This window comes from Giraffa tippelskirchi, chromosome 8 (genome assembly GCF_054371585.1).
Source record: "Giraffa tippelskirchi isolate mGirTip1 chromosome 8, T2T-mGirTip1v1.2.pri, whole genome shotgun sequence".
Classification (NCBI taxonomy): domain Eukaryota; kingdom Metazoa; phylum Chordata; class Mammalia; order Artiodactyla; family Giraffidae; genus Giraffa; species Giraffa tippelskirchi.
This window is the reverse complement of record NC_137282.1, coordinates 115,786,460-116,939,892: the sequence shown is the minus strand read 5'-3', so window position 1 is coordinate 116,939,892 and position 1,153,433 is coordinate 115,786,460. Positions and strand designations below refer to the sequence as shown.

At 43.9% G+C, this 1,153,433-nt stretch overlaps 7 protein-coding genes, 6 long non-coding RNA genes, 2 other non-coding genes and 1 pseudogene across 74 annotated transcripts in view; 8 read left to right on the top strand and 8 right to left on the bottom strand.

Moving 5' to 3' along the window:
- The window catches only part of SLIT3 (slit guidance ligand 3), a 703,024-nt gene extending 541,423 nt beyond the window's left edge, over positions 1–161,601 (bottom strand). For 3 of the 4 annotated variants that reach the window (XM_081520700.1, XM_081520701.1, XM_081520699.1), the window contains exons 1-4: positions 160,960–161,601; positions 104,500–104,571; positions 96,432–96,503; positions 21,530–21,601 (exon numbers count right to left, since the gene is read on the bottom strand). In XM_081520700.1, coding sequence (XP_081376826.1) covers positions 21,530–21,601; positions 96,432–96,503; positions 104,500–104,571; positions 160,960–161,156 — 413 coding nt within the window. In that variant the 5' untranslated portion in view covers positions 161,157–161,601. The remainder of the gene's footprint in view (positions 1–21,529; positions 21,602–96,431; positions 96,504–104,499; positions 104,572–160,959) is intronic. The other variant, XM_081520702.1, reaches the window with a different exon arrangement.
- LOC145517673 (uncharacterized) lies at positions 2,442–8,480 on the bottom strand. Its single transcript, XR_014062256.1, has 2 exons — positions 8,390–8,480; positions 2,442–3,610 (listed from the first exon to the last, which is right to left on the bottom strand). It is a non-coding gene; the product is annotated as an uncharacterized LOC145517673 (long non-coding RNA).
- Positions 161,602–382,904: 221,303 nt separating the features above from the next.
- LOC145517666 (uncharacterized) lies at positions 382,905–453,625 on the bottom strand. Its single transcript, XR_014062250.1, has 3 exons — positions 453,521–453,625; positions 451,841–451,887; positions 382,905–383,103 (listed from the first exon to the last, which is right to left on the bottom strand). It is a non-coding gene; the product is annotated as an uncharacterized LOC145517666 (long non-coding RNA).
- On the top strand, positions 453,009–485,125 carry SPDL1 (spindle apparatus coiled-coil protein 1). 19 transcript variants are annotated; one of them, XR_014062237.1, is made up of 13 exons: positions 453,679–453,803; positions 459,378–459,553; positions 461,079–461,255; positions 465,254–465,448; positions 467,756–467,905; positions 468,006–468,104; positions 468,182–468,292; positions 471,700–471,840; positions 477,519–477,622; positions 478,443–478,465; positions 478,551–478,630; positions 481,701–482,043; positions 484,451–485,125. XR_014062237.1 is itself a non-coding variant. In XM_081520677.1 (12 exons), the coding sequence occupies exons 2-12, from the start codon at positions 459,395–459,397 to the stop codon at positions 484,596–484,598; spliced, it is 1,815 nt and encodes a 604-aa protein (XP_081376803.1). In that variant the 5' UTR covers positions 453,009–453,150; positions 459,381–459,394; the 3' UTR covers positions 484,599–485,125. The 19 variants fall into 19 exon arrangements, 17 of the variants coding, with proteins under 17 accessions (XP_081376803.1, XP_081376808.1, XP_081376799.1 ...); XM_081520677.1 differs by lacking the exon at positions 453,679–453,803 and adding an exon at positions 453,009–453,150 and having other exon boundaries at positions 459,381–459,553; positions 478,443–478,630; XR_014062236.1 differs by lacking the exon at positions 484,451–485,125 and adding an exon at positions 482,797–483,758 and having other exon boundaries at positions 478,443–478,630; positions 481,701–482,655.
- A 9,883-nt stretch (positions 485,126–495,008) lies between these two features.
- On the top strand, positions 495,009–495,080 carry TRNAC-ACA (transfer RNA cysteine (anticodon ACA)). The gene has a single exon. It is a non-coding gene; the product is annotated as a tRNA-Cys (tRNA).
- Positions 495,081–496,607: 1,527 nt separating this feature from the next.
- On the top strand, positions 496,608–974,190 carry DOCK2 (dedicator of cytokinesis 2). Of its 17 annotated transcripts, XM_081520653.1 has the most exons (56): positions 496,608–496,779; positions 509,325–509,415; positions 510,710–510,850; positions 519,150–519,302; positions 519,507–519,583; positions 539,123–539,206; positions 549,113–549,153; positions 550,269–550,324; positions 550,759–550,855; positions 553,417–553,565; positions 559,176–559,311; positions 561,330–561,484; positions 568,746–568,827; positions 577,950–578,085; positions 580,342–580,417; positions 581,368–581,444; positions 582,027–582,152; positions 583,364–583,488; positions 590,542–590,640; positions 592,394–592,466; positions 592,571–592,674; positions 594,634–594,817; positions 595,269–595,366; positions 598,213–598,302; positions 600,528–600,628; positions 601,433–601,567; positions 629,631–629,739; positions 644,698–644,768; positions 647,822–647,928; positions 692,516–692,664; positions 723,147–723,242; positions 865,935–866,033; positions 868,981–869,075; positions 885,059–885,137; positions 897,100–897,200; positions 897,297–897,355; positions 908,489–908,637; positions 918,563–918,648; positions 925,903–926,059; positions 928,460–928,500; positions 932,488–932,578; positions 933,231–933,350; positions 937,955–938,044; positions 939,801–939,905; positions 941,796–941,937; positions 948,190–948,271; positions 949,612–949,696; positions 950,409–950,495; positions 955,956–956,132; positions 957,482–957,565; positions 966,079–966,216; positions 968,735–968,862; positions 969,791–969,962; positions 971,000–971,120; positions 972,620–972,762; positions 973,647–974,190. In XM_081520653.1, exons 5-56 carry the CDS (start codon positions 519,541–519,543, stop codon positions 973,707–973,709), a joined length of 5,493 nt encoding a protein of 1,830 aa, XP_081376779.1. In that variant the 5' UTR covers positions 496,608–496,779; positions 509,325–509,415; positions 510,710–510,850; positions 519,150–519,302; positions 519,507–519,540; the 3' UTR covers positions 973,710–974,190. The 17 variants fall into 17 exon arrangements, with proteins under 17 accessions (XP_081376779.1, XP_081376782.1, XP_081376783.1 ...); XM_081520656.1 differs by lacking the exons at positions 509,325–509,415; positions 519,150–519,302 and adding an exon at positions 518,680–518,798; XM_081520657.1 differs by lacking the exon at positions 519,150–519,302 and having other exon boundaries at positions 510,710–510,853.
- LOC145517663 (forkhead box protein K2 pseudogene) lies at positions 638,925–641,427 on the top strand (annotated as a pseudogene). The gene has a single exon (XR_014062248.1). The product of XR_014062248.1 is annotated as a forkhead box protein K2 pseudogene (transcript).
- INSYN2B (inhibitory synaptic factor family member 2B) lies at positions 698,168–769,197 on the bottom strand. Of its 18 annotated transcripts, none has more exons than XR_014062243.1 (7): positions 767,944–768,458; positions 764,491–766,719; positions 763,292–763,366; positions 744,538–744,758; positions 742,434–742,568; positions 739,683–739,750; positions 698,168–699,045 (listed from the first exon to the last, which is right to left on the bottom strand). XR_014062243.1 is itself a non-coding variant. In XM_081520695.1 (5 exons), exons 2-5 carry the CDS (start codon positions 765,828–765,830, stop codon positions 742,542–742,544), a joined length of 1,599 nt encoding a protein of 532 aa, XP_081376821.1. In that variant the 5' UTR covers positions 765,831–766,719; positions 767,944–768,458; the 3' UTR covers positions 741,764–742,541. The 18 variants fall into 18 exon arrangements, 8 of the variants coding, with proteins under 8 accessions (XP_081376821.1, XP_081376818.1, XP_081376817.1 ...); XR_014062242.1 differs by lacking the exon at positions 698,168–699,045 and adding exons at positions 701,508–701,779; positions 702,218–702,549 and having other exon boundaries at positions 742,434–742,626; positions 764,491–769,197; XR_014062238.1 differs by lacking the exon at positions 698,168–699,045 and adding exons at positions 701,508–701,779; positions 702,218–702,549 and having other exon boundaries at positions 764,491–769,197.
- LOC145517668 (uncharacterized) lies at positions 814,010–823,124 on the top strand. The gene is made up of 2 exons (XR_014062252.1): positions 814,010–818,238; positions 820,412–823,124. It is a non-coding gene; the product is annotated as an uncharacterized LOC145517668 (long non-coding RNA).
- LOC145517667 (uncharacterized) lies at positions 914,054–920,045 on the bottom strand. The gene is made up of 2 exons (XR_014062251.1): positions 919,897–920,045; positions 914,054–918,997 (listed from the first exon to the last, which is right to left on the bottom strand). It is a non-coding gene; the product is annotated as an uncharacterized LOC145517667 (long non-coding RNA).
- On the bottom strand, positions 926,783–933,231 carry LOC145517665 (uncharacterized). Its single transcript, XR_014062249.1, has 8 exons — positions 932,492–933,231; positions 931,987–932,226; positions 930,094–930,262; positions 929,643–929,741; positions 928,530–928,787; positions 928,356–928,415; positions 928,098–928,273; positions 926,783–927,578 (listed from the first exon to the last, which is right to left on the bottom strand). It is a non-coding gene; the product is annotated as an uncharacterized LOC145517665 (long non-coding RNA).
- A 3,549-nt stretch (positions 974,191–977,739) lies between the features above and the next one.
- Positions 977,740–983,469, top strand: LOC145516641 (uncharacterized). Of its 2 annotated transcripts, XR_014061575.1 has the most exons (4): positions 977,740–978,449; positions 979,575–979,625; positions 982,275–982,449; positions 982,792–983,469. It is a non-coding gene; the product is annotated as an uncharacterized LOC145516641 (long non-coding RNA). The 2 variants fall into 2 exon arrangements; XR_014061576.1 differs by lacking the exon at positions 979,575–979,625.
- Positions 983,470–984,827: 1,358 nt separating this feature from the next.
- FOXI1 (forkhead box I1) lies at positions 984,828–988,750 on the top strand. 2 transcript variants are annotated; one of them, XM_081521487.1, is made up of 2 exons: positions 984,828–985,468; positions 987,119–988,750. In XM_081521487.1, exons 1-2 carry the CDS (start codon positions 984,889–984,891, stop codon positions 987,679–987,681), a joined length of 1,143 nt encoding a protein of 380 aa, XP_081377613.1. In that variant the 5' UTR covers positions 984,828–984,888; the 3' UTR covers positions 987,682–988,750. The 2 variants fall into 2 exon arrangements, with proteins under 2 accessions (XP_081377613.1, XP_081377614.1); XM_081521488.1 differs by having other exon boundaries at positions 984,889–985,468; positions 987,401–988,744.
- A 16,268-nt stretch (positions 988,751–1,005,018) lies between these two features.
- LOC145519268 (U6 spliceosomal RNA) lies at positions 1,005,019–1,005,128 on the bottom strand. Its single transcript, XR_014063683.1, has one exon. It is a non-coding gene; the product is annotated as a U6 spliceosomal RNA (small nuclear RNA).
- An 86,852-nt stretch (positions 1,005,129–1,091,980) lies between these two features.
- C8H5orf58 (chromosome 8 C5orf58 homolog) lies at positions 1,091,981–1,100,236 on the top strand. Of its 2 annotated transcripts, XM_081520801.1 has the most exons (5): positions 1,091,981–1,092,067; positions 1,092,156–1,092,242; positions 1,093,090–1,093,163; positions 1,094,416–1,094,509; positions 1,099,966–1,100,236. In XM_081520801.1, exons 4-5 carry the CDS (start codon positions 1,094,416–1,094,418, stop codon positions 1,100,115–1,100,117), a joined length of 246 nt encoding a protein of 81 aa, XP_081376927.1. In that variant the 5' UTR covers positions 1,091,981–1,092,067; positions 1,092,156–1,092,242; positions 1,093,090–1,093,163; the 3' UTR covers positions 1,100,118–1,100,236. The 2 variants fall into 2 exon arrangements, with proteins under 2 accessions (XP_081376927.1, XP_081376926.1); XM_081520800.1 differs by lacking the exons at positions 1,091,981–1,092,067; positions 1,092,156–1,092,242; positions 1,093,090–1,093,163 and adding an exon at positions 1,092,500–1,092,563.
- Positions 1,100,237–1,102,205: 1,969 nt separating this feature from the next.
- On the bottom strand, positions 1,102,206–1,149,359 carry LCP2 (lymphocyte cytosolic protein 2). Of its 2 annotated transcripts, none has more exons than XM_081520797.1 (21): positions 1,149,098–1,149,359; positions 1,144,564–1,144,626; positions 1,139,567–1,139,613; positions 1,130,813–1,130,878; positions 1,130,388–1,130,419; positions 1,129,754–1,129,791; positions 1,126,065–1,126,263; positions 1,123,916–1,124,013; positions 1,121,497–1,121,566; positions 1,121,319–1,121,402; positions 1,117,580–1,117,605; positions 1,117,450–1,117,469; positions 1,117,210–1,117,317; positions 1,115,810–1,115,840; positions 1,113,392–1,113,404; positions 1,112,567–1,112,696; positions 1,111,049–1,111,098; positions 1,107,754–1,107,845; positions 1,107,077–1,107,154; positions 1,104,639–1,104,794; positions 1,102,206–1,102,957 (listed from the first exon to the last, which is right to left on the bottom strand). In XM_081520797.1, exons 1-21 carry the CDS (start codon positions 1,149,173–1,149,175, stop codon positions 1,102,835–1,102,837), a joined length of 1,602 nt encoding a protein of 533 aa, XP_081376923.1. In that variant the 5' UTR covers positions 1,149,176–1,149,359; the 3' UTR covers positions 1,102,206–1,102,834. The 2 variants fall into 2 exon arrangements, with proteins under 2 accessions (XP_081376923.1, XP_081376925.1); XM_081520799.1 differs by having other exon boundaries at positions 1,121,497–1,121,563.
- Between the last annotated feature and the right edge of the window lie 4,074 nt (positions 1,149,360–1,153,433).

The following is a 1,153,433-nucleotide window of genomic DNA, read 5'->3' as shown; positions in this document are numbered from 1 at the left end:
GGGTTTAATGTTTGTGTTTCCCTCAAAATTCATGTGTTGAAGTCCTAATCTTCAGTGTATGTGGAGGTGGGACCTTTGGGAGGTAGTTAGGTTTAAATAAGGTCATGGTGGGTGGTCCTCAAGTTGGGATTAGTGCCCTTATTAGAAAAGAACAGAGCTCTCTCTCTCCTCCTCTCTCTTCCTGCCTCTCTCTCTCCCTCCCTCTCTCCTTCTCTCCTTCCCTCCCTCCCCTGCTCTCTCTCCCATTCTCCCTCTTTTTCTCTCCCTCCCTCTCTCTCTCCTATTCTCCCTCTTTTTCTCTCTCTCCTATTCCCCTTCTATTTCTCTCCCCCCCTCCTATTCTCCCTCTTTTTCTCTCTCTCCCTCCCTCTCTCTCTCTCCCATTCTCCCTCTTTTTCTCTCCCTCCCTCTCTCTCTCCTATTCTCCCTCTTTTTCTCTCTCTCCTATTCCCCTTCTATTTCTCTCCCCCCCTCCTATTCTCCCTCTTTTTCTCTCTCTCCCTCCCTCTCTCTCTCTCCTATTCTCCCTGTTTTTCTCTGTCCCCCTCTCCCTCCCTCTCTCTCTCTCCTATTCTCCCTCTTTTTCTCTCTCTCCCTCCCTCCCTTTCTCCTATTCTCCCTCCATCTCTCTCTTGATCTCTCTTTCTCATGCAAGGACACCTCATGGAGATGGCCTTTTGCAAGCCAGCCAGAGTTCTCACCAGAACCCAACTGTGCTGGAACCTTGATCTCATACTTACCAGTCTCCAGAACTGTAAGAAATAAATGTTTGTTATTTAAGCCACCAATCCACAGGGTTTTGTTATAGCAGCTTCCACTAAGACACCATTTATTCAGTTTTTCCATTAAAAACTATTATAGCCCTGCACTAAACCCTGCTAATAAAAAATAAAAAACATAATTCCCAACTCACAAGCAGATCACAGTCTGGTGGGAAAGGCAGACAAAACATCAGCCTTGGAGTCAGCATGGTTAGTGCTCAAATGGCAGGGGGCAGTCTTCCTAATAAATAAGCCTAGCATCAGCAGGGAGGGCTTCCTGGAGGAGGATAAACAACAGCTGACTTTTAGACATCAGGATGTGAGAAAAGCCTTCCAGGTACGACTAAGAAGGCACAAAGATGCAGAGAAAACAAATCATGGTGAATTTCTGAACTGCCAAAGGCTAGCTGTGGCAAGAGTGAGCAAAGACGTGGGCGGAGTCCGAGCCGGGGAGGGGGTCAGAGGTGAAGTCAGGAATCCCCTCAAGCCCGCTCTGTTCTCCTAATATCCTGCCGAGTCTCTAGGATGCTGCCTCTTAGAACTGGAAACAAAGGCATGGCCATCCTAAGTTTGCATCCCTTCTCCCCATTATTTTCCCAGCCTACGAATTCTAATGTTCACCCTTCATCAGCCTTGATGTCACCTCAATCTGGCTTTTTTTCTTTTTTGAGCTCCCTTGGGTCATTCCTGGGGATAGCTGCAGGTGACTTTTCCCTGTTTTAGGGAGGACCCGGGAATGAAATTGCAAGGCATTCTAGGCATGGCTGCTGTCTTGAAGCAGCCTAGCTAGTATCTGGAACAGGAGGCTGGCTGCGATCTTCAGCATGCATCCTAATCGGAACTCCTCCTGGCTGAGGCATGCTGGCTCTCGTCTCTGGATGCCTAGAATCCGCTCTGCTTTTTTCCAGTATGTGACCCAGACTGGGTTCATCATAGCTCCTAGGATCTGGCCACAACGGTCAGTCCAAAGAAGGGCACACGGCTCTAGCCTGACCCAACAGGAGTCCTGCCCTGAGAATCTTCTGGAACGAACAACAGGGGAGACTCCTGGTTCTCTGACCACAAAGCGATAGGGACACTGTGCCAGTCTGCCAGAGCTCCATCCACAGGTGACATGAGGGGTGAAGATGCCAGGCAGAGAGGCCTGAGATGACATCTGGAAGAGCGGCAGCCAGCAGGGGGCTCTGGTCCTGGTGACCTTTAGCACCAGCCCTATGGCAGGACTCTGTGTTCTCATCACTGAGGCTTGTTTGGTTTCTCGTTATTCCACTTTGCTTCACGTTTCTGTCTGTGGCAACCTTGAGAGTCCCCCAAAGCCAGGTTCCTCGAGGGAGGAAGTGGTCAGATCCCAAGAAACCACACACGGCCCCTGGCGTGATTTCTAGAATTCTTTGGAGACAGTTGGGATGTCATCAGAAAGAAATGAAGACAGTATCTCTTCTTCACAGTGTGCTGACAGATCCTCTGGGGTGGAGTGTATAATAAGCTCCAGAATTGGAAAGAAGAGGGTTCTGATCTCGTTTCCATCTTTTCTTAACTCTGAGACCTTCAGTTCTTTAAATCCTTTCCCTCAGTGCAAACGCAGATGACTAACACCCCCCTCACAGGGTTGGGAGGGAAACATAAAGATGCTGGAGAGAGACCTTGCTCAGCACCGAGTACACCACCAAACAACGTGGATTTTCTTTTCTTTTTCTTTCTTTCCTGCTCTCTGTTTTTAAAATCACCTTCCTGCTCTCCTGTTCAGTCAATGCCTCTTGCTCTATTTGGGCTGTTTGCGGTCCTCAGAGTGTGGGTTTATTCTTTGGTTTGGTTGTGCCTCGCATAGCATGCGGGATCTCAGTTTCCAACCAGGGTTGGAAACTACGTCCCCTGCAGTAGAGTGCAGAGTCTTAACCATTGGACCACGAGGGAAATCCCTGTTAATTTTCTTGTGTTTCTAATTCTTGGAAGCCCAACGCATCAGCACATCACAGTCCATGCCAGCTCCAGGAGAGGAGGAGCCAGAACCAAGAGCCTTTACAGCCTGAACAAAAGAGAAGCGACAGCTGGCCCTCACTTGTCCTACCTGCCTATTTCCACCTCTTTCTGCTTTCTATTGGCTCAGCAAAGAAAAATGAATAGCAAAAAACAAAACCGTCTTCCTCTAAAATGCAACTTTCCCTGTCATCCACGTGGTGCTAATACCTTTTGTTCTTTCTATACCTTTTGATGGTCCTTTCTCCCTGGTTGGGTTCATAATGGTACAATTACTGATACATGGATAGATGTATATCCATCTTAGATGGAAAATGCCTCCAAGGGAGAGGTTGGGTCTGCGTATTCCACTCCCTGCAGAGCTCAGCAGGACATCAGAGACAATGATGGTAGTGATAGTAAAGCTTGAGTTTGTGTCTTATCAGCTATGGGAAGAATTAAGAAAATGGAGAGACACTGAGCTCTTACTGTGAGTCAGAAAATAGGTTCATGCTGAAAATATATCATCACCCTCAACTATCTCTACAACCCTGGCTGTTATATCCTTTCAAATATTGGACATTGAAGGTCAGAAAATAAAAATGATGTATGCACGGTTGATCTATGATACTTTGACCATGTGTGTGGCTGCCTCACTTCCCACCTCTAGTACATGGACTGATTAAGGGGTCAGGCAGATGGGGTTCTCAGCTCCACCACTGACACATTAGCTTGAGCAAATTATTTATCATCACTGAGTTTATTTCCTCTTCAATAAATGGAATAGTTATACCCACCTCACAAGATAATGCTGAAGATCAAATGAGATCATAAAGATGATCTTTTCTGGTCATCTGATGTGAAGAGCCAACTCATTGGAAAAGAGCCTGATGCTGGGAAAGATTGAAGGCAGGAGGAGAAGGGAGCAACAGAGGATGAGATGGTTGGATGGCATCATCGATTCAATGGACGTGAGTTTGAGCAAACCCTGTGAGATAGGGAAGGACAGGGAAGCCTGGTGTGCTGCAGTCTACAGGGTTGAAAAGAGTCAGACACAACTTGGAGACTGAGCAAAAACAACAATAAAGGTTATAGGGTTTAGGGCAATGCCTGATATTTTCTAAACACCTAACAAATGGTAGCTGCTGTGATGTGGCTGTGTTATTTGCCATTATTCCACTATACCTTCTTGCCTTTTTAGGTTCAGAGAGTAAACACTATTTTGGAAGAGGTGCTTTTGCTTCTGTTTTCAACCTGAGATTTCTACAGCTACACTGGTGATGTCTGTGGACCCATCACTTTGCCCACATTCACAGTAGAAGTTCAGGGTGTCTGGATCTGGCTTGAGGCTGCCCCAAAGCCAAGAGAACTGCTCCCAGAGAGTGCAAGAGCTAAGGCTTCCCTTCTACCCTGCCTGCTGCAGAGCTGGTGGCATCCACCTCCCCCATGAGGATGCCATATGGACCCTGTTTTCCCTCTGGCAATCGGCATTGCACAGGCAACGCAGACCATGAAATAAGCTTTTTATCATCCAGGCCTTTTTCTCTTGGGCTTTCTCTTGCTGTCTGACAAACAACTGTTAGGTTTCCCAACACAACAAAGCACTCCTGGGTCCACTCCAACAGCCACCCCACAGCAAGTGAGGATGCAAGAAAACAAGACCCCCCTCATTTCTGGAGCTTTCCACATTTCTTGTGACTTGGGTGCTCACATGTTCCCTTTCAACAGCCCTTCTGCAGAGAGAAGCAAAGCCGAGAAAAACCCTCTCCCAGTGCCAACACCTTCATCCTTCTTTTTTGCTGAGAGGCAACAAGGCTTAGCTGAAAGAAGACAGAATTTGGAGCCAGATAGGCAAGGTATGAATCCTAGTCCTGCAACTTCCTTACCGAATGACCTTGGGCAAAACGCTTCACCTTCCAGAGTCTCAGTGTCTTCTTCAGCCAGATGGGTTCATAATCCCTATGAAGCCACACAACTGTTGAGAGAAGCCACATGCATAGATGTAGAAGCACTACAGGGCAAGTGATAACCTTACTGCTGGCATCACATTTCCTTACCATGGCGTTGAATTGTCTGAAAAAAGAAAGCTAAGGGGAGCGATCTAAATCAGTCTCTCCATCTCCATATAAAATATTTGTCGGAAGGTTCCTCTTTTGGCAAAGCAAGGACCAGCAAGCTTTTTCTGTGAAGGGCCACATTGAAAATATTTTTGGCTTTGAGGGCCATACAGTTTCCTGCCAAGAACTAAGGACCTCCGCCACTGGAGCACAGATAAGGCCACAGACAGTATGGAAGTGAGCGGCTGTGGCTGTGTGCCAATAAAACTTTACTCACAATAGCAGGTGGCAGCAGGCTGAGGGGCGCTGCAGGCTGTAGTCTGCCCATCTTGGCCTTAGCCGTTTAGAATTGGGAGCTGGGGAAAAGCATCTGCTTTGCCAAGCAAACCGGAATGCGTTAAGAGAGTCAGAGCCCATGCCAGCCACCAGAATTCCCTCTCTGCCTCTGAGACACTGGAGGTTTAGATTTATGAGCATGGCAATTTGTTTCACATAATTCTGTCCATAATTACACCAGCAGCCATTAGGTAAATGATTTGGCCCTTTCCCCTGAGTAATATTTCCCCCACTGAAATAAATGGAGGGTGTACTTCTCTCCCATAAGTTAAGCATATTATTTGCCTCATCACACAAGGCAAATGCAGCAGCTCTGAGCTATTAGTCTATCACTGCAGTGATCAGACGGCCAGGAGCCAGAAGTAATTTACAACAGGGAAGTAAACAGGGCCCCAGATAAATAAATAAGAGGCCAGGGCTGGTCTGGGGCCTGAAAAGATTAAGTAAGGAGAAGATCTAGCGAGAGATTTAGTGCTAAGTGAGCTAGGACCAGAGCAGCCTCCTATAGAGGAATCAAATTATATCACTGAAAAGAGATATTACTGAAGCCCCTCATGCTGAGATGGGAAATCACTTCTTGGGAGGGGAGGGTTGCCATCATTAGCATAGCAACTGGGGATTCCACACTGAAGTCTGGCTAATTAACTGCAGGTAAACACTTATAGGTGACAGGTAAGCAGGGTGCAGTGTTCATGCCCAACAGGAAAATCTGGTCAGTTCCTCAGCAGCTGCTGGCTTGTAAGTAACAGGCTGGGGTCTTTTTTCTTAAATGAACAGCCTCCTTATAAAGGATGTATCCTCAGAGGTAACTAGCTGGAATGGGGAAAAAGTGATGCTGAAGTGGATGCCAAGCTGACTCTTGGGTTTTTAACTTCTGAAATTCTTAAAAGGAGATGGAGATTCAGACGCACTGTGCTGGGTGCCCCTGGGAGGGCTGCAAGGTCTGAGAAGCAGCCCTCATCCATCATCCCCCACCCTCCAAGAGGACTTCCTCTTTACTTCCTTTCGATGGTACCCTTCCAACACCAGGATGGAAACCTTAGGGGATCAGCCTCTACATCTTCCTCTTGTTTGCCTATTTTGCTGATTCATTTCTTGCAGTGACTCTCAAGTGAGGTTGATTCTTCGGATTCCCTTCCTCAAGTATGTCATGACAATAACCACATACTCACAACAACCCTTTCACAGGTAAGAACTGCTCATCCTGAGTTGGATGAGCAAATCTATCACCAAGATCATCTCTCTCAAGTGAATATCTTTGCTCTTAAAAGAGAAACTGCTACCCCAGGCAGGCTGACCCCTGGAAACCCCAGTCCTTAATTCTTTGTAAGTCGATCCTTCTTCCACGATTTCTCTTCTCTGCCACTTACTGACAAATCATGGCAAAGGTAAGAATGTATCTTGCTCGGGCTGTGCCCACAGCCCCGGACTAGGAAGCCCAGGGCTGGGGTTTGTGAGTTCCCTACTGCACGGTGCCCAGTTTCTCCAGCTGCAAAAACAAAGGCCTATTTCTAGAAATTCTAGAAAAGCCATCCAGCCCTGGGATTCTGTGAAGATGATGCTCTTGCCTCCTGAGGGGTTGCTGTAGAGACAAGGGTTGACACAGAGCTTGGTACAGAACTGAGAGGCACGTGTGTGATCAGAAATTCTTCCATCTGCCTTGGGGAGCAACCAGAAAAAGACAAAAACAAACCAGAGACAAATTTTCCCCCAAAGGCTCCTACTCTCGCTCTTTCTTTACCTTGCCCCTTCACTGAGTCTTTACCTTTACCGTCTCTGTTCCATATTCACTATTTGGTGATTGCTGCTCTTTTTTCTCCCTCCCTCTCTTTCTCATTCTTGGGGTTCTTCCTTCCTCTCCATCCTATGATTCCATCCCCCCATTCATCTAAGGGAAAGACACCTCCTCTTTTCCCCATGACATGGAATTAAGGGTAGTAGGTGGGTCTCTCTTCTCATCAAGGCAGCAGTACAGTGAGTCTGGAAGGTCTGCCTTCCCAGGGCAGCACTGGTGAATGCCCATTGCTAATTGATGACAGGTTTGCAGAAAGGAGAAGTGACAGGGGCAGAGGCCTGGGTGAGGGAAAAGGGGAACAAACAGTAGGTTGGTGCTATAGCTATGCCAGTCAGAGACCCAGAGAGAGTCCGTTTGGAAAACATTAATATTTTGATGTTTCAGTGTGGTCCTGGTTTAATTATTTCAGAAGACATGGTTGACTTCAGGTTTGGACTAATTCACCAGATGTCTTTCAAACAACCTCTGGTTTAGATCTCAGATCAAGAAAAAAATAATAATTGGAGGTTTAGGTCAATGCTCAGTAAATGAGTATGATCTATTCTTTTTCATACTAAGATTCGGGTTTGCTTTGAGTCCCCACAGGTCTCTTTTCTGGAAAGCCTCCACTGAGCCGAGGCTTCCAATAGCTAGACGATTCCTTTCAATGCCCATTAGAAGCAAAAAAAAAAAAAAAATCAGTGAGGCCTGAAGATGAAGCAAACGCAATTTATCTTTTCATTTCATTGTATCACAGAATATTATTTCCAGGTCTTTGAAATAAGCATCAAAAAATAACATTCCCTCCCCAGCTCTCAGTCCTGGACACTGGCTCACATCTGCCAGCAGAGGAGCCCAGCACGAGCTCTTTCTCTCTCTCTGGTGGGAGTCTGAGATCCCACCCTAGTGGCCCTTGAAGTCAGCTCACACCTGTGCTGCAAGGTGTATCTGTGTGTGGATGGGCTCGTCCCATGACCCCAGGATAGAGTCCTTCTACTTCTTAAACCCAAGTAATTTGTCTTGCAAAGAGTGAAATAAACAGAGTCTAGAAACTAGGGGAAGAAGTCCAGTGTGTTAGTCTTATCCTCACTCTTGCGTATGTGCAATATTATCGAGTGTGTTTCTATGTCCATGAGTGCATCTATGTAGCTCAGTCATGTCCAACTCTTTGCAACCCTGTGGACTGTAGCCCACCAGGCTCTTTTGTCCATGAGATTCTCCAGGCAAGAATACTGGAGAGGGTTGTCATTCCCTTCTCCAGGGGATCTTCCTGACCCAGGGATCAAACCCAGGTCTCCTCCTTGGCAGGCGGGGTCTTTAAAGCTACCAGGGAAACCATATATGTACACACATGCTATTAAATATTATTTGGGACTTTTTCAGAGCAATGAGCAGACAGTGCTGGTCTGGAGCAGAAGGTGCCTTTGATCATGTACTGAGAGCAAAAAGCAGATTGTGGAAAGTCCAAGTTCCTTCTCTCATTCACTCTTTTAGAGAATACTTACCCAGTACCCACTCCGTGTTAGGTGCAGTGGTAGCCAGTTACAGAGTCAACAAGACAGACAAAATCCCAGCTCTCAGGAAGCTTACAATCTCCTGGGGGATGCGCAAGCAGAAAGTAAACAAATAAATGGACAAAAGAATTTTGGGTAGTGATAAGCGTTATGAAGAAAATAAAACCCGGTCATGTTACAGACAGTGACTAGTAAGGAAGGGATGCTCCTGTGGGTAGGGTGACCAGGAAAGGGTCTCTAAGGGAGTGAACAGGCCAAGGCCACATGCTGAGACAGGGCTGGGAGTGTGGGAGCACCAGGAAGAAGGCCCCGGAGGCCGCAGTGTGGTGGAAGCAGGAAGCGTGTCCTAGGATGGCTCTGAGAAGAATCGCGGGGCCAGACTGTGCAGTGTGGGAGCTTGGGGTTCTTCTTAGGATGATATGAAGTCATCGAAGGTTTTATTGGGGAAATGAAATCTGATTTGACTGAAAACAGTCATGGTAACTGTCGAATGGGTGATGGATAGTGAGGAGACATGAGTAGAAGCCCGAAGATTCAGTGGGGAGGTCCTTGCAGTCATCTCATGGAGACAGGATGGTGGCACATACTAGGCTGATGACAACAGATGATGCATAGTGACGAACGCTACCCGGTTGTCTCGCCACTCCTATCAGTGACTCTCCACTCAGGGAAAACCTGGCAAGTACGGAACTTCCTGGGCAACGAGTCTTTCACCGCTGCTGCTTTTCCAACCTCATTAGGCCTAATGATCGCCCCTCCTTCACTCTCACTTACACAAAGGAAGTGCCATGCATAGGGCAAGAGGATCTGCAGAGAACGCCATTAGCAGAGAAAGCCACAACAACTATTTCCTAAGATAATTCTGTCCAGTGGCTGAGCCCTCGGGAACTAGTGGTCGACAAAGCTCTGCCTTGTGTTGTAACGTGGAGTGACCATCCCTGCAGGTCAGCCTGGCCCAGGCACCTCTCTTCCAGGGAACAGAGGAGCTCTCTCTGGAGGCCAGAAAACATTTACACTAATAATTTATTGTCTCTGACACAGATCTGCCACTACCATCTCTGTGCACCAAAAACACCAATTACGTGAGCCAAGGAGACAAAGTGTCTCCTGTTCCACCACCGCGGCTGCTGTCCTGACCTCTGGTATCTCCTCACAGCGTTGCTCAATAACGTGAGCTCATTCAAAAGTCAGTATCGTGCACTCAAGTGGAATTATATCTATGCTCTGATTCTGCAGTCTGTAAGGGATCTTCATTTATCTGTCTGAGATTCTTATACGGAGAGAAGGTTTTACTGTGTCTGTGTGTGGTATGTGATGGGTATGTGTGTTTGCTTTTGAAATAAAAGGGGGAGTGGGAGAGGAGATAGAAAGACACAGGAAGGAGATGATTAGGGCCGTGATATTAATACCATGGATGACCCAGCCTTTCTTTCTCTATTGCTACCATTGATTTTCATTTTTAAAAAATTATTGAAGTTAGGTCTCTCTGAGCATCCTGATCTATGGCTCAGAGTTTCCTAAATTCCAAATTCAATGAAATTGAGATGGAGGGGATCAGTCCTTGGCTACCCTTTTACTCTCTTAGAAATGCAGTTTTCTCCCTTAGACAGAGCATCCTGACCTCTCAAAGTCAAGATGCTGCCTCCCCACTGAAAGAAATGTTGGCATGATTCTATGTATATTTTAATCAAAAGCTGACTCATTGATGAGAAATTTGAGTCCAGAGCCCTAGACATGCCAACGAGAGGCCAAACTATCAGCTCCCTAGCTGAATCCTCCAATTAACCAACCATGGGGAGGACTTTTGGCTACACAACAGGCAGTGCCAATCAAGACAAATCCAGACTTTCAAGCAGGCTACATCACCACAAGCAGGGTGAGGAGAATTAGAGAAGGAATGATGGAAAGAAAGGAACATCATGAATAAAACATTAAAATATTATTCTAAACCATGAATCAAAAACTCAGGCCCAGCACACCACATTCAGGCAAGGAGCATGAAATTTACTTAAACTTCTCCATTTCTGTTTGGTTTGGACAGTACTGTGTTATCATAGTTTTGCTGTTGTTAATACTGTGTCAACACTCTCATTACAAGCTTTAGGCTCCAGGATTTGTAAACGGACGGCAAACCTCACAAATGGAAACTGATGCTCGAAATCCAGGATCCTGAGCCCCTAGGACAGTCAGAAGAAAGTCACCATCACAGGCTTCTGAGTATGTGTGTGTGGTTCAAAATTAGGCTAGAATTTGGGACATCAAATTAAAATGCTATTTGTCCCCTGGAGGGATTCCCAAGTGGTGGTTGAAAATGAGAGATGATTAGGCCCTTTAGAAAGGTTTCTGTTGATACTGAATGTGATTCGAGAACAAACAGGTCAAGATTATGAGATGCGGGTACAGTAGCGTCACTTATGCAACTGAAGAATGTGTGCCTGGGGTCTTCTCGTGTCAACAAGGCTGATATATTTGTATATGCAGTGTGGTATTTCCCTGACATGTTCAAGCCCCCTGAGAGTTTCTAACCCTAGACAGGGAGGAGGAGGTCCAAAGGTATGGGTGAAGGTTGGCCTCTGATTGTCGTGTTCAGCAAAGGGCTGTATGGCCACCAGACATCATGATCTCTACTTGAGCACCCTTGGTGATGTCCACACAGCCTAGCCAAGCCTGGCCAACTCCACTGCATGCCACAGGGTGCTGAGAACAGCACATGTTCTTCTGCAGAAAGTTTCCAACTGTGCAGGTGGGTCCCGGCCAAGGAAGCCTGAGAAGGAGCCAGGTGGCGAAAGGGCCGTGCTCATACCCTCTGGGATGAGATTAGACATGTCTGTATTCTGGACCCAGCACCCAACTGCCAGCTCGTGGTTGTGACGCACCCACGCAGTAGGTGTTCAACGGAGGCCGGAACTGCCCCGGTCACACAGTTTTTTCTCCACCTGGGAACTGGGCAAGAATGTCCCCAGTAGGGAACTGATCATGTGCCAGGGACCAGCCTGGGAGTTTGTTTGATTTTTCCATTTTCCCACAGATGGACCAAGGCTTTTGGCTTTGCAAGAACTCAACTCCTTGTTGCTATCAGCTGTTTCATGCTCACCAGCTTACCAGCTGAGAGAAGATTCACGAGGTTTCCTAAGCCCTTACACATGTAGCCCTCTCTCCCTCCATTCTTCCTTTTCCTGTAGCAATTCAGTTGGCCCCCAGGCCTCTAACCATCACCAGGGTCCAGTGCTTTTCATCAAAGGTTGATCTGACTTCCTCCAAGGGTGGCTTTTCCCATTCTGACCCATGGCCTCACTCTCAAATCTTAACCCTTTCCATACATCCTTGGAAAATCATCTTGGAACCCCCACTAAGTAGACCAGCAAAAACCTTTACCTTCGAACCAAATAAAATACTAAATCCATGAAGTCACTTAAGCCATGCTTCCAAAGAGAGGGAGACTCAAAATGTTTTATACAGCAACCTATAAGAAACTCATTTTGTGGGATGTTTCACATTCCAGCCCATGCTTATTCCCCCATATATCCCTGCCAGTAATATCAACCAGATGTGGCAAAGAAGTCTGTGCAGAATTGTAAAAATTACAAGCATATTCTGTAATTCCAAAGCATTGTAAAGTCACAGCTTGGTTTTCTTTCTTAAAAAAAGAAATGTAAAAACTTTCCAAGCTGGCAGAATGTTCTCAAGTACGAGTATTGCCTGATCACTTTAGAAGATTCTCCTGCTGGCCCAAAGGGCTAAAGAATTGGAAAACGTAAAACCTCACTCTATCTCTGATAAATTGTAGGGAACTTAGAAAGGTACTTGCAAACGTGCATTTAAGTCTATAAATTCTTCTCTTTTAATGTTTCAAGTCTTAATATCCTAGATCTCAGATACGAGCATAGGTTCATATATACTCATATGCGCATAAAAGTACAAACCCTGAATCTTGAAAGCTTCAGAGTTCCATGACTGCTCTTATTCTCCCCTCCCCCTACCAGCCACCTATTGTCTTTTTCAAGATGTCTTTCAGCACCAGCAGCACATTATAAAACAAAAATATATAGAACTGGGGGTCAGAACAACCTGGGTTTATTCCTGGTGAGTCACTTAAACTCATGCCTCAGTTTCATCATCTGTGTGGTGGGCACAAACACGCCTACCTTGAAGGAGGACCAAAGATGGCAAATACATGAGGCGTGTAGCACACAGTGGGTGCTTATGAAATGTTTGGTGCCTTCTCTACTCCCCAGTCTATAAAATATCAGGATTGTACTAGATCAGTGTTTCCCAAAACATGCCCCACGGGTGGGTGACCTACACCAAAATTGTCTACTTACAGAGTCAAATCCTTAGGTTCATTCCAGATCTAATGAACTAGAGTCCTTGGGGACATGGACCGGGAATCAACATTTTAACTAGAACCTCAAAGGATTTTTTTCCTATGGGCCAGTCTAAGAACCACTGAAGTCTGGATCCTTGCTCTGCCAAGTGTGGTCAAGTAGAAATGCAGATTCCCAGGCCCCAGACTTGCAGAACCAGGGTCCACACTTTAACCAGATTCCCAGGCATTCAGATGCGCAGTCAAGGTTGAAAAATGCTGGTCCAGATAACTTTTACTTCTAGCTCTGTTATTCGATAGGATGAGTCTATAAGCAATTCAAAGATTTATCCTTACAATCAACTGTGTGAACAAGGCCACAGGCTTCTGTGCTCAGTTGGATAAAGTCTCAGTGAAGGGAGAACAGAAACCTTGCCTGACTTCTTTCCCTCGCTCTAGCTTCAGGCACTACAGTGAGTGCAACTCACACAACTCAGAAACCCCAAGAGTGCCAGGGTACCCACTGCAATCCATTATCTGTCCACACGCAGACTAAAGCTAAACCCGTCTTCAAGCACGTGATGAAGCCTGTCGTAAAGCAAAAGGGAGGCTGGTCTTGCCACAGTGCTCGGGGATTGGGGGGATGTTGGAGGAGGAAGCAGAGTTCCAGTGAGTGAGGATTCTTTCCCTGAGATTGAGGTAGCCGTGCCCCTGGAAAAAGTGACCCCATGTCTGCGATGGTGAGGCTGGTCTCACCGTCTGTCCCCTGGTCTCCGAAGGCTGGGCCGGCCCAGAAGCGGGACAAGTCTCCAGCTCCAGGAAGGCAGTCTCTGAAGCCCCCACCACCCTGATGGATTGGCTTTCCCCTCATCCTATTACCATTTTACCACATCAGATAACAACTCTGCTGGAAAACTGAGTAGTATGGTTTTTGTTTTCTCCGCTGGTTTTTCACTTTTATAGCACCATTTCACATCAATGCAGAGTTTTATGGAGACACACATTGCATGTACTTATGTTTTAAAGGTTAGTGCAGAATTGGAAGACTCAGGTGGCTGCAAAAGGAGCTCTGAGAAGCAGAAGGTAGAGGTACAGGGTTCCAATCATCCAACAAATGTGGGCTCACATAGGGCTTCAAAGATATAAAAGAACTGCAGCACTAATTGAGCTTCTATAAGGTGGTGCTGGCACTTTAGCTACTAACATCTCATACCTCTAGGATGGAAATTGTGGTGAGGATGTGGGCTCTGGACTCGGGCAAGCCTGAGTTTGAAATTTAGCTTTGCCAGTGACCTTGAGCAAGCTGTCTAAATCTCTAGGACTCCGGGTGTTTATGTCTAAACTGGGGATAATGTAGTATCTAACCTCCTAAACCTGAGAATGGTGGTGGTGGTTTAATGGCTAAGTTGTGTCTGTGAGACCGCAAGGACTGTACCCCGGCAGGCTCCTCTGTCCATTCTCTAGGCAAGAGTACTGGAGTGGGTTGCCATTGCCTTCTCCAGGGATCTTCCAGATAGAAGGATTGAATCCTGCATTGCAACCAGATTCTTTACTGACTGAGCCACCCAGGAAGACAAGCTACCTGAAAGCAGATCGCAGAGCATCTGATTCACAGTAAATATGCAGTAAATGCAGTAAACACTTGGGATCTATTATGTGCTAATGTGTTCATTCATTTGTTCAAGTTCCTGCCCCCAGTACTTCAAAATGTCACTCTGCTTGGAGATTGGGTCTTCCATGAGTTCACTAAGTTAAATGTGGCCATCAGGGTGGTGTCCTTATGAGAAAAGGTCGGACATCATGGGTGAGCATGAACAGGACAACCATAGCAGAAGGACCAGAAGACCATCAACCGCAAGACAAGGAGAGAGGCCTCAGGAAACCAGCCCTGCCAGCACTGAGATCGGAAACTTCCAGGCTGTAAGCTGTGAGGAAGCAAACTTCTGTTATTTCAGCCATCTGGTCTGAGGTACTTCATTGCCACAGCCCCAGCAAACTAAGACAGGGGCTCTGATTAGTATCCCTGTTGTCTAGCTGATCAACCAGAGGCTGAGAGAGTTGAGGTCACTTGCCCAGGGTCAGTCAGCAGAGGGTGGGATCCCAACCCAGGTCTGGGCAGTTCCCTGGCTTTTTCCTCCACTACTGGACTGCTTCAAAGAAACCCCACATGCCACAGCTAAGACCCCAAGCAGTCAAATAAACAAATATTTAAAGAAAAAAAAAAAAAGAAACATTAGATCGCTTAGCAAAGCACAGATGCAGAAATGCAGCTTCTGGTTTGTTTGGGGATATGGGGCATGGAGCTTCCCAGGAGGTTCAGTGGCACACACCTGTCAATGCAGGAGACACAAGACATGCAGGTTCGATCCCTGGGTGGGGAAGATCCCCTGGAGGAGAGCTGGGCAACCCACTCCAGTATTCTTGCCTGGAGAATCCCATGGTCAGAGGAGCCTGGTGGAATGCAGTCCATAGGGTTACAAAGAGCTGGACATGACTGAGCATGCACACAGCATGGATACTCATGGCTGTGTGATTGGGGCAGAAAATGATAGTATGAAGGGGAGGTACAAGTGAGCAGAAAATGGCAGTTGAGGGGATGGCTCGCTCACTGCAAGTAAGTTCCGTGAAAACTGAGGTCCCACAACTCTTTGGGAGGGGGGCAGCAGCCCCAGTAACCTGGGGCTAAGTGGGTTGGCCACGTTTCATATTGTTTTCAGCTGCCTGGCGATCAGCTTCCCGAGTCTCTTGCAACTCCGCTGACCCAAGTGAGTGACAGAAGTTTAACACCAGCGGCATTTTTTTTTAAATTCGCCAAATACCTCGCAGGACTGTGTGGAGAATAACTGAGGGCCTCTGTCCTGTTGCTAGTAAAGCTGCTTCTTCAGTCAGGCTTTAAACCACTATCAACTATCTAATGAACTCTTCTGCCATGAATCCAGGAGACATGGACCAGAAGGACCTCGAGGTCTGCTCAGCCTCAGCTGGCAAAGTCAAACTCTTAAAAAGCAGTTGCGAAACTCCGTGTCCCTCTCATCCCCTTCAAAGCTCCCTAATCTGGGGAAAGGCAGACAGCTTTTAATTACTGTTTTCATCTTGTCTTTTGCTTCTTTGAAGGAATTTCTGGCAACATGAACCACTTAACTTCCAAATAACCAGAAACTTTTCACTCCTTCCCCCAGTGTATTGGTAAAAGAGAAAGCTGGAAGGAGAGGCACAAAAGGAGAAATCAGTAACCTACAGACCATGTGACAGGCCGTACTCCATCCCAACCTCTCTGAATCAGGCCCAGAGCGGTGAAGTAACATGCCTAAGGTCACACAGCTTGTGGGTGGCAGAGCCAGTGCGAGGGTCGGGATCATCCCACTCCTGGTACCTCCCTCAACCCTCCTCTATTTCCGAGCCTAAACTCTTTGCCAGGTTCTCAAATGCTGACATCAGAGATGCCAAAGCCCCAGCATATGCACCGCTCCTATCAGTCAGCCGGCAGAAGCTAACCATGGCCATTTTCACTGAGCGCTTTCTGTGCGCTATCTTCAATCCTAAAGGTTGTCCCTGGGCTGTTTCCAAGTATATTACAAAAAGCTAGAGAAGGAGGTTCTATTATAGTCTCTTTTACTGATCAAGAACATGAGACCAGAGAGGTTAAGGATTAATAATTTGCCCATGGTCTCATAACAAGTAATTGGCAGTTCTTTAACACTTGTACTTCCCTGCCATCCTCTAAGATCAGCTCTGGGTCAGGAAGGAGAGAAAACCTAGAAAGAGCAGAAATACAGCTCTGACACCTGAAAATCTTATAATCTACCTCAGGATTCAGTCAGTTCAGTTGCTTAGTCATGTCCGACTCTTTGCGACCCCATGGACTGCAGCATGCCAGGCTTCCCTGTAAATCATCAACTCCCAGAGTTTACTCAAACTCATGCCCATTGAGTCAGTGATGACATCCAATCATCTCATCCTCTGCCATCCCCTTCTGCTCCCGCCTTTGATCTTTCCCAGCATCAGGGTCTTTTCCAATGAGTCAGTTCTTCGCATCAGGTGGCCAAAGTTTTGGAGTTTCAGCTTCAGCATCAGTCCTTCCAATGACTATTCAGGACTGATTTCCTTTAGGATGGACTGGTTGGATCTCCTTGCAGCCCAAGAGACTCTCAAGATGCAGTTTCCCCCTCAGTCAGTCTCTCCCATCAGGAAGCTTCCATAAGCCTCTTATCCTCCTCTATCAGAGGGCAGACAGACTGAAAACTTCAGGATTGGAGTGAGCTAATATTTATTGAGTGCCCAACGTGGGACAGAGACCTTGCTGGGTGTTCTACAGACCACAATGGTATTATCTAAGCCTCGGGGCACTTCTGCACTCTAGGATGCTATGGCGCATGCTCCGTGTACTGAAGGAGAGAGTAAGAGCGTACATACATCACTACTATACACATGCACCAAGAAATCCGATGGCGCTACATCTGAGGGGTGTGGGTAACCAGCCACGGTCTGATAAAAACTCTCCTTTGTAGCATGACTTCAGCTCCCCACAAGAGTTGGCACAGCAATGTAGCATGACAGAAAACGGAAATACTCTGCAGCATACATGCGCTCTGTTCCCCATTCCAGGGTGTCCTGGTTGTACAACTAAACAGAGAATACTTAGGTAGGTCAGATAATTCTTCTGAGCTTTAGAAGTAGATTTAATAATGATTCTCTTTGCAGAATTGCTGTGAAGGCTGAAATCTGAGCACTGAGGCAGAATCCAAAGAGCTGCTGCTGCTTAGAAATATGAGATATACAGACAAGTAGTTTAAAATCCAAGCCTTAGTTTCCTCATCTATAAAATGGGCGTATTGAGGCAGAGAGCTAATTGTAGGAGAATGAACACACAGTCTTTGGAGTCAGATTACCCTCATTTGGTTCCTGGCTCAGTCACTGAGTAACTGTATGATGCTGGGCAAGTCCTTGGACCTCTCTGAGCCTCAGTTTCCCGTCTGTGGAAAAGTAATCCCAGTCCTGACCCCCACACCGTCATTAGGTGCATAAGCGAGTTACATGTAAAGCACTCGGAAGAGCATCTGGGATGCACTGTGTTTGCTATCGTTATTACCTTGAAGTGTTATTGTGAAGATCCAAGCCATTCAGTGGAAGCACAGGGAACAGCACAGACTAGATGCTCAATAAACTTGCAGACGTCAGATGTGTTTAAGTTTGGGGTCTCTTGCTCTGTCTTCTGATAACAGAATTATTATTTTCTTTGGGAAATCCATTCCCAGGACCCACACACCTTCATCACCAAACAACTAGTTAATCAGAGGCCATCGTCTCACCAGCCACAGTCATCTGCTCAGAGTTGGAAGTGTGACCAAGTTAAGCAACTGACTCTCAGTTCTTTTTTGCATGACTGTCGTCAATGACACCTTCTCCACCCTGGTTGCTAGGTTACTTCTCTCTGAGTCTTCTGCTGTTGTCTGCCATCCTGTGCACACTTCCAAGGGCTGGAGGGAGTGAGATGAAGTCCTGATGACACCACCATGTCCCTGGATCCAGCTGTTTTTAAACTCAATCATAGGGGCTTCCCTGGTAGCTCAGTGGTAAAGAGTCTGCCTGCCAATGCAGAAGACACGGGTTCAAACCCTGATTGGGAAGATCCCACATGACCCAGAGCAACTCAGCCTGTGTGCCACAACTATTGAGCCTGTACTCTAGAGACTGCAAGCCAAAATGACTGAAGCCCGCATGCCCTAGAGGCTGTGCTCCACAAGGAAAACATCCACTGCAACGAAGAGCCTGAATACTGCAGCAAAGAGTAGCCCCTAGCTGCCGCAGCTAAAGAAAAGCCTGTTCAGCAAGGAAGATCCAGCACAACCAAAAATAAACATATAGAATTATTCAAGGAAATAAAAATAATAAAGCCAACCATAACAACCACTGGCCTTCTCATGCATATGAACTAACGTATTTCCCCTTTAGGTTAAACCACTTTTAGTCACATTTCTGTCACTAGTTACTAGCAATATTATAATAACATAGGTTCCCAATGAGTATCATTTCCCTTTCCCATCACTACCTGTCTTATAATATGACCATAGCTTTTCCAAAAGGTATTTTTCAGATAATCATTGAATATGAAGCAGTTTTTGTCTACACATCTAGTAAGAGAAGGTCTGTCAGAATTGCTGCTTAAACCTCATGGCAGATTGTGGAGGAGACAGCCACCCAGCAGCCCCATTTAGCATTCCTTGGAAAATGGCTCGCTGCATCTATTGAGATTCAGTGCTCTTTTAAAACAGAGCCGGTGGCATATGTATACACACTCATGATTGCACATTTATTGATTTCTAATTTGCACCCTGCTTACTTCCAAAAAGGGCCTGGAGTGGCTGACAAAATAAGACAAAGACACAAGAGGGTCATTAAGAGAAATCAAAGACCAAGCCCCGAGGGAAAAAAGGGATTGCTGATTATAGCCGAAACCCAGGTTAATAAAGTTGCTTCAATGAAAAAAAGATATATTTAGCTCTCAGCTCTTTGGCAGCTATTCAGAGTGTGTCCTGACGGGGCACACAGAGAACTGGGCATCCTTCATATCTGCACCTCAACATCCAGCACAGAGGCCAGGCACCTGGGAGAAGCTTCCTGAATGAATGACGGATAAAAGATTCAAAGCTCCCTGAGCGCACTGCTCATAACCTGAGGCCTGTATCATTTATCCACCCATTCCTGAGTGCCTATGTGTGTCACACTGGGCCTGGCCAGGAACCTGGAGAGGAATGGACCTTTCCAACCGCTGCTCTCTGGCTTGAAGCAAAAGCTCCATGTAACAGATCACAGTTCTCATGGCAGCTCCTCGTCTCTTCAAGCCTCCCATGAAAGGAGATTAGAAACAGGTTGTGAAAATGGGACTTGCAGGAGTAACAATAGTTATCTATGCTGATTATGTGTACAGAGCACTTTAAGCCCTAGAAAATGCAGGCACAACATCATCTCTTTGGGTACAGATAGCTCCTTGGTGAGGTGGATGCATGGAAGAGCGGGCCTCTCTCATTTACTGGTGAGGACACTTAGGCACAGAAGACAAAGTGGCTCTCCTGACCTCCCTCAGTTAGAAAGTGGCCATGAGGACACCACACTGGACTCCCCCACGGCTCTGTGCTGCCTGCCTGGGCCTGGCACCCTCCATCTCAGAGACCTGTTATCGCAGCCTGAAATGCCTCCTCTGCCCAGATCAAGATGGGCATCCCCTGATGTCTGCGGGGAGCAGGAACTAGACCCCTCCTCCAACCTCCTGCAGCAGCTAGACCCCTCAGACCCCACCCGCTCAAAGCTGCCCAGCAGCCCCGGCCCCACAGGCACCTCCCGTCTGCCTGGAAAGTGGTGCTGAGAGTCCAGATGAACGGCACACAGTCTGTGTGCTTTAGTTAAAAGCAGGCTGAAAGGCACAAGGTACTGCTGGGTGGAGAGACAGCTATTAAGTGAGTGTTTAAGGAAAGGACTCTCCAGGGAAGAGGAAGGGAAAAACCAGAGTGGTTTCCCCATCTGCCCATTCGGTATTGCTTATTCCGCTCTGCCAGATACACAGTGCACTTCATCCCCCTCACATCCATCAAGGTGGATAAAGAGTGGAAGAGTGGAAAGGGAGGCGTACTCTTTCCCACTTTCTCCCAGAGAAGACTGTGACAAAGTCCAGGTGCATCCAAGAGAAGGCAAGCAAGACCACCGTAGCACAGAAATACCGGCCAACCCCAGCCTGCTCTTATTCCAACAAAGTGCCTTAAAGTACGTTTATGTGTATAGTCTCTCGCTGTGTGTACAGACAGAGATACAATTTCCTAATTCAGAACTCATTCTTAAGTGCACATGCAAACATGTGTTTTATATTTCCCAATTTATCCTGGAGCCTACACGCATCAGTGGACCGCATACGCAGGTATTAAACACGGCCATTGGAAATGGGAATGGTGGCCACCATGCAGAAACCTCTCCAGTAATGTCAGAGTCCTCCCAGCCAGGTTGTAAATCTCGCTGCCTGATTGCTAAGCAGCCAGACACTTTTTGCTCCAACCAGAAAGTTAAGCCTTGGGCAAGCAATTCACCCCGTGACATACACTAGTCACCGCCAGTAGGACTTCCAGATGCAGTCATGAAGCTGTTCACTGCCGACAGTCAGCATTTGCCTAACACCCCCAGGACATGCATCACACTCTCCATCCGGATGTGTTTCTCCAGCTCTGGAGTATCCAAACTCTCATGCTGAATAAATACCCAAAGACATCTCCAAGTCTCCCCGCTTCATTAGATCCTGGACCATTCAGAAGAGAAAGCAAAGTTCATGGTGTTTCTTTCTTTTCCCACACAAATCACAGACCTCCAGACCCAGAGTTCCCGGACTGCCAGTGGGAGGAGGCAGGCACAGGGCAGGGACCCTTCTAGCCAGCAAGGAGGTAAGGTTGAAAGGTTTAATCCAAACCACTGCCTGCTGAGACTGTCTTGTGAGAATCAACTCACCTCCAAGCCCCCACTTAGGGCGTTTCCCTGAGGTACATTCAGACCCAAGGTAAAAGGATGGATGTCCTCCCTCTGGGTAAAGGAGAGACGCACTAGCGTAAGTCCACAGCGCTCACCAGCCACTTCAGTGGCTCTCTGAAGGAAGGGAGCAGAAAAGGTGGGCTGGAGGAGAGGGACCCACAGGGACCCACACGCTGAAGCCGGGCTCCAGATGTCCACATGTGCGGACTCACTGCCAAGCTCCACGTGGTCAGGGCTCCCCGCACTAAGGCAACCACATTCTCTGCATCAACAAATGCAGGCAAGACACAAGGTAGAGAAAGCAAGTTCACTCTACTCACAGTCTGGTGAGCTTCAGGTTGCTCTGGAAAAGCAGTTCTGGGAGGACCTGGAGCTTATTCTTGTTCAGGCGCCTGAAAGGCGAAAAGGAAAAGAAAGTGAAGAGATGTCGAGAGGACGTGAAACCGGATCAAGGGTATTCACAGACCCCCCTCAATCAATCCATCAGTAGGTCTTACAGGCTTCTAGATCGTTCATCATGGGATGCTTAGCACCTGGAAGGCATATTCTATCTTGCAGAATGTGGAGTCAGGTTGGGGATAAAAGGCAAAGGTAGGTGGAAAGCAGGAACACGACACGCTTGCTCTCTCTCCCCCGTCATGAGCCTCAGAGAGACGTCACTCAGTGATGACAACGTTCTTTCCCAGGAACCTCAGATAGGCTTTTGAACTCGTCTCACCACTTGCTTGCTTAGCTATTGCCAACGGATGGGACTGGCATGTGAAATGGGTCCCTAAAAATAAATAAAATGCCAGAGAGAATATTCCAGATCCTAAGTGGGTAGTGGGGGCGGGGAGGACAGACAGCAGCCATTATAGGAGCAGAGAAGAGAGTGGGCACATCACCATGGGTTCAAGGGCCAAAATGGGCCCTTGGTACTTTCGCCTTTGTGGGCACCTTCCTCTATTTAAAAAATTAAATATTGTATTGTATAACTATGAAAGTGAAAGTCGCTCAGTTGTGTCCGACTCTTTGCAACCCCGTGGACTATACAGTCCATGGAATTCTCCAGGCCAGAATACTGGAATGTGCACCCATTCCCTTCTCCAGGGGATCTTCCCAACCCAGGAATCAAACCAGTGTCTCCTACATTGCAGGCAGATTCTTTACCAGCTGAGCTATCAGGGAAGCCCATTGTATAACTATGCTGGTATAAAAACAAATACATTAAGATTATATAACATTTACTTGACCTAAACACTCACTTTTTTTCTTCTAATTTTCAAAGAAATTAAACCATTTTCACAGGTCCCTTAAAAGCGCTGCTGGCCCTGGGTGCCTAACAGGGGAGTCGACCACCATCTAGGTGCGCAGTGGGGCTGGAGGCCAGTCCAGGAGGCACAGCCCACGCTGGATGGCAGCAGCAGAGCCAGACTCTGTCCTGAGAATGGTCCACGCTAATACCCACGGTAAAGAAGGCCACCTGAGCTTCCGAGGGATGGTGAGTCATTGCTGCTGCCCCCATGAAGGCTGCTTTCCCGGGAGTGTGAGGCCAAAAGGGAAAGCCTGCCCCATGCTTGGGGCTTCCCAGATAGCATGAATGCAGGAGACTTAGGAGACGCGGGTTCGATCCCTGGGTCAGCAAGATCCTCTGGAGGATCCTCTGGAGGAAGGCATGGCAACCCACTCCAGTATTCTTGCCTGGAGAATCTCATGGACAGAGGAGCCTGGCAGTTTATAGTCCATCGGGTCACAAAGAGTCAGACATGACTGAAGCGACTTGGCATGCAAGCATGCTCCATGCTCAACCCCAGGCCTCTCTATCCAAATATCATTCAGTTCAATTCAGTCACTCATCCGTGTCTGACTCTTTGTGACCCCATGGGCTGCAGCACGCCAGGCTTCCCTGTCCATCACCAACTCCTGGAGCTTGCTCAAACTCATATCCATCAAGGTAGTGATGCCATCCAACCATCTCATCCTCTGTTGTCCCCTTCTCCTCCTGCCTTCAATCTTTCCCAGCATCAGGGTCTTTTCTAATGAGTCAGTTCTTCGCATGAGGTGGCCAAAGTATTGGAGTTTTAGCTTCAGCATCAGTCCTACCAATGAATATTCGGGACTGTTTTCCTTTAGGATTGATTGGTTTGATCTCCTTGCAGTCCAAGGGACTCTCAAGAGTCTTCTCTAACACCACAGTTCAAAAGCATCAATTCTTCTTCACTCGACTTTCTTTATGGTCCAGCTCTCACATCGATACATGACTACTGGAAAAATCATACCATTGACTAGATGGACCTTTGTCAGCAAATGTCATTATGCAGCCTAATCACTGAAGGCCAAACCAGTGTCCCCAAATCTCCTCAGAATCCTCAGATTCTTACTCCCCAGAGTCTCCCAGCACAAAGACCAGTTTACAGATGGCTGAATTTCTCTGCTTAAACTATGCATGTTTGGCTATATGGAATAATCATGTTATTCCATCTTAGAGCTAAGCGAACTGAAGAGAAGAGACGGTGACCTTCTTCCCAGCTTCGGGCCCCAAAGCACACACTCTCATTGTGCTCCAAGCAGCTGTGATTCCAGGGGGTGGGGTGGGGGGGGTTGGATATTGTTATTTGCCCTTTTTTATTCCAGGTCAACAGATAAAACCTTGAGAGGGACAGGACACCAGAAGGGAGTTTACAAGGGCAAAGCATGTGGGAGAGAAGCATTTACGACCTCAAGGAATGAGGCTTTGGTCAGAAGCCAGTGGCTCAGCCCTGAAGGGCTTCACACTGAGTGTGGGCAAGTGTGGACCAGCCACACTCTGTTGGTGACACTCCTGACTGGCAGGAGGCCAGAGAAAAGGCTGGCAAGTTGGACAAGGGAGCTCAAATTCCCTGCCCCACCTAACTCCCCGTGCTCTTTTCCATTTTTAAAAATAGTGGTTAAAAAAAAAAGCCTTAACATAGAATTGACCATCTTAACCATTTTTAAGTGAAGTACATTCACATCGTTGTGTGACAGATCTCCAGAGCTTTGCCATCATGCAAAATCGAAACCTGTACCAGGGAAATTACGCCCCCTCCCCTTGTTTCTGGCAGCCGCCACACTGCTGTACTTACTGTCTCTGTGCATCTCACCAGGGCTCTGCTCATCACTCCCAGTATCTGCCCTTTGTGCATTCCTGCCACTAGAGTGGGATGAATGGGGGTAGCCCAGAGGACAGGAAGGTGAGAGGGAGTCTAGCCCCTTGTTCATAGCAGTTCCCATATAGCCAGTGATAAACGGGCATGTGTGTGTGTATGCTCATGTGACCCCAAGGACTGTAGCCTGTCAGACCTCTCAGTCTATGATAAGCCACTAATATGGATTCTTATGGGAAAGAATCCCTTAGAAGAAGTGGAGTAGCCCTCATAGTCACCAAAAGAGTCTGAAATGCAGTACTTGGATAAAATCTCAAAAACGACACAATGATCTCTGTTTGTTTCCAAGACAAACCATTCAATATCACAATAATCCAAGTCTATGCCCCGACCAGTAATGCTGAAGAAGCTAAAGGTGAACGGTTCTCTGAAGACCTACAAGACCTTCTAGAAGTACACCGCAAAAAGATGTCCTTTTCATTATAGGGGACTGGAGTGCAAAAGCAGGAAGTCAGGAGATACCTAGAGTAAAGGCAAATTTGGCCTTGGAGCACAGAATGAAGCAGGGCAAAGACTAACAGGGTTTTGCCAAGAGAACACACTGGTCATAGCAAGCACCCTCTTCCAACAACACAAGAGAAGACTCTACACATGGACATCACCAGATGGTCAATACCCAAATCAGATTGATTATATGCTTTGCTGCCAAATATGGAGAAGCTCTATACAGTCAGCAAAAACAAGAATGGGAGCTGACTGTGGCTCAGATCATGGACTCCTTATTGCCAAATTCAGACTTAAATTGAAGAAAGTAGGGAAACCAAAGACCATTCAGTTCAGTTCACTTCAGTTCAATCACTCAGTCATGTCCGACTCTTTGCAACCCCAAAACTGCAGCATGCCAGGCCTCCCTGTCCGTCATCAACTCCCGGAGTCTATCCAAACTCGTGTCCATCAAGTCAGAGATGCCATGCAACCATTTCACCCTCTGTCGTCCCCTTCTCCTCCTCCCCTCAATCCTTCCCAGCATCAGGGTCTTTTCCAATGAGTCAGTTCTTCACATCAGGTAGCCAAAGTATTGGAGTTTCAGCTTCAACATCAGTCCTTCCAATGAACACCCAGGACTGATCTCCTTTAGGATGGACTGGTTGGATCTCCTTGCAGTCTAAGGGACTCTCAAGAGTCTTCTCCAACACCACAGTTCGAAAGAATCGATTCTCCCGCACTCAGCTTTCTTTATAGTCCAACTCTCACATCACATGACTACTGGAAAAACCATAGCCTTGACTAGACGGACCTTTGTTGACAAAGTAATGTCTCTGCTTTTTGATATGCTATCTAGGTTGGTCATAACTTTGCTTCCAAGGAGTAAGCGTCTTTTAATTTCATGGCTGTGATCACCATCTGCAGTGATTTTAAAGCCCAGAAAAAGAAAGTCTGACACTGTTTCCACTGTTTCCCCATCTATTTGCCATGAAGTGATGGGACCAGATGCCATGATCTTAGTTTTCTGAATGTTGAGCTTTAAGCCAACTTTTTCACTCTCTTCTCTCACTGTCATCAAGAGGCTCTTTAGTTCTTCTTCACTTTCTACCATAAGGGTGGTGTCATCTGCATATCTGAGGTTATTGACATTTCTCCTGGGAATCTTGATTCCAGCTTGTACTTCATCCTGCCCAGCATTTCTCATTATGTACTCTGCATATAAGTTAAATAAGCAGGGTGACAATACACAGCCTTGATGTATGTCCTAAATCAAATCCCTTATGTTTATACAGTGGAAGTGACAAAAAGATTCAAGGGATTAGATCTGATATACAGAGTGCCTGAAGAACTATGGATGGAGGTTTGTGACACTGTACAGGAGGCAGGGATCAAGACCATCCCCGAGAAAAAGAAATGCAAAAAGGCAAAATGGTTGTCTGAGGAGGCCTTACAAACACCTGAGAGAAGAACAGAAGCTAAAGGCAAAGGAAAAAAGGAAAGATATTCCCATTTGAATGCAGAGTTCCAAAGAATAGCAAGGAGAGATAAGAAAGGCCTAATCAAAGACCAATGCAAAGAAATAGAGGAAAACATTAGAATGGGAAAGACTAGAGATCTCTTCAAGAAAATTAGAGATACCAAGGGAATATTTCATGCAAAGATGGGCACAATAAAGGACAGAAATGGTATGGACCTAACAAAAGCAGAAGATATTAAGAAGAGGTGGCAAGAATACACAGAAAAATTACACATAAAAGATCTTCATGACCCAGATAACCACAATGGTGTGATCACTCACCTAAAGCCAGGCATCCTGGAAAGCGAAGTCAAGTGGGCCTTAGGAAGCATCACTATGAACAAAGCTAGGGGAGGTGATGGAATTCCAGTTGAGCTATTTCAAATCCTAAAAGATCATGCTGTGAAAGTGCTGCACTCAGTATGCCAGCAAATTTGGAAAACTCAGCAGTGGCCACAGGACTGGGAAAGGTCTGTTTCATTCCAATCCCAAAGGAAGGCAATGCCAAAGAATGTTCAAACTACCGCACAACTGCACTCATCTCACATGCTAGCAAAGTCATGCTCAAAATTCTCCAAGCCAGGCTTCAACAGTACGTGAACTGTGAACTTCCAGATGCTCAAGCTGGATTCAGAAAAGGCAGAGGAACCAGAGATCAAACTGCCAACATCCACTGGATCATTGAAAAAGCAAGAGAGTTCCAGGAAAACATCTGTTTCTACTTTATTGACTACACCAGAGCCTTTGACTGTGTGGATCACAACACACTGTGGAAAATTCTTCAAGAGATGGGGATACCAGACCACCTGACCTGCCTCCTGACAAATCTGTATGTAGGTCAATAAGCAACAGTTAGAACTACACATGGAACAACAGACTGGTTCCAAATTGGGAAAGGAGTACTTCAATGCTATATATTGTCACTCTGCTTATTTAACTTATATGCAGAGTACATCATATGAAATGCTGGGCTGGATGAAGTACAAGCTGGAATCAAGACTGCTGGGAGAAATATCAATAAGCTCAGATATGCAGATGACACCAGCCTTATGGCAGAAAGTGAAGAAGAACTAAAGAGCCTCTTGATGAAAGTGAAAGAGGAGAGTGAAAAAGTTAGCTTAAAGCTCAACATTCAGAAAACTAAGATCATGGCATCCAGTCCCATCACTTCATGGCAAATAGATGGGAAACAATGGAAACAGTGACAGACTTTATTTTGGGGGGCTCCAAAATCACTACAGATGGTGACTGCAGCCATGAAATTAAAAGACGCTTACTCCCTGGGAGAAAAGCTATGGCCAAACTAGATAGCATATTAAAAAGCAGAGACACTACTTTGCTAACAAAGGTCCATCTAATCAAAGCTATGGTTTTTCCAGTAGTCAGGTATGGATGTGAAAGCTGGACTATAAAAAAATCTGAGTGCAGGAGAATTGATGCTTTTGAACTGTGGTGTTGGAGAAAACTCTTAAGAGTCCCTTGGACTGCAAGGAGATCCAACACCAGTCAATCCTAAAGGAAAACAGTTCTGAATATTCACTAGAAGGTCTGATGCAAAGCTGAAACTCCAATACTTTCACCACCTGATGCGAAGAGCTGACTCATTGGAAAAGACCCTGATGCTGGGAAAGGTTGAAGGCAGAAGGAGAAGGGGACAACAGAGGATGAGATGGTTGGATGGCATCACTGACTCAATGGACATGAGTTTGAATAAGCTCTGGGAGTTGGTGACGGACAGGGAAGCCTGGCACGCTGCAGTCCATGGGGGTGGCAAAGTGTCAGACATGACAGAGCCACTGAACTGAACTGAACATGGAAAAGCACTGGTCCCAGAGAAGGTGAGGTGCTTTGACTCTGGAATTGGCCAGACTAGGTTCAGGTCTGGCTCCATCATGTTCTCGCCATAGGACCTTGGGGAAGTTACCTAGCTACTGAAGCCTCAGTTTTCCACCTGCAAAATAACTCTACTCAGTGGGTTACAGTAAATCTTGACACAGTGCATGTAAAAGCATCTAGCACTGCAGTGAGCACATGGCATTATCGAAATGAGCAGCTTTATAACTATGCGTCAGACACTACGCTACATTCTGGAAGGGTACGATCTCGGGTAGTGCAGCTCAGAGACTGGGGTCATTATTACCAGCATCTTACGGATAAAGTATGTCAAGGGACTTCCCCAGTGGCCCAGTGGTTAAGAATCCACCTGCCAATCAATGCACAGGACACAGGTTTGATCCCTGATATAGGAAGACTCCACATGCTACAAGGCACCTAAGCCCATGAGCTGCAAAAAGAAAAGCCACTGCAATGAGAAGCCCACCCACTGCAACTTGAGAGTAGCCCCCACTTTAAGCACCTAGAGTAAGCCTGCATGCAGTCAACAATAAATAAATAAACAGACACATTCTGTGGAATTCTCCAGCCCAGAATACTGGAGTGGGTAGCCCTCCCCTTCTCCAGGGGATCTTCCCAATCCAGGGTTCAAACCCAGGTCTCCCGCATTGCAGGCGGATTCTTTACCATCTGAGCCACCAGGGAAGCCCAAGAATACTGGAATGGGTAGCTTATCCCTTTTCCAGCAAATCTTTCCAACCCAGCAATCGAACTGAAGACTCCTGCATTGCAGGTGGATTCTTTACCAGCTGAGCTACCAGGGAAGCCAGATAGTTAGATAGATAAAGGATGTCAACACGTGGAGAGGTGAAGCCCATTCTGCAAGGCCACTGTGATAGGAAATGGCGGAGGCAGGATGTTGACCCCGGCGGTCTGCCTCCAGAGCCTGGTTCTAAACCACTGGGGTTACTGGAAGCCTCTCTATCAGTGACAGCTCCCTTCCCCCCATGCCCACCCTTTTCTCCCCTTCTCTCTTTTTGGCTCTGCTTCCTTTCATCCAGGGTGGCCACCTCCTCTGCCCCTGCCCAGACCACCATCCGCCCTGAGTACACTTCCCTCCCTGAAAAGGATGCTCTTGGGGTCCCCGAGGCCAGCAGAGGGTCTCCAGGTAGGTCTGTCTGGAACCCTCCTAGGCAGCCACAGCTGCACAAAGTCTGGTGAGAGTTACACCCAGACAGTCAATGCTCCCATCCATGCAAAACTCCTGAAATCTGGCCCACCGCGGCCTTCAGTGGGGAGGGTATTGAGTGTGCTCAATGCTCAAAACCAGAGTTGAGCTAAAAATAAAACGAGCTTGGCTCTGAGGCTCCAGGAAGGGAAGGGATCATTTTCAGTTCTTTGCCGGTATTTGCAGCTGGACAAAAATAAAAACACAACCAAATTTAGCCAATTGTGCGCTGCCTCCTGCTTCGTAAACACTGAATGAGGATTCCAGGGTGTCTGGGCTGGGCTCTCCTTCCTTTAAAAGCCTCAGGGTCTTTCTGCTTCGGCTTGGGCGGGCCGCACGCTGGTTCTCTGTTATTGGCGGGAGCTTGATACATTTCTAGTTCATCCCATCCTGGGATTTATTCATTCTTATTTAGTGAGCCGAGTTGGTCTGAAAGGAATTACTCGAAGAGCTGATGAAGGCTCCAGACTGCAAAAGGTGCACTTCTCATGTGGCTGCTCTAAGGGCAGCTCCTGAACAGGAAAATGAACAGAGGGAAACAGGTCGTTCTCCTGCCAGAGGGACAGGTAAGTGCTGGGCTGCAGACAGCCGCTATCGGCCTCCGTATCTTCCATCCCTCACGCCATCTGCTGCTCTGTCACCTGGGTCCAGAGGTAGAAATCTGCCACAGTTCAAATTGGATATAAACCTGTGATGCCTGGATGGAGAAAAGGACTGAATGGGACTCGTAGGAGGGCAGACCTGAGGAGGTCAGCAAACAAGATATAGGCCCGGTCAGTGACACGTTAAGTCCACCTGGATGTCTTCTCTTCCTCTAAGATCAACACTCCTTTTCAGCTTTCCTGCTGGCACAATGGAGAGCATCAGGGTCAAGAAGTCCAGGGGCTGCCAGCTGCAAGGTCATTCTGTTTTTTGGCCTGAACTGTGAAGCCCCAAGAAACAGAGTCTTGGCTTTGTGGTACCACTGATGGCCTTCTTGGAGGAACCTGGGTGTAAGATCTAATTAGAGATTTTTTTCCACCTTATTGAATTCTTTCATTTGTCTGTCCATTAAACCCATGCAACCACTAATTTATCCATTCATAAAACCACCCTCTACCTCTATGTCTGCCCATCCGTCCATCCATCCATCTATCCATCCATTCCTCTTCCCAGTCATTTTTCAATATGAACATACAAAGATGATTAAGATATGGTCCCTTCCTGTATCTGCATGAATAAGAGGTAGATAAAGAAGGATGTCAGATGTTAGTGAAGGAGACTGACATGGAAACAAAAATCTGTAGCACGATCTTGTGAGCAAAGCTATTGTGGGGGCACAAGGTGAGGAGCGGCTAACCCAGACCTGGGACAGGAAGGCTTCCCAAAGAAACTGGTTTGGAGTTTTTGTTTATTTGTTTGCTTGTTTGAAGCATAATTTCGACTCTTCAGGAGACAGGAACAATGGGTTCTAGGCTTTGAGAGCAGTATGTGCATGGAGGACCAGGAGACTGAGAAGCAATTTTGGGGAAACAGGGCTGCACTGCGGGGACTAGATGGCTTGAGAAACATAAGTGATGAAGCTCTAGAGCTAAGCAGAAGTCATATTAATGAGGGTCCTTGTGGGTCATGATAAAGGCTTGGCTGTGTACTGACAGTCAGGGGAAGCCAAAGATGGAGTCTGAGCAAGGGAATGACCATCTATTTTGGATTTTAACAAGTTCTCTTGAGTAGCAGTTAAGCCTGGTTTGAAAGAGGGTAGAATCAGAAGCAAGGTGAGCTTCTGAGTAAGCTCAAGTAAGTACTCAAGAGGGCTCCTGAGTAATCGCTGTGGCTGTGTGAGGCCCTGGGGAAGGGTAGGAGTCATATTGGAGGAGAGGAGTGAGATCTGAAGTCTCAACCATGGGGTTTTGTGGGTGAATGCATATGAGGGTTACAGAAGTGAAGGGGTTAAAAGTGGCCCCAGGGGCTCCCACTTGGGTAACTGATTAATCAAAATGACCAGTTAATGCTGAAAAAAATAGAGATGAGAGGACCATCACACAGAAGGGACTGTGTTCAGATTCAGGATTTCTAAGCTACTGGGATCCCTCAAATACATTTTGACAGCTCGTTGCAGTAGCTGGTAATAACACTAAGACCACGAGTCAGGCACTGTACAAGGGCTTCCCATGTCCCGTTCATTTAACTCCCCACAGAATAACTTCAAGAGTAGTACTAGTAGTCACCCTATAACAATGAAACAAAGGCCTAAGAAGGTTAAGCCACCTTCCTGGAGCCAAACTCAGCCAAAATGATGGTGATGGACTTGAACATAGATGTGTGTACTTGTGTGTCCAACTCTTTTTGATCCTTTGGACTGTAGCCTGCCAGGCTCCTATGTCCATGGGATTTTCCAAACAAGAATACTGGAGTGGGTTGCCACTGCCTCCTCCAGAGGATCGTCCTGAGCCAGGGATTAAACCCACATTTACCTAATGCCAAACCTGTGCTCTTAACTACCATGGATAACGATGGTATTTAATTTAGCCCTCATTATAGATTGTCATAACTTATCACCTCGTGTGTGGGTCTCATCCTCCCATTAAGTTCTAAAGGTCCTTAAGTGGGAAATATGTCTAATATCTGCTCAGTGACCCACTGTGAGCCAACACAATCCCAGAGATACAAGGGGGCTTTTAGCAAGGGCCTCTTGAATTTCATGAGTAAATCATAAACTGGGAATGGTCAATTCAGGGAACCTGAAAAATCAATGGCTTTTCTGGGCTGGGTGAAGGGAGTCATCCTGTTTGCAGGTGAACAAGACTCCCAGAAGGTCCAATTGCTTGAATCTGTCTGCTTCCAGAATCTTCCTGGAGACTCAGCTTCCAGAGTCACCTGCCTCACTACTGAGCTACTGGGCAGAAAAGGCAGGAGAGGATGGGGCCAGTGCGGCCTCTTAGTGGGTGCAGGATAGCTGAGAGGCCTCCAGGCCAGAAGGAAGTGCACTCATCAGCAGCAGGCCCCAGCACCCATGGGATGCCTCCCCTTTCTTAGGGAGGTGTGGGATATTCAGCTGCTCAGCTAAGGCCCGAGGGAGGAAGGAAGTCAGTGTGCTAATTCCCAAAGGTCACAGGACTGTTGGCTTTAGTAATGAAATCAATTGAATCCTCTTCTCCAGGCACTTTCTTAGGCAGCCTGGATGGCTTCCAGGTCTTCTGGTGTTTTCAGAAACACCAACAAGGGCCAAAGTGGCTTTGCTATTTGGAACAGAAGCTCCAGGCCTCCCCCAGTGGAGGGGAAGACGCCCTGGCAGAACCTACAAGAAGGGCAGAACCTGCAGGGGGTGGTCCTAAGATGGCGGAGGAATAGGACAGAGAGACGACTTTCTCTCCCACAAATTCACCGAAAGAACATTTAGACGCCGAGCAAATTCCACATAGCAACTTCTGAATGCTGGCAGAGGACATTAGACACACAGAAAGGCAGCCCATAGTTTTCGAAAGGATGTAGGACAAAAACATAAATGATAAAAAGAGAGACAGAAGAGGTAGGGATGGAGATCCATCCTGGGAAGAGAGTCTTAAAAAAGAGAGAAGTTTCCAAACACCAGGAAACACTCTCTCTGGCGGGTCTGTGGTGAGCCTTGGAGTCGCAGAGGGCAAAATAACCGGGAGGAAAAATAAATAAATAATTAAAACCCGCAGTTTACGTACCTAACAGCAAATCCCAGTGGGCGCATAACCCAGATGCGCGCATCCCCAACTAGCAAGCTGGGGCTGGGCAGGGAGCGGTGGGTTGTATTGCTTTGGGTAAGGACTGGGCCTGAATGCCCTGAGAGCAATCTGAGGGAACCAGATTGAGACAGCAACCTAGACCATGGGATAGCTTTCCTGCAAAAAGCCTTAACCTAAGACACTGCCAGGCCCACTTACAGAACAAAGGACTGAGCAGAGCAAGCCTGCTGCAGACTGGCCCATCCCCCGCAGGAGACAGGCAGGCGAGGGCAGCCAGAGCCAGAAGGGTGGAATCGCGGCCCCAGAGAGGCATCCTATACTAAACTGCAAGCAGACCTCGCTGCTAACCAGGACTTCTTGGGACTCTGGAGGGTCAACACCCGCCAAGAGGGTCGCAGCCAGAGATCATCTCCCAAGGGGAGAGCACAGCACACCTGGGAAGCTGCGCCCATTGTACACCCAGAAAGCCGAGTGGCTGGGACGGGGGAAGGGAAAAAGGCACAGACCCTGACCGCGCTAGCCAAAAACCTGGTCACCGGAGCTGCTCAGACTTGGGAAGGGCACAAAATCCAGGCTCAACCAAGTCTGTGCCTTTGTGAAGTACCCAGGAACCAGAACCTGAGCGGCTTAGACCTGGGAAGTACAGGCAACCCCAGGGGCCGCTTCAGACAGTTCCTGGCAGTGCAACCTAGAGCCTGGGCAGTGTAGACTGGGAAAGCACACACGCCGTGAGCGGGGCAAACCCGGTGTGGCCGAAACGTTGTCAGCACACGCCAGTGAGATTTGTTTGCAGTGTTCCTCCCTCCCCACAGCACGACTGAACAAGTGAGACTAAAAAAAAGTGACCACCACCCCCCTCCTTGTGTCAGGGTGGAAATTAGACACTGAAGAGACCAACAAACAGAAGAAGCTAAAAGAAACAGAGGGAATCGCTTTGGAAGTGAAAAATGCAACAGATTAAAACCCTGTAGTTAGCACCGACTACATAGGAAGGGGCCTAAAGACCCTGAGAAGTACAAGCTGGACCAAGGAACTATCTGAAAATGAACTGACCCCATACTGTCCATAAGAGCTCCAGAGAAAGTCCTAGATATATTTTTACTATTATCATTTTTCTTTAAATTTTTAAAATTTTTATTATTTTTTTTTATTTTTTTAAATTTTATTTTATTTTCTTCTCTTATTTTTATTTTTAAGTCCCCTATTACTCCTTCAATTTTCATTTTTATAACCTACTATTACCTTTCAAAAACAAACAAAAAGACCCTATTTTTATTTCTATTTTTAAGATCTTATTTTTAAAGCAAACTTCATATACATATACATATATATATATATAGTAATTTTTGTGACTCTCATGGTTTTTCTTCTTTTTTCTCTTTTTTTCTCTTTTTCAGTATGATATTTCTGAGAACCTAACCTCTACTCTAGATTTTTAATCTTTGCTTTTTAGTATTTGTTATCAACTTTGTATCTTCAAGAACCCAATCTTCAGCACCCATTTTTACTTGGGAGTGAGATCACTGGCTTGATTGCTCTCTCCTCTTTTTAACTCTCCTTTTTCTCCACCAGGTCGTCTCCATCTCCCCACTCCCTTTTCTTCTCAACCCAACTCTGTGAATCTCTTTGTGTGTTCCAGGTTGTGGAAAACACTTAGAGAACTGATTACTGGCTGGATCTGTCTCTCCCCTTCTGATTCCCCCTATTCTCCTCCTGGCCACCTCTGTCTCCTTCCTCCCTCTTCTCTTCCCTGTGTAACTCTGTGAACATCTCTGAGAGATCCAGACGGTGGAGAGCACATAGGGAAGTGATTACTGGCTAGCTTGCTCTCTCCCCTTTTGATTCCCCTCTTCTCCTCCTGGCCACTTCTATCTCCTTCCTACCTCTTCTCTTCTCCATGTAACTCTGTGAACCTCTCTGGGTGTCCCTCACTGTGGAGAAACTTTTCATCATTAATCTAGATGTTTTATCATCAGTGCTGTATAGATGGAGAAGTCTTGAGGCTACTGTAAGAATAAGACTGAAAACCAGAGACAGGAGACTTAAGTCCAAATCTTGAGAACACCAGAGAACTCCTGAATCCAGGAAGCATTAAACCATAGGAGCTCATCAAACGCCTCCATACTTACACTGAAACCAAGTACCACCCAAGGGCCAACAAGTTCCAGAGTAAGATATACCACGCAAATTCTCCAGCAACACAGGTACATAGCCCTGAGCTTCAATATACAGGCTGCCCAAAGTCACACCAAACCCACTGACATCTCAAAACTCACTATTGGACACTTCATTGCATTCCAGAGAGAAGAAATCAAGCTCCACCCACCAGAACACCAACACAAGCTTCCCCAACCAGGAAACCTTGACAAGCCACCTGTATAACCCCACCCACAGCGAGGAACCTTCACAATAAAGAGGAACCACAAACTGCCAGAAAACAGAAAGGCCACCCCAAACATAGCAATATAAACAAGATGAAAAGGCAGAGAAATACCCAGCAGGTAAAGGAACAGGATAAATGCCCTCCAAATCAAACAAAAGAGGAAGAGATAGGGAATCTATCTGATAAAGAATTCTGAATAATGATAGTGAAAATGATCCAAAATCTGGAAAACAAATTGGAGTTACAGATAAATAACCTGGAGACAAGGATCGAGAAGATGCAAGAAAGGTTTAACAAGGACTTAGAAGAAATAAAAAAGAGTCAATATATAATGAATAATGCAATAAATGCAATCAAAAACACTCTGGAGGGAACCAACAGTAGAATAACAGAGGCAGAAGATAGAATAAGTGAGGTAGAAGATAGAATGATAGAAATAAATGAAACAGAGAGGAAAAAAGAGAAAAGAATTAAAAGAAATGAGGACAACCTCAGAGACCTCTGGGACAATGTTAAACACACCAACATACGAATCATAGGAGTCCCAGAAGAAGAAGACAAAAAGAAAGACCATGAGAAAATACTCGAGGAGATAATAGTTGAAAACTTCCCTAAAGTGGGGAAGGAAATAATCACCCAAGTCCAAGAAACCCAGAGAGTCCCAAACAGGATAAATCCAAGGCGAAACACCCTAAGACACGTAATAATCAAATTAACAAAGATCAAACACAAAGAACAAATATTAAAAGCAGCAAGGGAAAAACAACAAATAACACACAAGGGGATTCCCATAAGGATAACAGCTGATCTTTCAATAGAAACTCAACAGGCCAGAAGGGAATGGCAGGACATACTTAAAGTGATGAAAGAAAATAATCTACAGCCTAGATTACTGTATCCTGCAAGAATCTCATTGAAATACGAAGGAGAAATAAAAAGCTTTACAGACAAGCAAAAGCTCAGAGAATTCAGGACCACCAAACCAGCTCTCCAACAAATGCTAAAGGATATTCTCTAGACAAGAAACACAGAAAGGGTGTATAATCTCGAACTCATAACAGTAAAGTAAATGGCAATGGGATCATACTTATCAATAATTACCTTAAATGTAAATGGGTTCAATGCCCCAACTAAAAGACAAAGACTGGCTGAATGGATACAAAAACAAGACCCCTATATATGTTGTCTACAAGAGACTCACCTCGAAAAAAGGGACACATACAGACTGAAAGTGAAGGGCTGGAAAAAGATATTTCATGCAAATAGAGACCAAAAGAAAGCAGGGGTAGCAATACTCATATCAGATAAAATAGACTTTAAAACAAAGGCAGTGAAAAGAGACAAAGATGGACACTACATAATGATCAATGGATCAATCCAAGAAGAAGATATAACAATTATAAATATATATGCACCCAACATAGGAGCACCACAATATGTAAGGCAAATGCTAACAAGTATGAAAGGGGAAATAAACAATAACACAATAATAGTGGGAGACTTTAATACCCCACTCACACCTATGGACAGATCAACTAAACAGAAAATTAACAAGGAAACACAAACTTTAAATGCTACAATAGAGCAGTTAGACTTAATTGATATCTATAGGTCATTTTATCCCAAAACAATTCCCTGGTGGCTCAGACGGTAAAGCGTCCGTCTACAATGTGGGAGACCTGGGTAAGATCCCTTGGTGGGGAAGATCTCCTGGAGAAGGAAATGGCAACCCACTCCAGTATTCTTGCCTGGAAAATCCCATGGACAGAGGAGCCTGGTAGGCTACAGTCCATGGGGTCGCAAAGAGTCAGACACGACTGAGCGACTTCACTCACTCATAGGTCATTTCACCCCAAAACAATGAATTTCACCTTTTTCTCAAGTGCACACGGAAACTTCTCCAGAATAGCTCACATCCTGGGCCATAAATCTAGTCTTGGTAAATTCAAAAAATTGAAATCATTCCAAGCACCTTTTCTGACCACAATGCAGTAAGATTAGATGTCAATTACAGGAGAAAAACTATTAAAAACTCCAACATATGGAGGCTGAACAATACACTGCTGAATAACCAACAAATCACAGAAGAAATCAAAAAAGAAATAAAAATATGCATAGAAATGAATGAAAATGAAAATATAACAACCCAAAACCTATGGGACATCGTAAAAGCAGTGCTAAGGGGAAGATTCATAGCAATATAGGCTCACCTCAAGAAGCAAGAAAAAAGCCAAATAAATAACCTAACTTTACACCTAAAGCAACTAGAAGAGGAAGAAATGAAGAACCCCAGGGTTAGTAGAAGAAAAGAAATCATAAAAATTAGGGCAGAAATAAATGCAAAAGAAACAAAAGAGACCATAGCAAAAATCAACAAAGCCAAAAGCTGGTTCATTGAGAAGAGAAATGAAATTGACAAGGCATTAGCCAGACTCATCAAGAAACAAAGGGATAAGAATCAAATCAACAAAATTAGAAATGAAAACAGAGAGATCACAACAGACAACACAGAAATACAAAGGATCATAAGAGACTATTATCAGCAACTATATGCAAATAAAATGGACAACTTGGAAGAAACGGATAAATTCTTAGAAAAGCACGACTTCCCAAAACTGAACCAGGAAGAAATAGAAAATCTCAACAGACCCATCACAAGCATGGAAATTGAAACTGTAATCAGAAATCTTCCAGCAAACAGAAGCCCAGAACCAGATGGATTCACAGCTAAATTCTACCAAAAATTTAGAGAAGAGCTAACACCTATCCTACTCAAATTCTTCCAGAAAATTGCAGAGGAAGGTAAACTTCCAAACTCATTCTATGAGGCCACCATCACCCTAATACCAAAACCTGACAAAGATGCCACAAAGAAAGAAAACTACAGGCCAATATCACTGATGAACATAGATGTAAAAATCCTTAACAAAATCCTAGCAAACAGAATCCAATGACATATTAAAAAGATCATACATCATGACCAAGTGGGCTTTATCCCAGGGATGCAAGGATTCTTCAATATCTGCAAATCAATCAATGTGATACACCACATTAACAAATTGAAAGATAAAAACCATATGATTATTTCAATAGATGTAGGGAAAGCCTTTGACAAAATTCAACATTCATTTATGATAAAAACCCTCCAGAAAGCAGGAATAGAAGGAACATACCTCAACATAATAAAAGCTATACATGACAAACCCACAGCAAACATTATCCTAAATGGTGAAAAACTGAAAGCATTTCCCCTAACGTCAGGAACAAGACAAGGGTGCCCACTCTCACCACTAATATTCAACGTAGTTTTGGAAGTTTTGGCCACAGCAATCAGAGAAGAAAAAGAAATGAATCAGATTGGAAAAGTAGAAGTAAAACTCTCACTGTTTGCAGATGACATGATCTTCTACAGAGAAAACCCTAAAGACTCCACCAGCAAATTACTAGAGCTAATCAATGAATATAGTAAAGTTGCAGGATATAAAATTAACACACAGAAATCCCTTGCATACACTAACAAGGAGAAAACAGAAAGAGAAATTAAGGAAACAATTCCATTCACCATCACAACGAAAAGAATAAAATACTTAGGAATATATCTACCTAAAGAAATGAAAGACCTCTATATAGAAAACTATAAAACATTGGTGAAAGAAATCAAAGAGGACACAAATAGATGGAGAAATATACCGTGTTCATGGATTGGAAGAATCAATATAGTGAAAATGAGTATACTAACCAAAGCAATCTATAGATTCAATGCAATCCCTATCAAGCTACCAATGGTATTCTTCAGAGAACTAGAACAAATAATTTCACAATTTGTATGGAAATACAAAAAACCTTGAATAGCCAAAGCAATATTGAGAAAGAAGAATGAAACTGGAGGAATCAACCTGCCTGACTTCAGGCTCTACTACAAAGCCACAGTCATCAAGACAGTATGGTACTGGCACAAGGAAAGAAATATAGATCAATGGAACAAAATAGAAAGCCCAGAGATAAATCCACACACCTATGGACACCTTATCTTTGACAAAGGAGGCAAGAATATACAATGGGGAAAAGACAATCTCTTTAACAAGTGGTGCTGGGAAAACTGGTCAACCACTTGTAAAAGAATGAAACTAGAACACTTCCTAACACCATACACAAAAATAAACTCAAAATGGATTAAAGATCTAAACGTAAGACCAGAAACTATAAAACTCCTAGAAGAAAACATAGGCAAAACACTCTTCGACATAAACCACAGCAGGATCCTCTATGACCCACCTCCCAGAATATTGGAAATAAAAGCAAAAATAAGCAAATGGGGCCTAATTTAATTAAAAGCTTTTGCACAACAAAGGAAACTTAAGCAAGGTGAAAAGACAGCCTTCAGAATGGGAGAAAATAATAGCAAATGAAGCAATGGACAAACAAGTAATCTCAAAAATATAAAAGCAACTCCTGCAGCTCAATTCCAGAAAAATAAACGACCCAATCAAAAAGTGGGCCAAAGAACTAAGCAGACACTCCTCCAAAGAAGACATACAGATGGCTAACAAACACATGAAAAGATGCTCAATATCACTCATTATCAGAGAAATGCAAATCAAAATCACAATGAGGTACCATTTCACGCCCATCAGAATGGCTGCTATGCAAAAGACTACAAGCAATAAATGCTGGAGAGGGTGTGGAGAAAAGGGAACCCTCTTACACGGTTGGTGGGAATGCAAACTAGTACAGCCACTATAGAGAACAGTGTGGAGAGTCCTGAAAAATCTGGAAATAGAACTGCCATATGACCCAGCAATCCCACTGCTGGGCATACACACTGAGGAAACCAGAATTGAAAGAGACAAGTGTGCCCCAATGTTCATCACAGCACTGTTTATAATAGGCAGGACATGGAAGCAGCCTAGATGCCCATCAGCAGACGAATGGATAAGGAAGCTGTGGTACATATACACAATGGAATATTACTCAGCCATTAAAAAGAAACATTTGAATCAGTTCTAATGAGGTGGATGAAACTGGAGCCTATTATACAGAGTGAAGTAAGCCAGAAAGAAAAACACCAATACAGTATACTAACACATATATATGGTATTTAGTTAATCGGTAAAGATAACCCTGTATGTGAGACATCAAAAGAGACACAGATAAATAGAACAGTATTATGGACTCTATGGGAGAGGGCAATGGTGGGGTGATATGGGAGAATGGCATGGAAGCATGTAAATTATCATATGTGAAACGAATTGCCAGTCTAGGTTCAATGCATGATACAATGTGCTCGAGGCTGGTGCACCAGGATGACCTGGAGGGATGGGATGGGGAGGGAGGTGGAAGGGGGGTTCTGGAGGGGGATAACATGTACATCCATGGTGGATTCATGTCAATGTATGGCAAAACAAATACGATATTGTAAAGTTAAAAAATAGATAAATAAACTAATTTAAAAAAAAGAAAAAAGAAAGGCAGAACCTATGAGAAGGGCAGAATCAAATTCAGAGACCTCAAACCCCAACTTGAAGGTGGCAGTTTCAGCCATGAGGATGTACAGATGTCACTCTATATCAGGGGAACTCCTCAGCAGAGCAGAGTCAAGAGCAGAGAGGCCTGAATAGGCCTTGTTTCCACAGATATTTACTGTAGCCACTGATGGCCTCCTATTTCCTTGGTTTCCTCACCTGCCCACCATATCAAATTCAGGTTTTTTTTCTTGCTATGCAAATTTCATAATGCAAATTGGATGTAACCTGACGCAGTTCAGCAAGAAACCTGATCTGTGCTGACTGCTGGCTTACAGCACTGTCATGATCAGGGAGGGTCCCTGCACGCATCAGAGGAAAGCCTGTTGGCCACCAGTTTCAACACCCACAAGCCACTTTGGTTAGTGACCGGCTGTTTGCTGCCACTGGAATTGCCCCCCTTTTTAATAATGTCTTTTCAGAGGTTTTATTTGGAGGGGGGGCAGGTGTGTAGCAGCTTTATTGAGCTCTAACGGGGCTTCCTTTTTAATAGCACTCCTGGACCAAGCCACAATTTAATTTTATGGTTTGGAAGCCAGTTGACCTGAGTCTTGTCTTCCATGGAATTCAGCATTTGCTCAATGACATTTAGGTTGACTTCTGTCAGTTCTGAAAATCTGTTATTTTTAGTTGGTAACTTCAAAATGTCCTAATAGCAATTAAAAACCTTTACTTTTGACATTTCTGTAAGAGAAACAACTTTGTCATCCTAGTCTAAAACTCTTGCCCTAAGCAGTTTTTTCCCCACTGAGTTGTTTAAGGGAATCTTTAAAAAAAAAAAAATTGCTTAAAGTTTGTTTTAAGAACACAATTATTATGTAATAGCAAAGCTTGAACCTCGTGAGATACCCAGGAGGGCTGAAGGGTTTAACATCTGTGATGGGCTTTGTAGTGTCCCTCAAAGGCTCACCAAATGGTAAGCTGTTACGGCCACTGTTGTTTTCATTATCATCATCCCTAGATACCCCCGGAGGTCAGAAATAGAGGAGATTTATTTCTCCTTCATAGATGACTGTATTGGTCAGCAAGGCTATTAACAGTAACAAATGAACTCCAAAATCTCATTGCATTAACACAGCGGACATGGATTTCACATTCACAGAAAGACTTGCTTCATTTCGCAGAGAACACAGTATGTTGGGGAAGAGTGGGAGGGAGGAGCCACAACAGGTCTTCAGTTCCTTGACCTCATTGTGACTAATATCACTTCTCTCAGTCTATTGGCCAGAACTAGTCACATGGCCAAACCTAACTGCAAAAGAAGATAGGAAATCTACAAGGACACTTGGATATTTGGTGAGAACTATCACGATAACCAATTCATCTTGGAATCAAAGCAACAATAATGATCTCTTTGATCTTGTTCTTCCTTTTTTACTTTTTTCCTATCAATGCCAGGCCCTTACACTGTGCTAAGTACAGTGGGAGGTGCTTAAATGCATTATCTTCCTTCATCCTTAAAGCGACATTGTTATTGTCAGTATCTTACACAAGGAAACTGAGGCGCAGAGAGGTTATCGAACTTGTCTAAAGTCACACAGCTCATAAGGTTTGGACAGAAGTCTCTCTGACACCAAAACCTGTGTCAGAATCCCATCACCATTCTGCTTCCTTAACTCTTTGGTGCTTGGTTGACCAGAAGGCCTCCCAACAATCCTAGGAAGGAACCAATAAGAAGGAGTTGTTGTTGCTTGGTCACTAAGTCATATCCAACTATTTGAGACTTTATGGTCTGCAGCATGCCAGGCTCCCCTGTCCTCCACTATCTCCTAGTTTGCTCAAACTGATGTTCATTGTGTTGATGATGCCATCCAACTATCTCAGCCCCTGTCGTCCCCTTTTCCTCCTGTCCTCAATCCTTCCCAGTATCAGAGTCTTTTCCAATGAGTTGGCTATTCACATTAGGTGGCCAAAATATTGGAGCTTCAACTTCAGTGGTACCCCACTCCAGTACTCTTGCCTGGAAAATCCCATGGACAGAAGAGCCTGGTAGGCTGCAGTCCGTGGGGTCGCGAAGAGTCGGACACGACTGAGCGACTTCACTTTCACTTTTCACTTTCACGCATTGGAGAAGGAAATGGCAACCCACTCCAGTGTTCTTGCCTGGAGAATCCCAGGGACGGGAGACCTGGTGGGCTGCTGTCTATGGGGTCGCACAGAGTCGGACACGACTGAAGCGACTTAGCAGCAGCAGCAGCAGCAGCAACTTCAGCATCAGTCCTTCCAGTGAATACACAGAGTATTCACTCATTTTGCATTTGCCAGAGAAACTGGGTCAAAGCAGACTGGGAAACTAACCCTGTGGTCCTTGGCCTTATTGTCCAAGGCCTCTGGTTTCAGAAGAAGGCTCTAAGGGTCCCAGCAAATCACTGCCCCCAGGCCAGGGAGGGCCGAGAATCCTGAGCTGTTCCGTAAGAGCATTTATGCTTATTTCTGTTTCAGACCTAAAGAGTCTGTCGCTTCTGAAATCCCCTAAGGGCATTCTCAGCCCCCGGCCTGTCCTTGTAGGTGACTCTGTCCTGAGACATCTGTCCAGCTCTAGACAACTCTGGGGCTTGTCCAGGATCTCACCTTCTGGGGTCCAACTCAACACTCCAGTGTGAAAAGGAAACAGGCACAAAGACTCTAAAACACCCCTTTTTGAACTTTCTGGCAATTCACACTGGACCAATTTTCCTCCAATAACACAGTTGTTAAGGACAAAGCAGAACACATCAGTGGCCTGAGTCTGACTTGCCTTTGACCCCTGTCCCAGCTGCTGCCATGTGCCCAAATACCCCTGTCTCCAGAAGACTCTGATTTCAGGAGGAAATGGGGAAGGTGCGGGCGGGGGAGATGGGGGCGGGGACTGGAGGTGGGAGTGGGAAAGAAGGTCAGGAGTCCTGGATTGGCAGCAGTGGATACTCTGGGCTCTGCAGAGAAGTGGCCAAGGGCTCAGAAGGTTGTCTTCTTCCAGGGTGACAGCCCACAAGGCCTAAGTCATATTTGACTAGAACAACGCAGGGAGCTCTAAGGGTCTGTGAACAGAAAGGATGCTTCATCTAGGATTAAAGTCATAAACAGAAGTTTCTGGGGGTCCACCAGCAGCAGACTGGACGTGGAACTACATCAATAAAATGGAGGGCTCAGACATTAGGAAAAGATGTCAAGAGTGAGAGAAAATGCATACTTATGCATACGTATGAGCACTCACACACACACACACACACACACACACACACACACACACACACACACCACTGCAGACGTAACGCACATGCAATGAACTGAGTCATGCACATCCCTCAGAGCTGGCCAGATCCATTCCAGACAGCCAGACCCCTCGGCAGTGGCCAAAGCTCAGATCCCCTTAGCAATCTCTTAAACCCCATTTTATAACGGGGCCCACAGGGCAGGCAGCTCCCAAGACACTAGAATCGCTCCTTCATCCCTTCTGAGAAACTCCAGTCTTGCATCTTCCCCTGCCTCGGGGTTTCTGCACATGCTCCTCTCTTCTCTGGGAACTCTCTTTACCCTTCTACCAAGCAGGTAGCTGCAGAAGTGTTAAGATGAAAATATTTGAAGGTGGAACTGACAGGCTTTGCTGATGGATTGGAGGTAAAGCTTAGGAGAAGAGAATGAAGGATGACACCAAGGTTTTGGCCTATGCATCTGAAAGTTTGATCTGTTGTTACCTGAGAGGGAGGAAGACTGTGGGTAGGGCAGGTGTGGCGAGGGGCCAGATTTGGACATGTTAAATTTGATATGCCTATAAATATCCATGTGGCGAAACCCAATGGCCAATTGGATTTGCAAATATGGGCTTCAGGGATAATAATACCAAAGTGGAGATGTATTAATAGATTGTATTTAAGTGAAGGAACCAAGGCCACCATGAAAGATGAAAAAAAGAAGGGAAGAGGATCTCGGACTGAGTCCTGGGCTGCACCATCCACCAGAGGGAGGAGGAAGCAGTGCAGGGTGGTAGGAGGAGAAGGGGGAACTGCAGAAGCCACGTGAAAAAGCCTTCCAAGGAGGGAGGCGGGGAGGGAGGGACTGGTTCATCAAATGTGGCCAAGAGGCAGAGACAGAGGACAACACAAACCTAGCAAGATGGTGACTTGGAAAGGGCAGTTTGGTATGGAGTTAGGCATGAACTATAAACTGGACTGGTTCAAGAAAGAGTGGGAGGAGAAAAAAATCAAGGGAAAACAATAATTTGCTACAAAGGGGCACAGAAAATGGGTTGAGGGGAAAGGAAGTCAAAAAAGGTTTCCTTTTTATTTTTTAAGACGGGACAAATTGCAACATGCCCCTATGCTGAAGAGAATGATTTGATAACTTAAAGGTGCAGGGGATAAGGGGAAAATTTTTAGTGTGAGGCTCCTGAATAGACAACAGAGAAGATTCCAGTGCACACATAATGGCAATGGCAGAGGCAAAGACCTGACGTCTGTGGCAAGAACAGAGAAGGCAGAGGTTAGAGGACCGTGGAGGGCAGGTGTGGTGCTAAGGGTCTGTGGAAGGTGAGACCGGGAAGGCAGGTGAGGAGGTGTGCTTACAGTACTTAAGAAAATGGGCCATGAAGTCTCTAGTGGTTAAGGAAGTAAGGGAGGTCTCTGCAGCCTGAATGCCTGTGTCCCCTCCTCACCCAGCTTTGTATGCTGAGATCCCAACCCCCAAGATGACAGCATTACCAGGAGGGGTCTTGGAAATCTGACAGGGATATGATAGTAGAGGCTTCATGAAGGGGATCAGTGCATTTATAAAAGAGGCTCCAGGAACTTCCCTGGTGTCCAGCGGCTAAGACTCCACGCTCCCACTGCAGGGGGCCTGGATTCGATCCCTGGTCAGGGAACTAGGTCCCACATGCTGCAAATAAGCATTCCCATGCCACAACTAAAGATGCTGCAAACTGCAGTGAACATGCACAATATCAGACTTCCAGAACTGTGAGAAATAAAACTGTTGCTAATAAGCTACCCAGTCTCTGAGATTTTATTACAGCTGTCTGAACAGACTAGGACAGTGGGACAGTGACAAGATGAGGGGCCCAGTGAATTTTAGGCCACCAGTATCCACGCACTCATGGACAGGGCCCCAGGAACTGGGACCTAGGGAAGCCAGGCTCTGGTCTGAGCTCTGCCCCCATGAGCTGTGTGACTGCGTGAACCACAGCCCTGCTCTGAGGCTGGTTTTCTATATCAACACAATTGGTGGGTTGGAGGTGATGATTCCTAAGATCCTCATTCTATTCTCCTTATTCTGAGAGCTGGTTGAGGATACTTGGATTCTAAATCCAGCTTTCAATAAGCTGTGTATCCTTTGGGGTTGAACCTCTGTCTTTTTCTTGGTTTCTTCCTGTGAAAACGGGAATAACAACCTTGATCAGAATATCCATTTGAAGATGAAATGCCCCTAAGAAGAGGGTCTTGGTCTGTTTTGTTGAAACCAGGTAATTGGAGGGTTGGAATCACAATAGCACAAATGAAACACTTTTGCCACAGTGCTTGTAAGAGGGTCCTGAAACTTATCTGGTGGTCCAGTGGCTAAGACTCTGTGCTCCCAATGCAGGGGGCATGGGTTCAATCCCTGGTCAGGGAACTAGATCTTGCATGCCACAACTAAGAGTTCATATGCCACCCTAACCATCCCATGTGCCTCAGCGAAGACTGAAGATGGTCCTGCATGCCGCAACTAAGACCTGGGGCAGCCAAACAAATAACTAAGATAAATATTAAAGAAAGAAAGAAAGGGAGAGGATCCTGAGAGGAAGGAGCAGAGGCCCAGCCCCTCTGAGCCGCACAGTGGGGTGAGGGGCCTGCAAGGGCAGTTTCAGAACCAAGTGAAGGTGAGGGTCCCCATACCACACAGGGCAGCAGAGAGAGGTTTCTACAGCAATAAAAAAAGGGTGCTAAAAACAACAACAACAAAGACGGCAGAAGGTCCTCAAAGACTAACTCTCCCTTGTCTGTGCTGCCTGGGAATGAATATGAGAGAGCTGTGATGGGCAGCCTAGGACGGCTGAGAATGCCTGAGAAGTGAGTGTTGTTCTGGAAAAACACTCCACAAAGACATTCAGCCTGCCTTGAGCAGCTGACAGTTACTGTTGAGCCATTTCTACTAGGAATGAAGAGGCAGCTATGGGATTCCCTCCCACGCTGAAAATCCCCAAAACAAGGTAGCAAAGCTGGTTCTAAATAGGATAGCAGGAGCACCACTCACCGCAGATTTTCCATGTTCTCTCTGGATTATTCTAGGCCCTTCACCAGGGTCTCCAACCCCTTCAACCCACAGGTAGGAAAATGACAGATGCAAATTGAAGGAGAAATACTCAAGCCGCTAGATGTCACCAAGGGCAGGTACAACTCAGCACAAATTTTCTAGAAGGGCACTGTTTAAAATGATCCTGTTTGAATACGCTGACCTTTTCTTTTGTTTTAGAAAAGTTCAAAGTAAAAAAAACAAGGAAAGAAAGAAAAAGAAAAAACAGGCCTGACAGCAAATGATGCACACATTCCTAGCTTGTGAATGACAAATTTCCCTTTCATTTCTGTTCTAAACACTTGCAATCGGCAAGATCTGTTAATGACGGTGAGTTTCTCTGTGTGTTTATCTAGGTATCTAGATATATGTTTACATATCTAGCAACAAAAAAAGATCTTTTAAGCCCTTCCAGGCATGAGTCAAGGAATGTTGAGTAATTATCTGTGACCAATTCTCATCTATAACTAATTAGAATTTTACTTTCTCATAGCATTTCCTTTCTGGTTAAAGTCCAAGTTTTTTTTTTTTCTTTTTTTTCCCTAGAAAAGGAAGAAACCTGGACATTTTAAAAACTATGGGATAGAAAGGGAACAGGGTGAAACGGGAAAGGGGGTACTTTGAAGATTGCATTATTGCTTTGATCGGATTGAATCTCCTTTGATTATTACCCCCGCCCCCCGCCTTTCTGAAAATGCTTTTTCAGCCTGGGAAGGGTTTCTCAACCCTCTGGCTATTGCATTTGAACTGACGTCTGCAGAATAGTTTAAGAGCCCCTGATCACCTCTCTCACTCCCACCTCGGGTGAGCAGTCCCCCTTCCCAACCACAGCTTTGAGATCCCATCCAAACTTGTTGGCGTCTCAAACTGAATCCCAGATGTTCACTTAGCGAGAAATAAATGAATGGTCCAAGCTGTGGACTGAACCAGCGATCCTCACAAATAGACTCCAGGTGTGTTGGCATCTGGACTGCTATCTCTCTTTTTCTCTTACACACACACACACAAAACTCATCTAACTTCAAACTTAATAAGCACCTACTGTTATCTACCTGGGGCAAGCAATTATGGGGAAGGAAAAAGAGAGAAGTCAAGATCTCTGCCCTCAAAGAACATATAGTGCTGCTAAAACAGCAAAGTTCCAAGTTACTTTAATTCAAAAATTGATTGAGAAATTCAATGTTTACTAAGTGCCTATTCTATGTCATGCTCTGAGAAACAAAATCCAGCCAGATCCACTTCTTAAGGAGCTTACAGTCAGTCCAGGGGGCAAGGGAGATAAGGACACTGATGCCCACGGGCATGTGACATGTGCTGAGAAAGGACACACAGCAAACTGTGGGAGGAGTCTTCACAGCCTCATAGAGGAGCCAATATTTGATTAGCATCTTGAAAGAAAGAAGAAATGGACCAGGGGATGAAAGACAGAGAAAGGGCAGAGAATCAACCTAGTCAAAGACACTACAATGGAACAGCATGGAAACAGCACTTGTTTTAACATGCAGAGTGAAGGATGAAGAATCCCTGCAGGGTGAATGATTGAGAGAGACTGGGCAGGAACAAGCCGTGCGAGGTTTGGGGGCACTGGTGAGCCAAGTTGGTGAGATCAGTACCTGTGAAATGACGAGAAAATCGTGAGCTGGGACTCTGAGCGATGGGTTCTAAGCGAAGCAGGAAGTGAGAGCCAGCTAACTAGGAGAAAGGGGATTTATGGAGGAGGCACGGATCTTGAGGGATAGACAGGCAGAGAGAAAGGGGTAGAGTCTTCTAGGCTCCGAGGGTGGTCTAAGCAAGGCTAAGGGCAAACGCTCCGCCATGACAGGTGCACAGAGAGGAGACCATCATGGTCCCTGCAATGGAAATATGTAGAGATGAGACTGAAGGTTAGACAGGTGGGATGAAATGGCAGGGGCTATGAGAGGCTAGTGGGTCCCTGAGAGCAGTCATCATATCTCTAGTGACTTTAGAGGGTAAACACACAAGCATGTTTATATTAATCAGCATACATTTTTATGTTTTCAGAAAAATGTACAATTTTCTCATGGTCACTACCATTTAAGATGAGGCTAGGGGAAAAAAAGTAAGTTGACTTAAAGTGAAGTGAAAGAAATATTAAATAATACAGGTGTTATACAGATTGACCAAAACCATGAGAAGGTACAGAAATTACTGGCACGTGAGGAATCCTGTTGCTAAATGACTGGGCATTGAAGTTTTTTGAGCAGGATCGGTGTAAAGAAATCTTGCAGGAAGAACACTCAGGCAGGGGCATGAAGAATGTGATGTGGGGGAGAAATGAGTTGGCTGGGGAAAAACATGAAGGAGACTATTGTGTGAGGCAGTATGTGAGTCAAAGGGGATCTGAGTTAGGAATAGATGAGAAAAACAGAAAGATGACAAGCAAAACTTGATGACACTGGATGATGGTACTGGAATAGAGAGGACGTGGTAAACTGGTTTATTGTCTAGTGTCCCTCCTCCATTCTAGAATCTTCCACCCCAGACTTTGGCCGAGTGTCTCTGTAGGATCTCCCATTCAAGTGGGCAGTATGTATTTCCTCACTCCCCTGATGTCGGGCTTGGCCAGGTACCTTGATTTGGCCAATAGAAGGTTGGTGGGTGTGGTGTTAGCAGAGGCTTCAAATGTGCTTCTGTGACTTGGCTGGACCTCATCTCTTCTTCCTTCTGCCATGAGAGAAATGTGTCTCTGGGAGCCACAAAGCCAAGAAGAACGATAAATCACAGGAAAGACTGAACCTAATCTACAGCCCGAGTCCAAGCCCTGCTGAGATCAGCTGCAATCAGCCAAACCCAGCCAAACCATGACCTGTTAGTGAGGAAAATATTTATTTTTGGTGAGCCTCTGGGGTTGTTAGGACAGAGGGAAAAACTGACAAATACAGATGGGGTTGGGGGGGAGTTGCATGCAGATTGGCAGTAGTTTCCCGCCTGGACTCCTGGTTCTACCCTGGCTCCCCGACAGCCTGCTCTCCACTGGCAACTACAGTGACCCTTTCACAGTCCTCACTAATCAAGGCAATCCTTGCTCAAGCCCTTCAATGGCTCCAGAGTGAAGGTTAATATCCTTGCGATGAGTCACTGCCCATGCCTGTTCTGTCCACCCCCCTTTCCCTTCACCCCTCAGTCTTGACCTCCTTCCATCTCTTACTTGCTGCCTCTGCTCCAGCCACAAGGCCTCCCTTGCTACTCCTGGGACTTCTCATGGTACACTCTCCCTTGAGGCTTTTCTTGCTTTCCTCTTCCTAGAAAACACTTCCTTCAGATATCCAAGTGGATAACATCTTCACCTCTTAGTCTTAAAGCAGTGGAATGAATGATATGAATCACTCTGAAAAGACTCAACATACACACACACGCACGCGCGCACGCTCAATTAACCATAATACAGCATTAGTACAAAAAACACATGTAAAATACCATGGAACCGAAAAGTTGAGAGCAATTATTTCTTTGGTGACCTGCCTCTTGAGAAACCTGTATGCAGGTCAGGAAGCAACAGTCAGAACTGGACATGGAACAACAGACTGGTTCCAAATAGGAAAAGGAGTATGTCAAGGCTGTATATTGTCACCCTGCTTACTTAACTTATATGCAGAGTACATCATGAGAAACACTGGGCTGGAAGAAACACAAGCTGGAATCAAGATTGCTGGGAGAAATATCAATAACCTCAGATATGCATATGACACCACCCTTATGGCAGAAAGCGAAGAGGAACTAAAAAGCCTCTTGAGGAAAGTGAGAGAAGAGAGTGAAAAAGTTGGCTTAAAGCTCAACATTCAGAAAACTAAGATCATGGCATCTGGTCCCATCACTTCATGGCAGATAGATGGGGAAACAGTGGAAACAGTGTCAGACTTTATTTTGGGGGGTTCCAAAATCACTGCAGATGGTGATTGCAGCCATGAAATTAAAAGATGCTTACTCCTTGGAAAGAAAGTTATGACCAACCTAGATGGCATATTTAAAAGCAGAGACATTACTTTGCCAATAAAGGTCCATCTAGTCAAGGCTATGGTTTTTCCAGTGGTCATGTCATGTATGGATGTGAGAGTTAGACTGTGAAGAAAGCTGAGCCCCAAAGAATTGATGCTTTTGAACTGTGGTGTTGGAGAAGACTCTTGAGAGTCCCTTGGACTGCAAGAAGATCCAACCAGTCCATCCTAAAGGAGATCAGTCCTGGGTGTTCATTGGAAGGACTGATGTTGAAGCTGAAACTCCAATACTTTGGCCACCTGATGCGAAGAGTTGACTCACTGGAAAAGACCCTGATGCTGGGAAGGCTTGGGGGCAGGAGAAGAAGGGGACGACAGAGGGTGCGATGGCTGGATGGCATCACCAACTCAATGGACATGGGTCTGGGTTAACTCTGGGAGTTGGTGATGGACAGGGAGGCCTGGTGAGCTGCGATTCATGGGTTTGCAGAGTTGGACACGACTGAGTGACAGAACTGAACTGAACTGAAGTGAAGAGTTTCTGGTGAGGGAAAACTGCACTGAGAGGTTAATACTTGAGTGGAGTCTTGAAGGGGTTTCTTTAAAGGACCAAATGGGGGATGTCTGCAGGCGGAGCAGGACACAGGCACCTGCTGTGTGGACTCCATGACTGTCGAGGACCCCCGCACTACGGCACGCCCAGCAGTGTTCCACGTGCTTTCTATGCATCGTCTCGTCTAATCCGCACAGCGCCTCTGTAGAGAAAGCACTGCTCGTTCATTCACAGATGTGGGAACCAACGCACAAGGAGGTAAAATAGCCTGCCCAAGGTCACACTGGACTTCCCCAGGGGCTCAGTGGTAAAGAATCCGCCTGAAATGCAGGAGACACAGGAGATTCGGGTTAGATCCCTGGGTCGGGAAGATCCCCTGGAGGAGGACACGGTGGCTACCCACTCCAGTACGCTTGCCTGGAGTATCCCATTGACTAAGGAGCCTGGTGGGCTACAGTCCATAGGGTCACAAAGAGTCAGATGTGACTAAACGACTTAAGCACACACAAGGTCACACTGTTACTAACAGCAGGTAGCAGAGCCAGACTTCTGGCTCCAAAGCCCATGCTCTTCACCTTGCCCGTGTGCCTATTTCAGGACACTGGGATGGCCAGGTCCCAGGATACACCCAGAAGAGGATGAACCACAGCCAAATATGCTGGGAACACCACTCAGGCTTGGTCAAGGGCTCTGCAAGGGCCATTTAGGGAGCATGAAGCTTGCGTTTTGGTCATGAGAAAAACCACTGTGGGTTTTTAAGCTGATAAGAGCTATAATGAGAATTGCGTTCTGACAGTGACACTAGAATTGATGTGTAGGATACAATGGAGGAGAAACCACTAAAGTTTTCCATGGTGAGGAAGAGAAGAGAGAGAGAAGGCAAGATCCAGGACCTCTGGTTCATCACAGTGCCTGGCGTACAATACATATCCAAAAATGTTTGGTTAAATAAACATCTCATAGTTGTCTTCGTTGGCTTCCGCTGGAAGTAGACTCTGAAATAAGGGTTCCACTATGAGAGGTTTATTTAGGAACCTATGTCCAGGGGCATCTGGAGCTCAGTCTCTCGGGGGCAGTTGTGCAGGTCAATGCAAAACACATCCTCAGAGTCATCCCTAGAGGACAGCGAGGGACTCGGATGTCCACAGACCAGCTCAGTTGGTGGCTCAGGGTCATTGCTGGGGAATGTTAATTTCCTGGCACCAGGGCATCAGAAACATGTCCCTTGGAGAAGGAGAGGTGGGCACAGGGGTGTGGATGGAAAGCCCCAGGGCACACTGACCATCAGGCACGTACAGATGGAGATGAATAGGGTCTGCTATAAGATCAATCTGGGGCCAAAATGGGAAGAGTGGAAACTGGATTGTGAAACTTATCTCCCCACGGGCATCCCAGGGGCACGTCCAACATGGGTATAGTCATCTTCCTGCACCCCAGACTTGCTCCTGCCCACGTGGTCCCCATCTCAGGGAGTGACCCTCTTCCACACTTTCTTCCTTTTCACCTGACACCATGGCAATCAATCTCTATGTGCTTTGAGCACTGTCTCTTAAATATACCTCCAAAGCATTCTCTTCTCCTGACTCCACTACTACCTGTCACTCAGGCTCCCCTGCTTGCCCCCTGCATTACTGAAATGGGCTCCCCACTAGCCTTCTTGCCTCCAGTCTTGATCCCCACTTCCACTCAGCTCTTACATTCAGCCTCCATGTTCCAGGTGGACTGATCTCCTTATAATACGAGGCTAATTATGTTGTTCCCCAGCTGAAAATTCTTTAATAATGCTCTGTGTGTTTGTGCTAAGTCTTCAGGTGTGTCCAACTCTTTGTGACCCTAAGGACTGCCAGGCTCCTCTGTCCATGGGATTCTCCAGGCAAGGATACTGGAGTAGGTTACCATGCCATTCTCCAGGTTATCTTCCTGGCCCAGGGATCGAACCAGCGTCTCTTATGTCTTCTACATCGGCAGGCAGGTTCTTCACTGCTAGCGCCACTTGGGAACCCCAACTGCCCTCAGAAAACCATCAAAATTTCTTCCTATCTGTGAAGCTCCATGTTACCTGCCCTCTGTTCCTCCAGTTATGATAAATTTTATTCAGTTTCTGAACATACCCTGCTCTCTCTTACCTCTGAGCCTTTGCTTATTTTGTTCCCTCAACCTGGAACACTTTTCCCTTCTCTTCTATTTCATTAACTCCTCCTCAGCCTCCAGGTCTCAGCAGAGTGGGCATCTCTTCTAAGAAGCCTGTCCAATCCTATTTTCTAATGTATATAATCCTCTGATTATTTTACTACATTACAATTTCCTACTGACTTGCCTCTTTCAATAGAAAGTGAGAGCCACACTGAAAGGTCTCTCCAAATTAGGTTCAGCAAATGTTTTCTATAAAGAGCTAGATGATAATCACTTTGGGCTTTACAGACTCTTTGCTGTCTGTCACAGCTCCACAGTTTTACCAGTATAGCATGAATGCAGCCATACACAATACATAAATGAATGAGCATGGCTGTGTTCCGATAAAACTTAATTTACAAAAACAAGCACTGGGCCAGATTTGTCCCAGGGGGCCCCAGTTTGCCATTTTCTACTCTAGATCTTCACTGTATCTCTGGGCCTCGAACAGTGCCTCACACAGTGCCTCACACATCAGAAAAGTGAAACTTAAAAGTGTTAGTTACTCAGTCGTGTCTGGCTCTTTGCCACCCCATGGACTGTAGCCCACCAGGCTCCTCTTCCCATGGGATTCTCCAGACCAGAATACCGGAGTGGGTGGCCATTCCCTTCTTCAGGGGATCTTCGTGACCTAGGGATCAAACCCTGGTCTCCCACATGGCAGGCAGACTCTTTACCACCTGAGCCACCAGGGAAGCCTCACACATCAGAGGGGCTCAAGAAAAATTTCTTGGATAAAGAAGAAATGATTGAAGGAATGTGAATAAATAAATAGTACATTTCAAGGGACAAACTAATTGAACTTAAAAAACTCCTTTGCTGTGATCAACTCATGTGTTAGGAACGGAATTTTCTTGTTCCTTCATATCTAAATCTTTACCTGGAAAGTTATAACCAAATTTATTGAGTACCACTCAAACACTTAACAGTTAATCTATTTATTTTATTCTCACAATAACTCTAGGAACTGTGAACTATTATCTTCAACTTACATAGGAGGAAACCTCAGAGAGGTTCCTCTAAGACGGAGCCCTGTTTTGCCTTTGGCAGACCCTTCCTTCCCTAAAGATCCTCACTGATCTAGCCCCTTCGTTGGGCTTCTTCCCCAAGTCTTTGTGGTTTGCCTGAATCCATATCTCTCTTTCGCTTGTTCTGCCATGGACTCAGCCTGAGGTTGATGCTGGTTTAGTCACTCATTTGTGTCTGACTCTTTGTGACCCCACGGACTGTAGCCCACAAGGCTCCTCTGTCCGTGGGATTCTCCAGGCAAGAATACTGGAGTGGGTTGCCATTCCCTTCTCCAGGGGTTGGACATCCCTAATTCTGACCACCTGCCGGCCTGACCCTCTAATTCCCTTGCCCATGATCTCTAGTCTGACACCTCTTCCCTCCTTCCCAAGGGTTTACCTCTGCTCTGGGCCCCACTGACCCGCTGAGCTCCATTCTATCATTTTGTTCCCTCTCTCACCTTTTTTCTGCTCTCCAAGGACATTCTAACACTAGCACAACACACTTCAAAGGCCAGTGCACAACTGATTGTATCTAGAACTTGAAAAGTATGAGAAAAACCCAAGCAATGAGAAATGCTCTGATAGAAGCAGTAGCAAGCTCAGCGGTCCTCCTACCGAGATGTGGCCAATTATCGAACACACTTCCCTTGGCCGAAAAGCTCATCATTGAATCAGACTCGAGAAGAACACACTGCAACGTTAAACCCCAAAGGGTCGCTCTTCGCTCCAAGGCCCTGATCTCATCTGTAATCCCTCAAAGGTTATCTGAAGTATGTTCCCCGTGAGCATTTAAGGGCTCCCAACAAAAGCAGATCCCAGGTTGAGAAGCAGAAGGAAGAAGTCCTTTGAGTCTGAATTTGTCTTTTCTCCCCTTTTCTGGACATGGGGCTCTGCCTCTCACCCTGCACTCAGCAGCCCACAGCGCTGGTCTGAATCTGCATTATGAGCCGATGGGTAGCACCATGGCAGTATGCGCAGTTCGGATGTTAATTGCTCGTTAGCCATCTATGTGTGCTGCGCCCGGGATGGGACAAGAGAAAGACTGTGTGCTGCCGATACCTGGGAGTCCAGCTACCGACACACGTGGAAGCCATCCAGGGGGACCTCAGGTTCAATCCACAGCTCAGCCACATATTTATTTCTCACTAAAATAACATCTGGCTTTCATTTTTTGGTGACAACTCATTTGGACAAGACCTTGAGTAGGTTAAAAAAAAATTTAGACTTTCCACCCCTCCCCCAGCCTTGAAGAGCTAAACTTTGTTTAAGCTCTTTCGTGAGCCACAAGTGTGAATAAAAAACTGGTGTGGGGGCCGAGAGCTGGGCTGTAAACAAGGGGCTATTTGTTTCTTCCTATGAAAAGATGATGACGCTGAGGATTTCACACACTCCCCACTTGGGTGCGGGGCAGTTCCTGGCGAGAATATACAGCAATTACATGAAAGTCCCAGCTAAAGTCCCAGCCCACAGCAGAAGGACTTGGCAGCTTTAGGGCTTGACTCCAGGGCCAGGGCATTTGGGACCCCAGTGGAGCATGGGTGGGTTTGGGGAGCATGTTTGAGTTGTGCAGGGACCCTGGAGAATGTGACCCACAGCCTCAAACACTCTGTGGGTCCTGTGAAGAGCTGGTGGCCCTGGCTGCTCCAGCCTGTGGGACTTGGGGTCCCTACCACAATGTAAGTTCCACGAGGTCAGGGCATGACCTCTCTGGTTCTCACCTGCATCCTCGACACCAAGAGTATCTGCTTGGAGTAGGTACTTACAAGTGTCTGTTGAACGAAAGAACAAATGACATAATACACAGGTCCTGTTGTGATTCCAGCTCCTACCTATGGCCACATCTCTTTCAAACTACAAGTGTTTCCTCCTGAGAGATGGGAGGTGGCCAGCCATATATATGGTAAAGAAGCTTCCTTGAAAGAAGACAAGGCCCCTAATGACTGTAACCTGCAGAGCAGAGATGGGATGGTAGCTCCTGCTTCGTGGCTCTCCAGCTGGGCCATTTCTGAGGAAGAAATGGCTGAGACTGCATAGGAACTGAGGCACTGGCACGGCACATCCAAAGCTGAAGTTCAGTGTAGCGCCCGCCATGTGCAGAACAGGGTGCTCGGTGCTTTGGAGACTTCAAAGAAGAAGACATGATAGTGTTTGCCCTTGGCCTCTCAGAGATCTTCTCATAGGCCCATGTTCTTCTCTACTACAGACCATTTGCACATGCGGCTTGTATATCCGCAAGTGTGCCCTCCATGCCTCCCATATTCTTTCAAGTAGCTCCAGATTTTGCTCAGTGGTGACTACCTCTGGAAAGTACTCCTTGATCACCAGACCCACAAGACTAGTTCAGATCCCCCCACTATGCCTGTATGCAACCATGCCTGGTACTTCCTAGAACTGTAGTTCCCCACTGATTTTTTCGTGATTTTCATTAACAGCTCTCTCCTACTGCCTGCACTGTCGAATCCAGGGTCCACTAGCCCCATGTGGCTTTTTACATTAAAGAAACAAAAATGAATATAAAAAAAGATACAAATGAACTTATTTACAAAATAGAAATAGACCACAGACATAGAAAACAAATGTATACCCAGACAAAACTACAATTCAAAAAGATAAAGAGCTGCTATGTTCATAGCAACGCTATTTTCAGTAAGTAAGACATGGGAACAACCTAAATGTTCATCAACAGATGAAAAGATAAAGAAGATGTGGTACATATATACAATGGAATATTACTCAGCCATAAAAAGGGATGGAACTGGGTCATTTGTAGTGATGTGGATGAACCTAGAGCCTGTCATACAGAGTGAAATAAGTCAGACAGAGAAAGATAAATACCATATGATATCACTTATATGTGTAATCTAAAAAATGATACAAATGAAGTTATTTAAAAACAGAAATAGACTCACAGACTTTGAAACCAAACTTATGGTTACCAAAGGGAAAAGGGGTGGAGGGATAAATTAGGAGTTTGGGATTAACATATATACACTACTATATATAAAACAGATAACCAACAAGGACCTACTGTTTAGCACAGGGAACTATACTCAATATTTTGTAATAACTTACAAGGGAAAAGAACCTGAAAAAGAATATATATATATATATATATACACATGCTGTTGCTGCTGCTGCTGCTAAGTTGCTTCATATATATATATATATATATAAATCACTGTGCTGTACACCTAATACAACATGCTGTAAATAAACTATATTTTAATAAAAAAATTCAATCACTCAGCTACATTAGTGACATTTTAAGTGCTCAATAGCACTGACATAATAGCAGCTAATGGCTATCATATTTGACAGTAAAGGGAACATCTCCATGACCACAGAATGTTGTACTGGACACTGCTGCGCTAGCCTGTACACTGTGTGAAGACAGTTATTACCTCCCTCATACACACCATGGGGAGCACAGTGCCTACCACGAGTGCTCAGGAAGGATTTGCCGAATGAGTGAGGAATCTTACAATTGAGCAAAGGAGGTAGACTTATAAACAAAAACAGAAGGCAGCATGATTCAGTGCTACACGGGAGCCCAGAAGACAAGGGTATTGTGGACCAGCTGTTCTTACAGGTAAAAACTTAGCAGAAGAGGCAACATTTGCATTGGGCTTTGAAGAGTGGGTAGGAGTTTGACACTGGAGAAGAGGCAGGCACAAGAAAACAGCACTTACATAGGATCATGGAATCGGAAAAAGCATGTCATGCCTGGGAAAAGCAATGATCCATGACTGTTTGGAATGAAAGTGTTGGATAACCTTCATTCAAGGTTTTGGATGCCTAGGAACCTGGATTTAATCCTCATGCAATTTCAGGTAAGATTATTTTCCATCTACTATGTGCCAGGGCCTAGTGCTACATACATGACCTGTCCAGTATTTGCAGCAACCTTGCGGGGGTTGGTACAATAATGATCCTTGTTTACAGATGAGAAAACTAAGGGTCATACAGGTCATATGGTTTAAATAACCTGCTAAAGGTCACGAGGCTAACAAGTGGCAATAGTGTGACTACTGAAATGATGTTCCAAACAAGGAGGGAATGTGGCTGTCTCACTCTCCACTGTGTTACCAGCACTTAGTATCATGCTGGATGACTCAGTTGGTAAAGAATCTGCCTGCAACATAGGAGACGAGGGTTTGATTCCTAGGTTGGATCAGGGATCCCCTGGAGCAGGAAATGGCAACCAATTCCAGTATTCTTGCCTGGGAAATCCCATGGACAGAAGAGCCTGATGGGCTCTTCTGTCCATGGGGTTGCAAAGAGTCAGACACAACTGAGCGTAGCAGCACACAGCACAGTGCTGGAACACACTAGAGATCTAACAGGTAGTTTTGAATCAATAAATGATCAAACCTGTTTGTTGGCAATGCCTCTCACTGTAGTGGAGGCTGAGAGAAAGGAGAGCATTGCAATACTGCAGTATCACAGAGGGGTTAGGAGTGAGATTGTTAGGTTAGATTCTTTGGGTTCAGTCCTGGAGCCAAAACTTACTCTCTGGGTGACCTGGAGCGAGTCTCTGAACCCTTTGGACAGCCATCAGACTAAAGGCAATAATAAAACCCGTTCAGTGGACAGCGGTGAGAGCTTAATGAGGTAGATCCTTCATATATCAACTATCAAATAAATAATGGCCTATGTTATGAAGAGGTGACTTTGTCCTTTTCCCTCAGTTTTGGAGGGCATGGATGTCAGCAGTATTACACAGATTGAATCAATTTTGGACTTGACAACCAAAGGAAAGCTGGGGCTAAGGAAGAAGTCAAAGATGCTTGAAAGGATTTATCCTGGGAAGAATGAAAGGCTCAATGAGACCACGATCAGAGATGGGAAGCACGAGAAGAGGAAGAGGCTCAGGTTCAAAATAAAAGTCAGGTGGCATCTCTTTGACCCGAAACCCAGGAAACCAGCAGAGACTAGGAAGACAGACACCTCCAGGGGTGCAGAGGGGCCCTCTCTCTTAGTCGAGTAGTATGGATTCAAAACAGAAGGGCTACCCTGCCTGATTTCTAAGAACAGGACAAACGCCTCATCAAGCGCATCCCCTACAGCAGCAGCCCCCAACCTTTTTGGCACCAGGGACCGGGTTCATGAAAGACAATTTTTCCATGGACCAGGGTGGGGGGATGGTTTCAGGATGGGTCAAGTGCATTACATTTATTGTGCACTTTATTTCTATTATTATTACATCAGCTCCACCTCAAATCATCACGCATTAGATCCTGAAGGTGGAAGACCTCTGGCCTAAAGCCTCGCAGGACTTAATGCCTCACCTGCTGAGATCCACACATAACCCCACCTTTGCCATGAGTGGTGAGACGATGGCTGCCAGGCGACCATGCAATAGGTCAACCCTTAGGCCCAGCAAAACAAGACAGATAACACACCAAGCTGAGGCTGTGCAGCTTCCTGGTTTGATGCCTTGTCACTCAAAGCACAGCTTCCCAGGTAGCTCAGCTGGAAAAGAATCTGCCTGCAATGCAGGAGACCCTGGTTCAATTTCTGGGTCGGGAAGTTCCCCTAGAGAAGGGATAGGTTACCCACTTCAGTGTTCTTGGGTTTCCCTGGTGGCTCAAATGGTAAAGAATCCGCTTGCAATGAGGGAGACCTGTGTTCAATCCCTGGGTTAGGAAGATCCTCTGGAGGAGGGTATGGCAACCCACTCCAGTATTCTTGCCTGGAGAATCCCCATGGAGAGAAGAGCCTGGCAGGCTACAGTCCATGGGGTTGCAAAGAGTCAAGATATAACTAAGTGACTAAGCACAGCACTCAAAGAACCAGCAAGCATCAGCATCACCTAGGAACTTGTGAAAAATGCAGCATCTCAGGCCAGGCCCCAGATGTGCAGATCCCACCCCCACCCCACCCCTGCCTGTCAGCCACACCTCCAGTACCTCGTGAGATCACTAAGGTCTGAGGGCTTAGAGCTCTGCAGACTGATGCCTACGTTCTGGTTCTGCACTCACTAGATCTGAGACCTTAAGGAGAGTGATTTAATATCCAGGCCTCCATGTCCTCATCTAGGCAAAGGGGAAAACAATCAAGCTGACTCATCAAGTGGTTCTGAGGCTGACCCAAGAATACGCATATGGAAGTGGTTAGCACAGAGCTTGTAACTGGTTAGTGCCCAATTAATGCCAGGAGTGGTTATTAAAACCCCAGCGCCCAAGACAGAAGGCAGAATGACGATCCAGTTGGCCACTCTTTAGGTAACAAGATGTTCTCCGAGGAATGAATTGGGAAAGCTAAGATGACCTTACCCACAACCCAGCCACCCTCCCCAGATGCATTTATTTACCACTCACCCTACAGAGCAGTTGAACTAGATCAGGCCCATCTTCTTGGACTTAGAGTTCAAGACAGACAAGATTAGGCCCCAAGCCAACATAAATATTGGAATGGGCCCTGAATCCCTCTCCTGATTAGATCAGCAAACACGCTGAGGCTGCTAAAGGACACATTCCTCAGGGACACAGGCAGACAGGGATCAGGTCAACCTCAGGCCCTGCCCAGCAGAGGATTATGGGCAGAGGAGCAGAAAGACCATAGGGGTTGGCCTAATCCACTTCAGCCCAGACCACCAGTTGACAACAGAGGCAGAATAAGGTTTCAGAAGAATACAGCAACACTACCCGACCTTTCTGGAGTGTTTACCAGCAGTGAGATGAAAGCTTTATAGGTTTTAACTAATCAGATCCTCTGGATAACCCTGTTAGGTACAGACCATTATTAATCTCATTTTATAGATGACAAAACTGAGGATTAGGTTGGTAGATACAAATTATTACATGTAGAATGGATAAACAATAAGGTCCTACTGTATAGCACAGGAAACTATCCAATCTCCTGGAATAAACCACAATGGAAAAGAATATTTTTAAAAATGTCTATATGTATATAGCTGAGTCACTTTGCTATACAGCAGAGATTTGCCAACAAAGGTCTGTATAGTCAAAGCTATGTTTTTTTCCAGTAGTCATATACTGGATGTCAGAGTTGGATCATAAAGAAGGCTGAGTGACAAAGAATTGGTGCTTTCCAACTGCAGTGCTGGAGAAGACTCTTGAGAGTCCCTTGGACAACAAGGAGATCAACCCAGTCAATCAAGTAAATCAACCCTGAATATTTATTGGAAGGACTGATGCTGAGGCTGAAGCTCCAACACTTTGGCCACCTGATGCGAAGAGCTGACTCATTGGAAAAGACTCTGATGCTGGGAAAGATTGAGGGCAGGAGAAGGGGGCAGCAGACAATGAGATGGTTGGATAGCATCACCAACTGAATGGACATGAGTTTGAGCAAACTCCGGGAAGTGGTGGAGGACAAGGAAGCCTGACGGGCTACAGTCCATGGGGTCAAAAAGAGTCAGACACGACTTAGAGTAGTGTTGTTCACAAATGAACAACAAAGAGACTGGCAAAACATTGTACATCAGCTGGACTTCAATAAAAATTAAAAAATTTAAAATATTAAAAAACAACTGAGGCTCAGAGAACTTCAGTTACTTGTTATATAACTTAACACACCACTAGTATATGGCAGGACCAGGATTCTGGTTGGGGTGCAGAATGCACCTCTCACCTCAACTGTGACTTAACTGATCATCCTTTGTTCTCCTGCTGTCTGTTCATCCTGTGTGGCCAGGAGTGGTCTACACTGCCCAGAGGAGGGTAGGCTGGCTGAGACATGCATCAAGGGGCTACCCTACTGGGGTGGGATGGATTCTAGACCCGCCTGGGGGAGGGCTTCTCAGCTTAGCCTCAGCTACAAGCAAGTGGTGACACTTTCTGGGACACTTTACTGCAATATGGAGATTCAAATATGGAATCACAGAAGCAGCACAAAGACAGGCATTTATCACAAAGCCACACGATTACAGGTGAGCAATCATTAAGTAGTTCTTCCTCCGTTGCTCTCTGGAGTCTTTTGAGGCCTCAAGTTGTCAAGAAGTCTCTAGCGGAGCGGCGGAGTCTCACTATCTCTGTGTGCAGACAAATGCCGAGGCAAACACGGAGGCTGTGGTCTCTGTGCCGGGCCCACCTCTTTGACCACAATCTGCTCGCTCACAGCTCACACAGCAGACAGCCAATCAGGACGAGCCTGGGCTCCTGTCCCAGCCCCCGGGGCCCCTGCCATCTCCCAGCTGCCCTCCTTAAAACTGGCAGCATTTAGACTGCAGGGTCTGCTGCTTCATGGCTTTCTCGTTCGGCTCTGGCCCTGTCCTTGGAGCCCCATGCTGCTCCCCAGGGATGCTGATAACAGGAGAGGCTAGACACGCATGGGGCAGAGAGCAGATGGAAATCTCTGGACCCCACCTCAATTTTGCTGTGACCCTAGAACTACTCTAAAAATAGCCTTAGCTATTGTTTTAAATCTAAAGAATGATTTTCAAATGGTTAAAAAAAGATCTTGGACATATGGCAGGCCTGGGGATGATAATTTTTTGGCTATGGGACCTTCTGGCTTCCTTCAACCACACCAAATAAATGATTATCTTCTCCATCTACAGATAAAGCTCTGACTGGTGCAGGGGATCTCTCTCTTTCTCTCTCCTTTACATACACACATTTTTACAAGTTTGTATAAGAATAATGTCTGGAAGCATATAAAGAAACAAGACCATGACTACATTTGGGAAGGGGAATCAGCAACCAGGAAAAGTAGTGACAGTTGGGCTTTATTGACTTCTCATTCTTAATAATCTTATACCACGACGATGCCAGTAGCTGATACTTTCAATTCCAACAGCAGTCAATAACAACAATAAAACACATGGGTTCGGTGAGAGAAAGATGGTCATGTCCTGTGCCCACTCTCTAAACTGCCTCTTCAGACCAGCCCTTCTTCCAAATCGCAGCGCACATAAAGCAGTGTCAACAGTGGGGACCCGCCAGGGCCCCGCAGGCCAGACCCCCTGCGCCCACCTCAGCCCGCCACCCACAGACCGCTCTCTCTGGCACCAGGCCTCCACTTCCTGCTCCCAGTCTGTGTATTGATCAACAGATCTGACTCACTTGAAAAGACTCTGATGCTGGAAAAGACCGAAGGCAAAAGGAAAAGGGGAAGGACAAAGATAAGATGGTTAGATAGCATCTCCAACTCAATGGACGTGAACTTGAGCAAACTCCAGGAGACAGTGAAGGACAGAGGAGCCTGGCGTGCTGCAGTCCACGGGGTCGCAAAGAGTTGGACACAGCTTAGCAACTGAACAACAACTGGTTTCTTGGGACAAAGGACTTTGCCCATGATACGCCCTCAGGCTTTGCCTCTTATGCTGACTCCTGAGATCCCAGGCCCAAGGGGGCCCACCCCAGTGGGGTCAGGACACGAGAACTCACTTTCTCTATCAGACAAAGATGCCTCAGTGCTGGGGCCAGACTTTCTTGTGAAACCGGACATGAACGTTTTGTAACCGCAAGCGCAAAAGTGAACCTGTGTGGTATCAGGGTTCACCATCCTGGCTCTCAGCGACCAAAGAGGGCTGCATGACCGGCTCAGAGCACACAGGGCTCACAGCATGAGCCCTTCCCCTCCGGCTCAGCTGCTTTGCTTACACATTACTTCTTCTCATTCAAGAGGCTGTCATTACGTGCGCGCCAATAAACAGGAGGGCCCGCGGACACAGTATATCACTGTTCAGTGCCGCCAGAACTATGATAGGAAGACCACTTAGCTCGGCAAAAAATCAAGGAGCCCACAGATCAGTCATCGCAGAGATGCCAAGACAATGTGAGTCTAGTCACTGTACTCATCAGCCTTACACATCTGAATGGGTTTTTTCAAAGCTCCTCCGAGGGGCATGTGACGGGGTGGGGGCAGGTCTTTGCTCCGTCAGTGGCAGGGCATGGGCTGTCACTAGCCCATCACACCAGCGGCCCCAAGCCTCAAGGCATCCTTCTCCCTCTGTCCCTCCCTCCTCTGATGTCTTTTAGCCAGCAGGTCATGGTGCTGCATGTGACTTCTGCCACGTGCCCAGCATCCCCTCTCAACACCAAGGCAGAGTGATCTGGATGTGCAGAATCCAACAGGCAGCTTGTTTCTTCCCACCGAAGGGCCTCTGCATCCTGACTGTCAAGGTTGCGGGGAGGTGGTCTCCATGTCAGTGTGACTCTTGCCTGGACAGGGGGCAGGGCATGAGGACATGTGTGAGAGCAGTTTCATTAAAAGCCCATCAGGGCATACTACCCAAAGCAATCTATAGATTCAATGCAATCCCTATCAAGCTACCAATGGTATTTTTCACAGAACTAGAACAAATCATCTCACAATTTGTATGGAAATAAAAGAAACCTCAAATAGCCAAAGCAATCTTGAGGAAGAAGAATGGAACTGGAGGAATCAACCTGCCTGACTTCAGGCGCTACTACAAAGCCACAGTCATCAAGACAGTACGGTACTGGCACAAAGATAGAAATATAGATCAATGGAACAAAATAGAAAGCCCAGAGATAAACCCACGCACCTATGGACACCTTATCTTCGACAAAGGAGGCAAGAATATACAATGGAGAAAAGACAATCTCTTTAACAAGTGGTGCTGGGAAAACTGGTCAACCACTTGTAAAAGAATGAAACTAGAACACTTCCTAACACCATACACAAAAATAAACTCAAAATGCATTAAAGATCTAAATGTAAGACCAGAAACTATAAAACTCCTAGAGGAGAACATAGGCAAAACACTCTCCGACATAAATCACAGCAGGATCCTCCATGACCCACCTCCCAGAATATTGGAAATAAAAGCAAAAATAAACAAATGGGACCTAATTAAAATTAAAAGCTTTTGCACAACAAAGGAAACTATAAGCAAGGTGAAAAGACAGCCTTCAGAATGGGAGAAAATAATAGCAAACGAAGCAACAGACAAACAATTAATCTCAAAAATATACAAGCAACTTCTGCAGCTGAATTCCAGAAAAATAAACGACCCAATCAAAAAATGGGCCAAAGAACTAAACAGACATTTCTCCAAAGAAGACATACAGATGGCTAACAAACACATGAAAAGATGCTCAACATCACTCATTATTAGAGAAATGCAAATCAATACCACAATGAGGTATCATTTCACACCAGTCAGAATGGCTGCTATCCAAAAGTCAACAAGCAATAAATGCTGGAGAGGGTGTGGAGAAAAGGGAACCCTCTTACACTGTTGGTGGGAATGCAAACTAGTACAGCCACTATGGAGAACAGTGTGGAGATTCCTTAAAAAACTGGGAATAGAACTGCCATATGACCCAGCAATCCCACTGCTGGGCATACACACCGAGGAAACCAGAATTGAAAGAGACGCGTGTACCCCAATGTTCATCGCAGCACTGTTTACAATAGCCAGGACATGGAAGCAACCTAGATGTCCATCGGCAGACGAATGGATAAGGAAGCTGTGGTACATATACACAATGGAATATTACTCAGCCATTAAAAAAATACATTTGAATCGGTTCTACTGAGATGGATGAAATTGGAGCCCATTATACAGAGTGAAGTAAGCCAGAAAGAAAAACACCAATACAGTATACTAATGGATATATATGGAATTTGAAAGATGGTAACGATAACCCTATATGCGAGACAGAATAAGAGACACAGATGTATAGAACAATCTTATGGACTCTGAGGGAGAAGGTGAGGGTGGGACGTTCTGGGAGAATAGCATTGAAACATGTATATTGTCATGTGTGAAACAGAACACCATTCCATGTTCGATGCATGGGACAGGTGCTCAGGGCCGGGGCGGTGGGATGGCCCGGAGGGATGGGATGGGGAGGGAGGTGGGTGGGAGGTCCAGGAGGGGGAACACATGTGGGCCCATGGCTGATTCATGTCAATGTATGGCAGAAACTATTACAATATTGTAAAGTAATTAGCCCCCAACTAAAATAAATAAATTTATAAAAAAAAAAAAAAGCCCATCAGGGCTTGGCTGCACAGTGAGCCGTGCAAGCTAATGACCAGGTATTGTCAAACACTCAAAAGCCCTTGGCTTACCTCCTTGAATAGTAAACTGACTTGCTTCCTTGGAGATGCATATTTAAGTTCATCTAGGACATCAGCTTTTGAGATTCTAATCACTCATGGACTACCTAGTTATCATTTCTAGGTATCATCTCCATTATTATTTAATTAATATATCAATATTTCTATAAGTTAACTTACCTTTTCAATTTTACTTAACTGCTTGCTTCTTTATCCTTCCAAGCAAAACTACCCATAAGGCCGTGGATTTGAAGAGGTATTTATCTATCACACATCACAAGAAAATCCATGAAAATGAAAATTAAAATGTTATGTCTGTCACACCTTGGCACTCGTGGAAGGAAAATAATCATTAAGAAATCAAAAGACTCCACTGTGTCTTGAACTCTATTTCCCATCATTGTAGCAGAGACTCTGGCACACAGTAAGTGCTCAATAGTGATTTGCTTATTGGAATTGATCTCAGATGCCACTTAACCAGACTTGTCAGGATTGTGAAAAAAATACATATGTGTGTGTATGTGTGTATATGTATATTTCAGAACCTCAGCAAATTATTTCCCTGATTTCTAGGTCTTGAGACTAGAAAAGGAAAAAAAAAAACAAAAAAACACTTTAGCCCTGAACTTCTTGGTTCAATTAGAAGAGTCTAGGGAAACTGACAAATTTATGCCATAATTTATTCTTAGCAAAACAAGAAAGCACTCAGGGAAGTGGAGCTTGCAAAAAAATGATGCAGAACTTTAAGTGTCTTTAGGAGAAAGAATAAGGATGTCTACAGATCCAGGCCCCGAAAGAGAAGGGGGTGGCAGAGGATGAGATAGTTGGATGGCATTACCCACTTAATGGACATGAAAATTTGAGCAAACTCCAAGAGAGAGGGAAGGATAAGGAAGCCTGGCATGCTGCAGTTCATAGATACTTAGTAACTGAACAACAATAACTACATGTAGAGTTGGTATATGCATGGCAATCCACATGGGTGGATGTCAGCGCTTCAGTCTTTCTCATCCATAAGCATCAAGGGCCACAGAGAAGCCCCCAGCCCATCCTTGATCAAAGCTGGCTCTTAACCAAAATGGCCAAGGCATGGGTGTTCATGCAACAAACCTGCATGGGAAGGTCTGCTTCTCACCAGAGAAACAGAATTGTGCATGGAAAATTCCAGACCATAAAGTTCAAAGGGGCATGGTGACCTAATAAATTTAGTTGAATGGGTTATTAAAGGCAACTGTAAATTGAGCCTGAGGTTCCCCACCCCACCCTCTGTGCTTTCCCCACAGCTGAAACACATGTTAAAGTGGAGAAAGTTCCCAGGGAGGCCTGGTGCCTGCTCTGATTCTATCTGACATGAGATGCGCCAGGATGAAGGATGCCTCTGTAAATGGTCTTGCTGCTGATGTGGTGACCCCAGGAACCCTGGCCTGGAATCCCTGCTGAAAGCCATGGAGTGGGGCCTCTTGGACCGCCAGGTAAAGAACCCAACAGTAATTGAATCTGCAGCCAGCTGGAACTGGGAACATTTCCTTTCACTGGCTGGTCGTCACACCTAATCTCAGCAGAGAAGCCCCACTGGAGAGTGACTAATTCCTGCGCTTTTCCTCTGTGGGGTTTAGCAACGTAGGTGTCCTGCCAAGTCAAACAACAGTGATAGAGACGTGTCTTTGGGGATTAGTGCAAATCGGACTCCTACCTGCAGAAGAGGCTCAGGGATTTAGCTCTGCTCAGCCCTATTCTGCAACCTGTGTGATCTCAGGGTCAGAAAATAAAGTAAAAAGGCCGAGCTCAGCGTTTAGAAAGCATTGCACAGGGAGTAGCATACACAGTTTCTCTTTTATTTCTTCTTTGGCTTTTCAAGAGAGACCTTTGGAGATAAAAAAAGATTTTGAAATTCCAAAATGATGTACAGAGCGGGTCCTTGTCAAATAAATCAACCAAGAAAAATAAAACCAGCAGAGAGGTTTCTTTTTTTCCAGGGCTGACTCAGAGATCCATTTCTGTAGCAATGCCTGTGTATGCATCTCCGAGGCAGGGATATCTGGGAGGAAAGGGGGCGGTTGCAGAGGACAGGGGGAAGCTAAGAGATTAAGAGCCCGTTTACCAGGTTCAAAGAACAAGCAGGCTTTGGACTTTGTAACTACATCTTATCTTTACTACTTAGGATTTTAAGAAGATGCACAAGATCAGGTGATATTTGCTTTGGAGGCCATGAGAGCTGCTTTCTAATCCTGCCTCTGCTTCTCATGTATTGAGACTTTGGTCAAATCACTTAACCTCTCTGGACCCCTGTTTCTTTGCTAGTAAAATGGGAGGTCAGTATTACTTCGTAGAGTTACAGTAAACATTAAATAAAGCAATGTATGGGAATTATCTGGCAGGCCAGTGGTTAGGACTCCCTGCTTCCGCTGCAGAGTCATGGGTTCAATCCCTGGTCAGGGAACTAAGATTCTGCATGCCATACAGTGAGGCCAAAAAGAGAAGATGACGACGACACATAAGAGGATATCACTACAGAAATTAGAGTATATAAAAAATTTACTATGATTGAAAATTACCCAGCTTACCAATGTATTATAATTATTACTACTTCACCTGGCTTCAATTTTTTAAATGAAAGGCACCATCATTCTAACACGTATTATATCACTCAAAATGTATGTTTTATTTTATTTTATATATAACTTGAATCTCAATTTTAAAAATCGCTGCTAAGCACAATGGATATTCAATGAAACATGCTGCTGAGCATTCAACACGTGTTCTCAGAATACCTACTACATTAGGTTTTCCATCCCTGCCAGGGGAGAGGCAAAAGTAGTTCCAGACTCTTCCAGGCGCTTCGTAAATGGGCTTCTCACTGGGACAAGTATGGCCTCAAAAGACAAAGACTATGCCAAGTAAATCAAGGAAGTTCTAGATATATGGCACCCCCACTGATGGTGGGGTAGAAGGGAGCCCAGCAGAACCTATGTAGCTGGAGGGGGAAGGGAAGTGGTTGAGGTAACCTGAGCAGCCTCACTCTGGCCACACTTCTATATCGTCCTACCTGGGTTTTCAAAGCAGAGGCCACCAGTGACTCACAGGCGACTCACTCACACGACCACGGTTCCCAGTGCAGACTCTGCCCGGACACGAAGGCGGGGCCAGTAAGACCGAGTGGAGCACAGCCCCGAGCTTTCCATCTCGGGTGTGCAGAGTCTAGTGAGGAGGACAGCGTCAACACAGCATCACTAACAAAAGCATAGGGTCAGAGTCCTGGAAGAATGTGTGGGAGAAAAACGTAACAGCCTGGGGGAGAAGGGAGCACACAGAAGGCTTCCTTGGGGAAGGGACCTCACTGCTGGAGCTGCAGGGCGAACGGTGGCCACTTGGTAAGGAGGGGAGAGGAGGAGCGGCCAGGGAGGTGGGCGGGGCCAGCCCTTACGGTCCTGAGGACCACGGTGAGGAGCCAAGGCTGGAAAGGAAGCTGAGGAAGGACTTTCAGCATGGTCTGTATCTCAGAAGTTCCCTCTGGCTTGCCCTAGTGTGGATACTTCCCCAGGGCCTGAGTGGAAACAGAGAGGTAAAAATGGAGGGCTGCGGTTCTCCAAGTAAAAGATGCTGACGGCCAAGGCGAGTTCTGGGACAGTGGGGATGGAACAAGGCAGGGAACAGAGGCCTCAGGCAGAGGCAGCTCCCACCCGTACCCCTTCCAGGCCCTGTCACCCCCTGGTACAGAGGTGTGCATGTGGAAGCCCCACACCCACCTGCTAACCCCTCACAGCTGGGCTGGGGTGCTCCAGAGGTACAGAGCCGGGTAAACCCCCAAGTTCCTACAGGGCGGGCTCTATGGGAGACACTTTCCCACCAGATACGCCTTTGGGAGGCAGGACGGACTCCTCTTCAGCCTCTGTCTTCTTCCTGCCCTCTCCCCACCCCTCCCCATCCACCATGGGATGGAAAAGGAAGTGGCCTTATCACCACTTCTCACCTATTCAGTCTGCAGTACCAAACCCCAAACCCACGGAGACCTGGAACACTTGCTTCGGTTGAAGCTTTGGTTCAGGCACCAGTCTCTGCTCTGTGGGACAGAAAGCAAGTGATTCACCTTCCTGGAACTCCCTGTTCTCATCTGTAAAACACTGATAATAACCCTTGCCCTGCAGGCTAGCTTGGAGGATGCAGTCAGACAATATCTGTAAAGCACCAAGTGCTGGGTCTGCTGAGTAGGTGTTTAATAAATGTTATTGCTATTCATTATTCTGAGGGTTAGGTTAAGGCCCAAAATCAAAAATGCCAGTCATTCTCCTCAGTCCCTTTTTTCACTTTGTCACAACCTATTGAGGTGGTAATGGTGCGTCTCGAGATACTCAAAGCTTCAGGCAAGATTCATCTTCATCTTTTGCTAAGATCCAAGCCTAAATTCTCTCTGGTATCACATAAAGTGGAGGCTGGAAGGGGCATTTTTAACATGAGATGGATACTGAGACTGCAGGAGTGGCAGGGACTTTATCTGAACTCATGTCCCGAGGCTTTGCATTGTTAGTCCTGTCACTACAGCGTCCACCCTGTAGAAAGTAGGGACCAGCTTGGGAAAGGGTGGGGCCCGGGCAAGCAATAGCAAGTCTATGAGATCACAGGTAAATGAGAGACATGGAGACCACTGAGGAGACGGGGTATCTGCACAGGTGATGGGGGTGGGTGCCAGCATGCATGGGACCAAGACCTGAGCACTCGTGAGTGAGGGGAGAGCTGAACCATCCATCCTGAACATCCAAGCAAGTTTCCATCCAACTTGCTTTCATTCTTAAAAGACTCTATAACTAAATGTTGCCACTTAAATCTGATCATAATGATGCTGATGTAATTAGCAATTCACGTAGAGTAAGCACTTACTTTGAGTCAGATGCTTTGTTAGACACAAGGCTGCCATTATTTCATTTAATCCTCTCAATAACTCAGGCAGGTAATTCTATTACCCTCTTTTCCAGATGAGAGATTCAGGCACTTGCCTCAGGCTACACAGCTGGCCAGTGGAGAACCTGAAATTCCCAGCGAGTAGCCCAAGGACACAGCCTGTGCTCCTAATTGCTAAACCAATCTCAAATGAAAAAGGGCATTTTAGCAATCCAACTTGGGTAGCACTCTGCAGTTCTACAGAGGGCTGCAGTCTCAACTTCATCTCATTTGATCCCGTAGAAACAATGTCATGGTATGTGCCCAGATTCCCAATGAGGAATCTGATGATACACTTTCCCAGAAATGACCACAATTGCCCTACTTAATCAATTACAAATGGTATAATTGTACACTGGACGTTAGAAAGTTCTCTAGTGTGTACATAGATCAAATAAATACAGCAGTATTTGAGGTGCTTTGAGGAAACAGCTGGGAGAACCCTGGGGAGAAGGTCTGAAGCTAAGAGCCAGGGAGAGCCCCCAAGACAGGGGAGTAGCCACTTAAGAGAGATTTCCTAAATGGCAGGAGCAGGAGAATGTGCTCTGAAAACACAAAAGCTGTCAGGGAGTGAAATTACTCAGTAACAGGCAGTAAGACGGCCAAACAGAAATTCTCTAAGTAATGACATGGGTGTAGCTGCAGAAACTTCTAACCATTTGAAACACCATAAAGCAAAGGTATCTTGGGACTATTCTATTTTTTTTTTTTAATACATTTGTTTAGCCTATCAATCTCCTTCCAGTACTCACATCTCAAAGATAAATTCTTTAACTCAAAGATAAATTCTTACATATATTTATGTGTGCCTGTTCTGTGCTGTTTGGTCTTTGGGCCACAAGAAATAAACTAGAACACTCAAAGTATAACTTTTTTTCAAAAAGGAAAGCATCCTGGAATGCCATTCTTCATTTCACCATTCAAAAGCTCCTAGGGATCTTCCTAGTTAGAACCTTAATTATAGAAATTCTCATTTGTATTACAGGATTTATATAACCCCGTCTTTCCAAGAGAATAAAATCCAGGTTTTGAAGCACCTCTCAAAACAATTTATTCTTCTCCTCTGACTAACTGCTTTGGCCAGCAATCGCAAATTTATACCACATTATGCCAAAGCAAAAACACTCTAATAACTTAATCAAACATTTAAAATCCAGCTCACAGCCATATAATATACAGAAGCTGCTCTCTCAGCTTTCTCGTTAAAGGTCAATTACCATTTTTATCCTGAAACTCCACATCTTGGAGAAGCCACATACACGCACATACACACACAAAGACAGAGGAAGACATAAGCATTTTGAGATTCAAAACGAGGCTTAACATATTTCCAGACTTAGAGACATTTTGAAACGAGAAAATTGATCCTTCAGATATGTTTTTAAAATTCTAGTCAAACAATATGATGTCAAGAAAGAGAATACAACAAATGAAACTGAAGTATTGGTTCTTTTGATTCTCAAAGCATTCAGGGAAAGAGTTGGGCACAATGTTAAGCTGGTGATGTGGCTGTGCCCCTACAAGATCGGTGCAATAGAACAAAAGGGTAGTAATTGGCATTGTTTTGTCTGTTTGCGTTTTTAGAGTGCTTGACAACGTCCTCACTCCTACCAGACCGAAAATACTATTAAACTCACTTTTCAGATGAAAAAAAAAAGACACACTTTGACAACTTTTGAGGACAGACCAAGGACAGGAAGGAGATGTGGTGTTTTTGGCTTGGGGTATGTGACCTCAGGGTGTCAAAAAGCCAGTGAGTGAAACTGCAGCCACTTGGTTCACTTGGTCAAATGGTTCTCTTTCTTAATTCACGACTCTTGGCCTCTGAGGATGATGAAGAGAAGAAAGAGAAGGAAGGTCCAGGAGGATGACTGAAGATGGCCAAACACCATGTGAAACATTTCACCTAGAGAATGTCACAAGACCCTGGTGAAGTGGGTGAATGGAGTCATGCCACTTATGCATTTAACCTGTGAGTGAACCAAAGTGTAAAGTGAAAGTCGCTCAGTCCTGTCCGACTCTTTGCAACCCCATGGACTATACAGCTCATGGAATTCTTCAGGCCAGAATACAGGAGTGAGTAGCCGTTCCCTTCTCCAGAGGATCTTCCCAACTCAGGGATCAAACCCAGGTCTCCCGCATTGCAGGTGGATTCTTTACCAGCTGAGCCACCAGGGAAGCCCAACCAAAGTGCAGGCACTCAGCAAAAATTAAAGAAGAAGGTGAAAAATATAAGGTGCAGAAGGTCCATTCTTCTCAATGAACCCATGCTACCAAATGACCCTGAATGAGAGATGTGAACAACCTCTCAGTCCTCATGGGTTGCTCCCAGTCAGCCCATTTTTGTTGATGAGGATTCCAGAAGTCAATCATATTTCTCAGTACAAAACGGTCTCTAAGTACATTGTTTTTGAGTGAGAGGACCATAAATACTTCTGAATATTTTCCATTTTGATCTTTCACACCAACTTAAGCTTCTGTTTAAAATGCAGCTCTAATCAACAATGATGATCTCCAATTCACAGATGGTATTAGAGCTATTAAGAAATGTTCTCAAGGCCCATAGCTGGTAAGTGAAATGAAAAGACCGACCCAGGTTCAAATCCAGATCTATCCTAACTCTAGAGTCCATGCTCTTCAGCTCATAATCATTAGCCCAAGTGTCTACCACACATTCACTCTAACTAAATTAGCGGATGAAGGGCCTGTGTAAACTTGCAGAGAGCAGATAATTCATCCTGACTGACCCCAGATGCTTCACTCTTTGCCAAACTGGTGGTCATGATGTATTGTTGCTGTTTAATCACCAAGTCGTGTTCGACACCTTGTGACCCCATGGACTGTATGTAGCCTGTCAGGCTCCTCTGTCCATGGGATATCCCAGGCAAGAATGCTGGAGTAGGTTGCCTTTTCCTTCTTCAGGAGATCTTCCTGACCCAGGGATCAAACCTATGTCTCCTGCACTGGCAGGCAAATTCTTTACCACTAAGCCACCAGGGAAACCATTCATGTTGTATACTCCTATGTGATTTTTAAGTCTTGGTTCAGTTGATGCCTCCTTGGTAAAGCTTTCCCTGACCTCTCCAATAATGGGTCACTTCTGTTATACTCCTGAACCTTCAATATTTGCCAAGTTCAAAGACACAAGTGTAAACATTTGCCTTCCTAGCAGACTGTAAGCTCCTTGAGGACAAAGATTTCTTTGTATTCTTCTCAAAAACTCTAGTATTAACAAACTAGCACATGAAAGAAGCTCAGGAAATGCTTGTTGCATGAAACTGTCTAATAACAAGATGAAAAATATGCCTGTAGGCTCCCTCTGGAAGTGGGTGGGCTGCAGTGGGGTAGGTGGTAGAGGAAGTTGCTGAAAGGAAGTTTGAAAATCTTTGTTTTAGAGATTCCGCAGGACCACATAAGAAGTCTTTTTCTTTTTTTCAGTCCTGTCTAGAGACTGAAGTGAAATGCTTATGAGCACTTATGACAAGTCAGATACTATCCTAAATTCTTTGCGTGTGTGCTATTTAGTTTTCTGCAACAGCCCTATGAGGCACATATACAGATGTTTTATAAATGAGGCACCTGAGGCTCAAAGAGGTTCATTAATTTGTCCAAGGTCAAACACTGTGTACATATGAGCCAGCAGGCAAGGGCTCAGCTTCCTTCCTGCTTGGCTATACTTTCTTCCTATGTAGCTACTGAAACTCCTGCCATCACTAGCTCTATATTCCTAAGTCTTGTTCTCCATGGAGCCAGCCCCATCCTTCACTATATGACAATCTGAAAGGTTTAGGTCTAGGTCTTCCAACAACCGTCTCCTCTTCTGCCTTAGACCTTTTAATGCATACTCAGTCACTCAGTCATGTCTGACTCTGCCACCCCATAGACTGTAGCCCACCAGGCTCCTCTGTCCATAGGATTTCCCAGGCAAGAATGCTGGAGTGGGTTGCCATTTCCTCCTCCAGGGGATCTTCCTGACCCAAGGATCGAACCCATGATTCCTGCATCAGCAAGTGGATTCTTTAACACAGAGCCACCTGAGAAACCCCAGACCTTTTAATGCAACTAGAGAAAACGGAGCTTGGTGGAGGGAGTCAAGCTGGGCTGGGTGACAAAGGCAGGCCAACTGTCTTGCCTGGGCCTTCTGACAGCTCTGAAAACTTTCACTAGTTTTTTTCTGCCCCCCTACTTCCTTAGTCTTACAGCTTCCCCCAAGTCTGTCTTGTAATTCTTAAGGAGACAATGGAGAAAATATTCCGAGATGAAGTTCTGGGTTGTTTTTTTTTAAATAAGGAATAACAACATAAACCAATCAAAAATCTGTCAGCAGTGGTCTTTCTGTTGTTGGCAGCTTATACCCACACAGACACTGTTTTGTTTTTTTTTTTCTTCTTTTGAAGGACTTGGTGTGATTTAAGTGTTGACACTGCAGGCGATACATTTCACAAAGAAAATTGCCCATAATTCTGAGTTAATAACAATGCTCAGGTTTTGATGCTGATATAAATGAGGTCAAATGAAGAAAAAGCCATATTCATGGGCAGTTTGAGGGTCTGGCCTATAAATGATAAGCTCAAGGGACATAACATGTTAGTAATGGTGGGAAAAGCAGGAGTCTATCTACAAGGAACAAAATAGTTCTTGCAGTAATTTCTTTGTATATTTTTTCTACACCTATGCATTTAAAAATATAATCTAATTATTTAATTCATATCTGATTAAATGTGAAATCTAGGTTAGAGCTAAGGGCACCATTTCTGTGTTACTCTTTGGAAAAACCGAACTAATACCAAGGCAACTCAAGCCCTCAAACACTGCATGCTGCATTAACATTTCATGGAAGTCAAATTGTTCTCTGGTCTGTTTTCCTTGTCTGCAAAATGAGAAAACTGAATAATACAATATCTCAATCTCCTTCCAGTTTGTGACTGTGATTTTTTTTTTTTTTTTCCTAGCTCCTGAATTCAGAATAGTCCTGGATTCAAATCTCAAGTATGGCAAGTTACTTTAACTTTCTGAGGTTCAGATTTTTTTCCTTTGTGAAAAGGGCATGATTATTAAAAAAAAAAAAAAAATACATTAAAACTTTTCCTTATCAATAAAATGTTAAAAATATAGAAAAGGAGAAATGTGTTTTGAGCATTCATATGCCTATCACTTAAATTCAACAGTTGTTTTCAATTTGCTATATTTGATTTTGTCTGTCTTCTTCACCAAACCATTTTAAATTATCAACATCAGGGCACTGGATCCCTAAATACTTCAGCATGCATCCCGCCCCTCCAAATTAAGGAGATCCTCTTATTTAACTGGAGTACCATTATCATGCTTAGTAAGATTAATAATTCCCTAACATTAACTGATACCCAGTCCACTTTCAGATTTCTCCATTTGTCCCCAAATTTTATTTTCTACATTCTTTTCTTCAAGCCAGATTTCAATTAAGAGCCATGTATTTAAAGTTCGATCTTACACACCTGTCTCCAAATTCTCTTTTTAAAATAATTTTTGAAGTGAAATATATTCATAGGGAAGTGCACAAATCAAAACTGTGTGGCCTGAAGCATGTTCACCACGTGAAGCAATCCATAAAACCTCTACCCAGATCTAGAAACAGAGGATGAGATACCTCAGAAACCCCTACAGTCTCCTCTATTTACAACCCTTCAAGGATAAATACTACCCCAGCTTTTAACGGAGCCTGGTGGGCTGCCGTCTATGGGGTCGCACAGAGTCGGACACGACTGAAGCGACTTAGCAGTAGCAGCAGCAGTAGCAGCTTTTAACACCACAGATTGTTTTCGCCTGTCTTGAAGATTACATAAATGGGATCAAGTAATATCTACTACGCTCTGCTCTGGTCACCCATTGCGTTTCTGGGATTTTTCATGCTGTCCCGTGTAGCAGTAGTTTTCCTGTGCTGTTTCCATTCTCCATCAGTCTATCCCACGGTATGCCTATATCTCGGTTGATTTTTTTTCTTTTTTTTTTCTCATGTGGGTGAGCATTTGGTTTGTTTCCAGTCTGGGGCTATTACAAATAGTGCTGCTATGAGTATTCTTATTTATGTCTTTTTGTGGGATGTAAATCCAGGAGTGGGATCACTGGGTCATGGGGTATGTGTATCTTCTGCTGGAGCTGCCAAAGAGTTTTCTGGAGTAATTGTATTGAGTCCCACAGCAGTATATGATGGGTGTAGTTTGTTTCACATCATTCTAAGTGCTCCTACACCATTCTGATGAGTGTGTCATGTATGACATCGTGGTTTTATGTCCCATTTCTCTGGAGATTGATGATATACTGAGCATCTTTTCATAGGACCACTGGCCATTCAGACATCATTTTTTTTTGAAGTACCTGTTTGAAACTCTTAACCACTTTTCTACAGTCATTTTTCCTTTTCTAACCGGTTTGCAGAAATTCTTTGTATATTCTCAATATAAGTTTTGTCAGTTTCATGCACTGTCAATATCTTTAACCACTCTGACATGTCTTTTTCACTCAATTAGTGAGGTGTTTTGATGAACAAAAGTTATGTATATAATGTAGTCCAAGTTACCTACTTTTTTCCTGTAAATTTAGTGCCTTCTATATCCTGCTTAAGAAGTGGCAAAGCCATGAAGACATCCTACGTTGTATCCTACAAGTGTTATTATATTATTTTACCTTACATGTATAACTGATTTTTGTGAATGTTATGAGCCAGAGGGAAAGATAATTTGCTTTCCATATCCAACTACTCTATCACGATTTATTAGATCATCCATTCCAAGCTGCTCCACAGTTCCATCTTTGTTACAAATCAAGTACCTTCTGTTACCTGGGTCTTCATTCTGTCTTGGCTCTTCTTGGCCAACTGCATTTTCATATAAACTTTACAATCATTTTCACAATTTCCACAACAACATGTTAGCATTGGAACTGCCCTAAATCTATATATCAATTGGGAGAGAACTGTCATCCCTGAGATATTGAGTTTTCCAATCTATGAACATAATGTATTGCTCTATAAATTTGAGTCATCTTTCATTTTTTCCAGTAATGTTTGCTGTTTTCAGTGTTAAGGCCTCACACATCTTCCATTAGACTTATTCCTGGGCAGTTGATATTTTTTGATGCTGCTACACACATTATTTTAAAAATTTCCTCATTATTTGTTGTTGGTACATAGAAGTTACACTGATTTTTGGTACACTGATATTGCGTCTAGTGACCTGAGGCATTCACTTAGGAATCCTGATAGTTTATCTGTAGATTATTTTGCATTTTCTATGTATTTAATCATGTCATTGATATTTTTTCTATTCTAATCCTTATACCTATTCTTTCTCTTTTCTTCCATCCTTCCTTCTCTTTTTTTTTTTTTTTTAAAGTCATGGCCAGGACCAGGATTTCCAATACAATGTTGAATGGGAGTCATGACACAAGATGTCTCTCAGAAGGAATGCTTTAAATATTTCACAATTAACTATGATGCTTGATTTAGGATTTTTTTTTATAAAGAAATTCCATTTTATTCTTATTATTCTAAATACTTTAAAATCATGAATTAGTGTTGAATTTCATTAAATACTTCTTTCTGCATCTACGGGAGATGAAATGACTTTTTTCATCTACTCTGTTAATGGGATGAAATACATTGCTATTTTTGAACTAATAGAAATTTACGTCTTGTTCATGTTATAGCCACATGCATGTCAACAGGGACTCTGAATCCTTTCACTTTGTGTCTCTATTTCCTTCACGTTCTTGGAGTCCTGTCAATTTAGCCAGAATAGAGAAAGAGGGCCAGGATGGAGGATCATGGAGAGCAAAGCACTTCCACTCTGATTCCATGGAATCCCAAGCTTCAGGGACAAGTCTCCACTTAACTCCCAGGAGTTTGGGAAGTGTAGATGTATTTGTCCTTATGCCAACACCTCTCCAGTCTTTCGGTTGTATGAAACCTGCTCTCTGGGAGATTTCTTAAGAAGGGCTCCATGAAAAACACAATGCCTGAATTTCTAAATGATCATAATAGTTTTCCTGTAGTCATTACTTTTGAATATATGTAGGGCTATGGAGAAGGCAATGGCACCCCACTCCAGTACTCTTGCCTGGAAAATCCCATGGATGGAGGAGCCTGGTAGGCTACAGTCCATGGGGTCGCTAAGAGTCAGACACGACTGAACGACTCCACTTTCACTTTTCCCTTTCATGCACTGGAGAAGGCAATGGCACCCCACTCCAGTATTCTTGCCTGGAAAGTCCCATGGACGGAGGAGCCTGGTGGGCTACAGTCCATGGGGTCGCTAAGAGTCAGACACGACTGAAGCGTCTTAGCAGCAGCAGCAGCAGCAGGGCTATGGTTCACATTTTACAAAATTTCTGCTTCACAGTTTATTTCCTTAAAAATTATTCAACTGCATTCTGGCTTTGGTGTCAAAAACATACTAGCAATCTGATTTTCATTTCCATTATAAGTGTCTAATCAATTGAATGCTTAAAGATTTTTTTCCTACATACCCTGAGATAACCATGATTCAAAAAGACACACATACCCCAATGTTCATTGCAGCACTATTTACAATAGCTAGGACATGGAAGCAACCTAGATGTCCATTGACAGATGAATGGATAAAAAAGATGTGGCGCATATGTACAATGGAATATTACTCACTCATAAAAAGGAAAAAAATTGAGTCAGTTGAAGTGAGGTGGATGAACCTAGAGCTTGTTCTAGAGAGTGAAATAAGTCAGAAAGAGAAAAACAACTATCATATATTAACACATATATGGAGCTTAGAAAAAACAGCACTGATAAATCCATTTACAGGCAGGAATAGAGACACAGACATAGAGAGCAGACTTATAGGTCCAGTGGTGGAAGGAGAGGGTGGGATGAATTGAGAGGGTAGTATTGACATGTATACACTACCATGTGTGAGACAGAGAGCTAGTGACAACCACTGTATGACACAGTGAGCTCAGCACTGTGACCGCCTAGAGGGATGGGCCGGGGGTGGAGGTGGGAAGGAGCCTCAGGAGGGAGAGGATACATGTATACTTATGGTTGACTCAAGGTGTTGTATGGCAGAAACCAACACAACATTGTAAAGCAATTATCCTCCAACCAAAAATATATTTTTAAAAAAATAAAATATAATGACTGCAGAAAGTACAAAATAGTTTTACTAGTTTTAAACTATATTTACTTTATATTTAAAGTATACTTAGTTTTAAACCTGCAGGGACTGTTTTCCAGGCATTTGGTTTCCTTTCAGTATGTATCTTCAAATCATCTTTTATTTCAAAAACATGTTCATTACTCTTAGTTTAGTTTTGTTTTGTTCCATTGCTTTAGTTTTCTGCCTCAGAGGTTCATATTGTAAGTGTATTAGAACTTCTTTGACTGACTTATGTATCTATCACTGTTACTTAAATCCTTTTTACCTCCCTATTTGTTTCTTATTGATTTTAAAAAATACTTCTTTACATTTTCCTTTTCTCTTAAAGTATTATCCATTACATGTATCTTCTCTTGAATTCCATGTAGGGGAGTATTGTTGTTGTTCAGTTGCTCAGTTGTGTCCGACTCTTTGCGACCCCATGGACTGCAGCACGCCAGGCTTCTCTATCCTTCAACATCTGCATGAATGTGGTTTTGGTGTAAAACAGTAAGATTTTTTTTCCTCATGAATCTGTAATTCAAGCAGGGTTTGGCATGCTGCTGCTGCTGCTGCTAAGTCGCTTCAGTCGTGTCCGACTCTGTGCGACCGCATAGACGGCAGCCCACCAGGCTCTGCCGTCCCTGGGATTCTCCAGGCAAGAATACTGGAGTGGGTTGCCGTTTCCTTCTCCAGTGCATTAAAGGGAAAAGTGAAAGTGAAGTCGCTCAGTCGTCCGACTCTTAGCGACCCCGTGGACTGTAGCCTACCAGGCTCCTCCGTCCATGGGATTTTCCAGGCAAGAGTACTGGAGTGGGGTGCCAGGGTTTGGCATAGTCAACTTTAAAAAAAAAATAAATGTTTTATATTAGAACAGATTTAGGTTTACCTGGTGGCTCAGACGGTAAAGAACCTGCCTCCAGTACAAGAGACCTGGGTTCAATCCCTGGATCAGGAAGATCCCCTGGAGAAGGGTATGGTTACCCACTCCAGTATTCTTGCCTGGAGAACTCTATGAACAGAGGAGTCTGGCAGGCTACAGTCCATGGGGTCAGACACGACTGAGTGACTAACATCTTCACCTTTTTCAAAAGTTGAGAAGGTAGTACAGAGCAATTTCATATACCTCATTATTATTGACATCTTACATTCATATAGTACATTTGACAAAATAACTTATACCGATACATTATTATTAACTAAAGTCAATACTTTATTAAGAGTCTCTTAGTTTTCACTTCTGTCATTTTTGTTTACGATACCATCCAGGATGCCCCCATTACATTTGGTTTTCATGTATTCATAAGTGCCTTTTGGCTGTGAAATTTCTGACTTCTTTTTGATGACCTTGACAGCATTGTAGACTATTCACATGTGTTTTAGAATAGCCCTCAAGTGAGATTTGTCTGATGTTTTTCTCATTAGATTGGAGTGATGGGTTTCTGAGATGAAAATCACAGATGTAAACTGCTATTTTTATTATATCATATCAAAGATACATACTATCAACATGACATCACTTTTGATATGGATCTCAATCACCTTGCTAAGGGAGTATGTCATATTTCTCCACTGTAAAATTACTATCCCCCACCCTTCTCTTCTCATACTCTTTTGAAGGAAGTCACTGTGGAAAGCCCACACTTCAGAAGTGAAGAGTTACACTCCACCTCCTTGAGGGCAGAAAATCTACAAAAATTACTTAGAATTCTTCTGTGTGGGCAATCTCTCCTCATATGTTTATTTACCCAATCATTTATTTATATTAGTATGAACTCATGGATACTTATTTTATACCTTGGTTATAATCTAATGCTAATTTATTTTATTGGTCAAATTACCCATACTTCCTGTCCATCTGTATCAGCTGGAAGTATCTATCAACATATGAGGTTAAGCATTCGTTCACACTGATGTCTCCAATTCCAATCCATTATTACATGGATCATTCCAGCTTTCCCCATTGCTTGTCTATAAGCACTCATTTCAACAGTGAGAAACCTGCCCCGCCATCCACTGTTTAATTCCAATATACATATGTCAACAGCAAATTGGCACTTGCCCTGGGTGCTTACCACCTACCTCTACAAGGATTAAATCATGTGCTGCTGCAGCTGCTGACCTTCAACACCCCAAGAAGGAGTTCAGGGCGGACAGCAGAAATGAGGCACTCTGTGCTCAGGGAAAAACTGGCAAAACAGGTCTTCAGATAGGTATTCTCAGGAGCTGATTTTATGAGCCCAATTCTTGTTTCTCCTCATATCTAGAAAAGCACTAAAATCCTTCATGGTGATCACTGTTTCTCATGACTAGTAGAAGCTTCATGAGACCAGGAGAAACTTTCTAAAAAATAAATGTGCTTGATTGCACGTATTCCCCCTTTATCAAAATCACATATATACTGTCCTTCCCCTTTGTCTCTTCGGAGTAATTTCTCAGAGCCATCTGAGGTGCTGTCCCCTGGACTGCAGTCCTCATATTGCCCCAAATAAAACTTAACTCACGACTCTCACATTATGCATTTTTAAAGTCAATATATTTTTTTGTAGTGATTCCAGAATTGTTCACCCATACTCCTGTGGGAAATAACTCTGTTGACTAGGGTACAGTTCTTGTGTGCTATTTTTATTTTTTTGACTGTCGTCTCACAGAGTCCACTCATTTCCAATCTACTTGTTGTTGTTCAGTGCTGAGCCATGGCCAACTGTGAGCCCATGAACTGCAGCACATCAGGCTTCCCTGTCCTTCTCTGTCTCCCAGAGTTTGTTCAAACTCATGTCCATTGAGTCAGTGACGTTTTTCAACCATCTCATCTTCTGTTGCCCCCTTTTCCTGCCTTCAGTCTTTCCCAGCATCAGAGTATTTTCCAGTAAGTCAGCTCTTCCCATGAGGTGGCCAAAATATTGGAGCTTCAGCAATAGTTCAGGATTTATTTCCTTTAGAATTGACTGGAACCACAGATCAAACTGCCAACATCTGTTGGATCATAGAAAAAGTAAGGGAATTCAAAAAAAAAAAAAAGTCTACTTCTGCTTCATTGACTATGTGAAAGCCTTTGTGTAGATCACAATAAACTGAGGAAAATCTATTTGTGTCAGCACCTTTCCCCCCATCACCTTCAGTGAGGTTGATTCACACATTCATCACAGTGTGTATTCTATCGTGGGATCCTCCAATTTCCTAAATGATATTTTTAATTTGCATTCATTAAGGTTCACTCATTTGTTTACACTTATCTGTCTCTGCTCGGTCTTAGCTGTGACATGGTATGCACGATCTTCGATCTTCATTGCAGCACGTAAGATCTTTAATTAGAGCGTGTGAACTCTCAGTTGCAGCATGTGGAATCTAGTTCCCCGACTAGGGATTGAACCGAGGCCCCCTGCATTGGGAAGAGTAGTCTTAGCCACTGGACCACTAGGGAAGTCCCATGGTTCACTCTTTGCGCTCTCAAATTCTATGGGTTTTGATCGATGCCTATGTCGTGCATCCACCATCTCAGGATCACACAGCATAGGTTCACCATCCTCAGTCCCCACTCTCCCATGTTTCACCTATTCAACCCTCCACTCTCTCCTTAAGCCCCTAGCAACCACTGATATGGATTACCAGCTACAATTATGTGTAACTTTTTAAGAAACTGCTAAACTGTTCTCCAAAGTGACTGTACCATTTCGCATTACCACCAGTAATAAACAAAAGTTCCAGTACTGTCTCTTGTGCAGTAATTAGTAGTGTCAGTTTTCAGTATTGTGGCCATTCTAGTAGAGGTGCAGTGGTACCTTATTGTCTAATTTGCATTACCCTAATGAAAAATGAATGTTCAGGATGTTTTTACTGCCTATTTTCCATCCGCATATCTTTGGTATAGTGGCTCTTCAAATCTTTTGCTCATTTCTTTCTTTTTGGTGGGTAGGAGTGTGTTTTCTTACTGCTGAGTTTTGAAAGTTCTTTGTATATTCTATATGTTGTTGTTGTTGTTGAATTGTTAAGTCATATCCAACTCTTTGGGAGCCAATGGACTGTAGCCCACCAGGCTCCTCTGTCCACGGAATTCTCCAGGCAATAATATTGGAGTGGGTTGCCATGTCCTCCTCCAGAGGATTTGCCTGACCCAGGGATCAAACCTGCATCTCCTGTGGCTCTTGCATTGGCAGGAGGAATTCTACCACTGAGCCCCCAGGGAAGCTCTTTGTATTCTGTATACAAGTCCTTTATTAGGTACATGCTTTGCAAAACTTTTCTCCCAGTCTGTGATTTGTCTCTTCATTTTTGTAATAATTCCTTTCTCAGAGCAGAAATTTTTAATCTTAAAAATGTTCAACTGATCAATCTTTTTCTTAACATGTATCATATTGAAAAATTCATCCTCAAACCCAAGTCATGTAGATGATTTCTCTTAGGTCTTCTTCTAGAAGTTATATGACTTTACATTTAGGTCTATGATCCATTTTGAATTAAATGTTGCATAAGATATAAGGTTTGTGTCTATGTTCAGTTTTCTGCATATAAACATCCAACTGTCCCAGCACCATTTGCTGAAAAGACTATTTTTTCCTCCTCTGTCTTTGCACCTTTGTCAAAAATCATCTATTTTTGAATGGGTCTATTTCTGGGCTGTGTATTCTGTTCCATTAATTTTTGCATCTAATATTTCACAAGTACCATGCTGTCTTGATTACTGCAGCTTTATAGTAAGTCTTGAAATTGGATAGTGTAATTCTTCCAAGTTTGTTCTCCTTCAGTACTGGCAGTATTTACTTTGAAAGACTTATTTTATTTCTAAATTGTTTCTTGAGTTCACTGCCCTTTGTTTCAAATCCTACTCTAATCATCTAAGTTTTACAAATTCAGATTTATGTTGTTCTTTTACAGTTTATAAGATCCTAAATGTGTGTAGCTAGTTCTGAACTATTTCCTATTGTAGTTTTCATCTGTTTGTGGGTACCTCTTTGTCGCATGTTTTCACTGTTTCTAAAGAGATTATTATTTTCTTATTCTTCATTTTTCTTATAAAAATTTTTGTATGAGCTTCAATCATAATCCTCTTGGTTGCTTACTTCTTACATGAAAGAAATTCCCTGTAGTTTTATGAGGGAGGGGTGAGAAGTGATATCTTTTTAGCTTTAAGAGTCTAGAGTTTCGGGGTTTTTTTTGTTTGTTTGTTTTGTGTGTGTGTGTGTTTGGTTTTTGTTTGTTTTTGTTTTGTTAAACTATGAACAGCATGGCCTTGTGTTTCCTAAGATCTGCCTCTTCTGCTGATTTCTAACACTTTCATCACAAAGGTCTCTTTTCATTTGTGCTATTGTTCCTGTTCTGATTGACTACTCCCAAAAGTTTCTTATCAATGTTAGGCCCTTCTTTGGAAAAGAGCCTTGTTTTTATTAGTTTAAAGAGTTTTCAGGACCCAGAATACTCCAAGTACTATCAGTCATTATCGCATAATGATTCCTTTGTACTTATCATGAATTGGATTTAATCAAACTTCCTTCTAAATTGGCAGCTTTTCTCAGTTTGATCTGGAAAAGGTCAGTTTTCATTCCAATCCCTAAGAAAGGCAATGTCAAAGAATGCTCAAACTACCACACAATTGCACTCATCTCACATGCTAGTAAAGTAAGGCTCAAAATTCTCCAACCCAGGTTTCAGCAATACGTGAACTGTGAACTTCCAGATGTTCAAGCTGGTTTAAGAAAAGGCAGAGGAACCAGAGATCAAATTGCCAACATCTGCAGGATCATCAAAAAAGCAAGAGAGTTCCAGAAAAACATCTATTTCTGCTTTATTGACTATGCCAAAGCCTTTGACTGTGTGGATCACAACACACTGTGGAAAATTCTGAAAGAGATGGGAATACCAGATCATCTGACCTGCTTCTTGAGAAACCTGTATGCAGGTCAGGAAGCAACAGTTAGAACTGGACATGGAACAATGCACTGGTTCCAAACAGGGATAGGAGTAGGTCAAGGCTGTATGTTGTCACCCTGCTTATTTAACTTATATGCAGAGTACATCATGAGAACTGCTGGGCTGGATGAAGCACAAGCTGGAATCAAGATTGCTGGGAGAAATATCAACGACCTCAGATATGCAGATGACACCAGCCATATGGCAGAAAGGGAAGAACTAAAGAGCCTCTTGATGAAAGTGAAAGAGAATGAAAAAGTTGGCTTAAAGCTCAACATTCAGAAAACAAAGATCATGGCATCTGGTCCCATCATTTCATGGCAAATAGATGGGGAAACAGTGGAAATAGTGGCTGACTTTATTTTGGGGGGCTCTAAAATCACTAGATGGTGACTGCAGCCATGAAATTAAAGGACACTTACTCCTTGGAAGAAAAGTTATGACCAAGCCAGACAGCTTATTAAAAAGCAGAGATATTACTTTGCCAACAAAGGTTCATCTAGTCAAGGCTATGGTTTTTCCAGTGGTCATGTATGGATGTGAGAGTTGGATGGTGAAGAAAGCTGAGTGCCGAAGAATTGATGCTTTTGAACTGTGGTGTTGGAGAAGACTCTTGAGAGTCCCTTGGACTGCAAGGAGATCCAACCAGTCCATCTTAAAGGAGATCAGCCCTGAGTGTTCATTGGAAGGACTGATGTTGAAGCTGAAACTCCAAATCTTTGGCCACCTGACACGAAGAGCTTACTCATTTGAAAAGACCCTGATACTGGGAAAGATTGAAGATGAGAGGAAAAGGGGACAACAGAGGATGAGAGGGTTGGATGCATCACCGACTCAATGGACATGAGTTTGAGTAAACTCCAGGAGTTGGTGATGGACAGGAAGGCCTGGAGTGCTGCAGTCCATGGGGTCGCAAAGAGTCGGACATGACTGAGCAACTGAACTGAACTGAACTGTTTGATCACTGTGTTTTCCAGTGAGTATGTGTTGGTAATTTTAGCAGTCTCCTGTTCTCAAGTTCTTCTTTCTACTTTCTCCCACACAGATGAGACAACACAGCAGTATTATAGCCATCAGCTGTGCCACCACCCCCCAACTTTGACTAGGGAGGTGGGTGTTTACTGGGATATTTTGTCAACAAGTTTTATTGTAGATGTTGTCTATGTGTCTTTGCTTTTGCCATCCTAGTTGTTCAGCATGTTTTGAGGGGAGGAATGTTCAAATGTTTAACTAACCTTGCCTTCCTTGAATAAGCCAAACTTGGCTATAATATATCCTTTTTGCTGCTGCTAAGTCGCTTCAGTCGTGTCCAATTCTATGTGACCCCATAGACGGCAGCCCACCAGGCTCCACCGTCCTTGGGATTCTCCAGGGAAGAACACTGGAGTGGGTTGCCATTTCCTTCTCCAATGCATGAAAGTGAATAGTGAAAGTGAAGTTGCTCAGTCGTGTCTGACTCCTAGCGACCCCATGGACTGCAGCCCTCCAGGCTCCTGTGTCCATGGGATTTTCCAGGCGAGAGTTGCCAAATTCATTTTGCTAGTATTTTGTTAGGAAATTCAGATAAATATTCATGAAATATGCTGTATGCAATCCATACCTTCATATTTTCTCTTGAAATGCCTTTTTGGGTTTTGCTATAAAGGTTATGCTCTCCAAATGACTAAAGTTGATTTTCTTTATAGAATGGGCTTATGTTAAATTGATACTATTTATTTCTTAAAACTTTGGTACAATTTACTGATGAAGCCATCTGAGCTTAGACAGTTCTTAAGGAAATATTTAGATTAAATTAAAGGCTTATTTCATCTAATTTAAATTAAAGGTTTAACTAGATTTAGGATTATATATATTTTCTACTTCTTGTTTCAGTTTTTCATTTCACTTAATCTTTAAAATCATTGAAATAAAGTTCTTCAAAATTTGCTCTTACTATCATTTTAATCTTTGAAAAGCCATACTTATGTCCCTCGTTTTATCCTGCATATCAGTAATTTAGTCTTCCTTCTTTTTTGCTTTCTAATAAGTCTTGTCAGTTTTTATAGTTTTTTCAAGAATGAGAGGTTGACTTTTTTAAAGTTTTTCTATCTCACATACTTCCGCTGTGACTGGTTTTCTTTCTTCTGCTTTCCCTAGTTCCTCGTGCGGGTTCACAGTTGCTCAGTCATGTCCGACTCTTTGCGACCCCATGGACTGTAGCCCACTAGGCTTCTCTGTCCATGGAATTTCCTAAGCAAGAATACTGGAGTGGTTTGCCATTTCTTGTTCCAGGGCATCTTCTCAACCCAGGGATCAAACCTGTGTCTCTCTGCATTTCCTGCACTGGCGGGCTTTAGTGGGAAGGGAAATGCTCCTTACAGGTATTTTAATAAAGATTTTACTCTTACTTCTTTTTAAATAGGTACTATACATAGATCAAATAATATGCTTAAAGGCTGTACATTTTCCTCTAGGCATGACTTTGGCTGCAATCCATACTTTGTGATATACTGGATGTTTATTAACATTCTAAAAAATATATCTTTCAATTTTCATCATCAAATGTTTTTTGGCTCACAGATTATTTACAGGAATATCATTCAGTTTCCAAATATTTTGAAATTTTCTATTTACTGTTTTTTTTCGTTGATTTCTGTATTTCTACTGTGGTCAGAGAAAATGCTCCTTACGAATTCAATACTTTGATAATTGTTGAGACCTGCTTTCCAGACCAGTATTTCATAAAAGTTCTACACGAACCTGAAAAAATGGTTATTCTATACTTCCTGGTTGCATTGTTCTCTTTGTTTCAATTAGGTCAGGTTTGTGAACCTTGTCATTAAAATATTCTATACTGTTACTAACAATTTTCTCTGCCTGTTCATCAACTAAAGGACCTTAAATGATCAGGAACTTGTCTCTTTATCCATTTAGTTTTGTCAATATTTGTTTTCTGTATTTTCAGAATATGGTTTTAATATACACTATACATGAAACAACAGACTGGTTCAAAATTGGGAAAGGAGTACATCAAGGCTGTATATTGTCACCCTGCTTATTTAACTTATATGCAGAGTACATTATACGAAACGCCAGGCTGGATGAAGCACAGTTAGAATCAAGATTGCCAGGATAAATATCAACAACTTCAGACAAGGCAGAAAGCAAAGAGAAACTAAAGAGCCTCTTGATGAAGGTGAAAGAGGAGAGTGAAAAAGCTGGCTTAAAACTCAACATTCATAAAACTAACATCATGGCATCCAGTCCCATCACTTCATGGCAAATAGATAGGGGAAAAAGTGGAAACAGTGACAGATGTTATTTTCCTGGATTCCAAAATCACTGTGGATGGTGACTGCAGTCACAAAATTAAAAGACGCTTGCTCCTTAGAAGAAAAGTTATGACCAACCTAGACAGCATATTAAAAAGCAGAGACATTACTTTGCCTACCAACGTCTATATAGTCAAAGATATGGTTTTTCTAGTAGTCAGGTATGGATGTGAGAGTTGGACCACAAAGAAGGCTGAGCACCAAAGAATGGATGCTTTCGAACTGTGGTGCTGGAGAAGACTCTTAAGAGTCTCTTGGATAGCAAGGAGATCAAACCAGTCCATCCTAAAGGAAATCAATCCTGAATATTCATTGGAAGAACTGATGCTGGAGCTGCAACACTTTGGCCACCTGATGCAAAGAGCCGACTGATTGGAAAAGATCCTGATGCTGGGAAAGATTGAGGGCAAGAGGAGAACAAGGCGACAGATGACGAGGTGGTTGGATGGCCCCACTGACTCAATGGGCGTGAGTTTGAGCAAACTCCCGGAGATAGTAAAGGACAGGGAAGTCTCGCTTGCTATAGTTGATGGGGTCGCAAAGAGTCAAACACAACTTAGAGGCTGACAACAACTAATACATACATACATGCATACTACACAGAGTTCAGTTCAGTTCAGTCGCTCAGTCATGTCCGACTCTTTGCGACCCCATGAATCGCAGCACGCCAGGCCTCCCTGTCCATCACCAACTCCCTGAGTCTACCCAAACCCATCTCCATCAAGTTGGTGATGCCATCCAACCATCTCATTCTCTGTCGTCCCCTTCTCCTCCCGCCCCCAATCCTACCCAGCATCAGGGTCTTTTCCAATGAGTCAACTCTTCGCATGAGGTGGTCAAAGTACTGGAGTTTCAGCTTCAACATCAGTCCTTCCCTTGAACACCCAGGACTGATCTCCTTTAGGATGGACTGGTTGGATCTTCTTGCAGTTCAAGGGACTCTCAAGAGTCTTCTCCAACACCACAGTCCAAAAGCACCAATTCTTCAGCGCTCAGCTTTCTTCACCGTCCAACTCTCACATCCATACATGACCACTGGAAAAACCATAGGCTTGACTAGATGGACCTTTGTTGGCAAAGTAATGTCTCTGCTTTTAAATATACTATCTAGGTTGGTCATAATTTTCCTTCCAAGGAGTAAGCGTCTTTTAATTTCATGGCTGCAATCCCATCTGCAGTGATTTTGGAGCCCAAAAAAATCAAGTCTGACACCGTTTCCCCATCTATTTCCCATGAAGTGATGAGACCGGATGCCATGATCTTAGTTTTCTGAATGTTGAGCTTTAAGCCAATGTTTTCACTCTCCTCTTTCACTTTCATCAAAAGGCTCTTTAGTTCTTCTTCGCCTTCTGCCATAAGGGGGGTGTCATCTGCACATCTGAGGTTATTGATATTTCTCCTCGCAATCTTGATTCCAGCTTGTGTTTCTTCCAGCCCAGCGTTTCTCATGATGTACTCTGCATATAAGTTAAATAAGCAAGGTGACAATATACAGCCTTGACATACTCCTTTTTCTATTTGGAACCAGTCTGTTGTTCCATGTCCAGTTCTAACTGTTGCTTCCTGATCTGCATACAGGTTTCTCAAGAGACAGGTCAGATGGTCTAGCATTCCCATCTCTTTAAGAAGTTTCCACAGTTTATTGTGATCCACACAGTCAAAGGCTTTGGCATAGTCATAATAGTATGTCAAATGCAGATTTGCTGTACTTTCCTGATTTATTTACTCCTTTATCATTACGAAACATCCCTCTTTATCTCCATTACTGTTTCTTGTTTTGAAGTTCATTTCATCTGTGTTAACTTAGCGACATCAACCTTCTACTGGTTAGTGTCTTCACGGTGTCATTCTCTATCCTTTTACTTTCAACTTTTCTCTCTCTTTTTGCCTAATGTTCCTCTTTTGTAAGAATCATATAATTATTGTTTTCTTTTAATCCACCCTGACAATCTTTGTCTTTTAAAGTATTAATCATTGTCATACAAAATAATCATGATATATTTGTATTTAAATACATCATCTTAATATTTGTTTTCTTTGTCTCATTTTATTCTGTGTTCCTTTTTCTTTCCCTTTATCCCTTATTTGAATTAGTCACATTTTTTTGGTATCATTTCTCCCCCTACTAAGTTATATTTTTTTAACTATCCTTTTTAATAGCTATCTTACAGATTATAATATGCATCCTTGATCTAATAAAGCAATAAACATCAGCACTACTATCACTTTATGCATAATTCAAAGGTCTTCAAACACTTAAACTCCACTGACCTTCCCAATTTTTGTACTACTTTTTCTACCCTAAGCTTCTTTTAAGTAGAACAGTCAAATCCCATATCCTTCATAACACTGACTTTTTGAACAGATCAGGGCAGTTATCTTGTAGAATGTTCACAGGATTTACTTGTTTTCTCCTGCGTTTATTTAAAAACCTGCTCCCCTATCCTGTTTACTTCCTCAAAATCAGAAGCAAGCTCTAGCTGTTAGATTTAGAGTAAGCGTATTTAGTCAATGCTTTGAAATTTATATTTTGTCACATCAGGAATGTGATCATTCTAACCTCATAATGTTATATGGATTAAATGAGATGGCCTATATCATTACTAAAATGGCATCTGATGCATAATAGGGAAAGAAGAGAGATTCTCAACCTCAGCACTAACATTTTGGACTGGGTAATTCTTTGTTCTGGGAACTGTTCTATACATTGTGGGATGTTCAGCAGAACTCCTGACTTCTACTCATTATATGTCATCAGCATCCTGCAGTTGTAATAAGGAAAGATGTCTCCAGATAGCGGCAAGGGTCTTCTGGTGGGAAAAAGTGGTGCCAGTTCAAAACCACTGTATTTGATAAATATTCTACAAGTGTTTACTATTAGCATCATGCTTTGCACAAGGCTTTGAGAGCAACAGTTAGATGGAATGCAATTCCTCATTCAACATACTCATAGTTCTGGGGATAGACAATGAGGCAAATAAGAAATTAAAATATGGCATAAAGGCTATGATACGGACCATCATGTGTAGTCATGAGGGAAGGAGCACCTCACTCAGTCTGGGGCAAGGGTCCTTTCACGGAGAAACAGACAATTTCTCTCAGCAGAGACCTGAAGGATAGAATTCTCTCCCTTTTCCCTGTAATCCCTGAAGAGATTACACCAATAATGACCATCTCAAATGAAAAGAAACATTACAAAAATGTTACAATTTTCAGCCTCTTTTTTAGAGTATGATCAATAAAGATTAATCTACTATGAAATACAGAGACAGAGGTAAATTAAGCCAGCAGTTGGGAAGATCCCTTGGAGAAGGGAATGGAAATCCACTTCAGTGGATTCCAGGTATTCTTGCCCAGAGAATCCCATGGACAGAGGAGCCTGGTGGGCTACAGTCGGTTGGGTCCAAAGAGTTGGACATGACTGGGCGATCAACACTTCACTCTCACTTTCTTTCAGTGACTAGGGATTCAATGCACAAGCAGCCATCTACCTCTTCCGTTGTTAACAGCAAATACTCTGGGGGCAGACTGGACATCCCAATCCAGATACTGACTTTCAAGACACACTAGTCATCTCTCTCTCTCTCTCTCTCTCTCTCTCTCTCTCTCACACACACACACCGATGCTGAAAGGCCTTAAATGAGGGAGCCTGTCCATCTGTACACACTAGTCCAGCTGCCTAGACTGCCACTCTTCTTCCTGACCAAGTGTTTTCCCACTCACTTGCAACGAAAGTCAGAGATGATCTGGCTGTTCGCTAAGCCCGTTTCCTCTACTCACAGCGCATATAGCTCAACAGTTTTCTCAGCCTCCCCTGTGGCCATGTGACTGAGTTTCAACCCCAGGCATCTAACAGTAGAAGTAACATGTGGTCCTTCCAGTTCTTTTCCATGTAACCTCCCACTCGCAGCCCTTCCTACTGTTTTCCCATCCAGCGGCTTGATGCAGACAAATAATGGTACCCTGGAAGCCAAGATTTAAAGATGGCAGAGTGGAGAAGCAGAAGGAGTCCTTGTCTCGAAGTCTCCCCTTGGAGGAGAAAAGCCCAGCAACCAGGAATGCCCACACTGGGTTTTCTATGAATAAGAAGTAAACTTCCACCCTGTAAAGCCATGAAATTTGAGTGTTTATCTAGTACAACAGCTAGATGACCTTCCTAATATACCAGAGGAGAGAAACAGCCAGGTTTACCCTACAACTGTAATCCTCTCAGTACCCCAGACATGCAAGATATTTCAGCCATATATACCAAGCCAAAGAAAAGCGCCTTTTTCTAGACTATTCCACTGATATTCCCCAGAGTTCAGTGGGTATGTGAGAGGCTATTTGCAGGGCCATTGCTAAAGATCACACTTCATCTCATGTCTGCAGCACAGAAATATGAAAGGAGGTGGGCTTTGATGTCAGACAGATGTGGCTTTGGATCTTGGCTCCCTCTCGACAATCCTTTGGCTTCATCTCCCTCAGCCTCTGTTTCTTCATCTACAAAATGAGGGCAATCACACCTCACAGGAATTTTGTGGGGATAAAATAACAGATAGTATGTAATATACTGGCACAATTCCCAGCATGTCCAAAGTACTCAATTAGTTCCTTCCCAGCAACCATGAAATTAATGAATTGGGAATTTATTTACACTTGTAATCAGAAGAATGAGCAAGAAGTGGCCTCATGACAAAGGATTTTGTATTTATTCATCCACATAAATGTTGAGTACTTCATACAAAGGAAGCAAGTTCAACAAATATCTTATTGTTTTCCTTGATCTAAATAAGGAGAAGAGTTAAAATTTTAAGAAGTGAGGCCCTGGTGGCTCAGACAGTAGAGAATTTGCCTGAAATGCAGGAGACCTGTGTTCAGTCCCTGTGTTGGGAAGATGCCCTGGAGAAGGGAATGGCAACTCACTCCAGTATTCTTGCCTGGAGAATTCTATGGACAGAAGAGGTGGTGAACTATAGTCCATGGGGTCACAAAAACTTCGACACGACTGAGCGACTAACACTGTCACTGTCAAAGGTATAAAAAGTGGCAACATTCTTTTTTTTTTTAATCTATTTTCCCTTGTAGAAAATTAATGTCCTATTTTCAAACCAAAAACAATGGAACATATGTTGACCTTTGACCTGGAAGGAAAGCAATGAATGAGACAGTTCATCCCACAGAGTGGGGAGTAAGGATTTTGCTGGGTAATATCCCTTCCCTTTCTCAGGTCACCCCAGACAGAATGACTCCAAGGGAAAAGAAGGCAAATCACAAAGCTAACCAGTTGTTGGCAGGCCCACTGCTATAGATAAGACAGGTAAATCTGGGAAGATCCTTCTAGGTAAGTTGGAGGAGCAGTCAGCTGCTACAGCCTCGCCCCCGGAATGAAGAAGGAGGCTGAAATATCAGGTCAACCGGGATACAGAAGGAAGCATGGAAAGAGCCGCCCACCAGCATGACTAAGTGCTCTTGGGGACAATCCCCTCTCCAACAGCACAAAGCAAATATCCAGATGCTGTGAGCTGCCAGATGTGATTAACCGAGGAAAGGTGAAGCTGCCCACTCAACTATCTGAGAGCCCCCTCATCATGGTGACCCAAGAGTTTTCTGCAAAAGCATTAATCAACAGAACAAATGGAGGCTCCGTCCATCTTCCATCTTCACTCCCTTTCATTCTCTCCCTCTGACAGAGTCAGAACAGTGGGCTATTTTTAAACCACTGGCAACACAATCTCTCCTGGAAGTATGGGGGCTTCCTGACATGGGCTGATGCTCCCTCAGAGGAGATGCAGGCCCACTGTCTGTCCGTCTTCTCCCGGAACAGTGGGACAGAAGGGCCTGAAGGAGAGGGCCTGAGGAGGGACCCTGCTCCCCCTGCACAGGAATAGGGAGCATCTGATGCTGGTTTCCACGGCAGGGATAACCAACTGTGGTCCTTCTTCACCCACAAGAGCGAGGGCTGAGGCTTGGGCAGGAACCAGCCCCACGCACAGCTACCCAGAGAGAGCTCAAGGCTGGGAGGCAGAAAAACAAGCTCCAGATGCCAATTCTAGCATCTTTTAAAGAAAAAAAAGATTAAGTGGATCTCAGTGTCTCTTTAACAGGCATCCAATGTGCTTTAAATATAATAGCAAACATTTTATTAAACAATTGGAGCTTCTTTTTTTCCCCCCCTTATGCCACAATGAGGCCAATTTACAAATAAATAAGGCTTTTCAAGAAAGGGGGTTGTGTGTACTTACAATCGCTCCAGCTGCTTCAGATCCTGGAAGGCACCTCTCTCGATGACACTGACCTGGTTGTCTTCCAGATGCCTGGAACCAAAGAGGTAGCAATAGTCAAGGAAGAACGAGGCTCAAGGATTCTCATACAAGGCTTAGGGCCATGCGGGCATGGTCACTCAGCCCCTCCCGTGACCCTCTGATGCCCACCCCCTCCCCCGCAGCCGGGATCAGTCTGGTGGGACAAGATACTTCACATCCCAGCTTGGTGCCACGGTAACCAGGGTTTCGCCGCCTGCACACTTCTACCTGACAGATTGGTTTCCATGCCTCTATTTTAAGAATGTTCTCAGCAAATGTCCTCCCCCCTCTAAGCACTGCAGGATGTTGCACAGAAAAAGAAGAGGTAAAAGCTGCTTCTTATAAAAAAAAAAAACACACACACATATATTCAGCATCTCTTCCCTTGGAGCTCCCTCCTCTGAAGATTCAAAAATACTTCATTGAAAAGGGCTTTCTCTGCTCACTCTGTCTCTGGGTCACCTCGTAGAAAGGCTGAAGCGACCGTCCAGGGTGCCTGCCTGCCTCAGGAAGTCCACGTGCCCCGGTCCTGTCTGGTCCCAACATGAAGGTGATGGTCACAAAAGCTAGGTCTCCCCACTCATGAACTCTACGCATCTCCAAAGTCCTTCAAGCAGATGATTAAAAGTTTGATTCATGCATGTGGCATATCCTGAGAACTGAATGTACAATGAAACATTTGTTCCCTTAAGCTTAAAAAAAAAAAAAAAAAAGGCACCTTAAAATGAATTAGCTGAACAGTACGAAAGAGAAGAGATGAGGGTGCACAGTTTCCATCCAGGGCTGACTCTGGTGGTTGAATGGGACTTAGCGGGGATGCAGCTGTGACTGAAGATGTTTCTCTGGAAGGTGGAGTTTTCAAAGGGCTGTATGTTCCTCTGGATGAGGCAGAAGGAGAAGTGCCCTGAGGCATGTGAAGGAAAAGCAGAAGGAAGGAAGAGTAGCCTCGGAGAAGCTTGGTTTTCACCTCAAAAATGACTTCATGCATGCCAGCCCTCCAGCTCTGAGATATTTCATAATCCCCTGCACCTCTCAGGCTTAACACTCAGGGCTTTGTGCTTATTTCCAAGTCCCTCTTCCTCACAATGCCTAAGAACAAAGAAGGTAAGGTCTGCTGTTCATCATCACAGTCCCAGCCCTAACACAGGTTCCTAGCACAGCAGTCACTTCACAGACTTAGTGTATGAATAAAACACTCGAGAGGACCTCGGGCACACACTGATTTTACATCAAAGAGAAGGCTAGTCCAGGACACACGAAGTTTCCAACTACCAGAGTGATGGAGGTATTTGCTTTGGGTTCGATAATATTTTACATGTTTGTGAAATTGTTGCAAACAATTAAAATTCAGGATAGTATACACACATATACACACCCTACAAAAGAAACCCCTTTAGGAAAATCAGCTTATATTTTCAAATGTGAACAGCTGGGGCTTCCCTTGTAGCTCAGCTGGTAAAGCATCTGTCTGCAATGCAGGAGACCCCAGTTTGATTCCTGGGTTGGGGAAGATCCCCTGGAGAAGGGATCAGCTACCCACTCTAGTATTCCTAGGCTTCCCTGGTGGTTCAGATTGTAAAGAATCTGCCTGCAATGCAGGAGACCTAGGTTCGATCCCTGGGTTGGGAAGATCCCCTGGCAGTGGGCATGGCAACCCACTCCAGTATTCTTGCATGGAGAATCCCCAAGGACAGAGGAGCCTGGCAAGCTACCGACCATGAGGTCACAAACAGTTGGACACAACCAAGTGACTAAGCACAGCACAGCACATGAACAGCTGGCCAGAATCCTCATCCACTGTGATTCACACACTGCTGTTACTCCTGACCCTGTAGGCTGGCTCATATAGGCTCCTCACTTAAAATGTCTGGGCTCCAAGGAGTAGAAAGGCTAAGATTAGACTTGTCCAAGGAGAAATTATGCATATAATGCCACACGGTAGGCTCTCACTCCCAGTCTGGTGTGCTTATTAAATTTGGTTGAGAATCCCTTTCCAGCTTTCTCACTAACTGATGGTGTGATACTGGACTATCTAGTCAACCTCTCAGAGGCTCAGGTTCCTCGTCTGTAAAATCACACACACACACACACACACAAACCTAAGTCCTTGTGAGATTAAAAGTGGAATAAGTTGTATAAATGATCTTGCCCAGGATCTAGAGTACAATCAGAGGCTTAATAAATGTTCTTTTCCTTCGGTTCACTTTCTTTGCCATCCTGCCATATGGCAAGGGGGGTCTTGGAATACTAACAGACTCGCACTAGTGCCTCTTGCTAAACGGGACCAGTGCAGTATGAGTTCCCTAGGGTTTGTTCAGCTGGGTTTACTATCAATCAATCCATCACAGAGTTTGCTGTCATTACTTCTCAGTTGCTACGAGGAGCGACACTAAGGTGGTTGAGTGTCACACTCTTTCAGGGTTTCTAAAGGAATCTAACTCTAACCTCCCATGATGAGTCTCTTAGTTCTGTCCTAATTAATCTAACACTATCCGTTTATTTCAGAAAGGGAACTAGAAGAGATGGTTGGATACCTACCCCTTCTCCTCCCTGGTCAAGCCCTGGCAGGCTAAGTTTTATAGGAAGTTCCCCACACACAAACCTTCAAGTTGTGAACTTTCAAACATGCAGACATGTGTTCGTAAGGCGTGAGTGAAATGTTGGTGTGCGCTAGGTCACTTCAGTCGTGTCCGACTCTGCCATCCTGTGGACTGCAGCCCGCCGGGCTCCTCTGTCCATGGGATTCTCCAGGCAAGAATACTGGAGTGGGTTGCCATGCCCTCCTCCAGGGGCTCTTCCCGACCCACAGATTGAACCTGAGTCTCTACATCTCCTGCACTGGCAGGCGGGTCCTTTTTCTTTTCATTTATTTGGTTGTGCTGGGTCTTAGTTATGGCACGTGGTGTGTGGGATCTAGTTCCCTGACCAGAGCGCCGAGTCTTAGCCACTGGACCAGCAGGGCAGTCCCAGCAGGCAGGTTCTTTATCACCAGCAGCACCTGGGGAGCACAAGCTGGGCTTACAAATGTGCTCTCAGAACAGAATTTGTTCTTATGTAGGGGAGTAGACTATGTACCATACTGTCTTCATCGAGAAGCTTCCTTGACTCTGGGTTCCCTATGGGGCTCAGCCAAAGGGAGGGGACGAGTGGCTGGGAGAGGAGTGAGTGAGGTGGGGAGATTGACTGCAGCTGCCCCCCTGCCAGATGACTCCACGGGGACTGTGTTTCTCTACCTAAGACCCAGGTGCCGACCTGCAGTCCTTCCTCTGCGGGCTCAGGTAGCCACTTCCTTCCTCTGCGGGCTCAGGTAGCCACTTCCTCCCACTGTTCCTGAGGCTCAAAGGATGCTAGTGACTGCGGCTAGCCCCAGGGAGCTGCACCAACTCATCCTGGTGTCCCTCAACCTCACCCGTAGTTTTGCAAATAAATCTTTATTTCTCTCTCCTCATGTGTCCTCCTGGGATCCTGAGTGGTAAGGTAGTTTGGGTCTCTTCTGGACCTTCTTCCTAGACCTTTCAGGATCCAGCCTACTACCTAGTTTTTAAAGGCTCAATAAATGAACCAACGTGTGATGAATAAATGAATCACTGACGGAGTGTGCTGTGAACCTCCCATCTAGACTTCAAGGCAGTTTAGGAGAGTGCACTAACCACTGCTGTCACTCTCATGTCACTGACCAGTTACAGGAGGCCAGGGGATCCACGAAAGGCTGGACACCCAGAAGGGCTGACTGCCGCTTGAATCTGTTCTAAGTAAGAGGGACACAGGCTGTGTTCATTTTCAGCTCTTTCGGCATCGTTATTTTCTTAGTTTTAACATTGGATCAGAATCGGAAATCGCCCCCATGTGATGATGGCTGGGGTGGAGTTTAACTCTTTTATTAACCTCATTTGGGATAAAGCTGGTTCCCACATTGTGGGCATAGCAGAGCCCTTGCAATAGACTACTAAGAAAGAGAATATAATTGATAACACCAGAAGAGACCTTTGCCTATTCCCGCCCCTTGGAGGAAAGAACTGTTATAAGCAATTCTTGTATCTTCTCCTTGAATGTACTTTATTTGGGGAAAATTGCCTCTGGATGAAGCCAAAGTTCCCCAATCTCCATTTTATCTGCTTTCATCCATTCACCTGCACTGTATTAACAGTTCTGCCTGGAAACGGATGGTAGGCTCAAATTATTCAAGACGATTGAGTCTTTTCTGGCTCTACAATAAACCGTAAATAAGAAACACATACAGGGAATATGCCAAGGTGTGATGAAAGTTTTTCAAAAAAGATAGTTGTCTAGGTTACTCAGCTAAAAAGAGCAGATTGAGAGAAAATATGGTTTAAACGTCGGGATATTTTATTGGTGTGACTTAGAAAACATTTCAGCTATTCCACGTAGCAGATTCTTTCACACTAATAAAGAGCCATTTGAATGGATTGTCTTTGAGCTGCTAAGGAAGATAATGAAACACAGCATATTAACAGAGTCTAGGAGGTGTGGGGAGGGGGAGGGTTTTGGCACAGCTTATCAAAGTAAGAAGAATGTACCAATTAACTGCAAAGATAAACTGTAGTCAAAGGAAAGTTGTAGACCATCTAGAGGATATTAATATGATCTTTTGTGATTATTTTAAACTTTCTATTTGCAGAGAGCAGATATGGAAATTGGAATTTTTATTAGGCATCTAATTTTTATTACATCTTTCTGATGTAATGGTAAGAAAATCAAAAGGTTATTTTTGACTTTTTTAGAAAAATGAAGCATTAGGTGCAATTTCTGACTTGCATGAAAGGAAATCTCTCACAGATGCAAGAGAAAGAAATTGAAAAAATAGAGGAGTGTCTCTTCTTTACGCTGGTAAATGATCTGGAATCAGGAGTTTACTGCCCATATCTCTTTAGTAACAATCACCATAACGCTGAGCCATGAAACTCCCCCACCTTTATCCCAATCTCAATTCTGATCCACACACTTGTCGGAGCTGCCGGTCATCTGACAGACACGTGACTGCTTGGGGCAAAAGAAAGACTTGGCGGAGGGTAGGGGCTTCCCTCCAGGGATGGTGGGAGGAGGGTGTACCGGCCCAAGACCAGCGACCACACGGAGGGAGCAGCGTCTGCTAGCTGGAGGCCCAGCCCCTGTGCTTGGGGGGCTCAGGTCAGCCACCCACATGTCTGTGCTGCATCGATAAAGTGGCCGGACTATTACCTTCCTGGTTTCCCACACTTTCCATAACACACACGAACAGAGGCACTGCACGGAGGTCAGAAAGCACCCAGGAGGTCAGAAAGCACCCAGTCTGGCTTCTGAGTCCAGCTTCTGAGTCTGCCTCCTCCACTTCCCTGCTATGCAGAGCTGGGACCACTTACGCTACCTGTGCCTCTGTTTCCTCTGGGCAGATAAGCATCAGTAACCATGTAACAGAGCTTAGTCTGTGGAAGGCATCATAGATACATCAGTAATTATCATCATCATATTTACTTCTCAATCAGGAAAACAACACGATGCAAGTGATGTTCCACAGGCTTCAGTGAGAATAAACAGACTGTTTACGAATACATCAAAACCATAAGGCATTACGAGGGTTAGAAGGACTTCTAACTACTTGTTATGAATCAAATTGTATGTCCCCCAAATTCATATGTTGAAGACTTAATTTCCAACAAATCAGAATGTGGCCTTATTTGGATACAGGGTCTTTATTGAGTAGTCAAGTTAAAATGAGGTCGTTACATGATTCCCCTGGCGGTCCAGTGGTTAGGACTCTGAGCTTCCAAGGCAGGGGGTGTGGGTTCAATCCCTGTTCAAAGAATTAAGATCCCACAGGCTGCATGGTGTGGCCAATTAAAACAAAAAATTAGGTCATTAGGATGAACCCTAATCCAATCTGACTAGTATCCTTATACAAAGGAGAAATTTGGCCACAGAGGTAGACATGCATAAAGGGAAGACAATGTGGAGAAACCCAGAGACAACTATCTCAAAGCCAGAAAATTCCTGAAGCCACCAGACGCTGGAAGAGAGGCCTACACTAGACCCTTCACAGTCTATGACAGAAACTAACTCTGCCAACACCTTGATCTTGGACTTCCGATCTCCAGAAATGTGAGACCATAAATTTCTGTTGTTTAAGTCACCTAGCATATGGTGCTTCCCTGGTGGCTCAGACAGTAAAGAATCTGCTTGCAATGCAGGAGACATGGATTTGATCCCCGGGTTGGGAAGATCCCCTGGAGAAAGGAATGGCAACCCACCCCAGTATTCTTGCCTGGAGAACTCCGTGGACAGAGGAGACTGGAGGGCTACAGTCCATGGAGTTGCAAAGAGCTGGGCATGATTGAGAGACTTTGTAACAGCAGCCCTCAAAAACTAATCCACTATTCACTCCCTAGTTTACAGATAAGAAAACTGAGGCCCAGAAGCATACAGTGATCGGCTCGAGGTCATGTGGGTAGTAAATTCCAAGTCAGGACCAGAACTTACTATTTCTGGACTGCAGAATAAAATGCATTGTATTATAAAGGACTGTTAGTAAAAAGAAGGAGGTGGCTTTAGATACCAAGACTTTAGCCTCGACTTCTAGTAAAAATCTGCCAGTGAGGATCCCAGGACATAACAAACCCCAGGCTGCACTCTCAGTCTGGGACCACACTTACAGGTCAAAATCACCTTCTGAGTGAGGAAGAAAAGAGGTTCAATTGCTCTTCTCTGGTACTTCTGAATGTCTGAGATCCATCAGTGGACAAGCATTTAGGTAGCTTCTTATCACTCATATTTAGGGGTGGGTGACAGTGTTCAACATTTAGCAATGAAACCTAATATTTCTTGCTCCCCCGCTGCACCAATGCCCATCTCAAATTTCCCTACCTGTCTGTGCAGCTGCAGCTGTTCAGTAAGTGCCCTGACCCTGTCTGACTCTCTCCCTCCTTCCTCCCCTTCTCTCCATTAAGCAACAAGATAAATAACTTTTGTCCAGATTGATCTTTTTTTTTTTTCAGAATGAAAAATTTACAAATTTATTTTAGGAAAGCGCAGAAAGCGTTTAATAAAACAGAAAGCTTTGTTGCATTATCCTAACAAAATGTCCAATTTAAAATTAGTATATTACTCTTACATAAAATAATCAATTGGGCTTATATCAAGTAACAGGACAGTAAAAAATGTCCACTTGAATAAGATGATGATAAAAGACATGACACGGTGAGGTTAATATATGGTCAGCTTTCTTCTGTTTATCACTTGACAATGTATTCAACGGAACGGAAGTCCTAGAATAAGTTTTGAGAGTCTATTCTTCTATATGGAGATATTTTCAGTTGTTAAAATTCATGCAGTAAGTTGAAGTTTTATGGCTACGTTATAGCTATTTTTGGATCAACCATATTCTGGTTACATTGTATTAATTATTTTAAAAATATCAAAATAATAACAGTTGTTGATTAATTCTAATTTACTCACAATTTCCTTAAATCTACTTAAAATTCAATGAATTCTTACTTTTTCCATTCTCTATGCACGTGTTAAATTTTTTTTTTCCTGTTTTTGGGAAGAGCTTATGTTTCTTTTTAGTACTTTCCTTTTTCCAGGTGTTGTGCTAAAGAGGTATGTGCTGTTCCACTTAGTCCTCTCACCTTCAGAACATAGATAATGGTTTGCTCTTGTAATGCACAGTCTGGAGAAGACATCATAACCTCTACGGAAGGGAAGCATGGTGAGCCAACATGACCCTGCTGCCATCCTAAAAGCCGGGCACAGTGATTTATTCATGGATCGCCTTCTGTTTTCCCTGTCACTAGAGCAGACTTCTTTCATCAGTCTAGTCCAGCCCACAGCACAGAGACACAGAACGAGACAGCTGCAGAAGGAAACCTGGCTGTACTAACGAAGGGCTTTCTGCTGCAGAAAGGTGAATTCTAGTCGCCCAGCACTTGAAGGTGTGATGTCAGGGCAGTGGGACATTTTCACAAGGCTGAAGAGCTGAGGGTGAAAATGCACTGGAGAGCCTCATGCTACTTACAAGACTCGGAGGTTCTTAAGTCCAGCAAAATCCGACTTGGTGATCCTAGTGATATTATTTCTGTCCAGGTCACTGCAATAGAGAACAAATTTGGGTCAGAGTTTTGCAGGTTACAATTATGGTCTATTTAACCCAGACTGGCTCAGGCTGCAGGGATGTTGCTTGTTACAGGAGAAGGTGATTTCAATGATTAATGATACTCCCTAGAGCATGCCCAACCAGGCTAAAGGACACTGTATGGAGTAAGCTGCTGCTGCTGCTGCTAAGTCGCGTCAGTCGTGTCCGACTCTGTGCAACCCCATAGATGGCAGCCCACCAGGCTCCTCTGTCCCCAGGATTCTCCAGGCAAGAATACTGGAGTGGTTTGCCATTTCCTTCTCCAGTGCATGAAAGTGAAAAGTGAAAGTGAAGTCGCTCAGTCGTGTCCGACTCTTCGCAACCCCATGGACTGTAGCCTACCAGGCTCCTCCGTCCAAGGGGGTTTCCAGGCAAGAGTACTGGAGTGGGGTGCCATCGCCTTCTCCAACGGAGTAAGCTAGCCATTATGTAAGTAGTAGAGCCTGGTATGTTTAGCTGCCTGGCTTCTGTTGCCCCTTCTTCAGATAACAAATTTTTCTTTGGAAGCTCCCCTCCCCCAATATAATACAAGTGGGGCTGATCCCTCTTCCCAACTCTAAGGATGGGCACCTGATCCAGGCCAGGCTTATAAGCATATTAACTCCCTGTGACCACAGTAACTGTTTCAGGAGTACATACAGTGACTCAAATTCCCAATAGCTTTCTCTCCACTGTAGCTGCCAGAAGCCATCTAGCTATACCATGAAGTGAGAACTTTCCAGATGCAGATGAAAAGAACCTGGTTCCTGGTGCTTATCCTGTGAGTAGCTGGATCCACCCATGCCTGATACCAGATTCCTCTGTATTTTGAGATTATGTGAGCCAATCTATCCTTTCTCCCTTATATTTTGTCCTAAATCAGTTTGAGTTGAATTTTCATCACCTGAAACCAAAAGAATCTTGACTACCTTTGTACCCATCCAGGTACTTGCCGATTTGCCAGCTAATCTGCAGACTCTCTGAGGGCAAAGACCATATCTCATTTAACTCCATAACCCAATTAGCAGAACATATGCCTGGCAAAAGTAATCTCATACAACAGGTAAAGACAGCTACATGGACTACTCTGGCCCCAACTTGTAGGCTGAAGCTCCTGAAAATGGTCCCAAAGAGAAGAATGTGCCATGGAAGAGCTCCAAGCATTATGGTTGTAGTGGTGTCAGGGAGAAGGAGGCCCCTTAGGTGGTAGAAAACCAGGATTAGGGAAAAATCAAAGTCAAGAATGAACCTGTCTACAATCATATAAATATCATGTCCACTAAAATTAAGAAGACAGGATTTTTTCTTTAAAAGACCATGGATAATATGTTACAGTTCTTAATAATGAAGCCTGAGCAATTAATTCTTATTTACCATGCCTTACTGATGAGAAACTTTTCAGGGTTTTGGCCAAGTTGGAACCTCAACAAGGTATCTATAAATTGGCTTTGCATCCCTCCAGAACATTCAGGTACTGAGAAGCCATTTTCCCAGTGACAGATCCCACCCATACATTCATGAATTCTTTGGTTCTCCTAGTCAGGTTCTAAATCTTGCTATTATGCCTCAGAAAGACCAGTGAGTGCTCAAGTTGCATAAAATGACAAGGGAAACAACTTTCAGATTCTAGCACCTTGTATAAGGAAAAATCAAGTTTGAGGAGGGATCACTCTTCTAATTTAAAGAATCATGTGCTGTGTTGTGCTTAGTCACTCAATCATGTCCGACTCTTTGTGACTGTAGCCCGCCAGGCTCCTCTGTCCGTGGAATTCTCCAGGCGAGAATACTGGAGTGTGTTGCCATGCCCTCCTCCAGGGGATCTTCCCAACCCAAGGATCGAACCCAGGTCTCCCACGTTGCAGATTCTTTACCATCTGAGCCACCAGGGAAGCCCACTGAAATAAAAATGAAATGAGTCCTTAAGCCATCTCCCTGGGGAACGACCTCCCTCCCTCATCCAGCTTTCCACTATCTAAAGTAACAATCATTTAGGTTATTACAGAATATTCAGCAGAGTGCCCTGTGCTATACAGAAGGTCTTTGCTGGGTATCTATCTTACTTTACTTTTTTATGGTTATCTATTTTCAGTTCAGTTCAGTCGCTCAGTCGTGTCCAATTCTTTGCAACCCCAGGGACTGCAGGACGCCAGGCTTCCCTGTCCTTCACTATCTCCCGGAACTTGCTCAAACTCATGTCCATTGAGTCGGTGATGCCATCCAGCCAGCTCATCCTCTGTCGTCTCCTTCTCCTCCTGCCTTCAATCTTTCCCAGCATCAGGGTTTTTTTTCCAATGAGTCAGTTCTTCACATCATGTAGCCAAAGTATTGGAGCTTCAGCTTCAGCATCAGTCCTTCCAAGGAATAATCCGGATTGATTTCCTTTATGATTGACTGGTTTAAATATCCTGAATATTCCTTGGAAGGACTGAAGCTAAAGCTGAAGCATCAATACTTTGACCACCTGATGTGAAGAGCTGACTCACTGGAAAAGACTCTGATGCTGGGAAAGATTGAGGGCAGGAGGAGAAGGAGGATGACAGAGGATGAGATGGTTGGATGGCATCACTGACTCGATGGACATGGGTTTGAGCAAACTCCAGGAGATAGTGAAGGACAGGGAAGCCTGGTGTGCTGCAGTTCATGGGGTCACAAAGAGTCAGACAAGACTGAATGACAACAAATTTTAAATACAGTAATGTGTATATGTTAATTCCAACCCCTCCTCTGAGAAAAGTAAAGTAACAAAGTTTGTTCTTAAATAGCATGTGATGGAGAAAGGCTGTATTTAGACTTCTCAGACTAAGCTGAGGCTTGTAAAGGAAGAGCAGAAGTTACACAGGGAAATAAAGAATAGCTGTTCATGCAAGGATTGGACGCCAGCACACAGACAGGCATGTGTGTGTGCTCATCATCGCCCAGAGTTCCTTCTTCCCTCCCATCTCAACTGGAATGGATGCCTGGGGACCGTGACCACTGTGAATATGACAATGCAGCTAAGGGTTTAATTACCAGGACACAGCATGGCATTTCAGCAGCTTGCGTTGCTGGCTGTGGCACTGATATTTTCAATTCACATTTATTTATGAAGGGGCACGAAGTGTGCGGCTGAAATACTGAGGACTTGAGGACAAGAGTTCGGGTGGGGACTGTGGGGTTGGCTCAGGCACAGAAGCAGCGTCTGGGAGGCTGAGCTTCAGAGGGAAGCAGCCGTGAGTTTGAAAGCCTGTCCTGCCATGTACTAAGTGACTTATAGGCAGTTCATGTCATTTCCAAGGCTCAGTTTCTCCATCAACAAAATGAGGGGGACAGTCTCGACCTCAAGAGTTTGCATGAGGGTTAAATGAGATGATGCATACACAGTGCTTATGAGGCACGTGTTAAATACTCAATCATGAAACCTATCGGTTCTATGATTAGTTGAATTACATCCCCCAACCTCCCATCCTCTCAGCCTCCCCTGACAAACTTCCACTCTGAAATCTCAGCACACCAAGAGCAGAGGACCGTCCCAGCCCAAATTGTGTGCCTTAGAGATGAATCCTGGGATTGCCCAAGAGACTCTACTGATGTGCTCTTTTCCTGTAGGGGAAAAGTGGGGAGCATTTTGTGGCTAATAAATATTAACAGAATGACAGCACCCACAGTGGTCCCCTCCAGCGGCCCCTCCCTTGCAGCCTGTCTATGGCACCTAATTCTCTGGTATCTGGCTGCAAACAGAGGGTAGGGAGAGAGCTGTGTTGTTCATCTGCCCCCAGCGCCCTCCCCTGCCTAATGCACACACTGCCACAGGTCAGACAGCACACAGGTTGAGGAGGCACAGGTCAGGGTTCAAGTCTCTCTCCCACTCCCCACTCCGATGTGAGTTGAGTACCTTACTTAAACTCTCTAAGCCTCCATGCTTTATGTAACCCTCTCCTACTTGCAACTTCTCCAGTAGCTCAGTGGTAAAGAATGCACCTGTAATGTAGGAGCCTCAAGAGACACGGATTCGATCCCTGGATAGGGAAGAGCCCCTGGAGGAGGGCATGGCAACCCACCCCAGTATTCTTGCCTGGAGAATCCCATGGACAGAGGAGCCTGGCGGGCTACAGTCCATGGGCTCACAAAGAGCTGGACACGACTGAAGCAATTTATCACGCAAGCAGGCTCCTACTTGAAGATCTCGAAACTGTGAGCAGGACAGAGTCTGGACTACCAGCTGCTTGGCTGAAAATGGGATCGGAGGAAACTGACTGAGAAAAGGCTGCCCCACCTCACATGCTCATCCCTGCCTCAGCCCAGCCATCCCAGGCCAGGCTCCTCTGGACCTTTAGCCATATGTCTCAGCCTTCAGCTTTGTTCTTTGAGGAAATCAGTCTACTCTAGCCCAGTATGAGTACTGGACCATGTGCAGGATGAATGATCCCATCTGGGATGATGCTAGATGGGGAAGCCATTACAGTGTCTAGATGGAGATGGGGAAGTGGGGACTTTTCAAAACACGTTTACAAAAAGTTTCCTTGATACACTTGCCTTCAAGAGGTGAAGTCTATGCCTCTTTCCCTTGAACCTGAGCAAGGCTTTGTGACTGTGTAGGCAAACAGGAATATGGCAGGAGCGATGCTGCAGAGCTTCTGAGCTAGATCAGAAGAGGCAGTAAGTGACTGGCTGGCTCCTTCTTTGAGCACTTGCATTAGGAGATGCCATGTGAGATCAGAAGACCTGGAGTCCCCACTGGTGAGATCACGTGAGGGGACCAGAGAGACAGAGAGACCTCTGAGGAGCCCCAGCTGGTCCAGGCCTGGCTGTTTGAGTCTTTCCTGCTTAAAGGTCAGATGTGTTTAGTGCAGACACCTCTGAGATTCCAGCCCAGCTATCACCTGACTGTAACTTATGAGAAACTCAGATCACCCAGCCGAACCATTCCTGAGCTCCTAGTCACAGAAACCATGAGAGACAATGCTAAAGCAAGTGTGTATCGTAAGCTATTAAGTTTTAGGGTGACTCATTTTGCAATAATAGAGAGATGAAAGAGAAATATTTAATGTATGAATACTTAATTGACCATAGAAAATGGAACTCCATTTACATGACTGTCAATGACATGTCCTTTTGGAGACTTGCCTGCCATTCTTGAGACCCTTGGTCCTGTCATCGTGGCCAGCGATGGCTTAGAAGGGCCAAAGGCACATGCTGTTCTAGGGATGAGGTAAGAACTGGCCCTTCTCTCAGGCTCTGAGAAGTAAAGGCTGCATGATTAGGGTTGCCCATCTCTCTAAGTGGGGCTTAGGATGCCATGGGAATCATCATGGTATTATATTAGCAATCACAAAATATCATTGCCACTCATTGAACGCTGGGGCACAGACTGGAAAGTCATTCACCAGGCCATTTTCCTGCATCTGATGCATACAGACAGGCCACATTTCCCAGCTTCCCGTGCATGTAGGTGTAACCACGTGACTGCGATTTCCTCACTATTACATGAGTGAAAGTGTTAATTGCTCAGTTGTGTCTGACTCTTTGTGACCCCATGGACTGTAGCCCACCAGGCTCCTCAGTCCATGGAGTTCTCCAGGCAATAATACTGGAGTGAGTGCCACATGAACAGAAGTAATATATGCCACTTTTAGGCCTGATCCATAAAACTTCCCACCTACATATCCTTTATTTTTCCTCACCTTGGGCTAGATTCAATCAATCCAGTGGCGAACTCCATGTATGGCAGACAGAAAAAGCCCAAGACCCTGAAAAACTGTGGAACACAGACTTTTCTCCCATCCCTCCATTTACCCACATTAGACTCAGACATGTTCAAGAAATAATTCTTCAGCAACTGAAATTTGGGGACTATTTGTACAGCACCTCGACACCAAAGAAAGCCATATCTTAGAGTCAGGAGCTTCATATTCCTTATCTTTCCTTCCCTTTGCAACAGTCTGGAAGGTAAGAACTACTCCCTTCCTTCAGTAGATAAAATACTAAAGATTAGCTTTAAAAAGAGCTGATTATTTGTTGAGTCAAACAATGCACCAGATACTGTACCCAAAACTTTATATTTATTCTCTCTAATCCAGTCAGCAATCATACGTAGTAGGTACTTTTATTATCCCACTTTTCACATGATAAAGTACCCTAGCTTAGAAGATTTTATCAATAAATCAACTAGCCACGAGGTCAAAAAAGCAGTAAGTGGCAAGGCTGGGATTTGAACCCAGGCTCCTTGAACGCAGAGGTCATGTTTTTAACCATCACATCATGCTGCCCAACTCCAGCTAGGGTCTCAGCATTTTCTACTGCATCAGGGTGTGTGTGTGCTCAGTCGCATCCAACTCTTTGAAATCCTATGGACTGTAGTCTGCCAGGCTCTTCTGTCCATGGGACTATCCAGGCAAGAATACTGGAGTGGGCTGCCATTTCCTTCTCCAGGGGATCTTCCCGACCCAGAGATTGAACCTGCATCTCTTGCATCTCCTGGGTTGGCAGGTGGATTCTTTACCAACTGCACCACCAAGAAAAACTAATGAACAAATAAACAGAACAGAATAGAATAGAATTTATCGTCGTATGTCTTAAGGAAAGTGAAGGGATACTCCTAGTGGCTTTGCTGCTCCCCACCCCAGCCAAGAGGGTGCACATTTTTTATCCCATCTTCCTATGAGACCTGAGCCAGTGGGAGTGCTAACCCTCCACTGCAAACTACAGGGGGAAATGCTTTCTTGCTGTTTTTGCCCATGCCTGGCTTCTACTACGTCCCTCATCATCTACCACATTGCTTTCATAAACAGGCATCACCATGGTAAATGCCTGCATTGTTTTTCTCCATCCCCATCAGTGACTCATTAAGCAGTGCTGTGACTTGGAGCTCTGTGGTATTCTCACATCTGTTTGACACCTTGGGTGGGGTGGAGAGGAAGTGCAATTCAGAACAACACTGGAAAAAATGAAACAGAAATGTTCTAGGGCAGACCACTGTCCTTATCTTGGCACGTGTATATTCATCCTTCTCTTGATTAACTCTGTGGCATTCTTGCAACATTTTCTTTTTGTCATTCGGGGATGAAGTGGTGGAGAAACAGGGCTTCACCCGTAAATTCAGGAGATGAGCATTCGAGTCCCCGCTTTCTCACTTCTGGGCTGTGTGACTTTGAGAAAGTCACTTAAACCTACTGGGCCTCTGTTGTTGGTACTGTTGTTGAGACTTTTATAAAGTATGATCAAAAGTGCCAGCTCTACAGGATTACTATGAGATTCAAGAGATAATGTATGTGAGGAGGTGCTTTCTACACAGCATTTGGAGTGGTTAAGTTTTCATCCACAGCCATCAACGGGTAGGGAGAGGATGCAGAGGTATAGGTTAGGACTGGCTTCACAAAAGATGTTCATCTGTGATGGTGAAACATACAGAGTGAGCTCAGATCAGACTTGAAGACTACCAGCCCTCTGGATGGGCTTCCCAGGTGGTTCAGTGGTAAAGAACTTGCCTGACAGTGCAGGAGATGTGGTTCAATCCCTGGGTTGGAAAGATCCCCTGGAGGAGGAAATAGCAACCCACTCCAGGATCCTTGCCTGGGAAATCCCGTGGACAGAGAAGCTTGGTGGGCTACAGTTCATGGGGTCACAAAGAGCTGGACACAGCTGAGTGATGGAGCATGCGGACATGCAAGCGTGCTGTCTGTGTGATCAGTATATACACAGTGCCACCTTCTAAGTTTCAGGAAAGAAAGTAAGGTCTCAACACAGGGCAAACTTGTAAGTGCCACCCTACAACATAGTGGTTTTCTATTACAGGGGTATACAAGTGGAGATTAGTCATTGACTCATGTTGGAAATGATGCCTAGAGGATATCTGTGATAGGTAGGAAGTAAGACTCAAGATCTAGAATGTCCTGACAATTTTGAGACCTATAATTCTATTTGGCAGTCCAGAACCAAGTGGGCTTATAAGTTACGCCTTGGTCCTTGTCATTAGAGAGCTTGCAGTCTAGCTTAGGAGATGGAGTAAGACTTATGAGATACATAGAGAATGATGTAACAATGTGAAAAATTAAATGTTAAGAGATGTAGTCTGTTAATAGATTCTGTGGAGAGTGGGCAATCAGAGATCTGCGGGAACTGTTAGAGCAGGGACTCAGAGAGAAGACCCCTGGGGCAGACGGGGAAGAAGTGTGCTGGGGCCGGGGGCACACGGTGACAGCAGGGACCACGACAGGGGTCACAGAGAAGTGGAAGGTCTGAGGACAAAGAGGGCCCATAAGCTCACAAGCCTTCAGATGGGGTGATGCGCTCACATCAAGACCCCATGGCCCAGACTTCCCTGGTGGTCCAGTGGTTGAAAATCCACCTGCCGATGCTAGGGACACGGGCTCCACCCCTGGCCCAGGAAAATGCCACAGGCAAGGGCACAGCTATGCCAGTGTGCCACAAGTACTGAGGCCCACGCTCTAGAGCCCGCGAGCTGCAGCTACCGAGGCCCACTCGCTCTAGAGCAATGCTCTGCAACAAGAGACGTCCCCACAGTGAGAAGGCCACACGCTGCAACTAGAGAAAGCCTGTGTGTAATAACAGAGACCCAGGGCAGCCAAAAATTAAAAAAAAAAAAAAAAGGACCCCACAGTCTGATCTGGGGACTCCTGCTCAGGACAGGGTAGGAGGGGCTAGAATGAAGGTGTTCCTTACCTAGCCTGAACCCCTGTTTCCAACCAGCAAAGAAGAGGGTCTAACCAGGCCAGAAGAAGCTGGCAAGGGAGCTTTGGCCTCAGTTTGTGATTCACCTCTCTCTGCACTGGGAGGCTGACCTAAATGGTCCACACTGCAGGGCTGGCCCCTGGGCTCTTATCTCTCTCAGAGTTGAGCTGAGCAGGAGCTGGGAGAAAGGGAGCAGAGGGAAGGAGGGCATTCATCCTCCTGGTGGGCACCCTGAGAGGTCATCCAGGTTAGCTAGCATCACCAAAGGTCACAGCTCCTCCTCACGACCGACCACTTCCTGCCCCAGAACAGGCTGCCTTTGTTCCTCTCCTCTGAGAGGCTCCATCACCTCTAGTCTTGCTTCCCTGACCCGCAGCCACACCTCTGAAATAGTCGCTTGTGATGCTTTCGAACTGTGGTTCTGGAGAAGACTCTTGAGTGTCCCTTGGACTACAAGGAGATCAAACCAGTCAGTCCTAAAGGAAATCAGTCATGAATATTCATTGGAAGGACTGAAGCTGAAGCTGAAGCTTCAGTACCTTGGCCTCCTGATGTGAAGAGCTGACTCATTGGAAAAGATTTGAGCTTTTCCACCAGTTTTGTGTTTCTGACAGATACTTCATTCATTCATTCAACAAACATATCTTGACCATTAACTTTCAGATCCTGGACTAAATGCTGGGAAATGGTTAAGCTGGCATGATCCCCATCCTTAGGCAGTTAGGGGTTAATGGGGAAGAGACAAATAAAGGGTCAAATATCACAGGCTGTGGTAGGCATTCTATACGGAAAAGTGAAAGTTACTCATTCATGTCCGACTCTTTCCAACTCCATGCATTACATAATCCATGGAATTCTCCAGGCTAGAACAGTGGAGTGGGTAGCCATTCCCTTCTCCAGGGGCTCTTCCCAACCCAGGGATCGGACCCAGGTCTCCCACATTGCAGGCAGATTCTTTACTAGCTGAGCCACCAGGGAAGCCCAAGGGGTTAGCAAACATTTTCTTTAAAAGGTGAGATGATAAGTCAGTTTGATTCTGCCGGCCGTATTTTCTATGGCAACAATTCAGCTTTGTTTCCTAGCATGAAAGCGCTGTAAAATACACAAACTAATGGATGTGGCTGTGCTCCAATAAAACTTTATTTACAAAAACAGGGTGAAGGCTGGATTTGGCCTAGAGGTTGTAGTGTACAGACTCCTGCTCCAGACGGTGCCAGAGGTATAAGTAAAGGCTTATGGGAGAGTATAGTGGAAGGAGGACTGAGTAATCAGGTTTTCAGGGTCAAGAGAGGTTTCCATGAAAAAGTAACATTTTAATTGAGACCTCAAGAATGACTTGGTCATGGCCAGTTTGGTTGGCATGGGAATATGTCAGAAGGAGAAAAGAGGATTCCAATAAAAGAAACAGCATATAAAAACCCCAAGGCATTGCCTCAGGATAACTGCAAGCAGATCTGTTTAGCTGTTACTTTTGGCATGCTGCAGGGGAAAGTGGGACATTCCTTCTTTTCCCTCCTTTCTTCATTACTTACTTCCCCCCTCTGTCTCTCTCCTTCTCCTTCCTCTCTTCCTCCAGGATGCCTTTATTAAACACCTACTCTGGCTCTGTGTTTGTGGAGAGGGAGAGAGTATTGAACAACAAAGAAGTTCCTCTCAGGATCTCTCTGATTCTGAAACTGTGCACCTCGGACTGGGGCTTGAACCCACATGGCCAAGATGAGAACCCAGCCAAAACCCACAGCCTTCCAACTAGGATCACACACTTGGTCTCAGGATTTAATGAAGCCCAGGTTCTTGATGTCTCATCCCAGAAAGAATTCAGTGCGAGACAAAGTGATAGGTAAGAAGTGAATTTATTTAGAGAGAAACAATCCATAGACAGAGTATTGTTGTTATTATTGTTGTTTAGTGACTAAGTCGTGTGCGACTCTGCGACCCCATGGACTTCAGCACACCAGCTTCCCTGTCCTTCACTATCTCTCGGAGTTTGCTCAGACTCATGCCCGTTGATTCAGTGATGCCATCCAACCACCTCATTCTCTACCACTCCCTTCAGAGACAGCAGTGCCAAGATAGGGGATGGTTAGTTTTTCTGGACTAAGTAATTTCATAGGCTAATGAGTGAGAGGATTATTCCAGCTATTTTGGGGAACAGGGAGGGGACTTCTAGGAATTGTCCACTTTTTGGTCTTTAGTGGTTGGCCTTAGAACTGTCATGGGGCTGGTGGGTGTGTCATTTTAGCTGGCTGATGTGTTACAATGAGCATATACTGAGGCTCAAGGTCTAGTGCATGTCAATTTGACCAGCTTGTCTACCATCTTGGACCTATTTGGTTTTAATCAGTTTATGTCACAAGGGCTTCCCTGGTGGCTCAGTGGTAAAGAATCCACTTGCCAATGCAGGAAAAGTGGGTCCGATCCCTGGGTTGGGAAGATCCCCCTGGAGAAGGAAATGGCAACCCACTCCAACACTCTTGCCTGGGAAATCCCACAGACAGAGGAGCCTGGCGGGCTATGGTATATGGAGTCACAAAGAGTCAGGCACGATCTAGGGACCAAACAATAGCAACAACGGTTTCTGTCCTGTCCTTGGGCTGTGCCATTCTTTTAAAAGTTTGTGCCCTGCTCCCCTCTCTCCTGTTTCAGTTCCTGCCGTGACCCCTGCTGTCACTTTTATTCTCTTGGAGAGTGTGGCAGACAACTTCTAGGGCAGCCTCCATGGTCAGTGCCCCTTGGTGTTAGCACCTTTGTGTAATCCCTTCCTGGTGAGCTTGGACAGGAGCTGATGGCTTGCTTCTCACCAATACAATGCTGCAAAATGGACGGAGGTAATGCTGTGATTACCTTACATATGCTGTAGTGCCTATGTTGCTCGGGGACCCATTCTCTCACTATCTGTGATGAAGCAAGCAGCACGTTATGGAGGTCGACCAGGTGAGGGACAGAAGACAGCCCCTACAACATCCAATGAGGAACTGAGAGCAACCAGCAAGAGCTCAGAGACCCCTGTCTAACAGGATGCAAGGGACTGAGTTCTGTCACCAACCTCAAGAGTCTGGAAGTGGGTCCGTCCCCAGATGAGCCTTCAGATGAGATGACAACCCCAACCAACAGCTGAATTGCAGCTTTGTGAGACCCTGAAGCAGAGACCCCCAGCTAATGCTAGGTAATAAATGGGAGCTGTTAAAGCTGTGGATTTGTGCAGTATTAGAAAACTAACACAGTGCAACACAGGCAACCACAAATAAACAACAGAACCATAGGCTATGGGGAAATAACCAGGAAATCATGCCAGGGTAAGGTGGAGAGAGGGGAGGCGGCAGGAAGCAGGAGCACCAGCTAAGGTGACCAGGAGGGGTCTCTCTTACAGGCAGAGATTTGGTCCAAGAAAAACAAAAAGCAGCAGCCAGATGACGGCACGATTTCCAAGAGGAGGGACAGAAGCCCAACACATTGTGACTACAGAAAGCTCTGAAGAGTCTGGGTGACAGACAGGAGGTTCAGGTAACGGGAGCAGGACGCCCCACACGGGATATCGAGGGAGGGGCCACCTAGACAGTGGAACACCCATGGGACAGACCTCAGGCCCTCAGCAATCAGAACCACAGAGGGGTCAGGCAGGGAGATGACCTGATGTAACAGCCCTCATCCTTTCCCTGATATCAGACCTGCTCCCTGCAGCCAGATTAGTCTCCCCAAAATTCCAGCTTCTTTCCCGATGCAAGAGCATGGCAGCCAGGTGGGTCTCATTGCTCTTTTCAGCCTACCTCATTTAGTCCTGTTTCTTTTTTAAAAATGTTTATTGGAGTATAGTTGACCTACAACGCTCTGTCAGTTTCTGCTATACAGTGAAGTGAATCAGTTACACATGTACCCTTATCCACTCTTTTTTAAATCCTTTCCCATATCAGCCATTACAGAGTATTTTTTTTTTTTTAATTTATTTATTTGACTATGGAAGTCTTAGCTGCAGCATGTGGGACCTACTTCCCTGACCAGATATCGAACCCAGGCCCCTCTATATTGGCAGTGTGGAGTCTTAGCCACTGGACCACAGGGAAGTCCCCATCTGTAATGAGGAGTATTTAGAAGAGTTCCCTGTGCTATACAATAGGTCCTTGGTTAGTTATCTATTTTATATATGTGGTAGTGGTTTAGTCGCTAGGTCGTGTCTGACTCCATAGTGACCCCATGGAATGTAGCCCACCAGGCTCCTCTGTCCATCGGATTTCCCAGGCAAGAAATACCAGAGTAGGGTGCCATTTCTTTCTCCATTTTATTAATATATATAATGATGTGCATGTGTCAATTCCAATCTCCCAGTTTCTCCCTCCAGCTACCTCCCATGTCCACCTGGTAACTGTAAGTTTGTTACTTCTTTCAGTCCATAGACACTGATCGAGCACCCATCAGATCAGGAATCACGCTAGGTGTTCCATCGACACCTACGTCCCTGTTATTTGCTGGCCTCGGAAGCCCTCTCCTTATCAAAACCCTATTATTCTGTTACGGGTTGAACTGTGGTCCCCATGAGATACGTTGAAGTCCTATGTCCCGGCACTTGTGAACGTGGTTTTATTTGGAAATCGGCTTTTGGTTGATGTAGTGAGATTAAAGAGAATTAAATCAAGTTAAATTAAAGAAGAACTAAAGAGCCTCTTGATGAAAGTGAAAGAGGAGAGTGAAAAAGCTGGCTTAAAGCTCAACATTCAGAAAACTAAGATCATGGCATCCGGCCCCATCACTTCATGGGAAATAGATGGGGAAACAGTGGAAACACTGTCTGACTTTATTTTCCTGGGCTCCAAAATCACTGCAGATGGTGACTGCAGCCATGAAATTAAAAGACGCTTACTCCTTGGAAGGAAAGTTATGACCAACCTAGATAGCATATTAAAAAGCAGAGACATTAGTAATGCCAGCAAAGGTCCATCTAGTCAAGGCTATGGTTTTTCCAGTGGTCATGTATGGATGTGAGAGTTGGGCTATAAAGAAAGCTGAGTGCCGAAGAATTGATTCTTTTGAACTGTGGTGTTGGAGAAGACTCTTGAGAGTCCCTTGGACTGCAAGGAGATCCAACCAGTCCATCCTAAAGGAGATCAGTCCTGGGTGTTCATGGGAAGGACTGATGTTGAAGCTGAAACTCCAATACTTTGGCCACCTCATGCGAACAGCTGACTCATTGGAAAAGACCCTGATGCTGGGAAAGATTGAGGGCAGGAGAAGAAGGGGACAACAGAGGATGAGATGGCTGGATGGCATCATCGACTCAATGGACATGGGTTTGGGTGGACTCGGGGAGTTGGTGATGGACAGGGAGGCCTGGCGTGCTGTGGTTCATGGGGTCCCAAAGAGTGGGACACGACTGAGCGACTGAACTGAACTGAACTGATGAGATTAAAAGAGGCCATGAGGGTGGGACTTCATCCAATATGACTGGAGTCCTTATAGGATGAAGAGACAGAGACACACAGGGATGACATGTGATGACAGAGGCAGAGCCTGGAGTAACGCAGCTGCGAGCCAAGGACCACCAAGGAGGGCCAGCCACCACTAGAGCTGGGAAGAGGCAAGGAGGGCCTCTCTGCACAGACATGACGGCAACAAAGGATTCTCCCTACAGACTGCAGCGCAAGCACAGCCCTACTGATCCCTTGCTTTCAGACTTTAGCCCGCACAACCGTGACAGAATATATTTCTGTTGTGTGAAGCCACCCAGGCTGTGGCATTTTGTTACAGCAATTCCAGGACACCAAAACACCCTCATTGCAGGCTTGGAGAAGCCTCCCATCCCTGCTCTCTGCAGGGCTCCCAGCCTCTCCATCCCATATTGATCTGTCCTTGCTCTGGACTTCTGCATCATTTATCCTCTGCTCAACTCATTTTGGTCTTTCCTCACATTCCCTTCCACCTCATGTGTTGCTGGCTGATTCCTGTATGTTTGCCTCTTCTCCCAAAGGAGTGTGAAGTTCTGTGGGAGCCAAGACCACAGACTCTATCCTCCTACCCCCTTCTTCCCAGACACCTCAAGTGAAGTGAGGCCTCTGGGAGACGTTCAGAGAAATGTACGCTAGTTTTCCTTGGATCCTGGGGTGAAGAGTTTTTTTGTTTTTTAAACATTTCACATTTTGTTTATTAGTACTGTCAATGTTTTCCACAGTAAATATGTATTACTAATATACTGTCTCTTCCCTCAAAAAAAAAAAATTGCAAAAAGTGATCCAGTTGAAATAAGACTCTCCCCAGAGCTAAAGGGACCAGTTGGTGTTAGTTTTTCAGTTGTGTCTGACTCTTCGCAAACCCATGGACTGTAGCCCACCGGGCTCCTCTGTCCATGGAATTCTCCGGGCAAGGATACTGGAGTGGGTAGCCATTCTCTTCTCCAGAGGATTTTTTGAACCAGGAATTGAACCTGGGTCTCCTGCATTGCAGGCACATTCTCAGTAAAGCTAAAGCTGTTCGAGACTCTGGAAAACTGGCCAAAGGAAAATGTCCCTTGAAGACCCCAGGGGCATTTCTTGGGAGTTGCTCAGACTGCCCTGCCTTAATGAGTATCTCTCTTTCTTTGCTTTCTACCCCAGTCTAAAGGACCTAATGCTATCCATCCTTCAACAATGGAAGAGAAAAAACAGCATGTGTTCCAGAACTGTCAAATTACCATCCCACCAGGCCACAGACAGCCGTGTTCCCCCACAGAACACCCATCACAGAGCTCTACCTCCTGCCTTACCTCTCCCGTCTTGCACAACAGGAGGCATCATTCAATTATTCTCCAACTTTTTGCACTACATTCTCATCAGTTATAACCACATACAAGTTTAAAAACACATACGCGCATTCAGGAGAGAAATGGCTGAATTTGATTTAGAAAACTGGCTTCACGCTACCTCAGTTGTTTGGGAACTAAGCCTCCCTGGGCTAAATGTCTGGCTTGGCAACACTCTTGCATATATAATTTTACACCTGCAGAAGTTTTCAGCCAGCGCCGTACAGACAGCTACCTGCAGGGAGGAGAGCGGGCCAGACAGAGGGGCAGCCTGGATGCTCAGATGTGGTGGAGGATACGGTGGCAGATGTAGTGGTGGTGAGGGGCTGTGGTGAGGTGGGGGCAGCATAGGGGCTCCACTGTCCTCTCCCTGCAGCAGGAGGGCTCCCTGCGACCCCTGTTTGCTCTGCCCAGCTTCACCTCCAGCATACTTGGGGCGTCGCCAGCTCTTTGTTGGAGGCAGTCGAGTAGAAGCTGCAAACAGGTAGCCCACAGGCCTAACTGACCCATAGACATGTTTAGTCTGGTCCTCAATATGACTGTAACATTTGTCACTCAAATGCCAACTGGAGATCATTTCATATACAGATCTAGAATTCTGGCTTGTCTCCCCCAACTCAGATGATGTGACAACCCTAGGTTTCGTGGCCCCTGGAAACTGGAGCTAAAAGACAACTGCCCATTTTGAACAAGGACAAGTGCTCCGATATTCTTCAGGCCCATTCATCTGCTTCCCTCATCTATGCCACCTACCTGGTCCCTACCGGCACGTGAGTTTGAGATCCCTGCTCCACAGGCTAATGCTTAAGAAAGCAGGCCCTGGCATCAGTCTGGACTCAGATCTTACCAGAGAGCAACGTGATTTCAGGCAAGCTACTGAACCCACTCTTAAGCTTCTGCTGCCTCATCTGTAAAATGGGTATAACAGTACCCAGCTCCAAGGATGTTGTGAGGATTTAATGAGATGATAAAGTGATTCTAGTATAGGATTGGTGAAATAGTAAGTACTCAATAACTAACTATTACCATCAATTTGATGATTATTATTCATGTAAAATGTGAGCGCAAGTAAGATGCAGAAAGGGAAGGGGGGTGGGACCTGGTGCTTAATTAACCTCAAAGAGGCACTTGATCTAATCCATAGCTCTTCCCCTGGTTTTCCTAGTCCACCCAGACACATCACCCTTCCACAAAGCATCCACAGACATATCTCTCCATCCACAACACACACCCAGACACTCCAAACCTCACTCTCAAAAAATAAATCCTTCCTGAATTATTCCAGTGATGACTTAAGGCAACTTGATCCAGTCTGAGCAATAACCTCCAGGAGTTGACTATCAACCCAAAGGGTTACTTATGTCCCACTTTATCATGCCCAGAATTCTCAAACTCTTCCCAGAAGATCTGTTCTCAAATCCCTTCCCCACATCGTATAGGAAAGCGTATGAAAAAAAATGACTCTGCGACTCCCTGGGAGAAACAGACATCTCAGAAGAGACTGAGGTCAGCCTTGGAAAATGTGGCAGAAAATGGTGGGTATGTAGGATGTCAGGGACAGTGTTATGTGTTAATGAAACAATTTCATTTTCTTCCCAGGGAAACACAGGATGAAATTTCCCAGCACCCTCTGTACTATGTGGGGACCACGTGACTGATTTCTGATTAAAGGAATGTGGATGGAAGTGAGAGATGTCAATTGTGGGCAAGTATGTAAAACATTCTGCACAACATCACACTCACTTCCCTTCTCATGTCTTCCTGACACGTGTAAGCCACATGTCAAAATGCTGGTGTTCCAAGATGGAAGGAGCCTAGGCTCCTAAGTGACTGGAATACAGGCCACCCAGCCACTACCCAGATATGAAGAAGTGATAGCATTTTCTTTTGTTTTACCACTGATATATCTGGACGTTTTGTTCCTGCAGCACAGCCTTGTCTGTGCTGGCTGATGGTGACAGGGTAGAGTGGAGAAGAGCATCTAGAAGCTAAGCACCTATGACCTGCCTCCACGCTCTGTTTCTGACTCTGAGTAAGACCTGGGAAAAGCTACTTTCTCCAATTTTGTTCTTGTTGTTCAGTCACTCAGTCCTGTCCAACTCTTTGCAGTCCCATGGACTGCAGCATACCAGGCTTCCCTGTCCTACACTATCTCCTGGATTTTGTCCAAACTCATGTCCATTGAGTTGATGACGCCATCTAACCATCTCATGCTCTGTCATCCCCTTCTCCTTCTGCCCTCAATCTTTCCTAGCATCAGAGTCTTTTCTAATGAGTTGGCTTTTCACACCAGGTGGCCAAAGTATTAGAGCTTCAGCATCCATCCTTCCAATGAGTATTCATTGATTTCCTTTAGGATTGACTGGTTTGATCTCTTTGCTGTCTAAGGGACTCTCAAGAGTCTTCTCCAACACCACAGTTCAAAACCATCAATTCTTCAGTGCTCAGCCTTCTTTATGGTCCAACTCTCACATCCATACATGACTACTGGAAAAATCACAGCTTTGACTATACAGACCTTTGTTGGCAAAGTAATGTCTCTGCTTTTTAATACACTGTCTAGGTTTGTCATAGCTTTTATTCCAAGGAGCAAGCGCCTTTTAATTTTGTGGTTGCAGTCACTGTCTGCAGTGACTTTGGAACCCAAGAAAATAAAGTCTGTCACTGTTTCCATTGTTTCCCCATCTATCTGCCATGAAGCAATGGATGCCATGATCTTAGTTTTTTGAATCTTGAGTTTTAAGTTTTAAAAGGGGGTAAATAAACTGGTTGATCTCCCCAGGGTCAGACTCTCACAGACCCCGAATTAGCCCCCAGGATAATTTTCACAGGCTTTGAACTTCATTAACACATATTATCTTAAATGATGCTTTTCTTTTTTTTTCTTTTTAAAGAAGGCAGCCTAAGTTTCAGGCAACAGAAGTACAAAAGCTGCAGCCAGCCCCTAGTTGAGTCTAAATAAATATCTGAAGCATGAGTAATTATTATGCAAGAGCCAGCATGTATTGGATGTTCAGCACGTGCCAAGCATTCATATTCAGTGCCTTTTGTAATCCTCATAACCAGCCTACAAAATCAATATCATTATTAGTTCCATTTTATGGATGAATAAATGGAGGGACAGGAATACTGAAACCCTCCTCTATGGTTACAAGCTGATAAATACCAAGTGCCAAATGGATATTTACATATAGGCAGTCAGGTGTCAGTGTCTGAGAAGTTAGCAATCAATTTACAATAAATAAATTCTGTGTGTCCTGAAGAGCGGAAGACAAATTAAAATGATCTTGTCAGAGAATTTTCATAATGAATCCCTTCATTTTAGCTAAAACAATAAACTCCAACTCCATGAGAGTCAGGGTCATATTTTATTTATGTCTGAATCCCCAGGGTTCAGCACAATGTCTGGCAGATAAAAGGCACAGATAGACCTCTGCCGCATGACTGAATGATCAGAACTTAAGCTCTTTATCGGCAGTTTTGATTGAGCTGCATTTGCCCTTCATTGACAATGGCTTGAGATTGAAAGTGGATGTCCATATTTCATTTATAGCAGTGAATGTAGACATGAGTTAGAATGACCCCATAAGTTTATCACCCAAACTTGAATGCTTTTGTGAGTCAGTGGGGATGACATTAATAATAATATCAAGAAAACATGTAAAAAAGTTGGGACGATCCTGAGCAAATCAACATAATACTCATACTTGCTAGAGCCAAAAACTACCCATGAAAGAGGTGAAAGACAAAGGAAGTGCTCGTAAGGGGGCCTGGCTGCCCACGTGTTTCTGTTCTGAAGGGGCCCCACTGCCGATCCACGGGGGCCACGGTACACTTCAGAATCTATGCCATTTGCAAGATGCAGCTAAATGTCATTCTCTGAATGATCCACCTCTCCAAGCCTGATCAGCCACAGAATACACACATGATTCACTTTTAAAAGAGGTGCAATAATCGCTTTAAGAAGACAAGAAGGAACAACCCAAGGAATGCAATGATTGCTCCACGAATATAAACATGGATTGCACTGGAACAGACTACATACTTTGTATAAACACTAATAAAGTGAGTTCAGGCTGAGCTGTGACTTTAAAGGAAATTCTTCCCCATAAACATGTCCTGGCATGCCCTAATAACTCTTTAATTTGATGCACATTTGGGAAGGATGATGCAAAGTAATCATAGAATAATGTTAAGGTCTGTTGCGAAGGAGGGGTGGGAGGGACTGTGATGCAACCTGGAGCTAACGCCATCCACCAGAGAGCTGGCTCCATTGCTCACTTCACACATGGAGGGAATCTGCTGAGTGACACACAGGAAATCAGAGACAGGCCTTTGCAGGGTCAGCACAAGAAAATTCTGGGCGTCACCTGACGGTGCCATGTAAGACCTTATAAGATGCCTAGCTTGTGGATTTCTGGCCTGCCCTCTCTTGCTGGAGACAAGTGATTTCCACTTGTCTGTGGACTCCCCATTTTCTAGACAAGTCTCTTCAAATTTCAACTAGACTCTCAGTTCCTTAAGAGCAGAGAACACTGGCTCCACATCTGGGCACCACCCACAGGGCTGACACCGCCCCTGTGTGAAGACAGAATAGTCATTGACAACAACCAGACCCGGAGCTGCAGCTTTGGGGCTCATAACCTGGTTCCATAATGATTAATTGTGCAGTTTGGGCAAGATAGTCTTCTCATCTGCAAAATGGGTTAATAGCACTTGATCAACCTCAGGGGCTTCCAAGATGATTAAATGATGTATTGTAAGAGAGACATGTTTGTTTTAGTCCCTCAGTCATCCAACTCTTTTTGCAACCCTATGGACGGAAGCCCACCAGTCTCCTCTGTCCATGAGATTCTCCAGGCAAGAATACTGGAGTGGGTTGCCATTCCCCTGCTCCAGGGTATCTTCCTGACCCAGGGATCAAACCCACATCTCCTGAATTGACAGACGGATTCTTTACCACTGAGCCACTGGGGAAGCCCATTGTAAGAGAAAGGGCTTTATAAATTAAAAAGTTGTACAAATGTAGGAAATAGATAGTGCTGGGAAATAATAACAATAATAATGAATACAGTTCCGTCATTTATTGAGTTCTCATGATGTATCAGGCACTGTTCATTCCTCTAAGTCCTCACAGCAGTCCTACGAGGTAGACACTTTCATTATCCTCATTTCACAGGAAGCTGAGGTCCTGAGAGGCTGAGTAACTTGCCCCCATTAACATCTCCTAAATATTACCTACTGGATCTCCAGGTGGTGCGGTGGTAAAGAATCTGCCTACCAATGCAGGAGACGTGGGTTCAATCCACATCTTCCCTGAGTAGGGAAGATCCCCTGAAGAAGGAAATGCAACCCGTTCCAGTATTTTTGCCTGGAGAATTCCATGGACAGAGGAGGCTGGCAGGCTACAGTGCAGGGAGTTGCAAAGAGTCGGACAGGGCTGAGCAACTGAGCACACACACACACAAGTACTACCTACAGGACAAGAAAACTGGAGGATAGAGTTGGATTACTGGGGCTCCACACTCTTTGTTTCTGCATCTCGTGAAAAACTGGAGGAACTAAATCTGTCTACTTTACTACAAGCAACAAGAAGGCAAAGGCTGGGTGGTAGTCCCATCCACATCTCCAGAATCCAGCAAAGAACTAGGGAGTTAAGGTTTTTCAATCAAATGACTGCAATCTCTCCCTCTCCCAGCTAATTCTGTGCTAAGTCACTTCAGTCATGTCCGACTCTTTGCGACCCTATGAACTATAGCCCACCAGGCTCTTTTGTCCAGGGGAGTCTCCAGCCAAGAATACTGGAATGGGTTGCCATTTCCTCCTCCAGGGGATCTTCCTGACCCAGGCTTCGAACCTGCATCTCTTACATCTTTGCTGCCTGCTTTGGCAGGCAAGTTCTTTACCACCAGCACCACCTGGGAAGCCCAATTTTATGTATATACCAACTCTCAGTGCCCATACCCAGCAGTATTTGGCCAAACACACAGCTGATTTTTCATCCAGACATGTGGTACACGTCCCTCAATCCATCAAGGTTCTCCACCTCCACCAAGATGAGAGGCCTCAGCCTTATCGCTGGCTGCCTGGGATTGTAGCCCAAATAGCCAGTCCACCCATGGTGCTCCCCCTCTACCCACCAGGCACATTCCTAGCACCACGCCTTTGCTCAGGGAAGTCTCCCATCCATAATCCTCTCTCCCACAGGCCAGAATGAACTGCCGCTGACGGAAGCTGGGCTGGGGAGCGGGGACCTACTTTAGATGCGCATGGAAGAGGAGCTGGAGGAAGAGGATGTCTTTATAGTGAGTCACTGGGTCCAGGGTGGGCCCCCCAATCTTTTTCGGGCAGGAGCCACTCTCCCCCATCTGGTGCTGATAAAGTGCCAAGGAGGGAGAGAAAAGGGCCCTGCACATCCAGACCCAAGGAAGGCAAACCTCCCTTTCATCATTCATGAAACCATATCTTGCTTATTATGACAATTTTTAAAACTTCTCTGATTATTCCTTTGAGAATCCAATTTGTTTCCTTTGTAAAGAGGAAACAATTCTCTTCTCTGTTAGGGAGGTGGGGACATTCCATTTATCTTCGGGGGAAATCTGTTTCCTATTACAAATCACGTTCTGTAGGTCTATTTGCGAAGAATAAATCCCTCCACTTAATGTAGAAAAAAAAACTTCTCTCTTCACTCTCCTACAAACATTCGGGAAGGGAGCCCTTGTGACAATGACTGCATTTCCATCCCGTGCTTTCAGAAAGGGAAACTTTTTACTCATGCTCTGAAAACCAGCAGTATCCCTGAGTCATCCATCGTACCTGGGAGAGCTTACCTTGGAGTCATTCAATTAGCATTCATGGATGGAGACAGAGTTAGGACTGAGAGTGACCCTGGGGAGGCACAGATTAAAAGTCAATCTGTAACTCCCCACAGCCCTGCCCTCTAGGACATACGTCCCACAGGCCAAAGTGAGCCCTCAACTTATTTTTGTTATGGCCCATGAGCTAAGAATGGCTTTTGCATTTTTAAATAGCTGAAAAAATTCAAAAGAAGAGTAATATTTCACGACACATAAAAATATATATGAAATTCAAATTTCAGAACCCATAAATACAGTTTTCTTGGAACACAGCCATGCTCATCTATTTATAGATGGTCATGGCAGCTCCCACGCCATAAGGGCAGTTGAGTAGTTGCAAACAGGACTATATCGTTCCCAGAACCTAGATGGTTACTATGTGGTCCTCTGCAGAAAAGGGCTTCCCTGGTAGAGCAGTGGTGAAGAATCACCTGTTAAGCAGAAGATACGGGTCAGTCCCCGGGTTGGGAAGATCCCCTGGAGAAGGAAATGGCAACCCACTCCAGTATTCTTGCCAGGGAAATCCCATGGACAGAGGAGCCTGGTGGGCATAGTCCCTGGGGTCGCAAAGAATCAGACACAACTTAGCAACTAAACAACAACAACAAAGAAAGGGTTGAAAACAAGGAAATGGAATGTTAAGACAGAATGTTTGCGCCCCTCAAAAAAATTCATATGCTGAAGCCCAACCCCCACGTGATGGTACTTGGAGGCAGGGCATTTGGAGGGCAGCTTGGCTTAGAAGAGGTCACACGGGTGGAGCCCCCACGATGGGACATGTGCCCTTAGAAGAAGACAAAGAGACAGCAGGGCATGCTGTCCACCGTGGGAGGACACAGAGAGAAGGTGGCCGCTGCAGGCCAGGAAGAGAGCCCTCGGCGTAATTCAACCACGCTGTCACCAGAGTCTTGGATTTCTAGCCTCCACAACTACGAGAAATAAATGTTGTTTAAACCACCCAGCCAGGTATTTTGTTACAGCAACCTGACCTAAGACGGACAGTAATCACAACAACAAGAAGAATGAAAACCACACAACACTGACATGGAAGGTAACGCATCAGGGTTAAGTGTGGGCACTGGGGTCATACTGACGCTTACTCTGTACTTGGCACACTGACCTAGTGGCATAACTGGGGAATTTACTTCAGCCGTCTGTGCCTCCACTTTCCTGTCTGTAAAATGGGGATAATCTGTGTCCTCCTTCTTGGGTTGGGTTGGGAATTAAGCAAGTTTATTCACATCAAGAGGACAGAACAATGTCTAGCCCAGAAGCAGTCAACATCTCTTTGCTCTTATTATGACCAGTTCTGTGACTCACACAACAGGGGGCACTGTTCTAAACAGTGAGAAACGCACCCCCTGAGACATACAATGACCCAAGAGTTCAGTAACAGGATTGCCCTGATTATAGTCAATATTACAACGATGCCAAAACAGAGCTTTGAGGAAAGAAGGGGAGCAGATACTCCATTCCAGATGGAGTGGGCAGGCTGGCACGTCATTCACTCTTCCATTTTGAAAGAGACCCAAGAAGGTGAAGTTAAATAAGCAGTGGGGCCTCCAGCCCGGACCCTCAACCTCTGGTCCGTCTCTCTCCCAGCCCACAGCCCCTGCTCCGTCATCCTGGGGCGGGTCCCCCACACCCATTCCTGCAACTACACCTTGCTCCCAGTCCCTCAAACTCTCAGGCTGTGGGCTATTTTAGGCCCAAATTAAAGACTCCTCTCTCCTGAACGGCTGCAATTTCAGTCTGTGGTTTGTTCCCTGACGTGGCTTGGGGCCATGGAGGCACTGCAAGGGGGTAAGTTGTTTTAGGAAGGAGGCAAGAGACTTCTCAAGAACCGCTGACTACAATGTACTCTGCATGGAAAACACGGGCACATAAATGGACAAAGAAAAACAACAATGAAAGAGTCCTATAAAACTGTATAAGGATGCTAAAAACAGCACTCCATGAGAAGAAATGAAGCCTTGGAAGCCACATAGGCCTTCGGATCCCAGAGAAAGGGATCTGCCACTCTAAAACCATGAGCTCAGGTCTGTGTGTTTCTTCGTCATCTCTTGCAGGAAAGACCCCTGAGCCCGATACAGACCTCTCACTCTAGACACCTGTCAGATTCAGTGGCACAGGGGGCACAGCTGGGGAAGCTGAGAGCACAGGCGAAGCCTTCAGGGCCACCCCCACCTGCCCCAGTGGATCTGGATCCCAGTCTAGCGGTGTGTACAAAGGAGCACAGTGCTGGTGAAAGTGGGCAGGTGAGGGCAGAGGGAGACCCCAAGGAGACCGGGTGGGGGCAGGACAGAAGCCCACCAAGCTGCCAGGTCAACATTACCCAAGATGGAGGAAGCAGAGACGAGAGCGGTCGGGACCCGGATTCTGTCCCCTGCCCCTGCTGTTCCTAAAGGGACAGAGGTGCCTTCCAGTCATACCCGGAGGGCAGAGTCACAGTGCTGCTTCCCCGGTCCCACCGACAGCCTCGTCAGACACCTCCAAGCTAACCTGCCGGTCCGCGTCAAGTCCCAGTTTGGCGAGCTGTACTCTGCAGGTTCTCCCAGACGCTGCAGATGAAGCTGGCTCCACAAGAGGACCTCTCCAGAACCATGAGTCTGTCCTGGGCTCTGGGTTTCCAGACCCCTCACACAGCCCGTGGCCCCTCAGCTAAGTGCTCACCACCTCCAGTGGCGGAAAGAGGCTGTGACACTGGCTGCCCACCAGAGTCCCATTGCACAGACCCTGTTCTGTTTGCTTGGCAAAGAGTTTTTAAAAAGCGCCTTTTGGCTGGGTATGAGTCCCCCAGTTCACTCATGGCCCCTGTCAGCCCCCTTCATTCCCTATGGCTTTACAGGCAGCCCAACTCACCTATTTCTATGACCTCCCTGGCCCAAGGAGTACACTGGATTTGATTCCAGACTCCAGAATGACTAAACGCTTTGCTCCCTGATGTAAAAACTCCCAAGTCCAACGCCGCTGGCCTGGCTCTGGTGTCCAGCACAGTGTATTACTCAGCGCTACCTCTCAAACAACAGTGGGTGAACTGGCTGTAGTGACGTGATGGCGTCTCCAACACACAGCTGCTGAGGCCACACGAGAAGAGAAAAAGAAAGGGAATAAGAATTACTCTCCCAACCATCTCTCCGGGAGACAGGATCCTGCTGGTCTCCTGAAGCACACAGGGACAAATCGACGCAAATGACTGTAGGTGAGCCAAACCTTGGCTCCAGTGAAATTGAGAACAGCTGGCATTTCTGAATCCCCTGGTCCCCGGGGGCCCAGGCTGAGTGCACACCAGTAAGCACCAGCCCTTTCCCCTCTCCCTCCCTGTCATGGCTGATCACATCATAGGTGTGTGAGTCAAGCGACCTGCTGGGGTGGGGGCTCAGGCATGACCGTTCCCATCGTTCTCAGCCAGCGCCTAGGGCTCAGGTAGCTATGCACACCTCAGTCAGGAAACCCAAGAATACACTCAGCGCTGAGGCGCACGATGCCAGATGCTAAGCCACACACCTAGGCCCCTGGGAGGACAGCCCCTTCTGAACCGAGGGGAACAAAAGGGCCTTGCGACCGCCACACCACCCGCTTTCAGCCTTGAGACCGAGCCCCTCAGCCTCGGAACATGGCGACCAGCAGTCGGCCGAAGGTGGCCCGGGGAAAGGGAGGCAGGCATGCTGCTCAGGGCTCTCAAGTGCCCCTGGCTCGGCCAAGCTTTGACCCAAGGCTTGGTTTCCAATCCTGGCACCCTCCTCCTAGAGTCGGAGATGCACATCCTGTACCACTCAATAGGGCCTGCCTAGCCCTGCCCTTCACCGCACAGGTGTGAGCCCATAAGCGTGCAGGTGACGTGGGTGCACCGTGCTCTGAATGGCCCCACAGAAAAGCGTGCAGCCAACAGCTCAGGCTGCACATTAGAATCACGGGGAGCATTACAAGTCTTGCCACCCAGGCCACGCTTCAGAACAATGAAATCAGAATCTCCAGGGATAGGTATCAGGCATACACATTATCTTAAAGCACCCCCACTGGTTCCATTGTGCAGCCAGGATTGAGAATCATTGCTGCTGGTGAACTGAAAGCCCTGGAAAATTCCATCCACCAACCTATGCTTTGAGGTTGGGCTTCCATGCTAGAACTGGGCGCAAGATATCAGGCAGACCCTCAGTCTGTTGGCCATAAAGCCAACAGAAACTGGCTATATTCATTCAACAAACACTACTCAGCATCAACTACATACCAGTCCCTCCTCTCGGGATCTAGAGATTGTTTCAAGAGTTACACTCCCAGATCAACTGGCTTGGAGTTTGAGTCTTACAAATGTTGGTCTCTGAATCACTAACCAACCAGCTAATATTTACCTAACACTCCATGTATGCAAGGGTCTGCAAAAGGTGCTAAGAAGTATAAGGTGAATTCCTGATCCCTGTGAGTTTAAATCCTAAATGGCAAAGCCTAATAATTTGTACATTTAGAAAGAAAAACAGAACAAGGTATATAAAGGAAAAATTAATGTGTGATTGAGCAATTTAAAATAACACATACCAAGAAATGACTTTGTGCCAGGCACTGTATAATTATAGAGGAAAAACAAAGACAGAATCCCTGTCCTGAAAGGATTTGGCCTAGAGCAGTGGTTCCCAAAGTGGGGGTCCCCCAGTTGGGAGCATCAGCCTCACCTGGGTATTTGTTAGAAATACACATTCTTGGGCTTCATCCCAACCTACTGAATAAGCAACTCTGAGGCGAGGCCCATCAATCTGTGTTTTAACAAGCCTTCTAGGTGATTCTGATGCATATTCACCTAGAAGACTAATTAATGTTATATGAGTTGGAAAAGGAAAGACATCTTCTTGGGTCTAGAATTGGTGAAGTGCTTGAAGGATCTGGCATAATCTGGACACCTTAAGCAACAGCTTTAACCTCCTTAGGGCCTCTGCTTCATCAACTGTGAAGCAGTAATAAGCAAGTGGTAATGAGGTCTACCATATAGAGTTGTATGAAGAGGACTCTGGACAGTGTGTAAATGTCACCAGGATGTGCCTGGGGCCTAATAAATACTCAATAAATGATCTCCAGCCCTAGTAGTCATGATACAAAGGAGCTGGTCAGCAAAATGAATGTTGATGGAACAAATGAAAGGATGAACTAATTAAAGAATGACTGATGGAGAATGAGCTTGGCAAACTTAGAAAAGCAACAAAGAATGGGGACTCCATTCATTGGGCAAACGGGGAGATGTCCAAGACAGGACAACAGCTTCTGAGACTGAGTGGTCAGAACACATGGTAGATCTTGAGACAGGCATCTCGTGGCTCAGCCTCCAACATGACCCCAAGGAAGGGATGTGTTACAACAGCCCGAACATTGGTTATGCGCGTGAGCTCTGGCATCAGATGTCTGGGATCCAGTGCTTACTAGGTGAGTAGCCCTCGGTATGTCATTTAACCTCAGTAAGCCTCAATTTGGGCTTCCCAGGTGGTGCAGTGGTAAAGAATCCACCTGCCAAGGAGACGCAAGAGACATGGGTTTGATCCCTGGGTGGGGAAGATCCCCTGGAGAAGGAAGTGGCAACTCACTTCAGTATTCTTACCTGGAAAACTCCATGGACAGAGGAGCCTGGCTGGCTACAGTCCATGGGGAATGCAAAGAGTCAGACAGGACTGAGCACACACACAAGCCTCAGTCTGCATATGTGTGGCACAATGGTAAAGAATCCACCTGCTGATGAAGGAGGCAAAAGAGACCCAGGTTCGATTCCTGGGTCAGGAAGATTCCCTGGAGGAGAAAATGGCAACCCACCCCAATATTCTTGCCTGGAGATTCCCATGGCAGAGGAGTCTGAAGGACACGACTGAGCACACACATGCACACACGTCTCAGTTTTCTCTTCTAAAAATGGGTATAATATCAGCATCACAGAGTTGGGATGAGACTTGAACATGATCATGTATGTAAAGCAGCTTGGTGCATAAATACAGCAACTGATCTCTACACATTAGCTCTTTGTATCACGGCACGGAGCTGGGTGCTGTCGTGACCCCTGAGAAACTAAGGCTGTCAGGGATTTGTCAAGCAGACCAGCATGGGTACACTCCAGCACCAGATCCCAGTTACGCAAAGTGGCTGTTGGTTTCTTCATCAAAGCAACAGCTGCCATGGAGTGGGCAGCTGCCTACCTACAGGCTGTGTGCAAATGTTTCTCATATATAGGTGCCCAAAACGTGAACCCTGGGGCAGAGGTATCAATCACTCTGCCCATTTTGCAGATCGGGGGACTGATGTTTAGTGACTCACCAAAGTGAAACGACTATCAAGTGTCAAAGCCTGGGTTCAAATTTAGCCCTGATGCCAACCGCCTGGTCATCATATTACCGAGAAATAATAACCCCCAGATTTCCCCCAGAGGCTGTCTATGGGGGAAGACTCTTCCCAATGGGATTCCGCCAGTGGCCGTGGCAGTGCGCCAGGCTCCTTCATGGCACCCCTGTGTCACACTACACATCAGAGGGGATGGGGCTGAGAACTCTGAGCCTGGAAAAGGGAAGTCACAGGCGGGCTGGAGACAGGCTCGCCACACTGTGGACTCTGCAGGAGATCGGGCTCGTGGATTCCCAGACTGCTCCTCACTTGCTAATGATTAAGCGGGTATATTGCATGTCTGTGTGTCTACTTGTGTATTGGTGGGGGGAGAGGGGTCAGAGGGGAGGCGGGGGCAGGAGACTTTCCTTCCCCATCCCAAAAGGGTTACCTAAGCCTGAAAACAGAGGGAGAACAACTGAATGCAATGCACAGTTCATGTCGGCTTTCAGAAATCATTTTCTTTTAAAAGAAGCATTTTGGCCCATGAAACAACACAGCAAGACGAATCTCTTTTATCTGCTCCCAGGTCTATTTCCTTAAATGCCAAATTGTGATCTTCTTTCTTCTTTCTCCCAGATACCAGCTGTGACTCTGCTAATGGTCAAGGAGATCCTTAGACTCACAAACACCCTTCCTGAGGATTCGAACTGTGTCATGAATGATTGGAGCGGAGAGTGGATGGCCTCTTGTCTTCCCGTGAGAGCTTCTAGCCAAGATTCCTCGAGTTCAATACCAACTTCATCCTCTCACCCTTTGTGGTTCAACTGGTCCAAAGAGCTGCCTGGACGCTCTCAACCAGAACAAACAGGGCATAGGCTGGTGAGGATTCTGAGTTTTTATAACAATTACTAATAATTCACGCTCCCTCAAACCTTATGTTTACCTGCCACGGGCCATGTTACCTTCAGCTGACCTCACCTGCCAAAAATATCACTGCATTTTCACATGCATCATCTCAGTGTTCCACAGTTGCCATGGCAGTAAAATATACACTCAGCAGCCTCACTGCCATTTCCGACTACAAATGGAATTAGTCTGTTTCCAGTTTGGTTCAGAAAAGAAAAAAAAAAGAAAGAAATACGCATCTACTATGTGCCAGGCTCTGTGCTAGGCATAAGGCCTGGGTGCTGAGGGGAATAAGAAAGGGATTTCTGTAAGATGTCGTTCCTTTACAAAGCAGATTTTTTCTTTCTCTTGTGATAAGACCATTTTCATTACACTGCAGTAAAGTATATATAAAACTTCCCATTTTAACCATTCAGTAGCATAAGTACATTTACAATGCCACACAACCATCTTATCACCACTATTTCCAAAAATTTTTCATCAACCCAAACAGACACTCTGTACACATTTAGCACTAATTTCTATTCTCCACTCCCATCAGCCTCTGATAACCTCAATCTACTTGCTGTTTATGAATTTGCCTATTCTGGACATTTCATATAAGTGGAATCACGTGATATTTGTCTTTTTGTGTCTGACTTATTTTGCTTAACATAATGTTTTCAAGGTTCATCCTGGTCATAGCATGTATCAGAACTCCATTCCTTTTTAAGGCTGAATAACTTTTCATTGTATGTATGTATCTCATCTGTTGATAAACACAAGTTATTTCCACCTTTTGGATACTGTGAATAATGCTGCAATACTGACATACAAGAACCTGTTTCAGTCCCTGCTTTCATTTCTTTTGAGTATGCATGCACGCATGCTAAGTCTTCAGTCTTGTCTGACTCTGTGTGACCCCCTGGACTGTAGCTTACCAGGCTGCTCTGTCCATGGGATTCTCCAGGCAAGAATACTGGAGTGGGCTGCCATGCCCTCCTTCAGGGGATCTTCCCGACACAGGGATCAAACCCACATCTGCAGCTTCTGCACCGCAGGTGGATTCTTCACCACTGAGCCACTGGAGAAGAACACTGGAATGGACAGCCTACCCCTTCTCCAGGGGAGTCTTCTTGACCCAGGAATCAAACCGGGGTCTCCTGCATTGCAAGCGGATTCTTTACTGCTGAGTCACCAGGGAAGCCCTCTTTTGTGTAAACTGCTCAAAACTAGGCTAGATCATATGGCAAATCTTTGTTTCACTTTCTGAGGAACTGCCATATTGCTTTACACAGAAAGTGTATCATTTTGCATCATATTCTCATTTCTTCACATCCTCACTGGTACTTGTTATTTTCTGAGTTCTTGGTTTTTGTTTAATTGTTTTGACTATAGCCATTATAGTAGGTTACCTTTTGGGAAGAGAAAACTGGTGAGACAAGAAGTGGTTTGTTCAGCAGGGCATCACAGGAGCACATGGGTACACTCAGAGCAGTTGTGTTGAATGAATGAATGAATGAATGTCTCTCCTGGTAATAGCACCGTCTTACTCCCTCGGACCTGATGTCCAGTACAACTCTCCCACTGACGGAATCTGGAACTGGCACAAAGAAGTACAGCTTCACAAAGAAGATTCAGGCAGCAACTGAGAACACCAGTATCCCAGGGCTTTAATTCAGGGACCACCTGAACCATCTTTCTGAAATTTTTTTCACATCTAGGAATCAGTAAAACATGCTGCTTTAGAATCGGGGAAGCCTACTAAGTGGAAACTCAAAAGTAAGAAGTCTATAGGCTGTAGAGAAGGGTGGCTAAGAAGTCAAAACTGTGAGTCAAACTGACTGGCCTGAATTACGGCTCTACCACTAACACACATTAACATGGCAAACTATTTATCCTCTGTGCCTCAGTTCGGACCTAATCCTAGTCTTGTGAGGATTAAGTGAATAAGAAATCAACGTATGAAACAGGGGACTCAAAGCTAGTGCACTGGGACAACCCAGAGGGATGGGGTGGGGAGGGAGGTGGGGAGTGTTTCAGGACGAGGGGGACTCATGTACACCCGTGGCTGACTCATGTCAATGTATGGCCAACACCACCACAATATCGTAAAGTAATTAGCCTCCAATTAAAATAAACTAATTAATTTTAAAAAAAAGAAAAGAAACACTCTGCACAGCGCCTGACACACCTGAGGTCTCAATAAAGGTTAGCTTTTGTTGTTACTATGAAGCTCCAGTATCAGTGCACAGACCCCCAAAACCCCACCTCCTTCAGGTACTTCCTCTGATCCCCAAGATCCCTGGGGAGACAGAAGGGCTTCCTCCAGGATGAGGGCCAACTTAGTCTCCTAATGATTCTCCAGGCTGAGTGAAAAGTGAAAGTGTTAGTTGCTCAGTCATGTCCAACTCTATAGCGTCAGGCTCCTCTGTCCATGGAATTCGCCAGGCAAGACTACTAGAGTGGGTTGCCATTCCCTCTTCCAGGGGATCTTCCCAACTCAGGGATCCAACCTGGAAGAACAACCAGTGCCCACCCAGAAGCACTGCCAGGATGGCAGACGAGGGGTTCCGCCTGTGTCTTCTCTGCTGGGGCCACCAGCTCCTCTGAGCTCCTTTTGGCAAGGGGCTTTGAGAGAGAGCAGGGTCATGAACTCAGCTCTCCTGCAAAGACCTAGAGCCCACAGCTCAAGAGGTCAGAAAGAACACTCCTTGTATTAAAACCCATAGTTAGGACTGGAGTTGGGTAGAGTTTCCAAAGACAAGGTTGACAGGCAAGCCGAAAATTCAGTAAGAACAGCAAGGGGGCTGTTCCATGAGGACCCAAGAGCAAACCCAGAATAAAGGAGCTCCAAGGCCGGGCAGCGTGGTCTTCATGCTGACAAGCCTGTAACTCTCACATGTCTGAAAGGCCACAGCACTCAGCCTGGCTTGACAGGAGGCTTTGTATTACACTGAAGCATACCAAAAATATCAAAGTCCTGTGGAATAAAATATAGCTCCTGGCTCCAATACCTCACCTGTATGTACCCTAAAAGTTTTATTGTATATGAAGACTCTCAAGTCAAAAGCCAAGTCCCTTGGGGGTGGGGTGGAGCGTGGGGAGCCATGCCCATCACCAGGTAACAACAGTGGATACGACTTACTAAGCACTGGGCTGGATGCTTTCCATACATGTGTGTGACTGATACTGGGTACAGCAGCACCCTCTGTGAGGAGGAAAGTGAGGTCCACAGATAGGAACTTCCTGAGGAAGGTGAGAGAAGGGGAAATTTCTGTGACTGGTGTAGCATATATTAGGATGAATTCTATAAAATTCGGAGAAGGCAATGGCACCCCACTCCAGTCCTCTTGCCTGGAAAATCCCACGGACGGAGGAGCCTGGTGGGCTGCCATCTATGGGGTCGCAAAGAGTCGGACACGACTGGAGCGACTTCACTTTCACTTTTCACTTTCCTGCATTGGAGAAGGAAATGGCAGCCCACTCCAGTGTTCTTGCCTGGAGAATCCCAGGGACGGCGGAGCCTGCTGGGCTGCCATCTATGGGGTCGCACAGAGTCGGACACGACTGAGGTGACTTAGCAGCAGCAGCTATAAAATTACTACTATTCAACCTTCCCTAGAACAAAAATAACAACTCCATAGGGTTTGACCTAATAGAATATATTTATGTTCTTGTTGTTCAGTAGCTCTGCTGCTGCTAAGTCGCTTCAGTCGTGTCCGACTCTGTGCGACCCCAGAGACGGCAGCCCAGCAGGCTCCCCCGTCTCTGGGATTCTCCAGGCAAGAACACTGGAGTGAGTTGCCATTTCCTTCTCTAATGCATGAAAGTGAAAAGTGAAAGTGAAGTTGCTCAGTCGTAACTGACTCTCAGTGACCCCATGGACTGCAGCCTACCAGGCTCCTCCGTCCATGGGATTTTCTAGGCAAGAGTACTGGAGTGGGGTGCCATTGCCTTCTCTAATGCATGAAAGTGAAAAGTGAAAGTGAAGTTGCTCAGTCGTAACTGACTCTCAGTGACCCCATGGACTGCAGCCTACCAGGCTCCTCCGTCCACGGGATTTTCTAGGCAAGAGTACTGGAGTGGGCTGCCATTGCTCAGTTGTGTCCAATTCTTTGCAACCCCATGGACTGCAGCATGCCAGGCTTCCCTGTCTTTCACCATCACCCAGAGCTTGCTCAAACTCATGTCCATTGAGTCTGTGATGCCATCCAACCATCTCATCCTCTGTTGCCCCCTTCTCCTCCTGCCTTCAATCTTTCCCAGCATCAGGGTCTTTTCTAATCAGTGGCTCTTGGCATCAGGTGGCCAAAGTATTGGAGCTTTTGCTTCAGCATGAGTCCTTCCAATAAATATTTAGGATTGATTTCCTTTAGGACTGAGTGGTTTCAGCTCCTTGCATTCCATTATATATATATAATTATTATATTATATATACTTATTATATTATATATAATTTGTATATTAATCATATCATACATAAATGTCCTATTTTATTCACTGAGTATATAATGTTATCTACACATTACATCAGATGCATAAGACAGAGTGCTTAGTGATTGAGTACGTGGACTCTTGGCTCAGGCTGCATGGGAAACTTGGCTGTACCACATACTAGCTTTGGGACATAGATTAAATAATGTATCCTCTCAGTGCCTTTGTTCTTCACCTACAAAATGAGCTCATGATAGTACGGGCTCCATAGGACTGTTGTAAAAAGTAAGAAAACACAAGTCACGCGCTAGAATGGTGCCTGGCACTCATTACTTATTAGCAGTCATTGTGCCTGCTTTTGTTCGCTAATCCCTTTCTACAACCCCTGGCAACAGGCAATGCCACCTTGATTTCACAATGAGAAAACCAAGACTCAGACACTTGCTGAGATTACACATCCTGCAAGAATGTATCAACAATTCAAACTCAGGTCTTTCTTCTGAGTCCCAAGCCCTGCTGTTCTTGTTAAGCTGCCAGCTTCTCCTGGTAGTCTCTCTGAGCTTTCATTTGGTGAAAGGAGAGGTTGGATCAGCTGATTTCATGATTTTTTCCAGCATCCTTATATATCAAAGTAACAGCAGGGGGAAAAAAAAACAGGATCATATACTTTCAATTCCACTGAATTCAGTATCCTTAGCCATGTGGCCAGACGCTTTCTCTATTTAGGGTTCCATTTTTTCCCTTTTTTTCTATTTCTTTCCTTAGTCCTCAGTACATTTCCTAATTAATCACTCACACTTAATTTCCTAAAGCAATCACATCCTCCCCGCAGGCAAGCGGCCTTGTCTCAGGCAGCAGCACACACAGCTGCTGGCCCCACACTACGTGGGAGCGTGCAAGCAGCTTTTGGACACGGACCAGAGTGGCAGAGACACAGGAACGACGCAGCTCAGGAGCTACACTCAGAGGACACTCTTCCATCTCAGGGACATGTGGGTTTCCTGGTGAGCAAAAGGACGCGGAGATGTGGTCCTCCAAGGAAACCCTGAGATGCAGATGATCCGGCCGGCGTGTCCCAGGATGCAGGGAGACTCTGCCGGTGGCTACTTTGTGATGCCAGGCAGGGCGATGCGGGCGAGGTAGGAAGGCTTAGGTTCCACTCCCAGCTTTGCTGCTTATCTGTTGTATGAATTTGGACAAGAGCTTTCCTTTGGGTGAGCCTCAGCTTTCCCATCTTTAAAATGAAAACAGTAATATATGCCAACTCTGTGGAGTGTAAGGAAGGAGCCACAGATATGACAGCCTAGAGAAGCCTGGCAGATGACGTCAATGAGGGGAGTTGGGCTGAGCAAAAGAAGAGTAACATGATGCCAAATGACAGCTGACACACCATCTCAGCACTGGGGTCACAATCGGGAGCGGTGAGACTCTGGGGAGATCCAGACACGCCCCATCTAAACGCTAGTCAACCACTGCCCTGGAGGCAAGCTGACCCCCCGATACCAACATTTCCAATTTTTTTTTTTTAAGAAAGAAGGCAGAGATAGATTTTTCTATGAATTCACTCAATCTTGAAATGTTGATAAGCAATTGACACTAGGGCTTCTCTAGTGTCAATTGGTGGGGCTCAGGGGAAAAGAATTAGCCTGCCAATGCAGGGGACATGGGTTCAATCCCTGGTCCAGGAAAACCCCACATGTCACGGAGCAACTAAGCCCACACACCACAACTACTGACCCACACACCTAGAGCCCGTGCTCTGCAACAAGAGAGACCGCCGCAACGAGCAGCCCGATAAATAAATCAATCTTAAAAAAAGGAAACAGAAATGGACATGAAGGAACCCCAATACATGAGTCAATATCACCCGGGCCAAGCACAACACTTTGGATGACTGGTTCTGGTCCACTGGCCATTCGCTTGCAAATTCTGTCGATGCCAAATTTTAAGGGAGATAATGTAATACATCACGCACCTAGCTATGCATGTAACACATAACAAACTCTCAATAAACGGTAGGCGTGGGTATTATTATTATTACTGCTAACTTCTCTGTAACTCAGAACCCCCATTTGTGACAATGAAACACAAGGCTCAGGGACATCTCAGAAAACCCCCAAGTGTGCTACGGAGGTTGGCCACGTGCACACACACTGATGCCTTATTAACTGAAACATACCTCATTGAGAGGGGAGAGCAGTAGTTCTCCACCAGAGGGGATTCCGTCCCCCAGGGGACATCCGGCAGTGTCTGGAGACACGTTTTGGTTGTCAGACTAGGGAGAGGTGCTTCTGTAGTCCAGCCGGTAGAGCTCAGGGATGATACTAAACACTATAAAATGAACAGGACAGCCCACAATGACAAGATATCCCACTCAAAATGTCAACAGTACCGAGGTAGAAAAGCCCTGGGTAGATGGAAGTTTTCCCTTTGCATCCTCTTTGCAGAAAAGACTTTACGAAGATAGTGAAAGTGTTAGTCGCTCAGTCATGTCCGACTCTTTGCGACCCCGTGGACTGTTGTAGCCTGCCAGGCTTCTCTGTCTGTGGAATTCTCCAGGCAAGAATACTGGAGTGAGCAGCCATTCCCTTCTCCAGGGGATCTTCTTGACCCAGGGATCAAACCTGGGTCTCCTGCATTGCAAACAGATTCTTCTACCATCTGAGCCACCAGAGAAGCCTCTTATAAAGACAGAGGTTTGGGTAAGTTTCTACAAGGCAAGACATGGGAGAGGCTGTGGGGTAGGAGCTAAGGGGGTGGCACATGGGAGAAACAGCGTACAGATACATAGACAGTATCTCCTCTAAGAGTTTCAAGGCCCTGCTTTCACTCTGCTTCCTACAGATTCTTTTCATCCTTGTCTGAATAACAGTCACATTGACACGTTTCCTTAAAACATGCTGTTGAAGCTGCACCGGCTAGATAATAGGATCTGGGGAAACTGAGAACTTGAGAGTGAACCTGCTGGAGGCAAGGCCATGCTGCAGGTTGCAGGGCAGACCTGGGAAAGAACCCTCTTGGGGTCTTAATCCAGGTCCCTCGGGAAGACATCATTCCATTCTGCTGTTGCCATGGTAATTATAAATCAATTTCATCTATCCATTAAAGCAGTTAGTCCACAGAATGTTCTCACAAAGCATTGTTGAACTCGCCCTAGTTATTCCATGTATGTGAAAGTAATCACACTTTTGTATATTCTATAATTCTGGCTACACTGATGATTGGCCTTCACCTCAAGTGGTATAAATAATCAGGGTTATATTGCACCGTGGTTGTCATCCACTGCTATGACTACTCCAAACAAAGACAACTGTGCTATAAGCAAAAGCAAGTGATTCGAGCTCACCTTAAGAAGGAAAAGGAAAGGAGAGTGACTTTTATCAATCCCTATATAATAACTATATAACTATAATATAATATATATATTATATATATATATTATTATTATATATATATATAATCCCTATATAACTAACTCGGGGAGATAGTGAAGGACAGGGAAGACTGGCATGCTGCAGTCCACGAGGTTGCAAAGAGTCAGACACAACTTAGCGACTGAATAACAGCAACATAATGCTAAGTGTTTTACATAACTTATCTCATTTAATATTCTCTATAGTTGGGAACTTTTCTTTAGGTCAGTTTCCCAAACACTGCTGCACATCAGAAATACCTGGGAACTTTACAAAAATCACAACATCCGGGAAGCACCTCAAAATCATTAAAACAGAATCGCTAGAGATGGAATCTAAGGATCGGTAATTTTTAAATCTCCTCAGGTGATTCCAACACACAACCAAGTTTGAGAATCTGAATTTCAGGACTCATTACCGCTATTTTACAATGATGCTGACATCCTAAGAGCAAAGTGAACTTGCCTAAGGGCACCCAGCTGGTGAATCGTAATACTGTGATTCAAACCGGGGTCTGCCTTTCTCTAAATGCCAGGCATAATCTTTCTCATTATGCCACTTTCTCCCCAAAGTTTGCTGTCTGTGGCTTTCTCAGTTAGAGTTATTTGGTTGTAAGTTTGTAATCTTCAGCAGAATGGAATTCACTCGAAGGCATAAGGGTCTTCTGGAGCCAATGGGAGTCTTAAAATCAGGTCTGGGGAAGGGAAAGCAGGGATGTCTGGTCCCTGCACAAGTACTTAGATGATACGACAAAACATTGTGTCCAACTTCTTTGTCCCTCTGGTTCAGATTCCAATTCCAGGACAGACCTGACTTGGGTTATGAGCTGATCCCTTGACTCAGAGAAGGCAAGGTCCCTGATTACAAATCTACCAGACTGTACCCAGTGGGGGTAAAAGACAATATTCTTCTAGGAAGCAAGGCTGAATCCTCGGCAGCCACAACACAACAAGTCTCCTCTGATAGAGGGGATGGAGGGACTTACAAAATCATGAAGACGTAAGACCGTCTCATAGGTACACTATGAACCTTAAGAGCATGCGTGTGTGCCTGCTCAGTCCCTCAGTCGTGTCTGACTCTGTGACCCCATGGACTGTAGCCTGCCAGGCTCCTCTGTCCATGGGATTCTCCAGCCAAGAATATTGGAATGGTTTACCATTTCCTCCTCCAGGGGACCTTCCTGACCCAGGGATCCAACCCACGTCTTCTGCATTGGCAGGCGGATTCTTTACCACTGAGCCACCTGCGAAGTCCATGAACCTCAACTAGGACTCAGCAAAAACCCAGAAGTCCATGTAATCGTTGAAACAGATAGGGTCATTCAGAACAAAATTGCCACCCAGAAAAATGACTGTGAATAGCTTCAAAATCATTTGCAAAATATTGTGAGTTTGTGCATTTTTCTAAGAACAAGGTCAATTTATTTGATCAGATTATCTAGAATTATTTTAAAAAGGCTTTTAGGAGATCTTAGGGAAGAAAAGGAGAAGCTCCTAACTGAGCTCAGACCCCAGAAACTACCTGGAAAAATTCAGCTTAATGTCCTTGCTTGGCACCACACAGACAGGGCTGGCAGAATCCACAGATCTTGGGGCAGGAAAGCAATGCTTTTTAAAATGCAGAAACAAAGACAGACGCAGGTCAGAGGTAGCATGTTTGCCCGTAGTTACACAGCAGTGGGCTTCCCTGGTGGCTCAGACAGTAAAGAATCTGCCTGCAATGCGGGAGACCTGGGTTTGATCCCTGGGTTGGGAAGATCCCCTGGAGAAGGGAATGGCCATCCACTCCAGTATTCTTGCCTGGAGAACTCCATGGACAGAGGAGCCTGGTCCTGCAGTCTATGGGGTCTCAGGAGTCGGACATGACTGAGTGACTGACATTACTATTCTACACAGTAGTAAGAAAGAGTACAGATCAAAAAGGAAAAAGAACTATGTGGCTGTTCCAGAAAAATGGTTATCATTGGAGGAAGCCAGGGGGCGCTCTGGGGTCAAAAGCAAAAGGTCAGTTGCAGAAGTATTCAAACAGAGCACTGTCCCTCAGTTCAGTTCAGTTCAGTTGCTCAGTGGTATCCAACTCTTTGCGACCCCATGGACTGCAGTAAACCAGGCTTCCCTGTCCATCACCAACTCCTGGAGCCTACTTAAAGTCATGTCCATCGCGTCAGTGATGCCATCCAACCATCTCATCCTCTGTCACCCCCTTCTCCTCCTAGCTGGCACTGTCCCTAGCTGGCTCCTTACCAAAAGAGAACCATCTCTCTATCCCATGAGGGCATCCTCCCAGATCTAGACATCAAAAGATCCTAGAATGCAGGGACTTGGAAAACGAGGCTATTGTGTAATTAAATATATAATTGTTCAGTGCATAAATTCGTGGATGATTCAATATACAAACAAGAGAACTACAATTGTTAGCTGAAGCTACCCAATTTATATGTACTATGTATTAAGCCTCTACCAAGTGTCAGGGACTGAGCTAAAAGCTTTAGCTGATGAATTTCTCATCCTCACAATAACCCTAAAAGGTATTTACCATTATACCCATTTTACAGATGAGGCTCCTAGGACTCCACATAATAGAAGGACTTGTCTATTGTTACAGGACAGTAAGCAGTGGACTTGAAACCAGCGCTGCCAGCTTGAGCATCCGTGTGCTTGCCACAGTGCCAGGCTGCCTCACAATGCCCATTAGCATCAACTACGTGTTGGGCATTTTGCTAATTCTTATAACAGTCCATGAAATAGGTATTATTGTCTTCTTTTTTTTTGTCTTTTTGATAAGAAAACTGAGTCTAGAAAGACCATTATTGATAATTTGACAAAGGGCACAATTTTAGCCCAGATTTTTTTAAATCCAAATCTCTTTGGCTTTAAAGCTCAGGGACTTTTCACAAAACCTCCTGGCTATCTAATTCAATTTGATTTTTTTAAATGCATTGAGTTGGTTTTATTTTCACGAGCATTGTACTTAACCCATAGAGAAACACAGCTCCTGCCCTCAAGAAGCTTTTAATCTTGTTAGGATATTAGTTACACGGTATGGAAAATAAACGTGATAACTATACGGCTATTAGGTTTTATAAACATGGCCACAAGATCTTTGGGAGGTCTTCATTCCACAAGTGGTTCCTCCCCTTTAATCTGGGCTAGTATGTGTTGTTTACAGCAATAGAATACACCAAAGGGATACTATGTTACTTCTAAGGCTAGTTTATAGAAAGTCAGGTAGCTCCTGGGTTATTTACTGACCCAAGGGTTCTTAGAGTTCTGAGCCTCCATACAAGAAGTTAGATCACTCTAAGGCCCCCCATGCTTCAAGGAAGCTCAAGCCACATAGAGGGGTTGCACATGGGCACTTTGGTCAACCATCCCCGCAGAGCCCAGTCTTCAAGCTAAACCACCTGGGTGCCAGACGTGTGAGTGAACAGCCTGAAGATGATTCTAGTATCCACCCATTCAAGTCTCCCCTAGTCATTCCGTTCTCTCTATGACATGTCACACATCCGGGAGCAGAGACAAGCCATTCTACAGAAACATGACCCAAAGAATCATGAACCATAATAAAATGGCCATGGTTTTACAACACTAAGTTTTGGCAGTGGTTTGTAAATCAACCTTGCATGCATGTTTAGTTGCTCAGTCATGTCCGACTCTGGGACCCCATGGACTGAGGCCCACTAGGCTCCTCTATCCGTGAGATTCTCCAGGCAAAAAATACTGGAGTGGGTTGCCATTCCCTTCTCCAGGGGATCTTCCCGACCCAGTGATCAAACCTGAGTCTCCTGCACAGCAGGCAGATTCTTTACCTTCTGAGCCACCAGGGAAGTTCAAATCAGCCATAAATAATCAGAATAATGGCTTTTAAAGTAGTTATTTAAGACCAGGCTTGTCCTCTAAGCTTGACACATAACACCTCATTTGATCCTCCAGCAGCCCAAGGACACAGGTGACTATTAAAGAACATGCCCAAGATTGCTTAGCTAGTTCAAGCCCTGGTCACACTAACTCCAGCATCAGTACTGTGAATTGGTCTGCTACAGAGGGAGGGACATTCTGCCTGTGCACGGAGTCTACAAAGCCCAGAGCCAATCAGTTTTCAGAAACACCGACTGCTATTTTTGACACTAAACATCTTTTTCTTTCTTAATTTCAGAAGGCTTACTGGGGAACTGAGCTAATTATTTGAGCCTTAATCAAGGACCAGCCACTCCCTGATGCAGCTGTCCTGGCCTCTCGATTGCCTCTAGAAAGTCCCTGGGGTGGGTTACTTGTTGGCTCAGGTCTAAACCCCAAATCCCAGCCCGAGAAGTGAAGACATATAGGGTTGAAATGATCCTTGGAGATCTGCCAGCCTCCTCCCTTTAATCCCCTTAAAAGACAAGGAAACTGAGGCCCAGAGAGGTCAAGTGACTTGTCCAAGGTCACACAGGATGCCAGAGGTACAGCCAGGTCTCCAAATTCCCAGGCAAACCTTCTTTCCACCACACCATGCTGCAGTTGCTAAAAATTCCCCAGAGCTGCCTCCCTCAGCCCTCCACTTGACAAAGCTGTTTCCCCCCCACACCCCCACACAACTACACACAGTCACATTTGGCAAGAGGTGCTATCAGCCCCACTCTGCTCATGAAACGCCGTTTTGCAATGGGGCCTCCTTGTTCATTAGCAACACAGACAAAGGAAACTGTAGCGCAGTCTTCTCAGAAGGAGATGTCTCTTGTTTTAAAGACGGGAAGAGGGCTTCCTGGCTGAATATGGCTCGAATCAGCATGCAGCTCCAGTCGGGAAAAACCTAGAGGAGATTTCCATCTTTGCAAAATTTCTAGAACATATAAGGAAGGCACATGGCAGGAAGAAGCCTAAGGGAAGTGTCTCAGAATTAAAATGCACCCTGAACACAGTAAACAAAGCAGACTGGTTACCATCCTGTGGCGTGAAGCAACTAGAAGGGGGGCAGGGGGAGCATTAGAGACATTAAAACCTCCCCTGAAGTAACTGGCCTTCCCATTTTGGATTTTTTCCCTAGTCCTGGTTCCCAGCTGTTTTTTTTTTTTTTTCCTTCAATCTGGGATCTTCCCTTTCTATACCTTAATCAAGCTCCTTTGGTGCCTCTCCCCTTGGGTTCCACCATATTATTTATTTATTTATTTATTTTCGACTAGATTTGGTCCCTTCTTCTGTCTCCCTGGTTTCTCAGATTGGCAGAGGCTTCCTATGGCTCTAAGTGATCATTATCGAGGACCAAATGCTGTGATTGAGGCTGAAATGAAAGCAGGACAGACTTCTCATGAGGGCAGCTCACACCACAAAGCTGGGGTCCCCTCCGGTTACAGTTCTGAGACTCGTATCTGTCCGGGTGGGTTGAGATCAGTGGGAAGCGGGTAGACCAGATGATCTCCAGAGCTACTTGCAAAGCTTGAAAGCCTCCTGGCTAGACAAGGGAATGAGGGGGAGGGACAGAACCAAGTTCCATGGCAGAAATTCAGGACTTGTAAGCTGGCAGCAGATGGAGAGGAAAGTGCCAGTTTCTAGCAGGAGGAGATGTACTGCATACATTTCTTAGGGCTACTGCAAGCCCCAGGTCTTCCCTTCCAAAGGATCAGCTGAACAGCGGCCAGGAACCACACGGTCAGCCACATGTACAGGCACAAACTGAGTTCTCCGAAAAGGAAACTGGCCCAAAGGGAGGTTCTCAGACCCTTCCCCTCAAAGCTGTCTTCCCCATTGCCTACCCCACTCTCAGGCAAACCTGTCCAAAGAGCAAACTGTGGTCCAAAGCCCCTTCCTCCTTCTCCTCTGGGGAAACTCCTGCCTGCTTTGTTAAGCCTCAGAGAGAAGACTAGGGGGGGATCAGCACCAGGGAAACCAAGTCCAGCAGTCTAGTTACAGCTGGGGAGGCCCAGGAGAGGAAGCTGGCCTCCCAAAGGAGGCCCTGTATCTCCTCATGGCCTCAAATGCTGCCGAGCTGTGTGTCACTGTTTATGAAATGCTTCTCAAATAAGGTCAGTGTTCCACGCAGAGTCAGGACTCTAATAAAATGCAGAACTTGTGCTGTTTGCCAGCTAGCTGCGGAGGCATACTTGAATTCTTTCTCGGATACAATTGTTCTCATATTAATATTTTCCCCATGCGTTTTTTGTTTTTTTTTTTTTTCAAATTCTACTTGTACTATTTTTTTTATGATGTGTGAGTTTTTCTACATATTGTACCCACTAACAGGGATGAGTGGGGCTTGCTTTCACCAGTGGTTCCTGAGGGCTTGCTGTCTCATCCTTCATTTTGCCCATCACCCCATAAATCTCCTCCTCTTTGAACCTAGCATGGTGGCTTTCACCTTGTCAGTCACCTGGTGGGAATGCTCAGCCTAGACTGAGTTCCATATTATTTTGAGCTGTTCCGGTTAGGAGGACATTTCACTTGCTTTAGTCATCATTCTATGCTGCGGAGCTGGGCTATGCTCAGTTATGTCCAACTCTCTGTGACCCCCTGGACTGCAGCCTGCCAGCTCCATGGGATTCTCCAGGCAACAGTACCGGAATGGGCTGCCACTTCCCTCTCCAGAGGATCTTTCCAACCCAGGGATTGAACGCACATCTCTTGCATCTCCAGCATCTCAGGCAGATTCTTTACCACCTTGCCACCTTGGAAGCCCAAGTCATCATTGTTCAGTTCAGTTCAGTCGCTCAATCGTGTCCGACTCTTTGCGACCCCATGGACTGCAGCACGCAGGCCTCCCTGTCCATCACCAACTCCGGGAGCTTACTCAAACTCATGTCCATTGAGTCAGCGATGCCATCCAACCATCTCATCCTCTGTCGTCCCCTTCTCCTCCCTCCTTCAATCTTTCCCAGCATCAGCATTGTAGGCACTCAACAAATAGCTCCCTTAAATGACTCCATCTTTCAAGGAGCCCCTTATGTGGTTCTACTTTCTTGACACTGACGGTTAGTAATTACTCAGGTGAAAAGTTCTCTCAACTCCACCTGGCTGGTGTTGGTGTGAGGCTCTATTTGCATTTGTAAAAGATGAATCTTGATAAATGAAAAGGAAAAGCCCAGTCAAAATTCAAAAACATGGATGACCCTGAGCAAGTCCTTTGAATTCACTGTTTCCTCACCTATAAATATAAGATGTTAAGATGAATCCTGATCATCTTTTAGATGCAGGATTTAGCTGATAAAGCTCTTGTGGGTGGCATCAGTAAGTCATTGCCACGGCACTAGATTTAGGAGACATTTGCAGACATTTGATCTCATTTAAACTCTGCATCAGTGCCATGAGAGAAGTGTTATTCCCACCATTCTAAAGGTTACAGATGAGACAATTAAGACTCCGAAAGACACTCCTGTAAGTTTCTGCAGTTAAAAAAATGGATGGAAACTAGGTTTCTCCCTAGGTCTTTTTCCTCATTAAAGGTTATATCAAACTGTACTCTCCACTGGTTTCACATTAACACCTCCTCGAAACCTCACATATAAAACACTTTCTACCTACATTACAGAGCTTGGCAGAGGTGCAGGGGAGCAATAGAATATCAGGAAAGGACTAGATGATCCAGAAACTTTCATAACACATTTCTGAGCAGGACAGCTCGCCAATGAAATCATCATTGCTGAGCTTTCCAATCGCAGAAGAAGCCGCTCTGTTCTCTGTTTGGGTTGCATGGAGTCTCTATTCTCTGTTTGGGTTGCATGGAGTCTCTATTCTCTGTTTGGGTTGCATGGAGTTGAGGAGCATGTTGTATTTATCATTCACAGGAGCCAGCCCCAGAGGACCTCTCCCCACCACCCTGGGAATTATAAAAGACTTCAGATGGCCTTAAAGATGAAGTCTCAGGCTGTCTTCAGGACACAGCCATGGACTGGCAGTCTCCAGTCTCCAACTAAGGTCTAGGCCACAAAGATCCTCCTGAAATACAATCTCAGGTGGTCAAAGTCCAAATTCAGTACTAGGCAATGGAGAGCTACCTGCAGGGCAGGATTGGGTAAGAAGCCAAGCTTGGAAGGGTCCAGGCGGGGGCCAGGAGAGACACACAAGATGCACACCTCCATGGCCAAGCCCACAAGCCTCAGATTAGAAGAGACCACAGACACACTATGCAGACGGACCTGAGCTGGGGTATCTACAATTGAGGGCAGGGGAGCAAGGAGGGGGTACGCCGGGAGCAGACAGAAACTAGGGAGGCTGAGAAACCCAAGAGGGAGTCAAGGTGGGTGGTTCAATGTGCTGGCAGCCTTTCAGGAACCACACTGCATGCTGTTGCCAAAGTGCAGAATGAATCAGGGGTCAGGAACTCAGACTGGCATTTCGGACAAGAGAAGAGGAATCTGAGCCCACACAAGCAGTGATAAGACCATGAAAAGTGAAGTCACGCTCATTCCAGCTAGGCTGCATCTTATACACATCCTGTACCAGCAGGACCCAACCTCAGGGTGGCAGGAGTCCAGAGATCACGGCTGAAAGAAGGCGAGTGGTACTGCCAGCTAGACGGGAAGACAATCCCTGGCAAGAGCTAGGCAGATACTCATGGGGGAAAACCCGCCAAGAAGGCTCATCAGGGGGCTCCCCTGGCGTTCCAGTGGTTAAGACTTCGCCTTGCAGTGCAGGGGTACAGGTTCAGACGCTGGTCAGAGAGCTAATAGCTCACATGCCTTGCAGTCAAAAATCCAAAACAAAGCAAACAAACAAACAAAGCAAAAGCAATATCGTAACAAATTCAATAAAGACTTTAAAAAAAAATGGCCCTCGTTAAAAAAAAAAAATGAAGCCACATTAGAATGTTCTTGGAGGGTTGTTTCCCTCAAATCTAAAATAAAAAATCATAGTAATTAGCCACATAACCATGGTGATATTTTCCCTAAGACTGGGTTTAGTCCTAAACACCCTAAATGCCCCCGTTAGATAAGACCTTTTTAAGAGTGGCCCCGATCATTTCAAAGGGGCTCAGGCCCTCCTAGGTTTTTTACAACTGGGAACTCTGTGCATCTAAACTACACTCCTACTTCTATCCTACTTCTAGCCATGGGAACCCACTTCTCCAATTCAAACGTCACCTATTAATACGTCCCCAAGCCAGACAGCCTAGCTCTTTTGCCAGGAGGCCAGAACACAGCATCGGTATCCCTCTCAGGATACCTTGCATCAGTAGGTTCTCACTGACTCAATAGGATCTTGCTTTTTTCCCTTCTGGTCATTCTTTGAGAACTAGGTTTAGAAGACAGGAAAAGGGTATGCTAACTTAACTTGGGGAAGGCTAATGTGACCAGTGGTGGGAGCGCAGCCCAGAGACCAGCCTGCCTGGATCAACCCTGGCTCCACACCTCCCACCGGGGGAAGTAACCTCGCCGACTCTGTTTCCTTATCTGTAAAATGGGACACAATGAGTTGCTGTTTGGCATCACTGTTTGAAGATTGTGTCTATACATGTCAAGAGTGAGAGCAGCACCAGGCCTAAACAAGGGCCCCATAAATGGACGCTGTGGCGGTGATGGAGAGTACCATCGTCACTGCGTCAGTGTTTACAGAGGCTTCAGGAGCACCTGGACACTTCAGTCCTCTCTGCCTCGTCCTGCATCACATTCATTCACCCACTTTCCAAGCAAATGAGCTCCATACCAGTGGGCACCCCAGACAGTAAAAGAAATCAGTTTGAGAAACAGAGGTTCTCAGATGGGGCACGCTGCTGAAAAGAAGGGCCTGACTCCTCAGGCTAGAATATTTCACAGGAGAGAATAACACACATACACACATCTACACACACACACAGACACACACTCATCCACCCCACATCGTAGGCTGATGGGGCTTCTGGCACCAAACTTGACAGGATAAGGATGAAGCAAAAGTCATGAAGGAAAAGGCTACCAAGAGTATAGAGAAAATTCAACACACAGGGGAATTAAACATTAATAGGAAATCATTCCAGAGAAAATACGAACAATAGAACTCCAGGGAAAGAAGATGCTAGAGGCCAATAAGAACTCAGGATTTGTATCTACCCCAGCCAGGAAGAACAGGACAATGTATTCATGTAATTTACACCCCAGACCATAGAAAGATGTGGGAAAAAACTGAGAGAACGATGCTGACTATATTGACAACCTGGATAAAGATCTATACGGCAAGCTCACTAATACTGCAGAAGAAATGAGGAGAGGAGTGGGTAATATGCTGGAAGGAAAATCATCAGAGAAATGTTCCTGAAAAGCTGATGAAATGAAACTATTTCCCAAAATTTAATTAGGATAAATGCAAAGGGTAGCACTTAGATGCCAAAGGTCAAGTGCACAAATTGAGGATGGGAGAAAACAAGGTCAACAGCACGGAGGCCTGGGGAGACACTGGGAGACACTGGGAGACACTGGGAGACACTGGGGGGACACTGAGGAGACACTGGGGAGACACTGGGAGACACTGGGAGACACTGGGAGACACTGAGGAGACACTGGGGAGACTCTGGGAGACACTGGGGAGACCCTGGGGAGACACTGGGAGACACTGGGGAGACCCTGGGGAGACACTGGGGAGACCCTGGGGAGACACTGGGGAGACACTGGGAGACACTGGGGAGACCCTGGGGAGACACTGAGGAGACACTGGGAGACAGTGGGGAGACACTGGGGGGACCCTGGGGAGACACTGAGGAGACACTGGAAGACGCTGGGAGACACTGGGAGACACTGGGGAGACAGTGAGGAGACACTGGGGAGACACTGGGAGACACTGGGAGACACGGGGAGACACTGGGAGACACTGGGGAGACACTGGGAGACACTGGGGGGACACTGAGGAGACACTGGGGAGACACTGAGGAGACACTGGGGAGACACTGAGGAGACACTGGGAGACACTGGGGAGACACTGAGGAGACACTGGGGAGACACTGAGGAGACACTGGGGAGACACTGAGGAGACACTGGGAGACACTGAGGAGACACTGGGAGACCCTGGGGAGACACTGGGGAGACCCTGGGGAGACACTGGGGAGACGCTGGGAGACACTGGGAGACACTGGGAGACACTGGGGAGACCCTGGGGAGACACTGGGAGACACTGGGAGACACGGGGAGACACGGGGAGACACTGGGGAGACACTGGGGAGACACTGAGGAGACACTGGGAGACACTGGGGAGACACTGGGGAGACACTGGGAGACACTGGGAGACACTGAGGAGACACTGGGAGACACTGGAAGACACTGGGGAGACACTGGGGAGACACTGGGAGACACTGGGGAGACCCTGGGGAGACACTGAGGAGACACTGGGAGACAGTGGGGAGACACTGGGGGGACCCTGGGGAGACACTGAGGAGACACTGGAAGACGCTGGGAGACACTGGGAGACACTGGGGAGACAGTGAGGAGACACTGGGGAGACACTGGGAGACACTGGGAGACACGGGGAGACACTGGGAGACACTGGGGAGACACTGGGAGACACTGGGGGGACACTGAGGAGACACTGGGGAGACACTGAGGAGACACTGGGGAGACACTGAGGAGACACTGGGAGACACTGGGGAGACACTGAGGAGACACTGGGGAGACACTGAGGAGACACTGGGGAGACACTGAGGAGACACTGGGAGACACTGAGGAGACACTGGGAGACCCTGGGGAGACACTGGGGAGACCCTGGGGAGACACTGGGGAGACGCTGGGAGACACTGGGAGACACTGGGAGACACTGGGGAGACCCTGGGGAGACACTGGGAGACACTGGGAGACACGGGGAGACACTGGGAGACACTGGGGAGACACTGGGGAGACACTGAGGAGACACTGGGAGACACTGGGGAGACACTGGGGAGACACTGGGAGACACTGGGAGACACTGAGGAGACACTGGGAGACACTGGAAGACACTGGGGAGACACTGGGGAGACACTGAGGAGACACTGGGAGACACTGGGAGACACTGGGGAGACACTGGGAGACACTGGGAGACGGCGAACAGCAGGATCAGCTTGAGCCAGCCTCCGGCAGGGACCGGACAGCGTGGAGAGGCCCCTCAGCATATGCAGTGACAGGAGGCAAGACGGCGAGGGGCTGGAAGGGCCCATTCAAACCAGTGAAAGGCAGAGAGGACGAGGATCTACTTAAAGGAAGAAAACTATGAAAGGAGCGAGTGGTTGTCTCGAAGTCTAACACGCACAGAATAGCTGAGGTCATTATAGAAGTTTATGGAAGAAAAGAGAAGGTTCGGGTAAGTGGGTGAGAAACACAACAGCCGTAAGGTGTCTGAAATCCTATCATTTGGGAAAAGGATTCGGCTTGCTCTGTGTAATAACAAGTGATGGGGGATAAGTCCAACCCCCAAACAAAGAAAATGTCTTTCTTAGAACTGCTTTTAAAAATGGAATAAATTGCCTTAGGAAGAACTGAGGGCCTCGCCACTAAATGTAATCAAACAAAGGAGAAGGACCACTTTCCCCCAAATTATGCTGGTGGAAGACCAACCTGCAAATGGTCGAAACTTGGACAACAGGACCCCTTTCAACCTCGACAATCTATATTTTTCCAAATCAGGCTTTATCTTGAGTGTGCTCCAGAATGAAGACTACAGTCAATAAGAATTCTGATAGGCATGATAATAGGTGTATTTATGGAGGATGCACTGGGATTCAGGCAGTCTCTATATCTGATACAGCGTCCTGTTTAAGGGGATGATTATCATTCCCATTTTATAAACGAAGACGCTGAGGTGACCCAGATAGTTAAACAGTGAACCAGGACTGGAGCCCCAGCTGGCTCTGAAATCCACACCTTTACTCACAAAAGTACTCCTTTCCCACTTCCCAGACTGCTCAGTATGGAGGCCCTTTCAGCACACACACTTGACAGTGTTTCTGGGGGAATGGCTATACCAAGTATGGTGCCAGGAACACAACCACCAAGCCCACAGAGTAGGAAGGAAAGCGCAGCCTCTGGCAGAGCGGAGCTAGCAGTAGCTTCAAACACAGTCTAGGTCTTCCAGCAGAGTTCTCCCCATCTGAGTAAGATGGATTTAAATTTAAGTCTGGAGAATAATGAATAATCGGGAGCCTGGAAAAACTCAACACCAGAAACCACAGCAGGGCACCCTCGGATCTACCCTATTCAGAATTAGCAGTGCTTCAGAAAATCTCTCAGGAAAAAAAATCTGCCTTGTTTTTGTTTGTTTTTTGTTTTTCCAGCAGTTATAAAAAGGGTTAAGACCACCTTACATAACAAGGGTGGAGCATGCTAGTAAATACAGCTGTTTCAAGTAAAAGCAGTAACAGAGGCAGACAAGGGAAGTCAGTAAAAGTAGGTATTTAGGCAAAGACAGAAGGAATGAGCATTGAAAAAATAAAGTCAGGGCCAAAAATTCCGCATGAAAATCCAACCTCCTCAAAATAAATAAATAAATGCATTCCTTATTTAAATATTCCACAGAGCAGCATGCCCATGGAAAAGATATGAACCACTTCAACCGTAATCTCATTTTTACGGAACAGAGGCCAACCTGGGCTTAGCTGGGGAGGAGAGAGAGGGAACCGGGCACGAAGGGATTGGGCATGGCCTATGTGCAGGCAGGGAACTTGCCCCGACAGGCACGCTTCAAATGGGCATCTCAAAACTTCCAGCTGGATGAGGCCTGAGATGAAGAAATGGAAATAACCGCTGTGGTCACAATCATTAAGAGTTTGTGGAGGCCCGTGTGCCAGGTACTGTGTTAAGCAGTTCCGGTACATTATTTCATTTACTTGTCTCCCAAAGGGACACTGACTCTGCGCCCTGTACAGATAAAGAATGGTAGCACGCTGGGCACTGCGCTGAGTGCTTCACATGGACGCCTTGGGCCACACGCATAGCGTTCCCACAGGGGCCAGTGTGAGTGCCATCCCTCTAACCAGGTGTGGAAATACGGCACAAAGGGGTGAAACAGAGGGCAGCCCAGAGCAGTGGGGTGACCTGTCCCAAGTGCAACTGCAAAGATGGAACAGAGCCAGAACTCAAACCAGAGCTGCCTGTCTCCAGAGACCAGGCCTGAACCAGGAGGCCCGGGGCTCTGAAATCATCCTGCATCAACCACTCAGTGCCAGAGACTCCCCAGCGCTCAGACCTGTTGCTCTCGCTTTCCAGGGGAAAAACAACTCAGTACAACAAAGGGGACTGGAGAGAAACAAACTAACAATCAAAGTAGCAAATATGCAGAAATAAACAAGGCCCAGCTCTTGAGCAAAAGCAAAACTTAATAGCGAACCTACACATACATGGATTAATAGAAGCAGAGCAGCAATCAAAAGCCACAGAGTGGAGGATAATGCTGATGAGCTTCTGATTAGAAAGTCCTATGGTTTAAGTGATCGGGATTTCTAGCTCTTTTCATGGGCATGTACACAGTAGGAGTTTTGCAAGGTTGCTTAGCAACGCCTGGCAACCAGACTCCAGAATGGATCACTCCTTGGTAACTCTAGTAAGGCAATAATTTTAGCTCATGAAAGCTAAATTTTAGAAACCCTTAATAACTCACATAATAGGTTACTAGTAAGTAGCCTGCAGCCATACATAAAAATGTAAATCTATAACCACTTAGCTTTCACTTGTATGAACCATAGAAAGATGTGTACGTTTGAGATTCATCATTAATTTATTTAATACATACTTGCTGAAAACATACTATGTGCCAGACACTGTTCTATGCTGTGGGAAAGAGGCCCTTGACAGTTCACCAGTGAACAACAGACTATACATGAAAAACCATGGGCTGGACCAGAATCCTACTTTTAGAAAGATGAGGCCCAGAGAAGGAAAGCAATCCGTTCTAAGTGGCCCAGCACCCTGCAGGATATTTTCAGCTGCTGTGTCCCACCCAGTAGACGCAGCAGGAGAACACTGCTCCCCTGAAAAGGGCACATCCCCATGGTTGGTCCAGAGAGGCCCCAGGATCCACCAGTTTGCCTCTTGGCCCTCTGAACTGGCCTGGAGGGCTGGGAGTACCAGGATGCAGGGCCTGGCTGTTGAGCATCTTGGAAAGTCTCCCACTTGACCTCAGGACCTCTGTGGTCAAGTAAGGGAAAGCCTATGACACGGTGTCGGTTTTTATTGGACCCAACCACCGGCGAAGCTTGCCGTCATCTGGAGTGATGGAGAAAATTAAGTTACCACATTCTCACGTTTCAGCCTTTAGCCCGTATTCCTTCGCAAACAGGAAATGTTTATTTAAATAGAGCAGTCTCTAGCATGTTCCAGAGCCAAGTGAAAAACCAAAGATGTCCACTCTTGCCCCACTCCACTGTTCAGGCCACCACCTCACTGTGGGTGAGAAGCGGGCCTCCGCCTGCCTTTAGGCAGGACGGGGCGAAGGGGCCCTGCATGAGAGTTCATTTTCATCTGTCTCCTCTTTTCCTAGGCCGAGACTGTGGCTGGAGAAGAGTTCCATCTGTGGGCTCCTTTTGTACTCAGAGGGTAAATGCAGCATCTGTTTACTCTGAGCTCCCTGGTAAATGTTTTGTTTCAGGCACCACCATTCACTTCCTCTCCCCTCGTCCTCTATCTCTGCTCCGTGGATAATAAATTACACTGAATTCTCCTCTGCGTTTATTTTGCTTTCTTGTGGGTGTCACCTCCCCACTGAAGGGAAAAAAAAATTTTGTCAGTAGTTTATAAACGGCGGAGAGTTTCTCCGTGTGATGTGCTGACATTATGGAGAATATGCTAGAACACAGACCCCTAGCTCACAGATACCAGCTTAATTATGAACAATTTAACAGGCCCTATTCCAGGCCTGGAGCAAAGTTCAAATGGTGACTACATTATCCTCATGCACGTTTCCCTTAAAGGTGCGCCGTGGGTGGACACGGTCACAACACCACCAGAGCAACAACCATACACACACACACACACACACACACACACCCCTTCATAAAAGGCTCTTTAGGAGACAGAATAGCAGGAACGCAGAAGGGAGAAAACGCTTCCTCTTTGTTATAAAATGCAACGTAAACATGTGAGATCAGAAAATGGATTTTAGGAAGGTCCCGAGCATCTAAAGGCAGTGCTGACGAAAGTTGTTGTTGTTCCTGTTTAGTCATTCAGTTGTGTTTGACTCTTTGTGATCCTGTGAACTGTAGCCCACCAGGCTCCTCTGTCTGTGGGATTTTCCAGGCAAGAATACTGGAGTGGGTTGCCATTTCCTTCTCCAGGGGATCTTTCGGACCCAGGGATCAAACCCCAGTCTCCCGTGGCTCCCACATTGCAAGCGGCTTCTTTACCACTGAGCCACCGAGGAAGCCCCGCTGACAAAACTGAGCCACATGAAAAAATGAGCCTTGAGAAGCTGAAAGGGCTCTCTAAAGGAAAGTTCCTTCTTCCATCCTTTGATTACATTCTTGAAGTTGGATTACTGGTTTTCCTCTGTATATGCCATGATTTTATATACAGTTACTGGAATGCAGTGGACGCTCAAGTTATGTTTGTTGAATGAATAAAGGGAAGAATGAATGAAAAATTCCTCCCTAAAGAAATCCTTAGCATAACTCAGAAATTCCACCCCTCCCCCAAGAGTATGCAGAATTGAAATGTTACATGTGAGCTGACTGAGAGAGGGTGTAGGATGATGAAGGACTATAGGAACTGTTGTTGGGAGGCTGTGCCTAATCCCTGCAGTAACTCTGACCCAGCCTGCTTGTAAAACCTGCCCCCAACCCTACCCCGAGGAGGAAAGAGACTAGATGAAAAGCCAGCCTTGGCAACCACCTCACCCTAATGCAAGCCCACCAAAAGAGACATCAGTGACCAGAACCAAGGGAGATGAGATTCACACATTCCAAAGCACCTCCTACTCTGCCAATGCCTGCTGGTGCCATGATGGCAGAGGCCCATGGGAATGCCCAGGACTCCAGTCTCTACCCAGTTTCTCCAATTACAGAGCAGATGGGCAGCCCCCAATTGCCTGGGTCTCCTGGGGGAGGCAGTGCAGTGGTGTGCTGGCTGCAGAGCTGTGCCTGCAGCTTTTGAGGACTTCCTACATGCCAGAAGTCGAGGGGCCTACTCTCCTTGCTGTCTCAAACATGCCACATGATTTTAAATATCAAAGAGACCCCAAACAGGAGAGCTAATGTCACAGCAAGTGAATGTTTGCAGAGTGCACCCGAAGCAGCAGCTAACAGTTGCCCATTCTAAGACCCCGGCCCAAGGAGAACCCTCCCAGGACCACCTATTTACAGATCTTGGTCCAAGTTGACCCTTGTTCCAAGGATGTCCAGCAGAGGGGTAAGGGGTGTGCACTTGGGAGCCAGATACACTCGAATTCAAACACTTAACTAGATACTACATGACCTTGAGCCAATGACAAAAAGGCTTAACAGTAAAGTGGAATAATAAGCATTACCTTTGTAACTAATAAGGGGGTTGTAGAGATTCAGTAAGATAACACATGTAAACAAACTGAGGCACACAAAGCATTTGTTAAACATTAGCTACAGTTATTATTTCACTCACTCATGTGGTTGGCCCTGGTGTGAAGAGGGAGGTGAATTTAGTTTATCAGTTATAGGTTTCCAAAAACACCACTAAAAAAAGTGATGTTTTCACTGGCATGGTAGAATATAATATCTGAATTCAGTTGTGGAAGCCTGGATTCTGGCCCTTTTATTGCCATCAATTTGCTGTGTGACCTTAGGCGAGTCATTTCACATTTCCAAGCCACATTTTCCACGTGTATGCATGAAGGTTCAGCTCTACCCGTCTCTAGAACTGCATGGTTCACCCCCACAGAATAATCACTGCACTTGGGGAAAAAAAATGTTTTGAGCCAAAGGAAAGCAGGAAAAAGAAAGGCAATTCTATTGAGTTTCTGCTCAGGGACACATAAAGAGTAAGCAATAGAGAATGAAGGGACAGGAGGTGATTGACAGGAATAACACTCTAAGACAATCCATCTTAGTCTCTTGCAACTCTCCTCCAGACTAAAGCTGAGAAGGCAGAATCTCAAAGACCCTTGCACCTACTCTAAGACATGTGAGGAAGGGGCAGTGGGAGAACCAAGACCAGCAGGAAGCTACCAGCTAGAGCAAACCCTCACCCACTTCTGGGCTGTGTTCCCAGTCCCTTCCAACCCCCCTCCACCATTTCTCCTTCCTTCTTCACTCCCCGACTGCAGGCTAGAAAGAGCCCACCCCAGTCCAAGTTTTGAAATTGGTCCGAGGATCAAAATGATAAATGTTTCCAAAACGTTGACATATGAAAAGTAAATATTTGGTTGCACAATTGGGGTTAAAACGAGGGTCAATCCACCCCACTCTCCAAGCGCCTCTCCTCCTGCTGCCAAGCCCAAGATCCGAGGTTGAGTGCGGTTTGTAAGATTATAGCGCTCGCTCTCATTTAAAGGGCTGTCAGCATTTCCATTCTCCGGCCCCGTTCGGAGAGGCATTTATAACCGAGCCATAAAAAATTCACCCGGGCTGCAACTTGGCATCTCCGAGGCTGCGCTCCAGGCAGGGCGGGTTTTGCAAGCACCCACTCTGAACTGGTTTGGTTCCTCAGAAGTTAGACCTTCAGACACACTCTCAACTTTCCTCGCAAGGGCAGAAAGCGGCTGGCCCATGCTGATCCCCGAGCCGGTCACAGTCTCTCAGCCCTCTCTCCTAGTACCCGTGCCTTGCAGCCCCATCACCCTTCAGCTTTCTTCTCCCCTCCCTCTTTAAATAGCGCGGACCCCTTCCTCTCTCCCTAAGATCTCACCGTAAGACCTCCCTGGCTGCAGTGTCATCTCCTCCCTTGCCTTCTGCCAGCATTCTCCTTGGAAACTGTCATTTGGCCCTGCGTCTGGAACCCTTCACCCCTGGAGAGACGCTGCTCTTCGCTCATCACAGGGGGCCTCAAGCCCTCTCTCCCTAGACCTGTCCAAAGCCACAGACCCCCAACTCAGAGGGTGGAGGATCCGATCCAGGAGATGGGGAAGGCAGAGACTGCAACCAACGCGACCAAGGGGAAAGGCAGGATCTGGAGCGCCTGGGGGCCCTTCTGTGGGACCCAGGTGGGTGGCCCGGGTGGGTAGGGCGGGGCGGGGGTACTCACAGGCGCTCGGCGTTGCGGGGGATGCCCCGGGGAACCGCCCGGAGGCCCAGCCCGTGGCAGTCCACGCTGGCGGCGGAGCAGGTACACTTGGTGGGGCAGGCGGCCGCGGGGGGCCCGCTCAGAACACTCGCCAACGCCAAGGCCAGCATCAGGCGGGCGCGCACGGCGGCGCCGGCCCCCGTCCGCCCGGGGGCCATAGTGTGCAGGGGCCCGCGCCCGGAGGAGGCTGCCTCGGCAGTGCAAGACGCGTGGAGCCCGCGGAGATGCGCTAACAGCACGGACGGCCTGGGGAGCGGGCAGCGGAGTTAGCGCGGAGGAGGAGCGAGCTCGGCGCTCAGGCGCACGGGGCGCGGGCGGAGCGGGGCGCGCCGGGCGGCGGCGGCGGCGGCAGCAGCAGCTCCATCGGCGGGGCCGGCGCTGCCCCGCTGCGCATCGCTCGGAGTGCCCAGGTGCCGAGCGCCCCCTGGCCCCACCGGACTGCGGCCCGGGGCGCGGGCCGGGTCGGAAACCCGGGGAGAGCGCAGTGGGGCACGGCGCCCGGGGCGGTCCGGCTTGGGGCCGGGCTCGGGAGCGCGGCGGCGACGGCGGCTGGGGCACGGGGCGGCTGGGTGAGCTGGCCGGCGCTCGCTCTCTCCATTCACTGAGCAGGGCAGACACCGGAGACGCGGGGCCCACCCCTCCCGCCCCACCAAAAACGCCAGCTCCGCCTCCCATTGGCTGCGCCGCGCGTCATGTCGACTAAGTTGGGAACTTTGCTGGAGCGAACGCGAGCACGAAGGGAGGAGGCCACCGAGGAGTGAGAAGGAACGGACGGGAAGAGGGACTCGCTCGGCCAGCAGGGCCCCAGAATTGAGGCTTATTCACTCTAGGGAGCCAAGGACTGAACAGGCTGGTGATCCATTTTCTTTATTCCTGCACTGAGCTAGGCATGCTACTTCCAGTTTTACCTTCTGTCCCAACATCGTCCCGCAAGGGGGCATTTGAGTACCCCTATTTTATAGATTAAAAACTCAGAGCTCAGGGAAGTGAAGTGACTTGCCTGAAGTCACACAGCTACTGGGGACCCCAAACCACGGCCCTCTCATTCACTATGTTTTTACTTCACAGTCCATCAAAGCTGCAGCCCTGCTTCATCTGCAAAGATCCTCAAAGACCCTGCCTGATCTTGGCCAAGATCCACTTCTTCCTGAAGGGCCTGTTGCATTGTCACGACTGCTCCCCACGGTCACAAGTGTCGGAAAATGGCCACCTGAGTTGTTCAGGTCACTGTCGGTAAACCCTACTTGGAAGCATTGCTTCTTTGCCCAGTCCCAACACTGGCTGTGCTGCTAAGAGTAGTGATGGCTGGGCCGTGGACCCCTGGGTTGACAGTGCTGGGTTCCTAGGCCTTGAGCTTCTGCTTCCTGACCAGGTGACACTGGGTCAGCCGTGTCACCTGAACCTTGGTTTCCTCAAAGCAAGGAGGCCACATCACTGTCTGGGCCCGCCTCCCTGGGTTGTCTGGAGCATCAAAGAAGAGAAAGTGTGTTTTTCAAGACACTCATTGCACGCAAGGCACCCCTTTGGCCTCTAGTGCCTTCCTCTCCCAGTGCCCGCTCTAAACTGGCCAGGTCTGAGCTTTTCCAGATGCCCTGGGGAGGGGCATGTGTTAGGGGCTCCATAAATACTGGTAGGAATGATTTTGTTTGTTTGTTTGGAGGGAGAGGGCAGGAACTGGAGGAAGTATTGCCCAGACTTCCTTGAGGTCTGCTCACAGTGAAAACATCTGAATGAGCCTTTGCATATATACACATTCATATACACACACACACACACACTCATACCAGAAATACACCGATGCCTACACACACCATCACACATACCATCACACACACCCACTTGTATACAAACATGGTTCCACATACTCTCATACACATTCACACTCAGTCATATAACACATGTGTGCATGCGTGTTCCCACACACACTGTGCCAACAACAACTACTCTCCTGACAGTTCTTCCATTTTCTTTCACATAAATGCTACTCTGATACCTTCTAATGCATTTTCCTTCAAGGGAACTTTCAACTACTTGGACTACATCCTGTGAATATATAGTAGAGATGCAGATTTGATTTTATTGTATTTAGCAGATTTTCAAAGTTTTAGCCCCAGGCACCCCATTGTATGTACATATACACACACATGCACTCACGCATGCACTTCAGTCCCTCCATCATTCATATACACATTAGGTGCAATTTACTGCTGTTATTCTTGGGAGCAGCTTTCAGCACAGATGCTGGTGTCATCGCCCTCTGGTGGCCATAGAGGGTCGACGGGTGACTTCAGCATTTGAGAACGCTAAACATCCTTTCCTCTGAAGCTTTCCTCCAAACCTTGAACCAATTTAGTACCAGGACTGAGGCAGATGAGAGAACTGGGCAAAGGCCCAAGGGCACACAAGTGTCTCAGACTGTCTGGAACAGAAAGGAGTAGGGCTTTCTTTGTTTTCTCAAATGCATACTAGAGCATGTTTTGCAATCCCTTCAGGCTGGGCTCTAAGCACAGTGTATGTGTGTATGAGTGCGCGCGCGTGTGTGTGTGTGTGTGTGTGTGTGTGTGTGTGTGTTGGGGTGGGTGGGATGTTTTCCATTTAAGCTGCTGGGAGGGGAATTCATGAGCCTGACTAGATCTTTAAGTGACTTTATAGGCATTCAAGTTTGCCCTTCCCTGGGAGAGCCAACTTAGAACAGAGCCCAGAGTCAATCAACCCCAAGAAAGGGGAATGGGAGAAATAGGAGGTACACAGGACACTGGCTACCCAGAATCATGGGGTGTGTAGGCTGGAACAACCTTAGACATCACCGAATCCACCATCTCTGCAGTGTGTTCTGATGATTGCTGCTTCCATGTGTTTTTTCATGGGCGGAAGTTTCCTTGGGCTAAAATAAAGTAAGGAATGCTGCTCACCTTCACCTCTCCTGGTGATGGCATCACAGATAAGTGTATTAAAGAGCATTTAAGAGTCCTAAAATAAAATGGTTTAAAGTTTATTCAATTCAAGGGACTTCTCCAGTGATTCAGTGGCTAAGACTCCGTTCTCTGCAAACAGGGCCCAGGTTCAATCCCTGGTCAGGGAAGTAGATCCTGCCTGCCACAACTGAGAGTCTGCATGCCGCAGTGAGGACGAGCCCACACGCTGCAACCAAGACCCGGCGCAGCCACTTCGATATAAATACATAAACATTGTTTAAGGAGTATTTAGTCCAGTCTCCCAGTAGCACTGGCCCTTTTGCGTGCAAACTTAATATTCTTTTGAAAGTTTTGGAGAACCCCCAATAAAATTCAACCCTTATATCTAATAACATGGAAATTAAGTCTCAGAGAGGGAAAGGCACCAGTACAAGGTCACGCAGTACATCAATAAGCCAGCCAGAGCCACATCCCAGGGCTCCGCATGCCTAGTATGGGGCTCCACCCACTCCCCCACTCCACTGATTCCAAGGAATCTGCAGAATGTGTCAGCCTCCTCACGGAAGAATTACTCTGGGTAGAGAAGTCTAAGTCCTTATGAGGTCAAGCTATTGGGTAGGCCTTTATGTCTAAGTTCCAGAGATGACTTTTATACTCTGTAGAATGATTTTCAGAGTGCTACACAAGTCTCTGGGGATTTTTGGATCTTTTTTCAAATCAAAAAAATGTTCCCTTTACTTTTCCATAGCCTTCTCAAAAGCAAACTACTCACCCATTCCCCCAGGAAAAGCCACCTCAGACTTTCTCTTCTAACCTGTTTTCTGTCCCAATGTAAGGCCAGTTTAATCATAGCAGGTTTTCTGGTTTCAGCAATAACTAACTAACTGAAGTAAAGAAATGAATTTTTAAGAAGGTTTTGGGGTAATGTAAAAATGTAAGGAACAAATTAAAGAGGGGGTTTTCAAAAAAGACAAGAACCAAGGCAAGAACTAGATGGCAAGCACCTAAGATTTCCAAACAGCCAGGAGGAAGAGACTGCTTGGCCTGCTGACATCACGTGATCACCCTCTTGGTCAAAGAAGACAAGAACCCATGGGTGAGGGTTCTTTGCAAACTAAACTCAGCTAGGCAGGTAGAAGTGGTGCTGTCAAAGGAGACTCATGGACCTGTTAGCTAAAAATGTAGGGGGAGGCAAAACAGAACCAAAGCATCTTGTTTCTGCCTCGCAGCACAGCCATTCAGCTCCTGAGCCCTGTTAATCCTCCCCGTGATTGTTGTCTGAGTCTGTCCCCTCTTCCTCTTTGGCCCTCCTGTCATTGTTCCCGGCTATGGAACCAGCTTTCACTGTGGCCCTTGTTCACAGTGGCCCTGTATCAGTCCTCTAATTTTCTTTGTTCCTCCCACTCCCAATCCATCTTTTGCTCTGATGATCAGGGGCCCTTTCTAGCAAATCTGACAGTGCAATCTTGAACTTTGAAATAGACTTCTGTCTCTACCACCTCATCTCCCACCACTCCCCCACACCCTCCCAACACCCCTCCTGGAACATCCTACCCTGCTCTTTCCTATCTGGGTCTCCCAGAGTCGGTTTAACTGTTGATTTCTCTAGGAGATCTTGCTGAGCCAGCCTATTAGATTCCCTAGGGCAGTCACCATATATAATCCATTAGTTCCAACATTTTATTATAAAAATTTTCAAACATTCAGAGATGGCTAATCCATTTTTGCATGCTTGATGCCTACAGGTACAAATAAATCTTTGATGACTGATGAATGAATAAATGAATGGATCCATGAATGAATGATCTTCCCAATCTTCCTATTCTCCTGTCATAGTTTTACTTATTTTAATTAACACTGCTTAATCTTTGGGGGAGGAAGAGGTTACATTCTTCTAGAATTCCTGGGAGGTTTCTTTGCTAACTATATATATTCTCTCTCATTCTGATACATTTTCTCCTGCTCCATTAAAACTTAACATTTATGCTGGTCATTGTCTAATGGATTGTCCACATCATTCCCTGCCCACTGTCACCCAATTCTGTTACCAAGGAAGCTGACCTTGACGGACTGCGTCACCTGCATACTCTTGGGTCTGGTCGTGTGGGGAACTAGCAGGATACGAGAGCGCTGGAGGAAAGCGGGCAGGACTCCCCCACAAGGGCTTCAGTTTGGCAGTGGCTGCCTTCCTCTGTCAAAGGTCACAATTCATGTCTTCTGACCGGTCTTCTAATTTCTAGTCCCATCCCCTTGCCTCTTTCGGGGTGGGAGTAAGAACAGCTTCCTGTTACCCTAAACCTGACAGTTCCCATGCCTTGTTGATTGCTTAACCCTTGCCTTGCTTTTCTAAATAATCCCCTCGTTAAACATTCTTCAGTTACTCCTTTGAGTTATGTCATCCATTTTCTACTAGGGACCCTGAAAAGAACACACTATTCACTGAGCCACCAAAGCGGATCTCTGAAGAGCAGTTGAACAGGGAGGAGAGAGAGAGATGATGAAACTTCCACTTTGACGTTAAGACTATTATCCCCATTAAATCCCCCTAGGAGAGACAGCAATGCATGAGTTTGAATTTGAGAACAGGGTTAGGGGAAGATACCTTTTTTTTTCAATGCAAAGTCTTCTTTCTCTCTTCTCTGAGAAAGCATGAACAGTCAAGGTTTATTGACAGTTAATCTACTGTCTCCCCAAGAAGCAGGATCCATTCTGACAAGATAAATACTAAATGATGAATACCTAATTTTAAAATAATATGTTTTGGAGAAGAAGATAAACAGAATCTTCCAAAATCCAGGTACACCCATAGTGGACAACTGTTACTCTTTACCCCAGCTATTGTGATTGTGGCTCAGAACTTTCTTGTTCTTACATAATCTTATTTCCCTCGAGACTGATTTTTTAGGGGTTCAGCAAATGACTGAAACTAGCAAATCAGAGTCTTTCCTAGGATTTTTGTAACTAGAACTAGAGAAAGAGATCTAGTCCCTCTGTGATTACAAAGCTGGAACATGTGATGAACATGAGTAAGTGGTCATGCTTTCAGTTGTGTGTGGCTCAAGTTAGTATAATGGAATGGATATGAACCATTTTCTAGAAGAGTGAGTGGCATCTAGCTTAATTTAAGCAATCAAACAACCGATTATTGGGACCTTCATACATGCCTAAGAGAAGACATAGACCACAGTTGTCAACAATCCAATTAGGAAGACAAAATTAAGATATGTGAAAGAAAAGATATGGCATATAATTAAATGCTGATTGATATGGGCCTTATAGTAAGTGCTATGAAAACTCTAAAGAGGAAGAAAGCACTTAAAGCTGAATCAGGAGAGCTGAGGAATACCATTTGGCTTTTGAAGGATGCATAGGTTTGATGAAATCAATGACAGGGAAAAGAGTCTTTGCATTGAGGGAAGCAAAGGCAAGAAGGCAGAAATAGAATGGTGTGTGGGGTTGGTGAGAAGGCTCTTGGAATGTGGTGTATGGGGGTTGGGGACATATTTCTATTGATCTGAGACAAAATTTGAGAGAAAGAACTTGGATGCCTTATTTGCCTTTGGAGGGGGATTGGTCACCATGCCAGAGAAGTTGGAGAACTCTGTGTAGAGACAATGACTCTGACTTTGAGCAATGATACAGATTGGAATCCCCAGAAGGGAACCTTTAATGTGACTCCAGGTCAACTTTGCCCTGGTCTGAGAGGAGGCCAGATGATCGGGGTGCTTTTGTTTCCCTGAATCGGTGCATTTAGATGGTGACTCAGCCAGCTGTTGGGGTTGGCCAAAGTGATGACCTGAGAGGCCTGGAAGGTTGGTGAGTTCAGTCAGTTGCCTCTTCAAACTATCAATGAAGATTTGTCTCATATTTGAGCAAAGCAACAACTGTCACTGGGGAAATGGCTCTCCGATTTGAGGAGTATTAATCACCTAATTAACCAGAACACCTGCTCATAAAACTCATCCCACCCAGGGAACCAAATTAAACAAAGCATGAGGATGTGCCACACAGACTTGACGGTGACATCTGCATCTTTGGCTGGCCTCCTTGGGCACTGGGGCTCACGAAACTCTCCAGCCAGCTGTTGGGTTTGACAGAAACTTTTAGAATACTAGCTTTGTTTAGCAAACAGTAATTAGTGCAAACAGAGAAACTCCTCTTGCAACTTACCTGGAATCATGGATGTCCCTAATGCGCAAGGTACTATTCTGAGTATTTTGCATATATTAACTATATAATCCTCATGGTAACCAACTGAAGTCTCCTGCTGTAGCAGAGGCTGGCTCCATGCTCACAGATCCAGTTTCTTTTTCCTGGACACACAGGAAGACTACATTTCCCAGCTTCCTTTGCAGTTACATGGGGGCCATGTGCTTCATTCTGACCAAACAGAATGTGTGCAAAAGTGATGCATACCACTTGCAGAGTTGGTCTTTGGAATCTCTTATATAACCAGGTAAGACTTCCTTCTGACTGTTAGCTGGGTATAATAGAGCGGATTCAATGAAGGATCCCAAAGTATCACTGAGAGAGTAGTAGAGCCACAAAAAAGAAGACACTGGAGTCCCTAAATGACCACATAGAAAACAGTGATCAAACACTCTGTAACATGAGAAAAACCTAAACTCTTCCTGAGATCTTGGGGCTGTTTATTCCATCCATTAGCATTAATTACCCAGGCTGAAACACCAATGCAATCTTGGCAGTTATGTTTGCACAATCACACAGGACCAATCTTAGGGAAAGCTACTACCTGTGTGTGTGACGGTTTCAAAAACAACAGGGAATTCCTCCCATCCTGAAATCATATTTTCTTCTATTAGCTCATACATAAAATGCTTTTTAATAATAACCTTCATTATCTGCATTTTATTTCTTATTCATAAAACATATCTTTACTGAGTATGTTCAAGGTACAGGTAATATTAATCATCTTATAGTGAAGACAAAGTAAACATGATTGCCACTCATAAAGTCTTGTATGGGCAACAGATATAAAATAATCAATTAAACAAGAAAGTAGATAACTAAAAATTACAAGATGTTAGGAAGAGAAGTGATAATGTGACATGATAAAGGCCAATTGAAGTTAACAGATATTCCAAAAAGTGGTTAGGGAAAGAGACTCAAAAGACAAGAAGAGTCTTGCTATGATATAATAAGTTATGGAGTAGGGCAGGTCACTATCCCAAGAGACAAAACAGAACATGTAAAGGCCCTGCAGTATGGCATGACTGGTTGGAGGAACATAAAGAAGGGCACCATGGTTAGATCCTGGAGCATGAAGGAGGCCTGTTCTGGGAAGATCAGAGTTATTTCTCCCTCACTGTTGCATTGACACCAGTCTATGCAAAGTACAACAATGAGTGATCTTACCTCTGTCACTTGTATGTATGATGAGAAACATAAGCTCTTAGATTAACCTGATCTGATACAGAATCTATTGCAGTTTCAGGGGTATTTATATACAACTGTTAGTCGCTCAGTTCTGTCCAACTCTTTGAGACCCCATAGACTGTAGCCCACCAGGCTCCTCTGTCCATGGAGTTCTCCAGGCAAGAATACTGGAGTAGGTTGCCATTTCCTTCGCCAGGGAATCTTCTTCATACAGGGATTGAACCCTGGTCTGCATTGCAGGCATATTTTTTACCGTCTGAACCACCAGGGAAGCCCCAGGGGCTGATAAAAGGCAAAGTAGTTAAGGGAACTGTATTAAAGCTATCTGTATAGGCACATCATATTTTCCCACAGTCTTTAGGCTTTTTGATGCTGCTGGTGGGCAGGGAGGAGACATGATGAAGACCACCAGGGTAGGAGATTAAAGCCCTTCTAACCTACCGTTTGAGTCAGCACTCATTGACTGAATTCTCAGTCCTGGGGAAGGCATGTAAAATATCTTATTGTACAAATATCTGTATTCCCCAGTTTAGCTAGTAGCACCATCATCTTCTCAAATGGCCAGGCCAAAAAGCTATATGTCATCTTCAACTCCTTCCTCTTTTCCCTCTTAATTCACTCCATCCATCAGCTCACCAAAACCTCTCGATTCCTCAACTAAAGTCTTGGTGAGATTCTACCCCCAACACTATCTCCTTGGCTTCGTTCAAGCCTCAATGGCTTCTTACTCAGGTCCTTTAACCAGCTTTCCTATTCAGTTCCTCCAGTCACATTCCAGAGTTTAGAGGCATTTCTGTTACTTACAGAATAAAGTCTAAGCTATATACATGGTAAAGAAGCGTCTTTATCAACTAACCTTTTCACTGTCTTTTTATCTTGTTCAGTTCAAGTTTATCTTTTTATCAGTTCAGTTCAATTGCTCAGTCGTGTCTGACTCTTTGCGACCCCATAGACTACAGCATGCCAGGCTTCCCTCTCCATCACCAACCCCCAGAGCCTGCTCAAACTCATGTCCATCGAGTCAGTGATGCCATCCAACCATCTCATCCTCTGTCGTCCCCTTCTCCTCCCACCTTCTGTCTTTCCCAGCATCAGGGTCTTTTCCAATCAGTCAGTTCTTCGCATCAGGTGGCCAAAGTATTGGAGTTTCAGCACCAGTCCTTCCAATAAATATTCAAGACTGATTTCCTTTAGGATGGACTGATTGGATCTCCTTGCAGTCCAAGGGACTCTCAAGAGTCTTCTCCAACACCACAGTTCAAAAGCATCAATTCTTTGGTGCTCAGCTTTCTTTATAGTCCAACTCTCACATCCATACATGACCACTGGAAAAACCACAGCTTTGACTAGACAGACCTTTGTTGGCAAAGTAATGTCTCTGCTTTTAAATATGCTGTCTAGGTTGGTCATAGCTTTTCTTCCAAGGAGCAATCATCTTTTAATTTCATGGCTGCACTCACCATCTGCAGTGATTTGGGAGCCCAAGAAAATAAAGCCTCTCACTGTTTCCACTGTTTCCCCATCTATTTGCCATGAAGTGATGGGACCGGATGCCATGAACTTAGTTTTCTGAATGTTGAGTTTTAAGCCAACTTTTTCACTTTCCTCTTTCCCTTTCATCAAGAGGATCTTCAGTTCTTCTTCACTTTCTGCCATAAGGGTGGTGTCATCTGCATATCTGAGGGTATTGATATTTCTCCCTGCAATCTTGATTCCAGCTTGTGCTTTATCCAGCCCAGCATTTCATATGATGTACTCTGCATATAAATTAAATAAGCAGAGTGACAATATACAGCCTTGATGTACTCATTGCCTGATTTGGAATCAATCTTTTGTTCCATGTCCAGTTCTAACTGTTGCTTCTTGACCTGCAGGAGGCAGGTCAGGTGGTCTGGTATTCCCATCTCTTTCAGAATTTTCCACAGTTTATTGTGATCCACACAGTCAAAGGCTTTGGCATAGTCAATAAAGCAGAAGTAGATGTTTTTCTGAAACTCTCTTGCTTTTTCTATGATCCAACAGATGTTGGCAATTTGATCTCTGGTTCGTCTGCCTTTTCCAAATCCAACTTGAACATCTGGGAGTTCACAGTTCATGTCCTGTTGAAGCCTTGCTTGGAGAATTTTGAGCATCACATTGCTAGCTTGTGAGATGAGTGCAGTTGTGCTGTAGTCTGAACGTTGTTCGGCATTGCCTTCCTTCACACATCCCCACTCCCACCCTAGGCGAGCCATAGGAAATCAATGTCCCCTGACTGCACTGAAGTGTTTGCCACTTGTCATCTTTTCTCATACTCTTCCCTCTTTCTGCAATGCCCTTGCCCACCTCTTCCCTTTGGTGAAATTTTCCTGGTCCTTCTTCATGCAACTCAAGCCTCACCATCTCTGTGAAATATTTTGTACTGGCAGGAGGAGAAGGGGGCAGCAGAGGATGAGATGGTTGGATGGCATCAGCGACTCAATGGACATGAGTTAGAACAAACTCTGGGAAATAGTGAACAACGGGGAAGCCTGGCGTGCTGCAGTCCATGCAGTCACAGAGTCGGACACGATTTAGTGACCGAACAACAACAACAAATATTAGACCCTTCTTCATTTGATCTCTGGCTATTGAAATTTCTATTACTGTACACCTAACTCTAATGTAATTTTCTCTTTACGCTTCTCCCTTCCTCCCCAGTTAGACTGTGAGTCCCTTGAGAGATGGAATGTGATTGACTAAACTCCTTGAGAGAGTTACATATCCTCAGTGGTGTGTCTGAATCCTCTTTACCATTCTTTCTTCATCCATCTCTTTCAGAATTTCTGCCCAACATTCTACTGAAACTGACCTCCCCATTCTTCTAGTTAGTTAAGCCAAAATTCTTTGAGTCATCCTTCACTGCTCTCTTCCTTTTATACTCAACATCCAAACAATCAGCAAATCCTGTTCATTGTTTCTTCAAGTCCAGAATTCTACCATTTTGTTTCATGTCTACTGTTCCCACAAGGGACTGTCACGTCTGGCCTGGATTATAGTAATAGCCTCCTACATCCTTGCTTCCATCATTCTCTACTTTCTGTAATCAACTTCTAACCCATCAGTCTCATAATGTTAAAATACATGTAAGATCATATCCTTCTTCTCATCCAAAGCTTCTAGCAATGATGCAGTAACAGGAACTGGATTTATCCTCCCTTCTTAAACACATAGAAAACTGGGCACAATGTATGAAAAAGATGGATTTTAAACACTGGAAAATTAGAAGTGCATGACTGTGCTCCCTGAAATGAGAAACAAATGAGATGAGTTGTACAAGTTTGCTGTTACTGCCTAGAGACATTTTCCAAGCTGAAGTACAGGGAGGAGAACTAAGCATTCTCTCTAAGTTGAAGAGACAAAGATTAGAGAGGCCAGTGAGTCTAGAGTTGTGAGACTGTACACTTGACAAGTAGTTGCTGAACAGAAGAGAGTTTCAGATTCTGAGAATCTACAGAGAGGCCCCTTTGAGTTTCTGGCTGAGTGTTTGTAAGAGAGGACTACATGAGGCCGAGGCAAGAACCACCAGAGAGCAGTAGAATAACCCTCATTCCTAGAGCTCACACTGGAATTAAGTGTTTCCACTGGCCACCGTGAAAGTCCCTCAGAACACACAGGCCACTGGGTAAAAACCTCAGAAGAGCATTGCTTTCATAATAGAGCTAACAACACTACAAAGAGGATGTGCCTAAGAAAAGCTTAAAACAAATCTCAAAAGAATTCAACTGAGTTCATGTAACTTAACTGTGAGATGGGACAACGTTCCATACTCCTGAAAAAAAATATATAACATGAGCACTCGACGATGTCCGTTTCACAAAGACTGGCACTGTGTGTGCGCTCAGGTGTGTCTGGCTCTCTGTGACCCCATGGACTGTAGCCCACAGGCTCCTCTATCTGTGGGACTGTCCAGGTAAGAATACTAGAGTGGATTGCCATTTTCTCTTCCAGGGGATCTTCCTTACCCAGGAATTGAACTTGAGTCTCCTCCATTGCAGGCAGATTTTTTTTTTTTTTTTTAACCACTGTGCCACCTAGGAACCCCTTCAGAATGATTGTCATCTAATAAAAAGTCATCAGGAACACAAAAAAAGCCTGAAAATATGATTTATAAAATAGAAAAAAGCAAAATCAATAGAAACAGACCCAGAAATGGTAGAGATGATAAAATTAACAGACAATGATGTTAAAATACCTATTATAAACATACTTGAAATTTAAAGGAGGTAAAAAAAAATTAAGATACAGAGAGAATCAAATGGAATCTCTAGGGCTATAAAATACAATATCTAAAATGAAAGGCATTGGAGGGATTAACAACTGGTAAAATCCAGAGAAAGAACTTGCATCCAGGATTTTTTTTTAAACTGTATCGCTTCATAATTAAAAGACAAACAGCCAAATTAAAGATAAGCAAAAGAGATACTTCATCAAAGAAGATATAGAAAGAGATACAAATAATAAGCAGACACATGGAAAGATGCAAAAAATCATTAGTGATAAATAAATGGCAGTTTAAATCAAAAGCTACCACTATATAGCCACTAGAATGGCCCAAGCCAAAAAGTATGAAATTACTAAGCTTTGATGAGGATATAGACAAACTGGACCCCTGTTCATTGCTAGTAGGGATAAAAATGGTATATCTGCTTTGGAAAACAGTCTGGCAGTTTCTTAAAAATTAAACATATACTTATCATATATAGGACTCAGTAATTTTACTTCTAAGTGCTTGTCCAAGAAAAAAGAAAAGATATATCTCTAAGAAAACCTGTATAGTGATATTATTCAAAACAGCCAAAAATTGAAACTATATGTATATCCACCAGTTGATTACTGGATAAAAAACTAAAAATAATACATTCATACAATGGAATACTTCTCACCAATTAAAATAAATTAAAGCAAATTGCTGATATATGCAATCATACATACAAAACTCAAAAACACATAAGGGATTTGATTTAGGTCATACCTGAATGGCTGAGTGATTTTCCCTACTTTCTTCGATTTAAGCCTGAATTTTGCAATAAGGAGCTCATGATCTGAGCAACAGTCAGCTCCGGGTCTCGTTTTTGCTGACTTATACTTCTCCATCTTTGGCTGCAAAGAATATAATCAATATGATTTCTATATTTATCATCTGGTCATGTCCATGTGTAAAGTCATCTCTTCGGTTGTTGGAAAAGGGTGTTGGTCATGACCAGTGAGTTCTCTTGACAAAACCGTTAGCCTTTGTCCTGCTCATTTTGTACCCCAAGGCCAAACTTGCCTGTTATTTCAGGTATCTCTTGACTTCCTACTTTTGCATTCTAATCCCCTATGATGAAAAGGACATCTTTTTTTGATATTAGTTCTAGAAGGTGTTGTAGGTCTTCATAGAACTAGTAAACTTCAGCTTCTTTGCAATCAGTGGTTGGGGCATAGACTTTGATTACTGTGATGTTGAATGGTTTGCCTTGGAAATGAATTGAGATCATTCTCTCACTTTTGAGATTGCACCCAAGTACTGCATTTCAGACTCTTTAGTATAATAGCATTAAAAACATGAACTATTAAGATGCAAAAGATTTAAATGCTCACAATGACAAAATGTTGATGAGAGAAACCAAGACGATCTTATAAATGGATAGATACAACTGTGCTCATGGATTGGAAAATTTAGATATCAATTTATCTCAAATTTATTTACACATTCAATGCAATCCCAATCAATATCCTAGCATGATTTCTTTGTGTAGAAATTGACAGGGAAATTCTAAAATTTATATCGAAAAGCAAAGGAACTAAAGTCATTGAAATAGGTAATTCTGAATAAGAAGAATATAGTTGGAGTAGCCACATTAACCACTTGAAGACTTACTATAAAGATACAGTAATCAAGATGGTGTAGTATTGACTAAAAGAGAGACATAGATCAAGGGAATAGAATCAAGAGTTCAGAAATAGACCACACATATATATGGTTATTGATTTTCAACCGAAGTGCCAGAGTAAGTGAGTATGTAAAAGATAATCTTTTCAGCAATGGGTGCTGGAACAACTGGCCATTTATATGCTAAATAAGCAAATAACCTCAACCTTTTTTTGTACCATATATAATATTAACTTGAAATGGTCTGTATCTAAATGTCAGCATTACACATATAAGAACTTCTAGAAGATGTAGGAGAAAATCTTTTTGATTTTGAGTTAGGCAAAGATTTCTTAGATAAGCCACAGAGAGAACAGACCATAACAGGAGAGAATTGATAACTGAACTGAATCAAAATTAAAAGCCATCTCTTCTTTGAAAGATATTAAGAAAATTAAAGATAAGTGACATATATCTGATAATGGCTTTGTGTTCAGAATATTAAAAAAACCTCTCAAAATTCAGTAAGACAAAGAAACTAATAAAAAATGGATAAAAGCTTGAACTGACCCTTTACCAAAGAAGACATATAAATGGTAAATAAACATGTGAAAAGAAACTAAACATCACTAGTCATCAGAGAAACTGCAACACATGTAAACTCATGGCTGATTCATGTCAATGTATGGCAAAAACTATTACAATATTGTAAAGTAATTAGCCCCCAACTAAAATAAATAAATTTATTAAAAAAAAAAATCATAGTGAGAAACCACTACACACTCACTGACTAAAATTAAAAAGTGCCATTGAGAATGCAGGGCACCCGGAGGCCTCATACACATTAGTGATGGGAATGTGAAAGGGTGAAGTCTTTGGCAGTCTCTAGTAATGTTATCAGTTCACTTACTATGTGACCCAGAACCCCCACTTCTGGTATTTTAACCAAGAAAATTGATAACCCATGTACACAAAAAAACCTATTTACAGATGTTTGTAGAAGTTTTATTTATGATAATCATATAATAGGAGCAACCCAAATGTTCATTAACTGCTGAATGGATAACCAAAGCTGGGAAAGATTGAAGGCAGGAGGAGGACAAGTGGATGACAGAGGACAAGATGGTTGGATGGCATCACTGAAGCAATGGACATGAGTCTGAGCAAGCTCTGGGAGATGGTGAGGGCCAGGGAAGCCAGATATGCTGCAGTCCATGGGGTCACAAAGAGTCAGACACAACTGAGCGACTGAACAGTGACAAATGTAACGGAATACAACTTAGTACAGAAACAAAGCATCAATATAAGCAACAAAGATGAATTTTAGAAACATTATATTAGTGAAAGAAAGTATAAAACATACATACTCTATATTACATTTATATAACTTTATATAAAAAGGCAAAAAACATATCTAAAAACAGATTGATCATTGGTTGCTAGGCACTGGCTGTGGGAGGAGTTGATTAACTACAAAAAGACACAAGGAAACATTTTGCATATGGAAATGTTCTATATCTTAATTATGGTTTTGGTTATAAAACTAAATACATTTTTCAAAACTCATCATACTACACTCAGGGAAAATTGTATCATCTATAAATATTAATATCTCAGTAAACTGACCCCCCCCCTCATTTCACCTAAGACTCAGTTTCTTCATCTATAAAATTGTGGCCACTATTATTTTTTCCTTAAAAATGATCTTTTTTCCATGGAAATACTATTGCAGCCCTGATTTCTAAGTCATTCCTTTGATTATCATTTGCCATTTTATATCACTGATTAATAAAGACAAAATACATTTATGACAAACATCTATTATTACATTCCATAGATACTTCTAACTTGTACAATGTTTGAGGTGAATCCATTTTTGCAGATTCCAAGCAAACACTTGAGACTCTAGACCTCTGTGAGAACAATTTGCTTTTCAAATACACATCCTGTCCTCTTTTCTCAGTTTGCAATGGAATGTTGAATGGGTTGAAGAAAGAATTCTCAAAAATGTTTCTAGTTATTTCTCAGAGCCTAGGAGGGAGCACAGTGGTAAAGAACCTGCCTGACAAATGCAGGAAACGCAAGACATGTGGTTCAATCCCTGGGTTGAGAAGATCTTCTGGAGTAGGAAATGGCAACCCACACCAGTATTCTTGCCTGGAAAATTCCGTGGATAGAATCTGGCAGGCTACAGTCCATGAGATTGCAGGCTCGGACATGACTGAGGCTGTGCGCACACACATACACACACACAGGAGGTATCAGGGTTCTGACATAAAGCAGTGGGACTTGTATTTTCATAGCTGACATAATTATACCCAGAGCAATTGGATCCATTTTGTGTTTCTTCCCTTTTTTTTTCCCATGGAAGTTGGGTTATTCCTTCACTTGGCCTCAGAGCTCAGCCTGCAGCTGACCTCCTATTACAACTCTAACAGCGATTCTTGCTGCTTACCCTTAGTGTCTACTGCCTTCACAGACATCTTCAATTGTCCTGATGTATCAGTTGCTAGTCTATTATCTCAGTTGGAGACATATTCTCTAAACCTACCTAGAGCTGTATTTCCTCAACCAGACCCATCTGTAAACTGTAGCACTGTTATCATTATTTTGCTTTTTAATAATAATCATGACAGTAATAATAATGATGGTAATGTAGCAACATTACCATTAATTGGCAATTGTGCCTAAGACAGTGCTAAATACTTATAACAATCCTCATGATTTTCAGTAACACAGGTTTGGCCATCATTTTACAATGAGGAATTAGGACACAGGCATCTTAGTGGCTTTGCCTTGGCCTTAAAGCCTCTGAATGGCAGATCTGAACTCCAGCACAGGTTTGACTCCAAAACCTACATTTTCTCCCCCAGCTAAGAAGGCTCAAGAGCTCACCTTGTCTGTCAGCCAGGACATATTGGCACAGAAAATAATTTAGGTCAAGTTTTTGGAAAGAGTGAAAGAAGTTAAGACTTCCAAAAAATACTTTGCAAAGTTTTCCTCTTAATCAGTCCACTGACAACATTTAGATATTCTCTTTAATTACAACAGGGCCACTCACCAGACAACTGCTTTTCCTGGATGACTGCTGATGGGCAAATCCTGGTGGCAGGTTGGCGATTATGCACCTCATCTCTTTGACCACTTACTTGTATCTGACGCATGGCAGGCATCACTGATCAGTCATAGAGGTCTTAGGTGTCTTCACCACAGAGGTCTTAGGTGTCTTCACAATCCTTCTCATTGCTCTGCTGAGAACAATGAAAAGGATTCTAGCAACTGATTACCAGTGATAGGTAAGTTAAGAATCATTTGCCTTCCCAGTCCTGGCTGAGCTTGTTCGGCATGTGTATTGATTCTTCCCTTCCATGGGAAAAAAACACATATAGGGTAACAGATGAATTGCAAAGGTATCATCTAGCAACAAGTCTGCTTTGAAGTCTCCCTCCTGAGAGGTCATATTCATAGATATCTACAGCTGGTCTTAAGATCTGTCAGCCCTAGAACACCGAGGCAGCAACCTCAGAAATCAGGATTTTTATACATCTGGTTCAACATTTATAACGCGAAGAAGTGGGCGATAATTTAAGCATCCCTGAAAAGGATAAAATCTAGAGCAGTGGTTCTTAGCCCCAACTACACACCAAAAAACCCCAGGGAGCCTTTAAATGATACAGATTCCCAAACACTATTTAGGCTAATTAATTTCACATCTAGACACACATGCTAAAGAAATGAGCAATTCCAGACCTAAGAGCATACATGGGAAAAGACACCAATTACAACATTGCTTAAAAGTTCAGATTATTGGGCAAACCTAAAGGCCTACCAACATAATGGATAATAAATTGTGATTATACATACAGCGCAAAAGATGCAACTAAGTCAATGAAAGCATTGTGTATGTATCAACATAAATATACCCTACTAAAACACAAGTGGAAAATGAAGTTCAGAAATACATGAAGTATTATGTCATTTATATGAAACTTGAAACAAGCAAATTCAATACTGCAGTTCAAATGTCATATGTTTCTTATGGATACATTCATGTGAAAAAACTAACTAGAAAATCAATAGTTACATAAACACTAAATTCTGGATAGTAGTCACCTATGGAGAATAAGGGAAGGCAATGGGATAAGGCACCTTGACTCTATCTGTACATTATTTCTTTAGAAAGTTTTAAAACAAATATGGCTAAATATTAAGAACTAGCAAGGGTGAAGAGTCAGTTGAAGAATGTTTTGTATACAACTTTGTAAAGCAACTAGATTCCAAATAAAATTAATTTTAAAAGAGTGTTTTGTATAATTTTTAAACGTTTATATATGCTTAAGTATATAAATAGAAAAATTAAGATCTAAATAGACATTTCTCCAACGAAAACATACAGACGGCCAAGAGGCACATGAAAAGATGCTCAACATCACTAATTATTAGAGAAATGCAAATCAAAACTACAATGAGGTATTACCTCACACCAGTCAGAATGGCCATCATCAAAAAATCTACAATAAATACTGGAGAGGAAGTGGAGAAAAGGGAACCCTCTTTCACTGTTGGTAGGAATGTAAATTGGTAGAGTCACTATGGAGAACAGTATAGTTTAGTTTAGTCGCTTAGTCGTGTCCGACTCTTTGCGACCCCATGGACTGTAGCCTACCAGGCTCCTCTGTCCATAGGATTTTCCAGGTAAGCTTACTGGAATGGGTTGCCATTTCCTTCTCCAGAGGATCTTCCCAACCCGGGGATCGAACCTGGGCCTCCCACATTGTAGGCAGATGCTTTACTGCCTGAGCCACCAGGGAAGTCCTGGAGAACAGTATAGAGGTTCCTTAAAAAACTAAAATGAGAGCTACCATATGACCCAGCAGGTCTTCCCAGGTGGTGCTAATGGTCAAGAACCCATCTGCCAATGCAAGAGACATGAGAGATGTGGGTTCAGTAGCTGGGTCAAGATGATTCCCCTGGAGGAAGGCACGGCAGCTCACTCCAGTATTCTTGCCTTGAGAATCTCACTGACAGAGGAGACGGGAGGCTTACAGCCCATAGAGTCATGCATGACTGAAGCAACTGAATATGCGTGCATACATGATCCAGCAATCCCACTCCTGGGCATATATTCAGAGAAAATCATAATTCAAAAAGATGCAAGTTTTCCAATGTTCACTGCAGCACTATCTACAACAAACAGGACACGGAAGCAACCTAAATGTCCATCAAGGGAGGAAAGAATAAAGAAGATGTGATACATATATAAAATGAAATATTATTCAGCCATAAATGAACAATAATGCCATTTGAAGTGACATGGGTGGACCTAGAGATTGTCATACCAAGTAAGTCGGACAGAGAAAGACAAATATATGATATTGTTTATATGTCGATTCTTAAAAAAATGGTACAAATGCACCTACTTACAAAACAGAAATAGAGTCACAGATATAGAAAATAAACTTACGGTTACCAGGAGACAAGGGAGGAGGGATAAACTGGAAGATTGAGTTGACATATACATACTACTATGTGTAAAATAGATGACTAATAAGAACCTACTATAGCACAGGGAACTCTGTTGAATACTCTGTAAGGACCTATATGGGAAAAGAATCTAAAAAAGATATATGTATACATATAACTGATCCACTTTGCAGTTCAGCAGAAACTAACACAATATTGTAAACTAACTATACTCCAATAAAAATTAATCTAAAAAATAAATAATAAAATTATTTTTCTGCCATTAAGATCATCAAATGAAATGTATGAAAAATCATTAGCATGGAGCTTTATAACTGGTACTCAGTAATCAGTCATTAAATGATACATTTATAAGCTCATCAATCATGCTTAAATACACATAAAGACATTCAAAATAATAAATTTTAATAACATAGTTGAAGCAATTAACATATCCAATTAAAACTGTTGTGTAAAATATAATAGTTTAATTTACATGAGTGGACACATGAAAAAATATTCACCCACTGAAATGATGGCTTTGAAGATTAACCTTATGGAAAATGCTTAATATATAATGTTTAAATGAAAAAAAAACTATGTAATACTGGTTATATATGTTATATCTAATTATGAGGAGACTGGAGCAAAAGTCAGCATAAAAAAAGCAAAACAACAAGGAGAATGGTAGAATGATGAGAGATTTACTTCCCTTCTCTATTTGCAACTTTTTTCTAATTTCTTATGATTACAAAAGATATCAAAGTGAGTTCATACTTTCTTAGGCAGATTCCAAAGAAAAAGGCACCACATGATTCCTATTGTCAGAATCTTAGAGAGAAGTAGATACACACGCTTCTGTGTAGATCTGATGATGGCAACTATGAGCTTTTGAACACTGGCTTTTGATTCAATATGGCCAACCCTTTTAAAATCTGTGCAATTTCTAAATTATTGTCCCCAATATAACTGAGGCTCAAAGATATATGTGACTTTCCATCCTCTCTCTCCCACTCCCTTTCTTCCTGCTCCTTCTCCTCCTCCCCCTCTCCCCTAGTCTCTGTCTCTGTACTGGGCTCCTAGGTCACTGAGAAAACTGCAGCAATCACAAGAACTCTGCTCCTTCCCTGGGTGCTATCACCACAGCTAGCCACCTGCTACCAGTTCATCCATAGACTTCTCTTTGCCTTCTCACCTGTGTGTGAACCACCCACGTTCCCATCTAAAGCTAAACCCTTCCATCTGTGCACCAGATCCCACTCCCCTCTCTTCCACGATCATTCTAGCAATCTCTCCTCTCTCTTCTATGTAAATAAATTTCTCTACTGGGCTTTCTTTTCATCATAAACATGTGCTGTATTCTCTCCCATTAAGAAGAGAACATTCTTCTTGATCTCACTTCCACATCCATCACTAATCTTGCTCCACTTTGAACAGAAGTTTTCTCAGTAGGCAGTCACCAGTGCTCCCCATCCACCACTCCACTAAAAAACCCAACCGAGGTTGACAATGACATCGATGTGTTGCTGAATCAACGGCCAATTCTAAGTCCTTGCCTTGACCTATTTCACACAGCTGCTCACTCTCTTTTAATACTTTCTTCCACTACACTCTGTTGCTTTTCTACCTTCCTAGATGAATAAACCAAGTCTATGCCCGACCAGTAACGCTGAAGAAGCTGAACTTGAACGGTTCTATGAAGACCTACAAGACCTTTTAGAACTAACACCCAAAAAAGATGTCCTTTTCATTATAGGGGACTGGAATGCAAAAGTAGGAAGTCAGGAAACACTTGGCGTAACACGCAAATTTGGCCTTGGAGTACAGAATGAAGCAGGGCAAAGGCTAATAGAGTTTTGCCAAGAGAACACACTGGTCATAGCAAACACCCTCTTCCAACAACACAAGAGAAGACTCTACACATGGATATCACCAGATGGTCAACACCGAAATCAGATTGATTATATTCTTTGCAGCCAAAGATGGAGAAGCTCTATACAGTCAGCAAAAGCAAGACCGGGAGCAGACTGTGACTCAGATCATGAACTCCTTATTGCCAAATTCAGACTTAAATTGAAGAAAGCAGGGGAAACCACTAGACCATTCAGGTATGACCTAAATCAAATCCCTTATGATTATACAGTGGAAGTGAAAAATAGATTTAAGGGACTAGATCTGATAGACAGAGTGCCTGATGAACTATGGACAGAGGTTCGTGACATTGTACAGGAGACAGGGATCAAGACCATCTCCATGGAAAAGAAATGCAAAAAAGCAAAATGGCTGTCTGAGGAGGCCTTACAAATAGCTGGGAAAAGAAGAGAAGCGAAAAGCAAAGGAGAAAAGGAAAGATATTCCCATCTGAATGCAGAGTTCCAAAGAATAGCAAGGAGAGATAAGAAAGCCTTCCTCAGCGATCAATGCAAAGAAATAGAAGAAAAAAAACAGAATGGGAAAGACTAGAGATCTCTTCAAGAAAATTAGAGATACCAAGGGAACATTTCATGCAAAGATGGGCTCGATAAAGGACAGAAATGGTATGGACCTAACAGAAGCAGAAGATATTAAGAAGAGGTGGTGAGAATACACAGAAGTACTGTACAAAAAAGATCTTCACGACCCAGATAATCACGATGGTGTGATCACTCACCTAGAGCCAGACATCCTGGAATGTGAAGTCAAGTGGGCCTTAGAAAGCATCACTGTGAACAAAGCTAGTGGAGGTGATGGAATTTCAGTTGAGCTATTTCAAATCCTCAAAGATGATGCTGTGAAAATGCTGCACTCAGTATGCCAGCAAATCTGGAAAACTCAGCCGTGGCCACAGGACTGGAAAAGGTCAGTTTTCATTCCAATCCCAAAGAAAGGCAATGCCAAAGAATGCTCAAACTACCACACAATTGCTCTCATCTCACATGCTAGTAAAGTAATGCTCAAAATTCTCCAAGCCAGGCTTTAGCAATATGTGAACCATGAACTTCCAGATGTTCAAGCTGGTTTTAGAAAAGGCAGAGGAACCAGAGATCAAATTGCTAACATCCACTGGATCATCGAAAAAGCAAGAGAGTTCCAGAAAAACATCTATTTCTGCTTTATTAACTATGCCAAAGCCTTTGACTGTGGGAATCACAATAAACTGTGGAAAATTCTTCAAGAGATGGGAATACCAGACCACCTAACCTGCCTCTTGAGATATCTGTATGCAGGTCAGGAAGCAATTGTTAGAATTGGACATGGAACAACAGTTTGGTTCCAAATAGGAAAAGGAGTATGTCAAGTCTGTATATTGTCACCCTGCTTATTTAACTTATATGCAGAGTACATCATGAGAAACACTAGGCTGGATGAAGCACTAGCTGGAGTCAAGATTGCTGGGAGGAATATCAACAAACTCAGATATGCAGATGACACTACCCTTATGGCAGAAAGCGAAGAAGAACTAAAGAGCCTCTTGATGAAAGTGAAAGAGGAGAGTGAAAAAGTTGGCTTAAAACTCAACATTCAGAAAGCTAAGATCATGGCATCTGGTCCCATCACTTCATGGCAAATAGATGGGGAAACAGTGGAAACAGTGTCAGACTTTATTTTGGGGGGCTCCAAAATCACTGCTGATGGTGATTGCAGCCATGAAATTAAAGGATGCTTACTCCTTGGAAGGAAGGTTATGACCAACCTAGATAGCATATTTAAAAGTAGAGACATTACTTTGCCAACAAAGGTCCATCTAGTCAAGGCTATGGTTTTTCCAGTAGTCATGTATGGATGTGAGAGTTGGATGGTGAAGAAAGATGAGTGCCAAAGAATTGATGCTTTTGAACTGTGTGGTGTTGGAGAAGACTCTTGAGAGTCCCTTGGACTGCAAGGAGATCCAACAAGTCCATCCTAAAGGAGATCAGTCCTGGGTGTTCATTGGAAGGACTGATGTTGAAGCTGAAACTGCAATACTTTGGCTACCTCATGCGAAGAGTTAACTCATTTGAAAAGACCCTAATGCTGGGAAGGATTCGGGGCAGGAGGAGAAGGGGATGACAGAGGATGAGATGGTTGGATGGCATCACTGACTTGATAGACATGGGTTTGGGTGGATTCAGGGAGTTGGTGATGGACAGGGAGGCCTGGTGTGCTGAGATTCATGGGGTCGCAAAGAGTCGGACACAAATGAGCGACTGAACGGAACTGAACTGAGATGAATAAACTGCTTCAGTGTTCTTTGCTTATTCCTATTCTCCCCAATCTCTTCATGTTTAAATGCTTCAGAATTCCATATTTGGATCTCTTCCCTTCTTTATCTTTACTAATTCTTCAGTGATCTTGTCTGGTTTCAAGACTTTAAACACCATCTGTATACTGATGGCTCTTAAATTTATATCTTTATGCCAGACTCCGGATTTATACATATGATTGCCTATCCAACATTTCCACTTGGCTGTTTAATGGAAATCTCAAACTTAACACATTCAAAACTGAATTCCTTGTCTTTCCCCTAAAACTTTCTGTTTGCTGCTTTGCTCATCTCAGCAGATGGAAACCACATCCTTGCAGTCTCTCAGCCCCCAAACTTTGGAATCATCCCTGGCTCCTTTTCTCTTTACCCTCCACATTCAGTATTTCAGGAAATCCTGTCAGTAGTGTTTTCAAAATATCTTCAGGTTCTGGCCACTTCTCACCACTCTGCAACCTTTCTCCAAGCCATGAAGATACTTGTCTTTGACTACTGCAACCATCCCTTAATTGGGCTGTTTCTGTTGTTCCTTCCTACAAGATTCCAGTGACGCCCTGTTCCACTCAAAGCCAAAGTCCTTACAATGTCTTAAGCTCTACATGATCTGCAGGCACCCCATGACATCCAGATCTCCTTCCTTTTTATTGTCCCCCTCACTTATTCCACTCCCCCTCTACTGACTTCTTTTCTGTTTTTCTGTTCATTGAATATGCTAGGCACCCTTCTGCCTTGCCTTTCTCCAGATTTTCCCTTGGCCTGGGGCAAACTTCCTTAGATATCTACTTGTGTCACACTCTCATCTCCTTCAAGTCTTTGCTCATATATGACTAATCAATGATCGTGTTACTAATGTAGCAATCTCCACCTCCACCCCAACACTAGCTCCTCCTTACCCTGCTTTATTTTTCCCTCTTTTGCTGAGCATTTATCTACTTTTGTGTAAGTCATTTGCTTTTCTTGTTATTATTTATTGACTATCTCCTGTGCTAGAATGTGCGCTTCTTAAAGAATGGTCCCTTTATTTTGCTTAGTGATATGTCCCATTGCTGCGAACAGAACCTATACCAATGGAAAATAAGCACATGGAAGGATACAAATTAAAACGATAACAAAATATCATTACACACAGATTAGAAGGGGAATGGGGGATAGTATGAAGTGCTGGTGAGGGTGTGGAGCAACTAGAACTCTCACACGTTGCTAATATTAATGCAAAATTGTACAACCACTTTAGAAAACCATCAGTTAACTCATATAGTTAAATATACACTCACCATATATGATCCAGCAGTTCCATTACCCTAAAGAAATGAAAGCATGTATTCATACAAAACTTTGTATGCAGATGTTTATAGCAACTTCATTCATAAATGCCAAACACTAAAAACAACCCAAATGCCTTTCAACTGGTGGTTAGGAAAATAAGTGGTACTGCATTTATTCAATGGAATACTACTCAGCAATAATAAATGAACTATACTCACATACAACAGCTTAGATGAATCTCAAAACACATTATATTGAGCAAAGTTAGAAAAGGCTACATTCTGTATAATGCCATTTATATGATATTCTGGAAAATAAAAAATACAGGGATGGAAGACATATCAGTGATTTCCATAGACTGGGGTGGAAGCAGGGTTGACCATGAAGGGGAATGAGGGAATTTTTTGTGTGGGAATCATTCTATATTTTGACTATAGTAAAGATTTCTTGACTGTATACATCTGTCAAATCTCATAGAACTATACAGTAAAAGAATTTTGCCCAGTGTAAACTATACTTAATACACCTGAGTGAAAAAAGAAAAATCTAGATTGACTGTTATTCCTTCTTCAGCACTTTGAAATTATGATTTTACTGCCTTTCATCCCTTGTTGTTGGTATGATAAATAGTATTTTTTGGCTTAACTACAATATATCAAGAGATGTGTTTATTTTCATTTCTGTTTACCCATTGCTTTCTAAATCTGAGAAGTCACATCTTTTATTAAGTCTGGAAATTTTTAAGTATTATCTCTTTGAATGTTTTATCTCCTATGCTCTATACTCTTTCTTTATGTAATATCTATTACAAATAAATTTGACCCTTTTGATTCTCACATTCCTTTTTATTAATATGTTCTTCATCTTATTATCCTCTAGTGGCATTCTGGAGAAGTTATTCAGATTTGTTTCTCAACTTTCAATTCTCACCTCAGTTTTGTCTGATCTGTATTTTTTTTAACCAATCCATTGCCTTCTAAACAGTTTATTGTAATATAACATATATACACAATTATGCATAATTCATAAATGTCAACTCAAATAATTTTCACAAACCAAATACACTACAAAACCACCTCCCACAACAAGAAGTTAAGAGTTGCTAGCGCCCCAAAGACCCCTTTCACATTGCTTCTCAGCCACCAGATCCCCAGCCAAGGCAACCACAATTCTAACACCATGGATTAGTTTTACTCATCTTGAACTTAATTATAAGTGGAATTTTCAATCTGAAATCTCTTGGCTTCTTGTATTCAACATTATGTTTGTGAGAGTCATCAGACTGTTGTGTGTAGCATTCATTTCTCACTGTGGTTTAGTATCAGTTGTCTTAAGATATTATATGTGGTCTATTTATGTACATGTGGGTAGTTTCCTAGTTGCAGTTATGAATAAGACTGTATGTACATTCTTGTACATATTTCTGCCTTTCTGTTGAGTATACATGTAGGAGTAGAATTACTGTGTCACAGGATAGATAAGTTTTCTCTTGATGCTGTGACAAACTGCCACAAACCTAATGGCTTAAGACAACAGAAATTTAATAACTTACAGTTCTGTATATCAGAAATCTCACATGAATCTCACTGAGCTAAGATGAAGGTTTAACTTTAGAAGGCAATGGATTGGCAGGACTGTCTTTCTTTCTGAAGGCTCTGGGAAATAATCCATTTCCTTGTCTTTTCCAGCTTCTAGAGACCACCTGCTTTCTTTGGCTCACGTGCCTCCACCAGTAACTTTGATTCAAATCCTTCTCACTCTTTCATTTGGTTCTCTCTTATGATTTCCTCTTCCACTTTTAAGGACCCTTGTGATTACATTGGGAACACCCAGGTATTCTCCCTATTTTAAGGTCAGGTGATTTGTAACCTTAATTCTGTCTACAAATTTAATTCCTCTTTGCCATATAACCTAACATATTCACAAGTCCTTGAGAGTAAGACATGGACATCTTTGGGGAGCCATATTTTGCCTACCACATAGTGTATGCATATTTTACTATGTAATAAGTTTTTTAAAGAAGCTATTAACTTACACTCCCACAGCAGTGGAGGAAATTTCTAGTTGTTTGATATATTTGCAAACGCATTATTTTTTATTTTATTCATTTTGGTGGCATTGTACTGGTATCACACTTAAGTTTTAATTTGTATTTCCCTAATGGCTAATGATGTTGAGCATCTTTTTCAGTGGTAACTGGCTTTTGGAAGCTTCTTTTCTGAAGTTCTTATTTGAGTCTTTTGCTCATCTTTTTATTGGGATCACATATTTATTGCTAATCTGTCTATCAAAGTTCTAGCAGTAGATTTCCTTAGGTGTTACGGATGTTTTGGTGTTATGGATGTGCTATGTGCTCAGATGCTCAGTTGTGTCCGACTCTTTGCGACCCCATAGACTGCAAACTGCCAGGCTCCTCTGTCCATGTGATTCTCCCAGCAAGACTACTGGCAATCCTTTGTCAGATATATATACTATAAATACCTTTTCCCACTCTACAGCTTGTCTTATCACTTTCATAGTGGTATCTTTTGACAAACAAAAGTTCCTAATTCTAACACAGTCCAACTATTTTCTACTGTTATTATATGGTTATTCCATATAAGAAATTTTGCCTGAAAATATTCTTCAGTGTTCTTACTTATAAACTTTATTTTCATACTTATTTATAATATATCTGGAATTTTTCTATAATGTGAGATATAAATAAAAATTCAATTTTCTCATATGGATATCCAATTGATAAAAAATTAATCTATTAAAAAGATTTCACTTCCTACTGCAATTCAGTTTCACCTTTGTCATAAAATGAGTAAATATATGTAAGGTGTGTATGTCTTTTACTGATTTTTCAATTTGAAATGCAATTTTCATTTTTAAAAGATTTGCCCATTTATTTTTCAAAAATATTTTAAAAAATTTCCCAGTGGTACCCTTTATTTCTATAAATGATACTTCAAATATTCAAAATGCACTTTTTAATATTATCTCTAACATATAGTTTCATTATTTCCAACTTTAGGACCATTAATTCTTGAGTTATTTCTGCTGTTTCCCTCATAGTGGGCTGCCTCCCTGTGTAATTTTAATTTCTGTATGAGAACTTCTTTTCAATGAGCTGTCTGTGTCTGTATTTGTATATAAGAGACACACAACATGAATTTTGGCTTAACACATAAAAGCTTATTTTTCTTCTCACGCAAAGTCTGCAGCTGCCTTCCAAGAAGTGTGATCCAGCAATCCAGCTGTTTCCATCTAGTGGCAAAACTATCTCAAGATGCAGCTGCCACCGTCACAGAGAAACGAAAAGTCAGAGCAGGAGACCTCATGCCTTCTCTTCCATGCTTCAGTTCAGAGGTGACCCGTGTCACTTCCATTTAGTGGAATTGCCTAGAAATAATCCATTGATCCTAACTAACTGCAAGTGCCCTGTAAATGATAAGGGAGCGCACGAATATCTGGTGAGCAATAAATGCCTCTGCTTTTAAATAACCACATATTACTTTTCTCTATTCATCCCAGTTGTAGAACATGTTCAAGCCACCCCCCTCCCCGGCCCCCACCAAGGGAAACAACTCAAAAGGCCCATTCAGTCATTTTCTCCAGTTCAAACCCCCAGATCCAGACACAGTTCCTTTGTCTTGAGGTCTGTGAACCAAAGGGATAATAACACAATGGTAGAACGGCAGCAGGATAACTTCAGTGAAAGCATTCATTTAGGGAGGGGTGGGGAGGGCTTCAGCAGTCAATGGTCTGAACTGGCACTGTGTAAATGTTGTAAGGGTCCACTTCAATGAGAATGGGAACTTATTATTTTGTATCCTTGGGAATGTTCTGTAGTATCCAGTTCTTGGAAGCCTCAGTTTCTAGTTAATGGTGTCTGCTGACTCTCTGTCATGATGGACTACTTTCTACTGTGTTTTGTAATTTTTGTTTGTGAGCTGATCAACAGTAGGGATTTATGAGTGTGGTAGTCAGTCATGTGTACTCCAAGTTATGAAAGTGTTTCTGCCAAGTGCCTCAGGGGATTACTCAGTCCAGGACTGTTTTCTTAGAACTGCAATTTCTCAGTTGGAGTTTTATCATGAAATTAGTGTAAACTTAGACTCATGCTCACCCAAGCACAGGTCTGGGGATTTTTCATGAAAAATTTCTGACTGCTCTGAACCACAAAGCATTTGATTGAAGCTTTTCTTGTCCCCTTCCCAAGATCATTTCCCATCTCTTTTCCTCAGAGGTAACTGGTATTCTGAAAATGGTTTGTATCCTTCTCATTCATGTATTTATACTTTTGTTCTTGTTGTTTAGTCACTAAGTTGTGTCCAACTCTTTTTTGACCCTGTGGATTGTAGTCCACCAGGCTCCTCTGTCCATCAGATTTCCCAGCCAAGAATACTGGAGTGGGTTGCCATTTTCTTCTTCAGCCGATCTTCCTGACCCGGGGATAGAACCTGTGTCTCCTGCATTGGCAGGCGGATACTTTACCACTGAGACATCAGGGGAGCCATTTATACTTTTACTGTGTGTCTAAAAATAGTCTATAGTATTGATCTGTAGTTTAAAATTTATAATAATGGAATCATATTGTGGTTATTCACTGCAACTTATTTTTCTCTCAGTAAACATATTTTCAAGATTTAAATATGCCGAATAGGGCTTCGCTGGTGGCTCAGTGGTGAAGACTTCCACCAATGCAGAAGACAGGTTTGACCCCTGGTCCAGGAGGATCCCACGTGCTGCAGAGCAAATAAGCCCATGTACCACAATTGTACCCGTACGCTGCATCTAGATACTAGGCCCCCATCGCCACAGCTAGAGAAAAGCCCACACAGCAATGAAGACCTGAGACAGCCAAAAATAAATAGACAAATAAAGTTAAAAATTAAATTGAAAATTTAAAAAGTTGCTGATAAAAATCAAGTTTGTTTGTTTTAATTGCTGTATAGTATTCTACTTTAAATAATATCTCAAAAACTCAACACTTTTCCATTTTTCTATGAATGAAAAAAATTAAGGTTGTTTCCAATTCAATTATTGTTGCATGAATATTCTTTGTTCATTTTCATGGAAGTGTACTTGGGCTATATATTTAATATGGAATTATTGGGTCATAGGATCTGGCTATCTTTATTAAGTACTAATAAATTGCTCTCCTAAATGGTTAAGCCAATTTTAAGTCATAACCATTTTGATAGAAAATATGATGTTGGCTTTTCAATATCTAAGTCAAAACTTGATTTTGTTAGATCTTTTATTTTTTTCCGTATGATAGATATAAAATGTTATCTCATTGCAGTTTTAATTTGCTGTTAGAAGATTATCATGAGGTTGACCTTTATTTCACAATTAGCAGCTTCTCAGGTTTCTCCTGTGAAGTATTCCATTTTCTACTATGATTTAATCTGTCCTCTGTTGATTTATAAGGAAGTTTTATATTTTCTGGATGTAATCCTTTGTCAGCTCTGTGAATTTTAAGTGTTTTCTTCCAGTCTGTGGCTTGGAAATCTTCCTTAGAGTCCTAAGAAAACTTTACTCAGTTGAGATGTCTGGAGTCTGTATGTTCAAACATCTTGTTCATGTTTTTTCACCTTACTGCAGTGAGTCATGGACACCATATGAGTAGGTGACATCTCCATGTTCCCTGGGACCTGTGTAGACACTGCTCTTGAAGCTGAATTGATTTTTCTCGCTGACTTACAGCGAGAGTCTGACTTACTTAAAATGCGTTTGTGGGACTCTTGGCTGCCAGCAGGACCCAGGTCACCCTAGACTGGTCACTGTACACTGCTGGAGCCATTTCACCTGATGCCACCTGAGTGAGAGCTTAAAAGACTAGCGACCTAAAGGAAATCATAATCTGGGCAATGATTTACTAGCCGTCAGGAAAAGACTTCCTATAAGCCTTCAACAGACAAGAAGCGGTGCTGACAGTCAGGATCACTGAAGAGGAAGCTTTTAATCTGACCTGAAAATCTTATAGGCTATCAGAACCACTGCACAAGTTTTCTGCTACAGCTTTTAACTTTTAACTTAGAGAGAGCATCACAGAAGCAGGGGAACAATTTGTGTTACAGCTACCCCACATGCGAGCTATCTCTTGTGTGTGTAAGCTCAGTCACTCAGTCGTGTCCAACTCTTTGTGACCCCACGGACTGCAGTATGCCAGGCCTCCCTGTCCATCACCAACCCCCAGAGCTTGCACAAACTCATGTCTATTGAGTCGGTGATGCCATCTAACCATCTCACCCTATGTCATCCCCTTCTTCTCCTGCCTTCAATCTTTCCCAGCATCAGGGTCTTTTCCAGTGAGTCAGTTCTTCGCATCGGGTGGCCAAAGTATTGGAATTTCAGCTTCAGCATCAGTCCTTCCAATGAATATTCAGGACCGATTTCCTTTAGGATGGACTGGTTGGATCTCCTTGCAGTCCAAGGGACTCTCAAGAGTCTTCTCCAATACCACAGTTCAAAAGCATCAATTCTTTGGCACTCAGCTTTCTTTATAGTCCAACTCTCATATCCATATATGACTACTGGAGAAACCAGAGCTTTGACTAGATGGACCTTTGTTGGCAAAGTAATGTCTCTGCTTTTTAATATGCTGTCTAGGTTGATTATAGCTTTCCTTCCAAGGAGCAAGTGTGTTTTAATTTCATGGCTGCAGTCACCATCTGCAGTGATTTGGGAGCCCCCAAATTAAAGTCTCTCACTGTTTCCATTGTTTCCCCATCTATTTGCCATGAAGTGATGGGACCAGATGCCATGAACTTAGTTTTCTGAATGTTGAGTTTTAAGCCAACTTTTTTCACTCTCCTCTTTCCCTTTCATCAAGAGGCTCTTTATTTCTTCTTCACTTTCTGTCATAAGGGTGGTGTCATCTGCATATCTGAGGTTATTGATGTTTCTCCTGGAAATCTTGATTCCAGCTTGTGCTTTTAGAAGGCATCCCTATGAACTCCCTGATGGTGGCCCTTAAGTTCTCAACTACTAAGGAGAAAGAAAATGGGAACAAAGGCCAGATCAGTTTAACATGGGTTGGGGTGATTTGTGAAAGTAGCGATACAAGCTGTGACCCAGGTTCAGGAGTGGGAGCCAGTGTTCTTTCTAGTAGAAGAAACTGGTACTTTCTAGCAGAAAGTAGGTGATTTCTTCTAGAATTGTCCTACTGAGGTCCAGGAGAGACAGAGAGATCTGAGGCTCAGACTTGATCTTGAGAAGCATGCAGTCGAGTTAGGGACACACGTGAAGAAAAAAATAAAACTAACAATATAGGATGATGTTCCAGGCTCAAATGGGCATTGCTGAGTGGCAAGAAGACCCCCGGCATTGGGAGGAGGGAGAGGAAACAGCACTGAGAACATAAATTCCTGGAGAACCTATTTCTTTTCTTCTAGTTGACCCCTCACAGAAACCAAACCCTCGCCCAGCCTGTCAGTCTGATACCACGCCTGGCCACAGCAATCATGCCTGCTCAGCATTCCCACAGATGGATATCATTTTCCAGAATAGAGTGTGGAAAGCGATATTTTTCTTCGTTCATGATAACATCCCCACAATTGGGGCGGGGGGGGAGCCAGAAACTGATATTTTACAAGGTCACGCTTCATTTTCCCTGGCTTGGTGCAGCTTCATTTCTAAGAAGCCAGTGGGAACTCTGGGGGCTGAGTATCTGGTGGAGTATGTGCCCTCAGAGTCTGGTGAGTCTTTCACAGCATCTCCTTAAGTGGAAGAATATAAAATTGTGCAGAGAAATGCTTTAACATGCAACCAGTCAGCGAGGATTTGTCAGATCAGCGAAGGCCAATTCTGAGTGTTCCCTGCTGGGTTTCCTTACACCCTGGGACACTCATATGAACTATCTATTAAGAATATTTTCCCAAGTCATTTGTGTTAGATTATAGGCTATAAACTGCTTATTGTTGCCCTTCTGCCATAAATATAAAGCAATCATTTTTAATGCAAACAGCTGTTGGGCTGGCCTCTCCAAGATGCTTTGCCCAGGGACTCATGTTCGGCTGTTTTCTCCTTCATCAAGCTCATTTCTTATTGTTTTTCTGCTCTGCGGCATACCACACATGTGGTAGTATTAGGGGTGGGTATGAATTTTCCTTGCAGAGCTCTGTTTGGGCACAGAGTTTCTAAAAATATCCAAAGGGAATTGAAGGTGAAGAGGGGCAATTTAAGTTGTACAAAATCTGGTGACTCAAACCCTTATTACAGCCTCTAATTTCTTAAAATGATCTTGGAAGCACAAACCCATTTTTCCTAACCTCCAGCAATAAGATTTGGGGTTTTGGATTATACATATTGAATCAAAAATTCTTTATAGAGGGTCTGCAATGTACCAGGGCATCATGCTAGATATTGAAGATACAAATGTGAACCAAAATTGACATGGTGCCTGATCCCCTGCCTCTTCCTCTTCCCCTAGCTTTACTGAGGTATAGTGAACAAACAAAACTAGATATTTAAAGTCTATAATGTGATGTTATGATATATTGGGTTGGCCAAAAGTTATGTTTTGTTTTTTCTGTAAGATGGCTCTAGTAGTGCTTAGTTGTCTTTAACTCCACTTGAAATAATTTTGTTAGATTGTACTGTGACAGCTGTCATACCAGTGTGCCTTAAAAAAAAAAACTTATCAAAACTGGTGAATTTTTGTGTAACCATTTTAATATTGAAGATGGAAGAAAAAAAGCATTTTCAGCATATTATGCTTTATATTCAAGAAAGGTAAAAACGTAACTGAAATGCAAAAAGAATTTGTGCAATGTATGGAGAAGGTGCTGTGACACGTTGAACACGTCAAGAGTGGTACAAACTTTCATGCTGGCTGATGCTCCACAGTCAGGGAGACCAGTTGAAGTTGATAGCGATAAAATCAAGACATTAATTGAGAACACTCAATGTTACACCGTGCAGGAGATAGCTGACATACTCAAAATATCCAAATGAAGTGCTGAAAATCATTTGTAACAGCTTGGTTACTTTAATCACTTTGATGTTTGGGTTCCACATAAGTTAAGTGAAAAAAACCTTCTTGATCATATTTCTGCATGTGATTCTCTATTTAAATGTAATGAAAATGTTCTACTTTTAAAATAAACTGTAATGGGTATTGAAAAGGGCATTGTACAATAATGTGGAATGGAAGAGATGGTGGGGTAAATGAAATGAACAGCCACCAACCACACCAAAGGCTCTTCATCCAAAGAGGGTAATACCGTATATATGGTGGGATTGGAAGGGAGTCCTCTATTATGAGCCTTCCGGAAAACCAAACAATTCATTCCAACAAGTACTGCTCCCAATTAGACTGACTGAAAGCAGCACTCTATGAAAAGCTTCCAGTATTAGTCAACAGAAAATGCTCAGTCTTCCATCGGGATAACAGGACTGCATGTTTCTTTGATGACCAGGCAGAAACTGTTACAGCTTGGCTGGAAAGTTCTGATTCACCACCATCTTCACCAGATATTGCACAATCAGATGTCTATTTATTTCAGTCTTAACCAAATTCTCTCAATGGAAAAAATTCCAGTTCCCTGGAAAGCACCTGGAACAGTTTTTGCTCAAAAAGATAAAAAGTTTTGGGAAGATGGAATTATGAAGTTGCCTGAAAAATGGCAGGAGGTAGTGGAACAAAATGGTGAATATGTTATTCATAAAGTTCTCAGTGAAAATGAAAAACAGGTATTTTATTTTTACTTAAAAACTGAGGGAATTTTTGGGCCAATCCAATACATATACCTTGTGAAAGGGTTTCCCCCATCACGTTAATTAACACATCCATCACCTCACATATTTATCCCCCACCTTTTTGAAGGGGATGAGAACATTCAGTTCTACTCTCTTAGCAAATTCCAACTATACCAAATGGTGTTATCAACTAGAGTCACCATGTGATACATTAGCTCTTCAGACTTTATTCATCTTATAGGTAAAAGTTTGTACCCTTTTACCAATTCAATTTCCTCCACCACCTTCTGAAAACCACTTTCAACTTTCTATGTCAATCTCCTTCCTCTTATAGCCTAGTAGGGGAGACAGACTATCAAATTACTGTATAAATTGTGATCTGAAGTATGAAGGAAATTTAAAGAACTAATAAAATGCCGAATCTAGTGATTCATGGCAATTCTTCTAAGAAAGCAGTGCTTGAGTTGATGGTAAAGTGGTGTCAACTCTGCTAGGGAAGGGAGGAATGAGGACAAGATTTCCAGGAAGACATCAGCTCAGCTCAGTCACTCAGTCGTGTCTGACTCTTTGCGACCCCATGGACTGCAGTACGCCAGGCCTCCCTGTCCATCACCAACTCCAGGAGTTTACTCAAACTCATATCCATTCAGTTGGTGATGCCATCCAACCATCTCCTCCTCTGTTGTCCCCTTCTCCTCCCACCTTCAATCTTTCCCAGCATCAGGGTCTTTTCAAATGAGTCAGCTCTTCACATCAGGTAGCCAAAGTATTGGAGTTTCTGCTTCAACATCAGTCCTTCCAATGAACACCCAGGACTGATCTCCTTTAGGATGGACTGGTTGGATCTCCTTGCAGTCCAAGGGACTCTCAAGAGTATTCTCCAGCACCACAGTTCAAAAGCATCAATTCTTCAGCGCTCAGCTTTCTTTATAGTCCAACTCTCACATCCATACATGACTACTGGAAAAACCATAGCCTTGACTAGATGGACCTTTGTCGGCAAAGGAGTGTCTCTGCATTTTAATATGCTGTCTAGGTTTGTCATAGTTTTTCTCCTAAGGAGCAAGAGTCCTTTAATTTTGTGGCTGCAGTAATTTTGGAAACCAAGAAAATAAAGTCTGCCACTGTTTCCACTGTTTCCCCATCTATTTGCCATGAAGTGATGGGACTTGATGTCTTGATATTAGTTTTTTGAATGTTGAGTTTTAAGCCAGCTTTTTACTCTCCTCTCTCACTTTCATCAAGAGGCTCTTTGGTTCATCTTTACTTTCTTCCATTAGAGTGGTATCATCTGCACATCTGAGGTTGTTTATATTTTTCCCAGCAATCTTGATTCCAGCTTGTGACTCATCCAGCCTGGCATTTTGCATGGTATAATTACAGAAGGAATACTTTAATGGGTGTGGGTGGAGTAAAGGAACCAAGGAAGGGTGTTGAGGTACTCAAGTAAAGCAACATGGAGAGGCCATGATCACTTCCAGCTCTGAGGAGGTAGGGGGAGGGAAGTCATGAGAGCCAGAGCCACGAAGGAGAGTCACTATGTAGGATGACATGGAAGGTCACAGGAAACAACAGGAACTGCAGCACTCCAGGGGGAACACATACTTCAAATGCCCCCATTTCTTGCTCTCCAGTCCCCTGCTGGATCCTTCACTGGCTGAACCCCAATAGGATACAGAAAGTCAAAGGAATCCATCGAGATATAGCAACCCTCTGAAACCGGGTACAAAAAATGGCAGAGAGAGGGGAAAATGGAGAATAACCAGCCCTGAAGGCTTTTAGCCTGTGAGTACATGATCAGATTTGTGTTACAAAATAGATTATTCTTATTGTCCTGCAAAGGACCAATGGGCACAGATTAACAGCAAGAGGACCTGTAAAGAGCCATCAGTAGTAATTAAGAGAATAGCAACAACAGTGGCCCAAGCCAGAGTACTGACCAAACAGATGGGGAGGAGTGGGCACATTTGGAGATTCCTAACTTGAAAGAGCTTGGCCATTACTAGAAGGAACTTCTGCAGCCTTCAGATCACACTCATCCACGGTAGTGAGATCGCTGAGGCTCTAAAAATATTAATAGAAGGAACATGAGCCAGAGGCAGAGTTTTTCCCCACCCCTCCACCACACTGCTCCATCAACATGTTCTGTTTGGATCAGACCCTGATCCTTCACTTTTAATCTCCAGGACAAATTCCTTCCTTCTCTGGGGCCCCTAAGGGTCACTGTGGCAATATCCATTCTCAGAACCTTGACTTCACCTTCCTGACTATAGTCTCTTGACTCCATGTCCTTCTTGCTGGGGAGACCTGAACATTAGTGGTGCTGTAGAGCTGAGTTCACCTTGATGCTGGGTCAGAGTAAACAAGGGGTGCTAGAGAAGCAAAGCACAGCCTCTTTTCACCTTTATTTCTAACAGCGAACAATTACTGAATGTGTACTCTATGCTGGGCAACATTTAAATACCACAACCATACATGGAGATGTGGCTCACACAGATTAAACAACTTGCCCAAGATCCACAGCTGGTAGGTGGAAAAACCCAGATTCAAAGCCAGGTCTCCCTGCCTCTAGGCATCTAGGGTCTTAACCATTTACCTCTCACCTACCTAAGACTTCGCTGGTGGCTCAGACGGTAAAACATCTGCCTACAATGTGGCAGACCTGGGTTCGATCCCTGGGTGGGGAAGATCCTCTGGAGAAGGAAATGGCAACCCACTCCAGTACGCTTGCTTGAAAAATCCCATGGGAGGAGCCTGGTAGGCTACAGTCCATGGGGTCGCAAAGAGTCGGACACGACTGAGCGACTTCACTTCACTTCACTTCTCACCTACCTAGCACACCACTCTACTAGGCTCTCTTGTTTAGGGTATTGGGGTTGATAGATTTCAAGGCATCAAAGAGTAGGAACTGGCAAACAGTGATAGATGACAACCTTCAATCCTGTTCTCTCTGTGCATACATGCTATTCTTCACATCAAGAGGAGTCACCCCATTTCCCTCACCTTGAATTTGGGCTGGGCCCAGTGCATTTGTTTTAACCAGCTGAGATCTGGAGTTTCTGTGGCTATATCACAAAAAGTCTTGCAGTTTTCTCTTCAGATGCTCCCTCTTAGGAGCTGGCTGCTATGCTTTAAGAAGTCCAAGCCACATGGAGAGGCCATGTATAGACACTTCAGGTGCAGCCTCAGCTGAGCTCTAAGCAGAAAGCCAAAAACAAATGCAACCCAGGTGAGTGTGCTTAGATATCAAGACCAGCTGAGTCTTCAGATGACTGTAGCTCAAGACACCATCTGACTATACCCACCCATGAGAAACCCAAGCAAAAACCACCAGATAAGCCCAGGTACAGTCAAGAACTATGAGATACAATTCATGCACTATATTAATAAAGTGCTTGAAGGCACTTAATTTAGGGGTGATTTATTATGTATTCATGGATAGTTGGAACAAAGGGTAAGGTCTCTGACCTCATGAAAATAGTATTTAGACAAATGGAACATAAGCATGCCGCATGAATTCCCTCTCCCACGAAGCTGTTAATGAGGAGCATCCCCCCACCTCTTTCCTGGAAGCTTTCCCTTCTCTGCCAAAATTTGGACCCGCCGGTTCTTGAGCCCAGCCTCCCTCTTAGTCTGAAGGGGTTTCCCTGCCTGTGAGTGCCTCGGTGTAAAGTGAGAGACCCAGCAGGGCAAGATGGGGTGTGTCTTGGCTCACAGTTCTCTGCCTTCCACTCCCTCCCAGCTTATGGCCATGCAGGTTCTCCACCAATATGAAGTGCGAAGGTGGAACAGACTCTAGGAGCCGCAGGACTCAGACAAGAAGGAGGCAAACCACAGGTGAAGTGGAGGACAATGGGGGCCTTGCAGGAAAGCCTTCACCCTAGAAAGGAAAACACAAAATCCGTAAATTATTTTAACCCAGGACTAGATTTAAGTCAGGTTCTAACAAGTTTTCTCAGTTTCAGCACTACTGACATTTTGAATTAGATAATTCTCTGTTGTGGGGGCTGTTATGTGCATTCTAGGATATTTAACAGCATCTCTGGCTTCTATGGGCTTCCCAGCAGGTGGTAGTGGTAAAGAACATGCCTACCAATGCAGGAGACATAGAGATGAAGGTTTGATCCCTGGGTTGGGAAGATCCCCTGGAGGAGGGCGTGGCAACCCACTCCAGTATTCTTCCCTGGAGAATTCCACGGACAGAGGAGCCTGGGGGGCTACAGTCCACAGGGTTGCAAAGAGTCAGACACAACTGAAACAACTTAGCAGGCATACACACTGGCCTCTACCAACCAGATGCTGGTAGTATTCGTCCCCTCCCCAAGGATGTGACAACCAAAATGTCTCTAGACATTGCCACATGTCTTGGGGGTAGGAGTGGTGGGAAATGGCAAAACTGCCCCTAATTGAAAACTACCGCTCTTCCCTTCCTTCTCTACTGTGCTGAGTTTTTCCTCTTGGATCTGAGAAAACCCCATGACTTCCTGCCACAGCTGTCCTTCACCCTGCCAGGTGCCTGATCATTGCAGCACCCCCTCATCCATCTCCCCCAGGCTCCCCACTCCCTGGTCTTCCCCTCCACCCCGGCCAGATGGCCCTCAAGCTCTATGGAGGGCATCTTATAGACATGCTGTGGTACTGCAGGCTGAGTCCATCCCATACTCCAGGCTAAGGATGATACAACCCTAAGCCACTAGGCAGCTGTCCCACCAGTCAATAGGGGACACTAAAATGACACTGGAAGAAAACTACAGCAGGGAGCTGGTTAACTCAGCTCTCCACACATGACTGCTGACAAAACTGGTGAGACCTAAATTAGTTTGGTTGCAATTAAACACTGGGTACTGTTGCCAGTCTATCTCTGCTGATATTTTTGTGGCAAGTACATGCAATTTACATGGTTATACAAGGCCTCACCACTAACTTTGAGACTGGCCCCCTGACAGTTACCTTTAACAATCCAGCCTATTGAAATTCTAAAACTGAAAAATTCACGATGCTGCGTGTACTCTTTCCTGGAAATGATTTATTAGAATAATGTCATTTTAAAACTTCAATATGCCTCTCAAGAAACTGTCTAGTTCAGAAAATCCCATGCAATATGTACATGGAATATAAATCTTTATTTTCAACATAAAAAAGCATTTAATTTTTATTTTTTTCATTCCTACTAAATGTTGAACAGACATGTAAAAACAGATAGTGTTAAAAGGCTCCCAAGTTACTCACCGGGCATGTTCATGTTTCTGTCTAACCAGTGTGTGGATGGAAGGTGAAGAGGCAGAAACCCTGAGAAATTATGCTGGAAAATTTTTTAACAATAATGGTACTCGCATTTATTTCCATGTAAAATCAGATATATATAAATCCTCAAAATTACTTTGAAGTGAAAATAAAGTAAAAACAAAACAAGAAACCCTCTGAAATATAAGTCAGGAAATGAGGAGGAACCTATCATCTTCTATTTGACCCTAGGGTTTTGAAAACGACTAAGTGCTAATCTTTTTAGCGCCATCAGGTAGGTCCAGCTCCTCCTGCTCCAACTGATTCTTCCTGGATTCACTGGTCAACTACCCTCTTCTGCACCTGAAGCAAGAAAGTACTCACCAGTTGTCGGGTTGGAGAAGACTCCTTGCTGCTGGTGGCCTGTGTGTAGTCGCATGTGTTATTACTCCTGGTCCTGTAAGAAGTAGAGGCCAAGATGGGACTAGACGTCTAAAAGACCTGCTGGGGAAAGGCCTGCAGGAGAAACAGAGGAGGAATCCTAGAAGGCAAGGGGAGCCATCAGATCCCAGAACAGGTCTGATCCTGGGAAGGACAGAGGGAAGGGAGGGAGCAAGGTGGGCAGTCTCAGATTGCAGCATGCTGCTAGGAGAATTTCAGCCAGGCTGATGGGAATCCAAGAGTCAACTTATCCAATATCTTGCAGGAATGGTCCTGCTTTAGCATTACACCTGTGTTCAATCAGTGACTGAGATCAGCTCAAGGGAAGCAAAGCCTCGGTAGATGACATGGTGGATTTGGAACACAGTATCTGGGCCTGTTTATCATTTATGGCCCCTGTGACAAAACATGAGTTCTGAGTGGTGTATTTTCAAAGCCACTGCAGCCATGGAAGCTCAGTTAAGTAGAAGTTCAGAGAGGAACAGAGAGAAGAGGAAGGAAGAGGGATACTAGCAAGCAAGAGAGATTAAAGGCCAATTGGACCCAGTTCTACCCAGGCCCCGACTCATACTTCAAATGAGCACTGGGGCTATTTCCAGGCTTCTGAGTTTCTGAGTCCCAGGCTAGCACAATGCCCATCAGGTCAGCTAGAGCATGCTAGCCTGGAAAGCAAGCACCACTGATCACATTTTATCTAAAATAAAATGTAATTTAGGTTCCTAACAACCACTTTTCATTTAGAGTTTGGAGATCGAGGCATGACAACACAGGGGACTGTCAACAAGAAAGTATTTTCTCTCCTATGATGATGTAGCACATTGGGCACCTACCGACCTGGGGAGTTCACCTTTCAGTGTCCTATCCTTTTGCCTTTTCATACTGTTCATGGAGTTTTCAAGGCAAGAATACTGAAGTGTCTTGCCTTTCCCTTCTCCAGTGGACCACATTTTGTCAGACCTCTCCACCATGACCCGTCCGTCTTGGGTGGCCCCACACGGCATAGCTTAGTTTCAGTGAGTTAGAGAAGGCTGTGGTACATCTGATTAGATTGGTTAGTTTTCTGTGATTGTGGTTTCAGTCTGTCTTCCCTCTGATGTCCTCTCTCAGTGTCTACCATCTTACTGGGGTTTCTCTGACCTTGGATGTGGTGTATCGCCTTACGACTGCAGCTACTGACCTTGGACATGGGGTATCTCCTCTAGGCCGCTAGCGGCTCCAGTGCTGAAAGATGAACTCCCCAGGTTGGTGGGTGCCCAATATGCTACTGGAGATCAGTGGAGAAATAATTCTAGAAAGAAGGAAGAGATGGAGCCAAAGGAAAAACAACACCCAGTTGTGGATGGGACTGGTGATAGAAGCAAGGTCTGATGCTATAAAGAGCAATATTGCATAGGGACATGGAATGTTAGGTCCATGAACCAAGGCAAATTGAAAGTGGTCAAAAAGGAGATGGCAAGAGTGAATGTCGACATTTTAGGGATCAGCAAACTAAAATGGACTGAAATGGGTGAATTTAACTCAGATGACCTTTATATATACTACTGTAGGCAAGAATCCCTTAGAAGAAATGGAGTAGCCATCAGAGTCAACAAAAGAGTCCAAAATGCAGTACTTGGATGCAATCTCAGAAATGATAGAATGATCTCTGTTCATTTCCAGGGCAAACCATTCAATATCATGGTAATCCAAGTCTATGCCTCGACCAGTAACGCTGAAGAAACTTAAGCTGAATGGTTCTCTGAAGACCTACAAGACTTTTTAGAACTAACACTCTAAAAGGATGTCCTTTTCATTATAGGGGACTGGAATGCAAAAGTAGGAAGTCAAGAAACACCTGGAGTAACAGGCAAATTTGGCCTTGGAGTACAGAATGAAGCAGGGCAAAGGCTAATAGAATTTTGTCAAGAGAACGCACTGGTCATAGCAAACACCCCTTCCAGCAACACAAGAGAAGACTCTACACATGGACATCACCAGATGGCCAACACCAAAATCAGATTGATCATATTCTTTGCAACCAAAGATGGAGAAGCTCTATACAGTCAGCAAAAGCAAGACCGGGAGCTGACTGTGGTTCAGATCATGAACTCCTTATTGCCAAATTCAGGCTTAAATTGAAGAAAGAAGGGAAAACCACTAGACCATTCATGTATGACCTAAATCAAATCCCTTATGATTGTACAGTGGAAGTGAGAAATAGATTTAAGGGACCAGATCTGATAGACAGAGTGCCTGATGAACTATGGACAGAGGTTCATAACATTGTACAGGAGACAGGGATCAAGACCATACCCATGGAAAAGAAATGCAAAAAAGCAAAATGGCTGTCTGAGGAGGCCTTACAAAGAGCTGTGAAAAGAAGAGAAGTGAAAGGCAGAGAAAAGGAAAGATATACCAATTTGAATGCAGAGTTCCAAAGAATATCAAGGAGAGATAAGAAAGGCTTCCTCAGTGATCAGTGCAAACAAACAGAGGAAAACAATAGAATGGGAAAGACTAGAGATCTTTTCAAGAAAATTAGAGATACCAAGGGAACATTTCATGCAAAGATGGGCTCAATAAAGGACAGAAATGGTATGGACCTAACAGAAGCAGAAGATATTAAGAAGAGGTGGCAAGAATACACAGAAGTACTGTACAAAAAAGATCTTCATGACCCAGATAATCACAATGGTGTGATCACTCACCTACAGCCAGACATCCTGGAATGTGAAGTCAAGTGGGCCTTAGGTAGCATCACTATGAACAACGCTAGTGGAGGTGATGGAGTTCCAGTTGCGCTATTTCAAATTCTAGAAGATGATGCTGTGAAAGTGCTGCACTCAATATGCCAGCAAATTTGGAAAACTCAGCAATGGCCACAGGACAGTTTTCATTTCAATCCCAAAGAAAATGAATGACAAAGAATGCTCAAACTACCACACAAGTGCACTCATCTAACATGCTAGTAAAGTAATGCTCAAAATTCTTCAAGCCAGGCTTCAGCAATACATGAACTGTGAAATTCCAGATGTTCAAGATGGATTCAGAAAAGGCAGAGGAACCAGAGATCAAATTGCTAACATCCGCTGGATCATCGAAAAAGCAAGAGAGTTCCAGAAAAACATCTATTTCTGCTTTACTGACTATGTCAAAGCCTTTGACTGTGGGGATCACAATAAACTGGAAAATTCTTTAAGAGATGGGAATACCAGACCAACTGATCTGCCTCTTGAGAAATCTGTATGCAGGTCAGGAAGCAATTGTTAGAACTGGACATGGAACAACAGATTGGTTCCAAATAGGAAAAGGAGTAAGTCAAGACTGTATATTGTCACCCTGCTTATTTAACTTATATGTAGAGTACATCATGAGAAATGCTGGGCTGGATGAAGCACAAGCTGGAATCAAGGGTGCTGGGAGAAATATCAACAAACTCAGATATGCAGATGACACTACCCTTATGGCAGAAAGCGAAGAAGAACTAAAGAGCCTCTTGATGAAAGTGAAAGAGGAGAGTGAAAAAGTTGGCTTAAAACTCAACGTTCAGAAAATTAAGATCATGGCATCCGGTCCCATCACTTCATGGCAAATAGATGGGGAAACTGGAAACAGTGTCAGACTTTATTTTGGGGGGTCTAAAATCACTGCAGATGATGACTGCAGCCATGAAATTAAAAGACACTTATTCCTTGGAAGGAAAGTTATGACTAACATAGACAGCATATTTAAAAGCAGAGACATTCCTTTGCCAACAAAAGTCTGTCTAGTCAAGGGTATGGTTTTTCCAGTAGTCATGTATGGATGTGAGAGTTGGACTGTGAAGAAAGCTGAGTGCCAAAGAATGGATGCTTTTGAACTGTGGTGTTGGAGAAGACTCTTCAGAGTCCCTTGGACTGCAAGGAGATACAACCAGTCCATCCTAAAGGAGATCAGTCCTGAGTGTCCATTGGAAGGACTGATGTTGAAGCTGAAACACCAATAGTTTGGCCACCTGATGTGAAGAGCTGACTCATTTGAAAAGTCCCTGATGCTGGGAAAGATTGAAGGCAAGAGGAGAAAGGGATGACAGAGGATGGGATGGTTGGATAGCATCACCGACTCAATGGACATGAATTTGAGTAAACTCCGGGAGTTGGTGATGGACAGGAAGGCCTGGAGTACTGCAGTCCATGGGGTCGCGAAGAGTCGGACATGACTGACCAACTGAACTGAACTGATGATGATGTAACCATCAGCACAGCAGGGAAATCTAAGAGCAGGGAAAGATGCCTACCCGTCTACAACTGATACTGTGATATAGCTGAGACAATGCAATTAATTTTTTTTCAGCAATACTGATTGAGGGACTTCCCTGGTGGTCCAACAGTTATGAATCCAGCTTCCAATGCAGGAGCCGTGGATTTGATTCCTGATCCAGGAACTAGGATCCCACCTGCCATGAGGCAGCTAAGTCCACACACCACTGTGTGCTCTGGAACCTGCATGCCACGTGCCACAACAAAGACCACGTTGTTGTGTGCATGACACAACTAAGAGGTGACACAGCAAAGAAATAAATATAAAAAAAATAAAAATGGAATGTCTCTTTCCTGCCCAGTTTCCTCCCTGAAAACGTTTAATATAGAAAAAGAAAGAAATATTGATTGAGTACTTTATATGTTTTCAGAAATTGTTCCAGAGGTTAGAACAATAAGTAGACATATTTGGAGCTGTTCAAGAATGAAGAACTACGGGGCTGGTGCACTGGGATGACCCAGAGGGATGGGATGGGGAGGGAGGTTGGAGGGTGGTTCAGGATGGGGAACATATGTACTTACCCATGGCGAATTCAGGTCAACGTATGGCAAAACCAATACAATATTGTAAAGTAAAATAAGTAAATAAAACTGGAAAAAAATTTAAAAAATAAAAACAAAACAAAAGAATGAAGAACTACAAATATGCAGGTATACACCGCAGGGAGATAGATTTAGATTTGAAATAACAGAGCATATCTAAAACATTTTCAATAATTCTGCTACATATCACCTTCTGCTGTGTTTCCCAATGCTTTGCTCACATGGCTGTTGTCCCATGAATCACGTTGTATTCCAGTGAGTTATTTATGGATTTATTTCCCCCCGGTAGTTTGCAAAAGCCTCAAGGACTAGGAACGTGTGTGTTAATTCACTAGTTAAAAAATTTTTAATCACTCATATGTTTATTCATCACTCATCACTCACATATTTATTCAACAAAGGCTTTCTGAGTACTTTGTCTGTGCCTGCCACTGGTATCTGGGGAGGCCAAGATAAGTAAGACACAGTATCTGTCCTTCAGGAGCTCAAAGAAAATTAGGGAGAACGATGAGGAGACATCAGTACAGGCTTTGAATGGTGTATGCTATTGTTGAGGTATTTACTGAGAAGAGCAGAAGCATCAGCAGGGAATACCCAACTCCGCTGAGGCAATGGGGGTGAAGGAATTCATCACAGAATGGAAGACAAGGAGAACTTGTCCAGGATTTGATCCTTTGTTTCCAGCACACAACAGTTCCTCTATGCAAAATGAATGAATGAATAAATGAAGATGCATAAACAGAATGTCACTGAGAATATTTTGCCCTGATCAGCATCTACTGCCCTTCATTTTGGTAACAGCATCTCACTCCTCACTCCAGAAATGCATCCATGGCCCAGGCCTTGGCAATTAAGGAACAGGTTCTGGACAGTGAATGGTTCAGGAGTGTGGACACAATTGAACTTGGTCCTGCGAGCCTCATCTTAGGACTTGGTTGAGCAGTGGGAGGATAGAATCTCTCTGCTGACCTGGAGCTGTAAGAATGACAGTCTGGGGACTCTGTGGCATCTTGGTTGAGAGAAATATCCTGGAGAATGAAGCTGCATAGAGGAAAAAGTACTGAGAAATTGAATCCTGATAGCACTGTTTTTACCTCCTGGATCCAGAAATACAATAAGTGGGTCTATCCTTTTCTGTTCTTTGGGTAATCACTAAACTACCCTTTTTGGGAGGAGGTAAGGTCAGGTTTAAACCAGTTTGAGTTGGCTTTTGTATTACTTGCAACCAAATGTGCCTTGACTAACAGAAACAAACATCCATAGTATGAATTGCTTCAAAAAGTGTTGAGTTTCCCACTTCCAAAATGGCTTATGAAAAAAATCAAGGTAAGTCTATCAGAACAGGAAATGCTTTATTATTAGAGACTCCTAAGCCACATTTAGCCTTGCTGATCGAAATTTGTGTCTGTTACTTTAAGCAGAGAATGTGTGCGAACAAAAGAAAGGCAGGAGTGGACACCGAGAATCTGCACCATACTATCAATCAGATTGCTCAGCAGGCTTTTCATAAAGGCTTGCTATGTTTAACTGAAAGGATCACTTTATGACTACTTATTTTCTCCATTTTTGGTGAGTGACAAGACTGACCTAAACAAGAGAGAACAGGTATCAAAAATTTTGTTAAAAAGAATTAACAAGTGTGCAGGTGGGTTCAGAGAAAATGATGTGGCCACGGAGACATGGCAGCTGAGAAAGGTATTTCTCTTTTTCCTCTTGTCCCTACATGCACCATCTAAGAGAGGAATTATTATCAAAGTCCGAAGTCCTTCCAGCTCCTCAAAAAACACAAACATCCTCACCACAGCACCAACCTTGGCAGGAACCAGAGGAGAAAGTGCCCACTGCTGCCACTCCCTGAGGTTTGAGTCAAGAGGTCAAGAAATCTGTGTAACATGTCTGGGGCAGACACGTAATGAGGCAAAGCCTAGAAATGGAGAAGATGTGTTTTATGAAACAGAAGTACAAATAAATAGCTGACACCAGAAGACAGACTGTCTCCTGACTGTTTAGAAACCACTGGACTCTGGTTCTGTTTATAAAGATGACATGTTCCACAGAACCAGTTTTCCCTGTGACTAATCGAGGCCAAAGAACCAACATATTCCAGACACATGTGGAAAGGGATTGAGATATGGGTTCAGGGTTTCGACCTCTTTAATGAACTCATTCTGGCTCTGGGTCAGGACACGTGCAGAGAGTTTTTGAATGTTCTGCTCTCAATAACTGGGGGAGACATGGATGCCTAGCCTTCCGCTAGAGTTCCAACCCTTCTCACCTGCCTGTCAGTTTCATCTTTCCACTTTCTTGCTTGCCTGCCTCCACTATCCACTTTTCATTCCCTCTAAGTGTAAGAACACTCCTGACTAGTCAAGAAGCATGGATTTTGGTTTCAGACTTTGTTAATAACTGGCTATTCAACATCAGGCATCTTATTTAATCCCTCTGAACCCCAGTTTCTTCATCTGCAAAATGAGCTTAGACAAGCATTTACCCAGTTCCTGTTCTCAAAGTATGAAGAACTCGGGTACCTGTTTGGATATTAACAACCCTGAAATATATTGCAACAAAGAATCATATTTAGGGGACTTCCCTGATGGTCCAGTGGTTAAGAATCTGCCTTGCAATGCAGGGGACGTGGAGCACCTAAGTCTGCACATTGCAACTGGGAGCCTGCATGTCACAACTAGAGATTCTGCACTCGACAAAGATCCTGAACGATGAACCAAAGATCCCTCATGCCACAGTTAAGACCCCATGCAGCCAAATAAATAAACGTTTTTTTAAAAGAATCATGTTTAACTTTGTTTTACCAAGCATGCCTTCAATTCATTTGAGAACAAAATCTTTTAAAAACTAACGTTTAGCTATATCTTGCTATTCTATGGTGTACACATTGAAAAATTCTGGTTGTGGTCAATGCTCTGGTTCTCTAAATCTTCTTTCTACTATCTTTCTCTTAAGAAAGACTGGGAACAAAAACTATACTTCCCAGACTTCCTTGCAGCTCAGGTTCTACTTTAGGATTATATCCTACCAATCAGATATACTCAGGTTAGATGGGAAAGATATTTTCATTTCCTGCCCAAACTCTTTCTTAAAGCCGGGCTCAACTCTAAGGGGCTTTTATGTTTTCTCTCATGGCTATACCTTCTCTTAGGCAAAGAGCTTGGATGTCATGCAGCAATTCCAGAGAGAGAGATACTTATTAAAAAGTTGGAATGGTAACCATGATACCCTATGGATCCTCCGGCAGCCATTATGAGGCCCGGCAGCCATTATGAGGTTGGATTGAGCTGCACACACACTGTCCCCCTTCAACATACCCTGATGTTAATTTCATAGGGATGACTATGCTTCCCATAACATTCCAGAAGCACCTTAAATGCTGCTCCAGTTAAAGAAGACAGCTCTGACTCCCTAATTACTTAGTAAGCAACCTTGGGAAGGATAAATAACAACCCTATCTCTTTGATTCTCTAGTCTAAAATCAACAAAGCACCATTTTCCCTGAATGCCGGTACTTTGGACAAATAGCAGACACTGCAGTGTCTTATAACTTAGAACTGAATTTTTAAAGTGGGTGTCAGATACTACAAAAGTTAATCCTGACCTTGACTCCATGAAGGTTAGACACTAGAAGTTAGATTCACTAGAGCATGGGCTAAAGGGAACCTCTGGGTCACTGGCCCTCTGGCAAAACTGTGAAGTGACTAAAACTTGTCTCTTTCTCCTTCCAAATGAGAAAAATTCACTTTTCCAAACTTAGCACCAGAAACCTTTTCCCACTTTCCTCTGCCCTCTAGAATTGTGCAGGGTTTTGACTCTGTTCTCCTTCTCAGGGAATGGAAAAATAGTAAGCTCATGTATCCTGGGGCTGTGGTTTCAACCCTGGCTGCTCATCAACCCTGGATAGCTTTGGGGAACATAGATGCCAGGGCCCCACAGGTAGAAACCCAACTCAGTTGGTCTTGGACGGGGCCCAGGTAGACGGACTACACCAAAGCTCCCACAGGTTGAGAACCACCAGGGCATTGTTACCTAGAAACACTTCTTCAAAGAGAATCATGGAAGAGGTTCCAGGGATGAACTAATCTTGCTTCACTCCTACTCAAAAATATCATAAAGTAGGTCGCTGCCACTCACTTTTACTTGCAAAATTCAAGCTAGCTAAATGGGAAGTGGGCTCTTGCCATAAATAAGCTCATAAAATCTTGCATTAATGCCAAGGTTAGTTTAATATGGAGCTTCTCTAGTGCCCTATTCTGGAAATCCTGTGCCCCCTTCATTGTGATCAATTATCCCACCCATGAAAACCCCCAGAAGCTGGTTTTCATCCTCCATCTGGTGTCCTGTTCCTTGTCCACCAGGATCAAATAGTGACAAGCCCATGGACTTAGAGTCAGACCTTATTCAAGTCTGGACCCCACCACACTATTTTTCAGGATACCTTGAGAAAGATATTCTGAGTCTTGATTTCTTCATCTCTTCATCTGTAGAGTAGGGAGGACATCACCTACTTTCTCAGTTTAGGGTTTGACACATAGTACTTCCCTGATGGCTCAGTGGTTAAGAATCGACCTGCCAATGCAGGAGACGCAGATTCGATCCCTGGGTCGGGGAGATCCCCTGGAGGAGGAAACGGCAACCCAGTCCAATATTCTTACCTGAGAAATCCCATGGACAGAGGAGCCTGATGGGCTGCAGTCCCTGGGGTCGTCAAGGGTTGGACAGGACTGAGCGACTGAGCACAGCACAGGCATACACACACAGTCATGAAGTCCCTTTCCCCTCGGTCTCACTGTTTACCTTGCTTACTTCCACCTCTACTGTTGATGTAAGCAGTAATCCAAAGGCAGGATTTGAGGTATTAGTGGGAAGATGTTTTAGGAATAACAAAACCTTTGTGTTGCACTTGAGATTACAGCCTACTGGTCTCCACTTACTCCATCTTAGCCCTGTCATAAGAGGTCCTACCAAGGCATTCAGGTCAGTGATGTGATGAGGAAAACTAATGAACTTGGTGGACAGAGTGATCTGAAGAAGCTCTCTGACAGTCACTTGTGGAAGACTGAAAAATAAACCCCGAGAAGACCTGGAAAGGGTAAACTACCAGATGTCCAACTAGGAAGCAGAAATCCTGGTTAGAGTCTGTTTCAAACCACAGAATCTGAATTTTTGGAAGAAAGCATTAAAAACAATAAATTACTCCAAATGGCAAATTTAGGATTCAACTGCCTCAAACTGCAACAACTTAGGCACTTGTAAAAGAGAAATATTCCAGATGGCAAAGTGGAAGGATGAATTATAGAGAAGGAAGTGGCTAATATCCTGTTTAAGACTTTGAAGCAAGGCAAAGAGAGAGCCTTTCTTAAAGGAGCAGGCTGGTGTTTCTAAGAGACAAAAATGGGGTACCACTCTCTCAGGGTCAACTGGCCCCACTGGCCAGCCCCGAATAGTCAGGGCTCAGGTTTAATTTCAAAATGTCTTCCGTCTTCCAGGAGATTCTGGAACTAATAGCCCTGGTGGCCTCAGGGAGGCATCCGGAGTGACTGCTTAACATATACAGAACTTTGACTGACATGATCCATCTGGTGTCACTGCTTAATTCAGGGTTCCACGAGCCTAGGTAGGGTGTCAGATTATTTCTCGTCCCTTTTCATCTTGTCTCTCTCTTTATACAAGGTCACACCAGCCCTGGAATCAAGGGGATTGAATCTGAACAGGTGAGCTGAAGACAGCTGAAGGAATTTAGCTGCATCCTGGTCAAAAGGGTTTTAGTTCTGGCTTCTCAAAATGTAGCCTTTAGGCTACAGGATCTGACTACATGATGCTTCTGTGTTACCTGGGAGATTACTGGAATTATTATTGGAAATACTGGAAATTTTGAATCTACCAAATAAGAACCCTCATTTTAATGTGATTCAGAGGTGTTCAAAATGCATGTTAAAATTTGAGAAGCAATGTTCTATGAGATTTTATAGGCAGAAGAGGTATGTAGTCCCAAAAAGATCCCTTTATTCATCAGAAAGGACATTTCCCGTTGAAGTTGTTTAATGTTTTCAACAACAGTGCACTTCATCGAGTCTCTAAGATCCTAATAGCACTGTTGGCGTGCTAAGTTGCTTCAGTTGTGTCTGACTCTGCGGCCCTGTGGACTACCAAGGCCTTAACCTCAATGGTACTAAAAGGGCTTTCCATCTGAAGTTGGGTCCTCAATTTCAGCCTCAGTTACTCCATTCTATTGTTTCTCTCCTTTTTTTCCACAGGACAATCCATCCCCAGCATAAAAGTCAGATAAAACTCTCTATCACTTTCCTATCAAAATTTTAAAAGTTCAGATTCCTTATTGCAGTCTTCAAGACCCCTCATGGCCTGGCACCTGACTATATCTTAGATTTTATTTCTTGCCCTTTCTTCTCAAGCCACTCTTGTCTTCTTTATTCCTGGAACACACCAAGCTCATTTCCAGCTCCAGGCATTTCCAGTCATTGTTTCTTCTGTGAGAATTGTTCCTTCCTTATATGTTGTCATTGTTGACTCCTCATTATTTAGGTTTCAGCACGAATACTCTTTTGCTAGAAGGACCAATCCTGCCCCTCTGAAATGTCACACCCTTCGTTCATCTCTATCACATTATCCTATGTTATTTTCTTCACTGTAGTTCATGTTACCCGGTATTCTCTTGTTTATATTTACTACCCCTGTAGCTCAAACAGTAAAGAATCTGCCTGCAATGCAGGAGACCAGGGTTCCATCCCTGAGTCGGGAAGATCCTCTGGAGATGGGAAAGGCAAGCCACTCCAGTATTCTTTCCTAAAGAATCCCATGGACAGAGAAGCCTGTCGGGCTACAGTCTGTGAGGCTGCAAAAAGTCGGACACGACTGAGCGACTAACACACACCACACACACAACACACCAGCTTTAGAAGAGCAAGAAACAAGCTCTTCTTACTGATTGCTATGTCCCGAGTGCTTGACAGGGTATTTACTCAATGAACTTTCAGTGGCTTTGAGTGAGTGACAGTGCTAGCACGAAATCACTGACGTTTCAATTACCCATGTGTTACTACTCTTCCTGCCCTGACCTCTCCATTCATGCCCACAGATAACTCAGAAGGGCTCAAATGGCAGAGGCTGACTTAATGATGCTTCAGATCTGGGCCATAGAATTGAGATAGGTCATGCTGTGGTCACTTCAGAGATGTATAGTATTTCAACTCAATATAGTTCTGTAAACCCTTATTAACTGCCTGTCCATGTACAAGACACTGTGAAATATAACAGGGAATATAAGTTCCTGACCTGAAAAGCCTCTCCTTAATCAGACAGACAAATGGGTAAGCTAGTAATTTTCGTACAATATGAAAAGCGCCATAGCCCTTGTAAGTTCAGGTTATAGACATACAAGGAAAAAGCAAGAGTTTAACTCCATATGAGGAGAATCAGTAAGAATTTAAAATAAATGATGTCTGATTTGGGTTTTAAGGCACAACTAGGATTTTGCCCGAGGCACATCAAGGCAAAAGGCATTCCAGGGAGGCAAAATGGCATGTACAAAGGTAAAGAAACGAGAAAGGGAATTGGAGAGACTGCAAATAGTTTGGTGATGCTGAAGTTCCAGGTGCACAGCTTGGGCAGGCAGAGGGAAGAGGCTGGGGAAGGAGTCAGGAGTTTGTAATAATACATCTCTTTAAGGTGCCGGCCCTCCTTTACCTCTGAGGTCAGATGCAAATATCTCAAATTGATTTTAGTCCAAAAGAGTCAGCGGTGAATTTAGCTGAGCACGTGTTGCCACCTCCAGCCCTCCTCCATGCTCCCCTTGGGCACCAGGAGTGCCATACCCGGCAGTCTCAAAAGCTCCCACATGCTGGACCCATTAGGCACTGCATGCTCTGCTGTCTGACTCATTTCCCCCTCTGCCAATCGTGGCAGAGCCCAGAGGAACTCTCCGCTAATTGAATTTGAGATGACTCACTTCAAACCAAGGACTTGAAACTTGAAAACCTCAGCAACAATATCTTGGCAATAAGACGCTTGGTTCATATTGTCCAGCCTGTGTGAGGAGCCAGGGGAAGAGAGGGGCTAGAGCAGGGGTATGTGGGGGGAGGGCGTTACAGGCAGGGACTTTGGGTTCTCAGAGAGCTGCAAAGACAAGAGCACCCACTGCATGTCGTTCCTGGAGATCCAACCATTTCCCAAGAGCCAAAAAATGACATTCAAACATGTTTTGTTTGGTATACTGCATTTTGTTTACAATATTTCATGCAATGTTTACAAATAAGGATATTGTACATTAAATTCTAGATTTCTGGATTCTCTCAATGGTTGGAAAGACCTGCAGTAACACACTGCACATGGAGGGTGGGTGCCCTTTATATGGACTGTGTGCTCCTCAGGTTTATGGCCCTCACCCCACTGTTTACATTCTGGTTCTCCTGTGCTCATACACGGAATGCTTCAGTAAACTGGTTTACTGAAGCTTTTTAGACCCTCTGGACATTTGAGTTTGCAACCCCTCTTCTGAAGCCATCACCGAGAGGACAAACTCTCATGACATTTTTGGTAACAGAGGAATGGACCTCAAAATATTAACACTGGAAAATTTTACCTGCTCAAGCCTCAGGAGTTTTTAGAAAATAATACAATAACAGGGCATGAAGATGACCAAGCTCTGCCTTGCACTTCTCTCCTAGCAGATTCATGGTATTCACATTTGAGGCTGGGGTTATATATTTTTATTGTCTTATCGTTCTCAACATAATTACATCATGGTTTGTATTTAACTTGTGCCCAATAGATGAGTAAGGAATGCAACAGCATTATTGCTCTAGATCTTGCGTGTCTGGTATCCTCCCCCAGGAAACTTGACACACAGGATATGGCATCTTTTGCTCTTTCTCCCATCTATTTATGTTTTAACGCTCTCCTTCCTTCCATCCATATTCATCTGCCTGCTCTTTCAAGAAGCATTTCATGATGACCCAAGGAACATTAGTTTTCTACTCTCTATTCAAAATTAGTACTTATTTATTTTAAAATTTTTATTTACTTACTTATTTGGGCTGTGTTGGGTCTCTGTTGCTGCTCGGGCTGTTCTCTAGTTGCAGTGAGCAGCGGCTACTGTGAAGCTGCCGTGCGTGGGCTTCTCATTGCAACGGCTTCTCTTGTGGAGCACAGGCTCTAGGGCACGTGTGCTTCATTAGTTGGAGCACTCAGGCTTCAGTAGTTGTGACTTACAGGCTCTAGAGCACAGGCTCAATAGTTTTGGTGTGCATGCTCAGTTGTGTCTGACTCTTTGAGACCCTATAGACTGTAGCCTGCCAGACTCCTCTGTCCATGGAATTTTCCAGGCAAGAATACTGGAATGAGTTGCCGTTTCCTTCTCCAGAGGATCTTCCTGACCCAGGGATCAAACTCATGTCTCTTGTACCTCCTGCAGGGGAATTCTTTACCCCTGCACCACCTGGTAAGCCCAGTACTTATTTCTGTTATGTAACTGAGCTTTTGTTTCCTTCATGGAAAAAAAGAATATCTACTTCTTAAGATCACTATGTACATTATGTCTGGACAGGGTGAAAATGACAATTGCACATACTTATATATCAATTGCTCTATGCCAGAAGGATTTCTCTGGTGGCTTAGACAATAAAGAATTCCCCTGCAATGCAGGAGACCAGGATTTGATCCCTGAATCAGGAAGATCCTCTGGAGAAGGGAATGGCTACACACTCCTGTATTTTTGCCTAGAGAATTCCATGGACAGAGGAGCCTGGTGGGCTACAGTCCACTGGGTCACAAAGAGTTGGACACGACTGAGTAACTAACACTAACTATATGCCAGGAACTCTTCCAAGTGCTTTGTATATGTTGATTTATTTAATCATCACTACATTGTTACTAATATAAAGTAGGCACTCATATAAACCCCATTTTACAGATTAAGAAGCTCAAGCACAAATAGGTTAAGTAACTTGCTCAAGGTCACTCAGCTAACAAGTGCTGAAGATAAGCTTCAAACCTCAGAATCTATGGCCCTAAACCCAGCATCTATGGCCCTAAGCACTAGGTAACACTGCCTTCCTTCTGAAGTGAGGTCTACAATACACAGTAGAGTCCTTTGTGTTCGAGACTGTAAATTGTCCTCCATCATATATTCTTACCAGAGATATTTTGTATTTTTGGTCATTTGTAGCCAGATTGAATCCTACCAGCCTTCAAATAATGATTTGACTGGCTGAAGAGAGATTTGGAGGGAAGAGTCTCAAATAACATAAGCAAAACTGGAGAGGTGGGATGCTTCTCTTTCTTTAGGCAGGAAAATCTTCAGGCAGAGAAATCTTTTGAAAAATAGCTTATCAATAAATCCCCTTAAAAGCTCTTTGCCTTCTAGAAGAAGCAAACAGCCAGCATAGATGCAAACTGTCCCTGAGACCAAGAAAAAACGTGGAACTATCAGAATGCAAATGGCATTGGTTTTCCTTTCATTGCTTTTGGATATGGTTCCATCCTCCAGTATTCTTCCCTGGAGAATCCCAGGGATGGAGGAGCCTGGTTGGCTGCCATCTATGGAGTTGCACGGAGTCAGACACGACTGAAGCAACTTAGCAGCAGCAGCAGCCATTCCCAATTCTACCACTATCTTACTTGTACAATTTGATAGTTTTGGTTTTTCCATCTGTAAAATGAAGGGTTGGAAAATGGAAAACAGATTTGCTTTTGTAGGCCATATCCAATTGATTCGTTGTTCTTGCCTGGAGTTTTACAAGCCATTAGCCGTATTTGACCAGCACTGTCTGCCTTTGGGGACTTCCCAGGTGGCACTGTTAGGGGAAGCACAATGATTGAAACCGCCCACCCTGGCCAGGCACCATAGTAATCATCTGCATGAGTTGTTTTAAGACAGGAGGTCCTGGTAAGGAACATGGAACTAACAAGTCTCCACCAACCGGAAGAATTCGGGAAAGGTCAAAAGGAGACACCACATGTCCAACCACCTCCCAGAATCCTTCTCTCTGGCATCCATCTTGGCTGAACAAGGCATGCACCACCAGGGAAGGACTCTGAGTCAGAATGATTGGCTAAAAATAACCCGGAAACTAAGCCCATCACCATAAAACCTGAGACTGCAAGCCATGTGACAGAGCTGTTCTCCTGGGTTCCCTTACCCTCCTGCTCTCCACCCGGGTGCCCTTTCCCAATAAAATCTCTTACTTGGTCAGCACATGTGTCTCCTCGGACAATTCATTTCTGAGTGTTAGACAAGAGCCCATTTTCGGGCCCTAGAAGGGGTCCCCCTTCCTGCAACAGCACTAGTGGTAAAAAACCTGCCTGCTAATGCAGGAGACATAAGAGATGCAGGTTCAATCCCTGGGTCAGGAAGATTCGCTGGAGAAGGAAATGGCAATCCATTCCAGTATTCTTGCCTGGAGAATCCCGATGACAGAGAAGCCTGGCAGGCTACAGTCCATACGGTTGCAAAGAGTCAGACACAACTAAAGTGACTTAGCAGTCACGCACGCATGTATGCCTTTGGAGAGAAGTATGTGTCAGTATGCTGACCAAGAATTTGCCTCCTGGCTTAGACAATTCTTTAGGCTCCTACACAATTTTATGTTCATGTGAAAATGGAAAGCCCTACAAGGAGGAAAGAGTATAACAAAGCAAGAGATACGAATAATATTTTTAAAAGTGGATTGTGAGGAAACAAAGTATAAATATTGAATTACCAATTAATTCAGAGGCAGTAAAGAGCAGGATTAATATTATGGGAAATCAAATCAGTAATGCGATAGACAAACGTAAAATTAATGCTGAGAAAAAAAACCAAAGTAAGAAGTGGGACAGAAAGGGCCACATGAGGGATCTTTGTGGTGATGAACCGGTCTTGTGTTGTGACTGTGATAGTGGAAAATAGACCAACACACTTAATAAAATTACATAAAATTAAGTACACCCACACCCACATGTACACAAAGACATCCACAAATGAGTACAACTAAAACTGAGGATATCTGAATAAGATTGGTGAGTTGTATAAGTGTCAATATTCTATTTATAATGTCATATTGTATTTTTATAAGATATTACCATGGGAGAAAATGGAATAAAAAGTACACGAGATCTCTCTGTTATTTCTTACAATTGCATGTGAACCTACAATGATCTCAACATAAAAGTTAATTCAAAGAAAAGATCAAAGCTGTAAAGACATAAAAGGAGAATTAGAGATAAGGGAATAAATAGACAAATAGTGTTATAAAATAGAACTATGCGCAATGATCAAAGTAAAAATAGATTAAAATGTTTTATGCTGAAAAAAAATGCCAATTTTCACAGATTTAAAAGTCTCACCAAAATCTAGACATAATGAAAGAAAGGAGACTGAGTCTTAAACATGTGTCAAACTCCCCACATTATAGTTGCAGCTGAAAATGAAAGCCAGATGAAGTAGCTAGGAATAGAGAGCTTGTAAACAGCCCTTGGACAATAGAGAAAGCTCACAGGAGAGGGGTGTTGATAAGCCGCTGTCCCGGTGACTTATTTTGGGGATTCCATTTCAGCTGAAAGCCATGGGCTGGTGACAAACCTGGAAACACTGCTGAATCACACCTGCCATGGGAGGAGCACCAGCACTGAGAGGAGGATTAGCACTCCCTACCATCCTGAATGACTCCCTGCCATTCATAAGCAATTTCTTGAAAGACAAGAGGATAACTTTCACCGTTACTATTTAGATGCAGATCTAGGTACAAATCAAACTTAATGATCCCTATACTTGCCCTTGGAAACATTTCTTTAACCTTAATGCTGTGCATTCAGTCAATGGACAGTTACGGACACAGGGCAGGTAGAAGGCAGTGAGAATGTACAAAAATACCGAATCAGACACGACACTTACCCCAAGCAGCCCATTAGAGATGAGCGTGTAATACTAACAATAATGACTATGATTTATTAAGTGTTATCTACATTCCAGACTGTACAAGTGCTTTATATATTATTTAATTTAACGATCTCAATAATTTCGTTGAAGGTAGAACTGGGATTTTATGTTTGTGTCACCCAAAGACTGTGCTATTTTCTAAGCTTACTGCCCACCGTTTTTCAAGATGAAGGTCAAATCATAAAGCCACTATTAAATAGATCTTCTATAAACATGTACAGATTCATCATTTGTTCATTCATTTGTTCATCAACAAATAATTATTAGCATCATCTTTGTACCAGGATCTATGCTAGGTCTTGGGATACAACGATGAGAAACACAGACAAGAATCCATCTTTAAGGAGCTTCAAGTTTAATGCAGAAAACTGGTATTACTCAAATACTGAAATGAATGGAGATGTTTCCGTGTCTATGGCAAGGCTATAGGGAAATACACTCGTTGCTTTGAGAGCATATAAGGAAACAATTTGACCTGATAAGGAAATTAGGAGGGTTTCTCCAAAGAAGTCACCCTCTAAGGAGATTAGAAGAGGGATTAAGAGTTATCTGGTTGAAGAATGGAAGGAAGGCAGTCCAAGAAGAGGAAACAGCATGGGGAAAAACAATGTGTTGGGAAGAGGCATGACAATATGATCGATTAAAAGAGGGCCACTGTGGAGACAGTGAAGCAGTGTGGTACAAGATAAGGATGGAAATTTAGGAAGGTCCAGGACATGCTAAACTTTAGGGCCTGTGAAAGTAGTTTTACCTTTATCCTAAAAACAAGAGAAAGTCATTGGAAGAGTTTAGAAAGGGAGTGATAGGGACATGATGAGTTTTGAATTTTCAATCAATTCATGTTTTTCTTTTATCTTCTGTAGCCAAAGCTGTTAGTGTGAACATCTCAATTATATTCTGCCTTACACTGCTTTCTGTAACATCAAATAATAAAATATCATCTCCCCAGCTAGAAGGGAGATACCCAGAAGGTTGGGGTCATTTCTTAAACCATATTTAATGGATTTAAGACATTCAAGGTGTATGTTTATCAGTGCACTCCACTAAAAAAAGAGAAAACATGCCCATTAAACATGCTAGTAATTAAAAACAGCATCTCTATTCCAAAGATGTAAAAATGTAGAAAAAAATGTGCATCTTTAACTTGATGAAATATTGTACTTCCTTTGACTCTCTCATAGTGCCTAGTACAAGACTGAGTTGGTCATAAGTAGAGTGGGCAGAGTGCTAGACTTCAAATGAGGAATCTGAGTTTGCAACTGTTTCTGCTATGTATCTGAACAAGAAGGATTTTTTTGCCCACTCCTCTACAAAATGACTGTGTGATCCCTGAGGTTCTTCTCAGACCCACATCTTCTCTGTGCAACAACTGCCTGTCAACAGTCCTAGGAAGGTGACTTAGAGGCTTTCCTCTGCTTGAAAGAGGGCCTGGCAGTGAGCTGTAGGATCCCCTACACCTCTCCATGTGGAAGGTGGTAGGGAAAGTGCCTAGAAGCCACACAACTCTGATTAGAAACAGAAAACTGAAGGCTGGAGATGTCTAGTGATCAAGGAAACTTTCTGTAGGTCACATGTTAACCAGAGGTGGGAGCTACTTATTGATTGTGTTATGGATTGAATTGTGTTATCCCCCCACCCACCCAAACATAAAGTCCTAACCTGCAGTATTTGCTGATGGGACCTTATTTGGAAATAAGGTCTTTGAAGATGATTGAGTTGAGATGAGGTTATTAGGCTGGGTCCCCTAATCCTATATGACTGAGTCCTTATGAAAAAGAGATATTTAGACATAGAGACAGACATGTGCAAAGGGAAGCGATATGAAGACAGATGAGGAACATCATCTCCAAACCAAGGAACACCTGAGGCTGCCAGAGGAGATATGAAACAGCCCTCGAAAGGTACCAACCCTGCTGACACCTTGATTTTCTATTTCTGGTCCCCAAATTTTGCTTCAGCAGCCCCAGAAAACTACTATAGGATTGCATTACTGCAGGGATGCAGGGTCTTTCATTTCCTATCCTCCTCTGCTTCTGAGAGAGTAGTAGATGATCACAGACCAGGGGGGAAGCAATACGTGAAATCCTTTAAAGTGTACACTGTTCCCAACATGCTCCCATCTCTGCCTTCCACACCAGACAACTCCTCTGGCCTCAGGTACCAACACCTCATTCTGCCTTCTCATAGCCAAGAATACTATGAAGCCCTGTGACTATTACTCTCTCAACCTGAATTCCATTCTGCATCCTCCTCTCTCATTTGCCTTCATCTCATATGTGTTTTAAAATTTAGCATTTGGTACAAGAAAGGGATGAGGGATTTTGTAGCAGAGGTGATGAAGCTTGTGGGTCTCGACATATAAATTTCTAATGGGTGAAATACCTGTCAGTGTGCAAGACATTACTTTCAGGAGCCATTCTGCTGAGCTGAGAGGACATATAACATTTGGTTTTGACAGTTGAAATGATCAGATTTCCTCCATCCAAAATCCACCCTCCTACATTCTGAATCAATAGTCTCTTTGTAAGTTGAAGCCTTCTAGGGGACCCAACCCCAGTCCCAACCATTTACAGAACCGTATCCATTAATGCTTAATAAATGGCTGCCCCCAAGACTTTGCCCCAAACTGACCCCTATCCCCAGCTCTACAGGGATAAAAGGCTGACCTGGAAGATGGTTAAGATCCTTGTCCCTACTAGCTCTAAGGTGTAGTGATGCTAGAACTTCATTCTTATTATGTAATCTTCGCTAATAGCCCCTTGTCCTTTACAGCCATTTTCTCTTCAACTTTCCCAAGCTTTCTCTTTTCATACCTGCCCTTAAATCCTAGAAATAGGAATGAGATTGAAATTCAAATTTATTGCAATATCCAGTGTAGAAAAATGGTACTAATAATTATTATTTAGAGTTTTCACTTCTTGAGAGCTCACTGTGTGCCTGAGTTGATGATTTGTTTCATAAGCACTTTTTTTAACCTTTCCTATCCCTGGGTTGGGATGATCCCCTGGAGAAGAAAATGGCAACCCACTCCAGTATTCCTGCCTGGAGAATCCCATGGACAGAGGAGCCTGGCCAGCTACGGTTCATGGGGTCTCAGAATTGGACATGACTGAAATGACTTAGTATGCATGCACATAAGCCTAACAAGTAGGTATGAATATGAATCCAATTTTATAATGAAGACTGAGGCCCACATAGATTAAAAAACTTTTCTAAAATCAGATAGGAAGAGATAGAAGTGGGAATTAAACTTAGGTATAGCCAGGAGTCCATGCTTTTAATCACTTTGCTATATTGACTTCTCATGTCTGGAAATTAAAATGCCTTTGTTTACGGTTTAGTAAAACCTTCCATCATGGAACTTGAATTAGTTCTGAAAATTAGGATAGAACTATGAAAATGCAGTTTTAACATTTGAAGACACCTTAGAGATTTTCTTGTCTTTCCCTCACTTAACAAATAAAGAATCTGAGGATTTCATGGGCGAAAATACTTGCCAACAGATAAACATTTACAAAGCTTTGCACTAAATCCAGATCTCCAGACTCTTAAGCCATGGCACAAGGGAAGAAGAGAAACATGTCCTAATCCTTGTATTAGTGTTTTCAAACCCACGCACACATCAGCATTATCTTGTAGGGTAGTTAAAACACAGATGGCTGGGTCTCATCCAAGGGTTTCTGTTTGATCCAAGGTCTGAACCCAGGCCTGAGAATTTTCATTTTTAAGTTCTTATTTGATGTTTCTGGGGAAAAATAAATTATTTAAACTCAGAAGATGCTGCTTGATTAGGTAAGCAGGTGTCTTACCGTGGTCATTGAATAAGAACTACACCCTAATATGATGGTTCTTGGGACTTCCCTGGTGGCTCAGCAGTAAAGAATCCCTCTTCAATGCAGGAGACTGCCTTCAATGCAGAAGATACAGGCTCAATCCCTGGGTCAGGAAGATCCTCTGGAGAAGGAAATGGCAACCCACTACAGTATTTTTGCCTGGGAAATCCCATGGACAGAGAAGCCTGGTGGGATACAGTCCATGTGGTCACAAAGAGTTGGACATGATTTAGTGACTAAACCACTACCACCATGATGGTTCTTATCCTTGACTAAACATTGGAATCACCTGGGGAGATTTAAAAACCCACCACAGAGTCTGATTTAATTGGTCTTATGGATGGGCTGTGCACTGAATATTTTATAAGCCCTGAGATAATTCTTGAGTGCAATCAGAACTGAGAACCTCTGTCTTAATACTCACTGATTGTGGGTTTATATGAACTCTTGGTACTTTGGTTTTCTCATCTATTTAAAGAGAATAATAATGGTACTGTGTTTTTATGAGTATTATATCAATTAATAAATTTTTAAAAATTTAGAAATACTCCCGGCATTTAGTAAATATTTTATAAATGTTGGCTGTTGCCATGATCATTGTAGTTGTAACTAGTGTCTTCTTTCCTCTTTCCCTTCCTACTACATGTTGTAATTTTCACGGACTATTTTACGTGTGGGCAAGACTTTAAGTCTTTTCTAGAACAGGCTATATTAAAGTCATGAAAATTAAATGGGGCCACTTGGCCCCCATCAGCTTCATCTTACACATTCTTACCATCCTCCCTGTTCAAGAAAAGCAAAACAAAACCAGAAGCTGCTCCATTGTCTCAGTTTTGTGTAGTGGAATCAGGAGGTAAAGATTTTTCTTTAGATCAAAATTCCAAAGCCTTTGTTGAAAATCAATTAATCGTAAATGTGGCAGTTTTATTTTATGACTCTCAATTCTATTCCACATAGTTATATGTCTCTCCTTATGTGGTGCCTCAATATGTTGTTGATCAAGATGTCAATGTATGGCAAAACCACTATAATATTGTAAAGTAAGTAGCCTCCAATTAAAATAAATAAAATTTTTAAAAAAGATATCTTGTAGTTTTGTACTAAGTTTTTAATTAGAAAATGTGAGTCCACTAAGATTCTTTTTCAAGATTGTTCTGGCTATTCTTATTCTCTTGAACTTCCATATGAATTTTACAATCAGCCTGTCAATTTCTGAAAAGATGCAAATCGGGATTTTAATAGTGATTGCATTGAATCTATCAATCAAGTTGGGGCATATTGCTATTGTAAAAATTGTTAAGTAAACCTTCTGATTCATGAACATGGTATGTCTTTCCATTTACCTCTTTGATTTCTTCCATCAACAATTCATAGTTTTCAGACTACAGGTTTTGCATCTTTGGTTAAATTAATTCTTAAGTATCTTATTTTTTATTCTTTTTGATGCCAATATCAATGTAAAGGCAAAGGAGAAAAGGAAAGATATACCAATTTGAATGCAGAGTTCCAAAGAATAGCAAGGAGAGATGAGAAAGCACTCCTAAGTAATCAGTGCAAGGAAATAGAGGAAAACAATAGAATGGGAAAGACTAGAGATCTCCTCAAGAAAATTAGAGATAACAAAGGAACATTTCATGCAAAGATGGGCTCAATAAAGGACAGAAATATCATGGACCTAACAGAAGCAGAAGATATTAAGAAGAGGTGGCAAGAATACACCAAAGAACTATACAGAAAAGATCTTAATGACCCAGATAACCACGATAGTGTGATCACTCACCTAGAGCCAGACATCCTGGAGTGTGAAGTCAACTTAGCCTTAGGGAGCATCACTACAAACAAGGCTAGTGAAGCTGATGTAATTCCAGCTGAGCTATTTCAAATTCAGAAGATGATGCTGTGAAAGTGCTGCACTCAATACACCAGCAAATTCGGAAAACTCAGCAGTGGCTACATGACTGTAAAAGGTCAGTTTTCATTCCAATCCCAAAGAAAGGCAATGCCAAAGAAAATTCAAACTACTGCACAGCTGTACTCATCTCACATACGAATAAAGTAATGCTCAAAATTCTCCAAGCCAGGCTTCAGTACTACGTGACCCGAGAACTTCCAGATGTTCAAGGTGGATTAGAAAAGGCAGACAAACCAAAGATCACATTGCCAACATTCTCTGGATTGCAGAAAAAGCAAGAGAGTTCCAGAAAAACATCGACTTCTGCTTTATTGACTACACCAAGCATTTGACTGTATGGATCACAACAGACTGTGGAAAATTCTTCAAGGGATGGGAATACCAACCACCTTACCTGCCTCCTGAGAAATCTGTATGCAGGTCAAGAAGCAACAGTTTGAATGGGACATGGAACAACAGACTTGTCCCAAATTGGGAAAGGAGTACCATCAAGACTGTATGTTGTCACCCTGCTTATTTAACTTATATGCAGAGTACATCATGCAACATGCCAGGCTGGATGAAGCACAAGCTGGAATCAAGATTGCTGGGAGAAATATCAATGACATCAGATAGGTAGATGACACTACCCTTATGGCAGAAAGTGAAGGGGAACTAAAGAATCTCTTGATGAAAGTGAAAGAGGAGAGTCAAAAAGCTGGCTTAAAACTCAGCATTCAAAAACTAAGATCATGGCATCGGTCCCATCACTTTATGGCACATAAATGAGGAAACAATGGAAACAGTAACAGATTTTATTTTCTTGGACTCCAAAATCACTGCAGATGGTGACTGCAGCCATGAAATTAAAAGACGCTTGCTCCTTGGAAGAAAAGCTATGACCAACCTAGCCAGTGTATTAAAAAGCAGAGACATTACTTTGCCAATGAAGGTCCATATAGTCAAGGCTATGGTTTTCCAATAGTCAGGTATGGATGTAAGAGTTGGACCATAAAGAAGGCTGAGCACCAAGAATTGATGCTTTTGAATAGTGGTGTTGGAGAAGACTCTTGAGAGCCCATTGGACTGCAAGGAGATCTAACAAGTCTACCCAAAAGGAAATCAGCCCTGAATATTTATTGGAACTACTGATGCTGAATCTCCAATATTTTGGCCACCTGATACGAAAGGTCAACTCATTAGAAAAGACTCTGATGCTGAGAATGATTGAAGGCAGGAGGAGAAGGGGATGACAGAGGATGAGTTAGTTGAATGGCATCACTAACTCAATGGACATGAGTTTGAGCAAGGTCTGCGAGATGGTGAAGGACAGGGAGGCCTGGCATGCTTCAGTCCATGGGGTCACAAAGAGTCAGACACGACTGAGTGACTGAACGACAACAATATCAGTGGATTGTTTTCTTAATTTCATTTTCAGATTGTTTATTACTAGTGTATAGAAATACAGTTTATTTTTATATACTGATCATGTGTCCTACACACTTACTGAATTCCTTTATTATTCAAATAGGCTTTTAGTGAATTCTATACATTTTTCTATATAGAAAATCATACCATTTGCAAATAGAGATAGCTTTATTTCTTCCTTCATAGCTTAAATGTCTTTAATTTTCTTGACTAATTGTGTTAACTAAAACTTCTAGTTCAATTTGAGTAGAAGTGACAAAAGCAGACTTTCTGTTCTTATTCTTGATCTTATGGGGAAAGCATTGATCCTTTCACAACTAAGTATTAATATCAAATTAACTACATGTTTTTCACAGAAGGCATCTATCAGGTTGATAAGGTCCCCTTCTTTTTTCTATTTTGTTGAGTGCTTTAGAAGGGGTATTGGACTTTGTCAAATGATTTTTCTGCATCTTTTGAAATAACTATGTGAGTTTTATTACTTATTGTGATATTGTGTGCTACATTGATATTCAGAGGTTAAACTAACTTCATATTCTTGAGTATATTGAGGCCCTTACTAAAAACAAAACAAAACAAAACTTGTTGTCATAAAAAATTTTAAACACATAAAAAGTGGAGACAATAATATACTGGGTCCTCAACTTTATTATCAACTCCAGAACCAATTTAATTCATCTATATTCCTTACCTCACTCTGCCACATTCTATTAATTTTGAAGGAAATCTCAGCAATTATATTTTTCATCTGTTAGTATTAGTGTATGTACCTCAAAAGTGTAAGACTTCAAAAAAGGCAGTCATTATATCATATTTAAAAGCAATAGTTCTTTAATATCATAAAATATCCAGTTAGTGAACAAATTTCTCTAGTTATCTTATTATCTTTTTTTTTTAATTTTTATAAATTTATTTATTTTAGTTGGGGGCTAATTACTTTACAATATTGTAATAGTTTTTGCCATACATTGACATGAATCAGCCATGGGTTTACATGTGTCCCCCCTTCTGGACCCCCCATCCACCTCCCTCCCCATCCCATCACCCCGGGCTTATTATCTTTTAAAATACTCAAGACTCATGACTAAAAAGTTTGTATTTTAAAATCAATTCATGTATCCCTTAAATCTCATTTAACTTAATGGATCACTCCTCCATCTCCCCCCATCTATTTTTTTTTTTTGCATGAAGAAATTATATAATTTATTGATAATGCTTGCCACAGTCTGGATATCGTCAATTTCATGCCCATGGCATAGTTTCACATGTTCCTCTGTACCTTGTATTTATTTCCCATAAATTTCCAGTTAGGTTTAGAGACTTGATCATACTCAAGTTTGATTTTCTGGCAGTAATACATCACAGGTAATGCTGTGGGTCTCCAGTAGGAGACATACAGCTGATTGCCTTAGTTTTTGTTATGTTGGTAGCTATTATTATTTAGTTTGTAATTTCATTAAGAGTTTCAAAATAGTATTCCAATTCTTCCTCTGATTCTAAGCAACATTTTCACTTCCTTCAAGATTAAGGAAGAAAATAAGGGTGTTTGAGGGGGTGGAATGAGACTTATTAGAAGGAACTCTGGAGGTGTTTCTAGGAACCAAGGCTTCATGAAGGACTGTCACAGTCTTAGAGTCTATCGGGCAATATGGAGCTTCTCTCTCTCATCTCTCTCCTCAGGATTGACCCATTCCTCTTCACTTAATTTATTTAGCTTTTTCATAAGCAAATATGGTTCCTAACTATATTTCTATAATTTACAGAGATATTATTTCAATGTCAGATTTCCTGGCTGGTACCCCAGGCAGTCCATGGGGTGGCAGAATCGGATACGACTGAGCGACTGAACAACAACAAATCTTCTGATTAGTCCAAACTGGGCCAATTAGCTACGATCATTCAGACAGTAAGACAAAGCCACACAGTACAAACATGACCACCTGTGGGTCAGGTGAAGTACAGTTCTTAGAGAAGAAGTGCATGCATGTATATTCAAAAATATTGGTTATTGGTATCTCCTGGTCTCATGTCTACCCATGACTTCAAACCACAATTTTTATATATTGGCGAATCTCCCTCTCCTTTCTTCCATCAAATGAACTTCAGACTCTAATATAAATTTACCAACTAAAATATCCCCTTAGAAATCCCAGATTTTAACATGTCAAAGACAGAACTCATCATCTTACCTCCAAAAACTTGATCCTTCCTCTTTATGCCCTACCTTCATGAAAGGAACCGTAATCAATGCAGTGAATCATGTAAAAAAAAAAAAAAAAAGTGAGAATCTCTCTACACTTTTCCCTACAATCCTTTCTTTCCATCTTATTCATCTAGTCACCAAGGACTCTAATTCAGTCTGCTTTACTAATGGTCACTGCTTTAGTCACTATCCATTGCTTCTAACTTTGATTATTGCCTTAGTTTCTTAACAGGGCTCTCTGGGTTTCAGATGGTTCTTTCCCCATTTGTCTTCCACACTCTCATAATATCCATCTTCCTAAAACACAGTTTTAGTCATTTCACTTTGCTGATCAAATTCTTTCAATAGGCCACTGTAGCTTACAGGGTAAAGAATTCAAACACCTTATCTTAGCAACCAAAATTGGTCACCATCTGGCTTCTGACCACTTCTCCAGCTTTGTTCCCCATCACTCCCTCACAGTAAAAATATTGTCTAGTCATCCCTGGATTTGCAGTTTCCCAAATTTGACAAGTTATTTCATGCTTCTCTTCTTGCCTTCCCTCAGCTATTTCCTCTGTCTGGTGTCCTTTTACCTTTTCAACCAACTAATAGCTAGTGGCTCTTCAAAACTCAACTAAGAAGTTGACTTTTCATCTTTGATGAGAAACATCCTTGGGTACATGTTTAGCTGGATTTTTCATTGGCAGCACTTTAGCCCAGTGCCCAGCATAGAGGAAGTATTTAAACACATTTGTAATATAAGTAAATTGAAAAACTGTAGCTAAGTCCTTGGGCAAAAGTGCCTGGGCTTAACAGAAGCTTCATTTTTCAGACATTCTGGGCAATGACTATTCCCCTGCACTTTAGTTGCCACAGGAGTCCCTCCTCTGATGGGTTCTCTTGGTTCAGTGTATCTCAGTGCATGGACCACAACCCAGCAGGCGTGAACCAGACAGCTCTGAGAGTCAGCACTGCTCCTGGGTGCCAGCGCGTGCATGAGGAGACCAGGCAGGCACTGGACAGTGAGAAGATTCTCTGGGAATCTTCAAGGAGCACAACGAGGGTCCCCTCGTTTGATTATGAAAAATTACAAAATCAAGGACCAGTCTTTTGGAATTTAAAGGGCTACATCTTTACCAGGAATGAGGCCTTTGCTGATTACCTGTAGCCCACATTAATCACTTTTTGATCACCTAGGACATTTCTCTGTTTCTGTCATTCATTTTAATTACCTGACTACATTTTGTGTGATTTGTTACCTATTGTCTAGTTGCTTTGAGTTTCATGTAGCATTTAAGGCAGAATAAAAAAGCCTCACACACAAAAGAACATGATATCCATGAAGTTTCTCAGTGGGAGAAGTGCCAAAAACCTGGAAGAGGATACATGTCTTGATGTTTTTAAGAAAGAACGGATGATTCTAGAATTTATGAACTTACTGTCCCTAAAGTTTAAGAAACTAGCAAAAAGAAAAGTTCAAAGGTGGTTTGTGACTACTGTATACATAAAAAGGTGACTCTGTAATCACCTAGAGGCCACTAGAGTTTACTGAGGACAAATTATGCCAAATGAATCTACTGTTTTCCCAGTAGAATTTCTAATTGGTAAACAAAATTATAATAACAATTCAAAGCAGGGTTTTATAATACAAAACACTTTTCACATGTTATCTCAGTGAAGTACCACGGAATTAAGGAAAGATGATGGATGTTTTTTAGCACAGCAAATACGAGTTTGAATCTTGGTGCTGCTTCTCTGAGTGCTTTTTTTTTTTTTCCCCATCTGTGTAGTATCTATAAAATATATACAATAGGACTTCCCTGGCGGTACAGTGGATGGGAATCCACCTGCCAATGCAAGGGGCACGGGTTTGATCCCTGGTCTGGGAAGATTCCACATGCCATGAAGCAACTAAGCCCATGCACCACAACTACTGAGCCCATGTGCTGCAACTACTGAGCCTGTGCGCCTAGAGCCTGCATTCTGCAACAAGAGAAACCACCACAATGAGAAGCCCTCACACCACAATGAGGAGCAACCCCTGCTTGCTGCAACTAGAGAAAGCCTGTGGGCAGCAATGAAGACCCAATACAACCAAAAAGTAAGAATCTTCTGTGATGCAGGAGCCACAGGAGATGTGGGTTCCATCCCTGGGTCAGGAAGATCCCCTGAAGGAGAGTATGGCAACCCACTCCAGTATTATTACCTGGAGAATCCCATGGACGGAGGAGCCTGGCAGGAGGCTACATTCTATAGGGTCGCAAACAGTCAGACATGACTGAAATGACTTAGCACAGAATTTAAAAAAAAATACACACACACACACACAAGAGTGAAAGATAATCTATGTTCCAAGTCCAGTTACTGAAACACAACCATATACGCATTTTATGGAGAATTTATTCTGGTTATCATCATTCTTAATTCTCTCAGTAAGCACCAAGGAACATACTAGAGTTGTTTTCTGCAAATGAGAAAATCAAAACTAACTTTGACTAATTTCTTACAAGACACCCAACAAGTGTGTTAAAGACAAAGATTTGATCCCTGTTCTTTGCTATCCTCTTTCTCCTATATGGCTTGGGGCAGTGAGATAACCTAATTTCCTCATTTTTCAGGCACAGTGTATGTGAAATGGCAAAAAAACTAAGAATTAGGTGGCATTAGAGCATGGAGAGCTTATAGCTGTTAGATCAGTCAGACCTCCATAATGTTGATCATAATCTACCTGGATGGGCGTGGGCTGTCTTTCACCTCACAGAGCTCTAGCTTGACCTATCCTCTTTAACAATTTAATTTAAGCAAATAAAGTGCTTTCTGATTAAGTCAGTAATTACTGTAATAAGTAGTTAATATGCAGGATATATAAATTGAGATTTATTGTAAAGGAAATAGATAAAAAACTGGTCACAGACTTTTGGACTCTGTGGGAGAAGGCAAGGGTGGGATGATTTGAGAGATATACATTGAAACATGTATATTATCATATGTGAAATAGATCGCCAGTCCAGGTTCGATGCATGAGACAGGGTGCTCAGGGCTGGTGCACTGGGATGATGCTGAGGGATGAGATGGGGAGGAAGGTGGAAGGAGGGTTCAGGATGGGGTACACATGTACACCCATGGCTGATTCATGTCAATGTATGGAAACCACTACAATATTGTAAAGTAATTAGCTTCCAATTAAAATAAATTAATTTTAAAAAAGAAAAAAAAACTGGTCAAAATAATAAGACTGATTTTACCAGAGACCAAGAGAAAAATCCTAAATGCACGGTCAAAAAATTAAACTTCATCAATATGGAATTGGAGAGATATGGCTTAACAGCAGCAAATGTAAAAACAACTTCATGATGTAAGCTGATTACAAGCTTGATATGAATCAACAATATGGCAAGTCTACCACTTAATCTTTTTGTTGCATTCAAAGAAACTTATCACACACAATGATGATGATGTTCTCAAAGTGTTTTGGCATGGTCAATTTGTTCCTGGAGTTGCACATTTAAATTTTCACAGCATATTTTGAAAAACACCTTGGCGAACTGAAGGCAAGCTGGAAAATATTCCAAGGATGTTGAAAGTTGTTTAATACCTTATTTCAAGAAATGCTGTGGAGACACTGGGACTCTGTCTACACTGGTGGAAAGAAAACCTATGGGAGACACTATGATAAAGGACACAAGAAAGATACAAGAAAGAAGATTTGACTTAGTCTGTGTAGATCCAAAAAGTGAACCAAAGACCTTGAAAAGCAGACATCTCTTAAGGCAAATGAATGAAAGTGAATGATAATGAAATGTACCATTTACCAAACATAAAGCTAATATGTATCCTATATACTTTATTTCTCATGAAAGCCCTTTGAGTGTTGAATAGCATGCACTACTATTTCTATTGTATGGATTAAAAAAATTCAAGTTTAGAAAAATTCAAATAACTTATCCAAGGTCCTAAAATAGATTAGCAAGTTCGCATGCAGGGTTGTATCTTCATAACCTTATGTTGTAGGTATTATTTCAGTTACAAGAGAACCTGAAGGTACCAAATTTACTAGAGGCCAAAGGTGACTACATACTGGAACTGGCTTAATAAGCATCTAGTTTGTGCTGGACCTGGGCAATACATTTTTCAATTTTTTTTTTTTTTTTTTTTTTTTTTTTTAGAAAGTAGCTGTTTGCCTTCAGTTTTTGTTTTTGATTTTGCTACAGTGGGTCTTAGTTGTGACATGCAAGATCTTTGTTGCATCATGTAGGATCTTTTTTTTGCGATGTGACACACAGACTCTCTAGTTGCCATGTGTGGACTTAGTTGCTCCTTGGTATGTGGAATTCTAGTTCCTGACCAGGGGTCAAACCCATAACCTTTGCATTGCAAGGTGGATTCTTAACCACTAAGCTACCAGGGAAGTCCCTGGGCAATACATTTTATAAGCACAATTAATTCTCATACAATAATGGTTTTTGCAATGGTAATCATTATTCCCATCTTAGATAAGGAAATGGAGGCATAGATACAGTGACTTGCTCAAGATCGTAAGCCACAGAGATGAGATTAGAACTCAGGTCTATGGGAGTTAACCACTGCACTATGCTGCCTCTCTAAGAGAAGCAGGAAGAATTTTCTACCAAAAATTCTTCAAGAGACAGTCAATGAAGTGGTCCAAGTAGAGGCTGATGGTCTCTATGTGAGGATAGATCCATAGACTGAGATGCCTGGGTAATCCAAGATTTTATAACTATATCAAATTTGCTTTTCAGATTAATTCTTCACAGGGTGTGCTAAACACCAAGTAGATGCTTGGTAAGAAGCTGTTGACTTGAATGGAATAGAGTCCACTCTCAGGAAGGGGATCCCTTAGTGCCTTGCTGTGGAAGTTGTGGCTTTACAAGTGAACTCTCTAGCTATTTGTGTTAATGCTGAATTAGAAGGAGGCAGGCTTCCAAGCATAGCCAGCAATTACAGTCCAACCCACAAATTCATGCACTGGACTGGCTGCTTGCATGGGAAGAAGAAGGAGGGAGGCACCTTCAAGGGGACAGTGGAATAATGTAAAGGCAGCTGTGGGCAGCAGCCCTGGAGCTGTGGCCACAAGAACAGGCTGGACAGCTGGCCTCAGTCTTGATTTGGATTAAGATGTTTATTCTGCTCTGCCTCCCAGGCCTCTCCCTTCCTGCCTCAAGGGTTGTCCACTCTAGTGTCTGAAGAGGTGATTAACTGGAGACAGATTCATATCCAGTCAAGAAGTGTTCTCGGACTAAGATTCACTTTGGGAGTGAAAGATACCCTCCTGGTGGTACTTCACAGAAATTCCCTTCTCTTGCCACTTATATGGTTTAAAGGTCATGATCCATGAAAAAATGTGAATTGAATGCATGCACAATGAGCATAGATTTAACTGGAGCTGTAAAATGGTATTGTAGGGAGAATATGTTACCCAAGTTTTGACTGGGGAGAGGGGGGTTCCCTAGGAACCTTTTCAAATGTTCTCAGAAAAACATACACAGATTATTTGCTTGGCTTTTGATGGAAGATAAAAAGTCCTCTTGCTCAATGGCCACCCCACTAGTTTGTTAGAAATAACCTGAAGATGGCAGAGGAATAGGACAAGAAGACCACTTTCTCCCCCACAAATTCATCAAAAGATTATTTGAACGCTGAGCAAATTCCACAAAACAGCTTCTGAATGCTGGCGGAAGACACCAGGCACCCAGAAAGGCAGGCCATTCTCTTCAAAAGGAGGTAGGGCAAAACATAAAAGATAAAAAGAGAGACAAAAGAGTTAGGGATGAAGACCCATCCTGGAGAGGGAGTCGTGAAGGAGGAGAAGTTTCCAAACACCAGGAAACCCTCTCATTGGCGGGTCTGTGGGGAGTTTTGGAATCTCGGAGGGCAACATAACTGGGAGGAAAAAAAAAAAGAACCCACAGATTATGCACCTAGCAGCGACTTCCAACGGAGAAGTAGCCCGGACACTTGCGTCTGCCAGCAGTGAGCGGGAGCTGAACAGGGAGGTGTGGGCTGCCTGCTTAGGGTGGGGACCCGGCCTGAATGCCCTGAGGACAATCTAAGGGAGCTAACTGTGAGACAGCAACCTAAACTGTGGGATAGCCAGAGAGAGAAAGAAAAAAAAAACGAAGAGAGAGAGAGAGAACTTTCCCAAGAAAAGCTCTGAGGCACAGCCTGGCCTGCTCACAGAACAAAGGATTGAGCGAATACCAGAGGAGAGCTAGTGGGCTGCGGACTGGTCCCTCCCCCCACCAGAACCAGAAAGGCAGGTGGGCAACAGCCAGCACCGGAAGGTGAGGGGCAATCTCGGCCCCAGAGACGGCATCCTCCACCAAACTGTGAGCAGGCTCCCAGTTACCAACCAAGTCTTCCTGGGATCCTGGATGGTTGACATCCGCCAGGAGGGTTTCAGAGATCAGCTCCCCAGAGGAGATACACGTTACACCTGACACAGCACTCTCGTGGCACACCCAGGAAACCAAGGGGTTGGGACTGGGGAGGCGATAAGATGCACCACCCAGCTGGGAGAGTGAGCTTGCCAAGCACCTGGTCGCCTGAGCTGCTCGGATCTGGAAAGGGCACAAAACACAGGCCCAACTGACTTTGTGCCTTTGTGAAGTACCCAAGTACCTGAACCTGAGTAGCTTAGACCTGTGAAGTGCGTGCAACCCAGGGCCCACTTTAGACAGTTCCCCTGCAGAGCAACCTGGAGCCTGAGCAATGTAGACTGGGAAAGCACACACGCCATGAGCGGGGGCAAACCCAGTGTGGCCTAGACACTGCGAGCACTCCCTACACACACCAGTGACATTTGTTTGCAGTGTTCCTCCCTCCCCACAGCACAACTGAACAAGTTAGACTAAATAAGTGATCACCTTCGCCCCCTTGCGTCAAAGCAGAAATTAGACACTGAAGAGACTTGCAAACAGAGGAAGCCAAAATAAACAAATAAAAGGGAACTGTTCTGGAAGTGACAGGTGCAACAGATTAAAACACTGTAGTTAGCACTGACTACATTGGAAGGGGCCTACAGACCGAGAGAAGAAGTATAAGTTGGAACAAGGAACTATCTGAAACTGAACTGACCCCACACTGCCCTCAACAGCTCCAGAGAAATTCCTAGATATATTTTACTATTATCATTTTTATTTTTTTTTATTTTTAAGTTCTTTAATTTTCATTTTTATAACCTACTGCTGCTGCTGCTATGTTGCTTCAGTCGTGTCTGACTCTGTGCGACCCCATAGACAGCAGCCCACCAGGCTCCGCCGTCCCTGAGATTCTCCAGGCAAGAATACTGGAGTGGGTTGTCATTTCCTTCTCCAGTGCATGAAAGGGAAAAGTGAAAGTGAAGTCGCTCAGTCGTGTCTGACTCTTAGCGACCCCATGGACTGAAGCCTGCCAGACTCCTCCGACCATGGGATTCTCCAGGCAAAAGAGTACTGGAGTAGGGCGCCATTGCCTTCTCCATATAACCTACTATTATAGGTTGCAAGGTATAACCTACTATTACCTTGCAAAAAAAAAAGACTATTTTTAAAGCAAATTTCATATATATATTTTTAATAATTTTTTTAATTTTGTTTTGCTTTTTTAATATTGTATTTTTGAGAGTCTAACCTCTACTCTAGATTTTTAATCTTTGCTTTTTGGGTTTTGTTATCAATTTTGTATCTTTACGAGTCCAATCTTCAGTACCCATTTTTACTTAGGAGTATGATTACTGGCTTGATTGCTCTCTCCCCCTTTTGACTCTCCTTTTTCTCTCCCAGGTCACCTCTATCTCCTCCCTCCCCCTTCTCTTCTCTACCCAACTCTGTGAATCTTTTTGGGTGTTCCAGGCTGTGGAGAACTCTTAGGGAACTGATTACTGGCTAGATCTGTCTCTCTCCTTTTGACTCCCCCTCTTCTCCTCCTGGTCACTTCTATCTCCTTCCTCCCTCTTCTCTTCTCTATGTAACTCCCTGAGCCTCTCTGAGTGTTCCAGACTGTGGAGAGCACATAGGGAATCGATTAGTGGCTAGATTGCTTTCTCCCCTTTTGATTCCCCCTCTTCTCCTCCTGGTCACCTTTATCTCCCTCCTCCCTCTTCTCTTCTCCATGTAACTCTGTGAACCTCTCTGGGTGTCCCTCACTGTGGAGAATCTTTTCACCATTAACCTAGATGTTTTACCATTGGTGTTGTATGGATGGAGAAGTCTTGAGACTACTGTAAGAATAAGACTAAAAGCCAGAGGCAGGAGGCTTAAATCCAAAACTTGAGAACTCCAGAAAACTCCTAACTCCAGGGAACATTAATCAACAAGAACTCATCCAAAAGCCTCCATACTTACACTGAAACCAAGTTCCACCCAAGAACCAACAAGTTTCAGAGCAAGACATACCAAGCTAATTCTCCAACAACGCAGAAACATAACCCTGAGCATTAAAATACAGGCGGCTAAAAGTCACACCAAACCCATAGACCCCTCAAAACTCACTACTGGACACTTCATTGCACTCCAGAGAGAGGAGATCCAGCTCCACCCACCAGAACACCAACACAAGCTTCCCTAACCAGGAAACCTTGACAAGCCACTCGTCCAGCTCCACCCACAGGGAGGAACCTCCACAATAAAGAGAAACCACAAACTACCAGCATACAGAAAGGCCACCCCAAACACAGCAATCTAAACAAGATAAAGGCAGAGAAATATTCAGCAGGCAAAGGAACATGATGCCCATCAAACCAAACAAAAGAGGAGCAGATAGCGAGTCTACCTGAAAAAGAATTCAGAATGATGATAGTAAAAATAATCCAAAATCTTGAAAACAAAATGGAGTTTACAGATAAATAGTCTGGAGACAAGGATTGAGAAGATGCAACAAATGTTTAACAAGAACCTAGAAGAAACAAAAAAGAGTCAATCAATAATGAAAAATGCAATAACTGAGATCAAAAACACTCTGGAGGGAACCAACAGTAGAATAATTAAGGCAGAAGATAGGATAAGTGAGGTGGAAGATAGAATGGTGGAAATAAATGAAGCAGAGAGAAAAAAATTAAAAGAAATGAGGACAACCTCAGAGACCTCTGGGACAATGATAAATGCCCCAACATTGGAATCATAGGAGTTCCAGAAGAAGAAGACAAAAAAGAAAGGCCATGAGAAAATACTTGAGAAGATAATAGTTAAAAACTTCCCTAAAATGAGGAAGGAAATAGCCACCCAAATCCAAAAACTCAGAGAGTCCCAAACAGGATAAACAGAAGGCGAAACACCCCAAGACACGTATTAATCAAATTAACGAAGATCAAACATAAAGAGCAAATATTAAAAGCAGCAAGGGAAAAAAAACAAATAACACACCAGGGATTCCCATAAGGATAACAGCTGATCTTTCAATAGAAACCCTTCAGGCCAGAAGGGGATGGCAAGACATACTTAAAGTGATGAAAGAGAAAAACCTACAACCCAGATTACTGTACCCAGCAAGTATCTCATTCAAATATGAAGGAAAAAACAAAAGCTTTACAGACACTAAAACCTGAGAGAATTCAGCACCACCAAACGAGCTCTTCAACAAATGCTAAAGGATCTTTTCTAGACAGGAAACACAGAAAAGGTTTATAAACTCGAACCCAAAACAACAAAGTAAATGGCAATGGGATCATACTTATCAATAATTACCTTAAATGTAAATGCATTGGATACCCCAACCAAAAGACAAAGACTAACTGAATGGATACAAAAACAAGACCCCTATATATGCTGTCTACAAAGACCTACCTCAAACCTAGAGACACATACAGAATGAAAGTGAAGGGCTGGAAAAAGATATTCCACGCAAATGAAGACCAAAAGAAAGCAGGAGTAGCAATACTCATATCAGATAAAATAGACTTTGAAATAAAGGCCATGAAAAGAGACAAAGAAAGACACTACACAATGACCAAAGGATCAATCCAAGAAGATATAACATTTATAAATGTATATGCGCCCAGCATAGGAGCACCACAATACGTAGGGCAAATGCTAACAAGTATGAGAGGGGAAATTAACAGTAACACAATAATAGTAGAAGACTTTAATACCCCATTCACATCTATGGACAGATCAACTCAGCAGAAAATTAGCAAGGAAACACAAACTTTAAATAATACAATGGACCAGTTAGAAATAATTTTTATCTATAAGACATTTCACCCCAAAACAATGAATTTCAACTTTTTATCAAGTGCACACTGAACCTTCTCCAGGACAGATCACATCCGGAGCCATAAATCTGGCCTTGGTAAATTCAGAAAAATTGAAATCATTGGAAGCATCTTTTCTGATCACAACGTGGTAAGATGAGATGTCAACTACAGGGGAAAAAAAAAATTTAAAAACACCATTCCAGGTTCAATACATGAGACAAATGCTCAGGGCTGGGGCAATGGGATGACCCAGAGGGATGGGATGGGGAGGGAGGTGGGGGGGGTTCAGGATGGAGAACACATGTAAACCCATGGCTGATTCATGTCAGTGTATGGCAAAAACCACTACAATATTGTAAAGTAATTAGCCCCCAACTAAAATAAATAAATTTATTAAAAAAAAAAACATATGGAGGCTAAAAAACATGCTTCTGAATAACCAACAAATCACAGACGAAATCAAAAAAGAAATCAAAATATGCATATAAATGAATGAAAATGTAAACACCACAACCCAAAAGCTATGGGACTCAGTAAAAGCAGTGTTAAGGGGAAGGTTCATAGCAATACAAGCTTACCTCAAGAAACAACAGAAAAATCAAATAAATAACCTAACTCTACACCTAAAGTGCTTACTCCTTGGAAGGAAAGTTATGACCAACCTAGACAGCATATTAAAAAGCAGAGACATTTCTTTGCCAACAAAGGTCCGTCTAGCCAAGGCTATGGTTTTTCCAGTGGTCATGTATGGATGTGAGAGTTGGACTATAAACAAAGCTGAGCACAGAAGAATTGATGCTTTTGAACTGTGGTGTTGGAGAAGACTCTTGAGAATCCCTCAGACTGCAAGGAGATCCAACCAGTCCATCCTAAAGGAGATCAGCCCTGGGTGTTCATCGAAAGACTGATTTTGAAGCTGAAACTCCAATACTTTGGCCACTTGATGCGAAGAACTGACACACTGGAAAAGACCCTGATGCTGGGAAGGACTGAGGGCAGGAGGAGAAGGGGATGACAGAGGATGAGATGGCTGGATGGCATCATCAACTCGATGGACGTGGGTTTTGGTGGACTCCGGGAGATGGTAATGGACAGAGAGGTCTGGCATGCTGTGGTTCGTGGGGTCGCAAAGAGTCGGACACGACTGAGCAACTTAACTGAACTGAACACCTAAAGCAACTAGAAAAGAAGAAATGAAGAGCCGCATGGTTAGTAGAAGGAAAGAAATCATAAAAATCAGGGCAGAAACAAATGAAAAAGAAACAAAGGAGACCATAGCAAAAATCAACAAATCTAAAAGCTGGTTCTTTGAGAAGATAAATAAAATAGACAAACCATTAGCCAAACTCATCAAGAAAAAAAGGGAGAAGAATCAAATCAACAAAATTAGTAATGAAAATGGAGAAATCACAACAGACAACACAGAAATACAAAGGATCATAAGAGACAACTATCAGCAACTATATGTCAATAAAATGGACAACTTGGAAGAAATGGAAAAATTCTTAGAAACGTATAACTTTCCAAAATTGAATCAGGAAGAAACAGAAAATCACAAGCACAGAAATCGAAACTAATCAGAAATCTTTCAACAAACAAAAGCCAGGACGAGACGGCTTCACAGCCGAATTCTTCCAAAAATTTAGAGAAGAGCTAACACCTATCCTACTCAAGCTCTTCCACAAAATTGCAGAGGAAGATAAACTTCCAAACTCATTCTATGAGGCCACCATCACCCAAATACAAAAAACAGACAAAGATGACACAAAAAAAGAAAACTATAGACCAATATCGCTGATAACATAGATGCAAAAATCCTTAACAAAATTCTAGCAAACAGAATCCAACAACATATTAAAAAGATCACACATCATGACCAAGTGGGCTTTATCCCAGGGATGCAAGGATTCTTCAACATTCACAAATCAATCAATGTGATACACCACACTAACAAATTGAAAAATAAAAACTATATGATTATTCAATAGATGCAGAGAAAGCCTTTGACAAAATTCAACATCCATTTATGATAAAAACCCTCCAGAAAGCAGGAATAGAAGGAACATACCTCAACATAATAAAAGTCATATATGATAAACCCACAGCAAACATTATCCTCAATGTTGAAAAATTGAAAGCATTTCCCCTAAAGTCAGGAACAAGACAAGGGTGCCCACCCTCACTACTTCTATTCAACATAGTGTTGGAAGTTTTAGCCACAGCAATCAGAGAAGAAAAAGAAATAAAAGGAATCAGATGGGAAAAGAAGAAGTAAAACTCTCACTGTTTGCAGATGACATGATCCTCTACATAGAAAACCCTAAAGACACCACCAGAAAATTACTAGAGCTAATCAATGAATATAGTAAAGTTGCAGGATATAAAATTAACACACAGAAATACCTTGCATTTCTATGCATTAACAATGAGAGAACAGAAGGAGAAATTAGGGAAAGAAATCCATTCACCATTGCAACAAAAAGAATAAAATACTTAGCAATAAATCTACCTAAAGAAACAAAAGACCTATATATTCAGTTCAGTTCAGTTCAGTTCATTTCAGTCGCTCAGTCGTGTCCGACTCTTTGTGACCCCATGAATCACAGCACTCCAGGCCTCCCTGTCCATCGCCAACTCCCGGAGTTTACCCAAACCCATGTCCATCGAGTCGGTGATGCCATCCAACCATCTCATCCTCTGTCGTCCCCTTCTCCTCCTGCCCCCAATCCTTCCCTATAGAAAACTATAAAAACACCGATGAAAGAAACCCAAGATGACACATATAGATGGAGAAATATACCCTGTTCATGGATCGGAAGAATAAATATTGTGAAAATGAGTATACTACCCAAAGCAATGTATAGATTCAATGCAATCCCTATCAAGCTACCAACGGTCTTTTTCAGAGAACTAGAACAAATAATTTCACAATTTGTATGGAAATACAAAAAACCTCGAATAGTCAAAACAATCTTAAGCAAGAAGAATGGAACTGGAGGAATCAACCTGCCTGACTTCAGACTATACTACAAAGCTACAGTCATCAAGACAGTATGATACTGGCACAAAGACAGGAAAATATATCAATGGAACAAAATAGAAAGCTCAGAGATAAATCCATGCACCTATGGACACCTTATCTTTGACAAAGGAGGCAAGAATATACAATGGAGAAAAGACAATCTCTTTAACAAGTGGTGCTGGGAAAACTGGTCAACCACTTGTAAAAGAATGAAACTGGAACACTTTCTAACACCATACACAAATATAAACTCAAAATGGATTAAAGACCTAAATGTAAGACCAGAAACTATAAAACTCCTAGAGGAAAATATAGGCAAAACACTCTCTGACATAAATGACAGCAGGATCCTCTATGACCCACCTCCCAGAGTAATGGAAATAAAAACAGAAATTAACAAATGGGACCTAATTAAACTGAAAAGCTTCTGCACAACAAAGGAAACTATAAGCAAGGTGAAAAGACAGCCTTCAGAATGGGAGAAAATAATAGCAAACGGAGCAATGGACAAAGAATTAATCTCAAAAATATACAAGTAGGTCCTACAGCTCAATTCCCGAAAAATAAACGACCCAATCAAAGAATGGGCCAAAGAAGTAAACAGATATTTCTCCAAAGAAGACATACAGATGGCTAACAAACACATGAAAAGATGCTCAACACCACTCATTATCGGAGAAATGCAAATCAAAACCACAATGAGGTACCATTTCATGCTGGTCAGAATGGCTGCTATCAAAAAGTCTATAAACAATAAATGCTGGAGAGAGTGCGGAGAAAAGGGAACCCTCTTACACGGTTGGTGGGATTGCAAACTAGTACAGCCACTATGGAGAACAGTGTGGAGATTGCTTAAAATATTGGAAATAGATCTGCCATATGACCCAGCATTCCCACTGCTGGGCATACACACCAAGGAAACCAGAATTGAAAGAGACATGTGTACCCCAGTGTTCATCACAGCACTGTTTACAATAGCCAGGACTTGGAAGCAACCTAGATGTCCATCAGCAGACGAATGGATAAGAAAGCTGTGGTACATATACACAATGGAATATTACTCAGCTATTAAAAAGAATGCATTTGAATCAGTTCTAATGAAGTGAATGAAACTAGAGTCTATTATACAGAGTGAAGTAAGTAAGAAAGAAAAACACCAATATAGTAATATTAACGAATATATACGGAATTTAGAAAGATGGTAACGGTGACCCTATATGTGAGACAGCAAAAGAGACACAGATATAAAAAACAGACTTTTGGGCTCTGTGGGAGAAGGCGAGGGCGGGATGATTTGAGAGAATAGCATTGAAACATGTATATTATCATATGTGAAATAGATAGCCAGTCCAGGTTCGATGCATGAGACAGGGTGCTCAAGGCTGGTGCACTGGGATGACGCTGAGGGGTGGGATGGGGAGGGAGGTAGGAGGAGGGTTCAGGATGGGGAACACATGTAAACTCACGGCTGATTCATGTCAATGTATGGCAAAAACCACTACAATATTGTAAAGTCATTAGCCTCCAATTAAAATAAATAAATTAAAAAAAAAAAAAAGAAAAAAAGAAAGTGAACTTGGAAAAAAAAAAGAAAGAAAGAACCTTTTCCTAGGCTAAAGCAGAGGTTCTAAAACATTTTGGTCTCAAGTCCCATTTTCACTCTTAAAAATAATTTAGGGTCCCAAAGAGCTTTTGTTTATGTGGTTTATACCTCTCAATACTTAACATAGTTGAAATTAACTGAGAAATTTTAAAAACAATAATTTATTAATTCCTTTAAAATAACAATAAATCATTATAGGTCAAGACAGTTTTTTTCCTTAAAATGTTTCTCTAAAAAATATTTCGTGAGGTGAATGTCACTGCTTTATATTTTTTGAAAATCTCTTTAATGTCTGGCTTAATAGAAGGCAGCTGTATTTTAAGATCTGTTTCTGCTTTCAATCTGTTGTGATATGTTGTTTGGGTTGAAGGTTATGAAGAAAATCCCACCTCACACAGTCTGTACTTGGGAAAGAGAGGAGTATTTCAATAGCCCTTTTAGATAACTGTAGTGATTCTTTTTTTTTTTTAACCACACCAAAACAGATCAGTTGCAGAGTAGAACCTGACTTCATATCAGTGAGCTTTTCATGCTCTGCTACATTAAAATCCATGCACTTTTAATACATCTTTTACCCATACATGGTTTTGAAATACCATACATTAATCATTTGAAAAATACTGATTCACTGAGTTATGTAGATCTTCCAAATATTGACACATTACATTCAACAGTATTTTAAAAATCTCACATCTACTAATATCTCCACTGATCTTATCAGAAAAATCTTGAAATATTGGGAACTTGTCAAGTTCATGGTGGCAGATAAAAATTTTTCAAAGTTCTAATTTTCACTTGAAAGTTCAAACGTTATCATTGACATCAGATACTGTCAGGTGTTTTCCTTGAAGTGACAGACTCACTTTGTTCATTTTTTGAGAAAATGCCTGCCAAATACTCAAGTCTGAATAATCAGTTCATCTGTCAATCACTTTTTTAGGAATAAATGATTTTCCATGGAAAAAGTGGCTAGTTCAGTTCACAGCCCAAACAATCACATGAGTGCTTAGCCTTGAGAATTTGGTATGCAGCAAAAGTGTTTTATGGGTGCTTCTTATCTTGTCACAGAAAATATTAAGAATATGTATACTCAAGGATTGAGATTTTAATAAAAGTAACAGTACTCACTGCTTCATCATAAATATTCTTAAGAAACTGCTTTTTTTCCTGTGAGCATGTGGTGTGGAAGAAAGCAATGACAGCTGGACATCACTGCCTCAATTTGTTCTAAAGGGCCAGCAGTTATGTCCGCAGTTGATTTTGTACCATCAGTGCAAATGTGAACTTAGTGAGAATGCAGATAACATCTTAGTATTATTTATGAACATAGTTTGACTTTGAAGATCTTCTGAAAGGTTCTTAGGGACCCCAAAGGCCCATGTACTTCACTTTGTTGGGCTGAAGCATCAAAAGACCGTATTAAAATGCAACCATCACCTGGGAGGGATGGGTAGAAAAACATACCCTTGGCAGTCACTGCCAGCACTGCATGGATGCAGTAGAGGTCAGCAAGTGTGACCTTCAACTTTAGGAGTCAGAAAAATTTGGGAAAGAATACCAGATCCCACACTTTGCAGTTCTGTAAATCATGCAATAAAAAGTCTTGGTTTTTTCATTTGTTCAGTTCAGTTCAGTCGCTCGGTCACGTCTGACTCTTTGCGACCCCATGAACCGCAGCACGCCAGGCCTCCCTGTCCATCACCAACTCCCAGAGTCCACCCAAACCCATGTCCATTGAGTCGGTGATGCCATCCAACCATTTCATCCTCTGTCGTCCCCTTGTCCTCCTGCCCTGAATCTTTCCCAGCATCAAGGTCTTTTCACATGAGTCAGCTCTTCGCATCAGGTGGCCAAAGTATTGGAGTTTCAGCTTCAACATCAGTCCTTCCAATAAACACCCAGGACTGATCTCCTTTAGGATGGACTGGTTGGATCTCCTTGCAGTCCAAGGGACTCTCAAGAGTCTTCTCCAACACCACAGTTCAAAAGCATCAATTCTTCTGTGCTCAGCTTTCTTTATAGTCCAACTCTCACATCCATACATGACCACTGGAAAAACCATAGCCTTGACTAGACGGACCTTTGTTAAATGGAGATAATAACCCCAAACCCTTCAGTTTGCTAGAAGTGTTTAATATGACAAGTACCTAATGAATTAAGTGAAGTGAAAGTGTTAGTGACTCAGTTCTGACTCTTTGTGGCCCCATTGACTGTAAGGCCACCAGGTTCCTCTGTCCATGGAATTATCCAGGCAAGAATACTGGAGAGGTTAGCCATTCCCTTGTCCAGGGGATCTTCATGACCCAGGGGATCTTCGCCACCCAGGGACCAAACCTGGAATTACCGCATTGCAGGCAGATTCTTGAGCCACCAGGGAAGCCCCAAGAATACTGGAGTGGATAGCCATAGTATATACTTGGTAAATGTTAGTATAATTGTATATACTAAATAAAAGTTAACTGATTTTATAAGCTATATTTTTAATAACCTAGAAATAATGAAATAAAATACAGCTAAATTTTTATGGACTTGGAGAACAGAAAACTACCTGGGGGCTTCAGGGTAGAAAATTTCTGAGTACAATCAGAGAGGACATCTAGAGGGTGCATAGGAAAGAGAGGCAGAAAGGACTAAAGACAGCCTTCACTCTTTCATGCGTGCATTCAAGTATATGATGATCACCTACTGCAGGCTGACTCCAATTTTGTACTAGAAAAGCCACAAAGTAATGACAACAACTGCTATAGTGGGCAGGATGTGGTATTCAAGTTAGGAACCTTGGCTTTTGGTCCTAGTTTTGTACTAGCTGTGTCACCGAGGGCATGCCCTTTAAATCCTCTGAAATTTGTTTTCCCTATTTGCAAAATAGGAAAGATAATAAATGATTCACTGTGATGTTTCAATGAATAAGTGTAAAAATTTGGTTAAAGCAGTCTTTATAATCATTTTGGTGCCTGTGGTTTTTGAAGTGACTCACCTTTTAATGTTTTGAAAAGCATTGGAGAAACGAGAAAGGACTCCCTCCATCCCAAGTATTTTTGACTCTAAACTGTAATAAAAACACCTGTCTACTTTTGAGGGGTCTTAGTATATACAGTGTCAGTATAGCTAGTATATGGCACATGGTATCTTTATTGCTTCACAAATAGCAGCTACTATTTATAATTTTGTAGCAAGACAGAGATACCTCCATGGAAGCTGGCACATAATAAGCCTAGAAAATAGATGATAAGGACTTTTAGCATAATGCCAAATAATAAAATTTACCAGCAGGGATTTAATATTGATAGAATGAAAGGTCCGATTCTCATTTAGAGACTCATTCTGTGGCCAAACCACAATGGGAACATCTTCTTACCTTCCTATCACCACTCTCGAGATCTAACCTACCTTTAAGCAGCACTGGAAGCAAAGGGCTTGTATAAATGATAATTGTGCTGATCTGAGCAAATGACTAGGTAGAGCCTTAGTTGGGGGGTAAGGAGTAGAGTATGGAGAAAACAAAGGCTCTGAAAGGATTAAGAATGTTTGAGAGCAGAGAGATAGAGCAGCCTCCAAGAAGGGATGTGAAGTATCTCTGCTGACACTGGGCGATGCTACATGGAGCACCCCAGGACCCTGTAGTGAGCACCTCAGGCCTCAGTGAACCTAAAGAACGAGAAAATCGCACATAGAGGTCTTTTCTACTCTCTGCTTCATAACAGAATTTGTATAAGATAGGAAATACCACCAAATTCATATTGAACATTCTGTACATCTCCTGGGAGTTTGACAGGCTGGCAGTTAATCTCCTTGGTTGTGGGCTATATTTTATATTTTAAAACATATAAACAATATTTACTAAGTGTCAGGAATTAATGCAATTCACACATATTTGTCTTTTAACCCCAATAAATTAGAGTGAGATGAATCAAATGAATTATGCCCATTTCATAGATAAAGTAACTGAGGCAAAGTAATTTGCCTAAACTATTTCATCAATAAGGGGCACACTCTCAGGAGTCAGAGTATCAAACTCCAGAGTCCAGCCTGCTAATCATACAGCTTTGTCACTATTAAGAGAGTAAATTTGGGATGTAATTATTTTGATGCTGATAACTCAATGATGATGTAATGACGATAAGGAGGAGGAAGGTGCCCATTGTCAAAGTATTCTTTATACTACAAGCTAAGACTAGCAGACTGTAAACAATGACTATAATTTTTTTTTTTTAAGAAAAGTATTATGTTTTAACTTCCAGTTTAACCTCCTGAAGGATTGTCTGAAGTCTGCACAAGGGTCAGTGAAACAGGAAAGTAAGAGAAAAGCCAGAGAGCTTATGAATATGTCCTTCCCCTGTCCAATCCCCATTTTTAATGCCTCACCCTTCTCGCAAAGTTGCTGCCACTAAAGCACCTAGAGATGGATGGAACCTCAAGCTTCAGGAACCATTCATCTCCTATTTGAAAAGAAATTTCCACAGGACTGCAGAAGAGAGATGTGGATTACATTTCCTTAGGAGCTGTTTAGCATGAAATGAATTTTTGGAGGAGATCTGACAGTGTTGTTCACATGATCCCCTGTAACCAAATAGCCACCAGAAACCCTCTTTATTATGTTCACCTCTTGAAGTATTCTCTTGTCCAAAAACACCACCCAGGGACTGCTATGGGCTCCCTGTCAGGTTCCGGTCAACACGGTACTGAAGTTGTCTTTCCTGGCCTGATCAGTGGGCTTACGAAGGGAGAAACAGCCCAGGAAGATCATCTCAGCTTAAACAAGGGAGCCTCCTTTCAACCAACCTATAAATTTCTCAGTCCTGGCTGCAAGTTAGAATCACTTGAAGCATCTTTTAAAATATGCCTGGAGCCCAGGTTGTACTACAGTCAAACTCACTTGGACTGCTAGAGAGGAAGGTCTGCACATCATTCTTTTATGAAAGCTCTCCATGTGCCTTTTTTTTTTTATGATGCCTAGGTTGACTGTTGCTGAAATAGGGGTTCACAATTTCCTTCTACACAGCCAGGACTGTTCTCTAGGCTTCCTGGTCTCATTAGAATGCTTCCTGCTAGAAGTGCCATCCAGTACAATGAAAACAACTCAGGCTTTAGAGTTCTGGGTCCAAATTCTGATTCAAATAGTTACTGATACTGTACAATTTAAGGCAGTATGTTTGTTGAGTGCAAGGAGCACAACAGAAATAGATCAGAGACAGAGTCTAACTTGAAGTCAAAGAAGCTGGGGTTGAGTCCAAGTTCTTCCAGTCATTAGCTATGTGACCTTGCATCTACGTCTCTTCATCTGTAAAATGAGTATATTAATGCCTCTCTTGCAGTGGAGTGTTTTTGAGATTATAAATTCTCTAAGTAAACCATTTAGTATAGGACTAGGCACATGGTAGCTACTATCATAAGGACTTTTGCAGCAGATAGGATCTTCAATCTCTACTGTGGCATGTGGGATCTGGTTCCCTGACCAGGGATCCAACCCTGGCTTGCATTGGGAGTGCAGTCTTAGCCTCTGGACCACCAGGGAAGCCATATGACGACCTTAGAATCTCATGCTTATTTTACCCCCACAGCAACCTAATATTAAGCCAAATCAGGTCTGTAGGAGATGAGATTTCTAAGAAGAGGTTGGGGGTAGGCAGTAACTACAACTGAGAAACCATGTAGAACATTTTAATTACTGTGATCATTATGCTAATTTATGCTGAATAGGGATAGTCCTATTTATACTTTGAGAAGACCACTCTGGCTGCTGTGTGAAGAATAGGCTGGGAATGATAAGACTGAAAGCACGGGGACTGGTTAGGAGGCTGCTACAATTTTGTTGAAAGATGATGGAAGTTCACAGTAAGGAATTGGAAGGAGAGATGTAAGGACATAATCCCCAGATTATGAATCTCATAATTAGACAAGTTTTGAAAGCAGCAGGGAGAGGGGTTGTAGATTTATTGGACATGGGAGGTAAGAGCAACAGGGAGATCTGCATGACTCCAGGTTTCTGATATGGACTTTTGGGTGAAATGTGGGTCCACCTACCAAGATGGGAGAGGTGGAAGAAGGATTTCAGAGGACACTGAAAGTTGAGTTTTAGTCATGTGAACTTTAAGATTCATGTATCATTCAAGTTGTGAAAAGATACAGATGGTTAGGTATAAGGGTGTGAAACTCCAAAGAGAGAACTGGTCAGGTGATATATATTTAAGAATCATCTTTTTAGAAATGGTGTGAATTTATGAGTGGCCAAGCTTACATAGGTGAGAATATAAAGTGAAAAGAAAAGGAAAGAAAAGGGACCCAGGGTGGATTCTTGTGGAAAAGAAGCTTGCTGTGTTTCCTACTAGAGTGTAGATTCCTTGAGGCCAGGAATACTCCTTACTCGCTCCCAGGTTCCCACAGCAGGCACTTACTGAATGCTAGATGAATCTATCGATCATTCAACGAACTAGTGAAAGAGGTGATTCCCAAGAAGTGCCTCAGTTCTGATGTTCTAGACTCTGTGTGTGTTTTCCATGAAGCAGCAGTAGAAAGTTTTGAAGGCAAGCTCAGCCCCTGAGTAAATATGAGGGCTCTTAACCGTCCAGAGAATTCTTACTACTGTAACTTCATGGCTCCCACTGTTTTTTCCCTGAGGAAGTTATTTGATGTTCAGGCCTCCACATAAACAGGTATTTAAGGCATTAAAAAGAACAAAAATGGTTTAGCTTAATTACATGCTTTCAACCAATTGGTTCTATTTAATGAGGTTCATCTCCTGAGACACTTTAATCAAGATGCAAAATAATCCTCTCCAAAAGGGACTGACATTTCCACAGAGGCCACAATGGGGCCAGTGCATCTCTGATAGCTGTCACCCCCTGCATCTCCCTGGTAACCTCTTCATGCCCCCTCTGAGCCATTGCCTCTCTCCTCTTAAAAATTCAGTGAATGCTCCCATTAGTTACTGTGCATCTCTGGATACCACAAAGGAAAAAGAAGCAGTTTCTCTTTTAGGCTCCCTTGAAAAAAACTGACCAGGCACCTGGTTTAGATTTGCCAATAATAGCATGTTAAAGACCCAAAAGGAGTCTATTGAGGCACCCTGCAAAAACAAAACAAAAATTAAAGAGAGAAATGTTCCAGCTGGTCTCTTTTCTCCTACTTCTCCATGTGAGAGGGCTGGGAGAAGAGTGCAATTGTTACGGACACTGGTTTTCCAGCCATCTCTTGCTCCTTAGTTGTGTCTCCTTGAGCACACTGCTTCAGCTCTCTATACCTTAGTATCCTCATCAGTAAAATGAGGGCGAATAAAGTCACCTATAGTCTAGGGTTTTAGAGAGTTAGAAATGAGATAATACATATCTGGTAGTCCAGTGGTTATGGAGAAGGCAATGGCACCCCACTCCAGTACTCTTGCCTGGAAAATCCCATGGATGGAGGAGCCTGGTAGGCTACAGTCCATGGGGTCGCTAAGGGTCGGACACGACTGAGCGACTTCACTTTCACCTTTCCCTTTCATGCAATGGAGAAAGAAATGGCAACCCACTCCGGTATTCTTGCCTGGAGAATCCTAGGGACGGCGGAGCCTGGTGAGCTGCCGTCTATGGGGTCGCACAGAGTCGGACACGACTGAAGCGACTTAGCATAGCATAGCATAGCATAGTCCAGTGGTTAAGCCTGCAAATGCAGGGGACACAGGCTCAATCCCTGGTCCAGGAAGATCCTAAATGCTATGGGGCAACTAAGCCTATGCACCACAACTACTGAGCCCACGCTCTGGAGCCCACAGCCTGCAACTACTGAGCCCGTGTGCCCTAGAACCTATGCTCTGCAACAAGAGAAGCTACCACAGTGAGAAGCCCACGCACTGCCACGAAAAGAAGTCCTGGCTTGCCACAGCTAGAGGAAGCCCACGTGTAGCCAAAAATAAATAAATAAATAAAATTTTAAAAAGAGAAAACAACACTGATTAAAAATAATAATAGATACAAAGCGCAGTACCTGGCCCAAAGTAAGCACATAGGAAATATACACTAGCATAACTGAAAGAATCCCAGATTTCTTGATCCTTCAAGCCATAGATTGTAAATGCAACTTCAACTTAGCATTCTAGGGAACTCCTAAACTGTCTACAGAAATGATGACTGGTGGACCAAAATTGGGGCTTTCCCAAGTTGTTATTAACACTCTGGATCATTCTGATTGCTTTCTTATGCTTTAAAAAGTCCAAATCACATCCTGATATCCATAAGCAATCAAATGTAGATTAAAGAGTATGCATGAGACATTAACAGAACTATCCCCAGGTACGTGTAGATTAAGAAAACACGTTCATCATTCAAAATGAGAGTCATACACCAGCGTGACTGCATCGCATCCCTGGTGCAGAATATCTGCTGGAGTAACAACTAAGGATTCTACTGGTGCATGAAAGTGAAAATGAAGTTGCCCAGCCGTGTCTGACTTTTTGCGACCCCATGGACTGTAGCCCACCACGCTCCTCCGTCCATGGGATTCTCCAGGCAAGAGTACTGGAGTGGGGTGCCACTGCCTTCTCCAGAGGATCTTCCCAACCCAGGGATTGAACCTGGGTCTCCTGCATTACCGTCTGAGCCATCAAGGAAGTCACTGGTGCATACATATGTAAATTAAATCTCTAGCTGGCTGAAACACCTTGAGGGAGAAGAAATAACAGACACCATGTTATTCATGTCTGGCATTTATACTACATGCAGGCCCTATCTAAACACCATTCTGAAATTTTATCAGGTACAGTTTTTACATTACTAAAGTTATTTTCTCAGACCACATTCCATCTGGGAGCTCTATTCCGGGAGAGATATTAACAAGTAAAGCTTGTTTAATGAGGATATCTAGAAGACAGAAGAAGAGTTGAAAATGTGTTGTAAGTATGTAGCAGGGGCCCTTTTAGGAAGATGATTGTGTTGTTTAGAAACATTTTTTGATAAATAGCTTTGGTGTGGAAGATAAGACCCTTTGGGCATAACTTAGAAGGAGAGAGCTCTGTATAAGTAATGAGCAGGAAATTAAATACTGTTAGAGAAAAAGAGTAGGAAGTGGGTAGAGTAAGGAAGAGAGGGGAATTAGGGGGCAATATACTAGAAAACAGAGTCCAAGGAAAAGAGGGAGCAAATAATAAATTCCCAGTGGCATAATGGATAAGAGATTTGAAGAAATAGATTGTCAAATATTTATTTTCAAATTGTTTATGTTCGGCAGTGAAAATTGCCTCTGTTGTCACCATCGATAAACTCTGTCATGCACCCAAAAGCAACATGTGAGTTAGGTTAAGGATTCAAGTGGATGAGTTCATGCCAAGATCATGATTGGGTAGAAAAATGAGGAAATCCAAGGCAAAGGAACATAAATGAGACAGAGGTCTGTGGAATTAAGAGCTCAGAGCCAGAGGTCACCTTAAGAACATAAATCCCCAGGAATTCTACAGAAACCTTGGGTTGGGCCTTGGATTTCCCTCAGGATGTGGGATGGGAGGCTCTAACCAATTTTATTTAAATCTCAAAGGACAGATTGTCCTGAATTGACATCTGGTTTATATGAGGAACATTGGGAGTTACTGGGCATATCTGGCTTGAAATGAGAGGTACCAAGTAGGTCTCTGAGCTGTAGTGGAACAGATGCAAGAAGGCTCAAGCAAAATAAGACAAAATGAAAAGCAAAAACATATTGCATGCACTTTCAGAAGGCAGAATCAGAGTTAATGCGCTAAATTTATGGATCATTTGCCTTAATATAAAGGAAAAAATTCCTAAGTATGAGAGTTTTTCAACAATAGAGTAGATAATCTTGTGAAAATCGTGAATTAGTTGTTGTCCCTCTTTGGAGGTACCCTAATAAAAGGATTCCTTTAATGAGTCCAGTTGAATTAGGTGACTTCTGAAGTCCTTTTTTTACTCTAAGATTTGCATATTTACATTTTAACAATACTTACTGGGCACCAATACTGTACCTGGCATTGTGTTAGGTACTTAATATAATTATGATCAAAATAACACACTCAAGGAAAAAAAAAACAATTCAGTGGATTCTACAATTCTAGGAAATGTGTCTGCTTATATAAGCAACAAACACTATTGAGTGCCTTCCATACACCAGGCATATTTCATAATTACCTTATCAAATCATCCCATCAAGGCTAATTACTATTTACCATTTTGCAGGTTTAAAACATAAAGTCAGAAAGGTTAGTAAGGACTCAATATATGACTACAGATGATTAATTAAACTCTCCTTGCATCCATTCTTCATGAGCATAGTAATAACATTCAATTCTTAGAGTTCTTGTGGTGATCATAGTGAGTTAAAGCACGCAAAGTGTTTAGTAATTCAAGTCAGTGAATATAATAACAATTTTATTACTGTCATTATTGCACAGCTTTCAGTAGTGGATCTGAAAGTGGAACACAGGTCTACTACTTTCAAAATGCCTTGGCCTCACACAGAATGGGGCAATATGAGCAGTGAACGGAGCTTGATGCCCTTTATTTCTCTTAAACAGGAAAATAAAAGCCATTAGAGCCATAGGATATGGGAGAACAGGTAACTGAACCTCCAAACTGATATCATCTCATTTCAAGTGTCAGTAAACTTGACAGTCACTCCTGCCAGTAGGGAACCCTCCGCAAAAGGATATCAAAGGAGGAAATTAAATTACCCCATTGACGTCATGAACTTTTGTTCATTCCATATTTTAAGATACTGATGCACTGGCTTAACTCTCATACAGACCAAATAATCTTAGAGAGCATTAAGTAGATAAAGATTAGAAAGACCAAGGGGGCTCATTTTCCAGTAAGATATGGAAGATGAACCATGAACAAGATAACAAATACTAACCAATATTTCTTCCATAACCAATGGATAATTGCTTGAACTGTTTAAGGAGAAGAAATGGGTTTTAATTATTCTTTTAATGGTTTCTGTCCACCACTTTCTGATTATATTAGCAACAGGGGTAAGCATTGACTATAAGAATATTTTCTTTTTCTCTACATACTCTGAAGTTCTCATCAGCATGCTAATTACATGATTCTTTTCCCTCCTGCCAGAGACATTTAATAGCTGCTGCACAGGTGTAACAATTAATAAGACATAGTCTTTATCAATAACATAATGCAAATAATAGCTATTTTAATTAAGAGTTCATTATATGCCATATATTTTGCTAAATAGTTTATTTATATTTCATTTGGGTCTCAAAAGGGGCTTCCCTGACAGCTCAACTGGTAAAGAATCTGCCTGCAATGTAGGAGACCTCAGTTCAATTCCTGGGTCGGAAAGATCCCTTGGAGAAGGGATAGGCTACCCACTCCAGTATTCTTGGGTTTCCCTTGTGGCTCAATGGTAAAGAATCCACCTGCAATGCAGGAGACCTGGGTTTGATCCCTGGGTTGGGAAGATCCCCTGGAGAAGGGAAAACCTACCCACTCCAGTATTCTGGCCTAAAGAATTCCATGGACTATATAGACCATGGGGTCACAAAGAGTCAGACACAACTGAGCAACTTTCACTTTCACTTTGGGTCTCAAAACAATAACACATGGTCATTGTTTATAGAATCTATAGGTGAAGCAATAAAGTCTTAGGTAATGGTAGATTAGGTAGTTTAGGCTGATCTTCCTGCTGAGGACACTCTGTAAAATGTTAGAAGAAATATGTAAAGTATATTCCCTTAAAAACATCACACAATAATCAAGTTAGAGTGGAATTACTAGGAAAATCTGAGAGAAAGTAGGTATTCAGAAGTGAATCTGTGTTTGGTTCCCCCGGAGGACACTTACTCATGCAGCAGAAATGGAAGAGAATCTAAGCAGCACTTTTTATAGCATGATACAGGTTTAGGGAGACAGAAGTTCAGGCTTGCCAAACTTAGGGGTTCTAAGAAAACATGCTACACTGAGGATTGTAACCTGAGAGGACTAGATCCCAGAAACAATGATGAAATCACATTCACATGGAATAGTTTTAATTCATCTGGGTGGCCCAGAAAAATTTCCTGCCTGAAAATTAGATTCAGGTAATCCTATGTTGCTAGTACTCCCAGACAACTGGGAAAAGGAAATATGAATCCTCTCTTGGAGAAGGAAATGGCAACCCACTCCAGTACTCTTGCCTGGAGAATCCCAGGGACAGGGGAGCCTGGTGGGTGGCTGTCTCTGGGGTCGCACAGAGTCGGACACGACTGAAGCAACTTAGCAGCAGCAGCAGCAGCAGCAGCATGATATGTCACTGGACTTCCCAGATGGTGCAGTGGTAAAGAATCCACTTGCCAATGCAGGAGACACAGGAGATGGGAGTTCGATCCCTGGATCAGGAAGATCCCCTACAGGAGGAAATGACAACCAACTCCAGTAATCTTGCCTGAAAAATTCCATGGACAGGGGAGCCTGGAAGGCTATAGTCCATGGGGTTGCAAAGAGTTGGAGACAACTGAGCAACTGAGAATGTGTGTATAATAGTCATCATATTATTTTTGGAAATTAATCTTTGTATACAATAGCCAGCACACAGTCAACAATAACTAGGACAAGAGAAGATACAACAACATAAAAGAAAATCAGTATAAATAACTTAAAATAAAAGTTGCTCAGTCATGTCCGACTTTTTGTGACTCCATGGACTATACAGTCCATGCAATTCTCTAGGCCAGAATACTGGAGAGGGTAGCCTTTCCCTCATCCAGGGGATCTTTCCAACCCAGGGATCAAACTCAGGTCTTCTGCATTGCAGGCAGATTCTTTGCCATCTTGGCCACAAGGGAAGCCCAGGGATACTAGAATACATGAGAAGGTAGCCTTTTCCTTCTCTAGCGGATTTTCCCAGTCCAGGAAGAGCACTGGGGGCTCCTGCATTGCAGGCAGATTCTTTACCAACTGAGCTATCAGGGAAGCCAGTGAATAACTTAAACAGACCACAAGTGCTATAAATAATGGAAATTCTGAGCACAGATTGTGAAAACAATTAGCTTACTATTTTTATAAATATAAAAGTTGACCTTGATATTTTTAGCAAAGAATCAGAAATTATTAAAGCTAACTTTGAAGATTTAGAAAATAACTAGAAATTCTAGAATTAAAAAAGGTACTAGCTGGCTGGATTCAACAGTTTATTAACAGAGTTGAAGAGAAGATAGGTAAACTGAAAGAAAGGTCAGAAGAAGCTATTCAGAAAATGTCACCAGGAGAAGTGTTAGTTGCTCAGTTGTGTCTGACTTTATGCGACCCCATGGACTGTAGTCCGCCAGGCTCCTCGGTCCATGGGATTTTCCAGGCAAGACTACTGCAGTGGGTTGCCATTTCCTTCTCCAGGGGATCTTCCCAACCCAGGGATCGAACCCATGTCTCTTGCCTCTCTTGCACTGGCAGGTGGGTTCTTTACCACCAGCACCACTTGGGAAGCTTCATGGGGAGAAAAATGCATATAAAGCAGAGTAAGTAGGATAGCAGGACACAACAAGGAAGTCTAATGTACCTGTAACTAAAGAGGCAGAGATACTAGAAGGAGCAAAGAAAAAAATAGGAAAGAAGGTATAATAATTGAGAGTGACCCAAAATTGATGAAAATATTGACCCACAGATTTGAGATAACCTAGTAAATCCTAAAGAGCCTCTTGATGAAAGTGAAAGAGGAGAGTGAAAAAGTTGGCTTAAAGCTCAACATTCAGAAAACTAAGATCATTGCATCTGGCCTCATCACTTCATGGCAAATACATGGAGAAACAGTGGAAACAGTGTCAGATTTTATTTTGGGGGGCTCCAAAATCACTGCAGATAGTGATTGCAGCCATGAAATTAAAAGATGCTTACTCCTTGGAAGGAAGGTTATGACTAACCTAGATAGCATCTTTAAAAGCAGAGACATTACTTTGCCAACAAAGGTCCATCTAGTCAAGGCTATGGTTTTTCCAGTAGTCATGTATGGATGTGAGAGTTGGACAGTGAAGAAAGCTGAGTGCCGAAGAATTGATGCTTTTGAACTGTGGTGTTGGAGAAGACTCTTGAGAGTCCCTTGGACTGCAAGGAGATCCAACCACTCCATCCTAAAGGAGATCAGTCCTGGGTGTTCATTGGAAGGACTGATGTTGAAGCTGAAACTCCAATACTTTGGCCACCTCATGCGAAGAGTTGACTCATTGGAAAAGACCCTAATGCTGGGAAGGATTGGGGGAAGGAGGAGAAGGGGACGACAGAGGATGAGATGGCTGGATGGCATCGCCGACTCAGTGGACATGGGTTTGGGTAGACTCCGGGAATTGGTGATGGACAAGGAGGCCTGGCATGCTGCAATTCATGGGGTTGCAAAGAGTCGGACACGACTGAGCGACTGAACTGAACTGAACTGAATAAATCCTAAGCATAATATTAAAATAAATCCATACCTAAATACATCAATCATACTGAAGTTTTTAAGAAGGAAGCATTCCATAAAGTATCCAAAGGAGAATACAGATAACCTTCAAAGGAGTAACAATAAGTGCAACAGATGGTAGCTTCCCTGGTGGCTTAGTAGTGGAGAGTCTACCTGCCCATGCAGGAGACACGGGTTCCATCTCTGATCTGGGAAGATCCCACATGCTGTGAAGCAATGAAGCTCATGCGCCATAGCTACTGAGCCTATACTCTCGAGACCAGAAGCTGCAACTACTGAAGTCTCTGTGTCCTAGAGCTCATGCTCTGCAACAGGAGTCACTGCAATGAGAAGTCTACACACTGCAGCTAGAGAGCAGACACCACCTCTGCAACCAGACAAAAGACTGAGAAGCAGTGAAGACCCAACACAGCCAAGGAAAAAAGAAGAGTGACAGATAATGTTCAGTATCAATAATAGAAGCCAGCAGAGAGTGGAATGGCAACCTTTCATTTGCTTTATAAAAATAATCACCATCATAGAAATTATACCCAGCAAGAATATTCTTCAAGAATAAAAGTGAGACAGGAATTCTGGAAAGATAGCTGTTGTTGTGGCAATGGTTGTTGTTTTTCAATCTCTCTAAATCACCTCATAAAAAACACACAGAACAACTAAGATACCAAAAACAATATCTACAACAAGAAAAAGAGATTAAAGTATCCTAATCTACTGAAACACAAATGATTCAGATGAACAACTACTAGGCCCATATGATATTGTCAGCAAGTATGTGAGAAAGAGCAGAGGGAAGCAACAGGGCATTTGATTGTTCTAAAATAAGAAACACAAACTACTCAATGATTATTACCTAAGAAGTATGAGTCCATTTTGAGTCTGGGGAGCTGAAATTGGGAGGGATTTTTTAAACTTCTTTTAAAAAATTTTTATTTACTTATTGTTTATCTTTTGCTGTGCTGGGTCTATGGTGCTGTACGCAGGCTTTCTCTAGTTGTGATGAGTAGGGGCAGCTCTCCAGATGTGGCACCTGGGAGTCTCACTGTGGTACTTCTCTTGTGGTGGAGCATGGACTCTAGGCATGTGGGCTTCAGTAGTTGTGGCTCATGAGCTCCAGAGTGTGGGCTCAGCAGTTGTCGTGCATGGGTTTAGTTGCTCCATGGCTTGTCTGATCTTTTAGGACCAGTGATCAAACCAGTGTCCCCTGCATTGCAAGATAGACTCTTTTTCAAAAAAAAATTTAATTGGAGGCTAATTACTTTACAATATTGTATTGATCTTGCCATACATTGACATGAATCTGCCATGGGTGTACATGTGGTCCCCATCCTGAACCCCCCTCCCACCTCCCTCCTCATCCCATCCCTCTGGGTCATCCCAGTGCATCAGCCCTGAACACCCTGTATCATGCGTCAAACCTAGACTGGCAATACGTTTCACATATGATAATTTACATGTTTCAATGCCATTCTCCCAAATCATCCGACCCTCGCCCTCCCCCACAGATTCCAAAAGACTGTTCTATACATCTGTGTCTCTTTTGCTGTCTTGCATACATGGTTATCGTTACCATCTTTCTAAATTCCATATATATGCGTTAGTATACTGTATTGGTGTTTTTCCTTCTGGCTTACTTCACTCTGTATAATAGGTTCCAGTTTCATCCACCTCATTAGAACTGATTCAAATGTATCATTTTTAATGGCTGAGTAATATTCCATTGTGTATATGTACCACAGCTTTCTTATCCATTCGTCTGCTGATGGACATCTAGGCTGCTTCCAAGTCCTGGCTATTATAAACAGTGCTGCGATGAACACTGGGGTACATGTGTCTCTTTCAATTCTGGTTTCCTCGGTGTGTATGCCTACCAATGGGATTGCTGGGTCATATGGCAGTTCTATTCCCAGTTTTTTAAGGAATCTCCACACTGTTCTCCATAGTGGCTGTACTAGTTTGCATTCCCACCAACCGTGTAAGAAGGTTCCCTTTTCTCCACACCCTCTCCATCATTTATTGCTTGTACACTTTTGGATAGCAGCCATTCTGACCAGCATGAGATGGTACCTCATTGTGGTTTTGATTTGCATTTATCTGATAATGAGTGGTGTTGAGCATCTTTTCATGTGTTTGTTAGCCATCTGTATGTCTTCTTTGGAGAAATATCTGTTTAGTTCTTTGGCCCACTTTTTGATTGGGGCGTTTATTTTTCTGGAATTGAGCTGTAGGAGCTGCTTGTATATTTTTGAGATTAATTCTTTGCCCATTGCTTCGTTTGCTATTATTTTCTCCCATTCTGAAGGCTGTCTTTTCACCTTGCTTATAGTTTCCTTTGTTGGGCAGAAGCTTCTCAGTTTAATTAGGTCCCATTTGTTTATTTTTGCTTTTATTTCCAATATTCTGGGAGGTGGGTCATAGAGGATCCTGCTGTGATTTATGTTGGAGAGTGTTTTGCCTATGTTTTCCTCTAGGAGTTTTATAGTTTCTGGTCTTACGTTTAGATCTTTAATCCATTTTGAGTTTATTTTTGTGTATGGTGTTAGAAAGTGTTCCAGTTTCATTCTTTTACAAGTGGTTGACCAGTTTTCCCAGCACCACTTGTTAAAGAGATTGTCTTTTCTCCATTGTATATTCTTGCCTCCTTTGTCAAAGATAAGGTGTCCATAGGTGCGTGGATTTATCTCTGGGCTCTCTATTTTGTTCCATTGATCTATATTTCTGTCCTTGTGCCAGTACCATACTGTCTTGATGACTGTGGCTTTGTAGTAGAGCCTGAGGTCAGGCAGGTTGATTCTTCCAGTTCCATTCTTCTTTCTCAAGATGCTTTGGCTATTTGAGTTTTTTGTATTTCCATACAAATTGTGAAATTATTTGTTCTAGTTCTCTGAAAAAGACCGTTGGTAGCTTGATAGGGATTGTGTTGAATCTATACATTGCTTTGGGTAGTATACTCATTTTCACTATATTTATTCTTCTGATCCATGAACACGGTATATTTCTCCATCTATTTGTGTCCTCTTTGATTTCTTTCACCAGTGTTTTATAGTTTTCTATATATAGGTCTTTTGTTTCTTTAGGTAGATATATTCCTAAGTATTTTATTCTTTTCATTGCAATGGTGAATGGAATTGTTTCCTTAATTTCTCTTTGTGTTTTCTCATTGTTAGTGTATAGGAATGCAAGGGATTTTTGTGTGTGGATTTTACATCCTGCAACTTTACTATATTCATTGATTAGCTCTAGTAATTTTCTGGTGGAGTCTTGAGGGTTTCCTATGTATAGGACCATGTCATCTGCAAACGGTGAGAGTTTTACTTCTTCTTTTCCAATCTGATTCATTTCTTTTTCTGCTCTGATTGCTGCAGCCAAAACTTCCAACACTATGTTGAATAGTAGTGGTGAGAGTGGGCACCCTCGTCTTGTTCCTGACTTTAGGGGAAATGCTTTCAATTTTTCACCATTGAGGATAATGTTTGCTGTGGGTTTGTCATATATAGCTTTTATTATGTTGAGGTATGCTCCTTCTATTCCTGCTTTCTGGAGGGTTTTTATCATAAATGGAAGTTGAATTTTGTCAAAGGCTTTCACTGCATCTATTGAGATAATCATATAGTTTTTATTTTTCAATTTGTTAATGTGGTGTATCACATTGATTGATTTGTGAATGTTGAAGAATCCTTGCATCCCTGGGATAAAGCCCACTTGGTCATGATGTGTGATATTTTTTAATATGTTGTTGGATTCTGTTTGCTAGAATTTTGTTAAGGATTTTTGCATCTATGTTCATCAGTGATATTGGCCTGTAGTTTTCTGTTTTCGTGACATCTTTGTCAGGTTTTGGTATTAGGGTGATGGTGGCCTCATAGAATGAGTTTGGAAGTTTACCTTCCTCTGCAGTTTTTTGGAAGAGTTTGAGTCCAGTTCGGTTCAGTTCAGTTCAGTTCAATCACTCAGTCGTGTCCAACTCTTTACGACGCCATGTATCACAGCACGCCAGGCCTCCCTGTCCATCACCAACTCCTGGAGTTTACCCAAACTCATGTCCATTGAGTCGGTGATGCCATCCAGCCATCTCATCCTCTGTCGTCCCCTTCTCCTCCTGCCCCCAATCCTTCCCAGCATTAGGGTCTTTTCAGATGAGTCAGTTCTTCACATAAGATGAGTCAGTTCTTCACATCAGATGGCCAAATTATTGGAGTTTCAGCTTGAGCATTAGTCCTTCCAGTGAATATTCAGGACTGATCTTCTTTAGGAGGGACTGGTTGGATCTCCTTGCAGTCCAAGGGACTCTCAAGAGTCTTCTCCAACACCACAGTTCAAAAGCATCAATTGTTCGGTGCTCAGCTTTCTTCATCGTCCAACTCTCACATCCATAGATGACTACTGGAAAAACCATAGCTTTGACTAGACGTACCTTTGTTGGCAAAGTAATGTCTCTGCTTTTTAATATGCTGTCTAATTTGGTCATAGCTTTTCTTCCAAAGAGCATCAGTCATTTAATTTCATGGCAGAAGTCACCATCTACAGTGATTTTGTTGCCCTTAAAGTCTTTCACTGTTTCCATCGTTTCCCCATCTATTTGCCTTGAAGTAATGGGATCAGGTGCCATGAATTAGTGTTCTGAATGTTGAGTTTTAAGCCAACTTTTTCACTCTCCTCTTTCACTTTCATCAAGAGGCTGTTTAGTTCTTCTTTCCTTTCTGTCATAAGGGTGGTGTCATCTGCATATCTGAGGTTATTGATATTTCTCCCAGCAATCTTGATTCCAGCTTGTGCTTCATCCAGCCAGGCATTTTGCATGATTTACTCTGCATATAAGTGAAATAAGCAGCGTGACAATATACAGCGTTGATGTACTGCTTTTCCTATTTGGAACCAGTCCATTGTTCCATGTTCGGTTCTAGTTGTTGCTTCTTGACCTGCATACCGATTTGTCAGGAGGCAGGTAAGGTGGTCTGGTATTCCCATCTCTTGAAGAATTTTCCACAGTTTGTTGTGATCTACACAGTCAAAGACTTTGGTGTAGTGAATAAAGCAGATGTTTTTCTGGAACTCTCTTGTTTTTTCTATGATCCAACGGATGTTGGCAATTTGATCTCTGGTCCTCTGCCTTTTCTAATCCGGCTTGAACATCTGGAAGTTCATGATTCACGTACTGTTGAAGCCTGGCTTGGAGAATTTTGAGCATTACTTTACTAGCGTGTGAGATGACTGCAATTGTGCAGTAGTTTGAACATTCTTTGGCATTGCTTTTGTTTGGGATTGGAATGAAAACTGACCTTTTCCAGTCCTGTGGCCACTGCTGAGTGTAACTATAGGCTACAGTAATTTAAAATCTTATTAAGTAATTGGCATGTATAGGCTTTATTGGGATCCTGATTCAAACAAACAAATTGGGAAAAAAATAAAAAAAGATTAAATACAGTCATTTTCAGATCAAGAAAAAACTGATAGACTTTGCTGCCAGTGGACCTGCACTAAAGAAAATAGTAGAAGATGTTCTTCAGGCAGAAGAAAAATGAGGTCTGGGAAGAAACAAAGAAAAATTAAAATTGTAAATATAGGACATACTCTAAATGAAATGACTAAGCAAACTAAAATTAACAAGATTGATATATAAAATAAATTGCATTTCCAAATTCAAGTGGCAGTTGGAAAATAAATTTTATCTATTTTATATCAGATACAAAAAACCAAATTCCTAAGGATGAATCTAACAAAATCTGTAAAACCTTTTCATAGAATACTCAAAATACAATGAAAAAAAGATTTTAAGTACAAAATAAATGGAGATACATTGATTGTTAATTAGAATACTCATTATCACACAAGTATTCAATTCTCCAGCTTGATTTTTGCCTTAAGAATAAATCCCAAAACCTTTTCTGGTGAATTTTTCAATATGATTTAAAAATATAAATAGAAATGCAAATGTTCATAAATAGCAAAGACAACTTAAAGAAGGAAAACAAGGTGGAAAGACTTGCTCTATTGGATATTAAGATTTAGTATAAAGATACCATAATTAAGGTAATGTTTAGTTAGTATCAAGTTAGACAAATAGACTGATGACTCATAATAAAAACAGATCTACACAATAAATGGGAATTTGATTTATGCTAAAAATTTCAGAGAAGTGGGAAAGGATGGTCTTTTCAATAAATATTGCTGAGATAATTCAGTATGCATATAGGAAAACTAGATTTGACTCAATCAAAAAATTAACAAAAAAATCAATTCTAGGTGGATTATAGACTAAATATGAAAAGTGAACAATAACATTTTAGATTATAATAGAGGAGATTATCTTTATAACTGGTTTGAGATAGAAGTTCTTAAATGTGACATAATAAACACTAGAATGATAACTTTGACCACATTAATATTAAGAACTTTATTTCTTCAAAATGTACCATTAAGCAAGTAAAACGGTATTTTCACACAGAGTGTGAACACATATTAGCAAAACACATAACTCACAAAGGACTCATATCCAGGGCATATAAAGAATTCTTACAAATGGATAAAAATAAGACAGGCAATCCAGCAGAAAAACAGGCAAAGAAAGAAAAGGAAAGTAGAGGAGACTGTAACCAGTCCTTTGCAAAAGAGAAAATTCAAATAATCCATAAACATAAGGAAATGTATACAACCTATCTATCATCAAGAAAAGGCAAATTAAAACCAAGGTGAAATATTACAACTTACCTATCAAAATAGCTAAAACTAAAAAGATGGACACTATCAAATTTTTGTAAAGATGGAAAGTTATGGAAAGTATGAAGTGACCCACCTTGGGAACACTTCTGCATTATCTACAAAATTTAAAGATAATGCATGCCTGTGACCCAGCAATTCTGAGACTCATACACATATGCTTACAAGACATGGATAAAAAGGTTTGTAGCAGCAGTACAGTCATGGCCCCAAACTGGGAATATCCCAAATGTCCATCACAATTAGAATGGCTGTTTAAACTGTAGTATATTGGAATACTAGGCAATAAAAATCATGAGTGAATTACAGCTACATACAACAAGGTGACTGAGTCATACTAATGTCATACTGAGGAAAAGAAACCATGCACAAAATAATACATACTACAGATTTCCATTTTAACATTCAAACTACAATATCCACATGGTAAATCTAAAGCAATGCAAAAAAGTTATCATCATATAATTCATCATATGATTATTCACTACATCACCCTATGATTGTAGTTATATTTAGAGGAGAGGAACAAAGTGTGATGAGAAAAGGCCACAGAGAGGGCTTCTAAAGTCTATATTGTGCATTGATTGGTATGACCTGGGGGCATCCACTTTATGGGAATTCATTAAACTGTATATTTATGATTTATATATGTTCTGTTTCACAACATTCAGTTTTAAAAGAAGTTTTAAATGAAGACAGGAAATCAAGGCACAGAGATTTTGAGTTTTCCAAGGTGGGATGCCCATTAACTCAAGACAGCCCTGGTGTCCCTGATTCCAAAACTTAGGCTCTTAAGCACTATCTACAAGTTAGTCATCATCAAGTAAAGGACATCAGGTATATCTGTAATACATAAAAGAAATAAACAGTGATAGAAGAGAGAAAGAGAATCAAATTGAGAAAGATATGTCCAGTCCAGCTATTAGGACAAGTTTCATGGAAGTGACATAACCTGTACTAAGTCTAAAAGACCAAGGCTTTGGGGATTCTATAAGCTTCCGAGCCTAGATGGATGTGGTCATCGTGACCTAGAAGGACAGATATGGTGCCAATGCTGCATTGTGATCACGAGACACAGGCTCTTTGAACCTTTTTGAAATGAAGTTAAGTCACAGTTTAGAACAAGAGGCCTTAAGAACAACCATCTCAGACTCAAGTGCCCAAGTTCACAAACAGGAAATCATAGCTGCCAGAAGTAAACTTTAAAGGATTCACAGTTACAAAATTGTTTTCATTAAATAGCTTAATGAGTTTAATGAATAAGCCCATACGGATTAAATTTCTCCTGCAAACGTGCAGATAGGCTCAAAGAGCAAGAGGGAAAACACATGAGAACTATCTCTAGAGAACCGATCAAATCTGTGGGACTAGAGGAAGGAGTCTAGGAGCTTACTTCCATCTGAAAACAAATCTGCATGTCCCCAGCCCAGCTTCCTTCCCCTGCCCCATTCTCAGCGTGATCCTCCATCCTAAACCACGTTTCTTCACAGAAGCCAGAAGCTTCTGCAACAGCTTCCATCTGGTGCACAGAGAAGTGACTCATAGCAATAAATACCAAGAAGAAAGAAGCCCTTCATGAATAAAAGGCTAGGAACAGAAGCAGGACTGGCATGAAGCACTCAATTCTCCTATCTATGAAGCAAATAAATAAAGCAATGCCAACAACCTAAAGTGTCATGCCTCCTTTCCACACTCCCTGTCACATGCGGCAGTGTCTTCACTGTATCTGACAGCATGACAAGCCAGAGTCACTCACTAGGTCTTGTCTTTCTGGGCAGGCAAAGACAGGGTGCAATTTTCAGAAACTTCCTCAATGTGCCCTGAACTGAGCATACTTGGGCCTGCCTCTTGTGAAAGGAAACACTGTCTAGAAGTCACACAGTGCAGCTGGATTGGAGGGTTACATCTCAAATTTCTTTCATCATCAGATTCCTGGGCATTTCTGGATCTGCTGGTCTCTTAAACAGTCTCTGAACCTCTTTTCTTTTTTTTTTTTTTTTTTTTATCAGTCTTTTAAAATATGTATTATTTTTAACTGATTGACAATTGCTTTACAATATTGGTTTGATTTCTGTCATACATCAATATGAAATAAACATAGGTGTACATATGTCCCCTCCCTCTTTTTTTTTTTTTTTTTTTTTTTTATAAATTTATTTATTTTACTTGGGGGCTAATTACTTTACAATATTGTAATAGTTTTTGCCATACATTGACAAGAATCAGCCATGGGTTTACATGTGTTCCCCTTCCCGAACCCCCCACCCACCTCCCTCCCCCTCCCATCCCTCTGGATCATCCCACTGCCCCGGCCCCGAGCCCTTGTCACATGCATCGAACATGGAATGGTGCTCTGTTTCACATATGACAATACACATGTCTCAATGCCATTCTCCCAGAACGTCCCACCCTCACCTTCTCCCTCAGAGTCCATAAAATTGTTCCATGCATCTGTGTCTCTCATTCTGTCCCGCATATAGGGTTATCGTTACCATCTTTCAGATTCCATATATATGCATTAGTATACTGTATTGTTGTTTTTCTTTCTGGCTTACTTCACTCTGTATAATGGGCTCCAGTTTCATCCATCTCAGTAGAACCGGTTCAAATGTATTTTTTTTAATGGCTGAGTAATATTCCATTGTGTATATGTACCACAGCTTCCTTATCCATTCATCTGCTGATGGACATCTAGGTTGCTTCCATGTCCTGGCTATTGTAAACAGTGCTGCGATGAACATTGGGGTACACGCGTCTCTTTCAATTCTGGTTTCCTCGGTGTATATGCCCAGCAGTGGGATTGCTGGGTCATATGGCAGTTCTATTCCCAGTTTTTTAAGGAATCTCCACACTGTTCTCCATAGTGGCTGTACTAGTTTGCATTCCCACCAACAGTGTAAGAGGGTTCCCTTTTCTCCACACCCTCTCCAGCATTTATTGCTTGTAGACTTTTGGATAGCAGCCATTCTGACTGGTGTGAAATGATACCTCATTGTGGTTTTGATTTGCATTTCTCTAATAATGAGTGATGTTGAGCATCTTTTCATGTGTTTGTTAGCCATCTGTATGTCTTCTTTGGAGAAATGTCTGTTTAGTTCTTTGGCCCATTTTTTGATTGGGTCAACCTCTTTTCAAATTATGGAGCATTTAAGAACGGTCAGCTCTGTCAGGTTCTGCAAACCTGACAGGTGGTGCAGACATGATCCGGAACTGGTGCCCATTTCTAGGGAAGCAGCCTAACAGGAGAGAAGGCGACCTTAATACATGAAGGCCACTTAGATGGATCAGGATGACAATGGAGAGAGATTAAAAGATACTAGGGGGATGGATAAATTCTACTTGATAAACCAGGGGCTGTATCCTAGAAGAGATGGTATTTGAACTGGATTTTGAAGAATGATTTGGTATCTACAAAGAATAAAGGGGAGGGGCCAATCAGACAGAGGTACAGAACATGCAAAGACATGCAGTACTAATATTAATAGTCATCCCAATTCTAATCTGAATTCCAAGTGTTAAGCCTAATACTAATATTCCATTTATTGAGGATTACTATGACTTAGATGTTGCACCAAGCTCTTTACTGTAATTGCTTCATTTAAATCCTATAAAACCCTACGAAGTATTCCCATTCACAGATAACGGCCTGTGGTTGGAGAATTCATACTGCTGGTATTTGAGGAAACCTGGATGGTGGAGCACACATCTGGCTATTAGGTTACACTGCCCTTTGGGAGGTAGGCATTCTAACTGAGAGTAGAAGCAATCCAACTCGTAGAGGCTTTCTGTTTCTCATGGGACACCAAAGACAACAGAAATGTGTGAATGGCTCTTTAAATGGTAATCTGTACTTCTTAAGCAATTTTTCCTTGTAGAAATGAACCAAAGACAGGTGTATAAAATTATACTGGGCATGAATAAAATGAACAGAGATAGGTTTATGCAGTCCTAGAAAACTAGACCTCAAGGGGTCAGATCAGTAACAGCTGAATTGCTTTACAAAGTAGATAGGAATCTTCTTTAGCTTTTGAATATACCTAGAAATAGCAGCCACATCAAATGACTTAGTAGAGCTAACTCCAAAAATACCCATAAAACATACAAGCAGGTTCTACAGCCATGAAGGAATGAGAGTGGGAAAGGCAGACTTCAGAGAATCCATAAAATAAGGCTGTCTCATCAATTCAGGATATTTATACACATTCTCTTATTAATAGTCACTAACAGCAAGAGTGATATTAGTAGCCATTGCTTATTGGGAGCCAACACTATACCGAGGAAGGCCTGCCTTACCTCATTGACTGACCTTTCCATATCTTCTTTCTTTCTGGAGCTATTTTTCCACTCTTCTCCAGTAGCATATTGGGCACCTACTGACCTGGGGAGTTCATCTTTCAATGTCACATGTTTTTGCCTTTTCATACTGTTCATGGGGTTCTCAAGGCAAGAATACTGAAGTGGTTTGCCATTCCCTTTTCCAGTGGACCACATTTTGTCAGATCTCGCCACCATGACCCATCCGTCTTGGGTGGCCCTACACAGCATGGCTCATAGTTTCATTGAGTTAGACAAGGATGTGGTCCATGTGATCAGTGTGGTTAGTTTTCTGTGATTGTGGTTTTCATTCTGTCTGCCCTCTGATTGATAAGGATAAGAGGCTTATGGAAGCTTCCTGAAGGGAGAGACTGACTTTGGGGGAAACTGGGTCTTGTTCTGATGGGCGGGGCAATGTTCAGTAAATCTTTAATCTAATTTTCTGTTGATGGGTGGGGCTGTGTTCCCTTCCTGTTGTATAGGAGTAATGAAGATAATCCTTCAAAAGCATCTGTGCATGCACTGTTGCATTCAGTGCCCCTGACCCTGCAGCAGGCCACTGTTGACCCACACCTCCGCTGGAGATTCCTGGACACTCACAGATAAGTCTGGCTCAGCCTCTTGTGGGGACACTGTTGCTGTCTCCTGGCTTCTGATGTGCACAAGGTTTTGTTTGTGCCCTCCAAGAGTCTGTTTTCCCAGTCCTATTTAAGTTCTTTAATCAAATCCCACTAGCCTCCAAAGTCAAATTCCCTGGGGGTTCTCAGTCCCTTTGCCAGATCCCCAGGTTGGGCAATCTGTGTTGGGTCCTAGAACTTTTTAACAGTGTGAGAATTTCTTTGGTATAATTGTTCTGCAGTTTGTGGGGTCATCTGCTCTGTGGCTCTATGGTGGGGCTAATGGTGACAACTGCCAGATAAAGTTCAGGGAAGTTGTAATGCTCATTGCCCTAGCAAGAGTACATACTTATGAAGAAGCACTGTGGAAAGAGTTGACTAGCAGCCACCATGTCTTGGGTCCTCTGGATGACCTGTAGTCTGTGACCCTCCACTTGGTGCTCCCATGCCACAGGGGTGCCAGAGACCCACCAGATGGGTCTTTCCCAGCCCCTACACACTGACTCCAGAGACTGCCCCATGTTGCCATGGCCCACAGCAAGGAGCCCAAAGGTGGCTCATTGATGCTTTTGAACTGTGGTGTTGGAGAAAACTCTTGAGAGTCCTTTGGACTCTAAGGAGATCCAACCAGTCAATCCTAAAGGAAATCAGTCCTGAATATTCATTAGAAGGACTGATGCTGAAGCTGAAGCTCCAATAGTTTGGCCACCTGATGTGAAGAACTGGCTCACTGGAAAAGACCCTGATGCTGGGAAAGATTGAAGGCAGGAGGAGAAAGGGTTGACAGAGGATGAGATGGTTGGATGGCATCATGGACTCGATGGACATGAGCTTGAGAAAGCTCCAGGAGTTGGTGATGCATAGGGAAGCCTGGCTTGCTGCAGTCCATGGGGTCACACAGAGTCAGACACAACTGAGTGACTGAACTGAACTGACCTTTCCACCAAACGTATGGGTTGTTTTACAAGGTCCCACAGTCACTGCAAGTAGAGATAAGAGAGCTCAAGTTCTGTACTCCTAGACTTTGAATCTTACTCTTTCACCTCAGTGTTAAGGAAAAGCATGAGAACAGAAAGTGTGTCCTGGAGATAATCAACAGCCTTGGTCTGCAGGGATTCCAGGAAGCTGAGCTGGGAGCCAACAGAGACCTTACACAGACGCCCCACATCTGTTGTTTTGTGGGTATCAGCAAAGAGAGCATTTACTCCACAATCCATGGAGGAATTTGAATGAAATTCCTCATAGGATTCTCAACCCATTTCCAAAGCATCTTGGAACAATGGGAGACTCTTCAGAGTGCGCCGCATGCCTGAAATCTTACAAGGCTATGAGCTGACCTAATCAGACAAAGCCCATACTTGACTGCAGCAGGGAGATGCTCACAAGTTTGTCATTAGGCAGGGAGCAGCTGGAATTACTTATGAAACCATTCTTTGTGACAAAGATTGACAAAAAAAGAGAACCCCTTTCTAGACTCCTAACTGAGGGACACTGACTTAGCCTCTGGGAATGTTTGGAAGGAAGAGGAGCTTGGTTCCTCTGGTTCTGTCCCTGGGCCCATCTCCAGAAGTGAAGGGAGTGAAGACAAGGCCAAGTGGGTCACAGAGAAGACTCCAACTTCCCAGAACCTTGCACTGAGATGAATGGGAAGCTCTGCTTTCTGTGGCAACGTTCTCTTGCTGACTCTGAAGATTGTAGAAATAGGTTATGACTTCTGAGCTCCTTAAAGAATCCCTTGAACCTCCATGACCTTGGTTGGGAATTCTTCTTCTGCATATCAGCGTCACCTCTGCTTACCTCTATTATAGCAAATTTGTATCAATCAGCAGCCCAAGTCATTAGTCAAACTGTTTGAGCTCAAATCCTAGCTGTGTTATTTATTATGTTGCCTTGGATAAGTTGCTTAATACCCTTATGCCTCAATAAAGTTTGTTGAATTAAAGAGGACTTCATTCATTCACTTATTCTTAGGGAGAGATAACAATACTAAACTTATTCAAGAAATGTACAAAGACTAGGAATGTGACAGCAACCCAGGGCAGGATATATCTTCCTTCTCTCCCTCACCATGTGGGGACTGGCCTGGGAAGAATGCTTTCATTTTAAAATGCCAGAAAAGTCACAACTGCCAATCTACAGTCAACCTAGGTGAAGGTTTTGATTCTAGAAGATTGTTTCTATATAGAAGAAATCTTCTTTGTAAATCTTTCCCTTTTCTGTAAAATAGAAACATCTTCTTTTCCAAAATATTTGAGACAACAGCTTCCCTCCCTTTTAGGTCTCTCTCCATCTCTTGCCCAGGAGGAAGGAATGGTTTGACCCATGAGCTGGAAGTCAGAATAGAATTGTAAGGCTAAGCCCCTGATGGGTTGATTGTCTGGGACCTGCCCACAGAGAACGAGTGCTCTCTGCACCACCTGACGTCCTGTGAAAGGTAGATTCACTTGATCATGCTCACCTCCTTCCATATGGGTGGGCATATAAGTCTAGTTTTAGGTGGAAAGGAGGAAGCCCATTCTCAATAGGCCATACAGTTGGAGTCTTGATTGTTCTCTGCCCTCTGTATCTACTTCCCAAGTAGTTCCAAAGTTAAGGGGGAAGACTGAAGAATGGCTTCTCTAAAACACCAACATTCCCACTCAAGGGACTAATGTGTTCACCATTCAAAATCCAGAGGAGATGCCTGGAGAGAAAGGTGAAGAATTCTGGAGCTACTAATGCAAGAAGAGTCAAATTTCAAGGTAGATCTCCTTCTAAAAGTAATCAGTAATATCAAGTACAAAATTTAGTCTTCTTCTAATGCTGAGTTTTATACAAGGGTGATTTTATTAATCAGGGCCCCATACAAGGGTGATTTTATTAATCAGGGCCCCAGGGGCACACTCATTGAGGAGGATTTATTTAGGAAAGAACTAAGGGCAAAGCTGTGGGTGGTGTATAGGGGAGTATTATCAAGTCACCTCTTCCTCACCTTTCATTCCTTTTCTCTCCTTCAATTTGGGGCAAATCTGGTAAATGATGCCAGAAAATCTGGCTGAGTCTACTTCTTCCTTCAATAGATATGGCAAGGTCTGCAGAGCAGACCCTGAATGTATTAATTCCACAATCTGTGTGACCAGGGATGGCCAGTTTGCCTGAAAAGATCAAGGTACTCTGAGAATAGCATAAGGAGGCAGAAAGAGAAGGAAGGCCATACCTAGGGCCTGATATAGGTAACTCACCCATTAGTAGGTGGCCCAGTGGATATTATTTGTTCAACCAACTGAGTTAGCAGCACTGCCTTGGGAAGGATATAGTGTGTATGTGGAGACTGGGAGAGAGATCCAGTTTCTTCCCCTCTGGACTTAAGTAGAATTGTGAAAGGAGAGGAGTGAAATTTCCTTCCCCATATAAGGGCCTTTCCTCAGTTTAGGATGCCCCAAACAATCCTACTCTATTTGAGAATGACCTATTCCAGAAAGAATCATTCACCAAAGTTAACAGTGGCTGGGTTGTGTATAGGAGAGGGAGGATGTATCTACATAAGTGTACATAGGCTGTCTACGAACAGAGCCTGAGAGAGAGCTCTGGTAGAGAAAGACAAGTCCTCAGTCCTTGTACCCACAGAAACACTTAAGGGGACGAGGGAAGAGGAAAGGAAGAGGAACTTTGAGCCTGGGTATCCTCCCCTGTCACTTCAGGAGAGAACCTGTCTACCCCTCTCAGACATGCGCCACTTCATCTGTACGTAAAAGATCTCTGGAGAAATGATACCACAATTTCACTTGAAAACTTCTTCTCCAAGCTCCTGACAGCAAATTCTTCCAATTGTTCCCCTGTGTCAATGGGAATCCATTCCCTCTCGACAGGCCTAGGACAAACTTCATTAAGTCATTCCTCACCTTTGATTTCTGTCACTAAGTAACCATAATCCAGTGGCATTTCCTTATATCATGACTGGGAATAATTAACCAACTTCTCTTGAGAGCTCTGAAGAGCTTTCATAAGGTTAAGTGATGATATTCAGAGTCAATCTTGCCTAATTTGAGGTCTAATGCTTGCAAAGAAATAGAGGAAAACAATGGAATGAGAAAGACTAGAGATCTCTTCAAGAAAATTAGAGATACCAAGGGAATATTTCATACAAAGATGGGCTCAAAAAGGACAGAAATGGTATGGACCTAACAGAAGCAGAAGATATTAAGAAGAGGTGACAAGAATACACAGAAGAACTATACAAAAAAGATCTTCATGACCCAGGTAACCACAATGGTGTGATCACTCCCAAAGCCAGACATCCTGGAATGTGAAGTCAAGTGGGCCTTAGGAATCATCACTATGAACAGAGCTAGAGGAGGTGACAGAATTCCAGTTGAGCTATTTCTAATCCTAAAAGATGATGCTCTGCAAGTGCTGCACTCAATATACCAGCAAATTTGGAAAACTCAGCAGTGGCCACAGGACTGGAAAAGGTCAGTTTTCGTTTCAATCGCAAAGAAGGTCAATGCCAAAGAATGTTCAAACTATCACACAATTGCACTCATCTCACATGCTAGTAAATTAATGCTCAAAATTCTCCAAGCCAGGCTTCAACAGTACGTGAACCGTGAACTTTCAGCTGTTCAAGCTGGATTTAGAAAAGGCAGAGGAACCAGAGACCAAATTGCCAACATTCACTGGATCATAGAAAAAGCATAAGAATTCCAAAAAAGCACCTACTTCTGCTTTATTGATTATGCCAAAGCCTTTGACTGTGTAGATCACAACAAACTGTGGAAAATTCTTAAAGAGATGGGAATACCAGACCAAGTTACCTGTCTCCTGAGGAACCTATATGCAGGTCAAGAAACAACAGTTATAACAAGACATGGAACAACAGTCTGGTTCCAAATAGGGAAAGGAGTACGTTAAGGCTGTATTTTGTCACCCTGCTTATTTAACTTCTATGCAGAGTACATCATGAGAAATGCTGGGCTGGATGAAGCACAAGCTTGAATCAATACTGCCAGGAGAAATATCAATAACCTCAGAAACGTAGACAACACAAACCTTATGGCAGAAAGTGAAGAGGAACTGAAAAGCCTCTTGATGAAAATGAAGGAGAAGAGTAAAAAAGTTGTCTTAAAACTCAATATTCAAAAAACTAAGATCATGGCATCCAGTCCCATCACGTCATGGCAAATAGATGGGGAAACAATGGAAACTGTGACAGTCTTTATTTTCTTGGGCTCCAAAATCACTGCAGATAGTGACTATAGCCATTAAATTAAAAGATGCTTGCTTCTTGGAAGAAAAGTTATAACCAACCTAGACAGAATATTAAAAAGCAGAGACCTACGTCACTGACAAAGGCCTGTCTCGTCAAAGCTATGGTTTTTCCAGTAGTTATGTATGGATGTGAGATTTGGACCATAAAGAAAGCTGAGCACCGAAGAATTGATGCTTTTGAACTGTGGTGTTGGAGAAGACTCTTGACAGTCCCTTGGACTGCAAGGAGATCCAACCAGTCAATCCAAAAGGAAATCAGTCCTGAATATTAATTGGAAGGACTGATGCTAAAGCTGAAACTCCAATACTTTGGCTACCTGATGCAAAGAACTGACTCATTGGGAAAGACCCTGATGCTGGGAAAGACTGAAGGTGGGAGGAGAAGGGGACGACAGAGGATGAGATGGTTGGATGGCATCACTGACTTGATGGACATCAGTTTGAGCAGGCTCTGGGAGTTGGTGATGGACAGGGACACTTGGCATGCTGAAGTTCATGGGGTTGCAAAGAGTCAGACACGACTGAGAGACTGAACTGAACTGAATGCTTGCCTCTTTCACATTAAGAGAAGCTGTTGTCCCTGCTTAAATGTGTAAGTCTGAATTAGTTTCTCACATAAAAAAAAAAATCTAGAAATCCACATTTTAGATAAATCATTCACTCTGTCATCTGATGTGTAGCCTGCTAACTTGTTGAATCCCTCAGACTATCACCAAGTTGGGCCTTCCAAACTCGTGACCAATAGGGAGAGATGTGCCTTCCAATCACTTCAATGGGACCTTGTAGCATTGGATTTTTGCAGACAAATATTGAATCAGTGCCATGCCTTCAGGCATCAGCATCACTATGTGAAAATGACATAGTGTATTTGATATAGGAGATGGGCCTCTGAAAAGCCAGGAATGTAAGAATTCTTGTAAACCAGAATTAACTTTCCATATGTATTGTCAACCACATTTTAGAAATCCTCAGTTTCTGATTTATTGTGGTCAGTCTTGGGTTTATCTCCAAATTCCCACCCGATCCCTAGATGAATAGTAAATTTTATGGACAATAACAATAAAACCCCAAATTTCATGGAACTAGTGATGGCCTCCATTTAAGAGATTATTTTCATAAAGGAAATCTTCAGGCATAAAGGGTGAAAATAAGACTCTCCTGTTATAGTGATTCCCATATTTTTGGAACAGCCAGAATATTTTAGGTATTGATAGGATCATCAACACTGTAGTGTGCCAAGTTAGGTATTATTTAAAATTTTAAAATAAATATCATATAGAATCATCATTACTTCATAATAGGAGGTACATTTTGAACACTAAAATGTAATAAAGCTATAATCTTACACTGAATTAAGAAACAGTTGGCTGTAGTGCATTGATTTTTAAATAGATTTTAAACTCTTATAAGTGCTGAAAAATTGTATGATATATTTTAATCTGTGATGTTATTTTGCATGTAATTAATTTTAGTACAGGTGTGGTCAAGTTAGGAATATACCTTAGGGATATATTCACCTGTGGGACACAAAGCAGAGTTCATTCAATTTTTGCTTTTATCATAGATGTTGTCTAAAATACAGGTTGATAAAGGTAGAAAGATAGAAAGTGAGAAAGTGTTAGTCCCTCAGTTGCGTCCAACTCTTTGCAACCCTATGGATTATAGCCTCCTCTGTCCATGGGATTCTCCAGGCAAAAATACTGGAGTGTGTTGCCCTTTCCTTCTCGAGGGGATCTTCCCAACCCAGGGATCGAACTCATGTCTCCTACATTGCAAGCAGATTCTTTACCATCTGAACCACCAGAGAAGCCCTGATAGAGGTATATGGGCCCACATGGAAACAATATACCTAATAACACCATTTCTTTCAATAAAGACTGTGGAAGGCTGAATTGTGTTCCCCACAGAGATATGCTGAAATCTCAACTCCCGGTACCTGTGAATATAAACTTAATTGGAAATAGTTTTGCAGATGTAATCAAGTTAACATGAGGTCATACTGGATTAGGGTGGCCCCTAGTCCAGGGATTGGTATCTTTACCAAATCAAGAAAGGAGAGCAGCGCAGAGACACAGAAAAATACAGAGGGAAGACGGCCATGCGAAGATGGAGGCAAGTCAAGGAATGCCAGGGATTGCTAGGAACCACCAGAAGCTAGGTAGAGGAAAGGAAGGGTGTTTCTCCAGAAGTTTCAGAGAGAGCATGGTCCTGTCAACACTTTAAGTTTGGACTTTTGTTCTCAAGAACTGTGAGACAATAAATTTCTATTGTTTCAAGCTGCCACTTTACACGGAGAAGGCAATGGCACCCCACTCCAGTACTCTTGCCTGGAAAACCCCATGGATGGAGAAGCCTGGTAGGCTGCAGTCCATGGGGTCGCTAAGAGTTGGACACGACTGAGCAACTTCACTTTTACTTTTCCCTTGCATGCACTGGAGAAGGAAATGGCAACCCACTCCAGTATTCTTGCCTGGAGAATCCCAGGGATGGCGGAGCCTGGTGGGCTGCCGTCTATGGGGTCACGCAGAGTTGGACACGACTGAAGCGACTTAGCAGCAGCAGCAGCCACTTTACAGCTCCTCTCCTCCAGTTCCAGGCTCTGCTTTCTTTCTCCGTGTGTAAGGAAAGATCAAGGGAGGATACCAAAGACCTAGACGTCACAGGCTGTAGGAAAGTATGCCCATTCAGCAGTCGCTTGTGTGGGGAGAGCACATTTTGTCACAGATGAACACTGGTTGTCGGAGTTTTCACAGTTGATAAAAAAAAAAAAACTAGAAAACAACAATGACAAAGTAGCAAGAATGTTGCCCATTCGTGTGTTCTCCTCATCCTGTAATAGGTTTTCTTAACGCAAAGTTACCCTTGGACTGAAGCATCCCATTGGCCAGAAAGGCTCTTCTGGAAGCCAGAACCCAAATGGCCAAGACTGAGGAGAAAACTCCGAGGCCTTTGGCCTTCCAAGTAAAGAATTAGATTCCTCTGCCTTCCAGGCTCTTCAGCTAAGTCTATTAAACCAGAGTTTCCTGCAAGACCCAGCTGTCCCCACTGGCGATGGGGCAATGGTCTCTAGGGGAACAACTGTCCAGGCCACTCAAGGCAGTTAAATAAACCTATTAGAGTGGTTCTTAAACCAAATACAAGAGCCCCCATCTGCATTTGCCCTCCTGCACTGCTGTTTGTGAGTCTTGCGAGGGCAATGCCTTCCCAATGGCTCCTGGGTTATGGAATGTATTTAAATGCCTGGTTCAAAACCCTCACCCACCTCTCTCAAATTTGACAACTGTTTAACCATTATTGATAGAAGGGATACAGATGTTCAGCCTTTTTCTTACTGGGAGGAGTGTTTCTTTAGAAGAAGGGGGAGAACTGGCTTTTTTTCTTCTTTCTCTTTTTTTCAGACACATATTTTATGTTTGTATCAAGAACTGCCAAGAGATGCATCTGGTCCCCAAATCAAGAATCTCACACTCCTCCTCTCAACTGACAGCTTTCCAAGTGCCTTTCTTTGTGATCTCTGCCCCAATAAGCTGTAGGCAGAACTCACTGGACAAATGATCCACACCTTGTGGAAAAAAAAGAATCACTTCCTCACCAATGCCAGAAAGAGTGGCATCGATGACATTTTTCAGGACACCCCTCTCCCCCAGCCTTTTACTCTTTGTGTGTAATTCATTCCCTGATTAATATTTTCAGCAACCAGAGCAAATGCCAGTTTAATTAAATTCCCACGCTACCCCCACTCCGTTATCCAATTAGTGGGCTCACTGGCTCCTCAACAACCTTCAGCATGTGCGTTTTCGTGAATGCTCGTTGCTTCTGGCCTCGCCAAAAAAAATCTGTTACATATTAAGTTATAATAAGATATAGGCAATTATAGTAGCAGCAGGACAAATAGATTTGTATGGTTCATTACAAGGGATTTCTGGAACATGCGTAGTGGAAATAGACTGTTTCTGGGGCAGATCAGGTTTTGGAGGAAAAATACATTTGGGGGGGGTTGTTAGTAGAAGAAATCATTATGAGTTTCTATAAGAAAGTTCTGGGTACAAGGAAATCCTATCAGCCCAGTAGCTCTCTGTTACTTAGCTGAGTGATGTTTCAACATATAACCACAAACAGAAGTGAAAGATAAAAGGATTTCCCATGGTAAATGGGTAGGACCTGTTTTTCATTTTTAGAACGAGTAATACCATTGTCATGGCATTGAAATAGACAAAATCAGCAAGAGGAATCAAGTAATACTGGAGGAGCATCTGACACATGACCAGCCATGTGCCACACACTTTGCACACATTATCTCATTTAAAACTCATGACAACCCTAAGAGATATTACAATGACAATTTCACAGAGTTTTAATAGCGACTGCTTTATGAAATAAAATCAAGGCTCAAGAAGCAATAACTGCTCAAGGTCACCCAGGATCTGTCTCACTCCAAAGACTGTGCTATTTCCATAACACTATTCCAGGGTCAATGTATAAAGTGAAGGGGGAGACTTTCTGCCTCTAATAATAATTTTAGAAATACCAGAGAAGTCCCTCTCTTAGGTTAATTACTGTATTAGACAATGAACATCACTCAATATACATTAGGTTATGCCTGACATTTAGTAGGTATTGATAACAGAGTGAAGGGATGGTATTCCACTCAAAGGGTGAGAAAAGAGTTTCCTTAACGGGAATGAAAATGTGCTTAAAGGAATGATGGAGTAGATTAGAATTAGTTGAATTCACAATTTTGTCTAAGTAGACTCTGAAGCAGAGAAGGCAATGGCACCCCACTCCAGTACTCTTGCCTGGAAAATCCCATGGACGGAGGGGCCTGGTAGGCTGCAGTCCATGGGTTGCTAGGAGTCGGACACGACTGAGCAACTTCACTTCCACTTTTCACTTTCATGCATTGGAGAAGGAAATGGCAACCCATTCCAGTGTTCTTGCCTGGAGAATCCCAGGGACGGGGGAGCCTGGTGGGCTGCCGTCTATGGGGTCGCACAGAGTCGGACACGACTGAAGCGACTTAACAGCAGCAGCAGCAGCAGCAGCAGACTCTGAAGCAGATCACTTTAATGCCGCAGCTCTACCTCAAGGACATTAGAAAAAATCCCAAATTGGGAAATATGGTATCTTCCTATATCCTAAGAGCTGGACTTGGAAAGAACCTTGAGAAATCTTGTTCCTCCTGTCACCGAATTTATCCCTAAACCAAAAGAATTATTTTATCTTAAAAACTTTCAAGGATGGTGGCTCTCGGGCAGTTTTCTACTTTCCATATACAGAAGTGTTTTTAACCAATACCACTCTGCAGAATCCATTTTATGATTCCCAGGATAAATTCAAGGCATTTTGCCTAATTCATCAGCCTAGATTGGAAAATGGGGTTGAAAAATCCCATATAAGTAAATACTTCATGAATTTATATGGGCTGAAGTCACTGAGCCCAGAATATTATCAAGCTCCCCAGAGACCCCACAGCAGCATGTGAAAATGGCTTTAAAGAGATGTGTCAAGATGTTGACCTCTTCCCTTTGAGAAGCAAGGGTGGGAATGGGAGATTTTGAGCTTGTCACTGGGATGGGAAGAGAATTGGACTGAACAAAACCAGCATACCCAATTTAGAGTGAAGGTTAGCTGAACCTGCAAATGCCAGCAGCTAACCAAGGAACAGAACCAGCTGCTAAGCTGTGTGAGGGTGAGCAGTGTTCTCTCTCTGAATGGCACTGCCAGCCGTGTGTGTGTGTGTGTGTGTGTGTGTGTGTGTGCGCGCGCGCGCGTGCTCAGTTACTCAGTTGTATCTGACTCTCTGCAATCCCACAGACTGTAGCCTGCCAGGCTCCTCTGTCCATGGAATTTTTCGGGCACGAATACTGGAGTGGATTGCCATTTCCTATTCCTGGGGATCTTCCTGACCCAGGGATCAAACCCTCAACTCTTGCATCTCCTGCACTGGCAGTCGGATTCTTTACCACTAGAGCTACCTGGGAAGCCCAAAGGTCGTGTTGCTACTTTGGCCCAGAAACCCAGGTCAACTGCTTGCAAGCCAGCTATGTTCACCACTATACCACCAATGAAGCACAAGTTGTTTAGTTGCTAAGTCCTATATAACTCTTTGCAACCCCATGCACTGAAGCCCACCAGACCCCTCTGTCCATGGGGTTTCCCAGGCAAGAATACTGGAGCAGATTGCCATTTCCTTCTCCAGGGCATCTTCCCGACCCAGGGATGGAACCCATGTCTTCCGCGTTGCAGGTGGATTCCTTACTGCTGAGCCCCCAGGGAAGCCCCTTGGTGGTGTCAAATGCCCCCCCCACCTTTACCTTTTGTGTTCTGTGTGTCCACTTTCGCTGGCCTCTGAGTTGGCTCTTTCTCACAGGGAAGCATCATGGTGCAGTGGCGAATGCTGAATTTGGAATCCTGGGAAGTGAGTTTTATCTGTCTCTGCTTTCATGTACTTGTTATTAATCAAAACAAGTAGAAAACTTCCAAAACTTGGAAGTCTTCATTTCCTTATCTCTAAAATGAGAGGTTCTGAATTCATGACCACATGCTTTTTCTTTTTTTTTTTAATTGAAGTATGATTGACATACAACATCTCATTGGTTTCAGGTGCACAGCATAATGATTCAACATTTGTGTACATTGCAAAGTGATCATCACAATGAGTCTAGTTACCATCTGTCACCATATGAAGTCATGTAATTTTTTTCATGTGATGAGAGCAACTTGCAAATTTCATACTATAATATTACTGACTGTGATAGCTCATAGTTGAACTATTGGCTTCCCTGATGGCTCAGTTGGTAAATAATCCACCTTCAATGCAGGAGACCCACAGTTCGATTCCTGGGTCAGGAAGATCCGCTGGAGAAGGGGTAGGCTACCCACTCCAGTATTCTTGGGTTTCCCTTGTGGCTCAGCTGGCAAGGAATCCACCTGCAATCCGGGAGACCTGGGTTCAATCCCTGGGTTGGGAAGATCCCCTGGAGAAGGGAAAGGCTACCCACTCCAGTATTCTGGCCTGGAGAATTCCATGGACTGTATAGTCTGTGGGGTTGCAAAAAGTCAGACACGACTGAGTGACTTTCACTACTATCACTATAGTTACCAGGCTGCATATTACAACCCAATGAGTTATTAATTTTATAATGGAGGTTTGTACCTCTTGAATTCCTTCACCCATTTTGCCTACCCCTCAAACCCTCTCCCTCTAGCAACCACCAACCTGTTCTTCATATCCATGAGTTTTGTTTGGCTTGTTCATTTGTTTTATTTTTTAGATTCTGCATATAAGTGAAATCATATGGTATCTGTCTTTCTCTGACTTATCTCACTTTGCTTTATATACTCAAAATCTATCCCTGTTATCACAAATGGCAAGATTTCTTTTTTATGGCTGAATAGTATTCCATTGAATATACATATACAACATTTCCTTTATCCATTTATCTACTGATGGACACTTAGGTTGTTTCCATGTCTTGGTTATTGTAAATAATGCTTCAGTGAACATAGGGGTTCATATTTCTTTTCAAATTAGTATTTTCATTTTTTTCAAATATTTAGAATTTCTTCAAATAAATTCAGAAGTGGAATTGCTTAATCATATGGTAGTTCTTTTAAAACAATTTTTTTTGAGGTATCTCCATACTGTTTTTCATAATGTTTGCACCAATTCACAGTCCTACCAATAGTACACAAGGGTTCCCTTTTCTCCAAATCCTTGTCAACACTTGTTATTTCTTGTCCTTTTGGTAACAGCCACTCTGACAGGTGTGAGGTGATATCTCACGATGGTTTTGATTTGCATCTTCTTATGATTAGTGAGCCTGAACCTCTTTTCATGTGCCTGTGCCTGTTTGCCATCAGTATGTTTTATTTGGAAAAATGTCTGTTCAGGTCCCTGCCCATTTTTTAAATGTATTATTTGTTTTTGTTATTGTTGTTATTGAGCTATGTGTGTCCTTTATATTTTTTGTATATTAATTCCTTATCAGATACATGATTTGGAAATATCTTCTCTCATTCTGTAGAATCCTTTTAAACTTTGTTGGTGGTTTCCTTTGCTGTGAAAAATCTTTTTAGTTTGATGTAGCAACTCAGTGGTAAAGAATCTGCCTGCAATGCAAGAGCCACAGGAGATGCTGGTTCAATCCCTGGGTGGGAAAGATCCCCTGGAGGAAGGAATGGCAACCCACTCCAGTATTCTTGCGTGGAGAATCCCATGGACAGTGGAGCCTGGTGAGCTACAGTCCTTAGGGTCACAAAGAGTCCGACATGACTGAAGTGACTGAACACAGCACAGTGCTATTTATTACTGCTTTTGGAATTAGATTCAGAAAATACCATCAAATGAGACATCAAAGAGCTTATTGCCCACGGTTTCTTCTTGAAGTTTTATAGTTCCTAATCTTACATTCAACTCTTTAATTCATTTTGAGTTAATTTTTGTGTATGGTATAAGATAGTAGTCCAGTTTCATTCTTTTGCACATAGCTGACTAGTTTCCCAAATACCATTTATTGAAGAGACTGTCCTTTCCCCACTGTATATTCTTGCCTCTTTTGTTGTGAGTTAATTAGCCATATATGTGTGGGCTTTCTTCTGGGCTCTCTACTCTGTTTTATTGATCTATGTGTCTGTTTTTGTGCCAATTCCATACCATTTTGATTATCCTAGCTTTGTAATATAGTTTTAAATCTGGGTGCATGATACTTCTAACTTTATTCTTCTTTCTCAAAACTACTTTGCTATTCAGGATCCTTTGTTGTTCCATACAAACTAGAATTGTTTGTTCTATCTCTGTGAAAAATACCACTGGAATTTTGATAGAGATTGCAACGAATCTCTAGATTGCTTTGGGTATAGATATTTTTACAATATTATTTCTTCCAATTAATGAGCATTGCATTCTTTCCATTCATGTGTGTCTTTAATTTCTTTCATCAATGCCTTATCATTTTTGGTATATGGCTTTTTCATCTCCTTTATTAAATTTATACCTAGGGATTTTATTCTTTTTATGAAATTATAAATGATATTGTCTTTTAAATTTTTCTTTCTGATAGTTCATTGTTAGTGTTAAAAAATGCAACAGCTTTTTATATGTTGATTTCTTTACCTTTCAACTTTACTGAATTATTTTTATTAGTTCTGTCAGTTTTTTGGTGGAGTGTTTAGAGTTTTCTATATACAAACATCATGTCAACTGCAAACTGTGACAGATTTACTCCTTTACAATTCAGATGTTTCTTTTATTCCCTTTTCCTGCCTAGTTGTTCTGATGAGGACTTCTAGCACTTGTTGATTTAAGTGGCAAGATTGGGCATCCTTTTTTTGTTCCTGATCTTAACAGAAATGCTGTAAGCTTTTCGCCAGAGTATGATGTTAGCTGTAGGCTTGTCATACATGGCCTTTATTATATTGATGTACTTCCCATCTATTCCCATTTTATTAAGAATTTTTATCATAAATGGGTGTTAAATTTTGTCAAAAACTTTTTCTGCATTTATTGAAATGATCATATAATGAATATTCTTCATTTTGTTAATATGGTATATCATGTTGATTAATTTCCAGATATTGAACCATCCTTCCATCTCTGGAATAAATTCTACTTGATCCCAGTGTATGATCCATTTAATGCACTGTTGAATTCAGTCTGTTAATATTTTGTTGGAATTTTTGCATCTGTGTTTATTAGAGACATTGGTCTATAATTTTCTTTTTTTGTGGTGTCCTTGTCTGGTTTTGACATGAGGGTAATGCTGGGATCACAAAAATCAGTTTGGGAATGTTCCCTCCTCTTCAATTATTTGGAAGGGTTTGAGAAGGAAAGGTATTAAAACATTGACTGTTTAGTAGTGAACTCATCTGGTCCTGGACTTTTCTTTGTTGAGAGTTTTTTTTTTTTTTAACTAATCCTTTTTTATTATTAATAATCCTTTTATTAAGGATTTAATATCCTTACTAATGATCAATATATTTCATTTCTATTTCTTCACTGATTTCATCTCATAAGATTGCACATTTCTAGAAATTTATCCATTTATTCTAGGTTGTCTGATTAGTTGGTATATAATTATTCATAGCAATCTCTTATAATCCTTTTTATTTATTTGTATCAGTTGTAATTTCTCATTCATTTTTTATTTGAGCCCTTTATGTTTTTTTTTCTTAGTGAATCTAGCTAAAAGTTTATCATTTTTTTTAACTTTTCAAAGAACCAGCTAGTATTTTCATTGATCTTTTCTATTGTCTTTTAGTCCTTCTTTCATTTATTTTCACTCTGATCTTTATAATTTCCTTCCTTCAACTAGCTTTGGCTCTCATTTGTTCTCCTTTCTCTAGTTCCTTTGGGGGTAAAGTTAGATTGTTTATTTGAGATTTTTCTGGTTTATTGAGGTAGGCCTGTAACTCTATAAAATTCCCTCTTAAAACTGCTGCTGTTGCATCCTACAGATTTTAGTATGTTGTACTTCCTATTTTAAAATTTCTCTTGATTTCTTCATTGGCTCTTTGATTGTTCAGTAGCATGTTGTTTAATCTCCATATATATGTTATTTTCCAGTTTTCTTTCTAGCTTCATATCATTGTGGTTGGAAAAGTTGCTTGATATGATTCCAATCTTCTTAAATTTATTGAGACTTGTGGCTTAGTGTATAATCCATCCTAGAAATGTTCCATATGCACTTGAGAAGAATGTGTATTCTGCTGCTTTTGGATGGAATGTTCCATATATATTAAGTCCATTGGAGTAATGTGTCATTTAAGACCAGTCTTTCCTTATTGATTTTTTGTCTAGATGACCAATCCATTGAATTAGTGAGAGCCACATGCTCTTTTTAAGTGCTAAGGCACAGGTGTGTATTCAATGAGTCACAGACAACAAAGGCCAAGATTAAATGCCTCAGATTCATAGAGGCTGTCCTAATAGAATTACTTGGCAAATTTAAAAGCTTCCACCTGGATGTGAAGCATAAGATAAAGGATCTGGAACTGACCTCTCCAGACTTTTGGTCCCTTTATAGTGGTGCTACTTAGTTATTAAGTCCCATAGGGAAAGGCAAGGCAAAAACAAGGCAAGTACAAGTTATGTCTTCTAAAGTGACTGTCACAGGCATAACCCTAAAGAGAAGACAAGCCTGGGTTGCTATGCTTACTGCCATTGGGATCCAGTTGAATCTGGCCTTAACTAATAGTACAGGAGTTGAACAAGCAATTCATATGCTGTCCAGTAAAGCTATAGACCAAACAGAGTGCTCCATCAACAATCTGAAATTTGTGAAATGGATAATTAATTCACAGAAACTTAAAAGATCATCATGGAAAAAACTCTCCAAAGGCCATTAGCAGCCGTCAGGATAGATCATAAGCAAACTAAAGCTACGAGGAAGCATACACTATGGGTAAGCTAATGAATGGTCCTGGAGTGCCTGGTCTCCACATGTGTCCCTCTCAGTCAACCAGTCATCTTGGTCTTCATGGTTTCATACTCTTCTCCCCTTGAATGTAGCCTGACCCTGCAACCAGGCCAATACAGTAGAAATGACAGAGTGTGGTTTCTAAGGATAGGCCATTTGAAGCCTTGCAGCTTCCACCTGGGTCTCTTGGAATGCTGGCTCTTGAGGTGCTATTAGAAAACACAGATGCCATGCAAAAAGAAATCCAAGGCACATGGGGAGGCCACATATAGTTTACTCTAGTCAACAGCCTCAGCTGAACTGCTAGCGTCAACAGCCAGCATCAAGTACCATCCATGTGAGCGAGCCATTTTGGAAATTCAGCCCAGCTGAGCATTTAGGTCACTCCAGCTCCAGGTGTTATCTGACTGAAACTACACGAAACATCTCTGGTGAGAACTGTACAGTATGGTCAACTCCCAGAACTATGACACGTGATGATAACTGTCATTTTGAGCCACTAAGCTTTAGAGTGGTTTGTTGTATACCAACAGATAGCCAGAGCAGGCCCAGAGGGAAGAGACAGAAGGGCAAATAGAAGTACGGTCTCCAAGAGAGGTATTGGCTCCAAGAGCTGCCTTGGTGTCTGAGACTTCAAATCTTCAGCAGAGCCACGTTTATCTTCAAAGTAACATTCCTTTATCTGAAGCAACTTGAAATCTGTTTTCCTCATAATATAATTCAACAAACAAACTAAGATCCAACTGGAAAGAGACTAAAATAGATACCTAGTGATAGTTTAGGTCAGAGGTGTCCAGAAGCTAGTTCATGAATAAATACTTGTACTAACAAGGTTTTCACAGAGCTGCAATAAAATGAGAAAGATAAAGACAATGTAGTTTTTGTTCGCTAACCTAAATTTATTCAAGTTAATAAAGGGAAATAGATCTATTCATAGAATCTGAAATGTGAAGTAGGATAGAATCAAATCCCCACCACCCAAACATTAACCATTAAATTCTTCATCATCAAGAGATGGCAAAATCCGTATCTTGCATTTGCTCTCCTCCCAAGGTCTGTTTTTCCCCACAAGTCCCAGGACTGAAAAGGTTGGGAATTGCTTTTACCTTCCCTTCTTGATCAACCTGCACTTCTCTTAGGGAAAGGTGGTTCTAGACCTCCCACCTCCTCTGCGTCATGTCCTTCTTCCCTATCCCAGGCTCAGGACTAAGGATCAACAGCAGGAACTATGAGAGGGACCATCAGAAGAACAAACATTTAGGGAATGCGGGAGGGTGCATAGATTCTGTCAGATTCAGTAAAAGAAGCCCTCAACATAAGATAGGTGGGACAATCTATTATTTCTCAGTGCTTTGGTCTTGCTTTAACTCAGCTTCTAAACCTGTATGAAGTAAAAAAATGGACAAAATCTTTTCAGTAAGATGCCCTTTCCTCCCTAGCCCTCTAATGTTGTATACTGAGTAAATTGTAATTCAGATAGTTTAATGATCATTGCTACAAGTCATGTTACTTTTCTATACACAGAAAAGGGAAGTCCTTTCACAGACACCACCTCTCCCGAGGTAACAGAGGAGCTGTGGGTGAGCAGAGACCAGGGCCATGGCATTCCCTGCCAGCCTCCTCCTTAGGTAGGAGATCAAAGCCTGGGCAGACAGCCAGGTGATCTTGATTTGCATCGTGAAAGTCACCTGTCCAGCTTTGTGCCTGAGGCAAACAGATCAAAGCTGGAAGGGTAGCTGGGGGCAGGGAGGAAATAAAATATTGATTTAATGATATGCATGATAATTTTCCTCCACCCACCTTTTTTCAGTAATGAAAATGGGGTTGAGAAGTGACAGTTATTCATGCTCCTTCCATGGGCTCACATTATGGCTCCCATTTGCCCTGCCAGATGGGTCTCATATAGCTTTGCCCAGAAAAGGAAGAACAGGAGGGAAATGAAGACTGAAGAATGTGGTATAATCAGGCAGTTTCCCAAGCACCACTACCACCTCTGTGGAGACATTCTATAAGGATGTAGGTTTTGAATTCTTTCAGTCCCAGTTCAAAAATATTTACATGCAGAAGCTCAAAATCTAAAACATACAAAAGAGCATATGCCATTCTTAAAAAGAAGTTAGGGAGAGAAGTTTACTTTGGAGCCCCCATCTTTTCTCAGGGGACAAGTGGAAAATGACTGTTTCAATTCTGGGCATTTCTGCTACTAAAATGATCTGAAGTTCACTACACTTGAGCTGGGTTTTGATGAAATGGGCAGGGTAGGGGGGTGTAGAGGGAAGTAAGAAGGGATATCAAGCTCGGTGGCAAGCTGAACTAATAGAGCAGCTTATTGATATATTTCCTGGCTGGGAAGGAGACAGGGGCAAGAGACATATTGATTGTGAGGTCTTTGGGGAATTCTCCATCTGAAATGCCTGCTGAAGATGACGTCACTAACCCTCATCAGGGGCCAGGCTCCGGGGAGCTGCGGCTCACCACAGAAGTGGCTCGAGTTTCTGGGTAAGAGGAGCCAAGGCCTCTTTGGCCCTGGCTGCAGAGTGTGGGCGGGCAAGGGAAGATTTAAGGATTAAGTGGTAAAAATGTTAAGTGAACACAAGCTCCTTATTCATTGTCTAGATCTTAAAATCGTTCAGCTTTTTTTTTTATTGCAACACCCAAGAACAGCTTATGTATTTTTTCCTCACATTTCTAAAAATATAGTAAAAGTTGTTTAAACATTGAAAGCTGACCATCTCCCTGTGACAGGTACCCCAGTGCCGCGTGTAGTGCAGTCTCCCGTTGAGTCTCTGTGCTTGTCTCAGTGCTCTGTCCTTTCACGCCTTTGTCCTGAGCACTGTCCTGAGTATATGGCTTCTGTTCCCAGAGGACCTTTCTACCTTCTCTATAGCAAATGCTGTCACCAAGAGCAAGGGATTTTGGAGTTCTGGGTTCAAATTCTGACTCCTCTACTTATAGTCTATGTGACTTCGGGCAAGTCACGGAAGCTCTCTGAGCCTCAGCCTCTTTATAAACTAAGAGTCAGGATGAACAGAGAGAACAGAGAGGCGGCACGTGCTTGTGGGGGGCTTCTGTTCTCTTGGCCAATGCTGACTCCATTCATCAGTGTGCAGCTCTGAGGATCTCCAGTGATTGGGACTCCTTCCTTCCAGGTAAGGCTCTGTGTTATTGACAGAAAGTTTTCATTTATATTACACAAAACTTTCTTCCACCAGCACATGCTGAGTAATGAGCAGCTGCACTCCTAGTCAAGTCACGCTGAGATAGCACATCCACTGCTCCAATGCATCAGACTCCCCCTCCCCCATGGCGGACTCACAGCAGAGCCAGGAGGATGACATTCACCTTTTCTGGCTCCACGTGGATCCAAGTAGAGGAGGACAAAGTCTCCAAGCTCTCCTCTGTCCCATTCTCTGGATCCAACAAATCCTATCCCTGCTAGTGCAGCAGCCCAGTGATTTTCAAGCCCAGTTATTCCTAACACCCTTCACCTAGGCCCAAATGTCCTTTCTTTGTCAAGAGCCCACCATAAAGCATCTGGAGCTCTGAATATAAATCAGGTATCTTGGGTGGTGGAATCTCACTTTGGAGGGTGAGAAGAAAGAGCTCTAAAGAGACATTGAAAATTGTTTCTGATCCAGACCCCTTATGGGCTTCAATTCACAGGGGCCTCAGGGTGATGGGGCAGAATGTTCCAGTGGGCAGGAAATGGATGACAAGAGGAGTCGGTAACATTTAGGACATCTGTCCCTTAGCCCAAGTTCAGTAAGGGGAAGAGCTGGAACCTCTATGAAGATAGACAAAGAAAGAGATTCAGTATGAGATGACTCTGCACGAATTTCTCACTCAGGAATTTTCTTGGCTGTAATTGCTCCTGAGAGCCCCCTACTGGATTACAGGTTCACCCAACATTTTCAACAAGCCACCAGCCTCAAAACACTTGAGCCACACAAGGACATCATTCATTCATTCACAAGTATTTATTGCAAGTCTAGAAATCTCTAGGCACTGTTCTAAATCCTAGAGATACAGTTAAGAAAAAAGACAGTTATTCCTGCCTTTGAGTTTACATTCTAGTGAGGCATTCTTTGTTTGCCTAAGCATAATACCATATTGAGATTCAAGATCAGGATTCACAAACCCAATTCCTCTATAGCTTGGATGGGTAACAGATATGCGCAGAGTGATCTAGCTGCAAGACAACAGGGAGTGTTGGGGACTCTGGAGACTAGAGGTCTCATACACTATCTAAAGGAAGAAGCTGACATTTGGTTTCAGACAATTGTTTACACACAACAATGCAATCTCAGTGCCTCCAGATCTGCTTTGTCAGCAGAAGCCAAAGGTCTGGATTTCTGTGAAATTCTCCAATTTTTAAAACTTGTAAAAAATAAAATTAAAGTCATCTGTCAGATTCTATGTGAAAGACATCTGCTCTTGATGTCTACTGGGACTAGTGGAAATTGAGGAGTGGAGTAGATTAATTAAAACCTGGAGTCAGAACGACTCAGCCTCAAATCAACTTCATCATTTACTACCGGTGTTGCAGGGTTACTTTTTAAAGTCAGGTTACTTAAACTCCTTGAGTCTCAATTTTACCATATGTAGAATATGAATAAAACCATGGAAAGGTTACACTAAGCAATAAATGATAGGTGTATAGCACCCATGCCTGGTACACAGTAAGAGCACAATAAATGTTAATTACTATAACCGTCAGGGTCATGACAGGAAACAGATGCGCGTTCAAATGTTTTAACTGAAGGAGTTTAATTATTATATTTATGGAGGCATAGACATGATTTAGGGAAAAATGCATAAGGTCTGATAAAGCACTCAGAGTAGAAATATCAATTTCAGGGAGCCGTTACCACCTCTGGCCTGCAGGAACAAAGAAATAAAAATTACCAGATCCCACTGAAAGATGGGCCTGGGGAAGGACCCTTGGCAGGAGCTTTGGCCCTAAATGAATATCAGCCTTGCCAGAACTTCAGTGAGGAAGGGAGGGAGGAGAGAAGAATAATCATCTCACAGTCTCTCTTCAATCTCCTGGCCTCTCATTGGCCGAAACAATCTTAGGCCAGAAGGTAAGACGGCCTATGGGGCGCAGTCTGCAGAGCTCAGTCTCCCGGGCACAGGCGAGGGTGGAAAAGAGCAGAGCGTGAATCAGTGGATCTGAAAGAACACATGGCTGTTCTTTACTTCCCATTGAGGTATACTGGCCCATTTTTTTCAGTCTCTACAGTTTAGTGGCAAATATTCTAGGGGAGCTCTCTTCTGTCTACTTGGAAATACTCACAGCTCTGAACTTGTCAAGTAAACCAAGAAGAAATACCCAAAAAGCAATTTTCTGGAAAAGGTTAGTGCATCTACACTGGGTTCCCCAGTGGGCTGCGTGTAGAGCTAAATTCATAGTTGGTCTAAACCATTAATCACGTCTCCTTTTCTATGCAGGCCGCTGGGATAGGAGGTGTGCCAACAGAGGATGGAGTGAGTGAGGGGAGGAAGGAAGGGGAAAGGCAGGCTATCTTCCTCTTATCACTACCTTGGGCAGGAAGTGGGTGGCTGAGTAGGAAAAGGGACGATTGGGAGAAGCCACTCCTGAAGAGATGCTTTAAAAAATATCACTTAGCACATGTTAGACTGCAAGTAACTGAAAGCTGACCAGTACAACCGAACAAGTCCACACGTATGGCAGCGATCAAGTGAGGTTTGGGCAGATCTGTGGTTCTGCGTCCTGCCTGCTCTCACATGATGGTCTGTCAGGGAAGACTACAGCAGGCTCAGGACTCACATCCAGACGTGACAGTGTTTAGTTGGAAGAAGAATTGACTTCTGGTATCTCAGCCAGAAAAGAGTGGTCTTTTCCAGATGGAGCTAGCAAACATCACATTTCAAGAGCCCAAACTAAGTCCTTTGCCCATTCTTGAATCAATTCTTATGTCCATGAAAACACCACATGATGACTGGCTTACAGATAGGCTGCCAGAAACAATTTCTATAGCAACAAGGGTAGGTGATATTACTCTGATGGAGTGACAATTTTCTCAGTTCTCGCTTGGAAGGTACATAATTAGTACTATTTAGATGCACTGAAGAAACAAGAGGTAGATGTACTAGGAGACAAGACCATTCATCACATACACTAGATTCCTTAGATTATTTAGGCTTGGTTCTCCTGATGAATCAAATTCACCAAATTTTAGTGCCTTTTAAAAACAAAGGTTTGCTTCCCATTCATGTGATTTATCCACTGGGAGGGCTGGCTAGGAGCTTTGCTCCACATCTCCTCTCTCAGAGACCCAGGCAGATAGCTGAACCTCCACCATCCAGAATATTGCAATGGCCGGGGGAAAAACAGTGATTTCACACCATCTCATAAGCATGCCTCTGGAAGTGACACATGTCAATTCTACTTGTATGTCAATGCCCAAAACAAGTCACACCGTCACTTCTAACTTTAAGGCAGTAGGGAAGTGAAATTTGACATTATGCCTGGAAGGAGGAGAATGGACCTATTTGTGAGTGGGCCTAGTAACCACCACACAACGCTGGCAAGAGTTAGGTGAGATGGATACTCGCAGGCATCCTGGCAGCAGTGCAGATCAGCACGGATTTCCTGGAAAGCAAGCTGTGAAGATGAGTGTTAAAGTTCTAAAGGGAAGTTCATTCTCTTCTCCATGGAATCTTCTCTCGGGAAGTAGAGAAGTAAACAAAGATTATGAACACAAGGGTATGTTAAAGCACCCACTGTACAGACAAACAAACAAAAACCAAATAATTGGATTGTCCATCAGCAGGTTAATAGTTAAATAAATCAAACTTTAGCCATATGATGGTTAATTCTTCAATGTTTCAAAATGTTGCTTTTGAAGAGTGTTTAATGACATGAGAATAGGAGCATATTAAGTAAAAAGTGAATGATAAAAAATTGTACTTTACAAATTAATATAAAATTAAAGTACAAAGAAGAAAGACAAAGGAAGCACAGGGAAGTATTAACGATGTCCATCTCTAAGTGAATGTTATTGTCTTCTTTGTTTTTCTCTATTTCTTTAGTTCTCTATACAAACAAACAAATATTTTTTAGTAATCAGGAAAAAAGATTATTAACATATATAATCCATGACAATTTCTACGATACTAGAAATTGAAAACATCTAAACTCCATCGATAGAGAGCTGGTTAAATGAGTTACAGTTCTGTCAAATAATAGATGATGATGATGAAACACTTAAAAATTAAGATATATTTGATCTGTTATGGAACATTTGCTAATATACATTGAGAAAAGAAGCAAGGTACAGAATATTAGATACAAAACACTGCAGTTTGTACAAATATGCACACACACACACACATACACATTTCTGAAAAGAATGCACAATAAAACTGGTAAGAGTGGTTGCCTTTGGGTGGGGAAAGCTAGGAGACTGGAATGCTGATTTATAACCTTGGGAGGGAAACTTTCAACTCTAAGTCTTTTACATTATTCGATTTTTTAAAACCATGCGAGTCCATTACTTATCTTGAGTTGTTTTACAAACAAATAATAAACAAATAAATCAGATCCTGGCTCCTGCAGACACATCATAACTACTGTTACCTTCCCTGCCCTTTTTCTGTCCTTAGACAATTTCCCTCAATGCCTCAGTCATAGGTTGGGCCACAGCTACAGCTTAACAAGGCTTAGGGATTGAGAATGAATTTCATTGATCTTTCTGCCATTCCAAGAATGAATAACAGAGGGCTCCCCAAGGAGAGCTGACTAAGGCACAGGGAACACGTGACCCTTTCACGTGGGCTACAGACATCCGGCACTCTTCCCAGGGACCCGTCTACTAGGAACACATCACTTTACATGGCTGACAGTGAATATTTCCTGCAGACAGCTGACATCTTGAGCCCAGATCTTTGCATTTGCCCAGGGCTATTTAATTCTTGGGAGTTACTTATAATCATGGATACTGAGCTGGATCAATCACTGTGGACAATCTCAGGGTAAAACATTCTGAAGAGTCTGAAATGCTGATTCAGAGAATTAGTTTTCAGCTCCCCAAAACAAGGTATTAGAGAATGGCTTCTTCTAATTCTTTGTCCCAGGACAAGTGTGGTGAGAGGACAGTTAGATGTAGAAAAGAGTTTGCTCTTAAACCTTATTCTGAAATTGGATATTACAGTTGTCTAGGCTTCTGCCACACAGACCTTCTTCTCCCAGTACCTCCAGCAGCATATGTTCCCTCCTCCCCATCTCTGCTGGAAACTGTCTGTGATAAATGCTACTTAGGTAGCAACTCTCAGGTCCAGGTAAACAGAACTGAAGAATGATCTCTGCTCCTGTGGAGTTTACATTCAAGTGTTCAAGCACCAATAATAATCAAAATTCAAAAAATAGATTCAGTATGACACAAGCACTAGAGAGTTAAATAAAGCAGAGATATGAATGGGGAGTGCCAGAGAGAGGCCTCATTCCCAAGGTGGAGCTTGAGTGGAGACTGAAAGCAGCAGGGAGGGAGCCTGTGGACGCTGGGGAGTGCGTGCTCCGGGAGGGAGCGCATGCTCTGTGGGGAGCGCATGCTCTGTGGGAAGTGGCTAAATTTTACCTCTGCTTCAGCAGAAGACAAGCAGACAGCCAGCTGAGGTGCAGGAATAATGGTTTTAAATTGCTGCACTTAAAAGTCTCAAAACTTATATTCAAGATCTGAACAGTCATAATAATAACATAATAACAACAGAAATAAGCTAAATATCCAACAGCAGATATAGCATGGTATGAACACTACACGGATGATGATCCAGTTTTCTAAAAACTGATAATATCCATTTCTAAAAATGGATAATATTTAATAAGAGGAGGAAACACACTCAAAATAAAATGTCCTATGGGTAAAGAATGCAACATTACATTCCTTGTCTTGATCACTGTCATAAACTAGTTTAGCACCACAAACAGTGCTTGGTATATAGTGGATATGTAATAAATAGTAATAAATACCTGTTGATTAAATTAATCATTGAATTTAAACATGATGGGAAAGCAACTAGAGGGAACATATCATTTAAGGCTACTGGTCCTCCATGATGGAATTCTTGATATTTTTCTGTGGTTTCCAAATTTTCTACAATGAAAAAAATTATTGCTTATTTTTTAAGGACTCAAGCATATAAGATTATACCTGAGCCCCTCCATCAGGGACAAATTTGGCTACATTTGCCCTGAGATACTTAGTTGCTAAAAAAACAAACAGAGATTTCTTCACCTAGCCTGAAATTTCTACCATCAGCAACCTTCTTGGGGAGGCATTACCTAAGAACTTCCACTTATCGAATACATATTTGGGGTTCAGAAAAAGTACTATATTAGTACTATATATTAGTACTATATATTAGTACTATATATATTCTCTATATTAGTACTATATTTATATTAGGTGTTCTCAGTTTTAGCTGCATGTTAGCATAACCTGCAGAACAGATAAATTATATTTTTGGAGGTTGGACTGAGGTATGAGTATTTTTTAAAGCTCTTCAGGGAGTTTGGCCTTGGAGTACAAAATAAATCAGGGCAAAGGCTAACAGAAGTTTGCCAAGAGAACACATTGATCATAGAAAACACCCTCTTTCAAAAACACAAGAGATGACTCTACATATGGACATCACCAGATGGTCAATACAGAAATCAGATTTACTATTCTTTGCAGCTGAAGATGGTGAAGCTCTATACAGTCAGCAAAAGCAAGACCAGGAGCTGACTGTGGCTCAGATCATGAACTCTTTATTGCAAAAGTCAGGCTTAAATTGAAAAGAGTAGAGAAAACCACTAGGCCATTCAGATATGACCTAAATCAAATCTTTTATAATTATACAGTGGAAGTGGCAAATACATTCAAAGGATTAGATCTGATAGAGTGCCAGAAGAACTATGGATGGAGGTTTGTAACACAGTACAGGAGGCGGTGATCAAAACCATCCCCAAGAAAAAGAAATGCAAAAAGGCAAAATGGTTGTCTGAGGATGCCTTATAAACAATCAAGAAGAGACACTAAAGGTAAAGGAGAAAAGGAAAGATATACCCATCTGAATGCAGAGTTCCAATGAACAGCAAGGAGAGATAAGAAAACCTCCTTCAGTGAACAATGCAAAGAAATAGAACACAATAGAATGGGAAAGACTAGAGATCTCTTCAAGAAAATTACAGCTACCAGGGGAACATTTCATGCAAAGAATTAAGGACAGAAACAGTGTGACCTAACAGAATCAGAAGATATTAAGAAGAGGTGGCAGGAATACACAGAAGAACTGTACAAAAAAAAGTCTTAATGACCTGGATAACCACGATGGTGTGATCACTCACCTAGAGCCCCAGACATGCTGGAATGCAAAGTCAAGTGGGCCTTATGAAGCATCACTATGAACAAAGCTATTGAAGGTGATGGAATTCCAGTTGAGCTATTTCAAATTCTAAAAGATGATGCTGTAAAAGTGCTGCGCTCAACAGGCCAGCAAATTTGGAAAAATCAGCAGTGACCACAGAACTTGAAAAGATCAGTTTTCATTCCAATCCCAAAGAAAGGCAATGCCAAAGAATGTTCAAACTACCACACAATTGCACTCATTTCACATGCTAGCAAGGTAATGCTCAAAATCCTTTAAGCAAGGCTTAAATAGTATGTGAACTGAGAACTTCCAGATGTACCAGCTGGATTTAGAAAAGGCAGATGAACCAGAGATCAAATTGCCAACATCTGTTGGATCATAAAAAAAGCCAGGGAATTCCAGAAAAATATCTACTTCTGGTCATTGACTACACTAAAGCCTTTGATAGTGTGGATCATACAAACTGGAAAATTCTCCAAGAGACAGGAATACCAGACTACCTTACCTGCTTCCTGAGAAATCTGTATGCAGGTGAAGAAGCAACAGTTAGAATCAGACATAGAACAACAGACTTTTCCAAATTGGGAAGGAGTACGTTAAAGCTGTATATTGTTACCCTGCTTATTTAACTTATATACAGAGTACATCATGTGAAATGCCAGACTGGATGAAGCACTAGTTGGAATCAAGACTGCCATGAGAAATATCAATAACCTCAGATATGCAGATGACTCCATGTTATGGCAGAAAGCATAGAGGAACTACAGAGCCTCTTGATGAAGCTGAAAGAGGAGAGTGAAAAAGCTGGCTTAAAGCTCAACATTCAGAAAACTAAGTTCATGGCATCCAGTCCTATCACTTCATGGCAAATAGATGGGGAAACAATGGCAATGGTGACAGACTTTATTTTCTTGGGCTCCAAAATCACAGCAGATAGTGACTGCAGCCATGAAATTAAAAGGTGCTTGCTCCTTGGAAGAAAAGCTATGACAAACCTAGACAGCATATTAAAAAGCAGAGACATCACTTTGCCAACAAAGGTTTGTATAGTCAAAGCTTGGGTTTTTCCAGTAGTTATGTATGGATATGACAGTTGGACCATAAAGAAAGCTGAGCACCAATGAATTGATGCTTTTGAACTGTGGTGCTGGAGACGACTCTTGAGAGTCCCTTGGACAGCAAGGTGATACAACCAGTCACTCTTAAAGTAAATCAGTCCTGAATTTTCATTGGAAGCTAAAGCTCTAATACTTTGGCCATCTGATATGAAGAGCTGGAAAAGAGCTGGTCTTTTCTTTAGAAAAGACCCTGATGCTGGGAAAGATTGAAAGCAGGAAGAGAAGGGGATGACAGAGGATGAAATGGTTGAACGGCATCACCAATTCAATGGACATGAGTTTGAGTTACCTCCAGGAGATAGTGAAGGACAGGGATGGCTGGCATGCTGCAGTCCATGGGGTCGCATAGAGTCTGACACGACTGAGCGACTGAACAACAACAACAAAACTCCCCGATTTCAATATACAGTCAGGGTTTAAAATGACTATTCCATGTATGTCTTATTTTATCCTCTTAAGTATTTCAATCCGCTCTTTATAGATGAAGAACTGATGTTTAAAGAGACAAAGGTCGGTTTGCCCAAGGCCATATGCTAGGAAGTAGAATAGCTCACTCCAGTACTCTTGCCTGGAAAATCCCATGGACGGAGGGGCCTGGTAGGCTGCAGTCCATGGGGTCGCTAGGAGTCGGACACGACTGAGCGATTTCACTTTCACTTTTCACTTTCATGCATTGGAGAAGGAAATGGTAACCCACTCCAGTGTTCTTGCCTGGGGAATCCCAGGGACGGGGGAGCCTGGTGGGCTGCCGTCTATGGGGTCGCACAGAGTTGGACATGACTGAAGCAACTTAGCAGCAGCAGCAGACCACTTGGTCTGATATTTTTACTTGAAGCAACTACCACGCAGAAAGGGCACTGGAAGAACTTACTCCAAGGCACAGGTTGGTTCCTGGTAAGTCAGTACCAAATCTGAGGCCTCTGTACCCTGCTTGGAACTCTTCCAACTACTCCTTGTCACTGAGACAGGAAAGATAACAGAGGGTGTGTGCATGTCCATGTGTGCACGCAGGCATGTGCGCACGCACACACACACACCTGATTGTGAGTTTCTTTTCTGCCCCAGATTCAATAAGAATTACAAGTTTGGAATAGAGACTTTTCCAAAGAAGATACATGAATAGTCAACAGGTACATGAAAAGATGCTCAACATCCCCAGACATTAAGGAAATGCAAATTAAAAACCACAACAAGATATCACTTCATGCCCATTAGAATGTCCATCATCCAAAAGATGTGCGTGCATGGTAAGTCACTTTAGTTTTGTCCAACTTTTTGCGATCCTATGGATTGTAGCCTGCCAGACTGTCCATGGGATTCTCCAGGCAAGAATACTGGAGTGGGTTGTCATGCCCTCCTCCAGCAGATCTTCCCAACCCAGGGATTGAACCCATGTCTCTAAAATCCATTGCACTGGCAAGCAGGCTCTTTACCAATAGCGCCACCTGGGAAGCCTCATTGAAAAGAAGAGAGATGATAAATTTTGGCATGAATGCGGAGAAAAGAGAACATTTGTGCACTGTTGGTGGAACTGTAAATTGGTACTGCTACTGTGGAAAACAGTATGGGAGTTCCACAAAAAATTAACAATAGAACTACCATAATATCCAGCAGCTCTACTTTTGGGAACATAACCAAAGGAAACAAAAACACTAACTCAAAAAGATATCTGCACTTCCACGTTCATGGCAGCATTATTTACAATAGCCAAGACATGGAAACAACCTAAGTATACATCAGTGGGTAAATGGGTAAAGAAGTAGTGCTATATATATATACACACACACTATAGAATATTGTATATATAGAGAATATTGAATATAGTGTGTGTATATATATGTATATATATATATATACAGACACAATAGAATATTATTCAGCATAAACAAATGAGGAAATCCTACCATTTGCAACAACATGGATAGGTATTGAGGACATTATACTAGATGAAATAAGTCAGACAGATAAAGACAAATACTGTATAAACTCACTCACATGTGGAATTAAAAAACCCACCAAAATTATAGAAAAAAATAAGATTTGTGGTTAACAAACATGGGGAGTGGAGGGAGGAGGAGTTGGAGGAAGGTGGTCAAAAGTTGGAAAATCAAAGTTTTAGGATAAGTAAGTACTAGGGATGCACTGTAAAACATGAAGACTGTAGTTAAACATTCCTTTATGTTATATGTATACATATAGGAAAGTTACAAAGCAAGTAGATTGTAAGAATTCTCATCACAAGGAGAAATCTTTTTCTTTTCTTTTTATTGTATCTATATAAGATGATGGATGGTAACTAAACCTATTGTTTTAATCATTTCACAATATACGTAACAAAACTATCATACTGTATACCTTAAACTTATACAGTTGTACACATCAATTATTTCTCAATAAAACTAGAAAGAAAAGGGTTCTAGGTTTGGTTCCAGCTAGTTCCACCTTGCTGAGATGGAGGGGCTTCCCTTTCATGCCAATCCACGGCCTCTGGGAATGCAGAGTTCACTCAAGGATGCACGTGAATTTAACTGAGGGCTGTCTGCATGAGGTGATTGGTTGGGGGCTGAACAAAGTCCTAAGACCACACAACCATTACTTGATTATAAGGGCCCATCTGCTAATGGGTGGTCATCCCCACTGGTTGACAGTGACAAAGATATGTGGGTGCTCTTAGATGTCATTGCGTCTTCTGGTGAATGCAGCTGCCGTGTTCATCAGTCTCACATGGTTGGGTCTCATTCCTTTTTCCTCAACCTAACTGCCTTTTATCTAGTCATAGGTGGGAGAACAATCCATAAGTATTCACTGCAATTATCCTTCTGTTTCCCTTTTTGAGAACTATCGGAATGGGTTTGTGGCCTCTGTTTCTTGGTTCTGCAGTGGATGACTCATGCCATCTGTCAGGAACAGGGTGGAGGGGGACAGGGCTTCTGGGTCATGTTCATCATGTCCTATTGACTCCAGGGGCAGAGCAAACATGGAGAGGACACTAAAATTACTGATAAAGCAATGTGTCCCTGAGACAAAGACAACAGGTCAATGTAGGGTTTAAAATGTGTCTTTTTGCCTCTGGGTGAATGCATGTGAAAGTGAAGTGGGTGTTATTAATATTCCTGCAGCTATTATCTCAGCTTTAGTCTACCTATATTAAAACTTAAAAAGAAATCTCCTGGCCAGAAGCCTGGCCCTCTAATAATTGATTTTCTTTTCAGGCAGGCCAAAGAATTCCCTTAGAGGGCTGCATAAACCACCAGGCACTTCAGGCCAGATGGAACATAATAGCACGAACACAAAAAGGTCACCTTGGCCTGGGCCAAGATGGTGAATGCCAATGAGCTGGAGCTCCCTGAAACCTTAGCTTATGCATGTCAGAAAGTTAACTTTGCCATCAGGCTCAAGCCTCTGCCTCTGCAGCCCATGCTGATTAGAGTTGAAAGGGTTTGCCTCACTGAGAGATCCCTTCAGAATTGTTCACATGGGAATCTATTCATCCAGGGTTCTCAATCTGCTAAAAGCTCCAGCTAGGCTGCTTTGCAAGCTAACTTTGTTTTTGGCATATAACCATTTACAGATTTTGTTTTCCCCTCCTGATATGAGTAAAAACAATAAAGGGAGGCTCGTGAAATTGCAGAATCATGGACCACAGCTCTCTTTGCCCTTTCTATAGGCACACCTTCTCAACTTCATGCAGGAGCCCAGTTCTTCACTTTTCAAGGCTTTTTGCCCAGAGTAAACTTCAAAAAACTAGAAACATAAAGATTTACTTGTCAACAGGTCTATTGAATACCCTGAGAATCTCATTGGAATGGGAGGCCCAACACCCCCTGAACATTAACCTCTCTATCCCAGTTCCATTTCATTGGCTTAAGTCAGTTAAGAAGGTGGTTTTCTATGAAAATGCACATCTTCTACTTTCTACCAAGAAAAAGAAATGCAAAAAAGCAAAATGGCTGTCTGAGGAGGCCTTACAAATAGCTGTGAAAAGACGGAAGTGAAAAGCAAAGGAGAAAAGGAAAGATATATCCATTTGAATGCACAGTTCCAAAGAATAGCAAGGAGAGATAAGAAAGCCTTCCTCAGCAATCAAGGCAAAGAAATAGAGGAAAACAATAGAATGGGAAAGACTAGTGATCTTTTCAAGAAAATTAGAGATACCAAGGGAACATTTCATGCAAAGATGGGCACAACAAAGGACAGAAATTGTAGGGACCTAACAGAAGCAGAAGATATTAAGAAGAGGTGGCAAGAATACACAGAAGAATTGTACGAAAAAGTTCTTCACGACCCAGACAACCACGATGGTGTGATCATTCACCTAGAACCAGACATCCTGGAATGTGAGGTCAAGTGGGCCTTAGGAAGCATCACTACAAACAAAGCTAGTGGAGGTGATGGAATTCCAGTTGAGCTATTTCAAATCCTAAAAGATGATGCTGTGAAAGTGCTGTACTCAATATGCCAGCAAATATGGAAAACTCAGCAGTGGTCACAGGACTGGAAAAGGTCACTTTCATTCCAATCCCAAAGAAAGGCAAGGCCAAAGAATGCTCAAACTATCGCACAATTGCACTCATCTCACACGCTAGTAAAGTAATGCTCAAAATTCTCCAAGCCAGGCTTCAGCAATACGTGAACCGTGAACTTCCAGATGTTCAAGCTGGTTTTAGAAAAGGCAGAGGAACCAGAGATCAAATTGCTAACATCCACTGGATCATCGAAAAAACAAGAGTACCAGAAAAACATCTATTTCTGCTTTATTGACTATGCCAAAGCCTTTGACTGTGGGGATCACAATAAACTGTGGAAAATTCTTAAAGAGATGGGAATACCAGACCACCTGACCTGCCTCTTGAGAAATCTGTATGCACGTCAGGAAGCAACAGTTAGAACTGGACATGGAACAACAGACTGGTTCCAAATAGGAAAAGGAGTACGTCAAGGCTGTATATTGTCACCCTGCTTATTTAACTTATATGCAGAGTATATCATGAGAAACGCTGGGCTGGAGGAAGCACAAGCTGGAATCAAGATTTCCGGGAGAAATATCCATAACCTCAGATATGCAGATGACACCACCCTTATGGCAGAAAGTGAAGAAGAACTAAAGAGCCTCTTGATTACAGTGAAAGAGGAGAGTGAAAAAGTTGGCTTAAAGCTCAATGTTCAGAAAACTAAGATCATGGCATCCGGTCCCATCACTTCATGGCAGATAGATGGGGAAACAGTGGCTGACTTTATTTTTTTGGGCTCCAAAATCACTGCAGATGGTGACTGCAGCCATGAAATTAAAAGACGCTTACTCCTTGGAAGGAAAGTTATGACCAACCTAGACAGCATATTTAAAAGCAGAGACATTACTTTGCCAACAAAGGTCCGTCTAGTCAAGGCTATGGTTTTTCCAGTAGTCATGTATGGAAGTGAGAGTTGGACTATAAAGAAAGCTGAGCACTGAAGTATTGATGCTTTTGAACTGTGGTGTTGGGGAAGACTCTTGAGAGTCCCTTGGACTGCAAGGAGATCCAACCAGTCCATCCTAAAGGAGATCAGTCCTGGGTGTTCATTGGAAGGACTGATGTTGAAGCTGAAACTCCAATACTTTGGCCACCTGATGCGAAGAGCTGACTCATTGGAAAAAGACCCTGATGCTGGGAAAGATTGAGGTCAGGAGGAGAAAGGGACGACAGAGGATGAGTTGGCTGGATGGCATCACCGACTCTATGGACATGGGTTTGGGTGGACTCCGGGAGTTGGTGATGGACAGGGAGGCCTGGCGTGCTGTGGTTCATGGGGTCGCAAAGAGTCGGACACGACTGAGAGACTGAACTGAACTGAACTACTAAAGGCACAAAGGTTCTGCTCCTGGTTAGGAATCAGTATTTCTCAGGAAGTCTGTGGTGGGTACAGAGACTGCCTGCACTCAAATATAGGTTCCAGCACTTACTAATTACGTGAACTTGACCTGTTCTTGTACTTCCCTTGTACAGCCTCAGTGTCCCCATAAGTAAAATGGAAGCTTACATAGTAATATCTACCTCACAGAGTATTGTATGGTTTAATCACGTCAATCCTTGTAAAGTGCTCAAAACAGTGCCTGCCACATAGTGTTCAACAAATGTACTTATTTTACTCCCTAGGAGTAAGGTTTGATCAGGAGGGGCACTTAGGCAGAATGCAACCCTACTGTGGAAAAGTGACAGAGAAGACAGTGGGAGAAGACATAGAAAAAGAAAACTTAAGGCACCAAAATCCAAATTCCTCTTGAAACTGTGCTCCTAATGTCTCTTGCAGACGGGTGCACTGCGTCAGGCCGAGACACGGAGACACAGGCCCCAGTATAAGGATGATAGGGCACTGACAGGGTGCTGAAGAACGTGAGCAGCAGAGGCAACACTGGGCACTCTGGAGGGGCTAAATTTGCATTAAAATTGTAAATATAATGAATGCTTCTATAGAAATTTGGAAGAATACAAACAAAAAAAATTTAAATCAATATTTCTACTATTCACTGACCATTCTGATGTATTTCATTTGAATCTTTTTCTTCCTGCAGAACTTATATACCTAATATGCATTCTATCCTCTCTATAACCAATTTTAACAATAAAATGTACAATAAATAAATAAAATATGGGATCATATTTTCACTTTCTTTTCCCCTACTTAATACAGTTTGAGTACTTTCCCCTCATTAAATATGGTTTTTAATGGCTACATTGTATTCCATCATATGGATTCATTTATTCAACTCACTATAAATATTTGGGTTGTTTCTAATTCTTTTATTATTATAAATCATGCAGCAATGAACATCTGTACACATAAATCTTTATGTGCATGTCTGGTAACTTCCTTAGGATAAATTCCTAGAAGTGCAATTGTTGGGTGAAGAGTTATACTCATTTTTAAAAACCTTCATACATATTGCCTTCTTTCTTGCTGTGAAAGTACATGCACAGGCACAGCTATAATTCAAGCACCCTTTCTTCCTTCCACTACTCTCTTGCTTTGGCTGAATATTTCTCATCTTTGTATACTCAGCCCAAAGCCCAAGCATCACCTCCTCCGGGAAGCCTTCTACACTCCCACCCTTTAAATGCAACCACCCCTTTTTTTTTTCTCCTATAGCCCTTGCCCTTTGCTCAAATACATATATGATTTGGCGTGCTGGATTGTACTTGCTGATTAACATGTATGTCTACCTGGCTGGACTAAAAACACCTTTAAGGGCAATCTCTATAATCAGGTATCCAGCACATAATAGGTGCTGAATAAACTGATGGAGTCAGTGAAGAGCAAGCATTGGGTGGGCTGGTGCTCTGTGGGGGCACACATGGTGCTCTTCTCTGCTGACACAGGCCTCCTCCATCATGACTTCTGTGGGTAATGTGATCCCGAGGAATATTCCCAGCCCTTCTTCTGACCTCTAAACCAGTGAAGATGCTGACGTGGGGACTGTTGTTATACCTCTCACAGAGGCTTATCTACACACAGGATTAAGGGAAATAACCTATAAGGCTTGTTTAATAGAAGCCAAGACCCTTGACAATAATGACCGCTGGTCCGAGGTGTCAGAGGAAAAGGGCCTTGAATAGCCCTCAGCAGGCCATTAATAGGATCATAAGCTCTTAAAGTAGAATGGAAACTAAGAGTACATTGTATTATCCTCAACATACCAATAATGCTTATACCACAGAGTTGTTATAAGGACTAAAGAATGGCATGCGTTGAGTCCTAGCAACTCTCTGGTATATCACATGTGTTCAGCAGAAGGGCTTCATGCACTCATTAGTTCAATCATTCATTAGCTAATATGTACTGAATGCCTCTTACGTGCTGTTATGGACTGGACTGTGTCGTCCTCTCCCAAATTTATATGTTGACGCTCTAACGTCAGTGTGACTATATTTGAAAACAGGAGGTAAGGAAGTGAGGTAATCAGGTTAAATGAGGTCATAAGGGTCGAGCCGTAATCTGACAGGAAGAGATGCCAGAGCGTGCTCTCCCTCTCTGCACTCAAGAGGAGAGGCCACTTGGGACACAGCAAGAAGGAAGCCATCCACAAGACATGAAGAGAGGCCTCACAGAAAACCGTCCTTGCAACACCTGATCTTAAACACAAAGCCTCCAAAAATAAGAGGAAATAAATCTTATGATTATGCCCTCAGTCTGTGACATGTTGTTACGGCAGCCTGTGTAGACTAATGCATGTGCCGCAACCCACCAGCTGTGTGTGGGAGTGATTACACCCAGGGTAACTTGTGCTGGGAAAGTACAAAAAGATATCTAGGATAAAATGCAAGAATATCCTTTTGATCATTAAGGGGTCTCCATTTTCTCATAATTCAAGGATACTTTCCAGCTCCAAGTTGAAAAGCCATCCATTCATTAGTTCTACAAATTGCCACCTTTTGAACACTGTGGCCCAGTTCCATGACCAGCACAAAAATGTGTGAGAAGGCAGCTTCTTGTTGTCTGAGAAAGAGTGAGCACTTCTGAGGCAAACAAATTCAAATCTAACTCTCACACCTGTCACTTACTAGATCTGGGTCTGGGGAAAGTCACTTTACTTCTCTTAGTCTTAGTTTCCTCATGTCTAGAGTGGGGTTGCTTGTATTGACTTAACAGAAGCAGAAGATGTTAAGACGTAGCAAGAATACACAGAACTATACAAAAAAGATCTTCACGACCCAGGTACTCACAATGGTATGATCACTCACCTAGAGCCAGACACCCTGGAATGTGAGGTCAAGTGGGCATGTCTGGTAACTTCCTTAGGATAAATTCCTAGAAGCATCACTACGAACAAAGCTAGTAGAGGTTATGGAATTCCAGTTGAGCTATTTCAAATCCTAAAAGATGATGCTGGGAAAGTGCTGCACTCAATATGCCAGCAAATTTGGAAAACTCAGCAGTGGCCACAGGACTGGAAAAGGTCAGTTTTCATTCCAATCCCAAAAAAGGCAACGCCAAAGAATGCTCAAACTACTGCACAATTGCAGTCATCTCACACGCTAGCGAAGTAAAGCTCAAAGTTCTCCAAGCCAGGCTTCAATAGTACATGAACCATGAACTTCCAGATGTTCAAGCTGGATTTAGAAAAGGCAGAGGAACCAGAGATCAAATTGCCAACACTGTTGGATCATCAAAAAAGCAAGAGTGTTCCAGCAAAACATCTCCTTCTGCTTTATTGACTATGCCAAAGACTTTGACTGTGTGGATCACAACACACTGTGGAAAATTCTGAAAGAGATGGGAATACCAGACCACCTGACGTGCCTCTTGAAAAATCTGTATGCACGTCAGGAAGCAACAGTTAGAACTGGACATGGAACAACAGACTGGTTCCAAAATAGGAAAAGGAGTACGTCAAGGCTGTATATTGTCACTCTGCTTATTTCACTTATATGCAGAGTACATCATAATAAATGCTGGGCTGGATGAAGCATAAACTGGAATCAAGATTTCCGGGAGAAATATCAATAACCTCAGATATGCAGATGACACCACCCTTATGGCAGAAAGTGAAGAAGAACTAAAAAGCCTCTTGATGAAGTGAAAGAGGAGAGTGAAAAAGTTGGCTTAAAGCTCAACATTCAGAAAACTAAGATCATGGCATCTGGTCCCATCATTTCATGCAAATAGATGGGGAAACAGTGGAAAGAGTGACAGACTTTATTTTGGGGGGCTCCAAAATCACTGTAGATGGTGATTGCAGCCATGAAATTAAAAGACGCTTACTCCTTGGAAGGAAAGTTATGACCAACCTAGACAGCATATTAAAAAGCAAAGACATTACTTTGCCAACAAAGGTCCATGTAGTCAAAGCTATGGTTTTTCCAGTAGTCATGTATGGTTGTGAGAGTTGGACTATGAAGAAAGCTGAGCACCGAAGAATTGATGCTTTTGAACTGTGGTGTTGGGGAAGACTCTTGAGAGTCCCTTGGACTGCAAGGAGATCCAACCAGTCCATCCTAAAGGTAATCAGTCCTGAATATTCATTGGAAGGACTGATGCTGAAGCTGAAACTCCAATACTTTGGTCATCTGACGTGAAGAACTGACTCATTTGAGAGGACCCTGATGCTGGGAAAGATTGAAGGCAGGAGGAGAAGGGGATGACAGAGGATGAGATGGTTGCATGGCATCACCGACTTGATGGACATGAGTTTGAGTAAACTCTAGGAGTTGGTGCTGGTCAGGGAGGCCTGGCATGCTGCAGTCCATGGGGTCATAAAGAGTCAGACATGACTGAGTGACTGAACTGACTGACTGACTGACTTGTATACACCTTTGTAGTAAGCAACATTAATGATCCCCAAATATGACCCCAGTGTCTATGATATGTCACCTTACATGACAAAAGGGACTTTTCAGATGTGACTAAGGTTAAGAATCTTGAGAGGAAGAGATTAGCCTGCATTATCATTATGGAGAGTGGTTTAATAATTGGAAGGGAAGGGTCAATCTAACCATATGAATCCTTAAAAGTAGAGAAATTTTCTTGGCTATTGTCTGAGACAGAGTGTAGCAATGGAAACATCCCAGAGATAACAGCATGAGGACCTGAACTACTACTGGGGGCTTTGAAAGTGGAGTGAGGGGCTATAAACCAAAGAATGTAGGCTGTCTCTGGAAAGGAAAAGACAATGTAACAAGATTCTCTCCTGGAGCGTCCAGAGAGGAGTGCTTCGCTATTGACCCCTTGATTTCAGTTCTTGAGATCCTGTTGGACTTCTGACCTACAAAACTTAAAGATCAATTTGTGTTTTTGTAACCCACTACATTTATGGTACTCTGCTACAGCAGCTATAGGAAACACTGACAAGCTTATGTGATTGTTCTCAGTTTTAGAAGACAACATGTGCTTGTCACCTATGAGGACCACCACACAGGCTCATTCACGGTCCTCCAAAGAGGGGCAAGAGACTTTTACTGAAAGCAAATGCTGTTTATATTCAAACATCTTTAAAAAAGGGAGCAAATAAAAGGAAGCTTGTCTCTTAACTACAGGCCTGCATCCCTTCTAAACTCTCTTCTCACTATTTATTTCCATCAGCAGCAGCTAGCTGGCACAGACTCCTCTCCCTGTGGCCAACCAAGGACCTGGCTGACAATCCCAAATGGTCTCCACCTTCCTGTCTGGTGACACGTCTTCTCCCCTCACCCCACTGAAAGCAGACTCCCTAATGGATTTTTTTTTTTTAATGCCTATACACATGGGTCTATGTCATACACAGGCTTGGGTCCAAATTTGGTTGCTGCCATTTCCTGGTGGTATGTCCTTGGGCAACCACTACACCTCTTAGAATCCTAGATTTCTTATTCAAGAATTAAAGGTAACTCCTACTTTATATGGTTAGTTAGAGCAGGAAAAGAGAGACGTTTGCAAATTGCTTAAAACAGTACTTGTCACATAGAAGTTGTCAGTAAATGGATTAATTTATCCAAAATATATAAAAAGAGAATAAATATGTTTGAATAGACACACATACAAACGTTTATTGATATTAAATATAATATCATATAAAACATCTTGAATACATATATAAACATGTAAATATGTATATACAAATACACATATATAAACATATGTACCACACACTACATGCTGCTGCTGCTAAGTCGCTTCAGTCGTGTCCGACTCTGTGCGACCCCATAGAGGGCAGCCCACCAGGCTCCGCCGTCCCTGGGATTCTCCAGGCAAGAATACTGGAGTGGGCTGCCGTTTCCTTCTCCAGTGCGTGAAAGGGAAAAGTGAAAGTCAAGTCCCTCAGTCGTCCGACTCTTAGCGATAAGACCTACAAATTTTTCCCAGTCCAATTCAGACAAGACAGGCAAAATAGGTCATTTTAAAATTATGCAGTAAGTGCTAAAGCAGGAGGAAGTATCCAGGACAATGGGTTTGGTGGGGGGTGGTGGGGGGAGATGCAACTAGTCCAGTTTGTGCGGTTGAAGAAGGCTTCTGAGTAAAGTCACTTCTAAACCGAATCCTTCAGGATTAACAAAAACTTGGTAGGTAAAAGAGGAAATAAATATTACATGAAAATAAACAATCAAGCACAAAGGTTTAACATAAGGGAGAACACACAGAAATCAAGAAATGAACACAATTTAATATTATACAGTTGAAAAGAGGAAGTGTAAATAAATTACTTATAGATGCAATTATTATGTTTAGGTTTATTTCCATATTATTGTTAGATGTGTCAGACAAAAAATACCTTTGCATTGGTGCACAGCCTATTCCTCTCTCCCACCCGCTAAGGAAAATTCTGGTTGCCATTCAACCCTGTCCTAAGACTTCATGGGAAGATTGAGGTAATCAGTGGAGTAGAGAAATGCTGAAAAAAGTAGAGAATAATTTACCACAAGAGATGAGAATCTAAGGGAAGGGAAAAATTGGTGACAAGAGGTAGAAGTCCTCCAGCTTTTTTGTGTTTCCTAAGAAGCTCTATGGGGTCGCACAGAGTTGGACACGACTGAAGCAACTTAGCATAGCATAGAATAAGAAGCTGTAGTAAAGATTTAAGTTAGTTTCAATTTTCCCAACTGTTAGTTCTTTGAATTTGATTCTATGCCAAGAACAGACTTCGTGGGACCCTGGTTTTATACAGCTTTCACATACACATATAAATCCGAACCTTCTCCAGCCAGACTTATTTATTGTTCCTTCAAAATAGCTATCTCTAACCCTTTACGTGTGCCCTGCCTGGAATGCTTTCCTGTTTATCTGAATCCCTCCCGCTCTTCAAGGCCTAGCTTATGCTCCATGTGCTCCAGAAACGCTGCCCAAGCACAGAGGAATGCCCCTTTGATGAATTTAACGCATTTGTTGTCTAAATTGCAGACTTTAGTGGTCTTCAGAAAATCTTCACCAAACATCTTCACCAAAACATCAAAAGACAATAGAGAAGAAAATGCATCACCCCTTAAGACCACTGCCCTAAAGGAGCAATTATTTATACACAATCCCTTCCAATCCTTAATTATGGGTATAGATAATCAACAGTACCGCAACCGTGGTAGGAATTTTTATTTTATCTCTTAACTTTCTGCCTTACAGAAAGGTTAGAGTGCATGTCCCCTCTACCTTTCTGGCTTTTACATAGCATAGGATCTTATAAGTTTGTAACTTAAAATCTGTGGTAGAGAACAGTGTCTAAAATAGAGAAGATGCTCAATAAATGCTCATTACTCCTTTTGAGCAGGGCATGGCAACCCACTCCGGTATTCCTGCCTGGAGACTCCCACAAACAGAGGAGCCTGGTGGGCTACCAGTCCATAGGGTCGCACAGAGTCGAACCCGACTGAAGCAACTTAGTATGCACACAGGTACTCCCTTTGAGCAGCTTAACATTCCCGAGAGAAGGACTGTATCATTTTTTCCTTGTTTTCCTTTTTTTTTTTTCTCTCCCAACAACTTAACAAAGGTCACAAACTCAAGTACCTCTACAAGTCAAGCAGATTTTGTAAATGAATAAAATAAGCTGGGTGTAGGATGATATGGACAAATTTTATAACATGCTGGAGTGGTACTGCCAGCATGCTAGAGTCAATTGTATTATTGTTAGGACTTTTGCAAGCCTGGTTAAACAAAGCTTTCATCAACTAAACACTCAATAAATTACATTAAAAACAAAGGGAATACACACTCAGAATTCACCACTTACTAATTATTTTACTAAAAAGTGCTTTTATCTATGCTTTTGAGGTGGTTTTGTTGCAGAGAAGAAGGCCCATTCTGACTCCATGTTGGAAATGTTTCTTTGACTTGCTTTTAGTAGATTTTGTTATTATAAGCATATAGAAGAATGGCCTGCCTCAGAGAATCCTGCCCCTCTGTCTTTCTGTTAAAGTGCCTTTGTTCAGACCCCTGTCCACCTGTAAATGGCAGGAAGGGAGAAATTAACACATCCCCTGCCTGAGGCTTGTCATTCTAGGAGATGCTTGCAAGATTAATGGCCTTTTTACTTTGCTTCCTCAGTTCACTTCGGTTCAGTCACTCAGTCATGTCGGACTCTGCGACCCCAGGGACTGTAGCATGCCAGGCTTCTTCCTCACCTCCCCCATCTCTGCTCTATGAAAGAACCTAGTATCCAGACCCCAATAAAATGGTTATTTTGAGGCGCTAGCCTGCTATCGTCTCAGTCAGCCAGCTGCCCGAAAAAGTCTCCTCCTGGCCTCAACCCCTCATCTTTTAGATTCACTGGCTTGTCGAGCAGCAAGCAGAGCAAGCTTGGACTAAATAGCAGTTTGTGGAAATGTTATACTGTGTGTCCCTGCATATCTCTTCCCAATACCTTGTTTAGTGATGTCAAGTTGAAATTGGCTATGGGGGAAGTTTAGACAGTACAGAAATTACCAAACGCTACAAATCAGGACTTGGTTTATTTTTTTTAATTCTTTTTTAGAATTAATTGTTTTTGGCTATGCTGGGTCTTTCTCTAGTCGGGGGGAACAGAGGCTATTCTTCATTGTGGTGCTTGGGCTTCTCACTGCGGTGGCCTCTCTTGTTACAGAGCACAGGCTCCAGTCGGGCAGGCTTCAGGAGTTGTGGTGCATGGGCTTACTTGCCCCACAGCATGTGGGATCTTCCCAGACCAGGAATTGAAACCATGTCTCCTGCATTGGCAGGCAGATTCTTTTTTTCATAATAATTTTATTTATTTATTATTTAGTTTTGGTTGTACTAGGTCTTCATCGCTGAGCTTGGGCTTTCTCTAGTTGCAGCAAGTAGGAGCTACCCTTTAGTTGCAGTGCACTGTCTTCTCATTGCAGTGGCTTCTCTTGAGGAAGAGCACGGGCTCTAGGGTGCACAGGCTTCAGTCACTGCAGCATGAGGGCTCAGTTAGTTGTGGCTCCTGGGCTCTAAAGCACATGCTCAATATTTGGGGCGCATGGGCTTGGTTGCTCTGCGGCCTGTGGGATTTTCCCAGATCAGGGATTAAACCCATGTCTCTTGCATTAGCAGGTAGATTCGTTACCACTGGACCACCAGGGAAGTCCAGGGCTTGTTTTATTGTTTTGTTGATTTTCTAAACTGAAGAAAATGATGGCAAAAATGTCATTCATGATGATAAAACTTAAAATTGTGATATGATTATAGTTGTTACACATCAAACAGCACAAAAAATGAGGAAATAATCTCCTAGTATTCAAAACCTAGCATGTGATTCAGCAAAAAGTCACTCACGTCACTGAAGAACAAGTGGAGTTTTTTAGTGCTAGACAAAAAAACTCAAGATGCCCAGTTAAACTTGACTTTCAAATCAACAAGATTATTTTTAGCCTAAGTAATCTTAAATATTGTTCAGAACATACTTATACTAAAAGTGTATTTGTTTATCTAAAATTCAAATTTAACTGAGCCTTCTGTGTTTCTATTTGTTAAATCTGGCAACTCTAAACATATATCTTCATTGTTTCACTTTCATCTTACATGCTAAAATAGACAAAAATATCAACAAATATTGATGTTGGAGCAAAACTTGTTAGTTGTAACCCATAGGTTGGCTATGGATAAAACAGTTTGATGAAATAATCCTGTGAGAATCAATTGGCTATATGAAATTGATAAGAAAGAATACTGTATATTTTTTATTATTTATAAATTTGTTATACATCCTTTATGTCAATTTAGAATAAATTTATGTGTGTATATACACACATATATGCACACCTTATTAATTTTTGGAGAGCTGGTCATTAAATATTCATCAGCAAACCACTGGAGACACTGAGATGGGGATAAACCATTCCTTGAGAATGCATGCAAATTCACTTTTTAAAACACTGTCTTTCCAAACAAAACATCTTCACCCTACGCTCCTCCAGCTGCCATTTTGCTCTGTCAGACCTAGGACCCATCAAGGTCAGGATCCATTTGAACAATAACAGCAAAGTTCACACTACTGAGAAAACAATCCTCTCCAAAACAGCTAAACACAAACAACTGAAATAATGAATCTCACTGCTTAAAGGCTAAGTTAAAAAGAACAAGGAAGGAAGATCATTCCTTCCTAACCCCACACCCTCTTTTTGAGCCTCATCCAACCATCTGGACTACTGTGCACCACGCCCATCTCCACCCAACTACCCATTCAAGCTGAGGAGGCATCTCTGGGTGCCATTAGGCCCCAACAAACAGGACTCATAACCATAAGCAGATAGCATTCCCATTCTTGCCAGAGTGGTGTTCATCTTGTGAAGACTGATGCAGTTGGCAAGCCTGCTTAATTGTGTTTTTGCTGTTATTCTCTCTGACTGGAAGCCACCTGGATCTTGTTTTGGACAGTCGTGGGGTCCAAGACAGCCCTGGAATGAAGAGTCCCTCTGAATCAACCTGGTTAAATACACAAAAACCAACAAGCCTGCCAATGGAGCAACATCCTTAGACTGTCTCGTCCCCAGAAAGGCAGATAGCAAGGGCAGAAAAGAAGACAAGCTAGGCCTCCGGTCCAGATGCCTGGAAAGAGGCTGGGCTCCAGACAGACCGGGTTTCCACATTCCAGGGCTTAGCTCAGCTCCTGCTTGGTTCTCTTGCCACACACTTGCTTTGTGTTAGTAACAAGAGAGAATCAACAAACTTCAGTGAGAAGAATACTCCGTTGCCTATTTTATGGATAGTATCTGTTTCTCTCTCTTCAGAACAAGCAAAGAAACAATAGGAAGAAAAGAAAAAGAACAGAATCTTTAACTTGGTGTAACTGCGGTATTAAAAACTCCCATGGATACATTCTCAATCTATATCCTAGGCCAGCATTCCCCAAAGTGTGTTCAGACAGATGTTTATGGAAAAATGAGGGGAGAATTCCATGGTCAAATAAGTTTGGCTATTGCAAGTTTAAAGTTTTAATTAAATTTCTTTGCAGCAGAACTTCTCAGAGCCTTTTAATATGCAGATGTCCTTTGGGAATCTGTTCACTGGAGTGAAGTTCACCACATTTTACAAATTTGTTTGAGTCAAGAACCCCCTTTTCATGGAGTATCTTACAGAACCAGAGTTCCATGGAGGAGACTCTACAAAGCTCTTAGGCTCCAACCATTTTTCAATAGCTTCTTATTAATCAGCTGATACATTTCCATGACTTTATTCACCTACTCTCTTCTCTCCTCCTCAGCTATTAAAGGACTTCTCTTTCTTCAAGGCCCTTTGGGTACTTTCAGAGTGAGTGAGTGAGTAAGTGATAGTCACTCAGTCAGGTTCCGATTCTTTGCAATCCCATGGACTGTAGCCCACCAGGTTCCTCCATCTGTGGGATTTTCCAGGCAAGAATACTGGAGTGGGTTGCCATTCCCTTCTCCAGGGGATCTTTCCAATCCAGGAATTGAACCCAGGTCTCCTGTATTGCAGGCAGACTGTCCATATTTTGTTCAGAGAAGACTGTCTTGGCTGGAGTGTTATTATCATTACCACAAGCTCCTGGAAGGCAGTAGGGCTTAGTGGTGAGGATCTGGATTAAAAGCTATGTGGCCTGGAGTCAAGGTCTTTCCCCCAAGTGACCTTACTCTGTCTACTTTACCTTTCAGAGGCTCAGTTTCCTTGTATGTAAAATGGGAATGATTATATTTTTGTCACAGACACATGGTAAGGTCATATGAAAGGGTTTCATGAAAGTGCTTTGTTATCAAAAAATGAAACCGGAAAATAATCATTAGCCCCATTTTCCCTAAATTTCTCTGGCCATAGCATCACTTAGGGCATTTACTAAAAAGAGAGGTTTGTCTCAGGAGTCTGGTTCCATTTGGGGCGGGACCTAGAATCTATGATTTTAACAAGCATCCTAGGTTATTTTTACCATCATATGAATTTAGAAGGTACTGAATTGTCTAAAGAAACAAGGAATGAATGGTGAATTTAACAGTGAAAGCTAGATAAGTGGGAGATATTTGGTTGGGGGATAGCTGGTGAAGTGAAACACTGCAAGGCTCCTCCTACTTATCACACTATGTAGGTGTGTGTATGTTCCTTTGCTGGGCAACACACTCCAAAAAATATATTATTAAATATCCTACTGGTCAAAATTTAGGGGCTTTCCTAGTGGTTCAGTAGCAAAGAATCCACCTGCAAATGGAGATGTGGGTTTGATACTTGGGGTGGGAAAATTCTCTAGAGAAGGAAATGGCAAACCACTCCAGTATTCTTGCCTGGGAAATCCCATGGACAGAGGAGCCTGGAAGGCTACAGTTCATGGGGTCGCAAAAGAGACAGACAAAACTTAACGACTAAACACACACATACACACACACAGCTCTGATTAGGGCTTTATTTGAATCTTGAGTCTTTTTTTAAAAAAAATCAATTATAATCTTAGATCATAATAAATAGAGATATTCATTTTTTCTGGGCACGAGAGGGGTCAGAAATACACACACACACACACACACACACACACACACATCTCTGTACTAGCTGATGCCACGTTTAGCATTACCAACACTTACATAATTTTTGAAATGCTCGTGAATGACAAAAAAAACACAAACCCATCTCTGAAATAATCTTTCTGTTTGTGTGTATTCTTTATGCTGCCTGCATCCAGAAACAGGGATTACTTAAAGATTTATTTCTTCAGTGGAGAAGTAAGGGAATAAAAACAATATTTGCTTTATTAAAAATAAAACAAACACTCCAAACAGAAACTCATTATTTCTAGAAAATCCCCTCTCATGTTTAACCACCAAGGGAGCCTCTACTGCAACTGATTTCTTGAAAAAATCCAAATCAAAGCAAGGAAAATCTTGTAGCCATTAGACTGTAATCTCTATGAATCACCAATTTGTTTTTGCATGACTTTTCCTGCATTCCTGCTATCTTCTGTAGTTTATTTTGTTCAATGTTTTCAGCAACAGCTTTGCCAAGCCCCAGAGTACAGAAGCCATCCAAGTGGGGACGTGTGTTTCCCACTCCATAAGCTGCTTGCGCTCAAGTGACAAGGCATGCATCTGACTTCCCTCCCATTCCATTCTTCCCTGTGTCATTACAGGCACAGACAGGAAACAACCAGACCTAAACACTCATGGAATAAGGCCCCAAACAGTCAAGGATGACACGAGCAAATTCTGAGCATTAGGATTCTTTCTTTCTTATTACTCAGAGTGTATCTTGCAGACACGAAGGCCTTTAAGGGAAAAAGAAAAAAGAAACAGCAGTTGTGACCAGTTGGCAGTGGCCACATTGTGGCTTAGTTAGTGCAATAAATAGTTTACTTTAACTTAGCTCCAGCTTACCCAGTCTCTCCCTCCTCCACTCCTATACACAAACAATCCACTTCTCATTTACAAATATTACACATCTGCATATATAATCACACTCTGTCTCACTAAACAGAGTGAGAAGCCATCCAAGTGGGGACGTGTTTATTTCTCTTTCTGCCCAACATGGGGAACCAGTACTAAAGTAAGTTAACCAGATCAACCTCTTTCAGTATATTAAGTAGACTGGTATTTCCGAATCTACTTTGGTGGTGACAGCAGGGTGGGTATCTAATTTATTCACTGAACCATCCATTCATTCCTTTATTCATTGAGTAAATATCATTAAGTGTCTATTCTGTGGTACACAGGCATTGGGGTAGGCACTGGGGGTACAATGGTGAATAAAACACAGGAATTCCATGCCCTGGTGAAATGTATAGTCTAATGGAGAGATACATATTAAACAAATAATTACACATATGAAAAATTTTAATTCTAATAAGGGCTGCCAGGAGTAAAGGGACTTGTTAAGATTAATTAAAGAAGAGCTGAGGACCAATACATGGAATGTCCAAAGCAGGCAAATCTGGGCAGAGAGGGGGAAAGCACACTAATGGCTGCCCGGGCCTGACAGAGGGCGCCTGAAGGGGCACAGGATGATGCTTAAGTGGAGCGGGATGTCCTTTTTCAGTTCAGTTTAGTTCAGTCGCTCAGTTGTGTCCAACTCTTTGTGACCCCATGGAATGCAGCACGCCAGGCCTCCCTGTCCATCACCAACTCCTGGAGTTTACTCAAACTCATGTCCATTGAGTCGGTGATGCCATCCAACCATTTCATCCTCTGTCATCTCCTTCTCCTCCTGTCCTCAGTCTTTCCCAGCATCAGGGTCTTTTCCAATGAGTCAGTTCTTCACATCAGGTGGCCAAAGTATTGGAGCTTCAGCTTCAACATCAGACCTTCCAGTGAACACCCAGGACTGATCTCCTTTAGGATGGACTGGTTGGATCTCCTTGCAGTCCAAGGGACTCTCAAGAGTCTTCTCCAACACCACAGTTCAAAAGCATCAATTCTTCGGTGCTCAGCTTTCTTTATAGTCCAACTCTGACAACCATACATGATCACTGGAAAAACCATAGCTTTGACTAGACGGACCTTTGCTGGTAAAGTAATGTCTTTTTTAGGTAATAAAAATGTTCTCAATTTGACTGTGGTGATGGATGCACAACTCTGTGTACATACTCAAAATTTCGAATCCCTCTTTCTCCATTCACCACTACTTTCTTGGGAGCTAGATTCATTCTGAGGGAGTATGTCTACCAGCAGCAATTGGTGTTTATTCTACTAACCTAGCAACTCAACAACAGCAAGTACCTTTACCTTCTAGGTCCTGCCCAGTGCTAAGGAGATCTTAATTGGCCTGCCTTGGTAACATGTATCTAACTCTGCATCCGTCACTGGTTGGGGGATATGGTGCCAGAGTGGGTCCTTGCCTACCCCAGGTGGTGGAGTCAGCTCTGCCAGAACCTTGTGCTTTCTGGATGGGGGAAGAGATGGTTCTTTCACCAGATGCAGAGTCTGAAAAGGAAAAAGCAGCAGCAGCCCACCCTAAGGTGATCTGCTCACTGTCTCATACATCCTTGGAAAAAAGGCTTCAATCATGAGGGACCACAGCCCTTCAGGATACAGCCTCACTACATTACAACTGTTGCATTCCACCTGCAATTGTTGAATTGCTTTGCAGTATCACACAGAGACCCTCAAAATTTTCAGCTCTGGATGAGTTATATTATTTAATTGAATGCCACAACTTCCCTTGTGGCTCAGACAGTAAAGAGTCTACCTGCAATGCGGGAGACCTGGGTTCGATCCCTGGATTGGGAATATCTCCTGGAGAAGGGAATGGCTACCCACTCCAGTATTCTGGCCTGGAGAATTCCATGGACTGTATAGTCCATGGGGTCGCAAAGAGTTGGACACGATTGAGGGACTTTAACTTTTCTTCAACAATAGCAAAACCTAGTCATTAACTATGAGTAAGATTAAAAAAGGTACTATATTTGTAAATTGACTTATATAGACATTCAATTCACATTAATAACTAATTTGCATTAAGGCCTTTGGCTTCTTTAGTGGGTGGGTTGGATTTTCTATGTACATATATCAGGTTTCTAGGAATCCTGAAGCTCCAATTGGTATATAATAAAAAATAGTCAACTACCATACATCCTGGGATATTTCCACTAAGAAGTATAGAGGAATTATAGGCAACATCTTCATCTGCTAATTACTATCATGAAATTTGCTTTGGGCTTCTCTGGTGACTGAGATGGCAAAGAATCTGCCTGAAATGCAGAAGACCAGGGTTCAATCCCCCGGTCAGGAAGATCCCTTGGAGAAGGAAATGGCAACCCACTCCAATATTTTTGCCGGGAGAATTCTATGGAAAGAGGAGCCTGGCAGGCTATAGTCCATAAGGTTGTAAAGTCGGACATGACTGAGCAACTAACACATACTTACACATAGTAGGAAAATGTAAACGCACGATGATGTCAAAGGCATGGCCACAGGGTCTCACTGCTCTCTCACACACAAATATCATGGGCTGATCAGGGGACTTGTGCCTCCTGTTGCCCAATGTGGCCTCAGGGTCCTCCTCAACTCAATGCTTTGAGGAACCACAATCAACCAAAGGTAGTTAGAAACCAGGATGATCTGTGTAATCTTGGAAGAGTTATTTAATGTTATTAATACTAAGCCTTAGTTAACCTGCTTATACTTATAAAACGCACTTGTGCTTGACAAAAAGTAGTTATAATCATGACAATGATGATGATGATGACTGCCTTCAGAAGATGCCTCCAAAGTTTTTCTCCAGAGATTAGTGGTAAGGAGGGCAGCATAAGTGATTCTCTTTCTTGGTTTATTTCAGATTCTCTCAGTGTATTGGAAAGAGGGTTCTGAGTTACTATAGAATGTTTACTTTACACATCTTCAAGATGAGAACATTCAGATGAAAAACTACACATTCTGTAAGACGTCATGGAGGGATATACTGTCCATTCTGTCCTGCAGTGTCCTTTATACAATGAGTCATGTGATAAATGCTCAAGTTTGGTTCCAGGAAAAAGTTTGTCTCTACAGAAAAATGTGTATGTTTTCCATTGTCAGAAAACCAAAACTAAGCAACCCAACATGTTTTCACTTTGCCTTCACTACTAGGAAGCTCTTGCCAAAAATGTATTAGCCAATTGTTATAATTAGCCCTGATCAGGTGCCTAAAGACATCAACTCCTTTTGAGTCCCTCAGATATTCCAAGTTTTCTTGTTTCCTTAAATGTTTTATTTTATACTGATTTAAACTGCAAGCTTCTTTAATCCCACTGGAAGAGCTGGGTCACCTGATCATTTAAAGTCTCTTTCAACTATTAAATTGTAAGAAATTTTCAATAAAATGCAATCATCAAAGCAAAAATGATTAGCTCTAAGTAAGACATACGGTCTCTGGCTCCAAAACAAATGGGAAAGAGATGAAGGGATTTCAAATGTCTTAAGAACCTACTGTAGGTTAAGTAGTTACATCCATAACTGGTATTTCAGATATTCTCACTAGCCTGTGGGTACAAATGTGGCCAGGCTGCCATTCATAATCACATCTGTTGCTCAGAGTCCCCATATTATCACTCCATATTACAGAGGAAGAATCTAGGCTCAGACAGGTTAATTTTATTTGCCCAAGATCACAAACCTAGTGAGTATCAGAGTTGAAACTCAAAGCCAAGTCTGCTGTGTTCTTTCCATGACACACCTGTGTGAAATGGATTGCAGAACATGTCTTTCCTGTTCCTCTAATTTTGTCTGTATCTATTTCCCAAACCTACAATAGACAGTTTCTATTATAATGCTTCCAAAATCAACCTCTCACTCTGACAAATGCCAAGGACAGCAACCAACAGCTTAAAAATCAGACTCCCAGTCTCTTATCTAGGCCAGAGTGGCAAGGAGGGAAGGACTCATTGGGTAGATTTGAAACCAAGATAGAATTTGGAGGTTTTTACTTTTTAGTGTTGCTATCCTTTATGAACATTCTAATAGAAATATGGTTCATGAAAAGTATAAAGCATATATATATACATATATATATATGCATACACAGATATGATTATTGACTTTATTGGAGGATGAGAAAGATAATAGATTTGGGGGATTTTGTATTTCTTAAAGTAAGATTAAGAAGCTCTACAATAATACTTTCTCTTCAATAAGAGAAAGAAAGGTTTCCTCCTTCTACATCATCTGTGTGACTGAATTTCCCCCAGGTGGAGTGGGGTTAAGAGGCTAGAAATATTCTGAGAGGTATAGAATATTTTTTTTTTTAGGAGAGAAGCATGTTATCTGAATATTGTGCTAGGTTCTAGCCTTCTGGCACTGCAGCCCCCTTGACTGCTCAGAAAAGGGCCAACAGTATCTCCAAGCTCCTGGGAATGTGCCTGGAGGAGGCCTGGCTAGGCTGGGTGTTCCAATGTGTCCTCTCCCCTAATCTATCACTAGAAGACATGGACTAAGGCATCTCACACTGCCAGGAACCTTTATTTCCCCAGAACCACAGAATTTAAGAGGCTGAAGACACCCTGAAGACCAAGTCAGTATTTTTAACATTTATTTTTAAGCTACAGAACCCTTTGTGTTATATATATAAACATAACAAGTTGAAAAAACTATTGTCTTGACATTTGACATCTTAATATCTCTTAGGGAGGAAACTATCATTGTTTGAAAAATACCTTGGTAAATGACTTGGGATATGACATCATCAGGATATGACATACTTGGGATATGACATCAGCAGGATATGACATACTTGGGATATGACATCAGCAGGAGCCAAGACCTCAGAGGAGAAAGAAGACAAACTATTCTGGGAGAGAATAGAGGAGACTCATGAGCAATTTTTTGTTTTTGTTCCTGAATGGGAGGAGGACAGGTTATGAGGAGCAAACAGAATGGAGAAGGAAATGAGAGGAATCAGAAATTAAAATAACAATAGCCTAATGTTCTTTTCTTTCTTTCTTTCTCTTTCTTTCTGTCCTTCCTTCTTTTTCTTTCTTTTCTTGATCTATCTATAGTATCTGGCCACATTCTAATCATCTTACTTATATTAACTTATTTCCTCTTCAAATCAATCTTGTAAGTAGATATTCTTATAGTCCTCATTTTAAATATGAGAAACCAGGCACAGAAAGTGTACATAACTTTCTCAGATGCTATAACTAGTAAATATTGAGCAGGCAAGGAGCAGGTGAAATGGCATCTTAAAAATAAACATGTCTGCTATTCCACATGAAGTTAATTTTCCTTCCTGCAAAATAAAACTTCTTCAGTTTCCTGAACCCCACCTCAGCCCCTACCAAAAGTGTCTACTGTAAAGTCTACAAATATTTTGGGTGACTGAGTTAGCTTGTGATGGAATTCAAAGAAACAATCAAGTTCCATGATTGGGCACAGTGTAATTTCAAGGGGTGATGCAGCAACCTGGGAGAGAGAGAAGATTCCCGTCTCCAGGAATTCAACAAAGCTTGGGCAGGGTTCTGTACTTTGGAATTGGTGGATTTTAGGCAATCTAGCCTGATCTAAGAGGACAAGGAACATGCAAATGACATCTGGGAACATCAGCAGAAACAGCACTCCATGGGCTGAAACCGTGGGGGCAAGTGCCCTGCCAGGACGGCCTCCCTCCTGCTCCATCAGCAGCCGGGAAGTCATCGCACAGAGCGTCAGACTCCACAGACTGAGAACTTCTCTCTCAGTGATGAACAAACTGCAAAGAACACGGCACCCTAAGAGACTGGAGACCGGATTCTGATTAATTCTGCCCTGGTGTTTTTTAAAACCAAGTCAACAGTATTTAAAATGGAGAGATTTGGGAACTTCCTTAGTGGTCCAGGGGTTAAGAATACACCTTCCAATGCCAGGGACACAGGTTCAATCCCAGGTAAGGGAACTAAGATCCCACATGCCATAGGGCAACTAAGCTTGTGCACCACAACTAGAGAGCCAGTTCTAGAATCTGCATTACCACAACTACAGAGCCTTCATGTTCTAGAGCCCATACTCAACAACAAAAGAAGCCTGTGCAGCACAGTGAAGATCTAGCACAGCCAAAATTTTAAAAAATAATAATGAATAAAATGGCAGGATTCTGCATTTTGTTGTTGTTCAGTCTCTCAGTCACGTGTGACTCCTTGTGACTCCATGGACTACAGCACACCAGGCTTCCCTGCCCTTCATTATCTCACAGAGTTTGCTCAAACTCATGTCTATTCGGTTGGTGATGCCATCCAACCATCTCATCCTCTGCCATCCCCTTGTCCTCCAGCCTTCAATCTTCCCCAGCATCAGGGTCTTTTCCAATGAGTCGGCTCTTCGCAACAAGTGGCCAAAGTAATGGAGCTTCAGCTTCAGCATCAGTCTTTCCAACAAATATTCAGGACTGATTTCCTTTAGGATGGACTGGTTGGATCTTCTTACGGTCCAAGAGACTCTCAAGAGTCTTCTCCAACACCTCAGTACGAAAGCATCAATTCTTCAGCACTTAGCCATCCTTATGGTCCAACTCTCACATCTGTCCATGACTACCAGAAAAATCATAGCTTTGACTATACAGACATTTGTCAGCAAAGTAATGTCTCTGCTTTTTAATATGCTGTCTAGGTTGGTCATAGTTTTTCTTCCAAGGAGCAAGCATCTTTTAATTTCATGGCTGCAGTCACCATCTGCAGTGATTTTAGTGCCCAAGAAAATAAAGACTGTCACTGTTACCGTTGTTTTCCCATCTATTTGCCATGAAGTTATGTGACCAGATACCATGATTGTCATATTTTGAATGTTGAGTTTTAAGCCAGCTTTTTCACTCTCCTCTTTCACTTTCATCAAAAGACTCTTTAGTTCCTCTTTGCTTTGGGGCATAAGAGTGGTGTCATCTGCATATCTGAATTTATTGATATTTCTCCCAGCAATCTTGATTCCAGCTGTGCTTCATCCAGTCTGGCATTTTGCATGATGTACTCTGCATATAAGTTAAATAAGCAGGGTAACAATATACAGCCTTGATGTATTCTTTTTCCAATTTGGAACCAGTCCATTGTTCCATGTCTGTTTCTAACTGTTGCTTCTTGACCTGCATACAGGTTTCTCAGGAGGCAAGTAAGGCAGTCTGATATTCCCATTTCTTGAAGAATTTCCCACAGTTTATTGTGATCCACACAGTCAAAGGCGTTAGTGTAGTCAATGAGGTAGAAGTAGATGTTTTTCTGGGATTCTCTTGCTTTTTCCATGACCCAACGGATGTTGGCAATTTGATCTCTGGTTCATCTGCCTTTTCTAAATCCAGCTTGTACATCTGGAAACTCTTGGTTCACATACTATTGAAGCCTAGCTTGAAGGATTTTGAGCATTACCTTGCTAGCATGTGAAATGAGAGTAATTGTGCAGTAGTTTGAACATTCTTTGGCATTGTCTTTCTTTGGGATTGAATGAAAACTGACATTTTCCAGTCCTGTGGCCACTGCTGAGTTTTCCATATTTGCTGGCATATTGACTGCAGCACTTTAACTGCATCATCTTTAGGATCTGAAATAGCTCAGCTGGAATTCATATCTTCACTAGCTTTGTTGGTAATGCTTCTGCCTAAGGCCCACTTGACTTCGCATTCCAGGATGTCTGACTCTAGGTGAGTGATTACACGATGGTGGTTATCCAGGTCATTAAGACTTCTTTTTGTACTGTTCTTGTGTGTATTCTTGTCACCTCTTTTTAATACCTTCTGTTTCTGTTAGGTCCATACCATTTCTGTCCTTTATTGTGCCCATCTTTGCATGAAATGTTCCCTTGGTATCTCTAATTTTCTTAAAGAGATCTCTAGTCTTTCCCTTTCTTTTGTTTTCCTCTATTTCTTTGTATTGTTCACCTAGGAAGGTTTTCTCATCTCTCTTTGCTATTCTTTGGAACCCTGCATTCAGTTGGTATATCTTTCCTTCTCCTTTGCCTTTCACTTCTCTTCTTTTCTCAGCTATTTGTAAGGCCTCCTCAGACGACCATTTTGTCTTTTGCATTTCTTTTTCTTGGGGATGGTTTTGATCACCACTTCCTGTACAATGTTATGAACCCCATCCATAGTTCTTCAGTCACTCTATCAGATCTAATCCCTTGAATGTATTTTGTTATTTTCACTGTATAATCATAAGGAATTTGATTTATGTCATACGTGAATGACTAGTGGTTTTCCCTACATTATTCAATTTCAGTCTGAATTTGGCAATAAGGAGTTCATGATCTGAGCCACAGTCAGCTCCTGGTCTTGTTTTTGCTGACTGTATAGAGTTTCTTCATCTTTGGCTGCAAAGAATGTTCAGTTCAGTTCAGTCGCTCAGTCGTGTCCAACTCTTTGCGACCCCATGAATCTCAGCACGCCAGGCCTCCCTGTTCATCATCAACTCCTGGAGTTTACCCAAACCCATGTCCATCGAGTAGGTGATGCCATTGAGCCAACTCATCCTCTGTCGTCCCCTTCTCCTCCTGACCCCAATCTTTCCCAGCATCAGGGTCTTTTCCAATGAGTCAACTCTTCGCATGAGGTGGCCAAAGTATTGGAGCTTCAGCTTCAACATCAGACCTTCCAATGAACAACCAGGACTGATCTCCCCTACGATGGACTGGTTGGATCTTCTTGCAGTCCAAGGGACTCTCAAGAGCCTTCACCAACACCACAGTTCAAAAGCATAAATTCTTCAGCGCTCAGCTTTCTTCACCGTCCAACTCTCACATCCATACATGACTACTGGAGAAACCATAGCCTTGACTAGATGGACCTTTGTTGGCAAAGTAATGTCTCTGCTTTTTAATATGCTATCTAGGTTGGTCATAACCTTCCTTCCAAGGAGTAAGCATCTTTTAATTTCATGGCTGCAATCACCATCTGCAATGATTTTGGAGCCCCCGAAAATAAAGTCTGACACTGTTTCCCCATCTATTTGCCATGAAGTGATGGGACCAGATGCCATGATCTTAGTTTTCTGAATGTTGAGCTTTAAGCCAACTTTTTCACTCTCCTCTTTCACTTTCATCAAGAGGCTCTTTAGTTCTTCTTTGCTTTCTGCCATAAGGGTGGTGTCATCTGCATATCTGAGGTTATTGATATTTCTCCCAGCAATCTTGATTCCAGCTTGTGTTTCTTCCAGCCCAGCATTTCTCATGATGTACTCTGCATATAAGTTTAATAATCAGGGTGACAGTATACAGCCTTAACGTACGCCTTTTCCTATTTGGAACCAGTCTGTTGTTCATGTCCAGTTCTAACTATTGCTTCCTGACCTGCATACAGGTTTCTCAAGAGGCAGGTCAGATGGTCTGGTATTCCCATCTCTTTCAGAATTTTCTACAATTTATTGTGATCCACACAGTCAAAGGCTTTGGCATAGTCAATAAAGCAAATAATGTAATCAATCTGATTTTGGTGTTGGCCATCTGGTGATGTCCATGTGTTGAGTCTTCTCTTGTGTTGTTGGAACAGGGTGTTTGCTATGACCAGTGTGTTCTCTTGGTAAAGTCTGTTAGCCTTTGCCCCACTTCATTTTGTACTCCAGGGCCATCCTTGCCTGGTACTCCAGGTATCTCCTGACTTCCTACTTTTGCATTCCAGTCCCCTATGATGAAAAGGACATCTTTTTTGTTTTTATTTCTAGAAGGTCTTGTAGATTTTCATAGAACTGTTCAACTTCAGCTTCTTCGGCCTTATTGGTTGGGGCATAGACTTGGATTACTGAATGGTTTGCCTTATAAATGAACCGAGATCATTCTGTCATTTCTGAGACTGCACCCAAGAACTGCATTTTGGACTCTTTTGTTGACTATAAGGGCTACTCCATTTTTTCTAAGGGACTCTTGCCCACAGTAGTAGATATAATGGTCATCTGAATTAAATTCTCCCATTACCATCCATTTTAGTTCACTGATTCCTAAAATGTTGATGTTCACCCTTGCCATCTCCTGTTTGACCACTTCCAATTTGCCTTGATTCACGGACCTAACATTCCAGATTTCTATGCAATATTGTTCATTACAGCATTGGACTTTACTTTCACCACCAGATATGTCTATCTACAACTGGGAGTTTCTGCTTTGGCTCAGCCTCTTCATTCCTTTTGGACCTATCTCTCTGCTCTTCTCCAGTAGCATATTGGGCACCGATCGACCTGGTGAGTTCATCTTTCAGTGTCATATTTTTTTGCCTTTTCACACTGTTCATGGGGTTCTCAAGGCAAGAATGCTGAAGTGGTTTGCCATTCCCTTCTCCAGTGATTTTGCATCTTACAGGTCAAGATTTCATCTTGTTCTGGTTGAAAACAGCACAGCTTTCCAGATTTTCAAAACAAGCAGGAAATTTTGCATCTTATAGACAGGTCAGGATTTCCTGCTTGTCTTGAAAATCTGGAAAACTGTGCTGTCTTTCAGCAGAACAACACTTCACCAGAGGTGGGGCTCACCACTCTTGTGCATGGGGCAAGAAATTTCCAGAGTGACATGAAATTTCCTGCCTGCTTCGTCCATTTACTACCTGATCAAGTGCTGTATCTGTAGCTCCTAGAGCACACAAACAACAGAGTGTGGGTCAAACCTCTGGCTTCCCCTTTCAGGGTTTTACTCTCTCATAGAGATCAGAGTCCAGCACAAAGCTTTTCTTCCCAATGTATTCTGATGTTTGGCACATCAGAAGAACTCAATACATACTCATGGACAGATGGATGGATGAAAGCTCATAGTGGCCAATGAGGAGGAGGTATACCCTATTTTTGCTTCTATCACTACTACCATCACCAAACAGCCTCACACACAAGCAAGTGGCCCTGTTGACTTTGCCCCTTTAGAAAGAATCTGCCAGATGCAACTATTAATACTTTATCAAGGCCTGAAGCTCCCTACTTATGGAAGAAATACACCACGTCTTCTTCTTAAGTATCAACCATTCTAGTCAGTTGCCAGGGTCATGCTTCACAGATTGGGGACCTGAAGAGGACGACCAACCCAAACCCAAAGCAGGGGTGTGGAAAACTCAGAGAGTCTTCAAAAGATTGTTGGGGCCCAAGGAATCTGACACTGAGTCATCATGATAAACCCAAGATCCCAAGGCACAGTCTGCACAGCTTTGCTGTTGGCTGGGTGGTATTTTAAGCCATAATTATTATTCTGTTTTATACTTTCAGCCTCAGAGCCTTGCTATTAAAGTGCTTTCAAATGTTTGGGAAGTCAGTTTCGTTCAAGTTTATCCTCTTACTGTTTGGTTGACAGGAACTATTTGTAAACGGAGCACCCTGCCAGTTACCAGCATTTATTTGCAGTTATATCACAAATGTTTTTGAAACTTGTGTTTATCTATAATTTGACACATCAAGAGGACTTTTGCTCTTGGCCTGAGCCCCTGCCAAAGTAAATGGTGATGTGTTAAAGTTACTTTCATCAGACCTTCACACACCTAATGGCTGACTCTCACATCTCCCTCACATCAGGGTTACCCAAACTGATATTAAGAGAGCAACTGAACACATATGTGACAAATTGGGGAGCTCGAGTAAGAGAAAAGGGGGTGGGGGGGCAAGTTCTGCTTGGAGTAATGTTCTAAATAAAGGGCTGTTTTCAGAGAAGCTGGCTCTGACATCCACAAAGGCAATTTGGCAAAAGACGGGGTTACTCTCTCATCCACCTCTGCACTGATTATGATGATTGCTCTTTGCTCTGTTGCTAAACTCAGAGGAAGACATGTCGGCACCCGAAGGCATCTGTTTCACTCGGCTTGCATACGCACCATTTCAGTTAAGCCCTGGGAAATCCTATCTTGGCTGATTTGTGGAGAAAAGCTCTCCATTGGAAAGATAAATGCTTTTTGTGATGGATTTTGAAAATCATAGTACTTCATAGCTGGAAGGAGACCCTCAGAGATGATCTAGTCCAAAGCCCAGCTTATCTAATTCATGTTTTCATTCAACAAGTATTTGCCAAGCTCCTTCCACATGCCAGGCACCATTCAACTTGATGGGGAAATACTGTGAACAAAACAGACTCCTCTTTCATGGAGCAAGCAAACAAACAGCATAATTGCTGGGAGTCTTAGTTTCTATGAAGAAGACAAAAATAGGTTAATGTAATAAACAGTGATTGAAGAAGTGGTCCTTTCAATAGGCAGAGCTGGAGAGGAGACAATATTGGAGCTGAGATTAAGTGATAAGAAACGGGTCAAGCAAAGATCTTTGGAAAGGCAGAGGAAAGTGTAAAAGCAGAGTCTCTGGGAGAGAACAAGTTTTGTGTGTTGGAGAACAGAAAGTTGGCCGTGTTACGGAACTTAGCAGGTAAGGTCAGAGAGGAGCAGGCACCAGGCTGTGTGGGGCTCCGGGGGTGAGAAGGAGGCAGGAGGCGTAAAGGGACCGGCTGCATGTCCGTCACAGAGTGCAGATCTCTCCACCCCATTCAGAACTTTTTACCCAACACATGTTGTCCCTAAAACAAAAGCCACCATCCTTTCTCTCATATTTTCCCAAAAGATATGTGCTCTAGGAGTCACAAGATATGGGAAAATGTGTCTTGGCACAAGTTGGAGAGATTAATCCAGGAATAAATATGTCATTCTCATAATGAAAATCACTCTTGATAAAAATGATTTCTCAGCCTGAGTTGTTTAATGTGCTTGTTTTTTCATATGCTTTTTTTTTCTTTTTTTGAGAAGAAAACCTTCATTTCCACATTTCTCAAAATCTGCCAATTTGTGAATCATCTTTGGAGCTCATGCCATATCTATGTCCCATCTTTACTATTTTCTATTTAATAATCTTGTTTAAACTGACTTACTATTCTATACTTTCTCCTCCTGCTCCAATTGATAACATCCATAAAACTGCAAGTTTGATATGCTAGGTAGTTTTTTATTTTATTACACATAAATAATTTCATTTTTAAAGTTTAAGAGTTCTGACTTTTGTACCACCTAAAATTATATCCTATGGGTAAAGTTTTCAGTGAAAAGCACCCATTTCCTGTATCCAGTAAGGGCATGCTGTCTCAGAAGGTTAGTGATGTAACCATTCCCTTTCTGTTTCTATCTTTTATTTTTGTTCTTGACATAAACATTTATGCCAGCTTTCAGCTGCTGGTCTTTTCTCAGTGGTGGACTACACAAAATCTCGAGAATGTCTTATTTCTGAAAAGCTTAGGATTCCTAAATGACAACAAGTAATACAACCATCAGCTCTTTTCAACTCTCTTGGAAAGCAGGACGGGGGGAAGACAGCAATCCCCTCCGGGGAGCCCCTTTCAAGTGGCAGAGGCACAGGCATGCCACGGACCCAAGACAGCAAAACATATCCACAGGCAATATTTGCCAAAACCAAGCACATTTTTAAAATCTTCACTTAAATCTTTATTCTATAAATGTTTACATAAGTAAAGAAAATAATATAGTGACCACTCCTGCACCCATCACCTGCTTTCAAGAATCATCAATTCATGGCCAACCCTGTGTCCTCCTTCCTCACACCCTGTACTCATATTGTTTCCTCTCCAGTGAACTATGGTGAGGCAAGTCACAGACACTGTTTTACTTTTGTTTTTGTTGTTCAGCCACTAAATTGTGTCTGACTCTTTGAGACCCTATGGACTGCAGTGCACCAGGCTTCTCTGTCCATCACTATCTCCCAGAGTTTGCTCAAATTCATGTCCATTGAGTCAGTGATACCATCCAATCATCTCATCTTCTGTCACACCTTCTCCTCTTGCCCTCAATCTTTCCCAGCATCAGGGTCTTTTCCAATGAGTCAGCTCTTCACATCAGGTGGCCAAAGTATTGGAGTTTCAGCTTCAGCATCAGTCCTTCCAATGAATATTCACGATTGATTTCCTTTACGATTGACTGGTTTGATCTCCTTGCTTCCCAAAGGACTCTTCAAGAGTCTTCTCCAGCACCATAGTTCAAAAGCGTCAATACTTCCATGTTCACTATTCCTTATGGTCCACCTCTCAAATCCATACATGACTACCAGAAAAACCATAGCATTGACTAGACAGAACTTTGTTGGCAAAGTGATGTCTCTGCTTTTTAAAACACTGTCTATGTTTGACATAGTTATTTTTCCCAGGAGCAAGCATCTTTTAATTTCATGGCTGTAGTCACCATCTGCATTGACTTTGGAGCCCAAGAAAATGAAATTTGACACTGTTCCCACATTTTCCCCATGTATTTGCCAGAAGTGATAGACCAGATGCCACAATCTTAGTTTTTTTAATACTGAGTTTTAAGCCAGCTTTTTCACTCTCCTCTTTCACCTTCATCAAGAGGCTCTTCACTTTCTCTTCACTTTCTGCCATTAGAGTGGTATCATCTGCATATCTCATGAGAAATGCTGGGCTGGAAGAAACACAAGCTGGAATCAAAATTGCCAGGAGAAATATCAATAACCTCAGATATGCAGATGACACCACCCTTATGGCAGAAAGCAAAGAAGAACTAAAGAGCCTCTTGATGAAAGTGAAAGAGGAGAGTGAAAAAGTTGGCTTAAAGCTCAACATTCAGAAAACTAAGATCATGGCATCTGGTCCCATCACTTCATGGCAAATAGATGGGGAAACAGTGGAAACAGTGTCAGACTTTATTTTGGGGGGCTCCAAAATCATTGCAGATGGTGATTGCAGCCATGAAATTAAAAGATGCTTACTCCTTGGGAGGAAAGTTATGACCAACCTAGACAGCATATTTAAAAGCAGAGACATTACTTTGCCAACAAACGTCCGTCTAGTCAAGGCTATGGTTTCTCCAGTAGTCATGTATGGATGTGAGAGTTGGACAGTGAAGAAAGCTGAGCGCCGAAGAATTGATGCTTTTGAACTATGGTGTTGGAGAAGACTCTTGAGAGTCCCTTGGACTGCAAGAAGATCCAACCAGTCTATCCTAAAGGAGATCAGTCCTGGGTGTTCATTGGAAGGACTGATGTTGAAGCTGAAGCTCCAATACTTTGGCCACCTCATGCGAAGAGTTGACTCATTGGAAAAGACCCTAATTCTGGGAAGGATTGGGGTCAGGAGGAGAAGGGGATGACAGAGGATGAGATGGTTGGATGGCATCACCGACTCGATGGACATGGGTTTGGGTAGACTCCGGGAGTTGGTGATGGACAGGGAGGCCTGGCATGCTGAGATTCATGGGGTCACAAAGAGTCAGACACGACTGAGCGACTGAACTGAACTGAACTGAACATCTGCATATCTGAGGTTGCTGATATTTCTCCCTGCAATCTTGATTCCAGCTTGTGATTCATCTAGTGTGGTGCTTCACATGATGTACTCTGCATATAAGTTAAATAAGCAGGGTGACAGTATACAGCCTTGATGTACTCCTTTCCTACTTTTGAACCAGTCCGTTGTTCCAAGTCTGTTTCTAACTGTTGCTTCTTGTCCTGCATACAGGTTTCCAAGGAGGCAAGTAATGTGGTCTGGTATTCCCATCTCTTTAAGAATATTCCACAGCTTGTTGTGATCTACACAGTCAAAGGCTTTTAGCATAGTCAATGAAGCAGAAGTAGATGTTTTTTCGGAATTCCCTTGCTTTTTCTATGATCCTGCATATGTTGGCAATTTAATCTCTGGTTCCTCTGCCTTTTCTAAAAGAAAAATTTTACTTTATCTGAAAATATTTCAGTATGTGCCTTTAAAAGGAGTCTGATTTTGACTATAATCACAATACTAGTAATTATACAGCAAAATGAACAATTATTTAATTATCAAAAAAATTGCTAGTGTTGAAAACATAATTTTATATAGTTGTTTTGGTCAAATCAGGATCCAAACAAGATCTACACAATCCATCTGATCGGTATAGTTCATAAGCCATTTAAAATCAATAACACTTCCCCCCACCTTACTTCCCCCAGCCTTTTTTTTGCAACTTTTTTTCCAGTGAAAGAAACCAGATCATGGTCCTAAAGAATTTCTCGCATTCTGGATCTTTTCTGATTGCATCCTTGGACTGTGTGTAACATATTTCTCTGTCCTCCAGTTGTTCCACAAATTGGTGTTTAACTCCATAGCTGTTCTGTCCAAAACAGCAGCCACCCTTCATGTGCCTGTTGAGTACCTGAAATGTAGTAGTCTGAATGGAGAGGTTCTCTAAGTGTAAAATATGCGCCATATTTCAAGACAGTACAGAAAAGGTAAAATATTTCATTCATCATGTTTATATGTTGAAACAACAGTATTTGTTTATATTAGGGCTGAATAAAATATATTATTAAAATTAATTTCTACCTGTTCCTTTTTATTTATTAATGTGCCAATAAGGGAAAATTTAATTATGTATGTGGCTTACAAATTTCACATAGTCAGTGTTGTGCTAGAGACTTGGTCAAGTTCAGATTTGCTCTTTCAGTGAGAATATTCCGTATACTACAACAATGTACACAGAAAGACTGGTTACCTCGTTTTTTGTGGTAAGATTGATCAGTATTGGAGAAGGCAATGGCACCCCACTCCAATACTCTTGCCTGGAAAATCCCATGGACAGAGAGGCCTGGTGGGCTGCTGTCTATGGGGTCGCACAGAGTCAGACACGACTGAAGCAACTTAGCAGCAGCAGCAGTGATCAGTATAGTTGGCCTGATCCGTCCATTCTAAAATTGCCTATCAGCCCCTCACCTAACAGTTTTAGCAACAATTGATAACTATTGTCTTAATCAAGGTTTCTCCCCTTAGCACTAGTGGCACTTCAGGCAGGATAATTCTTGGTTGGGGCTGTCCTGTGCATTGTAGGATGGACAGCAGCATCCCCAGTCCCTGCCTACTAGCATCTCTCCTGCCTCCAGGGGTGACAAAGACACTGCCAAATATGCCCTGTGGGGCAAAACCACCTTCCCTACCATCCTACCCTCACCCCTGATTTAAAAGCTCTGGTCTAGAGCCCTTATCTCAGTGGGACCAAACACAAATTCAACCTTTTCAGTGAAGCCTTCCCATAACGCTATCTTCCTATAACCCAAAGCAACACCTTCAACTCTATATTTCCCTAGCACTCTGTGGCTACCTGGAAGCATTTACTGCATTATTTTACAATTGTTTGAGTCTCTTTCCTTCTGTAGAATGTAAGCTCCTCAGGGCTACCATCACACTTTGTATTCCTACTATCCAAAAAATGTCTGAATATGTGGCTCAATGGATGAAATACCAAGTAAAAGCAAGAGGCAAGAACCTCCACGTTCCCCGATTCCATTAAAAAGAAAAGTGTGACTGCTGGTCTGATTGCTCAGGAACCAGTTCTGAAGTTTGCCTATTAGAGGGCCCTTGTGTCGAATGTATTGTTTGTGAGAAAAAGCTTGGAGTCAGGCCTGCCATCATAATTGAGAATTTACTCATTTGTTCAAGAAACATACTGAGCACCAACTGTTGGACACACATTTTTCTCAAAATTTGAGATATGTGAAGAACAAGCCAAAAAAGTTCTTCTCTGAAAAAGCTATATCCTAATGGTAGGGGGATATGCCTGGAGGGTCAATAAACAAATACATAAATAGGGATTTCTCTGGCGATCCAGTGGTTAAGACTCTGAGTTTCCACTGCAGGGGCTGCGGGTTTGATCCCTGGTTAGGGAACTAAGATCCCAGGAATCAACAACACGTTTGTTGTGTACTATCAACAAATAAATACACAGAAAAACATGATAATCTCAATTTGGAATTATAAGTATATAAAGAAAATAAACAGCATTATATGATAAAGAGTACAGGAGGGAAGCAACTACTTTTAGACAGAGAACAACGAGATAGAGAAAGTCATGAGCAAAACAGGAAAGGGCATTTCAGGTAGAAGAAAGAGCAAATGCCAGGACTCTGCAATAGAAAAGAGCTAGATGTGCTCAAATAATAGACTGCGGGTCAGGGTTACTGGAGCATACTGAAAGGGACATGTGGAACAAGGAAGTTCAGAAGCATGGGCAGACTGAAGGCCATGGCCAAGTCTTGGACTTTATTCTTAAAACAAGAAGGTACCGAATAGCTTAAAAATAGACATGAAATTATATAATTTACATTTTAAAAAATAGCTTTACTGACATATAATCCACATACTGTAAAATTCACTGTTTTTAAAGTGTACAGTTTAGCAGTTTTCAGTATGTTTACAGAGCTGTGCAATCATCACCACTATCTGATTTTAGAACATTTTCATTACCTCATAAAAGAAACCCCACTCCCCATTTTCTCCTACCCCCCAGACCCTGACAACCACTGATCTTCCTCCTCTGTGGATTTGCTTATTCTGTACATTTCACAGAAATGAAAATACAGTATGTGGCCTTTTGTACTGGTTTCTTTCACTTAGCATTCAGTTTTCAGAGTTCATTCAGGTTATGGCGTGTATCAGTACTTCATTCCTTTTCGAAAAGTTTTTTAAAGACTTTTATTTATTTGGCTGTGCTGAGTCTTAACTGTGGTACACAGGGGCTTCTCTCTAGTTGCAGTGGGTGGGATTCTCTTGTTGCTGAGCAGTAGTCGTGGCTTAGCTACCCCCCAGCAGGTGGGATCTTAGTTGCCTGACCATGGATCAAAAGTGCATCCCCTGCACCGGAAGGCATATTCTTAACCACTGGACCACCCAGGGAAGTACCAGGACTTTGTTATTTTTTTATGGCTGAATAATAATGCATCACTTCATGGGAAATAGATGGGGAAACAGTGGAAACAGTGTCAGACTTTATTTTTTTGGGCTCCAAAATCACTGCTGATGGTGATTGCAGCCATGAAATTAAAAGACGCTTACTCCTTGGAAGGAAGGTTATGGCCAACCTAGACAGCATATTTAAAAGCAGAGACATTACTTTGCCAACAAACGTCCGTCTAGTCAAGGCTATGGTTTTTCCAGTGGTCATGTATGGATGTGAGAGTTGGACGGTGAAGAAAGCTGAGCGCCGAAGAATTGATGCTTTTGAAATGTGGTGTTGGAGAAGACTCTTGAGAGTCCCTTGGACTGCAAGGAGATCCAATCAATCCATCCTAAAAGAGATCAATCCTGGGTGTTCATTGGAAGGTCTGATGTTGAAGCTGAAACTCCAATACTTTGGCCACCTCATGCGAAGAGTTGACTCATTGGAAAAGACCCTAATGCTGGGTGGGATTGAGGGCGGAAGGAGAAGGGGACGACAGAGGATGAGATGGTTGGATGGCATCACCGACTCGATGGACATGGGTTTGGGTAGACTCCGGGAGTTGGTGATGGACAGGGAGGCCTGGCGTGCTGCAGTTCATGGGGTCGCAAAGAGTCGGACACGACTGAGTGACTGAACTGAATAATGCATTCTATGGATATACTAGTTTTATTTATCCATTCATCTGTTGATGGATATTTGGGCTGTTTAACGTTTCTGTTATTATGAAAAATGCTACTGAGCAGTAGTCGTGGCTTAGCTACCCCCCAGCAGGTGGGATCTTAGTTCCCTGACCATGGATCAAAAGTGCATCCCCTGCACCGGAAGGCATATTCTTAACCACTGGACCACCCAGGGAAGTACCAGGACTTTGTTATTTTTTTATGGCTGAATAATAATGCATCACTTCATGGGAAATAGATGGGGAAACAGTGGGAACAGTGTCAGACTTATATAAAAGTTTTTGTGTGGATATAACTGTCTGTCCTCTTGAACATATAACTAAGAATGGAATTATTGAGTCCTATGGTAACTCTATCTTTAACATTTTAAGAAATTGCCTATGATCCCACTTCATCTTTTGCATTTTTCCAAAATGGCTAAACAAGTTTTCAATCCCACCAGCAATATATGGTTTGCCTCCACATCCTTGCCAACATCTGTCATTGTCTTTTTTTTTAGCCATTTGAGTGGGATAAAGGAGTATTGCATTGTGATTTTGATTTGCATTTCACAATGACTAATGATTTGAGCATCATTCCATGTATTTATTGGCCACTTTTATATCCTCTTTGAGAAAAATGTCCATTCAAATACTTTGCCCATTTGTAATTGGGTTTTCTGTTTTTTTATTTTTGAGTTATAAGAGTTCTTTATATTTTCTAGATACAAATCCTTTACTGGACATCTAATTTGCAAGTATTTCTCCTCACCATTGAAGTTGACTTTTCACTTTCTTGATGGTATCCTTTGAAGCACAAAAGTTTTAAATTTTGATGAAATCTATTTACCTATTTTTCTTTTTTCCCTTGTGCTTTTGTTGTTATATCTAATAAGGCTTTGTCTAACCCAAGTTCATAAGTATTTACTCCTATATTTTCTTCCAAGAGTTTCATTGTTCTAGCTCTTACATTTAGGCCTATGATCCACTTAAATTAATTTTTGTACATGATGTGAGAAAGGCAGTACCACTTCATCTTTTTCATATAGATATCTACCTGTTGACACCATTTGTTGAAAAGATTATTCTTTTCCCATTGAATGGTTTTGGCACCATTGTCAAGAATAGTTGACGATAAATGTGAGGGTTTATTTACGGAGTTTCAATTGTTTCCCTATGTCAATCTTATGCCAGTACCACATGGTCCAGATTACTGTAGACTTGTAGTAAGTTTTGAAATTGAGAAATGTGAGTCCCCTACTTTTGTTCCTCCTTTTTGAGATAATTTTGGCTATCCTTGTTCTCCTATATTTCCACAAGAATTTTAGGATCAGCTTTTCAATTTCTGAAAAGAAGCCAACCAGGATTTCAATAGAAATAGTGTTGAATCTGAAGATTAATTTGTGGAATAGTCTCATCATAAGTCTTTTAAACCAAGAATATAGGGTGATTTCCCATTTCTTTATGTGTTTTTTAATTTCTTTCAACAATGTTTTGTGCTTTTCAGTATGCATGTCTTGCATTTCTTTCGTTAAGATTATTCTAAAGTATTGTATTTTATTCTTTTTGATGCTGTTGCAAATGGAACTTTAAACATTTCATTTTGGATTGTTCATTGGTGTACAGAAATACGACTGATTTTTGCATATTGATCTCATACCTACAACCTTGCTGAACTCATTTATTAGTTCTGATAGCATGTGTGCGTGCCCTCCCCTTTTTTTCTTCTAACTGCCTTGGTTAGAGTCTTTATAACAGTGCTCAGCAAGAGTGAAAAGAGCAGACATATTTCTCTTGTGCATGACCTTAGGGGTAAGGTTTTAAGTCTTTCACTCTTAGGTATGATTTAGAAGTATATTTTACATCTGTATATTTTACAGATGTCCTTTATCAGGCTGAAGGAGTTGCCTTCAATTCCTACTTTGTTAGTTATTTTTACCATGAAAGGGTATAGTGTTTTGTCAATGGCTTTTTGGAGTCAATAGTATTACCATATGTTTTTTTGTTCTTGTTATTTATTCCATTAATATGATGTATCACATTGATTGACTTTAATATGTTGATTCAACTTTGTTCTTGCATTCTTGGGACAAATCCCACTTGGTCATGGTGTATAATCCTTTAAATATGTTGCCACATTCAGTGTGCTAGCATTTTGTTAAGCATCTTTTCATTTATATTCATAAGGGATATTGGTCTATGGTCTTCTGGTGATGCCTTTGATTTTGGTATCAGAGTAATACTGGTTTCATAGAATCTATTAGGCAGTGTTCCCTCTTCTGTTTTCTTAGAAGAGTTTTTGCAAAGGATTACTGTTCTTTTTTAGACATCTGGTAGGTTTCAACAGTGAAGTCATCTGGGCCTGAACTTCTCTTTGTGTTAAGATTGTTTTTATATTACTAATTCATTCTATTTACTTATTATAGGTCTGTTCAGATGTCTATTTCTTCTTGAGTCAGTTTTGGTAGCTTGTGTCTTTAAGGAATTTGTCCATTTTTCCTATGTTATTTAATTTCTAAGCATACAGCAGTTCACACTGTTGGCTTACAATGCTTTTTTATTTCTGTAAGTTCAGTAGTGATATCCTCTCTTTCTCTCCTGTATTGAGTAATTTGAGTCTTTTTTCTTTTTTTTCTTGTTCGATCTGGCTAAAAGTTTGTCAATTTTATTGATCTTTGAGAATCAACTTTTGGTTTCAGAAAGTTTTCTCTATTTTTAATTTTCTCATTATCTTCCACATTCATCTGAATTATTTTCTTTCTTCTCTAGCTTTGGATTTAGTTTGCTCTTCTTTTTGTAGTTGCTTGAAGTGGCAGTTTTTGTTGTTTAGTCTCTTAGTCATGTCCAACTCTTTGCAACCTCATGGACTGTAGCACACCAGGCCTCCCTGTCCTTCACCATCTCCTGGAGCTTGCTCAAACTCATGTCCATTGAGTCGGTAATGCCATCCAACCACCTCATACTCTGTCATTCCCTTCTCCTCCTCCCTTCAATTTTTCCCAGCATCAGGATCTTTTCCAATGAGTTGGCTCTTTGCATCAAGTGGCCAAAGTATTAGAGCTTCAGCTTCAGCATCAGTCCTTCCAATGAATATTCAGGACTGATTTCCTTTAGGATGGACTGGTTTGACCTCCTTGCAGTCCAAGGGACTCTCAAGAGCCTTTCTCCAACACCACAGTTCAAAAGCATCAATTTATTAGGCGCTCAGCCTTCTTTATGGCCCAACTCTCACAGCCATACACGACTACCGGAAAAACCATAGCTTTGACTAGAGAGCCCTTTGTCAGTAAAGTAATGTCTTTGCTTTTTAATATACTGTCTAGGTTTATCATAACTTTCCTTCCAAGGAGCAAGTGTCTTTTAATTTCATGGCTGTAGTCAACATCCACAGTGATTTCGGAGCCCAGGAAAATAAAGTCTGTCACTGTTTTCATTGTTTCTCCATCTATTTGCCATGAAGTGATGGGACCAGATGCCATGATCTTCATTTTTTTAATACTGAGTTTTAAGCCAGCTTTTCCAATTCTCTTCTTTCACTTTCATTGAGAGGCTCTCCGGTTCCTCTTTGCTTTCTGCCATCAGAAAGCGATGTCATCTGTGTATCTGAGGTTATTGATATTTTTCCCAGCAATCTTGATTCCACCTTGTGCTTCATCCCGTCCAGCATTTCTCATGATGTACTCTGCATATAAGTTAAATAAGCAGGGTGACAATATACAGCCTTGACATACTCCTTTCCCAATCTGGAACCAGTCTGTTGTTCCATGTCCAGTTCTAACTGTTGCTTCTTGACCTGAATACAGGTTTCTCAGGAGGCAGGTAAGATGGTCTGGTATTCCCATCTCTTGAAGAATTTTCCACAGTGTGTTGTGATCCACATAGTCAAAGGCTTTGGCATAATCAATAAAGAAGAAGTAGATGTTTTGTTGGAACTCTCTTGCTTTTTCTATGATCCAATGGATGTTGGCAATTTGATCTCTGGCTCGTCTATCTTTTCTAAATCCAGCTTGAACATCTGGAAGTTCTTGGTTCACGTACTGTTGAAGCTTATCTTGGAGAATTTTGAGTGGCAGTTTAGGATATTGATTTAATAAATCTTTTTTAATATAAGAGGTTACAGGTAAATTTCTATCTAAGCACTTTCACTTTACCCCATAAATTTTAGAATGCTTAGTTTTCATTTTCATTAATCTCAAAGTTTTTTCTTATTTCTCTTGTGATTTCTTCTCTGACCCGTTCGTTATTTCCACATATTTGTGAATTCTCCAAATTTCTTTCTGTTAATGATTTCTAACTTCATTCCATCATAGTCTGAGAACATACTTTGCATGTTTTGGCTCCTAACCCTTTTTGGCTTGTTTTGTGGCTTAAAGTACAGTTTATCCTAGAAGATGCTTCATGTGTGCTTGAGAAGAATGTCTATTCTACAGTTGTTGAGTGCTCTAGAGATATTTGTTACATCTCATTACTTTTCAGTATTAATCAAATGTTTTATTTCCTTTGATTTTCTATGTAGTAGTTATATTATTGAATGTAGGGTATTGAAGTGCCCAATTATTACTGTGTAATTGTGTATTTCTGTTCCACTTCTGTCAGTTTTTGCTTCATGTGTTTTCAGCTCTGTTATTTGGTGATCCTTTTATAATTTTTATGTCTTCTTCCTTATGGACTGATACTTTTGTCATTACAAAATCTCTTTGTATCTATGACACTTTTTCGTCTTAAAGTCTTTTGTCTGATTTTAGTATAGCTATCCACACCCAGTTATCTTTGGTTATTTGTTCCATGGTATCTCTTTTTATATCATTTTTGCAATCTGTTTATGTATTTGAAGCTAAGTGTGTCTCTTTACACAGAATACAGTCGGACAATGTTTTTCAAAATCCATTTGCCAATCTGTGCCTCTTAATTAACATGGTTAGTTCTTTCTCCTTTCCTTCTAGAATTTCCATTATGTGTATACTGGTAGACTTGATGTTTCCTACAAGATTCTGAGGCTCTGCTTATTTTTTAAAATTCTTTTTCCTTTCTGTTCCTCAAAATAGTTAACTGATGTATCTTCAAGTTTGCTCATTCTTTCTTTTGCTAATTGAAATATGCTCCTGAGTTCCTTTAGTGAAGTTTTCATTTCGTTATTGTATTTTTTAATTCCAGAATTTTTATTTTTTATATTAATTTCTCTCTATAGATTGGTAATAATTTTTAAAATATCATTTTCATACTTTTTACATGAGTCCCTTTATTTATTTGAATTTTTTACAATAGCTGATTTAATAAGCCTAATGTCTGAGATTCCTTGGGGATAGTTTGTATTGACTCTTTTTTCTCTTGTGCTTGAGCTGTACTTTTCCATTTCTTTGCATATATTATGACTTTGTGGAAAACTGAACATTTAAAATAATATATGTTATAACTCTGAAAATCAGAACCTACTCTTCTCCTAGAGTTTGTCATTGTTGCTGTTCATTTAGTAACATTTCAGGACTAATTGTATGAAGTCTGTATTCTTTATTGTGCAGGACTGCTGAAGTCTCTGCTTGATTAGCTTAGTGTTCAACTAATGAATGGACAGAGATTTCGTTAAATGCCTTAAAACAATAATGTCAGCCTTCATCAGAGGTTCTGTGTGCTTGTTGGGGCTTTCTGTTAACACTCCAACAGGCAGTTGACAACTCTACCTTAGCCTTCACTTACTGATTGTATGCACATCATCAAGGTGAGACAGAGGTGTTACTGGGATCTTCTCATGCCTTTCCTGGGCATGTACATTGTGCTGTATGTATGCATGGCCTTCCAGATTCCCAGGAATATGTCATAGCTTTTAAAATTCCCCTTTGACATCTCCTTTCACAGTTTTTCTTTAAAGATTTCTGGCCATCAGTCCCTTGTTAGCTTCAACTGATACTGTTACCACAGGAAACTGTGATTTTAAACAATTGCCATTGACTGTTTTTGACAAATTCCCTAGTGATAGAGTTGCTCATAGAAAGCAGAGCTCTGCATCAGATAAATATAATCACTAAGATTGGAGCATTCCTTATATTTTTTGGACATTTTTTAAAAATTCAGTTTTACTGTGATATAGTCACATACAATAAAATCCATTCCCTTTGTTTTTTGTTGAATTATAGCTGATACACAAAGTTGTGTCAGTTTCAGGTATACAGCAAAGTGATTCAGACATACATATATATGTATTGGCTTCCCCAGTGGCTCAATGGTAAAGAATCTGCATGCGATGCAGGAGACAAGGGTTCAATCCCTGGGTCAGGAATATCCCCTGGAGGATGTCTTGGCAACCTAGTCCAGTATTCTTGCCTGGAGAATCCCACGGACAGAGGAGCCTGGGAACCCTACAGTCTATAGGGTTGCAAAGAGTCGGACACTACTAAAGCAACTGAGTGTTCGCATGTGCACACACACACAAACACACACATCAGGTACCTGTATCTTTTTGAACTTGAGTTTTCTCCTGCTAAATGTTCAGGAATGGGATAGAGAAAAGACTCAAAGTAAAAGGGATGAGGAACATGGAAACCCCAAAAGAGAATGCCTAGTTCTCTGTGTGGTTGTGGCCTTTACTTGGCTGGGGATGTTACTTACTTACCAAGTAAGTTACTACACTTACTTAGGTGGAGGGGAATATCAAGAATTCTAATTTCATCATGTTGGAAACCTTTTAGATTAAGAAGAATTATGCTTCCTATATAGCAAGCTATCAGAACTAACACACTTCAAAATGCAAACTTATTCCTTCTTTCTCATGGGTGCTCAGAGTCCCACACAAATATTGATTTCTACATGTTCAACAAAATGCCACCATCAGGCAGGTCTACCATGGACTGTATATCTGTGGGCAGAGTCCTAAGTTGAGTTTTCATCTTCTCCCCTTGTACTGACAAGTTGAACAGGAGATACTTTGCTTTGCCAGCCTTCCACTTAAGACAGAACCTAATTGTCTCCTGGCTTTGATCAGAGAGGGTCTTTGGAAAGTTTAACAGGTCAGAATGAACTTGATTGCCAGACAGAAACCAGCATGCCAAAAATAAAGCATTAACCAAAGCCAAAAAAACAGTGTTGGCTGAGGCATGACTTGGTATGGGGCTCTAGGTATTTTGAACAGCCGGGTTTGATGGAAGCAATTAGGAACAGCAGTAATTGCCTGTCAGGCAACATTGCCATTTGCTGAGGACAGAGCTGATACTTTTAGACACAAAGGCTGCTGGGCCTCCATTGTAGCCTTTCATACTTTTGGAGACTGTCTTCTGGTTTCCATTACAATGAAGCTCAAGCTGCCGACCCCATTAAAATGTCAAGGTGGGAGGGAAACAAGGTCTTGAAAAGAGTCTTTCAAGGCTATTGCCATGGTTGGTTTTATTTAAAGAGTAAGGTTCCCATACACACTTACTTTACCTTTTCTTTCCCTTAAGTGATGAAAGCACAAAGTCCCTTAGCCCTATCACCAGGGAGCTGAGGAGCCGAAGATTTTGTTCTCTGTGCAGCAGGGCTATAGTCAGATCCAATCTGTTTCCTTCTGTTCCTCCCTATACATAGAATACGGAGTTCAGGTGCCCCAGAGCAACTTTTCTGCACAAGTCCTTTAACCAGTGACTCTCAACCATTCACAGAGTTTTAAAAACCCAATTCCACAACTAGAAATGTTGTGGTAATCTGGAATTCCCCCTTCCCTCCTCTCTTCAGAAACATTTGATCATAAGCAGCTATTCTTTCATCAGATTATTTTCAAATTCAGAGCCAAATAAAAAAGAAAAGTATCCAGCCTCAGGGCTAGCAAGGATTGCAGTAATACATGTAATGTGTTCTTAGGAAGTATAGGTTTGCTAGTAAAGAGGCAACCTTAAGCTCCCTAGAGAATAAGTAAACTGTGCAGGCACATTCACGGGCAGTATACGCACTGCCAGTATTAGAGCCACTCTTTACTTTGGAGAACGTAACCGCAACAAACCAAAAGAGGAACACTGATCTGGAAGCCTGGGAACCTGGATCTCATCATAGTGTTTACCTTTTACAAGCTATGCACCCTAGAGCATAATTTTAACTTTGTTTTGTTTAGAACTATACAACCAGGACCTAAAACATTACCTGGTACTTAGTAGGCACTTGGCAGATACATGCTGTTTAGATTGTTTTTGAATCTCAGAGTACTAGTCAGCAATATGGGGCTCATACTAGTTTCCCAAGGCTTCCATAACAAAGTACGACAAACTAGGTGGCTCAAAATGACAGAAATGTATTCTCTCAATTCTGCAAGATAGCAGCCCAATACCAGGATGACAGTAGGTCCACGTTCCAACGGAAGTCTGTAGGGGAGAATTCGTCCTTGCCTCTTCCTAGCTTCTGGTGGTGGCTGTCAGATCTGGCTGTTTCTTGGCTTGGCTTACAGCTGCATCACTCCAGTCTCTGGCTTTTATGTGGCATTCTCTCTGTGTTTTCCTTTTCCTCTTCTTGTAAGGACACCAGTCATGGATTAAGGATCCACCCACTATGGTATGAGCTCATCTTGACTAATTACATCTGCAACAATCCTATTTCCAAAGAAGTTCACACTCTGAGGTGCTGCTTGTTAGGACTTCAACATATCTTCTGCAGGGAAACAAGTCAACTCATTACAGGGATAATTCATGTTGTCTAATCCATCTCAGCATTTGTTATGAGGACTCAGTAGGATAATGCATGGGAAAAGTCTTTAAAATTACAAATTATTATTCACATACCTGGAAGAGTTTCTTCCCCTTACTATTTACTGTGAGGACGCAGTAATATTACATGAAACTTAAATTGTCAGCTTTAATACTTCATAGGTCATCACCAATATGCTCATCTGAACTGCAGGAGACAACCTGCAATGCAGGAGACATGGGTCGGGAAGACCCCCTAGAGTAGGAAATGGCAATCCGCTCCAGTATTCTTACCTGGGAAATCCCATGGACAGAGGATCCTGGTGGGCCACAGTCCATGGGGTCATGAGAGTTGGACATGACTTAGTGACTAAACCACCACCACCACTAACACACATACTTCACTTTAGACTGTGAAGTGGCCAGGGAAAGAACTACTATCCCCATTCTAGAGGTGAAAAAACTGAGACATTAAATTAAATCATATAATCAAAGGCACAAGGTCTGACAGCGAAAGAATTGCTACTAGATGTCAGGATGTCAGCCTCCTGGTTGTGATACTTTTTAGCTCAGCATAATGCTAGGATGACAATTCCTCCTGGGAGTTTGCTCATTTGGTAGCCTGCTGCAGAGAACCAGAGTTCATTACCTGATCAACTGAAACTTGTAGTATTATGAAACTTCTGTTCAACTGGATCTACCTCTCTGTACTGTGGTGCTGGAAGTGCAATGCAGGGAAGAGGGAAGGGAGTGGTAAAAAAAAAAAAAAAAGGATGAGGGTAAGGTGTAATTACAATGAGTAGGTGAACTCACAACTCAGCCAACAAGGCATGAATTAAGTGCGGTGTATAGGATAATTAGCAGTCATTTAGTGCAGGAAAATTGCTACCAGCTGTTCAAAACCCAAGACTGAGGGACAGATCTGTAAATGGTTATCTGAATAAGCAGGCAGACAGCTAAAAAATGAAGCTGTGCCCCAGGTCCGAAAGGCTGTGTTTTGTTGTCCAGAGAAAGCCTTGTCCTGAGATGAATCCATTATGCTTATTAATTACTGTTAATGCAAACTTAATGGCCTTACCAAAGTCTCCCAAAGAACACTGGGTCATAGATCTGTGGGGAAATAGACCAATAAAGGGGAAAACAGGAATGTCAGAGGCTTGAAATCCAGAGACGATTCTCAATATGGACCTCCAACTTTCTTCATGGGAGCCCAATCAACAAACACAATCTTACCCATCAAATGCCCATTTCCTCATTTCCCTCTGCCTACCTCTCAGCAGATTAGTGTAAGCACTATTCCAAACAGTCTGAGATCTATCTTCAATTTAGCACCCAAATGCAGTTGAGTTACTTGGGAACCTACAGAATAACAACTACAAAATATACACAGAAAATATACAAGATGATCCTAAAATGTCTTATCATGCCTGAAAGCAAGGGCACTGTCAAAGACTATGAAAGTCAAGTCAGGAGGTCAAGAGTCAGCTCAAAGAGACTACTACTATTGGCTAGAATGAGGCAATTTGAGGCTTGACATGAATAATATTATACCAAGGAATTAAATACTTCAAAGATATTAAATTCCATGAGCTTATAAGATACTAAAAACAATACTCAGTGTCTTCTTTGGAGCTTGCTGGAGAAATACAATATACTCTGGAAACTAGTAAATAAATAGAATCAAGCAGTTAGCTGGATTTCCTATAGGACCTGTACCTCAAATAGCAGAGTTGATGAAGGAAAGTTTTTCTTTATGGAAAGATTCCCAGTAATAAATGAAGAAGAAATAATACCTTTTTGCAAATCCCTAACTAAACAAATCCAGACAATGCTCAATGGTGGTCACTAGTGACACAAATGGCTTCCCAGGTGGCACAGTGGCAAAGAACATGCCTGGCAATGCAGGAGACACAAGAGACATGGGTTCGATCCCTGAGTTGGGAAGACACTGCAGATTAGGAAATGGCAACCCACTCCAGTATTCTTGGCTGGAAAACTCCATGGACAGAGAAGCCAGGCTACAGTTCATGGGGTTGCAAAGAGTCAAGACACGACTGGGCATGCACATATGCAACAACATAAAAAGAGAGACAAAGGGATGTTTATTCCTCCTGATAAAAGGACACATCACTACCTGTAAAAGATTCTTGTAAATAGTCACACTAGATCAAACTTCTAGAGCTAAATACCAATTTAAAGAAATGCAAAGAACAGAGAAACATGTCAGATGCTACTACGGGTATGCAATCAGAAAAATCCAGAATGTGGGAAATTCCACAGGACAAATTATTTGGCTTCTTCCACAAATAAATTATAGCAAGAGAAAAAAAGAGGGAAGGGAAACTGTGACTGATTGAATTCTTGGCCTGTTATTCATCCCTTTCTACATTCACACCCAAGCCATGCCTTACTGTGGGAAGAGAGCACCTCTCTGCCCTTGAATCTAAGTTTGGCATTGAGAAGTGCTTAAATAAAAGAATTCAGTGAAAGTGACAGTGAAAGTTCTAACACACATACACACACATGCGCGTGCGCGCACACACGCACACAACCTTTTTGTTCTATTTACCTGGAGAATCTTACTAATGCAAGTAGTTATTGAGCAATTACTAAATGTAAATCCAATGCTCTAAGCACGGATGATCTCATTTAATCTTCACACCAGGGACTTCCCTGGTGGTCCAGTGGTGAAGAGTATGCACTTTCAACATAGGGACATGTGTTCAATCCCTGGTTGGAGAACTAAGATCCCACACGCTGTGAGGTGAGGCCAAAAAAAAAAACAGAAATAATCTTCACACCCAACTGGAGACAGAAACTATTTTCTCTTTCACATTTTACACATGAGAAAACTGAGAAACGGGGGTTAAGCTATTTGCCAAGTTCACAAAGCTAGTTAAGCAGCAGAGCAGGGGTTCACACAGACCAGCTCAGGTGCCACTCTCTGGGATTTCTTTAGGTGGCCTTTTAAATCTCAGATGCTTTCGTCTTAGGAAAAACAACAACAACAGACAGCTTGTGTTCCCAAAAGTAGTTTTAAATGTAACTTTTTTCATGTAAATGTGTTTGAATTTCTCCACGACTGTTCTTGACTGCATCCTGGCCTAGACATTAGACCTAATTAATCATCTCTTTGGGTCCCCTTATTCTTTGTGGCAGCTACAATCCCCTTCTAGACGGAAAACCTTCAAGTCCTGCCCTAAGAGGAAGGCCAGGAGAGAAAAGGAGGGGTCTTGTTCCTGTTTGAATCAATTGTTTACTTAACCCTGTGGCTGAATTATAAACAGGTTTTTTTTGTTTTTTTGTTTTAAGGCTAAGGAGAGTTTAATTGGTTCAATGTAATGACTTAGAAGGGAGAGGGCTAAAGTCTGACCGGGATTCCAAATGTGCAGGAATGTGTTCATCTTTTTTCCATATGTTTTGGTTTTTCTTTCATACTGTATTAAAAGTAGCTATGACAGCTGTGTGAATTTAGATAGCTTATTAAACACAAATCAAATAAAAAAAATAAATAAAAGTAGCTATGAAGAAGGGGAGGAGGGAGAGAGGTAGAGGAGGAAATGGAGATGAATAGGAGGGGAGAGGGAGAAAAGTGAAGGAGAAGGAAAAGAAGGATGCAGTTCCAGACATATCACCCAACTCTTTAGAGATTCTGAATATAAGGTTCATGTTTGTTATACTTAGGGAAGAAGCTGATAGTCTCAGTTAAGGCAGCACTGAAGTATTCATATTACACTGAAATTCCTGAAAGACCTGCAAGCCAGCTGGTTAACATCCATTGCTCCCAGCTCCCTGACTGCTCCACCATCACCCTTCCTATGATGAAGGCCTCCACACCACTCAGCAGCCAAAGGGCAAACCTGCTACTGCAGAGGGCTCTCGGGACCTGCTCCATTCCTGAGGTGGCGCTGCCTGATCTTCCTGCCTATTAGTGTTAGCTGCAGAGCTGTGTCTGACTCTTTGCGACCCCATGAACTTAGCCCTCCAGCTCCTCTGTCCGTGAAACTCTCCAGGCAAGAATACTAGAACGGCTAGCAATCCCTTCTCCAGGGGATCTTCCCAACCCAGGGATAGAAGCCATGTCTCCTCCACTGCAGGTGGATTCTTTACTGAGTCACCAGGGAAGCCTCTCCCTGCCTACAGTTTGTTAAATATTTTAACTATCATTTCTAGACAGAAATACCTGTCCTGCAGCCTTGGAATCAGGCTGTCATTATCCTAGGTTTTCCTTGCTTTGTTCACCTTTGACTGTCCCTGGCTGAGCATCCAATGATCTGAGACCATCCTAGGTTTTCCTTGCCTTGTTCACCTCTGACTGGCCCTGGCTGAGCATCCAATGGGCTGAGACCATCCTAGGTTTTCCTTGCCTTGTTCACCTCTGACTGTCCCTGGCTGAGCATCCAATGGGCTGAGACCATCCTAGGTTTTCCTTGCCTTGTTCACCTCTGACTGTCCCCGGCTGAGCATCCAATGGGCTGAGACCACCAGTAACCTGGTCAATCTGGATGTCACCAGTCCACTTGCCTTTAGCCATCTGCTCAAGACAAACAAAGCCAGAGGAACGGTGTGCCATCCTGAAGCTGGGGATGGAAGTCATTTAGAAACTGAGCGATCAGGAAGTGGAAACGGGTCTGCAAAGTTCTCAGCGTAAGAAGAAAACCCAGAGGCTTTCTAGTTCAAATAACATAAATGCATACAATGATTCCCTGTTCGGGGTGCTGACAGTTCACATGATATTCCACAGTTTGTAAAATGCTGTCACATCCATGATCTCACCTGATCATCATGACAAATCTTTCAGTAGGCAGGACAAGGGTAATGGTTCCAGTGTCACAGAAAAGGAGATATAAATCCAGAGACCTGATGTGACATGAGAAGGTCCTAGAGCTAAGTTTTGAACTGTGGAGTGCAGATGCCAAGTCCAGCCCTCCATGGTGCCTTCTTAGTGACAAGCAGGGAAGTACCCAAAAAGGGCAATCAAGTTGCGTCTGACATCAGTAAAAATCTCTGGGTTTTTATAAGCACATTACTCAGTTTGATTCTACTTTTCCTTCATTGCTCATGTGTTCTTAACGATAATCATGTGAGGACATCAGATGACACATTGCTGCCTACATTTTAAAATGAGGAAATGGGGTCCTAATGACATTCAGTGATTGACAAGGTCGCACACACGATGGGCGACAGCACAGCCAGGCTAGGGTGTCAACGTTCAAACTCCTCCTCCAATGCTCATCACCACCTGTATCGTCTATTGCTGTACACACATCTCATGTCCTTCCAAACAGGGACGGAGACAGTTTGCGTAAAGAAAATACTGAGTGATCAGTCTCTGATTCTCCAGCATCATGGGAATGCAGATGATCTACATGAAATAACCAACAAGAATTTATCATTTAAGAAGGTGCTCTTAGGTAGGAAATCTTACCTCTTCCATGATGCTGTGTTCTGCTTCCAATGAAAAGTAAGAAAGGAGGCTAAAAAATGAAGGCTTACTGCTTCCACTACATTATCTTATCTAACCATCATAACAACTGTTACACAAGAATACTATCACCCACTTCTATCCACTTCACATGAATGAGGAAACAGGTTCTGAGGCATTTGTTCAGTCGTACAGGTGAGAATTTGCCTTCCCAAATACTCATGAACTTTGTAAGGAAGTGCTGCTTCAACATGATTCAGCTTTGCCATTAGAAGGGAAAAGTAAGAATTCTGATTCCACTTCTCAGACTCTGTGTGATCCAGAACCAGTTATTACCTTATTCCCTGAAATTGTTTCTTCATTTCTAAATACTGCAGGTAATATAACCCTCTTCTCAAGAAGGTTAAGAGGATTAATAGCAATAGCTAACATGTGTTGAATGTTTGCTGCATGCTAGGTGCTATTTTATGCTCTTTCCATTTATTATCACCATCAACTGCTCTGAACATCTCTATGGGATTGGGTACTACTTTTTAGCCCTGTTCTCCATGTGAGAAATCTGAAGCCCAAAGCATTTAAGGGACACCTCCAAGTTAGGAGGTGGAAGGGCTAGTATTTTAAATCAAGGAGTCTGATTCCACAGTTGAAGACATAGTAAGAGCTCAATAAACAGTGTCTGTTTCATCATTAGGACTGGTAGTTGAGGTGAGTGTGAAATGAGCAAGTCACTGGGACCAACCGACACAATAGCTTAAATTACCCACCTAAGGTGCATAAATGGGAAAGAGTCAAGGAATCCTTCACGGACACAGAGGTAATGTAAGCATTGACAGGTTTTAAATTACTTGATGGAGGCCTCAGTGTGAAAGAGGTCACCCACTCCACCTCCTAGTACACACAGGGTCCCACCTCATCTGTGGAAGGTTTGGGGTGCCCAGGCCTTGTCTCTTCTCTAGGCTTGGGTAGGAGGATGATCTCAAGGAAGGCAGCATGGGTTTTAGAAACATTCAGAAGGCAGAAGAGTCTGATTGTTAAAGAACAAAACATTTTCAATAGATAAACTGAATGCTGTATGGACATAGTTATACAAACACACACTCTTCACAATTTTTCTTTTATCTTTCACATGCTTTGCAAACACTCTCCTTGCAGCTGGCAAGCTGTTCCTCATTTTCCCACTCAGCTGAACGCCAGTTGTCCCACCCCCACCCCCAGTCTCTCGTAACAGCTTAAGCTTCCAAGAGACAGCTTGACTCAAAATGCCATCCAGTCTTATGCCAGGGGGAGGACTAAGACTTGTCCTGCAGGAAGGGACAGAAAAGACAACAGCCAGAACCACCATCCCAGTAGAACTGTAAGAACATGAGCACCTGCAGGGCACTTCTGCCCAAAGGTGGGCCTGCAACCTCTGAAGATTACTAGCCTATCAGTGAATAAGCCATGGGACAAAAGGGGCTTTAGTATAAGCTTCTGGCCTCAACCTATGTTAAAAGTTAACTCTATGAGACAAATCAAGCAATTCATGTTACTTGTCTGTATCTTGTTTTTCCTCTCTTAATGGTGTATCATAAGTACCTCACTTTGTCCTAAATTTCACTCCTATTTCAGCAAGAAACCTCAGAAACTCAAGGGGAAAAGACTCTGAAAATCTGAGAGCTCTCTGATTTACTTTTCTTGGATTCAGATTCCTCTATCACCTGTCAATTTTGTCTATAATGTATTTATGATAATCCCGTGGGAATGCTTGTACTATAGCCATGGAGGCGGATCAGTGACTAGGCTGGACCAATCATAGCTTCTCATCACCTGTGCACAGAGGTTAGTCCAAGGGGCGATACATGACCCAAACCAGCCAATCAGAATCCTTGCCCTAGATTTTCCAAACCAAAGCTGGGATTGAGAAGAGCTCCTTGTTTGGCTGTAGCACTCTGAGGACAGGAGCTGAGCACTGCCTGCAGTAACAGTTCCAGTCCACTGAAGAGAACTGCTCAGGGAAAATGCAAAGGCACTTAAGACGAGAGGGTAACGTCTGTGGTATTTCCTGGTTCTCTACTTCCTGTTTCATTTGCTAAACCTTTTTGCTTTGTTTTTGGTACGTGCCAGGCTGTTTCACCAGGTTTCTGTCTTTTGACTAAAACAGTAGTCAGGTTTGAAAGGTGGTAGGGTGGAGGAAGGAGCTGATAAATCATTTAGCCTCCAAACCTTGTAATAATACAGTAGCCAAAGACGAACAGACTTTTTAGAGTTTATTATCTCAGGACAATCTGTTGCTAAGTTAAAAAAAATCTGTTAAAAAAGACTTAAATATAAAGGGAATGTACTGACCCTATGCAGCTAAAAAATACAGAAGTGACTCTCAAGTACAGACAGCATTCTCAATGCAAGAGCTCAAACACTCTCCCCAACAGCTCAGGCCTCTGCATCTCTCCTTTCTACTTTCTACGGTGTCACTTTCATCCATAGGCTTCATTCAGATAACCAAGAAAGTCCTGGTAAGGCAGGCAGACTCCTGTCCCAACGGTGTCACCTGAAGCCACGTTTAATTGTAAAAAGAAATTGAGAAGTTTAAATGTGATGCTCTTAAGTGGGAATTGTGCTTCCATTTTTACAAAATAATTTAAAAATCATTTGTGTGTATGTGACTGAATAAACGTGCAAGTGCATGAAAAAATACATATCAGGTCATTAAAATTGTTTATGTGGGGTGAGGAAGTAGAGACAAAGAAGGGAGGGTTGAAAAACTTAGAGAGGAAAGTATCTTTCATAATAACTTTTGCTTTTTGTATACTAATGCTTTTGCATAATAACTTTTGCTTATATGCTTTTCCAATTTTTATAGGCTAGCCACATTCCTTGCCTGGTGGCCCCCTTCTCTATCTCCAAAGCCAGCAATGACTCCGTGGAGTCTTTTTCACATCATATCACTTTGACACTGACTCTTCTGCCTTCAATGTGTACACTGAAGGATGCTGGTAACTACACTGGGCCCACCTGAATAATTTAAAATTATCTTCCTATTTTAAGGTCAGCTGATTAATAACCTTAGTTCTAGCTGCTTCTTTCATTTCCATTTGCCATGTAATCTAACATCTTCACAGGTTTTGGAGATTAGGATGCGGACATCTTTGAGGGCTCTACCTACCACAAATTATGATCCCATTTATGGAAATATAGATATATATAAAACAACAAATGGTAGATGGTCATCAAGATGACAGTGGTTATCTCAGGCAGTAAAAGTCAGTTCTCTTTCTTTTTTTCCTCAAATTTTAAGTAGTGTCTTATCTTTTAAATATTTGTAAATTTATGTACAGAAAAAAGCAAAAAAGCTAGTTTCATTGGTGAAAATGATCAAAATGATCTGAACTCCCTCAAATACCATAGAGCTGGGCCCTGGATGGGGAGGTCCAGCCTCAGAGGAACTTTGTACCCATTGAAACTCCCCTATCAAACCTCCTTCTTCTGTACACAATAGGAGATACAGAGCCAAGGCAATCGTAGGACTCCCATCTGGTATTGTAATAATCTAATGAGTGATCCAAAGCCAAGCAGAATACGCAGACTGATGGATGTGCAGAAACCAACTTTCAGTGGCTCCACAGGAGCAGGGGATGGTAGGGAGAATATGAAGGCAACTCTGAGGGTCTTAGAATATACATCCCAAAGGAAGCCACTTGCCCCCTCCTTCTCCTTCAGGCAACTGCAAAATGTCTGCTCATTTGCATCACCCTTCAGCTGTCTCTTTCCATATCCTTGGTCACTCTCACACACATCCCTTTCAACTTCTCCATTCCCTCATCTCAAAGGGTTAGAACACCACTTTAAGAGCATCCTCCATCCATTAATTCTTGCTCTCCAGAAGACAATCTGTGACATCAGCACTCCCCATATCGTGAAATATTTATCAGTTGTTCAGTGAAACATATCACTCAGTGGTCAAAACATAGGAAAATAGGGCAAAAACAAAATAAAACTCTTTTTTTTTCTCTGCAGGACACCCCATAGCCCTTAATGCTATAATGAGCATGACGTGCTACAATGTGCATTACAATGCTCCAGGAGGTGGCTACAGTAAGCAGTTAATCCACCTAAAAGTTACATCATGTTATTGAAAGATAACTGATAAAATTAGTTGGATAAAATCCAACTGATGTGTTGGAAACAGCATCAAAACATTTCCATATGGGACTTCCCTGGTGATCCAGTGGTTAAAAATCCACTTGCAAAGAGGAGAAAAGGGTTCAATATCTGATCAAGGAAATAAGATTTCACATGCCTTGGAGCAAATAAGCCCCCATGCCACAACCAGAGAGAAGCCCACATGCCTCAGTGAAAGATCCTGCATGCCTTGATGGAGATCCTGTGTGTCACAACCAAGACTTGACGGAGACAAAAAAAAAATTCTGTATGATGGCAGAGCCTGTAGAAAACCTAATCATGGAGCCAGAGAGAGCCCAAGAGTGTGTAGTAAGCACAACTTTATTTTGAAACTGAATAAAGGAACATAAAGGGTAAGTGATTTGTCTAAAGTCACATAGCTAGTTAATGGCAAAGATGGCAATCTCTTTGCAGTGTACCACCTTACTCACTATTTTATGTTCAAGTTACCTCTACCACACACCTCATGATTCAGATCTGATGGAGATCACAAATTACCCCTGCATACTGTAAGCTCCATGTAAGTTGGTGTAATGGCTTTTTACCTCTTAAAGATATTTTAGACATTACAATAAAGATGACTTGGGTATTTTGGTTTGTGAATGTGGTGAGACAACAGGCATGTAGAACTGTAATGGCCCTTAATGTTTTTTTCATTACACATGGGACAAGACTTTCATCTATGGTAATAAAGAAAATGATTACAGGATATTTGAAAACTGCTTTATTGAAGTTTAATTGACATACAAGAAACTAAACATAATTAATAAACTACACACTTACAATTTGATAAGTTTTCACTCATGAAACTCTTACCGCAAGGTGATAAAGAATCTTATCACAGTGAGAAAGAATCCACCTGCCAATGCAGGAGGTGCAGGAGACTTGGGTTCAATCTCTGAGTTGGGAAGATCCCCTGGAGAGGAAATGGCAACCCACTCCAGTATCCTTGCCGGGATAATCCTATGGACAGAGAAGTCTGATGGGCTACAGTCCACAGGGCTGCAAAGAACTGGACATGACTGAATGACTTATCACACACATATCCATTCCCCCCAAATATTTCTTCATGCTCCCCTGTCATTCTGCTTTCTCGTCTCCTGCTCCCACTCCCTACCCCCCGCAACCACTGATCTGTTTTCTATCACTACAGATTAGTTTGCATTTTCAGCAATTTTATATAAATGGAAACATACAAACTACTTCAGTTTTGATTTGGCTTCTTTTACTTGGCATAATTATTCTGAATTATATCCATATTGTTGCTGGCATCAGTAGTTTATTCCCATTTATTGCCAAGCAGTATTCCACTATACGTATATATCACAATTTGTTTATCCAGTCACCTATTGATGAACTTTTGGGTTACTTCCAGTTTGGGACTATTACAAATAAAGCAGTTATGAACATTCATGTACAAAACTTCATATGGACATACACTTTCTTTTCTCTTGGGTAAAAGTCTAAGAATTGAATGACTGGGTAACATGTTAGGGGCATATTTAAAGCACCATCTAATGTACCAACAACATGCCACATCTTTTTTCTAAAGTGACAGTACCATTTTATGCACCTAACAGGAGTGTGTGAGAATTCTAATTCCTCCACATCATCACCAGCACAGGGTAAAGTTACTCTTACTAATTTCAGTCATTCTAGTAAGTATTTAGTGGTATATAATTATGAGTTTAATTTTCATTTCTTTAATTACTAATAATATTGGACAAATTTTCATATACTTATGATTTCAGTACTTTCTTTGATGAAATATCATTTCAAATCTTCACCTATTTTTAAATGGGTGATTTTTTTTTTCTTATAATTGAGCTAGAAGAACTCATTATATACTCTGAATACATATAGCTTATCAAATATATGCTTTGCAAATATTTTCTACAAGTTTGTGAGTTGTTTTCATTCTCTTAGCAGTATATTTCAAAACACAGAAGATTTTTTTTAATGTTGATGAAGTCAAATTTATCAAGTAGTAGCTTCCTTTTTTTATAATGTCTTTGTCATGCTTTGGAATTAGGGTGATGTTGGCAACAAAGAATGAGTAGGAAAGTATTTCCTCCTGTTTATTTTTCTAGAACAGTTTATATAAAACTGGTATTACTTCTTCCTCAAATATTAGGTGAAATTCACCAGTGAAACCATTTGGGTCTTGATGGCTTCTTTGTGGATAGACATTTAATTACAAATTCAATTTCTTAAACAGACTTAAGCTATTCAGCTTAACTATTTCTTCTTGAATGAGCTTTGGTAGTTTGTATCTTTCAAGAAAATTTGTCCAGTGTATGTAAGTTGTTCAATTTATAGGCATAAAGTTGTTCATAATCTCTCCCTTATTATTCTTTTAATATCTGTAGAATCTGTAATGGTATTATCCCAGTTGTTCCTGATTTTGCTAATGTGTGTGTTCTTTTTGTCCTCAGCAGTTTGGATATACTTGATCAATTTTAATTATCTAAAAGAACTAGCTCTTATTTCATTGGTTTTCTCCATTTTTTTTTGGTTTTATATCTCATTGATTTTTGCTTTAGTCTTTATTATTTCCTTTCTATACTGAGTTTGCTTTTAATTTGCTCTTTTTCACATTTCTTATGGAAAAAGTGAATGCATTGATTTGAGATCTTTTTCTTTTCTAAAACAGTCATCTGTCGTTATAATATTTCTCCTAAGTACCTCTCTAGCATCTTTCCACAAATGTTGATATGGTGTATTTTCATTTTCACACTGTTCAAAATACTTTCTAATTTCTCTTTTTATTCAGAAGAGTATTATTTAGTTTCTAAATATTTGGAGACTTTCTATACATCTTTCCAGGACGGATTTATAATTTAATTTCACGGTAGTTAGAGAATATACTTTGCATGACTTTAATCCTTTTAAATTTACCGAAACTTGTTTTAAGACCTAGAATATGGTATATCTTGATAATGTACATTTTACTGTTGCAGGGGTGGGGGAGTGGGTGGATTATTTTACAAATGTCAGTTAGGACAAGTTGGTTAGTAGGACTGTCCAAGTCTACTGCATTGTTGTTGACTTTCTGTCTGCTTGTTCTACTGATCATTGAGATGGAATTATTTCTCTCAGTATAATTGTTTTTCTTTCTATTTCTCTTCTTAGTTCTATCAGTTTTTCTTCATGTATTATAAAGCCCTCTTATTAGGGGCTTTATTTATCTAGGGCTGTTATGTCCTCCTAATAAATTGGACCCTTTATCACCAGGAAATGACCATTTTATCTCTGGTAGAACTATTTTCTCTAAATGCTTCTTTGTCTGAAGTTAATACAGTCACTCATTAGCTTTTTAAAAAAATATTTATTTATTTGGCTGTCTCAGGTCTTAGTTGCAGAACGTGGGATCTTCATTGCGTCGTGCAGGAACTCCTGTTGTAGCATGCAGACTCCGGTTTTGGTGCACGGTCTCTAGAGCACACAGGCTCCATAATCGCGGCACATGGGCTTTCTAGTTGTGGCAAGTGGGCTTAGTTGCTCCATGGCATGTGGGATCTTAGTTCCCTGATCAGGGATCAAACCTATGTCCCCTGCATTGCAAGGTGGATTCTTCACCACTAAACCACCAGAGAAGTCCTGTGATTAGCTTTTGATTAGAGTTAGCATATTTTCCCCAACATTTTACCTGTAATCTGTTTTTGCCTTTATTTTTATTTTTTTTAATTTATTTATTATAATTAGAGGCTAATGACTTTACAATATTGTAGTGGTTTTTGCCATACATTGACATGAATCAACCATGGGTTTACATGTGTTCCCCATCCTGAATCCCCCTCCCACCCCCCTTCCCATTCCATCCCTCTGGGTCATCCCAGTGCACCAGCCCTGAGCACCCTGTCTCATGCATCAATATATTTAAACTGTGTTTTTTTGTAGACAACATCTAGTTGTTTTTTATTGAACCTGAAAATCTCTGACTTTCAAATGGGGTTTTTAGACCATTTATATCTAATGTGATTATTGATATGGCTAGGCTTAAGTCTATCATCTTGCTACTTGTTTCATATCTGTCTCCTTTGTTCTTCATTCTCTTTTACCTCTTTTTCTGTGTTATTTTGAATTAATAACTTTTATTATTTCATCTTTTTACTGGCTTATTAGCTCTCTTTTCATTTTATTGGTTGCTTTAGGTTTGTAATATACAGCTGTAACTTATTAAACTCTAGCTTCAAGAGATTTTTATAACACTTTATGTGTAAGACCTTAAAATACTATACTTCATTTCTGTCCTTTCAGGACTTTTGCCATTTTTGTCATACATTTTTACCTACATCTATGAAATAAAGCCCAGGACACATTAATATTATCATTGTTTCAATAATTTTTCTTTTAGAAACATTTACTTTATAAGAAAAAATTTATACATGTAACCATATAGTACCATATCTGGTGCTTTTCATGACTTTGTGTAGAAATTTCCATTTAGAATCATTTTCATCCTGTCTAAAGAATTTCCTTTAACATTAAGTTAACTTTTTTTGTGACACAAGTGTCCTGGTGATGAGTTCTTGCTTTTTTTTTTTTTTAATATGTGAAACTTTCTCTATCTCATCTTTAGTTTGAAAAATATTTTCATTAGGCATACAATTCTGGCTTTATAGGTTATTTATTTTTCCCTTCTAGTACTTAGAGACATTGTTCCACTGGCTTTATGATTAAATTATTCCTGATGAGAAATCTGCTGTCATCCATCTTTGTTTCTTTGTATGGAATGTGCTTTTCTCTACCTACTTTTGATATTTCATCATTAGTTTTGAGCAATTTCATTATGGTGTGCCATAATGTAGTTTCCTGAATATTTTTTGTGCTTGGGGTTCATTAAAGTTTGGGATACGTGGGTTTTTATCAAAATTGGAAAATTTTCAGCCATTAATTATTTTAAAAAATATTCCCTCCACCTCTTGAGGACTTAAAGTACTTGTATGTTAGGTTGCTTGTACTTTTCCTATAACTGACTGATATTCTTTTTTTTTTTGCTGTGTTTCATTTTGGAGCATTTCTATATATTCAACTTCACCAGTATTTCTTTTGCAATATCTAATCTGGTATTAATTCCATCCAGTGTAGTTTCATCTCAAACACTGCACTTTTCATCTCTAAAAATTTGAGTGGGCTCTTTTTCATGACTCTAATCATATGTTCAATCTTTCCTCTAAATCTGTGAGTATATGGAATACAGTCATATTAACGTTTTACCATCTTTGTCTACTGCTGTTACTGAAGAGTGTCATCTTCAGATTTCTGAAGTTCTCTTTCTGTGCAGCCCTCTCTCCAGCACTCTGTCCCGTGAACACCAGCCACCGTGGGCTCCACTCCCCACGTCATCTCTCCACCTCACGGAGGCCACCGGGCACTGGCAGTGTTGCCTCTGTGCTGCAGCCCAGAAATTCCCCAAGACAGTAGCTGGGGCAATTTTAGGGCTTACCTCAATTATTCCTATCCTATGTGGATCACTGTTATTTTTGGCTTAATGTCCAGTATCTTGAAAACTGTTGTTTTACAATATTTTTCTATTTTATTGTTGGTGGTTTTTTTTTTTTTTCCAGGCAGAAGAGTGAATCTGGTCCCTTTTACCTTACATTCAGTAAACATGGAAGTCCCTGATTATAACATTTTTATAAGCCTTCCTTGGTTTTTCACTAGCTTTGCTTTATTCTCTCTTTAAAACTGGGTATTTTCCATACAGTTGTTCTTCATCCTCATCCTTCTTTCTCTGGGGGAATCTCATCCCAAAGTTTCAAGTAAACAGACATTAATGAATCCCAAATTTCTGTTATCATCTCAGTCCATTCTCCTAATTTCTAGATCTAACTACCCAATGGCTTACTGGTTATCTTTTTCTAGATGTCCCATAAGTTGCATGAGCTCAACATATACAAAATAAATAGCCCCCTCCTACATGCTCCTATCAACTCTTATTTAAATCTCCCTGTAGCATTCATCATATAGCTCCTTGACACTAATAAGGTTCTCAATAAATATGCTGAATTAAATTGAATCCCACAGATGAGGGAATCTGTCAGAGGCAGTGAAGATAAATAGTCTTAAGCTAAAATCTATCACACTGAACAGGGTCTGGTCCTTCTCTCTGAAACAATGGATTGGGAAGCAGAGCCAGTCTGGGGTGCTGGCTGACTTTCCATCTCTAGTAACTGTGAAGGAGATAACTGTGAAGGATAAGCAAGGATGGAAAATTAAGAGGAAAGAATGGAAGGAAGCCAACTTCCTAGGCTCCAAAATGCTAAACATTGCCTCTTAGAACCGTGTCCAAGTTAACTACTCATATTGCTCCCTTCTGGGCTGAAGGACTTACACCAAATTCATTATATATTGCTTTTTATAGTGTTCTTGAGTCACTTTATGTGAAGATGCTTCTTCTCACAATCATATTATAAATTTCAACTAGACATAACAACACTTATTTCCCCAGTAACTGGGCGATTTTAAGAACAAGGACCATGCCTCTTTATCATAATAAATGCATCTCAATAATAAGGACCATGACTCTATTTTCCCCCAGGAGAAAGACAATGCATAAAAATATTGTTTATCTATACAAAAAGTAGAGATACAGGACTACTTTGGGGTCTGAAGTCCACATCTGGTCATAAACCTCATTTTCACACATTCCCTATCCGTGCTACAGCCATGGTCTAATCATACTGACAAGCTGGGCTATTTCACATTGGCAAACCAACTTCAGCTCTGCCTAAAGCTTGTTTTCCAGGGAAATCCTGGCACAGCTTTTCTGGATGCAGACTTGCTGGCATGTTTTTCTGTCTTTAGGGAAAGTTCCCAGCATGTTCTGCCTCTGTTCAAACTGGCTGGGTGGAGTTAAACTTAACTGGGGATTTGAAGAGTAGGCCAGGCAGGTGTGAAGGCCTCTTCCAGCCATCCAAATAATAGACAATCTTTTCAATCATTTTGTCTGGTGCCCACGTCTGGTTCCTCTCAGAGAAGAGGGTGAGATGGCTCAGCCTTCCAAATTCCAAGACCCAATGTTACAGAGAGTGTAAAGTAATTAGACCTGCCTTAGAAGACTATTGTTATAAAGAACAGTCCAACTTCTCAGCAACCAAACTTAACTCACATTCTGTTCTAATAAAGTTTAATAAAAATTTCCAAACTGAAGATGGAAGGCCAAAAGAGGCTTAAAATAAAGATTAAAAAATGATGTTTAGTAAACTAAAACAAACTTGGGATATCATTACTTGCCTAAATCAACAATTTTTTTAAACTGATAATAGCCAGTTATTGGCGAAAGTATGAAAAAAAACAGTAATTCTCCTATACTTTTGGTAGAAATTTTTAAAGGGCATTTTGGAAGTATCTATCAAAATTTACTGTAATTATGCTTTTCAACTCAGCAACTCCAGTTTCAATTACCTGTTTTTGAGAATTACATTCACATGTATACAAAGATAGCATATTTAAAAGCAGAGACATTACTTTGCCAACAAACGTCTGTCTAGTCAAGGCTATGCTTTTTCCAGTGGTCATGTATGGATGTGAGAGTTGGACGGTGAAGAAAGCTGAGCGCCGAAGAATTGATGCTTTTGAACTGTGGTGTTGGAGGAGACTCTTGAGAGTCCCTTGGACTGCAAGGAGATCCAACCAGTCCATCCTAAAGGAGATCAGTGCTGGTTGTTCATTGGAAGGACTGATGTTGAAGCTGAAACTCCAATACTTTGGCCACCTCATGTGGAGAGTTGACTCACTGGAAAAGACCCTGATGCTGGGAAGGACTGGGGGCAGGAGGAGAAGGGGTCGACAGAGGATGAGATGGCTGGATGGCATCACCGACTCGATGGACATGGGTTTGGGCAAACTCCGGGAGTTGGTGATGTTCAGGCAGGCCTGGCATGCTGAGATTCATGGGGTCACAAAGAGTTGGACACAACTGAGTGACTGAACTGAACTGAACTGTATACAAGATACACACTCAAGGATGCTCAATTCAGCATAAATTTTTCCTTTTTTAAAAAAAAATTATTTATTTTAATTGGAGGCTAATCACATTACAGTATTGTGGTGGCTTTTGCTATACATTGACATGCATCAGCCATGGGTGTACCTGTGTCCCCCATCCTGAACCCCCCACCTTCCTCCCCACCCCACCCCTCAGGGTTGTCCCAGTGCACCAGCTCTGAGTGCTGTGTTTCATGCACAGAACTTGGACTGGCGACCTATTTCACATATGGTAATATACATGTGTCAATGCTGTTCTCTCAGATCATCCCACCCTCGCCTTCTCCCAGAGTCCAAAAGTCTGTGCTTTATATCTGTGTCTCTTTTGCTGTCTCAGATATAGTGTCATCGTTACTATCTTTCTAAATTCCATATACAAAAATTCAGCATAATGTTTTTAATATTCAAAAGTTTTAATCTAAACCCTCATTAGTAAGAGTAAGGGTAAATTATTCCATATATCCACATTATGAAATACCCTACCACAACTCAAAAGAATAAAGAGGCTCTCTGTATTATGACATTTTCTGAGAAATGCTGTTAAATAACAAAAACCATTACAAGATAATATGGATAGATGATCACATTCATGCAAAAAGTAAAAGAACCTTGGAACTCTATGTCTGTATACAAAATACACTTCTACAAGGCAGCACATCAAACTATTCACAATATTAATGCTGGGACTCCAAGAAAGTGAGTGAATAGAGAACAGTGAGAAAAAGGGCAAAGAGAGAATTTTAAATTTTATTCTACACTTACTTTAAAATTTAATAAAAAGGAACATTAATGAAAACTCCATGTCTATATACATCATCTCTGGAAGAGATGAGAGTTCAGATCTTTCTCAGAGGAAGTGTTTTTCTAGTCTAACTATGTGGTATAATTACTTCAGGAATTAAAAAAAAAAAATGTCTCAACTCAGGCTCTGTAGGAAGTAAAATGCTGAGATTTTATTTGGGTGGTACAATCATAGGACAGTGAAGGCTGAAGAAATAACAAAAGTGGGCAAAGAGATACAAATTAATGTTATACAGTATTTCTTTTTGATGCCCACACTTCACAAAAAGTACTGACAATACAGAGCAGTTGCTCAACAGAACTTCTCCAGATATGCAAGGAGCAGCTACACCTCAGAACAGTTGACAGAAGAGAGAAAGAGGGGGAACCCAGGCCTCTCCATTAGCCAAGATTTGCCTCATGGTTAGGTGCCTCCCCTTACCATCCAGCCCAACAAGATTTCTGGGAGAAATATCAATAACCTCAGATATGCAGATGATACCACCCTTATGGCAGAAAGCAAAGCTGAAAGAAGAGAGTGAAAAAGCTGGCTTAAAACAACATTCAAAGAATGAAAATCATGGCATCCAGTCCCATTACTTCATGGCAAATAGATGGGGAAACGATGAAAACTGTGATGGACTTTATTTTCTTGGGCTCCAAAATCACTGCAGATGGTGACTGCAGCCACGAGATTAAAAGACGCTTGCTCCTTGGAAGAAAAGCTATGACAAGCCTAGACAGCATATTAAAAAGCAGAGACATCACTTTGCCAACAAATGTCCGTCTAGTCAAAGCTATGGCTTTTTCACTAGTCATGTATGGATGTGAGAGTCGGACCATAAAGAAAGCTGAGCACTGAAGAATTAATGCTCTTGAACTCTGGTGTTGGAGAAGACTTTTGAGAGTGTCTTGGACTGCAAGGAGATCAAACCAGTCAATTCTAAAGGAAATCAGTCCTGAATATTCATTGGAAGGACTGATGGCCGAAGCTGAAGCTCCAATACTTTGGCCACCTGATACGAAGAGCCAACTCATTAGAAAAGACCGTAATGCTGGGAAAGATTGAAGGCAGGAGGAGAAGGGGATGACAGACAATGAGATAGCTGGATGGCATCACTGATTCAATGGCTATGAATTTGAGCAAGCTCTGGGAGATGATGAATAATAAGGAAGCCTGGCGTGCTGCAGTCCATGGGGTCGCCGAGTCAGACATGACTGAGCGATTGAACAACAACAAGCATCCAGCCCATGGCTACTTCAAGAAGTCATATCCCATGCCCTGAGGTTTGGCATTTTATCCTGATCTACATAAAAAGACAAGGGATGACAGAGGATGAGATGGCTGGATGGCATCACCGACTCTATGGACATGAGTTTGGGTAAACTCCAGGAGTTGGTGATGGACAGGGAGGCCTGGCATGCTGCGATTCATGGGGTCGCAAAGAGTTAGACACGACTGAGTGACTGAACTGAACTGAACTGAACATAAAAAGGGAAGAGACTTGCGATAGCTGGAACTCAGCATATGGCTCATGAGATTCTTGCCTCTTGGGATTTTATCTTGAGTGCCAGCCAGGGCAGGGGAGGCGGGAGTTGAAGAGATGGAGGTAGTGTGGGTGGGGTGTTCAGCAAGGATCTAGCAAAGATAAAAGTGGCAGAACAAGGTCAGAGAGGCAAGAGCCTTCAGAAAGTTGAAGGAGATTAAGAGAAACTAAGATGGTGCATAAAAGCTTCTGTCCACTGTAATTCTATGAACTACACAGAATTACAACCTATGAACCACAATCCTATGAACTACAGCCCTGTGAACTACATAGGGCTATGAACTACAGCAACTCTATGAACTACAGCCTGCCAGGCTCCTCTGTCCATGGAATTCTCCAGGCAAGAATACTGGAGTGGGTTGCTATGCCCATCCAGGGGATCAAACCCACGTCTCCTGAATTGCAGGCAGATTCTTTACCATCTGAGCCTCCTAACCCTACTTATGACTAAGAAAATCAGAATGTCTGTAGACTTATATTATTTTAAAGTCTCCTTTGGTTATTCCAATATTCAACCAGCACTGAGAACCACTGCTCTAAAGCATCTATCAAAACAAACTTCCTGGAGCAAATTTCATATTATGGTGTCCTAATTTTTTTTTCCTTGCAACTAAAAAATAACAAAACTACATAGATGGACATCTTGAGAGCCACTGTGCTTCAAAAGTTTAAGTTATTTCAGAGTAGGTTCTGGAAGATACAAACATTTCATGACCCTGACTTCCTGTTAGTGAAAAGGCCGCAGAAGTTCTTGATGCAAAACAATACAATTTTCCATTAGGTTACATTTAAACAGCAATTTTACAAAGGGTAGGGAGAAACAGCAGGTTCCTCAGCTGGACTAAATAGGTTTTGTTTGAAAAAGAATAATCAGTTCACTGCCTTGGATTTGGAGGGCACATCCTTCCTCAAAATGAACAATGTCACATTTTATTTTCTCCACATAAATTGTGCTCTAACCATGTGCATCCAGATGAAACCAAAACATGAATAAAGTGATTTCCTGGACTTTTCCTAGATATATATTTCTTGGTACAAACCTCCGTTTTTTACATTTGTACTCAATCTATTGCATGCTGGTTTCTATATGGATAGAGACGAAGAAACTGCTCTGAAAAGAAGTTAAATATTGCAGTCAAAGCAGCTTTCTTAGATGGCCTAATATTATTTGAATGCCTTTGCCCCTCATTCCATTTCCCCATTCCCAGCTGCTCCTTTGTCGGTTCAGCAATTAGAGTAAAAATTATCACAAGTGATGAACATACCAAGAATAAAATATATCAGGAGTATCTTGAGAGATACGGCATTTAGATGTATCCCTTTTGCTATCTGGTCACTATTTTCCCCATCTACAAATGAAGGAGTAGGCCTTGATAATGTCTTCAGTCCTTTCAGTTCCAATACTTCACATTTCTAAATTCTTGGACCATTTCCCATATGAATCTGTCAACATACACACTTGGCTGTAAATTCTGCCCACAAAGTTTCCAAAGATTTAGTGGTCAAGAAAAATTATCTCAAAATAAAATAATCAAAATGTCTATTTAAAACAGGCGTGCATATTGGCTGCATTACATGTTGCAAAACAATATAGAAAAATGTAGAACCTTCCTCTGGGAACTTACAATTCACTCTCTGTTATCAGCAGAGATAGAGGGAAAGGCAGTAACGACAAGAGAACCCAGATGTTGAAAAAATGTATGCCAAGTAAATTTTTTAGAGTATATATTATGGTTTGGGGATTTTGAGGATTATTATTTATTGATGATAATCATGAGCTAGATATGGATAATTTTTTTAAATGACAAATGATAATGAAGGCCCAATTATTTACATCTAAAGCATCTCTTTCAGTCTGTCTATACAAATCAGCCAAAAAGTTTGTGAGATCTGCAATTTAGATTCATTGAGTGTTAGGAAGGCTTTCTACAGAATATGCATGTGAGGACCATTATTCCTGCACTTTTTATTTCATGTTCTCATAGGACCATTTGTTTCTCCTTTCTGGTAATTTAAAAAAAAATCACTGGTAAAGATATTTAATATCTATCATTCCCAATGGGTTATGAGAATCATGAGAACAGAGGTAGAGGGTCTTATTTGCCTCTGGTTTCTCTGCAAACAGCACAGTGTCATGTATATAATGAATATTCATAAATATCTGTTACATCATTGTGTGAGTAAGTCAATGAATGGATTATATCTACTTTCAGAAAAAGATTTGAGGTGGCTCACTATAAAGTATATGCTGAGCATTTTAAGAAGGACACTGGATCAACAGCCTTGTAATGGTGGAGAAGGGGACTATAATTTGACCAGAACACTTGCCTAAAGATACTTACCGCTATTAATCACAAAATTTTAACTCTGGGATATTTAGCAATTAAGTTATAAAAAGTAAACATCATTATGACCATATAAAAGAAGCATACTGTTCTCTGCCTAAAGAGAAGAGCATGAAATCAGGACTCTTTTTATGAGTATGTTGAGGAATAACGACCAACATAATGGAAACATCTTACTTCATATGAATGCAGAGCACACAAGTTACTTGGGCATCCAACAGAGAGCCCGCCTTGACACATTTTCCCCAGGTGAGTTGTGTTTGGCAAGCCTTCCTTTAGCCTGTTTAGGGCTCTGTTCAACGCAAATCATTCTGATCCATGGCCTTTTGGATGGGAATATTCTCAAGGACACTGAAATCAGGTAAGTGCTTTTCTGTGAAATGAGAGAGAACATTTTAAGGCTTTTGTGTCAAGTCAGAGGAAATTTTCATCATTTCTCTCAGCACATTATTGAAAATCAAATGTCCATTTTCAAATGTTTCACAAATGGCAATAACTATGAATAGGCTCATCCATAACTAGAATCATTCCAGTGCTCAAGGGCCCTACTGTCAAGATCTTCATTCAGGGTAGTTTAAGCAGCTGTGAGTAAAATGGAACTTTCTTTGATGAATTGTTTAATACAGCTTTAGGCAGACTCATGAATGGGAGAAAACATGTTGGTTTTAATATAGTACATGGTGGCACAGAGGAAAACTTCAATATTATTACTGCATGTGTAATTTTATTCAGTCCTTTCTATAACCATGGGACATGAAGATTATTTCCACCATACAGATAAACTCAGACACATACATATTCAGCAAATTGCCCAGGGTCACAGAACCAGTAAGTGACATATTAGTACTTTCAAGTTCAACTATTTGAAACTACAAATTCTAAGCCCTTTTTGCTACAAAATTCCTGCCTCCAAGAAATATAAGGTCTATTGTTTTTGAAATCCCTGAGTACCTGGCATGAATAACTTGGAAGACAAAAAATACTGCCTTTGACTATGAAGTATAGTTAACCCTTAACAAATGACTAGTTTTCCAAGCACATTTAGTAGTGCTGGAAAACAATGGAAATTTCTGGTGATGTGTGCCATGTCTCCACTTAGAAGAGCCTATTGATATGCATCAGTAAGGATAATTTTTGTTGCAAGTAATGTAAGTCCCAACTAAAAGTATCCTCAATAATAAGGAGGGTATGGACTATCTCACAAAATAAGATGCCCAATGGTAGATAACTACAGAGTTGGGGTTAGAGTTAATTCAGCATCTCAGCAATATCATCATGGCAGGGCTCTGCCATCTTCAGCATGGTTGATAATATGCTTATCACTTTTATCATAATAATACTTGTTGAACTCCTATCATGTTCTAGACAGCTCTAAATGTTATACAAGCACTTCAACTCAGTTGATTCTCTCAGCACTCTTATAAGATACCACTGTATTGAAATAGATGAAGGCCCTTTATGGACATAAGATAGCTGCAACAATGCCAAATATCAAAGTGGCCAAAATGACAACCAGGAATAAAGAAGGATGTTGTCTCCCATATGCTCTTCATTCCAGAAGCCACTGAGCAGACTTTCTCCAAGGTTCCATGCTCAAACTAACCACCAGCAAGAGGAATGGAAATTATCACAATTATCTTAAACAAATCATGACTCACATAAGTTCCTCTGGAGTGGAGGCCATCCCCCACCCCATTTCTTCCAGCACATGGACCCCAAGGGAGGTGACAGCCAATCGAAAGCTGGACTCAGATCTAACTTCTTCATCCCCACCCGGACAGGGAACATCCTCAGACACCTTCACAACTAACTTCTTCATCCCCACCCGGACAGGGAGCATCCTTAGACACCTTCACAACTAACTTCTTCATTCCTACCCGGACAGGGAGCATCCTTAGACACCTTCACAACTAACTTCTTCATCCGCACCTGGATAGTGAACATTGTTAGACATCTTCAAAGCTGACAGGTTTCTCACAAAAGATGTGCACACTGGATATATTTAGAGGTCCTGTTCCTTGGTAGATACTAGAAGTATTCTGCTTGAGCAATTGTAGAAGTTCTAAAGAAAGCCAGGATCTGAGTTTTAACAAAAAGTACGAGCTCTTTCAGGAGACAAAAGTCAAGGTCTGAGTTTCACAAGTACAGCATGACTTAAAGTAATACCATTTGGAGTTTACAGACATGAGGAAAGAAGCCCCAGTGTGACTGTAAAGAGTGCTGCAGAGCAGGAAACATTCCTGGTGGGCGACATCATGCTGTATTAGGTAGATTTACTGCATATCCCTGCCACCATGCCTCCAGCAATGGCAGAATTCCCTCAATATGCACTAAGATGCATGTGTGTTTCTGTGTAGCAGCTAAAAATGTGTTCATCTTCAGAGATAGCGAGTATGTGGGTAAATGTGTATAGAAACTTCTCCAAAACTGCAGGCACCTTACTGTTGACTGAATCATATCCCCTCAAAATTTGTATGTTCAAACACTAACACACAGTACCTCAGAATGTGATTCTATCTAGAGATAGACCTCTAAAGAGGTAATTAAGATAAAATGAGGCCAGACTTCTTACAAGAGGAGGAGAATGGAACACAGAAACAATAGCTGAGAAAAGACCTTGTGAAGAAGCAGGAGAAGACATCCATCCACAAGCCAGGGAGAGAAACCTCAGAATGAAATCACCCTTGCCAACATCTTGATATTACACTAGCCTACAGAACTATGAGAAAATAAATTTATACTACTTAAGCCATTTAGTCTGTGATATTTGTGAGGGCAGCCTTAGCAAACTAACACACCTACCAGTTTGTACAAGATAAAAGCTTATACAAAATGCATCATATATGGAAAGTTGGCTTTTTACAAATGACTGGTTCTTCCTTAAATCTTTCCTCCTAAATATATTGCAGAATGAAAGATAATGTAGTTGAATAATAGTCATTTGACTGGTTTAGCTATTTTAACTGAATCAGATCAACTCTGCAGCCAATTGGGAGTGTTCCAGCCCTAATATGTGACCCAGACAATATCTTTCCTCCTAAGCTCTGACTCTTGAATCTATGAAAACATTTTGGTCACCAACAAGGATGTAAAACTCACCTCCTCCTCCCGCAAAGAAATTAGAAGATTTCACTGGAGAGATGAGAAGTGAGGTGGGAACTAGTTTAATTATTCTTCAGAGAATATATTAAAACTTGCTTTTAGCCTTTCTATTCTTCCTCACATCTTTTCTAAAGACTGGCAACTTTGGAAGTCATCTCTCTTTTGCTTCGCTAACACCATTCATGCTGAAGGTTCACCTACTATGGATGCCCCTAGAAAAGCCAAATCCCCAATTCCCTCCTCCCTACTTAGCAGCAAAACTTTTCTCTCTTCCCCTGAAAACCTGGATGCCGGATAATAACACCAAGGCCCTGAGACTCTGAAGTGAATTTATCAGTGCATTTTTCTCAAAAAAAGCCAACGTTTCATTATAAGAAGTTCTGATACCAGCTGTTGAGATAATAAAATTATTTTCCTATCTTTACTCACACAAAAAAATTTTTTTAAGCGAATAAAAGAAAGAATATGTAGCTGAATATAAGAATCTTAGATACTCCAATTTCCTTGTGTCAGAGAAGAAAGAGGCTTGTGTTTTGTGGGCTAAATAACAAGGACAAGCCTAGAAAATGAAAATAAGCAAAATCACATAGCTGTGCCTAAGGGTCAGCTAATCCCATTCCCGAAGACAGAGAAAAACATTGCTGTTTTCCTTTTGAATTAACATTAACTTACACTACACGCTGGCAGGCACACACTTTATATTTAGAAATGTTTTAGCCCTGACTTCTCTGCAGGGTAAGTGCCTTAATTTCCTGCAAATCATTGTTAAGTGTCTAGACAGGAGAAGTGGAAGCAAAGATAAGAGATCCTGAATTTCAACACAGGGCCATCAAGTTAAATCCAATTCAGCTGTGCTTTTTCACTTGGCAACAAGTGATAACCCTGATAGCCACATTATCTTCCCCTTGCCTTTGACTTCTGATAAGAAAGAGGAAAGTGGGAAACAATGATGAGCATTAATGATAAACACCCCTGGGCATGCATTTTCCTGGGTCTTTTACAGTTAACTGAACTTCAGAGGAATCCCAAACCCTAAAGGTCTATCTGGTATCTGGAGAGGTTTATGAGCATTTGAAGCTACAGATTAAGATGAACAATACTTTAAAGGGTTTATGACTTGTTTAGCACCTTAATTTTAAATATACCTCTAAGTCAATCAAACATGCTTTGCAGAAATTCCTAAAGTCTAAATATACTTTGTGAAAGAGGGTTTTACAGTCTCTTAATTTTTAAGAACTGGGCAGGACCTCAGAAGTCAGGAACATCCTATACACATATATTAAAATCACTGTGAGAATACCTGAGATCAGTAGAAAAGTTTCTTCTCTTGGAAATATTCAGAGAATACCTTCCCTAAGGACCCAATCTTTGACTGTGTTACATGAACATATAATTTGTCCAATCCAATCCTCATTCAACCATACATTCATCAACCCCTTCCTCGGATGTCTTACTGAATAGGGTAGGGGTTAAGTGGGTGGGTAGTGGAGTAAAAACTAAGTGGAGTTTTTACTTGGATAAAACTTAGAACAAATAATGACTCCACTACCCACTCTAGTTTAGAACTCTGTGACTCTACTGTTCACTAGCTATGTGAATCTGAGCAAGTTATTTAGCCTCTTGTGCCTCAATTTCCCTATCTGTAAAATAGGGATACTGACAAGTCTTAAGTCTCAGGATTGCTGTGAGGGTTAGAAAGTTACAGTTGCAAAACACATAGGATAGCATTCGGCATATGGTAATGAATTTCAATTATCACTATGTTAAGTGCAAAATAGCACTCTTTAATCAAAAGAGGAAAAGATAGATTAAAATAATTTTGTAGCGATGATGGCAAAGAAGAGAAATTCACCAACTACTTAATAATTTAAGAAATCAGGAAACACAGTGGTACATAGTTTATTTCTAGGACTTGTCTAGGTACTCAGTTCAGTCGCTCGGTCATGTCTGACTCTTTGCGACCCCATGAATAGCAGCACGCCAGGCCTCCCTGTCCATCACCAATTCCCGGAGTTTACCCAAACTTATGTCCATCAAGTCGGTGATGCCATCCAGCCATCTCATCCTCTGTCATCCACTTCTCCTCCTGCCCCCAATCCTTCCCAGCATCAGGGTCTTTTCCAGTGAGTCAACTCTTTGCATGAAGTGGCCAAAGTATTGGAGTTTCAGCTTCAACAACAGTCCTTCCAATGAACACCCAGGACTAATCTCCTTTAGGATGGACTGGTTTGATCTCCTTGCAGTCCAAGGGACTCTCAAGAGTCTTCTCCAACACCACAGTTCAAAAGCATCAATTCTTTGGCACTCAGCTTTCTTCACCGTCCAACTCTCACATCCATACATGACTACTGGAAAAATCATAGCCTTGACTAGCTAGACCTTTGTTGGCAAAGTAATGTCTCTGCTTTTTAATATGCTATCTAGGTTGGTCATAACTTTCCTTCCAAGGAGTAAGCATCTTTTAATTTCATTGCTGCAATCACCATCTGCAGTGATTCTGGAGCCCCCCAAAAATAAAGTCCATCACTGTTTTCACTGTTTCCCCATCTATTTGCCATGAAGGTATGGGACTAGATGCCATGGTCTTAGTTTTCTGAATGTGGAGCTTTAAGTCAACTTTTTCACTCTCTTTCACTTGCATCAAGAAGCTTTTTAGTTCCTCTTCACTTTCTGCCATACGGGTGGTGTCATCTGCATATCTGAGGTTATTGGTATTTCTCCTGGCAATCTTGATTCCAGCTAGTGCTTCTTCCACCCCAGTGTTTCTCATGATGTACTCTGCATATAAGTTAAATAAGCAGGGTGACAATATACAGCCTTGATGTACTCCTTTTCCTATTTGGAACCAGTCTGTTGTTCCATGTCCAGTTCTAACTGTTGCTTCCTGACTTGCATACAGGTTTCTCAAGAGGCAGGTCAGGTGGTCTGGTATTTCCATCTCTTACAGAATTTTCCACAGTTTACTGTGATTCACACAGTCAAAGGCTTTGGCATAGTCAATAAAGCAGAAATAGATGGTTTTCTGGAACTCTCTTGCTTTTTCGATGATCCACCGGATGTTGGCAATTTGATCTCTGGTTCCTCTGCCTTTTCTAAAACCAGCTTGAACATCTGGAATTTCATGGTTCACGTACTGCTGAAGCCTGGCTTGGAGAATTTTGAGCATTACTTTGCTAGCATGTGAGATGAGTGCAACGGTGTGGTAGTTCGAGCATTCTTTGGCATTGCTTTTCTTTGGGATTGGAATGAAAACTGACCTTTTCCAGTCCTGTGGCCACTGCTGAGTTTTCCAAATTTGCTGGCATATTGAGTGCAGCACTTTCACAGAATCATCTTTCAGGATTTGAAATAGCTCAACTAGAATTCCATCACCTCCACTAGCTTTGTTCGTAGTGATGCTTTCTAAGGCCCACTTGACTTCACATTCCAGGATGTCTGGCTCTAGGTGAGTGATCACACCATCATGATTATCTGGGTCATGAAGATCTTTTTTGTACACTTCTTCTGTGTATTCTTGCCACCTCTTCTTAATACCTTCTGCTTCTGTTAGGTCCATAACATTTCTGTCCTTTATCGAGCCCATCTTTGCATGAAATGTTCCCTTGGTATCTCTAATTTTCTTGAAGAGATCTCTAGTCTTTCCCATTCTGTTGTTTTCCTCTATTTCTTTGCACTGATTGCTGAGGAAGGCTTTATCTCTCCTTGCCATTCTTTGGAACTCTGCATTCAGATGGGAATATCTTTCCTTTTCTCCTTTGCTTTTCCCTTCTCTTCTTTTCACAGCTATTTGTAAGGCCTCCTCAGACAGCCATTTTGCTTTTTTGCATTTCTTTTCCATGTGGATGGTCTTGATCCCTGTCTCCTGTACAATATCACGAACCTCCATCCATAGTTCATCATGCACTCTGTCTATTAGATCTAGTCCCTTAAATCTACTTCTCACTTCCACTGTATAAACATAAGGGATTTGATTTAGGTCATACCTGAATGGTCTAGTGGTTTTCCCTACTTTCTTCAATTTAAGTCTGAATTTGGCAATAAGGAGTTCATGATCTGAGCCATAGTCAGTTCCCGGTCTTGTTTTTGCTGACTGTATAGAGCTTCTCCATGTCTAGGTACTAATATAATTATAATAAGCTTCAACAGTAACTTGCACGGTAGCACTAACTTAGGTAAAACATAGAACAAATAATGAAATAGTTTGGTTTGAAGGATGGTAGTAGTCCAAAGAAAAGAGAGGTCACTATGGACTGAAGGGGCCAGACAAGATTTCATGGAGGAGGCATAACTTTTCCTGCGCCATGTTGAACAAGCAGGATATGGATGAGCAGATGGAGAAGGAGTTTACTGAGGGAACAGCATTAAAATCAGAGAAGTGGGAACCACTGTGACACAGGCTGCACTGTATTATTTTTTATCCGTCAGTCTAGGAAGAAGGCTTGCCACCATTCTTATTCTCTGCCTTATAGCTTAAAGGTAGAACTCGGCACAAGGTCCAGGCTGCCTCTGAGTTCCTCCTTTCCAGTAGATCTTATACAATCTACCCCAACTCAACCTGCTTTCACCACTACTGCCTTCTTGTCTCTACCCTTTTCCTAACCATCAGCGCCCATCTCAATCTCAACTATATCCCCGTTCTTTTTAGGGTAAAACCAAATTTCTTAGTCCAATATTCAACGCCTTTCACAATCTGACTCTAAATTGCCTTTGGTTGCATCTCCCAGTATAGTGTGAACTCCGTGGGTCCACTTAATATGTGGATTTTTTCAACAGTAAATACTATAGTACTACACAATCTTGGGTTGGTTGAATCTGAGAATGCAGAACTGTGGATACAGAGGAACTGAAGATACAGAGGAACTACATATATAGAGGGCCAAGTATAAGTTATATGCAGATTTCTGACTACACAGAGATGGTTGTTTGCTCCTAAGCCCAGAGTTTTTCAAAGGCCAACTGTATACCTTCCCCCTTCTTTTTCTCACAATTCTTCCATCTAGTCTTTCTTCCACACTTCTGTCAAACTCTGATATGAGTTTACCTCCATTCTCTTCCTAACCATCTTATAATTATTATATCTGTGCATAATTTGTGAACTTTCTTTATCTTTGCCAATTTTCTAATTCAGTCAAATTTTTTGCTGACTTTCCAATCTCTTCACTAACTTCCTTAACCACCAAGATTTTCTCTCTCTCATGCTCACAGAACACATCTGTTCCATTTACCAAGCAAGGAAATTTGCGGTATTCTTTCAGCTAGAATTTTATATTATTATTTAAATTGGTGTTGGTGGGTTAGTCACTAAGTTGTGTCCAACTCTTGTGACCCTATGGACTATAGCCCACCAGGCTCCTCTGACCATGAGATCTGTCAGGCAAGAATACTGGAGTGGGTTGCCATTTCCTTCTCTAGGGGATCTTCCTGACGTAGGTATCTTCCCAACCCAGGGGTCGAACCCGGGTCTCCTGCATTGCAGGTGGTCTCTTACATTGCAAGTGGATTCTTTACCAACTGAGACAGGATCACTGACTCAACGGACATGAGTTTGAGCAAACTCCAGGAGATAGTGAAGGACAGAGAAGCCTGGCATGCTGCAGTCCAGTTCAGTTCAGTTCAGTCGCTCAGTCATGTCTGACTCTTTGCAACCCTATGGACTACAGCAGACCAGGCTTCCCTGTCCATCACCAACCCCTAGAGCTTACTCAAACTCATGTCCATTGAGTCGGTGATGCCATCCAACCATCTCATCCTCTGTCATCCCCTTCTCCTCCTGCCTTCAATCTTTCCCAGCATCAGGGTCTTTTCCAATGAATTCTTCACATCAGGTGGCCAAAGTACTGGAGTTTCAGCTTCAGTATCAGTCCTTCCAATGAATATTCAGGAGTGAATATTCAGGATGGACTGGTTGGATCTCCTTGCAGTCCAAGGGACTCTCAAGAGTCTTTTCCAACACCACAGTTCAAAAGCATCAATTCTTTGGCACTCAGCTTTCTTTATAGCCCAACTCTCACATCCATACATGACTCCTGGGAAATCATAACTTTGAATAGATGGACTTTTTGTTGGCAAAGTAATGTCTCTGCTTTTTAAAACACTGTCTAGGTTGGTCATAGCTTTTCTTCCAAGGAGCAAGCATCTTTTAATTTCATGGCTGCAGTCACCATCTGCAGTGATTTTGGAGTCCCCAAAAAATAAAGTCTCTCACTGTTTCCATTATTTTCCCATATATTTGCCATGAAGTGATGGGACTGGATGGCATGATCTTAGTTTTCTGAATGTTGAGTTTTAAGCCAATGTTTTCACTCTCCTCTTTCACTTTCATCAAGAGGCTCTTTAGTTCTTCTTCACTTTCTGCCGTAAGGGTGATGTCATCTGCATATCTGAGGTTATTGATATTTCTCCTGGCAATCTTGATTCCCACTTGTGCTTCATCCAGTCTGGCATTTCACATGATGTACTCTGCATATAAGTGAAATAAGCAGGGTGACAATATACAGCCTTGACGTACTCCTTTCCCAGTTTGGAACCAGTTTGCTGCAGTCCATGGGGCTCCAAAGAGTTGGACACAATTTAGTTTTACTGAGCAACATTTCAGTTGGAGGGAGGTTAGCTAATTTTTAAATTGAGGTCTTAGCTTCCAATTTGGGTAGTAGATTCCTCCAAATTGCAACTTGTATCTGACTCTTCTTGCAAGCACAGTAGTTGATTAACTACTAGAGATAACAAGAACCTGGAAGGTCAATTTACAGGACTAATTTATTAAACTACCCAAATGAGGACAAGCAAAGCGTAAGGAAAAAGCTAAGAGTTCAAGATTGGTAGGTTATAGATAAGGTTCCCTGGAAAATATACCATGAGATGCCGAGGTTTTTATTGCTGGTGTTTTGTTTTATTGTTGTTGTTGCTTTTGTTCTGAGACTTGTACTCAGGAAGTTACTACTCTTGGGATCAACACCTCTGGGACATGAGGAACAAGGGTAAAGGATGAGGACTGGGCAGAGGAAAAAGTGAGAGGTTGAACTGTGCTCTACCTGGTAAGAGGATCCTCAGTCAAGTTCATGGGGAGCTCTGGACTGGGATGGCCACTGAAGCAAAAGGTCCAAGTCTTGGTACATCCACTTAGATCACTCTTTGAATGTGTGCTAGACCTGAGGGAGGGTAATAACTTTGAGCAAGGCTGTTCTTGGCAATTCCTGGGGAGTGGTGCAGCTGTGAGCTGTCAGAAGCCAACACTCCTTGGCTTGGTCCTAAAGGCAGAGCCTGGTTGTATACCACAGTATTCACCACTGTGTTGCGTAACATGATAGCATGAGGTGTTGGCCTTCTCATTTCAACCTCTGTGCCTGACACTCAGCTCTGCCTGGGATTATTCTGTTCTCTGGCTATTATGTCCTACATGCCTGACCTGACTAACCATGTTCATCTGCAGATCAAAAATCAAGTCCTTTGTAAGTCCTCTCTTTCTGGCAGTTTCTTCTTCCACGTATCACAAAGAAACAATCCCAAACTGTTTATTGGCTGGCTCAGCAACTAATCAGTGTCCAAATCATCAGCATGCGCCCTGGAATTTATAAGTAACTATTCCATCAGACATTTTCTAGAATCTCAAGTGACGGGCCTCTCTAGAGGCTGAATTTTCACTGGACCTTTTCTAGCTGAAACTGATAGGACAGCCTGAAGTTTTCGCCCTTCCCAGAAACAGCAGCTGACCAAACACTTGGAAATATCACAAAGCCAACAAGGAAGCGCTTGTGTGAGAAAAACTGGCTTAGCAAAGGGAAACAAGGAGACAGTCTGCACTAATCTGCTGATCCATGACCACCTCGAAGAGCCGACGGTTTTCACTTGGGTGGCCCTTCCTCCAATCCATCACCCCTGACACTGCCACTTCTCATATTTACATCTTTTGCTATCGATGATAATGACGGTGATGATATGAGAAATTAAACAAATACAGAAAAAAAACAAGAATAATGAAACAAACATTTAGGTGTCCGCATCCCAAAATTCATTATTGTTAACTTTTTGCTATATTTTCTTCTCTGTTTTTTTTAATTAAAAAAAGTTATCGGTATAATTAAAATTATCTCTTTTGCTACTTTCCATAGTCAAAATCATGATTTTTAATGTGCATTTCCAGCTCATTTTTAATAGTTTTAAATGTATATGTTAGTACCCACGAAAGTGCAAAACACTGTCATGCATGATTTTCAACTTGACATAAATGGTATACTATATTGCATTACACTTTGTTCTTCTTCATTAACTCTTTTTGAGAATTTTTCATATCACTTTATACAGATTTAGTTTATTTTTAACTGCTTATGTCCTTCTACTGATGGACACTGAAATGGTTTTCAACGTTCTCCTTTTTGTGCATTTTTTTTCTGACTTCCTTGACAGCTCAAAATGAATGAAAGGTCTTTTTTTTTTTTTTTTTTTTAATTTCTTGCTGAGATTGACCAGGCCTCCAGAGAAGAATTCCTGCTATATCTTTGTTCTTTGCCCTTCTCCCTCAGCCCTGACAAATACCAGGTGCCGGTTTCAAGAATTCTCATTGTTTTCTGAGTTGGTTCTGCCAACAGTTTTCAATCCTAACCAGACCTAAGGAACAGATTATAGAAGTGATGACTATGGGCAAAATTAATACAGTTCACTGGGCCTCAAAATAAAATTGGAGTTATCTCTGGAAATTTATCCCAAGAAAATTATTCAAAGAAGAAAACTCATCTATACATATGAAGATTTTCATTATAAAACTGTTTTTTAAGATTTATGTATTTATTTTTGGTTGCACTGGGTCTTTGTTGTCTTGCGCAGGCCTTCTCTAGTTGCAGCGAGTAGGGGCTACTCCTTGTTGGGGTGCATGGGCTTCTCATTGTGGTGGCTTCTCTTACTGAGGCATGGGCTTCAGTAACTGCAGCACATGGACTCGGCAGTTGCAGCACACTGGCTCAGTGGCTGAGGTGCATGGGCTTTGTTGCCCCACGGGTGACATGTGGAATCTTCCCGGATCAGCTATCGAACTTGTGTCCCCTGCACTGGAAGGCAGACTCTTATTCACTGTGCCACCAGGGAAGTCTTATAAAACTGTTTTTAATAGGAAAATATGAAAAATAATCAAAATAGCCAACAATGGGTATCCTTATATAAATCACGGCATATTGACTCAATAGAGTATTATTCATTCTTCTACAATGATGATTCTGAAAACTCCATATTACATGGGATGTGTGAAATTGCTCTAACTCAAAATAGTTGAATACCAGCACTTTCACGTGATCCAAACTAAGACTGACAGAGAAAGACAGATGATGGTATAACAGCTAAAAAATGTATAAAGCCCAGGTGGCTCAGTAGGTATGGAATCTGCCTGCAGTGCAGAAACACAGGAGATGCAGGTTCAATCCCTGGGTAGGGAAGATCCCCTGGAGGAGGAAATGGCAACCCACTCCAATATTCTTGCCCGGAAAATCCCATGGACAGGGGAGCTTGGTAGGCTACAATCCAAAGCGTCGCAAAGAGTCAGACATGACTGAGTGACTAAGCACGCATGCAAAATTACATCTACTGTATGTGAAAATATACCTGCATTTGGATAAGAACTTGAAAGAAGCACAACAAATTAAAAATGGTTATACTGAGGAAGGAGAGTGGAAGAGAACTAAAATTTATTAAACTTACATATGCAAGACCTTATCTATATTATTATTTTAACAAACACAGAGGAAGCTTTTATTATTCCCATCTGTAGATGGGGAAGAGTTTCCCTGGTAGCTCATCTGATAAAGAATACTCCTGTAATCAGAATACCCCAGTTCAATTCCTGGGTCACGCAGTTCCCCTGGAGAAGGGATAGGCTACCCACTCCAGCATTTTTGGGCTTCCCTGGTGGCTCAGTCAGTAAAGAATCCACCTGCATTGTGGGAGACCTGCGTTTGATCCCTAGGTTGGGAAGATCCCCTGGCAGAGGGCATGGCAACCCATTCCAATATTCTTTCCTGGAGAATCCCCAGGTACAGAAGAGCTTGATGGGCTGCAGTCCATGGGGTCACAAAGAGTTGGACAAAAATGAATGACTAAGCACAGCGCAGCACACAGATGTGGGAATGGTGGTTAAGAGTTATTAAGTAAGTAGTTTAGTTTCAAGTCAATAGTGCCAGAGCTGGAATCTGTATCCAGGCCTCTTTCACTCCAAGGCCTGTGCTCCACCCATTTTCCTCTCTGGATGAAAGAACATCCTTTTTTTTTATAGTTCTCATATTATTATTTGTATAATAAGTATAAATTCAAATTAAAAATTCCCCAAAGTTGTGAGGATAAGGAAGACAGATTAGGAAACATCTCTCCCTGGTCCCAACTGATTCAAAGAGATGGGGCACCTACTAGAATCATTCTGTGATTTTCTAAGCTTGCCCTTAGGGTTCCTGGTATAGAACAGTTGCTGCTGGCAAGAGGGTGACAATCAACAAAGCCAACTGAATTGGGAATGGGATAAGCCATGTACTGCCTAAGGCCACTTGATCAAAGCTCTTGAACAAAGAGACCTCAACTATTATATGAAGCTGTTGAGAGTAAGCCAAAAACTGTTTGTGGGCATGCGGGTGTTCTCAAGGAGAAGCTTCCAAATTCCAGCCTCAATCAATGAACAGAGGGATGCTAGGCTGGGAGTTAGGACTCCTGGGTTCCCTAATACAGCTCCTGAGCAGATGTGTACCCCTGGGCAAGTCACCCAGGTGCCCGGTTCTATCATATGCAACATGAAAGAGTTTGACTCTTCCAGTATAAGTGTTTCTCTGGCTCTTTCTTTCTACCCAGAAAGAAGAGTTCCACAGTCTACTACCTGGAGAAATCGTATGTCAGACGTCTGAAGGAAGTGTTTATTCCTCTTACCTTCACTCTTCCAGAAAAGGGGGGACCTTCCACCAATTCTGTTCTTCTCTCCACCAACTCCTGTGATCATCACCTCCCTGTCCAGTGAGTTCCCAGGAAGGCCATATCCTGGGTCTGCTGCTGCTGCTGCTGCTAAGTCTCTTCAGTCGTGTCCAACTCTGTGCGATCCTATAGACGGCAGCCCACCAGGCTCCGCCGTCCCTAGGATTCTCCAGGCAAGAATACTGGAGTGGGTTGCCATTTCCTTCTCCAGTGCAAGAAAGGGAAAAGTGAAAATGAAGTTGCTCAGTCGTGTCCGACTCTTAGCAACCCCATGGACTGTAGCCTACTAGGCTCCTCCGTCCATGGGATCCTCCAGGCAAGAGTACTGGAGTGGGGTGCCATTGCCTTCTCCTAGTGCATGGAAATACTCTGCTATAAAGGTGGAATGCAGGCGCCACCAACTCTCACTGCAGCCCACCTGCCAGCAAGTAGGCAGAGCTGCACTTTGTGCTCCTGCTCTCAGGCAGAAAGCATATCATGTCAGGCTGCAGCTCTGCCTCCAAGGGAAAACCTAGAGATGCAGACATTCTGTCTGCCAGTTACCATCTACAGCCCTCCAGGTAACCGGCTGGCTAAACAGACCCCAGAGTTTAAACTTGGGGTGTGGGGAAGAGGAAGGAGCATGATGCCCCATTATAACATCAAGGTCAGTCTGTATATTCCAGCAGATTCAGTGGGGCCAAACTGGGGGTTCATAAACTGATCCTGGAATTTGATCTTCCTCAAGTTCCTTGTATCTGTTTGCCACTGCTTGGAAAAAAAAGCATAATTTGCATCCCAAAACCTCAAATACAGAACCAAAATCTGGAAGAAAACCCAGCCCAGGATCAGGCATAACCTCCTCATCAAACTGTTAGTGTGGAAATGAGAGATTGAAGGGATTAGAAGAGAGATGGGAGAAAAGTGGATGGCAGAACTGAAGCAACATTCTGCAATTAAGCTTTGGGAGAAAGAGAGCTAAATTAAAAATAAGAATGGCAAACTGAACTCCGGGGTCTCAGGAGATACCGAGATATGGGTCAGTAAACCAAAGACCAGCCAGGGATGTGTTCTGGTTCCCAGAGCACCAATACACAAGTAAACAGACTGGGGGTAAGAGCTATAACTTTGTCTATGGGGCTGCACTTGGAAGTGGGAGAGCAGAATGGACAGTGCCTATCCACCCTAGTGCCGAAATCAAATGCCACCATCACCAGACTGTAGACAGAGCTAAACCATATATGCCCTCAGGTTTTCAAAGAGCAGAACTGATATCATAATAGCGAGAACAGGGTTGTTGGGAGCATTTAATGTGATAATCCATGTAAGTTACTAGCACACCTAGTGCTCTGAAAACGTTATGGTCTCCTCCTATCACTAGATGGTAGGTTCCAAGAGGCCAGGGGCCATGACTGCATTTGCTAATTGGTGGATCCCCAAAGCCTAGCACAGTGTCTCAGAGAATATTTACTATTGGTGCTGACACTATGGTATTGGAGAAGAGACTGGAAGAAACATTAGTACCCTCTTCATCCTCCCCAGATCATTTTCCCCGTCATTTGAAGCAAGCTAAATGCATAGCGGAGGGACAGCAATGGATTTCCCCTGCTACTTCAGGAATCATCACTGTATAGGAAGATGGAAGCTAACCTAAACTACCCCAGCTGAAGTCTCGGTCTGATTCTTATTCCCCAAGACAGGGCCAGCAAGGCAGCACACTACACACTGCCCTTATTTGATTGATATGATTTGCTTTGATTAATTTTATTCCATTTGATTGATTTTCAAATTCTTTTCTTATTTTCACTCCAAGTTCCCCAAAATGCAAGAGAGAGAGAACAACCACATACTAGGAGACAAACTTTAATATTAGAATAAGCGCATTTACTTGGTTGAGAGGGGCTGGAGAAGAGGCCTCTATTGGAATAAAGACTAAAAGAAGAAATGCTTTTTCCAATTTAGATAACTTACTCTTTGAGAAGAAAATTTATCCACTTTCTTATATCCAGACTAAACAGTTGGCGATGAGGGGTTTTGGTTCTGGACTCCTGCCAGTTAGAAGGAAAATTTAGTATTATTTGTGGTAGAAAAGAGCTAGTACCCTGACTGAATTCCCAGTACCATTCAGGACTTGGATTCTAGGTAAGCGACATACAAACTCTTTACTGTTCACACTGATTCACTATCTTGTAGCCCCTGAGTTGCCATGATCACACAAAGACTTTGGTGGCCAGGACCCAGGTGACCACCTCCAGGCTGGAGTAGCATCAGGAGCACCTTAGATGATTAACAGATGTTCAGTCAAGTTTAAACATTGAAGTTGTCTGTCTAGACAGCTAGTCAAACTTCTTCACATGTCCCAAGAGCCCTGCCCTGACTCTCGCTGGCTCCAGCTGTGGAGATGATTGACATTTTGGAACTTTTAGAGACATATACTTTCTAAACACGGAGTCTTGAAGTGAGGAAATGGGAAAACTGAATGAGGACCACAGGATCCCACTAGTGAAGGAACTTGTTTCAAATCCCTCAGTCTGTGGCTGAATAAGACCTTGAGCCTCAGTCTTTGGACACTAAGACCAGTGCTGTTCCCACTAAATGACATGAATATTGATAAATATCTTACCATTTCCTCACACTTAACAAAGTCTGTGAAAATAGAATTTAATAATCCACTTCTGCATCTGCCAGAGGGCATCATAGGCACTTATAGGTTTCTACCCTTTAGAAGCACATATTTTTAAAATGTCAACAACTGTCCAGGAGGCAATTAGCTTCAGGCATATGAAAATAATAATGCTGGGAAAGACTGAAGGCAAAAAAAGAAGGGGGCAACAGAGGATAAGATGGTTAGATAGCATCACCCGCTCAATGGACAAGAATCTGAGCCAATTCCAAGAGATAGTGGAGGACAGAGGAGCCTGGCATGCTGCAGTCCATGGAGTCAGAAAGAGTCAAACACGAATTAGGGACAGAACAACAACAGTATGAAAATAAACCCTGTATTAGTTAGTGAGGGCTACTGTAACAAAGTACCATAGACTGTATGGCTTAAACAATATTAGTTATAGTTCTGGAGGCTAGAAGTTCAAGGTATTATCTGGGTAAGGCTGATTTTTTCTGGGGGCTGTGAGGGAAGGATCTGTTTCAGGTCTCTCTTCTTGTTAGTAGATGGTGTCTTCTATGTCTCTTCACATCATCTTTTCACCATGCATGCATGTCTCTGTGTCCAAATGGTCCCATTTTATAAAGACACCAGTCATTTTGGATTAGGAGCCACACTTAATAAAAGACCCTATCTCCAAATAGGGTTACATTCTGAGGTACTAGAGTTTAAGACTTCAGGGTAAATTCGAGGGGGAACATAACTGAACCTATAACAAACTCTAAATCAGTGTTTCCCAAATTTTGACTATTTGTGTATGTATCATCACATACCTTTGCTATACTCATATACCATCTATACGATTAACCCCTTAATATTTAAAAATCAACCTGGCTTAGCAAAACAGATTTATTGTAAAAGGTAACTTGATCTCTTATATAAATAATAAACCAATGCTTCTCTACTATACATTAAAACTATTATTATGATTAAAAAGTCCTCATACCACCCTGCCTGGTGGGCTTCAGTCCACGGGGTCACAGAGAGTTGGACACGACTCAGTGACTAAGCACACACGCGTGCATAGCACTTAACATTTTCTCACGCACCACCATTGGCAGGCGTATCATACTTGAAGTAACACAAATCCAAATGGCTTGTGAGTGGGTTTACACATATTCCATGTGAGTTGAGGTTTTGTGGATATTTATTAAATAAGACAAATCTCATTTAAGAGGCAGTAGTTCTGCAACTCCAAATCAATTCTTGCTATCTTCCAGCCTCACAGAAACAGTCCATCTAATTTTCTGTATGGTAGAGTTCCAAGAAAATTCTAAAATGGGAAAACAGGATCAGGGGGTCAACTCCTCATCTTTCTTCTCTCTAGGAATTTGACTGCTGCAAGTGACACATAGGAGAGCTGCAGAATAATTTTGAAAAGATAAATTAAGGTGGGGTCAGGTACCTTCCACCTTGCAGCTCACTGGCTATAATGGTTTCTGAACAAATTATCAAAACTTCTGCTGTGAAAGGCTTGGAATGGAGTAAGTTGATTTTAAGGGAAGTAATGTGGAAGACATCGTCCCATAGTCTTCCCAGCTCATGTCTTAGACATTAGATCACAAGAAAAATCCTCTAGAATAGGAATAAATGTGGCCCAGGGGCCCCTCCCACTCCCATGATAGATACAACCAGTTTTCCATGGGTCTCCTTACTACTGAGCCCTTAAGAAAACAAACAAACAAACAAAAAAAAGAATCTTAAAATCCTTGCCAACACAACACTCCAGGAAGCCACTGTCAACTGTAGAGAGGAAAACCACAGGCCAGTTCTTTGGTTCAGGCAGCTCTCTCTGGCCTCCACAAGGGCCAGTCCTATAAAGTCATAGGAAAAGGTCTGCACCACCCTTTTCTCCCATGTTTTCTTCTTACCCTTCAGGACTCAGTTGAAATGCATGTCTCCAAGAACACCTTTCCATAGAGACCTAATAAGAGATCTAAATAAATGCCTAAATGCCTCCCATTATTCTTTATATCAAATATTTATTTGATTCCTTTATATTACATTTACTATGACTTATAATTACTATTTGTTTAAGTACTTATTATTGTAACAGTCTTGCTTCCCAGAATGTAAGTTTCTTGAAAGTAAGGGTTATTTTGGTCTTATTCATCATTCTATCACTAGCATACACTAAGCACTCAATAAATACTTCCTGAAAGAAAAATAGAAAGGAAAAAGGAAAGGGGGAAAACGATGAAGCACGGGGAGGAAAGAAAAAAGAAAGAAAAAAGGGGACGTGGGAGAGGAGGGGAGGGACGAAGACCGAGCGTTCTAAGCCACTGACAACTCTCCATAGTATGTAGTTGCGCCTGACTGATGACCAGTTTATTTGGTGAGTGAGGTAGTCCTCTCTGTGTGTCAGACGGTGAAGCTACCTTTTCCTCTTCCCAAAACCTTGCTTCTCAAATAGGAGTATCCCCTTCTTAGAAGTACTGGCTGTGGGGGAGGAGTGGAAGACTTCTGCCATCCTCTCTACTTCCTTCTGGTTCTCCCCGGGAGGAGAAGTGATTCATCTGCTTGATGGGGTGATCAGACTCCAGCATCAAGTGTCTACCAACTGCTATGGTGAAGGGTAAAGATTTGAAGTCTGTTTGCTTGGGCTCATTCTCCACGCTTCTCTTTTGGTCCCCTGACCTCAGCAGGATGTGAGGATGGCTCTGTCCATCCATGTGACTGGTTGGTGGGGTGTCTGCTGGGCAGATCCACTTTCTCCAAGTTCATCCCAAGGTCTAGACTTGGGGGTAAAAAAACAGAACACTCACTAGACACTGTCAGGTCACATCAGTCTATATTTTGACCAATTATGATTTGGATATTTTGAGCTCTATATAACTTGGATATCTATTTCTTGAAAGACTTATAACTCAGAGGAGAGAAGAGTGAATTTGATTACCCCCTCAGAAAACCTAATATGAAAAGACAATGATACTGCGTGATACCAGCTTGACTTTGCAGTACTAGAATCCTAGCTGGCAGAACATGCAGCCTGTTTTGGCAGGCTAACGAATGTTCTAAGATCACTCCTGGCATCATGCTTCCTCTTCAGACCCTTTCTAAGCTTATAATAAGAGCCCTACAACACCTAGGAGATCAGAAACATAACATACATGGACAGAAAAGGCCCGTGGAGCCGGGTAAGGTCATTTCAGAGGGAGCCTGGCTCACCGTAGGATGCCTTTATATGATGAGGCCCCCATTAAGATGGAGGTCAGGCCCTCTCGCAGCAGATGTCCTGTCAGATTCTGAGAATTTTAACACAAAAGAGGAATGTTCCTGCAGTGGCTTGCTGCAGCAATTCATGGGACGTGGGAATACTGTTTTTGGTGGTTAGGAATGTACAAATGCTTTTAGGTATGGATACCATCCGTGTCTGCAAAGATGCAGAGAGCTGTTCATACAAAAGAGTTTGCTTTTATTGTTCCAGATGTGAAATGCTTCTTTAGCGACATAAGAGAGAGACTGAGGATATTTCATAGAGACAAGAAAGTGATTTTTAAAACAGAAGCAGGGATATTCTTTTTTAAAGGATCTACATTCATTTGCGGCATTAGGGAGCCCACAAAAAAGGAAATTCTGCCCCTCTGAAACAGCTCAGTCCATGATCCACTTCACCCCTAAGCCTTGCCTGATTATTGCAAAAAGTAGTGGGTTCCCTGACCTCTTCTTACCCTCATGGAACTCAACTTGTTCCATTCTATTGGCACTTTCCATGTACTGTTTAGGGTGGTCAGTCTCCCCAGTTAGACTGTCAACTTTTTAAAGAAGGGAATTACATTTATGTCTTACACATCTTAATATTACCATAGCATCTAGCATCTTGTCCTAAGTACATTAGGAACAAATTTAATAGTTTGAATTTTTTGATTTCTAAAAACAGGTCCCATTCATGAATTTTACATTTGCATTGTTCCCGCCACAGGCTGGGAAATATTCTGGGGTTTGAGGCTGCCATGATGTTGTGGATAATGAGGATAAAACTAATAACACCAATATGAACAATAGTTATCATAGCTAAGAGTTATTAAGTTTTTATTACAGTAGGTCAAGCATCACTTTAAGCGTTTTACATATATTATCTCATTTAATCCTCATAGCAACACTGGGAGGTGGTTATTACTAAGCTTATTTCTCAGACAAGAACACTGAAGCACAGAGAGAATAAGTGAAACAGGGTCCCTGTCCTAGAGTAGCTCACAGACTGGTGGGGAGTCAAAATGTAAAGTGGTGATGATAATATTCATAATACTAATAATACTCATAATTTAAATATACTTTGAAGTGCAAGTTGGAAGACCATACATAAGACAAAAGAAGTGCATCAACTATACGAGTAGGGTGGGGTGTATATGTGTAAGAGAAAAGATGAAATTAAGTGTAATAAGGCATCTGAATTAGATGAATGAGTGTTTCTTTTCTTCATAATTCAATGAGTGTGATCCAGTGGTGCTGATGAATGTTTAACAATGAGATTTCCAGGTGTAGTCTCTGATGAATGTTGTTTGATATTTTCACTTACATTAATGAGTAAGATGAAACTGAAATAAATAATAAGAACATATGTCAAAACTTCATTTGTCTGTAAAGGATGAGTAACTTCTTTGTTAAATCAGATAATAGTTTTCAAACACTGAAAGAATATTTCATCAATTTTCCTCAGCTATTCACAATGCAAAAAGAGCGCATAAACAACACACAAGTTAAACCCACATTACCGACTTTTCTCTATCATTTTCTTACAACTAGAACAGGGGTTAGCAAACTACAGTCCATGGGATCCTATTTTTGTAAAGTTCATTGGCTCATTGCTTCCCCCCCCACCCCATTTTTAAAGGATTATAAGGAAGAAAGAGGAGGAGAAGGAGGGAGAAGAGGAGGAGGAAGTCAGGAAGTGGAGGAGGGGGAGAAAGGAGAGAAGGAAGAAGAGAAGCAACAGTAACAAAGCCTAAAATATTTACTATCTGTGTCTTCATAGAAAGAGTTTGCCAACTCTTGGTCTACACAGTCAACAAAACAATAAATCATGCCTTGATTTTGTAGCATTGCTGATTTCTATAGTGCAAATATTCCCTCTGTGGCTCATCTCAAGCGAACAGTACAATGCAAAGTGCAAAGTTGAGAAAAGATGTACAGTCAGGCACCATCATACAGTATTTCCACCACACAGAAATAATAAACATAGATTATCTCAATAGCATTGAGAATCAGAAAGTGCAGTAAAATTATTAGGGAGGGATGAGTTTTGAGTATTTATTATACTAAAAGGTAATTTTATTTTATTGTAAATTTATAGAATTTTTACTTTTTATAATGATTGCTTTTTAAAAACTGCCTCACAAAATTCATGAAACTTTAACAACTTCCCTTTTGCAAAATAAAAGAAGCTGACCCCAGCACACCACAGTGTGATCATAGAAGTAGCTGGTTGCCTGTGATGTTAAAGTTGATGCCACAATGACCCATTACTTCTGTAAAGTAACAAGTCTAATCAGCAGAACATGCTAGTTCAGTTTGGCTCATTCAGGTGGCCAAAGTATTGGAGTTTCAGCTTCAGCATCAGTCCTTCCAATGAATATTCGGGACTGATTTCCTTTAAGATTGTCTGGTTGGATCTCCTTGCAGTCCAAGGGACTCTCAAGAGTCTTCTCCAACACCACAGTTCAAAACCATCAATTCTTTGGCACTCTGCTTTGTTTATGATCCAGCTCTCACATCCATACATGACTACTGGAAAAACCATAGCTTTGACTAGACAGACCTTTGTTGGCAGTAATGTCTCTGCTTTTTAATATGTGGTCTAGGTTGGTCATAGTTTTTCTTCCAAGGAGCAAGAGTTTTTTAATTTCATGGCTGCAGTCACCATCTGCAGTGATTTTGGAGCCCAAGAAAGTAAAATCTATCACTGTTTCCATTGTTTCCCCATTTATTTGCCATGAAGTGATGGAACTAGATGCCATGATCTTTGTTTTTTGAATGTTTAGTTTTAAGCCAGCTTTTTCACTCTCCTCTTTCACTTTCATCAAGAGGCTCTTTAGTTCCTCTTCACTTTCTGCCATAAGGGTGGTCTCATCTGCATATCTGAGGTTGATATTTCTCCTAGAAATCTTGATTCCACCTTGTACTTCATTCATCTCAGCATGCCACATGATATATTCTGCATATAAGTACTCTGCATATAGAACATGCCAGGAATACCCTTTACGAGGATGTTCATTACAGCCTTGTTTATAATTGTGGAAAATTAAAAATATCTAAATATCCACTGGTAGGAGAACAGATAAATAAAACATTGTATAGTTGTATTATGGACTATTTACATTGTGGAATTCCTATTATGCTACAATGGTAATGCATTATCTATCCCTACATGCATCAACATAGACAGATTTCAAAAATAAAATTGTGAAATTTCAGAAAAATATGTACAGATGATGCAATTTATGTTGATAAAAACAAAAGATACAACCTGTATATTGTCTATAGCATATCAAGTATGGTAAAGGTATCAAATCATAAAGGAGGAAGATGATCCCCCAAATGTGATATTAGTTGCCTCTATGGGGTAGGAAGAACAAGCCTCCCCAAAGTATCCATTATGGGTTTTAGACTGATCATTCACTGTATAGAAAATGTTTTATGTATGTGTTCCTAAGCAATATGCTCTTTCATTCTGTCTTTTTAAAGAACTTTATATAAACGTATACCTGATGTCATCTTTGGTGACTTTTTTCACCATATTATTGCTTCAGTATGTAAACGGCTATTTGACAAAGACTGATTGGTCTGATAATACAAGTAACAGTGAGGATTCGGAGCAACCTAAACTGTTTATCTTAGTATAAATTATTATAAACACTTTGGAAAACAACTGGACGCTATTTTGTAATCTTGAACAAATGTATGTACTACTTCTACGTCAATGAACCAACCTATCACACACTTGTACCAGAAGACACATGCAAGTGCAAAAATGTTTATAGAGCATTGCTCTTAATAGCAAATACTCGAAGTGAAGTATTTTTGATCTTGGGGATTATTCATACACTGTAGTTCTGAACTAGACAACACATTATTTTTTGTAGAAAAGAGATGAAAAAATGGTTTTTATCTGTCATTAATAGCAAAGTAATTTGGATTTGTTCTAGGCTAAAGTATAGCTTTTGTGATTGTATCATATATTTAGGCTAAACACTTTAAAAAAGCCAATTTCTAACTCTTAGAAGTCAATGGGGTTGATGTCATCATAATTTCATAGCAAGGTCTCTGCATTCTTTTGTAATAGGTTGGCAGGGGTGGGAGAAGTGATGCCAGAGGCAGATAGAGGGGAAATGCACAGCTTTCCCCCTCTATCAGAGTTTCAGAACCCTGATCATCGCCCACGCCCAACCCCACCTGCCTCCATCTATTGAGCATCAAAGTTTACCTCCTATACAGAGAACCACGTTTGTTGAGTCTGAGAAACAATTAGATTAAATTTTTGGCACTTATCACCTATTTAAAAGCATAGAAATTTTGAATTCATGTTCAACTTTGAAGGATTTCTTCCTTGGAAGAAGAACTGAAAGAAATTTGAGGTTTGATCTTTCCCTCCAAAAATGACTATTTTGTAAAGAAGAATAATTCTTTACAGACTCTTCCATCCCTCCCACATATTTTCTTTTCAGATTCTTTAGAATGAGCCACATAAGCCCAGAATTCCAAAATCAGCTGCTTCTTCAGAGTGACTACTCTGTGATTAAAATGCAACACAGAGAAAAATACATGTACAAATGTATCAAGTGTTAATAGTAGAAAAGATCTTCCAATTCGCAAAATAAAATAAAAAGCTCAGTCATTAGTGAACACCTAGCTCCCATCCTTCTTCAATCCCAGCTTGCCCCAGCATGCACAAGAAGTTCCTGCAGTCAATGCTGTAATTCCACCAGAAAAGTTAACCCTGTTAGGTGTTAGAGGTTAAGTGACCTGCCCATGATCTTTGGGTGAGCACCAGGGTAAGGGCAAGAACCCAGTTCTAAGGAAAATCTTTGCACCTCATCAGGATGTTTCCTGCTTTTCCAGTAGTTTTTACATATAGTTCTACGAATGGGAAATGTTTTGTTTGTATTTGTTGTTTTGTCTCCACTGTTGATAAAAACGCTTTGAGACTCCTTCTTGATTTGACTTCTTGGGTGACAGTGTTTGCATTTTAATCATATGAAAAGAGGAACATGACAGCTCATCCAATAATCCCACCATGCCAGGTACAAGGAGAATACCAATTGCCAGTCTTAACACTGGTTAGATATTCACCTGTCAATAACTTCCTTCCTCATAACACTTCCTGCAGATTCTATAGGCAGCTGGCTGGGTTCCAAGTTCCACAAAGTGGACCCGGGAAGCTTTTCACTAACTTGGGTCCCTCCACCTCCTGCCCTCTTTGTCCCCATCCAAGCACAGCCAGAGACGCGAAGCAGTCTTTTAAGCCCCAACTGTGGAGAGGCACTTGGGGGGGCTTCATAAAAAATGGCAAGAGAATGCTTCTGCTCACTCTAAGGACTTCAGCTTTTTGCAAATAAATGAGAAATTCTTATTGTCCTAGAGAAGAAGATATTTACTGCCTTCCCTCTATCACACACACACACACACACACACACTCACAGACTGCATCTAAACAGTTCTTTAAGATGTTAATACCTTTACCCAGGTTTGAGAAAACGCTGCATTTCAACAGTTTCTATGGTTGAAGGAGAAAGACAACATTTCCCAAAAGGCAAAGCTACACTATCATGGGAAAGGGAGGAAGAGGAAACTGTACCTTAGGGAACTCCTGCAAAATTCAGAGTGATGCTTTGAAGTCAAGGCAAATTGGTAATTTACCTCTCACTTAACCAATCTGAATATTCTTTGCATTCTGATACACTACGGGTAAAGAAGCATATGAACTTAACAACCCATTCCAGGAGGGATGTGTGCATCACACAAGGGGCAAAATCAAGGAGAGAGAAGGCTGCTACCCTGGTTCTTCAGAAAAGAAATTCTCTCAATGGCCCCACCAGGCTGTGGCACCATACCCCCAGATGGCCCTCAAAACAAGCTGAGAAGCCTGTCCTCGGGGCTGCTCTGGGCTGTATCTCAGCACATATCCTGCATTACACGTTGCCTCAGATCTGGCAGCCTCCTTTTCTCCTCAATGCTTCCAACGTGCTAGTGAATTAACCAGAAGCAAAAGGGATTTAAAGCTGGTCCTTCGAGTGGAGCGAAAAGGCTGGGAGTGGATATCAAAATGCAGAGATGGAAATAATGATCTTCTTGAACTATAGAGAAGTACATTTGCAACTGTCTGCAGAAACATTTCTTCCAGGAACCGTCAAGGAAAATTCACTGGTTGAGACTTGAGCAAGAAAGCTTTGTTAGCACAGAATGGGTGTCTATGTTATTCCTGGCAAGATCTCTGTGGATGTATGGATTCATTCTCAAAGAAAGAATGGTTCCCACAGCTCTAGACTTACAACCCATGTTGATAAACACCTTGAAGACTGGGGTCCCAACTCTTTCGTTCTCAGTGCTTCAATTCCCACATTCAGAAGAAGGTGAAAAAAAAAAAAATGAAAAAAAAAAAATGAAAAAAAAAAAAAAAGAAGAAGAAGGGAAGAAGGTGAAAATGACTTCCTCACAGTTTTTGTGACTAAATAATATACCACCAGCGCCATTGCTCCAAAAAAGGGGCCATGTAAATGGATCATCCATGAGCTAGAGCAGGAGATTTGAGTTCTGATGTCCTAGATACATCTCAGTCAACCAAGAGCAGCATCCTGTTGTGTCAAGCAGACAGTCACCTTAAACAACCAGCCAGATAACAGGAAGGCAAGCCTGCTTTTAGAGAATGTGGAGTAAGTGCCTCACGTCATGCTGGGCATCTTCTATCCCCTGTCTCATTTAGCTGTTGCAAAACCTCTGCAAGAATACTTGTTACTATCCCTGCTTCATAGGGAGGAAACGGATGAGGAAACAGGCTCAGACTGAGAAGGCCTGTCAGGTGAAGGTAGCTGGTAGTGACTGTTGCTTCTGTAAGAGGTTACAAATAACAGGTACTCACTTTCAACCTCTATCTCAGCTACAGCATTTTTGTGTGCCCTAATTCTGGTCCATAAGACCTCAGCAAGATCTGCTGGGATTCTATGAAGGTTTTACTCCCTAATAAAAGGTATGCAGGAGGAATCATTCTACTTCTCCTCACTGCATATCTTCATTTCGTCCTGTGACCTCTGGAATCATTACAGCTATTCCATGGTCATGATGGCTCACATTATCAAAAGTGGGCAGAAAATGCTTGTGGGCCAGTCGTGATACTGTAGCCCTGAGCCACCAAATTAACCAACAGGAAAAGCTAGCCTCTGGGTATCTCCTCATGTAAAAAAAATGCCTTAGGCACACCTTGGTATTTACCCAAAGGAGATGAAAACTTTTGTCCATGTAAAAACTTGCACACAGACATTTACAGCAGTTTTATTCATAATTGTCAAAACTAGAAGCAACCATGTGTAGAGTCTTTTGTGTTGTTGGAAGAGGGTGTCTGCTATGACCAGTGCATTCACTTGGCAAAACTCTATTAGCCTTTGCCCTGCTTCATTCTGGACTCCAAGGCCAAATTTGCCTGTTATTCCAGGTGTTTCTTGACTTCCTACTTTTGCATTCCAGTCCCCTATAATGAAAAGGACATCTTTTTGGGGTGTTAGTTCTAGAAGGTCTTGTAGGTCTTCATAGAACCATTCAACTTCAGCCTCTTTGGTGTTACTGGTTGGGGCATAAACTTGGATTACTGTGATATTGAATGGTTTGTCTTGGAAACGTGCAGAGATCATTCTGTAGTTTTTGAGATTGCATCCAAGTATTGCATTTCAGACTCTTTTGTTGACTATGATGGCTACTCCATTTCTTCTAAGGGATTCTTGCCCACAGTAGTAGATATAATGGTCATCAGAGTTAAATTTACCCATTCCAGTCCATTTTAGTTTGCTGATTCCTAAAATGTCAACGTTCACTCTTACCATCTCCTGTTTGACCACTTCCAATTTGCATTGATTCATGGACCTAACATTCCAGGTTCCTATGCAATATTGCTCTTTACAGCACTGGACTCTGCTTCTATCTCCAGTCACATCCACAGCTGGGTGTTGTTTTTGCTTTAGCTCCATCTCTTCATTCTTTCTGGAGTTATTTCTCCACTGATCTCCAGTAGCATATTGGACACCTACTGACCTGGGGAGTTCATCTTTCAGCTCTATACAGTCAGCAAAAACAAGACTGGGAGCTGACTGTGGCTCAGATCATGAGCTCCTTATTGTCAAATTCAGACTTAAATTGAAGAAAGTAGGGAAATCCACTAGACCATTCAGGTATGACCTAAATCAAATCCCTTATGATTATACACTGGAAGTAAAAAATAGATTCAAGGGATTAGATCTGAGAGACAGAGTGCCTGAGGACAGGACATTGTATAGGAGACAGGGATCAAGACTATTCCCAAGAAAAAGAAATGCAAAAAAGCAAAATGGTTGTCTGAGGAGGCCTTACAAATAGCTGTGAAAAGAAAAGAAGCAAAAAGCAAAGGAGAAAAGGAAAGATATACCCATTTAAATGCAGAGTTCCAAAGACTAGCAAGGAGAAATAAGAAAGCCTTCCTCAGTAATCAGTGCAAAGAAATAGAGGAAAACAACAGAATGGGAAAGACTAGAGATCTCTTCAAGAAAATTAGAGATACCAAGGAAACATTTCATGCAAAGATGGGCTCAATAAAGGACAGAAATGGTATGGACCTAACAGACGCAGAAGATATTAAGAAGAGGTGGCAAGAATACACAGAATAACTATACAAAAAAGATTTTCATGAGCCATATAATCATGATGGTATTCTCACACCTAGAGCCAGACATGCTGGAATGCGAAGTCAAGTGGGCCTTAGGAAGCATCACTGTAAACAAAGCTAGTGGAGGTGATGGAATTCTAGTTGAGCTATTTAAAATCTAAAAGATGATGCTGGTAAAGTGCTGCGCTCAATATGCCAGCAAATTTGGAAAACTCAGCAGTGGCCACAGGACTGGAAAAGGTCAGTTTTCACTCCAATCCCAAAGAAAGGCAATGCCATAGAATATTGAAACAGCTGCACAATTGCACTCATGTCACACGTTAGTAAAGTAAAGCTCAAAATTCTCCAAGCCAGGCTTCAACAGTATGTAAACCATGAAATTCCAGATGTTCAAACTGGATTTAAGAAAAGGCAGATGAACCAGAGATCAAATTGCCAACATCCGCTGGATCATCGAAAAAGCAAGAGAGTTCCAGAAAAACAGCTATTTCTGCTTCATTGACTATTCCAAAGCCTTTGACTGTGTGCATCACAACAAACTGGAAAATTCTTAGAGAGATGGGAATACCAGACCACCTTACCTGCTTCCTGAGAAATCTGTATGCAGGTCAGGAAGCAATGGTTAGAACTAGACATGGAACAATAGACTGGTTCCAAATAGGGAAAGGAATACATCAAGGCTGTATATTGTAACCCTGCTTATTTAACTTATATGCAGAGTACATCATGAGAAATGCTGGACTGGATAAGCACAAGCTGGAAATAAGACTGCTGGGAGAAATACCAATAACCTCAGATATGCAGATGACACCAACCTTACGGCAGAAAGCAAAGAAGAACTAAAGAGCCTCTTGATGAAAGTGAAAGAGGAGAGTGAAAATACTGGCTTAAAGCTCAACATTCAGAAACTAAGATCACGGCATCTGGTCCCATCACTTCATGGGAAATAGATGGGGAAACAGTGGAAACAGTGACAGATTTTCTTTTTTGGGACTCCAAAATCACTGCAGATGGTGATGCTTGCTCCTTGGAAGAAAAGTTATAACCAACCTAGACAGCATATTAAAAAGCAAAGACATTACTTTGCCAACAAAGTTTCATCTAGTCAAAGCTATGGTTTTCCCAGTAGTCATGTATGGTTTGAGAGTTGGACTATAAAGAAAGCTGAGTATTAAAGAATTGATGGTTTTGAACTGTGGTGTTGGAGAAGACTCTTGAGAATACCTTGGACTGTAAGGAGATCAAACCAGTCCATCCTAAAGGAAATCGGTCCTGAATATTCATTGGAAGGACTGATACTGAAGCTGAAACTCCAATACTTTGGCCACCTAATGGGAAGAACTGACTCATTGTAAAAGACCCTTATGCTGGGAATGATTGAAGGCAGGAGGAGAAGGGGACGACAGAGGATGACATGGTTGGATGACATCACCAAATCAATGGACATGAGTTTGAGTAAACTCTGGGAATTGGTGCTGGGCAGGGAGGGCTGGCGTGCTGCAGTCCATGGGGTCACAAAGAGTCGGACATGAATGAGTGACTGAACTGAATTGAAGAAGCAATCAAGATGTCCCTTAGTTTGTGAATGGACGTATAAACTGTAGAACATTCAGACAATGTAATATTATTCAAGGTGAAAAAGTAATGAGCTATCAAGCATGAAAAGGCATAGAGGAACCTTCAATGCATTTACTAAGTCAAAGAAGTCTGAAAAGGCTGCACAGTCTATGGTTCCAACTATATTATATGCTAGAAAAGGCAAAACTATAGAGACAGTGAAATATCAATGCAAGAGGTGGAGGTAGGGTAGAGGGATGAATATGTGGAGTACAGAGGATGTTTAGGACAGTGAAAGTATTCTGTGTGACACTATAATGGTGGGTACATGTCATTATGCATTTGTCCAAACCCAGAGAATATACAACCCTGAGAGTGAACCCCAATGTAAACTATGAAGTTTGATATAGACATGCCAAGAGAAAGGAGGTCTCTCTTCTCCTTTGGATCTAAGTTATTAAGATTAGGACTAACTGCCATTTTTCTCACTATGTGTAAAAAACCTGGCTGAGATCGTCTAGTTGGAACCAAAGCCAAGAGATTAGAAAAAGAAAAAACACCTTAATATCATTTGATACCCTTGATCAGATTGTTCCTGAAGTCCTTCTCTGGGTATCTCAACATCATCCATTCATTTTTCTTTTGTGTCAATGCCAATTTGAGTTCTATTTCTGTCTCATGCTACCAAATGGATACCATCTAATTCACCCAAATCATCCAGGGGAGATATTTTTTCATTTCTATCATGTTGGCCAAAAAGTTCATTCTGGTTTTTCCATAACATGCTAAGGAAAAACTCAAACAAACATTTTGGCCAACCCAGTAAATGGAGGCTTGGATCAGGAAAACGTATGGAATTCCTTAGAGATAATGAAAGTCCAACCCTAGAATCTCTGACCCAAGACTCACTCAATTTGGATAAAAATTCAGATTTGGAGGACTTCCCTGGCAGTCCAGTAGATAAGACTCCACACTCCCAATGCCAGGGGCCTCGGTTTGATCACTGGTCAGGGAATTAAGATCCTACAAGCTGCACCTAGGCCCGAGCATTGCAACTACTGGGCCTAAGTGTCACAATGAAGGGCCAGCACAGCCAAAACAAATAATAACTAAACAAGCAAATAAATAAACAAATGTGTGTGTGTATTCAGTTGTGTCGGACTCTTTGCGATCCCATGGTCTGTAGCCAGCCAAGTTGCTCTGTCCATGCATTTCCCAGGCAAGAATACTGGAGTGGGTTGCCATTTCCTTCTCCAAAATCAATCAATCAATCAATAAAAATAAATTATTTTTTAAAAATTCAGATTTTTGTTTCTTCACATGCTGCTGTTGTTCAGTCGCTAAATCGTGTCCAACTCTTAGTGACCCTTCACACGGGAACTTCCCAAACACTGCTGTTTTTCAGAGTTTGCACTCACTCCTCGGCTACTATGGGGTGACCTCCCCACCCAGTCAAGTCCTGCCTCCAGGTCCCTACACCAACATCAGCCCACTTGGAGGTACAGGAGGGGGCAGTGGAGCAATCAGAGGCCCAGTTGGCAGTCTTCAGGGAACCCTTCCTAGCCCCTGTACCTCATCAAACTTCACAGTGTACTGAGCTGATTTATGAGAAAAGGTTATTAAAGCATGTAAGAGCTCTTGCTGGAGAGAAAATTATCTGTATAAACAAAATGTTATTACGGGAACAGGGAGGCCACATGCAGGAAAGGTCATTAAAATAAGGAAAAACCGGCATATCAATCTCTTCTAAATCACTGAACTCGCCTGAGAGAAGTTAAGTATCTTTATATCTCACATGTTTCTTTTTGATCATTAGCCCTTCCAGCTCAGAAGGGGACATTCTCAGATGCTAAACTGTTGAGCAGTTTAAATTAGAGGGAATTTCTAAGAAATAAGTTGTGAAGTTGGATTTTTGAAGGAGGGCTCAATTAGAGACTGCCTCGTAATACAAAGCAGGCATTTGAGTCTCCATAGTGTTATTTTCTCTCCTACAAATGAAAGACTAATTTTTTTCCTTTGCTTCATTTGACAAGATTTGATGTTTTCCATTCTTTTTCCTAACAAGGAGGAATGCACAAACAGTCACCGTGTATACAGTGGTGTACTTCACAAAAATGATTTTCAGGCTTTGGGTTAAGAAAACAAATCCCCTTAGTAGATTAATTTGTACTAAAAAAATTTTGAGTTAGGGCCAGATTCCTCCCATGGAAATCATATTAGTAAACAGTTGGTTCCATTAAGATGTTTTACTCAAGTTTGGTTCTCTGAGCCAGATTCCTTTGTTCTTAACGAGGGGTTTTGATAGCCCGGCTCTATATTCTTCAAGCATGTGAGCCATATAATGAGTCTTTGATTTCTCTTTTATTCATTCTCTGGAACTTTAATTCTGGAATTCAGAGACAATAATATTATATCTAAATGCTCTCAAAAGTTTTGTTTGCAGTGTACAATTAGGTGCAGTTAAGTATTGGTATAAAGATATTATGATGGCATTTCAGTCAGGGGCCCTAGCACTACCTGAATTCTTGCCTTGGGCACACCATTACTTCTTTTATAACGTTTCCAAGGGAGATATTAAACAAAGGAAGCAAAACACAGGGGCTTTGACCCCAAATGCCAAAGTAGAATTCAAGCAGCTGGGCTCAAATCCATAGAGAGCTCCTGAAGCCAAGTGAGGCAGGTTTGAATGGACTAGAAGCAAGTAGAAATGCTATTCCGTCTCAACAAAGCCTGGCAAATTTGAGTGCTTATCACTGCAGAGTTTTCAGTGCCTAGGCCTGAACTGGAATTCTTAGGATCTGGTGATGAAGAAGCATGGAAAGAGAGATGGCTAGATTTTCCCCCAGTGTCGTGGGACCAGGCAAGAATATCACCCCAAAGGAGAAAAGATGAATTCTTAAATCATGTAGTGATCCACCCAAAGTGGTCTCTTTTTGCAGGTGGAGGGAAGTGGCTATAATGAAAAAGAAGAGTCAAAAACCCCTTCCCCATTCTTAGAAAACAAAATGTGAAAAATTTTTATGCCTTAGCATTGTGTATGTTAACATACAGACATATAGACTTGACTCATGTAAGAAATTCTCTCTAAATAGCATTAGTGTTGTCTTTTATATAATGCTAGACATAATTAGTCATCCAACATAATGAGCTTGATCTGAATTTCGGTGTGTACTAGAGTCCTCAATGTTGTCAAGTCGCTAAGTCATGTCCAACTCTTTGTGACCCCATGGACTGCCGCACACCAGCCTTCCTGTACTTCACTATCTCCTGGAGTTTGCTCAAACTCATGTCCATTGAGTCAATGATGCCCTTCAACCATCTCATCCTCTGTCACCCCGTTTTCTTCCTGTGCATCTCATCCTCTGTAACCCTGTTCTCCTCCTGCCCTCAATCTTTCCCAGCATCAAGGTCTTTTCCAATGAGTTGGCTTTTCTCATCAGGTGACCAAAGTATTGGAGCTTCAGCTTCAGCATAAGTCCTTACAATGAATATTCAGGACTAATTTCTTTTAGGATTGACTTGTTTGATTTCCTTGCTGTCCAAGGGACTCTTCTCTAACTCCACAGTTCAAAAGCATCAATCTTTCGGTGCTTAAGCCTTCTTTCCAGTCAAACTCTCACATCCATACATGACTACTGGAAAAACCATAGCTTTGACTAATTGGACCTTTGTCGGCAAAGTGATGTCTCTGTTTTTTGATATGCTGTCTAGGTAGGTTATAACTTTTCTTCCAAGGAGCAAGTGTCTTTTAATTTCATGGCTGCAGTCACCATCTGCAGTGACTTTGGAGCCCAAGAAAATAAAATCTGTCACTGTTTCCACTTTTTCCCTTTCTATTTGCCATGAAGTGATGGGACCATATGCCATGATCTTCATTTTTTGATTAGTTTTAAGCGAGCCTTTTCACTCTCCTCTTTCACCCTCATCAAGAGGCTCTTTAGTTCCTCTTCATTTTCTGTCATTAGAGTGGTATCATCTGCATATTTGAGGTTGATGATATTTCTGAGGTTTGTCAAATCACAAACTGGAATAAAGATTGCTGGGAGAAATACCAACAACCTCAGAGTCCTCATAGTTATACTCAAAGTCCTCCAAATACATTTAAAAGCATTCATTATTGTGCTGTCTATAATACTTGCATCTTTTTGCTAGTAGCTATATCCTAATTTCCTCCACTTTCAACCTATGTGCCTCTAGTGAAATTGACTCTAAGTTTAACTCAAGAATGGGATGAATGGCCCAGACCTGGCCAAAGTCCTGCATCCTGATGGCATTAGTAATCCAATCAAAGGTGAGCACATGGGCTTACCCAGTGCAATCAGAGTTGACCCCTGACTATTCCTTGGAAATGCTAGGATAAAGATGCTCACTTTTTTTCCTCTGGATTTCAACACAGAAGCATGCAGCTCAAAGAGCTGACAACAGTCACCTTTCAAGTAGAAGAGAGCCAATAAGAATGGAGATAACACCAAGGCAACACAGCTGAGAAATGTGTAGAGAAAAAGTAAATTCTGGAGACAACTTTTGAGTCTTGGATCAAGTCATATCTGAAGCTGGTATGTCTTTGAATTACTTGATTTACAAGAGCCAATAAATTATTTGTCATGTGTAAGACAATTTGGGTTGAATTTTTATCTTTCGTAGACTTTAAAATTGCCATAAATGATACACATATGTGCATTTCATAAACATTACCCAGGATAAAATAACACTAGAGGATAAAGATACTTCTATAAATTCACACACTAATAACAAAATTTAGATCTAAAATGTGTGAGTACTTAATGCAGGCCAGACATTATTGTAACTTCATTCTATGTTTAATTCATTTAATTCTAACAAAAAATCCAATAAGTGAATGCTATTTTTTTCCCCTTTACATATGGAAAATGTGATATAATGAAGGAAAGATGGAGCTCAAATACTAACTCAGGCAATCAGAACCCAGAGCTTGTATACATAACTGCTATATTCTACTGCTAGGACCTCCCAAAAAGATACTTTCAATGCTCATCACCTATAAAGGTGTCTACTTGAGAGATGAGGGTCATTTTATGATGTAACAATCAAAAACTGGCCTTAAGATGAATATGAAGACCCTCAAATAAAGATATACATGTATTTAATCTTCAATAAGACTGGAGCCCAAGCAGCAATTTCCATATTAAGAGAATGGCCTTAAACACCAGTCTTTTCAGTTATGGGCACAGAAACAGGTGTTTTGAAGTCAGTCTCAGTCTCTCTCTCTCTCTGTCTCTCTCTCTCTCTGTGGAATGGTCAGTGAGGAACAGGCAGAAATCAGGATATGGGGCAATGGAGTACAAACACTATGGTTTCAGTTTCCAGTTGGCTTGACAACTCTCAGGGGTCTCCTCCTATGGCTGTGTGTGCTAGCAGGGGCAGGGGTGACAGCTCTTGATCCCTGTTATGGGCTAAATTGTGTCACCCTCTAAATTTATGTATTGAAGCTCTAACCTCCAGTCCTTCAGAAAATGACTGTATTTGGAGACAGGACCTTTAAAATGGTTATAAGTTAAAATAAAGCTGTTAGAGTGGGCTTGAGTCAATCTGATGAGTGTCCTAATTAGAAGAGATTAGGACAGACAGACACCAAGGACATGCACACGGAGAAAGAGGACCAAGTGAGAGGACGCAGCAAGCAGACAGCCATCTGCAGAGTGAAGAGAGAGGCCTCAGAAGAAACCAAACCTGCAACACCTGGATCTTGGACTTCTAGTCTCCAGAACCATGAGAAAAACAAATTTCTGTCTTTTAAGTCACCCAGTCTATGGTAGTTTGTTATGACAACTCTAGCAAACTAAGTTTCTGAGAGTTCAGGGTAGAAGATATATTCGAACACGCTGTGTATAGCAGCTTTATATCTACCTGGGCAGAGTTCATTAAAAGCTGGGGAAATGCCATGGTTTCCAGCCAGATAGAGAGCTGGAATGCTGAACAGAATGCCTAGGTAAAAGCAAAACAGTAGTGACAGACCAATGGGCCGTGTTTGATGAGCAATGGATCAGACACCCGGCTTAACATTGTAGCTCTGCTACTACCTAGCTATGTGACCTTGTCTTTAACCACTCTGAGCCTGAGTTGCTTCATCCATGAGGATCCCTATCTCGTGGATATGTCAAGGATTAAATGAAAAGAAGTAATATATGAAAAACAGTACAGTTACAAAGCCATTGCAAGCACTCAATAAATGGAAGTCATGGGGTAGCCAAGATTTTATGGATGTTGCATGCCTAGGGTTCACCCTAGTCAGGCTTCCAGCCTGACTCTGCATAGATCATGGCTGGCAGGGCCAAGTCTTCTGGCCTTTTGCCTGCCTTGGTACAGACTAACTTCCCTACTGGATTGTGCCGGCAGGAGCAGAGGTTCAAGGCCCATAGCTGAACAGGTTGAGAAGCCAGAGCTAAGATTTCCCCCCATCCCCCCACAGATAGATAGTAAGTCTATCCAGTAGGGTCATCCATACCAGGCATGGATTCCTGTATCCTGTTTAGTACCCACTTCAAAGCACTCTGACCCCCCTAGACCTTCCCTGAACATGGGTGGGAGAAAGCTCCAGAGTAGGAAATTCCCAGGATACTATGCAAGGAAAGGGTCATCATTTTGATATGTGGATGTCATTTGCCTAAAAAAAACACAAAAAGTTCTTGAATAATCAAAAACACACTAAAGTGTAAGCAATAAATTAGGTCTACATATCCAAAACACCCATTGCTGCAATGAAATTAAAGACATTTTTAGTCAGTTATGATTCTAAGAAGGGAATTTTACAAAAATGAAGCTATATTTTAAAAATACTTCTTGAGATTCAGTCACATCAGAGAGGAAATATTTTTTCTTAAGATATTTTCATCAAGGATGACTTTGTTTTCTTTCTCTGCTGAATTAGAAACCTATTTACAATGCCAAACCGTTAGAACAAGACCAATCCTGTTATGACAAATATCATTGCCCCAGCCAATGGCCCACTCATTGCAAAATGTATTTAATAAACATTTCCAGAACCACCAAGAATGGAAAAACTATGAATGCTATTTCCTGTTGAAGGGTCTGAAGCAAGCCTAATGGGAGAACCACACAGTGTGGGGGGATCTCTGGTGCTGGAACTAGAGGGGTGTTTACTCAAAGCAACTCGAGGGAGCATGGCTGGAAATGGGTAGGGGAGGAGGAACCAGAATCCTAGAGAAGTCAAAACACTCACCAGGAAAACAACCTCAGATGTTAAAATATCAATAGAAGGATGAGGCAAGGACAGAAATTGAAAGTAAGTAACAGTTTTAGCAGATATAAAACTAAAGCATAAGTGAAAGAGAAATGTGAAGTCAGAACTGGAGCTGTGAATCTTAAATACTGGCTTTCTTTGGGGGGTCACATAGATAAAAAGAGGACAGGCGTGCCTGCATGCCTGCCAAGTCGCTTCAGCTGTGTCTGACTCTTTGTGACCCTATAGACTGTAGCCCACTAGATTCCTCTGTCCATGGGATTCTCTAGGCAAGAATACTGGAGTGGGCTGCCATGCCCTCCTCCAGGGGATCTTCCAGACCCAGGGATCAAACCCGCATCTCATGCCTTCTGCATTGGCAGGCTGGTTCTTTACCACTAGCACCACCTGGGAAGCCCAAAAAGAGTACAAGACTGGACATCAACTGAAATTTATTTACCAACACACATTTTCAGGAAAATCTAATCTATGGAAGAAGACACAACTATTAAATTATTGCATAAAACCATCAAAAAGTATTCTAACTGATATGCTGAATTTCTATAAAAGTAGAGAAATTTTTATTTGTAATACTTACGCCTACAGTAATATTACCACAAATTTTTAGTCCTAAAATGTACAATTAACTGACAAATTTAAAAACAGAGTAAGTGCAAATCAGAGGTTGCAAACTGGGTGTCTGCAGGCTGAGTAAAGTTGTGTTTGCCTTCCACAACAGTTTATAAAATGAATGAGTCGTTACTATGGTGGACTTCCTGGGTTGGGAAGATTCCCTGGAGGAGGGCATGGCAACCCACTCCAGTATTCTTGCCTGGAGAATCCCATGGACAGAGAAGCCTGGTGGGCTACAGCTCTTGGGGTTGCAAAGTGTCGGATCCCTGAGCAATTAAGCACAGCACAGCAGATGGTAGGGCTTCCCTTCCCTGGCCTTCTTTCTACCTTATATTTTAATGTGCATGTGACAGTGACAGCAGTGGGGACTTCCATTCTAGGAGTTCTCTGATCTCTCATCCTGATGGGTAGGAGCTTAGGTCTGACATTCATTGGTCTTTATTTCTTAATTGGATACAGTTACTCTATGAACAATCTGAGAGCATTATCATTCCTCTTTTTTTCATCCTTTCTCGCCTGACAAAACACTTCGGCATACCCAAGGTTTCTTCTGAGAAGAGTGGTAATTAGAAAATACATTTCAGCCTTGTTCTTCCATCAATTTTGTCAGTAATAATGTTGACATCTTGATCTCCAGCTGTCTTATTTCTGTGTCATTTCTCTATTGGTAATGAAATCAAGAGATGAGAGGAGGTGTTATTAACTGGGTCCAACGAAGTCCTGCTGCTGCTGCTGCTAAGTCGCGTCAGTCGTGTCCGACTCTGTGCGACCCCATAGACGGCAGCCCACCGGGCTCCCCGGTCCCAAGAGGTTGCTAACATATAAACATTGGGGAATTTAATATAAAGATCCAGGTTCCTGACTTCTGTTGAAAAAATGGAAGATCTGGCAAGTCTAGGACCATGTTTGCACACTGTATGCATTGGCTGAAGTTGAGTAATGGATGCCACCTTTAGAAGGAGCATGAATGTTCCAGCTTGCCAGTCTCCACCACTCCATATCATCTCACACTCAGGCATTTAAATGACATCTTGGCCTAGCATTTTAAGTTTGTCATTTCCTGTTATAATTTCCTATTATAATCTTACAAATTTATTTCTTTAGAATATTGACTTTTTCTAGGTTAGTGGAATCCTGATTATTGGAAAGAATGATTAATAAAAATTTTGAGGAACACTGGTATGGAAAATCCTAAGTATCTGTAAGTCTGATTGTAAAGCTAAGTGTTGTGGCATTCCAGCTCCTAACCTGGAACATCTACAGATCTCTGTTATTTCACTCCACACATTTCCAGTGCACAGACCTAGACCCATAATTTTTCCCTAACTTTAGATGAGACTGCATTTGCCAATTCAGAAAAATCCTCTTTAAGCCCAATAGCAAAGAAAATTCTCCATTTCTAGCTTGTATTTGTGTCCAGACATCATAAGATTGTCTCTCTCTGGCAAAACCAAAGTAGACAATTGGGAAAATTATTGAACTAGCTCAAGCAAAACACATGTCAAATGACCCAGGTAATTTCCAGAAGAGCCAATGTTTTCGCTGAATTAGAGTACTTGGAGAATTGCCCCAACCACCTGTATTGCTTAGGTCATGGAGACCGAGACTGTGTTTTCACAACTAAAATAATCATAGTTGAACCAGCCTTGGAAGCCCATCTCAAAAGTAGATTTTGCTGCATCACTGTGGATCAAATTACCTTTAACACAATCAGTTGTGGGGGTAGTAAAACAAATTAATTTGATTGTCCTGAAGTAATTTAATCATGTTACCAGATATGACTAATATTATACTGATTCTCATTTTCATTTCATAAGAGAGCAAAATAACTAGTCAATCAATCAGCTGTCTAACCCAAATGAGAATAACAGTAACAGCTGGTTTGATATTTTTATTTAATTAATTGACTGCAATTTTGAAATTCTTTAAAATACCCTTATGATCCAGGTACAGGCTAAGATTTAGCTCCCTTAATTATTTTTTCGTTGTCTAGAACCTAGCTTTATTTCTCTTCACATACCTGTTTGGATGACTTCTAAATAAAGGTAAATTCCTCCACTGGCTTTCTTTCTGTGGGCTCTTACCTATTTCTTTTTTTGTTTGAAAATAAAGTCTCTTCTGGCTTACCTTGTGAGTATCTTTGACATTGATTTTTTTGAAAGTTAACTGTCTCCTAACTATCCATTAGTGTTTCTTACCCGAAATCCTGGCCACCCTGACATCATTCACTTCAGAAAATAAATACAAAGTAAACATGACTTCAGATTTACATTCAGGAACTGGAACAAGCACTACAGACTAGAGTGTTTGGCTTCATGTCTTGCTGTGAGTCAGAGCCAGGAGGTTCCCATTAAGGTGTATATGAATTGTGTTATTCCATGCAGAAGTTTGTCTATACCGTAAGGTTGTAAGGCTGCCAAGTTCTTCTAACAATCTCCTGGGCCAATTTTCAAAACATATCAGTAACTCATTAGAGTCTTCATTTGTAAAAAGCTTTACATTCTACTCGTCAAGCTACAGTTACACAGGTATTTTGTTATAAGGTAAAGTAAAAGCCATTCTAAATGTTTATTACTTCCATTGTCTTAGTACCTCTCAGGTTCTCGCATTTGTCTGGAATGAGTTGCCATAAAAAGAGGAAATAAATGCAAAGAATTATGCATGGAGTGTGCTTTGATCTAGCTCAAAGTAACAGCAGGGGCATTTTCAGGGAAAAATTTGTTCTACATTCCTATCACTATTCAAAACCAGCGGAAGATCCCTCAAACTAAGTCACTTGGCAGGACAAAAACTGTTCAAATAAGCTCAGATCATGAGGAAAAAAGCAACAAATATTGTCTCCTCAGCTTCAAACCCCTCTCTTTTCCTCTTGCTCCTCTCCTTTAAATGAATCCCTCAAGAATTTTAGGCAAATATATTTTGAAACAGTGCTGAATCCCAAAAGATTTAGTAGTTGAAGAGTTCCCTGCTAGACCCCCTCCCACATCTCCTCCTTATTCTTCAAAAACCACTTCTTCAAATGATAACTTGTGAAGATGTCCCTCATCATTAGGTCATCTCTCACCGTAGTATGTCACCACCTTCAAAGATAAATGACCTGGTAAGAGGATGAAACGTATCGGGGTTCAAAGCTCCCATGGATTGATGGTCCCAGCCCTATAGCTGGGAGATTTCTTTTCCTGTCTTACTAAGCTCTGTGTTCTGTGCTGAAAGGACAATGATTATTTCATCGGTTCAAGAAGTGAGACATGAAGGATGGGGGCCAATAGAAATTGGAACCAGGGAATACAATCACGTGTTTTCTAGGGGGAAAAAAATCAAACAGACTGAAAAAGAAACTCTGACAGCATAAAACAAAGAATTAACACTAGTCTGTTAATCCTTTAAAGAGGGTATTACTGAGGGCCCTTAAAGAAGGATTCAGATGTTCTCCACTGTCACTGAGAACAATAAAATAAAATAACACTAAATTACAGCAAGAGAAGAAAACATTATATACTAAGCAAAACTCCATGACTTGGTAAGACTCTTCTTCCAATAGGTCTTTAAAGCTATTGGAAGCAATCGTAATCACAATAACCATAATAATTTCTTGCTCTCAGCAGGGGAGTGAATGAAATTTCTAGCAGAATCTGTGCATCATGTTCCCTGTTCTCCCCTCTATCTTTCAACCTATTTCATGAAGTCTCACTACTAACAGGTGATAAATGGGTTTGTTCTATATATCGCTCCTATCAAACACTGCCATGTATTGCCTCTCTGTTTTTTAAACATTTTATTGTACTATAGTTGATTTACCATGTTGTCAGTCTCAGGTGAATCAGTTATATACATACATACACTCACTCTTTCACAGATTCTCTTCCCATGTGGGCCATTACAGAGCACTGGGCAGAGCTCCCTGTGCTGCACAGTGGTCCTCACTGGTTACCTACTTCATACAGTATGTGTGTACACACTACACAACCCCAGTCTCCCAGTTCATCACCCCCCCAACCTCTCACAAATCTGTCTGCTACAGTAGTGTGTATACGTCAGCCCCAGTCTCCCAGTTCATCAACTCCCCCAACCCCTCACAAGTCTGTCTGCTACATCTGTAACTCAATTTCTGTCTCACAGATAAGTTTATTTGGACCCTTTTAAAAAGATGCTGCATGGATGTGTTAGTTGCTCAGTTGTGTCCAACTCTTTTGCAACTCCATGGGCTGTAGCCCACCAGTCTCCTCCACCCATGGGACTTTTCAGGCAAGAAAACTGGAGTGGGGTGCCATTTCCTTCTGCACACATATAAGCAATATCATATGATATTTGTCTGTCTACTTCACACAGTATGACAATCTCTAGATACATCCATGTTGCTGCAAATGGCATTATTTCATTCTTTTTCTATGGCTGAGTAGCATTGCACTGTATGTGTGTACCACAACTTCTTTATCCATTCTTCTGTTGATGGACATTTAGGTTGCTTCCATGTCCTGGCTATTGTAAATGCTGCAATGAACACTACAATGCACCTTACGGTTTTCTCTGTTTTTACATGCCTATTTCTTCTACTAGTTCATAACTTCCTTAAGGCAACAACAATTGTCCTACTCAACTTAGCAAGATTATATACTATGGAGACGTGTTATGAGAGGTTTAGTTTTTAAAGTCAACATGAAAGGTAAAACTATTCTATGGTCAAGTCATCCTGGGAAATATCCTAGAAAGGGGCAATTTGGAGATCATTTTTCATTAAATCCAACATGGCCAGGCTTCCTCTGGTGTTGGAAGAGTCAGCATATCATTGCATCCTTTATTTGTGTGAAGCCATTTTTTCTACTTTTTTCTTGGTTGACCATCAGTTGGCTTGTAATGAGGACCCGTAAGGATTGAAAGACACATTATTAATAGTGAACACTAGACTCTCTGTATTACAAGGTATTTCCCAGCCCTGAGAGGCACACACAATCTGATAGTGAATGAAGAAAGAGAACATCTGCACGGCTCATCTCCTGCTCCCTGTAGTCTGAGCTCTGGCAGAAGCCAAGGGAACAGTTACACAGGATTAGAGGCTGAAAGAGGGGGAAAGCTTTCTAAGATAACCCTGGTATTAGCAGCTTGGGAAGCAGCGCTACCACTCTTGGGGCTGTAAGTATAAGAGAGCAGAAATGCTCTACCACACCTGGGAGCTTGGGGGAGTGTTTCCACAGAGCGGATGCTCAGACCCCAAGGTGCCACCACTCAGCTGGTGTGAGGAAGGCAGCACGTGACCGCTACCTGCCCTCCGACAGTTCTAAGAGGAAGCACGGCGCTGCTACAGGAGTCACAGTAGAGCTGATGCTAGAGATGCTGAGACTAGGTGGAGGCTGGGACCGTTTGTGAATCCAACAAATGAAGGGAAATTGACTACAACTGAAAACAAGAAGAATATTCCTTCTGCTTTCTTATCAACTTATAACCTCCGGCCAATGCCTCTAAGGACAGACCCTAACCAGAAGCCAGCCATCAGAGAAATCTGGGGAATAGCTTGCATAGTAGCTTGCATAGTCCCAGTGTCACAGAGCAGAATGTAAAAGCTTGGGCCTAAGGTTGATGGGCAGTAGGAAAATTAATCTGAGGCACAAATTCATTGAGAGGAATAACAGAAAGAATTTTCTTTTATCATAGTTGCATTCCAATAAGTTAAGAATTAGCCTGCATTGCAGAAGACCCCGGTTCGATTCCTGGGTCAAGAAGATCTGCTAGCGAAGGAACAGGCTACCCACTCCAGCACTCTTGGGCTTCCCGGATGGCTCAGCTGGTAAAGGATCTGACTGCAATGTGGGAGACCTGTGTTCGATCTCTGGGTTGGGAGATCCCCTGGAGAAGGGAACAGCTACCCACTCCAGTATTCTGGCCTGGAGAATTCTATGGACTGTATAGTCCATGGGGTCCGACACGATTGAGCCACTTTCACTTTCATGCATGATGCAAATTCACTTTTTCTTATAATCTCAGAGTTCATTAGGCCAATATCCTACTTGTAGTGTGTGATTAATACATATGTTGAATGGATTAATGAAAGTCTTTTTGTCTTTCTAATGCTGAAGGGATTTTTTCCAATTATTAGTCCTGTTTAACTGCCACTGAAAAATGAGTCAGAGAAAATATATAGGAACCTAAGGGCAAACTCTGCCACAGTTCACTGACATTGCAAATGTACCCACCCAAACAGTTCAAATGGTTTCTATCCCTGGCTATATCTCTAACTGTCCATTTCCAATTCACTACTGAAAAGTCACTAGTGAAGCCACATTTGCACAGTTTAAGAGTGACACCCAGTGGCTTATAATTTAATCACATATTATAATGCATCTGGAAGTCTAATCAATTCTCAATTATCAATATAAACAGAAAGGTGCATAATATATACAATACATAAAACTGTAAACAGAAAATGAACCATTACATTTGTTAATACTTTGATAGATTACAGAAGTAGACTTGCTTATCTGGTTGTCGAGATTCCATATTTAAGGTTGTTTGCAATGCTCCTTCCTGAGGAGAGGAAACGCCTGTCACACTTCGGTGCTAACTGCTAATGGCATGAGCTGATGGGCCGGGAAGGGAACTGGGGACAGAAACACTGGGACTGGGTGTATTAAATATTGAGCAGTTCTAGACCCGACTCCCAAAGCCAGAAGTTCACTATTTGGGGCTCCAAAGGGTATGGAAAATTCAGCCTAGATCCAGGTTAATATGTAAAGATGCCAAGGAGGGTAGTAGAGCCTGTCTGCACAGGGCTGCAGGCAGATGCAATATTTTAGACTGGGGCAGGCTCTTCAGTTGGGGGCCCAGGGGATTAGGCTACTTAAGGAGGAATCCCAGCTTGCAGTTGCTTTAGGGAGCCTGGGATCAGCAAAATGCCAGGGCAGCAACTGAACTTTCTCAAGATCAGAATGGAGCTCCATTCTCAGTGACATGCTGCAGGAAGCTGAAGGTGATTTCTATTTGTGGCTTGGGAAGTCAACCTCATTCTAGGATAGACGATCTTAAAAACAAAAACAAAAGAGAAACTCCACATATGCTTTAAATTCTTCTATTTCTTTCAATGGAATGGTTAAAGAAACCAATAACTCCATCATAAAATCTCACAGTCAAATAAAATAGAAATAGAAATCTTTTCATCTGTTTAGATGGATTTTAGCCTGAAAAATACTACCAATTCAGAATTCACAGTGATTGAATATGTTCTCAGGCCTGAAGGAATTTGGCTCAGACAAGCTCCTTCCCTATTAAAGAATATTTCCCAGAGGCAACAAAAAAATGTATTTACTCATAAATATATAGCAGTGAGTTCAAAGGAAATCTCAGTGGTGGCAATAGTTAGAATTAATTCAGACACTTCTTTGATTCAGCCTGACTTGGGAGCAGGATACTAATAGCGAGTCGTGAAAATGATTAGTATACCTCATAACATCAACATATGGTAAGAGATTTGCTGTGGCTTCTTTCTATATAATCATATCCCACAGGGAAATGGGGATATGATATTTTTATGATCATCGAGTATAAAAGAAATCTGTCTCCACAAAGTCAGCTTACCTCTCACATCAAAAAGATAAGCAGAGTTAACCTCGCCTATGGAGGTGTTTATGCATTTTTTAAAAATATATATATGGAAACTGAAAGGCAGAACTATAGAAATTCATAGATTCTTGCAACCTCAAAATGGTCTTTTTCTCAGTGAAAACGCACTGTCACGACAACAAAGTGGATTGATGATAATGATGATCTTACCTTTTATCAGGATTCTTTTTCATTCCTTTGAAAAATGGGAGCTCTCAGCAATCAAATGGAAATAATTTCAAGACCAGCCTCTTAATGATAGTGTTTTAATTATCAGAGAAAAGGGCCAAGTCTGAAAACTTAATAGGAAACTAGTAGATGTACATCTTTCACCTTTTTCAATTAATCTGGCCTAACAACGACTGATTGGCCAAGAGAGTAGAAGGTAGATATTTCAATGAAGATAGAAACATATATATTAGTGTTTTGTCTAGTTTTTTCTCAAAAAATGCTTTTTTAATAGGAAACAGATTGCATGTCTCAAATCTAATAATCAATAAATGGAAAAATGTCAATTACCCTCTCTACTTTATTGTCCATAGCAAGTCTGCTTTTGTGTTTTGTTTAACCTTGGGCATTCGCTTATCAAAAAAAAAAAAAAAAAAAAACTACATGAGATGGAATAAATCTGGGAAATGCTCCAGAACTTAAATGCTTTTGTGGCTTACTCTGCTTTGGCAGAACTGGTGATAACAGAAGGCACTGTTTTCAGGAGACCCTTCAATTCTATTAGCTCCATCACCATGGAGGCTCACATTTGACTGCAGTTTACTTTACTGCACAGCTCACCAGTAGATTTTCCCTTCAGTGGGGGAGACTTGCCCTCCTGGTCCCCCAGCTCACATGCATGGGAAAGAATTTCAAGGCAGAGTCTCAAAAGAATCTAGAAAGAGGTCAGAGTTATCTTTTGGGAATTGACTTTAACTCAGTGATAAGACTTTTGTATCAATGTCTGTCTTCATGAAGAATGAGAAAGGTCATGATTTAAACAGGTCATTAATGGAGATAAAATGAAAAAAAGTGTGTGTATCTGACTGAGGGAGCTGTATAGTGTACATAAAAATAAAAGGAGGCTTGTAACTGAATTTCTCTTACAACACTTGATTTAGATTTTCTACCATCAGTTTGGGCTTCCCAGGGGGCTCAGACAGTAAAGAATCCACTGCAAGAGATATAAGAGACATGGGTTCGATCCCTGGGTTGGGAAGATCCCCTGGAGGAGGACATGGCAACCCACTCCAATATTCTTGCCTGGAGAATTTCATGGACAGAGGAGCCTGGTGGGCTACAGTCCATGGGGTCCCAAAGAGTCAGACACAACTGAAGCAACTTAGCATGCAGGCATGTACCATCAGTTTACCAGAGGTACAAGGAATAAAATGCAGTGTTTACTATTTATTAAAAGCCTAATGGAGCATAGACTGTGTTGAGATATAAACAGAAAAGAGTATTTGTCCAGAAAGCATAATATAATTCTGCCAACAAACACAACCTACAAGCTCAAATTCTGTCTTCTCTGAAAATTATCACAGAGTAGAGTCCTTGTAAAAATGTCTTCTGCTCATATGGGTGTGGACCTCTCATGTAGTTTCCAAGAAAAAGAAGTTTCATGTTAAATATGATCCTGTCCTTGCTGTACGTCAAGGCTGTATATTGTCACCCTGCTTATTTAATTTATATGCAGAGTACATCATGAGAAACACTGGGCTGGAAGAAGCACAAGCTGGAATCAAGATTGCTGGGAGAAATATCAATAACCTCAGATATGCAGATGACACCACCCTTATGGCAGAAAGTGAACAAGAACTAAAGAGCCTCTTGATGAAAGTGAAAGAGGAGAGTGAAAAAGTTGGCTTAAAGGTCAACATTCAGAAAACTAAGATCATGGTGTCTGGTCCCATCACTTCATGGCAAATAGATGGGGAAACAGTGGTTGATTTTATTTTTCTGGGTTCCAAAGTCACTGCAGATGGTGATTGCAGCCATGAAATTAAAAGACGCTTACTCCTTGGAAGGAAAGTTATGACCAATCTGAACAGCATATTAAAAAGCAGAGACATTATTTTGCCAACAAAGGTCCATCTAGTCAAGGCTATGGTTTTTCCAGTAGTCATTTATGGATGTGAGAGATGGACTATAAAGAAAGCTGGGTGCTGAAGAATCGATGCTTTTGAACTGTGGTGTTGGAGAAGACTCTTGAGAGTCCCTTGGACTGCAAGGAGATCCAATCAGTTCATCCTAAAGGAGATCAGTCCTGGGTGTTCATTGGAAGGACTGATGTTGAAGCTGAAACTCCAATACTTTGGCCACCTGATGTGGAGAGCTGACTAATTTGAAAAGACCCTGATGCTGGGAAAGATTGAGGGCAGGAGGAGAAGGGGACGACAGAAGATGAGATGGTTGGATGGCATCATCGACTCAATGGACATGAGTTGGGGGGGCTCCAGGAGTTGGTGATGGACAGGGAGGCCTGACGTGCTGAGGTTCATGGGGTCACAAAGAGCTGGACATGACTGAGCAACTGAACTGAAGTGATCCTCTCTGTATCATATCCTCTGCTTACTCTGTGCCCAAGGGCACTGAGAAGTGACCCCTGGCTTCCATTTCCAGGTCTGTAAATCAAGGCAAAGATACCTGACTACTTAGAAATTCCCCTCTCTGGACTCAGTCAAGGCACCCATCTAAATGAGACACTGAATTCATAAACATAGGACCTTGAACAAATGACATCTGTGTTGAATGTTCAATATTGTTCAGAAAGTGAATGTGTCATAGTGGAGCAGAGCCAAGTGACAAGATTAGTGAATAAAAGTAAAAAGTGAACTAGAAAACTTATAGAAAAAAGGAATACAGGCGGATGAGACCTTTAAATTTTAAAAGGCAGAGATATTTATATTTTTGTGAGCATAAGAACAAGCATAATCAAGACCTCTGTTAAGCATCCAAACAACAAAAATGATCCAAGGAGATCCCAATGACATGGAAGTGTGGTCCTTCCTTACAGTCCCCTAGGCAACTGGACTTCCTCTGCATGCTGACTGTATTGTTATGAGACAAGTCAAATGCAAATGAAATGAACTGGAATTTGAGGCAGAGTAACAATGTGGACTAGGCAACTTCTCCGTGAGATAGATAAGGGGAGGAGTTTTGGAGGGCCTATGAAGCAAAGGATGAGATCATGGTATAAAAGGATAAACAGCTTGAGAGCTCAGACGTTTGTCAAATCCTGAAGATTTACCTGTCATATCTTGCTCTGAATTTGATCATGATCAGGGTCAATAATTAGCCAAATACATTGGTCTCCTCTTACCTGAACTATCACACTTTAAAATGTGCTTTAAAAATGTGAACTATCATACTTTTAAATGTCTTTTTAGGGCTCTATCTGCAGACGTATTTGCACAGGCATACAAAGACACCTAAACTGGGGGTTTTGAATGCAGTGTCATGTAAAATAAGTAACCTAAATGCCCATGAATAGGGCAATGCTAATCATAATAAAAGAGCAAAGTGTAATGACTGGAACATGGTCTCCAAACCCAGATTACTTGGGATCATAGCTCTGTTGCTTTCCAGCTATGTGACCTTGGCCAAATTTCTTAGCTGCTCAGTGACTGTTTCCCCTAGTGGTAAAAAGAAGATGAACATTTCCATTTTTGTAGAGCTATTGTTAGAATTAACTGTGATACTGCTCCAAAAAGCCAGAACCTTGTGTGACACACAGCAGGTATTCAATTCATCTTAGCCTGACTCTTATTTTGAACACATGATTATGTAGCATTTAAAAAGAATGTGATCCATAAGAACAAGGCTGGCAGTATCACATACCCTGGTTTTTTAAAGAGGAAAACAAATATCATATATACGGAATCTAGAAAAGTGGTGCAGATGAACCTAATTGCGGGGCAGGAATAGAGGCACAGAAAGAGAGAAGGGGCTTGTGGAGAGAACGGGGGAAGGAGAGGGTGGAATGCACTGAGGCAGTAGCACTGACATACATACACTCTCATGAGTAAAACAGAGAGCCAGTGGGAGCCTGCTGTACACCCCAGGGAGCTCACTTCAGTGCTCTGTTATGACCCAGATGGGTGGGATGGAGAGGGTGGGAGGAAGGCTCAAGAGAGAGAGGAAACATGCATACATATGGCTGACTCACACCGCTGTACAGCAGGAACTAATACAACACTGTAAAGTAACTATAGTCTAATAAAAATGAAACGGCACTGAGAGGGAGATATTTGCATGTCACATACCCAATAAGGTACTATATTTTAATACTCAAAATATAGAAAAAATACATACAACTAAAAAAAAAAAACCAATTTGAAAATAGGCAGGTGATCTGAATAAACATTTTTCCAAAGAAGACATACAGATGGACAATAGGCATATGAAAAGATGTCCAACATCACTATTAGGGAAAAGCAAATCAAAACATCAATGAGCCATAACCTTATACCTGTTAGAAAGGCTATTATAGAAAAAATAAGGAATAACAAATGTTGAGAAGGATATAGAGAAAAGGGAATCCTCCTAACACTATTACCGGGAGTGTAAACTGGTGTATATTATGGAAAACAGTACGGAGAGTCCTCAAAAATTCAAGATTAGCACTACCACATGGCCTAGCTATTTTACTTCTGGGCATTTACCCAAAGAACACAAAAATGCCAAGCCAAAAAAATATATGCACCCCTGTGTTCACTGCAGTACTACTTACAATAGCCAAGATATGGAAAAAAAAAACCTAAGTGTCCATCAGTGCATGAATGGATAAAGATGTAGTATACATATACAGGGCTTCCCTCATAGCTCAGTCAGTAAAGAATCTGCCCGCAATGCAGGAGACCCAGGTTCGATTCCTGGGTCGGGAAGATCCCCTGGAGAAGGAAATGGCAACCCACTCCAGTGTTATTGCCCGGAGAATCCCATGGACAGAGGAGCCTGGCAGCCTACAGTACATGGGGTCGCAACAGTTGGACACGACTTAGCGACTAAAGAGAGAGAGAGAGATACACATACAATGGAATACTACTCGGCCATAACCACTTGTGAAGGGTATTATGCTAAGTGAAATAAGTCAGAAGGAGAAATACATATACCATATAATTTTACTCATATGTGGAATCTAAAAAATGCCTCAACAACAACCACAAAACCAAACAACAAACTCATAAAATAAAAACAAACTCACAGATACAGAGAGCAGCTGAGCGGTTACCAGAGGGGAGGAGGGGTGTGGGGCGGGTGAGACGCGTGAACGGGGGCAGCCGTGTGGTGATGGATGGCACCAGACTTGTGGTGTTGACTGCTCTGAATGTTGAGCTACAATGGTGTACACGTGAAATTTATATAATAAAAATAATAGACAAAAAAAGAAATAAAAAGGACAGAATACAGCTTGAATTCCTGCCATAGAAAACTCGGCAAAGTGAACTGTGAGATGAAAAAAAAGGTTGCAGAACAATATATAAAGGGTGATTCTTAGTTTTTAGTGTATACAGGCAAACACACATCTGTGTATATATAAATGCACAGAAGAAAGCATTAAAAGATCAGACAATAACAACAACTATCTCTAGAAAAGGAATAGGATTGGATGGAAGAAGGACCTGAAAGGAGATCTTAACTTTCTTCCTCTATATTCTGCAGTTGACGAGCTGGTTTACAAAAACAAAATTATGTGTTACTTACGTACTTTTAAAATACGTACTTTTGAAAATATAATAAGTAGACAAGTAAAGGAGCAACAAGAACAGTGAAAACGACTGTGAACAAGTGAATGTTGACAGTGTTCTAACAATCTGAGTTTTCAAGAAGGGTAGTGATCTAGCACAGGACAAGACTAAGATAAGACAAGTAGGTGGCTAGTGCAAAAAACTGAAGGAGGTATATTCACTTTTAAGGCCACGACTCGCACAATCCTTAGGCCTGACCTTGGCCTAACATTACATTGAAAACATCAGCGCAGGGCCTGCTCCTTAGCAGCCAGCACTATACAAAGCCAGTGTCCTGGACTATATAGTATAGACTTTTTTCTCTTTTCATTCCCATTTAAAAAAAAAATAGTAATAACTTAATTGATTTTAAACCATTGATTTTTACCACCTGGAATTTAAGTTCAATGCACCCTAAGTGCAGTCTCCCAGAAGGCAGACCGAACTGAAGTCCCACTCTTGTCCGAGCTATCACTCTTCTGCTTGGGAATGCTGGCCTGACCAAAACAAAACAACAAACAACAAAAAAGGAGAGATGTTTGTGAGGGGGAAGAAAAGAGTTTTTATGAGCCTTTTTAAATGCTTGAGTACTAAGCTTTAGACCCTCAAACAGTTTGATGGGAGTCTACCCTCTTCCTTTGGCTAGTGTGATATTAGCATAGTCATGTAGAAAGTAAGCTGAGATTGGCAATGCAGTATGACAACTAAACCAGAGTGAAATGAAATATCCAAATCACGGTGGTATTTGTTTTCTGCATAAAATGCCTCAGTATGGCCCTACCATTTGTTTATGGAAAACATTCATTCTGACTGGTCAGTGCCCAAGCCTTCTTGATTGTAAATAATTTTGAATATCATCCCTGGGAAAAACTAAGACTATGGCTCAACGAATACTTTCATGAGCAGTCTAACCAGTTGAGCTAATAGCTGTAGATATTTAAAATGATAGCTTAGTCCCATAACTGCACAGCATCTCTGAATGATAGCTAACCATTAGACGGCAATAGTCTCTGAGTGTCACACACCAAATTTGATCATCTCCCCAGCCATGATGCTTTTTTCAAGTTCAGGCCTTCATTTCCCAAGGAAAACTGAGCACAGAAAAACCCCACATAAAGTAAATCAATTAAAAATCGTGACCAAAATTTCACAGTAAATAGCGAGGGCTAAATGTGATTGGGGGATTTACTTTACAAAATTAAATTTTTAAAATGAAATTGCCTCCATTTTTATTTCTATAACTTACAAAATTTAAGTTATAACTACCTTCTAATTATTAGGATAAAGAATGAATTGCCTTTTCATTATGTTTAGAGACACAAAATTTCTTTAACAAATTTTATGGGAGCATAATATAATATCCTTTGGAAAGTGGAAAGTGAAAGTCACTCATTAGTGTCTGACTCTTTGTGACCCCATGGACCGTAGCCCATCAGGATCCTCTGCCCATGGCATTCTCCAGGCAAGAATATTGCAGTGGGTAGCCGTTTCTTTCTCCAGGGGATCTTCCTGATCCGGGGAATGAACCTGGGTTTCCTGCACTGCAGGCAGATTCGTTACTGTCTGAGTCACCAGGGAAACTTATTTCAAGGCTAATTACCTGAAATAATTACCCGGTTTTAGAAAAGGCAGAGGAATCAGAGATCAAATTGTCAACATCCTCTGGATCATCAAAAAAGCAAGAGAGTTCCAGAAAAACATCTATTTCTGCTTTATTGACTATGCCAAAGCCTTTGACTGTGGGGATCACAATAAACTGTGGAAAATTCTTAAAGAGATGGGAATACCAGACCACCTGACCTGCCTCTTGAGAAATCTGTATGCAGGTTAGGAAGCAACAGTTAGAACTGGACATGGAACAACAGACTGGTTCCAAATAGGAAAAGGAGTACATCAAGGCTGTATATTGTCACCCTGCTTATTTAACTTATATGCAGAGTACATCATGAGAAACGCTGGGCTGGAGGAAGCACAAACTGGTATCAAGATTGCCGGGAGACATATCAATAACCTCAGATATGCAGATGACACCATCCTTATGGCAGAAAGTGAACAAGAACTAAAGAGCCTCTTGATGAAAGTGAAAGAGGAGAGTGAAAAAGTTGGCTTAAAGCTCAACGTTCAGAAAACTAAGATCATGGCATCCAGTCCCATCACTTCATGGCAAATAGATGGGGAAACTGGGGAAACAGTGGAAACAGTGGAAACAGTGAGACTTTATTTTTCTGGGCTCCAAAATCACTGCAGATGGTGATTGCAGCCATGAAATTAAAAGACGCTTACTCCTTGGAAGGAAAGTTATGACCAACCTAGACAGCATATTAAAAAGCAGAGACACCACTTTGCCAACAAAGGTCCGTCTAGTCAAGGCTATGGTTTTTCCAGTAGTCATGTATGGATGTGAGAGTTGGACTATAAAGAAAGCTGAGCACAGAAGAATTGATGCTTTTGAACCGTGGTGTTGGAGTAGACTCTTGAGACTCCCTTGGACTGCAAGGAGATCCAACCAGTCCATCCTAAAGGAGATCAATCCTGGGTGTTCATTGGATGGACTGATGTTGAAGCTGAAACTCCAATACTTTGGCCGCCTGATGTGGAGAGCTGACTAATTTGAAAAGACCCTGATGCTGGGAAAGATTGAGGGCAGGAGGAGAAGGGGACGACAGAAGATAGGATGGTTGGATGGCATCACCGACTCAATGGACATGGATTTGGGTGGACTCCGGGAGTTGGTGATGGACAGCGAGACCTGGAGTGCTGAGGTTCATGGGGTCACAAAGAGTCGGACACGACTGAGCAACTGAACTGAACTGAACTGAATTACCTGAACTGCTTAAAAAATATATATACCTAGGGTATTTAACAATTTGTTTCCAAAGGCATTTCTTAATTCTCTGATAGCTAAATCATTCCCTTCTGAAATACTACCATCTTTATCTATTTTTTGTTTTTTTATTCATTTGTAAAGCAGTTTACTCAATAATATGATCTGGGAATCAAGCAGTTCTTCAAACATCATTTTCATCACTGTTATTAAATCTTGCTGCAGTAGACAGAACTCTAAGACAGCACCCACGATTCTTGTCTGCTCATGAACACGTGCTATATAATTCCCTCCGTGTGAGTGTGGCTGGGGACTGTAACTCTGACGGGATAGTCATTCTTGCAGGTAGGGTATACTGTATGAGACTCTAGCATAGCAGACAGGAGTGAGACTCTCCTGCTGGCCTTGAGGAAGCAAGCAGCCACGTGTGAACTGCCTAAGGACAGGGACATGTGACAAGCACCTGAGGGTAGCCTCTAGGAGCTGAGAGCTCTCTCTGCTGACAACAAGCATAAAGAAGGGACTACACCACAGGGATTATATAAATGGGGATAATAGTCTATAATCACAAGACATTGAATCCTACCAACAACAAATGAGTTTGAAAGAAGACTCCAAGTCTCATGAGGTCACAGTCTCAGCTAAAACTGTAATTTCAGACTCAGGAGACCCTGAGTAGAGACCTCTGAGAAGACTCCTGCCTAGCATTCGAATCTCTCAATCCAAAAAAACTGACAGAACAGTTGGTAAAAAAGGACAGAGTAATTGGTAAGATGGATTAGGATACACAGATTGTACTATTGAGAAGAACAGATTTTTGAGTGATGATAAACATGGTCTGGTCGTTACTGAATAGGATATTGAAGACGTTAATTCTACAGCGATTTTTACTTCGCTAAACAACTCTGTAAGGCAAGGGACACTTGGAAAAAATAAAGACTCCTTGCTGACAGTTATGATAGAATCCCTAGCCTCAAAGTGTTTGATTCACACTTTCCAGTGCTGGCAAAGCAGTGTGTTTCAGGCCACTGTTCTTGCTACCCCTACTTCTTTTTCCTCTTTCACAGGTCTTGATTACAAAGGAAGCCTACAGTAAACGTCCTGCGTCCTGCGTAACAAATTCTGTCTCAGAGTCCTCAGAGTCAGCTTACCAGGAAATGCAGTCTACAAAACCAAATGTCAACAATGACGTCATCTGCAATATATTCCTAAAAATCTAATACAAACTCACACACACACATATGCATGTAAGTTTTTATGTGTGCATTTTTTTCCCTCTCTCCCTACAAATATACAGGCAGAGAGAGAAGATAAATGTGGAAAATGTTAAAAATCGGTCTCTATTGGTAAAATACAGGTTTTCATTATACTATTTTTTCAAGTTTTCTATTGTTTTGAATTTTTTCAAAATAAAAAGAAAAGTAGACAAACAAACAAGATACATTAGTAACAAAAGAGACAAAAATGATACTGACAACATAAATGATGGAAGTGAGAAGACAATGAAAGTATCTCTGGAAAACACTGAAGGGAAATAACTGTTCATTTATCATTAATAATTCAATTCCGAACAAAGATATCCTTTAAAAATGAGGCAAAATAAAGACATTTTATATAAATAAATACTGAGGGAATTTGTCAGCAGCATATTCATCGTAAAAGAAAAAATAAAGTAAGTTACTCAAAAGTGGAAGGAAAGTGATGCCAGACTGAAGCACCAGAGAGCCAAGAAGTAATATTAATAAACAGCAGAAGCAAATATGTGAATAAATATTAACTTGATAGAATAGTAACAATTTACTTTGTGGAGATACTGCAGATTTCAGTCTACAAACTTAGGTCTCTCACCTGACTCTCTGGCAGTCCCTAGGCTTGACTGGGCAGGGAAAGGACCAGGCAAACTAATGAGCGTGAGGCTAAAGGGCAGGAGCCTGCATTAGGCAGCTAAGACATCTAAGTGGGATAGGAGGCTGTCTTTGTGCCTGTAACAACTTTAAAAGCAAACTCTCCCTTATCTACTTGCAAAGGACACCATGACAACACAGATAAAGCACAGGAGACATACACTGTACATTTAAATTACGAGTTCAAGCTCCTCAGCTAAGCATTTTACATTGGTTTTGGGTAAGCAGCAGATTAAATTTTCCTTCACTATTTTCTCTCTGCTGCTGCTAAGTCACTTCAGTCGTGTCCGACTCTGTGCGACCCCAGAGACGGCAGCCCACCAGGCTCCTCTGTCCCTGATATTCTCCAGGCAAGAACACTCTCTAGCATAGGGCAAACAAGTGGTCACAGTAATAACAACAGCAGTAGTAATAAATATCAACAGCAAAAACAAAAAACAAAATGTTATATTTACATATACACACAACTCTTACCACAAACTAGAAAAAAGAAAAAAACTAAAAGTAAGAGACCTGAACAGTCCACAAATTCGTCTTGTTTTGAACAGTGAACCAGGGATAGAGAGAGATAGGAAAGATTTAACCTCAGAGCTTTTGGGATGGGAAGCATTTTTTAAAAAAAGGTATTTATTACATTTTGCTTTTCTCTTCTCTTGTTAGTCATACATTTTGATATTATAATTGTTTTTCCTGGAAATTACAAATATTCATTCTTACTGTGTTTAAATCTAACATAATGAGTAATGAGTACTTTTCCACTTCCCAAGAAACTCAAGGATGTTAGAATATTGTAAAACCATTTACTTTCTTCCTGTTTTCTTACATTCCTGCTACTATAGTTTCACATATATATCTTATTAGCAATATTTGCCCATTTTCCTATTGAGTTGCTTTTTTTCCTTATTGATCTATGGAAACTTTTAACACTGTGGATATTAATCCTTTTTTAGTTTTATATATTGCAAATATTTTCTCCCAATCTATGTTTCTTTTTGATAAAACAGCCTTATTGAGGTATAACTGACATACAATAAACTGCACATACTGAATGTGTACAATTTGATGAGTTCTGATATATCTATACACCTGTGAAACCATCACCACAATCAAGATACTGAACAAACACATCATCTCCCAAAGTTCCTTCATGCCACTCTCCTGCAATACAGTCCCATCTTCAGACACCTACTATTATGGGTTTCTGTCTTTGCATTTTCTGAAGTTTTATATGAAAGGAATCATACAATACGTACATTCTTCTTTGCCTGGCTTTTTCACTCACTATAGTTATTTTGAGATTTATCTATGTTGTTGCTTCATTACTTTGTTTTTTTTCTGAGTAGTATCCCATTATACAGACATACAAATGTATTTGCATGTTGATGAACATTTGGGTTGCTCATACTTGGTGTTAGCACTCTTTTAAACTTTATTCATTCTAGTGGTTCTGAAGTAGTATCATTTTATAGTTTATATTTCATTAATGACTGGTGTTATTGAGCACCTTTTGTCTGTATTAATCAAAGTGTCTGCTTGCATCTTTTATTCATTTTTAATTGGATTGTTTGCCTTATTATTGAACTGTTAGAGTTCTTTATATATTCTGATACAACTTCTTTACCATATAGATGCATAGTGAATATTTTTTTCCCAGTCTGTGACTTGCCTTTCAAAAAAAAAGATCTTTTTTTTTCTTTTTTCTATACATCCCAGCTTCCCTGGTAATTCAGCTGGTAAGAATTCGCCTGCAATGCAGGAGACCTGGGTTGGGAAGATCCCCTGGAGAAGGGAACAGCTACCCACTCCAGTATTATTGCCTGGAGAATTCCATGGACAAAGGAGCCTGGCAGGCTACAGTCTATGGGGTTGCAAAAAGTTGGACGTGACTGAGCAACTTCCACACACTTCCCAGCAGCAGCAAAGCATCTTTTGAGGGTTAGTTGAGTAAATCCCAGAATCTGAGCTCAATTGTTTATGCTATTATTTGAACAAGAATAATTACTCTTCTGCATTTCTATCACTGAAGTATTTACACAACATCTCCCTAATGTCAAGTAAAATACTGCCTAGAACAGCACAAAAGCCCCTGAGTTCACTGTCATAAAATTCTTGGCTTTATGATGTCAGCCTCTCAAAAGAAGTAAGGTTGTCATGTTGAAAATCTGCAACTGATTTAAAGTTCACAAGTTATCAGCTCTAGTGAATAAACTGAGCTCATCCTCTAAAAGACAGCCTCAAAGACTATCAGGATGTAAAGGCTGTCTTAAGTTGCTACACTAAACTTGAGGCTGCTACTGATGCTTTTAGCTGGCAATTTCCTTTGGTACAGGGTCCTTCAGATTTTCATCTCCAACATCAGTGACTTCATACCTGATCTACCAACTGTCCTTCTAAAGTTACTCGGTGTCCAAAATGTACTTTCAAGACACCAACTAAATATATTTTCTCTGTGGCATCAATTGCAATAATACAACAGTAAAAAGTAATGCTCAAAATTCTCCAAGCCAGGCCTCAACAGTACGTGAACCATGAACTTCCAGATGTTCAAGCTGGTTTAGAAAAGGCAGACAAACCAGAGATCAAATTGCCAACATCCGTTGGATCATCAAAAAAGCAAGAGAGTTCCAGAAAAACACCTATTTCTGCTTTATTGACTATGCCAAAGCCTTTGACTGTGTGGATCACAATAAACTGTGGAAAATTCTTAAAGGGATGGGAATAGCATATCACCTGATCTGCTTGTTGAGAAATCTCTATGCAAGTCAGGAAGCAACAGTTAGAACTGGACATGGAACAACAGACTGGTTCCAAATAGGGAAAGGAGTATGTCAGGGCTGTATATTGTCACCCTACCTATTTAATTTATATGCAGAGTATATCATGCGAAATGTTAGGCTAGATGAAGCACAGGCTGGAATCAAGATTGCCAGGAGAAATACCAATAACCTCAGGTATGCAGATAACACCACCCTTATGGCAGAAAATGAAGAGGAACTGAAGAGCCTCTTGATGACAGTGAAAGAGGAGAGTGAAAAAGTTGGCTTAAAACTCAACGTTCAGAAAAATAATTCATGGCATCTGGTCCCATCACTTCATGGCAACAGATGGGGAAACAGTGGAAACAGTGGCAGACTTTACCTTTTGGGGCTCCAAAATCACTGCAGATGGTGACTTCTGCCATGAAATTAAAAGACGATTGCTCCTTATAAGAAAAAATTTTTTTTTATTTTTTTTCCTTATAAGAAGATTTATGACCAACCTAGACAGCATATTACAAAGCAGAGACATTACTTTGCCAACAAAGGTACATCTAGTCAAAGCTATGGTGTTTCCAGTAGTCATGTATGGATGTGAGAGTTGGACTATAAAGAAAGCTGAGCACTGAAGAATTGATGCTTTTGAACTGTGGTGTTGGAGAAGACTCTTGAGAGTCCCTTGGACTGCAAGGAGATCCAACCAGTCTAACCTAAAGGAAATCAGTCCTGAATATTTACTGGAAGGACTGATGCTGAAGCTGAAACTCCAATAATTTGGCCATCTGATGTGAAGAACTGACTCATCTGAAAAGACCCTGATGCTTGGAAAGATTGAAGGCAGGAGGAGAAGGGGATGACAGAGGATGAGATGATTGGATGGCATCATCGGCTCAATGGACATGAGTTTAAGTAAACTCCGGGAGTTGGTGATGGACAGGGAGGCCTGAGGTGCTGCAGTCCATGGGGTGGTAAAGAGTCAGACACAAGTGAGCAACTGAACTGAACTGAAAAAGGAATCAGGAGAGAGAGAAAGAGAGAGAGAGAGACAAGAGGGAAAAATATCATTCTCTAAGACTGAGTTCCATAAGTAAGAACAAGATGACACTGGGGGAATGATCAAAAATTCTCAAGGAGAAAATTCACTGTAATGGAAGACAAAAACTCTTATGTTTGTAACAATACTGAAGCAAGATAATAATGTGAAGTGTAATATTAACAAGCATGGTTTATCCTTCCCTCAACCTTCCTTTGCTGGCACTCACTGCACACAGGGTAAGCATCTACGAGCAAAAATGCAAAGAGTGACAAAAGAATTGTTCTCTTGGCTTTTGAACTTTAAAAACCAAGGGCTAAGCTAAAGAGCAAAGTGAGTTTTTTCCTCCCTACTTTGACCTCCTCTCTCTCCATGTACTTGAACAAGGTAACAATTCTCTGAGCTGATAATCTCAATCAAAGGTGAGTAAAGATCCTTGATGACTAAATGCAGTTAGTGATACTGAATTGGACCCTGGATTAGCGAGGGAAAAACATTTTTAAAGGACACTGAGGGGATGACTGGAAATATCTGGACACAGAAAGTAGAAATACTAGTAAAAGTATGTGTCAATATTAAATTTCCAAATGTGATAAGGTTGAACACCTTGTTTTTGAGAGATACATGGTATTTCAGGGTTAAATGGCATGACGCAGACAACTAACTCTTCATTGATCAGGTAGGGGGAGTACGTGCGTTGTGTGTGTGTGTGTGAGTGTAGACAGAGAAATAACATATGTGTGTGTGTGTGTGTGTGAGTGTAGACAGAGAGATAACGTGAGACAGAAAGATAACCGTTGATGTGTCTAGATAAAAACATGGACAGATATTCATTACATTAATCTTAACAACTTTCCTGAAGGTTGAGGTTTTCAAAATTAACACACTTTCTTGAGATAGGAGAAAAGATACAGAATCAGAAAGGGGAGCAGAATAGTGAGGTGCTGATCAAGGTTTTCAGCAAGGGGTGTTTGCTGCAAAAGGACAAAAGATGTAATGCTCAGATGTGGTAGCAGAGGGGACCTGTACACCTCTTTCCAACTGGATTCCTGGGAGGCAGTAGCCTTGCCTGGAGGAATAAAGTAAAGAGGGCTGTGTGGAGTGTTGAGGGCCAAGAGGATATGGCACGGCTAACCACGTTACCCATGGCAGAGCAAAGCAGCTTGGTTCGCTTCACTGGATCATTTCCAGTGCTTCAGGGGGATTTGTAAACAGCCAGCAGTGGGCTCATCTCCCCGATGCCACGATGTGACCTGCTACTCCAGGAAGGATGGAGAAAGAAACTCAACTTACTGATTTTAAACTTGGAAAAGCTGAGTTTACCCACAAATGACTAATTTTGTATTTTATGTTGCTCAACAGAAATAGAATGGGGATGTAACATTGAGATGAGTATCAGTGTTTAAAAAAAAAGTGTTACATTTCTTCTACACCTGTGTTTCTGTGGCCTGAGATTCTATATACCAGAACAGCAACATAACAAACAGATATTGCCTGGATATTCATAACATTTCAAACCTTGGACACTTGTAATTTATTCTGGATTCTGTTCCCAAGAATCCTTTGCCATCAGTATTAATTGACTGGGGCAAGAAGAGAGGAGAAGGTGACTTCACATTTATGAATATCAAATATGAGGACTCAGCTTTTTGCCTTCCAGAGCCAAATTCCTTATCTGGGAAGCAGTCATTGTTGTTCAGTTGCTAAGTCATGTCCAACTCTTTGTGACCCCATGCACTGCAGCATGTCAGGCTTCCCTGTTCTTCACTATCTCCCAGAGTTTGCTTAAACTCATGTCCATTGAGTTGGTGATGCCATCCAACCATCTCATCCTCTGTCACCCTCTTCTCCTCCTGCCCTCAAACTTTCCCAGCATCAGGGTCTCTTCCAATAAGCCAGCTAATTGAGTTGGCATCAGGTAGTCAAAGTATTGGAGCTTCGGTTTCAGCATCAGTCCTTCCAATGAATCAGTCAGGGTTGATTTCCTTTAGGATTGACTGGTTTGATATCCTTGCAGTCCAAGGGATTCTCAAGAGTCTTCTCCAGCACCACAGTTCTAAAGCATGAATTCTTCAGTGGTCAACCTTCTTTATGGTCTAACTCTCACATCCGTACATGATTACTGGAAAAACCATAGCTTTGACTATACAGACCTTTGTCAGCAAAGTGTCTGGGAAGTGCTTCTCTGTTAAAATGACACTGTTAAAGTGACCAATGCCTTTTAAACAGAGCATGTGGGAAAGCTTTCTAAAATCAAAATCCAATTTTATTGATCACACAGTTGTTTCTCTAAGTTTAGGCATGGCACCTTATATACTTATAGAATTTTGGAAGAGTTTATAGTTACAATTATCTGCTTAAATTGTGTTTTAAATGTCAGTCCTCTAAAAAATACCCAGAAATATTCCCTGTAGTCCATGTCATTAAGCTAGATTTTTACTTGGCAGCCCTCAGGTGAGGATTCTTGCAATATTAAGATAATAATCTCTTCTATGCAGATTTTTAGTACCTTGGGAATTCAAAGATCAAGTTGCTTAGAGACCCTATGGAATTTGCAGAAAAAACAAACTCTAATCTTGACATCTGTAATTAACGTTTATCTTACTCTGAAAATTCAGTTTGCTGGCAACTTAGCTGCTCTTAGGAGCTGAATAATGCCCCTGCTACACCACATCCCACAACGCTTTCCATCCAGAGGGTGGGTGGGGTGCTCCAGGGCTCTCTACAGGCTCTTCTCTTTTGGACACAGTTTCAGGCTCTTGTTCTTGTTATGTAGTGCTTGCAGATACCTAGGTTTCCTTTCAATCAAGCTCCCTGCAGGTCTCCTGAGCAAGGCTAGTGCTGGCCTGGTTTCAATGCTTTTTATACTGGGGTCTCAGAACAATGTGTACGTATGCCTAGAGCACAGGATCAACTGAAGGTTGTGAAAATAACATACTAGGTCATGAAATGTGAAAACATCTGTATAATCCTGGCACAATGTAAAAAATATTTAGCTTTTCTTCGCTAACCCAGATCATTGGCTACTTAGGCAAAGCCAAGTTATACAAGCCTGACCTATATGTGCATACACACACACACACACACACACACACAAATACACATTTTATTGTGACTGAGGCATGTGCTAGTTCTAACTGCTCCAATATTTTTTCCACATATTAACACTGTAACTCTTGGGGCTGAGGTGCACACATGATTGGCTAACACATAAGTCAACACCATCACCAAACTGAAAAGAAAGAATCCATCTTCCATCTCATCCTTAAAAGACAATTTACTGAATTGACTAAGTAGCCAAAGTATTGATAGTCAGAGCATCATTCATTCAACCAATATTTATTGAACTTCTCCTCTGAGACCTGGTATCTTGGCTGAGTATGCCACAGTGAGCAAGACAGAGTGGGCCCTGCTGCCTCTAATCTAACATCCTAGTTAGAAATGGGAGACAGAAACCCAACAAGGAGAAAAGTTAATAGAATAACGGTCAGATGTTGCTAAGTGCCTGGAAGAAGTTAAAATGGAGTGAGGAACCTTAGAGAGGCTGTGGATCTGCCTCAGTTGAGGGATCGGGGAATGTTTCCTTGGGGTAACTTTTGAGTAGAGAGCTGGTTCACAAGTATTTAGGATATGGCTCTCTCTCCAGTTTTTAGGGTCATTTTATGACTTGGCCAGGAGAAAAAGATATCCTTGGTACGCATTCAAATGCAGTTATTAGAATAAACATCTTATAAATAGGGTTCTATATTATGACCTTGATGTCCATCTTCTTCCTTTTTAAGCTTCATTCTAAAGTGATATTATATCACTGGAATCCACTTTGGAAATATAAGTGGCAAGTTCAGACCCATTAGCTGTGAGTGATATAGAAATCCCAAAAAGATGTTCCCGCAGAGGCTATGCTGGCCTTTCAGACAAAAATAATGAGCTCACTGCTGTGCTGGCTGCCACAGGCTTGCACATCTCAGCCTGTATCAGTGACCAAAATCATCCAACAAATGACTCTTTAAGTGTCTGTGATGAAGAACAGCTACTAACACGCCCAGGCAAGCATTCTTCCATTCGCATCTTCTGCAAATTCATCAGGCAGTGGTTCTCATGCTCAGGGTAAAAAGCAGACATAGTGCTTATCAGGCAGTTTATCTACTGAGACGGTGTAGGATGTTAATAGTCTATCATCTTGGACTTCATATACCTCATGACTTATGACATATAGGCAACAGAAATAGCCAACTGAAAGTGCTACCATGCAAAGTTCTAAAAATGATCTAAAAAATTAACCACTAGTCACATAACCTTAAGGAGCTTCCCAGGTGGCTCAGTAGTAAAGAACCACCTGCTAATGTGCTAATGCAGGAGACACAGGAGACTCAGGTTTGATCCCTGGGTCAGGAAGATCCCCTGGAGGAGGAAATGGCAACCCATTCCAGTATTCTTGCCTGGAGAATCCCATGGACAGAGGAGCCTGGCAGGTTACAGTCCATGGGGTCTCAAAGAGTTGGACACAGTTGAGCACACACACATACATAACCTTATGCTAATCATTTACCTCCCATAAATATGAACTTTTTGTATGTAAAAAGAAAAAAATTTAACCAGATGAACTCTAGTTCTAAATAAATTCTAATTTTAGTTCTAATTTTTGTCTTTTAGGATTCCATGAAAATGACTCACAAGTATTTCTACGCAAGGCAAGATAGAAAACTTTTTAAATGCAAGAAAGAATACCTGAGCATTTTGAGCACCATGTCCTTTGGAAATACTCTTGATGCAACTAGAACAAGAGTCAACAGTGGCTTGAACAAATAAAGTATTCTCTTTCCAGCAAAACAAAAAGTCTGGAGGTAGGTTTCAGCTGAATTTGGTTCAGCAGCACCACCTGTTAGGGTCAGACTCTCCTTGATCTTTCCCTCACTTGTATCCTCAACTTTGCAAAACAGCTGCTACTGCAAAAATCATATCCTCACAACTGGCTGAACAGCTCAAGTGAGAAGAGAGCACTGCCAGTTAGATTGGATCTTTCTACCAGGAAATCAAAGAATTTGACCGACTCTCATGTCGCAGCCAGTGCCTTTGGTCTCATGGATCACATGGCCAACTCTAGGTACAACAGTGGCTGCAAAGTGAGTATTCAGCATCTCCAGCCTGCAGGGTGCAGACCTCTTCAATGACTCTTGGAAGTCAAGTGCCCATGTCTATTACAATCATTCCAATTTAACAACTTCATTTCCCTATGTATCTCCTTAATTATAGCTTTCAGGATAGTTATATCAATGGTTCCACTAAAATACAGATATGAAACAAACATTAAACTATTGAATAAATGAAATTTAGGAAGGAACTGGCTTGTAGAAAACATTAGCAGGGAAAACCAACACCATCTGAGTCAAACAGGAATGCCTCAACATTTATAAAAACTATATCCATCCTAAAAGAGATCAATCCTGGGTGTTCATTGGAAGGTCTGATGTTGAAGCTGAAGCTCCAATACTTTGGCCACCTCATGCGAAGGGTTGACTCATTGGAAAAGACCCTAATGCTGGGTAGGATTGGGGGCGGGAGGAGAAGGGGACGACAGAGGATGAGATGGTTGGATGGCATCACCGACTCGATGAACATGGGTTTGGGTAGACTCCGGGAGTTGGTGATAGACAGAGAGGCCTGGCATGCTGCAATTCATGGGGTCGCAGAGAGTCGGACATGACTGAGCGACTGAACTGAACTGAACTGAATTATGGTTAAAGTTGGCCAATTTTTTAAAACTATCTTTTCTGACTGTAAAAGAAATATAAACATATTGAACAAGAATCTTAGATTGTAAGGAATTGTAAAGGAGAAAATGAAAGTCATCTGAAAGTAACCCCAATATAATAAATTTGGTATTCTCCTCTTCAAATGTTTTTTCTAAGCATTCTACACATATTCTTCTTTCCTCACTCTACTCTTTCTGTAACTAAGCCAGCTTCTTCTGAAATCTACTTTCCTCTACTAAATATATCTTGTCCCCTTACCACATAGTTGTTGAGTTGAGTTACATTCCACACGTAGTGGTTAAGAGTACAGACTCAGGCTAGAATGCCTGGGTGTCATTCCCAACTCTACTATTTACCAGCTGCATAGCCTCCTGCAACTAATTCAACCTTTTTGTGTCTCACTTTCCTCAACTTTAAAATGAGATAATAATACTATCTACACAGAGGATCACTGCAAAAATTAAGAGTTAACCCCTATAATAAACTTAGCATAGCATCAGGTTATATAATATGTAATATTACATAGTAAGTGCTATGTATAACGCACTTACTATGTAATAGTGAGTATAGTATAATAGTAATTGCAATAGTAATAGTAATTGTAATAGTAAGTATAATAATTATTACATATAATTATATGTAATATAGTAATAGTATACTAATAGTAATTGAAAGTATAATAATTATGTATTACTATATTACATATTATATATTATTACACTTGCAATTTATATTTATATATTTACTATTTATATTTATAATTACATATTATTATATATTATATATTACATATTACATATAATAATATGTAATAGTAAGTGCTCAGTAAATGTCAGTTATTTTTAATGTATGGAAATACATCAACTAATTTCATCATTCTGAATTGGTGAACAAGTTGTTTTAAAATATTTTATTTTATAAATGGCCCATCCATTAATATCCTTGAAGTACATCTTTGGACACATGTCCAATGATTTTCTAAGGATACATTCTATCAAATAGAATTGTTAGGCTTAATGATATCCATATTTAAAATTTTTACACTTATTTTCAAGCTGCCCTTCAGAAAACTTGTTCCTGGCCAAGCAGAAGTGCTTACTTCTGTGTATAAAAGTGATTATTTCTCCACACCATTTCCAACACTGGATGTTAGTTTTTGCCAAACTGGTCAGGAAAAAATCTTATTACTCCTTAAATTTGCATTTCTTTGATCAGTTAAAAAAAGTTTAAAACTTAAAAATATTTTTAACCATTTATGTTCCTTTTGCTTATTTAATGAATTACTTGATTATATCCTTCAAGGCTTAACTGATTTTTTGTTGTAGGTATTGTTTGCCCTATATGCTCTTTAAACTAAGGACTCCAGTGGCAAAAATGAGTCTGCCAATTCTCCAAACATTTCTTCTTACATTCTCAATGCCTGCTACCAAATTTTTCTCAATTTGGAAGAAATATCTGGTCAAGAGAAATTTTCAGCTTTTCTGAGATGTATATCTCAGAAAAACCTGTAAGAAGGGACACAGTGAAAAGATGAGGAAAAAAACAGGAAGAAATTATTTTAAATGAGAATGAGTTATTGAATTACCTATTTGATTATTTTTTAAATTTTGATTTGTCCCAAATTGCCAGGGACAAAGGATGGAACTCTACTGTTTTACTAAGTGTTCCTGTTGTACATCTTTAGAGGGAATATAAGTCACACAAGGCAGCTTTTTCCAAAACCCTTTTCTAGGACCACTTGCCTCAATATCACTTGGAAAGCTTAAATACTTGATCTGGAGTTCAATTTCCATGCTAATGATGAGAGTCTCTAAAGATATAGGCTGAATAGTTGACTCTTTTAAAAGCTCTCCTGAGGGGATTCTTATAAATATCAACGCTGGAAAAACTTCAGAAGATGTCAGTTTATTAAGATTACTTCATTCAATTGCTCAGCTATTCATTAAAAAGTAATTAAGATAGCTACTGAGCACCTACTATGTACGAGCCACTGGCCTAGGGATATAGCAAATTACATGTTCTAATGGAGTTTACATTAAAACAGAGGGAGGCAAATTAGCCCCCAACTAAAATAAATAAATTTATTAAAAAAAAAAAAAAAGAGTTGGACATGACTGAGTGACCGAACAAAACAATAGTACATAGTTTAGTGTAAAAAAAAAAAATAATAAACAAATATGTATCATTAGGCAAGGTGGTAAGTGCTATTATAAATAAAGCAAAGTAAGGAGAAAGAGGGTGATGAGTGATATAGAGTGGGTACTACTTTCTTTTTTATTAATAATAAATCCCTTTTATTTATCTTTCTTATAATCAATAAAATTATTTTAATATCAGTTTGAGAGGACTTCCAATTTCTCAGTTCTCCTGAGTTTGGGGCCGACTCTCTATCCTTCAGCATCTCCTTGCTTTCTTCCGTCCTTGCCTATTCCTGGAGAAGGCTGGGCCTTATAGAGTATCAGTAAGGGATAGACTGAATGGCCAAAGGACTGGCCATTTCTATGATAAGATAAACAGCAAAGACAATAATCAGGTGGTGGTAAAATAAGAATCAAGGCAAATATTTATAGTCTGCACAAGCCTAATAAATTATCAACTACAATCTTTAAGAAAGCACTGCCAAGCCCTGTGGAAGCATCCAGCACACTGGACAGTGCCAGCAGCAAGCTAAGGTGCAGCTGCTGAGAGCTGCCAAGTTCTGGAACATTCTATTGCACAGAACTCAGGCTAAAGGAAGATAAGGACTGGGAGTGGGAAGAATGTGCTTAAAGCTTTGAAAGGCTTTGAAACAAATCTGGTTAAACTAAGCACTGGTTGAGAAGCTTTCATACTCTAAACCTGAAATCAAGCCAGAAACTCATACCAACAATTCCTCCTCATTCATCAGTAGCTGCAACAGAACAGAAATTGAAATGATACTTGGCAAATAGTCATACACAGATTCTTTGGTATTTAGAGCTGATTATCAGCCTTGGGATTCAAGGGGTCTGCTCATCCGAGGTCAGAGTTCATTAACTGTATCTACACATTATCCCCTCGAGAAGGGAATGGCTACCCACTCTAGTATTCTTGCCTGGAGAATTCCATGGACAGAGAAGCCTGGTGTCAGACATCACTGAGCAACTAACACATGCATCCACACATTAACTGGTTCATGAGCCCTGTAATGTAAGCAAACTCTTATTTGTGTGTGTGTGTGTGTGTAACAACAGGGCTGTATACCCATGCATTTCTATGAAAATGTTCTACCAGTTACTCAAAAGAGACCATGGCCCAGTAAAGCTTGTTCAAGTATCAACATTCCTTGGGCCTTAAGTTGGAATATCCAACTCAGCCATAGAAGGCTCACAGTTTGAATGAATATCTTGAAATACTATTTCCACACTGACCTTAACAAGCTGACACTCTCCTTCAGAGTTTTAAAATGTTTCCTGCCCTGTAAGTTCAGTCCCCTGGTCGGGATGGTAAAAGCAACATGTTTGTTATGTATGAAGACCTGCATTAGGCACTTTAAAAAACATGTCATTTTGTTAGGTTATCTACTGCTGCATAATAAACTGCCCCAAACTTAATAGTGTTGTTTATTCACAATTCTGTAAGGTCAGCAACTTGGACTGGACTCAGCTGAACAATTTCTTTATCTAGGAATTACAAGATGTAGGTTTAGAATCCCACATCATCACTTTTGCACATTCATCAGTCACAGCATGTCACAAGGCCACCTCCTATTGGGAGGAGCCACAAAGTCATGTTACAAAGAAGTTGCACACCAAATTACTACAGTCATCTTGCAAACAATCCACTGTACCTACATGCTGAAGAATTTATGGTTAAAATAATATCATTTTTGTAATTTGCTCAAAAAGTCTCAGAAAAAAAAAAATACAGATGGGACAATAGTTGAAACAAAAATGGTAAAAAAAAAAAAAAAAAGATCATGATCAAAACTTGATGATGGGTACCCGGGGTTACAGTCTACCCTTGGAATAGTCAATTCTTAAGGCACCGACCCCCAGTGCAGTTAAAAATCTCTGTAAAAGTTTACAGTCAGCCTTCTGTATCCATGGTTCCACAACCTTGGATTCAACTAACTGCAGATGACATAACACTATATATGTATTTATTTTAAAAATTCCATGTATAAGTGAACCCTTACAGACTCATGTTGTTCAAGGGCTCACTGTATTTACACTAGTCTCTCTAAAATTTCTTTTTGGTTCTTTCTTTGGATTTCCATCTCTCTGCTTACATTGCCCATCTGTTTTTACATGCCATCTAACTTTGTCCATGAAAGCCCTTAGCATATTAACCAGTTGTTTTAAATTCCCAGTCTGATAATTTCAACATCTCTACCATGCCTGGTTCTGATGCTTATTCTGTCTCTTCAAATTCTGAGGTTTGTGTTTTGTTTTACTTTCAGTATGCCTTGTAGATTTTTCTTGATAGCCAGACATGATATACCAGGTAAAAGACACCGCTGTAAACAGGCCTTCAGTCCCATGGTGGTGGGAGGAGGGGAAGTGCAGGAAAGACCTGTGATCAGGTCTCAGCCTTTAGTGAGCCTATGTCTCTTGACTGGAAAGAGACCTGTGATCAGGTCTCAGTCTTTAGTAAGCCCATGTCTCTGGACTGGAAAGCTGACTGCAGGTATTCCTCCCCTCTTAGGTGGGACAACGTGGCCATAGTAGGCTGGAGTGGAGTGTTTCCCGGCCCCAGGTGAGTTAGGCTCTGATAACACCCCAACGGGTGAGGCTCTGGTTAATTAGTTTCTCCTGGGGACAGGCCTTGTTAAAGAAGAAAAGTGCTCTGGCACATTTCACAATATGTTTCTTCCTGCTCCCCTGATGGAAGCATGAGTGGATTTTTCCTTGGTATTTACTTTGGGAACCTGGTTGAGTTCCTGGAGATAAATCTCACAATATTGTCCCCTCTCCCAAGCCAGGGTCCCCCTGGAGTTTGGAACTCTGAGACTTGTCCCCACTGAGCCTCCAGCAATTCAGCAGTTATAGACCTGCCTGAAAGTCTCTGCTCCAGGAAGCCATGCCTCTCTGTATTCACATTGTCTCTCCAATCTTGGGGGCAACAGTTTGTCCTGTGTCTTCCCTTCTCTTACAGATCCAAGATTTGTTGTGAATTTTTCAGTTTGTTGGGCTTGTTAGTTGCTGTTAGGATCCAGTACAACTTCTAAGCTCCTTACATTTGCAACTGGAAATTGAAATCACAGTAGTCTCTACTTTGGTGTGTGTATGCAATTTTTCAAATAAAAAGGTTAAAATTAAATTAACAAAACCTATGCTTTAAATTAATCCATATAATTTGCTTTTCCACTCATATATGGGGACACTGAGAGAGGGACCAGTCACTGGCCTTTGCTAAGGTGACACATTTAGTAATAATGGCTAATATTTACTAAAGACATACAATGTGCCAGCACCTTTCCAATAACATTGCATTAACACATTTCCCCTTAATCATCAAACACTATGCACCAGGTGGTATTATAATCTCCATTCTGAGATGAGAAACACCAAAGGGTTGCCCAGGGTCACAGAATAAGTAGAGAAAGTAGAATATAGATCCAAAGTGTGGCTCCCAAGACTCCACTCTTAGACCACTGCCTAACAAAGAAGTAAAGCTGAGATTAGAATCAAAGTTTGTCTTTCTCCATTGGCAGGACTTACCCATTCCACAGTGGCAGGCTGGGACTTTGAGAGCTGGGTGGTTCCCTGGTCATAATCTTTCAGTCCATTGCCTCTCCAAGTTTTTTTCTCCCAAACTTATACATTGTATTGACAATTAATATGCCACACTCTATCAGGGATATGACTAAACTGCATGACCAACTTTCCACTGGGTTTTCCATCTCTTCTACTAAGAAATATGATGTACCCTAAGTGCTTTAAACTATAAAGAGGAAAATTTCACTCATTCACCAACCAGCATTTTAAACTGACAACCATTTGTAAAGTTATTTTCAAAAGAAGCCAAAACTTGTGGTAAAATAAAGTTCTGCTTTGGAATTTTCCTTACCAACATCCTCAACTGGAAATGTCCTTTAGTTTACACCTGTACCATTTCAGGGTGAGAAGCAAAAAGACTCATGAGTGAGGAGGGATTTTGACTATGAAAGTTTGTTTCCAGGAATGACCTGAGAAGAAGTACAGGGAGCTGCTTGGGAGTTTTCAATTACTCTCCCTTCTAAACAGAGGTGCTCTTTGTCACTTCTAAGAACTCCCCTTTTTGCGAGTCAGAGCCTCAGCTACTCAGTCTGAAGGCATGGCTTATTACTCCTGACTCAGAGGAAGTGCAAAAGTATAATTTACCAAAATACTTAGTGACAAACAGCAGGGGGGGATTTCATACCTATGCCATGTGAAGTATTGAAGTATCACTAGGCCTTGTCTGAAGGGGTCTTCCAAAGTGCCACATCCCAACTGTAACAGGAATGTTTATAGATGCAGATTAAGGAGAGGGAGGGTGTGTGTGTGTGTGTGTGTGTGTTCATGCTGATTAGAAGTTAAAAGAGGTCATGACTTATCTAGAAACAGAGCAAACTTTTTAAAAGGGAGCAGTTCCTCTAAGGATTAATGGCTGATACAAAAAGTTGATGCAATATTTTATTGATTTCAGTTTAACTTGTTTCTCTGAGGTCCTAAAATATCCTTTTGTAAACAGGCTTGTGAGAGAGGGTCGCTCAGTCGTGTCTGACTCTTTGCGACCCCATGGACTATATAGTCCATGGAATTCTCCAGGCAGACTACTGGAGTGGGTCGAGTCCCTTCCAAAAGGGAATGAAGGGAAAGTAAGTAAAATAGTGCCTGACTCACAGACACAAAACATTGGATATACTCGTCCACTGTATTCCCTCAAGCACCCCAGCTTTGCAGAGAGGATGTCAAAGGACTGAGGACTGATCAGCACTGAGCTAGGCAATGTTCTCTGATGCTTCACCTAAGAAATTGAAATACTGAGAGTAAGGAACACAAGAAAGCAAAGTGAGCCATATTCAAACACTTAATATTTTCAAAATAGAGAGTGGAACAGAGAAGAGAGACAGAGAGGCAAGCTCCTTACACCAGGCTCCTTAATTACGTGGATCCCAAACTCAATTACAAACACATGAAACAGTCAAATATTTAATAAAAACAGTTGGAACTTGACCTCAAACACTCACAGGTGCATTGTATGGATCAAGTTTCCCAGAAACAAGAGTAGTAAAAGCAGATTATTTATAAAGAAGTATTTTCTCTCTCCATCCAAGTAAACTCTTCCCCTGGTAACTGCACAGCTGCTGCAGTAGCCTTTGGGAGAGGGGTCGGGTGCTTCCCTTTCTTTAAGCTCCCCAACACTAGACAAAGGTAAATCAAAATTTGAATTCTTCTCAGCTTTCACAATTTCTAAGAAAATAAAAGTTCATCCCAGAAGATTGGCCTAAGTCGATTAGTTAGATAATGTGAGGGGATCATCACTGAGGAAGCTGGAACTGCTGGATTTTTAATTGTAACATTGGTGTTCTTCAGCACGGAATGCATCCTAGAGCTCAGCCCTCAGCGCATGTCCCTTACAATCACAGCCACCAGACATTTTTCTTTCACTGTGGGAAAGTGTCAAATCCTTTCTCTTTGTGTGCCTATTTGAGTCACAGGAAATGGTCTTTACATTCCATTCTTAGGAATGAATGAGGTGTGAGAACATTCTAATTTCACATAAATGCTTCATGTCTTTATCACAGTGGATTTGCCTTTTTTATATATAACGGTTTAAAAATTCTAGCAATTATAAAAGTGATATAGACTCATGGAAAATTCAGAACACAGACAAGAAAAGGAAAGAAGTGGGAGAAGCCATCTAAAGTCATGCAAAGACAACTACTGGTAACATTTCCTGTTGTTCAGAAGCATTTTTATTAAAATATGAATTATAAATTTTTCATTACTAAGGGTCATCTTCACATTTTTAAAAAATGTATCTATGAAATGAGTTACAGTTTCATTATACATGATTCTGATAACTATAAACGTATAGTTATGGCAACGTTAATACAATTTTTGTTGTAAATAATGCTATTGCAATAAACAATAAGCAACAATGAAAGCTGAGATATAAACCTGAAACTATCTATATAATTTTAGAAGCAATAAAGATAATATAGGGCTTCCCTGGTGGCTCAGTCGTTAAAGAAGCCACCTGCAATACAGGAAACTTGGGTTCGATCCCTGGGTCAGGAAGATCCCCTGGAGAAGGAAATGGCAACCCACTCTAGTATTCTTGCCTGGGGAATCTCATGGACAGAGGAGCCTGGCAGGCTTCAGTCCATGGGGTCACAAGAGTCAGACATGACTTGGTGACTAAAACACCACCAAGGATAATATAAATAACATAGGCCTTGGTTAAAGTCAAAAGAAATGAGTTTAGGTCTCAGCTTGGATACTAACCTATAGTGTAATTAAGAACAGGTTGCTTTAAGCCAAACCTGTGATAACTCTACTTGGGAATTCTGAATGTTTCCTCTAATTGCCTGAGATTCTGTAATGGTGATGTAAAAGATCACCTTACTCTTCTTCCCTACATATAGGAAGGTAGGCACCCAGTGCACCAAAGGGGCTCTTTGAGAAAAAGGCTCACAGCAGATTCGTCTCATCAAGAACTCCAGCAAGGCCTTAGCTAAATGGAAAAGCAAGAAAGAGGTGCACAGGACACAAAGAAGTGTACGTCTTCATTCCCACCCACACTCTGAGGATCACATGTTGACAGATGTCAATTTCAGATGCACCAGGTAGAGGGGAGTGGGGAGGTGTGATTCAAGACTCTGGAAAATAAACAGAGGCTCCTCCTCCCAGCAAAAAAGAATAGATTGCTTAACTGCTCTGAAGATCCCTTTTTTCATCTGTGAAATGAAGAGGTCAGATTTTAATCCCTAAAGTCCTTTCTTGCGTTAAGGTTTTTTGATATTAATAGGTGATTAACATCAACAGTTGAGCATTGGTTTGCTAGATTTGACCTGTACAGGCAACCACCTCTGATAATCAAATTACTAATTTCTGTTTTCTACTTATAGATGAGTTCGGCCAGATGATCACTTTAATTCTCCATCAATGAAAACACTGCCAAAAAAAGAAAATCAACTTGAGTTACTCTTCAGTCACAAAGTCATTTGTGCTCTAAGACTAAACTGAAATAGGGCAGAAACAACTTTTAGAACTGCAGTAGTATAGTCAAGTTCTTTCCTCAAGCAAAGTATCAGATAATCTCTAACAACATTAAGAACTCCATTTGTACAAAACAGAAAATTCACACAAGAAGCTTGGAAGACACTGGAGCAACAACATAATCTAGTCTTGCCTTATACCATAGGTCGCAAACTCAAATGCATATAGGAACCATATAAACAGGTAATATAAATGTCTCCTTATATCTGTCTCGTTTCACTTAATGAATAACCCAATGACAGAGTGACAGGGGCTGTAGCAAACTGGAAAAAGTGTGTCCAGAAAAAGACAAAGATCTACCAGATTACTGGCAGGAGGAATGTGAGCATAGCATGGTCAAATCTTTTGATTTTTCAAGAGGCTGGCAATCCAGATTCGTGTGTGTGTGTAAAATTCCAAGTTTCTAATTTTGGCTCAAATTTGCTCTTTGTTTTCTCCCCTGCATTGTGTGGGTCAAACAGTAAAACTATGGGCCACCAATCTGCAAACCTCCAACCTGTATAAAAAATCCGATTCCCTGCATATTCTGGAATGTATGCTGCATAGACATGCTACAGAAGCAGTCAGGCAAAAAGTAGAAGGCCAAGCCAACCATCTGTGGAAGAGAGAGCTTCATCTATCTACACTGCCTTAAAGCTTAAAGAAGTTCAACATATAAACCAAGGAGATTCATTTTGGAAGTATTTTCTCCAAACAGTTTCATGTTTTCTCACCTATGAATAAAATAGCTGATGATGACTGGACTGTTTTGCTCACAGGTGGATAAACATACAGCTCTTTGGTTTTCAGAGCCATCCTAAAGGAGATCAGTTCTGGTTGTTCATTGGAAGGACTGATGTTGAAGCTGAAACTCCGATACTTTGGCCACCTCATGCGAAGAGTTGACTCATTGGAAAAGACCCTGATGCTGGGAAGGACTGGGGGCAGGAGAAGGGGACGACAGAGGATGAGATGGTTGGATGGCATCACCGACTCGATAGACATGGGTTTGGGTAAACTCCAGGAGTTGGTGATGGACAGGGAGGCCTGGCGTGCTGTGATTCATGGGGTCACAAAGAGTTGGACACGACTGAGCGACTGAACTGAACTGAACTGAAGATGATTTTTAATCCCTTTTAAATGAACTTGGAAAAAAGTCTTACCATCAATGTATGCAATTTACTTGAATTCAGTTTGAACAATAAAATAATCCCAAAGCCTCTGAACCCCACCCCCTCCCCTCTCTTGAGCCAGGAGAAAGGGGCCTTATGTAGAGAAATGGTCTGCTGCTTTGCTGATGTGCTTAACATCAGAACACTTGCCCCTCCCTCCTGTTCCTATAAAAACATCTGCACCAAGTGGGCCCAGCTGGCTTGCAAATATGTTCCATGATGCAGCTTTCAGCCCCTTCCTATCACCCTTTGTCTTGTCTCCTTTCTGCCAGTGTGCATTTCCCTTTTAAACATCTAATGCTTAGTGAAAAAAATCATTGTTAACAGGTTAAAAGTTAATGTGCTTCACCTGTTTCACCTCCTTCCATTAGTAAACTTGGACCGGCAAAGGGGGATTTGACATACTACCTGTTGGCCTATCTCTTCCATGGAGGATATTATGAGGGGTGCTCAAGAGTTGTTCATCAAAATGTCAGACTCATATTTGGTGAAGTCATTATAACACCTGCTTTCTGGGAATTCTTGTGAAATCTCACTCCTTTTCTCTTTGTATAGAGCCTTCTATTGGTCAAGAAATGCACCCACCTACGACTTTTATTTACAGTTCAAGGCCTATTTGGTGATGGTGAGGAGGAAGGAAATTTCATGAATCAGCTAGTGGTGAACAGTCCCAGAGGATGAAGCTGAAAGGCATCTAGACTGCTTTGGAAGCCTCTTGAGATTAGAGAGTTCTTACAAGATTGCCAGGGACTCCTGAACCTTCCATTAGTTCAGACTCAGTATGCTATGAGAACAGTTTCACCTGGAAACTATCCCAACTCCAGTCAAATATCTAATATTCAGATAGATTAAAAAGAAATAACATGAAAAAAAGAAAAGAAAAAGCAAGTCTGAAGTACTTGAAAGTCATAGAAAAAGCTCAAAATGGCAGTTCTTCTGAGAGTGCAACCAAAGCATATATTCAAGTCTTCACCTCTTTCTATGCTTTATCTTCTTGCACAATGACACCCAGCCTCTCCTATACTCCTCACCTGCTGGTCAGCCAATGACACTCTAAGTAAAAGGGAAATGTGGGTCTTCCTGGCTCACTGGGAGATCTTAAGTAGTTTTTAATTCCCAAATCACTCATGCCTTTCATCTACCACTTCTGCAGCTAGAAAGGACAAGAACTAAAAGGCCATAAACCTTGAAGATTCAAAGGATGGGACTTCCCCCAAATTCAGCTGCTAATTTTTCTAAGAATGAGCCACGCTCTTCCACCAGTTAGTGTTGATAGATGTAGTCAATAAAAATATAGGACACTAGTTAAATTTAAATTTCAGAAGACGGCATTTATTTGTTTAGCTGAAATAAAATTTAACTGGCTGTCCTGTATTTCATCAGGTAATCTACTACCAATGGATTTAGGAAAATGGTTGGAACTTTAGAGTCTGGTGAACTGAAGAAGAAAATTCATTTAACAAAGCAAGTGGATAGGAATTTTAATATGCATAAAGCTCTTACTGCAAGAAAAAGGCTAAAGGACCCACCTTATGACTAGCCCAGTGACTTTTTCACCATGGCTGTACATTAGAGTCAGCTGGGGAACAGCAAAGCATTTCTGATGCTTACACCCAGCCTAGACCAAATGGATCAGAATGGAATATTTTAAGATGCCTGGTAATTCTAATGAGCAGTCAGATTGAGAACTATTGAGATAAAGAAGCAAGGGAGAAAAGCTGAAGAGTAGTTAGGGAGTGTGACTGTTTTAACTCAGGTCCCAAACTTTACTGCATATTGCCTTCTCCCTGGGGATCTTTAAAACTCACCGATGCCTGACAGACACCCCCAGGCATTCCAATTCAATTAGTGCTGGGTATAGACGGGGCACCAGGTGTTATAAAAGCTTCTCAGGTGTTTACATGTACAACAAAGTTTGGGGGCACTCTTTGAAACTTAAATACCTCTATTTATTAGCATCACTAATTACTTTTGTGGGAGCAGAAATGAAATCAAACCTTCCAACTATATTGAAGAATAAATTAGACGCTACTTTTTCAACCTAGTTTTTCCATGTTGGCTGAGAAATTTAAACCCTATGAATTATATGCTGTTTTTAAGAGCTTAACTCTGACTGTTTATAGGATGCCTATTAATTCCTTTGCCAGGAGTTTTATAGGTGGGAGGAGGACTGTCACCCAAGACACTTTCATAACTCCCTGCCTCCAGTCATATGCAATAATACTGATTAAGTGCCAGGGTAACTCAGCAGCCATACTTCTGTCCCTAAAGGTTTGCTCCATGCACAGACTGATGGATTGGCATGGGGTCGGGGAGAGTGTGATGCCAACCTCCAGACTGATTTGCAAAAAGGAAAAAATAATCTGGATCTTGCTATATATATTCAAGAAAAGAGACATGTATTTCTCTGATCTTTCTTACAAATTGCTAAGCTCACACTGATCCCTGAAACTGTTAGTCTTCCAACATTTAAAAGGTTACTCACCCCCAAGAGATTATTCAGCCCTGATCTGACAGAAAGTGCAAGAACATTGTTTTTAGTGCCAAACACCAATAGATCTGAATTCCAAAGAAGCATGCTTTATGGGAGGATATGGGCCTTAACCCAGCTGGTGGGGTAATCTGAGAGCCAAGGGAAGACAGGACTGTCAGAGAGGACACCTGACGAGTTCCAGAACTCGAGCTTAGGGAAGTATTTTACAAGACTGACCAATTTATCAAAAGTAGCCGAATACTGCCAGAACGCAGCGCATCATAGGGAGTGGATAGGGTTCATTTGCAATAAAGCAAGAGTCTGAATATCCTGCCTGATAATGGAGAGGCAAGTAAGTGGTAAAACAATGATTAACGCAAAGCAAGGATCATATCTAATATCAGGGCTGCCTAAGGTTTTTCACTGCAATAGGAAGAAAGGGAGCTTTTCCTGTCTATATAAGGTACATAAAGCCTGAAAACCACTTTCTCATGTCTCATATTTTGAGAGAACTTTGAAAACAGGAAATTATCTTTTAAATACACATAATTAGCATTTCTTGTTCCTGTGCTTTTGAGCCTTCTTACATAATCAAAGAACTTTAAAGGTTACTGGAAACATACACTCCTTTTAATATTTTCTATTAGGGAAAAGGTAATAGGACAGCATGTGCCAGACATTTTTTGCAGGAAATAGATAAACCTGTCTGGGACATAATAAAATATTAGGGAAACATGAGTTTTAAAACTTAAAGTTCGTCAAGAGTAGCTTTTCCTTTAAGGAAACAATACATGAGAGTCTCTATTTACACAAAAGGGAACATTTACTTTAGCCAAGGAGTCTTTGCTTTACAGGCCTTTCCAATAGGGTCGGAGGAGCCTGGTGGGCTGCAGTCCATGGGGCCGCTAAGGGTCGGACACAACTGAGTGACTTCACTTTCACTTTTCACTTTCATGCTTTGGAGAAGGAAATGGCAACCCACTCCAGTGTTCTTGCCCGGAGAATCCCAGGGACAGGGGAGCCTGGTGGGCTGCCGTCTATGGGGTCGCACAGAGTCGGACACGACTGAAGCGACTTAGCAGCAGCAGCAGCAGCCAACAGGGTTATTTTATATGCCAAGTTCCCTAGTACAATTTAAAATGCTTGAATTACAGAAATTACATCAATACATAAATTCTGAATGAAGAAATATTGGTTCGAGTGAGGGATACATATCATCATAGGGAAATGCAACAATAAACAGTTTAGAGGGTATTTAGTATCCCATTTATTCAGTGTACTGTCTCTGTGACATGTAATCTGTTTCATGTAAACTGATTCATAAATTTTTAGCACTTTTCATTTAGGATTAAGAATAGTAATTTTTTTAACAAGTTATTTGACTTTGATCTCTCAAAAAGAGTTTACAGATTCCCCATTTAAATGAATGAATTGCATTCATCAAACACGACTTTAGCAACAAGCACGTCTCAAGCACTTGCTGGGAGAAACCATAATGAGCAAAACATATATTGGCCATTTCCATTCTGAGCAAACTTACGTTTTAGTGAGGGAAGCGGACGTAAATTACCACAAACTACTATAATTGTTTCAAAGGATAGGCACAGGGTGCTATAAACTGTACATAGAGGACATGCCTGAGGATAAAGATTCAGAACAGAGGGAGTGGCTCCTGAGCTGAGATAATGCTGTTAATAATAACAGCTACTATTTGCTGACTTTATGCTAAAGGTTAAAAAGTATTAGATCATTTAAACTGTACAACAAATGACTGAATTAGACGCTTTAATTATCCCATTGTATATTCCAGGAAACTGAGGCCTAGAGAGGCTAAGCAGTTTCTTAAAGGCAATCAGAGGAAGTAACAGAGCCTGCAACTAAACCCAGATGCTGACTGCAGAACATGTATTGTATTCTTACCCATTAGTCACATGGCTTCTCTGGTGAAAAAGATGAAATGGTGTTTATCTTAGTCTGCTTGGGCTGCAATCATGAAGTACCTAAACCACAGAGAATTTACTCCTCACTGTTCTGGAGGCTGGAAAGTCCAAGCTTAAGGTGCTGGCCCCCTCATTCCCTGGTGAGGGCTCTCTCCCTAGTCTTCAGATGCTTCTCTCACTGTCAGCTTACAGTTTACGGTCTTTTTTGCTTTGGTGCAAAGAAAGGAGACACCCCTCTTTCTCCAGCTCTTCTCATAAGAGGCCACCAATTCTACGGGATTAGGGTCTCATCCTTATGACCTCAATTAATCATAATCACCTCCTAAAGGCCATATCTCTAAACACAGTTGTGTTTAGGTTAGGGTTTCAACATATGAATTTCTAAGGGACACCATTCAGTCTACAGCATGGAGTAAACTAGGTAGGAGAATGATGGGGAGTAACTATGACCTAAAAAGACCAAGAGTACAGGTTATAATAAATATGTGCATTTGGCTAATCTTCTGGCTGAAACTAGCATAATAACCATATCTACAGACAAAATCTAATTTCTGTAACAGAAAGGCCTGTAGGACAAAATATTTTCAAAGACTGTCACCTAGTGGCAATAGGCAGGAAGTACCTCACAGTGACTATTCCTGAACAGGTGAATTCAATGTATTTTGTGTGCATGCCCAAGTTGTCCCCAAGGAATAAAATACATTAAACTGAGCATTACAACATCAAGGCAACCACCACTTCTTTCCATGCAGAAAAGTAGTGTGACAGTTTCAGGCCCTCAGAGAAAAAACAGTATTTAAATTTTATCCCATCCCATTTTGAGTCAGGCCAAATAAATTTGGGCTAGCAGTATAGTGAGTAATATATATCATAGCTAGTGAATATGTTTTATTCAGCAGTGTAGATTTGGGTCACAGTGCTGGATAAAGGGTTCCAACTAGCTGAGGTATGTCATAAAATAAAAGGAACATGTGACAGACACCGGAAGATAGAAAGTCATAAGTAGAAACTACAGTTCTCTAAATAGTTGCAAAAAAACAGGACGCTAGATTTTTTTTTTATATGCATATATACCCTGAACTAACTAGAGTGGGTACTATTCTTGGAAAGTAAAAACTGTAACTGGTATAAATACTGCATCTTAATTCTAACTGGCTTAGGTGTTAAAATCATCTGAAGAAGTAAGCTTAACAGGGATGTAATGGTAATGTGAAGTGGTGCCAAGAAAGGGATTACTTACAAGCTGTTTGGATCCTTATTTTCCTTTACTCTAGACTGCTGCTGCTAGGCCCCTTCATTTAGGATAAACCTTCCTTTTGGTTCAACTAAGATATTTTTGTCGGAGGAGCCATTGCTAGATTCTATCCTTGGAAGTTAGTAATTTTCAATTTTAGCCTCATAAACTCCTAAATGTAGAATGAGAAGTTGACAGGTTGAAGTTGACTAGTCCTTTCAAGTTTGGACATAAGTATTATTTGATTTTATTGTTTTGGCCATGCTGCACAGCATGCGGGATCTGAGTCCCCCGACCAGGGATCAAACCAGTGCCCCCTGCAGTGGAAGTACAGATCATTAACCACTAGACTGCCAGGGAATTCTCAGATGTAAGTATTACTGAGTGTATTGGTAAAAAATTATTATATTTCAAGTAACAGAAAACTCAGATTGAAGCTATATGAACAAAAACTAAACGGTTCAAGGATATCTCCAGCTTCAAGAGAAGCTTGATGTAGGACCCAGGCAGCATTTTTCCCCTCTCTATCAGCTCTGTTTTCGATTCCATTTCAAGTCAACTTAAGTTTCATGGACCTAAGATGGCACTTGGCAGCTCTAGGCTACAAAGTCTAAGTACAGAAGGGGTTAACAAAATCCATTTTTTCCCCCAACAGTCCCAGTGAATACCTTGTCTTATTTCACCCACTTGGATTTAGTCACATGTATATCCCTGAACCAATTATTATACCCAGAGGGACCCAAGCGTTGAAGGATAGGATCAATTTTAAACAGTCCACATGGCTGAAAATGGAGAGAAAGATGACTTACCCAAAGAATAATCAGAATGCTTTGGGCAGGACAAGGAAGAAGGAACTGATGCTAAAAATTCAACCAATAAATGTCCACGATAATGGGATGAGGCACCTTTGCTCTGAGTGAGGACTGCACCCTTTCGTGGGGAAAGGAATATAGCAGTAGGGCTCATGAAGAGTTGAAGCTGGTGCTATACAAAGCAGAGTCAATAGAGACTGCAGACTAGGCTGCCATGGTCAGTATTAGCACCAAACTGTCAAACCCACCACCCAGTACAATTATTCACTTTGATATCAAATCATCATAAGAGACCTGTGACAATTCAATTCAGTTTCCTGATCAAACTATCATAGAGAGCGCTGTGACAATTCAATTTCCTGATCTCTTTTCGGATGGCTCTTCTGTTTCTTTTGTTGGACCCTTATTCTCCTCCTGTTCCATAGATTAGGACAACAACCAGAGTCCTGCGCACCGCCCTCTCTACTCTCCCTCCAAACCTCTTTCTTGACCTCAGCCATCCTCCACATGTTAATGACCACAACCTTAAGTGTAACTTCCAAAACTTCATCTTCTGGTACATCCTATGAGTCATGGAACTTTGTAAATTAATCCAGTTCTTATTTGCAAAACTCTGTGTCTTAGGGTCCTGGGCTTGTTCTTCTTTGGCCCCCAGTTCTTGGGCCAAAGCTTAATAATACGAAAGAACAAGAAAATCTTAAGTTGTACTCTGAATAATGGTTTATTGTTTGGTAAATGTCCTTTCCACTAAACACTAAGTTCCTTGAGGGCAGAGAATATTCACCTGTGGTACCAAAAGAAACATGATCATTCAGTAAGTTCATGTCAAAATACACACAGCTTTCAGTGCAATGTAACAACTCCCTTCTACACCATTTTTGATAATCAGTCCTCTCTTTTCCACTAAACAGTCATAGTTAAGGAATGATGGCCAGTTTACTACAGCAGTCTTTCCCAGTTTTGAATAGCTATAATATTAGGAATTATATAATTAGAAATATTAGTATTATTATTAGAAGTAATATTATAGCAATATTAGGAACTGATTTCCAGCATCTAAATTCCTTTGCTATGCTTGATGCGTGCCTCCTCACACTTTCTGCATGCGGAGGCAAATATCCCATCTCTTATTACATAAACTAAAAAGTGACAAATGCATTTTTTTTCCTGACCCTTGGCATTTAGCACATGGTATGTGGACCTCACGTGGGTAGGCAGATCTGCATCTGGAACCCTGAATCTTAAGTAAGCTATCTGGGCAGGGAGAATCTAGAATTCATTTCACTTGTGACATCTAGTGTCCAGTGGTGGTATAGGCAGCACCCTATCCAGACGGCTCCTAAAAACTGACTTTAATTTTGATAGAGGTAGCATCTATGATTTTATTCATGCTGTCTACTTCCCTAGAGTGTTTTTCTCCTTACTTAGCTCCGCCATTTTTCAAGGCCCTACTCAAGTGCCACCTGCACAGTGAAACATTCAAGGGACACCATGACAAAACGGACCTCTCCCTTCACATATCTTTAGCCTAGGGTATATACCATTGACATGGCATTCATACAGAGGCCGATGGTTATTTAAATTGTTTTTATTTAATCCCCCACTACATTGTGAGAATCTTCCAGAGTTGAGTGGCAATTACCGTGTCTCTAAATTCCTTGCATTTTGCCTAACACATTATGGTCACTAAGGGACATGTGGACACAGGGATATAAGGGGAGGGTGGGATGAATTGGGAGAGTAGGATTGAGAAATATACACTACCATGTGTAAAATAGATAGCTACTGTACAGCACAGGGAGCTCAGCTGGGTGTTCTGTGATGACCTAGAGGGTATGGGAGGGAGGTTCAAGAATGAGGGAATATATGCATACATGTAGCTAATTTATGTTGTTATAGAGCAGAGACTAACACAACACTATAAAGCAATGATACTCCAATAAAAAATAATACATAAAAGTTTAAAATATTTCTAAAATGTTAAGTTTGAAAGAGACATGAATGAAACATAGGTCTATGTATTCATGTAACTAAGGAGAAAAATGAAGTTCAGATACATTATAGACTACCTAATTTCAGCCAGTCATGACTGGACTAGGTTAGAATGGTGTCTTCCCGACTCTTGGGTTGAAAAATCTTTGTCAAATGAAAAGGAAAATCGGGTTTCATTTATTCAAGAACTTGGGGGGTGATGACAAATGAAGGCATACCCAGCTAATCCAGGCCCCAAATGCATTTGCTCGGCTGTACTGTGAGCAATGCAAAGACATCACTGTTGTCAGTCCTTGAACCCAGATCAATCCTTAATTCAGTGCAGCCTCTCTCAGTCAGAAATAGAAGCCTGCAAAGGAAATTGAGAAGGGAAAAGCAGGGAGGGTGTGGCATCCCAACACCTAAGGAGACTCAAGGAGAGCTATCAACTGTTCATTGTTAAGTGAGGGCTGAAAAATGGATTTTGCAAGCTAGTACTCACTGGTGATGTTGAGAAGAGCCATTTCACTGGAGTGGTGAGACCAAAACCTAAAGTGGGAAAAAAAGAATAAAGAATAAGAAAATTAAGATAATGAGTATAGGCTTTTTTCCCCAGGAATTTTTTTTTATCAAGGGAAGCAAATAATGAGGTGGTAAGCTGACTGAGGTCCACTTGTTCCTTGTTTAGTGGCTCAGTTCTGTCTGACTCTTTGCGACCCCGTGGACTGTAGCCCACCAGGCTCCTCTGTCCATGGGCTTTCTCAGGCAAGAATACTGGAGTGGATTGTCATCTCATTCTCCAGGGGAATCCTCCCAACCCAGGGATCGAACCCAGGTTTCCCGCTTGGCAGACAGATTATTTACCACTGAAGCACCAGGGAAGCCCAACGAGGTCAAGGAAGGTTAGTATTATTTTTTTCAGATGGAAGTCATTACAGCATGTTTATTTGTTGATGGGAAGATTAAACAGAGGGGGAAAAAACTGATGATGAAGAAGAAAGCACGTATGGCCAAATCCTCAAGCAAGCAAGAAAAAAATGGGCTCAAAAGCACAACTTGATCTGTACTATGGTTGCTAATGGACTCAGAAGTGCTCACTAAATGTTGCCTATTATTATTTCTGATTGCTTAAAATTTTGAATAATGAATAGGCATCAGGTTTACAAAATATAAAATAATTGTTTAATGACACACGCCAAGAGCTTGGACTTTAGCAGACTTGTTCAGTCGCCCGGTCATGTCTGTTTGTGACCCCAAGGCCTGCAGCCCACCAGGCCCCCCTGTTCCTCACCACCTCCTGCAGTTTGCCCAAGTTCATGTCCATTGCATTGGTAATGCCATCCAGCCATCTCATCCTTCTGCCTTCTATCTTTCCTAGCATCAGGGACTTGTCCAATGAGTCGGCTTTCACCTTAGGTGACCAAAAAATACTGGAGCTTCAGCTTCAGTAACTGTCCTTCCAATGAGTATCCAAGGTTGATTTCCCTTAAGATTGACTGATTTGATCTCCTTGCTGCCCAGGGGACTCTCGGGAGTCTTTTCCAGCCACCACAGCAGGCTGCATTAATTCCAATTCTAGTTCTACCACTTGTCTAAGGTATCTTTCCTCTTGGGGCTCTGTTTTCCTCTGTAGATCCTCATACGGCTTCCCAGGTGGCGCTAGAGGGAAAGAACCCGGCTGCCAATGCAGGAGAGAGGAGACGGGGTTCCATCCCTGGGTCAGGAAGACGCCCTGGAGGAGGGCACTGGCAGCCCACCCCAGTACTCCTTCCTGGAGCCTCCCATGGACAGAGGAGCCTGATGCGCTATACGGTTAGTTCACCGAGTCGCAGAGAGTCTAACACGACTGAGTCGACTTAGCACGCACCCACCTCTTAAGGCTGTTGGCGGGCTTAAATGTGATAATCTGTGTAAAATTAACTGGCGCTCTGTCTTATAAACGTAACTGGGATTCTGTCTATGATGCTTTTAGGCAATATCACACTCACTGAAATTTCTGGAACCCTAAGATAGGTACCACAGGGCAGAGGCTTCAGAAAGCACACCGGCCAACGCGCCGTTAAGCCAGCATACGAGGGAATTCCCCCGCCGCCTCGCCTTCGAGTGACACTCTCCCTCCAGAAAGCACTGTCTTTAGGGGAAACGAAGACCAAAAAACCCCCAAAACGTCCAGAAAACCAACCCTGAGTAAGGCTGACGAGACGCAGAGCTACAATTGAGGCTGAGCCAAACCCGCCGTAGCTGGGGCGTGGCACCGTCTTGGGCGTTCCTTCCCCCTTTTTACCCTTGACGCTCTGCTAGGGCGGAAAGTATCGCGTGACGTGAGTTCTCGCGGGAATTGCATTCAAAAAGCCCTGGCGCTTACCGGAGTGCTCCGTGAGGGAATGGGCCGGTGACTGTGCGGTGCCGCCGTGGAGTTAACGTCGGGGATCTGAGCGCGGCGAGCTGCAGCAGCAAGGGAAGGGGTGAGGAGAGCGGTAGGGGCCAGGGGCCCGGAGGGAGGTGCGTATGAAGGGGGAAGAGAGGGGGCGGCGTAGAGAAGGGCTCCTGGGGAGAGGAGGGCAGGGCCTAGGAACACCTGGGGCCTGGGTCTCCGCCCAGGCTTTTAGCTGGAGCAGCTCCTTCGGCGGAACTCAGCGCTTACAGACCAGGTTCCCAGCCGGCCCTAATATTCCGTTGGGCCGCTTCGAGTCCCCGCGGAGTTCTGCATAAATACGGAAAGTCGGGTCCGTTGCCTGGGTCTGGGGGATAACGAACGCTGGATCTGCGCTGTCCAGTATGAAGGCCCATGTGGCAGTCCAAATGGAAAGTACACAGTGGATTTTAAAGACTACACTGTCGTTGAGAATATGACGACTACATGTTGAAATGATAATCTTTTGGATATATTGCATTAAATAACACATTGTTAAGGTGAATTTCACCAGTATTTACTTTTTACAATAAATGTGGCACCTAGAAAGTTGAAAATCAATATGTCTTGTTCGCACTGTATTTCTATTGGACAGCGCTGCTCAGACAGTTTCGTGTAGGATTCCTCTCTAGCTGCTTTTTACCCATTGCTGGTTTAATCTTAAACAAAACCCAATTGTTACTGACCTTGTTTTATGGATGGCTAAACAAGACATTGGAGAAATTGTCCAAGCCAGTCAGTACTGAAGGTGGGGTGACAACTCAAGCAGTCTGATCCCCTGAGCTCCCTGTCTGCTACATGCTTTTTTCTGTTCTGAGAAGCGGAACAGAAAAGTGGTTAGGAGCACTAGGCTATGGAACCAAATCCTGTTCCCGTCTCACTTAGCCACTTACTACCTGATAACCCTGGGCAAGTTACTTAATCTTTCTGTTCCTTTCAGTTTGCACCTATGTAAAATGAGAGGTTGTTCAGTTGTCAAGTAGTGTCTGACTCTTTGAGACCCCATGGACTGCAGGCTGGCATGCTGCAGTCCATGGTTGAGGGGGAGGGAGGACGCTTTTATCTTATAGGGTTGTTGAGAGGATTTAATAATGTTTCAGTTCGGTCGTTCAGTCGGTCCGACTCTTTGCGACCCCATGGAATGCAGCACACCAGGCCTCCCAGTCCATCACCAGCTCCTGGAGTTTATTCAAACTCATGTCCATTGAGTCAATGATGCCATCCAACCCTCTCATCCTCTCTCATTCCCTTCTCCTCCTGCCTTCAGTCTTGCCCAGCATCAGGGTCTTTTCAAATGAGTCAGTTCTTCGCATCAGGTGGCCAAAGTATTGGAGTTTCAGTCTCAGCATCAGTCCTTCCAGTGAATATTCAGGACTGATTTCCTTTAGGATGGACTGGTTGGATTTCCTTACAGTCCAAGGGACTCTCAAGAGTCTTCTCCAACACCACGGTTCAAAACCATCAATTCTTCAGTGCTCAGCTTTCTTTATAGTCCAACTCTCACATCCATACATGACTGCTGGAAAACCATAGCTTTGACTAGATGGACCTTTGTTGGCAAAGTAATGTCTCTGCTTTTTAATATGCTGTCTAGGTTGGTCATAACTTTTCTTCCAAGGAGCAAGCATTTTTTAATTTCATGCCTGCAGTCACCCTCTGCAGTAATTTGGGAGCCCAAAAAAATAAAGTCTAACACTGTTTCCACTGTTTCCCCATCTATTTGCCATGAAGTAATGGGACCAGATGCCATGATCTTAGTTTTCTGAATGTTGAGTTTTAAGCCAGTGTTTTCACTCTCTTTCCCTCTCATCAAGAGGCTCTTTAGTTCTTCTTCGCTTTCTGCCATAAGGGTGCTGTCATTGCATATTTGAGGTTATTGGCATTTATCCCGGCAATCTTGATTCCAGCTTGTGTTTCTTCCAGCCCAGCATTTCTCATGATGTACTCTGCATATAAGTTAAACAAGCAGAGCGACAATATACAGCCTTGACGTACTCCTTTCCCGATTTGGAACCAGTCTGTTGTTCCATGTCCAGTTCTAACTGTTGCTTCCTGACCTGCGTACAGATTTCTCAAGAGGCAGGTCAGGTGGTCTGGTATTCCCATCTCTTTAAGAATTTTCCAGAGTTTGCAGTAATAATGTTTGCAAAGCACCAAGTGCGATATCTGGTACATATTAGCTATAGTTTTTATTCAACCCTGGCTACCTTTCGCTGCAAATTGATAGGTTACTTTTAGATGTTCATTACACCTGTTGAAAAGTCACTGCCTCAGGGAAATCTTTCTTGTCTTTGTTCCCTCTGACCCTGCCCACACGCCACCACCCGGATTAAGACTGTTGCCCTGAGTTATAGGCTCAGATAGCACCATATACCTCTCCCTCTTGTACTTACCATACTTGTAACTTTACATTATCAGTTATTTGATTTAACATCTTTCCAGCAATAGACTGTAAGACTCAGGAAGGCAGGCATATTGTCTGGTTTGAGGATCACATTGTGTCCTCAGCAACAGCGCAGTACCTGACACATAATAGGAATTCTAGCAAATCTTTAGAGTGAATGAGAGCTAATTTTGTGGCTGCCTTGGACATTGATGGCTGGGATAGCTTGAGGCTAGTCCCATATTTTCTTTGGTAAATACTGATGACAATAGTATTTAGCTCAGGTCCATTAAGAGAATTAAATGTGATAGTGCATTTGAAGCACTTCTGCTTGGCAAATGGTAAATCCTTAACAAATATAAATTATTATTAACAGCTCAACAATTAATGGCTGGCTCCATCATGTATGGGCTTTGGAGAAGTCTTGCATTTTAGAGCAGTGATAGCCAGTCCTGGATAACATAGGATTCTTTTTTTTTAATCCCCTCTTCTAAAACCCTATATTTCCTCCTCCATCTTCCTTCTATTTACTTCTATTTACTTCCTTCCTATTTACTGATAAATTGAAGCAGAAGGGCACTCGTGCAGACTCTGAACACTGTATCTACCTACTTATCAGTGTCTGTACCCATATACTTTACTTTCCTTTAATTTAGATGAAACATTCATGTACCTGTCCAGAAATCAGACCCTGCACATTCATTACTCCAGGAGTTCTCCATCTCTTCTATATCATTAGTTTTTCTTTGCTTGATCTCTCGTTTATCATACAAGCTTGCTGTTGTTTTTTCTTAAAGAGTTTTTCATCTTAAAAAAAAAAAAAAAAGACCCTACTGCATCTCCAGCTAATGCCCTGTTTTTCTGCTCTTTGCAGCAAAACTGTGCTTGCTATCTACTGTTCTACCATTCTCTCCAGTTAATTCCAGTCAGGCTTTTGTCCCAGTCTCCCAATCAAAACTATTCTTGGGGTCATCTTCTAGTTGACCTCTGTGAATTTAAATCCAATGGCCAGTCCTCAGTGTTCACCATATTTGGTTTAGCATTTGGTGCAGTTTATCATCTACCTCCTTAATACATGTTTGTTTATTGAGTTCCGAGACAGCACGTGCTTGAGTATCCTTTGCTGTCTTCTTTCCCACCTCATAATGGGGCTCCGTCCTTTGCTCTCTTCTCTTTAATTATGTTCATACTTTGATGAACACAAAGCTCAAAAATTTATGCTAATAACTCCAAAATTTATACCTCCAGCTTATACCCTTCTCTTACTCTTACAGCTGTTACTTGCTTGACTTATCTCATGTTTTAAAACTTAAACCTCTCATTTTCTTTCCAAAACACCTCTACCCACAGTTTTTGATGTGTCAGTTATTGGCAAATCTATTCTACTAGTTGCTCAGCCAGAAGCTTTGGAGGCCTTTTAAAATTCTCTTTCACACATCCCACATTCCATTTGTCAGAAAATCACGTTGGCTTTGCCTTCAGAATATATGTTAAATCTCATCACCTTCTGTGGCAGCCACTCTGGTATGAGTGGTCATCCCACCTGATTTTTCTGCTTTCAACTTGCTTCCCTCCCAACTATTCAGCGTATCAGCCAAAATGATCCTTTTAAACGTAGCGTATCTCTACTCCAGACTTTGCGGTGACTTCCCATTTCACCCAGAGTAGAAGCCAAAGTTTTTGTTTACAATGGCCTGATCTCCATATTCTCCTCTGTTATCTCCTCTGACCTATATTCTGTCTTGTTCATTCTTTGGACTTCTTCCACTGTATTGCTACCCTTCTACCCAGAACATGCTTTCCCTAATGGCTAATTAGTGGCTAATTCTCTGATTCTCTGCAAAGCTTTGTTCAGAAGTCACCTGAGGGGCTCCCCATTCAACACATTTTTAATTTCCTAGTTAGAATACAGCGACTTCTTCCAAGCTCACTTATCCTGTTTTATTTTTTTCCATTTCCACTTTCTAATGCATTTAGTTATTATATTATGATTGCTTGTCTTCTCCTACTGGAGGGTAAGTTTTATGAAAGAAGAGCCTTTTAGAGGTCCATTTGACCGCTGCTTGATGTATCTGAAGTGCCCAGAATGGAGCTTGGCGCATAGGCTCTGAAGAAATGTTTGTTGAATGAATGACTCCATTGACTAGAGACATGGGAGAATACCTTAAAAATGACTTGTTGCTCTTTGAATTCAAAGCTGAGTTTAAGTCTAGCCTAGGAGCCTGGAACCAGTTAGGGAAGGATGATGAGTGAGGTTGTAGAGAAGGCAATGGCACCTCACTCCAGTACTCTTGCCTGGAGAATCCCATGGACGGAGGGGCCTGGTAGGCTACAGTCCATGGGGTCGCTAAGAGTCGAACACGACTGAGCGACTTCACTTTCATTTTTCCCTTTCATGCATTGGAGAAGGAAATGGCAACCCACTCCAGTGTTCTTGCCTGGAGAATCCCAGGGACGGGGGAGCCTGGTGGGCTGCCGTCTATGGGGTTGCACAGAGTCAGACACGACTGAAGCGACTTAGCAGCAGCAGCAGCAGATTAGTGAGGTTGAGCTCTATATTAAATGTTTAATTCTAAATGTTTAATTCTTTGCTTGAAAATCTAGAATGAGGTTGTTCTTTAATTACTCTAAACACGATGTCTGTTTTGCATGTGTTCTTATGAATAACTAGCAAAATGCTAGTGAGTCTGTTTTCAATAAAGTACATTTAATGTGGCAAATTTAATGTGTTCAGGAAGTTAACACTGTTGTGGAAACTTGTGGGCATGCTAGTCCTTACCTTATCAATCTTATTCAAAGGTACCTTTTTATATTTAAGTAGAAGTTATGCTACTATAAAGTTTCTTGATTTCTTTTACTGTTCTTTAACTTGGTTACCTGTATAGTGATATAATCATGAGATCATCCTACCTTAGCATTTAAGGAAGCTTAGCACACAGCAACTGAATAGTTTCCTAATACTGCATTCCTTAGAAGCAAAATTAAATTGTATTCGTCTTTTTTTTTTTTTTTTTGCTCTATTTGGTTTGTTCTCAAATTGGGTAAGAAAATGGTCAGACCTTACTCTTATAACAAGAATGCAAATTTGACCATTTAAAAGTCAAAGAGAAAATCTTTAATACTGTGTTTTCATGTGGCAGTGCTATTGAGTGTATACATACACACACAACACACTTGTGTCTTTTGTTAGTGACATGAAGTTTTTTGTTTAAGTTTAGATACTTTTATTTCTTCTATTTACAGTAGACAGGGAAAAAATCATGGAGGCAGATGTAATAGCAGATCTTCGATGCAAACTCAAAGAGACTGAAGAAGAGCGACTGAAAGCTGCACAGTATGGTTTACAACTAGTGGAGAGCCAGAATGAATTGCAGAATCAATTGGATAAATGCCGTAATGAAATGATGACCCTGACTGAGGTAGGATGCTAGACTCCTCTGTTCACCTGTTTGTGCTTAGCCACTGAAGATTGCTGTTGTCCAACAGTCATTAATATTATTAATTTAATATTTTTCTTTTTTGAAAATTTTAGGTCTAATTCCCACCCATCTGCAGGGAAATGAACTAAATGAATCTCTAATATTTTTTTTCTGACTCTGTGTTTGAGTTTGAAAAATATGTTCACTTTCTTTACTCCATATTGAATTTTAGACTTTGGTTTGTCTTGATGCTACACCAAGTCCTTAGTTCTATCCTAAAGTCTAGACTTTTATATTCAGTTGCCCACTAATGGTCATCTCAGACTTAACATAAACAGAATAGTTGATTCCTTGCCCACTAACCAAACATGCTCTTGCAGAATTCTTTACCTTACTTAGTAACTATAATAACATTTATCCAGTTATTTGAGCCAAAAATCTAGTAGTTTTACTCAATATCTTTGTGTCCCATATTTCCCACATTTAATCCACTGGTAGGCTCTGAAAACTTGGCCTACAGAACATCTGCTGCTCTAGTTCAGACCACCATCACCTCTCCCCTGGATGGTTAGCAGAGCCTCCTGACTGGTTGCCTGCCTCCCAGATTGCCATTCACACCATTCACATCAGCCAGGCAGTCATTGAGGAGCATATAAAAGATCATGTCACAGCTCTGCTGCAAGCACGGAGCAGCTTCCAGTTTTATTTACAACAAAAACTGAGTTCCCTCCCTGGGTTTGTAGATCTCCATGTAATCTAACCACTTTCAACCTTTGACCTCATCTTATGAATTACTTTCCGTTGTTCTTAGCTCTACTAGTCCTGCCTTATGGGCTCCACAGGAGCTGTTGCCTCCCTCTGAGTTATTTGTCCTCCACCGTCATGAGAGACATGACATGAGAGAGGGGAATTTTGTCTCTCTTGTTCACGGCTGCATCCCTAATACCTGACACGCTTTCATTAAAAGAATGAATAAATCAGTTTTACTTAGAAAATGCTCAGTAATGTATTTAAACTTTGATCTCCAAATTTAAACATAGCAGTTAAAAAAACTAATGACCATCCTTATTTTTTTCCTTTTAAATCTAATTTTCTCTTACTTTTTAAAGCTTGTTGACGAGGTTGAGCTAATGCCCTTTTCTTCATTTTACTTAGAGCTACAGGTAGAGAATATTGTCATCAAACCAAATAATTCTCACTAGGAAAACTTAAGTGCTATTACTTTTTTTTTTTTTTTCCTAGTAGAGATGACTTGACAGCCATAGATCGCTTTTTACTTCTTTGGCAGGACATAGAAGCAATTACCGTATCCCCAGCATGAACTTTAATTTAGTCTCAAGTCACCTCTAAGGGTTTTTTTTACATTAATACTAGCTATAGTTATTCCAGATTTAACATGTGGTTGTTACTTAGAAAGCAGCAAATGTGTGAAACAGGAATGATTCAGTCAAAGATGAAAACTACTTATATGTGATAGCTTTAAGTTATTTTTATGTAACTGAATTATAATTGAATCTGTTTTCAGAGCTATGAGCAAGAAAAATACACTCTTCAGAGAGAAGTTGAGCTCAAGAGTCGAATGTTAGAAAGTTTGAGCTCTGAATGTGAAACTATTAAACAACAACAAAGAATGCATCTGGAGCAATTACAAGAAACGCTGAGCAGAAGCCACGGGCAGGAAGTGAATGAACTAAAACATAAGGTTTGGTATCTGCGTATTTTGGAACAGAAGTATTTCATGCTCAGGCAACCATTGGTAAACTTTAGATGATGAAAGATTTTCTTAACACCATCTATGCAAAATAGCTGAGATGAGGTGTTCCCTCATCTTAATGTGAGAAGTAGGAATGCTGAGAAACAGTGGTTTACCTTAGCGATTTGTTTAAATAACATTTTAGTAGTTAAATTGAATTATTTAATTTTAGCAACTGATTTTAAGGCGTTTTAGCTCTGATCAGCATGGCTTCCTTTAGCATGCTTAGGATACTGGTCCCTTTTCAGAAAGACTAGTTTCCTAGCCTTGTGGTACACTTTATAATTCCACAAAGAAACCAATAGTTTTTGGTAAATTAATGTACATTAGAGTTGTACATTTTGCAACTATAAAATGTATTTTACAGTTTGTTTATTGAAGATAAACAAATACATATGATCCAGTTTGTACACAACTCCTTAAGGGAGGTACGATTATTATGTCCATATAACATGAGAAGACCCAATGTTTAAACAGATTGAGTAAAGTTGGACAAGATTATAGAGCTAGAGAGTGTCACTCAAAATTTGGTTCTCTTATTTCAAAGCCTGTTTCATTGTGTTTCATGTAGCACCTTTAAGATTTTTATATATCTGTACCACCTATGCTGTTAGTTAATTCTCATTAAACTGACTCCCTTTTAAATGTTCTCTAATTTTAAGTAACAGTATCAATGAAATATACTATGTTTGAGCTGGTTATTTTTTTTTCCTAATATGCAATAAAATATAACTATCAAAATGTGCTTTCATGCAGTACTTAGAACCATCTTGCTTACCACTCTGACAAGTAATAATCCAGCTTGTCTGAAGCGACGCAAGTTGAGACACCAATAACTGATATGGATGCTTTTTTCCTTCCCCATGGATATTTTCAGTTTAGCAATAACTTTCAATACCTAAACAAAAAAAGAGTAATGTAGGAAATATTGAGTCTAAAGTAAGGCCAGTTATAGAGATGGCTTTTTGGTAAAGACTAAATCATTCAAAAAATATTTTCAGCCTTACTTATGTTCTCAGATTACTTGTGCCAATAATTTGGAGTTTTACTTGCCATCTTTCTTTTACTTATTTCTCACATTTAATCCATCAACAAGCTCTTAAGAACTTGAGCTACAAAATGTCTGTCTCCGCCTCTCTGTAGTCCAGCTCACCATCATCTCTCCACTACTGCCCAGGCAGCCCGTTTCCTTTATTGCCATCATGCCATTCATTTTCCACATGGCGGCCAACTTGGCCAGGAGTCCAGACCTACTCTGATTACGTGTAAGGATGATTTGTATGCTTATAAAACAAGGCATGTCACTGCCTATTAAAAGATGTGTAGCTTTGGCCAAATAGGAAACCCCAGTCATCGCATCATACAATAAGTTTGAGACATTTAGTGATGTTTTTCAGAAGGATATACACATTTCAACATACATCAATCAGCTGAAATTTTAATTTACATGATAAAATTGAAAGGGGAAAAGAAATCAAAATAGAAGTCTCTTATTTTTTAAATAGTAAACAAATATCAGGATATATTCTAGGAATGTTGAGACTCTATTCAATATAATTCAATATAGATGGTAATGGTAACTCAGGACATCAAGTAAAAGACTTTTATTAACAACAAACCATTTAGTGAATGTTAGATGTGATGCTGAAGGTTTTACCCACCCAATCTCGGTTGAGAGCCACACAGTAATGCAGGTCGGGTCACTTGTAGTCTTACATTTGAGGAATGTGAGACAGGTTAAACCTCGACCTGACCCTAAAGCTCCATCCTCCTGCTGTCATTTTGTCCCCTTTAAGCTGTGATGCATACAGGCAGACCTCTGAGATACTGCAGGGAAAGTTCCGGACCACTGCAATAAAGTTAGTCACATGAATTTTTTAGTTTGCAAAGTAGTCTTTTAAAGTGTGCAATAGCTTTGGGTCTAAAAACAACAGTGTGTACACCTTAATTTTAAAATATCTTATTGCTTGAAAATACTGACCATGATCTGAGACTTCAAAAAAAAAAGTCATCTTTTTTTTTTCATCTGCATTGATGGCTGCTGACTGATCAGGGCAGTGGTTGTTGAAGGTTGGGTTGGCTGTGGCAATCTCTTAAAATAAGTCAACAATATCAATTGACTGTTCCTTTCATGAGCAGTTTCTCTGTAGCATCAAAGCTGTTTGATAGCATTTTATCCACAGTAGAACTTATTTCAAAATTGGACCCAATTGTCTCAACCTCTGCTGCTGCTGCTCAGATGCTCAGTAGTGTCCAGCCTTTGTGCCTCAGACCCCATGGACTATAGTCTGCAAGGCTCCTCTGTCCGTGGGATTTCCCAGGCAAGAATACTGGAGTTGGTTGCCATTTCCTCCTTCAGGGGACCTTCCCAATTCAGGGATCAAACCCACCCTCTCCTGCATGGGCAGGTGGATTCTTTACTGCTAGTGCCACCTGGGAAGCCCAGTCTCAAACTCTGTCACTACTTTGTCAACTTAGTTTATGTCTTATTCTAAATCCTTTGTTGTCATTTCAGCAGTCTTCACAGCATCTTCACCAAGGGCAGATTCCATCTTGGAACCACTCTCTTTGTTCATCCATCAAAAGCAACTCCTCATCTATTAACATTTCATCATGAAATTGCAGCAGTTAAGTAGTAAGACTTAATAGTCAAAAATTACTCCTGATCCTATAGGCTGCAGAGTGGCTCTGTGTTACCAGGCATGAAAACAGCCTGAGTCTCCTACGCCTCACTTTGGTGACCAGGTGCATTTTCAGTGAGCAGTAATATTTTGAAAGGAATCTTTTTTCTGAGCAGTAGGTCTCAATAGTAGACTTCAGATATTCAGTAAACCATGTTGTAAACATGCGCTGTCAGCCAGGTGTTGTTCCATTTATAGAGCACAAGCGGAGTAGATTGAATAATTTTTAGGGGCCCTAGGATTTCCAGAAAGGTCAGTGAGCATTGGCTTCAACTTCTTTTCTTAAACTTCCTGAACCAACCTCTGTTAGCCTCAAAATTGTCTTCTGCACCTTCCCCCCACCTCTCAACCATCATAAAATTGAAGACAGTTTGTATTAGACTTTGGCTTGAGGGAATGTTGTGTCTGGTTTGATCTGCTGTCTAGACCTCTAAAATTTTCTCCATATCAGCACTAAACTCTTCAGCTTCCTTATCATTTGTGTGTCCACTAGAGTAGCAATTCTAACTTCCTTGAAGACCATTTCCTCTCAATTCACAACTTGGTTAACTGACCCAAGAGGCCTAGCTTTCGGCCTGTCTCAGCTCTCAATATGCCTTTTGTCACTAAGCATAATCATTTCTATTTTTTGATTTAAAGTGGGAGATGTGAACACTCAGAGGCCATTGTAGGGTTGGTAATTGGCCTAATTTCATATTGTTGTGTCTCAGAATAGGAAAACCCTAGGAGAGGAAGAGAGATAGGAATGACCTTTCAGTGGAGCAGTCAGCGTACATAACATTTATCAATTAAATTCACCCTCTTACAGGAGTGTGGTTTGTGGTGCCCCAAAGCATTTACAATGGTAACATCAAAGATCACTGATCACAGATCATTATAACAAATAAAATAATGAAGAAAGTTTGAAAGATTGTGAGAATTACCAAAATATGGCACAGAAACAAGAAGTGAGCAAATGCTATTGGAAAAACTTGCTTGGTAGACTTGCTTGGCTCAGGATTGCCACAGACTTCCAAGTGTGAAAAAAATGTAGTGTCTGGGAGGTACAACTAAGCAAAATGCAGTAAGACAAGGTATGCATGTATTAGTTTTCCAAGACTGAAGCAATGTTGCATTTTTGGAAAAGGGGTTAAATAATTTTGTTCAGCATGATTGCCTTCCAAAACAGTTATCCTGAAGGTACCAGAACAGTTTGTACTGCAATTGTATGTTCTGATGACCTTTGCTACCTTTTACTAAATAAGATTGTGAATTTTCTTTTTTTAGTTAGAAACACTGAAAGCTGAGTTAGATGAAGCTCGGCTAAGTGAAAAGCAGCTGAAGCACAAAGTGGATCATCAGCAGGAACTCCTTTCTAGTAAATCAAAGGAAATGCAAATAATGTCTGAACGTGTACATGAAAGTATGTCTTCAGAAATGCTGACTCTTCAAATTGAGCTGACTGAAATGGAAAATGTGAAGGTAATTTTTATGGCATGTGTATTATGGAGTTTTCTCCTTTTTCTGGCTGTATATTTTTCATGTTTTTGTAATAGTCCTTATGAGCTACTTTTAAGACTGAAATATTTTTTGGCCTAACTTTGATCTAATTAAAAAATGTTTTACAGAGTTTTTAGATGGATTCCTTCAAATAATGTAAAGCTTTAGGTTACATGATTATGTAAGGCAGACTTTACTTTTAGATTAATGGAACCTCTGGAGGAATTTAGACATTTATTCTGATCCTAGTTTGTGTCATAAAAGCCCAATACAAAAGTTGGTCCGGCAGAAGTTGATTTGTTGTTCAGCTGCTCAGTCGTGTCTGACTGTTGCGACCCCATGAACTGCAGCACCCTCTTGTTATACTGAAAGTTTTCACCTTTGTCTCAGGTTCAAAGGATGTGTTAACAAACTAAGCCACTTGTTCTATACAAATAATACAAATATTTATTAGAGAATTATCTAGCTTACTTTCAATATACTAACATTGAAAGAAAAGAGAAATTGAACAGACGATACGTCACCAAATTGGGTTTTGACCAACATCCAGACTCAAACAGTGCTGGGAAGTCCCGTGTCAGAGCACATCTGGGGTCCCAGTTGTCCCAAGGTCCCAGGCAACATGTCTGCTCCTTGGGTTAGACTTCAAAAAATTGCAGTTCAGGGTTCCTGCTTATAATCCCAGGACAAAAACTGGTATAATCATCAGTCTGTGACCAAGTTGCAAGCCTGGTTTCATGTTAATGCTGTTTGTTTTGTCTTGTAAAACTTGGAATGTTGTTATGCCTGGGGCTTGGTTGGCCAGGGCCCCTCCAAGGTCTGGACAGTCTCAGAATTCTTCCCCGTCTTACCTGTGGCGCTGCACACCTTGCACTCCCAGCAGGCAGGCACTCACGGTCAGGGCAGTGTCCGGGCAGGCCAGACTCGAGGTCAGGGGCCTGCTCGGCTTTGTCCCTGAAGCCGAAACAAGACCATTTAGTTTCCCTAACACCTGTCCTTCACTGTCTCCAGCATTTGCTCAAACTTATGTCCATTGAGTCAGTAATGCCACCCAACCATCTCATTCTTGGTCACCCCCTTCTCCTCCTGCCCTCAGTCTTTCTCAGCATCAGGGTCTTTTCCAGTGAGTCAGCTCTTTGTGGCAGGTGTGCAAAGTTTTGGAGCTTCAGCTTCAGTTCCTCCAATGATTTCCTTTAGGATTGACTGGTTTGATTTCCTTGCTGTCCAAGGGACTCTGAAGAGTCTTCTCCAATACCACAGTTCAAATGCATCAATTTTTTGGCACTCAGCCTTCTTTATGGTCCAACTCTCATATCTGTACATGACTACTGGAAAAACCATAGCTTCGATTATATGGACCTCTGTTGGCAAAATAACGTCTCTGCTTTTTAATATACTGTCTTGGTTTGTCATAGCTTTCCTTCCAAGGGGCAAGCATCTTTTAATTTCATAGCTACAGTCACTATCTGCAGTGATTTTGCAGCCCAAGAAAATAAAATCTGCCACTGTTTCCACTTTTCCCCCATCTATTTGCCATGAAGTGATGGGACCAGATGCCATGATCTTTGTTTTTTGAATGTTGAGTTTTAAGCCAACTTTTTCACTCTGCTTTTTCACCTTCATCAGGGGGCTCTTCAGTTCCTCTTCACTTTCTGCCATTAGAGTGGTATCATCTGCATATCTGAGGTTGTTGATATTTTTCCTGGCAATCTTGATTCCAGCTTGTGATTCATTCAGCCTGGAATTTCAAATGGTGTACTCGGCATATAAGTTAAATAAGCAGTGTGACGATATACAGCCTTGACTTACTAATTTTGACATTTTAAACCCATCTATTCCATGTCCGGTTCTAATTGCTGCTTCTTGACCTGCATACAGGTTTCTCAGGAGGCAGGTAAGGTGGTCTGGTACCCCTTTCCAGAGTTTGCTGTGATCCATACAGTGGAAGTTGATATATGAATATAATTTGTTTCACTGTAAGCTAAAGTTAACTTAAAAATGAAAGTTTTAAATTCGTAGAAAAGAAAGACAGTCTCTAGAGCCTTTTATTTGATCAGTTTTTTAAAAAGTTAGTAATTAAAAAAATTTTTTGTGTGTTTTTTAAATTTTTTTTTATAGAAGGATAATTGCTTTACAGAATTTTGCTGTTTTCTTTATTATGCACTTTAATAATCTTTCACTAGTTATTAGTTTTGGTTTTGAGTGTTAACCTCTGCTGATAGATAAGCTGACAGCTGCTAACTGAAGGATTATTCAAGAGTTTCTTCTTTTTCAATTCTTGTTTAATAGACCACCCTCCAAGAAGAAGTGAATGAACTACAGTACAGACAAGAACAACTCGAACTTCTTAATGCTAATTTAATGCGCCAGGTAGACCGGCTTAAAGGGGAAAAAGAAGAGCGTGAGAAAGAAGCAGCTTCTTACTCTAATGCCTTAGAGGTATTGTGATTATAGTGATCCCATCTTTTCCAATTTATATAAATTGTTTTCTTGCCAATCTTATCTCGAGTAGCTGAGTTGTTTTCTCTTTTGAATTTAGAAAGCTCGTGTAGCGAATCAGGACCTTCAGGTGCAGCTAGACCAGGCCCTCCAGCAAGCCTGGGACCCTAACAGTAAAGGCAACTCTTTGTTTGCAGAGGTACATACAAATATTCCATTGATTAAATTGGCCTTTCACTTAATAAAAGCATAATTAAACATGTTACTATTTTCTAGGTGGAGGATCGAAGGGCAGCAATGGAACGTCAGCTTATCAGCATGAAAGTCAAGTATCAGTCACTAAAGAAGCAAAATGCATTTAATAGAGAACAGATGCAAAGAATGAAGGTAAGAATTATTATAAGATTTATTAAACCTTATTTGGTACCAGTATTTCTTGTACAAGGAATATACTTACATGATGATTTCTAGAACTGCGTGACCTTAGAAAAAAATTTTTTAATTGAATGAAAGATCCCTTTTATATTTTATTTAAAAACAATTAATTCTGTGTAGATTTTAGTGGTATATATAGCATCCATGGATTGATTGAGTTTTTAATAATTACGCACTAGCCTTGACTTTTTAATTCTTACTCAGTAGCCTTGCCAATCGCTCTTTCTTTGTAATGGGAAAAATCAAGTATTAAAACATTTTTCTGTCCTACTGTTGGCCTGGTTTCTTTCTGAGGGTAGCCCTGAAATTTCTGCTTCAACTAAAACTAGCTCTCTCACCATTCTTCAGTTCTCCCACAAAGGCTTATTTATAGACTGAATTTCCTTTCCTTGCAATTTCTCAAGTCAAGCATATAAGCCCTTTTAATTTTAAGGTTTGTTGGGCGTCATCTTTGTCAAACAGCTGGTAACAGAAAAGCATGTGGAAATTAGATTCCAGTATTGTGCCAACCCTTAGACTCCTGATCCCTGATCTGTTGTGCCTAATGCTCCTGAAGTGGTAACGCTTAATAGAAGTCTGTAAGATTTCCTGCCTCTTTTAAGGATGATGAGATTTACCAAAAAAATAGGAAAGATCAGTGATTAATCTTTGGCATCAGGTGAACTTTGGATTGAATCCTAGTCTCACCTGTTAGCTGTGTGACTTTGGACAAGTATGTTTATTTTTCAGAGCATTAGTCACCTCATTTGTAAAATAGAGATGATTGAACTTAACTCTTAAGAGTTGTCCTTACGAACAAAGCTAGTGGAGGTGATGGAATTCCAGTTGAGCTATTTCAAATAGTAAAAGATAATGCTGTGAAAGTGCAGCAAATTTGGAAAACTCAGCAGTGGCCACAGGACTGGAAAAGGTCAGTTTTCATTCCAATCCCAAAGAAAGGCAATGCCAAAGAATGCTCAAACTACCGCACAATTATACTCATCTCACATGCTAGTAAAGTAATGCTTAAGAGTCTCCAAGCCAGGCTTCAGCAATATGTGAACCGTGAACTTCCAGATGTTCAAGCTGGTTTTAGAAAAGGCAGAGGAACCAGAGATCAAATTGCCAACATCCGCTGGATCATCGAAAAAGCAAGAGAGTTCCAGAAAAACATCTATTTCTGCTTTATTGACTGTGCCAAAGCCTTTAACTGTGTGGATCACAATAAACTGTGGAAAATTCTTAAAGAGATGGGCATACCAGACCACCTGACCTGCCTCTTGAGAAACCTGTATGCAAGTCAGGAAGCAACAGTTAGAACTGGACATGGAACAACAGACTGGTTCCAAATAGGAAAAGGAGTACGTCAAGGCTGTATATTATCACCCTGCTTATTTAACTTATATGCAGAGTACATCATGAGAAACACTGGGCTGGAGGAAGCACAAGCTTAGATTGCCGGGAGAAATATCAATAACCTCAGATATGCAGATGACACCACCTTTATGGCAGAAAGTGAAGAAGAACTAAAGAGCCTCTTGATGAAAGTGAAAGAGGAGAGTGAAAAAGTTGGCTTAAAGTTCAACATTCAGAAAACTAAGATCATGGCATCTGGTCCCATCACTTCATGGGAAATAGATGGGGAAATAGTGGAAACAGTGTCAGACTTTATTTTTGGGGGCCCCAAAATCACTGCAGATGGTGATTGCAGCAATGAAATTAAAAGATGCTTACTCCTTGGAAGGAAAGGTATGACCAATCTAGACAGCATATTAAAAAGTAGAGACATCATTTTGCCAACAAAGGTCCATCTAGTCAAGGCTATGGTTTTTCCAGTGGTCATGTATGGATGTGAGAGTTGGACTGTTAAGAAAGCTGAGTGCTGAAGAATTGATGCTTTTGAACTGTGGTGTTGGAGAAGACTCTTGAGAGTCCCTTGGACTGCAAGGAGATCCAACCAGTCCATCCTAAAGGAGATCAGTCCTGTACGTTCATTGGAAGGACTGATGTTGAAGCTGAAACTCCGATACTTTGGCCACCTGATGCGAAGAGCTGACTCATTGGAAAAGACCCTGATGCTGGGAAGGATTGAGGGCAGGAGGAGAAGGGGATGACAGAGGATGAGATGGTTGGATGGCATCATTGACTCAATGGACATGGGTTTGGGTGGACTCCGGGAGTTGGTGATGGACAGGGAGGCCTGGCGTGCTGCGGTTCGTGGGGTCACAAAGAGTCGGACATGACTGAGCGACTGAACTGAACTGAAGAGTTGTCCTGGAGTTAAATGAAGGCACAGCAACATGCTTACATGTTTGGCAAATAGAAAAGTGCTGACTTAATAGACAACAACTATGTCTTTTATTTCTGAGGATTTCAGTTGTGCTGTCTGGTTTACCTCAGCTCTCCCCTATCTGGGAATTATTTCTTTGTAAATTTTCTCATATTTGCTCTTTGTTTTCTTTTTGTATTTGTTGGGCTATTGTTATTAATCTCTCACTGTTCTGCTATCCCAAACTATCTTTAGACACAGGTAGCATTCTGAATTTTGGGGGGATCGATGTGTCTAGCTTCCAGTATGAAGCAGGAGCAAAAAGTGGATCCTTAAAAATGTTAAATGTCATCTCTGGCTCTTACTTATTACCGTAGCTGCAACTTCATATCATTGCTGTACTCAAAAATGTATTTAAACTAATTGACACTTTTTTAGAACTGCAGAAATTTCCAAAGGCAGAAAAGAACGCTAGGTTTAGGTTTTAGCTAATTTCCTTGTGATTGCTGTGCAACTCCAAGTTTAGATGGAGTCACAATTAGGTAGGTTGATTGCTGCTCATAAAAAAATAACTTTATATTGAAGTTTGCTTCAAGATCCTTAGATTGCCCTTTACCTTTGCTTTCCATCCTTGTCCTTTGTAAAACTCACATTTGTGAATGTGAGTAGCTTAATAATTTCCCCCACTGAATACTACTGAATTTCATTAAAATTTTTGAGAAACTGCACCAGACCCTTTAATGAGAGTGCGTATGGTGAGTACAGTGCAGCCTTCCACCAGGCTTCTTTACCACTTAGCTGATGACTTCTGGACCACAGCCGTGCAGTTCAACTATGTTTCACAGAAGTACAGAGAATTGTTATGGACTTCAGATCCCAGTTCATAAGTAGTCAAAATAAGTACTGAAGAGTTATGTCTGTAACTAGGCTTTCTGAAATAAATATTTTCAAATTATTAGAGTATTAAACTAGACACAGCTAATTTGTTTAGCTTCTAAAATGAAGCCAAAGTAGTATAGTACAAAATATGAATTGTATCAAAAATATAGTTATCAGAATCTTCTCCCCCACTCAATTTTATGGGGGAGAATTTTTTTTTTTTTTTTCCTAGTTGCAGATCGCTACATTGCTACAAATGAAAGGATCTCAAGCTGAATTTGAACAGCAGGAACGATTGCTTGCCATGTTGGAGCAGAAGAATGGTGAAATTAAACATCTCTTAGGTGAAATTAGGAATCTGGAGAAATTTAAGGTATGTGTAAACACCTTTTAAAAAACATAGCAGTTTTTTGTTTGAATATCTTGCTACTTTTAACTTGAATGGGTTTCTTTATTATGTAATTAATCTATAGTTTCCATTGAGATTTACCAATATTTCATTTCTTCTTGCAGTTTCCTTTTGCTTTTCAGTGGTTTGGACTACTTCTTTTAATAGAGCCGCCATATTTGTTGTTGTTATTGTAAATTTTAACTAATTTATACTCAAAGTGCCCATATCTTAGGTATACAACTCAGTGAGTTCTACATACATATACCCCTTAAATTATTACCCAGCTCATGGTATGGAATACTTCTAGCATTCCAGAAAAGTTCTGCCATGTCCCTTTTGAGTGAGTACTCCCACCTTCTAACTTTGTACCAGCTTTTACATGTACAAATACTCTTGAACTTCATATAAATGAAACCATTCATTACACACTCTTGTTTCTGTCTTCCACTCAACATTATGTCAATGAGATTTGTTCCTCCTGTCAAGTGTTACCAGTAATTAATTCTTTTTTGGTGCTTTCTACCTCTATTTTTTGATGAATGCCGAGTAAGATTTTTGTCACATTCCAGTATTATGTGGCAACTGGAATTCATACAAGTCTTTAGTAAACTATTACAAAATTTTTGAAATTCAAACCCCCAGGAAAGTTGTGAAATTATTACCGCATCCCCATCACCCAGACTGCCCAGTTGTCAGTTTCACCACATTTGCATTTTCATTTTCTCTCTCTCTCCATGTATATACATTTTTATCTGAAACATTTCAGATTAAGTTGTGAAGCAGATACCCCTTTACCCTTAAGTTGTTACTCACTGTGGAAGTTTTATCTTTTACATAACCACAGTACAATGATCAAATCAGGAAACTACCATTGATACAAAGTTTTAGCTGAGCTGCCTTTTACATTTTAGGAATTACCACTAATGTCCTTCCTGGAAAACAAAAATGACCAAATGCTTTCCTTTCTAGGGTCCAATCTGTGATCATGTGTTGTATTTAATTGTCAAATCTCTTTGAAGACTCTAAAGGTCCATTTCATTAAAGTTAGAAAACATTGAAGGCAGGAGGAGAAGAAGGTGACTGTGGATGAGATGGTTGGATGGCATCACCAATTCAATGGACATGAGTTGGAGCACACTCAAGCAGATAGTGAAGAACAGGGAAGCCTGGCATGCTGCAGTCCATGGGGTTGCAAAGAGTCGGGCATGACTTAGAGACTGAACAACAACAATGTATTTTTGAGGGGAATACTCCAGGAGTATTATTATACTTTCTCAGTATGTCACATCAGATGGCACATGATGTCTGTTTGTACTGTAATAGGTGATATTAACCTTAAACATTTCATAGGGAGTTACTTAGGCCAGATATATATCTATTTCCCCTTATACTTGAACATCCATTGATGATTCTTGCCTGAAACAGGTATTACTGTGATAATTGCCAAATGATAATTTCAGTTAGAATAATGAATTAGAAAGAGCTTTTCTCCTCATTTATTATATAGTCTCATGAATTCTTATTTTATCCTATGGATTGTAGTCCATAACTTCCTTACTTACTCCGTCCCAGATTTGGCCAGTGGGAGTACTGCTTTACTCTGGCACAACAAAATATTCCTAGCCTTGGAATCAACATTTCTACAAGGAACGTAGTTTCCTTTAAATGAAGAAGGTCACTTAGAAACCAAGATCTGGGCACTGGATGTGCTTATTGCTACTGAAATGTCATCACTTCTGGATTCTTTTAGCAAACAGAACTGGAAGTCTATGTCCATATATTTAGTGTATTTATGTATGTGTTATATGCATGTTTAGGAATGTTTCATGTAAACAGTTTTGTGTATTACACAGATATATATACACATAAACACATAATAAAACCTTGATTTCATACTTAATAACTCCAGTTTGAGTCCAGTACCACAGGGTTCATTGCCTACCCCATTTTTTCCAACAGTGAAAAACCTGGCTCTTATTGTCCTCAATATATTTGCTTATTTACTCATTCTTAAAATATATATTGTTTTGAAATTATTCATTAAAGTTCAGGATTTGTTTGCAGTTCTTTTTGTTTTTAACTTGAGGGTATATAGTCAAAATACCATGTTCAAAAGTTTTGTTTTTGTTGTTCAGTCACTAAGTCATGTCCAACTCTGCGGCCACATGAATTGCAGCACACCAGGCTTCCCTGTCCTTCATTATTTCCCTGAGTTTACTCAAATTCATGTGCACTGAGTCAGTGATGCCATCCAACCATCTCATCCTCTGTCACCCCCTTCTCCTCCTGCCCTCAATCTTTCTTTCCCACCATCAGAGTCTTCAAATGAGTCAGTTCTTCACCTGAGGTGGCCAAAGTATTGGAGCTTTAGCTTCAGCACCAGTCCTTCCAATGAATATTCAGGGTTGATTTCCTTTAGGAGTGACTGGTTTGAGCTACTTGCTGTCCAAGGGACCCTCAACAGTCATCTTCAGCACCAAAGTTTGAAAGCATCAGTTCGTCGGCATTCAGTCTTCTTTATGGTCCAACTCTCACATCCGTACATGAGTACTGGAAAAGCCATAGCTTTAACTAAATGGACCTTAGTCGGCAAAGTGATATCTCTGCTTTTTAGTTCACTGTCTAGGTTTGTCATATCTTTTCTTCCAAGGAGGAAGTGTCTTTTAGTTTTATGGCTGCAGTTACTATCTGCAGTGATTTTGGAGCCCAAGAAAATGAAATCTGACAGTTTCCACTGTTTACCTATTTGCCATGAAGTGATGGGACTGGATGCCTTGATCTTCATTTTTTGAATGTTGAACTTTAAGCCAGCTTTTTTACTCTCCTCTTTCACCTTCATTAAGAGGTTCTTTAGTTCCTCTTCATTTTCTGCCATTAAAGTGATATCATCTGCATATCTGAGGTTATTGATATTTCTCCCAGCAATCTTGTTTCCAGCTTGTGCTTCATTCAGCCCTGCATTTCATATGATGTACTGTGCATAAAGTTAAATAAGCAGGGTGACAATATACAGCCTTGACGTACTCCTTTCCCTATTTTGAATCAGTCCATTGTTCCATGTACGATTCTTACTGTTGCTTCTTGACCTGCATACAAGTTTGTCAGGAGACAGTTAAGGTGGTCTGGTATTCCCATCTCTTCAAGAATATTCCACAGTTTGTTGTGATCCACACAGTCAAAGGATTTAGCATAGTCAATGAAGCAGAAGTAAATGCATTTTTGGAATTCTCTTGCCTTTCCTGTGATCCAGCGAATGTTGACAATTTGATCTCTGGTTCCTTTGCCTTTTCTAAATCCCACTTGTACATCTGGAAGTTCTTGGTTCATGTACTGCTGAAGCCATGCTTGAAGGATTTTGAGCATAATCTTGCTAGGATGTAAAATGAGTGCAATTGTACATGATTTGAACATTCTTTGGCACTTCCTTTCTTAGGGACTGGAATGAAAACTGACCTTTTCCAGTTCTGTGGCCACTGCTAAGTTTTCCAAATTTGCTGGCATACTCAGTGCAGCACTTTCCCTTACCAGCTGTGAGTGTGTTGTTCATCTGAAACAGTTAGGTTTGTTTGTTTCTATTTGTCTTTCATTTTGTTGTCCTCTGTCCATCCTTGTTGAATTTATTTATTTACTCTTTCCAGCATGTGAACCATTAACATGGTTCAAAAAGTGAAAACTGGAAAGAGTTTTGCCTGTCTCCCCGTTCCTTCCACTCTGTTTACACCCCACCTGTTTGGGTAGCCAGTTTATTTCTGATTTACTCATGCTGTGTTCCTTTTTGCAAAAAGAGCAGCTTTATGTAGGCTTTATTTTCCCTTTTTATTTCGTGGACAAAATGTGGCATAACACAGATAGTCTTTTATAGTTTCCTTTTTATTTCATTTTAATCTGGAAATCACTTCATCTAGTTTAGAGAGATCTTCCTAATTCTTATTAACAGCAGCAGAGAATTGTGATGTATGGAGTCTAATACATTCTCCTGTGTCTGGGTATTTAGGTCATTTCCAGTATTTTGCAACTATGTACAGTGCTACAAAGTGTATTTTGCATGTATGTGTTTCCTTTTAATAATTCCTACGGTGTAATTGCTGGGTCAGAAGTAAACTAGCATTGTATCATAGTGCTCATTTCTCTGTCACCTCACCAATAGAATGTATTATTTTTTTAAATTTTTGCTGGATTGATAAATAAGAAGTGGTGTCCCAGTGTAGTCTTAATTTCTATTTTTGGAATAATGAGTGAATTTTAGCATGTTTTCATAGGTGTATTTACTTGCATGGGTATATAGAGAAACTGACTCATGTTTTCTAGTAGTATTTGTATGGTTTCACATTTTACATTTAGAGACCTGATCTCAATTAAAGTTTATTCTTGTGTATAGGGTGAGGTATAAATCTAATTTTACCTTTTCCAAATAACTAGCCAGTTGTCCCAGCATCATTTATTTAAAAGTCAGTCTTGATAGCAGTGATTTAATGTAATATCTTTATAATATGTCAGATTTCCATGTATGCTTGAGTCTGTTTCTGGGTTTTCCGTTCTGTTCGATTGGTTCGATTGACGTGCACTTTTCTGCACGTCAGTGCCGTACTTCTACTGTTAGAGGTTTTATGGTCACGTTTTGTCTGGGAAGGCCCTTCTCCCACCAGAGCTTTTCTTTCTCAGCACTTTTTCTGTCTGTCCTTTCATGTTTGTTTTTCCCTGTGAACATCTTGTCTAGCTCAAAAAAAAAGTTTGTTGGCATTTTTATTAGGATTACATTGAATTTATAAATTAACTTAGCACAGATATCTATCTTCTCACTAAAGAACTAATCACAGCTTATAAATGACAAACTTTGTAAACGTTAATAATCTCTTCAACATTCTAAATTGTAGCTATTATTATAAAATTAGCTATTAGTGTAAAACTTTAAGTTTATATAATTTTCTTTCTCTTACAAGAACTGTTGAAAGGACTGCAGTTTTGGTTGAACTTGAAAAACATCAGTTGGTAGGTGTATGTGGCTCACCAGTAGACTCTGCACTATACTTTGAAAATTATGGCTTTAAATTAAGGGCTTCTACCTGCAATCTCTGAATTTGTTTCCATATTTTTAAGCAGATTTACATCTTTTTTCCTTAGAGAAATTGTACAGAGATTCCTTCAGAATCTCAGAAGAGCGGGCACTGAAAATAACTATAAGGCTTTCCACTCTTTCTCATATTTTTGTTATTTATGGCTTTTTCATAAGGCTGGAATTAAGGCCTTGGGATTGGAATGAAAACTGACCTTTTCCAGTCCTGTGGCCACTGCTGAGTTTTCCATATCTGCTGGCATATCGAGTGCAGCACTTTCCCAGTGAGTATTTGTTTCTTCCATATTAGAAGCCAGGAGAGAGAAACCAGAGGAGGACACAGGTGTGATTAGAAGCATAGGCTTTGGAGACAGATCTGCGTTCAGATTCTCTCTTCTCAGTCTACTTGCCTGTAGTATTGTGAGCCAGTTCCCTCATCTCTAGGAGAGGAATGCTCCTTCTTACACCTGCTTCAGAAGGTGAGTGAGTTAAGTGGATAGTGCTTAGCACAGTGCCTGCCATATGATAAGCATTCAGTAGTGGTAACTGATATAAACCTATGCTAACCTAATTCTTATTAAGTAATAAGAATTGTTCTTTTCTTTAGAGTTTATATGAAAGTATGGAATCTAAGCCCTCAGCCAACTCTGTTGCTCTGAAAGATGACACCTATTACACAGATTTACTTCAAATAAAGCTTGACAACTTAAAGTAAGTCTTGGGTGCTTAGAAAGACGGAGACTCTGTTTGCTTGCTTATAATAAGTGGTAGTAGTTTTGTCTTTAAATTGCCAAAAGAAAGTTCCAGAAAAGAACAGCAACAACAAAAAATACCTCTGTGCAGCAAATAATATTTATTAAAGATATAATTAGTGCTGGTTATTAAAGAAAAATACTTTCAATGAATAATTAAATGTTTTTAGTTCTTTGTTTTTCCTAAAGCCTTTCAAATTAGCTAGTATAAAGTACTTTAGAAAATGTTCTTATAACCTAATTTTTTTAAGAATAAATATCATGTAATTTAAAACTTAAAGCAGTTTATTTATACATGTGTAAATGTGAAAAGTATGCCCCTCTGTCCATTTCCTTTGAAAAATGCATGAGATTTTTTTATTTGAAACTCCTATTGTTAAATCTTATTTTGCTTATTGTTTTTTCGTTGCTAAAAAACCCCAAGGAAATATGTTTTACTAAGAGTTCAAATATATAATATAGTAAACAATTTGTGGGCTTTCCAGGTGGATCAGTGGTAAAGAATGTGCCTGCCAATGCAGGAGACGCAAGAGATGTGGGTTTGATCCCTGGATAGGGAAGATCCCCTGGAGAAGAAAATGGCAACCCACTCCAGTATTTTTGCCTGGAGAATCGAGAATCCCATGGACAGAGGAGCCTGACAGGCTACAGTCCATGGGGTTGCAAGAGAGTTGGACACAACTTAGCAACTACACAAATAGTTTGTACTAAAAACTATATATTTCCTGTGTCATGTTAATATCCCTTGGTTCTCTCTTTTTTTTTTTTTATTAATGTAGCAAAGAAAATGAAAGCATTAAAGGTGAATTGTCCATCCAGCGAATGAAAGCATTATTTGAGAGCCAGCGGGCTCTGGATATTGAGCGGAAACTTTTTTTAAATGAAAGGTGCCTCCAGCTTTCCCAAAGTGAAAATATGAAACTGAGAGCCAAGTTAGATGAGCTAAAACTGAAGTATGAGCCTGAAGGTATCATATATTTTGTCTTTAATATCATGAGAAGCTCTGAGAAATCATACCAAATTTTTTTCTTTCTACAGCTTTATGCAAATCTCATTAAAAACTAATTTGTGACTATGTATCTATATTTAATAAAATAAATGTATTGCTACAGAATTTGTAGGAAAGAGAACTGTGTACTGGATGTGCATGAATAAAATGGGTATTCCTTAACATTTGAGCCTTTTCCATTTAAGATTGCAGCATCTTATGTAATACCAAAGAGTTCAGTTTTGTTGAGGCAACTGATGTTTAAGAGCTATGTTAGTTAATAGTAATTGTTCATAGAAAACCTAAAATAATGGAGTCTAAGAATGTGATGGTTCTTAGGCCAAAAAAAGTTCTGTTACATGTTCTAGGTTATAGATTTTCAGCCATTCTTGCCCCTACACTGTTCACATGCCTACAACTCTCTCTTCATCATTATTTCAGGGACAGGAGTGATTCTCAACAATAGAGGGGAGATTGTCAGCAATAATAAGGTTTCTTTATAGTTTAAAAAGGCTTCTCTGTCTCATCTTTTTCCCCTTCTCTGATTAATAGACTGTCCTGATTAAGAGTTATCCATTTCAAACTTCAAAGGTCTGCTAAACTAAACAGTGCGAGCAGGAAGAAGTATAGTGAATATCGATGGTGTGGATTTCAAAGGAGCAGTGCAAAAGAAAGGAAAAATAATGATTTAAAAACAATAGTGTAGGGCAGGAACACCAGCCCCACAGTGAACTGTGGTTTCTCCAACTTAACTAATATTTTGATTTTGAAAGTGAAAGACATGTTAGTTTGGGAAAACAGAAAAAGTATTAGAACAATTATTCTGTGACTGTATATATCGACCTGCATAGGAGATGGAATGATGTTATGTTAATCCTTATAACACAATACTGAGTGTTCACTCAGTGAGTACTTTTAATTCCCATTTTATAGATTACAAAAACATAGCTCGTGCTTTAGATTAAGTGTAAAACTATATAGCAGTTAACACAGTGCTTTGTACTTAGTAGTTGATCAGTAAATGATTACTCAAGCTTTAAAAAAAGAAAGAAAACAATGCTCCGAGAGGTTAAGTACTTTTCCAAGGTCACTCAGCTGCTGAGTGTTGTTAGCACTAGGATTTGTACCTGGATTCCTTGATTCTTATCCACTATATCCTTCCTAATTTCCATGCTGAAGCCCCATGCAAGTTTTATCATAACCCTCAGTTCAGTCAGTTCAGTCACTCAGACATGTTCAACTCTTTGCAACCCCATGGACTGCAGCACGCCAGGCCTCCCTGTCCATCACCAACTCCTGGAGTTTACTCAAACTCATGTCCATGGAGTCGGTGATGCCATCCAACCATCTCATCCTCTCTCGTCCCCTTCTCCTCCCGCCTTCAATCTTTCTCAGCATCAGGGTCTTTTCAAATGAGTCAGTTCTTCACATCAAGTGGCCAAAGTATTGGAGTTTCAGCTTCAGCATCAGTCCTTCCAGTGAATATTCAGGACTGATTTCATTTAGGATGGACTGGTTGGATCTCCTTGCTGTCCAAGGGACTCTCAAGAGTCTTCTCCAACACCACAGTTCAAAGGCACCAGTTCTTCGGTGCTCAGCTGTCTTTATAGTCCAACTCTCACATCCATACATGACTACTGGAAAAACCATAGCTTTGACTAGATGAACCTTTCTTGGCAAAGTAATATCTCTGCTTTTTAATAAGCTGTCTAGGTTGGTCATAACTTTTCTTCCAAGGAGCAAGCATCTTTTAATTTCATGGCTGCAGTCACCATCTACAGTGATTTTGGAGCCCAAGCAAATAAAGTCTGTCACTGTTTCCACTGTTTCCCCATCTATTTGCCATGAAGTAATGGGACCAGATGCCATGATCTTAGTTTTCTGAATGTTGAACTTTAAGCCAATGTTTTCACTCTCCTCTTTCACTGTCATCAAGAGGCTCTTTAGTTCTTCTCGCTTTCTGCCATAAGCGTGGTGTCATCTGCATATCTGAGGTTATTGATATTTTTCCCAGCAATCTTGATTCCAGCTTATGCTTCCTCCAGCCCAGCGTTTCTCATGATGTACTCTGCATATAAGTTAAATAAGCAGGGTGAGAATATACAGCCTTGACATACTCCTTTCCCTATTTGGAACCAGTCTGTTCCATGTCCAATTCTAACTGTTGCTTCTTGACCTGCATTCAGGTTTCTCAAGAGGCAGGTCAGGTGGTCTGGTATTCCCATCTCTTTAAGAGTTGTCCACAGTTTGTAGTGATCCACACAGTCAAAGGCTTTGGCATAGTCAATAAAGCAGAAGGAGATATTTTTCTGGAACTCTTTTGCTTTTTCGATGATCCAACGGATGTTGACAATTTGATCGCTGGTTCATCTGCCTTTTCTGAATCCAGCTTGAATATCTGGAAGTTCATAGTTAATGTACTATTGAAACCTGGCTTGGAGAATTTTGAGCATTACTCTGCTAGCGTGTGAGATGAGTGCAATTGTGTAGTAGTTTGAGCATTCTTTGGCATTGCCTTTCTTTGGGATTGGAATGAAAACTGACCTTTTCCAGTCCTGTGGCCACTGCTGAGTTTTCCAAATTTGCTGGCATATTGAGTGCTGCACTTCACAGCATCATCTTTCAGGATTTGAAATAGCTCAACTGTAATTCCATCACGTCCGCCAGCTTTGTTTGTAGTGATGCTTCCTAAGGCCCACTTGACTTCACATTCCAGGATGTCTGGCTCTAGGTGAGGGATCACACCATCGTGATTATCTGGGTCGTGAAGATCTTTTTTGTATGCCTAGAAGAGAACATTTAAGTGTTCATTCCTATGGTCAAATATATTGAGGTCCCAAGGAAAAATTTATAGCCAGATAAGATATAGTTAATGGAATCCATAAAAAAGAGAGAATTAAAGACAGTGTATTTCAGTAAGGAGATGAATAGGTTTTAAAGAAACAGGAGTGGAAAACAAAGGAAATACATTTATAGCTAGGTCTACCTTATGTTGATTGTATCTTTGATATATTGACTAGATATATTTTTTAATTGTTTTTATTCTCAGAGAAAATTGAAGTGCCTGTACTCAAAAAGAGACGTGAGGTCCTGCCTGTGGATATAACCGCCCCTAATGGTATATGTGCCACCAGTGCTGTTGGGGAAGAAGTGTATAGATTATCACCACAGAAAGAGGAGGCACAATCCCATTCTAACAGTTCGGAAGATAACAACTTGCAGCTAGAAAAGACAGTTTCTGAAAGCACATCAGGAGTCATTCTCTCTCCTTACGAAAATCTGCCCATGGATATTCAGGCAAGAAAGGAAAAGAAGTGTGTGAAACTTACAGGAGTTCCAGCTGACTCGGAAGCCTTAAGTGAAAGAAGTGGAAACACCCCGAACTCTCCCAGGTCAGTGTCTGCTTTCCTTCGGGGCAGCGAGCAGCCCTCCCCATCTCGTCTCTGTCGCTGCATGAACTGTGCTCTCCGTGCCTTAGTCTGTTTTCTTAGTGTTGCATGTGGTATAATTGCCCAGTTTCCTCTGCCTACCTTCCAGTTTTCTAAAACTTTAAGAAAGACTAAGATGATTTCAAGGAGGAAAGACTCCTGAAAAAGGGAGTTATTTTAAACAGCAACATTTTTCTGTGTCACAGGTCTAGTACGTCTCTGAATGTTTTGTTGTTTTGAATAAATGTAGTTATTTTTTTCCTGGTTCAGGAGTGACCTGAAAAAAATTACCTTACCTCCTAAAAGGGCTTTCCAATTAGTCTTAAGAAATTTCAGCCTTCCAAAAAACTGTTAGGTGAAATTTTTTTTATGGCTTTTGAAATTGTTTATTCTAAGCCTTCAAGAATGTGCTTTAATACCTATTCTGACATTTTAAAATATCAAAGGTAATTCATTTTCAATTTACACCCAAACTTCAAAGCCTCTGCTGCTGCTAAGTCGCTTCAGTCGTGTCTGACTCTGTGCGACCCCATAGACGGCAGCCCACCAGGCTCCGCCGTCCCTGGGATTCTCCAGGCAAGAATACTGGAGTGGGTTGCCGTTTCCTTCTCCAGTGCATGAAAGGGAAAAGTGAAAGTGAAGTCGCTCAGTCGTCCGACTCTTAGCGACCCCATGGACTGTAGCCTACCAGGCTCCTCCGTCCATGGGATTTTCCAGGCAAGAGTACTGGAGTGGGGTGCCATTGCCTTCTCCGTCAAAGCCTCTAGTTTCTGCATAATTGAATTTGACTAAAAGAGGAGGTGTCAGACATATATGTCTATAGGAATTAACATTTTAAGATCCTTATCCTTTTTTAAAAAATTAAAATAATAATGGCCAGAAAGAAGGTAAGAGAGAGTGGAAGGGAAAGGTAGGTACAGTGACTGAAGTTAGGGTGGTGTAAAAACACATTCTTGATGTGTGTAGCAGGACCAAGGATGGGCAAAAAAGAAGTGAATGAGGAAAATGGAGAAGGTAAAAAAGGATGATAAAAGATGAAGGATGTCTTTATGCAGTGGAATGATAGTAGAATTAAAATAAATAGACATTTTAAAAATTAAGCATATTGGTATGAAAATAGCTTGGATTGTCTGCTGTGAAAGGAGATCTTTAAGGTGCTACATCAGTCTTAATGGAGACATACAAAATAAGACATTTTACATTTTACTAAATGTAGTATTCAACAATGAAAGCATTTCAACAATATTGCAGCTTTTATTGTTAATTGGAGTAATGTATTACTCCATTTCTTGCATTTTTATGTAATAGCATTATAATGTATAAGTCACTTGAACTAAAAGCTTAATATTCTCAAGGAAAAAAGTACCTTTAAATGAATGCTATCTGACACACACGGTTTCGACTAATTGTGAATTGAATTCAACAAGTTATGCTTGTGTATATGTGATTCATTGTGTATGTGTGCTTGACCACTGTATATTTCTGGAGGTGAATTTCCAGAATTGATCACTGCGAATCTTACTCTCTATGTTGTCTTCATTTCTTCTTCTGCCTTCTTTTGCTTAGTAAAAATATTCAAGCAAATGTTCAGCTACTTGTTTGACTCAAATAGCATGTTGAAATTTTTTTGTCTTGCTAGTTGAACAAAAACAAATAAAATAACAAAACATTTGTTTGTATGTGTGTGTGTGAGTCCATCTGCTAACTTCAGATGTTTCCAGCCTTTTGCCCTCTGCATGATTAATTTAGACACACAATCCTATGATAATATTATAATAATAAACATGGCTTCTATCGGAAGATTCACTGTTGCATGCTTTATAAATTTAATTGATGCTCTTGCTATAAAATATCTGTATAGGCCCTTTAAAATAATTCTTCATTGTTTATTTTTTTCTTAAACTATTATTTTGCTAGTTGAAGTTTGAGTTTTTTAATGAGATATTTAGACATCTATTCATGCAGCCCAGGATTCCTTGTTAATTTTTATCTTGCATTTGCCTTTTGTCCAGTCATGTTAACATTAATATAGTGCTCTAGCCTTAAAAATTTTTTGTTAGATATGTTTATCATGGTAGGTATCATTATATTTTAATTCTTTATTTTAGACTTTGCCATGACTTTTTATCAGCCTTAAAGATATTTCTTTAGACATTTGAAAAATTAAGCCTATTGATAGAAAATGTTTTTAGCGAGGCAGTGATTTAGTTTTTTTTAATGGTATTGGAGTCAACTGTAATTTTTCTTCTTAAATACCTTAAAAAAAGATCACCTTGTCTCATTAAGAGATCCATTATACTGTAGGATTGTTTTCTTCTTTAATTTTTCCTGACCACATTTGAATTCAGAATGGATGCTTTAATGCCTGTAGGTTAGCTGCTGAATCAAGGCTTCAAACAGAAGTTGAACAAGGGAAAGAAACTGCAAGCAAACTGGAAAAAGCAGCTTGTAAGAAATCACACCCTATTGTATATGTATCCTCCAAGTCAACTCCAGAGACCCAGTGCCCTCAGCAGTAAAGACTTTTCCTTTATGAGAAGAAGGTACCACTTGCCCCAAAGATTGCTCTGGAGCTTAAAGATTGTCTTTATCTGAGGATACCTTCTTGCAGGCTATTTTCCTTCTACTCATTGTGCCAGGAACTGGCATTTTCATGCTCCTTTGACCAAACATTCAAAATATGATTGTGATTCTAAGCAGGAGAGTTCCTTAAGTGATGAACTGTGAATCACAGTGAATAGACTATTAACTGAAGGAAAGTGTTATTATAAATCTGTTGGTTGCATTGTATATAGATTATTAAAGTACCTTCAGAGCCATATATACTTGAAAAGAGAACACATTATATTTTCCTATGTACATTTTTATGAACGTAGTTTTTCACTATGTTGTGAAAATAGAAAACTTTAAAAATATATTGTAACTAGATTTTGTCAGTGTTTAAAGCATGTATGTTCATCTTTGTATTCATCTACATGATTTAAGTTTTGTTAGGATTACATGAAAGATACAATTTTGAAATTTAAAATAAAACTGCTATAATTTATCTCCTTTTTGTTTTTTTTATTCTGTGTAGATTATAGTGTGTTATCAAAGGGAATAAAAGAAGAAAAATGAAACCAGGGATTCTTAATTCCCTGGTACATATAATTTTTGTATATATATATATATGCACACACACATAGTATATATTTTCAATTCTGAACTTTCCAAATAAAGACTTTTTTTCCTGTAGGTGATTATAGCCTGGTCTGTAACTTAATTTCATGTATACATTCGGTGGTATATTAGTCGAGAGAAGATTTATTTTAAGGAATTGCGTTTTGTAAATAAGGAGGCTGACAAGTCCAGAACCTACAGAGTGGCCTCTCAGGCAGTAGACCCAAAGAAGAGCTGATGTCACAGTTAAGTCCAAAAGCTGTCCGCTGCAAAAGTTCCCCTTTTTCAGGGGAGGTCAGCCTTTTGTTTTATCCAGGGCTTCAACTAATTACATGCATAGGCCCACCCACGTTCAGAAGAGAAATCTGCTTTACTCAAAGGCCACAGATTTAAGTGTTAATCTCATCCAGAAGCACACACAGAAACATCTAGCATGATGTTTGACAACATTTCTAGGCTTCATAGCTCAACCAAATTGACACATCCTTAACCATCACGTTGAGTTAATTAGATAAGTCTATTGAAATATATTAGGTAAAAGGAAATTGCTTCTCACTTCTAAATAAATCAAATAATTAATTTTAATTTGTCACAAAAAGTATACAATAAAGAAGTTAGAAGTTTCATGTTAAATAATATTTCTTAAGTAGCTGAAGGCACTAGAAAACAAATGATTTTAACCTGAAGATAATAATGAATAACCACCATATTCCTTGCATATTATAGAATATAGATCAGTTCCTTCCAACACTGAGTTTTTGTCATGAGTTAGATGCTAGTGGTACAAGAATAAGCCTTCAGAGCTCACAGTTTAATAGACCCATATAGATGAATAGTGGTACTTGGAGGTATTAGTAGTAATCATAGCTAACATTTGAATATATCTAATGTGCCAAGCACTCATTTAAACCCTTTCACATATTACCACATTTAACCTTTCCAACGTCTCTGTGAGCTAGATATTATACCCCACTGATGCTCATTTTACAGATGAGGAAATCAAGGTATCAAAGAGATTATTTGTCCAAGGTCGCAAGTGTTAGTAAATAATGAAACAAGAGTTGTAGTCGTTGTAATAAGTGTGTATAGAGTGCTATAGGAGCCAAGAAGGAAAACAATACACTGACTTGGGGCTTTTTAAATTTTCATCATTTCTAAATTGAGATTGCTTCAGAGGGTTTCCTAAGCCACAGAGAATAGCATTACAAGTGGAAGAAATAGCTGTTCAACCAATAAAGGTATGAAACAACATCTTTAATTCAGTAAACTGAAGGCTGAAATAGCTGGGTGTACAGGGCTTGTGAAGAAAATTGAAACAGTAAATTGAATCTGAAGAGGTGGCTAGGAGCAAAACCATGGAGAGTGTGAGTTAGGGAAATCGGTTTTACAAAGATTTATAAACAAAATGAGCAAGTGTGTTTGGAGGTTGAAGAATAGAGATGACAAGAGAACCTTATCCAACCAGCTTCTGGCTTATCACCCACGGAGACTGAAACAATTCTGCTGAGTCTTGAGTCTTTTAGGAAAATGTTTTGAAAAATCGGCACAGTAAATGATGAGAAGCAACTGAATAATCGATAGAAGCAAAGCAATTACTGAACAAATTTGAAAGGTTGAATGCTCAATTTGTTTTCTGTAAAAATACTCTAGGGGCATAATGGCAAATGAATTTAGAAAAAGATGAGAACGGAGGCTGAAAAAAATAGTTTGGACATTCGGTAGACCAGGTAGGAAATACAAGTGTGAACAGTGGAAATGCAGAGTGGTGGTTGGAGTTAAGATATTTAAAGGAGCAAAGTGGTGAAGAGTTGCTGGCAAAATAGGATGTGATTCTCTGGGAGAAAGGGATTTGTCTGCTGTGTGTGGATTAGCTGTGGCGGTAACAGGAAACGGGTGGAAGGTGTTTCAATGTTGATGAGCACTTTTACTCAGGTCCCAGTGCGATGCCCAAGCTGGAGTCAAGGGAAGAGTTCGTGTATGTTTACATGATCAAAAATAATGTTTTCCAAACCTTCATTTTTATATAGAAAATGTGAAACTAAGATAACTATTAATAGGAGGCACTTTTTTCCTCATCATTAGTCAAAGGTGGCTTGAGGGTCAGATGTTTATAATCATAGCCTTGATTTATTGTTTTCACTGATTAGACATAATAAGCCTTGTGTATGGGCCTAGAACAAAGATGACAAAGTAATTATGCTTTCTTGCCTCAAGTAAAGTATCAGTGTATGCGTGCATGCTAAGTCGCTTCAGTAGTGTCTGATTCTGCCACCCTCTGGACTGTAGCCCACCAGGCTCTGTCCATGGGCTTCTCCAGGCAAGAATACTGGAGTGGGTTGCCATGCCCTCCTTCAGGGGATCTTCCTGACCCAGGGATCAAACCTGCTTCTCTTATGTCTCCTGCATTGGCAGGCGTGTTCTTTACCACTAGCGCCACCTGGGAAGCCCCAAAGGTGTTGGTGGAAGGGTGCTAATGTTTATTGATTTGCTAGGTAATTTGCCTGTGTTATGTCTTCTCAATACTACCTAGTTTAGCATAATAGTTACTACTGTAGCATCTGTTATTAAACTGCTTGAATTGAAATCTCGTTTTATCCACATAAATGTTAGACTTCAGCAAGTTTGTGACTCAAAGAATAGTTTGTTTAGGTAATCCTTTAATTTTTTTTATAATTATTTAAAATATGTGGAGGCTTCCCTGGTGACTCAGTGGTAAATAACCTACCTGCCAATGCAAAAGACAGAGGAGCCTGGCGGGCTACAGTCCATGGGGTCACAAAGAGTTGGACACAACTTAGTGACTGAACAACAACAACTTTGGCTTCCCAGGTGGCACTAGTCATAAAGAACCTGCCTGCAAATGCAGAAGACATAAGAGATGTGGGTTTGATCCCTGGGTCAGGAAGATCCTCTGGAGGAGGGCATGGCAACCCATTCCAGTATTCTTGCCTGGGAAATCCCATGGACAGAGGTTCCTGGAGGGCTACAGTCCATGGGAGCACAAAAGAATTGGATACGACTTAGCGACTAAACAATACAACAACAAAATATGTGGATCCAAAGTAGAATCTACAAGAGGTTTATTTAAGGAAATCTAGCTTCTATCACTGTTACCTCCTCCCACCAGGAGCCATCTAAATTTCATGGTTTATTTCTCTCTTTTTTTTTTTTTTTTTGGTCTTTCTACATAGCAGATATAAATAGTAGGTAGATAGAATCTCCATTATTTTTCTTAGATAAAATAGTGGGTGATATCAGAGAAGACGTGTGGATAGGAAACAACAAAAGTTTATCCCTCTACAAAATCTGATAATAAACTGGCAAGGATAGTCAGAACCAAATTTTTTAGATTCTGGAAAAAGAAAAAAAAAAAAATCAAGGATTCCAAGCAATAAAGTGAACAATTAATTAAGAAAAATCAGCTGAGTCTGGGCATTCCAGGAAATCTCCGATGAAACACCAGGTGATCACTAAGCTAATGGAATTGAGATTTCAGTGGCTAAACACAGCAAAGAACACAGACCTTACAAAATCAGGTCAGAAAAATCATTTTAAAAGTTGGAGCAATGACTACAACAAGGAGCAACAACGAACTAGGGAGGGAGGAGACTCAGGTTTCCAGCATGGTCCAGTATAGTTCTGTGTCCATGAGATATCCCAGGGAAGAATACTGGAGTGGTTTGCCACTTCCTTCTACAAGGTATCTTCCTGACCCAGGAAGTGGGTCAAAGAGGTCAACTTCCAACAAAAATCACAAGACATGCAAGAAACAAGAGTATGACCCATACATAGGAAAAATGAAATTAGTAACCATCCAGGAGGAAGCTCAGGCAATGGACTTGCTAGATAAAAACTTTAAATCAACAATTTAAAATATGCTCAAAGAACTAACGAAAGGCACGGACAAAAATCTAAAGGACCAGCAATGCCAAATAGAAACTACCAACAAAGAGAAAATTATTTAAAGTATGTGTGTGCTAAGGCGCTTCAGTCATGTGTGACTCTGGGCAGCCCTGTGGACTGTAGCCCATCAGGCTCCTCTGTCCATGGGATTCTCCAGGCAAGAATCCTGGAATGGGTTGCCAGGCCCTCCTCCAGGGGATCTTCCCAACCCAGGGACTGACCCTTCATTTCTTTTGTCTCTTCCATTGACAGGCAGATTCTTTATCATTAATGCCATCTGGGAAGCCAAAGTTGTTCAGTTGCTCAGTCTGACTCTTTTTGACCCCATGGACTGTACCCCACCAGACTCCTCTGTCCATGAGGATTTCCAGGCAAGAAAACTGGAGTAAGTTACCATTTCTTTCTCCAGGGGATCTTCCTGGATCAGGAATCGAACCTGTGTCTCCTGCACTGGAAGGCAGATTCTTTACCCACTGAGCTCCCAGGAAAGCCTTAAAAGGAGCCAGATAAAACCTCTGGAGTTGAAGAGTATAATAATGAATGAGAAACTAGAGGGATTCAACAGCAGATTTGGCCGATTGAGATTATTGAGGCTGAAGAACAGAAAACAAGGAAAAAATATGAACAGAGCTTAAGAGACAGACCTACGAGACACTATCAAAGATAGCAACATACGCATAATAGGAATCCCAGAAAGAGGAGACAGAAAGGGACGAGAGCATATTTGAAAAAAATAAAGACAACTGCAGTCCAATATCCTTGATGGTTGTTGCTGTTGTTGTTTAGTTGCTAAGTTGTATCTGACTCTTTTGGGACCCTATGATCTGTAGCCTGCCAAATCCCCTCTGTCCATGGGATTTCCCAGGCAAGAATACTGGAGTGGCTTGCCATTTCCTTTTCCAGGGGATCTTCTCAACCCAGGGATCAAACCCACGTCTCCTGCATTGGCAGGCAGATTCATTACCACTGAGTCACAAGGGAAGCCATCCTTGATGGACATAGATGCAAAAATCCTCAATAAAATACTAACTAGTCAAATTCAATACATTATAAGGATCATACAAGATGATTAAGTTGGATTTATTCCTGGGATGAAAGGATGGTTCAGCATCTACAAATCAGTCAGTGTACTATACCACATTAATGAAATGAAGGATGAAAATTATGTGATCATCTCAATAGATGCTAAAAAAGCAAAAATAAGCAAATGTAACTGTATCACATTAAAAAAATTCCGCACAGCAAATGTAAGCATCAACAAAATGAAAAGGCAACCTACTGAAGGGGAGAAAATACTTGCAAATCATATGTCTGATAAGGTGCTGATATCCAAAACATAAAGAAATCACACAATGACAAAAAAAGAAAAAGCAATCTGATTAAAAAATAGAAGACCTAAATAGACATTTTCCTAAGGAAGACATACAGGTGGCTGCCATGTTATTATGCTTAACAACATCATCTCGACATGTGAGCTCTTTCCAGTTCCCTTCTTCCCCAGGAGTTCCCTTGCTATCCCCTTCTGGAGGGTGGCCCCTGACCTGTAGCCTCTGGATAGTCTTATGCTGTGAGGAACTTTCTCAGGCAGTCCTGTCCAGGTACCATGCAGTAAAGCTTACTCTGTGTTACTGCTTTTCATGGGCTTATCTTTTGCTACTTTAGCCTCCAAATTCCCAAGATCCCTTATTAGATGAATTTACATATCAAGAAGACATTATATAATGGGAAAAGTGTAAATCTATCAAGATGGTAGAATGATTAACCAATATTCACCTAACAAGAGAAGCTAAAAACATCTAAAGCAAAAAACCTGAATTTTGAAATTTGCCTATGGATTCCATACAATCTCAGTGAAAATTCAAGCAGGCTTTATTGTAGAAATTTAAAATGTGATTCTAAAATGTATATGGAAATGCAATGAACTGACACAACCAGAGAAACTTAAAATGAAGAATAAAGTTGGACAACATGTACTACCTGATTTTGAGAATTACTATAAAATTGTGTCAGTCTGCTTGTGGGCAGGGCTGGAGGTCAGTGGGTCCTGGGGCTGGTGCCTGTCCACTAGGGGGCAGAACTGGGTCCCAGGGTCTCTGGCTACTGGGCCCTGGGGTCCTGGGCTAATGCCTGCACACCAGGTTTGGGGCCAAGTTCTGGGTTCTCTGGTGGACAGGGTTGTATCTTGGTGTGACTGTAGGATAAGGGGGTCTGAAGGCAGCCTGCCTTCTGCCCAGCTAGTGGCTTGGCCTGAGCTGTCACAGTACTGCTGAGGATAAGCTAGTGGGTGGGGCTGGGTCCCAGTGCTAACAAGGTAGAGGGAAGACTCCAAAATGGCAGCCAGCGCCAGTGTCCATGTGGTAGAATGTGCTCCCCAAAATGGCTGCCTCCAGTGGCCATGTCCTCAGGTGAGCTCCAGTTACCTCCTGTCTGTCCAGGAGGCCCTCGAAGATCAGCAGTTGAGTCTGACTCGGGCTCCTTTCAGATTACTGCTTCTGCCCTGGGTCCTAGAGCATGTGAGATTTTGTGTGCACCCACAGCCTTCTGGGTCTCTCAGAAGTTAAGTCCCATTGCCTTCAAGGCAAAAGCATTCTGCAGTCTTTTCTTCCCAGCGAAGGACCTCTGCGCTGGGGAGCCTAATGTGGGTCTCAGACCCATTGTTCCTTGGGGAGGATGTCTGCAAGTGTAATTATTCTCCCTGTTTGTGCATTGTCTTCCCAGATATGGGTTGTGAGTCTAGCTGTACACTGCTCATCCTACCTGTCTTGTTGTGGTTCCTTCTTTATATCTTTAGTTGTAGAAGATCTTTCCTGGCAGATTCTGGTCTTTCTTATCAATGGTTGCCCTGTAAATGTTGTCATTTTGGTGAGCCCATGAGAGGAAGTGAGTTCAGGGTCTTCCCACTCTGTCATGTTAGCCAAGCTCCCCATTATTAAAAGAAGATGGGCTCCCTTTGCAGACTGGAAAATGAGGGAAAAAGAAACAAAAGGGAACACATGGGGCCTGCAAAACCAAAAGCACCGTAATATTCAGTTCAGTTCAGTTGAGTTCAGTCCCTCAGTCGGGTCTGACTCTTTGCAACCCCATGGACTGCAGCACGCCAAGCCTCCCTGTCCATTGCCAACTACTAGAGTTTACTCAAACTCATGTCCATTGAGTCAGTGATGCCATCCAACCATCTCATCCTCTGTCATCCCCTTCTCTTCCCTCCTTCAATCTTTCCCAGTATCAGGGTCTTTTCACATGAATCAGTTCTTCGCATCAGGTGGCCAAAGTATTGGAGTTTCAGCTTCAGCATCAGTCCTTCCAGTGAATATTCAGGACTGATTTCATTTAGGATGGACTGGTTGGATCTCCTTGCAGTCCAAGGGACTCTCAAGAGTCTTCTCCAACACCACAGTTCAAATGCATCAATTCTTCACTGCTCAGCTTTCTTTATAGTCCAACTCTCACATCCATACATGACTACTGGAAAAACCATAGCTTTGACTAGATGGACCTTTGTTGGCAAAGTAATGTCTCTGCTTTTTAATATGCTGTCTAGGTTGGTTATAACTTTTCTTCCAAGGAGCAAGCATCTTTTAATTTCATGGCTGCAGTCACCATCTGCAGGGATTTTGGAGCCCAAGCAAATAAAGTCTCACTGTTTCCACTGTTTCCCCAACTATTTGCCATGAAGTGATGGGACCAGATGCCATGATGTTAGTTTTCTGAATGTTGAACTTTAAGCCAACATTTTCACTCTCCTCTTTCACTTTCATCAAGAGGCTCTTTAGTTCTTCTTCACTTTCTGCCATAAGGGTGGTGTCATCTGCATATGTGAGGTTATTGATATTTCTTCCAGCAATCTTGATTCCAGCTTGTGCTTCATCCAGCCCAGCGTTTCTCATGATGTACTCTGCATATAAGTTAAATAAGCAGGGTGACAATATACAGCCTTGACGTACTCCTTTTCCTATTTGGAACCAGTCTGTTGTTCCATCTCCAGTTCTAACTGTTGCTTCTTGACGTGCATACAGATTTCTCAAGAAGCAGGTCAGGTGGTCTGCTATTCCCATCTCCTTAAGAATTTTTCACAATTTTCTGTGATGCACACAGTCAAAGGCTTTGGCATAATCAATAAAGCAGAAGGAGATATTTTTCTGGAACTCTCTTGCTTTTTCAGTGATCCAATGGATGTTGGCAATTTGATCTCTGGTTCCTTTGCCTTTTCTAAATCCAGCTTGAACATCTGAACAACCATAATATTATGGTTGAACAACTTGAACAACCATAATATTACTGGACTCAGAACTTCCTCCCGATCCCCCATCGCTGAGAATAAAAGTTCTTTATGAAAGACTATATACTTCACTGCACTGACAGAAGAGGGCACCCTTTGACTAGGAACCTTGTAAAAGTACTACAGAATTTTGATGACATAGACTAAAGCTGTAAAAATCTATTATGTGAAGGAAATGAAACAAGACTGCTTCATGAACTTCATGTTCTTCCCCTCTCAAAAGCCATTTGAAGGAGAAGCAAAGTATAACACAACACTCGAAATTAAGAAAACTGGTCTAGAACAGACTGTTAGGGTTTTTAAATAGAGAAAAATTCTTCAGAACTCAAGCAGAAAATATCAAATAACTTACAGAGCTAATACTTCCCCAAAACAGCATTCAGAAAAATGTTTCAATATTGTTTAAAAAATTCTTTTAAGGAAAAAAAGTGTGTGAACCAAGTGTTTTATTTTCATTGAATCTATCCTTGAGGCATCATCCAACAAAAGATGAGTGGGGAAACTTTTGCAAAAGGAGTAAAGGATTGAACAAATAACCATGTGTTGTGGATAATTAGAGCTAGATTTCTCACTGTTGGGCGAAGAAGTGAAAATGAATGAAGGGGGAAGCTAGATTAATAAAAAAGGAGGCTAAAAATGAACCTGTGACTTGGAATTGGAGGTGTCGATATAAACTCACGATTTTGGAGAGATAGATTTTAAGAATTAGAATGAAGATATGCAATTACATATACACATACATATATGCAAGTACATATAATCATACACACACACACACACATATATACACTTACACATAAGTGTTTGTATATTTCCAAGTCTACCTGTTGAACCCCAGAAGCAATAACATCTCAGTAGCAATAAGCACATGGACACATTTAGCATACGGATCTTGGTTTCTTAATGTCATTCTGCACTGATATGAACCATTTCTTTCAGAACTGGCTACTTTTGGGATTAGGTTGAGAATCAATGAGATGAGCCCTAAACATCTTGTCTGAAAAAGTAGGAAAATGGGGGCATCATGATGGCTCCCACTGTCCAAATCTAGGACAATTTGAGCATCAAAATAAATGATTGTTGCTGAATAACTAAGTTGTGTCTGACTCTTGCTACCCCATGACTGTAGCCCGCCAGGCGTCTCTGCCCATAGGATTTCCCAGGCAAGAATACTGGAGTGGGTAGCCATTTTCTTCTCCAGGGGATCTTCCCGACCCAGGGGTTGAACCCATGTCTCTTGCACTGGCAAGGTGGATTCTTTAGCACTGAGCCACCAGGGAAGCCCTCAATGAATAACAGTAATGGATTATAGACTCTTGAGTAAAATAGGAAATCATGAGCCCATATTGTTTTAAATAAATGAATAAATCCATGAATGAATACATAATGAAGGAAAAGCTTTTCCTCACAGTAGAATCCCATTTAATAAAAGTGGAAAGAATGATAGACTTTTTTACAAATCTCTATTTGGTAATTATCATAATAATAAGTGTTTCAGTAAAGAACTGTCAGTAAATGATACTAAAACTAGTGGACTAAAAGTATGATGAGTTAAAGAATATTTCTGCTTTTATTAACTATATAAACTTCCCTGGTGGCTCAGATGGTAAAGCATCTGCCTACAATGCAGAAGACCAAGGTTCGATCCCTGGTCAGGAAGATCCCTTGGAAAAGGAAATGGCAACCCACTCCAGTACTCTTGCCTGGAAAACCCCACGGACAGAGGAGCATGGTAGGCTACAGTCCATGGGGTTGCAAAGAGTCAGATACGACTGAGCGACTTCATTTTCACTTTATTGACTATGCCAAAGCCTTTGACTGTGTGGATCACAATAAACTGTGGAAAATTCTTCAAGAGATGGGAATACCAGACCATCTGACTTGCCTCCTGAGAAATCTGTATGCAGGTCAGGAAGCAACAGTTAGAACTGGACATGGAACAACAGACTGGTTCCAAATCAGGAAAGGAGTACGTGTCACCCTGCTTATTTAACTTATATGCAGAGTACATCATGAGAAATGCTGGACTGGATGAAGCACAAGCTGGAATCAAGATGGCTAGGAGAAATATCAACAACCTCAGATATGCAGATGACACCATCCTCATGGCGGAAAGCGAAGAAGAACTGAAGAGCCTCTTGATGACAGTGAAAGAGGAGAGTGAAAAATTTGGCTGAAAGCTCAACATTCAGAAAACTAAGATCATGGCATCTGGTCCCATTACTTCATAGCAAATAGATGGGGAAACAGTGGAAACAGTGAGACTTTATTTGCTTGGGCTCCAAAATCACTGCAGATGGTGACTGCAGCCATGAAATGAAAAGACTCCTCGGAAGAAAAGTTATGACCAAGCTAGACTGCATATTAAAAAGCAGAGACATTACTTTGCCAACAAAGGTCCATTTAGTCAAAGCTATGGTTTTTCCAGTAGTCATGTATGGATGTGAGAGTTATAAAGAAAGCTGAGCACTGAAGAATTGATGCTTTTGAACCATGGTGTGGGAGGAGGCTCTTGAGAGTCCATTGGACAGCAAGGAGATCCAACCAGTCCATCCTAAATGAAATCAGTCCTGAATATTCACTGGAAGGAGTGATGCTGAAGCTGAAACTCCAATACTTTGGCCACCTGATGTGAAGAACTGACTCATTGGAAAAGACCCTGATCCTGTGAAAGATTGAAGAGGGGAGGATAAGGGGATGACAGAGGATGAGATTGTTGGATGGCATCACTGACTCAATGGACATGAGTCTGAGTAAACTTCGGGAGTTGGTGATGGACAGGGAAGCCTGGTGTGCTGTAGTCCATAGGATCACAAAGAGCCGGACATGACTGAGTGACTGAACTGAACTGACAGCATCCCTCCACAAATACAAAATATTTCCAAGGGGAAAACTAGTAACCTTCACGTGGAAAAGTTAAAGGACATCATCCTAATCAATGATCAGTGTAAACATCACCAGGAAATTTACTGACCCTCCCAGTTTTTCCCAACAAAGGTCCTCCTACCTGGTGTTCTAGCCAATAGAGTAAGATTGAGTTTGTCTCAGAAGCAAAACAAAAAAGGTTTCTCTTTGATCCAAGAATGGAGAGGTAGAAGCTCAAGCTCTGGAGTATGCACTCCGAGGACAGGCGCTCAGGGGCCGCGTCACAGGGCTCGGCCTGAGGAGGGCAGGGTGGAGTTCTCGCGAGGCCGGCGTGACTGCCGCGCCCCGGACTGCCGCCGCCATCTTGACTTGAGGCGCTGCGTGCAGCACTTCTGCACACGTTTCATTGAGCTCACATGTCCAGAGCAGCGGTTTTACACCAAGAACGCTAATCCAGTGTTAGATGCCTGGCCTCCATAAATGGCACCCTACAGGCAAGTGAAACTAGACTAAGCCCAAAAGAACAGGGTAAACCTCATTACCTAGATTTGCTGGTGACAAACACCTTCTCTGTCTTGTCCCACTCCTCATTCTTGGGGGACTCTAAGGGGGAGTGGGGTGATGGCCCATCTTCCGTTACTGTTTTCTGCTGTTTTTGGGTGTAGTCGTAACCCAGGGGAGAGGAACAGACCTGCCTCCAGCCACCTTTAGATACATTTGATTGTCACTGGCTTTAGTCCTAAATGTTTATATCCCTGAGTAAAAATCATATGGAGTTTTATAGATGCTATCCTTTTGGAAACAAAGGACCAGACAATTTAAAATGCGTGGCCCAGATATCAGCAAGAGAACAATGGTTATTAAGGAGTTCAGGAAAGGTAGAGACCAAGTGAGGCTGGGGAGAGCCTGCTTCATCCTACTCCGAATTTGTTCAACTGGAGGAGGCTGGCTGGCTTCTGTTAGCCAAGCTGCCTTTTCCTGTGGCCTGTCTGCACTTCCTTCAGTCAGTACATTTGCGCTGACATAAAAGCAATATGATGTATTGGTGAGCACACAGACCCCATCCCTGGTCAGCTAACAGATAACCTAGGGCAATTCTATGGTCAACAGAGTTTTGAATGGGGTTTAAAGACCTGGCCTACTTCAAATAGCAATTTTTTTCTAACAATTTGAAGTTGAGGCCAGTGTCATGGGCACTGTCGCCACTGTGGCTGTTACCTTCATTATGGAGACTGTTTTTTTTTTTTCTTAGTTTATTTTAATTTTATATTAGAGTATAGTTGACTAACAAGGATGTGTTAGTTACAGGTGTACAGCAAAGTAAATCAGTTATACCCATACAAGTATACATTTTTTTACAAACTGTTTTCCCATTGGGGTTGTTACAGAATATTGTACTGAGTTCCCTATGCTATACAGTAGGTCCTTGTTGGTTAGTTATTTTAAATATGTGTGTGTGTTCAGTCACTTCTGTCATGACCCAGTGGGCTGTAGCCCACCAGACTCCTCTGTCCATGGAGGAGGTCCTTTTTAAATATAGTATTGCCTATATTTGTGGACAATATACAAATATACACAGTGTTTTATATATATAAGATTCCTGGGGGAAATATCAGTAACTTCAGATATGCAGATGACACCACCCTTATGGCAGAAAGTGAAGAAGAACTAAAGAGCCTCTTGATGAAAGTGAAAGAGGAGAGTGAAAATGTTGGCTTAAAGCTCAGCATTCAGAAAACTAAGATCATGGCATCCAGCCCCATCACTTCATGGCAAATAGATGGGGAAACAGTGGAAACAGTGGCTGACTTTATTTGCTTGGGCTTCAAAATCACTGCAGATGGTGATTGCAGCCATGAAATTAAGACATTTACTCCTTGGAAGGAAAGTTATGACCAACCTAGACAGCATATTAAAAAGCAGAGACATTACTTTGTCAACAGAAGTCCGTCTAGTCAAGGCTTTATTTCCAGTGGTCATATATGGATGTGAGAGTTGAACTATAAAGAAAGCTGAGCAGCGAAAAATTGATGCATTTGAACTGTGGTGTTGGAGAAGACTCTTGAGAGTCCCTTGGACTGCAAGGAGTTCCAACCAGTCAATGCTAAAGGATATCAGTCCTGGGTGTTCATTGGAAGGACTGATGTTGAAGCTGAAACTCCAATACTTTGGCCACCTGATGCAAAGAGCTGACTCATTTAAAAAGACCCTGATGCTGGGAAGGATTGAGGGCAGGAGGAGAAGGGGATGACAGAGGATGAGATGGTTGGATGGCATCATCGACTCAATGGACATGGGTTTGGGTGGACTCCGGGAGTTGGTGGTGGACAGGGAGGCCTGGCGTGCTGTGGTTCATGGGATCGCAAAGAGTCAGACACGACTGAGCGACTGAATTGAATTGAATTAATATATATACAGTCGCCCCAGCCAGGGTTACCAGCATCCCCCAGGAGTACAGTAACCCCTATGATTCGTAGTCCTTTGGCTTTTTTGGAGCATTGTGGCTTCTTCTCATAGGTAATGGTCTGACTGTAAACTTTAAGTTTGTATCTGGTCTCAACGTTCTTAGGGTAACACAGCCCCTCACCTTGGCACTGTCTAAGCATTGGGATGCCTGGCCCCTTGTTGAGTTTGAGAGCTTACCCAAGAACTTGTGTCCTCTTTGTAAGCACACTGGCCCTGTGCCATTGGCTTGAGTCCTCGAAGGATCAGTGTCCCCTTTCCTTTATCAAACTCAAAGTGACAGTGGAGAATGCTACTGCTGTGACCCCTGGAGTTTGGTGAGGAGAAAGGCCCTGGTGTGGCTTCTCCTGCCTGTACAGAGGTCAAGAGGAGAGCACTGCTGGTGAGTCACCATGCAAGAATGCTGGGGCTCCCTCTTGTCCCTCACTGTCAGCCAGTGTCTGGTACCTTGGAAAAGCCAGCTGGAGCAGTGGGCAGGCTCGAGTGAGTTTTAGTCTCTGATGCTCAGCCATGTGGCAGTGTGATCATTTCAAGGGGCACAATCCAGATGACTCTAGGGGCTGCACTGTGTATACACCACACCTGGGTATCGGTTATCAGGCAGAGTGCTCTGGATTCGGCTGCTCCTCCCCCCAAGAGTGAACTCAAAGATCAGAGGCAGTCATCCTCACCTGAACCTCCCAAAGTCTCTGCCATCCTCCGGCTGGAGCAAGTTGAGTCCAGAGACTACGGGATAGGTACAGGGGGAAAGGCCATGTTCTGTCACTTCTGGGGTGCCCAGATTTGTCATTGACACTCCCAAGTCAGTCCCCAACAAGAATTCTCCTGCCCAGTGTCTTTGGAACCAATAGAATGAGACCAAGTTTGGTTCAGAAGCAAAGGAAGTCTTTAGTCTTTAATCAGAGAGTGAGAAGGTTTGAACTTGTGCTCCAGAACAGGGCCCCCACCCCCCAGGCCATGGACTGGTGCCTCATGATAGATTAGAAACAAAGTGCACAGCAAATGTAATGCGCTTGAACCATCCCGAAACCACTCCCCCACCACCACCACATCTGTTTCTTCCATGAAACATGTCCCTGGTGTCAAAAAGGTTGGGAACCACTGCAGAGTACATGTTCTCCCCCAAAGGCCATCGGTGGGGCTGCGTCCCAGGGTCCTTGTCGGCGGGGGCGAGTGGCTGGAGTTCTCCTGGGCAGGTGCAGTTGTGTTGCTCAAGGCAGCTCAGACTGCGGTGCTAGGTGCAGCGCCTCTGCACACTGCCTGCATTGCCATCTTGGCTTGAAGTGTCTTGCAGAGTGCTCCTACACACAGCTCACCAAATCCAGGTGTCAGGAATGGCGGTGTGTGCACTAGGATGTCTAGTCTGACGGGCTAGGTGCAAGACCTCTGCTGCACGCAGTCCCCCACAGGCCTGTGAAACTAGACTAAGCCCAAAAGAAGAGGTTAGACTCTATCTTATCACCTAGATCCCGTCTTCCTTTTCCCAGGGACCCCACTGGGTTTTGCCGGTGCAGTAACAAGACAAATTGATAGCATGTGCCTCCTGATGTAAAGAAGTAAGGAAAGCATGCATCGCAATCATGGTGTTCTTGCCATAAATTGCATAACTTGCTTCTAATCATGAGGAAATATCCTGAAGGCCTGACTGAGGGACATTCTCTTCAAAAACTGGCCCATACTCTTCAAAATGCCAAGATTATGAAGGGCAAGTAAAGGTGGAGGAACTGAACCTGATTTAAAAGAGAGTAAGGATACATATTACAAGTGAATACAGCTTGCCATATGGAATGTTCTTTTGCAATAGAAAACATTAATGGGACAAGCGGCATTTGATTAGCTGATGGTGTTACATTTAGTAACATTTTGTCAATGTTATTTTCTTGAATTGGATCATTGTGCTGCCTTTGGTTTTTAAGAAATTCATGGCGACATATTTAGGGAAAAGCATCATGTTTTCCACCTTATACTCAAAAGGCTCAGAAAAATGTGTATATACAGCAAAAGGGAAATAATTAAGCCAATGTTGTTAAATATTAACATTTAGAAAATCTGGGTAAAGAATGTACTTTTTTTTTAATATTCTTGAAACTTTTGTAAGTCTGAAATTATGTTAAAATTAGAGGTTTTAAAATATCATTATTTGAAGATGTTATGACAGTATGTGCAAAAAAAAACTAAAACACTTTGTAGATAGACTACTAAAATTGAAAACTGGATCAATTTTTTAAAAAACCAGTTATACCAGGTAAAAACAAATAGAAATGAAAAAGTTCAAATTGCACTATTTACAATAGCATACATTTTATCAATGCCTAGAGATAAAGTCAATGAAAAGATGTAAAAAGCCTCTACACCGAAAATGACAAAATAACATGGAGAAAAACTAAAGATCTAAATAAATAGTGGGATCCCATAATAAAGACATCACTTCTCTCCACATTGATCCAAGTATTCAACACAGTTTCAATAAAATTCCTTGCAAGCTATTTTTTGTCCTGAAACATGACAAGTTGATCCTAAAATTTATATGGAAGTATAAAAAGCCAAAAATATACAAGAAAATTTTGAAGGAGAAGAAAGGTAGTGGACTTATGCCATCAGGTACAGAGACCTGTTATAAAATGATAATCAATTGCGTGTGATATGAATGCAAACATAGAGACATCTATCAAAGGAGGAGAATAAGAGTCCATAACAGAGCCAGATATGTTTGCTCATTTGGTTTGTGGCCAAAAAATGACCACAGATACAAAGGAGAAGGGTAGACTTTTTGAAAACTTAAGTTGAGTCAATTTGCATAACATACAGAGAAAAAAATTAATCTTGTTCCCTATCTCTTCCTACCTTACACAAATGTCAGTTCTAAGTATATTGCAGATGTAAATATAAGGCAAGGTAATTTTCCTTTAAAACTCAGTCTTAAATCCAGAAATTTTGACCCCACCTCTAGTATTCTTTTTAATAATAGTACTTCCTATGAGCCTTGAGAGACATCTTATTAAGAAAAAAAAAAAAAATCAAAGAAAAGTTAAAAAGAAATTAAAAGGAAGCACATGCAAAGAATAATTCAAAAGAGAATAAGTATGGTGAAATTTAAAACCTAAAAAAAAGTGATTTGTGTTATTTGAAGAGATAATTCTTTGAAACGGTGTTTGTTTCTAGCTGATTTACAATGAATTTTTTAACATGAATAATCTGTTATTCACATTTCCTCTAGATTCTGGTTGTGAAACCTTCCCTCCCCCTCATTTTAAAATACCTTCATATTGGTTCTGGGTATTAGAAGTAAAGAGAAGAGAGTTGGCGTGAACTGTTTTTACTATGAAAACTGTCCATGAAGTTGGGGAATGTAGGAAAAACTTATGTATAAACAGTATATTAGTTATATTTTAAAATGTTCCATAGAATTTCAGGTTAGATATTCTAAAATTTAAAGCAATGGATCTAAGTGCTGACCTGGAAAAAGAAGTATAATAACAAGGAAAATAGTATTTATTATATATATTTTTAGATTAACAATTAGACTCATTGTTTTAAATTTAAAGATTCCCCACCTGAAAAGCTATCAGGATAACAAAGATATATTGAGCATATTATTTAACAAAGTAACCAATAACTCTTTTATTGCCATATTTATTTATTTAGGAAGACAGTGTCTTTTTAAACATTTTTATTGACCAGTAACTCTTGGAAGTAAAATTACATGTTTCTTGACTTTGTGACAGCTTATACAATGAAACATACTTTCAAACACTTATTAGTACTTTCTATCTCACTTAAGCAGCGTGCAAATGATTTAGGATTACACTGGTCTATGTTAGTTACCTCTCTTATTTGTTGGTCTTTGCTCTTTATCTCACTGATTTACCACAGACAGAGGACATCACCCTTGACAGTTATAAAAATTGCTAAGCCTAGCTTTGGTAAGTAGTCATTCCTGGAAATCCAGGATCTGTTGCTCATCGGTTCTGTCATGCACTTAATACTCTGTAATGCATAACTTCCTACTTAAATTAAGAGTCGATTTTGTTCTCTATAACTGAGCTTCCAACACGGTGACCCTTTTAGAACAAAAGCAGTTTAGGTCAGTTAGATTCAAATAATAACTTCTTGGACTGGACTTTGAAAAAGAGTCATCAAGAAGAGAATAATTCTCATGGTGTACTTGAATTAAATTTTGGTGTTTATATAGTAGAACACGTGAGGGCAGTAAGTGTGTTTGGCATTTGGGATGAAGATATATAATCATGAACTGTTTCTGCTGCACAGTCCCTTCCATACCAATACTTCGACTCCAGTGGGAACTCCAAGCCCTAGACTCTACCAGTTTTTCACTCTCCATCATGAAAGTCTTTAATTTTTCCCTTAACTAACTTAGATTCTGTTATCCATAATTAATCACTCTCTTGATCTCTCCTCTAAATTCCCCTGAAAAAACCATAAACTTCAGTTAAACCCCAGTCAGTTTCATTCTGTTAAGCTCTTCCCTTATTCCAGTACTTCTCTGCTCTGGCTGCACATTAGCGTCACTTGGGTATCTTTAAAAGTCTGCTAGACTTCCACCCCAGACCAGATTAATCAGAATGGGATGGGTGATGGGGAGAGGACCTGAGATATGAGTTAAGTTTTTATATATTTATTTGGTTTTGCTGGGTCTTTGTTGCAGCATGCAGGATCTTTGATCTTCACTGCAATATGCAGGATCTTTACTTGTGGCATACGGACTCTTAGTTGCGGCATGTGGGATCTAGTTTCCTGACCAGGGACTGAGCCTAGACCCCTTGCACTGGGAGTGTGGTGTCTTAGCCCCTGGACCTGAGTTAAGTTTTAAAACGGAAGTCCCTGAGTTAAATTTTAAAAACTCCCCAGGCTGATTCTAACTGTAGCCAGAGTGGTGAATCTTTGGTCTAATTTAAGTCTGTACCCAAATGGCTGAATGTGGCAGAAGAAAACCACTCAATCATCTTGACTTTGTCACTTTAATATTACGACCTGTGAGTGCGTATTTGCAATTCTTCAAGATGACTTTCACTTCTTTTTCCTTTAATGTCTTTAATTATCTCAGCTGATGACCATTACATTCTATTAAGAAAATAATAATTAACGTGTGTTTCATGCTTATGTGCTAAATAGTAACTCTCTACATGTGCTCTCAAGTATTAAGGCATGTAGTTCTCTCAACTTTCTGAAGTAGATGCTGCAAAGTTGCTCCATTTTCAAGATGAGGAAATAGAAACAATCACATAGCTAGTACTGACAGAAATTTGCCTTTGAATCCAGCCAGGCTGACTACAGAATCCAACTGTCACCACCACACAATACTACCTCCCATGGTATGCTGAAACAAAGCCAAAAGGACTACCTTTATTTCCTTCTTTTGCGTTTGCGCCTTAATCTGAACCTGCACTCATGTCTTCTGCCTTCCCTGTATTTATAAAGTTGATTCTGTGCATGCCCATCTAAAAACATGCTTCCCATTCCATCTCACATACCTGTAATGACCTCCTCTCCCTTAAGCACGAGCACATTGACTCCTTATGCCAGGTTCATTTCCATGAGGCTACAGACATGTCCCAACATCTCTTCTTGCATCAGTTCAGTCTTCCAAGAAGCAAATTCCAAGACAGAACTAGATATGCAAAAATTGTAATGGAGATTTCCTCACAGAGCTCCTGTGAGAGAAGATGAGAAGAAAATCGGAAGAGCCATCAGATCAGGATGCAGATATGACCCCTGTGAAGGTGAGAGAGAAAGAAGGAAGGAAAAAGAGACAGGAAAATGTCTTAGATTGAATGGCAACTCTAAGAAAGTGTTGGCGATACCCACCCAGGGGGGAGTCCTTAGGCTAAAGTCACCAGTCAGAGGAGTCTTGTGTCATGGAGCGATATGCCCATCTCCCTCCACTCCTGGTCACTGGGTGTGAGCAGCCCATGGAAGAGTATAGTCTTATGATTGTGAAGAAAGATTTTCAGAACACAGAACCTGGGCCTGTAGTCAACTGTCTTCTTCACGGTGGGAGATTTGAAAGGTGATGGTCACCACACCTCTTTTAACTTCTTCATTCTATGGTCTCCTCTAGCTACAACCTCATTTATCTGTTCTTCTTCCCAATAAAACTCTTTAGAAGATTTGCTTATACTTACCATTCTGTTTTCTTATCTTATATTTTCTCCTTAACTAACTCCAACCAGGTTTTGTCTTTCCTCTACACTGTCTTAACAATTGTTTTCCTACTCCTCCACAGTAAGAGACCATTTAGTTGGACATTTATTTAGTTGCTAATTCATGTCTGACTCTTCAGAGACCCCATGGACTGTATGTCGCCTGCCCTTCTGTCCAAAATTCCCCAGGCAAGAATACTGGAGTTGGTTGCCAGTTCCTTCTCCAGGGTGTCTCCCCGACCCAGGGATTGAACTTGCGTCTCCTGCATTGGCAGGTGGACTCTTTACCTCTGAGCCACCAGGGAAACCTTAGTTGGACGTATGACCATGCACAATTAAGGCTAGAAACTTCCCAAGTTTCCTTGCAATGAGGTGTGGCCATGGAACCAGATATCGGTCAAAGGAATGTGAGCAGAACTGATGAGTGCTACTTCCCAGACATGTCCTCTTCTTCCCCGTCTCCCTTCCTGCAGGCTGGCGTGGGGAGGTGGTGGTTAGTCATTCTGGGTCATGCACTTAATGTTTGCAAACCTGAGGGATGATGGGATAGCAGGAAGGATGGAGCTTGCATCCCTGCTAAATTCATGGATCTGCGATGCCAACTGAGAATTTATGTGATAAAAAATAGGTTTCTATCTTGTTTTGGCTAATTTTATTTTGGGTCTCTGTCTTTGACTGTCTACTTATGTTTCTCTATGGACCCATCCACTTCATAAACAAGTCCTGCTGACACCACCTCTGAAATATATCGAATTTGACTGCTTTGCCCTACCACTTGGACCCAATGTACCATCGTTTCCCCCTGGATGCTGAAACAGCCTTGAATTGGTCTTGTTGCTTCTATTCTTGACCTACAGAGTTTATTTTCCAATAAGAATAGTTTTCTTAAAAAAATATTATATCACCTCCCACTTAAATCCTCCACTGACATTTGTCAGTGCCTTTCATCAAAAGACCACCAGCAACATACATGAAATAGAACAAATTGAGTTTATTGCTGTGGCTATGGGGAGTCATAGAGTCTGTCAGAAAGGACTTTGTTATAGGATTTGGGGCTTATGTTGATAAGGGTAGTATTTAAGGAAGCAAGTTTAATTCTATGATTAGATATATTAATAAATCTCATCTAAAGGTTAGAAGAATAAAATGAAGCTAAAGTTGAAACTGATTAAAAGAAAAAAAAAAACAGCAGACGCATTAACCATGATAGGGAGATATTTGATCATGTTTGTGATTTTTACAATGTCCATATTTTTCTGTGTTTCATCATGATTACGTCCTGTTTTTGTCTTTATCCATCATGGCCACAAATTAGCCTTGTCTGATGTTAATGTTCTGAGGAATTGTTGGTGCTCAACAGCCCACCACAACCTGTGAGTGCCAGGGCCTGCTGTCTCTTTCTTACTGGCCTGTCCATTTAGAGTAAAATTCAAATTCCTTACCATGGTCTTCAAGGTACTACATGATCCATTTCCTCCCTAATTTTCAAGTTCATCTGCTACCACACAGTCACTACAGTCCCATAACACTGGTTCTTTCTTAATTTCTCAAATGCTTAAAATTTGTTCTCCTCTCAGGACTTTAATATTTGTGATCATTTCTCCCTGAAACAACCTTTTCCCAAGTGTCCTTTCTCAAATATAACTTCTTCAGTGAGCCTTTCCCTCAGTCTTGCCTTTTCTACTCCCCCAAGATACTCTTTACATAATTTCTCTGTTTTATTTTCCTCATTAAACCTTACTGTGTACTTGTTGAATTTCTTCCATCCTTCATAGGCTACAGAATTCATGAGAGAAAGAATCTGGTCTGTGTCATTGACCAAAGTATACCTTTGTGTTTATCAAATCACTTTTCACATGAAGGGATCTCAATAAATGTTTGTGGAGTAACACTTAGCCTCTAGGGATGGATGGAGGGTAAGTCAACAGCTCAGCACGGTATGCAGATGTGCACAGGACTTCTTAGGGAGGAGACACAACTGAATTGTCGGAGGCTTGGTGCCAGAGTTCAGCTCAGTTCAATTGCTCAGTCATGTCCGACTCTTTGCAACCCCATGGACTGTAGCACACCAGGCTTCCCTGTTCATCACCAACTCCTGGAGCTTACTCAAACTCGTGTCCATTGAGTCAGTGATGCCATCCAATCATCTCACCCTCTGTCGTCCCCTTCTCCTCCTGCCTTCAATCTTTCCCAGCATCAAGGTGTGAGTCCGTTCTTCACATCAGGTGGCCAAAGTATTGGAGTTTCAGCTTCAGCATCAGTCCTTCCAATGAATATTCAGGACTGATTTCCTTTAGGATGGACTGGTTGGATCTCCTTGCAGTCCAAGGGCCTCTCAAGAGTCTTCTCTAACACCATAGTTCAAAAGCATCAATTCTTCGGTGCTCAGCCTTCTTTATGGTCCAACTCTCACATCCATACGTGACCACTGGGAACACCATAGCACAAGTGCTTATGAAGAACCTGTTGTCTCCTGTTAAGCCATATACTTGTTGTGATCTTGATTCGTCCAAGATTGAGATTATTCCAGGACTCCTTTGGCTCTAGCAATTTGCTTTCTCCAAGAACAACCTGACTGGGTTGGTTTTCTGTCCCCCAATACAAAGTCTTCTCATTGACCAGAAAAATGTTAACCACCTCCATTTCCAACATGCTTATCAAAGATCACAACTCAAATGCCTTTAGGAACTAGGCAGGCATCTTAAACCAAGTAAACTGTGTTTTGTTTTGTTTCTAATGGCAGCTTAGGAAGAACTCTTTTGACACAGATCTACATCTAGGACAATTCTTCAGATCTACATATTGACTACATATATACCCTCTTTCATGTTTTTTAAAACGTATACCCTCTTGGTCTCTTGGTCTCTTTTGTCTTCTCACTTTTGATGGCACATGAGTTCTAGTATGTTTTTCTATTTTGTTTTAGGTTTTTCTTTTTTGGTCTTTATCGTAAGAAAAGTGAAAGTGAAAGTCGCCCAGTCGCCTGACTCTTTTCGACCCCATGGACTATATATACAGTCCATGGAATTCCCCAGGCCAGATTACTGGAGTGGGCAGCCTTTCCCTCCTCCAGAGGATCTTCCCAACCCAGGGATCAAACCCAGGTCTCCCGCATTGCGAGTGGATTCTTTACCATCTGAGCCACACAAGGGAAGCCCAAGAAGACTGGAGTGGGCAGCCTTTCCCTTCTCCAGGGGATCGAACCAGGGTCTCTGGCATTGCAGGTGGATTCTTTACCAACTGAGCTATCAGGGAATCCTTATCTTAAGAAAAGTAGTGGTATAAACCTAATGATAAACGGCAACTAAGACTTGGCCTCAGTACTTGGGGAAGAGAGGGAGTGCTGGGGACTGTGGCAAACTAGAGTGTATGCTCTGACTAAAGAACAGCCACTAAAATCACCTCCAGGGCATTTCTATCTGAGGAAACACAGACCCCAATTGCCAGATCTTCATATGTATTTTGAGAAAAAACAGAAGTTTAGGTGAAGTTTCTCAGTTGTTCATTGTTGGCAATTAAAAAAATCACCGTGAGAATAAAATGTGCTTGTTAAACAAATCAGTCATCATCATCCAGATTTAACCTTTGGACTTCTGGGGTTGGACCTCTGTTGAATGTAGACAAGGAATCAGTCAGTGCTAATAAGATATGAACAAAGAACAGGGTTGATATCACTGTGCACACAGTGTGAATTTTGACAGTTTCAGGACAGAACAGGCAGTTAAAGAATATGGATAGCAGTTCATGAGAGTGCTGTGGGTACCCAAGTTGTCTGGATGAGAAGTTGGAGGTGGGGGCGGTGGTTACCCAGGATGACTTCCCTTGCCTCTCTGAAACAGTGTAGTCTAGAGAGGAAGAAGGGATGGAGCTGCTGAGCACTGAGGGCACACATAAATGTGAGAACTTGTGTCACTTTTGGGAGACTTCAAACAGCACATGTGGCAAGACAGCACCTCTGTCATACTGTGTCATGTGGTAGAGAGCGTGTGTGTGTGTTTGTGGTACAGGGAAGTGTGGCTGTAAGAAGGGGCAGTGCAGGAGGCAGGAAATGAAGGTGTAGCAGAGAGCTAGAATCTGACCAGGAGGGCTTTGTACCATACTCTTAGGAGTTAACTAGTATCCTAAAGGGTGTGGAGGATGCACTGACAGATGCTCACTAGTGCCTTGACATCTCGGTCCTGCAGTTTAGACAGATCCCCCTGGCAGCCCTGGGTGATGTTAATTAACAGTTCGGGTTGAGAGTATTACTATTTAATGGAAGAGAGTGAGTTCTTTTAAACAGGAAACCTTTTGATTCTTCCTCATCTCCAACTCCCATTCCCATCTTCACTTCTAGAGATCTGACTGTTACCTTAAGGCAAAATTATTTAAACACCACTTTATTTACAGACGGTCTTTGTTGCTGCTCCCTTTAGGGTAGCTGATTACTTCTGTGCACTCATGTCTTCTTCCCTAGAGCCTTTTTGACCTTGATAAGGACCTAAAGTTTCCTCTTGTTACTAAAAGGTAAGTACATGTTTTAGCTCCAAACTATTTGAATTGCTTACAACATACTCATAGAAGGTATTTGCCATGATTCTATAAGTAAAACAAGAAGACATAAATGACAGAAAATGTTATACTGTGGAGGCTGCAGTTCCCAAAGGACTTCACATAGGGGACGCCAGTGGAAGGTGGACCAGGAGACTCTGACACCTGCTGATTTGCCAGTTGTACCTCCAGACATCTCTGTCAGTCAGTTCAGTTGCTCAGTCATGTCCAACTCTTTGTGATCCCATGGACTGCAGCACACCAGGCTTCCGTGTCCATCATCAACTCCTGGAGCTTGTTCAAACTCATGCCCATCGAGTTGGTGATGCCATCCAACCATCTCATCCTCTGTCATCTGCTTCTCTTCCTCCCTCTGGCTTAGAATCAGGGAGGCACCCAGGGAAGGGGGCCCATCCTCTTAAACTATAGAGGACAAGCTGGAAGGCACCATCATAGTGACCCCAGTAGTGCCCAATGAAAACTTTTCAAGGCAGGGATGGGAGGAGGGCACTTCAGGCACTGGAGGCAGTGACTTTTTGCTTGCCAAGTCACTTCAGTCCTGTCCTACTCTTTTCAACCCTATGGACCATAGCCCACCAGGCTCCTCTGTCCATGGAATTCTCCAGGTAAGAATACTGGAGTCAGTTGCCATGCCCTCCTCCAGGGTCTCTTCCCAACTGAGGGATTGAACCTGTGTCTCCTGCAGCTCCTGAATTGCAGGTGGATTCTTTACTGCTGAGCCACCGGAGAAGCCCTGAGCAACTCATATTTCAATATTTAATAATCATTACAGCCATACCCAGTGGCTCAGTGATAAAGAATCCACCTGAAATGCAGGAGGTGCAGGAGATGTGGGTTTGCTTCCTGTGTCAGGAAGATCTCCTGGAGGAGCACGTGGTAACCCACTCCAGTATTCTTGCCTGGAGAATCCCATGGACAGAGGAGCCTGCCACGCTAGAGTCCATGGGGTCGAAAACCGTCGACACAACTGAAGAGACAGAGCATGCACACACAGCCTTACTAGAGAACTGTAACAAAATCTCAGTCCTGAATCTGTGGTTCTGAGAAAGGTGGACAGCACAGTCTTCTCCTGCTGTGCCTTAGGGGAAGAGGCCTCTGTGATCTTCCTAAACATGGGTCTGAGCCTGGATGGATTTCTCTGGTCTGCACTTGAGGCTTTGCATGGCACGTCAATATGCAATATCTTGATTTCACAAAGGTAGTAAAATCTTCCAAGCTACCTAAAACCTGATTTGTTTATATTTTCTAGCTTATTTTGTGAGTTTGAGGTGGACACAATCATTGGGGCTTTAAAGCATCTTAGAAGTAACATGATGAAGAGATTGGAAGGAGGCAAAACTGGAGGCAGAAAACTCACACGCAAGCTTCAGATGAGGATGACCTTGGCGAGGTAGTGGTGTGGAGGAGGGGGTATATCCAAGAGATGATCATTTTGAGATGATCATCTGCAGGGAAAGAGAGGGTGAAGTAGAGGGTGATGATACCATTTGTAGGCAGTTATAATGGTTGACAGCTATAAATAAAGACTCTCAGCCTCCTGCCCTCTGTTTACTTCTTAATGGTACCTACCTCAGGCTTCCCAGGTGGTGCTAGTGGTAAAGAACCTGCCTGCCAATGCAGGAGATGTAAGAGATGCAAGTTTGATCTCTGGGTCGGAAAGATCCCCTGGAGGAGGGCATGACTACCTACTCTGGTATCCTTGCCTGGAGAATCCCATGGACAGAGGAGCCTGGTGGGCTACAGGTCCATAGGGTTGCAAAGAGTCAGACACAGTTGAAGTAATTTAGAATGCATGCCCTTCATAGGGCTACTTTGAGGGTTAAATGAGATAATGCGTGTAAAGTATTAAATCAAGGATTGGCATTCAGTAAGTGTTCAATAAATGTTAGAAACTTTTTTCTTCAGGAAACTGAGGCTTAGAAAGTTTAAGTAACTTCTCCAAACTAATCAGCTATGTAAGTGATAGAGTAGGAATTCTAGCATTTAGGTTGGAGCACAGAGTTTACTCATGTCAACTGTTACATAAATTATTAATAGAAACAATCAGAGGGGTGATAGGTCTGTGGTGTGGCTATGGTGATGAGTTTAGTTTCAGAACTGAAGACATTAATGTCGGGTGGGAAAGGGAGATCCTGGAGGCAGTTGGACACATGAGTCTGATCCTCAGGTGGGGTCTTGCCAGGAGAAGTCCTTCTTTCCACAATCATCTCTCAGAGTCTATGCAATATTATAGTCATCTATGGTGCACTACCTAATTTACAGGTATGTAGCAGATGGTATTTAATAAAATTGTGTGACCAAGATAATTGTAAATTCTTTAAGTGGTTTTAGTTAGATCTTTATATTTGACCATCAATCTCTCTTGCCAAAAATTTTCCACAGTGCCATAAAATCATTATAATAAAAATCCTATGTTTCAGATAAATAAAAAAGCCATATCCTAGTCAGTATGAAGCTTTAAGGTTTCTCTATTGGAAACCATCCCATTAAGAAGTTAATTAACCTTCACTCAAAATAACCTTCTAAACTTCATCTCCTTCAACTACAAGCAAATTTTCAACTCTTTTTTTTAAATTAGTTTATCTATTTTTTAACTTTACAATATTGTATTTGTTTTGCCATACATTGACATGAGTCCACCATGGGTGTACATGTGTTCCCCTTCCAGAACCCCCCTCCCACCTCTCTCCCCATCCCATCCCTCCGGGTCATCCCGGTGCACCAGCCCTGAGCACTCTGTATCATACATCGAACCTGGACTGGCGATTTGTTTCACATATGATAATTTACATGCTTCATTGCCATTCTCCCATATCATCCCGCCCTCGCCCTCTCCCATAGAGTCCAAAATACTGTTCTATACATCTGTGTCTCTTTTGATGTCTCGCATACAGGGTTATCTTTACCGATTTACTAAATTCCATATATATGTGTTAGTATACTGTATTGGTGTGTTTCTTTCTGGCTTACTTCACTGAGGAAACCAGAATTGAAAGAGACACGTGTACCCCAATATTCAACTCTTTTAATGTGTTGAATAATTTGTTATTTTAACATTATTTAAAAAATCCATATTCCCATGTCACAAACTAAATGGAGGAGAAATTTTCAATATTCCTCAAATCTCAACCTTATTTACCTTCTGGAATCACCACCTACCTTTGTTCCCCCATCAAGTACCTTATCACACTGTTGTTATGAACTTGTCTGCATGTATTTCAGAAATCTAAGATGAAAAAACAAGCATCTTTTAGATTCCTCCAAGGGATGGCAGACAAAAAATTTGGTTCATTGGCCAAATTTGATTCACCACCTGTTTTTGTACGAACTATAAACTAAGAATAGTTTTACATTTTTAAAAGATTGAAAAGAATTCAAAAGAAGAAAAATATTTCATGACATGTGAAAATTATATGAAATGCAAATTCTATTGTCCAAAAATGAATAAAGTTTTATTGGAATATAGCCATCCTCATTCATTTACATACATATATAGAGGCTTTCACACTCCAATGGCAGAGTTGTGGACTTGCAACAAAGATTGTCTATGAATGGTGCTCTCATTGCTTTGCAGTGCTCTTCAGCAACCTGCAGACCTCAGGGATGTGGTTATCATGCCACTGTGTTTCAAGTGCCAAGCATATCACTTTACAGAAACACTGTTGTATTTTATTTACCAGCACAGTAACTGTCATGTCAAAACCAACCAAACTGAACCAAAAAAAGAATAGTGGGATCCAAATGTCATGCTTTTAAGTCACAGTGGAGTGTGGATTATTTTGGTAAAGAATTGGACAGGAAAGCATTGTCTTTGCTATATAGTGATACTACAACTCTGCTAAAAGAATATGGCATAACAGAGTAAGCCCTCATCACAACATTCTCAGCTGCCAAAAAGGAGTGGCTAGAAAAATTAGAAAATTTAAACCAAAATATCTCATAATAGCACAATTTCTCCATGAAAAATGAAAATTGAAACTGAGACTGTAACCAATGTAAGTGCCCTGGTGACTCATTTATTAACCGCACAAGGAGAGACATTTACTGATGGTGAGTTGGTTAAATTAGTTTTGGTTGTAGCAATAGGTGAAATGTGTCTAGAGAAAATAAAATTGTTTAAGGCTATTAGCCTTTGGGTGACAGCTGTTGGAAGAGTTGGAAACTTTGGGAGCAACATTGATAATCAATTTCAAACCATGGCAAATGATCTCTAACAGGTTTCCTCAGCTCTTGATAAGCTGACCAATACTGCACAGTTGTCTATTTGTCAAGTCCTCATGTTGAGGTTGAAGTGAATGAAGAGTAAGCTTCTATGAATAATCTGTGTGGAAAAACTATGGCCAAAAATATTTTCAAGAAAAATGAGGAAACAGTAAATGCCACTAAGATGTGTTCACAGCTGTTAACGAGCAGGAAACGGCTTTTTGGACAAATTTACAAAGCTTATGAAAATATGAAGTGTTTAAAACCCTTACTAATTGATTATAATATTCATCAGAAGGTACTTTGTGGAAAATATTTGAATCTATTGTGCGTTATTGAACGAATTGTGACGAAGATGATCATTATCTCTTCTGGACTTAACTATTGTCTGTTTTGTGAACTTTTGTCAAAAATAGATGAATATTCTGACTTGCCCTATCACCTACATAGCAGTTTGATTACTTAACAGTAATAAGTCATCTGTGAGTTTTTGAGCTCAGGATGGTGATTGAAATTTTTCTTAAGAACAGCCCTCAACCACTATTATTGAACATTGGATGACTTGGAAAATTAGCTTTTGCTGCAGACTTCATAATGTTTCTTAATGGATTCAACCAAAATGACAGAGCAAAACAATGATTATATGCAGAACCTTGTGATAATATCATTTTGATGACAATTAATATTTAAATCACAAGAAACGTGAAGCAGTGTATAAAACTTGCTGTGATGTCAAAAATTAAAGCAGAAAGTGAGATCACCATTTCTTCAAAAATTTTAATGAACATATTTTCCAGTCTCAAACCATAGTTCTAGCAATGTTTTCAGACCTTAATACAAGTGTAAAAGTAATTTTTAAATTTCAAATTCATTTAACTGTGCAATTGAAGGGTTTCCATTCAGCAATTCCATATCAAGCAATATAATAAATGGTGTGCTAAAAGGCAGATATCAAGAGAATATTTAATAGAATTTTATAAATGCCTTCTGAGCAATGAAAATGCTTAATAAAAGATTATATACAGGGATTGATGTCAGTGTTTGGCAGTGCTTTCCTTTGAGAGTTTCAGCCAACTTCGAGAGTTAGCCAGCTATAAAATGTAAAGAGCACACAATTCATACAAGACCATCCTCACTTCTGACACCAATTGCAAGTTTGGAAGAGTTCCCACAACTACCTTCAGGGTCAATTATTCACTAACAGGACTTGCAGAACTCCCTGAAATTGCTACGCTCAGTTATCATTTGTTGGTGGTAAAGGATGGAGAGTTAATTCCGCCAAGGGGAGATGTGCATAGGGCAGAGTCCAGGGAAGTAGCAGACATTTTTGTTGCCCTTCCACACGGAGTCAGGATGCTTTACTTTCACTGCATCAGTGTGTGACAATACGTGTAGAATATTGCCAGTGAGCAAAGCTCATCCAAACCTTGGTGTCCAGAGATTTTCTTGGGGCTCTACCATGTAGGTAAGACTTTTCCCATAATTGCCCCTGTGGCTGATCTCTACCTTCAGGGCAACTGACACCACGTGGCCCAAAGCCCCACTTTTTATCACATTGTTGGTCTTCCTGAAATGGTCAGCCTAGACCCTAAGCCATATTTCTAAATTGCCCAGTGTAACCCCAATCCCCCAAGCAAACCATGACATTCCAAGAGATCACTTCCCAGTAGCTGAGGACAAATATCAGACCACATTCTTTACTACATACCACCTGTGGGAAGCATCTTCAGTGATGAAATATAAAATATCATTATAGATCACCATCAGCAGATAAAGAGTTGCAGTCAATTTTGATCAAAGAGAACACTAACTTTGAACTCTAATGGAGTGAAATGTGATCTAACCCACAAATTTATTTTTCTCATTACTAGACCTGTGTCACAAAAGAATGTACTCAATTACTAATGTCAGATTTTGCATTTTTTAAATTGTGGAAGCTTTTTTCTCTCTTGTTGGGGAAGTACCTACATAATATCCTTGATTTTTCATCTTGGCCTGAAGTGACTGCAGTATTTACTATCTGATCTTTTACAGCAAAAGTTTGCCAACTTCTGATGTTGAGTCCAATTTGTAATACTACTCTGATGGTTAGTTTTATGAATCAACTTGATGAAACTATAGACCCTAATCATTCAACCGAACATCAATCCAGGTGTTGTTGTGGAAGTATTTTGTGGGTGTAATTAACATCTACCACCAGTTGATTTTAAGTGAAGGAGATTATCCTCAACAATCTGAGTAGGCGGGAATAAATCAGTTCAAAGTCCTGGACTACACTTTCCTTGAATGAAGAAGAAATTCTCCCTGGAGATAGAAACTACAGCTCCTGCCAGAGAGTTTTCAGCTGGCACTTCTTGGAGGTCAGTCCTCTGAATTTCAGGCTCACCTAACCAGCCCCACACTCACACAAGCCAATTCCTTGTAATCAATGAATCAATCAACACACATATACATCCTGCTGATTCTATTTCCCTGGTGGAATCCTGACTGACTCACTGCTCTCTATAAAAAATACTACCCAATTTGTGCTGCTAGAAAACTGAAAAGGAAATAACTTTAGAGAAAATGAAATTAATAGTTTGCCATAGCTGCCTGTCAGCTGTGATATTGCTTAATCTGTCTTATTGACACTCTAGTGCAAGGCAGAAAGGGGTAGTGAGAGTTATGAATAAAGAAAGAAAATTCAGGAAGACTTTAATTCATTCTTATCACTGTGGATCAAAGAGAGATTTTTGCTTCTTGATAGAATCTATTCCCAGAATATTTCTGAGAAATGTTTCCATTAGTCTAAGTCTAGGACTCACTTCCCAGGGCCCACTGTTGCTGGCTGTTAGAACACCCTGGACCTCCTGGCATTGTTGAGAAGTTCTGTGGTTATGTATTTTCAGAGGAGAGTTTCCTGAGCTTTTATCAGATTTCCTAATGGGTCATGGCACCAAAAGGATAAAGGAAGTGACAAATAGATTCAAGGGATTAGATCTGATAGACAGAGTACCTGAAGAACTGTGGATGGAGGTTCATGACATTGGACAGGAGGCAGGGATCAAGACCATCTCCGTGGAAAAAAAATGCAAAAAGGCAAAATGGTTGTCTGAGGAGGCCTTACAAATAGCTGTGAATAGAAGAGAAGCGAAAGGCAAAGGAGAAAAGGAAAGACATATCCATTTGAATACAGAGTTCCAAAGAATATCAAGGAGAGATAAGAAAGCCTTCCTCAGCGACCAATGTAAAGAAATAGAGGAAAACAACAGAATGGAAAAGACTAGAGATGTCTTCAAGAAAATTAGAGATACCAAAGGAACATTTCATGCAAATATGGGCACAATAAAGGACAGAAATGGTATGGACCTAACAGAAGCAGAAGATATTAAGAGAGCTGGCACGAATACACAGAAGAACTATACAAAAAAGATCTTCATGACCCAGAAAACCACAGTGGTGTGATCACTCACCTAGAGCCAGACATCCTGGAATGCAAAGTCAAGTGGGCCTTAAGCATCACTATGAGCAAAGCTAGTGGAGGTGATGGAATTCCACTTGACCTATTTCAAATCCTAAAAGATGATGCTGTGAAGTACAGCACTCAATATGCCAGCAAATTTGGAAAACTCAGCAGTGGCCACAGGATTGGAAAAGGTCAGTTTTCATTCCAATCCCAAAGAAAGGCAATGCCAAAGAATGCTAAAACTACCACACAATTGTACTCATCTCACACACTAGCACAGTAATGCTCAAAAGTCTCCAAGCGAGGTTTCAACAGTATATGAACCATGAACTTCCAGATGTTCAAGCTGGATTTAGAAAAGGCAGAGGAACCAGAGATCAAATTGCCAACATCTGATGGATCTTCGAAAAAGCAAGAGAGTTCCAGAAAAGCATCTACTTCTGCTTTATTGACTATGCCAAAGCCTTTGACTGTGTGGATCACTATAAATTGTGGAAAATTCTTAAAGACATGGAAATACCTGACCACCTGACCTGCCTTTTGAGAAACCTGTATGCAGGCCATGAAGCAACAGTTAGAACTGGACATGGAACAACAGACTGGTTCCAAATAGGAAAAGGAGTATATCAAGGCTGTATATTGTCACCCAGCTTATTTAACTTATATGCAGAGTACATCATGAGAAATGCTGGGCTGGATGAAGCACAAGCTGGAATCAAGACTGCTGGGAGAAATACCAATAACCTCAGTTATGAAGATGACACCACCCTTATGGCAGAAAGCGAAAAAGAACTAAAGAGCCTCTTGACGACAGTGAAAGAGGAAGTGAAATCACTGGCTTAAAGCTCAACATTCTGAAAACTAAGATCATGGCATCTGGTCCCATCACTTCATGACAAATAGATGGGGAAACAGTGGAAACAGTGGCTCCAGTGATTTGGGCTCCAAAATCCCTGCAGATGGTGACTGCAGCCATGAAATTAAAAGACGCTTGCTCCTTGGTAGGAAAGTTATGACCAACCTAGATAGCATATTAAAAAGCAGAGACATTACTTTGCCAACAAAGGTCCATCTGGTCAAAGCTATGGTTTTTCCAGTGGTCATGTATGGTTGTAAGAGTTGGGCTATAAAGAAAGCTGAGCACTGAAGAATTGATGCTTTTGAACTGTGGTATTGGAGAAGACTCTTGAGAGTCCCTTGAACAGCAAGGAGATCCAACCAGTCCATCCTAAAGGAAATCAGTCTTGAATATTCACTGGAAGGACTAATGCTGAAGCTGAAACTCCAATACTTTGGCCACCTGATGCGAAGAACTGACTCATTAGAAAAGACCCTGATGCTGGGAAAGATTGAGGGCAGGAGGAGAAGGGGACGACAGAGGATGAGATGGTTGGATGACATCACTGACTCAATGGACATGAGTTTGAGTAAACTCCAGGAGTTGGTGATGGATAGGGAGGCCTGGCATGCTGCGATTCATGGGGTCACAAAGAGTCAGACATGACTGAGCAACTGAACTGAATGGGTCTTGGCACCAAAAGGATAAAACTCACACATGACTTCCCTTCCAGGTGGATGTCTAACTCACGTGTTACCCACCGTGCACACTGTCTGCTCTAGTCCTCAGTAACTCTCACGTGTCACTTGCTATGTGCATTGTCTTCTCTAATGCTCACAATAATCATAAGAAGTAAGTACTAGTCTCCCAGTTTACAGATGAAAACGTTTAGCTTAGAAAAACGAAGCAATTTGTCCCAGTTGCTGTTAAGCATCAAAGCCTGGATCTGAACCCACATCTGATACCAAAGGTCATGATAGGTGTGAGGGTGCCTATGTGTGTGCCAAGTCGCTCAGTCATGTCTGACTCTGTGCGACCCTATGGACTGTAGCCTGCCAGGCTCCTCTGTCCATGGGATTCTCCAGGCAAGAATACCGGAGTGGGTTGCCGTACTCTCCCTGGTTTTTAGCTAAGTGTGAATTTAAAAACCCCTCTGTGGTTTGCTACCCAGGATTGAACTCGGGTCTCTTTTGTTTCCTGCAGGCAGGTTCTTCACCACTAGAGCCACCTGCGAAGGTGGGAGGGGGCTGGGTTTAATCGCTAGGCTCAGTTACCAGGGAACTTCCTGCACTTGTGGTGACGGCCTGAGTGACCCCAGGTACCTGCTCGGCCACTGCCAGATTGCCTGGGGAGGAGGCAAGTGGGGGATGGCCCCTAAGCTTTGTGGAGGACTTCTGGACTTCTAGCCACTAAGCTTCTACTGTGCCCCTGCCCAAAGGGAGGGCGGGAGGAGGAGATGGCGCCCTGAGGAGGGGAGGGCGGGCCTCCTGGGAGTTTGCAAAGAGGAAGGAAGTGGGGCCCAGCAGCACACCCAGCCACCCCCTGCCTGCTTTCCCACAGGACGACTGGCGGTGCCTGCAGGTCCGGCTGAGCCATGGCCCCCTGGCGCAAAACTGACAAGGAGCGACATGGAGTGGGTAAGACTGGGCCTCGGGCTCTCGGCAGGAGAAGGGCACGTGGCCAGAGAGCCTCCCAGGAAGGTGCTGGGGAGCCAGCGGTGTGGACGGAGGGCCCGAGCGCCGACTCAAGCTTGGAGGGCCCCCTGGCCCCCTCCGCTGCTGTGGGGCCAGCTGGGTAGGAAAAGGGAGGCAGAGGGAGAGGAAGGTGGGCAGCTCACCCAGCAGGCCACACCCAGCCCGCTCCCTCTCCTGCCTGACCTCTTTCCCTGAGTGCCTGTGTGTTTCCTAGCTGGGTTCCAGCAGAGCTCGTACCACCTGGCTCTGTGTCAGGCTCCTAGCATTGCAGGGATTCCCTCCCCCTTTCCGGAGACTTGTCCTCTTAGAGGGAGCATGGTTCTCTCTCTTGGCTGGGCCTTGCCTGACCCCACACCCCTCCCCCCACCCTTGCCCTAAGCAACACCCATCCACCTGCTTCCCCTGCCTGTTCCTCCTGGGTCAGATGACCCCCTTGTTTGACGGAGCATCCTTGGGCTGTAGGGCTGGAGGGCGAGACCCTCCACTCAGGCCCAGAGAGTCTTTGGGGGAGAAAGTCTCGCACCAGGTTATACGGGGACATCCAAGAAGCCGCCTCATCAGCTTCAGCCATCTGAGCTCCCAGAGGCCGCTGCTTCAAGCCTGAGGGCGGAAGTGGTGACTGGGGGAAGGGAAACTTCAAGTACTGGAACTCTTTCTACTAAATGGCCCCTGTGATGCAATCCCCATAGATTCAATGTGGTTTTCAGATAAGTGTGAGTTTAAACACCTCTCTGTGGCTTGCTACACAGGCAGACACCAGATACCACCCTCAGAGATGAGAACTGAACAGGTCAGATGTTGGAAGACCCAAGGGCCGAGAGTGATTAGATACTGGGAATGCCAGGGCCGCTGCTGGAGAAGCACTGTCCTGGAGGGTTCACCACTTAGTCATTCATTTACTAGGCTCCAGGCGCTGTGGAGCATTTAAAGGTGAATGGTCCCCAGCCAGAGAACAAATACTAATCCATGCCCTAAAGGGGGCTCAATTTCTCCACCTACATTGAGCTAGACTCACTAACTTTTCAACTTGAAAGCTTCTCTAACTCCGGCCCTTCTAGCTCAGGTTATCAGGCTGAATTCCTTCTCAGGGGAAGCTGGGGACTGATCAATGGAGGAGACCCTTATAGGTGCAGGGACCAATGCAATCAAGGAGATGAAAGCTGGACATGAAGGGACCATCCAGGAAAACAAGAGCATATCCAGAGAAAAAACGTGGTAGGGGAGGGTGCATTGAAGGGAAGGGTGCACAAAGTTAAGTTGGAGCCATATTTTGGAAGGCTCTGAATGCTATGCTAAAAAGTTGAGACTTTTTCCATTTAGGCAGGGGGGAGCCATAGAGGGCTTCTGAGCAGAGGAGGGACATGAGATATGTGGCGAAGCAAGTGTGGAGGGAGACTGGGGGACAAAAGAGCAAAGGTGCCTGGGTGGTATAAAAGGGACGGGTACTGGCGGTCCAGGGTAGCCAGGGCAGTTAGTTAGGGAGACTGAGAGGGTGGAAGAGTCCCACCCTCTGATTGAACAACTGCAGTGCACTCCTGCTGGGTAGGCACTGTGCCGCAGTGTGAAGAGAATGGACTCTGGTTCCTGCCCTTGGATTCCAGCTTCCAGTGCCTCCCAGCCTATGAGCTAGACAACTTATGTACTCTCTCCAGGCTTCAGTTCCCTTGTCTGTGTAATGGGAGCAATAACAGCACCTGCTGCTCAGGGCTGTCAAAGGACTAAGTGAATTAACCCACACGAAGTGCCTAGAATGACAATTGTACAGATCCTCATTAAATTTTATCAATGCTTGTTTTTAGACTTTGTTCTCTGCATGGGAGCCCAATTCAGAACATGATATCACAGGGAGGGTGGACTAGGGTCTCACCCTCCCTAGCAGAGGAAACCCCACCTGTGTGATAAGAGACTAGAAACTCTGTTAGACTCTAGGCCCAGAGGCTTCTTCTGATGGAATATCTGACATTGTTCACACCTACCTATGAAAATTCTAGTTGGGGGTGGGGGTCAGAGGATACATGGCCTTTAAGAGGGCCAATGAGCACTTGGTAGGTGTCTATTTATCAGTTCACTTCAGTTCAGTCGCTCAGTCGTGTCTGACTCTTTGCGACCCCGTGAATCGCAGCACGCCAGGCCTCCCTGTCCATCATCAACTCCCAGAGCTTACCCAAACCCATGTCCATCGAGTCAGTGATACCATCCAACCATCTCATCCTCTGTCATCCCCTTCTCCTCCTGCCCCCAATCCTTCCCAGCATTAGGGTCTTTTCCAATGAGTCAACTCTTCGCATGAGGTGGCCAAAGTATTGGAATTTCAGCTTCAACATCAGTCCTTCCAATGAACACCCAGGACTGATCTCCCCTAGGATGGACTGGTTGGATCTCCTTGCAGTCCAAGGGACTCTCAAGAGTCTTCTCCAGCACCACAGTTCAAAAGCATCAATTCTTCGGCGCTCAGCTTTCTTCACCATCCAACTCTCACATCCATACATGACCACTGGAAAAACCATCGCCTTGACTAGATGGACTTTGTTGGCAGAGTAATGTCTCTGCTTTTAAATATGCTATCTAGGTTGGTCATAACCTTCCTTCCAAACAGTAAGCGTCTTTTAATTTCATGGCTGCAATCACCGTCTGCAGTGATTTTGGAGCCCCCAAAAATAAAGTCAGCCACTGTTTCCACTGTTTCCCCATCTATTTGCCATGAAGTGATGGGACCAGATGCCATGATCTTAGTTTTCTGAATGTTGAGCTTTAAGCCAACTTTTTCACTCTCCTCCTTTTATCAGAGGATCTTTTTTTCTCTGCTGTTGAATGGCAGAAGTAAGAAGGGTACTCTCCAGCCCGCCTCTGCAGACTCCAGGTGGATGGAATGAAAAAGCAAGGCTGTTTGGCTTTGGGTTATGATGAGATAGGGGACTGGAGTCACCCACCAGGAAGAACCGTGGCCTGAGAGGAAGGAGTTTGGTTTCTAGTTCTGACACCATTATTTTTGCAGACAGGTCTGTGCTTTAGTTTCCTCACTGTAAGTCTATATGTTAATACATTTCTATTTCAAGGCATTCTTTTATGAAGAGCATCTGAGATAATGAGTATGGGGCTTGGAGGAAGATGAAGAACTAGAGCCACGTAAGGATTAGGGAGTCGTCAGAACGTCTCTGGAGTCCCAGCCAGTCCAGCACAGGAGCTCTTGAGCTTTGCTTCCCCATTCGGTTTCCTGTCCCTCTGGCCCAGCTGACGAGGGCTGCTGGTGTCTGTTTGTCTGGGGAGCTGATTTTCCTGGGGGCAGCTTCACACCAGAACCTCTTGGCTTCTTTCTCAACTCACTGTGTGGTGGGCACCCAGAGTGAGCCTCGTGTAGATCCCTGGCCAGGTTCTTTGTACTTCCTTGATGGAGCTTTAAAGGGTGATCCATTAGAGTTCCAGAGAGGACACTTGGGTAGACTTTCCGCAGACAAGATAGTGTAGCTATAACATAAGAAAAGATATAGCCTCTGCCCTTGAGAAGTTTTGTGTAAGATTAGAAGCTTGCACTGTGAGTTCACATCTGGCTCTGTTTCCTCGTCTATACAGCAGGCATAATATGGATCTCTTGAGACTGTTGTGAGGGTTGAAGAGAGGTAGTGCCTGAAAATCACTTAGTAATGAGACTGGTCAATGAAAGTTAGAGACTGAGCTCAAGGGGCTTACCGAATAGTTGCTGAGCCAAGAGAGACAGAGGGTAATGCACCCTTATGCCAGGTTCAGGACACTCATGCCTTATAAGAGTAAGTATAGTACAAGACCCATTGTCATGCAATATCTTTGTCTGGCTTCAGAACACCTATGTGGGACAGTGTATTATTATTCTTATTTTATAGACCAAGACTTCCAGAGTTCACATAACTTGGAAGTACTTGGGCTGGGAATTAGATTCAGTTGTCTTCAGACACCAGGCTCTCTGTACAACACTAGGAGGGAAACTGGAAGGAGAAACGTCATAGACAACGGCAGGAGGTTGGAAGGTGCTGGCATTTGGGTCAAACAATAAATAGTCCTCTTTGATTTTAGTGAATGATTATAGTAAAAAAACAAAAAGTTGAAGAGGTCAATTGCAGCCTGATTGTGAAGGACTTTGAGCACCAAGCTTATAAGTTTGCACATCATGTGTGAGCTGTGGAGGTTTTGAGCAGGTGTGTTCACCTTCATGTGTTGGAGAAGGATATGGCAACCCACTCCAGTGTTCTTGCCTAGAGAATCCCAGGGACGGAAGAGCCTGGTGGGCTGCCGTCTATGGGGTCGCACAGAGTCGGACACGACTGACGCGACTTAGCAGCAGCAGCAGCAGTCACCTGTAAGAAGATAATTTAACCTCTTGGAGGGGGCAGGGGTTGGACACAGAATGGAACAGCTGCTGCTGCTGCTGCTGCTAAGTCGCTTTAGTCGTGTCCGACTCTGTGCGACCCCATAGACTGCAGCCCACCAGGCTTCTTCGTCCCTGGGATTCTCCAGGCAAGAATATTGGAGTGGGTTGCCATTTCCTTCTCCAGTGCATGAAAGTGAAAAGTGAAAGTGAAGTCGCTCAGTCGTGTCTGATTCTTCGTGACCCCATGGGCTGTAGCCTACCAGGCTCCTCCGTCCATGGGTTTTCTCAGGCAAGAGTACTGGAGCAGCAGGGGGTGACAATGTTCCTGTCTACTGACTGTCTGATTGGTTAATCCTGCAGGAGTTCCACATATAATTAACATTTCCTTTTGGCCTTTACTGTCTTAATCCTCTCTGCCTGAGACTTTTGTCATTGATGACAGCTTTATCCTTGGAAGAGAGAACAGAGGACAGAAAAGGAGGAGGTAAAAAAGAGTAAGGAACAAATTCCTATGGATGACAGAAAATCTCTAAAATAAAAGTTTATTTCTCTCTCATATAGAAAGCCCAGAAATAGTCCCTGAAGAAGTGGTAGAGTAGCTCATTCTGTTTCCCGCCCTGCTTCCTTGGCACAAGGCTGCTGCCTTTTGAACCAAACTGGCTTCTTAAGCTCAGGTCCACCTTCCAGGCAGCAAGAAGGACTGAAGGGAACATGAAGGGCATGACCCTTTTCATTAAAGCCACTTGCTTGAAGGCCCACTTGACACTTCCTCTTGTATCCTGTTGGCTAAAACCTAATTACATGACTGAACCTAGCCACAAGGGAACCTGGAAATGCGGTCTTCAATGTAAGCAGTCATGCACCCAGCTAAAAATCCAGTGTGCCTAAGCAAGGAGGGAAATAAGGGTATTAGGGATGATAGGTTAGTCTTCTTAGGCAGCCATAACAAAAAGATACTGACTGGGTGGCTTAAACAACAGAAATTATTTTCTCACAGTTCTGGAGGCTGGAATTCCAAGTCCAAGGTGCTAGGAGCTGGTTTCTCCTGAGGCCTCCTAGGCTGGCAGACAACTGCTTTCTCATTGCTTTGTCCTCCCATGGCCATCTCTCTGTGCATGCCCACCACCTGTGTGAGCCATCTTCCTAAAAAGGACGCCAGTCATGTTGGATCAGGGCCCCATGCTAATGACTTCACTAATCACATCTGTACAGACCTGGTCCAAATATGGGACTTCAACATATGGATTTGGAGCACCGATGGGGGCAGCAGTTGGATCCTTAATAGCTGACCGGTGGTCTGCGATGTGGTATTTAGGGACGGTGAAAGAAAGCTTCAGGGCAGGGGCGCTCGGAAGGTGAGTGCAGAGAAGGGTTTGTTTACCCTGCAGCTGGGCCTGCTGGGTGGGTCTGTGTGGGCACTTCAGTTATGCTCAGAAACCTCCTCTCTGCACAGGCCATCTCTAGTTACAGTTCCACACCTGTGTGTGGTGTGGGCAGGACTGCTTGGCTCCTCCAAGGGTCCATGAGGGACAGTCTGTCCCAAGTCTCTCCCCTAGCTCCAGATGCTTTGCTCACAGTCTTTGGTTCCCAAGCCTCTTACCCCAGGCTCTGCGTCTGTCTTTATATGGCATTTCCTGTGTCCGTGTCTCCCTCCAAATTTTCCCTTTTAATCAGAACAGCAGTTAGGTTAGGGTGAGTGTTAGTCATTCAGTCGTGTCCAACTGTTTGCAACTTAATGGACTGGAGCCCGCCAGGCTCCTCTGTCCATGGAATTCTCCAGGCAAGAATACTGGAGTGGGTTGCCATTTCCCTCTCCAGGGGATCTTCTCAACCCAGAGATCAAACCCAGGTCTCCCACACTGCAGGCAGATTCTTTACCATCTGAGCCACCAGGGAAGTCCTGTTAGGGTGAGGGCCCCCCCTAATGACCTATTTTAACTGTATTACCTCTGAAGAGAGTATCTCTGAATAAGGTTGCATTCTGAGGTGCTGCGGGTTAGGAGTCTAATGTACCGTTTGTTTGGTGGGGAGTGGTGTAACTCAAACCAAGACAGGATCTTCCAAAGTTGAGATGGGATCTCATTTGCATCTTGATTGGGAAATACAGGTGAATTTGAGATCTCTCTCTGGGCCAGGGATGCAGGTGATGCTGTTCCCTGGACAGAGGTGGTCCAGAGTGAAACGACAGATGCCAAGTAGGCAATGGGCGCTTGTGTCCCTGCAGCACACACTCTCACTGCAAGGAACAAAATTCACTCAGAGGAGTTCAATTAATAGGTGTGTGGTGTGTATGTGTATGTGAGGAAAGTAGTGTGTTTTAAGTATCAAGGGAAATCAAACAAATCCAGGAAACATAAGCAGCAGTCCTCCAGAAGGAGCTGGGCTGGAGAGCCCTGGAACATTCTCCCTGTCTTCTGATGGCTTCCTAGCTGCTCTAAACCTATGAGCTGTGTTCTCTCCTCACCTTCCTGACTGATACTCTGAGACCACTAGATGGCCCCAGCCTGATGGCCCCGCACGCCACCCGCCTCAACCTAGCTTTTCTCTGTAGTTCTGGTTCCTTCTGAATCTCCTCTCTGTGTTTATTTGTTTGGACTTGAGAGAGAAGATCTGATTGGATCGATTGACCTTTTTCAGAAAGGCCACCCCAAGTCAGAGGTCATTGCCAAGCTGAGAATGAGCCCCACTCTGATCAGGATGCTGCCTCTGCCTTTTCCAATATGCTATGGCTATGGGATGGGGCTGGCAGGAGTTGTGGGTGGGGACAGATTCTTTGCATAGGAGGCGTGAGTCAAACATGCATTCCAAACACACCCAGGGGAGAACTCCACTACAGAGGGACCACTGTTATTGCCCTTATTGCCAGAGTTAATAGTAAAAGAGAAGAGACAGATACCATCGTTTACTCATCAATTTGTTCACTCATTCACTCCTTCCTGCTTCATTTATTTCTTAAATATTTATTGGGCATTTCCTATGTGCTAGATAGTGAAATTACTAGAATTTGGCCAGTATGTTTCCTACCCTTTTGGAGCTTATAGTCTAGTGGGAAGACTAAAGTCACCTTGTGGGAAAACCAATACGTATATCACTGTAAATTATGATATGTGCTATCGTGAAGAAAAGAGCCTGTCTCATGAATGAGATTATTGGAGGGAGGGAATCTTAAACTGGATGGTCTCAGAAGGCCCCTGAGGAGCAGTGGGGGAAAACATTAAAGGAAATGCTTAGAGGAATCTTATTTTTGCTGTGGAAGCAAACTGTATCTTTGGATTTGTCTCCAGAAGTTAGTCTGGTGTAACAAAAACACATGGATGAAATCTAATTCCTTCCTGCCACCAATTCTTAGGTGCCTGGGCCTCCTTTCTGATGCTTCAGCAATTTGGGATTGTTGAAGAGTGCCTGCTGGGCTGCCTGTTTGAGTCCATTTATGGAGATTGTCCTAATCCCTAGGTTTATGGGAACTACATTTGTTAGCGGCCATTCTGCCCCCAACCATAATGTTTGTGTTTGAATGAGCCTTGACAGAATGTGTTTGCTAAGCTCTGCTTCCTCCTGAGTTCAGCATCCTTATACTGCTGCTGAATTTTGGGGCGATGCAGTCACCAAAATGTTCTGCTAATTTCTGGACCTTTGGACTTCTTTTTGGGTTTGTGTGTGTGTTTTGTTTTTAGGTTTATAGGCCTTTAATTTAATAGTCAATTACACATGGGGGCCACAGTCTGTGTTCTGTGGCAAATGTTCTGCAAGTGGGGAATGCTAATACTTATTGCCAACTAACTCCAGAAGGTTGTGGAGGCACCACAAATGTTCCCCTTTAATAGGCACTGTCTCCTTTCTTTCCACTTTCTTTAATTGATGTGAGTTAAAAAACAGCCAGGCTGAGTTTGTCAACCTCTGAGGTCTCACTTGGTTTTTAGTTCTCATGGAAAAGAGTCATCCATGTCTTGCTCCTCTGACCCCACGAGGACACTGTCAGCTTCAGCATTGATTTAAAGAAGCTGTGCAGGTGGTGGGCACCTTTCCAAACCACTCTCCAGACATTGCCCCAGGGCACTCAGAATTCCCCTGATAACACAGACCTCTTGGGCCAAAGCCTAAACCAGGATGGTGAAGAGACATAGGTGGGCAGTGTGACTTGCATAGGGTGCCTCAGCATCCAGCACAGGATGTGAGCAGAGCCAATGCTGAGCAGACATCTGTTGGGATGGATTAAGTGCTAGCAATGTCAGGTTTCAGAGACCATGGCTGGTGTGCTAGGTTGCAGCAAGGTGCAAACCTGGTGCCAACTAGACCTGGAGGACTTGGCCAGGAAGTGGGATTTTGCTGCTTGCCTCCCTGGTGGTAGCAGTAAGGGAGGTGTCTCAGTGGAGAGTGTTCCAGGTAGAATAAACTGCCAAGGAAACCTCTCTGATGTGTGGGAGGCTAGTGTGGATAGAGCAGAGTAAGCAGGGGCAGAGCGGTCAGAAATGATACTCTGAGCAGAGGTTGTATTGAGCGATACCTGGCACATGTTATAAGACTTTGGCTTTTAGTCTGAATGGAAGCGGGTAGGGCATTGTAGGATTTGAGAAGAATTGCAATATGTTTTGTCTTTTTTTAATTTAATTTTTAATTGAAGTATGCTTGACTTATGTGTTGTGTTAATTTCTGCTGTACAGCAAAGTGACTCAGTTATACATACACACACACACACGCACTCACACTTGTCATTCAGTCGCTAAGTCTGACTCTTTGCAATCCCATGTACTGCAGCACACCAGACTTCTCTGTCCATCACCATCTCCCAAAGCTTGCTCAGACTCATGTCCATTGAGTCGGAGATGCCATCTAACCATCTCATCCTCTATCATCCCCTTCTCCTTCTGCCTTTTTTTCAGCATCAAAATCTTTCCCAGCATCAGGGTCTTTTCCAATAAGTTAGCTCTTAGCATCAAGTGGCCAAAGTATTGGAGCTTTTGCTTCAGCATCAGTCCTTCCAATGAATATGATTTATCACAGGATATTGGATATAGCTCCCCATGCTGTACAGTAGGTCCTTGTTGGTTATCCATTCTACATGTAATAGGTTGTATCTACTAACCCCACACTCCCAGCCTATCCCTGTACCACCCCTCCCCCTTGGCAACCATGGTCTTATTTTAAAAGGATTATTGTAGACATTTTATGGTTAGTAGATAGAAGGGAATTACATGTGGAAGCAGGGAGGCCAGCACAGCAGTTACTATAATAATCTAAGCAAGAGATTGTGGCGGGGGGCTGACACCCAGGGCTATAGCAGGGAAGGAGATGAGATGTGCTTGGCTGTGTGTGTATTGTAGGTAGAGCAAATAGGGTTTTCCTCATGGATTGGATGTAGGTATGAGAGAAAGGGAGTAGTCAGGGGTGACACTATTGTTTTTGGTCTGAGCATCTGGAAGAAGGGAATTGCATACAGGACTTCCTTAGTTAATCCCCTGGCCCAAGTTGTCATCGATATTGCCATAAATAATAACATTGCCTCAACTTTTTTCAATCCAGTCTATTTGTAAAGCACTGTGGTATCGTTGAACCCTCACAGCCATGCTGAGAGATGAGTCCTTTTATCTTCATTTCAAAGATGAGGAAATTGAAGAGCAGAGAGCTTCAAACTGTTATTGAAATGCAACCTCTTTCCAGCAGTTTCTTACACCTCATCCCTGGAAGAAATTTCTTCTGGGGTCCTGAAATAATTTTTCACCTGATTGTCTTTTAGTTTTATGTGACTGCATTATCTCCCCTACTGGGCGGCTTATTGTTTGCAGGCTGAGCTCTGCTGGAGGTCAACCTCGATTCTGTCTGGTTCTTGATGGAACCAGATTCCATCTGGTACTAGCACAAATATGGTAGGTCAGAGAGTCTCATTGATACTGTGATATGGGACCCTTGGGAGTCCAGTGGAAGCTATAAACCTTCTTCCTACAAAAACATGCACACATGCACTTTTGCATGATCGTCTCATTAAGGCCCGTTCATGGAAGCCAGCTAAGGACCCTGGTAAAATGTACTCAGTAACTAGACACAATAGACACAGCCAAGGCCCCCTGCCCAAAGCATGAATTCTTAGATCTGGGAGTGGTCAAGATTAAGAAAACTATTTTTATAGTCTATTCAGATCAATTAAGTCCAATAAACCCATGCTAAGTTATGGTCCTGGGCTGAGTATAGGGGTGCAGAGCTGAAAATCACAGTCTCTGCTTTCAGGAAGGTAATGAGCTAGTAGTAGTCTCTCCTTTGTGCTTGAGGCAGCAGAGAACAATGTTACCAGTACTAATGCCCCCATCTCTCAGGTTGGAGAGAGGTACACCCCTTGCTTCAGGTCACTATGGCTCCTGCCATGCCCCTGTCAGACTTCCCTGTAGCCTTGTGTAGAATGGTCTGGCTCCTCCATAGACTGTAAGCACCACGGCTGCAGGACTGCATGTCCTGTTCTTCTCCAGCACAGAATAGCTGTTGACTGGATGAATGGATGGGTCGGTAAGTGAATGAGAGGGCAGAAGGTGGGGGATGAAGAAGGAATAGAGGTTGACGGTTTTACATTTTCTAGTAGCCTCATAAGGCTCAGATGAACTGTCCCCTCCTGCCCTCACCCCCAGCTCCTTTCCTGTCGGGAGGCTGAGTCCCATGAGAGACCACGCAACAACTGAGGCGTTCTAAACTCTCTTCCAAATGCCTGGGTCCCTTACCAAGCCCCACAGCTCTCACCCCAGAGCTCACTGGAACTCCACACCCGCCAAGCTGATTTTCCTTCTCTTTTCCTTGCCCTGTGGCCCTCCCTCCCCACATTCCTCCCTAGGGCTCTCGCCCCAGTTCTCCTCCTTGCCCTCCCCCTGCCCTTTCCTCCCCCTGCAGTCTCACTTCCTTCACGGGGCCTCTCTTGATCTCTCTCTTCTGAGAGGCCATGGCTGCCATGCTCCACAGCTTCAGTTCAGTTCCGTTCGGTCGCTCAGTTGTATCCAACTCTTTGCGACCCCATGGACTGCAGCACGCCAGGCCTCCCTGTCCATCATCAACTCTCGCAGCTTACTCAAACTCATGTCCATCAAGTCAGTGATGCCATCCATCCATCTCATCCTCTGTCATCCCCTTCTCCTCCTGCCTTCAGTCTTTCCCAGCATCAGGGTCTTTTCCAGTGAGTCAGTTCTTCGCATCAGGTGGCCAGAGTATTGCAGTTTCATCTTCAGCATCAGTCCTTCCAACAAATATTCAGGACTGATTTACTTTACGATGGACTGGTTCAATCTCCACAGTTTAGCGTCCCCCCACACACACTTTTTTTTTTTTAAAGATAGCCTCTTATTTCTTGTGTGTTCATTTTATCTCTTGAACTAAATTTCCCAAAATCTGCAGGATAGCAGGCTCCACCCTCTATCACCCCACCTAACCTTCTGCAGAGCCCAGCAGTGCACCACACTCCGCATTGGAGGTTGGGGACTGAGAAATCAGCCCTTGGTTTCATCATAAAGCCTCTCTTCCAACTCGAGTATGTGAATGTGTGAGCACAGAACAGTGTGAGACAGTGTGTGCATGGCTGTGTGCATGTACCTATACTGGGGGCGCTGGGAAAAAGAGAGTGAATCCCAGCATGATGTTTTTGCAGGACTCATCAACCTTGGCGCTATTGATATTTGGGGCCAGATCATTCTTGTAATGGGGCTGTCTTGTGCACTGTAGGGTATTTAGCAGTGTCCTTGACCTCCACCAGCTAGATGCTAGGAGCTCCCCCACTGCCCATGCCTGCCTCCCCCACCCCCAGGATTGTGACACCCAAACGTGTGTCCAGACATTGACAAGTGTTCCTTCCCCACATTCGTCCCCAGTTGAGAGTCACTGTTTAGAGAACTCCTGGGAATTTACTTTCTTCTTGTTGGCTGAGTATGTCACCTTAGCTCACCAATGGCAACCTATAAGGTTTTAGGAGGCTCCAGTAGGGGTCCTAAAGCACCTGACAGAGAGTGGGTGCCAAATACACATCCTTTAGCCAGAGGCAGTGCGGTGTAATGGGTGAGGTGATGTGTTCTGAAGACAGCCCACCTGGGGTGAAATCCTGGCTCGTCTCCTGTCCATCTGGGTCACCCTGGGCTGTTCACTTCATCTTACACTACCTCAGTGTCCTCATCTGTAAAATAGAGATGCTAATAATTGTACCCCCCGCAAGAATTGTGAGAGGATTAAGTGGGTGACTGTGGGTCAAGTCATTGGAGAAGTCTGATACCTAGAAGTGTTCACAGAGGTTGTGATCCTTGTCCTCTCCTGATCGGAGAAAGATGGCTTCTCCTTGATTCCCTCTGGCTGCGATTCTTCTGCTTCATCCAATGCAACTTGCCCCAGGTTTGAGCTCTGGCCTTGCTGCTGGAAGCTCTGCCGGGTCATCGCATTCACCCTCCTGATGCAACATCAGGTTGTTGCCTTGGTGTTGAGGCTACCAACACCTTGCCCTGAGATTCCAGGCAAACTGCTTGTATATTCTAATAAAAGTGTGTGTTTCTTTTGAATCCAAAGTGGACCTGCCAGCTGGTTCTATTTCTCCCTGGAATGGAGACCGTCCAAAGCCCAGATCAGAGACTAGAGAAATGAGCTTCAGGCAATTACATTCTTTTTCTCCAGTACTGTTTGTGTTCCCTTACATGGCTGCTTGTGCAAACTCTGTTAACAATTGGTGTTTGCTGAAGCTTTTGTTTTCAAACCTGTCTGCAAGTGACAAGGTCCTGATGAAGTACAAATCCATCCTGCAGGGTCACAGGGCATTTGATGGCTACCATCAAAACTGGCAATCCAGCTGCATCAGCATCTCATTAAATAATGTCAAGAAATTCAAGAAAAAACTTAGGAGAAGAGACATACGTGCCCTGCATGGATGTATTCCTTCAGTTCAGCAAGTATTTATTAAAGTTCAGTAAATATTGATTGAACTTCAACTGTGAGTCAGATGCTGTTCTCAGCACTGGGAATTCACTGGCCAACAGGCAGGCTCAGTCTCCGCCCTGGCTGAGGTTGCAGAAGACAGGAAATTAACAAGTCTAGTGTGTGTGTGTGTATATATGTATATACACACACACACACATATGTATGTTTATAGGTATACACACACAGACATATATTCTCACACACACACAAGTGCTATCAGCACTGGGCTAGTCAGGAAAGGAAAGACTTTAGATTCCAGTCTGGGTTTGACTCCATTTCTAGTTGTGTGGCCATGGGCAAGTTCCTTAATCTTTTTTTCAGTTTCTCATATTTTATATGGAGGGTAATACATTGAAGGGTGACTGTGAAAATTAAATGAGGTAATACAAGTAATATATAAGGAATTTTGTCTGTCTTATTTGTCACTGTAACCCAAATAGTTACAGTGACAACTGGCACACAGTAGATATCAAGTGAATATTTGTTGAAAAATAACATGTGCTTGGTACGTAATATGTGCTCAATAAATATTTACCATTGTGAGGGGAGGGGCAAAGCTATATATGAAGCGGGAACAGTCCAGATTTTTGGACCCAGATTTCTGGGTAATTCTGTTTAACTTACTAGTTGGGCTTCCTTGGTGGCTCAGTGGTAAAGAATTCGCCTGCCAATGCAGGAGACACAGGTTTGATCCCTGGGTCGGGAAAATCCCCTGAAGAAGGAACTGGCAACTCATTCCAGTATTCTTGCCTGGACAATCCCATGGACATAGGAGCCTGGAGGGCTACAGTAGATGGGGTTGCAAAAGAGTCGGACATAATCTAGCGATTAAACAACAGCAACTTACTAGTTAGAGATGATAGAGTAAGTTGTTTACTCTCTCTCTACTTCAGTTTCCTCATCTATAAATCCAAGTGAAATATTGTACTTATCTCCTAACACTGTAGGAAGCACAGAGACCCCCTCTATTCATTCCTGTAGCTGCATGCTGTAACAGTATATGCTTACTTTTTCGTTAATCTCTTGATTTAGGCTCCTGATGAGCAGCCTGTTTCAATACATTTAAGTAAAAGCTGTAGCTAATCAGTGGATTTGATTTCCAGGGTTGATGGAAGTCCCACCTGTCTTTAAGTAGCTGTTCCCCCTGGCTTGACAGTCTAGGATTTCCAGCATGAGTATCCTCATTGGGTTCAATGACCTTAGATGGCCCTAGTACTTGATATATCCCTTTGATCCCCAGCCATAAGTAGTTTGGTCCAGTTAGGCTTGTCAGTAACCAGCTGCTGCCTTAGCTGCTGAGTATAGTATTTTAATATAGGGAGAGGTCAAATCCTTTGTTGGGTTGTACCAATATTCTCCAAGGGACAGAAACTTCATAAAAAGGGGGAAGCTGAGATAGGTGTCTGTGGAAATCCTTCCAGCACTTGTTTATCTTTCATGGATGGACATGGCCAGAGTGGGGAGGGCTATGATTTCAGTGATTTTTACTTCTTACTTATTCCTGTAGGATTCTCCTGTTTTTCTGCCTTTTCCATCATTCACTTACTTGAGAGTGGTTAGACCTGCAGGAAGTGGTGAAGAAGATGGCCTGTTCTGACACTGGTCAAAAACAACTCAAGTGATATTCATAGATAAGCGATTAAACTTTAGCAAAGAGTGGCATTCTGGTTCAAAGTTTCCTGTTAGTCATTTAGAAAACTTAACAGAATTGGGTATTGGTATGCAAAGCCACTTCCTTTGTCGACAAGTAATGTCTTTTCCCCAAATGGAGCCTTGAGAACAGAGGTCCTCATGCAAAGGCAGAAATACATTTATAATTAAATGGCAGTGTCAATTACTTTCGTTTTCATATAATGTGAGTCTTTGGAATGGATACAGACCTTCAGGTTGGATATCAGGTTTCAAGATCTGTCCAAGATATCTTCTTGAGCCAATTGGTTGGTGCTTTCTCACCTGACAGAGATGGGCAGAGTTGGAGGAAGAGATTCCTAAGGAAAGATGGGAAGGCTACAGTCTGGGAACAAAATAAGAGTCTTGCTCTGAACTTCACATATCTGGTGGACAGGCCTAATTTACTAGTGCTCCAGAGGTAAACACATTACGGATGGGTTTTCTCTGTTAGGAACCTCAGTTACCTCCATGGCCCTGCCCAGCTCCATGTCAGATGTGTCCTCAGCCAGGCCTCTGGGGCTGGAGGGTTCAGGAAGTGGGAAATCTGCAGTTAGGGCATCAACAAGCTGTAGCGGTCCAAATGCCAGCAGCCTGTCTGGGGGCAGGGCTCGAAGTCAGGCCAAGTGTGGAGGGAAATGGAGAAACGGGATCTTTATGCAGGAGAAGAGAACTCTGCGTCCTCTGAGAATCCTCTCTAGTTTCATTTTGGGCAAAGGGTTTATTTTATTTGACTCCTTTTTATAATTTATGTCTCTTTAACAATATTCTCCACTTTTGGAGACATTATTTTTCTGGTTTCCTTTAGTTCCTTGTTCATAGTTTTCTTTAGCTATTGGAGCATATTCAAAATAATTGATTTAAAGTCTTTGTCTCTTAAGTCCATTATCTATCCTTCTTCAGGGACAGTTTCTATTAATTTCCTTTTTTTCTCCGTGATGGACTATATTTTCTGGTTTCTTACAATCCTCATAATTTTGTGTTGAAAACTGGATATCTTGAATATTATGATGCGCTAGCTTGGACGTCAGAGTCTCCCTCCTTGCCAGGGCTTGTGGTCACTCCTTCATACAGATTGTAGCAGTTGGTTTGATTAGTGACTTTTCTAAAGCATTCTGTTAAGACCATATTGTTTGTTGCACGTGGTCACCGAAGTCTCTAAATGCCTGGAACTGAGAGAAAACAATCTAGTCTTTGCAGCTGTGTGCAGGTGTTTGGACATACCTTCAACACTTAGGCAGCCCATTTACAGCTTTGCCTTCGCCTGCATTTCCTGCCTGCATGGAGGTGACAGTCAACCAGAGCTGAGATGTGGCTTTCTCACACCCTTTCTCAACATGTGCCCAACTCCACGTGGTCTTCTAGATCCCTAGTGATATATGGTACTCTTCAAAGCTCTTGTTCTCCAAACATTTCAATTCTAAGCCTTTCCTCCCAGGCTTACAGGTAGGATTATCATTTGCCCCAACTTATATTCTTTGCCCTGTACAGCAGCAGGTAGTTCTTTTGACTTCATGTTTTTGATTAATGCCCTTGGCATGGCTGCATCTCTGCCTTAGGAGAGTCCCATATCAGGGAAATAAAGGCAAACTCGAGGCTTTAGTCCTTCAGGAAGCCCACATACAGATCAAAACAAACAACTACAGTTTCTTGGGACAAGGTCTGCTCTGCTCCCTCCAGCCTTGGGGATCCACACCATGAACGTGGAATACCGTCTTCAAGACTGCCACTGAGATGGGGAAAAGAGAATGGGATAAGGATAAGTTAAAATGCTACAAACCATTACCAGGTTTCAGGTTCCTTTTTCTTGAGTAAGCATTTGCTTGGTTGCTGTAAACTCCTGACTGTTTTTCAGGGTTCTGATAAAGTTGGTTCTGACCATTTTTGCCAGATTTTTCATTGCAAGCACCTGTTCTTGCAATTCCCTACTTCACCATTTTTTTTTGCTGATTGGGCTCTAAGAAGTAGTTTTTGAATGCAATTTGTTGACAGGTAAGGAGACTGAGGACCAAAGGGAGAGGGAATGAACTGAGTCAATGGTAAGACTACCAAGAGGACTCAGGATTCTCCTCATTCAGTTCAGTCTGTCTTCCATTTTGTCACATGGCCCATCAGCATTGTCTCTCCTTGGTCCAGAGACCTCTGGGATTATAAAGACAAAGCAAGAGTCTCCCCATGGGCTTCCTCACATCCACTCTGCCTCTCTCTATCTGCTGTCTACATAGAAGCCAGGCGATAGTCAGTGTTACGGGATTACATCACTCCCTTTCAGCTTTCTATCCTCTGATGTCTCTACACAATGGGGTATTATTCAGCAGCAAAAATGAATAAAGTAATGATAGTTGCTATAACATGGATGAATCTTTAAAACCTTGTGCTAAGCAGAAGAAGCCAGTTGCAAAAGACCATATATAAAATGTCTAGAATAGACAAATCTATAGAGATAGAAAGTAGATGAGTGGCTGCTTGTGGCTGGGGGAACTTTTTGAGCTGTTGAGAATGTTCTAAAATTAGTCTTAGTGATGGTTTCACAACTTGTGAGTAAATCTTTGAGTTACGTACTTTAAGTGGACAAACTGTATCTGAATAAATCTATTATCAAATAACTAAGTAACATCTATTCAGGTTTCTGTTCTCTTGGAATAAAGCCTGGACTCATCAGGAAGCCCCGCATGGCCTGGTTCTTGCCTCTGCAGCCCGTCTGTGTCACTCCCTCCTCTCCCAGCATACTCCACACACAGAGGTCTCCCTATGCTCTCTGTGCCAAGGGTCTTCCTCACTTGGGGCCTTTGAACACACTGTTCCCTCTTCCTGAAATGCCCTTCCACTCGTTGTCCCCACAGCTGACTTGTTTGACTCCTCCAGGTATAGTCAGCTCAGGGAGTAGCCTTTATTAACTACCCCAGCAAAAGCTGATGCCCCGCTATGGGTGTGCCCCCTGTGCTCCCTCTTGTATGTGTATGTGCTCAGACGTGTCCAACTCTTTGCGACCCATGGGCTCCATGGACTGTAACCTGCCGGGGGAATTTTCCAGATAAGAATACTGGAGTGGGTTGCCATTTCCTACTCCAGGGGATCTTCCCGACCCAGGGATCGAAACTGTGACTCTTGCATCTCCTGCATTGGCAGGTGGATTCTTTACCAACTGTGTCACCTGGAAAGTCACCTACCAGGTGGCCATATTTGTGTCTTCCATCACATGTATCATTTTTATAACCTTATATTTATTTGCACTGGAGAAAGAAATGGCAACCTACTCCAGTATTCTTGCCTGGAGAATCCTAGGGACGGCAGAGCCTGGTGGGCTGCCGTCTATGGGGTCGCACAGAGTCGGACACGACTGAAGCGACTTAGCATAGCATAGCATATTTATTTGTATTTTCACCAAAAGAGCAAGATCATACTGTAGACACTTACCAAATACCTGCTGCCTGAATGAATGAGGACAACCTTGTAGGTTCAAATCATCCATCCTCCTGAGGGTCTTCCCTTAAATCAAACCATATGTATTTTGATTCATGTGTCAAATCAAACACCACTGTGTTCTTTTCCTGAAGACCTCCCAAGTTGGGTATTCCTTGAACAAGCTTCATCCCTAGGTTAAGGTTGTGGCCTGGTCCTCACTTAAGTTATGCTGAGCAAGGGCTAGGCACTGTAATGATATAGTGTAATCTCACATTCCAGGGGATTAGCAGAGGCCTCTGATAGCACTGGGGGACTTTGGCTGTTTTCATAGCCAACGGCTGCTCCCCAGAAACTGGCAGTGTAAATGGGAAATCAGAGTATACTCTTGAATGTTAGGTACTCATTAGAGTTCTATTAGGAGACGGGGGTGAGTGGTTAGTGTGGCCTGGAAAAGTCAAGGAGGGCCTCATGGGTAAAGCAGGACTTGCCTGAAAGATTTGCTTTGGGAAAGGCCAAGAAACAGGCATTTTAAGATAGAGGAACAAAGGTTGGTTAGAGCTGGGTAGGAGAAAGATACGGCTTTCTTAAGACAGTGAAGCCCGGGGATCTTTGAGTGGTAGAAAGACTGGTATTTTAGGCTGCTGTCACCAGGGTGGAGCAACTGGGGAGCAGCAAATAGCCCGTGATAGCAGCTGAGAATAGAAATGTTAGATACTGATTTTCCTGTCACTTCTTAACCTAATGACTTTGGCCAAATTGTTTAATCTCTCAGCGCCTCCATTTCCTCATGTGCAAAATGGGATCACAGTTTACACCTCACAGGATCGTTGTGAAAGTGGAACAAGGGGATGGCAGAACTGGCATACCGTGGAAAGTCAAGCGCAGGAGATGGCATACACACCCTTCCTCTCGCCAGGTTGGGGCGCAGAGCCTGGCTAGGGAGAGGCTATTTTTGACTAATGAGCAGAGGCCTTTGGAAGTCAGATTGGGCCTGCACTGACTCCTGTGGCAAGAAGTGGTTTGTACACTGGTTTTGTTCAGCCCATGAGGGTTTCATGGGCATCAGATAAAGTCAAGAAAGGAAGGTGCAGAGATTCTTGGTATCCAGTGGTCTCACCATGCCCCTGTCTTTAATTTCACAGCCATATACAACTTCCAAGGGAGCGGGACCCCCCAGCTCTCCCTGCAGATTGGCGATGTGGTACGAATACAAGAGACCTGTGGAGGTGAGTCACTGACCCAGGTGATCCTGGGATGCCAGGAGCTTGGCTAATGGTGTTGGGACACCCCCAGGACACACCCAGCCGCTCCACCCTCTCTTGGAACTTGCAACTGTGTGGTCTGTTTAAATACATTTTGCTGATATTAGTCATTCAAATTTACTAAAGACAGTGCTTTGTTACTGTAGGAATGTATACTGAGAAGCAAAGGCCTGACTAGGTGGTTTGACATTTGTTGTGCTTTTTGCTGCACTGTGGGGCTGTTGGTGACTGTGACACCTTCTGGATACGCTTCTTTATTAGTTTTAACACCATTATAAAGAAATATCAGCATTATCAGCGTTTTGAAAGGTCTAGACAATTATAACCCTGATTCAGGAGGATTGGGTGCACAGCTGCATGGTCTGAGTCAAGGAGTAACCTGTGTTCACTCCCTTCTTCCAGCTGGGAGCCCTGTCCTGGGCAAGGTGGCATCTCTTTCTTCTTACAGAGGTGCTGTCTCTCATGAAGCCAAGTGTCTATTGGGCTGTATCCACAGTATCATGGTGATGGTATCGGTGGTAGTGGGTACTTTTTAAACTTTGCACTAAGGTTAATAGCCTTGGACCCATGAGGCAGACCATTAGAAATCAATGTATCAACTGTGTCACTGATAAAATTGACATAAGGACCATGGCCTGGGTGTAAGAGTTGAATAAACTTACGAATATGATGGTTACATTCAGGCAGGCTCTCCTGGTCCTCACTGCCCAACTGGACCACGTGGATCTCCCCAGACCCCCACCACCGCCGGGGCCTGCCTGTAATCCTGCTGTGTGGAGGGTGTACAGTGTGTCCTTCCTGTGTCCAGGGGGAGCAGAGAGAAGGAAGGGCAGAGTGGGCTATGTCCCTGTTTCCCAGCTAGTCCCTTAGGTTAGGCTGTCTCCTGCTGGGATGGGGGTGAAGGGTGGGCACAAAGCAGGTGTGCTCCTGTTAACGAGGTCCCCTCAAGTGGACACAGAGGGCCAGAGGAAAGGAGGCTGCCTACAGAACTAGCCAGCTGTGGGTTCTCTCCTCATAGGCGGAACTGTACTGTTCCCATAACATGTTAGGCTGGTTACTCCTCATAGCAACCCGTAGGACAGGTAGCATCTTCAGCCCAAGGTTAGCTGTATGCAATTAACAAGGCAACTCTGCATATTTGTGTACGGGTGCATGTACTCTTGAACACACGCACATGCACACACACACACACACACACACACACGCAAACCAAAATAAGCAAACAAACAGAAAACTTTTTTTGGAGGGAGAAAGAATTTGATATTTCAAAGCATCTTTACAGGAGTCATTGTGGGGGAAATGAGAATTTTGTTCACCTCCCTAACATTTACTCTTTGGTACTATTGTTCTTTTAGATACTATGAACGTTTCAGTGTTCAGGCCTCTAAAGTTCCCAGTCTGATCCTATTTTACATGCAGATTGAATGGGACTGGGGGAGATGGCTGGAGATCTGATTACAAACACCCTTCCCCTTTCCCACAGCACAGCTCTATGGTTCACAAATGCAGTTCTGCTTAGTGGCAGATGAGCAAACTCGAGGTTAATCTACCAAGGGCCGAGAATAACAATAAAGGCTGCAGCAAAATGACTCCTCTCAGTCTCAGTTTTGTGCTGCTGAGTGCTAATCCTGAGAAACAGGCAGAGACCTTAGCTTTGCAGGTGAGGGAGCAAGGCTCAGGGAAGAGAAATGACTCAGCCAGCATCACAGCATGAGGCAGGGGCTGTCCTCTCCACTCCTATAAAGACGAACTCCCCGTCCTCCACCTCCTGCCTACCAAGAAGTGAGAAAGCCTCAGACTGTTTTCTGCATCCCACATTTTGAAATTTAGATGAGTGTGTTTCTCTTGTTTTCATGTAGTTTTCCTGGAGAAAGTGCTTCAGGGCAGTAAACTGACCACACAGTTTGCACATAATCAGAATGTTTCTTTACTTTTGCTTGGCCTGGAGCTTGATGGTCAAAAAGGCTGCACTTTCTGACTCAAGCCACCTTTGTTTTGGGGATTAATCTCCTTGCTCCTAAACTTCTGAGTTTTGGTTTCTCATTTAAAATTTTGATTTATCAGTCTTATTTTAATGTATCTTTGTAATAAGCAGCCACAATAATTTTCTGGAAAGATCTGGGCATGTTAATTTAGCAAGTGATTGCCAGTTCATGAATATTTTGAAAATACAATATTTGGAAGTCTGTTAGATTGATTCCAGATATCTGAGGAATTGGTATGAAAATGATTAGGATTTATCATGCATGCACTGATACCCATAAGGAGTTTTCAAACTGGAATTTAGAGGATCCCAAGAGTCCCTGAGGGCATTAGATGGCTAAGGGCTGGGAGATCAGGCCTGGTCTTGTCTTTTTTGCAGGTGGGGAGTTCTGCTTTTGATTCCAACTGAAACTGTTCCTCTCTGCAGATATATATATATAAAGTGAAAACCACAGTGTTAGCCAAAAATTAGTCAAAATGACTCAGTAGAAAAAATATGGGTGTGTTCATGTAACCCACATATAGAAACCTTACGCAAAAAATAAAATCCAGCCAATTGAGACAGGAATCAAAATGTTAAAATATAGGAATTGAAAAACTGCGATAGGAGGAAATACTGGCAAGCATTGAGTACAAGTGAATTGATTAATCAAGATTAGTATTAAAAGGTATAATAATATTTATGACTACCAAAAAGAATGCATTGTTAGAAAACTGTAAAATGTAACTGCCCCCCAACAACAAAAAAAACTAATAAAATTGAGAAGTTTAGAGGGGAATGGAATAGAGTAGATGTAATCTTGAAGAGTCAAAGCATATTTCTCTAGATATCACCATGATTAATTCTAGGTGATAGAAATGTGAATATTTTTATTTTGTATTTTTCAGTAATTTTTAAATCTCCCTTCTCTACACAAAAAAATAAAGAAAAGAAGTAAAAAAAGTATGGACTTAAAATTTTTTTTTTTTGAAGTACAGTTACTTTACAATGTTATGTTAGTTTCTGCTGTATAGCAAAGTGAATCAGCCGTATGTATACAGATATCCCTTTCACCTGAACCTCCCCCGACCCCATTTCAGTCCCGCTCTTCTAGGTCGTCACGGAGCACTGAACTGAGCCCCCTGTGCTACAGCAGCTTCCCACTCGCTGTCTGCTCCACACACGGTAGTGTATACATGTCAGGGCTACTCTTCCAACTCACCCCACCCTCTCCCTCCTCCCTCTGTGTCTAGAAGAATGGTACAGATGAACCTGCTCGCAGGGCAGGCATAGACATGCAAACATAGAGAAAGCACGGACTTTTGAATCAAAAAGTTATTCTCTGCTCCATTTATCCACTGGCTGAGTGATCTTGGGGAGGTAGACCTCAGTTTTCTCACCTGCAAAATGGAGCATCATCATCTTGCTCCTGGATTTGTTGTGAGGATAAAATAAGAGAAGTAGAGAAGATGTCTAGCACCATGCTTGGCTTCTAGGTGCTTTGTGCTGGATTCCATCTCTCCCCCTAACCCTCATTATACAGAATTAAATTGAGATTGGCCGTTATGTATGTATCTTAGGAATTTGGCCCCAGGAACCCAGAAGCTGGCCCTCTGATATCCTGGAATGGGGGAGGCTGGCCCTTTTCTGTCTGTGGACTGAACTTACAGCCAGATGTATGGAGAAAACAACATCTGAGCTGAAACCTTAGGCATGAATGAATTTCCTTTCACTAGAACACTAACATTTTTAGTATTTCCTTTTAGATAATATTTTTTTTTGTGATTAAAAACTCAAACATTTCAGAAGGGCATCCATTGCTGAGCCTTAGACATCCTAATGCTTTTTTCTTTGTCCATATTACATCTCTCAGGCTGCCTCTTCTACCCAGAGGCAGCATAAACATTCTACGTCCTGCTTTCAGATGTGGAAAACACGCGTGAGTGTTTATTGAGCAATCAGAACTCCTCATGGGGGAATAAACATAAAAACAGAGTGTTGTTTTTCTGCCATCAATTCCTTCAGTTATCAAGACATCTTTCTCGATATTTAACAACATCTCAGAAGGCTTCTATACCATGTCTAGTTTAATTTTCCTCTCCTCCTTCCCTTTCCCCAGCTTAAACAGGGCTGAGGGTAGAAGGGGTTTGGGGTGCTCTCTTTCCAATCTTCTGTCTTCTTGAACAAACAAACCCAAACGTCAGCCAGTGCCCTGCATGAATAGCCATGTAGCTGGAGGACAAGAAGCCAGATGCCCCCAATGTCTCTGAGTGAATCTTCTGGATGGCACCCCTATGCTTGGATTTGGTTTTGGGGTAAGAGAGCCATACCATGCATGGGAAGGCAGCAACGGCCACCTCTGACAACAGCCCCTACCTCCTGGTTACTTCCACTGTGGTGGGGCGATGTTCCTTGGGGGTAGCCCAGCTTACTAAGACTCTTGTTTTAAAAATATTTTGTTAGTTAAGTTAATCAATGTGATCAGTTTCTGGCTGTTCCGGGCGTTGGCTGCAGCCTGAGGGATGCTCGTCGCGGTGAGCAGGCTCGGTAGTTGCAGTGTGTGGGCTTAGTCGCCCCACAGCGTGTGGAATCCTAGCTACTCCAACAGGGATGAAGCCCTCATACTCTGAACTGGAAGGCAGATTCTCAACCACCGGACCGCCTAGCTCGTCTTTATAAGCCCTTCAGAGGGAATGTCTTCTTCACTCTCAGTTATTTGCTACCTGACTCTTCTTTTCCAGAACACCAGGGAAGGTTCCCTTCCATTTACGGATACACACACTTGCCCAGGCCACGGGAGCTCAGTCTTATTGGTGAAGATAATGGGGTTTCTAGACAGAGTTTCCAAGGAACTTTTGAATTTCACTTACCAGTAAAATGGAACAAGGGGGAGGGATGAGGAGGAAGTTGACGTAGCTTCACCTCCTTAAGGTGAGACGCGGCTCTTATGTCAGTGGTTTCTAAGAAACGGGGCTACACTGTGCATACTGTTCTGAGATTTGCTCTTCTCACTTAAAAATACTTCTTTCTAAGCTGGCATGTGTGTCAGCTCAGCCTTGGTTCAGCTGCAAAGAGCTCTGCACGAAGGGTTTGGAGTCTCCCGCTTACCGAGTGAGGCACACCCAGAGCCACGCAGCCGGTTCTCTTGAGACAACTCCATTGAGAGTGATCTTGACCCATCTGGCTGCTTTGTCTTTAGGGCACGGAGGGAGCATTGTAAGGACTTAAGATGGTGTTTTCGAAAGTGCCACTTTGCAAGGATATGGTCCTTCGTTTGGGTCTGCTCTAGAGACCGGTTGGTATTGAAAGGGGCTCTGTTTTTGAAGTAAGGCTGTTCCACTGAGGGGAGTTTATAAATTAAGTTTTCTTCCCTTTTGATTGTGGGTGAGGCTAAAACATCAATAAACTTCCATTATGATGAATTTGAAGAATGTGTCATTTACTTTGTTGTCATGGAAATAAGTTGAAATAATGTCACCAAAAACAAACAATATTCAAAATCTGTAGGTTCTGGAAGTAAAACGGAAAATATGCCTAAGTTTCCCTGATTGACAATGATGATGATTATGGATTTTTAAAAGACAGAATGGCATTTAGTAATTTTTTTTAACACCATATGCAAGGCACTGTACAAACTGAATTTCTTATATTATTTAGGCCTATGAGACAGACACTATTATTGCTCACATTTTACAAATAAGAAAACTGAGGTTTAGAGAAATGCATTAACCTGTCAAAGGTCACTCAGAATTTGCAGATCTTCATTCAGATTCAGGCTTTCATTTCAGAGCTCATGCTCTTAAGCACTGATGGATACTAGCTTCTGTTATATTCTTAACGTTAGTAGATATTTCAAACTGGAACGTGAAATACACTGAGACACTCACCACACAAATAAAGAAATGTTAACACTTTGTGTGTTCAGTTCATATGTGTTTTAAAGAAATAAATATTTTAGATCAGCTGAGATCCCCTGCTTACCCTCCCCTCTTCCATTCTTGTCTTTTTGTCCCTTCCTCGGGCAGTGCTCCTCCTGAAATCGGTATCTTTTCTTCCAGTCTAAGATGTTATACCTTTTTCAGATGTGTTTACCTTCATAATTCTGTTTTAAAAAATAGTTTTGCAACTAACACCTACCACTCTGTGTGGCAGGTGTTATTTCCTTCATTTGACAGGTGAAAATAATGAAGTTTAAGTGACATGACCAAAGATCATGTTGCCCTCAGGTGGCAGAGAGAGGACTGGATTTCTATTAAATAGGATGTGGATTCTTTTTTGATGTGCTGGGATATTTTTAATCTCTCCTCCTTCTCCCCTTCCCCACACAACTCCTGGGTCACTGGAGAATTTAGGTACATTTCATTTTGATATTTGGGCTGTGAGAAAGGAGCACAGTTGGAATTTATCATTTTCCATAAGAATGGTAAAAAAAACACGAAACTCCCTTTTTTCATCTTTCCCAGGAGGTACTTTGTGACTTTTCTATTTTTAAAAAGTTCTTGTCTCATGGATCAGTTCAGTTCAGTCACTCAGTCGTGTCTGACTCTTTGCGACCCCATGAATCGCAGCATGCCAGGCCTCCCTGTCCATCACCAACTCCCGGAGTTTACCCAAACCCATGTCCATCGAGTCAGTGATGCCATCCAGCCATCTCAGCCTCTGTTGTCCCCTTCTCCTCCTGCCCCTAATCCTTCCCAGCATCAGGGTCTTTTCCAATGAGTCAACTCTTCGCATGAGGTGGCCAAAGTATTGGAGTTTCAGCTTCAACATCAGTCCTTCCAATGAACACCCAGGATTGATCTCCTTTAGGATGGACTGGTTGGATCTCCTTGCAGTCCAAGGGATTCTCAAGAGTCTTCTCCAACACCACAGTATGGATAGGGTTAGACAAAAAGCCTTCCCTGTTACTTAAGTGAAGGTGCATTAAGCCAGGGGATAAGGCCTGGGATATGGTCCATGCTCTGTTATTCAGAGCCTGGTTTTGATCAGAGTGTCTGTTGTCATGGATTTTGCTATGCTTGTCAACTATTGCTGTCTGTCCTGTCAGGTCTTGGAGTACAGCCAGATATAGCTGACTGGTGATCAGATTAGGGAGCACATATCACAAGTCATGGAGGTCAATGATTCAGCAGAGTTGGGACTATCAGAAAAAGTCGTAAGAACAAATCTGATGAAGCTGATGCTTCATCATCATCGAGCAAGTGGAGATGGTGGTAAGCCTGTTTCATCAAAGATCACTGGGGATTTATTTCTGAAGGCACCTAGGCCAGTGCCATGTACAGAATAGAGCACAGTCAGTGTTTCTTGAACTTAAATCTGGGAGTCAGAATGTGGATGCTGAGGGTAAGCATCAATCAATTTCCTGCTCAGGAGTGAGTTGAAGTTCTGAGAATCAGGATTCCTACAAGGGGTGGCAAGTCACTGGTTATCAAGCGTGAAAGAGGGTGATGTTGCTAGAAGAGGAAGTCCAGGGACCCTGATGGAGGCCCTGGCGTGCAGAGGCAGATGTGAGCAGCTAGTAGTCCCTTGACTGTTTTCCCGGTGGAGTCTGATAGCCTTGGCCAGCAAGATGGATTCAGGTCACTGCAACCAAGAGAACTTTAACTGTGTGTGCACTCTAAGAGAATGTTATCTGTGTTTGTGCTCAGCACATGGCAGGCAATGTGGTGGAACCACTTTGAGGGCTGGCTTTGGAGCCACATAGACTTGCCCTTGAACCCTGGTGTGTGATTTGGCCCAGCATCTCCACTGATTTGAGTTTCAGTTCCTTCAACTACAGAATGGGAATAATAATGCTTAACTCACAGTATGATATGAGAATTAAATGAGAAAATATGCCCAACACTTAGTATACAGCTTTATGTGCATTTAGCAATCAAGAAATCGTAGCTATGAATAGTAATGCTACAGAGAAGTTGGTTGAATGAGAAAAAACTGCAAATAAAGGAGGCTGTTCTAGTGTAGAACTATGGAGAGTCATCTCCAGAGTTGGATGCTTGCATTTAAATCATTTAGATGCCTCACTCACTAGCTGTGTGACCACGAGCAAGTTCTTCATCTCTTTGTGCCTCTCTATTTTCATTTGCAGAATTGAGGCAATAATAGTACCTACTTTATAGAATCATTGGTTAGGTGAATTATTGAATAGGTGAATTTGTAATGTGAAAAAAACAAAAAGCTTCACCAGAGTTCTTGGCACACAGCAAGCACTATTGTTAATATAAGCCCTAATTTTAACAGTTAATTATTGCCAGTAGTTATGGGAAAATGATTAGAGTGTGAAACTAGAATATGGTTCTTTATGAAGCAGAAAGTGCTCCACCACTGGAAGTACTTAGTGGGGATGTAGTTTTGGGGGTTCACGTGTTGGGAGGGTGGTAGTACTAGGCCTCCACCACGCTCCGTCCTCCACTGGACAAGAAGCGCAGGGGGATGGCTGCTTATTAGCTGTGTGACTGGGCTGGTTACTTACCTTCTCTGTGCCTCAGGGGGCCACTCCTCTGTAAAATGGGACAATTGCATTTCCCACCTTAGAGGGTTGTTGTGAAGATTAGAAGGCTTCATATATGAAGGATACTTAGAATGGTGTGTGTATGGCATGTGTGTGCGCACGTGTGTGTGTGTGTGTGTGCGTGCGTGCTCACACTCAGTCGTTTCAGTCATGTCCGACTCTTTGCAACACAATGGACTGTAGCCTGCCAGGCTCGTCTGTCCCTGGAATTCTCTAGGCAAGAATACTGGAGTGGGTTGTCATGCCCTTCTCCAGGAGATCTTCTCGATCTAGGGTTCCGAACTGTGTCTCCTGCTTTACAGGTGGATTCTTTACCACTGAGCTACTGGGGAAGTCCACTTAGAATGATACTTTATTCCAAACCTGAGGTTCTTTCTCTCCAGTATCCACTCCTTCCATTCTCTCTCCTTCCTCTACCTTTCTGTCTCTTAAAATAGGAACCACTTTGGGCCCCTGTTGGTTTAGAACTTTCTTTAGCTGGCTCATGACTGTGAGGGGTGACTTTGCATTTTAAATGTTTGTTTTGGAGCTCACACTTATGTCTGTTGAGAACATATTTCGACAGCAATCTGTCAGCCCAGTAATGAGGATTTGCTAATGAGCCTCCCGGCAGACGCTTTTTATTTACAAAGATAACAAATGCCACTTCTTGGCTGTGCTTGAATCATTTTAAAGGCGAGTAGGCTCATTATAGTCATCAATACTTGCTATACCAAGGCTCATTTTGTCCGAGGACTGTGTATATAATTTGGATTTCTGTTAATTGAATCATTCTTGATATTCCTTCAAAGGGAAGAATCTTTTAAAACTCCTGTCCTTTCACCCATCCTTGAACCTGTCTGTTTTGTAATGACTAACTTCTGCAGATTACGTGTTAGACACAATTTGCTGCTCTTAGAACTGTGGGCATTATTTTAGGATGTTTGCCAAACTCCTCAGACATTCGCAGTCTTTCTATGTTGCTAAGGCAGAGGTTGAAAACATGTGTGTGAACACAGGAAGGATGCAGGCAGGCAATGGAAAGAAGAGGGGCTGGGTAGAGGTAGTGAGTTGGAGACGCCTCCTTTTGTCTGATGAGACCACCTGCCCCTCACCACTAGCCAACTGCAGCCATCAGGGAGCACTGGCCATCGTCACGGGGCCTCCTGTTTTTCAAAAAAAAAAAAGATTAAATTTGCATTTTTATGTGAAATCCCTGTATTTTTGGTCACTTTTTGGAGATGCTGGCAACTCATTCAATATAATGAGTTGAATTCTAGGGCTTTGATCTCGACCTAAGGTCTAAAACACTTTGCAGTTTCTTTACTAGTGAAAAACAAACAGCAACAACAATAAATCCCAGCAAGGGACTTGTAAGAATAGATGAAAGAGCTGTTTCTTTGTTTTCTCTTTGCAGACTGGTATAGGGGATACCTCGTAAAGCACAAAATGTTACAGGTGAGGTCAATTTTGTTTTTATTTGGGGCAATATTGGGTGTTTGTGCATGACCCTGCCGGTCCCCTGGGTAGTTACCTCCCGCTGATGCTCCTCTGCAAACCGATTGCACTCCTGTCTCCTTGTGTCCAGCGATTTCTTTGCTGTACCTTGATCTGTTCCCCCTTCACTCCTTCTTTAAGGCCAACTTCCAGAGCTCTCTTCTCCCTGAAAATTCTCCTAATATGCCAGCCATGTATGATTTCTCCAGTCCCACTGAAGCATGTGTTTTTTATTTGAAGTTTGTCTTCTGCTGTCTTTCTGTAGCTGGCTTGGGGCATTTGTCCTTTCCTTATCAATGTTTCCAACATGACTCAGGAGGGGCAGGCCCAGTCTCAGCCCTCGGAGTTCCTCTGCCCTCGCCCCACACCACAGCACCATCTCCATGGGAGATGCACGTGCTTTGCTCATCTCCTGACAGCTCACGGTGCCTAGCACAGCTACCTGGTGTCCCCAGTGTACACGCTGGCTAAACTGGTGAAGTAATTGCTCCGCTTCTCTTGTCAATTGAGCCAAGCTTATGGAGAAAGGAAATAATAGATGCTCCTTCCTTCCTTCCTGACATGCTGTACTGGGAGGCATGATCCCTCTCTGCTCTCTGTAGAGAACAATCAAATAAATCCAGAAAGAAAGAGATCTCAAATCAAAGCAGCCCACATGCTAACCAGGGACCCTGCTCCTTCAGGACCTGACCTTCTCCAACAGTCGGGGTGGCTGCTTTCCCAAAATTGGGCAGGAGAGGGGAAAGGCAGAGTACCTTTCTCCCTTGGAGTGAACCTCTCAAGCGTTCCTGCCTTGCCCATCGGATAGTGTGAGTGATCACAGTGAGGTTAGAGCATTCTTTGGAATCTAGGGCTATTGTGGGATCCCGAACAACTGCTGAAGAAGGGGAGAGGAATTAGGCCTAAATGAGTGAATTTAACACCCACCACTTGTTCTGTCGAACTGGAATTATTCCTGTGAAGTTGGAGGTTTTTACCAGTTAGTAGCTTTTGGAAAAATCATGAAGACCTAGGATCAGTTTCTTCTATAGGGACAAGTCGTCCAATCTCATCTTATCTCATCTTATCCCCAACAGGGCATTTTTCCAAAATCCTTTATCTACATCAAAGAAGTGACAGTGGAGAAAAAAAGGTATTTGCCATCTTTCCCCAGACTTGGCTCTCCGGTGGCTCATGGACGCCTGCATCCTGTCTGTTTTGAAAACCTGACTTGGCAGATGTGAAGCCTCTGTCTTCTTGCTGGTGTTTGTCTCCAATGCAAATTGACTCGTGTTCGCATCTGATTCTGAGGGGGTATTAGTACATTTGGAGAATCAAACTTTTCACTGGTAAAGTAGATTAATCCTGAATAATGAGCTTGAAGGGCCCACCTCAATGCAGGAGGACAGGGGAAAAGGAAGCCCCTTGCATTTGCATAATGTAATTGGTGTGGCTATTAGAAGTGGTTTAGTCTTCTGCCAGCAAGGCCCCTCTCAGCAGCTGCAGCTTAATGCAAATTTGCGAACATTTTATCTTGTTAGCACCTGGGTCTCAATTTCACACCATTTTCTCTCCCACCTTAAATAGAAATATCGAGAACATTATTCCTGCAGAAATTCCTCTGGCACAAGAAGTGACAATGACACTTTGGGAATGGGGCAGCATCTGGAAACAGCTCTACGTGGTGAGACTCGAAACCCTGCTCAACCCTAGGATGGAAGCTGCTTACAATTTGTGGCTTGGTTCAGATTTGGAATGTAGCCTTGGCATAGTATAACCAACAGTATGAGGTCATCAAAGCCCAGAGAAGTTAGGTGACTCTCAGAGCCACACAGTGAGTTAGTGAGAGTCACAGTAAATGGGCATCTGGGGTGATCCTTCCATTTTTTGTTTTTAAGCTAATGAAAAAGTTATCAAACTTGAATGTGCTTAAGTATCACCTTGAATGTTATTGAAAGTAAAGCTTCCTTCAGTGGGACTCTGCATTTTAATAAACTTAGGGATTTTGACTTGGCGGTCTGCTGATAACACCTTGAAAAATACTGTTCTCATGTATCAATTAACTAATGACTATTGTAATCAGATCTATGAGAGAACTTGACCCTGGAAAAATTAAGAGCGTATTTTGCATGGTTTTCCCTGTATTGAAGTAAACCTAACTTTAAATCCTCCTTTGATGCTTCTGAAACTCCTAATGAGAGTGGATGGCTAAGAAAGCCATCGAACTGGGAGTGACGGTGTCAACTCGGCTCGGTGTGAGTCTGTCACGGCAGCCTGTGCACTCGTGAGCGCTTAGTGCTGTTTGGATGCTCACTTTTACAGTTGTGAATGGGGACTCCCATGTGGCTGTTTCACAGTATATGGTAACAGGTGCTTTCAATTACCATTCTAGAAGTTTCCCAGAAGTTGTTAGGAAAGTTTATGGGGCAAACAACAGATTTAAGGCTAAAGTGATGTATTATTTATCTCCACCATGCCTTTTACACATGCACCATGGAAGCTTGACATTTTCTTTAAGAAATCTTTGAATGGCAAGTTCATCATGCCCTTTACCCTACTAAAGTGATTCTTATACTTCCACAGTTCTTGTCATATCTGCATACTGCACATTAAGTCGGAGAAGGCAATGGCACCCCACTGTAGTACTCTTGCCTGGAAAATATCATGGATGGAGGAGCCTGGTAGGCTGCAGTCCATGGGGTCGCTAAGAGTCGGACACGACTGATGGACTTCACTTTCACTTTTTACTTTCATGCATTGGAGAAGGAAATGGCAACCCACTCCAGTGTTCTTGCCTGGAGAATCCCAGGGATGGGGGAGCCTGGTGGGCTGGTGTCTATGGGGTCGCACAGAGTCGGACATGACTGAAGCACTTAGCAGCAGCAGCAGCAGCACATTAAGTATTTACTTAATAGCTAAATTGTCTTCCTTTTCAGTAAATTTAAATGGCTTACACAAGGAATTTTACAATATGCTGTCTTGTTCCAACAATTCTCCAACTCTTCTATGCTAACTGGATGCCCTATAATACAATTCAATTTAGTTCTAACGCTGACCACCCAGGTTGAAGGGCTCAATTCTGTAAGACTGCCCTCACTTCAGATGCCAGCTGCAAGTGCCAGGTCCTCAGGCTACTTACATTTCTGTCCAACTTGGTGCAAATTCAGGGACTCCCATGACACTCCCTCCAACCTAGCCTCAGGTTCCATGAGTCCTAAACAACTCACAAAACTCAGGAAAGTACTACTCTTACTCATATATATATATTTACACATATACACATACACATACATATATATGACAGTGGTTTAGTTGTTATGTCGTGTCCAGCTTTTTGCGATCTCGTGGACTGTAGCCCACCCGACTCCTCTGTCCATGGCATTCTCCAAGCAAGAATACTGGAGTAAGTAGCCATTCCCGTCACCAGGGGAATCTTCCTGACCCAAGGATTGAACTTGGGTTTACTGTATTGCAGACAGATTCTTTACTGTCTGAGCCACCAGGGAAGCTGTATGTATATGTACACACATATATAGAGAGACTATATATATATAGTCATATGTATTATTCAAGTAAATACAGTGAAAACAAAGCAAGCGTTTCCTATGGTACCTGTCCAAAGCTCTGAGCCCAAGAATTTCTCTCTCCTTTCATTGGAAAAAAGGAATTAACAAATGTGAGAGAGGAGTTCAAGACATTTTGCTAAGAAACTGCAACTTTCTCATCGCCTAAACAGAGGGATGGGAGGAGAGTAGAGAAGAATCACCATTTGAATCCCTAATATGTGACCTTGTGTCTTTATAACACCAAGAACCATCTTATGTCCCATGGGTTGTGCACGTGTGACACTTGGGGGAAGAGTGCCCTAGAAAGAGGCCTGTTCTAACAGAGAAGTGGCCCTGGTTCTCAGCCTTAAAGGGCCTGGCCTCTGAGACTTGTATTGCAGCAGATGTTCTTGCATTCCTGCTCAACATGTATCTTTTTGTGTAAGAGACAGAAATAACCCTTTCTTTTTTAAAAAAACAGGAAGTGATTAGGATTGCTACTTTTGCTTTTGAGAGACCCCTGTGGCCCCAGGGAAGGACAAAGACCACCACCCAATCCCTTCACAGCTGGGTAGGGGCCAGGCGGGCACTCAAGCCATGGCCCATGAACACGCATGCTTGACTTTGGCTCAATTTGCCTAAGAGATGCCCAAGACCTTTGGTGCGGTGACTGTGGCTTGTTCCCTGTTTTTCCTCCTAGGCCAGCAAAAAGGAGCGTTTTCTGCAGGTGCAGTCCATGATGTACGACTTGATGGAGTGGCGGTCCCAGCTCCTCTCAGGAACTTTGCCCAAGGACGAACTAAAGGAGCTGAAGCAGAAAGTCACATCCAAAATTGACTATGGCAACAAGTAACCTCTCTTTCCTCCAAAAAGAGGCTTTCCCCCCCCCCCCACCCCCTTCTTCCCTCTCACCCTCTGAGAAACTAGGTTTCACTTTTAGGGGTGAGTTTGCCACTTTCTATTTGGGAGAAGCTGCTACCAATGGGCCCATGCTTGTGTGCCTTTTTAATCACCCCTGTGGGACCCGGGGAAGCGCAAGTGGAGAGAGGCTTGCTTATGCAATGGTTATTAGCAGGCTAGAGATTTAGGACACTCAGTTAACCTACTTCCAAGGAGCTGGGGAGTACAGTCATGCTGGTTCGCTTTTGGCTTAGCTGTCATTTTATTCCCGCATTTGCAACCACCACCCCCCGCTCCCCGCTTCAATCCCAATGTGAGACTTTATGTCCCTTCCCCCATCCTAAATTATCTAAGCCACATGCTGTCTCAAATGCACAGTTACAAAAGCATTTCCTCACAGGGGAAGAAGCAGAAATTGGTTAGTCTGACTGCTGTGAAGTTGAGGAGAATGTCATACAGTGTTCTGATGCAGTCAATGCACTAATGATGGTAGTGATCGTAACTCACACCCAATCCAAGCTTATTGTACGTCAGTCTTACGCTAAGGGTTTCACGTTCATTGTCTTATTTAGTTCTTATAACAACTCTATGAGGTAGGCACTTTTAGTATCCTCATTTTTTCAAATGAAGAAGCTGAGGCACTTAAGGAAGTTAAGTAACATGTCCAAAATCACATAGTAAAAGGCAGAACCAGAATTTAGACCCAGGCAATGTGTCTCCAGAGTCTCTGGACCTCACCATTATACTACTTGGATAGCATTTGAGACTTGTAAAGGCTTCTCCTCCCTCCTGGTTAAGTGAGTGCTCTCCAGACATCCTTCCTATTTCTTTAGTTTCTGTTCTGCAAAAATAAACACGTACTGAGCACTTATAAGTGTTAGTTGCTCAGTAGTGTCCGAATCTCTGCAACCCCATGAACTGTAACCCACCAGGCTCTTCTGTCCATGGAATTCTCCAGGCAAGAACATGAATTGGGTTGCATTCACTTCTCCAGGGGATCTTCCTGATCCAGGGATCAAACCTGGGTCTCCTGCCTTGTGGGCACATTCTTTACCATATGAGCCACCAGGGAAGCCCATTGAGCACCTATACTTGGCCTGATTTCCTGCTAGGTTTTTTGAGGCCACAGAAATGAAAGTTCCCATACACTAAGAGGACGGCAGTCTAGTTAAGAGTGAGCGGCAAGCAAAGTATTGATATGTATTGCAGTAACTTTGATGGCTTAGGCGGCAAGAAGCTTCTTAAGTCAATTTGGAGAAGGAAGTCAAGGAAGGCTTCCTAAAGAAGGTGACCAGACCTAAACTTTGAAAGATAAAGAAGTGTTGAGTAGTCTTTAAATAAAGGGAGGGTGGGGGTACATGAGAGAACATAGCATGTTCAGAAGACTGCAAAGTGGGTCCAAAGACTGGAACATAGGGCAAGAGGAGGAAGTAGAAAGAGTCTATTCAGTGGGAATAAAAAATGTTTTTTTCCTAGTAGTCAGGCTTCCTTACCTTTGTCACATGCAGTAGGAAGATGATCCAAAGATAGTCCGTGGGTTCAATTTACAGCTGCTTCCCATCCCAGGAGCACAGTCCCTCTGCTGTTTCCCCTGCTGGCAGCTGGCAAGCGAGTCCAAACCTGCTTACCATGCTTGCCATCCCAAAGCGACAGGAAGCGTTTGCTCTGCAGCTGTTGCCCCCATTGGGACAGTGTCTTCTTTAGCTGAGCATGGTCACAGCTGGGATGTGGGAATGGAGGGAGTTTTGCTGCTTTGTAACAATGGCATCTGTGGCCTTTGGATGTTTCCTCATGGGGGCTTCTGACAAGGATGGAAAAAAATGGCCACCACTCTCAGGAAGCCGTCCTTCATTCCCCCCACCATCCCTGCTGGGTTAGGCACTTCTGTGGGCCCTTGCTCCCTGAAGAGTAACTGCCCCCTTAGCGGCCTGTCTTGAGGGCTGTGCCGGGAGCTCCTCTAAGGCAGAACCAGTTTGATGTGCTGGGCCCAGGATGTGCACTCAGTGGGTGAATGGTGGTGAAGGGAGAGAGAGGGTCCTCCCCTGATCAGCTTCTCTCTGCGGAATCCCCGACCAGCACGGTGCTCGCAGTCTCAGTCAGTTGTCTTTGGGGAAGTGAGAGACACCCTCAGAGGCCGAGGCCCTGAGCTAAGAGGCCCTTTGCTTTTCGCTTTGCTTCCCTGACGACTTCAGCTGGAAGAGAGAGATTTGGGCACCTTAAATGAACGCAGGTCTGGTGTCTCAGGGGCTCAGGGCTCTGAAATGGGATGGGTACCTTTCTGAAAGCCGAAAGGCCATATTTCTGGTCCTAGTGTCAGGAATAGCACAAGGACCATCAGCACAAGGACCATCAGCTCAGGCTGGGAGAGTCAGGGGAGCAGGACTCTGAATCTTGGAGGACTGGTCAGAATCAGCCTATTTCTTCCCTCAGAGATTCTATTCCTTCATTCAGTCATGAGACTTCTATTGAACACCTGATAGGCACTCAGGACACAGCATTTACAAAATATAGCCTCTCTATGTAGCAACAACAACGAAAGGCAAGCAAAGGGAACTAATAATAAATTTCTGAGTGCCTACTATCTGCCAGGTACACTTTAGAGTACCTTTCATGCCTTAACTCAGCCAAGTCTTATGACGCCTCTATGAGGCAGGTACTGTCGTTATTCCTATCTGTTAGATGAGGAAACTGAGACTCAGAGGTCGATTAGGTCATCTTGACCAGGAGGCACTGGAATTTGAACCAGGTGACGCGGCTCCAGAACTTAACCTCTGTCTTCCACGGCCTCCTGGAGGCCCATGCCGGGTAGTAAGAGGAAGTAAACAGACACTTGAGTAGGAAGTCATGCATTTCCTGAGAAGAGGAAGCAGGAGTGACGGGGGGAGGGGGCAGGGCAGGGGGTGACACTTGCTCTGCATCGAACAAGACTGGCAGGAATAATTAGGTGCAGAGTTCAGAGAGAGAGAGAAACTTAGAGGAGCTGAGAGATGAGCACGACTGAGACTGGAACCTCAGGGTCTGAGTGCCAGGTAGAAAAATTCAGATTTGTCCAGAGAGTGATGGGGAGCCACAGAAAAAGCCATTTCTCTTTTCTTCACCTTAAAATAATATTCATTTTTTGAAAAATGCATACAGTGAGGGCTTCCTCCCCTCCCCTTGTCTATCCTGGGTTCATTTCATCACTTTCTGGAGCAGAAGAGAGCTGCGGGGCTTCCCTCCTAAGGAAAAACTGTCAAAATGCTCTGTTCTCCAAAGTGAATGGTCTGACGTCCCAGCAGGAAGCAGCCTCTCCTGACCCTGGTTCAATCCTGCCCCTTGATGACTAAAGCTTCCAGGTTTCAGATGAAACTGGTAACGGACAAGCTCTTTGGTATCTAAGGAATGAGGAGTCCTCAGATGAATCCTTCAAATCCCAAGACAGCTGGACCCGGGACAATTTTGTTTTATTTATACATTTTTAGAGCCGAATCCACTTTGATAAATTTTGAAGAGAAGGGAGCTAGAGAGATCTTGGCATTGAATTATGTGTCAGCTATGGTCCATCTTCTCCCAGGTCTTGGGAGCCTCTGCTCAGCATCAGTCAAATGCATTTATTCCCCTTTAGCGTCGCCCGTTCAGCAGCACGGCTGTGCAATATTATGAGTCACGTCTAGTTGGAAGTTAATTTCCTAATGAATGTGGACAAACGGGTGAGCCGTGGCTCCCTCCTGTTTGCATTTGGATGAGAGGAGAGCTGTGCCTTTCAATCCAGTTCTCAAATAAGAGGTGAAAATGCTGCCGTTTCCGATCTGGTACTCGATAGTGGTTCCTAAGCAGGACCACTGCGGTTGCTCTCAGAGTCTCCATCAGCCCACCTCCCCTCCTTTCTATGTATGGACAACAGAGTGCCTCCATGTCAACATCAAGTGCAAAGGCAGCTTTAAGTTAGGACCTCTGCACACATAAACCCCGTCCCCCAACCCAGTACTGCTTCTAAGAGCCTGTTAACTGAAAGTATACCATAAAGGTGCATTTTTGAGCCATTCTTTTATGTCAATTCTACAAAATTGGATGTAACTTTATAAATTTGTTTTAAAGATACAGTTTTGTAAATATTTACTGTTCTGATAATTTGATTTTGAATTATGTCAAGTGTTCTGTTCTGGGGTTTTTATGTTTTATTATACTTTGTTAAAAAGGAAAAGTTGTACATTTTACAATGTTTTATGAGTAAATTTAATGCACTGAAAATAAAAAGAGTGCAGACAAAGATGCCACATTACTTTTTACTAGCTATGTGACATGAAGAAATTATCCTCAGTCTTTTCTTCATCTGTAAAACGGAGGTATTAATAGTACCTCCCTCATAGAGTTGTTATTAAAGGCCTTAATATGTGTGAGCAATTTAATGTACAGCTTATTGCAAGTGCTGTGTGAGTATTTTGCTGTTATTAGTATCATTGATGCCAGTCAGAATGGCAGCTGAGGTTTAAACAAATCAATACCAAACAGGGGAAAATCTTGTGACCCTGAAGTCACAGAGTTAAAGAGCAAGCCATGGGTAACAATGATATATGTGAGATTCCCACCCCCAACAACTATTTTCAAAATATTATTAATAAATGGTACATGAATACCTTCCCTGCATTATGTATCATATATCATACTGCATTATGTTCTATTACATAAGCGTTAAACAAATAGAGATAAAGCAAAATTCTCCCTTTACCCCTCCACCCCTCCTAGTCCCAGGGCCCTACCTCTCCTCACAGATACACACGTAGGTAGTGTTGGCACATTGTGTCCATACCTTTCTCTCTGTACACGCACCCAGGCAGCATACCTGCCTTAGTCTGTTTCTTCACTGAAAACACTCTGTATGCATCTTTTGAAGCTTGATTTCCCCCCACTCATCTATATCATTAAACATATCAAAATAGGGGCTTCTCTGGTGGCCCAGTGGCCAAGACTCCACACTCCTAAGATAGGGATCCCAGATTCGATTCCTGCTCAGGGAACTAGATCCCACATGCTGCAACTAATGCTGGAACTAAAAAATAAAAACAAATATCCCACATACCAAAATGAAAATCAAAGATCCCATGTGCTAAGACCTGGGTCAGCCAAATAAAGAAAGAAATAAACATATCAAAACTATGTCATATTTTTAAAGCCCTACTACATGGAATTTCATTATGAATTCCATTACAGACTATTTAGCCATTTTCTCTTTTGACAGACATTTTAGTGTTAACTAGTTAACTAAGTTAATTTTAGTATTTTTTAATACTTTGCTGATGCACACACATCCTTGTTCAAGTGTGGTTGTTTCTCTAGGTTCAGTATCACAGGATATATGCATTAAATTTTTTTTAATACACACTGCTACAATACCCCCAGAAAGATGGGGCTATATCACTGTGCCTCCCATCTGCGTGCAAGGCTATCTGTGTAGAGCTGTTCTAAGGGAGCCTATGACTCTCAGAAATCATGTGAACTTTCGGGTAGAAACTTCTCACCAACGTTCAATAGGCTTCCGCCTCCCTTGATTTATCCTCATCTCACATTTTTGCTTTTCAGAATCCTTGAGCTTGATCTGATTGTCAGAGATGAAGACGGAAATATCTTGGACCCTGATAATACCAGTGTCATCAGCTTGTTCCATGCACATGAAGAAGCGACTGATAAAATCACAGAGCGTATTAAAGAAGAGATGGTGAGCTTTGTGAAACAGGCTTTGTTTGGCCAAAGGAGGCAGGCTTTAGCACATCATAAGCTTAAAATAATAATCGAATTAACCAGACTGTGTATTATTCAAAGAGACATCCATCCTATGACCTGAGATGATCAGTAACAACATGCGTTTGATTGTATTTTGTACTCAGATCTTGATTCATTCTACAGACAGCCCATGAGCAGTTTAATGCCAGGCTTTTCTATTCCAGACAGGAAAAAGAAGAAATGTAAAAAAAAAGTAATTGAGTAAATAATTCCAGATGGTGATGCATTTCCAAAAGGCAAATCAGTTAGGGTTATGTGAAGCAGAGTGAATCAGGAGCTATTTTAAAAGGTACCATCAGGAAAGACCTCTCCCAGGAGGGACATCTGAGATGACACTTGTATAATGTGAAGGCAACAGGCCTAGGAAGGTTTGGGGACAAGATGTTCAATGCGGGGGGTGGGGGAGTTGGCATGTGCAAAGGCCATGAGGTAGGACTGAGCTCTGAATGTTCAAGGAGTAGAAAGGCCAGTATGGATGGGGCCTAATGAGCAGTGAAAGAGTTTAGGCAATACTTTGGAGAGGCAGGTAGCAGGAGTCAGCTCTCACAGGACCTAAGAGTCATGGGAAAGAATAAGATGTTATTCCAACTGTGGAAGATGTTATTCCAACTGTGGTAGGAAGCCAACAAAAGATGCCAAGGAAACATAATCTTTACAAGGTTAACCTAATCTGATTTATATTTTTTAAAGTATTTTACCACTGTGTATTATTTGAAAGCAATTTTATTTTTAGCTTTACTGAGATACAATTTTCATACAATAAAATTAATTCATTTAAAATTGCAATCTAATGAATCTTATTAATATATAGTGTTGGGCAAACTCTACCACAATCAAGGTATAGAATAGTTCCAACATCTTAAAAGTTTCTTTAAGTTTCTTTGCAGTTCAACCCCCTTCTCCAACCCCAAGTCTTAGGCAACCCTTTTCATGACTATACAGTCTTTTCTAGAATTTAGTATGAAAGGAATCATATGGTTTTGGTTGACTTCTTTTATTCAACATGATGTTTTTGAGGTTAATGTTGTTGTGTTTATTAGTGTGTTTTCCTTTTCATTGCTGAGTTGCTATACCATTGACCAAGGGTATATGTCATATATCAATTGTTAAATATATGGGTTGTTTCTAATTCAGGGCTATTACAACTAATAATGCTATGAACATTTAGATACAAATTTTTGTGTGGGCATATGTTTTTATTCTTTTTGGGTAATAATTGTTGGTCTGTATGATAAGAATATGTTTAAGTTCTTAAGGTACTGCCATACTGTTTCCCAAAAGGGCTGTACAATCTTGCATTCCCATCAGCAATACATGAGTGCCGGTTTCTCTGCATTATTAACACTTGATATTGTCAGTCTTTTAACTTTAGCCAGTCTAATGGTTGTGTAGTGGTACCTCATTGCTGTTTTGAATGTCCCTGAATGATTAGTAACTTTCATGTGCTTACTGGCCTTTACCATTTGCATTTTTTTTTTGTGAAGTGTTTGTTCAAATACCTTGCCCATTTTCATTGGGTTGGTTTTCTTATCATTGAGTTGTAAGAATTGTTTGTATATTCCAGATGCGAATTTTTTATCAGATGTATGTTTTGCAAATATATTTTCTCGCAGTGCTTACATGGGAGAAATGTATCTTTCAATGAGCAAATATTTAGTTTTGATAAAGTCTGTTTAAGCATTTTTTTCTTTTATATAGTTTGTGCTTTTTATGACACTAAATTTTATGAGGAAGGCTAGATTGTTTGTGGTATTCCCCAAGATCAAGATGAAGAGAGTCAAAGTGACTTGACTCAGACAAAAGATGCTTTTGGTGGAAGGCCTGAACATAATGTTGAAATCTTTAGGCTCAAAACCTACATAGTTCTCAATATCCTGGGCCACCTTTCCATTGTCCTACGTGGTGCAGGGCTAATTTTCTCCTTTCCTCTCTTTTTCCCCTTCCACCTCTCAGTCAAAAGATCAGCCTGATTATGGAATGTATTCCCGGATCTCCTCATCCCCTACCCATAGCCTCTATGTCTTCGTGAGAAACTTTGTGTGCAGAATTGGGGAAGATGCTGAGCTCTTCATGTCTCTCTATGACCCCAACAAGCAAATGGTCATAAGGTAAGTATGTTTGGTATTGCCTGACTTCTCTGTATTTGGGAGGTGGGGGTTGGCAGAGCTCCGAGCATCTTTTCCTTCCACCATTACTTGTGGAGAAATTCCCACCCAGTAGGAAAACAGCCTAACTGAGGATGTGGACATGACTTCTTTTAGGGCGTGGGAATCAGGGGGAAATATTACTTACCACGGCACTTTTTCTAAAAGTAGAGTTATGGTTACATAGTAGGGTTTTTATTTTTTTTTTTAATATATTATATGTGTATTTTTATTTTTAATTAAAGTATAATTGCTTTACACTGATATATTAGCTTCTGCTGTATCAGCAGATATATTGTGTATCAGCTATATGTGTACATATACCCCTCCCTCCCACCTGTCCCACCAATCCCACCTCTCTAGGCCATCACAGAGCACTGAGCTAAGTTCCCTGTGCTATTCGGCAACTTCCCGCTAGCTATCTGTTTTACACATGTTAGTGTATATATGTCAGTGGTACCATCTCTATATGTCCCATCCTCTCCTTCCCCTGCTGTGTCCATTCTCTGCATCTGCGTCTCTATTTCTGCTCTACAAACAGGTTCGTCAGTACCATTTTTCCAGATTCCATATATATGTGTTGTTGTTCAATTGCTGTCATGTCTGACTCTTTGTGACCCCAGAACTCAACACCCAGGCTTCCCTCTCCTTCTCCCAGAGTTTGCTCAAGCTCAGGTACATTGAGTAGGTGGTGCCATCCAACCATCTCATCTTCTGTTATTCTCTTCTCCTCCTGCCTTCAATCTTTCCCAGCATGAGGGTCTTTTCCAATGAGTCAACTCTTCACATGAGGTGGCCAAAATATTGGAGTTTCAGCTTCCACATCAGCCCTTCCAATGAATATTTAGGATTGATTCCTTTAGGATTGACTGGTTTGAACTCCTTGCTGCTTTAAGAGACTCTCAGGAGTGTTCTCCAGCACCACAGTTCAAAAGCATCAATTCTTCAGCTCTCAGCCTTCTTTATAGTCCACCTCTCACATCTGTACATGGCTACTGGAAAAATCATAACTGACTATACAGACATTTGTCAACAAAGTAATGCCTCTGGTTTTAATACACTGTCTAGGTTTGTCATAGCTTTTGTTCCAAGGAACAAGTGTCTTTTAATTTCAGGGCTGCAGGCACTGTCCATGGTGATTTTGGAGCCCAAAAAATACTATCTGCCATTGTTTCCCCATCTACTTGCCATGAAGAGATGGGACTGGATACCATGATCTCAGTTTTTCAAATGCTGAGTTTTAAGTCAGCTTTTTCACTCTCCTCTTTCACTTTCATCAAGAGGCTCTTTAGTTCCTCTTCCCTTTTTGCTACGAGGGTGGTATCATCTGCATATCTGAGGCTGTTGATATTTCTCCTGGCAATCTTGATTCCAGCTAGTGACTCATCCAGCTTGGCATTTTGCACAATGTACTCTGCATATAAGTTAAATAAACAGAGTGACAATATACAGCCTTGATGTACTCCTTTTCCAATTTTGAACTGTCCATTAGTCCATGCCTGTTACTATACAATATTTCTTTTTCTCTTTCTGACTTACTTCACTCTGTATGACAGACTCTAGGTTTATCCACATCACACAATAGGGTTTTGTAAACAATTTTTGATTAATGGAAAACAACAGAAATAACAAGATTCAAACAGGTAGCACTGGATAGAATAAAAATATATTTTTTAAAAAGAGAGATAAAAAAAGAATCGTGAAAATGCCGTGTCCTCAATGGCAGTGACAGGCTAGGAGTGTGGGCTGTGGAATCTAGGATCTAGGTGGGTTCACATTGTGGCCCCACCATTTATACCTTCTTAACCTTGGGCAAGTGGTTAATCTTTCTTAAGCCCGAGTGTCCCATTTGCAAAATGTATGCGTCAACCTCACAGAGTCACAGGTTTTTAATAAGAAAAAGCACATGAAGCACAGGGCCTGTCACATGGTGCTCCAAGTGGCAGTGGCTATTATTGTAATCACCTTAATTAATTGTTCTTGGAATGGAAAAGGTAAGGGGACTTCCGGGCACCTCATTTTGAGCAAGGCAAAACAGTGTTGGGAATCTGCTGAGAAAAGATTTCCATGTATCTCTGGCCCCCACCGCCAGCCTTGGCCTCTGCTTGTGGCTCAGTCCAGCTTCCTCTCAGGTGACCCTTGCCTGTCCCCTCCAGTGGGGTTTTGAGCCAACACACGGTCCCATATTTGAGATCCCAGTTAATGCAGTCTATTGGAGATGGAGCATGAGCCTTCTGCTTCAATTGAGAATGTGATATCTTCTTACCTTGATTGTGTTGATGAAATTTCTAAGTCGTGTCTGACTCTTTGTGACCCCATGAACTATACCCTGCCAGGCTCCTCTGTCCATAGGATTTCCCAGGCAGGAATACCGAAGTGCATTGCCATTTCCTTCTCCAGGGGATCTTCCCAACCCTTCTCCAGGAAGATCCTCCAGGGGATCTTCCCTGTGTCTCCTGCTTGGCAGGTGGATTCTTTACCACCGAGCCACCTGGGAAGCCCCATTCAGTTCCTAGTGACTTACAAAATCCATTTTAGAAAATAATGGCCCTCCTGGAGACATTTGTGAAACACAGATCAACTATCTAAGAAGATTATACTGAGGTCTGTATATGATCCCATATAATCCTCATTACTCCACGTGATTTGGATGAGACAAGGAGTCTCAGAGAGGTCAAACGACTTGCTCAAGATCACATATATTTATAAAATGGCAGAGGTGAGATTTTACCTAGGTCCATCTGCCTCCAAAGATAAGCTAGTTTCCAATTTAGTCTGTCACCAAGGAAAGAGTTGTATCAGATATCCTCAGTGGGTCTCACCAGGGTCTTAGCACTGTATGGTGGAAAGCTATTTTTTATAGCAAACTTAAATCCCTAATTAAAGAATCAGTCCAGCTCCTCGGGCTAGGCCTCAGCAGACACTGAGCAAGTGTTCCTGCTTCCTTAGAACCCACCTTGAGATGCTTGGCATGTCATAGGCTCCGTGCTCTTCCCTGCCAGCTGCTCCCAAGGCACCGGTGACAAAGATCATGAAAGTGCTCCTTGCCTCTCGAAAAACACGAGGATTCCTCATAGCTGAATTGACAAGGGTGCCTGGCCTACTGGCTCATCGAACTGATGGATGGCCTGAACCAGCTCTGGGGAGGGAAGCAATGGATCAGTGAGATGGCAGCTCTGTTCCCTGATGTGCCACATCAAATGATGTGCTCGACGGGGCGTGCCTGAGTGATGCCTCTGAGAGTGCTGGAGACTCAGAGGAGCCCTCAGGAGCGGGAAGGATGAGGAGGAGGGACATGAGGGGATGGAGCCCACCCTCTGCCAAAGAATGAAGGAAAAAAGAGTAGAAAACAGAGAGAGCAGGCACAGCACAGGGAAGGGGCTGGGGAACTGGGAGGCACTCCCCATATCAGTCTGAAGCTGGGTAGCTCTTATTTCCCTAAGAAGCCAATTTTCCCCACTCCTGCCTGCCTTAGGCAAGAGGTGCCTACAATGAGCCTCAGGCAAGTTAGTGCATCAGCAGTGTGGCCCAGAGATGGGCTGGGGAGAATTTGGCTGGGATCAACCTTTCCCTGGTGGCTCAGCTGGTAAAGAATCTGCCTGCAATATGGGAGACCTGGGTTCAATCCCTGGGTTGGGAAGATCCCTTGGAGAAGGGAAAGGCTATCCACTCCAGTATTCTGGCCTGGAGAATTCCAGGGACTATGTCCATGGGGTCACAAAGGGTTGGACATGACTGAGGGACTTTCACTTTCACCCTTTCGATATTGAGGTGAATGGTGGGCCGATTCCAGTGCCTGTCTGCAGAGGTTTGGTTTGGGAAACTTAAGGTAACTTTTTGTAGGACAAAAAGCAAGCAGCTCAGGCATCAGGCCAGGGGCAAAACTAATTTCCAAACGAAGCTCAAGAAAGAGTTGGAATGGTTCTCCCCCTCACCCTGAGGAGGGTGTCTTATAGAAGACGTCTTACCTGTTTTAATGCCAGGTAGGCCTTCAGATTTACCACCCAGATCTTCCTGGGCAAAGATGGAAGGGGCCAGCTCAGCCCCTCTAGATAGCTTTTCTTATTTATGATTGTATTTCCCCTAGAAGAAAATTTCTGGTACCTGGTGTTTAGACCTAGCCAGTTAGTTCTCTACTGGGTCTGCTACATGTGGTTAAGTGAAGTGAAGTGAAAGTCGCTCAGTCATGTCTGACTCTTTGTGATCCCTTGGACTAAATAGTCCATGGAATTCTCCAGGCCAGAATACTGGAGTGAGTAACCTTTCCCTTCTCCAGGGGATCTTCCCAACCCAGGGATTGAACCCAGGTCTCCGCATTGCAGGAGGATTCTTTACCAGCTGAGCCACAAGGGAAGTCCAAGAGTACAGGAGTCGGTAGCCTATTCCTTCTCCAGCAGATCTTCCCTACTCAGGGATCGAACTGGGGTCTCCTGCATTGTAGGCGGATTCTTTACCAACTGAGCTACCAGGGAAGCCCCATATAATTAAAGGTTCTGAGAAATACCCAGGTATTTCACTATGGTGGTCCAGAAATAACCAATGGGAAATAATGAAAAAATATTTTTTGTATGTGGAGTCTCGGAGGCTTCTTGGTTATTTTGATGAAAATTCCACTTAAATTTTTAGATCTTACTAAAAAAAATGTTCCTTTAACTTGATTGCATTTTAACCATTGGTTAATCTGATGCTGTGTTCTTTTTGTTATATGTTCTATTTCCTCAATGAACTTTGCTCAGACTATTCTTATTAGTCTTCTAGAGGTAAAATGAGAGAAAAGAACAGAACATCAGAGAAACACAAACTTTTCAAAAAAGAAGGTGATTTGCTTTAAGTTTGCTGAATTCTCTTATTATGTCTTTTGGGCTGACTTGGTTTTGAGTTTTATTTTGTTTATATCCCAATTCAAGATAGTGGGCATTTATTTAGAACCAATGATATGCTCCTGGATGGCATGAAAAACTGATTGAATCAACACAGCAAACTATACTAGTCTTCTCCTAAGTTAAAGAAGTGCTAGAAAAATGGTATAGGTGATCAGATTTGCAAAGCAGAAAACAGAGACAGACAGAGAACAAAAGTATGGATACCAAGGGGGAATGAAAGGGCAGGAGAAATTGGGAGACTGGGATTGACATACATATATATATATATATATATACTGTTGATACTATGTATAAAATAGATAACTAATGAGAACCTATTGTATAGCACAGGGAACTCTAATCAATAATCAATACTTAATGCACTGTGGTGACCTCAATGGGAAGGAAATCCAAAAGGGAGGAGATATATGTATACATGTAGCTGACTCATTTTCTGTACAGTGGAAACTAGCACAATATTGTAAAGCAAACATACTCCAATAAAAATAAATTAAAAAAAAAAGCAGTGCTAGATTTCCTGATGTTGCTGATGCAGCTAGACCGACTGGCATGAGCTGGGCAGGGCTGTGTGTACGATGTACTGCTGCTAGGGGACAGGAGCTGGTAAACGATCAGATGGCAGAACGTGTGACTGCTCTTCATACAAGCTGTCGGTGGGTTCTCCCTACTGTAGCAATCAAGCCAAAATCTTCAAATCCTATATGGCCTACACGGTCTGGCCTATCTTTCTACTTTTCCTCTTACAACTTTTCCCTTGGATCTGCTTTTTAGATGCATAAGCTCCATCCTATCTCAAGGCCTTTGCACACATTGTTGCTTTGCCTGAACCATTTCTTTTTCCCACTCTCTTTGCCTGACCAACTTTATTTACATGTCATATCCTCAGCAAAGACTCCGCTAACCACCCAGACTAGGGCTGGTTCTTCTGATATACATCCTCACAACATCCTGAATGTTTTCTTCATAGCATAATTGCATATATATGTAGTTGTCATGACTGCATTTAAGTCATTATTTAAGTGTATATTAGATAATGGCTAAGGCCCTCTGTGGCCCATCACAGTGTGACATTCATTCAAGGAAATGGTCCTACATCCAATGGGTTCAATGGATTACTTAAAATCATTCAAATATTTACTCAGTCTTGAAAAGGGAATAGGGTGGGAAGGGCAAATACATTTTTTGGGGGAGCGGGCTGTGCTGTATCGTTTGTGGGATCTTAGTTCCCCAACCAGGGATTAAACCCAGGCCGTCAACAGTGAGAGCACAGAATCCTAACCACTAGACTGCCAGGGAATTTTAATATATTCTTAATATATTCTTTTTGTTTGTTTTTCAATGATTTTTTCTTTTTTATTATTACTATTGACATAATTCACATAACAGAAACTTTGCCACTTTTTAACATACAATTCAATGGTTTTAGTATATTTTTAATTTTGTTCAACCATCCCTACTATCCAATGTTAGAGCATTTCCGTCACCCCAACAATAAGACCCATACCCATTAGCAGCCACTCCCAGTTCCCTTCTTCTTAATCCCACTGGCAACAACTAATCAACTTTCTGTCTCAATGGACCTGCCTATTCTGGACATTTAATATAGATGGAATCATATAATATGTGGCCTTTTGTGTCTGTCTTCTTTCACCTAATATAATATGTTAAACATTCATCCATGTTCAGTACTATATGCCCTTTTATGAAGTTCTGTTGAATGGATATACCACACTTCGTTTATCCATTCATCAGCTGATGGACATTTAGGTTGTTTCCACTTTTTGGCTATTATGAATAACTCTGTTATGAACATCCACGTATAAGCTTTTGTATGAACAAATGTCTTTATTTCTCCTAGGCAGATACCTGAGAGTAGAATTGCTGGGTCACACGACAACTCTATGTTTAACTTTTTAAGGACCTGCCACAGTGGCTGCGCATCAATATATTCTTAATGTCCAACAAAACACATAAAAATCCTTTCCCTTGAGAGGAAAGGATCCTTTCTCTCTGCCACACTTTATCACCTCTACAGAGAAAACTGCTGCTCTTCAAAGACATGAGGCAGCTGGGTTAGAATTTGCTTGTCGGATAGGAGAGGGAAAGAGGTTGTGAATACACATATCTTAGTAATTCCATGGCCCGGCTTGTCTCACGTCTGCCTCTCTGATGGGACTGTGATCTCCTGGAGGGAGGGACAGACAGAGAGCGTCTGTCTCAGACACTCCCGTGTCCCCAGCAACCAGCATGGTGTCGGGCCCACAGCAGAGGCTCAGTGGGTATCTTTGCTGAAGAACTGTTGAGACCCCTGACAGTAATGGGCTGCACTCCTCTTCCCACAGTGAGAACTACCTGGTGCGATGGGGCAGCAGGGGCTTCCCGAAGGAGATCGAGATGCTCAATAACCTGAAGGTGGTCTTCACGGTAGGTGTGTGCAGTCCTCTGGGTACCACATCCCACATTCACCAGCACATAGTCTTGGAAACGGGGCTGGTCAGTGGTCGGGAAGAAGCGTGGCCTGGTGCAGAGCTGTGTTCTGGGGTCTCTGCAAAGAGGAAACTTGGGAAGACGGATCTCCTCCTGGCTCCCTCTTCTCACTCCCTCTATCTCTTTCTCACCTGTGTGCGCACAGTGAAGAGCACCGTGTAAACAAGCCTACCCCTCTCCCAGCAATAATGTTTGGGGAACCAGATACAACAGAGTCAGATTAATTCACAGTTAACATGAGTTCCTGTCTTCGGTTCAGACCCTCTAAAAAACCTTTGCAAAATGCTTCCTATTAATAAGGGCCTTTCTAGAACATTGACTGCCTTGGTAACTTGGATATTCTGAACATAATTAAGTCATAGATGTAGTCATCCCAGGATCTTACCTGGGATCATCCTTCTAAATACCAATACTCACCAGGCAACACATAAGTAGAAATGTTGAAATCAGTTGTTATTTGGATGATTTATCTCTGAGAGTGACCTGGCCTTTTAGTTCTAGAAAGGACAAATACTGGAAAAAAGGAGATAAGGGTTATCATTTCCTTCAGAAACCCACTCTTTCCCTATTTATACCAAGGTGTGTTTCAGAGTATGATCTTAAACTATCCAAGAATATTGGTGTTTTCTGCAAGTGTCTTTGGGGAGAGGAGCATTTATGAGATTTTTCATGTGTTGCATGTGAAAAAGGGAGATTACAGAGGAGGAGGAGCTGGGGAGAGATCTGGGCATTGATCAAACCCATGGGTTTGATCCAGGAGTGACCAACAAGCTAGATTAACCTACCTTGCTCCACAATAATTTTCCAGTTACAGCCCATTAAGTTCTATGTCTTATGTTGTGTTGCAATTAGATTGGAGCACAGCTGATTTATTTTGTTTGTTAGTTCCTGAAAAATGGGCCAGAGGCCTGGAATAAGATCATAGATCCTAATTGCTTAGACAAAGTTTTCTTGGCATATATAAATGTGCCTCAATGCTCTTTATCTATTATTAGTTAGAAGGAGGAGCCTATTTATTTTCTTGATAAATAGGAGAATCCCATGGAGCTTCCTGATTAAACCAGGAGACAGATGTTTCACAAGAGAGAGAGAGACAGGGAATCAATCAGTGGTTCGTTTTGCAGAGAACCAATTCACGTTGTAAACATGCAGAAAAGGGCATTGGTAAGTTTGTGTCACTAAATAATAATGAGACTGTGATCTTACCTTAGTGGAATTCTGCCTGTGCCTCTACCTCTTCTTCCCATAGCAGATGAACTTGAGAACCTTGGTTGACTGGCTTAACTGCTAACACTTCACTCTCTTGAAATAATGGGAATCTTCACTTCAGGGCAGGAAAGGTCATGGTGCTCTAGCTTCTTCTATTGATTCAAGTGCTACCCAGTGAGCACCTACAGTTTGTAAGCTCTGTGCTAGATACTGAGGATACAGCAATAAGTGAACTGGTAGGCTCCTGGGCTCAGGGTGTGATGCGGGGGGGATTCAGAAAGTAATTAAATGAATAAATAAACAAGAGAGATGTCAGGAGGCCATCCATGCAATGCAGATAATTAAAGCTGGGTGATGTGATGGCGTTTGACTGGGAATTATGTCCAGTTGGGAATTGAGATGATGTTTAAGTTAGGGATGAGATATGACTTGGCAGGCATGTGCCTTGGTGGCCTCATTTCTCTTGTCTCTGGATGTCAGAGACATCCTAGTTTCTTCTTTGGGGGTAGAGCCCGAGGAGCTGGCCCATGGGGTAGGCAAATACTGAATTTCCCTTCCATCTGCTTCATGAGCATTCACCCTCTGGTTCTGTAAGAGGAAAGGAGCTTGTACACAAGGTTCCTCAGATTTTTCCCAGCTGAGGGGTTGCTGCTAACACACGCAGGACAAGACTGAATGGTGATATGAGCACTAGTGTGTTAGTCGCTCAGTTGTGTCTGACTCTTTGCCACCCCATGGACTGTAGCCCACCAGGCTTCTCTGTCCATGGGATGCTCCAGGCAAGAATACTGGAGTGGGTAGCCATTCCCTTCTCCAGAGGATCGTCCCAACCCAGGGATTGAACCGAGGTCTCCTGCACTACAGGCAGATTCTTTACTGTCTGAGCCACTAGGGAAGCTCTAAAGGAGCATGAATGAATCGCTAAATCAGATAGCATGTGCTTGACGTTTTGTTGTCCTGCCTCAGTTTCCCCAAATGTCAGATTTGTGAGGCCAAAGTAAAAGTGACTGGCAGACAGTAGAGGTTGAAGCATACTTCTGAACTTGCTTGTTTTCACACCTTCCAGGGAATGACTAGTGTTCAAGCATTTTTACTTCTTCTTATAGCAGTAAGATTCCTTAATACCAAGTGTCTCCAATGAGACAGCTCTTAAAGACCTGATGTCTTCTTTTGAGCAAGTGAAATTTTTTCTCACAGAAAAGGGCTAAAAAAGGGGCTTACCTAGGAGATTATATGATTGTCTAGTGTATTAATTTGCTAGGGCTGCTGTTACAAAGTACTACAGACGGGGTGGCTTCAGTCAGTTTGTTCAGTCACTCAGTCATGTCTGACTCTTTGTGATCCTATGGACTGCAGCACGCCAGGCTTCCCTGTCCATCACCAACTCCTGGAGTTTACTCAAACTCATGTCCATTGAGTCAGTGATGTCATCCAACCATCTCATCCTCTTGTCATCCCCTTCTCATCCCACTCTCAATCTTTCCCAGCATTAGGGTCTTTATACATGAATCAGTTCTTCACATCAGGTGGCCAAAGTATTGGAGTCTCAGTTTCAGAATCAGCCCTTCCAATGAATATTCAGGACTGATTTCCTTTAGGATAGATTGGTTGGACCTCCTTGCAGTGCAAGGGACTCTCAAGAGTCTCCTCCAACACCATGGTAAAAAAGCATTAATTCTTCGGTGCTCTTCTTTATAGTCCAACTCTCACATCTGCAAAAACCATACTTTGGACTACTGGGAAAACTATAGCTTTGACTAGATGGACCTTTGTTGGCAAAGTAATGTGTCTGCTTTTAATATGCTGTCTAGGTTGGTCATAACTTTTCTTCCAAGGAGCAAGCATCTTTTAATTTCATGGCTGCAGTCACCATCTGCAGGGATTTTGGAGGCGAAAAAAAAAATAAAGTCTGACACTGTTTCCACTGTTTCCCCATCTATTTGCCATGAAGTGATGGGACCGGATGCGGTGATCTTAGTTTTCTGAATGTTGAGCTTTAAGCCAAATTTTTCACTCTCCTCTTTCACTGTCATCAGGAGGCTTTTTAGTTCTTCTTCACTTTCTGCCATAAGGGTGGTGTCATCTGCATATCTGAGGTTATTGATATTTCTCCATCTTGATTCCAGCTTGTGCTTCATCCAGCCCAGCATTTCTCATGCTGTACTCTGCATATAAATTAAATAAGCAGGGTGATAATATACAGCCTTGATGTACTTCTTTCCTGATTTGGAACCAGTCTGTTGTTCCGTGTCCAGTTCTAACTGTTGCTTCTTGACCTGCATACAGATTTCTCAGAAGGCAGGTCAGGTGGTCTGGTATTCCCATTTCTTGAAGAATTTTTCAGTTTGTAGTGACCCTTACTGTTAAAGGCTTTGGCATAGTCAATAAAGCAGAAATAGATGTTTTTCTGAAACTCTCTTGCTTTTTCTATGATCCAATGAATGTTGACAATTTGATCTCTGGTTCCTCTGCCTTTTCTAAATCCAGCTTGAACATCTGAAAGTTCACGGTTCATGTACTATTGAAGCCTGGCTTAGAGAATTTTGAGCATTACTTTGCTAGTGTGTGAGATGAGTGCAATTGTGTGGTAGTTTGAACATTCTTTGGCATTGCCTTTCTTTGGGATTGGAATGAAAACTGACCTTTTCCAGTCCAGTGGCCACTGCTGAGTTTTCCAGATTTGCTAGCATACTGCGTGTAGCACTTTCACAGCATCATCTTTTAGATTTGAAATAGCTCAGCTGGAATTTCATCACCTCCACTAGCTTTGTTTGTAGTGATGCTTCCTAAGGCCCACTTGACTTCACATTCCAGGATGTCTGACTCTAGGTGAGTGATCACACCATTGTGATTATCTGGGTCATGAAGATCTTTTTTGTATAGTTCTTCTGTGTATTCTTGCCACCTCTTCTTAATATCTTCTGCTTCTGTTAGGTCCATACCATTTCTGTCCTTTATTGTGCCCATCTTTGCATGAAATGTTCCTTTGGTGTCTCTAATTTTCTTGAAGAGATCTCTAGCCTTCCCCATTCTTTTGTTTTCCTCTATTTCTTTGCATTGGTTGCTGAGGAAGGCTTTCTTATCTCTCCTTGCTATTCTTTGGAATTCTGCTTTCAAATGGGTATATCTTTCCTTTTCTCCTTTGCCTTTCACTTCTCTTCTTTTCTCAGCTATTTGTAAGATCTCCTCAGACAACCATTTTGCCTTTTTGCATTTCTTTTTCTTGGGGATGGGCTTGATCCCTGCCTTCTGTACAGTGTCAGGAACATCTTTCCTTAGTTCTTCTGTCTATCAGATCTAATCCCTTGAATCTATTGGTCACTTCCACTGTATCATCGAAAGGGATTTGATTTAGGTCATACCTGAATGGTCTAGTGGTTTTCCCTATTTTCTTCAATTTCAGCCTGAATTTGACAATAAGTAGTTCATGATCTGAGCCACAGTCTGCTCCTGGTCTTGTTTTTGCTGATTGTATAGAGCTTCTGCATCTTTGGCAGCAAAGAATATAATCAGTCTGATTTGGGTATTGACCATCTGGTGATGTCCATGTGTAGGGTCTTCTCTTGTGTTGTTGGAAGAGGGTGTTTGCTGTGACCAGTGCATTCTCTGGGCAAAACTCTATTAGTTTTTGCCCTGTTTCTGTACTTCAAGGCCAAATTTGCCTGTTACTCCAGGTATTTCTTGACTTCCTACTTTTGCATTTCAGTCCCCTATAATGAAAAGGACATCTTTTTTGGGTGTGAGTTCTAGAAGGTCTTGTAGGTCTTCATAGAACCATTCAACTTCAGCTTCTTCAGCATTACTGGTTGGGGCATAGACTTGGATAACTGTAATATTGAATGGTTTGCCTTGGAAATGAACAGAGATCATTCTGTCATTTTTGAGATTGTATCCAAGTACTGCATTTCAGACTCTTTTGTTGACTATGATAGCTACTTCATTTCTTCCAAAGGATTCTTACTCCCTGTAGTAGATATAATAGTCATCTCAGTTAAATTCACCCATTCCAGTCCATTTTAGTTGGCTGATTCCTAAAATGTCGATTTTCACTCTTGCCATCTCTTGTTTGACCACTTCCAGTTTGCCTTGATTCACGGACCTAACATTCCAGGTTCCTATGCAATATTGCTCTTTACAGCATCAGACTTTACTTCTGTCACCAGTCACATCCACAACTGGGTGTTGTTTTTGCTGAAACAGTAAGAATTTAGTTTCTCACAGTTCCAGTGCCTAGAAGTCCAAGACCTAGGTGCTGGCAGTGTTGGTTTCTGTGGAGGCTTCTCTGCTCGGCTTGCAGATGGCCACATTCTCCTTGTGTGTTCACACATTCTTCTGTGTTTTTGTCCCAAGCTCCTTATAAGGACAGGGGTCATATTGGATTAGCGCCTACCCTAACGGCCTCATTTTAGCTTAATCACCTCTCTAATGTCCCTATCTCCAAATACAGTCATGTTCTGAGACATGGGAGCTCAACATATGAGTTTGATGGTGGGTGGGGGTGGGGGGGCGTAATTCATCCTGTAACATTTAGGAAGGGACCTGTCAGGTGACAGGGATTCTGTGGCTCTGAAATGACTCTGAAAGATACCAACATAGATATTTCAAAATATAAAAAATTCCTCATGGGAGGGGAGAAGTAATTAGGGATGGACATCATTATGAGGGAAAGAGGACCTGAGCTTTCAAGAATGGAAAGGATGTGGATGTATAGAGAAATAAGAGGTAATCTTTAGAGGCAGAGGTACAGATGGGGGGCTTAGGAAGAAAGATCTAGAGTTGAAAGTGAGCATTGTGTGTTTGTGGAGCGATAAAGAAATCTTTGTGACAAAAATAGAGTACTTGCATGCAGAGACTAGTGGGGAATCAGTGGGATAGGATAGCTGGAAATATATTATGTCAAGGACCTTTCACATCAGCTGGGGAAAATTAACACTAACAGGGTAGGAAATAGGGAGCTATTACCATTGTAGGGGGGAGAGAAGTGAAATAATGAACATGGCTTCTAAAGATGAGTTTCAGGGGGATTTCAGGGTCAGCTGGAGGAAGGCGTCAGACAGGCCAGAGAAGAGGCTGTCCCACTGGCTGCCTGTGAGATGACTGGCATCTCAAACTCAGTTGCCTACTGAGCAAGGCAAGAAATGCAAATGAGGGGAGGGGCTTCCATGGTTAGAAAGGCCCCTCCCCCCAACCTTCTCTGTTTCCCTCCCAGTGGGAGACTTGGAAGAATCTATTCTTCCAGCTGTGAGAGGCCAGACCTTGTATCAGTGAAGGGTTTTCCAGGGAAATGAAACCAGTAAGATACATAAATACATAGATTTATTTTAAGAATTTGGCTCATGTGACTGAGGGGCTCACAGATCTGAAATCGGTGGGGTTGGACAGCAGTCTGCAAACTCGGGGAGGATTTATACATGGCAGTGTCTTGAGACAGAATTCCTTCTTCTCTGGGAAACCTCAGGCTTTGCTCTTAAGACCTTCAACTGATTAGATGAGGCCCACTTACATCATGGAGGGAAATGCCCTTTACTTAAAGTCAACTGATTTTAGATACTAATCAGACCTACAAAATGCATCGTAGATACATCCAGTCTAGTGTTTGACCAAGCAGCTAGGCAGCATAGCCTATCCATGTTGACACATAAAATGTAACCATGACAACCCCCAAGCAGGAAGTGTGGACCACGTTGAGGCCATGTCTTGTTCCCAGAAACTCTGTATGTCTGTCCCTCTTTCTCCCACACCAGCCATAGTGAGAAGCTGAGGATGGCTGCTTTACCAGGCCCTGGCTCTGATGTCAGCAGACAGGCTGTTCCCAGTATATATGCCTGCATGAAAATTAACTTGGAAGAGAAGTAACCCTTCTCTAGTGGAGCCAGACTCAGGTATCTCTGCTCTGATGCCAACAACAGGCCTCAAAATTCCTTCTCCAGCTGAATCTCAGCTGGAAGTGGGTCTCAGGAACACTGACGCTTTTAGATTTGAGCAGGGCACTGGACTGCTGGGGTGGGCCAGGTGAGTTTCCTTCTGTGCACCTTTGGATGGTGCAAGAAATGCATTGTGGTGTTTAGATTGATGGACTTTGGGATCTAAGTGGCTGGACAGTGTCTCTAAGGACTAAGGTCGTGTCCTGGGGGAAGACCCTTATCTTCGTGTCTTGGATTCCTCATATGTTGAATTGGGCTGGGCTTTCCTCGTGGCTCAGTGGTAAAGAATCCGTCTGCCAATATAGGAGATGTGGGTTTGATCCCTGGGTCAGGAAGATCCCCTGGAGGAGGAAATGGCAACCCACTTCAGTATTCTTGCCTGGAGAATCCCATGAACAGAGGAGCCTGGTGGGCTACAGTCCATGGGGTCACAGGGTTGGACACAACTGAGCATCTAACAACAAATAGTATTAATGATAGAATTTTGGAGAGTTGTTAAGACTCAAAGAAGACACGATGTGTGAGACACTCCTCACAGAGTTTGAGACATCGGTATGTTCACAGCTTCTACGTTCCGCCTTCTGAGCACACAATTTAGTACACTTCTCTTCTCCCTTGCAGTTAGGTGTGGCCATGGCCCTGGCTTTGGCCAGCGAAATGGTAGGGGGGGAAGTGATATGCCTCTCTTCTGGGTGGAAGTTTTAAGAGCCAGTAAGGGTCTTGCCACATTCCCTTCCCCTGCTCTGGGGATAGTGGAAACACCTATTGTGAAAGATAGGTCATCCTTCAGGCAGGGGCCCAGAGTAAGTGAGTGCATGGAGTCCCTGCCCATCTGCACTGGACCTGTAGCCTGAGCTGGAGTCAACTCTGTTGTGTTAGAAGCTCTGGGATCTTGGGGGTGTTTGATGCCTGGGTGATTTACATACATTAAGTGAAGTAAAGTGAAAGTCGCTCAGTCGTATCCAACTCTTTGTGATCCCATGGACTGTACAGTCCATGGAATTCTCTAGGCCAGAATACTGGAGTGGGTAACCTTTCCCTTCTCCAGGGGATCTTCCCAACCCATGGATCAAACCAGGTCTCCCGCATTACAGGCAGACTCTTTATCACCTGAGCCACCAGAGAAGCCCAAGAATACTGGAGTGGGTAGCCTATCCCTTCTCCAGTGGATCTTCCTGACCCAGGAATGGAACCAGGGCCTCCTGCATTGCAGGTGGATTCTTAACCAACTGAGCTGTGAGGCAACATTAGGTACTCAGTAAATGGTAGTTGTTTGGGCTTCCTTGGTGACTTAGTGGTAAAGAATTTGCCTGCCAGTGCAGGAGATGTGGGTTCGATCCCTGGGTTGGGAAGATCTTCTGGGGAAGAGAATGGTAACCCACGCCAGTCTTCTTGCCTGGAGAATCCCATGGACAGAGCAGCCTATTGGGCTACAGTCCACGGGGTTGCAAAAGAGTCCGACTCGACTGAGCAACTAAGCACACACGCAAATAGTAATCGTTAGGGTTTCCCCCTCTTCCTTTTGCCTTCTCCCTCAGAGACGCTGAGCAATGACCAGATGCACAGAGTCATTTGTAGCAGATGCTGTTTTTGGACCCACCCACTGGCATATAGGAACTCCTGTCTGTATAGCTGGCACTGCACCTCTACCCCTCTTTTCTCATCAATTTGAGGTGGAAGAATCAGGACTGAACACCAGAGTCCTGTCACCCACTTTCTTTCCCCAAACTCCCCTTTCTTACGTGTGAGATGGATGTGACAGCTTGGTTTCCACATATTTCAGGACTAATTGTGTAAATTATCTCACATATACCAAGTGCTAAACTAAGCGCTAAGCCCCCTCCCCGAATTTTCTATTGCTACGTTTTCTTTTCTACTTTTTGTTCATCAGACACAATATGTAAGTGTTCACTTCCTGCCCTACAGGATCTTGGAAACAAAGACCTCAACAGGGATAAAATTTACTTAATTTGTCAAATAGTCCGAGTTGGGAAGATGGATCTTAAGGACACGAACACAAAGAAGTGCACGCACGGACTGAGGCGGCCCTTCGGGGTGGCAGGTGAGGGCGCACACGCAGCGCCTCCTGATCCTGGAGCGCACGTCTCAGATGACGGCGCTTCAGAGACTTTTCCTTTCGCTTTCCTCCTTTACCTCGCCTGCTCAAAAACTTACGCCAGACAGCCCTTAATACTTAAATTTCTTGAGATTAAATCAAACTAATTGATGACTAAGTCCAGATTTATGATGAAGATGGCGAATAATGAAATTCCCGCGTCGGGAGCAGAGCTCCAGGGGCCATGGAGCCGTCTGAGCCGTTGGCACCTTCACTCCCAAGCACGTTGGAAAAGGAAGAACAATACGAGTGGGGCCTAATGAGGAACGAATCATCTTTAAACAAATACGCAGGACAGGAAGTGCAGCTGCGCAGAACGTCCGCCACACAGCTCAGTTCCGGTGGTCGGGGGCGTGTGGCTGCTTGAGATAAATGTCACCTCTGCATTTCTCTCCAAGCCTCAGCTCTCCTGGGAGTTTCCAAGCCTTCATTATTCTTGTCCCACTTTTGTGGCTTTTGTTATATTTGACTATCACTTGCCATATTATTTACCTAATATATTTTCTTTTAATTAACTCACTTTATTTAAGCTAAAGTACATTTTTTTTCTTGAAAGACGATTTAGACACCCATGGAAATAGCAATTCTATATGCCAGTTTTACTTTTTTTGGTTAAAATATAACATTTTAGTTGTGTACCATTTATAATACCTGTATTATAATACCTGTATAATACCTGTATACCGTATCTAAACCCAGTATCTCACGTTTCTCCTGAGGCCCCCCAGATCTTCTGTCATGACAAACCAGCTGGTTCTCCAACAAGTCCCCTGGCACTTCTTGCCAAGTGGCAGAATGGGAGGAATGAGCTTATCCTGAGCTAACTGGTGTTTAAACTGGCATTATTGCCAGCTAGCTCGATAGGTGGTCTTGGACAAGCGTTTTCCCCAGGGCCTTCGTTTCCTTATCCGCAAAATGAGGGACTGGGCCTGGTGGATCCACGACCTGCTCTATGCTCTGTTTCCGTATGACGGACACTCCTGACCTCACCACGTACCTGTTAAAGCACCGAGGGCCTTACTGCAAAGTGTGTCTTTGTCTCCAGCTATAGCTGGCTTTCTCTTCTGGTTTCCAGCGATAGCAATCTGGCATAAATGAAAGATTTAGGGATAGATTGCTTCAGGCATGGCTGGATCCAGGAACTCAAATGAATTTTCATCTCTCTGTCTCTCAGCTCCTGTGTCCTTTTGCTGACTTATACTGAAGATGGCTGTCCAATTAGTTGGCTAGCTCTTCCAAGTTTGCATCCTACCTTTTTAGTGGCCCAGGGGAAAGAGAGCACTTCTTTTCCATTAGTTTCAGGAGAAGCCCCAAGAGATAAAATATATGTCATTTGCTCATCCCCAAAGTACTTATTCTGGGCAGGAGGATTTGGTTCCCTGATCCCCCAGGCTATAACTCTGGAGTCAGAGGGAGGTTGTTCTACCCAAATATAGCTCACTGAGAATAGGAGAGGGGAGTGTCTGTTTATCACGAAGAATGGATGCTGATCAGTTTCCCCTCTTTCTCTCAGCTCCCTAACTCCTCTTTTGAGCTATATACAGTCACTAGTTGATCATTATCCAGACAGTATTAATGGCTCCCTGATGGAGGCCTGGAGTGTTTGAGGAATTTCTTGTTACTAGGATTTTGGCCCTATTTGGCTAGCAAGTCTCAATCTCCTCCCCCTGCCCCCATTTCTATAATCTCTGCTCTGGGGCAAGAGTTCTTTACCTTGGTTTTATGGACCTTCAGGGGCTGATTTAAGAAGAAATTTCAGAAGATCCAGGATCCCTCTGGAAATGTAGGGTTCAAGGGTCCCCAGATGTGTGTCTGTGAATATGAGCACATTTATAAAAGAGGGTGGTTAGCTCTTTAGGTCCTGCAGGGAGTCACTGGCTCATTTTTGTTAGTATGGTGACCTCTAATAGAAATATATTCGAAGCAACCCTGATTGCTTAGTTCCACGGGCGAGCCTCTGGCTCTTTCCCCTCGGCCTCTGCTAGGCCCCTGGCTCTTAACTGTTTCTCTGGCTGCTGCCCTTCCAGCCCGGCTTACCCAAAGGCTTTTGCCAGGTGCTGTCTGTGTACCGGCCGATGCTGGCTTTCCTGCCTTTTTAAGCTTTCCTGTCCCAGCTTCCTGCCCTACGATCTCATTCCATTGTCATCCCTTCTTGGAAGCCGGAGGGCTTAAACCATTAAGTCATTTCTCTTCTCTTTCTAGTTATGGATATAACAGACATCATCAAGGGGAAAGCAGAAAGTGATGAGGAGAAGCAGCACTTCATTCCTTTTCACCCGTGAGTGATTTCCCATTACTTTCTATTCTCTGAAACCACATTTTTTTCTGATTGAGGGCCACTCAGAAGCAGGATGAACTGGTTCCCTGAGTTGATAATAGCCAGTTAGGACCTTCTAAGAGGACAGAGTAAGAATGATGGTCTCAGTGTCTAGGCATTCAAAACCATCCAGCTTTTAACCTGTTCATCCATCAGATGTTATTTATTTAACAAGCTTTGATTGAAAGCTGGCAGAGAGCTGGGCATTGTGCTAGGTGTGGGGCATGAGGTGGTAAACAAGGTCGACATGGCCATCTTCATGAAGCTTGTATTTATGTGGGGAATTAAATAGGTAGGTAAAAACAGATCAGTGCATCAAGTACAAATATGATCGGGACCATGAAGCTACAAAGCAGCAGCATATCAGGAGCATATAACAGGGAATCAGGACCTAGTTCTCATGGGCACAAATATCCATGACTTGAAAGGAGGGCAGTGAGGAAAGTAAATGTTCTTTCCTTGATCTAAAAAAGTTTGAGAGAGTAAGACCCCAAGTTTGAGATATTGTCCTCATTTGTTTAAGAAGGATTTTGTTTTTAACAGATAATGAGGTCAGTGATATGGATTTAGCATGTGATTAGGACTTAGCTTGAGCAGCTAAAACTTTGCCACCTTGTTGAGCAGATATTCACTTTGAGGGCTTGGGGTCCTTTCTTTTTAAGAATCTTCCTCGGAATACAAATGGCCTCTACTTGTAGCCTAGGTATTCTCCAAGTTTCAGAGCCATATTGCTTTGTGAAGGAGAGAGATGTGTTTCTTGATGGCAGGTACTCTGAGCTGACATGGGCAGGCTCCCTTTTCACCTAAGGTGTGCAGAGGGGCTGGGCAACATTCTGGAGCTCCTGAAACCACAAGGGAGGGAACCTACAAGGGTGCCATGCAAGCAGTTTGTGCTCTCTTTTCCTGTCTAGGGTGACAGCTGAGAATGACTTCCTGCACAGCCTGCTGGGCAAAGTCACAGCCTCCAAGGGGGACAGTGGAGGGCAAGGTACAGTGCCTGCTGGCCAAGCAGGCTGGGCCTGACTTCAGCTTGGGCTCCCTCGATTCTACCACAACCAGATCAAACCCCTGGACTCTGGGAGACGTAGCCTTCCTTCCAGACAGGCCACTGTGAAGACTGGGGTCTCGTGATCCACAGAGATGGAAATCTCTGCCTGAGAAACAGCAGGGAGACATGTCCTTGTGCTGGAAGGGAGAGAGGAATCAGTGTATCCTAACTGTGTGTCAGGCACTGGGAAATGCTTCCTTGTTTGCTCCACTCCTTCCCACAGTCCTGTAAGATAGATGGGATCAAGCCCACTTTACACAGGGTGGGTTTAGAGGGGTGTGATGAAGTGACAGAAGCTGGCCCTGCTAGAAGTAACCGGTGGGATTCAAGCCAGAGGTGTCTCACTCCAGAGCTCTTTGCATCCCAGCTTCCGGCCTCCGCCAGGGCTGGGTCACTGCATCTGTGGCCACCTGTCTCCGCTTCCACCATCTCCTCCGGAGAGAGAACAAGGGGAGAGATGATGGGAGGGAGAGGCTGAGATCACCTTGAGGTTGGCTCTTCATCTTGAGTACTCCCTTCCAGGGCTCTGGGTGACCATGAAGATGCTCGTGGGTGACATCATTCAGATCCGCAAGGACTACCCACACCTCGTGGACAGGACCACTGTGGTGGCCAGGAAGCTGGGGTTCCCGGAGATCATCATGCCAGGTTCTCCTTCCCGCTGGCAAGGGTTGAGGGGGGTCTAGCTGCTCTGATCCATTGTCTTTTGAAACAGCCAACTCCTCTCTTTTCTACGGCTTTTCTCTATTTCTTTCCCTGAAGGTAACTGCTGAAAACAACTGTATATCCCAAACTACAAGCATTTACATAATAAACATAAACACATGACTATATACACATGCAGTTCCCCCCACAAATGGAATCACTCTTTATATACTTTCTGTCCCATTACTTGATATACTCTGCACAGTGTTCTGTGACTGACTTATCCCTTAATAATTTACCATGGACATCCACTTTACCTCATGTGGAATAATTTCACTCTTTCTGAGGGTGAATATGGGCATTCTCTTAAATTGTTAACCTATTTTTTATTACAAAAATAGCCCACACTTGTTGTAAAGTGTCCAATAACATGAAAAAGGAATACAGCAAAACATTAAAAGCTCTCTTAAATCTTTGTCTCCAAAAGTAACCACGACTATATGTAGTTTCCAAATGTGTATGTAATAAAAAAAAAAGTAAATGAGATTCTGTAATAATACTCTTTGAAACTTGCCTGTTTACCTTAAACTTGAGTCTAGTACTTGTATCCATGACCACTCTCACCAACCAACCCCTTCTTTCCACAGCTGAATTGTGGTCCACTGGAGGCACAGTTTATTTATGCCTGCATTTACTAAGATGTCAGTTCCTGGGCATTCCCCTTAGGGTTTTCAACTATCATCACCCCCTCAATTCCTGAAGACCCTCCCTACCTTGTCCCTGACCCTGTCCGTGTTACTTGGACACACGTGGAAAGTCACTCTGTCTCCTGCACAGTGAAAGACCCATGGAGAGGACTGTCAGTGGTTGTTATTCATGCACCAAGATCAATGCAATTGAAGCTTTGCTTTGCCTTCCCAGAAGGTGTCACTAGAGGATGAAAATTAAATGATTTTTAATGGAGAGAAAAACATGGCCAATTGTGACCACCTCCCCTTTCGCAACTAATTTCCTGCTGTCCCTCAATCCTGTTGTCACCTGCTGCTCCAGTCTCCCTGACGAAGTGAAAATGCTTTTCCAAGTAGTTCTGATTTTAGTATCATTAACAGACGTCAAGGTGGGGCCCTTCCACCAATCCCCCACTCCCCCACCTTCTGGTTGACGTCTCTCCTGCTGCACAGACTCCAACTCCTGTCTCTCTCCCTCTGCCTCAGGGGACGTCAGGAACGACATCTACATCACTCTCTTACAAGGTGACTTTGACAAGTACAACAAGACCACACAGAGGAATGTGGAAGTGATCATGTGTGTGTGCGCGGAGGACGGCAAAACGCTGCCTGTAAGGGACCCCGCTGTTGCTCTGGGTGACAGGGCCCTCCTCGGGCGCCTCTGCTCATGAAGATTTGCTTTTTTCACTCTTGATCCTGTTCTCTAAATGCCAGGTGCCTCCGGGGGTGGTGCTGAGTAATGGGATATACACCTTTAGAGTTTAGCTGGCATGGTAGCCCATGATAAGCCCTGATATGTTGTTATTTTTTTACAGCAAAGGAGTTGGCTTTTCAGAGTCTGTCCCTTTCCTTTCATGACCTCTTCTTCCTTTCTTGCTTGGCCTCAGTTTATATGTTGGTGTTTTGCAGTCAAAATGCTGTTCTCATTGCAACCTGAGCTGGTTTATTCAGGCAAAATACATGGCAGGAAAAAGGATCAGTACAGAGCCTTGGGCTGGTGTGAAAACACAGGATGTCCTCAAAACAGACATTGCCAACACTTAATCTAACTCCCCAGTGCTCAGCCAGACATTCTGGTGGAAAGCCTTACCAGTAAATTGGTCTCCAGAGTGCGGGCAGAGTGTATTCAGGAATGCAAAGCATATTGCTATAAATATTTATACAGCATGTGTCCTGTATAATATTTGTCATGTGTGTTTACATTTATTTACTTATATTTCCTTTAAGGTTGTCAGCAGCTATGTCCATTGTGTGGGAGGGTTTTGCTTTTCAATTTCTCCTTTCAGAGTACTTAGCTGAAAATAAAATCAGCTCTCAGTAGAAGCTTCGGCATGGGCAAATATTCCTCTTAGGCCACAGTAGGTGATCAGATAGCACAGGAGATGGGGGTGTGAGAACGGATATGTGTTCTGCTTTAGCTTGGGGGCCTAGAGCTCAGGCAGATTTTTCTCCCCTCCACCTATGAATAGCTGGCATTCATAGAAATATTGCTATATGCCAGAGACTGTGATAAGTATCTCCTGGAGAAGGAAATGGCCACTCACTCCAGTTTTCTTGCCTGGAGAATTCCACGGACAGAGGAGCCTGTTGGTCTACAGTCCATGGGGTCGCAAAGAATCACACACAGCTTAGCCAGTAAACAACAGCCACAACAACAACGGCAAGTGATAAGCGTGATGCATTTCTATTATTGCCCCCACTTTTACAGAGGGGGAAACTAAACCTTTGTCAAGTGAAATAACTTTCCCAAGGTCATAGTGTTAGTATATGGTAGAGATGAGGTTTGATTTAAGATTCTAGGCCCTCTTATTAAACGGGTTTCCCTGGTGGCTCAGTGGTAAAGAATTCCCCTGCCAATACAGGAGACGCAGGTTCGATCCCTGGGTTGGAAAGATCCCCTGGAGGAGGAAATGGCAACCTACTCCAGTATTCTTGCCTGAAGAATCCCAGAGGAGTCTGGTGGGCTACAGTCCATGGGGTCACAAAGAGTCAGACATGACTGACTAAATAGCAAACAACAACAAATAATGCCTGTAGATTAAAAAGAAAAGTCTCCAATTTATCAGTTTAAAAATGAGGCTAATAACCACTTCCATCAAATTCTAGGAAGATTCATAATTATTTTTTAAATTTAAAGATATCCTCACAATTGCCTTTTTGTTGGAAAAGATTGGCTCCATTAATTAATACCTAGTTAAGCAAAATCCAAGTATTTAAGTCATCCTCTTTTTGTTGGATTGTGCAACTTCTCTGAAAAATAAAATAAGAAAGAAACACTTTACTCAAAGAAACACAAAGGAAGAGCAGAGGGTTTTTATCTGAAAGGGAAATTGCATTTCACAAATGTATAGACCATGCTTTGAAGTCATTTTTATCCAACTACCTGTTGGAGAACTCTAACCTCAGCTTCATTTTTTAAAACATTGATCCACTTGCCTTCAATGTTGCTGAAGGAAAAATTAGAAGGAACAGTAATGGAAAAGCAGGCCCCTTATCTTGTTTATAAAAAATTTTTATCAGTACTTCCACCTATGCTATCCTTTTGAGTCATATCCAACCAGACTGAATAGATGCACTTATCAAAGATGAATATATAAGCAGATATTTTGGAGACTGAAATGGAGAGGTAACTGCAGGCACAGTGATAATTTATAGTTTCATCCGTGAGGTAAGTTACGGGGGAGTTCAGTTGACTGACTATTGAAAATTGCTAAGGAAGCCTGTGGGAGGCCTTTCTTTACCTGCTGAAATAAAATATAATATTACTGCCTAATTAAGTGTCAGACAGCACACTCAAACATTCCTGTTTGGTGCTGGTGGGTTCCTGTGGGAACAGCCCCCTTTAGGGCCATCAGTTTTTCTTCCTGCTCCTCGCAGGAGCAGGGTCAGTGGATAGAGTATGTTAGACGTGTCCTTGGCTCACTTTGAGGTCTCAACGACCATGCTCAGGAGGGCCCGTGGCAGAGAAGTTAACAGGGTGGGCTCTGGGATCAGCCTGCCAGTATTCAAATCTCAGCGTCCCCTCCAATTAGCTCTGTGATCTTGGGCAAGTTTATGTATCTGTGAAAGAGGAAAAACGGCTTCCCTGGTGGCTCAGTCAGTAAAGAATCTGCCTGCAATGCAGGAGACCACCTGTAGCACAGGAGACCCAGTTTCGATTCCTGGGTTGGCAAGATCCCCTGGAGAAGGAAATGGCAAGGAAATAGCCAGTATTCTTGCCTGGAGAATCCCATGGACCAGAGGAGCCTGGCAGACTGCAGTCCATGGGGTCACTAGAGTCAGACACAACTTAGCAAGTAAACCATCACCAAAACAGGAATACTAATCTCTTCCTCATGGGGTTGCAGTTTATACAAAACAGTATTTGTAAGGAAGCTTGCTGTTGTTTAGTCACCAGTCATGTCCGGCTCTTTGCAGCCCCATGGACTCTAGCCCACCAGGCTCCTCTGTTCATGGGATTCTCCAGGCAAGAATGCTGCAGTGGGTTGCCATTTCCTCCTCCAGGGGATCTTCCTGACCCAGGGATTGAACTTGCATCTCCAGCATTCCAGGTAGGTTCTTTACCACTGAGCCACCTGGGAAGGCTGGCAGGCAGTAGATACTCAATAACAGGAAGGAGGCCGCATTTAGAGGCAGCAGACCAACTGCAGGTTAAGGCCCTGGAAAGGACTTGAGGAGCTCAAATAGACCATCCAGTGTCTGGATTGCCTACCTGAAGCAGGCTTAAGTACACATGCCCAGATGCTGGGCTGAGAAGCCTCCGCTCCTCTGAGACCAGCCAGTTTACCGGGGTGGGGGCAGGGCACGGGGGTCAGTGCTGTGCAGTGGTTGAGACACAGCCTCAGGGTCAGGCAGTCAGGCTGAAAGCTCGGCTCAGCCTGAATCAGCGGGACGACCTTGAGCACGTTACCTCACCTCTCTAGAGCTGGGAGTCTGCCTGAAAATGAGCCGAGCAGTGGAACCTTCCTGCAGTGAATGCCAGCTGAGGTAACCTACGTAATAGGCTTTCATTGAAGTTCACTGTTACCAGAGAGGTGGAGCCATCTCAGGCTTGATCCCCACCTGTGGACACTAACTGCCATCTGCCCATGATAAGCCTGGCCTCGTCAGCCTAGAGCACTTTCAGACTCAAAGTGTGTTTAGACCCGCACTTTCAGACTCAAAGTATGTTTAGACCCCTGATGTCCTCTGTTCCTCAGATGATTCCTACAAGGTAGACAGTGCTTGTGTCTGGAGTCTGATTTTTCCCTTCCACTGCAGTATATCCACCAAGGCCAAGTTGGCATTAACTTTTCCAGGCTTCCTTCTACTGACCTGAAGCCAGTTAGGAGCTCTCGTTGCTAATTGGGAGCCATGGGGAAAGTTATTGTCTAGGCTCACTGGAGACATCACTTCAGTGCAGTTCAGTCGCTCAGTCACATCTGACTCTTTGCGACCCCATGAACTGCAGCATGACGGTCTTCCCTGTTCATCACCAACTCCCGGAGCTTGTTCAAACTCATGGCCATTGAGTCAGTGATGCCATCCAACCATCTCGTCCTCTGTCATCCCCTTCTCCTCCTGCCTTAAATCTCTCCCAGCATCAGGGTCTTTTCAAATGAGTCAGTGGCTAAAGTATTGGAGTTTCAGCTTCAGCCTCAGTCCCTCCAATGAATACTCAGGATTGATTTCCTTTAGGAGTAACTTGATCTTCTTGTAGTCCGAGGGACTCTCAAGAGTCTTCTCCCACACCACAGTTCAAAAGCATCAATTCTTTGGTGCTCAGCTTTCTTTATGGAAACATACACAGATCTATATTTTCCCAAAAACTGGGTCCCGTTTTTGGTCACCATGCTCTCTCTATACACTTGGTGATATTCAGGTGTATCTCTGAAGTGTCTATGGGGAGGGCACTGTCATAAGTCTTTCTCAGAATAATGTTTTCCTCAGCCTTAGGCAATCAAAAATTTTCATCATCAAGATGCTGCTGCTGCTGCTGCTAAGTCGCTTCAGTCGTGTCCGACTCTGTGCAACCCCATAGACAGCAGCCCACCAGGCTCTGCCGTTCTGGGATTCTCCAGGCAAGAATACTGGAGTGGGTTGCCATTTCCTTCTCCAGTGCATGAAAGGGACAAGTGAAAGTGAAGTTGCTCAGTCGTATCCGACTCTTAGCAACCCCATGGACTGCAGCCCACCAGGCTCCTCCGTCCATGGGATTTTCTAGGCAAGAGTACTTTTGTGGAATTCAATTGCCTGCTGTACAGCAGTTTTCCTTTCACCAGAGATACATGTGTGTTTTCAGTTTTTATAAGCTACATGAGATTCACTGGAGCTACAGAAATGCTAAGCCCATAAATGTCATGAGATATAAATCTTGGGAGGCAGAAGGCATCTAGGCCATTATGGAGGGAACACTGGACCAGGGGTTGGAGGTGTGAGGTGTGGCCCCGGGGCTCCTCCTGTGGGGGCAGGCGACTTAACCTCTCAGGGTTTCAGTTTGCTCAGTGTTGAAATGGGGAGAATGACAGTCGCTGTCAGAGGTGGTTGTGAGGCAGTTTGTACAAAAGGCAGAGCATAAGGCTGGTCACATAGCACTCTCTACATGGGCAGGATAACTTTGGAAGCGTGTTTTTAGTTCAGTACCTAAGAAGCTCTGGAAGGCTCCATCCCACTGAAAAGAGGGTTGTGTGTCCTCCCTCGCTTGCAGTTCTCTGGCTATCCTTGTCGTTTTAGGGATAAGCTTTGAAAGGATGCTATATCCTGTTCAAATGGTTTCAATCTGGCTGTAGGTAGCATCAGTCTGTATTGAAACAAAACTCATTCTCTCCCGATAGCTCAGAAGTATGGAGCAGGCTCTCAAGTAAGAGGGACAGGATTGTAGCTTCCCATAGCTTAGCTTGCTGCACCAGGGGACCCAGAGTGAAGGTATGTGGCCAGCTTTGGTCATTCAGCCTGGTAGGAGATCCACCAGAGAATCTTATGGAATCTGGTGAGAAGCATGGATCCTTACACTATAAAAAGCCCAGAGACACACTGTTTGCAATTTGGGGGCTTGGGGCTGCAAAACCAATTCTCATGTCCCTGGATCTGAAGACTTGAGGTTAAAATCTCTTGTTCTGTTTTAAAAATTGACCCCAAGACTCTTCTGGGTGACCCTACCTTAGATCTTGTTTTGGGACCAAACAACTGGAATGAACACAGATAGAATTAGGGGCTGGCATACTCTGTGGCTCAGCTGGTAAAGAATCTGCCTGTAGTGCGGGAGACCTGGGTTTGATCCCTGGATTGGGAAGATTCTCTGGAGAAGGGAAAGGCTACCCACTCCAGTATTCTGGCCTGGAGAATTCCATGGACTATGTAGTCCATGGGGTCGTAAAGAATTGGACACGACTGAGTGACTTTCACTTTCATACTCTATTGCAGGGCTTCCCAAGTGGCTCAGTGGTAAAGAATCTGCCTGCCCCTGCAGGAGATGCAAGAAATGTGGGTTCGATCCCTAGGCTGAAAAGATCCCCTGGGAGAGAGCATGGCAACCCACTCCAGTATTCTTGCCTGGAGAATCTCATGGACAGAGGAGCCTGGCAGGCTAGAGTCCCTGGGGTCGCAAAGAGTCAGATATGACTGAAGCGATTGAACATGCACACACGCATAGTCTATTGCAAGATAATTCCTTGTTACTGTGAGGGTGATTTTTATGGCAAAGAATAAATACCCTATATTGGTTGTTCTTTTCTCACTCTCTCAGAGTGTCCTTCCTGCCTTTCTGCTCAAAGCCAATGTGGAATCTTTCTTTGAGATCTTCAACTGTCATTACCTCCAAGAAATATTCTTTGAGCCTTTAGGGAGAACTGAAGTGACCTCTCTCAGTATTACACAGTCAGCCCTCCATATCTAAACCTATGGATTCTGCATCTGCAGATAAGGAAGGTCAACTGTACTACATCATTTTATATAAGAGACTTGAGCATTTATGGATTTTTTTAATCAGTAATGGGAAAGATGGAAACCAAGCCCCGAAGGATACAAAGGAACTGGATACATGTATCTGTCATCACTTCATGTTGCCTAGTGATTTCTCTGCTCATATAGTGTTTCCTGCACCACACTGTGAGCCCTCATGTCAGGTTTACTGTCTGACTCATGCCCGTATCCCAGTGCTTAGCCTGGGCTGGTGTCTGGAACATGCTCCCTCACTGTGGGCTTCCTTAGCCCACACTGCCCATGTGTCTGTCTGAAGGTTGATCTCCCTCCCCTTGCCCAGCTTCTGCTGGGACCTCGATGCGTGAGCATCAGAAATCCATTGGAATGAGCTGGTGCCTGGCTGATCTGAGGCTGTTGTAAACTTTGTGCAATTCAAGTATAGGAAACAAATAGGATTAATAAGACTGGCAGCAACTCCAAGGCTGGTTACCCGTGACAATAGGGCAGCCATGTCAGCACCTACTGCGCTCTAGTGATTTCCAGAATGCAAGTAATAGAACCTCTGCAGTAAAGCAGCTGTCACTCCTGGGGCCAGGCACACTCATGGATAAATCTGTAATGTAGAAGGGTACCTGGCAGAAGGCTTAAAGAAGGAAGGGTTATCTCAGGCCCTACGGCCAGCCTTGGCCTTGGCCCAAAAGTGTCCAAGCATAGAAAATGACAATTCTATAGTGTTTTCTCTCTTTTCATTTTTCTTGGGTCAGAATGCAATTTGTGTGGGAGCTGGGGACAAGCCTATGAATGAATATCGGTCCGTTGTATACTATCAAGTCAAACAGCCACGGTGGATGGAAACAGTCAAGGTAATAATAAGAACAATAATAATAATAAACAATAACAATGATGATAATAATTGCAAACGTGAATCTAGGGACTCTAAGACACCTCCCTAAGACCTGAAACAATGCCCTATCCTGTGTCTGGTGGTGTGTCAGGCAGTGGAAAAAGTGACCCAGTGGGTGAGTGCCTTAGTTCTCTTGCACACCCTTCACTGGTCAGGACCTGGTTGCCTTGGAATTGTCAGATGGTCTCATAGACTGTGCCCCAGCCATCAAGTTGTGTCCTTCTATTCAGCAGTGAGGAGTGATGGAGCTTGGGAGCAAATGTGAAGCTGTAAAAAGCTATTTAATGCTTGGAAGATCCCCTATTGAGAGGGTACGTCAGATGGAAATGGTGTTAACCACAAATATTTGCATTACCAGATTGTCACGCTATAGCAGAAGGGAATAGTGTGTGTTAGAAATAGAGTATGGAATTAATTTAGTGAACAGTGACGCTTGATCACAGCTTCAAATATCTCTGTCTTGTAATTAATAGCAGTTTTTACTCACCCTGTGCTCTGAACCCAAACTGAAGGTACTTGTAAGGCTTCCCTTGTGGAGGGAGCTGTTCAAACCTCAGTGGTTCTTGCCTTGTTACTGGTATTCCTATGTTCCCAGTGGGTCTCCCTGCACTCAATCTCTTCAGAGTGATGACCTGCCCATCTCTGGGGTCAGAGACCTATTAGACCAGGTTGCTTTCTCTTCTCTGTGTTCTCTTGCATCCCAGTTATATCTCTCTGTGAGCCCTCATCACATGGTGATAATTATGTATGGCCCTGTGTAGGCTGTGGGCTCTTTGGATGCAAGGACCCTATCTAATGTCAGCCTGGCCAGTGCCTCACATAATGGTAGTAATGATTCAATGTGCAGTGAAAGAATGAACAACAGCTGCCCATGTGACTCGCAGTTCTTTTGCTCTGAGACGCATAAGCAAGTGATTTTTTTTGGGGGGGGGGGGCTCAAATTTCATTCTCTGGATCAGTGCCCACCGAAAACCTGAGTGGATTTCCCACAGGTTGCTAAGCCTGAAATGCACAATGCAGAGATTGCTGTGGAGCTTTGGGAGGTGGGCTAGTCCAAACGCAGGCCAAAAGCACCTCCATCAAGGATACAGCAAAGACCACTCACTAGGCAGTGAAACTGCGTGACCAAGGGGTGATGGTCCTGGCCCAGTGTCCTTGGAGGAATAAGCATCTGAACGTGTGTCTAAACAAAGATGGGAATGAGCCCTAGGATGTCTCAGATATGATCAGATTCAAACATTTTTATTAATTTACATAAATGACAGTCTTCCAGCAAGCCCTCTAATGAGCATTGTTAATTTGCAAAGCCCTGCTGCAATTGCCTGAACTCCTGGAGTGTGTAAGGAATATGTGCATCATGCAGTTTGCAGTGCATCAAATCCTGTGCTAAAGTTATGTGACTTTTATATCAATTTGGGGAGATTCATTTTTCCTCACTATAATTTACGGATCCCTTTTCATTGGCTGGGAATGCAATTTGCCAAATGGATTACATTTGGTACTTTATTTTCTCTTCATTGCTAGTTCTTAGGTAATTTATTTACAGTTCATCAGGCTTGATGAATGGGTGATATATAAGCACACAGCACGCTCAGTTAAATGGCCAGGCTGCCTTTTTTGGGGGGAGGGCAGGGTGCGGTGGGGAGGGCAGGGTGCGGTGGGGAGGGCCGTTTAACTCATTGTCTCCTGAGCTCTGGTCTCTGCCTGCTGAGGTGGCTGTCCCTATTGAAGACATGCAGAGGATCCACCTGCGATTCATGTTTCGGCATCGGTCATCCCTGGAATGTGAGTACCAAATGGCATCTCTGAGGCCCTAAAAGGAGTGGGGTGGGATCACTGGGTGGCCCGGGTATCATTTTCTTTCCTAACCTCAACAATGCCATTTTCAGCTAAAGACAAAGGAGAAAAAAACTTTGCCATGTCCTATGTGAAGCTGATGAAGGAAGATGGGACCACGCTGCATGATGGGTGCCATGACTTGGTTGTCCTAAAGGTACCATGTCTCTGTGCTGTGCTCAGCTGTGATCGACGCTTTGTGACCCTGTGGACGGTAGCCCGCCAGGTTCCTCTGTCCATGGGGTTTTTCAGGCAAGAATATTGGAGTGGGTCACCATTTCCTCCTCCAGGGGATATCCCCCCCCCACCCCCCAGGAACCAAACCAGTGTCTCCTGCATCTCCTGCATTGCAGCAGATTCTTTACCTGCTGAGCCATCAGGGAAGCCCATGAGCTGAGATTAACTCTGCAGTGAGGAGCATGTAGGAAGTGAGGGGGCTATGGCAGGATTGCTTGGTGAATGAGAGCAGGGACCCCAGTGACATGCATCAGGGCTCTCCGGTTGTGAGACCTGGTACAAAGTCTGGACTTCTCTGGGCCTCCACGTCCTCCTCTGTGAGCCCTCAGTGAGTGAGTCTGAGAATCCTAAGAGTTATTCCATGTAAACATGACAATGATGGGCACATGGAACTCTCAGTAAATGGAAGGTTGTTACACACAGAATGGGCTTTGATTCTATGAGACACCTGTGGGATGTTCAGAAGACCAGCAAGAAATATTTGAGAGACTCATCACTGTAGTGAATGAGAAAAAATATTAGCACTTAGGGTTCTGATCCTGCTGTTGATTAACCTGGAGTCATCTTATGTGTCTTCCTTAGACTTGTTTTCTTTTGCAAATGGTGATGGTCATATTTATGACCATAAGATGACCCATGCAAAAGGCCCATGTAGAAGAGTGTAGATGTCAGCTGTGTTCTTCTTGCATTATGAGACCTGCACTGTTCTCTAGAAGTGTGTGTGGGGGTGTCTTCCTGATCGTACATGCTTCCCCACAACCCCACTCATGACAGTGGCATGCCTCTGCTGGCACCTGGCTGGAGGCAAAGGGTGTGGCTGTGGAACAGGGCAAGGCTAAGTGGTCAGCACAAAGATTACACTCTTGCCCTTGACTTTCTCAGCCTTGGAGGCTGGGGTTGCCCTTTTGCCTCTGGTCTGGATAGCAAAGACAGCCTCATCAAATCTCTATCACATGATACTCTTCTCTGAGTCTCTGTGACTTTTCCAGAATACTCCTTTTTTCTTCTGTACAGCCTCTGTTTTCTCATTTATGATGCATCCAGGTAGTTCTTGGCTTAAAAGCCATTCTTCCTCAATAGATTTACAGTACCATTTGCAGTCAGTTTTCAATTTAGTCACCTTCCTTAAGCCTAGGTCTCCTCATTTGTAAACTAGATGATAACAGTATCCACTTCAATAACAGCTGTTGTGAGGCTTAAATGATGTTCACTAAAGCAGATAGAGCACTTTGTGCAGCATCTTGTGCAGAGTAAGGGCTCCACATTTGTTACCTGCTGTAATGCCTACCTCTAGTCAGTCACTTCAGCATGCCAGGGGACCTATGTGTCTGTCATTTCACTAAGTGTTCTGTACGCATTATGCCATCTAGTCCACTCAAAATTTCTAGAATTTGCTATGAAGCATAGGCAATATGCTTCATAATCCGTTTAATCATGAGAAAAAATGAGACACAGAGAGACAAAGGAATATATTCAGAATAACACAGACTTGTGACTAGTAGAACAGGGTCTAAATCCCATCACTTTCAGAATCCAGTGCCTTTCCTTCTTTAATCCGATTCCTTATCCCGTTGGTGGGCTTGTTTGTGTTAAGATCTTATGAAACTTACAGTGAACTAAAATATGCTATTTGGGAATCTTTGATTCCCTCTGAGCCATTAATGAAGTCTATAGCGCCTTCGAATCTGTGAATGTTCAACCCCTTTCCCATTAATGTAACCTGGGCTTCTCACCTGCTTCGTGACGCATTGCTCCTCTGATAACATTCCTCGCGGTTCCTGACTCTCCCTGCCCATAGCGTGGGATCCGACCTCGCAAGCTCTGGGTAGCGCTGGGTGTGTGGCTTTGGCTGGGGAAGTAACTAGGGTGTTGTTTCCAGGGAGACAGCAAGAAAATGGAGGATGCCAGCTCTTACCTGACTCTTCCTTCTTACCGACACCACGTGGAGAACAAGGGGGCCACCTTGAGTCGAAGCTCCAGCAGTGTTGGGGGGCTCTCCGTCAGCTCCCGGGACGTCTTCTCCATTTCTACGCTGGTGTGCTCCACAAAGCTCACCCAGAATGGTACTGGGGCCATTGAGAGCTCTGCGTGTGTGTGTGTGTGTGTGTGTGTGTGCATGTGTATGTGTGTGTTTGTGTGTATGTGTATGTGTGTATATGTGTATGTGCATGTGCGTGTGTTTGTGTGTATATGTGTGTTTGTTTGTATGTGTGTGTTTGTGTCTGTGTGTGTTGGTGTGTGTGTGTGTGTGTGCATGTGTGCATGTGCATGTGTGTGTGTATGTGTTTGTGTGCGTGTGTATGTGTGTTTGTGTATGTGTGTGTTTCTGTGTATGTGTATGTATGTGTGTGTTTGTGTGTGTGTATGTGTGTGTTTATATGTATGTGTATGTGTGTGTGTGTGTGTGTGTGCGTGTTTGTGTGTATGTGTATGTGTGGGCAGGCCCGGGGAGGTCCTGATATGGACAGTTTAGGCCAGTAAATAGTAATTCTGCTTGTCTGGACTCTATTTTAGTGGGCTTGCTGGGTTTGCTTAAGTGGCGTATGAAGCCACAACTGCTACAGGAGAATTTAGAAAAGTTGAAGATTGTTGATGGGGAAGAGGTGGTAAAGGTAAGTGGGACCTCATTTTGCTTGTTTTCATCCACCAGGGTCAGACCTTTAACTCATGAGTGGCTTTGGGGAAGAGAGAAAGTGTTCAGGGAGACAGGACAAATTTTCTTCTGACAATGGGAGACAGTGTCCCAAGTTGGCATTAGAAGCCTTTATTGATAAAGCTGGGGAATGATGTGGTTTAGTGACGCTGAATGTTGAGCAGGAGAAAAGTCTGGCTGTGCTCAGTCTCTGGAAATAGATCAGCACTGGTATAGATCCCAGCTCAACTACTAGCCAACTTCATGTGGTAGTATTATCAATATGACATATTTGGCAGAGTTGTTATGAGCTTTCAAGAAGAAAAATACTTAAAAATTACTCAGCAAGTCTCTTACACATAATGTACAATAATTGAACTAAAGCATATGAAACATACAAGGTTAAACAAGGAGTAAATATTTACTTTTGTTGTTATAAGTTGCTATAGCAGTATGATCTCTCAGTATTATCTACATGTTGCTGTTAGAAATAAAAAGTATTCTTGTTTCCACTTCTTTGAGAATGTTATGTGTTAAACATGAGGAAAGGAAAGACATCAATGCTCACATTTTAAGTGAAACAAGCAGAAAACAATGCGGATGTCAGATGTTTTGTTGTGTCCACATGGTGGTGGAGAATATAGTGTCTGAAGTACAAATCTAATTAAAGCAACCCTCTCTCCAGCATTATGAATTGGGACAAGTGTTTCCTGGTGATCGTTTCTGTTAGGAACTCGGTACAGCTGGAAACTCTGAGACTGAACATCTTTATGTAGTAGCTCTGTGTTTTGACTGTAGGAAATATTGACACATGTCTTAGCGGGGAGAGCTATCAAGTTTCAGTTAATTGCCCATAGAAGGAGAAGCAAGGGTCGAATTTCCAGATCAATGCTTTAATTGTGCACCATTGACCCACCTACCCAGTTCAGCAATGGCAGAGAAATTCTCCAGACATTCTTTTACAAGGTCTGTCACCTTTAGGCAGCTGGAAAAGTCATCTGAAAGGGAATTCTGTTGTCTTCCTTTGCATTCTATTTTTCTTTTGATCAAAAAATTGTTATTGACATATACTCTACATATCTTAAGAGTACAGAGCACTTACCTTAAACGTACAGTTCAGTGTATTTTTATACATGTACATAACTGCAGAGGAACCAGAGATCAAATTGCCGACATCCGTTGCATCATAGAAAAAGCAAGAGAATTCCAGAAAAACTACTTCTGCTATTTCTGCTTCATTGTCCACGCTAAAACCTTTGACTGTGTGGATCACAACAAACTGTGGAAAATTCAAACTATGGAAAAGAGATGAGAATACCAGACCACCTTGCCTACCTCCTGAGAAACCTGTATGTAGGTCAAGAAGCAACAGTTGGAATCAGACATGGAACAGTGGACTGGTTCAAAATTGGGAAAGGAGTACGTCAAGGCTGTACATTGTCACCTTGCTTATTTAACTTATACACAGAGTACTTCATGCAAAATGTCTGGTTGGATGAAGCACAAGCTGGAATCAAGATTGCCGGGAGAAATATCAATAACCTCAGATATGTAGATGACACCACCCTTATGGCAGAAAACAAAGAGGAACTAAAGTTGTTAAAAGTGAAAGAGGAGAGTGAAAAAGCTGGCTTAAAACTCAAAATTTAAAAAACAAAGATCATGGCATCTGGTCCCATCACTTTACGGCAAATAGATGGGGAAGCAGTGGAAACAGTGAGACTTTATTTGCTTGGGCTCCAAAATCACTGCAGATGGTGACTGCAGCCATGAAATTAAAAGACGCTTACTCCTTGGAAGAAAAGTTATGACCAAGCTAGACAGTGTGTTAAAAAGCAGAGACATTACTTTGCTAACAAAGGTCCATCTAGTCAAAGCTATGGTTTTTCCAGTGGTCAAGTATGGATGTGAGAGTTGGGCTATAAAGAAAGCTGAGCACCGAAGAATTGATGCTTTTGAACTATGGTGTTGGAGAAGACTCGTGAGAGTCTCTTGGACTGCAAGGAAATCCAACCAGTCCATCCTAAAGGGAATCAGTCCTGAATATTCATTAGAAGGACTGATGCTGAAGCTGAAGCTCCAATACTTTAGCCACGTGATGTGAAGAACTGACTCATTAGAAACGATTCTGATGCTGGGAAAGATTGAAGGCAGGAGGAGAAGGGGACGACAGAGGATGAGATGGTTGGATGGCATCACCGACTCAATGGCCATGAGTTTGAGCAAGCTCTGGGTAATGGTGAAGGACAGGGAAGCCTGGCGCTCTGCAGTCCATGGAGCCGCAGTGTGTTCAACACGACTGAGCGACTGAACAGCAACAACAGCACAACTGTGTGCCCACCAGCGAGATCAGCATGCAGTCCATTTGTATCAAAGCAGTAGATTCTCTCTCAGCCCCTCTTAGTCAGCAACCCATTCAAGGGTAACCACTCAGCTACCAAGCTGACCACCATCATTGATGATGGGTTTTTGCCCGTTTACTGAGTTTCATAAAAATAGAGTGATAATAAACATACATTTTGTGTCTGACTTATCTTACTCTGTACAATGCTTACAAGAGTTACAGTCATCTTTCTACGTAGAAATAGTTTGCTCATTTTTATTGCTGTGGCGTGTTCTGTAATATCAAAATACCACCCTGTATTTATCTACTTTGCTGAAGATGGACAACTGGCTTGCTCCAGTTTCTGGCTCTTGTGAGGAATGGACCTGGCCCTCCTGAGCAAGGCACATGGTGTGTGCCTTCATTCTCTTGGGTGAACACAGAGGGGTGGGACTTCTGCATCACCTACATCTTTCTTATGAGACCTCCGTTATTTTGCCCAGTTTCTCCAGGATACTCTGGATGCACTCTTCAACATCATGATGGAGCATTCTCAAAGTAATGAGTATGATATCCTCGTCTTTGATGCTTTGGTAAGAGAGAGGGGGCCAGTGTTTTGTGACATTGGGCATTAACAGTGTCTCACTGTGAGAGAACTTATAGCCCACATGGACTTTTCCATGAATTTTTTTGCAGGCATTGTAATATTCAGCAACCAGGCCAATAAAGAAGCTCCTATTTCCCTTGTTAGTTTTGAGCTGATTTGAAAGCATGGGCAGAGGGATTAAAATGGGAGTGTTCAAATGTTGATGGTGATTTGGCCCTGGTTGAAAGTACATGAAGCTGAATATCATGAATATTCGCTTGGGCTGTTCAGGAATTTTGGGAGCGAATCCTTGGTCAGGTTGTAAAGCACCCCACGTTTCTAACTCTTTTACTTTCTTCCTCCTCATTGTCTCCAATTTAGCAGTCAGCACACTCCTCCTGCATATCCAGACCATCTTTCAGTGGGTGGTACACCATTCAGATCTGTCTTCTTACCATCTTTTGAAATGGTCTGTGCCTCCTCTTGCCATTCCAACTCACACCTTTTCAGTGTCATGTCAAAATAAACATAAGAAACGTCCACACTAAGATGTCAGTGACCAAGAAAGTATGAAAGTGTCAACACTTTGTGTCAGTGACATTTACATTTTTTTTTTTACCTGTTAATTATCAGCTTTATTTCCTTTGAAAATACACACATATTTTGAAATGTAGAAGTTTAAGGTTGTTGGATTTTTAAAACTCCACACAGACACACCAAAGAAATTCATACCAAATGAATCACTCCAGACTGCTAAGTTCATGTACTAACTTAACTCCACGATATTCAGGATAAATGAGTTAATACTATAAACACTTAAAACAAAAACAACCAACAGTCATATTATGCTGCTGTAAGTTGAACAATCAGTGTGTGGGTGACTGACACAAAGAATTTCAGTGGCAAACTTAGAAATCCTTTAAAATACAGATGTGAATTCACAGTGAGTTGATGCAACCATTCTACATCTGGGAAAAATATTCTCCTTGTGAATTCTAACAATGGATAAAATACCGTGTTTTAGAGCAGGACCATCCCTAGTGCTTTGACTTCAGCCAGACCTTCAAGGTTCAGACGAGGCAGACAAGAGGAAGGCTTCAGGCAGGAGAAGGGATGAACTCCAGAATGGGATTAAGTTGTCAAATGCCAGAACAGTGAAGCCTGCTTACATGGAACACAGTTACCTGTCAGAACAATGGGAATTAAAAGGAAAATACTTAAAAAGTTAAGACACATACTCCCAACACATGTGTGCCATCAAGTCATAGGGGAGATAAAATTATTCTGGATCAAGGTCCAGTCTGAAAAAAATCACAACAGCAAGAATTTGAAGAGCAAGACACACACACCTCAGGTTGGCTGAGTACATTGCCAATGTGTGGCTGTATTTTCTTCAAGGGTCACTACTGTATTTGATGGACTTGAGAAATGCTGGTAACTTGTAGAAAAAGCATAACAGGATACTTTTAAATAAAATATTGGACCAGGTCAAAGCTGAGCATCCCGTGGGCTTTCAGGTCTATGCATCAGTATTTAAAACAAGGAGGGAAAAGAGCAGCTCTCTTCATATTTTCAGCAAAGGTCTTTTTCAGAAGTTCAGACTTTTTAGATTAAATACGCAGACAATACTGTGGTTAAAGGGAAAACTCAGGGAGGGCCTCCCACTTCTCTACATGGGAAGAAAACTTAAAATGCTGCTGCTGCTAAGTTGCTCAGTCATGTCCAACTCTTAGCGACCCCATGGACTGCAGCCTACCAGGCTCCTCCGTCCATGGGATTTTCCAGGCAAGAGTACTGGAGTGTGACATTTACATTTTTAAAGGACTAACTTGGAGACAACTGTGACTTAATCCATCACTTCCCAAGAGGGCTTCCTATAAAGCTAGCCTTAAGGAGAAATGTTTCCTGAAGAACACTCACTTGAGAACTCTTGGAGATTTACAGTGCACAAAAGCGTGTAGAAGGCTCTGATAAGTGCTGCAGCAAAGAAGGTAGTTTAAGGTTGATAACTTGAGATTTCTCCAAGTTGTCTGACCATGAAACCCTTTTATCTTATGAAACCCTTCAGGAAACACTTTTTAGAAGAGATGCTACCATAATGTAAAGGACTAAAGATACATTAGTGAACTAATTACTGGGCAAAAGAATTTGATAGGGATTTAGTTGTATTATGTGAGTATGATTCCCTCCTGGGCCCGCCCCCAAACACTGACGCGTTGGCTCTTTCTGAAGATCTATATCATAGGTCTCATTGCTGACCGGAAGTTCCAGCATTTCAACACCGTCCTGGAGGCTTACATTCAGCAGCATTTCAGTGCCACCCTAGCTTACAAGTAAGTAACTGTGAACCCTCTACTTGCCCTGCCAGGTGCCTAGGTCACAAGAAACTCGAGTAGTTTCTTTTTGTCACCAGACTGTGTGAGTTCTACATTTTCTGACAAAACCCCATCTGGCCTGTGTTAGCTGGATTCAATAAAAACACGCAAACTCATAGGTGGGTATGAATATTTTATGGTGGCAGAAGTACACGGCAGTGTTTGCTCATTCATTTATTTAGTCCATTAATCAGCTATTGTTTATTGAACAACTATTTGTGATAGACAAGGCTAGAGAAAAGAAAGTGTATATGACAAGTGGCTCAGTATTGTTTATGTATAGAGGGCTGAGGGCTAGAGATCAGAGATGATGCTGGAAAAGGTGAAGGAGGCTGGAAAAGCAGGCCAAGTAGTTCGAAGTCTACCCTGCTGATAATAAAGAAAGAAGGAAAATTCCCAAGCAAAGGAGTTCCATGATATTAAAAGAACATTTTCTGTGGGAAGAAAAAACTGCAAAGAACATCATAACCACCACCATCCCCACTCGCAACTTCATTGTGACTAGTTTTCCCAGTGAAAAGATTTTTTTTCCATTGGTTTTTTTCTTTGCTGGCTTTTTGTGGGCAGGAAATACTTATTCATTCCCTGTATTAAATGGATATTTTTAAGCAGAGTTATTTTTATGATGTAAATGAGTGAGTGAGCTTGGCTATACTACCACCTTTAACCTTTGATTGAATGCCTTGTAATTTACTAAGCAAACTAATTACCATGCTGTGGGCTGAAAAGGGATGTGTTTTTAAAATATAATCCCTTATTCAGAAAATTGATGATGGTGCTGAAGACTTACTTGGACACTTCCAGCAGAGGAGAGCAATGTGAACCAATCCTAAGAACACTGAAAGCTTTGGAATATGTATTCAAGTTCATTGTTCGGTCGAGGACATTGTTTTCACAGTGAGTACTTGTTCTATAAGATTGATCGATTAGCTCTGCAATTCCTCCAGGACACAACAGTATTTGTGCCATTGGAGAAACTCTTTCACAAAATTACAGCCAGCCATTGATTAAAAACAACTTAAAAATCCAACTTAGAGATTTATGAATAGGTGATAATTGTTCCAAGTTCATTTGGGGAGAAAAAAAGAAATCATGTGTTGAAGAGTTATGTTTCCGCCAGTGAATATGATTTGTGATTTGAGGCTCGTCTGCATTTCACCTAACATTCTTCATTTGATCTGAGTTATGATGAAAGCTTTCTAGGAATCTATATTCCATGGGGATGGGGAGGCACAACTCAGAAAATCTGACATTTATTTGGCTCTAGAAGGATGTGCATGAAGATGAGCTGTTATTTGCAGTTGATCTGCCTGTCTGTGAAATCCTAGTGGCCAAAAAGGGAGCTGACATGTTAGAGCACCAGAGATTTGATATGTGATGGTCAGTATCACAGAGGTTAGCTGCCCTTTTAAAAGACTTTAGAGATGGAGCCATTCAAATGCAACCTGCAAAATAACAGTTTATGTTCATACTAGCTACAAGGCAAAGTTAGGCAGGGGATTGGTTGTGTGTATGACCAAGTTGGCTGTGTGTTATGGGAAATAAGAAGCAGCATCCAGGAAATGTACTGTCTGGATTCTTGCCAAGTTGACTCAGGGGGAAACAGAATTTTGTTTTACTTTGCACTATTGAAAAATCTCAGGGGTTAGGTATGGCTGGATCCAGATGCTTGGTGCCATTCAGCTAGTCTTTGTCTCTCTAGATCGTGGCTCTGCTTTCCTTTTGTCAGTCGCCTTCTGAGGCAAGTTGTCCAATGTGGAAGCTACCAGATTCATATTCTACTAGCTTAAGCAATTCTAGGTTCCTTGTCGTTATATCGAAATCCTATGCCAAGAACTATCTGATCATGTGCTAAGATCTTAAATAGTGTGACCACGGGAATGAATACATAGATTGTGCACTTATGGTCTCATGTCTACCTCTGGTCAGCAACTTACGGTATGAACTTGTTTACTTGGAGGATGGTGTCCCCCCAAGTAGAAGTCTGTAACTCATCATTTTGACCAAGACACTGGATGAGTTACGGACGCTTCATACTCAAAGTCTGCTGAAATGGGTAATCATTTGAGATTCTCCTTTTTAGGAGAATTCTCTGATATTTCAGTTGATGACTAGAAAGAGATGAGTGTTTTAAACCATGTCACAAAGCATATGTCACTTAGGCTATTTTAAAATTGAAGGATCTGTTTCAATTCCTCTGTTTTGTCAGATAGTCAAGGTGAAGATCATGTATTGAAGTCTAAGGGGTATTATTCCAAATTCAAGAGATACTTGTCAATTATTTGAAAAGCAGCAGGGGACAATTGTGAGTCTTGGAGGTGTTCAAGGATTCAAACATTGTAATTCCAGATTAGGCCATGATATCTTATCCCATATCCAAGTGAGAACTTTAGATCTAACAAGAAGAACATTTTTCTGTGTGTCATATCTTATACCTCAATTTGTCCTTTTGATTTATGTCTCCTCCCCCCTCCCCTCCCTCCCTCCCCCTCCCTCCCCCTCCCTCCCCCCTCCCCCCTCCCCTCCCCTTCCCCTCCTCCCCCTCCCTCCCCCCTCCCCCTCTCCCCTCCCCTTCCCCTCCTCCCCCTCCCTCCCCCTCCCTCCCCCCTCCCCCTCTCCCCTCCCCTCCCCCTCCCCCTCCCCCCTCCCCTCCCCCTCCCCCCTCCCCTCTCCCTTTCCTCTCCCCCTCCCCTCCCCCCTCCCTCCTTCCTTATCTAACCTCTCTCAGTCTTTGTCTGTTTCTTCCAGTGGAACACAGGGCATTTGTAGATTTGCTTTCTTCTTTTCTACCTGAAGGTCTCTCATCTTGCAGAGGCCCCAGATCTTCATTCAGTACACATTCAGTGCTATTGGAACTCTAAGTGATTTTTGGCTTCTTAAGAAGAGGGATAATCTGTTATTCTCTGCTGTACTCCCAGCAAAGAATATATAGAACATAATTGATACTCAAAAAATGTCTGTTGGATGAAGTGTGTTTTGGGGACTAGGAGACGTCTCTAAGGTGACCCAGACATAATCTTGAATCCTGTCTCATGAATAGAAATATAGGCTGACCAGCAAGGAGTGTCTAGGACCTCATGCTAAGGTAAGGTAGGTCTTGCTCATTTTAGACTCTTTCATGATGAATTCTCTTCAGCAGAGCCTCAAGGACATTGGGAAGTAATGGTGGTATTTCTGCAAACTAGGAGGACATTTTATTTCAGAATGGTAGATAGCTGTTTCAATGCTTTGAGATTTCTAAGCCAGCTGGTAGGAAATCGTTAATATAATTATTGCTTCGGGAGCTTATTGTGTCTGGTATTGTGTTTCTGTTTCCTGTTATTCCTTTGTCTTCTTTCCTCATTGCACAGTTACAGCTGATCCATTAGTTGTTCCCTACCATCTTTTCTTTGTGCATACTGCACACAAGCATTTACAGGGCCTAGGGATTTTCCTGTATCAATATGCAGGATGCAGTAAGAGAGGAAGAAAACTTGTTGAGAAGGAATGGAATTTTTTAAAAGACTGTTCATTCCTATCACATCAGTTCAGTTCAGTTGCTCAGTCGTGTCTGACTCTTTGTGACCCCGTGGACTGCAGCAGGCCAGGCTTTCCTGCCCATCACCAACTCCCAGCGCTTGCTCCAACTCATGTCTATCAAGTCAGTGATGCCATCCAACTATCTTATCCTCTGTTATCCCCTTCTCCTCCTCCTTTAGTCTTTTCCAGCATCAGGATCTTTTCCAGTGAGTCAGCTCTTCGCATGAGATGGCCAAAGTGTTGGAGCTTCAACTTCAGTATCAGCCAAAGAAAATGATTTTCCTTTCCCCTCTTCTTGTGTCACTAGCTCCTGAGTCAAAGTCTGGGTGGGTGTCTCTGGCCCATACTTGTACCATAGTTACAGTGGAGCAGGTTTGAGCTTCTGTCAGAGGGGGAAAATGTGGAGAATTCTAAATTGTAGGAAATGTGTCCAAAAATGCTGAGTGGCCAAAAATGTGACCAATATCCATTGGGCTTTTCTTGAATGACTGAGCCCCTGGGAGGTATAGTGCATAGTGAGGAATACTCAGAAGGAGCTGAAGTGATTCTGTTCTGGGTGCTGAGATTCTCCACAAAACCCCTTGCAGTGACTTTTATCCTGAAGCTCAGACAGCCAGCTGAGCAGATGCCCAGGGTTTCTGAGTCTGTGGAATTAGAGTCTGCAGTAGCCTGTGCTTCCCTTGTCCACACGATGGACATTCCCGTAAGAGCTCCCCTTCCTGTGGCCAGGCACACAGAGCAGACTGCAGAGTTCCTGTAAGCTTCACTTCCTCAACGAGAGAGGATCACGAGACCAGCTCTACCACGGCATTGGCTTCCACATGTCTGTGCTTCTTATAAAGCCTAGCACTGCTGTAGGCTGGAGTAGAGGGGATGCTGTGGGATGTGGTTATAGTCACACTGTCCTGGGCAGTGTTGGCTCAGTGATGGTCCATGCATACTCTGCACACTTCCGTCCCCATAAGCACCTGCCTTAGTGAGGGACCGAGACTTTCTGAGCCTCAGTTTCCTCATTTGTCAATGAGGATAAACCAGCTTTATCCTAGTGTTCTGATGGTGAAATGAGATTATTTGCACAAAGTGTCTCTGTAGTATCTGATATTTATTCCCCAAGCAAAATAAACCTGTTAGCTGTTATTATGTTTTCAGCTAGTAGAGACAGAAAGGGTTCTTGTTTCAAACACTCAAATTTAAAGTAGAAAGTAGAAGTTTTAGTGTCTTGCTTCGTGCTCAGACTTTCGCTCACTGTTCATGCTGCACGAAACGGTTCTTGCTCTTTAATTTTTAGGAAGAGGGGACACCTTTACCACGTGTCAGTGCTTTTTGAGGACCTCAGTGGAGGGAGTATTTACGGCCCCATGAATTCATCTGGGTCTCTTGCTGGCGCCTTGCACGGCCCCTGCTTCTGTCTGCGGGTCCCACTTCCCTGGTGTGTGCGGTCAGGCCCCTCTGGCCCAAGCAGCTGTGTGCCTAGCTCTCTCTGATCCTTGCCTGCTCTACCAGTCCTTTCTTTTGCATCATGTCTTCTGCTCTCATACAGGCCTGCTCAGCTCTTGCGTCCTTCTCCCCCCCTGCTTTTAGCCCTCTCCGGTGGGCCGCTCTGCCGTCACACGCTCCCCCTTCACCACGCTCGTCCACATCCTTGGCTGGGGAGGCAGTCGGCTTGGGGCTTAAAGGCACCATCTCTGGAGCTAGGCTGCTTGGGTTTGAATTCTGCATTTGAATCCTACCACTACCGATTACTAAGGTTTATGACCTTGGACAGATTACTTAATCTGCCTGAAGCTCAGTTTCCTTGTATATAAAACAGGCATCAGTGGAAACAGTGGCTCACTTTATTTTTCTGGGCTCCAAAATCACTGCAGATGGTGACTGCATCCATGAAATTAAAAGACGCTTACTCCTTGGAAGGAAAGTTATGACCAACCTAGACAGCATGTTAAAAAGCAGAGACATTACTTTGCCAACAAAGGTCCGTCTAGTCAAGGCTATGGTTTTTTCAGTGGTCATGTTTGGATGTGAGAGTTGGACTATAAAGAAGGCTGAGGGCAGAAGAATTGATACATTTGAACTGTGGTGTTGTAGAAGACTCCTGCGAGTCCCTTGGACTTCAAGGAGATCGAACTAGGCCATTCTAAAGGAGATCAGTCCTGGGTGTCATTGGAAGGACTGATGTTGAAGCTGAAACTCCAATACTTTGGCCACCTGATGCGAAGAGCTGACTCATTTGAAAAGACCCTGATGCTGGGAAAGATTGAAGGCAGGAGGAGAAGGGGATGACAGAGGATGAGATGGTTGGATGGCATCACCGACTCAATGGACATGGGTTTGGATGGACTCTGGGAGTTGGTAATGGACAGGGAGGCCTGGCATGCTGTGGTTCGTGGGGTCACAAAGGGTCAGACACGACTGAGCGACTGAACTGAACTGAACTGAAAACAGGCATGTACTGAACAAGGAACAAGCCTTTCTGGGTGGTTGTGCAAACGGATAAACTAATGGGCGTCAGGCAGCTGGACAGTGCCTATTGCATAGCAAGTACCCTCAGCTCTGATTACCTGCTTAGTGCACCTCACCCTTTACTCCCATCAGGCTTCACACACATGCTCATTTCCTGACTTCACCTCCTGCTCTCTCGCTCTGTGCCAGCCTCACAGGCCTCCCTGCTGTGCCTCAAGCCCCCAGTGCAGGGCGTTTGTACCCTTCCCCAGACACCCACTTGCTCACCGCCTGGCCTCTCTTAAAGCTTTATTCAAATGCCTCCTTCACTGCCCTGTGTATGATGGCAGCCACTGCCCCTGGCACTCTTGATCGCCCTCCTGTTCTCTCCGCCTTTTGTCAGTTCTCCTCCTTGTGGAACCTATCACATGTTATAAGTTATGACATCACAACCCTCTCCCTGCTAGAGTGTCAGCTCCATGAGTCTGATTATTTTGTTCCAAGCACTGTTTTGTTCACAAGCACTGAGAACAGCTCCCAGCACATAGTAGGTGTGCTCAGTCGCTCAGTCATGTCTGACTCTTTGCGACCCCATGGACTGCAGATTGCCAGGCTCCTCTGTCCATGGGATTCTCCAGGCAAGACTACTGGAGTGGGTTGCCATGCCCTCTTCCAGGGGATCTTCCTGACTCAGGGACCAAACCCATGTCTCTTGTGCCTTCTGCATTGGCAGGCGGGTTCCTTACCACTGGTGCCCCCTGGGACGCCCCACATAAGAGGTGCTCCTGCAGTAAGAAATGGGACAGCACATCTATCCCCCTTTCACGAATGAGGAAGCCGAGGCTTGATTCAAGCTCAAAGGTCACACAGCTAAGAATTAGCAGGGCAAGCTTCACATTTCACCTCATCTGAATAAGCAGGTTCAAGAACTGGAACTGGACCATGCAAGTGTGAGTAGGGCTGGCCAGGAGCGCTGTCCTGAGAGGCAGCAGCTCTGGCAGGAAGGGTCAGCCGCTGTGAGCTGCTGGGGCTGCTGAGAGGCGCAAGGCTGTGTGGGCACCAGTGCTGCATCCACCCCCACGCACCGTAGGGCTTCAGTGAAGAGTGATGCCCTGGAGCAGCAGTTTTCAGGAAGGGTGTGCCCCCGGCATGGTGAAGCTGCCCCTGCTACCCTGGCTTTCTCTGCACGATCTCCTAAGAATGAAGGAGAGCTGCTGTGGGGCCTGCCCAGCTGAGCTCACAGGCTTTGGAAACAAGTCAGGGAGAGAGGAATGCGCTGAGCATCCTCACAGGAGCAGCAGGGTCTCCAGGAGTCTCCCTGCTCCCCAGCCTGCCCCTGGGACCTGGCAAGGCTGGCCATGGCAGGCACCGTGTTCTTCATCTGCACCGGGGCTGCTGCTCCGTTAGCACAGGCTCGGAGGAGCACAGCTCTCACCTCGAGTGGACGCCGCCTGTCTGGCTGTGTTTGCGCAGGCTCAGGCGTCCTTGCCCTTTCTCTAATTGCCTTCAGCAGCAGATGATTCGATGCTCTCTGATGCCCGCTTTTGCCTTTTTATTTTTGCATCTTGCTTTATTCTTCTTATCCTGGCCTCCCCCCCTCCACCCCGCCTCCACCTCATCTTTCCACCAGTTCAATTTCTTCTTATGTAAATATTATATACTAGCCTATCCTCCAGGTCATGAATATGTTAGGCAGAAGGCTGTACGCATAAAGCTCAGGCATGCCTAGTGTAGCCTGCAGTCAGAGAGCATACATAAGCCTCTGCCGTTTTAAACAAATATGAATTTAACTCGAAGGTACCTGCCAGTGTGATTTGTTTTCATTGTTCACGTATGAATAAATGTTAGAATGTAATCATCTGTTTATGTTGAGGATGGGTCGGAATGCTGGTCATATTGCTATTCCTGTTTCTCTTGAATGTAATTTGTTGGCATATTAATGCCATTTTTTCCTGTGTGAGCCTCGGTTTTCAGCTTTGAATATAATTTCACTTTTTGACGACAGTAATGGCTCAGTAAACTTCACAATTGCAGTTAATGGAATTATTTTATGATAACATTAACTTGGTATCAGATCAGAACAGAGAAAACTGTCATCAAAGGGATATCGTCAAGCAGTTACTTTTCTTTAATGTATTATCTATTTAATGAGTTTCTACAGGGCAGAGGGGAGGTAACAGCCTATTTCTTACAAACATATGTGAAAGCACTTTGTAAATCATTAAGTGAGTTGTCCTTATTATAACGTGAAATTGCACGTATGCATGCACTTTAAAACAGCTTTCTTTCTCCTTTGTATATGGAGATATGGATAAACTTTTATTGAGCACCTATTATGTGCTAAGGACTTTGTTAAGTGTGAGGAATTCTTAAAATTAATGTCAGACTCCCTCATGCAGTGGCAGTTTAGTGGGCAAGAAAGACATGCATGCCAGCAATCAAATGCCAGCATGCCTGGAATAAGCAATGAGATATGATTCAGCAGAAGCTTGCAAATGGTTCCTGGGGGCAGACAGGTTTGAATGACAGACTCGATCTTGGGAGGATCCGTCATTCTTCTCAGAGGAAGTGATCTTTTAAACTAGACATTGAAAGGTATTTGTGAATTCTGTCCATGGAAGAAAGGCGAATCAAGAACTCCAAGTAGAAGGAACAACATATGATACAGAACTTAGTCTGAGGACCCTTTATAAAGCCTCTCCTTTGTGTGTGGCCCTGGATCGTCCTTCACTGTACCTCACTGAATACTGACGACAGTCCTGCAAAGTATCAGTATTATTATATCAATTTTATATTCATTTTACAGAAAGGGAGATTGAGGCCCAGAGAGGCACAGAAAGTGACTTTAGGTCATGCAGTTAGACGTTGGCAGGGAGGGATCTGACGTCAAAGTCTCAGTTCTTTATTTTATCCTGTGCCCGCCAATGAACAGCACTTTTGTGGAACCATGGCTAGTGGGTGAAGCTGCGGTGGTGGAGGAGGGAGGATGTGTTTGAAGTGAGGAGTTGAAGCTAGATCGTGAAACACCTTGAATGTCAGACCAGGGAGTCTGACGTCACCCTCTGTGCTGGGGGGTGTTGGCATAGATGCTGCTTTCCTTAGTCAGAGCACAGGGTGACTACCCCGGGGTGGGAGGGTACAAACTCATCCCCTGGGATCAGATAAAAATATTAAAATTTCTTAATTTTGTCCTAAAATGAAGAAGTTAAACCTTATAAACATTTGACTTAGAATAGTAGGTGGATATAATTTATATATAAACAGGCATGTAATCATACTTAAACGTTTTTTCTCATAGGAACACTTTTGGAAATTGCTGCTTATGGCAGTGGGGAGCCGTCACAATTCTAAAGCAGGGGATTAACATGATTAGATTAATGTTTTAGAAAGATTAGTGTGAAGTAAGGTTAGTACGAGGGCTTCCCTGGTGGCTCAGACAGTAAAGAATCTGCCTGCAATGTGGGAGACCTGGGTTTGATCCCTGGCTTGGGAAGATCCCCTGGAGGAGGGCATGGCAACCCACTCCAGTATTCTTGCCAGGAGAATCCCGATGGACAGAGGAGCCTGGTGGGCTACAGTCCACGGGGTTGCAAAGAGTCAGACATGACTGAACGACTAAGCACAACACAGCACAAGGTTAGTACATGGGCGATGGAGGAGGGGAGGCAGGAGATCAATAATGAAGCTACTGTAATAACCCAGCTGAGAGGGCTTGGACTGAGACAGTCACAGTGAGGCTGGAGAAGAAGGGAAGCAAGAAGGTAAGGGTTTACAGATGGCAGGATTGCCCAAACACATTGAACATGTGAATGAAATGGATGGAGGGGGACCGTCAGCTGGTCTGACATTGAACTTTGTGGTCGGTTTTATCAGGTTTTGCTCATCAGCATGATGAGTGAAGGAAGGAGGAGGTTTTGGGGAGAAGACGACGTGCTTGGGACATGTGAAGCTGGTGGTATTTACTGGCATGGCCAGATGGAAATGCACAGCAGACTGTTAGATACAGATCTGGAGTTCAGGGGAGTCGAGAATGGAGATATGGCTTTGGTAGAAATTGTATCTCCTCTGGTAGAAAGAGGCATTTGAAGCTGTAGCACAAGGTAAGCAATGCTATAAAACTCAGAATGAAATGCAGGAGATTAGCATATTGGAAGGATGATGAGGGGAGAGTCCTGGGGAAGGAGGATGAGGAAGGGAAACAGGAAGAATTGGCATTACAGGGAGGGGCCAGGAAAGGGAACATTCCCAGGAGGTGTGTCAGTAGCATCAACCATTACTACGAGGTCCTGGGAACTGAAAACTGATCAGGAGCAAGGTATTTCACATTTAGGAGATCTTTGGTGAATCAGCCAAACCTGTCCCAGAGTTTAGCCTCTTTCCTAATATCTAACGAGGAGGCCTCTGAGGGCAGAGGGATCAGGCTTTGACTGATTTCCAGGCATCTGCATGTGAATCGCTTACTCTGTGGATTACTCTCTGCCAGGGTATACTCCTAGACTGCCTTTCCCCACCATCCCTCAGAAGCTGAGCCAATTGTTTCCATTTGTTTCCAATCTCACACTCTGGTTACAGCATAGGGTAAAATGCTGGTCTTATTTGCTTCCATTGTCCCTTGAAATGGTTTAATTTTGCAGAACAAGATGCTACAGACAGTTAAGGCAGAAGCCGTAAGGACACAGCATATTCATTCTTCCAGGCTGAAGCAGTAAAAGATTTCCTTTTTTTGTTAACTCCTCGTTAGAAGTCTAGGAGTTAGCTTGCTGACAGAATCTTTGCCTTTGCACAAAAATAACTGTTTCTGTCAAATGCTAAGGTTGACAATTCCTCAGAGAATGACTTGGGTGGTATATCAATTTACTGATAAATATGTAGGTTTAGAAATGTGCTTGCAAATCCCTTGTAACTAAATATGAACATGCAGTATAAGAAAGGGTCTAGTTTGCCAGAGGGGTGAAATTCACCAGGCTCACCTAATTGTTGGGGATGCAGAACTGATCACAAGGACTCGAGGTACTCTATGATCCATTTCAAACACACTTAAGGCAGGCATCACCCCAAGTAGAACTTGTTTCCTTAATAGGAAGTACTGAATAATAGTAAGATTGTATGGGAAAACTGGAACAAAATTTTGGCCTACCCAATACGTTACTCAGTTGTTGGGATTGTTTCTTATTGTGTCTTTGGGATGGATGGGAAGTTAAAAAGGACTTAGTTATGAGGTACGTAAGATCACTTTCCTTCAGATCTCCAAACTAGTTCCTCTGTGTCTCAGATCTACTCGCCCAGCTCAGCCAGGTGCAAAGACATTCATTCAATTCAGTTCAATTTTTCATTCATTCAGTAAACATTTTTGAGTCTTACTACTTGGAAGTTCTATGCTAGGATACTGCAGTGAACAGACAGATGTAGTCCTGCCCCCCATGCTTCCCTTGTATAATACTATGGGAGATAAAAAATAAACCTCAAGTCACTGCAAACCATGATAAATGCTGGTAAGGGAATTAAGTAAGTAGTTGAGATGGGTGGTCCAGCACCGCAGTAAATAATTCCAATAACTGCTTGTATATTGTGGGCCAGTGGCCTAACCTCTGTGCCTTTAGTTTCCTCGTCTCAAATTGGAATTACTTCGCAATGCTATTGTGAGGATTCTGATGAAGTGACATATACACTGTGATGTGAAGAACAGGGAGAGTCCAGCCACAGGGGATGGAAGGAAGAGTCCTTAAGGGAGGGAGAGTCTGAGCAAGTGAGCTTGGATGAGAAAGCACTTCAAAGAGTTGTTGTTTTTTTTCCAAAAAGTTAGAGAAGACATGGACTTCCAGGTGATGTCGTGGTAAAGAATCTGCCTGCCAAGGCAGGAGACGCAGGAGGCACGAGTCTGATCCCTGGATGGGGAAGGTCCTCTGGAGTAGGAAATGGCAACCCACTCCAATATTCTTTCCTGGAAAACTTCATGGACAGAGGTGCCTGGCAGGCTACAGTCCACATGATAGCAAAGAGTCGGACACAACTGAATACGCACACGGGCACAGACAGGGGAGACTAGTGTGGCTGAAGTGCTGAGAGCAGAGGGGAGATTAGAAAGGTTAATCTGAAGGGAGAGGCAGAGCCTGCCTCGCAGAGTTCCTTCTAAGTGTATTATGAAGTCCTCACAAGGCATGTAACTGAAGGCGCTTGCTGGGAGGTGGCAGGCTCACACTGGGTGGAGCGTGTCTTGTCATTGCACCAGTGTCCTGTAGCTCACACATGGATTGGGGGCAGCTGCCTGGTCTACTGTTGAGGGGGCCGCTGAGCCTGGGTGTAGAGCGGGCTGTAGAGGGAGCTGTGACTGATCAGTGCCACCTGAAATGGCAGCTCGGTGGAAAGTGACAGAATTGCTAATCCCTGAGTAAATTAATTACACAACCCAGGATAGGGGTGAAGGACTCTGAGTACAAGCAGAGTGCTTGTTGTTCTACAAAGCATTTGTGTTTTAGGTGATAATAATTCCACATGTAAAATTGAAACACGTGTGTTTCATGAACCCCCACAACCCTTTTTGGTTACCTGCTGTAAGATTCAAAGACATAAGCTACCCATATTTAACTGGGTGAGGGAACACACAGCCTGTACGACCCCACTTTGAGTAATCCCTTCAGGTTTTTTTGTTTGTTTGTTTCGCTATATCATCTCTGCTAAGCGTTCTTGTTCTACAATCACATCTGCTATTTTTTTAACACCATATATGTTTTATCAACCATGAATTATTGCTTGTAGTTTTGGGAAAGTTTTTAAAAATATATAGTCACCGCTTAACGATCTGTTAATGTACGGGTCAGAGACCCATCTCACCCTAAGCTGCAGGTAGTGTCGGTCACTTGATTTGAGCATCAGAGTGCGCTATGCTGATATGCATACTCGTGTACAGTTGAAATTGTCCTCAGAAGAACATTTTTCCAAATCACAGTTAGCTCAGCTAAATAGTATCATTAATTGTTATTTCCTGATTTCCTACCAGATGGGCATTCTGGAGGGAGGGCAGAGCTGCCCGTCTTGGGCACCATAGGGGTGATAAAGTGAAGAGCTTGTCCACAATCAAATGCATTTTGTGAACAAGCCGTAGATGGTAACATTCTCATGTCAACAGTTCAGAATATCCCAGGAAGCATGAGCCACAGCCTTTTATATTGCTAACCTCTCTCTCTTCCTCAAAACACTTCCTCCCCCTGATGTTTATAGCATAGAGCTCTTTTGTATCCCTGATACTTCTCAGACCCTTTGGAGGTCCTCAGTGCTCATTCTGGCCCAGTCTTCCTCTAACTCAACTCCCTCTCCCTAGGTGACTGAATTCAAACCTATTTCTTCAGCTATAGCTTCTGTGCAGATCATCCAGAAATCCAGCTTGACCTCCTCACCAAGTTCCATATCTGTGTATCTGATAGTTTACTCAATATATTTTGTATTTCAAAGGCAACCAAAGTTAGCATAGCCAGAACCTAGCTCATGACGTCCCCTCTTCTCACTGACCCAATAGCTCAGCATATTGTTTGAGATGGACAAAAAGGGATTTTTGACACTTCATTTTTTCTGGGCTTTCTCCCCCATATAATCTACAATCAAATCCCAACCTTTTCGCCTCTTAAACGTCTCTCAAATTCATCGACATCTTTCCATCTTCACTACCAACTTCCTATGTACAGCTCTCATCAGCTCCCACCGGGACCCCTGTGTTAGCGCACCCCAGTGATCTTGCTGCTTCCATCTGTGTCCTCGTAGCGTCTGTTTGCTATTGAGCCCTTTGAATTTCCTAAGCAGACAATTACAGTATCTGTAAATATAGAAAGCTTTGTTTCTCTCTTTCTAATTCTTTTTCTCCTTATCTTATTGCCTTAGCTAGGATTCTAGACCAATGTTGAATAAAAATGGTGATCTATATTATGTATCGGATTTAAAAAATATTTTAGATGCCTTTAATCAGTTTAAGGTAGTACCTTTCTATTATTATCTTGATAATAATGTTCATCAATATTACATTTTAGTGTGATTGCTGATATTTTGAACTTACTTGTATCATTTTAGATGCACATCTTCCCCAACATTCTGCTTTTTCTGTCCTTTTTTCTTTCTTTCTTTTGGATTGTCTTCAATTTTCTCACTTGCTTTTCCCCTTTAATAGTTTGAAAGTTACACATTTTATATCTAATTCTACTAGTGGCTAGTTAGATATTCTATCATACATATTTAACTTAATAAAAATCTGAAGTTAATATCTTCACAGTCCTTCTGAATAGTAAAAGATTTTAAAAGACACTGCCACTTCCTTCTTAAATATTATGCTCGAATTGTGTGATATTTCAGTTTTGCCTTTTTTTCTGGTAATTCCACAAATTAGACATTATTATTGTTTTAAGCAGTATTTATTCATATGATTTTACCAATAAAAGTTCATCAACACTACTATACTGTAAACTTAAAAGTAATTAAGGTGGCAAATTTCGTGTGTTTTCTTATCACAGTGGAAATAACATCATTTCTCCTGTCATCTCTGATCTTCCATGTATGTTTTCCTTCTCCTTCAGGTAAACCTTTTATTACTAATCATAGGCAGTTTTACTGGTAGAGTCTCTGATTTTTTCTGAAACTTGGAAGGAAGTTTCCCTGGACATGGACTTCTGGCTCTTTTCCTCTGTGATTGCTGCAGGGCTTACCTCTCAGTCTCGCTATTGTCCTTTATAGGCCTTCTGTGGCTTGTCTCTCTGGTGGCTTTTAAGATCATCTCTTTTTCACTGATATTCTGCATTTCTCAGTGTTATACTTTGGGATGAGTTTGTTTATACAGCTAGAAATTAGTTTTCCTGGATCTAGAGTTTGGTATTTTTAATACCAATTTTAAAGCATTTCTCATTCATCATTCTTTTCAATTTTTGTATTCTCCCCATATATCCTATTATCTCTCTGAAGTATCAGCTAGTGTATGTTAGGCTTCATATTCTCCATGTCTCATAAACGCTCGTATTTTCTATCTTTTTGGTTTTGGGGATTCATTCTGGTTAATTTATTTGAACTTATTTTCCAGCTCACCAGTTTTCCTCTTTAACAACACCTAATATACTGTTTGAGTCATTGAATAAAATTTTTTATTTTAATCATTATGTTATTTATTTTCAGAAACTCCATAGGATTCTTATTCAAATATAATTTTTAAAGTTTTTTGTTTCTTGATCATATTTCAAGTATTATTTCTATATTTTGAACACATTAAATATGAGAGTTAATATTCTTTGTTGGATAATTCCAATAGGGAGAGTGTGAGGCTAATTCTGCTGTTTCTGTTTTGGGTGACTGTGATTCCTTCTGCATTTTGTTGTCATTATTAATTTTTTAAGATTTTTTTTTTATGAAAACCATTTTAAAAGTCTTTATTGAATTTGTTGCAATATTGCTTGTGTTGTCCTTCTTTTTTATCTTTTTTCCTGATTTTATTTATTTAGTCTTTAAATCAAAGGATAATTGCTTTACAGAATCTTGTTGTTTTCTGCCAAACATCAGCATGAATCAGCCATAGGCATACATGCGTCCCCTCCCTCTTGAACCTCCCTCCCATCTCCCTCCCCATCCCCCCCCAGGTTGTTACAGAGCCCCTGTTTGAGTTCCCTGAGTCACAGAGCAAATTCCCACTGGTGATCTATTTTATTTACAGTAATGTAAGTTTCCATGTTGCTCTCTCCATACATCTCACCCTCTCCTTCCTACCCCCTCCCGCATCCATAAGTCTGTTCTCTATGTCTGTTTGTCCATTGCTGCCCTGCAAATAAATTTACTGGTACTATCTCTCTAGATTCCATATGTGTGCGTTAATATATGATATTTATCTTTCTCCTTCTGACTTACTTCACTCTGTATAATAGGCTCTAGGTTCATCTACCTCATTAGAACTGACTGTTTCAATTTTTTGGCCACGAGGCATGTGGGATCCAAGCTCCCTGACCAGGTATCAAACCCACACACCCTGCATTGGAAAGTAAAGTCTTCAGCACTGAACCACCAGGGAAGTCCCTGTTATTATTTTTTTAAGTTTATTTCCCTTTCAACCTTATTAGTTGTTAGGTATTTTTAGCCTTGAATTAAAGTTTTTATTTTTTTTCCAGAGAAAATAAAAATTTCTTTCCGTGGTTTACCTGGGGGACACTAACAACCAGAGACCTCTTTAAGTCAAAATTTCTCCTTGACAATCCAAGTGAGGCACGTGAATTTGGAACAAAACCACAAATAAATAAAATCCAGGTGAGGACTGGCTTAGGGTTAAAAAATCTCAGTGGAGATGTGTTTTCCTTCTCCATCAAACACCAAGTTTCCTTACTGTTTTTTTCATGCAGTAGATTTATTTCTCACCCTTCTTTATAGGAAGTTGTGGCAACATGGGACATCAGCTTACTGCTGGGGTCTCCAATATGTAGGCTTCAGGACTGATCTCATTCCTTTCTTCCTTGAGTAGCCATCTGCACAAGAGTTTAAGGAAACTAGGGTTGAGCCAGTGCCTCAGAGGCAGAAGCTGCCTTCATTGCTCTGTGAGTGTCTTCCTCCTCTGTGGGTTCTGTACTTTGTCAACAGTTAACGGCCTCATTTTAAAAATCCAGCTTTGGTAGTCGTTTTCACTGAGAGGCTCTCCACGGCACTGTCTCCACCTCAATGCCCAAAGTGGAGATCTTTTAATGCCACTGCAGCCAGCATGATCTTTCCACATTCCAGGTCTGATGGAGGTGCTCACCTTCTCAAAATCCTCCAATTTATTCTCATTGCTCTTAGGATGAAGGCAAAACTTCTCATGGCCTGGGAAGGTCTGTGGGTCTGGTCCCTGGCTGTGGCCAGCCTCACTTCACCCACCTTACCCAGATTCTCTGCACTCTGGGTTCAGGGGCCCCCACTTGGTCCCTCTGACTCACTCGGCTCCCTTCTGCTGCAGGGCCTGTGTGCTTGCTTTCCTGTGGGTGGGATGCCCCTTCTCTCTTTCTCCTCATTTTTTCTTATTCGCATTTCCTGGGTCACCTCAAGCATCACTCTCTCAGGGAACCTCGCCCTGTCCTTCTCTGGGGCCAATCTCTTTATATTCTCATTGTCCATGCATTTGTCTTTCAAGTATGTACCATGAACACACACTTGTTGAGCACCTATTTTAGGATGATCATTATACTATCAAGGTATTTGAAAAGAGAAACACTGACACCCAAATACATACCACAGCTTCCATTTTACATATTTGGGTATTGATTTTTATTTCCTTTTAGAGATTCCTTGACAGCACTATTGGTACATAGTAGGTGCTCAACTAATATTTATTAGTTGAATAAATTTTCCAATACCTGCTCAAGACAAGTAAAAGTTTTCCTTCTAGGTTTTAGCGACTCCATTACTTTTTTAGTTTTCCCTTCCCTCATCCTTCATGACTTACTTCCTGGAGTAACTGGTACTCTCTGCCTTAGGTTTTAGGCCAGGCATGCACAGCTGTGTCAGCGGTGTAGCCCTGGGTTTTAATGGACACCTGTGTAGATCAGAGCCCCTCTTCTGTGATCAACATTTTCCTCCTTCTGGATATGATCTAATATAATAATCTGGCGGCTCCTCCATTGTAATAAATGTTAGAAGGCAGCCTCGCCTAAACCCTAGAAGCCAGCAGACAGCATGTTGAAGGCCCTGTCTGGGAGCCTTGGTCTGCTGCACGCACTGCATGTCTTGCTTCTCTGAATCTGAGACTTTGCCATTTCCCACGTTTTGGAGGCATCCATAGGGTAGAAGGAATGTGTGCCTTGTTATTAATTCACAGGTCACCTCAGGCCTGCAAATCTAAAGCCAGTAAAAAGGTTTCCAGTATATGGGTATCTGTCAACTTTTTCCCTCCAAGCCTACAGCTTCTAAAAGGCCTGTAACTCAGCATTTATTCTTCCTTATATTCAGCACCAACACATTTTATACTTGTCTCAGGCATGCTGGGCAATAAAACCTGGTTTTATTTAAGCCCTTGACTTAATAATGAACGTTTCCATCTTGTTGAAAAATTTGTCTTGTGATCAAGGTTTGGTTTACATTAGCAATTAAGTGTTGACCCAACAAATATTTATTGAATAGCCACTAGACCACTCTGCTAAGCACTGGAAATATGACAGTGAATCATAGAGACACATGGGATTTTTACTCTAGGTGGGAAGTCATTAAGCAGGTTGCCATGTGGCAAATGTGAAATTAAGAGAGGTGTGTGTGTATGAGATGTCTTGAGAGCATGTAACAGTGAAATCAAATCGTATCATGAGGTCATGGAGGTGTTCTGGAGGAAGTGCTGGCCAAGCTGTGACCTGAGTGATGAGTAGGAACTGGCAGATAAAGAGAAAGCTGAAAGGAGGTCCGTGAGACAGGAGAGATTTGGCTCAGTTGAGCTGTGGAAAGGCGGAGTGGCTGGAATTCAGTGACGGAGGCATTAGAGTAGCAGAAGGTTGCCTAGAAGGACAGTAAGGGATAGACCTTGACGATCCTTGAAAGTCAGGCCATGGAATCTGGACAATATCCTGAGGGAAATAGGGAGCTATTAAAGGATATAAGAGTAGATAGCTCTTCTTAAATTAAAGGTGATACTTACTTGTTATAAAATCAGAATATAATATAAAAATGTATAAAGGGATTGTTGATATACAGAATTCCTTTTCTAAGAGGTAATGAAATGATCAACTTAACGTATAGACTTTACTATGCAGCATGTGCACATGTGTATAATCATTATACAACTTATTTTTTTCTGTTATGACCTAGAGAATAGTAAGCTTAGTAAAGTAATTCAGAGAAAGACAAATACTGTATGTTATCACTTATATGTAGAGTGTAAAAAATAATACAAGTGAATACATCTGCAAGACAGATTCATAGACACAGAAAACAAACTTATGGTTACCTAAGGGAGAAGGAGGAGGGGGAAGGACAGGTTAGGTGTATGGCATTAACAGGTACAACTATGACGTATAAAACAGATACGCAGAAAGGTTATACTGTATAGCACAGGGAATTATACCTATTGTCTTGTAATAATCTCTAATGGAGTATAATCTGCAAAAAATACAGAATCACTATGTTGTACATCTAACATAATATTGTAACTCAACTACATTTTAATCAAATTTTGAAAAAAGGTGTCGAGAACACTTCCCAGGTCATTAAGAAACTAAAGGAAGACATGGTAAGAGAAGCAGTCAAGACCTAATTTCTTTTTAGTATCAAAACTTTTTAGATCAACTTGGCCTGAGAGAAAGAGCTGGAAGAACTTTGCTGAGTATTAGCTTCTCTTTCAAGTAGATGATGTAATCTATAGTTTTCTCTATATGTCTTGAAACCATGGAAAATTGTGTGTGTGTGTGTTTATTTCTATCCTTAGGAACATTGTTTTGGGAACACTCAATGTCTAATTATATTGAGGGAGAAGACCCTGGACACCATTTTTCATGCCAATGGAGAAATCTGCCTAAGTGCAGACTCATGCAGCTTAGTTCTTCCTGCCAAATTACGTAAAGGCTGCAGCTCCTCTCAGGAGAATGAAGGATGACAGCGGGCACACATCACCCTCGATTCACAGCTTAGGGTTCTTTTCAAGGCTTTTGCCTGCATTTTATTACCTACTTACTATTAATTTATTATACAGGGTTGCCATATTTTAGAAGTAAAGTGAATGTTTTGGATGGATTGTGTTTCTTTCACTTCTTCCATATTGTTGACTTCTATTTCTTTTTTTTTTTTTTTTATTTAGGCTGTTTATGCTTTTACCTGAGGCAGTTTTTCTTCAATGATTGCATTAATTTGTGTGCATTCACTCTAGACATTTTTTAAAACAGGATCCCCACATGTTGAGGTTTTTTTTTTCCCCTCTCATCTACAAATCATTCTTCTCTCAGGTGATTTACAGGAAGAAGCCTGTTTAGTGAAACTTCTTTACAGTTTGCCCTAAGGGGCAATCCCTTCTCAAATGTCAGATTCTGGAGAAGTAACAGCTCAAGTAGAAAGAATTTTGTCCATGACTAAAGGATTGGCGCCAGGAGCCAGTCTGAGCCCTGCCTATGGACAGCTGGTATCTTCAGTTCCATCAAGTCTGCATGAAATACTCTCTGGCCACCAGAGCTGCTTGACAATTCACACCGGCTACTTTCTGTTAAACACTAGCCCTTCTCCTAGCCCTTCCTTGTAGAGTTCTCCTAGCCTTTCCTTGTAGAGTTCCTTTCTAATTATCCTAGCCCTTCCTTATAGAGTTCCTTTCTAACACAGCTTTTTTCTTTCTCTTCTGAGAATAACTCCTTACACTTCAACTTTTGGTATGCTTAGAACAAAATTTTCTCTGGTCAATGTTGAGCTGGATGACTCACTCCAGGCTCATTGCATAAAAATTCCATGTCTTAATCTGCAGTTTATGATTCAGTTCGGATCCATAGACCTTGGAGGTAAGAGAGGGGGTGGTGAGGGTGATGATGACCATGTGGGGAACAGCAGGATAAGAGAGAGGAGCATCTCTTCATGATCCCTTTTCAGCTCTACTGCTTTGATTTCAGTGTGACTGCTGAGTGCACTGAAGCGTTTCTTTCTATAAGTATAATCAATAAATGCAAGGATGATTTTCAGACAGAGTCAGCCACTGGTTTGGCTACAGTTTGTCTTTATCCCAGATTGGGGGGAGTGGAGAGAGAGAGACAAAGAGACGGAGACAGAGAAGTAATAGAGAGGTAGGTAGGTTTTGATCTTAGAGGGCTGTGAATTTTTCAGAGTAATTACTCTTCTGAAACTATGGATGGCTTAATGGTTGTTTTTGTAGAGTCACTAATTTACACCTCCTACAACAGATTGAATTATTGGCTTAGGGGTAGGAACATCAGTTAAGTAAGCTTGGATTTAGAGCTTGAACAGAAAAAGGTTAGGGCCAGCCATCTAACTTCCTTAGACAGTCCCAGAACTCATCCCAGGGGTGAATGATGCTACCCTGTCTACTGTGACTTATTCCGGTTCCCGGAAAGCTGCTATTCCTTGGCTCTGTTCCTGGAGGCAGTATTACCTAGAGGTTGTGTGGCGTGTGTGCTCAGTCGTGTCCAACTCTTTGCAACCCAGTGGACTGTAGCCCACCAGGTTCCTCTGTCCATGGGATTTTCCAGGCAAGAATACTGAGTGGGTTGCCATTTCCTCCTCCAGGGGATCTTCCCAACCTCCATCTACTGTGTCTCCTGCATTGGCAGGCAGATTCTTTACCACCAGCACCACCAATGCCTAGTGGTTAAAGGAGTGAAATTTGGATCCAGACACTCTTGGGCTCAAATTCTGACTCTGCCGTATACCAGCTGGGTGACCTCGTACAGTTAGTAGAGTGCCTGGTGCATCATGAATGCTTAATAAATGGCAGCTATTGTCAGCATTAGTTGTCTTAGTGGTACAGTTGAGTTCAGTTCAGTTCAGTCACTCAGTCATGCCCGACTCTTTGTGACCCCATGAACCACAGCACGCCAGGCCTCCCTGTCCATCACCAACTCCCGGAGTCCACCCAAACCCATGTCCATTGAGTCGGTGATGCCATCCAACCATCTCATCCTCTGTCGTCCCCTTCTCCTCCTGCCCTCAATCTTTCCCTAGTGGTACAAGTAATAATAATAAAGGTAGTGTAGCAGAAGTTGACTGTTAATACCATCCTCAAGATGTTGTTTAGGTACCGTTAGAATTAGCTGAACTGCTATAAGTTCTGGATTCATATGACATTCCTGTATAGCCACATTGAATGTGCTAAGGTTTATTCATTTAATAATTTTATCATTTGCTGATGCGTTTGTTTAAAACTCATGTTTGATGTTCCAAACCTATTGCTAGTCATGGGGATATGATGACACACTTAGCCTTTATCTCTGCCTGCTTGGATCTTATATTCCAGTGGAGAACACTGACAAGTAGTGGTGATGATAAAGAATGACGTGTTAGAACAAGGAAACCTTGCTCACCATGACAGGCTGCATTAAATGCTGCTGCAGTACATACCATTCATCTAGGGAAATTCACTGCATAAGTGGTCTCCCTTCTACAGTATTCCTCATGTGTCTAGCGTCACTGGGGTCACACAAGTATCTTGATTTGTATGGCAAGGTAACAAAATGGTGTGGTGTTAAACCTCATTGGTTAAGTAATTTTGCTCAGTTTCATGTAAGATCACAGAGACATTTAAAATAATGTTTTCATTTTAAAAACCTTCTAATTAATATGGTCCTGCTCCCAGGCACTTGTGAAATGAGTCAGGTGTGTGTCTTGCCAAGAGAAAATTTAGGCAAAAGATGTGACCTGGTGAGGGAAGCAGAGGCCAGCCAGGCCCAGGTGTACTCCTGGGGCCTTTCCAGGACTTCTGGGGGAGGAAGAGGGTGGGGAGACAGGCCACGGTGATGGCATGGCTGGGGGCAGGGTGCTGAGGACTGTAGGGCCTCTGGTAGGTGCTCACTGGGGCCAGGGTGCACTGGAGCCCCTGTTCTTTCTCCTCGGCTTCCATTCCCCTGTTCATGCCTCTTCAATTTGTTTCTTTCTCCTATGTAAGATGTAGATAATAATAACCTCTATCAAATCAGCTAATCCATGCGAAAAAATGAGCACAGTGCCTGACCCTTAGGAATCACTTAAGAGTAGTATTAAACTTTTGTTGTTCAGTTTTTCTCACTATACAGAAATTCTTTATTTACCTATTGGTTGGCCTCATGACTTCTTAGGGATGGAGACTGAATCTTCCTCTGTTTATCTCCATTGAAGTGCCTGGCACATAGTAGGCGCTCAAAGCCCAGCAGTTGTTTTTATGAGGTTTCTGGTTCTTCCTCCTACGGCTTTGGATAGCAAAAAGGAGTGGTTCCAGAAGAAAACGGTGGTACTGCATAACAATAGCTAGTGTTTATTGTTAACTGTGAACTAGGCACTCTGTTAATTGCTTTACATGTTTTATTTTAAGGTAGGGCAACTGTGTGGGGCTAGTACCATTTTACTAATGAGAACACTGAACCTTCTAAAAATGAAGTTTTAGCCAAGATCGCCCACTCAGTAAGCGGCAGAGCAGGGGTTAGAAAGCATGCAGTCTTACTTAAGCGTCTATATTGCTTCCCAGAGGTGGGTAGGAAGTCAGGAGGATGCTTGGGAATGTGGCTTAGACAAGCAGGAATTGGCTGAGGTACAAGGTATAGAAATGAAAAGGGGGCCAGGGCCCACCCTGGATTCCAAGTTGAATCTTCCTCCTGGCTTTCTGCAGACTGAGGTTGCAGAGTTGGTTCAACTCTACTTCCCTGGGCTGCTGGCCTGAGGTTGGATCCCCATTTTTGGCAGAGGCTTTATGTACCTGCGTGGAGGAGGTGGTGCAAAGTGCTGTACACACCATATGGGGCCCTGTTTGCATTTAGTGAGTGCTCAGCTGTGCACAGTGTCTCCTTAATGAATCACATGCCAGTCAAGCATCGCTATATTTATCTGAGCCCCGGGAGCTGCGTGCCTGCTGTGATCGGACTCACCCCAGAACAGCGCCTCGCAGGTTGTTCCAGTTCTTCTTGTGGTCAGGCCTTCGGGGCCTTCGATAATTTGTTCCCTGGCAGAATCAGCTGGTTTCTAGGTGTTCTGAAGCCAGAAAAAATGTTTCCCTCCTGAAGCTATATACAGAGAACAAGTGCTAAAGAAGGACCTTGAAACTACATCTGTTGTGCCCTTGACTTCAAGGCTACATTCAAACCTTGCAGACAGATGAGGCATTATTTTTCTTTTCTCTTCACGTTTCTCACACAGTCCTGAATGTGCCCTGCCCCTGCATCCCCATCAGTTTAATTCCTTCCATATAATCTAAAACCTTTATGCATTTTTCTTTACTCTTTCTAAGAAATACTCTGTTCATTTATATGCACTCAGATCAGAGAGTTTGCCAATATGATCACTTCTGTGCTCAGAAATCAACAACAGGAATTACTTATATTTACTTAACATTTATTAAGTGCCAGCTACAATACTAAGCACTTGAGAGACATCATCTCATTTTTTTTACCTCAAAATAACCCTTTGAATGGGCATCATATCTCTGTTTTATCAACAAGAAAGGTTAAGTTTTGGAGATATAATTTGTCTGAGGCCACACAGCCAGTCTATGGAGGAGTCTAGCTAGACAGCTAAATTAAATAGTTTTTTACTTCCTTTCTTCTCCCCAACTGTAGTCATTTTCTTCAATTGTTCTTCTCACTCCCACCAAATAAAAGCCCAGGCTTAAAAATTCACACACACACATATACAGACAGGACTGATAAGACTGGTGTAGCCACTGTGAAACACAAGCCATTTATGGCTTCCTCAGGGTATATGCCCAGTAGTGGGATTGCTGGGTCATCGGGTACTTTTATTCCTAGTTTTTTAAAGGAACCTCCCTACTGTTCCCCATAGTGGCTGTATTAATTTAGGTTCCCACCAACAGTGCAAGAAGGTTCCATTTTCTCTACACCCTCTCCAGCATTTACTGTTTGTAGATTTTTTGATGGTGGTCTTTCTGACCAGTGTGAGGTGGTACCTCATTGTAGTTTTGATTTGGACTTCTCTAATAATGAGTGATGTTGAGTATCTTTTCATGTGTTTGTTGGACATCTGCATGACTTCTTTGGAGAAATGTCTGTTTAGGTTTTCCTCCCACCCAAATGTTCACTGCAGCACTATTCACAATAGCTAGAACATGGAAGCAACCTAGACGTCCATTGACAGATGAATGGATAAGGAAATGTGGTACATACATACAATGGAATATTACTCAACCATAAAAAGGAATACATTTGAGTCAGTTCTAGTGAGGTAGATGAACCTAGAGTCTGTTATATAGAATGAAGTAAGTCAGAAAGGGAAAAATGAATTTTATATATTAATGCACATATATGGAATCTAGAAAAATGGTACTGATGAACCTCTTTGCAGGGTAGGAATAGAGACACAGACATAGGGAACAGACTTTGGACACAGTGGAGGAAGGAAAGGGTTGGACAGATTGAGAGAATAGCACTGAAACGTGTACATTACTATTTGTGAAACGGAGGCCGGTGGGAAGTTTCTGTGCGATGCAGGGAGCTCAACCTGGTGCTCTGTGACAGCCTAGGGGGTGGGATGGTGGGGGGCGGGGGAGAGGTTCGAGGGAAGGAACATACATGTATCTGTGGCTGATTCACATTGTTGTATGGCAGAAGCCAACCCTATTGTAAAGCAATGACCCGCCACGTAAAAATAAATTTAAAAAAATACGAGCCATTTCCCCACAGGATTGTTTCTTATCCTTTATAAAACTTTGGCACCTGTAGACTGTATTTCCACTTGACTGGAATGTGGTCTTAAGGTGCGTAACCTGTAGGGTGAATAGCAGCCCAGATTCCCATGGAGGCAGGTGCCCCAGTCTTGGCCTTGTGAGATCTGTGTCATCTCTGCTGTCCTGTTAGAGTCTCAGAGTGCAGAAAGAAAAGAATGCTGATTTCTGGGTCTAGCTGTGCCACTGGTGCAGCCTGTGACCTAGAGCAGATCACATCTGTCTTGCTGGTAGAAACTGGATTCAGTTTCCCACAAAGCTGAATCTGAGTAGAAGGCCTTGACTTGGTCTTACAACCTCAAAGTCTGTTTGCCTTCCCACCTTAGTCGGTGACATTCACAAGACAGTGGCGAGGCTGAGTCACCGCCCCACTCAGGCCCTCAGTCTCGTCATCTGTACAGCAGGAAGCATGGGCCCGGTGCTCGCTGGCCTCCCCAGCAGCGCTGGTTTTAGAGCCCCAGGGAGCTGCAGGCAGATGCTTCTCTCACCCTGCAGAGTGCTGACCGGAGAGGAGTTTCAGGGAACCCAACCAGGGCTAATCCAAGTGAAAAAGGGAGTTATTGGAAGAATAGTTGTGCAGCTCATAAAATCCAAAATGTGTTAAATAACTAGACACAGGGATGCCGGGAATCAGGGTACCCTCAAATATCTCTTCAGCGAGAGTTCATGAAGTTTCCCCCTTGAGCACTGCCTGAGATGACTCCCAACACAGCCCATTTCTATGTTTTCCTGTTAAAAATGATGAATTCTGTCATGGACTGGTCAATTGTGGGAGGGGGTGTGGGGGTGGGCAGGGTCAACCAGCCGGAGAAAGCTGCTGGAGGCCATTTTTGTGGGCAGTACAAATGGTCCAGAGAAGAGGACCTGACGGGATCCCCCCCACACACATACACCCAGAAGCATACAATGTGCATGCCTTATGGAGAAAGGCCGTGTAGAGTGGACAGTGACGTGAATAATGGGCAGCCACAGCTGGGTTTAAATGTGGGAGGAAGACGCCGTAGACCAGTAACAGAAATGCCAATGTCACTGATTGATGTTTTCGGGCAGCTGTGGCTAGAGCAAAGAGTGAGGGGTTTCACGGCAAAAGCCTTGGGGGAGGGACCATCCATTGGCTTAGCTTTAGGCACAAAGAAAACCTCTCAGTGCCCTCTCACAAGGAAAGCGCCACCACTGTGAATTAGGACCCACCCTTCCTTCCTGCCAGGCTTCTCAGGTGGCGCTCGTGGTAAAGAGCCCGTCTGTCAGTGCAGGAGATGTAAGAGACCCGGGTTCGATCCCTGGGTTGGGAAGATCCCCAGGAGGAGGGCATGGCAACCCACTGCAGGATTCTTGTCTGGAGAATCCCATGGACAGAGCAGTCTGGTGAGCAACGGCCCATATAGTTACAAAGAGTTTGAAATGACCGAAGCAACTTAACACGCACGCACCTCCTTCCGGCTAGTGTCTCATCTTTTCCACTTTGATGGGGTTTGGGCAGTGTTCAGTCTATGGAGAGTTCATGTCTTTATTTGTACAATGCTCCTACTCCAACAGTTAACTGACGCTTAACCAGGACCCAGCGTGTGCGCAGCAGGCCACGTGTGTGTGAGCTGTGCTCCTCACAGTCCTTGCACACAGTACTGGTACAGCCTGCATTTGTAGGTGAGAAACTGAGGCTTACAGGAATTAAGACCAGTAGTGAGGCATCCAGTCCAGTGGTGGACAAAGTGATGAGAGGCCAGGCTCAGGAGCCAATGGCCGGGTTTGAATTCTGGCTCCAGCACTTCTGGTATGCATCCTTGGGCATGTTGCTGAAGTCACTGATCTGGAAAGTGGGGATAAGGATGGGTCCCTTACCATAGTGTGGGGATGAGGGTGTGTGATTTGATAACACAGTGCCTGGAGGCAGAGTGATGCTCTGCTATGTCTGCTGTTATTAATAAGGGCTTCAGTTAGTCCTGGGCAGATTAGAGGTTGGAACCCAGGCTGACTGACGCCAAAACATATTCTCTATGACAGACCCTCTCTGGTTCAGGGCTGAGAGGTGTAGTAGAGGGGAAAAGGGAAGAGGAGAAGGAGGGGGGGGGGTGAGGGAGCACGAAGGAGGGAAGCCTTAGAACTCCTGGTTTCTCTCACAGCCTTGTCGCTATGACCTTGAACTAGATACCTAGAAAGTCAGCAGCAGTTTCTGGATCCCTGTACTGGATTGAAACGTTCTGTCTTCCCCTTAAGCTTCTTACTTCAGGAGGCTTTAGGAAGGGGCTACTTAGGAAAAAAGAAGAGAAGGAGAGAGAGAGAGTGACTCAGAAGAGAGATGAAGTCAGAGAGAGAGAGAAAAGCAGATAAAACATACAGACTGACAAAGAGAGAGTGAAGGATACCCAGAAGAAGTAAGACATAGACACCCACTTTAAGACGAGAAAGGAAATAGAACAGGAACTTAAAGAAAAGCAGGTGAGAGGATGGGCGAGGATGGAGTGGAGACAGCGCGGAGGTGGCGGCGGTGCTGCCCAGCCTGTGCCTGATGCAGGGGACACTCCCTGAAGTGTGTGCTGGCGCTTTATCTGGGCAAAGCACCTTCTGGGCAGCGGGCGGCCCGGGGGATGGGCTATGGAGGCTGTGACAGGAGACCCTCTTTATCTGAGTGGGAGACAGGAGCGCTCTGCTCTGTCTTTTGCCCAGGATGCCACAGATTAGGCTGCAGATATTTTACCAGTTGGTGATAACGGCTTGCTTGGAGAGGCCTTGGGCTCAACAACACGCCAAGGTTGGGCCACAAGGGTGCTGAGACTCGGGGGCCTAAAGACTGATTTTATACCAGGGGATGGTTTCTATGAGAAGTCCCCTGTATACGTTAATCAGACTTTGAGAATCTGTGCAAGGATCTCCAGCCTTTGTGCTCACGCTCAGTCATTTAAGTCGTGTCTGAGTCTTTGCCACCCCATGGACTGCAGTCTGCCAGGCTCCTCTGTCCATGGAATTCTCCAGGCAACAATGCTGGAGTGGGTTGCCATTTCCTTCTCCAGGGGATCTTCCCGATCCAGGGATGGAACCCGCGTCTCCTGCATTGCAAGATCCATCCTTAATAATTACTAATTTTACAGTAGGATTGGTGAGGAATCTCACTTCATAAGTAATGCATTTTTTTTTTAAAACAGTATCAATGTAGGGACTTTATAATCAGAGGAATGAAAGTTTTAAATTAGGTCCTCAGTACACTCCTGAAATGAGATGGCAGGGAGAATGACATCCCTTGACATACAGCAGGTATGACCGTGTTCATCCCACAAGTGGGCCAAGGGGAAGGGCAGCATGCTTGAAAATATTTCTGCTTTGATGCTTTCAAAATACTCTGAAAACCTGATGACAAGTCTCCGTCTGATTCTTCAAGAAGGATGAAATTATTAATGTCCCTTCAGCTTGGACAAGCTTCATTCCTTTGAGATTCTTCAGGGTTTAAATAAAAGGCAGGAGGGGGATGATTTATTATGTCGAGTCAGTTGCATGGTACCTGTTGTGTTTGTGGACCTGGGCTTCCCCTGAGAGGATCATGCAAGCAGCCACTGCTGAAGCAGCCCCCGCCCCTTAAGTCCAGATCTCCACCCCTTTCTCAGTTTCAAATCAAGTTTGTAGCGGGCACACTCTTTCAAAGGTCTTGCTTGTTGGTTTGAGAAATGATTGAGATGTGTCTTCTTTCAGGCTTTACGAAGGCAAGGAACAGATGGAGTTTGAAGAATCCATGAGACGGCTCTTTGAATCCATCAACAACTTGATGAAAAGTCAATATAAAACAACCATCCTTTTGCAGGTTGGTTTACACTACAAAAGAAAAAAAAAAAAATTGTCTTTTCCCTTGGTCATCTGATAGAAAACAGCACGGTGAGATAATGCCTACTTTTGCTTGAATGGGCACAGCCCTGTGTTAACTGAAGGCCTGGGCTGGCCACGTGATATAAGGATCATGAACACCAGGGTCTCCTCGGGACAGGAGAAGGCTTATTTGTTTGTTTCCCATGAAAGTAGCAGTGCTTCCTCTTAAATAACTCTGAAGCTTTTGCTCCCTGGAAGGAAACAGGTCAAACCTGATCCATTTTTAGTGGTGAGAATAGTTAAGGTGTCAGTCTCTGAAATTGTCCACTTTTTAATCTCAACACTGTAAATAAACTCAGATCCCTTTTGGGGTTGAGAGTCTCCTCAATAAACAAGAGATACTTTGGAGAGAATGGGATCTCTGATTTAGTGGTTCATGATGCATATCTACAAACTCTGTAAATCTTTGAGAAACCTACATTTGAGAAAGAGTTTAGCAGCTAAGAGACTGAGTGAAGAGGCTGTTTCAGGTTGACCTTCATAACTATCATAGCACTAACTCACAAGTGTCTCATAAGTTGTGAAGAAGGAAACTCAAGCACAGTTGATCTGAACCAATGCATGTGACTTCCTCTTCTTTTGATAAGATATCTTTTTAATTGCTAACTTAAATGCCCACTAGCTAGCTATGCCTGGCGTTGCCCGGCCTCTGGTTAGAATGAATGAGGTACTGGTGTTCAGTTAGAATGCAGGTGAGGATGCAAAAGCAGAAATCTTTCTTGGAGTCTCTGTTGCTAACGTGATGGGTTCCAAACTTTGCACACTGAAATCACACGAGGATCTTGAATACATTCTGATGACTAATTACCACCAGCATACATCCTAATGGAATTGGTATGGAGTGTGACCAGGGAAAAGGGAGTTTGAAAATCTCCCCATTTGATTTTTGTATGAAGCAAAGTTTGGGAATCACTCTGCTAATGTAATGGCTTCCTTTGATTTAACGAATGTTGGGAACGTCTGTGTGTGAGTGAGAGTGTGTGTGTGTGTGTGTGTGGAGGGGAGCTTTGTCTTGTTCATCACTGTATCCTCAGCATATAGAACAGTCCTAGTATATAGTTGGTACTTGATAAATATCTGTGGAATGAATAATCCTCAGAATAGGTGTGAAGATCTCTGTTTCATAGATGTGGAAATTGAAGGGCTCCTATCTGCTAAGGGGTGTAGCTGGGATTCAGATCTCTTCTTGCCTGGCTCTAAGGACCATGTTCTGAGCTGCTACATTATACTCTTCTTTACACTACACATTTAGTACCTACTGGGGATATGGGGCTTCCCAGGTGGCGTTAATGGTAAAGAACTTGTCTGCCAATTCAGGAGACATAAGAGATGCAGGTTCTGTCCCTGGGTTGAGAAGATCCCTTGGAGTAGGAAATGGCAGCCCTCTCCAGTATTCCTGCCTGGGAAATCCCATGGACAGAGGAGCCTGGCAGGCTACAGTCCATGGGGTCTGTAGAGGCTATTGCATTGCATCAAGTCTGAAATAGGCTCCAGGGAAGCTGAAGTGTGAGGGACAGACAGAGGAGCTGGTTGGCAGGGAGGAGAAAGGAGTCGATGCCCCAGAGAGGTAGAGGTGCCCAGAGAGAGACCACGTGACCTTGGGAAAAACCGGGGAGTAAGTCGTCCCAGAGCCATCCTTTCCAATTTCAGCACCGATTTCCCTGTGATGAACTACCTGCATTTGGTGGGAAGGAATAAAGGGAATGCAAACGCAGGGATGGAGAAGGAAATGGCAACCCACTCCAGTGCTCTTGCCTGGAGAATCTCAGGGACGGTGGAGCCTGGTGGGCTGCTGTCTATGGGGTCGCACAGAGTCGGAGACGACTGAAGCGACTTAGCAGCAGCAGCAGCAGCAGCAAAGGCAGGGAAAGAAAGGAGAAAACGTGAGCTAAAAGATGAGCCAGTGAGAATGTCTGATTCTGAGAGGACCTGGGTCAACAAAATGTTTCCTTTTGATCAAGCTGTCTGATTTAATGCTGGATTTAACCTCTCAAGGTCTCTGTTTCCTCATCTATAAAACTTTAGTGTTTGGGTGAAGATCAGATAAACATTGTTTGCAAAAGAGCCACTTATAAAACACTATGCAAATGCAGAGAGCTAATAGGATTATTATGGCTTTGGCATGAGTCTTTTTACCCAGGTTTTGATTGTCTGGGTAGCTGTGTTACAAAGTGGCCTGTTTTCCCTGGAATTTGGGCCAGGTTATGCTGGTTTCTCCTCATAGATTTCCACCCCAAGAGCCATGAAAAGGGACTTTGCCTTTTTAAAAATTTACTCTAAGGGCCAAATTTAGCTTCTAGGATGAAATCAATGATGTTTTCTGTCTATTCCTATGGTTGTTGAAAAGTTGTCAAAGAAGAATATAAAGTCATATTCAAGTATGAAGAGCAATACCATCTGAAAAAACCAAATGCTCTTTTAGAGTATGAGGAGAGAGGGGTCAAGGCCATATGATGTCAGCAAACCTCAACAAGGGGTCTTCTGTAGACTTGGATATTCACTATAGGAGAATGAGCTTTGGATGTCAAGCCAGAGAGATCTGAGTGGGAAATGGGGCATCCACGCTTGGGCACTTAGCACTGGGCAAATGATTTCAGTATCCTGGGCTTCAGTTATCCTTTTGTAAAATGGGAAGCCTAATGTCTGTCTAATTTAGGGGATTATTGAGAGGATTAAAGTAATGCATGTAAAGCATGGTGGGTAAAGCCTGTTACATAGTTCAATTTAGTCATGTATATCTCTTCCTCCTTTACTTCATCATGAAACAGGAGCCTTGAGGGCATTTTCAACAGAGTGGAATCTGGAAGGGAATACTTGTGTTTCTAACCTTGTCACATGAAGTCGAGCAGTTTTAGGACATCCAGTTATTGTGTCAGATCAAGAAACAGATATAATTTTCAAGGAGGATAAGCTTACAAGAACTGACTCTATAAAAAATAAAAAAGGAAGGCAAAGTTTCGCCAGTGAAACAGGACAGCATGACTGGAGTCTTGACTCTGAGCCTGCATGGGGTAGAGCAGGAAAGAATGCTGTGATCTATTAGTAATGTCTGCCATAAGTTTTGGGGGAGAGCATGGGAATGCCAATGATTGACATTCCCATTCAAACCTTACATTTCCAGCTGCGTAGTAGCTTAGGTGGAAGCCCTAATTCTTGCCTGCCCGAGTTCAGAGTTAAGTCCATCTGGTTCAGTCTCAGCTTTGTCCATGTGAATTCTCGGACCCAAGCTAGTTATTTCTCATGTCTGAGGCTCATCTAGCTTTTGTGAATTGCTTTCTGTGGTTTTCCTTATTGTTCAGAGATGGCCTGGCAGTATCTCACATGAAACTATGGAGAATTTAAAGCCAGCCATCCAAAGAGGGTAGAAAGAGCATTAAAAACATCTTTCACTGATTATCTATTGTGTATCAGGCATGAACCAAGCTTTCACATGCAGTGTTTTCAGTCCTGCCAGAGGTCTGCAAGGAATTGTTGTCTTCATTGTCCACGGAGGCTCATAAAGTTAAATAATTCATCCTAAAGTGTACCTATTCATGGTGGTAGAGCTAGGATTTCAGTCCACTCAGGTCTTCTAACGCCAAAGTTAATATTCTCTAATCCACAAAGAATGGGTATGGTCAGGGTTTTCTGGAATGGGTTGTATGCTCAGAAGTCCCCATGTGTGTCAGCCCTGTGAACATTGTTGATAAAGCTGATGGCAGGGTGAGACGGTCAACATCTGACACTGTGAACTGGATGCAGCTCAAATGTGAGTCATGGCCATTGGTGACGTTGTGCAGATCCATTTGACCCATTGTCCTTTAGATTGTGACGCTTCATCGTTCTCCAATTTGATGGTACGAGTGGAAATACATAAGTGACTCATAATTACAGAGTGTGCTCCTTGGCCACTCTGACTGCCACACATGCTAAGACAGCCACCAGAGTGTCCAGGAAGGCAGAGCCCTCTGCCTTTATGTCTCCAGAACCTGAGACAGTAACTGTCACTTAAATACCTTTCAGCTGGAACAATGAAAGAAGGAATACTAGCTTCCACCATTTTATGTTTTAGCATTTATTATGTGTGACACATTGAGCTAAAAGCTTTACATATACTGTTAGCTCATTTGATTTTTTTTTTTTTAATAACAAATACCTTATTAGGCAAATACTCTTCTTATCTCTACTTTACAGATGAGGAAATGGAGGCTTAGGGAGATTGAGTAATTTAATCACAGTTAAGAAGTAGCAGGTTACTTGAATCTAGGCTGTATAGTCCAGAGCTTGAGTTCCTAATCACCAAGCAAAGTAAGGTTTCATTAAAGAATTGAATCTTTTGGCAAAATGCTAGGTGGTTAAGCAATAAGCTCCATAAACAGCAGTACAGATGGGCAGATGTCTGGTCTGTAGTCACAAATTTGAGCTAATTAAGGAGGCCTCTTTCTTTCTTCCCTTTTCATTGTTAACTGTTGTAAAATATCCAAAAGTCTGAAGCAAGGGAAGAATGTGGTTCATTCTTGGGACCTGGACTGCAGGCTGCATTCTGAGCCCACAGTGGGAGAAGAAGTGAGACTCATGTGTAATAGCAAGAGCTGGAGTTTCACCTCAACTTGTTAAATGATTAGAATGCTGTCCCCTTTTCCACCGTCTGCTGCATACTTAGAGGGGATCTTTGGGAATGCTGGATTTATGGAGGATAGGTGAAAGTTTGTTCCAAAGGGGCTGCTGTAGTCATACTGATGGCTCACATTTTTCATTCATTAATCACATCAACCTTATAAAGTAGGTGACTTTATTCCCTCAATCTCCTGACGAGGAAACTGGAGCACAGAGAGTTAATTTCCCCAAGGACAGGCAGATAAAAGACCCACTGGATTTGAACTTGGCCTCTTCAGCCAGCCATTTTAAACACTGAGCTCTCTTGCCTCCTGCTAAGCTTCAGGGGCCAGCACAACTCCGGGTTACAGAAAGCAGGGAGACATGTGTCTCCCAGAACCTGTTGGTCCCTCTTCCCTTGCCTTGATGATAATTCCCAGGATTACCAGCTCTGGTGAAGTCCATCTGAAAGACCAGTGACAGGGGTGAATGTCTGGGGAGAGTAGATGTATTTTCCTCAGGGACAGCTCAGCATCTCTAAGAAGACTGCTTCTGGTCAGCTATGGTGAATCCCTGTGACAGTGTCTGTCCAGTTTCCAGGGACCTTGACTGTCCATCATTTGACTAAAATAAAAGGATTGTATATTGGTGGGATGGGAATATTGTCTTCCTCTTGAATGAGGAAGACATCTAGTGTTCTAGTATAACTTTGCATCATTGCAAGATATATTCGTTTGCACTAGAAGTCTGTCTGCTGGCACCAATGCTGTGCAGCCTTACTCTGTGAAGGAGAGGGAGACCGAGAGAGAGAAAGAGAAAGACAGCAGAGGTGGGGGAGAGAGAGGAAGATAGATGAGGAGTCTAGAAACAGAAGAGAAATTCCCTTTGAGTTTGCGGGAGTGCAGCTGTGTGGTTTTGACTTTTGCTCTTATTCTTAAACATTTGCTGTGTGCTCACAGCCCAGGATTCTCAGCTCTGGTGAAGTCCTTCTGGGCAGCAATCATCACAAGTGTTCTCCCGTGACTCCGCTTGGGACAGTAAAATCACTACTGCTCCATTGGGGGCTGACTCTCTTCTTGAGCTCTGTACCTGGCTTCAGGCAGAGGGACTTGGAACTGATGATTCATCTGGGAAATTCACTTGGAGCCATGTTATAAACTAATTACTGATCTGGAAAATGTTCTCCTGGTGGCCTTTCTTGCAACCCTCATGTATGTGACGAGAAGGACTCTTGAGGCATATCAGAAAAATGATGTCTTCTTTCAAAAGCCGTCCTTGTACGGCTTCCCTGATGGCTTGGTGGTAAAGAATCCACCAGCCAATGCAGGAGACACGGGTTCGATCCCTAATCGGAGGAGATCCCCCATGCCTCAGAGCCACTAAGCCTGTGTGCCTCAACTATTGAGCCTGTGCTCTAGAGCCTGGGGGCCGCAACTACCGATGCCCTCATGCCCTAGAGCCTGTTCTCTGCTCCGCACAAGAGAAGCCCTCAGGCCCTAGAGCCCGTGCTTCGCTCCGCAAGGAGAAGCCTGAGCAGGGGTTGCCACCCCCGACTCGCCGCAAGTAGAGAAAAGGCCTGGCAGCAGTGAAGATGCAGCAAAGCCAAAACAAACACATACATTTAAAAAGTTATCCTCTTAATGGGGAGACTTTTCTTCATCTACTTCCTCCCTGAGTTCAGCTTTGTCTCCTCTGTTAGAACTTCCCCGCTTGCCAAGATGGAAATTTTCCTAAAGCAGAGTAGGCAGTAGCAGGGCATACTGGCCAGAAGCCAGTTGGGAAGAATCAGGTACGTATCTTTGCTGTGTGGCTTATTGAAAGTGCAATTTGCTCAGTCATGTCCGACTCTTTGCGACTCCATGGACTATACAGTCCATGGAATTCTCCAGGCCAGAATACTGGAGTGGGTAGCCTATCCCTTCTCCAGGGGATCTTTCCGACACAGAACTCTAACTGGGGTCTCCTGCACTGCGGGCAGATTCTTTACCAACTAAGCTATCAGGGTGTGGCTTATTAGCTGTGTGTATTCTGGCAAGTTATTTTACCTCTCTAGCAGAATGACAGTATCTATTCCTAGAGTACTTGTAAAAATGAAGTGAGATCATGCATGGATCAAGTTTCCACTAATGGTTTGCTACTTTGATTAATATATATTAATCCCAATATATATTCATATACATGTATATATATGCACACACACATGCATAAGAATACCTCTGTTGTGTTTTTCTTAAATATTACATATGATATAGGGATATATACTGTAAGATGGGCCTTCCCTGGTGGATCAAACAGCAAAGAATCCGCCTGCAATGTGGGAGATCTGAGCTCGATCTCTGGGTCGGGAAGATCTCCTGGAGAAGGGAATGGCTACCCACTCCAGTATTCTTGCCTGGAGAATTCCAGGGACAGAGGAGCCTGGTGGGCTACACTCCATGGGGTTGCAAAGAGTGAGACATGACTGAGTGACTAACACTTTCATGTTTTTCCACTATGAGACGAAAGTAGTAATACAACAGTGGTGGTTTATGTGTGATAGTAGTATTAATGAGAATGAAAATATTAACAACAGTAGAGCAACATGGTTCCCAGGAGGCCAACAGGTCTAGAAAGCCAGGCTGTTTCTAGTTCTCAGGCCTTAGAAACTTCAACAAATGGAGATCCCCAGTGGGCCTTGTGGCTGAGATCTTCTGCCTCCTGGGGGTGCTCAGTGGTAGCACCTGCTGAACTCACCTGCTGTCACTGCCCTCAGCTGTGTCAGGGCTGTGTGAAGGCAAGGACTGTAGGCAGGCCCCCTGAGGACTATGACAGCGGACTTGGCAAACTTCCCATCCCCTTTGGAAAAGAAATCCACAGACCTGCCACTTCTCCGTGAGGCCACCGGGGTCAGATGTATGTTTAATACTCCACAGTTGGGTTGATAACACCCTTGGAGTCTCAGGATGTGAACCACTCAGTTTGGTTTACTTTATCACTCGCCCAGGGCTGAGAGGCTGGGAAGATGGGCTCCTTCTGAAGTAACCCTGGTCCCAGCTTTGTCCAGCTCCTCCTCGCTCACAGCTGAAGCACTGAAGTGTGAGTGTCCATACGATGCCTGGTGACTCCTGCTCTGCAGAATCACTCCAAAGCCCTGGAATGACATGCAGCGCTTGAAAGCCAGCAACGTGCTGCAGACACCAGAGTCCTGGCTTTCCCTGACTTGCCGAGGATTTCATTTCTATTTCTGTTCCCTCACTTTGGTCTTAATTATGGTCTTAATCGATGAGTCCACAATATTCTTTGTCCAGGCGCTGGGTGATGAGGGCTGGCTGGTGTCAGAGAAATGAGATAGGGGGAGATACAGCACACACACTTGTGGAGGCCCACTGTGTGCTGGGCATTACAATAGGTGCAAGATATGCTTTATTTGCCATCATTCCCCTCTTTCATTTGCCTCACATGAAAATGCTGAGGTTTGGCGAGTGAGGAGACGGCCCTAGGTGCTTGCAGGTGCTGGGCAGAGCACTGGGTCCCTGCGGGCCTAGAGTAAAGGAAGGAACTGTGTTCTATGTTCCTCAACCTAAGAGTCAAGAAGGAACAGTTTGTTTGAATGCTTAGACCAGCCTTTATCAGGGCACGTGCCTCAGCACGTGGCATCTCTTTAGAATGAGGAGATTGTAAGCTGGCAGCCCATGGGAGAAGTGCAGCCTGCAAGTGTGTTTGATTTGGCTAGCACAGTGTTAAAACAAGTGAGCAAGAATGCCTCATTCTTTAGAGTGTGGGTTCCACACACCTGATCACTTCCCACTGGCCTATGCTCTTCTTCTTTCACTTCTTTCTGCTGCTTGCCCAGCCCTGCAGGCATCTGCTTTTGCTGTATCTTGATGTTTCCTGATACAGATGGCCTGACCAACTAGGCTGGAAGGCACTGTATATGATAATTGCCTGGAGGAATGTCATAGTGCAACTTACATATATTAAAATTCAGAGAAGTTCTGCCAAAAAAAAAAAAAGTATCAAAACTAAAAAAAAAAAAAAATGCACCTTACTGGCTTATCTTTGCTTAAACCAAACTTCCCCCTAATTGTTTGATTGCAAATCCTTTCCCTCCCACAGAATACCTAACACCATCCTATAGGACAAGGGTGTCCCAATAGAGCCTAGTTTTAGAAACATTTGGAGTCTTGTTATCTCTTGTCATCTTGATTTGAAAGAATAAAGAATAAATATTCAGACATACAATCCAATAACTATAAAGAAAAGGTCTGACACATCTTACAACATACAAATTAAAATCCTTCTGTGCAATGAAAGATATGATAAAGCTAAAAGAAAGCAACACTCAAATACAGGGGAAGTAAGAGAAAATTCTTGCAAAATATGTTACTGCAAAGGGGTTAATATTAATGATATATAAAGAATTCCACACCAATAAGAAAAGAAATCACCCAAAAGAAAAATGGAGAGGCCGCTCGTCGCTCCTCGGCCGGCGGCCTCGCTCGGCCCTCAGCCCCGCCGGGGCAGCGTTGGAAGGCGGCCCCGGGCCCTCGCAGGCCCATGGCGGCGCGCCTCGAGGGCCGCGAGTTCGAGTACCTGATGAGGAAGCGCTCGGTGACCATCGGGCGCAGCTCGTCGCAGGGCTCGGTGGACGTGAGCCCGGGGCACTCGAGCTTCATCTCGCGGCGTCACGTCGAGATCGTCACGCCCCCGGATGGCGGCGGCCATGCCCGGTGAAGCCTGTGCAGGCTCACATCTCGCCGCTGACCATCAACATTCCCGACACCAGGGCCCAGCTCATCAGCCCCCTCCGCTCGCCCACAGGAACCGTCAGTGCTGCGAACTCCTGTCCTTCTAGCCCGCGGGGAGCAGAGTCTTAAGGGTACAAAATGGGCCGTGTGATACCCTCTGACCTCAATTTAATGGCCGACAACTCACAGCCTGAAAACGAGAAGGAAGCTTCAGGTGGAGACAGCCCAAAGGATGATTCAGAGCCACCTTATTCCTATGCACAATTAATCGTACAAGCAATCACAATGGCTCCTGATAAACAGCTCACCCTAAATGGAATTTATACGCACATCACAAAAAACCATCCCTACTACAGGACTGCGGACAAGGGCTGGCAGAATTCAATTCACCACAATCTCTCTCTGAATCGTTATTTCATCAAAGTACCACGTTCCCTGGAAGAACCAGGCAAAGGCTCATTCTGAAGGATAGATCCTGCCTCTGAAAGCAAATTAATAGAGCAGGTTTTCAGGAAAAGATGGCCTAGGGGCATGCCTTGCTTTAGAACCCCTCTGGGACGGCTTTCGTCTAGAAGTGCTCCAGCCTCTCCCAATCATGCTGGAGTGCTGTCTGCTCACTCCAGTGGGGCCCAGACCCCTGAGAGCCTGTCCCGGGAAGGTTCACCAGCCCCTCTGGAGCCCAAGCCTCCTGCCTCACAGCCCAAACTTGCTGTCATCCAGGAGGCGCGGCTTGCCCAGAGTGCACCAGGCTCACCTCTGTCTAGTCAGCCCGTCTTAATCGCTGTGCAGCGACCACTGCCACCGACGATCAAGCCTGTCACCGACACTGCCGCCGCCCCTGTGACCACCTCGACTTCCCAGCAGCCCGTGATGCAGACGGTTCATGTCATCCACCAGATCCCAGCGGTGTCTGTCACCAGCGTGGCTGGACTGGCCCCAGCAAACACATACACCGTCGCAGGGCAGGCTGTGGTCCCTCAGGCAGCTGTGCTGGCCCCCCCAAAGGCGGAGCCACAAGAGAATGGAGACCACAGAGAAGTAAAAGTGAAAGTAGAACCTATTCCTGCGATTAGCCACGCCACGTTAGGTGCTGCTGGCCGGATCATTCAGACGTCACAGACCACCCCTGTCCAGACGGTCACCATAGGGCAGCAGGCACCTCTAGGTCAGCACCAGCTTCCAATAAAAACTGTAACACAAAATGGGACTCACGTGGTGCCAATCCCCACCGCTGTCCACGGCCAGGTGAACAATGCAGCAGCGAGTCCCCTGCACATGCTGGCGACACATGCCTCAGCCTCCGCCTCCCTGCCCACCAAGCGCCAGAACGGTGACCCAGCGGAGCAGCCGGAGCTGAAGCGGGTCAAGATGGAAGACGGCGAGGGTCTCGTCACCACCCCGAGCATGGACACGCCGCCGGCTGCCATGCGGGAGAAAACCGTCCAGAACTAGCAGCCGGGAGAGCATTTGTCACTTTAACGTCAACTCTGTGGTGCCAAAAGGAGACCCTGCCTCTCACCGACGCTCAGAGCGTGTTCCCTCGGTGAGTAGAGGGCCCTGCGGTTGGGCTTCACCTCAGCACTGGACCCAGGTGATCTTAAAACTCCTTAAGTTAAAAGGCTGAAATCACCCCTGAACATCAGAACCACAAACAGCAAAGCCGGGCTCCGGCACTGTCTCCCTGCCCAGTGTTCAGCTCAGCTCCCAGTAGAGACTCAGGGTCCTTCCCAGGGAGGACACTCCCGGTGTGAGCGGACCTGCTGGGCCTGGGCCGGAGCCACCCCACCGCCCGCTGCCAGTAGACAAGACAGTATTTTGTTGTTCACATGTGGAATTAGAATATTTTGAGGTGTACTTTCTTTCTTTACAAAATAATGGGGTCTTTAACATATCAGATCATTCCATTTCTACTCTGGAAATTTTGGAATCACACAGGACCTTTTGTGTGGATTTCATTTGGGGAGAAGAAACAGCATAGTTTTGTTTGTTTTTGTTGTTTGTTTTCAGCCTATGGAATGATTTACTTTTGTCTGTCCTGTTTTAAGTCAGATGAAGCTACTTGACATCTGCAAATTTCCCGTGTTAGAGCAGTTACCTGATGAATTTAATCCTTCTCCGTTTCCATGTGTAGGACGGACATACAGACGGACACCCGCGGGCCACTTGTGACCCTGACGGAAAGAGCTGCTAGGCTCCTGGAGCTGCACTTACCCATTTCTCTTTCTTGCTACTTTTTGTTGTTTGTTTCTTTGTATTAACTTTGTCCCTGGCATAATTCTCCACTCTAAGTAAAACAAGTCTCCTACGTAAAAAAAAAAGAAAAATGGAAAAAGAATACAGGCAAGTAGATAGTAAATATTTGCGTATGTGCTCATTCAATATGTCCGACTCTTTGCAACCCCATGGACTGCAGCCTGCCAGACTCCTCTGTCCATGGAATTTTCCAGGCAATAATATTGGAGGAGGGTTGCCATTTCCTCCTCCAGGGGATCTTCCCAGACCAGGGATCAAACACACATCTCTTGTTTCTCCTCCATTGACAGGTGGATTCTTTACCACTGTGCCGATAGTAAGTATAGTTGTTCAATAGATACAGAAAAGGTTCCCACCTGCGCTAGACCCAGAGTTGCAGATAACAGCTGCACATTATGTATCAGGGTGACAAAATTAAACAGATTTGCATACTAGTGTTAGCAAGGTTATAAGTTTAAAGAAATTGATTTCTGCTGCTTTCTAAGGTAATATGACAGATTCTCCTAAAACATATATGTATATACATTTGTGTGTACATTTGCATGTGTGTACATACATCTGGTTTCTGGGTTTCTTTAATTAAAAAACGCTTACTCCTTGGAAGGAAAGTTATGACCAACCTAGACAGCATATTAAAAAGCAGAGGCATTACTTTGCCAACAAAGGTCCGTCTAGTCAAGGCTATGGTTTTTCCAGTGGTCATATGTGGATGTGAGAGTTGGATGATAAAGAAAGCTGAGCGCCGAAGAATTGATGCTTTTGAACTGTGGTGTTGGATAAGACTCTTGAGAGTCCCTTGGACTGCAAGGAGATCCAACCAGTCCATCCTAAAGGAGATCAGACCTGGGTGTTCATTGGAAGGACTGATGTTGAAGCTGAAACTCCAATACTTTGGTCACCTGATGCGAAGAGCTGACTCATTGGAAAAGACCATGATGCTGGGAAAGATTGAGGGCAGGAGGAGAAAGGGACAACAGAGGATAAGATGGCTGGATGGCATCACCGACTCGATGGACATGGGTTTGGGTGGACTCAGGGAGTTGGTGATGGACAGGGAGGCCTGGCGTGCTGCGGTTCATGGGGTCGCAAAGAGTCAGACATGACTGAGTGAACTGAACTGAACATACATCTGATGCACTAACTCCTCTTCAACAGTGCATGCATCCCATAGGGATTCTCAGAGACACACAATGTGTTTAATATGTGTTTAATATTTTCTTGCCACTTATTTTACGATAAAGAGAAACTAAAGGTAGCACGGAAAGTGTGACAGTGAAAGTGTTAGTCACTCAGTTGTTTCTGACTTTTTGCGACCTCGTGGATTGTAGCCCACCAGGCTCCTCTGTCCAAACAATTCTCCAGGCAAGAATACTGGAGTGGGTTGCCATTTCCTTCTCCAGGGGATCTTCCCTACCCAGGTATTGAATCTGGGTTTCCTGCATTGCAGGCAGATTCTTTACTGTCTGAGCTACCAGGGAAGCCCAAGATAGCATGGAGTCCATTAGTAAGGAGAACTTGGTGTACCCACATGAATCTTGTTATGCAGTGGTGAGAAATGAATAGTGCACTCTGTGAAATGATGGCAAAAATCCTGGTGGTACATGGTTAGCTGCAAAAAGCAAGTTACAGAACTATGTAATCAGACACATACATGCGCACAGGCACATACATGCAACACATACAACACACACATGTTCATGCATAGAAAGCAATCAGGACTCATTGCAATGTTGACAGTGACCCCTTCTGAGCTGAGCAGTAGGGATTGGGGCAGAGATGGAGATATAGGACTTCAGGGACAATTTTCATCCTGATAATACTTGTGCAAATTTTTAAAATAACAAACATGTAAGTCTGACGTGCAAAATTCGTAAATAACACAAAGAATAAGCATGAAGGCAAGGAGAGAGAGAGTTGCTATTTGAGTGAGGTGGGCGCGTAGCTTGAGGATTATAAGGAGTGGCTCTGTAAGCAGCCTGTCTGTGTTTAAAGCTTGACTCTCCCACTTGCTGACTTTGTGACCTAGTTATTAAATCTTGATGCCCTAAAGGTTCCTGATCTGTGAAAATAGTGTGTCCCTTGTAGGAGGAAATAAGGTTTAATAAAATTATCTAACAGCATGGTGTCTTCTCTGAGAACATTCAGTGGAGCATGGTCATAATGGTTATCCACATTCACTAAGAAACTCAGCTGCATGTGGCTTGGAGGAAGAGTTTATTTAAAAAAATAATTTTCACTGTTTTAATTTTGGTTTAATTGTGATACAGTGATTGTTGTATTAGTCTCTTAGTCCTGTCCGACTCTTTGCAACCACATGGACTGTAGGCTCCCAGGCTCCTTTGTCCATGGGGATTTCCCAGGCAAGAACACTGGAGTGTGTTACCATTTCCTTCTCCAAGGCATCTTTCTGACCCAGGGATCAAACACGTGTCTTCTACATTGGCAAGCAGATTCTTTACCACTGAGTCACCAGGGAAGCCCTAAAGGATGAGACTTGTTGACTACAGAACACTTAGAATATGCAGAAAAAGAAAAAAAAAATAAAGAAAATATAAAGTGCATACACCTACCAGATTTTTAAACATTATTTTCCAAATAGGTGACTTACAACTCTTTTTGTAGAAATTATAGTCTAGTCTGTTGTTTAGCAAGTGGTGCTGTTTTACAAGGCCCTGGGTGTATTTCCCACCTCTGGATGCATCAGTTACCTCACACAGGGAAAAACTCCATCCACCGTAATGCCCAGTTTTCCTAATCCAGCTAGTAGATTCATAAACATGCCCACAATTGTTCTCAAATTGGCCAAGGAGATAAATTAGAAATAGAACTCAGTCCATGCCATCCTTACCACCAACAGTACAACTCAAGCACACTGTCTTCCAATGATGATAGAAGTTACACTTTACATAGCATCCAAAATATGCCTGGCTCTCTGCTGGATGCCTCATTTGTATTATTTTTAATCTTTGCAATCCTACAAAATAGGCATTATTTCCTCTATTTTATAGACAAGGAAAATGAGAAATCGGGGAGGTTAAGTGTTTTGTCCAAAGTCACATGGCTACTAAGGAGTAGAACCAGAATTTGACTGTAAGTGTATATAACTTCAGAGGCTATGATTGTTCTACTATACATTTCTAGGCCCTTGAAGATAGAAGAAACTCATATATCTAATGTTTCAATCTACATGTAGAGTTTGAGTCACTGTAGCAGTACCCAGGATATAGGTTCATTCTTCCTTGATCTGTGTCCTGTTGCAAAGCATCCTCGCCACCAGGCAGAATTGTTGGCAGAGTCATTGGCCGTGGGCATAACTCATGTTTATTTTACTTTCTACCTAGGTGGCAGCTTTGAAATACATCCCATCTGTCTTGCATGATGTGGAAACCGTCTTTGATGCAAAGTTACTCAGGTGAGAGCTGATGCTGTACTTTCCTGGGCTCTGTGGTCAAGCCAGGGATGCAGAGAGAGAGGAAGGTTCTTGTGGGGACTTCCAGATGGGTACTCAGCATGGGGACAAGAGGGGACAGGCGGGCGGAGCTTCCTCCAGGGACTTCAGTGTGGAATTGTTGTATTTTTGTTTGTTTGTGTCAGATTTGGGGAAAACTAGCTATAAAATAAGCATCTTTTTAAAACTGATACCAATGATAAAGAATTGTATCATTAATACCAATCCTTGGTGGCTTAAAGAATCTGCCTGCAATGAAGGAGACATAGGAGATGTGGATTTGATATCTGGGTCAGGAAGATCTCCTGGAGGAGGAAATGGCAACCTACTCCAGTATTCTTGCCTGAGAAATCCCATGGACAGGGGAGACTGGTGGGCTCCAGTCCATGGGTGGTAAAGAGTCAGACACGACTGAGCACACGTGCGTGCACAGTGATACAGAATATGAAACATGTAGGTTAAAAAAACTTACGTTTAGTGGAAATGTCTCCATTTCACCTGGGCTTTTTGGGTTCCAGTCTTTGCCCTGTAAGCCCTGTGGTTAGAAGTAGAGAACCACCGATGCATGCTTAATGGCATAATGAGATGGGCTCCCCTTCACCTTTTCCTTCTTCACCCCATTCCTTTCATGAGAGGAGCACATTATCTCAATATACTTATGCTATTTAGGTGCATCTGAGCCAGATATACCCTCTTCTTCCTTTTCCCAAATTCACTGAAGTTGCAAGATAGCATATAGAACATTTAAAAAATTTTTGGCCTTGCTGTGCGGCACGTGGGATCTTATCTCCCTAACCAGGGGTCGAATTCACACTCCCTCCCTGGAAGGCAGAGTCTTAACCCCTGGACTGCCAGGGAAGCCCCTAAAACCTTTTATATTGGAATACTTTTAGATTTAGAAAAGAGCTGCAAAGATAGTATATGGAGAATTCCTACATACTTCTCACTAAGCTCCCCTTATTGTTCACATTTAGACAACTACAGTATAGTTACTGAAACTAAGACATTGACATTGGCATGACTCTATTCAATGCTTTCCAGACTTTATTCAGCTCTCATCAGCTTTTCCACTGTTCACATGAAGATTTCTGCTGGCTTCTCATTCTTCTGGTCTCCAGCTGAATGTTGTCCTCTTGGGGAAGCTACCTCTGAATATTGTAAATAAATTCCTCCCTTAACTCCTGTACCATTACAACTCCCTATTCACTTCATTGCATATCTGGCCCTGTGTTGATTTGCTTGCTTTTGTGTTGTACATTGACCTTCATTAGAATGTAAGTTCCATGCCAACTGGGACCAAGTCTGTTTCTATTCTATCCCCTCTGCCATGCGTATTGCCTGTCACATATTAAATAGATGCTTAATGAGGATTTGAAAGAAATGAACACAACGAGCTTATTTTGGAAAGCTGACAGGGGTTATAATTTTGTTTCCGTGGCATTTTTATTTTCACTCTATTTGGAAAGAGCTGTCTTCTTTTTCATATTCCAAACTTGTTCTAATCTACAACTTTTCAGTTTTTTTTTTTTAAATTAGGACCTTTTTAAGATATCTAAAGCATTACCAAGTATAAAACATTAAAAAAATAAAATGGTATGGAAATGAAGTTATAACCTGGTTTTAAACCCTTGTTTCTTTGATCCCTTAACTGTGTAACACTGGAAAAGTTAATCTTTTTGTTTTTAATCATAAAAAATTTTATTTGTATAACTTCCAAATCTTCTCCCCAAATATTAATAAAAATGCAACAACAACAGCAAAAATACAAATTCAGTATTACATGAAGGGCAAAGAGCTTAGTGAAAGATATTGGCTTTGCATCAGACAAATAGTGTTCTAGCACTTGGAAAGCCACTAATGAGATCTGGGACCTTGTAAAGGTCAATTAACATTTGAGGGCCTTAGCCTCCTTGCTTTCTCATCTATGAAACGAGAATGTGAGTCCAGCTAATCAAGATCACTACCAACTTCACTGTTCCTTTAATGTCACCACTCAACTCAATGTACTGGCACAAATGTACTTTTTGAAATTATAAGGGCTTTTCAACTGGAATTATTTCACACACACACACAAAAAAAACCCCACATACATATACAGAATAAGAACCATTTTATACTTATAAAAATCATGAAACATTTTTATGTTGAAATGAATTGATTTAAACAATCAATTCTATAAAAGGACCTATCTCAAGATATGCAAAATGGGTTTTCTTATTATCATCTAGTTGTCAGGTCTTCCACTTGACAAGTTGCCCAGTTTGATGGCCAGAAGAGGAATGAAACAATTTTATAACATTTAATACAAATAAAGACAGAATGCTCTTGAGCATATGATAGAAATACAGACTTGGCAATTGTCAACCATGTCATACATGTTGCAGTTTTTATAGGCTCTCCAAGCTTTCTTAGAACTTAGACCAGGGACAAGGCAGGGTCAATCACTTAAGTAAATCTCTTCTATATCAGTGATATCCACACCAGGTTGATGGTAAGAACCATTTACAAGCTTCTTAACTATCCCTTTGCCCTGAACCCATACCACATTCAGTTCAGTCAGTTCAGTTCAGTTGTTCAGTCATGACCGACTCTTGCAACCCTAGGGACTGCAGCACGCCAGGCTTCCCTGTCCATCACCAACTCCCAGGGAAAGTTAATCTTTTTAAACCTTAACTTTTCCCACTTGTAAAACTGAGACAAGCATTGGATCTGCCTCATAAAGTTGTGATGTTTCCATGGCACAGTAGATGTCAAGTGCAAAACGTGTACCTGAGGTTGAGGTTCTTGATGTTATTTTCCGATTTTCACATCTTTTTGAGTGCTGTTGGTATTAGTGTTCAACTTCGAGACCAACTATGCATATTTACTGAAGGCTTATCATGCCCGGGGCAGGGGGAGGGGTGGCAAAGGGAGCAAGATGTTCGTTGTTTCTGTGTCCACAGCCGACAGGCTGGGGAAGGACTGTGTCAGGCATTGGTTTAACGACTTCTCCGTGCTCCTGTTTTTCTTGCCCTTAGCCAACTCCTCTACGAATTCTACACATGCATCCCTCCCGTGAAACTCCAAAAGCAGAAAGTCCAGTCGATGAATGAGATCGTCCAGAGCAATCTCTTTAAAAAGCAAGGTTAGTGTGAGTGTCTTGGCTGGTGGGGGTGCATCACATGCTGCCCAGTTACCAAATGTTTCTTCTCTAAGGACTCCCTTAGTCTGAATGAAGGGGGAAAGAAGAAAGTAGCTGACAACTTAAATACCAGAATCAAAACTAATTTAAAGAAAACATAGGCTGTGCTATTTGTTTTTCCTGAGAAGGTTTAATAAGAGGCTAGATTTGGAGTCATTTTCATATAATTTTTTTTCAACTTGGCTGTGCCATGTGGCATGTGGGATCTTAGTTCCCCGTCCAGGGGTTAAACCCCTGGCCCCTGCATTGGAAGCACGGAGTCTAAACCTCTGAAACACTAGGAAGTCCAGTTTGGAGCTATTTTGCCGTGAGGTTTTTACTCTCCATGAGAGGAAGTAGATAGATCTTCAGTCCCTTCACAGAGGCACCAGTGGCTCTGGTCTGCTGTTGTGTTTGTTTCCAGGGGCGCTCACTGTGTAAGCGAGCAAACACATATATGCGGTAGGTCTCCCTGGTCTCGTATCACTGCCCTCATAGTAGCGTGTTACACAGCTACTCCGGACGCCGCCTTTCTTCATGTAACGGTATTTCCTGGAGAGCAGGGAAAGACAGTGGACTTGTGCAGCAGGTGTGGTCAGAGCTCACCCAAACTGATCTCTGGTAACCATCAGTCCCCAGCCAGCACCCCCAGCCTTGGGGCTCCCTGTTTTTGAGGCTGATGAGCTGGATGGCCCCACAGCCTCCAGCTATGAGTACATAGGGCGTATATGTCAATAGTCATGATTTCCCGACACCACACCTTTTTGTGAGATTGAGAAAGATGACTTTGAGGGTCATTCTGTTTTTTGTACCCTCAGCTCCAGGCTTTCCAATTTGAAATTCCTTTCTGTTCATGCTGGTGTCAGTGATACAATGAGAAGCAAACTGTGCAAGGAACAAGGAGTCTTAGAAAGCAGAGGATCAGTCATCCCCTATCTGGGGTTTATTCAGAGTGAGGCTTGAATATTTATGTAAATTGCTCGGTAATCACAGAAACATTCAGCAACCACTTCATTGTAAAGATTTCTTGCCCCTAAAGCCTGGTTAACATGGTGCATCCAAAACTGCTGTCTGAATCCCATCCCATTAAGAGTAGGAGAAAGGCATGGGAAGAAAGATGATCTTGTGATGTTTATTCATGCCTAGAGTTTGCTGACCGTTTAGATGATGTGTGACATGGTTTGTTTGTGCAAGGTGGTGTGTGTAGGTGATTGGAAACTAATCTTGCCAAGACTTGTTATATGTCTTGTATTACTGTTTTTTTTTTGCAAGCGAGCCTTTCTCAGGTTTCACCTTCCGATTTCTATGTCAGAATGAATTGCCCTCACACTGAAAGCTCTGAAATATGCCTGCCCCTTCCTGCCCTGGCGGTCCCTTCCTGGATCTCAGGGGGTGTCACTGTAGAGGTGAATCGAGTCCCATCTGAGGGCCGTGACAAGGACGACCCCTGCTGGGTATGGTGCCGCACGGGCAGCAGGGAGCAGAGCCCCTTGGCGCCTTTCATTGTTCCGAGCTGCTGTCGTCCCGCCTGGCTCAGCGTGGAGGCCAGATGGAGTGTTACCACGGTCCTGGTTTGGGCGTGTGCGGTCAGTTCCAGCCTGCTGAAAGTCAGTGTAATTCCTTTACTGGAGTCGCATCTCCTGGGCTGATGGTGGCCCCTGAGGGTCAGCATAATCACAGGACAGGCTGGACAGCTGCTGCCCACCAGTCCTGCTGTGTCTCTGGGTTTGAGTCAGTAAAAACCCTCTGATTAATACTAAGTGACAGAAGGCCAGCCCCGGGGTTGTATGCAGTTACAAAAGAAGTGCAAAATCCTCACCTTTACATACATACAGAGACTAGAAGTGGGTGGACAGAGAGCCCGTTAGGGAGCCATTTTAAAGAGGCTGCAATGTATAATTCGTCAGTCCATCCTTAGCTTAGGTGTGGAAGCAATGTGGTCTTATGCACAGCTTAAGGTTAACTCCTCTGCCACTGTTTATTTGCTAAGTGAACCCTCTTACACAGGGATTTCCCTGGTCGTCCAGTGGCTGATACTCCACACTCCCAATGCGGGGCCTGTTTCAGTCCCTGCTCAGGGAACTCAATCCCACATGCCACTACTAAGAGATTGCACGCCGCAACTAAAGATTCTGCGTGCCTCAACTAAGACCTGGCACAGCCAAATAAATACACAGATAAATAAATAAATATTTTAAAAATAAGCTGAAAAAGAATATATGTAGATATATATATATATATATAATATAGAATTGAATCACTTTGTGTACACTTGAAACTAATACAGGTATAATACAACTAAGTATAATTGATTGTAAATCAACTGTCCTTCAATTTAAAAAATAAGCATAAATTAAAACAATAACCCCAAGAGAAACTTCAGCTCAGGCTCCTCTTTTATGTCATCAGGTTCCAAATGAAAACAATGTGATTTCATGTGCACGCACTTCCTGGGTGTCTGTGGCTCTTGAGTGAATGTCTCCTTTATGCCCTGAAATAAAGTGAGTGTGATTCCTTGGTCAGGTCTGAACTAGAATGAAATCCCTCCTGCTGTTCCCCCTGGGAGGTGTCCTGTGCCTCAGAGACACAGTTTACTTTGAGCCCACACTTATTTAACTGCCAGATGTGCAAACTGCCTGGAGTGTTGTCGGTGACATTAGCTTGTACTCACAGCCTTGAACACTTGTATTGACATCAATGCAAGGAGCCAGGAGGCTTTTAAGCACTTTCCAAAATGTTGGCAGACTATCCTACTGGCTTCTCTTCAGGAGGATCCCCTGGAAAAGAGGGAGAAGGTTTACTGGTTAGGGCTGTGGTGCTTGGGTTGGGTTCCTGGGTTCAGCCCCTCATCAGCTGGGTGACCGTGGGCAATTTACTTAACCTCTCTGCTCCTCAGTAAACTCATCTGCAAAATGGGAAAAATGATAGCAATATCTTAGAAGATTGTTATGTGGGCTGATGAGACCAACAGTGCACCTAAAATGCTTATCAAAGCAATGTGATATCTCATACTAAGGGAGCACTGTTATTACTGGTGTTGTGGTTATTATTTCTGCCTCTCTTTTCATTTTTCCAACTTCTAACCTTCAGATTCTTTGCAATAAGGGCATCCCTTCATAGTTGATAGTCAAGGAAACCCTAAGTTATGTTTCCTTGTTTCCCTGAAAGCTGTATGTTTTTCTGTAGGGTCTGAGAAACACAGGACTTAATGAATAAAAAGGCCTCGGTGTGTCTGCACCTCCTATCCTGGCTTTGAATGGTCTTTCCAGTTTCTGTCTCATTGCCCTGGGAGTTTTGCACAGGGCCTGGGTGATGTGAACCCGGGGTCACAGGTTAGCATGAGATGTTTGTGGTTCCTCGCTGTGGCCTCAGGATAGTTACGTGGTTCGGGACACTCGACAGTCGTCCGCTATGATGGTTTGCTCCTTGCGCTCAGTCGCTTAGTCGTGTCTGACTCTTTGCGACCCCGGGGACTGTAACCTGCCAGACTCCACTGTCCATGGGATTTCCCTGGCAGGAATACTGGAGTGGGTTGCCATGCCCTCCTCCAGGAGATTTTCCCAACCCAGGGGTTAAATCTGAGTCTTCTGCATTGGCAGGCGGATTCTTTTCCACTAGCGCCACCTGAGAAGCTCCTTGGGACTATTTTAAAACATGTGCACGAGTGTGCACACACGCACTTTTTAAATCTTCCTTCTTTCGTGGAGGCAGTTAGCCTCCACTTGCCTCAGCATTTACTTGGCCTGTGACCCTGAGTAAGTTTCTTACTCCTTTCAAGCCTCAATTTCCTCATCTGTAAAGTGGGAGTAACCAGAGGGTGAGCCTCACTGGGTTGTTGTGCAGCCTCAGTGGCATAATGTGACCTGTTATCCTGGGGTGTGAGGGGTCAGGGGTCACCAGCAGCCAAGGTGTGCGCATGACTTCAGGGTTCAGTGGGAGGCAAACCGGGAAACCGATGCAGACGAATTTCCTGTTGTCTCCAGACTAGCCTGGCAGTGATGACGGGAGAAGGGATGAATAGGTGCGCCCCAAGAGAACTCTGAGGGGAGTCTGTGAGAAAACCAAACCTTCCTGCCTTTGGAACAGATTTGTCCCTGTGAGAACCTAATCTCTAAGGAATGTGTCTTTTTAGTCTGATGCTAATCAGATGTGCCATCTGCTTCAGTGTAAACTGCTTTGGGATCCACACTGCTGGCTTTCCTCTGCTTCCAAAACAAACAGGGACAGGGCGGGGGCAGGGAGAGAGACCCACAGGGAGACAGAGAAAGAGAAGAGATTTGGAAACCCTTCCAGTGTTCATCTTCAGCGAGTGGGATTTTCTTTGGGAACTTGATTGAGAAGTCGTTCTCTGAACTCAAGCATCCCGTTGTTGTTTTATGAAGATGTGGTTTCCTTCTTTCCCCATCTTTTTATCTGCGGCCCGCAGTACCTGGAGCTGCTGGGACCTCCGTTCACAGTGGGTCTCTGTGGTGGGAGGGGCAGACACCCCTGTCCGGTGCCCTGAGGGGGTGGCTGTCTTTTCTAATTATCACATCACTGCAGCTCTGGGCTGGAGTAGAGAAAAGTCCTCTCGCTCTAACAGTTCTTACTTTGCTTGGTGAACTTATGTAACATCTCTGAGCCTCCGGGTTCCACCTCTGAAAAATGTGAGTAGGAATGTGGATGTTGGAATATGAACTTTTGATTTAGGAAATCCTTGTTTGTGATCCTGGCTTGATCACTTCCTAGCTGTGTTCCTTGAGCAAGTAACTTATTTGAGCTTTCATTTCTTTAGCTATGAATTAGCATAATGCATGTTAAACAACCAGCAGAGTACCTGACACGGTTGCTGCTTATTTAATAAAGACCTCTGTTGCATCCACTGAGTGACGGAAATAACCACAAGAATAACAATGACATCAGCAGCATCTTAAAGGGAGAGACATATGATCATTCTAGAGCCAGACACCCTGGAGTGCAAAGTCAAGTGGGCCTTAGGGAGCATCACTACGAACAAAGCTAGTGGACGTGATAGAATTCCAGTTGAGCTATTTCGAATCCTAAAAGATGATGCTGTGAAAGTGCTGCACTCAATATGTCAGCAAATTTGGAAAACTCAGCACTGGCCACAGGATTGGAAAAGATCAGTTTTCATTCCAATCCCAAAGAAAGGCAATGCCAAAGAATGCTCAAACTACCGCACAATACACTCATCCCATACACTAGCAAAGTAATGCTCAAAATTCTCCAAGCCAGGCTTCAATAGTATGTGAACCACGAACTTTCAGATGTTCAAGCTGGATTTAGAAAAGGCAGAGGTTCCAGAGATCAAATTGCCAACATCCGTTGGATCATAGAAAAAGGAAGAGAGTTCTAGAAAAACATCTACTTCTGCTTTATTGTCTATGCCAAAGCCTTTGACTGTGTGGATCACAGCAAACTGTGAAAAATTCTTCAAGAGTTGACCTTTAAGACCACCTGACCTGCCTCTTGAGAAATCTGTATGCAGGTCAAGAAGCAACGATTTGAATGGGACATGGAACAACAGACAGGTTCTAAATCAGGAAAGGAGTACGTCAAGGCTGAATATTGTTACCCTGCTTATTTAACTTATATGTCGGGTACATCATGGGAAATGCCAGGCTGGATCTTCATCAAGCTGGAATCAGGATTGCCAGGAAAAATATCAGTAACCTCAGATATGCAGATGACACCACCCTTATGGCAGAAAGTGAAGAAGAACTAAAGACCCTCTTGACGAAAGTGAGAGGAGAGTGAAAAAGTTGGCTTAAAACTCAGCATTCAGAAAACTAAGATCATGGCATCTGGTCCCATCACTTCATGGCAAATAGATGGGGAAACAATGGAAACAGTGGCTGACTTTATTTTTTGGGCTCCAAAATCACCGCAGGTGGTGACCAGTCCATCCTGAAGGAAATCAGTCCTGAATATTCATTGGAAGGACTGATGTTGAAGCTGAAACTCCAATACTTTGGCCACCTGATGCAAAGAACTGACTCCTTGGAAAAGACCCTGATGCTGGGAAAGATTGAAGGCGGACGACAGAGGATGAGCTGGTTGGATGACATCACCGACTCAATGGACATGAGTTTGGGTAAACTCCAGGAGTTGGTGATGGACAAAGAAGCCTGACATGCTGCAGTCCATGGGGTCACAAAGAATCGGACATGACTGAGTGACTGAACTGAACTGATATATTATTTGCTATATAAGACATATATTTGTGATCCCATGGACTGTAGCCCGCTAGGCTCCTCTGTCCATGGGATGCTCCAGGCAAGAATACTGGAGTGGGTTGCCATTCCCTTCTCCAAGGGATCTTCCCAACCCAGGGATGAAATCTGCATGTCTTATGTCCCCTGCATTGGCAGGCAGGTTCTTTAGCTCCAGTACCACCTGGGAAGCCCATATAGGACATAAGCATATATTAAATACTTACAACATCCAGGTTACACAGGTATAATTATCCCCATTTTATAGTGGGCAAACCAAGGCCTAGAGAGTCAAATAATTTTATCCCAATGAGACTAAGGGTAGGATGTATTAGCATATTAGTATACTGGGCTATGTGATTCTGGAGTAACAAATCAATCTCCAAATATCAATGGTTTATTTCTCTCTTGTGCAAAGTCTGATAAAGGTCATGAAGGTCATACCCCTTTTGTCCCTTGTGAAGTTATGCCAGTGGTACCCCTGACCTGTCTGCAACAGGGAGGAGAAGGAGGGAGAAAGCACAACCACTCTCAAGAACCTCAACCTGAAGATGACACCCCAAGATTCTACCCACAGTCCATTGCCCAGAACCCCTCCTGTGTTCCCAGCCTAGCTGTGCAGGAATCTGGGAAGTGAAAGGAAGCACACAGAATTTTTGGTTACGGTCTCTCTCTGCTACTCATGGGCAGCAGTGGTAGAGCTGGATTTGGGGCACAAATCATTTGAATATCAAAGCTCATTTTCTTTCCACTCTGCCATGCTTTGTTCTTATAGTGAATAAACAGGAGAAGATGTGTTCATTTTCTTGTTGAAAATGCTTCATTTTCCATGTTAGAAAGAAGTGCCTCCTTGCTCCTCCTGAGAGATTTTTTTTCTTTCTTCCTCACTCCCTGCCCCTGGCCCAAAGGCTGGGCAACTCTCTGACGGCTGTGCATAGGGACCTTTGCCTGAGCAGGAGATGGGACCTTTGATGCCAGTGGTTGCTATGTCACTGCAGGTTTTTAAAGCATAGCTTTCCTTCAGTGACATGTGGTATAGGCATGCTGCCTGGGACTTGGCATGCCCATGACAGGCTGGGCACTAAGACTGTTGTGAAGGAAAGGGCAGTATGGAATAAGCCCTCTTCCTCAAGGGACATGCTCTCGCCTCCTAACTGGCTCCTCATCTTTCCTGGCACCATGCATGCCCTTCCACGACTCTTTCCTTCGTCAGCACTGTCTGGCATGCCTTCTAATACCTGTGCCCATCCCCACTCCCAGCCGTAGATACACTAACTAGTAATTCCACTGATCCCTTTAAGATCTTCAGGTTTGGGCACCTGGGTTATTTGTACTTTTTAAAATTGTAAGCATCTCTACTAAGAACATTTTCGTACATTTTTTGTAAATGGTCAAGGTCTCTTTGAGGCACGTAACTACTAGTAAATTCGCTTGGTCATGTGTGGTAGCCGCTCAGTCCTGTCCAGCTCTCTGCTACCCCACGGACTGTAGCCCGCCAGGCTCCTTTGTCCACGGGATTCTCCAGGCAAGAATACTGGAGTGGGTTGCCATTTCCTTCTCCAGCTTGGTCATAGGAAATCTGAATATTTAACTTCAGGAGATACTGCTAAACTGTTTTCCGTTAATTTACTCTTCCGCCAATAATGCAGGAGACATTATTATGTGGATCTGAATTCTCTTCAACACTTGATATAATCCCAATTAAAAAGTCTGCCAGTAAAATGGATATAAAATGTGTCATCCCTGTTTTGATTTGCACTTTCTTGATCACCAGTGATGCTGAAAATCTTTGCTTATGTTTCTTTGCCTTTAGTGTTTCTGTCTCTGTCTCTCTGTCTCTCTGTCATGTCTTTTGTCCATTCGTGGGGGGGGTTGGTTGTATTTCTCTTATTGACTTGCAGGATATCTTATGTACTCTTCCTACTCATGCTTTGCTGATTTTTTTTTTAAATAAATTTATTTATTTTAGTTGAGGGCTAATTACTTTACAATATTGTAGTGGTTTTTGCCATACATTGACATGAATCAGCCATGGGTTTACATGTGTTCCCCTTCCTGGACCCCCCTCCCACCTCCCTCCCCATCCCATTCCTCTGGGTCATCCCATTGCCCCGGCCCTGAGCATTGGTCTCATGCATGGAACATGGAATGGTGTTCTGTTTCACATATGATAATATACATGTTTCAATGCTATTGTCCCAGAACATCCCACCCTCTCCTTCTCCCTCAGAGTCCATAAGACTGTTCTATGCATCTGTGTCTCTTATTCTGTCTCGCATATAGGGTTATTGTTACCATCTTTCAAATTCCATATATATGCATTAGTATACTGTATTGGTGTTTTTCTTTCTGGCTTACTTCACTCTGTATAATGGGCTCCAGTTTCATCTGCCAGGACATGGAAGCAACCTAGATGTCCATCAGCAGACGAATGGATAAGGAAGCTGTGGTACATATACACAATGGAATATTACTCAGCCATTAAAAAAATACATTTGAATCGGTTCTATTGAGATGGATGAAACTGGAGCTTTGCTGATTTTATGTATTATGAGAAACTTCTCCCTGCTTGCAACTTGTCTTTTCACTTAACATTTTTTTCATTTCTTACTCTTAATATCAATTTATCCATCATTTTAAAAGTCAAACCTTTTTGTATCATCTATAAGAAATACTTCTCAATCCCAGTCTGAAAGATTTTCATTTGTAATTTTTCTAAGAATGTCAGTTTTATTTTGGATATGCAAGTCCTTAATCAATCTAGAGAGCTTATGTTTTATGATGGTGTGAGGTAAAAGTCTGATTTTGTCTTTTTTGCCATTTGGCCACATAGTGTTCCTAGTTTCATGTGTTGGGCAGTCTTTTCTTTCTCCATGTCGGCATGATTTGGCATTTCCAAGGCATTGCTCTTCCATGGGGACCAGAGGGCAGGGCTGCTGAAGCCTGAGTTCAGTCCTGGTCCACAGTGTGCAGATTCCGAGTGCTAGTACTGCTTGGGTATGGAAGCGTCAGAAGGGTCGGGAAAAAGGGGTAACTGCTCCTTCCTAAAGTGAAAGCGTTAGTCCCACAGTTGTGTCTGACTCTTTGTGACCCTATGGGCTATAGCCTGCTGGGCTCCTCTGTCCATGAAATTCTCCAGGCAAGAATACTAGAGTGGCTAGCCATTCCCTTCTCCAGGGGATCTTCCCAAACTAGGGATCGAACCCACGTCTCTAGCATTGCAGGCAGATTCTTTGCCATCTGAGCCACCAGGGAAGCAGGCCCCAGATTGGGCTCCTTTGTTATGTTAGTATCCTGGGAACTATGTCAGTTCAGTTCAGTCGCTCAGTCATGTCCGACTCTTTGCGACCCCATGGACTGCAGCACGCCAGGCTTCCCTGTCCATCAACTCCCAGAGCTTCCTCAAACTCATGTCCATCGAGTCGGTGATGCCATCCAACCATCTCATCCTCTCATTCCCTTCTCCTCCTGCCTTCAATCTTTCCCAGCATCGGGGTCTTTTCCAAACTATGTACCCACACATAATCCAGGTTTGGACCTTCTCAGTTTTGAAAACACGAGCTGGTTTCTTGAAACTATCACTTTTCTTTTCACTTGTTTCTTTGGGCTGTGCTGGGTCTTCTTTGCTGTGCTGGCTTTTTCTCTAGTTGTGGCAGGTGGACTGCTCGTTGCGACAACTTCTCCTGTTGGGGACACAGACTCTAGAGTGCACGGGCTTCTGCGTTGCAGCTTCTGAGCTCCAGAGCGCAGGCTCAGTTGTTGTGGCGCATGGGCTTAGTTTTTCCATGGCATGTGGGATCTTCCTGGAGCAGGAATCGAACCCACGTCTCCCTCATTGGCAGGTGGATTCTTTACCACCTTGCCACCAGGGAAGCCTGATCATTTTTCTTATAGTGAGAAATTTCTTGCACCCATGGGGCAAACTTCTTTTAGTTTCTTTAGGTATCTGATAGAAAGAGCATGGAACTGAGAGTAAGGAGACCTGAATAACAGCAACAACAGTAATGTCAGCAGTGGCAACTGTAGGTTTACGGAGTGCTTATATACACTAGGCACTACAGCAAACACAAATGGACATTATCTCATTTACAGCACAGCCGTGTGATCTTCGACAACTCACTGAACTTCTGTAGAACATCTATAAAATCATGAGATTGTGCAAGATTTTCCAGAGCTCTACTAACATGAAAATCTGTGATTTAAAAAATCATTCCCTGAGTGACAGAGACCATACTGCTGAATCTTTCTAATACCATTTAGTGCCTAAAAACACCTTCTCCCATATATTACTCCTAAAACTTCTAAATGTCGTGCTTGAGCTGGAAATGAGGGATGAGGATATTTTATAGAACGTTAAACAGATGCAGGAAAATGGGATGATGCCCTCAAGATCACACAGCAAGGCACAGAATCCTGAAAACGGTAAAAGAATTTACTTACTGGAGCGAATTTATTTTTTTCAAGAAAGAGCCATTGAGTTCTAAGGATCTAAGATTTTTCTCCTCTGAGCATTTGGAGGCATCAGAGATCTTCGAGTAGGGGCTTGCCCCTCCCACCTACGGTGTTAGAAAGCTACCCCCGGTCCCAGAGTGTCTCTTCTGCATTTGCAGATCTGAGAAGGGGCTGCTGCTCACATCTCTTTCCTTTTCAGTGTGACTGATAGCAGAATTAAGTCTCGGAAAGAAACCTTCAGATCCAGAATCAGAGAAGACAGTGATCTAATAAGCTGCAGAACAAATCCAAGAGAGATTTATTAAACTGTTCTCACTCTCTTTTTTTTTTTCTGAAGTAAAAAAAAAAAAAAAAGTTGGCATACAATCAAAGAAAAGAGTCCCTCTTGAACCTCCCCCAATACTTAGAGTAACAGCTTTTAATGACATTACGGAATACAGTTTAATTGAGGGCAGGGATGTGGGGCCCAGAATCCCAGATCACTTCTTTAATGACAATCCAAATCAACTCTTCTGCAATTAAGAAAAAAATTACCCTCATTAAAACTAGAGAAGAGCAAAATCAGACTGTTCTTATACCTTTTGATTCATATTCCATGGGATATTTTCCAATTTTGCAATGACTGTATAAGTAGAAACATATGAAAGGAAGGAGTTTATATAAATCTTTAAAAAACTGTATGTTTACTCCAAATGTTTTTATTTGTTTTCATTGTGAAGTTACAGTTAGAGGTGGTTTGAATGATAGTGAGGCAGGTTTCAGAATGTTTGGAGACTTTTATGTTGACCTGTTAAAGTTTGATTTTGCTGTTTTTTTTCTCCATATCTTCCAAGTATAGGAGAAAGTTTCCTTATGACCGTGGTACAGTTGAAGACCAGGTGCAGATTTATTTCAGTTCAAGTAATATTTATTGAAAACCTAAAAATGTAGCAAGACTGTGCTATGGGAAATGTGAAAGAAGTACATAATAAATAATGTCATGGTTACCATTTATTTAATCATTATTTTGTTCCAAGCGCTATGCTACGCTTTTTCACACATTAACTAGTCTTATTATCAAGACTTCCCTGTAAACTGTAGGTAACAATATCCCCGTTTTACAGGTGAGGAAACTGAAGGTTAGAGAGGTGGGGAAACTTGCCAAGAGGCATAAACCAAGCAGCATGGTAAGGCGAGGGTTCCAGATGGGGCCAGTTTGATTTCAACATGTACTGTCTGTCACGTGCAAAATGGCATCTGGAAGAAGTTTTCTGTCCTACCAGGGAGGTTACGGAGAAGGCAGTGGCAGCCCACTCCAGTACTCTTGCCTGGAAAATCCCATGGACGGAGGAGCCTGGTAGGCTGCAGTCCATGGGGTCGCTAGGAGTCAGACACGACTGAGCACCTTCACTTTCACTCTTCACTTTCATGCATTGGAGAAGGGAATGTCAACCCACTCCAGTGTCCTTGCCTGGAGAATCCCAGGGACGGGGGAGCCTAGTGGGCTGCCATCTATGGGGTCGCACAGAGTTGGACACGCCTGAAGCAACTTAGCAGCAGCAGCAGCAGGGAGCTTACAGTTGGGAGAGAAAAGACTTACCCCAAAGATCTTCAAACTTGAGCCTACATAAGTCATGAAGGTAACAGAAATGAAAGTGCAGAGTGATAGTTATTATGGCATTTTAAAGAACCTAAGCAAATATATTAATATACACATACATATATATACATACAATTAGAGATACCAAGGGAACATTTCATGCAAAGATGGGCTCAATAAAGGACAGAAATAGTAGGGACCTAACAGAAGCAGAAGATTTTAAGAAGAGGTGACAAGAATACACGGAAGAATTGTACAAAAAAGTTCTTCACGACCCAGACAATCACGATGGTGTGATCACTCACCTAGAGCCAGACATCCTGGAATGTGAAGTCAAGTGGGCCTTAGGAAGCATCACTGCGAACAAAGCTAGTGGAGTGATGGAATTCCAGTTGAGCTATTTCAAATCCTAAAAGATGATGCTCTGAAAGTGCTGCACTCAATATGCCAGCAAATATGGAAAACTCAGCAGTGGCCACAGGACTGGAAAAGGTTAGTTTTCATTTCAATCCCAAAGAAAGGCAATGCCAAAGAATGCTCCAACTACCGCACAATTGCACTCATCTCACACACTAGTAAAGTAATGCTTAAAATTCTCCAAGCCAGACTTCAGCAATACGTGAACCGTGAACTTCCAGATGTTCAAGCTGGTTTTAGAAAAGGCAGAGGAACCAGAGATCAAATTGCCAACATCTGATGGATCATCATCGAAAAAGCAAGAGAGTACCAGAAAAACATCTATTTCTGCTTTATTGACTATGCCAAAGCCTTTGACTGTGTAGATCACAACACACTGTGGAAAATTCTGGAAGAGATGGGAATAACAGACCATCTGACCTGCCTCTTGAGAAACCTGTATGCAGGTCAGGAAGCAACAGTTAGAACTGGACATGGAACAACAGACTGGTTCCAAATAGGAAAAGGAGGACGTCAAGGCTGTATATGGTCACCCTGCTTATTTAACTTATACGCAAAGTACATCATGAGAAACGCTGGGCTGAAGGAAGCACAAGCTGGATTCAAGATTGCAGGGTGAAACATCAGTAACCTCAGATATGCAGATGATACCACCCTTATGGCAGAAAGTGAAGAAGAACTAAAGAGTCTCTTGATGAAAGTGAAAGAGGAGAGTGAAAAAGTTGGCTTAAAGCTCAACATTCAGAAAACTAAGATCATGGTATCCGGTCCTATCACTTCATGGCAGATAGATGGGGAAACAGTGGAAACAGTGGCTGACTTTATTTTTTCTGGGCTCCAAAATCACTGCAGATGGTGACTGCAGCCATGAAATTAAAAGACACTTACTCCTTGGAAGGAAAGTTATGACCAACCTAGATAGTGTATTAAAAAAACAGAGACATTACTTTGCCAACAAAGATCCGTCTAGTCAAGGCTATGGTTTTTCCAGTGGTTATGTATGGATGTGAGAGTTGGACTATAAAGAAAGCTGAGCACCAAAGAATTGATGCTTTTGAACTGTGGTGTTGGAGAAGACTCTTGAGAGTCCCTTGGACTGCAAGGAGATCCAACCAGTCCATCCTAAAGGAGATCAGTCCTGAGTGTTCATTGGAAGGACTGATGTTGAAGCTGATACTACGATACTTTGGCCACCTGATGAGAAGAGCTGACTCATTGGAAAGGACCTTGATGCTGGGAAAGATTGAGGGCAGGAGGAGAAGGGGATGACAGAGGATGATATGGCTGGATGGCATCACCGACTTGATGGACATGAGTTTGGGTGGACTAAGGGAGTTAGTGATGGACAGGGAGGCCTGGCGTGCTGTGGTTCATGGGGTCGCAGAGAGTCGGACACGACTGAGCGACTGAACTGAACTGAGTGTCATCATCAGTTATATTTTTTATAACAGATTTTCCATTTTCCTAGTAAACTTGTGAAACTTTCTGTACTTCACAATGAAATATGATTCCTTTCATTTTTCCCCCGTAAAGCACAGTGGCATTTGCTCAGTTATTCATTTCCCCACCTTTGAGAGAGAAGTATACAGAGAAGTATTTCTTCACTACTAAGGAAGTGCATGTAGAAATGATCAATCCACACTCAACTCAGAGTGGGAAGCAATAGGGAGTGGTGAGAACTGGAGTGAAGTGCATGTAACTTGATATACTGGACAGCTGGGAATCAATGCCAAGTGATTGTTAGCAGCTCAATATGTGGGCTCAATGCTACCTAATCTCTTTTTTTTTTTTTTTGAGAGAGAGAAGTCCCCCAAATGGTTTTTTAATGGAAAACTTTGTGATTTATTTTTTAAATGTTATTTTTCAGGCTGAGTAAAATCTGCATATGGATCCAGCACAGCAGTGTCTGATGTAAATTTATGATTTACAGGGTTTTTAATAATTTATAGGGTTTTAATAAACTTTTATAAGTTTATAGGGCTATTTAGAAATAATCCCATAAGAATGAGTACTACTGGAATTCAGCGAGAATAGTGCTTTTGGAATGTTGGGGACAAGAAGAGGTAGGGTGTCAGCTGAATTGTGAGGGCTAACGAGGGTGGCACAGGCATCTCCAGAGAGCAGTCCTTGGGGAGACCTTGTGTAGTCAGGGCCGGAGCACCATCTCACTGCAGACCACTGCCTTTCACGGTTTAAGAGAACCCTGGGTTCATCCCTGCCTGACATATTCCCTCACTAATGAGGGCCTTGGATCACACCATAAGCTCCAATTATGTGGTCTCCTGGGAATGCTGGACCAGTGCAGGAAAAATGACATTTATTGTTTATATAAATTAATATCATCAAAATATTGTATGTTTTTTAAACAACATTTAGAAGTAAATAAAAACCCCTAAGAACTCATGATTTGGAGGTAACCATTATTAGTCTTCCTCTCTTTTGAATCATATATTATATATAACTGGGATAATGTTTTACCAGGTTTTTAACCTGCTTCTTTCACAGAGGATAATTAGGAACCTTTTCCCATGCCATTTTTAAGGACTTTGCACTCTGCTGTACAGATGGACTATAACTGACTTCACTATTTTCCTATTTAGGGACGTTTGAGTTCATTTAATTTTGTGCTAGACAAAAGTATTGGAATTCATTGTCTTGGTAAACAAATGAATGTCCTTGGTGCTCATTATGTCTTCACTGTTCATGAACCCAGCTTTCCTAGTGCTTGCCTAGGGTTTTGACTCAGCCTTCTTCCTCCTCTTACAGACACACACACACGCTCACACACACTCACACACACTCACACACAGGAGTTTTCTTCCTCCTTGTGTGGTGGACTCAGTGCAAAGCAGGCCATATTGTCCTCTCTTAAAGAGCTGCAGTAGCATGTTCCTACTTGGGAATGCCATGTTTTCACAGCTCTGCCATCATCCTGGGTGGTAGGGGGAGTGTCTGTGCCTGGACCTTCTCCTTAATACCAGGCACTTAAGTGCAACCACACTGAGATCCCTTATTAGTCTTGGCAGCCAAAGTGGATTTGCTGAGCATGGCACCCTCCAGGCTGGAGCGGCTGCCCTTGAGGAGACAGACCCAGAGTAAAGAGGGTAACCAATCATCCAAAGGCAAATGAGGCTCTAATTATGGCTTTAGCTAAAGAGGGTAAAAGTATTTGAAGAGAGACGTCTCATTTCTGAAGTAGATAGAGTCCAGGGCAGTTGTTCAAAACAAAGTCTTGGATCAAGTCCTGATTTTGCTGCCTTGACCAAGATACTTCATATCTGGAGCATCCAATTCCTCATCTGTCAAATGGGAACAATCTAGGACATTTATCTCATTGGTTTACTGTGGGGATTACATGAGATAATGCCTGGGAGAGGCTGGGAAGGGTCTGACATTGAGTGAGGACTCATAAATGGAGTTTCACTGCCATCAGTAACCCTTCCTAGTATTACCAGTGTTCTTAATCATCTAATAGAGGAGCTGTTAGGTGTGGAATACGGAACCGGAGCTCAGGAGACCTGAATTCTCCGCTCTGCAGTTTTCTATCTATTCTGACTTAGAAGTGAATGAATCTTTGAGTTTTGTTTCCCTTGTCTTTCAAATGAGAAGCTTGGATTAGAGGCTACATCAGGTCCTTTTCACTTGGAGATTTGTGGACCTACATGTGCTGAGAACTATATATCATCCTCTTCATGGAGTCTTCTGTCTCCCCATCTTATAGGCGCTATTATTATCTCTTGTTTTGCAGGTACTGAGTTTCAGACTTAGACAGGAAGCTGGGATTCAACCCCAGGCTCCTGGTTCAGTTCAGTTCAGTCGCTCAGTCATGTCCAACTCTTTGCGACACATGGATTGTAGCATGCCAGGTTTCCCTGTCCATCACCAACTCCCAGAGCTTGCTCAAACTCATGTCCATTGAGTCAGTGATGCCATCCAACCATTTCATCCTCTGTCATCCCCTTCTCCTCCTGCCTTCAATCTTTCCCAGCATTAGGATCTTTTCTAATGAGTCAGCTCTTCGCATCAGGTGGCCAAAGGATTGGAGTTTCAGCTTCAGCATCAGTCCTTCCAATGAATATTCAGGATTGATTTCCTTTAGGATGGACTGGTTGGATCTCCTTGCAGTCCAAAGGACTCTCAAGAGTCTTCTCCAACACCACAGTTCAAATGCATCAATTTTTCGGTGCTCAGCTTTTTTTATGGTCCAGCTCTAACATCCATACATGACTACTGGAAAAACCACAGCTTTGACTAGATGAACCTTTGTCAGCAAAGTAATGTCTCTGCTTTTTAATAGGCTGTCTAGGTTGGTCGTGGCTTTTCTTCCAAGGAGCAAGTGTCTTTTAATTTCATGGCTGCAATCACCATCTGCAGTGATTTTAGAGCTCAAGAAAATAAAGTCTGTCATTGTTTCCATTGTTTCCCCATCTATTTGCCATGAAGTGATGGGACCAGATGCCATGATCTTAGTTTTTTGAATGTTGAGTTTTTAGCCAACTTTTTCACTCTCCTCTTTCACTTTCATCAAGAGGCTCTTTAGTTCCTCTTCACGTTCTGCCATAAGGGTGGTGTCATCTACGTATCTGAGGTTATTGAGGTCCATTCTATACTTAACTCTCTGCATGTCACAGCATTCAGGGTAGTGACTAATAGTACACTTGTGTCAAATGCATTTGTTGGCTGCGCTCCAGGTGTTGAACAACAGGGATGGTGGTGAAGCTTGGGGCTACCCTCACACTGCACACTTGTCTCTTTTACTTAATCCTCCCAATGTAAACACAAAAGTCCAGAAGGAGACGCTTGTCAGACTTTTGGGGCAGCTCCTGATACCTCAGCTCTATTTTACATAAATGATACTGATAAACACTTGCTCTGAATGGCAGGTGGGGTTATTTTGTGATTTACTTGAAGGATTATATATGCACATGTACATTAAAGAACTTAGCACCACTGGGTGGATCACATGTCTGAGCTAGAGTGGGTGTTAACAACCAGCTGCCCAGAGAGGGTCAAATGCAGCAATTCAGAGCACTTCTGCAGAGGGTTCACATTTGCATGTGCAGCAAGCTGGCTGACTCCCCGCTGCATCTACCAGACTAGCTGCTCTCTCCTCTCCTTCCTAAGAGCAGTAAACGCTCTCTTATACACCCCAGCCTTCTTCTGCCCGCTGTCCCTGTGTCTTCACCACCCCCAATCTCTCCCTCTCCCTCTCCTTCCCCCTCTCTGTCTCTAACCAAGACTCTTTGACTTAAATAAAAGATTCTAGGTCTAAAGAAATTGCTGGAAAATTAATCTGGGTCTGATTAGGGATGCTGATGGTATGTAGGGGGAGGCTGTTGTTTCATGGATGGGGCAGGGAATACATGGAAACTGTTCTTTTTATTCAGTTTTGCTATGAACTTAAAACTGCTCTAAAAATAAAGCCTAGTTTTAAAATATTAAAAATGCAGTAAACACACAAACACACACACAAACACACACACAAACACACAAGCAAACCTATCTGCCTCTCATAGCATCTATTTTGCAGAGGATGGGGAGAGGCCCTGGAAGGGTAAGTGGTTCTTTCGAGGTCAGTTAGCTGCCCACACACCAACCGTATCACTGGAAGCGTGACTCTAGCATGGTTGGGTCCTTTTTCTTTCTGGTTTAAGGACACATGTTGGTGCCTTACGGAGGTGGCAAGGGAATGAATTCCCTTTCATTGCCCATACCCATGACTGTGGGACTTTATCTTTGCTGGCTCTCAATATCACTGTCCTGCCACAAAACCCTGTGATCTGGCCACAGGGATAACTTCCTGAGGCCCCATCTAGAGGAATCACAAGATGATGAGGTGGTGATTCGGGCCGCAGTGTTCCCATTCCGCTGCCCACAAGCTCCCAGCTGTGCAGGTCTGATGTCTCCCTGTCTGTATCTCCGTCTCTCTGTCCCTGTCTCCCACCCCACCCCTCCATCTTCCCAGGCAGCATCTTCTTTAAATCTGCGCTCTTCAGCTCCATACTGGAGGAAGCCCACCTTGCCCCTTTCCCTCTTTTTAAGCCAGCTTCAGGCATTAACTGATTTTCAGCCAGGCTCTCCTCTGCCGTGCCCTGGGGCTGCAGGATGTGTGGTAGGGGTGGTGATGGACTAGAGGCCCTGCAGAGAGAGTGTGGGCTGTAGGAAGTCATCCCATGTCATTTTCCCTCCCAGAGAGCTACAACCAATTTTCTTTCTGGGTCATCTAAGAAGTAGGCACACTGTGCCAGGGTGAGCCCTGTTATCATTTTTCTGGTTCTTTCCCATCCAGCTTGAGCCCATTTTGTCCTGACAGTTGCCATTCTACTCTGGTTGCAACTGGTTCTGTTACCCACCAGGGACAGAGTCAGCCCTGATTAGGTTTTTAAATTTTAAGCATCACTACTCACCACCCTACAAATAACAAAAGTGTGTTTTTTATTTTACTGTTTGAAAAGATGTATTTATTTATCTGGCTGTGCTGGGTCTTTGTTGCTGCACATGGGGCTTTGTCCAGTTGCAGCGAGCAGGAGCTCCTCTCTAGTTGCGGTGCACGGGCTTCTCAGTGCAGTGGCTTCTCTTGTTGCGGAGCATGGGCTCTAGGGTGCTCAGGCTCAGTAGTTGTGGCTGGCAGGCTCTGGAGTAGGGGCTTAGTGGCTGTGGCACATGGATTTAGTGCTCTGCAGTCTGTGGAATCTTCCCAGATCAGGGATGGAGCCAGTGTCTTCTGCATTGTAAGGCAGACTCTTAACCACCAGGCCACGAGGGAAGAGATATATTATATATATATATATATATATATATAATATATATACTTATATATATTTAATATATATATATTTATATTTTATAAAATAATATATATTTTAATGTGTGTTGGGTCATTCTAACACATCTTCCTCTACTGAATCTTTGCTGGCTCTCCCAGACAGATGGAAAAGTTTGAACTCCTCCTCTCATGACGATGAGGTAAAAGAATTTCGCACCCAGTATAGTACCTTTACTATAACGGAAGCTGGGCTTCCGTTGTGGCTCAGCTGGTAAAGAATCCGCCTGCAATGTGGGAGACCTGGGTTTGACCCCTGGGTTGGGAAGATCCCCTGGAGAAGGGAAAGGCTACCCACTCCAGTATTCTGGCCTGGAGAATTCCGTGGACTGTGTAGTCCATGGGGTTGCAAAGAGTTGGACACAACTGAGTGAATTTCACTTTACTTCATTTCATAGTACCTTTGGCTTCCTTGATAACTCAGTTGGTAAAGAATCACCTGCAATGTGGGACACCTGGGTTTGATCCCTTGGTTAGGAAGATCCCCTGGAGAAGGTATTCTGGCCTGGAGAATTCCATGGACTCTATAGTCCATGGGGTCACAAAGAGTCAGACACGATTGAGCAACTTTCACACTCATTCACATAGTACCTTTGGGCCTGGTACACTGGCCAGCTTCTGGCCACATAGGGGGTTTCTTCCTAGTTCACACTTAGCTTATCACGTGTCAAACAAATGCAATGAGAATCCACATATTCTGGATCTGAGAGACTCTCCTCCTTCTGACACTTCTCAGATTTTCCTTGTATTTGCTAAGTACAGCCTTCTGGAGCTCAGGTAAAGAGTGTTTTTTCTATTCCAAATAATTAGCACCTAGCAGGCGCTCAGTAAGTGTTTGAAGGGTGAAGGAGCCTCACCTTAAGGAAGGTGAGTAGCAGAGTTTATTGGAAGAAGCACTGTACTGCGGGTGGGAAGATTTAAGCTCTAGTCCAGGAAAGCCACTAATGACCTGCATGACCTTGGACAGACCACTGAACCCCTCCAGCCTCCGTTTCTCATGCATATCATTAGAGAGTTGACTCTCTAAAATCTTGTCCATCTCTGATAGTGGGTGAGTCTGTATTGACAGAACAGCATGGAAAAAGAGGCAGCTGCTTCAAGTACGATTAACACTGCTTAGAGCACATTTAGTTATCCTGGGGTTTTGAGGGTCCTAGTGTCAGCTTGACATGAATGACATGGATAGACTCCTTGTGTTCAGATGTATCCTGGCCGGTGTATTGCCCACACAGGCCATAGTGAATCCATGGCCTGACATTGAGAGGTTTATCTGAACTGGTTCTGTGTTTCCTGGCTAGAGGGACCTGGGGCCTTACCAGTCTTCTGAACCCTTGGAGAAGAAAGGAGCAATCCAATCGCTCAGTTGAATTTTGCTCTTCATGCAGATATTTCTATGGGTCTAAAAAAAATTGCTTTTTGTCAGGCTTGCCCCTGCCCATGTCCCTGATTTGCCAGAACCTAAGGGTGCAGTGAGAGGCTTGGTTTTCTTTGGTTTGGTTTGTCGGTATTCTGGGCTCTCCTCTGATTGCAGCTGCAGGTTTAAAAATTAATTACAGTCCAGGTAGCAGGAGGTTTACTACAGCGCTCTGCTGTCTTCTGGAGGCCTGTGTCGAGAAAGCAGGTCCCAGGGATCTCTCAGGAAAATCTGTGCTTTCTCAGAGCTATGGGTGAGCTATAAATCTTGATAGATGGTGGGGCCAGTCTGCAAATAACAAAGTGGTTCATACTGTGGTTCAGCAGGAAAAGGATAAAATAATTCTCTGAGCGTGAGATGTGTTGCTCCCTCTTCCTTGTTCATCAGGAAATCTGGGCCATATGTACATCAAGAGATGGACCCTGGGGTTTGTGGAGTAGAGCAGGAGAGATGGTTTTCTTGCTCTTGTTCCCAGGGAGAGACCAACTCTGGCCTCCAGGCCCCCTCCTTGTGGCCACACTTCTTACCGGGTTTCGGTTCCCGGGCCTAAATCTGATCCGTCCCTCCCTTCTTCCCCTCTCACCCACCCAGGGGCGACGCTGGGGAGCTTGCCACTGTTTCTGTTTCCTGGGTGGTCCCGGGAAACGGGGGCATTGTCACAGTGCACTGCTGTAGGGGTGCACCGCTTCACATGCTTCTTTCCATGCCTGAGAGGGTCGGGATGAGGGGCCCAAAGAGAGTAGGAGCAGGACTGCCTTGGAGCAGACAACGTTCATTCAGCAACCACTCTCAGGGCTCTGGGTCTCAGCTGTTTCAGCTCTGCTCTGCCCACTGTTGCCTAGGGGAACTCATCCACTCTGTGGCGCAAGGGCATCTCGATGCTTACAAATGCCAACCTTAATCTTTAACTCATCTCTTTGCTTTCACCTCAATACCCGTATCTTTGCCCCTCTGACATCTCAGATTCATACAGAATACATGGGGCCACCTTTTTAACAAAGAGAGGCAATGTTGAGAGCATGTTTCCCAATTCAATAAATGTTTATTGATCCTCTGCTATAAACAAAACATTGGATACCCATTTAGAAAATACAAAGTTGGCAAAAAATATGGTGCTGTCCTCAAGGAGCTTGCCTTCATTTACAAAATGAAGCACTCTGTTAAAATGTAAGATGAACATTCCATAGTGGAGATATAAGCCAAGTCCCATGGGACTTCAAAGGAGAGCTAAATGATGTTCAAGTCTTTCTTGTTTTTTACAAAATCTAAAAAATTATTTTAAAAACTATAAGAAACATGAGAGCTTCAGAATTGTGAATATTCAGCCTTTCTCAATTTATTAAACTAAATTTTGCTAATCTCTGATTCATTTATTTATTTTTTATGATTTGCTTTTGACCCCAAGTGTATAAAAAAGACTTCTTGGATGATCTCCTCACCAAAGGCTTGTCAAGATCTAGAGAGACACTGTGGGATTTCATAATCTCTGAGCTGTCTCCATCAGTGACTTTAGAAGAGTCACATCACTTCTTTGGTTCTCAGTTTATCTGTAAAATGGGGATAATAATCAGATCGATGTGAACTTTAAATTAAATAATGCTTAGTGCAGTTCCTAGATGGCAGACAATATTCCCTAAATGGTAGCTCAAACTTAATATAAGTATAATTGTTATTTTCATAAATTATTCATTTATAATTATTATATTCATTTTCACTATTATCAGTTGAGAGTTGGGGCCAAATAGGGCATTAAGAAATAAAATGTTGATTAAATTGATTTTTACAGAATATCAAGACAGGAAAAAAACTATGAGAAAGAGGTTAAACATGTACTACCATAATTATGATAATAGTCAAACTTTGTATAATTTCTCATGGAAACCTTATAAAGTAGATGATTGTCATTCTATTACAGATAGAGAAACTTGCTTTACTACACCAGATCCTGTTAATAAACAAGCTTACAGTTACTAAGCTGGTGTTTAAGTACTGATCTGTTTCTCCCCGCCTCAGTCTACCATGAATAAAGCTGGTGTTTTGAGTCAGCACCCTTTTTGACTCCCTTGGCATACAGTACCACTTGAGCTAGGCAAACGGTGACCTAAGGGTTCGTGATGGTTTGTAAGGCCAGTTTAAAGGCAGTGCTTTGCCACTGGCTTCCAAAGCTGAGGGAAGCATGGGTTTATATCCTGGACAGTCAGCTTCAGTTGTGCTTGGATTGTAGTCAATTTTATTGATTTCTTTCAACACAACATCTTCAAAAGGCTCTTTCGCCCCAAAGTAGCTGATCTTTTCAAATCTTTGCTATCTCTTCCAGGTAAGACTAGCAAGATAATAGGATAAATGCAATTAACAACCACATATTTTAGATGATGAGGAAATATTCTAGAACATGTTTAAAAGTTTCATAAAACACAGATGTGTAGAGTCTAATGGCTCCTTGGAGAGATTGCCTATTCCAACCGCCTTATTTTACAGCTGAGGAAAGTGATCCAGAAAGTAGACATGACCAGCTCAAGGTCACACTGTGGGCTAGTTGCAGAGATGAGAAGCCTTGGATCTGATTTTGATTTCTTTCTTTTTACTTCTGTTTCTCAAAATGTGATATGTATCACTGCATGCAAAATTATTTTCCTTGGCATGAAGCGTAGTTTTAAGTATGAACAGATAAAGTACCGTGTCACAGAAGTAGATCATTTGTTCTTTCTCAAGTCCCTTTCAATCTTTCTGATTATGCCAAGGATTGTATACCTTTGCTTTTTTGTCTTTAGTCTTTCTCTGCTAATCTTCTTTGATAGCATAGAGGGAACAGACCTCAGGTTTAAGTGCCTCTTAGCATTTAACAAAAGTGTTTTGTTTTCCTAGTATTGATTATCACCTTACCTCCTATCTATGGGAAGCAATAATAGTTTTCCATTTGAATACCAAAAATTTCTTTTAAAATATATATAAACAGATTAGAATGGACCTACTTTATGAAAAAGATTAAGTAAACAACAGCAAGCATAGGCTGTAAATTATGAGAAGTTACAGGGTAGGTTTCACATTGTCAAAAATAATGGTTAGCTGAAGCTTGGGAAATATTTGATTCTGTCCTTTAGAATGCCCTAAGCCTTTTGAGGAGAGATGTGGCTGAATCCCTGTTTCCTTCTTATCCATGTCATGTCTTTTCCATGTAGCAGCCAGAAAAACAATTATTAGATTAAAAAGGAGAACATAAAAACTACCCATATACCAGAGATATATTGAAGATCTCATTATTGATAAGTTCCCTGCAAGCCAAAAAGTTGGGTTGGTAGCCAATTTAGTTTCAGTATGTGTGTATTTTGGGCTTTCCAAATGGCACTAGTGGTAAAGAACCCACATGCCAATGAAGGAGACATAAGAGATGCGGGTTTGATCCCTGAGTCAGGAAGACCCCCTGGAGGAGGGCGTGGCAACCCACTCCAGTATTCTTGCCTGGAGAATTCCATGGACAGAGGAGCCTGGTGGGCTACAGTCCGTGGGGTTGCAAAGAGTTGGACATGACTGAAGCGACTTGGCATACGTGCACATGTATATTTTTTATGTATATAATTTTTAATTATAAACCATATATACTCTTAGATTTGTTGAAAATAGAAACTGGTTTAATTTTTCAGGGACTGATGTCCTATTTTAAAATTCTGTTTTAGACCTCCTTCTTTTCTTGTTTACCCTTCTAAAAAGTTCTTTAATTTCTGATTACCTTGCTGTTCAATGAATGGGTGTGAATAAAAGAGAAAGGTGGCAAAATGCAATTTATCAAGTGTTTTCCCACTATTTTCACATTTTAAAGGGTAGAATGTGTGAGATAAATAGAATAGGAATATTAAAGTTATTCATCAAATGGAAATATGGGTAACTTTCACTTATAATTTGCCTATATGAAGTGAATACATGGAGACAAAAATGTACTAGGTTACACTCTTCGGTGATTTTCCCGTTGTTTTTGACAGCTGATCTTCTAATATTGCCTGATTTATTTCCTGTTCCCTGAAACAAAAGTTCCTGCTTCTGTAATTTATTTACCCAGAGATGCTGGAGCTCAGAAGACCAGTTACTCCTAGCCTGACATGAGCGCTCCTTTCATCAATGTCACAGGGAACTTAGTGTCCCCTTGTGCTGTGGGCCTCCTTCTACTGGACATTATGTGCTTTTTGTGGAATGCTCCTTCAGCAGAAAATTTATTCTCATTTACAGGAATCTGAAAAAAAAGGAAGGTGGAGTCAACTTCTGTTGACTTATGGGCAGTTAGAGTCAAACGTTTGAGAAATGGGCCTCTGAATCAGCAAAGATTTTACGAAGTGACTGGTGGAACTGCGTACAGAATGATAGGGTATTCAGATGTCAAGAAATATGCTGCTTCTATTAGGGCTAATAAAAAGACTGCATTGCTAAATTCAGGGCTAGGAGGGTTAATGATGACATTCTTTTTTAGTATCAAAGATTAACATGATAACTTGCATATTAAAGTTAATTCAGACACACTGCTAATGGAGGAGGCATACCAAATTAATTTCTACAGCACCTCATAAATTATGATCACTCGGTCTTCCTTGCCTGATGCTCTTTGTCTTGGCAAGAACAGCACACATACTTGGAGTGGGTGTACTTCAGGTCCGGGGGTGGGGCGGGCATCCTGTGCCCTGGAGGAATTTGGAGAGCTGATGTGTGTTTCCTTCAGTCCTTAATCACTGCCCCTCTCCTGCTGGGTGTCCCCTGCTGGGATGTGCACACTCCCTCGCTCACCAGGTTGCTTGGCATGGATTTTGGTTTTAATAGTGAACGAGGCAATGGAACTGAACTGACGTGAGAAGCGTGTGGAAGGAGGGAGAAAGAATGGGAGAGAAGAGGAGAGAACTGCTCCCTCTTCATGCAGGAGCTTCTCTGTGTAGAGTCGGGGACAGCAGCTTTGGGTAACTGCATGCTTGAGCCCGATAGAGGACCAGTGCTCAGACTACATGAACCCAAGCCCAAGCCTTGAGAGCACAGCCTCTGGAGCTTGAACGCCGGAAAGTGACACCTGGGGCAGGATCTTAGGCAATTTGCTTAACTTTCTCAAGCCTCAGTATGTACACCTATCCAACAGGGCAAACAAGAATACCTACCTGATAGCATGAATATTTTAAATTTTGGTATTATTTACATTTAGTAAAATGTACAAGTCTGAAGTGTACAACTCAGTGAATTTTTTTTTTCATTTGTAAACACCCATGCAATCACCCTCCATGTCAAGATAAAGCATATTTCCATTACCCAGAAAGTTACATATTCTTATTTTTAAAAATTAATAATAATAGCTTCCTTTTATTGGCTACATCACAGCGTATGTGGAATCTTAGTTTCACCACCAGAGATCTAACCTGGGCCTCCTGCATTGGAAGCAAGGAGTCTTCACCATGGGACTTAAAGGGAGTCTCAAGCTTCCAGTTTCATGGTGCTCACCATGGGCCTGGCGTGCTACGCTAAGGACTTCACATACTCATTTCATTCTCACGGGCTTGTGACAGATGTGCTCATATTACCTCCACTTTACAAACAAAACCGCAAAGATTGAGAGAGATTAAATAACTTGTCCACGTTCGCACAGGTAGGAACTGAGGCTCTTGGTCTTAGAGTCCACACTCTACTCCAGCTTCTCCTGTGGCCTGGTCCTTACTGTGTTGGAAGAATGAGATAAAAGGCTCCTTATTGTCTGACAGCGCTTTCCATTCCTCCTCTTCATTGTCCATCCTATCCCTTCTCCTTGTCTTGGGCTAGCAGGCTATGCATGATGCTCTTGCAGGAGACCTCTCAAGGGAAAGGACCAGGCTTTCGCTCCTGTCCCACCCCAGTTTCAACAGCCAGGTGACCTGCAGGGGCTCTAGAAACAGACCTTGGCTGTTGTTCCCTGCAAACGCTGCCCTCCAGTCCCTGCTCACCTGGCTGTATTTGGTGAAGTGACAGTGCTGACAAATGTGCTGGTCAGGTCACCAAGGCAGTGTGAGTGCTTATCCATCTTAGGACTGCCTAAACCTCGTCTTTGTGATCAGCTAAAAATTTCAAGTGAAAACCCCTCATGCTTCCAAGCCCCTCCTACCTCCCTTGCCCCAACTTCCTGTAGTCATGTCCCCAGTCAGTACCTGTTTAGACCCCAGTTCCTTTTCCTTCTTTTCTTCTTTGTCTTCTGTATTTTCTTTCCCCTCCTTTTCCTTTCTTTACATTTCATTGTGATCTTCACTATCATCACCAAATAAACTTTAATAAGCTGTTCTCTGCTAAATGTACTGTAATAGCTTATTAAAATTCTTTATGGGAGGAGGCCATGTACAATGTATCTTTCATGTAGTTGAATTCATGCTTGCCATTTATATGAAATCATTTTCAGACCTTTGTCCCTTTGACATCTCCATCTGAATGTCTTGTAAGTTCTCAAATTCAACATTTCCAAGACTGTATTCATTCTATTCATGAAAACCTTCTCCTCTTCCATTGTTTTTCTGCCGGTCATTGGGAGTTAGCCTTCAGATCTTCTTGTGACTCATTTTTCACTTTCAAGTCAATCACCAAGGCCTTTGAATCTCTCCCATATATGCCTTGAATCTGGTCACTTCCATCTTTACCATTATGTCCTGGTCCTGTACACCCTAGTGCTATATATGATGCTTGACATTTGCTGGGCACTCCATAAATATCCATCCAGATGAAAAGTATTAATAAATGGAGGTGCCATGTAAGGACAAGCATGCGGTCATGAATCCTCCTCCAGTCACTGTTTTCATGTTTTATGTGAGCACATCAAGTAATCAAATGAAACAATTAGCTTTGCTCAGGTTCTTTTTAGAACTAAGATTCCACAATTTGATATCAAAAGCAGGTATTCACTCCTAAACTTAATGTAGAGCATTTCATATTAAAACTCAAAATACAAAAAAAAAATCTCTTGAAAAGTACAGTGCCAGAAAAGGCTGTGTTTCTCTCAAGAAATTGGTTCTCTTCTACCTCAGTGATTTACACACTCTAGAACTTGGATGATTTCCATCATTGTCCAGATACTTTATCACACAAGTGAGGAACTACATTTTATTGGTAACTGGAGCTCTTATGTTACCTTTTATATTGGCATGTCATCTCCTTTTTGTATCTCTTTGGAACTAGGTAACATAGGAAGGAGTACTGCTGCTGCTAAGTCGCTTCAGTCGTGTCCGACTCTGTGCGACCCCATAGACGGCAGCCCACCAGGCTCCCCCATCCCTGGGATTCTCCAGGCAAGAATACTGGAGTGGGTTGCCATTTCCTTCTCCAGTGCATGAAAGGGAAAAGTGAAAGTGAAGTCATTCAGTCGTGTCCGACTCTTAGCGACCCCATGCACTGTAGCCTACCAGGCTCCTCTGTCCATGGGATTTTCCAGGCACGAGTACTGGAGTGGGGTGCCATTGCCTTCTCCGGAAGGAGTACATATAACTAAGAATAAATATATCAACATGTACTACCTAAAATAAAACACTGTCAGTTTCATAGGAGTACAAGTTGAGATTCATCTGCAGGAACTGAACACAATTGGAAACACTGTGTGTCTCATCCTGTGTGTTTTTTATACTGTTCCCATCGATTGACTGGTTCTTTTCTTTTTTATGTTCTGTCTGCCCTGAAAGTGAGGACCATATATTGTCCTCCCTTTGTACAGAAAGTTTGTTATGTGTTGTTGACTGACATTTATTCTGTTTACTTTCTCTCTTCTCACACATTCCCAATTTCTTTTTTGTTGGCTTCAGAATTGAAACAGGATCTTTTTGGTCCTCTCCTTTAAATTTTGGGCCTAAGTGTGTAATTCATTTCTTAAATCACTCTTGCTACAGGCTTTCCAGCGGGGGTGCTCCTGTTGGTTCTGCTGCGTGAGTGGAGAAGTGAAGCAGGCAAGATCCCCTGCTCCTGGGGGCGGTCTTTTTCTCCACCTTCTTAGCTGAGTGCTTCTGGAAGAGAAAACCAGGCCAGAAGGAGAAACTCCTCCCATTTCTGTTTTTATCTGGGCAGGGTTGGAGATTGGGCAGGGGGCATAGCAATCTTTTTTTTCCTTCCCCTTTTTCTTTGGAGTTTGCTTCCTATTCTTCAGCTTATTTGAAAGCTATTGTACTTATCTTTTTTCCCTTTGTGATAAACAGCACTAGATTTTTAAATGTGTGGGGCTGTAAATGAGAGGGACTGCAGTTTCCTCGCCTCTCGAGCTGTTGAGGGAAAGGTGAGGGAAGGAGAGAATCAGATGATGATTAGAAACAATCACACAACATTCCATTTTGCTAATGTTTGAATACAGGAGAATTTTCTCATTTAATTCTCTGAAAATGGAGGACCCCTCTTTTAGCCTTAAAATGCAAACAAGAGGCTTTCGGAGTGTGCTTTTCTCAGAAATGAAATGCTGGCTGCTCATATTGATCCAAAACATCGCTGTTGGCTTTTGTTCTTTTTGGTGTCTGTGAGTTTTGTGATGACAGCGATATAGGATTGCTCATGTGTAGCTTGAGGTTTGCTGGTAAGTGGCATTGTTATTCTAAGTCACAAGCAGAAATGTAAAAGGATGTTCAGAGGAAGTTTGCCCGAGCCCTCTTTTAGTCCATCCATATACAAAAGGGAGCAGGAAAATCTGAGGCATATATCCCAGTCATTTCAATTCATTCCCTCCTCTCAGGACTGAATTCTCTGAGCTTGATATTCCAGACAAAAGCACACTTTGTTTGAATGATGCAGATAATAGCTTCTAGTCCATTTTATTCCAGTATGCCCGGACCAGGAGTTTTGTCGAGTGTACATGTCAACTTCTAAAGTTTTGATATGTCCTGCTCTGGACTGAAAAACTTCTGAGGTGTAGGTCAGATCCCCATGCCTCATTACACTTAATACAGGCACATCCCATTTTATTGTGCTGCGCTTTATTGCACTTCATAGATATTAATTTTTTTTTTCAAATAAGAAACTTACAGTAACTTTGTGTTGTCAGATGATAGTTAGCATTTTTTTTTTTTTAGCAATAAAGCATTTTAAAATGAAGATATATGTTTGTTTTAGGCAAAAGTCTTTTGCACACTTAATAGACTAGAGTATGTGCTCAGTTGCTCAGTGGTGTTCAACTCTTGGTGACCCCATAGACTGTAGCTCGCCAGTCTCCTCAGTCCCTGGATTCTCCAGGCAAGGATACTGGAGTGGGTTGCCATTTCATCCTCCAGGGGATCTTCCTGACCCAGGGATCGAACCTGCATCTCCTGTACTGGCAGGTGGGTTTTTTTACCTCTCTGCCACCTGGGAAGCCCAAAGACAACAGTATAGTGTAAACATAACTTCCATATGTTCTGGGAAGCCACAAAAAATATGCAACTTGTTTTCTTGCACCATTTTGATTTATTGCAGCGGTCTGAAACTGCACCTGCAATGTCTCTGAGGTACACCTACACCTACAACTGAACTTTATGTTTTATTTGGATCGTCTTATGGGCATTTTAATCCCATTTTTGAAGGGAGTGAGGTAGAATGATATATTTGACATCACACAGCCTGGCAGTAGTAAGCTGGGGATTCAGACCTAGGTCTCTGAACCCTCATTCCAGAGTTCTGCCCACGTCCCATTCCCTGCCTTTGAGATCCGGTGAAGTCAAAGATGGGAAGACGTTATAGGAGTGGCTGCTGAAGGCAAGCGGCGAAGGTGAAGAAACACATATGTAGTTCTCCTGATTGCCTTTCCTCCAGCCCTCAGCTACTGCCATCTGCGTTCTTCAAGGACAGCACAGGATAGTGAATATTGAAATAACACAGCACTAAGTAGGTTTCTGTTTCTGAGAATTGCCCTTGGTATAGGCAGACGGGGCTCTCTCTCTGACATCTGCAAACACTCATTCATTCATCTAACACTTATTAGGATCCTGCTGTGTGACAGGCGTTGTGCTCTGAGCTGCAGGAGACAGGGCTTGACTGAGGTTAGATCTCCCACGCCAGGCTCTCACTGTCTTCTGGGGAACACGAGTGAGGTTTGAAGGTTGTGATTGCTGTCTGCTAGCCAACTGCAGTGAGATGGGTAAGCTCAACCAATTGGAGTCGAATAAATGATTGGTTGAATTTTAAAATATGAAAGAAGTGTGTGACTGAACTGAAGACTAAATCACCAAGTTGATAGATGTTCATTTGTATTTAAATCTATGATTCTAGGATTAGGATTTGTTTGTCTTATTCCTTTTCGTCTTAGATACTGTAACTTTCACTAAAACATACAAAACAATGAGCCATTAAACAAACCAACTAGCCAGGGTCTTAGGCTTTCTGTTTAAGTCTAGCTTAATGGAGCTAACAAATCCAAAGGGTGTCTGCCTCCAGTCTGCGGAATCTAGAATTTGGGAATAATTCTGTGAGTGAAGTTGGAACAGTGCTGGCCTTGGAGTCACACGATGGTCTGCCTTGAAATCTCGCCTCTGTTGGGGTCACACTAGCTAACTGATCCTACTGTGAGCAGGCTACTTAGAGATGCTATTTTCTCATCTGTAAAATTGGGACAATGCCGTATACAGAAGGATTGTATAAGGATTTATACAATCCTTATACTGGTAAGGATTAAGTAACTTTCCAATATGGTGCCCTGAACCCAGTAGGAGTTCAACATATGTAACCTAGCTCTCATCCCTGCTACTTCACTCTCCTGGTCCCTTTCATTCTCATTGGATTTCTAGACAAATGGTTTCTACCCCTTATTAAAATACGACTCCTACTGCTGAGAAAACCCTATTTGAGTATGTGACCACAGATTAACTCAGAAAGACTGAAAAGTGAAAGAGTTCCAGTTAAGTAAAGATTGAAACTCATGGAGACAGGGAATTGTGTGAGTCTCCAGGGGAGACAGGGGCTGGGGTGAGGGGATTAAAGGCTCTGTGGAGCATGGTGCAGGAGAGAGTCAGTGGGTCAAGGATGATCAGCTCTGGAGGGCTGTGTGTGGTACTGACTGTTGTAATAGGTACCCTAAGTGCTTATAAATGGATTTGAATTTCAGATGTCACTGAATTGGAGTAAAATGAGGGCAAAGCATGTAAGACCCAGCTCCTCCCAATTAAAAAGCTACCTTGACCCATTTCTTCTCTTGCATGAATTTGAAATGGAACACATTGCTGTGATGAGAATCCTCCTTTAAAGACTGCCTGGATTGTCCAGTGTAGAGGCCACTTGGTTCAACCCCAGGCATTTCATTTGCTTCTCCTTCCGCTAGCCAGGGTTAGGAGGTGGCTGAGACAGTCTTCTGTACTCATCTGGTGTGGCATCGTGAAGGTAGTCATTCTAAACATTAGGGAGCAGGTCAAATTTTGGGCTGCTACTCAACTGGCCTTATCTGCTCTTCTATTGTCCTAAAAGCACTTTCTATGGAGCTAGACTGTGGTTTGATGAGGATGCTGGGTGGGAGGAGGCTGGTCGCAGGGACAGTGCAGATGATCTTGGAAAGTGCAGAGAGGTCACCTGCCAGGACACTGATTATGTGCCAACAGCTTCCAGAGGTGTGATGATGGGCATCTCTGCAGCCATTCCTCACAATCAGACAAATGCTGATGGGAGTCTTAGTCTTTCATTACTTGCTAGTTGAGGCAATGAAATAGGCTCCAGGATTAGATCCTAATTTGATAAATCCAAAAATAAGTGTATTATTCTCTCACTCAAATGTTCACAATGCATATGCTTACACATGTAACCCATCTGCAAGTTCGATTCTCCCTCTGAATTGTAACCTAAGTCTGTCCCTTTTCCGTGGTCTCTCCAGCTACAGATGAATCAAGTTTTCATCTTCTTTCCCCTTCACTGTTATTGTAATGAACCAGGGTAGTTTAGTAGATGTGAAAATGGGCTCTGAGATCACATTTTCTAGGTTTAAATCCCAGCTTTGCCACTTACAAGCTGTGCAATATTAGGCAAGTTGCTGAACCTCTCTGAGTTTTAGTCTCCTCATCCATAAAATAGATAAAATGATATACTTCTTCGTAGACAGGAAGCCTGGTGGACAGTGAGGGCTTAATAAACACTGTACTTCTGTTTCCCCTCTCAGAAAGGCCTCCTTGGTGTCCCCCTGCCTTCCTCTCTAGACCTGCCCCTATTCTCTATTGAAAATGCATGCTCAGTCGCTTCAGTCATGTCTGACTCTTTGTGACCCCATGGACCATAGCCTGCCAGGCTCCTCTATGCATGGGATTTTTCCAGAAGGAATACTGTAGTGGGTTCCTGTGCCCTCCTCCAGAGGATCTTCCTGACCCAGAGATTGAACCCACGTCTCCTGCATCTCCTGCATTGCAGGTGGATTCTTTACTGATGAGCCACTGGAGAAGCCCCAAAATACAAAAACAAAGTGTGTTTATCTCCACCTAGTAATCAAACTGCTTACATGGGCTACAGGGCCTGATGACAGCTGGCCCCAGCCAAAGCTTGATATTATGCCTTCCATTTCCCATAATCTGGCCACACATATTTCCAGTGATTACGCCAACATATTAAGTAAATTTCTACCCCAGGACTTTCACACACCATTTCCTCTGCTGGGAATGGTCTTCCCTGAGATATTTGTAGGCTATTCCCTTCTCACCCTCAGGTCTCAGTGTAGGTTCTCCATTTTAGAGACTTTCTTAACTGTCCCACATGGAATAGTCTTCCTTGAACCCCGAGACTCTTTCTCAGGTTACTCAGTCAGTTGGCTTGCTGGCGGCTATTGGTATTGTTTGCTGTAGCATCAGCACTTAGGGCTCTGTCCACATCTCCTGCCACCGTGATGAAAGACTCTCCCTCCCAATAGCCAGCCCTGCCTTCCCCAGCTGCCCTCACGCTGCAGGCCTCCTTTGCCTGGACACTGAGAACAGCCAAAGTGCCTGGCACCACCCCTGCCCAATGTCTAAATACCCCAGCTACTTCACCCCCGTGGCCCATGCTGTCCCCAGAGGTCCCCTTCTGTGAGACTTGCAGCCTCCCTGGCTCCTTTCCTTCCTGGTCCCATTCCCTGCTCCCCTTCCAGGGTCTTCTGGAACATCTCCTAGTAAGTGTGTCACCATCACCCAAACCTCATCTCCGAGTTTGCTTCTGGAGAGTCTAAACTAAGGCAGTTATTATCTTCTTAAATAGTTTCTGATGTTCCATTAGAACATAATATCCATGAGAACAGTGCCTATTACAGTAATCATCTCTGTACATGTTTAAGGATAGAAATGTATTCATATAGAGATTACAAGTTGTATTTATAACCAGTGTTACATTTTTTGGACATAAACATACATCATCTTGAAAATTCCAGCAGTTACACATCAACCTACCTTTCCTGCCCTCACTATGTTTCTGAATGACAAACACTACCTTGTTACAGGGGATTCACTTATAGATTTAGTGCATTTTCATGTTTTATGTTAAATATAAAGGATAATATGGCAAAAGCAATAGCTTGGTTTGGACTTCAAGTGAGTATCTAGAATAACGTTCTGAAAGTATGCTTCTTCTTTAGGATTTACTGCCTAATTATATTTTCACCCCTCTAAGATACCCAACAAGAATGTTTACAGTTGCTGAATTCTGGAATCTCTAAATCGGCTGTGTATGTTGAACTGGGGAGACAGATTTTGGCCCTCGGGGTTCATAGAATAGAGATGAAAGTCACAGCGGAGGCAGGCTGGAGGAGGCGTGAGGGATGACTCTGATGTTGTAATTAGGCCTGTTTCTGGGAAGGTAAGGAGAGTGAATCATGAGGGACTGCTGAAGACTGTGTTCGGGGACAAGCCTGGTAGAGTTGTAAAAGCCTTGTAACCTGATCTGCAATATGAAGTTGGTGGGTAGTTATTGATTTCCCAGTGGGTGGAATTACTTTTCTTCATGACACACCGGCTAGAGGAGGGAGGCTGTGAGAGCCATTTGCTGTCAGACCAGAGCTGCGTGTGGCCGTTCTCCTGCATGTCCAGCTGATGGAGCCAAGTGGCCTCTGACACCTGCAAACGCTGCCCACACTGAGCAGAAGGAAAGCAGCTGAGCGGAGCTGGGCTGGCACTGCTCAGCTTTGCAAACTGTGTAAATGTTGGGTACCAATTAAGGGTCTTCCCTGCTTGCTCAAAGGCTGGTGGGAGGGGATGAGAGCAGGGCAAGCCTTGACCACCTCAAGTTCCTCACGGTCCCCCAGGAGGGATGAGCTGAACTGAATTTGCCTTTCAGTAGATAGGAACTTGACTGAAGCAGGACATGTTTCACCTGAAAGCCTGTGAAAAATCGAACAGGATTGAAGAGTCCATTAACCTACTCAGGTGACAAAGTAAGGGGCTGGCTCTGAATGGAGTGAAATTCCAAGTGAAGGCTGCCAGAGGCAGACTTAGAAATGGGGTAGCCACACTGAGGATGGGACTGAGGCCCTGATATAGATACCTCATGTGTTTAACCTTTCTCCCCAAAGAGAGGGACTCCTGAATGTCCTCAAGTCTCTTTATTCTGCTGGTGGAAGCAGGACGTACCTGTTAACCTTTCTCCCCAAAGAGAGGGACTCCTGAATGTCCTCAAGTCTCTTTATTCTGCTGGTGGAAGCAGGACGTACCTGGGATGGAAGAGCAGAAAACATGTCCCTCGTAGGGCTATAAGCTGCCAGTCTCGTCTTCCTATGTTCATGTGTGATTTTTCTGGCTCTTGCTCCCTCTACCTTAGCTTCAGAGAGGAGAGGTCATACCTTCTTTTTATGGGCTTTGCTTTTTATCCGAAGGCCTCTGTAGACCCTCCCTCAGTTCTGAGATGAGGTGTATACAGGTCAGGATAGGACTGGTACAGAACTGTGCTTAGTCACTCAGTCATATCTGACTTTGTGCGACCCCATGGACCATACCCCGCCAGGCTCCTCTGTCCATGGGGATTCTCCAGGCAAGAATACTGGAGTGGGTGACCACGTCCTCCTCCAGGGGATCCTCCCAACCCAGGGATCGAAGCCGGTCTCCCCCATTGCAGGAGGATTCTTTACCGACTGAGCCACCAGGGAAGCCTGGTCCTGAACTGGTACCTCTGAAAAGACCACGAGGGATGATGTTGTTGTTCAGATGTTAAGTCGTGTCTGACTCCTGGTGACCTCGTGGACTGCAGGGCGCCAGGCTCCTCTGGTTTCCATCATCTCCCGGAGTGAAGCTATCCAACCATCTCATCCTCTGCCATCCCCTTCTCATTTTGGCTTCAATCTTTCCCAGCATCGGGGGATTTTCCAATGAGTTGGCCCTTCATAACAGGTAGCCAAAGTATTGAAGATTCAGCTTCAGCAGCAGTCCTTCCAATGAATATTCAGAACTGATCTCCTTTAAGATGGACTGGTTGGATCTCCTTGCAGTCCAAGGGACTCTCTAGAGTCTTCTCCAACACCACAGTTCAAAAGCATCAATTCTTCAGTGTTCAGCTTTCTTTATGGACCTACTCTCACATCCATACATGACTAGTGGAAAAATCATGGCTTTGCCTATATAGTCCTGTGTTGGCAAAGTGTTGTCTCTGTTCTTTAATACACTGTCTAGGTTTGTCATAGCTTAGCTTTCCTTCCAAGGAGCAAGCATCTTTTTAATTTCATGGCTGCAGTCACCATCCACAGTGATTTTGACTATACCTGTACATGAGAGATGATGGTGTACCACAACTACTGGAGACAATTTGTATTTAGAATGTGGGGTTTGTGCTGTCCTCAGCTTTGGGCTTCAGCTTCATTTCTGGGATATTAATAAGAATCTCATTGTTTGTCCTGTTACATAGACATGGTCGCATAACATGAAAAATGGGAAGATACAAGTCTAGCCCAGGTGCTACAGGAGCAGAGAACAGGGTTAGAGTCAGAGTTGGGGTGTCAGAAAAGTTGACATAGGGGATTTGGCAACTAAGTTAAGCCCTCAGAGGCCAGGAGGAGTTAGTCAGGTGAAGATGGATGGAATAAGTACATTCTGGGCAAAGAAAACAGTGTGTGAAAACTCAGGCACAGGAGGGGTGGCGAGGCTATGGTGGTGTGGCGTGGGAGGTGGAAGGTGGAGGGGCAAGTGATGTCTGCCCATTGAGGGCCTTCAGCTCTGCCAAAGCAGAGAAACTCACCCGGGGGCCCTCGGAGAAGCTCTACGGAAGCTCCTCAAGGAGGGGAGTCCCGTGGTCAGGTTTGAGTTTGGGGAAATTCCTGCTGCTGAGATTGGAAGAGGGGATCAGTTTGGGAGACTTGGAACAGAGGATGCAGGAAGTTGGCCCAGGGGTTAGATGGATTTGACTTCTTGATGGAGAAGATGTTGGGGATAGAAAAAGAAATCAAGTCTGCTTGGTTGACTGTGTGCCTGGGGGTGTCTTTGCTCAGAGTGAGCACAGGAGAAGAAGCGGGCTCGTGGGAGACAGCGAGTTCAGATGTTGTTCTTAGGAGCATTTTCCTCTGGGGCTGCAGCTGTGGCTGTGATCACAGGTATATCTGTGGCCTGATGCACCTTATGGTGGTTTTCCAAAGTGGACAAAGGATCCATTTTTGATCTTTCCCTGGAGCTGATAGCGGGGAGAAGGAGGCGATGAAAAAGACCATCTTATTTGAAGTGTCCCTGAGTTGTGAAATTGTTGCAAAAACATATCACGCTTCAAGAGACTTATGAATTCAGGCACTGGCACCTTCTGCCAAAGGATAAAAGTTTCTCTGAAAAGGAAGAATTCAGAGCCCAGAAACACTGCATTTTTGTCTCTGCAAGTCACTTTGACAAAAGAAAACTCCTTCCTGTGACAATACAGAGTTGAGTAGCTCTGCAGGTTCCTAAGTGCCTGGTCTGAATTACAATTTGAACTTGTCATCACCTGATGGCAGACCCCCAGCCTTGTTTGGGCTCAGTTTTCCAGGCTGGGTTTCCAGGCTGATGCTCATTGCCCCTTCATATAAACGTTGATTTAAGGCTCTGCAATATTTAACTTTTAAATCATTTCTGTTTGTTTGCTTCACAATCAAGTCACAATTTAGAAATGCTGCTTCCTGAGGCTTTACAGACTAATATGATTTCACAGCTCCAATTACAAATGAGAAAAATTATTTCATCTCAAAACAGAGGAGCCAGACATTTCTGAGAAATCATGGTTAACAAGAAGACAAAGTACTTTCTGAAAAGCAGGTCACACTGTTAATGGCTTCCTCAGCTAAAATCTTGCTGACTCTCAGAACCAAGGGCCCTCATCTTGTGGGGATGCTGGGTTTGATAGCCTGTAATGTAGGTGACTTTCAGATTGAAAAACCACTGATTCTGCTGTGGCCTGGTCTGGAGCTCCCACAACTTCAGTGGTTCATAAACAAGGCAAACATCCACTGGCTTTCCACCTAGCACATATATCTTTCTTCCTGCCCGTCCCTTTCAAACTCTGTTTAATGAATATGTCATAGAGTTTTGGATGAGGACTTAACAATCATTCTGTTAACCCTGCATCTGATACTTTGAATACCTCTTCATCATTCCTTCTCAGAAGCAGCTATATGTGTGTTAGTTGCTCAGTCATGCCTGACTCTTTGCAATCCCATGGACAGAGGAGCCTGACAGGCTACTGTCCATGGGATTCTCCAGGCAAGAATACTGGAGTGGGTAGCCATTCCCTTCTCCAAGGGATCTTCCCAACCCAGGGATTAAACCTGGGTCTGCTGCATTGCAGGCAGATTCTTTATCATCTGAGCCACTAGGGAAGTCCTGAGGAGCAGCTAAGCTACCTACTTTTAAAACATTTCTCGGTATGGAGAACTCACTGTTGTATTTTTTCTTGAGAATCTACTAATTTAGCTCCATTTCAAGTAGAATGTAAAGTCTGGTACTTCTCAAGGAGATCTTCATTAACACCTAAAATCTTTCAACTGGCCCTTTCCCCTACACCCATATCTTTGTAAGGAGATCTGGCTGAAGTAGCTCAACTAGAATACCGGCAGAATGAACTTTAAAAAATCATTCTTGTTTTATTTATTTGGAAGTGCTGGGTCTTAGTGGCGGCCCGTGAGACCTTGAGCTGTGGCATGTGGTATCCAGTTCCCTGACTAGGGATCGAACCAGGACCCCCTGCACTGGGAGCGCAGAATCCTAGCCATTGGGCCACCAGGGAATTCCCAGAATGAATTTCAAAGGAAAAATCTGACCTTCACTACTTTGCTGCTCTGTTTTATAGCCAATGACATTGCCTTTCCAAGAAAGCAAAGGCATCAGTCTTTTCTTGTCTACTTAAGTCTGCCTCTTATCTCTCTTGCTGTGATGGGCACTCTCTCCGATCCAAGAATAGTGACTGGCACTTAGGGAACCTTCAATAAATGGTAGACTGACTAAGCGAAGTGAAGGGATGAGTTAATTGGTTGCCTCAATAGAGTAGCTCTTTGCTACCTTTACAAATCTCCTTTCTGTAGATCCTGTGCGTGCGTGTCAGTCACTGGGTCATGTCAGGCTCTTTGCGATGCCCACCAGGTTCCTCTGCCTATAGAATTTTTCAGGCAAGAATACTGCAGTGGGCTGCCTATTCCTCCTCCAAGGGATCTTCCTGGCCCAGGGATCGAAACTATGTCTCCTGCATTGGCATGTGGATTCCTTACCACTGAGCCACCTGGGAATTCCCATTTACAGATGTAGAGGTTTTAAATGATTTTAAATCTTAGATCACAAAAGTCTGTTGTTTTAGGCTTTAAAACACTGTTTTCTTTATGCTTTAAACTCAAGACCATACATTTCCTTCTCCAGATCTTTCTTTAAGCTCTTGCCAAATCTTTAGTTTCAACAGAAAATAAGAATGTTGTGTCAGAGCATAGGAATGCAGGGAGGTAGAATCCAGCAGTATTATTCTCACTTGCCATCACTTGGACTACTGCAGTAGCGTATATTCTGGTCTCTGCTCTTTGGCCTTTTCTGCCTCCAGCTGTTCTGTATGCTACAGTTGTGCTAAGTTGCTTCAGTCGTGTCTGACTTTTTGTGACCTCATGGACTATAGCGCTCCAGGCTCCTCTGTCCATGGGATTCTCCAGGCAGGAGTACTGGAGTGGGTTGCCATGCCCTCCTCCAGGGGATCTTCCTGATCCAGGGATCAAACCTTCTTCTCTTATGTCTCTTGCATGGGCAGGTAGGTTATTTACCACTAGTGCCACCTGGGAAGCCCACAATGACATGAGTCACCTTAAAAAAAAAAATATTCTTATGACTCCCTTTGCCCAGAGAACTGTGGAAGAACAAGATTTCCGTTGTTTTAAATTTCCTTTATTGCAATCTCTTTTTATTTTACAAACAAAATTAGCTTTTCAAAAAGGAAGACTTTATAATCCTTAACCTAATTTAATAAAAGAAAGAACAATTCTTTTGGGGATTAATTATGACAACATCAGTGAAGGGAGTTAGTTTTCATGAAGTTGGTGAGGCCCATCTCCCAAAGGCAAAGAGTTTGCAACTTCAGATGAACTCAGTTTTACCTATAACATTGCTCTTTTATTTTTAAAGAAGACTTCTAGCCTGGGTATTGATAGCAGGGAAAGGTTACTCTTTGATTCTTGTTGCTTATAAGACAATTAGGTTTTGATCTGCATTCAAACTTGGACACTAGGTAAATGCCATCTTGGATCAATGATGCACCATTTCTGTGGACCTTTATGCATGAATTTATTGGCTGTGCCTTGTGACATATGGGATCTTAGTTCCTTAACCAGGGATGAAACCTGTGCCCCTGCTTTGGTAGCGCAGATTGTTAACTGCTGCACCACCAGGGAAGCCCCAGTATAAGAAGCATTCTTACACATACAATTTCCTGCAGCAAACAAAAAGTTTCAAAGTTACAAGTTAACATCTTTTAGAAGGTAACTTTTAAAACAAATAGTTAAATAACCGTTGCAGGAAGTTTCTTTAGCCATTTTAATAAAGAGACTTGGACAAAATTTCAGCTTTATGGTGACAAGATATGGGCTAAGCAAAGATTTAACTTAAATTTTATGGTAATTAGTATGTAGATATTATGCAGTCTTTTTTCTTATCTCTCTAAACAAAGGATAATGGCTAACTCAACATTTTGTATTCTCAAAAGTCCTTAGGCCAACCATTTCTTAAGTCCAAATAAAGTACCATTAACCTGTAACCCTTGATTACATCTATAGTACTGAACAAAGCTGAATCAAAATTTTGTTGTCCATAATTTTCTTTTTACATAGAACTATAACCTCATGCCTACCACTGAATTTAAGAATTTTCTTTTTCGATAGTATCTTCTGTTATTCTAGGGCTCCCCTGGTGGCTCAGATGGTAAAGAATTGGCCTGTAATGCAGGAGTCCTGGGCTCCATCCCTGGGCCCAGAAGATCCCCTGGAGAAGGGAATGGCTACCCACTCCGGTATTCTTGCCTGGAGAATTCCATGGACAGAGGAGCCTGGCAAGCCATAGTCTATGGGGTCGCTAAAGTCACAACTGATTTGACTAACACAAGCTATAGCTTTATGCCTACCACTGAATTTAAGAATTTTCCTTTTCAGTATTATCTCCTATTATTCTACTTCCAAAAGACTATTCTACTTACCCAGATCCATGTACTCTATTATTTATTTTTAAAATTTTTATTGAAGTATAGTTGATTTACAATGTTGTGCCAATCTCTGCTGTACAGCAAAGTGACTCAATTATATACATATATTCTTTTTAATATTCTTTTCTATTATGGGTTATCACAAGATATTGAATATAGTTCCTTGTGCTTTGTAGTAGAATTTTGTTGTTTATCTGTCCTATATATAATAGTTTATTCAACACATCTGCTACACAACCACAAGTCTGTTCTCTATATCTGTGAGTCTGTTTTGTGGCTGTGTTCATTTGTGCCATATTTTAGATTCCACTTGTAAATGATGTCATATGGTATTTGCCTTTCTCTGTCCGACTTACTTCAGTTAGTATGATAATCTTTAGTTGCATCCATGTTGCTACATATGGCATGATTTCGTTCTTCTATATGTTTGAGTAATATTCCATTGCATGTATGTACCATATCTTGATCCATGAACTGTAAATCACTCTCTGTTCTCTAAATCTCCACTCTACCAAAAGCAATATTATTTACTCACCAGTGACCATCTCAAATGACACCTCTTTCATTCATTCCATTGGATTTACTGAATAGCTGCTATGATCCCGATACTGTGTTGGACAGTTGAGATTTAACTTGGCTGTCGTGAAGCTTACACTTTCGTTGGATGAATGGGTACTAATTACACTGGTTAGAATTTAATTACAAACTGAGGTTGGTGCTGTGAGAGAAGGGATGTGATTCTGTCAGAGCCTATGAAGCTTCTTTGCACCTTCCAGCCATAGATTATTTCTCTCTTCTCAAGCCCTCATGGCATCTGATAACTCTGCCAGTTGAAATCTTTGGCTGTGAGCAACATAAACCTATTGTAGTAAATTTAAGTAAAAATAAGTGCATTTGGATAATAAGGAGTAGTTCAAGAATAAGAGGAAAACCTGGGGAACCAGTCTTCAGAGAGGGGAGACTCAGAGTAGCCCTGGGAGAGGAGGCAGCCGCCGCCAATGGGCAGCCTTCCCGGGGCACTCCTGTGCAGACAGGTGAGCTCCCGGAGAGATAATACCCTTTGTCTAGTGGCTAAGAGCGCAGGCTCTGCAGTCAGACGGGAGCCACCACCTACTATCTGTGTAGACTGGGGCATGTCCTTCTGTTTCCTCATCAGCACAAGGGGAGAAATGACAGTATCCGTCCGCCTCCTATAGGCATTGGGGACATTAATGGAGATAATTCGTGCCAGAAACTTAAAATACATCTGGCACGTTGTAGGCACTCAATATGATAGCAATGTCAGCAATTACTGTTTTTAAATTTTCCTTGAGGTTCAAATCAAGGGGATATCCTAATTAGGGTCCCTTGCTCCTTGGAAGAAAAGCTATGACCAACCTAGACAGCATATTAAAAAGCAGAGACATTACTTTGTCAACAAAGGTCCATCTAGTCAAAGCTCTGGTTTTTCCAGTAGTCAAATCCAGTATGGATTTGAGAGTTGGACTATGAAGAAAGCCGAGCACCAAGGAATTGATGCTTTTGAACTGTGGTGTTGAAGAAGACTCTTGAGAGTCCCTTGAACTGCAAGGAGATCCAACCAGTCCATCCTAAAGGAAATGAGTCTTGAATATTCATTGAAAGGACTGATGCTGAAGCTGAAACTCCAGTTCTTTGGCCACCTGATGCAAAGAACTGACTCATTGGAAAAGACCCTGATACGAGGAAAGATTGAAGGCAGGAGGAGAAGGGAATGACCGAGGATGAGATGGTTGGGTGTCATCACCAACTTGATGGACATGAGTTTGAGTAAACTCTGGGAGTTGCTGGTGGACAGGGAGGCCTGTTGTGCTGTAGTCCACGGGGTCGCAAAGGGTCAGACATGACTGAGTGACTGAACTGAACTGAACTGAGCCTGACCCTTGTCCAGAGGAAGGCAGGAAGCCTTGTGACAACATCTCTAGGATCATATTCCATAGCAGATTGGCTCCCCAGGGTGAGACCAGGATGCTGTCCCAGAAGAAGGTGTAGATCCTGGGCTCACAGAACAAGAGATGGTGTCTGCTTCTTCCTTCCCTTCCCTTATTCTGTCTTCTGCCTTTGCTCTTTGTATTGTTGCTGACTCCCTCTGTCAGGTTTTAAGTATCTAACAGGTGAGAGCCGTATATTATCTCCATACATCCAGAAATACAGTGCCTTCCACGTCAGAGATATTCGACTCTTACCTGCTGTATTGAATTGAATAAAATCGGTGCTTATGACTCAGATTTCAGTGCTAGAAGCATCTAGGTGGGGACCACTTGAAATGTTTTTGAATTTTTCAGTTCCCTCAAGGTTTGCTGGTTTTAAGAGAAATATAGAAAGAAAGCTGCGTAGGATTTCAGAACCTTCCAGATATTTCCTGAGACAGCAGTGCCAAGAGAGTTACCCTTCTTTGCAAAGGTTTTAATTTATTTAAAATGAAAGCCATGGTGCATAAGGAAGTGGGAAGTAGCTCATTTTTACTATTTATGCTAGTGAAAAATATCTATCAATAAGGGTATGACAAATGAACAAATATATCCATACTAAACAAGTATATCCATACTTTAAAACAGCTGCAAATAGTTAACGTTGATCCCTATGTATAATAACATAGAGCTCCAAAAACCATTGGTGACTAAAACAATATCAAAGTACAGAACAATACATACAGTATAGTCCTCTTTTATAAAAAGGAAACAAAACAAAAATGATGCTGTTTTTTATGCTGATACATGCATATGTAAAAGATAAAAAATGATCTTGAAGGATTATCATCAAAGTGCAATATGTTTTACTTAAATAAAAAGCCAAATCAAAAAGATGCTACATATTTTATACCAGTATACACCCACATATACACACATATATTTTTATATGTATATACACATGCATGTGTATAGAATACAATAACTGGTTGGTTGCCTCTTGAGAGTGGGAGTTGGGAGAAGGGCCAGAATTGTGAATAATTTTCTAAGAAAAATAGTAACCTAACTTGTAACATTTACATTTTTACAAGAAGGATATATTCATGAATTGTTTATATAATGAAACATTATCTAGAAAAGAAAGAAAAGAAACTAAAATGAACAAGGGAGATCATACGCCTCTGAATGCCTTCCTTCCAGAATGCCGGGACATTCTGCTTCCTGTCATTACCAAGGAATTGAAGGAGCTGCTGGAGCAGAAGGATGATCTGCAACACCAGGTCCAGGAGAAGAAGTACTGTGTCGAATTACTCAACAGCATTTTGGAGGTCCTCAGCTGTCAGGACGCGGTGAGTCTTCATGATGATGTAGACGTCCTGAACGCAGACTAGCGCTCAGTTGATTAAGTTCTAAAATATTGATGCTGATGAATAGCAGTTGAAGTCTAAAGATAAAAGTCAATGGCTTGCTCAGCGGGCTTATTTTTCCAGTGACTAACTCCCCATCTGTTAAAGACGGCTTGGGGACTGGAGCTAAGTGTGTAGCATTTTGTCACTGTATTTCATGTTGGATAGGCTTTCTTAGGGTGTGGATATGGACATATTGCAGACTTTTTAGATGAATTGTTCATTTATTAAAACCCTGACTAGTAGGGATGGAAATGAGGAAGTTTTTCTATGCCTACATAGCCAAGAAAACTCACTCCCCTGCTTTCTGGGCTGGTTTTCCTTGGTTTTCCCTCTTCAGTTACCTCTCACAGTGGGGAGATGGTTAAGACTCTTTCTGGATGAACAGACTGCCCAGGCCTAGACCTAGAGGTAGGCTGAGGAGTAAGATGGTGCTAGGGAGGTGGCCGTGGCAGTCAAGCCAGTGTACACTGGCTGACGTCATTCAGAGACTAGGCAAGCTTGAGCGCAAAAGGAGAGTCTTGGTGGGAGTGAGTAGAGGGCCTCCAAAGGGCAGAGTCTGCAGAAGACAATGAGGAAGACGGAGTGGGGGTAACAGTAAAGACTGAGAAGCAGTTATTAAACACGGGACTAGAATTCTGGAGACATGAAGATGGAGATAAACATTCTTGCTTTGACTCAAGTTCATTTGCAACCTTACTTCATCCTCGAATAATGTCCAGGAGTATCTGTCCCTAGATGGGCTGCTTTCAAAGGACTGGGTGGACCCAAACAACCAGTAACTCTTCCCTAGGTATTTGTGTGACCATCCTCTCTCCTCCCTAGAAATTCACTGAGAAGGGCTTTCTACATTAATTGAATCTGTGATTGACTATATTAGAAAACTGCAAAACAATATTTTTCCTGCTCATATCCAATAGCCAACCATTATTATCAATTTCCTTGTATGTCTCTCTTCTTTCTTGTCTTTTCCAGTTTTACCTTCCTGGTTGTTTTTTCTTGTCTTATTTCTAGGTAAATGAGATATGTAGCTAGCTTCATTCATTCATTCATTCATTTGTACATATGATGTACTAGGTATATGCCAGGCATTTGGCACACAAAGGCATGTCTTTTTTACTAAGAAAATACTTGTAAATATATAAAGAAAAAGTGGCAATATAGTACAGTGGCTAAAATCTAGATGCATACTAGGAACTGGAACTACACAGACTCTGTGTGTCTGTGTATGTGAACATTTTTGTCAAGGAAGCCTTCTCAAGAGAAGGAAAGCTTCAACTTCACTATTCAAAAGTGAATAATTAAATAATGATCACCATTGCTGCTTTATTTGCTGTTCTGTAAGCACTTGCTAAATGCAGTCCAAGCCTTCTTTCTTCTCACATTGATCACTGCTAAAGATTATCATTCTCATTTTACAAATGAAAACCTGAAATTCACAGACTTAAAGTTCAAGGCCAGACAGCAAATAAATGGAAGAGTGAAAATTCAAACCCAGGTTGTCAGACTCCAAAGTCTGCATAATTATAGACACTGAGGATACAAAAGCACGGTCTTTTCCCTAGGTATTTTCCTATCCTGTCTTTTTTTGGGGGGAGAGTGAGTATAATGCCCCAAAGCTTGGGCACCTACAATTCACTCTTTGAGAACGTTATGATGACGGTGTTGTTTTCATCAGCATGTTCACTAGCCAGCTGTTGAACTGGTTCCAGTTCAGTTCAGTTCAGTATCTCAGTCGTGTCCGACTCTTTGCGACCCCATGAACCGCAGCACGCCAGGCCTCCCTGTCCATCACCAACTCCCGGAGTCCACCCAGACCCATGTCCATCGAGTCAACGATGCTATCCAACCATCTCATCCTCTGTTGCCCCTTCTCCTCCTGCCCTCCATCCTTCCCATCATCAGGGGCTTTTCCAGTTAGTCAGCTCTTCACATCAGGTGGCCAAAGTGTTCCAGTCTTTGCTATTTGATCTTTAAAAAAATATTTTAGGGAATGTTTGCTCTTACTCTCATAATGTAAAAAATATAACAATTGGCCCATTATATCTCCAGAAATTTTCCAAAGAATATGGCTTCTTCCTATTGAATAAAGTTTCCAATGTTTCTTATATAGAAGTGCTCAGGTCCCTTTTCATAGGGAAAAATCCTAGATACTTGGGCTTGAGCTGGTGTACCCCAGTTTGAGGACACACTTATCATGTGTTCTGTCAGTTTCCTAATTTGGGTAAAGGGATGGCCCCAGTTCACAAATCAGTTGTTACGCAGCAATGCTAGGCTCTGCCTGCTCCAGGGGAGTGGGCCCCTATAATTCTGTCCTGACAGGTTGTCATCAGTTTGTACATTGGGCAACACCAGACGCTGGTGAGAAGAGGCTGCTCCCTCACACGCCCAAGTACTCGGGACTTCAAAGCCAAGGAGGGGGAGGCCCAGGGCCCACTGGGGGCTGGTGGCCGCCGGACCCGAGGAGTGTGAGGGGTGCAGTATCGCTCTCCAGTGCCTCTGAGTGTGTGGCTTTGCTAATGGCTTCTGAACTCGGGACTAGCCCACCTCTTTCCCAGGATCAGCAGCTGTCTTTGCTGGTCAGTGGGTAAACAGTATTGCTGCCACTGGATTTGGTACATTGTTGGCACAGTGTGTGAGCTTCACATCTAACTTCTCCAGCTCATGAAGATAGAAATCTCTCCTTCCTCTTTGCAAAAACGTTTTCTTCCACCAAGAAGATCCATTCAGTAACCATTATTAGTTTGAGTTAAACCAAAAACCAGAAGTCCCAAAGTATCTAATCTAAATCTCTCTTATTCCAGGATATGGCAGGGCTCAACTCTGGCTGCACATTACATGACAGGAGAAGCTTTTTGAAAAGTAGCTGTGCCTCGGTTCCAGTCCTAGTTGTTGGGCTTTGATTGACTGGTGTTGGCCAAAGTATCGCAATAACATGCTCATGGGTTGATGATAATAGGCAGCCAGGGTGGAGGACCACAGCTTTAGTGCAGAAGGCCTTAAACATGAATGTACTTCCCAATGACCTGGAGGAGCTGTGAAAACAGGGTTCTGATCATTAGGTTTGGAGGATGGGGCTGATGTCAGGTCACCTCAGCCTGCAGCAGCTTGAAGCAGGTTTTGGTTCTCAGCCAGAGGGTGAGGTTGGTCCATGGCAATGAGAGTTCTGAATCCTAGCCACTAGGCCAGTGGCCAGCGACAAGGCCCTGGTCCTTTGGTTTGTCTCAGGGTCCTCTCGTGTGTGTGTGTGTGTGTGTATGCGCGCGTGCATCTCTCAGCCAAGATGGATTCCAGCGAAGAGGCCTATTGGTAGCTTAGCATCACTCCTCTTTTGACCTCCAAGGAACTTTCTAGTGGGAAGGTTTTCTTGACTTTGAGAACGAGAAATATGAGGCGCCTTATCTGGGCAGGGCCCAGCCTCATCTCTTGGTTGCTGTTGTCCTGTTGTTGTTATTGTTTAGTTGCTCAGTTGTGTCCAACGCTTTTTGGCCCCATGGACTGTAGCCTGCCAGGCCACCAGGCTCCTCTGTCCACGGAATTTCCCAGGTGAGAATACTGGAGTGGGTTGCCGTTTCCTTCTCCAAGGGATATTCCTGACCCAGGGATGGAAACCTGTGCCTCCTGCATTGGCAGGCGGATTCTTAACCACTGAGCCATCAGGGAAGCCCTGCCCTCCCCTGCCTTGACTGTCCTGCTGTTGATATTTTGGAGTTTGTGTCTGCAGGGAATGAACTCCAAGTGCTCGCTTGGTGGGGGTTGGAGGCATCCACCTCCTGTTTCAAGGCCTGATTATTTATTTTTCTAACAAATGCCCGGATGATATGGATACTGCTGGTCCAAGGACTACACTTTAAGAGCCACTGCTCTAATATGACTTAATTTTTTTTTAATCTTCACTATTCACCAGAAATGGAAGAACAGTTGGGCCCATCCTCAGTTCTTTACCCTCTTAGTTGAAGAGCCCTCTCCAGTCTATAAACATCTCCTCTTCCAATATGGTGTTTAATAAACCATAAAATGGCAAAGTCTTCAAACACATTCATTTGTGCTCGTCAACTCATTTTTATGTGGTAATGGGGCCTTGGCCTGTGTGGAGGTCTGACTTTGAAAATCCAAACCATCAGATGTGCCTTTGGTTTCTTTGGCACCAACTTCTCAAAATTGGAAATTTGGAAGAAAAGAACGAGAAAGACTCCAGGGTAAATGCCCTGGATTTTTCTTCTGGTTGCTTGGATCCTCTGTGTTGATAATAGCCTAGCCATCTATTTTTAAACTGACTTTTTCTTGGCACCATGGAATAGCTACTCTCTCCAGCTCAAGCATGGGCTCTACCTACCTCCTGAACCATTGCCAAGGGGCAGAGCCACATGTGGAAATTTCATAATTACAGTGCAGGTCGCTGAGCTTCCTCCCTGGGGGACCTTGTGTGTTTGAGGAAAGGGAAGGAATGCTTGTCTTCAATAGGCTGGCATGATTTGTGTAGTCACAGTCCAGTACAGCAGGCCTGGCATGAAGAAGCCATGTTTTCCTATTACTGCCTTCCTCACTGTAACCCTGGGTGCCTTATGATTCAGGAAGGTTTGTCTGCCTAAGCTTAGGTCTTGAGATATATATATATATTTTTTTTTTTTAATTTATTTTTGACTGTGCTGGGTCTTCATTGCCTGCAGGCTTTCTCTGGCGAGCATGCTCCACTCTTATTTTAATGTGTGCACGTCTCGTTGCAATGGCTTCTCTTTTTGCAGAGCATAGGCTCTAGGACACACAGGCTCAGTAGTCGCAGCAAGTGGGCTCTGTAGTTGTGGCACACGAGCCTAGTTGTCCCATGGCGTGTGGGATCTTCCCACACCAGGGATCCAACCCATGTTTCCTACATTAGCAGGCAGATGGACCACCATGGAAGTCCCTTGATGTTTTTCAATGATGCTGTTAAGTTCCCTCACTCAGCTTGCTTGAGTTACACTTAACATAGGAGAGGGACAGCCTCAGGTGAAGGAGGAAGGGCCTGACTTCTGCCTTAAGTCCCGTATTATCTCCTTTCCTCCCCCTCACCTGAGCGAGTTTAGTTGTCAACTTAGGTTGCTTTGAAAGATGGTTTCAAACTAGCTTCGTTCTGTGCTTTGCCGGCTGCCAAGTAACTCATAAAATTTAATCTTGTGCCAGGCCTGGAGGGAGTTGCCTTCCCCCCCTCTTAAAACAGGCTCTTCATTTTTATGTTTCATTTCTCTGACAGACAGGAGAGTCGTCACGTTGTACCCTGCATAGCGATCGCCAAGTGGGTAAAGATGACTCCTGATTCTGAAGAGGGGATCGTGTTGGGGGTGTCTGCATCCTGAAGGCAGAGAACCTGCAGAATCAGCTTGAAAACAAAACAAAACCAAAGCCTTTTGAGCCCATTGACTAAACCTGAGGAGTTTTACCAAAGCCTTCTGTTAGTCACGATGGGTTTGGGGTTTCTGCTATCTTTATTCATCGACTTAGACACTGGTAGAGAGGGTTTTTGCTCATGCTTGAAATGTCCTTTCCTACCCCTGTTCTTTTTATGTAAGTAAAATCCCAAACTCTGTTTAGGTTCAGCTCAGGTAACAATTCCTGTCTGAAATCTCACTTCCGTGTCCTCTCTGCACCCTTCATCCTCAAGGTGGGTTTGAGGACTTCCTTCTCTGTGCTCATGACTGTGTGTTCAGACCGATGTCACAGCACTAATTGCTCTGTGTTCTACTTTCTGCTGTGTCTCCTGCCAGGCTCTGAGCACCGAAGCTCAGAGAGCAAGCCCCACTCCCTCAACCTCACAGAGCTTACACTTCCTGCCCTGCCTCTTGCCAATTCCACTTTTACTCTCCAGCCTCCTCTCCGTTAAAATTCTTTCAGCCCCTCAGGTGCCCACACTCTCTCTCTACTGGGCTGCTGTGTGTGCCATCTGTGTTGTCAGACTGCATTGCCTCCTCTCTCTGCCTAGCTAAATCCTACCTAATGTTCAGAAGTCAGGTGGAATGCCAGTTTCCCTGGGAAGTTTTCTGTAGCCCTCCTCCACACCCCTCTCTTGTGGTCCATAGAGCTCATGCCAGGGCTATCATCCTCTGTGGACCCATCTGTCTTGTAATGGGGAGTGCCCTGCTCTGCCCTGTAGCTCTCCCCTTCCCCTTGCACATCCTGTGCGAAGCCTGGCTATCTGCTAAAGGCATGGAGATGTGAATGAATATGACTTGTCCACATCAGTGACAGAACCTGACTTCTCCATCGGGTCTTCCACGCTGAGTGCTGAGAGAGTATGCTCCTTCCTCTTTTTGTCTTCCTTGGTAGCTCAGCTGGTAAGGAATCTGCCTGCAATGCAAGACACCCTGGTTTGATTCCTGGGTCAGGAAGATCCCTTGGAGAAGGGACAGGCTACCCACTCCAGTATTCTTGGGCTTCTCTGATGGCTCAGTTGGTAAAGAATCCACCTGCAATGTGGGAGACCTGGATTTGATATCTGGGTTGGGAAGATCCCCTGGAGAAGGGAAAGGCTACCCACTCCAGTATTCTTGCCTGGAGAATCCCATGGATGTATAGTGCATGGGGTCACAAAAAGTCAGACACGACAGAGCAACTTCAAGTGCAGAGGTTGAATTAATTGCACAGTTTATGACACATTTTCCTAATCGGTCTTTGCAAGGCCCTCTCTGGTTTCCTGTATGTGTGTGTGTTTCTTACCTTTGACCTTATCTCTTGCTTCCACTCCCCTACTTTTCCTACCTGCTTCAGGTGATTCGACTACTGTGTTGAATACACGTGTGAATTTGGGTGCGTGTATTTTAAAACACACAAACACATCTACTCACCCTCACGTCCCTTCCTTACAGAGGAGCTGACATTGACTGCAAAAGGGCATTAGCATCTCCGGTCCTGTTAAGGTCCCTTGGGTGGGGAAGGGCCTGAGGTGGGCACAGCGAGTAGTCTGTCCAGGGGGCGATCTTGGTCTAGTGCTGCCTGGACCTACCTTGTGTGATAGAAGCAGGCCCTGCCCACCCGTGCTTCCTCTGAAATTCTGGGCCCCCTGTGAATCCCAGGCAGCCTGCCTGATACAGGTTTGAAGAGAGGCTGATGCTGCCTCTTTGCATTATCAATTAGTTCCCAGAATCAATACCACCCTGCGAAAGCAGCAGGGTTTTCTTCTAATCTATCTGCTCCCTCATATATCACATGAAAGGCAGGAAGACAAGACTTGCTGAAATTCTTTTGTCTGTGAGGCATTCCAAACAGAACAGCCAATTAAGCTTGAAACTTAAAGTTGAAATAGATGAGAATCCTATACTTCTGCTGAGTCTAAGGCCATTTTTTATTTACCTATTGCTCTTCCTGTGCATCTGTGGTGTTAAATGTCCTCTTCCTAGGCCAGTGGAATGGCATGGCAGTGTCATGGGCAGTGACATATGGGACACTTTCCTCTGGGGGCCCTTTAACCTGCAGAGTGCTTTCTCAGACATCACAGTTGTTCTGTTTCTGCCCCCACATGGCGAGGTCAGTCTTATTATCCCCGCTCTACTGGCGCAGAGTGGGAAGGAATGACATTCCTAACTAAGGTCAGAGAGTTCAGGCAGAGCCGGCAGGGACTCGCCCTATCTCACTCCAGAGTCAGCCTTTCACCCATCACTGTGTCTTCCATGACTTCACTGACACACTACCACTTAACACTTTACTAGCATCGTTCCCCTGGTGGAGGGAAGAGCACCAGCTTTGGAGTTGGCTGCATTCATGCATCCGTCCCACAAACAACAGAAAGAACCAAGTGTGCTACCCCACGTGCTGAAGCCATAGGGGTGAGCAGAGCTGGGGCGTGTGCTCACTCTGCTTCTGATTATCTGGGGAGCCCTGGGAAGTCATGTCATCTCCTGGTAAAAATAGGGTTGCTGTGTCCCTGGGTTGGTGCGCCAGGATTACAAGAACATCTGTGAAAGCATGCGGCATTGTACTTGGTGGATAATCGCCACTGGATCCATGTGGCTTTGCTTCTTCCTTCACTAGCTCCCTTCCCTCCTGTGCTCTTTCCACTGTTCCGGGGTGCTTCTGAAACATCCCTGTGATTCTTTTAAGAACTGTTAAGGGCCAAGTGATCTCCTGGGAGAATGGCAAACAGGCCCTAGGCTTAGGGAGAACTCGGTACGCCATCAGCAGAAGGCAGACCTCGCGCGGCCCTGGCAGCAGCCAGATGCTTTGGAGCCCTCACGGGCGTCATGGGAGCCTGGCCGAGAAGCGGCCGATGCTGCTGCTGGAGCAGAGCCATCGCCTGCGGGCACCGGGACCTCACCAGGGTGCCTAGAAGGCCTGGAGAGGGCGTCATCCTGCGTCTCCGGGGCTCCTTTGGGGTATTCCAGAACTATGGGGCTCATGATAGCTACTGTATGGGACAGTGTCCTGGAGCTGGCTTGTACCAGCTCATGAGAACCAAGCGTTACAGTTTTAGGAATTTTGTGATCTATTTGTTAAATAACAGCCATCATTAAAATTTTATATAAATATTTATAACTAATAAATCATATTGAAATCAAAGGTAATAAATGTATACTCAAGAGTATTACTTCCTAATTATCTTACCATACTTTATTTTTATCTATGTGCTTGAGGTTATTTACATCTGCTGTGTCTGTATGGTAGAAATACATACAGATATTTAATATTATAGATGTTAATATTTAATGCTCTAATGCAGCCCATTTCTTCCCAGTTCTGTGTTCAGCAGTGTTTCATTATTGGTAGCTTATAATCAACCATGAAGGAAGTACTCCTTCCAGAAAATTGACAGATGCTTCATATCCAGACTTTTATTTTTTCCCTTCCTGGAGAGATAGTTGATAAACATTTACCAGCATACCACTGTCTGGGATTCAAAGAAATTTCAAAGAAAATTCAAAGAAATTCAAAGAAATGAGAAAATCCCACAGGTTCAGGGGGGCTGCCTGTGTACCTCCTCTTTTCCCCAGCGATCCTGGATCTGCTGTGTCTAAAGGTTCTCATGAGACTGGCCAATGAAAGAATGCTCCAGGGATGTAGCAATTTAAAGACAAACTAAACACCCAACCTAGAAGAGAGATAAAAAAAATCTGCTTCATTTCCCATGGCAATTCTCACTGATTGGCAATAACTTCTTTCTTTGTAGTGTGGGGAATTTTGAAGACCTATGTGGGCCGGTGAGGATGAGAGCCCAGACGCCTGCATAGGCAGTGGATGGGGATGAAGGCTTGAGTGCCATGCCTAAACCAGATGTCTGAGCCACACGGCTGTGGGAAAGACACATTTGACGGGGAGGTTATTATCTTTTAACTCAGTAGTTTTTGGCCTTTGGGTCTTAAATAAGGTTTAAAGATTATAAAAAGCTCTCTTTTGATTAGGCAAACATTTCAGTTACCATTGTTACAAGGAAGAACCACCAATGGATACTAAAGGTGATGGGCAAAAGCCTGATGAGAAACAGAATATTTGTATAGTCTCAGAGTATCCTCCCAAAGCATCCACTTACCAATAACACAAGGAAAGACAGTAAGTTCCCAGTGTGGGAACCTGACAGGCATCCCCTTAGCCAAGTGATGAAAGGGAGCTTCTCCAGGAAGGACACGTCAGCACCCTGTGCCTCCCGAGAAGCTGTACTGAGAAGGACACAGCTCTGCTCTCCTAGAGGGTCCGGTCAGAAACGCGCAACCTCAGTCAGATAACGAGAAAGCTTTCAGCAAGCCCCAGCGGGGGGTGTTCCACAAAACTGCAGATGAGTACTCTTCACAACTTGAGGTCATGGAAGATGAGGGAGTACCAAGACGCTGTCGCAGGCTGATGGGGGTTTAGGAGATGTGACACCTGAATTCAAAGTAGGATCCTGAATTAGGTCACGAACCAGAAAGTGGGCATTAGAAGGAAAACCGGCAAAACTAGACTAAGGTCTGGTGATTATTAATAATACTGGACTGACACAAATGTTGTGCTGTGATAGTTGTGCTCTGATCACGCTCCCATTAAGGTGTTAAGGGGAGCTGGATGACGGGTCCGTAGGAATTTTCTTTACTGTTTTTGCAACTTTTCTGTAGGTCTAACATTATTTTTCTTACTAAGCTTACTTTGAAGTGTTTCAGGAAGGATTGCTCACTTCCAAAGAATGCATTTTGAGGGTGAGCAGTTTCCCAAAGTACACCTGTTCCAGTGTGAAGGGCTGCTGATAGATAAGGGGTTTTCTCTGCTTTTTTCAGCCAAAATGACAAAACTCACAGACAGATGACTAGCCTTCCCAGAGGATTCCACTCTGTTAACTGCCCCAGTCAGTCTGGAGGTGACTGGAACCTCCTACTAAGTGAGTTACTGGGTAATTACTTGACTCAGCCGCATCAGTGTGCACTAACCAAGGATGAAGCTGTGGGGACTGGGACTATGAAGGAGCCTTGCAGCCTGTCCTGGTCATGAGGACCTTGCACATGACAGCACTCAGCAGGGTTGTTTGTTGGCCTTATCCATGCGGTAATTCCTAGGCCAGTGTTTGGCACCTGAATGTCACCTGATTTTTGCTTGGCCAGTCTAGCAAGTAGATGGCTTGGCATAACTCACTAGATGGTCTTTGGGTCGTTTATTGTCAGGGGCCCCACCTGGAAAATTAGTAGACAGTGTTTGTTTACGGTTGACTAGAACTCCTCCCAATAAAACCGACAATGCAACACATTCTTTTCCCTCAGCACCAACTAGAAATAACTCTCAACGTGTTCTTCCACATTCCTCTATTTGCCATGGCCAAAGTTTAAAAGAGTTTGTTGGTATTTAGTCACTGAGTCGTGTCCAAATCTGTGACCCGGTGGGCTTCAGCATGCCTTCACTATATCCTGCAGTTTGCTCAAAATTCATGTCGATCAACTCAGTGATGCCATCCAACCATCTCATCCTCCGTTGCCCCCTTCTCCTTTTGCCATCAATCCTTCCCAGCATCAGTGTCTTTTCCAAAGAGATGGTTCTTCGCATCAGGTGACCAAAGTATTAGAACTTCAGCTTCAGTCCTGTCAATGAATATTCAGGGTTGATTTCCTTTAGGATTCACTGGTTCGATCTCCTTACTGTCCAGGGGACTCTCAAGAGTCTTCTCTGGCACCACAATTTGAAAGCATCAATTCTTTGGCATTCAGCCTTCTTTATGAATCAACTCTCACATCCTTACATGACTAACTACTGAAAAAAATCATAGCGTTGACTATACAGTCCTTTGTCAGAAAAGTGATGTCTCTGCTTTTTAATATGCTGTCTAGGTTTTGTCATAGCTTTCTTGCCAAGAAGCAAACCTCTTTTAATTTCATGGCCACAGTCACGGTCCAGTGATTTTGGGACCCAAGAAAATAAAATCTGTCACTGCTTCCACTTTTTCTATTTGCCATGAAGGGATGGGACTGGTTGCCATGATCTTAGTTTTTTTAATGTTGAGTTTCAGGTCAGCTTTTTCACTGTCCTCTTTCACCCTTATCAAGAGGCTCTTTAGTTCCTCTTCATTTTCTGCCATTAGAGTGGTATTGTTAGCATATCTGAGGTTGTTATTTCCCCTGGCAGTCTTGATTCCAGCTTGTGACTCAACCAGTCCAGCATTTCACATGATGTACTCTGCATATAAGTTAAATAAGCAGGGTAACAATATACAGCCTTGATGTACTCCTTTCCCAATTTGAAACCAGTCCGTTGTTCCACGTCGGATTCTAACTGTTGCTTCTTGACTGGCGTACAATTTTCTCAGGAGGCAGGTAAGGTGGTCTGGTAGTCCCATCTCTTTAAGAATTCTCCAGTTTGTTGTGATCCACATAGTCAAAGGCTTTAGCATAGTCAATGAAGCAGAAATAGATGTTTTTTGGAATTCCCTTGCTTTTCCTATGATCCAACAGATGTTGGCAGTTTGATCTCTGGTTACTCTGCCTTTTCTAAATCCAGATTATACATCTGAAAGTTCTCAGTTCATGTACTGTTGAAACCTAGCTTGAAGGATTTTCAGCAAGACCTTGCTAGCATGTGAAATGAGTGCAATTGTGCAGTAGTTTGGACATTCTTTGGCATTGCCCTTCTTTGGGATTGGAATGAAAATTGACCTTTTCCAGTCCTTTGGTCAATGCTGAGTTTTCCAAATTTTCTGGCATATTGAGTGCAGCACTTTAACGTGCAACTACATTCACTGTGTCCTCTTGGTTCTCTCCCAACTGCTTCCCAGGGCCCGGATGAGGGTTGGGCAAGTGATGCGTTTGCCTGAGGCTAGGGACAAAGTGTAATTGCGCACCAAAAATTCAGTAATCAAGAAAAGCTGTATTTCAATGCAACATTTTTAAAAATCACTATTTTAAGATTTTTTTCATCATGTATTTTTCTGCCTTAATTTGTATTTTTAAAAAATATGGCATTGAATTTTATTTGCCTTGATTAATGAGCTTTTTGACACTCTTGAAGTATTGTCTCCTGGGTAAGAGCCTTGATCACATTACTCTCTCATCTCAGTCCTGGCAGTTTATGGAGCCTTCAATCAACACCAGCTGCCTGCAGTGGCGAATCTGGGCTCTAACCCATGAATGGGCAAGTTGGCAACTTACAAGAGTAGAGAAAGTACCTTTCTGTTCAAACCTGTTCAGAAGACTGTGGAGGATGCTGTGAAGATTTTTGTCTGTAGGGAACAACTGCATAAAAGCACAAGTTGAAAGGAACAGCCATTTACACTAAACCTTCCCTGGGCCAGCCACTTGTTTTCCAAAAAACACATCTTATATATTGCTTGAATTAAATCTCCTGTTCACAGCTGGGAGGCATGAGTTAAAATACCGCTCAGCAGCAGAAAAATATCACTATAGTTGGTCCAGGTTACAGTTACTGAGGGAACTATAACTTTGATTTGTTCAACTGGTAGAAATGTAAATCCTTAAGTGAAATGTGTTAAGTGAGGAAGAAAGTGCTGTTTTTGAAGATGCTTTTGATCTACAGCTCTGTCTATAGAGTCCCAGCTGTCATAAGCAGTGTGGGGACAGCCACTGGTGACTGAACCAGGGAAGTTTCCAGAAAACAACCCAAGAATTCTAGAATGGACATTTTCTCAGGGCGATTTTAGATAACATTAGTCTTAGAGATAAGCACAGTTGATTTAGCAGCCAAGATTAGGGGGGAAAAGCGTTTAGTTTCAGCGCAATTTTTCCAAGCAACATAGCATCCTAAAGTTGTCTTTCACTGTCTATTACCTTTTCCTCTACCAGGAATATAAACTCAGCTTAGCTTTTCCTCTCCAACCACATTTCCTACCACGTTCAGCGGCATTCTGGGTTCTGGGGAGACCCCTCTGACTCTTCCGCTGAGCCTTCCTGCTTCTTGCTGTCTGGGTGTCCTTGGCCTGTTTCCTCCATCTTTCAGGATTCTTTTTCTTCCTTCTTCTTATCCGGAGGGCCTTCAACTGGTGGTTCACAGCCTGAATCTAGCTCACAGATGTGTTTTGTTGGGCTTGCCAAATTACTTACTACAAACCACAGTCCCATCTCTTCCTGTTGTTTCCTAGTGCATTTGTCTGGATTCCCACGTATTCGTTTCTGTCTTACACCACTACATATCTCAGTTGTGACATCTGAAATCCAAACCTTGCCTTGATAGGCCCAACCCAGTTTCCCTCCTGTTAAGAAATCATCCTCAATTCTTTTTGCCCAACCTTAGTCACTCTCCAGGCAGCATGCTGACAACTTCTGGTTTATCATGGAATTTAGCACTTAGCTGGGTGCAGTGTTATGTTTATTCCTGTCATATTAGGACTGTCTGGCATGTGTGGAAGCAAGACCAGCACTGTTTTTTGTTATTTCTCTTTGCAATGAAGGTGTGTCTTTCCACCTCTTTGAACATGAACATCTACTGTTTGTCAGGCACTGTTCTAGGCATAGGGATGGGAGGCAAAGGTGGTTAAGACAAAATGCTCTTACATTTACTATGTCTGAGACCTATTTCCTAGGACTCTTCAGCTCTAGTCTGGGGAGTCAATGGTCTATGCATTTTGGGAGGCACACTTGTCCTATGCCTTTCTCTGTGGTTATCAGTCCTCCCACTGCCATCATGAACTCTGAATATCCAAAACAGAACTATTTTGAAACTTCGGTTAATTGCCCTCATCTCTGACACCACCCCTCCCCCCATTCCGCCCTGCCCCAGCCCATTTTGAAGACATGTATTTACCCCAGTCTCTATGAACATGTCCCATATCTGGTTTACAGATGTCCATGGAGCTCTGTCTCCATGGACAGAGCTGATTCAGTCTTATGTTTTCTCTCTATTTCTACGTTGCCTGGGCATAGTGCCGAATTCTGAGCAGATACTCAATAATTAATCTTTGTGGTTTGATTGATCCTCCAATCTTCAATTAGTCTACTTTCCAGAAATACATGCTGACACTAATTTTATTTTTTGTATTCAGCAAAACCTAATGAGAAAGGTAAATCAGCTGCGGTTGTAAATCAGCTTCATATAAAAAGCAGGTACTAACTTTGAGTGTTGTTGTGCTCCTAAAGCTGTTCATACATCAGTTTAGAATTCAGCATGCGTTTTCTGATGGAAATCATGCAGAAGATTAATGGTGGTGAAATTTCCAGGCCAGCCTGTTTGAACCTGTTTAACCTATAGTGTAATTGAACTCTGGACAGAGAGCAGAGGCTCATGTTTACTTGTTGGCATTACATGAATAGTTCACAGACTGTACGCACTTCACCTTACCTGACTCTCATTACATCTTGCTCACCTTTGAAGTGTCCTTTAAGCCTCATGGATGCAAAAACTGCATCTGTGTTGTTCACTGTCATGTCCTAACATAAATATCGATGCATGTTAGATAGTCAAAAAATAGTTTTCATTGAGTCAAATTCTAGTTGAAAGAACTTTGGAGACACACTGACCGTGGATTAAAATCCCAGCTTTACCTCTCACTAGCTGCATGCTCATTGGGAAGTTATATGTCCTTCCTGAGCCTGGGCTTACCTCTCCATATTTTGTTAGTCATGGCCACCATGCTGATATTCAATATATGTTTCTTGTTTCCTTCCCTCTTGCCCTGATGTAATCCCCCCCAAAAGTATTTGATTAATGATGTCTGCTTCCCGGGCTGTACTGGTTGAGGTGGTGGTGACAGGAAGGTGGTTTTTGGTATCAGAGCCTTTCAACAGTTTTTGAGGACATGTGAGTTCTATTTCCAGCTCTAGTTCTGACAGTCTGTGTGATCTGAAGCAGGTCACTCAAACATATCTTTGAAAAGGTGATGGATTTCAATTATTTTCAAGCTTTTCCACTTACGTATCTCTAAATTTAAGTGAATGAATATAAATTCTCAATATTCTGGAGACCTTTCCCAAAGTTGAATTTATATGAATTCAATCTCATGTTTTATCTTAATTATCCATGCATGCTTTATTTTCTAATACATGATACACCCATGTTTTAAAAGTATTACTGCTATTTGTGAATCTCCCATAAATGAATGTTTACTATAAGCCAAACACTGTGTGAAAGACCTTAGATACAGAAATCAACTCTACTGTAATCCTGTGAGTAAGCTGTTATCACGCCCCTGTTACTGATGACCAAACAAGGCTTACAGGACTTTTAATAAATAGACTTAGGCTACACAGAAAGTTAGTAGCAAAGCCAGAATTCAATCTGCTGAATCTAAACTTTTCCCTACACCTCCTCAAGGGATAAGTAAAAACTGACTTCCCTTGGCCATCAAATATATTAATAAAAATGCTATGCGAAGTTAACGGGAAAAAGCAGAGCACAGATTGTCTGCAAGCTGCACACAGATTTTTCGGGCATGAGGGCTTGAAGGCACCATAGAAGAAGTGAGATATGTTGCTGGGCTGGACCTTTGTTTCTGGTAGTATTTGTGCAATAAATAATAACGTTGAAAGACTACTCTGCGTAATTTAGAAATGTGCTGAATGGATAATGGGATAGTTGATTTTGTTAGACAGTATAATTTTTCCTGTACATTTTTGTGAGGGATCAGAAATGTAAAAATGTAGGCAAAGTTGGTATTTTTTATGCCCGCCTCTGGCTTGACATGTCCCTGTGCGGTTGTGAGTAGGTAACAAAGGACAGCTATACCTCAAAGGACTTTAGGGACAGGCACTATAAATCTGATGAGCAGAATCTGAAAGGAACTTCTGTGGAAATAGAGTTTTTCTTATGTGAGTAGAGTCAGTCTTTAGAGAACAGAAGGGATGTTTTCATTTCTGGGGACATGGAATGACATGATTCAGGGAAGATTGGAGAGGAATAGTTATAATCTTCCAAACTTTCAAACAATCCCAAGAAGACTAAATATTTATCTGCTTGAAATCTATTCTAGAAGACAAATTTCAACACCACATCCTCTTGGCTATAGGCTAGAAGGTGAAATAAGAAGAGGAAATGGTGCCTGCATAAAGAAAAAGAAGGAAAGAAATCACCAGCATCTTTGCTCTTTGAGAATAGATAACACATCTGTTATTTTGCATCAAACTCTGAATTGATAAGATGCAACATAAATTTAAATGTGTTAGTTGCTCAGTCGTGTCTGACTCTTTGCAACTCCATGGACTATAACCCTCCAGGGTCCTCTGTTCATGGAATTCTCTAGTCAAGAATGCTGGAGTGGGTTGCCATTCCCTTCTCCAGGGAATCTTCCTGACCCAGGGGTCAAATCTGTATCTCCTGCATTGTAGGAAGATTCTTTACCATCTGAGCCACCAGGGAAACCCTAAAGTAAATTTAGGCAATGTCGTTTACCCATCCATTCATCCTTGCATCCATCTGTCCAACCGTTCTTCTATCCACTGATACATTCATTTTATATATTTACTCATGTATTTTGTGCTTGGTCTTCTCTGGTAGCTCAGTGGTAAAGAATCTGCCTGCAATGCAGGAGATGGGGGTTTGATCCCTGGGTTCAGAAGATCCCCAGAGAAGGAAATGGCAACCAACTCCAGTATTTTAACTGGGAAATCCCATGGACAAAGGAGCCTGGAGGGCTACAGTTCAAGGGGCACAAAAGAATCAGACAGGACTTCACAACTAAACAACAACAAAATTTTGTGCTTACTCTTTGTCAAGCAGATGCTGCACTTTGGTCATTCAAAATTGAACTATGTGGTTCCCTAGTTTTGAGAAGTATGAATAAGGTTTTGTGGGAACCCAGAATGAAAGACAGCTAATCCTTTCTGGGGTGAAATGGGAGTTTAGAGTGATTGAATCAGAAAAGGCTTGCCAAAGGTTATCATTGAATTGGATTTTTTGACTGCTGAGTAGGAGATTGGCAGGTGGACAAGGAGAGAAGGGCATCTCAGACACAGGTAGGGGCCTACTCTCAGACCATTCTGCTTCCTCTCTGGGAAGGATGAGTTGACTAAGGGTGGCTGGGTTAGGACTTGGGAGAAACAGAACTGCCTCAGACCCAAAAGGCTGAACTCTTTGAAGCAGTTGGTTGCAATTTAAGGCTAAGGTGAGATGAATTCTGTTTCATGAACACATTGTGACTCTGAGAAGATTAAAATCACCCCAGACCTAGAAGCATTGGAAACAGAAGACTACTTCTAAGTGCTCCACACTTATCAGAAAGAAGCTCAATGTACTTCAAGAATAAACACACGCAGTTAGTTCAAGGTGAACTGGTTATACTAATCAATTATGCCCCTCTATCACTCTTCGAGAATAAAAAGGGACTGAATATTCAGAAGAAGGAAGATATCTCTGCTTGCAACTGGTCAGAAAGGGATCAGAGCCATGGATTAACATGGAGGGCTCTGAGTATATTATGGAGACCAGGAAATAGATGACCTTCTTCTTTTCCAGAAAGCTACCAGAAACCATATATCAAATTGGAAATTTTGGAATTAATCAGAAAAATGAACTGGTCCTTCCTCTTTCAGATGTATTGTAGATATGTAGGTTTGCCACAGAGAGATAGTGAGAAACCTGTCTTTCTGAAAAGAGTTGACTGGGGGTGATAGTAAACATTACATATGTGATAGAACTTTAAAAATATTTAAAAACATCATTACAATTAAGGAACAGTGAAGAAAATTATGCAAGTTTATGAACATGAAAACACACACACACACACACACACACACACACACACACACACTATAGGGGCCAGTGAGGTGAGAAAGAGAGAGGGGGAAGGAGAGAGAGAATGAACTCTGACTTCTCCAGATGAGGAGAATGCTTTTGTTTTAGGAGGCAGGATTTTATCAGCACCATGGAGAGCAGCACAAATTCCATATTGCTTCTTTACAGAGATGAGTTTCCAGGAAGAGTTTTAATTATATCCAATCTTAACTGAAAAGACAACATTGATGTCTGTATAACTGCACACATAGATCATAAGATACACATCCATTCCTCAGATTTATTGCTCTTTTTTGACCAATCCTCTTGTATTTAAGATTAGCCTACTTTCTCCATCCCTTCTGGGCAAAGCACAGAGGTTCAAGGGTAAGATTTTAAAGCCTCCTGTTGGTGGTAATTTTTCTAAAGTTTTTGGTATAATTGATCTTTAAGTCTTATCAGTGAGTGCGGGCTCTGAATTCTGACTGAGACACAGGATCCTGGGATGTTTTATGAGACCTGTCTCTGAACTCAGTTTTATGCCTGCCTGATTTGGGAGGGAGAGAGTCCATTAAAAAATTGGGCAGTAGAGTTTTGATTTGGGGAGACCCTGCTGAGGAAACTAGATCAATCATCACTGAATGAGCTGTCTGATATCTGTATTCTTTGTCTGGAGGATTAGGGACATTTTCACTGTTGGAAAGAGGGGAAGGGATTGTGTATATATTTTGATTTCTCTCTCCCCTGGTCTAAGAACCCCTTAGTAATTTGTGTGGGGCCATGCTGTGTGGCCCATACAATTGAGGAAGTCTGTGCCCAGAAGCTTCCAGATTGTACATTCTGATTCCATCCCCTTATCTAAGAATCTCTCCTTACTCTCTACAACAGTTATGTGACATATTAGCTTTTCTAGTTAATTAATGAAATGAATTCGATATCCCCTTATTAAAAATGCGATTACTTATTGTGTGTCAGGTATTTGTGCTAAGTGTTGAACCTAAAATAATGACAATCTAACCCTTATCCTCAAGGATCTCCCAGATTATTCACAATCTATTTGTTCAGCCACGAAAGGGGGATCAGGTAGGACTGCATACGTCATGATTTTACCTCAGAGAAGCTTATAGTCTAGTACTCTAATGCTCTCATTCAGAGCCTCATTTTAACAGGAAAGAATTAGCCTTCAGTCAAAGAATGACATTTTATTCATGGAACCTCAAATATCAACAAATGGTTGGAGGTATATTTAAGAAATCATTTGCAGGATTGTGGGGGGAGAATCATTCTTGTCTGTACAGGCACCTTTTTGCCTAAAGCCATTGCAGGATTGTGAATGAAGGCTGGTGAAGCAGTGGCGGAAAGCAGAAGGAGACAGAGAGGAAATGTTTGACTCCCAGTGGAGGAGGAGAGAGAGAAGAAGTCAGGAATGGGGGCCTGGGGGAGGCTCTGGGTAATCAGCACACAGAGGGATGGAACCCTCTTTACATCACTTTCTGGGTAAATAGCAAAGATTTTCACCACCAGGGTTTTTTACCACTTCTTATCATATTTTTAAATCATATTCTTATGGATACATAAAATACATTGTCTCATAAACAAGCAAAATGCATTAAACGTTAAATAATTTATATACTTATTTAAACAAATGGGTAATATATAAGCACCTTCTGAATTTTCTGACCAACAGAGTTTAACAGGGTTCCTATCTGGAGTTTATCTTATTCAAACAAGGAATTTTGACATGGCCATAAGACTATGTAGTGATACTGAAAATGAGTTAGTGTACAATTTCTGTTAATTAAAAAAAGTTATAAGTAGCTCACAAGCCCCATTTCTAGAGTGGAAACCTTAAAGGAGCCCATTTCTGGCAGGCCGTTTGTTAATTTCTCTTCCTTGTTACATATTATAAATAATACAAAATTGCTCTAAGGAGCCATGCACGTAACACAGGAGCCTTGCAACTAAGAGGACATAGATTCAAATTCAGCTCCATCACCTAACCTGTGATTCTGGACAAGTTTAATAAACCTCTGAATTCCCTCATCTGTAACATGGGGAGAACCAGTGTAGCAGATTGATAAGATTATTCTGTGAGTTAGATGACATGTTCCTGTAAAGACCTTGTAGTAGTATCTGGCATATATTAAGTGCTCAACATATATTGGACAGTAATAATAATTAGATTAGAATGTACCTTACTTTACATCTTAAAATAGAATAACACTTATCCCCAGGGTTTTGGTCAAGATGCAGCAAAATAAATACAAAGCACACAGCTCGGGAGTTGGTGATGGACAGGGAAGCCTGGTGTGCTGCAGTCCATGGGGTTGCAAAGAGTCAGACATGACTGAGCAACTGAACTGAACCGAACTGAACACAGCCCGTGCCTGGCACACAGTATGAATCCAGCAGATGTTAGGTGTGTTCTTGATTCATTACTCCTTACACAATCCGCGTAGATTCCTTCTGTTTTGAAGAACAAACCGTGAAACTAGGGCATCTCCAAGGTACAGCTTCACAAATGGCTCCGCCCAGCCTCCGCTCACCAGCATTAAGATGTGGGACTCTTAGACTTTGGGAGGTTCAGTTTCTTGCACTCTAGGCTGTGTGTTGGAGATTCCAGTGTATTAATAAAACCCCCACAAAACAACGTACGGAATCTGAATAAAAGCAACATTTCTCTCTAGGCACAATGGTATTTGTGTGTGTGTGTGTGAGAGAGAGGTGATAGTTTTGTCACTTTTTTTCTTGTTGCTTTAAGTAGATTCTTTTACTTGCCATGAAATGGAGGTAAAAAGCATTTGATAAATGGAATAAAATACTTCATAGCTGTGCCTTTTACAAAAGGGTTAACCTGTGTGACTTCGTAGTGCTTCTTGCCCACTCCCTCTCAGTAACATTGACAACAGCCCTCTGGTGCGTGAGCACCAAGGCTCCATGGCCACCTCAGGAGCACAGGGTGAGGGCTCTCCGGGAGGGGAAGCACCCTCTCCTCTGAACACAGAGCTGCCCGCAGTGCACGGCAGTCCCTGGTGGGTGTCCACTCAGTCCTCTGTGACTGTGGTTCCTTAGGTGTGTAGCATGCATGCAAGCTTAGTTGTTCAGTCATGTCCGACTCTTTGTGACCCCATGGACCATAGCCTGCCAGGCTCCTCTGTCCATGCAGGAATACTAGAGTGGGTAGCCATTCCTTTCTCCAGAGGATCTTTCTGACCCAGGAATCGAACCCAGGTCTCCTGCATTGCAGGTTGATCCATTACCATCTGAGCCACTAGGGAAGCCCTAGGTGTGTGGACTGATTCTCATTTTGTTCCAGTTGGGCAGTAGTTCTATTTTCTTTATTATTACACATAATTATTGTGAAAATGTCCAACAAATCTTAGCAAGTAAATTATCCCTTTAACCTCATATCTCTTCCTCTCCTCCCTATTCAGGATTATCACTGTTAATGGTTCCCTATTAATTTTTTCAGAACTTTTGGACATAGAAAAATATTTTTCAAAATATAAATTGGCTTATATCATATGTGGTGCTCTGTAGTCTGCTTGTACTGATATATTAAAGGTATCTTTCCAAATCAAGATATATCTACGTTCCCCTTACTCCGTTGTGTGGATAAGCCATCATTTATATGATAGGATCCCGCTTTGGGAACATTTATCTTACTTGCTACATTTGGATATTATAAGTGATACAATATGCTATAAACAGCTGTGCACACAAATATCTGTGTTATTATTTAGTTTGGACACATTTACAGAATGATGTATCATCTACAAAATGCTGCCACATCCATTCGTTTCTGTGATCCTAAAAAATGGAGGCAGTGGCAATTACAAGCCTGGACTCTGGAGTCGGACGGACTTGAGTTGGAGTTTGGATCAGTATTTATATGGCAGGTGAACACAGCCAGAACCTCGGTTTCCTCACCTGTAAATCTTGGATAATTGAAGTATTTCCCTCATTTCACAGGGGCTTTCAAAATTCCTTAAGGTAGTATATGCATGTTGTTCAGTCGCCAAGTCATGTCCGACTCTTTGCGACCCCATGGGCTGCAGCACTCCAGGCTTCCCAGTCCCTCACCATCTCCTGGAGTTTGCCCAGGTTCATGTCGATTGAACTGGTGATACTATCCAACCATCTTATCCTCTGTCGCCCTCTTTTCCTTCTGCCTTCAATCTTTCCCAGCAAATATGTGCATAATATGTAGTAAAAGCTCAAAAAATGTTAGCAATCGTGTGTTGGAAATACCTGCAGAGAATCATTAGGTTCTCAAGGTGATTCTGGTATTGTGAGTGCCATTATGCCACAGATGAAGAAACTGAGGCTTAAAGATGTGAGACTGACCATCACAAGGAAGGAATATAGTTAGAGGTAGCTCTATAATCTCTCAAGGAGAGACTATATCTTTAGAATCCTGAAAATCATTGCCAGGGAGGGTTTAAAGCATTTCCCACCTCAGCACCACCATCATACTTTATATCATGGAAGGAGCATAGAATTAGACAGAAGTGAGCTTGGGTTCAGACTTGGCCACCAATGAATGGACAATTCCTGAACAAGTGGAATTATTGTTCCTGTGTAAGCCTCTCTGATTCCTGTATTTCACATCTGGGACTTCAGTGGGTTTTTAAGATAAGTAAATGAGATTATGTATGTCAAGTCTACATGCACAGCTCCGAGCTTGTAGGATGACCTTGAGATTGTTAGGTAACAGCAATGTGAAAGTGAAAGCCTACATCTTCTTTTCCTTTTTATCTCCCTCTACCACCAACTCAAACTCTCCCCTCTAGAGAAAACTAACCTATAGTGCAAAGACACTCATGACTGCAAGAAGGAATTGCCCAAGTCCTAGCCAGAAAGTGGGGGCTACTCATGGGTAGGAGAGGCAGAGATGATGGGGTGCAGCAAAGACCCCCACCCAACTTCACTGATCCTGACTCCCACGTCTCTTGAGTCACTAGCTGACTGTTTCACTTGCTTCACACAATGAGCTGTTCTGTGGTAAAGTCAAGTCTTTCAGAATGGAAACCAGTTCACATAGGAGGAAAGAAAACAGCATTAAACCCAGAATTAAACTCATAAGAAAATCACATCACCTCCAGGAGCCAGAGAAAAGAGAGAGGATGACTCTGCTTTAGGTGATAGTGGGTACTATCTTAGAAGTTAGGATGTTTTCTTTCTAGGCTAGTGTTTGTGGTGCTTTCGAGATCAGAAAGAGGTTGAAAAGATTTTTTGTATAGGAACACAAAGAAGAGAAAAACAATAGTGTCCATGGATGTTATGTTCAGAACATGCATTATTAGTCTTTTGTTAAACAAAGAAGGTCTTTGGATTTAACTCTGTAACTGTGATCTGTTAATCTTCATCGTAATACTGAAAAGAGGAGCTGGGATTGTCCTTGGCATGAACACAAGGACCAAGGCTGTTGGCATGCTGGAGCAGAGGGAGCAGTCAGTTGGACTTTGCTCGGCAGAACTGATTTTTCATTCTAGCTCTAATGACATGACTTGTCACTGGTTACATGACCTTGTAGTACTTACCCACCCACACTCCCGAGAAAGTTGAAGTTTTCCTTTCTGTAAAATTAGGAGCTACATTAAAAGTCTTTTCAAAACCCGAGACATTTGTATTATATAATCTCATTTTTTGTTATTTAAACATTGACCCATGTACTTGTAATTATTCTAATTAAATCCACTCACTTATAAACATTTAAACATGAAATTTTAGGGTAGACATCTTTGAAAAGATGGTAGATGAAACATAGTTATATATTTTGTTCCCTGTTAAAAGCCTACTGAAAAAATATTAAAGGGAGTTTTTTAAAGGAAGATAGATATCATGTGAAAAAGTAATGAATGATGTGATTCATAAGCCAGCAGTGCAGAAAACGGAAAACTCATCCAGTCTAAAGCAAAGATTGCCCCCCCCAGTTTTAGGAAATGGTGGTACCGAGTGTCCCTGGAGGTAGGATGAAGGAGAGAAGTTCAAACAAGGAGGATCGGTTGCAAGTCTGTGTAAGAAGCAGCCGAACGCTGAGCAGCTGGGTCACTGGACGTTCATTCGATAAAGAGATAAAACAGCAGGTATCTGGACTAGGAGATACCAGGCAAAATCGAAGGAAGTGATGTCTCACTCAAAGCAAGGTTTCAATCAAAGTGTGCTGGAAGCTGACGGCCCCAGCACTTTCCTCCCACTCAGCTCCTGCAGTGCTGGCAGCCAGGCCTTAACCCTTCAGACAAGAGATCAGAAAAGTCTTGTCTGTGTAATCTGACCAGCCCAGCCCAGCCCAGCCCAGAAGAAAGAATTGTATGTACTGATACCTTAGCTTCTCATGCTAACTCCCCAATCAGATCACCCTGCAGTGAAGCTTCCAGACCACAAGCCCTATTCCCATGCCCAGGGTTGGCAACCAGCCTTTGAGTTACCCACACTAAAATGTGATCATATCACCATTGGTTAAAGAGAACTAAGGAAGAACTCTGGGCTTCCTAGGTGGCACTAGAAATGGGAATTGGTTACAGTTTACAAAACATTTTAAACTGCTACATATGAATGTCAAAGTGTTAGTCACTCAGTCGTGTCCAACTCTTTGCAACCGCATGGACTGTAGCCCACAGGCTCCTCTGTCCATGAGATTCTTCAGGCAACAATACTGGAGTGGGTAGCCATTCCCTTCTCCAGAGGATCTTCCTGACCCAGGGATCAAACCTTGGCCTCCTGCATTACAGGTGGATACTTTACTGTGTGAGCCACCAGGGAAGCCCATGCTAAATATGGATCAAAGCAAAACTACATACACTACAGCTGGATGGGAAGAAGGAGAAATGGGAAGGATGCAAGGGCCTAATGTGGAAGAGAGGGGAGTGAGAGTGGTGGAGAACTTGCATATAGCACCAAAAGGAAGAAAACATTTGTTTAAAAAAGGAGTAATGCAAGCATGCTTTTGGCAACACGGTCATAAATACCAAAATAACAACTTCATCAGCTAAAAGAAATAAAGAAGTTCCCCTGGTGAGAAGAACATGAGGCACTACTGTTTTGTTGTTTTGTTTTTTTAATGAACCTTGGAGAATGTTTTTAAACTACATACATTTGTAACTTTGATAAAAATAAAGAAATTTATGTCCCTGCCATTAAGTAGTCAGCATCACTTGTATAATGTAGGGTCCTCAAACAGTTAAAAATATCTTCTTACGGGGACTTCCATTGGTGGTCCGGTGGCTAAGGCTCCCAATGCAGGGACCCTGGGTTCCGTCCCTGGTCAGGGAACTAGATCCCCCATGCTGCAACTAACAGTTCACATGCCACAACTAAAGATCCCGCATGCTGCAACAAAGACTGAAGATACATGTGTGGTGCCTGCATCAGCCACTCAGTCATGCATGACTCTTTGTGACCCCGTGGACTGTAACCCACCAGGATCTTCTGTCCATGGAATTCCTCAGGCAAGAATACTGGAATGGGTTTGCCATTTTCCTCCTCCAGGGGATCTTCCCAACCCAGGGATTGAACCCATGGCTCCTCTGTCTCCTGCCTTGCAGGCAGATTCTTTACCTGCTGAGCCTTCAGGGAAGCCCCTGATTAAGACATGGTGCAGCCAAATAAATAAATATCTGTTAATATCATTTTATGCAATTAGCTAGCAAGTGTTAGAGTTTTATTTGATAAACTAGGGTACAAGCTGAACAATAAAAAAGCTGATTTAAAAGTATTTAAGATTATTGATTTTTTTTTTGTGAGAGAGCACATGCTTGTAGAAAATTGTCCTTACATATAAGACAAAATTCTACAAATCAGTAGAACCTTTAGCAAACCAGCAGAAAGCAAAAAACAAAACTCACATTTGGTTATTTTTCTGCAAGTTAACCTTCATCTTTATAGAGCTGTAATATTTCTGGTTTCTAATCAGTTATGGATGGTTCAGTTCAGTTCAGTTCAGCCTCTCAGTCGTGTCCGACTCTTTGCAACCCCATGGACTACAGCACACCAGGCTTCCCTGTCCATCACCAACTCCCGGAGTTTACTCAAACTCATGTCCGTTTAGTCAGTGATGCCATCCAGCCATCTCATCCTCTGTCATTCCCTTCTTCTCCTGCCTTCAATCTTTCCCAGCATCAGGGTCTTTTTAAGTGAATCAGTTCTTTGCATCAGCTGGCCAAAGTACTGGAGTTTCAGCTTCAGCATCAGTCCTTCCAAAGACTATTCAGGACTGATTTCCTTTTGGATTGACTGGACTCTCAAGAGTATTCTCTAACACCACAGTTCAAAAGCATCAATTCTTCAGCGCTCAGCTTTCTTTATAGTCCAACTCTCACATCCATACATGACTACTGGGAAAACCAGAGCTTTGACTAGACGGACCTTTGTTGGCAAAGTAATGTCTCTGCTTTTTAATATGCTGTCTAGGTTGGTCATAGCTTTTCTTCCAAGGAGCAAACGTCTTTTAATTTCATGGCTGCAGTCACCACCTGCAGTGCTTTTGGAGTCCAAAAAAATAAAGTCTGTCACTGTTTCCACTGTTTCCCCATCTATTTGCCATGAAGTGATGGGACCGGATGCCATGATGTGGATGGTAATCAAACAAAATTACATTTCCCAAGAGTGTTAAGAGGACCGCTCCCCTCTTTTCCAATATGAGCTTGTCAGATATGTTCTGTCTAAAAAACATGCATCCTAATTTTGCTTTATTTCCAAGTTTCAGATCTTTTTCCTAGACACTTGCCATAAATAAGCTTTAACTTTAAAAATAAGCACAATAAAAATAAAGAATATTACTAGGTTCTAACTAGATGCCACTATGTACTGTCTGCTCTTCCCTCTTTGTTAAAAAGGAATCTTGCATGAACTAAAGAGGTGTTAAAGACATATTAGCACTAAAGAGAGATTTTTATACTTGGTGTTATCAAAAGGGTTAAAGAAAAGTTTGAAAGAAGGGGATATCCTTCACACAATTGTATTCAAAGTTAGGAAATGCTGTGTCTGTGTATTACTACTTAAAATTGTCTCATATATGGTACGCTCTATCACAATTCTGGAAGCACTGTGGGAAAGCAATAGTTTTGAATCTGATTCCACAGAGTCCTTGGGCTGACATCAGGACTAGGATGAGCCAGGGGCTGCTCCTCCACCCCCGCTTGAGCTCTCCTCTCATTATGTATATAGTAGGTTTAAGCGTAAGATTTCATTTAAAGAAAGGACTCCAAGTTCCTTCCAGATCTCACAGCTTACGATTATTAAAAGAAAAAAAATCACTGCAATTTGCAGTGTGTTTAGGTTGGAAGGTTTAATTTCTTTGCCAGGGCCATAATAGGAAGACTGACTTTGTCATTTCAATTACAAGCCACCGTTTAGTTTGAGCCTGGAAGACACTTTCCTAGAGATTCCCTCCTCTTGCCTGGCAGCGGAGCAATTAACGGCGGGTGATTTGTGGCTGCATTTTCACTGCTCAGTGCCGGTTTATCATCTTGAAGGTTTTCCATTTGCATATATGCTATACATTCTTTGGGTGACATTTTGATATCATTCAGTGTTTAGATTGTACATTGCCTTGTACTGCACTTTCTGCTACGTGATGGGAATCTGTAAGCCGGGCTAGGATGCTGCTGCAGACCTAGGGGAACAGGAGTTGCAGCCACCGCTCACTGAAGGCTTACTGCACGTTGACCCTTAGTACTTTTCCTGCAGGACTTTATATTTCAAAACAGTGCTTTGAGGTTTCTATTGTTTGTCACATTTTATAACTAAAAAACCTGAAATGCAGAGAGGAAAGGTAATTCACCCAAGGTCTCCTGGCTCAAATAAGCAGAACTGAGATTCAAACCGAAATCTGTCTGATCCCAAAACACTCTGCTACACAACTTCCCCTATTGGGAGCTTTCAGAGTGAAATGAATTGAATTTGACAGTTTTCCACTTTTAAATACCAAACTTCCTGAGTAGTCTAATTGATGCTCTTTGGACTAAGAAAAATGGCTATCTAAAAGAAGCAGGGGGCAGGAGGGCAAGAGAAAAGGGTTTTATTATCTGTATTGGTAAAGGAAGAGATGTAATCCTAGAAAAAAATAACATCAAATGGAAACTATCATATATGTTTGCAGTGGGCTTAAGTTGATGAAATGGCAAAGGAATACAGAGAAGATAAGGGAGTAATGAAAAAAAAAGCACTGAAGATTTCTTTAAAGGGAAAGAAAAGATTAGAAGTCACCGAGGGCAGTTGGAAACTGGCTCAACTGAAGGCAGAGTCTGTCCACTTTGATGCATGGAAGAGGCTAATGAGGTTTCCAAAGTAACACCCAGAGATCTGGTCCATGTTCCAGCCAGTCTGGGTGAGATTGGATGAGGTTCTGCAGCCAAACTTCTGGGTCTGAATCCTTTTTCCTTGACTTTCTAGCTGGGTGTCTCTGGACAAATTACCTGACCTCTCTGGCTTCAGTTTCCTTATCTGAACAATGGAGATCATAATATCATCCATCTCATTGTGAGAGGAACTAAAGTGTTTAGCAATGGGCCAGGATTTAATAAGCTATAAGCATCATGCTCACATGGTGCAAGAAATAGGAGATTGTAGACCAGTAAAACGCCTTGAAGAAACAAAGGTGAAAGAAATCAGGAGAGACGTTCGCCTGTAGCCAAGAAGTAAAGGCAGATGTTCTCCTGCCCACTCCTGAGCATCAGGAGGAAAACATCAGATGTGGGGAAAGCCAGGTTAATGGGGGAGCTCAAGCCTAGCAAGAGACTGAGGTCTGGCTGAACTTGATGGAGGCTGAGAATTGTTTCTGTAAAATACATGCTCTGATGGAAGCTCTGGTGGCAGAGGTTCTTGAGGTGAGCTCCACGGGGCTGGGGAATGGGGGATTAGCCAGTGTATAGAAGTGAGTGTAGGGCAGAGAGAGAAAGGAAGCTCTGGGTTATTCATCTTTGGGTACCAAGAGTCACTGAAGGCACATTGGGAGGGAAGGACATTTTTTAGTAAGCACTTCTTGTTTTCTCATTCTCTCTTTCACAACTGTGAACCTATTTTCCATTCATTCGTTACGTTAAGAGATAAACCACAGTTATGCTGGATGCAGCAAAGACATAAAAGGTGCTTTACGAATGAATGAGTGGTCATGTGCTTTTTCAGCCACCATTTATTTATCACTTTCTTTATGTCAGGCTATTGTTAGGTGCTGGAGTCACAGGATGTTCCCAAATCCAAGCCTTCATTTCTAGCGCTTCACTGTGTTATGTCATGGTTCTCAGCCATCAGGATAACCCACAAACAATTCAGAAATCACTGACGTCCAGGATTTATCTCAGACCTACAGTTTTTCCTGCAGTGGAATTAGGCGAGTGAATTTTTCCAGAATTGGCATTTTTCACTTTTATGTTCACATCAACCTGGAAAGACTGGTTAGAAAACCTTTCACAGTTTATAAATAAGAAACCTGAAGCTCAGAAAGGTTAAGATGATAAGTGAGATCACACAGCAGGTGAGGACAAAGTTGGAACTCAGGTCCAGAGCTACTGAGTTTACAATCCCACAGCCTTTCCACTTGGCCATGACTACTCGCCCAAGTATACATGAATGAAGCTCTGTGCCTTAAGTCTGTGCTGGTAAAGGGACCTGAGGACATAGGCAAACATACATAAAACACTTCCCTATCATGACAAATGCTCAAAAACCATCAACAAGTCCTACCCAAGGTTCAGGGACTTGTATTTAAACTGGCAGAACCCTATGAATGTTACATTGTGGATTTGTTTCCTCCAAAGTGGATAAAGCATTTTCAGCTGCACAAGCTCTCCCGTAGTTATGGCTTTCATCACCTAACCCCAGTCCCAGCTACAGAAACACTGCCTTCTTTTACTTGTCTCTCCAGCCTAGACTCCAGCCTAGAGGTAACGATGGCTGCCTGCTATGGCTAATCCCTAAGTTACCTTCTTTGGGGTCTCAGCTTTTTCATCACCTGTATAACCAGTTTGCTGCATTAAATTCCCTCTTAGTCCAGGTTAGGTCCTCTTACATGGATGAAGAAACCAAAGTTCAGAGAAGTTAGGTAACTCACCCAATATAATAAAATAATTCTCGACAGAGTTAGTATTCTGAACCATAAGTTTCTGATTCCAGAGTTTAAGTTCTTAATCACTGACTGATATTTAAGGTGGTTAGTGAAGTTCCTGGTGTCCCAAGCAGGTGGTGATGGCGAGGGAAATTTGATGGTGATGATGGTGCTGCTGCTGATGGTAGCGGTGGTGGTGGACTTGGTGATCACCACGCTTTACCACTGTTGTGTGCCCTTTGGAAGAGGTGTGCAGATACTAATACAGTGTCCTGGTTGTCAAGCAGATGTCTCTGTGTTACAGGCCTTCACCTACCACCACATCCAAGAAATCATGGTCCAGCTGCTTCGCACGGTGAACCGGACAGTCATCACGATGGGGCGGGATCATGTTCTGATTGTGAGTAGATCTTTTTGCTCTTGTCAAACATTCCAGACTGTTTGGGATCAAGGAATGAATTTTCTGGAACATGGGTCATATCAAATGCCCAGCAACAATCGTTGCTTTGCTTTGGACTATAAAGGTCAGATTTTTCCTATGTGGGTTGCGAGAACATGGGAGTTAACTCAAGTTGCTAAGATAAAATTGGACTTAGGGCTCGTCTACCAAGATGAATGTAGCAGGTATGTGGAGCCTCTCTCAGTCTCAACTTCCTCATCTATAAATGGTGGGAAGTTCTGCCACCAGAGAGAAGATTTCGTAAGTAAGGCATGTCAACTGTGTCATTCCTTTGCTCAGTCTCACTGATGGTCTTCCATCTCACTCAGAATAAAATCCAAACCATTGCTAGAACTTGAAATGCCCTCTCCCCGTTGATGGTTCCTTTATGTGTTTCTCCCACACATAAAACACTATTCCATTTGCTATTCCCTCTGCTTGGCCTATCTCTTGCTTGCTTATGCCCTGATGGTAATCAAATCTTGGCTTCGGTACCACCTTATCAGAGAGACTTCCCTACCCTGACTGCTCTGTCCACACTATCCAGCACTTGTCCATCTGCTTTCCATCTCTACACCTTACTCCTTCACGTTTCCTAGTTCAGTTCAGTTCAGCTGCTTAGTAGTGTCCAACTCTTTGTGACCCCATGGGCTGCAGCACGCCAGGCCTTCCTGTCCTTCACCAACTCCCAGAGCTTGCTCAAACTCATGTCCATCGAGTCAGTGATGCCATCCAACCATCTCATCCTCTGTCGTCCCCTTCTCCTTCAGCCTTCAATCTTTCCCAGCATCAGGGTCTTTTCCAATGAGTCCATTCTTTGCATCAAGTGGCCAAAGTATTAGAGTTTCAGCTTCAGCATCAGTCCTTCCAATGAATATTCAGGACTGGTTTCCTTTAGGATGGACGGCTTTGATCTCCTTGCAGTCCAAGGGACTCTTTTAGTACTTATCACTATATAAGTGATATATATCTGTATATATCTCTATGTGTGTGTTCTTTTATTTCTTTGCTTATTGGCTGGCTCTCCTTGTAATAATATGAGCTTAAGAATGTAAACATCTTTGTCTGTTTTGTTCATTTGTATCTCCAGACCCTACAGCAGTGCCTGTAATATAGTAGGTACTTGATAAATACTTGTTGAGTGAATGAATGAGTGAAGGAAAAAATGAAATGTTACCAGGCAGGAACTCTAAAGTTTAATGGAAACAAGTATTACTCAGCTTTGATTGATTGAAACTATATGGGATTAGCTATACAGCTGCCAGAACTCCCAACTTCTCGAGAGAAGCTGAAAATTCCCATACTTTATGTGAACTTTCCTGATGTTTAAGTGTTGACAGCTGCTTAAAAATATTTATAAACATATTATGATCCCCAAACATCTGGATTCAGCTTTCAGAAAGCCAGTTTGAGATCTCTACTTTAAAATAATACGATATGAGCCAGGTTTGGGGATGTTAACTATCAATAACTGTAGTCCTGCTTCATGGATACAGAACATATGGTGCTGAAGGTTTATTCTAACAGTAGCTGGGCAAGTATTTGATCCCTACCTAGAAGCAGCTGAGTGTAACAGTCTTCTTTCTACCCATTCAGTTCTATCTACTCATGTGGGTGCTTGGTTCCTTACTGCACAGTATGTACATTTAAAGGAGTGCTGGCATCCATAGAGGGCACCAGCAGTGCCCAGGGACTCCTGCCTTCCTGACGCAGAGAGCCATGTAAATCATTCTCTGTCATTTGTCCATCCTTCCACCTTTAAAGCATCACCATTATTTTCTCTTCAGTTACAAATTTCCACATCTGTGGTTCCCGTAATGCATCTTAGATAAGCATTTTATGACCTCCCTAATTTGTATTCCTTCTCTTTGGAGCCAGACCTAAAGACGGTCATCAATCTGTTTGGCTCATTCCATATATAGCAGGCTGTTAACTCTCTGTCTCCTTTTAGAGCAGTGAGTCTTTGAAACAGAGCCTGAGTCATAGAAAGCACCAAGCCATCGGTGTGTGGTATTACTCTCCTTTCTGCTTGGTGCAGTGTCTCTGTCCCTTCACGTCAGCAGCAGACTCAGGTGAGCGGAGGTTGGCCCTGTCTCACGCTGAGACTTTCATCTGATGCTGTGTCCTGGCTGCTCACCCTTCCGATGCACACTGCTCCCTGCTGGTCTGCTAATGTTTGCCAGGACACTCCCTACTCTAGAATGTTCAGTGGCTCCCTGCTGTCTACCAAATTAAGGTATAAATGCACTAGTCTGGCCATGCTCAGCTTCTGTGATCTGGCCATAACCAAAATTTTCGGCCTTTTCATCTACTTTTATCCATCCACAGTATCTAGCCAAAATGGACATCGGTATATTGCCCCAACTGCAGCCTGGCATGCTGCAGTCCTTGGGGTCACAGAGTCGGACACGACTGAGCAACTGAACTGAACTGATATTGCCCACACGTGCCTGGCACTTGTTCACTTTCATGCTGCTTTCCTTGTCTGGAATTTCTTTGTGTGCCATCTTAATCTGTTGAAATCCTACCTAGTCTTCTAGGTCCAGCACAAATAGACTCCCCTGTAAAGCTGCCCGAACCTCATCAACCTGGTTGAGATCTCCCCATTCTTCTAAATTGTACAGCTCTCTCATCTTTTTTTTTTAACAGCCTCATTAAGATATAATTTACATACCTTTAAATTTAACCATTATAAGTATTCAGTTTGATGAGCTTTTAGAATGCATACAGTTGTGCAACCATAACCATAATTTAGTTTAAAATACTTTTTTTCACCCCCAAAAGTTCTGTTTGCAGTGCCTCTCCAGCCCACCCTTACCGCTTTACCCCTACCCTAGCTAGGTCAGCACCCACTAATCTACTTTCTGTCTTTTCTGGATTTGCCTTTTCTGGAAATTTCGTATAACTGAAATCATACAGTTGGAGGCCCTTTGTGTCTGGCTTCTTTATGTGAATAGTTTTTTTGAGATTCACCCATATTTCAGGGTATTTCAGTATGAAATTCCTTTTAATTGCTGAAAAGTATTACATTGGATGAATATATTGCCTTTTGTTTATTCATTTTCAGTTGATAGATATTGAATTGTTTATGATTTTTGGCTGTTGTGAATGATGTTGCTGTGAGCATTTACATGTAAATTTTGTGTGAACAAACTCTAATAATTTCTCTTGGGTAGAAATGTAGGAGTGGAATTGCTGGGGCCTACGGGAAGTGTATGTCTAACTTTATAAAAAACTGCCAAGTTCTTTTCCCTAATGTTTTTGCCATTTTACTTTCCCATCAGTAGTGTATGGGTATTCTGTGTTTGCCTACATCCTCACCGACACTTGATGTTATCAGTCCTTTGGGTTATAACAATTCTAGTGGCGTCTCACTGTGGTTTTCATTTGTATTCATCTGATGACTGTTGGTACTGAGGATCTTTTCCTTTGCTCTGCCTGTTCTGTTTTGTTTTTAAGTCATTTTCATCTGTGAAGTTGAATCTCTAGTTCTTCTCTTGCACCTTAAGACTTGAGACTTGGACCTATCTATAAAATGGGGGTAATAACAGGCCCTTTTCACAGAGTTGCTGTGACAGTTAAATGTAGTGATACATGAGAAGCACTGGCGCGTGTGTTTCTTCTACACAGTGTTTGTTTGTTTATTCACTCAGTGTTTTCTGAGAGCCTCTTATATCCTCAGCACAGAGACTCAGAACTGAGTCTGGGCCTGCAGGAAAACCACAACCTCCAATGGGACGCCTCTCAAGTATCTCACACTCACTGTATCCCAAACCCAACTCATCACGAACCCCCTGGAGTCTGCTCCACACTCCCGGCATTCACCACCTCAGCTTATGGAACTGACTTCCTAGAACTGAGGCACTGCCCTTGACCCCTCCCTCTCACTGCTGCCACTTCTAACCACTCACTAAGTCCTGCTGTTTTCAGAGCCTCTGACCTCAATCCCTCCCCTCCCCCAATCCCCACTTGGCTCTCAGCACCCCTGGTGACACACTCAGTCATCAGGCTTGCCACACGTCGTCATTTACACAGGGGTTTTCTGATTTCTGTGCTCATGACCCCTACGTTCATGGACCGCCGTGAGGACAGGGACCACATTTAACTCATCCTTTTTATCCTTCTCACCTAGCAGAGCTCCTGGTTTATGGTGGGTGCTCAATAAATGTTTGTTGAGCAAAGGAATGAGTGAAATACTCCCTGAAAGTGTGGTGCTATACCATACCTTCATATTTTTCTTTATGCTTTTCTCTCTGGTGGGCTGCCATCTGTGGGGTCGCACAGAGTCGGACACGACTGAAGCGACTTAGCAGCAGCAGCAGCTCAATTTAGATTGCCTTTCCTTTTTCAGGGAACACTTTCTCTGAATACCAGGAACCCACATTTCAGGAAGTGTGGGTAGAGTGTAAAGAATTGCCTGTTCAGACTTTCCCTGCCCTGCCCAGGCCTGATGCTGGGCTTCCCTGGTGGCTCACTTGGTAAAGGATCTGCCTGCAGTCTGGGTTCAATCCCTGGGTTGGGAAGATCCCCTGGAGAAGGCAAAGGCTACCCACTCCAGTATTCTGGCCTGGAGAATTCCATGAACTATATAGTCCATGGGGCCACAAAGAGTCAGACATGACTAAGAGACTTTCACTTCCCTTCACTCGGGCCTGACGCTAGGAGCCTTGCGGAAGTTCTAAGTTGCAAACTGTGTCATTAGTCTCAGTGACTCTTGGGTTTGCTGCTGTAGTTACAATGATGCGAGTGCTGAGTAGGGAGAACCAGAGGCGTGTAGCAAGCATACGTCACTAGAAACGGGGATGCGCCCAAACTTGTTGTTGTTGTTTAGATGCTAAGTCCTGTCTGACTCTCTTGCAGCCCCATGGACTGTAGCCCACTAGGCTCTTCTGTCCATGGAATTTCTCAGGCAAGAATACTGGAGTGGATTGCCATGTCCTTCTGCAGGGGCCTGAACTAGAAGGAAGAAATAAACAGGTCTTTCCTAAGATTTAGCTTCACTTTCATAAAGTGGGCCTTTCCAGCAATTCTGAAAACTATCTCATCCAAGTTAAAGTAAATTATGTTGGAAAGTAGTTACGCAGAGGTCAGGGGTCTCTGTATTAGCACTAAAGACCCCAATTTAAATTCAAATTGAAATTTGACGAGGAGACGAAATTCCCATCCCAACCATCACTTTAAATTTTCCAGATGTGATTTTTATTGGCTAGTTTCCAGTACTTGGGAATATTAAACAATCAATATTTACGACAAAAACCAGAAGCATCTAGTTCTGTAATCCCAGGAGGCCTCGGCTGGGTGTGGGCTGAGTCGCTCTTGTGTCACTATGTGGGATTAAATAATGACTTTTTTTCTTATTTGTAGGAGTAGAAACATTGCAATAAAAGGTGCTAGCTATTAAAATTACACAAACCCTAGCTAGGATGGATTGATTCTTGTGTACAGCACTTTGTAATTATCATTGGCTAGAAGTAGCCATTCCTGATTTTTGTTTGTAGACCATCTGCCTGAACAATGAAATGTTGATGGTAACAAATGAGCAAAAGGAAGTTTTATAAAAAGAAAAACAAACTTTTACATAGCTGCTTCTCTCTCTTTCTCTCTTTGCCAGAGTTTAATCTGTCAGATAAATGTTTATTTACTTAAATAACCAGAGATTTTGACTTTGATGCTGAGAAAGGCAGCATGGTGTGATAGAAAGGACCTTTTGGATAAGGGAGAGTAGGGGGAAGTTTCCACACTCTAGACCTTGAACAGTGAACTGTATTATTTTTTGAGATCTTTGTCATATATCCAAGTTTCCTAATTTGGCCAATGCCCACCCTCTTTCTCTCTTTCCCTGCCTCCTGAGGCCCTGAGTCAGGGACAGAAAATAGATTTCACTCGATGTGCCAGCTCTGGTGGGTTGGCAATGGCTGCCTGTTGTACTGTGTTGAAAAAAATTCTCAGGCTACATCTTGGCTCAGTGGGAAGAAGTGCTGAATTGATTAGTGATGTCTTTTATAAGCATAAGATTGGAGAACAGCAATGTATACAAGATTCTTGCAAATATTATGTATTGACTGGAGTAATTGATGTTTTCTGGCCCAATCCAAAAGCTCCTTTATAACAAATATTCCCTTTCACATATTCTTAGTTCTTTAGAAGGTTGTAGTGTAAGAGCAGACACGCAATGGAAAAAGCCAGTAATCTAAGAGCATGCATTTTTACCAGGGAATGGTTTCTATGTGCTACAGTCATGTTTTATCCAGTGTAAGATGCACCATGATTTTATGATCTCATTAGAAAGAGATCTTGCTACCAATTAAACTGTGGCAAGGTGGTTTATTATTTCACTGATTGTAATCTTCAGAGATGGCTAAAAAATAAAATTTGACTGAAAATCCCTACTATGTGATGGAGTTCATTTTTGAGGCCTCACAGGTAAGTGTCATCCTCTCCCATTGGTCAGGAGAATGGACTGACTGAGCTTCAAAAGATGGAAGCATCATAGTTAAAAGTCACGTGGCTACTAGCAGGATGGGATGTGAATGCAGGGACATCTGACATCAGACCGTGTGTACCTTGTGTTGTCCCCCAGGTCTCGAAGTGTGGGGGAAAATGTCCAAGTTCACCTGTACAGGTGAGGGGGCATCAGGGAACCCTCTCTGGCTGATGAGTCCTGCTGTTCACTGCTCTAGAAAAGGCTGTGCCTAGCCTCTGGCCTCCCACTGCAGAGGATGGACAATCCCACGGGGAGCATCAGGAATCCTGAGCACCACCAGAAGTTCCTGGAAGGGAAATGATCTGGTAATTTTGTTGAGATTAGGATCTAGCTTTATTTCAGGTCGTCAAAATAAGCCTCTTGGTGATATATTTTGGGCCTAATTACCCGTTTTTACAGAGGAGTCTACTGAGTGATTAAATACAGGTAAATGCAGTTGAGATGAGGCTAGCTCCAGAATTTCAGAGCAATTTATTCAAAAAAGGAAAAAAAAAAGTGGAAAACATCCCTCAAAAAGCACCTGAGTCATCCGAGAGCCAGGGTTTCAGAGCTTTGACTTCGCTTTCCAAATGACAAATGGCCCACCTGCTTGATTACTCTCTGCCACCTGTGAGCCCAGCGACTCAGGTGGCCTGTGCGGGGGCATGGCCACAGTGCCAGCCCCACCCACACTCAAGCCCATCCCGTGGAGGGCACTTTTGGGGGCAGTCCAGGACATGAGGAGGTGGGGTTCTTGACCGGAAGTGGTCAATTGACTCTTGACCTTCACTTGCTGACTTAACACTTCATTAAAAAATGATATGTATACTAAAGCTCTCATTTATTGAGAAAACATCTGGTGTTCCAAGCAGAAAGTTAAGTCACCATATGTTTTTCACCTCACTTAATCTGCATCAGGTACTCATATTTTACAAATGAAATAACAAGCATAGAAAGATTATGTAACTTGCCTGTAACCACACAGCTTATTTGTTGGAAGAGCTAGAATCTGAACCCAAGGAATGCCATTGCTAGAGTCCCTGACCTTAAATAGCATATACTTAAATACTGATTAAATTACTTAAATAGAATATACTTAAATACTCCTACACTATTAATACCTTGAATTGCTATTTAGGCATCAAATAGTCTAAAGGTCATAATGAGCACCTTAAACCCAGCTGCTTTTCTGCCTAGACTGTGGAACCTAATGACATGATCTGTGTGGTAACTTTTAAAAACCTGTAAGATGGCATAGAATCTTGGTGGTTTTATGATGGCAGTGATATCTTTAGGATCAAGCTGCTCAATTCTGGTGACTGAACCATAAAAAACTGTAAAATCAGAAAAATTTTCTGTGTATTTGATTGTTGGTGCTTATGAAATAGCAGGTCTTACAGAAGACAGCTCAGAATGGAGACAAGGAGATTCTAAAGGGCTTTGGAAGGAGAGAGAGTCTTCTTCTTCCCCATCCAGCTCTTCTCCGCATTCTGCTCATTCTAGTCTGAAGACCTCTCAGACGGAAGCTTCTCTCTACCACTGACGCCACCAGCCTGGGTCTGGCCGTGACTATCTCCCACTGCTGCCATCGCTGCGGCTTCTAATGAGACACACTCCCTGCTTTCTCATTCTGTTCCAGTTCTTCACACTGTGGCCAACTCGATCTTCTAAAGCAGCGCTCGTCTTGGAGATAAAGTGTCATTGGCCCCACAGTTTCCCAGGACGAAGGCCCGGCTGCTCAGCGTGGCTCTCAGGGCACCATATAGGCCACGCCGTTCCCCGGTGCCTCTTAACTCCCACACTTGTGCCAGCTCAGGGGAACTGCCCTGTTGCTCCCGGAATGCTCCTCCCCTTCTACATTCTCCTGCAGGCCGCTCCCTTTGTCTAGAGCAGCAGCCTCCAAGCTTGTTGGCACCATGGGCCAGGTTCCTAGAGAAGAGTTTTCCCGTGGATGAGGGGGAGGTATGGTTTCAGGATGTTTCAAGCACATTACATCTATTATGCACTTTATTCCTACTATTATTACATCAGCTCCACTTCAGATTCTTAGGCATTAGATCCTGGAGGTTGGGGACCCCTGGTCTAGAACAATGCCTCCTAATTTTCTTCTCAAGACAAGATCTTCCACCATGCCAACTCCTCTTCCTCCTTCAGGTCTTGACTCACATTCCGCTCAACCAAGTTGAGATCCCTCCACTCTTTTCAACCTCATGTGTTCATCATTCTGTCACGAGAACATCTTTCCTAGCAACTGCAGGACAATGCCTGTCTTCACTTCGGCATCTCTAGGATAGGACACACTGTTTCCTGGCATACACGATGATCTCAATGAATACCTGCTGAAGGAATGAAAGATTCCTGCCATCTATTTTATTTACATACAATGCATCATTTTTTTCCTTAACATTTAACTGTTACTTGCATTACCCTTATACAAGTGTTACTACTATTACTTTTTTGACTTGATTAAACTAGGAGAATAGGGAGGAAAAAGTATTGTTATTGAATAACTGGACCAAATGGAAAGGAAATGTTTATGTGTGTGTGTGTCAGAGGGAGATCTGCTTAAGAAAGGAAAAAAGAAGTATAAAGAGACCTGAATTTCCATTTGGTAACCGAAAGATGGCATCCTGAGCGGGGGTGGCTGGGTTGCTGCTTGGTAGGGTGATGTGGATGGGGTTGGTATCCAGTGGGTGGGGAAGCTTTGCTTTAATTAGGATTTTGGTAATTTCATATCAAGGGGTACTTGGCCTAAAATATATATGCAAAAGGTGAATTACAGTCTCAACTACCTAGGAACCCATAGTGTATATGGGCAGACATCAGTTACCAAGGTAGATGTCATAAAGTTGGGTCTAGTTCTTCAATGACATGAAAAATTTGACCAGGTGAAGACAAGGGATTATAAGAAGGAGCAGCATTTCTTGCCTTATGTCCATCTCCTGGTCTCTTAAACTTTCTCTCATTCCTCATGATCATCTTTTTTGAGTGACCTCATTATCCTCTCTCCATTTTGCAGTTACAGCATTACCCTGTCACGTGGAATTTTCTCTTTGCCTATCTAGGTTTCACAGTGGACTAAGATACTTGAGGAAAAGGACTATGTCCTCTTATCTTGGAGGCTCCTGCCCATTGGCCCAGGGCATGGCAAGTAGCAGGTACTCATCTGAGCCATGCCGGTGAATGAATGGAAAGAACAAAACTAACTGAAAGCACAAATCAGTGGTTAGCTTTTAAAAAAATTCTGACTTAAAAAGTAAGATGAGGAAAGATTATTTTCATGCCAGGCTGTCTCTTAAGGATCTGTTTTGAATACATATATAAAATTCCAAATATTTTATTGGCCTTGTGTAGTAGCATTCTGTTAGACAAATTAAAATTTGAGAGCCGGAGCATAGAAATCGAGCTTCATTTCCAAAGCTTCCTATTGTTCCATGATACGTCACATGATGGGAATTGTGAAGTTCCTAATTTTTTTCCTAAGTTTTATTTATTTTTATTTGTGGCTGCGCCGGGTCTTCATCACTGAGGGCTTCCTCTAGTTGCGGTGCGTGGGGCTTCTCACCGTGGTGGCTTGCCTTGTTGAGCACAGGCTCTAGGGTATTCAGTCTCAGTGGTTGTGACGCACAGGCCTAGTTGCATGTGGGATCTTCCCGGAGCAGGGATCGAACCCGTGTCCTCTGCATTGGCAAGTGGATTCTTAACCACTGGACTACCAGAGAAGCACCAAAAGTTCCTAAATTTTTTAAAATAGCCACTGCATTCTCTCTTGTCCACCCAATTGAACAGACCTCTGCCAGGAGGTAAAAACACCCCAAGACAATAGACACGCTACTGCCTTGAGTTTCACACACAACTCGGTAATACGAGCCTTGTGGTTCTGCAGGGCTGGTGAGCTCAGACCCTGGAAAAGCTGTGGCCTCCCCTGGCCACCCCAGGGGCTGCTATTGGCAACACCCAGAGAGAGGGAGGCAGAAACCAGGTTTGGGAACAGTACAGGGAGTACTAGGAAATGCAGGACCAGTGTATCATTATCCTAATGAAATTGCCTCCAAATATCTCAGTGTCTTTTGGCTTCTGTCACTGGAGCTGGCCCCATCTGATTTTGAAGAAGTACTCTTAAGTGCGTTCTTAAAGGGTAGACTCTACCATATCTCCTATCCTATTTCCTGGTGCTAGAAGCAAGGCTGGTCTTATCTTGTCCTTGGCGAACCTTGCAGACTTGAGAAGGTCTTCCGTTTAGGCGCTGATGAGCACCCTCATACCCAGTGTTGCTTTCTAAGGACTATAGGGGTTGGGGCACATGGTACTAAGTTTGGAAGGATTTTGCTGGCTGGGAACTGCTTCTCTTTTGCTCAGCGAGTGAGGCGAGCTTATCTCATAGCTAAGAAGTCTCCTCGTGACAATTCAGCTTCCTCAGTTTCTTTGTCTATAAAATGAGGCTGTGTGTTATTGTGTTAGTTGCTCAGTCATGTCTGACACTTTGCAACCCCATGGACTGTAGCCCGCCAGGTTCCTCTGTCCATGGACTCCTCAAGGCCAGGATACTGGAATGGATTGTCATTTCCTTCTCCAGGGGATCTTCCCAACCCAAAGACAGAACCTACGTCTCCAGCATTGCAGGCAGATTCTTTACTGTCTGAGTTACCAGGGAAGCCCTGGTAAAATGGGGCGAATAATGGTTATCACCTGTCAGTGCCATGGTGAGGACTGGGACATATGTGTTAAGGCTTGCAGCACAGAATGGAACACATACCAGATCTTCAGTAAATAAGAGCCGTTGTTTCCCCTTCTGTGCTACAGTATTCCCAGGCAGCACTGGTGGTAAAGAACCCACCTGCCAATGCAAGAGACATAAGAGACGCAGGTTGGATCCCTGGGTGGGGAAGATCCCCTGGAGGAGGGCATGCCAACCCATTCCAGTGTTCTTGCCGAAGAGTCCCAAGGACGGAGGAGCCTGGCGGGCTACAGTCCATGGGGTTGCAAAGAGTCAGACACAACTGGACATCTGAGCACACACCCACCCCCTTCTGTGCTGTAGCGGTCTTCCTACTTTGACACAAGTGTTAGGAGTCAGATTACAAGTTATTCTATGGCCCTGACTTGAGATAGCTCCTGGGGCTGTGAGCTATTAGTAAGCTGTTGCTACAGCTGGGTTGTAACAATAGCCACCCCTCAACCTTGAGATGAAACCAGCCACCAGATGTCTGCCCCAGAGTCTTGAATCCCAGACAGGGAGGAAAAATCTCATCATGGAGGCACCTTGCCTGGGAATGTTGTGAGGAACTGGAGCTGCTCACGGAGAAATGCTGTTGGAACAGCAGCAGATGAAGCAGACTTCCCTGCAGGTCCCCGTCTAGGCCGTCCCTGCCAGGGCACTGGCCTTCTCTGTGACTTAAGGGAAATCAGTTCCATTTTCCTAGATTCATGCATGCCACATTCACACAGTGATGAGTTTATGTAGCCATTACGTATTTGTGATAATTTTTTAACATAAGGAAATTCTAAAACTTAAATATATTGAGAGGATTATAGAAATATAAAAAACAACAGTAAGAAAGTCATCACGGGCCATGAATGTTAAAGCAGGGAAGGAATGTGACCCCTCACCAGAGCCTCTGGACCTCCTAGAGGTCAGACCCAGGGACCTTGTTCTGAAGCTAAAATAACGTTGGTATCTCCTGCTTAAAGGACACATGATTTGTATATTTCTGCAGTTTTGCTTTTTCTAAAATGATTTTGCGTTCCTTTTATAATCAGGGAAAAAAACACCCTCAAACACTATTTCTTTAAAAATAGGAATTAATGAGATAGTCAAACTTACTGAAGCATTTTCATGTATATAATTTCACTTTTCTTCTAACCAGCCTGTGAAGCCAGAAAGGCAGATGGTTTTATTTTGAAGACAGAGGTGGGGGGATGGAGGTGAAGGAAGTTGTTCAAAATTGTGCAGAAAATCAGGGGCTAAAGTCAGGACTCCTGGTCTTATTCTGGTCTGTCTTTTCAGCCTGGACTGTTTCTCTTCTTAATGTTTCCATTTTTTTTTCTCTAAATTCATTCAACAAACATGTGAAACATTTACAGCTTCTCAAGCAATGTGATAAACACTTGGAGGGTCTCAGGTATGCAGATGACAATTCCTGTCCCCCAGGACTTTGCTCCCTGGTGAGATGAGTGTGAGGGGTTTACAAAAGAAATGTCCAGATAATATAAGCAGGAGTCTGTACAAAGCACCACAAGTACTCGGAGGACAGAGTGACTAATCCCACGGCAGGGGCGGGGAATGATCAGAAAAAGTTGCAGAGAGGAGTTGACATTTAAATTGCAACTTGTTGTCTGGCATAGAAGTTAAGAACCCAAGCTCTCGAGTTTGACAGACCTTGAAAGAACTCCAGGCTTCACCATCACATAGTTATGGACTTGAACAAATTACTTATTCACTCCAAGCCTTGATTATTCTTCTGGGAAACAGGAGTAATCATTTACCTACCTTTTGTTAACTTTTTGCAGAATATATAAGATAACAAAAGCAAACATTCAATAATAGTGCCTTGTAACTTCAAGAAACCAGAGCCTTTATGATCATGATTAGTAGTGATATGGCTACTCTTCATTCATTCTCCCAAATGGAAGTTATTTCCCATGGTAAATAGGTAATGGAACAGTGTCCCAGGTACAGGGAACAGCATGTGCTAAGCCACTGAGATGTCATATCCTCTGATGTGCTTTAGAAGGTATCAAGGAGATGAGTGGGCTTCCCAGCGGGGCTAGTGGTAAAGAACCCACCTGCAAATGCAGGAGACATAAGAGACACAGGTTCAACCCCTGGGTTGGGAAGACCTCCTGGCGGAGGGCAGGGCAACCCACTACAGTATTCTTGCCTGGAGAATCCCCATGAATAGAGGAGCCTGACGAGCTATAGTCCATAGGGTCAGAAAGAATTGGACGCAACTGAAGTGACTTAACACGCACGAATGCACACAAGGAGATGAGTAAAGTGGAGTGGGAGGAAGTTAGGCCATACATACTAGGTTGGGGTCATACTAGGGGGAACCTTGTTGCCGTGGGAGGAGCTTTATGCTCTGGATGGTGGTGGGGTGCAGATAGAAAAGCTGGGAATGTCATGGCCAGATTCGCGCCTTAGAGAGATTCCCAGGCAGCTGGGAGGAGACTAGGTCCAAAGGAGCTGGAAAACTGTAAGGAAAGTAAACTTGGAAGACCAGTGTGTTGGCTCATATGGAACAGACAAGGGTTCAATAATGTTGAAGTCTTTATTTTCTTTTTCTTTTTCAATGTTTTTTTTTTCATGTGGGCCATTCTTAAATTCTTTATCGAATTTGTTACAATATCATTTCTGTTTTATGCTTTGGTTTTATGGCCACGAGGCATGTAGAATCTTAGCTCCCTGACCAGGGATTAAACCCACACCCTCTGCATCAGAAGGGGAAGTCTTGGCCACTGGACCACCAGGGAAGTTCAATTAAACAAAGATGTCTTGAACTTAAGACGTCCTTTACAAGGAAAGAAAAGCAATTCCTACTCTCATGATGTTATAGAGTGGGGTAAGCAGGCAAAAACTAGAAATAGCTGTAATTCAAGACAGATAATCTTCACAAAAGAATAAAAAGGACAGCATTCAGAAGGTCAAAAGGAAGAGGGGGCATGACATCCCTCAGGTAGCAAATCAGAAAAGGACATGGGCTTATTGTCGGAACCCCTCCCCACCCCTCACTGGACTGGACCATAAGAAGCTCTCTGAGTCCAGAGCTGCATCTGTAGTTTTCTTGCCTGGCATAGAGAAGAGAATCTATAACTGTTTATTGGAAAAAAGTGATTATGGACTGAGGCTCATGTGAGAAGTTTCCTTGGAGCTGGTGTTTGTGTAGTAGTGGCGAAGAAAGAGGGATCAGTTCCAAGAAACCCAGTCAGGTCAGCGAACTGAGTTTGCAAATGCTGATGCTTTGCATAGCTTTGATCTTGCTCTCTTTGATCCCTAATTACAGAAAGCATGTTGTTTTTACCTTGAAACAAACAAGCAAACAAAAAACAAGGGCAACAATTGACTTCGCTCATCCATCACCTATATGGGAGCTCGGCATGTGGGATCAGGTTCAGTGGGGCTCGCTGTGCTGGGGGTGTGGGGGAAGAGCTGTGTGAACCACTCCTGATTTCATGATTTCAGCAGTCAAAATGACGCAGCCCGTGTGGCTCAGGAGGAAGCCGTCTCTTGTATCAGCATCACCAGGGCACCACAGCACTGTGCGTGCTGCCTGGGCAACCAGGCCCAAGCACAGATATGAGGTCACTGTGTTTTGGCTGAAGATTTCAGAACCATATGTTGAGGTTTTGCCAGGAGAAAAAAATGTGGGTTTCACTGGAGTGAAATTTAATATACCATAGTTATGGATTCTGAGAGTTTGTGAAAGCCGTTCATGATAATAAAGCTTTTATTTTCTCTGGAGCTAATAATCCTTTGGTGTGATGCTTATTGTCTTTTCATTTTAGTTGTGGTTTAAGCCCAGGCAAAATGCTCTGCCCCTAATGCTCCTTTACTTACACTGATCCTGTCTCCTTTAAATTGCATTTTGTCTGAAATGAACTAGGTCACATGTAATAAATTCTGGCATTTTAATGGAAATATTACAGCAAAAATAGTTAACAATCTGCTTTAATTTCAAAACTAATTTTCTCTTTCATACGGTAAGGCAGTATCTTGGTAAAATGTGCAAAATGCATTGGGATTTAATTATGATGGCAATTTGTTCTGAAACAAGGTTAAACTGGGCTGTGCATATTCAAGATAAATGCGGTGAGGGGGGGTGGTAGTGGCTTGGTGTTCCTGGGTCATGAATGCCATGTGGACTACAGTGGGATTAGAAGCCCTGGCCACGTTAGCTCCTGAAGGCCCCATCAGTGGGAGGCTGGATGCTGCTGAGAGCACAGATCGAGCCTGTACATGTGTGCTCAGTCGTGTCTGAGTCTTTGTAAGCCAGGGACTGTAGCCCTCCAGGCTTCTTTGTCCATGGAATTTTCCAAGTAAGAATACTTGCGTGGGTTGCCAGTTCCTACTCCAGGGGTTCTTCCCAGCCCAGGGATGGAACAGGTGTCTCTTGCATTTCCTGCACTAGCAGGTGAATTCTTTGCCACTGGGCCACCTGGGAAGCCCAGAGCCTGTACATAAACAAGAGGAAAAACTGGGACTCATTTCCTCCTGTCTCTCCATGAAATCAAACTCATTCTTTTATTTATCCCTGCAACACATATTTGAATCCCACTGTGCTATGTGCTGGATATATAAAGGTGAGCAAAACGAAGCAGAATTCTTACCTTAGGAAGATAATCAGACAGATAAGAGAAATACATTCATCAAAGAATGACATAATATATGTTCAAGGTCAACTGTGCCTAAGACTTTGATGGAAGGGTCCCTGGTGCCAAGTGAGTGTGTAAGAGGGATATTTAGTGTCATCTGGGGCAGTGGTGGTAGTGGTCTTGGAAAGCCTTACCTGGGAGACCCCAGCAGAGCCGGAAACTCGGGGAGGTGGGGGCGCGGTGGGAATTATAGGCTGAAGGAAAAGTGTGCCTAGACCCTTTAGGAGTGTTATCGTGGTGGTTCTGAGGAACAGAGGTGACTCAGTGTCACTCTAGAGCAGAGAGTGAAAGGGCCTGTGATGAGAACTTCCACAGGAGAGCCGGGTGGGGCCTTCCGAGTCACAGCCACGGACCTAGTCTTCCTTCCTACGTTTACCAGGAAGCCAGATTGTGGCAGCCGAGCGTGACCTGGGTGTGATGTAAATTCAGCAGTGATGGCTTTCATTGCTGTGTGACAAAAGGGACAGGCGTGCACAGGGAAGACCACCTGGGATGCTTTTGTGGAGGCTGGCTGAGTGATGAAGGCGGTTTGCAACAGAATGCTGGTAGTGCAGAGGCACCCTTACCTTGGGACCTGGCGTAGCCTGGCGGTGAGAAAACCAGATTCTAGGTTGTTCTTTACAGGCTGAGGGTCCTGGAAGAGAGGGAAGAAATCACCTATTTGGGAAACCTCAGGAGTAGGGGCAGTAGAGGTGAGCAGTAGAGGTGGGCAGTAGGAATTCGGGCTGTAAACTGATAGAATGAAAATGGGGGTGAAGTTGGGATGAAGAGGTTATGAGCAAGAAGCCAGTCAAACATGGTTTGCAACAAAGGCAAACAGCGTTGGGTGAGGATTTATCTTTCGACTCTTTTTATTGCAAGCTATGCTTGATGGGCATAATGATCACAAAACACCAATGTTTCTTGGAACTCAACAAGAGAAATATGTTCTTAGCATATAGCAAGTTTCCTTGAGGTGCTTAAAATGAGAGCCGTTTCAAGCAAAGCCTGTGTTGAGGCCTCTGCTCAGCTGAGAAAGAAGCTGTCTAGTGCTGGTGCTAGCAGTTCGTGGAAGTGTGCTGGGCCCTGGTGCGTGGTAGACCAGCGCACAATGCATCCACCCACCACACTGCTCCCAGCACTGGCTTCCTTCATGATGGCCACGCGTCCTTGGACACAGCATCTAGCCTTTCTTAGTTGCCTCGTGATGCCAATGGCAGAGACTCAGCTCTTGCAGTGCCTTTTACCTCTGGGGGATTTGAGTCAATGTTGCAAGAGTCCTTCATCCCCCAGAAGGCATTAGATATGGTGCATTAGATATGCTTGTGTATTCTTCTGACTCAACAAAGATTTGTTTCTTAACATCCATTGTCATGAGTTCAGATTTTAATGAGGCTGGGAAGAGTTTATTCCTTATTAACACCACTCTTTGCCCTGAAAAAACCTTAAACTATTTCTGAAAACCCATTGCAGTCCCATAAAGACATCTTCCCTCCTCTCCTCTGGTTTATTTCAATCAGCAAAGGAATAAATACACATTTATTGAGCTCGTGTAGTGTGCTTTCCATGATGCTCAAGGTTTTCTCCCACTTAATTGTCAGACACCCTTGTCAGGCAAGGGTGCTGTTCTGCATTATAAGAGAAGGAATCAGCAGCTCACTGAGGTTAACTTTCCCCAAGGTCATCCTGCAAAAGGAGTGTAGCAGAGTAACACCACACCTGAGATGGCTGATTCTGTGTCCAGGTTCCCCACCCTCCCCCCAAATTGGTAAACAGGCTGGTTTTAGATGGCTCACGGACAATACAGGGAAAAGAATTAAATCACATGATGGGAATGTTGTTTCCTTTTCAGTTCTCTCTCAGACATCCTGACTAGTCAAGTAGAAAATGCATTTTGTGTTAAACTGGCTTTAGCACATGTTGAATATTTCCTAATCTCCCTTTGTAACAAAGAGAGCTGGTCTCAGGCTCAGCACCAGTGACACTCAACTGTCTCTAGCAAGGATTTTAAAAAATTATTTTGATTTCAACTTTTACTTTTGGAAGATCATACTGGTTTTTCTCTTGGTGGTGATATATAGTTGCCTTTTTCGGAAGAAAATTATGGGGGAAGTAATTAAATAAAAATCTTAAATAAATTACATTTCAGGTGTATGGGTATAATAATAATAAAAAATCATGAGCAATAAAAATCCATCTGAATGAAACTGGGAATTGCATCATTGATTCACAGTGCCTCCCTGGCTTCCAGGACATGTGGGCCTTCAGATCATCACCATGCTAAGTTCTGAATCTGCTCTTTTTTTATTTGTTTCCTTGGGAAACATATAGAAGCAATTATGGTGAAAACTATCCCTGCCGTTGGGCTTCCCTGGTGGCTCAGTGGTAAAGAATCTGCCTGCCATTGCAGGAGATGCAGGTTTGATCCCTGGGTTGGGAAGATCCCCTGGAGAAGGTAATAGCAACCCATTCCAGTATTCTTGCCTGGGAAATCCCACGGACAGAGGAGCCTGGTGGGCTGCAGCCCATGGGGTCGCAAAAGAGTCGGACATGACTTAACGACTCAACAACAACAACAATCTCTGTCATTACAACCATGGAGACATCCTTCTTAAGTTTAAATTTTATAACCCAAATTAACCCAAGCTAGTAATGGAGTCTTAAAACCTAGGAAAAATATGTAAGTTTATTGCAAAAGATAATATCCCATTTAAAACAGTTTAGAAATTTACAAAACCTTACATTAGTACAGTTTTTAAGAAGGTGCTCTATAGATGAGCTGGTATTAAGTTCCAAGTATAGTGAGTACACATTTTCTTAACTACAGAGAAAGCAGCTACATAAACTCCTGCAACTTAAGCTGATGTATCAGTCCTTTTCCTTTCAATTTTATAAAAGTAACTTTTGCTAAATTAATATCTCTCCATAAAACCAGACAAACTCAAGTACAGCATTTCTGTAGGAGATCATGGTAGAGGTTACATAATATTTTACAAAGAAGCAATTTTCACATGAGTAGATGAGTATAGAGTTTTGGTATACATATACTTTTTTTTTTTTTTTTTTAACACAGAGATGATCACTTTTGTTTAGCAGGAAGGTTTTACTGAATTGTTTTCCCCATAACAATTTTAAATGTTCAATTTTCAGAAGAGACCGAGTGTCCAGTTTCAGGTTGGTGGCCTGAGCAGTGTTGTGTTGTGCTTTGGTATAGAATCATTGTAGCCTCGCTTGATTTTTCTCTCTAGAAAGGTCAACTTTTTCTGACCACGATATCATCTAACTCAATTGAGGGTTTATATGAGGCTCCAATTCAACATATGTGTACGACAACATACCTTCTTAGTTGTCTAAGTGTTGGATTATCCACTTTGTGTTCCCAGACATTCTTCATCATTACAGGCTAACTTTGGCAAGTGATCCTGGTCAGCTCTGAGTGGTTCTTCTCATCTGATGCCGGAATGTACGCAGACCTTGTGAAACAAGTAGAGTGGGTGTTCCTATCTCCACTTGAGAATGTACAAACAGGCCCTGAAATTTTACACAATTTGCTAAAGGTTGTTGGCATAGACTGCTCTGTTGCCTGGGTCTCTTAATTCTGAGAACAGGATTATTTCCATTCTATTGTGCTGCCCAAGAACATAAATTAATTTGAAAATTAGTGTAAGCAAAGCAAATTAAGATGGAAGCTCTACTACAAGATAAAATTATATAAGAGATCCCCAGTGATTTAACTTTATTGGATTATCCTCTGTGCTGTTCTTTTCCATTGTTGGGGCCAACTGCGAGTTGATTGTGTGGCTACAGATAGATTGGTGGCTTTTAGCCAGTGGTAGCATATCTTACTGAAATGTGGCTTCTGAAGTATGACAAGTGTATTTGTCTTAATTCTAACTTCACGTTAAGTATTCCAGTCTCATTTTGTGGGTTTAAACATTACACTAGAAACAGAACAAGAACATCTTGAATGACATTCCCAGATTTAAATAGTGCAAGCCGAGATTCCTTGCCAAATTTCCCTCTCACTCTCACTGAAATAGCTTTGTGCACTGCAGCGCAGTGACAGCGAAGGTGAGACTGTCGGAGGGTTTGCTCAATTAGCCTCAATTTGCAGTGGGGAATGTACATCCCACGTTCACACCGAGTGCTTCACTCTGCAGAGACTCTAACGCAGACACTCAATCTTTACCAAAGGGGATTATGAAATGCCTTCTTCGCTGAATGTTCACTGAGTTCACCATCTCTTTTCTGGGCAGCCTCAATCCAGCCACAGGCTGGTAGAGAGTTTAACAAGAAGGAATAGGAGCCTTGCCAACCCACCCCTCATCCCCAGGAGTGTGTAGCAATTACTTAATTATATTATTTCTGTAGTCTGCTCAGCCATGGAAGTTTGACTGGACCCACAGGTATGGGGGTCTTATCAAAAGAATGAGCCAGACTTTAAAGGAATGCAGACTTTGGGAAGGAAAGGCGTTTAATATTAAGATGGAAAAAATCTATCCTCATCCCAGTCCTGCTTCTTCAATCAGATTACCATAGTCTGGTCACCAGGAAGGGACAGTGTGTAGATTAATAGACTAAACTTATCTACAAGGCTGCAAGGATGGATGGGCAAGTACCAATGCTGTGTTTGGTCTTAGTCTTATTTATGTTTCTGGTAAGATGAAATGGACAGACAGACTGCTGGATTTCATGATCTTAAATGTTGCAGGGAAATTAATTGTGGAATCTTAAAGTTCAAGCCCAAAGCAGACCCCATTCATCTGCCAAGCAGTCTCAGGCCCCATGCTGAGGAGCAGGGTGATTTAAGGTACACCCTGGAGTAGCTACAGCTGCAGGATAATCATACTCACAAGTCCCTTCTACCCTGTGGTGTCCTTACTCTGCTACAGACTCTAAGGTACACACAGCATGAGATGACAAATCCTATCTTTGGGATCAAGGGGCTAATCAGAAATGAAAATGACCCAGCCCACCAGGTGATCTTGCATGGTTATGCCCTTCCCACTTCTGTTGTACTTACAAGTGCCAATATTTTAGAAAAACACCAGTTTAGATACATGATTTTTTTCTGGGTATCTGCTTATAACCCTCCTCTGTCTCACTGCTCTGCACATTTTTATTTCTTTTCTTTGGGGTGATAAACCCAGGATGAGCAAGAAGTGCTGAGCATCACTGAGATGTAGGAAAGTGCAATGGGGGTTTTGCCCTTGCTGGGAATCTAGATTCGAAAACTAGGATAAATGACAGGAAGCTAGGCAGGTGCTAACTCGGGTCCATGAAATCCTCAGCCAGCAGGGCACGCACTCAGGTGAGACTGTGATCAGATGTCCAGCAGCAGCTAAACCATCCAGAAGTCATTCTGGTTTTGCAGGTTGAGTGGCTGATAGCCTGGGGCCTTCGCTAGGAAGCAGAGAAGGCCTGAGGGCAGTGGTTCCCCACCTCAGGGAGGGCGGAGGGGATGGTCCCCAGGAGCTCAGATCCACCAAAAGCACTTCTTCTTCACCTTCTTGGTTTTCCGCCTTAAGTCCTGTTTCTCGGGAACTGGAGGCTCTGCTGCAGACTTTGGTGGGGGAGAGGCCTCCTCAGCTGGCTCCGCTTCCTCCAGACTCTGTAGAACTTCGTGGAACCTGCCTTCTTGCTGCCGAAAATCATATTCTACACTGAAAAACACGGAGAGGAAGGAAAGTAAATTCAAATCGGCACATCCTGATTGAATGTCACCAAGTGTCCCACAGACACAGAAGAGCCTGGGCTTTGGGATCAAGTCCCTAATGCTTAGGTACCTGCTGGCCGTGTGACCTTGGGGAAATTGTGCAGCCTCTCTGAATCTCCAGTTTCTCATTAATGGAATTGGCATCTGTAATACTTTCCTCTTAGGGATATTTCTAAGTTTAAATGAAGCATATAACATGGCAGCTTAATAGTAGACGGCCAGTTAAAATTGTTCCAACCTCTCTCTCACATTTATTTAATGCTCCTGATTGTTCATTATTTTTACATACATTTTATGCATAAAACTGCCTCATAATACAATATTTAAGCAATACAGAGAAATATGTGATAAAACTAACAACTCGGTTTCCTTATCCATAAAATGGACCTAATAATGGCCCCTGTCTCAAAGGCGTTTTTTAGAATTAATATGTATATAGTGAGGGACAGAGAAGCCTGGTGTGCTGCAGTCCATGGGGTCACAAAGAGTCGGACATGACTTGGTGACTGAACAACAGCAAATCTATATTAAGTGAGAGAATGTAAAGGAAGAACTTAGAACAGAGCCTGGCAGATAGTAAGCCACCTTGGGGTGTCCAGTGACAAGGTGCTGTTTGGGGGCTTTGTCAGTGACACGCGACAATCATGATGCACCTTTTCGGCACCACTTACTCTGATCCTGGGTCTCTAGGAGGTGATGTGGGCGTAGCAGACCAGCTCACTGTCTGTTTCATGAGAGCCCCTTTGCAGCCCTTGCTGGGTAGGAGGCTTTGACCAGTCATGACACTTCACAAGCAGCACAGGGTTTTTCCTCTTCCGGGTGAGACATTTCCTTCTCCTCCTTGCTAAACAAGGAGAATGCACCATCTCTATGGCTCTGCATTTCCCCCACCTCCACACTCCCACGCTGGTTCCTCATCTTTGGGCCCTCTGAGAGTTCTAGCATGAAACCAGGTAACAAATAGAGCTACAAGCTTAAGAGCCTTCTCACAGGCATGCTGGCTCTGGCAGCTCCTCTGTGGGTAAATCTCCTAGACAATTAAGGGCAGAGGCAGCCCATACACAGTCTGCAGAGATGTCTGCAGGAGTCAGTCTTTGTGGCCCGGCTCTCCAGGCTCTGAGAAGGCTGAGCCAGACTTACAAGACAGGGTGACCATCGCTGATGCCCACGGGCCTGATTCCCAGGCCCTCAAAGGTCAGGGGGAGCCTGAGCACCCACCCAAGCCAGAGCTTTGGCTCCTCAACCTCCGACTTCCTCAGCCCCTGAGGACCCTGGTCCCCATGGTGTCATGTTTACCTCGCAGACCTGTGTACAGATGAGACAGTGGAGTCTGTACATTAGTGACTCCAACGTATACACGTAAAGTAACACAAAGAGAAGTGGAGATCAGGAGATGCCCATTAAAGGAGCATATTTAAATACGTCTGTATTAAGGAATAACATGAAGTAAGCGTAAGTGTGAGGCTCTCCAAGGCTCATCGTTAACTAAAGAAGCAAAGCCAAGAGCAAGATATAATATATTAATAGTAATAACATTAATGGTGATAATAATAACAGTAATAGAGGCTTAACAACCATGCTTAGGGACCATCAGGGATGGGTGTCTGATTATTTCTGTATATTTGATAAGCTTCCTCCAGATTTTCTTCTCTTTGACTTACATCCTTTCACTTTCTGTGCCTCCCTGGTCTCCTCTATAGGGACATCCTCATGGATGTGTGATTTATATAAAGCCTGTGTAACGCAGGCTGTGTTTTTCTAAGCAAAGCTCCATGACTGATTAACTGTGAGATAGTGGCAAAGTCATTTCTCATATTCAAGCCAAAGTCTCTTCAACTGAAGAATAAGCGTGATACTACTCATGGGATCTCAGTGATGTATAAACAATAGAATGCATATACAACACTCTGTTCAGAGATAGATACCAACAAACATCAAATGATATTCAGCTAGTCATTCAACAAACATTTATGGAATATCTCCCATGCACCAGGCCCTCGGTTGGGTACCAGAAGTGGAGTATTAAACAGACAGACATACAGACATTATCCCTGGCCTCTTCACACTGGTAACTAGTGACTCTGTGTCCTTAGTAAATGCTAGCCAATATCAAGAGCTATTAGAGATCTTCTAACCAAAGCTCAGAATTTTGCCAGATCAATGAAGAGAAGTATCTAGAGACACACGCTAAGGCCCCCACTTCCAGGATGTACTACCCAGCATGTACCCCCTGCTCCTGAAGCCGGGGTAGGTTTCTGTCACCAGTACCCGCAGCTCCCTCTCCCCAGTTGAAATTTAAGGAGATGTGTTCAGAGGCTTGGGAAGCATTGTCTCTGGCAGCCTCTTATTGCTTTAAGGAAGGAATCTAAAACAATTCATTGCAAACCCTGATTCTCACCCTCTCTTGTGTTAATTCGCATGCAGAGAACACCCACATTCATGGTTCTCCTGACTCCTGAAATAACCCTGCCTCTTTCACCATGGCAGAAAATTACCTTCATTCTAGAGCATGGGATAGACCCAAAGAAAGTAGGCACCCTCTGCTCATTCTAGGAATTTCCTCAGCTTTTAGAGATAGGAAATTCCATCCACCCGTTCATCTTACCATCCATCATCCATCCATCTGTGCATCAAACCATTCCTCTGTCCATCCAGTCAGCCAGCCATCTAACCATCCATTTATTCATTCAACCATCCAGTCATCCATATAGTCATCTATTCATCCATCTAGCCAGCCAGCCAGCCAGCCAGCCATTCTTCCATCTATCCATGCATTCAACCATCCATCCTGTTGTAGGCCTGACACTCTGCTCAGTTATAGGGACACAACAATGAGATAGAGAGATGTGGATGCTGCTTTTGTGGATCTTGCTTTCCAGTGTATGATACAGATGATTAAACAAACAATTGCTTTAAAATCTGTCTTGTATATATCTCAACAACCCCTACTCTCCAGCTCTTCATCCATGTATCGCTACCAAATTATATGAACATACACACAAACCAGCTTCCTTCTTCTCCTTATATGTGTCTTCTTAATTCAAGCAACAAACATCCAAAACAAACCACCTGAGTGTGTCAAGACTCATAACAGTGTCCTTATACTGATTAGAAAAAAAATAATGCCCTGGGTATGTTCACATGTGTATAGAACTGGCAGACCTAGAGACAGAAGAGCCGGGAGACAGAATGTTAAGTCTGTCTCAGTTCACAAGGCAAAGCACAGTGCCCTGGAGAGCTCAGAGAACGGGCTCCCGGGTTGTAACCTAGGCAGTGCCACTTGCTGGCTGGGCAAACTTGGGCAAACTGCTTTTCTTTCTAAGACCCAAATGAAAATAGAGGTTCTGAAGCGACCTTACTAGGTAGTTGTACACAAGCGATGCAACAACAGGGGGATCGTCCTCATGTAGAATGGGGTCTCTGCCCACTCCACCAAGTCTTTTGTCTTCCTGTCTCAGAGAGTGAATGCCTCACCTCCTCACTCATGCCTTTGGCCCTTCAGTAATTGTATACCTTGCCAGAAACATCAGTCTTCACCCCCTCCCCGCCATGTACATCCAGGGAAGAATACACTCTGTATATTTCTATGGAAACACCACAGGTTTCCATTGTAATCACTGGGACTTCGGGAGCTCCGCAGACTGCCCCCACTGGTCTTGACAATTTAAAGGGGATTGAAAGTGACTTTCTTTTCAAGGCCAGGCAAATAACAGAGTATAGAGAAGTGTATGTCCTTTGGAAAGAAATTGATTAATGTTTTTTAGGCCAAAGTAATTTATTAACATAAAGGAAAATTGTCACTTTTCTTCTTACCCATCCTTTTGACAAACAACTACTGTTTAGTTTAGAAGGGAGGAGAAGGAATATATTTTATTTTGGTCGCAGCTGCCTTATAAATGGGCAGGGGCAGTGCCCTCTCTCATCTGTCTTTCGTTTTGAGGCTGGGTAGAGAACAGCAGATCCCTCTCAACTTCCTACTTGGCTAACCCACACCATATTCAGCAACCTCTGGAAAGAGGGATTAAAACACCTGCTTGAGAGAATTCAAGCAAACGTTTAGCAAAGGGCTGTTTGCAGATTCTGGGGAATGACTGCCTGCCTTGGGTTTGATATCAAGATAGAACACCAGTGACTTTCCCAACCATCCCCCTCTTCTCTGCCTACCCTCCCACCCTTATCATCTTCTCCATCCACAGGAAGTGCTTGGTGCTTAGTTTGTAGAGAACATTGACTCACAGTGGTGGGGGCGGTACGTGGGTAGCAGATAGGGGTCAGGAAATTGTTACAATATAGGACTCAGGCCCAGAACCATTGAGATCATTTGGAGCTTTCAAAGTCTGTAAGTTTGGTTCTCTGAGGATACATGGAATCCCTGACCCCTATTCAGGGGTGCCAAGTTCACTGTCTGGGGAGTCTTAGAGCCATTCCCAGACAAGAGGTCTGTGCATGGTGCCACTTTGCATTTAGAAAGTGAGATGCGTGTAAACCAAGAATACAAGCAAGCTTGAAGTTTTCCCTCTTGAGGGCACCTCGCTAATCTAGCTGACGGATCAGCGCTTCAGCCATCATGCTGCATGGAAAGCTGGAGAATGTTTTTCTAGGTAATGGGAAGTAGCAAGAGGCGTAAGTCATGGCTTGTCTGGAAGAAGAACTAGTGAGAAGCAAAGAGTAGGTAAATGTGTAAATGCATCAAGCAAACAAGTCAGATTCTGGATATAGCAGCTTGGCTGGGCAAAGAGAAGTCGGGTGAGACACAAGGAGATAAAAGTTCAGATAGAAATAAACAATAGAAACCTCTTATTTTTATGTAGCACTTTCAAACTGCAAATACACCAGGTCTGCATTTTCATTTTATCTTCATGATAGCTCAGGAATCTAGGAAGGTTGTTGTCCCTGTGTGAGTTGGTGAAGGGAGTCACACTGTGAGTTACGATCAGAATCTCAGCTTGCTTTCCTGACCCCTAGTCCTTTCTTTCCTAAAAAGGGATCAGATGTTTTAGCCCATGGCCTAGCTGTTACCAGGGGTCTACTCTAAGAAGAAAATGATGTAACTAGAGAGTATAACTAGAAAACCGCAATCACAGAAAACTAATCAAACTGATCACAGCCTTGACTAACTCAATGAAACTAAGAGCCATGCCGTGTAGGGCCACCCAACGTGGATGGGCCATGGTGGAGAGGTCTGACAAAACGTGGTCCACTAAAGAAGGGAATGGCAAACCACTTCAGAATTCTTGCCTTGAGAACCCCATGAACACTATGAAAAGGCAAAAAGATAGGACACTGAAGGATGAACTCCCCAGGTCGGTAGGTGCCCAATATGCTACTGGAGAAGAGTGGAGAAATAACTCCAGAAAAACTGAAGAGACGGAGCCAAAGCAAAAACAACGCCCAGTTGTGGATATGACTGGTGATGGAAGTAAAGTCCGATGCTGTAAAGAACAATATTGCATAGGAACCTGCAATGTTAGGTCCATGAATCAAGGTAAAGTGGAAGTGGTCAAACAAGAGATGGCAAGAGTGAACATTGACATTTTAGGAATCAGAGAACTAAAATGGATGGTAATGGGAGAATTTAATTCAGATGACCATTATATCTACTATGGTGGGCAAGAATCCCTTAGAAGAAATGGAGTAGCCATCATAGTCAACAAAAGAGTCCGAAATGCTATACTTGGGTAAATCTCAAAACTACAGAATGATCTCTGTTCATTTCCAGGGCAAACCATTCAACATCACAGTAATCCAAGTCTATGACCCAACCAGTAATGCTGAAGAAGCTGAAATTGAACAGTTCTATGAAGACATACAAGACTTTCTAGAACTAACACCCCAAAAGTTGTCCTTTTCATCATAAGGGACTGGAATGCAAAAGTAGGAAGTTAAGAGATACCTGGAGTAGCAGGCAAACTTGGCCTTGGAGTACAAAATGAAGCAGGGCAAAGGCTAACAGAGTTTTGCCCAAAGAATGCACTGGTCAGAGCAAACACCCTCTTCCAACAACACAAGAGAAGACTCTACATGTGGACATCACCAGATGGTCAATACCGAAATCAGATTGATTACATTCTTTGCAGCCAAGGATGGAGAAGCTCTATACAGTCAGCAGAAACAAGACCGGCAACTGACTATGGCTCAGATCATGAACTCCTTATTGCAAAATTCAAACTTAAATTGAAGACAGTAGGGAAACCACTAGACCATTCAGGTCTGACCTAAATCAAATCCCTTATGATTATACAGTGGAAGTGAGAAATAGATGCAGGGGATTAGATCTGATAGACAGAGTGCCTGATGGACGGAGGTTCGTGACGTTGTACAGGAGACAGGGATTAAGACCATCTCCAAGAAAAAGAAATGCAAAAAGGCAAAATGGTTGTCTGAGGAGAGAAAAGAAGAGAAGCTAAAGGCAAAAGAGAAAAGGAAAGATGTAGCCATCTGAATGCAGAGTTCCAAAAAATAGCAACGAGAGATAAGAAAGCCTTCCTCAGTGATAAATGCACTGAGGAAAACAATAGAATGGGAAAGACTAGAGATTTCTTCAAAAAAAATGAGAGATACCAAGGGAACATTTCATGCAAAGATGGGCACAGCAAAGGACAGAAATGGTATGGACCTAACAGAAGCAGAAGATATTAAGAAGAGGTGGCAAGAATACATAGAAGAACTGTACAAAAAAAGATCTTCATGACCCAGAATATCACGATGGTGTGATCACTCACCTAGAGCCAGACATCCTGGAATGCTAGGTCACCTGGGCCTTAGGAAGAATCACTATGAACAAAGCTAATGGAGGCAATGGAATTCCAGTTGAGATATTTCAAATCCTGAAAGATGATGCTGTTAAAGTGCTGCACTCAATATGTCAGCAAATTTGGAAAACTCAGCAGTGGTCACAGGACTGAAAAAGGTCAGATTTCATTCCAATCCCAAATAAAGGCAATGCCAAGAATGTTCAAAATACCTCACAATTGCACTCATCTCACACACTAGTAAAGTAATGCTCAAAATTCTCCAAGCCAGGCTTCAAAAGTACGTGAATCGTGAACTTCCAGGTGTTCAAGCTAGATTTAGAAAAGGCAGAGGAACCAGAGATCAAACTGTGAACATCTGTTGGATCATAGAAAAAGCAAAAGAATTACAGAAAAACATCTACTTCTCCTTTATTGATTATGTAAAAGCCTTTGACTCTGTAGATTACAACAAACTGTGGAAAATTCTTCAAGAGATGAGAATTCCAAACCACCTTACCTCCTCCTGAGAAATCTGTATGCAGGTCAAGAAGCAACAATTAGAACTGGACATGGAACAACAGACTGGTTCCAAATCAGGAAAGGAGTATGTCAAGGCTGTATATTTAGCTCATATGCAGAGTACATCATGTGAAATGCCTGGCTGGATGTAGCACAGCCTAGAATCAAGATTGCCGGGAGAAATATCAATAACCTCAGATATGCAGATGATACCATCCTTATGACAGAAAGTGAAGAGGAACTAAAGAGCCTCTTGATGAAAGTGAAAGAGAAGAGTGAGAAAGCTGGCTTAAAACTCAACATTCAAAAAACAAAGATCATGGCATCTGATCCCATCACTTCATGGAAAATAAATGGGGAAACAATGGAAACAGGGACAAACTTTATTTTCTTGGGCTCCAAAATCACTGCAGATGGTGATTGCAGCCATGAAATTAAAAGACATTTGCTCCTTGGAAGAAAAGCTATGACCAACCTATACAGCATATTAAAAAGCAGAGACATTACTTTACCAACAAAGGTCTATATAATCAAAGCTATGGCTTTTCCAGTAGTCATGTTTGGATGTAAGAGTTGTACTGTAATGAAAGCTGAGTGCTGAAGAATTGATGCTTTTGAACTGTGGTGTTGAAGAAGACTCTTGAGAGTCCCTTGAACTGCAAGGAGATCCAACCAGTCCATCCTAAACGAGATCAGTCCTGAATATTCATTGGAAGGACTGATGCTAACACTGAAAGAAACTCCAATACTTTGGCCACCTGATGCAAAGAACTGAATCATTTGAAAAGACCCTGATGCTGGTAAAGATTGAAGGCAGGAGGAGAAGGGGATGAGATGGTTGGGTGGCATCACCAACTCGATGGACATGAGTTTGAGCAAGCTCCGGGAGTTGGTGATGGACAGGGAGGCCTGGTGTGCTGCAGTCCATGGGGTCGCAAAGAGTCGGACACAGCTGAGTGACTGAACTGAACTGAACCTGGGTCGTGTTAGGTGAGGACACATGGTAATTTAAATGAAGAAGAAATTGGAGAAAAAGGAGATGAAGAAGGACTATCTTTTATGGAGTGAACTCTATTCCATACATCATACTACAAGTTTAGTAATTCTCATGCCTCATGTGATTCTCATAGACCCATGAGATAAACATTATCTTCATTTTACAAATGAGGAAACTGAGGCAAGAAGAGGTTAAATATTCTGCCAAGGGCACATGCTAGTAAGTGACAGAGCAGGTATTTGAGCCTAGACTGTCTGGTTCCAAAGCTTGTACACTGAGATACCCAGCACTGAAAGAACAGTGGCAGTCAATATGTGTGAGATCCTGGTCCCCAAATGAGTGTGGGATGGGGTGCTGACCGCAGCCCAGTGCACCTAAATGACCTCACATCTCCCCGTGGAGCAAGACTCAGTGTGGGCTTGGCCACTGGAGGACCCTTCATGATCCAGTTGACCAGCCCACCCTGCCATAGTATTTCCCGATTGCAAGGATCTTCTGACAGGGAGGCTGTGTACTCGGAGGAGATAGGCACCCCATAGGAGGCTGCGTACTCAAGGTAGGGTCTGGGCTCTGCAGGGTTGAATCTGATTGTAGGCTGCTGAGTTCTGCCGAGGCCTTTCTCATCCTTCTCAGCAGGTGGGTCTTGCTCTTTTATCAAGAGACATGATGACGAACCATAAATCCAGACACTCCAAGCAAGTTGGCTGAGAAACTAATGATCCGTGACATCTCCCTGAAGACAAAACCACTTGCAAGTCTCTCTCTACCTCTTCATCTCTGTTGGAGTGTTTCTGTGGCACCTCTCACCACAGAACCCAGGTGCACCACAGATTTATTGACCTCCTGCAACTTTCTTTTTAAAAGAATTAGCTGTAAGAATCAATGGGTTCAGCGAGGGTGGTTGGGTTCCTGTCCACTTGGATAAATCACACCACTTTGGAAAGTGTCTTTGGGGATGAATCACAGTCCGGGAAAGTAGAACTTTAGTTAGCTTTTTTTTTTTGTAATTTTCTCCAGCCTGGAAGGAATATTGTTCCTAAAACTTCCTAATGACCAGTGTGCTCATTATTTATAGGATACAATTTTAAGCTTCACAAATTGCAGCCATTTCAAGCTGGCAAGTACGCCCCTTCTCCTTGGGCATCTGTCTGCTGACAAGTCCCCAGAGAATTGCAGGTTCTCTTCTTGGTGCATAAAGCAGGGCCACACTGCAGAAATCTCCCCGCTGATCCCCATCTGTGGGGGAGGTCTGCACTCTGGGTGCTGTGGCTCTGTGTTGAGAATGTCTTCACATTAAGTCCTCGGAAAGAGAAGGCCATCCCAGAGAACTGTAATACAAATATTCACTGATGGTGCAAGGTCAGAAGGTAAGAAGGGAAGGGATAGGAAAGCCTTCTGAAAAAGGGACTGGTTTAAGCCCTAGCTCTGGTGGATCCTGGACAAATCACATGGCCTGCCCAAGTCTCCGTTTCCTCATCCATAAAATGGAAATAATAACCAGACCCATATTTAAGGGTTCTTGGGAGTCTGAAAAATGATGATACATGTACACTGTTTAGTAAAATGCCTGGCACAGTGCCTGGATCAACAAATAGTAATGATTGTAGCGTGAACTTGACAGAGAAATAAAGATTGGGTCATTCCGTGGTCAACTGTGGCCCATATGCCAGCAGCCATCCATTTGTTATTCCCGTGAAATTCTCAGCTTGCTTGATTTTATATTTATGACATGTTTCAGCTTGTTTAGCTATTAGTGCATTAAAATAAGTTTCATTTTTATTGCAGACAAATTGCTGATGCTATAAATCCTCTTCTTTCCGCTTCCACTCAAGGGAAAAGAAGAAAGGGGTAAAACATACTGAGAGAAATGGGGGCTAATGGCAAATGTTTGGGGGACCGAGCCATCAAGGCTCAAGGAAGTTCCCACAACATCCCCCAAACTTTATGCCTGTTTTCAAAAGAGACAGCTTGAGCTGTGTTTGGTGGCAGTTGTTTTGGAGGGTGCTGTAAAGTGTTGCCATTAACATTCATGTTCCTGCATTTGAACTGAACACTGATCAGTCCATACTGCAATGACACGACAGCAGCAAAGGCATCTGTGATTACTAGAAAGAGCACACATTACTATGCTGTGTGGTTTGTAGTTACTTTTCACTGCAGACTTCACTGCTGGCCAGACAGAGGACTGTGGCTAGAAGACAAGGCTCTCACGGTTCCTCCGGCTCCATGCTGGGAGAGCATCTTAAACAAATTCACAGGCCTAGGTATATTGCATTTCTAGTGAAATGCCTTTTTCTCTGGTTAGGTGATAGCTTTAAGTAGCAGGCAAGGCCAAGGCCCAGTGGCCAAACTATTTAACCATAGAAGGAAACTCAAGAAGGTTGCTGGTGCCACTGACTGCACAGCCCCAGGTGACTCATGTAGCTCTCAGGAGCCTCTTCCCTTAGTTGGATGAAGGCTTGGCTGGCCTTTCTCCTGTAGGGCACACAGCTGTATGACTTTGCCTTGGGTTCCAGAGAGACTCCTTATGATAAGTTCTGAATGTCAAAACAGTGAGGGGGCGCAAGAACCGGGATGCTGGTCGCCGGGGACAAAGGGAGGTGCTGGCGGCAAATCTTTTGTATCTCCCTAACTTCTTCTGCCTAGCTGGGAGGATCGTAGCAGTGGAGGAATCAGTAATGATAAAAAAAAAATAACAACAAGGCAGCCTATGGTCTGTAGAGTCTGAGGAAATGAGAGGATGCTGGTGGAGGGTTCTGGTTGCGGCTTCACACACATGCACTGGGTCAGGAGCCTGCATGACCACCCCTCCCTGAAGTGGGGTGAGCGGCACTGGACGGCACGCCCACCCTGGTGGGTGTTTGTAATTGCTCCTCCAGGACACCCCAGAGGGCAGTTCCTAGCACCCGGGCTCCTGGCCTGGGAGCAGAATCGGGCTCTAATTGGTCCGCACCTTAATTGGAGGAGGAAGGTAAGCAGGGATCACCATTCTGTTCCTGATCTCAGATGAGGCCTGAGGAGCTGGGAGGAGTGGGAGGAAGCAGAGACTACAAATGAGTCCCCTAAATAATTCACGGTGAGAGCCCGGCCCGACTGGCAGAAGCCTGTTTGCTCTTCTCATTGCAAAGAGGAGGCATCGTAAGACACGCTTACTCCGTGAGCAAGCCCCTCTCCCTTCCCTTCCCTTTACCTCCACCCTCACCTGCGCCCTTTAGTTAGGTCTGTACATGACCACTAACCCCATAACTGAAGCCAAGCAGAAAGGTAAAGCATCTCTCCAATGATGCATTTAAAACAAACCCCTGGGCTAATTTATTAGCAAGAGCTTTCTATGTCACAAAAATTTCTAGTAAATCAACTGCCACCTCCTCCTTTCAAGACTCTGACTTTACCTAGTTGAATGTTTCTCAAACTTCATTGGGATCAGACTTTCCTAGGAGGCTGGCTGTACCTACAGATTCCCATCCTCCTCCCCACCTCTCTGAGCCAGCAGATTTGGGGCTTGAAGGCCAGCAACAAGTATTCACAGATACCTAGGAGACTGCTGCAGATGGCCTGGTATCACCCTTCAAGAACACCATTTAGGTCCTGCATCACAAACACAAACCCTAACTATGCCCTTGGCTAAGGACAACTCAGCCATACAACATTCCACTGAGCCCTGATACCCCTCAAGCAGGCCTGGCCTCTGAAGGCAGCATGCCATGGCATCTGACCAACAGGCAGAGAGGACTAAGTTCCAATCTTGTCATTGCCATTTATTAGTTTCAGAATAATTGTTCAAGTGCCTCTCTCACTCTCGGTCTCCATTGTCTAACATGAATAACGTGCAAGTCCCTGAACCTCAGTTACCTCACCTGTAAAATGGGAGTATTTTTATCTATCTCATCTGGTTGTTGGGATTAGATATGAAAACAAAAGGCATTTACAATGATGAGTAATTGGTGCATGTGTGCATGCTAAGCCACTTTAGTCGTGTCTGACTCTTTGCAACCCTACAGACAGTAGTCCACCAAGCTCCTCTGTCCTTGGGATTCTCCAGGCAAGAATACTGGAGTGGGTTTCCATGCCCTCCTCCAGGAAATCTTCCTGACCACATCTCTTATGTCTTCTGCATTGGCAGCCAGATTCTTTACCACTAGTGCCACCTGGGAAGCCCCAGTAAATGGCAGCTCTCATTTCTTTTCCCTAATTTTAATCCCAACAGACCCTTGTCTTCCCTTAGCTGTCAGAGTTGTAAAAATCATCAAAGTCAAATAAACCAACCTCCAATTAGATGCGAGTAGTTTATGAATTATGAGGATTTACTTTCCTACTGCTGCTGAAATGAGTTACCACAGGTTTAGTGGGTTTAAAAAAATGCAGATTTTACTCTTAGAGAGCCAGAGGTCAGAAGTCCTCCAGAACTGTAATTGAAGGTGTCAGCAGAGCTGTGTTTCTTCTGGCATTTCCAGGAGAGAATGTGTCCCTTGCCTTTCCCAGCCTGTAGAGGCTGCCCACCTTCTTTAACTTGTGACCACGTCACTCCCACCCCTGCTTCTGTTGTCACATCTCCTTCTCTGACTCTACCTCTCCTGCCTTCACTGTTCCCTTGTAAGGGTCCATATGATTACATCAGGCTCACCTGGACCATCCAGGCTACTCACCCTGTCCTCTAAGACCCTTAATCACACCTGCACTGTCCCTTTTACCAGGTGAGGTAATACATTCAGAGGGTCCAGGAATTAGAATGTGGACATCTCATGTGGACATAATTCTATCTACTACCCTGGGTTTTGATGTTTTACTAAGAAAACCTGCAGACCTAGTGCCTTAGTTCCCTCTTCCAAAGAGATCACTGGTGCAGCTCAGACACTGTAGAAGGGAGATGGGATAGCCTGGAAGGAGTTTTCAGTTTTCCACAGTCAGACTTTGCTCTCCTACCATAGTCAGCACAGAAGTACTGGGCAAGAGTGTTGGAAGTCCGTGATCAACAAGGATCTCAATGTCTTCTGAATTGCAAGAAGTTCTCTGAGTCATCACAGGAAGACTTGATTAGGTTCCATCTTGTAGTGTTCCAGGTATTTGAAAACTGGTAATCCATGTACTACATTTAGTCATTGTTTGATTCAGTTCCAAAAGATCTACCGAAGACCTGCTGCACAGAAGCCTTCCTTCCCTAATAAGATTATTTGATTAATTAAGACCTTCTGTTTCCCCACCCAAGGGTAGGGACACACAAAAGTTGTCACACTGATTTGACTTTGGTTGTTGTTTAGTCGCTCAGTCGTGTCCAACTCTTTGTGACCCCATGGACAGTAGCCCTCCAAGCTCCTCTGTCATGGAATTCTCCAGGCAAGAATGCTGGAGTGAGTTGCCATTTCCTCCTCCAGGGGATCTTCCTGACCCAGGGATTGAACCTGAGTCTCTTACATCTCCTGCATTGGCAGGTGGATTCTTTACCACTACTGCCACCTGGGAAGCCCAACTTGACTTTAGGACCATCTAAATAGCTGTCTCAAGTCTGCCAATGCCTTTAATCCTCCACCCCACCCCAGTCAGTATAGCTGTTCCCTTCTTTGAGGCTTCTACTGATCACTAACTATGTATTAGACACTGGCCATGACTTTGAAATACTGGTCTTCTGCTGAAGCAAAGAAACTCATAAACACTGTGTTGCAATGTCATAGGAGAAATAGTATAGCAGAGGAATGTGCCTGCCAAGGGGCTCCTTCTTGGAAAGAAGTGAAAGGCTATTCAGAGGAACTGGCTGTTAAGCTGTAAGACTACAAGTTTTCCAGATGAAGCAGGGCAGAAAAGGCATTCCAGGAAATGAGGAAACTTATGCATGATAGAACACCCAGTATTTGAAGCCAGCTGAGTAGCTCACTGTGGCTGGGAAGAAATAGGAGACCCAACAGTTAAAAAGGTTAGTGTCACATTCAAAGGGCCTTGAAAAATTAGTTAAAGGAAACAACAGGAAGTGGGACAAAATTGTTTAGCAGGGGAGTGACATGATCAGATTCTACTTTTCAGGTAAGTTAGCAACCTGTGTGACGAATTACTTGGAACAGAGTGAAAGGGATCTATGGCAAAAAGTCCAGCTAGTGTTCAAGTGATGAGGGTCTTTATGGACCAGAGATGAAGGGAATGAAGCTAAGGGGCTGCATATAGCAGGTAGAATCAGTAGCCATTTTGATGTATGTTGTAGAGGAGAAGAATAAGACAACGTGGACTGCAGTTTCTTTATGAAATCATGGTCAGCAGTGCTGAGCAAATAAGAAATGTAGGAAGAGAATTCTGTGGAGGAAAAATATGAAATGTATTTTGGTATATGGTGAATTTGATAATTTGAGGTACATTTGAGATATCAAGATGGAAAGATTCGTAGGTAGTTTATACCAGAAAAAAATAGAGGAAGGTGATATCACTGATGTTAATATCCATGAGTGCCGTTGAAGCCATGAACAGAGACTGAGGACAAGAAGCGGAGACAGCCTGTCCAGGAAGACCCCTGAGCAAACAAGAGCTCTTCTGTCATCTCCTCCTCTCTAGCACCTTTCACATCTTATGTGGCCAGTCTCTCCCTTTGCCCATTCAGAATGGTTTAGTTTGCTGCTTCCTCTTTATTCCCATTTCCTAAGAAACACACCTGGATGATAGGAAATTTTTTCTTTGTGAGCAAAATTTCCAATTTCTTTCCCTTAACCGTTTGAAGCATTTTAACTTAAACCAGGTAGACGTTTTCCTAGGAGCTACATCCAGAAAATAAATGCATGATCGGTGTAGTCAAAGACCTCCAAAGAGGTTCCGTGATTATTTTTTGAGTGACTGTGAAGATGCAGTGCAGGGAGATATGGCTGGAGGAGCAAAAACGGGGCTGGGAGAAGGAGGAGGGATGTGGCTTGGAGAGAGCTCATGACCTTGAGAAGAGGAAAGGAAGATGATTCCTCAGGGCACTGTTTTCCCAAATTGCAATCGCTGTTTAGCACCTGCAAGGTTTTTGTGAAACTCCCCACACCACTTACACAATTATGTACTTAATTTTTTCTCTTTAAATCAGTTTACTTTTTATACTAAGAAACATGTATACAAAACAGGCAATATATCTTTTGAAAATGGAGACCTGCATAACAGTGAATATATAGGAGGGTTAGTTTTGAAAGTTAAAAGCTTCCATAAAGAATTAGAAATGATTACATTCTGGTTGGGAACTGTTGCTTGCCCATGGCTATGAACTTGAAACATGCTCACTGTTAGCAAAGAACTGTGATAAGTAAGCATTAGAAAGGTTTTGAAGACATTCTAGCACCAAACTCAGATTTTTCCCTCTAGGTAAATCAGAAGAATTGAAATCAATTTGAAAAGAGAACAACCTTCTCACTAAGTAATTCCATGCTATTTAATTTTGAGTACCACAGGAGGCATTCAGAAACCCTCTCAGTAACTTATCCTAGGAGTAATGCTAAGGAGAGGTGAGGGGAGTGTTTGGGGACTAAGCAGCCTGGAACCAGCTTGAGTCATAGAGCCAATTCCCACTCCCCTCTCTTGGGTCCCACAGCAGTCAAAGCTCCAAGGAGTTTATTCTTCCTGGTGCGTGGAAGGTCATGCGTGGCATCCCTGGGCATCCGTTTTGGTGCTGTCATGCGTGAGAGTCATCCGTGGCATCCCTGGGCATCCATTTTGGTGCTGTTCTCCTTGGGAAGGGAGGATCTATCACAATGAACCTTAGAAAGAAGAAAGCCAATGAGGCTTTGAGGAGCAGCGGGCAGAAGACTCCTCTTGGAGCCAAGAGAATTATACGGATGGAACCCTTGACCCCACTTGTCTTGATGGAAGCAAGTAGCATAGCCATAGCCTTCAGCTGATGGAGCCACTTAGAAAACCTTACGGATTGCTAACTTAGCTACAACATTTGCAGGGAAGAAGACGCGGCAGGCAATCCATGATGCACCCATGTGCTTTATGTACAGTGACGTGCACTGGGCGTCCATCCATCATCAGGGAGAGAGACTGCAGCTGAGCAGGGCCTGGGGATGACTATTTCACATCACTTATTTATTAGTTTGCAAGATCTGACTGTCCAGGACACAACACAGGGCTTGAAGTCATTTGAAATGTTAAAAAAGAAAAAAAAAATGACAGCTCTCATCTCCCCTCTGTTACTATGACAGGGATGTTGTACTGATCGCTTTGCTTTCATCAGACTAATTGCCTGTTCCTTCACAATGGCTTAGATACAACGATCTAGATACTGTCTGGGAGAGCGGTCTGGCTTTGAATGGTAATGAGGGGTAGATACATGCAGTGGCTGCTCTTGGAAAACTGGAAAGGGATGTGTGGAGGAAGGTTTGCCAACCCATTCAGGGGTGGATTTAGACTGTTTGCTTGGGACATTTGAAGTAAGTACTAGAAAAATGTAAATATTCTCATACTGGTTGGGAGGTTATAGTTTAGGCAAATATTACCACTTTTAATTCAACCTAAACATCAGAATGTCAGAACTGAAGGGGACCATCAGGACCATCTAATCAAAGGCCTTCGTTTTTCAGATAAGGAAACTCAGAGGCCAGAAAGGATTTGCCCAAGGCCAGGGCATGAAACTCACAGTAGATGGGAAAATGATCGTTTGTCTCTTTAACTTACAGACGCTAAATAGAAAGTCATCTTAAGATAATAGGAAATATATCATTTGGCTGCTGGCAAAAAGAGACTTTTCAAACTTTAAATGAAAGTTATTTAAAAATATTTTTTTTGTTGTTTAGGAGGAAAAGGTTTTGTCCTCCCTGAATCTAGATATTTCATGAGTTTTGTCCTCCTGGTGATAGGAAATTTGCTTAAGATAGGGGATATAAAAAAAAGAAGGAACAAAGGTAAGCAATTGACGAGACTCCTTAATTATTCTTTCCAATGCCCAAACCTTTTCCAGAGCTCCCTTTTGAGCGGAGGTATTTCACACTGAGGTAAAGGACATATTTTTGCAAGCGATCCTGAAGCTCCTGGTATTTGATGAAAACGCTTTGTGGTCCTGTGACTTTTAGGTTTAAAGAATTGACAGTTCAGTGAGAAAATGCCCAAGACCTCACCTAAGGTAGGAGCCCCCTGACTTCCAGATGCCCATCCCTTGGTAGGATGAAATCTCAGGATTCTACTGGGGAGAATGAGACATTAAAAACAAGCAAACACAGGCAACCCAGTCGGGCTTCAGTTTGCTCAGATCCTAGCTGCTTTTCTCATCAAGAGAGAAAAGTAATAGAGAAAATCACACTATATCCTTTTGTCAAACAGAATTAGATGCCGTCACCTGAAATGACTGCTTTTGACCACTTTTCCACTGTGCCACTGAAAGCAGACTACCAGCTAAACGGGCATTGATCGTTCCTGTAATAACAGGAATAAGCTCTTAGATTTGTACAGACATTTACTGTTATAAAAGGCATTCACATGTATTTTCCCATTTATTCCTTACGGCAGCTCTCAAGAGGAATAATTGTTTCCACTCTGCAGATGAGGAAACTGAGCCACACCTGTTAGCAGATGTCATCTTGGGGATTCTGACTCCTAGTTTAGGGCTCCTACCACTGTATGATGTTTCCCTTCTATTTCTTCTAAAAATTCACTCTATTGCAGCAACCTTACCTCTTCCTGGAAAGAAACAATGTACTTAGAACTGAATATACAGTGCTTATCACAGTTCTTGACATAAGAACTTGTAATTGCTTGGCATGTGGTAGTTACTGTGGAGGAATAGGATGTGTGGTACAACAACCAGGATCATAAGAAGGGCTTGGGATCAGAAAGATGTGGATCCGAGTCCTGAGTCTCTGAATATTTGATTTGAGATCCCCTTCAGCTCTCTGAAAATGTTATATGTGAGTGGGGCCAAATGACTAAACTTCCCTGAGGACATGAACACCTACTTCAAGAGGGATACTGTGAAATGAGATACAAATGGATATGCAGAGCTTAGCAAGGTGCCTGTACTTAGTATTCAGTAAGGGGAAGGGTGATGATCTCAAAAGGATTTGCTCATAGACCTTATTGTGAGGAAACAAAGCAATGCCTTCTTTGAAACCAGATGTTAACATTTCATAGTCAAACAACCTTGGTGTTTTTTTGTCTTATGTATCCAAAAGCCTTCTGTCTTTGCCCCTCTCTTGACTCTCCGCACCTAAGTGAGATTACAAGAGTGTTCCGTGGACCCCACAACTTCTGTGCTCTACAGAGCAGGTCTCAGTTGTGGCCAGGTACCTGTATATGATGCATGCCGTGTTCTGGCAGGTACTGCAATTGTTGAGATCTTGGCCAGTTCGATAAAAGTTGCGCCTGCAAAACAGAGCATTTGCTAGATAAATCTATGGGCAAACACTCCCTGGGATGCATACATTCTACAGACTCATTTCCTGCAGCACAGCATTGCCCTTCTCATGATTTCCAAAGTCTGAAGTTTCATGACCATTACAAAGAAACAAGAAATCCTTGTTAATAGGATTTCATGTTTCCAGAAAGCTTTATAGTCGTTTAAACACTTTGAGATCTGGATTTTCTTCATGCTGACAATAATCCTATGAGATGGGTCAGTTATTCTTACCCCCACATGATAAATGGGGAAACTGAGGGACTTTGCAAATGAGTAGAGGAAGACGATTAGAACTCCTGACCCCTTTAGGTCAGTACATTCCCCCTGTCTCGTCTCAGTGCTTCTCTCTTGTAAGGCAGTGTTGACTCTGATTCATAGCAGCAAGTGCCAGTTAATTAATTCTTCCTTTTCCTACCCTTTTGTTGATTAGCTTTCACCATTCCTTTTTCTCAGTCTTTAGAGAGCACTGTTTCAAGGAAGGAGCATCCCACAGCTAGACAAATAGCTGCCTTCCCGTCCTCAGACGGATGCTGAGTCACCCAGGAAAGCATTTTGGAACTTCTTTCTCATTGCGGAATTATGATCTCATTTCAGTTCTTACTTAGCTGGTCCATGATGGACTGTCTCAAGCCTTCAAAGTGGTCAGTGGAGGGGAAGGTCAACAGTAAGCTTAGTGGCTACCTCAAGTGCTCTGTGACAAACACAGAAAGGGCTAAAATACCGTGCAAATGTCGTAACTCCCTACAGGGGTAGGGTTGGGGCAGAACCTGCATACCATCATTCTCCCCTATCATTTATTGACTGGACCCACATCTTAATAAAAAGTAACTTTTGACCCTGCGGCTTCATTGTCCCCTTTCTCCAATCTGTTGTCATTTGGAAATAAAAACCAGTCATCATGGAAATCCACCGAAGCCTGCAGCCCAATGAAACCCGGTCCGAGCAAAGGGAGACCGTGGTGTGTAATCTGCGGAAACGACAGGATCTCAAGCATTTTGGAGACACTTCACTAATGGAAGGCAAGGGTCTCTCTCTGCCCCATCCTCCCAAATGACGTTACCCTGCCCCTGCTCCCCCAAATCCACCTTACCCTTCTGTGAGAGCTCGAGCTTTCTCCAAGTCTTGAATCACATTCAAAAGGACTTTAATTTTCTCTTGGTTTGAGTGCAGAGACTCCTCCACAGATTGCAGCCTGCCCTGGAGGTCGCAGAGCTCGCCCTGCGCCAGGTGAATTGCGTTAATCCCACCAGTCACTCGCTGCTGCTTGGTCTCCCTTTTTGGGAGAGAGGAGGGGAGGTGACCGCTTCCTGGACAGTTCTGAAGCTCTGGGATGTCTGACTTGATGGGGTTCTTGGCAGTCTGCTCTTGGCACACAGGGGCACATTCTGACTCACTGTCTGTTTGGCGTGACTGCAGGTCCTGGTAATTGTTACTCGGTGAAGAACAGTCTGAAGCCCCCCCTGGTTGGGCTGGCTGCCTCTGGGAGCCAGGTGGAGGGGAGCTGTGAGTCCGTGGATGCGAGGGAGCACACCTTTCCTTTGACCTAGATGACAGAGGGCCATGGTCTTTGTCATCGGAGTTATCTTTGGGCAGAAGCAATTCGGGTTGAAGTTTCCCTGTGCCAGGCGTGTGATTGGCTCTACTGGTGGCATTTAGGCAGGAGGGGGCTCTTTCTGAATCTGGTGGCAGCTCTCCTCTTCTGTCCCCTGGACATCTGTCAACCAAAGAGGGTATGGAGTTGCTAATCTCGGCAGACCTGTCTGGGCTCAGAGTGGACTCCCTCCCTGCCCAGGTAGGACTGTGACAAATATCGTCCGGGACCTGAATGGCAGCTGTCACTTTCTCCAAGGCTCTCCACGTCCCGGCGTCAAAGCATATGCTCACAGGCCCATTGCTTTGCACCTTGGACATTCTAGGGAGAAACGGGTGGGAGACCTTGACCCTTCGGGGCCCATCCTCAAGATGCTGAGCCAGCCGTAAGTAGGCAAGGTCAGAGGACACAATGTCCTGCTCAGAGAGATTGCCATTCACCTGGATGGCACTTTGGGACGCTGTCGGCATTTCCACCAGGGACTTGCTGGCTGTGAGTCTCTTCCTTTTGAAAACCGGGAAATGCTTCCTGAGACTGGGGGAAGTTTGGATTGCGATGTTCCGAAAGCTCCCTGCCTTCTGGGACCTGGGAAAGGAGAGTGAGTAGGTGGGGAGGTGATGGTGCCTGGAGGCCTGAGTCTTGCCCATTACAGCCGGGTCCTCGGGCGTCTGGACATCCACCTCAGCTAGGCCAGGCGGAGTCTCACTGCTGCCATCTTCCTTGAATCGGACCTGCTGAGATTTGCTCCTGCGGTGGTGAGGTTGCTTCACCAGTTCCACAGACTCTAGACTGTTGCGTTTCAGAAGCACAGGCCTCACTTTCATACTTTGCTGGGCCATTGAGCCTCAGTTGAAAGGATTAGGACCACGTACTTCTCCCGGGCACATTTCCTTAGGTCTTTGGAGCAGCATCTAATGACAGCATCTCAGACACAGGGATCTGCCTCTGAGTATGGGCAGCTCTGTTGACCATTCCCAGCCGGCAGGTTTTACTTAGGGGGGAGAGGGCTCTCCGTAAGGCTTCCCCTGCAGTTAAAATATTATTCCATCACAGTGGTAATTACCGCTTAGATAAACAAGGAATTAGGCTAATTATTAAACCTCTGATCTACCATGAGAGCTGGTGGGCTGTTTATCAAGGGAGGTTGGCAGGCAGTTCTGATCCTGGAAGGAGCTTGCGGTCTTGAACAAAAAGACAATGAAAGTCCCATTTAGAGGAGAGCGCCAGACTCCCAGTGTGTGAATTCCAAAAGAAACCTGCCACGTCTGGAACATACGGCTTCCTTTCTGGGAGCATCAATTCCCAGTGTAAAACTACAGGAACCTTAAACACATCTTCTTTCCATCACATGTAAACAGGTGGAGAAGTAAATGACCCGGGGCTTGGCTTCTTTCCTGGTACATGATGCTCCTGATGGAACATCCCCATTTATGTCAATCAGAGGTTCCTCCTTTGAGGCCATTGTTTTCTTTCATGCTGTCTCCCTTCTCTTCAGTGAGCGAAGCTTATCTTCCTAAAGAACCTCACAGAACCCAGTGGGGTGTGACGTGGACATCCAGGGGCATTCAGAGGGCAGAGTCCCTGTTGTGGCGTCTTGACTGAAGTTCACATGTGGGGAAAGGGAGCCACATTAGCAGCCTCTGGGTATTTGAGCCCAAAACTTTGTCCACTTGGGGTTGGGGTCAGGGACCTGGCAGTCTTGATCAGCACAGAGCACGCAAGGGGAGTCTGAAAAGGAAGAGACAACAGATGCAACTGAGAACACAGTTCCTTGGACCTGGGTTTCTCTCCAAATTCCAGTCTCCCAGCTGAGGGCTTCTGAGTGGTGGTCTAGAGGTAAGTCAACTTGCTACCTTTGTGTCTGTTCCCCTAGTGGGCCAGGCACCTGTGGCTGCTGGGCCTTGAAGCAAAATGCCTGTCTGCCTGGATCATCTCCTCCTCTCATTCCCAGGCATCACCCAGCCAACTCCTGTTCATCCCTGAAACCCCAGCTTAAATGTCTTTCTAATGACCCCTCCCTCACACTCACCTCTGGTGCTAGATCATATCAGGACTTCCCTTAGATTCAATATCTTTGTATCACGTTCTTTAAAACACAAATTTTATTATCCCTAAATAACCATTTGTCTATGTATTTATTTAATGTGCATCTCCCCCACTACCCTGTAAGCTCCAGGGTGTCAGGAGCTGAAGCCTTTTTTTTTTTTTTTTTACTACTAGGTGTTTCTGTCCCTCCTTTAGGCTTACTGTGAGTGCTTCACGGGTATTTACTCAAAGAGAGGATGGCTGAATAAAGCCAAGAAGAGCCTGGGAATGGAGATGGGGACCCTAGGGTATTCTGCTAGGGCAATCAGATGGCGGCTTCTCTCTGCTAGGACTGAAACACTTGCTAGAGAACAAGATTTTCACCTAGTTTTTTCATTTTTAATTGCTTTCTAGGAGATAAGTGTGCATAAAATTCTCCATGGAAAGTGTACCTTGTAATAATAGCAGTTACCATTACTGAACACTTACTTTTACCGTGCTGTGGGCTTTACGTGCATTTCATTACAACCCTTGTTTATCAAGTACTCACTAACGCACCGCTATTCTATTCACTGCTATTCTAACCACTTTCAAAGCCATAGCTCATTCATTCTCTACCCTATAGAGGTGGATACTCTTATAATTCCCATTTTACAGTTTGAATATGCCGGGGCCCAAGGACACACAGCTTGTGACAGAGCCAAGGTCTGAACTTAAAAAGTCCGGCACCAGAGTCTGTGCTCTTAAACTCTGACTCGACTGCTTTCCCAATACTGCATTATTTCATTAATCCTTAGAACAACACTATGAGGTTTTATGATCCCCAGTGGACTGATGAGGAAACTGAGGCTCAGAGATATTAAGTACCCAGTGGAGGAGCTGAGAGATGAACCCAGGAGTCTGTGATTCCAAAGTCTGGGTTCTTACCCATAAGGTTATGATTTTGTCCTCTTGGGATCTTCCTGGTATTCAGGGCAGTGATTTCAATACAGAGTTTGAAGACCTGTGCCAGGGCAAGTGAATCGGTTTGCTTCAAGTATGAGGTGAAATGAGGCAAGTGTGAAGCCTTTGTGTGTTGAACAAAGGATTTTAAAAGACAAGGAGAATGATAAAATAGTCCGTCAGTATTTGGGGGTCTTTTGCTCTGTCTGTGGCACGCAGCCTTATCATAACGATCAAAACCTCTGGCTTCTCGAAGCATGGGTGCCTTGCTCCCAAGATGTTCTCCATCTTGCTGCTGGGGGTATTCATTTTGTGGGTGCAGCTTAAGCCTTGATTCTTAGTGTTCTGCTCTTCCCAGGAATTACTTGATGATGCTTACAGCAATTTTGGCTTTCCCAGGTCCCAGCCACCTCGAGAGGGCCACCTAACCTAGTGAGACTGGGGCGGGTGGCGGCAGGTCCTGAAAGAGGAGAGCGTTCATCTAATGCTAATAAGTTGTCAACGTGTCATGAGGTTCTAGAATTACTCCTCACATTCTGGGCTCAAATCCTTGTCCCTTGCTGGCTGAAGGATTTGGGACAGTACTTATTCTCTCCTAACCTCTTGGTTTTCATCTGTAAAGTGGAGATGACATGTAGCATAGACACTGCATTTATGTGGGTCTGGTGGGAGAAGTGATGAGACAGTGCATGCAGAGTCCTCATCACAGAGCTCGGGTCACAGATCACTCAGGCTACAATCGTCTGAAGCTGGTTTTCAGAAGAGCTAATAGCTACTGAACTTTGGCGATTGCCAGGCATTGTCACAGGTGTCCGCTTATTTTTGTCCTTAATAATTTTCATGACAGTCTTAGAGGCAGGCACTGTCAGTCATGCCTTTTGTAAATGAGGAAACTGAGGCACAGGAGGTTAAGTGATTTGTCCCAAGTCATTTACCCTGGGAACCCAAGGACTGACCCTGGAGCATCTGCTCCTAACCACTGGGATTTCCTGCCTTCTCCAGAACTAGGAAGAGACTAATCTTGTTAGGCTGTCAGGCAGGCGTCCAAGTCCTCTTTCACATTTTCTTTCTGAAAGTCAGCCACTGTTCTGGTTTTCACCCTGCTTTTCCTCTAGGAAATGTATACAGCTCTGACATGTTTTATTTTAATCTTTAAAAACAGTTTTCTATTTTTAAAGCATTACAGGTTCATTGCAAAAAATCAAATAGTGTAAATTAAAAAAAAGAAGGAAAAAGTCACCTGCTATCTCACTATCAGCAAGAGCCACCGTGACTATGGTGTGGTGAAGTGCGTTCTCGGCTCTTTGCTATGCAACATTTGCAGTCAGAGCAGGCACGTTGTACACACACAGATTTATAGGAAGCCTTTTTTTTTCCCCAGTGAACAACATGGAGAAATTTCCACTTTATGGAACTAGATTCGTACCATCATTTTAAGTAGGCTAATAGCACTCTGTTGCCTAGTTATAGCATGATCTATTTAAATAATATCCTTTTGTGGATATCTGGGTTGTTTTGAAATATTTGACATTATTAAAAATAATATTTTTCTCTCTGTGAACTTTGGAGCACTTGTCTAATTATTTTCTTGGAATAAATTTGTGAAAGAAGAATTCGTGGATTAAAGGCATTTTACATTTCATTGAGATTACCTCTTTTCCTTCCAGAAAGTTCTACCAATGGGCAGCCCTACTATTAGCTGCATGAGAAAGCCTTTTCACCAAAGCCTCTTGGTCACTGTGTTTGGTCAGTTTCTGATGATATTTTTCATCATTACTAATAAAATGGGAGAGAAATTGTATCTCATTCTCAGTATGATACTTATTCAAGATTGGGCATTTTGCATGTGCTTATTTGTTTTATACTACATTTCGTACAGGTAAAGAATGAAAACCTGAAAGTGACAATATGAACAATTAAGCTTTCACAAGAGTGAAAACTCTTGTGTCCTAGACATGACCTAGGAAGCTTAGCAAATATAAACATTTCCACCTTTAAAAAACTGCCTATTTACATTGGAGAAGGAAATGGCAACCACTCCAATAGTCTTGCCTGGGAAATCCCATGGACAGAAAACCCTGGCAGGCTACAGTCCATGGGGTTGCATAGAGTTGGACATGACTAAGCAACTTAGCATCTTTTGCCCCCCATGCGCACCATGACCTCTGCACAGACATGTCCCAAGGAGGATGCCTGGCTAAAGGGAAAGGCCTGCTGTAGCCCTCGGGCCTCATAGGCGCCCAGCTGGCCATTAGTTGATAGGAGTTGCCTGGGCCTTGACAGTTAGGGCTTACTGAATATCCTGGCCAAGGTCCAGAATTGTTCCCTAAGGTGGCTGGGGATCATTGCAGATCTTTGCATTGCTTCATTCTCTCTTCTCTTGATTATTGACTTACTGACACACACCATATCAGATGTTCCTCATGAAGTTGGTGTCAACTTAATAAGTACAGAGACACTTGGTCCTGTCTCTGTAGATCTTCAGTTTTAGACTTGCTCTGAGGTAGACTCCTGGGTCTCTTCTCTGGCATGCATTTAGGCTACTCAGTAAAGGCTTAGGTGCATAAGTTTCATTCTGATTGATTTTGATTAGAATCTTGCGCTTTCTGACTGTTGACCTGAAATAATGATTGGCCTTCATGACACCACAACCTCACAGTGGTTGTGAGGATTGCCTGACATAATCCATATAAAATGATCAGCTGCTAGCTTTGAACAGAAACCAACTGGAGACTCTGATCCCATGTCAGTAATGTGGGCCCATCCTCTTTCCTGCGGGAGAGTAAACTGTAGGTGAATCTGTAAGAGAGAGTACACAAGGATGGCATTCACAGGACTTCTGTCCGTCTCTCTGTACCACGTGTATATTTCATATGTCTCCCTGTACAGTTACTATCTGACGACACTCAGTCTCCTCAATTAGACTACAAAGGAAAGTGGTCACAGTCCGCTTGAACTCCTACGTCCAGCTTGACACACAACAAGTGCTAAGTAAATTCTTGTCAAAGAAATGAATATAATCCCATATTGCTTTCATTTGCCTTAGCTTCTATGGCAGATGATAGTTCTGTAGTTAGTACAGGCGGTGCTAGTGGTAAAGAACCCACCTGCCAATGCAGAAGACCTAAGAACCGCGGGTTTGATCCCTGGGTAGGGAAGATCCCCTGGAGGAGAGCGTGGCAACCCACTTCAGTATTCTTGCTTGGAGAATCCTGTGGACACAGGAGCCTGGAGGGCTACAGTCCATAGGGTTGCACAGAGTCAGCCATGACTGAAGCGACTTAGCATGCACATGTGGAATAAATCTTTGTGTAACTAATTAAGAGCAAATAAATTAACTTGCTTCCCTTTTCTTTTCAATGATATATTTTTCAATAGTTTTCTGTGATGAATAAACTATGCCCCTTAGTAGATTATGCGTGCTCTGTTTATGACTCACATTCAGTTTGGTTAAACTTTATTGAGAATCTGTTATGATCTTGACACTGTGATAAACACTGTGGAGATTGTAAAGAAGAATAAGACCTAAGCTCTGTCATAGCACTAAGAAGGTGCCTGGTGATGCCATGTTATATGGAATCCGTCCCTGGGAAGTGGTGCAGACTTGGGGTTGACTCGGAGGAGGACCCTTGATTCATTTCCTGTACTCAAATCCTGCTGTACCAGGGTGCTCCACAGGTGCTCTACGTTTCAGATGGGGTTCGGACTTTGTCTTTTGTTCCAGGAGTCAGCAGGGGGTTTTTTGTTGTTGTTCCATAAAAGGCCAGATAGTAAATATTTTTAGCTTCACCAGCCATAAGCTTTCTGCTGTAACTATTCAAACTCTGCCATTGTACCAAGAAAGAAGTTGTAGACAATATATCAGCAAATGGCTGTGTCTGTATTCCTATAAAACTTAAATGTACAAGATAGGCAAGGGAACAGATTTGGCCTAAGGAGTAGGGTACAGTTGGCCACCCCTGGCTTTAGGCAATGCGGAGTCATTGGTGGGTTTGAGCAAGGGCATTTGATTATGTGTCTGTTTTTCAGAGAAAGCTCCCGTTTGCCTACATGCTGCCAGTTCCTTTCTCCTTCTGTATTCAGAGTCAGTAATAATAATTCTTACTATTTATACCACACTTTGCAACTTACAGAGCATTTTCAAATCCCATGTAATCCCTCCTTACAGTGTTCACAAGCATTGCCCCTGTTTCCAAGAGGAGGAATCAGACCCGGAAGAGTGAGATGGCTTGCCCTAAGTCACAGGGGTGGGGCTCTAATGGAAACTTCATGAACCCACACACACACACACACACACACACACACACACACACACACACACACACACACACACACACACACACTCCTCTTAGCCAGCCGGCTGTCACACACACACTCCTCTTAGCCAGCTGGCTGTCTAACCATTTTATGTGTTGGTCGTGTTTCCTCAGCTGGAGGATGCCTTGTTAAAGGGTAGGACTATGTCTTATACTCCCTTTACATCCTCCAGTGTAGGAGACTCAGTGCTGAGTTTGTGGGACCTGCTCTCTCACCCCTGGGTCTTGTGGTTCTTCCCATCAAAGTTTCCATTCCCTTCCATCTGTATTCAGTTAGTTGCTTGGCAAATCTGTCGGCAAGCATTACTGCATACCTACCTGAAATAAAAGAGTTAATGTTTGTGATTCAAGCCTTTGCTCGTCTTTCTAATTTGAAAATTGCCCCACCAGCGTTCTCCATAAGGAAAAGAGGGCAGTAAATACTTTGGGTTTGTCTTAATCTACACTTGACCCCAAATGGTTAAGAAGTCAAAGTTAACCGTCTTTTACCATCTGGAATTACTAAGCATAGGTGTATTTGAAGGCAGAATTAGGCACTGAAAGGCCAGTTTAAGGCCTCATATATCTGGACTCTAGAAAGATATTAGATATGTAGTGATCATGAAATCCCTTTTCTCATTTTTCATTGTGCCCTGTCTGACCTTTTCTCACAATTTCTGCTATTTATGCCAGGTCTCCATCATCTCCCATCTGTACCACCAAAAGAGAGGTCTCCATACTTGCCTCCTTTAACATCCATTTTCTGCACAGCAGCCAGAGCCATTTTTATAAAATTTAATCAGGTCACATCAGGCCTTTCTTTGAAACGTTCCCAAGGTAGCCTACTGAATTTAAATTAAATCTCAAATCTTTACAAAATCTGCTAGAACCTGCATTATCTGGCCGTGTCTACCTTCCTGACCCCATCTCATCTTAGACCACTTTTCCCCATGCTTTCTTATGGCCTGGACCCCCTGGCCCTGGACACACCTCATTTCTTATTATCTGACCTTTGCACTGGCCGTCTCCTTTGTCTGGGCACCTGTTCCCCCAGATCTCTCTGAGTCTGGTCTCTCTGCCCATCAAGCCTCAGGTTCAAGGGTGTCTTCTCCCGGAGGTCTCCCCTCTCCTTGTCTCCATCCTCCATGTCCCTCTGTGCAGCTGTGCCCTGTTCTATTAATGTGGTTATTTGTTGAGTGTCTCTGTCCCTTTTATTGAGGAACCTCAATAAACGTTTTTTGAGTGAATGAGTGAATGAATTCCTAGAGTCATTCAACCTTAGAAACAGCACAGAAAACTTTAAAATTGACAGCTTGAGGAGCATCTTATTCAGTACAGTTCAGTTCAGTCGCTCAGTCGTGTCCGACTCTTTGCGACCCCATGAATTGCGTTCAGTGGTTTTCAAATCTCTAGCCCTGGAATCAGATTTCCAAATCTAAGCTGGAACCCAATCCCAACATCTAAAACAGAATAAAGTCACACTGTTCTAGACAAATGTGGGATGCAGTGCTCCCCCAGTTACTCTGAGCCATGCCCTAGAACCCTAGGGTTCCAAATAAGCCCAGTTTGAAAACCACTGAGATAAACCCTTTCATTGTACAGACGGGGAAACTTAGGCTCTGAGCGGTTCTCATCTATCTGTAAAGTCCTTGAGAATGCAGAATCACTGGTTTGTATCCTGGGCCCCAGAAAGGTCCCTGGCACAGGGCAGGAGCCCAGGGAAGATCTGTTGAGTTGTTCAGGTGCCACTGAACAGCTGAAGGCAGTTGTGGAACTGATGCCAGGCCTTGGGCCTCTGTTCTCCAGTGTAGCAGTAAGATGGAGGGATCATGGCTTCCATCTGGTTCAGGATCTGGCACCTCATTTAGAACAGACCTAGTGGAGGAGATCAGCTTCCTGCCCCCCTTCTGCTACTCCAGCCCACAGACTGCATTTGTCAAAGAAAGCAGGGAGGCTAGGGTTGCCATCTTTATTGCTGTTGTTTAGTCCCTAAGTCGTGTCTGACTCTTTTGTGGCACCATAGACTGTAGCCCACCAGGCTCCTCTGTCCATGGGATATTCCCAAGAATACTGGAGTGGGTTGCCATTTCCTTCTCCAGGGGATCAAACCCATGTCTCCTGCATTTGCGGGTGGATTCTTTACCACTGAACCATCAGTGAAGCCCAGAGTTGCCATCTACCACTTCTTTATTCTTATTCTCTTTCTTCTCACTTCTCTTCCTTTTTTAAATTATAAAATGTTTCAGGCATGCAAAACAGCACAGAAGAGAATATAGTGAACCCAGCAATCACTGTTAACCTCCAGCCTAGCTTCAGAAATAAGATGTTACAAATCCAGCGAAGCCTTCCTCCTTGGTTCTCTCTCCTCTCTCCTTTTATTCCCCTCCTCTGTCTTCACCCTTGTCCTTCCTTTCTGTTTTCTCCTGCATTATCCTCCTCCATTGCCCTCTCCATCCCTCCCCAACTCTCTTGCATTGCCTTTATTACACCCTTCTTGCTCATCCTGTCCCCCTCTCCTTTTCTTTTCTTTCTCTCCAATCCCTTCTCATTCTCCCTCGCATCTTTAAGAAGAGCTTGTGGGTCAGTGATTCATTCCTTTGGCTGTTTAGTGTCAAGGATGATAACTCAGTATCTCTTGGAGTTGCCTCTCCTGCAAACTTTAGGGTACCTGCCCTGTAGGTTGACAAATCCTCTGGTCCACACATTCTCCAGCTAGAGGCACTGGCTGCTTCTGCTGCTACATCTGGAAGGTCACCCCCAGGTTGCTGTCTCCAGGGTAGAAGTTTTACTAGCTTCGGATGCAATTGCCGGTCACTTCTTCCAGCTTCTTCTCATAAAGGAAAGAGCAATAGTCTGATACATCTCTATAGTTTACTCAGCGTTTTGAATTTTTTCCAGAAAGCTTTCCAGATCTCTCTCACTGCATTTCTATTTCACTACATCACTGGAGACATTTTCTTCTTACCATTTTTAAGGTTATACTCTTTGGACTTTTAAAGAATTTGATGTACTCTTCCTGGGGCTGGACACTGGGGAGCTGCCTGCACAGACATGCAGAAGAATCTTTACTGTTTTGTATTGTCATCAGAGGAGTAACTTTGTGTCAGATCAAAGTGCAGGCACAGGGTTGAGTGGTTGCCTCTCAATCCTCGTCTCCATCTGCTCAAGTCCAGGAAAGCCAGCAAGAATCTGGGCAAGGATGATTTGCATTCTTTAAATAGATTCATTTGTAGGGTAAGGGGTTGGCTTAGGCCACATCTAGGTTCTTTTTCACTTCCTGTTTCAGATGGGGTGGGGGTGGGGGTCGGTTACAGCCAGAGAAGGCAGGAAACGCCTTGCCTGTGTCAGCAACGCCTTCTTTGGTTTTGCAGCACCTACCTCCTTCTTAGTCTGAGCTTGCACTTGGTAATCTCATTCTGTCAATTGTCTGATGCTGTTATGAATAAAACAGTCAAAGTCTTCCCATTGGGAAGGGACCTATACTCCCGTGTAAACCAGCCAAACGCATTTGGCTGATTAAAATTCTAGTATTAATACTAGAAATGAGAATGATGCCAACAACCCTTTGGCCTTGAATAGAAATGCTAAAGTTTTCGGAGTGTTTCCAGACGTACTGGTCCATTTTGGCCTCACACCAACTACTGCCAAGACCAGGCAGTATCCCTCCCATTCTGCAAATGAGGGAACTGGAAGCGAGGGGAGAGATTTACCATGAGTGTGGCCTGGTGTGGCCAAAGGGGCCTCAAAATTGTTTGGATCCGGGAGCGTCCAGTGGGGCTAGAGGAAGTCCAGCGCCCACCAGAGGCACCGTGGGCAAAGGCCAGCCGATGTGGCTCACAACATGGACTTGTTGGGATGCCCACTCCCCGACATACACACACACAACAGACAACTGTCAGGCGCCAGACTCCGCAGCGCTCCACCCCCACCCCTGTACTGCAAAGCATTGGCAGGCAGCTGCAGTGAAGGCTTTCTGGCTTCTGGATCCCTGCCTGCGCTGCAGAATTTTCACAAGGAGAAAGGAAGGGGGGAAGTTTATGGTCTGATCTAACCACAGATGAACCGAGAACTCAGGGGCAGCCAGCAGTGTGCCGAGGTGCAAGATTCCTGTGCTGTTAAAGAGTCCAGCCCTCAATTCCCAGCCAAGCAAAAAGGTGTGCAGCATGTAGTAGGTGCTCAAATCAGCAGCTGTCACTGCTCTCATTTTTACCATGATTACCACGATGCATTGGGTCCCTACCTGCACAGACAGAGGTCAGAGGACAAAATCCCAGGGTGCGAGGGTCCCTGCTGGGAGCTGCGGCAAATCTCAAGGAATACAGTAAAGTAAAAACAGTAAACTTGAAGAGAATATGCTGTCAGACATCTCCTCTGGCTTGGGTGTCCTCCGTGAGGCTGGGGATGTCTCCGTGGCTTTTTGTGGTTCACTTCCTCCTCCTGGCTCTGCCCCGGCCCTCTGGTGCCAGCGCCTCAGACCATTGCTGGTACCCGTGTCCCCGTCTGACCTTCCCATACCGTCCCTGCCAGTGCCAGTGCTGATACCCCGTCTATCTCCCACGCACATCACAGGCCGGCGAGGACACCTTTTATTGCCTCTCACTTGGTGGACCCACGGTGTTGGCCTGGTGACAAGAATGCTCTGTGACTTACTGATAGTTCGTCAAATCACAAAGGATAAAACGTCACATTTAAATATCTTCCCTTTTCCTCTTTCTTTCTCCTTTCCTTCTCTGCCTTCCTCTCCCTCCTCCTCTCCCTTCCTTCTTGCAAGGGGAAGGGCGTGTGAGCAGAGAGAGCCAGGCAGCCACCCAGTCAGCACCAGCCCACGCCTGCTTCCTGCCCCTAAGGGTGGGAGGTGGAGACAAGTCCTGAGCTGGGCAGACCACTTTCCCCCGGCCCGGGGGTGCTCACTCTTAGTCACCTACCGCTGCTGCTGCTGCTAAGTCGCTTCAGTGCTAAGTCGCTTCAGTCGTGTCCGACTCTGTGCGACCCCATAGTCGGCGGCCCACCAGTCTCCCCCGTCCCTGGGACTCTCCAGGCAAGAACACTGGAGTGGGTTGCCATTGCCTTCTCCAATGCATGAAAGTGAAAAGTGAAAGCGAGGTCGCTCAGTCGTGTCAGACTCTTGGCAACCCCATGGACTGCAGCCCACCAGGCTCCTCCATCCATGGGAGTTTCCAGGCCAGAGTACTGGAGTGGGGTGCCATAGTCACCTGCAGTCCCCGGAATCTGCACCCCTGCCCTATCCTAGAGAGAAGCAGCTTGAATTCATTTATCCCACCCTGCTTAGAGCTTCCCCGGAGCCACATGTGTGCCCTGGCCTCCAGGCACTCGGGCTTCCGCCCTCTCCCATGTCCCCAAGTATAGCACAGGCCCCAGGAGTGAGGGCGGCATTCCATCTCCTGGGACTGAATACACACAGTTATTTAGTGAGACCTTTTTCATAGTAAAGAGTTATTCGCAGGTTCACGCCTATACGTGTTGAATGACCTAGAGTAAGTCACATGATCTCTTTGAGCCCAGTTTCCTCATTTTAAAACAAAAAGAATATTTGGCTTATGTAATGAAGTGTCTGGCACATAATAGGGATAGAAAGGATCAGCCAGCAGACCTCCTGGCTCCCTTCCTGCCTCCTTTCCTATTTTCTGGGCTGAACATTGTCCAGAGATGGCCCCACTTCCATCCCCTGCCCTTGTCTTGCTTGAACAGAGACCTTTATACAAATGACATGATCTGAAGCCAGGCCCTGGCCTCCCTCCACCATCCCCGCTGGTCCTGTGTTGAGCCTGGCTTGCTGGGCAGAGGCCTGGGGATTAGGAGAAGCACCCGGAGCGCGGGAGCTGATGATGACGGCAGCTCCGCGAAGCTCACCTTGAGAGGCTCTAGGGTGAGGCCCCCAGCCTCACAGGCCAGAGCTGCTGTGGATGCCGCTCCTCATCTGAAATGCCAGATGTGAATCAGTTTAGAGTGGTCTGATCATTTAGGTAGTATAGCATGGTGGACAAGGGCATATGTTTTGAAAATGGACTGCCTAAGCTTTACTGCTGGCTCTGCCATTTTCTGAATCTATGACTTAGGGTAAATTATTTTACCTCTCTGTGCTTTGGCTTCTCCATCTGTAATACATGGCTGATAACATTACTTCATAAGCTGGCTGTAAGGTTTAAATGAAATCATACTTGTAAAGCATTCAGGAAAGTTACCCATCAGGCCATAAGCACTTAATCCACGCTGGCTCCTGTTACCATTCCTTGTGTTAGTGCCCTTAGCATCGTCACCGCCATCATTATTATCAAACTGTGAGCAGCAACGAAGATTTCCATCACTCACCACTCATGCTGCTCAAACTCCCATCTATCAAAATAGGTGTATTTAATCTATCAAATGTATGTATTCCTCTCCTACCTACTGTACTAGTGGTTGCAAGAACTGACTGATATAGAAGTAAATGCTTGTGACAGTTTACCATAAAAAGCAGACATTATAAAACCAAAAGCAATAGTAACTAACAGAAGATAGGAGGCAGAAGATAGGAAAGAGGAGAAAAACTGAGCACACACTTTAGTGTGAGTTTCCTAGTAAACCATGGCCAGAAAGGGCAACCAAGTGCAGCGTGTCATTATCACTACTTAGTACAGAAAATGTGTCATCTCATTACAAGTCGTGGCCTTTTTCATAGTCTTGAGCTCTAAGAAAAATCTACCGTAAGAATACTCACTATAAGTATTTTTCAATCTAAAGTTTCAGGTCTAACCTCTAGGAGAAAAGATAATGCTGACGAGATTTTGGAAATATCACAGTAAAATTGGTTGAAGAGATGTGAGTTCTTTAGCCCAGATAAGAGAAATGGGTGGGTGGGTGGGCAGAAAGGGGGGGACATGATGTTCCGTTGAAGATCACTACCACATCAAGTGGAGGGATAACATATTTCCGTGATGTTTCTGAAAAAAGAATCAGAACTCCTTGGTGGCGTGCCTCAAGGATGCAAACTGAGTTTCAGCTAAAGACAAAAATTCCTCCAAACTCAAGTGATGCCACCATGTAGTAAACTAGCTGTGAGGTCATGAGTTCCCTGCCCTGCAAATGTTTGTCTGGGTGGCCAACTTTCAGGTCCACATGGGGAAGCTCACAGTCTGTCAGGGAGCATAGAAATGACTCCTACATTCCAGGCCACTTTCACATTTTCCAGATCTGCATAATATAGGGGCAGATACTCCAAAGATGAGATGAGCTTTTCTCCTTTGCATATAGATTAATAGCTAAAACAAAACCCATTTCCTACAATGCTGCTATCTTAGAAATCCAGGAGCAGGCTGGCTAGAGCAGCCAAATCACTTTTGAAATTATTACTTAAGATACAGGCTATTAGGAAATCACTCAGCCAAGCAAATGTCAGCAGGTTTGGAGAAACATTCCCCTTGTCAGAAAGGACAGTGTCACTTGCCACCACCCTCCTCTGTGTCCCACCTTCCATCACCATGAGCAAATGCACATCCCTGGGGTCCCCACAACCCCAGCCCTGCTCGCCTCCACCCAGGCCTTCATCAGCTGGGCTTCCACCATCTCCTCCCTCACTGGGGCCCCTGTGGGGTCCATATCCTGCTTAACATGTATGACCAGTGCCTCTGCAGTGCCTGGCACATAGTCAACAGCTGTAGTATATGGTTAGGTGCATAGGCTCTGGAGCCTGACAGCCTGGGTTTGAATTCCAGCCCTATCATTTATTAGTTATAAGCTTTCTGAGCCTCAGTCTCCTTATCTGTAGAATGGGATTGATTAGAGTAACCTCTGTGTGCTTGCACGCACATGTGCACGCACACACACACACACACACACACACACACACACACAATTGTGTATGTTGAATGAGATAATAAAAGTTCAGCTTTTGGCATAGTGTTGGCCTTATCTATTGTATCAGAAGTCAGCAAACTATTTCCATCAAGGGTCAGATAGCAAATATCTGCATCTCTGGAGGTCTCTGTTACAACTATTTAACTCTCCTCTTGCAGCATGAAAGTACCTGTAGATAATAATAAATGAACGAGCCTGGTATTCCAATAGAACCCTATTTATACAAACAGGGAGTGAGTGAGATATAGGCCATGGTTTGCCATCCCTGTGATTATAGGAAGCAGTAGAATGACCAGATGGAAAACTTAATCAAGCACAGGGGCTACAGGAGAGAAACCCAGTGGTATTATAGTGATTTCAACAGTAGTGCCCAGTAGTTAAGAACTCAAGCTGTAGAGTCGGAAAGATCTGAGTTTAAAATCTCATTTGGGTGAATGGTGTATGATCTATGTGCCTTGGTTTCCAATGATATAAAATGCAAAATTGTGAGTAAAAGGGAACTACCTGAAATGACTGATGTATAGATGAGAAGAGATTATAAGACATGGTGCCAGGCATTTAATAAGATGTCAGTAAGTGTTAGTAATGAGGATGATGATGCCAAAATGCCTGCCGAACTGAACTAAGGGAAACTGAACATCCTCCCCTAGCACTGAGGACACCCTCACAGAATGGCTCATTAGGTAGAACGAGGGCTTCTGATGCAGAGAGTGGCTGATACCCTGCTTTGAGGCTTCTGTTTCATTATCCATGAATGGAGCCAGGATTCCTGGCTTTCTCCCTGCAGAGACAGGTAGAACAAGACCATGGTGGGTGAGCCCACGTACCATCTACTTAGAAATATGATGCTAAGTCAGCACCAAAATCAATGGCCACAATCCCCATGTGTCTCAGAAATGAGCCACCCTTGCCCTCCTCAAGTGGGTTTGTGGATAGCAAGAGGGGCCAAAAGGTCAGTAATGGAGAATATGAATGTTTGTCTTGGGCTGTGCATAGCCATTTGGAGACTTGAGTTTGGAGCAGGGCTGAGAAGGCCTTTGACTTTAAATGGCTTTTGTTTGAGATAGCGTCCTGGGAAAGCATCTCTCTGCATATCACATTTTGTTCAGGGAAGATATTGCTGTCAAAGGGGAGGCTCACTGTGCCCCTCTATTCCTTATTGAGACATGAAGACTTCCTAAGCAGTGAATCTCCCCTATGTTCATACTGTGCTTTTTTTAAAAAACTTCAGAAGTTTTTTTGTCTTACTTTCTTTGTCTCAGATTTCCCAGAAAAAATATTCTGGACTGCTACAACCCTAATTAATGTTATCAGGTCTCTGCCTTAATCATATACTAATTGGTACTGATTTTCAATTATGTCATTTCTCTCCACTAAGATGATGGGATTTTCCCAAAAGATCCTGTCTTTTCTCCTCCCAAGAACAGAAGCCACAAATTCTCTTTTCCTTTTATTTCTTCCCTCCTTATTCCCTTCTCTCCTTTTATCAAACATCTGCTATGTGCCAAATATTGTGTGGAACATTAGGAGGACCTTAATGTTCTCAGGTCTAAAGAGTGAGATGGGAAAGTTACAGACAGTATGATAAGAGGCCAGCTCTAAGCAGGGTCGGGGTACTGTGGAAGTGAGGGGCTGCCCTGGTGGCTCAGACAGTAGAGAATCCGCCTGCAATGCGGGAAACCAGGCTCGATCCCTGGGTGGGGAAGATGCCCTGGAGAAGGGAATGGGTACACACTTCAGTATTCTTGGCTGGAGAATTCCATGGACAGAGCAGCCTGGCAGGCTGCAGTCCATGGGGTCACAAAGAGTTGGACACAACTGAGCGACTTTTACTTTCCACTATGGAAATGTACCTTTGGGGTGCCTCCCTGTTACTGGAGTGGGGAAGTACTTCCTGGCAGAGGGGACCCTTGAGCTTTTTAGGATGAGTAGGAGTTCAAGCAGGTGAAGATGAAGGAAGCAGCAGACTAAAAAATATGTCTAGTCTAGACAGGGAAAGAAATGTCGTTCCCTCGACCTGAACTTAGTTACTTGGCAGGACAAGGGCATGTGGCAATTGTCAGGAAGACTGGCTTGCAGGAGGCAGGGCATGAAGGACTTTGTAGGCCAAGCAGCTCTTCTGGAGCTACTGTTTCTCTGATTTGGCCGTAGTTACATCAAGAATGCCATCTCCTTTGTCTACTGCTACTAATTGAAGCTTCAATTAACAGTTATGCACTCCTTTGATGAGTATGGTGATAAAGTAAGTTAATTATGACTTAATATGTAGAGTTTGCTACCCGCTATCTTTCAATACATGAAGTCTGTTGGGAGAGAGGAAGCAACAAAAAGGATCTCGATGGTGAAAAAACTGAAAAAGATTATCTCTGATTATCAAGACGCACATGACACCTGTTCTGGAATTTAATGTAAGGAAGTTGATAAAGACAAGAAAATAGTAGATTAGGAGTTCACCATGTGTCTGGTGCTGGGGGACCACCCTGGGATAAACCTGCAATAGCAAACCATGGTCCTGTCCGTTTCAGAACTTAGCTTTGGGTAGGAAAGGTCAGTGTTAAGCAAATGAACACAGAAATAATTATAAGATGTGCTAAGTATTGTAAGAAAAGATGGAGTCCTCAGAGAGAATAATAGGGAGACCAAATTTACATTTGGGTTAAGGAAGTACTTTCTGAGACAGTGATGTTTGAGCTCAGGAGGGATGCGGGGAGTTATCTAGGTGAGCAGATGGGTATGGAAGGGCAGTGTTTCAGGCAGAAGAATACTGTGTATACTAGCCCAGAGGCAAGGAGGTACTTGGCCTGTGTAATAGCTACAGAATGTCCTCCATGGCCAGAGCCCAGGGAGCAGGTCAAGGTGAGCCCTGAGGAGGCAGGCAGGAGCAGCAATGCTGATGCTGAAGGTCGTGTTAAGTCTTTCAGTTGATTCTGAAAACAGGAGTTTTAAACAGTGTGTGTGTGTGTGTGTGTGTGTGAGAGAGAGAGAGAGAGAGAGAGAGAGAGAGAAAGGGAGAAAGAAACATGAGAACATTTGTGTTTTAAAACAAATTTTCTGGTTGTTCTAAGAAAAAAATGTTTATACAAGGACAAACTAACAGCTTCAAATCAGGATTTTCGAAGGACATTTGTAGGATTTTCTGAATCCTTTCAGCCATGGGCTCTGATGTAACCACCATGTATGCTTACATCTTTTGATAAGAAGAGTCACCCCCTTCTCTGTGCGGTGGCGGTTTGCAAGAGCACGTGGCCCTGGGGGCAGTGACGTCCCCTCTCGCCCTCACGTGTAGGGCATGAGTGCTGTGCGGCATACTGTCCATCTAAGGCGTCAGCCTTCAGGAGACAGGGAGCGCCGAGAAGTGCAATCAATCAAGCCGTGGGTTTTCCAGCTCTCTATGCAGGGTTCCTACAGCTGCCATGAAACAAATGGGAGTGGTTCTTGACCTTCAGGGATTATGCCATCCATCAGGGCAAACACCACAAAAACGCTAAAACGACCAAGGGAAGTATAGGAGAGTCATGACAAGTGAGTCCAAGCGTGTGTTAGCTCCCCCACTATAGAGCTGAGGAAGTGTCAAGACCAACGCTCACTGGAATGAAGAGGCATGCTAATAAATAACGTGACTGAGCACTTACTGTGTACCAGGTGTTCTTTTAAAGGCTGTGAATGCTGTTTCATTTAATCCTCAAACTACACAGCAAACCCCATTTTAGGAAGCTGAGACACACAGAAGTTGGTTGACTTTGCTAAGCTCCCACAGCAGTAAGTAGCACAAAGGGGTTTGAACCCAGAGACTTAACTCTCCAGAGCTCATGCTCTTAGCTTCCATGTAATGAAGTCAGGTAGAGTGGCTCCCTAGAGGGAGAGGCCATAGCCTGGGTGGAGAAAAGTAGGAAATACTGAGTTCAACTGTTCTATAGGTTGCATGCTACTGAGGTTCTGTGGGGTGGGGTCATTTGGGAGCTAAGATTCTCAGTGTGGTGTTGATTGCTTTCAACAGTCGCTCAGTTGTGTCCGACTCTTTGCAACCCCGTGAATCCCAGCACACCAGGCCTCCCTGTCCATCACCAACTCCCGGAGTTTACCCAAACCCATGTCCATCGAGTCAGTGATGCCATCCAGCCATCTCATCCTCTGTCGTCCCCTTCCCCTCCTGCCCCCGATCCTTCCCAACATCAGGGTCTTTTCCAATGAGTCAACTCTTCGCACGAGGTGGCCAAAGTATTGGAGTTTCAGCTTCAACATCAGTCCTTCCAATGAACACCCAGGACTGATCTCTTTTACGATGGACTGGTTGGATCTCCTTGCAGTCCAAGGGACTCTCAAGAGTCTTCTCCAACACCACAGTTCAAAAGCATCAATTCTTCGGCACTCAGCTTTCTTCACAGTCCAATTCTCACATCCATACATGACCACCGGAAAAACCATAGCCTTGACTAGACAGACTTTTGTTGGCAAAGTAATGTCTCTTCTTTCTAATATGCTATCTAGGTTGGTCATAACTTTCCTTCCAAGGAGTAAGCGTCATTTAATTTCATGGCTGCAGTCACCATCTGCAGTGATTTTGGAGCCCAAAAAAATTAAGTCTGACACTGTTTCCACTGTTTCCCCATCTATTTGCTGTGAAGTGATGGGACCAGATGCCATGATCTTAGTTTTCTGAATGTTGAGCTTTAAGCCAACTTTTTCACTCTCCTCTCTCACTTTCATCAAGAGGCTTTTTAGTTCTTCTTCACTTTCTTCTATAAGGGAGGTGTCATCTCCGTATCTGAGGTTATTGATATTTCTCCCGGCAATGTTGATTCCAGCTTGTGCTTCTTCCAGCCCAGCATTTCTCATGATGTACTCTGCATATAAGTTAAATAGGCAAGGTGACAATATACAGCCTTGACATACTCCTTTTCCTATTTGGAACCAGTCTGTTGTATGGCAGCCCACTCCAGTACTCTTGCCTGGGAAATCCCATGGACGGAGGAGCCTGGTAGGCTGCAGTCCGTGGGGTCGCTAAGGGTCATACACGACTGAGCAACTTCACTTTCACTTTCCACTTTCATGCATTGGAGAAGGAAATGGCAACCCACTCCAGCATTCTTGCCTGGAGAATCCCAGGGACGGCAGAGCCTGGTGGGCTGCCGTCTATGGGGTCGCACAGAGTCGGACATGACTGAAGCAACTTAGCAGCAGCAGCAGCTGTTGTTCCATGTCCAGTTCTAACAGTTGCTTCCTGACCTGCATACAGGTTTCTCAAGAGATAGGTCAGATGGTCTGGTATTCCCATCTCTTTCAGAATTTTCCACAGTTTATTGTGATCCACACAGTCAAAGGCTTTGGCATAGTCAATAAAGCAGAAATAGATGTTTTTTCTGGAACTCTCTTGCTTTTTCGATGATCCAGCGGATGTTTGCAATTTGATCTCTGGTTCCTCTGCCCTTTTAAAATCAGCTTGAACATCTGGAAGTTCATGGTTCACATATTGCTGAAGCTTGGCTTGGAGAGTTTTGAGCGTTACTTTACTAGCGTGTGAGATGAGTGCAATTGTGCGGTAGTTTGAGCATTCTTTGGCATTGCTTTTGTTTGGGATTTGGATGAAAACTGACCTTTTCCAGTCCTGTGGCCACTGCTGAGTTTTCCAAATTTGCTGGCCTATTGAGTGCAGCACTTTCACAGCATCATCTTTGAGAATTTGAAATAGCTCAACTGGAATTCCATCGCCTCCACTAGCTTTGTTCATAGTGATGCTTTCTAAGGCCCACTTGACTTCACATTCCAGGATGTCTGGCTCTAGGTGAGTGATCATACCATCGTGATTATCTGGGTCATGAAGATCTTCTTTGTACAGTTTCTTGCCACCTCTTCTTAATATCTTCTGCTTCTGTTAGGTCCATACCATTTCTGTCGTTTATCAAGCCCATCTTTGCATGAAATGTTCCCTTGGTATCTCTTAATTTTCTTGAAGAGATCTCTAGTCTTTCCCATTCTGTTGTTTTCCCATTTTGTTGATTTTTTCCCATTCTGTTGATTGCTTTAGCATTCCTCAAATGCTTCTCAAGCATCTTTGATCTGCAGGAACTGTGATGGGTACTGGAAGGCAGCAGTGAGTTGAAATGTTCCCCCAGAGTTCATGGTATAGTGGGAGAGCCATAAAAGAAAAGGCAGGCACTTCCCTGGTGGTCCAGGGGTTAAACCTTTACCTCCCAATGCAGGGCTGCGGGTTTGATTCCTGGTGGGGGCTCACATGCCTTGCAGCCAAGATACCAAAACATAAAACAGAAATGATAGTGTAACAGATTCAACGAAGACTTTGAAAATGGTCCACATCAAAAAAAAATCTTTTAAAAAAAGAAAGTATGGTGTGATAAGTACCCAGCATGAAGATGCCACAAGCCATTGGAGTCCATGGGACTGCCAGGCATCCCTGATATGCTTTTGTGGTGGCCTGAGTGTGAGGTCCTAAGGGTAGGGGAGTCTCTTCAGAGGACTGGACACTGAATATGAGTATGGAAGATGAGCAGGACTTAGCCAGGGGAAGGGTTGGGGGTGGCAGCAGTGGGGCAGTGAGGAAGGAAATCACTGCAGGAAATACTAGACAGGGTGCCTTCCAACTATAGAAATAAGACAGCAGGTTCTTCAGAGGAGCTGGAGGGTGGAACGCACTTAGGGAAGTCATGAGAACAGAGATAAGTCTGGGGAAAAACTGGCAGGGACTGGATCACCTATCAGGGAGTTCAGATCTCATCCTGAGGACTATGAGAGCCTCCCTGGATTCGAGGGGAATATAAGGTATTAATAAGAAGCTCTCTGGGGCAAACTGATCCTTTATATAAGTCTTGGGTGACTATAATGTGCTGATAGCATCTTTAGCAAGAGGCATGATGATCTGGCTCCCGGGAAGTGGTTTGACTCTGAGGAGGATTTTCCCTTGCATCTTCATAGAACCTGTCTTTCCTTTTCACGCTGAGCTTGCCAAGGAGTTGAGGTGTGTTTTGTGTTTTACAGAACTCCTTGCTCCTCTGTATCATCTGCCCATCTATGAGGTTTCTACCAGTGTGTGCAAACTCACCTTAAAGTCCCGTTTCTGGGCAGCCTCTCCTTAAGTGGGAGTGGTGGGGGAGGGATGTAGGTGAGCAGGAGGAGGGTCTGAAGGAGGGGACGGGGAGAGGTCAGCAGGGATCACGGGCCTTTAGGATGCTGGTGACCCCAGAAACTCCCTGACTCATCCTTTCTCAGTCACTTGGGGGCCTGCCAACTGATTCTTCCCCTTTTGAGGGCTCTTCAGTCAATTAAGAAAGCTCCCCATCATTTAAGTGGGCAGCAGTAGTCTGAGACAGATGCTTGGGTAGCCTCAGCTCACCAAGCATTAAGTATATTAACCACATTGAAATTCCCATCAGCAACATGTTATGGAGCTAATTTGTGGGTTTATTAACCCCCAAACTTCTTCTAATGAGGACCTATCTTCAGGTGAGAATGCCCACACAGAGGACTGGGGCACCTTTGCAGCTATTTCCCAACCAAAGCAGTTCAATGTTAGGGGAGGAACTGGCTTCTGGAACCAGAGAGACACAGTTTGATTCCAGCTGTGTTACCCTGAGCAAGTGACCGAACCTCTCTGAGCCTTGGTTACTTATTTACAAAGCAGAGACACTAGTTGTAACCCTGTCACAGTGCTGTGGTCAGAATTTAGTGAGGCCATGTAGAGTGTTTGGCAGATATGAGGAACCATTATTGTTATTATTTTCTGTGATGGCTTTAGGAAGGACAACAAATTCAGATGTCTTCAGGGTAAATGAATGAAGCAGGCTTGAGAGAAAGATCAGAAGAGAGAAAAGTGACACCCAGGACCCAGCTGCTGTTCAGCGTCAGCCTTCATTGTTAAATGATATCCAGGTCCTGCATTATTAGAGCCAAGGATTTTTCCAGAAGAAGCCAGAGTTTAGTGCTAAATATTCCAGTTTTTAATGGGTGGTTACTAATTTAAAAATTTTAAATAATTTGAGGGGCAAACCAAATCGGAAAGTTGCCCCTTTGCAGTCTCTGGGTTCTCCTTTCTGCAAGTTCTGATTTGAGACTGAGTCCTAAATATAAGTAGCTCCAGGCTGCCAGGCACCAAGTGTATTAGAGCTCAGTTCTGTCTCTGGCAGGTTGGAAGTAATGAAATGCCCCACTCCTTCCAGAATCATATAACTCACTCCTCAGGCCCTGTGTTTGGGCTCATGTGATGTCCAGAATCAAGCTAAACTGGTGAGGTATAGGCAGGGACTGGACAAATGTGCTGTATCCTGTGCTATGGCAGAGGGTCCCTCAGGAGGTGGCCAGCACAATGGTGGCATCTATACCCAGGAGGTCCAAATCACTCACGGGGGCCATGCCCACCTCTGTTGTGACTTGGCTCTTCTATCCTTTTCAGACTTGAATGAAATGAGAACCCTTTGGGGAAACTATAGCAGTCAGGGAGTGCTTACTTTCTGACAAGAGGATAGCTAAACATTCATTTGCAGAGTCAGATTGTTTTCCTAAAAGCAACTCCCTTGAGCCTGACTACATCTAAAATGTCTATGGTCTTCAGAAAGCCTCTATTCTGTTTTACCCAGAAGCATTTTCTTTTCTACTAGGTTTAACATCTCAGCAGGCGTTGGGTCGTCAGGCAAGAGTACTGGAGTGGGTTGCCATTGCCTTCTCCAGTAGATGGGATACTAATTGCTAATGAATATGAAGATGTTTTTCTCACACAAAGAGTTACTAAGCAGGCTTGAGTTTGACCTTCTTTCCCTTAATTAATTAATTCCTTCCTTCATTCATTCAATCAATACTGAGTGTTTCTCACATACTAGGGCTGTTGGATAGTCAGAAAGTTCTGAGATCAGATAAAGGCTTTGTGGCTTGCTAAGAGAGAGCCTCAGTTTTATTGTATGTAAAATGGGGATGATAACAGTGCTAACTCGTATGGTAGTCAAAGGACTACACCAGGCAGTGTATACTTATGGCCAGCATTCAGGAAATATTAGCCGCCAGTGATCATTCATCTCAGTTATTGCCACAACCTTTGAGGCTGCTCCTGTCATCCTCAGTTTTAACAGAAGAGGAAATTGAGTGTTTTGTGGGGTTATTTTTTGCCATGCCATGTGGCACATGGGATCTTAGTCCCCTGACCAATGATGGAACCTGCACTCCTCACATTGAAAGCATGGAGTCTTAACCACTGGACCGCCAGGAAGTCCCAGGAAGCAAGTTTTAATGTGATGAATTAACTTGTCCAAGGTCACACACCCAATAAATGTTGGGGCTGGGATCAGTCAGTCACCAAAACACTTTGTCTTTCTACCAGATCAGCCTTCCAGAGGCAAACCATCCCTAACCTCCTTGCTTTACTGTCTGAAAGAATTGAGAGCAGTCCTAAGTTTAAGGTCTGTAAAGATTAACAGGCACCTTAGAGGCTGAGGATAAAAGATTCCCAGCCAGCTCTTTCCTGCTGGAGTGTGTGAAAGGGGAGTGCTTAGGTTGCTGAGAACACAAACGCTGGTTGGAGGGAAATACCATCGTTCAATAGGTATTTATTGGATCCTTCTCTGAGATGGGCACTGTCCTTGTCACTGGAAACACAGCAGTGAGAAGAGTCCCTTCCTCATAGAGTTTACAGTCTGCCACAATCCTGCAGAGGCAAAGATGTGCACGTGCACTACAGTGAGAAACTCATGCACCTTAAAGCAAAGAGTAGCCCCAGCTCACCGCAACTAGGGAAAGCTCATGCACAGCAATGTAGACCCAGCACAGCCAAAAATAAAAATAAATAGGTAAATAAAATTTTTAAAAATGAAGCAAAAGATGTGGCTGGAAATGCTTTTGGGGGCCACATTTGATGGCCATTGAGGCACTTTGGTCACTAATGAAATCATTTTTTGCTTTGACAGGCAACTTGATTTTGCATTCGGTTTGCATCCATTCTTAGGGATCCTGATGATAAATCATGGGTGTCCAGGTCTTATCAACAAGCCTGATGTAGAAGAGGCTGCTTTTATCTGGGGGCAGTAACTGCATTTCCTGGAGGGAGATTCTTTTGGCCGTTCTGCTTGTTTGTTTACTCTGTTTGGACCAAGTGCCTGATAATTGGGCTCATGCAGAGAAGGAGCTAGAGTCTGGCTTGTTTGCTTGAAACATTTTAGAAAGTCAAAGTAGTTAATGATAATCGTAACTACCAAACTACCACTTAATGAAGAGTATTTACCAGACATTATAGTAAATGCTTTGCATGCATTATCTAATTTAACAACAAACAGCCCAGTACAATTGAAAGTGCAATTATCTCTATATTATACATGAAAGAATTAAGGCTCGGAGAAGTCAAATCCTTGCTCAAGGTTACACAGCTGGAAAATGACAGACGGGGAATTGAACCAGGCCTGACTGTCTCTAGAACAGTGGTTCTCATCCAGGGGCAATTTTTGAAGCCCAGGGGACATTTTGGAAGGTCTGGAGGCATCTTTGGTTGCCACGACTGGGAGGAGATTGCTATTGGCATCTGTTGGGTAGAGGCCAGGAGTATTCTAAACACCTTACAGTATCCAGGACAGCCTTCTACAGGGAAGAATTATCCGGCCCCCAAGACCATTAGACTGGAGTTGAGAAAACCTGCTGTAGAGCATCAGCGTGTGCCATTGCCCTGTCTCCATCGCTAAACATCTCTTGTGCAGCTTCTATCCGAAGCATTTTGCTTCTATAAAATATTCCCAGTCTTTTATGAAGTGTTGTGTTTGCATCCTTGTTTACTCTGTCTTCATCTAAGAATCTGTGATGGAACAATTTAGATCAAGCCATCTCCAGGAAAACTTTTAATGAACAACAGAACAGGGAAAGCCCCAGTGGGTTTGCAGCCCCATTTCAGTCAAGGTTTAAGTTCACTAATTCTGAAAAGGAACTCATTAGAGTCTTACAGGCTGCAGGACAAATGTTAATAGCTTCACCTTTAGTTTAAGCTGGGCTTTATTTTTAGAACTGGTCCTTTGGTAGCAACTAGATTTATTAAGGTATTTTTAACAGCTGAGGAAAATCAATAAAATACATAAGCACATGTGATTCTTTTGCTATTTTCAAATATAATTGTGATTTAGACATATAGACATATTCATAAGAACTTTAAGACATATAGACATATTCATAAAAACTTTAAGAATATGCTTCCTTCTGTTCTATGCTTTAAAATTGACTCCCAAATCAGAACATTTGGTCTTCTGAATGTGGTCCCCAAGTTGTGAGATGAGGTTGGAAGGAATAGAGAAAGGAACACAAATAAATTCCCATCTGCTAAGAGGAAAAACGTCCTCAAAGTATATAGGTCCTAGATAGTGCTTTTGCTTCCCCTTAAGAAAAGTAACTTATTGAAAGCTGAAATTATGATTGGACTTGAAATACATATACCAGATGGGCCTAACAGACATATACAGAAACATTCCATCCAATAGTAGCTGAATGCATATTCTTCTCAAGCACCCGTCGAACATTCTCCAGGATAGATCATATGCTAGGCTACAAAACAAGTCAATAAATTTAAGATTGAAATCATAGCAAGCATTTTTTCCAGCCACCAGTGGTATGAAGCTAGAAATCAACCTCAAGAAGAAAACTGGAAAATTCACAAATATGTGGAGATTAAACAATATTGCTTCTGAACAACCAATGAGTCAAAGAAGAAATTAAAAGTTATCTTGAGGCAAACGAAAATGGAAACACAGCATAACAAAATTTATGTGATTTTTTTGTTTTTGTTTTCCACTTCCAATGCATTTTATTGAGTCAATACAGAAGACATTTTAAGAGTACAGATTTATGAGTAAGACAACCTTGAGGTTGTATCTTGACTCCACTGATTATTAACTGTGTGACTATGAGCAAGTTACTAAACCTCTCTGAAACTTAGTCTTCTCATCTGTAAAATAATAATAAACAACAATAATAACTTCCTCAAAGTACTGTAAGAATAATAAGTGAGATGGGTAGGAAGTACCTAACACAATGTCCGATCCGGTGCTTTGCTGGGATCCAACAAAAGAAGTTCCAAAGGGAATTTTATAGTGATAAATGGCTACATTAAGAAAAAAGGAAGGTCTCAAACAAACAACAGCTTTATACCTCAAGGAAATAGAATAAGAACAAACCAAACCCAAAGTTGTTGTTGTGTTGTTCAATCAGTATGCTGTGTCCAACTCTTTGCGACCCCCTGAACTACGAAATGGCAGGCTCCTCTGCCCTCTGCTACTCACAGAGTTTGCTCAAATTCACGTCCATTGAGTCGGTGATGCTACCTAACCATCTCATCCCCTGCCACCCCCTTCTCCTTGATTTTTGGGTGAGATGTAAGATCTGTATACTGAAAACCATAAGACATTGATGAGAGAAATTGAACAGGACATAAATAAACAGGAAAGATATTTTCTGGTCATGGTTTGAAAGAATTAATATTGTAAAAATGTATATACTACCCAAAGCAATCTACAGGTTCAATGCAACAGCAAAATTCTGTAAAGCAACTATCTTTCAGTTAAAAATAAATAAATTTTTTTAAAAAGACTTTTAAAATTTGTATGGAACTGCAAAATTTCCCAAATAGCCAAAGAAACTTTTACAAAGAAGAACAAAGCAGGAGGCATCACAATCCCTCACTTCAAGGTTTATTAAAGGCCACAGTAAGCAAAGCAGTGTCTGAGCAAAAACAGACACATAGATCAATGGCACAGATTAGAAAGCCAAAAGTAAACTCATGCATATATGTTCAATTGATTTGACAGAAGAGCTAAGAAAATGCTATGGAAAAGGATAGTCTCTTCAATAAATAGTGTTGGGGAAACTGGACAGCCACTGTCAAAGGAATGAAATTGAACCCATATTAGAATCTGCCTGGACTTCCCTGGTGGCTCAGACGGTAAAGCGTCTGACTACAATGTGGGACACCCAGGTTCAATCCCTGGGTCAGGAAGATCTCCTGGAGAAGGAAATGGCAACCCACTCCAATATTCTTGCCTGGAAAATCCCATGGACGGAGGAGCCTGGTAGGTCGGAAAGAGTCAGGCACAACTGAGCAACTTCACTTTCTTTTTCTAGAATCTGCCTACAATGCAGGAGACCCCGGTTTAATTCCTGGGTCAGGGAGATGCCTTGGAGAAGGGATAGGCTACCCATTGCCTGTAATGGGGGAGACCCAGGTCCAATCCCTGGGTTGGGAAGCTCCCCTGGAGAAGGGCATTGCAACCCACTCCCATTCTTGCCTGGAGAACCCCCACGGATGGAGGAGCCTGGTGGGCTACAGTCCATTGGGTCGCAAAGAGTCAGACAAGGCTGAGCAACTAAGCACACATCTTGTATCATACCCCAAAATCAATTCAAAACAGATTAAAGATCTTAACATAAGACCTGAAACTATGAAACTCCTGGGAGAAACCATAAGGGATAAACTCCTTGACATTGATCTTGGCAATGCTTTTTTTGAATTTGAAAAATTGAAAAAGCAAAGGCAACAAAAATAAAAATAACAAGTGCTACTACATCAAACTAAAAGGTTTCTGCAAAGCAAAGGAAACCATCAACAAGATGAAAAGGAAACCTATGAAATAGGAGAGAATATTTGCAAGGGATTTGCACATATTTGATAAGGGATTACTATCCAAAATGCATATGGAACTCATACAACTCAAGAACAAAATGATAAATAGCCCAATTAAAAAATGGACAGAGAATCTGAATAGGCATTTTTCCAAAGAAGGCATACAGATGGCCAGCAGGTACATGAAAAGGTGCTCATCATGACTAGTATTAAGGAAATGCAAATCAAAACCAAATGAGATATCATCTCACACCTGTTAGAATGGCTGTTATCAAAAAGATGAGGACTAACAAGTATTGGTGAAGATACGGAGCAAAGGGAAACTGTGAACTGTTGGTGGGAATGTAAGCTGGTTCAACCAGTAGGGAAAACGTGAAGTTTCCTTAAGAAATTAAAAATGGAACTACCATATGATCCAGCAATTCCACTTCTGGATATATATCCAAATTAAATAAAGCCATTATCTCAAAGAGATATCTGTACTCCCATGTTCACAGCAACATCATTCATAATAGCCAAGGTAAGGGAATAATCTGTGTCTGTTGACAAATGAGTGGATAAAGAAAATGTGGTATGTCTATACTATGAAATATTATTCAGCCTTAAAAAGGAGAAAATATTGTCATTTGCAACAACATGGATGAATCTGAATGGCGTTATACTAAATGAAATAGGAAATAGAGAAAGATAAATACTGCATAATATCACTTATATGTGGAGGCTGAAAGCTTGAATTCACAAAAACAAAGAGTAGAAAAGTGGTTTGTAGGATCCAGGAGATGGGAGAGATAGGGAGAGGCTGGTACAAAAGGTAAAAATTTTCAGCTATATGATGAATAAGGTTTGAGGATCTAATATATAACATAGTGATTATAGTTGATAACATCACACTATAAGATGCGAAGAATGGACTCTTTTGAAAAGACCCTGATGCTGGGAAAGATTGAAGGTGGGAGGAGAAAGGGATGACAGAGGATGAGATGTTTGGATGGCATCACCGACTCAATGGACATGAGTTTGAGTAAGCTCCTGTTCCCTTGTGCAAATCTTTATGACAGTCTTGCAGGGTAGGTATTATTATCCCCATTTTATGGATGAAGAAACTGAGATTTAGTTACTTAACCAACATATGCGTCTTCTAACTAGCAGAAGATAATTCAAAATTCAAATCCGCTCTTCAAACCCATACATGACTCTCTTCTATATCATGAGTCCTCAATAAAAGTAAGGACTTTGAGTCTACCCCAAAGTCAATGAATAAGATACACTACAGAATCATCACTTACAAGGATTACTATCTTTAAGATTTGGAGCTTTGGGAGGATCTGAGTGGATAAACAATAGTGGAATCTCACAAGACATATTTTAGGCTAAATATCACCAAGCTCTTTCCTTGGCCTAATCCTCTATGCTTTTCTTTCCTATCACACAATTGCCCCTTGTACAGCTTGAGTTACAAAATGCCACTCAACTTCTGCACCAGCATTGTTTCTTTATGACTCTACAAGCCAACAGGGTGCCTTTCTCTCCGCATTTGGATCAAGTTTGCCGTGGAGTAGCAGTGATGTCACTTAAAGGTGCCCCTAATGGCACTAGAGCCACGCCTGTCTCCATGTCTGCAGCCGGGTGTGAGTTGAACCATATGTTCTAATGATACAGCTTCTTGGCCCAGATGGCTTTCTCAGCTTCAGATAATTACAATAAAAAATCCAGATCCCAAGTGTGTCCATTTACAAGATAGAGGAACATCTTCATACAGGCATCTGATTGTTAGAAGTAGCCAGCTGAGGAAAGTGAGACACTTTTCCAAGAGAGTTAGTTGCTGCTTGGAAGATCTGCGGAAAATGTCTTTTGAGCCCTGAAATTATGTAGGCAAGGTCACTACGAAGTCATTTAAAATTGCATCTCAAGAGAGTTCAACGGTGAAGTACTTACCCCTCACTGTTGATTTATTGCTTACTCTTTTAACTTTTTAAGAAAGATCAGCAGATTGATTGTGCTGCCTATAGTTGGAGACATGCTTACTTTTTCTCAGGCCTAATTCATAAAACACCACTGACCTGTTTTCAGCATCATTCCCCTCTATAGTGGGGAACATCTCTGAGGTTCATAGCCTACGTGTTTAGCCCTGAGTAAAAACTGTATGCCACATTCACAGCAGATAACCTAGAGAGGAGCATGGTAACCGCATCCCCAGGATGGACCATCACACCTCCAGCTACAATACTAAGGGGAGAAAGGCAGTTTCAAGCAAGATCTGGGAATTTGGACTGATGGCTGTGAACTTTTCGGGTCTCAGCTTTCCAGAGAACATGACAGGGACCCCTCTGTCTCTGGTCTCTTTCTCAGGCCATAGGCCCTGTCCAGCACACTCACAATGTTGATCATCTAGAGTGGTTTAGCCATCTGTCCCCTGGGCAAAATATTGGACAAGGCACAGTCTCTGAGCCCTTCGTATATTGGGGGTGATTGTGAGTCACCTGGAGTTGAGAGTGACAAGCAAAACCCTCAGGTCCCTCCCCTTCAAGAAGTATTTCTACTCTTGTTGATCAGTTCAATTCAGTTGCTCAGTCGTGTCTGACGCTTTGCGACCCCATGGGGTGTCCATCACCAGCTCCCAGAGCCTACTCAAAATCATGTCCATCGCGTCAGTGATGCTACTCAACCATCTCATCCTCTGTCGTCCCCTTCTCCTCCTGACTTCAAGCTCTCCCAGCATCAAGGTCTTTTCCAGTGAGTCGGTTCTTCACATCAGGTGGCCAAAGTATTGGAGTTTCAGCTTCAACATCAGTCCTTCCGATGAATATTCAGGACTGATCTCCTTTAGGATGGACTGGCTGGATCTCCTTGCTGTCCAAGGGACTCTCAAGAGCCTTCTCCAACACCATGGTTCAAAAGCATCAATTGTTCAGTGCTCAGCTTTCTTTATTGTCCAACTCTCACGTGCATATATGATTACTGAAAAAACTATACCTTTGTTGATACTTACTGGCAAACTTTCAGGCAAGTGTGGTTCTGACTGCTAATATCTCGGTAAATTCATTTCTTTTCTGGATTTATTCCTTCCTTAGTATTCTTATTTCACTTTATTTTACACTGACAAAATGTCTCCTCTTTGGTTAATTTATGTAATAGGTCAGGCATGTGCTATGGCTGGAAGTGAAGGATTAGAAAAGAAAGATTATTATTAATTTAAAAGTTGCATGCCTTTCTCAGATCCTTATTAAGCTATGTTGCATTCTGCACACATACAGATCTCATACAAAGTGCTGTTGATCAGAGAACCCTCTCTTCTCTTGTGGTGGTGCTCACAAGCCATCAGGGCCATGGAGCCTTGAGAACCAAGAACGGGTCTCACTCCACTTAGTTGTTCATAAATTGCCCTCCCTGTCCAGACTAGGGGATATTTAGTATGGCCAGTGACATTTTTCCAAGTCCGTTTATGACCTGCTGGTGAAAGTTCCTCTGAGACAATTTGAGATAAAACTTTAGGAGTAATTATGCTTTATGAGGACATAATGTCCTTCAGGCTTAATTTCACATGATGGTAAATCAATGCTCATATTCAATCCTTCTCTGTCTATGTTCAAGTTAAAGGGCACAATGTGAAACTTTCCCATAATTAGCCAAGAAGTGGGTGCTACACAAGTGGTAAAAATCGACTTCATGCCCTTTGCCTAAAGGCAAAACCGACATAAGCCAGGAGGTGTCTGGAGTCACCAGTTCCATCCACAGGTGCCCTGGGAAGCACAGACACCAGGAAAGGGAACAGAGGGCTGTGTATGCTCATCAAGTGGTGGGGAAAATAACGCCCCCCTGTCTTTACTTCCAAGGAGCAACAGGGCTACTAAAGGTCTTTTTGCTTTCTTTCCCGTGCTGTTTTCTGGGTCAGAATTCGTGTCTTCTCTAGTCCGGTGTGGTCACCCAAGGTCTCTGAGATCAGAAGGCCTGACCAACTGGATACCCATGTGCACCAAGCTGAGGAAAAACTAAATGAAATGTTCTTTTAGAACCCAGCATCTACTGAAAGACCTGATACGGGGGACCCTGGGTATGAGAAGAGTGATTATGTTTTCCTCTGCTTCCACGTCTTTTTGTTTTAGCTGTAGGCCAGGCCACTCTTTATTTTTGGTTACAAAACCTATTGGTTTCCTTGGCTGAAGGGGGCATCTCATTTCCGTGCCCTTTCTTAATCTTGTGTTCTGCTGGCTTTCAGGATCATTCCTCTGTTTGGCGAGGGTCTTACTCTTAGCCCCACACAAATGTGTCTTACATTGTGTGATGAGTATGTGTTTTTATATTGGATGTTTTTCAGATTCAACCTTCTCTTCCGCCTTTTTAACTATGGACTATGCTACGTAACTGTCTCTATTTAAATTCTTACATCAGAAACAGAATTGTTTATGTGCCACTGTGTGTGGTGGAGATTGTCTGTGTGTGTGTGTGTGTGTGTGTGTGTGTGTGTGTGTGTGTGTGTAGTCATTCACATTACATGACACCCATAATGTGTGAAGGCGATAGGGAAATGGGGTGGTCCATTATACTGCCTAGTGTCTCTTAGTTTTTCATAGAGATGCTATGCTATGCTAGGTCGCTTCAGTTGTGTCCGACTCTGTGCGACCCCATAGACGGCAGCTCACCAGGCTTTGCCGTCCCTAGGATTCTCCAGGCGAGAATACTGGAGTGGGGTGCCATTTCTTTCTCCAGTGCATGAAAGGGAAAAGTGAAAGTGAAGTCGCTCAGTCGTGTCCGACTCTTAGCGACCCCATGGACTGTAGCCTACCAGGCTCCTCCGTCCATGGGATTTTCCAGGCAAGAGTACTGGAGTGGGGTGCCATTGCCTTCTCCGTTTCATAGAGAAAGGAAGACCAAAAGCAGCAGCAGCAACAATATGGCTGGAGTGTTGAGATTTTTCCACAGGAGATAATTCCTTTTTTCTTTCAATCAACTCACTTGAATAGATTACTTAATTAGCATTTATTGTTTGTAAAATTCCTTGTCCAGAAGTAACATTTTAGGGCCTGCAGTTTTGAAGAAAGACAATTTAATGGGTGGTAATCTTGTATGGAATTTTCAAATTGATTTCTTGGTAGTAAATTGTTCCTCAATTGCACTGCCTTCTCAACTCTCATTAGAGGCAGAGGCTTCTTTCTGAGTGCGTTCATACCCATTAAGATGTTGCCTTCAGTTTCCTGTCATTTGAAACAGGCCATCACTTCAGACACAAACATTTAAAGGACAGCTATACTTTCACAGGTTCATTAGTGTGCTGGGAGAGTGGAATGTGCTATTGAAGTTATCGAGCTTGGCGATTCCTGATGGAAACTATTTGGCTGTCCTCATCCTAAGAGTAGAGAAATAACCTTTCTCTTTGTATACAAAGTTGCTTCATTTAAATTCCACTCCTCCTGAGTCTTGTTTATCCGTCTGAGGTATGGCCAGGACAGTATAGAGCCTCAGGAGAGCCTGGTTATGATTCCTCTGCTGCTGCTGCTGCTAAGTCGCTTCAGTCGTGTCCGACTCTGTGCGACCCCATAGACAGCAGCCCACCAGGGTCCGCCGTCCCTGGGATTCTCCAGGCAAGAACACTGGATTCCTCTGCCCTCTTAATTTCCTCAAAATACCCTGGGAATAGAGCAACCTCTTTGCCAAGCAAACCCCTGACAGAAGAGGACAGTTTGGTCCTCTTTTCAGCCAGTTTCTTAGACTGTTTAGAAGATGGCTCCTAAATGGATTGCCTAAAAGGAGCTCTAGAAAATTTGAAATAAAACAAAAACCAGCAAGCATATTGAAATTCCATATGATTTTGTGCCTTTTTCTGGGGGTGGTTAATTTATGAGCAGAGATACTTCTAACTTTGGTTTTGAGTTCAGTGCAGATGGTGTGGTCCTATCATGGCCTCTGCTTAGACATTTTCTAGCCCCAACATAGGTCTGGGAATGCTGTCACTGCTTTTACCTCTCATTTTAACACTGAGGGATTTGATGCTTAGATATTATAAATAATAACCACAATGTTGATCCCATTTAAGGACTTTTTGTGTACTGAGCAAGAGGCTCTGAGAACCTCATCTTTTAATCTTCAGTTTGGACTGCCAAATGGTAAAGTAGGAAGGATCATGTCCGTTTCTACAGATGAGGAAATAGTTTCAGAAAACTTACATCTATCACACAACCAGCCTACCACACAACAGATTGGTTGACATCTTGGGTTTTCTGAGGATGCCCTTTTGAATGAAAAAGCCAAGTGCACGCCCTCATTTCTCAGAAGCCCTGTGGTCGGTGTGTCTTCTGGATTTTCCACCCTGCGGGCCATCCTCTGAAGCGAGACTCACCTCCAGCCAAGCTCCTCCTCCTCTCACCTGCCTTCCTCCAATGCCCATGGCTTGTTGATTTCCAGCCTGATGCTTCCCTCATGCTGTGCTGTTCTAAAGCTCAGGAACCTTATGCCATCCTTTCTGATTCTTCTAGAAACTGCATCAATGGCTTTTTCTTCCCCACCTTTCTTCGATTAATCTCGTTGATTCCTTCATTCTGAAAAGAGATGATCTCGAGTACCCATTCTTGAGTCAGGAACTGCTCCTGACGTGCAACAGTGAACCAGACTGACAGGGTCCTGTTTTGTGAAGCTTACACTCTCAGGGAGGCCTTACTGGAAAGCACTACATTTAAATTCAAAAGACCAAGGCTAAATCAGAATGTGAAAACTAGCAGATGTGTCAAATGGTTATTTTTGCTTTGGCCTATACAGTATCTGAAAAATTAAATGAATTGGTAACATTTTCAAACCAAGAGATTCTACATAGAAAACCATCTGGATTTCTGGCATCTCAGGGAGCGACCTGGGCCCACATCCCCATAAGGCATCAATCCACAGTCCCTGGGATATGAACATTTCTGCACCCTTTGGATGGGTGGGGCCTTTTACCACCTCTGCCTCCACCACACCTTCCTATGCCCAGTCAAGCTAGACGCATTCACATGATCCACTGATCCCTGTAGACACCTTAGATTTTGCAGTCCTCAGAGTAAATGATCTAAAAGTGCCTTTGTACCCTGGCACTGCTGCGACTGCCTGGCTTGCCTTGGCACCACGGTGGCCTCTCCTGAACTAGAGCCAGCAGCCAGACAAAGAGACGCTCTGGACCCAGACGGGACTGGACCACCACAGGGCAAGCACGGAGCATGTTCAGTTGCCAGACAGCAACCAGCTGTCCGCACCCCGGCACTGTTTATTATCTGTTCCAGGCCTTGGTGTTGAGGACCCACTCTTTGAACTTTTCAGGAGATTTAGTGCAAGTTAAATTGAAGAAGGAAATGGCAGCCCACTCCAGTGTTCTTGCCTGGAGAATCCCAGGGATGGAGGAGCCTGGTGGGCTGCCGTCTATGGGGTCGCACAGAGTCGGACACGACTGAAGCGACTTAGCAGCAGTGCAAGTTAAAAAACCAACAAAATTAGAAATTACTCAGGTAAGAGCCAAATGAATCAGAAGTGAATAAAGAGAGAGCTGTTGAGCAAAAGCAAATAAAGCCTGCATAATATTTGAGAGAACTAATATTGGCTATTATATATATATTCTTGAAGCTGGCTTTGGCACTTTGAAAACATTGACTCAAAATCAGTACCAAAAGCAACAGGAACAATAGCTATTATCAGTTTCAGTCCTATTGTGTGTTGTTTCTCTCCTTTAACTTAACCCACTGCTCTCATTTTGCAGCTGGGAGCCTGAGACCCAAGGAATTAAATCACTTGTCCAAGGTCATCTAACTAATGTATTGAGCCCCTCGAATGTTTTAATGATTTTGGTTCATTTCTTAATTTGCCTGACCATATGGAGAGATGATGTGGGGGATTGACAGAGGTCAAACACATAGATACACACATGTACACAATTAGTGCCAAACTTCTACAGACAAAGCTAGAACTTCCATTGTCAGGAGCTGAGCAGATTATTTCCCTACTTGCATTCATTAAAGAGATCTATTTTCAATATTTAATAAACATTTTCATTCTGATCAATTCAGCTGTATTAAACCACCCAGGGACAGTGATCAAGGTGTTTTACGTAAGAATTCACATGGGGAACTAGATGACACACCAAACATGAGCTGGTAAATGGAAGAAATGGCAAGTTTAGTGATTTGAGATTTGATCCTCATAGTAAACTGATTAAAGGATATAATCTGGTTTAAAAAACAATCTATCAGGGCAAATCTTACCTTTCAAAATTTTTTTTGCTGAATTCTGTAAGATTATAAGAGACATGTCACACTAGATCAGAAATATTTAAAAACACCTTTGATTCTTCCTTACTGTCTCCTGTTTATACTCAGATATACATGGGGGATTCTTAAGGCAGAACAGAGGGTTGTCCAGGCAGTAAATGAAAATTCAAACTGGATTTGAGGTCTTCCTGACTCTCACGTTATACTCTGCCAGGCTGAGACATGAGCTGCTGAAATTTTGAGGAGCGTGTCCTCTAAGAGGGTAAGAGTCACAAAGAATCCATTGTAAACAAGCTGTCTGATGCCCAGGTGTGGAGTGAAATAATTCTAGGTTTCGTTTGTCAAAAGGGAACCCTTTATTTATGATCCATGGCTGCATACATGTGGATCTAAGGGACCAGTCTCTTGGGGGAAAGCCTTTGGTCAATGTCTCTGTGATCACACTGTGTTCCTGACCGTCCCAGTTATCCCTGTTCTAGAACTGGGAAAACCTTCCCAAGTGCCCCTTTGAGTGGTGAGAGCAGGGTAGTACAGAGGTGAAGAGCCTGAGACTTGAACCATGGCTCTGCCCCTGGCTGGCCATGGGGCAATCTTTCTGTGCCTTGGTTCTTTCATCTATAAAATGAGGCTAATGCTAGTACCTCTCCTGTAGGATTGTTAGTGGATCAAACAGATCTCTACATTTAAAAGGCTTAGAATAGTACCTGGTACCGTATGGGTTAAATTAGGTTAGAATTTGTTAAATAACATTCTAAAGTATGAAATATTGGTTTTAATAATAACAACTAGGCTGTTGAGACCTTGTATGTGGCTGAGTCAGTTCAACAATTTAGCCTACATTAGGTTATTTAATCTTCAGGAAATACAAGAAATATACACAGAAGATACAGGATAATACTATTTTATCTTTATTTTCAATTGAGAAAAGTGAAAGATAGAAATGTTATTAATATGCCCAAATTACAGAATCACTTTCACTTTTCACAGAGTACTAAGTGTGTGTGTGTATGAGTTGCTTCAGCTGTGTTCTACTCTTTGAGACCCCATGGACTGTAGCCCTCCAGGGTCCTCTGTCCATGGGATTCTCCAGGCAAGAATACTGGAGTGGATTGCCATGCCTCCTCCAGGGGATCTTCCTGAGCCAGGGATCGAACCTGTGTCTATTATGTTTCCTGTATTGGCAGGTGTATTCTTTACTACTAGTGCTACAAGGGAAGCCAGAATAGTAAGTAATGGAAACCAAATCTTGAAAGCAGACTTCAATCTGTGGAACCATGCTCTTAACCACTTTCCTCGGAAGCTACGCAAACCATCTTTGTTCTTACTCTTCCAAATCCAAGATTGAATTTATCCATTGCAGAAATGCCAGATTTCTGGGAGTCTGGGCATAATATGGGTGCATGCATTGTTCCCTTATTACCCAAGCATCAAAGCACAGCTCTTCCTTGGACAGAAGACTGAGGCTTTCTAATGAAGGAAAATCCACAGCAACCAGTTTGGCTATGGATTCCAGGTGCTTCTTTTTTTTAATGTGAAAGTTTATGCTTTTAGTTTACTTCTACTGCCATTGGCTTCTTAGATAGGTTTGTTTTCTTTTATACAACTAGGAAATAATGTATTTTTCCTCATGTTTTCATAATTCTTTTATTTTTAGTTTTTAATTGGGGGATAATACCTGGTGTGCTCTGACAACCTAGAGGGGGGGATGGGGTAGAAGGTGGATGGGAGTCTCGAGGGAGTGGACGTGTGCATACCTGTGGCTGACTCATGTTGTTGTATGGCGGAAGCCAACACGACATTGTAAAGCAATTATCCAGGTGCTTCTTAATACTTTGTTCTCAACTGTTCTCACCAGGGTTGTCTTCCCAACTGTATTATAAACCCCTAGTAGACTAGGCCATGTTTGTACAGCTATTAATCTCCCATGACAGTCGTGAGTGCTGGACACTGAAGTTCAATGAATACCAGTAAATGCATTGGTTCCACTTGTTTTGCTCCCTGATGTCAACAATCCTTGTTGCTTATAGATTTCTCCAGTAATCAAGGGAGGCATTCTAGAGCTCCCTTTGATGCACAGTTGGAACTCTAGTGCTCTCTAATTCCAGTGAATATCAATGAAGGAAATTACTTGATAATGAAACTATCATATCTCTTTTATATCTGCAAAGAAAGCTCTTTACTCAAGTGTGAGGCTCTGCTGATAATCTTTGATTTCCCATCAAGGTGATTGTAGGATAAGGTGAAAATTGAGCATTGTTTGCTGGTTATTTAATTGATTGTTTGCTGGATTTTAGTGGTCATGAAAGGTTAGAAAGTACCAATGAAACCAGATATGCTTAAATAAGAGTAGAAAAGAGAATGTGTTCATGGAGTAGGCCCACATTTTTCAGGAAAAATCACTGAAGATGACAGGAACCATAATGCCAGACTCAGAAAGGACCTTATCCTGGCCAACCATGTAGAAAATGATGACTTTGCAGTGAAGATAAGACTGATAATTTTAAGGAAGAATTGTGTAAAGCCAATTTTTCCCTTCCACTGGTACTTTCATTCTGGAAACTGCAATGAGACATTAAATGAAAAATGGTACTGTATTCCAGGGCAGAGGGCTTGCAGACGATCAAACCTCGGATTGGCAGGAACTCTGCCTAATGCATGTCCTCTCTTAATGAATTCTGCCTTTCAGCAAGGAAACGTGTTTCACTGACATCTGAGGATTAGCATAAGCTTTTGATATTCTATCCTTCATTTTGGAGAAAAAAAAGTCAAACCTTAGATAGTAGAATTTGAAAGCTTAAAAATATCTCATTCAATTTGCTTTTGATGGCATTTGTCACTATTTATTAAAATTTTAAAAAATACAAGCTCCTTGCCTAGGGAGATCATACATGCTGGTCTGCTGAGGGTGGTCCCAGCTTCTGCCTGTTTTACTGGTATAATTATGAAGATCTTTAAAAAAATTTTTGGCCATGCTACAGGGGGCTTGCAGGATCTTAGATTCCCAATCAGGGATTGAACCCACATCCTCGGCAAAGAAATATCAGAGTCCTAACCACTGGACTGCCAAGGAATTCCCATTTAAAATCTTTTAAAAATATCAATATTTGAATGATAAATAATACTCTGACTATACCCCAGTGATTCCTCTATTCAATATCAAATCTAGAAAGTTACTCACATATATGTACAAGGTCTTTGCAGCTCTGTTGGTGATACTACAACACAGAAAGTTATGTGAATGCTGTCTAGGAGGGAAATGACATTCATCCTAGGGAGCAGCATCCTGCAATGAAAAGAATATGCTAGATCTGCATGTACTGAGATGGATAGGTCTCCTTAATATGTCTCCAGGAGGAAGGGAGAACCAATTTTCAGAATATAGTCCAATATGATAATTATTTTTAAAAATGCAAACTATAATTTAAAATATATTGTAGAGGCCACACATACGAGAATGTAAAGACAGAGAATGAAAAGACATTCATCCAAGTAGTAACAGGTTAAGCTGGATAGGTTGACATTTGAAATGGTGGTTAAGGCTGACATTGATGGTCACATTTGACGTTTGAAATGGTGGTTAAGACTGACATTGATGGTCACATTTCAGTTTTTTCACAAGGACACCAGAATTTCATATCACTTGTGGCATTAGCCATTGATTTTAAATATAATTTTAAACTTAAAGCAATATTCTAGAAGTGATGTCACTCCACCCGTTGTTTGAGATTGAGATACCTGGGCCCCAGAGAAGCCACGCACATCTTCCAGGGTCACAAACTACAAATGCGGTGCAGAGCTGAGGCCTAAATGATTCTCCTGATACCCTGTCTCTTATTCTCTGGCTGGACTATGCTTCCCTCCAAGTTTTATGAAGATTTATTAAGTTGACTTAACTCCATGGAAGTGAATGGCTGGACACAAACTTAACCATGCTCATCAAATTTTATTTCCTCGTAAGCCCAGACTACAAAGTAAAGCCAGTGCTGCTAAGCCCATCAGCATCAGCCCAGACTGGTAGCTACCTGACTTCTTCTGTGGAGTCTGCCCTCTGGCTTTGTTTTGACCCTCATTCTCCAACATGTGATGATTTGATACGAACATTAAAATGGTCATTAATGGCTCAAGGAAGTGGCACATGTATGGCAAAAAGGATTTTTCCGATGTGTTTTTATTACAATAAATAAAAACACATAGCTTAGCTGTGTTGCTAGAGCTACCGGGATTGGACAGCTTGGTGTAATGGCACAGATTATCCAAAATTAGCCAGATCTTACTACTGGAGAAGAGTCAGAGCAGCGCCAAGAGGCCAAGAAGTGGAGCTGACAAGTTGGGGTATTTTTCCCTGGGTTTAGAAGGAAATGACTGCTCAGAGGCCTGGCCCTGTACTGTAACAAGCATCGGTCCTTAAAATGAAGTTAACTTCCTTCTCAAGTAGGCCTTCTGCAAGGGACACAGCTGTTCAATGCACACACGGAACAGAAATATTCCCTTTGCAAACTGAGGTGTGGCTCTAGTGACAAGAGAAGAAGTTCTCACCCAGATTAAAGAACATCACGGGGTCACCCTCCTCGGCTCCTGTCACCGTCTTTCCTCAGGTAAACAGTGCGCTTGGTGGTCTTTGCCTCCCAGCAGTTCTTTGAGCCCCAGTGAAACCTGCTAACGTGCAGCAACTGAAAGAAGCTAAAATATGATTCTTCCCTGAAGTGTTTGCATGTGAACTGAGATCAGGACCTGAAGTTGAATTTGATGGTGCTTTAAAGGCAGAAGCTTAAATGTTAACCAGCAGATTACTATTAATGTAAAGGATTAGTGAAAAGGGTTTTATTGAATTATTTTTTTTTGCCTTCCTATTTTTCCTGAAATTACACCAAATGACTACACTTTCTGTTAATCATGAATATGCATCCTGGTAATAATTGTCATCCATGTTCTTGAATTTAGAACCCAGCACTTTATGTGAATTATGTCATTTAATCCACAAAACAACTTTATGAGCTAGAGGCCGTTTTTATCTCCATTGATTAGAACGCTGAGAAAAAGATTGTTTTCTCAAAGTTTAGCAACGTGGAGGAGATCACAGAGTAGCAGACAGTTAGGTTCAAATCCCACTGTCTGACTTCAGCTCTTCACCATCATACCATATTGCAGCACTGTGGTAACAATTATGTAGTTATTATGATTGTACAAAATATATAATGTAATACAATAAAATGTAATATTGTGTAAGAGATAATTATATGGAATTAGCTGTGTGGGGACTCATTTGCATACTTTGATTTCAGAAATGCCAAGTGGGGAACAACCACCTTCTCTGAGAGTTGTTAGTAGAATTCCAGAAACTGGGTGGGTTTGGGCAAAGTTGGAAAGGTGCCTCCCATGCCCCTTCTTTCTTGCTGCCACAGTTTGCTGGCTGGAACTCATATTTTAACTTAAGATCTCACTATCCACACCACTCAGGAAGCTCATGCATCACTTATTGAGTAACTGACAGTAACAGAATCTGGTCAGAGGACATGGCTGTAACTCAGCTGAAGAATTCATAAAAGGAGATAGCGCAGCCCCAACGGCAGGTGATGGGCAGTGTAACCCTTGAGGGCCCATCAGCTCTGTTCTTGCTCCTGTTTCTGCAGATTTAATACAGAGCTGGCACTAGTCCTTCCTTTGGGCTTATGGGAAGCCTAAGAGCTGAAAGGCATAGCTCACCATGATCCACGTGGAAGGCTCTTCTCAGCTTTCTGACATCCGAGGACTCCTGGAGCTTCTCTGAGCCCAGGAGCAGAAAGCTGTTGCTCCTAGAGATTGGCAACTCTCATCAACATACATAGGTAAAGTTTGCTAAGTGAACTAAGACTCATTTTGTTAGGTCTTAACTCAGACCATAGAAACACTTTCTCAATTACCTTGCAAGTATCTTATTTATCCCTCTTAGTTATTTATTTTCCAATTCCTTCCACAAATATTTAGTGGCCAATGTTTCACTGCCACAAAGGAAAAGCATGTCAGATAATGGTCAACAGAAATGAATGCAACGTAAGTCAAAAAATTGTCTGAAATGGGAAAAGCACTCGGGAAACCATCTTTGAGATTTGAACTAAATCCATATTGCTTCTGATGGGAGGTTTTGGATTGTGACATTCAAGAGAATCATTTCCTAACAAGGAACACTGCCTAAACTTGGTAAGCATGCTGCTCTACTGGACCAAGCTAACCACCTGCCTTAACACCACATAGTCTTTATTTTTTCTGCTTTCTTAAAATCATTTCAAGAGGCTATCCAGGAAAATCAATGAGCCCAGAGTTTTGAGTCATTGAGGACTGTTACAGTATCTTTTCAAAATGAGGTTTATGTACAAGCCAAATTTTCCATACTCATTTCATGGAAACCCAGGCCCGCAGATCAACAGTTCTGTAATCATGTTCACATGGAAAACTCTGCCTCTTTTATCCTTCTCGTAGAAATTTGACAAATACATTAAAGGCTCTGAGAATTTCAACATCCAGAGTGAGGGGACATATATATATATATGTATGGCTGATTCATATTGATGTATGGCAGAAACCAACACAATATTGTAAAGCAATTGACCCTCCAATTAAAAATAAATAAATAAATTTTAAAAATGTCACCTCCTCAAAAAGTAAAAAGAGCAACAAGAATTCTAACATCCAGTAAAGACGTCAGTTTAACCCAGCGTGTTCCAAACTCATTTTATCACAGCCGTTACGTAGCCCCATGTAGAGAAGAAGTCCTCAGGAGGAGCTGCCTTCAGAGATAGGATTACATCTCCTCACCCACAGAGTGCATGGAGATGACTGCCTTTGCTGACAATTAGAGCTCACGGTTCAGAACAGGTTGTAAACAATACTAAGGATAGTCTTTACCCAAGATCTTGACTGAACTTTTAAGTTCCTCAGTTGGATAGTGCACAACCACAATATTTTGTCCCTTTGCTGCAAGGAGCTTAATAATACTGTGATATTAAATAGTTCCTTGTGGATGGAAAAATGAGCTTCAAAAAAAAGTCCCAGAGGAGTTGGAAGAATTTTCCTGGGTCTAATCAGAATTCCATGTACATCCTGGGACTAGGCAACTATGATCTGAGAGCTTTGGCATAACCCAAACGACCTTTCTGTTGAGTTCACTCATTTTTTTAGCTTTAATCTCATTCTACTTTTGAGAGAAAACATTAGCACAAGTTGCAGTAATATCACTCTTCAGTATTTGCTTAGCTAGGGTGCAGCTTTTGGAGGTAGCTTTCGAAAGAGAAAATTCCAGTAAAGTGTCTGTATTGCCTACACTATTTGTTGCTTCCAAAGAGTGAATCCTATCATTTTATGGATTAAGAGGTAGAACTTCAGAGAAGATGAGGCCTAATTTATGCAGGTAGAGCCATAATAATTTTCATCTAGAAGACCTAGAAATAATGCTAACAAGTAAAAATAATATCAATAATGTCCGCAAACTATATCTGTTAGCTGGATGACCTTAACTAGTTCACCTGGTCAGGTTAGAGCTTTCTTAATGCCCTTAGTATTATATCTGTAACCAGGCCTGATATGTTGAATCATCTCAACAAGGTTGGTATTGGCCATTACTTTTATAATAATAACAGAAATGAGAAAATCAGCCCCTCACAATTAAGGATTTTATACTTTATAGTATCACCTACATTAATTTCCTAGGATGGCAGAGTTATTTCAATTTAAAAATTTACATGCTCAGAGAGGCTAAGTGATCTGTGTATGTGTCACAGCTGCTACATAGCAGAACTGGGAACAGAACCTAACCTACTGTGTCGTCCTTAAATTGCATTGTTTCATCCCACAGGGCTTCTCAGGCAGAGCTGTTTGATCGGACATGATCTATCTCTTTGGAGTATCTGACAGATTCTGAGATTTTTTCAAAGAGAATCATTTGGAAAGGATCTTGGAATTTGTATGTTGAGGTTGGGTAATCCTTTTATTTAGAGCTTCCCTGGTGGCTCAGATGGTAAAGAGTCTGCCTGTCATGCAGGAAACCTGGATTCGATCCCTAGTCAGGAAGATCCCCTGGAAAAGGGAATGGCTACCCACTCCAGCGTTCTTTTCTGGAAAATCCCATGGACAGAGGAGCCTGGCGGGCTACAGTCCATGGTGTCGCAAAGAGTTGGACATGCATGAAGTGACTTAGCATGCACACATAGACATGGAAACTACGATCAGAGAGGCTGTCACTGGCCTGAGGACATAGAGCCACCGTCTATCAGAACTAAGATTTGCTCACAGGCTCTCTGACCCCAGAGTCTGTGCTTTTCATCACTACACCTTCTCTTGTCACCTCCCCTGTTTGTGCAAGTGTAGGGTTGGGTAGAAAAATCAGGTTGAGTGATTGACAGATGTTTTGTTCTAAACATGCTGTGCCTAGATGATAAGCTTAAACAGATTTGTTTTTGGTTTGTTATGCACACTTTCGTATCTTTGCCAAATTTCAATCGTATTGGTTTGTTCCTTTCATAATAAAAAGCATATATAGGAAACTTTACTCTAACATAAGGCTGCAACTTTATCTTAGGTGCTGAAAAATGTCTTGGCAAACACACATGAGCAGACACGTGCACACACACACAGGCATGAACACACATTCACACAAGGAGAATTTTGAACCAGGAAATTTGTCTTTAAGCACCTAGTCATTCCTTTTTACACATTCCTTTGGTGACCTTGGGCATATCTCTTCATCTTTGAGCTGCTGTTTTCTAATCTGATAAACGAAGGATAACACTACTTCCTGTAAGAATAGAAACACTAAGTGAGACATTGGATGTGCACACACTTTGTAAGTTTCAAATGCTATAAAAATGTAAATGAGTCTGTTCAGGTAGATATTTATGAGGTGTTTTCAAAAGTTTCCATCCTCCATTATTTGCATAGATGTTATGCAACGTGTGTTTTGGAGTTTGCCAGAAAGAATTTTACCCTGTAGCCCTAGATGTGAGCTAGGGTGGAAGTTTTGTGGGGTAAGCAATCTGCTGCTCCCTTGGAGAATTCTCTAAATTTGCAAGTAGAAACATCGCAGTTGGCAAAATGGAGCTGCAGTAATAACATTTATCATTCAGGTGGAGCCTTTGTGTTTGCAGAGGGCTTGGTAATGGGTAATTAGCTGACCTCCCCTTGTCTCCTCCTGTCATTTCCCCCCTGTCTCCCTTCTTTCTGTGCCCCTCGAATTCAGAAGCAGAGGCACCTGCATACTCTTCCTTTGTTGCTCCTTGCATGGTGTCCGTAAAGTCCCAGAGGGCTGCAGCCATCTAATGAGTAAGCACCAGGGGTGAGAATTAAACCATCCATACAAATGAGCTCTGGCCCCACACCCCTGGGCTAGGAGGATATGAGGTCAGGTCTATAAGACATCAGGCTTTGGGCAGGGAATCGTTTTAATATAAGTAGGAACTCTCTGCCCCCATCTTCTTTCTCTCACACCTCTTCTCCCCCAAAACCCAGCCTCTGTTTTGTCATTGCTTGGTGTCCAATGACCCATTTTTGCTTCCTTCAACCATCTTGTTGGCAAGTCCAGATTTCCCTGTGTGCTGGCTCAAGTAGGGGCAGACTTTTCTCATTCATTTGTTCCCAAGAAGAATTAGGACATGAAAATCTTGCTGATTTCTCAGTTGCCTCTTGAATAGCAATTTGGATTCTCATCGAACACCTGTTTCATCTCTTCAGCTCCATTCAGTCACACTGAAGTTCATTAGAAGGGATGAAACTTCTTATCAGCAACTCCATCCTGCTTAACAAATGGAGAGCCTCCTCTGTGCCATTACAACAGACTGGAGATACTTCTCCAGAAGAGGACCGAAAACCGAATAATTAACAAAACCATCTTTTCTGAACTCTTTTTTTCTCTTCATCAGTTTGGAGGATTCTGATCTTCTCTTTGGCCTGGCATATGGGTAGGTAGACATATTATTGAAGGCCAAGTTGAATTCCTCAGTTTTGGACTTTGCGAGTAACTGCTTCCTCCAGGAACCCCTAGAACTGAAAATGAAGTTGACATGCAGGCACTTTACTCCCTCCAAAGCCTCCTGGAAAGGCTTCAGTCTTAACAAATCACTCTTAATTTTATCTTAGACTGTTTTTTTGCTTGAGTAATTTAATGACCTATAACACTAGACTCCCTCTTTTCCATTTTTAAAATATTTTTCCTCTGTGATAACTTGTTTCTTACTACTCGCCCCTGCCCCTCATCCATCTGTTCTTTTTACAAAAGGCCAAAAAGCTTAACATATGGCAAAGAGGGGAAAAAACTGAACCTTATAGTAGGAGGTGAGGACCTGGTGCAGCCGGGCAGCCCTGGCCTCGGTTTCCTTTTCTAGGAAGTGGACAAGTGCAGATCCACCTCATGAGAGAGATAGTGGGCATGCTGCGAGGGTGGGTTGTGGTTAAGGCCTCTGTCCTGGGTAGAATCCCAGCCCTGCCACTGACTGGCTGTATCACCTGTGGGGACCTCAGTATCTCAGCTTCTTCATCTACAGAGCAAGGCAGTAGTAGCACCTGTTTTATAGGGTTGTGTTGGAAGCATTAAAACAGATCATTCATGTAACTTGCTTCTCAGAGTGCCAAACTGATAGAGTAAGTCCTCTAAAGATGTTATCTGTGGTTGTTACTGTTATTCTTCGTGGATTTAACAGGTTGTGTTCCCCTGAGAAAGAGGTGTCCCCTGCCAGCAGGCCTGGTTTAGGTCTTACATTTCTCCAAAGACAAACTGTGACGTTCTTGAAGGACCTTTGTAAGCATAACCATGTGCCCACACCACGGTCTTCATGCCTTGGCAGGGAATCCTCATCTCTGGCCTCTGGGTCCATTGCTTAGAGCTGACCTTGGCAAAGGGAATCTCTATCTGAGAGCCACGTGGGATGCTCTAGAAAGACATGAGTCTGGAAATCCATGGGGGCCAAGGGGATCTAGGACCAAGCTGTGGACTCAGGCCCTGATTTGAAGCCACAGGGAGGTCGCACATTTATGGTCCCACACAGGCCACACACAGATCTTGTCCTAGCACCCTGCTCCAGTCTTGATATGAAAAGGACATGTCATTTCCCATACAAGGGCACTCTTCTTACTTATGATGAGTGTCTGCAAAATGAACCCTTCATCTTCTACTTCTTTTGAACTGCCATGTAAGCCTTGGCATCACTGTAAACAAACACTCATTTTTTTCCCTAATCACATGAGCCTTAGAATGGGAATGGTCTACATTAATCTTCTATGAGTTCTGATGGCCATGTCCAAAGAGGGCATGGTAAAAACGATGGCTGAGGAAGATGAATCAAGCTGCTGCATGAGGCTGACCATTGGGAGCAGTGACCTGGCTCAAAGGCTGACCAAGACAGGAGGAACTAGGATTTAATCAGAGCAAATAATGCTTGGTGCATCATGTTATATCATATTTCACCAATCATTCTGTGATGGAGAGCCGGAGGGGATCATGAAGATCATTTGAAGATAAACAAACCAAGACCTCCAAGGCTTGTAGCTCTGTAAACAGACATAATGTGAGGTTGAGTGCCTTCATTCTGCAACTGGTTAGTTATTGAGCTTTTATTGTGTTTCAGACTCTATGCTAGAAATACAGGGTGAACAAAAGCAGAAACACAAGGATGAATGTTCATAACTCTAAGTTTAAAAAAAAAAAGACCAGTAAACAGAAAAACAATTGTAACTTGTGATACAAAACAACCAACCAGCAAGGTAGGGAAGCAGTAAAGGAGAGTGTACAGGTAAAGCAGGCGCTTTAGGTGGGGAGACCAATGTCCAATCTCTATGACATTTATCCTAAGAATGAAAACATTAAAGGAGATTCCGTGTGAAAAGTAGAAAGAAGGGCACAGAGCACAAGAACATTGGAGGTGGAAGAATTTGCAAAGGCTTGAGGTGGGAAGGTCCTGGGTCTTTCTAGAACTTGAAGGAAAGCCACTGTGGCTGGAGGGTCAGGAGGGGCCAGAGTGGCTTCAGATGAGTTTGGAGAAGTAGGGAGGGACCAGGTCATCTACAGCCTTGGAAGTCACAGTCAGGAGGTTGAATTGTGAGCAAGGTGGTAGTTCTCAAACTCGAGCTTGAATCGGTAGTGGGGGCACCTTAGACAGATTGTGGGCCCATCTGTAGAGCTGCTGATTCTCATGGCGTCACCTGAGAATTTGCATTTCAGAGGCGTTCCCAGGTGGTACTGATGCTGCTGGTCTAGGCAAGACTTTGAGAACCACTGTTCTGAGGCAGTGAGAAGCGTCTCAGAAATACATTTAATAGAACTGGAAGAAGTTGGTTGCTAACCAGCTGAGTGTGGGGTTCAAGAGGGAAAGGAATCAATCTACGATAATTATAGAAGTACAATCCCATATGATCAGAGATAGAATATGTAGGACAAATTCTTTAGTTGGGGTTGGACAATGAGATGGCGTGTCCAGCAGAACTCTTCCATGGGTTTCAGTGGATGCAGAATTCAGAGATTCATAAGACTTTTACAAATGGGTGTGGTGGAGAGGGTATAAGCGTAGGGGAAGAAGCAGAGAGGTAGGAATATGATACTGTCAACCTGGGGTTTCCCCAGGTCTTCCCAGCCAAACTTTTCCCCTTGCAGACTCGGGGCCATCCACCTTGCTGACTCGCCTAGCTCAAGGTCAAACCAGTACCAGCAGCGACTTTAGTTCACCGGCAAATAGGCCAGCTGATTTTGCCATCCCCTCTCTGTATCATCTTGTAGAGGACTGGAGTCTACTTTCTGCATCCTATGGTGAAAAAAAAAAACAACAAACTAATTCTTGCAACCAGTGACCCTGAGCAGGGACACCCACTGTCCACCTAAATGAAGCAGGTCCGCCTTTGCTCTGCCCCAGCCCGGAAAGCTTTACTGTGTGCCCGGAGTCAGTCAGGTCTCCCAGCCTTACTTCCACCAGAGCACAGCTTCCTCTGCTCACCCTCACCCCTACTAGTGGATGCTGCTGACAGCACATTCGTTATTAGAGCAGCTCTGCTGGGCTGCAGACAAAACCATTGAGTGCCTGAAGCACGGCCCACCTTACAAGGGAGGCCAAGAAATCGTGGAAAGGACAGTGTCAAGGAAGCCAAAGGAGAGAAAGTTTTAAAAGCAGTGGAGAGGCCCAGATACATCCGAACTATTGAAAAGTGTAAGAAATTAGGAAAAAGAACCCAACGTGATTTGTCAACAAACCATGACAACTTCATAGAGAATAGCTATACAAGAGTGGGCAGATGGAAGGAAACAGCAATCAGAGCCCAAGAGTGTGCATCTAGTGTTATTAGGTTAAACACTACACAAATCATTGAGTGCTGAAAATTACTAATCGTGCACAGGATGCTCACTCTACGCCCCGGGTACTTCCAGTCCCAGTTGAATAGTGCAATAATTGGCAGATGACTGCACTATTACTTATGCCAAGGCTTGCCTGGAGATAGGCTAAAGGCCAAATATGTAGGATGAGGTGGCTGTATGCATTCCTTTTATCTTTGTGCTCAGGGAAGAGCTGATGGAGTGCTCGAAGTCAACCTGAGTCCAAAACTGGCCCCCATAGACGGAGGTTCCTCTGTGCTCTGCCCTGGAAAGGAAACCGGATGCCTATGCAGAGACACCCCACGGGCTCGGAGGCCCCCTGCAGCACGTGGGCAAATGGCACTGAGGCCCAGTGGGGGTGAAAGATGCTCTCAAGTTCTGTGCAGGAGACATTCATAAGCCAAGGCCCCACATCTCCCTCGCTCTGCTCCATCCATCCTTGGCCACATGATAAAGATACCCCATTCCTTGCCCTCTTGACACCAACTAAATCATCCCACATGAGTAAAAACAGAAGCAGAGCGCCTACCTTTTCACATCTGGATTTTCCACAAAGTGGATTGTGGTCAATTATAGGCAGAATGGCTGCTAATAGCTTATCTGATTGTGGGATGAGATAAGACAGTAAGAGGCCTATCAGAGTCTGAAAGCTTTGAACCTGCCTTGTCCAATAAACCCTTCTGAGATAACAGAAATCCTGCTTTGTGCCACCAATATGGTGGCCAGTGGGCTTTCCAGGTGGTGCTAGTGGTAAAGAACCTTCCTGCCAGTTCAGGAGACATAAGAGACACGAGTTTGATCCCTGGGTTGGGAAGATACCTTGGAGGAGGGCATGGCAACCCACACCAGTATTCTTGCTTGGAAAATTCCATGGACAGAGGAGCTTGGCAGGCTACAGTTCATAGGGTTGCAAAGAGTCGGACACGACTGAAGCAACTTAGCACTGATGCATGCATGGTAGCCACTAGCCACACAGGTGTATCAAGCATGTGGAGCTAATTTGATTGCCAAAAAAAAAAGAAAGTTTAGTCTCTCTGAAATTTAATTAATAGAAATTTACACAGCCCACAGGGTGGTGGAGAAAGCCCAGGTTCAGAAGACACACGGGCCTTCCTTCACTCCTTATGCACTTCCTTTTGGGGCTCTGTCTGGGCTTGAGGGGGCCTTGGAGCCTCTCAGGGTGATGTGTCTCCTTTGGGATGACATTTCAGCTTGGACGATTTCCCTCCTCCTGTCAAAAGAGAGCTTCATTCACTCCAAATGAGGAAAAATCTGCCTGGAATTACTTAAGGAGTTGAAGGATGAACATATTAACAGGCTATAGATAACAAGAAAGTCCTTTAAAAATGAATGTGGTGACTGTTTAATGCTGCCAAATCAATTTGTGCAAAATAACGGAAGACAGGGATGAGCTGTGGCTGACAGGGAGCAATTAAATTTTGTGATTTTGCCTTGAATTATTAATTTCGAGAAGTGTTGTTCCTCTCTCTTAAATCTACATCTTCCTCGGCCTCCCAGTGTCAGTGGAAGCACTGAATGGGTGAGCTTCTCCTCCTTTTCTCTTGGTCTCTTTTCTTCTGCTCTCAGTTCTTCATCAAAGTTTGCATTTCTGTTTTTCTTCCCACATTAGCAACAAATTAGCTATATAAATAAGTGCTAGTACAACAAGGGAGAAAGTATCATTTAATTTCAGGTCTCTTTCATGAGCATCCCTGCACAGCCATGGCATAGGGAGGGAGTACATAAGCTTGGAAAAGTGAATTCATGGAGGTCATTTCTCTCCTGAGAAAGATAAAACAGCTTTGGCTGGTTGGCCTATTTGGTGGTCACTGTGCTACTGACATCCTTGATCTCAGGATTAAGCCTTGCATGGGGCTTCCCCAGTAGCTCAGAGGTAAAGAATCTGCCTGCAATGCAGGAGCCACGGGTTCGATTCCTGGGTCAGGAAGATTCCCTGAAGGCAGGCACAGCAATGCACTCCAGTACTCTTGCCTCGAGACTCCCATGGACAGAGGAGCCTGGTGGGCTACAGCCCATGGCGTCGCAAAGAGTCGGACACCACTGAGCCAGTGAGCAGGCACGGATGCTTTCACCCACAATCCCCTAGAGCAGAGCCCTGTCCTGGAAAGCCATCTTCCAGATACATGTGCATCCCAGAGGGGATCTGGGGAGAGTGAGGATGGCTTGGCTCAGCTCAGCCCTATTGCTAGCCAAGGCCCTGTGCCACCTACAGTAGGGCAGCAAGAACATCACAAACACCAGAGCTGCCCCACCGGCCTGGCTTGATACTGCCATCTCCCAACACTAAAAGAATTCCCAACTTGGTTTCTTGAGGCTTCAAGCTTCCCTTCTCACCTAGTGTACTAAGTGTACTAAGTGACACTAGTGTACTAAGTGTACTAAGTGACACTAGTGTACTAAGTGTACTAAGTAACCCAAGTGTACTAAGACCTTGGCATATGAAGTGAGATTTGGTTATTTTATGAGATGGTGTGGTTTTGTGGAAAGTGCTTTGGGATCAGACTGACTAGAGTTTTAATCCCATTTCTGTCACTTACTGGCTATTGGACTAGTGAAGTGACAAAATATTTCTGAGCCTGTTTCCTGATCTGTGAAACAGCTAATACCACCACATGGGGTGGTGGCAAGGGTTATAAATGAAAACTGTGAAGTTTATAGTACAATGGCATGTAAGTGGTAAGCTGGCCAGAGCTGTGGTTCCAGTAGACGCAGCCAAGAAATCCAGAGACAGTCCCCAGCTAGCCCCAGAGACAGCTTCAGGAACCTTCCTCCAGGGAACCGATCTCTCCATCATTTCCTTCCTGCCTTGCCTTTTCTTTTTTCCTCTTTCTTTATTGTGGATCAGAGCAATATCATTCATTCACTCATTCACTCACATATTCAACAAATACCTTCAACAGCATTCTGCATGCCAGGAATTGCTCCTGGGGCTTGGGATACAGCAGCAAACAAGAACCCTGACCTCAGGATACTTTAGTGGGGAGGTAGACACGGATGCACCCACTCCAGTACTCATGCCTGGAAAATCCCATGGACAGAGGAGCCTGGTGGGCTGCAGTCCATGGGGTCTCGAACAGTCGGACACGACTGAGCGACTTCACTTTCACTTTTCACTTTCATGCATTGGAGAAGGAAATGGCAACCCAAACCTTATAGACAAGTGTAAAGTAGAAAGCTCTCATCCCTTTCACTGTTTCCCAAAATCCAGTCTCCAGAAGTGACCAACATTAAAGGTAAAATGTGTACCCTTTCTGATCTTCTTCTGTAAATGTACAAACATTGCACATGCCTAGTGTTTAAAAATAAACAGCAGTTTCCTTCTCTTTTATTTTAAATAAGATCTCTGATGTCATCGTTCTCCAGGGACCAAACCCAAGAACGATAACCAGAACATTCTAGTGTCAATGCTGCATCCTCAGACTAACTACAGACAGCAGTTCTCACAGAAAACCTCCCCCCTGCCCCCAGCATTGTGTCCTAACCACTCCTCCACACACTCCACGGGAGCCCACACTCTTCACAAAGAAATGGTTTCTCCAGCAGCTGTTTGCTGTCGAGATTCTATCATGGCCCCCAGCCAATCCTCCAATCACTAAACAAGACAGGTGCCCTGCCACTCTGGCCCTGTCGCCTGAAGCGGGGGAGGGACAGGGACCAGGAGACTAAAGCACTCACCTCAGTGGGCTCCAAAAGGGAGAGGAGCTGAGCTGCATGTTGCCATGGAAACCAGGTTCCGTTTACTAGCAGCTTCCTCTATTGGAGTGTGGAGTCTTAGCCTGCAGGATGGTTCTCAACCTTGGCTACATGTTGGAGTCACCTGGGGGCTGCACAAGTCCTGATACCTGGGCCCCACCCCCAACAACAGTGACTCCATTAGTCTGCGTGCCAGCCGGGCTCCCCAGGTGACTCTGATGTGCAGGCAAAGGGTGAGGGCCACTGCTGTAGGTCACTTCTCCCTGTTCCGGTCAATTTGTCATTATCCTGAGACTCAAGAGTCAGCATAAATGAATTCAGCACTGCATTATATTTTAATATTGATGTCACATTCAGCTGGGGATGCAATCTGCTCATTTGTCCACCTTCAGAAACAAGGCATCTGTAGTCCAATTCATTCCCTTTTTGTTTTATTTGGTCTTCTTGGTGAGCAATGCTTGTGGACGAGAAGGGACCTTGCTGGCCTCTGTTCTGGAGATGGGGCCACACTAGAGCAGTGCCTGTGTGCATTGGTCTTCCAGCAGTGCTGGGGTCAGCCCTCCACTTTTCCAGCTTCCAGGCAGTTGCCAGCCTTTGCAGTCCCTTCTTGGATATTCTTCAACATGCAGATTTACGAGGTAGGAATGAAGCGGGGGAGGCTGGAGTCCAAACTTGGTGTGATCGCGGAGAAGAATGAATGAAGTGTGCTTCAGCGGGTGCCTGCACTTCCTGAACACCTTTCTGGTGTCATCTTTAATGATGCTGACTTACGGACCTCACCTCTTCACTCAGTGTGACCAGAGTCTATGAATGACGTTAGGCTTCCTCAGTCTTCCTGTTGTTCATTTGCACGTTGATCGGTGATCACACTTGCAGCTTGTCTCATCTGTGTGGGTGTCTCTGAGGTTGAGAGACGCCCAGGCATGGGGCCAGTGGGTGCCAGCTGTAGGGTGGCAAGAGCCATGAACGGGGGCAGGGGCTCGGTCACATGCTTCAGTTTCCATTCAGCAGAAATGGGATAGATCCTGGGAATCCCTTAGAATGACTCCCAACTCCCCCCAACCCCCACCTCCATCCTTCCCCAGGAAGACCTCTTAGATCAGGGCTGATTCACCCCTGCTCCTAGATACTCTGGGAGTTTCCCTCGAAGCAGGTCACAGCCAGTATCCCCTGGGCTGTCCCCACCAGTTTACCAGTCCTCAGGCCCACTAAACACAAACGCTTAGGGGCAGGAGCCTATCACAGCCCTTGTCATATAGCGAGTGAATGTTTACACACGTGTCAGGACTCAGTGCTTGTCAGCATCCACGTTTCTCCCAACCTAAGCGTGCACACTGGACTCACAGCTGCTGCTGCTGCTGAGTCACTTCAGTTGTGTCCGACTCTGTGCGACCCCATAGACGGCAGCCTACCAGGCTCCTCTGTCCATGGGATTTTCCAGGCAAGAGTACTGGAGTGGGGTGCCATTGCCTTCTCCATGGACTCACAGACCTGGATCTAAATCTTGCCCTTGACTCCCAAGCTGTCTGACCCTGTGCTAAGCTTTCTTTCTCACATCTAGAGTGGCTCTAGTGATGTCAGGGCTTCCCTGGTGGCTCAGATGGTAAAGAATCCACTTGCAACGTAGAAGGCCTGGGTTTGATCCCTGGGTCAGGAAGACTACCCTGGAGAAGGGAATGGCTGCCCACACGAATATTCTTGCCTGGAGAATTCCTACACGTTTAGATACTAATGAGTACTAAAGGTGGTAGTGGATGTGAAGTGTTTGCTCAGCGCTACTTACAGCCTCAGGACTCGATAAATGTTAGTTATTCTGCCATTGTTTTTATTCTTAGTTTCATCCTTGTATGTGTGATAAGTTAATTTTAACATCATCTGCAAATAGGCAAATAAAGTGCGATGCTTTGCCAAAACAGCTTTAACCATCTGGCTTTGATATTAATTCTGACTTAAAAAAAAAAAACAAAAAACCCAGAAAGTGGCTTGTAAATGAAAGTGCTCTGCAGGACTAAGCTGAGCCACCGTTGGCCGGATGTGAACCTAGCTGCTGGCACGCTGGCCTTCTGAGATGGGGAGTGTAATCTCGTGGAGTTCCAATAATTAATAGAAAGAGCACTGGAGCGGGAGTGCATTGCCGAGTGGACGGCTAAGCAGCAGTCAAGACAAGCCGGCGGAGTTTCTGCGCACAGGCTGCGCTGCGGCATGAGGGGCCCTCTGACTGGAGGGAGCAGCCGTGTGCACGGACGGCTGTGCCTCCTCGTGCTGTTGCCACTTCTGAGTGAGTTTGTTCGCCACTTGCAAGAGCCAGGATCTGGGAGTCACAGCCAAGGTCTCATCTCCCATGCATTTATTGGATCAAACTTTACCACCAAGCAGACAGCCTTTAGAAGGTTAGCAGGAATTTTTTCTCAAAGGAAAAAAAAAGCAAACAAGCAACTTTAAGGCAACATTTTTCTGTTTCCTAAGTGTTTTTACAAATAAGAGCTAAATAGTTCCCCAATTGTCTGAAAATGTTACAAAGCCACCGATCTGTCCTTCTGGAGGTAGAGAACAATCAACAAAACCTGCATCTTGACTGTATACACAGAATTAATCCATAGAAGCACAGAACTTTTTTTTTTTAAGAGACCGAAGAATGATAAGGCTGTGGGCCATCGTTTTACAGAAAACAGAATGCCTGTGCCTCTGAGGCAGAGCTGGGGCTAGGGTGCAGCAAAGGAGGGCTCCAGAGCGCAACTTTGAAGAAAGCTACAAGAAAGGGGGTGGGGCAAGCTCAGGGCACCTCCACTGCCTGCTGCAGCCAACTCTGAACTTGTCTGGCAAGTGCAGGGGAGGAAACTGAGGCTGGGAAGTGCAGTGACCCATCCAAGGTCTCATGGCTACTCAGTAACAGACCTAGGACAGAGGGATGGAAACCCAGCCAGCAGTGACACCTGTGCCATCCTCTGGGTGTTTTTGTCAGGGGGTAGGGAGAATCAGCAGATCTTCGTTGTGGCAATTGTGGAACTCCTTATCTTTATGAATAAGCAAATATTTGGGCATCACTGCAGGAACGAGTCTGGCTACCCATCCACAACAGGAAGGAACATCCTCCAGGGTGCTTAAACCTCCAACGGGGGTGCACTCCAGGATATAGACTTGATGCACCAACACTGCGTCGTCCCCGTGAATGATCTGTGATCTGAGGATAGTAATTAAGATGTGGCAATGCCCACTTAGTAAATTAGCTAAATTGGCGAAACTCAATTTAAATAGCAATTTTGTCTCCAGCAATAGAATTATAACAGCACCCTTCACTTAATGAGCCTGACACTTAATAATTCAAACATACTTAGAAATCAAACAAAGCTTCTCCATCACTGGTTGGATCGCCTACCCCCTCACCCACTGCTGCTTTGTATACACAACAATGTGCATACTCTGGGAGGAGAGGTGTGATATTTGACCATGAGGTAGGGGCTGCCAAGTGGGCAGAAGAATTGGTTCTCTAAGGCCATGCCTTAGCCCACATTCTGTGCCCTATGTCAGTCTTAACAGCTCTAGCTGTGAGCTTCAGCTGGAAGTGTCTTTTGAGACACTGTAAATGGCAGTGGTTTAGAGGGGCTGGCAAACTACTGACCAGCTACCTGGTTTTGAAAATAAAGTTTTATTGGAACACAGCCATGCCCATTTGTTTACATGTTGCCTGTGAAGGCTTTCACACTGCAGTGGAAGAGTTGAATAGCTGCAGCAAAGACTTTAAATGGTCTGCAAAGCCCCCAGATTTCTTATTGGGCCCTTTAAGAAAAATCTGACCCTTTAAAAAATGTTTTCTGGGACCTCCCTAGGGGGTCCAGTGGCTAAGAACCTGCCCGCCAATGCAAGGGACAGAGGTTTGATCCCTGGTCCGGGAAGATCCCACATGCCAAGGAGCAAATAAGCCTGTGTGCTGCAACTACTGAGCCCATGTTCTAGAACCCATGAGCTGTGGCTGCTAAAGCCCATCTGCTCAGAGCCTGTGCTGGTCAACAAGAGGAGACATTGCAATGAGAAGCCTGGAGACTACAAAAGGCTACAACTAGAGAGAAGCCCCTGCTCACTGCAACTAGAGATATCAAGCACGCAGCAACAGAGACCTAGCACAGCCAAAAGTAAATAATGTAAATAAAATTTAAAAAAAAAAAAAAAGACTTAAATGTTTGCTAAGCCCTGGACTTGGTTTTGCTTCCTGGATCCATGTCCCCTGAGGGTGTGACCTCAGAAAGTTCTTTCCCATCTCCCTGATCTATAGTTTCCTTAGATGTAAAGTGGAGATAATATAAACTCTGTCTCTTGAGGCTGTGAGAATGAGGAAGGATGACACATGTTTACCTGTACTTGGCACATAGTAGGTGTTCAATAAAAGCTAAAGATAATAGTAACAATAGTAATAACAGTAACTTGTGTTGAGTGCTTACTCTGTGGCATATCCTGTTCTAAGTTCTTTAAATACATCAACTCACTTCATTCCTGCAACTCTGGGAGGTAGCTATTATAAGTATTTTAATTTTGCTGATGAAAAAAGACTACTTTCTTATTTTTCTTCTCTTTCTTCTGAACTTTCTTCTTTTTACCTCCTGTATGTACTCCGTTTGCCCAGCAGCAGCTCCTCAACCCATGGTAAACTGCTCCAGGGCAAGATTCAAATGCTCCTCATTATCCCTGTACCTTTGGGGCTTGGCACCGGCAGCATCGGGGTATCAGTCTCCTCACTGTCACTCATGACCATGAATCAGATGTTTCTTCTTTCACATGGTGGAGGGTCCCTTCTCCACTTTGCCAGTGTAGTCTCCCTTTTTCATCTTTTAGACCGGCTTCTCTTGTCCTTTGCAGTGGGGTGTGAAGGGGGGTGCATCACCATGGACTTCCAGTAGCAAAAACTCAGGCTGACTAAAATTCTGAGATCCCAGGAACCATTAGATTTTGAAATAGCCAGATGTTTATTTATTCAACTGACAGTATTGCGTGCCTATAGTTCACCAGCCATGGAGGCCATACCTGCAGGGGCAAACCTACCCCTCTAAAGCTAACTGTCTCTTCTAGAAATATTTACAGAGCTACCCAGAATGACTGCCATTTTAAACAAATTCTTTGTTTTTCTTTTTTGGGGATTTTTTTTTTTTTTTTTTTTTTTGCATAAAAATAAATGGTTCTTTCTGGGATCTCCATGTCCAAGTATTTGTTTTCATACAAAACTAGGAAGATACTTAAGGTTATTGTAAGGAACTCAGCTCTCTGGTAAGATCCCTAAAGGATAGAAGAAAGGGGAAAAAAGTAAACCTGTAGTTATCTCCTTTTGTGTGTCAGACCCTGAGTGAAATGCTTTGCTGACCACAAACCTATAAGGTGCTCACTGTCATTTCTCAGTTTACAGATAGAAAAACAGAGGTCCTGAGCATTTGACTTGCTCAACATTACGCTGCAGAGTTGTCTTTTATGTCTACCCCCAAACCTGCTCTTCCCTTCCCCGGGATTTCCTGTGTCCCCCAGTCCTGGGTGGCTTTGCTGGGGCTGAGGGGTGAGGAGATGGACCCAGGACCCTCATCGCTCCGTGGAGCCGTCCTGTTTGCGAGTTCTGTAGCAGTCATCTTACTGGTTTTTAGGTGGAGATCGGCTGCTTTAAAAAGGACAGTACAGGAGAGGGTAGGACGAATTAAGAGAGTGGCATGGACATATATACACTACCATGTGTAAATGCTGGGGTAAGAAATGGTACCCCACTCCAGCATTGTTGCCTAGAAAACAATGTGGGCAGAAGAGCCTTGGCAGGATAGTCCATGGAGCCACAAAGACTCAGATGTGACTGAGCAACCGAGCACACACATGTGGAAAACAGATAGCTAGTGGGAAGCTGCTGTAGAGCCGGGAAGCTCAGTCCAGTGCTCTGTGACAACCTAGAGGGGTGGGATGGAGGCTCACGAGAGAGGGGGTGTATGTATCAGTTCAGTTCAGTTCAGTCGCTCAATTGTGTCCAACTCTTTGCGACCCCATGGACTGCAGCGCGCCAGGCCTCCCTGTCCATCACCAACTCCTGGAGTTTACTCAAACTCATGTCCATTGAGTCGGTGATGCCATCCAACCATCTCATCCGCTGTCTTCACCTTCTCCTCCCACTTTCAATCTTTCCCAGCATCAGGGTCTTTTCAAATCAGTTCTTCGTATCAGGTGGCCAAAGTATTGGAGTTTCAGCTTCAACATCAGTCCTTCAATGAATGTTCAGGACTGATTTCCTTTAGGATGGACTGGCTGGATCTCTTTGCAGTCCAAGGGACTCTCAAGAGTCTTCTCCCACACCACAGTTCAAAAGCACCAATTCTTCGGCGCTCAGCTTTCTTTATAGTCCAACTCTCACATCCATACATGACCACTGGAAAAACCATAGCCTTGACTAGATGGACCTTTGTTGGCAAAGTAATGTCTCTGCTTTTTAATATACTGTCTAGGTTGGTCATGGCTTTTCTTCCAAGGAGCGAGTATCTTTTAATTTCGTGGCTGCAGTCACCATCTGCAGTGATCTTGGAGCCCAAAAAAATAAAGTCTGACACTGTTTGCACTGTTTCCCCACCTATTTGCCATGAAGTGATGGTGTATGTATACATATAGCTAATTCACATTGTTGTACAGCAGAAACCAATGCAACACTGTATAGCAATTATACTCCAATTAAAAATAAATAAATAAAAAGGACAGTACAAAGGACTTTGGACAGTGGTTGCATCTTTATCAAATGCCAAATATGCACCAGACCCAAGTTCAGTGATTCTCAGCTGGGTTACTTTGCCCCCAGGGGACATTTAGCAAAGTCTGGAGACATTCTGGGTTTTCACACCTTGGGGTTGCTACTGGCACCTCGAGGGTAGGGGCCAGGTCTGCTGCTGCTGCTGCTGCTGATCCTACAATGCGACAGCCCCCTCACCCCCAGCAAAGAACCACTTGACCCAAAATGTCAGTTATGCTGAGGTTGAGGAACCCAGACCATGCCAAGTCTCAGGTATTCAGAGGTGAGCCAAATCAAACAAGGGAACCAGCCTCCTATGGTGAGGGGACTGGGTAGATATTAGGTCTCCCACAATAGAGTCTTTTGTTTCAAACTGAAGAAACACTCTGAAGGGAAAGCACACAGTGTAAAGAAAGGCTGTAAGGAGGGTCCCTTGTCTGGGAATCTGGGAGAGGCTGAGGTCTGCAGGCTGCAGAAGGCAGGGAGAGCACAAGTGTGCTAGGCAGAAGGCACTGCAGGCGCAAAGGCCCCGGGAGCGCAGGCGAGCGGCAGTGTGAGACCTGTGGCCTAGAGTAGAGAGTGCCAAGGATGCCCAGCATGACAAAGGAGAAGAGAATTGGACCAAGCAGAGCCCTTGGCCTTCTTAGGGATTCTGGACTTACTCCTAAGAGCTGTAGGTGGAACCATGAAGTCTTCAGTAGAGAATGCATGATTCCATCCGGGTTGGAAAAGATCGCTCTGACTGCCGTGTGAAAGAAGACTTGCAGGACCACGAGGCCCCAGGGAGCTGCAGGCTTCTGATACGAGGTGCCTCCTCCAGGTGGAGGGCTGGGGTGGGGCGGGCCCTCCAGAGCAGGGCCCCGCTTCTCTGCGGCTGCCTGTTTCAGCTTGTGCTTAACAGCAGGGTCTCTGCAACAGGAACTCTGTCGCCCATAAATGTCAAGCCCCATCCTTTCCCCCAATTTAAAAATATGCACCATTCGAAAATAAAACTCTACCGTATCATTTGGGCTTCACAGCTGCTCGGCAGTTGCAACATAACAATCCCACTGCTACCGCTTGCGTGAACGGGGGAGTTTGACATGGGAAGGATGTGGGCCTGTCTTTCATCTCTTTCTCCTTTAGTGACCTTTTCCAAGGTGTTAGAAACCAGATTCTCTCATTAAGATGTTGACATCTGAGAAAGTCTGTAGTATATCTTATTTATGGCAGTATGTGTATAGGTGGCGGAGAAGGGAGTTAAAAAATCAACTGTCAAGGCAAGAAAAACACTATTTTCCTTGGTCTGTTCTCCCTCTCCAGTGATTTCTGGCTGCTCTGAATCACGGAAGAGTGTCCCTGCCCCTCCCAAGGTCTAATTAACTTAGAGGAAGACTGAGCAGGAGCAGAAAATTCTTAAAATGCAAGAAATACGGGTCTCTGGAGCTGACACAATTCATTTCTGATTAGCAACAGTTCACGCACTCGCCCATGAACCACACAGATGTTCAAGTGGGAAGTCTGGAGGTATTGGGAAATTAGCATAAATCTGAACTCGTTTGTAAGCATCTATTTCCATATTTTACAGAAAACTGTAATTTTCTTCCCCAAGTTCCCTCTCCGGTGAGGAAGAGGAATTTGTTGCCAAGATGGCACTGGCTCCATCATCTTCTGCTTTTATGCCTTGATGATACGAGGCAGCCAGGGGCTGACCTTGGCCTTGGAAGGGGAGCAGGGAAATAGAGGACATGTCTCCCTCTGCATAAGGGAGACCACGTGGGCTCAGGAACAAGTGAAACCACCAGATCAAATGTTCCTGCGAAGTGATGCACACACGCGGAGTTAAGGTTCAGCTTTGGAGGGTACATGGAGAATGGGACTGGAATGAACAGATTAGCATCTCTTCATTATTACCTTCCCTCTCGGGGTATAACCCACACATTCTGAATTAGATTTCTCTTGTGGGAAAGAGGACAGCAGGTCTTGGTAAGGCTGGTTCCGCCCTCCGATCCAGGAGACCTGTACAGGGCAACACATCGAGGTCCCAGGACAGGAATGTGATTCCCTGGTCGAAACAATTTTTAAAAATGCAAAATAGTTGCTAACATTTAAACTCTGGGAGTTTTCCCATGGAAGGACAGATTTATGGCTTCTCTTGAGAAAACAGAAGGTCTGGGGACACAGGGCCCACATGTCTACACAGCACCATCCTGTGTTGGTGAGTGGCAGCTGTTCTCACCAGACCGGGCCTCGTCTGCAGTCATCCCAAGCCCCCAGCTCGCCTGGTACAGTAGCTGACCCTCCCGGCCCCACCAGGCATCAGAGTTTGCAGACCCTGCTGCAGTGCTTCACAAGGTGGGGTCCTGGGACCCACAGAATCCACATCACTCGGGAGCCTGATTGAAATGCACATCATCAGGCCCCACCCCGACTCACTGAACCACAAGATTCCGGATGGGGCCCAGGTTTGTTTCAGCCCATTGTGCTGGTGTCGCTGACGCTGGTTATGTTGGAGAACCCCTGCCCTGGAGCTCCTGCTTGGGAATGAAGGGATGGTTTTCGCGTCATCTCTGCCACTGGCTATGAAACATTGGAAATGTTGTGTTACTTTGGGGGACCATATTTATCTTCTCTGTAAAGCAAGAGGGTCGGGGGCTAGTTTCCAGGAGACTTCTGGCATGGGCACAGTGTGATGCTATACTATTCGTGTGTGTGGACTAATTAGCATTTATAAAGTGTTTGCTGCATCCCAGGACTTGGACTTTGTACTTCATGTGGATGATGTTCTTTAGTCCTGCCTGATGCCATGGTCCCTTTGTGGATCCATTTTATAGAGGAAAAAAGCGAGGCACAGAAAAGTGAGAAGACACGCCACAGCACCTGCCACAGAGCACCCTGCTTCTGTGTCACCTGGGGCATGCCTGCCTGGAGAGGTGTCTGAAAGGTAATGCCAGTGATGTGACCAGTACCTCAGAACAAAGCTGGCTGACCCTGCAAAGCGGGCAGAGGCGTATCCTGCCGAGCAAGGAAGATTATAAAGAACAGAGCGCAGCGGCAGTGGCCTTCCCATGGCCCAGTTAAAGGCGAGACGCTGGAGGGATCGCTGCTTGTAAGGAGGCTTGGAGGGAGGCAGCACAAACAGCCTAGGGAGGTGAACGCCAGCCAGGCTTCGGAGCCCCAGCCCATCCTCAGTGCGATCCCGGCTCCGTCCCTAGAAGTGTGGCCCTGGGAGAACGTTCAGCCTCCCTGGTCCTCAGTTTCCTTGTCTGCAAAATGGGGACAATGACCCCTGCTTCACAAAGATCGAGAGAGTTAAACGAGCGAACAGGAGTATAGAAAGCTCAGGGCGGCAATCAATAACACTAGCATCCTCGCCCTTTCCGAGCAGCTTTAGAAGCGCCTTGTGGTGCTGGCTGTGACGATGGAGAAGCTGAGCAATCTCCAGCCATGGGAAGATGTCTTCCCCCTCAATTAGCCCAGCGGGCTCCAGTCACTCAGAGCTCTTCATTTCCCAGATGTCTTGTCTCATCGCCATGTCTCCATCAGTCAAATGTTCCAATTTTTTTTTTTTCCTTTCAAACCTCCTCTCTGGGGTCTGTCTTCCCTGAGAATGTCTGGCAAATGACTCTAGGAGGATTTAGACCTCAATTATAACTTCAGAGTTATCTTCTAGACATAACCAGGACAAGAAACATTCACCTCCATGGGGACCCTCCATTCCCAGGTCAGAGAACACTCTAGTCCCCATCTCTCTCTTCTGACTCAGGAAGAACCTTTTGCCATTGTTCAAAGACTGTGCGTTTCAAGCCAAACAGCTGTTTCGCTGCTAGTTACTATCCATGTGAACTCGAGAAAGTCACTTCACATCTGGGGCTGTGTCATCACCCTTAAAGTGGGGCAGTAATCCCCTAGGAATGGCATAGCAGGCGCACCATGCATGCTACCTTCCTTCCCTCCTCCAGTTGGAGGAAGCATGCTGTTTTGTGCAGGAAAGAGCAGGGGGATAGAGTGAAACCCATTTGATCTCTTGTGTGTCTTAGTGTGGAACATTTGCAGGGATAAGCGCAACTGAAATTATAATAATCAGTACCATTAATTGAGTTGTTGCTCTGTGCCCAGCATAGTGCTAAGCATTTTGTGCATGCTGTCTCATTTAATCTTCCGAAAGGTTCTTACTAAATCAGGGGGATATTATTCCTCCATTTCACAGGTGAGAAAATTGAGGCTGAGAGAAGTGAAGTAAGTTGCCCAGGGTTCTCAGTTAATGACGAGCTGGGCTGTGTCGCAGCTCCTTGTTACAGGCACGCTAAGGAAGAGCACAGAGGGTGCTGGTGTGCTCCTCCCACGTGAAAACCATTCATTCCTCCCCCTGCAGAAAATTTGCCTCTGGAAGTATCAGTCTCAAGTCTTTTCTCCAGCAGCCAGCACCTCTGTTTGTTTGTTTATTTATTTTTAATTGCAGGATAATTGCTTTACAAAATTGTGTTGGTTTCTGCCATACATCAACATGAATCAGCCATAAGTATGCATACGTCCCCTCCCTCTTGAACCTCCCTCCTGCCTCCCACCCCTCTGGTTGTCATAGAGCCCTGACTTTTGAGATTCCTGAGTCATACAGCGAAGTCCCACTGGCTATCTATTTTACATATGATAGTGTGTATGTTTCCATGCTACTTTCTCATTCCATCCCACCCTCTCCTCCCACCACTGTGTCCCCAAAGCCTTACCTCTGATGTTTGCTTATTATTTTGATGTGCTCAAGTCCTTAGTCCTTTGTGTGGCCTATTTTTTTCCTGGCTTCAGGCCCCAAGATTTGTCCTTATTTGCATAAGAGTCACCCAGCATATTGATGTGGTTCTTTTCCAGAAAGGTGAACATCCCCCCACTTGCCGGCTCCAAGAAGCCACATGGGCCAGGCAGATAGACAGGCTCCGGCCGTGGTGCAACCCTGATGCCCTCCCCTCCCTGCCCCTGCCCACTATCCGTTCACAGATCATCAGCTAAGCGAGGCTCTTCAGACCCAAAACTGTGTTCACCCAAAAGGACCCGGATCATGCTACAGGCAATCTCAGTTGCAGTGAATGTGAGAAAGGCATAACTGTACGCTTTTTCTGTTCTTAAGGGAGAAAGAGACCCAAGCTCTTGTCACTTGGAGAGAAGAGCAGTCTCCAGCCCCATGGGGTCATTCTGGAAGACAGTGGGTGGGGGGAGATGTGTTCCAGCCCCCAGCCCCCATCCAGCTCGATCTTTTGCATCACGAGGCAGAGTCTGGGGGATGAGCTGTGTTAGCTCCTTTAACTGGGTGATCGAGGGCCATTAGTCCCAGGAAGGCCCCGAGGGCTCTCCCAGGAGCTATCTTTAGGCTTCATCAAGTGCAGCATTAGCTGGTTTTCCTATTTGGAGGAGAGCATGGAGGAGTTTTGGAAACTGGCCTTTACCACAGCACCTGTGTTGGGCATCACATGAGCCAAACCCCAGCCAAACACTGCCAAGAGTCAGGTGATCCAGCTGCCTTTCTCCTGAAGGCACATTCATTCATTTACTCATTGTCATCCATTCACTCACTTCATCTCCTAAATCTACTGAGTACTCACTAGCATCAGACACTGTTTCAAGGAATAAGGCCGGTTTCTTCTCTCATGGAGCTACATTCTAGTGGGTGGTGGGGATGAGAAAGATAATAAAGCAAACCAAATAGGAAAAGCAATTTCACATGGTAATAACTGCTCTGAAAGTCACGCAGTAGGAGTCTGTCATAGAGAATGTCAGGGCTCACTAAGACTGCGCCGTGGAGAGGCCTTCAGGCAGGCCCGAATACTGAGGTGGAGCCAGCTTGTGGAAGTCTGGGGCATGGGCTTCCCAGCAGAGGGAACGGCGTAGGTATGTTCTGTCATGTTACCAGGACAGAAAGAAGGCCAGAGAGGTTGTAGGGCGCATAGGGTACACTCACACAGGAGGCGCTTGCCATGTTCCCGCAGCGGTTCCAAACGCCTCACCTGGAACATCCACTTAATTCTCACACAGCTCCACAAGGCCCTGCCACTGCCCGCTCTTCGAGATGCAGAAACTGGAGTTCAGAGAGATGACACAGCGATCCAAGGTCACATGCCAAACAAGTACCAGAGCCAGGACTTGAACCTGAGCCCCCTCAGAATGAAACCAGATTCTAACCGGCATATGGGACAGTCACTGTGGACCCCCTCACTTGAACTAACAAACTGAGCTGAGATTGGGACAAGGAGATGGATCTTGGATGAGGACGGAGCGTTTTCCAATGGGAGGTGGGAGGTAGCTGGCATTTGCTGACAGTGCCCAGGCGGAATGCCAAGCTCCAGGCCACACACTCCGTCATCGATCATCCTCCCAGGTAGACGTCAGCACACCCGTTTCACGAGTGGTGAAGCTGGGCTCAGAGAGATGATGCATAAGTCCGAGACCACTCGGCTAACAGGAGCGTGTCCTGATGAGGACTCAGGTCTGTCTACCCAGGAACCTGGGCTTTTCTAAGCCTCCCTGTTAAACTGCTTCCTTTTGTTTCATTATTTCTTCTTCTCCTCATCTAAAAAGGGAGATGAAAATCCCACCTATGAGAAAACCTTAACACTGAGTGTATTTGTTTTGTGGGGAGGGAATGACTAGCTGTCAGCATGCATGCATTATCCTTCAAACTGCCTGTTATCTAGAGGAGGGGAGCAGGAATGGGTCCTCCTGTGTCACGGTGCCTGCTGGGTTGGTATGAGCACACAAGCAATTCCATAAATAAAAACCAAGAGCCCTGCCCTGCAGCATTCTGAAAAACTCGGCCCAGGTTCAGAGCAGGTGGGGAGTCCTCGCAGTTGGTAGAAGCAGGGTCAGCAGCTGCCACGCCTGTTTCCTCAGGTTTCTCCCCCTGGGACTGACCCCGCTCTCAGAGAGACCCGGAGAGCTCCCCTCATGGCACCCAGAGAGGAATCAGGACACCACTCGACACCCACCCTCTTTACTTCCGAGTCTCAATTCTAGCTGTGAAAATGCCATCTGACAGCTTCTTTTTTTTCACTCACTGAACAAATAGTCATTTGTCTCTTGGCCTGGGCTCTGGGGAGACTGTGAGGAACAGTACAGGTAGGACCCCTGGTTTCACAGACCTTACATTTTAGTAGGGGATAGTCAGAATTCTTTTTTAAGGAAAGATAAACAAACATGTAAATAAATTTCAGGTTGTGATCAGTGCCATTAAACAGATAAAGTAGGATAATGGTACAGAGAGACTTAGGGTAGAGGGGGAAAATGATTATTTACAACTCTTCATTTTTTTCAGAGCCACCCATCTATCCATGATCTACATCATCCATCATCTGTCTAGCTGCCTATCTGTCATCTACCTACACACATGTACAGATAAGCATGCATTTATATGTTCTTCCTAGGTCTCTTGCCTTCCCTCCTTCTTCCCTTCTCCACTGCCTTATTGCTTCCTTCTGCAGGGAATTTTGGCCACTTACTCAGGGCAAGATTCTCAGGGTCCTTTGTCTATTTCCTTTGCTGAGGAAGAGCTTGTCAATGACTGGTACTGGGTTATTCCTCTGTGTCTCCACACTGTTCAGCATAAGGCAGGCATTACAAGTGTTTGCTGGGCTTCCTAGGTAGCACGGTGGTAAAGAATCCACCTGCCAATGCAGAAGACTTGGGTTTAATTCCTGGGCCGGAATAGGAAGCTCCCCTGGAATAGGAAGTGGCAACCCACTCCAGTATTCTTGCCTGGGGACAGAGGACCCTGGCAGGCTGCAGTCCATGGGGTCACAAAGAGTTAGACACGACTGGCAACTGGGCATGCCCCCATAAGTGTATGCTGAGTTACCAAACTAAAAGATTATTCCCTCACTGTTTTTATATGCATCCAGTTCCAGAGGTGTACTAGAAGCCACGGAGGTCCCTCCCTACCTCAGGGTCAGAGTTTCCTGACAGGATTATCGCTCTGTGAAAACCAGAGCATGCAGATAAAAGGTGTATAGGCCTGTGGTAGTTTCCATGGTGTCTTTTTCCATAAACACAAAAGCCCAAGAGTGTTCCCTTCATGAACCAGTTGCCCAGATGACGAACTTTAGAAACATTTGCTGCGTACCTACTATGGGGGTGCAGTGTGCCAGGGAGCCATTGGCAGCACCATCCTTGCTCTTCTGTTGCTTATCCTTCCCAGGAGGGAGGCCATGTCAATGCAGATTCTGACATCAATAGCCTTATAAATGCAGGTGCCTGGGAGGCCTCATGGAGACCCATGAGAGGTGAGAACCCCCATGCTGGAGGGCTGTGTGAGGGCTGGTTTTTTAAATAGTCTTGGAAGGAGATCACAACCAGCAGCCCAGTTTAGCTAAAGGAGAGGAGAATGAGCTAATGAAAGTGGGAAATAACTTGGAAAGGTGGCTGGAACCTGGGACTGCAGACTGAATTTACACTTAATTCGGAGGCCATAACTGAGGGTGGGGCGGCATGGCGCCTTTTTAATGATGGGGCCTCATGGGACAGAATGCTGTGATCAGGTTAGAATTTGATTTCTCTGGGTCATGTCTCACAGAGCAAATAACACGTTCAGTGTGATCTTTAAAATAAATTACAGAGCTCGAAAGGAAACAGAGAAGGCGAGCTTCTGAGTGTACACAGAGGTGCAACGACTCGGAATCCACTTAATTAAAGGAGCCGATGGAGGAGGATATCGCCCTGTCATTTAAGACTTCATGATGAAAGAACCAGAGGTCTCAGTTTTGAAGTGGGGAATGCAAATAGACTCTTGAACATCCATCCATCCTCACATCAGTCAGCAAGTTACCCTCCTTTCTCAACTTTTTTTTTTTAAGAGCAGAGGAGCCTGGTAGGCTACGGTCCATGGGGTCGCTAAGAGTCGGACGCGACTGAGCGACTTCACTTTCACTTTTCCCTTTCATGCACTGGAGAAGGAAATGGCAACCCACTCCAGTATTCTTGCCTGGAGAATCCCAGGGATGGCGGAGCCTGGTGGGCTGCCGTCTGTGGGGTCGCACAGAGTCGGACACGACTGAAGCGACTTAGCAGTAGCAGTAGCAGTAGTCATTTAGATCACCCCTGGCAGAATTTGCATTCACAAGGGGAAATAAAAGTCACGGGGGGGGGGTCTGTCCTTTTGGGGATCACAGACATTGTTCGCTAGGGGGTCTGGTGCCCTCGGTTCCCAGGAATGTTCACGCTGGAGCCAAACTGAATCCCATAACCTGCCTTGCGATTCTCAGTAGGTGGTGGTGTCCTGCCCACCCTCTCTCTGTCCCAGTATCGTAAGATTAGGCAGGAACCGTCATGGGTGGTGGCTATAAACTTGGACTCCAGAGTCACCCTGTCTGGGTTTAAACCCCAGAGCCACTATTTTCTAGCTCTGAGCCTTTGGGGATGTTATTAACCTTTCTGGGGCTCGACACCCCCATAGGGGAACTAGTAAACCTTCCTCGTGGGTTTTTTGTTGAGGATTAGGTGCACTGATATATGCAGAGAGCTTAGGCGGTGTCTGGCGTGTACTAAGAGCTCACTAAATATTAGGATTATCTCAGCACAACAGCCTTTTCAGACTTTAAAACAACAAAGGCTTTCCGAAGACAAACCCGAGTAATCAGGAGTGGAAATTGCTGCGTGACCAGGATTGAAAGGCTTGGGTTTGGGGGCACGCCACCCGGCTCTGTCTCGTAGCGGAGGAATCGTTCGCCGAAGGTTATATAAGCTTCTATTTTGGTTTTGGTTCACGTACCCGGAGTCGGCTGTGGATTTTCTATGACAGGAAGCCTCCGGTGTACTATTTTCACCTATGAAGCATTTTGTCTAGTGTTGCGTTCTTCTGGACATTTCATTGTTATTCCTTATATTGGCCACATTCTGCCACAGTATTACTTGATCTCTTAACACTGGCTGGACTACTGGGCCTAGATCCCACCCCTGGCTCTGTGTGACTAACTGCCAGCTTGCAGGCTCCTCACCTGATCTGGGCTAAATATGTATATACCAACCTCTGAGCCAAACACTCTGCTTCGTAGGCGGTGCCTTGTTGCACTGCCTTATGGTTCGGGTCGTGGGTGATTTACCCGTTTGCAGCCTCCAGGGTAAATCTGGCCTACAGTGTTTTGATTGTCCCTCGTGCTGCTGGCCCACTCAAAGTTATGAAATTAATTTTGAGTCAGACAGACACAAAGTTTGGCAGGATTCACAGGACCCTCCAGATTTTCAGCTGCTCAGAAGTCAGACTCACATGTCAGATTCACTGGCTTGACTAGCGAGCCTTCCTGCCCAGAGGAGACTGGCTAATGCCCTCGTCTTACAAGAGTAGAGGAGGAGAGGAAAGGCGAGTGTTTCCTGTGCCCATGTCTGCATCAAAAATGGGAAGGCGTGGGTCTCTCCGCCCCATGAGGGAGAGTATCTGAGGCCCTTCTGGCTTGTGTTCTTTGAGTCTCTTGTTTGTTCTGTGGACTTGCCTTCTGAAGCTGCACATTTGGCCCCAGACTGAGAGAGGACTTCTTAATGTTTTCACATAGATGACAAACAGCAGACGAGGGACTTGAACCCAGACCTTCCGGGTAAAAGTTCAGAGCCCTTGCCTCCTGCACTACTCAGGCTTCCCAGCTGGGAACATTCGGGTAGCTCACATGGAAAGATTGCTCTAAGTCATTTGCTCGATTCTGGGGATTCAAGCATGGCTTGCGGGAGCTCCTGCTCCAGCATCAGACCCTGCTCAGTATAGCGCAGTCACTTATTTGTTCAACAAATGGTTGTCAATAGGAGTCAAGTTCTTAGATATTTAGAATAGCAACATGATGAAGGTCTAGAGTTCCTTATCAGTAATCCTAGCATAATTTTGAGCTCTTATTATACACACACACGTGCACATGTGCATGTATACATATAGCAGCCTCTGTGTTCAATATTTTACTTATATCATCGTGTCTAATCTTCTTGCACACATTTCATGAAATAGGTGCTATATGATCCCCATTCTACAGATGATGAAACTGAAGAACAGAGAGTGAAGTATCTTGCCTGAGATCACACAGCCCAGGTGCAGTCATGGGAACTGTAGTCCTGAGCTCATAGACTACCCAGCCTCCACTCTGAGCGACAGCGTTATCTTGACCATCTCTCAGCCAGGAAGTCACTCCTTTTATAGATGACATTGTTGGTGCAGTTATTAAATATTCTCATCTTTGCACCAAGTGAAAGAGACAGCCTTCTAGTTTAAGTTACCCAAACCCCATGGGCTTCTCCTACTCTTTCAGAGAGATAAAAGCTTTTCCTTGCCCCTGAACTGTGGCTGTGAAAATAAAAGGAAAAAAAATACACCAGAGGACTACAAATTGCTCATCTTTGCAGATAGAAAATTCATTGTAACAGAACTTTTCTGCATGCAACACAAGGAAACCCTCTTCCCTCTCTACCAACTGCTTCCTTTAATCATTTTGTGAGTACCTACTGTGCGCTGACATTGGGGAGGCAAACATCAATGCAGCACAGTCCTGTCCCCAAGTCATTCAGTCTATCATCTGGTTCTCTCTTCTGGATAAACTAATTAAGATTCCCTTTAAGCAAAGGACAGAGAAGCAGCAGTGAGTCAGATTTTTGCCACTAGTCTTATGCAGATGTTTTTGTTCAGTTGCTCAGTCGTGTCTGACTCTGCAACCCCATGGACTGCAGCACGTCAGGCTTCCCTGTCCTTCACTCTCCCCTGGAGTTTGCTCAAATGACCCATTCACAAAACTCCCCACATGTGGGTTATGGGCCAGCTGAGCCCAGAGACCTCCCAGACTGAGAATGAAGTGGGCCATCTCAGCGCACGAGATGTGCTGCTGCTGCTAAGTCGCTTCAGTCGTGTCCGACTCTGTGCGACCCCATAGACGGCAGCCCACCAGGCTCCACCGTCCCTGGGATTCTCCAGGCAAGAATACTGGAGTGGGTTGCCATTTCCTTCTCCAGTGCATGAAAGGGAAAAGGGAAAGTGAAGTCGCTCAGTCGTATCCGACTCTTAGCGACCCCATGGACTGTAGCCTACCAGGCTCCTCCGTCCATGGGATTCTCCAGGCAAGAGTACTGGAGTGGGGTGCCATTGTGTGCAAGAGTAGACAAAACTGGTGTGTGAGCCAGAGAAGCTGTGGAAAGCGGTAGGGAGACAGAAGTGATGATAAGCACCCCACCTGCTTTTCCTGATCCTTATGGCTATTTATCAGGGTCAGCCTTGCCCTTGGGATTTCAACATTTCTGATAAGGGGTTACCACTGCCTTTCCCATCCTGGGAGCTGCCACCTGTAGAGAGTGAAGCCACGGGAATAAATAAATGAGGAAGGAATGGATCGATGAATAGATTCCTACATAGATATGTAAATATATAGCAAAAGTCTGGAAGAATGCCCACCAAACTATTCACAGAGGAACACAAGGAGAGGGGATCTACCAGAGGAAGAGGAGAAGGTTGTTGTGGGAAATAGAGGGCTTTACTTTTTTACTCACTATGCTTTTATTAATCAAATTGCTTGAACAATACACATATATGCCTAACATAAAAGAGAGTTTAGGTTTTTATTGTAAGACCAGAGTGTAAGTCCCCACTTCCACTATCTCAGAAAGCCATGTGACCACAGACAAAGTATTTCAAGTCTCTAAACCCCAAATCTCTTGTTTGTAAGACCGGGTTTGTTATGAGGATTGAATGAAATTAAGTGCTGACTGAGCTGTCAATGGCTATCAGCTCTTTTTGTAAAACGTTTTTATTTTTTTCATTATTAACAGCATGTAGATGAGGCTGAGAGTTAGCCAGAGAGGACTTTTGTGAGCAAAAGAGCTCCAGAGGAGGTGGCAGTAGCAACAGGGCCAGCCAAGGTGTAAATTCTGTTCGATGCACGTCTCATTTGTGGACGCGTGCACCCCTCCTTCCTGCCCTGCCAGCACTTGTTTCCCTCTGGAAGAGACCAGGGGGGCCTCACATTTGGTTTGGTAGTGTGGCTCATGCCCTGGAGCTGCTGGTCTCCCATCCTATCTGTGTCCTTTAAAGATGACTTACCTCTGTGTCAGTTTCCTCATCTGTAAAATGGGGATAGTTTCCACATCAAAGATGGTCCCAGGGATTAAATGGGATAATGCACGCAAAAGGCTAGAAAGAGAGCCTGGTATGGAGTAAATACTTACTAATATTAGTTCTTAGTATTTTAAAAGTAGTTCTAGAACAACTTCAAAGTTTCCAAATTTTTGCTTTTGAAGATTTCACTTCACATCTTGTTAAACAGGTTGAAAGTTACCCACATTCTACATTAATATTTTTGTGCACGTACTAAGTCGCTTCAGTTGTATCCAACTCTTTGCAACTCTAAGGACTGTAGCCCGCCAAGCTCCTCTGTGCATGGGATTCTACAGGCAAGAATACTGGAGTGGGTTACCATGCCCTCCTCTAGGGGATCATCCCGACCCAGGGATTGCACCCACATCTCTTATGACTCCTGCACTGGCAGGTGGGTTCTTTTCCACTAGTGCCACCTGGGAAGCCAAATATTTTTGCTGTAACATATTTAAAAGGGATTTTTAAAAAATAATTTGGCTGTTGAAAGGATTTGGCTGAAAGTAACTCATGACTGTAAACCCTCAGCCATCACCAGGCATAATATTTGAGAATTCTTTCAAAGTGAGAAATTCTAAGAAGCAAATTGTTTTAAAATGTAATGAAATGTTTATGATATAAAATTTAATAATTAATGGCATTTACATAATGTTACATTATGTAGACATTTAATTAAATATTTGCCCAGTTTGATTTTGCAGTCTTTTTTTTGTATTTGGAGGCAAAGAAAAATTTTCAGCCCTCAGGCAAGGTAATTGTGACAGGCTGTCAGCTCAAAGGCAGAAAGACTCGTCCAAGCTCCCTGGTCACGGCTGTGGTGCAGCCAGGTGGGGCCTGGATGCAGAAGGGACCCATGACCCTGTCTGTCCGTCTTCCCATTTTATGAATGAGGAATCTGAGATCCAAGAAAGGGAGTGACTTGCCCAAAATCAGAGTCCTGGGCCTCCCTGAGCTTTTTTTTTTTTTTTTAAACACATCTTTAAGGGTGAGCTCCCAAAGTTGAGGGGAATGACTTCATGAATGGTCAAGGTCGTTGATTCCTGAGAAAGCTCGGACAGGTCCACCCGCACTTCACACGTGTGCAACACAATGAATAAATCAGTATCAGCTTGTATGAACCGCCAGCCAGAGGAGTGTCCATGAAATATAAGCAGGTATTTTTACCAGTTGTTAAAACTTAGCAGCGATACCTATCGCAGACAGTGACTCGGCAAAACCTCCAAGTGGGTGCTCCAGGGAGTGAAAGAGCCGGGAAGCCTGCAACTCTGCTGAGATTCAGGAAGGACGGAACGCTGAGGAGCCTCACGGCTGTCCCTGAGCGGGGCACCAATGCCAGGCTTCTGCCATCTGATTAGAGCTCCAGGTGGTCCTGGAGGAGAGGAAGGGGGAATGCCCTGCCCACGACCACTAGGGGCAGAAGGATGTCTGGCTCGAAAGCAATGGGCCTTCTTTCTGATAGGAAGGGTCTGGGCTCAAACACCTATCGAGCATATTCAGTAACATGTAAAGAAAGAGTGGAGGGAGACCCCATTTGTTCTGTTTGTTTTCTCTGGAGAGATTCAGCCAGGGACCTTCACTTTAAAAATTTGGCTAAGCAAAGTCTGTATTTACAAACAAGCACAGAGGCTCCATAGATTCTGTTCCCCTTCATGTCTCATGGCCAAGTTGGTCTTGTCTGAACCCACTCAAGTAAAAGCAAGCCACCTGTGCTTCAGGCAGCATAATAATATGCCCACATCTGGACTATGGGGGTCCTTGAAAAGAATGAGACACAGCTCTGGGCTTTAAAGAAGCAGAATTAGATGAAGGGAGGAAACTCAGATTTGTGATGGAAAGAGCACTAGGTATGGGGTCTGGAGTTTGGGTTATTTCAGTTTTGCCAGATTTGCTGCACATCCAGGGTCAAGTCACTTTGGTCCCTAGAGTCTCAACTTCCTCCTCTGCCCTGCAAGGGCAGAACTTGATGATCTCTAAGACCCTTCCTGGTTGAGCAAGCGCTAAGCTGCCTGGCCCACATTACAGACGCTGCTCTGTGTGTCTCCGAGGAAAGGATTTTCAGAGAGGGACTGAGTTTCTGGGAGCAGCTAGACAGAATTAGGAAAACGATGCCAAGACATAGCCACAGTGATGCTATTAATTAATCCAAGAGGCTCTTCCTGGCAGTCCTCAATGCAAAGCTGTGATCTACTTCAGACCCACCCTCTTCCCTCAAGTCCCTCTCTCTTGGGTTGATAGAAAGTTCACTCAAGTGGCTGTAATCATCTCAGGTAAGGTTCAGGTTGGATTTAAGGAAAGACTTTCATTCAAATGCTTTTAATGGTATGAGCATGTACCAAAAAGGAAGAAACCCATCATCTATTTTGAGAAGCCTTAAGATGCTGGGCACAGGTGTATTTTGCATTCCTGAAAAGCTGTGTGCTAAGAAAATGCATTGAATCAATCCTATTTAAAATGCACTAGAAGTGTTCACTATTTAAAGGTACTGGAATGCCCTTAAATTCACCTGTTTGTAAATACAGACTTTGTTTAACCAGGTTTTTAAATAAGAGAGGTTCCCTGGCTGAAGCTCTCTGGTAAAGAGCAGTGTAAATGCAATCTTTCTCAGAGGCAGAGAAATGAATTAAATTCATTCTCAAGGTTCCTTGCAAACCTGTAAGTCTGGGCTTGCATCAAACATAAGGAAAATGTACAAGACCTTTCTGCCTTGGCCAGTATGCCTGGCTTCTGTCCCTGGGGGATCTGTAGAACCAGCACCATCTCCCTGAGCACATCTCAATCAACACCAGGAATGGCTTGTCCTGGATCCCACTGGGGCTTTAACAGAACTTGGAGTTCTCATCCACTTCCATTTACTCTGAATTTTGTTTGTTCCAGTAATGAAACTAAGAGCAATGCAGGTAGGGACTGCCTCTGTAGTTTTGCTTCTCAGGGCCTCCTGTGGAGCAAGCACTTGATAAATAGCAGTGAATGAATGAGTGAAAATGGGCCCCATCCGTACTGGTTGGCTGTGTGACCTTTAGCCAGTTCCTTAACTGATCTGTGCCTTAGTTTCTGACTCATTATCATGGGTACAGTAAGAGTTACCACCTTGGAAATTGTTGTGAGGATTAAATGAGATAAAACAGAAAGCATTTATCACGTTGATGGACAATGTATCAAGTACTTTACCGATGTTAACTATGATTATTATTTTAACGTAATGCTCTAATTTTGTCCTTTCCACGTGCAGCCCTGTGAGGATAAGTATAACCATACCCACTGAGCAGATGAGAAAACTGAGGTCACAGGTAGAACTGGGTCTCTTTCCACTGCTGAACAGTCAGTGGGTGAAAACTGCAGAAGACTCTCCACCCTGCTGATGGCGCAGCTGAGGCAGTGCTCTAAGAGTACTGGTTTTCTGGGCTCCCAGAGTGACCTGGCCTTGTGGGGTGAAGGGCTGGTGATGTTAGTTCCAGGTCTGGCCGGACTCCAGTTAGTCTTGCTATCTTCCTTGCGTCCTGGACTCCCCCTGCTCACAGCCATTTAGTATGTCCTCAAACAGGCCAGCTTACAGAGACATACCGAGTTAAGCAGTGGAAGGGAAGGTCACCATCCACAGCGTCCATCCCGAGTGAGCGCAGTCCCAGGAGAGGCCTTGCCAGCGCACCTCTGCTGGGACCCCGTGTACTGCGCTCTTGAAGATCAGAGCAGCGCAGGCACATTTACAACTCACCGGGCGCATGCGCTCTCCCTGGGCAGGGCGGAGGGCCATGCGCACGGGAAGCTGGCGTCCACGCGCGCGTGGAGGGACAGAGCACGGTCTTTGGTCAGCTCGATCATCTGCCCTCACAGCAGGGAAGGAGCCGTGCTCAGTGGACACACAGATAATCTGGAAACTGCTTGACAGGAAAGGGCCCCTGCCCCCTTCACACCTTCCTGTTGTTACTCAGACGCCTATGAGACTGTTAGGTACCGGCACCGTCTTCACCTTCCTTCGCCAGCCTAAACTTGGGTTTGGGAGACAATGACGAGCCCCAGTGGCACCCCACTCCAGTACTCTTGCCTGGAGAATCCCAGGGACGGCGGAGCCTGGTGGGCTGCCGTCTATGGGGTCGCACAGAGTCAGACACGACTGAAGCGACTTAGCAGCAGCAGACGAGCCCCAGAGATGGGCGAACAAGAGCAGGGCAAACAGAAAGTCTGAAAAACCCACCGTCCGAATAACAGGGCTGAGGGTTAAGAATGTTCTCCCTGAAATCCTGACGTGCTTGTTTAAACTGTAGCTTCCCATACACACCCAGGGTGACTGTTCTCCTCTTCTATCCCCCCACCCCTTCCTTCTGATTATTCAACTAGAGGATATTGTTCCCTTTTTTGTATGAATTTGCAGCATGTGGTTTAAATATTCATTTTATAAGAACAATGTCACATTTAAAGATTCGACATTAGGCATAGAGCTCTCTTAAAGATTGCTAAATAACTATTAAAGCCAGGGGGGAAAAAACCCAAAACTGCTGTGCCACCAGTGCCCAGCAATAGAGAGCCCGTTCACGCAGAGGGACTGTCAATAGGCAGCCACCAGTCAGCCTCATAATCGACTCAGGCTAAAGGGTTTGCACCTTTCCACACTTCTCTATTTTGCCAAAACTACTTAAGACAGTCAGGAAAATATATAGCATGCTTTGTGTCCCTCAGATGATTGTGTTTTATCAGCATGATGCCAGCTCATAGTAGGTTTGGTCAAGAATGATACTAAGTTTCCAGAATCGGGATCAAATAGAGTCCATTAATAAAATTCTGATTTCCAAAGTATTTCAGCCTAGGACTGGGCAGAAACAACGTGTGAAAATTTAAGTAGCATTGCAGAATATTTCAGTGAGTAGGGGAGAGTCTGTATGAAAACTTAAACTTCTCAGTATATTTTAGGGGAAGCAGATGATCATTCTCCAGAAGTGGTCCTGTGTCTTGAGTGATATTCAGTGTGTGTCTGATGTGATTAAAAAAAAAAAAGAAGTTTACGTCCCAACATAAGAAAGAACTTTCTAGCAGTTATGACTGTCCACACGGAGGGATACCTGATTGGGTAGACCTTTCTCTCTTTCTGCAGTTACTCAAGCAGAGATCATTGGATCTCTTACTGGGGCTGCTTCAGAGGGAATCATGCATGAGGGTGAGGGTTGGACTAAATAACCTTTGAGTCCTTCCAGTTCTGAGATCCTCTGACTGCATTTTTAACTTGTGGTCAAGTATTTATTAGCAAATACTCTCCGAGTTGTGCTTCCTGCATCTTAAGATCCATCATAGATCTAAAAGGATCAAGAAAGACTTGATTAGACTTTCTGTTTGCCTGGCTCTTGTTTTCCCATCTCCGGGGCTCTTCATTGTCTCCCAAATCAGGGCGATCACGTAGAATACTCAGAGGGGGAAATAGGAACCAGAATAACAGTATGCAAAGATTTCACTTGGAAGAGAGAACACAGACATTTCAGGGAGCAAGATGTTTGGAAGGAGGGCAAATAATTTTTTGGTTTCTATTGAGGTCCAGGTAAGAGTAAGTGAGGTTCAGTTATATTAAACTAACATAAAGCTAGATCATCCAAAGGCAGAGTGTTGTATTCCATGTTATCAATCTCTCGAAGAATAGCCTTTATTTAGTGTATATATGAGAACAGTCTGGTTCAGCTGCCTTTGTTGCTTTAGTGAAACTGATTAAGGTAAGGTCTACTCTGCTTCTCTAAGTCCTTTTAAAAGGACTATGACAAATTCCTGCCAGTGGATAGTTACAGAGGAGAAAATAATGTGGTTGCTGCAGAAAGACATACTTGCCTTCAGTGTCACAAAATTAAAACCATGTAAATTGATGTCTTTCCTTTTATTTTTCTGCCTTAACTGCCAGACACCTCAGAGCCAGATCCTTGAGTATTTACATCTGCTTAGTGATGATGCCTTGAAAATCACCACCTCTGCTTCTTGTAGTAAATGAACTCACTTCACAACATTGATAATATATCTTATGCTTTAATGTCATTCATCGCACATCTTTTGGGAAGTGAGTAGGCTAAAATCTCATATATTCAAGATGAAATAGAATAAAAGGGAGACATTATCAATTGAAACGGAACATGAAGTCCTAAGATAGGTTTTCAAGATGGATTAGAGAATTTCTGTCACTGAAGATGACCAGTGATGGAGGGTGAGTCATTGTATTCAACATTCTTGGTCATCATCTCATTATTCACTTCCACTAGTCTTGTGCAGTATTTAAACCTCTGCAACTGTTATCAGATATCCCAATTCATTAATTGGTATATGATGGCAATGAGAACCAGTTTAGGTTGACCAGTAGTCTTTTTGTAATTTCCTGATGGAAAGTTTGGTCATATTTTTTTGGCCTTAGGATGTGAATCAATAAACAGGAAGCCCCCTGAGGGCAGGGAACAAATAATTTTCATCACTGATTTCTCTACTACTAGCATAAAGGCTGTCAGATTTCTAGTGTTTGTGACAGTTTGCTGAATTAAATTAAAATGAATTGAATATAATGGAAATGACTTCAACTGCACTGAGCAGAGGTAAATTGAATTGTCTAGTGTTACTTTACATCAGGCGAATGTCTCACCTTTGTTAGCTTATCAACTCTAACAACAGAGCAAAGGTAAGCATAGCATGCTGAGCATAATGTTTAGAATTCAAACATGCTTTAATCTAAAAAGTATTTATTCTGCACCTCTTGTATTCTTGTATTCAGGTGCTGTGTTAGTACTGGAGAGACAATGGTGACCTAGGTAGATATTGTCCCTGCCCTCAAGAAACTCCACCTAGGAAAGGAAACAGGCATTAAATAAGTCAATGCATACATAAATACCTAATTAAGAATTGTGACAAGTGCTGAGAAGGAAAAAAGTATTAATTTTTGTTAAGAAGGATAAAGTGAAGAACAGGCTAATTTTTACAGCTTAGAGAAAGCCAGTGTGTCTGAGCAGAGCAGTGGGAGATGGACTCAAAGGAAGGATTTTAGGCTTTATTGTGGCTAAGTATAGACATGAATAATGAGACTTGGAGTTGTTTTTTTGTTTTTTCATTTAAGAATTGGAGTTTTTAAAATGTAGCTTCCTGAAAGGGAGGAAGCAAGATTGGAAGCAGATACCAGTTAGGAGGCTGTTGCTATAGTGCAAGAAGATATGGTGGTAGATTGAACTGGGGTAGAGAGAAATGGAGAGTCTAGCCATATTTCATAGGTAGAATTGAAAAGAACTTGTCTGAAAATTGAATGTGGCCAAGAAGAGAGATAGTCAGAGACGCATGAAGCTATCCATAAAGGCAACTGGGAAAATGGAGAGGCTATTTCTTAAAATAAGGAAGGGGATCAGACTTCAGGTGAATGAAGAGATTTAGATCAAGCAGTCAAGTTGAGCCTCTTGAATTTGAGATGCCTGAAAAATATCCACCTGAGGTTGTCAAATAGTCAATTGTGTATACAGAGTCATTCTGTAAATATTTACTGAAAACCTAATCTGTGTCAGGCACTGGAGTGGATGTAATGCAAAGATGTATGTAGGTCATGATCTCTGACCTCTTAAATCTAGGAACTTAAAAACGACTTAAAATGACACAGTGTAAAATAGTGCAATAGAGGGTTGGAAATGATTTTTAAAAACATCAGAGAAAGAAATAGGGCTGTATGAATTGAAAAGAGAAGAAAGAGCTTCCCACCGAGGTGGTATAGTGGACAGTGGATATCAAAGGAGAAGCCAGAGTGTGGAGAGAGGGTGGGGAGGCCAGACTTGGGACAAGGGAGACTTCCCATCACCGAGAACAGAGAAAGCATTAGCATCACAGCTGCCTGGGGGTGCTCCACAACCGTGACCTGCCAGCTGAGGGCTGGGAGGCAGAAGGGTACTAGATCCTGAGCTCCTGATGGGTTAAAGCCAAGGGTGTGAGAATTGACATTGCGATGGTTAAAATGAGGATCTGGAGAGAACCTACCCCCCATGAAGAAGCCGAGTAATGAGAAGGATATTGGCTTGATTTGCTCTAGAGAAACTGTTCCTCTAGAAGCAAGGAGAATACAAGCAGAACTTTGAGCTGTCCTAGCCTCTTCCCCTGGATGTCCCTGTAACATCTGTATGGGGATATAAATTGTCTCACCCCTTTGTTTTATGTTCACGAGACACTGTTGTCTTTGCCTAGAGAGAGTTTGAGAAGGACTGAAAATGGTCTTCTAGAAAGTGCCTCCTTAAATTTGTCCAGGTACAGTGGGTATAAACGTATATCTATGAACTGTTATGAGATAGAAGATGATCATCCCCTGGTTTTCTCTAAATGAACATAAATTTAACCTGGGCAGCCCTGACCTGACTTAGCATTGACAATGACTCAGACTCAGCTTCCTCCCTCCCCACCCAGAGAGTCAGTGAAAAGTCCCTGGGGTCTTTAGCCTCACTGAGCAACTATGGAGGCCCCAGTGGTCCTCGGTACACCTGCTTGCTGCTGTGTAGCCATTGTTCATTCATGTCCCTAGAGTGGGAAGCTTTTCCGGTTTAGTCCTGCTGGGGCCATGGGTCTAGCCACCAAGGGCACAGCCAAGGGCAGGAATTACTGCTATCTGCTCTTCAGAACCTCAGTTCACCACCCTGCCTCTAGTCCCAGGAGTCTTTTCACCATTTTCTCCCTCTCTTTCTGCCTTCTGCTCCCTCTCAGCATCATGTGTCTCTCTTCCTTTCTCCTGATGTCAGTTGCTCACTGGAGCTGCTTGGCCCAAAACCCTGTAAGGCAGCAATTCTCCCATCAGAGCCCCCCAGAAAGCATGTTAAACACGGACCCCTGGGCCCACTCCCAAGGTTCTGATTCATCAGGTCTGTGGCAGAGCCTGAGAATACGCATTTCAAGCAAGGTCCCAGGTGATGCCCAGGAGTCTGGTCTACATTGTAATAGCATCGTTCCAAATGGAGAAAACAAAATTCCTAGCTTCCTATCCCTACAGAAATGCAGGCGTAGGGAAGGGGTAAGGTATGGAAAATTACAGGACAGTTGAAACACAAATAAATATTTCCATTAATTTCTATACCATCCACCATCTCCTGTTGAATGATAAAATTATATTGACCAAAACATGATTTAGATGCAGATTTTTGGCAACTCTTCTGTTTAGTGAGAAAGACCAAGGGGAGTTCCATTATATCTTGTATCCCCAATGACCACAGGCCTGTCCTCGTTCACAACTCCTCCTTGGCCTGGAGCTCAGGACCCCTGATTTGGGACTCCCAGCCTCTATTCCTCATCAGACAATTTTCTGAAAGTTGCTCCCTCCTACTCACAAGCTCAGACAAGGATTTTTCTTTCTGTTGCCTGGACTTGTCATTGAGAAGCCTGGCATCGTCTGCAGAATGCATTTGCAAGTGAAATGTCTGAGTGACCTGAGGCCCGGGAGAGGGGCAGCTGGCTGTGGTGGACTGTGTCAGAGAAGCAGCCTGCAGGAGCTTTCCACCCTCTGGCCAGCTCCTCTGCTGGGAATAGAAACCCCGCATACAGCATCGCTGCCCGCAGGGCCTCCTGCAGCCGCCCCCACAGCACCTGCGGCGGGGGCTGCCCTTGAAAGGGCCTGGTCAGCCCTGTTAAGGCAGAAGCTGCCCTGTGCTTCATCGTGCAGGGACAGCGGTGCAGAGGGGGAGGCGAGGGCTGCCCTGCTTCATCAGTGCCACTAGCCGAGTGTCGTTCTGCACAAGCTGCTTAGCCTCTCTGTGCCAGGTGTGTGAGCGTGTGTGCACGCTAAGTCACTTCAGTCATGCCTGACTCTTTGTGACCCTGTGGACTGTAGCCCACCGGCCTCCTCTGTCCATGGGATTCTCCAGGCAAGAATACTGGAGAGGGTTGCCATGCCCTTTTCCAGGGGATCTTCCTGACCCAGGGATCAAACCTGTGTCTCTTACATCTCCTGCATTGTCAGGCAGGTTCTTTATCACTAGCGCCATTTGGAAAGCCCTTGTATAAGCAGATCATATTAGTAATAGCGTCTAACCTCAAAGTTGTTGTGAGGGTTCAATGAGATGCTGCTGCTGCTGCTGCTAAGTCGCTTCAGTTGTGGCCAACTCTGCGTGACCCCATAGACGGAAGCCCACCAGGCTCCTCTGTCCCTGGGATTCTCCAGGCAAGAACACTGGAGTGGGTTGCCATTTCCTTCTCAATGGGCCTACTACCCACCTGGAAATCTTCTTAGAATCAGATTCTAATTCATCGAGTCTGGACTGGGAGTTGGGAGTCCTCATCTCTTCACAAGTTTCCAGGTGACCGTGATGCTGCGTTGATGGACCACACTTTGAACAACAAGGCACTAGGTTCCCATACATTATCTCTTATTGCTTGTAAAACCCTTATGAGTTTGGAAATGAGGAAAAGTAACTTCATAGGAGTTGAGTAATTGTTTAAGATAACTGGCCAGTCTGCAATCAGGCTGGCTTGCTTTATTTTTGTCTATTGAGTTACCCTGACTGCCTATGAGTGATGATTCCCGAAGTTTACTGTACATTTAGAATTGCCCCAGAATATTTATATTTATATGTAAATATTTATATTTATATTGCCCAAGGTGTGGGCAAGTGGATAGCAGGTGATTCTAGTGTGCAGCAAAATTTGGGAACCACAACTTCCAGGCCCAAACCTCATCCAAGGAATAAGAAAGGAAGGGGATTTATTTTTGCAATCTAATTTTAGGTATCAATCGTAGGCTTTCATGATTGCCTGTGAAGGTTAAGAAATTCATCCAAGATCACCAAACTCATTGATGACAAAGTTAGGACTAGAACTTCAACCTCTTGGCTTCCACTTTCCATGAGTCCCCTTGTTCTAACAGGCTGCAAAGGTGACAACCTACATGGTTCCAGTGCCAGAGGAAGATTCCAGGAACACACAGTATTCACTGGAAAGCCATCTTCATGCTCCTTGGTAGAGGAGCCAGAACCTTAGAGACTCAAGACCTGGGGGCCCACAGGGGAACGTCATCTGACCTCACAAGGGACAGGGAAGATTTCCTTGACAGCATCCTACCAATTGCTAAGCGACAGCATGGGACAGAGTGGCTTCCCAGGTGGCGCTAGTGGTAAAGAACCCGCCTGCCAATCGGGAGACGAAAGAGACGTGGGTTCCATCCCTGGGTTGGGAAGATTCTCTGGACAAGGGAATGGCTACTCACTCCAGTATCCTTGCCTGGGAAATCCCATGGCCACAGGAGTCTGGCGGGCTGCATGGGGTTGGGCATGACTGAGTGCACACACACACACACACACACACACGACAGATCTTGCTTTGAAACTGCAAGGACTTTAAAATTCCAAAATGAAATACGTAATCCCACTAGGGTAGAAGCATAATTGTGGCTTGATTCAGTGTAGTAAACATTTATTGTCTTTATCATGACACAGTGTCAATTTTGTTGAATGCTTTGTCTGAAAGATATAGGGACTGTAAATATGTGCACTTGGCCCTTTTGTGGGGGCTGTGTTACATGACTTAGAGTTGAAAAGCCCAACTATTAGGTGTTTGTGTTCAGCCACCTTATAGTCACTGATAAGTTGGCCAAATGAGGATGCCTGTGTTCTTAATTGTGACCATTTATTGAGCACTTATGCTGTGAGCAGTACTGCAGTAGCCACTTGAGGAGTGTAATTACGCTTAATCCACATAATATCCCAAGAAGCCAGCATTTCCTGGAGGCCTGCACAGCTCATAATTGGAAAACCGAGGTACAAATTCAACTGTGGCTGACTCTGAGGCACCATACTCAGAGGAGAAAGAGATGATTCCTTAGCCTTGATTCACAGATGAAGACCAGGGAGGAAAGGCACCCTGCCCGGGGGCACACAGGAAGCAAACGCCAGGACTGGAGCTGAGACTGAGGTCTCCTAACACAGGGCCCAGTGTTGTTTTCTGCTACATCTGTGGACAGGAGGCTGGAAAGGACAACTGGGACTCCAGAATCGTCCCCCTCAGGCTCAAGCCATCACACTTGAGTGTGACGTGAATAAACTACTTTCCATGACAAGACTTCAGTCCAGTTCCCTCAAGGGACCCACTTGATCAGAGGAGAGTTCTACCCATCTGTGCTTCCCCCCCAAGCAGACCCAGATAAGCACATGCCGTTTAGGTACCTTCCCAATCCATGCCTCAGTTACTCTTCCATCTGAGACCATATATCCACTCATTGAGCAAACATTTTTTGAGCACTCGTGTGTAAGCGAGTAAGTGTTAGTCCCTCAGTTATGTCCAACTCTTTGCAACCCCAGGACTGTAGCCTGCAAGGCTCCTCTGTCCATGAAATTCTCCAGGCAAGACTGTTGAAGTGCTGGTGGCCAGTCCCTTCTCCAGGGGATCTTCCCAACCCAAGGATCAGACCCGGGTCTCCTGCATTACAGGTGGATTCTTTGCCATCTGAGCCACCAGGGAAGTCCAGGCACTATATTGCAGATGAAGATATAAGAATAAAGTAGGACCCTACCCCAGTCTCTGCCTTCACAGTCTTACAACAGAGATAGACAGATGAGGAGAGGGCTCCCCAAAACTCTGACCAGTGCCATCAGAGTGATGATTCCAGGGCATGAGAGCTCAGAGAGGGACCTCCAACCCAGCTGGGCTGCAGAGAATCCCAAAAGCATTTCTGGAGGAAGTAATTTCAAATATGAGAATATGAAGTTCAGTAGAGGTGATGAGGCAAATTGTGTGTGTGTGTGTGTGTGTGTGTGTGTGTGTGCGCGCGCGCACATGCTGAGGCTGGAATCAGACCAATTCTGTGTGGCCTGATAGTAGAGTTTAAAGGAGTGAGTCGGAAGAGGGGAAGAAATGAAGCTGCAAGGGGTCAATCATGCAGGCTATTACGCTGTGCTAAGAGGTTTGAATTTGTATTCTAAGAGTCAGTAGGGTCTGTTGAAGGTTTTAAGCAGGAGTGAGAGTTGGTCTCATTTCTGTTTCAGTAAGTTCACATTCTGACTGCAAAATGGAGACTAGAGGGGACAAAGTCAGAGGCAGGGGACCACATAGGGCGCTGCTGCAATAATCCAGGTAGTGATAATAGTATAGCTTCAATCAGGCAATGAGACTGGGGCCAGAGAAATGAACGCATTCAAGACAAATGTCTGATCTCCAGGGCTCAGTGATTTATGGATTGGGGGTGTAGAGGTGGAGTGGAGAGCAGAAACAAGGACTAGGACTGGAGTGTCATCTTGAGCTAGTGGGAGGTTCAGAGACAGAGTGCATAAGGAGGAGGAAGAGGAGTCTGAGAAAGAAAGATGGTGTTGACATGTTTACTATGAGCTGCCCACAGTGTCCCAGAGGAAACGTTCAATATGAAGCTAGACTGCTGGAATTCTCTTTATTTATCAAAAATGACCCTAAAGCTGTCAACAGTTTGCAATCTTATGGTCTTATGAGAAATGACCAAAAGAATGACAGTTTGACCCCAATCATAGACTGGCTGTTCTATCTCATAATACCAATCATAGACTGGCTGTTCTATCTCATAATACGGCTCAGGGCAATCAGCTAGCACAACAGGGGCCCTGTGGGCCCTGGGCGAGCTAGGAAGAGTTTTTTCTTTAAAATCACAACAAGTGGGAGTCCTCCTGTCTTCTTGATGGGAGTTCACGCACGCACTCATTCACCCATTTGGGAAGGCTCTAACTGAGCACTTTCTATGTGCCAGGCATCATAGCGGGTACAGGATATGGAAGAAGCTCCTTGCCTTTCAGTGTCTCCAGAGCTAGTGGAGAGCACAGATGCCTGGGTATATGGTTACAGTTCCCCATTACAGGCAGGAGGAGAGTTGTATATCAGTGTTCAGGAGACCCAGATGTTCTTGGACTTGGGAATGCTAAATATCACCATGGGTGGTTTCCAGTTTTCATTTAGGTGAATACCTCACAACCACAAACTAGGACTTCAAAGTAAGTTTTACAATTTTTACATTTTTTTTGTCTTGTCACAATTCTGATTCTGTGTCCTTAGGAAAAGTCATCCCCAGGTTCTACTCACTTGATGCTGTATTAATGGTGATGAGGACAATGAAAGGAGAAAGATTTGAGTGTTATTGGAGCAGAGGGAGGAAGTGCCTAGTTATTTCTGTACAGAAGAGCATCAGATGGAATCAGAGAAGGATTCCTTGAGGAGGGGATGGCACGTGTATGGGTCTTTAAAAATGAATTAGACTTCATGGTATATAAAAGAAGGCATCCTTTGCTTGGGGAAACACCAGGAGAGTGAAGAGAAGTTTAGAGTAGATGGCGTGGAAGTGGGAAAGAGAGGCAAGGAAAGAAACAGGATTCATATGGTGGGAGCCTTGAACGTCATTTTGAGGAGGCAGGAGAGGGCATGAAGGAAGCAGCAGGGAAGAGGCCTTGCCTTTAAGTGCCCACAGGACCCAGGCAGGTATATAAAAGAGGAGCTAGGTAGGATGTTTGCCAGGGATTGAGAAGTTTCCTGGAACACAGGATTTTCTGTGCTAAAACTGGGAAAGTCCTGGGTGAACCAGGATGACTTGGTCACTCTTGAATGAGGCCAGGCTGTGGCGACCTGGAAAGTGCTTACCCACCCCCACACCCCAACCCCTTCCCACTTCAGGAGGCAGCCCCCAGTGCACAATGCAGAATGGTTATCTTTGAATCTGCCAAATACCCAAGAGAAGCTGAAAATCCATAATTTATGCAATAGCTTCTAGTTTTAAAATGTTGACAAAAAGTCAGTTATTCTTAAAACACCTTTCTGGCCAAACAAGTCATTTCTATGAGCTACACAAGGCCTGTGGGCTGTGTGTTTGAGGATCTCAGGGAAAAGTGATGTAAGCAAAGCCCCCACATCCAGCCCTGTTCCTGCCCTGAGGCCACTTAAACGCACAATTTTCATTACACAGAGTGACTTCAGTGATCAATCTTTTGGTTTTTAATTTGATGTTCTTAACCATATTTGGATGCTGGGCACAGAATGTAATAGATCAAAGTAGGCATGAACAGTGGTAATAGAGACACCCATTCAATTTTTTTGAAAGATGAAATTAGTGCTCAATAGCTTGTTCTTCCCCAAAGTGGTGAAGAAGTTAAAGAAGAACGCATATCTCAAACATCAGCCTTGGCTGAGGTCTATTTATTCAGGAATCAGTACAACCCCTTGGCTGAGATAAAAGTGGGAAAGAACAGTCATTTTGTTTGTGGGAAACTTGGAGACTCAAGGGCTAGTGTTTGGAGGTGGTAGGTGATGGTCCAGTTGATTCAGCACTGTGGTCAGAACCAGCTCTACCACTTCCAGAGGCTGTGTGGCTTCGGGCAAGCCACCTAACCTCTCTGGTCCATGGCTTTCCTGTTTGTGCTGCAAGGAGGCTGCTTACAAGGACTCCCAAGAATCACCCTTCCCATCAACTCTCTAATTCTAAGTTTCGACTTCAATCAGACTTTTGCTTGGATCTCTCCAGGCCTACCAGGGTGAAAGGGTCATCAGGGGTTGTAAAGAACAAATTGGTCCAGACAACTGTGACATCTTTTTTCTTTTCTAGATGGAGTAGATATGGGGCTGTAGTAAGTTGATCTGATATCCGGGTGCTACCAGGCCAGCTCTCTGGTTGGCATTTTTCATTGTGTCCCTTGATTTTTAACTGAGTGTGGAGCAGAACACAGGGATGGGAGATGTGTGCAGGAGGAAAGTGTCAAAGGCAGGGGCTCCGAGGCCAGGGAGCCTCCGGTTCCCAGTAAGGGGAGGGCTGGGCAGGTGGGGGAGGACCTGCTTTCATGCCAAGCTGCAGTGTCACCTTTATTAATGATGACAGAAGAGGGAGTCAGCAGGCAGCTAATGCGGACTGCGGAGGATGGTAATTGGAAGTTGTTGTTACCATTCCAAAGGACAGGGAAGGGAAGTGGGACAAATGGGAATTTAAGAGGAGGGAGATGAGCAGAGGGAAAGAATGAAAAAAAAAGGAGTATGATGTCATTTGGAAAATTGCAAACCAATAAGTCAGTGAGGTATCATTCCTAGGACCGAGAGGAAACTGCATAAGGAGGAGCCAGCCCGTTGGGGGAGCTGGGGACTGACAGGAAGCAGAGGATCAGTAGGCAGGGCAGTGTCCTAGTCCTTGTCAGGGGGTCGGCTGGAACGTGAGCCCCAGGAACGGACTTCCATTCCCTTCCGTCCCCTCCTCCTTGAGGTTTTCTTTTGTTTTGTTTCTTGTATGAATAACATCAGAAGGAATGCTCTGTCCAAGAGGGCTTTACAGGAGCTTATTAATGTGAACCTGTGGAGTCAGCTTTTCAAAAATTATCTTTGAGTTCAGCTTCATAGGATTTTTTTCATCATTGGGATCAGCTTCGTAGAAGCCAGAGCATGATAATTCTGCCAGTTTTTACTGTTAACAGATGAAATAGTCCTCCCTTTATAGAAATGACGAGCAAGGACTTTGGGTAGCCTCCTTTAGTTCTCAAGACCTTGTGAGCAGAGCTGGCCTGAAGGCAGCCCAGTAGGCAGGTGCCTGCATGGCATCCCATTAGCAACAGACCGAGATTCAAAGCCCTCAGCCTGGCATTTAAGGTCCTCTCAGTCTGCCCCTCCACATCTCTCTTGTAATCTCTCTCTGTTGTACCAAAGCGCTTTGCTTGTTTTCACCTCTGCTTCTTTCCTCCTGGTGTTCCATGTAAAAGCGGAGCACTTATCCCTCTGCACGTGTAATGATATTACCCTCCCCCTCCCTTGGCTAGAGCAGACATCACTAATCGATTGCCACACTCTTCACTGCTGAGTATGACTTGGCATGAAAATCAGTCCTCTCACAGATCTCTAGGCAGTTACCACCAATCAATCACATTAACCAAATCATCAGATGAAATGTTTTTCCTACCACAGTCGTCCTTTCCCATTCTTTGCTTCATCTTTTCTCTCTTGTCATTTTACAAATCCCACATGCTCTGTGAAATTTCTCCTGAACATTCCTAACTGCAAAGGTTATTCCCATTTCTTAAACGCCTAGAGAAAACTAGAACTCTAGTTTTGCATCTGTCATTCAGCACTATCACGTGTGTCTCTTTGCAGATCAGAGTTTCTCATTTCAGCACTAGTGACATTTTGGGCTGGATCGTTTTCTGTTGTTAGGGCTGAACTGTGAGTTACAGGATGTTTAGCAGCATTTCTAGCCTTTACGCCATAGATGTTAACCTCCCCCTCACCCTCTGTATGACAGACAAAAATGTTTCCAGATGTTGTTAAATGCCCTCTGGGGGACAAAATTGCCTCCAGGTTAGAACTACTGTATTAGAGCGACAGGGAGAGAGAGAGAGAAGGAAGGAGGAGGAGGAGAAAGAAGAGGAGAAAAAACACTAAAGAGAAGGGAAAAAAAGAAGAAAAAGAATCTTCCCTATGAGTCTGAGACTTGCAGGGTAAGAACCATGATCATATCTGATATAGCTCCTTACACATAATAGGTGCTGAGTATTTGCTAATTGACTGACTGACTGGGAATAAGGACTTGTTGGGGAAGGGGAAACCCCCCCTAGTGTGGACTGACACCCCACCGGTGTGTCATGGCCCCAGCTAGGCACTGCTGAGTTGAGCAGCGCGAGGAGCATGCACAGAGGCCGCCTCGGCACACACCCGACGGTGGCTGTCAGCCCGCATAGCTGAGTGCACAGGGGCGGGCGGGCTGCCTGCGGCAGGGACAGCTGGACCTGGGGGGGGGCGGTGCCAGGAGGGACCTGGTTGAAAAGTTGAGCTTGAAGTTTAGAACACGATGTGTGAGACCTTCTTCACTTGTCTTCATTCCTCATGAAAGAAACAGGAGGGGTCAACTAAAGACCCCCTTTACTCCACAGAGCAGTTGCCCCTGCTGGAACCTCTTTTGCCTGGCCGCCTGGGACGGTGAGCACACTGTCTGCCTGACCTCCGCGCCTTGAAACCTGGAGTCTCTGGGCAGGGCAACGGAGGGCAGGGAGAGCCTGTGTCCGTCATTCCCCGCAGTGCAGGTCACAGGGAGGCTTCCACCATCCTCCACGAGTCAGCCAGAAGCTCACTCCATGCTGCCCCAGCTGACCCGCTCACTGTTCCTGGAGAACCACAAAGAGGGCAGAGACTGAGCACTGCAGGAAGGCTTTCTGAGCTCCTCTGGCATTGCCAGTATCCACAGGGACCCGCTGCACCCGCCTTCTCCTGCATCCTCACGACAGTCCTGTAGTCAGCACTGTTATCTCCATTTCAGAGACCAGAGAACTGAGACTCCAAGAAGTAAAGCAACTTGTCCCAAGATCCAGAGCATGCTGAAGAGAGCGGGCATTTGATCCCAGTGCTTAGTATATCCAGTGCGTTCCAGGAAAGCTGCTTCTATGAGAAACCGCATATATTTCCTAATATTTGGTGTTGGTATTCCTTACTGAACCCTTCTTGGCCTTCAAAAGCCCAAGCAATGCAAAAAATGAAAGGGTTATCCTCAATTGAACCTAAAATCATGGAGACTCATAAGCCACAGGGCAAAGCCATTATGAGGGCTGGTCTTGTTTACATAAATATGTGACAACGCTTACCACTTAGTCTATCTGCCTGTGTAATCTGCCAGCCTGGCTCCATCCATCCATCTCTCCACCCATCCTTCTATCTCTATTTCGGCACAAGAGATTTTAGAATGTCCTTAACATTTAGATGTTTATTGGATTGAAATGAATATCGAATATTCTTAATATTCAAGGTTAGGGCTTCCCAGGTAGCCCTAGTGGTAAAGAATCTGCCTGTCAATGCAGGAGACACAGGAGACACATTCAATCCCTGGGTCAGGAAGATCCTCTGGAGAAGGAAATGGCAACCCACTCTAATATTCTTGCTGGAAAATCCTACGGACAGAGGATCCTGGTGGGTTACAATCTATGGGGTCACAAAGAGTCTAACACGACTGAGTACATGCACACACACACACACAGTGTTCAAGGTTAGGCAGGAGGCATGGTGGAGTGAAATATCATGCACTTCTTTCTTCATGATACTTTGAGGTATTGCTTTTCATATTAATAAGATGATGTAATGATTATAAAACAATATTCTGGAGTTAAGCTGAGCCAGCCAAGTCATGTCACCACCCTGCTCCTTTATATCCTCATCTGTAAAGTACACATACTTTTACCAACTTTGATTTAACGTTGGAGGATTCATTGAGATAAGGCGCACGCAGTGCTTGGCCGATAGTAAGCACTCAGTAACTGGGAGCTGCTGTGACAATCGGCATATGTTTTAGCTCAGTGTCTGACACAGAAATGTCTATTCAATACTGATTCTCTCTCCCAGCTCTTTCCTTCCCTGGCCTCAATCCTATAAAATGTTCTTACTGATGGATCAACAGAGGGTTTAGCACACTGCCCGACACACACTTAGCCCTTCAAGTTATAGTCATTATTGTTATCCTTCAGCCCACAGTACCTTCTTTATGAGTCATAATATCCTTTTATGACAATTTTTCCTGCAGAAGGTTGACCTTGGTGTCTTATGCAACCTGGATACAAATGTTTGCAGGAGAAGGTGAGAGGCTGCTTAGGATGCTCATGCAGAGCCTGCATCCTAGTGATGCTCCTGGCTTTGATTTTTCTCAGGAACATGTGAGGCAAGAACAGTACTGTTCTGTCCAGGACTCAACAGAAGGTTTTCTGTGCAGCCCTTCCTGAGGCATTCAGTGCAAAGCTTGGAAGACCATCATTGGTGTGTGTGCTGAGAATAAATCCTTGTTCCTGAAAAAAATTCCTTTTTCTGTCACATTTGTGAACTTCCCCACCCACACCTCCACAGATGTAATTAGAAACACGTAGAAAAATCATCTTGTGTTCAGTTAAAAACTGAAATGTCCTAAATGATAGCCCCTCTCCTGGCAAGCAGCCTTCTCAACTTCTATGAGCCCGAATGGCTTTCATCATAGACTGGGAGAGGCTGGAGCAGGCTCCCTCCCTTTCATTCAGCTCTAAATGACAGGGAGACAAACCAGTGAACTTGAAGACAATTGAGATCCACGTCAAACTAGAGTTTTCCCTGCTGAAGGAAGGCCAAGAGGCTGCTATAAAATAGTCATTTAGTGAGAAATACTTGTTGGGAAGTGGTGATGCTACCACAAACCAGAAGAGTGGACTTTGAGGGCATGCTCACACCCTGGAAACAACTCCAGCATCTTGGAAAAGTGTGGGAAGACACACAAATTGTGTCCTCAAAGGGAGGTTCCTGAAACACACAGCAGCCAGAGTGAGCTTCTTAAAACCCAAATCAGTGGCCTCCCTTTGCACTTAGAAGAAAACCCAGGCCCTTGCCCCTGACCTTCACCGGCCTTCAGGATGTTTCTCTGACCTCATCTTCTTCTCCTTGCCTTCCTTCATTTTGCACCTTCTGGCCTTCTTTTGGATTCTCCAGCACTCCAAGCACATCTGACCTCAGGGCCTTTGCATCTGCTACTTAACTGCCCTGGAATGCTGTTCTGCCAGATTTTTACATGACCAACTCTCATCATTAGATCTCCACTCAAGCGTCAGCTCTCTAAGAGGCCACCTTCATCTCTCCTATTGAAAACAGGTCCCTTCCCATCTCTATCTCATTTCTCTGTAATATTTCATTAGCAGCAGATATCACTGCCTAGAATGACCTTACTTATGTATTCACTGGCTTGTGGTGTGTTTCCCCATTCCTGACCCTCTACCTAGCGGGAGTGTGAGTTCCTTAAGAACAAATCCCTTGTTAATCTCATTCATGACTGTCCAAAGCACCTAGAACCATGCCTGGAACGTAGTAAGTGCTCAAGAAATATTTGTTAAATTAAGGAAAGTGTGAAACCATGATCTCACTCTGGCTTAATCAAATATAACTTTAGATGGAATAAGAACAATAATCCAGGAGTAGAGCAAAAATTCTTTCATTTCTGTCCTCTCCTAAGGCAAAGATGTTCTACACACAACCCTAACTTTTCAGAGTTTGGGGGAGTTATCCCTGTAACATTCTTTTAAAGATGAAAAATACTATAAGAAGTTCAATCTTTCATCTTACAAATATTTATTGAGCCTATACTACGTGCAAGTTCAATTCTAGATTCTGGTGATATGGCAATAAATAAAAGACAAAATCCTCTGCGCAGGTGGAGCTGACAGTGATGAGATGAGGAACATCATGGATTTACGAAAAGAACACAGGTTTTTGAGTCAGAAAGACCCAGATTTTTATTCCTGCCACATTGTGTTCTAAATGTCTGTCTAGGCAAACTGCTTGACCTCTAAGCATCTCACTTTCCTCATCTGTAAAATGGGCATAAAGTTGACCTCATGAGGCTGTTGAGATGACCCAATGAGATGATAAAGGTAGAGTCCTAAGCCCAAAGAATGAATGAACAGAATTTGCTAGCCTTCCACCTCCCTTTGTTATTAAACACCTCACGGTATCCTTTGGAAGATTTGAAGTGACCCCACACTACAGAGCCACATGCGCAGGCTCCAACCAAGATCAGAAAGTGTTCATTTCAAAGGAAGAATGTGTGGCCAGTTCAGTCTGCCGTTCCAGACTGGATTCAAAGCAGCTTTGTTACCTCTCCCCACCTGCTCTTCATCAGTGAGAAGAGCTCTCTGAGGAGACGCTGTGCCTGCGGTTCTGTCTGGCCCTAGTGTTTCTGGAGAGCTGATCGTTAATGCCCACAGTGCCAGGCAGGGGTGCACATAGCTAGCTCCAAAGAGTGGCTGTGTTGTACAGACACAGTGTGTCCAGCTGCATCCAGAGTACACAGCATCTAAGTGGCACCTTCCTGTCTTCCTGTGACGTTGCGCTTTGACATGGAACAGGCTACACAAAACCCCTGGATCTGTGCCCATGAAGAATCTTCTCCCCGAAGGAAGGTGACTTGGTTTACTCTGTCACACAGCAGGATTCCTGGGTAACCAAAGAATGTCACTGCACACAAGGAGGGGCACTTCTAACACCAGACAGCTGGAGTACTAAGCTTCCGATTAAGGCGGTTACATTTCAGACTTTTGAACAATTTGGGCACTTTCATCATTCATCCTAGCCTACCTGCCAGCAACTGTCCCAAATAAAAAGAACCTCCCAGTATGCACTGCTCGAAGAGGCACACGCTCTATTTACTAAACAGCTTTTCTTTGGACGTGTTGTTGACTAAAGCCATGTTCAGAGTCAAAGGACACTTAACCATGTGTCCCAAGCTGCGACTGGGAGTGCTTGATGCGTCCACAGACAGTCAAGGGTAGCTGGAGTCCTCATTTCATCTGTGCAGGTCAGAAATTTCAGTTAGCCAATCTGCATAGTTTTTCAGGACCAGAGTCAGCAACAGCAGCAATGATACTAATGGCTGATCATTTTGAGGGCTTTCTATGTTCTAAGAGGTTTACACAGATTGATTTAATTCTCACCAAAAATGTATGCAGTAAGAACTATTCCTATTCCCTTTTACTCTAAGATGCACGACCCTGCTCAAGGTCACACGCTTAGTAATAGGTAGAGCTGAGATTTGAACTCAGGTGGTCTGGCTCCTAGGTCTCCACCTGATATTCTACATAGCGCCAGATGTAGACTCTTTGGAGAAAACGTTATCCATCCAGCTCACTGCTGCACCTGGGTACCTAACACAGTGCCCAGCACATAATGGTTGCTAAGACAGACTGCATATACTACTTTCCCCCAAGATTGCTGCAAACTGTAACTCTCAGCTTCCTGACAAATTGCTAAGATGAAGGGGTTTTAGAGTCCCTGTTTTTCTTGACACCATAGCTTCCCACCTCCGGTCCTGGACCTATCACGAAGACAGTACCAATTCCACCCCAAAATCAAATCTGTTATATAACCACATGGCAGACATGCGGGCGGATGGAGAAGCGACCTGAGAGTGGCGTTCAGCTACTCTTAGTCTCTAAATGAAATGGATGCCCCACAGGTAAAACTTTTACCTCCCTCGGCATGCAAACTTTCTTGCCTTGTCTCCTCTCCTTGGTGCTCTGTATTTTATTTTATTTTGGTAGAGCACATTATTTGAAGTTACTATGGCAACGTGTCACCAGCTGGCATCGCATAGTAATGCTGGCATTTAGGTAGCAAGCTCCCGAAGTTGGCTCTTTCCCTCCCTCTGAGAGCTCATCACTCCCACTAATATCAGGTGGGGAGGGCTGCATTCGCATCCACCATGCCCCTCTCCCCTCGTTCTGTTAGTTCTTCAAGGCGGGGCAGACTGATCGCCTCTTCTTGGCTCACTCAGCCCTGTGGGGTCCTGACCGTGTGTGTAGGTGTGTTTGCTTTAGAAGAGGTTAAACAGATATGTGTGAGTGTTGTGCCCCGGAACTATCGGCCTTATCAATAAGAGGAGGAGGATGACCATGGGGATATGATGATCACGGTGATGATTTTTTATGCAAAGGAGTAAATTGATTTGGAGAGGGCTACTCTCCTGATCGCAATCACCCAGTACCCCAGTTAATTAATACTAATTACACAATATTAGGTTTCTCATTTTCTCTCACCATCACACAGCGAAGAGACCCTGACTGTTTTCCTTTGGAGCTTCAACTCTCTCCCAGGTGTGCAGGACCTCCCTACGTACTGATGGGGTGAATTAATTAAGAGGATTGAATGTCGTGGATCACTGAAGAGGGTTCTATACAGCAAATAAGCCCTGCCACTCAGGGCGTTAAGTAGCCCCTCATCAGCCAAGTGCCGGCAATGATTGCATTTATTTTTACACATTTGACCTAGTTTCAAACCGTGTCTCTTCATGCTGTGATTCATTAGCTACATTTTAAGCCACCCCGAATGGAGCTGAGGTGACTCTGCCTGGTTCGTGCCAGCAGCTCAGATACAGTTTCTCTCCGGGATTGAATGTGCAGGTCCCCTTGCCATTCGGTTTTAAGAATCAATTTCCTATCCGAGCACCTGGTATGCTGCTCGGCTATGGATGAGTGGCTGCCTCGTGCCTTGGTAGTAAATATCTGTTGACCGCAAAATTTCCACCAAGGATGGCAAGAAGGACGGTCTCGGCAGCCTGCACGGCAGCAGGTCCCTCCGCCCCACTGTCCCCCAGGCTGCATTCAGGCTTTTCCATGTTGCTGGCAGGGCTGGGAGTTGGGGCTCCAACACTGTAAAGTTTGAGCAGTGTCAACATCGGGGAGGTCTGAGTTGCTACAGCAAATGCAGCCTGATCTTCTTCCCCACGCCCAATCCCTACAGCTCTTTCTAAACATTCAGCCATGGTGGATACGGAAGGTCTCAAACTTGTGAAAGGGGAAGAGGACAGGGAGCAAAGAAGTGGCTTGCTGAGCTGAGGGCTCTGCTGAAAAGGGGATGCATGTGAGAGAGACACAGCGTGATTCTATCATTCTCTCCTTGTGTGATGAACAGGGGTTTTGGCTTTTAATTTAAATGACAAAGAGGAGCCTTTACTGAATTTGAACCTGCTGCTGGTGTCTCATGCCATTTCACAAATCAGTCAGTCACATGGCTGTGATTTCGGACAGACTTGATACTACAGTGGGCTAGACACCATAGCAGGAAAAAGGGAAAGCTTCCGTTTGGAAGTAAAGCACTGTCATTTCTCATTAACAGTCAAATGCAGGTAACTTGTCCAAACTTCAGTCACAACACACTACAGATCCTGCTGGAAGGCACTCAGCCAGGTCTTTCTACGGGTAGTTAGAATGAAGAGATGAACAAGCTGGTAAAAGTAATTTTGATTGATCGATGAACTGAGCAAGCCCTTATAAAAGATAGTGGTTTCTTTCATAAAATAGTCACTTTCTCCAAATGAGACGGGCACGGGAATCCCCTTCCCCTTTTATTTTCATTTAAAATGAAGAATGGAAGTTTCTCTAAGGAAGGCTTAAGAGAAGTAGCCTTTTCTAGATAATTTCCAGGCAGCTTGACCTCTGAGGTTTGTTGTTTGCTTCCCCTACCCCCTTCAAATTCAAATCAAGCCTTTGGGAATAACAAGCATTCCGGATCTATATCTGTGCATTTGGGGCAGCCTGCAGTTCCGACCATGGTGGATTTTCTGAGACACACACACACACACACACACACACACACACAAGCTCACAATCCCAGGGCTCATTTAAGCCCAAGCTTTAAAAGTAAACTATTGTCCAAGAAATGATAGCATTTGCTCTGAAAGCATGATGGATCACAAAAAATAAAACCTACCCAGATCTCTTACCTTGAAGCAGTGGAATTACCTGCAGAGAATGTCCTTCCTTTCTTTGCAAAACGAGCCAGGCTTTGGCCAGCAGCAGAATTACTCCAAAAGAAGAAATAATAAGTCCTTTATGTTGTAATTTTCACTGTTTATATGCAAGAAGTGTAGTGGGTCTGCTCACGTAGGAATAAATAAAAAGCCGAAAAAACTGCACGGCAGCTACCATGTGAAAAGGAAAGACCTCTAGTGGCCACTGGCTGAATTCTTGGAGGAAGCTCCTCACAGAAGAGATGGAGGGAGTAGAGGAGATTCACGCGTGTTCGCCCACCCCTCTCCCCCTCCGCACACCTCTAACTCGGAAGATTCGTCCCCTCTTGCATCCAGCCTGGCCCGAAGGATAAACAATAATAAACTTGTTTCTTGGTTTCCATGGAACTTGGTGTAGTTAGCAGTGATGGTGGTGTTCTGCCTGGTTTGAAAGGGATGGATGATTTCACAGACTCACCATCACCCCCCTGGGGCCTCAGCAGGCGGGAGGATTGGACTCCAGGGTGGCCAGGGCAGTTGGCGCCCAGGGACAAGGCTCCCGGTCCCAGTCCCCAGCAATGTCACTGATGTTGCTCCTGAGAGTCCCAGCCTTGCACTCCTGCCAGTTCTGCATGTTGAACACTTATGGTGAGTGTGTGCAGTGGTCACCCATAGGCAGAGCTGCCTTCCCCTGTGTGTGACCAGTGCACAGAAGGGCCCTGTGGCTGTCTTAAAATTCTGAGTAATTTTTACAAGTGCTTTTCCATTTTCATTTTGTTCTGAGCCCCACAAATTACACAGCTAGTCCTGCTGACTGGGAAAGCATGCTATCCCTAAGGTCCTAATTGGAAAGAACCTAGAAGCAATTGAGAATCCATATCTTTGGAAGCTACTTTTGGGAACGTGAACTTGAAGAACATTCAATTGCCCAAAAGACTTCCTGTGTAGAAATGCAGAAGGAGCTTCCTGGGGACATCGAGGCTGTTCCTTCTATCACTGTCACTGAGCTATAAACCTGCAATTGGGAGGAGTTTTTTTCACATTATATTTTTATAACAAAGGGAAAAGTTTTTTCATTTTTTGGTTTTAGCGGTTTTGTTTTGTTTTTTTAAACAAAGATAGTAGTTTGTGATACAGATATAATACTTGGTTCAAACACAACACTTACAGACCCACAGCTATGGTGTGTTATATCTGACACTCTTTAGCAGTGGGGATCCCCGGAGACACTTGCATCACCCCAAGCTTCCCATCCACCACAGGCTTGCCCTTGACAGGGAACTTCCTTTGATTACGTTGGCAGCCTAGCGGAATCTTATGGGAGATACTGTTGAGTGCCTTCTCCCAGCTGGTGGATGTATGGTCAGTACTTCCTTTACCAGGTTCCCAGAGTAGATCTCTCTCAATTCTGCTTGCAGACATTAGCCCTGACAGCTGCTGGCTTCTCACTGGCTGATTCACGGTCCAACAACTGAGGCTCCTATAGGGAACTTTAGTGTATTCAAGGCACCATAGAAGCCATTGATCCTTATGATACATCTCTGGGGTTAGATATGGATGGATTATTGTCCCACTTTACAGATGGAACAATTGAAGATGAGACATGTAAACTTATTTACCAGAAAATCAATTGTCTTCAGAATGTTGATACGAACTGAATCTCCTGACATCAATACGGTGTTCTTTTCCCGTGTAAAGCAACTGGAGAGGCAATGGATCCGGTCCTTATTGTCTATATCCGGGGCTCCTATTATAGTCCTAGGCACATAATAGGTGTTCAATAAATGCTGTTTTGGATGACTGAGCTGATGAATAAGCCATAAGGAGACATTTACTCTTAGAGAAGTTTCATATGCTCATCTGCTAAGAAGAAATTCTCCACCCCTGGAGGGGGTGGGTTGGAGAGGGGTTATACTAGCCTGGGATGGAGAGATGTTTTCCAGTCTGAAGTCAAGTAAACGGAGAAAATGAATCTCATGGTCCACCTCTCCACTATTTCATGGCATTTTTGTTTCTTGCAGAGTCACTTTGTAGCATGTATGACAGCCATCTTAAACCAGATGGGCGACCAGCACTATTCCTTCTATATCGAGACCTTCCAGACCAGCTCTGAACTTGTGGTGAGTCTACAGAATGCTTTGGGGCAGTGTTTGGAGACACGTTGTGCTCTTTAGATTCTTGAGAGTTTAGGGCAAGAAGATCTTCCCATGAACCTTACGTGTGTCTGAGTTTGCAGAAATGTTCCTGTGCTTCCCTGTTTCTCACTCCCATTTAGGTTTGTATATATCACTCCTGAAATACATCTTCAGTTCATGTCAGATGTGAGCCCTGAGTGTCTAGTCTACAGAGGACTTGAAACCATATTTGCTGATGAATCATAGACATTTTGAGGCTTAAGAGCATGAGTGTTAGAGTCACATGGTCTTGGGTTTGAATCCAGGATTTGTCACTGGCTAGCTGCGACTGTGGGCTACCTAACATTTCTTAAGCCTCAGTTTACCCATCTGTAAAGTGGGGATCGTATCATTTATGTCACAGCATTGTGAAGGGATAAAATGAGAGCACAGGAGCTCTCTCATTGTAGGAGTCCAGTAAAAGGCAGCCATCATTGTATTATAATAACACACGCATAGAGAAAATTGGTCTCTGAGCCCTCTCCTCTTCCGGCCTCTCAGGACTCATTTGCTACAGGACCGTCTGCTGTGGCGGATGGCTGGTGGGCTGTACCTCTGCAGCAGATGATGTCATCAAAAGAAAGCCCAGCCCAAGCTGTCCCAGAGTGCAGCAGTCACTTTACCCTCAGTATGATTCCTCTGTCACTGTCTCCTTATTACCACCAGATTCAGGGCTTCTGCTGCTAGGGGCTCATTTCTTTCTCTCCTTGAAGGACACAAGGGAACCAGAATTGTGCCAAGCTCACAGAGTGGAGAACTAGTGGGAGACTAATGTCCTGCCCCTTCAGCCGTTTAGCTTTGAAGACTCCTCGCTGGAGTAAGATTGGCAAGAAAGGGAACCTCTTTCTGGTTATACAGAAAAAAAAGAAACAAAAGGAAATCTAAATAGCCGAAGGTTTTCTCTCTCCTCAGTGTCATGGGACATGGAAATAAAGAGACTGGATTCCTCACTTTTGATCCTCAGTGGAAGAAAGGGTAGAAAGGATGGTAGGAAACAGATTGCTATGTATTGAATCATACACCTCTTAACCACTCCTCCAGCAGCATGGCAGAGGTGTTAGCAGTCACGTTTTACAAGTCTCCAGTCTGCTTGCTCAAGGTCACGCAGCGGTATATGGCGGAGGGAGGATCTGAACCTCTGTTCCAGTCCTTACACCGTGCTAAGTGAGGAAGTGTTAGTCGCTCAGCCATGTCTGACTCTGTGATCCCATGGACTGTAGCCCGCCCTGCTCCTCTGTCCATGGGATTTTCCAGGCAAGAATACTGGAGTGGATTGCCATTTCCTTTTCCAGGGGATCTTTGTGACCCAGGGGCAAAACCCAGGCCTCCCACACTGCAGGCAGAGTCATTACCATCTTTCCTACCGTGGTGTGGGAAAGCCTACAGCATGCTGCGCCTTCCCAGTCAGAAGCCAGGCTTCCCATCTGTGAGGCAGAGGTCTTCCCCATCCCCACAGGAAGGGACTGTGCCTATGGCAACCTCCACACCTCCCCCGGCGATCCCGAGGATGCACAGTGATACCATCGTCATCCTGAGCATCTGGCGAACACTCACAGTAGGCTGGGGTCTGTGTGCAGCATCTTACAGACAGTGTGCACTTAATCAACCATTTGAGGCAGATGTTATCCCCATTCTGCTGATGTGGAAACTGGGACTTCAGTCTCTTAGGTAAATTTCCCTAGAAGCAATGATTGCTGGAAAGGAACCAATCTCATTTCCAGAATTTTACAGTTGAGCTTAAGCAGTGATTTTCAAATTATGTTTCTCCTAACCTCACTGTCTTCTACCATAAACACACACACACTCATACATATATGCATACTTCAACCAGAGCTGTTTCTACCTTTATATGTTTTATACATTAGGTACCAAGAAAGATTTTCTCCAAACAAAGAATTCTGCTGTTAAAGTAAGTTGAAAACCACTGGTGTAAGGAAAGAGCTCTGAACAGGTTTCTTATAGATTTAAAAAGTTGCCTATTGCAAATGGGTGGCTCGGCAGTAAAGAATTCACCTGCAATGCAGGAGATGTGGGAGATGCCAGGTCGATCCTTGGGTTGGGAGGATTCCCTGGAGAAGAAAGTGGCAATCCACTTCAGTATTCATGCCGGGAAAATCCCATGGACAGAAGAGCCTGGCAGGCTACAGTCCACGGGCCACAGAGTTGGACACGGCTGACCAATTGAGCATGCGCACACGACACAGATGGAGGGGCAGCTTCACTTCCTCCTGGGGTCAGTGGCTTTCGGCTTCGCTATCTGGATTTGTCCTGAATCTGTGTTCTCCAAAGGCAGAGAACAAGTCTGACCCACCGCAAAGCCTGCTGGGGCATGTGGAGGTCCACTCTGAACCTCTTCAAAGGAGAGGGAGAGCGTCCCTGTCTTACTTCCTCTAGCTTGCTCACGCACGTGCCTGTGACATATGAATTAGCTGTGTTTACAGTACAGTAATTAGATGTTTCATTTTAATAATAGTTTGTTTGCTCAATGACCTGAGATGCATTCATAAGTGTAGATTATTTCCTCCTCAAATACATATTTGGCAAGATGATTGTAAAATTGCCATATCAATGAATACGGTTACTCCTTTACTCCCAAAGAGAGAATCAACAGTGCTTTATTTTGAGAGGGTTTTCACATTCCATATTCATGCTCCACTTATATCAGTGAAACAGTCTCCCAGTAATCAATTGTAAGATTTCATTTGAAAATCCACCTCTATTGGTTTCATTGGGTTTACATAACGAAAGACTATGCCCCTTCCCTTTCTGCACCTCCATGGTGGTGCAGCCTGCCAGGCTCTTCTGTCCAATTTGAACAACTCACAAGATCTAAGTCCTTCCAGTCATTTCCTATAAAGCAAGATGACAGGTGTGTTTTGCTTTTCTATTGTAGGACTTCCTGATGGAGACGTTCATCATGTTCAAGGACCTCATTGGGAAAAATGTGTACCCTGTGGACTGGATGGCCATGAGCATGGTTCAGAACAGGTGAGCAACCACCTGCTTCCGGAAAGCCTTGTCATCTCAGCACTCATGTTACACTGAGAGAGACAGGAGATGGAGAGAGTTTCTCCCTGGCGAAAATAAATTGAAGTGCAACAGATCCTTTCTTTCTGCATTGAAACCCCAGGGAACTGCTCACCAGTCTTGAGCTATTTATTCATTATTCTTCATTCCTTTCTAGATACTGAACTGGCTACTCCCTACCTTCCCCATCCTTCCAATACTAGTTAAAATATGCTTCGTCTACAACACCTTCTCTAAACCTTGAGACAGGAGAGCTTAAGATCAGCCTTATTAAAATTGTACTATATTAAATTTGTTCAAAACAATAAAATATATTCTGTGACATGTGGTAGAATAAGTTTAGGAAGCATTGGATTAAGCGGCTTTGATTAGCTTTCTGTGGTACAGGACTTCTCAGAGCCTTTATGGCTAATGCATTCTTTACGAGGAAGATGCTAATAGGATGCTATGGGTTCTCCAAGAGGAGGATACAGCATTTCACAGATTTACTTGCCCATTGAATCATTCGGTGTACATGTATTTATGTCTCCCTATGTGTATAGTACTTATTAATATCTCATAAATTACAAGTGTAACCCCAGATTAACTCAGATCCCACATAGTCCAGCACAGTGGACAAGAGTAACTGTGAGCAATTTCCATCTTTAATGCTTTCTCTCAAATAATGTTATTTCATCAAAATGAAGTTCAAGTCATAGCACTCAGCAATATTATCTAATATTCCCTTTTTCCATTCTCCTGTCTCTCAGTATCTCTCCTATCTCATGGTTTACCCAAATCTCTCTCACAACCTTATTCTCAATTCCTATCCACAGACTCTTGTAAAACTGGGGTCCTCTAGGCTTCTCTCTTTCCTTTTGCTCTCACTTTCCTTTGGCTTCTTATATTTGTTTTAGGTGCTTCCCATGGAAAGGCTTCCCAGGTGGCTCAGTGGTAAAGAATCTGCCTGCCAATGCAGGAGATGCAGGAGATGTGGGTTTAATCCCTGGGTTGGGAAGATCCCCTGGAATAGGAAATGGCAGCCCACTACAGTATTCTTGCCTGGGAAATCACATGGACAGAGGAGCCTGGTGGGCTGAGCGCCTGAGCATGCACACATGATTCCCATGGGGACTCTTCACTCTGCACCGGCAAGAAGTTTTGTCTCTCTCTACCTATTGCTCTTGCTCTGTGTCCCAAGGGCCAAGAATTGGCTGGCAAAGACAGAAATGTCCTGAGAGGGGGGAAGAAGAGGAGATGTGGAAGAAGCAAAGGCAGAAATCTTTTTAGTAGGAAGCAATGAGTAAAGAATATAAACATTAAGAGTTTTGTCACTAGATACAAATTTGAAATTTCTATCTCATGTTTGCCCAGGACCTTACTCCAGTCCCAGATGGCTTCCACCCCTTACTATTCTGACATCTGCAAAGCTGTTCTTCTGTTACCTGGATGCCTGTGTGCCTAGCAAAGTGACTCTGCAGACACACTTGCTCTTAGGGCCAGCTCTAGGGGCTGGTGAAGGGGAGGAGAGGTTTGTCAAGGCAGAAAGAGAGAACTGTTTCTATATCAGTGTTTGTGCTGGGAAGAGGAAAATCAGCCCAGCAACAAAAATGTCAGAATTCTCAGCCTGGGCTTATGTTGCACTGATTCTCCCTGTTCACATCACTCAGGTGGGAGTCTGGCTTTTGCAATGCTTAAGGCATTGGTGGGAATTAGGCCCGGCCACATTACAGATGAGAGGCAGGTCTCTCCCTAGCGCTATGTCAGGATTAGCTTCCTGAGCATACAGCCTGTGTAGCTGCAAGGACCCTGCACTCTAAAGGGCCCTGCTGTCACCATCTTGAATTCTTAATACTTTCGGACTAGGAGACTTGCATTTTCACCATGCCCTGAGCCCAACAAATGATGCAGCTGGTGGAACCTCACGTCAGTGTCCATCTAGTCATCTGTGTTTGGAAGAAGCCAGCTCCCAAACTGCATTTGGGTCCCTTCACTCTTTGCCAGTTGGTCAGTAATGTCTTGGGGTTTTGCCAAATTTCATGAAGCATCCTGATGAGTCATCTTCGACTCACCCTACATTTCAGAGACAATCAACTGTTCGTGTAACATACTGTTTCATGCTTCCTATGATTTTGCATAAACTATGACTCTCCCCCTTTTTAGATGAAAGTCAACACAAAAGGGGAGAAGGAAATGGCAACCCACTCCAATGTTCTTGCCTGGAGAATCCCAGGGACGGGAAAGCCTGGTGGGCTGCCATCTATGGGGTCACACAGAGTTGGACATGACTGAAGCGACTTAGCAGCAGCAGCAGCAACACAAAAGGATCCTAAAAATTCTTGTCCATGTAGTCTCTCCTTGTGGAGCCTTCTGGGACACCTTTGTGGTAGGAGAGCGTGTTCCCTGCTCTTTGTTTACACGCACACCCACATTATAGTACTTACCCCCCTGGACTGCCATTGTCTCTTGTGACTGTTCTTCCACTAGGGAATGGCTTCCCAAAGGCAAGAACGAGGTCCAGTTTATCTCTGCATGTCTAACTCTTGGCACGGAACCTGACATTCATAAACATGTATATAGTAAACTCTGCGTTTTATACTTTGTAATAAGCTCTGTATATCCAGTGGGTATTTATTTTTTTAAGTTTTTAAAAAATATTTTAATTGCAGTAGAGTATAGTTGATTTACAGTGCTGTGTTAGTTTCAGGTGTGCAGCAAAGTGATTCAGTTATACATATACATATGTTAATTTTGTTTTAGATTCTTTTCTCATATAGGTTATCACAAAATATTGAGTAGAGTTCCCTGTGCTGTGCAGTAGGTCCTTGTTGATTATTGATCTTATATATGGTTGTGTGTGCATGTGTTTATCCCAAACTCCTGACTGATCCCTCACCAGTACGTTTCCCCCTTGGGGGAACTTATTGATTAGGATTTTTTTTAAAGAAATACAATTTAAATTTGCCAAACAGAAAGAGAATTTATGGGCTCAGACAATTTAAAGAGCCCAGGGTTATGGCTGCGGCCGTGGACATGGATATATCTAGGTGCTCAAACAGTATTGCAGGGAATCTCTATCTCTATCTCCGCTCTTTTCTCTACTGGCTTCATTCTAAGGCAGATGCTCTCTTTGCAGCAGAAACCTGACTGCAGAAATTCCAGAAATATGTCTTATTGGATTAGCAGCCCCAGTAGAAAGAAAAAGCTTTTCCTTCAAGAGGTACAGCAAAATTCCCAGAATAATTTTCAAAGATCTGGCTCGAACTACATCCCAATCCATAAAACTCTGTGGCCAGTGAAATGAAATATGCTATTTCATCAGGCTTGGTTCATATGACCCACCTTTGGAAGTGGAGAGGCTGTGGTTAGTTTTATCCAAACTACAAAGTCTGGGAGCAAAGGGGGAGGCTGGGGGAATAATTCTTCAAAGGAAAATCTGAGAGTTATTACCAGACATGGATGATGAGCAGACAAACATGTGCACAGACACCCACAACTGATACAGGGTCAGGAGGATGGATGCCGGAGAGGCGGGCCCTTGCTGATCAGGCCAGCCTCCCCTTCTGAGCTGCCAACAGCCATCCCAGAGGAAACACGTGGAAGTGCTTTGAAGGAACGTTCCTATCTGAAATCCCAGCTAGCCACAGACTTTAGTCTTTTGAGGGGAGACAGGACCCTAGAGGCAATACAATAGTCCTTGCTTCTGTAAACCTGCAAAATTAGAATATAGTTTTCTAAGGGACCTAGGGTTTCTCAGGTGGCGCAGTGGTAAAGAATCCGCCTGCCAATGCAGGAGATGGAGGAGACTCAGGTTCGTTTCCTGGGTTGGGAAGGTTGCCTGGAGAAGGAAATGGCAACCCACTCCAGACTTCTTGCCTAGAGAATCCCATGGACAGAGGAATCTGGTGGGCTACACCCATAGGGCCCCAAAGAGTCAGATACGACTGAGCACACACACACACACACACACACTTGTAGGTAACACCATCCAGGGTGCTTGGCATCATTATTTGGTGATCCAGTTGAAGAGACAGACTAATCAAGTAATCTCATAAATAATGTGAAATTATGGCAGGGTTATATAAGAGAGGTACTTTATTAAGAGAACTATAAGATGTGATCTAGATCTGTGCTCTGAGAGATGAAAAGCAAGTGTTGGGGTGGGAGTTGGGAGAAGAGTGTGCCAAGCCCACCAGAGCATGCTGAGCCAAGTGGAGCGTGTGCAAATATCCTGGACGGAGCAACTGAGCGGAAAGGCAGGCAAGGGAGCCTAAGAAACTGGAGCCGTCTACTAAACAGAAATATTTGTTTCTCTGAAGGACATGCTGAGCACTTAAATTCCTACATTTGAGATTAGGTTTGGCACATATACACTATGATGAGTAAAACAGATAGAGCGAACCTGCTATAAAGCCCAGGAAACTCAGCTCAGTGCTCTGTGATGACCTAGAGGGATATGATGGGGGGGGGGGAGGAATGGGGAAGGGTGGGGGAGGGATGGGGAGGGGTGGGGGGAGGGCCAAGAGGGAGAGGATGTACGTCTATATATATCTGATTTACTTCATTGCACAGTAGAACATTATAAAGCAATTAGCAATTCAGTTCAGCTGCTCAGTCTTGTCCAACTCTTCGCGACCCCATAGACCACAGCACCCCAGGCCTCCCTGTCCATCACCAACTCCCAAAGTCTACTCAGACTCATCTCCATGGAGTCAATAATGCCATCCAGCCATCTCATCCTCTGTCATCCCTTTCTTCTCCTGCCTTCAATCTTTCCCAGCATCAGGATCTTTTCAAATGAGTCAGTTCTTCGCATCAGGTGGCCAAAGTATTGGAGTTTCAGCTTCAACATCATTCCTTCCAATGAACACCCAGGACTGATCTCTTTTAGGATGGACTGGTTGGATCGCCTTGCAGTCCAAAGGACTCTCAAGAGTCTGTTCCAACACAACAGTTCAAAAGCATCAATTCTTTGGCGCTCAGCTTTCTTTATAGTCCAACTCTCACATCCATACATAACTACTGGAAAGAACATAGCTTTGACGAGACAGACCTTTGTTGGCAAAGTAATAAAGCAATTATACTCCAATAAAATAAATAAATAAATAAAATAAGTTGAATTCAGACATACAGCCTGGGTTTCAGACTTAGTTCTGCCACCTTCTCTTTCCTGGGAAGTCATGTAATCTCTTGGCATCCCAGTTTTCTGATCAGCCAAGTGGGGATAATGATAATATCCTTTTCATGGTGTGTGTGTGTGTGTGTGTGTGTGTGTGTGTGTGTGTGTGTGTGTGGATAGACTAGTCACCCCTTAGATCCCTGCTGGTGCCTGGTGTGTGTGTGTGTGTGTGTGGATAGCCTGGTGTGTGTGTGTGTGTGTGTGTGTGTGTGCTCAGCTTGTAGACTGCCTTCACCTTCTAACTACGGTGATCCCCTCCATTTACAGAGCACTTGACATTTTTTCACAGTTTTTGCATTTGTATGGTGTTATAATAGCTAACAGTATCACACACCTAGATTGTATACCTAGATGTATTACGCTCCCATTGTAAATACTTTAGATGTATTAACTCATTTAATCTTTGCAACAACTTTATGATATGATAAAATGTTGTAACCCACATTTTATACATGAGGACTAGAACACAGAATAAATGTTGTTAGCATTGTAGTATTTAGTGTTGTGTTACTAACGAAAACCAGCAAAGCCAGGCAATGAGTCTGTGTTCTTTTTTTTTTCTTTGCTTACGTCTTTATTGTATTTTTATAAATTATGAAAATACGATATCACATCTACAGGAGACTTGGAAAATACAGAACAAACTTATGTTTAGTTCTATTACATATTACAAATATTTTTAAGTAGATAAATTAAGAATTTTAGTTGGAGTTTTAATATCAAACTCTCAAAACTGAATGTAGAGGTAAGTGGAAAGATATAGTAGACCTGAAATACTGTTGTTGTGGTTTTTTTTTAAAAAAAGAAATTAACGTGATACAGTACTATTAGCTAAGGTACAGATTTTGTTCAAATTTCACAAAATTTTATGGTAGTGTCCATTATTTATTTTTATACCTTATTCAAGACACCGTATTGTATTTAACTGCACTGAGCAGCTTCAGCTGCTTGCAACAAATTCTGGTAAATTCTCTTTTCATTTTTATTGTATTACAAATATTTTCTAATATTCCTTGTTGTGGCTTCTTAGATACACCCATCATTTACAAGTAGACATTTAATTTCCAAATACATGAGTTTTTAAAGTAATTTTGATATTACTTTCTCATTTTAATATTAATTTCTCATTTAAGAGCCCATGTTCTTAGTCTCTACTGCTTTATCCTATGAAATAGAGAGGCTTCTGTTATGAAATGCATTGTAAGGATGTGCAAACTGCCTATTTATTGGCTCAGATAACTTAAAGAGACCCAAAGAGGTGACTTGCCCAAGGTCATGCAGCTAGTTAGTGGAAGATTTCAACATAAATTGGACAAATGGAACATACACCATGGTGTAACCCAGATCAGTATTTCCCAGAATGTCATTTTTTCTTCTCTGAAAACATGCAGCCTAAGCTCCATCCTTTCATATGGCCAAGGCACACTTCATATGTTGGTTGCCCTGTATGTTACAACATCTTCTTTTCCTTCCTTCTTCCTTCCTTTCTCCTTCTCTCCCTCCCTCCTTCCCTTCCTTCCTTCCTTCCTCCTTTGCTTCCTTCCTTTCTTCCCAGTTGAAAATGAAAGTGTTAGTTGCTCAGTTGTGCCTGACTCTTTGCAAGCCCATAGACTGTAGCCCACCAGGTTCCTCTGTCCATGGGATTCTCCAGGCAAGAATACTGGAGTGGGTTGCCATGCCCTCCTCCAGGGGATCTTCCCGACTCGGGGATCAAACCTGGGTCTCCTTCATTGCAGGCAGATTCTCTACCATCTGAGCCACCAGGGAAGCTGCTTCCTTTCTTTCTTCCCTATTACTTATATATTTTTATGATTTTCTGCTTTTCTAATTTCCCTGTTGTTGCTTAATATGTATGTACGTGTTAGTCATTTATGATTTATCTGCTTGTTGGAGGAGGAATGGAGTTTTCCAGATCTGAATGTCTCCTCCACTGTGTACTGCTTGTGTATGCAGACAGAGTAACATGTCTACTGCAAGAAATACCTCCTGTTAGAGCATTTTTCTTTTTGGTAAGATGCAACATTCAGTAAGATCTGATGTATGTGGCATGGTTAATTTTTAAATGGTCAAATTCTTTGCAATATTGTAAATGAACAAAATATGCCTCGGAACCCCTTTCCCCCTCCTCTATCTGCACTTTGATCTGGAAATCCAACCTTTGGGGTGAGGGTGAGGGGTGGTGGTTGGGGATTCAGACCCAACCCTGAAGCTTTTGTAAATGGAGTCCATCAACACAAACATACTGAGTGTCCTGGGCATCAGAGTCTAGTGGGTGGACAGGTTCATCCATGCCATGGTGCCAGAAGGCAGGGTGCTTATAGTCTCGTTGGTGAGGCAGTAAGTATGCCCATGGAAGTATGACCAAATGCTGCAGCCACTACAGTGAGTTCAGAGCACAGGGAGGGCCCAGAGAAGCCAGGATTTATGGCTGCCCAGGTTCAAATCCCGCCTCCACCAGTAAATAGTTGCATCACCTCAGGTAAAGTTACTTAATCACTCTGGACTCACTGTAAAATGGGATAATAATAAGACCTATCACAAAGGATTTTTGTGAGAATCAAAATGAAATATGTATAAAGTAGTTAGAATAGTGTTTGGCATATAACAAGCATTTCATAAATGTTAGCTATTATTTTAGCTCTCACATCCCTGTGACCTGGGAATATCCACAGTATTTCACAGAAGAGACACCCCTGGACTGGATCTCATCTGCCTTACCAGTGACATCTTTTGAGGTCTGATATCATCTCCAGCACACTCTAGGCACACAGTGGGTCATAGTAGCTGACCCTAGGAAGTTGAGCAGAGATGTTCTCAGTACATGGCGCCACTCCTGTCGGTTCACTAACAATCACTGACACCCGCTCCCCCTTTCCCCTACTGTCATTAATGTTTGCCACCTACTTCCTTTTTGTAGATCCCACCTACTCCAAAACCTATCACCCAGAAGGAGGCTTCTCCATGGGTGTTTTAGCCAGCACAGCACATCTAATGCTGACACTCACCTGGGCCACTGGGTTCCAGTCCCAGGAGACTGCTGCACCCCTAACTAGAATCCAGAATCCATTGAGGGGCACTTGGAGTGGGCCATGCCCTGACCATGAACTGGGATCCTCTGATGCCCTCTAACTTCTCGGTTCCATGACACCCAGGACACTCATATAGCCTCAATATATTTGTGTTGATTCAGTCCATTTAGAGAAGCTTTAGGGATGTGTCTAAATCCCCAACCACCACCCCTCGCCCCCACCCCAAATGTTTAATTCCTAGATCGAAGTGTAGATGGAGGGGAAAAGAGGTTCCTGGGCACATTTTGTTCATGTACAATATTGCAAAGAACTCATGTGTTGTACGGGAAGCCACGTAAAGGCTCTGGGAAACGGCTTTCTCACTGCTACTAGGGGAAGAAGGGCTCTCTTTCCCTAGCCAGCTCTTTTATCTCCATCTTCAACTTTTAACCAGTAGAATCAGTTCCGTCCCATGAACCACAGCACCAAGGGGAATGGGAGTCAGGGAGGCCCTCTCAGCCGTGGGCGTTCTCACTGCAGTGAGAGCAGTTCCCTCTTTTATATTCACAGCGTACAGCCGGTGTGCAGGGCTGGTTGTCACACTGGAGCATTCTCATCCCCAGGTCCTCCTGCCTCTGAGTTGCAGGGTGGCTGGGCAGCTCAGGGTAAAGACAGCAGCATACCGGGAACTCATTAAGGACCTTTACGCACTGAGGCCCTGGGCCACCAGCTTCATGCACTGCGTCTCACTTCATGCACACGCGGCTCATCACTCAGAGGGGGCAGCTGAGGGTCCCAGAGGGGAAGCAACCCACTCAAGGCCACAACCTGGAAGAGCAGCAGAGTGGGAATGCACCCCAGGCAGGCTGCTCAGCCCCTGCAGGAGTCTGCGTGCACCTTCCATAACTGCATCCCGTCCAAGGACTAATGCATGTGGTGCATAGGTTTATTCAGGAGATAAGGCCCACAGGGCCTCGCGGTTGTCTCCAGGAATGAGGATTTGTTCTGATACATGGAAGGAAGCAGGAAACTGGGCACCTGGGCCAGCGGCTGCAGAGAGGCTTCGTGTGGAGCAGTTTTCAGCATACCAGCCCTGCATCTGGCTCGCTTTCTCCCAGCTTCCTCCTACTCGCACCAGCTGACTTCTCTTGTATATGGCCTCTGCTGCCTCACAGAGTCATCTGCTCGTGGCTTCTACTCAGGCCAGGGTCCGTTGCATTCTCCCTGGTTGCTCTGCTTTTGAACTGCCTAAAAGGATTTGATCTACTACTAGCCAGGCTAGGGTGCCCTCACTGTACCCGTATGATCACCCATGGGCTTCGAGCCAGCCTGTGGAAGACTTGCCTGAGTCAAGTGTTGGTTCTGGGCCCAGGCAGCTGTGGGCAGAGCAGCAGGATGATGGGGACTCAGTGGGAAAAGGCTCGCTTGTGGGCGCGAGGAGGAGCGTGCCCAGTGCTGAGAGACCACACAGGCTGGGCTTCAAGGGAGCCAGAGTATCTTTATGGTTAACTGCAGATACTTTAAAGAAAGGCAAGCCTGAGACTGGGTGGACTCCGGTGCTTATGGGCTGAGTGAATGTAGGGGAAATTTTTGATATTTCCAGGACTCAGTTTCCTCTTCTGTTAAATGGGTGCCACCATAACACCGACTTCAGTTTGTAGGATTAAATGAAACAATGTCTGTGGAGCACCTGGCACAGGATGTACTCATGAAAACTACAATTCCACCCTCACTGTCATTATTAATGAGGGGAGTTCACAGCGTGGATTGAACAGAATTACAGAGGTTTCTTAGTGGACCAAATAGCACAGTGGTTAAATACTGAGGTTCTGAAGGCAGCTTCAGGTCAGTTCAGTTCAGTCGCTCAGTCATGTCTGACTCTTTGTGACCCCATGGACTGCAGCACGCCAGGCCTCCCTGTCCATCACCAGCTCCCAGAGTTTACTCAAACTCATGCCCATTGAGTCAGTGATGCCATCCAGATATCTCATCCTCTGTCGTCCCCTTCTCCTCCTGCCTTCAATCTTTCGCAGCATCAGGGTCTTTTCCAATGAGTCAGCTCTTCGCATCAGGTGGCCAAAGGATTGGAGTTTCAGCTTCAACATCAGTCCTTTCCATGAATTTTCAGGACTGATTTCCTTTAGAATGAACTGGCTGGATCTCCTTGCAGTCCAAGGGACTCTCAAGAGTCTTCTCCAACACCACAATTCAAAAGCATCAATTCTTTGGCACTCAGCTTTCTTTATGGTCCAACCCTCACATCCATACATGACTACTGTAAAAACCATAGTCTTGACTAGATGGACCTTTGTTGGCAAAGTAATGCCTCTGCTTTTTAATATGCTGTCTAGGTTGGTCGTAGCTTTTCTTCCAAGGAATAAGCATCTTAATTTCATGGCTGCAATCACCATCAGCAGTGATTTTGGAGCCCCAAAAAATAAAGTCTGTCACTGTTTCCCCATCTATTTGCCGTGAAGTGATGAGACCAAATGCCATGATCTTAGTTTTCTGAATGTTGAGTTTTAAGCCAACTTTTTCACTCTCCTCTCTCACTTTCATCAAGAGGCTCTTTAGTTCTTCACCGCTTTCTGCCATAAGAGTGGTGTCATCTCCATATCTGAGGTTATTGATATTTCTCCTGGCAATCTTGATTCCAGCTTGTGCTTCATCCAGCTCAGTATTTCTCATGATGTACTCTGCATATAAGTTAAATAAGCAAGGTGACAATATACTGCCTTGACGTACTCCTTTCCCTACTTGGAACCAGTCTATTGTTCCATGTCCAGTTCTAACAGTTGCTTTCTGACCTGCATACATATTTCTCAAGAGGCAGGTCAGATGGTCTGGTATTCCCATCTCTTTAAGAATTTTCCACAGTTTGTGTGATCCATACAGTCAAAGGCTTTGGCATAGTCAATAAATCAGAAATAGATGTTTTTCTAGAACTCTTTCGCTTTTTTGATAATCCAGCAGATATTGGCAATTTGATCTCTGGTTCCTCTGCCTTTCCTAAATCCAGCTTGAACATCTGGAAGTTCATGATTCACATACTGTTGAAGCGTGGCTTGGAAAATTTTGAGCATTATTTTATTAGTGTGTAAGATGAGTGCAAATGTGTGGTAGTTTGAACATTCTTTGGCATTGCCTTTCTTTGAGATTGGAATGAAAACTGACCTTTTCCAGTCCTGTGGCCACTGCTGAGTTTTCCAAATTTGTTGACATATTGAGTGCAGCACTTTAACAGCATCATCTTTTAGGATTTGAAATAGCTCAGCTGGAATTCCATTACCTCCACTAGCTGTGTTCATAGTGATGCTTCCTAAGGCCCACTTGACTTCACATTCCAGGATGTCTGACTCTAGGTGAGTGATTACACCATCGTGATTATCTGGGTGATGAAGATTTTTTTCGTACAGTTCTTCTGTGTATTCTTGCCACCTCTTCTTAATATCTTCTGCTTCTGTTAGGTCCATACCATTTCTGTCCTTTATTGTGCCCATCTTTGCATGAAATGTTCCCTTGGTATCTCTAATTTTCTTGAAGAGATCTCTAATCTTTCCCATTCTATTGTTTTCCTCTATTTCTTTGCATTGATCTTGAGGAAGGCTTTCTTATCTCTCCTTGCTATTCTTTGGAACTCTGCTTTCAAATGGGTATGTCTTTCCTTTTCTCCTTTGCTTTTCACAGCTATTTGTAAGGCCTCCTCAGACAGCCATTCTGCTTTTTTTGCATTTCTTTTTCTTGGAGATGGTCTTGATCCCTGTCTCCTGTACAATGTCACGAACCTCCATCCATAGTTCATCAGGCATTCTGTCTATCAGATCTAATCCCTTGAATCTATTTCTTACTTCCATTGTATAAATCATAAGGGATTTGATTTAGGCCATTCCTGAATGGTCTAGTGGTTTTCCCTACTTTCTTCAATTCAAGTCTGAATTTGGCAATAAGGAGTTCATGATATGAGCCAGAGTCCGCTCCCGGTCTTGTTTTTGCTGACTGTATAGAACTTCTCCATCTTTTGCTGCAAAGAATATAATCAATCTGATTTTGGTATTGACCATCTGGTGATGTCCACGTGTAGAGTCTTCTCTTGTGCTGTTGGAAGGGGGTGTTTGCTATGACCAGTGCATTCTCTTGGCAGAACTCTATTAGCCTTTCCTTTACGTTTGTTTAAGTCCTAGTTTTACATGCATTGGCCAGCTTCTTGGGAAAGTTAACTGAATTCACGTCTCTAAAATGAAAATGATTGTCTAACTCAGAGAGCTAATGTGGGAATTAAAAATGAAAAAAAAAAAATACAGGAAGGAATCCATGCAGAGTACTTGGTGCAGAGGCTGATGCTTGTTAGTAGCTGTGACTATGGTTATTATTAACTTTTTCAGAGCCTGCCAAGCATCTCAGATGAAATGCAGGAAATATTAGGTTGATATTTGATTATGAACTTTTTGTTTGCAACAATTCAAGTTCATTTTTTAAAGTCACAGAAGGAGTTGAGTGTGTTTTCATTACAACCACTTCAGCAAATTAATGCTTAGGCTCTAAGCACAATTTTTTTTTAGAGAATACAAAGACATGCTTTTCCAAACTCATATATGGGAAATCAAAGTCAAGTGATATTCTGATTTCCAAAGGATGGCTGCAGAAAAATCCAGAGAGAGGGAAGAGCCTTGCTTTACTGTCTCTCAGCCCCTGTCTGCCACTAGTCCCCACCATCTGTACAGGGTCTAATTAATTTCTGGTTATTGGACTGGCCTTTGTGAGGCAGAGACAGATTTAGGTTGACAATCAAAATAATAACCGTTACTGAAACTACTGATAGTTTTATTGCCGCTGCAAATGTGTAAAACCCCTCATCTTGGTATCATATTAGACAGTCTGAGATGTTTATACATAAATGACAGCCACTCAATGCATTTCCATCTGGGGAATCAGATACTAATCTTTAAGGAGAAAACATAAGTGTTTTTGCAAAGGCATACTAGCAAATGACAGAATAACAAAACCGAAGAGATCTCACTTTTGGCAGCCTGATGGGGGGAGGATACTGTGGGGTTTTTATTTCCTGTCTTTACATAGCCCTGCTGGCTGCAGCTTGTCCTCTGACTCTCCGTTCTGCTGTCAGGGGTCCCTGCCAGTAGAGGAAGAATGAAGTCGTCCAGAGGGGTCTGGGTGGCCGTAGCTACCATCTTGCCTTTGTCACCCTGTGGCAGGCACTCTGCTCAGCACTGACCATATGTTTGCCTTTATACCCTGTAGGAACCCTGTGAAAGGGGTTACACTGCTGCTGCTTCGCAAGCAAGGATACTTAAATGTCAAGCATGATATTAACATGTCCCAAATCCACAGTGCTGAGAAGTACCAAAGCTAGAAATCACATCCAGTTTTGTGTGTGGACATGTGTGTACAAATCTTGTGATCCTGACACCAGGATGCATTACCTTCTCTGTTCAGTGAACGTTTAGTGTTTCACAAACACCCAGCCCAGCTTCCTTAAAAGCAATGCCTGATGTAACACAGCAATGCCTGATGTAACACAAGCAATGCCTGATGTAACACAAGCAATGCCTGATGTAACACAAGCAATGCCTGATGTAGCGATAGTGGCCTTTCCCACACTCATGGCCCACCCAAAATATATCTGCCGCTTAGATGGACATTTCCTGTGCATCCTGAGATCTTCCTCCTTCCTTCATTCTGTGGGCGTTCTCTGGCTATAGGAAAATGCTCAGCCCACCTGCAGGGTAGACCAGAAGTGCTAGGGACATAAAGTCTCTAGGAGCATCTTTCAACCAGTGATGGGCTGGCATTAATGGGGAAACAGCCCAGGATACTTCTCATGTTCCACTATGTTCAATACAGTCTCTCAGAAGCTCCCAAGCAGAACTGAGTCCCAGTTAGTACACAAAGCAATAACCTCCTAATAAACACTTGCTTTTTCTGGCTTCCCATGGATAACCAAATAGACATTTCCTCTGGACCAGCCACTCAGTAGAGAAATTACTGATTGTCCACTGTTAATCAAAAATTATAAACTATAGTACAAGTAAGTCTGGACCCTGCCCTCTTGGATTTTGCAAACACATGCACCATGGAGGCTTGGCCACGGTGAGGCACGCAGCAGTTGGAAGGTAGCTGCAAAAATCCAGGAGAGAAAGGATGGTGGCTTGGTTCAGGTCGCTGGGCAGTGGGTGATGAGAAGTAATTGAATTTAGATGTTTTTTGAAAGTGATGCTAAGAGGTTTTGCTGACAGGTCAAGTGTAGATGAAAGAGAAAGGAAAGTTGAGGATGCTGAGTCCTCCCCACCCCTTGAGCAATTGGAAGAATGGAGTTGTTGTTAACTTAGATGGGAAGACGACAGAAAGAGGCAGGTAATAGGAGTTGAGCTTTTGACATGTATGTCTGAAATGCCTATTAGCCATCCAAGTGAGAGCATAGAGCTGAGAGCTGGAATGTAAGCTGGAGCCCAGGAGAAAGGCCAGGGATGAAGATATCAAATTTGGGAGTCAGAGGCATGTAGGTTGGAGGGTAGATGAGATTATGGAGTGGGTCTCTGATTTCAAGGCAAGTACAGTCTAGTGGAGGAGACAGTCATTACTGAATCACACACATAACTTCTCGTAGACCGTGATGAAGTCTGGGAAAGGCAGTTGCACTGACTGTCTTCTGGAGTCCTGAAAGATACAACAGACCGTGTCCTAAAGCATTTAGAAGGAGGTGGCATTCTATACAAAAGAACAAGCTATACATTCAGAAAACCACTTAAAGCACAGATTAACCATGAGAGATGATCTTAGCAAAGAAGGTGGGGGCAGTCGTGGAGGACATTCACTGGCAAAAGGAAGAGCTTGGACTTATCCTGTGGGCCTTGGGGAGCCATTGAAGTGGGTAGTCGACAGAATTGGGGATATTCCACAGGGCTGGGCACTCTAGAGGTTGAAAGGGCAAGAGTTAAAGGCTACAAGGGCAGTCAGTAGAGAGGAAGAGATGGATAGCAAGACGTTCAAGGAGAAACACAGTTTGACAACAGGTACAAAAATGTTCAATAAGCATAAGATTTGATCAGCATTACCACTTCCAAGAGAAGGGCCGAGAAGAGGTATATATGGGAGACGCAGGGCATACATAGGAGAGTGGTCACTGAAACTCTGTTTACAACGGGAAATGCTGAGTAGCAACATAAAGGTCCATCAATAAAAGACTGATGAAAGAAACTGTGATGCATCCACACAATAGAATGTTCTTCAGCGATTAAAAGGAATGATGTATATCTGAATTCATTGGCATAAAAGGAACACACAATTTACTGTCAAGTAAAAGAGGCTGTGAAACAGAATTTATCATTTAACCCCATTTATCAAAATGCTAACTTTAAAATATGGTTTGTGTATATACGTCTAGGGAGACCTTTGAAATTCTGTTCATCAAAATGTCAAGGATGGTTTTCCTTAGATGATAGGATGGCTGGTGTGTTGTTAGTTTATTTATTTTATTTAGAGGGAGGGAATTTTTCTTCCTATCTTTCTGGATGACATGAATTTTCTGCCACAAGCTTGTAACAGTTTGAACAAAAGACAATATGAATTTTCTAAAGGAAGTCAGACAGGGCCAGGTAAACATGGCCCCAGGCCCGCAGTGTGAGCAGGTGTTAATGTGGGTCAGCCGACCTCTTCATTCGGCCTCTGGGATGCTCCCTGAGGGACCTTCAGGCTGAGGTATGGGGGAGGAACATCTAGGGTAGCGTGCTCAGATGGCCTGCTGACCTTCTCCCCTCTTCCAGGGTCTTCCTGAGAGCTATCAACAAATTTGCAGAAACCATGAACCAGAAGTTCCTGGAAAACACGAACTTTGAGTTCCAGGTGAGTGTAAGGCACTGGGCGTGCCTCAGACTGTCCTGGCAGGGCTGTTCCAGTGACATGGCTGATGGCCTGTCAGACACATCCTGGAACACTTGGGAGCTATGCCTGTGCCTCGGGGGCTTTCCACAGAGTAGTGGGGGCTTGGGGAGGGAGGGAAGTACTTAGAGTTTGGAACCCAGTCCTTGATTAAATAGTCATCAACTGAGGAACATATGCAAACGTGACTGTATAATGTATCTTGTGCTAAAGAAGAGACTTGCATTCATTCATTGCCAGAGTGGGTGCTACCTTTTAAAAATTTATCACTTTTTTTTTTCACTCTTTTATTCACCAGTACCTAGAAAAGCAGCCATTCTTAGATACTGAAAGATGAAACTCTGTGACTTTCTGATACCTGCAGAAATCACTGTTAGCTCGCAGACAAGACCTGGGACCTCTGTGAGATTCAGAGGTCCTGGGCAGACAGAGTGACACATCTGCTCAAGGCCCAGGCAAGAAGAACCAGCTCTTCAAAGCCTTGTGGACGAGTCCAGGTTGCTATTTCTAGCTTGAGGTGTGAGAGAGAAGGTCCTTAAAAGGGAATTCCCCCCTCCAGGGAAGCCCCCGATCCCCAGGATCTCTTGCAGCACAAGCTTAGGGAACAGCCAGCAAACTGGGGCAATGGCTTTTTCTGGCAGCTAGTCTGAGGTGTTCAGTTCCTGTCTGGGCTGTGACCCACCGAGCAACCTCAGGCAAGGCCTGGACTGCATCCGTGTCTCAGCGGACTCTTCTGTAACATGCTCACAAGGCCTCCCCTTGCTACTTTGAAGGGGTTTTTCCAGAATGGAAACGTGTACTTGCTTGGGAAATTCACCTGTTTAGGAGGTCCCAGCAGTTCCTGATCAAACCCTTCTCCTCCAGGAGGCCTCCCCCACCTAATCCTCTCCGAAGGTCCCCCAACAGCCCCGTGGTCACTATGCATCACCCCTCAGCCTGCTGTAGTCTCTCCATAATGCTTGGTGCTGCTTTCTCATTTGCCTACATGCCCGTTCTCTTTCTTTCCTCTGGTAGAAGGTCAGTTTGGGAGTTTGAAGCCCCAAAGACTCTATGCTCTGTGTCTGGCACATAGTAGATCTCCCTGGGGAAGTGAATATTCCCTGAATATTCATTAGAAACACTGATGCTAAAGCTGAAGCTCCAATACTTTGGCCACCTGATGTGAAGAGCCAACTCATTGGAAAAGACTCCAAGGCTGGGAAAGATTGAAGGCAGGAGGAGAGGGGGTGACAGAGGGTGAGATGGTTGGATGGCATCACTGACTCAATGGACATGAGTTTGAGCAGACCCCAAGAGATAGTGAAGGACAGGGAAGCCTGGCGTGCTGCAGTCCATGGGATCACAAAGAGTCGGACACAACCGATTGACTGAACAGCAACAACTGGGGAGCTGACGCTTGGGCTGAGGTCTGTGAGATCCACTCTGCTAGGCAGCACCAGCCAATAAATACTTAATAAATGTTATCTTTGAATAATATTATCCTCATAGCTCAGTCGGTAAAGAATCTGCCTGCAGTTCAGGAGACCTGGGTTTGATCCCTGGGTCAGGAAGATTCCCTGGAGAATGAAATGACAGCCCACTCCAGTATTCTTGCCTAGAGAATCCCATGGACAGAGGAGCCTAGCAGGCTACAGTTCATGAGGTCTCAAGAGTCAGACACGACTTAGCGATGAAACCACCACCACAGTATCTCTGAATACGATTCTCTCCCACTGCTTTGCATTTAAATCAGGCAACTGAACTAGAATGATAATGATGATAAAAAGAACAGCTGCCATTTTCTGACAGCGTTGTACATGCAGGATCTCACAAGAAGCGCTTTCTGCCTTATCTTTCTCAGTCCTTAACGACTGCCCTAGAAGGTAGTCACCATGGCTGTGATTTTCTCTGCTGGGGGTATGTGGGCACTGAGACTCCCAGGTGATGAGCAGACAGCCTGAAGTCACACAGCATGACAGTGCAGAGGTGGCCTGAACACACAGCAGTGGCTGGCACCGGAGCCTGCAGATCACGGCGGCCACAGGCTAGCATTGGAGCTTCACCCCCACACTGGGTTGATTGCTTGGCAGGGGCTGGGTGAGAGGTATAAATCTTTGACATGGAAACAAAACATGTCACTTCGGCTGTTTGAATCCGGAGAAGTGTTTGATTCCCTTCCAAATGTGTCCCAGATGCCTGCAGGCTCCAGTGACGAGCATGTGATCCGGGAAGTGAATCAGGCCATAGCTTTTCTGAAGGGGCAGCTTGGAACAGCATGCCTAGGGGCAGCAGCAAGGCCGCGTTTGTGCCATAAAACTGGTGGCTGCTTTGCTCATCTCTTTCCATGGGCATTGGCAATGGCAGCCCCAGACCGGGTCTCCTGACTCTGGCTCTCCTCCACGGTCTTAAGGGGCTACTTTCCAAGGGAAGCTCAGATTCATGCCATTCTTTTAGGTTTTCTCCAGTTTTCCTGAAAGGAAATCTGCATCTAAAAGTTGCCCAGAGAAGTGGGGGTTTCATACATGGAAGGTTTGAACTTAAGAGCTCTGTGACTTTAGGCAAATTACTGAATCTCTCTGTGCCTCACTGTCCTCCACATCAAATGATGACACTAATGGTGGCTGTGTTACTGGGTTGCTGAGAGGACTGAGTGAATTAATTCATGCAAAATACCTAGAACAATGCCAGGAACGTGGTGGCTATTCAATAAGTATTAACTCAGTATAGTTACGATAATTATCACTTCGATGATGATCGTGGTGATGGCGATCATGCTCCTAGACACGTCAGGTCTGGAACCCCTGTGTCAGTCCTCGGCAAACGGGACCGTGGTCACTGCAACACCGCCGGGGACCGTCACACCTGCAAGATTTGTAAAATGGAAAGTGGCCATAATTACAAAAGGAAATAATTCTCTTTTCCTAATGAGACTTCCATAGATATTTATTGGGAAGCACTCAAGAAGAGGATCATTCTTCAACCTTATCTTTGTTCTACCTTCACCCCACTCATGTGAGAATGGATTTGTTCTCTGTACCCTGCCTGGAACACGCCTTGTTTCCTTCTTACAGTTTCATTAATTATGCATTTAATATCAGCAGGAACAGCAGCCATCACTAAGTACTGCTGGCTTGGGCAGCTGCTGTCCAGAGGAGGGGCAAGTACAATGAGATTATCCTGAGTATCTTTTCCAGAACTGTGGTTTTGTGATTCAAAGGGCACAAAGGCAGGAAGCTCTGTGGGTGCCATTCTGTAGGTGACAAGACCTGGGAATTACAATAATGACATTTCCTGCTTGGGGCTAAAAAAATTTGCATTCCCAGGCATATTCAAGATACTGGGCCTTGACATTCACATCTCTTTGCCTGGTCAAGGAAGGTCAAGAGAGGATTTCCAGTTTAACTCAGTGAGAATTTTTGTTTAAGAGCAATTTTCATGAGTCCAGACTATTATAATATGCTTGGAGAAATTCAGAAGCAAAGCAGAACATTGCTCTGCCCTCGAGGACCTTGGAGTCTCAATAGCAGACTATAAATCCATCTTCTAGCATCCAACCTTTTCAAGAAGATGACTAACTTTTGTTAGGCATTGATTTAGGGCATTTTGACCCTTATCACAACCCTCTTAGGTTGGGAAATATCCATTTTACTGGTGAGTAAACTGAACTTCAGAGAAGTGATTGTTTTTCCTATTAAAGGTCATCTAACTGTTAAGTGGGGCTGCTGGAATTCAACCCCAGGCCTGTCTTTTCACTCTTCTGTACTACCTCTCAGAAACAGGGTGCCTTTTGGACCTCAGAGACAGCTCTAGGCAGTTCCAGAGACACTGTCGGTTCCTGTTAGCTCTTCCTGGCCCTGGGGTAGAGATCTCGACAGTGATTGTCTGTGGAGTTAGCCTCTAGATGTTGAAAACTGACTGGCCCAGGAATCAGTGGACCAGATGTGCTCTTTGGCTCCAGGTAAATTTTTCCATCTTGTGCGGGTATCTGCTTGCTACTAAGACCATTCTCTCCACTTGGGAAGCTCTAATTGGCTCTGCCTTCATTAATTCCAGCCTTGGTCTTGCGGCATCTCTGGATCAGCTTCCAGGCAGCAAATGTGTTGGGATCATTTTTGAACCTGTACTGGAGACCCTGTGAAATGAAAACCTTCCAGAATATCCCCAGCCGTTGTGGAAGACTGAGGGCAGGCGTGGTCTCTGTAATGGGCAATGTAGCCAGAGCACAGGGTCGCAAAGAGTCGGACACGACTGAGCGACTGAACTGAACTGAACTGAACCAGAGATGCAAAAAATGTGAGGGGAGGAGCGCAGTGCAGCACTCACTGGGGCCCTGAAGAGGCCCGTAGCCTCCCCACAGGGAGGTCATGGCAGGACACCTCTTCCAGGCAGGAGGATGGCCACATGCGTGGCGACAGCTTCTGTGGCCCTGCGTGCTTCGCTTGAGGGCCACAGACAACCTCTAGCTGATGCTCCCAAGCTGAATCTGTAATTGGAAACTTTCACTCCCAGAATCAATGGCATCTTCAGAATGGCCGTGGCACCTGAGTCTTTCCACCCCAGGGGAGGCACACTGACTGCACATTAGCAACCCTGGGTATTGGGCCTTTATTTTTTAAATTAAGAATTTGGGGTAAATAATAATTCAAGGCCATTTAGAAAGAATCTTATAGGATCAAAAATTCTTGATGTCTCTGCTGTAAAGATATCTGATGAACCAGTGGATGAACTTCAACCAGTAACAAAGGCTAACGGGATATCAAGAAAGAAGAAGAAAAGCAATTTCAGCAGAAGAGCAGAGTGGGTCAAGACTAGACCTTCTGGAGACGCATACTCTTGGATTCAAATGCCAACCTCACTGTTTCATAACTATGTAACCTTGGGCCAGTTATTCAGCCTCTTGGCCTCAATCTCCTGCTCTCTAAAAATGGGGAGAACCATAATACAGATAGCATAGGTTCTGGGGAGGGTTTAACAAAGACATATGCAAAAGTGCTGGGCTTATTGATGAACGCATTCAATAAATATCTCCTGAGCATATGCTGGGTTAGACATAATCTTAGACACTGGATGTACAGCAGAAGATAGAGATGAGGTTCTTGCTTGCATGATGCTTGTATCTGGTAGAGGAGACAAAATAAATGATTGGGTTAGCCAAAAGTTTCGTTCATGTCTTTCTGTACCATGGTGAACCCAAATGAACTTTCTGGCCAACCCAATAGTTCTGCTTAAGATATGTCCTGAATCCTGTGAACAGACTGTAATGAGGGTCAGTCTACTATACTCCAAGAGAGCTGGGAAGACTTCTCCAGGAAGTGATTTTTGAACTGAGATCACAAAACTGGGTAGTAGTTTGCATGCTTGCTGAGTCACTTCAGTCGTGTCTGATCCTGTGCAACCCTGTGTACTGTAGCCCACCAGGCTCCTCTGTCCATGGGGATTCTCCAGGCAGGAATACTGGAGTGGGTTGCCATGCCCTCCTCCAGGGGATCTTCCCAACCTAGGGATCGGACCCATTTCTCTTACATCTCCTGCATTGGCAGTCAGGTTCTTTAGCTCTAGCACCATCTGGGATGCCCTAACTATCCCCCTTTAGACACTGTGGAAAGAGAGAGTTAGGGTCTTTTGCCCATGACAAGGGAGCTGGTAGCTGGATTGGAATTCTGGAAGGCAACCTGATAGTATCTATGAAAACAAACAACAAAGACAACGAACAAACAATAACAAAATCTGCATAGACCCTGGGCCTTAGCGGTTCCACCTCTAAGAACATATACTACAAAACGTCTCTCATGCATAAAGATGTGTAAACAAGTATGTTGATTACAGCATGGATGCTAAAGAAGAAGCAAGTTGGAGTCAAGCTAAATGTCTGTAAATAGGAAATTGGTTAAAATTGCAGTGCATTCTTAAAGCAGCAGACCATGCAGCAATAAAAGAGAATGAAGCAGATCTGTATGCGCTAATGTGGAAACATCTGCAAGTAATATTGATGACAGAAAAAAGCCAAGTAGAGCAGACTATTAAAAAAAGATGTCTATACATATGTTTGTTTATACACAAAAATTTCTGGAAGTATAGCTGGTAAATTGTTAACAATATTTTCTTCTGGGGAATTAGACTAGGGCCCAAGGTAGGGTGGAAAATAACTTTTACTGTTTAACCTTTCAACCATTTAATTTTTTTACTATGTGCGTATTACACTTATAATTTTTGAGAGTTAATTAAAATAGCCAGGTTCTAATTACACCCAATAGCAGTATGACTGGGTGGTTGTTTAATTTATCTGGATCTCACTGTTAACATCTGTGAATAGAATTGGATCAGATGACCTATAAATTTATCCCAGCTTTAACCTTGTATTGTCCTGTGGTTCAAAATATGAAATTCTCAATCAGAAATCACCTTACTTCTTCCCCAGGGAAAAGGAACCCGTGTGTTTTGCCAAAGACTCTGTGGCTTCTCTGAGCCATCCAGCTGGGCTGTTAATAAAATGCCACCAGGCGGCTTGGGGCAGGGAGGAAAGAAAAACCTGAAATCTTCTGAAACAACTGGAGAATCTCTCTAACAAAATGGTGATCAATCAATAAATATTTTCTGGAGCACTATATTCAAGCCATTGTGCTGAATTTGGCGTTAAGGATACAAGTAAGAAGGAGGCAGGACCCTTGGTACTGGTGGACCTGACAGTGGAGCCAGGACCATGGCCAACACCGGTGTTGCATCGACTGGGTGCCTGCGGGTGTCTCCCAGCACATGCTGTTTCATCCAGCACTTATAACCACTTCTTATGGTAGTTACCATGATTTTTTCCATTTTATAAGTAAGAAAAATGAGGCTCAGAAAGGTCCAGTAACTAGCCAACAGCAGCTCAGCCAGTAAGAGAGACTGGTATTCGTCCCCTAGTCGTGAGATGCTGATGGCACATGCTCTGAACCACTGGACCATCATGTCGTGGGAAGTGAGCGGAGCCCAAGTTCGGGTGCGGAGCAGTGAATGAATCCCCGTCTGTGGTTGCACCTACTCACACTACTCAAATCTGGAAGGGCTGAGCAGGCCTGATGAGTTCTGCCCTCTGGGAAGGCCTCGTGAAGATGGTGGGTCTTGAGCTGGGCTTTGATGAAAGGATGAGACGTGGCTGCTGCAAGTGTGAGAAGCACCATGGACAGTGCCATGGGGACCGAGATGCTCCTGTTGTACCTGTGAGTCTGAGCAGACCAGCTCCGCCCCCTCCCTGGAATAGGCAGTTTGCTGCGGGAGAAAACATTGGAAATTGCCTGGAATGCCAGATTAGTCCCTTTGGCTCTGACTCTTCAGGAGCAAGAATCAGGAAGGTTCAGGGAGGAGGTGTCACGAGTGTCCAGCTGAGTCTAGTCGCTGCCACTGCTCACTCTCAGGCCCTCCATGGAGCCGCTGGCCAGGACAGCCTCCCCTCAGTCCCAGGGTCAGCCCCACGGGGCCTCACGGGCAGAACTGGACGGGGGCTGTGGGTGAAACACTCGGGGGCACCATTACTTCTTTTTTTCTTTTGAATATCTTATTTTGTATTGAGGTGTAGCTGATTAACAATGTTATGATAACTTCAGATGAACAGTGAAGGGACTCAGCCATACATATACATGTATCCAGGCTCCCCAGTGGGTCAGCAGTAAAGAATCTGCCTGCAATGCAGGAGCTACAGGAGTCATGGGTTCAATCCCTGGATTGGGAAGAACTCTGGAGGAGGGCATGGCAACCCACTCCAGTATTCTTGCCTGGAGAATCCCATGGGCAGAGGAGCCTGGTGGGCTACAGTCCATAGGGTACAGCTGAGGTGACTTAGCATGCACGCCTGCATACATGTATCCATTCTCCCCCAAACCTCCCTCCCATCCAGGCCGAGGGGCATAATTTCTGATCGACTGAGAAAAAGAAGCACTGGACCTATGGTCTTGTGATTCACAAAGATCTTCAAGGAGGGAAGTCAGAAGAAAATCAAGTGCAATCCTAAGTAGGTATACAAGAGAACCAAAAACATACGTCCACAAAAAATTCATATGTAGATGTTCATAGCAGCATTATCCATAAAAGCCAAAGCTTAAGCTTAAGTGCAATTGCTCAGTCATGCCCGACTCTTTGCGACCCTACAGACTGTAGCCCGCCGGGCTCCTCTGTCCATGGAACTCTCTAGGCAAGAATACTGAAGTGGGCTGCCATTTCCTTCTCCAGGGGATCTTCCCAACCCAGGGATCAAACCTGCGTGTGTCCCACATTGCAGGCAGACTCTACCCTCTGAGACACCAGGGAAGCCCTAAAAAATTTGCAATACCGTGCACTACTGTGCACTATACAGTCCATGGAATTCTCCAGCCCAGAATACTGCAGTGGGTAGCCTTTCCCTTTTCCAGGGGATCTTCCCAACCCAGGGATTGAACCTAGGTCTCCTACATTGCAGGCGGATTCTTTACCAGCTGAGCCACAGGGAAAGCCTGAGAATACTAGAGTAGGTAGCTGATCCCTTCTCCAAGGGATCTTCTTGACCCCAGGAATCAAACCGGGGTCTCCTGCATTGCACGCAGATTCTTTACCAACTGAGCTATCAGGGAAGCCCTAAAAGCGAAAAGGTGGAAATAAACCAAATGTCTATATTGGACAAACAAAATGTAGTTTATTTGTATATATTGATACCCAGAATAGTATCCAGCAATAAACATAAATGAAGTACTGATACCTGTGACAATGTGGATGAACCCACATATTTTATGACTCTGTTTCTCTGAAATGTCAGAAGAGGCAGATCCACAGCGACTGAAGTAGCTTTGTGGTTGCCGGGGGCGGAGGAGGATGGAACAATGGCAGTGATTGCTAATGGGTGGAAGGTTTCTTTGGGGGGGTCATGAAAATGTTCTAAAATAAAATAGTAGTGATGATTTACTACCTATGAGTATGGTAAAACCCACTGAATGGTATACTTTTAAAAGTTAATGTTATGATATGTGAATTATATCTCAATTGAAAAAAAGAAGAAAATCAGGAAAAGGGTGACATAAAGGGTGACGGACTAAGTCAGGTAGAATAGAGGCTTAGTAAGAAGTTTCATTAGATTTGACATGTTGAGGTGTTCTCAAACATGTTAGATGTGAGATTTCTGGAATTTTTCTCAAAAGCAATACCAATTCAGCTCACTTTGTTATACATCTACTTCCTGTTGTATCCTGATTACTCTTTTGAAATCCCCTAAATTCAGGAACTTCTCACCCTAAAAAATAACCCATTCCATGTCCTATGACCAGGTTTTCCCTTTCCTTGGCTCATAGTTTCATATCTTGGTCTTAAATAGGACGAGATATGAGCTCTGGGCTTGAGCAAACAAAGCAACACATTGTCAGAACTTGCAAGTCATGGGGTCACCAGGAGGAAGGGCATTTGGAGTGACTGAGAGACAGCCTGACCTTCGCTGTGTTTGGAAGAAAGGTTACTATGGAAACAGAGAGCTTGAGATCTGATTCTCAGAGTGATGGGCCGCCTTTGGAAGACTCTGAGGAAGGGAGGGACAGGATCTGGTCCTTCTGGGCTCTGTGTGCTGAGTTGATTTTATTGGGGCCACAAGCCAGGGGGTCACTTCACTGCACCCTGGAAAGACTTGATCTTCTGGACTCTGAGAAATAACGTTTCAAGTAAAAGAAAGAAAGCTATTCCCTCAACAGAGTATAAGCTGCACGAGGGCAGGAAGTGCTATCTGTGTAACCATTGCCCTAGCCCCACATGATGATACCCGGCCCGTTGAAGGTGTTCTGTAAATATGTGTCAATATAGTCTCTGCTAAAGGCAGACCACAGCGTGTAGAAAGAGACCTGAGTATCAATCAGGAGTGAAAAAGTAAAGTGAAAGTGTTAGTCGCTCAGTCATGTCCAACTCTTTGTGACTCCATGGACTGTAGCCCTCCAGGCTCCTCTGTCCGTGGAATTCTCCAGGCAAGAATACTGGAGTGGATAGCCACTCCCCTCTCCAGGGGAGGTCTTCCCAGCCTAGGGATTGAAGGTGGGTCTCCTGCATTGCAAGCGGATTCTTTACTATCTGAGCCACCAGGGAGGCCCCATCAATCAGTAAGCCTGGCTTTTAATCCCAACTCTGCTGTATGTATAACAAGCCGTGTGAACTTAGGCAAAATACTTCACCCCTCTAAACCTTGCTCTTCTCATCTGTAAAATGAGTCTAATAACGGCTGCCAAGTTTTGAGAGATGGAAGGAGGGGTATGTGGGAAAGCATCTGACCCATGGTAAAACAAAGGGCTTGTTTTGCTTTTCTCTGAAACAGGAGACACAAATCCATGTGAAAGTAACAGCAGTAAGGACATTACCAAAGGTATAGCTGCTTTTCACTTAGTCTTGGCCATTGGAAACCTCCAATGAACATCTTTGAGTGAAGGATGACAGCCTCATTGGCAGGTGATTTCTCCAGCTGGTGTTACCCCTCCTCTTGCTAGTCAATGTTTAGAGGATGCTGGACATGAATGGGCTTCATCCATCAAAGCTGTTCCCCACCTGCTCCTTTCAGGGCCATGACATCTTGTAATAATTGCCCTTGAGCACCAAAGGCACCGGGGTTGTACTATTATTTGCTTTGGTACCAAAGAAGTCACCAGAATAATGAAAAGAATAACAAGGCTAACCACAGCTTTGGAGCTCTTACTGAGATCCACAGCCTTTAACCACATCATCTTTACCACAGTCCTCTGCAGTGGGTACAGAGGTAATCGCCCCCTTTGCAGATGGGCTCACTGAGGCTCGACGATACCTTGGTTTGAGTCTCGATCTCTCAGTTCTGTAGCTGGCATCAGCGTCACTGTCACTGCTGCTACTCTCTGGAGCACTTTCCCTCTGCTGCACACTTTGCTGGACCTATTTCACCATGAGTGGGTGGAGTGGGTTCTAGTCTCTGCATTTACCGCCAAGAGATCATGTCAATGTTAAAATTATGGCAAGACTACTTATCAGCTGAGCCCTCAGTGGTCCTTGAACTCAAATGAGCATGAGAATCATCAGAGTGCTTGTGAGCACATGGATTTCTGGGGTTTGATTCAGCAGGTCGGGGTGGGGCCAAAGAATCTCCATTTCTAATGAGTTCCTAGGTGATGTCGTTGCTACTGGTCCAGGACCAAACTTCAAAAGAATAGAGCTAAAGGGAAGGAGAAGGCGACATATTCTAAGATGGAATAGGTGGCAGGCTGGTCCTCTGCTGCCTGATGAATTAGGAAAGAGTTCCAGAGAGGCTGTTGTTCAGTTGCTAAGTCATGTCCCACTCTTTGTGAGCCCATGGACTGCAATACGCCAGGCTTCCCTGTCCTCCAATATCTCCGGGAGTTTGCTCAAGCTCATGTCCATTGAGTCAGTGATGCTATCTAACAGTCTCATCCTCTGCCGTCCCCTTCTCCTTTTGCGTTCAATCTTGCCCAGCATCAGGGTCTTTTCCAATGAGTTGGCTCTTTGCACCAGGAGCTTCAGCTTTAGTATTAGTCCTTGCAATGAATATTCAGGGTTGATTTCCTTTAGAATTGATCTGAGAGTCTCTGAAATCCTTATCCCTCATCGCCCCCTAATTCTAGGGCAGAGAACCGCCTCACCAGGGCACCCAGCTGGGCTGAGTTATTCATCTTCCAGAAAAACAAAATGAAGGGAAACAACAGCAATAAAAAAGAGCAGCCCTAAAATCTTTCCCCTTTTGCCCAAATCCTGTTGTCAGAGAGAGGACGTGCATGGTCAGCACCTAGAGAAATCCATCCATTGTCCTCGCTTTGGCTGGAATGTTAATTTCAGAGTCAGTGCCAGTTAGAAAATTGCAGTGCACAGAATTAAACTGGTTCTGCCTCTGTCTTCTGCCATCTTCATAAATTATTCACATTACCCAGCGTTTAATATGCTTCCCCACTTCAGCCCTCTCCATGACGGTTCTCCATTCTTTCATTTACAGCTGTGGAACAACTATTTTCATCTGGCAGTGGCTTTTATCACTCAGGATTCTCTGCAGCTGGAGCAGTTCTCGCACGCCAAATACAACAAAATCCTGAATAAGTAGGTTGCATTTGGAGCTCCTGAAAAGGAGGGGGGAGGATCATGAGACTCTCTGAGGTGATGCCTGAAGCAGACATTGTTTTTTGTTTCTCCTAGGTATGGGGACATGAGACGGCTAATTGGCTTCTCCATCCGTGATATGTGGTACAAGCTTGGTGAGTAGGCACAGGCATTCAGACAGACACATCTGCACATGCCAGGCTCCTTCTTGAAGACCATCTGTTAGAGGGCCACGGGGGTTTCAGCAGAGGAAGCTTGAAATAATAGTTTATCACTGTACACACCCCAGGTCCTTAATAAGTGCCTGATGAGAGAGGGTGCCCATCCCAACCTCCCACCCCCCAAAACAGCTGTGGATCTGCTTCTCCTTGATGCCCCTGAGGGGTTAAGAAATCAAACTGGAATTTACAAGAAGGAGAAAGAGCAGGACTGCTGTGGGAATGCATGTCCCCACCTGTCACATGTGCTTCCTGCTGATTGGTGCATGTTCTGCATCCTGCTTCTTATGAGATGTTGTAATCTACCAAAGGCCCTCCAAACTCATGGGGGAGAATTGACTCTGTGGCAGACGAGGGTCTCCTGTGATATGATTTGAGCTGGAAGGTGACCCCAGAAGCTGTCCCTGCTTCAGTGAGCTACAGGAATCCTGGGCAAGCTGAGTGGTACCTATGGGAGGAAGGAAGGGGAGATGGAGTCAGCAAGACATTTATTAAGAGTCTGAGTCAGCCCTGTACAAGGAGATTTTATTTAATCTTCACATCACCTCCTGAAAGATGGAAACATTTCCCCCTTGTTTTATCGATCAGGGAACTCAGAGGGAAGGAGCTTGCTTGAGATGAGACAGTAGCAAGCCCAGAGCTTGATTTTGATTTCGCAAGGATGGGGGCTGCATACCTTGCCCAAGGCCTGAACCCTGCTCCATAAATCTGTGCAGAAAGGATGAATGGGTAGATGCATAAATAGTAACAAGTTATGAGCTCTTTTCACCTCCTGTTTGGTGTGTCCTCCTTGACTCTGTGCTGGTCTTAGATGGGGACTCTTCAGCAGAGCACTTGCAGGACGCTGCCTGTCTCTTGGATTCAACCTGAATCCCCTCCCCAGACCTCTTAGTGTCTATCAGTCCCACCTGACTCCCTGGACAGCAGTTCCTCACCCTTCCCAGCAAGGTCCATTCATTGTCGGGAAGGCACAGTGGACATCTGCCTGGGTTCTGTGTTTGCTGGCAGCATTGCACTCAGGTCAAGAGCACATGCTGGTAGTAGGAGGGTTGTAGACAGGTTCACAAAATTGAAGGGAGAGCTGGGTATCCGGGCCCAGAACAGACTCCACCTCTGCCGGGGGCCTTGCCTTGTCATTTACATGCTGTGAGGCCCAGAGCAAGGGGACCAAGTGACACTGGCCTAACTTGGGGAAACAGCACCTTCTCCCAGGGTGTTTGTGAGGCTCATAAGAGCAACGACTGGGAGTGGGAAGCCATGGAGGCCACACCCAGGTAAGAGTTTTACCATCACTTTCACTCTTTTACAGCAGGATCCTCCTTAGTTGTAACAACCAAAAATGTCTTTGCGCTCATGCTAAGTCACTTCAGTCATGTCTTTATGACCCCATGGACTGTACCCTCCAGGCTCTTCTATCCATGGGATACTCTGGCAAAATTACTGGAGTGGGTTGCCATTCCCTTCACCAGGGGAATCTTCTTGACCCAGGGAATGAACCCAAGTCTCTCGCATTGCAGGCAGATTGTTTACCCTCTGAGCCACCAGGGAAATCCTAGACATTCCCAAATATCCTCTGTATGTGTGCGTGTGTGTGTGTGTGTGTACGAAACCCCCCTCTTTTGCAAGCCATTACCAAAAAGAAATGCCATCTCTGCCCTGTTTTTCTAGAACAGCATTTTTGTTTCTCTACTTTGGATAATGATAGGGATAAAAGAAATATTTTGTATGCCATTTACCACTACCTTGCCATAGGAAAAAGGTGCATAGTGAAAGTGGCAGCCAACATCTGGCCTCAGGGGCAGGCGTCTGGGAGGGAGTAGCTGGGGCTGCAGCAAACAGCCAGGTGCGCCCCGGTGCGCCCCAGCTGAAAGGAGCAGGTGCCGTCCTGCCTGGATGACTGCTGTCCTATTAGAGTGCAAGGCTGACACTGTCACGGCTTCTAGTTTATCAGAAGAAGCCAGGAAACATAATTTTTAAATGCATTTTCTAATTTATGAATATTGGTGATAACTAGTTGAAAGCTTTAAAAACACCAAATGTGTCCAATGAAATAAGGGGCCCAGACTCAGGCTGCAGATGAGTTTGCATTCCCTGCTCTGCAACAGCAAAGATGAGGCAAAGCCGCCGTGGGCTTCCCCTCCCAGGTCTGCATCCCAAGTGTTGCCAGGACCGCAGAGCAGGGGTCTGTGCTTTGTTGGTTTCTCGTTCCTCCTCACAAGCCTGCGCTTTTCTGAACGCCCTTCGTTGCTGTTGTTTTCAACACAGATTTTATTTAGATATAGATTATGTTTTGGCAGGAGCTCCTGGGCTCCCAATTATGCTGATGAATGAAACGATGTTACCAAATACTCTACCTGCTTAGAATCACAGAACATCAGAACTGGAAGGGCCCTTTAGAGAGCATATTGTCCAGCATTTTTCCAACGTTTATTTTTAGCTGAGGACCAATACAAAAAATATACCCTGCTCAATACAGAAATTGGATGAAAACCAAGCTGTTCTAATTGAAGTTGGATGAGGGTGCTGCTCTCCTGAGCTCCTTTGGAGACCCCAGCAGATTTTCTGGGAGAAATCCTGAAGCACTTCAGAGAATAGTTTGAAGCTACAATCTGTCCAACCCACCATTTTACCAATGAGGAAACTGAGGCACAGAGAGGCAGACAGTGTGTGTCCAGCATCACAGAGTGGATGAGAGGTGGATTCAAGACAGGGAAGCCTGGCATGCTATAGTCCATGGAGTTGCAAAGAGTCAGACATGACTTAGCAATGGAACAACGAACAACAGGATAAGTATGCTAGTGTAAGTGTCTGTCCAGAAGCGTCGTGGACCCCTTGCTGTATTCAAGTACCTCTAGGGTGAATTAGTGGAATTCAAAGATGTATTTGTTAGGGTTTGGGGGTTGCAAGAAAGAGATGCCGACTGTGGCTGCCTTAATTGCAGAAGGTACTAACTGGAAGGGCAGGGGAAAATGGGCTATGAAGGGTAGGATTAGAGCCACTCAAGGATCCAGGACCAGTGGTGTGATGTTGCCTTTAGGATGTTCTATCCCTACATCACTCTGCTAAAGGTCCAGTCTCCGGGAGACACCTTCCTATTGTTCTTCCTTGGGTGACCTCTCCATCAATGCCCCCACCAAGCCTACATCCATCAAGGGAGGCAGAATTTCCCAAAGTAAAATGTTCATGGAGTTATGGAGAAGTCGAACAAAGACACAGATGTCCACTGCAGAAAACAAAAAGTAAAAAATTCTGTTGCAAGGATGGCCATCTCTTCATCCCTTAGCTTGGACTCCTTGGAAGAGGAAGGCATATTGGCCTGAAGGGTTTTTCCTGCTGCTCGTTAGTTACCTGGCTGCCTTCTCCTTGCCTGTCTGCTTCAGGGATGGGGGAGCAGAAAGAGGAGGCAGAGCAAATGGATGGTTCCCCAGGCCCATCCTGCTTTGTGTTCTGCCAGATGCTGGCATTAGCAGGCTTTCTCTAGCAAGCTAATGAGGTTAATCTGCTAATCCAAACCAGAACTAAGCACTGTATACATGGGGGACCAATGTAGTGAGAACACTACACTGGGTAATGATGAGTTTTAAAGTGAAGTTTGTGAAATATCCAAGACAGAGTGAAACATGAAAGCTATCGGTGGCAAACCTGGCTGAGTGCCCACATAATAGCCATTCCATCCTTCTTCCTGGCTAACCGATCCCTGCTTTTTTTTTTTCATGATCACAATTTGTCCAGTTAACAATGATTTGTAGCTAGTGATAGCCATGTGACCTACCCAGCTCTATCTGATGAGAATCAGCAGAAATAAACTTCTTGGGCTTTCGGGAAATATTTTTTTCCTAATTAAAATGAAAGGGAGGGCATAACAGTGAGCATAACACATTTTTTTGCTTGTAGTCTTTCCCTTTGTTCCTTTCTGGGGAAGAATGAGAGGCCTGGAGGTGCAGGAGCCACCTTGAAGCCATGAAGAGTCACACCCTAAGGATGGGGAAGCAGCTCTGGACTGACTGTCTTTGACTTTTTTTAAGGAAGTAAACTAGACAGAGCTTACCCAGTTTAGCTGTGATAATCAGATTTCTACTACAACCCTGTCTGATGTATCATCTAATTCAGTGCCCTGGTTTTATAAGCGAGGTCACTGAGGCCCAGAGAATTACAAGGACATTCCCAAGGTCAACAGCAAATCAGTGACTCAGATGAGACAAACGAGCCAGGCTTGACCTGAAATCCAATGTTCTTACTAATATTTTTTTCCAGAATATGCAAAATATTTTCGAAGGATATGAAATAGTAAACTATGTTTTCCAAAGACTACTGATAATGAGTAAATCATAATGCCTGTTAAGTTTTAAAATTTTGTTTTAATGCCCAAAGCAATCAGGGCTTCATCACCATGATCATCAGCATCATCATCTTCTTCTCATCAAGAATGATTTGAGCAGCCCTGTGATTATAAGATAGCTAATTGCAAAAATAATCTCAGGCTGGAAGACTATTCAAGGAAAAGTCTAGACAAGTGTGTGTGTGTGTGTGTGTGTGTGCACGCGCGTGCACTTTTGCGAGAGAAGATACATTCAGGGAGGCCTTAATAGAGAGAAGGACCGTATGTTGGCGCCAGGATCCAGCCACTACAGGGTTAATGCTATTTGTATGTTGGATCCTGGGATAATGCCAAATATAATGGACTTTCCCTGACAGTGTAGCATCATAACATTTGATTTCCGCTAGGAGGGAAGCAAAGCACACTTTGCGAAAATGACTTTGTACTTAACCAGCCCATATTCGCTGGGGTTAATGCTGGTCTGCTGTGTTAACAGTCTTCATGGGAGAGAAAGATAAATTCTAGTGGCTGGCATCATGGCTTACATGTGGGGAGGTCGTTCCCGGCAGAGCTGTGAGAGCAACTGAACCATCACTTTTTCAGCATCTATGGAGGGCCCAGCTCACCGCTAAGCTCCAGGGAAGGATGAGAGAGTTGGGGGCGTTTAAGGCGTGGTCCCTGCCCTCCCTGGAAAAGCCCACCATTGAGCTCTAAACATAGGACAAACTGAGAGTTTGAGGAACAAACCAGCAGCACGTTCCTTAATGTGAAATGTGTGGTCAAGACTCAGGAGTTCAGGCAAAGAGGAGGAAGGCTCTACTGAGTCAGTGGCTCTTGAATTAGACCCCAGGGTGATCAGAGCTGAAAGGGCGGCAACTATTCCAAGCGAACAACCAGCCTAAGCAAACATGACTTCCTTGAGTTGGGGAGAAGCTGCTGTGCAGAAATAGGAAATGGGATTAGAAAAGCATCCATCCGTCCACCCACCCATCCATCCATCCATCCAACCAACCATCCATTTATTCATTTAACAACAAATATTGAGTACTGTGATAGGCAGAATAATAGCCCACCAAAGGTGTCCAAGTCCTAACCCCCAGCACCTGTTTATAAATTACCTTACCTGGCAAAGTGGACTTTTTAGGCATGATTAAGGATCTTGAAGATGGTAAGAGTATCCTGGACTGTCCAGATGGACCCAAAGCAATTACAGGGACCTTGGAAGTGAAGAAAGGAGGCAGGGGAGTTGGAGAAAGATTAGAAAAAGCAATACTGTTGCCTTTGAAGATGGAGGAAGGGGCCACGAGCTGAGGAATGCGGGCGACCTCCAGAAGCTGGAGAAGGGAAGGAAATGGTTTCTTCCTCACAGACCCTCCAGAAAGAACTCAGCCCCGCTCACACTTGACTTTAGCCCAGAGAAACCCATTTCAGACTTCTGACCTCCAGAACTATAAGATTAATTTGTGTTGTACTAAGCCACTGTGTGTGGTGATTTATAACACCAGCAACCAGAAATGAAGACAAGTAGCCTTAAAGGTCAGGCACTGTGCTAGTGGCTGAGGCCGCAGCTGAAGACAGCTGTAGTTAGAGACATAGCCCCCAACCTCACGGACTTGCACTGAATAGTAACATACTAATTGCAGAGCTGTTTAATTACGATTGTAAAGGAAAATAGCTGTGGAGTAGAAGCTGGGGTACCCAGAGAGTGTACGAAGGACTCCTGCCGAGTGAGTGAGCTCAAGGTGGCCTTGATGAAGACTGGGGGAGCTCTGCGCTCGAGAGCTGTGGTGTCCTAGGGAACTAGCCTGAGAGCCACCTGTCTAAATGTAAGTGCTCTAGCATCCACGGTTTTTAAAAAGATATAAAGCAGTGAAATTAATGTTAATGATATACTTTATTTCACCCCATATTCCAGAGTGTTACCATTTCAACATATAACCAACATAAAACATTATTGAAATAGGTTACCTTTTTTGGTTTGTTTTCCAGAACTCTTTCTTTGAAATCTAGTGGGTTTTTTACACTTACCGCACATCTCAACTTGGACTAGCCTTATTCCAGCTGCTCAGAGACACATGTGTCCAAGTAGCATCCATATTGGATAGAAAACAAGTAATATTTACTTGTGGGGCCCAGCGCTGGTGGGACTCAGATGGAGTCAGGCACAGGAGGGACAGGCGTGGTGGGCAGCGTGGGGCAGGGTGCAGGCTGAGGAGGGGGCGGCAGGGGGTGGAGATGGGGCTTAGGGCCAAATGGGCTTGCAGACCAAGGGGACCCGTGGAAGGACCGTAAGCTGTGGCCAACACTATCAGACTGGGGTTGTCAAACACATTTGAGGAGAGATAAGAGCACATTTCGATGGGATAGAGTAGGTTTGGAGGCTGGTAATGTCAGCTGTGGGAGATAAGATACATCTGATCCAACCTCCTTCCTGTGCCAGCCCTTTACTCTAGAAGTAAACGAACAAACTGACCAGCCTGAGACGTTCCATGAAAAACCCCAGGGGGCTCCATGGGGTTGGACTGCGGCTTCTTACATTGCTTTTCCCACTGTTCAGCATTGTCATCACCACACTCGACATCAACATTTGCTGAGCCTTTCTAATGAGCCAGACCCTGTACAGAGCCCTTTGTTTTAAGCTTCTCAGCAATTCTTCAGCCAGGGACTATGATTATATCTCCATTTAATAGATGAGATAATATATTTTTAATATTTTTATTTATTTATTATGGCCACTGCCATATGACATGTGGGATATTGATATCCCTCAACCAGGGATTGAACCCACACCCCTTGCATTGGAAGCATGGAGTGTTAGCTCCTGGGCCACCAAAGAAGTCCCCAGACAATAGAGGCTCAGGGACATTACGTGACAGGCACAGAGCTTCCCTGGTGGCTCAAAGGGTAAAACAATCTGCCTGCAACACAGGAGTCTCGGGTTCCTTCCCTGGGTCGGGAAGATCCCATGGAGAAGGGAATGGCTACCCACTCTAGGATTCTTGTCTGGGAAATCCCATAGACAGAGGAGCCTGGTGGACTATAGTCCAGGAGATTGCAAAGAGGTGGACGTGACTGAGCAACTACACTTCACTTCTTCACAAAGCCACACAGTCTGGAGTAGCAGTGGAGGAATTTGAGGCAGGTTATCAGGCTCAGAGATTCTACAGGGCCTAGAGGGAAGCTGCGCCAGGCATGCTCTGGGCCACAAGGAGAGACTAAACCGCCTGTCTTAGATCGGTACCAAGAGGGACATTTTCCAAGCCTGAGACGGAGAGGCAGAGATCAGTGTTCCTTCTTCCTCTTTTGAATGAGCGGGGTTGTTTCTGATCAACTCAGCTTCATTTCAGAGTTCCCAGGAGGCTTGCAGGACTCTGAAATCCAGAGGGCGATAACTTGCCCTCATCCTGCTCATTTCAGGGTCTGTGCCAGACCTCAGAGGGTCTCCTGCTCTCAGTTCGAGCACCCCAGGTCTCCTGTCAGCCTCCTGAGGTCAGTGACTCTCCCAGCTTCATCCTCAGCCTGGTCCAGAGGCTAGTCTTTTTCCTTCCTCTTCCCCCACCCCCCTCCCTTCCTTCTGCCGCTTCTTCTTTCTAGTTTCTCTCTGTCAGGCTGCCTTCCTTGTGCTCTCAGACCTTTACCTGCAGTCTCACCTCTCCTCTTGCGAGGGGTGACAGGCGAGGCCCTTGCATAGACCAGAAGGAGAGCACGGGGGCCGGCTCCCCCCACACACCCCAGCTTCTCCCTGTGCTCTCCCTTCTGCCAGATCCTTCCCCAGAGCCTGGGCAACTCGGCATCTGGGTTTATCCCACTGACTTGTTGGGCTTTAAAAGCCTTTTCTAATTGGCATCTGTTCCCAGTGAGATTCAGCTTCCATTATGTGAGAAAGACCCTCTCACCCATTCCCTTCCTTGCCTTTTTTCAAGAGCAATAGCAGGTATGTCTCTTGAATGAGAATTTTTTTTCCAAAATGAGTTCACATTCACTTAGCCACAAATATGTTCTCTGTATGTGTGCCTGTGTGCACATCTGTATATATAAAGGCACACATTCAGATTACTTGAATACAAAATCCAACGTGCTCAAATTCCATTTCTGATGTAAATGAATAAAATTTTTTATGGAGCATTGTAAGGGCCATTGAGATCACACTGCATTTAGAAATCATCATTATCTCTCTCTCCCCTTTCCCTATTTTTCTGAACATTTTTTCAACTGACTGCAAAGAATGCAGGTCAAAAGTGCCTAGGAAATCCCTAGTCTATGGCATGTCCGCTCTTTATTTTAAACCATCTCAAATATATCTTTATCAGACCCGATGCCCTCCAGTATTCTAAAGGCCTTTGTCACATAGGCAATTTCTCCATTCCGTGGTGACTTATCTGACAGTTTCCCATTTACCTGCTGCTTATTATTACACTCGACTTTGAATTTTAAAACCCCACTGAGGGTTTAAAGGATCTTGAAGGACAAAATCAGAAACCTAGATTAGCAGTTACTATAAATCTGCAAGAACGCTAGTTTAGTTGTTGTTGTTGTTGTTGTTGTTTTCCTGTTTGGACCAATGCACACTGTAATCCACATACATCATATAACGAAGCTGGTATCCTGGAAAAATGTCTTCATATTTCACTCACCTCTCTGTCTGCCTTCACTATTTCATTCTCACTAACTGAAGATATTCCTAGGATGATGCCTTTTTTATCTGAATTCTGGGGAAACACTCACTCCAACATTCAGCCTCATTTAGGCTGAATTAAAATTCATTTTCTTGCAGCCTTCCCTCTTGGCTCCTTTACTCAGCTTTAATCGAAAGCAACAGTGCCAGGCTGTGTGTCATACCACCCGAGTTTCTGCACCCCAGGAGCTCTCTCCCCCAGGCAAAGACCACCAATGTGCACCCTGACAGTGGGGAAAAGCAGGATGGGCTTCTTGGGCTCTGAGAGTCAGGAGGAGAAAGAAGCAGCTGCTGGTGAAACACCTGGGTGTCCACTTCACTGGCAGGGTTGCTGGGATGGGCTTGCCCATGCTCCCCAGGAAACCCCCGCAGTTCCTGAGTGCCCCTCCCTTTCCCTTCCTCTGCCATGTCTGATGTGTGTGTTCTGAGGAGTCTGCTCAATTCTGCTCGACAAGTCTGCCCTTCATGGTTCATTTTGGCCAAACATCACAGCAGTGATAGCTAACACTACACGAAGTGTGCCCTGTGCCAAGCACCGTCCGGGGTGCTTGATAAATAATAATTCATTACTTCTTCACAACAACCCTATAAAATAAACTCTATTGTTCTCTCATGTTACAGGTGAAGACACAGAGGCCTCGAGAGGCCACCTTGCCTACCGGCACATAGCTAGTTGATGGGAGAATGCATGCGGACATTTCAGGCGGTCTAGACCTGACTTCAGTGCCCTTCGCCGCTTGGCCACACTGCCCCGCCCCTTAGACTCTGTGCTGGGTGTTGTTATTGTTGTTGTTTAGTCACTAAGTCATGTCCAACTCTTTTGCAAACCCATGGACTGTACCCTGCCAGGCTCCTCTGTCCATGGGATTTCCCAGGCAAGAATACTGGAGTGGGTTGCCATTTCCTACTCAAAGAGATCTTCCCGACTCAGGGATCAAACCTGCGTCTCCAGCATTGGCAGGGGGTGTTCTTTACCACTGAGCCGCCAAGGAAGCCCACACGAAGTATACACAAACGTGTTTTCATGTGGTCTTCTCAATAGGTGGGCATTGCAATTGCATTTTTATGACACAGCTCCAAGTCAAATATAGCCAGTGAGTATAGGAGCTAGACGAATTTATTTCCTCCTTCAGTGGACATTTACTGAGGTTATAATATGCTCCAAGCTCAGTGCTACAGATGTAAGAAGGACAGACATAATCTCTACTCTCATGAAGCTCTCTGTGGGAGAGGCCGTTGTCTATCAAACAAAGCCAAGTTGGCTAAGGAGACAGACCACTAGCCAGGGCAAGGTATCCGATGTAGCTAGGGGCAGAGTGGGCATGTGGTAGGGCTTTTTAAAGTGTATCTATCCATGGAAAGCCAGGTGGTAATGGGCAGATGTTGAGGAACAGGCAGGAAAAAGCATTGTCAACACAGGAGCACCATGGGCACAGGCCTGGTGGTGAGGTGGCAAGGTGAGCTGGTGACCCTGGAACCAGGCCAGCATGGCGACAATGCCAGGGGTCAGGGGAGGGGACACAGGAATGCCTTGAAATGAGGAAGGAGAAACAAGAAGTTGTAGTTCATCTGACCATAAAGCAATGTTTTAACTCCCACTCTTACACTGACCATACTTTTATAGCAGGTTTTTGGCAGCAAATTTTGCTTTTCTTGTTTTCACAAAACAGTTGGTAAAAAAAGCACGTTTTCCAAATCTCAGAAACATGGCTTGTGCTGCAGACAGACATCATTCAAGTATCCCTGTGATTTTCCATCACTAACATACTCCATCAGAGCCCTATTTGCAAAGGAGATGATGCAGGTGAAAAGCCTTGTAAATAGCAATGTGCCTTCCACACGCCTGGGTTATTATCCCTGACAACGGAGCTTGTTTTGGATGATGCATGCGTTGTCTACAAGAGTTAATGTATGTAAAGTGTCCAAGATGGTGCCTGACTCCGGGTAAACAACTGTATAAGTGGCAAATTTTGTTTTTACTGTCTTGCCTCCCTTTTTTCTTTTCCCAGGCTTGGTCTGGCTCTCCTATGAAATCACGAAAATGGTCTCATGGGCCCATGTCCCTCTTCTCTTTCAGGCCAGAACAAAATCTGCTTCATCCCAGGCATGGTGGGACCCATATTAGAGATGACACTTATCCCTGAGGCTGAGCTCCGGAAGGCCACCATCCCAATCTTCTTCGACATGATGCTCTGTGAATATCAAAGGAGTGGGGATTTCAAAAAGGTAAAAAATGAGGCTGGAAACTCAGGCCAGCATCCCTAATCCCCAGCCCATTTCCCCATAATGATACCTTCGTTCCGTCTGCCTGGGCTTCGTTCAGAGGCTTAATGGGAGGCCAGGGACATTTATTCATGTGTCTGGAATGAACTGGCGGAGCGGATTTGGTCAGTGTTCTATCATGCTTCCCTGCCAGAGGCCAAGATTAAAATACACTTTCTTGCTGGGTATCAGTGTGGTCCCTTTCTCAAAAGTATAGGAATCCTACTTCCCTACAGAAGAGCCCCCTCCAGGTGCATCCCAAGGGGCTCCTCCTCCCCCCGGCACACACCTGACACCCACCTTGGTCCAGCACTTCTGCTTCTGCAATAACGCAGAAGATCTGAACGTCAGACTTGGCCACGTGTTGGGTTGACAGCAAGCAGAGGCGCGGGCCCCGGTGCTCAGGAGGGCCCGCAGACCTGTGGCGGGGTGAAGTGGGGCTTTCCCCAGCATGCAGGGAGGGAGCCACTCGGGGCAAATGCAGGGGCCACTTGTCAAACGTTTTCATCGAAAATCCCGTTGGACTGGAAGAATGAGGACCTTTTTGTGGGCCCAGCCTCTGCAGACACTTGCGCCAGTGAAATAAGCACCAGTTTCACAACAGGCTCCTGGCTCCATTCAGTAGTCAGGCCCAGTTTAGGGAGCTTGGTCTTGAAGTCCCGTCAAGTCTGCCTCAGCGATGCAACGCCCTCAGGCCTGCCTCTGTCCTCCCTGCCCCCTCCTCTCCCGATGCTCCTCGGATTGCACTCCCTCCCTCACCCTGGCATCCCTGCCTCTCATTCTGTACTACATGCCGCACCAAAAAAGTTTCCGTAAAATAGGTATCTAAGTGCCTCCTAAAGGGCAGCAGTTTCCAAACTGCTCTTCCCTAAAATCCTTTCGGACTTTATTCTTCCTTTGCTCATTGGTTCCCTAGTCCTCACCCAATAAAGCCTAAGCCCTGTCGCCCACATTCCAGGTCCTCCTTGCTCTGCCTTCAGCCAGTGTCCTGGCCGTTTTCTCCAGCTCTCTCCACTGCCTCACCTGTTCCCCCAGCATCCCCACTGCTCACCTGAATTGTGTTGCCTTGGTGAGCATCCTCTTCCTGTTTCCTCTTCCTCTGCTCTCGGCCACATTCATGGTCCTGCCTGCCAGCACCGTCCATGCGCCTCTGAATCCTGCAAAGCCCTCCCCAAAGCTCATCCTTTAAGAGACCTTTGCCCTCTATTCCTCTGTCATTCCAGCTGTCTGAAGTATCATTATCAGATACTGCCTTACACTACACTCATTTCTGCTTCTTCCTCATCTTCATGTCACGAAAGTGACAATGATGATACTGTCAATGACTGCCATTAACTGGGTAGACCCTGTGTCCGTCCCTGTGAGTACTTTCCGTACAGTAATTCATGCCATCTTTTTATTACAGCCCTGTGGGGTAGGCAGCATTATCACCCCATGTGCATATTTGTTCATTTGGCTGTGCCGAGTCTTCATTGCAGCATGCGGGATCTTCGGGCTTTGTTGTGGCATACAGGATCTTTCAGTTGTGGCATGTGTGATCTAGTTCCCTGACCAGGGATCGAACCCAGGCTCCCTGCTTTGGGAATGCAGAGTCTTAGCCAATGGACCACCAGGAAAGTTCCCATCCCAATATTAAGATGGAAACACTGAAGCCTAGAGAAGTGAAGTCGCTTACCCTTAGCCATACATCAGGAAAGACGCAGAGCAGAGGTTGCAGCACACAGGTCCCTAGGATCCCAAGCCAGGCTGCGTCCACTGCACTGGTCAGCCACTGGCCTCATCGCGGTAAGTGCAGGCTGACTGAGAGAAGGGTGGCGCCTTCTCACAGAACGGAGCACAAATTCCACCAGATGCTCCAGGGAAGAGGGATGGGAGGTTAAATACCTCAGGAGGTCCCTGCATGTCGGAACTCCTCTTGGAGATTTCCAGGGTGCATAACGTATGGAGCCAAGGCACTGAGATGTTCCCCAGTAAACAGACCTGTTGAATTTCTCAAATTCATTTCTGCAAAAAATATCTATGGATGTGCCAGTCACTTTGGAAAAGGTGGTTCTGAGAGGAAAGAGACTAGTTAGCTGTGATGATCCCAGTGTAAGAGGGTGCACTTCCGACTCAGGGACTGGCAGGCATTCTCTGGTCCCCGAGGCTGGTGACCCAGCCATCCCCCTGCAAGGAGCCTGTAAAGAAATCAGGTGAAGAATTCAGATGGAGAAAGAGATCATATCCAGCCAGCTGGGCTGGGGGGTGGGGGAGGGTGGAAGGCGCAGCTGCAGAAGGATGTTTGAAGGTTGTTTGGAATCTGCCACCTTTTAAGGCAAAGTCCATGAAGCTTGGGAACGTGGGAGGGGCAGCCTGGGTGAGATGAAGGGCATCGTGCTTCCCCTCAGGGCAGGGCTGCCCCCAGTGGGGTGGGCACAGGCGGGCTCAGAAGATGTCCCGGAGCAGATGCTCAAAAGAAACACTCCCAGTACTGATGCTACATGACATCTGAAAGAGAAGCTAACCCGGGTCCTTCCTGGGGGACAACCTGACAGCCGTGTTTGGTGCCCTCATAGCTTCGGAGGCTTGCCTACCGTGTGACTGTCCTGCCCTCGGGGACTCCATGTCTGAAAGAGAAGCTAACCCAGGTCCTTCCTGGGTGATGACCTGACAGCCGTGTCTGGTGGCCTCACAGCTTCTGAGGCTTGCCTACAGTGTGAGTGTCCCACCCTCGTGGACTCCATGCTGAGGCAGCCCTTTGGCGTGCAGCCGCCTACTCTCCATGAAGGGGGTCGTCCCCTGGCTCCTCGCTCCAGGCCTGTGTTCACTATAAACTCTTTCCCCAGTTGCTTCTCTTCATTGCTGCCTTATCAAAAGAGACAGGACACTCAGGCTGACTAATGGGGCAGCTGCCCGTGTGAACACCAGCTGTGTGCTTGACCAGAGCCCAGCTGTGGGATGAGCAGACCCAGGTGTCCCTGCTTGGTTCAGAGTAAGCAAATATAGACGGTATCCCCAGGGAAGGGAGGAAGCCAGGCCCCCCTGAGCTCCAAGCTGCCCTGATGGCCAGGCCTGGAGCACAGCCCGGAACTGGGGTTCAAAACCCAGGCGGCACTGTGGTAGTGCCCGATGCCAGATAGATAAGAGGAGAACCAGGCGCCCCGACAGTGACAGGGTTCCCTTTCTAAGATGTGGGTGCGAAGGGAGATAGCAGCGCTCACAGGAGCACTCAGCAGGCCCTCTGGCCCGACACCCAGTGTCTCGGAGGCCTCTGCGGGGCTCTTCCTCTGATTCTTCACCTGTGGCCTCCCGTTTGGAGAGAGCCTGTCGTGCTTCCTGGGGGCAGTGGAGCATCTGGATGCAGGAGACAGAGGTGTGCTCCAGCAGGAGGTGCACGGTGGGACGGGGGCAGGGAGAGGGCAGACTCTGAGGGGGTCGGGTGGGGAGGAGGAGGCTCCCAGGGCAGTCTATCTGATCAGAGTTTCTTCTGCAGCCTCGTCACCAAATTTCCCTGTCTTCTCCTCTAACCAAAATGAAATAGCTGATGCTTCTGACTGATACCCTTTACCCCTCATGAGTCTATCACTTCACCCCAGACCATCTCAGGGGTCTCTGTCTTCACCTGGGATTGGAATTCCATCCACTGGATTGGGACGTTTCAGCAAGAGGGGCTTCAAGTTAGTCACGCTGTGGCTGCAGGGGTCCTGCTGCAGTTGAAGTGAAATGCATTTCCTCCTGCCTGCGGAGGGCTCAGGCCTGACACCTCTGCCCCAGAGCATGGCAGTGTGCTCACAGGTCTGCCTCCATCTCAAGCCCGTGAGCTCTCTGAGGGCCAAAGCCGTTCCCTTAGGCCTGGGACTCTCAGTACCTGTCAAGTGCCTGACATGAATGTAATGGGAACCATGTCAGTGTTCTCAGTATGAACGGAGGCATTTAGACCCCCAGCCCACAGCGTTTCAGAGGAAGAGCCTTGGTAGAGAGAGGAACATTCCAGTGAATGTTTTTATAATGTAGGATAACGAGGGTAGCTCACTACTGCCTGAGTAACCCCAGGGGGGTGGTTAGACCAGTTGTCTTGCTGACAAATTCTTTGTGGAGGGAGAGGCTATGGTCTCTTGAGATGACATCTGTGGGAAGGAGTGGAGGTCCCATGATGCGGAGACTGAGTAGAGTGGTTACCTATGAGGCAGATTGTAGGGCAGGATTATGTACTGATGATCATGAGTGTCTGAGCTCTCAGCAGGAAGGAGGGAATCCCTCTCTCAGAGAAGGAAGAGACAATAGCATTTCACAGCAGCACTTAGAACAGTGCCTTCGCCTTGGCTTGCCAGGTGGCACTGGTGGTAAAGAACCCACCTGGAGGGGGTAAGGAGACATAAGAGATGTGGGTTCGATCCCTGGGTCAGGAAGATCCCCTAGAAGGGCTGGGCAAGCCACTCCAGTATTCTTGCCTGGATAATTCCATGGACAGAGGAGCCTGGCAGGCTGCAGTCCGTAGGGCCACAGAGAGTGGGATATGACGGACAGGACTGAGCGTGCACAAAGCAGTGCCTGGAACACTGCAGGAGCTCAATAATTGCTTGTGGAATGAATTACTGAACAAAGATATCGGTTTGGCAGATTTCACTGAGACTGAGTCTTGGCATGAGATAAACTGGTGATTCAAATGGCTTAGAACAGGATGTGGAAAAGAGCAAATCAATTCAATAAACATGTACTGAGCACCTACTGTCTTGTGGACAGTGTGCTTTGGTGCCAGGCAGACTTGCTGCTTAGAAGCTGAATAAATTTGAGCAAATTGTTTAAACTTTCTCAGCCTCAGTTTTTCATCCACAAAATGTGTATAATAATACCATTATTATGGTATCATAATACCAAACTCAAGCTTCATGGGAGATGAAATGAAACAGGAAGAGATGAGACAACTCAGAGAAAATGATGAGGCTCCCCTGACTCCCATCAGCATCCCTCCTTCACACGACACTCCTTTCCAGCTCCTCCCAGGTGGGCTTCTGCCCACCCCAGGACAACTGGCAGCAAAGAAGACCACAGGCTGGCATCTGGATGCCACTCTCCTCTTTGTTATCTCTCTGCCACCCTGGCCGGTCACCCTCTCTGACCCCTCCCACGTCACAGTCAGGGCCTTACCTTTGAAGAAGGGCTCTTGTCCCCTAAATCTCACACTTTGGTGGGGTTGGGCTCCTATCAAAAAAATGTAGGCAAACAAGATGATGAAAATAGCCGAGAGGTTCCAAAGCAGAGGAAGCAGTTCAGGGAAGGCATGATGCAAACGTGAGGCCCGTGTGAGGTCGCCCTGCTGGAGCTCATTTCTTTTCTCCTCAGTATTGAAGATTCATGTTAGGCATCTGCAGCATCTAACTTTTTTTTAATAATTGATTCATTTTTGGCTGTGCTTGGTCTTACTGCACGCAGGCTTTCTCTGGTTGCGGCTTGGTGGGGCTTACGCTCTGGTTATGGTGCATGGGCTTCTCACTGCAGCGGCTTCTCATCGCAGAGCACAGGCTCCGGGCACATGGGCTTCAGTAGTTGTGGCACAGAGGCTCAGTAGTTGCAGTGTATGAGCTTTGCTGCCTCTCAGCAGATGGAATCTTCCTGGACCAGGGACTGAACCCATGTCTCCTGCATGGGTTGGTAGATTCTTAATCCCTGGACCACCAGGGAAGTCCCTGTAGCATCTAACTTCTGAAAAAGTAACTGGCAGATGCTCCTTGCCAAATATCCACTTTGCAGGGTAGGGTGAGGCGTCAGTGATGTGATGCAATCTTGTTAGTTGCAGATGAAATGGAAATAATTTGGAGAAGCCAGGGCTACTCCCTAAGCTCTACATGGTGGCAATGTTGGGGGTAAGGCCTATCATGGTGACATAATGTAGTATATGTCTGGGAGTGTAAGGGGCCCTTGGGTGTACCCTAAGTCGAGTACATCATCCTTTGAAACCCAAGACAAAGGTCCCACTTTGCCTCAGTTGCCTCATTTATAAACCGTGGATGATGACATCCATCTGCCTTGACGGTTGTAAAGGTTACATGAGGTTAAGATGCTAATGGTGAAGACAGTGTCAACAACGTCATGATGGCAATCACTAACAAATATCAAACACTTACTATGTGCCGAACGCCAGGCCAGGCCTTTCGCATGCGTTTTCCCGTTGATTTCTCCCCTCAGCACTATAAAATAGGCACTGCTTAAATTTTCCATTTAAAAGATGAGAAAACTGAGCCTCAGAAAGGCTAATTAACTTGCTCAAGGTCATGTGGTAGGAAGAACAGTGGAAGCAAGACTCAAACTAAGTCTGTGTGTGTGTGTTCAGTCATATCCAACTCTTTGCAACCCCATGGACTGTAGCCCATCAGGCTCCTCTGTCCATGGAATTGTCCAGGCAAGAATACTGGAGTGGATTACCATTTCCTACTCCAGAGGATCTTCCCAGCCCAGGGACTAAATCCATGTCTCCTGCGTCTCCTGCACTGACAGGTAGATACGTAACCACTGTGCCACCTGGGAAGCCCCAAACTAAGTCTGTTTGATGCCAACGCCTGTGGTCAAAGCCACTCTCAAGCATAGCCCAGCACTGGTCCCAGCAGCCCAAAGGAGCAGAGTCTGCCCTGGGATGTACTTGACTGAAACCTCCCCTCTCCAACCCACCCCGGAGGGCTCAGGCATGGCTGGCGTCATCAGCTCTGCACATTCCTGGCACCCTGTAATTTCCCTCCCTCTGGGCTCCTTTGTGACCCTGAGACAAGTGCTTATTTACCCCATCCACTTCTCGGCTCAAAGGAAAGTTCATCTCCCGAGGAGGAAGCATGCCAGCATTTACCACTGAAGATCTCAGCAAAGCTGGTTTTGTCCCTGTGAGCTGCTTTCCAGTACCATTCAGCAGTAATAACAATAACGTTAGCAGTAATCATAAGATGATAAGAGAACCCAGTGCACACTTGAGCCTGTGCAATCCCCTAGTGCTTTGTAAATAAAATGTCCCCAGTCTTCCTAACCACCCCATGCAGGAGGTACCCCTGTTATGCCTGTTATATTAGTCAGGAGCAACAGACTATGACCCCACAGGCAAAATCTGTCCTGCCACTTGTTTTGGTAAGTGAAGCTTTATTGGACTCTACTCAGCTGATTTGTTTTTATATCCACTATGGCTGCTTTGGTACCACAACAGGGAAGTTGAATAGTTGTGACAGAGATGGACCTACAAAGCCTAACTAAAATATTTACTAACCGGCCCTTTAAGAAAGTGTTTGCTGAGCCCTGATATAAGCTATGAGACTGAGGGTTAGAAAGACCTACTCATTTTCCTGAGATGGTGAGGAGATGGAGGAGGCATTGAAAGCCAGCACGTGTTTACCCCCACGCCCTAACATCAGCACCTACTCTTGCAGTCCGCTGGCTGTATCTCTTCCTACCCTGGGCTCAACACAGTAGACATGTCCAATCATGCCAGCCTGACTTTGGATGACACTTGACAGATACAAAAGGCTTAACAAAATGCATCACATAAGGGGCATGATTCATGTATAGATGGCAGCCCAGACCCTCACCACACTGGCCCCCATATGTACGTCTCTGCTCTTATTTCCACCCTTTATTGAACTCTGTGCTCCAGCTGGACTGTTCTCCTCATTTTTCTCCATATTCCTACCTCCACACCTTTGCTCAGTCCATCGCCACCTCCTCAATCTGGAATGCCCTTCCTTTTCATGTTTATCACAGTCCTACCCATCTTTCCAGACCTGTGTATCTCCTTCCATAAATCTTCCTCAACTGTGGAAACACAGGAGATTCTTTCTCAACACAAACTCTATGAGCACAAGCTTCTGGTCCTTGCATTGGCCCTTAGCACACAAAAGAGAGGGAACAACATCCCCACAGATGATACGTGAACCAAGGAGAACTTGAATCTGGCCCCTGTCTTCCATCACCTGAAGGATTCCAACCAACTAAACCAGGCTTGATCCTTTGTGCACTGGAAAGAACTTGCCTAAACATTTCTGCCATTCACCTGAGACTTTAAACAAGCCACTTAAACTCTCTGAGCCTCTGTTTCATCTGTAATAATAACTGACACTTACTGAGGGCAATGCCAAGCAGGGGCTGGCTGCTTTCAATGCGTGATCGCATTTAAAGGTGATCCTTAACTTCCACACCTCATGGGGCTATTGTGGGGACTAAAGGTATAGAGGCTGAGCTGGGACCCAGGAATGCCTAAGGGCTCCCTGAATGTTAGTGACCTTCACCGAGAGCCTCCTTCTCGTCTTGAAGTGCCAGTATCTTATCTAGCAGTAAAATGAGTCATGAGTGGGATTGCATGATTTGGATGGACTCATCAAGGCATGATATTAAAACAGTATACAAACCATTTTTGCATTTTATCCATGTACAAGATACTGAATGGCCCTTCAAAATGTTATATAAGCTCTAAACTCAACTGGGTGAGAAGCTACTTGATGTTGAAAATGGGAGACAAAATACACATTAGCTTCCATGTTGCAAGAGTTGGTGTCTAACTGCTTTCAGGTCACTTAACCATGCGTACTCAGTCGTGCCCAGCTCTTTGTGACCCCATGGACTGTAGCCCACCAGGTTCCTCTGTCCATGAGATTTCCCAGACAAGAATACTGAAGTGGGTTGCCATTTCCTCCTCCAGGTGATCTTCCCGGTCCAGGCATTGAACCTGGATCTCTGTGTCTCCCGCCTTGGCAGGCAGATTCTTTACCTCTGAGCCACCTGGGAAGCCCTCACTTAGCTAGTCTGATCTCTATTATAGTTGTCACCAGTCTTGACTCTCTGAGGCATCAGTTCACGTAAATATTATAGCTTCAGGTGTGGCTTGATTCAGGAGCTCAAAAATATGATCAGGTTTCAATCTCCCCCCATCTCTTCCTCTCTGCTTTCCAATACATTGGTGTCATTCTTAGGCAGACTGCTTCATTGTGGTCCTCCCCAGCAACCTCTGGCTTACAGTCTTCAAGTTAAGCAGAAAGACTTCTTTTTGCTAAGAGTGCCAGCAAAACCTCAGATTTGAGTCTCATGACTTGATCTGGGCCCTCCTTAACTGTAGGGTCTGGATAATGAAAGACACTGATCAGGTGCTTGGCCTATGTCATGTACCCACAGCTGGAGCTAGGGAGATGTGTTCAGCCCACCTAAGTCCCACAAATTGAAATTAAGGCAGGTGTGATTATCCAAGTATAAAAAAAGGAATGCTAGGCATGCAGAAATAATAGCTGATCATGCCAACACACCGTCTCTTGAAGATCAGTGCTCTGTCACATACCTCAGAGCCTTTGCCCATACTCTCTGCTTGGAATGTCTTTTCTCTTTATTTTCTCCTGCAAAATTTCAACATAAACCTGAGAACAAAGTCAAATGACATGGGCTGTGTGCCTTCCCTGAAGACTCTCCTCTGTCTGTCTCTCTTTCATATGCCTGTCCCTCTGCTCCAGCACTTACCATCTATTGCTCTTCTCTACTCCCAAGGAGCTCCTAAAAGGCGAGGGTAGTACCCCGTCTCATGTTGCACTCCCGGTTTCCAGCACCAAACCTGGGAGATGCTGCTGCTGTTCACTTGCTCAGTCATGTCCAACTCTTCACAGCCCCGTGGACTGTAGCCCATCAGTCTTCTCTGTCCATGGGATTCTCCAGGCAAGAATAATGGAGCGCGTTGCCATTCCCTCCTCTATGGGATCTTCCTGACCCAGGGACTGAGCCCAGGTCTCTTACATCTCCTGTGTTGCCAGGCATGTTCTTTATCACTAGCACCACCTGGGAAGCCTGGGAGATGGTAGAAGCTCCCTGAAGCTCTGGTTAAAGTCGTGAATGGACTAATTTCCACGTTCAGCCTTCTAATATCGTGATTGTTGACTTTCATCTCCTACTTCTTCAGTTTGAAAACGAGATCATCCTCAAGCTGGACCATGAAGTGGAAGGTGGCCGAGGGGACGAGCAGTACATGCAGCTGCTGGAGTCAATGTGAGTTTAGGATCCAGAGTGGGAGGAGCCAGGAGGGCGGGCCCGAGGCCCGAGGGCGCAGGACCTCAGGGGCTCGGTCCTCCCCTGGAGACCAGTCTGGAGGCCAGTCTGGAGGCTCGTGGGTATTGGAGCAACTCCATTTTTGCAAGAAATCTCACATCTCTCTGCAGTGGCTGCTTATTTGATATTGATGGAACAGGTGATAAAAGAAACTTTGCTGTGTAGGGGAGAGGGAAATAATCCACCAGGATGTTCACTTTTGTTATCTCTTACCTGTAGAATAATTCTTGCTGTCTTTTCCTTTTTTCTTTTTTAATCTTTGACAGATAATGATATGGAGTCATGTGATCTGTGGAAACACATTAAGTGATCTCTCTGTATTGTCTCCTTTAGTTGAGTTTTCTCTGATCTCATTTCACAGCAATGCCCCTAAAGCTCAGGGAAGTGTCTTGTCCGAGGAGACTAGGTCAAGCTAGTCAAGTGGACAAGCTGGGACTGAACCCAGCTCTGCTAAACTCCAGCACGCAGGCCTAGTGAGGCAATGGGCAGTGGACAGCACCTAGGAGCGCTGAACTTGGGCTCAGGACAATGTTTTAACAGCTTATTGAGATGTAATTCATATAGCGGACAGTGCACCCAAAGTGATAAGTAGTGGAACCAAGATGAAAATCCTCCGACAACGTACAGATGGCCAGTGTGGCTCTGAGTGTGTTCACGGAGCTGTGCAACCGTTACCACAATCACTTTCAGAATGTTTTTGTCACCTCCCGAAAGAAAGCCCACACCCCTTCGCCATCGTCCCCTCCCCTTCTTTGGGGTCTCTATGCATATTCTGGACGTTTCATATAAATAGAATCATACAATACACAGTCCTTTGTGACTGGCTTCTTTCTCATTACATGTTCTCAGGGTTCATCCATGCTGTAGCATGTGTCAGTATTTCATTTCTTTGGATTGGATATACCCTATTTTGTTTATCCATTCATCAGCTTAGACTGTCTCTACTTTGGGCTATCACAAATAATGCTACTATGACCGTTCATATACAAATGTTTGTGTGGACACATGTTTACAGTACTCTTGGGTGTGTAACTAGGAGTAGAATTTCTGGGTCATATGGCAACTCTATATTTAGCCTTTTGAGGAACCATAAAACTGTTTTCCAAAGTAACTATACCAGTTACATTCCTACCAGCAATGTACAAGGGTTCCAATTTCTCCACATCCCTCTGTTAATATGTTTCTTACCGATTATAGACATCCTAGCAGATATGAGGGCTTCCCTTGTGGCTTGGCTGGTAAAGAATCTGCCTGCGATGTGGGAGACCTGGGTTCAATCCCCGGGTTGGGAAGATCCCCTGGAAATGGGAAAGGCTACCCACTCCAGTGTTCTGGCCTGGAGAATTCCATGGATGTCACAAAGAGTCGGACATGACTGAGTGACTTTCACTTCACTAGCAGATATGAAATGATATCTCATTGTCATTTCAGTTAGCATTTCCTACATGGCTAATGATGTTGAACATCTTTTCTTGTGCACATTGACCATTTGTATGCTGTTGGAGGATTTTCATCTTGGTTCCATCACTCAGCAGCTGCACAGCTTTGGACCAATTATGTAACAGCTTTGGCTTCAGTGTACCCCATCTGTAAAATGGGGGTAATAAGCCTCCTGTGGTTATACTGAATAATGGACACAGAAGGTAGAAGCTGAATAAATGCTGTTTGATCCACTTCCTAACTCTGACACCATGAGAAGTGACGGCTTCTCCTAAGGTGTAGGAATATGGCTCACACATCCCAAGTTCCCTCCTATTTGTAGATTCCCTAATTTGTTTGATTCTCTGATATATAGTCGATCTTGAGTTCTTTCCCTAATCCTCTTAGGAAATTTTCACTTTAACAACAAAAGCACACTGAAGGTCTCATTCTGACCCTCGCCATGACCCTCCCTCTCCGGCCCAGCAGGCAGAGCCCAGTGGACAGAGTTGAGTCCCAGGCAGCACCACCCCAGCTGGCCGTGCCCCCTCCTGTCACCATCACAGCCCTCACTAAAGAACCTGGAAAGCAAAGGCCACTCAGCTGGAGGAGAGACCCTTCCTCTGCTCCTCGCTGGGTATTGAGACTGATTGTCCAGGGAGGAGGTGGCATTTTGCCTGTGTTAATATTTTTCTTAAAGCTCAAGAAAGGAAAATCTAAATATTGACCAGAAGTAAAACCAAGGATGGTGCTGGCAATTTCCACTCATATAAGCGGATGGGGCCCTGCAGCCTGTCTTCAGATGATCAGCAGGATTTTCAAATCCTTCCTGAGTATTATTTATAAAAGGAGTCCTTGGAGGTCAAGGAAATTAAAAACAGCTCATTATTTTTCTCCTGAAATAGAGGTGTGAATGATTTTTCAAAGCTAATCAAGCCCAACCCAAAGTATCATGAGCCCACCAGAACACCCAGGGACCAAGTCCCTGCTCCTTCCTTTTGACTTTCTGAGCCTCAGTTTCCTTAGCTGCAGATTGGGGATAAAAATACCATCCACCTCTTAGAGCTTTTATTGAGAATGAACAAGACACGTCATGAAAAGTGCTTATTACAGTTTGTGATACCTTGTAGGTTGACTGGAAAGAGTAGCTATTATTATCATTAATTTAGTGGAGGCATGTGTGTGCTCACTCACTCAGTCGTGTCCGACTCTTAGTGACCCCATAGACTGTAGTCACCCAGGCTCCTCTGTCCATGGAATTTTCCAGGCAAGAATACTGGAGTGGGTTGTTATTTCCTCCTCCAAGGGATCTTCCTGACCCAGGAATTGAACCTGTGTCTCCTGCATTGGCAGGCAGTTTCTTTACAACTGAGCCACCTGGGAAGCCCAGCCAGGTGGATACTGATATAATGATTTGAAGCCATGAGCCTTTGTATCATTTCTCTTCCAGCTCCTCCCATCTTCAGGGCCACCACTAATACATAGTACCCACGCTGAGCAGACACAGTTAGGTGGGCACGCAACCTGGTAACTTTTGTGAATAGAACATGGCTTCCCCTCTGGTAGCAGTTGAAGCCCTGAATCAAGGCACCAGTGTTGGGCATGCAGTGGTGCTAAATTTCAGTATTCCTATGCTCTTGTGCAGTGTACAACCTTACACAGTATCTCACCCCTCCCCATCCTTAGAGCTGTCTTTGGAGCCCACTCCCATTGTCCACATCTGTCTTAAAGTGAAAGTCCCACATTAAATGGAATAACAAGACGCTTTCTCCCCTCCTGTGTTCCATCTGCCTGGGAATATTTCTAGAAGGGGTAAGGGGGCCAGAAGCCTGAAGGGGACAGAAAAGGTGTGTTCTGGGGCCTAGATCTCAAACCAGTTCAGCTGAAAGAGGACCTGTCATAAGAAGCACACCATACATAGTCTTTAAAGGAACAGATGAGAGTCCATTCCAGCACTGACAGAGGGTGTGGGCCTGGGCTCCTCCCTCTGAAGACCTTCCATACTCAATGCAAACCGTTTTGGGGGGCGTGTGAGCCCCCTCCACCCCCAGCAAGGCAGGAGCATAGATGCCCAGTATCCTGCCATCCCTCCTTCCACCAAGTGAGGGATCACTGCATCACTTGGAGAGTCTCACAGCTCTTTTTCCTTGTCACTTATACTCCACTGTTGGACTCAAAGGAAAGTGTGTGACCTTGGCAGGATCGAGATTAGAACCCAGCCTCACGGGGGCCTCGAACCTAGCCTACAGATTGAGGGTGATAATGATGCCTACTTCAAGGAGATTATGTGAGTATTAAACAAGATAATCAATAAAGCCAGCTTAGCACACCATCTGGAACACACGTACTCAATGAGTGATAGTATCATGAAGTATGGTTAGTTTTTATCTCTATATCTGCTTTCACTGCTGGACCATGAACTCCTGGAGCTCAGTGAATTGCTATTTCTGGGATCTCCGAATCCCTAGTTCCCAGAAGAATTCATGTTGAACACACAGATGGCTAGATGGATGGTGATGGATGATGGATGGATGAGTGATTTCAAACCAATCTGCCCATCCATCTCACCAACCCTAGACCATATGAGCAGTCTTCTTACCTTATGGCTGAAAAATAGAGTCAGAAACCCAAGACACTGTTTTTTCTAAACCCTTGCTTCTCAAAGAACCAACAGTATAGCATCAGCTGGGAGCTTGTTAAAATGCAGAATCTCAGGCCCTAACCCAAATCTGATGAATCAGAATCATGAACGCAGTGCCCAGGTGATCCCCATGCATATTTAAGTCTGCACAACAGCAGAGAAAACCAATGGTTTATTGGCTGCACATTAGAATCACCTAGAGAAAAGAAAAAAATACTGCTTACTGGCTGACTCCCATCTCCAGAGATACAAAGACATCAACCTAGGGTGGACCTTGAGTTTTACAGACATTCCCTTTGTGACTCTACCATGAGACCAGGACAGACAGCTGCTGATCTGGCCGGGCTCACAGCCTCAGATGTCTTCTACCAGCGAGGCTGTGAGAAATCACACCCCAAACAGTGGGACAAAATTTCAATGCACTGTCATTAAGATTGAAAACAAGGCTCGAAGTGACCATCCCAGAAGGAGTGAGGCACAGCTGTGACTGAGCCAGACAGGGCTAAATCACAGAGCAATTTGCATCTCTCCTTGAGAGCAGGGAACAGGTGCTTTTCCTACAGCGAAGATGGATTCGTCTGATCTCAGCCACAGTTTGAGATGTCATCTCCTTGCAGTCTGGTTTGGCTTCTGGGCAAAATGACCCTCCAGAGTCCTTGCCTTCCTTACATTCCCCCTCCTAGGAACTCTTGGGACTTAAACTGCTGCGGGCAGAGTAGGCAGAAACAGATGTAGCCTGAGAAGTGCTTGTCTACTCAGGATGCCGGAGAACACACCAGTTTCTCACAGAGCAACACTGAAGTGATTGTCTTGATTCCCAAGGTCACCACTCACTAGCAGACTGATACTGGGAAGGACATTTAACCTCCCTGAGCCTTGATTGCCTCATCTTCACAATAAGAGGAATCATTTTTACTTATCAGAATGACCAGTATTATTTCTTAAGAAAAAGTGATTAGACAGTGTCTGGCTCAGTGGTAAGGAATTTGCCTGCTAATGCAGGAGACGAAGTAGACATGGGCTCGATCCCTGGGGTGGGAAGATCCCTGGAGAAGGAAATGACAACCCACTCTAGAATTCTTGCCTGGAAAATCCTGTGCGCAAAGGAGCCTGGCAGGCTCTAGTCATGGATTTGCAGAGTCGGACACGACTTAGCGACTGAACACGTATGCACGGTGCAGAATAAGTGATTAAGAAGTAATCATTAAGCAAAATTTTAATCCATCTGTCTCTCTTTACCTAGCCTGTGGGCTGCTTTAGAGCAGGCATAATTCTTTATATATATATATATATATATATATATATATTTATTTATATTTATATTTATATTTATATCTTTCTCCCCACGCCCACTCTAGCACATTGCCTAGCACTAGTAGTTACTTAAGGAATGTCACCATTTTAGTTTTTGTTTTTAAGATTTAGAATATTAATATTACAACAAATGCTGTAACTTGTTCAAATAACATATGAACATTTAAACTGAAAAGTGAACATTGTCCTCTTCTATTCCCCCACCTAGATGCTTTGTCTGAAGCAATGTGCATTTAGAGTTTGGTGTTTATCCTTCCTGATGGCCGCATTTATAAACACACAAAGACACATAAAGTAGACACACACTTCCACTCACATATAGCATTTGGTGCGTGAGGGCAGATGATGGAGCCAGACTATTGTTATTAATATTTACCAATTGTGTAACCCTGGGCAAGTTAGTTGACCTCTTTGTGCGTTAATTTCCCCATCAGCAAATATTTCATAAGATTGTGATGGTAGATTAAATGAGTTAAAATTTGTAAGATGTTTAGAATAATGCCTAGGACATGGTAGGTTCTTTGTAAGATGGTTAAATAAAAAAACAAATATTGTTCTGAGATTCAGTTTTCTCAACTATGTATTTTATAGAGATTTTTGTGTCAAAACATTGATCTATGATACTTTTTAATGGCTTCATAGAATCATATTTTGTGAATATGCTTTAATTGGACATTTAGAATGGTTCCAACTATTAGACACAATTTCTAAGTATTATACCCTTACCTACTTATGGGATTATTCTGTAAAATAGATTCCCCAAATAGAATTACTGGATCAAAAGATATGTATTTTTACAATTTTTGCAGATACTGGGAAAATTGCTACCCCAGAAAGTTGTACTGATTCACTCCCAATATAGGTCTATAAATAACTATTTCCCCACAGCAGAGCCCACACTAGAATTTTATTTTCATTTTTTCTCATTTTGTCATTGGGGGAAATTTTTAAATACTCTACACTACATGGTCAACGTGTCCATGAGGTTGCTTCAGTTGTGTCTGCCTCTTTGCAACCCAATGGACCATAGCCTGCCAGGCTTCTCTGTCCATGGGATTCTCCAGGCAAGAATACCCAAGTGGGTTGCCATGCCCTCCTCCAGGGGATCTTCCCAACCCAGGGATCCAACCGTGTCTGTTATGGCTAAACTTGTCAAGACAGGTTCTTTACCACTAGCCCACCTGGAAAGCCCCAACTTCAGTTCAGTCACTCAGTTGTGTCCGACTCTGCAACCCCATGGACTGCAGCACGCCAGGCTTCCCTGTCCATCACCAACTCCCAGAGTTTACTCAAACTCATGTCCATCAGGTTGGTGATGCCATGCAACCACCTCACCCTCTGTCGTCCCCTTCTCCTCCTGCCTTCAATCTTTCCCAGCATCAGGGTCTTTTCCAATGAGTCAGTTCTTCTCATCAGGTGGCCAAAGTATTGGAGTTTCAGCTTCAGCATCAGTCCTTCCAATGAATATTCAGGACTGATTTCCTTTAGGATGGACTGGTTTGACTCTCAAGAGTCTTCTCCATCACCACAGTTCAAAAGCATCAATTCTTCGGCACTCAGCTTTCTTTATGGTCCAACTCTCACGTCCATACATAACTACTGGGAAAACCATAGCTTTGACTAGACGGGAAGCCCCAAATCAGTGTATAAATAAGGACTGAATAAAGGAACAAAAGGACCCAGTGAACCAAGGGAACTTGGATTCACAGATTCGTTTGGCTTTTACTCCATCCACCCTCCCCACAGCCCCGCCCCAGCCCCGCCCCCAGCATGCCTTCTCCCATGCCCTTGAGCTCACTACCCTCCCGTCTGTGCGGCAGCCTGATGGAGTGTGCTGCAGAACACCCGACCATCTCCAAGTCGGTGGAGAACTTTGTGAACCTGGTCAAAGGCCTCCTGGAGAAGCTGCTGGATTACCGGGGCGTCATGACGGATGAGAGCAAAGACAACCGCATGAGCTGCACTGTGAACCTGCTGGTATGTGGGCTCTCCCCTGGTCCAGTCCCAGCAGTCAGGGAGGCTGGTCTGATTTTGGGTTCTGCTGTTGCTCTGGATGGGGAAGCAGCGCTCAGGGCTTTAGAAATCAGAAAAACAGGAGAGTGAATCCCTCTCTTGACATCTGCCAGCTCTGTGACTTGAAGTCAATCATTGTCATGTTCCTGTGCCTCAGTTTATCATATGTATGAAATGGGAATGAGCATATTCAGCTCTTCCTGACTTTTTGCAACCCCATGGACAGGGGTTTGGTATGCACTGATTGAAACAACCACAGACAGAAAGCACCAAGGGGAAAAAAAAATCCACCAAATTCCAAAAGGTAAACTTAAATTTATTGGATGCTAGCCACTGTTTACATAGCATTTACATTGGATTTACAACTGTTTACGTAGCATTTACATTGTTTTACTAAATACAAGTAATCCAGAGATGATTTAAAGAATATGGATGTGTGTAGGTTATATGCAAATACTATTACCGTACCATTTTATGTAAGAGACTTGAGCATCCTTGTATTTTGGTATCTGTGCTGGTCCGGGCACCGTTACCCTGAAGATACCAAGGGATGGCAGTATCTCCTTTGGCACTTAATTCACCACAGAGAAAGAAAGTGGCAGTATAAAGAGGTTAAGAGTATGAGCTTTGGAGTCACACAGCCTATTCTCACCCTCTCTTGGATAATTAATAGAATACCCAAGGAAATTTTCTGACGGTTCAGTTTGCTTATCTGTTACATGGTGAAAATCGTAGTACCTAGTTCATAGGTTATGCAGTCCTGGGGGGTGTGCTCAGTCGCTCAGCTGTGTCTGGCTCTTTGCAGCCCCATGGACTGTAACCCACCAGGCTTCTCTGTCCCTGGGATTTTCCGGGCAGAGTGCAGTTCTGATGCATGGTTAAATGCTCACTATGTGTTAGCTTCCTTATCTTATGGAATGAAGTACTACTCATAACTATGATTTAGAGAAGAGTACTATGGGACAGGCTAACCAGAGCAGCCAACTCCAAACCCAGACTCTTCACCCCTGTACCACACGACCTGCCATGGCCAGCTCGCAGCCTCCCCTTCAGATGTCCTGTGATGTGGTTATGAGACAGCTCGTAGCAGCAACAGTGCTTCCTACTCACCAGGTCAACCCACCCTAAAGGGATTAAAATGAGTAAGATTGGCCAAAAGACCACATGGCATCTAGTACATCAATCCCCCCGACATTTCCAGTGCTCCAGAAATATAAATTGGGTGCCCAGAGTTCTGTTGTGTGTCGTCCGTTTACCCTAAGTGGACTTTTTAAACACCCTAGATACTGCCATTGATTCTCTAAAATGCTAAGGGGAGTTAGAATTCCTGATTACAGCAGAAAGGGATTCATTGCTGATAACTCCACGTGGCCCACTTTACATAACGGGCACAAAGGAGGGGCTTTCTGAGTTGAGCAGTTTCTTCTCGTTGGAGAGGTAGAAGTTGGTTAAAGAAACTGGCCTTCAGCTGACAGAATCTGACCTGGGAGAAAGTTGGGAAAGGTAGGTCTATAAGCAGTTTAAACCCAGCATAGAATTTAAGCAGATCTTATTGATTTTGGAGTGTGGCTTAAACACAATATCAGGAAGAAGAACAGGATGGGGTGGGTGTGTCTGGAGGTCTAGTGGGACTCTGCCAACCACTGACTGTGCCCTGGAACACACCATCTCACCCTCTGAGAGCCTTAGGTACACATGGGTGCATTGAATTAAACCTGGATTTTCTCCACGTGTGGCTCAAGTGTGAGGTCGTAATCTCCTGACTCAAAATCTGTAAGGACTGGTTTTAAAATGCACGTGATTCCAGAACAACCACTGGTCTACGTGAGCCTTGAGATGGAGTAAGTATTGCCAAGTTTAAATGTTTTTGACTGTGGAATCTCAGCATAACTCTTGATAGTTCTGCACTGTCAGAAGTTATGATCTGTTATCATCACTGGAATCTATTGTGATTACTATTACTATTACTCTGGTTATTGCTATTACTCTGATTCCAACTCACGTTCTCCTCAGTGCAGGATCTGAGCTTTTAAAGATCAAGCTGGGCTGCCTTTCATAGTAGACTTTGTCAAAGTAAACTTCCTCAGTCTCCTGGAAAGCCTGTCTCTCAATGCAGGGAGTAGCTGAATTGCACCTCCTGATGTGACGGCTGGGATACTTCCTCTGTCCCTTTATAGTCTAAGGATCAGGGAAGTGACTTTCAAGTCAGAATAAGCAGTTTGGTGCATTCAGGAAAGTAAATTTCTTGCTCCCATCTCACCCAGATAGTAAATAGCAGTTTCCTCTCATCTTCATCACAATGCCCTCCACTCCTGCTGTTCTGCAAAGAAAAACACTCATCACTGTTTTTCCTCCCTTATCTAGAATTTCTACAAAGATAATAATCGGGAAGAGATGTATATAAGGTAAGATTTTTGTCTTCTAAAACCCAAACCTGCGGTGTCACTCTCCTGCTAGACATCCATCGGTGGCTCCCCACTGCCTTCAGCAGAATTTAAGCACATCTTGTTGACACTCGGACCCTCTGTGTTCTGATTCCTATCCGTCTTCTTGGATTCAACTCTTTCCATGCTGCTACGATCAGCCTCCCAAATCCACCTGGAGTTCTCTGACCGGCCGTGCTGTTTTGCTGTGAATTGTGCTGGTGAATTGCACTTGTATTTGTTACAAGGCTGGCATGCGAAGCCCTAGTCTAGGGTTTGGAAGGCAAGTACTTAGATCATTGGCCAGCCCAACTTCAAAGGGAAAACATTACCAAGATATGTGATGGTAGCTTCTTTGTAGGCATTTAAAAGACACTTATTTGAAAAATCACATGAAGGATTTTGGGGGGGCATTCACCTGAAGCAAAGAACTCCCTTGTCAGTGTTTCTTAGAATCTCATTTTTTTCCTTCAAAGTTTTTTTTAATTACTTTACTTATACAAAAATAATACATAGTTATTACCCCCAAAATTCTCATAAAATACGGAGAGGCAAAACAAAACTCTTTTTAAATAACCATAATCTTTACATATTCCCAGACCATTTAATATTTATCTATAAATCAAATTCTATGCATGCCTATTTTTTGAAAAAATGGGATCATGTTGCTCATAATTCATTCTTTGCTTGACAAGAATTCTATGTCAACAGATGTATTTTAGCATAATTTTTAATGAAACTATAAAATTCTCATTCCGGAATATACCATAATTTATATAGCTAGTCCTGTGTTGTTGAACACTTAGGTTGTTTCCAATTTTTTTTATCATAAATACCACAATGGCAAAAGTCTTGGACGTATGTCTTTATGTATCTCCTTGTGAGACAAAGGCCTGCAAAGTGGAACTGACTGGAAGATTAACGACCAAGGCCCTTTCAAGGTTTTTAACACATTCTGTTGAAGACCAGAAACTCCATGTCCAAACTCACTCTGCTATTACTGCGAATATTTTTAGGTATTTCAGCGTTATTCCAGAAACAGGAACTACCATTTGGAAAAAAGATAATTCCATGGATTGTCCTGAGCTTGGATAGTATTTATAACATCACTAGACATGACTCACTGTAGAAGCACAGTGCTTTTGTTATCCTCTGTCAGCTTGGAAAAATCACTCGGTGTCTTTGGGCTAGGGATACCCCATGTCGAATTTTTCCATTCTGTTCTGAGGATTAAATGAGATGCTACAGGTAAAGTGCCTGGCACTTGGTTCCCTCCCCAACCTCTTTTCGTTTCTTCCCATTTTAGAAACACAGATGGAGAATCCCAGATTTCCATAAGCTTTATAGATGTGAATCCTATAGTAATCTAGGAAAACCACATTTGCCTAAACCAGACATTGTAAATAAAATATAGTCTGAAAATCTGTCCTGTTTGGCAGGCATAGTATTTAAAAACATTTCTAATTGGTTGCCAAATTTTAAAAATCTAGAGATATTACATAAAAGTCAAAATCTCCCTCTTCTGAAAAACGTGAAAGGTATGGCAACACTGGGCCCACACACCCTGACGCCCACCGCCTAGGCTGGGTGATAGCGTTTCAGACGGGACGTCCCATGGCCTCTGTTCCCCGTCAGACTCCACCTCACTCAAGCTGCCCGTCTGCCATCTGTTTGCATTTGAGTCCCCCCACAACTCAGGCCCCTCAGGGTGTCTTTCATTGGCTCTGTGGTTGATCCCTGAACCCTTGAGTTGACAAAGGATAGGGAGTATCCTGGTCAGTTAAGGAGTTGAAAGCAGCAGAGAAGCCCTCCCTCGGACCAATTTCTTCAGGTTTTTTGGACCCAGTCATCAGGGACCAGAGACCAAGGACAGCAGGTGGAGATAGGATAGGATGTGACTGTGTGCCCAGGGGTTTCTAAAAGCTGACCACAGCTCCACATTCCTTACGTGCAGGCTACATGCAATTTCACGATCCGCAGAAAGTTAAGTGGGGAAGAGTGATGGTAAAGGCAGAAACAGCTGGTGTCAAAACCTGCTTCTACCTATTTCTAGCTCTATCTACTTTAATGTCTGTCTCAGTTTTCTTATCTAAAGAAAAATTGTTGACAGGATGAATTGATATTATATATAAAGCACCCATTAGTGGAATGGATGGATGTACAATCTCTCTGGAATGCCCCCTCATTTGTCCTATCTTCAGGTCCCAACTCAGGTGTCATACTCGGGAAAACTTTCCAGAAACCTCACCTGGATGACACCTGCTATCATAGTAACCATAGACCTCTTCTTCCAACATTGGTCACAACTGTACTTTTGTAATTACCTCTTTGATTATTTAGTTGATGCCTGTCTCTTTTCCTAAATTATAACTGCTAACCTCTGAGAATGAATGGGGTCTGCTTTTGCCACCGTTTATCTCTCATGCCTGGCACAGTCTGTGTGCTCAGTTCAAATTTGCTGATGGAATAAATAAATGAGCAAAAGATCACTTGCTCATTAGTTATCAGAAACTACTACTTGACCTTTCTTCCCTTCAGAGTCTTTGGCAGCCCCTACCCTGAGTTCAGGCAGCCTCCATTTGGCCCACTGGCCATGTTTTATACAGCCAAGGACATTAAACCTTAGCTCCTCCTTGGGTGACATTCTGTGCAGAAAGTTTTCTTATAACAGGAAATCTGACCCTGAGCATTGAGACCTGATTTGGGCGCAGATGCTTGAGAAGCCCTCTGTTCCCTGTAGTTAGATAGCCAAGGCAGGATTTTGGCACCGTTACAGACAGCGCCTTTCCTCTCAGAGGAAGGATCAAGGGCATCCCATCACAGCATCTTCCCTTCACCAAATTACTGAGAGTTGGGCTTAAAAAATACTCCTGATGACATGCAAGTCACCAAAGCAGTGGCTTTTTGGCTCTGGATTCTGTTTCCAACAGTGGCAGGGAGAATGTTTTGTAGAAGAACCTGATACACAATGATAATAGATAATAGCTGTCACTGCTCAATGCTGGCTACGGGCTAATCACTTTCAGTGGATACTGGCATTTATTAGTAGCAACGCTGGCTGTCATTCACAGAGCCTTTTCTACAGGGTCTGCTTGGCCCTTTGTAGGCCCAAAAACTCTATAGGTTCTGTGAGCACTACCATTTTACACATGAGCAAACTAAGGCACAGAGAAATTGATCCATTTAATACACATTATGTATCAAATTGATTGAAGCTCCCTTCCTCTGATCCTGTCCTGTTCTTACCATCTTTCAACCCTAGTCATCCTAGGGTTCAGAACTAGATCATCACATTGCAGAAGGGTAGGAGATGGGAATGTCATTACAGTTGAATTGTAGATTCTTTCTGCTGACAGCTTCATGCCTCCACCTGAATGACTAATCTCTAACCCCTTTCTTTACTTATCAAAAATTTCACTTTCTTTACACCTTGAGAGCATTGAAGAGAGGGTAGAAGTTCCCCTTTACCACGCTATGACTTGTCCATGCCCTTGGAGTTGTACAATGATTAGAGTATAGTCTCTGAAGGCGGTTAAACTAGGATCATAGTCCAGTTCTTCATTCATTAGCACATGACCTCCAACAAGCCATTTACTTCTCCTTCCTTGATTTCCCTTACTTGTCATATTGCATTGGCCAGAATCTTCAGTATGAAGTTGAATACTGGCTGGAATGATACCTAATTTCTCCAGGACAGAGCTTTCTTATCTGTAAATGAAAATTCTCAATGGACCCATTTTACAGGATTGTCAGGCAGCTTCAATGATCTGAGGCATTTAAAGTACTCGGCATGGTTCCTGTCACACCCTAAATGTCCTGTGACTTCTGGGTGCTATCACTGTCACTCAGGGCACTGAGTGGAAGGAAATGGGGGACTCCCTTGTGAACCCAAGAGGCATCCAGGTGCTCTCTCTGGCCTGGCCCTACCACTTTCATTCTTATTACTGCATCTGGTGATTTCCCAAACAGGTACCTTTACAAACTCCGCGACCTTCACCTGGACTGTGACAACTACACGGAGGCCGCCTATACACTCCTTCTCCACACCTGGCTCCTCAAGGTACTGCCCTCCCAAGGAAGGGGATTCATGCTGAGATCCCCGTGGAGCCCTCACAGCAAGCTGAAAAGTTAAAAAAAAAAAAAAAAGAAAGAAAAGAAAAATTAGCCGAATAAATTTAGTTTTGCCCTGTCCCCAAACTTTTAACCTGGCAGGTTACTTTTCTGCACTGTTCTGTCTGGTCACATAAGGTTTCAAGTGACCTTCGCATTTAGCAGCAACAACAACCCCCTGAGATGTATCTTGCAGTTTTACATAACATTCAGACTGTTTTATATAACATCCAGGCGTCAAGTATAAATCATTAGCATGCCCTGTGAGCTGTTTTTCTTCTCTTGAAAGTGCTGCTGGAGCAGGACAAAGTCTCAAGGATTTCCTTTGGGTTTTGAAGAGCTGGGGCCATGTCTTGCAGGGATTCAGAGAAAAATCCTACAATCCATACACAGGAGCCAACAGAGAGTCTGGAGAGTCAGTAAGTGTGACTCCCCAGAAATGGAGAGGTGCTTCCTGTGGAAAGTGCAGGCCAACAACATCTCCCTGATTGACACTCAGGGCAGCGAGGACACAGGCAGGGGTGTCTGCAGGGCTTCCTCCCACTCCTCAGCAGTCGGGGAGACACCTGCCCTGGGTAACTGTGTGTGGTCTCTCTCTGCAGTGGTCAGATGAGCAGTGTGCATCGCAGGTCATGCAGACGGGCCAGCAGTACCCCCAGACCCACCGGCAGCTGAAGGAGACACTCTATGACATCATCATAGGCTACTTTGACAAAGGAAAGGTAATTGGTCCCTGCCCTTCCTCTCTCCGTGGGAACCCTAGCTCCTGGGAAGGACTGTTCTCTCCCACACTCTACATGCAATCCATCTGCAGGTCTGGTCAGCTCTCCCTCCCAACCCTAAGTCTAATCATTTCTCTCCATCTCCATTCCTACTACATATGTCCAAGGCACCAGCATTGCTCACCTGGACACAGTCAGTCCTGTGCAATAGCCCTGTGTCCTCTATTCCCCTGCAGCAGGTCGTCCTTCATATAGGAAACAGGGTGATCATAGCACATACTCATCCCATAGAATATACCCCATTGTCCTGCTTACAATCATCTCAAACAGCCACCCCCACACTTAGATCCAATTACAGTCCTTCCCATGACCCATGAGGCCGCATATGAGCTGTCCTCTGACTCCCTCTCCCGCATCAACTCTGCCAGGCTCCCTCTTGTTCACATACCCTATGCCAAGCTCTTCTCCACCTCAGGGCCTATGCACTTGCTTTTCCCAGCTTAGGACTTTTCTCTTCCATATCTTACCACGGCCAGTTCCTTCTCACAGCTCAGGGTTTTGCCCAAGCAAAGAATGCCATGTCCTGAAGGAGGCCTTCCCAGACCACACACAGCAGTACTCCTGCTGTGAGTCATACTTATTTCTTCTCCAAAGCACTTATCACTGTCAGACATCACCTCGATCATTTTGTTTTCACTTGTTCATTGTCTGGCTCTCCACCTTAGAAGGCCAAGAGCAAAGATATTTGTCTTGCCCACTGCCGAGTGCCTAGTAGCTAGCACAGACCCTAACATATGGGACCCAAAAGATATATGTTGAATAAATGAATTAATTGAATGTATGAATGACGTCATGGTGTCATCATTGATCTCTAAACAGCAAGAACAGGATGATTTGTCATGTTTTGTCTGGAGATTGGCCAAACCAGTTACTGTCCATCCTCCAGCCTCCAACTGCCCCTTCAGGAAGCACCAACTCAAATGCTGCAGGAGACATAGTAGGTGGCTAAGAGCTCAGGATCTGGATTTCAAGCCTCATTCCTTTACCGCCTACAATCCCCATGGCCTTTCAGAGATTCCAATTCCCCATCCATAATAGTGAGATATTGATAGTGCTTACTTTCTAACTGCATTGTGAAAATTAGGTGAGAAAATGATGTAAAGCACCTAGCATAAGTCCTGGTACATAGTACTAACTTGTTCAGTTTTTTAAAATATTTATTTATTTAAGCACTTCTCTGGTGGCTCAAATGGTAAAGAATCCACCTGCAATGCAAGGGACCCAGGTTTGATCCCTGGATCGGGAAGCTCCCCTGGAGAAGGAATGGCTATCCACTCCAGTGTTCTTGCCTGGAGAATCCCATGCACAGAGGAGCCTGGTGGGCTATGGTCCGTGGGGTCACAAAGAGTCAGACATTACTGAGTGACTAAGCATGAACACATTTATTTATTTGTCTGTGCCAGGTCTTAGTTGCAGCATGCAGGATTTTGTTTTTTTTAATTGTGACATGCAGACCCATAGTTGCAGTGTGCAAACTCAGTTCTCTGCCCTTGAGGCCCCAGTTGACTGCCTGCTTCCTCTAGCAAGCTTTTCTTGAGTCCTCTAGCTTACCTACAGCCCTGCCTCTTCTCTGAATGGCCAGTGCTCTTACAGTTCATCAAGACTCAATTTTACACTTACTTTTGGCCTGTTCTGTCACCGCAGTTCATTGCATCTGTCTTAGTGTGATCTCCCCACCTTCCGTGAAAAGATGAAATGAGGTAATGTCTGTGGAAGGGTTTATAAATTTCCAGGCATTGAGCGGTTGGAGAAGACTGTTTTTATAATTTACGATCCTAAGCCTCTTGAGGGCAGAGACTCGGCCCTCTCTGGAGCCTCCTGTCCTGCTGGCCATCGAGTCTGAGCTTACTCTTGGTTTATTGGCTGATTAAGTCAGTCACAGTGGGAAAACCCTGAAAGGACATGTCAAGCCTTGTCCTCTGCCGATAGCCAACTCAGCCAACCCTTCACTGAGCAGAGAGGAAAAAGGCATAAGCCCCAGTATTAAGGGGCGTATTACTAGTCAGCAAAGCACACGTATGGGTCATCAGCTTTTTTTTTTGCACATAAGCCCTTGGTGTTGTGCAATAATGGGGAGGAAGAGGGAGGGACCAGGGTGGTGCTAAAGCGCTTCAAGGGCAGAGAGGAGGGAGCAGATGAGTATAGCTCCCTCTATATGCCACTGCTGTGGTAGCTTCTAGAATAAAGCCCAAACTCTTTAGCATCCCTTTGACTTCCTTTCCCCATACCTCCCCTCATGGAGATTTAATGATCTAGACACACAAAATGACTTTCTACTCCTTAAGTCCTGTTGTCATTACCTGATGGACTCCTCCACATCCCTGAAAACCCAACTAGTACATCTGTTTATGTGTACGCTTTACCCACTTTTATTTCATGAAAGCAGACACTGTCTTGTCCATTTTTATCACTGTCCCATCCCCGTATACCATGCCCAGAAGCCAGCAGGTACTCAGTAACTAATGTAAGAGACTCGGGGATCAGTGACTGGCAGAGGTCCTAGTGACCACATGGGCAGACCTGAAGGAATTCCAGGCATTTGACTCCCTGCCTGTCTCCCTTCTTAGCCCCTCATTGATTCCTTAACACACAGGGAGAGTATTTCTGGCTTATTATGATAGAAAGTTGGCAAAGACCTCCACTTGAGCCAAACAGCCCCCTGGCCCAGCCCCGCGGCTTTAACGCCATCTTCTTGTTCAGGCTAAGGAGGAAGAACCAGCCCATACTGTGGACTTGATTCCTCCTGGCACGTAAAACATTTTTATGCTGCTCACTAAGCTGCCCCTGGGTTTACAGCCGTGGCTCCTCCACTCAGCGCTTGCTTTTATTTATTTTTATGCTTGGATGCAGAGAGAGCACTTTCGCGACAAAGCACACACTGCATTTTGGCAACCTCCCTCCCTCCTCCCCCACATCCCCCAACTTCTCCATTTTAGGTGCATCTTCCATTTGAAACCAAATTTGAAATGTAATGGGTGTCCCTTGAGATTGCCAGATCTCCAGCCCACCCAGTGCCTCCCTCTGCCTCTCTGTAGGGGTTCCTGACCCCTGTGGTCTAGGATGGAAGGATGATCTGTTGGTTTCAGTTAAAATGGAACAGATCGAAAGGACCCCCTCTGTCCAGAGGCTTTTTTTTTTTCAGAATTTTTTTTTAAAGATGGAAAAGACCTGTTTAAAAAAGTTTTCGTCACTCTTTTTTAATACTCTAGTACCACCTCCACCTCCACCTCTATGACGCCCATTGCTCACTTACCCTAAATAATGCAGTTAAGAAGTGATGGTATAAAGTGTTATTTATGCAAGATGAGTAAATTCTAGACATCTCTGTATGACATTGGGCCTATAGTTAACAATTCTGTGTTACGCATTTAAAAACCTGTTAAGTGGGTAGATCTCAGGTTTAGTGTTCTTACCACATTTGTTTTTTAAAGTGAGAGAAAGAGAAGGGTGGAAGGGAGGGAGGGCAGAAAGTTGGCCAAAGGGAAAAAGAAAGTGATGTTATTGGCAGAGTGAGAAGATCCCAGTAGCAAACATCAAGAGAACTGTATCTGGCTCCAACTCCATCCTCAGAAATTCGCTGCCTGCTTATTTTCCTCGTGAACCATTTTCTTTGGTAAATCTCTGATGGCTCAGATACTAAAGATCCACCTGCAGTGCAGGAGGCCCAGCTCTGAAACCTGGGTCAGGAAGATCCCCTGGAGAAGGGAATGGCTATCCACTCTAGTATTCTTGCCTGGAGACTCCCACAGACAGAGGACTGTGGTGGGCTGCTGTGGTGACCCATGACCACTGTGGTGGTCCATGGAGTTGCAAAGAGTCCGACATGATTGAGGGACTAACACTGTCACTTTCTAAGGGAGCGGATTTTTTTTTTAACTGGAGGAAAATTGTTTTGCAGTGTTTACAGTGCTATGTTGGTTTCTGCTGTGCAACACGAGTCAGTCATGCACACACCACATATGTCCCCTCCCTCTTGAGTCTCCTTCCCCTCCCGCCATCTCACCCCTCTGCGTCCTCACAGAGCCCCAGACTGGGCTCCCTGTGTGGTATAGCAGCTCCCCGCTAGCTACCTATTTTACATGTGGTAGTATATATATTTGTCAATGCTACTTTCTCAGTTTGGCCCACTAAAGCTTAGCATAAGGTCAAGGGTCATTTTCAAGTGCACATCCTGGCCCTGCTTTAGGTTAGGCCTTTGACCTGGGGTGGATGCTCTGCGGGTCTGAACCTCTGTTTCTCACCTGGGAAATGCAGGTACTGCTAGTCACCTCTCCGAGGGCTTGTGAAGATCCAGAGAGCACGGAAATAAAGCACTTAGCCTAGTGTGTGGGTGTTCCATTATTTATCAGGAAACGAGGGTGAGAAGCAGAGGATAGGCCTGGTTCTAGAGATGCATTTGGTTCCCTGGGTGTGGGGCCGGGTCCCGGCTACAAGCAGGCTTGTGGCTCAGTCCCAGGTGTGGAGCTGCCCTGGTGTCTTCCTCGGCAGTGGCTCTGCAAGCCCGGAGGCCTCTCTAACCTTTGTCTCCATGACCTTCCTCGTAGATGTGGGAAGAAGCCATCAGTCTGTGCAAGGAGCTGGCAGAACAGTATGAGATGGACATCTTTGACTATCAGCTGCTGAGCCAGAACTTGGTAAGGAGTCCCCAGGGGAGCCGACTGCCCTGGAGGTTGGGTGCTTGGGGCCTTGGCTGGGCAGAGAGGCTGGGGAGAGGGGGAGCAGAGGCAGGAGGCCATGTGGGGTCAGGACACCAGGAAAGGAATGGAAGTTGGGCTGAGCTGAGCCAAACTGTGCTGAGCATCTCCCTCCCAGCTGGGAATATTTCCAAAGGGAGGTCTTCTGGGAAAACTCATCAGGCACAGTCTCTCGGATGGAGCACTAAGTACCTGCCCGGTGCTGGGGCTGCTGACGTTGGCGCATACCGAATAAACACTGTGCCACATTTGCTGTGACATTCCCACAAATCACTAAACCAATTAGATAAAAACGCAAATTTGTGCTTTCTGATTAACAGATAAATCACATTAAAGTGCTCCCCATCTGGCCGTTCCCATTAGCTCCTCAAAGCTCGTGATCTGGTGGCAAAGTGGGAAGTAGGGGGAAGCAGAGCCCCGGGCTGGTGAGGAGGTGGCCTGGGGGCTGCTCTCCCCACACACATGTCCTGGTGGCCTGAGACCCAGGACCCCAGGGCCCCGTCTGAGCGCATTTCGAGAGGTTAGTCAGTCCAGCTCCCTCTAGGGAACTGTGAAATGGGAGTCCGAGTGTTAGGAGAAGATTGATAGCTTGTTCTGGGGGGGATGGGTATGGAATATAGTGTTCTCAGGTATGATGTCAACACACACACCACTTGCACCAAGACAATCAGATCTGCCTGAGTCTGCCCACACGGAGGTTTACAGGTATGGAGGTACACATGCCTTCTGATGCATGCAGTACACATGCATACATACATACACACACCTATAGAGCCTGAAATAGGAAATGGCAACCCGCTCCCATACTGTTGCCTGGAGAATCCCATGGACAGAGGAACCTGGTGGGCTATAATCCATGGGACCGCAAAAGAGCTGGACACAACTTAGCAACTAAAACAAACAAATAATTTGTACTAACAAATACATATTTCCTGTGTTATGGACTAAACCATCACCACCACCAACCATGCACATCTATGCATGCACACACACTCAGTATACATTCACACACACACTAATGGACGTGTACGGCTGTGCACCAAGCCCACACCACACAAGTTCACATCCAGGGCCACACACATTCATCTTCCGTATTGTGTTCAATGTGAAATGCTGTCATCCGTGAGGTGCACCATTCTATTTTATGTGCCCCGTCATGATTTCTCTCCAGTTAATAGCGATTGGAAGATGCCAGTAAAACACAAACTCTTTCCAAAGATGTTAAAATATAAAAGCACGCACCTCTTGGAACTGGTGAAGTACGTTGGGTGTGCATACACAGGAAGACATCCATATCCAGAAACCCTTACCCCTCTATAGACTGCCACAGACACACTCCCGGTGGGGGCAGAGTGATGATGCTGGCGGCGGCTCTGAACAGCTGGCTGGATTCAGTTCCATACTTACTGGATGCACTGAGATACCATTTCTTTATCTGCAAAGCAGAGATACGGTTCCTTGGGATTGTTATGAGAGTGATGCAAGTACACGTGTTCCTGCAGGTAGAATGATGAACAGGGTATCTGGTATATTGTAAATATATCACTATTATGCTGACAGACAGGTCTGTGAATATGCAAGCATGTGCACTTGGCACATTTGTTCTGGTGTCATGATCACGTCTTAACCCCTCAGAGCTGAATGTGCCTTTAATACACATCTATGTTATTACAAGCTGTGAGTTCTCTTCTTTCAGACCCAGCAGGCAAAATTCTATGAAAACATCATGAAAATCCTCAGGCCGAAGCCAGACTACTTTGCCGTTGGATACTACGGCCAGGGTTTCCCCTCCTTCCTCCGGGTAAGTCTGTGGGTGACTCCGTCACAGGCCGGGGTCCCGGGGCCTCGGCATCTCGGCCCTCCCTCTGTTCTTTGAGGCTCTGCTTGAGCTCAGATCCTGTGCCCCCCTGTGTCTGAGTGCTGTGCCCATCTCCTGCACATTCCTCAGTCCCTGTCCATCAACAGCACCTCAGCCACCTGCTGGGTTTCTCTACATACACGGCAACCTTGCCTGCCTTGTGAGGTAGTGAGCACACCATCCCAGAGGCGAGGTGCTCAGAGAGGCTGGAGGAGCTCTGCTACCCAGCGGGAACTGTATTGCACAAGTTCTCAGACCTTTTGGTCTCAGGGCCACTTTATCTCTTAAAAATATGATCAAGGGCCCCAGAGAACTTCTGTATTTGTAGACTGTATCTATCTACATTTATGACATCCAAAATTAAAACTGAGACAATTTTAAAATGCAGTTGTGCCTTGGTACTCACTAGGAATTGGTTTTAAGACCCTGTGCAGAGAACAACACCTGATCCTCAAGTCCTTTATATAAAATAGTGTAGTGTTTGCATACAATCTCCTAAATGATTCAAATCACCTCTAGATTACTTACAATACTAAATACAATGTAAATGCTTTGTAAATAGTTGCTGGAGTGCAGCAAACTCAAATTTTGCTTTTTGGAAGTTTCTAGATTTTTTTTCAAATATTTTTGAATCATGGTTGGTTGAATCCATGGAATAAGATCCTAAGGATATGAAACATTAACTGTTTAGTACTAGTTATGGAGGCTTAACAGAATATGGAGGGTAAACAACTTATTTAAAAATAACGATAATAAACCCATCCTGACCTGACTTGTTGCTTCAGTCATGTCCAACTCTTTGCAACCCTATGGACTATAGTCCAGCAGGCTCCTGTCCATGGGATTTCCCAAGCAAGAATACTGGAGTGGGTTGCCATTTCATTCTCCAGGGGATCTTCCCAACCAACGGATCGAACCCAGGCATTGCAGGCATATTCTTTACCAGCTGAGCCACAGTGAAGCCCAAGAAAACTGGAGTGGGTAGCCTATCCCTTCTCCAGTGGATCTTCCTGACCCAGAAATCAAACTGCATTGCAGGTGGATTCTTTACCAACTGAGCTATCAGGGAAGCCCGAAATGAGGATCCAGGTTTGGAAACATTGATACAGGCATAGGTTTGGACAGAAGAGTTTAGAGACCATTAGAGGCAGCACAGTGGCACAGATAGGATCTAGAACAGGGTTTCTTAACCTCTGCTCTATAGATACTTTAGACTAGATAACACTCAGCTATGGGCCGATCCTGTGCATTGAAGGATTCTTGCCCACTAGGTCCCAGGAGTGCCCCTCCTTGGAGTTGTGACAGTCAAAACTGTTTCCAGACATAACCAGCATCCCTTAAGAGGCAAAATCACTGCCTGTTTAAAAACTATTGGTCTAGAGGAAGCTAACATGTCAGGGAAGGATAAAGTGTGTTTCCATGGAGCCTGGTGACGAAGGACCTGCATGCTGGTCCCTTCCAGCCCACAGGTTTAGCCCATATGGCCCATTAAAGGCAGGAGGGAAACTGTGTGGCCATGCAGACTGGAGAGCTGGTGTGACAGTGGAGTGAGGAATTGCCCTGGAGGCTGCACACAGGATGGTTTGAAGAAAACGTTCTCAGCATCCATGCTCTCTTCTCCCTTTAGAACCAGTCCTTTTAAAAAAGTGGTGTGCCCAGCTAGAAGGTGTGTGAGTTGAGGTTCCATCCTTTCCCTGGAGGGGAGACAGAGGGTGAAGAGATCTATAGGCTATCACCACAGCCCCATGCTCCTGACCAGCCTCCCAGCTTGGCTTGAACCATCTCCTCCAAGCCTGGACCCTGGGATTTCTGATGGATGTCATTTGTCTGCAGAACAAAGTGTTCATCTACCGAGGGAAGGAGTATGAGCGAAGAGAAGATTTCCAGGTGCAGCTGATGAGCCAGTTCCCCAACGCGGAGAAGATGAACACAACCTCTGCCCCTGGGGATGATGTGAAGAACGCCCCAGGCCAATGTATCCTTAACAAATGCCCCTGCCAAGGGCCGGGCATGGGAAGCCCTGCCAGGACTTCAGTCCACACAGCCCTGTCCTAGAGCTGGAAACTGCTGCCAGAATCATTGAAGTGGTGCCAATTTCAGTGTCCAGTGTGGGATCCAAAAAGAACCCATCTCAGGAAACTCTAAATGTTATGTTCATTGATAAATTCACTCACTCACTCATTCCTTCTTTCTTTGTGATGATTACCATCAAGCCCTGACTCTGCCAAGCATTTCCTTGTACAGGGAACCAGAGATTACACTCACAAAGTGGTCCTACCTCCAGGGAGCTTCCAGTCTAGCAAGTAAAAGACATTTACAGCATCATTAAGTAGGTATTTGTAAAAATGTGATCAATGCTATAAGAAAGCCCTGCTGGTTACCATGATTGGGAGGGAAGGAAAGTCTTCCTTGAGAAAGGTGATGTTGAAGGTGAGTGGTGAGGTGGGAAAAGTGTCCTAGACAGAGGAAAAGAGCATCGTGTGCAAAGGCCCTGCGGTTCCAAGAACGGAAAGGGTGCCACATTGCTCTTATAGTAAAATCAGAACTCCTGAGCAAGCCTGCAAGGCTGTCCTTCCTCTGGCCCCTGCCTGTGTCTCCAGCGTCATTGCCCCCAGCTTTTCCTTCCCTTTCTCATGCTTCTCTGCCGCACAGATCTTGTTTCTGTCCCTTAAACATGCCCAGCTGGTTCTTGCCTCTGGGCCTGTGTGTTTTCGCTTCTCTTTGCTTGGAATGCCTTTCCCTCAGCCCCTTTCTCGCCCATCAAATTCTAAGTCAGTGTCCCCCCCAGGAGAGGCCTCCTTGCTCACCTTATTGGAAGCCTCCGGTACCCTGCTGTCTCGACCCCTGTTTGTTTTTGTTTAGCAAACTGATCTCAATCTGTCACCATCTTTCGTGCTTTCAGATGTAAAACCGCTTCACACATAGTCGTGTCCCACATGTTGACTGAACAGCAGGATAGAGAGAAAAAAACAAGAGGGTGCAGCCTGTTCACCGGGTGTATATTGTGTATGTGTGTGCAGCCTGTTCACGGGGCGTATATTGTGTATGTGTGTGCAGCCTGTTCACGGGGCGTATATTGTGTATGTGTGTGCAGCCTGTTCACGGGGCGTATATTGTGTATGTGTGTGCAGCCTGTTCACGGGGCGTATATTGTGTATGTGTGTGCAGCCTGTTCACGGGGCGTATATTGTGTATGTGTGTGCAGCCTGTTCACGGGGCGTATATTGTGTATGTGTGTGTGCAGCCTGTTCACGGGGCGTATATTGTGTATGTGTGTGCAGCCTGTTCGCGGGGCGTATATTGTGTATGTGTGTGCAGCCTGTTCACGGGGCGTATATTGTGTATGTGTGTGTGCAGCCTGTTCACGGGGCGTATATTGTGTATGTGTGTGCAGCCTGTTCACGGGGCGTATATTGTGTATGTGTGTGCAGTCTGTTCATGGGGCGTATATTGTCTATGTGTGTGCGCAGAGGTGTCCGGCTCTTTGTGACCCCAGTGGTCTGTAGCCCACCAGCTCCCTCTGTCCATAGAATTTCCCAGGCGAGAATACTAGATTGGGTTGCCATTTCCTCCTCCAAGAGATCTTCCCGACCCAGGGATTGAACCTGTGTCTCTTGCATCTCCCTGCACTGGCAGGCAGATTCTTTACCACTGTGCTACCAGGGAAGTCTGGAGTATATATCAAGTTAACATTAAAAATACATTCCAATATACAGTAGGTGCAGACAAATACTGTTTAATTGCACTTATACGAGGTACCTAGAATAGTCAAATTCATAGAGTCAGAAAGCATACTGGTAGATACCAGGAGCCAGGGAGTGGGGTTTGAGGAGGGGCGATGGGGACTTGGGCTTCCCCAGTGGCCCAATGGTAAAGAATCCGCCTGCAATGCAGGAAGCACAGGAGATGTGGGTTCAGTCTCTGGGTTGGGAAGATCCCCTGGAGGAGGGCATGGCAACCCACTCCAGTATTCTTGCCTGGAGAGTCCCTATAGACAGAGGTGCCTGGTGGGTTACAGTCCACGGGGTCACAGAGAGTCAGACACGACTGAAGTGACTTAGCATGCGCACACGCGTGCACCACGGGGACTTAGTGTTTAATGAGGAGAGTTTCTGCTTAGGAAGGTGAAAACTTTGGGAGATGGATGATGGTGAGAGTTGCACAACAGTGTGAATGTACTTAGTGCCACTGAACTGTAAAATTAAATATGGTTAAAATATTATGGTTTGATAATGTGACTTTTACCACAGTTGTTGTTCAGTTGCTCAGTCGTGTCTGACTCTCTGCAACCCCATGGACTGCAACGCTCCAGGCTTCCCTGTCCTTCACCATCTCCCAGAGTTTGGTCAAACTCATGTCCATGGAGTCAGTGATGCCATCCAACCATCTCGTCCTCTGTCATCCCCTTCTCCTCCTGCCTCCAATCTTTCCCGGCATCAGGGTCTTTTCTACAATAAAAAGGATCAAAAAAAGGGTAGAACTAGCACGGAAGCTCCAGAAAGGCAGAGACCTGTGCTCTTGCTCACTGCAGAGATCCTCAAAGGCAGCTCTCAGAGAACGCTTGCTGGTCAACAGAAAGAGAAAGAAAAGAAGAGAGCGGGGAAAGCTAGAGAAAGGTAGACGGGAGGGAGGTGTGGATGGAGCGAGCTGTCTGGGGCACACAGAAAGTCGAAGTGACAGGACATGGTGCTAGTGAGGTTGGGGAGGTATGGTGGAAACAGGCTCCAGTGCAGCAAAGCATAGTGTTCACAAGATCAGGAGCTGATGCTCCAAGGGGTGCATTAACCTAGCCCAGCTCCCACGTTGCGCCCTGTAGCACAGATTAAGCCACAGCCTTTAAAATGGGGCTGACAGGTTGCATGGCTGGTCTGCTAAGTCTGCTGAACCTTAATGCAAATATTGTCCCCTCGGGTGATACATATTCATCTGTAACCTTTTCATTATGCTCGCCTGCCCTTCATGCATGCTCTGCCATGGTTATTTGCAGGAGGAAATGTAACCAGTGGCAAAGCTGGCTGGTTACACATGTGAGTTTGGTTACAGGCGAGACATGGGATTAGTACGAAGGCCCTGCTACGTGGATGTCCTGGCATTGAACAACTATGTGGCCTTTTAACTCATGATGGGAGGAGAAAGCATGTGTTACTGGGCCATGTCATCATACGCAGGCCTGATTCAGCTCCAAGAGTCAGGTGGAGGGGGAGAGGGCTGACGTTTGCTCAATGTCCTCTTCATGCCATGCCTAAGACCAGAGGTTTTATAACTAGATTTTCCTAATCCCCATAACGGCTTCCCTGGTGGCTCAGTGGTAAGAAATCTGTCCATAACGCAAGAGACTCAGGTTTGATCCCTGGATCTAGAAGATTCCCTGAAGAAGGAAGTAGCAACCCACACCAGTATTCTTGCCTGGAGAATCCCATGGACAGAGGAGCCTGGCGGGCTACAGTCCATAGGGTCACAAAATAATCGGACATGACTGAGTGACTAAAAACAGTAACAATCCCAATAAAACTCTATTAGGTGGGTATTAATTGTCCCTATTTCATAGAGAAGTGCACGAGGCAGAGAGGTAAGGTGGTTTGCCTAAGAGTACAAAGCTAGTTAATGATGGAGTTGAGATTTGAACTCCAAAGTCTGTCTCAAAGTCTGCATTCTTTCTGTAATGCCATCGTTTTCATTTACGATTAATGAACAGAGTGTTCTCTATTAACTGTTGTAAAGTGATGGCATGCCAGGCATTTTCATGCATTATTTCATTTTATCCTCATAATAATCCCATGAGTTGCATACTCTTACTCTCTGCATTTTGCAAATAAGAAAAATGAGGCTCAAAAATGTAAACAGCTTGTACAAGGTCTCAGAAATTGATGGAACTAAGATTTAACCCAAGTTGGACTTTTGCCAAACTCTGAGCTCTTAACACTGTGTTCTGTTGCCTTCCTGTGTTGCATGACAAGCAGTTTGGAGAGGTAACAGATCCAGTGTCTTCTCACATAGGTACCCAAGTAGAGGAAGACGCTTGACAGCAGAGGTCTCGTAGGTGGGTGTCTCCTGGTCCCCATGCTCCCCTCTGCCATTTAACACGCAGCCTGCTGGACATGATTGGAGGGTGATGTCACTGGCTTCTTCAGGACAGGTTTGGGTTCTCCTCTAGGACCAAATAAGCAGGCGTGGCTTAGAACCTCCTTTAATGCAGGGTTTGGCAGACTTACCATGAAGGACCAGATGGGACACATTTTAGCCTCTGTGGACCGTGTGTCTCTGTCACAGCTGCTCACCTCTGTTGTGCTAGGGGAGCCCTGTGGGTAGTACATAAATGGATGGGTGTAGCTGTGTCCCAGTAAAACTTTTATTTATCAACACTGACATTTAAATTTAATATTATTATCACATGTCACATAATACTCTTTTTTTCAAATGTTGAAACTATAAAAGCTCTTCTTAGCTGGGAGCCATACAATAGCAGGCAGTGACTCAGATTTGATCAGAGGGCTATAGGTTGCCAACTCTTGCCCTAGACTTAATCCAGAAAGAATTCCCTCCCAGAGAAGGCTGTCTGCTGTAGAGCTTGAGATAGAAATTAGTTTTCCTGAGTGTTATGCGACTTCTTCCAGTAAGGCTTACTCATTTGTATCAAGCATGACTTGTTCCTGCCCTTTCCTCTCTCGTGGTCTCTGCCTCTGTCTCTCTCTTGATCTCTCTTTGCCTCTGTCTTTCTGTCTCTTTCTGAGGGACCCTCATTGAGTGTGTAAGTGCTCCTTAGCAGTAAAACACTGACACCCCCAACATGTTAGTGTAGAGTGAGTTTATTGAGTGAGGGAGGATTGGATGTAACTTGGAATTACGTTTGGCCATTTCTTTTGTGTGAAGGAGTCCTAGTGCCTGCATCAGGAAGCTCCCAATCTGGTGGGAAGGGGACTGTAGGGAGAAGACAGAGAGCTGCAGAGATGAGAGTTCTATGTTCAGATGCGATGCCATGGAGGGTCAGGAAGGAAAGGGACACCTCGCTGATGGCAAACTGAATTTCATGGTGATATGGAGAAATAGTCTAAGCAAAGGGAACAGTACCATCTATTGCATACTCAGAAATAATGGTGGGAAATGAGTTGGAATCCTATTGGAATATTTAAATAGTTCATATTCAAAATTGGCATATTTGAATGCCAACAAGAGGAGTTTGTGCTTTCTTAATTGGCAGAAATGTCAGGCTCAAGGGAAGAATTTTCAAGTTGTGGTGGACATCAGATAGAATAGAGGGGTGAGGGAACCTGGATCCCTGAGAATGAGAGACGGGTAAAGAAGCCATGGAGGGTGGGAAAGGGAAGTGAGGTTCAGGGATGGGACTGGTGATGTGGCTTGCTGCATCATTGACTGACAATGAACGGAGGTCTGGAACAGGCGTGACGGAAGTCTGGCACACGCGGTCACTTTTCTGTAGCCTGTGCCCCTGGCAGGCATCACTAATCAATCACAGAGCTCTCTCCCACTGGGCCTGGACATGGCCTTATGTTCCTGCCCCAGGCAGTAACTCTCAGAGTGCTAAATGGCATGTATTCACTTGCTCTAACGCAGGGCTTCTCAAACTGCAGCATGCATGTGCATCACCTGAGGATCCTATAAAATGCAGACCAGGACTCATTAGATCTTAGGTGGGACCTGAGAGTCACCATTTCTAACAAGCCCTCAGGTGATGATGCTGCTGCTGCTCAGAGGGTAGCACCAATTACAGTCAACAAACCCTGAGCTTAGGGTTAAATACAGACTGTTGCTCTGTGCTCACAAGCTGTGTGACCTTCACCATGTTGTTCAGCTTCTTTGACCCTGATGTCCTCTTCTCTGGAAAGTATGATTTACGTTAACAGCACTGGTCAATGGAACGAGAGAGATGAAAGGAGACCATGGGGAGACATTCTCTGCAATCAATCAAGAGCTATAAATGCATTAGGTTCTTGTTCATGATAATAGTATAGCAAAGATTAAGGACTACTGATACTAAGCAACTATTAGCAGAGGCTGAGCCCTCAGATGGGGTTGCAGCTCTAATAAGGACCACGGTGACTGCTGAGTGGTCACTAGGACCTACCATCTTGAGGTTTGTCACGCATTAAAAACTTGACCCCAGAGAAATGTCCTGGGGGCGGAGGGTCTCAGCTGGGACCTGCTGTGCTTGGAACTGCCCCCCACCCCCGACCAACACATTGTGAGCCCTTAACTACAGGAATTGCAGACATCCAGTGTTTCACCGTCCAGCCCGTCTTGGATGAACACCCGAGGTTCAAGAATAAGCCGGTGCCAGACCAGATTATAAAGTAAGCCCCTCAGTTCAGGGGAAGGAATGTGGGGAGGAAAATTCTGTGGGGCTACCAAGCAAGCAGAGCTGGTGGGAGGACAGGCCTTGGTACCCTTCTATCTTTTCCCATTTTCCATTTTCTTGCTGGGAGAAGCATCACCCCCGTGAGCCCTCTGGGCCCTGCCCCTGAAAGGCTGACACCAGGGGTGGCCGGGAGTCCTCAGGAAGTGGCGATGGGCTTCACTGAACGGGACCTGGAGAGCCTGTCACTCAGGTTGGTCCTGGATCGGCTCCAGGAATCCACAGCCGGAGAATGTGGGTGGGCGGGTGACAGGGAGGGTGGGCGACAGGGGCATGATGCTTGGGCTGAGCACTTGCTCCAGAGGGACATCTTTTAGGCATTTGTGAAGGTTGTGCATTGACAATGGATGTGTCCAGATTATGATTTTAAAAGGGTACATTCAGGGAGTTCCCCAGTGGTTAGGACTCCGTGCTTTCACTGCTGAGGGCCAAAGGTCAATCCCCGGTCAAGGAACTGAGAACCCACAAACCAAAAAATTAAAAATATAAAATAAAGGAGGCATTGGAGGTAGCAGCATGAAGACAAGAATGATCTGTTTAATACCAGAAGACAAGGTCAGGAATGAAGCGGTGAAGCAGAAGGTCTGTGGGATCTGTGGGCAGCAGGCTGCCCACTCCAAGCTGTCTGGCTCACCCCCCTTAAGCCCAGGTGCCCAGTTTCACACCTTGAGTGCCTTAGGAAAGGCTTCTTCTCTGGGAGGGCCTGTCCGAGCAGGAGCTCATTTGTGAGAGGAACGGCCTGCTCCTTGGGGGAGCAGTGGTCTCATGCAAGGGAGGTAGGGGAACAGATGTAGCTGAGCCTGCATCTCAGCCTTCCGTCCCCATCTCAGTAAGGCACCCTCGGGCAACGGACGAGAACCACACAGCCAGCACTGTGCCCTGCTGTCGTTGATGCTAGAAGAGCCCTAGAGATTCAGGAGGACTGATGGGGGGTAGCTGGGACACCTAAAGGAGTCCTTAGAAGACACCTCTGGGCCATTAGTCTAGGACCCTGGATGTATCCAGATCCTTCATCGAGATCATCAGAAACAATGCCCGGGCACCAATATGTGTATTAATGATAGAATTTCAGCTTTTGGGGTACCCTGAGGGGTGCTATGTTCTTATGAGGGCATACGACTGATGAGCTTCTAAATCATCTTAGAAGGAAAGCCTGGTTTTAAGTGCTACAGCGAGGTCTCTAACAGACCTAGAGTTTACTGCGGAGGGCTTCCCTGGACAGTGCAGGGTCAGGTCAGGTTTTGCTATCAGGAGCCTCAGCCTCTTCCTGTCTTGCAGCTTTTATAAATCCAACTACGTGCAAAAGTTCCACTATTCCCGGCCAGTGCGCAAGGGGACCGTCGATCCTGAGAATGAGTTTGCTGTAAGTATCTCCTGTCCCCATCAGCAGCCTCGGTCATTCCCCTGGGCCTCTGTACCGACCAGAGCATGCTCCTGCAGAATCATAATGGGAGGGCCTCTGACCCAAACCCGCAGGAAGGAGCCTGGCTTCTATCGGTATGATGACACCCACTCTCCAGGCTCTTCTGTTGGGTTTGTCGTCTCGTTTCTTGAGCCTCTCCACTCTCCGTATAACCCAGGTCTGGCAAGAGCGCCTGTCAGCCATGGGGAACCACAGTCCCACTGTCCCTGTGTTTCCTAGCCAGGACCTGTCTTCTCTTCCCAAGGGCCAAGGCTGGCACAAGCAGCCAGCTCCAAGTCTCTCTCTGCTTTTTCCCTTCAACTGGGATTCTTCATATTTGGGGGGGAGTCTCTGCCCCTTTAAGAATATGATGATAGATTGCTATACACACACACCCAGAAAATGCAGGTGAATGCATTCAATTGTGCCTAAAACTGATGCCTATTCAGAGACCCAGGTTAAAACATGCTGGGCCTAAATCTAGGGAAAATGTAAACTTCACGTTGGGAAAGGATTCTTCAGGGTAAGACGGGAGTGTGTTTCTGGATCTTGCAATTTTTTATTCTGATTCCGGGTGGATAGGAGGTCTGGCGGCCTGGCTGGGCCCCAACTCTGCTGGTCAGGTTTCATAAGTGTGTTGCTTTCCTGCCCCTGCCTCGCTCCAATGGGACAGTCGATGTGGATCGAGAGGACCTCCTTCACGACCGCATACAAGCTTCCCGGCATCCTGCGCTGGTTTGAGGTGGTTCACATGTCCCAGGTGAGTCTGCTGGCCTCAGGAGTCTCCTGGGACCCGGCAGGGGAACTGCCTTTGTTAGAAGCCGCTGCAGAAAGAAAAAGTGAAAAAGTGTTAGTTGCTCAGTCGTGTCCAACTCTTTGCGACCCTATGGACTGTAGCCCGCCAGGCTCCTCTGTCCATGGGATTCTCCAGGCAAGAATACTGGAGTGGGTAGCCATTCCCTTCTTTGGAGGATCTTCCTGACCCAGGAATCAAACCCAGGTCTCCTGCATTGCAGGCGGATTCTTTACTATCTGAGCCACCAGGCAGGACTCGAGGAATTCCAGTGCAGGAAGGGACCTGAAGCAGCATCTAGTTTACCTGCTTTCAGATTAATTTTTGGCATCCGATAACTTTTTCCCCAGAAGATGAAAGGTACCATAGAATCCAGTGATAAACCTGATGAGCGGGGAGCTTCTGTGGCTGGTACAGGTGAAGCAGAGGGCCTGGAACTCCATGCACACATTCAGCTCCTCATATCCTCCCCCACAGCAGTTCTTTAGGACCCCTTTGCAGAATCCCGCTATGAACTCCTTTTAGCGTTGGATAAGCTAAAGCTCGGAGAAGGGAAATCATGCAGAGGCAAAGCTCTGACCTCAATGCAAATATATGAACTCCATGTATTTTGCTCCACATATAGCACGTATTTTGCTTCTTAACTCACTTCAGGGTCTTTATGTTCTCAGATAGCTAAGGACCTTGCAGCTCCCAGCATGCCAAGGGAAGACTAGGGAAACTTGAGAAGCAGGGATGTATTCAGGATATCTTATTCACTTATTCGTTCAGCAAATATTTGAGTTCCTAACACATGTCAGGCACCTGGAGATTTTACAGTGAAGCTTACATTCTAGTGGTGAAGACACTGAAAAAGCCTGAGTAAATATATACTATGTCAAGTGGAGAAAACTACTCTGGAGAAAAATAAAAGAGAAGAGTAATGAATGGGGGTTATTTTAAGCAGCATGGAGAGAGAAAGTCTTCTGGCTAAATGCCTTTTGAACAAAGGCCTGGAGGAAGTGAGGGAGTGATCTATGCAAATATCCAAGAGAAGCAGAGGGAACAGCTAGTGCAAAGGCCCTGGGGCAGAACAAGCTTGCTCTGAATCAGAACAAGCGAGAGAGGAGCAGCAGCAGTCTACTAGCAGGTCCTGTAGGACCTTGTAGGCACCATAGGTCTCAGGCTTTTCCACTGGGTGAACTGGAGCTGCAAGCACAGGAGGGACACAGTCTGACACATTTCCAGCTGCTGTTTGATCAGCACTGAAACCACCCCCTTCAGCCGTTAAGGCCCACACCCCCAGCAGCCAGGTGAGCCTCCAATCTCCCTTACACAGGCGTGGCCTAGACCTCAGGAAAATATAATAACGATGATAGTACCAACAGACATTACTGGGCATGTGCTAAGCTGTTCACAGGTGTGACCCTATTTAAACCCCTCAACAAGGCTGCAAGGTGGATATTATTATTCTTCCGTTTTACAGATGAGGAAACCCAGGTACTGAGTGAGTTAGTGGATTGTTCAAGGCTAGTAAAAGAGATGAGGTTTGAGACTTCCCTGGCCATCCAGTGGCTAAGACTCCACGCTCCCAGTCCGGGGGGGCCTGGGTTCAATCCCTGGTCAGGGAACTAGATCCCACATGCCTGCCGCAACTAAGAGTTCACATGCCGCAACTGTGATTGAAGATCCAAAGTGCTGAAGCTAAGACCCAGCACAGCCAGAAATAAATAAACTGGCAAATTATTATTGTCATTTTTTAATAAAAGAGTGGAGTTTGACTTTCACTTCAGGTGTCTGGATAGAGGCACTCTCTCCTTCCTCAGCGTGTTCCCAGCCTACCCCAGAGTCAGTGCCCTGGAGAGGAAGACACGACACAGGACCCGTGTTCAAGGGACACGCTGGTGTGTGTGAGCTTAGACTAGTGTTCCAGGAGCTGTGTTAAGGGCATTAGCGTTATTCTATTTAATCCCACAAAACCCTGTGAAGTACGCTGTTACGATTAATCCCATGTTTGAGGTGAGGAATTGGAAACTCTCTCCTAAGCTGTGGTCTCTACCCATTGGCCCCGGCTGTGCCCTCTCCTCTGCTGGGCTCAGAGAGGGGCCCTTGTTCATCACCGTCCCCTCGGGGCTGTCGGCAAACTGAGGGGATCCCTGCCTACACTCTCTGCGTGCCCCGGCCCCCTCTGCCAAGGGTATCTCACCTCCTAATGGACAACATAACTTGCCCTTATGTTTATTTTTAATATCTATAATTTTACATATGGTAACATTAGAATATAAGCTCCACTAGGCTGTGAGCTCCAGGAAGACAGGTTTTTGTCCATTTTGTTCTTGGCCATATCACTGAGTGCAAATAGTCCCAGACACATAATTGGTGCTCAAGAATAGTTATTAAGTAAATTCATCAACCCATCACTCAGTTAATATGCAGAAGCCTATGATATCTGAAGTGGTTACTTTATGAACTCATGATTCTGAAATTAGGAAGGAAATAGTCAACCTTGACTGATACCCCCCTGATAGAAGTGGTTGGGAAAGCCTCCAAAAAGTTGACCAGAGGAAATTTGTCTCTGTTAACCTCCTTCAGTTGAGTTACTGAGAATTAAGGATGTTTCAGACACAAAAATTCCATGCCTGCTGAGTGAATTCCTCTCCAGACATTTGCTTTTGTGTTATAGAATTTGTATCTTGTTCTTGGTGGTTTCTTTCATGAACTGTCATGACTATAGTACAATTTGTACAGAGAGGTGTTTTCTGATGGGATTCAAGTGTAAGTCTTGCTTATTGAGAGTTCTTTCCTTGTTCTTGGTCCTGAGAATATTTAATCTTTGCAAGAAGTTCTGAGCTGGGGGTCAGTGGCCCAAATCCAACCTAGTTATTAAGAGGCTGTATGATGTTGGACAAACACAGTGTATCTCTGGCCTTAGTTTTCATCTTTTGTAAAACAGACAAGAAAAAAACTATGGGATTTCATGGGAATTCTCTGGCAGTCCACCCTTTCACTGCCAAGGGCCTGGGTTCAATTCCTGGTCATGGAACTAAAATCTCACAAGACACAGTGTGGCCAAAGCAAACAAAAAAAGAGATAAAACTATGGAGTTTCCGAGCTGAAAGACACTCTGAAGGTCATTTAATCCAAGAGCTACAAATCTGAATACCTTCAGAGACCAAGAAGAAACCGTAAATATGTGAAATGGTCACATTAAGACAACAGGCAGTGGGAGAAGCTGCAGCAAACTCCTTGAGGCTGAATTAATTTCTGAAAGCATTAGAACTCATGTGCTGGCTGAACGGCAGACCAGTCCGAGTGTGACCTACAGAGCTCCAGTGTGCAGACCCATCCCTAGTTCCATCCACTGGAATTGTTTTGCATATGAAAAAACTAAAGCCGGAAGATGAAACTTGAGCTGCACAGTGCTCAGTGGCAGATGTAAGTTGTGATAATGATGCTTATCTTATGTGGCTCAGAGGGTTCCTAAGACAGACACTGGACCACGGGCTGCAACTTGCAGAACACAGGCCGCCGCCGCCAGGCTGAGCAGCCTTCCTCTCCACCTCCCCTTCACGTGTGTGTGTGTGTGTGTGTGTGTGTGTGTACACGCGTGACAGGGAGTGACACTGACACACAGAGACCGCCCACGCGCAGAGCCTTTGAAGGGAGAGCCATCTTCAAAAATGCCCAGAGACAGGGAAGGTGGGTGAGGAGGCTAGGATGTCCCAGGGATGTAAGGAAATAGTTTAAAAGATGACCAAGGACGTGGCTGTAAATGCCCGTTCCACCCCGCTCACTTACTCGACAGTGACAATAACAAGCTGAAGCACCTTGTCAGGAACTCGGCTTTGAGTCAAGTGTCACGTTATCTCAACTACCCTTTGCTATGCACTCACGAGGCAGGCCCTGTGACACCACCATTCCAACAGACAGCAACACTCGGGGCCCCCTCCTCCAGGAAGCTTTCTCAGACTTCTTGACCATCCCCTCCAGCCCCCACCCGCCCTGCCAGTGAGTCTTCCCTTCTTAGGACGGATGCTGTTCCTTGTCCTCATGTCTGCAAGAGGTAATAATAAGAGCCATCAGCTACTTTTTGAAGTAGATTTTCTCCTCATTTTACCAAAAAGTCAACTGAGGCTCGGAAAGTTTAGTAAACTTGCCCAAGGTCACACAGATGGAAAAACTGGCTGAGATTTGCACTCATTTTTAATTTGCTTAGTTTAGTTCAGGGGTCAGGAAGCTATGGCCTGTTAGCCGGATCCCACCTGCGTTTACTTTGATAAATAGTTTCATTGGAACAACCACTCTCAGTGATTCTCATACTGCTTGTAACTGGTTTCTTCCTACAATGATCGTGTTGAGTTTTTGCCAGGACAGCATCTGGCTCTGTCACAGAGAAAGTCTGAAGACTTCTTATGTACTGTTTCGTCTAGAGCCTATGCTCACGGAACCACGGTTTTGCCAGTTAGCACCTAATGCCAGTCTGTTTGCTGTGCTGTGTTCAGTCCTTCGGTAGTGTCCGACTGTGACCCTATGGACTGCAGCCTGCCGAGCTCCTCTGTCCGTGGGATCTCCCAGGCCCTTTCCTCCTCCAGAGGCTCTTCCTGATCCCAGGATTGAACTCTTGTCTCTTGCATCTCCTTAAGTGGCAGGCAGATTCTTTATCACTGAGCCACCTGGGAAACCCAGTATTCTATTTATCTTGCTTAAGACGTATTGAAAGGGTGTGTAGTTTTATCTCCCAACTAAAGGAAACCTGCGTTGGAGCAGTGACCTCGCATATAACAAGTCTTGGGACCTGACGTGGACCAGGCCGGGTGATTATATCATCAGCTTCTCTAATGCCTCCAGCTCCCATGGACGGAGGAGCCTGGTGGGCTGCAGTCCAAGGGGTCGCTAGGAGTCAGACATGACTGAGCGACTTCCCTTTCACTTTTCACTTTCATGCATTGGAGAAGGAAATGGCAACCCACTCTAGTATTCTTGCCTGGAGAATCCCAGGGATAGGGGAGCCTGGTGGGCTTCCATCTATGGGGTCGCACAGAGTCGGACACGACTGAAGCAACTTAGTAGTAGTAGTAAAGGCTTACACACAGTAGGTGCACATCCAGCACCAGATGGGTTGAATGGGAGTGTCTCTCACCAGATAATAAGAAGAAAAACCCTCCTTGGAGCACATCCAACCACTGAAACCCCAAAGAGCACCTGCACTTGCTACTTCATTTCCCCAGGGAAATCTTTTTCTCACTAAGCAGAAATTCAGCTTGTCACTTCCCCAGACAGCAGACGGCCCCCAGGGCTCAGTAATTACCATGGGAGCCTGCTACAGCCCCTTGGGGAACATTGCTTCATTTGAATTCCAACCCCAAAGGAAATCAATCCCAATAATTATATCTGTTTTTAAAGCAACCTGCTCAGGCCCTTTCTTCTTGGTGATCTTGTTTCCAACAGACCACAATTAGCCCTCTGGAGAATGCCATCGAAACCATGTCCACCGCCAATGAGAAGATCCTGATGATGATAAACCAGTATCAGAGTGATGAGACCCTCCCTATTAACCCGCTCTCCATGCTCCTGAATGGGATCGTGGACCCTGCTGTCATGGGAGGGTTCGCCAAGTATGAGAAGGTGAGGGGTCCCCTATCCTGGAAGGGACGGAGCAGCGGCAGGAGGTCTGGGGCAGAGAGCTGCTCATCTCACGGCAGAAGGACATGTCCGGGGGTTCGGGCCTCACACACCTCCCAGAGTTTCCGTAGGCTTACTCTCGTCTCCTTCCCACCTCGAGGCCAGGTCCTGTGTGCTGCAGGAAGGAGTAGCTGTCACAGAGGTCCCTGATCCCGCTGGGCACATCCAGCTGCCTCTGTCAAAGAAAGACCCTGGGATGACCATAACCCAGACCAGGAAGGTCAGGCTCCACCAATCAAAGTCCCTGCCTCTTGTGTAAAGCCATCTCCTCTACACATGATGGAAGTGACCTCTACAAATGGGAAGAAGTGAAACCCAGAGTCTGTGAAAATCCAGAAGGGATGGGAGATCCATTCCAAAGAGGGAGTTATTATCCAGATGTTCCAGTCATAAGGTCCCTCTAAAAATCCCCACACATTTCGGCCACAGATTTCAGTTTTGAGCCTCATGCTGTCCATGGCAAAAAGGGAAAGGCCATCGGTTATAGGAGTCACATTTTCCACTGGAGGAAAATAATCACTCAGTAAGCGGGGATGGGGCACAGCTTTTCCCAGCACTGAGATAGACTAGAAAGTCGTTCTTTGATTTTCACCTAAGCCATACATTAACGGGACGCTGAGGGAAAAATGGTCAACTCATTCTCAAAAATCTCATGATGAGTTTCTTATTAACTTTTCTATGTCATCCATTGATTTAAGACTAAGAATACGACCCAACAGTATAATTCAGGGACAGTAATTCCAGTCAGTCCTTCCAGTTACCCTTGGATGCCCCATACAGTCATCACTGGTAACCGTCTGTACATCCTTGAGGGGTGATAAGATATGTCTGTGTACACGTGCACACGCTGAGCACATGAGCCTGGAAAGACCATCGGGTGAAATTCCTTACTGGGGTTTTCCCCCTGGGACGATGCGTTGAACTGCAGCAGAAACCCCTGCAGGATTTCCTAACATATGCCCCCACCGCATCCCAACCCCAGAGGTTCTAATTCAGTCAGCCTGGGTGGGGTTTGTTCAAAGGTGATGCTACTGGTCTGGAGACCTCCCCGCCCCCCTCCATTTAACAACTGTCTCCCTGGGGTTTGTTTGTGACCCTTTCCCCGTGGATACTGACCTGAACCCTGGGAATAGGCGACATCAGTCCAAGCCCCCTGACTGTCGCCCATTTACACAGGAACGGCCTCACTCCTGCCCCTTTCAAATGGAATCCTCTCCCAGTGCCAAAGAGATGGCTGGTGGGGTTCATGCCAAAGGCACAGGAAACCCCCAATGTCTTGTCTGCCCCCCCAGGCCTTCTTCACTGAGGAGTACAGCCGGGAGCACCCAGAGGACCAGGACAAGCTGACACGCCTCAAGGACCTGATCGCCTGGCAGGTACGGCAGAGCTGGACCGGGGAGCCCCGGCCCTGCCCCTCCTCTGCCCTCCCTGGCCTCTGGCGGGTATGGCCTAGCTTTCCTTGTGCTCCTGCCCTTTGGCTTTGGACCTTCCTTCTGCCTCTCTCTTCACCTGAGCAGGCACATCCTAGAAGTGGGGTTCGGGGCACTGCCTCCTTGGGGTGCCGCACGGCAGTGTGCAGGGGTGCTGTGCTGCTGTGTGTGGCTAGGACCGCTCTGTTGGATGTTGAATTCAGGAGGGGGCCTCTCCCAGGGGGACGGAAGTGAAATCCTGGCTCCTGCACACCTCCCACCTCCACCCCCTGCACCCAGCACCCGCCAGTCAGATAAGGGGAGACTCCGGCCCCCACCCCCACCCCCCTCCTAAGGCTGACCCAGTTTATCGCAGTTAACGCTCAGATTGGAGAAGGCAATGGCAACCCACTCCAGTGTTCTTGCCTGGAGAATCCCAGGGACGGCAGAGCCTGGTGGGCTGCTGTCTATGGGGTCGCACAGAGTCGGACACGACTGAAGTGACTTAGCAGCAACGCTCAGATGGATACCAGCTTTCAAAAATAATCCAGGCCTTGCTTTGGTTGGTTTGGAGTCAAAGGCCTGCCCTCCACACAAGCTGCTCAGCCCCTGGCTGTCCAGCGCCGGGCCTTGGACGGACTGTTCTTCCTGCCTGCTGTCCCCTGCTCCCTGCTGCCTTTTCCTCCGTCTGTCCCCTCCCTGCGCCCTGTCCCTCCGTCCCTTCCCTCGCCTCTGTCTCACTCTGCATCGCCCTCTGTATTTCTCTCCTGACAGCTCTTCCGTCCTCCCCTCCCCTGTCTGACTCTCCGCCGCCCTCAGGCCTCTCTCCTGGCTGTGCTTCCCTTCAGCTTCTCTCCCCGCTGCGCTCCCTCCTTCTCTGCTTTTTTTCTCGGCTCCCTCTCCTGGGTTTTCTCTCCCTCTGTCTCTTTCCCACTCCCTGGAGAAGAAAGGATCCACAGAGCCCTCCCCAGAGGTGTTCAGAGGACCGGGCTCCCAGTCTGGGCCTGCAGCACCCCCTCCCCAACACCTCCCTGCTCTCCGCAGGCCACCCAGCACCCGGGACCCAGGGTGGGCTCCAGAGGGCGCGCTGGGGGGCTGGGGCGGCCAGCAGGGGCCAGCCCTCCCTTCTTGACAGTCACAGCGCAAAGAAAGGCGAGCTGCTGCGGTGGGGAGTTTTTGTGACTCCAGGGAAATCAGGAATGCCAAGCATTGGGTGCAGCCTCTTTTCTTAAAATAAGAATTCCTAATTCAAGTCCTTCTCTGCCTCTGCCAATTTATGCAAAGTGAGGCCTTAAAAATGAACCGCCAAGGGCTGTGCAGCGCACTCGCCTAAGTCCATCCTGTGTGTCTGCAGTTTTCTCTCCCTTCTCACCTTGTGCCCCTTGTGAAACCCAGTCATCCCCAGCGGCCCCAGCTTTTGAGGTCAGCATCTCCTTTAATGCTCAAGTAACGATGCTCACCCTCCCCATGCCCAACTTGGGAAGCAGGGAGTCTCAGCCTTGGTTGGTTTCCTGCTTTGGTTCTCTCTAGGGCGCCCCAAGGAGGGCGAAAATGTCACACAGATTTGTCTGGTTGTCGGCGGTCATTCTCAGTCCATGTCACTGCCCTGGGCCTCTCTGCTGGGCATGCCTTATCCCCTGGGAGGGTTCTCTCTGGGCCGTATCCGCTGCACCCGAAGTATGGCCTGGACTGTGGCCTCACTGTGCGGCTGATACCAGGCTGTGCCTGCGAGGGAAATTTTTCCAAAATCTTTCCATTAATAAAGGGACACCACAAGCAGAGAGAGGAGACTAAAAGCATGTATTGGATGTTACAGCCTCTAAGAGCCCTTAGCGAGGCCGCCTCAAAGAGCACCCCCTAGTGGACAGAGCCTGCCCTCTCCTTAGCACCCGCCCCCACCTTCCCTGCCACATCACTGGCATGAAGCCCATCAAAGGGGATTGCCCTGGACCACGTCCCTCCCACTCAGAGGCTGGCATCCTAAACACTCGAAAGACACTGCCCTGCTCAGGGTGAAGGTGACCTTTCTAACATTACACACAGCAGATGAGTTCTTCCTCCTTCATTTCTTTCCATTCATTCTTGCAACTTTTATATATTGAGCTCCAACTGTGTGCCAGGCTTGGACCCACTCCCTGCCTCCCCCCTTGAAGCTTAATTATAGATGGATCTTGGTTTGGCAAAGCCAGATTCACTTTGGATTTTCTCAAAACACAAGATCCTTAGAGTTCAAAGGGAGCTATACCTGTACCTCTAGCAACACAGCAGGAGCTAGAAGTGCACAGTATATGATGGGTTCAAGATCTCATGGATTTCAAAATTGATCGCTTCTTAATTTTTTCCTTTGTAAAGATTTTTCTCTATATTTATCAGCATGGAAAGATGTCTATAGTACATTCTTCCTGTAAACATGTTATGAAGTATTACATACAGAGAAGTAGACATAACAAAAATACACAGCACATGGATTTATCACAATGTACACCCATGTGACCACCACGAGGGGAAGCCACAGGATTCCTCTAGCACACAGACGCCTCTCTTATGCCTTCCTGTAGTCACTGCCAGCTCTCCCCAGGGTTGACCATTATCCTGCTTTTACAATAACCATTTACTTGCTTTGTAACAATATTTTTTAACCATCCCAGCACTCATTTCTAAACTTTTCCTTGTTTTTGACCTCTGTATAAATGGAATCACACAGCATGCATTCTTCTGTGTCTAACATTTTGTTTAAAGTTATGTTTTAAAATTGATTAAGTTTATTATACAAGGCCATTATTCATTTTTATTGATGTACAAGAGTCTATGCAGCTGGACTGTATAACTATGCGAGAAAATTTTGTTTTGTTTTGTTTTTTAAATGATGGAGATTTGGGGTGATTTCAGTTTGAGGCTATTTCAAGTAGTTCTGTTCTGAACATCTTTGTGTGTATCTTTTTAGCACAAACATGCTCAATTTCTGTCAGGTATATATCGAGCTATGGAGTTGCTTGGTTATAATATATGAGAATATCTGGGTTTAATCAGTTCAGTTCAGTTCAGTCACTCAGTCGTGTCTGATTCTTTGTGACCCCATGGACTGCAGCACGCTAGGCTTCTTGTCCATCACCAACTCCTGGAGTTTACTCAAACTCATGTCCATTGAGTCGGTGATGCCATCCAACCATCTCATCCTCTGTCGTCCCCTTCTCCTCCTGCCTTCAATCTTTCCCAGCATCAGGGTCTTTTCCAATGAGTCAGTTCTTCGCATCAGGGGGCCAAAGTATTGGAGTTTCAGCTTCAGCATCAGTCCTTCCAATGAGTATTCAGGACTGATTTCCTTTAGGATTGACTGGTTGAATCTCCTCGCAGTCCAAGGGACTCTCAAGAGTCTTCTCCAACACCACAGTTCAAAAGCATCAATTCTTCGATGTTCAGCTGGCTTTAATAGATAATGCCAAACTTCTATAGATTAGTTTTGCCTGTTTCTGAATGTCATAAAAATGGTATTATACAGTATGTGTTGCTGTGTGTCTGGCTTCTTTTTTTTTCAGTGTAATGTTTTTGGGATTCATCCAGGCTGTTGCATGTAAGAGAAGTTTTTCTTTTTTGTTTCCAAGTGTTTGCCATTATGTGACCATAACAATATACCAGTAACATACTGGCGTGTTTCTCTGTTCTCCTGTTGATGGTGGGTTGTTTCCAGGCTTGGCATAGTATGGAAACAATTGTATGAACATTCTTGTTCATGTCTTTTGATGAGCAGAAATGCTCAGTACCCTCACTATCTGCCCAGTAGTGGGAGTGCTGGGTTATACGTTCATCTGTAGTCTGACTGGATACCAAGAAACAGTTTTCCAAAGTTGCTGAGCCAATTTACACTCCCACCAACAACTTCTGTGAGCCCGAATTGCTCCACCTTCTACTGGCACATCACACTGTGATTCTTTAATTTTAGTCTTTCTGGTGGTTGTGAGGTGGTATCTCAGTTTAATTTTAATTTGCGTTTCCTTTTGCAAGCAATGGCGTTCATCGCATTTTCCTGTGTTTATTGGCTAATTGAATAACCTTTCTGTGAAATGTTTGTTCAAATCTTTTACTTATTTTATTAACTGAATTGTCTTTTGTTAATAATTCAGAACAGTTTATATACATTCTAGATATGAGTTCTTTGTCAAATATATGTGTTTGACACATTGTAATTTGACACATTGCAAATATCTTTGTTCAGTCTGCGGCTTGTCTGCTTACTTTCTAGATGTGAAGAACGCTGTCGTTTGTAGCTTTAATGAGGTCCAATTTATGAAACTTTTAATGATTACTACTTTTGTGTCCACTTGAAAACTGACTACCCCAAGATCATGATGATACTCTCCTATGTTTATTGGGACATTTTATGGTTTCGTACTGTACTCTTACATAAATGATTCCTTTTGACTGACATAAAGTAAGGGGTTTATTATTGTTCTATGCAGATTTCTAACTACTCCAGCACCATTTGTTGAGAAGACTGTTATTTCCCCCACTTTGACATAAAGTGGCCACATGTATGTCAGTCTGTTCCTGGACTTCCGGTCTGTCTGTCCACGCTTGGCCCGTTACCACTCTGTGTCTGATTAGTATAGCTGTATAGGAAGTCTTGAGATCCAGTAGTGAGAGAACTTCAATTTCTTTTTCAAATTTGTGTTGCTGTTTCTTATCCTTCATATTTCCATATAAATTTTTAAATCGGCTTGCCAGTGTTTAACGGAGAAGGCAATGGCAACCCACTCCAGTACTCTTGGCTGGAAAATCCCAGGGACGGAGGAGCCTGGTGGGCTGCCGTCTATGGGGTCGCACAGAGTCAGACACGACTGACGCGACTTAGCAGCAGCAGCAGCAGCCAATGTTTAAACACCCCCAAAACACATAGAGATTCTGGTTAAAAATATATTAACTATATAAATTAACTTGAGGAGAATTTTTGTCTTAACGATATTGACTCTCCTGATACAGGAACATGGGGTCTCGGTCCTTTTCTTTAGTTCTTTAATTTCACTCGGCAAGTTTTTTAGTTTTCATAGTAAAAATATTTCACATTTTTATTAGACTTGTTTTTAGGGATTTGATATCTTTAACTATTATAAGTAGTATTGCTTTTAAACTTTTTTCTTTTTGTTTGTCAATATAATTACATTTTTAACATGTTTACATTGTATCCAGTAATCCTACTAAATTCACTTAGTAAGTCAAATTGTTTGTACATTCTTTTCGATGTTTCACAGATACAATCGTGTCATCTCTAATATAAAATATTTTACTCATCCTGTTCCAGTTTTGTACAGTTTAGTTATTTTTCCTGCCTCTTTGCACTGATGAGTATAAGAGAGAGAGGACCCCTGTCTCCCACATCAGGGCAGGAGTCAATATTTCACAGAGTGGGGTGTTTGAAAGATGATGTCCCATTCTGTGCTTAGTTTGCTACTTTGTCATGAATGGGTTTTTAATTTATCAAATACCTTCTATGTATCTATTGAGATACTCGTATTTTTTTCTTCATTATCCCACTAATTCAGTGAATTATTTTAGTTGATTTTGGAATATTAAACCAACCTTGCATGTATGACATAAATCCCACTTGGTTATAATGTATTATCATTTTTATATATTGCTAGATTCTATTTGAAAATATGTTCTTCAGGATTTTTGTATCTATGCTCAAAAGACATATTAACCTACAATTTTCCTTTCTTATAATATTCTTATTCAATTTTTATAACAGTTATCCTGGTCTCAAGAAGTAAGTTGAAAATTACTCCACATGTAAAATCCTTTCTGAAGAGTTTCTATAAAGTCGGCATTTATTTATCCCCTAGATGTTTGCTAGAATTTGTCTGCAAAGCCATACAGGCCAAGAATGTTTTAAAGTGTGTATTTAATTTAATACATCTCAGATTTCCTGTTTCTTTTGGGTCCTTTTTGGTAAGTGGTATTTTTCTAACAATTTGTCCATTTTATCCAAATATTAAATTTATTGACATAAATTTTTTTATAATATCCTCTTTATGACTTTTTATAATGCTTATACTTCCTATAGTGATACTTCTTTCTAAAATTTTGACGTAGGTTATTGGTACCTATTGGTATCTTTTTGACTAGCCCTATAAGGGGTTTATCAGTGTTGTATCTTTTAAAGAACCAACTTTTGGATTTGTCGATCCTCTGTGTTGTCAGTTTGTTTTCTTTTTCATTTGTGTTCACTCTTACTTTTATTATTTCCTTCCTTTTACCCTTTTTTAGTTTAATTTGCTGCTCTTCTACTAATATCTTGTGATGGATGCTTGGCTAATTGATTTTCTATCTTTTCTAAAATGTATTAATAAAATTAAAATACATTTATTTGTACTTACAACACTATCTCAGTAGTTTTTATGCAGTATTTCCAATATCATTCCTTTCTTTATAAATAAAATCTTTTTCTTGTTTCATGGATAGAAAATCTTTTCTTAATTTGTACATTAATTATTTTTTTAAGTAATGTTTTCTTAAGCTCTCTTGATTCTCTCTTTCTTCCAAGTTAATCCATTCATCTTCCTTTCCTCCCTTCTCCCCCACTTCTTTCCTTCCTCTCCCGTGTTTGCTTGCTTCCCTGTCTTTTGCTCCTGACCCCTGTCTTTCACACTGGAGAGTTTCCTTCCATACCTGGTGATCTTTGGCAATCTGTTCCTAGTTAAGAGCGGGGGCTAGAAAGCTGAGTGAATATCTGTGCACGTGAGAGAAGGTCTTGTCACCTGGATGGCATTACGTATGGTAACTGAGTAATCCACACATGTCTGGGCTATTCACTTTCTCCAGGACAGATGCTTTGAGCTATTGCCTACAAAGGAACTCCTGGCTTCTGCGCTGCTGGCAATTTGGAGACAGAAGAATGAAGGTCTCACCTTTATCAGTATGCAGACTTTTCCTCAACCCCCTATTTCCTGTCTGGCTTCTCATCCTTGCCCTCTGATGTGCCTGGTACCCCTTAGCTCATTGCTCTTTGTTGTAATTATTTTAGAGGATAAGCTCCTGCTTCTTGAGGAAATGAGAAAATATAACACGTTACCAGATGAAACTGCAGGGACCTGGGCATCCAGCTGCTCCTGTCACAGAATTTCAATCCATCCCTGTTTTCAGCCTCTCAACTCACTCTAGCTTTTCTGACATACCAGGTGCCTCTAAGCCCTGAGCCCTTCCTGGCTTCCCAGAGGCAGACTGTCCTTGTATCACCATCTCCTCCTCTGTCCCGGAAGGTCAGTCGCCATCCTCCACCCACCTTCCACCTGGCGTATTTGGGGCCAGGTCCATAGGTGTCTCCTGGTCTCAGTGAATGTCAGTGTCTTCCTTACTTTGCCATTTGGGGGAGCACTCCAAGAGAGGGAGGCAGAAATGTCTTTGGGTCACCATCATCAAAACTTTTTTTTTTCTCCAAAGTGATCTATATTGTACTCCTTGCAGCCCTCATTATGCTTCCCTGAGATCATACTACTAAGTTTTTCAGCTATTCTCAGCTTACAGCAGCCACTGTGGCTTGGCTTCTGTCCTTGTATCTACCATTCATGAAATATGGATTGACCTCCTCTGCTGAAAAATAAGGGCTTGACTGCCTCACATGAGTCATCTCACCTCCTCATCTTCCCAGGGCTTTTACATCACTTTAAAAATATTCCCTTCCCATGTGGCTCAGACAGTTAAGAATCTGCCTACAATGCAGGAGACCTGGGTTTGATCCCTGGGTCAGGAAGATCCCCTGGAGAAAGGAATGGAAACCCACTCCAGTATTATTGCCTGGAGGATTCCATGGACAGAGGAGCCTGGTGGGCTACAGTCCATGGGGTCTACATGGTGGGCTACAGTCCATGGGGTCTACATGGTGGGCTACAGTCCATGAGCAAAGAGTTGGACATGATTGAGTGACTAACTTTCACTTTAAAAATCCCCTATGGGCTCGTTAGCTCCATGATATTAACACTTGGTTATCTTTCTTTGGTCTTATCACTGGATACATGTTGTAAGACCAGGTTGTGCCCACGCCTTTTCTGTTCATCCCTTCCCTTCTCCTACCTCCCAGTCTCTGAACAGTCACACTCTCCTTTTTGCATCTCCAAGAACTTCTTGGACAAGGCTTTAAGTCAAAGCAACAGAGACCCCACTCCTCTGGTCTCACACTCTGCCCCTCAGTAGATTCCACCAGATGCAGACTTTCCCTAACGTGCAGCCTCTAATGGGAGGGAGGGGGAGGAAAGGGTGCAACCCTTCCATGAGGCAAGACAGCCAGAGGTCTTTCTCCTAGAAATCTTATTTTCAGAGCAAACCTCAAGGATGCAATTTTCCCATTTCCCAGGGCTGGTGACCTCAGCTAAAGGTTGTCGAGACCCTAAAGCCCTCAGCAATTTCTCAGCAGGTGGGCTTGACTTCAGCCTCTTCCCTGAAGCCAGGTGGCCAACCTCTGGCTCATCCTTTACCACTTTCCTCTCCAGATCCCCTTCCTGGGAGCTGGCATTAAGATCCACGAGAGAAGGGTGTCAGAAAATCTGCGGCCCTTCCACGACCGGATGGAGGAATGTTTCAAGAACCTGAAAGTGAAGGTGGAGAAGGAATATGGCGTCAGAGAGATGGTACGGCTGGTCCCCAAGGCCAGGGAGGGTGAGATGGGTGGGGTGGGGCAGGGAGGGCGAATAGGCCAAAGCGAAGGAGGCTGCCCTTGAGAGGGACCTGAAAACCAGCAGTGCCAGAGCCAATCCAGGGAGCCTTCCAGGAAACTTGGCTCCTTAAAAGTCATCGCAGATAAATGCCAGTTATAAATTGAGTCCTGAACAATCAAGAGATTGTGCATTGATGAAGCACCAACTTACTATATGCTGGTCTCATCTAAGCAGTTAGATCATTTAGGCTTCACAACAAGCTTGGAAGTGGTTTTTAACTCCTCATGTCCTACTAGAGATTCCAAGGCATTATGTGACTTGCTAGAGGCTATATAACAAATGGCTGAGTGGTAAAGAATCCACCTGCCAAGCAGGAGATGCGAGTTCGATCCCTGGGTCAGGAAGATCCCCTGGAGAAAGAAATGACAGCCCACTTCAGTGTTCTTGCCTGAGAAGTACCACGGCAGAAGAGCCTGGTGGTCCATGGGCTGCAAAGGGTCATACAGGACTTAGCGCCTAAACAACAACAACATATAACAAGTAAGTGAGGCTCAGAATTTGCACCTGGCTCTGGTGGCCTCCAAAGCCAGCGCTTTTGGCCACTAACAAGCTCTGTGTCCTCAAGAGGCCACTGGCCTGGTGCTCATGGTGCTCTTCTTTTATCCTCTTCTCCAGAAAATAGCGTCATAAAATGCCAAGGCTGCGTAGTCTCTCAGAGGCCATCTGGTCCCACCCTCTGATTTTACAGATGGGAAAACTGAGGCCCAGAGACAGAAAGTGAGATACTAGGTGAACTCAGGCTGGCAGTTTTTCCATGAGACAGGCTGCCTTTTCCAACACTGTCTGTGTGGCACCCACCCAGACTGAGGCCACGTGGCACAGGTTAAAGGCAGAGTCCTCCACAAGACCCCCTCACCTCAGACACCAGGGTTCCCTGCACCTCTGACAAACTGGTTATAGGTTTGGAGATTCTCACCACCCCTTCAGGTCTGATCATTTCACAGAACTCAAGAAGTATCCCTCCCTCCATATCCAGGGATTCTCTATTTGCATATTTAACAAAGGGAGGATCAAAAATATTGAGAGGAAAGAATCCAGAAATTTCCAAAAAGCAAAACTTGAATCTGCTGTGCTGACAACTATTAACCTCATGTTTACATTATATTTACAACTACTTATATAGCATTTACATTGTATTGGGTATTATAAGTAATCTAGCGATGATTTAAATTATACCAAAGAATATACATAGGTTATTAATAACCTCAGATGTGCAGATGACACCACTCTAATGGCCAAAAAGTGAAGAGGAACTTAAGTGCCTCTTCATGAAGCTGAAAGAGGAGAGGGAAAAAGCTGGCTTAAAACTCCACATTCAAAAAACTAAGATCATAGCACCCGGTCCCATCACTTCATGGCAAATAGATGGAGAAACAATGGTAACAGTGACAGATGTTATTTTCTTGGGCTCCAAAATCACTGCAGAGGGTGCTGCAGTCATGAAATTAAAAGACGCTTACTCCTTGAAAGAAAAGTTATGACCAACCTAGACAGCGTATTGAAAAGCAGAGACATCACTTTGCCAACAAAGTTCCATCTAGTTAAAGCTACGGTTTTTCCAGTAGTCATGTACAGATATGAGAGCTGAACCAAAAAGAAGGCTGAGCACCAAGGCTGAGCATCTTGATTTCAGCTTGTGCTTCATCCAGCCTGGCATTTCTCATGATGTACTCTGCATATAAGTTAAATAAGCAAGGTGACAATATACAGCCATGACGTACTCCTTTCCCGATTTGGAACCAGTCTGTTGCTCCATGTCCAGTTCTAACTGTTGCTTCTTGACCTGCATACATATTTCTCAGGAGGCAGCTCAGGTGGTCTGGTATTCCCATCTCTTTAAGAATTTTCCATAGTTTGTTGTGATCCACACAGTCAAGGGCTTTGGCGTAGTCGATACTTGTCCTACTGGGACATCCATGTATGATTCCTAACCAGGAAAGCTCACCTTAGCCTAAGTGTCTGGAGTTTTTATTGGGGCTTCATTACATAGACATGATTGAATGAATCGTGGGCCGCGTAACTGAAATCCATCTCCAGTTGCCCTTCTCTCCCGGATGCTGAGCTGATATTATCTGGCTTGGAGAACGAGCCCTGTAACCACAAGGTTGGCCTGTCTGGCCAGCTCCCATCCTGGGTCTCCCCATCAGTGCAAAAGGAGTGGAAAACAAAGACATTCATGTCAGAGGGGAAGTTGTAAGGATTTAGGCATCACTTTTCAGGACCTAACAAACTCTTTATTAAACAACCACCCAGAGGCTCAGCCAGCCAGAAAGTTTCTGTCCTCATGCCCTGCTCTGCCCCACAGCTCCACCCGCCCAGGTGGAGGAGAAAGGCAGCAGGACTGTGGCGGGCACGTTCCCCCCAGTGCCCCGCCCCAACATCAGGCCTGCCTGCTCAGCCCCCTGCCCTCCGCGCCCCCTGCCCCCCACAGCCCGACTTCGAGGACAGGCGCATGGGTCGGCCGCGGTCCATGCTGCGCTCCTACAGGCAGATGTCCATCATCTCCATGGCTTCCCTGAACTCTGACTGCAGCACGCCCAGCAAGGCCGCCTCCGAGAGGTCAGTCCCTGCCCCAGGCAGCACCCCCTGCACCCCTGCCCCAGCCCAGCCCCCAGCACAGCCTCTCTTCCTTTTCTGCCCCAGGCCTTTCTTCTCCACCTTCCTACGCTTTTCTCTGAAAGCCTTTCCTCCCCTGGGGCCTCAGGAAAACTCTTGCAGCCACCCTGTAGGGCTCAGTGCCCTTGCTAGGGGGTCAGCTGAGGCCCAGAGAGGAATGTAGCTTTTCCTGAGGGTCCCACAGAACTCGCCCACAGCGCACAGCAGTCTCCGTCAGCCCGCCTGGGCTCCGCATCTGCTCCCCTCTGCAAGGGCTCTGTCCCTCCCAACGCTCCCTCCCCACCTCCAGCCTGCCCCTGCCTCCCCACCCCACCCCACCCCACCCCTGCCCAGCTCCTCCTCCTGTACCTGCCTGTACCTCTGTCCGGGTCACCCTGCTTAGCCACTCAGAGCCTCTGCCCTCCCACCTCCCTGAGCCCTCTGCTCCACTTGACCCAACTCAGCTACTGCACTGACACGATCCTGTGATGAGCACTCCCCGGGAGAATGTGCTAAGGACTCCTGGACCCCATCTCTTGGCTACTCTGCAACATTGCTGCAAACACCCCCATTTAATAAAAGGCAATCATGCCTCAGAGAGGTTGAGTGATTTGCCCAAAGTCATTCAGCTCAAAAGTGGCATAGATTGGAATCCAGACCATATTCTTAACTAGTTTTCCCTTCCTGTCACCAGTCTTATGGCTCACTGCCTTCCACTTTATTTTATCCTGTATTTTGAGTGTTTGCAAATTAAGCAGCTCCCCAAACTCTGCCAGGTGAGCTGATCTACCCCCTGGCCCTGTAAGGACAGGTCAGTCAGCCTGGGTCCCTGCAAGACAGTTCCACTAAAGTTCTGGCTGCCGTCTCTACTGCTGTCCCTCTTGCCATTCAGCTTCGACCTGGAAATAGCACCTCCCAAGACTCCAAAAGTGGAGCAGGAGGAACCCATCTCCCCAGGGAGCACTCTGCCTGAGGTCAAGCTGCGGAGGTCCAAGAAGAGAGCCAAGAGGAGCAGTGTGGTGTTCGCAGACGAGAAGCCATCAGCAGAGTCAGACCTGAAGCGGGTGAGTGGCCAGGGCAGGATCTTCTCTGATGCCACAGGCAGATCTCCACTGCATGGCGGGCACAGTGCTGGGGGCTCTGAGACGTGGCTTGCTGAAGCCTCACAGTGAGGTGGGGTTACAGATGAGGCATCTGAGGGGCAGGGAGGTGAAGTGCTGGTTGGTGCCCCAGCATCCTGGATGTGACAGAGTGGAATTTGACCTTGGCTGTCACTGTGTCCTTTCTACCATTGCACAGGACTCTGCAAGACTGGGGAGTAGCCTCCTGGTCCACCACTGTGTGGGAGAGTCACCCTCCCAGGCTGGCCCAGGTGTTTCTGTCTCTCAGCCCTCTGTCCCCAACCACAGGGCCAGTCTATCCACTGACGTCTCAGACTCTGCCCAGCTACTCCCGTGGACCCAGAGCCCAGCTGGGCATGCAGAGCTGAAATTCCCACTGCCCTGACTTGGAGAGTTTTTGTCGTATAAACTAATAACTATTGAATATGAGACTTAGTGCCAGACAGCCCTGGGTTCAAACCCAACTTCCCCCCAAGAGAGAGGTTTGTTGGAAGCATTCTGGGAGCCTGGAGTAGGAAGAGGGATTTAGCGTCCTGGTAAGGGAGGACTGCCAGACGAAAGGGCAAGGGGCTAGCTGAGATCCCTTCCAGTGACGAAAGAATCCTCCCCACACTTCCCAGTAGGCCTCAGAGACCATTCTTGCCAGGGGAGAAGGCTGGAAGTGAGACAGTGTTTCACAATTCTAGGGGTGTCATTCACACAGGAGTCTAAATGAATGCCACTGCCACAGTTGTATAGTATGTATAGTATGTAACTGTGTATACAACCACAGTTGTATAGTATGCAACCTGTGGCAGAGATTGACATAGAGTGATACCAAACAGAATAAATGGACTTCAGGCTGAGTCTATAGAAGCCATGCCAATCCCTTAACACTGACTTTTCAGGGCCTAGAACTGCCTCATGCTTAGCCTCTGTGGGGTGTGTGTGTGTGTGTATGTGTGTGTGTGTATACATGTGTGCATGATATATTCATCCAGCTTTCCAGGAAGCACGAGTTCATGAGTGACACCAACCTTTCGGAGCATGTGGCTGTCACCCCCAGGGCATCCATCCTCTCTCAGATGAGCTTTGCCAGTCAATCCATGCCTACCATCCCAGGTATGTGCCCTCCACCACCAGCACAGGGGTATAGAGGTGCCAGGGGTGAGGATGGGTGGGAGCCGCAACTACATAGCAAAGTGAGCTAAGCACTCTGGAGTGAGAGGCCCTGCTCATGGTACGCCGGTGGGTGAAGCCATCCCAACAGGCTCTGCCCAGGGCTGGGGGCAGCGGGGCAGAGGCCTGCTGTCACTCTGGACCTCAGGATTCACTGAGGATCCAGATGTCACACCAGGTGGGCCTGGGGTCTCAGCTAGCCAGGCCCTTCCAGGGACTGGAAATCTGCCCCTGGTAAATCTCTCTCAGTCCTGTGTTTCCTTTTGGGGCCGGAAAGACTATTTCCAGAACTTACAAAAATTGCCATCACGTCTTACAGTTGCAGAGTGTTTGATGCACAGATGCTTCAGCTTCCCCCCATCACTCATTCGTTGTCTGGTGAGGACATCAGCAACATATAGAAGGCCTTTGCTAACTCACAGATGGGGACCTGGGGCCCTAACTGGGGATGCAGCCAGCTAGAGAGCGCTCTATCTGGCATGTGGCGAGTCTCAAGTGTCAGCCACTCTGTGCCAGGCTCTGTGCCAAATGCTCCTCCTTTGTTGTTTCATTTAAGCCAGGGGTCCGCAACCCCCAGCCAGTCTGCAGCCTGTTACAAACAGGTGGCAAGCAGGAGGTCAGGGGCAGACAAGCGAGCAAAGCTTCATCTGCCGCCTCTCATTGCTCGCGTTACTACCTGAGCAATTCCCCCTGAACACTCCGTGGAAAAATTGTCTCCCATGAAACTGGTGTCTGATGCCAAAAAGGTTGGGGACCGCTGCTTTAAGCCTCCTCTCAAACCTGTGACGTAGATCGTGTGATTAGCCCCACTGTATGCATGAGGATGCTGAGGCTTGGAGAATGGCTGGGCCAGCTCCTGAGTAGTGGCAGCCCCTGGAACGGTGCCCCCACCGGGGGGGGCCCTGAGCAGGATGCCCCCACAGAGCCGTTTCACTCTGGCCCCCTCAGCAGGCCTCACAACACACTTGAGCTCGGGGCTCTTACCCACCTTCCCAAGGCCAAAGCCAAGGATTAGAGCAGGCTTTGTGACTCCACGCTGAGGAGCCTTAACCACCAGACGCCACCTGGGTCGGAGAGGCTCTCCCCCCAGGAAGTCTGGGTTCTCGGTGTCGGAAGACACGCGTGCGCCCATACCGTCTCCCCGACGTGGGCAAGAGGCCCTGCTCGTGAAGAAGTGAGGGCCCCGGTGGCCGGGGCCTTCCCCCACCCCTGGGCCCCCTGTTCCAGCCCAGATGCCCTTGGATGAGACCTCGATGGAGCCAGGATGCAGACCTTGTCTGCGGGGTCAGGCAGGGCTCCGCGAAGCGGACGGACAGCCTCCGCAGCCCTGGCGTACAGCCCACGGCCCGCTCTTGGCTCCCGCTCGCCCCGCTCGCCCCCGCTCGCCCCCCGCTCGTCCTCCCCGCGCCCGCCCCTCACGGCGGCTCTCGGCTCCCCCGCAGCCCTCACGCTCTCGGTGGTCGGCGTGCCTGGGACAGACGAGGCCAGCGCATCCCCCCGCCTCAGCCAGACCTTCCTCCCTCTGTCAGACGGCGACAAGAAGACGCTCAAGAGGAAGAAAGTGAACCAGTTCTTCAAGACAATGGTGCGCACGGGGCTGTGGGAGGAGGAAGGGAGGAGGCTGCGCGGACAGAGGAGAGCGCGGGACCCGCGCGGGGTGTGCGTGCCCGCCTGTGCTCCACGGGCGGAGCCCTCCAGGAGGGCGGCAGGGCCCGGTGCGGACAGAGGCCGGAAAGGCCCGGGCGCAGTTCGCCTTTGGGCTCCAGGGGGCGCCCCTGAGCCGCACCGCCCCCGGGGCTGCAGGCATGTGTCGGAGTCCGTGCCTGGCTCCTGGGAACTCAGGACCTGTAACTGTCTTTTGCCTGAGTTGTCCTCTGTTGCTCCTGTCAGAGCCAAGGCAGCCAGCTGTCCTGGGCAGCTAAGAGTGCTTTTTAATTCTTTTGGAAGAACTTTCCTATTCAACTTACATTACAGAATCCTACTATTTAAAAGTTAGTTTCCAAACCCTGACTTTTCAAGTCCCATCTCCCATTGTTGCTTGTCAGTCTGCTCCAGATGAAGAAAGGCACCCCAACAGTTTGATCCTCAGGATGCCACTAAAGCCAAACTCCGTGGCTGTAGTAATTACAAGTCCCCTGTGAGTGGGCACTGAGTCAGGCCCCATGCTAGGCCCTTTCCAAACATGATCCCATTGGACCTTCCTCTGTCCCTCTGAGGGTTTTATCAGGCTCACGAAGTTGGGTAAGCAACTCGCCCAAGCTCACATGGTCCCAGAAACAGCAAAGCCTGTGCTCTCACCACTGCAGGGCCCAGCCTTTCCGTCACGTCAGCCAAGGTCACAGCAGCTTAGGCTCAATGGGCTCTGGCAGGGGCCAGCTCCAGGGCCCTTCTCAGTGGGACGGGGAGCCCTGCTTTGGGGCTCATGAGAACCCTATCTTGGGTTGTGTCTGTTTGTCTTCTCCCATGCAGCTGGCTGGCAAACCTACAGAAGAAGGCAAGCCGACCTCCGACTCCATGTCCACCGACCTGTGAGATGCTGCTGACCACGGCTGTGCCTGGGGAGACAGGGATGGGGGTTTCTAGAATCGGAGACATGCGGTGGGACATTGATGCCTCAAAGAGTTGGGAGCCCGTCCATCAGTTGCCTGCACTCCAACAGAGAGAGTGGGCTGCTCCGGGCCCCAGACCCAGGTGCTGGGTGATGATGCTCCATTTGGATTCTTAGCCACACAAGGAGCCACCAAGGATGCCTTCTCCCACAATGTCTCCCCGTCATCCTGGGCACAGGTTTTTACAGCCCAGTTTATTAGATATAAGGAGCTATATTTTTGTGTGTGTGTTTCATTTTCTAAGTCCTAGCACTTAACAGAACAGCTCTTAAATAGTCTTTTATTGTATTTTTGGTAAACAGTTTTGTACTTTACATTTTTAATACAACCAGTCTCTTTTCTAGCTGATCACCTCCAAAGTGTTGCTGTTTCTTACTGACAATAAAAATGAATCCGTGACTCAAGCAAGCCTCAGTGCATAGATCCATCAGCTGAACGCCTCAGGCCCAGCACTGGACTGGGAGCACCTAGGGATGGTTAGGAGACAGGCAGGCCCAGGGCCTCCAGTGACGTTATGAAACCTGGCTCCCGCCCATCCCAGTGAAAATCTGCCCACCTCGTTCATACCACCCCCAGGAATCTTCTCCAAGAATTCAGTTCATTTAAATATTATTTTATTTTTGGTTAACGGTTTTGTACTTTACGTGATTACCTAGATGAAGAAACCAAGGCACAGAGAGCTAAGACCTCACACTCGGTACGTGGACCAGCAGGGATCAAACCGGTGCCTGGGCACTTCCCTGGCGGTCCAGTGGTTGAGCGTCTGCCTTCGAATGCAGGGGACCCAGGTTCAATCCCTGGTCGGGGAACTAAGATCCCGCATGCCATGGGGCAACTAAGCCCACGTGATGCAATTACTCAGCTCGGGCGCCTCAACGAGAGCGAAGCCTGTGGGCCACAACAAAAGGTCCCGCATACGGCAGCTGGGAGCTGACACCGCCGAAGATAAACAAGGAGTGAATGAATAGACACCCCGAAGCTGGACAGGAAATTGGCTTTTACCCTGGGGCTGCATCCCGGACACCTTCCCGTCTAGGCCATCCGTCGCCTGTGTCCACGCCAGTCCTCTCCCGGAGCCACCACCTCCCCTCTCCAAGCCCCCGCCCTGTTGCCCGGTCCAGCTTCCACTCTCTCCTCAACAAGCCCTCCAGCGGGTTCTGTCCTCGGGGTAATGGGGAGTCAGGCTGCACCGTGAATGCCCTGAGGTGAGGAGACAGCGCCCAGAGGTTTGGAATCTGGCTGGATTCAGTTTCCAAAGGGGCAGGGAAGTGCATGTGAGCAGAGGAGGGTCCCTGAGGAGCTGAGGAACTGGACCAGCCTGAGCATCTTCATGGCTTCATGGCCTATGAGCGGCAGGTGGAGAAATTTAAATATTGCGTAGAGGAAGACCTTTGGAGCGGTGAGACCCAGAATGAGAGACATTTCAGGGTGTGATAACAAGGGTTTCAAGAGAGACAAGGACCAGCCCCAAAGCCAATTTTTCATAAGATTTTGCCAGAGGTGGACTCAGGAAGGAAGAGTAGGTCAGATGAGGGACAGAGGCATTGGTGGTAAAGCATTCGTCCCCTGTGACAGGTGGGGCAGGGAGGTCAAGGTGGGTTTCTCCTGCTCAGTGGGAGTCAGGACAGAGTGCAGGAAAGGCAAGAGCTGATCCGCACCAAGCCCACAGAGCAGGTACCGTGAAGAAGACTTCCATAAAATATTAATGTCTTCTATTCACTGAGTGGTTCATAATAAATAACCCTTATAATAATCAGAGCTATTAACCCAAACTCTTATAATAATAAGCACAATTAACCATACAGTTTTTCTTAGACTTAACTCTTAATGACTTTATTGGGAAAATTCTTAAGATAGTTGGATTTGGTTATTTTTTACTATTTATAAAATTAGGGGGAAAGGAAGTAGATTTTATGAAAAATATGTCCCAGTGGCAGACTCCTCAAATTCACACAGACCTTAAAAAGAGTTTAAAATCAAACACAAATAACATATTTGGTGTTACATGTAATAAAAAAATCTAATCTAAAATTTACACCAATGTAAAATTACACCAAAGTAATACTTAGGAAAGCATTAGATTTCCATGAACAAGTGTTGCCTAGTTTTGTTCAGTGACCACATTTACACTCGAGTAGGTGTGGTTTCCAGGGATCTTAGGATCTGCCTTCAGAGTGGGTCACATGAAGATCTGTCCAGCTGGACCCTGAGTAAGCATGCTGACCCTGACCTTGACCGTGAGACAAAGAGATGAGAGCAGGTGATCCCTGGGCCAGCCACACAGGCATCAATGGATTTCTTTTTATTTTTTAATTATTTATTTTTTGCTGTGCTGGGTCTTCATCGCTGCAAGCAGGTTTTCTCTACCTGCAGCAAGTGGGAGCTACCCTCCAGGAGCAGTGGCATCTCTTGCTTTGGAAATAGACGCTAGGGCATGCAGCCGCAGCAGTTGTGGCTCACGGGCTTCGCTGCCCCACAACATGCGCAATCTTCCTGGACCAGGGATCAAACCCGTGTCCCCTGCATTGGCAGACTGATTCTTGATCTTTAAAATAAGTTCATTAAGTTAAAAAAAGAAAAGAAATGTGAGAGCTGATTTCTGATTTACAGGGACCCATGGGAGAGTCACTGCTGTGGCCCCGTTTCTACAGGACAAACCACAGGAAAGATGAGCACTTACAGCCTGTTCTCCCCTGTCACGAGTATGACGTGCTTGGTCCAAGGCTCTGGAGAAAGCTCCATCCCCTCCCTTGAGATGCTGTGGGCCCCACAAGGAGGTCAGGCGGTACCCTGGGCACCACAGCGAAGCGTGCCGGGTATGAGGACCCAGCAGTGGAGGCCGTCTTCCAGGCGGGATGGGAGGTGAGGCAGAGTGGTCCACACGGAGAAGAGGAGAGGCAGGCACCTGCCCGCAAGCACGTGATGGTCACGTGGCCACAACCCGCTGCGGGAGCTCGTGGAGGAGGTGGGCCCGTGGGACGGGGGACAGGAGAGCCCGGCCCGGTGCGGGCTGGGTCTGGAATGCCAGGCTGGACAGCTCATATTCTGAGAGGCAACATGCTTGAGTACCTACTATGTGCCAGGCACTGCTCTTGGCAATTTGCACTTGGTAACTATTGAGTTCTCACAACCCGCCTCTGAAGTGTAGACTATTATCGGTCTCAATTTAAGTTAAGGAGACAGGCCCAGAGAGGCACAAGGACTTGCCCTATGTCACCCAGCTTGGAAATGGCAGAGCGGAGACTTTACGTTTTGGGCTCCAAGGAGCAGGTTGTCGAGTGGCATGATTCCAGCGCACCGGCTCCTAAGCTGGGTGTGCACTGGGGCTCCCTAAGAGAGCTATGCCCAGCCCCACTTGGGCCTCACAAGTCAGAATCTCTGGGGCACAGGCCTGGGAAGATTGCATTTTAATAAACTCCATAAGTGGGACCTATAGGTGAGACCTGCTGAGCAGGACCTTGAAAACTACACAGCTTTGCCTCCCATTTGCTAGATGGAGAAATGGAGGCCTAGAGCGGCCAGCAGAGCCCACAAAGTCCTGGAGTGAGAAAAGGGGTGAGTGACCAGGCCCGGCCAGAGCCGCTGCCCCCAGCTGGCACTCCTCGCCCAGAGATCGGGGAGGAGGAGAGGGGACAGGGCTCCGTTTTGAGAAGACTGTTTTCAGGCGCAGCACAAAGGCCACTGCTGATACAGGAGGGGATGTTCAGTGGAAGCGGTCACAGCTTCCCATATATTTATATTAGCTTCCTATTGCTGGTGTCACAAATGATCACAAGCTTGCTGGCTTAAAACAACACAAACGTGTCTACTACTGTTCTTGAGGTCAGAAATCCTAAACCAGTCTTGGGGTCAAAATCAAAATGACAGTTAGGCTTCCCTGGTGACTCAGATAGTAAAGAATCTGCCTGCAAGGCAGGAGACCCAGGTTCCATCCCTGGGTTTGGAAGATTCCCTGGAGAAGGGCATGGCAACCCACTCCAGTATTCTTGCCTGGGAAATCCCACGGACAGAGGAGCCTGGTGGGCTACAGTCCGTGCGGTCGCAGAGTCAGATACGACTGAGCAACTAACACACACACACAAGATGATTGTTAGTTCCTTGTGGAGGTTCCATTGGGCTGTTTCTTTGCCTCTTCCAGCTTCTAAAGGTGGCAAGACATTCTTTCTGCATTCCCTGGCTTCTGGCCACATCGTTCCAGTCTCTGATTCCACTGTTACGTCTCCTCCTCTGTGATTAAATCTCCTCTGTCTCTCTCTTAGAAGAACACTTCTGCTTACACTGGGCCCATCTGGATCATCCAGGATCATCAGTCTCTCTGGTCCTCACCTAATCACTTCTGTGAAGTTCCTTTTATCTTGGAAGAATTCACAGATTCTAGGGATTTGGAAATCATTATTTGGGAGGGGTCATTATTCTGCCTGTCACACACATGATGAGAAAAATCACTCCCTTTTCAGCTCAACGCTTTTGCCTTCTCCAAGGAGAAAGTCCTTGGCTGGTGTGTTTCATCACCTCTCTTAAAACCTGCTGATCTCACATCCTAGCAACGAGTGAACAAGCTCAGGCTGGTACTGCCTCAATTTCCTCACCTATAAAATTGGGATAATTATAGTACACCCCCCAAAAAAACAAAATTGTTGTGAGGACTGGATGAGATAACAAGGTAAGGATTCGGGCTGTGACCAGCATGATGTAAGCTTTAAAAAAAATGCCAATTCTCCCTATTTTATTTATGGCAAGTGATACTGATTTCTGATGAACCATTCCCATAAATCATATGGAACTTATCTTTAAATTTATTTAGCTAAAAAGAAAGAAATGTGAGAGCTGATTAAAAAATGGTAAGTAGTTGAAACTGCAGACACTGCATAGAGATGGGAAAATCGGGAGGTTGCAAGCCTCCACACTGTGTGACTCCGACACTGTTCCGCACACACACCCAGAACTGCTGCTGTGGAGACAGTTGGTTAGTGTCTTCTAATAAGTGAAAGAATGAACTAGTATTGCCAAGCATCCCTTGAGAGGCATTTCCTATATTATCTCCTTCAGTTCTTGCAACAGCCCTTTGAGGGAGGTAACCCTGGTTACCCTCATTTTTCATACAAACAAACAGAGACCCAGAAATTAAACCACAGCAAGGCACTCAGAAAACATAACTGGATGAGTCAAATCTGAATCTAGATCAGCCCAACTGCCCCCTGCCACCCCCGGCTGCCTTCTAAGGCACTTTGCCCCATTGCCAACCCAGTTCTCACTATTTCTTTTGCAGTAAAGTCTTTTTATCCAGAGTTGGGGACATGTTTCCTCCTTGAAGCTGTTGCTGGTCCTGTGAACCCTTTTCTTTATTTAAAGGGCATTGACCCAACAGGTCACCCGGTCGCTGCACTCGGCTCCCTGCTTTTAAATAGATGACCACCAGAGGGCGGTGTTGGCCCATATTTCTCCAGCCTCATGCTCACCAGAACCAGAGCTGTAGAGAGGGGACCAGCATGGGCCGACTCCTACTTGGAGTCAGAAGTTCCTACTCGAGGGCAGAGAAGCCAGCAATGGGAAACCTCAAAGTGCACTGAGACACAGCGCTGGTGAGCACTACCGCAGGACAGGACAGGAGGCCCAGAGAAAGCAGCTCATTGCCCTGGCAGAAAACTGATCTCTTGCCCCATTTTATAGAGGAAGAAACTGCAGCACAGAGTTTAGGCTGGAAGCCCATTCCCCATCCTGACCAATCCTCACCCAGTCAGGCTCCCAGAAACCCTGAAACTCAAGAACTGTTGTGTTTTATGTGCAGAAAGGAGCAGAGCCCTAGAAGCCAAGCCTATGAAAGAGGAATTTGGAAGAGGTAGGAAAGTCCACAGGCTGAGGGTCGCCTGGTCCTATCTGCTGGACCACCGGCCTCTCCCCTCACCCTTAGGCTCCCGAGCCCCCGACAAGCACTCACATCCATTGAGCACGTGCTGCATGCCCGGCACGTCGTCCTCGGAACAACACTAGGAGAGAGTGGCCTTTCCCCACTTTACAGATGAGGACACTGAGGCCCAGAACAGTCGGCTGCTACCTGAGATATTACCGTGCCTAAGGAGTAGCGTCAGGATTGAGAACAAAAGTCTGGCTCTGGAGCCTGAGCTTCTTGCTCCCTGTCCTGCCCTGTGATGCAGGTTCAGACCTCAGCTGCCTCCTGGGCCTCTGGGTATTCACCCTGCCTGGCCTGTTCCCGCACATGTTCCTCCACCCCCTGAAAGTCAAGGCCACAGGTGGCATCCCCGGTGGGTGGCGCCTGTGCACGTTCGCACTTTCTGCCGGCTGTGGACCTGCGTGGGCTCCCGGCCCCCAGAGCATCTGGCTGACAGCTGGGTACGTGCTCCAGAAGAGACGAGGCCTTACCTCCTCCCACGGCACTGCCCTCAATGTCGAGGTTTTCCCAAGGTGAGAGCCGACGGGAAAACCCTGACTGGAGAGGGTAGACCCTGCTCCGCCTCGCTGTCAGAGCTGGCCTCTGCTACCGGGTGGCGCATCACCGTGCTCCTCAGCAGCAGTGCCGCCACGTCCTGGGCAGATAAATGTGCGCGCGCACACACACATATATCACATCGTTTTTCATGCAAAATCCATATGGGGCAGGTTCTATGTGCAGCTCCATTTAGTAGATAAGCAAACTGAGGCCTTGGGAGATCAAGAAACATGGTCGAGATCACTCAGTTAACAAACAGCAAGTCGGGGATTTGAACCCAGCTCCACCCAACTTCAGAGTCCATGTTTTTCATGTCCTATTGCCTTGTCCCAAATATCTCAATCAGGGGCTCAGAATACATGGCCTCCCTCTGGATAGGCAATATGCAAAGATGCTCCAATATGCAAATATGTCACAATATGCAAACTGCAGTTCCAACCTTTTACTATTTTCCCTGAAGCAGGGCAGCCATATCTTCTCAGGCTTGGATTTCCTCCTCTGGGAAAACTCAAAAAGCCTACAATAATTTCATCTTCTAAAGGACCATTGTTTATAGAGACACTTGACTCTTTTTCCAGAAACCCTGGGACTGGTTGATGGGGGCTTCCCAGATGTAGTCCCAAAACCCCCCCAGGGGTCCTACAGGCAGCTCCTGTTTCCCACCCAAGGGCGGAGGCAGTGCTTGTGGAGTGAGGCATGAGGACTCTGGGGCTGAGCTGAGTGCCCCAGGCCTGAAGGCCCAGCCCCGAGGGGAGGTACGGGAGGGCGCGAGAGGCTGGCTTCCTTGGCCGCTGGACGCCTGGGCCGGCGCCTCTGTGTGGGCGAGGCCTGTGACATGCCGGTCTTTCTCTGATTTCCCGGGAAAGGAACCGGGGTGCAGGTACAAGGGGAGGCTCAGGTGAGTATTCCTCAAAAACACCTCTAAGGAAGGAGACCCAGCAGGAGGCAAAGGGTGGGCTGAGGGGTTGGGAGACAGGGTCCAAACCCAGCTCAACCGTGAACTTGTCATGTGACTCGGGGTCCCTCTGACCATTGATTGCAGATGGCGGAATCTGGCTATAGAGTCAGTATCTCTACTATCTTCCACCCTTCACTGCTTCACCGTAAACCCCCACCGGCCACACATCCCCCAGCCCACACACTGCTGAGAAAACAACTCAAAAGCTAGCAAACTCAGTGATGAATTGTACGTATCAAGTGTATATAGACTTTTTATATAATAAGTAAAATTTGAGGGCATCTCTTTCCACCATGTGAAACAACTTACATTGATTATGTCACAGAATGCTCACAGCAACCACATAAACTCATGGTATCACTCCCATTTTTACCTGAAAAACGGAGGCCGAGAAAAGTTAAATCACTTGTCAAGGCTGCACAGTTATTCAGTGGCAAAGCTGGATTTGAACCCAGATCCTTCTGGTCTCAGAGCCTGTGCCTGAGGTATCTCTTCTCTAGTGCCTATGCTGGCCTTTTATATTTAACCTCCAAAGCAAATCACCTGTGTGCTTGTCTTTCTCTAATCATGTAAATTAGGAACTATAGAAAGCAACAACAAAATAACAACTGATTTCCTATCTTGAAATAATAATTGACAGATCGATGTCTATATTTACATAGTTCATGTACATGTATAATATGTATTTTTGCCAAAAAAATCATGCGATTTTGCAGCCTGTTTTCCCAATTATTAGAATGTAATATTTTTCCAAATTATTAAATACTCTACAATCTATTTCTCATCAGTTCAGTTCAGTCGCTCAGTCGTGTCCGACTCTCTGCGACCCCATGAATTGCAGCACGCCAGGCCTCTCTGTCCATCACCAACTCCCGGAGTCTACCCAAACCCATGTTCATCGAGTCGGTGATGCCATCCAACCATCTCATCCTCTGTCGTCCCCTTCTCCTCCCGCCCCCAATCCTACCCAGCATTAGGGTCTTTTCCAATGAGTCAACCCTTCGCATGAGGTGGCCAAAGTATTGGAGCTTCAGCTTCCACATCAGACCTTCCAATGAACACCCAGGATTGATCTCTTTTAGGATGGATTGATTGGATCTCCTTGCAGTCCAAGAAACTCTCAAGAGTCTTCTCCAACACCATAGTTCAAAAGCATCAATTCTGCGGCGCTCAGCTTTCTTCACCGTCCAACTCTCACATCCATACATGACCACTGGAAAAACCATAGTCTTGACTAGACGGACTTTTGTTGGCAAAGTAATGTCTCTGCTTTTAAACATGCTATCTAGGTTGGCCATAACCTTCCTTCCAAGTAGTAAGCGTCTTTTAATTTCATGGCTGCAGTCACCATCAGCAGTGATTCTGGAGCCCAAAAAAGTAAAGTCTGACACTGTTTCCACTGTTTCCCCATCTATTTCCCATGGAGTGATGGGACCAGATGCCATGATTTTTCATAGCTGCATATTATTTCATCTTTCAGAAAATATTCAGTTTTTTTAAAAAACCAATCCCTTATGGTTGGACATTCAGGTTAGTTACAGTTTGTTACAACTATAAATAATGCTGTGGTGGTAATTCTTGCTCTGTTTAATTCTGCAGGATGAATGATCAGAAGTGACATTGCCAGGCTCATTGTCAGGCTTTGGGTCTATGTTAGTGGGCTCCAATGTGGCTGTCCTTTAAAAACTCAGGGCCCTGACCTCAGCAAGCCTGGTAGAGAAACTCTAAACAAAATTGCAGCCTCCTTCTCTTTGCTCTTCTGAAGGAAAGGACAAAGGCGCTGCTCTCAAGCCTCGCCTGGGCAATCAGGCCCTTTCTGACCCACACCTCACTCACTGTCCAAGGTGGGGACGAGTGGTTCCTCAGGCCCTGAAGGATCTCTCCCACTCAGGTACCCAAATCGTCCTCTGGGCACCAAGATGTCGATAATGAGATTCATTCGATGGCATTTAGGTTTTCCAAGTGAACCTGATGTGGAGGAGAACAGAGACACAGGCCAGGGAGGATCCTCCGGCTGGGACAGAAAGCAGCCTTCTACGGACTTCCCTGGGGATCCAGGAGTTAAGAATCCGCTGACCAAGGCAGGGGACGTGGGTTCGGTCCCTGGCCCAGGAAGATTCCGCGTGCTGCGGGGCCCCTGAGCCCCCGAGCCGCAGCCACGGAGCCTGCGCTCCAGAGCCCGCAACTGCAGATCAGCCCCCTCACCACAGCTGCAGAAAGCCCCAGGGCAGCAGCGAAGACCCGGCACAGCCAGAAAAAAAGAAAGAAAGAAAGAAAGTAAACCACCTTTCTCTTTTGGCCTTGAAGACATGTGGGGTCTGGAGGAAGTGAGAGGAAGTTGAAAGAGGAGAAGGACGTAGAGGCAGGAGGGCCGGAGGGAGGTGGTGACCAGAGAGATTGACGTGAGCTTTTCCACTTTCTGACCCCAGAGAGAAGTCTCCAGGTGCTGCTCAGGGGCAGCTCCTTGCGCTCTGAGAAGAGGGACCCACTCACTCCCCAAGCTGAGGGCCTGTCCCGGGATGAAGGGGCAGCTGAGACCAGTTGCCTTCAAGACCCAGATGGAGAATGAAGCCCAGGGTGGAGGATGGACTGACCATGAGGCGCAGGGAAGCCAGTATGGACGGGGCTCCTGCTGGAGCCCGAGGCAGAGCAGTGTGGGTAAGAAGGGCGGCCCAAGAGGGTTCTCCTCCTGGCCTCACCCCCAGGTCCTGGGGGACTCTGCAAGCCGAAACAAGAAAGGACTTGGATCAGATAAGGAACCAGAACCTGCTTTGTCCCTGCAGCCAGAAAGAAACCAGGAGAATACAAGTTCTCTCTCACTTTCTCCTGCAGTCCCATTCAAATCCTCTTCCGTGTGTGTGTGTGTGTGTGTGTGTGTGTGTGTAGGGAGGTCACTCAGAACTGACTGCCCTTTTTGAACCTGGCCAGAGGCTCTTCTGATTCTCCAGGGCCAGCTTCTCTCCTGGAAACTCCAGAAAACGTGTCTTCACTTCAAAAGACCTCAGACTGTGGCTTTTGATGAAGTGTCTCCTCCAGTCTGGGTGAGGGGTCAGGATGAGAAGAACAGACGGAGGGGAAGGGGAAGAGACACAGAGACGATGCCAGACAGAGACAGACACGGAGAGCAAAAGGAAGCAGGGGAGAAGCAGAGATGGTGAGGACTTGAGCGAGAGGAGACAGAGGTAGAAAGACCTGGAAACAAGCTCAGAGAGACAGAGAGGGACTGCCAGGGAGGGAGACCTGGACAGCTCCATGCACAGAGAGAAGGGAAGAGACCAAGAGGGATTTGCAGAGAGGAAGGCAGGAGAGACAAGGAAAGCGAGAGGGCAGACAGTTCAGAAGGCGAGAAAGGGGAAAGGGCAGCAGGGACAGACAGACAGGAGGAGGAACAGGGGGCCAGGTGACGAGGAGACAGACAGAGGGGACACAGAGGAGAAGAACGGAAAGAAAGAGGGAAGAAGAGCAGACGGGCGCCCCAGTCTTCGCTGCCACCAGCCGGGAAGCCGGCCGAGCGTGTCCTTCCGGTCCGCCGTGGCCGTGGCCGCGGGGAAGGGCCCTGGGGCGACCCAGGTGGAGGAGGGAGGGGCGGGCCGGCGGCGACGCCCCGGGGTGGGGCCAGCCTGGTATAAGCGGCCGGCGGCCAGCACCTGGCAGGGCCAGCTCCCCAGCAGGTGGCGGCGGCCAGCCCGGCCCAGCATGAGCTCCTTTGACCTCGCGGCGCCCTCCCCGCCCCGCTGCAGCCCCCAGTTCCCCAGCCTCGGCCAGGAGCCCCCCGAGATGAACCTTTACTACGAGAACTTCTTCCACCCGCAGGGCGCACCCAGCCCGCAGCGGCCCCCCTCCTTCGAGGGTGGCGGGGAGTACGGGGCCGGCCCCAACCCCTACCTCTGGCTCAACGGGCCGGCCGTGACCCCGCCACCCTACCTGCCAGGCAGCAGCCCCTTCCTGCCCCAGGCCTACGGCGGCGGCGTGCAGAGGCAGCTGCTGCCCGCCGGCGTGCCCGCGCTGGGGGCCGGCGACCTGGGCTGGCTGCCGCTGCCCTCGCAGGAGGAGCTGATGAAGCTGGTGCGGCCGCCCTACTCCTACTCCGCGCTCATCGCCATGGCCATCCACGGGGCGCCCGACAAGCGCCTCACCCTCAGCCAGATCTACCAGTACGTGGCCGACAACTTCCCCTTCTACAACAAGAGCAAGGCCGGCTGGCAGAACTCCATCCGCCACAACCTGTCTCTCAACGACTGCTTCAAGAAGGTGCCCCGCGACGAGGACGACCCAGGTAAGGGGGCCGTGGGCGCGGGGTCGTCCCCCGAGGAAGACTCAGTCCTCCCGACACCCTACTCTAGGAAGTCCTGAAGGGGTCCTGCCCCACCCCGAGGCCGGGGGTGGAGGGGCGGTGGGCAGAAGGAGTCCGCAGTAAAGGTGGACCCTGCAGGCAGATGTGCCGCTGACCTCTGAGTGACCTCTGAGCCTCGGTTTTCCCATCTGAAAAATAGGGCCAGGATAGTTGTTGCTCTGCCAGGCTTGTGGACAGTGGGGTCATGAGATGATGCACGTGAGGTGTTTGGTGCTAACAAAGGCTCCATGGACTGCAATGACTGTGACCATTAATTCAGATCCCCCCATCCAGCCGCGGAAACTCCGTGTGGGGGCTGGGGGAGGGGGGTGACTGCTTGCAACCAGAAAAAGCCACGTGCGCTCCGGGCCTGCTGGGAAGGGACAGACATCCTGGGACACCCACTCAGGGCCATGCTGTGCTGCCTGCCTGCCTTGGCTACATCGCCTCCTCAATCAAGCCGTGCAGGGCGGCTCTTATTTTCCTCACACCCAGAGGTGAAGCGCCCGCCTAGGGTGGCACAGAGGGACGTGACCGTGATGGAGCAAGAGTCAGAATGGAGGTCCCTCTCACACCAGGGTGTGAACTTTTCCTTTGTAACGAGCAATTTCTAGAACTCAGAGATGTGTGTGTGCTTAGTCACTCAGTTGTGTCAGACTTTTTATGACCCCGTGGACTCTAGCCCACCAGGGTCCTCTGTCCATGGTATTTTCCCTCCAAGAATACTGGAGTGGGTTGCCTTCTCCAGGGGATCTTCCCAACCCAGGAATCAAACGCAGGTCTCTGGCCTCACAGATGGATTCTTTACTATCTGAGCTACCAGGGAAGCCCATAGAGATGTACGGAGAGTAATATATTAAATACTCATGTATCTATTTCCCAGAATTAGAGTGCCCTCTTGTCACACCATAGGAAGCCAGGGTACCTCTCAGAGGAATCCCACTTCCACCCACTTTGAGGGTCGTGAGGACGGGGCTGTTTGTCCTACAGAGGAAAGCGAGTGTTCTGTCCAATGTCTGGCCTCACCCTTAGGCTGAGAGATGTGGCAGGCAGGGTTCAGATTGTCCCTCCTGGGTACAAAGCCCCTTTCACATGTCTAGCATTAGCCCTCTCTCACAGCCAGCAGGAGGAAGAAGGGACAGGTCCAGTGGGCCCACTTCTCAGACTAGGAAACCAAGGCCCGCCCCAGGTCCCCAGTCGGGAGCTGGGACTCAAGTCCACGCTTGGAGTTCATGCTCAGGAGTTTCAGGAAGCCCTCTATTTCTCCCTGAGTGTCCCTTCACATCAGCAATGGAAGAAGCCCCTCCCTCGCCTTGGAGCTGGTACTTGAACTTCTTGAAGAGCCCACACAGCAACCTCCTTCATGGCTCAGTCCTCTCTCACCCTGTACTCCGAGAGTGCCTAGGTGTGAGGTGGGTGCTTGAATAAAGATCCGTGTGGTGGGCTGCATGGTGAGTTTGTGGCATTCCTGTTTTCTTCTCTACCTTTCTGCATCTGCTGCTACCTTTGGTTTTAGCTTATGACAAATGAGGAGGAGCAGAAGCAAAGTATTGGCTCCATCTCTGCACTTACCCTCTCCCACTCTTGTGCCAGGCAAAGGGAATTACTGGACCCTGGACCCCAACTGCGAGAAGATGTTTGACAATGGAAATTTCCGCAGGAAGAGGAAGAGAAAATCAGATGTCTCTTCCAGCACGGGCTCCATGGCCTCAGAGAAAACGGAGGCTGGTCTCCTGGCAGGCAGCCCCGGGACTGCAGAGGCCCAGGACATCTTGGACGGCGCTGCACCGGGCCCCACCAGCTCCCCGGAGAAGCGGCCAACGCCGCCCCCACCAGGCACCCCATGCCTCAACAGTTTTCTCTCTACCATGTCAGCCTATGTGAGCGGCTCGAGTCCCATGGGCCGCCCCATGGCCACCACGCCGGGACTGAGCCTGGAGCCTGCTGACAAGGTGGGGCAGAACTCACTGAGCTTCAACTCCTACACCCCCCTCACCAACATCAGCGTCCCTGCGGGCGGGGGCGAGTGGGCCAGCTCCATGCCCAGCAACACTCTGGGCTACGGGGGTTCTGTCCTCAACCAGTTCAGCCCTCCCTTCTACGGGAGCGTCAACACGAACAGTGTCCTCTACCCCAGGGAGGGCACTGAGGTCTAGAAGCGGAACAGCTCCTGAGCCAGGCCAGACGGACATGCCAGGGGTCCTCCATGCTGGCACTCCAGACCTCTGAATCGCCCAGACACACACAGGAGGCTCAGAGGAATTCATCTTTTTTCTGGAACATTGTATCACATATCCACCCACACAACCCAACCAACTTTGCAGTGGAACTGTTGGTGCCTGCATGACAGTAACCAACCTGGCCATTTATTGAGCACTTCTGTGCTAGGTGCTGTACGAGGTTCTTTGAAGGTATGATCTCACTTTCTATTTCCAGCCACCTTGTGAGGGTCATATGAATCTACCCATTTAACAGGTGAGAAAACTGAGGCTCAAGGAAGTTAAGTCACTTTCCCAGAGTCATACAAACTAGGAAGTGGTGGAGCAGGGAGTCAAGTGCAGGCTCCAGTGACCCCCCTCAAAGTTTGGGCCAACAGAGGCAGGAATGGAGGGATTGGATGAGCAGACATGGAAAGTCAATGTGATGAGCTGATGATGGGAAAGATATCAAAATCTCTCCACTGCCTTCCAGCCATCCATCACATGTAGTACCAGCCCTGGGTACATCTCGTCTTGGTCCAAGTCTTTATTCTGTGGCCCCCAACTTACCTACCAACACTCCTTTTGCTACTACTCAAGAGGGGAGCCCAGATCCCTGCCCCTGCTGGACAGTGTGTCTAGCCTCCCCCCACAGAGGGAGGTTGCCTCCCCAGCCCCATAGACCAAGAGCCGGGCAGGGAAAGGAGGAGTGTGCACCCCAAACTCCCACCCCTGCTCCGCCCACTGGCAAAATCTTGTAAAGCCCAACTTTCTGTGTGCACGTCATGGACCAGTGAGCTGGAGGTGGCAGAATCTTCCAAGAAAAACAAAGGCGAATCAGTGATTCCTTTTTCATAGCCCAGGAGGGGCTTCAGACCACCACAGAGGGGTCCACATGGGCAGTTCGTGGGATCTTTTTCCTCTTTTTGTACGTGCTTTACATACCAGTGATGCCGCATCACAGCACACCCTGGGAAGTGATTTTGTTTTCTTATGTTCTTGTTAATTAAAAAAAAAAAAATCTGCATGAGTGCCTTCCTTGTGAGCTTTCCTGTCTATTGAGTTGACCCAATATGGAGCCAAGTGCAGCCTGGAGCTGAAGGCTTTGGGGACAGGAGGTGGAGAAAGCACAGGTATCAGTCTCTTTCCCTCTTCCACACTGACATAGGGACAGGACAAAGCTCCTCAAAAAGAGAGGGGAGCTTGTGGGACGCAAAATCTGGCCTGGGATTGCAGCTCATGTAATCATCACCCCTGCATTATGATCACGTAACCCCACCCCCAACAGCCCTGTGCAGGGAGTGGAACTAGCCCCATCACTACACAGACAAGAAAGTTGAGGGTCAGAGTGGTCGAGCAAATTTCCTAAAGTCCTCAGCCAGTTAGTTCCTGCCCGTGTCTACTGACCCTGCACCTCAACACGCTGTGGCGCAGCCTCCGAGGTGGCTCCCTAGGGCAGTGCCAACAGTCCTGCTGGCTACAGTTCACTGTAGGCAGACACTGGGTCAAGTGCTCTGCAGAGGGAGCTTTTGAACTCTCACAACGGCCCACATGTACAGACCCTTGCAAGTCACTTGGGTACCTGGCACAGTGACTGCTAGAGGACTCGGGCACAGAAGCTGGAGGTCTTCTAATTGGAGAGACCTCCTCAGACGTGCTTGCATCCAGCCATGCCAAGCTGCTCTCTCAGTCTCTGGGAGGCTGTCTTTCCCTGGAGTGAGAGAAAGTGTTCATTGCTCAGTCATGTCTGGACTCTTTGTGACCCCATGGACTGTAGCCCACCAAGCTCCTCTGTCCACGGGATTCTCCAGGCAAGAATACTGGAGTGGGTTGCCATTCCCTTCTCTAGGGGATCTTCCCAATCCAGGGATCCAACCTGGGTCTCCTGCATGACAGGCAGATTCTTTTACTGTCTGAGCCACCAGGGAGGCCAAGAGTTGGAGGAGGTGGTAAATAATGCTGCTGATGGTAATAATAATAAAAGTATGCATTGTAGGTTCACTATGTGACAGGCACTGTGTCAGGACTTGAACTGCCTTATTGCATTTAATCCTCCAAATAAACCACTACAATCAGTACTATTATCTCCATTGTATAGGTGAGGAAATTGAGCCTTAGAGAGATTCTGTAGTTGATCAAGGACCCACAGCCAGGATTCCGTACAGACCCGTAGATGCCATGGCTGAAACTTCTCCGCTGCACCTTGGACTTGGGAGCCCTGGGCTTACCATGAGTGAGCAAACCAGGAAAACTGAAGTAAGGGGAAAGAGCTGGCCTCCTTCAAAACCTCTCATATTTTTCCTGGGGAATCCTTTTCCACAGAGAGCCGGAATTCTCCTGGCAGGAGAGGCAGAGGCAGTCCTGGCTGAGGAGGTAAAGGGAAAGTATACAGTTTCAGACCATAAAAAGTAAACACTTGAAACAAGCTGACCCCTTGCTCAAGATAGTGGAAGCTCGAGACTGGGAGAGGCAGGGACTCCACAAACGCCTCCAGGGAGACGGAGTCAGAGGCAGAGTCAGGATGCAGGTCCCTGAAGCCCAGACTAGGATGCCTCGTCACGCTAGACCCCACTGCCACCAAACATGCCCAAACAAACTCTGCGGTCTCCACAAATAAGCTCCATGCCTGCTCTTCCAGACTCGCTCCTCCCCTACGATGGGTCTGCGAGGCGTGCAGTCTGACAAGGCCCCGCCTGTGAAGGGGCCCAAACAGAGCCCAACCTAGCCCCTGGGAGGGGGGTGGCTGTTGAGGACTGAGGACCCCAATCCTCAGCCCCCACCCTCCTCAGCCCCGAATGCAAAGGGCACAGCAGTAAAGGGAGTGTCTGCAGGCTGCTGGCAACTCCTGTCTGTGACGGCGACATTCCTGGTAGCAGCACCAGCAGTTCACGGAGGGCAGTGTGCACTGCTGGGGGTGGGAACCCAGTCAAACAGGGCTCTCCCCAGTCAGCTGCTGCATTCTGCTTCTTGCCCTCTTTTGGTTCTCTTCCTCTGAGAAGAAATGGGATCTGGAGAGACGGAAGGAAGGAAAACAGAGAGGGTACGGGAAGGAGGGAGGGATGAAAGAGGACTGGTCATCCACCGAGCGTTCAATCCTGTGGGTGGACTTTGGACTTATCAGCCTCCTACAATTTGGCTCTACCTTAAAGACGCGTCCTCCAACACCAATAAAAGTTCTGAGAACCGGGCTTCCTGTGTGCTAGAGATCCCAGGAAGGCTGCATGGAGGAGGTGAGACAGGAGCTAAAGGATGGTTGAAATGAACTAACACAAAGAATTTTCAAATGAAAGGAAACTGAGGGAATTTATCACCTGCAGACCTAAAACTAAAGGAAATTGTTCAGACTGAAGGGAAATGATAGTACTGGAAACTCAAATCTTACAAAAGGAATGAGGAACGTCAGAAATGATAAAAATTCTGGGTATATATTATTAAAGTCTTTTTTCTATTCCTAATTTTTTAAAACACCCAAGACTGTTTGAAAAAAAAAACTGTAACGTTGTCTTGTAGAGTCTAAAATGTATGTAGGTGTGTGCTACTGCTACTGCTAAGTCACCTCAGTCGTGTCCGACTCTGTGCGACCCCATAGATGGCGTGTAGGTGTGTATAGACTTTCAAATGGGAACTTTACTGTAAGGAATAGGGTTCTGTGGTAAATGGATCTATATAAGTGCAAGGGTTTCTTTTCTGTATATTTTGTAAAAGTGGTACAACCTTAATTCTAAATAGAGTGTTAAGGAAGTCATTATAATCTCTAGAGCAAATAATGCAAAATAATGCAAAGAAGTGGAAATAAAATGCCAATAGATAAACTGAAATGGAGCCTTTAAAAATATTCAAATAATTCTTCAAAATACAGAAACTGCAACACACCTGAAAAACTTAAGCAAACAGAAAAGGAAAGATAAAATAGTAGATCTAAATCCAGTCACATCAGTAACTATATTAACTGTTAATGAACTGAACATTGCAATGAAATGGCAGAGATTTGTGGGGTTAATAAAAGAGGACAACTCAACTATAAGCTGTCTATAGGAGACAGGCTTGAAACAGAGAGGACCCAGGAGGGTTAAACGTCAATGGATGAAAATAGTAAACATAAGAAGCGGATGGTGCTATTAGATAAAATAGACCAGAAGACCAGGAATATTATCAAAGAAAAATGGGACTTCTTTTAAATTAATTTTTATTGAAGTATATTTGCTTTACAATGTTGTGTTAATTTCTGCTGGACAACAAAGTCAATCAACTATACATATATATATATGTACATGTCTCTGTATATCTCGCCTTTGTTTTGTGTTTTTTTCCTGTCGCCACAGAGCACTAAGTTTCCTGAGCTATATAGCAGGTTCTCATTAGCCATCTATTTTATATGTAGTAGCGCATATATGTCAATCTCAATGTCCAAAAAAAGGCAACTAAGAGAAGTGAGAAATAAATTCAAGGGATTAGATCTGATAGACAGAGTGCCTGAAGAACTATGGATAGAGGTTCGTGACATTGTGCAGGAGACAGGGATCAAGACCATCCCCAAGAAAAAGAAATGCAAAAAGGCAAAATGGCTCTCCGAGGAGGCCTTACAGATAGCTGTGAAAAGAAGAGAAGTGAAAGGCAAGGGAAAAAAGGAAAGATACACCCATTTGAATGCAGAATTCCAAAGAATAACAAGGAGAGATAAGAAAGCCTGCCTCAGTGATCAATGCAAAGAAATAGAGGAAAACAATAGAATGGGAAAGACTAGAGATCTCTTCAAGAAAATGAGAGATAACAAGGGAATATTTCATGTAAAGATGGGCTCAATAAAGGACAGAAATGGTATGGATCTAACAGAAGCAGAAGATATTAAGAAGAGGTGGCAAGAATACACAGAAGAACTGTGTATTCAAAAAAGATCTTCAAAAAAGATACAAAAAAGATCTTCACGACCCAGATAATCATGATGGTGTGATCACTCACCTAGAGCCAGACATCCTGGAATGCGAAGTCAAGTGGGCCTTAGGAAACATCACTACCAACAAAGCTAGTGGAGGTGATAGAATTCCAGTTGAGCTATTTCTAATCCTGAAAGATGATGCTGTGAAAGTGCTGCACTCAGTATGCCAGCAAATTTGGAAAACTCAGCAGTGGCCACAGGACTGGAAAAGATCAGTTTTCATTTCAATCCCAAGAAAAGGCGATGCCAAAGAATGCTCAAACTACTGCACAATTGCACTCATCTCACATACTAGCAAAGTAATGCTCAAAATTCTCCAAGCCAGGCTTCAACAGTACGTAAGTCATGAACTTCCAGATGTTCAAGCTGGATTTAGAAAAGGCAGAAGAACCAGAGATCAAATTGCCAACATTCACTGGATCATCGAAAAAGCAAGAGAGTTCCAGAAAAAATCTACTTCTGCCTTATTGAATACGCCAAAGCCTTTGACTATGTGAATCTCAACAAACTGTGGAAAATTCTTCAAGAGATGGGAATACCAGACCACCTGACCTGTCTCCTGAAAAATCTGTATGCAGGTCAGGAAGAAACAGTTGGAACTAGACATGGAACAACAGACTGGTTCCAAATCGGGAAAGGAGTACATCAAGGCTGTATATTGTCACTCTGCTTATTTAACTTATATGCAGAGTACATCATGAGAAATGCTGGACTAGATGAAGCCCAAGCTGAAATCAAGATTGTTGGGAGAAATATCAATAACCTCAGATAGGCAGATGACACCCACCTTTATGGCAGAAAGTGAAGAAGAACTAAAGAGCCTCATGATGAAAGTGAAAGAGGAGAGTGTAAAAGTTGGCATAAAACTCAACATTCAGAAAACTAAGATCATGGCATCCGGTCCCATCACTTCATGGCAAATAGATGGGGAAGCAATGGAAACAGTGACAGACTTTATTTTTCTGGGCTCCAAAATCACTGCACATGGTGACTGCAGCCATGAAATTAACAGACACTTGCTCCTTGTAAGGAAAGCTATGACCAACCTAGACAGCATATTAAAACACAGAGACATTACTTTGCCAATAAAGGTCTGTCTAGTCAAAGCTGTGGTTTTTCCAGTGGTCATGTATGGATGTGAGAGTTGGACTATAAAGAAAGCTGAGCACAGAAGAATTGCTGCTTTTGAACTGTGGTGTTGGAGAAGACTCTTGAGAGTCACTTGGACTGCAAGGAGATCCAACCAGTCCATCCTAAAGGAGATCAGTCCTGGGTGTTCATTGGAAGGACTGATGCCGAAGCTGAAACTCCAATACTTTGGCCACCTGATGTGAAGAGCTGACTCATTAGAAAAGACCCTGATCCTGGGAAAGATTGAAGGCGGGAGAAGAAGGGGACGACAGAGGATGAGACAATTGGATGGCATCACTGACTCAATGGACATGAGTTTGAGTAAACTCCGGGAGTTGGTGGTGGACAGCGAAGCCTGGTATGCTGCAGTCCACTGGGTCACATAGAGTCGGACACGACTGAGTGACTGAACTAAACTGAACTGAACTAAAGAGAATTTATAACCTGCAGACCTAAACTCAAGGAAATTGTTCACACATTAAGGGAAATGATAGAAACCCAAATCTTTCAAAAGGAATAAGGAACATCAGAAATGATAAAATTCTGGGTAAATATTATTAAAGTCTATCTTTGCTTCCTAATTGCTTTAAAATATACAAGCCTGTTTAAAAAAAAAAATAGTGTATGTATGTCAATCTCAATTTCCCAATTCATCCCGCCCGCTTTTCCCATCTTGGTGTCTGTATGTTCTCTAATTCTGTGTCTCTCTATATGTGTTTTGCAAATAAGATAAAAAATGGACACTTTCAAAGTGATGAAATGGACAGTTCATCAGGTAGACAAATATTACAAATGGAAGAACTTTATGTGAGGCAAAACTGACAGAATGAAAGGGAAAAGTAAACAATTCCACTGTCTTGGTTGGAGGTTTTAACACTTCTCTCTCAACAACTGATAGAATAAATAGTCAAAACAGTCAGTAAAGACATAAAGGGTCTGAACAACACTAGCAACCGCCTTGACCAAATGGATATTTCTGGAGCACTGCATTTGATAGTGTAGTGCACATATTGTTTTCCAGGGCAGATGGTATGTTCACCATATGTGGAGCATGAAACAGGTCTCACAGAATTTAAAAGGATTTCAAAATACTATGCTAAGTGGAAGGTACCAGATACAAAGGGCATTAATAAATACTGACATAAATATTTATATACAATTCTAGAATAGTCAATCTATAGTGACATAAAGCAGATCAATACAGGCATACTTCAGAAATACTGTAGGTCCAGTTTCAGACCATCAGGATAAAGCAGATACAGCAATAGATTTTTGGTCACATGAATTGTTTGGTTTCCTAGCACATATAAGAATTATGTTTACATTATACTGTAGTCTATTAACTGTGCAAAAGTGTTACATCTACAAAAACAATGTTTATACCTCAACTTGAAAATATCTTATTGATTACAAATGCTAAGCTTTATATGAGCCTTCAGTGAGTCTTAATCTTTTTTGCTGGTGGAGGGTTACCAAAACGTGATACAGAGACAGGATGTAAGCAAATATTGCTGGAAAAATAATACCGATAGACTGGCTTGGTTCAGGGTTGCCGCAAACCTTCATTTTGTAAACATATCTGCAAAGCACAATGAAATGAAGAGCAGTCAAACAAGGGAGGCCTGTAGTTGTCTAGGGCTGGGGTGAGGGCAGAGGTGAAGATTGGTTGGGAAGGGACCCTGGGGAACTTTCTGGGATAATGGAAACATTCTGTACCTTGATTATTGTGGTGATGACATGGGTGCATCTATTTGTCAAAGTTCGTGGATCTGTACACTTAAAATATGAACATTCTACTGCAGGTAAATTATACCCGAATGAAGTGGATTAAAATTAAGAGAGACTTTTGGAATGTATACCAGGAAGTGACAAAGGTGGTTAGAATGCTAGTTGAGACTGGTTCCAGAACACTGAATTAATTAGTTGCCAATATTTAAAACCTGTGAGATTTCAAATATGAAGATTTAGGCTTCTCTGAAAAGTAAGACGCTCTGGCAACACCAAGACAAGATTCACCAGCACCCCGCCCCTGCCCCCACTCTTTCCCTCCTCCGCCAGATTCCTGCCCCAACTGAACCATGGCCGGAACAGGGTAGCAGTTGCTCCCTTGAGACGGAGTTCTGGCTTTCCAGTGACCACCTTGCAAGCTTCACTTGTGTAAGTGACCTGTCTAGCCCTGGATGCCTTTGCGTTTGTGACCCACTGACCAGAGTGATAGAACTAATTCTCATTTTTTATCTCACTTAGCCCCTAGAGCTTCTGTATGTATCCTCAGCATCTGACTCTCATCCCTACCAGGCACAGATGTATGGTTTCAGTGTTATATTGGAGCACTTTGTGTATATTATCTTACGAAATCCTCAGAGCAACCCTACCAAGCAGGTCTTATAATCACCCCCAATATGTAGCTGAGAAAGCTGAGACACAGAGAGTCATCAAATACGTGTCCAGGTTTACACGGGCACTAAGTGATGAAGCCTTATCCAAACCCAGAGCCATCTGATGTCAGGGCTTATGCATGTCCCAGGAAGTCCCGCTGGGCAACTCCAGGAAGCAGGCTTCCCATGGAATGCCACGGAACTGTGTGGGCTCCAGGGGGTGCCACTCACGCAGGACACAGTGTAAGTAGTGCCCTCTCGTGTCTTGCTAAATGGAAGGGTAGGGTAGCCCATGGAAGAGGGGAACTCCCTTTAACTTTGGGAATTTATCTCTGTCAAGGAAATTTTCCCTATTGCCTACTATGTGCCAGGTGCTGATCTAAGTGTAGGAGACATCAGTCACTCAGTCATGTCCCTGACTCTTTGCGATCCGATGGACTACAGCACGCCAGGCTTCCCTGTCCATCCCCATCTCCCGGAGCTTGCTCAAACTCATGTCCATCGAGTTGGTGATGTCATCCAACCATCTCATCCTCTGTCATCTCCTTCTCCTCCCGCCTTCAATGTTTCCCCGCATGAGGGTCTTTTCCAATGAGTCAATTCTTCACACCAGGTGGCCAAAGTATTGGAGTTGTAGCTTCAGCATCAGTCCTTCCAATGAACATTCAGAACTGATTTCCCTTAGGATGGACTGGTTGGATCTCCTTGCTGTCCAAGGGACTCTCAAGAGTCTTCTCCAACACCACAGTTCAAAAACATCAATTCTTCGGCACTCAGCTTTCTTTATAGTCCAACTCTCACATCCATGCATGACTACTGGAAAAACCATAGCTTTGACTAGGTGGACCTTTGTCAGCAAAGTAATGTCTCTTCTTTTTAATATGCAATGAGCAAAGTCCCTATACTAATGGAACTTACCCCATAATGGGAGAAACAGCCAGTAAAACATAATCAGGTTATATAATTACATGAACATCTAATATCATGCCAGTTAATGATCATCAATGTGAAGCAAACTAAAGCAGAGTCAGGGCTCAGCAGTGACTGGGGACACTATTTAAAATGAGGAGGTGTGAAAAGTCTCTCTGAAGACATGGCATTTGAGTAGAGACTAGTGGGTGTGAAGGAGGCAGCCCCACAAAGAACTGGAAGAAGGCCAGTCCAGCAGGGCAACGGGAATAGCCAAGTGCAAAGGCACTGGAGTGGGAATGAGCTCTCAGCACCTTTGATGTTAAGGATGAGACACTAGTAGGACCTCACAGGCCTGGGTGATAGTGTGGGTCTCATTCGATCTAAAGAGCAGAGTGGTGGGGCAAGAATTTTCATGGAGGGAGAGATGGAAGAGAGTAAGTTCAGGGCTCTCTGAAGGGTTGTCAAAGGGCTTAGCACCCACCCCAGGAGCAGCCCACAGTCCTCCTGAATGTGTCTTTCAATTAAAGTGTGCCCAGCAGTGCTTCTCATCGTGATTGTTTTTTCCAAAATACAGGTGTCCATAGCCTGGCTTCCAGCAGGATGGCAGTGACACCTGCTCTGGTTTCAGTAAATCCTTCTTATGCAAAATTCCAGCTCCATCTCAGTCACCAAAGCCTCTGACACTTTCCACCTGAGTCTCTGGGTGCAGCATGTGCCAGACAAAGAGGGAAACAGTGTCCCTGAGTGAGAAGGTGAACAAACCCCAGCCCTGCCAACACTTCCCTCCTAGGTGAACTGGGCTGTATCACTTCTCTGCTCGGTACAATGGGGCTGCGCATGCCTCGTTTCCAGAGTGGCTCATGGTCATTGATCAAGATCACTTTTGTTTTTTTTTTAATGTCTAGATTTTTTAAAATTTATTTGTTTATTTATTTTTGGCTGCACTGCAGCCATAGAAACTCATTCTGGGTAACAATAGTTGAAAAAAGACACAGGGGAAGGGTCTTGAGTGGCTCATGGATCAAACATAGGACTGGGGAACCAGGTGCCCAAAGAAGAGAGACCCAAAGGACAGTCCAGGTCAGCCCCTGGGCCCGGGAGTGAGAACCATAGTGCTCCACCAGGAGTAATTCTTACCCGGCCCACTCCTCGAGACTCAAAGCCCAAGGAAACACGCAGATGATCAAGCTGAGGTCTTGCGTCCCCGCTTTGCCTGAGTAGGGAGAGGTGGCATCTGGGCTCTGCCATCCAAGACTAACACAAAATTCTTCCCTAATCAAAAGGGGCTCAGGACTTCTGGAGCGGTCCAGTGGATAAAAATCTGCCTGCCAATGCAGGGGACACAAGTTAAATTCCTAGTCCAGGAAGCTTCCACACGCTGCAGAGCAACCACAACTATTGAGCCTGCGCTATAGAGTCCATGCTCGGCAACAAGTGAAGCTACAGCACCGCAACTAGAGCGGGGCACCCCCCTCGCCACAACTAGAGGAAGCCCACGCACAGCAGTGAAGAGCCAGCACAGCAAAAACAAAATCAATTAATGACTTTTCTAAAAGGTGGGGGCTCAGATGCTGACTGGACAAAAGCAACCTAACATTTGAAGAGGCGAGGGGAGGAAGAACCTCGTGGGAGTTCACACATTCTGACGCTTTGGGGGCCAGCTAATCACAAGTCTGTACCACACAGTCCATGGGATTCTCCAGGCCAGAATACTGGTGTGGGCAGCCTTTCCCTTCTCCAGGGGATGTTCCCAACTCAGGGATAGAATCCAGGTCTCCCGCACTGCAGGTGGATTCTTTACCATCTGAGCTGCAAGGGAAGCCCAAGAATACTGGAGTGGGTAGCCTGTCCTTTCTCCAGCAGATCTTCCCAACCCAGGAATTGAACCTGGGTCTCCTGCATTGCAGCCGGATTCATTACTAACTGAGCTATCAGGGAAGTCCCAAGTATGTACTAAAGGCATCCAAATTCAGTATTAGAAATGACTCTTCTGGACAAACTATGTCAGATTGGGCTTCCCAGGTGACACTAGTGGTAAAGAATCCATCTGCCAATGCAGGAGATGTAAGAGATGCAGGTTCCGTCACTGAGTCAGGAAGATCCCCTGGAGGAGAGCATGGCTTCCCACTCCAGTAATCTTGCCTGAAGAATCCCCATGGACAGAGGAGCCTGCGGGCTTCAATCCATAGGGTTGCACAGAGCTGAACATGACTGAAGTGACTTTGCACACATGCATGCGTGTCGGATTCAGCTGTGAGTTACCATTATGGAAGGAAACTTAAGACTTTATCCTTTGGGTGATGGGAAGCCACAGAAGGATATAAGCTGGGGTGGAGGGTACCTGGAACCAGAGATGGGCTGCTGCTGCTAAGTCACTTCAGTCGTGTCCGACTCTGTGCGACCCCATAGATGGCAGACCACCAGGCTCCGCCGTCCCTAGGATCCTCCAGGCAAGAATACTGGAGTGGGTTGCCTTTTCCTTCTCCAATGCATGAAAGTGAAAAGTGAAAGTGAAGTCACTCAGTCGTGTCCGACTCTTAGCGACCCCATGGACTGTAGCCTACCAGGCTCCTCCATCCATGGGATTTTCCAGGCAAGAGTACTGGAGTGGGGTGCCATTGCCTTTTCCACCAGAGATGGGAGAGACAGCGAATCAGACAGTATGGTGGGGTTTGGATGGAGGAGACAGACTTGAGACATTCTTAAGAGAAGAAGGCAGCAGGATCTGAAGCTACAGGGACGTGGTGGGAGAGGGGGAAGTAAGAATCAAGAACTCACCAAATTCCTGCCAGAGGAGCCAAACATCCCCAAACTCCTCTGCCCAAGTGCTTCATTTTTGTTAGCAAGGGAAGGATATTGTAAAGGCCAAATTGCACAACCAAAGAGGAAATCCAAAGGCAGACAAAGAGAAGAATAGAAAGGACTCTGTGGTTGACAGGGTGATTCATTATTATTCTTTAAGGTAAGAAGGAAAAAAATTATTGATCCTGGATGAAGAAACTGGGCTTGGCTGAGCCTGGGGCTTCAGGAGGGAAGTCTGCTCCAGAATTCCTTGGGGACATGTGGCTGAAGGGTGAGAACGAAGGAGGGGAGGAATGGGGCCACAAATGCTTACAGAGACATTTAGTCCCGGCCTGGGGCTGGGGAAATTGAGAGGACTGGGTTTTATTGCTTGGAAGGGAAGAAGACATTGGCAGGACTCAGCACTGTCCCTACAGATGAGCCCTCTTGCCAACTTACTTGGTTTTAAATACATCTTCAGGCTAGGCTGAAGGGAACCCAACCTGAGTCCCATCTTTTGCAGATGAGGAAATGCAGACCACAAAAGTTGGGGCAGCTGAAAAAGGTCACGCTGTTAGGAAGTGATGGGGCACAAGCTAAATGGGGCTCAAGATTCCTGACTGCCATTAGAATCCTGGGGCCCGGAGCCACTGGTCCTGGGGTAGCAATTTATGTCACATAGAATCTCCCACCGATCTAGCCACTAGCACAGTGTTTGCTAATAATAGGACGGAATTAATTTTCTCTGGTGACTCAGACGGTAAAGAATGTGCTACAATGCAGGAGACCTGGGTCAGGAAGATCTCTTGGAGAAGGGAATGGCAACCCACTCCAGTATTCTGGCCTGGAGAATCCCATGGACAGAGGAGTTGGGTGGGCTACAGTCCATGGGGTCGCAAAGAGCTGGATACGACTGTGCGACTAACACGCACATTAATTTTTCATTTGTTTGGTATCAGTTGATCTATCAAGCCACCAGGATGAATTGAATATTTCCTATGGGGATTCTGAGCAGAGGAGAAGAAAATCAATGAAGACTTAATGAGTCAAAGAGTCATCCTGAGAGTAGAAAGGGGTGGGATGGAGGGGGTACTGGATATACCTGGAGGGGAGAAGAGAGTCATCCAGGAGGGCAGGATAAAGGATGGATCTTAACAGGTCCTCCCATTAATTTTTAACGCTCCCATAAGCGTGGTGAGATTTGAAGTGGTTAAATTTGAAGCCAAATTTAACTATGGTCAGTAAGGATTCCTAGGCTCTGTATGGATGTAAGACAACCAAAGATGCGGAATTGGGAGACCAAAATCATGAAATTTCTAGCACAGTCCAGTGGTTTAAGTCAAAGGTCAGCAAACTTCTATGTTCATCTCTACAGGCCAAGAGGCAAAACCCAGGATACTATGAAGGTGCAACTTTTTATGAATGAAAAATGCAATAAAAATAAAATAATAGAGTCCAAAGTTTTGAAATCCAGTTCTAGTAATGAGAAGACGGGAGTCTGCTGGGGGAATCATATTTCATTTAACTGGGGTTCAAAGTGGGTGTCACGTCTCCTCAAAGTCAATTGCAAATAAGTAAAGTAAGTAAGTAAAGTCGCTCAGTCGTGTCTAACTCTTTGTGACCCCGTGGACGGTAGCCTACTAGGCTCCTCTGTCCATGGAACTTTCCAGGCAAGAGTACTGGAGTGGGTTGCCATTTCCTTCTCCAGGGGATCTTCCTGAACCAGGGATATAACCCAGGTCTCCGGCATTGCAGGCAGACGCTTTACCATCTGAGCCAAATGCTGATCTGTAGTGGATTTTTTATGCTGCATGTTTTTTATTATTTTTTATTATATATTTTACAAGTCTTTCTTCCCAATTTGCTCCTTATATATGTTTTTGTTGTTGTTTGTTGTTTTATTTTTCGGCCCCACAGCCTGTGGGATCTAGTTCCCCAACCAGGGATCGAACCTGCGTCCCTGCGTTGGGAGTATGGAGTCTTAACCGCTGTACCACCAGGGAAGTCCCCATATGCTTTGTATTTAACCGTGTCTTTTACACAGAGAGGTGACACTTATGCTATCCCTTTGATTGGCAGTGTATCAAACGGCAGTGCTAAACTCTCAGAGACCAGCAACTGCTCAGCTCTGCAAAGTACAAAAGCCACCGGAGATGGTAGGTAAACCAATGAACAGGTCTTATTCCAGTAAAACTTTATTTATGGACACTTAAAATTTAATGTCATGTAATTTTCACATGTCATAATCTTCTTCTTTTGATTTTTTTTTTAACCGTTTAGGGACACAAAAGTCTTTCCTAGCTCTGGGTTGGGGAGGGGGCAGGGGTGGGGTGGGGATACAGAACAAGTGGTGGGTGGCATCCGGTTCACAAGTCATGCTCAGCCTGCTGTTCATGAGCAGAATGGCCAAAGGACATCCCTGATGTTATCCCTCATAACTGACTGGCTAGGAGGAAGTATCTGATAGGCTAGATGGAACTAGAAATAAGGAGTTACTGAAGCTCCTGGAGCCTTGGGAAGATATCTGCCTCAGATCTGAAATGAAGGTTCTCCAGGTCGTCCCAGACTTGGTGGGTTTGGTGAGGCCTGCCAGGGTTTGCTTGACCCAAGACTGATTCTGGGAGCCTGATCATCAATTCCGTGTGTCTGTGTGGTCATTCCAGGCCCCCAAAGTCTTAATACTTAACACAGGGGTTTCCACAGGATGGAGCCAAGTTGCCTAAAAAGGATAACCTCCCAGACAGCTGAGACCCAGGCAAGCCGGTAGGTTGGGGCGTGGAGAGCACATGGAGAGCCTGGGCGTGGAAACAGCCCTTATCTCTAGCTTCTCAGGGGGAGTGTGGCACCTGTTTACGGGTAAACTCAGGGCCTAACTCAGCTGGAGGCAAGGTAATGGGGCAAAGCAGAGTTGGAGAACACCCAGGCCAGGCTGCCCAAGGTTTAACCCTTTCTAGGAAAGCAGAGGGTAAATATAGTAGGTTGGTGCAAAAGTAATTGTGGTTTTGTATTATTGAACTTTGTTGTTTGATACTGGAGTAGAAGTACTGTTAGTCACTCAGTCAACCAGGCTCCTCTGTCCAGGGGATTCTCCAGGCAAGAATACTGGAATGGGTTGCCATTCCCTTCACCAGGGGATCTTCCTGACCCAGGGATTGAACCCAGGTCTCCCACATTGCAGTTAGATTCTTAACCATCTAAACCATCAGGGAAGCTTGATATTGGAATACATTCTTAAATAAATGTGGTTTTGTTATACATCATTTTAATGCATATTTCTCACTTTATTTTTTGCTAATGACTTATTAAAAGTGTCAGTCACTCAGTTGTGTCCAACTTTTTGTGATCCTGTGGTCTGCAGCCCACCAGGCTCCTCTGTCCATGGGATTTCCCAGAAAAGAATACTGGAGTAGGTAGCCATTCCCTTCTCCAGGGGATCTTCCTGACCCAGGGATTGAACCCAGGTCTCCTGCATTGCAGGCAGATTCTTTACAATCTGAGCCATTACTTGCTGTTTATATTTATTTTAGACTAGGGAAATGATGTTAAACAAAAAGCAAATCTGAGCAATTTTCTTATCCAAGTTCAAAATGGGTTGTAAAACAGTGGGGACAACTCGCAACATCAACAATGCCTTGGCCCAGGAGCTGCTAATGTGCAGTGATGGTTTAAGCAGTTTGCAAAGGAGGTGAGACCCTTGAAGATGAAGAGTGCAGTGACCAGCCATCAGAAGCTGACAACAACCGAGAATGACTAAAGTTGCTAAAGAACTCAATGTCAACTGTTCTATGGTTGTTTGGCATTTGAAACAAATTGGAAAGGTGAAAAAGCTCAAGAAGTGGGTGACTCATGAGCTGACTGCAAATCAAAAAATCATCTTTTTGAAGTGTCATCTTCTCTTATTCTATGCAACAACAATGAACCATTTCTTGATTGGATTATGACATGCAATGAAAAGTGAGTTTCATACAACAACTGGCAATGACCAGCTCAGTAGTTGGACCAAGAAGAAACTCCAAAGCTCTTCCCAAAGCCAAACTTGCGACCAAAAAGTCACTGTTTGGTGGCCTGCTGCTGATCTGGTACACTACTTTCTGAATCCTGGCAAAACCATTATGTGTGAAAAGTCTGCTCAGCAAATCAATGAGATGCACCAAAAGCTACAACCCCTGCAGCCAGCACTGGTCAACAGAAAGGGCCCAATTCTTCTCCATGACAACGCCTGACAGCATGTCACACCACCAACACTTCAAAAGTGGAATGAATTGGGCTATGAAGTTTTACATCACCCGCCGTTATTCACCTGACATCTCACCAACCGACTACCACTTCTTCAAGCATCTCAACAACATTTTGCAGGGAAAACACTTCCATAACCAGCAGGAGGCAGAAAATGCTTTCCAAGAGTTTGTTGAATCCCGAGGCATGGGTTTTTACACTATAGGAATAAACAAACTTATTTCTCATTGGCAAAAATGTGTTGGTTGTAATGGTTCTTATTTTGATTAATAAAGATGTGTTTGAGCCTCATTATAATGATTTAAAATTCACGGTCCAAAATTGCAATTACGTTTGCACCAACCTAACACAAGCATGTCCCCAATTAAAGAACCAGCCCTAACCAACCCCCATATTTTCAACTGATTCCTACAGTAGATGGCAGAACCCTGCTCCAAACCCAGACAGTTCAGCTCTGACACGGTCCTATCTATGTCAGGTTGGTTTTGCAGATTTTAATAAATGGCTGAGAAAAGCACTGAGTCATCTACTCCAGCAGTCATTTACACTGCACCTACTGTATGCTGGGCACTGTTCGGGCTGGACTGTGTGAACAAGGTCAGCATCCTCCAGCTATATTCCAGCTCAAGGGTTCTTCACTGACCCCTCCAGGCCAAGGCAGAGAGTCCAAGATTGTCCCCATTTTACAAAAGAAACAACTGACACATACACATACGGTGACCCAGGGTACAAGAGTTAGAAAGGGTGAAAGTCGCTCAGTTGTGTCCGACTCCTTGCAACCCCATGAACTACACAGTCCATGGAATTCTCCAGGCCAGAGTACTGCAGTGGGTAGCCTTTCCCTTCTCCAGGGGATCTTCCCAACCCAGGTCTCCCGCATTGCAGGCGGATTCTTTACCAGCTGAGCCACCAGGGAAGCCCCCAGATAAGGAACGCTTCACGAATCTGAGAGTCATCCTTGTGCAGGCGCCGTGCTAATCTTCTCTGTATCACTCAAATTTTAGTATATGTGCTGCTGCCGAAGAGAGTACACGAGGGTTGAAGGTGGATGATAACTCAGATTTCCTTTGTCAGAGCATAAAGTTTCCACTTTGTTAAAACACAAGACAGTTTTTCCAAACCCTCTCCTATTCACTTTGTCTGACATGCTTAGTGATTGCAACCCTGCCCCAGACTCAGCGTGGAGTGCCTGGGATGGAAAGACAGGGAGCTCATTCCCTTTCCTTAAAGAGCTTGTGGTCTAAGGGACCACAGAGGTTGTGGGCTCCACAGCCAGACCGGGCACAGTAATGGAGTACATGAAGTGCCCTTCAGTGCAGAAGCTCAGACCTAGGATAGTCTGGAGACAGACCTTCCATTTACTATGACACCTTGGTCAAGCCACTGTCCTCTGTGATCCTTGGTTTCCTCATCTGTTTAATGGGCATATCAATAGTACCCATTTCAGTGGACTGGTGTGAGGGCTGAATAAGGTGACACAGTGCCCGGCGCAGTCAGCACTAAATAAATGGTAGTTACTTAAAGGTCCAGGAAAGAAAACTGCTAAGGACAAGGTAAAAGTGCCTAGAATTCAGTAGGACAATTGATTTTGTGCATCTGTCTCAATGTTTTGTTTTTAAATAGTTCTGTACAGTTATTAAGTGTCTGTACTGGGCACAAAGCAACACCTTGAAACAACATCTTGAAACAGGTATTGTTATTTTCTTCCCATTTTGCAGATGAGCAAACTGAGGGCCAGTGATAGAAAGTTCTTCAAGATCACACAACAAGAAAGGATAGAAGACTGTGTCCCCAGATGATCCTCCCCACACTGGACTGCCCCCTCATTACTTGGAGGAGGGAGTTTGGCTGTCATTTTGCTGTGGACAGAACAAGAAAACCAAGGTTTCAATGGTGGTATGAAGGACTCAAAGGAGATGAGAAGGTGCTGGCAGGAGGGACTGTTAGACTCAGAATGAGTGACTCCAACAAAAGCAGAACTCCAGGAAGACTCTCAGGAGTCAGGATGGTACTGCAGGATGACGTCCCAACATCAGGCCTGTCTTCTCTGAAAGATTCTCTCTGGTCCCACTGAGAGGAGGCAGGAGGGGGAATGAAAAAGATGGCCAGCTGTCGGATGCTTCACTTCTCCCAAGTTCCCAAAATGTTTTCCACTTTCAGGATGATCTCCTCCAGTCACTGACAATGAATCTACTATTGCTTCCCACACCTCCACCTGCCTCCCCTCAGCCAAAGGAGAGAAATGTTGATGGATTTCTGGACCCTTTGGTGCTGAATGACTGTGATAGAATGATCTGGTATCTGCTGACACAGAGGAATCCCCCAGCCAAGACATCTGGTTGATCTAAGTCAAAGTTGGCTGATAACTTATGTGCCTGCCACCCTCCCTTCCTCAACCATGCAGACATCATAAATTGATCATGTCTCTCCCTCCTCTAAGATCTGAGAAGGCCTGTGTATTCATATCCTAGTGCTGCCTCAACAAGGTGCCACATACTGGGTGGCTTAAGATGGCAGGAATTTATTCTCTCACGGTTCCAGGGTCTGGAAACCAAATGTAAGGTATCAGCAGGCCCTCACTCCCTCTTAGGACTCTCAGCTCAGTTCAGTTCAGTCGCTCAGTTGTGTCCAACTCTTTGCAAACCTATGGACTGCAGCATTCCAGGCTTCCCTGGCCATCACCAACTCCTGGAGCTTGCTCAAACTCATGTCCATCGAGTCAGTGATGCCATCCAACCGTCTCATCCTCTGTCGTCCCCTTCTCCTCCCGCCTTCAATCTTTCCCAGGATCAGGGTCTTTTCCAATGAGTCAGTTCTTCACATCAGGGGGCCAAAGTATTGGAGTTTCAGCTTCAGCATCAGTCCTTCCAATGAATATTCAGGACTCATTTCCTTTAGGATGGACTGGTTGGATCTCCTTGCAGTCCAAGGGACTCTCAAGAGTCTTCTCCAGCACCACAGTTCAAAAGCATCAATTCTTCGGCGCTCAGCTTTATTTACAGGGTCCTAGGAGAGACTCTTTATCTGCCCCTTCCAATTTCCAGCATGTCGAGTCTTTCCGTGGCCTGTGTTGCCTCCATCCTGTCTCTGTCTTCATATGGCTTTCTCCCTTCTGTGGGTCGTGTTTCTGCTCTTCTCCTTCCTATAAGGACACTTATCAATGATTTTAGGACCCACTGGAAAATCTAGGATAAACTCATTGCAAGACCCTTAACTTACTTACATCAGCAAATGCAATTGGCCAGATTTTCTAACCCTTATTTTCTAATAAAATCCCACTCATAGGCTCCAGGGGTTCAGATGTGAACCTTTTGGGGGGTGGTCACCATTCAGCCCACTACAGCCACAGTGTTCAAATGAACTGACCCACCCTAGGCAATGTTGGCCCATGCAATGAAATCTTTTTATGATCTCTAGTCTAAATCAAACCTAGTGATTTGATCTAACTATAAATGTTTGTGGGGTGCCATTTATGTAAGAGCCTCAATATTCTGAGCTGTGCAAGGGGTGGTGGTGAAAACTAAGAGAGATATATATCAAAACAACATGTGGCTGGCCCAGGATGGACTGTTTAGTAAATGTTCATTGGCCTTCCCAGGCACCTGGCTGTGTCCCATAAGACACAGTCTCTACCCTGAGGGGGAGAAGGCAATGGCACCCCACTCCAGTACTCTTGCCTGGAAAATCCCATGGACAGAGGAGCCTGGTAGGCTACAGTCCATGGGGTCGCTAAGAGTTGGACACGACTGAGCGACTTCACTTTCACTTTTCCCTTTCATGCACTGGAGAAGGAAATGGCAACCCACTCCAGTGTTCTTGCCTGGAGAATCTCAGGGACAGGGGAGCCTGGTGGGTTGCCATCTATGGGGTCGCACAGAGTCGGACACAACTAAAGCGACTTAGCAGCAGCAGCAGCTACCCTGAGGGAAAGGCCCTTGTAAGAGCTAAACCTCAGGAGACCCTAAAGGGAAGCACTCCCCCCCGTGATACTTCCTCCCACTGTAATCACGCATTTTACAGCTGTCTTCCCCAAACCTTGCTTTTATTTAACAAATATGTTTTAGCTGTTACTCTGGCTCAATTCTGTGCCAGGTTCACAGATAAGATGGCTGATAAACCCTATGGGATGGAGCCCACTGAAGGAGACAGGCTGGAACAGGTTTTCGGTGGAAATAAAGCTGTGATTACAGATTGCATTCAGGGCTGTGAAGGGGGAGGTGTACTGAAAAAGTTTCAAGACTCTACTTCAGAGGGGAGGTCAAGGAAGTCTCTCTAAGTAAGAAAGATCAAAGATGACAAGGTTTAGATAGACTGAGATCCCATTGAGGCTGAGACTGCACCTATGCTGGTCACCTCTGTACTCGCTAAGCCCACTAAGGAGACACAAAGTAACATTTAATGGAAAGGTGATTGCCTAACCCATTTTACAGATGGGAAGAGCAAGGCAGAACACCTAAACCTGCACTGAGGGCCCAGGTTTCTGTGGATGATGACAGCCTGGCACGTGCTAACTGCCAGCTTGCAGAGGTGGCCCCTGCTGGCCTACCTGCGTCCCCTGGGCCCCCCTTCCCAGGCCCTCCCCACTGGCTCAGACTCCCTGAAGGAGACATGTGCCAAACCAGGGTGAGGGAAAGAGCGGGAGGAGGACAAGGAGGCTTCATTTCAACCTGGCACAAAGCGAACTTTATGGCAAGAACCAGATGAGCCGGTGGCCTGGGACGCCGAAAAACTGCAAGAAACATGCCAGTTCCCAGCAAGAGCACCAAAGGATGACTCTGTTGGGAAATGTCTGCCCTGCTGTACACAGGCCCTACCAGACAGACCCTCTGCCCTGGGGCGTCTTCCCCCGTCAGCCCTCCCTCTGCTCTCTGCCTTGACTCTTACATACCATTCAGACTCAGCTCCCCGCACGGGGTTAGGCACCCTCTCCAGGCTCTCTTAATACCCTGTGATCTCCTCTCCTACACTGCCTTCAAAATGTACTATCTTGTTATTTTCTTGGTAAAATCCCCCTGGCCAGATGATGACCTTGTTAAGATCACAGATCATAGCCCTCTGTTGTGTGAACCCAGCATCTGAATCTGGCTTACGTTAAGCACCCAACATAATCATGACAAATAGGCATATGAAGGAAAAAAAAAAGAATCAACAATCAACAAATCAAAATTAATGTGTAAACAGGCTGCATGTAAGTATCAGAGCCACAATTTGGCCCCAGGCATGCTTCATCTTGAACCCCAAAGTCTGTAGGTACCTCTGTCCTTTAGGGACATATGGGCTGCTGGAGTGTCCAGTAAGTGTGGGGTGGGAGAGGTGGCTATAATGGGATGGGTTGGGTTCTGGGAGGAAAGCCACTTATTCTTCCACTACTGAGCACTTCCTGTGCATCTGGCACTGTGTTAATGCAGTGAACCCCGATGTGAGACCCGACCTCTGCCCTCAAGGAGTTCACAGTCAGACCGGGCTGACTGACAGGGGCTGGGAGGTGTGCAGGGGGCTTTGATGCAGGAGAAGACAAGCCCAGATCAAGTTCCACTGTGGGTAGAAACTGGACCCCAGCTCAGGGGTGTGACCTACCCTAGACCCCCCAGAGACCTCTGGGTGCCCATCATTGGACAGGTGCTGTCTCCCCGCTGAAGGCTGCAGCACCACCTCCTGCCTGAGTTTCCAGCCTCTAAGCTGACACAGCAGATTACAGACCTGCCAGGTGGGGCAAGTCCTTAAAATAAATCTTTCTCTGCGTATTGATATGCACCTTAAGATAATTGTATATTATATATGTACATATATCTCATATACAGAGATAGAGATGTATATCTAATTGGTTTTATCTCTCTGGAGAACCCTGATGGATTTTGGTATCCATCTCTACAGTGCTCCAGAGATCTTTCTAGAACACAAGTTGGGTGGTGTCCCACTTCTGCTTAAACCTATCCCGTGCTCTGGATTAAAATACAGGTCCTCCCGGGTGACTGCTAAGGGTGTGTGTGTGCGTGTGCGTGTGTGCATGTGTGTGTGTGCAGTTAGTCACTCAGTCCTGCCTGACTCTTTGTGACTCCATAGACTGCCAGGCTCCTCTGTCCATGGGATTTCCCCAGGCAAGAATACTGGAGCAGGATGCCACTTCCTACTCCAGGGGGTCTTCCCAACCCTGGTATTGAACCCACATCTCTTGCGTCTCCTGCATCACAGGTGGAGTCTTTACCACTGTGCTGCCTGGGAAACACCCCCCCCAAGGATGGAATCCTGATTGACTCTTAGCCTCTGTTTGCCCAGTTCCCAGGAATTTCCTCTCCCCTCTTCTCCTGGTGTTCTATTCTCCACCCAGCTGAGCAGTAGGGAGCCACTGTGAAGACAGGAGCCCAGGGAAAGACTCTCAGAAGCCGACCTCTCTCTCTGCATCCCTGCCACCCCTCTAGGCACCACTGAGCAGGTCTTCTGGGACATTCTAGGCCACAACTGCAATGAGGGTCTGGGCCTGGACCCTCTGGATTCAGTCTGAGGGCATGAGTGTCCAGAGATCAGGAAAAGGCAGAGGGATGCCTGTTTTTGCCAATCCCTTCCTGTGGACAGAGCTGGAGCCAGGTTTGGCAGAGCTCCTTGGCTTGGCTTTCTTGGCTCCGGCAGGTGGAAGGCCCCTGAGCAATTGTGGTTCTTTCTGGGTGTCTTGGCCAACCCGGAACCCCAGCCACAGCCCTAGCAGCGGATGGGCACCCACTGGTGGTGATTGTGAAAAAGTAACACACAGTGATATCACACAAGGCTTAGGCTGTGCACACATGCTAAGTCACTTCAGTAGTGTCCAACTCTTTGCGACCCTATGGGCTTCTCTGTCCATGGGATTTGCCAGGTAAGAATACTGAAGTGGGTTGCCATGCCCTTCTCCAGAGGATCTTCAGGGATCCAACCGAGTCTAATGTCTTTCACACTGGAAACCCCCATCCCGCTGAAGCCGAGCCTCCCACCATGGTTTAGGGATCACTGGCTTCCTCCAGAATGTGGATGGGGCCTCAGATCTCATCTGCAGGCTGGTGTGGGGGTAGCAGATTGCTAGATCACACAGAGTTGGCTATAAAAGTCCCTGCAGCATGAGACATGCCTCCCAAGAAAAGCCTTTGGGATCCCCTGGCCATGAGGACTCTTGCTGGGATGGCAGCAAGAGATGCGTGTGAGATGGGAGTCCACTCAAAATCAGTCATTCCAGAGCAGCTGCTATGTCCAGGCACCATGGACCTCAAAATAAAACACAGCACTTTCCTCAGGTAGACTTGTGAGAGAGACCTCAGTGCCTTAGGGACCCTGTACACAGCGAGGAGGCTTGCAGGAGACCACCCACTGAGGTTTTCAGAGGTCCCCACTGCCTCTGGGGACTCATCACGTACCGCATCTATGATGTCTCCAGTTCACCCTACACACTGCCCAGACAATCTTTCTCTAGCGTTGTTTTCTGGATTAAGTCAAATTCCTTCTGTGCCTTCTTCTCAGGAGGCTCAGATGGTAAGGAGTCTGCCTGCAATGCGAGAGACCCGGGTTCAATCCCTGGGTCAGGAAGATCCCCTGGAGAAGAAATGGCAACTCACTCCAGTATTCTTGCCTGGAGAATCCCATGGACAGAAGAGCCTGGTGGGCTACAGCCCACGGGGTCACAAAGAGTCGGACACGACTGAGTGGCTAACACTTTTCTTCTCAGCGTCTACTGAGGCTGGCCTCTGGATGCCTCTCCTGTCCTCTCAGTTACACCTCCTTCCAGCTCCTCACCTTCCCCTGGGCTTCAACCAAGCAGGGCTCTGCAGAGACACTTAAACAAGCACTCTTGCTTCACACCACACAGCCTTTGGGCTCACAGGGTCCTGTCTGGAATGCCCTTCCCCTGCTTTGCCCACCTGGCAGTTGAGAAGTCTTCCCTGACCTCTCAACCACAACACCAGTACCCCAGATGGTATGTCTCTGTCTCTAAAAGCAACTCCCAATTTCCCACCACGTTGGGCTGATTGGTGAGGACGGATCAGGACCCTATGGGGCCTTCCTGGGACAGACACCTCCCCAGCATCCTCCGCTCTAGTTCCTCTCTTAAATACATAGATAATAGTATCTGATGAGTACTTCCTGAGTTGTTTTATAGATGCTAAAACCACCACCAAATGGAAGCTGCTCACTACTTGATCATGAGCCCCCAGACCTACTGTCAACTAAGGACTGACAAGGTCAACCATCCTATTTCTTCAACATAAACTAATCAGAGAATTGTGCACAAGCTGATCACATACCCTGCGACCCACCTCCACTACCTGGCTTTAAAAATACTTTGCTGAAACCCTTCTAGGAGTTCAGGGTATTTTGAGCACAAGCCACTTATTCTCCTTTTCTTGGTCCTGAAATAAGCCTTTCTCTGCTCCAAACTCTGATGCTTCATTTTGTGTGGCTGCACAGTGTGTCGGGCACACAAACCTGAATTTGGTAACAGCTTGGCATGTCTTGGCCAATGACCACACACCTTCATCACCCACATCTTACCAGTTACCTTAGTCTTCTTTTTTAAAGAAATTTTTATTTTTCGGCCGTGCCGCATGGCTTGCAGGATCTTAGTTCCCAGACCAGGGATTGAACCTGTGTCCCCTGCAGTGGAAGGACAGAGTCTTAACCACTGGATCACTAGGAAGTCCCACCTTGGTCTTCTTAAATGACAGCTCTTTGCCATCTCAGGGACTTCACACTTTTTGTTTTCTCTGCCTATAATGTTTTTTCCCCAGAAACCACAAACTTCAATATTTTGGGTTTCAGCTGCCTGCAAAAGATTCTCCTCCACTACCCTATTGAAAATGGAATCTATTCCTCTTTCTTCTTTATCTTTGCACCCTGCTTGGTTTTCTCATAATACAAACACAATTGCAATAATTTCGCACACTTCTTTATTTGTTTATCATGTTGTCATCTTCCTATCTGCTGGACTTTTGACTTCATGCAGAAAGGAGGACTTGCTGATGATGCTCACTATTGTAGACTCTGTCTTCGAAGAATTGTGATTAATAAATAGTCATTGAAGGACTAGTGGTTATATGAGTATACATGTATGAGGAAATTCACTTAATGTGCATTTTGCCATGTGTAAATTCACATTAATAAAAAATGTATACAAAATGTACTTATAAATGCATTAAAATTAATGAGATAGTGCATGCATTTCCCTATGTACCTTATTATTTGCATCTGCATCACGTATGTTTAACACAGAGCCTGGCTCAAGACTTCCTCCATATCTATGACATAAAGTGGCCAAACTCAGATCCCATTACATTAATGTGATCTTCCTTTATACTTCCTCTCAGAAAGTCATCACGAAACCGATGGTGTATCATAAAATAGATGATTTGTCTTAGAACATTGAACATAGAAAACAGTTTATAGAAATCACTCACTAAATATTGAACTGACGACTTGAAATTCAACAGGATAAACTATTAAGAGGATGAGGAAAAGGTTTATAGGGCATTTGTCTTATTCACCTGTTTAAGAGAAACAGGTCTCTTAAAGAGCTGCAAAGAGTATATGATTAAGGCCTTGGGACTGGATCACCTGCAGATGAATCTGGGCTCTACTGCTTGCTAGCTGTGTGACCTTAGGCAGAGCCCTAACCACTCTGAACCTTAGTTTTGAGAAATGAAATATTTCCTGCCATATCATTAAACAAAGGATGTCACAGTCATCAACAACTGCAACCAGCACTGTTGGTGAGCTGGTGAGCCCTGAGGGGACTCAGGAAGGAAAGAATACCTGCCATCTAGCAGTCATCAGTTGTAGCCACTCCCTTTGATGAGCCCTGAGGGGACTCAGGATGTCAAAACACAAGATAATGGTCCCAGAGAGCTTAGGTGCACATCAAAGAAATTATTTCAGTGAGCCCAGACTGTTGTACCTTCTCATACATAGAAAAGTGCTAAATTCCTTAACTTTAAATACCTGCTTTTCCTTTAATTAGCAATACTCTTTTGATGTTCAGACTACCTGCCCTTTGCAAAGCTTCTATATAACCTGGCTCCCTGCCTCATGGACAGGAGTTTGAGCAAGCTCCGGGAGATGGTGAAGGACAGGGAAGCCTGGGGTGCTGCAGTCCATGGGGTCACAAAGAGTCAGACGCGACTGAGTAACTGAACAAGTGCCTCACTTGCTTGGAGCAGTTCTCTCAGGGTTACCTGAGATGCTGCCTCCCAGGTTTGAAGTCCTAAAAATTTCCACCAAGTAAAACCTAACTCTCAACTTTTAGGTAGTGAGTATTTTTAAGCCAACAGTTTTCTCGTGAAACGGGAAGTGTGATCCCTACCCACAGAGCCCTAGGATTCAGTTAGATAACGACTGGGAAGCACTTAGCTCAGTGCCTGGCAGGCAGCAGGCCCTTGATGAAGAGTGGCTTTATTAGTAGTACTGAGCACCAGCCCAGGCCCGGCCCTGGTCCTCTGGGCCCACAGTCAGTCCTCTGTAAGCACCGCAAAGTGGGGCATGCGTGTGGGGAGCGGCCAGAGAACAGGGCAGGAGGAGGGGGCACCCGCCCCCGGGGTCTCTCACCATAGAGTTCTCTTCCTCCCCAGCCCAGCCAAGCTGTTTCCTTCACTCTGAAGGGCTCCGCTCCTTCTGATCCCAGCTCTGGGCCCCAGGGATGCTGGGAATAAAGGGCCACAGTCAACAATCTTTTCAGATGTGTCACCGTTTCTCACACCTTCAAGTCCCTGGACTTTAGAAGCCAGGGGAGGAGACCAGCCTCAGAACCAGAGCCCGCCCAGCTGGCAGCCTCATCTCTCTCAAGCGCCCCCATGCATCCCTGTCTGAGCATTGGTCCCTGGAATGCCAGCCAAGGCTGTTCCCACCAGTGAGCTCTCACCCTGCCTCTGCCAGCTGATGCTCCCTGCGCATTCCACCCACGGCCCTCGGCTCTGAAACGGGATTTTATCATTTCCCTTATTTCACAGGTGACCCAACTGAGCCCCAGGTGACCCAGGAGTTCCCAACTCCCACAGGCCTTAGCTGACCTCCTCCCCACATCTCCCACCTGCATAGCAATGCGTTGTCTCCAGAGAGTCCGGTGCGCCAGGCTCCATGCTCGCGACCTCACTCTGAGGTCAGTTTTGTTCTCTTCAGCTTACAGGTGAGGAAGCCCAGCTTCAGTCACTTGCCTGAGATCATGTGACATCAGATGGCAGAGATGCCCCACAATCCTAGCCCCTGGCATTGCCACCACCTCACTATACTGATTCCTGGGGAAATAATCTCGACTATCATCCTGGATTGGGAACATGCTCTTTTAGGGTAAAACATCAAAGGATGAGGATCTCAGCAGGAGCCCCGAGGAAGGTGGACTTCCCTGTCAACCCTTCCTTTGTCATTCAGAGGGTATAGTTAGATTGCTGGCACCCAGGAGACATGAAGGTCAGGGAGTTCTCAGTCTCCTGCAGAACTTCTCCCATCTCGGCCAGCCAGCGGACACTCAAAGGCAAGGCCTCCTGTCCCCATTTCTCAGCCCCGATGACCCCAGACAATTTGGTCAGTTCCTTAGAGCATCAGCTCAGGTAACAGCTGTGTGCTAAGTTGCTTCAGTCACACCCGACTCTTTGCGACCCCATGAACTATAGCCCACCAGGCTCCTCTGTCCATAGAATTCTCCAGGCAAGAATCACTGCAGTGGGTTGCCATTTCCTCCTCCAGGAAATCTTCCTGACTCAAGGATCGAACCCGTGTCCCCTGCATTGGCAGGCGGGTTCTTCACCACTAGTGCCATCTGGGAAGCCCCAGGTAACAGCTGTCTTAATTCAAATCCCAGCAATGCCACTTGCCAGCTATGAGCCCTTGGGCAAGGGATGTGATCGCTCTGTGCCTCAACATCTTCACCTGTAAAATGGGAATAATAATAGCACGATTGTGACAATAAATGAGAAAGCAAACTCCCAAAAAATGTTTGTTTGGAGGTGGAGATGTGCATTGTTTCTCCTGAAATGAAGCTAGACACTCATAAGGACTCTTACTTTCTTCAGGAGGCAAATGCTGCAGCCAGGCAGCTGGAAGCGGGGCATGGAGACACGCCCAGGGCCAAATGAGGACAGCCGGTTTCATCCAAGTGCCCTGGCTCAGCAGGGGACGGCCACCTTGAGACGGGAGGCTGCCCGCCTGGCCTCTGTGCCAGGCCAGCAAGTGGGGCCCCTCAGGGCCCAACACCTATTTTCATTATCAGACCCACATTCCTGGGATGCCTGGGTGAACTAAGCACTTATTACAACAGACTCAAACACCATAGGAAAATACTCATTTGAGGCCCAGACACGGATTTTTCATTTTCATAATTGGCCGTTGGGTCTGCACGTCCTGAGGGTGCAGGTGGAAGGGAGCTGCCGGACAAAGTGTCTCTGTGGGCACTCAGCTGCCCATGGAGGAGGGCAGGGCTGGCTCCGCCCACAAAGCCCTCTGGAGGCCCATCCCCCTGCCGCTGGGCCTGGCTTGTCAGCCCCTGGGCCAGAGGAAGAGGCATCTACTCTGCTTTGCAGAAGTGGCCAGGAGGCTTGTGAAATCCCCTTCAGATCTCACAGACTAGTGTCTAACTCAGGATCTCAACTAGGCAGTGATTTTAGCTCCTAGCGGACAGTTGGAAATGTCTGCAGACCTTTGTGCTTGTCACAGCTGAAGGTGGAGGAGGAAGAGGAGGAATGGATGCTACTGATCAAGGAGGCTGCCCAACGTCCCACGAGACACAGGACACCCCCAACAAAAATGACCACCTGGATCACAAGTGTCAGTCCACTGTGGTTCTCGTCTACTTTTCCCTGTTTAGAGTTCACGGAGGTGTAAGAAGGGGAGGACGGGCAGTCACCCAGGTGCATCCTTTAGGAGGGAGAGACTTGTACGGTGGGGAATAAAGGTCAGTATACACAGCTCCATACCCGATTGGTACAAGGTAAACTCACCTGCTCAGTCATGTCCGACTCTTTGCGACCCCATGGACTGTATGTAGCCCACCAGGCTCCTCTGTCCATGGGATTCTCCAGGCAAGAATACTGGAGTGGGTTACCATTTCCTCCTCCAGGGGATCTTCCCCAACCAGGGATCAAATGAGTCTCTTCCGTCTCCTGCATTGGCAGGTGGATTCTTTATCCCTGCACCATCTGGTACAAGGTGGAAAGACACAAAAGAGGATTCCAAATCCAGCAGACCTGGATCCACGCAAAGCCTCCATTCCCCAGCTGTGAGGCTCTGGGCAAGTTGTTTCAAGGATCTGAGCCTGATCTGTGAAGTGAGACCACCACTGATACCAGGCAGGGTAGGTGTGACTATGAGAGGTGGTGACATCGGCTCAGTACCTAGTGTCTGCCTGGAGCATGGAAGCTCTCCACCCACGCCGACCTCTTCCCCTGACTCCACACCTCCTTCCTATAGGCTTCTGGTCTGCCCCTTCCTTCCCCCATGCCCTCTGCCTCTCCAAACCCTCCCAGCACCCGGGTCTCTCCCCTCCAGAGCATCTATGCGGCCCCCCACCCCAGCCATCCCCCTAACCCAGCAGAGACGCTGCCTTGGCCACACCCTGGTTTCTATGGGTCATTCCTGGATCTAGGGATATGGTGGCATATTTGGGAGCATGGGGTGTGTGGGAGTGACACGCATTTGGTGATGTGCACAGGTACTGAGCATTTCTCTGTGTGTGTTGGTGTGTGAGCAAGTGTTTCTGTGTCTTGTGTGGATGCATATATCCTGGGACTGCTTCTTTCTTCTTTCATTTTCTCCCAGTCTCTGCAGGATACTCTGCAAGATGTTGGACTCATTGTCTGTAGAGGGTCCTCAGGGGAAAGCCGGATAGATGATGTCGCCTGATTTCAGAGCAGGCTGTTTCCTCCTTGTCCCCTGAGGAGGATGCCTAGACCCAGGTTGTTATACACCATCCTGCCTTTCCCCACACCTTCCCATCCTCCTTTTCGGAGCCAAGCTCTGTCCTGGACACCTGAATGGAGAGATGCTCGGACCAACCCCTGCTGAAAGTCAGCGCATACTCCAGTGAAGTTCTCGGGGTTGCTCATCAGCCAGGATGGACCAGGACAGCAGTACTGCTTTGGAAAGGTTGAAGTCCTCCTTAATGGTTGGCAAACAGCCTCTGCCCCGGATCCCAAAGGCCCCCTGATTCCCAGGATCCAGCCAGCAAAAGGTTAGCCCAGGCCCTGCAGGGAGTCTCCCCAGAACCCTGCTGCTGGGCTCGGCCTGGCCTTCCTCCAGCAGCTCTGATCAGCTGGTACCTCTGCCATACCAGCTGTTAAATATTTCCAAATATTCCTGGGAGACAGGGGCCTTATCATGCTGCAAATCACTGAGAGCACCGATGCAGATGTTGAGCAACTCTGAAATCACTGAAGATAGAACCACTGACTGCCTGCAGGATTTCAAAGATATCTTCAGGGAAAAAAAAAATGAAAAAGATTATTTTCCAGGATCTTGAAGGATGAACGGGAGTCTACAGAAAAATGAAGAGAGGGAAAAGTTTACCAGGTCAGGGAAGAAGTACAAAGGCACAGAGGTGTGTGACAGAATCTCTGGCTGAAGCAACCACTTCCTGAGAGTGTGGAAAGTGGGGATGATTGGAAAGGCGATCAGAAGACTAAATCGGAACCAGCCTTGAATGCCGCGCTAAGGAGCTGCAGCTACTTTGGGTAGTCTCCAGATTCTGTACTATAATCCACGCCTAGGACCAGCTACATAGTTGGTGGGTCCAATGCAAACTGAAAACGGGGCGGGGGCGGGGTGGGCGCTTGTTCAAAATATATTAAGAATTTCAACAGTTACAACTCAGCATTAAATTAAGAGCAGGGCGTTTCTAAGGCCTGGGCCGCATGTGAATGCCCATGAAGGTGGCCTCCCAGGGCCACTGGTCTGAGCTGTTGTCCTGCCTGGGCTTTAGGAGATGAGAGCCCGAGCCCATGAGGCCTGAGAGAGGAAGCAGGAAACACTTCTGCAAAATTCTCCTGGCCTCCTGGGAGATTACCTCTCTCCTCAGCAGAGATCAGGTTACCATTCCAGACGCACTGGTCTCAGAGCCTTAATTCACCAGAGAGGTGTGTGCAGCGCTTGTCTCTTTGTGCGCTGATTCCTTACCCGGCTGACCCTGCCACTGTATAAACACACGAGGCAGGTGCTCCAGAGGACCTGAGAGCCTGCTTCTGGTAAGCGCTGGCTCCAACCACTGCCCAGCGGCTTGGGGCTTGGGGATGTGCCCAGAGCCCGCCCAGGCGCCATCTCAGCAGGGCCCAGCTGGAGGGTTCAGAGCCATCTGTGGCCACCTCACTAGGAACCAAGGAGCTCAGTGACTTGGGGGAAACTCACCAGGCCACTTGGCCAATTTCACCTTCCCAGAGATGAGAAAAGCCGCCAGATGGGAGAAGGAATGAGCAGGGGTCTAACTGTACTTCTGATGCAAATAGAGGCCGAAATCAAAAGCTCCTCTTCTTGAGGTTAATAGATTCATTTGGTTAAAAGTTGAGAAGCATTTCACCACAACCTCTGTCTCCAGCAACCTGCCCTCAGAATTTGCATATGTTTTGAATGAAAATTGTCAGGACCATGCAAACTAGACAGCTATATGCATCTTATCAGATGGCTGTCGGGGAATTTAGAGGGAACAGGATGGGTTTAAACACAAATCAGGGCTGAGGCCCTTGTGTGGATCTGGCCCCTGTGATAGTATCTGTCCCCACCCTGACCCAAGCTTATGATAAGCCACCTTCTCCATTTCACCGGCCCCTCGGTGGCGAACAAGCCACCTGCTTGCGGTGGGACCTGGGAGAAAGAGAAATGATTCTTTACGTCCCTCTGGTTCCACCGAGGTCAAGTATGAGGGGCAGGTGTGGGCACTGCTGCCCCTAAAGAGATTTCCGTTCCTTGATCCGTTACTCCATCTTCCTGCAGTGCTTCAACCACTTCATCTTTCACCTTGTGAATCCTTCAACCTTGTTCGCAAATAACACCTATCTTTAGGGGAAAAAACCAAAAAGGAAACACACGCATTATTTTTATTGGTCACATCATATATATCACATAAGTTTTTTGCAGGAAGAAATTAAAATACAGATATACAGTGTGAAGAAACAGATAGGTGGTCCTAAAGCTTCCCTCGTTCCCCTAGAGGGTCCCTGCTGTTAGCTGGCGGAGCTGTATGTTCTCCCAGCCTCACTCTGCCACATTGCTGCTCAAAGAACTCTGTCTTCCTGGCATTTGGATGTTCCTCACATCCCTAGCTCTTGCCCACTGATTGCCAATGTCCCACTCTGGTTCTTAAGACAACAAGAAGGTCCTAGTCCCCACCATTTCTTCATATACCCGAAGCGGGGAAATTGACAGTACTGAGCTCAGACATTTTCTGCCAAGCATTTCCCTTGCACTGCGCTAGGCCTGGGACAGCCTGCAATGGGCAAGATGCAGCTGAGAGCCAATAAGCCATGTGTCACAGCTTGTTGCAGTTTCCAGACTGAGATTTGCATTTTGCTTTCTAAAGAACTTTTTTTTTTTTTAATAAATTTATTTATTTTAGTTGGGGGCTAATTACTTTACAATATTGTAATAGTTTTTGCCATACATTGACATGAATCAGCCATGGGTCTACATGTGTTCCCCCTCCTGGACCCCCCATCCACTCCCCCCATCCCATCCCTCCGGGTCATCCCATTGCCCCGGCCCCGAGCCCCCGTCTCATGCATCGAACATGGAATGGTGTTCTGCCTCACATAAAGAACTTTATGTTCTTTAGAAACCCACTGCCCTTCAGAGTTACTTCTCCTTGTAATACCTGCAGTTCCCAAGTTTATCATCCCAAGCTTAAATTATTTTCATAATAGGAGAACATAACACACTTATCTTTTAGAAAATTTATTTGGCAGATATTACATGCCCAGGATATGGGCAAGAAAGCCTTGAGAGGTAATAGAGATAAAAGAAACATCTTCATAGCTACCTATAAAAAAACAGACCATTTAGGGACTTCCCTGATGGTCCAGTGGTTGAGAATTCATCTTGCAACGCAGAAGACAGGGATTGCACATGCCACAGGGCAGCTAGGCCAGCCTGCCACAAACTACTGAGTCCCTGTGCTCCAGAGGAACCCACGTGCCTCAGTAAAACATCCCACGTGACACAGCTAAGACCCAATGCAGACAAATAAATAAAAATTTCTAATTAAGTTTTTTTCACATGTACACACTGCTTTATTTAATTAATTAATTTTATTTTTGGCTGTGCTAGGTCTTCGTTGCTGCACGCAGACTTTCTCTGGTTGCAACACACAGGGGCTCCTCTCGAGCTGTGGTGCACGGGCTTCTCATTGCCGTGGCTTCTCTAGTTGCAGGGCGCAGGCTCTGGGCACGCAGGCTTCAGTAGCTGTGGTGCAGGGGCTCAGGCAGGATCCCTGGCACGTGGAGTCTTCCTGGATCAGGGATCGAAAGTGTCCCCTGCACTGGCAGGTGGATTCTTACCTACTGCGCCACGAGGGAATCCCAATCAATGGCTGTTTTTTTAAAAAGAAAAAGACCATCTATTTTCATCTCAAACTGCTTAATACATTCAAGGGTTGGAGCAGAAGGACAAGAAAGCCACATATGTTTTAAAGGATGATTCTCCTAGGGCAGGATTGCTTAAGGAAGTTTTCCTGGAGTGTCAATAATACGATTCAGAGAAGCTACTTCCTGGCCTGGACCGGGAGGTTATACATCTCCTGTAATAAAGATGATGACAACGAGATAAATGGCACTATTACACTTACCCAGGGCTTATACACATCCTGACGACAATGATGATGGCAAGGATGTTGAAGTAATGAGGTTAAGTGATATGATCTATGCCTAACACACAGCAAGCATTCAGCAATTGGGAGCTATCACGTTTATCTTCCTTCTTTCTTATAAAGCATTATATTTCCCATTTATGTATGAGAGCCCTGAAGCTCAGGGAGGTCCACACCCTACAAGAGATCACAGTAGCGTAGCAAGTGGGTAAGCTGAGATTCGAACGCAGGTTCCCCAAGAATTAAGATGAGTTGTTATGACAGCTTTGCCAGAGTCTCTCGGCTAAATCATAGAGAAAAAGACATCAGCTCAGCTTTTCCTTTTAATTTCCGAATTGTTACTCAGCATTTTTCAGAAATTGTCTGATTGCTGCTGCTCACCTGTTTTGTTACAGGTTGAGAGGAAAGTCTTCCAAATGTGAGTTGCAGTCCAGCCCTAAACACTGTCAGGCCCGCTCACGTTCCCTTGATTTTTTCCCCCAAACTCTCCCCGTTTCCATCTAGATCAAAGCCTAAGTACTATAGCCTAAATATTTGTATTTAAGTCTGTAAACTAAACATTGAAAGATGTCACTTGGGTGTATCCAACCTTACTCAATCTGTTTCAGTCAGTTTGAATGTTAGTTTCAGAGAAGGAGAAGACAACGTTGACTTTGGTCCGAAGGCTCTTCGATTATTGAGACCCTCGTACTTTTCAAGATCTTTCATTTAACTCTCCAGCATAATTAAAAATCTCTTCTAGCTGTCAGAAGAAGGCACATTAAATATGATGGCAGACCCCTGTCTGTATTCGATCCTTTGAAAATAGTCAATGAATCGCCATCCCTCAAAACCTGAGACATTCCCTACAACACATTCCCTGCTTCCATTTGAAAAAGGTCTGGAAAGATCTTCCAGATTTGAAGCCCTAGGCCAGAATTCTGAGCCTCTGAGTAGCAGCTGCCCCTTGTTGACGTGTGCGTCCCACCAGGTCTGTCTATGTCGTACTTGTCACCTACCAGGTCTGCTACAGTGCCGGCCAGCGTGTCACTTGTCAGCCCTGCAACAGTGCGGGCCCAGCATGTCACCTGTCAGCCCTGCAACAGTGAGGGCCCAGCGTGTCACCTGTCAACCCTGGGACAGGGCCGGCCAGCGTGTCACCTGTCAGCCCTGCTCACTGCCGGCAGCGTCTCACCTGTCAGGCCTGTGACAGTTTCGGCCAGCATGTCACCTGCCAGCCCTGCGACAGTCCCAGCCAGCGTGTCACCTATCAGCCCTGCGAGAGTCCCAGCCAGCGTGTCACCTGCCAGCCCTGAGACAGTCCCAGCCAGCGTGTCACCTGCCAGCCCTGCGACAGTCCCTGCAAGTATGTCAACTGTCAGGCCTGTGACAGTCCTGGCCAACATGTCACCTGTCAGGCTTGGTACAGTGCCTTCCAGCATGTCACCTGTCAGCCCTTCGACAGTGCCGGCCAGCGTGTCACCTGTCAGCCCTTTGACAGTCCCGGCCAGCATGTTACCTACCTCCCCCAGTGACTTCCCTGCTGGCGCAGATGGTAAAAGCCTCTGCCTACAATGTGAGAGAGCCCGGTTGGATCCCTGGAGATCCCTGGAGAAGGAAATGGCAACCCACTCCAGTGTTCTCGCCTGGAAAATCCCATGTATGGAGGAGTCTGATAGGCTACAGTCTATGTGGTTGCGAATAGCCAGACACGACTGAACGCCTTCATTTCACTTCACTTCACTTCCAAGTGACTTAAGGCAAGTCACCCAAGCTCCTCATGACACCTCACAGACAGCTGAGTCACTTTCTGCACTCCAGCCCTGAACTCCTCAGATGAGCCTCAACTGGTTGCACTGAACAGCTCATCCACTGCACCCTTGCCCAGAACACAGTGCCCTGAGACCAGCCGTGTGTGTCCCTGTGACGCTGAGTCCCTGGAATGGGGACAGCAATGTCACCTGTGACCTCTGTGTTGACTGGATATATATTTTTCAGGCTGATTTCTTCCTCCTAAACAATAGCCCTCATTTTCTTAGTTGGAAAGCCAAGAGAACCAAGCTTTTCCAGACATAGCCCCAGGCTCAGAAGCATTCTCTGGTTAGTTCCTTGACTCCACGCAGGCCATAGCACTCTTTTAGAGCAGACTTTTGGCTTTGCTCCTATAAAAAAGAAGGACGGAAGAAAGAAAGAAAAGAAAGAAAGATGGGAGTAAGGGAGGGAGAAAGGAAAGAAGGAGGAAAGAATGGATTGTTTTGATTTAAAATACAACACTTTTGGCAACACTGACATAGTTTAAATCTTAATAACAACAGCAAAAAGATTTACCTGCAATTCCATCACAACAGCAAATAAACCCTCTTTAATCTTTGTCCATACACACACAAAAATTTTACCATAAAAATAGTTAACATTTGCTGAATGCTTGTTAAATGGATTGGGCCTTTGGTGTTGCATCAACAAACCAAAGTTATGAAGAGATTGTCTCCTATATTATCTTCTAAGAGTACTGTAGTTTTGCATTTTACATTTAGTACTATATTTTGAGTTAAATACTTGTACAATGCAGATGTAAAGCCTGTATCTAGATTCCTTCTTTTGCATGTGGTTACTAGGTTTCTCTAGCACCATTTGTTCAAAAACCTGTTTTCCATTGTGTTGCTCTGGTCCTTTGTCAATAATCAATTGGCTATATTCAGGTGAGTCTATTTCTGAACTCTCTAATCTGTTTCACGGTTTTTGTGTATGTACTTTGTGCACGTGTGCTAAGTCACTTCAGTCATATCTGACTCTTTGTGACCCTATAGACAGTAGCCCACCAGGCTCCTCTGTCCATGAAATTCTCCAGGCAAGAATACTGGAGCGGGTTACCATATCCTCCTCCAGGGGATTAAATCCAGGTCTCTTACATCTCCTGCATTGGCAGATGGGTTCTTTACCACCAGCACTACCTAGGAAGCCCTGTATGTACTCTAGTTTGCATTAATGTGTAAAGTTATTATTTATTTATTTTTAAATTTTTATTGGGGTATAATAGATTTACAATGTTGTGTTAGCTTCAGGTGTACAGCAAAGTGAATCTGTTATACAAATATATATAGCCACTCTTTTTTATATTCTTTTCGCATATAGACCATTACGGAGAGTTGAGTAGAGTTCCCTGTGTTGCAAGTAGGTCCTTATTAGTTATCTATTTTATACACACTAATGTGTATTTGTCAATCCCAATCTCCCAATTTATCTCTCCCCTCTAACCCACCCAGTAACTGTAAGTTTATTTTCTGCATCTGTAACTCTATTAATATTTCATTTTGTAGATAAGTTCATTTGTAGCCTTTTCTTAGATTCCACATATAAGCAATATCATATATTTTTCTTTGTCTGACCTACTTCACTCAGTATGAGAATCTCTAGGGCTATCCATGTTGCTGCAAATGGCATTATTTTATTCTTTTTTATGGCTGAGTAATATTCCATCATATATACATATATATATATATATATATATATATATATCACATTTTCTTAATCTGTTCCTCTGTTGATGGTCCTGGCTATTTTGAATAATGCTGCAATGAACCATTACATAGATTTATTAGTATGTTCTTTCACCAGTACCACACTGTCTTGATACCTATAGCTTTATAGTAAGTCTTGAACACAGATAGTGTCAGTTTCTGAATTTGTTTTTCTTTCATATGGTATCAGCTATTTTGGGTCTTTTGCCTCTCCATATAAATTTTAGAATCAGTTTTTTATATATATATTTACAAAATAACTGGGATTGTGATCGGGGTGACGTTGAATCTACACATTAACTTGCAAAGAATGGACATCTTTATAATATCGGGTCCTCCTATCCTTGAATATGGAATATCTTTATTTACTCCATTTCTTTTTATCCTGAAGAACCAGACTCCAAATCAAAACAAATGCAAACAAAGCTGATATAATGCGCATGAACAAGGTTGGGGGAGAAAAGGCCTCCACACAAAACTCATCAAGAGTCTCTCCTTGACCAACTTTAGATGGACTTCTCTGAGCCTCTTTTCCCCCCCTTTTTCTACAGTAGTTATTATTATTTTGAAATGGAATTACTGGATCAAAGGAATTACTGGATTAAAACTGTTGATGCATATTGCCAAATTCTTTTTCAGCAAAAATGCACTCATTTCCACTCTTTTCTAGCAGAGTCTGAAAGTGATCACTTCCTCTCATCTTTTCCATCAAGTATCATCATGTGAACACATATTTTAAATAACAACTTTAAGCAAAATTTTTAAAACAGAAAATTTAAATGGATACATTGTTCACTCACCAGCTGACTTAATTTGCGCTGTGACTAGCATCCCAGTAGCTGATGGGCTCTCTTTTGACAAGGCCTCATCCTTGGACCCTGTCATCGGCTTGCCTAACAATTCTGCGGAGTCACTTTAATGAGAATCCCCACACAGATATCTGATCACCTCTGATACTTGATCGAATTTTTTAGTCCCCACCCTTGGCGTCCAAGTCTTTGGCCTGCCTTCAGTATGAATCCTGTTAACTCATTTTAGTAAAAATTCTTCTACGGTGAGGTCTCCTCTTAGTAATTTTCCATTCACTGACCCGCTACTCTGTTGGTTGACTAAAAATCTCCAGCTGTCTTCATTGTATTCAGAGTGGACACTGATCTTTCTCCTCTATTGCAATAGTCTTGACATCTATTCCAGAGACATGCGGTAAGCACTGCACAATCCAGTCGTTGCTAACTGCTAGAACCTAGAAGCCAGGAGGCTCAGTGTTAAATGTCAGGGTTTGGCAGTGATGGGAAGGGGCGTTTTATTGGTGCTCAAGGGGTTCTGATTATGGAGGTTACTGAGTGGCAGCACAGAGAGCTCTATGCCATTGAAAGAAGATTTCTATTATTTGCATATCCCAAAAGGAGAGGTCATGCCACACCAGCCCCAGGGCAGAATCGGGTTTGGGTCAGAAGGCAAGCAGGAATAAGCAGAAGGCCTAAATGACAGCCTTTATTGGGGTGTCCACAGAAAAGGCGAGGCATGGCTGGGTAAACAGTGTAAGGTGGGCCAGTGTGAATAATTCTGGTGGGCTTTGGGCTTCAGGGTGTGATCCCAGTTGTGATACTTGGCCCTGGGAAAATTGAGGACAGAGGAAATATCAGCCTGGTGTGGGAGAGAAGATGGTGGATAAGGACTCAGTCTTGAATCAGCCAGCCTGCAGGTAAGGGCAGTACCACCCATAATAGGGCCCTGTAATGAATGGAGGCCAAGCAGATACATAGAATGGAAGAAAACACGAAACAGTGGGATGTGGGAGATGGTAAGAAAAAGATCATAAAACAAAGTAAAAGGCAAGCTGAAATGCCAAAGTCAGAGTGACCGGCCCTGAATGTTCCTTATTTCGCTCTTTTGCTAACTGGGAGTAGAAGTAACACCTCCCTTGGACTTCCCCGATGGCCCAGTGGTTGAGAGCCTACCTGCAGATGCAGGGGACCCAGGTTCAATCCCTGGTCCAGGAAGATATCCACATGCCTCAGGGCAACTAAGCCGGTACACCACGGCTACTGAGACTGGAGCACCCTCGAGCCTGTGCAGACCACAACTCGAGAAAGCCAACACGGAGCAGTGAAGACCAGTGCAGCCACACATTAATTTAAAAAAAGTAGCACCTCTCTCACCATTCGTGGGAAAGATTCCATAAGGTCAAGTGTGTCAAATGCTTGGTATGGCTCCTGGTGCAACCAACGGCTCATCGAATGCAAACTTTGTAACAGACATGAGTACGTTGCATGAACAGTCATACTTCAACTTAAGTTTGTTTAGTAAGAAAAAATACAAATTTCCTAAGGGAAGTTGCAGTGCTTCACACTACAAAGCAAGGCGTCCATGCTTGCTGTTGGTTATTTTAAATTGCTAATTCCTTTCTTTGCTACTGCCGTTTGTTTTAAATTGCTACTTCTTGGGTGGGTTTCCAGCAAGACCTGATTTACAAAAAAGCATTCAACACCAAATATTTCACAGCCCATCCTCATACATCAAGGAGGCCAATTTGCTTTGCTGTAGAATCAGCCACGTGTGGCTGAAATAATCAACCATTTATTTCAAGCTACACTGTGGCGTGTAACAGTGCACCTCACACTTCCATGTGTATAGGAATCACACCCTGAGGTTAAAATATAGATTCTGATTCAGTAGATGTGGTATGGGGCTTGAGATTCTGCACTAGAAGCTTCAGGGTGATGCCACTGGTGCAGAGTTCATCTTTCGAGTAGCAAGAGATTAAAATATGGTCTTGGGCTTCTCAGGTGGCTCAGCGATAAAGAAGCTGCTGGCAATGCAGGAGACTGCAAGGTTCAATCCCTGGATCGGGAAGATCCCTTGGGGGAGGAAATGGCAACCCACTCCAGTATTCTTGCCTGGGAAATCCCATGGACAGAGGAGCCTGGAGGGCTACAGTTCATAGGGTTGCACAGAGTCGAACACAACTGAGTGAGCATGAAAACAATTTTGTCTTACCTGGAGGTCAGGCTTCCCTAGAACCTGAAATGGCCAAAGGAGGAAAACACATTGACAAGTACTCTATGACTGTCCCGAGTCCCTACAGGTTGTGGGTGCTTTTAGCCTTCACTCAGAGCCAAGTGGCTCTTAACATACAATTGATACATCAGCTCAGAGGGCTGGCTCTGGACCTTCACCCTGCTCCTAGGGTCTGAAAATTTTAAAAAGCAAAGGGAGGCCTGTGTTCTTTTCTGCTTCCAGCCAACACTCTGGGCCCTGCTGGGATTAAAAAGTCCATGCCCTGAGACAGAAACCCAACGCTGTTTACTCTGTTGGGGGGATCTGAGTCCTAGCCTCTGGCACTGACTTAGTATGTGATGACGCCCTTTTGCTTCTTGGTCCTCAGTCTTTACATTCATAAAAATGGAGTTTTGAATTAGGTCAGTGGCTTTCAAACATGCAGGGTCCTGAGCTTCATCTGGGAAGTTTGATAAAATCCTGACCCCTGGCCCCATCCCAGATCTCTGTCTTAGTGGGAAGGTGAGTAGAGAGCGCTGAGAGCAGGGTCAGCCAGGAAGTCGGGGGGTGGGGTGGGGGGCCAAGCAGAAACCCAGCTCCTGGAAGAAGCCTGGGTTATGTGGAAGAGGGGCCAAAACCCTAGGAATTAGGAGCCCCCTCCCTCCTACCTGCCTCCGCTCTCCCCATCATCACTCCCACCCCTGTTTATAACCGTCCCCTCCCTTCAAGGTCCAGGGGGGTGGGCCCACCAGTCTTCTGTTTGCTGTAAACATCAGGAGCTGCTGCTCAGGCTTTCATTAATCCTGTCTCTCTGCCTCCCAGGACTTCTGTCCACCCCCACCCCACCTGCAACCTCCCTCTTACCTTAAATGCCTCTTCTCTGATAGACCTGGAGGCTGTATTCTAGCCCTTGATCCACAGCAAGAGAAACCCAGAGCCCATTGTACCAGAAATGGCTCAGTGCACACTCCTTGCACATGGCAGACACCCCTCCCTCCGCCCCCTCTCCATCCTCACTCGCTTCATCGAGGACATCGTCCTCACTTTTGTACTAGTCAGGATCCTTAGTTACAAGTGATGGATACCCTTTGCACATTAGCTTTGGGGGTAAAAAGTAAAGAAAAGAACAAAACAGAAAACCAGTGATTCATACAACCAGGAGGCACTTCTAGGTCTGGCTGGATTCAGAGGCTCAACTGATATTGTCAAGGCTTGTTTTCTCCATACCTGTGGGTCACAACCATTCTGTCCCATCAGATCGCTTCTGACAATCTACAGCTCCAACGTTATATTTTCTCAGCCTATTTAGTCTGCAGAAAAAGAGATTCTACCAGGCCAACAGAAACTAGGATGCCCTCACACCTTCCCTTTTCTCTCCTCCCTTCCACCCCTCCCTTCATCTTTTATTCAGAGATGAATAAAATAAGGTTGCCATCCTCCATCCTCAAAGATCTTACAACCCGACAGGGAGAAATTGGCCATATACCGATAATGATGACATTTTATGATTAGGGCCATGGCAAAATTACATACAGATTCTTCATACTTTTATTGGGTACCTGGTAAATGTCAGGTCTACATTCCCCTCTTTCATTTCTATAACCTGAGTGGCCTCAGTACTGTGTGCAGTACCCAAAGCAGGAATTGGTGCCAGAATGTAGATCATGATATGGGAATTCAGTCTGGGCTACTTGTGTCTACCCAAGCAATGTCCCAAGCAGGGGACAGTGAGAGATAGGAAAGCTTTGGGAACCCCAGTGCCTCAACTTTTCAAGAAGGTCCTATCAAAAGAGATAAAGAACGAGAGGAAAGGGAAAGGAGGAGGGGCTATGGCAAAACTGGCCATAAAAAGAGGTGGGCCAGGACTCATATGCTGCATCCACGCAATATCTGAAAATCAAGAGCCTTCTTCCTATACAGACCAGGGATATGCACAGGTTGTATGGAATGGGGTGGGTACAATTTTGAGGGAGATGGTTGCCAGCTTCCATCAGTTTCTCCAGGAAGCTAGCTATAGCTTCTTGACAGATTCATAATCTCACAGCCACACCCCTATGCTGATGCCACCCATCAGCACCCAAAGCTGATGCCACCCAAGTTCAAGGTCAGGCCCTTGGCAACAGTCCTACTTCTTCACCTTGTCTCCAGGCCTCAAATCTGGATGCCTCCTCTCATCCCTCACCTCACCCTAAATCCCCCACCCCAGCCTAGGTTTAGTCCAACCCTGCCTCCTAGCTGTGTGATCTTTCTAAGCCTCAGTTTCCTCATCTGTAAGATGACCCGGTAATAATACCAGTTCACATTTAAGAAGTGTTCATGGTTATCTGAGCACCTTCACCCAGCACATCTCAAGTCATCCTCACATGACCCTGAGGGGTAGGTGCTCTTGAACACAGGTTCACAGCTGGGAATATTCAGGTCTAGAAAAGTAGCTGTCCTGAGGTCACAGAGCAAGACAAGGCCAAGGTGAGCTGAGATGCCTGCTTTCCCAACTTCCCTTCCCCATCACCCTACCATTTAAGGAGGCTCTCATTCTCAGATGCCAACCCTGCACCTTCACAACCCTAAGAGTGAGAGCTTCCTTAAATGGAGGGCCCTGCTATCTCCCTGCCTCTGCCTGGTGCCAGCCCATCACAAAGCAGATACAGTCAGTGTATCTGCTCTCCCAGTGCGGCTCTCACCTCCTAGGGCTGCTGTATGGCTTGGAGAGGATGCACTTGTTAAAGCACCCGGCTCAAAACCTGGCAAGAGACAGTGCTAAGAAGTGTGGAGCCAAACTAGCACGAATACCCAGGTTTGCTTTCCATCTTCCTCTCTTCCCCCTCATCTGACTCTTTGTTTCAAACTGGGTTTCTATGCCTTCCAGCCCAGTGGAGCCCGTGGAAGTTTTATACGGTGGCCCCTCCCCCAAGCGCCTCATGGCTCAGATGGTAAAGAATCTGCCTGCTGCGCAGGAGACCTAGGTCTGAGCCCTGGGTTGGGAAGATCCCCTGCAGAAGGGCCTGGCTACCACGCCAGTATTCTTGCCTGGAGAATCCCACGGACAGAAGAGCCTGGAGGGCTACAGTTCATAGTCGTCTTAAAGAATTGGACGTGACTGAGTGACTCACACTTTCACTTTCATTTTGCCCCAAACAAACATTAGGACACCGAGGCCCTAGGAGTCGGGGCCAGTGGGGATCTCTCTTCCGGGCTGAGCCAGGACTTTGACTGCCCCCAGCGTTTCCATTCACGCTTATTCAGCTGGCTCCCAATAAGACAAACGGGCCCTTTCAGGAGTTAGCACTTGGGCAAGATTTCAATTTTATTTTTCCAAACTTTTATTACTTTACGTGTAAAGCATTTATTGCCTTGCTAGTTTCTGGCAGCAGTGCTCAGGCACAGAGATGTGAGAAATAGGACTGCTGAATCCTCCATTCTCAGTCGAGGGAAATGTCCACCCCCTCCACCCCCTACCTGCAGAGTGGCACCCCCAGGACACAAGCACCAGAGATCTGGACCTGAACACCACCACTCAGCTGTGGTAGATGCTTCCAGAAGGTCAGGAATGGATGGCCTGAGGGCTGAGGGGGCAGATTTTCATGGACAGAACAAGCCCTGCCTGGTTCTAAGAAGAGTCACAGCCCAGAACCCTGGGAGCCAAGACAGGGCAGGAGAATTGAAGTATACTAAAGGATCTACAGACCAGACCTTTCGGGAACATTTAACCTCTGCTGCAGCTGTGGGTTAGGGATCATCACAGCCATTTTGCACATGAGGAAACCAATGTTTGTGAAGTTTGCAGTCACACAGTTGAAGGTGGCAGAATCAGAATTTGACCTAAGTCTACCTACTGGCTGTGCAACATTGACCAACGACCTTGCCCTCTCTGAGCTTTGCTTCCATATCTGTCCAGTGGACCAAGTGTGAAGAGTACCTACCTCAGGGAGGTGCTGTGAGGCTTAAATAAGACCACTCTGTAAAGCCGGTGGCACAGTACCAGGTATGTGATAAATATATTTTGAATGAGCAAGTGAGTGAAAGGAAGAATCGATGATTGGGAGAGGGGGGCAATTCAGCCTCAGCCTTATTTTGATCCCTGTTGCTCACCTGCGTTTTGTGAGGCTGGGGCTTCCCAGGTGGCGCTAGTGGTAAAGAATCTGCCTGCCAATGCAGGAGACGCAAGAGATACAGACGGGTTCTGTCCCAGAGTTTGGAAGCTCTCCTGGAGTAAGAAATGGCAAACCAGTCCAATATTTTTGCCTGGAAAATTCAATGGACAGAGGAGCCTGGCGGGCTACAGTCCATGGAGTCACAAGAGTCGGACACGACTGAGCAAAATAGGTATACTGAGTCTGGAACATAGCAAACTTTCTGAGAATTTTTTTGAGAATTTTTTGTTGTTTTTCTGATCATTTTTCCTCCACGTAAAGGATTTATCCAGCTCCACTTGTGAAATTTCTGTCTTATCAGAGGCCATCACCTCTGAGAGGTCTCTGGGGTTCCCCAGATGGATGTGGAAGCCTCTGGACACTCTCACATCAGAACATTCTAAGTAGATGTGCCTGCTCTTTGGCTCTTCTAGGAAGACTGCCTGTTGCTGGAGACAGCAGACCACAACCCCAGCCATGACGGTAGCCATGGAAACGGCTTCCAACCCATGTGTCCTTGAAGACAGGCCATATCTGCTTGGCTCACCATGATCCATTTTCATCGTGACTTTCAGATGCCAGTGCCGGGCCTCTTAGAGATTCTCAATGATATCTGGGGAATAAATGGAACTGCAAAAAATTTGGCCACAAATTCGCTATTTACTGGTTGGTAGCTGTGCAGGCAATTGACAGGAGTCCAGCTGGTACCCTGGCATCCTGCAGTAACTGCAGGGACATCTGGGACCTGTGCCCGGAAGAGGGGAATACACTGGCTTGGATTTTGTCAGCGTGTGAGTTCCCTTGAGCCATCTGACTGTGCTGCATTGAGGGAAACTTGGAAAGGAAGCTAGGGAAGATGATGACCCTGCCTGGGTCCTTGCAGGGAACCCCTTTGATGAGATAACCCTGCAGGGTCCCTCTTCCTCTTCCTTTAAAACACACATGCCCTCAGCCTCTCTTAGAGAATGGGCTGAACTTATATTCTCCTGGTCATGTCAGTGCAAGGAGATCCTGTCTGATGAGTAAGTAGTGCCCTCAGGAGGCTGTCTGAACTCTAGGTGGTGCCCTAGGACTGCCCTGCTTCATCTATTGCCATCTTGGCTTCACAGGAACAAGCTTCAGGTTGCCAACACCCAGGATCCCACTACCTTAAAACTATGAATGGGATCTTCTTCCAATGCTGAGCAAGCCCAGGGATGACTGCTGACCACTTCCAGGAAGTGAAGTTCAAAGGGATGTCTCAGGCAAACAGAGAAGGTGGTAGGACAGGGTGCCAGGTATGAGCAGATGATACCTATAAATATGAGATCTATCTGAGTGATTACAACTTTGAGCTCTGGGGTTAGAAAAACCAATGCTTCTCCACTTGGGTCCACCACAGATCAGCTGTAATATTTTGGGCAAATTCCTTAATAACCTTTCAAAACCTCAGTCCCCAAACTGTAAAATGAAGGTAGCAGTAATACCTTGTCATGACAAATTTTAAAGTTGAATGAGCCAAAGCATGTTAGTACCTAACACTAGGGAGATGCCAAGTAATATGGATGCTGGTAGCTTGTGTTATCCTGTAATCTGTCTTGCCCACTAGCCTGTGAACTACTTAGAGACAAGAATCCAGGTGACCGAGACAGGGCCTGGTCCATAGCAGATGCTCAGGAATCATTTGTTGAATGCGTGGCAGATGAGGTAGAGTGGAAATTACACTTGCTGTTGTTTTGTTATAGTGTCCATTTATTTTCTTGTCTCTATAACTAAACTGAAGTTCAAGAGATTACAGATAAGCCTTATTCCTCTATGTATTCACCGTGCCTTGTACATAATCTCTCTGAGTCTCAGTCATGTCACCTGTAAAATGGGAATAACTTCCCTACTTGATAGGGTTTTCTGAGGATAACATGAACTAGTGCGTGTAAATCATTTTGCATGATGCCTGGCATCATGTGAGAGCCCAACTGTTATCGTAACCAGCTTATACAAAGGTGTCACAGTCAATGTCCAGAGCTGAGCAGGTACAGGCAAAGGTGAGCTGCCTCACTCTCCCAGGGTGTGACCGTGTAAGGTGACTGGTGACAAGCTTAGAGACTGCTCCCCTTTTACTATATGCTCATCTCCTAGACACTAGGCTCCATGTGAAATGCTTGATGCTTGACAAGCAACAGTTCCTTTAACCCAAGGCACAGAGCAACTAAGCAACTTGCCTGTGACCAGACAGGCACTAAAGCGGGAGAGCTGAGGTTTGAACCTAAGCATCGGGCTTCCAGGCTGCCGTGATGGAACTTCACTACTTAGCTTCTCTAATGATGTATTTCAAGACCTCAACATTATGGGCATTTGAGGCCATATCATTCTCCATTCTGGGGCACCGTAGGATGTTCAGCAGTATACCTTCCTCTACCCACTAGATGCCACATTGGGACAAACAAAATTGTCTCCTGACATTGATAAATGTCCCCTGGGTGGAAGACCCCCAGCTGAAACCACCGCTCTAAGGGAGCAGCAGCTTTACCCTCTCCTAAACCAACAGCAGCCTTCTCCCCATTGGTACCCCGAGGCCATGTCTCCTGGATGGAGTGCCTTGATAGAAAGCTGAGTGCTAGTCCAGCTCCACTGCCTTGTGTATGACCTGATGATCAGCCCCTTCTTTCAGCATTTCTTTGTCATCAGGAAGGATCCCCAACATCCACCCAGTTTCCCCAAAAACAAATGTGGGTATCACCTTTGACCCTCCCTTCCTCACCACCCCCATCTTATCCTTTACCCAGTCCTACTGACATCACCTCCTGCAGTGTTCAACTCCCTCCCCGCCCTCTCCACACCCTCCTCACCTGCTTCAGAGCCATCCTCTCACCTCTGGGTCAGCCTCCCTGCCTCTGTCTGCCTCCTATCTCACCCACTCAAATCCAGGGTGGTCTTCCTTAGTCTGACCACTTGCCTTGTTTCCTGAGAGCATCCTCCACTCCTGAAAGAGATGAAATGATGACAGGGCCCACTGAAACCAAACGCTTTGGGGTGAGGCAGAGATGGACCCCATCAAGGTATGGAGCTCCCTACAGGTGAGCGCATCACAGGGGTGACCTGTCTGTCTCCTCCACCACTCGGTAAACTCTGCATGGGCAGGGCACCCCAGGCCTGATCCTCAGTGCCTGCCACATAGCCGGCACTCTCCAAATGCTTGTTGGATGGATGAGGACTTGGACGGACAGACGGATGGAAAGAGATCCAGGCATGCGCAGTGCTCTAAGCTGGGGAGCCCAGCATGAGCCCGTGGCTGGGCCTCCGAATATATTGGTGGGTGATCAACTTCCTGCTCTCGAGTCAAGCTCCATTATGCAAACATGACTGTCCTTCCTAGTAGGGGCATTTCAGATCCAGAGAAGAGGACGGGAGAGCAAGATGGACAAGACGAAGCAGATGGTTGGCTGTGTGTCTGATCGTTCTCCCTTGCACCAGAATTCTCTTACAGGGACTAGCTGGGGGGCGGGGGGGGGTCACTCCCCAAAGAGCCTGACCCTGGGGATCGGGGGTGTCTGACAACCTTTATTTTGGGGAAAATGCACAGCAAGCTTAACTGTGTTTATTTGGCAGGGGCGATGTCACAACGTCCAGTGGGTTTTCTTGGCAGGATGGGGAACGTGTTTGTTCCAGCAGAGGGGCTGCTGGGACCCATGCGGGCATGTCCATGTGGAGCACACCCTCACCCTGCTCCCTGGTGCTCCTGCAGCACCCATCCCTCTGCCTGTGGCCCGGGAGAGGGGCGGCCAGCCAGAACTTGAGGCTGGCGACAACGACAGCTGCCCCTGCCCAGAGCCAACAGAATCTCATCCCTTGGATTTTCCCCATCTGTGATTCCAAGACCCGGTCTGATTGCCCACGTGTCTTCTGTAGCCATGGGCCTGAGGTGCCTGGAAAGAGGCACTCCTGAAGGGGCAAGTAAAAGTGACCCTGCTGCCCCCCGACCCACCCTCCCACACATGCACACAAAGAAAGTAACTAGTAGGAGCAAAGGAATCCATCAGGAGACAGAACCTAGATTAGGGATCAGCTGAGGCCAGGCCAGCTGGGAAAAGGGAGGCACTTCTGGCTTGGCCTTAAGCCAAGGAGATGCTACCAGAATGGAAATTCATGTTGGAGCCCCAGAGACTTCAGGTCAGGGCAGTTTTATAATAGCTTCCAAGAGGGCAGGCCTGGAGTCAGAGAACTGGGTTCAACTCCAGTTTCTTACCATAGTACCTGTGCCACCTCAGACAAGTCCCTTATCTCTCTGAGCCTCAACTTCCTCATCTGTAAAATGGGAGGACAAATGACATAACAGATTAGGCCTCTAGCACAGAACCTGGCATATTGTGGATGCTCAAGGCAACTGGTTTTTGTTGGAAGACATTCTCCATGTTTATGTCCCCCGGCATCACATGGGGAAGGGACATGGTTGAAGTGTGCAGTCTGGGGAGCAGGCCTGCACTGGTGCAGTGAGCTTGGCTGCATGAGTCCATGCCCTATGTGGGAGACAGGGGCAGAGCCGTATTGGTGAAATGCAATTCTTCTCTGCCAGTCGTGGTAAGTTCTATTGATTACCCTTCCAATAGCCAATCTCCTCAAACCTAGGCTTACTTCTTCCTTACAGGCAGAGCCACTTTCCATCATAGCAGAAACTGGAAGTGCTAGACATTGTCTTTCCTAGGCTTCCTTGCATGTGTGCAAGGAAACACACTTCTTTGGCTGGATGTTGATGTGGGTAGGTAGCTCTGGTGCTAGGAGCTACCACTGCCATGTTGCAACCATGAGGGGACAGTCCTAAGACCAATGTTCAAAGGATTAGAAAGACAGGAGGAACTTTCTGGAACTTTCATGGCTCTGGAGTTCTTATAATGGGAGAATCAAGGAAGTCACTGCTCAAGCCGTGGTTGCTGAGTCTTTCCATATTTGAAGCAAAAAGCGTCCCAATGCCAGCCTTGTTAAGCTTGAAGAAAGCATCTTGTACCAATGTGAATCTGGATTTTATATATATATATATATATATATATATATATATATATACACACACACACACACACATAAAATACACTAGCAATTCCTAGAGCTTCCTACTGCCCTTCTCTGGCCTGAATGAAAATGGCAGACATTGAGAAATCAGGGAGGTTGCTAGATCTGAGGGGGATTCCTAGGCGGTGCTAGTGGTAAAGAATCCCCCTGCCAGTGCAGGACATGCAGATGACCCAAGTTCAGTCCCTGGGTCAGGAAGATCTCCTGAAGGAGGAAATGACAACCCATGCCAGTATTCTTGCCTGAAAAAGACAGAGAAGCCTGGCAAGCTGGAGTCCATGAGGTCACAGAGTCAGACACGCATGCTAGATCTGAGGCCACACCACATCCCTGTATCTCAGGCCTCCAGACAAAATTTGGCAAGTTACTAAGATCTCTAGTGTCACTCAGCGTGATCACTCCTTCCACCCACGAAGCAGACACCGAGGTCTACAAAGTGGCCGCCCCTGTAGGAGGCAACGAAGATGCAGAGCTGGAACTACACATCTCTACTCATCTGTTCATTCATGTGTTTAGTAAACATAAAAATCTGCAATATCGCTCAATTTATTTTTATAAATTTGGTATTTGCTTTGCAGTCCTTTAGAGTATGCCCCTCAGATTCTAATAGCGGTCCACGAACACAAAAATGTTGGGAACTACCACATTACGCGAGTCACTGAGCCCTCTGAGGCTGTTTCCTTCCCTGATAATATAACTTCCTCAAGTTGTCTCACTGGTTCTGCATGCATGCACGCTCAGTTGTGTCCCACTCCGTGACCCCATGGACTGTAGCCCACCAGGCTCCTCTGTCCATGGGATTTTCCAAGCAAGAATCCTGGAGTGGGTTGCCATTTCCTCCTCCAGGAGATTTTCCAAAGCAGAGATCAAACCTGAACCTCTTGCATTGGCAAGCAGATTCTTTACTGCGGAACCACCTGGGAAGCCCCACTGGTTCTGACCAAGGATTAACTAGCAGTCATGATTTTAAGAAGCTTTCAGAAGGCAGGAGGGTATAGGTCGGGGTCTAGCTTCATCATTAAGATCACCCGCTCTGAAACTGAGCAGACCTGGTTTGGAATACTGGCTCTGCCAATCAGGATGGGAAAGCCCTGGAAAAATTATTTTACCTCTCCCAGCCTCAGTGCCTATGCCTTTAAATGAGGACACACAGCACCCACCTCACAGAACATTACCAGAATTCACTGCACTTAGCTGTGTAAGTTCCTGGCACAAGCAAATACTCCATAAATAAGAGCTACTTCTATTGCCATTAGTGATATTGTTACTGTTAGGAGATCTCCAGTCTTCTTGAAATCTTCTCTCAGAAAACTCTCAGAAAGTCTCAGAAAACTCTTGTGATAAAAGTTCATTTTAATTTAAGAGTTAGACACACCTTCAGGTGGGGGAGAGGGGGGTAGCTCCATAAACCAAAGAAGCAGCAGGAGAATTGGAGCATCAGAGCAGAGGATGCTGTAGCCATCGTCCTGCTCACCACCTCCTGGAATTCTGGGAGAATCAAAAGAGATGATGCATGTTGGATGGTAGTTAGTGGCCAGACGGGCATCTGAGGACATTGTCAGGAGGGTTGGGGATATTCTGCTTCTTGATCTGGGTGCTACTTGCAGTTCTGTTCAATGTGCTAAAATTCATTCAGGGGGACATTTATAATTAGTACTCTTCTGAAAATATGTTACGTTTTCAATGCCAGGTTTTCAAGGTTTAGTTCCATGCCTGGTGTCGAACACCTTCTAACTATCATAATAATATTGTTAAATATTGGTACTCTTGGGACTTCCCTAGTGGTACAGTGGTTAAGCCTCTGTGCTTCCAATGCAGGGGACCTGGGTTTGACCCCTTGCTGGGGAACTAAGATCCCACTTACTACGTGGCACAGCCAAAAAACTTTAAAAAAAATTGGTGTTCACATTGCATTGCCATTCCCCCAGTAGATACCTGTCCAGAATCTTCTGAGTTTGTGAGTTTGCTGCTTTCCCCGGCTCTGAAAGGGCAGATCCTGATGGGCAAACTGAGGGCTCAGGCCCCAGAGGCTCAAAGTCACAGGGTTCCTGAGAGGGTGAGTTGGGCAGAGTCCAGCAGCACTCGCCCTCCTTCCTGTATCCCCTCCCCTCCTCCCTCCCTGACCGCCTCCCTGGCTCGTGGCTGCACCTATGGAGGGTGTGGGGCCATTAATTCCTGGGCAGACGGCCTCTGGGCGTGTGTGCAGGCGCAGGCCCAGGGACAGCTCAGACAGGCCTGGACCGCCGGAGCCCCGAGGCGAGGCGGCCGCCCCCTGGCCTCTGAACGGCAGTGTGGAGTGCTTGACTGTTTGCAGGGTAAACAGGAGGGCTGGAGCTCCTGGGGAGGCTGGCGTGCACCTCTGCCAAGCCAAAACAGAGAGCGAGAGCCGAGCTCCTCCTGCACCCCCTGCGGGGTCGCCCAGGCCAGCTGGGGGCCAGCCTAGGCCAGGGGCTGCTGTCAGGGGGCAAGGGGGGCTTGGCTTCATCCGCCTCCAGTGAGCTCTGCATACTCCATCCAGGCAGTGTCCGGCTGGATGTGCAATAGGGTGAGACAGTCAGTGCAAGGTTAGCCCTCACCTCCCAGCAAAGCAAAGTAGAGAGAACCCCAGGCGTCTCCCTCTGCCTCCATCTGCCTCCCCAGCACCTGTCTCAGTTCTTGGCTCTCGGGCTGAGAGGCAGCTTGATAAAATGAACACGCACAGAAACAGACTGTGTGGGTTCGAGTCCCATCTCTCTCACTCATCTTTGTATGACCTGGGGCTAGTTATCTAACTTCTCTAGGCTTAGTTTTCTCATCTCTAAAATACAGCTGCTGTGAATATTTAACACCCAATAACTTAAATGGAAGGACAGGACACTGGGATGCCAGACTATCTCAGGAAAGTCTTCCTTATTATTGCATGCATGCTAAGTCACTTCGGTCGTGTCTGCCTTTGTGTGACCCCATGGACTGTAGCTCACCAGGCTCCTCTGTCCATGGGATTCTCCAGGCAAGAATCCTGGAGTTGGTTGCCATTCCCTTCTCCAGGGGACCTTTCTGACGAGAGATTGAACCTTCATCCTTTACATCTATTGCATTGGCAGGTGGGTTCTTTACCACCAGGCTCACCTGGGAAGCCCTTCTTATTACTAAAGGATGTATAAATATTTTCTCAGTATTAAAAAAATCAGATGACCGAATGAGATAGTTTGTCTCCCCTAGCACCACTCCGCTTCTAGGGGGCAGTATTACCTGCTAAAGGGGATGTCACGTCCTTTCAGACCTTTTCCTGGGAAGGCTCTCAAAGCAGCCCCATTAGCCAGCTGAGGGGCCCAGACTGGTCTGAGGGACGGGGCTGCTGGGCTGGTCATCACTGTGCAAGACAGGTCCTCTAGCCAAGAGGCTTTCCGGAGAGGCTGATGAGCATGGAGGTCCTCACAGCAGCTGTGAGAGCTGCGTGGAAAACACCCGGGTATCGAGGAAGAACATGTCCAAGGCAATGCTTCTCAGTAGCATCGGGGGGCCCCTGAGTCAGAGCCGGCAATGCCCACACGCCTTCCCAGGGCGTCACGGAGAAAGGTAGGTGCTGGCAAGTCAGCCTGTCTCTCCAACACTTGTTCTGCTTTTACCATCTTCGCTTTATAATATCCTACCTATGGTAAGCCATGCTGGTTCACCAAACGTAATATATGTGATATAGGTTTACCATGCCAAATATTTCTTTTTAAAGTTTGGGATTTTTTTCCTCATTTTAAACAGCAAGAAGATTTAAATTAAAATATTAAATAAATAATATTTTGGGTGACTGGCAGAAATTACAAAAATCATTCCAGTGGAGAGAAAATGGCTAACTTCTGGCACACCCTGTCTTAGATAAATGAGATGGCTTTCTCCCAAGTGAAACCCTGAAGACAGGTGCCCGGCCGGCACAGGGGCCTGTGCCAAGGTCTGCTGCTCAGGGCAGGACTCCCAGAAGTGGGCAGCTGATGTCCATGAGGACAGGGTGTTGGAAGTGAGATGCTCTGAGATGCCCCAGAGAAGGACAAAGTTAAAGTTAGCCTTGGAAGCCTCACTAAGACCTGTCTGGACGAGCCAGACGAGAACCAGAGCAGCATCCAGGTTTGATCTCTGAGTAGCTCCTGGGGGCTGAGGTCAGCCTCGTCCAGTGGAAAGAGCCCTGAATGGGAGGTCAGCACTCTGGCATCAAAGCTCTGTGCCCCCGGGGAGCGAAGGGGCAGGCTCTAAAGTTAGACTGCCTGGCTTCAAATTCCTTCTCTTCACTTTGTGAATTTGCATCCCACCACACTTTGCTGTGGCTCAGTTCCCTCATCTGTTAAATGGGAATGATAACGGTTCTTATCGTCGGGTCTTTTTGAAAACTAAGACAGTCACCTAAAGTACTTGACAGGATCTGGCAAGGATGAAGCTAAAATTCAATGAATGCTAGCTGTCTTATTATTTCTATTCTTTTTTTCCTTCAAACAGATCTGTTATTAAACAGATAGCAGGTTTTACACTCCCAAGACGCGGTAGTGGGCCCACCCTGAAGGAGTGGCCACTATTTCTATTCTTATTATTCATATTGTTTTAAAGCAGGTCTTTTGGAACCATCCTGCTTTGCCTTGGAATCTGATGGCCTGCATTTGTATCCAGCTCGGCCTTTGGGGGATAATCTTAGGCAAGACCATCACAAACCGTTTAAACCTATAGTTTCCTTGTTCATAAAATGAGGCTGGTCCCTGTACTGCAGGGTTGCATCTGGACTCAGTGAAGTGGGGTCTGTGTATGAAGACGCACAGCACGTTGCTGGACACGCAGAAGGTAACTGACAGATGACACTTCTCTCTCCTCCCCCTCCCCCCCAGGAGCAGGCATGTGTGGCACATGCGCAGGCACACACACACACACACACACACACACACACACACACACACACTCCTATTTTAATCTTAGCCTGAGGCTGATAAGCCCCAGATTGGTGCTCAGTGACAACTCTGGCTTTATCAGCCCCCTTAGGGGTATTTGCATATCGGTAGAGACATGAAAACACCTCCCATTTCACAAGAGTGAAATGGTAGGATTATCAGACCTCATTCCAACACTCATTTCATTCACTGAGGACATAAATACATGTCTTGTAACAACTTTATTTCATTACAAAAAAATGACATATGTTTAGAAAAGAGCAAACAATTCAGAGATGAATAGAAGTAAATTCAATAGACTCTTAAATCTTTTTTCCCCCTCTAGTCTCCCTTCTACACCCCACTTGCAGTGCTGACAGCTGATGTATATCACTCCACATTGCTTGTTATTGTTTAGTCACTAAGTCAGGGCCAGCACAGGGGCATGTGCCAAGGCGTGGGTGGCTCTTTTGTGACCCCATGGACTGTAGCCCGCCAGGCTTCTCTGTCCATGGGATTTCCCAGGCAAGAATACTGGAGTGGGTTTCCATTTCCTTCTCTAGAGGATTTTCCCAACCCAGGGATCAAACCTGCATCTCCTGATTGGCAGGTGAATTCTGTACCACTGAGTCACCAGGGAAGTGCCACATCTCTTGTTAGGGTCATAGAAATACGTATATTCACCCATAGGAGTGAGGAAAAAAAAAAAATGTTTTAAAAAAAAATCATACTATACTTATTTGTCTGCCTAAATTTTTCACTGAATGCATCACAGCCATCTCTCCAGATGAATAAAAGGAAAAAAAAACAAACATTACTGTCATAGACACTGAATTCAACACTGCAGATGTACCATAGTTTCTTTGGGCTTTCCTCTATTGATGTATATTAGCTTTCTAGGAGTCTTCTAGTTTCCTCTCAACAGTTCAACCAATGTAGCAACAATCATCCATGACCATGCAAACTGAAGGGTTTTCATTTCCACTGGTTAGAGACCCAGAAGTGCAATTTCTAGTCAATGTGAAAGTACTATTTGCACCTTTATTTGGTGCTGGTGCTGGTTCTAAGTCACTCAGTCATGTCCAACTCTTTGCAACCCCATGGACTGTAGCCCACCAGGCTCCTCTGTCCATGGGATTCTCCAGGCAAGAATACTGGAGTGGGTTGCCACACCCTCCTCCAGGGGATCTTCCTGACCTGGGGATTGAACCCACATCTCTCACATCTCCTGCATTGATAGGTGGGTTCTATACCACTAGCGCCACCTGGGAAATTGAGGAGTCAGAAATTTGTTGACTACAAAGCAACAATCTTCTAGAAAGCCTGGAGATTTTGCTGGGGCGGGGGCTGGGGGTGGGGTTGGCAGGGTCCACTTCTACTAAATACCAAACACTTACTGTTATGAATTATCTCAAGTCCTACCCTTAATCCTACATTGGGGAATTAAGACTGAGAAATACCCATCACACAGATGTGGAAACTGAGGCTCAGAGAGACTAAAGCACTTGCTCAAATTGACAGATTCTGAGATCTCAGCCCAACTCCAAAGAGCCAAAGAGCTGTTACCCCCTCATAGCTGCCATTGTAGTTTGAACCATAAGCAGAAGATACCTGGTGCAGGAAGACCTGAAAGATTCCAAAGGTGAGAGGTGTCTGCTGTTGGGGCAGTGGATCAGGCTCTGAGGGCAATTTCTGAGCAAGCAATGTTATTAATTGTCTCTGTCTTTCCTTCTCCCTGTTTCCAATTCATCAACTTACTGGCTAAGCAACACCTTTGACAGAAAGGCAGAAGAGATCTACCAATCTGGAATACCTAATGATGCTGGTGTGGCCTCTTTTCCTTTTCTTACTCATGCAGGCTGGGGGAAAGCTGATGCTTTATGGATGACCTGCGGGCCCCACCACATTGAACTGACAGGAAGGACGCTCCGGTGGTAGGGGGACTGTCCAGAGCACAGGGGAAACCTTGGCATTTTGCAATCTGGGAAAGCTGGAGGAAGAAAAACACTTCAGCAGGTCTGGGCCATGGGGCCTGGAAAGAAGCTTCTGGCTTCTAGTCATTCAAATAACTAATTTGAATATTGACGACACTGAGACAGATAGATAAGAGACAAAATAACATGAGGAGACACCAACGACAGAGATCGTCTGATTGACCAGAGCTAGCCAAACGTTTACGAGGTCATTACAGGGATCATTCAAATGGACTATTTGAATCTTATTTGACTATGGGATGGAGTCAGTGTGGTCAGAGGCTCACCCCACAATGACCGAGACAGGATGCTGTAGTTGTCCTCAGTAATGATTGATGGCTGAACTGCACATTCAGGTTCCCAGAGCCTCCTTCTCCTGGAATCCTTGCAAATTTCCAGTGAGGCCACAGGCAGGAGAACCATTTTTCATACAAAGAAACTGAGATTGGAAAATCCAAGGGCAAACGGAAGCAGAGCTGGAAGGGCCTGCTTCCAGGAAGCTGGAGGAGTCTGAAGATGGATTGCCAGACTCAAACCCTTCTCCCACTCCCGACCCCCTTCCTGCCAAAATGCACAGGGTTGAAGTCCGGAGCCACACGGTCTCTGGTCTGATCAGGCGGTTGAGCCATCACTGGCAGAGGCCAGGGTGGAGAAGAGAACAAAAGGCTTAGCTCTCTTATATCATCAAAAGATTTTTAAAAAATCCTAAGTGTCTCAGTGTTTGATATATGCCAGGGCCCACGGTGTAAGCTCCAAGGCAAGAACCCTTCTTGAAGGCTACGGACATCCTGGCTCCTTTCCTTGATCCTGGGCTGGACACAGACTTACTGCTTCTCCAACACATGCCCAGTTACCTGGAGAGTAAAAGGGCTCATGCTTTAGAAGCAGGTAGCCCTGAGTTCTGATCCTGCCGCAGGCACTGACTGCTGTGTGCCCTGGGGCATGGCTCTTCACCTCTCTGGACCTCGGTCTGGGTCATCATGTATAAAGAATAAACAAAGGAAATACTGCGAAGGGGGGAATACTTAAAGATATCCCAGAGCCCTTAGGGCCTGGCAAAGGGGTGAGCAATAAACAGCTGTATTCATCCTTTCTGTGGTCCTTCCAGGAGATTTTCCCGTTGCCAGTGCAGCGCAGGGGCTGTCAGATGTGAGCCTACACACAGATCCTCTGGACAACAGGCCAAAAGAGCAGACCTCTGACTCAGGTCCCTATGGAACCTGGCCTTTAGGGGAACCTAGAACTACACAGTGGTGGCAAGTGGTTTAGGCAGAGGCCAGAGGGGTCCAAGCACAGTCCTGAGAAACACCCTGGGCTCTGAGTGGTCCCTGGTGGCTTGGGAAAGGCCCTTCCTGATGGACCCCAGCTTGATGCATCCCAAACACCTCTGGTCTCTGGCCCTCCCCCTCCCCAGACTGTACTGGCCTCCCTCAGTCCTGGGGGGCTGAGGATGCCACATTTACTCCCCTGGGACTAGTCAGGAGGGGGCAACTGCAGGAGGCCAAGCATGCTAAGTCAACCCCCTTCTGCTTCTCGCTCTCTCAAAGCCCTGCCTCCAGCCCCCAGCACAGGCAGTGTGGGCCTCGGCATGTCAGCCCCTCCTCGGCTCCCCTGAGTAGCCTCTGGTGTGCGTGTCCCCTCGCTTTGCATGTACAGCCTAGTTTTGCATCCAGTTCGAGGCTGCCACGGCTCCTGCTGCCCCCTGGAGGCCAGTTCCTGCAGGTTTGCTAAGCCAGGACCACAGTTTGAAGACTTGGGCAAAGTCAGCCAGGGACATACAGCCCTGCAAAGAGCGAGGGAGGTCCAAAGGGTGGTTTTGCTCCAGCCCATGGCATCACTCACCAGCTGGATACCCAGAGCCCAGCCAGATGGCAACAGAGTATAAGAGAAATAATCTATGTCTCTGTGGCTCCGTACTCACCTGACCTCCCTATCTGTAAAATGGGAATAATGATGATGGTACCCCCACATGGCCTTTGAGAGAACAAGATAATCACTTGGCCAGAAGGAGATAATAATGATTATGAATATGGCTAAATTTTATATCCCGCTCCCCATCAATTTCAATGCAGCCTCCACCATCACCTCTGCATTTGTCTCCTCATTCTTTTCTTTCATGCTTTCTTGGTTCTCTGTTGCCTTGACCTGATCCACACGTCAACTTCTCCAGGTCAGCTGTCCTGGTACAGGGTGCATCCAGGTCTTTGCGTGGAGGAGGCATGCCTCTCCCCAGATCGTGAAGTGTGGGGGGTGGTTGCTGACCCACAGAGGGCTGTTCCAGACCTTGGCCAGTACAAGAGACAACTAGGGATAGAGCTACGACCCAGTCTTACCCAGACTCTGGGTGAGTCAGAAATAGAATATTTCAGGTTCATGGCCACAGGAGATTCTTACAGCTGTACCTGCTAGATAGTAAGAATGGCAGCTCTCAATTATTAAGCGCCTACTGTTTTTCAGGCAATTCTTCTTTCACTGAATCATCTGAAGTAACACCGAGGTAGGTTTTACTGGTCCCATTTTACAGGTGGGAACACCAAGGCTTGAAGAAATGATAAAGCGTTGCTCAAGTTCACACAGCTGTGAAATGGAAAAATCTTTCTGGCACCACTGTCTGCCTGGCTCACAAGCTTCTGCATCCTTGCCCTCATGGGTCACCTGGCCCAAACTGCTCAAGTATGAGAGCCTTGTATCCTGCGAGGAGAATGGTCACGGTGCTCAAGCTGTCTGTGTGCCTCAGTCCAGGCTTCCCTAGGTGGCTGGGGTCCTCTCGGATCTTACATCACCTCTACAGCTCCTCAGCCACCCCAGGTCCCAGAAAGGCCTCCGGGATGGAGGAGGCGCAGTGTGTTAGGACCCTCAGAGGCAGTCAGGGTTCTAGATTCAACAGGCCTGGGTGCTTGCTCTTCTGGCCTCAGTAAGGTGTACAGACTAATGGAGGGTGCTTCCCAGCACAGCTCGGGGGCTCAGATTTCCTGTCTCCACCACTTCCTAGCAGCATGGCCTTGCTGAACACTGGTGCCTGCACTTGGGAACCAGGGATCATAAGGGTACTGACCTCAAGGGTTGGCAGGATGATCTGTGAGCTGAGACCGTCAGGTGCTTATCCAACATAGCCCCTGACAGGAGGGGGTACCCATCAGGGGCTGCTGTCATCAGCAGTGTCAATTCACTGATCATCTCATACTGATCTAAAGTTTTTGTCTTTGCATAAGATAAAATGGAAAAAAGTAACTTGTGATGGATTAATAAAGATAACTTTATAGCTAGCCAAGGTTCTTCAAAACAAAGCCTGTATGGGGCCAAATAGTAAAAGAAGTCTTTGCTTGTGAAAAGGGAATTTCTGGGGCCTTCCCTGGTGGTCCAGTGGTTGAGACCGTGCATTTCTGATGCAGGGGGGCCTGGATTCGATCCCTCGTTAGTGAGTTAAGATCCCACATCTCATGGGGTGCAGCTGAGAAAACGTGGGAAGCGTGACTCTGAAGTGCCTGAGTCTTTTTTAGGGAACACTTTTACTTATTTTTAGGGTTCACTTTTAATTATTTATTTTTAATTGGAGGATTATTTCTTTACAATGTTGAGTTGGTTTCTGCTGTACAAAGGGTGCATCAGCTGTAAGTATACATAAATCCGCTCCTCTTGCAACTCTCCTGACCCAGGACTTGAATCTTAATGCAGAAGTGAGGGTCTTTCAGAAATGGCTGTTCTGAAATTTGCCCTTGAGTCTGCCAGAGGTCACAGGGAAGGGACAGGGCATTGTGCTAATTTTAAAAGCATCTCTGCTGACTGGTTCCCAGAATTCTGCTCTTTACTTTGAACTCCGCAGACTGGGGACAGGTGACTTGGAAACAACTTTGTTCCTAATTCTCTGTTTCCTTGTTTCTGCAACACTCCCCACTCTCCCCATGGGCAGGCTGCATCCGTGAAAGCTCTAATCTGGAAATGGAGAGGGCTAAGTAGAAGTTTCCCCTCATCGCCAGCCAGCCGTGCCACCCTGGGCAAGTCAGATCACCTTTGTGTACCTCCTTTCCTTCATCAGTAAAATGAGGTAGTTGAACTAGGTGGTAAGTTACTGGCATCTTGAAATTCTCGACTTTCTTTTCAGTAAATATTAAGCCATTACCTTCTCTTCCTAGTCACAAAGAATTCAAACATATCTGGATTATCTTTGCGCAACCCAGGGCCCATTACAGTGGAAAGGACCTAGTATTGTAGCTCCAAGACGGTAATTAACTGAAGGAATAAATACTGCAGGTTGCATTACACTGACCTCATTTCTCCACCTTAAAATGTGGTCTAACGCCTCCATCACAGGGCTGTCGGCAGTGACAGCGCATACAAGTCTTCCAACACACAGTAGGCCCTCAGGAATCTTCTGCTGAATGACAGGGCCCGTGTAGAGCTGGTTGGGATGAAAATACCGGCTCACAAAATGGAACGCCGCTCCTGCTGCCCCAGCAAGCTGGGGGCACGTTTGTCCCCATCAAACATCCAGCAAAACATGCTCCATAGCACCAGCCAGCAGAACCGGAGGAAGAAGGTCTATTATTTTCTGTGATGGGCTTGGAAATAGGTAAAGATTTCAGCCTATTGATTGATGTAAAAAACACTGGCTTATTCCCAAAAGTAGAGCTGAATCTTTTACCCGGGAAGAGAATTTTAGAGAAGCCAGTTATCCTCTTAAAAAAAAAAACAAACCAAAAACACATTTATTTTTTCATTGCTGGACATTGAGGTAGGCCCTTAATCTAGTATCTTAGCACCTTCAAATCCAAGAAGGCTCAAGGTAGAAGGCATCTTAGAGAACTCAAGCTCAACCCCTCATCTGATTAGTAAAGAAACGGAAGATCCAGGGGGAGAGAGGGAGTCCTAGCTAAAGCAGGCAGTTATTAATCTGAGACGGGGTGAAACTAAACGAGCAGATTAACTGCCCCTGCACAGCGAAGTATTTTCTGCTTTGAACAGCACATTCATGCCCAAGTGCCTACTTGATGACCCTGTGAGGTAGATATCAGTATCTTTGTTTTTTTTTTGTTTTGGGGGGTTTTCTTTGTTTTTCGTTTGGTTGGTATTTTTATGCTGCACTTTGCAGCATGTGAGATTTAAGTTTCCTGACCAGAGACTGAAGCCAGACCCCCTTCACTGGGAGCACACGTTTTAACCACTGGACCAGCCAGGGAAGTCCCAGTACCTCTGTCTGACAAATGAGGAAATTAAAGTTCATGGTTTTGGAAGGATCTGCCCATGATCTGATCACCCAGCCACATCTCGTAACCCCTGTGGCTAAACCAGAATGTCTCCCCATGGCTGTGGGAAGTGTTGAACCGATTCTGAAGGGAGGCGGACGTGCCTGGACCCTCGGGGCTCTCTCTCCCAGCCTGTGGGAGCGGAGGGGAAGGCTGTGAGTATCAGGGCAATTAGCGAGTGTGGGTACAGAGTGGTCACTCCCGTGCCCTGGATCAGGGAAGACAGACTGGCCCACTCACGAGGGTTGTCCATGTGCTCAGGCTCCTACCAAGCACCAGAGGCATCAGAGTATGCCGTCTCTGGCTTATCTGAAGGCATGGAGGTAATTCCCGTGAACCAGTTGGAAAGAGTATCATTCATAAATAAAAAAAGAGCAAATTACTGACCCACACAACACCAGGGAAGACACTCAGAGGAGAGTCACAGTATGTTGAGTAGATAGAGCCTGGTTCAAAAGAATCCTTGCTGTATGATTCCATTTATATGAAACTCTGCTGCTACTGCTGCTGCTGCTAAGCCTTGTCAGTCGTGTCCGACTCTGTGCGACCCCATAGACGGCAGCCCACCAGGCTCCTCCGTCCCTGGGATTGTCCAGGCAAGAACACTGGAGTGGGTTGCCATTGCCTTCTCCAGTGCATGCATGCATGCTAAGTCGCTTGAGTCATGCCCGACTCTGTGAGACTCTGTGGACAGCAGCCCACTAGGCTCCTCTGTCCACAGGATTCTCTAGGCAAGAATACTAGAGTGGGTTGACATTTCCTTCTCCAATATGAAACTCTAGAAAGGACTAATTCTTAGAGACCTGGGGCAGAGTGGGTGAATGGGATAGAAAGAATGAGGTGGGATGAGATACAATTAAGTTTACACAGTTCTCTTAAAAGACAGTTGACCAGAGGGGCAGGGAGAAACGACCAGTCTTAAGCCTCTCCCAAGGAGCTAACTGGGCTTCCCTGGTAGCTCAGCTGGTAAAGAACCCGCCTGCAATGCAGGAGACCCCGTTTTGATTCCTGGGTCAGGAAGATTTCCTGGAGAAGGGGTAGGCTACCCACTCCAGTATTCTTGGGCTTCCCCAGTGGCTCAGAAGGTAAAGAATCCGCCTGCAATGTGGGAGACCTGAGTTTAATCCCTGGGTTGGAAAGATCCCCTGGAGGAAGGCATGACAACCCACTCCAGTCTTCTTGCCTGGAGAATCCCTATGGACAGAGGAGCCTGGTGGGCTATAGTTCATGGGGCGGCAAGAGTTGGACACGACTGAGTGACTAACCACAGCACAGTACAGCAAGGAGCGAACCAGTTTGGGGATGAATCAAAGCCCAAAGACAGACTTTTCCCTGCACTTTAATTCTCCTCGTGCCTCTTGCTCAGCCTCCACTGCTTTCCTCTCAGCTCCCCCAGACTTCTGACCTTGGCTTGAGGGCTGTCTGCCTACACCTCTTGGCTTTCATTGCAGAGGTCCCTGAGGCACTTCCAGATCCCACTACCCTCCCCTATGAGTCCTTACCCTCTTCCCTCCAGCCAGAGCCAGCCAGCATCCCGTCACACTCAGAGGAACCCTGTGCCAAGAGACACGAACTGCAAAATGGTGGTTGAAGATGCAAGATACAGCACAAAGAGGGGCGTCTACCTCCCTCTGATGTTCTTTCAAACAGATTCATTTCTCCTCTGATGTTCTCATGAAAATTCAGATTTTTCTTCCTGACGAGACCATACGGTGAAGTTTACAAGAAATTCAGATTGAGCTTTGAAGGGAAATGTGGCGGCTAGTTGGAATAAGACCATTGGCTTTGAGATGAGATAAATGTGAGTTCAAATGCCAACTCGGCCACATTCATGAAAGCCTGATTTTCAAATAGCAGGCCTGGCACACCAGAGCTGAAGCGAGGATGAATCGTGCTGAGGATGGGATGTTTGCAAAATACCTTGCCCAGGCCTTCTTGTGTAGGCTTAATTTAATCTTCACAACAACCCCATGGGATAGGCTACGTCTGTAGGAGAGGAAAGTCAGGTTCAGACCCAATGTGACTGAGAGATGGAGGTGAGCTCCTCCCCAAGGGAGGAGGTGGCGTTAAAGCTGGAGCTCCCGGGCCCTCTGCCACTGTTGTGTTACTATGATTATTACTCTCGATAGGCTGACTGCTAGGAAATTACTTTGCATCTTGTATCAGGAAGGGTCTTATCTCCTCAACTGGACTGCCATCTATTTGATTAAAGGATTTATGTCTCCTTCACCTCTGTATCATCAACCGCTCCTCTGTGCACACTGGAGGATCTCATGAGACACATGGATAGGCTTTGGAGAGAAATTTCTGACAGCCTATCTTTTCTTCTCCACTCATTACAAGAAAAAAAAAGATCACCTTAAATATAAATGTTCCATTATAAAAGTAAACATATCAAACATAGAAAATTCAGAAAACTATAAAAATAGGGAGAAAAAATAAATTTTGATTTAACCAGCCAAAAATATGTTTAGACAAATGATGTTTTATCTTATTTCCTTTCAGTCTCCCTGTGCTGAGATTTTTACTATTGCTCTTTATCAAAGAGATTATTCTTTATAAATGTTTTTTATAATAAAAACGTGTATTTGCACATTGCAAGAGGGAAAAAAAACATGAAAAATGATACAAATTACTCAAAAGATCACAACCAAGAGAGAGTTAATATTAACTCTTTGACATATTTTGACTTCTTTCTCTGCATTTCCTTCTGAGAAGTCCAAATTGCAGGATGGGGTGGGGGACAGCCTTGGCTGAGGTTCAGATCAGCTGAAGAACTTGTCTATGATCTATGAAACCAGACTGAAGAAGATAGAGGTGTTTGTTCCATTGTTTTAATTTAACATTGAATGTGGAAAGTACCAGATTTCTTATTTATTCTTAATAATTATGTGATATTCTATTGTATGGCTGAACCCCAAATCACTTAACCAGCTCTGAGTGATCGGGCATGTTGGTGGTTTACGGTCATATTTGTAAGCATCAGTGAAGCGGGCATCTCTACTGTTAGCTGGTCACTGAGGAAGAGGTGACTGGGGCAGCCACGTCGACTCCTGGATTTCAAAGGCTGAGTTTCACCCACATTCCACTCTTGTTCTTTTTGGTATAAGCCTGAGCTGCCCATGGATCCAAGAGAGCCAATGAATTTGACTCATCCAGAGGAGTAGGTTTCTGATAAGGAAACTTTGTGGGTTCCCCTAGAAACCTGCAATTTTTCTAGACTGTCAGCTTCTAATTGGCCTTATAGATGGATGCACAGGGATGGAGAGGCACAGAATTAGGAAAGGAACTTTTAAAAATGAATATGTGCTTGAGAAAAACAGTCCACCACTTCAGAGGAAGCAAAGGAAAAAGACAACTAAAAATAATCTCTCTCTCACGCCCAGATTCCCCATTCCCTTTCCAGAGGCAACTATTGTCCATGGTTTCTCATGTGTCCTTCAGGAGCTGTCCACACTTACATGATCATTTCTCTGTCTTTCCACCTATCTATTCACTTGTCCAGGTTTCCCAGGTGGCTCAGTGGGTAAAGAATCCTCCTTCGATGCAGGAGACACAGGTTCGATTCCTGGGTCCAGAAGATCCCCAGAGGTGGGCATGACAACTCACTCCAGAATTCTTGCCTGGAGAATCCCATGGACAGAGGAGCCTGGTGGGCTACAGTCCACAGGGTCACAAAGAGTAGGGCACAACTGAAGTGACTGAGCATGCATTCACTTGTCCAGCTATTTTTTTCCCATGTATCTATATAGCTAACTACTTATCCATTCATCCATATAAAAAATCAGGGATCTTTAAATGAATGTTTACCACAAATAGAGCAGTTTAGAATGGACTTTAAGATGTAGAATCCTGGGCCCGCAACCCAGCTGCCCATCTGCTTTGTAACGGTAGCCAAGATGCCTTACTTTTCTCTGCTTCTGCTTCTTCATGTATAAGATGAGTTCCCTAATGCCTCCCAAGGGGGCTGTGAATGTGCCTTGGGACATGGAGATGCGGAGGTCAGTGGGATGGTGAGTGAAGGTTTTGCTCTCCCAAGACCTGCAGGCAGGAAGGACGGCAGAGAGGTCCTCCACCCAAATGAGGGCATAGGAGAAGAGAACGGGGAAGCAGGGTGGCCAAAGGGAGTCCACCCGTGGGCACAGGCTGGTCACATTGGCATCCTCACCTAGTGTAAGGGGACAGCGTGATCCTTCACAAACACTACCTCACCTGCTCTGCGGGAGATCAGGTGTTTGCTAAACTTTGTGGGACGAGCGGGACCTTCCGCATGACCACTGCCAGGCCAGCTGCCTGCTCAGACCAGCTGCGGGGGCCTCCAGCTCAACTAGCCCCAAATACAGGAACCAGCAAATGACTCTGGGTCTATTTAGTGTAAATAGAGGCAACTGCTCTTGAGATAAAGGACACAGAGGTCACAGCTGGGAGAGGGACAGTGGCCAGCTCGTGAGCCAGTGTCTGTGAAAACATTTGCAGTATAGGGTTCGACCCTCTGACGTGGTATTAGCCCCCTCTGGGGTAATCTCTGGGACTGGGGTGTGCTTCAGGGCCTCTGTGTGGGGCAACCACCTGAAGGGTGCCCGCTGGAGCTGTGGTCGGGGCAGCCACTGGTCCTCAACTGCTCGGAAAGCCTAGTCACCTGAGCAGTTCCCCGCTGTCCCCGCTGGCACTGCGCCCATCTACAACTGGCTTTCACATTCTGTGCTTCTCCCTAATTCCAGCTCTTAATTATGATCACACAGCTTTAGTACGTAGAGTTGATGTTAAGTGATGGCCCTGATTAAGAACGAATTTCAATTAAGCTTTATTCAGAGCCTGCCTCCAATTGCCAAAGATTTGCAGCCTGAGAAGGGGAAAACCTGCCCGTGCACAAAAGTTTGACCTTCCTGCTGCTGATCTGTCTTGGCCAGATGGGTCTGCTTGATTTTCTGGCCTCAAGAGCACATTTCCTCACCACACTAGGCGTGTGTGCTAAGTCGCTTCTGTCATGTGCGACCCTATGGACTGTAGCCCACCAGGCTCCTCTATCCATGGGATTCTCCAGGCAAGAATACTGGAGTGGGTTGCCATGCCCTCCTCCAGGCGATCTTCCTGACCCAGGGATTGAACCCGCATCTCTTACATCTCCTGCATTGGCAGGCAGGTTCTTTACCACTAGCGCCTCCTAGGAAGCCCCTCCTCACCGCACTACATAGGATATAAACTACATTTCCACCTTGCCTCCCACCCAGCCACATACTCAGAATCTGGGCAACAAGGAAACAGAATAAAACTACCCTGGAAGTAGGGAAACAGCACTTCTCCAGGTTCAGCCCAAGGGCCAGCGCCCACCTCCCAGGTGAATGCCACCTGCATTGCCCATTCTATCTTAGGAAACAAAGCACACTGGCTACTCTCCAACTCTCACAATACCCACTCTACAGACGGGAAAACCAAGGTTCTCGAAGGCTAAGACTCACGGCTGGTGGGAGTAAAGGGAAGACTGAAATCAGATCTGATCTCAATGTTGTACCCCCTCCAGTTAGAACACATCCTTTCAGTAAAGGGCAAACGTCTATGCGTTTAGGAGAAACCAACGTCCTGTAATTTCCTATTGGGCCACTTAAACCAGTATATCTCATACCTTAGGGTTCATGGGCCACACAGGTGAGTCTTGCCACATCCAGGAACACAATCATGCACCTAACAGTGAAAAACAAACTCATTTGTTTTAAAACCAAATTTTCTATCCTACTTTAGAAACTGCCATCAAGCAAAAGTTATCACAAATGAAACAAAGTTATTAAATTCAAACCAGAAACCGTTACCTTCTAAAAGTCTAAGACTCAGACTTGGTCTTCATCTAAAAAAGAGATGAGAGAAATGTTAGACACAAACGTGAAACTGAGACTTTGTCCTTGAAATCATCAGAAGGCTTGAAAAAGAGTTGGAAAGAAAATCATTATGTTGCAATGTGACTCAATATTATTTAAAATCCTATGCCAGCGCTGCCTAAGATAGACTCATGAGCCCAGCGTGAGAGGGAAAGTATGTCCAACACTTTCCAAGACACTAGGCCTCTAGCACATGGTTCCAGACTTTGCCTCTTAGTAACACTGCCCTTCAGCTGCTCCATGGGTGACAAAATCCTGTCCAGAATTCAGCTCTCCTATCTCCGAGCCCTGACCCAAGGATGAGGTGCGGACATTCCTTTGGTGTTTCAAGTGCAAACACAATGAAATCAAAACGCTTTCCAGGCCAGCTGGTGGAGTGAGTTCAGCTGCCGATGAGCCTGACCACCCTGTCTTGAATGTCATCACCAGCCCAGTGTCTTTCATGATACTAAGGTTCCTGTCTTACAAAATCACTCACTGAGAAGCTAAATTATAAAAACATGTTGATTTTTCCAGAAGGAAATAGTAAGTGAAAAATGGGATTCAATCACCTGGAAAATAAAAGGGGCAATTCACTCACCAATGCCATACTTAGAAGCTCAATTTGAAAACAGCCATTCAGATGAATCTCAGGCCAAGTTAAAAGGGGTAGAAAAAGGAAGTTATTTATTAATCCCCTCTCATCTAATCCTTCTGACTGAGTGAATCTTCCTTAGACTCAAAAAAAGGTAGTTGGCTTGAAACACAATTAATTAAGCACTTTAATAACTCAAGCCACAGAACTTTTCCTTTAAAACTTGGGTATTTAGAGGACCCATTTGCTTAATGTAACCAGTCTAGTGACCCAAAAATCCAAAACCAGAAGAGTGCTCTTCTGAATGGAGCTGAAGGACTCCCTGCTCTTTTCCAAGGGATTTGGGTGAAGCTACTACAACCAAACCCTTTAACAGAGTCAGAGACTTTTAGGTAAACCTGGCCAATATGTTCCCACTTCCTACACCTGGAAAACTTCACTAGAAAAGAAGAAGACAGTCTCGTTAGAAGTAGAAAAACAATATGGAAATTAACTTATGCCAGACGACCAAACAGACATCATTAACCCATGAAAACCACTACTCATTCTTTCTTTATATTTTGATGCCTGGCATTGGAGTGATGGTTTCTGAAGCCATACTTAGCATATTTTCTCCTGTCCTGAATAGCAACAGCTGGAGCCTCACTGCACAAGGGTTGAATCTCTGCTCAGCAAATTACCAGCTGTGGAACATGGGATCTCAGTTTCCCCATCTATAAAATGGGGATAATTATAGCACCTACCTCATATCAGATTGTTGTAAAGATTAAATGACAGTGTGCTTAGCACAATGCACGGCACATAGTCAGTGCTCAGTGGACAGTTGATGGTTGATATTAACCCTGGCTCAAGCTTGTGGCAAGATTTTTCTCAGCAGTTACTGACTTGCCTGTTGGGAGAAGATGCTTCTATGCTCAGAAGTATTCAGAACACCTGCAGGAAAGTGGCGAGCGACTCCACTCCTCTGTGAGTCTCTGAGATACTTCTTTGTCCTCAATTGAATTTTCTGCCCACCACGTGGGCCAAAGATTTCTGGCCAGGGCCAAAGCAGGCAAGATCGTTTTCCTGAGGACCTGACTGATGGGATGGCGCCATATGCAGCACACAAAAGAGGCTTGTGCTCAGACCGGCTCCGTCTTGGAAATCCATCTTGACTGAGAATCCAAAGATAATCCAAAGATTTCGTGTACACACGCCAAATCCCGTGCACATGTATGCATTTTTCCCTCTCTATGCGTATTTATCCCACACACATCAGGGCAAACCCTCGTCCCCGCAGGTGACATTCCACGCACGTAGCTGTCCAGCCCTATGATAAAATGCAGTGTTTCTCCCAGAGTGAAGCTTAATGTGCCTCAGCCTGGGGATTTATACTGAGCAATAAAATCCACAGAATCAAGAAATGCAAATAGATTGTCGAATATAATATTATCATTGTCAACATAAAAGATTTTTATTTACAGCCCCCCAAAAGAAAATACGCAGCAGTGTCATTTGTTTCAGGGAATGCAAAAAAGGTTTCAACAACTAACAGGACATGTTTCTGAGCAAAATATGCCCCGTATATGATGCCGGAACACCTATTGTCAGTGGCCGCGCGTGTCTGTGTTCTTGCAAACAAACCCATGGAGTCGAGTTGGAGAAGGTCACTTCCAGCCTCTTTGAGTCACAGGCCACCTGCCTTGTCCACACATGAGCCATGAAGCTCAGATTCCCTCATCAGGAAAAGGCCTCTGGGGTCGGCCATACCCGAAGAGCGCATCTCAGGACAAGGTGTCTGAAGAGTCGCTGAAACGGCTTCCTGAGGAATGGAAGCGGGATGTGACAGAGGCTGTGAACAGGGCTGATGCTCTGGGCCAAGGGAGGCTGTAAGGAGGGGATGCCGCAGTGCAGATGGGGGCGTAACTCTGTCTTCTCTCTGGAATGCATCTCTAGAAACTTCATCCTCACTTTCCCAAATGCTAAAGATCCTTCCATCAACCCTTTTGTTGCATACATTATGGACCTCTGAGATCAATTTTTTTCTTGGATTTGGTTGAAAAATAAATCCACTATTTTATTTAAGGATTTGGGTGTCCCATGAGACCTGGTCACCATGGTAGTTTCATTTCCATCTGAGAAGGAAGGATATACATTTATAAAGCTTTCCATAGTAATGCTGCTGCTGCTGCTGCTAAGTTGCTTCAGTCATGTCCGACTCTGTGCGACCCCATAGACAGCAGCCCACCAGGCTCCCCCACCTATTATTCTAGGTGATTCTAGTCGATTCCACCAATGGCTCAAGGAAATATGCAGGAATCATTAGATCCACTTTACAGATGAGAAAACAGGTTTGAGAGAAATAAAGTGCACTATCCATGGTCACCCAACTTGCAAGAGGGAAAACTAAGACACACACATTTAGGTTTGACTCCAGAGGCCATGATCCTGAACGTTACCCTAACCTGCCTGAGCACCCACTACCTCAGCCTGTTCTGGGTCCCCCAACAAGGGCACATCACTCACTCCTCCCAGGTGAGGTAGGAGTTATGGTTCCAACTCATAGATGAGCAAAGTGAGGATCCAGAGAGGAAAAGCATCTGTCCAGGTCATACAGATGTTATGGAGCTTGACTAGGATTTGGACCCTAAGCCCTAGTTTCACATCCTGCAGGATATAAAATGAGAGATTGAAAGTGTAGTGATTGTGCCTTTTCCAGCCCACCACACTCCCTATCTGTCCTACCCACCGGGTGAGTTCCATGAGTCTGAGCAATCAAATTAGTGACCTCATTTTGCATGCAACAACTCCTATTTTTTACTCGCAGCTCATTTGGACAAGGAAGGTCTTCGTGTTTGAGAAGATGATTCAGTAAAGCACTCTTGGCCATCTCCAGGGTTTTTGCATCCCAGGTGGGTTGAAGGGGTCATGACAGTCGACTCCAATTAAAGAAGGAGGGGAGGAAACCCCACCTCAGGGAGCAAGTTGATCTCCCAGGGATTAAATGCTCTTAACTCAGTCCTGACTCATCTCTCACACATCCCCTCTTGACCTTCCACTACGCTCTCCAAAGTCAAGACAGAGCCCAAAGCATGGTGAGCTCCGTTAGTCTGCTGTCACTGGAGCCCATCATCACGGGGAGGTCAGAGTGGAGGGGGCTCATTTAGTCAGGCAACAACAAATACTGGCGACCATAACACTGGGACACTGTGTCACGGGCTGGGGACTTGGTGGTGGAGAGGAGCACAGACACACTCTCCGATATCTGGGACTTATATCTTAGCCAGGGAAGCAGATAAACCAGACCAGCCATCAGATGCTGTGAAGTATCAGAAGACAGTGAAACAGGGGGTGTCACACTGGGGAGCTTGGTGGGGGTGAAATGAGAGCTGAGGCCAGAAGAAGCCTCCCCAAGGAGGGGACACCGACAGAGACCTGCTCGCAGGGAGCCAGCCCTGTTCCTAGGATTAAATGCTCTTAACTCAGTGCTCGGCCTCCCAGGCAGCCCTGGGGAGCTGTTCTGGGCAGTCATCCGTCAGTTTCCATGATGACAGGAAAGTCACAAGGAGCCCCAGACTCTAATTTTAATCAACAATGAATCACACCACTCTGGGCGCACCGCCGCCCCAAACTCCCACTGCACCCACACACCCACAACAGCGGTTTGTTTGACCAACAGAGAAGAGTGTTCCAAAATACACTCAGAGAAAAAGCTGTGTTGGGAGGCGAGGTCTCCAGTTTCTTCTTTCTTTTGCTCTCTTTCTTTCCTTCTTCCTCCCTCCATCCCTCGCTTTCTCCCTTCCTTTCTCTCTTTTTCAAGCTTGGCCAAGCCACATAGCGAAATCTTAGTTCCCAGCAAAGGAGCTGAACCCAGGTCACAGCATTGAAAGTGCCGAGTCCTAACCACCAGGCCGCCGGGGAATGCCCTCCAATTTCACCTTCAAACAGTGGGAATCTTGGGGGATTCAGAGCATCTCACAGGATGCCTCCTGCTATAAGGACTTGGAGTCAATTTCCACAAAGTTAATTTCCATACTTGCCTTTGGAGGACTCTGCATGAAAGGAGTGCTGATGAGGGAAACGGAGGTGGAGGTTTCTATTTGCTGATAGAAGACTAGTGGGCATTTGCAAGGAGAAAAGTTACCAGCATTAACAGAACACCTTGAGCACCAGCCTTGAGCTGGATACTTCACCTGTGTTGTCTCCTTCGGTCCCAGGAGGAAGATGTTAGAAGACGCAGTCTTGCAGCCTAGGATATGCAGTCTCTGAGAGGCAAAGCAAATTCTTCAAGGTCACATAGCAAGAAGGTGTTAGAGCTGGAAATGATCACACGTTAATTACTAATGCATTACTGATTACATTATGTTTGTTGCATTAATCTCATGTGCTGATCATTTACTAGCTTCCAGGCTCCTTGTTAGAGGCCCAGGAGCACAGATCATTTCACTGAATTCTCACCACATAGAATTACTATTCCCATCAAGCCGATGAGAAGACTGAAATTCAGGGCAGAGGAATAGCTTGCCCGGGTCACTCAGCTCCTACATGAAAAGTTGGGGTTCAAACCCTGTTATCTCTGATTGGCATAAACATCCTCCCTTTTTTCTTTTCAGAGAGGCTTATGTCAAGTGAGGGAAAGATGGAAATGTTCCATATTAAAAGAGACCAAAGAGATACGACAAACAGATGCAAAGGCTGGAAACTGTACTGAGAGAAAAGTACTATTTTGTGGTGAACTGACAAAATTGAAACGTGGATGGTAGATCAGATAAAAATTCAATCTTGAATTTACAATGTTGGTGACTCTGTTATGACCATGTAAGAGAATATCTCCATCCTTAGAAAACACCCAGTACAGTATTCAATGATGAAAGGCTATGATATATGCAGTTTGTTTATATGGTTCAGAAAAAAAAATTATATGTGAGTACATGCACATTTGTGTGTGTGCACATGCATGCATACAGACAGAAAAAGCAAATGAGGCACAATGTTAACAGTAGATGAATAGGTTTATTTACTTGTCTACAAGTTTGAAATTATCTCCAAATATAAAAGCAGAGAGAAAGAGAATTGCCAGATGTCACAAAACCTTGTGAGTTTTTCCAGAGTCCTCCTCCATGGATTTTCAACTGTTTTCTGTGTCCTAATTCTTCCTCTCTGTCTGAAATTCCACCATTACTAATTCATTCCTTCAGCTTTACATGTCAAATTTTTAAATTGGAGGAGAAGACGGAGGAGTTACTTGTTATTCAGATCTTAAGGAGACTGAACTGGAAATGTTAATGTTGTCTCTGTTCAGTCACTAAGTTGTGTCCAGCTCTTTGCGAGCCCATGGACTGCAGCATGCCAGGCCTCCCTGCCCCCACTGTCTCCAAGAGTTCGCCCAAGGAACTGTTAATACGAACCATCATTTGCTGAGTGCTACATGCCGGGTATGGGGATAAGCACTCTGTGTGTTGCCTCACCTAACCAAGTAAATAGTCCCCAACATCATAAAAGGTAGGTACTCTTACTCCCTTCATTTTAGAGACCCAGAAACCTGGGAACAGAGATTGTTGTAACCGGCCCCAAGGCCCTCAGCAAATAAGCAACAAAACTGAGGTTTGAACTGAGACATGTTTGAACCCAAGGCCAAAACTCTTCTCATCTATAAAAGTGCAGTCATTCAAATAAGTGAACAGTTTGCTTTAATAGCAGAAGAAACTAGATGGCAATTAATACCCAAGCTTACATCCGTCTCAAGAGGCAGAGCTGACTTCCTAATCTTTGCTCAGTGTCCTAGGCACGGCTCTTACGTGCTGAGGCTGTAATCTTCATTTTCTGGAGAAGATCTCTAGAAAGGTCTTATGAGTAGTTCCCAGCCATAGGATATCAGCTGGCTTCTGAGTAACCACAGGGGGTTTAGAAATCACTGGCAACTCTCCATGTGCAGTCATTTCCACCTCTAAGCATTCTGGGGGTCATCTCCTTGTCACATGGCCAGTCCCACTGTCAGACAGCGGTGAGTAGGTAAAGGCTGACCTCTGTGACTGACGGCTCATGAGAATCCCCCTTTGGGAGGCTTTCCACCACCCCAGGAATCAAGCATTAGCTCTTACAGAGCATATAGGCTCCTGAAAAATCAATCCTTAAGTTTCTAGTTTCTAGTGTCTTACTGCCTCCTCCTTCACCCCAGTTCAGATCATGCTAAGTTTCTTCCACAGACCTGAAAGTGTGATTTTTCTCACACTTGGGCAAATGCTCTTTCCCATGCCCAGACTGCCCCTTGTCCTAACTCCAATTTTCCTGAAAAGCTCTGGTTTGTTGTTTTTGTCCCAGCCTAGATATCACTTCCCCCAGGAAGCCTTCCCTGAATTCTAGACCAGAGACTCCTTCAGGGTCTCCAGACACCAAGGTGTTAACTTTGTTTTGTTACCTATTAATCTCTTGGTTAAAGCCCATCTCTCACCCTTTATTAGCTCTTTATAGTCCCATGAAGCAGGGGATATGTTTTCTTCCCCCACTTAGTGGCCTAAGCTAAGCTTTCTTCCCCCAGTTTAGTGCAGAGTAATGACTCAGGAAATATTTTGTCTTTGAGTAAATAAACGAAACTTTCCAGATGGCACAGTGGTAAAGAATCTGCCTGCCAATGCAGAAGATGTAAGAGATACAGGTTTGATCCCTGGGTTGGTCTACTCCAGGAAGATCCCCTGGAGTAGGAAATGGCAATCCACTCCAATATTCTTGCCTGGAAAATGCTGAGGACAGAGGAGTCTGGTGGGCTACAGTCCATGGTGTCACAAAGAGTTGGACATGACTGAGAGATTAAGCACACACAAATAAAGGAAGGAAAACTAAAGAATCATCCTTTTTACATGTTTTCTTTTGTTTACTTATATCTTTATTTTCGGCTGTGCTGGGTCTTCGTCGTGGCATGTGTGCTTTCTCTAGCTGTAGCAGGCGGGCTTCCCATGGCAGTGGCTTGTCTTGCTGCAGAGCATGGGCTCTAGGCTGTGCCGGCTTCAACAGTTGCAGCTCATGGGCCCTAGAATGTGGGCTCAGTAATTGTGGTGCATAGGCTTAGTGGGCCTGCACCATGTGAGGTCTTCCAGGATCAGGGATCGAACCTGTGTCCCCAGCATTGGCTGGTGGATTCTTAACCACTGAACCACGAGGGAAGTTCTGAGAATAATCTTAAACTGAATTTCCATGTGCAGGATGAGGGTTTGGAATTAAGGTCAAGATTTTATGGGCTTCCCAGGTAGCACTAGTAGTAAAGAACCCACCTGCCAATGCAGGTAAACATAAGAGACACAGGTTCAGTCCCTGAGTTGAGAAGATCCCCTAGAGGAGGACACAGCAACCCACCCCAGGATTCTTGCCTGGAGAACCCCATGGACAGAGGAGACCAGCAGGCTATGGCCTATAGGTCACAAAGAGTCAGACACAACTGAAGTGACTTAGCAAGCTCACACACATGATTCTATAATGTGAGAAGCAGTTTGGAACACTAACTCAGGCCCTGGTCAAGCAGACCTTGTTTGGGAACTCAAATCTGCAACTCTTTGTGCTTTTAAGTGAGGAAACTAACTTCTCTAGATCTGTTCTCTCATCTGTAAATTGCACATCAGAATCACCTCTGTCTCGCAGTTCTGTTCTGAGCATCAAACATTAGACCCATAGCCCATAGAGCTAGTTATCACAGTCCTGACCCTAGCAAACATTGGGTAAGTATTGGTCACTATGATTGTGACTTGTAATGTTATTAGAAGTATTATCATGATCATTATTGTTAAAGCTCTATTAAAAGTAAAAGAAGCAGACAAAGCCATTTAGCTGACTGCTGCCATGGAAACCAGGCTAAACACCCAGAACTGTAATTGACTCTTTATCCAGATGTTGGAGGTACTACAGCATCTGGGGGCTTTGCCTCAAACTGGATCTACATTTGCAAACAAGATTTCTGTTTCTTTTGTCAAACTCAGACTTAACTAGGGAAAAATAAAACACTTGCTTCAAATTCCTGGTCTCTGGTGTCCCCCTCCAAGACAGATGTGTTCTGCTAAATCTGATCTGAAACCTTGAGACAGGCAAGGTAATTCTTGGTTGTTGTTGGTACATTTTTTCAGATACATTTAGTAATAAAAAATGGACTACCAGCTCAAGAGACTTTAGTCCTGTGAGCATGAATGTTGCAGCTGGAGAGGCTGAGGTTGAAAAGGCAACAATGCATCATGGTTAGGCATGAGTCCCTTGGAAAGCAAGATCAAACTTGTCAGTCCTAAAGAAAATCAATCCTGAATATTCAATGGAAAAGCTGATGCTGAAGCTGAAGCTCCAATAATTTGGCCCCTTGATGCGAGAAGCCAACTCATTGGAAAAAGCCCTGATGCTGGGAAAGGCAGGAGGAGAAGGGGATGACAGAGGTTGAGATGGTTGGATGGCATCACCAATTCAACGGACATGAGTTTGAGCAAACTCTGGGAGGTGGTAAAGGACAGGGAGGCCTGGAGGCCTGCACTCCATGAGGTCGCAAAGAGTTGGACACAACTGAGCAACTGAACAACAATCACCAGAGGCAAAAAATATCTTTCTTCTGTGCCTCACCTTCTTCATCTGTAAAATGAATGCTAATCAGAGATTCTATCTCAGAGGGTTTCATAAGAGGATTAAATGACTAGGTATTTGTAAAGGGCTTTGAACAGGGCCTCATACTAAGTGTTTGTTAAATAAAGTGAATACCAGTACTTTGTGGTCAACTCAAACAAGAGAGAAAATTATAGATTGTAACCTCAGAGCCTTGGAGACTATGGATGCTTGTATTTATTTCTGCATTTTTGTTTCAAAGATACCTGCTCAGGAGTGCAGGAAAGAGGCAGGAAGAGAATCCTTTTTGTTCTGCCTGTATAGCTGGCAATTCCTATGGGGGAAAAATCAATGAGAATTTGATAAACAGTTTGCAACCCTCTCTGGTGAATACCTAAAATTGATTCCACTAAGGTCTTTGAGTTTTAAGTCCTCTATAGAGGAGGCAAAAAATGAACACAGGCTTTTCTCTAAGCTAGGAGGTAAATTTTTGTTATTTCCAACTAAAAAGATTTTTTTAAAAAGACCGGTTATATTCAAGTCAAAGGTAATTTATTTTATGAGGAGTTGTTTAAGTATATAATAAGTTAGCACTACTCATAATAACCAGCAACAAGTATTATACATTTAAAGGGCATTTTAAAGATCTCAAAACATATTTGCATATCTTATCTACTCTCTCCATATGGCCCATTCTTTCTGAACCACAGAAGGAGCAGTACAAGGCCCAGAACTACGTGACTTACATGATTCTGTATGAGCTTCTATTCATAAGCTAGTGATTTTGTGTTTCTAGGCTTAAGTTTTTCTGTCTATGAAGTGAGGATAATGTCCCTTACTTCGTGGTGTGTTGCAAGTATTAGGTGAGTAAGATGTGTGAAGTCCACTGCATGGCAACTGGCATATATTGTTAGTGTTTATTGCCTCACACAACAAAATATGAAAATTAGATTATGAGAATAGAATACGAAAGTTAAGAGGAATTACCTTGAAAATTGAACATGAGGGCTATCATTTTAAATGAGATTCAATTTAAGGGCTAATAGTTAAATTTCTAGGTATGATAGTGGCAGTAGGGTTATGGTTAAGGGAAGGCGTAGCATGGGTATGGCCGATTCATTCTGCTGTTCAGGAGAAGCTATTTATTGAGACTGGATCTCCATGAAGTTTTCTCTTCTCCAGGGTAAACATCCCTTGCATGTTCAACCATCTTTACTTCCCAGAGCCTTCTTGATGGCCCCCAGGGTCAAGACCAGCATGAAGATAAGAGATGCCCAGTTGCGACACTGAAGAAACCCTGGCTCCCAGGTGCCCATTCTGCACTAGCATGAGTCTGGGAGTGAGGACCACTTTATATTTGCACCCTGGGCACCTCTCTTGCCTCATCCTACCCCCTGCCCAGAAAGTAACTCCCTCTTTCATATCCCTGAACTCCAGATGTGGTCAAACCCGAACAGACAATGGAAAAGGTTGCCATTTCCGAGCTCTGCACACCATACTGTTAATTCTAAGACTCCACCTCTAGTCTCTTAACATCTCCCCTCTTCACCCTAGTTCTGTCTCTGCCCCTCCATCCCCTACCACATACACACATGGGTTCTATCAAGCCAGCACTCGTCCATCCATTCCCTATGCGGTTTATGTCTTAAGACTAGGAACAGATCTTTACAGTTAATCTGAATAAATTTAGTTCTTTCAGCAACTCCTTCCATTGAGAATCATCTTTTCCTAGGTCCTTATTTATTATCCAGTCTATTAGCTGAATTTTCCCAAGTCTTGTTTTCGTTCATTCATCATATATTCCCTGAGCACCTGTTCTGAGCCAAGCCCTGTGCTAGGGGCACAGAAATGAGTGACTTGTCTCTGCCCTTGATAATCTCTGTTGTTGTTCAGTCACTAAGTCGTGTCCAACTCTTTGCAACCCCATGGACTATAGCACGCCAGGCTCCTCTCTCCTCCATTATCTCCCAGACTTTGCTCAAATTCATGTCCACTGAGTTGGTGATGTTATATAACCATCTCATCCTCTGACACCCCCTTCTCCTTTTGCCTTCAGCCTTTCCCAGCATCAGAGTCTTTTCCAATAAGTTAGCTCTTCGCATCAGGTGGCCAAAGTATTAGAGCTTCAGCTTCACCAACAGTTCTTCTGACGAATATTCTGGGTTGATTTCCTTTAAGATTGACTGATTTGATCTCCTTGCAGCCTAAGAGACTCTCTGGCAGAGTCCAAAGGAAGAAACAGGCAGTTAAGCAGCTGATGACAATTCAATGGGCTGAGTGTGATGGTGGAGAATAGTGATGCTGAGTGCATAGAGGGGCTATTAGACTGGGCAAAGGGGCCAGGGAAGGCTTCTGGAAGAGATAGCATGGTTTGAGATTGGAGAGGATAACCAGATGCTGTGTATCACTGGATCTGATACATAAGCCTTCTACATCTTCCTTCAAGTTATTAGCGACTTTAGGGACAGGGCCAAGGCTAAGCCTTGTTGCAACTGGGAAATCACTTCCACCCGAGAGAAAGTCACCCTGATGAACAACTGTGTGCTTTAAAAGGCTGCTGTGAGCTCACGTGGGGCCTTTGTGCAAGCAAGAATTCGAAAAGGGCAGCCCCCAGCAGCCTCAGGTCTGCTCCTTCTCTCCACCCACCCCTGTGTGGCCTGGTGAGAGAAGCGCAAGCCAAACACAGTGGGGAGGGCCCCCCGAGGTGTGAGGCGCCTGGCCCTCTGCTTCTCTGTTTCACCCATACACTGACGCCCTGCTTTAAGCTGGTGATACAAGAGAGGGCATGGGGCCAGCCCACAGTCCCCAAGCCGCCAGAGGGGCTAACATTCAGGGCCCCGGATTTGGGAGTATCAGTCAACAGATTTCTGTTCAGAACCGACAGGATTCCAGCTCCAAGGAACTTCCTGCTCCTGACTTCCTGAACTGTCAAGTTCTGCATCAAAGCTGCACGCAGTTGGCCATCTCTTTATAAGGAAATAGCACCCCCTGCCGTCACTCCTGATTACAAGCCAATTTGCTTTTGACCTTTTGACCTGAGCTGTGCTCCTAGTGGGGTGGGGGTGGGTTATTTACTCACAACATTTCTGGAAAGACGTGCAGCCAAACCACTGTCCACTGCTTTTATTTGTTGGCTTGCTTGCTTTATTTCAGATGCACTTGGGCTGAGGATTTGGGGATACAAAATGATCTATTAATAATTATAGTACTATCAACGACCAGTTATTGAACACCTCATAGGTTATGCACATACATAGATTATTTTGTTTAATTGTCTCAAAAATAAAGGCTATTATCTCCACTTTGCATATTAAAAAACTGAAAATATTGATCATTCGGTACAATTATCTGATGTTTATGAAAATGAAAGTGTCAGTCGCTCAGTCGTGTCCGACTCTTTGCGACCCCAGGGACTATAGCTCATCAGGCTCTCCTGTCCATGGGATTCTGCAGGCAAGAATACTGGAGTGGGTTGCCATTCCTTTCTCCAGGGGATCTTCCCAACACAGGGATAGAACCTGGGTTTCTCGCATTGCAGGCAGCTTTTTTACCATCTGAGCCTCAGGGAAGCCTTTTATGTTTAACAGTTTGCTGCTGCTAAGTCGCTTCAGTTGTGTCGGACTCTGTGCGACCCCATAGATGGCAGCCCACCAGGCTCTACCATCCTGGGATTCTCCAGGCAAGAACACTGGAGTGGGTTGCCATAGCAATTTAATAATAATTTAATAGCTCTTTATGCACTCCGTACATTTGTGTTTAGTGCCCACTGTGTCCCAGGTCCCAGTGGCAGCACGATGAATAACCGCAGCGTGTGCCCCTCATGGAGTCATGACCAAGTAAGGAGGGGAACGAGAAGAGAGAAGAGCTCGTGCTGATTGGGCGTCCACCCTGTGCCACTCCGCTCAGTGATTTTAACTGCACCATCTCATCTAGTTATCTAACAATCCCGTGAGGTAAGTGTTTATGTTCCCACTTTTCAGATGAGAAAAACTGAGTTTGCACTGAGCTCAAATGACTAGCCTATGGTTGTGCAGCTGACTGGTGGAAGAGGTAGGAGTTAAACTCCTTTCTCCCCGATCCTAAAGCCCTGCTTTTTGAGCGTATATGTTAGAAGAAATGCTGCTTTTTAAAAAAAAAGTTTATTAAGGCATAAGAGTGATGTAGGAAGATGAAATGAACAACTCTGCCCAAGGGCAAGTAGGTAATTCACTAAAATAGTTAGTGATCTTTGAGTTCTCTTGAGCATTCATTTACTCAGTCATCCAAAGAGCCAGACAATGTTTACTGAGCATATACTATGTGCCAGGCATTTTACTGAAAACCAGGTAGATAATGGACAACTAGTATGATGTTACTTGCTTCATAGGGATGGGATATCACATTCCTAAACAATGGAACTCCCAGCAAACTCCCCAGTTGGGATCAGGTGCTAGAAAGAAAGAGGAAAAGCAGGTGTCACAGAAGTACGAGGGGTGCCCTAAGTGAGATTGCAGCATATTGGGAGGCATGGCTGAGGAAGTCACGTTTGAGCTGCCCCCAGAAGTCCGGAAGCAGAGGCCAAACAGAGAGAGGGTGCAAGAGCTACCAGGCAGAAGATAGAATACATCGGAAGATTCAAGGCAGGGAAGCAGCTGGGAATGGGAAGGTTGGGAAAAGGAGAAATGGGGAGGAAGGTGAGGCTGGGCAAGGTGGAGGTGGGTGGTCACAGGAAATCAAGCCAAGTTAAGAGTTAAGCATGTTAGTCTGGATCAGAGCTTATCACACTAGCTGCAGGAAAGAAAAATTCTGTTTTATTTCCCTGCTCCCTCATATACCAACACTTTTGTAAAAAGCAAAGATAGACACAATTACAACATAAACTTAGTATTACCAGATTCAACAGACTTAAAATTGCCCTGTCATATTGCTATTTTTTGTACTTGTCTTCTTGTGGACCAGTTACTGCTTGCAAAGTGGTACCTGTCAAAGGCTGTCCTTTGAGAAGCACTGCTTACAGGCTCAGGGAGCTATCCATCTGTCTCTGGAAAGATAAGCAACATTCCTCCAGGGGGCATCAAGGGCAGAGACAGTGCCATGGAGAACAATCTGAAGAGTCTGGGGAATGGCAGCGTATAGGGCAGATGGGCCAAAGGGCTGAGAAGCAAGGCTGGCAAGCAGACGCAGGTCTTGGAGGCTTTCTCAGCTTTGGTGAAGAGATGAGCAGTAAGAACTTCGCTGAGCAGACCCTAAATAGCAACAGCAGTTGCCACGGTCATTGCTCTTTTGAGTATGGTAAAGTAGACCTGGGCAGCTCTCAGTGTAAGAACTGCCATGGTCTGCCCACCTGATTGCCAACTTCCACATCATCCCTCCACCAAAAGGAGAGAAGGAAGGGAGGGAGGGAGGAAAGCATCTGATTAGATCAATTCTTAAGTCAAAGGCAGCCATCTATAGTTAGATAAAAAAGAAGAAATGCAATCACTTTAACCAGCATGATTGGCCTGTACTTGATACCATTTGGTGCAATCTCAGGTATTAGAAATATTCATTTAATCATCCCAGGTGTATTAAGAGTTCCTCCAGAAAAGAAAAGAAAATCCTAAGTTTAATAGAAATGACTTCCATTTCCAAGCCCTGGGTACAAATGTTTTTCACACTACATTTACAAATGAGAATACTGGGGCACAGGGCAATTCCTTAGAGTCTCGGAATTCACACAGCTAAATAAATGATAGACACAAGATTCCAGCACAGAGCCTGTACTTCCTCCCACTCATTCACATGGCGTGGGCTCACCCACACTGCCAGGATAGTGGAGTGGGAGAGGAGGGACCTGGTGGGTGCCGTGAGAGGTTCAAGAGCCCCAGGGTAGGACTGGGAGGGCTGTTGGGGAAATATTCTGTATCACTAACACATTTTCCTTAGCTGGGCCACTGGTGGCCAGGGGCTGGGGTTCAAAAGCAGTGATAAGGAAGCTTTTTAAATGTTGGGTTGAAGTAGAACTAGAAAGCAACCTAAATGACTGCTTTAGGGAAACAGTGAAATGCAAAGGAAAGATGATACAGAAGGGGTGTAAGGGCTGTAAAACTGGGCTGTTTAAAAATTACCCAGCAGACCTCTCAAAGGAAAATCTGATATTTCCTTAAAATTGCTAGAGTAGCACTTCATTGAGCATGCACCCAGTGCCTTACCTGTTTATCTTGTTTGGTTTAATCTTCCCCATGACCCTAGGATGTAGGTTTGAGTACAGTCTTCCCCTGGTATCCAGGAAGGATTGGTCCCAGAAACCCCTGCAGATACTGAAATCCAAAGATGTTCAAGTCTCTTATATAAAAAGGTATAGTACAATTGGTCCTCCCTAACTGTGGGTTCCACATGTGTATATTCAGAAGGCTGATGGTATTCCCATTATACAGATGAAAAAACTGAGGTCCAGGAAAGTTAAGTGAGTTGCTTAGAGTCCCAGAGCTAGTAAATGGAGAATCCAAAATTTGAACCAGGTTACCAGACTCCAGGGCCTAAACTCTCAAACTCAACATGGCCTGTCTCTCATGCTGATGAGAGACTGCAAGCCTTGACCAGTGAAGTGGAGGCTAGACTATCCTCGGAAAACAGCTGAGGAAGTCTCTGGATTGCCTGATGCTGGGAGTGCTGGTCACAGTGTGTCTGAAGTGGGAGTCCTCCTTCTGGCACCAATAAATGGAGGTCCTATGGCCCTTCCTGAATGGCCTTGGATGGATCACTGGATGGACTCGTGGGTGAGGTTTTCATTTCTTTTCATGTGATTCCTCCAACAGGGCTCAGCCAGACAATGAATATCCAAAGACAGCAGCTGAAGGCAGATCATGTTCCGCACGGGTGGATTTCCTTTTCTAGAGGCATTGCCACAGCACCTCAGCCCTATTCAGTGCACATACCAGGTAGACTCACCTTGGTCGAGAGTAATTTGATCTTGGCACAATGATATCTATGCTCCTGACAGTCAGCATCATGGCAGTAGGAATCATCCAGGACAAATCCAAAGAAGCAATCAGGGTCAGACAGAGCTCTGAAATGCCACCTTTGCTCTCACCTAAAAAAAGACTCTCAGAGTGGACCTTTCAATGGAAGTGGTCACCAACATCACCCTCAGTTGCAACCAATCATTCCAGAGGTTTCCTTGAAAACTCCCTGCAAAGCTGACAGTTGGGCTGAGAAGATGGCCATCCTGATGTTAGGAGAAACTATTTGATGGTAAATCAATAAAGTCTTGGTCTTCTTGAAGCTGATATTGTAGAAGGGAGAAAAACATTGAGAGCAAATTCATGATATGCGAAACAATGACTGATTGTGGTAAATCTGGGGAAGGAAATAAAGTGGAGGATGAGTCAGAGAATAACTGGGTGAGTGAATCAGTCAGAGTCCAGGTGGGAGACACTCAAAGTGGGTGATAAGGGGAGAGACAGTTACAAAGACATGGGCAGGATTGGATGAAGAAGAAAGCTGTGGGATATTAACACCGTGGCTAAAACCAGTGTGGCACCATTTCGGTCCACAGCCTGAAGTGGTACGGGGAGAAGGCAGTTACCAGAACCTGGAACAAGACATCATTTGAGAGCACGATCAATAGGAGATGTGATCTTTGGGAGCAGAAACGACACCACCACCTTCGATGACCCAGCAGAGAGGGAGCAGGGATAATACATAGGACCTGATATCAGAAACTTCATTTGGAGGAACCACTTAGATGCTTCCCTTCCAAGATGAATCTCCATGAATGTGAGGCTTGACAAAGGCAGGTGAGGGGAAGAGATGACCAAGCGCAGAGCAGAAATAGCTCACAGCTTCGTTGCAATCCTGTAATAAACCACTCTTCAAGTGCAGTTGCTTGGGAGTCACCTGGGATTTGGCCAATTTAAAAAGTGTTTTGCATATCAGACCAGCAAAGGAGCTCTTGTCAAGCCAGAGGGAGGTGGTCTCTGGACCTTGAACAATGAATGACCTTGGGCAGGACACTGTATTTCCAGGCCTCAGTTTCCTCATTTGTATATGGAGGGCGGTAGTCTTACTGGCTTTTAGGTACCAGGCAAGGCTGTACAGAAGAAGCCCAGGATTTGAAGCCAGGTAGCATGAGTTCAAGTTTCACTCTACTACTGGCTTGACAACCTTGGCCGCACCATATATCTGGGCCTCAGCTTCACTGTCTGGCAACCAGGTATGACAGTGTCTACCCAGGCCAATCATGACGTTTAAATGGAACATGTAAAACCTCTAGTGTTTTGTGCGAAGAATAGGAACTCCATACATATCTATTCCTACCCTTCAAGGCAATGTCACAAGGGCCAAGAGAGCAGACTCCAAGGTAGACAGCATCGGTTTGAAACCAACTCTACCACTTTCTGCTCCGGGATCTTGGGCAAATCATTTACTCTTTCTAAGCCTCTGCTTCCACATCTTTAAAAGAGGGAAGAAAAGATACTGCCTGTCCTTATAGAATTTGTTGTCATAATCAAATGAAATAATGTATGCTTTCTACTTTGAATATCTTCCCCATCACCAATCTGCATCCCTTCAGCTGTAATATTTTGCAGCTGTACATAACATTCCAAAGAGCTTTCCAACATGTTCTATGTGAGATTGTCTCAATATGTTTAGTTCAAATAAAGTTACATGGGGTTGGTTAAATAAGGTATCATAAGAACTTTCGATATAGTTAAATTGAACCTGTAAGCCTGAAGCCTACCTTGCTTTGCCCTGGGTGGCATGCATTTAAGACGGTGGACGGTGTGCCCAGCCAAGACAGCACCAGAAGAAAAGACTCTGCATGTGCCTTAGATCCCCAAAGGCTGCCCACCAAAGGGGAGTTGCCACCAACCTTCCACATCTAGATGTATTGTCCTCACTGCATTTTCAGCGCCCTGGCAAGGCATGGTATGAAGCAAAATAAATAGTAGCGACTAAGAAGGGAGCTGCTAATTTAAATGAATACCTTTGGCAAAATGAGGCCCTCTGGAAAGCTCTGGGGGCAATAATGGTGGCTTCTGTTTAGAGGCTGGATCAGGATGCTTGTTTACTGCACTCTAGGGCCAAGCATCGCTATAGCAACAGATGGCTCAGCAACAGTTTTGAACAGACTGTTTCTTTGAAAGAGTCTACATAATAGGAATTATTGGGTTCTTTCTGGAAAGAATAACAGAAGGAACTTTTCTTCCCCTTATCTTAAACATGAGGACATTTGAAGGAAAATTCTTTTTCTAAAGCTACAGAATAGGAGGAGGGAAAAGACTAGTAGACTTTGTGCAAAAACACCAGCAATATCGTCCTTACATGGAGAAATTACTGGTGATCTCTTGTTTTTCTTTTGGGGCACTTTTCTGAGTCTTCTATGATAGTTTTGGTTTTGTAACTAGGAAAAATTTACATTAAAAGTGATATACTGACTGGGTTAAGACATAAGCCTGGAAATGTTAGAAAACTCAGGATTAAAATAAGAGATTTTGCTAGTGGCCCAAAAGAGGGTTGAGCCTGGCCTTGGGGAAGGAATGGCCCACATATAACATCAGTGACACCTGGTGTGGGGTTTCCTGGTCTTGACTCTGGGCAAGCAGCCCAGGGATTAGTAAGTGACAGGTTAATGCTTTGCTGGGGAGAGAATTTGAATCTTGCTGTCCTTGGAATGGAATAAGGGAGCCCGGCTCTCCCCTCATCACCGCTTGACTCTGCGGCACATATGGGGCGAGTCTCCTGAGACTAAAACCGTTATTTCACTGCGAAAAGTGGCCATCAAGGAGTAGGGAAAAAAGTCAGTCATCAATGTGTGATATGACAGTTTACCCAGGAAAGCATGGCTAGCGGGACGTGACGTTTGAAAGACAGCCCCATACCGTGCCGATATTTCTTCTTATATTGTGAATTTGGTGATTTGTGAAGATCTTAAGATGTTTTTCTCTAAAACGTTTTTTCTGGTGATCAATGTAATTGTGGGGTGGGAGCTGGGTATTGCGGGGGCAGGGAATTTCAGAAGTGAAAAGTCCAAGGCAGTAAAACGTTCAGCATGCATTTATTGAGCTCTGTTTGTATTAGGCGTTTGTTTTAAGGAACTCATAGTTATGCAGTAAACATTTAAGCAACAAGAAGGGGCTTCTCTGGTGGCTCAGTGGGAAAGAATCTGTTTGCCAATGCAGGGAATGAGAGTTCTATCCCTGGGTCAGGAAGATCCCCCAGAGGAGGAAATGGCAAGACACTCCAATATTCTTGCCTGGGAGATCCCATGGATGGACAGAGGAGCCTGGCAGGCTATAGTCTATAGGGATGCAAGACAGTCATACAGGACTTAGCGACTAAACAACAATAATAATATGCCATACTATGCTCATAAACAGTATAACATGATGGTGAAGGGTAGCAGAATATGCCACCCCAAAGTATGCCTTTTTGGCATAAGGATTATTTTGAACTGATTATTTTGAGAAACTGCAGACTCAGAGAAGCTCTTAAACAGAGTAGTAATGCCCTTATGTAAGGACATTAACATTTATATAAAGGACATCTCTATTTGTAGACATCTCCTTCTCTGTACGAGGAAGAGGAAAAAAGTGAAGTTGCTCAGTTGTGTCCGACTCTTTCCGACCCCATGAACTGTAACCCACCAGACTCCTCCGTCCATGGAGTGTTTTAGGTAAGAGTACTAGAGTGGGTTGCCATTTCCTTCTCCAGGGGATCTTCCTGACCCAGGGATTGAACCTAGGTCTCCTGCATTGCAGGTAGATGCTTTACCGTCTGAGCCACCAGGGAATCCCAAGGATGACTCTAAATCAGAAAAAACTCTGGTCAATAAGGAAGGCACTGACTTAAATCTTCATAGCAAATCTCACTCATTTACTGAGTCTTTCCTGGGAACCCCCCCTTAAGCAGCCCCCCGTCTTTCTTTTGTCTTCAGGGTAAGCTGGTATTTAAAGTGGAGGCCTGGGCCGTCTCAGGGAGCGGCTCAGTTTCTCTGGCTATCTCCCATGTATACACAAGGTATGTGTATGCTGTGTACTTACCTGCTCAGTCGTGTCCAACTCTTTTCGACCCCATGGACTATAGCCCACCAGGCTCCTCTGACCATGGGGATTCTCAGGGCAAGAATACTGGAGTGGGTTGCCCTTCCCTCCTCCAGGGGATCTTCCCAACCCAGGGATCAAACCCAGGTCTTCTGCATTGCAGGCAGATTCTTTTACCATCCGAGCCACCAGGAAAGCCCATATACAAGGTATACATGTTGTTAAAAACAAAAGAATTGCTGGGAATGTAAATTGATACAGTCACTATGGAGAACAGTATGCTGCTGCTGCTGCTAAGTCGCTTCAGTCGTGTCCGACTCTGTGTGACCCCATAGACGGCAGCCCACCAGGCTCCCCCGTCCCTGGGATTCTCCAGGCAAGAACACTAGAGTGGGTTGCCATTTCCTTCTCCAATGCATGAAAGTGAAAAGTGAAAGTGAAGTCGCTCAGTCGTGTCTGACTCTTTGCGACCCCATGGACTGCAGCCTACCAGGCTCCTCCATCCATGGGATTTTCCAGGCAAGAGTACTGGAGTGGGGTGCAATTGCCTTCTCCGAGGAGAACAGTATAGAAGTTCCTTAAAAAACTAAAAATAGAACTACCATTTGACCCGGAAATCCCTCTACTGGGAATATCCCCTGAGAAAACCATAATTCAAAAAGCCGTATGCACCCAATGCTCACTGCAGCACTATCTAATGTAGCCCAGGACCTGGAAGCAGCCTGACTGTTCACTGACAGAGGAATGGATAAAGAAGATGCGGTATACATACACAATGGAATATTTGTTGCTGTTGTTCAGTGGCTAAGTCATGTCTGTTTCTTTGCAACCCCATGGACTGTAGCATACCAGTCTTCCCTGTCCTCCACTATCTCCCGGGGTTTGCTCAAATTCATGTCCATTGAGTTGGTGATGCTATCTAGCCATATCATCCTCTGCCACCTCCTTCTTTTGCCTTCAATATTTCCCAGCATCAGGGTCAATAAAATATTACTCAGCCATGAAAAGAACAATATTGGGTCATTTGTGAATGGACCTAGAGTCTGTCATACAGAGTGAGGTAAGTCAGAAAGACACAAATACAGTGTGTTTGTGTGTGTGTGTGTGTGTGTTAGTCACTCAGTCATGTCCTACTCTTTGCAATCCCTTGGACTGTAGCCTACCAGGCTCCTCTGTCCATGGAATTCACCAGACAAGAATGCTGGAGTGAGTTGCCATTCCCTTCTCCAGGGAATCTTCCCAACCTGGGGATTGAACATGGGTCTCCTGCATTGCAGGCAGATTCTTTATGATCTGAGCCATTGTATATTCATTCATATATGTGAAGCCTAGGAAAATGGTACTGATGAACCTATTTGCAGGGCAGGAATAGAGACAGGGATGTAGAGAACAGACAGATGGACATAGCAGAGAGGAATTGGGAGGCTGGGATTGATACATGTGCACTGTCATGTGTAAGGCAGACAGCTCGTGGGAACCTGCTCAGAAACACAAAGAGCTCAGCTCCACACTCTGTGATGCTCTAGAGAGGCGGGGTGGTGGGGGATTTGGTGGGAGAGAGGTCCAAAAGGGCAGTGTTAAAGAAAAAAAAAAGGACAGCAGACTTAAAATGGAGTTACTTATGCTAAGCCCCAAGTCCTCAGACTGAGACTTAATAAAATTATAGTTTTGACTCTCACAGAAGAGGAATCTTAAACTAGTCAATCAGGAATCACCTGATTGGCACTAGTGGGGTGATCTGCCTGATAGACACCTGCCAGCACCTAAAGGAAAGTAACCCTACAGTAATCAACCCACTTCTTTACCTAGTATAGCATCCTTGCTCCTGCTCCCTTCTCCCTATAAACGTCTTTCATCTTGTACAGCTCCTCAGAACTCCTTCCTATCTGCTGGCTCAGATGCTGCCTGGCTCATGAATTGTTGAATAAAGCCAGTAAAGCTTTAAAATTTACTCAGTTGAATTTTGTTTTCTAACAGTATTACTATACTCCTGTTTGTTTTTCCCTTGTAATAAAATCTGTCTTTATATTATATTGTTGGGCTTAGTCGCTCAGTCGTGTATGACTCTTTGCGACCCTATGGACTGTAGCCCACCAGGCTCCTCTGTCCAGGGCAATTCTCCAGACAAGAACTGGAGTGGATTGCCATGCCCTCCTCCGGGGGAACTTCCCAATCCAGGGATCGAACCGAGGAGTTCCGCATTACAGATGAATTTTTTACCATTCGAGCCACCAGGGAAGCCTGTCTTTATATTACAGGGAGTTTCAGCCAAGAACTTAGAAGAGTCGAGGGAAAATTCTTTTTCCTCTCCTACAATGACTGATAACCAGCCACAGGTTTAGGTTTATCTTACTCCAGTTCTGCTGTGAGACCTTGAGCCATTGGCTCAGCTAAAAGACATAAGTCATGTGGCCAGGATTTGAATCCCTGCATATATGATCCCAGCTTCCCTGGTGGTTCAGACTGTAAAGAATCTGCCTGCCAATGCAGGGAACACAGGGGTTCACTCTGGGTCTGGAAGATCTCCCGGAGAAGAAAACGACAACCCATTCCAGAATTCTTGCCTGGGAAATCCCAAGGACGGAGGAGCCTGGCGGGTTACAGTCCATGAGATCACAAAAGCGTCACACATAACTGAATGACTTTCCCTTTTGTATATGAGCCCAGACTTCTGGATTCCTTGAATCTGAAGGGAGGACTTCCTGCTGTCTGGCGTGTGCTCAGGCTCCTCAGCTCCCTCTGGCATCTACCTGTCTTGCTCCAACTGCAATTCTGGTAGGTACTGTTCCTCCCACAGCCTCCTGTGTCCCAGAATCCAGACCTTGGGACACTTCGTTTTCTTAGGTCCTCCTTCTTGTCTCCATGTTTAATTTTGTGGGAGCCATGAATTAAACAGGAACCAGATATGATTTATTAATTCCTAACCTACGATCATGCCCAGAGGCTTGTAGGCACATGCTGTAAATCACAAAGAATAATAATAACAATAAAAAAGAGTTCTCTGTTGAAAGCTGCCTTAAGGGACATCTGTCAGCTTGTCAGGGACCCCCAGAGAGCCAACTTCCTCTCTCCTTATTCCAGAATAAACTGCAGGAAGAGGAGTCTGTAAGTGGCAGGAACTTTGAGGCCAGATGGAGAGAAATTCGCAGCTTCATCCACCTTCTTGGCTAGCCATGTCACTTTGACACTTTTTTCCTACAAAAATAAGGAATTTATACACTAATGTGCCAAACTCTTTGCATAGATGATCAAATGCAATATTCAAACAACACAGTGAAGTAAATACTCAAATTATCCTCGCTTTCCCCAGGAGGACATGAGTACTCAAAAAGGATAACTCTAGAATGCGCAGCTTATAAACTGATGAGCAAAGACAGAAGTCCAGAGTCACATGGTTTCGAAGCCTGTGCTTTTTTAACCATACTAGAAGCTTCTAAATCCTCCTTGAAAATCCATTTTGAGCATTCTGATCTCTGGAGGTCTCAGGCTGCCGCAGCTTGGCGTGGGACCTCAGTTCCTTGGCCAGAGACTGAGGCCAGGTCGTGGAGGTGCGAGCAGGAAACCCTAGCCGCTAGACCAGAGGCCGGTCACAAGGGCCCATGCCTTTTGGCTTTGCAAAACAGAACTCCCACAAAAGTGAAAAGTAGTGAAATAAGGGAAGTGTTTAATGGGGGGAAAAGGAGTATAGTGTGTGTGGATAGACACACAAGCGGGCTCAGAGAGAGGGCTCCTGAGTTGCCCCCTCAAGGCAATTGAAATCACTTCCGGGGGCATTTCTTCCGGGTTTCCTTTGGCCAATCATTTTGATTTGCTGGGTTCACAGTCCTTATTTGGTGTATCTCAGGATCCTCCCACGTGTGCACACACATCTCTTAGCCAAGATGGATTCTACCACAAAAGCCTGTGTGTAGCCTGGCACTAATTAGCCTCACTTTCCTTTGACATCCAAGGAGTCTTTCTGCATATGTGTGGTCAGGGAGGTCTCCTGACTGCGAGAATGAGAAATATGTGGTCTCGGGAGGGTCCAGCCTCCTCTCCTAATTCTCCTGTTGTTCTCATCTTAGAGCTCTGGTCCACAGGGAATGAATCTCCAATCGCTTTACCCTGGGAGTGGGGCATCTACCTCCTGCCTCAAATCCAACAAAAATCCCAAACCTGTGGTCCCGGTGTAAGAGAGAATTAGGTCAGTGAGAATACATTGCCCTGGCTCCCTTCCATAGGAGGCTGATGAAAGTTTCTTATTTACTCAACAAAATCTCCCTGGCTCCCACTCTGAGCCAGGCACTGGGCTAATCACTGACAGTCCAGGACAAGGCCGAAGCTTCAACAATCGAGCAGGAAAGAAAGACAAAGAAACAAATACAGCAAGCATTTTAGGGTGTTCTCAAGAAGTTGAAGGTACATTGAGGTACACAGGGGAGATGAATTTGGGGTAAATAACCCCAAGGGATCTCAGAGACACTGCAGTGGACTAGTAGGCATATGACCCTGCCCACTTCCCAGCTGAGTAATCTCAAGCCCAACACTAAACCTCTCTGAGCCTCAGTTTTCCTCATATGTTAATTGGGGATAATGCTATTTTGCAAGGTTCTAACAATTAAATGAGATAATGCAGACCCTGCCCCTGTTCTTCCCACCATATCTCACTCATCACCAAATCCATGCGGATTCCACCCCTTAAATGCTCTTTGATTTCATTACCATCTCTCTGCAAGCATTTAGAAAAATTTTTTTTTCTTTATTTTTTTATTTTTTGGCCATCCCTCATACAGCATGGGCTTCCCAGGCGGCTCAGTGGTACAGAACCCACCTGCCAATGCAGGAGACGTAAGAGACATGGGTTCGATCCCTGAGTTGAGAAGATCCCCTGGAGGAGGGCATGGAAACCCACTCCAGGATTCTTGCTTGGAGAATCCAATGGACAGAGGAGTCTGGCAGGCCTCAGCCATAGAGTCGCAAAGATTCGGGCACGACTAAAGCGACTTGGCACGCACACTGCACACACACAGCATGTAAGATCTTAGTTCCTCAACAAGGGGTCAAACCCGTGCCCCCCGGAGGGGAAGTGCAGAATCGGAACCACTGGACCACCAGGGAAGTTCCTCTGATACCATTTTAAACAAAGCATTGTCAACTGTCACATGGACTGTCCCACTAAGCTCTTACCTGGACTTCCTGAGCCTATGTGTCTGCTCTTTCAATCTGTTCCCCATCATGAAGCCAGGGTCGTCTTTCCAAACCACAAATATGATCCTATCAACCACCATCATTCCCATCCTTCACCTGGAAGCCCTTAGTACCTTCCCACAGGTGTCAGGAGAGATGCCATTCCTTCACGCAACCTCCATGATCTGGCCTCTGCCCCCTTCTCCCATCTCCTCTTGGCCTAGGCATCCCCTTGCTCCTGGCACTCCAGCCTTGGTGGACATTCCTTCAAACCTTCTCATGTACTAGGATTGTCTTCTGCTTCTGGACCTGCAGTTGCCTCTGCCTGGAATGTCCTTCTCTTCTTCTGATCTTAGCCCAAGTGTCCCTACCCCAGGGACATTCTCCTTGAAAGCTTCCTCAACATCACACGCCCTGTATGACAGTGACTAATTAAACTGTGCCATTTGTGAATCCTGGTCTGTTTCTTCCTCCAGACTGTGAGCTGTCCGTGTCTACCTGCAGATCAGTGAGAGACCTGTCAGTTTGGGCTCACCCCTATATGACTGACACAGAAGAGATACATAGGAAAGATTTGTTGCATGAATAAACACATGATACTCGTTAAGTTTACCAAAAAATGTGTTTCTTTTTCTTTGCCTAGGACTTCTTACACATGCAATTCAAAAAAGTGGCTCTTGCTTTGTGGTTTGTTTAATGAAATCTGTCAAGGATCTGTCAAGAGTCCTCAACAGTGCAGACTCCTAGAATTTTCCCCTGTACAAGGGATGGCCAGCAGAGGGCCCCACAGGAGCAATTATTGAAGACAGGCCAGTGAAAATGGAGCTAGTAGGAGGCAGCAGACCCTATCCCAAACCTGTCTGTCCTTGACCACCATCAGGCTGCACAAGGCAATGGGACTCTGGCCAACCATGTCCAAAAGCCTTTTGATCTAGACTCAAGAAATATAGGAAGACCCAGAGCAAGAGATCAGAGGCCAGTGTAAATCATCTTAACACAGATTCACTCCTTGCTGCTTGATCTGTCAGTTTCACGGTGAGGAATTTGTAATCAAGAGCTCGCCCTGTTGGGTAGAATCATGCATGAGTGTTAGGGGAGATCTGCTTTCTTTGGGGACCACTTTTCACTTGCCAGTCAGTAGTTTTATTTCCATTTTAATTTTCAGAGCATCTGCCCCCCAGCAACAGCCTGCAGTTTGGAATTCATGGCTCTGTTGTGTGTTTATGCACTGTGCTTGCTGGTAATTGACAAATTTAAATTCTGGTCATATTTCATTTATTACAGAGACCCAGGGAAAAATCCTCGGTGAAAACCTAATTATAGTGAAAATGCCACAAGGTAATTGCTGTGAAAGAACTCCTGCAGCAACAGGGCTGAATATTTCATCCATCCGTAAAATGATTATGCTGACAAGATTCTGAAAAATAATAAAATCTGTTTAATAAAAAAGAAGCAAAAAATCAGTGTTTTTACACACAAAGTATTAAAACATCCTTCATTTTGGACAGATCCGAAGTCATTTGATTTTTATTCAAATGACGATCCACAGCCAAGAGAGTTCTTTCATAAGAGACAAGTTTCATAATTCCCCCCACACCACACGAGGCTGCTTTGAAGCCTTCAGGCCCGTTGCCTTCTAGAACAACCATGAGTGTGCTTTTCATTGCTCTCTTGGAACTTTGGTCTCTGCACCAGAATGAATCAGAAAGCACACAAAACTGAGACTATTCAATGTTTAGATTCTGCGGTTCATCCACTGTCTCCTTGGCCACCGCAGGAACTGTTCCTCATTCAGAGGGCTTTAGAAGCCACAAAGATGTGACTTCTGCTGCCAGAGCTTTGCTGAGGGCCCAGGACACTGGCAGGTATAATGCACACCGTGGCTTCTCTGCCCTAAGGAAACCCCTGCAGCAGGCCAGCTCCTTCATTCAGTCACTGGACAAAGATCGTTTTTGCCCTTACTGTGTTCCAGGAATTGTGCTAGGCACAGGCTATAATGATAAGAGACGAGTAGACAAGAGTAAACAAGATGATAGTTTCTTGCCCTTATGAAAGAGATCCAGCAATAGCCAAAAAGACCCACCGCAATAAAACTAAAAAGTAAACAGAAACATAAAAAACTACAAATCAAAAAGTAAAATTACAAATGAAATTGAGTATTACACAGAAACAAATAAGGGCCTGGGAGAGATGGTGGGGTGATATTAGAGGATACGGATGGCTTCTCTGAACCCTAAAGTATGAAGAGAAACCACTATGGGAGGGTCAGAAAGAAACAACTGCAAAACAGCTGTGGATATGTTCTAGGAATGAAAGAAGACTGAGACAAAGGGAGACTGGAGCTCACGTGGACTTACAGACCAGGTCAGGAATGTTGTGTTTCTTCTGAAGTGGACTATAGGAAAGTACTGGAGGGCTTTGAGCAGGAGATGACATGATCTCATCGACACTTAAAAAGCCCATCCAGCTGTAGTGTGTGGAGCAAGCAGATCCTGGGGGCAGGAGCAGCAGTAGGAAGCCAGCAGGGATGTTAGAGCAAGCAGCACAGGCGGAGGATGGTGGTCTCCAAGACCAGGGGAATGCCAGCAGAACTAGCACTAGGGAGTTATTTTAGCACAAAATGTTACAATAAAAATGTCAATCCAGTGGTTAAAACTCTACACTTTCGCTGCAGGGTGCAAGGGTTCAATCCCTGGTCAAGGAACTAAGATCCCACATGCCGCTAGGTGCACCCCTCAAAAAAAGTAAATATTAAAGAAAAGAACATCATGTAAAATCTCAGACTTTGGTACTGGAGTTTGCAAGTGAAACTGGAAGCAGATAACCAAAAAGGCTAGGAAAGAGAAGAAACAAAGACCTAAATGAGGAAGAACCTGAGGCTGGACTATCCATCTCCTTCTTCCTACCTCCAAGAATCAAGCAGACACTGTGAGTCTCTGTTTGCTGTTCGAGGGGGACCTTCTGTCCCAAACACTTAATTGGAAGTTAAGTGGACATGATATATGGTTGAAAATTATATACATACAGGTACGTGTATATATATATACATAGTTGTTGTTGTTTAGTTGCTCAGTCGTGTCCGACTCTTTGCGACCCCATGGACAGTAGCCCACCAGGCTCCTCTGTCCATGGGGTTTCCCAGGCAAGAATACTGGAGTGGGTTGCCATTTCCTTACTGAATTCTGTCATCAGTAACCAAAATAAGTTTCAACTATGATCACACATTTTATATAGGTAAAAGATGTTCAATGAAGCCATAAGTCATATTCCTTGAAATCTGATCCACAGTCCACTTAGATTAAAATGGAAGAGGAGGGATCTAAAATGCAGATATAGGGAGCCCTACCTTAGATTTAGAGATTCCCAGGTAGCAAGGTGGTAAAGAATAAATCAGTAAGCTAGAATAAATAAGTAAATGCAACGAAAAATATATCACCCATAAATCTCAGAATTCAGGGATAATCATTAACATTTAGGTGTTTATTTTCCACACTTGTTCTTAAGCACATACGATGTTGTTGTTCAGTCACTCAGTTGTGTCTAACTCTTTGCGACCCCATGGACGGCAGCACGACAGACTTCCCTGTCCTTCACCATCTCTCAGAGTTTGATCAAACTCATGTCCATTGAGTCGGTGATGCCACCCAACCATCTCATCCTCTGTTGTCCCCTTCTCCTCCTGCCTTCAATGTTTCCCAGCATCAGGGTCTTTTCAAATGATTCAGTTCTTTGCATCAGGTGGTCAAATTATTGGAGCTTCAGCTTCAGCCCTTCCAATGAATAATCAGGGTTGATTTCTTTTAGAACTGACTGGTTGGATCTCCTTGCAGTCCAAGGGACGCTCAAGAGTCTTCTCCAACACCACAGTTCAGAAGCATCAATTCTTCGGTGCTCAACTTGCTTTATAGTTCAACTCTCACATCCATACATGACCACTGGAAAAACCATAGCTTTGACTAGACAGACCTTTGTAGGCAAAGCAATATCTCTGCTTTTTAATACGCTGTCTAGGTTTGTCTTTACTTTTCTTCCAAGGAGAAAATCTTTTTTTTTTTCAACTTTTGGAACACTTTAATCGACAGAATGGACGTATACAAATGAATTTCAAAATGTAATCAATGCACCCAAGAAGGAGATCTAACATGAGAGTACCTACAGCTCACAATGAGAAACCGGTCAGATGGAAGAAGGCCAGAGTCCAAAGCAGAGAGTAAGGAGGGACGCGTAAGAGAGAGGAAGGGCCCTGGGACCGGAATATCAAGACATGCTCAGCTGTCGTCTTCAACTTCCAGATGCCCCAAGGGCTCAGTTGATGGTTTGGGACAAACATGATATTTGGTCACAAGGAGCAGCAGTAGAGATCGGCTGTATCTGGAATGGGGAGGGAGGTGAGAGATCTGGGGAGACTGTAGACAGTCTATGATAAAGCAGACAGAAGTATGAGGGCCCTGGTGTTAAAAAGGCTCTGTGTCCCCTTATGACAGGCGCCAAACAAACCACAGCAATGTACTATGAAAAATGACTCAAGTTACTACTTTAGTGGAAGATATGAAGTAGCTACAGGAAACTTCTGCAGAAAAGGTCCAGTTTATATGGAGAAAAATACGCATTCAAGCACTGGATCATCTATAGCGCCGCATTCAGAGTTGGTGGAGGAAAGGAGCTCTTTCTGGGTGACTTGCAGAAGGCCGTCTTTTCTTCACGGAGAGGACTAAAGCATTCAAGTTCTTTACAAAGTTCGGTTAGCCTTCATCTTGTCCTGTTTTGCCTTGTATTTGGAAGCGGCCCTGGGCTCACTGCTGGGATTGCTCCAGTCGTCAGCTTCAGCTGTGCTCTTGTAACGGCACCATGCGGACTTGTTAAAAACCGGAAGTCTCTCAAATGCTTCACTTGAAAGGGCCTTTGAATAAATGACAGCATCAGTAACCAGGCCTTCCATAGATCAATGAGCAAATGTGTTTCAATTTCATGGCTGCAGTCACCATCCACAATGATTTTGGAGCCCAAGAAAATAAAGTCTGTTACTGTTTCCATTGTGTTCCCATCTATTTGCCATGAAGTGATGGGATTGGGTGCCATGATCTTCGTTTTTTGAATGTTCAGTTTTAAGCAAGCTTTTTAACTCTCCTCTTTCACTTTCATCAAGAGGCTCTTTCATTTCTCTTCACTTTCTGCCGTGAGGGTGGTGTCATCTGCATATCTGAAGTTATTGATATTTCACATATATATTTTTCATTTAAAATGTGAGTTTGCACTTAGATTCTATTGTCATTGACTTCATGATCATAATGTATTTTTTTTCATAAAGGCACTCGTTTGTCATTTCATGGCTGGCTGATGAGGGTGAGGTGTGGGAGTTGGGGGCAATGCCTAGAGGGAGAAACATCTGATCAGGATCTATGTTTTTAATAAACAACAGAAGTATTGTTGGGAGATGGAGAGCTGACATGATAGAATTAGAAACATCTTATTTAAGGACAGAGAAGGTTTCCTCTGATTGGCGGATCTCTGAAAATAAATACAACGTGTGTCATGAATATGCCTTTGCTGGATGAAGGCATTTCCTAAAAAGCTGACTGTAGAGAGTTTTCAGGCAAACAGGCATAGCAAGCAACTGTCAAAAATAGCACCGTGTTGAATATTGACAGCTTTTGTCCATCTGCTTTCTCAAAAACCCAGGCTCTTTCTTGCATTGTAAGAATGTTGAAGGGAAGAAGAAGCCAAGTTCTGGCACAGTAAGTATATGCATTTTTTTATTTTAGACATCAAGTTGGAAAGCCTCAGTATTTTCCTGGCTTCCATACCTTCAGACTGTTTGCTTTGCTTTTCAAGATTGAAGCGTTTTGGGCATAGGGTTGCCAGATTTAGCAAATAAAAGTGCATAATTACCAGTTAAATATGATTCTTAGATAAATTTTTAATATAATTATCTGTCAAACAATATTCAGGACATACTTATAATAATAAAATTATCTGAAATTATTTAACTGAAATTCAAATGTAACTGGATGTCCCATATTTTATTGGCAACTCTATTTGGATAACTGCCTATTTCAGAGGAAAATGTTGGCACAGAACTTTAATTTCTTTTTCCCCCAGCTTTATTGAGATATAGTTGCGTATAACATTATGTAAGTTTAAAGTGTACAGTGTGATATTTGATACATGTATATATTATGAAATGTTTACCACAACCAGGCTAGTTAGCTCATCCTTCAGTTCCCATAATTACCATGTTGTTGTGATGGGAGAACAGGAAAGCTCTACTCTCTGTCAAGTATACAACACAGTACTGCTTAACTATAGCCACCATGCTGTACATTGGATCCGCGGAACTCATAACTTAAAACTTGTACCTCTTGACCAAATCTTCCCATTTTCCCCACCACTCAGCCTCTGGTAATCACCATTCTACATTCCACATACAAGTGATAGCATATAGTATTCATCTTTCTCTGTCTAAAAGATGAATTATGCTCATTTCACTGAGTATAATATCCTCAAAGTCCATTTCTGCTGTCACAGACAGCAGGATTTTTACATAAAATAATTTCTTAATTAGAAATCAAAATATTTTAGTTAATGCAGTGAGATATGTGTATTTTGTTAATAACTTCTTTCTGGTATACAGCAAAATGATTCAGCTATATATATATATATATATATTTCTTTGTTGGAATATAATTGCTTTACAATGTTGTGTTAGTTTCTGCTATACCATTGTGAATTAGCTATGTGTATACATGTGCTAAGTCACTTCAGTCGTGTCCGACTCTGCAACCCCATGGACTATAGCCCGCCAGACTCCTCTCTCCATGGGATTCTTCAGGCAAGAATACGGGAATGGGTTGCCATGCCCTTCTCCAATAGGTACACATATATCCCAATAACTTCTTTCTAAAGTTTTGAAGTGTTTCTTTCAGAGAAAAGAAAATGACTGTGCCCAATGTAACCTCAGCTGCTTATGGAAGACAGAAGTCAGGAACCCCCACCTCCACTTAGACCACCAGAGGCAGAAGCCACTCCCTGTCTTCCTTCCTTAGTTTGATTGGACTTGAGGAAAGCACTGGCTCTTCTAATGCACGAGAATGTCCTGGATGTTTTGGACACTGGTCATGCTCCTCGGGTAATGATCTGAGCATGTGCTCATTGCCTACCACATCTGCGTACACAGGAGTTGTGTAAAGCAGTATTCAGAAAGGAGTTGATGCTCCAGCAGGAAGTCAGCCCTCAGAACAGAGACCAGCACTTGTAATTTACAGTGAGCAGGAGGAGGATGGGAATGGGAGCTCTGAGAGCAAGGGGAAGACAGGAGATAATTTACTCAATTTGTTTTCCTAGAAATGAAGACTTTATGTCAAGAATTTGTAATAAAACTAACTGAGGCACTCACACCCGGCTCCATAAAATGCTTAATCACCTTGTTGTTCTATAACAGCTATTCTCTTGACAGGGGAATTTGCCAGCTTTTTAATCTCCCTTATTTGATTAACAATAGCATCAACAACAGCAACCTGTGTTGGGTTTCAGTAAATGTTGGATCTACAAACTTATTAAGGAAGATAGATTTATTTTAGGGCCTCATCTATAATGGTCTCAAGCCTTAAGTAGCAGATCATGCTTTTAAAATTTTATGTTCTTAGGGGGGAAAAAAAGACAGAATCTATAGCTACTTGAGAAGGAAAAGCACGTCAGTAGGTAGTCATCATTGTTCCAAGACATTTTTGTGGAGGAAAATATATTATTGCAGTCTATGTTTTTCTGAGTCCAGATCTCTTTTTTCCTCTTTTAACACTAATTTAAAAGAAACACAAAGCCAATTCTTTTTTTAAATAAAAGGTTTAATGATGATCTTTTCCCAAGTTTGAACCTACTCATAAGAAGTGATCAGCACTATAGACGGGTAGTAGGTCTCTAAATTTAATCGAAAGTCCTATGAACTGAATCTTAGTCCACAGGTATCTGAGCTGACGCAGGTCCTGCAAACACTTACTGCACCCTGTGAATGAGTGGATTCAGTGTGTTTGGGACAGTGCGACCCCAGAGACACCACATCCTACTCAGCACCAGCCCCCATCGTTACTTGATTTTCATCATTGTCAGCCTTAATGCTATCTCAGCCCTCCTATGTTTTTCACCCTACTTCTGCTAAACACCTTCTTTTCTCCTGCTGTTGTCTTTGTGCAGTTTCCAAACACCCATCTGAATTCACGCAGGTCTGATTCTGAGGTGAAGTTTTCATTAGCCTGCATCAATTAAGGAGAGGCAAAAAGACACATCCAGGAAGATATGTGTTAAGGTAGTTTTATCCTGAAATTATTACGATCTTCCTTCCTTTTCTTCTTTTGTTTTTGATGTTGAGTTATCTCTGCTTGTATAGATCAGTGTAAGTTACTTTTGTTTTATTAAAATGTCCCTCGTTCAGAGGTCACACCATATTTATATGTTTCTGTGTGTATTAGTGTGTGTGTGTTCACATTCAATGATCTGCGAAGCCCATGACATTATGGATCCGTGATCTATTTGTTTATATCATGTATCAAGAGATGGTATCCTGGTCTGGGAAACAACTTGCTTCAGCAAAAAGCACAGAAGGTTCTGGAATCTCACAGACAGGATCTGTGCTTGAGACTAAATCTGGTTCTTATGGCCCCCGAGCAGGCACTAAGCTCAAGCTTCACTTTCTATATGACTGGGGTGATAACAGCTGCCTGAGAGAGTTCCAGAAGATGACAGCTTCTAACAATGTGCTAAGTCGCCTGAGTCGTGTCTGACTCTATGAGACCCCGTGGACTGCCACCTGCCAGGCTCCCCTGTCGATGGACGTCTCCAGGCAAGAATACTAGGGCGTGTTTCCGTGCCCTCCTCCGGGGGATCTTCCTCAGCCAGGAATCAAACCTGAGTCTCTTATGTCTCCTGCATTAGCAGATGGGTTCTTTACCACTAGCGCCACCTGGGGGGCCTCTAAAAGAATGTTTATTTTCTGAGCTTCTGTGCCTCTTTGTCCCCCTTTTCACCACTTGGAGAAATAGATCTAAAAATGCTCAGCACACATGTCAGAATTAAGAAAATGCAAGACTCTGACACTAGCAAGTGTCCACAGTTAAAATGGTGAATTAGGGAAGCACTGGCAGAGAGTTTGAAATTGCAGAACTGGGTAGGGTTAATTCTGGAAAAGGCCTTCCAGGATTAAGTTTGGAAGATACCCATAGCAAGTTCAGTATGAAGTCTTTTTTTTTTTTTTTAATATAGTTGAAGTATAGCTGATTTAAAATATTATATTAATTTCAGATGCACAACATAGGATTCAGTATTGTTATTGATTGTACTCCACTTAAAATTATTACAAAGTAATGGCTATATTTTTCTGTGCTGTGTTCTTGTCGCTTATTTATTTTATGAATAGTAGTCTGTATCTCTTAAGCCCATACGCCTATTTTGCCCCACCCCCCCTTCCCCTTTTCCCAGTGGCAACCCCTAGTTTGTTCTCTGTATCTGTGAGTCTGTTTCTATCTTGTTACATACATTTGTTTGCTTTCTTTTTTTAGATTCCACAGAATGGAAAAGTCTTCAGGGATGGATGGTATGTCCGACAGCAGCTAATATTATGTTCAGCAATGTGTGGGGCATATACTACTAAGGATCTGACAGATGTTTTATATGGTACAGAGGCATTAAACAATGTGTAATCACACTGTTAGAGTTATTCCCCATCCAACTCTTTCAGTTCTTCTGACTACATCAAGAAGAAAGTCTCAGTTTGCACTAGACTAACTTTAACATTTCTCTAATACTTAACACATTTTAACAAAGAGATCAGGCTTCAGGATTAGAGTCATTAAGAAGTAAAATATCTAGATGATTGTTTTATTTACATGGTCTTCATTTTTCCTATTCCCTCCGCTTAACTTTTACTCCATAGTAAATTATCATACTAAACTCCATGATGTTAAAAAAATGAAGTAGATTTAAATGTCAATGAAAGTAAATTTAAAATATTAAAGTAATAAAACAGGTGTTACACAGCTAGGGCAAGCAATCGTAACAGCAGCCCAACAAGGAGTGATATTTAGAAAACACTGATTGGGCCCATCTCTCTCACAAAGAAACAGCTGAGAAAACTGAGGTTCAGAGAAGAGAAGTTCCTCTTTTCCAAGATCGCACAGCTCCCTGTCCTGAGGACTGAAGCTCAGGAGCTCAGCCCTTCTATGCCCTTCCTCCTCTAATTCTACCCCATACAACAAATTCTAGTGTTAAAATGAAGGTGGCGAAAAACTAAAGTGTTCACTGCACAGTCTTGTCCTATTCTTTGTGACCCCCAAGGACTGTAGCCCACCAGGTTCCTCTGTCTATGGAATTCTGCAGGCAAGAATACTGGAATAGGTAGCCATTGTCTTCTGCAGGGGATCTGCCTGACCCAGGAATCAAATCCAGGTCTCCGGCATCGCAGGCAGATGGGTTACCATCTGAGCCACCAGGTCGGATATAAAATAAAAACAGACTATGTGTCACAAGTTGTTGGGAACCCACTGGCTCAAGAGGCTGGTAAGGGCAAATAAGGAAGATTTAGAGAAGGTGGACTTGTGTAGAATCTGAATCTGAAGTTCATCAAGTCTAAGGCAATTCCTGAGGGCACCAAGAAAAATCTTTGGGTCAACTCAAAGTCAGTGGTGACAGAAATTCCTCTTGGAATCCAGCAGAGATGGCTTGAATCCCAACTTCTCTACTTGGCAAGAGACAAGTGTATACCTCTCAGCTCATCTGTACAGATTTATAGGAATGATAATAGCTAACATTTATGGAGCATATCATCTGCCAAGCCCAATGTGATGCATTATCTCACTTAACTCTCAAAAGAAGATGGACAGTAGTTATTCCTATCTTCATATGATAGCTGAGGACATCTATAGCTAAACCAGTGCTGGAATAGAATTTAAACCCAAGAAGTTTCAGTCCAAAGTCTGACCTTAACCACACTCCTACTCTGTGAAAATTAAAGGCAAACAAGAGTTGTAAAGCACCTAGCCCAGCGCCTGGCACACAGTCGGGAAAATGCGTTCTCGTTGTCCTGCTCTGCCCACGCAGTAGTACTAATCACTTCCTGCCACGCAGCCAGAACTTTCTCTGCAGGGGCCTAGCGTGGGACTACAACTCCCAGGATGCACGAGGAGAAGACACTGACCAATCGGGAAGCCCAATCTCACTTCCTCGGCCCAGCTCTTGCTCTCCCCACTTAACAGCGAGAAATTGGTGCGTCCCCACGGAGTCCGGGTTGTGGGCTGGCCTGGGTTACTGGGTTTTAAATAATCCTAATACATCTTTGGTCTGTGTGGTGCAGGTGAAGACTGTTAACCTGTCCAGGCTGCCTCAAGTTGCATCTTCAGCCTGGACCCAGTGCAGTTCGCAAGGCCCTCTTTCCTCACAGGCACGGTCGTGTGTTGAGTCAAGAAGGAATGGTTGGCCGGGAGGGTCCGGGCGGGGCCGGTGGTCACGTTGAGTCTGTTTCACTTTGTTCCGATCTGGTTTGGGAGCCTGAGGAATTGCGGAATCTTCGAGGCTGCCTCAGGCGCCATCTTCAGACCCTAGACTGCGGCCACAGACCGGAGACTCCTCCGGGCGTCAGACCGAGAAGGAGCGCGTGGCTCTTAGAAGAAGGGGATAATGGTCTCCCTTTACCGGACGGCCTGGCCTCCTGGCCCTTGGTCCCGGGATAGTGCCTTAGTTGCATTCATGCCTTCAGTCTATGGTATGGTGGGCTCCAGTGCTATTGGGCCCCGATCCTGGTCTCCACTTCCCCCCTCCTGCAGACGTGCCGCTTGGCCAGCGTCTCCAGTCTCAGAGTGACGGCCTGACGGAGCTTCCTGGGGAAGGGTTGACTAGCTCTGGCCTTGGTCTAGTCCAAAGGGGTCTCCTTGCCACGCTGCCCTTTGACCCCACCTACCTATGGGCACCTGGGGGTCCTGGGTAACTGGAACCCAGAGTGGGGAGGGTCAACTTTCTTGGGCATTTCTCCTTGCATTTCGTTTCTACTTACCTCAGGGTTTTAATTCTATTTTTGCGTTCATTTCTTTAAGGTTCTTGAATTGCACCATCCCCACCCCACCTCCTTTGCTTTTTATCATCTTTACTTTCTCCTCAGACCTGTATATCTGACTTTGCTATACCCAAGTAAGATAGCTGCCGTTAGATTTTGAGCGCCTAGGGGCTTGTAGGTGGATGCAGGGTGTACTTTATTCATTGTCTGGAGAGCAAACAATTTATTTCCTTTACAGTGGCTCTGAAGTGAGTGAAATAGGATAAATTCCCTTGACTCAGGAAAAGGCAGGGGCAAAGAATTGATTCCAAGGTTAGTTTGTTCTCATTTTTTTGGACAAGTAGCCTAAGGCATAACTTGCCATATTCTGTATTTCTGAAGTTGTGTGCACTAATTGTGGTTTATTCAAGCTATTTTGAGATATTTGAATGACTAAGGTTAGTTTCTAGTGAATGACCTGGAAACATCTCCATATGTTTATATCTGACACAATTGACTAAACATATGTTTTGTACATATAACGTAATCTGTTGATTTATGTATCTCAGCTGAACTAGAATATGCATTGCCCTAACTCCCAAAGCTAAAGTACAAGTGTCCATGTTGCCATCTTCTTTATCAAGGAGTTATAATTGTGTCTTATTTTTTATGCTTTAATATGTACTTAAATAAATCATATATGGACCTTGTCATTCAGGCATAAGTAAGAAAATGCTGCTGCTGCTGCTAAGTCACTTCAGTCGTGTCTGACTCTGTGCGACCCCATAGACGGCAGCTCACCAGGTTCCGCTGTCCCTGGGATTCTCCAGGCAAGAACACTGGAGTGGGTTGCCATTTCCTTCTCCAATGCATGAAAGTGAAAAGCGAAAGTGAAGTTGCTCAGTCTTGTCCGACTCTTGGCGACCCCATGGACTGCAGCCTACCAGTCTCCTCTGTCCATGAGATTTTCCAGGCAAGAATCTGGAGTGGGGTGCCTTTGCCTTCTCCGCAGAAAATGATGCTTACATAAATAAGAGAAGATATTATGAGATTGCTAAATTGTAAGGAAGTTTATGGGCTTCTCCAGTGTTTCAGCAGTAAAGAATCCTCCTACAACGCAGGATACCCACATTGGATCTCTGGAGGGCATGGCGTCCCACTCCAGTATCCTTACCTGGAGAATCTGATGGACACAGGAGCCTGATGGGATACAGTACATAGAGGGGCAAAGATCGGAAAGGACTGAAGCAACTGAGCACCCAGCCACAAGGTAGTTTTATAAGTGCTGAGGATTTCTGAAATGGGGATATCTGCATTTCCATTGTAAGGGCTCCATTGTATGGATATGGTTTGATTAAAGAAGAAGCCTCATCCTAAGAGTTCTGGTTAGAGGTGTTTTCAGTTGGAAGAATAGTAACAAGTTGATGACTTCCTGTGTGAGAATTCTAACCATTTAAAGAAACTATAATTTCACTAAAATTTTAGTTCTGAAATAACAGATTTTCTTCTTCCAGAAATGCTGAAAATTTGAGTATTTTTAAAGTATACATGCATGATTTATACATTGTTTCTCTTTTCAAACCAGATGATTAAGAATAATGTTACTGACCATAAACTAAATGTGGAAGCCATAATTAAAAACATTAACACAATTTCTTTGGAGCTAAAGAAAATGAATGGTAAGTAGGAATCACTGAATTAAAAAGTTTGCAGGTCATTGTTATAAAGAGTAGTCAATTTGTGCTTCTGCTGGGATGTAACTGAATTTTGCCTACTCCTTAGGATTTCTCTATTTCTTAAGAAATGTTTACAATGTAATAGAAACTAGATCTCTGAAGATGCATTCATTATGTTTGAGCATTGACCTGAAAGATAGCAGACTTGAATTTTCATCCCTGACACTTTATAAAATGCTTCAGTTCAGTCACTCAGTCGTGTCCGACTCTTTGAAACTCCATGGACTGCAGCAACTGCAGTCAGTTTTCTGAGTTGCAGATAAGCAACTGCACCAACTCCTGGAGCTTGCTCAAACTCATGTCCATGGAGTCGATGATGCCATCCAACCATCTCATCCTCTGTGGTCCCCTTCTCCTCCTTATAGAAACCTTATGATGTCTAACTAACCCCTCTAAATTTACTCCTCATCCTTCCCTTCAACAAACTGTTACACAATGATGTCACAGTCTGCAAAATTCAGTATCGTTATCCGTTAATCATTACTAAGTCTCTAAAGTTCCTTCCAAGTCAAAACTTGTAAGTTTGCTTGATTTTGTGAATTGATGATTCTAGTAGGATTAGACCTTATAGATCATGATGTTTAGTCACTCACCTTACAGACATATTCTGTAATTTTATTCCAAGCATGTAGAATTTCCGTGATTGAATATTTCATCTATTCTTGACCAAACATTTCCTGTGTTGGAAAACTCTCTGTTACCAGTCTATTCTATATTAGACAGTTTTTCATCATGGACTAGCTGAAATCTTTTCCCTATTCCTTTCACCCATTGGTCCTTTTTCTAACCATGAAAATCTCTGAATATGTAGTTACTGTTCTTTGACAACTCTTGATATATGAAGACAGCCTCTGTGTCAGTTATGGGACCTTTCTACAAGTAACAAAATACCAACTTAACATTGATTATACAATAAAGAAATAGTAAGAAGATTCACAGTTGGGCACCCCTGAAGTTAATTCAGGATTTTAGAGGTTTCAGCAGGTACTAGGTTTTCATATTCTCTGCTCTGTTATGCTCACTCTGCTCATCACTTCTCATGGTCATTACCTGCAAACATGATCATATACAGACACTCTCCGCCTGTGTCTTTTTAATAATCCTTCTTCCAGATCCCTCCAGCACACTTTCCCTTTCCTTTCATTGGCCAGATTTGCACCACATGTGTATCCTACAGCAGTTACCACCAAGGAGACTAGGACTGCCACAACCAGTTTAGACCAGTCAGGACATACTGCTGAAACTGGGGAGAGGATCACCTCAAGTGCAATCAAGTTGTGCCCCAGGAAGAAGAGGGACGTGGCTGTTAGGCACCAAATAGGGAGTGCCTGTTACATTTTTCCATGTATTCCCCTAAGCATTTCCCACATTTATGGCAGAAAGAGAAGAAAACTAAAGACGCTCTTGATGAAAGTGAAAGAGGAGAGTGAAAAAGTTGGCTTAAAACTCAACATTCAGAAAACTAAGATCATGGCATCTGGCCCCATCACTTCATGGCAAATAGGTAGGGAAACAATGGAAACAGTGACAGACTTTATTTTGGGGGGGCTCTAAAATCACTGCAGATGGTAACTACAGCCATGAAATTAAAAGACGCTTGCTCCTTGAAAGAGAAGTTGTGACCAACCTAGACAGCATATTAAAAAGCAGAGACATTACTTTGCCAACAAAGGTCCGTCTAGTCAAAGCTATGGTTTTTCCAGTAGTCATGTATGGATGTGAGAGTTGGACTGTAAAGAAAGCTGAGGGCCGAAGAATTGATGCTTTTGAACTGTGGTGTTGGAGAAGACTCTTGAGAGTCCCTTGGACAGCACAGAGATCCAACCAGTCCATCCTAAAGGAAATCAGTCCTGAATATTCATTGAAAGGACTGATGCTGAAGCTGAAACTCCAGTACTTTGGCCACTGATGCAAAGAACTGACTCATTTGAAAAGACCCTGATGCTGGGAAAGATTGAAGGCGGGAGAAGGGGACGACAGAGGATGAGATGGCTGGATGGCATCACCGACTCAATGGACATGAGTTTGAGTAAACTCCGGGAGTTGGTGATGGACAGGGAGGCCTGGTATGCTGCGGTCCATGGGGTCACAAAGAGTCAGACACTACTGAGCGACTGAACTGACTGAAGCATTTCCCAAGCACTTCATGAACTTTGATCCGGGAACATTGCTGTCTCAGGTGATGTTAATAGATGTTATAAATGGAATCAGTGATCTGATGATCAAATAATTTTGGGAAGGACTTTATGCTAGATAATTCTGTCACAAATTCACAGTACATATTAACAGAGGCTGTGAGGAGTCTGATGTAAAGGAATAGGGTTACCTTTGCTTAATTCATCATCTCTCAAAAGCAATCTCAACAGCAGGGATTACCTTTCTGAAATATAAATCTGCTGAAAATGCTCACTGGCTCATCATTGGCCTCAGGACTAAGTCCAGACCTCCTAGAATGGACTATAAGACCTTGAGATCGGGCCCTACCTACCTCTCCTTTCTGCTACCTCATTCTTCATTCCCTGCACATTCCAGGCTGTAGCCACATTGAACTATCTCCATATCTACACATTTGCTCTTGTTTGTGGCTGTGCCTTAGTTAATACATGCATCTTCTCCTGAAGTGCCCACTCCATCTCCACAGGTTGCATCCCCACCTCCACTTCACCAGGTTAACTGCTACTTATTAGTCACAGTTACTTACATTGGAAAACATTTTTAAGCCAGTATGTCATTTCTTCTACTTTTTCATATCACCTATCATACTGTATTGTAATTGAATATTTGCTTACTTATCCCATCCCTTAAGGTTATTCCTAGCACTTAACCCAGTGCCTTTATATAATAAGCTTTTGGCCAACATTTATTAAATGAATAATTGATTCTGGATGCTTGCACTCATTTAAAACAATTAGAGAAGATTTTTAAAAACAATTAGATTTTTCTCAAACTAGATTAACTGTTCTAGTTTGGCAATTATTCTTTCATGAAGTAAAATAGAATAAATATGATCCATGTTTTCCTGAAAAGTTGTGGGATAGGCAGACTGTGAAGATACAAAGGACTAATAGAGCCAGACAGGAAGGTAGACTTCTGGTAAATATGGAAGATTAAACAAACACTCCGTTACCCCCAGAAGTATTTCTTTCTCCCAGTATTTACTTTCTCCCAGAAGTATTAATGTCAATAGCTAACACTTGTACCATTTACCATAATTCAGATACTCTTCCAAGAGCTCTACATAAATGGACTGAATTGCTATAACAACCTTATGAGGTTGGAAATACTCCCATTGACATTTACAGATACAGAAACATATAGAGGGATTAACTAACTTTCCCAGAGTGACACAACTGGTAGACCTGAGACTTAAAGTCTCACAAGTGGAAGGAAATAGTAGTACTAAAAACAAGGGTCTTAAGACAAAGTTTACATATTGAGTTACAAAACCCATAGCTTTCTTTCCCCACTTGGCTACAAAACAGATTTATAAACTCAGGCAGATTTTCCTTTCAGGAATCTGATAAGCCTAAGAGAAAAGACCTAAAGATACTCATAGCTGAGTTTCCTCAACAAAACACCCAGCCAGATCACCACACAATAATTGCCATGGGAAAGAAATTCCAATTGTCTTTTTAGTACGACAGTCTTAAATATGAGCAGACAACTATGGAAAAAGAATGTTTGAGGAAAACATCTAATATGAAAAGCAGAGACAGAACCAATAAGTAGATTCAATCAGTGAGGAGAAAAAGATTACAAATGGAAATTAAAAACTCTTAAGAAACTATCATTAATATCCACAGAGAAGTAAAAGAAGATGCTACATTTATGAAAAAGGAACAAGATACTATAAAAATATTTGGAGAACAAAATTAAAAGTGTGACAATAGAAATAAACTCTAGAGAAGGGTTGAAAGATTAAATGAAGAAAATTCCCTTGAGTGTAAACAAAAAACACAGATGGACAAGGAGGTCTAACATCCTATGTGTAGAGTGTTAGAAAGAAAGAACAGACAATGAATGGGGAGGAATTCACGAAAGAAGTAATCTGAGAAAATTTTCCAGAGCTGAAGGATATGATTTTTTTACAATGAAAGAGCCCAGCACAGTAGATGAAAATGGTCTTATACTAAAATGCAATCCTACGAAATTTCAGAACACTGGAAGAACAAAATGATTCTTAAATCTTTTAAAGAGAAACAATGACTAAGAATTAGAATTGTATGAAATTAGCTGGAAGCTAAGAGAAAGCTCAGCACTATGTTTGGAAATCTGAAGAAATGTGATGTCCAACCTAGATTTCTATAGCCAGTCAATCTATTAAACATTGGTGTAGAGAGAGAAACTTTCAGACATATGCATTTCCCTTTACCTTGGTTGTATTCCACCAAAGGAGTAAACCAAAAAAAAAAAGAGAGAGACATGAGATTCTGGAAGAAAGATTCTCCACACAAGGGAGGGGTGAAAGGAGTCCATTGGATAGCGGTGAAGGGAATGCCCAGGATGTGAACTGTAGCAGCTATAGAGAGCTGTCAGTCCAAACTAGAGCTGATGAGAAGGCTCTAGGAGAGGAGAGACTCTCAACAGTAGAACAGTAACAGCGCTTGACTATACAGGGAGGAGATTTACCCAACTGCGTAAATTTGGAATATATCCATGGTAATTAAGCAATGAAAAAAGGAAACAATTATTAACTGTAGTTGGGTGGAAGCTTGCAGGAAGGGAAACGTCCTACAAGACTCAACTGTAAAGAATATATAATCAAAAAAATTAAACATTAAATATTGAGCTAAGAAAAATTGTACTCAAGTATATTGGGGGAATGGGGATAAATGAAAAGAGCTATATTGTAATCTTCTGTGGTCAGAAGCAAATACCTAAAATTGAAAAAAAATGCATATCATTTAGAGATACGGAGGTTAAATACCACCCCTCCCAAAATAAAAATGCAACACACACACACACACACACACACACACACACACCCCACAAAAACAAAATGAGCTCCAAAAACATCAAAAATGGTTGCCTCTGGGAGATAGGAACTGCTATTTTTTGTAACATGCTTTATTTGATTCTTTCTACTGTATGCATGTATATCAGATAAAACTAGTAATTTTTAAAAATACATAAATTTGCATAAATCAAATTGCAATTTAGTAAAACAGCTGACAATTTGAGCTAAAGAGCCCTTCTACTAAGCTTCTATATCATGTTTATTTTGCAGTGTATAAATTTGACTCTAAGTCAAAATTTGGCACATCTAAATTGTGGTTTAAGCAATAATCACTTAAAAAACTAAATTAATAATTAGGAAATAGCAACTTAAATAATAGTTGCCTGTGACATATGTGCTACAATATAGTGTCTTATATTATTATTATTATTTTTTTACACAGAACTCTCCCAGTTACTGCTTTGTGACCTTACCCTACATTTTAGTCATCCTGTGAAGACAGATGACTTAAAGGAAACAGAAGGAAACAGCCCCCACTTTGAAGAGTCTAAAATGCCAGATGTATCCCTTGCTTCTGGTAGTTTTTCAATCTGACTTTTTATTTATTTGTTATAAATTTTTGACTTTTTATTATTGAATTAACCCATTTCTAGGAAAATTGAGTTTACTAACATATTCAATTAAAAAAATAAAAATGTGTTGAATTATAAAAATCATTTCATGCTCTTGTAGGCTTCTCTTGTTTTAATGTTCCAAGAAATGGCTAATTTATTTCACCAATGGCAAGAGTATTACATAGGAAGTTGGCCATGGAGCACTATCCTCCTATCCTCTATGCTCGAATTTGGCTTAGGTTGAAAGAGAGTTACTAAATTATAAATGTACGGTATGGGTTTATATTAATCAGGTGTCTCCTGGTAGCAAGTGTCAAAAACAATTCAAACTAGCTGAATCATTTATTAGGTCGTGTGACTTGGAAGTCCATGGCTGGGATAGATTTCAGGGACTTCACTAATCCATCAGATATCTCTACCCTGGTTCTGTTTCTGTGCACTGGTCTATATCCTTTCCTATTAAAAACCCATCCCTTCCATATAACAGGTAGAGGAGGGTAGAGGTATGGTGGGTGTACAGAGAAAAGAGAGATCCTCTGTCTTAACCTCTGTGTTTAACAATCCAGAGAAGGATCTTGACTGGGCCAGCTTCAGTTAAGATGGGTTCTGAGCAGCTGTGTGTGGGGAGGCTGGGATACATGCCAAAGTGGAGAAGGAGCAGGCACGCCTGCTCACTCACTCAATTGTGTCTGACTCTTTGCGACCCCCATGGATTGCAGCTCACCAAGCTTCTCTGTCCATGGCATTTCCCAGGCAAGAATACTGAAGTGAGTTGCCATTTCCTCCTCCAGGGGATCTTCACAACCCAGGGATCGAACCTGTGTCTCCTGCATTGGTAGATTCTTTACCACTGAGCCACCTGGGAAACCTCTAGAGAAAGAAAGTCCCCACCAAAAGAATAGAATTGCCATGGCCTGAAGAAAGGGAGGAAGAATGCTAGTCATAAAAACATCAGATACTCACAACTCATTTCAGTTATTGCAGTGGAATAGGTTTTCTACCACTTTCCACCAACAGCAACTTAAAATAATAAGCATTTATTTACCTTGTAAACATTATTCATTACCAAATAGTTGCTTTGAAATCTACTGTGCTCTTCATTTTAGAAATTTTTGAACATTAAGTATAAAATACCATGAAGCAAGGCACAAGGTCAGCTCACTCCGTACCAGAACCTGCAGAGTTTTCTATGCTTAATACCCAGCACCCAGCTCAGTGAACAGAAGAAGCATGAAATAAATGCTCATTGAATATCCTACTGAATAAACATGTTGTAAATGATGCAGGTTTTTCAGTTTTAGAATTCCTGAGTTCTGGGTCCTGTTTTGAGAACTTCTAGTTTGTAAGGATGAAGTTTTGTGAAGCATCTTGTCTATCATCATTGATTAAAAGTCTCCACAGATTCGTTATCTTAGCAAATCATCACTTTTAACTAGATGACTTCCAATATCTCTTCCAGCGGTCTTTCTACAAGCTCATGAAAATGAAAATACAAGATATTATTTGTGGCTTTTAAAACTCATAGATAAAACCAAGAAGACAAAAATTTTGTTATTGATACAAGTCGTGGAATAACAACCAAGGCCTCAAAAGGGAAAACTTAAGTGAATGTGAGGTTTTCGTCTTGTGAAATTGCTAACTATTTTTTGTTAAATGAGATATGTAAGTTGAAGGAAAGAACTGAATTGCTTTGAAGAATTTATAAAGCCTTTTGGGGAAGGGTAAAGATAATGGCTTTATGACAGATGGCAGGGGGGATAAAAATAGAAGAAAGGTATCTAATTAGAAAGTCTGATTAAACTTTTCCATGTATACATAAATTGCTCTTTCATCTTCCCAGGAAGATGTTGGTAAAAATCACATCACTTGATACTTTTGGAGTTGGGTAGAGGTGGAAGAGATAGGATGAGGATGTCAGATGTGATGAAATTAAATCCAGTGTATTTGATGCCAAAGCCTCATTCTAAATTTAAAATGTTTTCTTTTGGTATTTGTAGCTTAAATTTGCTTTAAAACAGGAAAATAATAGCATGAAATAAAGTCAATAAGTTGTTTTAGGAACCAAAAGTGAAGCAGAAGGCAAATTAATTTTAATTCCAGGAAGTTATTCCAACATGCATTTATCTTTTTCATAAAAAAAGTACACAAAAAATCCCCACCCTCCAGCAAAAACATGAAATAAGAAAGGATGAAATGCTTTTGAAGCTTCTTAAATTATTGCTGCCAAGAAACTGAATTTTAGTAATTTTCAAATTATACATATAAAATTGATGATTGCCTTTGACCGACAAAGGATTGGCTAGTTAAAAAATCAGTTTCATGTGTTACCAAAATCTGTTACCATTTCAGTGTTTCTAAACTTGCCCCAAACTGTTTCTGTAGGTGTGCAAGCTAATGTATTTGGACATGGGTATTTAAAAATACACGTTTTTAAAATGAATCATTACAGTGCACTGTTAGACTTCACGTGTGAACATTATTACTCATGCACTTTACAAACATTGAAGAAAAATAAATAAATTATGGGATATTTGACAGTCTTCATTTCAAACACTTTCATAAGTGAAAGGACAAAACCCTTATATTCACGTTGAAGCGGTTCAATTCAGTCCCAAGTGTTTGACCGTTCACCAAGGCTGACTGATCTTCCATGCTGGGACAGAGGCAGGAGGAAGGTTCATTTGCTTGGCTAACTTGCTAGTGATAACCTGCAGAATACGTTAACGTGCACTGGTATCTGGAACCTCGGTTTTTCCCATCAATAAGCAGAAGCGGCATTTTTCGGAAGTAGTCGATAATATCTGACACAGACAGAAAGTCCTGAAAGAGTCAAAATAGGAAGAAAATCAGCATTGGAATATGTAGCATGAATTTCGCAATTTTTTTTTTTTAATCTGCATAATATCCTACCTCAGTCTATGTAAAATTTGGCAAAGATTTTAATGATTTCTGCTATGGAACTTTGAAAAAAATTCCTCACCAACATTCAGCAAACCATGGATAAAAGACAAGTATGTATTTATGTATATGTATTTTTAACTTCATGTAGGGGGTTATATATATTATATACAGAGAGAGATAGAGGGAGAGTCTAATTATGATAGCTTTACCTTAGGATTGTTCTTTTTTATTCAAGTATAGTTGATTGATAATGTGTTAGTTTCTGATGTACAGCAAAGTGATTAAGATATATGTATATTCTTTTTCATATTGTTTTCCATTATGGTTTATCATAGGCTATTGAATATAGGGCCTCACCGTTTACCTCCCTCTTTTTATAAGGACACCAATCATCGGATTTCAGGAGGATTGTCCTATTTGTGACTTGGTTTTGGTTTTTGTGTCCCTCCATTAAATCACTAATAATGTTAGGAGATATAAGGAATCAGGAGGTCAGACAGCAGAGATGCTGTCTGTAGTAGAAGATGATGTCTGTAGTATGGCATCATAGTTCCTTCATGAGATCTGCTGTGTCCCCGCTGCCGCCTCCACACTCTCATTCATTACCTGTATCACCCTTTCCCTGACGGCCAGACTGAGACACCCCCATCCGTCCATTTAGAAATGAGTCGGAAGTTACCTAGGTACCCCAGACAGAGCTGCGCACTTGCTCCAAGACTACTCTTCCTGGTGTCCCCGCTCCGGGCAACGGCAATGAGAGGCGTGTGTCTGCGTGCTCCCACTCAAGCCCAGTGGGGGTCCTGGAGGGCAGGCGTCCCTGCTTCTACGGGACCGCCCCGGACCAGTGATTCAAACATGTGACCAAATCGTGTGTTTGTTCTACTGGCTTACATAATCAAAACAAAAATATCTGGAGTGAAGTAGAAGTTACGGGTAAGTTTTGTTTCTGTCTGGAAATGTTTGATACAGCTGATCCTCCTCCTGGAACTTTGAACTTAAAAAAACACGTTTGAAGCATTAGGTTAGCCATAGTTTCCTTTGCAAAAAGCAGCCCTGAAAGGTTTTCTTCACACAGTTCTCATTACTACCCCCAAAGGGACTGGTATACACCTTGGGAAAACAGAGGAAAATGTTTTTGGCAATTTGTACAGCATCATTGGCCTAACCTCCATTTTTAGTGAGAAATGACCCAAGTCATTTTTCCAGATGTTCATTTAAGACACAGCCTTATAAATACACTATACCCTTACATCAAAATCATGCTACACAGGTGACTTTAACTCACCTCTGTGTCATACAAGGGACTTAACTTTGTCACCATCTAATGATATTTTTAATTTAAACATTTTTTTAAGTTACACATGTGATTTTAGACTGGTAAGAATAAAAGATGTAAAAAAGACACTGTGGCAGAGGTAGATACTGTTAACATTTTATTTCCTTCTAGTAAAATGCAGGGTTTCACTAACACAACTTAACTCTAAAGTTGCCAGGCAGTATGGACCCCAAAAGAAGGCTACAGCCAGGTTCTATGCAGGTAGGTATGCAGAGAGGCACAAACAGAAAATTGGGGGAAGTTTTACAACTTTGAGATCCTTACCTCTTTCCCTCGGAGTCCAGTTCCCAACAAGTAAACTTGGCTTTCCTCCTGATAACGGATTTGGATGTTGTAAACTTTATCTTTGTACAACACCATGAGAACATATGGATTGGATATTGTTTTTTTAGAGCTGTCTCTAACCAGGAAAGTGCCATCCTAAAAGGATAAATTCTTGTTATTATGGAAGTAGCAAAAGTCAATACTTCTGTTGCCTCTAAGAGCAGCAGACAATCCTCTAGAGATCTTGAAACCTACCAGCTGACAATTACGTGAACAGTTAGTTCCCCAAACAGTGGTAGTCCCATGTGTCATGGATTTCTTGGTTGTCAAGAAACAGGCAGCAGAGATTATATTAGAGAAATTCCCAAATTTCAAAGAGACCTCTTTGAAGTCTCTCAATGAAAAAGGAATCTCTTTTACAATAATAAATAATAGACGGTTGAGTGGATACAGGGCCAGCAAAATAAGGACTTTAGTGGTGAACTAAAGATATCTCTTCCTGCTCCTGAGAGTTAATTCTATGTACTTTCTTTCCACGGTCAAAGTCAGAATACACCCAAATACCTAAGAAATGTACCCATTTTAAAACCTCATAGTGCCCAGATACTGTGTTTCATCATCAAACACCTGAAAAAAATCCAATGTGGATTATCCTTTTTTCCTGATATTTAGCAAAATAGTGTGGTGATCTGTCCTATACTTTAAAATTTCATTTCATAAATTAGCTACATAATATTATAATAATACTATAAAGATCTAATATTAAAATTGAATTAGGAAGAACTCCTTTTAATTACTCCTTCTCCTGTGTATTGAAATCAGGATGATCAATTTTCAGTGGCTTTCCTTTGTTCTTTTTTCATTCCAGGTTGAATGAGTAAATTCTAGTCAAAACATCTCTGTTAAACAAATATACCTGTGGATTTATAGCTCTGGCTTCACTTGGAATTTCAAATTTTGAAGACTTCCAGAGCCCACACAGCATCCCTGACTAATTAAATCAGAATCTCTCCAGGTAAAATCTGAATTTTTTTTAATGCTCCCCAGGTGATTTAAATGTGCAGTCAAGGGCTCCCCTGGTGGTCCAGTGGTTAAGGATCTGCCTGCCAATGCAGGGCACACGGGTTCAATCCCTGGTCTGGGAAGATCCCACATGCCTCGGAGCAACTAAGCCCATGTGCCACAATTACTGAGCCTGTGCTCTGGAGCCAGGGAGCGGCAACTACTGAGCCTGTGTGCCTGGAGCCTGTGATCCGTGGCAAGAGAAGCCACCGCAGTGAGAAGCCTGCGCAAAACCAGGGAGCAGCAACTACTGAGCCTCTGTGCCTGGAGCCTGTGATCCGCGGCAAGAGAAGCTGCCGCGTGAGAAGCCTGCGCACCGCAATGAAGAGGAGCCCCCGCTCGCTGCAACTGGAGAGAGCCTGAGCAGCAGCAGAGCCTCAGCACTGCCAAAAAGAAAGAAGGGTTTTAAAAGATGGGGAGGTGAACATTAATCGCTTCATATCATTAAAAAAATAAAAGTGCGACCAAGCTTGAGGCTTGAGGACTTTTGTTGTGGTCTTGAGATGTGAAGAATGTGAAAGATGAAGGATCTTTACCTTCCCATCTCTGATATATAGGTTTAAGATTAGTGTTCAGTTCCGGAAGACAGGAAATCTGGTTTAAGACCATTAATATTAAATGACAATTAGAAATTTCTAGGGAAAAGGACAAAAAGTTGCTGTTGTCTGTCTCAACATGGGTTCCTCCACATTAATATGGATGGCGATTGGGTGTCAAGAGGAAGATACAACTAGTAAGATGTTGGATATTTTGGGGAGAGAGTTTCCTTTTGATGCTGTGTGATTCCTGTGAAAAGATGGACCGTTTTCATTAATAAAATATCCTAAGATTCCACCCATCAAATGACTACCTTAATTTAAAATTTTTCCCAGGGTCCTAGTAATCATTGCTGTGGACGTTAGTAGGTGAGAAGCTGGCACTAATTGGTACCCTTTGGTATAACAGCATGAATGCACCCAGCAGAATTCCTAGCCCATAACTGTATGCTCAGTCTGTCTGACTCTTTGAGACCCCATGGCCGGTAGCCCACCAGGCTCCTCTGTCTATGGGAGCTTCGAGGCAAGAACACTGGAGTGGGTTGCCATTTCCTCCTCCAGGGGATCTTTCTGATCCAGGGATAGAACCCAGATCTCCTGTGCCTCCTGCATTGGCAGGCCGATTCTTTGCCACTGAATCCCCTGGGTTTTGTTTTATTGGATGATCTATCCAAACTGTAGGAAGAGAGGTTGTAAAACTAAAAATCTGTTGTTACTTGTTAGCAGCTATGAAAAGCAAGCTTGAAGCCAGTATCTAAAGCCTATCATTGGTACTCAGTAAAAGTTAGTCCCATTTCTTTTCTTCTGTTTATACTTAAAAATAAACTTGTAGCACAGTACCTGGTTTATCTTTCTCAGAGCTGCTTCTGCCTCTGTTCGGGTAATATAAGACACGTACCAGTCTTCATTTAATGAATTCTGAAAATGTAAATTTTTAAAAACGGAATAAATTTTGTAGTTACATAAGTAAGTGGGAAAAAAAAAAGCCTCCAAGTAATCATTTCCATAAATCACCACCTCAATTCCATGAAGTTTGAAACACTTGTGTTATTACTTTGAATATAGAATCATCAGGTGAAGCTAAGTAGAAGATATTTTGTGTGAACTGCTTTTTATCATATACTCATTCCCAAGGTAGAGGTGAATAAGCATTCATAGATGATGGAGTCTCTAATCAGGAAAGATTGAGATGTAATAATTTCTTCAGTTTAGTATAATAATATATTTAATGAAAAACACTGGGTTAATGAGCAGTTAAATGACTTATGCTATGTCATAACTAACAAACATGAAAAACAGAATTATTTTTCTCACTGTGTAATGTGAAACACACATTTGCCATTGGAAGAGGAACATCAAGGAAAAAGAACATATTTTTCAACTGAATTCTCCTCTCAATATTTTTCACTAAAAAATTAAGACTAAAAGAAAATAAAAGTATAACAGAGTATTCAGTAGGAAATTCTGATGATTCATTTGCTGGGGTAGAAATAAAATATGAACATATGCCTTATTACCTCTTCTTCCCCAGGGGATTGTGGTCGAGGTTTGCTTGGAACTGGCGAGAAGTTCCTGCCTTCCACTCTAGGAAGTGGTCTGTTGCTACAGCCTTTGAAAGCATAGCATTTTGAGCGTTAATTTACTCTAAGCAATTTTTCACTAGTCATAGCCCATCGCTGCCCACCCCCACAATGCCCTTGCAGTTGTTCCCAGCAGTTAACATTTCAAGAAACCACGGCTTCCAAAATAACTTTCACTTGTCAAAACCACAAGGGCTGCTCGGGCCCCATTCTGCGGCCATGCCAGTGAAATTCTGACACTACACCGCACATCTGATTGGTTGCTTAACTGAGCACATCACATATACACCACCAAGTGGTAACAATGTGGAGGTGAAGATAATTATGTTCTCATTTTCACAAAAAGAAGTGTGACTTACCCAAGATGAGGTGAAATTACCTTGAGAATATTCTTAGCTTTCAGAGCCAGAGCTTACTACCTGCTGTTCTTGACCAAATTTCTTACAGAAGTAGAACTGTTAGACTTACATAGAAGGAGGCCCTGACGATATCTGATCCATCAAGAAGTCTGTGTTGGAGTCTGTAAATTACCCAGCACTTGTGCCTCACCTTCTCTAATGCTTTTTTTTTTTCTTGTTGACAGTTCCATGAAATTTTTCAAGAGAATGTGTTTCCTAATCTCAGGGAAGGTTTGATTGTATTGATTTGCAATTGCTAAGCCTGTCTCTATATGCCAGAACAGCTACTACAGGCTGGTAAATTCCGTGAGTTGAATGTTCTCTTAATAATTTATGCATCATTCATTTGTTCATTCAAAAATATTTTTTCAGCACTGCTCTGTCCAGGCCCTGAGTAAGGCACCTGTGTACACCACCTTTCATCCTCACAGCAACCCCACAAGGTGGTTATTATCTTCTTTTTGAATATCATGAAACAAAGGTTCATAGAGTCTAAACAAATCATGTGTCTTAGTGGAAGGGCCAGGACTTGAACTTGTGATTCCCAAATATGACTGTGCGTAGATGAGAATTCCAGGGGGACCCTGAATCACCCAGGCTCAAGAATCTGCATTTAACAAGCACTCCAGGTGGTTCTGCACCAGGTCTGTTACTTCATCTACGATATACCACAGAGGGGTTAATCGCCTGCCCCAGGGCCCCTGAGAGGGGAGAGTTACTTGAAGAGTCCATGTCTTCCTAGTCAGGATTATTCGAGATGCAGAAGGGGCTAGCCTGAGCTTCTGATCTTCCGTCTTAAGGTCCCCAGTACCCGAACAGACCTTCCCCATGCCCACCTTTGCAGTGCAACATGCAGGCACTTGTATGATGTCTGTTGAGTGAATGAAATCTAGCTATATGAGAAAGTCATGTAGCGAAGGTCTGTAGTGCATGGCTGTCTTAGAATTGAGGAATTATTCTCTATCTGCATCTGCAGGTCAGCACCACAAAGTCACTATTCATGACAGACAATATATTACTTTTCGTTGCAGTCACCCTCCACCCTTAATATCTAGATCCTCAAGGGAACTGAGACAGGTTTTTGGCCAATATAAAGCATATCCTTTATCTTCCTGACCTTGCGGCAACCAGTGGGCTAGACTGAGGACCAGGCGTCCTGGCACTCTTAAGAGAAAAGGGATCAATTTTGATTAAGGTAGAAGAGTAAGCCCTCTGCATCCATGGCTTCCACATCTGTGAATTCAGCCAACTACAGATTGGTTCAACCAATGGGTTAGCCAGGTCTGTGGATGTGGAGCTGTGGATGTGAAGGGCCAACTGTGCTACATCATTCTATACAAAGAACTTGAACATCCTTGGATTTTGGTATCTGTGGGGGTCCTGGTCCCCCCTCCTGTATTAGAGGGATGATTATGTTCAAAAAAATAATAAATAGCCAACTGTTGATATTAGTAATCTCTATCACCAACTCATAGAAGCAGGGGTCTATGGAATTTACTTTGGGAGATACTGCTGTAAGTGAAGTGTCTGAAGCTCAGATGCCTGGACAGACCAGGCAAGGAACACAAAGTAGGTTTACAAAATAATGAGTTGTGGCCACTGAGGGGTGGGTGGGGTGCACTGTGGAAGCCATGTAGTGAATAAGGACACTGTATCCTAAAATGCTTAGGAAACACTGAAAATATAGTGGGTTTCATTGGTGTCAGCAGTAGAATCTCACACATACATGGCATGATGTACCCAACTAAATGTAACAGACATGCTCCTGAAAAAAAGAGTCTACTCTTAAGTTAAAATTTAAACTTATCAGTTTTCTGTTTATAACACATACTAGTGTTCTTGCATATGTACATGACTACAAAAAAAAAGGGGTGTTTTATTTTTCCCTCACAGAATTTTTAAGTTTTAAGTCAACCTTTAAAAATCAGGTAATTTCATATTAAAAGCCATTTCTATTTTTTTCTTGAAAAAGAAATCGGAACATCTGGTAATACAAGATGTTTCTTAGCATGAGAAAAAAAAATTGTTTACTAGAGTTGAGTGACTCTCCATAGTTATTTGACAGTCATTCAACAAACATTTTAAAGTGCTTACCATGTGCTAGTCACTTGCAAGTCTTTAAGGATAAAAAATAAACACAGCTAGTCCTACTGTGTAGGCCTTTGTTTCTATTTGAAGTGGTCCATGAACCAGCAATACCAGCTGGGAACCTGGAACTTGGGAATCACATGGAAACTTGATAGAAATGCAGAACCTTGGGTCCCATCCAAGACCCACTGATTAGACTCTGCATTTTAACATAGCTCCCAGATGATCTGCATGCATTTTAAAGTTTGAGAACTCTCTCAAGAAATACTTATCATGGATATCCAAAGGAGGTATTATTAAAAAATACAGGTCTTCAGCCAGACTCACTGTATCAGAATCCTGGGAGTTGGGGTTTCTTAATCTGTATTTTAAACATGTTCCTCAACTAGCACTCCAGGTTAGATTCATTATGGAAATCAAAACTACAGAGAAAGCTAGCACTATCCTAAGCATCATATAAAAACAGCAGGGAAGAAAAGTTCTGTGTGGGAAGATAAAGGCCATGGCCGCCTTCCTGCGGAAGAGAGTGTGTGTGTGTGTGTGTGTGTTGTTGTTGTTGTGTGGAGTATCCTATCACTACAGCAACCTTTGGTACACTTCAGAAACTGAAGTGCTGAATAAGGAAGTACTGAATGAGGAAGTCAGATGCTTTTAGGAAACAACAAAACTTTTGCCGAAAGGCTTGGGGACATCCAGTCATGATGGCATACTGGCGAGAGTAGGTCACTAGAGCCCAGAGTACAAACCTTGAGAGAAGTATGGTGGCAGGGAGGCACTCTGCGAAAAATTACTGTTACTGTGGAGGCAAAAAAAAGAACAGATTTTAAGTTGGGTTGGGGCTTAAGGGTCAGAGAGGGAGCCTGAACTGAGGAAATGCTGCTTCTGTGACTATTACTTCTCACCCCCTCCCTGAAACCACGGGGGCAGGGCAAAAAGAAGGAACTTGTTGAACATATTTCACTCCCGTCTCAGGAAGACCATGCCAAAGTCTAACAAGCCTCTCCAGATGAAACCAAAAGCAACAGGAGAACGGTGTAAAGAGCTTTAAAAGCTACTTTAAAAGGCAGCAGCGGTCTGAGGACTTTGAGTCCCGAGCGCGACAGAAGTTCTCTGGGAGAACACTTCTCTGTTAGGAAGATATATTCCATGGCATGTTGTTTGGGAATGGTGGATCCCCAGGGCCTAACAGGCTATAAGGAGAGGGGAGGGCGTGAGAAGCAGAGGGCTCGGTAGTGCTGTGGCAGACAGAAACTGCATCTGTGGGGGCAGTGAGCGGGGAGGGCGGGGGAGGCCCTGGAATTCTGTCTGCTCCACGCTGCGCAGCAGTCTCCCCACCCTTTAGGCCAAACTTTCTATAAAGGCCTGCTTTGTTCGGAAATCTCGTGCGAGTGGTATTTTGAAAGAATGAAGGATAGGGCTGGGCTCAGGGTGGGATGAGATGGCATAAGGAAGTGGCAGACGTAACAGAAGAAGAAAAAGAACTGGAAGAATGAGAAGAAGCAGTAGAAAATCAGAGCAAGAGGCACCCGGGGTAAATGAAAAAAATTGAGAATCCTTGCGGATATCTAGCAGGGTGGAAGGATCTTACTGGTGGGTGAGTTTTCTCCCATCATTAGGGTAGGGACTAGGCCTCTCCCTTCGGATAGTAAGGGAGAAGATGAGCCCCAGAGGCTGGTGGATGACCCTCGGGGTGCCAGGAGACGGCCTGAGGGCTCATTCATGAGAAACGCCCTGAGCCTTCCTCCTGTCTGTGTCTCTCCTTCTGGAAAGCCTGCCTCCTCGTGGCTCCGGAGAAACACTCTTGCTACTGAGAAGACAGACCTGCTGGGGACAGAGCCTGTACAGTGACTATTCCATGTCTGCTAAGTGCAAGGTGCATTGGATGGGTATTCCCACCCAAGATGGAGACTGAACTCCAAGTAATTAATTGGGCTTATTGAGTGTTTGCTTGTCTGTTTTTAACCGACAGAGTAAAAAACATTTCCCGTTTCCTGCCAAAGAGCCCATTCTGTCTGGGGCCATGACAGGGCAGTCAATTCTGTACCTCTCTTCTCCCCAACCACAAGACTCAGAGGACAGCAGTGAGTTAATATGTGCATTTGTGCATTCTTTATGCTCAGCTTCGTTTTCTTTCTTGAGACCCAAAATGTTCTGACCCTATGACTGGTGGCTTCTTTCTTTCTTCCTTAACCCACCTGGCATTAGCTCAATATCAGTGGCCCCAGACGTTATGCTAGGTTAGAACTGAATGATTCAGCACACACCTTTCTGAGAAGGCTCCAGATGAGTGAGTTAATGGGAGGGAGTTCTTGGGCGATGGCTTGGTAGATCTTGAAGGGAAGGTGTTGGAGGTCATGGGGAGAGGTGACGGCTGGGGCGGAAGTCTTTGATGTACTTCAGAGGAAAAGTAAAAAGAAGGATTATCAGAATCCAAGTGTCACAGGAACATACATCCCCACACTGCTCCCTGGTTAGAAACAACTAGTGTAAAGGGAGATACAAAAATTCAAACGATCAAATGTCATTAGGAAGTGGTGGGGTGGATGCCCAGCCCACAAGGTATTTCTAGATTATTTACCACCTCAGAACACAGTTTCAAACACTGCCATTCTGCATCATTCTCCATAGTACACTTTTTTTATTTTTGAAATGTTAACTTGGCAGAAAATTGTCAGTTAGAAACCATGTGAATTTCAGAAATGATTCACAGGTTTTTTTTTAATGAAAGACAAATTTTATGCTATGTCATTCATATACAGTTAGTAATCCTTTACCCAAATGCATTAGAGCATAAATACTGGAATGCTTTCTATCATACTGTACGTGTGACTTTCAATTTTGTTGTACTAGTAAGTATTAATAATTTGCACTGTTATGCATGAACTTAGCAGTTCTGTTTGGTAATCCAGCCAAGTAATTCCATTTTATTATAGTTATACAGTATACCAACTGGCATACATATGCTTAATACTAATTTTACAGTAATAATGGATTCTACAGAGTTTCCATACTAACTAATTCCATCTGAATCCCTGAGCAGAAAACTAAAGGAAAGGTTACAATTTGTAAGAAAGTCTTCCTAAACATACCATCATCTTCATCCTGGTAACGGGAAGAAAAAAAAAAGATATTAATTTATCATCAAAACACAATTTCTCAAAGAAAAATGTATTTCTCAATCATAGAAATGCCTCTGTTTTCTTTCTTTAGCAGTTGTGTGTCTCCACAATAAAGGTACTGTAGAGAACAGTAGAACTTGCTAAATAATTTATGATTTCTTAATACAAATAATCATTTAAAGACATTCCAATCTGAAACACTCTTTATATACTTAAAATAGGTTCTGAAGTGTCTAAACAGGCCTAGAGATACTAATAATGGTGATATCTACTATGTCTCCCAAAGATTCATATGCAATATTTCATCCAATTCTTCAAGCATCTCTTCAAGAATTTAACGTTTTCACTTTACAAATGAAAATATGCTGCCCAAGAACGACTCCTAACTTGCCAAGGGTTACAGACACTGATTCACACCTAGCCTCTCTGACCCCAAGCTTAGCCCTCTCTGGGTCTCTGCTTCATGTTGACCATCTGGCTCAAAGCACTGCAGCCTTGTTGCTGTTTCTCTGTCGCCAAGCCGTGTCTGACTCTTTGTGACAACCATGGGCTGCAGCACGCCAGGCTTTCCTGTCCCTCACCATCTCCTGGAGTTTGCCCAAGTTTATACAGCCTTACTGATTTGAAAACAGCTTCCAAGGTGTGTCCACTTGGTTCAGCACATTTATCTTTAGGACAGCCTTCTGAAATGGCTAAGGGAGGGGCTCTATGTTCTACTCATTAGATAGGAAATGATGTTCAGAGAGGCAAAAATAATTTTGCCATTGACTAGTAGACCAGAATTGTCAACTTGGACTTGTTTTGTTAGGCTAGGACAGTAGTGATGAGCGAGCACCTTCCTCAAGTGCTGTTGTGAGGATTAAATTAGTTACTACTTCTGCCCGGTATATTTGAGTGCTCAATAAAAGTTTAGCCCACCAGGCTCCTCCGTCCATGGGATTTTCCAGGCAAGAGTACTGGAGTGGGGTGCCATTTCCTTCTCCGTTGTTATCCTTAGTCCTACCATTGAGATGAGGCAAGATGGATCATAGCCAGAGTCACTCATCCGAGTTGGCCAACTGGGAAGGAATCCTAGCAAAGGGCTGCCTAGATAAATACACATGGACTTATGGAATCCTCAAAGTGAAATTGGTCTTTGACACTGCTGCAGCCAGGTCTCCTCTGGTCCAAAACATAAGATTTTTAGATTCTCATGACAGCAAGTGTCAATCCTTGCAGAAATAGGGATCCTTGGGAATATGATATTACCCTCATTTTCAACCTTCTCTCCTCTTTGTCCCTATGGCTCTTCCCACAGGCTCCATGGGCATTGCCACCCACCTGCCTTAGTCAGGACATTCCTGAGGCTGAAGTGCACTGAGCTTTCCCTCAGGGCGACTATCCTGTGTCTTCCCCATCATTCAATGACCACATCTCTAAGAAGTCACACTTAGCTCTTCAACCCTTATACATCACTTTCTTCACTTCTCTGTAGCTCATCCTGTGATCATATGCCCCTTAGCACATTGGAGCATATCCATTATATCTTCTATCTTAGCACTTCATCTCCATTATATCTCCATTATATCTTAGCACTTCATCAGAATAAGCACACCATTTAGCATAGAGCTATGAAACACCAGGCACCTATGGACTGAGGCCTTGAACATGGCAAGGGTGTGATGGCCTTCTTCGGGCAGTTTACAGTACAGAGGAAGTCAGACAGACCTGGATTTCAATCCTGGCTATCTCCCAGCTGTGCAACTTGCAATGAGTATTTTACCCTTCTAAACTTCAATTTCTTAATAGTGAAAGAGAAACAATGACTCCTCCTAGGGATAGTCAATACAAAGAAAATGTAAAGTTAGAATGACTACCTGTCTTGGTCCTCATTTGCCTAATATTGATGAAGTTCTTGGGACATGAGACTTTCATTGCTAAAACTGAGCAGTCCTAAGCAAACAGTCAGTCAAAAGTAGCTAGGTTGGCAACATGTACACAATATACATTCCATAAGCACTGTGTCCTCTCTTAGGCCACAGAGGTATTTAAGGGGAAAACAGAGGCCTAAGAGACTTTCTGGGAGGCCCAGACTCTGGAGCACCCCTTACTTCATCCTCCCTTCTACCTACTTGCCACTCCCCTTGCTGACTACCGCCTGGTAATGGGGTTGCAATTAACCCAGCCTCCCTAGGAACCTTCGGAGGGACAGGAGCTAAGCCATGCAGCATTCTGGGCAGGAGGGAAAAATGGAGGCCCCAAAAGACACCAGTATTCAGGAACCTACTGTGCGCAGGCCTGGCTTCCAGCACTAGACTTCAGTGAAGGCTGAGACAGAGCCTAGACCTCTGCAGAGTCTACACTGGTTTCCCTGGGCCAAGCATTCACCAAATGACATTCTGTACTTACATTTTCTCTTCTCTCTGGTCCCCGCATATGCCTGAAATGAATCAGGGCAAAGAAACAGAACTGGGCATAAAGACTCTCAAAGATTATAAATAGTTTCACTTGATCTAATATCGAGACATCAAACCCACTGAGCCGTAATAAAATGGGAAGCAAAAAAAAAACAACCCAAAAAACCCAGCAGAAAAGCAGGAGAGAGGGAGGCTTGGTTACTCAATGTTCTGTCATTATTGTGAGATGAGCTAGGCAAACCTCTATTCTGTTTGGCAACTGCAGCAAATAATTACATTAAAGAAAAAAGGTTTAGTCAGCAAACTCTTTAGTAGCTATTAAATTTCACTGAATGGATGTTTCTCCAAGCAAATAAAAACATTTGAGGAAATATTCTCCTTTGCTGATGTTTGAAAACAAGCCATCTTGGGGCTCACCCTTGGTGTGAAGGAAAGACAGCTGGGAAAAGCTGCTGCTTTGGTCCTTTTTCCAGATGCATAAACTGGCCAAACAGATTTGGTGGCGGCGGCCTTAGACCTGTGCTGGGCAGCAGCCTTCATGGTCTCGCATCATGTTCTCCTTACAGAGAGGGGCCCGAGGAGGACAGTTTGCTGACAGTTTGCCTCCTGATCAGTGATTCACATGATCTCATCTTGTTGTTTATTTAAAACTTTGCTATTTTGTTCACTATGATATTTTTGGCATTTATTTTGATTTTTTAGAATATACCATTAAAGCATTAACTCAGTTGCTAAGGTCTTACCAGTGCACCCTAGCCCTGGCCCTGATTTTGTCCTCACATTAGCCAAGCAAAGGTCATAATTTTGAATCCTGGTTGCACAGATGAGGCTGATGGAAGCCTTGGTTTTGTCCTTAGTAGGGAGCAGAGTTGGGCCTACCCCAGAGATGTTTGTGCCATGTGGTTAATAGGTCCCCAGAGACTGCATAGTAAAGTTAGAAATGTTAGAGCTGACGGGTGCTCTGCCACTATAACATGTGGTTGGCCGGTGAGGAAGCTGCTGACAGAGACCTCACATGGCCACAGTGATGCCCTCTCCACTGCCTCCATGGTTATAAGACGGAAGGCGCAGCGTGCACCTTGTAGTGGAAGGAAAATTCAACCAAAAACCAGACTGGCTGAGAAGGTCTCCACAAAGGGCGTTGTTTCCGTGCTCCAGAGGAACCATCTGTTTACGTCTCTCTGTGCGAGATCGCCTTGTCCCGTAAAGTGACCCAGGCACTCTACATCCAACCTGAGAAGCCTGGACATCCCTCAAGGCCCAGCGGCAAAATGAGCCCACCCCCACCCAGGAGCACCATGGTCTTGGGTCCCTACATGGGGCTGACTGATCCAAGGCAGGGGTTCACGTCACCCCTTCTGCACCACAACCCAAGCAACAGAAGACACTTACCTTGGCACAGGTGGCTTCTTCCCTGGCAGGGGGCTGCCCCTGTCATGCCTTTCCGTGGCTGGTGGTAATGGGGGCTTTTGTATCTTGGGCAAATGCTCCCCAGGAGGCCTGCAGTGTTGAGAGAAAGGATGGATGAGAAACAAACCGGAGTCATATGCAGCACATGCCCTGAACCAACACACGGGCACCCAGATACAGCACATGCCCTGTACCAATACACCGGCACCCAGAGTTACTCACCTTCCCCCTAGGACCGAGGGCTGCAAGGCAGGAGGAAAGACATGTCAGTATTCTCGGCACTTTCCGCAGAACAAAGACAAGATACAAAACAGACCAAAAACAAACAAGACGAAACAAGGAGGAAACTCACCTTGTCAGAAATCGCTGGTTTCTTTCCTGTAAATGACAAATAGCAGATGAGCCTTGAATGTACCAGCTAAGCTTTGAAACTTTAGATGAAACTGAATCCCAGCCCCTAGGAGGGCTAATTGAGTTTAAGCATTGAGGAATCATGGGCTTCCCTGGCAGTGCTAGTGCTAAAAAACCTGCCTGCCAGTGCAGGAGACCTAAGAGACAGAAAGATCCCCTGGAGCAGGGAATGGCGACCCACTCCAGTGTTCTTGCCTGGAGAATCCCATGGGCAGAGGAATCTGGCAGGCTACAGTCCATAGGGTCACAAAGAGTCGGCACAACTGAAGTGACTTAACACACACAACGCATTGAGGAGTCACAGGCTTTAGACCTGAAGGGTCCCTTACAAGAGCACCTAATTTTATAGTCTCAGACAAATTAAGTGACTTCACCCAAGGGTCACACAGTGTTGTGTACATGCAAGCAGTATTGTGAATGCTGAGCTTCTTTCCAAAATGTTTTAATATAATTGATGCTGAAAAGGATTAATGCCTTCTTGAAATTTTGTGCCTCTTTCATTGGCCAAGAGCTGCTTTGTACAGCCTAAGTTTATTTGCATATCTGAAATAAACTCATTTGCCACGGAGGAGTCAATCTTTCTTCAGTCCTGTGGTACACTTGCCATTGCATAAGCTATTGCATTTAGTTACTGAAAAAAATTTAATTCGGGGTACAGAGTTTCAGAAGATTCTTCCGGTGGGCTGCAAATCATTTTGCTTTGACTTTTGTTTTTCTTTCTTTCTCTCTTTCTTTCCTCTCTCCCTCTCTTTCCCTCCCTCCCTCCCTTCCTTTCTTCTTTTATTTTTCTCTTGTAACAGATGACATGTAGGCTTCCTGAAGAAATGCTAGGTGTACCTAAGAACCGTGCATTGCAAAGTCATTCAAAGCAATGTATTTTTCCTTCTGTCTGAAGTTCCCCAGAGTAATACCCTATGTCTTCAATGTAATAAAAGCATTAGTTAACTGGATTCAGCCAGGTTTAGATGCAAATCTTGTATGATTTTGAGCAAGTTACTTAAAATTTTTGAGTCTCAATTTCCTCACCTGTAAAATGGGAATTATGTGTTAAACTGCGTAGGTTTGCTCTAAAGATCAGGTGACAATTTATATGCAGGGCCAGCAATGACCCGTGAATGCTGACAATTGTTAGATAGCTCCTCTTTCTTCCCCTCCGTCTGCCTCCCAGCTCTCAACACTCTGTAAGAGTGGTGATACATCTGCCTGGAGCTGCATTTTTGAGACACAATTTATTCCTCAAAGACTGAATACATGTCCAGCCCATAATATGTCCTAAGAATCTTGTCTCACTGTGAAGAGCTGACTACCTATGAGCAGTTTGGATGGTATAAAAATGTTCATTACTTACAAAATTTTGGTTTGATATGGAAACCCTACTTTAGAGGGATACCCAGGAAACAGATTTATATCATTAGGCCTGAATAAATTTTCTGAAAAACGTCTGCCGGTTTATGCACATTCCCAGGGCATGTTAGGAGCCTCCTGATAAAAGTCTGAGCATTTTAAGAGGTTAATTCTCCCAAAACATCATGGATAAGGGGTTCAAGGGTAGAGCTAGTACTGTCAAGAAAAGGTGTTTTTGAAAAGAAAACTAAATAAAAACAAAAATGTTTTAAAAGGGTAACTTTTGTACAGGAAGTGATCCTGAAAGATTTGACATCAGTGTTACAATTTTCTGACACTTTGGCTCATGGTAGCAAGCAGGGCTGGAGTCTGAAGTCCAGTCTCTCTCTTCAGCTTCATGTAATGTGTCCAGCCCTCTGCCACAGGCCACTTTAAACTCAGATAGTTGACATAGCTTGGCATGAACCAGCAGAGCTATGACGCAGTTCAGGGAAACTGTAGCAAACATAGCCTCAAATCCAAGAGCTGACATTTTGCTGACAGAAGAGAAGACAGAGGCCACAAAGGCTAAATGGCTTGCTCACTATGTAGCTAAAGAAGGGCTAGGGTGAGGCTGGATTCCAGGTTCCTTATCCCTCAAGGCTCAGAACTCCTTCCCCAGAGCTCCCCAGCAAGGAGAGTCCAGGGTCTCCAACTGCAGCAAGACGTGGTAGAACAGGCACCCACTTTGAAGTCAGAAAGACTTGGGTTCAAATCCAAGTCGAGTTCAAATCCTGCACCTAGTTCTGCACTTTTGGGAAATTAACTCAACCTCTCTGAACCTCAGCTTTATCATCTGCAAAGTGGGGATGATAATACACCCTCCCCCCCTTTGTGGGCCTGGGGTGAGGGCTAGAGACAATGTAGAAGTAACTCTCCATATCCATGGGTTCCATACCCACGGATCTACCAACCTCAGATCAAAAATATTTGGAAAAAATAATTCCAGAAAGGTCTTAAAAGCAAAACTTGAATTTGCCATGCACTGGCAATGATGTATGTGTATTTATATTAAATGGCAACCCACTCCAGTATTCTCGCCTGGAGAATCCCATGGACAAAAGAGTCTGGTGGGCTACAGTCCATGGGGTCGCAAAGAGTCAGACACGACTGAGCGACTAACACACACACACACACACACACACACACAGCATTCATGTTGTATTGGGTATTATGAGTAATCTAGAGATGATTTAAAGTTCATGGAAGGATACACAGAAGTTATATGAAAATACTACACCATTTTATATAGGGGACTTGAGTATCCCTGGATTTTCATATCCACAGGGATCTTGGAGTCAGTCCCCCCTGGAGACAGCCAGAGATGACTCTAACTTATTTGTGGTAGCTAAAGCACTTGCCCCATAGTAGGTGCTCAATACACTGTAGCTAAGTTTTAGAACTGAATTAAAAATAGCTTTAAGTAGAGGTAGCTGCCATCCAAGAATACTCTGAATCAATTCTGGAGGAAAGGACTGTAGGGTACACACAGTTTGGTCAAGGATACACACAACAAAAGACAACTCTGACACTGGAAAAGCACCTTAGAGTTTCACAAAGTGTTTTCTCATTATAGAGCGTCCACCTTATAAGTAAGGAGACAGCTCTGAAAAAGCAACATCCCTGTGGTCAGGGAGCGGCTCAGTTAGCAGCCAAGGCGGCCGACAGCGGCTCTCCCTGGCCTCTGCCTCCTAGCCCAGATGCTTCCCCATCGTCCTTCAGGAGGACCACGTGATGGGTGTGTGTGCACAGATGGCGCCCGTGGAGAAGCAGGCCCAGCAGAGGGTGACGGGCAGGAGCTCTGAGCTTGGGTCTCCACCCCCGTCACCTGGCATCTGAGTGATCTTGGGAGGTTACCGCTTCACATCTCAGTTTCCTCCCCTACGAGGATGATTCTAACAGTCCCCTCTCCATGGGATTGTGGCGACAGTTGAATGGGGTGGTGCCCATGAAGGGCATGCAGTAAGCATGCATTAATGTCGGCCACCACTGTTGTTTTGTGTTGGTAGTCTCTTGATCTTGTCCAACTCTCTGCAACCCCCTGGACCATAGCCTGCCAGGCTCCTCTGTCCATGGGATTCTCCAGGCAAGAATACTGGAGTAGGTTGCCATGCCCTCCTCCAGGGGATCCTCCTGACCCAGGGATGGCACCCAGATCTGCATTGCAGGCGGATTCTTTACCAGCTGAGTCACCAGTCAGCCACTATTGTTGTTGTCATTATTGTTGTTCAGCTGCCAACCCATGTCCAACTCTTCATGGCCACTATTACTGAGCAACAAATATGAAAGGTACCAACCTAGTGTGAAGGGCTCTCTGTCAAATGGAACTAATGAACGATCTAGGGCTGGTTTCGTGCTTCTGTCTATGGAAGGAGCAGGGACTGGAAGGGAAAGAGACTGAAGTCAATTCAAAGAAAAGAGCACTGGGCTGGGGGAGGAGGGCGGGTGGGCAAGAGAGGGTGGCCCCATACTCACGCTTGGCCGTTTTGTGGTTTCTACTTCTGCCAGGCTCTTCGTGGTTGGGCTGGGGTGGGGGGGGTGGCTGCTTTAACAGAAATCCACATGTTAGGAAGCATTTCCAACCCATCAGCAAGCCCTGAGAGCTTTATAGCCCCAAATAGGACCGAACCTGTTCACTTTTCTCCATCCCATGGACAGGTACACATGTACCTGTCCATTACTCACGTGAACTGAGCTCCCTGTTCCACGCTCTGGGAGAGCATTTTCTTCATGTCACTCCTCTGCCAAGCTTTCTAGTGGCTCCTATCACATTAGGAACAAAACTAAAGCCTACCATGGCCTGCAAGGCCCTGCCTGGGCTGACTCCTGTCCACCCTTCCACCACCTTTGTGGGCTCCTCTCTCCAGGGCCCACTGGGCTCTAACCCTAAGTACCTTCTTGCAGTTCCTGCAAAATCTCATGCTTGTGCATCTTTGGAATCTCCGTACTTGTATCTTCCTCTGCCTGGAATATTCTCTTCCCAGCTCTCACCACAACTGTCTCACACTGTCCAGCTCAATGTCACCTCTCCACCTACCATCATGTTCCCTGGTCTCCTGTCTCCCTAACTACACATTACTACGCAAATTACCTTGTTTATGCATCTCTTTACTTGTTGATTATTCATCTCCCCCAACCCAAATGAAAATTTTATGGAAGCAGGGACCTTATTTGTCTTGTTCATCCTCCATTCCCAGAACACTGCTGGGTGCTGCTGCTCAGTAAGTATCCATAAATTGAATGAATGAAATTCTGCATCCCAAGAGTGAGCTGCAGATTTCAAGAGCAAAACCCATGTGTAGATAAATTCAGCTCCATGAGCTCCCTTTGTAATAAAATTGCAAAAGCAGGAGGAAGCCATCTGTTCTTAAACAGAGTGTCCCAGCGGTGGTGTGATCCGGATTTCGAGCTTTGGGGAAGACGCTTCCTCTGCATCCCTTAGCCCTGACACCTGGCCTTCCCCACAGCTGTCTGAGTGCTGCGGTCCCTTGTGGAGAGAGCACATTTCCAGCTCTGGACTCCTGAGCCTGAACTTCTCTGGGTCTCTTTGGATATAAGCAGACCTCGGAGATATTGGGGGTTTGGTTCCAGACCACCACAATAAAGCAAAAATCAAAATAAGGCTAGTGAATGGGAAAATCATAAATTTCTCTATGGCAGGATAATCAGACCAACTCAGAACTGAAACACATACAGTATGTGCCTATTTGTGATGGGCCTTTCCTGCTGTGCAATATACATCTGCATTAACCAGACCTCCTCAAGACAGGAGGATATAAACAAATTTGGGGGGAAGTGGTCCCTTTCTTCTGATACCAGCACTGTGATTTTTAAGTTTAGTCTTTCTTCCTCATCCTGCCACGGGTGTGCACTGACCTAAAGGCTTACTCTGCATGCACACCTGGCCAAAACAGCTCTGATGGACTTTGTGTTAATGTTAACTTGTGAGTATGACACATGAGTCTTTCTCTCAAAAATGTATAAACTGAATCTCTAGTTCCTGATTGGAGGAGCAGTTCTCAGCATTTCTGAGAGTCTGTCCCCCAAGTTAGCATAAATTATCTTTTAATCTTTCTAGTTTGATTGCTAATTGGATTTTCATCAACTCTAGTCACACATTTTTTTAATTTCCCACTGTATATAAAAGCTACATTTATACTATATTGGAATCTATTAAGTGTGTGATAGTATTATGTCTAATAAAGCAACATACATATCTTAATTTTAAAATATTGCTTAAAAATGCTAACCATCATCTGACAAGGCAGGGTTGTTACAAATCTTCAATTTATGAAAAACACAGTATCTGTGAAGTGCAATAAGGCAAATGCAACAAAATGAGGTGTGCCTGTTACTTAATTAGATCCATGGAATCTGGAACTGTAAGCTTGAAGAAAGAGGAATGGGTTTGCTGCCCCTCACTCCCTGGATTCATCACATCGCACATTTTGGTCCCAGGCTTTCTGTCCGTGGAATTTCAGCTATTGGCCAGCAGGCGCTGCAAGTCTTTTTGCGGAGAGAGAAGGCTTAGGGCCCAAATACTAGCAGGGCCACTTACTTGTTCCTCTTAGATTTTATTTTAGTCTTCACTTATTTCAAAAGTGGGAAATAATAGCACAATGAATATTAGAATGAAACTTTTTATTATACAAACAGCTTATATTATTTATGGTAAAGAGAAAATACCAGTGATAAAAAGCATTATGCTGTGTATAAAAATCACTAGTATTGCATCCCCCACAAAAGCCCACTGTACTTGGGTATGAATTTCCCAGCCTGCATATAATTTTTTCTTACTGGCTGCAGTTGGATAAAGATGTCTACAGTCTGTTCTATCCACAGAGGAAGTCATCAAGTGGACACAAGGTAGCATAAGAGAAAGGACGGAGCCTACCTGGTGAATCCGGCCACCCGCGGGCAAAGGAGGGAGGGCGGTCATCGGCCTTTGTGGGGGCACGGGCGGCTGCTGCACTTTCCCAGTGTGGGGGCGGTCTGTGGAAATAAAGGCGACCAAATGGAAGGAGAAATTCTGCATCCAAGTGAGCAGGGCCACCGGCCTGGTGCATCGCCAGATGCATGGCAGAGATGCGCCCACAGCTGGGTCGTACAGCGCGGGGCGTCCTTGGCCCCTTGCCTTCTCTGTGCCTGCCCAGTTCGTCTTACTCCTATACTTGGACACAGCTCTCCCCTCACCTCTGGGGACTGAGTATTTATCAGAGGTTTTGTTGACGAAGGCATTAAAAAAAAAGCCTCTTGATAATGATCTCAACCAGTACCACGAGGGAGTGTTTTCAGATAAAATTGTAAAGAAGTAAACATACATGCCCCTGCATATACAGGCATGTGTAGGTGCACACACGTGTATACACATGTACATGACATGCAGACCCACACACACAGGCACACCTGGCCGCCTGGGCAAGGTTAAGTCCACGGTCATGGCTCACGAGGATCCTGTTCTGGGTCCCTTTCCTTCCCTCACAAGTGCTCTGGGCTGTCCTCCTCCCCTCCGACTTCCTCCTTCCTTACAGGGAGGAGTCAGTCACCAGCTCCTGTTACCAAACCACAGGCTCTGAACAGAAACGCACATTACTCTGATGATCACAGAAGTACCCCCAGGCCAGGGTGACAGACTAACAGTGTTCCTCCTCTTTGACAGCAAAAGGCCAGGCCAGGACTGTGAGTAATTCCTGCATTTTGTGCCCTGACCTATTTTGCCTCCCCTAGTCTCAGCCCTGGGGAGGCAATGCTCCTCCACAGGGAATGGGGCTCAGAGCTTAGGCAAGCCTGGCCTAACCTCATACCTACACACCCACTCCAGCCATCTCTCAGCCCTCTGACCTTCTTCCAGCCTCAGTGCCTTTGCACAGCCATTTCTATGGCTCAGGGTGCTTTCCCTTTACACCTCCACCCTCACTTAGACAACTCCTGCTCATCCTTTAAGTTTAAACTGAAACATCACGTCCTCAGGGAAGCAAGCCCGGACTAGGAATAGCCTCAGCCTCATCTCCCACATGCATCTTCCTGAGCATATATCATGGTTTAATTTAATCATTTTGTTGCCTCACCCATTGAACTATGAATTCTTTAGGGTGAGGACTGTCTACTGCCTCATTCATTCTGTGTGCTCATTATTGGCGTGTATGGACACTCAATGACAGTTACCTATTTCTTCTCTGGACTTCAGTTTCCCTAAATATGAAACAGGCTTGGTAATTGTCATCTGTATCATACAGGGTGCTTCAAAACATGAAATGTTGACAAAATTTGAAATGACTTTAAAATTGCCAAGGGTTCTACAGCCTAAAGAATTCGTGGTATTAATTTTTGTGATGCTGATCATCAACTGTTTGGCTTACTGCTTGATATTATGCAAGCGTGTATGTGGCTATTTCCTATTACCACCACTGGCAGAACGTAAGCCCTGTGAAGCAAGCACTGTGTCTTCTTTCCAGATAATTTTGAATTTCAACAATTTAAAATGATTCCTGGATAAGAGGAGACCAATAATTTTTGTTGAATGGATGAATGAATAAATGAGCAAGGGAGAAATGTGCTGACAGGAACAGATGGACAATGAAAATCTTAAATACTGTTGAAAATGTTTAAAGTCATGGTCAAACCACAGTCCATATTGTTGTTTTTATCCTGACAGTCTGTGGGCAGTGCCACATCATCATGAATTGGTCCAAGACGGGGAGGAACAGGAAAGTACTCGAGTACCAAAGTAACACACAAAGTAAGTTGCTCCTTCCAAATGCCCTCAAGCAGCAGTTCAGTCCTGATATCAGCCACCACCAGCAATGGTGTGGCTGCAAATCATAAATATTAAACTTCACAGCAAACCTCTGTGGCCGGTATTATTACTGTCCTATTTCACAGATAAGGAAATGGAGGCCCAGAGAGGCGGAGTTACTTGCCCAAAGCCAAGTCAGGTGGCCGGTCAGTTGGCATCAGCACGCAACGCTTTCTGCTGCATGGGTGATGGCCTCCCGTGCATCAGTGGGGGCTGGGGGCTGGGGGCTGGGCTCCAGGGCCCTTACCTATGTACATGGAGTTGGGGTTGGACAAAGGCTTGGCAGGCAGGATGGAGTTCTGCAGAGCTTCCTCATCGTTGGAGGGTGGTGGCTCGTAATCGGCATCATCTTCCACAGGTGCTACTTCCTCTTCGTTGGGGGACTCATAGTCACCGTCATCCTCCACGTCTGCGTCATCATTGGGACTTTCATAGTCATCTTCTTCCTGCCAACAGCGTGATGGGGGCAGCATAGTGTGTAGAGGCTCCTTGGCAGTGGGCATGCCCACATCTACTCTCTCTCTGCCAAGCCTTACAGTGGTCCTCACTTGGTTCCTCCCACCTTCCAGATGAGGACACTGAGCTCAGGGAGTACAAATTCACGTGGCCAGCAGGCTGTCGTCTTAGGACCCAGTCAAGGTCTTCAGACTCCCTAGGCAAGTGTATTTTTCCCTATATTTCTTTGCACAGCAGACAAAGCAGAAGAAATGAGGTGGCCACAGCCACAGAGGGATGGGAGAGCCTCCCATTTTGAATAAACACATTTTGCACTTCAGGCATCACCAAAGGAGGACTAAACACCAGGAGCATTCATGACGCCCCTGGTTAATTGCCAGTCCTGTTCTCAGGCTCTGCGCCCAGTCACTCAGTCGTGTCTGGCTCTTTGTGACCCCATGGACTGGGGCCTGCCATAGGACTGCCCCAGCAAGAGTGCCGGAGTGGGTTGCCATTTCCTTTTCCAGGGGATCTTCCAGACTCAGGGATAGAACCCACGTCTCCTGAGGCTCCTGCATTGGCAGGCGGGTTCTTTATCACTGTGCCACCTGGGAAGCCCTGTTCTTGGGGTGCCTATACTCAAAACTTTCCTCTCATCATAACCTGGCACAGCCTCCAAGGCCACGCTGATGGGAAAATCAGACAACCAAAGTTCCTTAACTAGAAGGCAGGCTAAGCTGTGCCTGAGAAGGGGTAGTCAGGGTTGGGCTAGTCTCTGCTGAGAGTTGAGTGTACGGAGACAACGGCTTATTATTCGTGACAGCTAGCTCTCTTAGAAGAGACTCTAAATTTTAAGTTTTTTTATTGGATTTTATATTTGTTTCTCTGCAGTTCTCAGGGAAAGTAAGCTCTAGGGGCTGGGTGATTGCCTTTGAAGCAGCCCATGAAGGACAGTAATAGTCATGATTTCCCAGGCACGGGTGACACCATCAGCTGCCGAGCAATGACTGGCTTATCACGCTCAGGCCAAAGTCACGTGGGTCCTAACTGCTGCTGCTGCTGCTGCTGCTGCTGCGTCGCTTCAGTCGTGTCCGACTCTGTGCGACTCCGTAGACAGAAGCCCACCAGGCTCCGCTGTCCCTGGGATTCTCCAGGCAAGAACACTGGAGTGGGTTGCCATTTCCTTCTCCAATGCATGAAAGTGAAAAGTGAAAGTGAAGTCGCTCAGTCGTGTCTGACTCTTTGTGACCCCATGGACTGCAGCCTACCAGGCTCTTCTGTCCATGGGATTTTCCAGGCAAGAGTACTGGAGTGGGGTGCCATTGCTTCTGACCCCTGGGCATTTCTCTGAAGTCAAGGGGGTGCAGAGAGAAGCAGCAGCAGGTTGCAACTTGGTGAGGAAAGGTGCGCACTAGAACCTAGAAATCCTGACGGCATTGCCGGTGGCTTAAGGGAGACTGTCTAAGGAGCTTAACTGAGAGCTGTGTGTTCAGTCATTTCAGTCGTGTCTGACTCTGCGACACTGTGGACTGTGGCACACCAGGCTCCTCTGTCCATGGAATTTTCTGGGCGAGAATACAGCCTTTTTTTGACACATATATCCTATGGGCTTCCCTGGTACCTCAGCTGGTAAAGAATCCGCCTGCAATGCAGGAGACCTCAGTTTGATTCCTGGGTCAGAAAGTTCCCCTGGAGAAGGGACAAGCTACCCACTCCAGTATTCTTGGGCTTCCTTGGTGGCTCAGATGGTTAAGAATCTGCCTGCAATGCGGGAGACCTGGGTTCAATCCCTAGGTTGGGAAGATCCCCTGGAGGAGGGCACAGCAACCCACTCCAGTATCCTTGCCTGGAGAATCCCCATAGACAGAGGAGCCTGGCGGGCTACAGTCCATGGGGTCGAAAAGAGTCGGACTTGACTGGGTGACTAAGCACAGCACAGCACAGCACATATATCATATGTGTATATATATATACATATACATATACATATATATATTCCAATACATATACATATTGGAAGCCAAGATGAGGTTGAGTTCATCTTCCTGAACACAAAAAAGACTTGGTCCTGCCATCAATGTCACTACAACTTGAGAGCAGAGGATGATGAACGGGAGAGACGTAAGAACCACAGCCTCAGCACCGTTCCAGGCCTTGCTGACTGCCCCTTAGACCTGCAGGGCCTCCCTACCATCTCTCAGCCTGCATGCCCTAGTCCCATGGCTCCTGCCTTCCCACTGGGCCTTCACCTTATCAGCCCTTCTCAACAACAGACTTTTCTTCTTCGCTTCTAGAACAACTAGCTTCCCCAGTGATTCGGCTCACATGTTCCTATGTGCGTTTTTGTTCCAAATCACGTTCTGATCTGTGTGTGTCCTCTAAGCTATAAAATAGTCACAGGGTCATTTATTCTCACCCCCGAGTGTTGTAGCAGCAGCTGGTGGGGACTCCCTGTTTGAAGACCACGTGTGGGAGGCCAGCCCTAGACTGAGCTCACAGGAGGCACTGCATGGTGAGCAGTGGCTAAGACACAGTTTCTTTGTGAGATGTAAATATTTGGGAGGGAACTCTGGCCTACTGTCCCTTGGGAACAAAATTAATCTGTTACATTCCTCTATTCTCATGCAAAAAACACAGACTTAGCTAGCAGGTTTTTTGTTTTTTGTTTTCAAATTCAATGCTTGCTTTTACCAGAATCCCAGTAAAACAGGGGTGTTTAGTGCCTGCTACCTAGAGGCATTAGAGGCAGCCGCTTTCCAGAAGGACCACTAGACTAAGGGTGGGCGAGCTGCATCCTAAGCCTGCCTCTAAGTAGTCATGACCTCTACATAAGTCACGTCCTCCAGTGGGCCCAGCTGCTTCGTCTATAAAAACAACAGACTGGGCTACGAGCCGTAACAGAGTTCTTAGCCTGAGTCTGGCTTCAAGTGTGATGATGATACACGCAGTTTTCTGGGGAGAAGCTGTACAGAACGCATCAGACTCTCAAAGGGGTCATCATGACCCCTCAAATATAAAACCCAATTGGGCTGTCCCATCCCTGAGGTCTTTCAAGGGCTGATAGTTCATTGTGGACTCCCTTTCCCTCTGTGTCTCCAGTGGGGACTTAAGCCTGTGAGAAAAGCTACTTTAAAGCTACTTTAGTGCAGACCACGTGAGGAGGGCTTCGGGGGAGGGCCCTGCTGTGGGGGCAGTCCTGGTGAACAGTGGTGTGGCCAGCACCCCACAGTCCTCAGCCGAGCCCAGCCCACCATCCTCGTCTGTCACAAAGCGGCTCACGGCCAAGCCATTCGTGAGGTGTCCTCCACCACCGCTCCTTGCGACGAGGGCAAGAGCAGTGGACGAGACCAGAGACGGCGTGGGCAGGAAAGCCAGCGTCACCCCCTGACCGTCACAGACCCCGCCTGATCCCGGGGGGGCTCCTCCCGGCATCATGCCAGCGCCGCACCACAAAGGACCTCCGGACTCTGCTCTAAGGCGGGAGGACCCACCCATACTCACAAAGGACGACCAGCCTCCGTTGTCTTCCTCATGGCTTTCTGCGGAGGAAGACAACACCATCATCAGTGCCAACAGAACCCACGGAAGGGAAGTCAGAGCCGCTCCCCATCCTGGTGCCTCCCCACTCCCGGCCCCACCCCCCGCGGTCATCCTGCACGCCTGGGGGCCAGCAAGTCAGGGTCCGCTCTCGGAGTCCCGCCTGAGGGTCTCATTCTACCAGACAGGGGCAGTGGTTCTTAGCCTTTCACATCTGTGAAAGTCACTTGAGACAGCTTCAAAATATGCAGATTTCCCAGGCCCTATCCTTAGAATTTCTGATTCAGCAGGAACTGGGGGGACCCAGGAATCTGCGTTTTAACAAGATGTGGAATTTAACAACTGAATAATTGCTTTCAAGGCTCAGAAGCAGGAGGACTGGCTGTGTTCAGGTGCCCAGTCAAAACCCAGCTTGTTCCAGGCACCGCCCGCAGAGTCCCTCCCTGTGTCTGTGCAGAGGGTCTCCGCTGAGAAGGGAATCATGGCCAGCTGCCTGGCATAGTGATATCTCTCCTCCCTTCAACCTGGACCGGCAGTCAGAAGAACCGAAGTGCCACTCATCTCCTAAAGCAACCATTCTCACCCCAGAGGCCTTTACCTGTCTCCTCCGGAAACCGCTGGACTTGGGGTCTGCAAAGGCAAACAACATGGCATTAACGGCCCTACTGACTTGGGGAGGTATCTCTCTTAGTCCAGCCCTGCAAGAGGAGCCCCCAGGGGAGGGTATGTCTCACCACCCAGGACTCTTGTCCTTGTAGCTTTGAAACTTGGGGCCACGCTACCCAAAAATTCTGGAAACCACTGAAGTCACATTGGTGGTACAAGTGGGAGCTCGTGACTGCCTGCCTTTCTAGGAGAAGCTCCCCTGATGCAGGGGCAGGATGCAGGGCAGAGTAGGGGGACCCCTGGACTGGAGATAAAAAATGAGGGCAAAACCAGTCCTGTGCCTCCCATCTAGACTTGAGTTTGAAAATTCTTTCAATCTCATTAAAGTAACCCCGGGCACTTGGCTGCCCCACTCACTTGCGTGTGAAAATGCTCCTTCTCTCTTCATTCTTGTTGATTTCTTGACTTAACTTACTGAGAATCCTACAAGAGAAAGGGATGGGTGAGGTGAAAAAAGCATTCTCTCTCTTCACCTTCAGCCTTCCTCCCCTGAGCCCTGAACATTCCCTGGTCTGTGTGACCTCAGGCACTTGGGCCAACATTAGCCGGACTCTTCCTCTGGCCTCTAGCCAGTCATCTCCCTCTGCTCCTCACTTTCTCGCAGAACTTGCCACCTCCATCCCCTTGCTCCTGCCCAGGAAGCTCTCTGCACTGGCTCAGCCTCCTGGGTCTAGCTCAGAGCCCTTCCGTGGGGACTGGCCAGCTCACACCGTCTCCTCCTCCTCTGAAATCCAGCAGCCTTAAGATCAGGACATGACCGCAGTGTATTTTATCGTGCTGGTATTCGCAGGGCTGAGCTCCCCTAACTCTTGGTTTGACATCCCTGTAGCGATGTCTAACATAAGAATCTTCAGTCCATCTCTGAGACCTGGAGGGTCAGCCGCTCATTGCAGAACTCTCGACAAGAGCTTCAGTGCCTTCCCTGGGCCTTAAATCTCCTTCCATCCTCCGCTCCCTCCTTGATGACATGGATTCTTATAAACACTCGGTGAGGTATTCCCCATATAGGCACAGACTGCAAAGTGGGAGACTCCCTGAATCACCCGTGCCCAGAGGCCTGCCTTGGCCAGGACCCTCTCATTCCTTGGATGTTGTAAACTAGCAAATCTCCAAACCCCAGGGCAGGAACGGCAGAGTGAGACGGCACCTCTGGCACGCCCTGGCAGTAAACTGCAGCCTCCCTTAGCACAGCTAAGGAGACCCAGGGAGCCTGTCAGCTGGCAGGCTCGTGTTCCCAAGAGACCTGGGGCGGCTGGAGGAGGCTCAGAGGTGGTCTCGCCCCGCATCATTTTACGCGAGGGGCCACAGAGGTGCAGAGAGGAACAGACTGAGCTGCACAGCGGGCACCCTCCCCAGCAGCACATGCCAGCCTCAGAAGCCAGGCTCCCTCATTTCCAGAGGGGCACACTGTCAACACACCACATCCTGTGGTGATGTCCCTGAGGCCGGAAGCCCCTTGGGAATAGCTCTGTGGAGCCCGTTGCCCTCTGGGCAGGACCCAGAGTCTACCTTCCTTCGCTGAAGGGACTGCAGCAAGGTCACAAGTTTGGTGTAAAACAAAATTGCTAAGTTAGCAAAGTCGTCTTGGCCCCCACCACTTCTTGCTTCCCTCACCATCCCCCAGGCCCCCAATCCCCGCCCCGCCCCCACTTCTCCACGTTCCCGGGAACCTGCTCAGAATTCTCAACTCATTCGAGTGAGAGGCTGTGCTGTGCTTAAGTTGCTCAGTCGTGTCTGACTCTTTGCGACCCCATGGACTGTAGCCCACCAGGCTCCTCTGTCCATGGGGATTCTCCAGGCAAGAATACTGGAGTGGATTGCCATACCCTCCTCCAGGGATCAAACCCAGGTCTCCCGCATTGCAGGCAGATTCTTTACCATCTGAGCCACCAGGGAAGCCCGAGTAACAGGATGAACAAACTTTTAATAAACGAGCTGGGGCCATTAGAGGACAGAGAGAGAGAGGAGCCTGTAATCCTTCCTCCGATCTCATTGTTGGGATCCCACACGTCACGGGGAGATGCTTTAAACCGGGTTTCGGGGTTGGGGAGCTTCCCAGTGGCCTCCAGTCACACCCCCAGATTGCTTGTTCCTGGTTCCTCTGTCTCCTTTAAGCAATTGTTCAAGAAGCTATCGAGAGTCCCTCTGCTCCCTCCCCTGACAGGCAGCAGCAGGGCGCCTGCAAAGCATCAGTCAGGGCGGCGCAGTCACCCCCATTCACTCCACAGTGTGCACCCCAGGCTCTCTAAGCGCCAAGAGCTCTGCTGGGGTTCAGGGCACCTCGGTGAACGAAACAAGGATCCCTGCTCTCGAGGAGCTTACTTGCTAGCGGAGACAGACGACAAACAGCGAACACTGGAGGAAGTGAAATTCAAGGTGAGAGCTGTGTGTACACACAGGCAGCAGAGGTGCGGGCTGGGCGAGGGGGCAGGAGCGCAGGAGCAGAGCGCGGTTACAATTGAAAAACCACCCGGTGGGCCTCTGGGAGGAGGTGACATTTCTGCAGGACCTGAAGTAGGGGGTGCTGGGGAGCGGGTGCCTCGCGCAGTCAGGGCAGTAAGGGAGGGCACAGGGAGAAGTGGGGTGGCCCTGACCTGCTGGCGCAGCGGCTTTGATCCTGAAAAGACCTGCTGCTCTAGGCAACTCCTTATGGTATCTTTAGCAGCCAGGCGGGAGGCCACAGGGGCTCTAACTGGCGAAGGAAGGAAATGTCAAACCGCAGCCCCAGAGGAGGAGCACGAGCTGAGAGCAGCAGAGCCAGAGGGGCCGGCAGCCCAGCCTGACGCAGATGTGGGCCCCCGGGGCCCGCTCTGGGGGCCTCAGAGCACCCCCTCCCCGCACGCTGGGGCCGCTCTCTGTGGGGGCTGTGTGCGCAGGGCAGCGGAGCTGGGATCAAAGCACGAGGTTCTTGCACCTCTGTCTGCAAACCCTCATGGCTGTCCCCCACTCACTCCCACGCCCCCAGAGGACCGAGCGACAGTGAGTGGCCGGAGGTGACTCATTCTCCCTCCTTCCCACAAACCCCGGGCCGCACTCAGCCCCAGGAGAGACCCAACAGGGCCTGGGCAGCGAGTAGCCATCGTTCTCTCTGCTCCGTCTTTAGCCTCAGAAGAGGAGCGGAGCTTTCCACAGGAAGCCAGGCCAGGGCAGCCGAGACCCCTGGCTCGCTGTGTGATGGGGGCTGGTCTCTGACTTCTCAGGTGGAGGCCTCCTCTGGTCCTGCTGGACGGTACAGAGGTTGGGAGAGGGGTCCTGCTGAGTCTGACTGCAGCCTCCTGCCCACGGACAGTGCCCACGGCGTGACCTCAGGCCAGATATTGCCCTCCCTAGTCCTCCCTTCCTCCTCAGTGAAACAGGAGGGTTGGCCTTAGTTGGAGAATCCCTGACGGGCCTGACCATAGCGGTTGCATGCACAAACACTGATCACCAGGCCCACTGGAGACTTAACCCATCAGAGCGTCCAGGAGAGAGCCTGGGAGCAGCTGGATGCAGTCACAACAAGCGCCCCAGAGACACGGGTGGGTCCTATGGTCTGAAAGCTTGTGAAATCACTCCTGTGATCTGGTCTTCTTGGACTTGTTTTTAAAAGAATAAAAATGGAGGAAGTGGACTGAGGTGGGGGAGTGGAAGCAGAACTCAGGGTCTCTGTCCTGTTGTGACCCCTGTAGGGATCTCCCAGGACACGTGGGGCTCCCTTTCCATGGTTCCTGTGTTCTGCCAATGGGGGTAGAGGCTCACAAGTGCGTCTTGAAGTCAACTTTGCTGGTCACACAGAAGTAAGAAGGAAAATGGGAAAGGAAGGCAGGCAGGGAGGAAGGGAGGAAGAAAACAGAACAGAACAGAAAGTATCAGAGCCCGCAGCACAAGTGAGAGCCAACATTATTTCCCAAACACTCTATTTTGCTGCCTGTGTGATCATATGCATCGTGCACAGCTGAAATGTTTTTCTTATCAAAGTTCGCATAGTGTGAGCTGTAGATGAGTTTTCCAGGCTCCTAGAGGGCTTGGGGGGGCGGGGGGCTGCTCCCTTGACCCCAGTTTCAGAGGCACACCGCTCTGCCCCTCCTCCCTCTCTGCTCTCTGACACCACCCTGTGACCCCGTCCCACCTCCCAGCCCACATTCTCACACCCAGTCTGGCTTTCGCTTGCACTTCACTTTTCTTTAAAGGAACAAAATTCCGCCTTTAAAGGCAAGTCTTCTGTGAACCAAGGGTCAAACCTTCCAAAATTCTGTCCTGTCACCGGAGGAGCCAGGACACCCGTCTCAAGACTCAGCTCTCCAGGAGCAACCAGGCACGTGAGCGGGAAGCAAGAATTTGAGGGTCTCCCCACTTCTCAGCCAAGTCCTCCCCCTGACAGGTTTGCAAGTTTTCTGTTGCTTGTGCTCCACAGTCATTTTGGGTAGCGGCCAGGAAGAGTTATCCTCAGTTTTGCCAACAAGGACAGCAGGGCGCTGGGGGAGGTGTTGTCAAAGGCCCCGGGCCGGATTTTCACACTGAGCTGAGCTGGAAGTCAAGCGCTCTGGGCTCCCGTTGAGGAGGAGGAGCGGCAGTCAGTGGAACGGGGGCGCTTTTCGAGCAGGGAGGACGGGGTACCTGGACGGGGCTTTAGCCGGTGAATGGGAGGGGGAAGGCACGCTTCGGAGAGGGACCTGGCACTGTCCCCATCCTGCCGGGAGCTGAGCGCGCGTCACGGACACACAGCTGTCTTCAGCTCCGTGCCCTCCTTCCACCCTGCCCGCTGCCCTCTGCTGTCTTTATATCTTAGGTAGCCACTGAGCAGATGAGACAGGGAGCTGTCTCTGAGGTTAGGAGCCCACAGCCTTTTCGGAAGACAGACAAGTCAACAGGCACGACTGCCTTGTCTCTCTAACTGGATCTTAGCTTTTTCCATCCTAATTCCACTATGGATAATGGGGACAGTGATCATTGACGTTTTAAAGAGAATCGTCCAATACCTATCTGTTGCCTACATTACCACCACATCCCTGCCCTCTTCTTATTTTTTTTTATAAGTTACACTGTATTATTTTAAACATAAAATTTACAACATTGGACTTCCCTGGTGGTACACTGGATAAGAGTCTGCCTGCCAATGCAGGGGGCATGGGTTCAATCCCTGCTCTGGGAGGATCCCATGTGCTGCGGGCACCTTAATCTTGTGCACCATTAACTACTGAGCCCTTGCACCTTACAGCCTGTGCTCTGCAACAAGAGAAGCCACGGCAAGTGAAGCCCGCGCACTGCAACTAGAGGGCAGCCCCCGCTCAGCAGGATTAAAGAAAGCCCTTGAGCAACATCAAAGACCCCATGCAAAAGTAACAACAAAAATTTACAGCATTAAAAAAAAAAAGACTCCAGATGACCATCAGAAGATTTTATCGTGTATTCTATCGATTTAACCAGATAGTGCTCAGTTCTACCACAGGTGCTAGGCTCAGTCCTCTAAAAGGCTGTTACATGGTTTTATTTTAAAACTCTCCTCTGTCACACTGTCTGTGAGGTCCCTGGGAGAAACTGTGCCTGAGACAGTTCTATGTCTGCAGACAAAGAACACTTTCCCACCAGAAACTGCCTTCTTATAAAAACCGTTTAGTACTGACTTTTTAAAGCAAATTGAAGGAAATTGAGATATTCAGAGGAGTGTAATCTTGTTTTGGTCTACTGTACATAAACACAATTTCTTTTCTATAGCCCTTTAGGGAAATGGTCTAGGGCAAATGGACCTGTGTACAAAGGAACGGAACAAATGAGCACTGAATATCTATACACACATGCAGCCTATGTAGGCTGCCTCCCACTTACCCACGTACCCATTTACACTGCCCCCTCTGAGTTCCTTCTTTCCTGAGGCTCAGACTTGAAATGACTTGCCTGAGTCCCACAGCTGGTAGGAGGCAGAGCCTGCTTTAGAACCTGGCTTTGCCTCGCTCCAAAGCCCATGCCTTTCTATTCTTTCATCCTCCCCAGTTAGTAGGATAAAATCATTGGTAAAAATCTGAAATTGTGCTCATTGGGATTTCGCATTAAATGGCTGGAATAGTTAATGCCTCTTCAGTACATTTTATTATATCTCCATTATTTCGTCTAACTCTCTCACTGATAGGGTCAGTTATTGAGATAGGGTCTGTTATTGTCCCCATTTTACAGATGAGGAAGCTGAGGCTCAGGGAACTCCGATAACTTGTCTACAGACTCATGGCTAATGAATGGGAGAATTGGGTCTCAACTAGTCTGATCTCAGAGTTTGCATTTTACTCACTAAGCTCTCCTGTCTACCTGTTCAGATCTGAAATAATATCTTTTAAAAGAATGTGCTCATGAAGTTCATGTAACCTGTTCATTCATTTTATACACTTGGATACTCAGAGTAAGTACTCTAGGACTCATCCCAGGAACAGAGCTCACAGAGGTATAGCTGAAAATTGGTACTTACTATACCAATGCTCACACTCAGAATCACCTGATCAGGGCAGCTGGACCTTCCCGGGATGCTTTCCCCACCAGTTCACCTTTCATGCTCCATGGACAGCCCTCGTGACTTGCCTTGGGGGGCAAACACACTGGAGGGGGATCTTTACTGCAGGCCAAGTTGTTGTTTTAGTTTTTAAATAGCTGAAGAAATATCCCACCTCCACCTCACCTGCAATGTGAGCATTTAGAATTGTCCTGCACTAACTAGCAGTCGCTTCTCACCCTACCTCCTTTTCCAGGCTCTCAAACTACAGACATCAGCTCAGCTCAGCCTTAAGATTAAAAAAATGATCCTCCCAGTTGAAAGTGCCTTCCTCATCTCCTTCCTTCTACTGCTCAGATTGAATCCCCTCCTTCCAGCATCTTCCTAGCCACAGCCCTGGGAGAAGCTGCCTTCTCATAGCAGGACCATAGCCATCATTCCTAACCAGGCTCCAGGCCTCCAACTGAGCGCTCCTCTGCATCATCTTTTACACACCCTGGAGCGAGTCAACATGCAAGTTGTACCTCAGTGTTCCCCCTGGTGAACTCACTTCACCAACACTCTCAGACTCATCACAGCTCAAAGCATCCTTCACAATTGTAACCACTTACTGTGGTCTTTTTACTGCTCACTCCCCCATGTATACGCCTCAACTGCTCTGACCTACTTGCAGTTCCAATAAACACACCGGTGTCACGCCTTCCCAATATAGTCCCCATTTGTAGAATGTCTTTCAATCATTTTTCATCTGACCACTCTCAATATATTTCAAGATCCAAGTTAGGTTCCCTTCTTCCCCAAAGTCTTTCTGATGCCACTTCTTGATTTTAAAACACTGTGTGGATCCAGCTTTATGTGTCTACAGGCTGACTCTGGCCCACCAGCCACCAGTTCTCACTGCAATATGCTAAGTTCTCTTCTTGATCTAGAACTGTGGCCTTTTTCTAGGGTATCACATCTATAATGTCCAATATAATCGTCACCACAAGGGCTATTGAGCCCTTGAAATGTGGCTAGTGCCTCTGAGGGGCGGAATGTTTTTTTAAATCTTTATTTTTAGGTATTTGGCTGCACTGGTTCATAGTTGTGGCATGCGAGATCTTTTAGTGTGGCAGGTAGGATTTTTAGATGCAGCATGGGAACCCTTGGCTGTAGCATACAAGATCTAGTCCCCTGGCCAGGGATCGAACCCAGGCCCTCTGCATTGGGAGCATGGAGTGTTAGATCCCTGGACCACCAGGGAAGTCCCTGAATTTTTAATTTAACTTAGATTTAAATAGCCATTTTGGACTGGGAAAAAAAACTCTTAAGATCAATTATTCAACAATAGTGGCCCCTGGAGACAGGCAGTACCAAAGGCAAATCCGTATTCCCTTCATTTTCCTCACCCTTCCAGATGAGGGAAACCTGAGAGTCATATTTTTCTTATTTGAGCTACTCTGGCAGCTCTACCTATTCACGAAACTTTTCACCTCCTATTTCATTGACCTACTTCCCTTTCATTGTTGTGAGCCCTAAGACGTTTAGAGCAAGAGAAAGGACCCCAGAGGGTGTCTGGAGTGGAGATCTCAGACTAGTGGCCCCTACACTAAATCTGGCCCCTAAGGGTGCTTACTTTGGCATTCACAATATTAAAAAATATTTGAGAAACATTTAAAAATTGAGATATATTGCATAAAACTTGTATTTCTAGCTACTTGATAAATTCAAAGATTGGGCATTGAGACTTCCTTGTAAGTACAGTGGTTAAGAATCTGTCTTGCAATGCAGGGGAGGCAGGTTTGATCCCTGATCGGGGATCCCACATGCCTCGGGGCAACCAAGTCCGTACGCCACAACAACTGAGCCCATGCACCACAACTAGGGAATCCACGCACCATAACTGGAGAATCCACGCACCACAGCAAAATATCCCACGTGACGCAAGAAAGATCCGGAGTGCTGCAACTAAGACCCTATCATTTTTCTTACGACAGAAAAATATTTCTCCATATTCAAGCTTTATTCAAAGGTGATAAAATGATTGGACTTTGTATTTTTCAGCCTGGCCCATTTCACACATTTCTATCTGGCTCCTGCAAGCATCCAAGCATGAGACTTCTGCTAGAAGGGCAGAAAACATGGTACAATATGCACACAGCAACTTCCCATCTTAGCACCCACGTCAGACCTCAGAAATGGCCCCCTTTCCCCAGAATCCTTCGCAACGTGATGCCCGTGGCAGCCACCCAAAGTGGTCACTATTGACAGACCAAATGGAGTCCATTGCCAGACTCCTCTGGTCCAATGCTCTCATTTTACCGAGGTCCAAAAAACTGAAGCAATTACTGAGTTGGTGATGAAAACCATGATGAAACCTCAGATCTCTTGATTCTGGTGCTATTTTCAAAGGCCAACCCACCCCACTGGGGCGAGAGGAAATGAAAACATGGTCCAGAATCAGGCTTATCTTTGGCAAGAGCAGCCAAATACCAGCTGGACTAGAACCGTTACTTCTTTTTCTCAACACATTATGTAACTTCTCTTCCCCGAACACTGCTCTTGCCTTCTCTCTTCCTGATTACTTTCTTATTTTAAACTGACAGTGACAGAAAAGTAACTCAGCTTCCCCGGTCTACTCCCCACCCCACCGCAGTCCTCGGGTCAGTACTTACGGCACACGGAGCTTAGGGAACTTCTGGATGTCGTTCTCTGCCAGGTTCTGAAATGGAGACAGTGGTAGTTACAACGCGCAGGCAGGGCTCCAGGCCAGGTGAGCAGAGTCAGGTATGAAATGGCAGCGGACAGCGGGGACTGCAGCCAGCGGAAGAGGAGCCCCATTCACCCGACCGAGCAGGCAGCTTCTAGATGGGGCACTGAAGCCCTCGGGCCCGGGACAGCCAGATTGGGCCACAGGGACTCCCGAAACTCGGATTTTATGTGGACTTGGCCATGCTGTAACAGCTTTCCTAGACTCTCACCCCAGACCTCAGGGCCCCCTCGGTTGCCCTGTGAAACAGCTGTGAGGAGCCGGCCTGGAGAAGGAATCTATGCTCTTGTGGCCTCATCACAGCCCAGCTGCCTCCTTCACCTGAGGCATTGGTAGAATTCTCTAGATGTGAGGAAGCAATAAAGAGGCTGCCCTGAGGGAGCCGAGAGGGGAAAGGAGAAAGAGACTCATGTTTGTAAAGAACTGACTCTGTCTCCTTACAACACCTTGATTAATCCTCACACCAACCCTGTGATGTAGCAACTGTCAGCGTTGTTCTCATTTTAGTGGGAAAGTGGGGCCCGGGGGTGTAAGGGAATTTCAGCTTGTAGGTGATGGAGCTGGGGCTAGGACCCTGCTTTATGGCATTTGTGGGCTATTGCCTTCCTGCAAGCTTCCTCCTACCACATTTAAGCCCTTTGGGAGCCCTAGTGGCCTGCGTTGGAAGAGAGAGGAGGGAGAGGGAAGAGGAAAGCAAAGAGGGTGGGCAAATGCTCCACAGAACCAATGCTGAGGCAAAGAAGGGACCCCTTCAACAGTCTAATTGAGGCCAGAGGCCCAGGGGCTAGGGTGGGAGCATTGGAGTCAGACAGGCTGGTTTAGAATCTTGGTTCCTTCACTTAGCAGTTCCCTGACTTGGGACAGACACTTAATCTCTCTAAGCCTCAGTTTCCTTATCTGTATAATGGGAACCTTAATAATATGAACAGCTCTGTTTCAGGGGCTGTGAGGACTGAATGAGATGAAGTGTGTCCTGTGCTTGGCTCAGTGCCTGACAGACCTTTTGAGAGTGATAAACAGGGCTTAGGTGAGTAATTTCTGTCCCAGGGGAGGGAGCAGCTGGGGTCTGGCTGGCTGTTGGAGGTTAGTTAGTGTCTTTGCTTCTTCTTCCGCTCTGGGCTGGGAGCTGCCTGGCAGGATTTTGGCTGCCTTCTGAGATGACCTGGACAAACTTCCCTTTAAGTCAAGCTGGCACGGGGGCTGGGGCATCTTAAAATGCGCTTATGGCCTCATCCACTTCAGTTCTTAGGAACAGAGTCTGACCCAGCCCCCATATCAGACCTTGCAACAGGCAAGAGTCCTGAGTCAATCAAGACTTTCATCAAACTTCTTAACTTCTTTTTTTTAGCACCACTGAGCCATGGCATCCCCTCCCCTGGAACCACCCCCTTCTCAGAGAGGATCCCAAGACTCATGTTAGCAGTGTGGCATGAGGATTGGAGAGCTTCCTGGGAGTGGCCAGAGGGATGAATGCTGAGAACTAGGTGGTGGGCCATTGCCTTCTCTTCTGTTGAGTCAAAGACATACACTGAGGGAATTTCAGGAAGCAGGTGAAGGAAAAGGTAAGCATGTGAGTATGGCTAGAAATACAGAGAAAGGCCTTTGAGACAGGGATAGGAATCAGGAGGAAAGATGGAGGATGGTAAACATGTTTGGGCTTCCCCGATGGCTCAAGCTGTAGAGAATCTGCCTGCAATCCAGGAGACGCAGGTTTGATCCCTGGGTTGGGAAGATCCCTTGCAGGAGGAAATGGCTGCCAACTCCAGGATTCTTACCTGGAGAATCCCACGGACAGAGGAGCCTAGCAGGCTACAGTCCGTGGGGCCACAGAGTCAGACATGACTGAGCAGCTGAGCACACACAAACACGATGTTTGGAGGATTTTTCTATGTGATGTAACAGTGTAAAACCCCCTCCTCTACCATCATCAAAGACCTTCAGTGAAGTCTGGAAACTCTGAGTTACTTGTACAATGACTTGGAGTTAGACTAGTGGCTTTACAGGAATATGATTATGTTCTGAGTGTGTCCTTAAGAGGGACAAGACAGCAAGAAAAGCTGAGAACTGGGCCCGGCCTGGAGAGGCGTTGTAGCAGACACTGTCGCTTGCCTACCCAATATCCACTCTCTTGCTCCCTTACTGATGGGATCTGGATTTTGTTCAAGGCAGTAAATGTGTCCAGTTCAAAATGACCAAGGTCACGGGACTTCATTGTGGCTGGTGAGATATAATCTGAAGTCTAACTGAACAAAGCTTTTGGGAAGTACCCCTGAAAATAAAGGGAAATACAATCCCCATGCACTTTGCATTTTTCACTCTTTGCGCTCCCCTTCTTCCTCCTGCTTGGGATGCAGATGTAATGCCTGGAGATGGAGTGGCCATTTTATAGCCATTAGGACAGAAGCCACAGAGAGCCTCCATTGGCTAGGTGAGGCCTGAGTTTTTGATGACTTCCTTTAGCACCTCTTCAGCCCCGAGTGCCCACCTCTAGACTTCTTATCACTTGAGACAGATAAGCCCCTCTTTGGTTAAGCCACTGTGGTTCAGTTTCTCTTTCATGCAGCCGCACACCTTTCTAACTGACACAGCTCCGAGCACGTGGCCTCCTCTTTTTCAGCCTTTTGGGAGCATAGAACCCCCATTCCCTCACCAGACTTCTCAGTGGAAAACACAATGGTGGCAGAACAGATTCAAGGGGACTGCTAGCTCCTGCACTGAAGAAAGGAAAAAGGAAGGAAGGGAGGGAGGATGAAAGGATGGAGGAAGGGAGAGAATGGAGAGAAATGGAAGGGTGGAGGGGTAAAGACAGCTGGGGTCTTCCATTTCCACCTGTAAAGCAGAATGGCCCTGGACATTATAAAGCTGGAAAGGGTGGTAGCTGAGAGTTCAGAGCTCAGATCAAAGCCCAGATCATCCCCAGAGCACCTGGCGTGGAAGGCGGTTTTAGCAGAAGCTGCCAGGGCAGGGCTGGGTTCTGCTCCCTACTCCCCTGGCTCCTTGAGCCCCTCTTTCTACTTCCTGTTGTTCACACAGTAATGAGAGTAAGCAGCATTCTCTGAGGGCCTGGCACGTCCCAGATATCGGGGAAGAGAAGGCAAAGCTCCTCAACCAAGGCAACGACCCTGTCTCAACAGGCCTGAAGATCACAAGAGGGGGATGGGGGGACCCCCCAGAGCTGGGCTGGATTGTCACCCACTATCACTCAGTCCAGTGTGCTCCATTACAGAGGAAGGAACAAGAAGTTCAGAGAGGGTAAGTGCTTATTAGAGGTCACCCAGGGCCATGACCAGGACCATTCTCAAGAAAGAGGTCTTACTCTCTTTCGATTCAGCCCTGAGAAGTCTCAGTTCTCAGTGCTAAAAGTATCTTTTAGCTAAAAGCTAAAAGAATGAAATATTCAGATTTAGCGGTAAGTTGCAAGAAGAATAACAAATAAACGCTCAAAGTCTATTGGCTTAAAGCCCAGTGCAAAGAAGTAGCATTGTTAAAAACTCAAGCAGTGTTAAATTAAATTAAATGCATGCTTTAGTCCAGTTACTAAGTGTGTGACAGAATAAATCACTTCACATTTCGGTACATGTTTCTCTAATTGCAATTGAGGTGGTGATTAGAGCCTTCTTGGAGATAACTTTCTGCTATAAAACAAGCTCCTGGGAGGCAGAAATCACATCTTAATCATCTCTACCTTCCCAGCACATGGCATGATCTGGTATGTAAAAGGAGCCCAGAAAAGTCCTTGTTAAGTGAATGGCAAGGTGAATGAATGATTTACGTGGAACAGTGAATGAAGATGTCTTATATGGCACATGAAAGCAACGGGGACATAAGTTTGGTCTCAGTGTGAGACTTAAGTACTGCCCAGAAAGGAATAGATGACTATGTATGGTAGTGAGCTCACTAACAGTGAAGGAATTCAAGAAGCTATTGGTAGCAGAGATGCAATACAGGAAATGGATTGGTGTACTGGGTGGAAAACTAGAGCATGTACCCTCTATGGCCCCTTCCATCCCTGAAGCCTCATAGCCCAGTTTCCTCGGTGCTGCTGACCAAGTCCTGCAAGGAAACAGTTTGATTTATCCACTGAGTCCAAATCCAAATTGGGAACATTGACCCCATGAGATCTTTGAAGTCTTGTTCCTGCTTCTTTTTTAAACAATGAAGAAACACAACCAAAAGGGATGGATCGGTGCAGTCAGGGTCTCCATTACCCATTGGCAAAAGTGTCATTCCAGGGGAGATGCTCAGACCACCTCCCAGCCACTACCCAGTGGCTCAAACTCAGTTAGAGCAGCAGCCCCTTCTCTGTAATGGCTTAGTCCTTCATATAGAGCTGCGTCTTAGTATTACACTGGAAGCTTTTTGCAATATAAAAGAGTAGAGAAAGCTATACCACATGTGTGTTAATTGGCACAAAACCAATGATGTGAATTTAGTAAAGAGAAAGAGGGACATTACTGAAATAAGGAGGGTGATTCTACCCTTTATTCTAGTCAGTGAGTATGTTCCCTAGAGTGAGAAATAAGAAAAGAGAATCTTCCATTCTCCCATGTGGCTGTTTTTCCCATTGGCCTTCGCAGAGTATGAGTGTTATTTGAATAGATCTTCAAGAGGGGTGTGTGCGTGTGTTAACTGTAATTTGATTCCTACTTACACTTTGACTTCAGAATGTACCTTAGTATCTGTGAAAGATCTGGGAGGTATTCTAAATAGGAGGATCCTGAGAGGTGATGAGAGAGGTGCTCATACAAAACCCTGAAGAAGGCCTTGGGTTGTACGGGATCCTGAAGACAGGCATTGCCCCTGAGCAGCCTCAGAGACAGGGTAGACCAGTTGGCTCTGCAGCCATTGGTTAAAGCTACAAAATAGTTTGGGTCATAATGTGTTGAACTAGCCAGCACTCACCAGAAACCGTGGCCCATCAATGTGATATTTCCTCACGACCTTTTCACAGTCCTTGTAGTTTAGCTGAAAAAGAGGAGAGGAGGTGCCGTCAGCTTCATGCCATTGGTTCCCCTTCCTCGCCTGCCCCAGGAGCTCAGCAATTTGTGGTACTTGTGGCTAGCCAGGCTCCCCCCTCCCTCCGTCTACCAGAGGGGCCCTGTCCTTACATCAGCCCTGCTTTCACTAACTAACCCCTTGGGACTTTAAAATGGAGAAATTGCCTGTCGAAGGCTTTGAGGCCAACCCCTACAGAAAGAATGCTGTTAGGGCTGCAGAGGGCTGGCCATACGCTCCTCCAGCAAATAGAAAACAGTTGAAAGAAGAAAATAAATAGTATCCATCATCTGGTCACCCAAAGACAACCTTGGTGAACATGGCAATGTGTCTCCTCCAGTGGTTTTTCCAAAGCATCTTTCTAAACATAATCAATGTTATCATTCATATTCAACCTCCTTGTCTTTTTCTCTTGAATAATAAAGGCACTGCCTCATGTTATTACAAAGTGATTTTGAACATTATTTTAATTTGCTCTATTGCTGAACATTTAGTGTTTTCCCCAAACTGCTGCTGTAACAATGATAATTGAAACTTCTAATAATTACTGAACACTTGCTATATGGTAGGCACCATTATAAGTGTTTAAACCAATTTTAATCATTTAAGCTTCACATTTTTCAAATGGAGAGTCAAAGGCACAAAGAGTCAAGTAACTTATTTAAGGTTCCACGGACAGGCAGGTGACAGAGGTGACAACTGGGCCTCGGAGCAAGGCTTTAATATCTCTATCAGGAATGTTCTCCTCTTAGTTACTACCAGTAAAACTTACAAATGGTAAGTGAACAGACTTAAGTGCAACTTAATATACAAGATCTAAAAACATCATAGATATTCTTTTGCATAAAATTTTTTCTTCTATTTTAAATAGTCGAAGTTAGACTCTCAGAATAGAATTACAGCATCAACAGGAATGATCATTTTTAGAACCTGTTGCTTTCCTTGAGTCACATCAATTGACAATTGAAGCAGGTGTCTGTTTGATCTAGTCCTCAACAGTGTAAGCATTTACCTTTGAAATATCTCTAAATTTGAGGTTTCTAGCTAGAGAATGTAAGGTAAAATGTTTGTCCTTGAGAATCTCAGCTTCTCCTCACAAGTATGGGTTTCACAGTTTGTGGAGGCCTTCTTTTGGCGCAAACTTAAAATCATAACCTTTTCTTATTGCCAAGAAATAGAAGAGTGAGTGCAATTGTTGTGAACCTCACGGTGTGACAGAGTAGGGTGAATATTAGAAAGCTTGGAAAAATGATTTAGTGGTCCTTGGGAAGAAACCAGCTTCTGCATAGCCCCAAACACCCCTTTCTGCATATTGCAAATGGGTGAAATTTTTCTTGGAATATTCAACTGCCTTTAATTCATCAATTTCACCATCAGCGTTATCAGCTGAAGCTCTGATTCTGCAGAGCTGACTTGGACTCTAGATAGACAGACAGTCCTGCTGACTGGGGCCTGCCTGGAAGTTTGGTTCCGAGTCAGCAATATCTAGGCCTGGGGTAAGACCTCTCTCCTTTTAGCATGCATGGATGTGTGCTCAGTTGCTTCAGTAGTATCCTACTCTTTGTGACCCTATGGACTGTAGCTCACCAGGCTCTTCTGTCCATGGGATTTTCCAGGCAAGAATACCGGAAAATCCAGGGGATTTCCTTCTCCAGGAGATCTTCCCAAACCAGGGATCGAACCCATGTCTCCTGCATTGCAGGCAGATCCTTTACTGACTGAGCTACCAGGGAAGCCCTGTCTTTTTAGCATATACCTAGATAATTCTTATGAGTGACAAGCTCTGGTTGGTACTGCTCTGAGCAGGTACCTGGTGTTGTGGATAGGACAACTAAGGCCCAGAGACGGGAAAGGACTGGCTGAAGGTCACACAGTGAGTTGGGGACTCAGCTAGGATTAGAACTCGTGGCTCTGATCCAGAGTCTTCTCCATTGCATGGGCCAAGGATCCCTTTCTGCCAAGTCAAAAGGAATTAGAGGACTTCAAGAAATAGAAAACATGACCTCAATCCTCAAGAGCTTAAGTTCCAGACAAAGGATGAGCTGCACGTCTGAGATAGTAAGACACAAAAGCCCGCTGGTCTGCAGGGAGTCCCCAGGCAGGGTCCAGTGAATCGAGTAGGAGAAAGGGAAGCTCGAACGTGAATTGGCCCCCCTCTCTGCTGGAGGCCTCACACATGCATTTCCTTTATTTATCCCAACAGTCCCATGAGCTAGTCACTGTTAGTATCTCTGTTTTGCTGACGAGGAAGCCGAGGCACAGAGAAGTGATAACCAAGCTAGCAGGTGGCAGAGTTAGGATTCAAGCCAAGGTGTGGCTGACTCCAGAGCTGGTTGGGGAGGTGCCTCCAAGGGGGACCTGGCCCCAGTGCTTCATTAGAAATTAAACCTTCTGGGATTTCCCTGGGGGTCCAGTGGCTGACTCCAAATATAGGGGGCTTGGGTTCACGCCATGACTGAGAGATCCAGCATATCACAATGCAGATCCTGCACACCACAACTAAACCCAGCACGGTCAGATAAAGAAACAAAAATAAATAAAAAGGAAGAACAAGAAAATAGCATGCCTAAATCAGAAACATGACACGCTCCTTGATTTAAAAAAAAGAAAAGAAAGAAAAATTGCTTCTGCCAGTAGGACTCTGGTGGCTAAGATCCATTCCCAAATGACTCCATGGTCAGTTCACTTAGCATTTTCTCTCTAGGGGAAGTGAGATGTTCAGTATTTGAAGGGTGTCTATCTGGGTCTGTAGAAGGGCTGGAACTTCCTGGATCACAAACACCCTTCCATCTCCTTGTTCCTGCCTTCATGCTGGGAAGGGAACCTCTTCAGTTTCTGTGGACATGATCTGGAGTCTAGGATCTGTAAGAAGAAAATCCTCTCTTCGCCCAACTCAGGAAGAGAGCATCTATGTGAACCATCCTGACCTGTAGGCCATCTCCCTGTCCTGAACGGACCTTTACCCTTGGATTCCTCAGTTGCTGCCCCAGGCTGTGCAACTCTCCTTCCCAGGTTGGAGACCAGCGGCCTGTCTCCAGGGGTGCCCTTGCTAATTTTCAACTCTTTTCTCCTTTCCTTATTGATCTAATATGCTACTTTATAGCATCTTAGCAAATTTCACTGTGGCCCTCAGTTATTTGGCCTACATTTAAGAAAAGTATTTAGAATAAATACTTTTGACTCTTTCAAAAGTCAGCTATCTCAACGATCTTCACACCCACTGTGCTGAAACCTAAGTTTCTTATGACTTCCAGTGAGGGAAAAATAACAGAAACGAGATGCACAACAAGAAGCAAATAACAGGATCTGTGGGCTGTGCCTCTATCATGCCACACCCAATTCAACATTTTCACATTTTTCTTAGGGGAGACAGTTGTGACACTAAATACTTTGGTAGCATGTAGACCCCAGGTTTGGGTATGTGTTACACGGAGTCTACCCCACACCAGGAAAAACAGTTAAGTTGACTTAGAAAACCTCTAAGGTCATGACTTAAAATCATATCTTTGTGATAATCTGGAGTATCCACTGAATTGGATGCCAGCCTCCAGAAATGGGAGTGTTAAGAGCTCAGTGGTCCCTCATGGGACATCGTATCCCTTGGACAGTCATAGAGGGTCACGTGACTTGGGATCTGCCCGAACAAGCCTGTGACCCATGGTCCCACCAGCAGATGACCAAACACCAGGATCCTTGAGCTCCTTCAAGACTAGAAGGCAGGACAGCAACACTCTGGGCTCAGCTCTGCCACAAGCTTGGCCCCTGACCCTGCCCGGCAAATCTTTTCCTTTTCAGGGGCCTCAGTTTCCCTAGCTACAACCTGAGGCTCATGTCATTTCCCAGCCTGCATCATAAGACCCTCATGAAGTCCCCATGAGACTCTGTTCTAGGCAAGTGGTTGAATAGCTCTCTTTCAAAGTCACAAGCAATGACTTGCTCAGACGCCATCTCCAGCATTGTTCATCACAGGCTCCCACCCTTCCTTTCCTCTCTCCTACCCCGCAAGACTCCTTTCAAGCAAGAAGCCTTGATCTCACTAGCAGTTACAGCAGTTCTGAGTCTCAGGGCATAGACTTTGAAACCGGACAGGTGTGAGCGGAATCCTGCCTCCATTACATGTAGTCCCTGGGGTTTGGGTCCAGTTAGCTTCCTTGAGCTTATTTTGCAGCTGAGCCAGTAGGACAGTGATCCTGGAGTGCATTAGATGCGGCCATGCCTGAAGAGGACAAACTCAAATCCTGGCATGTAGTAGGCACTTGCCCCTTGAGGGGCTCCCTTCTCCCCAGAACTATTGCCCAGGATCTCAGTGCTGCTCCCTGAACCAGAGAGACTGCACAGGGTTGGACCTGCACTGCTATCATTCATGCCTCTCGCGTTCTGCCTGGGCTCCCTCCTCAAGCCTCTGCCCAGCCCTCCCACCCCCCCGAAGAGCAAGGCTCACCTTTCTGAAATAGTCCGCAAGGGTGTCAGGGTCCCAGCTCAGGACCTCAGAACGAAAGGGCACGTTCTTGAATGCCATGGCTGCTCTCAGGATGAAGCTCACCAGCTAAGCACGGGCATTGCACCCATGGACAGAGAACTCCAAATCCAGAGTGTGGAGGTGTCTTCAGCTCTTCCAACTCCCAGGTACCCTCTGGAAAAGTCTTGTTGGAGCCAATGTCCTTTCTGTTGTAGCCAGATCCCAGAAAGCAACAGCTGCCTCTGAGAACAAATATGGTCTCTTCTCAGAAAACGACTCAGCAAGTTTCCTTCACCACTTCCTCTGCTGGGCTCTAAATAAGTAAACAAGGAAGCCCAGCTCTGGGGACTCAAGAGGCAGAAAGAGCTACAGGGCGGTAATTCCCCACCGGGCCCCATCTACCCCAGCCCAGTAGGAGGAGCGATGAAGGGAACTTAGACACCCAAGTATGTTTCCATTGAAATCCCTGGCATCCACATGTTTGAACCACATTCCTGCTTGGGTGGGTCTTTGCAGATGAAAAGTCTAATTTGACGGTTCACCTAAACTATAGATACTCTCCCACATCAGTGAAGGGGAAGGAACATGACCTTTCAATGCTTTCCAACCACCGCTCAGTTTCTCTCAAAAGCGTAAAGCTGAGCTTCTTTAGCTGCCCCTTATAGTTATTACAAGTGGATCCTCTGAGTCAGTGAGTTGGGATCCAGAACTGAGAAAGGAGCACCACTGGGAAGACCTGGGCTTCGTTTCTTTCTTTCTTTCTTTCTTTTATCTCCTTCATTTTTTCATTTGGCGGCACCAGGTCTTAGTTGCCACACACAGGATCTTTAGGTGCAGCACGCGGGCTCTAATTCCCTGACCAGGGGTTGAACCGGGGCCCCCTGCTTTGCGAGCATGAAGTCTTAACCACCGGACCACCAGGACAATCCCCAGGCTTCATTTCAGATGTACCTGTTTCCATGCTGGGCAATCTCAGGCAAGGACTTAAACTCTAGGAAGCTCAGTTTCCATATGTGTAAAACAGGAACAGAAAAATTGCTTCATATGCACATAAAACTTCAGATGCCTTTAACTAGACAAACTTGAGGAAGGAAAAAAATACCAATTGCTACTGATGTTGCCATACAGTCTAGTCACTATTGTTCCCACTAGACATTCTATTTACTGTTTATTCGTCCACATTTCTATCTAAAGAGCACATCCCTGGAGACAGGACATGGGGATCTGGGTTCTCTCAGTTGGTTTCTCAGATCCTATGCACTTCTCCTATCTGAGCATCTCCTTGACTGAGGGTGAACCCGGTGTCAAAAGCAAACATATCCGTGTAACATCACAGGCTCCAAACACAGGTTCACCACTCTAGTGCTCCACAGGCACACACAATGACTGTCCTGATGTTTGAGTCTGCTGCGTTTACTGAGTGACGGTTGGCCCCTGAGGTGATGCCTTCCTGAAGCTTTTTCAAAGATCCCTTTGGCCATGCAGTTTCCATCTTATACACAATCTCAGGAGCCCCACCCTCATTGTTATCCGCCAACCTCGCCAGGTCTTCATGTAAATGAGATATGCCCTTTCTCCTGGACTAAGCACCTTTATGGAAGTGGTCCATGAATCTCAGCTAATGTCATCTTCACCTCCAAGGGCGCCAGAGGCATCAGCTGAGGCAGCCCAGGCCGAGCACTTATCACAGGGCTGGAACCTCAGTGCTCTCTGCAACTGACTGTGACCTAGAAAGCATGGCCTGCTGCTCAAAAGTTCTACCCCTGATGGGAGAGGTCCCTTCACTTTTTAAAGAAGAGCAGCAAATGATAAAAAGCCATTTGAAAAGAGAGAAAGAGAGATAAGCGGCTTCCGCATAAGGAAGTCAAAGAAGATATCATGGAATTAGCTGGGATTTAAGCAGGGCCTTGGAAGAGGCAGCTGAGGGAAGGCATTCTGAACCTGTGTGTGATATGTGATGTGGCATGGTATGAAGTGTGTTGGGCTATGGTTCATGAGCAAACAAAGCATGCCACATCTGTGCACCCCCGTGGAAAGGAACATTCAAGATCATCCTCAGAAAGAGAAGCAATTTTTTAAATGATGTTTACCCATACTCACAAGAATCCAAAGCTACAGCAAAGCAGAAGTTGGAATTAACTTACAGCTAAACATGAGGTTCTTTTGGAAGAATTATTGAATGAATGTGGCCAAGATGGACAATCTCTAGACCCACGTAAAAGACATAGCTGTTAAGAAACCTGGATGACAGTGATGACAACGGGAATCACCAAGAATCACTGTGCAAAGGAGTAGCCTGAGGACTCTGCACTAATTGTGAGCGCTGTTACCACTCCTGCTTACAGAAGAGAAAACTCAGGCTCAGAGAGGTAAAGCTTCTTGCTGCCCTTGCTCCCAGCAAGTAGGTGGTGGTCTCATCTGGAACTCTTTCTGAGTCCAGAGCCCCTGATCTTGACCTCAGTGCCACCTCGGGACTCTGAGATGTTCCATGAATTGCATGAGGTGGAGCTGAGGTTCAAACCCGGCTGGGTCTCCAGAGCCTATGCAGCTTCCTCTCTATCAGTCTGCCTTCCACGAAAAGCAGGTGAGGCTGGCAATCAGGGAGGATGCAGCACTTTCTCCGAGGCAGGTCTTCGGTGCTCCCTTCCCCACAGCGCCACAGGCCCATTCCCCAAAAAAGGCAGCTGGGCCAGGAGCGCAGATGGCGCATGCATGGGGAAATGGGTTGCTTCAGGCTGGAGCCTTTCCACTTCCCTAGTCCTCGGTGATTTCCCAACACTCACGAGTTTCACAACTCCTGTCCCTGGCTGGAGAATTCCATAAGTTCCAGGGGCAGGGCTAGTTGGCCCCCAAGAGAGGCTCAGGATACCAGAAAGACCAGAGTAAACCTGGGCAGTTCAGCTCACTTGGCCTGGCCTCAATTTCCACACCTATAAAATGGGCAGTCATGAGCGCAGAGGAGATGCTGGGGCGAGGAAGGCCAGGGCCAGCTCACAGCAGTCTTGACTTCAAGCATAAAGCAGAGCAGAGAACAGGAAGCAGGTAAGGCTAGGTGATGTAGAGCCATGGCTTGAGGGGTGGACACCCTCTCCCATCTCTCTCTCCTCCAGCCAGAGGGAAACCCAGAACTCATGAGGGCTTTTGCTCAAACTGAAAGGTTATGGAGGGCTTCTAAGGCTTTGTAATCTCTTTCTCCAAGTTAGGGCGATGGTGAATGGTCTGTGCACAGTAACAGCAATTCATACCAGTACACGGGGACAGGGGCTCTGGGGATAGGGATCTTAAATGTACTTCCAACAGAGCCTGTGGACAAGAATGCAAATCTTGCAGGGAGCAACATGTCAGGTTTTTGGGTCTTAGAGACCAAAAGTGGCTACGGGAGCAGAGCCCACTGCAAGGCAGAGTGGGGGAGGATCTCCTAAGGTGCCCCCTACCCCACCCCACCCCGGCCAGACTTGAAGCTCTTTTTCCTGCTAACCCACAGAAGAATTAGATGAGGAGATAACTGCCTTTCTTCACAGCTAATTTTAGAAGTGAGAAAAACATGCAATTTGCTATAAGAGGCTTGTAGGTAGCAGCCTCAGGGGGCGGGGGTGGGCAGGGATGGGAGTTGTCGCTTGGGGATCAGGAGAGAATGGAAACATAGAGACCACGAAGGAGAGCCCGGGCTGACGTTTTTTAGGAGAGGGACCTGCGGAGCTGGAAAGTGGAAGGGAGGACACGCTTATTCGGATGTGATTTGGACAAAGGGTATTGGCTGGGAAAAGGAGACAAAGTGGTGGCCTGTGGCCCAGAGAGGGTGGCACCTCGGGGCACTGCGGGCCATGGAGAGAACGCCCTCACAGGGGTTCCCTCCAGTCTCACCTCCGCCAGCCGGTTACGGCTCCATGCGTCACCTGAGGCCAAGGCGAATCGCTCCTGGAAGTTTTCCTTGGGGCCTGTCCATGCTTGTCTATAGTGGGAAGCAGAACTGTAGCTGTCAACTGCCCAATGGGGGGCCCATTTTCCCCTCTGCTCTCCGAGGCCAGCACTGGAAGCACCCTCTGTGTGGAATCCCTCTGGATGACTGCGGGCTCCACCCACACGGGAGGTTCCGACCTGGGGGCACAGGAAGGGGTCCTGGTGCTTGGTGAGCTGGGCCGCTCCGCGCACGTGGCAGCCGTACACTAGGCAGAGCCCGGGCCCTGCCTGGGGCGTGTGTGCCGGGTGTGCGGGGGACCCCCCTCCCCTCGCTCCTGGAGGCGGGAGCGGCTCAGCCGAGCCCCAGGGCAGCCCTGCTCCAGGCCAGGCAGCTCTGTGTCCTGGCGACCACCCCCCA

Coding starts and splice junctions, on each gene's coding strand:
- DOCK2 (XM_081520650.1), top strand. CDS start 519,541: ATGGCCCCCTGGCGCAAAACTGACAAGGAGCGACATGGAGTGG. Junction 519,584..539,122: donor CAAGGAGCGACATGGAGTGG/GTAAGACTGGGC, acceptor TTAATTTCACAG/CCATATACAACTTCCAAGGG. Junction 582,153..583,363: donor CCCGGAGATCATCATGCCAG/GTTCTCCTTCCC, acceptor CCTCTGCCTCAG/GGGACGTCAGGAACGACATC.
- SPDL1 (XM_081520669.1), top strand. CDS start 459,395: ATGGAGGCAGATGTAATAGCAGATCTTCGATGCAAACTCAAAGAGACT. Junction 471,841..477,518: donor GGAATCTGGAGAAATTTAAG/GTATGTGTAAAC, acceptor TCTTTTCTTTAG/AGTTTATATGAAAGTATGGA. Junction 477,623..478,442: donor ATAAAGCTTGACAACTTAAA/GTAAGTCTTGGG, acceptor TTATTAATGTAG/CAAAGAAAATGAAAGCATTA.
- C8H5orf58 (XM_081520800.1), top strand. Junction 1,094,510..1,099,965: donor GGAGCTAAAGAAAATGAATG/GTAAGTAGGAAT, acceptor TTTTTTACACAG/AACTCTCCCAGTTACTGCTT.
- FOXI1 (XM_081521487.1), top strand. CDS start 984,889: ATGAGCTCCTTTGACCTCGCGGCGCCCTCCCCGCCCCGCTGCAGCCCC. Junction 985,469..987,118: donor CCGCGACGAGGACGACCCAG/GTAAGGGGGCCG, acceptor CTCTTGTGCCAG/GCAAAGGGAATTACTGGACC.
- LCP2 (XM_081520797.1), bottom strand. CDS start 1,149,175: ATGGCATTCAAGAACGTGCCCTTTCGTTCTGAGGTCCTGAGCTGGGAC. Junction 1,121,403..1,121,496: donor AAACCACAAAACGGCCAAGC/GTGAGTATGGGG, acceptor TTTCCCTTCCAG/TCCCTGCTCCTTCCATAGAC. Junction 1,115,841..1,117,209: donor AAGAAGCCACCTGTGCCAAG/GTAAGTGTCTTC, acceptor GATTCATTTCAG/GCATATGCGGGGACCAGAGA.
- INSYN2B (XM_081520692.1), bottom strand. CDS start 765,830: ATGGCCCAGCAAAGTATGAAAGTGAGGCCTGTGCTTCTGAAACGCAAC. Junction 763,367..764,490: donor GCTCGAGCTCTCACAGAAGG/GTAAGGTGGATT, acceptor TCTGTTTTGCAG/GCGCAACTTTTATCGAACTG. Junction 744,759..763,291: donor ACGGCATGCATCATATACAG/GTACCTGGCCAC, acceptor CGTGTTTTTCAG/TGTAGAATATGATTTTCGGC.